Here is a 1153433-nt window from a genome sequence, read left to right as displayed (position 1 = left end):
CAGAAGCACTGAATTTGATCTATACACTTTCAGGGCATTTTCTTTTAATGTAGCTTCTAAAACCTCGACGATTCATTGAATTGTTTAGAATTGCAAATCTTATGGTGTTCAGCAACTCCAGATCTCAGTTGCTGCTATTTTATTTCTAGGAGCTGGAGAGTACAGTGAGACTGACAATCTGCCCTATAGGAAAGAGATTCAGGACTGATGTTGGCCCCCTTAGTAATTATTGCACTGTGACCGTTTGCTGTAACTTAAACAAGAGAAGCAGCGTGGCCTAGTGGAGAGAGCATGGGCCTGGAAGTCAGAAAAATCTGGATTCTAATCCCAGCCCTGCCACTTGCCTCCTGGGTTACCTTAGGCAACACTTAACTTCTCTGTTCCTCAGTTACCTCATCTGTAAAATGAAGATCAAGATTGTTTGGGACAGGGACTGTGACCAAACAGATTGGCTTATACCTACTCCAGAGCAAGTACAGTGCCTGGCACATGGTCAGCACTTAAATACCACAAAAAGTGCTTATTTTGCACAGTACAATTGTTTGATTGCTTGCCCAGAAGACAGAAACATTTGGACTTTCTTCCCAACACTGCTTCTGGCCTCCTCGCATAACTTGGCAGCTCGAAGTTGTTTGATGACATTGTGATTACGGACAGAATCACCTGACTCTCCTGGAATCTACCCCAGGAGATGAGCTACAGAGACTGAGGTGGTAGTAGATGCAACTTTCATTCATTCAATCATATTTTTTGAGTGCTTACTGTGTGCAGAGCACTGTACTAAGCGCTTGGAAAGTAGGCTACAGCAATAAAGACAATCCTTGCCTAGGCTTATAGTCTAGAGGAGGGGAGACAGACATCAAAACAAGTAAACAGGATCAAGAAAAATGGAATGATAGATAGATAGATAGATGATAGATAGATAGATGATAGATAGATAGATAGATAGTATACATTAGTGCTGTTGGACAGGGAGAGGGTGGGAAGAGCAAAGGGAACTAGTTGAAGTGACGTGGAAGGGAGGGGGAGCTGAAAAAAAGGGGACAGTCTGGGAAGGCTTCTTGGAGGAGTGCCTTCAGTAGGGCTTTGCTAACTATGCAACTTCTAGATGAAAAGCTCTCTCCTAAGGAGAAAGAGAAAATGAACAAGTGGGAAACCATCCTGGTCTTCAGCCCCCAAGGCAATCAACACACTAAAAATAATGGGGAGATTGTGATGCAGGAGAAAAGATGAAAGAATCAACCCAGGAAAGTAGTATAAAAGGAAAGGATGATAAATACACTAAAAAACAAGACTGCACTCTGGCTGGAAGAGCAGAGTTTCAGACTAGTAGATGAGTGCACGGCCACCAAATTTCTCAGATAAACTTGAAGCTATTGGTATGGCAAGCATATTTCTCATTTTATAATGGCCAGTCAGGTTTTCAGCTGGTCTGTCCCCTATCTGCTATGGATAGAACACTGGACACCTCTATATCTGGTATTTTCCTTTAAGTCCCTATCCTCCCTCTACCTCAGCTCATGACTCCCAGTTCCATGACTCAGAAGCGGCACCCACATTTTTAGGGACCTGATAGGAGAACACAACGGGCCTGGAGCAAATTGAGGAACTCAGGGGTCACTTTTTCTGAAATTATTTGCTGCCTGTGGCAGGCAAGGGGTTCATTATGACATTAAAGTCAGTGTTTTAGGTATTCAGCCTCTAATATTTGGGTGGGAATTTCACTGACTCGTATGTGGGGAAACAGAAGAGCTGAAATAATGTGGAGAAGACAATTTGATCATTTGTGGCAGGATCTCTTGGGAGTCTTCAAGAAAGCAAACCAGGTCTCCAAGGAAGATTGAACAGAGAGAAAGAGAGAGAGAGAGAGAGAGAGAGGGGTTTTTTTTGGAAGATTAAGGGGAAAATGGAATTATTTAATGTTTGAGGTAATGCAACCAGGATTTCATCCAAAGGCATTCTCTCTTTCTGCTCTCTCCATTCTAATTGTGTCATATGATAGTTACATAGAAAAGCAAATTTATTTTTATAATTGTCAGATGAAACCGCAAAAATTGGCCTTCAAGAAAACTGATCCTTAAGTTGTGAAAACCTCATTTAGTAACAATATTAGTGGAAGACAAGCATTTTAGAATGGTTTCATATGCTTTTAGACTGTGAGCCCGTTGTTGGTCAGGGATTGTCTCTATCTGTTGCTGACTTCTACATTCCAAGCGGTTAGTACAGTGCTCTGCACACAGTAAGTGCTCAATAAATATGATTGCATATGCCTGAAAACTGATTCAATTACAGAGTCACTTCTCCTTTTCCCTACTCTTTATAAATTAGTCCCGAGAGTTTGGCTCCTCTCGCTGTATTGTAAGCTTCTTGAAGGCAGGGATGACTCTCCTAATTCTACTGTATTCTCCTAAGTGCTCAGGCCAGGTGCTCAAAGAATATGATTGTTGATTTATTGATGGGTTCTATCCTTCCTGCAAAACTGACTGGGATTGAAAATGACTGGATTTTCATACTAAAGATGAGATCCAATTGTCGTGTGGAACCCAGATGATGACATGTGATCTGGATGCTGCCTATGGGTAAGTGTGCTAAAACAGATCCTTAATTGTCATGTCAAGTCTCTTCAGAGCTTAATCAGTCGGTCACGTGTATTTGAGGGCTTACTTTATGCAGAGCACTGTACTAAGCACTCGGGAAAGTCCCATATAACAAACAACAGAACCTGGGGAATTGGTGATTCTTAGCTCTGGCACCACCAGATAGAAGACATTGCTGCTGCAGGATCCTCAAGCAGAGATGCTCTCTACCACCTGGGCATTCACTCCTTCATTAAGCCCCGGCTAAAACCTTCACGATTTATTGGGGTTTACACTTTTAATATTCATTTTACAATGATTCCATGGCAACTCCAGGTCGCATGAAATGGATGCTGATTTGAAATTTAATTATGATACTTTGCTCAGCAAACTGCCTTGAGAAGGTCAAAAGCTAATTATGATTGCTCGAAATTAAACGAGAGTGCATCGAAAAGGATTCATGCTTGCTCAACTTTTTTAGGCACTGGAGAGAAATTACTGCCCAAAAGCTGGATTCTTCTTAAATCTCTTAAACAATTAAGCTGTGGTTTTGTGATTCATTTTTTAAAAAGCACGTTTTAAAATGTCCATTAAAATTTCATTAAATTTGAAGTGCAATGGAATGGTTACAACTACATATTTATATAACTGACTTCGGTTGTGAAGATGGTGCTGTGATTGGATTTAACAAGTCCAAAACAGAATCCCTTCTCTTGCCACTCAAACCCTCTCTTCCCCATCATTTTGGAGACCACCATCCCCTTCCCTGTCTCACAAGCTCATAACTTTGGTTCTTTTCTCTGATTCGACCTATGGGTCCAACTGCTACTTAATCCTGTCATTTCTACCTTCGTGACATCATTTAAAACCTCCCTATTGACTCCATCCAAACTGCTAATGGTTTAATCGAGGCACTTATATCATACCCTGACTACTTCATTAGCCTCCTTGTTGATCTCCCAGCCTTCTGTCTCTCCCCACTACAAGCCTTACTTAACTCTGCTGTCCAGATTATTTTTCTTCAAAATGTTCAGCTCGGGTCTACCCACTCCTCAAAAACCGTCACTGGTTGCCCATTCACCTCCACATCATACAGAAATTTCTTACCGGCTTTCAAACACAATCAGCTCTCCCCCTCCTACATCACCTTGCTGCTTTCCTACAATAAACCTAGCCCACACACCTTTCTCCTTTAATGTTAACCTACTCACTGTACCTTGATCATGTCTTTCTCATGACCAACGTCTCACCCACATTTTCCCTTTGACCTGGAAGTCCCTCCCCCTTTCTATAAAATAGTCCACTATTTTTCCCATTTTCAAAAACCTACTGAAATCACATCTCCTCCAAAAGGCCTGCTTTGACTAGGTCCTCATTTCTTCTACCCTCTCTCCTGTGTCATCTATGTACTTTGCTGTGAATTTGTTGAGCACTTTGATTCGCCTGCCCTACAGCACTTAAATGCATGTCCCTTTATTCTAGTATTTTCTTTATAGGTAATTTATTTTTATAATGTCTTAATAAATGGTATTCACTGAGTTACTATGTTCAGAGCACTGAACTAGGTGCTTGTCTCCCCATTTAGATTGTGAGCTCCTTGTGGGTAGAGATTGTGTTTACCAACTCTATTATATTATACTTACCCAGTTGCTATGCACATTGTAAGCTCTCAATAAATATAATTGATGATGAGTATGGAGAGTTTGCATTTTATGGCCATTTTACAATTGAAGGAATTGAGACAGAGGGCTTAAGTGACTTGGCCATGATCAATCAGGACCCACTGTCAGAGGTATGACTAGAATCCTCGTCTCCTAGATCTTCTGGATTCCAGACTCAGGCTCTTTCTACTAAATCACACTCTCTCTCAAAACTATTATATATGAGTCTTCAAACAGCATTTCCTTAGTGTCTCTACCTTTTAACATCTATAAAAGACTAAAAAAAAACCAAAATAACACCTTCATGACCATTTTAGCACTTGCTCTTCTTTGTCACGAGAGGTAGCCTTTTTTTCATAGTAAATCTGTAGTTGCTCCATCATCCACTTGCCACTAATTAGCCAAAAACCTTTTGGCCTCACTAAATATCTCAATTTTGGCCTCACTCAATTTCTCACTCAGTTTTATTTACTGAGTACTTACTGTGGGTACAGGACTGTAGTAAGCACTTGGGAGAGTACAATATAACAATATGACATTAACGTCCATGAAGGGAGACAGATAATATAAATAAATTATGGGTATATACATGAGTAGTAATGGGCTGGGAGAGGAGAGGAGGGGGGTGTAAATAAAGGGAGGAAATTGGGGTGAAACAGAAGGGAGTGGGAGAAAAGGAAATTCAAACTTAGGCAAGGCCTCTTGGAGAAGATGTGCCTTCAATAAGGCTTTGGGATGGGGAGGCTAATTGTCCATTGGGTATGGAAAGGAAGGGCATTCCAGGCCAGAGGCAGGATGTGGGTGAGAGGTCAGTAGCGAGACAGACAAGACTGACATCCAGTGAGTAGATTGGTATTAGAGGAGCTAAGTGTGTGGGCTGGGTTGCAGTAGGAGAACCGTGAGGTAAGATGGAGCAGCTTGATAAAGAGTTTTAAAGCCAATGGTAAGGAGCTTCTGTTTGATGCAGAGATTGATGGGCAACCACTGGAGGTTCTTGAGGAGTGGGGAAACATGGACTGAACTCACATATTTCATTGGAAAGGAGAAGGTTTTTGATCTAATCCTAACCTTTCAATTTTTAAATAAGGATTGTCTTCCCTCAGTCCATATAAACATTTTTTGTGCTCTTCTTCCTGCTCCATTTACGCATTGTCAACAGGATCTTCTTCCTGTTCAATTATCCTTCTTTTATTCTTTGTGTGAACACAGGAGGAACAGTGTGCAAATACATCCTACACCTATCTTTCATTCTAATTCCACTTAGATCATATTTCCAGAATGAAAATGAAGTGACAGGTGGAAGGGATTATTGGGTAATGCCATGTGACGATTTCTTTTTAGGAAGACTTTGAAAGTGAGAAAGGAACTGGTTAGGTGGTTTTGAAGCTGGAGGGAGTCTTACATAGATCAGTCCTGGGAGAATCATAATTCTAGGGACAATCAAAATGTCAGCTTGGAGTTATCAAATAGTGTGAACTGATGACAACTGACAGGTAGAGAGTCACCACATGTATTGTGGCTGATGAGCACGAAATACAACAATTAATAATAATGAGATTTGTTAAGCATATACTCTATACCAAGCACTGTATGACAGCTGGTATAGACACAAAACAAACCGGTCAGGCACAGTCCCTGTCCCATTCGGGGCTCATAGTGTAAGTAGGAGGGAGAATAGTTAGTGAATGCCCATTTTACAGAGGCGGACATCGAGGTCTAGAGAAGTTAGGTCCAAGGTTCAAGGTCATGCAACTGCTAAAGCACATAGCAAGTCCCTAATACAAAAGACTGGCAGAGTCAGAATTAAAACCCAGGACCTATGACTCTCAGAGCTGTGGTCTTTCCACTAAGCCACACTGCTTCTCAATTCTAGAGCTTTGGCTTATACAGCAAGAAATGGGTCACCAGCAGGGATTTGAGAAGAGTAGAGTGGGTCCGTCTCCCCCCCAGCCCATCTTTAAAATTAAAAACTGGGAAGGAACCTCAACTGAATTTCCAAACATTTCTGGTTCTTAGTGAATTACGAGACCTGCACAAATAATCGCGCTGATATTGATTCACAGTCCTAACTTATTTCATCTTTGTTTTTTCTCATGTACATAGTTTGTAAATATTTTTCATTGGGCTGTTCCCCCCACAAAATTATTTGCTCAGCAAAGACAAGGAACCTTGTGATTTGCTTCTGTTGAATGTTCCCAAGTGTTCAGTACAGTGCTCGTCACTCAGCAGGTTTTCAATAAGTACCACTGATTGAGTGATTCAGCAGGGTCCTGTGATGCAAGATGCGGCAGGCTTCCCTGACAGAATGGCCTCAGATAAACTCCAGCCCCTATCTCACTCAAGGCAGTGCGCGACAGGGGAACTGACCTCCCGAAGAACAAATGACATGCTGGGCTAATTGACTGACACCCGATGGATATAGCCTTTCATTAATGAGGAGATCATGACGGCAAGTTGAAATGAATTGATGCAAGTGTGTTGTGTGTACACACGGCCTATATAATTGTGTACATATATACTTTATATTGAATGTATTATATATAAAGTATACACAGCACATAGAACAAAATACAGAGTGTATATACTATCATATATAAAACAACACAAAAAGCAGTTGATGTAATAAGTGTGTGCACCAACTGCTCACTTGATACTATATGCTGAAAAAGGACAAAATCAATGGGATTTAAGAACTGGTCGCAGACATTAATGTAAATTGTGGATATCTACATAAGTGTTTGGGGCTGAGGGTGGGGTCAAAATTAAGTGCTTAAAGGGTAAGATCAAGTGCTTTCAAAACAGGGAAGCAGCATGTTCCTTGACCATGGAAAGCTTATGCTCTAATGGGGATGGTAGAAATAAAAAGAAGTTTCAGCCAGAAGAGTCAAAATAAGTAACCTGGCATACAAATGGATAACATGCACAGAGAAAATCTTAGAGGATGGGTATAATAAATATGTGCTGAAGATGACTGTTAGTTTGTAGGGCTTGGATGGTGGGGAAGAGTATACGTAAAATTCTCCCATACATTTGCACCAAAGTTACAAGTTTTCTATAAAAAAAATTGCTCTTGCTCTTATTATATTCATCCAACTTGAAAATGCTTGTATTGAAACAAAACACAAACCTCTTTGAAAACAAAGTGAAATATTTATGTGTTTAAACCAGGATTCATTTGGTTGAATGTCAGATAGATTTATGACAGTCAGTGCGAATACACGTTCTGAATAAAGCAGAATTATTACATTATTTACCATAAAGGGTTTTTTTTAATATATAACGTAGTTCACAAATACTTATATATTTCAGATGTAGTTATATAATATCGATAGACTATATGTATTTTCCCATTGCCTAGTTTCTCAAAACAACCTATGGTTTACAGGATAGTTTTGGGTTGACCAATAATCATTACCTTTTCATTATGAATATAACCTGTAGTTTCATTAGAAGCAGACTTTCTCATCTTCCAGGATGTTGCTCTGCCTTTCGAGCTGTCAGTGTTTAAAATATTTCTCTATTTCTATGGCAAAATATTGTGACATGAAAAATGTAGGCTATTGTGTGGTCACAAATTGACTGTTTCTAAGTGAATGTCAGAAATTTTATCTATCCGAATACTAGTTCAGTGCTTGATAAGAACTTAGATTTCCACAATTTATTTTGAAGTAATTTGTTTCAAGTTTGTGTCCCCTCTAGATTGCAAAATTCTTGTGGGCAGGGATCCTGTCTACCCATCCTATTGTATTGCCCCTTCCAAGCACTCATTACAGTGTTCTGCACATAGTACATTATAATTTCCTGAAAATTAAGTATTTCAAGAATACATCTGCAGAATCAGATTATAATTTGAAGACTTAAACTCCTCAAGGGCAGACACAGTGCATTTTACTTTTACTGTATTACCCCTACCTCTTACTACATTGTTTTGTACACAGTAAATACATCAGAGGAAAGAAAGGTTGCAGTGATTATACAATGGGTAAGTAAGATACGGGTATATAACCACACAAATCATAGATCAATCATCCATAAATAATCAAATCCTTATTTTGACCACTGTCTTTAAGCACTGCTCTAAAGTTCTTGGAAGAGTACAACAGAGTTGATAAACACAGACCTTCTTCACAATGCGCTTACTGTTTAAAGAGAGGCCCAGACATTAAAATATCTTATGGCTTTGTCCATAAGTGTTGTGGGACTGAGGGTGGAGTGAAAAAGCAAGTGATTAAAGGGTATAGATCCTGCAGAAGCTAGAGGGAACAGGGAATATGAGACCTTAGTTGGGGAAGACCTCTTGGAGATGTGATTTTAATAATGTTTGGAAGATGGATAGAGCGGTGGTCTGTCATATACGGATGAGGTGTGCGTTCTAGGTGGGAAGAAGAATGTGAGCAAAGCAATGGAGAAGAGAGGGATGAGACTGAGGTTCAGTGAGTAGGTTGGCATTAGATGACCAGAGTGTGTGGACTGGGTGGGAGTTGAAGTCAGAAAGAAGAAAAGGGAGAAGGTAAGTTGAGTGCTTTAAATCAGATGTTAAATTTTTATTTAATGCAATGGTGGATAGACAACCACCTAAAGTTCTTGAGTACCTCCTAATATGGAGTAAATGGAATGCATCAAAATTAAGTCTAGAATAAATCTAAATTTTGTTACATTTTAGCAACGACAGTGGAACGATGACAAATGACCATAATAACTGTGATCGTAGTGGATCACTTAAATTGGGTTATAATTTTATTCATTGCTCTCCGATGTGTCGAAAACAAAACATTTAGGATTCATTAATGGTTTAAAATTTCAAAAAAGAGTATGGGGAAGGATGTGTAACCTTTATATCTCTACTAAGTGGAATTTTATAAAACCCCAAACTCCAGCTTAAAGCCCTTCATGAATTTAAATCTCATCTGAATAATCCTTTGAAGATCTTACACACAGAATCACATGCATGCATTCTAAATGGGATGGAATGGTATTATGGGGGCACATTCCATCACATAGTTAGTATACCCTGTTCTAACAGTTTGATATTACTAAGAACAGATATTTATCAAGGGCTGATTATGTGCCAAGCTTTGAACTAAGGACTAGAGTAGATAGAAAATAATCACATCAGATCCACCATTTGGCTCATCAAGCTATTTTAACAGGAGATTAGGGTTTCATCACATGACAGTTAGTCTCTTGGTGATATATGCTCTTCAGATAGAGATGAGACATTTACTTGACCTAAAAGGTGAGGCAAAGGCTAGGGATTGCTTTTCAAAGTGATAGCATTAAATCCAGGACTCAAACTTGACTGCTGTGTTTTGATTTTATAATATTAAGTGATCAATACAGATAAAATCGGAGTGTAGGCTGTATGTTGATGTAATAGAGGCATTTATCCTCTGACCACTTCTGGAAAGATTTACAGTATTTTACAACCTATTTGCTCCTCTCCACCTCCCTGCCACATGCATACTAATGATCGACTCTGAAGAGTTTTATATTTTGCCAATTATTTCAGATAGCACAGAAAATTGGACCATCAGGCCTTCTTTTCCAAACATACCCATCTCAGTTTACCGTGGGTCTTTCACGTTAGACCCACACAATCCTAACAAGAAACTACTGCTGATTCAGATTTAATTCAAACTACATCCATCCCACCTACCAGCCATCTGGTATACGTGCCAGTGGGCACAGGAGAACCGGGAGAGAGAGCTCAAACCATCATCGCTATCACAAAAACAACTACAACACATGTCCTCCTGGAATGGAATATGCTTTTTTTCCCGCTTCACTGCTGGTGTCTGAAAAATACTCCTCCACATGGCCAGGAGCAGGAGAAAGGGTATGACTACTTTTACAAACAGCGAGCTTTTGGGTAAAAGCTACTCCGTGAAACCCTCCTATCTGGGGTTCCAATCTCACCACTAGAATGACCTCCTTGAACCAAAGAATAATTCTACGTATGTTCACTTTTCGACCCGATGCTGCTTTCATGTAATTGTTCTGGCACTGTGTTCAAAATCTGATTTCCTCATTTTATTACCTTTTCATATTCTGCTACCTATATTTCAGTAATTTCATCTTCTCACAAGGAAGGTCTGCTCCAAGTAGTGAGATATCATGATATGAAGTTTTAGTGAATTAACTAGGCATCCAGGAGATTGCCAAGGAGGGGAGACATTGTTTTTGATTTTTTTTGTTTTAGCATGGCATTGTGCATGTTGAGTTACAAAGAACTGGCAGTTATTAAATATTGATCATAATTTTATTGCTACACGTTTACATGGGTATTTGTTTTGTATTTTCATGTATACTAGCTGTTCCTAAAATCTTTTTTTTTTTTTTTTTTTTTTAACAGATAACCTGTTGTGTCATAAGCTCCTCCGAGGCAAGGACCATCTATGTCTATCTGTACTGTACATTCCCAAGCACTTAGTACAACATGAAGGCACTAGGTGTTGTCTACTGGAAATAGCACAGGTCTGAGGGACGGGGGACCTGGATTCTAATCCTGACCACCACTGGCCGGCTCTTTGTGTTTGCACAAGTCACTCTGCCTCGATTTTCTCGCCGGCAAAATGGGGATCCCATAACTGTTCTCCCTCTTATTAGATATTGTGATCCCCACATGGTATAAAGGCCATGTACAAATTGAGTAGTGTGTATCTACCCCAGCACTTATCACAGCACTTATTACTTGCACAAAGTAAGAACTTAAATATCGTTATTAGTATTGTTACTAATAACATATCATATTTTTATAATACATGACTGATTGATTATTGTAGTTACATCATCTCTTTGGCTGCCAGTTTCTGAACCCGTAATACTGTGATTACTCAGAGAAACAGATTTAAACAATTTTTCGGTCCTCTCTCCAGAAATCTTTATAGCTAAACAGTTAGTGTTTCAGCATACGCTAAAGTACAGGGACCAGGTTCACCACTTATTTCAGCTTCATAATACTTTGGATTCAAGTTTATGACACTAGACTCCTTTACAGAAGTAGGTGATTTTATTTCCTCCACTTCACTGGAGGTAAGGCAGTCCTGTCCACTCTGCCTAATCACTGCTCTGGGTTCCCAGAAAATCCCTGATTGCCTTATCCCCTAGCCTCTCTTTAAAGTCTCCCCATAAATCATCTCCGTATTTCTTCACGGCTCAAATATCATGAAATTTGATCCAATAGAGAACATAACCATGTTGATCCAACAGAAATGCAGTAACGTAGCCATGCCACTCAGTTCTAATTGATCCAGGTTGCAATTATGGGCAATTAACCTATATGGGGTGTGGATTTTGTCCAATCTTCCATCCTGACCTGAACCAGTGCTTAGCACAGTGCTTATGCCATAGTAAAGTTTAGTATCGTCATCCTCATCATTACTCATTAAAGAACCCACGCTCCATTTGTAACATTGTTCTTATGTAAAAATGGGTTTCAGTGTATTTTCAGATTGAGACCATTTTCAGAAACCGAGTCACAAGTCCAAAGATTGACAGCTCAAGGCCCGAGATGAGTAAACTAGGATTTTCAAAAAAATGCTTAGATTCCTCTTGACCAGAACCCAGAGACCCATTTAATTAGCAGTTTCCCAATTAAATATCCTGAGGTATTTGTGCCAATTCATATCCCTCATCACGAGATAGCCCATTTCTCATCTTAGCCACCGGCCTCAAGGTGAATCCATCTTCTCCGGTCTAACCTATAGACAAGACCTTCCTTTACATTAATTTACAACAGAAATTATTCTAGGCTCTAATCACGGAGGGGGATCCTATTCATTTGAGAAAGCAACACAGAGCTCTGTGAATAAAGGAACACAATACATGGTGCAGAGCACAGAACAAAGAAATGTAAATCTAAAAGAATTTGTTCTTCAGTTCCTAGTTTTTCATACAAGTAAAACTGAGCTCAAGAGAGAGGGATCTTCTAGGCTATGAATAAAGGGGAAGGATTCCAGCTTCAGGAACCAACTCTTTCATTTTAGTGGAATCCACATGGTTTGGTTTTGAAACAGAATGCATTAAAAATGGGCCAGATTGACAACTCTGAACTCAGTCTTGTTTTTCCCCTGGAAAAGATGAAAATCATTAACACCAGCGAAAATTTCGCACAGCCAGCCTCCAAATCTAGTCAGTGTTTGGCCTACAAGTTTATTCTGCCAGAACATTGTCAGAATTGCTCAGTGACAATGAATTGTGGCATTTTCTTGGACTCTGATGGATGTGGTTTGTATTGAAAAATATAAAGAGGGCTGCAGTTGAATGAGAATTCTCCTATGGGGTGCGGTATTAACAAGGCATGCAGAGAACTCTGTCTAGTGCAACCAAACCCTATCATAAATCTAAAAAAAACTTCAGTACTCAAGAGACCCTGGTTAGCTTTATATCCTGATTCTTTAGCTATTTCTCCTACCTCCCTGCTGCTCAAGTGTTATGTGTGGAGTTTCATTGTTTCTTTACCTCAGATCCAACCAGAATATGTCTCTGTTTGAACCTGATGCCTTTAGAGCCAAGAGATGGGGAAGAATGACTCAGATTCTCCTAGAGAGAAGGGTTCGAGACATAGCGAACAACCATGGGACGACTTTAGGCCCACTGCATTCCTGGCAAACCTCAAGTGGAGTCACATTTGCCTGGTTGTCGGGAATTGGCAAATGACTTTCCCTACCTCGGGGTGGAGAGATAAGTCTAGCTGGGCTCAGTAAAAACCATGAAAGATGCCCTTGACCCAACAGAGCCAGATCCATTTGAACTAGTATTGCATTCACTAGAAAACTCATCTCATCTCCAGTCCCATCACTGTTATTAGTTTTATCATGAAATCAGTATGGGACAGAGTTGACATAGGCAATCATAAACTAAATTAAGGAAGACGAAAGTGATTAAATCAAATCCTTGCAGCTCCAAGCCTGCATCTTGAAAACCAGCAGGGAACTTGCCAAAATATTTTTCTTCGTTGACAAATAAATTCTGTTCTCACCTATATTTGTTAGAAGAGTGATATAATTTTCTTCTGTTGGAAAACAGAATATTTACATTTTCCTCAAATTGCATTTACCAGCCTGTTATCTTCTGATAACACAATTTAAACCCACAATGTGCTGTTGCACACAAAAGGAAATATAAATTCAGTGAAACTTAGAGAATATAAAAAACAACAAAAAAAATCTTCCCAAATGGGGGACTATTCACTCAAGCACACGATGTTATTTCACCATTTCAAGCATAGGGAACAATAGGGCTTGCAACTTCAGATCACATAGCAAGGAAGCTAAGGCAGCTACCTTATAATCAAATAAAATTGCCCACTGGCTGTTTAACCAGTTATCAAAACAGTTCCCCCCTAAAAGAATGTTTTCTACAAACAGTGTAAGTAGGGAACGATGGCGATGAAAAGAACTTGCATCAGTGAGCTAACTTTACTCCACAATCACTAATATTAAGTGTAGTATTTGTTTAGTGCTGCCTATTTGTTAAGGACTGTGGTAGATTATCATGTTGGACTCAGTCCCTGCCTGCATAAACGCAAAATCTGAGTGAAAGAGAGAATAGGTATTGGATTCCCATTTTGTAGATGAGGAAAATGAAGCACAGAAATTAAGTAACCTACCCAAGATCACACAACAGCCAAGTGGAGGAGCCAGAAGTAGAATTGAGGTCCTCTGATTCACAGGCCCAAGCTCTTTCCACCTATATTCATTCATTCAAAATCACATTTATTGAGCACTTACCGTGTGCAGAACATTGTCCTAAGGACTTGGAAAGTACAATATAGCAAGAGAAACAATTCCAGCCCACAGTAGACTCAGAGTCTAGAGCAGGGGAGACAGATATCAGTACAAGGAACAGGCAACAATATAAATAGAATTGGAGATATAGAAATTATAGATAATTATAAATAGAATTCTATTTATTAGAATATATATACATAAGTGCTGTGAGGTGTGTGTAGGGTGGGGAAGAGCAAAGGGAGCGAGTTGTGGTGACGCAGGAGGGAGGGGGGAGCTGAGGAAAAGTAGGGTTTAGGCTGGGAAAGCATCTTGGATCCTGTGGTGAAGAGGCCCCAAATTCTCCTTTTTCCCCATCAGAAAGGAAGGATCTTATCCAGGGCCAGTCACAGCACTGATCGGTGGTGAGCCCGAGATGCCGCTTTGGTCAAATACTCATTTTCTACTTTCTGGAGTTGGTTATTGCCTGAATATCCTGAGACTACTGAGGAGAGCCATCCAATTTATGCTAATTGCAACATAAAACATACAGGATTCACACTTCTAAATATTCCAGAGACACAACTTGGGGTGGTGACATAAGGGAAATAAAAAAGGTGAAAATGCCATCATGCAGCACATACTGCCTGAGCTGTAGAAAAAAATAATGATAAAGAATTTGATTGAACGAATGTCTTTCCTGGACTGAAAACTTGTGTTGGGAATGTAATCATTCTGAGAGAGCACCTATCACTGAAGATGATAAATAATAATAATAGTATTTATTAAGAGCTTACTACATGCCAAGCACTGTTCTAAACACTGGATGAGATAGAAGACTAATCGGGTTGGGCACAGTCTCACAGTCTTAGGGCTTACAGTCTTAATTCCCCTTTTCCAGATGAGGAAACAGAGCCAGAGAAGTGAAATGACTTGCCCAAGGTCACACCCCAGACAAGTGGCAGAGCAGGACCCAGGCCCATGGTCTATCCTCTAGGTCATGCTGCTTTGATCATTTTTTAGAAAAATATTTGGCATTTTCTTTAGGCATTTAAGGATCATATATTTATGCACATTTGTGAAATTTTTTGCTTGGGTGTATGTGTGTGTGAATATATATATATATATATATATATATATATAGAAGCACAATGGCATAGTTGATAGATAATGGACTGGGAGTTAGAAGGTGTCATGGGCTCTAATTCTGACACTTTTCTGCTGAGTGGCCTTGGGCAAGTCACTTAACTTCTCTGTGCCTCAATTACTTCATCTGTAAAATGGCAATTAAGGCTGAGAGCCCCATATGGGACAGGGACTGTGTCCAACCCCATTTTCTTGTATCCACTCCAGCACTTAGTACAGTGTCTGATGCGTAGTAAGTGCTTAACAAATACCATTATATTATATATCTAGTCATAGTTGTATTGTACTCTTCCAAGTGCTTAGTTCAGTGCTCTGCACACAGTAAGTCATACCATTTATTTATTTTTCCAAACGAATATGATTCATCCTCCATGATTACCTAGTGCCTAGAATATTCAAATACCAATGATTTAATTTTTTTCTTCCTGATATGTTTGTACCATTTCCTGCTACCGTGTTCCCCCGCCCACCACCCCTACAACTATTATGGAAAATACCTTTGTTTTGTCTTTTTCCCCCCAATTTGACTGTGAACTCCTTGAAGGGAAAGACGATGTGTTTTTGCTAATGGTCTACTCTCCAAGTGCTCAGACACTGCTTAACCCTCTATAGTCACTCAAGAAATGCCACTGATTGATTGAATCGTGATGTGGTCATTCTGATTTCTCATTAATATCCCTTGGGAGCCCTATTCCAAAACATAGTTTTTAGAAATAATAGTGTATTTCTCATGGTCATTCTATTGCAAATAAGGGCCTTCAGGCAATATTACCAAAACCCAAAGACACTGACTAATTAACTTCCTATTTCGTTTCTAGAACAAAGGCTATGTGTGGATGTGGATACACACACCTTCACACTATTCGCTCCAGTTCGTCAGATCTAAGGCCCATTGATCTAAGTAAATAATTCACTCTAGCACAACTTAAGAATTCAAAATAAGCTCCAGGTTTCCGGGGCCAAGCTTTTTAACAGAAAATTTCAGAACTTGATCTATCCCTGATTGAGTTCAACTTCTTTTCATCCTTATTATGCCTAGACTATTTTCTACAGAAAATTACCATAAAAATTGTTTTCTGATGTGTTCTGGGAACTTCTCTTGTTATGGGAAGCAGCGTGGCTCAGTGGAAAGAGCCCGGGCTTGGGAGTCAGAGGTCATGGGTTCGAATTCTGTCAGCTGTGTGACTGTGGGCAAGTCACTTCACTTCTCTTTGCCTCAGTTACCTCATCTGAAAAATGGGGATTAAGACTGTGAGCCTCACATGGGACAACCTGATTACAATGTCTACCCCAGCGCTTAGAGTGTTCTGCACATAGTAGCGCTTAACAAATACCAACTTTTTTTTTCCCTCTTTCGCCCAAGTTCTTACCTTGCTACTTGGACATATAAAACATATAGGCTTTTCATTCATGTGCTAAACTGGTAAAAATGTTACAGGAGACCAAAACTGGGGAGAATACTTAAATGCCAATTTTTAGACAGGGTCAAACAATAGAAAAAAGATATTTCATCACGCTGAATCATGTTCATAGTAAACAAATTAGAATCTCTCCTTCTCAAGACGAGGTGCAGCGGGTCTAATGGACAAAGCGTGGGTCTGGGCATCAGAAGGACCTGTCTTCTAATCTTGGCTCCACGTCTTGTCTGCTGGGTGATCTTGGGAAAGCCACTTAAATTCTCTGTACCTCAGTTACCTCTTCTGTAAAATGGGATTAAGACCATGAGCCCCATGGATCCACCGGCTTAGTACAGTGACTGGCACATAGTATGTGCTTAGCAAATACTATTAAAAAAAAAAAAGATTGCATTGAGCTTTAGGCAATTCCAAATACTCATTTGACCATGTGAGACCATCCAACCATTTGGCTTGTCTATTGATTCACGACATTCAAACCCTGTTCCTTGCATTTTCCTTAGGGAATCCACAAGCCGCACCCAACCTCCTTAAAATAACAATGGACAAAAAATGACACCCTTCTTCTGAGCCAGGCACTGTACTAAGTACTGGAGTTGATCAAGATAAACCAATCAGAAAAAATACCCATCTGAGGGCACACAATCTAAGATGAAGGAAGGACAGGTATTTTAGTCCCATTTTCCAAATGAGGAAATTGAGATGCAGAACATCAAGTGACTAGCCCAAGACCATTCAGCTCCCCTTTCTTCACTCTGCTCATGTCCTACTGCAATTTAGCCCACACACTTCGCTCCTCTCACACCAACCTATTCACTGTCCCTTGATGTAGCAAACGCTGAATAATACTTTCGACTGAAGTGGTGGAGCTGGGCTTAAAATTCTTGCCTCCTCACACTCATGCTCTATCCACTAGACCCCTCTGCCTCGCAGCACAATGATTCCAAGATCCTAAAGATATTGTCCATCCTTAGTACTCTCTTAGGTGGTTGTCCGTGGCACATTCAGATTGTTTTTCTTGTGAGGGAGGATCAGTCTTTTTCCCAAGCTCTTCCTGAAAATTAGCTAACAATGGAAGCAGTTATAAATATCTGCTCCTACTCTGTGGACGTCCATTCAACGCTACTGAAGGACTCAAGACTGTGTGGGATCTATGCCGTGTGGGTTTACAGGTTTTCTGTAGCATGTCCAAAAAACCTACCCAGATTCATAGGAGGGAGAAGGATTAGGGACTCAGAATCAAATGTTTCGCTCTGACTTTCAAAATAACATCAACCCAAAATGAACAAATATTCAAACGACAAGAGTATGAGGATGGGCTACCTCACCCCAACTGGAGCATCCATCTCGATCCCAAATTTACACAATACACATAGAGGCTGGAAATTTCAAAGAGGAGTTGCAGAGGACTGTGAAGAGAACCACACAGAAAAGGAAAGAGGGTGATCACGAGAAGCAGCGTGGCCTCGTGGAGAGAGTACAGGCCTGGGAGCCCTCGGACCTGGGTTTTAAGCCCCCATCTGCCGAGGTGTTTGCTGATTGACCTTGGACAATAACTGTGCCTCAGTTACCTCATCTGTAAAATTGGGATTAAGACTATGAACCTCTCATGGGACAACCTGGTAACCTTGTATCTATACCAGCACTTAGAACAGTGCTTGGCATGAAGTAAGCACCTAAATAGCATCATTATCATTATAATTAAGTCCATATTTTATATATTTTATTTCTTCCTGGTCATTTATTTAAAATGTCTTTCTCCCCTCTCCAGATCCTAAGCTCCCTGAAAGGTCCGGTTCATGTATAGAGAAGCAGCGTGGCTCAGTGGAAAGAGCCCGGGCTTTGGAGTCAGAGGTCATGAGTTCAAATCCCGGCTCTGCCACTTGCCAGCTGTGTGACTGTGGGCAAGTCGCTTCACTTCTCTGTGCCTCAGTTACCTCATCTGTAAAATGGGGATGAAGTCTGTGAGCCCCACGTGGGACAACCTCATTCCCCTGTGTCTACCCCAGCGCTTAGAACAGTGCTCTGCACATAGTAAGCGCTTAACAACTACCATCATCGTATACTCATCTCCCTCGTACTCTCCCAAGTGTTTAGTACACTTTAGTACACTCTACACCAGGACACACAGTCAATACCAGTGATTGACTGATTATACCAAACTTCAACTGCAACAGGGAAGCGAGTGAGGCTCCAGTTCCTGTCATGACATATAAACCCATTCTTTTCTCCTCCATTAATGTCCTTCACCACCTGCCACCATAAAGTTGATTTCCTGTTGGGCTAATTACTTCCCCAAGGCACCAAATCCATGCTTCACCATGGCCACAGCAGTTGCAAGGACATTTCACTGCCTGATTAAATAAATGTACCCAATGAGTTTGCCAGGAATGCAGTTCTTGGCTCAGAAGACCCGTGAATGTCCCTCTACGGACCGCTGCCATCAAGCCAAAGCCATATGGCTGCCATTACCCTTTTGGTTCACCTCCAGAATGGCACCGTATTTAGTGTTCTCAACCCCAGGGGCAAATTATGTGCCCTTAAGCAATGGGGTAGGAGGCAAACTCAACAAAACCTATTCCAGAGTAATAAGTCACCTAAAAATCAGGCCTTGGGAAGACGTCTGATATTATACATGGGGAAAAACATGGGCTTCCGAGCAGGTCTCATCTGTCGGACCCATGTTCATAAATTCGAATGCTGGTTATATGACGCTCTTGGTCAGCGCACACCTAGATATTTAGCTAGATGTCCCAGAAGGCTAAGGGATAGGGATGGGACAATCAGAGAAAATGGAAGATAGGTATGGCTTTAGGAAGAAGGCGGTTATGGGAAGGAATTTGGAGTGAGAGAGAAGGCATTGTTTGGTGACGGGGAAGCGGTTTGGTGATATCTGGTGGAGGGAGGAGGCCACCTGGGCCACTGAAGCCATTCTCTGGTGTACAGGGGCCCGGGGACTCTGTGCCTGAGGAATAAATCACTGTCATCTGGCATTTAAGCATATACTATTTGCCTAGGCCAGTACTAAGCTCTGGGAGTAAGTCAGAGACAGACTTTTTCCCACAAAGGACTCACAGTCTAAAGGGCAAGAACAACAAATGAATGTCATTTTACTGAAGTAGTGAGAAATTATGTGACTAGCCCAAGGCCACACAGCAGGCAAGTAGCAGAGATGGGAGTAGGACCCAGGTCTCCTGACCCCAAAGTCTTTTTTTTTTTTTATGGCATTTGCCAAGCACTTACTATATGCCAGGCACTGTACTAAGGACTGGGTTGGATACAAGTTAAACAGGTTGGACACGGTCGCTGTGTCACTTGGGGCTCCAGTCTCAATCCCCACTTTACAGTTGAGGTAACTGAGGCTCAGAGAAGGGAAATGACTTGCCCAAGGTCATAGAGCAGACAAACTGTAGAGCTGGAATTAGAACACAGGTCATGGACCTGAGTCCCAGGTCCATGCTCTGACCATAGTGCCACACTGCTTCTCAAAAGGAAAAAGATTTTGAAGTGGGAAAGGGATGAATTATGTCAAAACTATCACTTCTTGAAATATATATATATATATATATATATATATATATATATATATATATATATTGGGGGGGCATTTAATAAGTGCTTACTCTTCTGTTTAACACTAGGGTAGAAACAAATAAATCAGATTCAACAGAATCTGTGTCCCAGACAGGTCTAACAGTCTAAAGTGTAGGGCAAGGCTTCATCTCTTCCCCATTATATGGATGAGCAAACTGAGGCCTTCAGAGGTTGATGACTTGACCAAGGTCACAGAGCAGCCCAGTGGCAGAACTAGGATTAGAATCTAGGTCTCCTGACTCCCAATCCAGAGCTCTCTCCCCTAGGACATGCTGCCTCCTAAAGACAATCTTTTAGCAAGGGTAACTAATTTAGAATTTCCATCTGTAAGATTGGATTTAACATTTTAATGTATAGCTTCCTTGCCTTGGTTCTGGTGCAGATTTCCTTCTTGTTTTGAAAATGATTGGGGTTGAACCGGAAGAGTTTCAGACATTTGTTGAATTTTCTAGACATGAAAATTTAAAAGTGACACAAAATATGGATTATCATCACTACCCGCAATCCCGCTCTGTCCACCACAGATCTGGCTGGAGTTAATTCCTGGAGTCTGGGGATTTGAAAACAGAAGTGTCTATAATCACAGGATTAAAAAGTAAGTTTCGCATGCCACGATATCATCCTTGTCTATCTACTGCTCATCCCAAACACATTCCTACAGCTAAAAAATTAAAACTGATGGATGAGGTGTCAGACTTTTTATTTGCCATTACATCTCTTCACTTAGAACTTCTGGGGTTTTATTATTAAACGTAATCACTGTCCTGCTCAAATTGCACGGTAAATTGGCATCCGATAAATAAAGGGCAGAATCTAAACCAAAATACACGCTACATTCAATTGAACATTACTTTTAATTTTATAAAGGGAGATTGATTTTGCCATTGAAATAAGATTATGTCTATTACAAAATGTCACACTCTGCAGATAGTATATCAATGTGTCTCATTTAAATGCTGAAATACTAAATAATTATACCCTGGCTCTTCACCAAGAACAGCTAGAGAAGCAATTGATAGGGCTACATTACCATTTCAAAACGACAGCAAAGTGGCTAGAAATGAACTTGGAATTAAATACCCACTCTCCTCTCATGAGCAAGGCACTTTGGAAACTCTCAGACATCTGGAAGCAAACGGATATCTCTTTCACAAAGAATCTAATGGCTTCGGCTAATCAACGTTTCTTGTGATACCACACGATTCCCTCGGGTGTCTTTGGGAAGATCCACTTTATATTGGGGAGTACAACATCACACGTGCCATCTGTCACAAATAAGAAACAGTGGTCATGTCATGCCTTCATGGTAAATCCATTAATGGTATTTATTGAGGGTACAATAAAACAGAATTAGATGACATGGTCCATGCTCATGTTGGGCTTAGAGTCTAGAGGGGGGAAACAGGTATTAATACAAATAAGTAGTTTATAATATTTAAAGATATGTACATAACTGCCTTGGGGTTGGGGCAAATACTCCCCCACTCTAGAATGCAAGCTCACTGTGGACAGAGAATGTGTCTGCTCATTGTTATGTATTTTCCCAACTGCTCAGTACAGTGCTCCATAAATACTACCCAAGGAATGAATGAAATGTCCAAAGGTCACAGATCCAAGTGCAGCGATGACACAAAAGGGAGAGTCGAGGTAAAGAGAAGGCATTTTGGAGGACCAAGTGATTCAGAATAGCATGGTGCACTGGAAAGAGTCTGGATCTGGGAGTCAGAAGACCTCAGTTCTAATCCCAGCTCCAAGACTTGTCTGTTGTGGTGACGTCAGGCAAGTCATTAATCTCTCTATGCTTCAATCCTTCCATCAGCAAAATAGGGATTTGGTAGCTGTTCTCCCTCCTACTTAGACTGTGGGCCCCATGTGGGACCTGATATAAATAATAATTATAACATTTGTTAAGTGCTAAACTATGTGCCAGGCACTCTTACTAGGCACTGGGGTGGATACAAACAGATCGGGTTGGACACAGTCCCTGACCCATGTGGGGCTCAGTCTCAATCCCCATTTTACAGATGAGGTAACTGAGGTCCAGAGAAGTGAAGTGACTTGCCCAAAGTCTCACAGCTGACAAGTGGCAGAACTGGAATTAGAACCCATGACCTATGACTCCCAAGCCCGGGCTCCTTCCACTGAGCCACGCTGCTTGATTCTACACCAACATTTAGTACACTGTTGGACACATAGTAGGGGCTTAAATTTGTCTATCATTACTACTGAGGCATTTATACTTTTTGATACATTGAACTTCTCTAATGCATCCAGCTGTGAATGGCCCAGCAATAAAGAATTCTTGAAAAATTATATCTAAAAAGCTTCATGGGTAGTGATGCCAGGGCCCTATTGCTAAAAGTATTTTTCCCCATAACTACACGAGCTATTCAATTATCAACACTAGCAAATTGCTTTTTTCCAGAGTAAATAATGTCTTGAGTGAAAAGTTTCTAGAAGTAAAATTTCATTCTTGATCATACTATTACTTGAAAATTGATGAGCAACTTTACCGTATAAAATTATTCATACTATTATGCCAGTTGTCCATGGTCTTCATTAGACTTTTGAAAAGGATTCCGGCAGAATGTTCCCAATGAGGGAGAGTAGTGGCATGTTCTGTGGACTCCACTATGCAAACTCTCCCTCTTCTTCTATAGCAATATAGCAATCTATACTCTCTCTTTAGTGCTCCATATATTTTGGAAGAATCTTTTCAGGCCTCTGGGAATTGTATCCTCCTTGTTTCGGCATTTCAGTGGGAATGCTGTGTGGTTAGAGAAGCAGTGTGGCTCAGTGGAAAGAGCATGGGCTTGGGAGTCAGAGGTCATGGGTTCAAATCCAGTCTCTGCCCCTTGTCAGCTGTGTGACTGTGGGCAAGTCACTTCACTTCTCCGTGCCCAGTTCCCTCATCTGTAAAATGGCAATGAAGATTGTGAGCCTCACATGGGACAACCTGATTACCCTGTATCTACCCCAGCACTTAGAACAGTACTCTGCACATAGTAAGCGCTTAAATACCAACATTATTAATCATCAGATCAAAGCTGACCAGGTACCATTTTCTTGTGAAGTTATATAAACTGCAAGACCTGAGTCAATAAGGAATGCTTTGTACTGTTTGATCTGTAGACCTTTCAAATTCCTGTCACACCACTAGCCTGTCTCACAAGCCTGCAACATTGGCAATATCCTTGACTCATCTCTTCCCTTCATCCCACGTCCTTCAATCATATTTCAATTCCTTCAGTCATATTTATTGAGTGTTTTCTGTTGCAGAACATGGTATAAACCCTTGAGAGAGTACAATATTCATTCATTCAATTATATTTATTGAGCGCTTACTGGATGCAAAGCAATATACCTAACACTTGGGAGACTAAAAGCGACAGTGTCTGTCTCCCGCTGTAGATCAGTAAGCTCCTTGGGGGCAGAGAGCATGTCAAACAATTCTGGAGTATTCTACTCTTCCACTTAGTAGAGCGGTTGGCACAAGGCAAGGAGAATGGCCTAGTGGAAAGAACATGGGGCTGGGAATCAGAGGTCCTGGGTTCTAATCCCAGCTCTGCCACTTGTTAACTGTGTGATCTTGGGAAAAAAAAAATCAACTTTCTGTGCCTTGGTTCCCTCATCTGCAAAATGGGGATTCAGTACCCATTCTCCCTCTCTGTTAGACTGCGAGTCCCACGTGAGACCTGATTATCCTGAATCTATCCCAGTGCTGGCACATAGTAAGTCCTTGATACCTGAATTATTGAGGCAAATGCTTAACAAATATTGTTATTAAATCACTCTAGTCACCCTACATGTTAACTTCTATTCTATCCCAAGCAACACCCTACAGTTGGCTCCGAATAGGCAAGTAAACAGGCAGTTTACTTCATCCAAGCTTCACACTAATGGCTTATGGGCTTTTACCAGGTCAACCGAGGTGGCTAAAACATCCAATATGAGACCAGTGATTCTCTCCTCATCTTGCACACATGAAAGCTTCCCTTTCTTGAACAATCCCTTTTTTATATGATAATAATAATAATGGACTTAAGCACTTACTGTGTGCCAAGCACCATCCTAAGGACTGCAGTCTTGCCTTATACTGTCGAGTCACCTCTGACCCATAACGACATCAGGGACATCTCTCTTCCAGAACACCCACCTCCATCTGCATTTGTTCTGGTAGTGTATCTGTAGAATTTTCTTGGTAAAAACCCAAAAGTGGTTTACCACTGCCTCCTTCTGCACAGTAAACTTGAGTGTCCACCCTCGATTCTCTCCCATGCTGCTGCTGCCCAGCACAGGGGAGTTTTGACTTGTAGCAGATTGCCTTGCACTAGCTAGCCACTGGCCAAGCTAGGAGTGGAATGGGTAGGCCTCTGCTTGACTCTCTTTCCTATAGTTGAGACTGGTAGAGGCCTGGAAACTCTTCAAGTGTGACGTTGAGAGGGGAGGACTGGGAAAGATACAAGATAATCAGGTCGCACACAGTCCCTGACCTACATGAGGCTCACAGTATAAATAGAAGGGCGTAAGATTCAATCTCCATTTTACCGTGGAGCAAACTGAGACACGAAGGAGTTAAGTGATTTGCCTAAGGTCACCCAGGGTACATACAACAGAGCTGGGATTAGGACCCTCTTTCTAATAGGCCATGCTGCCCCTCTACGGACGTCTCAATGTAACATTTGCTGCTGTTTTACTATTTTCCTTCTAATATGCCAATTTTCCTAAGCCTCTGTGCTAAGTCGGTATTTTGCCACGCTCTTGGGTAAAATAAAACCCACTGACCTCTAAGCAAAAGAGAGGCACGCACTTTCACTATGGAAATTTAAGTAGCATATATCAAATCAGTATACTCTAGAGATCATCCAGAAAATCCCTACATCACAAAGGATCAATAAGGCACACTGTTTGCAGCTAACTCAAGTGAAAGGAATTCCAAGAAACCACATGTTCAAGGAATTGAAAATATATTTTTTATTGCTAGTGAGTCTCTTTGTGGGAATGAATTTGAGCCACTGGAAAAGCTGGTTCAGTAATTCATCCGCATTAAGAAAAAAAATGAAAAATTATATGACTGGATGGAGAACACACTCCCTACTCCACTTCCCCTTTTGCCCTAAAATATAAGGACCGATAGGTTGCCATTTCAGGAATCACACCAGATTGTGTCACATTTCCTAAAAATAAAATGTGTGAGAGTATAGCATGCTTGTTATTCAATCAGTAGTATAATTACAGAGAAAAATAATTTCATGGATGCTTGTATAACAATCTTGGGAGACAATAATCGCTAAAGGTGGCCAATGACTCAATACTAAAAGGCACATGATAATCAGTGGTGTATATGATGCTTACTACAGGGCCTGGCACATAGTAAGTGCTTAACAAATACCATTATTATTATTATTATTAAGTGCTCACTCTATGGAGAGCAATGTATTTACTAAGCTTTTTACCAATGGAAGAGTGCATTACAATAGAGTAGCTGGACATGATTCTTGCCCCCACAGTGATTACAGTCTATGAGGGAGACATTAAAATAGATTAGGGATACAGGAGTCATAGAACGTAGGGACAAATAGGTACAAAGTCCTGTGGGGCTGGGAGCGAGGTGAATATCAGGGGCTTCAGGGGTAAGGAAACAAGTGTTAGGTGATGCAAGAGGGAGTAGGAGAAAGAGGGATTAGTTGGGGAAGGCCTCTTGGAGGAGTTGGGGTTTTAATAGATTTTTGAAGATGGGCAGAATGGTGGCGTGTTGGATATGATGTGGAAGGGAATTCCAGAACAGCGGGAGGATATGGATGGGGAGTCAACAGGGAGATAGATGTGATCTAGGCACAATAAGTAAATTGGTGTTTGATGAGTGAAGTGTGCGGGTTGGGTTGTAGTAGGAGAACAATAAGGTGAGGTAGAAGGAGGAGAGTTGATTGTGTGCCTTAAAGTCAATAGTAAGTAGTTTCAGGTTGATGTAGATTTCTGTTGTACTTTTATAGAGAAGCAGCGTGGCTCAGCGGAAAGATCCCAGGGTTGGGAGTCAGAGGTCATGAGTTCGAATCCAAGCTCTGCCACTTAGCTGTGTGACTGTGGGCAAGTCACTTCACTTCTCTGTGTCTCAGTGACCTCATCTGTAAAATGGGGATGAAGACTGTGAGCCTCATGTGGAACAACCTGATTACCCTGTATCTACCCCAATGCTCAGAACAGTGCTCTGCACATAGTAAGTACTTAGTACAGTGTTCTGCACACAGTAAGTACTCAATAAATACCACTGATTGATTTATGCAGAGTTGGATGGCAACCATTAGTAGTTTGAGGAGTGGGGAGACACAGACTGTATGGTGGTTTGATATTAATTCAACTAAACAGTCAATATTTATTTAGCAGTCACTCTCTGCAGAGCACTGAAAATGAGCTCTTTAGAGAGTATAACGCTGTGAGTAGGTATGAACACTATCTTCAAGGCACTTCCACTCCAGTGTGGGCAGACAGACCCAAAATGAAGAGGAAAAACCAAACAAAACAAAATTCCTCCTTGTATTTCTTCTCATTCTTACAGAAAATTATTTTTCTCATATTGAGCTATTAAAGTTGCTTAGATGCTTTATGGCATTCTGAATTTTGCTTCCAATGTTCATATTTCATTTATAAAAGATCGTTTTAATTTGATTGTCATATACTGTAAAATTCACTTGATTTGGTAATGCACTGAAAATATTCTGAATTACCTCCATGTTAGCACATTTTTCTCTCTGGTTGTTACCCACTGTTTCTTCCATTCTTTTTGTAGATTGAAGCTGGCCTTTGACTTCATATTAACCTAGAGATTTGGATAAACTAAGTTACCCTTAAAGAACTGATCACCTGGAAGAGTCAGGCCATTTATAGCAAATGGTTATTTCTGATCATGCAAAAAGCAAGTCACAGTGACAGGAGAATTTACTATCTATTGTCCACAGTTCCACAGATGAATCTCTTTGTGATCCTCTTGAAATAAAGCACCATTCTGCACTTCAATTATGGTTTCTTTCCCTGTAATTAACGTAGTAAAATTCCTATTGTAGTGGATTTCGATGCATTTAATCCCTTAATGCATTTCCTCTTTGAAGTCCTAAAATGTACATATACAGTCATAGATATACAATATAAAGAAAATCTTTCAAATATCTTTTGTCCCAAATTTGTGGAAGAAAATAAATGGTTTCTACCAATCACTTAACAAAATAAATAGCATCCCATTCAGCGATGTACTGTACGGTTCAAACATTTTCACTTTGGGAGATATTTTTCCAAGAACTTTTATATTTCATTCTTTATATTCCATAAGTTTTTAATACGGACCTATTCCTCAACTTCCAAAACACCTCCTGACTCAAGAGGAGTTTATTTCCATATTCGACACAGAATGAAGGGAATACAGATTAGGTTGTTCCTCATAAAATTAGCCAGGATAACAGAGAAGTCCTCTAAATCTCAAATCAACTGCTGACAGGATATGTAGTCTGGCACATTTCTTTTGTATGTGTTGATGATGATGGTATCTGAGATACTGAAGCAATTCCTCAGTGGTCCATACGTAAAGGAAAATATGGAAGGAGAGCTCAAGTACTGTGATCCTTTCACTTTGTTTTGAAGACAAATCACCATTCTCAGCTTTGATCCAAAATTATCAGTTATTGATCCTTTTATTCCTTCTCCCCCCACTTTTAATTGGAGCCAACTAACCTTCTCATCAAAAATCATTTAGAATAGTTGTGATGTACAAGAACTAGTCTGGGCATTAAAAGGCCACAAAGAAAGGACTAGCACACAAGAACATATACCATCATTAAATGATGTGCGTGTCCCCAGGCCCTCCATCTGACACTAGTAATAAGGTGCATGGAGGAAGTGCTATTCATCATTAGCGATTTAGGATTAAAAGTCCTGAATTTCCCCTCTCAGTAATAGCTTACAGCCTCACAAAGATCTCCCCTTCTCAATAATACATCTGACATTAAACAAACTTGCATGACTTTCCTGGGACAGTAGGTATCAAGGGATACAGCTCTACCGTTTTTTTTCCCCAAGAGTATTTGTTAAGCACTATGTGCCAAACACTGTTCTAGGCGTTGGGGTACAAAGTAATAACGACAATGATATTTTTAACAATGGTATTTTGTTAAGCACTTACTATCTGCCAAGTTCTGTTCTAAGCACTGGGGTAGATACAGAATAATGAGGTTGTCCCACGTGGGGTTCACAGTCTTAATTCCCATTTGACAGATGAGGGAACTGAGGCACAGAGAAGTGAAGTGACTTGCCCAAAGTCACACAGCTGACAAGTGGCAGAGCCGGGATTAGAACCCATGACCTCTGATTCCCAAGCCCGGGCTCCTTCCACTAAGCCATGCTGCTTCTCAATCTGGGTACTCTGGGTGGACATGGCCCATGGCCCACATGGGGCCCACAGTCTTAATCCCCATTTCACAGGTAAGATACCTGAGGCGCAGAGAAGTCAAGTGACTTGGCCAAGGTAACATGGCAAACAAGGTGTTCTGATTCCCAGGCCTGGGCTCTATTCACTAAGGTCATGCTGTTTCTCTACTGAGCTAAAGCAAGCTTCCTGAATAACTGACTCAAGTCGTTTTAAAAGGATGGGAACAAACGATTATATTCTATACCCCTTGAGGGCAGGTAATACTTGTTTAGCTTCTGTTGTACTTTCCCAAGTATTTAGTACAGTGCATTACACTCAGCCGAGGCTCAAAAATTCCATTACTACTTTACCACTTCTAGATGCTAAATAGCCTGGCGTACAGGAGAGGAGTGAAAACTTTCTCTCAACACAACAGTGGAAAGAGCACAGGCCTGGGAGTCAGAGACTTGAGTTCTAATGCCGGATCCATAACTTGCTTGCTGTGTGACCCTGGGCAGGTCTTAACTTCTCTGTTTCTCATCTAAAAATGGGGATTAAATCCTCCTCGGATTGGGATCTCAATTTAAAACGGGGATTGTGTCCCATCTGAGTGTCTCGCATCTACCCCAGCACTTAGCACAGGGTCTGACACATAGAAAAGTACTTAACGAGCCCCATAAGGAAAAAAAAGAAGTTGGCAATCCTATCCCTACCTGTGAAATGACCAATATCATCCAACTCCTTTTACCTCATACGTGAAGGTAATTACTAATCATGTCAAAGGTCTGAGCCTCATCTCACTGCTGATCATCCCAGATGCTTATTCATGAGTAATAATGTTATAGTTAATAATAATAAAGCTAATGAAATAATTGTTATATTCATTAAGCACTTACTCTGTGCTAAGTGCTGCACTAAACATGGAATAGATACAAGATAATCAGGTCCCACATGAGGCTCACCATCTAAGTAGGAGGGAGAACAGGTATTGAATCCCCATTTTGCAGGTGAGGAGACCGAGGTCCAGAGAGGTTAAGTGATTTGCTCTAGGTCACACAGTAAATAGGTGGCTGAGCTGGGATTAGAACACAGGTCCTCTGCCTTCCAGCCCCCTTGCTCTTTCCACTGGGCTTCACTGCCTCATCCCCAAGTTGAGGTCCTCATCCTTTGTGGAGTTCCTCTGAACACCAGAGAAGTGACCGTACGGACATCGATGGCAGGCGGTGAATATATCAGGAAAACTGTTGTCTCTAATTCTCTATTCCCTCCTCCTGGGAGCCAGATGAGCCCCAGCCCCAAGGAAGCTAAACACATTTTCCAGCTTTCGTTTCTTTAACCGATCGTGGTCACCGGGGGTTAAGGAGATTGTGTTACATTACATCTAAGTGCTAACATTACAGTAGATCCATTACCACAAGCAATTATTAAACCCACCAAGGAAGAAACTATTAAATTAACCAGCAGCCCACAACTTTCCATTCACACTTGATCAGTTGCGGCTAAAGTAACACCGAATTAGCCAGCGTGCATTTTAATTGGCTTTTCAGTCCATGCTATCTATGAGGCATTGTAAAGGGGATGTGGCACTCGGTTACCATTTTCTTGTCCCCCTCGTTAGCACTCAAGCATCGATCCCCAAGACAACATGGAGCCGCTTATGTAGATAACTCTAGCCATGACGGCATTTTTCCGTTTTGAAATAGTTACGGGTGCTATCGGAATTTTAATAAAACGAATGTGGGATTGAGCCATGTTTTCATGAACTAGTCAGCATGAGGGGATTTCTGGATTCAGTCCCCTGACCGAAAAATAAAAATGAAAATAAGTGTTGCAAAGGGACAACAAATAAATAAATGGAAACCACAAACCACCGTGGCAATCTAAGTTTATTGTCTGGAAGGTAGAAATAGAACTTAGGTAGTAAAATCGAAAGAACATTTTTCTTAAATAAATATTTAAATTAATATGGAAAATCTGGTGGATCCATCTTGCCTCTGACTTTCTGTGCACCTTAGAGAGAAGAGAACACATTTTGAAGTGCCATGTTCTGGCACCAAAATTAAAGGGATTTACCTTTGTTACTGTACATTACTAAAAGAAAAGGCTCTCTCTCAGGATCAGGTAATTTGAAAATGTTATTATGCATCACTCTCAACTCCCTGAGATATAAGTCAAGAATAAAAGGCCCAATTCAAGGCAATAAAAAAAAGTCAGAGAAAGCTAAAATAGGGACTCGGCCACCAAGTGAACATTTCACTGACATTAGGTGAGAATAGAAAGAAAAATCCCTGCAATTTTCAAATCTATCATTATTTCCTATTTCTCCAAACCATCTTCTGAATGGGAAGTTACACCAGGAGTGGCCCAGAAGTAAAAACAGAATTTAATACAGCAAAGGCCCCATTAGAGAATACTGCCTTCTATTTACATAGGCCGGTTCCAGAGGGAGGCGATTTAAATCAGTCGCTCACCCTTTCGGGACAATACTGTGAAAGCAAGGTAGCCTAGTAGTTACGGAATGGGAAACTGAAGGGAAAGTCACACAAGCCAGGAGAGCAGACTGGCTGATTTGAAGACACCGTGAAGCACAGTCTCAAAAAAATGACACAAGGCAGAAGGGAGCGGAAAGATCCCTGCAATGAAGGACTAACCAGGCTCTGCTTGAGAAGCAGCGTGGCGCAGTGGAAAGAGCACGGGCTTTGGAGTCAGGGCTCATGAGTTCGAATCCCAGCTCTGCCACCTGTCAGCTGTGTGACTGTGGGCAAGTCACTTAACTTCTCTGTGCCTCAGTTCCCTCATCTGTAAAATGGGGACTAAGACTGTGAGCCCCACGTGGGACAACCTGCTTCCCCTGTGTCTACCCCAGCGCTTAGAACAGTGCTCGGCACATAGTAAGCGCTTAACAAATACCAACATTATCCCCTTTGCTACCATTTTTTACATCTGTCTCCTCTGCTAGAGTGTCTGGTCCCTGCAGTTAGGACACTTGACCCAACTTACTGCTATATTTTCCAAGTAGCATCCACTCATAATCCAAGGGTCTAATATACCACCTCTCGTGTGTTCATTCCCAATGCCGAGTACTATGCTCTGCACAAAGTAGGTGCTTAATATATACTACTAAACCACTTCCTTGTAGTAAGTTAGACCCTCTTAAGAATAGTGAACTAGAAGGTCATTTAAGGACAATGCTTCTTAGAGGGTGAGAATATATAATGCCCCAGTGGGAATATGACTGAAAGGAAACAGAGTCAATGAGTGGAGTGGTGCAAGTCACCAGAGAACAGTGCTTGGTGCATAGTTAAGTGCTGAACAAGTACCATCGATTGTCAATCAATATCTGAGCACTTCCTGAGGGCAGAGTGCTGAATTAGACACTTGGGAAAGTGTAGTATAAATTAATGCAATTGCCTCACATAAGTTTCCACGCTGAAGTCTTTGCAGCTAACATGAAGTTTGTCCATTAGTTCTCATCAATAGACTCCATTGTCCTCCATCTTGCATTGAGCATTCATCACTCCACTTAAAGGCCTAAGGAAATGAGCATTCTTATCCAAGCTGCCAAACCTACCTCCAGAGAGGAAAGTTGGGCAACACGAGATTGGATGCATTAGGAAGATGCAATCATTGGTTTTAAAAGCACTGTTTGTTTCCATGGACTGACCTGAGGAATCCTTCTCCTAGGATGAATTTTGTTTTGGTTATCCATAGTTTTTCCTGTGCCAAGGGTAGATGAACTGGCCTGGGATGACAATTTGTTAAATTCACTGAAATGATAGAAGGGGGATATTTTTAAAGCAAATGTTCTTGGGAAATGAAAAATGAATGGATGAAAACACAAGGATCTAAGTCCTCTCAGAGAGGTTTGAACTGGGCATTGGTCAGTGAAAGGGCAAGATTGGTCCTGGTATTAAAGCACAAAGGAAATAATCGAGTGCAGAGCCTTCTCCACCTCATTTAAGGAAGCTATCAATTCACATCTTCACTTTGGAATGTTCTGTTTAATGTATTAGTAATAATAATGATCTATGTACCAAGCACTGTATTAAGTACTGTGATAGATTTAAGATAATCAGGTTGGACATAGACTCTGCCTTTCAATTTGAGTTGATTGTCAGTATTTCATCATCACCATTCAAATTTGTTCAGTGCTAACTAAGGCCAGAAGACTGCACTAGGCTTAAGGAATGCAGTAGGGGAAATGAAATCAAAAGAGCAGGAAAAACTCTCCCATAGACTTGGTGCTGACCCTAGGCAAGTTATATTATATCCTTATCTCTTTTCCTGCCTACAGATCATTCTACCTACCAAAATTTGCACACTGGTCAAATGTTGTGGTGCCTTTATGTGAAATCAATACAGTACTAAATGACTAAATGGATCAATTAACAGCCATCCACAATCCACAGCCAAGATCATATAAATTTTGGTTATGGACTTTTTAAAAAAAATTTATGAAATGTATCCACCTACCCAAGAGGTCTCTCTTCAAATCCACCAGACCCCATTTTCCAAGTCCTTTTGTGAAATCCCACCGCCTCCAGGAGACCTCCCCTGATTAAGCTCCACAAGCCCAGATCATCAGTGTGGCTCAGTGGAAAGAGCCCGGGTTTGTGAGTCAGAGGCCATGGGTTGGAATCCCAGCTCCACCACTTGGCAGCCATGTGACTGTGGGCAAGTCACTTTACTTCTCTGTGCCTCAGTTACCTCATCTGTAAAATGGGGGTCAACTGTGAGCCTCACGTGGGACAACCTGAGCACCCTGTATCTACCCCAACGCTTAGAACAGTGCTCTGTACATAGCAAGCGCTTAAATACCAACATTATTATCTTCGGCCAAGACCGTTCCTTGACATAAACGCATATTCTTCACTTTGACACTTAAATAGCTCTATCAAGAGACATATTGTTTGTGATGGGCTAGTGACTATCAGTCCCTTATTAGACAGCAAGCATCTTGAAGGCAGGATCCATGTCTCCCACATCGCCATATCCATCCGAAAACAGAACTCTATATGCACTAGGTTCTCAAAAAAATACTGCTGATTCAGGGGCGATCCACTGTCTATTCAGGCACGCTCTACAGACATAGACCAACTGATCCACATTCATCACAGTAAGAGGAAATATTGGACACCCACTGTTCAGAAACTTGACTTTTTTACCAATGACTAAAGGAATCAAGTTGGTGGACAATGAGTTTACAGTATTGACTGCTTCAGTTGCTAAAATATCTCTAACATTACAATGTAGCAACCAATTTCTTTTGTGCCTGTTCAGGGGTTTCTATTTCTCTTTTTCTTAGGTGTTTAACCTGTGAAAGAAATATGGGTAACCAATGAAAACTCTGCTAACTTTAGTGCACAGGATTCTTTATAAACCGTTCGGTTTGCTGTACATTCTTGGTCCACACAAGTCCTTTGAGGCAACCCAGAAGTCTCTAGGCTTGAAAGAATGTAATTTTTTTTTTCTGTGTTTGAAATCACCAGGTCAGGTGTCATTTCTGACCAGTTTCAGGAAATTTCCTTTCCAAAAACTAGGAAGAAAAGATTTTAGTTATTTTATGACAGATGTAAAATATTTGAAATATAAATCAAGTAATGAAAGCAACTGTCTACAATACAGGATGCAGCAATCTACCTTTTATTTGCATAGAAGGGACCAGGTTTTATCCACATTTCCACACAGCAAGGTCTCAGCTCACAGTAGCATTTTCCAAAAATATTAAACCCCTGGCAGTTACTGTTAATGAGCAAAATCACTCTATACTAAACTCTAGTCTACTTTGTTTAGTTACCCAAAAAACTAACTCAAAATAGACTGAATGGTCCTTAGTTTACTAAGGGCAAAAAAAGATAAAATTCCACCGAGTATCCATCTTCTTTTCTGAAGTGTGTTTTTTTTTTCCTTCAAGGGACGTTTGAACATAGAATCAATCATTTTTGAAAGGGCTGATCCTTGCTGCACAGCAGAAATCATTCATTCATTTACTCTTGGAGAATTATAAGTTGGTTCTTTCTTGAACTCAATAAATGATGACATTGATTTTGAGGACATGAATGGAAATATTAGTTTGTAGCAGCAACATTTTCCCATCCACTGGCCAAACCACACATAGTAACCACTCAATAAATACTATTGAATGAATGAATCAGGGGTGGAGAGAGAGCCAGCCTTATAGACCAGGAGGGATCTCAAAGCCAAGCCACCACTTCCACTGGCAAAAATATTATGATTTCATATTTTTTCTTTACAAAGTGAAAAAGACTCCCCTGACTCTTACTAGTATTTTTTATTGAGTACTTATTGTGGGCCAAGTACTGTATTAGGCTTTTGGGAGAGAGCAATACATCAGAGCTGATTGACACGTTTCCGGCTCAAAAGGAGTTAACTGTCTAGTGGGAAAACAGACATTAAAAATAAATTACTGATAAGGGAATGGGAGGTTATAAGGATGAATAATAATAATGATGATTTTGGTATTTAAGAGCTTTCTATGTGCCAATCACTGTTCTAAGTGCTGGTATAGATACAATTCAAATCAAGTTGGACCCAATCCCTCTCCCAGAGGGGGTCACACTCTTAATTCCCATTTCACAGATAAGGTAACTGAAGCCCAGAGAAGTGAAGTGACTTACCCAAAGTCACACAGCAGAGTAGCGGAGTCAGGATTAGAACTCAGGTCCTTTTAACTCCCAAGCCTGTGCTCTGTCCACTAGAAAATCCTGTGAGGCTGAGGGGGTGGGGTGAATATTAAGTGCTAAAGGGGTATAGACCTATGTTCAGAGGCAGTGCAGAAAGGAGGGCGAATAGGAGAAAATGAAGTCTTAGGAAAGGCCTCTTGGAGCTGTGATTTTAGGAGGGGTCTGAAGGTGATGAGAGGTGGTGTGCCATATATGAAATGGGAGGGAGTTCCGGGCCAGAGGGAGAACATGGGCAAGGGGTTGGCAGTGAGCAGACAAGCTGGAGGTTCAGTGAGTATGTTGATAATAGAGCAAAGAGTGTGGGGGATGGGTTTTAGTAAAAAAAATAAAAATCAATGAGGTAAGGTCAGAAGCAGGAGCTAGGTGAGTGCCTTAAAGCCAATAATAAGGAAATTCTGTTCAATACATAGTTGGCTGGGCAGTCTGAGGAGTCGGGAGAAGCAGATTAAGCATTTTTTTTTTAGAAAAACGACATGGGCAGTAACAATAACCATAATCCCGGCTCGGCCACTTGTCTGCTGTGTGACTTTGGGCAAGTCACTTAACTTCTCTGTGCCTCAGTTCCCTCATCTGTAAAATGGGGATTAAGACTGTGAGCCCCACGTGGGACGACCTGATTCCCCTGTGTCTACCCCAGCGCTTAGAACAGTGCTCGGCACCTAGTAAGCGCTTAACAAATACCAACATTATTATTATTATTATTATAATTGTGGCACCTGTTAAGTGCTTATCGTGAGCTAGGCACTGTTTTAAGCTTTGGGATGAATATAAGTAAATCAGGTTGGACACAGTCCATGTCCCACTTGGGACTCAAAATCTTAATCTCCATTTTACAGCTGAAGTAAATGAGACACAGAGAAGCTAAGTGACTTGCCCAAGGCCACACAGCAGACAAGTGGGTCGAGTCAGAAATAGAACCCAGTTCTTTCTGACTCCCAGGCCCATGCTCTATCCACTGGGCCATGCTGCCTCTTAGTAGCCAGGGTGCTCAATAAATAGCATTGATTGAGTTTTGGGAACCTCTTCCCTTGAAGGGTATTTTCCACATTTTGAGGAAGCATAGTCCAGTGTTTCTGCAACTGTTTACTTAGAAACTTAAGGGAGAACCTGCTTGGGGTGGGTGAAAACCTCACCTCTGCCAAACTCTCTTCCCCTCTTCGAAGCCCTACTGAGAGCTCACCTCCTCCAAGAGGCCTTCCCAGACTGAGCTTCCCCTTTTCCCTCTGCTGCCTTTGACCCCCATTCACCTCCCCTCAGCTAAGCCCCTTTTCCCCCCCTTTCTCTGCTCCTCCCCCTCCCCTCAGCACTGTGCTCGTCTGCTCATTTGTATTTTCATTACCTTATTTGTTAATGAGATGTACAGCCCATTGATTCTATTTATTGCTATTATTTTAATGCGATGTACATCCCCTTGATTCTATTTATTGCTATTGTTTTTGCCCGTCTGTCCCCCCCAATTAGACCATAAGCCCATCAATGGGCAGGGATTGTCTGTTGCCAAATTGTACATTCCAAGCGCTTAGTACAGTGCTCTGCACACAGTAAGCACTCAAATACGAATGAATGAATGAAAAGTGTGAGATGATTCATCGATATTTTCAACTTAGTATTTATTAAGCATATACTGCATACAGAACACTGTACTAAGCACTTGGGAGAGAACAACAACAGAGTCGCTGGACACGTTCCCTGTTTACAACTTACAGTCTAGAGGAGCTGAGTCTAGAAGATAAGCAGTATAGAAGAAGTAAGGAAAACAAGGGTGCAAAACAACACATGCAAGAGGGAATAAAGCCAAAAAGCAATCAAACATAATGCACTGTATTTCACTGGCCTTTGCAAGAATCAACTGAGATTATTTGAGGCCCAAATATATTGTCCATTTACTCATAGCCTTGAATTCCCTCTTAAAAGTATTCTTTTTGACCTTGTAAGTAGCAGCATGGCCCAGTGGAAAGAGGATGGGCCTGGGAGCCAAAGAATCTGGGTTCTAACCCCAGATCTGCCACTCGTCTGCTTTGTGACCTTGGACAAGTCACTTTCTCAGTGTCTCAGGCCCCTCATCTGCAGAATGGGGATTCAATCCCTCTTCTCCCTCCTACTTAAACTGTGAGTCCCATGGGGGCTCAGATTATCTTCCATCTACCCGGGCACTCAATACAGTACTTGACACAAAGTGCTTAAAAAATACCAGAATTCTAATTATTCAGCCATTCCCAAAGAAAAAACCTTCAAACATCTCATTTTCTCCTTTCAGTAAAGATTGATAGACATTGATTGAATTTGGTTTTCAAGGAAAAGCTTTTGTACAAAATCCCTGGTCAAAAGTCTAATTGTTTTTAAAGAGATGTGGTCAAATAATCATATAAGCAGGGGTCCAATTGGAAATTTGATTTCTCTTCAAAGTGAAAGAACTCTTATTTTTTTTGTAATATGGAAAGATGGATTATAATACCTTAAAGCACTCACCTGTCCATAACATTCTGCTGGTCATTTACATTGATTAAAAGGAAACAGTGTGACCTAGTGGAAAAGGAGTAGGGGCCTAGGAATCGGAGGATCTGAATTCTAATGTCTGCTCCACCGTTTACTTGTTGTGTGATCCTAGGCAGGTCACTTAACTTGCCTTCGCTCACTTAACTTGCCTTCGCCTCAATTCCCACGTCTGCAAAATGGGATCAGAATACGAGCCCCATGTGGATCCTGATTATGCTTTTAATCTCATCACTGTATTAGGCCATTAAAATAGACATCAGTACGATCCCTATAAATCCAGAAAGTTTTATGTAGGAAGTAGTTGCAGGATTTGGGAAGACACTGAATGATAGAATTGAAAGGCAGCAAGGAGATTAGGTTAACACCAAGGTGTCAGGGTTCTGGGACAAGGAGGAGGGCAGTGATATTGACAGGGATGTTAAAGAGGAAGATTGCATTTAGTGGGGAGAAGATGCGTACTTCTGTTTCAGACCTGCGGAGTTCAAGTTAATAATGTGATTCATTTCTCAATGATACTATCCCCATTTGACAAGACAACCATTTGCTTAATTTACGAAAGAAGTGTTAAATATTTTTTCTTAACTCTTTAGCAGAAAGGAGAGCAATGATAGCACACTGAAGTTGGAGTGATCGTATCTAATAAAACTATCCAACTGAGCTAAAGAGGAAGGTCTCAGCCGAACTCAGTTGAAATTTAGACTCAGAGTTTTCTTTGTGCAAAGTACGTTTCCTCCCTGTCGACTTGCATGGTGACAGTCTCTGAGAGTACTCTCGGAATTCAGAATTAATAGAAGCAGTGAGACGATTCCGGGAGGATTTGTGCCAGGCCCATTGCGGGCAAGTCCTGTATTCAGAGAAGGCATTGACTAGTTGTTCAAAGTCAATTTTGCACGCATATTAAAAATCTAAGTGATTAATAGGAAGTCAAGAAAGCCATCTGGGAACCAATAATATTAAGATAAGTCTTACTGAGGATTCAGTTGAAATCTCTCTCTCGAAGCAGTGAAAACTTCTAAATCTTTAATGCATGCCTCTGAAAATTGGACCACAAAAAACTCTTGGCCTCCTCAAGCTCCTGGTAATCCCTTCAAATTAATTGCAAGGAATTTTGTATTTCTATCTATAGTCTAAGCTTACCACAATTAAACCAGATTCAGCGGCAGAGCCATGTGACCCAGAAGAGTTATGTTTAGGGGGAAGGTGCTAAATTTCCTATGTCTGCCTCCATCCCCCGTTGAGATTTAAGAAGTTAATCAATACGCATTTATTGATCTCCCTTGAAGTTCAGAGTATTGCATTTTAGTGTTTCATAGAGGAATACTAGTCCCAACCAAGGTATCTAAATTGTATTATAGGGTGACCCTTATATCTTTCTGTGCATGTTCAGTGTGTTTTTTCACTGCTTAAAATGGCATGCACAGGCATGTTGGCATGTAAGAAAATTTTATACACTTATTTAGACATAAGGCTCTGCACATTCCCCCACCTCTTCATATTTTATTGTAATAAATCATATTTTACTGAGCGCAAAGCACTGCATCAAAACCATGCAAGAAGAACACGGACCATGAACTGCAAATTACGATAACAAATTGAGGATCACGGACTAAGTTGGCAGCTTTGAAGGAGGGCCAGAGCCAGGGACAGAAAGCTATGTGGAGAAAGTGGCTTCTTAGCAAATGAGAGCAAAGTGGTTGTGTCATGTTTTAAGGGTGCAATTTGGCCAGTGGGAGAAAGAACCAAGATTTGGTGGCTTTCAGATGGTCCCTTCACTGGAACAAAGGGTGTGGGCTAGAGAATAAGGGGCAGCTTGAGAAAGAAAATACACTTTGGTCAGTCCATGGAAAGCTTGGATGACAAGAACTCACAAGCTTTAAATCAATGCAAAAGTTATCTTATTCTTCCAATCTTATTTATTGAGTGCTTACTGTGTGCAGACCACTGTACCAAACAGTTGGGAGAGTTCAATACAGCAACAAACACTTTCCTTGCCCTTGAAGTTTAGCTTTCTTATCACCAATTAGAAGCTCTCTCTCTGCCTGTTCCACAGACCTACAAACACAGCGTAGCCAGTCGTTTACTGTGAGAGCAAAAGAGACGCGAGGGGAAGAATTTTAGTGTCAGGAGTGGAAGGAAGTCTGAAGAGCCGTGAGGAGGGTTTGCCAATTATGTGAAAAAACGAGTGTCATGCATACAGTCGATGTAAACATAACCAGTTGGGGCAGATTTTATCTTGTTTAGCCAGGAAGAACATATGGGAGTCATTAGCCAATAACACCATTACCAGAAAGTGTGAAAAAGCCTGATTACACAAACTCAGAAAGACCGTCGGTGTCTCAACAAAGTTGTGTCTTGTCTGAAATTACTCCTGGCTACATATCACACAGAAAAGTGAAAACGCATTTAACATTTTTCCCTGTCAAAGATTGAGAAAAAAGGTCTAGCTACTCTGTGTGTGTGTGTGTGCGCGCGCACATTGGCATGCACCCATGTATAAGCAGAAGTTTTTATTAGTTCCAGTCTTTATAGAATTTAAAGCATTCACCAAGCATTTTTCACATTCAACCATTGCATTCTTGCATTAAGTTTGCTAAGGTTCATGCAGATGATGTATAATCATCTCTCATAATAAGACTGGAGACAGTGGTATCTGCCACATACTTGCTAGGTGTCAAGCAACAAGGTAATGAAAATGATAACAATGCTGGCATTTAAGCACTTACTATGTGCCAAGCACTGTTCTAAGCCTTGGGGTAGATACAAGGTAATTAGGTTGTCCCACATGAGGCTCACATTCTTAATCCCCATTTGACAGATGAGGTAACGGAGGCCCAGAGAAGTTAAGCGACTTGCCCAAAGTCACACAGCTGACAAGTGGCGGAGACGGGATTTGAAACCACGACCCTTGACTCCCAAGCACGGGCTCTTTCCGCTAAGCCACACTGCTCATAAGTATATAGGTATGTTCATCAGAAGATGACAAATAGAGGTTAATGACCTACTAACGAAAAACAAATCTTAAATGAAAGCAACAATTGGCATGTCTTTTTAGAGGAGGTGACCACCTCTAAACTAAGCTCTCTGTGGGCAAAGAATGTGTCTGTTGTATTGTACTCTCCCAAGCGTTTAGTACGGTGCTCTGTACCCAGTAAGCTCTCAAATATGATTGACTGACCTAGATCCAAAGGCATCTCAGTACACCCAGGAGAGAAAGCCATTTTCTTTATTCCTCTCCTGAGCTGGGCATCATCAGATTATCCATCAGCTATATCAATTTATCAAATGACTATCAAACACTAGGTACTAATCTCTTGAGGGGCTACAGAAGTAGCAAGTAGCAGTAGTGAAGATGGAATTTAATGAGCATCCGCCGGGCACAACTGTTAAGTGTTTGGAAAGTGAAGAAGAAACACTTCCCTCAGGAAGTTGACAACCCAAAAGTGGGAATCGGACAAAAAATTTATAGACAGCGAGAGCCAGAGAAACAAGGAGAATGAAGCAGGAACCTGCCCGAAAACATCAGGAAGAAACGAAGAACGAATGCACCGATAAATATATGTGAGAAGTAAGCAAGCATACACAAAGATAATGCTGAGGGGCAGAAACAGGCTTTTTACTCCCTGGCTGAATCTAATGGTTAATCAGATTCTGTTTCTACAGAAGATTCACAAGCCTTTCTTCTCCTATTGTGACCTTAACTGTACAGTGTTCAAAAGAAGTGCAGAATCCTACCCAAGGAAAACTCTTCTTTTCTCCCCCTCCCCCCTCTTTACGTGGTATTTTTTAGGCTTTTACTATGTGACAGGGCTGGGGTACATACAAGCTAATCAAAGGGCTCGCAGTTTTAGTCTCCACTTTGCAGATGAGATAACCGATACACAGAGATGTTAAGTCACTTGCCCAAGGCCACACTGCAGACAACTGGCAGAGCTGGGCTTAGAATCCAGGTCCTTCTGACTCCCAGGCCTGTGTTTTGTCCACTCGCCCATGCTGCTTCTCAGGTTCTCATGCCTACAACTACCATCTTTGCGGATGATATCCAAATATACAACTCCCGCCCTAATTTCTCTCCCGCTCTCCAGTCTTGCATCTCCTCTTGCCTTCAAGACGTTTCTACTTGGATGCCCTCCTGTCAGTCAACTCAGACTTATCTCCAAAAGTGAACTCATCTTCCCTCCCAAACCCTGTCCTTCTCATCACTGTAGACAGCACCACCCTCCTTCGTCTCTCACAAGCCCATAACTTTGGCATTTCCCTTGACTCTTCTCTCTCATTCAACCCACATGTTCAATCCATCATTAAATCCTGTCAGTCCCACCTACACAACAGGACTACAACCTGCTCTTTCCTCTCCATCCAAACTATCATATTGATACACTCACCCTATCCCACATGGATTACTATATCGGCCTCCCTTCTGACCTCCCAGCCTCCTGTCTCACCCAGCTCTAGTTCATACTTCACTCTGTTGCCCTGATCTTTTTTCGACAAAAATATTCAGGACATGTCACCCTGCTCCTCACAAAACCCAGCCATTGCCCATCCACCTCCCCAAACAAAAGTTCCTCACCATTGGCTTTAAAGCACTCCAACACCCTGCCCCCTCTTACTTCACCTTGCTCCTCTCCTTGTACACCCCAACCCTCACACTTGGCTCCTTTAGTGCTCACCTTCCCACTGTGCCTCAGGCTCACCTGCCCATGTCCTGCCTCTGGCCTGGAATGCCCTCCCTCCTCAAATCTGACAGACAATGACACTCCCCACTCTTCGAAGCCTTATTGAAGGGACATCTCCCCCAAGAGGTCTTCCTAGACTAGGCTCCCATTTTCCCCTTCTCCCACTCCCTTGTGTCACCCTGATTTGCTCCCTTTGTCCCTCTCCCACCCCAGCCTGTGTACATATCTGTAATTTATATGTTTTGATGTCTGTCTCCCCCCTCCAGACTGTATGCTCATTGTGGGCAGGGAAGGTGTCTGCTTATTGTCATACTGTACTTTCCCGATCGCTTAGTACAGCGTTCAGCACACAGTAAGCGCTGAATATGATTTGAATAATCTCTGTAGAACATTGTGAATTACATTTCCTAGTTCACATTCCTCTGTAATCACTAAAGAAGGCCAGATTTTCCAGTCATTTAATTGGAAATCTAGTAATGAAAATAGCAATAATAATAATGACCCCATTATATGCCACGTACCACACTAAGCTCTGGGATAGATTCAAGGTATTGAGGTTGGACCCAGGCCTGAGTACGAGGAAGAACAGGTATTGAATCACCATTTTATAGATGAGAAAACTGAGACACAGAGAAGTTTAGTGACTTGTCAGGATCACAAAGAAGGCAAGTGCCAAATCCAGGCTTAGAATCCATATACTCTGACATTCATTCATTCAATTCATTCAATCATATCTATTGAGCACTTACTGTGTGTAGAGCACTGTACTAAGCACTTGGAATATACAATTCAGCAACAGATAAAGACAATCCTTGCCCAACAATGGGCTCACAGTCTAAACGGGGGAGACAGCAAAACAAAACAAGTAGGCATCAATACCATCAAAATAGATAGAATCATAGGTATATGCTCATCATTTATAGAGTAATAAATGATATATACAAATATACACAAGTGCTGTGGGGAGGAGGGGCAGAGAGAAAGGGAGGGCTCAGTCTGGGATGGCCTCCTGGAGGAGGTGAGCTCTCAGTAGGGCTTCGAAGAGGAGAAGAGAGTAAGTTTGGCAGAGGTGAGGAGGGAGGGCATTCCAGGCCCGAGGGCAGGACGTGGGCCAGGGGTCGACGGCGGGACAGGCAGGAATGAGGGATCGTGAGGAGGTGAGCGGCAGAGGAGCGGAGTGTACGGGCTGGGCTGGAGAAGGAGAGAAGGGAAGTGAGGAAGGAGCGGGCAAGGGGATGGACAGCTCTGAAGCCGAACTTCAAACTTCCGACACCCAGATCTGTTCTCCTCCTACAAGTTACAGTGACATTCTAGTTGAGACATTTTTATGTTAGGTCCTTAAGTTAGTAATTAAGCTTATTAGAAACCCAGAGCCTAATGATTCTAAAGAATAGAATCATCATCCCAATGAGGTTGATTATAATTTCAGAAGGTACTTTCTTAGACATCAATATGGAATGCTTATTACAAAGCACATAATAATAATAATAATGTTGGCATTTGTTAAGCACTTACTATGTGCAGAGCACTGTTCTAAGCACTGGGGTAGGTACAGGGTAATCAGGTTGTACCACGTGAGGCTCCCAGGTAATCCCCATTTTACAGATGAGGTAACTGAGGCACAGAGAAGTGAAGTGACTTGTCCAAGGTTCCATGGAAAGCAAGTGGCAGAGTCACGATTCGAACCCATGACCTCTGACTCCCAGACTGTGCTCTTTCTACTGAACCACGCTGCTTCTCTACATAGGAAGAACAACCTAAGGCGTGCCATTGCCTGCCGTCATTCAACTTGTACTCTAACCGAGACAGATAGAAAGGTATTTAGAGGAGCAGAATGGCCTAGCGGAAAAAGCACAGCCTGGGAGTCAGAGGACCTGGGTTCTAATCCTGCCTCTGACGCTTGCTTTCCATGGGACCTTGGACAAATCACTTCACTTCTGTGCCTCAGCTTTCTCATCTGTAAAATGGGGATTCTAACCCTGCTTCCCTCCTACTTAGACTGTGAGCCCCTGTGGGCAGGGGCTATGTCCTACTTGATTACCTTGTAATAATAATAAATAATAATAATGATTGTATTTTATTAGGTGCTTACTATTTGCCAGACACTGTTCCAAGATAATTGGGTTAGACAGTCCCTGTCCCACACAGGGCTCACAGTCTTAATCCTCATTTACAGATGAGGGAACTGAGGCACAGTGAAGTGACTTGCCCAAGGTCACACAGCAGACAAGTGGCAGATACGGGGATTAGAATCCATGTTCTGCTGGGTCCCAGATCCGTGCCCTATCCACTAGGCCATGTACATACCTCAGGGCTTAGAACAGTATTTGGCCCATAGTAAGCACTTAGCAGGGACAAGGAGAAATTATTCAGTTTGGATTCCTCCGTTTGTAATAATGATAAATGTGATATTTGCTGAGTCTTCCCCATTCCTCTTATTTCTCTCAGTGCTTGAGCCTACCAAAAATTCTACTTCTGTCCTATTAAATATGCTGATTTTTCATCAGAAGCTCAAGAATATTTTGGAAAACTGTTGGGTTCTTAAACTGGACGATATTTTTTTTTCTGTCCCCCCGACCCGACTGTCACACCTGATGTTGAACTTTAGAATGTGCCCTGACTTCATGAAGGGTTTTTACACACCTGAGAAATTATTTTCTCTACAGAAGTTTTGCACAAGCTATTGCTTTTAGATGTGGGTCTTTAAGAAGGTGCTTTCTCCTATATTTGCAGGAATTGATTTAAAACTTATGAATATTCTGTTCTCAAAAATGACAGATGTTGGGAGATCCTTCTGTTCACTAGTAACTGGATCTTCCAGTAAAAAGGAACAGATGTTGGGTAAGGGTTGTAACCTATGTATAAAGAGTGAGATGCAATAAAAAAATAATTGATTTTCAAAAGCAAAATCTAGACACTCAAAGTTTAGTTGCAATTAATTACGTGTTGAGGGAAATAGAATGAAGTGGATTTTTCAGTGTACTTTACAAAATTTGAAGTACCATCTACCTACCAAAACACTGTCATATCTAGATATTAATCCCTGAATATCTATGATTACATATTTCTCTTCTCACATACACACAAGTGCTTTTCTCTGGAACTACAAGTCTTGAAATAATCCACAATGGCAATACTTCAAGAAGTTACCAAACATGAAACTGCATAGGTCCCATGAGAAAGTTATGCATTTTATCTCTGTATTTAGAGTTTTAAGTCACATTTCAGGCCAGTCAAATGAAGGAATCTGGGTGTCTCTACACGCATTCACATCTTTGAAACCCCGCTGGCTAAATAACATTTCACTAAACATTTTAGCAACAATATATTGAAGTATGTCAAAAACCAAGTTCAAGAAATGTAAATCTAAGGCTAAAAATATGGCAGACTGTGCCTAGAAATAGGAAAATATGTATGTCACGAGGTTGCAATGTTTGCGGCATGAATGAATGAACCAGGGAATGAACTCCATGCTGGACTGAAATGGCTTCCAATGAAGGAACTTGGGTGAGTTTTCTAACACCAAGCTAGTTGGGCACAATATGAAATTCAAACACTCCAACCATATTGGAATATTTGGTAGTCAATATAACAAACAAGATAAAGTATCCAGAAATAATGTAGAAGGCAGTAACATCAACATAGCCAGGACTGGCTCGACCATGTAATAGTAATGTTAATAATAAAAATAATTATTGAGCACTGTCCCCATTTCACAGGGGGCCCCCAGTCGATTTTATCTCCATTCTGCCACTGAGAAAACTGAAGCTTAGAAAGTAGGCCAATGTTGGACCTGGGACTTCTGGCTCCCACTAGAACACCCCTCAAGCCCCACCATAAATCAATCGGTGGTATTTAAAAAAAAAAACCATAAAAAAGTTCCTCCAGATGAGAGTTCTCTTACCTTTGAGAGTGTACAAGATCCAGGGCAAACTCTTTGTGGGGTTCTGCTGAGAATCTCCACTAATTTCCTCAGGAAACGTTGAAGTTCCCCTGAATGTCTTTACTGTTCTAAATCCATCTGAGTTCGGAAGATTTAGGGCCCAGATGAGCACAACTACTTCACTTCCTCCTGACTCTGGTCTTGAGTCGCAATGCCCCTCCGTCTTCCATTTTACAACCAGAGGTTCAGCTGAGTGGCTCAACCAGCCAATTCAGATTTAAAGTGAGCGTGCTACCACACTCAACCCCAGCGACGTTTTACTCAGATCAGCTGGAGAGGTCCTGGTGGATCCCTAAGTTCACAAGTGAATTCACCCGGGTGATTTTGTTACAGTACATTCATCTCTATAGCAGAATCCCATTTTTGCTGCTTCATCGCTTCCTGGAAAATGAGTGCAGCGGGTTGAGGGAATCTTTGGAAAGATGACTTTCTTTGGACAGCATAAGTCTTTAAGATTAATGCATAGTACCTCAAAATGCAGCGTAACCATTAACTTGCTGGGCCTCGGTTCAAAAATCGGAGTAATCTTCACATTTAGAGAAGCCCGGAAATAGCCCGGGCTTGGGAGTCAGAGGTCATGGATTCTAATCCCCGCTCTGCCGCTTGTCAGCTGTGTGACTTTGGGCAAGTCACTTCACTTCTCTGGGCCTCAGTTGCCTCATCTGTAAAATGGGAATTTACACTGTGAGCCCCATGTGGGACAACCTGGTTACCTTGTATGTACCCCAGTGCTTAGAACAGTGTTTTGCACATAGTAAGCGCTTAACCAATACCATTATTTATGAGGACGATCAAGCGCCTATCTATATCTTCAATGGAACAAAGTTCCATTGTATTGCACTGTATCAGAAGAGTCAGCAGCTAATTTCGTAAATGACTCTAATTTACTTTTAAAAAGCAGGTGATATATGAGGGGACCATTTGGTTTAAAGTCTAAACAGAACCCAGGAAGACACCGAGAAAGCATAAACAACAAGTAGAATGGGTGGTGTTCTTTCTCAATAGCTGATTTTCTGGTCGTGTGGCTAAACTTCCGTCGGGGTATTCTGCATACAACCGCTGCTCAAAAAAATACTATCCACTTGATGATTGAAATCAAAGTTTTTGTGGACCTTATTCTACTAATGGGATATAAAGAGGACTAACTGCTGCTAGAAATTTTCAGAAATTCATATAGATGGAGATCTATTGATATGAAGTTTACAAGATAGCTAAGTTAGCTGCTAAATTAATACATCAGGCTAAGCTTGAACAATATCCACTTTCCATAACGGAGATTTGCTGACAATCATTATTTCTCCTGCTCCCATTTACAAAGAGATCTGTGACGCTTCAAGGCTAGAGAATTCATCTTCCCCATACAAAAGGAAGAGATGAATTATTTGTCCTTGAAACATCTTTTTTTGTCTTTCTTCCTTTCATTTTTGAGTTGCACTCTGTGAAAGCAAATCCTCTAATATTTAAGTAATTAGAAGGCAATGCCCTTCATGAATTCATGGAGGAATTTACAATAAATCTATGTCATCTATAGGTATATGAATATGATTATATAAACAAGCTGTATTGAGAGCATAAATTGATATAATTTCATCTAATTTTGAATTAGGAGGAAAAAGCATCTTAATGTTACAATATTATGGTGACACAAAGAGATTTATCTTACTTTAGCGTGAGCAACAGAGGAAAATTAACTTTCAACTATATGCCCAGAAGTGCGCTATGAATCCAGGACACATATTACTATTTTTTTTTCCTAGTTTCCCATATAGCTTTCTAATTTCTGCTCAAAGACTTGGGATCAAAAGCACTACCTACCTCTGATTAAATGATAATGTTTTCAGGAAATACAGGATTTATCTATATGATCCCTCTGAGCCCTTTACCAAAAGAGTATGCCTCACTTTGTGAATTCTATGAAAATTACAATTCGGGAGTAGGAAACTATGACATACGCAATTTTTCCCCTCTACCTATACCCTCTCCAAAGCTGAAGAAGATCACTTCTCCAAATTTTCAAGGTTATCCTCGGAGAACTATATGCTCTCTTTTACTCTCTAGAGACCCAGTTATTTCATGACTACATGCAGCCCCCCACCCTAAAACACTACTGTTTGAGCACACTTTCTCACTAGTGCTAATATCAATGCTAATATTTCTTTCAAAACTTTGTCATTTTGAGATAGCTCTCTGACCTCTATCCTCCAAAATGGGGGATATAGGTCTTGGGTTCTAATCCCCACTCCGCCACCTGTCTGCAGTGTGACCTTGGGTAAGTCGTTTAACTTCTCTGTGCCTCAGTTACCTCATCTGCAGGAGAATCATATTCTCTCCTGCATCATTAAGTGTAAAAATAACTGTCCCCTTTTCATTGTCTCTTAGGTAGGCCGAAGCAAGGTCAATTTATAAACATTCCCCAAATGCAGATGGTGACTTCCCCATCAGGGTTGGTTACAATAAATATGAAAGCTATGGCACAAAACTTTCTTCTTCTTCAGCACCCAGAGTACTGTTTTTCACATGTTCTGGTGGGGGGGGGGGGGTGTTTAACTGTTCTATGTTAAGAAAATGGATTAATTGAACCCGACTCTTGGAATTGCTTGGCTCAAAACCAGTCAAATCAAAACATCTGCCTCAAATCTTTCCCATACGTTAATGAACACGGTTTGCACATATTAGTTTCCTTGAATCGCAGGAGTTTTTATAGGTCTGCATTTGAAAGGTCAACCTCTCAGGGTCATACCTGGAGAGCTTCCAGTCCAGTCTCAACTATGGGAAGGAGAGTCAAGCAGAGGAATATCCATTCCATGCCTAGCTTGGGCAGTGGCTAGCGAGTGGCAGGAAATCTGCTACAAGCCAAAACTTCCCTGGGCTGAGCAGCAGCGGCACAGGAGAGAGTCGAGGGCGAAGACTCAGGTATACTGCGCGGAAGGAGGCCGTAGTAAACCTCTTCCATATTTTTACCAAGAAAATTCTCTGGATCCACTATCAGAATGATTGCAGATGGAAGTGGGGCATTGTAGGAGAGAGGTGTCCATGGCATTGCTATGGGTGGGACACGACTAGACAGCATAAGACAACAACAACAATTTGAAAGGGCATCAGATTTAGTTTGGCTTCAATTGCCCTTAATTCCGAAGTCTGATCAAATGGGAACATACACTTTGTAAATGAATGAGCTGCAGTTGCACCCAGCTCTGCTCTAATATATTTTTTCATCGCCTGATTCAGAAATAACGCAGTGGAAGAATTAGGGAGTGTTCTTCCCCATAGCATCAGCCTCTTCCCGTTGAATCTGCTCCATAAATTGGCATAAGTAGATTCAGTCCAGGAAGAAACAGTCGTGAGTGTTTCCGTGACGTTGGTCGCGACTGATGGTGCTACATTTACCAGACTCTGTCTCAGCCCGATGGCCCCGTGCCTAAAAGGACCTTGCTTTCATTTGTGTTTCTGCAATTCTGTTAGGGTAAAATAACAATGAGTGGCCAGGGTGGAAAGCCTTCTGGTAGTTATGGACGTCACGATAATCTGGGAGTTAGTATTGAAAAGTGTCAGTCACAGTGACATCCCAAATCATCAATCCCTCACCCAACCAAATCCCACTGAGTCAACGGATACTGTAATGCGGTTCTCCCGAAACACAGATTTTTCAAGAAGGCAACCAAGAGTATTTATTGAGCACTTACTGTCTGCAGAGCACTGTACTGAGTGTTTAGGAGAGTACAGTGTAAAAGAGTTTGTAGACATGCTACCTGCCTGTAACCCAACCCCAGCATTGTAAAAGAACTCCCTGTTCCATGCTTTGGCCTCGGAGAGTTTACCACAATCCCATGCAGGTCTGATCTAGAGACTGACGAGTAGTGGCTGACAGAAATCTCCAAAAATGCATCGTCTCTCATTTCATTATGAAGAACCGGTAATCCCTTCATAAAGGCTTCCCAAGTTCCCGGGAGAAAATGCAGATCCACAGGTCCTAGGAGGTATTCATCATTTTCTTTAACATTTCTTCCTCATCCTATTTGCCCCCTCTCAGAGGTGAGAAACTAACCAAGCCTTATATTCTATTCCTGTTAGAAGATATTTGATGACTCAATTTCAATAAACCAGAGATGAAAGAACTAAATTGAACACAGGTTTTTTGTAGTGCAATAATGTTCTTGGGTGGGCGAATCAGAAAAGAAATTATCCTATCCCAACTGCTATAAACTCTGCTGGGTTGATTTAGTTTCCCACAGATTTATCTGTTAGCTAGGCAGTGTGCGGTGTACATGTGACTGGGTTTTCATATTTATTAATAACGTCGGGCTCCAGGGTGAAAAGTGTCTAAGGCTTAGAATGCTTTATTCTTGTCCTCGCTGGCCTTGTTTCTTTCCCCCCAAAATAGAAATGGAGGACTTTAGCTTAAGGATAAGAATTTTGAAGATAGATGGTAATATCTTAAATATTTCCAAGATATTTGTAATTTTTTTTAAGTAACAACTAGTTAGTCCACTAGATTGAAAGTTCATTGAAGGCAGGGAATCACATCTACTAATTTCAACACACTCTCCCGAAAACCTAGTATAATATCCGGCATAAGGCTTAGAGTGGGAGCCCCCTGTGGGAAAGGTACTGTCTCCAACCTGCTTTGTATCTACCCCAGTGCTTTATGCAATGCTTGGCTCATAGTAAGTAAGAAAATCAGGATGGACACAGTCCATGTCCCACATGGCTCACAGCGTTTAACCCCATTTTACAGATGAAATAACTGAGGCATAAAGAAGTGACGTGACTTGCTCAAGGTCACACAGCAGACAAGGGGCGGAGCTGGGATTAGAATCCAGGTCCTTCTGACTCCTGGGCCCGTTCCCTTTCCACTAGGCCATGCTGCTTCTCCTGATAATTATCACAGTGAGCAGGGAAGCCGAGTGGAAAGAGCACCGTACTGGGAGCCAGATCCTAGCCCAGTTCAGCCCCTGATCTGCTGTGTAGAGCCTGGGCGAGTCCCTTTACTTCTCTCATCTATAATTTGAAGATACAAGAAATCAGTCAGTGGTATTTATTGAGCACTTATTGTGTGCAGAGCACTGAAGTAGTTCTTCCCCTTTTCTCTTAGCCTGTGAGTCCTGTGTGGGTCTGAGATTGTATCTGATACGATTACCACATATTTCCCTCTGCACTTAGCCCAGGTGCTCGATACACAGTAAGCATATTGTAACAATCATTATCATTAGCCTAATCACTACCTATTTATGTTCAAGAATCTATTTATTGATATCGATGCTATTGATAGCTCTCTACCTGTTTTGTTTTGTCTCCCTCCTTCTCGACCGTGAGCCCGTTGTTGGGTAGGGATTGTCTGTATTTGTTGCCAAATTGTACTTTCCAAGCTCTTAATACAGTGCTCTGCACACAGTCAGCGCTCAGTAAATACGACTGAGTGAATGAATGAATCCCCTCATCACCTGCAATCCGACCCGTAGGTCACCAGACCAATAATTGCTTCCGGTGACTACAGTCGTTTCAACCGTTTGAAGTCTTTCTGAACAGACAAAACTATTCTTAAGTGACAGGCATTCCTTCAGGTTTCCACATTGCATTTCGCCATGCAAAGGGATTAAGAATCCTTCCTTCGAACGATGCTCCTGAATGTGCTGGTGGATGCATGAATTCTGCTCACCAAACAGTAATTGTCTTCCGGCTCTATCTCTGCTGAGTCATGTGTGAAAAATGATGTATGGAACTGCTAATGCAACCCAGCGACGCTGTCTTTCCCACCACCCCCCCTCCATCCGGCCCTGAAGGCGATATGTAACTCAGCATGAAGGACAAAATCAATGTGTCAAACACAATGTGATAGCCCAGAAAATAAGAAGAAGTACAGTTTTCTGTGCAGTGTATTTAGAAAAGTGATTAATGTCCAAGCGCTGTACATTCTTCCAACGTTTTGAAGAGTTTAATTCGAATGCATGAACAGTCAGGATTTTCTTCCTTCGGGGAGTGGCTTTCATTGTTCTCTGGCAGAATCTGGGCATGAGAGGAGGGCAAAGAGCTTCAAATCGGAACAGCTGGGTTCCAGGGCTAGTCCTGGAGCTGGTCTGCTGCTCGGTCTTGTACTTCTGTTACCTTGGGCAAGTCACTTAACCTCTCTGGGCTGCCTGATTGGGGACGAGATGCCTGCTCTCCCATCGATAAGACTGCAGGCCCGGTGTCCCTTCTGATGATTTTCTATCGCTCCTCATGCTGAACGTAATACTTGGCACATAGTGAATATTCAACGAATTCCAGAATTGATTCACCGATTAGGTTGTTTGGGTTGGAGACTCTTGGCTTTATCAAACAAGCACCTCATTTTTATTTTATTCATAGCTTTATCCGGGGGAAAAGTGGACCCCCCTCATCTAACTATCAAAAGTATTTAATGAAAGCCAAGTGGGTGCAGAACACTGGGATAAATGCTTGGGAGAGTACTCTCAGATTGGCAGAGACAACCCTTGTCCTCTTAGCAGCTGGGGCAGAAGCTAAAATTAATTACAGATAGAATGAAGCAATAGAATATCAAGATATATACATAAGCGCTATCCAGTTGATCTAACCAGGGCAATAAAAAATTCTGGAAGGGATTACTTGGTAATTTCCCAGGAGATGACGATTTGCGGGGAGAATGGACACTGCAGTTTTTATGAAAATGTTTGGGGTTTTAGTATTTCTGGATTTTGAAAACGCTTTTTACCCCCCATGATGAATAAGTTCATTTGGTGAGTTAATAATAGTGATAAACATGTTATGAGTTAAGTGTTTATATGTCTGTTTTATTATTGTGTTGTACTCTTCCAAGCACTCAGAACGGTGCTGTGCACACAGTATATGCTCAATAAATATGATGGATTTATTGGCTGATTGAAGCACTGTACTGAATGCTGGGGCAATACAAGATAATCAGATCTCACATGGGGCTTACGGTCTAGATAGGAAGAAGAGCAGATAATGAATCCCCATTTTGTAGATGAGGTAACTGGGGCACAGAGAAGTGACATGAGTGGCCCAAGATCGCACAGCAAATAGTGGTGGAGCTGGAATTCAAACCCAGGGCCACTGACTCCCGGGCTTGTGCTTTATCCATTAGGCTACGCTGATTCCTGAACATAAAGTTGTGTATGTAAAGTAATAATAATTGTGGTATTTGTTAAGCACTTACTATGTGCTAGGCACTGTACTAAGCACTGGGGTGGATACAAGCAAATCAGATTGGACACAGTCACTGTCCCACGTGGGGCTCACAGTCTCATCCCCATTTTACAGATGAGGGAAGTGAAGCACAGAGAAGTGAAGTGACTAAGTCACACATACGACAAGTGGCAGAGCTGGGATTAGAACCCAGGATCTTCTGACTCCCAGGCCCGAGCTCTATCCACTATTCAATCAATAGTATTTTTTGAGCGTTTACTATGTGCAGAGCACTGTACTAAGCACTTGGAATGTACAATTCGGCAACAGATAAGAGAGAATCCCTGCCCAGTGATGAGTTTACAGTCTAATCATGCCATGCTGCTTCTCAGCAATGAGGGGTTAGCTGGGGAAGGCCTCTTGGAGGAAGTGTGATTCACAGTAGAATTCGTCAACATCATCGTGGTCCTCTAGAAGTTTAAAATCTAGCAGAAGGGACAGATGCCCAAACAAATTACAGAAGGGAGCAGGAAATGGTGTATAAATAATAATAATAACGTTGGTATTTGTTAAGCGCTTACTATGTGCAGAGCACTGTTCTAAGCACTGGGGTAGCTACAGGGTCATCAGGTTGTCCCACGTCAGGCTCGCAGTCTTAATCCCCATTTTGCGGATGAGGTAACTGAGGCACAGAGAAGTTAAGTGACTTATCCACAGCCACACAGCTGACAAGTGGCCGAGCGAGGATTCGAACCCATCACCTCTGACTCCCAAGCCCGGGCTCTTTCCACTGAGCCACGCTGCTTCTCAAGATAAGATAAAGATAAGGATACAAATAGTAGATGGAGGGCAAAATTTCAGGAGGGCTGAAGGGACCTGATACTCTTCTTGCCCCACAGGAGTTTTCAATCTTCTCCAACATAGTGCTCTACCTCATATTTCAAGGTGATGTCAGGGAAAATGAAGTTTATCTCTGAATGGGCATGGGGCCAAAAAAACTATAGGGGACTGATATCGCAACCATACAAAATGATGTGCTTTTCTGCAAACGCGATGGCTATTTGTAGTGCCTATTGCTAGTCACAAGTTCTCTGTGCCTCAGTTCCCTCATCTGTAAAATGGGGATCGAGACTCTGAGCCCCACGAGGAACAGGGACGGTGTCCAACCTGAATAGCTTGTATCCACCCCAGCGTGTAGGACAGTACATATCTGGCACATAGTAAGCGCTTGACAAATATTTGTTACCATTTTTGTCTCTTGGCCTTCCCCCTGTAGGGTTACAAAGAAAAAGCCTAAATGAAACAACCCCTTTATTTTCCATATTAGCATGTTTTGGGAAAATGTGATCCTCCCTTTATATTTGACAACGGAAATTAAAATCAGGATACATGTCACGGTACGGAGAATGTGTATTTTCCATTCTCGCATCGGATATCTGACAGATGTGGTCATTTATAAAATTTACAGATTGAATCCAAGTGTGTTTTCATGGGAATTTTCACAAGATGATTTTTCTGACTCCTTCCCAGCTCCCTTTAACCTTCGGGATCCTTCCAAGTGCAATCCGCGTTGGCAAATGTTAAGAGTGTGGATCTCGAAGGTTTCCTACAGCTTCAAGCTACGGTAAGTGTTTTTGTTAATGTTCCGGTGAATTATGAGATATTTATTTTCTTCAATTTGCTGAGTTGCAATATCATAGGGGGTGGGGGCGGGGGAGAGATTGGTTGGAGGTCGGGATGATGGAATCAATTTCAGAGTATTCTAATGCATCATTGTAAGAGTTCTAATGACACCAATAACATGTGCATAATATTAATAGTGTGGCTTCTTCTAATCCATATCTGAAATTTGTCAATTGTCAGATATGTCAGTTGGCTAGAAACGGAAGAGAAAAAAGCTGGGGATAAAGTTTTGGCCAAGGGAGACTTTCTGGATGTGTCTGTTTATTGCTCTATTGTACTCTCCCGAGTGCTTAGTTCAGTGCTCTGCACACAGCAAACAATAAATATGATTGACTGGATCCTACTTTTAAAACAAGAAGCCCTATTGCCATTATTCATTCAATAGTATTTATTGAGCGCTTACTATGTGCAGAGCACTGTACTAAGCACATGGAATGGACAATTAGGCAACAGATAGAGACAATCCCTGACCATTGACAGGCTTACAGTCTAATCGGGGGAGACAGACAGGCAAAAACAATAGCAATAAATAGAATCAAGGGCACGTACATCTCATTAACAAAATAAAAAGGGTAATAAAAATATATACCGATGAGGAGACGAGCACAGTGCTGAGGGGAGGAGAAGGGATAGGGGAGAAGAGAGGAAGGTGGGGAAAGGGGTAAAGCGCTTACTATGTGCAGAGCACTGTTCTAAGCACTGGGGTAGTTACAGGATAATCAGCTTGTCCTACGTGAGGCTCACGGTCTTAATCCCCATTTTACAGATGAGAGAACTGAGGCACAGAGAAGTGAAGTGACTTGCTCACAGTCACACAGCTGACAAGTGTCAGGGGCTGTATTCGAACCCATGACCTCTGACGCCAAAGCCCGGGCTCTTTCCACTGAGCCATCGCTGGGTGCAAAGCACTGAACTAAGCACTCAGGAGAGTACACTAGACCAATAAACAAACACATCCAGAAAGTCTCCCTTGGCCAAAACTTTATCCCCAGCTTTTTTCTCTTCCGATTCTATTCAACTGACATACCTGACAACTGGCAGATATGAGCACTGTACTAAGTGTGGGGGAGATGGTAGACACATTTTCTGTCCACAAGGAGATTGCAATCTAGAGTCTAAATGCCACGATAGATTGACTAATTGAACATAAGTGCAGTGGGGAAAGAGCCACTCCTCCTTTCTGCCTGAGGACATGACTGGCAGATTCAACCATGTTATCAAATTATAGACTAGTAAACAAATCCCTCTGCAATCTAGACGACCCATTTAAACAGATCGTGGTTGTGTTTTCCTCCGAAGGATAACAAAACCGATTGAAACGAGCAAGTTTTACTTTTCAAGACTTCTTTTTACTTGTCTTGATCCCCTTTCTTTACCCCTTTTCCACATCCCCCTCTGTCTCCTCTCCTGTAATGCCAGCGCAGCCCGATCATTCTCTCCCAAATCACAGCAGTCATTTATGCTCTGGGAGCAGCATCCCATTATCACCTCCCCCTTTTTTTCTCTCTCACCCTCTGCTTGCAATTAGCAACCCTGTTATTCCTGAAATTGACATTTTAATCTCTGAGCACCTAAGAGGTTCTTTTTACCTTCTGCCGGCTCTGTAGGGTCTAAGTAGTGCCTCTCTTTCATTTTCTTCCTCAAATTCCACATTTTTCAGATTCCGATTTTTTTTCACTTAAGCTCTTGTCCTCATGTTCTGATCTCCGTGTTCCTCAGCTGAAAAAGCGGGCCTTCAGTTAAAACAAAACATTCAATACTGTTGTTGATTTCTATAGTAGCCTTCATAAATATGTCCAATTGTTTGCAAATCAAAAACAATACCTCGCCCACCCACCTTCAGTCAACTTATGGATTTGATCTTCCCTGAAGCTCTCACGGTTCTTCACGGGCTGCTTACACAACTGTTAACAAAACGAAACAAAGCCCAAAAGTCAAAGCTGCTAAGGAAAAATGCTGTAAATAGTACAGTATCTTCAAGCAACATGATTATCTCGTATCTAACCCAGTACTTAGCAAAATTCTCTAATTCATAGAGGAGACAAGTGGCAGGGATTAGAAACCTTTGACTCTCGGGCCTGTGCTCTAGCATTCATTCATTCAATAGTATTTATTGAGAGCTTACTAAGTGCAGAGCACTGTACGAAGCGCTTGGAATATGCAATTCGGCACTATCCACTAGGCCTATCCACTATCCACTCCTTGTCTTCTATTCTTTTTTCTCAAGTTCTTGAAACCGCCGACCCTTCTCTGAAAAGAGGTAATGAATCATCTCCTGTTTCTTTTTTCCTTTTTAACTTCTGTTTTCAGACTATCTAAATGGCACTGGATCATATAATCCCCGAAGAAGGGCGGTGGCCGAGCGGAAGGAGCTCAGACCAGGAGTCAGGAGATGTGGGTTCTAATCCTGGCTCTGCCACTTGCCCGCTCTGGAACCTGGTGACCTAATGCTGATGCCGGGTAGAAATGAGTGCGGAGGAGCAGAGGGCTGAGCTCAGCGGCGACGGTGTAGCTGTCGTTACTCAAGACTCAAGATTGCATTCGAAGCAAGAGTGCAGAGCCTAGGGAGAGAAGCGGGGCTTCCCAGTTACTCCGTATAGCTCTCCAGGTTTAAGGTAAAAAGAAGAAAACGAGAAGATCGTAAATGACGACGCTCCGTATTCGACGTCTCGCAGGACTGTATTTATGTATCTGTGTTATGGTTGCTTAAAGGGAATGAGAGCATGGATTTACAGTCAATCCCTCGGAAAATTATATTTCATCTTGCTTGTCAGCAATCTTGTTCCCGCTATCGGAATTTAATGATACACAAATGTCTATTTGGCATGCAGAATCTCTTTGAAAATTATATAGGACAATAAGCAGTAAAGTAAAATTCATGAATGAAATATGGGTTTCTGTTTAATTTAAGAATGTTGTCGTTTCCCTTTCTAAAGTTCTGTTAGGGGATAATTAAAGTCACCCAATTCCTTGAAGCTGGGAATAGGACAGCATTAATTAAGCAAATTTTATCTGGAAATGGAAAGGTATACATCTGGGTTTACTTTTACTGTTTTCCATTAAATCCTTTGATTGATGGCAGACGATCAGTCTCTAATGTCCTGAAACTTATTGGAGCATTCCACGGTTTGCTGTTAGGATGGGGCTAGTTGACCTGTGATCCAGCCTCAGAGAGGCTCATGCAGCGTGGCCCAGTGGATAGAGCCTGGGAGTCAGAAGGTCCTGGGTTCTAATTACGGCTCCACCACACATCCGTTGTGTGACCTTGGGCAAGTCGATTAACTTCTCCGGGCCTCAGTTACCTCACCTGTAAAATGGGGATTAAGAATGTGAGACCCACGGGGACAGGGACTGTGTCCAACCTGATTACTTGGTATCTACGCCAGAGCTTAGAATAGTGTTTGGCACATAGTAAGCGCTTAACAAGTACCATAATCACCTTGGTCCCAGTGGTAATAATAATAATAACGATAATAGTAACAACAGTATTTGTTCAGTGCTAATTAGCTTAGATGCTTAATGTATATATAAGTGAATTACACAAATTCACAATCTAAGACTATAACAGGCGAAAGGATACTGGTGACAAGCAATCAAAAATGAATTTATCGAACACTTTCTCTGTGCAGAACACTCTATTAAGCCCCTGAGAGAGTACGATACAGTGCATAGATGCAACCCTGCCCTCAAGGAGTTTACAGACACACGAGGAAAGATGAAACAATAAAAACTCTGAAACAAAATGAAAGACATGGACAAATCCACAGCGGGGAATCAACCTCAGAGCACAGAATCGATCGGTCACCCCTGCAGCCCCACTGACTTTCTCCGCTACAGCAGCCACGACGGTTTGGCCGGCATTCCACGTTGGGTGGAAGTAGCTGGCTGCCTCAGTTTCCCTCCTTCCCTCCTGGTGAGGCAAGGTAGGTTGGGAGCAAAGACCCTGGGATGGGCTAGAGGGGCTTGGGGCGAGTTACTGGAGAGACATCACGATAACTTGCCCAGCTGGAAGCACTGGAGAAAAGGAAAGGGTCCGTTTCAAGGGAATTCCCTTCAAGTTTAAGGGAAGCAGCGTGGCTCAGTGGAAAGAGCACGGGTTTGGGAGTCAGAGGTCATGGGTTCTAATCCCAACTCTGCCACTTGTCAGCTGTGTGGCTTTGGGCAACTCATTTACTTCTCTGTGCCTCACTTACCTCATCTGTAAAATGGGGATTAAGACTGTAAGCCCCACGTGGGACAACCTGATTTCTTAGAATCCACCCCAGTGCGTAGAACAGTGCCTGGCACATAATAAGAATAATAAGGGCTTAGAACTGTGCTTGGCACATAGTAAGTGCTTAACAAATACCATCATTATTATTATTATTTCACGAAACTAGACTTTGACCTCTTCCTAGCCACCAGTCACGGGCTCCCAACTCCTACTATATCTGGTAAGGTGGAGCAGACGTGCTTGTTTTAATAATGGAAATTATCCACACGGGATTGCATCCTATGAACAGAAGAGGAATCGAACGAATCAGATCCCATCTACAGGAACCACTCAGACTACCCAGCTCGTTCATAAATCAATCCCTTCGACTAGGTGCAGAAGCAACGGCTTAGTGGAAAGAGCCCGGGCTCGGGAGTCAGAGGACATGGGTTCTAATACCAACTCCGCCACTTGTCTGCTGTGTGACCTTGAGCAAGCCATTTCACTTCTCTGTGCCTCAGTTACCTCATTTGTAAAATGGAGATTAAGACTGTGAGCCCCATGTGGGACAACCTGATTACCTTATTATAGTAATGTTAATGATAATAATGATGGTATTTGTTAAGTGCCTACTATGTGCCAAGCACTATTCTAAGCACTGGGGTAGATACAAGGGAGTCAGGTTGTCTCACGTGCACCTCACAGTCGGAATCCCCATTTTACAGACGAGGTAACTGAGGCACCGAGAAGTTAAGTGAATTGCCCAACATCACACGGCTGATAAGTGGCGATTCAGGGATTAGAACCCACAGTCTCTGACTCCCAAACCTGGGCTCTTTCCCGCTAAGCCACGTTCTGCTCTACCCCAGTGCTTAGAACAGCGCTTGGCATATAGTAAACGCTTAATAAATACCATCATTATTATTATTGTCAGGTGGAGCAAGATCAGATAGGGGTGTTCAGGCCCACCTATAATCCAGTCAGAAGTTCCTTAGGCAAGCAGAGAAGCAGGTTGCAGAGGGAGTGAATCTTTCAACCTCTCTGGGTCTCAGTGTTCTCACCTGCAAAATGGAAATAGGATTCCAACTCCCCTGGCTGTTATGATGGTGAGCCTTGGGTGGGACCGGAGCTGTGTAAATTTTGATTATCTTCTTTCCAGCTCTGTGTTTAACACGTGGCTTCGACACCTAATATATGCATCATCTACACCATTTTCCCAATGGATAGCCAACTACGAACCAGCTCCCCTTATCGGTTTTGAAACACATTTCTGACAAAATATTCCTGGAGTGGATTTGGTTCCCATTTTAAGCTAATAATACTCACATAATAATAATGTTGGTATTTGTTAAGCGCTTATTATGTGCCGGGCACTGTTCTAAGAGCTGGGGTAGGTACAGGGTAATCAGGTTGTCCCATGTGAGGCTCACAGTTAATCCCCATTTTACAGATGAGGTAACTGAGGCACCGAGAAGTTCAGTGACTTGCCCACAGTCACACAGCTGACCAGTGGCAGATCCGGGATTCGAACTCGACCTCTGACTCCCAAGCCCGTGCTCTTTCCACTGAGCCACGCTGCATCCGAATGTGCTAGTTAGTTCCTTCCTTAAAAGCATTTTTTTTTTTTGTATCAGGTAGTTGCTGCCTGTATGACTGAGTAATCTCAACCATCTGACTGCTCTAAAGGTGCTAAAGAAATCAAGTTACTAAACTTTAGCACCTTTATAAAGATGGCTTAATTAATATGCATTCCTTTTCCTGTGGGAGCAAGAACTGATTTTCCTTTCTCGGCTTATTTGAAACCAATTTGTTTTCTCTGCTGATGGATTTGTTTTGTTAGATGAAAAATCGTCTTATGATTTGGAGGAAAAAGTACTTTTAAAGAATTATGATGCCTGGGGAAGCAAATAGCTCCAAATGTTAATCTATACTATGGGGAAAGCTGAAATAGTGGATTTTCTTTTTTAAAAGCCCTTCTCAGACCTAGTAATAGTCACTGTAATTATTAGGAACTTACTGGAAGCCAAATACTCTACTAAGCACTGGGATAGATCATCAGATCATTCAGGTCTATGTCCCACATTGGGCTCAGAGGTTAAGAAGGTGGGAGAGCAGGTATTTTATCCCCATTTTACAGATGAGGAAACTGAGGCTGAGAGAAGATAAGAAACTGGCCGTAAACCTCCCAGCAGAGGGGCTGAATTGGAATGAGGACTCAGATTCTCTGGGCCTCAGTCTCCTGATGTTTCCACTAGCCCAGGCTACCCCATTTTCCCTCCAAACAAGAAGGGGGATAATGAAGAGCAATCTAGACCGTAAGATCCTTGTGGGCAGGGAAAATATCTACTAACTCTGTTGCATTATACTCTCCCAAACACTTAAATACAGTGCTTGGCACACAGTAAGTACTTAAGAAATACCACTGATGGATCAGCTGGGTCACTTGCTCTTAATTATTATTGTTCTGCATTAAATTCTGTGAAGTGGCAAAGAAACACAGAGATACCACATTCCTATATGCCACGATCCAGCAAATCAGCATCTGACGAGTAGCCGGAATAGTCGTTGACCATTTCCGCCTGCGTCACATCCCTCTAGACTGTGAGCTCATTGTGGGAAGGGATTGTCACTTTATTTTCTCAAGCGCTGAGTACAGTCCTCTGTACACAGTAAGCGCTTAATAGATACAACGGAATGAATGATGAAATGCCCTCAATCCCGGCTCCAATGCTGGTCTGCTTATGTGAGCTTGGGCAAGTCACTTCACTTCTCTGGGCCTCAGTTCCCTCATCTGCACAATGGGGATTGAAACAGTGAGGCATTCATTTATCCATTCTTTCAGTTGTACTGATTGAGCGCTTACTGTGTGTAGAGCACTGTACTAAGCTCTTGGAAAGTACAATTCAGCAGCAAAGAGAGACAATCCCTGCCCACAATGGGTTCACAGGCTAGAAGCGGGGGAGACAGGCATCAAAACGGGGAGGCTACCGTGGCTCAGTGGAAAGAGCACGGGCTTTGGAGTCAGGGCTCATGAGTTCGAATCCCAGCTCTGCCACTTGTCGGCTGTGTGACTGTGGGCAAGTCACAACTTCTCTGTGCCTCAGTTCCCTCATCTGTAAAATGGGGATGAAGACTGTGAGCCCCACGTGGGACAACCTGATTCCCCTATGTCTACCCCAGCGTTTAGAACAGTGCTCGGCACATAGTAAGCGCTTAACAAATACCAACATTAAAACAAGTAAACAGGCATCAGTAGCATCAATATAAACAGAATTATCGATATATATATATATATATATATATACTCATCAAAATAAGTAAGCAGGCATTAATATAAACAGAATTATAGATATGTACATATTTATTCAAGTGCTGTGGGGCGGGGAGGGGGGATAAAGCAAAGGGAGCAAGTCGGGGTGATGGGGAGGGGAGGGCAAACTGAGGACAAGGAGGGGCTTAGTCTGGGACTCACATGGAACATGAGTCCAACCGATTTGTTTGTATCCACCCCAGCGCTTAGTACAGTGTCTGGCACATAGTGAGTACTTAGCAAACACCACATTGCTATTATTATTATTCCCATAGAAGTGCTCACTCCACTGAACCACAAGTAAGGATTAGAGCCACGAATTAAGGGATTATGGAACAGACAAAAGAAATATAAGGCACGACCTCTGTCACCCACGATCTCGGGTTAATGAGGAGGAAAAACACAATAGTTAAAAGAACAACCTGTTGTGGGCAAGGAATGTGTCTATTAACTCTGTTGTATTGTACTCTCCCAAGCATTTAGTGCAATGCTTTGTAGGCAGTAAGAGCTCGATAAATGCTCCTGATGATGATGATCCTGGCATAAGAATAAATAAAAAATACAAGCAAAGGTGGATGAACAAAAAAAATACATAAACCAATCCACAGGTGCTGAGGTCGCTGAAGGGATGGCATAACCAGGAATACCTCCTGGCAATGGATCAATAATATCTATACTGCCCACTTGCTGTGTGCAGAGCAATGGATCAATCAATGATATTTATTGAGTGCTTACTATTTGCAGAGCACTGAGGAGAGTACAACACAATTAGCGGATGTGTTCCCCGCCCATAATGAGCTTACAATCAAGGGGATTTTAGGTGATTGAAAACGAGAGTTCCATCCCATTGGCATTTACTCACAGGCTTCCTTTGACTGGGATTGCTGTCCTTCTCCCGGATCTGAGGGCCAGAACTATCTCTTTGCACCATGATGACTCCTGCCAGATTTAGAATAATGCTTTCCACGTCACAGGCCTGCTGAGGCGTCTTCAGGGCCTAGAAGAGTGGCAGAATGGAGTAATAAAGGCAGTAAAGCGATAGAAGTGGATTTGTTAAAAAGGATATGAAGTCAAACTTTGAAAAAAAATTGATGGGAAGAGATTTGAATGTGGGGAGAGAGGTGGGTATTTGGGAGAGTACAACACAACAATATAGCAAACACGTTCTCTGCCCACAGTGAGTTTACAGTCAGGAAGGGGAGACAGACATTAACAGTAGAAGGAGGAGGGAGAATAGGATTTTCACTCCCACTTGACAGATGAGAAAACTGAGTCAAAGAGACATTCAGTGACTTGCCCAAGACCCCGCAGAGTGAAAGGGGCGAAGCTGTGATTAGAAGCAGCGTGGCTCAGTGGAAAGAGCCTGGGCTTGGGAGAATGAGGTCATGGGTTCGAATTCCGGATCCGCCACTTGGCAGCTGTGTGACTCTGGGCAAGTCATTTCACTTCTCTGTGCCTCAGTTCCCTCATCTGTAAAATGGGGATTAACTGTGAGCCTCACTTGGGACAACCTGATTACCCTGTATCTACCCCAGCACTTAAAACAGTGCTCTGCACATAGTAAGCGCTTAACAAATACCAACGTTATTATTATTATTATTATTAAGCCAGGCCCTCTGACTCCTAAACCTGGGCTCTTTCCACCAGGCCACACTGCTGCAGCTTTTCAAGTTAAGAAAACCATCACTGGTGTTGGCCTAGAAATCGTCAACGTGTAAACTTTTCCCCGTAGCTACGAGAAAATGAGGCCTCTGGCAAACCCCTTTCAGATTCCCTTTGCCCAAGAAGAGCTGCTGGCATCGAAAGCACAGATTGAAACCATAGTGCTTGACAGTTTCATCATCCCAGCCTGTCGTTTTATGATGCGCCCATATTTAATAACAGTTCTTCTGAGGCTCGTAACCCTTTTAGTGATTTACTGCGGTTATCCCTCACACCACCTGTGCGTGGTATTAATTAAGAGCTGGAGAGGCAGGGCTGCAGAGGAGAATAATTCCCTTTGCCGGGCAAAAAGAAATAAATAAATAAGCATTGATAAATTTTCTTTGTTCCCCTAAAAGGCCGATGAGACTCCTAGCCCGAGTCTCCAGGGGAGCACCTTCTAGCTCTACGGCTTGAAGGAACAAAGCCGCTGAAAGATAAAGCTCAGATTCAGTGTCCTGCTTGGATGGTCAACCTGGCATTTTCCTTCACTGCAACTAAATGAGCTTCGCGGGCCAAGTTGGGTTTCTGCATCCTTTCTTGGCCAGGATGGAAATAAACAGTGTTTTTCGTCATGGAGCGCGGTACTGCTAATCCACTGCGGCACCCATTAATATCTATGACTTTGGATTAGTTGCAAGTTTTAATGTTCATTGCAGATTTAAGCATTTCAACTAAATAATGGATTAAATCTCTCTTATTTATCTAATTCCCAGAAAGCATCCATCTGGAAAACTTTATATCCTGGAAGTCTCTCCATTTTAAGTCCCCACAGAGATGGTCTTTACCAATACCCACGTGGTTGCCATCCCAATCTGATTTTAAACATTCTGAATTTCTCTAGACTTTCTCTAGAATTGTGGGCAGGGATCACAAATACCAACTCCACTGTACTGTACTCTCCAGAGCAACTAATGCAGTGTTTTGCACACAGTAAGCACTCACTAAGTACCACTAACTGATTGACTTTCTTCTGCTTGGAGATCCAAGAGGCCAGGCTTGGGAGTTAGAGGAATGTGGTTTCCAATCCTGGCTCTGCCATTTGTCTGCTGTGTGACCTTGGGCAAGCCACTTCACTTCTCTGTACCTCGGTTACTCCATCTGTAAAATGGGGTTTAAGACTGTGCGTCCCACTTGGGCCAACCTGATTACCCTGTATTTATCTAGAACTATCTATCCCAGTGCCTAGAACAGTGCTTGGCACAAAATACGTGCCTAACAAATACCATGATTATTATTATTATTATTAAACCCCTCAAATTTGCAAAGGTAATAATCGGTAGTTTTCCTTCCCTGTTGATTATTATTAAATCCCTCAAACTTGCAATGGGAATAATCGGTAGAGTTTTCCTTCCCTGCTGATGGGGATATTTAAATGCTAAAGTCCAGGACATCACGTAGTCACACTGGCCTGTCATTCATCTTTCTCTCTTCTTTGCTCCTGGATTCCTGTGAGTTCTTTATTCAGCTGATTCAATTAGGCGATTGCATTTCTCATCATGAATCTCTCTGCTGTCGATCTCTCCATCAGGCAAATGAGACCTTGCTGGTCAGTGATTTGGTTAGCTAGAAGCTGGAACGGGACTTCAGGTGAAACAGGGTTTTATGAGATCACATACCCTCATCTGTAAACTCCTTGAGGGCAGGAATTCCACCCGTCCCCACCAAATACCACCCCAGAACTCCGCACCAATTACGCTTAAGTATTCGCCAACCCCCGTAACCTTCTCTACGTAACTCGTTACATAAGCAGTCACCTAAATATTAAATTTTTTATCTGCCAACTCGTTTACTGTCTGTTTTGCTACATTTTCAGCTCCTTGGGACCAGGAATCATGCCTGCTATGTCTCTTTAACTTTGTGTGCTCGGCACATAATAGGTCCTCAGTGAAATCTGATATTGATTAATGGATTGACCATTGTTTTGTTCTTGCCACAGACATCTGTGTCTTTCTTCTGGTGTCTTCAGGGCACCGTAATGATCAGTCAATTTTTCTCATCAGAGATAAAGCACACAAGGATAAACTTGAAGGGGACAAAATCGGTCTGAGACCTAGATTTCCTCCAGGAGCGCTTTGCAGCTCGTGCACAAGAGCGGAGGAGACGGACTGTGGAGGTGATCCTGGGCTAGGGGTTAGAGGTACAAGATCGACAAAGGGATGGGGAGCGACTGAGCTGAGATCATTAAAGAAGTCAGTGTGGCGGGCATATGTTTGGTTGTCAAGGGAAGGTAGTTTATATATGGAGACTAAGTGGAGACTATGGAGACTAAATTAGTTAAGATGTGCAGCAGCGTGGCTTAGTGAAAAGAGCACGGGCTTGGGAGTCAGAGAACATGGGTTCTAAGCCTGGCTCTGTCACTTTTCAGTTGCGCGTGACCCTGTGCAATTCACTTCACTTCTCTGGGCCTCAGTTACCTCACCTGTAAAATGGGAATTAAGACTGTGATCCCCACGTGGGACAACCTGATTACGTTGTATCTACCCCAGAGCTTCGAACAGTGCTCGGCACATAGTAAGTGCTTAAAAAATACCATCATCATTATTATTAATAACAAATACCATTAAAAATAAAAAGAATGATAAAAAAGAATTTCCTTAGTAGAACTCTCAAAGGAGTGGATGACACAAACCTTAATCTCCTCTTTTGGGCCCAGGATTAGCTCCTGGATTCCCCACTTTTCCCAGAGGCTGGCCTTCCCTCTCATTACATAAGAGCCACACGGGCACACTCACAAAATCAATCAATCAATTAATAAATGCCTACTGTGTGCAGAGTTCTGAATGCAGCACTTGGGCGAGAGCAATAGAATTAGTAGACATAATCCCTGCCCTCAAGGAGGGGAAATGTAAAGGGGAAGGCAGATGCTCAAATCAATTACAACTGGAGGAAGACATAGAGTATAAAGATAAAACACACACACAGCCATAAGGCTGCGGCTTTCTGTGGTGTTACTGTCTGGATGAGACAAACATATGGGATGAAGCTAGCAAGCTCTTCCCTGGAGCTTAGAACAGTCCTTTCCTCCCTTTTATTCCCAACATCCTGAGTGGAAGAAGGCGTTGCTTGCTCATCAATGAAATTGACTTTTTCTTAGAAGACGAATAGCTCTTCTCTCCCACCTGGCTACAGGAGTTGAGGGCAGAAATATCTTCAGAGTAGACTGGTGAAGCTCTAAGCCCTCCAGCAGTGTCTATCTAGACTTCGTGTGTCCTCCGTTTCATATCCGTGGGGTTATTGCTTTATTCACTTGGGCCTCTGGAATCATTGGAAATGAGGTTAGGTATTATAAGTTGGAGGATGTTTGGAGTGGTTGCTGAGCTGCTTATCATAAATCATCCTCATCTCCCCGAGGCATTGCTTGCAATTTCCCATTGTTTGCACAATCTAGTCAAGCTGCTATGTAAACCTGTAAATGCTGCATTATCATTACAACTTGAAACACAAATAAAGGAAACTCGATTTCCACTTCGCCCTATGAAACCAGCAGTCAGAAGACATGAAAGCAGGCAAATGTTTTCTGCAGAAATTCCAAAGGCCAAGCACAGGGTTCTTCGCTATGCTCTCCTAGATTTCCATCCATCGGTCGATCAACAGTATTCAGTAAGCACCTACTAAAAACAGAGCCCAGTCCTAAGCATATGGAAGAGTGTAGGATCTCTGCCCTCAAGGAGGTTTCGATATATATCACGGTTTCTTTTCTAGATCTTCCTTTTTGTTTTTGTGGCGTTTTTTAATGGTATTGCTTCATCACTTACTATGCACCTGTACTAAGCACCGGGGCAGGTAGAAGCTGATCAGATTGGACACAGGTTCATGTTCCATGTGGGACTCACAGCCTTAATCCCTATTTTACAGAAGAGGTAACTGAGGCCCAGAGAAATTAAGTGATTTGCCCAAGGTTACACAGCAGACAAGCGGCAGAGCCAGAATTAAAACCCATGTCCTCCGCCTCTCAGGCTTCTGTTCTTTCTACTAGGTCATGCTGCTTCTCTAGTTATTCAAATTCCCCCATACAAGAACCTTTTCACAACAAAGGCCACTGTCCACCTACATGCTTGATAAACTCTTGGCTCAATCTGCTTTTTTGCTATTGCTTTATTATAGCTTGCCCTATCCCTTCTCGCTCACAAATGCCATCTTAGTATCTAGCAATTTCAAATCGCTGCCCCCTTTTTTTAAGATTAGTCTCCATTCAGGATAGCTCATCCATCTGCTAGCTTTTTATTTCTTTCTATTACTCCATTTGTTTCCTCGCGAGGCCATTAAAAATGGGTTAGTTACCGTATTTAGTACCGAGTGGATTGTTATCAATATAAAACCGAGAGGCATGGAGCTTCAGAAAAATTGCCGAAGAGAAAGCATCTTTTTTCCAGGAGAGATGTGTGGCAACAGAAAAAGAAGACACGCCATTAATTGGCCAGAGGAGGAAACGTGAAAATAAATCTCACACATGGGGCAATTGACCACTGGTGTGAATGTGTCAAAAAACCTGCAGGTTGGGGGAATATTTTTTGCACAGCTTTTTGGGACTCTGCTTCCTCAAAAGACAGATGATAAATCCTGACCAGGAAGGAGAGAGAGAGAGAGAGAGAGAGAGAGAGATGGGAAAATGTCATGCATCTTTGGGGTCAAGGAAGAGAGAGCTTCTTCATCAAGCTACTGACCCAGCAAACAACTCCAGAAGGAGCAGTGCAGTGTGGCTACCATTGGGCTTGGACTATCAATCTGCCACTGGCAGATGATGGATCAATCAACCGATGATATTTATTGAAAGGTTACTATGTGCAGAGCACTGTACTAAATAATTGAAAGAGGACAATAGGAAAGAGTTGGTAGACTTGTTCAATAACAGTAAGTGTAATAATGTTGGTATTTGTTAAACGCTTACTATGTGCAGAGCACTGTTCTAAGCGCTGGGGTACTTACAGGGTAATCAGGTTGTCCCACGTGAGGCTCACAGTTAATCCCCATTTTACAGGTGAGGTAACTGAGGCACAGAGAAGTGAAGTGACTTGCCCACAGTCACACAGCTGCCAAGTGGCAGAGCCGGGAGTCAAACCCATGACCTCTGACTCCCAAGCCCGGGCTCTTTCCAGTGAGCCACGCTGGTAATAATAATAATAAACAGTGGAATTTGTTAAGGGCTTACTATGTGCCAAACACTGTACTAAGTTCTGAGGAAGATACTAGATAATCAGGACCTAGATGGGGTCCATAGTCCAAGTAGGAGAGAGCAAAATATTGAATCCCCATTTTGCAGTTGAGGGAATCGAGGCACAGAGAAGTGAATTGACTTGCCCCAAGTCACCCAGCAGGTACGTGGTGGAGCTGGAATTAGAACCCAGGTTCTCTGACTTCCAGACCCTCTCCACTAGGCCACACTGCTTCTCTTCCTGCCCACAAGGAGCTGACCTATCACTCCGACACAGCCATCATATGACTTGGCACGCCAGCCGCCATATTTTAGTGGAAATTCAGGGTCGAAAATCTTAAAGTCTAACATTCGCTTGATACTAACTTAGGGGTTCATTCTCCACAATCTAGTTGTCTCTCACGCAGCACCTAAAAGGTAGATGCATCATCCTACCGTTCAAAAGCTCATATGAATGATCGCTGAAGCTTCCTGTGGGCAGGCATTGTATCAATTTACTGTTCTATTATAGTTTCCCAAGCACTTAGTACAGTGTTCTGCACACAGTAAGCGCACAATAAATACAATCGACTGACTTGACCTAGCAGTTGACACAAATGATTGTCCAGTATTCAAGACTCACTCAAAATATCCAAGCATTATTGGACTTCTTCAATGTCCCTACAGTCAGTAAATCTAGATTCTTATGGACCAGTGCAGACCACTCTACTAATCACTTGGCAAAATTCAGTAGAATTAGTAATAAGAAAATAATAATGATGTTGGTATTTAAGCACTTACTATGTGCAGAGCACTGTTCTAAGCACTGGGGTAGATACAGGGTAATCGGGTTGTCCCACGTGAGGCTCACAGTCTTAATCTCCATTTTTCAGATGAGGTCACTGAGGCACAGAGGAGTGAAGTGACTCGCCCACAGTCACACAGCTGACAAGTGGCAGAGTCGGGATTCGAACCCATGACCTCTGACGGCCAACCTCGGGCTCTTCCCACTGAGCCATGCTGCTTCTCTTAATAGACATGATTGCTTTGCTCAAGGAGTTTAGAACATACAAGGACTTTAATCATGGCTCTGCCACTTGCCTGCTGCATGACCCTGGTCAAATCATTTCATTTTTCGGTGCCTTAGTTTCCTCCTCTTCAAAATGGGGTTAAATACCTGTTCTCACTCTCCCTTAGACGAGCCCTGAATGGGACAGGGACTGTGTTCAATCTGATTATCCAATATCTACCCTAGCATTTAGTCTAGTGCTTGGCATACTGTAAGAGTTGAACAAATTTCACAATGATTTTATTATTACTATTATTACTATTATTGCAATAATAATAATAGAAGAGGTAGACACTAAAATAAATTACACCTCTGAGGAAACAATAGAATTTAAAGATCTGGACATAAATACATAGCCATACCTGAAAAGCAGGTTGATAAGTCAGAAGAGCCTCAGAAGGCTAACTACTTCCTACTAGCAATGGTAAGTAATAATAGTAAGTAGTAGTAATATTAGTGATAATAATAAAAATAATAATATTTATGGGTACAGTGGGCCATATTCAGTGATTGAGAAGAACAAAGCAGAAAAGCAACACATTCTCTACCCACTAGGAGATAGAAGCAGCGTGGCTTAGTGGAAAGAGCCCGGGCTTGGGAGTCAGAGGTCATGGGTTCTAATCCCGCCTTCGCCACTTGTCTGCTGTGTGACCTTGGGCAAGTCACTTAACTTCTCTGGGCCTCAGTTACCTCATCTGTAAAAATGGGGATAAAAAATGTGAGCCCCACGTGGGACAAGCTGACTACCCTGTATCTACCCCAGCGCTTAGAACAGTGCTCTGCACATTGTAAGCGCTTGACAAATACCATACTTATCATTATTATTATTATTATTATACCCTAATGTGGGAGACAGACATTCAAGTGTTTCACAAGTAGAGTAATAAGAGAAAGTAACCAAATGTACAACAGAATGATGTGGTATCCTGCATCTCTGAAATTAAATCCAAAATTTGAGGGGTGGAAAGGGCATGATTTTATTGACTATTCCCAGAGAAAACACCACCATTAGCGGGGGTGACCTCTCGGATGACCCAGCTCTATTGTTAGAAACTAAAACGATAATGTGAGTGGTGAGGGGTTTTCTCCACACCGCAGTGGACATGCCCAAGCAGTGTGGTCCAGTGGTTAGAACGTGGATCTGGAAGTCAGAAGGCCTTGAATTCTAATCCCAGCTCTGCCACTTGTCAGCTGTGTGACTGTGGGCAAGTCACTTAACTTCTCTGTGCCTCAGTTCCCTCATCTGTAAAATGGGGATTAAGACTGTGAGCCCCACGTGGGACAACCTGATTCCCCTGTGTCTACCCCAGTGCTTAGAACAGTGCTCTGCACATAGTAAGCGCTTAACAAATACCAACATTATTATTATTATTATTAATCCCGGCTTTGCAACTTGGCTGCTGTGTGAACTTGGGTGAGTCTCCCCACTTCCTTGGGCCTCAGTTCCCTCATCCGTAAAATGGGGATGAAGACTGTGAGCCCTCTGTGGGACAGGGACTGTGTCCAATCTGATGAGCTTGTATCCACCCCAGCATTTATACAGTGCCTGGCACATAGTAACTGCTTAACAAATACCACAATTATTCTTACCGCTGTTATTATTACTAAGCAAACACAAAGAAAATAAAAGAGTCTTAACGCAACCTACTCGCTCCTCTAATGCCAACCTGCTCACTGTACCTCGATCTCGTCTATCTCGCCACCTCAAACCTACGTCCTGCCTCTGACCTGGAATTCTCTCCCTCTTGATATCTGACAATGAGTAACCCCACTTTCAAAACTTTTTTGAAGCCACCTCTCCTCCAAAAGGCCTTCTCTACCTAAGCCCTCATTTCCTCCTTTTCCACTTTCTTCTGTGTCACCCTGACTGGCTCTCCTCATTCGCCACCACCCCGGCCCAGCCCCACGGCACTTATGTATTGGAAAGAGCACAGGCTTTGGAGTCAGGGCTCATGAGTTCGAATCCCAGCTCTGCCACTTGTCAGCTGTGTGACTGTGGGCAAGTCACTTAACCTCTCTGGGCCTCAGTTCCCTCATCTGTAAAATGGGGATTAAGACTGTGAGCCCCACGTGGGGCAACCTGATTCCCCTGTGTCTACCCCAGCGCTTAGAACAGTGCTCTGCACATAGTAAGCGCTTAACAAATACCAACATTATTATGTATATATCCGCAATTTATGTATTTATATCCGTGTCTGTCTTCCCATCTAGATTGTAGGTTCATGTGGGCAGGGGGTGTTTCTGTTATATTGTCTGGTAATACTCTCTCAAGTGTTTAGTCCGTTGCCCTGCACAAAGTACGCGCTCAATAAAAACGATAGATTGACAATGGTTAGCCTGATCCCAAATTGGAAGAAGCTATGGACGAAACCGAATAAGAGATTCAGAGACTCTGCTAAGGCCTGATGTGTATATGGACTCACACTCCCTGTTATGCAGTTCTGATCACTCGCTTTTGAAAACTTCGGCTCGGGCATTTCTCAGCTATGTAAGAGAGCAGCTTGATTATAATTACAGAGCTCTGGATGGGAGAATTCGGTCTGAGCAAATCAAATTGATAATCGAAAGATGATTGGGTCTGACATCCTATTGAACTCGGTATGGATTTTACCATTAAAATGCTCCGTTAAAACTATTAGCCCCATGCATTTTCAGGACCTAATTTTCAGGCTTGAATATCCTGAGAACCTCTTTTCTTGCCATTTCAATGAGATGCACTTATTTTGTTTAAAATTAGGAAAGGAAGATTGGCACTACATTTCATCAAATTGAAAATTGCAAGGAACAATGATCATAACTAAGCTGGGGACAACTGTAATAGTAGCTGGGAGAAATAATTGTCTATTGTCTGGGTGCTAATGGGTGTGTTCAGTGTGGTGCCTACTTAAAAGGAACAGAAATGCTTATGAAAAATGAAATAGAAAATAACTCGACTTCCTGACCTATTTTGAAAATGAAATTAATGTGCCTCTCTTAATATGCCATTTTTCTTTTCTTTTCAATCTAGCTGGAATAGGTCTCTAAGCAGCACCTACCTCTAAACTGACTAAACTCTTGGACAAGTAGAACATTTAACCCTAAACAGAAGAAGGTTAAAGGATTCCGACCTCAGGATTTTGACCTCATATTCTCCATGAAAGCAGAAAGTTGAGACGTTTCCTTGAAATAGGAGTTCCTTTTTTGATTCATGTATTGAGCACTCAGGTGGGTGAAAGACAGTCACGTTGGACACAGCCCTGTTCCACATGGGCTCACAGTCTAAGAGGGAGGATTTAATCCCCATTTTATAGATAGGCACAGAGAAGTGAAGTGACTTGCCCAAGGTCCCACAGCAGACAAGTGGCGGAGCTGGGATTAGAACCCAGGTCCTCCGCCTCCCAGGCCTGTGCTCTCTCCACTAGGTCATGGTGATTCTCTACGTATCACTAGGCTACATTTTTTTTGTTTTGCCAAATCCCAGGGCTTTAAAATTTCCAGTTTGGTCTGGACAATGGGCTACGGGGGGGGCACAGCGTGGCTCAGTGGAAAAGATACTGGGCTTCGGAGTCAGAGCTCATGAGTTCGACTCCCGGCTCTGCCACTTGTCAGCTGTGTGACTGTGGGCGAGTCACTTCACTTCTCCGGGCCTCAGTTCCCTCATCTGTAAAATGGGGATTAACTGTGAGCCTCACGTGGGACAACCTGATTACCCTGTATCTCCCCCAGTGCTTAGAACAGTGCTCGGCACATAGTAAGCGCTTAACAAATACCATCATTATTATTATCTTGAGTGGATTTGAATTCCTCTTTCATATCTCATATTTTCCTAAGTAAGAATTTACCAATCATATTTATTGAGCCCTTACTATGTGCACATCACCGTACTAAGCCCCTGGAAGAACACAGCAGAGTCAGAAGACATGATTCCTGGCCTTAAGGAACTTACAATCTTGTAGGGAAGGCAATTGCTAAAATACAGAGAGGCATTCCATTTTCCTTCTCTCTTTCCTTTTTGACTTTTTTTTGCCTCTTTATCTTCTTCCTCCTTCTATCTCTTGCTCTTCCTCTTCACCACCCTCTCTTTAATCCTCATGCCTCCTCTTCTCTTGGACTCTGCCCACTTTGGACTTCCAGGCCTTCCCCACTCCAAATTGCACCTAAAATGACCACGTACTTGTTCCGATCAGTCAAGCTGTAATTCTGTGTAGAAATGGTTATTCAAGTGGTGCTTGCATTTCCACAGAGAAGCAGCGAGGCTTACCGGAAAGAGGCCGGACTCGGGAGTCAAAGGACGAAGGTTCGAATCCCAGCTCCACCACTTGTCAGCTGTGTGACTTTGGGCAAGTCACTTAGTGTCTCTGTGCTTCAGTCACCACATCTGGAAAATGGAGATTAAGATGGTAAGCCCCACCTGGGACAACCTGATAACCTTGTATCTCCCCCAGGGCTTAGAACAGTCCTTGGCACCTAGTAAGTGCTTAATAAATATCATTATTATTATAACCCAGAAAAGCAAATCAAGCCAGATCACCATTTTCCAAACAAACAACATCCGATGTGGTAGAGTGAAAAGCAGAAACCTCATATTCTAGATCCTCTAGATCGAAGGTCACTGGGACGTAGCAAGTCTGCTCCTTCTCCCTTCACTCCCAAACTCTCTGAGAAGTATCTAGTGGCAAATTATTCTAATGGACAGAATAAAATCTCAGCATTTTGCCTCATCATGCAAGAGGATCCTCAAGAGCACCAAAATTTAAGCATCTGATTCCTTGCATTTTAAACTGTGAGCTCCTTGTTTTCAGGGAACGTCCTCCCGCGGTCCTGGAACGGCCTCCCTCCTCACCTCCGCCAAACTGATTCTCTTCCCCTCTTCAAAACCCTACTTAAAACTCACCTCCTCCAAGAGGCCTTCCCAGACTGAGCTCCTCTTCTCCCTCTACTCCCTCTGCCACCCCCCCTTTTACCTCTCCACAACTAAACCCCCTTTTTCCCCTTTTCCCTCTGCTCCTCCACCTCTCCCTTCCCATCCCCACAGCACTGTACTCGTCCGCTCAACTGTATATATTTTCATTACCCTATTTATTTTGTTAATGAATTGTACACCGCCTTGATTCTATTTAGTTGCCATTGTTTTTACGAGATGTTCTTCCCCTTGATGCTGTTTAGTGCCATTGTTCTTGTCTGTCCGTCTCCCCCGATTAGACTGTAAGCCCGTCAAACGGCAGGGACTGTCTCTATCTATTGCCGACTTGTTCATCCCAAGCGCTTAGTACAGTGCTCTGCACATAGTAAGCGCTCAATAAATACTATTGAATGAATGAAAGGGAACGGGAATATCAACTCTGCTATATTTTAAACTTTTAGAACGGTGCTCTGCACACAGTAAGTGCTCAATGAATACCACTGACTGGTTGACTGCTTGGGACTTTAAACTATTTGCCATGACTTTCACTTTCCAAATTCCCAGGTTTTTGAAAAAAAAATCCTTGGAAATCTTCTATAGGTAAATGTGTCAACATTAAGGCCCTAGCCCTTCGCTGCTCTAAGTGGGTTGGTTTAAATAAAAGATAGCAGCGATTTTGTCATTTCTAGCTACCACTGTGCTCTTGTTCTCATCAGCTGTGCTAATGCATGCAACTGCAGTTTCTTGTAGAGGTCAAGCATGAGATACAAAGGATCAAAGCCAAACTGTGTTCATTGAGAGCTGAAACCCTCTCCTTTGTGATCTACCCACTTAATCTGGCACAGTAAAATGAAACTGGATAAAGAATTTACTGGAGTCAGCTATAATCTACAATTTACACTTCACCCATTTAGTACAAACAGATGTTAAGGCATGAAGTTGGGAAGTGAAGGAGCCAGAGGAAAGGCTATATAATTAGAGCTTAGATTTTACCGTAAATTCCATCTTTCTACCCTGATCAAGAATTTCTCTACGCGAACGCAAGCAAGTGGAAATCATGTTTCTCCACCCTCTTGCCTTTCTCTCCTTATGTTCCTCGTAAGGTGCACTGAGGAGAGCGCAGTATAACAGAGTTAATTGGCACATTTCCTGTCCATAACAAGCATACGGTCTAGAGGGCCAGTGCTCTATATTGCTGATCATAAAGGAAGAACCTGAAGTAAACCCCTATTCAGATAAAAATAATGCAATTCTGGACAATTTTAACAAGACAACCTTTTTTTAAATTCATAATGTAACTATATAGGGAAGATGTGATGATTTCTACCTTGTAAATCATGTATCAACATAACAAGCAGAACCCATATAGAAAGCTATTCAGAATCCCAATTCTCTCAGAAAATGGTAAATTCTCATTTGACATGTAGTGTACTAAGTGCTTTTCCAAACAGTGGCTGGATATATAATCAGCAGTATTCATTGAGTCCCAGTTATGTGCAGAGCACTGTAGTAAGCACTTGGGTGAGTAAAAATAGCAGTAGAAGCCATTCTCTTTTCCCTCAAGGAAATTCAATCTTATGATCCTTTGAAAATCAACTATTCCACATTTTGGCATTCAGGAGCCCATTTTAACTAATCCAGCCGGATGAAAAATTCCAACTGATAACCCAAAACCCTCTCAGATAGACCCGTTCTCGGGTCTAAAAACCACATGATGAGGAAATTCTTCGTTTAGCGTCCTACATCTTTCCTGATGCTTCATCAGCAGCAGAAAATAGAAAAACAGTTATCATTCCCCGATGGATAAACCTTCAATTTTTTTGAAGAATGTTACTTCTATCCTTCGGGCTCTTCTTCAGGTGAAATTACCTGGTGCATATTTATTTTTCAATCCATTTTTAATAATAATGTTGGTATTTGTTAAGCGCTACCTATGTGCAGGGATGTGCACTATGTCTCCGATGGGCAGGGATTGTCTCCATCTGTTGCTGAATTGTACATTCCAAGCATTTAGTACAGAGCTCTGCACATAGTAAGTGCTCAATAAATGCTATTGAATGAATGAATGAATTAATGAATGTGCAGAGCACTTTTCTAAGCACTGGGGTAGATACAAGGTAATGAGGCTATCCCACGGGAGGCTCACAGTCTTGGTCATGGGTTCGACTCCGGCTCTGCCACTTGTCAGCTGTGTGACTGTGGGCAAGTCACTTCACTTCTCCGTGCCTCAGTGACCTCATCTGTAAAATGGGGATTAACTGTGAGCCTCACGTGGGACAACCTGATTACCATGTATCTACCCCAGCGCTTAGAACAGTGCTCTGCACATAGTAAGCGCTTAACAAATACCAACATCATTATTATTATTATTACTATTAATCCCCATTTAATAGATGAGGTAACTGAGGCACAGAGAAGTAACTTGCCCACAGTCACTTCTCCAAGTTTCCCCCTCCTGTGTTGAAAAACCACCAACACTTTAGACATTAATGCGGCAGGATTGGAGAGATTATCTCCAAATTCTTACATGACATTTCTGAGAAGAACAAATGGAGATGCATTCTTCATTAGTAAGAACAATCACTAGTATATATCTGTTTGGGTAGGTGGGGAAAAGAAGGTGCTTTAAGTCTGTAACCTCGGGTGAGGTCATAGATTCTCAAGAAGTGTGGACTTTCTGTTTTGTTGACCCTTTAAAACATCGATGAAGGTTTTCCACGAAAACAATTAAGACTGGAGTCCACAGGGGACTGCGGAAATATCCCCAGCTTTCTGACAAAAATTGAACCCATCTGGAAGAAAGTTCATTCTGGCTTTAGACTGCAAGGACCACAATTTTCTGTCTCCTAAACCGATAGAAAATCTGGTTTGTACAAACAGAAGCAAGGTAATAGACTTCAGTTTGATCTTATCCTCGCATAAAGTAAGACTTCAGAAACATAGAGTTCAGTGAACTAAAGCACAAAGAAACCGGTTGACAACTTCCAGCAAATTGAGTTTTGCTAGAATTCCAAGTATAGAAAATCTGGTCATTCACTTTCTTGCTTCACATCACTCACGTCTATCGGTGACAAATCTTGGGTAATTCTGACTCTGTTGAAAGTCTAAATTCACTGCATTCATTTAGCTATTTGCTTTACGTAAATTAAAACGTGTTTTTTTTCCATGGGGCTTCTGTTGTTCAGTCAGTCATCCGGTGGTATTTATTGAGCACTTCTCTGAGTAGAACAAAGGATGAAATGCTTTGGGATAGTACAGTGGAGTTGGTAGACATGATCCCACTCCTTCAGGACCTAATATTTTTTAGACTTCCATTTCTTTCTTTCTTTTTTAATGGTATTTGTTAAGCCCTGACTATATGCCTGTACTGAGCTCTGGAAAAGATGCAACTAATCAAATTGGACACAGTCAAGTCCCACCTGGGGCTCACAGTCTAAATTCCCATTTTACAGATGTGGTAACTGAGGCACAGAGAAGTTAAGTGACTTGCCCAAGGTGACACAGCAGCCAATGGAGGAGCTGGGTTTAAAACCCAGAACCTTCTGACTCCCAGGCCCTCGCTCTATTCATTAGGCAACGCTGCTGCCATCAAGAATAAGGTTGTTAGGTGATATTAACGTATCACCTGTACCACTTTGGTCTGGTAAGTGAGTCCATTCCCTGGTTACCGTCCCAGAAGCGATCCGCCAATGGTGATTTCCGCAGCTCTAAAGGCTTCTCGCGACATCTGCAATAGTCATACCTGTTGCCTGGGATCCTCAGGGAAAGCTCCTCTGAGGGCTGGGGAGAGAATAAAAGTGGGAAGAAGAAAGGAAAGAAGGGAGAGAGAATATCAGAGAAGCAGTATGGTCCAATGGAAAGAACATGGGCCTCGGGGTCAGGGGACCTGGGTTCTAAATCCAGCTCTGCCGCTTGTCTGCTCTGTGGTCTTGGACAAGTCGCTTAACTTCCCCATGCCTCCGTTCCCGCATCTGCAAAATGGGAATTCAAAACTGGTTCTCCCCTCTACTTAGACTGTGAATTCCAGGTGGGACATGCTATCTCGTAGCATGGCATGGCCCACCCCAATCAGCTGAACAAAAGCCACTGCCCCTCAGGTGGCAGAGACAGAGGATGGTGGCCCTGGGCATGGGTGACACCCAGCTGCCTTGATGGCTCTGGTGGTCTGACATGTGTGTCTCAGCCTCATTACCCCCCAACATGTCCCCAGGCAGGGGAACATGGATGAAACAGCTTCTGTTTTTCATTCCAAAGGAAGGGTTGTTTTCTGATTTCCATTTTGTTTTCTGGTTTCCATTCTGTTTTCTCCCCATTCTTTCTGCCAATCAAGCCTTGCATTACCCAGAATGGAACACGGTTCATGACTCAGTCAGATGACAAAAATGATAATCGTTTTTTCCTCACATAGTCTGACTAACGTGGTGGTTAATGATAAAACGTGGCCCTTGCTCTTGCAGCTTATCTTCTTCTGCCAAACTGAAGGAAATAATCCATATTAGAACTGAATACTGAAACCGTCTATGATAATGCTGCTCCTTCACTGGCCTTGGGAAAGTCTTAATAATGCTCTCCCTGGCAGAGTTATTTTTTAAATGTATAAATGTTATTCACATTATGAGTTAAAGTGTCAATTACAGTCAGGTGAAATAAGTAACGGTGTATCGGGCAGTATGAAGTAATATGTCATCAAATCCTAAAGGTAGGATAAGATTAGAAAATGCTAAACTCCTATAAGACATAAATAACTCCTCGACTAAGCAAAAAATTAAAAGCAGGAAGGTTAGAAAGAATCTACAACTTTATTTTTGTGTTAGGTTTGACTTTGGTGAGTTTGAGAATTTATAGATTATGAAAAACTGATTGCCCCAAATAATAATGGGGGATAAAAACCAATGTGCTTTCAAGAAATACATAACCCCGAAGTATCAATTTTGTAAATTGTTTAAGAATCCCCTCCCACTAAAATGTATCCAGAGGTACTATGAAGTAATGGCATTAACAGATTTGATTCTAATCTCCTCTCTTCTTCTTCATATCCCCAAGCCAAAATGCTCATAGTAAAAATTGTCGTATATGCTAAATGCCTACTTAACTGTTCCGAGCACTATACTGAGCACTGAAGGTGGATACGATAATCAAGTCCCACGTAGAGTTCAGAATCTAAACAGGAGGAAGAACAGGCTTTGAATCCCCATTCTGCAATTGACAGAGGTGCCGATAAGTGATTTGCCCAAGGTCACACAGCAGATAAGTGGAGAAGTCCGAACTGGAACCCAGGTTCTCTGACTCCCAGGTCAGTGCTCTTTCCATGAGGCCAAGCTGCTGGTGAGTAATAAAATTTCCATGGGTCCTGGATAGTCCATACGTTGGATCAACCATCTTAGAATAATTGAACGTGTTGATTATTTTCAGGTCTCTCCTCCACTTTTTAATTACACTGTTGGTCTCGGTTCTCATCTTGGGATGCGAAAAAGGACTAAACACCTCAATCTCCCTGGTCCTCCCCTCTCTCCTTGCCCTTTGTCTGGCCTTGTACCAGGAGAAAGTTCCCAAACAGTGCCCTGGAATACACCGTAGAAGACTGGAATCATGCTGTGTTCTTCCTCTAACCAGTGCTAAGTACTTATCACACAGTATTTTGGACAAAGTAAGTGCTCATTTAATACCGCTGATTGATTCCTGAGCATGCTGGGAGAGCTCCATCAATTCGAAATAACAACAGGGTATCATTTCAGTGTGCGGGAAGACACTTGGTTGGGTGGCTCTTGTCTAGCCTCGAGACTCAAGCCACTGGACGTCCCGCATTCTTCGTCTCTTTAGAATTTTCTCCTGCTGACTTTCCTGGATTTTGGTCTCAGTGTCTTGAAAATAACAAACAAAACACAAACCATATGTTTTTCTTGAATGTGGAGCATGATGGCAGTCGCAGCAATTTCACAGAAACAAAATATCTATGCTTACAGGTCTGGGTTGAGTATCCCTTGAGGATATTGAATTGCAGTGTTTTCCACACAGGGAACATATCCAGTAATTCTATTACAATGTACTCTCCCAACAACTTAGTACACTGCTCTGCATAGAGCAAGCGCTCAATAAATACGATTGATTGATGGATCGATTGTATCTTCCCACAGGTTATGACACTACATTTCTCCCATCTTCCAACTCTTGAAAGACACCCAGATGTTCTCAAAGAGGATTGTTTTCTTTGCAAACAACTACTGCCCACTGAATCTATCAATTATGTTTACTGAGAGATTATTCTGTGCAGAGCACTGTACTAAGCCCTTGGAAGAGTACAATACCCACTTTACCCACAAGGAGATGACAGATGACAAATCATTCAATTGTGAAAACAGGATGCAAGTATAAAACAGTTTAACGCCAGAGTTTAATACCAAATGGTAATGGTTTGTTGCTTTCAGGATTTCCTCTAAACTATAAGCTTATTGTGGGCAGGGAACTCATTTACCAAATCTGTTGCACTGTATAAGAATGATAATGATGACATTTGTTAAGCACTTATTTTGTGCAAGAAGCAGTGTGGCTTAGTGGAAAGAGCCCGGTCTTGGGAGTCAGAGGTCGTGGATTCTAATCTCGCCTCTGCCCCTTGTCTGCTGTGTGACCTTGAGCAAGTCACTTAACTTCTCTGGGCCACAGTTGCCCCATCTGTAAAATGGGGATTAAAAAATGTGAGCCCCATGTGGGACAATCTGATTACCCTGTATCTCCCCCAGCACTTAGAACAGTGCTCTGCACATAGTAAGTGCTTAACAAATACCATTATTATTATTATTATTATGTGCAAAGCCCTGTTCTAAGCACTGGGGGGATACAAGAATACAAGGTGATCAAGTTATCCCACATGGGGCTCACAGTCTTAATCCTCATTTTACAGATGAGGCAACTGAGGCGCAGAGAAGTTAAGTGACTTGCCCAAAGTCACACAGCTGAGAGGTGGCGGATCTGGGATTAGAACCCATGACCTCTGACTCTCCCAAGCACAAAGTACAGCGCTCAATAAATACCTTTGATAGATCGACTGCTTCAGGTTGTATCTGAAGCCCACGGTTAGAAGTAGTGGGGCCCAGTAAATTTTCTGTGCCTCAATTTCCTCATCTGTAAAATGGGGTCTGGTACCTGTTCTCCCTGCTATTTAGACTGTGATCCCCCTGTGGCAGAGGGATCGGGTCCAACCTCTTAACTTGCAACAATCGCAGTGCTTAATACAGTGCCTGGCGCACGAAAAGTGCTTAACAAATACAGTTGTTATTGGATATCAGGAGCAATATAAAAGCCCGTTTTATGAACGATAGTTAACTCCAATGCTTCATGCTGCTTTCTGTGGGCCCCCGAGCAGCACATTATTAAAGTCTGAGTGGGAAAGAGACATTGATTTATATTTATTCCCTGGAAGCGAGCCAGGCACTTGGACCCTTCTCAGACACACAGGCCTGAAGTCCCCCATGATTCCTGTTTAAGAATAAAGAACACGGAGGAAAGAGATTCAAAACTAAAAGCTATTTTCTCCCTCTGTGCAGGTACCCAGCGTCCAATCCCTGAAGTAAAGGAGAGTTTGGGTAAAATACCTGTAAACACTACGCTTGTTGGCTTGGTGATAGAATCAATGAAATTCCCTTAAAGATGGCCCCCTCGTGGCTGATAAAATGGCCCCAGCCGATTAGATCCGGCTACATTTTCTTTTTGTCAGAGGCGAGCCCCTGAACTAGTATTTTCTCAGGTTCTCAACCTTTTCCCTTTTCATTTCTGCCCCCATGAGAAGCAGGTGGTCCGTCTCTGAACCGAACCCCACGGGTTAGGAAGCATCTTTAAATAGAAAATGGAAAACCCCAACGTCAGTCTCGTTTTCATCTGCTGGAGAGACGATGGAGAATCCCAGGTTATCATCCCAGGCCCTCTAAAAGCTCCAATTTATTTGATATATATTTCCCTCATTGCATCTAGAACACTAAAATGGGCTTGTTGGTTTTTTCGTGAAGTAGGACATCAATCCTAGGCACCAACTTGCATTATTGTTTTCTGGTCTCTCTCCATAATTCACCGTCCCTGCAACACTCGGGCCCTGTTACTTCAGATGTTTTTCTTTGGCCTAGTCAATAAAGCACGGACCTGGGAGTCAGAGGAACTGGGTTCTAAATACCTGTCTGTTCTGTGACGTTAGGCAAGTCATTTAACTTCTCTTTACCTCAGTTTCCTCATCTGTAAAACTGGAATTCAATATCTGTTGTCCCTCCTACTGAGATGGCGAGCACCATGTGGTACAGGGACTATGTCCAACCTATCATGTATGTACCCCAGAGCTTAGTACATTTCTGAGTCTGTATCTATAATTCTATTTCTTTATACTGATGCTATTGATGTCTGTCTACTTGTTTTGTTTTGTTGTGTGTCTCCCCGCTTCTAGACTGTGAGCCGTTGTTGGGTAGGGATCGTCTCTGTTGTCGAATTGTACTTTCCAAGCGCTTAGTAAAGTGTTCTGCTCACAGTAAGTGTTCAATAAATACGACTGAATGAATTTCTTGGTTCATAGTAAGAAATTATAATTATAATTACAGCTTTAAGACTGCAATCGTCTACCTTACTCTCCTAAGTTCTTAGTAGAGTATTCCACACCCAGTGCAATTAATACTAATGATCCACCGATTCATTTGCTTTCTTTTGACAATCCACAGTAAAACGTGAAACCACATTAGCAGAAAAGGTGAACCAGTAATTGGCAGGAAAAGTCAAACGGATTCCGAGGCCTCTGTTAAAATGTGTTTCAATTTGAAGTCAAGCACATTTTCCCTACTTTCTAACCTAATCTCCCTCCACTTTAATAATAATAATAATGTTGGTATTTGTTAAGCACTTACTATGTGCAGAGCACTGTTCTAAGCGCTGCGGTAGATACAGGGTCATCAGGTTGTCCCACGTGAGGCTCAAGGTCTTAATCCCCATTTTACAGAGGAGGGAAGTGAGGCCCAGAGAAGTAAAGTGACTTGCCCACAGTCACCCGGCTGACAAGTGGCAGAGCCGGGATTTGAACCCATGACATCTGACTCCCAAGCCCGGGCTCTTTCCACTAAGCCAAGCTGCTTTAGACTGTGAGCCCCTTGTGGGACAGGAATTGTGTCTGATCTGATTATCTTGTTCTACCCTGCATTTAGACAGTGCTTGGCATACAGCCAGTGATTTACAAGTACCACATTATTATTACTTTTATGAGCCATATACATTCACCCCACAGACCCTCTACTCTGCCACCTCCATGCAATGGAGAACATGGGGTGAAGTCAGGTATGACGATTAGGAAGAGAGTTTAAGCTGTTCACTTTTTTTTTTTGCTTGAGAAAATTACGTGATCTTGGTGGGATATTTTAAAGCACAATTAAAGTCTGTTTATCTGTTTTTAAAGAAATTCTAAACACTGAAATTGATTGGAATATTTATTTTTACTGTTTCTATATACTATTTAAAACTTTTTGTGGCTTTCGCTTTGAATTTTCAGTAAAGTTGGCTGAAAATATAAGAAAAAAAATAAGAAAATGAAAAGGAACTGGAGAGCTATCCTTGACAGAGGACCCCAGAATGTGACTCGTAAATGGAATGGTTTTATGTGCCTACACTCAGTCCTCCTAAATAATGCAGGAGCTCTATTGCAGAAAAATCCCTTGCTAAGGAGAATTCAGATCACAATACAGATGTCACGACCAGTACCACGAACGTGCAGACAACCGTTTCCTCTGACGTGGCATCAATCCGTCGGTGGTATTTATTGAGTGCTTACTGTGGGCACCGTGCATTACTAAGTACTTGAGAGACTATAATAATGTAACTAGACACGAGATTTCTATCCAGAAAAATGTATGCTTTGGAATGAACATTCCCTCGTTTTCCAACCCCCTTTCATCCAAAATTCCTAGTCAAAAACAGACCAGATGGAAGAACTGGCTGTGGATTCTTTGGGTTACAAGGGTGAGATTTTTGTTTTTGATAAGATTGACCTCCATGGACTATGTTGAATAAGAATGGACCTTTTGCCCATCCAACTTTGCTGGGCTGGTGATGTGTTTAGTTCAGATGTGAATGTCACGGGGTGAAGGACTCATGCTCAGAATTCAGTGAACGCTGCTTTTGTGTGGCTGCCGCTTATATTTCTAAAGGAGAGTGTTTGATATCTGGGGATTCTGAACAAGGCTTGCAACAGAATATGAGGGAGTGAGGGGAGAGACTTCAGTGACTTGCCCAAGATCTCTCTCTTCTGAGAGAGAAACAGACGACAGGTGAGGATCAAGCATTAATGCATCTGCAAATCTATAATGATGGAATTTGGAAGGAAACAAAACGTTTCCCATATAAAGACTGTTTGCTTTCAGGAATACAAAAAGCGTAAATCAATGAATCTGCTCCTTTGAATTCCTCATGATAATTCTGCTACCAAATTTTCAGAGCCTTCCATTCACTGTTGCTATGAATGACTCTGAATAGGCACTACATGTGATGTGTCCAGTATACTGATGGAATACCTACTTCCTCTGATGCCGCGTTTGAACTGTGTGAAAAAAGAAGGTGGGATAGCTTATGTGAAATAAGGAAGTGGAATCATGAATCAGCAAGTTAATATTTGAAAGGTAACAGTAAAATTCCAGGCACCTCTGAACGAATCATAATACTTGCAAGTTACGATTTGCCAAGAACTGAGGTAAGCTCTGGAATAAATGCACAATAATTGTATCAGACACAGTCATTATCTCACCCTTAGCATACAACTAGGTCCCTCACTTAGAGATGAGTAAACTGAGGCCCAGAGAGATTAAGTGACTTGTCCAGGGTCACACGGCAAAGAAGTAGCAGAGTCAGAACTACAAGTTCAGACTCCTGACTCCTACTCCTGGAATTCCCAGCTTTAAATCTCATACTTTTTCCAATCAATCGGTAAATGGTATTTATTGAACACTTACCGTGTGCAGAGCACTATACTTAAAGCACTTAAAAGACTGCAATATAAGAGTTTCAGTAGGCACATTAAGTGCTTAGTACAATGCTTGGCACACAGTAAGAGCTCAATAAGTACAATTGAATGCAAAGGAGTTTATGGTTCAGACATGACGCTGCCTACCCAGTGAACAGTCTGCTGTTGATATTGAACTCAAATTCCTTGTAATTTCTGATTTCCAGTGAGATCCAGGTCCATCAAGCCAGCATGGCCTAGTGGGAAAAGCATACAAAAGGGGGTCGGGAGATGGGGGTTCTAGTCCCTGCTATGCTGTGTGAACTTGGGAAGGTCGCTTAACTTCTCTGGGCCTCTGTTTCCTCATCTACAAAATGGAGATAAAATATCCATTCTTCCTCTCAGATCTGTGAGCCCTTTGTGGGACGGCGATATTGTCTGATCTGATTATCTCATATCTGCCTCAGTGCCTAGCCGGTGCTTGGCTTGGAGTAAATGCTTAATAAATATCATCATTATTGTTACCATTACCATTCTATTGAAAAGAGGCCTGTTGAAAAGAGGAATGTTACTTTAATTCCGTTACTTCCTCTGGATTTTTCTTCCCTGTGGAAAGGAAGTTTCTCAACCATTTTCTCCAACCCTTCCTTGAATGCCATTATCTCCTCATTAGCAACTTTTTATCCACTTCGTCTCACCTTTTGCCCTTGCCATTTTTCTGCAGTTTAACCTGAGCAGAATCCTGAGCAAGGCTTCTCAGGCTGCAGAGAAAGAAGTTGCCGTCATCTGAAAGGCAGTGTTTATACCCTCTGCGTTTTTCACAAAAATTAAGAGCTGTGGCCTGTTCTGGCGCTTGTACAAGCAACCCGTGTCAGCCTGGATCCCATTCCACCAAGTGCCACAGGTTTCACATCAGTTACAAATAAATATGTCATGACATTCATTAGAAACAGTGTAAACTGATAACAAAGTCAAGTTATAAATCCCATGTCAGAAACTGCAAGGCTGTGAGGTGACATGCAAATAGCTGGGCTCATTATAGGTGAGAAAGTTAAGTAGTTCGTTTCTCTTCCCCAAATTGCATTTGAAATAACTTGATCAGACTTGCAGACAGGCTCAGCATTTTTCACCTTTTGCCATCTATAAGTTTGCCTGCCTCCCCCGACTTGATCCGGAAACTGGAGGAACAGGCAAGTCCATGGTCAGACCCTGTTTGGGAACAAATCAATCAGTGGTATTTATTGGGTGCATACTGTGTGCAGAGCACTGTACTGAGCATTTGGGAGTTACAACAGAGCTAGTAGGCATGTTCCCTTCCCAAAGTATGGAGGGGTACAATAGCGACAGTCTTCAGTTCTAACCGAGGTTGGAGCTAGAACCCAGCCATCAATCAATCAATCAATCAATTATATTTCTTGAGTGCTTAGTGTCTGTAGATAATTGTACAAAGTGCCAGTTACCTCATCTGTAACATGGGGATGATTTATCCACCCCAGCACTTAGTACAATGTCTTCGGAAGCACTTAACAAATGCCATAATTATTATTATTATTAGAGTACAACAGGTCCGGTAGACACATTTCCTTCCTGCAGTGAGCTTACACTCTAGAGGCAGAGACAGACATTACTATAAATAAATTACAGATATGTACAGGTAACTCCTGAAACTCCAGTATTGGGTCAAACCGGAGATGACTCCATAATTATCTATAATTATGAGGATGGCATTTGTTGAGTGGTTACTACATGCTAAATACCCTCCTGGAAGGTACAATAGATTAAATAGATATGTTTCATAGCCCGTGGTAGGGTAGAAGGAGAGGGATGGCAGTAGAAGAGTGACCGGAAGCTGCTGTGGGAGAGATTAAATGCCAAAGAAAGAGAAAGAAAATAAGGGAAGAGGAGAGGGGGAAGACTAAGAGAATGAAGAGAAACTAAGGGGTGCGGAGAGAAGACAGCTCATCCTCTAGGCTTTAAGCTCGTGGAGAGCAGAGAATTGTGTCTACCAACTCGGTTATATGGTTATATTGTACTCTCCTAAGCAATTCGTACAGTGCTCTGCACACAGTAAGTGCTCTATAAAAACGATTGATCGAGCGACAGCCTATGACAGAGGAATAAAGGGAGAAGGAAACCAAATACCAAGACACACAGAAAGAAGGGGAAAATAAACAGGGATCAAGGACAAGGAAAGCATCATCTATAATCCAGTCAAAGAGCAGAAGAACAGGTCATTTATCTAGGGTTTCATCATAGCAATTGCTATGATTAATTCTCCTCTCATAACACTCCACCTATGCCCTCGTGCTGCTCTGCTTAGCTTTACCTACCAGACTGAAAATTAATGTTACTCAAGGTTAAGATGTTTCAAACCATTGTCAGGTTATTCTTTTTTTTTTCCTTTAATGTGAACCATAACATTCTAGACTGTATGTTCACTGTGAGCAGGAAATATGTTTACCATCTCTGTTGTATTCTCCCAAGTGCTTAGTACGGTTCTTTGAATATAATAAGCGTTCAATAAATGCCATTTACTGTTTGATTGATGCACTGTGCTTTATATTTAAGGAAATTCAAGGCCGACAGTTAATTTCCAGCATTTTTTTAATACTTAGGACTGTTAGCCCTATGTGGGACAGGGACTGTGTCCCAGCTGATAAACTTGTATCTACCCCAGGGCTTAGAACAGTGCTCGACATACAATAAGTTCTTCACAAATACTATATAACAAAACAAAGGAATGATAAGTCGTTGAAGATTCCCTAAGACGACTCTTAAGACAACATGAGAAATGGCAATTTTTTTTCATTCAAACAATGGTATTTATTGATCACTGACTGTGTGCAATAGACTTTAAGCTCATTACGTGCAGGGAATGTGTCTGTTACTACATTATAATGTACTCTCCCAAGCCCTTAGTATAGAGGGCTTAATATAGCAAGTGCTGACAACCCGATTGCCCTGTGTCTACCCCAGCGCTTAGAACAGTGCTCTGCACATAGTAGGCGATTAACAAATACCAACATTATTACAATTTATCCCAGCTCTGCCACTTGTCAGCTGGGTGACTGTGGCCAAGTCACTTCACTTCTCTGTGCCTCAGTGACCTCATCTGTAAAATGGGGATGAAGACTGCGAGCCCCACGTGGGACAACCTGATTCCCCTGTATCTACCCCAGCGCTTAGAACAGTGCTCTGCACATAGTATGCGCTTAATAAATACCACCATTATTATTATTATTATTACAACTTGGGAGGCTATCACTGTCACTGCCAATAATAATAATAATAGCAATAAAATTGTGGTTTTTTGTTAAATGCTTACTATGCAACAAGCATTTTACTGAGTGCTGGGGGAGGACTCATAGTCTAGGATGGAGGGAGAACAGATATTTAATCCCCGTTTCAGAGTTGACACACGGAGAGTTAAGTGACATGGCCAGGGCTACACGTCAGGGAAATGGCAGAGTCAGGATTGAAGTCCAGGTCCTCTGACTCCCAGGACATGCTCTTTCCACTCGGCCACACTGCTTCCCCGGGTTCCTTGGGTTTCTGACCCCTGTCTAGACTGTGAGCTTGTTGTGAGCAGGGAATGTGTCTGTTTATTATTATATTATTTCCTCCCAAGGGCTTAATACAGTACTTTGCGCACAATAAGTGTTCAGTAAATACAGTTGAATGAGAGAATGAACACCATACTTCCACTGATGAAAAGAATTCATCACACTATAAAAAATAGACCATTGGGTTATTAGATTTAAGAAATATCAACCTTGTTATTTGATCAAGGAGGATATGCAAATTGACATCATTGCTGCTGCTTTGTGGAGCATTAGCTCTGAGAAAGCAACTCCCTTTTAATTTTCATAGTCTCTCGATTTAATTGAAACCCCAAAGTTTGCCTCAGTCGGAACAATTAGAACACCATTCCTTTTCAGGGTCTAAAAATAAAGGAGAAAAGAAAATGGAATTCTATGGTAGATGTAAAAGTTTTCATAATGGCAAAGCAGCTTGTGTGAAACAATAAAAGGATATTCATATTAAAGGGAAATGAATAGAAGCATCTTTCTTTCAAAAATTCCACAGATCTTCCATCTAAGAATCACTTCACAGCAATAGATAAATATCTCAATCATTCATTCAATCATACTTACTGAGAACTTACTGTGTGGGAAGAACTGTACTAAGCACTTGGGAGAATACGACTTAACCACAAACTGACACATTCCCTGCCCACCGTGAGCTCACAGTCTAGAGAGGGAGAAAGACATTGATATACATCAGTAAATTCATTCATTCATTCATTCAATAGTATTTATTGAGCGCTTACTATGTGCAGAGCACTGTACTAAGCACTTGGAATGTACAAATCGGTAACAGATAGAGTCCCTGCCCTTTGACGGGCTTACAGTCTAATCGGGGGAGACGGACAGACAAGAACAATAGCAATAAATAGAATCAAGGGGATGAACATCTCATGAATGAATAAATGAATGAATAAATGCATATTATTTATATAAATGTAATATATAAATATGATATAATATATATCATATAATATATATGAATATAAATGAAATAAATGAATAAGTGAATGAATAAATCCCAGATACAGAGAGATATATACATATGTGCCGCAGGGATGGGAGGGAGGAATAAAGGGAGCAAGTCAGGGCGACGCAGAAGGTAGTGGGAGAAGAGAAGAGGAGGGTTTAGTCAGAGAAGGCATCTTGGAGGAGATGGGCCTTCAATAAGGCTTTAAAGTCGGAGTTTGCAGTTACCTGCCTGACAATATCTATGGTTCACGGGTAGACTGTAAGCTCATGCTGGGCAGGGAACATATCTGCCAACTCTGTTGTAGTCTCCCAACCTCTTAGCACGGTGCTCTGCACAGAGTAAGTGCTCAGAAATTACTATTGATGATGATGGTGATTGCAGTTGAACATTATCCTGTAATACTTTGGAACAAAACGTTGGGGGTCCTGCACGTAATTCATTCATTCAGTTGTATTCACTGAACGCTTAAAGTATTAAGAGCACTGTACTATGCTGTTGGAAAGTACAATTGGTCAACAGAGACAATCCCTACCCACCCAACAACGGGCTCACTGTCTAGAAGGGGGGAGACAGACAACAAAACAAGTAGACAGGCATCAATGAGATCAATATAAATAAATAGAATGATATATAGACATCATTAATAAAGTAGAATAATAAATATGTACATATATACAAAATTGCTGTGGGGCGGGGAGGCGGGAAGAGCAGAGGGAGGGAGTCAGGGCGATGGGGAGGGGAGGAGGAGCAGAGGAAAAGGAGAGCTCAGTCTGGGAAGGCCTTTCGGAGGAGGTGAGCTTTCAATTGGGCTTTGAAGGGCTGAAGTGTGCTAGTTTAGCAGATGTGAGGAGGGAAGGCGTTCCAGGCCAGACATAGGACGTGAGCCAGGCGGCGACGGGACAGTTGAGAACGAGGCCCAGTGAGGAGGTGAGCGGCGGCAGAGGATCGGAGTGCGCGGGCTGGGCCGGAGAAGGAGAGAAGGGAGGTGAGGTAGGAGGGGGCAAGGGGATGGACGGCTCTGCAGCCAACAGAGAGGAGTTTTTGGTTGAAAATTGATCCTTCCATAGACACGTCGCTAGGCTCCAGATCCTTTATGCTTATTGGGCAGTGTAAAATAGGGTTGACTTATTTGTTCTTTTAAGAAGAGAGTGATAGCACTCTTAGTCTCCTGACACTGAAGTGGTGGGCAACACTCCAATATTATTGCAATATATCCACCATCACAATTAGTTTCTGTGGGACCTGTTGAATCAGAAACCCCTAGTACAGTCAAGTGCTTAGTACAGTGCTTAATTGCTTAGTACATGGTGTAGTGGCTTGAGCAAGGACCTGGGGGTCAGAAGATCATGGGTTCTAATCCTGTCTCCACCACTAGTTTGCTGGGTGACCTTGGGCCAGTCACTTCACTTCTCTGTGCCTCAGTGACCTCATCTGTAAAATGAGGATTGAGACTGTGAGCCCCACGTGGGACAATCTGTTTGCCCTCGCTTAGAACAGTGCTCGGCACATAGGAAGCACTTAATAATAATAATAATAATGTTGGTATTTGTTAAGCGCTTCCTATGTGCCGAGCACTGTTCTAAGCGCTGGGGTAGACACAGGGGAATCAGGATGTCCCACGTGGGGCTCACACTCTTAATCCCCATTTTACAGATGAGGTAACTGAGGCACAGAGAAGTTAAGTGACTTGCTCACAGTCACACAGCTGACAAGTGGCAGAGCTGGGATTCGAACTCATGACCTCTGACTCCAAAGCCTGGGCTCTTTCCACTGAGCCACGCTGCTCCTCTGCTTTATCAACTTAACAAATACCATCATCATCAGTCAGTCTCTGTTCCACAGAGGGCTCACAACCGAATAGTAAGGAGAGAGGTTTGTGATGAGGAGCAGATTTAATGATTCCCTTCTTCCTTATCCTTTGTCTCTGTTGTATCTCTGAGAAATTATTGTTTTGATTTTGTGCCACTCATATGCACCGAGCTGAGAGAGAAGGTGCAGTGCAGGGATAGAACTTCTCCAAGAAAGAAGGAAATCAGTGACTGAATCAGCGGTATTCATTCAGTGCTATGTACTAAGCACTTGGAAAAGATGGATGATGGCAGAAATATGGGGATTTTGGCAAAAGGAACCCTTAGAGGACTTTCTTGAATTTTCTTCTTGTATCACCCTCTAAATCTAGACTGTATAGAGTTGACCTCTCATTGAAAGACACACACAGCTCCCAGGAGAATGAAGCCAAGGGATTGAGTGTCAATGAAATATAGCGAGTTGGTAAATGACGTGCCTTCTACTGACAGGAAAAAAAAACCCATCTCACTTATATGTGTAACCTCTGACCGCCGATATTACTTTAAACTATTCCATTCTATGTCATCATCGACTAAATCTATCATTGCAAAAAAGCACGGATATTTCATATCATCCCATACTGGTCTCCATTCCGTATTACACCCTCTTTCATGCTGGGGGAGAAAGAAAAAAAGCTGAAACTCTCCCAAGCTCACTTCATTCTTTCGGTTGCTAGTTGGGAATCTCCTTTTCCCCACCACATCTTAAAACCTCAGGAAAATCTGATTTCAGCCTGCAGACGTCTCAGGAAATGCATTTGTATATATTCTAGACAAGAGACAATGATTCTTTTTCCCATTCAATCTAGGCCCTGGGGAGCTCAATAGTCCATTACTAGTTTGACGGGAGACCACCAAGTATGGGTTTTGGGCTTTTCAAAATGCCAAAAAATGAAAGCATCTAATGATAGTGAAGGGAAATTAGATTTGGACCAGTGTTCTGATTGATATGGCCAAAGGTGAACCAATTTCTTTTTTGACAAGGCCCAGGTGAAATAGAGTTTGTGATTTCATATGGGATATGTTCCAGTGGTTCCCTACTATTATTGCAAGCCTATTTGGATATTCCTACAACCTTCGTAGCAGTATGTGTATTTGGAATGGATTGCATGGGAGATTTTAAAATATGCAGTGTTCCGACTTTCCTCTCTGAATTTATTTCTTTTTATGTCAACTCATTGATCAGCATCAGAGACCGTTTCTGATCGCCATCTTCAAAGCCATTCTAAAATTCCACCTCCTCCAAGAAACTTCCCCCATTGAATTAATTTTTTTTCTTCCCAGTTCATATCCTGCCAATCCCGGGATGTTTGCCCCACTTCCTCACTAAAAGACACAAGCATCCTTAATAATAATAATAATGATAATAATGTTGGTATTTGTTAGGCGCTTACTATGTGCAGAGCACTGTTCTAAGCACTGCAGTAGACACAAGGGAATCAAGTTGTCCCACGTGGGGCTCACAGTCTTAATATCCATTTTACAGATGAGGTAACTGAGGAACAGAGAAGTTAAGTGACTTGCTCACAGTCACACAGGTGACAAGTGGCAGAGCCGGAATTCGAACCCATGACCTCTGACTCCAAAGCCCGGACACTTTCCACTGAGCCACGCTGCTTCTGGACACCTTAACCTGCGTACTTCTACTACTTAAGCACTTACTCATTAATCAATCGATTAATTAGTCACTAGTCTTTACTGCGAAGCAGCAGTCACTAGCAGAGAAGCAGCGTGGCTCAGTGGAAAGAGCCTGGGCTTGTGTTTGAATCTCGACTCTGCCACTCGTCAGCTGTGTGACCGTGGACAAGTCACTTTACTTCTCTGTGCCTCAGTGACCTCATCTATAAAATGGGGATTAACTGTGAGCCTCACCTGGGACAATCTGATGACTCTGTATCTCCCCCAGCGCTTAGAACAGTGCTATGCACATAGTAAGCGCTTAGCAAATACCGACATTATTATTATTATTATTATTATTATTACTGAATGCTTCCTGCATGCAGAACAGTGCCCTGAGTGTTTGGGAAAGTCCAAGAGAATGGAGTAAATAAATATGGCCCCTCCCCTGCCTATAGTTTACAGAGTCGAAATATCCTTCTTTTCATTTCTTTTTCCTCCATGTCATTTATTTTGTGTCTCCCTCCCCTCCTTGTGAGCTTCTTAAGAAAAGAGAAAAAAGCAAAGAGAGAAGAAAAACGTCTTCTAACTCTACTGTAATTTACCAAAGCAGCGTGGCTCAGTGGAAAGAGCCCGGGCTTGGGAGTCAGAGGTCATGAGTTCTAATCCCAGCTCCGCCGTTTGTCAGCTATGTGACCTTGGCCAAGTCACTTAACTTCTCTGGGCCTCAATTGCCTCATCTGTAAAATGGGGATGAAGACTGTGAGCCCTAAGTGGGATAACCTGATTACCATGTATATACCCCAGTGCTTAGAACAGTTCTTGGCACAAAGTAAGTGCTTAACAAATATTAACATTATTATTATTATTATTATTACTAGTAATGCTGGTATTTATTGAATACTTCCTAGGGTCAACACATCTGGTAGATAGAATCCCTAACTCAGGGAGTTTACAGTTTTCCATTCTTCTCCTTTGGAATATCCCTCCTACCTAGTCTCCCACTCCCTTCCTCCTCTCTTGTATCCTATGTGTTCCTCTCATCATTCATTCATTCATTAGTATTTATTGAGCGCTTACTATGTGCAGAGCACTGTACTAAGCCCTTGGAATATACAAATCGGCAACAGATGGAGACAGTCCCTGCCCACTGACGGGCTTACAGTCTAATCGGGGGAGACAGACAAAAACAATAGCAATAAATAGAATCAATCAATTGTATATATTGAGCACTTTCCCTGTGCAAAGCACTGTACTAAGCACTACACTATCCTAGAGTCTGTAACCTTTCTGTGAGCAGAGATCATGTCCACCAACGCTAACGTACTCTGCTCTCCCAGACGCTTAGCTTCGAGCTCCGGAAGCCGTAAGCTCACAATAAATACCGTCGACTTAGTGATTACTTTCTAAGCACTTAGTATCTTTGTCTCTCCATCTCCCAATCCTATATTTTCTTTGCATCTTTCCTTCCTTCTCTTCCTTGTTCCTTCCTTTCTGCTACCTTCAGTACCTTAAAAAAGTTTCACGCTTAAAAAGAAATGGTTGTGTGAAACGAGACATATAATTATGGTTTTAGCTATGATTTCTGACACCACACCAGTATAAATTCAGCCTCTCTATTGGAAGGCGGAATACTAAACAAATTCAAAAAGCCTGTTCTGAAATAAATACTTTTTTGCTTTATCCTCTTTATCCAAATGACTAGCCTCTTTTGGTGCTTGCATTAAAATAACCTTTAAGCGTAATAGCACTATCACCCCCAGATTTAACAAGAACTTTACAAATGGAATTAAGCCTCTGGAGAATCGGTTATGGAATGAAACCGTTCTTTTAGAGGAATTTAAGAAGTTCAATAAATTAGAAAGAGAAGACATGTACTGTCTCAGCCTACGCACCCTGAAATTACTTTTGGCAATTCCCCTTCTTTGATTAAGCTGTTCTTGATACTTTCTGGAATAGTTTGAAGAATGATGTTTCAATTTATTGAAATTTTTCTTCAAGGAGCTTATAGGACGTTTTTCCCCGCCGCAGGGAGATATAAAGTTGGCAACGAAAGTTGCTGGCAAATTCAAACATCATCCTTGGCTTAAAGATTTACTCTTTCTCTGCAGTTTTATCATTTTCTTGCGTTCCCGCAGCTCCGTTCCATTCCATTCCATCTTCCTGCAGCTTTAAAAGGAAATAGCCGATGATCCTGGGCATTGTTTTGAAAACTTATGTCAAGCATATTGTAAAATATACACCCCAGGAAACTTCGTTTTTTGGTTTATTCAAAAATTAATTCTTTCGAATAGAAACACTAGGTGACTGGGCTTCAAAGCAGGCAACCTAGACCATTTTCCAGTAAATAAATAAAGGCCGGGGCCTGCCTAAATGAAAGCCAAGCTGAGGTGTGTCAAGTTCTACGCTAGCCCTCACCTCACTGTGAGTCTGCTCAGACTCGAGAGACTGAATCTTGCCCTAGAGGTGTCGGAGAAGGAGCATGGCTTTGGGGAGAAAGCAGAGACCTGGGAGCCAGAGGCCCTGGGTTCTAATCCCGGCTCTGTCCTTGGTCTGCTGTGCAACCTCGGGCAAGCCACTTAACTGCTCTTTGCCTCAGTTTCCTCATCTGTAAAATGGGGATTCAATACCTGTTCCCCTCTCCCTTACGCTGTGAGCCCAATGGGGAACAGAGACTGTTTGGTCCGCATACAGCGAATCCATCCCCTGTGCTTGGCGTGTAGTAAGGGCTTAGTGAAACCACATCTATTATTTTGAATAATCACGGAAGGGGTAGGATATGGGCCTGAAATGCAATTCCTGCCCCTCCCCGCCCTGCCCCAACCCAACTCACTCCCACCACTGCTATGAATACCCTTATCTGTACAAACCCAAAAAATCTGGTTCGAGAATCATCTTGATGCTATTCTGCATTATTCCACACCCAGTGCACAAGTCTCATTTTCTCCAAAAGAGTGAAGATGTTTCTGAAGCCTTGTTTACATAAATGTCATTCCTCCCCAGTGCCGAGTGTTCGTTATATCCAGGAGCTCTGAAAATAAAATATACATGTGTATAATCCCTGTAATCATTCTGCTTTTTTGACTCTGCGCATTAGGGCATGATGGAAAAACTTTTGGATATGACTATCTATTTTAATTCATTCATGCCCGTAATGCATAATCATTTCAGAACTATGTTTCCAAGGAGATTGTTTCTTATTTCCACATGAAACAGAAGGACGAGAAGGAGGTAAAAGTTAACAGGAAAGAAAAGGTGACCCGATGTTTTAAAATTCAAACGATTTCATACGCATCGGTATGAAAATTGCATCTTTCTGCTTCTCGGGGAGAAAAACAAACACCCAAACCCATCTTGCCCGTGTCCTTCTGCTAGGTTCTGAGCTGTCGCCAAGCCAGATTTGGAAAGAGAGACACTGTTTATTCTTACCTGTGGTGCTGACATCACTGTCTCGGTGAGCGATGCCAGGAGAGCAGCCTACAACGAGTGTGTATCACTGTGGGAAATAAAGCCAAAGAGTCCAAAGGGGGTCAGAAAGAGGAGAGGATCAAACAGTCACACAAGCGGATGAAGTGACAAAGAACGTTACTGACACAAGAACATTTTTCCCCAAGGGTGGCTAAGTCTCACTCTCCCGAAACAGAATGTCTGATACGTGGCACATGGTAGGAAAAATGCAACACAAAGGTTTCTCTGCCTCTGTGCTGATTATAGATTTCACCACCCCCCTGGAGTTGGCTGTCCATAGATATGATTCGTGTCAGAGAAAGGAAAAAAAATTGGATGCGGGGATTGTGTGTGTGACCATTTTTTGTACGCTGCTTATTATAGGGAGGCAAAAATACACATAAAGTGCTCAATTGTGAATAATGGAGGAAAAGAGAAATGAGAGGGGCCCAAACTGACTCATGTTCCACCAAAAATAATCTGTGATAGTCCAATCCAGCACTTAGGTTGACGGACTCACCTGTGGAACCCTTCCAACAATCTCAGGAGGCAGGCAGAAATACCCAACTCCAAGATTCTTCGCTAGGAATTCATTACACACAAATTTCGTTGAGGTGTGTGGGCTTTTGGTCAGGGCACTGGCAGTTTTCTTTTACTCTGTCCCAAATTTCACAGGTTTGCTGAAAAGGGACTTCACTGAGTATTGCGACTATGAAAGGTAAAATGGCCAAATAAAACCATGGGAGATAGAAAGTGGTTTTAATAATACAAAATGTTGCAGTACATCAGAAAGACTCTCAGATCAGAGATTCTTAGATCGCTCTGAGGAGGAATGTTCTCCGTTTGCGCGCATGTGTGTGTGTTTGTGACTCTGTGTGTGAGCGTCCATGCGTGTCTGTGCATCGGTGTCTGGGGAGGGGAGGAGAGAAGGGAAAGAAAACTCAATGAAAACAGCAAATACACAGTTCTATTTGAAAAAATGCAATATGTCAACTAACCCTCGTTACTCAAGTAAAAATTGGGGCTCATATTTATTTCTTAAATTCTACATATGAATACCAGATTAATAATTGCTACATTTTTCCCTCCTCCCGTGATGCTGTGTGTGAGGAACGCCAGCTTGTCGTAACTGAAGACATGCTGTTTAAATGCTCCCGGGAATCACAGTTTATGCTCTGGGTATTGATCAAAAATGTTCTCCAGCTTTGATTCCTTTGTCGTGCGAGTTAAATAAATGTCGAGACTTTTTATGAGGATCCCAGGGAGAGTTTGGGCCCTTCAATGGCAATTTCATGCACCTCTTTTGATATGACTTTGTTTCTCCTTCATTCCTGCTCTCCTGGGCATATTGGTCTTGGAAAAAGCAAAACGATTCTTAAACAGTCCCACAAGTTACAGGATTCTAATAGCGAGGCTGGATCTAAAAGAGACACAAAGGAGATTTGGATCTCATTTTTAGATCTCCTTTTTGTTTTGGGTTGGTGTTTTTTTTTCTTAGTGAGTGCTAGTGATACAGCACAGGTTCCTGGACTTCAGTTTTCCCTTTGGTGAAACGGCAACATCTTGTTCATCTTGAGTATTCATCAACTCCTAAATGGGGGGTAGACCAAGGGGTAGGCACTAAGCTGAAGTCAGAGTGTCATATGATTGACAGGCGTCAATCACAGGGGAGACGGAGCCATGCCGGGTCGTAGTTCAACCCCTTCTACCAAGGATTGGAGGATTTGATAAGAAACCGAGACGCAGCCGAAATTCAGTCAAATGCCTCTTATGTAAATCCCACCCCTATCGCCGAGCCCCCGACACACTTCCCAATCAGTCCTCACGGGCACCGTTTACCATAACCGGCAGTGACTTCGCAAATGCTGTGACACTTTACTTCTTCTTTCAACACTTTCATTCTTCTTCGTCCCTAAAGGAAGAGTGGCAATTTAGCTCTCTTTTGGAGACTGAAAGGCATTTGCAGTACAAGACGCCAGTTGACCGAAACTATATTCCCAAAATCATAAGATCAAAAGAGAATACAGATTTTGTAAGGGTATAGGATATTTAGAACTGGGATTAACTATCTAGTAAGAAAGAGTCAACAGAAATTATGTACTCAATATAGTACATAATTAGTACAAAATTATTTTAGCATTTTTCCTGAAAATCAGGACAGAGGGGAGTTCGCTGGGATGAGACTTGACTGTAGCAGCTGCTGGGGACTCCACACTATCAAGCTGGATGGAAAAGGACCTGAAGCTCAGTGGTGTGCGGCATAACAGAGGATAGCAATCCTAAAAACATCCCCTATGGGGCCTCTCTACGTTCCCAAACTTAAGAAAATGGCCACCTGAAGAAGGTGGAATTTGCTTGAGGGCAACGATCATGTCTGCTAACAACTCTACTGACTCCTTTAACTCTCTTGCCCTTCCCCAAACACTCAGTACAGTGCTCTGCAAACAGGAAATGCTCAGTGAGTATTGTCAACGGATGGACTAATGCTGCGAATCACACACAAGATGCCCAAAACCCTGACCTGGAGTAAGATTTTCCTAGAGTGGGCATTTTCCCTGGAGATGAGATTAGTCAATGTCTGCCCCTCTTTCCAACCCACACCTCAGGGTAGTACAGTGGGGAAAGAGCCATTAAGGCATCCTTTATCGTTTTAACATTTCATGCAAAAATAAAATGATGCCTATTGCTGATGGGATGAGAGGAAGGAGGAGGTTTACACTGTGGCTTTGGAGGCTTTAGGCAAAGGAGTAGTTTGGGTTGATAGAAAAATTGGGGGAGGCCACAGCTGGGATTTGTGCCGCCTCCAACTTCAGAGGGCCAGGGATGGAGGTGGTGAGTTTGGGTCCATGCGTGAGATGGCCTTCAGAAGAAATGCACTTGCAGAAGCCCCAAAGTTTTCGACCAAATTTCCGCAAAGAGCTCCCAACACTGGTGAACTCTAGGCCGTAAGCCCATTATGGACAGGGATCGAGAAGCAGCGTGGCTTATTGGAAAGAGCTCGGGCTTGGGAACCCGAGGATGTGGGTTCTAATCCTGGCTCCGCCACTTGTCTGCAGTGTGACTTGGGGTGAGTCACTTAACTTCTCTGTGCCTCAGTTACCACATCTGTCAAATGGGGATTAAGATCGTGAGCCCCACGTGGGATGACCTGATTACCTGGTATCTACCCCAGCGCTTAGCACATAGTAAGAGTTTAACAAATACCATAATTAATATTATTATTTTACTCTCTCTACTGTTTTGCATTGTATTGTACTCTCACCCAAGAGCTTAGTTCAGTTCTCTGAATAGGGTAAGAATTCAGTAAGTGCCACTGAAGGATTGAATGAACATCTGGAGACGTAACAATCCACCGAATGGCTCGAAGCCCACTTATTCTACAGGGAAATACACGAGATGAAGCGTAAGAATCGTTCAGTGCAAAATGAACCCTGTGCCCTGCATACAGTAAGGGTTCAATAAATATGACCGACTGACTGATTGGTTGATATTGATAGAGAAGAAGCAGGAGAGGTGGTCATACTATCAGCGTAGTAATAACAGAGAAATAACACTTTTATAGATAAAAAGATAATCAGCTGCGCTAAGACTTCCTTGCTCTGTGGGTCAGTAAATACAACTCTAAACTTAATAATATTATTTGCAAAGCGCTTATTATGTGTCAAGCACTCATACTAATGTTCATATTTGTTAAGTGCTTACTATGTGCCAAGCACTGTTCTAAGCGCTGGGGTAGATACAAGGTAATCAGGTTGTCCCGTGTAGGGCTCACAGTCTTCATCCCCATTTTACAGATGAGGGAACTGAGGCACAGAGAAGAGAAGTGACTCATCTAAGTGTCAGGGTAGATAGAAGGTAATCGGTTTGGATACAGTCCCTGACTCGCCTGACCCTCAAAGTCTAATTGAGAGGGAGAGGAATTTAATCCCCATTTTACAGATAATAATTTCGGCATTTGTTAAGCGCTTACTATGTGCAAAGCACTGTTCTAAGCGCTGGAGAGGATAGAAGGCGATCAGGGTGCAAAGCACTGTTCTAAGCACTGGAGATAATACAAGGCAATCAGGTTGTACCACGTGGGGTTCACAGTTTTCATCCCCATTTTACAGATGAGGGAACTGAGGCCCAGAGAAGTGAAGTGACTTGCCCAAAGTCACACAGCTGACAAGCGTCTGAGCTGGAATTTGAATCCATGACCTCTGACTCCCAAGCTCGGGCTCTTCCCATTGAGCCACGGGGAGTCGAGTGACTTGTCCGAGGTCACACGACAAGCAAGTGGCAGAACAGGGTGTAGAGCCCAGGTTCGTTGACGCCCGCCCCCAGCCACTAGACCATGTTGCTTCCAAAGGGAATATCAAAAGCTATATCAAAAGCAGCGTGGCTCAGTGGAAAGAGCCTGGGCCTCGGCGTCAGAGGTCATGGGTTCGAATCCCGGCTCCACTACTTGTCAGCTCTGTGACTGTGGGCAAGTCACTTCACTTCTCTGGGCCTCAGTTCCCTCATCTGGAAAATGGGGATGAAGACTGTGAGCCTCATATGGGACAACCTGATGACCCTGTATCTACCCTAGCACTTAGAACAGTGCTCTGCACACAGTAAGTGCTTAACAAATACCAACATTATTATATCTCGGCGTAGAAGCCACTTCAATAAATAGGTTTTATTTTGCATTCTGTGTTTTATCTTATCTTCAAAGTATTTGTGTGGTATCTTCTAAAGAAATCATCCTAGATGAAATATGCTCTCTATTATGCATTTGCAACTCACATGAAAATGATTTACTCATTTTGCCCGAAAGAAAACCAAAGCAAAATTTAGGGGAATAAATTCACATTTAAATGATTTACTACCGTCATCCTTCATCGGAGGAGAGGAAAAAGCTGATCGAATTATCAATAGATGCTCAGGTAGCTAAAGATGTGGTGGATGTGTGAGCCGTTAATAGAGTAGGGAGATTCCTTGGGCGAGCTTGTTGCTATAACAGTTTCTCAGTGTCCTTGAGGGGAAAAAAAAGAAAGTAATTATTCTAAAACCCAAAATGATAATTAGAGCATGGTATTTTTATTCTGCAAGAAATACATAACCCTGAGGATATTGCTTTAACAAAAGGTTTGAATTATTAATATAGTGCGAATGCTCCCGAAATTCCACAAATTAAATTGAAATGAAATTTGGTTTTAAATAACACCTTTCTAAGCTCTTTACAATAAGCCAATAACATTCATGTTAAACAAGCAGAAGTATAATGTGTCAGGAGTGAAGAACAATGAGGACACTTGAGCTTTGGCAGATTGAAGGAGTAAAACAGGAAGGAACCAAAAGAAGCAGAGAACATGGATTTCCAGGTGGACAGTCCTCCATTTGAGACAGTCACTGGGCAAGGACCTCTGAACTTTCTGAAGCAGCGTGGCCTAGGGCAAAGAGAACTATACCGTCAGTCAGGGGAACTGGGTTCTAATCTCGGCACCATCACTTTCCTGCTGAGCGATGTTCGACAGATCACTTAATTTCTCTCTGCCTCAGTTTTCTTACCCAAAAAATGGGAATAGAATACCTACGTTCCCTCTCCCTTAGACCGGGAGTCCCCTGGGGGACTGTGACTGACCCATGGGGGACTGTGACTGATCTGTTCATCTTGTGTCATTCATTCATTCAATAGTATTTACTGAGTGCTTACTATGCAGAGCACTGTACTAAGCAGTTGGAATGCACAAATCGGTAACAGATAGAGACAGTCCCTGCCCTTTAACGGGCTTACAGTCTAATCGGGGGAGACGGACAGACAAGAACAAGAGCAATAAATTGTGTCGTGGTATGGTGCTTGAGGTAAAGCAAAAGCTTAGCAAATACCACAGTCATTATGAAAGACTAATCAAGATTGTGTCATTTTCCTGGGAATCGATTGGTGAATAATGGGAAGGGGATGACCATCACTTATGATCTCCGTACCACTTCAACTAAAGCAGACCATGGTCTGTCCCATCTTCGGGGCTCTTTTAAAAATTCCATCTCCTCCAAGAAGCCTTCCTTGATTAACCTCTCAGCTCATTCATTCATTCAATCGTATTTATTGAGCACTTACTGTGTGCTCAATAAGCGCTTACCCCACCCTACTTTCCCTCCAGCTGTCCCTTCAACACTTCTGTGCCACCAAAGTATTTGAGCGTTCATCTCACCTACCACTTTTATCCATATATTTAGCCACCTCTGTCTTACTTCCCAAACTCTTAGGACAAAGCACTCAATAAATCCCAATATTAATACTGCTGTAACTTAAACATAAATTACAGTAACTTCTTGGGGAGGGCCCTGGAGTGGCAGATCCTTGGAAAAAAATCTTCAAGAAGCAAATGTACAGAAAGCCAGAGGGAAAACCAGACTCATTTCCTGCTCTCTCTACCGCTGTCAACTCCTACCTCCCAATGTCACTTCTGTCCATGATTGATAGACCTTTAAACGTGGAGTCAGACAGTCTAGGTTCTAGTCCCAGGGAGTCAGATGACGTGGGTTCTAATCCCAGCTCCGCCCCTGGTTTCTGTGATGCCTTGGTCAAGTCACTTCATTTCCCTGTGCCTCAGTCCCCTCACCTGTAAAATGGGGATTAAGACTGTGAGCCCCATATAGGACATGGACTGTAACCACCCTGATTAGCTTGGATCTACCCCAGTGCTTAGAACAGTGCCTGGAACATAGTAAGTGCTTAACAAATACTATTAAAAAAAGATTAAGATTAGACTAACAGCTCCCTCCTGGCCTTCCTGCCTCTGGTCTTTCTCACCTCCAGCCTATAGGGAACTCCACTTTCCTCATCATCTTTCTAAAGTAAGATTCAACACACGGTCATTCTTCAAATACCTCCAAAGTCACCCCGAGAATAGGCCATTTATCCCTCGATTTCTCCCACTAGATTGCAAATTCCTAGAGAACAAGGATCTCGTCTATTGACTATTGAGTTTTACTCTCCTAAATGAACTGTATAGTGTTCTGCACACAATAAATGCTCAATAAATTTCATTGTTTTAATGGATTAAGCAGAAAGTCCTGATGATTAACTTTTAATGTATTCTCTAAGCCCTCTTCTTAGTTCCCTTAAATCAGCAGTTCCATCAATCAGTGTTTTCACTGAAGACCTACTGAGTGCTAGGCATTGTACTCAGCACCTGGGAGAGTCACCTTCTCTCTCTTTCTTTCTCATTTCCCTCCTCTCTTTTAGCTTTATTCTTTTTTTATGGTATCTGTTCAACACTTACTACGTGTCCATCACTATTTTAAGTGGTGGGGTAGATCCGAGTTTTATCAGGTTAGACACAGTCCCTGTCCCACCTGCGGCTCACGGTAGGAGGGAGTGGAATTGAATCCCCATTTTACTCTTGAGGGAATTGAGGCATAGAGAAATTAAGTGACTTGCCCAAGGTCCCACAGAAAGCGAGTGGCAGAGGCAGGATTAAAACTCAGGCCGCCTGAGTCCATTAGGCCAGGCTGTGGCATCTTTTCTTCCCTTAACCCTTCCCCCAACTCCTTATTTTTCTGTTTTTCTTTTTCCTGTATCTCCCTACCCTCCATACTTGTCTGTCCTCTCCTCCCTCTGACTCTCCATCTTGGTTCCCCTCTCCTTTCTGCCTCAAGTAGGGTGGCTTGGGCCATCTTACCCCAAGAACGTCTGAATGGCCTAGAGGTAGCTATGAAAGGGAAGCAGAAGGATAGACCGTTTTTTCTTTTGTTTTTAAATGGTATTTGTTAAGTGTTTACTATGTTCAAGGCAGTGTACTAAACACTGGGGCGGATACAAGCAAGTCGGGTTGGACACAGTCCCTGTCCCGCGAGGAGCTCACGGCCTCAATCCCCATTTTACAGATGAGGTAACTGAGGCACAGAAAAGAGAAGTGATTTGCCCAAGGTCACACAGCAGACAAGTGGAGGAGCCGACATTAGAACTCATGACCTTCGGACCCCCAGACCCGGGCTCTATCCACTATGCCTTGCTACTTCGAAAAGACCAAAAGACGACATTGGTCTGAGAAAGCGACTTTCTATAAGAAAACTCTGAGAGCGGAAGTTGATGTACACACGGAGCACTGAAGAAAATAAGAGAAAAGTGGAAGGTGAAGAAATCCAAGGTGGTTGTCAAATTGTAAAATGAGATTACCCTTGCAGATTCCTTGAGGCCAGTGACTGTTAATTTCACAATTCCAGGACAGAATTTCCTGATGGTCTGTATTAAAAGGTGGTGACAGTCTTGGCGTTAGATGGAGTTTGGCAACTATGAGACCCCGGAGCTGTCTTAAGCTGCATTCTTTCTGGTTAGTCATCAACAAGAACCACAGCAGATTCAGGAAATTATCTCTCAGTGTCACTGGAGGCCAAAAGGAATATAATTATGATGATTAGGATAATTTTTAAACACTTTGTTTGTGCTAAATCCTGGAATGGGAACAAGGTTCTCAGATTGGGCATAGTCTTTATGCCCCAAGGGGCTCACAGTCTATATGATCCCTATTTTATAGCTGAGGAAACTGAGGCGGAGAGATGTTCAGGGATCTGTCCACAGTTACAGCTGAGTCTCTGGATTTCCATCCTTTTATTATTTTCATCAAGATTGTTTTTCATCTTCTTCTTATTATTTGTTAAGCTCTTGCTAAATATATTAAGCCCCGGGGTAGACAAGGAATGATCACGTCTGACAAGGTCCCACATGGGGTTCACAGTCTAAAAAAAAAGGTATGTTGTATCTACCCCATTGCTTAGTAAAGTTCCTGGCACATAGCCAGCCAGAGCTTAATGAATACCATTACAAAAAAATAGGTATTGAATCCCCATTTTACAGATAAGGAAACTGAGGCACAGAGAGGTGACGTGACTGGTCCAAGGTCATCCAGCAAACAGGGGACAGAGCAGGGATTAGATCCTTTGCCACCCAGGCCCATGCTCTTTCCAATAGGCCACCCTGTAACCCAGCAGCTGATTCCCAGCAAAAATCTCTTTTGATATGAGGAAACAACGGGCTAATTAGGACTCCAGGAAATTCCCTGGTAAGGCAAAGGCCATGTAACCACTGAGAGGGGGTAGAACTGGAATGAGCGAAGTATATAACTTGTCAGCCAGTAAAGATGAAGCAAAGAGAAAAGAGAAAAATGGGAAACCGTAATGGGTTAGTATCTGGAGTAAAGCTTAAATATTTTCAAACTGAAGTTTTAGATACTTCCATAACATCCGTTCCAAGATTTAAGCCGAGACCTTAAAGGCCATCTGTTGGCAAATTTAAACATCAAATCTCTCTCTAAATGCCAGCATCTCACAAAATATCTCAATCCAAATCCCAGACTAGTTCCTAATGAATGAAGTGTGCATTTGTTTCAAGAAAACAAAGAACAAATACTCTTCTTGAGCCAATTCATTTATTCTTTCCTGGTGCCCAAATCCGTATGATGACATCAGACAGATGGGCAAGGGAGCCATATAGTTCATTGGGAAGTCACTTTTTAAGTATAGGACAAAGTTAATGTCCATCAGTGAAGCACTGAATGAAGTTAGCATTAATGTTAAGAAAGTATTATACTGCCAGTTCTCTAGAAAAGTGACCCAAAGACTCTTTCTTACACCGTGTTTCAAATCAGAGCTTCAATTCTTGGGCGATTCACCAAATTCAAACGTAATAAGCATATAAAATATCGAATAGATTTTTGCCCTTGAAAGGAACTCTTCTGGATTCAGTTTTACTACACGTGTTAAATTCTGCTGGCTATAAAATGCATCTTGAGAAAGTGAAAAGTTAGAGATGTCAGGGCGTAATCTTGCCTGTTTCTAAGTACAGGGAAAGGTTTGACTGATTTAGCTCTCAAGGGTCACAAGTTCAGCCTATGCAAAAAAAAAAAAAAAAAAATAGTGATTAGCCACATTTGTATACCAGTATAAAGGAAAATGGACAGTCGAGCGATGCCTAAAGAGCTGATATGTCATCGATGAGGTGAAACTGGGAAATGGAAAGCAAGGTTACGGTAACCTTAGAAAACCACACCTTCTACCTGAAACCTGGCAATTAGCTGCCAAAGATAGACCAGCCTGGCAAGCTGCTATCAAGAAAAGAATAGGGCTTTTTAATAATAATAATCATCATCATTATTATTATGGTATTTGTTAAGCGCTTACTATGTGCCAAGCACTGTTCTAAGGGCTGGGGTAGAAGAAGCTTTGTGGCCTAGTGGAAAGAGCACAGGCCTGACAGTCAGAGGACCCGGGTTCTAATCCCAGCCCTGCCACCTACTTGCTCTGTGACCTGGGGCAAGTCATTTCACTTCTCTGCACCTCAGTTCCCTCATTGCAAAGTGGGGATTCAATACCTATGCTGCCTCCTACTTAGAATGTGAGCTCTGTGTGGGACCCTGTTTACTGCATATCTACCCCAGTGCTTAGTACAGTATTTGGTTCATAGTAAGTGCTTAACAAATTCCACAATTATTCTTATTATTGTTATCATTAATAGAATTCCCAATTAAACTCTCTTTTCCCCAGCTCCCACTCCCCTCTGCGTCATCTTTGCACTTGGATCTGGGATCTTTGGGCATCTGATATTTGGTCAACCCTCAGCCCCACATCACTTATTTACACACCTTGAAATTATATATTATGAATTAGTCATTTATAGTAATATAATAATAATAATGTTGGTATTTGTTAAGCGCTTACTACGTGCAGTGCAATATTCTAAGTGCTGGGCTAGATACAAAGTCATCAGGTTGTCCCACGTGAGACTCACAGTCTTTATCCAGATGAGGTCACTGAGGCCCCAAGAAGTGAAGTGACTTAATAATGTTGGTATTTGTTAAGCACTTACTATGTGTCAAGCACTGTTTTAAGCCCTGGGGGTGGTGATACAAGGTAATCAGGTTGCCCCACATGGGGCTCACAGTCTTAATTCCCAATTACAGATGAGGTAACTGAGGCACAGAGAAGTGAAGCGACTTGTCCACAGTCACACAGCTGACAAATGGCAGAGCTGGGATTCGAACCCATGACCTCTGACTCCCAAGCCCGGGTTCTTTCCACTGAGCCACACTGTCTTCTCCTTCAGATGGAAAGCTTGTTGTGGGCAGGAAACATGTCTGCTAACTCTGGTGTATTATACTCTCCCAAGTGCTTAGTTCAGTGCTCTCTGAATACCACTGACTGATTGAGGACATATTCATTCACTTCATCATATTTATTGGGCATTTCCTCAGCACTGTACTGAGCCAGGCACCGGCACATCCCCTGTCTACGGCGAGCTTACAGTTCAGAGGAGATACGAGCGGCAGCGTGGCCTAGTGAAATGAGCACAGGATTTGGAGTCAAAAGACCTGGTTTCAAGTCTCACTTCTGTCACTGTCTCTCTTCCTGTGCAATAATGAGTCACTTAGCTTCCCTGAGCCTCAACTTCCTCATCTGTAAAATGGGGATAAGATAAATTATGCAACCTGAAAAGGTCCTTCAGCCCCATAGCACTTCTGTCTATATCTTTAATTTATTGATTTATATTACTCTGTCTCCCCACTCTAGACTATAAGTTCCTAAAGGGCAGGGAATGTGTCTGGGAAGCAGCATGACCTAGTGGTTAGAGACAGGTCTGGGAGTCAGAAGGACCTGGGTTCTAATCCCAGCTCTGCTACTTGTCTGCTGTGTGACCTTGGGCAAGTCGCTTCATTTTTCTGGGCCTGTTACATCAACTGCTAATGGGGATGAAGACTGTGAGCCCCATGTGGGACAGGGACTCTGTCCAACCTAATTACCTTGTATCTACCCAGGGCTTAGAACAGTGCTTGGCTTATTATTCTTATTGTTTTATTATATTCTCCCAAACCCTTAGTACACAATCCTGCAAACAGTAAGTGCTCAATAAACACGATCGATTGGCAGGGACTGGGTGAGATCTCAGACCTATCTACTCCAACATATAGCATGCAGTAAGTTCTTAATGTTGATCATCATTATTAGTATTTTTTCTATACATACAGTCACAAACCACCCAGAGTAATTCAGAGGAAGAGGATTTTAGAGCCTGTAGTAATTCATCCCTGAAAAGGGGAATAAAGGAGAACATATGGCACTTAATACTCACAAAAACGAAGGGACCGAGACAACCTCGTTGGCATAGGTAGAAGACCTGTGAGAAGCAGCGTGGCTCAGTGGAAAGAGCATGGGTTTAGGAGTCAGGGGTCACGGGTTCTAATCCCGGCTCCGCCACCATCTGTCAGCCGGGTGACTTTTGGGCAGGTCACTTTAACTACTCGGTGCCTCAGTCACCTCATCTGTAAAATGGGGATTAAGACTGTGAGCCTCACGTGGGACAACCTGATTGCCCTGTATCTACCAGCACTTAGAACAGTGTTCTGCACATAGTAAGCACTTAACAAATGCCAATATTATTATTAATACTATTAAGACAACCCGTGAAATGAGCCCAGAAAGGACAATGATCTGCATGTGATGAACAGAATTCAACGAAAAGAAAAACATCAGTGGACCTACAAGCAAACCAGCGGAAAGATCCCACACCCGATGAATTTAGTATGACAAACTCAAAAAGCATGCGCTAGAATCATTTCTACCATCTCAGAGCACCCGATGATGAACTGAAACCCTCCAAACCTGAAAAATTGGGTTAAAACTGCTCAGAAGTCAATGTGACAGAGTCCACTTAACAAAGAAGTGCATGGAGAGGAATATATTACAGGATCTCGAATGTGGCTCTTCCAGGTGAACTAAGTGCTGGCAATGTACACTCACACAGAAATACTCACCAGCAAATAAAGCAAAAGCAGAAAGACAGAATGAAGTGTCAAGGCAGAGAGGCTGAAAATGAAAGCAAGAAGCATCCAAATGAAAGCTAAGGGAAAAGGTGTTCATAAATTCAGGAAGATTTGCAAAGATATTTAGGAAAACCATTTTAAAACTGATTCTAAAGAATTGAGAAACCAGAAGTTGAGGGCAGCAGCAGAAATGAAGGGGAGCTTAAAGAGGGTTGAAAACAATATAAAGCTGAAACAGAATGTCCTGGTTGCATTCGTTCATTCATTCAGTTGTATCTATTGAGCACTCACTGTGTGTGGAGCACTGTACTAAGCTCTTGGAAAGTACAAAAGAGCAACAAAGAGAGACAATCCTGCCCACATTGCACTCACATTATAGAAGGACACCCTTAAATCACCAGTTCTATTCCTCCCCTATGTGTCCAGCTAGGCCTCCAGACCTGTTAGGAGTTCATGAATCAGCCCTGCTACTTATATTACTTCACCTGGAGACAACCCACAATCTCTAGAAACTCAGGGATTTCAAAAGTCCCACTTAAATTCAGCACAACTCAGGTCAGGTTCCTTGCAGATGTCGGCAGTAACTCAGAAAAAGGTGGTGACCCTTCAAGAAATGCCTCGAGAGAAGAAGTTTACATGGCAAATACATTAGCCCAAATGCCGTCTCATCAGACTCTTCCATAATTAATAATTAGCATTCGTCTTTCAAGATACCTGTAATACCGACTTGGACATCGATCTAAAGGGAAACCGATGCATTTAAACTGATGGGGAAAAAGCTGCCATTTTCATTTCCATTACTGAGCATGTCAATGCAGCAGAAACACTGAAAGACAATAAGGGAGAGGGGAACAAACTGGCTCAGGATGGACAAAATCCAGTCAAAATCAACTCAGATCGCAAAGGTTAGGTACGAATGAATCCAGAATGAGTCCAGAAGTAATTTCGGCACAAGTGAAACCTGCGTTTCACAATGTGAAATCCAGAAGTTGCCCACGCCAGAGTAATACATAATACCAACAACCATGACAATTAAAATCACCATCACAAAATTATAATAATGATGGCATTTCTTAAAGCCTTACTAAGTGCCAGAACACTTTGGTAATACAAGATATAAAAATATTGGATGTGCAATCCTTGTTCGACACAAGGCTTGCAATCTAAAAAAGAGGGTGAGCGGGGGATCAGAACCTCATTTTACAGATAAGGAAACAGGGACACAGAGAGGTTAAGCGACTTGTCTGAGGTCACACAGCAGGGCCAGTGGCCGATCGGGGACTACAGCAAGGCGTCACGTGTTCCGATAGGTCACACCGCCTCCCTTTGCTAGAGGTGGAACAAGATGGACAAAGTAGCTCAGTCGCAAGCCCGAGCTGACTGCTTGGAAAAGACCAAAGACAAGGCTACTGATGAAGAAAGACCGGTAGAACTCTGCATAAAGTCTTCCCCAGCTGCACAGTAAACGACCCTGAAGGGGCTTCGTGTCAGAGTCCGCTCAGCACACTCCGCAGTCGAGCCCATCCACTCCCTCTGCCTGCTCTCAGAAAAATGCTAAGGACCCCAAATCCCAGTTCACTTCAGTTTGGGGGAGTTTTTTGATTACAAGAAAGTGTGGCTTACTAGAACTTGATACTGTTTTCAGTGCATTCAATGAAAGCGGAATCTATGTCACGCGATTAAGCCTTCTGGAGGAGGTGAACTGCAATTGCAAAACAGAAATCGCGCAGGTGGCCGGGGCCTGCTGAGCAAACCCAAGCAGCAGAGTCAAACGGGGCGACACAATCTGGCAACAGTTGTTTGCCACAGACTTATATGGGGAGAAGAAATTGGTATTGGCGGTGAACACTAATGCAGCTCCTCTTCTTTGATGAAGCTGTTATATTCACTAATCATGTAGCAGAATTCAGTCAGTTGATTGTATTTTTCAAGCTCTTATTGCATGTATAGCTTAGTACTCAGTACTGGAGAGGGTGAAATAAAAACAAGACACAGGTTCCAACCCCTGGAGGAACTTAACTATCTAATAGGGAGACAGACATAAGAAAATTATGAAAAATAGCATAAAAATTTAAGGAAAACAAGAAAATCAAAATCAAAATACACAAATACTAAAATATCTACATGCAAATTAAGAAAAGCAAAACATGGAAAGGAGTGGAACCTAGTTGAAAGAGTAAGGGCCTGGGAATCAGAAGACCTGGATTCCAATCCTGCCTCTGTCAAGATATGGGTTTGTGAGACAAAGCAATAAAGAAGTGTCCAGGTGATTAAATACCTGTTGTCCCTCTCCTGTAGACTGTGAGCCCATGTGAAACCAGAACTGTGTCTGATCTGACTGTACTGTACCTGCCTCAGAACTTGGCACGTAGTAAGTGCTTAACAGATACTAAGGTTATTATAATTGCTGTTTTGTGGGCTTGCATTCACATAGGAAGAATGAGAAGAGAAAATAGAATAATAAAAAATGGGACAGTTATCTTTGCATTCTACTGGGATCACATTCTACCGACATTATTTTTTTATCTTCGAACTCCTTATGAAAACTGATAACTCATTCTATGTGACTCAGATAAAATAAATGGAATTGGGGGATTTACCCTTTCCAGATCTCCTCTGTAGGTTTCATTCCTGCTCCAGGCGTGGCTGTCTTCTTTTAAGCACAGTTTTCTCTTACTATCTGCATTCCTAGCGTGGTGTCACTTTGAAGCACATGTTTTCTTTCCTTCCAAGATTCTGTGGCTTCTATTTCTGCCTGTTTGCAGAATCAAAGTTGCCTCCTTTTTTATCATTCAAGACTCAATCCCAATCCTCTTGCTCTGGCTCTGATTCTACTAACCTGCTTCTGATTTTCAGTTTTCAAGATTTTCCCACTCCCTTCAACTGCTCAGAATGTACATTCCTCTTGATCTCCTATCCCCCAGACCTACAAAACTGAGTTGTTTTCTTGGCTGCCTCTTCACTTTGCAAGAAGTGGGGAAGTCTGGGGAAAGAATTGCAAAATCCTGAAATGGACCTTAAAGGTCAAGGAAGAGAGAAAATCCAGGTCCAATCCATTCCTGTGATTATTCTTCTGTGAAATTCTTCCTCTTCCCATTTTCTCCGGCTCCAATTTGGAACACAAATATATCCCATGGACCTGGGTGTCAGAGGACGTGGGTTTTAATTTCAGCTCTATCACCTGTATGCTACGTGATGTCGGACAAGTCATTTAACTTGTTGTCTCAGTTACCTCATCAGTAAAACGGGGATTAAGACTGTGAGTCCCATGGGGGACAGGAATTGCGTCCAACCCGATTTGCTCGTATCCACCCCAGTGCTTAGTACAGTGCCTGACACATAGTAAGCACTTAACAAATACCAATAAAAAAGGGGGACTTGAGTGGAGGAAGCCGTCAGTGGAATCAAGAGAGGACTACTGGAGTTCAAATGTTTTGACATGCAATTTTGATAGAGCTAAGGATGGGAAAGTTCTCCTCAATGGCATTTCCAATGTTAAAATATTTTTTTTTTTTTTAGGATGGGGAATAGTTTATGTAAAACATAGCAGGAATTTAGATCCTTAAATTATCAACACATGAATGTCAACTCACAAACAGCCCTGGGAAACTCTGACCCGAGACTCTCATTTCTGAGGTAAAAGATTTAGATTTATCTGTAACAGGGAAAAAATGCAAAAGCTAAGCCGATAATTACCCCCAGGTTTAGATAGCTCTTGTATCCATGGCTAGGTTGACATCTCTCAGCCTCTTGTACAGATTGAAGTGTGAGCCTATTGTGCCATTCAAGTCTCCAGGAACACAACTGGAATCTCGATGAAATATTAGTTGTCTTAAAAGGAAGAGAAATATAAATCTGTGATAAATCATTGATAAACCTGACAGCCAAAACTCAAAATTGGAAACAGTGACTACAGTTTGCCAAGTTTACTGCCAAGAGCTTGTAAATGGAAAAGTACTATGGTGGTACTAAGGGAATGATGTAACAGTAGGGAGCATGATTATTACTATTAGTAATTATTATTATTGTTACTATTACTATTATTAAGTGCCGCGGAGTCGTTTCCAATTCATAGCGACTCCATGGCTATACTTTCTCTAGAACGTCCCGTCCTCTGCCAGAATCCGCAACTTTTCTAATGGTTCTTCCGTTATCGTTGTTATGGTCTCTATCCATGTAGCAGCTGGGCTGCCTCGTCCGCGTTTTCCCTGAACTTTTCCTAACATTAGAATCTTCTCCAGAGAATTAGTCCTCCTGATTTTGTGTCCAACTAATAGTAATAATAATATTCATATTTGTTAAATATTATCTGCCAAGCGGTATGCTAAACACTGGGGTAGAAGTAATTATCAGATCGTATAGTCTTTGACCGACCTGAGGCTCACAGTCCAACGGGAGAGAGAACAGATATTTAATCCCCGTTTTAGAGATGAGGAAACTAAGACACAGAGAAGTTAGGTGACTTGCCCAGTGTCACACAGCAGAGAAGAGGCGGAGCCAGAATTAGAGACCCGGTCTTCTGACTCTCAATCTGCTACCCTTTTCACTAGGAGGATGCTGTGTGCATGTGGAAAGAATGCCAATTACCGACTTCAAATTTTAGATCCAGTTTGAATTTGTACTGTGGCAATTCGGATGCCCAGTCGGCCACAATAATAATAATGTTAATAATAATGTTGGTATTTGTTAAGGGCTTACTATGTGCAGAGCACTGTTCTAAGCGCTGGGGTAGATACAGGGTCATCAGGTTGTCCCACGCGAGGCTCACAGTTAATCCCCATTTTACAGATGAGGTAACTGAGGCACAGAGAAGTGAAGTGACTTGCCCACAGTCACACAGCTGACAAGTGGCAGAGCCGGGAGTCGAACTCATGACCTCTGACTCCGAAGCCCAGGCTCTTTCCACTGAGCCATGCTGCTTTCCAGTGTTTGCCACACTGGAAACACCACATTATGTTTTTAGCCGGTTTCTGTGGTCCTTTTTGAGCTCCTGCATCAGAATCATTTTAGGGAAAGGAAGTCAGAAAGTGAAGAAGTTCTAGGCAAACTGTACCAGGTCTTCAGTACAAAGACAACAGCATCATCTTGAGCATTTTGAGACCCTTCTTTCAGTTAGCAGAAGCAGCAGATGAAATATGCAGTGATTAGTCTCCAGGATGTTTCCGTCTCTGGCTAAAGAGCCGTTATTAAATAAAATTAGTGTGGTGATTATTGCCAATGGAATAACATATAAAATTTCAGTGATTCAAATTGGATAAATGTCCCAAAGCTCAAAGATATTTACATTGATATAGAAGAACCGATACCCAGATTTCCCCAAAGAGAGAATTTCTATTTTTATTTGAAATGTAGGGAAAAATAGAGTCAAATTAATATCTGTGTTTAACTTCAGTGGCCTCTGTAGTTTCAGGATTGCGAACAAAAAGTCCAGGGTAACCCATTCCCAAGTTTTGGACCAAATACTCTGAGGGTGGTTATTTTAAAATCAATCAATTTTGAAGTGAAGCAATGTGGTCTGGTGGAGTGACCGAGCGCCTGGGAATCAGAGGACCTGGGTTCTAATCCTAGCTCCACTCTTTGTCTGCTGTGTGACTTTGGGCAAGTCATTTAACATTTCTGGGCCTCAGTTTCCTTAACTGTAAAATGGAGATTCTTTAGCTGTAAAATGCTTAGACCATGAGCTCATGTGGAAGAGGGGCTGTGTTTGACCAAATTAACTTTTATCTACCCCAGCTCTTAAAACAGTGCTTGACACATAGTCAGTCGTATTCATTAAATGCTTACCGTGTCAATAATGTTTACTGAGAGTTTAGGAGACTACAATATAGAGAAGCAGCATGGCTTAGTGGAGAGAGCACAGGCCTGGGAGTCAGAAGGTCATGGGTTCTAATCCCGGCTCTGCCACATGTCTGCTGTGTGACCTTGGGCAAGTCACGTCACTTCTCTGGGCCTTAGTTGCTTCATCTGTAAAATGAGAATTAAGAGTGTGAGCCCGATGTGGGACAGAGACTGTGTCTAACCTGACTAACTCGTATCTACCCAGTGCTTAGAACAGAGCTTGATACATAGTAAGCGCTTAACAAGTACCATCATTATAATTACTATTATTATTATCATAACAGCATAGAACATTCCAAAAATTGATTGACGGTAATTATTGAGCACATGCTGTGTGCTGAGCTCTGTATCTGGCCCATGGGAGAGTATACCAGAAGCAGAATATACATACCCTAACTTCAAGGAGCTTGAAATCGATTCCTGAGGATGTTAATGCCCCAGAAATTGTCCAGTGAAACCATTAAAGGTAGCTTGACTGATTACACCATATCTTACAAATGAAGAATGGTAAAGTCATTGCTGTGGGTGAGTGAGAGAGAAAGTTCCCTTCTCAGTGTGGGGTATTTCTGTGGTGAGTAAGTTGGGGCCTGGGAGAGGGAACACAAACAACTCACCCAAGGTGCACCTATGCCCATTTTCCCACCACTTTAGTTGGTGTTGTCCAAGATCCAATTGGTAGGCTCGTTTGGTGGTGAATGTGCGTTTCTCTAGAAAGTTGCGTGAGCCTGGAGCTGGTGGGTATGAGTGGGGCATTAGGAGTACATATTAATAAGATTGATAATAATAATGACTGTGGTATTTGTTAAGCACTTACTGTGTGCCAGGCACCATATTAAGCCCTGGGGCGGATACAGGAAACCTGCTCCTTCCCCCAACTAAGCTCCGGTGGAAAGATGGAGCTGGTGCTGAAGAGAGAGGGGACATGCACAAATCATAGCCTGTGCATCACGTCCCGGTCATCCTGGTTGTAGACGAAGGTCAAGGAAAGGGTTCCTCAGAGGTGAATTGTACTTTTGACTTAACACACAGTGAGTGTTTAATAAATACGATTGAATGAATGAACAAAAGCAGTAACGCTGACATGAAAATTCACAGAGAGTCACTTTGTGCAGCCTTCTAGTACTCGTACTCTGTGCCCTGGTCAGGTTGTGCCTGATCTGACTGTATTTCATTTACTGCAGTGCTTAATACGGGCTTGCTACGTAGTGATGATGATTATGATGCTTAACTAGAGAGGAAGAGTCACCTAGAGAAAAGAGTTCAGAATTTAAAGTGAGGAGATTCAGGTTCTAGTTTAGGCTCCATATATTGCCTATGTGTGATCTGGGACAAGTCACTTAAATTATCTGAGGCTCACTTTTCTCTCATCTTTAAAATGGGGATAAGAATCCTGTCAGGCATTCAATGTCAGTCATTTTTATAATAATGTTGGTATTTGTTAAGTGTTTACTATGTGCAGAGCACTGTTCTAAGCGCTGGGGTAGATACAAGGTGATCAGGTTGTCCCACATGAGGCTCACAGTTAATCCCCATTTCACAGATGAGGTAACTGAGGCACCAAGAAGTTAAGTGACTTGCCCACAGTCACACAGCTGACAAGTGGCAGAGCCGAGATTCGAACCCATGACCTCTGCCTCCCAAGCCCAGGCTCTTTCCACTAAGCCACGCTGCTTCTCTATTCATATTTGTAGAGCACTTACTGTGTGCAGAGCGCTGTACTAAACTCTTGGGAGAATATAACAGAATCAGTAGACATGTTCCCTGTCCACAAGGAGGTTAAACCAGCTGTGAACTCCTGTATTTCATACTAAGATCTTAATTCATATCAAATATATTCATCAGAAACATCAGAAACAGTCCTGGAATGGAGATTTATTTACTGTTTCTGATGGGAAACTCCATTACCATCATGAGTCGGGCGGGATGATACGCTACACACAGAAGGCACTCAGTGAATACTACCGGTTACTTTCACTGAATCTCAGGGAATCCTTCATTTGGGCTTGTAACTGGAAAATGTGAAATACCAAAATTGCCCCAGGTTAGTTTCATCAAACGTTCTCTCAAAGAGGAGTATATAGTTGTGGTATTGCCAAGACAATTGGATCATGGCAGCTTGGACAGGATGAAGAGGCTCATACAGCTATTCCAAGTTGGCAATTTAAAAACTTATTCAGTGGGAGATTCAATTTCCCTGGATTCAATCCTCAATATTCTTGAAGGGACATGGGTTCTGACCATTTAGGGTCCTTTTCACATCTGTAGAATCCTTAGGTGCACTGAATAATAGGGGGAGATGAAGTAAATTGACCATTGATATTCCACAGTTAATGCTAGAACAATAAAAATTTCTTGTGGTTTTTAATCATTTCCATTGCAAATCCCATGGCAAATAATTTTCAGACAGACACTTTAGTCTGAAGCGTGTGTGTGTGCGTGTGTGTGTGTGTGTGTGTGTGTGTATTGGTCTTAAATTGACCTCGAACTAGGGTAGTAGAGGATGTCTAAATCTTGATAACCTCATTCTAAATTGAATCTTCTGAGTTTTAACATTATGTATGTCAATGCATATTAAATCTGGTTTGGGTCACTTATGAAAAACGACTGTGATCTCATCAGTCATGGGATTCATCTATCTTCTTTAACAAATCTCATTAGAGAATTCTAATTTTACAGGTTATTCCTGACTAGAATTGGTTTCCTGGAGTGGTGAGTTTCAGTGTTCTTCCAAAAAGGAAAAAAAAAAAATCCCTCCTGACATTTTGGCCCGAATGGAATATATTCATTTATAAATCCCCAAGATGAATTCAGCATAACAACGTGTATTTTAAAGCTGTCACCCAACGGTAAGAGCAGTGGTGCGGAGAGCTGGAAGATCCCTGGTTGCCACGACAACGGCACCCCCTACTTTAAGAGTAAATATTTTAGGTATGTCAAACGCTGAGTCTTTGTGGACACCTACTACTTAGTTGGTTCACTCAAAATTATACACGTTCGATGATCATACAGTGCCTGTAATTGTTAATCTAGCAGACAAAAGGGCAACAGAAACATACTGTCAAGGCTGACATTCATTTCAATAAAAATCCAGTAAGCACCGCCATTGAATGGAAAATGCAGATACTGCTATTGTGACGAGCTCTATAACCACTAACTATTGATGGGGAAATTATGGTTTTGTGATTAATGCAGAAGTGCAGCAGAAAACAGGGATTCAGAACTAACACTAATTCACACTGTGGTCTTTCTCGAATCACTCAATGGCAGTCATTTTGGCCTAGCTGATAGAGCACGGGCCTGGGAGTCGGAAGGCTGTGGGTGCTAATCCCGGCTCTGCCACTTGTCTGCTGTGTGACCTTGGCCAAGTCACTTATCTGTGCCTCAGTTCCCTCAAAATGGGGATTAAGACGGTGAGCCCCATGTGGGATAGGATTGGGTCCAACTTGATTACCCCAGCGCTTAGTATAGTGCCTGGAACATAATAAGCACTTAAATACTACAATTGTTATTATTATTAACAGGCTTGCTAATGAATTTGCCAATGGCTCGTGTTGAATCAAGGGAATGTTTGCTAGTCGGAAACAAGGCCAAAATGCCACAGTATTCTCCGGAGGCCAGAAATCTGCATTTTTGACAAACTATGTCAATATGGATGGTACATAAAGTGTGGAAATATCTTTTGAATTTCCTAGTAACTCTGTAGACTGCAAATCCTACAAAATGGATACCGTAAACAGGGTAACTGCTACTATGGGAAATTTCCTCCAACTGGTAGAAATGAAGACAGTAAAACTATATTCGGACAAATGAAATGATTTGAGTGAGAAGTTGGCTTCCATTATAGTTGGAAACATGCTACCTCTGGCAAATCTGCCTATCCCAAAGGATCCTCAGTCTTCCAATTCCTTTTCTCTTTGGACTCTGGAATTGCAGAAATACAAATAAGATAAAACCTAGAAAAATATCAACTCAATGTATTTGATATTCAAAGTTGTTGAATTCGGGTTGTGTTTCAGGAACAGATTATAACCAGAGCACCATTTTTTTGTTTTTTCACTGTTTTGCTGTTTATAGTATTTAAGTGCAAGACTCTGTAATAAGCACATTCAAAGGATAAATCTGAAATGCAATACCTAAATTGAAAATATATGTTTACACATTTAGGATAGAATGAAGACCTATTAATTATATAAAATCTTATATCACTGAACATTTCCATTACCCATGAGGAGAGCAAAAAAAAAAGTTACCCAATAAAAAACTCTTTATGATTGCTATTTATAAATGTAAAACCAAAGTTTTGGAGGGTGGGGAGAGAGATTTAAGTACACTATTGAATCATTTAGGACAGGCTAAGCCTCATTTCTTGTGCGCAGGAGTCATTATAATGCTCATATTCACTTAAAAATTTTCTGCTTTGAATGCAAAATAGGACTAGAGCAAAGGTCCCACACAAGTCTTGAGCAAAATCATTCCTGAAGGCTTCCAAGATCCAAACCTGCACTAAACACTGCCTCATTTTAGTAGCCCTTCTGGGCATCTCCACCTTGTTGACCTTTAAGGGGAGTCACAGGTCTGAGAATTGAATATAAAATCTCTAAACAGTAATGAGAGAATTTGGTTTGTGTTAACCCATTACGAGATCTAAGGGCTAGTGGGCCGGGGCTTTGGGGAGGGAACAGATTAAGACATTTCTTCATCGGGCTTAATTCAAATTCCTCCTCAGGAATTTTTTCCAATCTGAAACTCAGATTTGCCATCAGATGGAAAGACTGGTCCAGTGAAACTTCAAAGAGAGTCACATGCCCATATTCATGCTAGAATATTGACTGTGGAAGAGATCCGAAATAAAGTGCGTTTAAATCTTCTGAAATGCTTTTAAACTCCAAAGAAGCTGGAAGAAATTAGTTCAGAAATTATTTTCCATGCATAATTCATCTGTAGGATTGTAAGCGAGAGTATGCTACCACAAAAAAGAGTGCAAGGCCCTTATGGGTAGGGTATATATATATATTTTTCCTTAGTGCTTAACACCGAGTGAGTGTTCAACAAATGCCTTCACTACTTACTCTTCTATGATTTTAACTTTATCAAAATTATAGAAAAAACAGCATGGTCTAGTGGATAGAGCCCAGGTCTGGGAGTCGGAAGGACCTGGCTTCTAATTCCAGTTCTGCCGCTGTCCAACCTGATTATCTTGTATCTACCTCAGTACTTAGTAATAATAATAATGTTGGTATTTGTTAAGCGCTTACTATGTGCCGAGCACTGTTCTAAGCGCTGGGGTAGACATAGGGGAATCAGGTTGTCCCACATGGGGCTCACAGTCTTCATCCCCATTTTACAGATGAGGGAACTGAGGCACAGAGAAGGTAAGTGACTTGCCCACAGTCACACAGCCGACAAGTGGCAGAGCTGGGATTCGAACTCATGAGCCGTGACTCCAAAGCCCGTGCTCTTTCCACTGAGCCACGCTGCTTCTCCCAAGCAATAAAGAGAGAAAATCCCTGCCCACACCAGGCTGTCCTACATAAGGCTCACAGTCTTAGGGAGAGTGAATAAGATGGGGAAAGGGAAGATAGGGAAGTATCTATACACTTAGTATAGTGTCTAGCACCTAGGAAGCGCGTAACAATCACCTCTAAAAACTCTACTTGCATGACAAAACACTGACCATTATTTGGTAAAGAGTCTGGAATATACTGGAAGTAAATTTGAAAATAGGCCAACAGTATATAACAAGAACCGCCCTTCCTGAAATATGTAGCGAATAATTCAAAATGTATGACTTGGAGAATGAGCATTCTTTATGAAAAACTCCTTATTTCCCTTCCTTTCCTAAGGCCGTCGTTCCAACCGCAAGCGATTTGGGTTCTGGAATTTCCTATTGGAGTTGTGTTGTTGCATTTTGAAGCCATTATTTGTGAACATTTGTCCCCTTGCATGCTATTTCCCACATTCTTCCATGAATGTTATCCACGGGAGACTGGCCCAGACACTCGCTTGTCTTTCTTTTATGCAAAAATTAAAATCCTCACTGTTGTCTAGGATTCCTTCTCTTGAAAGAGCCGGAAAAGGCCCTGAGGAGGGTTTGGGTCATTCGAGGAATCACGGAGACCCGGCAAAGAATAGACACCCGAGATGGAAACGGACTGCAGATATTTTCTAGCTTTGCGTGGGTCTAATTGAATTGCCATTTAATCAAATTGGTCTGGGCTGCTGGGGGCATCGTGAATGGTTCTGATTTTCTATACCAAGAATGGAGGACATTCCATAGCCCATAATGCTCTCCTGAACGGGGCTTTAATCCCAGATGGGCTACTCCCTTCCTTTCTGACTTTTGTTGCCTTCGTCGACTGTACTTCTGGGTTTGCTCTACCTTGAGTTAGCCAATAATATTTAGGAAGCCAATTCAGAAATCCTGAAATCACATTTCATAGAAATATTTCCCAAATGGTCCATTTTTGTCTCCATCTCAAAATTAAGTCCCAAACGATGCTTAAGGGAATCATTTTTCTTAGGGATATCTGAACCACTCCAGTTGTTTCTCTAGCTTTGTTTGGTGCAAACTTTTCTCAGTTTTCCTAAGTAATATTCCTATGTTAGCTAACTTGACAATATACTCTAGACATTATGCTTATTGGGGCAGGGACTGTGTCTACCATTCATTCAATCGTATTTATTAAGCGTTTACTGTGTGCAGAGCACTGCACTAAGCGCTTGGGAAGTACAATTCAGCAACAATTAGAGAGAACCTTGTCCACAATGGGCTCACGGTGTATATTGTATTCTCTCAAACAGTTAGTACAGTCCTCAGTTCGCAATAAGCTTTCCAAAAATTGCCTGATTATAGTCAAATTATAGGGATAACTGATCTATTTAGTAAATATACTTATTGGGCAGGAAATGTGTCTGTGATATTGTTATATTGTACTCTTCCAAGTGTTTACTACAAGGCTCTGCATATGGTAAGCACTCAATAAATGCAACTGACTTCCTCACTGAGTGCTGGAGTAGATATAGGATCGTCAGATCTCAACACAGTCCCTGCCCCAGTTGGATTTTGTAATCCAAGAGATAGGAAGAGTAGGGATGGAATCCCCATTTTACAGATGAGGGAACGGAGTCCCAGAGAGGTTCTGACAAGCCTATAGCCACAAATCAAGCCAGTGACAAAGCTAGGACTAGAGCCCAGGTCTTCTATTTCCCATCTCCAGACTATTTAATTATGATTGTGATTATTATTGTGATTATTATATTATGATTCCACACGTTAAGCACTCACTATGTGCCAGGCATTGTCCTGAAAACTGGGATGGATACAAGATTATTGAGATACAAGATTACTGAGTTGGACACAATCCCTGTCCCATGCGGAGCTGACACTCTGAGGGCAAGGGAGAACAGGTATTTAATGTCCATTTTAAGGTCCCTGTGGGCAGGGAGTGTGTCTGCCCACACTGTTAGTACAGTGCTCTACGCATAGGATGGGTTCGATAAATACAAGTCATAATACCATTGATTGATTTATAGATAAGGAAAATGAAGAACAGAGAAGTTGAGTGGCTTACCCAAGGTCACACAGCTGGCAAGTGTTGGAGCTGGCATCAGAACTCGGGTTCTCTGACCTCCATGCCGACCTTCGAAGCCCTACTAATGTCCTGTCCTCTCTAAGTAAACTTCCCTATCTTCCCTTTCCCCATCTTATTCACTCTCCCTAAGACTGTGAACCTTATGTAGGACAGCCTGGTGTGGGCAGGGATTTTCTCTCTTTATTGCTGAACTGTACTTTCCAAGCACTTTGTGCAGTGCTCTGCACACAGTAAGCACTCAATAAATACGATTGAATGAATGAATGAATGAATGACAGGGATTGTGACTGAGCAGATTACCTTTTATCTATTCCAAGGCCGAGAGCAGTGCTTGGCATATAGTAAACTCTTAACAAACACCACAATTAAATAAAAATAAAATAAATTTTGGTATGTGTTAAGCACTTGCTATGTGCGATGCACTGTACTAAGCGCTGGGGGGATACAAGGTGATGTGGTTGTCCCATGAGGGGCTCACAGTCTTCATCCCCATTTTACAGATGAGGTAACTGAGGCTCAGAGAAGTTGAGTGACTTGCCTAAAGTCACACAGCTGACAAATAGTGGAGCCAACATTAGAACCCATTACCTCTGAGTCCCAAGCCCGGGCTCATTCCACTGAGTCACGCTGCTTCTCTAAAATTATTATGGTGATCGTTATTACTTGGTATTGCCTATGCACTTTACCTTCTTCTACATTCTCCCCACCCCTAGTCCTCCAGACTTACTAGGACGTGGCCTTATATTCTCCTATTTCCCCTATATGCAATTTATTTTAACGTCTCTCTATCCCTCTAGGTTGTAAGGTCCTTGTGGGCAGGGAATACACCAATTCAAACTCTTAGTACAGTGCTCTGCACACAGTAAGGGCTCAATAAATATTATCAACTGACCGATTGATTGATCACCCTCTAAGCTTTCCTGCCTGTGGCTTGAGGGGAACGAGGGCAGTGAGGCTTCCAGCAGTCAGAGAAGTGATGGCTCCTGATGTGGAAGGGGGAAAAAATTCACAGTGGAGAAAACCAAGATCCACCAGGGCATTGGGAAGGCTGCAACGGGGATCTCAGTGGTGGAGCTGGTGCCCGGTGCTCTGCAGCGTGGCTCAGTGGAAAGAGCACGGGCTTGGGAGTCAGAGGTCATGGGTTCGAATCCCCACTCTGCCACTTGGAAGCTGGGTGACTGTGGGCAAGTCACTTCACTTCTCTGGGCCTCAGTGACCTCATCTGTAAAATGGGGATTAAGACTGTGAGCCTCACGTGGGACAACCTGATGACCCTATATCTCCCGCAGTGCTTAGAACAGTGCTCCGCACACAGTAAGCGCTTAACAAATACCAATGTTATTATTAAGCCCTCAATAAATACCAGTGACTGATTTATTCATTGGAATGGATTTCAAGATATCACAACAGATGATTCCAAGCAGCAGAAGTCAGTCCTCTGATGGAGGCTGTTGGAAGCTCCACCCCTGAACCCAGGAATGGGATAGACGAGGAGGTAATCCTGTTTCTAATTCCAAAAAATCCGACCCCTTCGCGTAACTGGTGCTGAGGTCATTCCCCCTGGTTATGCAGCATTGGCCACGCCAGCTGGCACAAAAGGCTTGTTTTGCCCTGTGCCAGGCCAGGTCAAAAATGGAGATTTCCAGTGAAAAATCCTCCCCCAAGTGTCTTTTGCTCTATACGGGCCTGGCCACTCGTTCTCTTGTTTCTTTGCCAAATCAATCCTTTGTCTGCGTTATCTGTGAAGACTGTGACATCTGCGACGTTGGTATACGTTCCAAAGTTTTTCAGCGTAAACAATTCTCCAAATTCAAAGCGTTTTCAAACATCGAATGCTTCTGCTCTGCACCGATTCATCATTTCTCAGCACTCTTCCTCTTCCAACGGCTTATACGGTCCGTGGCTTTGGAGCTTGGAAAGCTTCCTGAAATTTTGTAAGAGTGAACACTGCCATCATTTCAAGGATGCTTCGCATAGACACTTTCAACAGTGGGGATGTGGGCCGTCCTCAATTTCAAGGTACCCGAACAACAGTTCCCCTCTCAGGATGGCACCTGGAGAGTTCCCAGTCCTCTACAGTCTCGACTAATAATAATAATAATGTTGGTATTTGTTAAGCGCTTACTATGTGCAGAGCACTGTTCTAAGCGCTGGGGTAAACACAGGGGAATCAGGTTGTCCCACGTGAGGCTCACAGTCTTAATCCCCATTTTACAGATGAGGAAACTGAGGCACAGAGAAGTGAAGTGACTTGCCCACAGTCACACAGCCGACAAGTGGCAGAGCTGGGATTCGAACTCATGAGCCCTGACTCCAAAGCCCGTGCTCTTTCCACTGCGCCACGCTGCTTCTCTAAGGGAGGGACTATGGGAGGGAGAGTCAAGCAGAGGCCTACCCGTTCCATTCCTAGCTTGTTCAATGGCTAGGGAGTGGAAGACAGTCTGCTACAAACCCAAACTCACCTGTGCTGGGCAGCAGCAGCATGGGAGAGAGTCGAGGGTGGAGACTCAGGTTCACTGTGCAGAAGTTGGCGATGGCAAACCACTTCTAGATTTTTATCAAGAAAACCTTACGGATCCACTAGCAGAACGATTACAGATGGAGGCGAAGCTCTCTGGGAGAGATGTGTCTGTGGTGTCGCTGTGGCTCGGAGACGACTCGACGGCACAAGACAAGAACAGCACTTACCGTGTTTCTAAATCTACACCCTGTCGCAGCTTTACAATACATCTTTGACAACCGGGGAATCGGGGAAGCAGCGTGGCTCAGTGGAAAGAGCCTGGGCTTCGGAGTCAGAGGTCATGGGTTCGACTCCCGGCTCTGCCATTTGTCAGCTGTGTGACTGTGGGCGAGTCACTTCACTTCTCTGTGCCTCAGTTACCTCATCTGTAAAATGGCGATTAACTGTGAGCCTCATGTGGGACAACCTGATTACCCTGTATCTACCCCAGCGCTTAGAACAGTGCTCTGCACATAGTAAGCACTTAAATGCCAACAACCTCACTGCTCTAGCTTTCTATGAGTCAGTCAACCAACTGTATTGATTGAACACTGACTGTACTAGGGGCTTGGGAGAGCACAATAGAACAATGAAAAGACACATTCCCTGCTCGCAGTGAACTTCCATTTTAGCCCTAACTAATAATTGTTTCATTTCTTATGCAGTTAATATGTCAGACACTAAGCGCTGGGGTGGATACAAGCTCCGGAGACAGCCTCCTTGTGAACCCATGGGAACCAGTGGGAAGTGAAGAAACATTTTTAAAAGTCACAAGGTGTCCACCCAACTCGTCATCATGATCGATGTTATTTATTAAATGTTTACTGAGTGCAGAGCACTGTGCTAAGCACGTGGGGACTACAACATAGTTGACAGACATGTTCCCGTTCCACATCGAGCTTATGGTCTAGAGGGGGAGACAGACATTAATACAAACAAACAATTTCTAATATATAATAATAATGTTGGTATTTGTTAAATGCTTACTATGTGCAGAGCACTGTTCTAAGCGCCGGGGTAGATACAGGGTAATCAGGTTGCCCCACGTGAGACTCACGGTCTTAATCCCCATTTTACAGATGAGGTAACTGAGGCACAGAGAAGCGAAGTGACTTGCCCACAGTCACACAGCTTGCAAGTGGCAGAACGGGGATTCGAACCCATGACCTCTGACTCCCAAACCCGTGCTCTTTCCACTGACCCACGCTGCTGCTCTGTATATATATAATATATAACTTACAGACTTGTAAATAAGTGCTGTGGGGTTGAAGGAGGGGAGAATATCAACTACTCAGAGATCACAGAATCAAGTGCGGAGCCGAAGCTGTTTCCCATTTTCCATTTTTCTTCTTGGAGTATAACGTGCAGCAGATTCTGCGGCCAAGAAAAGCATCAGCTCTGGAGCTAGGGAGACGGAGTCCAAGAGGAAAAAAAAAAAAAGAGAGAGTCTTAAACCAAGATTTAGTAGCCATGGGGTTATCTGCTTGGGGTTGCCAAAAATCTATCAAAAATCAGGTGGGAGTCAGAATGATCAGCGATGCTATGGATGTAATTATTCCAATTCACAATGGATGCTTACTGAGCTTCCTCCTAATTTGCATGAAACTCCTGTTTTTACGGCAAGACAGCTGAGTAAGTGTCTTCAGGAGCTCCACTAAGACAAACTCAATTACACTTACAAAGGTTTCTTTGGAAACCCCCAAACGCTCTAGCACGGAGAAGGGTCCACAGTGCACAATACAGCTTCTTTATGCAAAGCAGAGGAGAGCCACATTCTTCATATTTACAATATTAATTACACCGTGTGTCCAAAGGTTATCCTAAAGTGCAAAACAGCCTCATTTGCACATTATAACTGGTTCTCATAAATATAAAAGGACTGTTTGAAAGCTATTTTATTTGATTATTCCTTAGCTATTAGATGATTATTTCAACACATTTACCACGTTGGGTGCCGGAGAATACTCTATTAATGCTGCTTTTGATCATTCTACCCGCTTTGAAACTCAAACAGCCATATCACCTGCAAACGCAATTAAAATAAATTATCCCCCTATGACTTAAAGTGCTACCGGAGACCACTCTTGAGGATCTAACCTCCAGATTTTGGTCACTGAATTGATAGCCTCTAAATTCTGCTTCGCGTTCTGCTGAATTCCAGGTTTTCCTCAATACCGACTGCTTACCCCTCCTGAATGGTGTCCGTTTAACCCGGGAACACTTCTCTTTCACAGCCCTTCGGCTGAACGGCCCTCTTCCAGACCACTGAGGGAAAAACATTAATTCAGGAACTTTCGAGAATTCTTACGAACGGGATCGAAAGCCTCCCACTTTGGTCTCGAAGCTCACTTAACAGACGGAAGACAAGAAGCACCCGAAAAAATCAACGACCAACCATGAAAAGGCAGAGAAGGAATTGGGTTGGCAGAATAATGGTGGCTACCGAATCCTGAAATCTTTATAGCTTCAAAAATACCGTGCGGGAATCACCGAACAGAGTCGGCCAGGGTGGAGGTTGGCAATCAGCTAGTAGGGAATATCTGCAGTAGAAGCGATGGTATTTATTGAGCACCCCTGAGTGCAGTGCTCTGTAATGAGTGCTTGGGAAGGTACAACAGAGTTCTTTCTCTAGGCTAGACGGGTCTCGGGAAAACTTTTGAACATATTTTTTGTATCACATCATTAGTGGACGCGACATTTTTTCATGGTGATGGTCAAGCGCTTAGTAAGAGTCGAACACAGTTCTAAGCACTGCGGTAGAGACGGGTTAACCAGGCCAGACAACGGTCCCTGTCCCGCATGGGGATCGCAGTCTAAGAAGGAGGGAGAACATGCAGGAAATCCCCAATATGTAGTTGAGGAAACTGAGGCACAGAGAAGTTGAGTGACTTGTCTATGGTCACACAGTAAGCAAGTGGTGGAGCAGGGATTAGAACCTAGATCCTTGGATGCCCAGGCCCTTGACAAATGATAATCACCATGAAAAAGGAGGAGGATGAGGAGGAGAATTGAACAGCTTTTTTGTTTTTGTGGGGGGAGTTTGCTTTGCTTTGTTGTTGGTTTTTTTTTTGGTGGGGGTTGTTGTTTTTTATGAACACTGCCCATCCTTAGACAAAGTTACTGATAGATCATTATTCTCTGTGATTGGCACTGCTGCGAAGGCTACACTTTATTCTTTATCTGATCTTACTTTTGATCTGCTAATGGGCTAACTTGCTAATCCTTTTTACCTCCCTTGATTTGCTGTTTCTTACCCATTGATTCATTCTTACAACCCTGGTTAGTTTTCTCTGTGGGAAGCAGTTTTCGTTTTCTGCGAGGGGATAATTTCTCATCCTGTGGCGGCTGTCATTCAGTTTCCTCCCGCTCAGTCAACAGGAAGCAGTAGAAAAATTTCCAGATCATCAAAAGCAGCTCTTCCTGTAATTCTGCCTTTTTTAGTACGTTCAGCTTCTGGGTCCCTTTCTTTCTCAGCGTTCTCCAGGGTACTGATTGGATGAAAGCGCCCGGCCGGGGATGGGTTGGGAATCCTGATGGATAAATCTGGGGCTCCCAATATTCCCGGGAACAATCCCGAAGCGGGAATACCACGATGAGACAGAAAACCCCATCCAGAGGGAATGAAACCGTGACGCCGGTTCGTGGCAGCTGATTCAAAACAGAGATGTCCACTGGAAAAACCCACTTGAAAAAAAGCTTATCCTGAGACATCTCGGGAAAGATTAGATGGTCCAAGGCAAATATTAATTTATTTTGGGTGGCGATCACCGGGTAGGGGGGTGCTTTCCGGGGAGAGGTTGTCGTATGTGAATGGTGGAGTAAGATGCGAAGGTCGACTGGAAGGGCTCTCCCAGGTCAAAGGAAAAATAAAAAACCAATCCTTAAAACAGTTTGTGGTGTTTACCGAGTGTTTACCATGTGCAGAGCACTGTGTTGAGCACTTGGTAGAGCTGGTAGACACATTCCCCTTCAGAGCTATCAATACCTTTCTACAAGCTCTCCCGCTGTAATATCCAGCCTCTTTGGCACCAGTTCCGAAATGAGAAAATAGTCATGTTCTCATCTCCCTTTCCCTGACAGCTGTGGGAGCTGTCCCTCTGTGCATCTGGCTTAGTTTACCTCTACTTTAATGAAAGTTGGGTTGCCTGATTTCTTGCAAGAGAAACGATTGTGTTCGTAACCCCGAAGCAAAATGGAACGGCCCAATATGTCGTCCAACGGGATGAGGTAAAGGGAAAATATTTTCCCGGCAGTTCATACTGAAGACAGAAGATGTTTATTAGCGCTCCAGGAAAGAACGTTTTTGCACAGCCAAATGTCAAGCTCAGCTCTCTACAAACTCCTAGAAGAGAAGAAAAATACGCCATAGCCTCACATCTCCGGTGTTTCAAATGAAGAGGGTCAGTGAGATTGCAGACCGCTCAGTCTTAAATCAGAGAACGGTGAGACAATCTCTAGCACCCCTTGGGATTGAGATTATCCAGGGCTACAAGAAATGATAATAGTAAATATAATAATCATAGTGGCAATTGTTAAATGCTTACCATGTGTCAATCACTGAACTGAACACAGGGTTAAATATAAGAAAATCAGATCCTACAAGAAGACGCAGTCTAAATAGGAGGGAAGAGCAGGTATTGAATCCCCATTTTGCAGATGAGGGAACTGAAGCACAGAGAAGCCAAGTGACTTGGACAAGGTCACGCAGCAGATACATATAGTCACCAAACTTCTCAAGGATGAAGAAAAATACCTTATAATCACATGTGGAGCTGAAAACTCCAAAGATGTCTGGTCATTGAACAATACACACTCTTCAGTGTGGCATATTAAGAAACTCGGTACTGGAGTCTCAAGTTCTACAGTTCTATCTACAAGTTCCACAGGGACCAGAACCCAATCTTCTAATAGTGAAAATGGTGGTCTGTTTGAGACCTGATGACCTTACGCAGCATGGCTGAGTGGAAAGAGTAAGGGCTTGGGAGTCAGAGGTCATGGGTTCGAATCCTGGCTCCACCACTTGTCAGCTGTGTGACTTTGGGTGAGTCACTTCACTTCTTTGGATCTCAGTGACCTTATCTGTAAAATGGGAATGAAGACGGTGAGGCCCACAGGGGACAACCTGATTACCCTGTATCTATCCCAGCACTTAGAACAGTGCTCGGCACATAGCAAACGCTTCATAAATACCATTTTCATTATTATTATTATTACCCTCTGTCTAGCCCAGCTCTTAGTAAAGAGCTTGACACATAGCAAGTGATTAACAAATCCCACGATTATTATTCCTCTAGACTAAGCTCAGTGTAGGCAGGGAAATTGTCTATCAACTCTGTTATAGAGAAGCAGCGTGGCTCAGTGGAAAGAACCCGGGCTTGGGAGTCAGAGGTCATGGGTTCGAATCCCTGCTCTGCCATTTGTGAGCTGTGACTGTGGGCAAGTCCCTTAACTTCTTTGTGCCTCAGTTACCTCATCTGTAAAATGGGGATTAAGACTGTGAGCCTCTTGTGGGACAACCTGATTATCCTGTACCTACCCCAGCGCTTAGAACAGTGCTCTGCACTTAGTAAGCACTTAACAAATACCAACATTATTATTTTACCGTACTCTCCCAAATGCTTAGTACAGTGCTCGGCACACAGTGAGCGCTCAAGAAATATGACTGATTGATTAAGCACTTACTATTACTCAACAGTGTACTAAGTATCAGGGTAGATACAAGATAATGGGGTTGATTCTCAGAACGTGGTCTTCCCATTGAACCCACGGCTAGAAAAATGGGTCTGTGTAGTGTTAACCTCAGATACATTTCTCACACTAAATGAGTTCAGTCCCACTGTATCTGTACACAGGGGAATATGGGGTTGAATCCCATTCTTTGCAGCCAGGACAAAAGTTGAGATTTATCTACTATTGGCAAAGCATCGTGTTTATTTATCTCTGTGCTCTCTCTCCCTTTAGTTGCTTATGCAAACATAAATGTTAATTCCTTGCAGAAATACCTATAAACCATACTGGACCTGCTGGGTCATATTAACAAATGAAAGACAAATTTCAGATTCAGGAAGCTCCATCAAACTGTCCTGGAAAAAAGAGTGCTTCTGTCGAACACCTCTCAAATAAATCTGTTTAGGATGAACTCAATTTATACCATCCAAACACTTTTTCAGCAGCCTGAGATGCACATAGTGACCGGACAGCAATCAGACTTTTCATCTACGATGGATGAAAAGAAAATGGGGCCCAGAGGCCAGTTTTAGACATGACGGTCGATGTCTGATAGAACGATGTGCTATTACATACTACTGAACGCTGACCTTTGGTCAAAAAGCACCTACAGTGAACTATATTAGCGCCTCCACCCAGACGGTGATGTGATCTGCTCAAAAGAACCCGAGCCAGTTAGCAACTGGGGATAGAATCCATGGCATCCAAGGGCTCGGTCTAGTTCTATGTCTTTATCAAAAATTTCCCCCACTCCCGTCCTCCTGCTCCCTCATCAACTCTCCCATCTTTCCCAATGGGAGATCTCCTGCCTCCTCCCAAATTCTATCCCCTCCACCTCTTCCTTCAACCCCATCCTTCAACGCCTTAGCAAAATACTTGTTCCCTCACCTTCTTCCCTCCCTGACCACCATCTTCAGTGGTTCAATTTCCAGTGATTCCTTCCCCACTGATTTCAAACATGCTCATGTATCCCCTAACTTAAAAAAAAAATTCCCTTTTCCCCACGCCTCCCTCCAGTTACGGCCCCGTCTCGCTCCTACCATTCCTCTCCAAACTTCTTGAGTAAGTTGTCCACACCTACTGCCTCCACTTCCTCTCCTCCAATTCTCTCCCCGGCCCCCTTCAATCTGGTTCCTGCCCTCTTCACGCCATGGAAACTGCCCTCCCCAAGGTTCCCAGTTATTTCCTTGCCAAATCCAACTGATTCCACACCATCCTAATCCTCCTTGACCTCTCAACTCTCTTCAGCATCGTTGAGCATGGCCTTCTCCTGTTAACATCGTTCACCGTTGGCTTCACTGACGCTATCCTCTCCTGGTCCTCCTCCAGTCTCTCTGGCTGTTCCTTCCCAGTTTCTTTCACAGATTCCTCCTCCACTTCCACCCTCCTAACTGAGGAAGTCCCTCAAGGTTCAGTTCTGGGTCCCCTTCTATTCTTCATCGATACCCACTCCCTCAGAGCACTCGGGTCTACCAACTCTGTTATATGGTACTCTCCCAAGCACTTATTACAGTGTTCTGCACACAGTAAGCACTCAATAAATACGACTGATTTATACATAGTGGAAGAAAAGTTCTGTGCTAATTAGCAGGCACCGATCATTTATATTATTGGAACATCCAATTAAATAAACTTCCAACTTTATATTCAAGAGACCTACTTCTAACCTTGGGAAATACAATAATATATTTCTCAAACCATCCCTCCATGAACATTCTCCCCCTTACATTTCTTAAAATAATCTTGTTCCAATTAAGTTGGGGAACTTATAATGTTGTATGAATTTGCTTTAAGTGACCACACATGTCAGGGTTATGATAACATAATGTCAGAAAACACAAATTCAGCAATGTATAGATTAGGGGTATTTAGCTCAAACATATTGTTTTAGTTTGGTGTAAATATTTTTTCTATTACCATCTTACATTCTATTTTGATTGAAACTCTTTTTTAAGCTGCCAAGATACCTCAGCAGTTTATAAGTTTATAAGTTCACAATTTGAGATCCACAGCATTGTTGGAAACATGATTCCCTGGCAAAAATTGTTCAATTTGGAGATGAACTGGCACTCTAAGGAAAAGCTAATACAGATAGGTAGATGGATGATAGCTAGATATGCAATATACATCTATATCTGCTTCTCTGATGGATGATAGATGGCTAGATATGCAATATATATCTGCTTCTCTCTCTCTATACACCCATTTCTGTTAAAGATCTTAATCACCTATTGCTTCACTGACCAGGTGTTACAATGGTCTGACTTGGTGGGTGAACAACCAGGCAGGTCTTATTCATTCAATCGTATTTTTTGAGTACTTACTGATTGCAGTGCACTGTACTAAGCACTTGGTGGTAAATCAATCAGTTCATCAATCAATCAAGGGTATTTATTGAGAGCATACTGTGTGCAGAAAGGCTCATGAAGAAAGGATAGATGATAAAGCAAGGGAATAAGGTGATAATGATAGCAGTGAAGGACTTGGTTGTCCCTAGCCTAATGATTTATAAGCATTTATTTAATAATCGCCCTGACCTCAAGCCTAGGGAAAGGAAGGGGTGAGAAGATTTAATTTAAAATAAAATGTTAACACCACTCAGCACCATCTTGGGAATTTAGAACCTCAGTCTAGCCTCCCTGAAACCTCTGTGGAGACCCCCAATTTGAAAAACGCTGCCTGAGAATGATGCAAGATCCAGAAAGATAAAGTGACAGAAGTGACAGAAAAGGAAAGAATGATTTAAATGATAATAATAATTATAATAGTAATGTTGCTATTTGTTAAGTGTTTATGATGTGCAGAGCATCGTTCTAAGTGCTGGGGTCGATACAGGGTAATCAGATTGTCCCACGTAAGGCTCACAGTCTTAATCCCCATTTTACAGATGAGGTAACTGAGGCACAGAGAAGTTTAGTGACTTGCCCACAGTCGACACAGCTGACAAGTGGCAGAGCCGGGAGTCAAACCCATGACCTCTATCTCCCAAGCCCGGGCTCTTTCGGGCCACTCTCTGTATTAAGCACCGGGGTGGATATAAGCAAATCGGGTTGGATACAGTCCCTGACCCACGTGGGACTCCCAGTCTCAATCTCCATTTGACAGATGAGGGAACTGAGGCACAGAGAAGTGAAGTGACTTGCCCCAGGTCACATAGCAGGCAAGGGGCGGAGCCAGAATTAGAACCCATGACCTTCTGACTCCCAGGCCTGGGTTTTATCCACTACATCACATGACTTATTCACCTCTCCCTCAACCCCACAGCACTTATATTCATATCTATAATTCTTTTTATTTATATGAATGCCTGTCTCCCCCTCTAGATGGTAAACTCGTTGTGGGCAAGGAACGGCTCTAGCAACTTGGTTTTACCATACTCTCCCAAGTGCTCAGTATAGTGCTCTGCACATAGTAAGCACTCAGTAAGTAGAATTTCTTAATCGATTGATGAATAAACACATTTTGGGCTGAAAGTTCCTTCAGGGTAGGAAGCCCATCTACCAAATCGATGGTACTGTACCCTCCCAAGAACTTAGTGCTCAGAGCTTTCTCCACAGTAGGAGCTCAATAAATACCACTGCTTGATTGACTGATTCAACCTGGGCTTTGAGGTGCTAACCTAGACTTTAAGGTTTGTACGTGAATCAACTCATTAAATTGATGGGAGGACTCAGCGCTTCGTGTCTCAAGGAAAAAAGTAACGTGGCTAATGTAAGAAAATCCTTGAAAAAAGGATGTGGAATTTCCTTGAGAAGAACTACAACAAAACAAATAAAGCACCCACAGTGACAGAACGCCCCCGTAACTGTACACCATTAAAGAGAAGCAGCTCAGCCTAGTGGATAGACCGCAAGCCAAGGAGTCAGAAGGACCTGGGTTCTAATCCCGGCTCCACCACCTGCCTGCCGTATGACCTCGGGCAAGTCCCTTCACTTCTCTGAACCTCAGTTACCTCATCTGTAAAATGGAGATGAAGACAGTGAGCCTGATGTGGGACGGGGACTGGGGACTGTGTCCAAGCTGAGGCTTGCATCTACCCGAGCGCTTAGTACAGTGTCTATCAAATAGTAAGAGCTTAAGAAATATCATGAAAAGATTGGAAAGAAAAATTTAAAAAACATCCTGCGTGCAAAACGGGGGATTGCTGGTAGGGAAGTTGGCAGGAGGCAAACCAGTCGAACCGTGGTATTTACTGAGTGTTTACTGTGTGAAGAGCCCTGTATCGAGCACCTGGGAGAGCATAATACAATTATTAGACACAATCACGGTCCCCGCGGAACTTACAGTCTAGTGTGAGAAGAATGAAATTTCAGCAGATTAACTTTTCAAATCACCTTCTGGCGAAAGAAGAGAGTTCACTGTTGATTTATTTTTATTAGCAAAGCAAACGTAGCCCACATTTTGAGGTTTAGGTAGTTGATGTAAACCTTGGTAAATTATGAAATGCGAGTAAGAGGTGGCAGGTGGTGATGACTCAAAGCTTAAGATGCTGGCTATAAAACTGGAACCCTAATTTTTTTCCATCCAAAGTAAACGCTTTCACTCATAACTTAGAACAGTTAATCATTCCAAGAACAAGTTGTACCTCTGCTGCACTCTTTCAGACGACATTTCTCAGGTCGCATTAGAATCTCCAAGCAACACTGGCAGAGCGTGTAGAATCCTTCTTTTTCGTTAAACCAAAGGCCGAAGGTGAAATAGGAACAGTTTCCCATAATTGGCAAGGCATATTCAAGGCACCGAAACCTGCTCTTCGGACAAAAACATCCATCAACGTCCAAACAAACCACCACCTCTGTCTCCCCTCCCTCCAAGGTAAAAAATATTCAACTCTCAAAATCCCTCACCAAGACTCAGTTCAGAAGGCTTAGAGAAGGCTTAGGGATTGAGGTACTCCTTTATTCTTCTTCTGCATTATTCTCAAAGTGGCTTTCAAGATAGACATCGTGCCGTCTAACGTTGGGGTCAAAATGTCTTCAATTAGACCATAGACTGAAAGCTCACCGTGGGCGGGGAATGTGTCGGTTATATTGTTGTGTTGTACTCTCCCAAGTGCTTAATACAGTCCCCTGCACACAGTAAATTCTCACTAAATACAACTGATTGTTTGGATTAAGAAGGGTGGCTCTTCCTCATAGAAGGCTGGGGAATATGGCTCCCTCTGTGCATGCAAATTCTACACCGTAAGTTCCCCCTCTAGACTGGAAGCTCCTCTTCTAGACTGTAAATTCCTCCTTTAGACTATAGCCTAGCTCCTTGTGGGTAAAAGTTGCAACTTTGCATTTCTTCAGTCCTTCATTCAATCAGATTTACTGAGTGCTTACTGTATGCAGAGCACTGGACTAAGCACTCGAAAAGTACAATTCAGCAATAAAGCTAGATAATCCCTGCCCACAGCAGGCTTACAGTCTAGAAGTGGGAAGAGAGGCATCAAAACAAGTAAACAGGTATCAGCATAAATAGAACTATAGATATGTATATATCACTTGATTATCTTGTATCTCCCCCTTTTACCTCCACTCAGCTAAACCCCCTTTCCCCCCTTTCTCTCTGCTCCTCCCCCTCTCCCTTCCCCTCCCCTCAGCACTGTGCTGGTTTGGATAGATTTTTATTACCCTATTTTTTTCGGTTAGTGAGGTGTACATCCCCTTCATTCTATTTATCGTGATCATGTTGTCTTGTGTTTTGTCCGTCTCCCCCGATTAGACTGTGAGCCCATCACTGGGCAGGGATGGTCTCTATCTGTTGCCAATTTGTTCATTCCAGTGCTTACTACAGTGCTCTGCACATAGTAAGCACTCAATAAATACTACTGAATGAATGAATTGTATTTACCCCAGTGCTTAGCAACGTGCCTGGTACATAGTAAGTGCTTAACAAATACCCTTAAAATCAATGTCTATCCACTCTGTTACATTGTACTCTCCCAAGCACGGGGTAGAGTGCTCTGCACATAATAAGCACGCAATAAATACAACTGATTGAGCGACTGATTGACTCTTCCATGTTTGAGCCACAAGCAGCATCGAACTGGGAATCTGGAGACTCGGGTTTAAATCCAACTTCTAAATCTGACTTGCTGTGTGACCTTGGCAGGTCTTTTAATTCCTCGATGCTTCCAGATACCAGCCATTCAGGAAGATATTCCACGCTAGACTGCAAATCTGTGAATAAAGGCCCCAACCCAGATTTTCACTGAGTTGGGAAACCATTTTCAAGTGACATTTTTGCTACACTCAAGTGTGACTACCCAAGGGAGTTCTTGTCTTTCCTTAGGTCCGTTCATTTGGTGAGAGGGAGCCCCAGTAAGCTATTGCCCTTGAAACCAGTCTTCTGAGAGTGAGGAGAGCATTAAGAAGGAGAACTCCAGCTGGAAATTTGTTCCCTTTCCAGAAATAGCAGTAGCAGAAGGAGAAATTGCACTACTGATATTTACCGAGCACTGAGCACTGTAATAAGTGCTTGGGAAAGCACAATAGAACCACCTTAAACTACCCCACCTCCCTAAAACTGTTGCTTACACCTATTACATTCCCATCCTCATTTCCAACGCCCTCCTTGACCCTCTACAATTCAGCTTAGACCCAATCAACCATCATCAGTGGTATTTACTGAGTGCTTACTGTGTTCGGAACGCTGTACTAAGTGCTTGGGAGAGTACAACAGAATTGGTAGACATGTTTCTTGTTCATGAAAAAATGACTCCCGAGGTGACATTCTACAAGGTCACTAATGATCTTCTTTATGATAATGACGACTGTTGTGTTTAACACCAACCTACTCACTGTATTTTGATCTTGTCTACCTCTCCAGGGATTCCTTGCATTAAGAGTGTGAACCAAGAACCATATTAATTCTCTTATGTAGTTTTTTTCTTCCCCCAGGACTTAGTCCAGTAGTTTTCACACAGTAAATATTCAGCACATACCCCAAGTAATCATGTAGCGTGGCTCAGTGGAAAGAGTACGGGCTTTGGAGTCAGAGGGCATGGGTTCGAAGCCTGGCTCGGCCACTTGTCAGCTGTGTGACTTTGGGCAAGTCACTTAACTTCTCGGTGCCTCAGTTACCTCATCTGTAAAATGGGGATTAAGACTGGGAGCCCCACGTGGGACAACCTGATTCCCCTGTGTCTACCCCAGCGCTTAGAACAGTGCTCGGCACATAGTAAGCGCTTAACAAATACCAACATCATTATCATTATATAGTAGATATAATAGGTAGGAGCCCCAGACTGAGCTCCCCTTTTCCCGGACTGAGCTCCCCTTTTCTCTCTGCTCCCTCTACCCCTCACCTTCACCTCTCCGCAGCTAAACCCTCTTCTCCCCCCTTTCCCTCTGCTCCTCCCCCTGTCCCGTCCCATCCCCTCAGCACTGTACTCGCCCGCTCAACTGTATATATCTTCATTACCCTATTTATTTTGTTAATGAGATGTACATTACCTTGATTCTATTTATTTGCTATTGTTTAAATATGTTCTTTCCCTTGATTCTATTTATTGCCATTCTTCTTGTCTGTCTGTCTCCCCCTATTAGACTGTATGCCCGTCAAAGGGCAGGGACTGTCTCTGTTACCGATTTGTACATTCCAAGCGCTTAGTACAGTGCTCTGCATATAGTACTATTCATTCAATAGTAGATCTCTTTGAAAATTTTGATTTTTTATTGTTTTCTCTGCATGAAATATTCTTACAGTTGATGTTGCAGAGTGCTAATTGAATCAGAAGTTCTCTTTCCTTCAAAAAGAGGTATGAGGGTTTGTTTTTACACTCGGCTGTTTACTTTAGGATGCATTTAAATAGAAAAATATATGTCCGGCTAAAAAGAGAAGTAGAAAAGATAATTCTATTATATGTGGCTTAGATTACAAGCAGTTTTAAATGGATAGATACAAAGAAATATCTTCATATGTCATCCGAATGAATTCTGGGGAAAATAATTCTCCCAAGGGGAAAAAAAAATTAAGTTATTTGTGCTTAAATGGTACAGTATCTCAACATACCTTTCTTTTTGGCTTCCTTTGCTTTCTTTAGAGACCTAAAAGTGCTTCATTTCTGATGCCTTTCTTGGGGAAGAGGGGAGTTGAAATAGTGTTGGGTGTATTTTCTTTTGAAATCCTCCAGGACTGTTTTTATGGCCATTTTGAGACACTCCTCCCAAGCACACCTTACCCACAAGGGTCACTGCTGCCTACTGACCCGGTAGACAGATTAGCCTAGACACAGCCACAGACATCAAACCCTGGGCTTCCGGAAACTACAATTCTTTGGAAATCCCTGCCCAGATTGGATCTCAGCCTTGTTGATTTTGCTAGCTGACAGGATTCTATGTCCTGGATGGAAGAAAGCAACTTACAGCAAGTTTTATCGTGAACATTTTAGAAAGTCTTCTGGGCCTCCTTTATGATTGGAATATAAGACATTTTTCGATCTAAAATCCACACCGATAATTCAGTAGCTTGCTTGCCGTGAAATCTATCCAGGGTCAGTTCACAGAATCTGCACAAAATGGCTATGGGAAGTGTTTCTCGTTGATTGATTTAAGCTTCTGTACAATTTGGATGTAATGCAAATCAAAATATTAATTCTTGCCACTATTAAAATTTTCATCTGCACATCTTCAAAAATATTCAATTTTAATGAGCCTGATTTATCCCAGGTAAAGCTACCCCTGCAAACAGTAGCGGAAAGGTCACAGGCCTGGGAGTCAAGAGACCTGTATTCTAACCCTGGCTCTATCGCTGGCCTGTTTGGTGACCTTGGGCAGGTCATTTGACTTCTCTGTGCCTCAGTCACCTCATCAATAAAATAGGGATTAAGACTCCAAGCCCCATATGGAACAGGGACTGTGTCCAACCTGATTATCTTGTATCTACCCTAGTGCTTGATATATAATGAGCACTTAGCAAACACTTAGCAAATAATTATTGTTATTGCCACCTTGGACAGGTCACAGGTTCTCTGAGCCTCATCTCCTCATCAGGAAAATGAGGATTAAATTCTTGTTCTCCCTCCCCTTTGGACTGTGACCCCGAGGGATGGTGATTGTATCCATCTTGATTATATTGTAGCTACCCCAGCACATATTAGCATTTAGCAAGTTCCACAGTTACTAACAGTAGGAAGAGGAGGAGGAGCAAGAAGAGGCAGAGCAGGATTTCCTGCATATCTTGTTTCTCTGGAAGCTGAGTTGCAAGTGAGGGAGGTAGTGTGCAGTGCAACCCAGTGGAAGGAGCGGAGCTCTTGAAATTACAAGACCTGGGTTCCAGTTCCAGCTCAGCCACTGACCTGCTTCGTGACTGCGCCTCGTCTGGAAAAAGGGAATAAAAATACCTGCTCACTCACCTTAGACTGTGAGTCCCAGAGCACCAAGGACCAAGTAAGTGCTCAGTAATAATAATAATAATGAGGGTATTTGTTAAGTGCTTACTATGTGTCAAGCATTGTTCTAAGCACTGGCAAATATACAAGATAATCAAGTTGTCCCACGTGGGGCTTACATTCTTCATTCCCATTTTACAGATGAGGGAACTGAGGCACAGAGAATAATAATAATGATGGTATTTGTTAAGCACTTACTATGTGCCAAGCACTGCTCTAAGCGCTGGGGTGGATACAGGGTAATCAGGTTGCCCCACATGGGCATTTTACAGTTGAGGGAACTGAGGTACAGAGAACTGCAGTGACTTGCCTAAGGTCACGCAGCAGACAAGTGGCGGAGCCGGGATTAGAGCCCACGACCTCTGACTCCCAAGCCTGGGCTCTTTCCACTAAGCCATGCTGCTTCATAAAGATCATATTTCCCGTTAGTGTCCCTGAGGAAATAGTGTCATTGAATCGTGGTTTGCAAAGAAATCTTTATGATATGAATGAATGTTGGGAGGGAATCATAGGAATAAAAAGCCACAGTGCTTCATGCCAGTTACCATGCAAGTAAAGGGGATGTTTTTTTTCCTGAAAAGTGAACACTTCAACCCACGTTGGGTTCACCTCACTTGTCAGAGGCATGTCGGCAGCTGTTAGCACCTCCAAGGGAAGCTTGGTGGATTCCAAATGATGAAGGGGATGTGTGACAGATTGTAATTGGCAGGAGATTCCAAACCCGGGTGCTGAGGGAACTTCAAAAGAAAACACAGACAGGAAGCTGAGGCCAACAAGCAAGTGGGAAAGAAAGATGAGATGGGAATGTGTGGAGGAGAGAGAAAGATGTAGGGGAGATACGATCTGAAAAACAAGCCAGAGCAGAGAGGTAAACTGGTAGTGAAGAATTCGATCAATACAAACACGTTGGTGCTGTGTATCTGTGTAGTTTTGAATGTGCCTAACTTTGCAGCAAGGTCAGAAATCATGCTCCTAGAGGTGAGATTTTATCGATAAATCAGTGCCGATAGGCATGCCTGTTAAAACCAAAGCCTGGCTGACATAGTCCTTTTCCTGTTATGTGGATTTAAAGTCCCCTTCCCCCCTCCCAATCCAATAATTTCACTGTTGAATTTGTTACAAGCTTTATCCGGCACAATTTTGTACTTCACCGAATGTTGAGTACAATGCCCTACACCCTTTTTGTGCTCAGTAACCACTACTGATGGATTAATTGATTATGAATAGCTTGCCAAATATGATCTCCTTCAGACCGATCGATTAATCAGTGGTGTTCATAGAGCACTTATCATCTGCAGAACACCGAATTGAGCACCTGGGAAAATACAATAGAATACAATACTGCTGTTACTTCTCTTCTCTGTGCCTCAGTTTCTTCATCTCTAAAATAAAGATTAAAAACCTCCTCCCCCCAACTTAGACTGTGAGCCCCATATGGGTCAGGGACTGAACCTAACCTGATTATCTTGAATCTACCCTAACACTTCATATAGGGCCTGGCACCTAATAAGCATTTAACAAGTACCAGGAAAAATAGTAGACAATTCCTCTCTTCTCAGGGTCACACCTGGAGAGTTTCCAGTACTCTACCGGTCTCGACTATGGGAGAGACAGTCAAGTAGAGGCATATCCACTCCATGCCTAGCTGGGGCAGTGGCTAGCGGGTGGAAGGCCATCTGCTATAAGTCAAAACTCATCTGTGGTGGGCAGCAGTGGCATGGGAGAGAGTCGAGGGTGGAGACTCAAGTTTACTGTGTGGAAGGAAGCAATGGTAAACCACTTTCATATTTTTTTTAACCAAGAACACTCTTTGGATAAACTACCAGACAATTGCAGATGGAGGTGGGCATTCTGAGAGAGACTTGCCCATGGCATCACTATGGGTGACTTGACAAGATAAGACAAGACAAGACAATCCCTGCTTATAAGGAGTTTATAATCTAAAGGAGAAGACATTGAAATAGGGGAAATACAGATAGGGGAAATGGTAGGGTATAAAGATATGCAAATAACTGCTCTGGGGTTAATATCAAGTGTTAGATGTGGAAAGAGAAAAGCACAAATGTAATGCAGAAGGGAGAGGGAGTAGGGGAAATGAGGGCACTGTCAGGGAAGGATTCTTGAAGGAGATGGAGTTTAGGAAGGCTTCGAAGGTGGCTAGAGAGTGGTTGTCGGACATGAAGGGAAAGGGATTTCAAGGCCAGAGGGAGGAAGTGGTCAAGGGGTCTGTGACAAGATGAGATCAAAGTCCAGAGAGTAGGTTGGCATTTGAGGATTGAAGTGGGTGGCCTGTGTTAAAGGACATCAGCAAGGTAAGGTAGAAAGGGGAGAATTGACTGAGTGCCTTAAAGGCAATGGAATGGAGTTTCTGTTTGAGTTGAATGGGCAGTCACTGATGGTTTCTGAAGAGTGAGGCGAGGTGGACTCAGTTGTTTTAAAAACAAACGATCGGGGGCAGCAGAGTGGGGTCTGGATGGAGTAGAATGGGGAGAGACAGGAGGCAGGGCGATGGGCGAGGATGCTGATGCAGTAGTCAAGACGGGATATGACGATGAGTGTTTGGGTCGGCACGGCAGCAGTTGATGCTTTCAGGCGTCAACTACCATCCCTAGCTAGATGATTCCCGTATCTTCCTCTCCAGGCCTGACCTTTCTACTTCTCTGCAGTTTAGTATTTCCTCTTGCCTCCAGGAGTCATGCTGATATCTCAAACTTAACCTCTCCCAAAACAGACTTCATCTTCCTACCCCAACCCTGTCCTTCCTGTGATTTTCCTAACTTTGTAGAAAGAACCACCCTCCTCCCTGTCTCCTGACCTTGGCATTATCCTCGACTCATCTCTCTCATTCAATCTGTCATGAAAACCTGTCAATTCTACCTTCACGGCATCTCCAGAATCCAGCCTTTCCCCTCCATTCAAATGGCTACCATGCTAGTCCAAACACCCACAGTTCCCACTTTGACTACACCATTAACCTCCTCGCTGACCTCCCCGCATCTTCTCTCTCTCCGTTCCAGGCCCCGCTTCACTCTGCTGCATGGATCGTTTTTTTGAAAAACCATTCAGTCCATACCTCCCCACTCAAAATTCCCCACTCCCCACTTAAAAGTCAAATGGCCGTTCATCCACCTCTGCCTCAAACAGAAACTCAGCTTTCTCCCTCGTACCTAACTCACTGATTTCCTACCGTCAGTCAATCCGCAGACTCCACTCCTCTAACACCACACGGTAAGCGCTTATTAAATCCAACTGGCTGGCTTGCAGAATCCCAACTGGTAAAACCCAGATCAGGGAGCTTGGTCATTCTTCGTGGCTCTGACAGCTGGAGACAACTTTATTAAATATTGGTGCACACTCGACCCCTGAGACTTGGTATTTCTAGATCCTGCACCTCAAGATAGCCCAAGGCACACACCCCCTCTGAAGTATATACATCATAATACCGAATAGGATATATTAGCACCTTATGTTATAATAACATATTATATAAATAGCATGGCCTAGCGTACGGAACATAGGCCTGGTAGTCAGAAGGACTTGGGTTCTAGTCCTGGCTCCACCACTCATCTGCTCTGTGATCTTGGGCAAGTCATTTCACTTCTATGGGCCTCAGTTGTCTCATCTGTAAAATGAGGATTGAGACTATGAGCCTATGTGGGAAAACAGACTGTGCCTGATATGATTACCTTGTAATTACCCCAACATTTAGAACATGCCTGGCACATGGTAAATATTTAACAAACACCATAAAAAAACGCAACAACTATGCATAGATGTACACATAAACGTAAGTTTAATTTGTAATATATTTACGCTCACTAGAGCGCTCAAGTGCTGAGTACAGTGCCGACTCAATAAACACCACTGATTGACTGATACGATCTGCCAAACCTTAGTTCTTGCTCCTTCTCCCAGGATTTGTAAATAATTGAAGATGGTTTCCCTCCTCCCTCAGTCGAACAGAAGCCCCTAGAGGACAGGGACCAAAACTTTTGCTTCCTGCATGCACAACCAAGTCCTTCATAAAGTGTTCTGCCCACAGTAGGGGCTCAAAAGATAAAATACTATACAATCTGACTTGTGTTTTGCCTGCTCTAGTTTTACTCATGTTGACCTCTGAGAGTTAAATATTTCACACAGGCAGCAGGCTACCAGATAGTGGTAGTGAACCCCTAAAGGAGGCTGAATAATAAATAAAAGCAATTTTTCCTTTGCTCGCTTCATAATTCCCTGCTCACTGAATCTCACGCTAGGCAAGAGACTATGTGTTTGTGTGAAAGGAACTAGATCCTGCAGAGGTAGCTTCACTAAAGCTTCAGAGGTGCCCCTGCTGGGATGTCCAGAGGATTTAATCCCGTAGTCCTTCTGTGGGTTACCTGGATGACAAAAGTGTTCAGGAAATGGAACCAGATTTATCCTTTTTCCCTGTTGTCAGTCATGACCACTTCAAGTCAGATTTTAAATGACATCCATTTTCGATGAGTGGGTTTTGTCTTGTGTGCAGTGTGATAAGAAACGCCAATCTTCCTTTTCATATTTTATGGATCTGCTGAGACCTTCTGTGAGGAGAAATTGAGCAGCCATATTAGAATATTGGAAACTAAATGGCAAAGCAATTTAAATCAGTCGAGTAAATGCAGAGAAATTCTATATTATTATCCAGTACATATTATTAAATTGCTACAGTGGTGATATTCGGGAACCAAGACTAAAGACGCTCAATCATCTCTCCCCCTCTTACCACCCCTCATTACTCTCCTACAACTCAGCCTGCACGCTTCACTCCTCTACTGCCAACCTACTCGCCCTACAACAGTCTCGTCTAGCTCGCTGCTGACCGTTTGTCCGTATCCTGCCTCTGGTCTGGAACGCCCTCCCTCTTCTTAATCGACAGACAATTACCCTCCCCACCTTCAAAGTCTTACTGAAGGCCCATCTCCTCCAAGAGGCCTTCCCTGACTATGCCCTCATTTCCTTTTCTCCCATTCCCTTCTGCGTCACCCTGATTTGCTCCCTTTCACTCTGCCCTCGGGTCCACAGTGCTGATGTTCGAATCCACAGTTTATTCATTTATATTAATGTCTGGCTCCCCCTTTAGACTGTAAACTCACTGTGGGAAGGGAATGTGTCGGCTATATTGTTATACGGTGCTCTCCCAAGTGCTTAGTATAGTGATGTGCACACAGTGAGACCTCAATAAAAACAATTGATCGACTGATGGACTCAGAGCAACCCCATGTTAATGTTTCAGTCGAACTCCATGACAGTGGATTCCAAGAAAAGTGGACCATGTCAGCTCTAGGGCAAGGGGTCTAGAGGCTTGCTCTGGATCCTAACTTCCAGAATATTTATTTGCTTTCATTTGGACAATGTCAAAGGGATCTACTCAAGAAAGTCTTCCTGGTAACGTAGGGGGAGCCCCATTCCCCTAGGGCATTTAAAAGTCAAACTCCAAACCATTCCAACATTCATTCTGAGGAAAGAAAAGTCCTTCTGGGAAAGGGAGAGAGAGAGTCCATTTTAGTCATTATGATTGCCGATATAAATTCTAGATGACCAAGATTGGTCTTACTCAGACTAAGAGGAAAAGAGCATGTGTGGGTAATTTGGGTTGATCCTTTTCTGGACAGGAAATAAATCAAGAAGAGGCATCTTCTTATCTGTGATTTCTCGGATACCTCCTGCCAGTGAATATTTATCTGTCGGCTTCATACTGCTTAATGCTGAGATAATTCCACTCAAACAGTAGCAAATTATTATGGCACTAAAGAAAGACAGACAACCCCCAGCTTTCGCTGGCGTATTTTCAATGTTGCTTATCGGTTAATCCTGAAAAATAGCTGTCTCTGAGGAAATGCAGAAGACATAAAGCGGTCCTAAATCGGTAGTGACACTTAGAACGATCTACTTGGAATTTCCTAAAGCACACTGCAATATTCAGTGAATGAGGAGACCCAAAATTGTTTCTCTGGATTTTCTTCCAAGGAACGACACATCACCCAAAGAGCAATAGAAATGGCCACCTCCATAGACTGCTGTTTTGTTGGGTGCTTTCAATAGTATTAGGCCCTCCGTTATAAGAGTGCATACCGATGCCCCAAACTGTATGCTATCCATAATTTGTTCTGAGTAGCCTTAAATGACCATTCAAAGACTTCAAGCAATATCCCTCTGCCTTGACGTCGTAGCCAACTGGCATTGTCATCAACTGAGAATTCCGTAACACTGGGTGGTGCTATAGACCAGTGGAAAAAATATTTATATCGCCTATACGTTGGGCTTTAATTCTTAGCGCTTGTGGTCTGTGGTCTGGATATCAAGGTCACACGGCACCTGCCTCAACCACTTCTCCAAGAGACACTCACACATCACACCTGTCCCAGGAGGCTATGCCAAACAGAAACCTTCAGCCACTGTCCTCAGCCCACATCACATAACGTGCCCAAAGGTTTAAACTACAAACTGGACTCCAATGTATTGGAGAATGGGGTACCCTTGACCTTCCTTCAGAAAACGTATTAATGACCCTTACAAGTTATAAGCTTTAAGCAGAAATGTGCAAATGAACTTTGTTTGCTTTAATGCTGGAGTAATAACAATGTTTATGTAACTGTACTTGAATGGGATTTTGAAAAAAAAAAAAGGATGCCATCATTCAATAAGAACAATTAATTAATGGCATTTATTGAGTCCCTAGTGTGTGCAGAGCACTGTACTTACAGCCTACGAGAGTACAGTTCAACAGTGTTGGTGGACACATTTCCTGTCTACAAGGAGCTCTCCGTCTAGGGGACTACTGAATACAGCCAAGAACAATGTTGAAAAATCGATCATTTTTTAAGCGGTGTTTATTAAGCACTACGTGCCAGGCACAGTAAACTCATTTTGGGCAGGGACTGTATCTGCCTACTGTCATATTGTACTCTCCCAAGTGCTTAGTACAGTGCTCTGCACACAATAAACCTTCAATAAATAAGATTGAATGAAGTGTTGGGGTACACACAGGCAATCACATTGGACGCAGTCCATGTCCCACATGAGGCTCAAAGTCTTAGTCCCCATTTTACAGATGAGGTTACTAAGGCACAGGGAAGTCGAGTGACTTGCCCAAGGTCACAGAGCAGACAAGTGGCAGGCTGGAATAGAACCCAGGTCTTTTGACTCCCAGGGTCGTATTCTTTCTATAAGCTTATGCTGCTCCTTTTTGCATTAAAAGATTCTCCATCTTCTCTTCTATTTGTACAGATGGTACAGAACCCCATTTAAGACATATTTAAGATGAGAATTTCCCATTCTGAATGAAGTTTTCACCATTTTATGTAAAAACTGTTATATGTGGGCTACAGGGCTTTATGGATCTTTAAAAAGAGAACACTATATACATAAATGGAAAATATTATAACAAAGGTTTCACTGTGTCATAATAAAACAATGCAATAAACTTTGTGATTAATGTATTGATTAAACAATGAAATTCTTCCAGACACTGTTTCAGTATTAATCAACTGCAAACTTATTCATAAACAGAACTCACTGTGATGCTGTCAAAGGACCTCTAATACTTCTTCATAATTCAAATGTTCTTTCAGCTCTGTTCTGTTTAAAATCAAAACCACAGCACTCTCTCTTTTTCCATCATAAAGATGGCAACTGGTGTGTCCGACTGAATCGTAAAGCATCGATTCCAAATGATTAATCAAGTTATTGAATGTCAAGGTTTGGACTATTTAAATCGTCTTCCTTGGCAGCATTCCTTGTGGTCCATTGGAATTGTTTGCTCTGTTTTATAAGCGTGCTCCATGTTTATTTAGTCCACAGTTGCCTACTTCTATTAGGTATGCTGCACCCACGAGACTCAAGCTATGCCATAGGTTTAGTAAGAGGAAATGGAGTGAAATCACTGGCATTTGTTGAGTACTTACTGAGCGCCGGGTCCTATACTAAGCACTTGGGCAAGTAGGATATATCAGAGACGGGAGACGTGATCCCTGCCCACACTTAGTACAGTAGAGAAGCAGCGTGGCTCAGTGGAAAGACCCCGGGCTTGGGAGTCAGAGGATATGAGTTCAAATCCCAGCTCCACCACTTGTCAGCTGTGTGACTATGGGCGAGTCACTTCACTTCTCTGGGCTTCAGTTACCCCAACTGTAAAAGGGGGATTAAGACGGGGAGCCCCACGTGGGACAACCTGATCACCTTGTATCCTCCCCAACATTTAGAACAGTGCTTTGCACACATTAAGCGCTCAATAAATATGACTGAATGAAAAGGAGCTGGAATTGAAATAGCCAGGATGGTTCCTATTGAGCATTGGATGGTTTGGATTAAGTGCTTGGGAAATTACCTTAGGAGCATAGGATACGGAGTTTTCACTTCAATATGGGGATCTTGTCCTCCACTCCAAGATGAATGTGCCCTTGAGTGTGAAGCCCTTAAGCCTTTTATTACTCTAGGCCAGCTCCACATCACTTTTTTTTTGTTTTTGGCATTTATAAAGTGCTTCCTATGTGCCATGCACTTTACTAAGTCCTGGGGTAGATGGAAGCTAATTCATTCGTTCAATCGTATTTACTGAGCGCTTACTATGTGCAGAGCACTGTACTAAGCACTTGGAATGTACAATTCGGCAACAGATAGAGACAATCCCTGCCCAACGACGGGCTCACAGTCTAAAAATCAGGTGGGGCAGAGTCTGTGTCGCACATGGGGCTCACAGCCGTAATCCCGGTTTCACAGATGAGGGAACTGAGCCCCAGAGAAGTTCAGTGACTTGCCCAGGGTCACAAAGCAGACACTTGGCAGAGCCAGGATTAGAAGCCAGGTCCTTCTGACTCCCTGACCCACGCTGTATCCACTAGGCCATGCTGCTTCTTCCTTATGTAAATACCAGTCAATCAATCAAGCATATTTACTGAGCGCTTATGGTGTGTCATCCTTGGGAAAGCTATTTAACTTCGCTGGGCCTCAGTTTCCTTATCTGTAAAACTGGGGTAAAATGCATTGTGACCTCGTGGGGGACAGAATCCGTGCCCAGTCTTATAACCTTGTATCTAACACAGGACTTGGCTCACAGTAAAAGCTTAATAAATGTCACTGTTGTTTTTTATTATGATCATGATACCCCCACACTGCTGAATGTTGAATGTCAAAGCTGCTTGTTGGACATTTCCGGAGCCTGAAATCCCTTCATTTCTGAGGAAACTTATTAGCGCTCAAGCCTAACTCTTCCCCCGTACAACTCCTTTTGGAGGGGAGGATAAAGACAAGGTTAGAAGAAGGGAAAGGACTTTCATTTTCTCCCAAGGGTTCTTTCCAAGGGCCTTTGTGGATACAAAGAGGATCAACCTGTCAACAATATTTATTAAGCACCTAGTGTATACAGAGCACTGGGCTAAGCATATGGGAGAATACAATTAAGTGGGGAAGCATGAACCCTGCCTTCAAGAAGTTTACATCTAGTGGATAAAATCACTCTGAAAGTGTAGACCTGTTGATGACTAAGTGAACAACAAGTTGTTGATGTTCTAAGTGAACAAGTCAGAAATTGAGGTACATACTTCAAAACTGTTAGCTTTTTACCCTCGCAACAGCCTTCATTAAGTACTTATTGTGGAAAATGAAATGAATCTTTTTTGAGTCATCATTTGCATTCTTCTTACACTTCTGACTCAGCTTGAAAATCTGAGTCGCGCACTAGCCGGAACTCCTAATTTCTTAAAATACCAGGAATTCCAATGTGAGTCATAAAAACAGAAATATGTGAATTGAAAAATACTTGATCAGTTGGAAGAGAAGCCTTTGAACGTGACTATTTTTAAATGGCATTTGTATGCTCTCCCTATGTGCCAGGCACTGTACTAAGAGCTGGGGGTGGCTAAGCTCACTGTGGGCAGTGAATGTCACTATTTTGGTATTGTACTTTTCCAAGCGCTTAGTACAGTGCTCTGCACACAGTAAATGCTTAATAAGTACAACTGAATGAATGAATGAAATTAGGCTGGACACATTCCCTTGTCCCACATGGGGCTCATAGTCTCAATCCCCATTTTACAGATGAAGTAACTGAGCCACAGAGAAGTCAGGTGATTTGCCCCAGGTCACACAGCAGACATGTGGAGGAGCAGGATTAGAACCCAGGTCCTCTGACTCCCGGGTCCGTGCTCTTATCACTAGGCCAGGAAGCTTCTCTAGTATAATTTTTAAATAGGCTAGAATAAATGGCTTTTAAAGGTTCATATGTTTCAAAATCTGCAAAAATCGGTTAAAATACAGTGAAAGAAAATTTTAAAAAATAGTTTCTATGAGCACATTTCAAAGTCGTTTTCTGCGTTAATTGAAAAGTGGTCTTTGGTTTGCAGGAGTAGAAGTGCTGTGCTTTTGGGTTTTCCATAATAAGTATTCTCATCTCCTAGAATAAAACATGACTAGATTTTTCTTAGTGCTAAATTGTAATTTATAAAGGAGATAAGAAATCTATATTTAGATGAAAATTTAGGGAATTCTTTATTAGAAAGCAAAGAGAAACGGACAGAAGTTAAAGGTGCCAAATTATAGAAATAAAAACATAAATAAAGGTTGTTATTCAGCTGATTTCATGTGAATTTCTGAGCAGGCGATCTCATTTTCCTGGTATCGTAAGAACGCCTTCCCAGGCCTTAAGACCAAAAAATCAGAAGCGTTTCTCACACTGAAACCCATCTCCACTAGATTTTCACTTTCCCTATATAAAATTTTAAAAAAACTAATTGGAGTTTCCGTTGAGTCTGAGGTTTCCAACAATTTTCCAGCTTCTTTATCTTCTAGTCCCTAAACAGTGAATCCAGTGTAAGTTATTTTCCAAAATACTCAAATCGGTTCTCTTATAAATCATAGCGATCCAGGGCCAAGGTGCCATATTTTGTCATTATAAGTTCTCGCAAACAAGACACGGCATAGGTTGTTGCCAAAACTGCAAGGGATCGAATCTCTGGACGGCATGTCCTTCATCAGCTGAATTCTCCCCAGGGCTATTAAGAATATCAATAAAAATATTCATTAAATATTTATTAGGTTTCATCGCTGTGCGAAGCGCGGTAAAGTGCTCAAGCGCTCGGTACAGTGCTCGGCACACAGTAAGCGCTCAATAAATGATTGAACGGTAAATGTAACTCCTCTCCTCCAGTTGTTACCCATCCACCTTTGCATCCAACAGAAACTCCTCACCTTAGATTTTAAAGCACTCCTTTGCCTTACCTCCTCCTACCTTACCTCGGAAGCAGCGTGGGTCAGTGGAATGAGCCCGGGCTTGGGAGTCAGAGGTCGTGGGTTCTAATCCCGACTCTGCCACTTGTCTGCTGTGTGATCTTGGGCAAGTTGCTTAACTTCTCTGGGCCTCAGTTCTCTCACTTGTAAAAATGGCGATTAAAAAACCTGAGCCCCACGTGGGGCAATCTGATTACCCTGTGTCTACCCCAGCGCTTAGAACAGTTGCTCTGCACATAGTAAGCGCTTAACGAATACCGTAATTATTATTATTACGTCCGTGATTTCCTACTTCAGGCTGGTGCTCAGACTTTGCTTCTTTAATGCCAACCTACTCACCGTACCTTGATCTCGTCAATCTCATCATCAGCTCCTTGCTCATGTCCTGCCTCTGGCCTGGAATGCCTTCCCTCTCTAAATCCACCAGATAATCTCTCTCGCTACATTCAAAACCTTATTAAAAGCCCATCGCTCCAAGAGGCCTTCCCTCATTAAGTCCTCATTTCCTCTTCACTCCCTTGCTTCCTTTACTCACCCCTTCCTCAGCCCCACAGCACTTATGTTCATAGCCAGTATTTATTTATATTAATGTCTCCCTTCCGTTCTGGACCACAGGCTCATGGTGGGAACACAATACTCTGTTGTACTGTGCTTTTTCAAACATTCATTGCAAGCTCTGCATACAGTATGCGCTCACTACATAGGATTGATCGATTGAGAAGTACAACAGATACATCAGATGCATTTGCTACCCATCTCTGTGCCTCAATTACCTCAGCTGTAAAATGGGGATTAAGACCGTGAGCCTCACGTGGGACAACCTGATGACCCTGTAATTCCCCCAGCGCTTAGAACAGTGCTCTGCACATAGTAAGCGCTTAACAAATACCAACATTATTACTATATTTGAAAGTAGGAGACAGAGATGGAAACGGGAGAAGCAGTGAGTCTTAGTGGAAAGAGCAGGATCCTGAGTCAGAAGACTTGGGTTCAAATCCTAGCTCTACCACTCGACTGCTCTGTGACCTTGGGCTAGTCAGTTCCCATAACTGTAAAATTGAGATTTTTTTAAAAAAACTCTTCTCCCTACTCCCTTTGATTGCGGGCCCTATACATTCATTCAATAGTATTTATTGAGCACTTACTATGTGCAGAGCACTGTACTAAGCGTTTGGAATGTACAAATCAGCAACAGATAGAGACAGTCCCTGCCCACTGACGGGTTTACAGTCCTATGCCGCACAGCTTCTGTGTAAAGTCCAATAATTTTGTATCTACCCCAGTGCTTAGTTCAGTGCTTGACACATAGTAAGCACTTACAAAAAACTACAAATGTTATAGCTGTGTGACTTTGGGCAAGTCACTTACCTCCTCTGGGCCTCAGTTACCTCATCTGTCAAATGGGGATGAAAACTGTGAGCCCCACGTGGGACAACCTGATCACCTTGTATCCCCCAGAGCTTAGAACAGTGCTTTGCACTTAGTAAGCACTTTACAAATACCACCATTTATTATATTTGAAATGGAGGAAAGGGACCCAATTAACAGGACCGCTTCACATCAGTGGATTGACCAGATAATAATAATAATGCTAATGATATCTGTTAGGTGCTTATTAAATACTAAGCACTGCATTAAGCACTCTGGTAAATACAGGATAATCAGATTGGACATAGTCCCTGTCCCACATGAGGCCCATAGTCTAAAAAAGAGGGAGAACAGATATTGAATCTGATCTGATCATCTTGTATCTATCGCAGATCTTGATGCACAGTAAGTGCTAGACAAATGCCACTGTGGTTTTTCTTATTATTATTATTACCGTACTATATAATAATGTAGGCATTTGTTAAGAGCTTACTATGTGCAGAGCACTGTTCTAAGCACTGGGGTAGATACAGGGTAATCAGGTTGTCCCACGTGAGGCTCACAGTTAATCCCCATTTTACAGATGAGGGAACTGAGGCACAGAGAAGTTAAGTGACTTACCCACAGTCACACCAGAAGGGATCTGATACCATCAGCTACCCCAAATAAATACACTCAATAAATCGGTAGCCACGGAAATTCTGCAGTGAGTGTGACTCTTAATGTACTACTCACCAGAGAGCAGTGCGAATGCACACGAGAAGAAAGGAAGTTTGTATTGCACTATGAACACCCCATTAAACAGTTTTAAACATTTTAAATTATTAGTTTCATTTTTACAGGAAAATATTGAATTTAGACTAAACTCTAAGTATCAAGCACTAGATTTAATGAACAAATGTTTTCAGCAATGTCATCTTGTTTTAGTTTGATCGTGCAGCGAACCCCATTAAATTCCATTTAGTAGAGCACAAAGCTATTCTGCCTTCCAAACGGAAAATAAATGCCACTATTTACCCATAAATATATATTTTTCTTGGAGTTTCACTGGATTTGGTTGTTAAAATAATGAATCTAAATAGTCATTCAGAAACAAATGAATAAAACAAAACTGAATACAATGCACATTCATAATCCCAAGCAGATAAGAGTTCACCGAGAACGACAGATGTAACTTTACTCGTGAGCCCATTTTGATGTTTAATAAGCCTCAGTGACGGACGGTTGAGCCTCCACTGAAATCTGAACTTATCTATTGATTCCTTCATTCGTTCATCCTTCCATTTTCCAGGGTAATCGCTCAAGCTTCTTGTGGGCAGAGAACACGTCTACAAACTCGTTCCTAGTATATTCTCCCAAGCACTTAGTACAGTGTTCAGCACACAGTAAGTGCTCAATAAATACCTTTGATCGATCAATCGATAGTCGGGGAAGGCCTCTTCAAAGAGATGTGATTTTAGTAAGGCTTTGAAGGTGAAGAGAGTGGTGACCTGTCCAACGTAAATAATAACAATTACGGTATTTGTTAAACGCTTACTATGTACCAAGCACTCTACGTGAAAGGGGAGGGAATTCCAGGACAGAGGATGGATAAGGACAAAGGGGTGAAAAGGATGGCAAGAGAGGAGCGAAGCATGTGGCCTAGTTTGTTAAAGGAAATCCTCTAGGTGAGGTGGGAGAGGAAGAGCTGACGGAGAGCTTGATATCTGATGATAAAGAGTTTTTGTTTGAAGTGGAAGTGGATGTGCACCCACCAATTTCTATGCGATGTGGAGGTGGAGATGTAATACTGTAGGTTCTTGAGGAGGTTCTTGGGGATCCATGGACTCAACTATTTTTAGAAAAAATGATCTGGGCTGTAGAGTGAAGTAGGAGTGGAGTGGAAAGAGGCAGGATTAGAAAGCGCAGTGTTTCAAAATGAACCAGGGGCTGTCTCCTAGAAGAAATGTGGTTTCAGAAGGGTTCCGAGTCGGGAAAATAGTAATAACGATTATGGTGCTTATTGAGCACTTACTATGGGCCAAGCACTGTTCTAAGCACTGGGGTAGATACAAGGTAATGAGTTTGGACACAGCCCCTGTCCCACACATGGGCTCACTCTCTTATCTCCATTTTACAGATGAGGTAACTGAGGCCCAGAGGAGTTAAGTGACTGGTCAAAGGTCATACAGCAGACATGCGGCAGAGCCGCGATTAGGACCCAGGTCCTTCTGACACCCAGGCCAGTGCTCTATCCACCGAGCCACGCTGCTTCTCTGGGGAGAGCTGTTTAATGTGTAATGTAATTAGAGAAGCAGCGTGGCTCAGTGGAAAGAGCCCAGGCTTGGGAGTCAGAGGTCATGGGCTCGAATCCCCGCTCTGCCACTTGTCAGCTGTGTGACTGTGGGTAAGTCACTTCACTTCTCTGTGCCTCAGTTCCCTCATCTGGAAAATGGGGATGAAGCCTGTGAGCCTCACGTGGGACAACCTGTTGACCCTGTATCTACCCCAGTGCTTAGAACAGTGCTCCGCACATAGTAAGCGCTTAACAAATACCAACATTATTATTATTAATGCCAAATTTCAAGGGCAGGGAGTCCCAGATAGGGGAAGACTTGGGGGGAAGGTGAGAGCAAGAGGTCAGTTGAGGGAAAGATGGATACGAGTTACAGCGAGTGCCTTGGCTTGAGAGGAAGGAAGGGTTGTGAGCTGGAGTTTAGTGGAAATGGTGGAAAAGTTGGAGGCAAACGATTACACGCTTCAAAGCCAGTCGTACAGCGATCAGAACAATCCCCCACCCTATTCCTTGCTTCTCTGCACTGGTATTTATCGTCAGGAGCAACGGAGGCTCCAGAGTTCGTATAACCTGGCTGTGAGAGGCCGGTAAGACTAGCTGGTTTTTTCACTGAAACCGGGGACCAAGCGCATGGGATTGAGAAGGCTGGTGAGGAAGTTCTTTAGCTTCCATGATGAACCAAAGGGAGGGGCCGGGAGGGAGGGGAATCCACGCTGTAGCCGGGATCCAGTCCCGGATCTGGAAGGAGGATGGACATCCTCTGCAGTATCGAATGACTTTGCACGGTGAGGGCTCCCGGATGCACGGCTTGATCCGTGAGATCTGGGGGGGGATTGTCCAATTGCCCCCAGACTGCGGCCAAAGGGACTGTGAGGAACTGAACGTTTTCTGGACAAGTTCAGGCTGGCTAGGTTTTTCACATGGCACATTAGAGGAAATGTGAAACACCAGTGATGAAGAGTAAAGGATGGTGCTCTGCACACAGTAAGTGCTCAGTAAATGCGATCGAATGAATGAATCTGCACCATTTTGTGGAAATGGGCCTCAGGTGACACGAACTTTAGTGTCTTGCCGGCAGAGTAGAGAGCAGCAGGAGAAGCAGTATGACCTAGTAAAAAGAGCAGGGACCTTAGTTCTAATCCTGCCTCTGCCATGTGTCTGCTGCGACCTGGGATGTCAACTTCTCTGTGTCTCAGTTTCCTAACTGTAAAATGAGGATTCAATGACTGTTCTCCCTCTTACATGGACTGTAAGCCCTGTGTGAGCTAGGGACTGGCTCAATTCTGATTAACTTTCATCTTTCCCAGCACCTAGGACAGTGCTTGACACATAGCAATCACTTAACAGATACGATAAAGATAATAATAAGAATGATAATAATAAAGATTCCCGACCAGACACTTGCTTGAAAGGCTTTGCATTCCCCTCTAGATCCCCTCTGATTGGATTCCACTTCCAAGCCGTGAGACTCAGCAACAAGAGAAGAAATGAAGGGAGTCTGGCTCTGACAGTATTACTGCTGCATTATATGTGAGTATTAAATACAATATAATAAGGAGAGTGGAATTTGCTAAGTGCTTGCTATGTGCTAAGCACCCTGCTGAGGCCTGGGGTGTATAAATGATGGTAATAGTAATTATTATGGCATTTGCTAAGCGCTTACTATGTGCTAAGCACTGTTCTAAGCGCTGGGGTAAATACAAGATAATCAGGTTGTCCCACATGGGGTTCACAGTCTCAATCCCCATTTTACAGAGGCGGTAACTGAGGCACAGAGAAGTTTAGTGACTTTCCCAAGGTCACACAGCAGACAGGAGTTGGACAGGGATTAGAACCCATGACCTCTGACTCCCAAGCCTGTGCTCTTGCCACTAGGCCAGGCTGCTTCTCTATATAATGCAATCAAATCGACTTTGATTGTACAATGCAATCAAATCAGATAGCATCCCTATCCCAGACAGGGATCGCACTCTTCGGGGGAGGAAGAACCTATATTTAACTGCCATTTTACAGATGAGCAAGCAGAGGCACAGAATAACAATAATAATAATAATAATAATGTTGGTACTTGTTAAGCGTTTACTATGTGCAGAGCACTGTTCTAAGCGCTGGGATAGATACAGGGTCATGAGGTTGTCCCATGTGAGGCTCACAGTCTTCATCCCCATTTTCCAGATGAGGGAACTGAGGCCCAGAGAAGTGAAGTGACTTGCCCACGGTCACACAGTTGACAAGTGGCAGAGCTGGAATTCAAACCCATGACCTCTGACTCCCAAGCCCGGCTTCTTTCCCCTGAGCCACGGTGCTTCAGGGGCTTGCCCAGGTCACGCAACAGGTAAATGGCGGCTCAGTGAGTAGCCAGAATTCCTGCCTCGTGGGCCTGTGCTCTTTCCACTAGGCTGCTCCGCTGGAAACAGAGGCATCGAGTGCTGAACTGGGGTGGATCAGCTGAAAACCGGACTGCCTGCTCTGAAAGTAAATCCCAAATACTTAGGGATCCCACTTAACCTTCAACTTCCTATCGCTTCGCAGGCTTCACTAAGAGATCAAAAGGATCCCACAAGATTCACATCACTGGTATTTTTACTACCATTATCACTATCCCCTTTCTTAAGTGCTCACTCTGGGTCAGGAACTGTTTTAAGTGCTGGAGTAGAAAGAGTTTAATCAGAAAGGACACTGTGCCTGTCCCGTACGCCGCTCACAGTCTAAGTAGGAGGGAGGAGGATTTAATCCTCATTTTACGGTTGAGGAAAGTGGGCACGGAAGAGTTAGGTGACTCGTCCAAGGTCACGTAGTAAGCAGTTAGCAGGGGCAGGATTAGGGCACCTCTCCTCCAAGAGGCCTTCCCACTTTTCCTCATTTCCCACTCCCTTCTGCGTCACCCTGACTTGCTCCCTTTGCTCTTCCCCTCTCCCAGCCCCACTGCACTTAGGCGTATGTCATTTTATTTATTTATATTGACACCTGCCTCGCCCCCTCTAAACTGTGTACTCGCTGTGGGCAGGGATTGCCACTCTTCACTGCTGTATCGCACTTTCCCAAGCGCTCAATAAATATGATTGAATGAATGAACTCAGGTTCCCTGATTCCCCAGGCCCATGTTCTTTCCACTAGGCCACACCCACCGCTTCTCCACGGGAAAGATGTCAACAGACAAAAGTAGTCTTGTCCTTCAGTTTGAAGGTTGACACAGTTAGATGATAAACTCTTTGAGGGATGGAAATATGACTTCAAGCTTGAGTGTACTCTCCTAAGGGCTTAACACAGTGCTCTGCACACAATAGGAGCTTGATAAATGTTGATAATTCTTTAGGATCAGCAATAGGTTCGACATAGCGCTGTCTACTGGATCGGCACCAATAAATGCTAATTTTTTTAAATAAGCGGTTTTTCTTGGCCTTTTTTCTCACGGGATTTATATCTTGGAAATCTGCAAACCAATGTCCATTCAAATCTTCCCGTTTCTCTAGTTATACAAAAGGTAGAAATAAATCATAAGGAGAGGTGAAACAACGCCTTGATGCTTTCACTTACCGCTCTCCCTAAATTCACACCTTGATGAATTGCATGTCTTTTCCCTGACAAATATTTACAAATGGAATAACAAAAGAAATAGTGGAATGTTCAGTCGAATAAACATACACACGTAAATGCGGAGGACAGCTGTGGTAATAATAATAATCATGGTGGTATTTGTCAAACGCTTACTATGTGCAGAGCACTGTTCTAAGCGCTGGGGTAGATACAGGGTCATCAGGTTGTCCCACGTGAAGCTCACAGTTAATCCCCATTTTACAGATGAGGGAAGTGAGGCACAGAGAAGTGAAGTGACTTGCCCACAGTCACACAGCTGACAAGTGGCAGAGACGGGATTCGAACCCATGACCTCTGCCTCCCAAGCCCGAGCCACACTGCACAAGTAATAAGGATGGCTGATGGTTTATCCAGTTTTGAGTACTGGCCTTTAAATGGGGGCAGTCTGCTATTTTGAGGGATTTTCAAACAGCTAATGATGAAAAGAAACCTGCTGGCTTTCTTCCCATCCAGGATGGTGTTTGGCATTGTTTGCTAATTTTGTCTCTACTTCCAGTCCAATACATCTGGGTTAATTAGAAGAGATAAGAGGCTAGATTGAATATGTTCCTTAGTTATTCTTAGTCATTGCAACCCGGGTTATAACAGGGACGGGTAATCACTCTTAGCACCGTCGCTGGTGACACTCAAACCAAATTACCACCATTACAGCCTGGGGTTCATTAGCATCCTTGACTGTAATTTTTCTGGTTCCGATTGTGGTTGTTTTTCAGTGAAATATTGTGAATTTGCTTAACCACCTTAATCCATTCTTATGATTATTAAAAGCTCAGTACCTAATCAGTAGAATAAGCTCATTACTGGGTAAATGGGTAAATACTTCATCGTTCTTACACGTTCTCCTCTAATTACCCTGATTCTGATTAAACCTGATGAAACATCGTTTTGCACATATCTACCCGTGCTTATCTGTGTCAGCGTGGCTCAGTGGAAAGAGCCCGGGCTTGGGAGTCAGAGGTCGTGGGTTCAAATCCTGGCTCGGCCACTTAGCTGTGTGACTTTGGGCGACTCACTTCTCTGGGCCTCAGTTACCCCATCTGTGAAATGGGGATTAAGACCGTGAGCCCCACTTGGGACAACCTGATCACCTTGGATCCTCCCCAGCGCTTAGAACAGTGCTTTGCACATAGTAAGCGCTTAACAAATGCCATCATTATTGTTATTATTACTATTAAATAGCAACTCTTGACCATCATCCTTAAGGCACCAAAATGGCTATCTTACCTCTATCTGTGCTCACTCCTCTCCCAGTACAATCCAGTTTATTCCCTTCCCTTCCCTCTAAAGCTAACCTAGCCTCTGTGCCATGGTCTCACCTCTCTTGCCATAAATCCTTTACTCACGCCCTCTCTCCTGCTTGAAAACCATTCTCTTTTCACACCACTCCCCACCCTTGAAATCCTGGTAAAAACACACCTCATCCACCATCATCGTCATCGTCTTCACTCAACAAGGGAAGCCGTGGCCTAGTGGAAAAAGCACAGGACTAGGAGTCAGAGGAGCTGGATCTTCATCCTGGCTCTGCTCTGTGACTTTGGGCAAATCACTTAACTTCTCCATTCCTCATTTGCCTCAACTCTAAAATGGAAATTCAAAACCAGTTCCCTTTCCTACTTTGACCGTAAGCCCCATGCGGGAGAGACACTGGATCCACACAATCAACTTGAATCTACCCCAGCACTTGGAAAGGTATTTAGCACTCAACGAATACCATCAATGAGATTAATAATTCATGATATTTACTGAACACTCTGTGTGTGCAAAGTACTGCACACACAGTGGAGTTGGTAGACACGTTCCCTGCCCACATCAAGCCTACAGTCTAGAGGGGAAGACAGGCATTAATATAAATAATTTAGCATATGTAATTTATAGCTTTGTACATAAATGCTGTGGGGCTGAGTGGTGGAGGTGGGTGGGGAAGGAGGGGTGACTATCAAAAGCCCAGGAAGCCTTCTCTGATTATTTCCCACCCTCCAATCCCGACTCTCACTTCAGCATTTTCACACCAACTCGGCATCAGGGAACTCGTCCACTAGGCATTTTGGAAAGTGCTCACCTGCATCGCGGGTTCTGAAACTGCCATCTTGGGCGAAGGACCCAGGAGATAGAGCACAGGCCTGGGAGTCAGAAGGACCTGGATTCTAATCCAGACTCTGCCGTGTGACCTTGAGCAAGTCACTTCACTTCTCTGAGCCTTTAAATAAAAACAGGGACAAGGGTCTGCAGTAAGGTCCAGGCAACAAACCCAACGCGGTTCCCAGCGCACGTTTCTTGCAGACATTTAACCAGGGGAGGATTTGTTAGGCAGGTGAACTAAGAATCTGACCTGCTTCCCACTTGATCAGAAACATGGAGCTTTTTGCTGACAGGTAAGTGGGGAAAGGGTTGTTGGGGATTCTGGCTTAAACTTTGGTGTTTTCAATTTTTCCTCTTCCTTTTGTGTCTGTCATCAACTCCCTCCCAGCCACCCTGATTCTTTGGTTATAAGCCCCTTGGTGGTCGTTGACTATATCATTTTTTTTAATGATACTCGTTAAGGGCTTACTCTGGGCCAAGCACTGTACTAAGTGCTGGAGTAATTGAAAAATAATCAGGTGGAACACAGCCCCTGTCCCACGTAGACTCATAGTCAAAGTAGGAGGGAGTAGGGTTTTATCGCCAGTTTACAGATGAGGTAATGGAGACCAGAGAAATTAAGTGATTTGCTCAAGGACACACGACAGACAAGTGGAGTAACCAGAATTAGGACCCAGGTCCCCTGATTTCCAGGACCGTGCTCTAAATCTTTGTAATTTTTTTTTTTCCCTCATGCTCAGTGTGCTTGATTGGAACCACGGTCATTTTTGCTATCTGGTAACTGGGGGAAGGTTGGCTGGACATTCCAGCTAGCACTTTTTTGTTTTCATGGTTTCCTCTTCCCTCTGTGTCTGTCATCCACTCTCTACCAGTCACGAAAAGGTGCTTAACAATGGGGCAAGAAGAGCTGCCTAGTGGAAAGAATCAAGGCCTGGGAGTCAGAAGGACCCGGGTTCTAATTCTGGCTCTACCACTTGTCTGCTGTTTGACCTCGGGCACGTCACTTCACTTTTCTGGACCTCAGTTACCCCATCTGTAAAATGGGGATTAAGACTGTGAGCCTCATGTGGTACATGTGTCCAACCCGATTAGCTTCTATATATTCCAGTGCTTAGTACAGTGCCTGGCACATAGTAAACATTTAACAAATACCATAGAAAAAAATATCATTACTTCTACTACATGTTCAACTGCCTTTAGCCATACTAAAGTTTCCATCTACTCAGTTGTCATTTTTAAAGTGGGAGAAATGGTATTTAATGGAAAGGGATTTGATGAGTAGTGATGCACTCTGTCTGGAATCACTAGACTGCCTATTGGATGTGGGAATTAATCACTCGGTGGTATTTACGGAGCGCTTACTATAGCAGAGCACTGTACTAAGTACTCGGGAGAGTACAATACTACGGAATTAGCAGACAAGTTCCCTGCCCATAACGATTTTACAATCTAAAGGAATGAAGAGGAATTGACACTGACCCAGAGGAATCCTTCGGATTGAAGCGGGGTGAATGAACAAGAAGGTGGTCTCAAAGGTGGCGTTCTAAAGGTAGAGAAGGAGGGAAGGTCTTTCCACAGGGAAAGACCAGATGGGGGAAGATTGTCTGGTAGGTGGATGGCCAGAATCAGAAATCGTAGGAAAAATACCGTGGTCTTTTTGTTAAATGGCTGCTCTCGCTCACTACCTCTTGTTTACCGCAGCTTCAGCGCATGTACAGAGGGTGCTCAATATAATAGAAGAGATACATTTTTGTGTCCGATGGCACGGTCACTTTCTCAACAGAAGCAGCTCATCATCCTTTCCAAGGGATTCTGCAAAGTCATTTGGAGTCAACAACATGCATTTCTCATTTAAAGCACGCACCAATTGTCTTCCAAACCTGATTACGGCAGATAGAAAGCACCTCTTAAATTGGTTTATAATTTAGCTGTAATTTTAACTAAAAATAAACTTAATGACTGTGTATAATGCACAGAGCCCATAAAATAAAGTTCCCAGTATAATCTACTTGGTGAGCACAAGGCAGTAGAAAAAGTAGAGACGGATACACAGACGGGCGGACAGGCTGCTGGCATTAGCTGGTAACTAACTCAGACCCACGCCGATTTCAATCTTTTAAAGGGTTGTTCAGTATGCAGTTTCCCCGGAGCCAAATAGCTGAACTATGTAATGATTATCACAGTTGTCAAACTAGTGGTTTCTGCTAATGGGAGGTCAGGCAGGTAAGAAACTAGAGTTCGTTAGTTCGGGGACGTGGAGCATGGAGCCATTTGCTATTTTATCTACCCTTCTTAAAACAGTCTGGAACTCGGGGCTTTGGAGAGAGGAGTTAACAAACCATGGACATTCCATTTTACAATTCAGGACTCATTCAAGGACTGTGAATAAGACTCCAATGTGAATATGCTCTCTTCGGGTATGCCTCATTACAGGAGATGGGGATCGTGAGCGAGCCCGAAACCCATCTGGAGAAATAGCAGTCGTCGTGAAACGCCTCAGCGGGGCCCGTCGAGGGGCCGAGAGCCCACCGGGTTTATGAATAATTAGGGTCGGACAGCCACCTCTCCTGGCCAGGTGATACGAGTGGAGAGAAAGGAGAAAAGAAACAGATGCAGAAGCAAGAGAGACGGCCTGGCCTGACGGATAGAGCACGGACCTGGGAGTCAGAAGGACCAGATTCCTTAACTTGTAGGCTGCGTGACCGTGGGCGAGTCACTTCCCTTCCTCGGTGCCACAGTTACTTCATCTATAAAATGAGGATTGAGATGGTGAGCCCACCGCGGGGCGTGGGCTGTGACCAACCTGATTAGTTTCTATCCTCCCCAGTGCATAGTTCAGTGCCAGGCCCAGAGGAAATGCTTAACGAATGCCACTAAAAAAAAAAAAGGCAGGTTTCATCCCTCAGGCCAACCTGGTCCTGGACCTTATCTGGGGAGTGGGAGGAATGGGCATGAATCTCAGACCCTTGTCTCCAGAAAACTCTGCCTGTCCACCCTCTGCTGCAGAGATGTGGCTATCGCAGTTCCCGTTATTCCCGAGGCCAGGTTGGGATATATATTTCTCCTTCTCCCAAAATTCCACTTGAGTCCTGATTCACCGCCTGAGGTCAGGCCTACTGAAATCTCATCTCCTCATCCAAGCTTTCCCCGACTAAGCAGCCGTGGTCCCCTCCACCATGCCCTTAGCCCTACCCACTAATCACATAGGTACTCCGCAGATCCCCACCCCCATAACCGTCTTTTTACAAACCCTTAGGAAGGCCTGCTCCCTTATCTGTAATTTCTGTTAATCTCTGTCCACCTTCCCCTCATCGGACTGTAAGTGCCAGGCCCCGGTCCGGCAAGACAAAAGGACCCAGAGGCCATCGGGGTGCATCGTGAAGGTGGGTTCACAGTTTATTACAGTTCACAGTTCATGACTTATTGGGAAGCAGCATGGCCTAGTGGGTAGAGCACGGGCCTGGGAGTCAGAAGGTCATGGGTTCTAATCCCTGTTCCAATGCTTGTCTGCTGTGTGGGCAAATCACTTCACTTCTCTGGACCTCAATTTCCTCATCTGTAAAATGGGGATTAAGTCTGTGAGCCCGATGTGGGACAGGAAGTGTGTGGTTGAATCTGCTTGTATCTATCCCGGTGCTTAATACATTTCCTGGCACATAGTAAGCACTCAACAAATACCATTATTATTATTATTATTATTATTATTAACACTACCTCAGGACTCTAAGGTTCCTCAACTCCAGTGTACAGGGTTACAGTTCTATTGAACCGTACAATTCCCTGCCGGGGGTCTCCTGCGAGCTACCGGTCACTGCCGGCCCCGGTCCTCAGCAGGGGAAAGGGAAGAGACCCCCAACTCGGACTCCACGGGCCACGAGAGCACCGTGTTCCTGAGCCCCCTCCGCTCCGTCTGGAGGACTCGGCCCACAGGTCTGTCATTTAATCTCTCTGAGCCTCAGTTTCTTCATCTGTAAAACGGAGATTAAGACGGTGAGTTCCATGCGGGGCATGGGCTGTATCCCATCTGATCCCTTTGTCTCTACCCCAGCATTTAGTACAGTCCCTGGCACATAGTAAGCGCTTAACAAATACTACAGTGAATTAATTAATGTGGCACAAAGCTCAATTTTTTTCACAAGTTGTCCTCCCCGCATCCAAGGATGGTGGTCACCATGCTTCCGCCCAGGACACTGGAAGTATGAAAGGACAGGAACTGTGTTTTTGCCTTCTATATGCTACTAATCATGATTGTGGTATCTGTTAAGCGCTTATGTACCAAGTGCCAGAGTACGTTGGACACAGTCTCTGTCTCGAATGGGGTTCATTCATTCAATAGTATTTATTGAGAGTTTACTATGTGCAGAGCTCTGTACTAAGCGCTTGGAATGTACAATTTGGCAACAGATAGAAACAATCCCTGCCCATTGACGGGCTTACAGTCTAATCTATTTCTTTTCCCAACCGCTCAATACAGTGCCGGACACCAGTGTTCAGCAAGTATTTTTGACTGCCTTGTACTCTCCCAAATGTTTAGTTCAGTGCTCTGCACATAGTAAGTGTTCAATTAATAGAACTGATTGATTGATGGAGGAAATGCTGGCCTAATAAGAATAATAATGATTTGCATTTATTAAGTACTCACTGTGGGTCAAGCATTGTGCTAATTACAGGGGTAACGGTGGAATATTCTCATCCAACGGTGTGCACGGCCCACACGGGGAGGGGTCACTGGGGCTGGATCCAAAACTAGGATGCAGCCAGAGAAAGAGGATGGGCAGGGACTGTACCCACCAAATCTATTGCATTGTAAGTTCTCGAGTGCTTCGTACAGCCCTCTGCCCAAAGTAAGCACTCAGTACATACCCCTCGCTGACCGATTAAGGGATTTCCCTTAGACCAAATCTCACGAAATTGAAAGTCGGATGGTGAGAAGCATAATCGCCAGAAGAACGAAACTTTTCCACAAGTTTGCATCGTTTCCTCTTGAATTGGGTAAGGGTCCTCTTTCCATTGTTTCTCGAGGTCAGGACTTAGAGAGCACGTCAGATACGAACAGAGAGTGGGAAGATTTGATAAAAATGCACACGCTCTGGTTTGAAATGTTCTCTGTGTCCTCAAGTGAAGGGAGAAAAGATAGCATCATCCAATCACAGAAAGAGGCAAGTGCGGTTCAAGGAGAGGAATTTTTTTCTTTGTGGATTTCCAGTGGGAATTAACCAATTTTCTGTTTTATGATAGAATCAGCATATTGTAGATTGAATCTGTAGATAATGTCAAAGGAGAAGAGGCGCTTTCAGCTCCGTGTGCCTGTTGAATCCTAACGATAAAAACCGTAGCCCTGCTGTTGGCTTTGTGGTCTCCAGTCACCTCCCACAGTCTGGAACTAGGGACTTTACTCGCAACTGGCTTGCATGAATAAGCCACAGACAGTTTGGGTGGTTGTGGCTTCCCCTTGTGTGGATTTCAGAGCCAAAAAAAATATAGCACTTCCCTTTAACTTACTGATTATTCGTTCCTAATGGGGAACCCGACTGAGCAGATAAAGTATTGAAAATGAAATCATAGCCACATCCTCTAACAATGCATGTACTATCGATTTGTGGAGAGAATGGAAATGCCATAATAATTACCCAGCAAAGGCACTGATGTTTAAAAAACGAATACTTTTTAAACCCATTTTTAAATCTTTATTCTTTTTCGACTGTAGCCAACTCTATTGATATTCCTGGATGGCAGAGCGGCTGTGAATTATGAGCAGGAAGAGAATGGATCGTGTAAGAATTACCTTCCACGTGCAAAACAGCGAGAAGCCACACAGAATTTCAGGCACCCCAAGGAGAGATGTAGCTAGAGAGAAGGAAAGAAGGAAGGAGGGAAAGCAAAGTAATGCTTGGTATGTTTTAATGCTTGTCTTGTCCACTAGACTGCAATCTCCTCGACGTCAGGGATCGTGTACGCTTGCGCTATCGTTCTCCCCCGGCTGCTGTTTACGGTGATTCAGACACTAGAAGCGCTCAATAAATACCACTGATTCGCACGGCAGACAAGTGGCCGGGCAGGGATTAGAACTCACGTCCTCTGATTCCCAAACCCGTGCTCTTTCCATTTGGCCACGCTGCTTCTTTGTTTAAAATGAAGAAAATATGAGTGAGCACCCACAGAGGGCAAATCTTAAATTATCTTAAAGATCCTTTACTGAAATTATTCTAAATAGGATTAAAACAATCCTTATTTCTGATCTATGAGCACTTTTTCTGGTTGTTCATTTTCAATTTTAAGTATTACAGAAAGCACGTAACCTATAATTATACTCCGCATAATTTCATATGCACCTGCGCTGCAGCCGAGGTTTTCCTGTTCCAGAAGCCGAGTTCTCCGTGAACATTTGAAATCCCTGGTAGACGAACTAAAGACTAAAAGGTTGGTATTTTTCAGTGAAAAAGAGAAGCAGTGTGGACTAGCAGAGAGAACATGAGCCCTTTCCCACATGGGCTCACGCTCTTAATCTCCATTTTACAGATGAAGGGACTGAGGCCCAGAGGAATTAAGTGACTTAATAATGTTGGTATTTGTTAAGCGCTTACTATGTGCCGAGCACTGTTCTAAGCACTGGGGTAGACATAGGGGAATCAGGTTGTCCCACGTGGGGCTCACAGTCTTAATCCCCATTTTACAGATGAGGGAACTGAGGCACAGAGAAGTTAAGTGACTTGCCCACAGTCACACAGCTGACAAGTGGCAGAGCTGGGATTCGAACTCATGAGCCCTGACTCCAAAGTCCGTGCTCTTTCCACTGAGCCACGGACTTGCCGAAGGTCACGCAGCAGACACGTGGCGGGGCCAGGATGAGAACCCCAGTCCTTCTGAATCCCAGGCCCGGGCTCTAGTCACCAGGCCATGCTGCTTCTCTCCATGCCCAGTGACACCCAAACTCAGTGCCTCAGCCTGGGAACCTGGGACGGTTGACGGGATTCAGGCCTTGCCGCTTTACTGGCCCAGGAGAAATGGGAGACTTAGAAAGCCGCTCAGGGAGGGCCCTCCTCTTTCCTCTCCCAGGAGCCCCTTCACTCACTCTCCTGCTTCCCTCGGACGGATGTGACTCCTGGTCCCGAAGGCACTGAAGTGGAAGGGAATTAGCTCACCCAGCTCCCAAGGCAGGCCAGGTACTTTTTTCCGTGGAAAGGGAGGAAGAGGCAAGAGAATAGGTACCATCAAGCGATGGTGGTAAAGGATGCCCTGGTCTCCAGAGTTCTGAAACCAGTGAAGTCTACTGAACAAGCTACCAGCCTGGAAATTGGGACACCCTAGTCTCGTCCTAGCTCAGGCACTGGTTCAGTGTGTTGGGCATTTCACTTCTCTGGATCTCAGTTTCCCTCATCCATGAAAGGAGGTTAAGATTCCCTGCTCTCCCTCCCCCTTACGTTGTAAGTGCTGTGGTGTGGGATCGGAACTATGAGCAATGTGATTATCTTCTATCTCCTCCAGCTTCCAGCAAAGAGTAACACACTTTGTAAATATGACAAGTATTTGCTCTGTTACGCTTGGATGGTTTTTTCAGCCCCACGTCACAAATGTACGCGTTTGTAATTTTTTTTTTATTTACATGTCGGTCTCCCTCTTTAGACTGTAAGCTTGTTGTGGATAGGGGATGTGACTAACAGCTCTGCTATAATGACTGATTACATTGTACTCTCTCAAACGTTTAGTTTAGTGCTCCGCACACAATAAATACAATCGATCTATTCTACCCAGTGGCAAGAAGAACCAGCATAGACTAAGTCTTTGGCACGTTGGTGAATTACTTCATATATTAAAATAACGGAGAATAAGAGATGACAACAGTAAGGATACGTAGACTTAATCTATACATTCAAACATGAATAGGTGCCTGGAAAGTTAGTATTTTCAACTGTTCTATCAAATCAAACTCTGGCATTGTACTTCAGAAGAGCTCAAGGTACGAGAGGCGTTCAATCGGGAGATGAGTCAGATGGAATTGTCAGAGGGAACACAATGAACAACAAAGAGAGGTGAGTGGGAGAAGAGAAGAGGGTGGAAGAAATAGAGGTTATACTTGAGAGGCAATGAGAAGAGGGAGGTGGTAGAGAAAAGAGTAAATGGTGAATCACGCAGAAACACAGAATTGTGAGTCTTGTTTCTGGCTGCATTGTTTCAAGAGAGGAGTTGTTCTCTTTTGAACAGAAACTGTGAGAACACCTGGAACCAAGAGGCAAATTCAAATATCACAACAGGGGCTGAAAATGGCAAATTTAGAGGCTTGATAAAGGACTGAACCATTGGGAAAAGATAGGCAAAGATTAAATCAAAGCAGAAATAACAGAAGTCACAGGCCATGCCTCTTTTCTTATCGATCAATCAGTTAGTGGTATTTACTGGGCATTTAATGTGTACTTAGCACTGTTAGAAGTGTAGACATAATCGCTGCCCACAAGGAGCCCACAATTCCTAGTCATATCATTGCTACAGTTTGGCCATGTGGCTTCACCATCCCAAACTTCTCTAGGAGGGTAGGCCCTTTTAATGATCGGCAGCTTCTTAAGGGTAGGGAATATGCACCTTTTTTGCACTGTATTCCCCCAGGTGCTTAGTACAGAGCTTTGCATTCAATAGGCCCTCAATAACATACATGACATGATGAGGGCTTACGTCCTGGGAAAACAAATCCATATGAAACTCTAGGTCAACTTGTAACGTTGGGATTAATATTGTAGAAAAGGAGGTAGGGAGGCCCTAAGATATCTATTCTTCCCAACTCATTCTCTTATTCATTTATTCATTCATTCATTCAATGGTATTGATTGAGTGCTTACTATGTGCAGAGCACTATACTAAGCGCTTGGAATGTACAAATCGGTAACAGATAGAAACAGTCCCTGTCCTTTGACGGGCTTACAGACTAATCGGGAGAAGTAGACAGAAACAATAGCAATAAATAGAATCAAATTCCTTCCCACTACTTTATTTTAACTGTACCTCTCCATGGCCTTGAGAAGCAGTGTGTCCCAAGGGATAGGGCATGGGCCTGGGAGTCAGAATGACCTGGGTTCTAATTCTGTCTCTGCCACTTATCTGCTGTGCGACCTAGGGAAAGTCTCTTATTTTCTCTCTGCCTCAGTTACCTCATCTGTAAAATGGGAATTAAGATGGTGACCCCAAGTGGGACATGGACTATGCCTAACCTTATTAGCTTGTATCTACCCCAGAACTTAGTTCAGTGCCTGGCACATAGTAAGTGCTTAACAAATACCATAAAAAAAGCCTCCAAAAAGCAAGAACAAAACTGTAACTGCCCTGGACTCCCCTGCCACCAACGCCTTCACATGCTCCTCCATCTCTAAATACTAAAGATCCCCCATTGCTTGCCCCATAATCCCAGCCCTCCTGAAATCCCACTGGCTCCAAAAGCCTTCCCCAGTGAATTTCTAGCATCCTACTCTAAATAAACCCATCAGCCATCTCTAAGCCGTCTGGTTGAATGGTTCAAAATACTTAGAACGGTCATTCAGTCGCATTCACTGAGCGCTTATTGTGTTCAGAGCACTCTACTAAGCACCTGGAAGAGTACATTATAACAATAAGCAGACACAATCCCTGACATCATCATGATGAAGATAACACGGGATGGACCAAGGATCAAAAAATCTAGAAAGGCATGAGTGATCTGGAGAGCCAGACCTTCTCCTCCCTAATGATCGGTTAGAATATAAACTCTTTTGGGTGAGGAAATGTGTCACTTCTTTGTTTTGTACTTCCTAAGCATTAGTAATTGCAGCCAGTGGGCCCAGTGCCTAGTTCAATACATACCACTATGTCTCCCGGCAAATAAGCCAAGGCTGTAGCAGAAGGAAGCCAAAGATTAATAAGGAATAAATAATGTAATAAAAAGAATAATAGTGATATTTGTTAAGCACTTATTATGTGTCCAGAACTGCACTAAGAAATGAGGGTAGATATGTTGCTATCAGACCAAATGGAGTCTCTCTCCTCCATGGGGGTCACAGACTGAGGAGGAGGGAGACCAGCAGTTTAATCCCCATTTTACAGATGAGGAAACTGAGGCAGAGCAAAGTTAAGTGATTTTCCCAAAGTCACACATCAGGCAAGTGGCGGAGCCAGAATTAGAACCCTGATCTTCTGATTCCCGGGCCTGTGCTCTTTCCATTAAGCCACAGTGCACCTTAGTTAACAGTTAATTGTGAATGTGAGCCCGTTGTCGGGTAGGAATTGTCTCTCCTGCCGAAATGTACTTTCCAAGCGCTTAGCACAGTGCTCTGCACACAGTACCTGCTCAATAAATACGATTGAATGAAATATAAATTCAAGGCATAATGGGAAATGATTAGGAACTAATAGGTGACACCTTCAGAGATATGTCAAAAATGTAATAGGACATCCAAGAAGTAATAATCCAAAATCTAAGAATGAACAATCACTGATGCATGAAAGAACATCTTTTAAGTGACTTTTGCCCCATGAAATGGTAGTAGTAGTAAATTATTCTTTTATATTCATGCCTCCTTCCTGATCTAGACTATAAATTTGTTCTGAGTAGGGAATGTATCTACCAACTCTGTTGGTATTCTCCCAAGCACTTATAGTGCTCTGCACACAGTAGGAGCAGAATAAATACGATTGATGATTATTTTAATTATGATAGCATTTATTAAGCACTTACTATGCCCAAAGTCCAGAACTAAGTGCTGGGAGATGATAAACAGGTAGGAATTAGACACTGTCCCCGTCTCTCAGCGGGCTCACAATCTAAGAGTTATTAAGTGGGGGAATGAAACATATTGGGGGAAAAAAAGTCAAACAATGAAAACATACTGGATCTGATTTAGAGATACTAATAAAATGTGCCTAATGATTAAAATTGGGTAAGATTGTACCATCATGTTAGGGAAAATTAAATATCCTCTAGACTGTGAGCTCATTGTGGGCAGGAGTCAGAAATGAACTTGAAAAGCAGACAGTGGTTTAACACCCCGTACACTTTCCACACCTATAGAATGAAACGTTTTGGGTTGTTTTTTTTTTCCTATTCAAGTTGAATAGATTCCTTCTAGTTTTGTTAGGATTTCTTTTTTTTTTCTAGCAGTTTGACAGGTGAATCCTCTTGGTAACTGAGCTTGATTATCCTTCATCAGTTACGCTTATTTCGTGTAGATGTTCTTTGAGTTTAATGAAACAAACTGACCTACTGTTATGGGTTTATCAGCCATAACCATCTCTCTGTGTCCCCTTCCCTCCTGCCTCTGAAACGCAAGCCTCAGCGGAGCGGCCAATGGGGACGGGAAACCGGCGATTATAATGCTAACCCTGTATTCGCAATCATGACACACAGTAGAGGTTGGGTGGGGAAGTTGGCAAAGGGCGAGAGTTTGACAGGGTTTGGTCTGTCTTGGCCATTCTGCCTAAGGGCGTGCAGATGGCAACTTGAGAATGGATACAGTGTTCGGGCTTGAGGTCGGTGAATGCTATAGACTTAAGGGAAGTATAAAGGAAGGCATCAATGAGCATGTTAATGACAGGAAATAGTACACGCAGGAGCCAAAGCAAAACTGGTGCAAACACAATGGAACGCTATGAGAAAAATTGAAAATGTCATTATTCTTGAGCATCTGTGACTTAACTGAAAGAAGCGCAGGTTATCCAGGGCTGAAGTGAGGCAGATATGACTTGATTACAGAGCAGTCGGGTGGTGTGCAAGAATGATCAGGAAATACGCACACGTTCAGCTAAGAGTTGGGCCGTGGGGATCAGCAGAGGACAGCTATTTACTAGGTTTTGGAAAGTGGGCTCAGTTGGAGATCTCTGATGTCCCTTTCGAGGAAAACGCCAAGGGTCAGCATTATTCTAAATGCAGCAAACTCTGTAGATGCTCATAAGGACCATTACAACCACCGTTAAGGACTCTCCCCTACCCCCAAACTTACTCTCCCTTCCGCCTATACGCTTGGATCTGTAATAATAATGTTAATAATGTTAGTATTTGTTAAGCGCTAACTGTGTGCAGGGCACTGTTCTAAGCGCTGGGGTAAATACAGAGTAATCAGGTTGTCCCACGTGAGGCTCACAGTCTTAATCCTCATTTTACAGATGAAGGAACCAAGGCACAGAGAGGTTAAGTGACTTGCCCACAGTCACACAGCTGACAAGTGGCAGAGCAGGGACCGTTCAAGTACTTAACAGTCACCCCACCCTCAGTCCCAGAGCACTTACGTCCATATCTGAAACATATTTATTTATATTAATGTCTGTCTCCCCTTCCAGGCTATAAATTCATGTGGGCAGAGAATATGTCAGCCAACTCTGTGGTATTGTGCTCTCCTCAGCACCTAGTATAGTGGTCTACCCAGGATAAGAGCTCAATAAATACCATTGATTGACTGCTGCAATTCTAAGAACAGGTTGATCTCAGCTCTAGTACTGTTTGGGCTACCCCGAAACACAGACTTTAAATTCTCAAAGAGAAATTCCAAATTATATTTAATGTTCTTTCATGTGGACCCAAAAGGGCTATGTTATAATAGATTGGAATTTAATCTCCTAGATACTACCAGTTTCTCTGCACTGGCACAGAAATGGGGAATTTTTTTACGCTAGCGTAGTCATTAAAAATTGTTTTCCTTAGTGAATCAGAGTGATTCTGAATTCTCACCCTCATATTCGGATGACTAATGAATACGAGAGAACATATGGTACCTTACATTTTCATTTCCTAAAATGTTAATGTACATTAAATTATACACAGCCTCTCAAATACGTCTCCTCCGTAAACAGGTATCGTTCTCAATGGAAATTCTCCGTAGAGACTCATTCTCTCATTCAACCCACTTATTCAGGCAATCGCCAAATCCTGTCGGTTGTCCCTTAGCCAGAGGTCTAGAATCCGACCCTTGCCTTTTCATCCACACCACTACCATGATGGTATAGACACTTCAAACGAGCAATCGATGATTTTTAGTGAGAGTTTAATGTAGGCAGAGCAGCAGTTTACTGAGCACCTGGGCGAGGATCACACAGTAGAGTTGGAAGACACTGGAGGGCAGGTGCTTACAGTCTAGTATACTGTGCTTCAGTTATAATAATAATAATGTTGGTATTTAAGCACTTACTATGTGCAGAGCACCGTTCTAAGCACTGGGGTAGATACAGGGTCATTAGCTTGTCCCACGTGAGGCTCACAGTCTTCATCCCCATTTTAAAGATGAGGTCACTGAGGCACAGAGAAGTGAAGTGACTTGCCCAAAGTCACACAGCTGACAGGTGGCGGAGCCGGGATTCGAACCCATGTCCTCCAACTCCCAAACCCATGCTCTTTCCACTGAGCCATGCATCAGTCTCCTCATTTGACCCCCTTGCCTCCAGCCCTTCTCCACTCCGGTCCATACGCCTCTCTGCCGCCCAAATTATTTTTCTAAACATGCACTCTGTGCACCTCTCACCACATCTCAAATACTTCTAATGGTTACCCATCCATCTCCACATCAAAGAGAAGCTCCTCACCACCATTTTTAAGGCACGCAGTCAGCCCTCCTCTCCTATCTAAATTTGCCCCGCTCCCACTAAAACCCAGGTCGCTCACTCAGCTCCTTTAAGACCGTCCCGCTTTCAGTGGCTCCATCTCTTTTCTGTTGACATCAACCCCTTGCTCATGTCTTCTGTTCTGGTGAAACTCTCTCTCCCTCCATACCCTACAGGTCCCCCACTCTGTTCATTTTCAAAGCCTTAGTGAAATCATATCTCCTCCAGGAAATCCTCCATAACTAACATCTCACTTCCCACCCTATTCTCCCTCTCCTCTGCATTGACTAGGTACTCAGATCTGTACCTCTTAAGCACTCAGGAATTCCCGCCACCCCCATGGCCCTCTACTCTGCTTCTTCCCTTATTTGGAATGAAATTTCATGTTTGTCTCCCTTTAAGCTCCTTGAAGACAAGGATCCTATCTACCACCTTACTGTACTCTCCCAAGTGTTACATATAGTGTTCTCCACCCAGGAGGTGCTCAATAAATACCACTGATTGGCTTATCACAGTGCCACGAACCGGCAGACACTGGTCCACGTTAACCAGCTATTTTTCAGGATTCCTGCTGGGTCTGTCCACCTCGTGGAACATCTTCAGCAGTACCACTAATAAGATTAATAATGGTACTGGTTAAGAGGTTACTATGCGCCAAGCACTGTTCTAACCACTGGGGTAGATACAAGGTAATCAGGTTGGACACAGTCCCAGCTCCACATGGGGATCACAGTCTTTATCCACATTTTACAAATGAGGGAACTGAGGTACAGAGAAGTGAAATGACTTGCCTAAGCTCATGCAGCAGACACGTGGCAGAGTCAGCATTAGAACCCATGACCTTTTCACGCCCAGGCCCGTGCTCTATCCATCAGCCCACTCTGCTTCTCGCGCTTCAGACTCCCAGCTCTCCAGATTTCCACTCTACTGACAGCTGGATTGAGTGATTCTCCAAAACAGAAGTGATACACAAGGATTGAATTGGCAATGGTAATAATAATAACAATAATATTGGTATTTGTTAAGTGCTTACTATGTGCAGAGCACTGTTCTAGCACTGGGGTAGATACAGGGTAATCAGATTGTCCCAGGGGAGGCTCACAGTCTTCATCCCCCTTTTACAGATGAGGTAGCTGAGGCACAGAGAACTTAAGTGACTTGCCTAAGGTCACACAGCTGCCAAGTGGCAGAGCTGGTACTCAAGAAGAGGACACCGGTAACCCTTTGCTTCCCCAGAGGTTGATGTGACAGTCAGAAGGACTTATGGGCCACTGGGAGGTGATTGACAACTGCATTAGAAGAGGATGCGGTTTATACCCAAATCACTTTTTTCCGTTCGATTTAGTAGCAGAAAGGATTTTGGTAGTGCCCTTGACAAGCAACGGACTTTGCACGGGAGAGGGGAAAAACAATTCTCTGGAAAATAAAAAAGGATTAAACAACTCTTTTCTTGGAACAGGCAAGATCGGAGACGATTTCTGCCATTTTTATAAATGCCAAGTGAAGATGGGGAATGAAAATGTAACTTCACAATTTGTTCCAACCAGAATTATCAGACTCTGTCACATTTCAATTACTTATGTAATCAAATCAAAATGAAAATTACAGGGTATTCAAAATATCCCCAACATTTCCAGTCAAAACATATTTTTGTGTAAACAGAGACAACTCACATCACCATAATACCTAGATTAATTACCACTAACTGCAGCTGTATAATTTGATATAACTAATGCAATTTAAGAGAAAAAAGTCATTATTTGAAATCAAATACCATAATACAACGATGTTCCAGACAGTTGCCAAATGGAAAAAGTACTAACTCCCAAACTTTGGGGAATAGAACGTCATTACCTTAGTCTCTAGGCAAAGCCTACCCGACCTCAAGAGGACCAAAGTTTTAATCGACAGGCAAGGTATCTGCGTCCAGCTTTGTTTCTGGGAGAATCACTCCATCTTTAAGGCTGTTCATTCCACCTTCCTTTGGGGAAACAGATCTTCTCTCGGCATCGATGAACCTAGGACCCCTGTCTAGGATTTCATTTGATTTGGAGTCTTCACAACCTGTTTGCAGGTTATCAGAGAAATGTCATCCATGAAATTGTATTAGGGAAAACTCTCCAGATCTCAAACGCTCTGTGTGTAGAAAGAGAGAGAAGCTGAGACGGAGAGAGACAAAGACAGGGAAAGACACACACACACGCTTTTTCATTCCATTCCCCAAGTAATTCTCCCATACCAATGTTGTTACTTATTGACAACCTACCAAAAGCAATGAACTGTATTGTTTGAGACACAAAAGAAAAGCTCATTCAGGTCTCCTGATCACATGGACCTAATAATTAAATGTGCTATTTGTTAAGCCCTTATTTTAGGCCATGCATTGTTGCAAGTTTTAGGATAGATATAATGCCATCAACCAGTCATTCAACTGGATAAGAAGCAGTCATTGTTCCACATGAGAACCATAATCTAAGGGGAAAGGAGAACCGTTTATCAATCCCCATTTAACAGTTGAGGAAACTGAGGCAAAAAAGAGTTCCCAAGGTCACACAGCAGACGAGTGACAGAGCTGGGATTATAACTCGACCTGTTTCCGAATAGTCCCCCCTCCTCCTCCTCCTCCTTGCCACCACTGAAATCTGGCTCTCCCCAGATGACACTGTCTCCTCTGCTCTCTCTCTCCTGAGGGGTCCTCTTCTCCCACTCTCCACAACTAATTGTGCCGTGGGAGAGGAGTTGTGTTCCTACTTGCCCCCCAATGCCACTTTAGCTCTATCCTGTCCCCTCAACCTTCCCCTTTCCCTTTCTTCGAAGCCCAGATTTTCCATGTCTTCCGCCCACTCCTATTACACGTCACCCCCGGCCCCACCTCCGACTTTCTGCACCAGTTTGCTCCCTTTTTCTCATTCTTTTTATCTTTCTCCAGCGCTAGAGTAATCCTCAGGGGCTTAAATTTCCTCCTGGATGTTACCACTGACCTGAACTCTACCCACCTCCTCCTCGACTCCACTGACCTCACTCTCCACCCCAACTCACACACTCACCAACTTGGTCAACTGCTCCATCTCCCAAGTGCTTAGTACCAAGCTTTGCACTTATTTACTTAATCATATTCATTCATTCATACATTCAATTGTATTTACTCAGTGCTTACTGTGTGTAGAGCACTGTACTAAGCGCTTGAAAAGTACAATTCAGCAACAAATACAGACAATCCCTGCCCACAAAAGGCTCACAGTTTAGAAGAGTCCATATTGAGTGCTTACTGTGTGCAAAGCACTGTATTAAGCCACTGGGACAGTACAATAGAACAACAGACACATTTCTGCCAACAACAAGCTCACAGTCTAGAGACTTAGTAAGCGCACAAAAAATATGATTGAGTGAATTAATGAATGCCATCATCTTTAGTCCCTGTGCAATCTCAAACCTCACCAAGTCTGAAATTTCACTCTGACCACAACTTCGTCACCGGTCTTCCTTTCCTCTCACACAGCCCCGCTTTGCAAAATAGATCCTCTAGCTCATAGGGAACTCCAATTTCTTGAATTCCTTCAAATTTCTAAAGTCACCATGCCCTACTTGGTCTCTATGAACGGCCTACATTCCTTGGACACACAAATCCACACCCTCAACTATTCCCTCTCTATTGAACTCAACTCTTTCATTCTCCTGTCCCTCTAACAATCTTGGTCCACCAAACAATTGTTCTGGATCACCACCACAACACATTTCCTCCATACCTGTGCTCGAGCCACAAAGTGCTGCCAGTGGAAATCCAGATCAGATGTATCACATCTACCTCAACTTTTTTTATGGTATTTGTTAAATTTTTATGGTGTTCCAGGCACTGTTCTAAGGGCTGGGGTAGATAGAAGGTAAGCAAGTTGGACACAGTCCCTGACCCACGTGGGACTCATAGTCGTAATCCCCATTTTACAGATGAGGTAACTGAAGGCCAGAGAAGTGAAGTGACTTGCCCAAGGTCACACAGAAAACAACTGGTGGAGCTGGGATTAGAACCCATGACCTTCTGACTTTCAGGCCCTGCTCTATCCCCGATGCCAAGGTGACTTGCCTAGAGTCATATAGCAGACAAATGGTGAATCTGGGATTAACATCCAAGTCCTTCTGACTCCCAGGCCTGTGCTTTATTCACTAGGCCGCATCACTTCTCTCTCTCACCTGCCCAGAAATGACATGGCTCCATCCTGAGTTGGGCTTCCATTATCAATGCCCAATCATGAGTTTAAGACTCTCAACTCCCTTCTGAAATCCCCTGTCCCCTCTCACCTCCCTTTTCTCTAGCCCTTAATGAACCTGTCACCTATTTCATGGGATAAATTGCAACCATCGGGCATGATATCTCTAAAATCCGCACCTCTCCAACCCCACCTTCCTCCGACCCTCTCTTCGACTTAACCATCCTTCCCAGAAATATGTCGAGAGGAGATCTCCCACTTCCTCCCGTGGGAAATCCACCCCATCCACCTACGTCTCTGACCCTTGAGAAGCAGCGTGGCTCACTGGAAAGAGCACGGGCTTTGGAGTCAGAGGTCATGGGTTCGAACCCCAGCGCTTAGAACAGTGCTCGGCACATAGTAAGCGCTTAACAAATACCAACATTATTATTATTATTATTACCCTTTCTCTTCACACCTTATTAAAAGCACTTGTCCCCTATCTACTTCCCTCCCTGGCCTCCATCTTCAATCATTTACTCTCCAATGAAGTGAGGCCTTCCCCACAGCTATCAAACGTGCCCTTGTATCCCTTATCCTGAAAGATCCCTCCTTCGATCTCACATTTCCCTCCCATTATCACCCCATCCTTCTCCTGCCATTCCTTTCTAAACTCCTTGAGTGAGTTGTCGACAGGTGCCGCCTCCAGTCTCTCCCCCAGTTATCTCCTTGACCCCCTTCCATCTGGCTTTCAACACGTCCACTCCACAGAGTGTGCCCTCTCAAAGGTCACCAGTGATCTCCTTCTTACCAAATCCAATGTCCTCTACTCCATCCTAATCCTCCTCAACCACTCAGTTGCCTTTGACACTGTGGACCATCCCCTTATCCTGGAAACCTTATCTAACCATGGCTTCACCGGCACTGTCTTCTGCTGGTTCTCCTCCTATCTCTATTAGAGAAGCAGCGTGGCTCAGTGGAAAGAGCCTGGGCTTTGGAGTCAGAGCTCATGAGTTCGAATCCCAGCTCTGCCACCTGTCAGCTGTGTGACTGTGGGCAAGTCACTTAACTTCTCTGTGCCTCAGTGACCTCATCTGTAAAATGGGGATGAAGACTGTGAGCCCCACGTGGGACAACCTGATTCCCCTGTGTCTACCCCAGCGCTTAGAACAGTGCTCTGCACATAGTAAGCGCTTAACAAATACCAACATTATTATTATTACTAAAATCACATCTCCTCCAAGGGGCCTTCAGGGACTAAGCTCTCATTTCCCTCACTTGCTCTCCTTTCTGTGTCACCTGTGTATTTGTGTCTGTATCCCCTAAGAACTTTGATTTTTTCACCCCACCATCACAGGACTTTGCTCGGGAGTCAGAAGGTAATGGGTTCTAATTCCAGTTCCACCACTTGTCTGCTGTGTGGCCTTGGGCTAGTGACTTAACTTCTCTATGCCTCAGCTACCTCATCTGTAAAATGTGGATTAAGACTGTGAGCCCCATGTGGGACAGGAACTGTGTCCAACTCGCTTTGCTGATATCCACCCCAGTGCTTAGTACAGTGCCTGGTACATAGTAAGCATGTAACAAATACCATTATTATTAGTATTATTATATCTGCATTTATTTTATTATCTGTCTCCCTCTCTGATCTATAAGATCCTTGTAAGCAGGGATCAGATCTATCTACTCTGTTGTGTTGTACTCTCCCAAGTGTTTAATACAGAGCTCTGCATACAACAAGTGCTTGATAAATGCCACTGATTGATTAATAATTCAGGCCTCCTAACTCACAGTACTGAGCTCCTCCCACTATACCACACTGCTTCTCTCTCTGTCTCTACCACTCTCTCTATATGTTTTACTCTGCCGTCTCTCCCCCGATTAGATTATACGCCCCTCATTGGGCAGGGATTGTCTCTATCTGTTGCCGAATTGCACCTTCCAAACGCTTAGTACAGTGCTCTGCACATAGTAAGCGCTCAATAAATACTATTGAATGAATGAATCTACAGTCATCCTTCATACTCCCAGAAAATTTCACTTCCTGGAAAATTCATCTCTATGTATTTGTGATGGAACGGGCTGAATTATTCACACAAAATGCTTATCCCTTGTGTTGCCATGCTGAATGTTTGCAGCGTCTGGAACTGTTTTCTCTTTTACCTACTTGTCTCTCGATATGAAACTTGTCTGTCCTACCACCACAGGATAGTGAGATAAGCACTTAGTACAGTTCTCTCCATACAGGAAATGCTCCAATATACCACTGATGGATTAAATACTACTCAGACTTCAACTATCCTGGTATTTAGAGCATATCAAATGTAAAAATCTCTAATCATCAACCAATCAATGGTATTTATGGAGTGTTTCCTGTATTCAGAGCACTGTACTGAGCTCTCTGGAGAATACAGTAAAATATAGTAGACATAATCCCTGCCCACAAGGAGCCTACAGTCTAGTGGGGAAGGTTTACAAGCTTAGTACAGTGGTCAAGTGCTTAGTACCGTGCTCTGCACATAGTTGAGTGCTTAATAAATGCCATCGATGCTGATTGATGTTTTAAAATATATGATCATTAATGTACATCCAAAGACCTGCAAATTGTACTTTAAGTTGTAGCTCATTCTAACAGGGCTCATTTAGTACTTAAATGGTCTTTTAGGTAAACTATTTTATTTATCATGCTGCAAGAGGAACAAATGCATAGCAATTCAGTACATAGTGATCAGTTTCCATAATTATCACATTACTCCAAAACCTTGGAATCCTACTCGAGGAAGGTATAAAAACTTGGCGATTTGTCCAGAAGCAGTCTCTTGCACTCCAGCAATTTATCTGGATCTCTACCTACTCATTCAGGGTAACGGTATCAATTGAAAGAAACAGGTGATTTGAAAAATTCCAGTGATTTTCCTCAGGTTCACCTGAAAAGTATTTGTTTTCCATCAGATTCCCTCACATTAAGAGACACACACTTTGCAATTTGTGACTGGTAAAGCCTGCTGCCATTTCTTCCTGACATCCTCAGTCATTTTCCCAGAATGATATCGGTTGGGGAGACCTAAAAGCTAACACCATTACTTGGCCACACCGTTGGCCCATTCCGCACAGCGCTTCCAATTTGCTATTGTTTTAATGAGATGTTCATCCCCTTGATTCTATTACTATTGTTTTTGTCTGTCTCCCCCGATTAGAATGTAAGCTCGTCAAAGGGCAGGGACTGTCTCCATCTGTTGCCGATTTGTATATTCCAAGTGCTTAGTACAGTGCTCTGCACATAGTAAGCGCTCAATAAATACTATTGAATGAATGAATGAACCGGATGCTTGCAAAAATCATGAGATGATTGTCCTTCCTGAAATCCACCTAACATTCCCAACTCGTACCTAAACTCATTATTCATTCATTGAATAGTATTTATTGAGCGCTTACTATGTGCAGAGCACTGTACTAAGTGCTTGGAATGTACAAATCGGCAACATTATCATTAATGACCATTCAACTATGAATTCATCCAAATTCTCTTGAATCTGCCGGTATGCCTGCCTGGACAACTTCAGAGAAACATATATATACACATACACACACACACACACACACACACACACACACACACATATCACTCATTTTGAAAAGTGTTTCCCTTTAATTTGAACATACTACCTTCATATTTCAAGCTTCAGTGAATCCCTCCTCGCCCTATTGTCATGGGATTTATCCAACAACAATTCTCCGTTCACCATGTCCACCCACTTCGTAATTTTTTAATTTCCATCACATCTCTTTTCACTAGGCCAACACTTACAGGTTATATTTTCTTTACAACATTTAACCAGCACCTCCAACTTCAAAACCCTTCTGGAATCAACTCTGTCCCAGAGGCCCTACTGCTATTAATTTTTTTCATCTCCTCAGGGCACATATCTCAATTCGTATGTGAGCCTTTCTGTGCCATCTAAATATTCCTATACTCACAAGCACCTGAAGCGTTCTGTGAGTCATGGTTAACATATACTATCTTAAGAGCACTCATCCATCTACATAGCCACTTTGTCCTCTTCCTCCTCCTTGTAAATTACTTTAGTCTTTTCCTCCCCACTGGAACGCAAGTTCCTTGAGTCGATCAGCCAATCGTATTAAGCGCTTACCCTGCACAGAGCACTGTACTGAGTGATTGAGAGAGTATATATAACAATATAACAGACACATTCCCTGCCCACAACAAACTTCCAGTCTAGAGGGGAAGGCAAATATAAATAAATAAAATTACAGATATGTACATAAGTGCTGTGGGGCTGGGGCAGGGTGGAAGGGGTGATGAATAAAGGAAATTAGGGTGATGCAGAAGGGACTGGAAGAAAAGGAAAAAAGGGTTTAATCAGTGAAGATCTCATGAGGAGATGTGCCTTCAGTAAGGCTTTGAAGGGAATGGGGAGAGGAATTATCTGTCTACTAGCCCTCGTGTATTCTTGCTCACACTTTGCACGGGGCTCCAAACATGGTAGGTCCTCATTAAGTGCGATCAATTCTTTAAATTCCATCAGTTAATTCTATTTTTTTGAGCACTTATTATGTGCAGAGCACTGTACTACTACTAATAATAATGTTGGTATTTGTTAAGCGCTTACTATGTGCAGAGCACAGTTCTGAGTCCTGGTGGAGACACAAGGTAATCAGGTTGTCCCACGTGAGGCTCACAGTAAATCCCCATTTTACAGATGAGGTAACTGAGGCCCAGAGAAGTGAAGTGACTTGCCCACAGTCACACAGCTGACAAGTGACAGAGCTGGAATTCGAACCCATGACCTCTGACTCCCAAGTCCTGGCTCTTTCCACAGAGCCATGCTGCTTCTGTACTAAGTGCTTGAGAGTACAATGTAAGAGAGTCAGTAGATGCATTTCCTGTACACAAAGAGGAGGAGACAGACATTAAAGTAAATTATAGACAGGTGAAGAAGTACTGGGGGACTGAGGGTGGGAAGAATATCAAGGGTTTCAAGAGAACAGATCCAAGCACATAGGCGACCAGAAAGGAAAGGGAGTAGGCGGAATCAGGGATCGGTCGGAGAAGGCCTTTTGGAGAAGATGAGATGTTGGTAGATGCCAACTCTGCTTTATGGTGCTCTCCCAAGCTCTGCACACAGTTAAATGCTCAGTAAATTCCATTATTGATTGAATTGGGAGAATCAGGACAGGAGTCTCTTTTCCAATATCATTCATTCAATAGTATTTATTTATTGAGCGCTTACTATGTGCAGAGCACTGTACTAAGCGCTTGGGATGAACAAGTCGGCAACAGATAGAGACAGTCCCTGCCGTTTGACGGGCTTACAGTCTAATACCAGGGAGAGGGAAGGAGGCAGAAAGAATAGCTAAGTGTCTGCAGACACAAAGTTTTCTGAATGAAAAAGAAAGTCCAACTTACAACATCCCTCAAATTACTCTGAAGGGCTCATTAATTTTCCTGGGCCTGCACTCTACTTGCAAACCACTTATGGTTCGTTACTTTTTCCCCCGGTCTTGCAGGGTACAGAGTTTTTACACTACTAATTCTTTTTTGGGGGGCAAGGCAATTTGTCTTCATTATAGACTATCTACTTGACATTCTTCCTTTTAAAAGGCAAAATCATTTTCCATTGATCTGGGACAAAGGATAGTGTCAGGAGAAACATCTTTATTTGTTAGTCACATAATTTGAAAACTGCAGAAACGAGAATGATTCCGCAGTTTACTTACTCTATCCTCTCCATTTCAGTCCTCCCTGGGAACTCTTCTAAATGGTTGAAAACTGAGGTATTGAACTAAAACTACCTCTGCCTTTCACGATCTTCTATTTGGACCTCAAAAGGCTTCACCCAAGTGGCAGAACTGATGAGAAATGATCCCCAAATGTCGCTGAGCGGCCAGAAATAGGGAGGGAGAGCGGGACACAGGATTGGGTGATGGATACTAGAAAGTCTCATGATTGGGGCCCTTCTCAAAGCAACGACCCCATCCCAGCTATCGGCATTTCCGTCTTCGATCAGAAATGGGGCTTCACTGAACTCAGAAGTCCAGGGACTCGTTAAAGAAAATAAATCTCCCAAACTTTTCATTCTTTAGACTGTAAACCCCTTATGGACCGGGAACTTGTCTACTGACTCTGTTGCACTGTACTCTCCTAAGTGCTTAGTATGGTGCTCTGTACGCAGTACGTGCTCATTAAATATGATTGATTTATTGATTACTGAACAGTTCAAATTAGTGCAAAACACGTGTTCTAAGCTATTCAAAGTCAATTCCTGGTAGATGACTGACAGGACTTGGACATTAAAAAAAAGTCCTATTTTGGCAGTAAGTGCTGAACGTGACAAACAAGGAAAATTAAAGGTTTTTTTACTTGCAAAACTGATGATCTACTGAACAGGGCTAGTTCACTCTTTAATATGTGAACATTTTAACTGCAAAGTACGCTCTTTTTTCTCTCTCTCCCTCACTCCCAATTTCACTGACTACTGTATCTCCTGAGAAGCAGTGTGCCTAATGCATAGAGTATGGGCCTGGAAGTCAGAAGGACCTGGGCTCTAGTCCCAGCTCCACCACTTGTCTGCCATGTGTCCTTGGGCAAGTCATTTAACTTCTCTATGCCTCTGTTAACTCATCTGTAAGATGGGAATTAAGACAGTGAGCCTCATGTGGGACATGGACTATGTCCAACTCGATTATCTTGTATCTACCCCAATGCTTAGTACAGTGCATGGCACACAGTAAGTGCTCAATGAATACTATTTAAAATAAGACTGATTCCGAACACACAGCATGTTTGATTATTTATCCCTGTCAATCCTAAGTCTAAAATCAATCAATCATATTTATTAAGTGCTTTTGTGTGCAAAGCACTGCTCTAAACACTTGGGAGAGTATAGTATAACAGAATAAGTAGACATGACATTTCCTGCCCACAGGGAACTCTGAACCATCTGCCTTTCCAGGGTCTTGGGACAGTGACCATTGTTCTCTATTTTTTTAATGGTATTTGTTAAGTACTTACTATGTGCCAGGCACTGTTCTAAGTGCTGGGGTAGATACCAGATAATCAGTTAATCATGGACACAATCCTTGTCCCTCATGGGGCTCACAGTCTTAATCCCCAATTTACAGATGTGGTAATTGAGGCACAGAGAAGTTAAAGTGACTTGCCCAAGTTCACACAGCAGAAAAGTGGCAGAGCTGGGATTAGAACCCAGGTCCTTCTGACTCCCAGGCCCAGACTCTATCTACTAGGCCATGCTGCTTCTTAAGTCACCATAACCTGTTTCTAGTTTGGGACTATTGGTTGGGTAATGTGTCAAGGACTGTACTAAGCTCCAGGGTAGATATGATGAAATCAGAGCACGCTCAGTCCCAGTGTTTTGCAGAGAATGGAGTTATTACACTATTTCTTTTTTTTTCTAGACGTGGTAATTTGTCTTCATTTAGACTACTTGAGAGTCCCCCTTTAAAAGAGAAAATGATTTTTCTCTGATCTCATTCTATCTCACACCGTGCTCACAGTCAAAGGGGGAGGGAGAGTAGGTATGTAATCCCCATTTTACAGATGAACAAACTGAAGACCATCATTCAGTGACTTTCCCAAGGTCACACACCAGGCAGGTGATGGAGTTAGAATTAGAACCCAAGTCCTCTGACTCTCTGGCCAGGAGAAGGGACCCAGAATATTCCATGTACACCCACACCCTTGGAGAACACAGAGGGTCTATTTAGGGAGACTAGCGATAAAACCAGATTGTTTAAATGAATTATTTAAGAAATAAATTCCCTCTTCCTTCAAGAGGGCCTGAATCCAACCCAAACAAAAAGATGATGGAGACTAAGCACAACACTCTGGTTATAATGGTTTGGGATTCTTAACATCGCAAATGCAAGGTTCAGGTTGGATGCTTTTAGCATTTGCAGTGGTGATATTTGCCTTCTCTGTGAACAAATTAACCCTGACCTAGGTATAGGTCAGTTACAAAGGACGAAGACCATTATTTGGGAGGGTCTGAAAAGAAACAGATGCAGATGTACAGAAATTAGAGTTACAGCGCTATAGGTCCCATGATGCTCCTTAACAGGCGGTCTTACATTTCACTGGATGGTCCACCGATTCACTAATGTCCACATTCATAAAATCTGTAGGGTAACCCGTGTGAATTCTAGTCACGTGAGCCGACTTGTCTATTACCTCTCTGCCTCTGGCTTTCCTGGAGGTACAGGTCAGTCTTGTTTGCCCTCATTTTGTCTTTATTTGATTTTGCTTCATTTTTTTTTTTTCCTGAGGTCTCATTTCAAGCCGTCAAAGCCACTATGTAATAACTTTAAAACTCGATTGCCAAAATACTGAAACAATTTCCTCGTGTTTATCCCCCTGCTCGCTTTCCTGAATGTTTCCAATAAAAACTCTTTCCCAGTGTTTGCATCCAAGAGGTAGCGCTATCAGCCAGAGACTAGGAGTGAAGTTCCAGTGACACGAGCCTGTGAACACAAAGAAACACATAGCTTCCTGCAGTGGTCTTTTTACTCTAATTCAGGAGCAGCCATTTCTCCCCGAACCAATTCATTACAAGAGCACCGGAAATTGATTCCGCTTTTCGTGATAGATTTTGTGCTCGTGCAAAATGACGGCTAATATCGGCCGTTTAGGCTCTAAGATGCCGGTCTGCTTCAAAAACTGCACTTATTCCTCATTTACCAGTTGGGTTTATAAGCTGCACAGCGGAGACACGTGTTAAGCGGAGACTCCCACGTTTCGATAGTACACGTTGCCGTGAGCTACTGCTTTTGATGCAATTGCGGGAGGCTTTTAATGTGGTCTTCTCGCCGAGAGCCTTCAAGCCTAGCAAGTTCAGCTACAAGAATCTCTTGCCACGTAATGTTAACTGGTAAAATCGTGTGTGTTCCACAGTTGAGCAGTGGTGCCTAATTGTAACAGTATTACCGAGAGATCATATACCAGTCCTCTTCAGAGAAATCCGACACTGTGGGAAGCAGATATTATGGCTGAAAAAACACACACAAAGTGTCCTGCAGGAATGTTTCCTACGGCTCCGATGAAATCACTAAGTCCTCCATTATGCCTTGTCTTTTGTCCGGTTGTATCGTCCTCTCTCGAGTGCTTAGTACAGCGTCCCCCGTGCAGGAGGCACTCAATAAATACCACCGGTTGATTGCTAAAATCTTCCTTTCGGTTCGTTCGTCTGTGGCTACTCCTATATCTGAAGAGTGCAAGAAAAAGAACTTCACATTGGTTGAGGGCTTCATCTGAAAGTCATCCCACAGACTCGAATGGCTATGTATTCACGCACTGGTCGATGCAGAGACAGTTGTCTTTACTGCGATTATGCATTGAGTATCGTTTTCCAAAATAACCATACTGATGGTAAGAGACAACTCATGTGTCTAGGTAGTGGAAAATGCTGACAAAGAGCCAACCTTCCTGAGCAAGGAGATGACATCGTGACTGGGGTACTGTAAATGACTCAGATTAAAAAATGACCTACAGCATTAAGTTTGACATTTAATAAGATCTAGCAGATGCACCAGAGAATATAGATGGGACCAGCTTCATCAAAGACCAAGAGGGATGCTTACCCGGGAGGAGAAAATTCTTCAGTGAATGTCTATTAACTCTACTGTACTCTCCCAAGGGCTCAGTACAGTGCTCGGTACAGAGGAAGCACTCAACGTGGCCTAGTGGAAAAAAAAATACAGGCCCGGGAATCAGAGGACCTGGATTCTAATCCTGGCTCTGCCGCTTTCCTGCTGTTTGTCCTTGGGTAAATCACTTAACTTCTCTGAGCCTCCCTTTATTCGATTGTAAAATGAGAATATAATACATGCTCGCTATCCCACTCAAACTATAATCCCCACGGGGGGTGGTGTCTGACCTGATAGATTTCCACCCCAGCGTTTAGAACAATGTTTGACACATAGTGAGCATTTAACAAATACCTGTATAAACAGAAATACTATTGATCAAATCTGAGCTTGGCTTCTTCCACCGAAGAGGCTGGTATTCAAAAGTACCGAATGTAAGAGCATGATTAAATGCAAAGGCGAAAGATGGGAACATGATCCCGCTGCAGATTTGTGAGGGGCAGTAGAAAGAGCAGAGCTATTTTCAGGTTCATAGATGATATTAATGATGAAATTGTAACCATGTGTGAGAGTCTTCAAGAGAGAATTTCCTATAGAAATAATTTGTGGCAGAGAGTGATAAAAACAGGGAGAGAGAAAAAGAAATAGGGAGGGAGGAGAGAGAGAAAGATTGGGAAAGAGATGTAAAAGGCAATTCCCCAACTTCCCTTTCCCTATTTCTAGAGTGAATTTCATCATCACCAATATCTAATTTCCAACAAGCCGAACTATTTTCCACTTCATTTAGATGGTAAACAGTGGACCCCGAAGGAAAAAGAAATGATAACCCAGCAGTTCATGTGAGATTAACAGATTCCTCATGCACGGGTCAGTTCAGAAACACTTTAGTCTTAAGAATTTCCCAGTGGAGGACATTGTTAATGAAACAGCGACGTTATTGCAAGAATATGTTGGTTTCTGACCCAGCAAAAGCCAGATGCACTGAAAAATATCTGTAGGTATAGCCCTCCATCCACTATTACATCACTGCTTATATTCACAAACCCAAGGATGAATTATCCATATGAAAATGTAGCAAATAAGTAAACTGAGTCAATCCTAACTCTATCCTTGCATAGTTATAGAAAACACAAAAAAGCAGAAATGGACTGTATTTAATAAATAAATACATCTTGACCTTTCGAGAGTTACTACGACCTTTGGCAATCCTCTTTTGATACTTTGGACGGATTAGAACAAGTAGTGAATTTGGTTTCATTCCAGGAAAGATAGCTAATAGATCAAGCGATACGTTACCAAGAAGCATTCTGAGCAGTGATGCTGTACTCATTTTCCAGATGAGGGAAAAATTTCTTATTGATTAATATTCCCTGCACCAAGTAGATGTTAGGAAGAAAGGATGGACTTGATGTTAGAGTTTCTGATTACCGATGAAATAATCGATCGATAGTTTTTATTGAATGTTAGTCTGTGCAGGGCAGGATTTTAAGTCCTGGGAAGAACACCAAAAATGTCTATAGGCATGATCTCTTCCTTCACAAGGAGTTTGAGGTTTACTATTGGAAGCTTTTATAAGTACAACTTTTGTCTGTATTCTACAGAGCACATTATGCATTTTACAAATCAAAACACTGAACGTCGGAGACATTAAGGCCTCAGAAGTGAATTCCAGGTTATCCCACCCAAGTGATATATTCTATACTAGCCTATTCGAGATCCTCATTCAACATATTCTACCCAGGCTGTCTTTTGATTTGCAAAAAATATTTGTGTGAATCCTTGAACTTCTTTCCTGTGAAGATCAAGCCTATAAATCATCATTTACCTCAAGAATCCAAATCATGGGTTTGATTCATTTATGTATCATTTTTAATTCATTTACGTATCATTCCGAAGCGGCTCTCAAATATGTTAAGCAAATAGAACGTGGCATAGATCAGAATGACTAACTGTATCCTGGGATAAACCAATTATGGACTCGGAACCATCGTCATATGCCAACTCAGCATGTTCTCTTTCCTTAGTAGATTAATGCGATACAGGAATACGAGACCGATCTGTGATTGGCTCGCAAACTATTATGCTCTACTTAATCAACTGTAACTTCCGTCCTACCACCTAAGCATTTAAATTTCCACGATCCCCTCAGCATCCATGCACCTATCTTACGTACATTATTATTTCCCCAACTGGACCTCATTTAGACGTCCATCTCCCCCATTAGACTGGAAGGTTCTTAAGGGAAGGGATCTTGTCTTCTAACATTTCAGTACCAGCTCAAGCTCTTAGCTCACTGCTCTGTACACACGAGGTGCTCAATAAGTGCTATTCATTGACTGAATGATTCCATAAAATGGATATGAGAAAGAGCCTATTCTGGTAGCTTCCCACCCCCTGCCTGTGGGAGGCCCTCAAGGATCAGTTCTGGGTCCCCTTCTATTTATTCTCCAACTACACTCACCACCAAGCATTTGCCCGCATTCATTCATTCAATCATTCAATAGTATTTATTGAGCACTTACTATGTGCAGAGCACTGTACTAAGCGCTTGGTCACATCTCGCTTCAGGCCTAGAGCGCCCTTCCTCCTCATATCCAACAGACAATCACTCTCCCCACCTTTAAGGCTTTCCTGAAGACCCATCTCTTCCACGAGGCCTTCCCCAACTCACCCTCATTTCCTCTTCGCCCACTCCCTTCTGCGTCACCCTTTCACATGGTTGCTTGGTTTCTACAAGTTTCTTTGTCAAATGGCTGACCACCAGGCATTGTCCATATTAATAATAAAAACAATTAATAATAGTTATCACTGTTATTATTAGTTATTAGTGTCTCGGAATGAGTTGGGCAGGGGCAGGGTCCCATTCAGGATCGGTCATTTGGGCTAGTGTTCAGATCTCACTGAATTCCTTCGGGCTACCCACCTTCTTCAAAGGAATATCATTTGCTTGGCACATAGTAAGCGCTTAACAAAATACCAACATTATTATTTGGAAATCTGGAAACATTTCCTCAGTATGCCATAGCTTGAAGAAATTCTTCTACGTCTGCCTCAAGGGTCTCTCCCTGCTCAAACATTTGTGCCCGTCTACTCTAGGTCCAGGGGCCTTTCCATTTTTTTTTAATGGAATTTGCTTAGTGCTTTCTATGTGCCAGACAATGTACTAAGCACTGGACTGATACAAGCTCAAGTGACTTGCCCGAGGTCACACAGCAGACAAATGGCAGAGCTGGGATTAGAATCCAGGTCCTGCACCTCCCATGCCCATTCTTTATCCACGAGGCCACGCGGCTTCTCAATTTCTCTCCGTTCCTCATAATTTTACTACGGTACTGATTAGCTTAAGAGCTGGAAAGAAGTCCCAGCTATTAAATCTTGGCAAATTCTCCAGGTTTCTCAGAGCCTCATTTGCAGTGCTTAAAGGTGAATTAAACAGATCCCTCGCATCTCTGCCAGCTCTGGGAGAATCATTTCTTATCTGTTTTAAGAGTGAATTCATCTTCAGTGCTTTTGCTGGGATGTATCGGTGGACATCCCTCACAGGGTCACACCTGGAGAGTTTCCAGGTCTCTACCAGTCTCGACTATGGGATGGAGAGGCAAGCAGAGGCCATTCCATTCCTAACTTGGGCAGTGGCTAGCGAGTGAAAGGCAATCAGCTACAAGTCAAAACTCACCCGTGTTGGGCAGCAGAGGCACGGGAGAGAGTCGAGGGTGGAGACTAAAGTTGACTGTGCGGAAGGAGGCAGTGGTAAACCGCTTCCGGATTTATATCAAGAAAACTCTCTGGATCCACTACCGGAAGGATTGCAGATGGAAGTGGGGCGTTCTGGGACAGCTGTGTCTGTGGCGTCGCTATGGGTCAGAGATGACTCGAGAGCATTAGGACAACTGGCCAACAGGCATCTCTCCCAGTTTTTCAGTTCTCTTTGGAAGTCTCGATAGGCTTGAGTTGGTTTCGCTTTTTCGTCTTTTGGCATGTCGCTGAGCTTTATCTCCTGGTCAACCTGTGGGCTACTACAGGGACACAGTTCATTCTCATTTCAGGTGTTAATAGAGCATTATTATTATTATTACTAATAATTATGACAATAAAGTTATGGTATTTGTTAAGGACTCACTGTGTGCCGAGCACTGTTCTAAAACACTGGCGTAGATACAAGGTAATCAGTTTGGATACAATCTTAGTCCTAAATGGGGCTTGCCATCTTAATCCAGCATAGCTCAGTGGAAAGAGCACGGGCTTGGGAGTCAGACGTCATGGGTTCGAATCCCCGCTCTGCCGCTTGTCAGCTGTGTGACTGTGGGCAAGCCACTTCGCTTCTGTGTGCCTCAGTTACCTCATCTGTAAAATGGGGATGAAGACTGGGCACCTCACGTGGGTCAACCTGATTACCCTGTATCTCCCCCAGCGCTTAGAACAATGCTCTGCACATAGTAAGCGCTTAACAAATACCAACATTATTATTATTATTATTATTAATCTCCATTTTACAGATGAGGTAACTGAGACACAGAGAAGTAAAGTGACTTGCCCAAGGTCACCCAGCAGACAAATGGTGGTGGAGCCGGGATTAGAACCCATATCCTTTGATTCCCAAGCCGGTGCTCTTGCCCCCTCCCCTAAGACTAACCCACACCTTACAAGGGTGAGGGGATTAAAAAAGCAGACAGAGGGGTCTCCCTGCTGGAGCAATACATCCATCAAGTGATGAAAGTTTCTGGCCCTAGAACCACATAGGACACCTCACAAGACAGAAACTGTAAGCTCCTTGTGGCTGGGATCGTGTCTCTTGTCCTGTCTTATGCCGTCGAGTCATCTCCGACCCATAGCGACACCATGGACAACATCTCTAGCAGGAGGCCCCTCCACCTGCAACTGTTCTGGTAGTATATCCACAGAGTTTTCTTGGTAAAAATATGGAAGTGGTTTTCCATCGCCTTGTTCCGTGTGGTAAATAGGAGTCTCCACCCCCGACTCTGCCGCTGCTGCTCAGCACGGGTGAGTTTTGACTTGTAGCAGATGGCCTTCCACTCGCTAGCCACTGCCAGAGCTAGGGATGGGTAGGCCTCTGCTCGACTCTCCCTCCCATAGTCAAGACTGGTAGAGGACTGACTGGAAACTGTCCAGGCCTCACCCTGAGAGGGAAGGATCATCATCTACCAATGCTACCAGGGTAGTTCCAAAAATTACGTTAATCAGAAACACCGTTATAGTAACATGCTCACCGAGTCATTAGGCAGTAAGATTAGATTACACCATAGAACCTCACCTCTGTTGGAAAGGAGAGTAGGGATCGATGAAAAGGTCATCTATTACTTGGACATCATGGGAACGACTGCTTTAGAACACGAGGATGACTCCTTCTTCTGACCCAATAAGTATCTCTTGAATCCAACAGTATCTCTCTGCTCTTCTAACGCTATCTAGCATGAAGCGGTTAGTGCAATTAGAATTAGGGTCAAATGACTTGAGATTTGCTATTCAGACATACTTAAGAGCTCCCCTAAGCATTTCTAAAGACCAAGAAAACATCTGCATGGTTACAAAGACACAGGTTTAAACCCTTGGGCGCCCTTCCCATTACTAAGAAAAGCGTCTCCGACAATCCGAAGAGGGAACCTAGGCATACGAATAGGTGAAATCGTAATTACAAGGAGCACGATGACGGTTTAGTATGCAAAGTAGGATCAGTCCCTCACCTGGGCATATCTAATAACCCTGAATGTTTTCTTTAATGAATAGCACCTCTCACTGTGCAGGTTTTCTAAGCATACTCTCAACTCAGGCTGCTCGAACATTAAATACTTTCTCCATGCCGTAACCTGATTTTATACTGAATTCACCAGAACGTAATTCATTTGGCTCTTCAGCCCAAATCTTGTTTTCCAAATGCCTTTCCTTGTTGAACCTGACATGCTTGGAACCTCCCTCGGGGTAATTTGTAAAGCAGTCAACTTCCACGATCAAAGATGCCGCTTCCGTCGATTCCTTTGACGTTTTCATCGTTTGGAAAGGATTTCTGCATTTTCACGATGCCATGTTTCAGGAGCTTCTGACCAGCCCAGAAGCTCCTCTATGTGGCTGGGTGGATGTCGAGATTATTTAAATCAATCAATCAATCAAATTTATTGAGCACTTACTGTGTGCACAGCCCTGTATTAAGCACTTTGGAGGAATCACAGGATTTCAGCGTCTGTCTTTCCACCCTACTAGACTGCAAACTCACTGAAGACGGGGTTCAGATCTGACTCTACTGTATGCGTGTTCTTAAGCACGTATGACAGTGCTCCGCACACAGTGGTCCTCGGTAAATACTACCGATTCATTCATTCAATGTTTCCAAAATATTCCATTACATAATAATAATAATAATAATTACGGTATTTGTTAAGCCTTTATATGTGCCAGGCACTGTACTGAGGTCTGGGGTGGCTACCAGCAAATCAGATTGAACACAGTCCATGTTCCACGTGGGGCTCACAGTCTTAATCTGCAATTTACAGATGAGGTAACTGAGGCACAGAGAAGTGAAGTGACTTGGCCAAGGTCACACAGCAGGCAAGTGGCAGAGCTGGGATTCGAACCCATGACCTCTGACTCCCAAGCCCAGGCTCTTTCCACTAAGCCACACTGCTTCTGAGCCCTAGGTGAGACAGAGACTGTATCCAACCTGATTAGCTTGTCTCCACCTCATCACTCAGTTCAGTGACTGGTACATCATGAGTGCAAAACAAATGCCAATAAAAGAAAGAAAAGGAAAAATAAAAAACTGGGTGCTGCCATTTGCCTATGTGAAATTAACCTTCTTTATTCCTTAGTGTATCCATTGATTCACCTGTAAAATGGGGATAAAATACCTATTCTCTTCCTGCTTAAACTCTGTGCCCCAACGAGGGATAGAAACAGTGTCCAAGCTGTTTATACTGTACCTATCCAGAAATCAGGACAGTCCACGGCACAGAATAAGTGCTTAACACCACAATTGTGATCTTCTAGTCTTTGTTTAGGATCCTGAAAGACAGCCAGGAAAATGTACAAGCACTAAGATGTCCTATCAAAATACAATGGGAGAAATATGAAGTACACAGTTGGATTCTAAAGAGGGAAATAGAGCTATTTATCAGGTCTCATGCTTCAACAAAAGCAGATCGTGTTTTTGTTAAATGCATTTAATCACATATTATATTCTCCTCTTTCCTGTCCCCAGTGCAATAAACTTCTCTCGCTGGATGCCATTTGGTGAATTGCTCCATACTGTAACATTCTTGGAAACAATTATTCCTGGAAAAAACTAGTGACATTTTGCCAAGGTTAGGGAAAGAACTGTATAATCGATGCCTTCCCTATTCCAGAGATTTCTGCTAAGAATACTTTATTAATGGACAAGCTGAAGGATCGATTTCTCGTTGGACACCTCTCCCCCCGCCCCTTTCTGGGTTTTAGTATGTTCTAAGGGGTCGATTTGGTGGCTGCCGCGGCAGGGGTAAACTCCCTTCCGAGAGGAACAGCCCATGGATACAAGAAGGAGCGAGACCTAATGGATAGAGCAGGGACCTGGGAGTCAGAAGGATCTAGGTTCTAATCCCGGCTCTGCCACTCATCTACTGTGTGACCTAGGGCAAGTCACTTATCTTCTCTGTGCCTCAGTCACCTCATCTGTAAAATGGGGATTGAGACTTACATAGTGGTGCATCTTTGTTCAACTTGATGACTTTGTATCTACTCTAGAGCTTAGAACAGTGCCTGACACATAGTAAGTGCTTAACGCATACCATTAAAAAAACCCCAACTACAATACCAAATGAGCATTTAGAGCATATAGATGATTGTTTTAAGTGCTTGAGAGAGCACAATAGAGTTAGTGGATGTGATACCTGCCCTTAAGGAGCATACAATCAAACTGGGAAGACAAATTCTAAGATAATTTAGAGACATGGTGTCTAAATAACATTAAATATGCATGTAAAAAAGAAAGCAGTGCCTTGGGTCCTTTGAAGGTGGTCATAAATCAACCGAGTTCCAGAGAGAACTTTCCCTTTCCCTTGAGATAGGAAGAATCTCACACCAACCGTTTCTTTGGTTTCAGTCGATTCTCTGGGCAGATGTTTGAAAGATAAAGAGAGATTTTAAGATCTGAAAGCTTTTTCATAACAGGGCAATGTTGAAAAGCTAGAAAATTCCCCAGGAGCCACGGTACGAAAGTATAATTATCATCACTACACGTCTAACGCAAGATCTATTTAGGCATTACCACTGGATAATGAGGTCATAATGGCTAATAATAATAGTAATTATGGTTAATGTACAATTCCAAGACAGAGCCATGCCTCAGTCCACCTAGTGCAAAGGTTTCGTGTGCATTCTGATTAAAAAGGAAGTCCCAGATTATTTAGAAATTAAAATAGTTTCTTTATTAGTGTAAGGTGCATGCTCATTGCCCATGGAGAATGTAGGTAAGATTTTTCCATCATTTTAATTATAATAAGAGGTAGCATTCTTTTCTGCCTAATGATAAAAATGTGGTTTAGACTCCACAGTTAGTAACCTTTAGCTCTTATTAAGCAAGTGTGGAATTCTAGCATCCCATAGATGGAAATGAATGTCAGCCCCTAATCCGTTCCACTGTAAAAGGAGCATGACTCGGTGGGTCGAGTCCCGGCCTGGCAGTCGGAAGACATGGGTTCCAACCCGACCTCTGCCGCTTGCCTGATGGGAACCTTGGCCGGGCCACTTAACTCCTCGGTGCCTCAGTTTCTTCACCTTTAAAAATGGGGATTTCAGTTCCTGTTCTTCCTCCCTCTTAGACTGTGAACCTCAGCCCTTAATAGGGTGTATGGTATATAATAATAATAATGAAATAATAATACCCCAATTATTTCCACTGTAATTGGAGAGATGGCATGTAGTTGTTCCTTCTGGATCATTTCCATGGAGGCCCACAGGAAACAAGGCTATATGGATTCCACCTTCACTGGGGGGACTTGAAAGGAACAGGGGCAAAGCAGGATCCCAGAACAACTGCTTTGCATGAACACAACAGCCACTTGTGGTGTCTTCATATGTCACTCCTGCCATCGGCACTTGTGTACACAAGAATACTAATACAACCAAGTATTCAATTCAGCAATTCCATCCTTTAGTATAGGAGAGGCATTTAGTAAGCACTTACTGGGTGCAGAGCACTGTACTAAATGCTGGGAAAGAGTACACAAGTGGGAATTAGAGGTGTTTGATGAGCTCAAGATCCATGAACCTCTTTAAATGTGGGGTGTCCTGTTGTCAATATTAAGTATTGTTGGATCACATACACCTATTAAAATCTCTTTTGGTTGTGAAGGGGTGGGGAATGCTTGACCGAATTCAGGCAGGGAGCTACGCAGAGTAACGATTGCGATGTTCTCTGCAGAAATTGCTCTAACCATTAGACCCATTTGGGGCTAAGAGATACTGAATGTTGTCTTTAGGCATCTGATTGAAAGAACCCTGCATTTTTACTAATTACATCCAAGTGGTTACCTTTATGAAGGTGACAATATTAACAATACCTTAATCTTCAATTTATAATAATGTTGGTATTTGTTAAGCGCTTACTATGTGCAGAGCACTATTCTAAGCACTGGAACAGACACAGGGTAATCAGGATGTCTCACGTGAGGCTCACAGTCTTAATCCCCATTTTACAGATGAGGGAACTGAGGCACAGAGAAGTTTAGTGACTTGCCCACAGTCTAACAGCTGACAAGTGGCAGATCCAGTATTCGAATCCATGACCTCTGACTCCCAAGATCGTCAATGTGAGCTGCTCGACGAGAAACACTTCGGCGTGCACAGAGGGTTCCTTTGACACCACTGGCTATCAAATTATTTGTCGGTTCAGTATTAGATATAGTAGGCTTGGGCATTCGTCTCAACTGACAGCAACATGAAATTATACCACGAGGGAGGGAAGAAACCCAAATTGTTTATCATGTGTTTTAATTCCAAAGCTGTATTTGCTATAATATGTTGATTTAAGGCTGTAATTAGGAAGAACTGTAAACATCACCAAAAAATAAGACTTACTGTGATAAATATTTACACCCTGAAACACAAAGCACAGATATCTCTAGCATGTCAGACGCATCAAAAACAATGAGGACATTTCTCTTACTTCATTTTACCATTTCTCATTCACACATATCAATTTGAACTTTCGCAGAATGTGCTTTATTGTTGGGATTTCTCAAGCGCTTGTAATTTGCATTTCCATATCCAACGATAATGTCAATCGTCTAAATAAAAATATTAGATGTTCATGTTTTACATAGATGAGGCAGCCCTACAGCAATTGTGTGCATTAATTTCAAGATGTAATGGCCAGAAAACAATCTAAAATGAAGAATTTATATTGAATCCCCATTTTACAGTTGAGGAAACTGAGGTGCAGAGAGGTTAAATGACTTTTTCGAGGTCATAGAGCAGACAGGTTGCGGAGCCGGGATTAGAACCCAGGTCCTCTGACTCCTGGGCCTGGGGTCTCCATTAGGTTATGCTGCTTCCTTTGTTTTTCGGGGGCAGATTCTCTGTGGGGAGACATTAGGGTGGCAGAAGAGGAGAAAGGGAGAAAGATGCGAGAGGAAGAATAAAGGGAAAGGATGCCGTGAAGGAATTATAATAATATTGGTATTTGTTAAGCGCTTACTATGTGCAGAGACTGTTCTAAGTGCTGGGGTAGATACAGGGTCATCAGGTTGTCCCACATGGGGCTCACAGTCCTAATCCCCATTTGACAGATGAGGGAACTGAGGCACAGAGAAGTGAAGGGACTTGCCCACAGTCACACGGCTGATAAGTGGCAGATCTGGGATATGAACCCATGACCTCTGACTCCCAAGCCTGGACTCTTTCCACTGAGCCACGCTGCTTCTCTAATTATCTCACCAAGTTATCTCCAAAACCTCATAGAGATTCCTAGATTCAAAAATACCCTGTAAGTGACGATCTTCAAGTAGTAATAATAAGAATGATGATGACAAGGATAATGATAACAAGGACAAAAATCAACGTTTGTTACCTGCTTACTATGTGCCAAGCCCTCTAACTAAATGCAGGTTTAGATCTAAGATCATCAGGCCAGATCCAATCTCTGTCCCACACCGCAAGAATCTAGGGAGGATGGAAAACAGGTGCTCACTCCCCATTTTGCAAACAAGACAACTGAGTCTCAGAGAAGTTAAGTGATTTGCCTGAATCACACAGCACAGAAGTGGCAGAGCCGGGCTTAGCAGGTCCTCTGACTTCCAGGCTTGTGCAGTAATCTAGAAATAAGCACACCGCACAAAGTAAACTTTCAATAAATATCACTGATGAATGTATTCGCTTATCCTCAGATTTGTGTATATATATTTATACATAAATATATATGTCTATTTATATACATATATATATATGCATGTGTGTGTGTGTTTGTATATGTAACTATACATTCCAGACCTTCCTTCTGTATCCAGGTCCAATAATGGCTGCTCCGTGGAATGAATATTCTTATCTCCTTCACTCCTCTAGAGCAAGCTTGCTCACTGTGGCTGATCTTGTCTACGTATTAATAATAATCATCCTGATAATATCTGCGGTATTTGATAAGTGCTTCCTGTACGTCTGGCACTTTACTAAGCGCTGGGGTGGATTCAAGCAAATCGGTTGGGCACAGTCCTTGTCCCACAGGGGCTCGCAGTCTTAATAGCCATTTTCCAGAGGAGGTAACTGAGTCCCAGAGAAGTGAACTGACTTGCCCACGGTCACACAGCGGACCAGTGGTGGAGCCGGGATTAGAACCCAGGTCCTTCGGACTCCCAGGGCCACTGACCCCTTTGCCATGACCTCCCTCTGGCCTGGAAGTTGTCTCCCACTCCGCATACACCAGACTATGCACTCGGAAAGTGACGCTTTCAGGCTCTGCTGTTCAATAAGGCATCACATCCCCAATTCCAAAGCAGACTGTCAGCATCGCAGAATGATTAGGGTTGAGAGTTTTAGCCTGGGTTTGCAAATTAATGTGTGTTCTATGAGCCAGAAGCAATGTGCAGAACATTTTTTCCTGAAAGGTAGAAGGTGAGAATCCATTAAAATGAATAAGGAAATCGGTGTAAAAATCCTAGAGAAGAAATAAATGGTAAAAAGGCCAGGAGAACAGTTTAGAAAGGGGAAAAAAAGCCCCACGAAACCCATGCATGGTCAGTGATTAAAATGTAAAATATCAGGGGTTTATAGGTTAAGTTCTCAATTTCCGGGTTACAGATAGGAATGAAAAGTCAGGCTATTACCATTACCAACAGATACGAATGAAACACTTAGAGGGCCCAAGGCTTTGTACTAAATACTCCACAGAATTAGATTAAAAAGAAACGATCCCTGCCAGCTTGGAGTTTACAATCTAATTAACTTAGGTATTTGTTAAACGCTTACTTGCTTGTCAAGCATTGTTCTAGCACTCGGGCACATAGAAGTTAATCAGGTTGGACACATTTTACTGATGAAATGAATGTGGGAGAAAATACATCAACTGCCCAAACTAATACCCTTGGAAAAATTCACATTTTGCTGTTAGGAAGGGATTTTCTTTGGGGTTTCATATCAGACGAATGGCATTTTTGCAGAAAGGGGATGCGACGTAACCTAGTGGAAAGAGGAAGGGTCTGGGAGTCAGACCATCTGGGTTTTTTCTAATCCCAGTTTCACAACTTGGATGTTACATGACTTTGGGAAAGTCACTTCAATTCTCTGCGCCTCAGTTCCCTCAACTATAAAATGGAGATTAAATGCCTGTTCTCCCTCCCGACTGTAAGCTTCTTTATAGGCAAGGAATGTGTCTGCTAATTGTACCGTACTCACCCAAACGCTTAGTACGGTGCTCTGAACATAGTAAGCGTTCAATAAATACGACTGATTGACCGATTCTTAGATGGGAGCCGCATGTGGGACAGGGATTGTGTCCAACCTTTTAGAATGTGAGCCCGTCGTTGGGCAGGGATTGTCTCTATCTGTTGCCGAATTGTACATTCCAAGCGCTTAGTACAGTGTTCTGCTCAATAAATACAATTAAATGAATGAATTGTGAATCCACTCCAGCATTTAGTAGAGTGCTTGGCATATAGCAAATACTTAACAAATACCACAGTCATTATCATTATTCTCTCTATGCTTCCCAGTACATATTGTTCAGATAAATGCATCCTTCTCCTGGGCGATGATCCCACTTGAGGATTTCCTCTCCCCTGAGACCCAGGTTTTCTCCTCCACATTTTGCAGTAAGACTTGAGGAGTTTAATGTATTTTTCATCTGGAGAGCCGTGGGTAGACTTTGAGAGAAAAAAAAACCTTAACGTTACAGCAAAAGGAGCTTGGAAGTTCTCTCTTCTTCAGATCTTTAGGTGTGTGATGACAGCGTTTGGTGAAGCACAGTGTGAACCACCCATCATCTTCTGGAGAAGAGGGTTGAGAGCTTACAGAATAAAACCCAGAGTGTCATATGGGTGCTGGAGAAAGGATGAGGAACAGAACTCAGTAGACGCCTTTTCCTGGGGAAACTCTAATACTCTGCCTTTTAAATCCTTGTGGGGATTTTCATCTGGGAAAATAATTTGAATGGCAACAGACCCAAGAGAGGTCGTTCACTTTTCTTCCACTCAGACACCTTAGAAGCAGAAATTCCCAGCAATAAAAAAGGGGAAATAAATTCAGTGTGACAGCCAACCCGAAAGAGACACTGAGGATACTAGCAAAAATCAGCATACCACAGCAAACTTCAGTGGACACGGTAAGTTCCTTGAGGGCAGGGGTTGTGCCTGTGACCTTTATGATACTCTCCCAAGAGATCAGCAGTGTTCTAAATACACAATTAATGCTACTATTGACAGATCGATTGAAATTCCTGAAGCCTTCCGTTCAGAACCCAAGTCTTCTGACTCCTCATTCTAGGTTCTTCCCACCAGGCTATGCCGCTTCCCATTCCAACATATTCCATGCTTGTCTACTGGAAATTCAGCTACGCAAGAAAAATGAGGTGATCCCATGTCCATAATTTTTTTTATAACTGCATAGGGTGAAGAGCCCCTTTACCCGTTCTCATCACATCATTACCAAATCTGGCCAAGATTTTGAAAAGGATAATGTAGCCCAGTAAATTGGAATTTCCTTTCTACGTGAAGGGCCTACACCTTTTCAAGATGAGGTGAGGTATGAGCCAGTATCAAGAAAATATTTTAGCCGGGAAATCATTCCTCAAACAGGTTAATTTATTTTGGCAAATAAAAAGGTTTCTCAACATCAGCTGCTTGGAGACAAATCCTTGTATCATCTTCTATTTCTACTTCTTCTACTATTACACTCATAATAATAATGGCATTTGTTTAGCACTTACTGTGTTATCATCATCATCAGTAGTGTTCATTTAGCAGAGCTCTGCACTAAGCTTTGGCCAGAATATAAGAATTATTTTCAATCTGAAGACATTCCTAAACAAGCTGTGTGACTGTGGGCAAGTCACTTTACTTCTCTTTGCCTCAGTTCCCTCATCTGTAAAATGGGGATGAAGACTGTGAGCCTCAAGTGGGACAACCTCATTCGCCTGTATCTACCCCAGCACTTAGAACAGTGCTCGGCACGTAGTAAGTACTTAACAAATACCAACATTATTATTATTATTATCATAGAAGGTTTCCATCCAAACAGAGATGTTTTCTTTCTGAGAGGATGGTTGGGTATCTAAATAATCTGTGCCTTCTGAAGAGGACCCTGAGGAGAAGACGCAGCGAACCTGGGTTTTTTTCCCAAAGGAGGGGTGAAACAGAAGGACGGCTCAAAGATCGGAATGCCCCCCAGCACGGCTGCAGAGAGACTATCACCCCATCCAGTGACCCCAGAATCTGCTCCAAATTTAAAAGTGGCTCCCAGGTCGGAAAAAAAGCTCCACCCCTACTCCCCACCAATTCTCAGAGCCTCTTGTGGTAGAATCTTCCTCTCTGGTATCTCTAGTTCTATGTATCAAGCTCCGTCAAAGTACACCACAATGCTGTCGGAGAAGCATTTGTGTTTTAAACGGAGATTCTCAGAGAGACCGTAATCAAGCTGTATATAGCTTGTTGTTCTTTTAAAGTTCACAGCAGTACAGTGAACATCCTTTGCTCCCATTAAAACACAAGAGGAGCGATGCTTGCTGGTCTCACATTAATAATAAAGTGAAACAGATATTTTCAAATCTTTGCAGAACAACATATGGTCCGCATTTTCAGGCACACTCAAACTGGGGATTTTTAGGAGTAAAAATTAGTTTACAATCCAGCAGGCAAATGAGGGCCTGAATCCCCAGTACACCATAAAATAGTGAAACCATCTGCATTATGTGATGACCTTGGATTAATTCTTCTGACATTATTTTTCAGTTAATTGGGGAAGAAGTGTTATTTAAGAGCTGCCATTCAATGTATAAAATGTCACACATATACACGTATCCTTGTATTAAAGTTGACTGATAACCATTAGACTATATATTTTTTTTCCTAGAAAACACACTGTTTGGATTTTGGGCATTCTTCAAAAAGTATTGGTTATAAAACTATTTGAAGGTAAAATTATTTGAATGCAACTCACTTTCAATGAAATTCAAATTGAGTTTCTCTGTCCTGATAAATCAGTGATAATGGAAGGTTTTATTTCCAGGAATCTCATAAATTTTGCAAGGTAATCTTACATTATGCTAAGCACTGAGGTAAATACAGAGTAACCAAGTCAGATACAGGACCTGACCCACACAGGGCTCACTTTATAAGCAGGAGGGAAAGCAGGAATCTAATCCCCATTTAACAAATGAGGATGCCGGGACTCTGGGTGGTTAATGACTTGGCCAAGTTCATACAGCAGGCAAACTGGAGCCCCCTGATTCCAATCAATCATTCGAGCACATTTATTGAGCACTGTACTGAGCACTTGGGAGACTACAATGTAACAGCTAATAGACACGATCTCTGCCCACAAGGAGCTTACCATCTAGAGCAGGGGACAGACATTAATATAAATAAATTATGGAGATGTACCCAAGTGCTGTGGGGCTGAGCGTGAGGTGAATAAAGAGAACAAGGCCAAGTGCTGAGGAGATGCAGCAGGGAGAAGGAGTAGAAGGAATGAGGTCTTAATTGGAGAAAGCTTTTTGGAGGAGATGGGATTTGAATAGGGCTTTGAAGGTAAGGAGACTGATGGTCTGTCAGATACGAAGAGGGAGGGAGTTCCAGGCCAGAGGCAGGATGTGGGCGAGGGGTTGTTGATGACATAGACGAGACTGAAGACCAGAGAGTAAGGCGGCATTAGAGGAGTAAAGGGAGTTTGCTGGATTGTAGGAGGAAATTATCAAAGCTAGATAAATTGGGGAAAGGTGATTGGGTGCTTTAAGGCCGATGGTAAGGAATCCTCTTACACCCAGTCCTGGGCTGTTTCACGGCTAGGCCGTGCTGTTTCCCCCAAAGTCTGAATGTTTAATATCTGGGTGGCACTGACCGGGCTGTTCTTCCAAAGACCCTGTTATCGTTATCACAAATGAGATTCGGTGACATGGACCACCGGTTGGGTAAGTGATGGCCTTAACTCTTCATATCCATTCAAATGATCCATATATTAAATTATGAACTGATATTGCTATAAGGTCATCTATTAAGTATTTCCTATATGCCAAAGCACAAGGTTAAGCTTTAGGCTAGATAAAGGTAATGAGATTGGACACAGTCTCTGTCCCACATTTAAGCTCACCATTCAAGTGGAGGGGAGAGCAGATATTTTATCAGCACTGTACGGCGTTTAGAATCAGTCGCTCGACAACGACTGTTGAGCATTTTCTGTGTTCAGAACACAGTTCTATTGCATTCCGCAAGGACTACTAAAGAGACAGGGCATAGCAACCAGGAGAGCGATAATCGTGTTTTGTTTTTTTCTCTTCATAAAGAGCCACCCTATTTCTGACTTTGGCATAGATGGTTTCCTATCTGTTTCTCTTGGTTTCACAGCAGTCCATAGCAACGTGACATTCCGCTGTGCTTTCAGCACGTCTTTCAGGCATCTGGGAACCCTGCAATTTTGCAGACGGATTCAGGTGGAATTACAATGGGGCTCATCCAGGCCCGAGACTCCAATTTTATCTGTTCAAGGTTAGAACAGTAACGTTTTGTGCGGACAGACGGGGAACGGGAATTACAGGGGATTTGAGGTAGATACTGAGAGAGTCTTCAGGAGTTGTACTGGGTGTGGGGAGGAGGTCAAGGCAACAGATCTTTATTCAGCGGCGCTGTTTGTGTGGTGACAGGTAACATCTTGACCGAGGGAGGTTTACATCTCGTCTCAAGAGCTTATTGTTTTTCCTTCCTTCTGTACATTAACTCATGTGCCTCAGCTTCAAGCAAAACTCCTCACAGTTGGCTCCAAGGCTGGTAATCTACCTTCTCTGGGAAGCCCCGTGGCTCAGTGGAAAAGAGCCTGGGCTTCGGAGTCAGAGGTCATGAGTTCGACTCCCGGCTCTGCCGCTTGTCAGCTGTGTGACTGTGGGCGAGTCACTTCACTTCTCTGTGCCTCAGTTACCTCATCTGTAAAATGGGGATTAACTGTGAGCCTCACGTGGGACAACCTGATTGCCCTGTATCTACCCCAGCGCTTAGAACAGCGCTCTGCACATAGTAAGTGCTTAACAAATACCAACGTTATTATTATTTTCTGTACTTCCCCTGTCACTGTATTTCCTTGTCTGTCTCCTGAACTAGACTATACGCTCCCTGTTGGTAGGGATCAGGTCACTGACTGCATTGTGCTGTTCTCTCCCGAAGTAGTTAGTACACTGTAAGCACTCGATGTTGGAGGGGTTTAGAGGGATGGGAACTAAGGGACTAGGATGAGATTCCTTCCCACTGACCACCTTGGCCTTTGACTCTCTCTCTCTCTCTCCCACCCCTCAAACTCTAGTCCTAAATCCCCCTTTTAAGCCTGCTCTTGTGTCAGCATGTTGGGGTTCCTGAGGTGGTGTTTTTTTTTATGGTATTTGTTAAGCCCTTACTATGTGCCAGGAATTGCACTAAGCACCAGGGTCGATAACAAGCTAATCAGGTTGGACACAATCCATTTCCCACATGGGGCTCACAGTCTTAATCCCCATTTTACAGATGGGGTAAGAGGCACGGAGAAGTTAAGTGACTTGTCCAAAGTCACACAGCAGACAAGTGGTGGAGCCAGAATTAGAAACCAGGTCCTTCTGACTCCCTGGACACTGCTCTAGCTATTAGGACACATTGCTTCGCTTTGAGGAAGAAGGAGAAGGGATATAGGGACCTTGGCAGGACTGGGGTGTGTGCCAGGAAAGCCTGAAAGCAGAATCAGGTCGAGATTTACCTTTGGCAATATTTAAAGTCAGAACAAAGACTAGAACCCAGATTTCCCCTGCTGTCAGCCTGTCGCCAGCACAATTGCAAAACTATTTGCAGCTCTTCCTATACAGAAAGAACCAAATCAACCCGTCACATACAACCAGAAATATTCCTGTCCCTTTGATCGTTGTCCCCTCCTCTCCACTCTTGGTTCTTTTTGCCTTTCACTAATCTTTAGCACAATCCCTAGTTCCCATCCCATTCTACAAGGAAGTCGAAATAATAACGATGTATTTATCACTAGACAGAGATCAGGGTCTCGATAGGCTATCATTTCCAATCAGTGGTATTCACTAAGTACTTACTGTGTGCGGAACGCTGTACTAAAAAAGCATTAGGGAGAGTACAAGAGAGGATTGAGAAGCAGCAGGGCTTAGAATATGGGCCTGGAAGTCAGAAGGACCTGGATTCTAATTCTGCTTCCACCACTTGTCTTCTGTGAGATCTTGGGCAAGTCACTTCACTATGCGTCAGTTACCTCATCTGTAAAATGAGGATTAAGACTATGATCCCCATGTGGGATATGGACCGTGTCTGAAATGATTAGCTTATATCTACTGCAGCACTTAGAACAGTACCTGACACATAGTAAGCATTTAATAAATTCCATTAAAAAATAGAGTTGGTAGACAATCCCTGCCCAAAGGAAGCTACTGTCTAGAAGGGGGTACGGATATTAAAATAAATTATGGATATGTAATAATAATAATAATGTTGGCATTTGTTAAGTACTTACTATGTGCACAGCACTGTTCTAAGCGCTGGGATAGATACCGGGTTATCAGGTTGTCCCATGTGAGGCTCACAGTTAATCCCCATTTTACAGATGAGGTAACTGAGGCACAAATAAGTGAAGTGACTTGTCCACAGTCACCCAACTGACAAGTGGCAGAGATGGGATTTGAACCCATGACCTCTAACTCCCAAGCCCGGGCTCTTTCCACTGAGCCACGCTGCTTCATAAGTGCTGTGGGGCTGAGGGTGGAGTGACTATCAAGTGCTTAAAGGGTTGACATCCAAGTGTGAAGGTGATGAAGAAGGGAGAGGGCGGAAGGGAAATGAGGGTTTAGTCTCCCCTCGGAGAAGATGTGATTTTAATAAGGCTTTGAAGGTGGGGAAGAGTAGTGGTCTGTCGTATATAAAAGGCGAGGGGGCTCCAGGCCAGAGGGAAAACATGGGTCAGGGGACGTTGGCAACTTTAATATATGACATTCGTAAGAAAGCTTCAACGTTGCTTAAATTTAAAATTGTTTTTGAACTTGGCGCCAGTCTTCCGTTCCACAGGAAAGACGAGGAATCCTTCGTCGCACAAGTCTGAGAATTTCCTTCCCCCCAGCTTGATCTCAGAAAATAGGTTGCAGCGCAACAGTGACTACTGTCTTCTTGCCTCTCATCCCCTCAGCCCATCTCATTCATTTCCTTCCTGCAGTTTACCTGGATGCGTTCACCCTGCAGGCCCGAGAATCACTGGAGAAATTGCTAAATCTCCACAGTGTTTCCTGACGAGGCTGAAACGCTCCTCCACTGTCACAACAGCTGACGCGGGAAACCGTACCGCGTGCGGTTCAGGGTTTCGCTGCCAAATATGATGTTTTAATGTTATTTCTGCTTGGCAGGCTGCTCGGGAGTTCTAGCGTCACAAAGCAACCTCTTTCCCTGCCAACCTCGGTGACGGGCTGAAGAACAATTTAAAGTACAGGCCTTGATCCAGACTGTGTTGGGATGAAGTGACCCAGGAAGATTCTTCTTTGAGCTTAATTAAATAGTAATAGTAATAGCATTTATTAACCACCAGCTGAAGAAACGGCGTGACCAAAGGATAAAGAGGTCGGGTCAGTGAGTCACAGGACCTGGGTTCTAATTCCGACTCCATCAGACCCAAGCGGACTCCTACGGTTTGAGTGGTGCTGAACGTAGGGTTCTTGAAGTACAAGACCCTCGGGTTTGGAGAGAAATGGGCGCATCAGAGCACAGGCCTGGAAACCGGAGGAATGTGTTTTAATCCCAGCTCTGCCGGTTGCTTGCTGAGTAAGCTTGGGAAGGTCGCTTACCTTCTCCGTGCCTCGGTTTCCTCATCTGTAAAATGGTGATTTAGTTCTTAATCTCCCCACCTACTTAGTCTCTGTCCCACACGGAGCTCACCATCTATGTCAGACCTCATTGACTTGTATCAACTCCAGTGCTTAGAATGGCGCTTGACCCATCATAAACGTTAACAAATACCATTAAAAGAACCCAAAAAACAACTGTCATAGGGTAATCCACCCAGACCCCCCAAATCGATCAATGCTATTTACTGAGTGCTAATTTGGTATAAAACATTGAACTAAGTACTTGGAAGAGTGCAGTTTAACACAGTTGGTAGGGAAGCAGTGTGGCTCAGTGGAAAGAGCCCAGGCTTGGGAGTCAGAGGTCATGGGTTCAAATCCCATCTCTGCCACTTGTCAGCTGGGTGACTGTGGGCAAGTCACTTCACTTCTCTGTGCCTCAGTTACCTCATCCGTAAAATGGGGATTAACTGTGAGTCTCACATGGGACAACCTACTGACCCTATATCTACCCCAACGCTTAGAACAGTGCTCCGCACATCATAAGCACTTATCAAATACCAACATTAGTATTCTTATTATTAGGTTCCCTGCCTCCTAGGAACTTAGAGTCCAGTCGGGAGATAGACAATAATGTCAGTCGCAGAGAGGGGAAGTAGCAGAGTATAAGGATGTGTACATATGGGCTCCTAAGGGTTGATACCTTCCTTAATAATAATAATAACAGTAATAATGATGATTATGGTATTTGTTAAGTGCTTACTATGGGGAATCAGAACCGAGTGGATAGGTGACACAGAAGGGAAGATGAATAGGGGAAAATGAGAGTTTAGTCAAGGGAGGCCTCTTGGAGGAGATAGGTTTTCAATTCAGCTTTGAGGGAGGAGGGAATGGTGGTCTGTCAGATATGAAGGGGGAGGTTGTTCCAGGACAGAGGGAGGATATGGGCAAAGGGTCATCAGCAAGACAGATGACCTAGAGGTACCCAATCTAGAGTTTGTCTCCCCGGTGACCTTAGTTATATATGTCGGTGTTTGTTAAGAACTTACTATGTGCAGAGCACTATTCTAAGCGCTGGGGTAGTTACAGGGTAATCAGGTTGTCCCACGTGAGGCTCACGGTCTTCATCCACATTTTACAGATGAGGGAACTGAGGCACAGAGAAATGAGGTGACTTGCCCACGGTCACACAGCTGGCAAGTGGCAGAGCCGGGATTCAAACCCATGACCTCTGGTTCCCAAGCCCGGGTTCTTTCCACTGAGCCACGCTGCTTCTTCAAGGACGGGGCGGAGTTCCCTCGCCTCCCGGTCCCAGGACCTGACTGCTGCAGAGCTCGGAGACTTGCATAGTGTTTTGTACACAGGAGGAGCTTAATAAATGCTATTCATTCATAGACTGAGACTTCAGGCTTATAGTATCAAAATCCCGGGACATAAACAGGGATAAACAGGGATGGATTTACCAACCTTTCCACTGGCAGTCGTTGAAATGTTCTTTTCTCTGTCCCTGCCTCGGCTTACGACTCTCTGCCGGTCTTATTCCTCTGTGGTCCCTGTCCCCTGAAGTGAGTAAAAGAGGAAGAACTCTCCTCTCGGTTGATTGAAGAGAAATCCCATTTGTATTCCACAGCTTATTTTCCTTTCCGGGGGTGGTTAGGAAATGACTAAGGTTAGAGGCGAGGACTGAAAAAAAAAATCAGATCTGTGTTCCTTGACTGGAATAAAGAATTAACCACTCGTGGTAAGGCCAGGAAAGAAAAGAATTGTCTTTCACTTCCTTTCCGATTCTAATTCCCACTCCTGCAAAGGGAGCATTTCATTTTCATAAATGTGTTTTAGGTATTGTGATATCCTCTAGAAAGAGAAAGTTGATGCAAATGTTCACATCAAACCGCGGGTAAGGTCATTTCCTCCAAAGGTGAAAAAGGAAAGATCCAAGAGAAAATGAAGCTTTGTGCCTTTATCAGATCCAGTGTGGCCGTTCCGGAAGATAAGTAATAGCCAGGTACAACGGCTAGACAAAGCTTATCGCTTAACGTAACGAACAAGAAAGAATTTGTTTGGGGTTTGAAATGAGTTTAAAGATGGCTATCTAAAAATATCTGAGAAATCATTTCTGCCGGGACAGTGAATACGACGACTTTTTAGCACGATTAGTATCGTCAGACACCTTGACATATCACTATAATGGAACACAACGGAGCCTCTGAACAAAACAACACTCCATCAAGGAGTCAGAGATGAAAAGAAAGCTCAGTGATCTACTCTCTAAATGGATTATGGTGAGATCTATGATTAGACAACTTGTGATGTTTAATCTAGCCCAAATGGAACCAATATGTCTGATGTGATTAACTTCATGATTCATTCTCTTTCCCACACACACACTCTCTCAGTGCTCAGAATCATGTACTTTTCAACGTTTTCCTTGAAAAGTTTTGGGTGCGAGAGACTGTTGAAGAGAGCCTACCTATGAGAGTTGCTTGAAAAATCCTCTGGGTTGAGTTGATTCTTAAAAGTTTTCATACTAAATAAAAACTTGTAAGCCTTCTGTTGAGTGTTAGTGCTTTGTGATTGAATAGAAATGGTATTTCTGAAGTGCTTACTAGGTGTCGGACACTGTTCTAAGTGCTGGGCACCATTCTATGGACAATGTGTCACTTGCTTATTCTGTACTTTCTGAGTTGCTCAGCACAGTATACTGCACCCCGTAAACGCTCAATAAACGCTACTGAGAAGCAGCGTGGCTCAGTGGAAAGAGCACGGGCTTGGGAGTCAGAGGTCATGAGTTCGAATTCCGGCTCTGCCACTTTTCAGCTGTGTGACTGTGGGCGAGTCCCTTAACTTCTCTGTGCCTCAGTTACCTCATCTGTAAAATGGGGATTAACTGTGAAGCCTCACGTGGGACAACCTGACTCCCCTGTATCTACCCCAGCACTTAGAACAGTGCTCTGCACATAGTAAGCACTTAACAAATACCAACACTATCATTACTCTTCCCGATCGCTAGATCAAAACATCGATGGCAACCAAGAGGACGTAGACCTTCTGGGGATCCCTCCAGTGTGGCCTAGTGATTACAGCACGGGTGTGGGAGTCCGAAAGACCTGAGTTCTAATCCCACCTCTGCCCTGTGTCTGCTGTGTGACCTTGGGCAAATCACACTGTATTTCCGTATATATCCATAATTTCTTAATTTAAATTAAATGCCTGTCTTCCCCTCTAGTCTGTGAGCAGGGAACGTGTCTACCAACTCTGTTATATTTTACTCTCCCAAATTCTTAGTGGAGTGCTCTGCACACAGTAGAGAAGCAGCGTGGCACAGTGATAAGAGCACGGGCTTGGGTTCGAATCCCGGCTCTACCACGTCAGCTGTGTGACCCAGAGCAAGTCACTTAACTTCTCTGTGCATCAGTTACCTCATCTATAAAATGGGGATTAAGACTGAGAGCCTCACGTGGGACAACCTCATTACCCTGTATCTACCCCAGCACTTAGAACAGTGCTCTGCACATAGTAAAACGCTTAACAAATACCAACATTATTATTATTAAGCGATCAATATATATGACTGATTGATTGATTCCACAGGCCTCAGTTGCTTCATCTGAGAAGCAGCGTGGCTCACTGGAAAGAGCACGGGCTTTGGAGTCAGAGGTCATGGGTTCGAACCCCGGCTCTGCCACTTGCCAGCTGTGTGACTTTGGGCAAGTCACTTAACTTCTCGGTGCCTCAGTTCCCTCATCTGTAAAATGGGGATTAAGACTGTGAGCCCCACGTGGGACAACCTGATTCCCCTGTGTCTACCCCAGCGCTTAGAACAGTGCTAGGCACATAGTAAGCGCTTAACAAATACCAACATTATTATTATTATTATTATTCATCTGTAATACGGGAATGAAGACTGGGGGCTCCACGTGGGACTTGATGGGCTTCTGTCTATCCCAGTGATGAGAACAGTGCCTGGCAAATAATAAGGGCTAAATAGCATGAGAAAAAAGTTAATCACATTAAAATGTCTCTGTCCTTTATAAACTCACAGTAGCTCATTCCACCTGTTTTGTGTCATAAGAACCATGGACCTATAATGGATTTGCTCTGGGCCATCTGCAAAATACCTGTCTCAGATTTTGTTCTGTATCTCTTCACAAAGCTTAATTAGCCAATAATTAGCTGCTCCGTTGTCCCCCTCCTCACTTGTCAAACGTTTCCCCCCCTCCCCCGAGTGTCTAGTCTAATGTTAACAAAATCTCAAGAGATTTTTTTCATATAATTTCATGCATGAATAATGTTGCATTGGAAATCAGCAGGCTTAAAAACCACACCAAGGTATCTATGTGCCTGGAATCAAGAGATCTTGACTTTTGGCAAAATTGCCTATTCACTCATATAATTGGCCCGTTTTATTATCACACCACAGTGGAAGCTCCCTCCCTCTCTCCCACCAGAGAACTTCCGCTTGTGTCCCTGCTCGATGAATCCAGCAGGGTCCGGTGGATAGAACCCAGGCCTGGGAGTCAGAGGAGCTGGATTCTAATCCTGACTCCGCCAAATGTCTGCTGTGTGACCTTCGGCAAGTCACCTATCTGCGCCTCAGTTCCCTTACCTGTAAAATGGGGACCTGTAAAATGTAAGACGGTGAGCCCCATGTAGGACAGGGGCTGTGTCCAACCTGACTGCCTTTATCTAGCCCAGCGACTAGTACGGTGCCTGGCACATAGTAAGTGCTTAACAAATACCATAAAAAAATGGAGGTGTGACTGAGAAAAGCAGCCAGATTCAATCATTGGGAACTAGATGATCTACTTGTTGTAGCTCAAAGTGTTTTGCTTTTAAGTAATGATCAAACTTCAACTGAACCCACAGGAGGAATGCGGGCTTGCTTTGGACTGCTTCATTATTTATTTAATTGCATTTACTGAGCACTTACTGTCTTCAGACCATTATACCAAAACACTTGAGAGTAAAAATGAAGTAGAGTAATAGTAACGATAATAAAATAATGAGAAAACAATAGGTGTGTTTGTTAAGCACTTATTATATACCAAGAACTGTAATGATAATAATTATCGGATTTAAGCGCTTCCCATGTGCCAAGCATTGTTTTAAGCACTGGTGGAATACAAGATAATCAGATGGGAGCCAGATATTGTCCCACATGGGGCTCACAGTCTTAAGCCCCGCTTTATGGACGAGGTAACAGGCAAAGAGAAGTGAAGTTATTTGCCCAAAGTCACACAGCCGGCAGGTGGTAGATCTGGGATTAGAACCCAGGTCCTTCTGACTTCCAGGTGTGTATTCTATCCACTGAGTGTTTGTGTAAAAGCCATGTAGGATAGGGACTGTGTCTGATCTGATTATCTTGGATTTATTCCATCTCTTCGTTCAGTAGTTAAAGCACTTAAATACCACCATAATTAAATCCTCAATTGTATCTCCAGCCACGGAAAGCACACTGCCACGTTCAGATTGTTCAGTCAACCCAGAACAAGGAGTGTTATTGATTTCCCCTCATTAAGACCACAAATAAACCTACATAGAGTGCTCCAGGAGCACTCTCTGGGTTGAGCAGTCTAAGGATTATTAAGTAGGATTAGAGTAGGGATGGTCAATGGGTCATGCATGAAATCATTTTATGTCAACACGGGAGAGGTCTCAGGATGAGTTTCTCACCTACCAGCTGTTTCTGGGGGATGGGCTCTCCTCAACAGGATCCTTCTGGGTGACAATGTAGAATCAGGATAACATCAGGACCTCGAGTTAACGGAGAATTAAAACCTCATCTTTGCTTCGATGCCTAGCCCTGCGGTGGTAACGTGGATACACATCTCCCGCAGGTGCCCAGTGAGGATAAGGGTGAATGGCCTAGGGGCTGGTGAGGCCTAGTGGAAAAAGCATGGGATTGAAAGTGGGGAGACTCAGTTTCTAGTCTCAGCTCTGCTGTGTCAAATTTGGGGCAGGTTGCGGAACAGGGAGCATATCTGCTCCGATTATTTTTTATTGGCATTAGTTAAATGCTTACTATGTGCCAGGCACAGTACTAAGCATTGGGCTAGAAACAAACAAGCTAATCATGCTGGATACAGTCCATGTCCCTTTTGGCTCTGCACATAGTAAGCGCTTAACAAATACCAACATTATTATTATTATTTTGGGGCTCACAGTCTTAATCCCCATTAAGAGGTTGAAACCTAGGCAGAAAGGAATCTTTCCCATTCAATCAAATTTCACTGAGTGCTTACTCTGTAAAAAGGACCATACTAAGCCCTTGGGAGCATGCAGTACAATGATAAATGGATATATTCCCTTCCCACAAAGAGCTCACAGTCTAGAGGGGGAGTCAGACATTAAGGTACAGAAATAAATGAATGAATAAATAAATACATTAAATGTATAAACGTAAGAGCTGTGAGGCTAGGAGGGGGATGAATGAAGGAAGCAAGTCAGGGTGATGCAGAAGGGAGTGAGAGAAGAGCAGAGGAGGGTTTAGTCAGGGAAGGCTTCTTGGAGGAGATGGGCCTCCTAGCTCACCTCAGCCACTTTCCTTGAGGGGGCACAAAAGCATAATCCATTTTTCAGGCAATTTATTCTGATTTAATGGAAACGGTTTTATACCAGGCTTTTCCGTTCCTTGGGGGCAAGGAACACGAGTCTAATGCACCTGTTCTACCTGTATTAGTGCTTAGTGTTTGAGAAGCAGCGTGGCCCAGTGGAAAGAGCCCGGGCTTGGGAGTCAGAGCTCATGGGTTCTAATCCCGACTCCACCGCTTGTCAGCTGTGTGACCTTGAGCAAGTCTCTTAACTTCTCTGTGCCTGTTACCTCCTCTGTAAAATGGGGATGAAGACTGTGAGCCCTACGTGGGACAACCTGATTACCTTGTATCTACCCCAGCACTTAGATCAGTGCTTGGGACATAGTAAGCGCTTAACAAATACCAACATTATTATCATTATTATTAGCAGTGTACTGTGTTGGTTGAAGTGTATGTTCAATAAATAGGGCCACTGGTATTATACCCTCATCCCATTAAAACAACATTCCTAAGCGATTTAAAAACATTTCCTAAAAATACTGAACAGTTGATTCAATATCAACAAAATAGCATCAAGAGGGACATCTACACTCAAGATAAGCAATTGTTAAAGCTTATTTCTGCATATACAAATTCAGTGAAATCCAAAAACTTTAGTTACACAAAATAATAATAATAATGATAATAATGATAGTGGTATTTGTTATGCACTTATTGTGTCAAGCACTGTGCTAAGCACAGGGAGAGATACAAGATAATTAGGTCTCAGATGGGACTCACAGTCTAAGGAGGAAGGAGAACAGGTATGGAATCCCCATTTTGTAGCTGAGGGAAATGAGGCACAGAGAAGTTAAGTGATTTGCCCAAGGTCACACAGCAGGGAAGCGGCAGAAATAGGATTAGCAACCGGGTCCTCTGACTCCCAGGCCCAGACTCTTTCCACTAGGCCACACTACTTCTCAAGTATAATATATATTTATTGTGCCTCAAGTAACATTTTACTCTCGACCCCCTTGCCCAAAGTCCCTTACTAAACAACAGGGATTTCCTAACGTGTCATAAAAAACAGAAAATGATAACTCGCTATCATTATTCTTAGTTCACTGAACGCAGCTCCAGGAGAAAAGCGACCTTATTGCAAAATCACTTAACTGAAATCATTAAATCTGATAAGTCGAATAATGTATTGGATTCCCAGAAAACCCAAAAGTAATTTTAAATCATGAAAAACTGACTATCTTTAGAGGAGGTTCATGACAAATTATAAAGATCATCTGAAAATAATTTTACAATAAAAAGATAATTATCCAATCCTTCAGCTGCCTTACTTATATCAAAACAAAGCATTTGAATGTGACTGGTAAGCTCTACTTGATACCATGAAGAGCAAATTCTATGTGGAATGATGCAGAAAAGTTTAGAATAATCATGTGGGGGGGGGGGGAAGAAGCAGTTTGCAGGAGCCTGGACAAAAATGCAGCCAGAATAAAATATGTAATTTTACTTGGATTGCTCTATCTTTAGTTGAATAAGTGTTCAAAATATCAGTTATTAGGTTTCTTATTTTCTTTCTCTTTTGTGTCGCCCAATCTGCACACTTTATTCATCCCAGGTAGCGAAAAAGTGACAATCCCAAACTCCAATTAGTGTCAGTTCTTTTTCCGGCCACACGACAGGTATGAAAAGACTAAGAAGGATCCTTAGAGTCAATGGATTTCTCAAAACACTGGCACATTATGGGATCTGAAGTCTGTCAGCAGAGTTGACCTTGAGCATGTCATTTAGCATCTCTCCTCTTCAGTTTATTCATCCAATAGGGATACCAATTGCTACCATTAAATGCTGCATGTGAGAGGAATGATAAAAATCTCTAAAGCGCATTGCTAAAATAAACATGGTAAGATCAAGGACAAGACCCCTCTAATGTCTAGTTTCATGAATTCTCTACCCAGAGACTCAGCGAACCGATCGAATTAATCCATCATGTTTACTGAGAGCTTACTGGGTGCAAGGGACTGTACTAAACGCTTGGGAGATGACAGTACAACCAAGAACCAGCACAAAACAAATAAGAAGATAATAATGTTGGTATTTGTTAAGCGCTTACTATATGCAGAGCAGGTGGAATCAGTCGATGAATGGTCAAGAAAGGAGGAGGTTGCTTAGACCCTGAACCAAGCAGAACATGCGTATCATTCGATTGCATTTATTGAGCGCTTACTGTGTGCAGAGCACTGCACTAAACACTTGGGAAAGTACAATACAAACAGTAAAAAGTGACATTTCCTGCCCCCAACAAGCTCACGGTTTAGAGTGGGGGAGATGGACATCAATACAAATGAACCTTTCCCACTAAACGCTTAGGTAGTCAATCATTGCCCTTGAATCTCCAACATACTTGGTTGCTTCAATCAATCAATGGGTATTGGGCGCTTAGTCTGTGCAGAGCAGTGTATTAAGGTACCTGCAATTTATTATCTCTCTCCCCCATTAGACCGTAAGCTCCTTAAGAGCAGAGATCATGTCTAAGTATCACACTCTCCCAAGTGCTTAGAGTAGTGCTCTGCACAGAGCAAACATGCAATAAATTCTATTGATCTACTATGGGAGTAGCTCTGTGGTCTACTGGAGAGGAAATGCCTAGAAATCACAGGTCCTGGATTCTAATGGCGCTCCGGCACCTGTCCGCTGTGTGATCTTGGGTAAGTCACCTCATTCTCTTCCTGTTTAGACTGGGAGCTCCATGTGGGACAGAGACTGCATCTCACCTGATAATCTTATTACCACTCCAGGGCTTAGAATAGTGTTTGACTCATACTAAGCGCTTAACAAATACTGCACGTATTATTATTAAGAGCTTAGGAGAGTACAATACGATCCCGGCCCAGAACGTTAGTAAACGGCTAATCTGCTTTTACTCTAAACGGTAGGGAAGGTGGAGAGTTCTTGTGAATCTCCCTCTGTGAAATCCATTATTCCTCCCGACTCTGAGACCTTAAGAAAAATGTCTCGATATATCAAATTGCATTTGGGAATTTTCCATTTGTAAGTTATTGATCAGTTTGAAGGCTGCTTAAGGCATCTATTTTCAAGATGGGATTTAGGAAGCAGCCCAGGTAAACTGCTGTAATCTTTCAAAGGCTGCGCACCGTTGCTGGACTTTTTTATTAAGATATTTAATGTGGTATACAACGGTGTCCATAATACTTGGTGCCGCTGTGACAGTTTTACGATTTAGTTGACTAAGAGAAGCAGGGCTTATCTACCCGTTCAAATCGCTGTCATCTTTACCCAAGCCGAAGCCTTTTGCTGGATCCGAGCCGATATTTTAGGTAATTAGCAATTTTAGGTGACAATCCCTCTCCTAGACTATGTTTGCCTGAAATATACAGAGACGTTCAAATTACAGTTAGAGGTGGTTATATTTCCTCGGGCATTCTGATTAGAGACTGTTAATCGCTGCATCCATTTTATGAAACGCTAGCTGAATTTCCCCTAAAATCAAAGGAAAAGGCAGTGAGAACTGAGACAGATGAAGCTTTCATACATTATGGGTGTCTTTTCCCAACTGGTCATTACGGATGGAATCTAATAAAAGAAAAATGCGTTCTCATTGATTTCTGCATAGAACCGAATTACCAATTATTGGCTCCATCTGTATGGGCGGGGGGGGGGGGAGGGCGGGGGGAATCAAAACTTGTTTTAAAAAATGAAGAACAAATCATCCAAAATATTTCTCTGCAGCAAAAATTCAAGTCATCTAATTTTCAAACCAAAGAGGTGTTTGCAACCAGTTCTTTTTAGGGTGATTTATGTGTATCAACTGAACGCTGATTGTTGGAGATCATAAAAAATTAGATTGCTTTTTTCCCTGTGAGACTGTCCTTGGGCAGAGTTGGTTTTGGCTCAGAGATCTCCCTAGAGGATTCGGCTTCCTCACAGTCCTGATTTGCTGATATTTCTGCTCTGCCTCTGGGCTGAGAACTAAACACTCCCTTTCTGGCCTCAGAAACCTATTCTTTCAGCACACGTTCAGATTAAACACAAGGTTTTCCAATTTGATGAAAAGCTGTGTTACTTGTTCCATTCTACCCCACAGTCTGACTCACACCTCCCTTTGGGAGGGGGGCGTAATGGTTGTTAGTGATAGTTTACAGTGTGAATAAACCAGTCACGGTGTGCAGAACACCATACTCCACAAATTACGATTAAACATGATCTTCTCGTCAATAGAGCTCAATCCTACAACATTTTGTAGTATTCAATCAATATTAATGTTGAAGATTGTCAAATGAGACTTGGAGTCTTACATGGCTTCACGAATCCAACGGTAGTGACCGAATTCCCTTCACATCACTTGGCCCAAGTTCTGGCCAATATCAATATTAATATTGAATATTGTCAAATGAGACTTGGAGTCTCCCCAGAACATGGGCCAAGTGATCTGAAGGGAATCCGGTCACTCCTGTTGGATTGGTGAAGCCATGTAACTGTAGTTTAGTTTCCTCATTTAAAAACAGGGATAATCTCCTCTTGGCCTATGATCTCCTACTTGCCAAAGCCAGTGGCTTCTAATAATAATAACTTTGGTATTTGTCACTATGTGCCGAGCACTGTTCTAAGCTCTGGGGTGGATACAGGGTAATCAGGTTGTCCCACGTGAGGCTCACAGTCTTAATCCTCATTTTACAGATGAGATATCTGAGGCACCGAGAAGTTAAGTGACGAGCCCAAAGTCACACAGCTGACAGGTGGCGGAGCCGGGAGTAGAACCCATGACTGCTGACTCCTAAATCTGGGCTTTGTCCACTGAGCCACGCTGCTTCTCTGTAAATGTATATAACATTCATTCATACAGGTATAGATTCAGTGTATTTATTCTGATGATCCTAATTGTAGATATCTTCATGTCTGCCTTCCCTGTAAGATTCTCGAGGCCGGGGACACGTCCCATACATCTTTCCACTGAGCCACGCTTCTTCCCCATCCTAATCCTCCTCGACCCCTCAGCTGCCTTTGACACCGTCAACCAACATCGGTTCTCTGAACCGGCCTGTTCACTCTTTGAAACCCTCAATCAATTTGCTCCCTCCTTCTTTACTTAGGCCCTCTCGGAATCACACCTGGAGAGCGAATGATAACAATAACAATAATAATAATAATAATGCTCTCGGGAATCACACCTGGAGAGTGTCCAGTAATAATAATAATAATAATAATAATGCTGGTATTTATTAAGCGCTTACTGTATGCAGAGCACTGTTTTAAGCGCTGGGGTAGACACAGGGTAATCAGATTGTCCCACGTGGGGCTCACATTTTTTAATCCCCATTTTTCAGATGAGGTAACTGACGCACAGAGAAGTTAAGTGACTTGCCCAGGGTCACACAGCAGACAAGTGGCGGAGCCGGGATCAGAACCCACGACCTCTGACTCCCAAGCCTGGGCTCTTTCCACTAAGCCACGCTGCTGTCTGTACTCCACCAGTCTCGGCTATAAGAGGGAGAGTCAAGCAGAGGCCTACCCGTTCCATCTCTAGCTTGGTCAGTGGCTAGCGAGTAGAAGGCCGTCTGCTACAGATCAAATCTGACAATTACTCTCCCCCCTTCAAAGCCATATGGAATATACATCTTCTCCAAAAGACCTTCTCAGACTAAGCCCCTCCTTTCCTCTTCTCCTACTCCCTTCGGTGTCACCCAGACTTGCTCCCTTTGTTCTTCTCCCCTCCCAGCCCCACACCACTTAGGTACATACCTGTAATTTATTTATTTGTATTGATGTCCGTCTCCCCACCTCTAGACTGTGAGCTCCTTGGGGGCAGGGAATGTGTGTGTTTATTGCTGTATTGTACTCTCCCAAACGCTTAATAGAGTGTTCTGCACACAGTAAGCACTCAGTAAATATGATTGAATGAATAAAGATAGGAATTGAAAAATAATTTTAACCAGATTATTGTGGTTTCTTTTGAAGTTGTAGAGTGATTGCATATCCTTTTCAGACATATAGCCATTCCTATGGACTCAAAATTGAATTGTTACATAAGCAAACGCAGGAGTGAAAAAGAAGGCAGAGGGTTAGGTACTAAAAACATTAAACATGACATCACAGCAAGAGACAGCCATTTTGAGCTCATAATTTCACAAGGACTGGAGGGCCTAGTTTGGTCTATGAAGTCACCAATTCACTAAGAATCAGGGGCTCTTCTCTGAAGAATAAGGACAACTATAAATGTATTAAAATATATACATTATATATATATATATGCACATCCAACTATAAGCTTGAGAGATAAAAAAAAATAACCTTTGTCTTTGCCTGTGTTCTCAACAGAGTAAAAATATTATCTGATAGTCCTTACTGAAATCAAGCCCAGAGTGTTTGCGACCTCATGGAATGAATTTATTTCTATGAAAACACTTAATGGTCAATAAAAGTGAACAGATAAACCCCAGTTACTAACTCAAAGAAGGTAAGAATTATGTTGAAGTTGGAGCAGACTGGTTATAATTTGCTAAAGCATGCAGGACATAGCTGGAAAACAAAGCATGAAGAGAATCCTACCAGAAAGATTCTGAGAACGCAACACATTGCAAGTAAAATCTTCCTACGTCTATTATGATTCCACTACAGTTGTCTTCTTATTCCCAATTGTTGCTATAAAAATAAAATCCTCCTTACATAAAAAGCCAAGGAATACAAAGAAAATGTCCAGGGACACAAACAATGTGTGTCTTAACAAGGCTGCAGTTTGTATTTTGCTGTAATTTACTGGCAACATTTAGCCAGATGGAAAATGAGAGGAGATAAGATCTCCCTTCAGAAGTAGCGGTCAGGGGAAAAAAGGACACTTGCAGCCTCAGACTCACGATTAAATTGGAAATTCGGAAAGATATAACACTGGCAGGTTTTAGCAAGAGGAGATACTATTTTGCCAGGTATTGGACCTGGAATCAAAAAAGGAGCCACAGACTTTCTTGTTTGTGTATGTCAGAGGAGTTAAAGCAGAATGGCCAAGGTTTATACATCTAATCCACAGCCAGACGTACAGGAGGCGGGGCCTGCTTCATCATCGGTGAAGGGTCGAACCCGAGAACCGTCTATGAAGATCTGATACATGGACAGGAGCGGAGAGGCTCAGTTCGCGGTGATGGTTACCATGGCAGCCATAGGCTGGTTCTCGTGCTGCATCCCTGCCCACCTACTCATCTGCTATACTCCAGGCCCCAGAGCGAACGCGACTGGCTGGGTGCCACCGGCCATGGTATTTGGGTGCTTACCGTGTGCGGAGCACTGTATTGAGTGCTTGGGAACATACACTATGAATTGGTAGACAATCCTTGCTTTCTAGGAGCTCACAGTCGAATGGGAAAGACGGGCAATGAAATAAATTGTAGGTAGGGGAAATGGCGGAATATAGGGATACGGACATAAGTGTTGTTGGGTGACTATCGAAGTGCTTAACGGGTCCGGACTCGAGTGCGTATATGGCACGGAGGGGAGGGTGATTGAGGTCACGTTTAGTTCTGTCGGGGGCTGAGTTCCTCTTCCTTAGGCTTTATCGATTTCACTGTGGAACCCCCTTTCGGCGTGCTGACCGACATGATGGAAAATATCATCACTCCACTCACTGATGAGCCCCCCTAGAAGGGGGCCACCGGGTACCGGTGTTCCAGGTGAGAGGAGCAGGGGATGCTAGGAAGTGACGAGCGGGGCCTGCTGGGAAGCGAGGGTCACAACAAGGTCATCGCAAAAGGGTTTCTCGATCGCTCTCCGATGGCCCCCCGGGATCCCACTTGATGCTGGGCCTGGGAATCAGAAGGTCATGGGTTCTAATCCCAGCTCTGCCACTTGTCTGCTGTGTGACCTTGGGCAAGTCACTTCTTACTTCTCTGTGCCTCAGTTCCCTCAGCTATAAAATGGGGATTAAGACTGTCAGCCCCATGTGGGACATGGTCTGTGCCCACCCTGATTAACTGGTATTTAACCCAGTGCTTAATAATGATGATGATGATGGCATTTGCTAAGCGCATACTATGTGCCAAGCACAGTTCTAAGTGTTGGGGTAGATACAAGGTAATCAGGCTGTCCCACGTGGGGCTCGCAGACTTAATCCCCATTTTACAGATGGGGTAACAGGCATAGAGAAGTTAAGTGTCTTGCCCAAGGTCACACGGCTGATTAGTGGCAGAGCCGGAATTAGAACCCACGACCTCTGACTCCCAAGCCCCGCCTCTTTCCACTCAGCCCGGCTGCTTACAGTGGTTGGCATGTAGTAAGCACTTAAATACCATTAAAAAAACAAAAGAGGAAGTCTTTTAAGGACATGATGAGACAAAGCCTCAGACAGCTCTACCTCCAAGTTGAAAACCAGGAGGCCCCTACTGAGGAGAGCCTCGCAAAGTGTACGGCTGTCAATAAAGGAGGGCTCTCTAAGCAACAGCTTCATAAAAAGTTAAAGGCAAAGAGAAAGAAGACAAAACAATGTCTGGTGCAGAAAATAGGCAACACAACAAAGGATATTCTTTGGGGATATATACACTAGGGACCTTCACACTAGTGGTGTCTAACACAAAGTATAAATATATGTAATATCCTAACAGTGATTTAATACAACACCTTACTTCCTCAGAAGAAAGTCTTTCACTTTGGGAAAGGGGACTAAACGGGGAAAAAGAGCCAGTATTCCCGATGGCCTCACAACACAATGCCTACACTCAGGGCACCACACACACACAAACCAAAACACTCCCTCCCCCCCACAACCTGCCAACTTCGAAAGCCTCTAGCATATTAGTCTTCTCTCCGCGGGGGGAACTAAATTAGCAAGGGGACGAAGGATCTTTATGGTGTTTCACCCGTTATACTTTCATTAGTTTTTATTTAATTTTAAATCACTTTTGAAGTGCTGCTGCTTTTAGGACTCTGAAGAGAACAGCACAACTGGGAGTTTTTAATATCTGAGAGTTCATCTCATTCCTTCTTTTTATTGCCGGCCCCTCCGGAGCTGTGAGGGACTCAGGAGGAAGGGGAGTTTGTTGTTGTTGTTGATGGTTTTTAACGCCGGAATTTTTTTTTTTTAATTTGCAAACCCTAAACTGTATTATCTGCACCGAGTCCAGTTTTAGGAGTTGGCGTTTTGGAAGCATCCAGATTGAAAACCGTCTCCAGTTTCCATTCGGAGCCCTTCTCGTTTTCCCTTCCTCTTGGGTGGATGCGCTTCGGGGTCCTGCTGAATCTCTGAAATCTGTTCCCTTGCACTGATCCAGCCCCCCAAAACGTGTTCCCTTATTCTCAAAATGAAAAGTTGGCAGAGGTAGTGAAGATGCGTTTGTGTGTGTGTGTGTATATATCTCATATATATCATATGTCAATATATACCTATCAATATTCTAGTCATGGCCTTCACCTTCAAACCTTTGCCCTAATGATAACTTTTTAGAAAGTAAGTCATATATTTGGTGCTTAAAAAAAGACTTTTTTTATTGGTAAGGAGAGAGGATTTTTTTTTATTTCAATTTATTATTTATCCTCTCCTTGATGGTTACATGGTTTCATCTTCCTTATCTTTTCTGTTTCGTGTTGCAGGAAATTGAATGTGTGATATGAAATGGAAAATGTCATGAATTTTTTTTCCTATATTTTAATCAACAACAGAATATAGGGCAACATAAGTATGAATTCATAAAAAATAACAAAAACATTTATTACTAAAAGTATTAGTAGCATGAAATTTGCAAGATTATACACCCTGGTTAGTCACTGCCATATACTAGAGTAACAGTAATTCTCGCTCGACATGCTGCTTTTAATTAAACATTTCTTAGGATGTCTTATTTTTAAGCTACCCTTAAATCCTTAGCTCTTTGTGGACAGGAAATGTGCCTTATGTGTCTGTTGTATTTTCCCTAAGTGCTTAGTACAGGGCATTGCACTCATTCATTCAATTGTATTTATTGAGCGCTTACTATGTGCAGAGCACTGTACTAAGCGCTTGGAATGTACAAGTCGGCAACACTCAATAAGTGCTCAACAAATAAAATCTAGAGGAAAGAGTAGGGGCCTGGAGGGAAAAGGATCTGGGTTCTAATTCTACATCCACCACTTGCCTGCTATATGACTTTGGGAAATTCACTTAACTTCTCAATGCCTCAGTCTCCTCATCTGCAAAATGGGGATCCAATACCTGTTCTCCTTCCTACCTAGAGGGAAATTAGACTGTAAGCTCTTTGAAGGCAGGCAACATGTCTACAAACACTCTTATACCGTACTCTCCCAAGTACTTAGCACAGTGCTCTGCACACAGTAGGAATTCAATAAATACCATTGATTGCCTAAGCTGTGAGCTCCAAGTTAGGTTGGGACTGTGTCCAACCTGCTCATCTGCTACCTGTCCCCAGCACTTAGCACAGTGCTTGTCACAGAGGAAACGCTTCACAAATCCCAGAGGTATTATTATTATTACTATATATTGGCCCAATATGGATAATAATCCCAAACTGCAAGTGTCCCAACAAGCAAAAATGAGACCCCCTTATCCAACAAAGCAGGTGAAGAGATGTAGCGTTAGGAATTTGGATCTTGATGTGGAAGGTAAAACCCACATAGGCTGATTTTTGAGTGGCTGACTGCATGAATCTCCTGAACGAAACACTGAGGCAGCTCGGTGGATAGCAGGAATAGTAGTCATTTATTAAATGCTTGCTGTGTGCAAAGTAAGGAGCTCGAGGGGCTCACAATCGAACACCAGCCAGTGTCTAGGAATGGCCAGTGTCTAGGAATGGTCAGGCTCCTTACTGGCCCTCTTTTCAGATCGTAAGTACCAAACAGCAGATACTGGGTCTAATCCCCACCTATGCTTTCTTTCCCACCGGTCAGTGCCCTGCACACGATAAGCGCTTAATAATTACCAGTACTCACCCTGCTGCTGGCAGACAATAGGTATCATCATGAGGTTCCTTAGGACAATTCCAAGATTAGGATTCAGCGCAGGGACCTGGAGACCCCAAAATGTTGTAAGTGAATCAGAGGACAGGCTAACCTCAAGGCTCCCGGAAGGAGGCCTGCAAACATACTAAGTGATGTGTGGTTTGATAAATAATACCACCGCAGGCATTATGTTCCTTGTACATCCCTGAGAGAAATGGAAGTTTCCAAAAGAATAATCCTACCTGAGGACTAAGCCTACAGGTTGGCAAAGAGGATCCATCTGGTGATAAGACTGGGGTTAGGACACCAAGAGGGGGGAATGGGTAAAATTTTGGCAGTGCCTCAGCAGGACGGAACTAATGACGTCTTCACTGGTGGTCGGAGGGAGGCCAAGGCTGCCATGGGAGAGGAAAAGAGTGAAGTTTCTCAGGTCCTGTTCCGTTCTGCCCCTCCACCCAATTCCAATAATGTCTTCTTCCTCATTCGAAACCAGAGACTTTCACTAAGTAGTGGGAAATGTAGTGATTTTGCCAAAGACCGGTCTTTGCAGCTCCCTTCTTGGGGAATCTAGTATACGTAAGAAAATTAATTCTTACTGCAAATGATAATTCTTGTGATCTGTTCCCAGTTTTTTTTTCCTGTCAATCAATTGTATTAATTGAAAGCTTCCTGTGTGCAGAACACTGTACTAAGCACTTGGGAAAGTACAGTATAACGATGTAACACACACATTCCCCACTGATAACGAGCTTGCAATAAGCTCAGCCCTTATAGTATTCCTCCCCTCAGAACTCTGAAATATTTTCTCTTCTGTGATGCCCAGATGATGCAACAGTCAAAAATTGATCCATTGTCATGGCAACCATGACACACCATTTCAGTACTCGAGAAGCCTTAGGAAAGCCTCACATTCCTGCTGGGAGACTGAAGAGAGGAGGACCTTAAACACTTCTTCTGTTAAAGGTCAGGTCAACAGTGATAGATAAGGAATGGGGTAAATAAAAAGATAACAATGGTAAATACAATATAAGGAGAACTTCTCAACTTGCTCACAGAAAAGAGTGTTTCAGAGTCTTTGCCAGACAGCCCACTTATATGAATCACACGCACAAAAAAATCATTTAGAATCATACATCTCCAAGGACTTCTAAGTAGTCTGGTTAAGGCTACTGTAAAGAATTATGTAATAACGATCATTTAGCTTTTACAAGTTCCTTTCTGGGACAAAGTATTACAAAAAATAATCACTCATTAGCATTCTAACTACTCTAGGCGTCAGCCTGAATGAAAATAGTAACTAGGGACAGTGTACACCTATTTGGGGTTCAAACTAGAGTTCTAAATGTTTGTACTTCATTTATGGCTTAGAGACAACAGGGAGAAAGAAATAGAAGTCCTTGGGGATAAGGAAAGCACTTAGGACAGTGCTCAGGAAGTGCTCAATAAGTGTTCAGTAAATATCACTGAAGGGAAGATAGGGGAAGACTGGGCAACATAGAATGAGAGACGATAGGAAAATGGAGAAGAAACATAATAGATTTATACTTTCCAATCAAAGGTCTTTAGGCTGCTTGGGGATCAGTGGTTACTTATGATCTACTACTCCAGATTAGTAGTAGTAACGGTAGGTCAAAAGGTATTTATGAAGCACATTTTGTGTGCAGAGCACTGTGTTAAGCACTGGGAAAGAATGGGGACCAATTGGACAAAATTAAATTGTGATCCACAAGATTAAGAAGCTATCCTCTGTGCTTTCCACAGAAACAGAGGGGCAAGGTGAAAAGTGGCTGGGGTCCAGGGACACAGGAATGTGAGAAACAGCATGTCCAAGACAGAGCAGAGGCCTGGTAGTCAGAAGGACCTGGGTTCTAATCTCGGCTCTACAACCTATGTGACCTAGGGCGAGTCATTCAACTTCTCTGTGCCTCAGTTATCTCATCTGTAAAACGGGGAATAAGACTGCGAGTCCCATGTGGGACATGGATTGTATCCAACCTAATTACCTTCTATCTACCCCAGAGTTTAGTACAGTGCCTGGAACAGAGTAAGCACTTAACAAGTATCATAAAAAAAATACAAGAATGCCATAAGAGAATTTCTACTAAGAATATGTACCCCAAGTGGGACAAGGATGGTGTCCAACCTATTTATCTTCTATCTACCCCTTCTATGTAACCCTGTGCTTAAAACAGTGCTTGACACAAAGTATGTGTTTAACAAATACAAGAGGAGGCAGAATAAGTAATTTTTATATTGTTCTTTCTTTCTAAAGAAAACAGTGAGAAAGAGAAGAAATATCAAGCCATATTGTACCGTAGGACTCTGCCAGGTCTACAGTACAGAAACCATGCCACTTCCAGTGATGACAACCAGAGAGAGAGGACTTCCTCTGAGAATCCCTTTGATTTACAGGAACCTATCCATCAGTCTTTCGATGTTCAGGATCATTATTCAAGTAGCTATTCCAAATTTTGCTGGATACGTCAGAACTCCTCCTGCATCCTAGGTAATACTTATCCAATGATCTTTGAATTCCTTTGACGTATGCTATTTTACACTTATGTACTCCTCCACATCTCAAAACATAGAGTAGGTAACTCTTTCGCTGGCTTTAACTTGGCCTATCAACTCCCACACTATGGGGTCCCTCAAGACTCTAATATGGGTCCTTTATATTCTCAGTTTATACCCATTCCCTTGGAGAAGAGCTCTCACTGCTTCAAAGATTTTTTCCACACGGATGACTCCCAGGTTTAGCTCCATAGCCCTAACCTCTCCATCTCTGCAATCCCATCATCTCCTTCTGTCTCTGGGAAATCTTTACACCAGTGTCCCGCTGGCACCACAGGGTCAACAAGTCCAAACCTGAACTTCTTAGCTTACCTCCCAAAGCTTCTCCTCTCCACATCACCACATTTTCCCCAATCTCTATGCCCACAACCTTGACATTATCCTTGACTATTCTTTCAACCCATATACTAGTCAAACACCAAATCCTGTCCATTTTTTCTTCACAACACTTGCGGAATCTGTTTTCTCCTCTCCAGCCAAATGGCCATCACAGTGGAATAGGCGCTCATCACATTCCACCTCCACTATTGTAACGGCCACCTTGCAAGACCTTTCTCCAGTCTCTCCTCTCTCCAGGTTATACACCATTCTGCTGCCCAGATCACTTTTCTAAAATTTAATTATGCTCACATCTCCCCCAAACTTCCAATTTCTGTCTATTCTTCTCCACATCAAGCACAACATTCTCATTAATGGCTTTAAGCCCTTAATCAGCTCTCCCCCATTTTATCCTCACTCTTCCACTACAACCCAGCCCTCACAATTCTTTCAAATCAATTTATTCACTGTGCCTCCTTCTCCTGTGTCTTACCATCAACCTCTTGCTTATACCCTTCCTCTTGGCCAGAATCCCTTTCCAGCCTGCCAGCAGACCAATGTTCTCTACTACTCCAAAACCCTTCTGGATAAAAAGAAAAATCACAGCTCCTCCAGGAGGCCTTCCCTGCTTAGTCTCATCTCTCAACACTGTTTCTCCCACATCTGTCACTCTAGTACTTTCCTATCCCCTAAACACTTGGGTATGACTCCCAGCCTACTTACTACAGAGAGTGTTTGGTATCAGAGTTCAGGAAAACCTTAACTGAATTTTGTTGATAATGTAGAGGTTAAAGTTAATGACTAATTGAAATTCGGAAAATATGATCCATATTTTCCCATCACGAAAGAGAATGGAGAAGTTACTGTATTGAATGCAGATGAACCTCTGCAGACTGTGGATACATGTTATCTAAAAAAAGAGAGGTTATTGAAACGCAGACCGAACCCATTCATTAATGAATACCAACGACCTAAATGCACATAAACTTCATTTAGAGGCAGACGTGGTGGATGGTGTGGCCTAAAGTGTTAAATTATCAAGATTAAAAAAAGCTACAATGAATAAAGATAAACCGTGTGTTTAACTCTAAGACAACAAGCAGCTTGGAAGACATTAAATATAATTTTCAGCACTTTATGTTTGCATGCGCTCATGTCTCACTTAAGGAAATTAGGAGTCGGACTGAGTTATGAGTTTCTGCTTCTCTAGCACTAGAGATGCAATTCCATTTGGATCTTTAATTGTGGAGAATATTTAATTTTTTAAAAAAGTTGTTTGTTTTCTTTTTAATACCCAGAAATCATAGCTCCTAGGATAGATTTAGCAATTCTCCCTTTTTAGTAAGGGGAAAAAAATTCCAACTTTAGGTTCAAATCGATGACAATCAATTTGATAAAAAACAGTGCCAAAGGCAAAATAAAAGCAAGTAGAGAATAAATAACAGAAAGAGATAGATACCCAAGTTTAAAGGATAAGTGTAAAAACCTACCTTTTTAAATGTTTGAAAGGAGGGGAAGGTGATTTGGTAGAGGAAATAGGAGAGAGAATATGGGCAGAAGCCAGTGTGGGTGATGGCATTGGAGGCAAGTGAAGGAAACACGGTGAAATGTTTCTCTTGGATGGAGCAGAAAGTGCAAACTGGGAAAGCGAAGAGAAGAAATGAGATGTGATGGGATCAGATGGTGAGCAGCCATCTTGTAGAAAGACCACAGGTTTGGGAGTCAGAAGACCTGGGATCTAACTCTGGCTCTGCCACTTGCCTACTATGGGACCTGGGGCAAATCAGTGTCTTCAGGAGTCATTAATGAATGGGTTTGATCTACGTTTCAATTTCCTCATCTGTAAAATGGAAATTAAATACCTGATCTCTTTCCCCCTTAGACTGTGAGTCCCATGTGTTACGGGGACTGTGTTGGACCAAATTATCTTGAAGCCACAAGCTTATTTATTATTAGTAATAATAATAATAGTCATTAAGGGCTTATTATGTGTCTGGCATTTTCTAAGTGCTGGGGTAGATATAAGTTAATCAGGCAGGATGAAGTTCCTGTCTCACATGGGGCTTACAGTCAAAGTAGGAGGGACAATGGATATTTCATCCCCCTTTACAGAAGAGGGAACTGAGGCAAAGAGAAGTGAAGTGACCTGTACAAGACCCACAGCAGGCAGGTAGTGTAGTTGGAATCAGAACCCAGGTCCTCCGACTCCCAGGCCCGGCCTCTTTCCTAGGTCATCTTTATTTAGAAACAGATAGTGACGGCATTTCCGTTTTGAGGGAAACAGAAATGTGATCAGATCAACTTGAAAGGTCTAACTGTTGATTACCCCTAAAGGGGCGGACTAGAGGGGAGAGACTCTTGGGATCCAGGACAACTGGACTCAGTTTGTGCCACAAATTGTTGGAGCTAAGCCCTAAGTTACTTTTGGAGTCCCAGAACTTCGGGAAAAGGACACAGCCCCTTCTAGAATGAATGAATCCTTAATACAATGTTCTGCACACAGTAAGCGTTCAGAGGCAGCATGGCCTAGTGGAAAGAGCACAAACCTGAGAGACAGAGGACATGGGCTTTAACCCTGACTCTGTCATTTGCGACTGTGTGACCTTGGGCAAGTCATTTAAATTATTTGCCAATCAGTTTCCTCAACTGTAAATTGGAGATTGAATCCTACTCCCTCTCATTTAGACTGTGAGCCCCCATGGGACAGGGACTGTATCCACCCTGATAAACTTGTATTCACCGTAGTGTTCAGAACAGTGCTTGACACACAGTGTACTTGCTTAACAAATACCATTAAAAAAAATAAATACCACTGATTGATCACAGTGGGTGGGCAAGGGAAACGCTATGACTGCAGGATTGGAAATGAAGCCTCAGCAGGTGGAATTAGCCAGAAGACCTCCTCCCAATTTACTCTAAAACTCCCAAGTTGAGTAAGGAAATTTCAGTCACCATGAAAGAGAATGCCTGCATTCCTCAACATCTCTCCCAAGAAACACAAACGGCTATCTAATCTTCCCACTGCATTATTACTTTCATTTTTATATTTGTTGAGCATTTAGTATGTATCAAGCACCATACTAAGTGCTCAGGTAGATACAAATGAATCAGGTTGGACACGGTCCTTGTCCCACTAAGTCTCACAGTCTTAGGAGGGAGAACAGGGATTGAATCACACCATTTTATAGATGAGGAAACTGAAGCCCAGAGAAGTCACTTGTTCAAGGTAACACAGCAGTCAATTGGCAGAGTCCCAGGCCTGTGGTCTTTCCACTAGGCCATGCTGCTTCTCCACATGTCCTCATATTATTCTATTTGTGGTTGGTGGCAACAGAGGAAGGAAAAGGGGACAAGGAATACTTTGGCTTGAGCAGAACGAACCATGCTAGCTGAGGTGTAGCGAGAGAGTTTGAGGATATGTAGTGGGGAGAGACCCGATTGGCTGAAGAGCCTTGTTCTCACCACGCTAACCACCATTTGCTTTTATCCGTCACTCTCGTCCCGGAAACAGTGAAGCAGTGCTCTCCCCATCTCCAAAGCCCTTCTGAAATCACATCTCCTCTAGGAGGCCTTCCCTGCTCTCTCTCATCTCCCACACCCTTTACCTACCCGACTCATTCACCCACCTACCCTTGAGTCACTTCAGTGCTTCTGCCATCCCCCAAGCACTTGGGTGGCTCACATTCCCTGTTGCATATTATCCTCTATTTCTTTCTCCTTCCCACGATTTTACTGTCGCTCTCTCTCGCCCGTTAGACTGTAGACTCTCCCAAGCCCTCAAGTATGACATTCTGCCTGCAGTAGATGCTCAGTCGATGCTATTGATCATTTAAAAGTTTATAAGACCAAATAAAAAGGGCTTCCCAAGGTATCAGAGAAGATACTTTTGTTGCAAGGGCGTGAGCAGAATTGCCATGAGTAGAGGCAACTCCAATCCCTTTAAAAAGGGAATGATAAATGAAATTCTTGAAAATAAGGATGATGAATGTTTCGCGGTGAAAAGTCGTGGAATGGAGTTAAAGACTGTAGTGATTTGAAATCCCCAACCAAAGTATTCATAATGGTAATGACAATGTGGCTATTTCCTCTTTCGTTTCATCCTAATCCCTACCAAAAGCTATAGTTTTATATGATCACTTTCTCTTGCTATCTATTCCTCTTTCTCCAAGCTTTCTATACAATGGCTAAACACTCTCGACTTAGGGTTTGGAGAGCTCCAATTAGTTCATTACTTTCCTAAATGGGAAGCGGCATATCATCTTCAAATGCATTTTAAAACTTCAAAATACAAACCTTTCTCTTAAGGAAAGAACTACAACCTATCCTGTCTGGTCTAGTGGGAAGGCAGGAGATGAAAGGCAGGTTTTCAAGAAGTCAGGAGGCCAAAAGAGTCAGGGACACATTTGAAGCATTTAATAAAATACAGGAGTTGCCATGGTTTCTGGGACAGTTGGAAAGGAGCACCAGCAAAATCTCATGCCAGCTAGTAAATCTATGCAAGGCATCATTAATTTTCCTCTAGGAAATGCACCCCACAGTACGATTAACTCTCTAAGGCATTTCTGCCTGTGTTTTTGCCCACACGACCCAGTTTATAAATGGATGCGTGTATGATTTTTAAACGCATGTCTTTAAAATGTTGTAATTATCTATCGTGTTTTCCTTAACAGGTGAACAGTGGGACTTCTTCCTATTTACAAAAATGAAAAAATGAGTGATTATTATTATGACAACATGAAAAGTACATTGTTACTATGACAATAAAATGGAGAGCAAATGTCGAGATTCACATTCATAGTGCTTTCCCTTGTCTTCATTTGAAGAGACTCATTAGAAGATTCTATCTGTTATATCGAAAACGTACGCTTCACGAGAAATCATGGGGAATAAAATCAATCATATTTATTGTGCACGTACTGTGTACAGAGCACTGTGGGAACGATATCACTATAAAATGCAGTGAGCAAAAGGGAAGCCAAGGCAGCCCTAAACCTTTGAACATCAGGCTCAAAGTTGCATATGAATTCCTGATCTATTTTCCAATATAAAGTATGTGAATGCTCTGACTGGGAGCATTTCTAAAGTGACCACAGGCTGGGAAGGGTTTGGACCCAGGTCCTAAGCCTGAAGGATGATGAACTGTATCTATACCCAGACAGACTTCAGAATTCCAACGGCACTTAAAATGTTTTGAACTTTTCAACCCATCGGTTGGGACTCCACGACACCAGTCTTTTTTTATGGCTCTGGTTCATGAGGGTGTGGTCGGAAGGGGAAGCATGGGAAATGCGGAAAGCGATGAAGTCTGCGATGGTGCGGCATGCCGAACCTTCCTTCCGGAACCGATCCCCAAATTGCCACTCTGAGGGAAGCCGTGTGGCCTAGTGGATATAGCCCGGGCTTTGGGAGATAAAGGACCCAAGTTCTAATCCCAGATCTTCTAGTTGGAAGACTTCGGACAAGTCACTTAACTTCTCTGTGCCTGTTTCCTTATCTGCTTATCTCAATACCTATTCTCCCCCACCCTTCGATCGTGAGCCCCACGTGGGACAGGAAATACATCCAACCTGATCATCTTGTATCTATCCCAGAGTGCAGAATTTGACGCATAGTAAGTGCTTAACAAATGCCTCTATTATTATCATTATCATTATGATTCTGACATCTTTCAACCTAAGACACAGTGGTGACGTATGACTGAGGACAGACTCAAACAGTGGGGTTGATGAGTGCTTAATGTTTGCAGAGCACTGTACAGAGTGTTTGGGAGCGTGTCATACAATGGATCCCTGCCCTGAAGAAGCTTACAGTCGAGCATGAGAGCCAGATACTAAAATGAGTTACAGAGAGGCGAAATGGTAGAGTATAAGGATATGTATACAATTTCTCTGGGTCTGGGGGCGGCGGGGGGAATATTAAGTGTTTAAGATCCGATGCCTAGATGATGTTTAAGAGAGGTCAAATAGGGAAAATGAAGGGTTTGTCTCAGGGAGGAGAGGTGATTTTATTAGGACTTCAAAGGAGATGGGCGGTCTGTCCGATATGAATGGGGAAGGACTTCCAGGTCAGAGAGAGGACGTGGGCGAGGCATTGGCAGGGAGATAGATAAGATCAAGGGAGAGAGAGTAGGATGACATTAGAGGAGTGAAATTTGCGGTTGAGTCGTACTGAAGATAAGTGAGGGGAGGTAGGAAGAGCAGAGATGAGCCTCGATGACTTCAGGCTCTTAATGCTCAGGAGCGACGCAGCAGATGCCGGCAGCTTCACTGAGTCACTGATAAGTGACTAAAATTTTAGAGCCCCGAATGTTCTTTGGAGTTTTTTAATGGTATCTGCTAAGTGCCGACTACGTGTCATCCACCGTTCTAAGCATCTGGCTAGATCCAAGTTAATCAGGCGGGACACAATCCCCGCCCCACCCGGAGCTCACGATTTAAGTAGACGGGAGAACACATCGTAAATCCCCATTTTGCACTTAAGGAAACTAAGGCCCAGAGAAGTTAAGTGACTCGCCAAAGGTCCCACAGGAGGTCAGTGGCAGCAAGCCGAGACTAGAACCTGAACCTCCTGACATTCAAACCTATGTTTTTTCCACTAAGCCATACTATCGTATAAGCAGCCTGGATACCCAGTTCTGGAGATAGTCCAGCCAAAGGGCAGATGACTTCTAGCAATCACCAAGACTCTGACCCTTGGAAAGCTAGGGGTCAGTCAATGGCCGCTATGTTCAAGATTGGCCCGCCAGGGAATCTCCATCAGGGAATCCGGGAATCTCGACTCACTCCGATCCAAGCCACTCCTAGCTGGCACTGGGAGAAGTAGAGGGCTCGAAGCTGCAAGGCCCGCCTTTCCTTCCAGTCATTCATTCATTCAATAGTATTTATTGAGCGCTTACTATGTGCAGAGCACTGTACTAAGCGCTTGGGATGAACAAGTCGGCAACAGATAGAGACAGTCCCTGCCGTTTGACGGGCTTACAGTCTAATCGGGGGAGACGGACAGACAAGAACAATGGCACTAAACAGCGTCAAGGGGAAGAACATCTCATAAAAACAATGGCAACTAAATAGAATCAAGGCGATGTACAATTCATTAACAAAATAAATAGGGTAATGAAGATATATACAGTTGAGTGGACGGGTACAGTGCTGTGGGGATGGGAAGGGAGAGGTGGAGGAGCAGAGGGAAAAGGGGAAAATGAGGCTTTAGCTGCGGAGAGGTAAAGGGGGGATGGCAGAGGGAGTAGAGGGGGAAGAGGAGCTCAGTCTGGGAAGGCCTCTTGGAGGAGGTGATTTTTAAGTAAGGTTTTGAAGAGGGAAAGAGAATCAGTTTGGCGGAGGTGAGGAGGGAGGGCGTTCCAGGACCACGGGAGGACGTGACCCAGGGGTCGACGGCGGGATAGGCGAGACCGAGGGACGGCGAGGAGGTGGGCGGCAGAGGAGCGGAGCGTGCGGGGTGGGCGGTAGAAAGAGAGAAGGGAGGAGAGGTAGGAAGGGGCAAGGTGATGGAGAGCCTTGAAGCCTAGAGTGAGGAGTTTTTGTTTGGAGCGGAGGTCAGAGGACCTGGGTCCCAGTTCCGGCTCTACCACTTACCTCCCCTGGGGCCTTGGGCAACTCAATAATAATAAGAAGAATGTACAGATATTACCACAGGATAATTGCTAAGCATTTACTATGTGCTAGGCACCGTACTAAGCAATGGGGTGGATACCAGAGAAGCAGCATGGCTTAGTAGCAAGGGCCCGGGCTTGGGAGTCAGAGGATATGGGTTCTAATTCTAGCTCTGCCACTTAGCTGTGTGACTGTGGGCAAGTCACTTCACTTCTCTGGGCCTGAGTTCCCTCATCTGTAAAATGGGGATTAAGACTGTGAGCCTCACGTGGGGCAACCTGATGACCCTGTATCTCCCCCAGCGCTAGAACAGTGCTCTGCACATAGTAAGCGCTTAACAAATACCAACATTATATATTCTTATCAGGGAAAGCTGGTTGGCGCTGATGGAGGGAGAGCTATGCTCTGTCAGATTTAGAGAAGGACAGAGGGAAAAAGCAGTTTCTAGGCTGGAGTACAGTGAGACGTCTATTGAAGGAGTATCAATCCAAGGCAGCCATTAATCAATCGGTAATATTTATTGAGCGCTTACTGTGTTCAGAGCACTGTACTAAGTGCTTGGGAGAGTACAAGACAATTGAGTTGGTAGACAAATTCCCTGCCCACAACAAGCTTACGTTCTAGAGCCGTGGCCTTGGGGTTATAATTAGAGAGAGAAAGCAACTCCCTCTCTTAGCTGTCACTAAATATATCCCACACGATTCTTCTATCCCTAAGCACAATCTGGACTGCTGTCTTGAATCATAATTGACCTCAACCGCCAGAAATATCCTCTACGCTTTGTCAAACACGCCAAAAAATTAAGCACACCCCAAACTGAACAAACCTTCCCTCTCCGCCTTCTGAGAAAGAGAAATCGATTGCTCAATAAATACATGTTAATAAAATGCACGGTTAAATGTTGCAAATCTAATCTCCGCAGAATAAAACACATGAAGAGGCAATCCAATTATCAAATCAAAACTATAATAGGAGCTTTAAATGTCAAGGTAGAATTCTTAATCTACTGGAGAGTCTATTGCTGACTCCTATTCAGATGACCAAGAAAAGGTGCTATTTTACGTCAACTTGACGTGCGTGTTAGAGTAGCCCGTAGCCAGAAACAGGACGTTTATTTTGTTAAATGAACAGTAAGGTCACAATTCAGCCTGGAAGGAACAACTACAGAGATTAGACGCTCCATTTGACAGCTCTCTGCTAGAGAAAGGAATGTATTTCAGCAACGACCCTACGGTGATCAAAGGAACTTTTGGAAATCCAATTTACCCGAGACGTTCCCTCTGGGCAGGTTTGACCAAGGAAGGGGTGGCACCCGGGTATTTCATTTCAATGTGGATTGTTGGCGGTCCATGAACTCGCTGGCAAGAAAGCAATTAGACGTAATAGTTTTGGCTGCCAAGGTCCCAGAGCTGCGACACTTTTTGTCATCTGACAAATCCAAATCCTATTTCTGTTTCTTTATTTCTACATTTCCTCATCCCTTGGCTAGTACTGTCATAGTTTCTTGACCTTCTCATCCTCTTCGAGACCAGTAATTTCTTGCTCTTCCCAACCAAAGGTCAACACCACAAGCCCATTACTTAATAGCCTCCAGCTTCGCCCAGGCGCTTAGTACAATGTTCTGCAGGCTGTATGCTTTCAGTAAATACTATCGACTGATTCAGACCCCAGGGATAGACTTGGGAGTTAAACTAAACTCTAGGGACACCAAAGCTCTAGGTAGAATGTATTGTACCCCCTGGTCTTTCAAAAAATCACTAGAACAGCAGACACTTGCTTAACTAATCAATGTTTTCCTTCAATAAGTGCATTTTTTAAAAAAATGGAATTTGTTATGCACTCATGTGAATGTGGGCAAGTCACTTCACTTCTCTGTGCCTCAGTTACCTCATCTGTAAAATGGGGATTAACTATGAGCCTCATGTGGGACAACCTGATGACCCTGCATCTACCCCAGCGCTTGGAACAGTGCTCTGCACATAGTAAGCGCTTAACAAATACCAACATTATTATTATGTGCCAGGCACTGTACTGAGCTGGAGTAGATACAAGCTAATCAGGTTGGACACAGTCCACGTCCCACATGGGGCTCACAGTCTTCATCCCCATTTGACAGATGAGGTAAATGAGGCACAATTCAGTGACTTGCACAAGGTCACACAGCAGACAAGTTCTGAAGCCAGAATTAGAACCCAGGTCCTTTTGACTCTCAAGCCCGTGCTCTATCCGTTAGGCCATGCTCCTTCTCACTTCTGATGTTTATGCCACTGTGGCAAGAGGAGGTAGCTGATATGAGGGGTGAAATTCTAGAGACAGTTTGAATTGGAAGGATCCAAAAATATTGTAGGAAGGGAAATAGAACAAGATAATGTCACTGGATAGTAATAATGAAGGAACAAAGAAGTGCTATTGTAAACAGTAACAGTCAACAGCCCCTCTAGACTGTAAGCTCGTAATGGGCTGGAAATGTGCCTGTATTAATAATGTTGGTATTTGTTAAGCGCTTACTATGTGCCGAGCACTGTTCTAAGCGCTGGGGTAAACACAGGGGAATCAGGTTGTCCCACGTGGGGCTCACAGTCTTCATCCCCATTTTACAGATGAGGGAACTGAGGCACAGAGAAGTTAAGTGACTTGCCCACAGTCACACAGCTGACAAGTGGCAGAGCTGGGATTCGAACTCATGAGCCCTGACTCCAAAGCCCGTGCTCTTTCCACTGCGCCACGCTGTATTGTTATACTGTACTCTCCCAAGCACTTAGTAAAGTGTCCTGCACACGTTAAACACTCAAAAAATACATGTTTGACCGAGTAAAAGAGGAACTGGTCCAAGAAACGGTTGGGAACCAGCTACAGCAAAAGAGAAGGATGCTTTGCATGACCACTCAAGAACAAGCCAATGTTTTATTGTGAATGGGGCGAATGCTGGAAATCCAAATTCACCGTGGATGCAAGAAGATGAGGAGATGATTCAGAATTTATAACAAAAGCAGAGACAAGACCTGAATCACATTCAGCGACACCGTAAGCAGATGTGAAATGTGGGAAATGTAAAAAGCAAGTGTTTGATTATTCAAGCTCTGAAAGGTTGACTGTGCTAATAGCAAAATAGACATCATGTAACAAAAGAAAATTCTAGGGTTAGATCATAAATTGCAAATAAAAGCATTTCTTGCCTTGATCTGACAACCTCCCGCTGTCCAAGGTTGACTATTGTCTCTATCCATTGAGAATTCAAAAGCTAAACAGATATAGTTTTTAATTGTTCAATTTGGAACTTACTTTGACCCAACTGACAAGGAGTTTAATGGTCTTTGCCCGGTCAAAGTGCAGAAAGTAAAGCAGTCAAGTATCATTTTGATTCTTTTGGCTAGGAAAGGAGGGGAGAGAGGAGGATGCCCTAGTGAAAGAAGCCTGGGAGTCCTTCGAGCTAATCCCAGATTCTAATCCTGGCTCTGACACTTGTCTGCTGGGGTGACCTTGGACAAGTCACTTAGCCTCTCTGTGCCTCAGTTTCCTCATATGTAAAATGGGAATTCAGTACCTGTTCTCTCCCCTCTTTAGGAGCGAGAAGCACCGTGGCTCAGCGGAAAGAGCGCGGGCTTGGGAGTCAGAGATCACGGGTTCTAATCCCAGCTCCGCCACTCGCCAGCTGTGTGACTTTGGGCAAATCACTTAATTTCTCTGTGCCTCAGTTACCTCATCTGTAAAATGGGGATTAAAACTGTGAGGCCCCACGTGGGACAACCTGATCACCTTGTATTGTCCCGGTGCTTAGAAGAGTGCTTTGCACATAGTAAGCGCTTAACAAATACCCAATTTTTTTTAGACTGTGATCCAGATGTGGGACAAGGACTGGGTCTGACCTGATTATCTTGCATCTATGCCAGTACTTAGTACCGCTTGGTCACATAGAAAGCACTTGAACAACTCACAGCGGTCCTCTGTACCTGTCTTGTAAACTCACTGAGGGCTGGACAGGGTTAGGATAAGGGTGAAAATCCCAGGGTTGGTGGGTCACTATTCCAAAGCAGCATCTGGGTATCGGGGCAGGGCAGGGCACATGGCCAGAACCCAGGAAACACGTGACTGTTTCTTCAAAACTAGAGATTAACAGAGAACCTGTGCCAATTATTCACATATTGTAGCAACAGAAGCATATTTTCCATCTTGGGGAATAACTAAATGAGAAGGAAGATGGCTTTTTGGGAAATCACAAAATCACATCACCTTCAGTTGGTAGAAAATGCAGAGCGGGGAATGCAGTCTGGCTTCTTGGTCAGTCCCAGCCTTATTGTGGGCTTGACATGTAATTCCAGGTAATAATAATAATTATGTTGGTATTTGTTAAGCGCTTACTATGTGCAGAGCACTGTTCTAAGCGCTGGGGGAGATGCAGAGTAATCAGGTTGTCCCACGTGGGGCTCACAGTTGTAATCCCCACTTTACAGATGAGGTAACCGAGGCACAGACAAGTTAAGTGGCTTGCCCGAGGTCACACAGCAGATAAATGGCAGAGCCGGAATTAGAACGCAGGTCCTCTGACTCCCAAGCCCGGCCTCTTTCCATTAAGCCACGCTGCTTCTCTTGAATCTCCTTAATTGCCTGATTGTGATGACAAGAGAATTGAAATTACTGGTCCATGAGAGTGAAATGCCAAATCATTTTCTCTCTGGCTTCTTGAAGAATCTACAACAGATCGATCCTTTAACCCACCAATTCCCCTTGCATTGTAAGTGATTTCTTCCCAACACTAGGTTCTTCCGGGATATAGCCCCCATATATACATACATATATATATACCTTTAAACCAAGGGTATTTATTGAGCACTTACTGTGTGCCACGTACTCAACTAAATGCTTGGGCGAGTACAATATGAAAAACAGGAAAATTTCCTGCACCACAGCTCCGCTTGACTGGGTCCCTACTTCTGCCAGAATCCCAGCTGATTTCAAATTCCTTAACTACCGTTTAGTAAAATACCACACCGAATTATCAGGAAATCAAAATTTTAAGACAGGGCCCTTATCTCAGAATGGCACCTCAGCTCAACTTCTTAATCCAATCCTCTATATCACCTATAGATAGAAATATAAATAGGAACCGAGGGCCTGACAGCCATTCCTACCTTACATTCAGCCTAGATCAATCGCCTCCTTGAAAGGAGTTAACACAAAAACAATTTTCTCATTTTCTGCCCCCGTGGACTACTGAAAATACCCTACTGCTTGGGGAAGCTCTGCTTTGGAGATCCCACACTGCGGACATGTGAATAAGGGAGCATCAATAGTTTTACAGAATGTCACAGCTGGAGAGAGCTACGGCGGTTGAATAGAACATTCATCACGGCCCCTTTACTGACTTCAGCAAAGTCCTCGCTAAAGAAAAAGCGCCGAACCCATTGAATCTTCGGGACGCAATAGAATCGGAGAAAGAACTGAGCCGATCTGAAGGGGAATACACTATCCACCAACGGTTCTACCTGAAAAACCTCTGAAACGAAGTGTAAACAAAGCCAGAGAGACGGGGATCAATATCTAATACATGTCAGGCCTGTCTGCATTTCACCCAGCTCCAATCCAGTAGCTGGCTCTTAAGCCTTAAAGGGTTCCATTAGGCTAAGTTGAAAAAAAAAAAAAAGGAAAATTAGAAGCAGTGATTCATTCAATCGTATTTTTCAATCGTATTTATTGAGCGCTTACTGTGTGCAGAGCAGTGATTGCGGTTAGGAGACGAGGCACCAACTATTCCTTTGGAGAAATAATAATGATTTCTTTTGCCCTTTTCCTCTGCTCCTCCTCCCCTCCCCATCGCCCTGACTCCCACTCTCTGCCCTACCGTCCTCCCCGCCCCACAACACCTGTGTATATATGTACACAGTTATTATTCTATTCATTTTATTAATGTGTATAGATCTATAATTCAATTTTTTATATTGATGCTACTTACGCCCGTTTAGTTGTACTCGTTCTGCTGTCTCCCCCTTCTAGATTGTGAGCCCGCTGTTGGGTAGGGATTGTCTCTATTTCTTGCTGAATTACACTTTCCAAGCATTTAGTATAGTAGCACACAGTAAGTGCTCAATAAATATGATTGAATGAATATCTGTTAGGCCCTTATTTTGTGCTGGGCACTGTGCTAAACTCTGGGGTGGATACAATCAAATTAGGTTGGACAGAGTCCCTGTCCCCCATGGGGCTCACAGTCTTAATCCCCATTTTACAGATGATGTAACTGAGGCTCAGAGGCGTTAAGTGGCTTACCCAAGGCCACACAGCCGACTAGTGAGTGAACCGGGATTAGAATTCATGAACTTCTGATTCCAGCACCTAACACAAACCATTATTATTATTATCAACATTACTTTTTGCCCACCTCACAGATCAATTAGTGGTACGGAGAAGCAGCGGGGCTCAGTGGAAAGAGCCCGGGCTTGGGAGTCAGAGGTCAAGGGTTCGAATCCCAGCTCTGCCACTTGGCAGCTGTGTGACTGTGGGCAAGTAACTTCACTTCTCTGGGGCTCAGTGACCTCATCTGTAAAATGGGGATGAAGACTGTGAGCCTCACGTGGGACAACCTGATGACGTTGTATCTCCCCCAGCGCTTAGAACAGTGCTCTGCACATAGTAAGTGCTTAACAAATACCAACATTATTTTTATTTATTGAATACTTATTGTATGTAGAACATACAACAGCAATTTCAACTGGCCCCCAGCAATGGGAGTAACTGTTGGATTGTACTCTCCCAAGTGCTTAGCACTATGTTCTGTATATAGTCAATAATCAATAAAGCCACTGAATTAATGGTAGACTCTTCCAGCTCACTTTCTTCACAACATTTCACGGGAAGACTCTAGGCTGTTATCATGTTATGGACAGGGAATGTGCCTGCAGCTTCCGCTGTCTTGTATTCTCCCCAGAGCTTAGTTCAGTGCTTAGCACGCAATTAGTGGTCAGTAAGTACCACTGACTGAAAGAGGTGGTGACGTGTGTGTGTTTGTGCGGGGGAACCTGTATTTAACCTCTATCCCTGAGTGCGATCAGCACACCTATAACCTATGACTGCTGCAGACAAAAATATCTTGGTGTCAGGCTTTTCAGATTACAGGTGCAATTAACCATTATATGAATTCAAATGTAACTTAATGAAAATGGAGTTCATGCTGTTAGCATTCAGAGTGTTTTCCAAATATTACTATTCTATGAAACCCAAAATAATATGGATTATTTGAACAAAAGTGACAAAAAAAAGAGAGACATTGCAGATAGAGACTCAGAAAGTGAGGCTTTCAAAGGATTTCTAGCGTTCACTAGGGCTAGTCTGATAAAAGTCTTGTCAGATGAAGGGAGAAGGGAGTTGCGGGGAAGAGGAATGAAGAAAGACGGAGAGAGCGTGCAGAAGCCAGGCTGGAGAGCTGGTGAGAGGCTTATACACCATTGATTGATTGATTGAACAAACCACTGGCAGCTTGCTTTGTTGGCTCTTTCCCTGCTGCCCATGACTGAATCTCTCCGCTTCTATATCTCTGGCAATACTTCATCAGGATCCCGTTAAAACATATACGCCGTTACAACTATCTATAGCCGATCGATAGACATTTATTCGATCGATGGCATTTACTGAGGGCTTACTGTGTGCCGAGCACTGTACTAAGCACTTGGGAGAGTACACTATAACAGAGGTGGTAGACACATTCTCGGCTCACAAGAAACTTACAGTCTGGAGGGACTTTAAATATGGAAATTGTACTTTATTGTCTATAATTTTCTCCATGTTAAGAACTGGTATAAAAACAAAGATGGTATTTGTTATGCACTTACCATGTGCCAAGCACTGTTCTAAATGCTGGAGAAGATACAAGGTAATCAGGTATCTATCCCATCTGGGGCTCATAGTCTTAATCACCACTTTACAGATGAGGTAACTGAAGCACAGAGAAGTTAAATGACTGGCCCAAGGTCACACAGCTGACAAGTGGCGGAGCCGGGATTAGAACCCCCAACCTCTGACTCCCAAGCCCCTGCTTTCCCCACTGAGATTTACAACACGGGATTTGAAAGTTTGCAGTCAATCTGTGGTATTAATTAAGGACTTACTGTGTGCAGACTACTGTACTAAGCACTTGGGACAGAACAATATAATAATAATGATAATGTTGGTATTTGTTAAGCGCTTATTATGTGCCAAGCACAGTTCTAAGCGCTGGGGGAGATACAAGGTAATCAGGGTGTCCCACGGAGGGCTCACAGTCTGCATCCCCATTTTACAGATGTGCTAACTGAAGCACAGAGAAGTTAATTTTTGAGGTGCCCGAGGTCACACGGCTGACAAGCGGCAAAGCTGGGATTAGAACCCATGACCTCTGACTCCCAAGCCCGGGCTCTTTCCACTTAGCCACGCTGCTTCGCTATAGTATAGAAAATATAGAATACAGTATAGTAAAGGAGGTACACGTGATCTCTCCCTTCCAGGAATTTCCAGTCTACAAACTACAAACTAGAAGCAGTGTGGCTCAGTGGAAAGACCCCGCACTTGGGAGTCAGAGGTCATGGGTTCCAATCCCGGCTTCGCCACTTGTCAGCTGTGTGACTTTGGGCAAGTCACTTAACTTCTCTGGGCCTCAGTGACCTAATCTGTAAAATGGGGATTGAGATTGTGAGCCCCACGTGGGACAGGGACTGTGTCCAACCCGATCTGCTTGTATCCACCCCATCGCTTAGTACAGTTTCTGGCACATAGTTGAGCGCTTAACAAATACCATAATTTATTTAGTTTACCAGGGTTGAGAGAAATTGAGGGTTACAAGAATTCTGTCAACAGTGGAGTTGACTCGCACAGAGGAGCTTAGTTCAGAGGAGGATAGAAATGAACAAAAACAAAGGTCAACTAAGATCCACCAAGTCTAGCAGCTTGCCTAAGCTTCCCCTACCTGGAGTGTATAAATGGAATCCACTGGTGACTTGGGTTACGCACGTTGGCAGAGAGACCTATTTCCAGAGACCGAAGCCTCAGGCCCACAGCAGACACGTAAGCAGCAGGTATGGATGAGCACAGACGAGTTCTCCTTGGTTGAACCGACCTGCTTTTAAAGATCCCTCTCCCAGGTGACCTTGTTAAAGAAAGAAATGCCTCCTGGGAAGCACCGTACTGTATGAAGGAGCCTATTTCATTTCTTTTTGGAAACAGGGAATCTCCTTTCCCATCTAGGAAATGTCTCCAAAGGAGGGTTACCTCCTCAAGCTTTCTCTGTTTTTCAGTTCTGCCTCCAAAATAGGTTTGAGGGCTTGTTTTCCAAGACAGCACACGTGAACGCTATCACTACTGCAGAGCGACGCTGCGATGAAGCAAGAATCCCACCTATTAACTCTATTATTCCAAGCACCTTGAGAAGCATTAGAGAAGCACCGTGGTCTAATAGATAGATCACGGGCCTGGGAGTCAGAGGGACCTCGATCCTCATCTCAGCTCTGCCATGTCTCTGCTGGGTGACCTGTGGCAAGTCACCTCACTTGTCATGCCTCAGTTACCTCATCTGTAAAATGGGGAGTAAGACCGTGAGCCCTGTGTGGGGCAGAGACCGTGCCCAGTCCGATCAATCGGACACACAGGGAGCTCTTTACAAATACCATTAAAAAAAAGTAAGCGTTCAATGAATACTGTCGATCGAATGCCGATCCCAGGATGACATTGTCAGGGAAACATAATTTCAGGCCCAAATCTACTGACTCCCATTTCACTTGAATAAAATGTCTCACTTCATGTTTTCCTTCTGCTTCTGAAATAAGAGTTTCAGCCTTGCAATCTCGAGATGTGCGATTATTAAATGACCGTGGCACGAGAACTAGATTTTTGGGCATCTTTACCCTCCTCCTTACAACAAAGGATACAGTCCCAGAGGCCTTAATAAAGATCATTTTAGAGAGATCCCGTAAGCAGTGAATCTGATATAATACTCTTCGTAACATAAATGCAGTTTCGTGGATTCTGTCATTTTTATGACATCATATGGACCTGAGCCGTAAACTGTGCTAGGCTCAAAATTTTGCATTTATCGTCGGCCACGGCAAACAAGATTTCAGGTCCGCCCGGCGATCGGCAGAAATTTACAGTGGGCAAAAGCTCAACAAAACCCTGTAAAAGAGGCACCTGTGGTTTTTAAATTAAGCCCATTTGGTGTAATTAGCCAGCTTTATTTTTCATAATTTCACTGTTTCATTGTTCCTTACCCAACCCTGTGTTGCCCATAAACATCATACGGCTTTAATGGGCAAAGATTTGGCTCTTAAAACCCCGGTGAACGAGAAGTGTGAACTCTCGGGTCACTATTGAAGGGAAAGAGAAATTGGGCGTTTGGGTTAACTGAGATCTAGTTGCAGGCAATGAAGTGCTAATAAAATTGCCTGGCAAAAATTCAGTTCCTTCTGCCAGGGTCTCAGTGGAATTGTCCTTTCCGTAGAGATCGATCCCCGTGGTGTCCAGGGGACTTTTCATTTTAACCCTTCCTATTTCATTAGGAGGCAGTGTACGCTGGTGGAAAGAGCATGGAGCCGCCAGTCGAGGACACCTAGGTTCTCAGCTCGGCCTCTGGTCTGCTGTGCGGCTTTGGACAAGTCATTCAATCTCTCTGGGCCTCAGTTCCATCATCCACAGAATGGGGATAATATGCCTCTCTTGCCCTTCTTCGCAGGGCTATTATGCGGAAAAGATGAGAGTACTGTCGTCAAAACTCTTTGGAAAATAAAAATGCGCTAAAAATATCATTATCATCGACCTACCGGAGGATGGATGCATTTTAAATTGATGCCTCCCAATCTGGAGAAAGCCATCTGAGGGTAAATAACTATGCATATAGATGGTGTGTTCTTTATGAAAATGAAAACATTCATCTGAAATCAATATAATGTAATTATAAATTTTATGGTTGGTCAAAGGCCTTTTTCTCTTTTACTTTCAGTAGAATTCTTTTTGCTTCCTTTCCTCTCACCGGTGCCTTAAGATTAGATTGGCAGGCTGAAGATGTAGCCCAGCGGCTAGGTTTCTGAAGAGGCTCATCAACTTCCACTTTTGTCACCTCTCTCCTCCGTGGGAGTGGACACATTATCGAACGTTGAGGAATCTCGATTTCTTAGCACTCAGAGTCAGGTACTTTTACATTTCAACACACTCCTTGTTCTCAAATCTTGAAAACATTGCCACTCCCTGCCCTCAAATCTAGAAAACATTGTCGTTATTCCGTGCTTCTCTCCAAAATCACTTACTCTTCATAAGATACAGCAGCCCCACAATTCCTAGGATAATGCTATTTCAGCCTCTCCTAATCGCAGCCCTCTGGAGGAAATCTCTTCCCCTACTAGGGTACAATGTGATTCTGCTCCTCAAATGAACTAATAGATGGCTTATTTAGGCAGACCCATGAACAGGTGGGAGTTGTGGGTCTATCGCTGTTATTTTTCTTTTAAAATCCTGAAAGCAGCATGGCTCAGTGGAAAGAGCACGGGCTTGGGAGTCAGAGGTCATGAGTTCGAATCCCTGCTCTGCCACTTGTCAGCTGTGTGACTGTGGGCAAGTCACTTCACTTCTCTGTGCCTCAGTTCCCTCATCTGTAAAATGGGGATTAACTGTGAGCCTCACGTGGGACAACCTGATTACCCTGTATCTACCCCAGTGCTTAGAACAGTGCTCGGCACATAGTAAGCGCTTAACAGATACCAACATTATTATTATTATTATTATTATGAAAACTCACTACACATAAAGTCACGATTGCATTCTGGCTTTTTGATGCTACGATCCACGAAGACAAAAGCTCTTAAAAGCTAAAGTCTTCTCCCTTTCTGGGACTCTTTGGCCAGCTTGGAACTCCATCCTCCCCAAATCCAACAACAATATTTAACAAAAATAATGATTATAATTGTGGTATTTTTGAAGCGCTTACTATGTGCCGAGCCCTGTTCTAAACAATGGCCTAAATACAAGATTACCAGGTTGAACATAGTCCCCATCCGTCAAGGGGCTCACATCTAGATAGGAGGAAGTAGGATTTAAATCCCATTGTACAGGTGAGGGAACCGAGGCACAGAGAAGGGAATGCCCAATATCACACAAGGAACACACGTCAGACCCGGGATTAGAACCCAGGTCTCCAACTCTCAGGCTCGTGCACTTTCCACTAACCCACACTCATTATCTCCCCATATTCAAAACCCTCCTCACTTCTTAGGACCTCCAATGAGCCTTCCCCATTAATTTCCAGCATCCCAAGTCATAGTAAGCCATCCGCCATATTTAGCACTCTTTTATTTATTCATACCCGTTCTTAGTTTATACGTGCATATGCTTATTCCATATTATATTCAATTACTCGGACTACTTGTAACTAATTTTATGTCTGTCTTCTCCGTTAAAGTGTGAATTCCTGGTGGCCAGGGAACATCTCACTACTTTTCATTGTTATTTGCATTTTGCATTCCACCGTTTAGCAAAGGGCACTTGATAAAATATTTCTACAACCTATATGAATGTGGTACACAACATCACGGTGGGAATTCCTGAGAAGCAGTGTGGTCTGGTGGAAAGAGCACGGGCCTGGGAGCCCGAGGATCTGGATTCTCATCCCGGCTCCGCCACGTGTCTGCTGTGTGACCTTGGGTAAGTCACTTAATTACTCAGAGACTCAGTTATCTCATCTGTAAAATGGGGATAAAGACTGTAAACCCCAAGTGGGATACGATCTGTGTTCAACCTGAGTAGCTTGTAATAATCCCAATGTTTAGTATAGTGCTTAGCAGATAGTAAGTGCTCAACAAATACCATGTTTTAAAAAGAAGTTCTAAGGAAGAGATAAGGTGACCCAAGCTTGAGGGAAAGATAATTCAGTCTTGACATAGGATGTGTGGAGTCTGGACTTCTTCATAAGCCTGGTTGTCACTCAGCACCTCAATTTATTCTGAACGTTTGCCCAGCCTGACATCATGGGGGATGGAACAAAACGGGCTTCTTTATTAATCCTTGGGCAGAATTTTGCCTGGACGTCTTACATACGTGTGAGTTTTTATAAAGCATCTCACCTACTTCGAGAAAACCGATGAAATGAGGGTGACGGAGCCTGCCACCGTTAGCAATGAATGAGGCTTAGCAATCAATCAATGGCATTTATTTAGCGCTATGTGGAAAACACTGTACTAAGTGCTCGGGCGAGGACAATACACTAGAGTTAGTAGTCACATTCCCAACCCACAGGGAGCTTACAGTCTAGAGGGGGACTTGAAGCCTGAGACCACTGGTGCTTGTGATTCTTTAAGTACCACTCATCTTCTCGACCTTGTGTCCTCTGGAGCCGTGAATGCAATACATGGAGGAATTAGGCGGGGCTGTAGCACATTGTAAAGTGTGAGAGAGACACAGACACAGAGAGCAGAGAGAAAAACAGAGAGAGAGAAGGAGAAGCCACTGAGCAAATAAACTTTTATCACCCCCAGTGCTTACAAAGGTGCTTGACACATAGTAAGTGCTTAACAAATACAATAATAATAATAAAAATAATGATAATAATACTCCTGATATAGTAGGTTGGCAAAGTTATTTACCAGCATTTCTGATAAATAATACCATAAGGGATATTATGAGAAGCAGCGCGGTTCGGTGGAAAGAGGCCGGGCTTAGGAGTCAGAGGTTATGCGTTCTAATTCCGGCTCCGCCATCTGTCTGCTGTGTGACCCTGGGCGAATCACTTCACTTCTCTTGCCTCAGCTCCCTCATCTGGAAAATGGGGATTTTCCAGAGCCCCATGTGGAACAACCTCATTACCCTGCATCTACCCCAGCGCTTAGAACAGTGGTTGGCACATTTTATCCATTTTACCCCACTTCTATCGGGTACCTTTCAAAAAAAATCACCAGTATTAGCATTCAGAGAAAAGGTGATAAATGAATTATGAATTTTAGGATCTTTTTTTCGAGCGAAATGCTTTCATCATCACTATATGACTCCACATGAGGGCAGTAGACAACGATTAGAACCAAAGGGGAATAGGTGGAGTGCAAAGCAGGTGCAACTATGCATTGCCAGAGGGTTCATTCTCGAGTTCCTCCCCTTGCTGTAGGGTGTGAGCCTCATCCTTTAGATAGCTACCACAACATCATTTTCTTCCAGGAGTTCTCTCGAATGGCTAATGAATGAATGACCACCACTGCAATGTGTTTTCTTTTAACTATATTCAGCTCTATAAACATGGGAAACCTGATTGGTGGGTTTTTTTTTTTCACTTCTGCCTTCCTCTTGTGAAGAATATAGGACCTAAAGTCAGTGAATTCTCAGAACAACGGATGAAAAATGGCTCCAATTCCCCCCTGTAAAATCTGGCTAAGAGAAGAGCAACAAACAAACAAAAAAACCCCAAACAGATATTAAACCTCAGTTGAAAAGAGGCTCTGAGGAAAAGAGTGGACGACAGAGATGTCAAAATTGTATATCTCTGGGCTTTATGCTGTGAACAGCAGATGGGGTGGATGTGTGGGGGGGGGGGGGGGATGGCAGAGAATGTCTCTCCCCTTTTTTTCTCTCCATAATCTCGAATCACTGCCCACAAATAAGCTTGCACTAGATGAGGAGGGAGTTGGGAATTTGCAGCTGTTTTTATGAAAGGCCCATTCTGAATGTAGGACCACAGAAATAGCCCATCCAAGGAAAGGAGTTGTCTCTGCATGGTGTTGAGTTACTTGAACAGCTCCCAGAGGTTGGGAGCTGGACTGTTGGATCAAATTAGAAAACATCCAGTAGCTAATAGAGAATAGCTTTGCAATGGAATAAGTTATTTTGGATGCTCGATTTCCCCACTGGGTACCTTAATAATGCCTACTTGGGCTGTTTATTATGGCTTGACTTTTGGTTTCTAAATATCCAAAGGAAAACAAAGTCCAAATATTTAAACATTTGGAAGGCTTCTGTTTCATCGGTTTTAGCGGAGAACAAAAATTCCAAAATGCCCAACATTTAGGCACTGATGCCTGTCTTGGATTTCTCCAATGCATTAGTTCAGCACTAACAGGGTTAAATTATCATTTGTAGAAGAGAGAGAACAAAGAGAAAAAATCCTCGGCACAGTCAATTTCCAATCTCGGCTCAGGACTTGGCTGGCAGTCCACTGCCTCAATGCCAGAATGATATTAATTTTGCTCTTTTTATTTACCACCTTCCCCTCATCCCCCTTGCTCCCCACTGCACTGCACTCAGAGTCTTAACCCTCTTTTTTACAGATAAGGTAATTTAGGCACAGAGAAGTTTAGTGACTTGTCCAAAGTCACCCAGCAGATGAGTGACAGAGTCAGGATTAGAGCCCCGGTCCTTCTGACTCCCAGATCCACACTCTATACACTAGGCCTTGCTGCGTCCTCTTGGAAATCCCTCCCTCCCCACATCAGGAAGGTCCAAGCTTTTCTCCCATTCTATCCACTCCTGGAATCCCACACATCCTCCAACAAGCTTTCCTCAAGGAATTTTCCAGCATCCTGGATAAAAATCATCTCTTTGGCCAAGTCTACGATTTAGAAAGTTCTTTACACCCCTCCCGACGCCCCTGTTTATATGTCTGTTCGGTGAATTTATTCAGACCACTCTCATTGCAAATATTTTACATTTGTCTCTCCTGTTGGATTGTAAACTCTTAGTGGAAAGGTTGCATGTCTTCTTTTCACGATTCTGTATTTCCCAAGAGCCTAATATAGTACACCGTATCAAGTGGGTGCTCAATAAATACTACTGCTGTCTACTATTACTGGACACATACACACGGAGGGCATTTTAAATGCACGTAACCTCTGCAACGCTGTTTGATGCTAATAACTCCCTGTTCTCTCGGTGAGACTGTACCAGGATTATTAATGATTACAAATGCCCAGAAAGTGTCTAATAAAGCCAAGGTGTCTTTCAATCAATGAAAAAATTAATTGAATTTAATACAGTGGGATTGAGAAAGTCACTGTAACTAATTGCCCATACAGGTTATGCATGCTGTGAAGTGTGATATATAGTTCCGTGTGCTAGTTTTTAGTTAAGGATCTTATTATCAAATTACCTTGAAACATCAATGTTGGAGGTTATAGTTTCTTCACTATTTATCTGTGTATTATAAAGGAAGGTCACCTTCCCACCATCCATTCCTTGCATTTTGTAGGCGTCTACAGCGAACAACACAAACCTGAAAATCATGCAGAAAAGGGTCTAATGAAACCAGAGTAATCAATCTACGCAAATATCTGGAGAAATTAAAAATAAACTACAGAATATGATTGATGGCCTCGATTTCAAATTATCACCCAGTAGATGGTAAGCCTAATTTAACTACATGATGAGAACCACCTATCAACTCCTTTCTCACTGAGAATTGCAAAGCCTCCGAAGACACACGCTCATTTGTATCTGAAATTTAACTGACACATCCACTAACGCTCACAGTGGAAGGAACAAAAATCCATCTATCTTCCCAAAGCAGTCACTTGCATCGAGGAGCCCCTTGGCTCCGGATTACTTCTTGGTCTGGGGGGAATGTGGGCTGTAGTTCATTCATCCAGTCATTCAGTTGTATTTATTGAGTGTTGACTGTGTGCAAAGCACTGTCCTAAGCGCTTAGAGGAATACAGTATAACAGCAGACATCTTCCTACCCACAACGAGCTTACAGTCTAGATGGGGAGACAGACATTAATCCAAATAGATAAATAAATAGATAAATAAATTACAGACACACACATAAGTGCTGTGGGGCTGGAAGGAGGGATGAATAAAGGGGGCAAGTCAGGACAACACATAAGGAAGTGGGAGAAGAGGAAAGGAGGGCTTAGTCAGGGAAGACATCATGGAGGAGGCCTATACCGCCCCCTCCCTCTACCTCCTCTCCTCTCTTAACCTCCCCTAGCTTCTCTCCCAGCCCTCACTCACCTAATCAATCAATAAATCATATGTATCGAGTGCTTACTCTGTGAGGAACACTGTACTAAATGCTGGGAGAGTACAATATAATAAAATTGGTAGACATGTTCCCTGCCCAGAAGGAGCTGACAGTCTAGAGGGGCGGCAGACATTAATATAAATCAATCAATTACAGATATGGACATAGATAGGAAGGAGTCAGTAAATGGGGAGCCTTCATGGCAACAGTTAGATAGTTCTTGTCTGAGAAGAAATGTTTAGCCAATGGATATTTCTGGTAATAATAACAATAATAATTATGGTGTTTGTTAAGCAATTACTATGTGTTGAACACTGTTTTAAGCCCTGGGGGAGACACAAGGCGATCGGGTTGTCCCACGTGGGGCTCACAGCCTTAATCTCCATTTTAGAGATGAGGTAACTGAGGCACAGAGAAGTTAAGTGGGGTGCCCAACGTCACACAGCAGATGAGTGGCGGAGGTGGGATTAGAACCCACATCCTCTGACTCCCAAGCCCGGGCTCTTGGCACTAAGCCACACTTCTACAGCCTGGCATGTTCTGAAAAGCTAAAAAGACAACATTTTGCAGTGATTTTTTCTATTCCTTCGAAATTTAGTTAGTTAAGGAAAAGAGAGCGTGGCTCAGTGGAAAGTGCACGGGCTTTGGAGTCAGGACTCATGAGTTCGAATCCCAGCTCTGCGACTTGTCAGCTGTGTGACTGTGGGCAGGTCACTTAACTTCTCTGTGCCTCAGTTCCCTCATCTGTAATTTGGGGATTAAGACTGTGAGCCCCACGTGGGACAACCTGATTCCCCTGTGTCTACCCCAGCGCTTAGAACAGTGCTCGGCACATAGTAAGCGCTTAACAAATACCAATATTATTACTTCTTTCTTAGAGGGAGTCAAATGGAAATTTTTTCTATACACTTGCAGTCCCTGTTCAATTTACTACATTGTTAAATGTGGGCAGACCAATAGGAAACCAGAGTCTTGATGATTTTGAAAGCTATTTACAAAGCTAGACAAAATGAGATATATTTTGTTCCATGGTAATGGATGATCAAGGGTTTACTGTAATACGCCAAGTAGGTAGCTATGGTATTGGTATTTATTAAGTATCCATCTGCTGCAAAACAGCATACTAAATGGTTGGGAGGGTACAATGGAAGCATGAGGCGTGTTCCCTGACCATGAAAAACTTCAACTCTATTGTGGAGATAGACATAAGAATATTTAACAGTATATAAATGGGATACTCAGAATAAATAAATTGCAAACCAAGAATTCCAGGACCTTTTGTTTTCCTCTCTGGAGATGAGAGGCTCCAAGCAGATGTTCCCGAGATCATACGTGTTAAATGCTCACTCCGTGCCAAGCACTGTACTAAACAGTGGGGCAGATCCAAGATAACTGGGTCAGACACTGCCCCTGCCCCCATCTGCATGAAACAAAATAAGAATAGCAGCCACTGCAAATCCATCAGGACAAGGGATAGGCAAGTGTGCCCATGATGCGGTCATAGCTGTTTATCCCCCATCGGCCTCTTCGGCCCACGCTCCTAACTGTTGATCAGCCTTTCACTTTGAGAGATGTCATCTTGAGCAATTAAAAAAAGGATAGTAACTGTGACATTCGTTAAGCATTTATCACATGCCAAACACATCTAATACAATCAGACCAGACACTATTCCTGTCCCGCATGAGACTAGCAGTCTAAGGCCGAGGGAGTACAGGTATTTAATCCCCATTTGGGGATGAGGAAACTGAGGCACAGTGACATTGAGTAACCTGCCCCAAGCAGAGCCAGGATTACACCACGGATCCTTGGACTACACACCCCACACTCTTTCAAGATAAGAAGGTGAGACAAAGCAAAGCGATCTCTCAACAGCTTCCTAGCTTTCTATGATCCACATTCCCCACCCAAATAAAACCAACCTCTGGAAAGTATAAACAACCAAGAACGCTGCTAGGATAATCTGTATTTCCAGCAAATTCTCTTCACTTCCATCGTCTTATTATTCACCGGAAGAACCAGGAGAAATCCTATCACATTCTTTCTTGCCTTCGAATGTACAATCAAAATCCATTTGATGTTCTCACACATTAAAAAACTCTACCTCAAAATAATTAATGTCTGCTCGTTCATGCCTAAATCTAAAGAAATAGCAAGAGTTCCTGGACTCACCACAGTGAGAAGCGAATGGTGTATGAAATGAAAAAGCCATGCCCGGTGCCCAGAGAATAGGAAGCTCAGGGTCTTTGGTTAATGGCATTACTATGCAGAAATGTGTGTATTGTCAGCTGCAAAAAGGGCATTCGAAATAGCAAATAAACATGACCCCCCCTCAAAAAATGGCCCAAAATCAAAGCCTGTTCTTTCTTTTCAGATCTTATGGCCAGTTTCTTCTTCCTCATTCCCTAACACTGAAACAGATCTGATCAAGACTTCTCCCTTTCAGAATATTTATTTCTATTAATGTCTGTCTCCCTCTCTAGACTGTTAGCCCATTGTGGGCAGGGAACATACCTGTCAACTCTGTCACACTGCAACTCTGCCAAGAGCTTAGTAGAGTGTCCCACACACAGTAAGAATTCAATAAATACGATCGATGGATCGATTGAATGAACGAAGGATGAGCCTGCCCTGAGTTCCCCGGGACCAAGAAGAATCGATTGCAGCATTAGGGGTTTCTACAGTTCCGCTCTCACTCTCTTGCTCCTTCCTGTCAGAGTCCCTCTGGGGCACACACAGAGTGAAACGTGAGGAGGTTGACAGGTGACTGCATACTGCTTTCTCCGAATTAGCTCCAGGCAGAACAAGAACTAGAACTCGGAACTTTTCTTTCCTTCGGACCAATTTCAGGCCCCACTAAAGCAAGGCTGATGGCCAAGTGGCATATATGTTTGAGATGGTGAGAACAACATAAGCCAAACTCCATTCCCTAAAAGAATGTTGCGTTTAGGCTGCTGGGTAACAATAGTAATTAATAATGATAATTATGTCACTTGCTGAGTGATTACTATGTAACAGGCACTGGTGCAAGTTAATCAGTTTGGACAGTAATGATTATAATAATAACAATAATAATTGTGGTCACTGTTGAGCACTTACTATGTTCCAAGCCCTGTACTAAGTGCTGGGGTGGATACAAACAAATCGGGCTGGACACAGTCCCTGTCCCAAGTAGGACTCACAGTCTCAATCCCCATTTTACAGACCAGATAAATGAGTCACAGAGAGGTGAAGTGAGTTGTCCAAAATCACACAGCAGATACGTGGCAGAGCCAGGAGTAGAACCTAGTTGCTCTGACTCCCAGGCCTATGCTTTTTCTAGTATCTCACACTGCCTCTCAAAATCAGGTGCCTGGGGAAAACCATCTTTAGGAGAAAGTAAGAATAAAAAAAGGAGAAATGAATCAGCAGTCACGGAAACACAGTCTCTGTTTAAGACGCACGTCCAATAAAGCAGCGTGGACTAGCGGACAGAGCACGGGCCTGGGAGTCAGAATCCTGTCTCTGCACTTGCCTATGTGACCTTGGGCAAGTCACTTAACTTCTCTGTGCTTCAATTACCTCACCTGAAAAATGGGGATTAATACTGTGGGCTCCATGTGAGACATGGTCTGTGTCCAACCTGATTAGCTGTATCTACCGCAGTGTTCAGTTCAGTGCCAGGGACATAGTAAGCACTTAACAATGCCATCAAAAAAAGAAAATGGGTAAAATGCTGCAAATGGAATCAATGTTCTGACAACTACAAAATGAAGAAAGACAGCAATGTCATTTCCCACAGATGCTCAGTCCAGTGATTGAAGCAACACAAACAAAAAGAGCTACAGGACATGAATTAGCCATTGGCAAGAAACATTCTTTAGCCCAGGGGTGAGAAAATGGCAAACGCCTGTCTGAAGCTGCCAGTTCCATAGTCTGAGCTTTTCACACTTCAGCCTCACCTGATGACATCAGCCTGATCCATTATCATCGTTGGGCAGGTCATCATTTCAAGATACTTGGGCGGAGTCCTGGTGGTGGCTTGATTTGTGCTTCAAGGATGAAATCCATTCATTATAAGCTTGGTGCTCTGATGTTGTTCTATTGTGAAAGACTTGTTAAGTATCGTTGAATTGATTTTTTTAATTCCCTCTCCTCTTGCAGGACAATAATTTGTGTCACCTGCAAGATTTTATCAATATGGAAATGATGCAATTACATCTAGTTCGATTTAGTAGGATGACGGTAATTTAAAGGATGGGAAGACTTTGGGTGGGATAGATTCATTAGATGGGCCAAGATAGTGCTGTGCCAAGATGGACACCATATTTTGGTTTACGGTTCCTGTAAAACATATTACTTAGCTTGGCTTGAGTTTCATGGTACTAATTGCTTCTTCAATCTCTTTGAAAAGGATCTTTTAAATCCAGGTCAGTTGACGGTTGAGTGTCCACAGACTCCTCTACCCTGGATTGAACTCAACGGGGTAGGAACACAGACTATAAAAGTTTCTACTCTCAAGGAATTTATCATTCAGGCAGAAAAATGAAAATATGAAAAGCCCTTTTTGGAACATAGGTCATGAAGGTGATAGGTACAGCAGGAGTTCTTTGAGATGGAACTCAACATTTAACTCACTGTCCAATCAAGAGAGGTTCCGTGGAGGAAGTGGGTTGTTCTTTGAAGAAGAGCATTAGCCTAGTATTCAGAGAGAGGACAATTCCACATCATTCCTCAGGAAGATTCTGGAAGGTCATTTTGCTGTTTTGGTGAACTGGATCAGGGAACTCTAACTTGGCTCTCCCTTCTCATTTGCAAAATTCTTTCTTCTCAGTTAATACGGATAAGACTTTCTAAGCTATTAGGATAGTTAATGGACCTCATTAGCTTAACACATGTACAGATTTGCCCAGGAGAAGTTGACACGATATTTTCCCTTCTGGATATTTTCTTCTTTCTGATCCAAATTCTCAAAGTCCAGATTAGGAGTTAAGTCGTGTTGGTTCAGTCTCATGGTCCAAGGCAACTATGAACAACAAAGATGGCCAACCCTATAAGTGTGGTCCAGATTCGCCCTTTGCCTTTTTCTCTGGAGAAATCCAAATTCTTTTGTCAGCCTGCTCCTTGGTGAGCTGATAGAGTGCTTAGGTAATACATTTGAATGTTAAATCACTTTTTGTTTTGTCAGTGCTCTCCCTTGAAAAAAAGTGTTTCTAAATTTTTAAGTCCTTTTTTTTTTCCCCACTCAGGGCGTTTTGATCCGATGTACCATCCTCTCCTCCATTCCAACGATGTAACAATGAGATGAGCACGCTGATGTGAACAATATTCTCAGTCTCTCTTGCAGCAAGATGGGAATGTCGTATATGGTTCTATTAGCATTAATAGGCAACTGATAGACGAGTTATTATCTTTCCAAGCCCTGGACATCTCATTCCAAACACTTATTTTTATCCAACTGCTTATGCCCAGATCCTCCTCTATCGGTTTCTCCCACAGAGGGTGATTCATTCGATACTACAATTTCAAACACAATTTCTTCCTAAATTATCCTATCCACTCCATTTTCTCCTTCCTATGAGCCAGAAACTCCACAGAATTGAATGAGAACACGCCAAAACTTAAGAAACAGAGACAGAAACACTTGGAGCCAACCCAACTGTCTGGCTGTCTTGCTGATGGATCCTGACTTGGGCAGGACTGAGGCAAAGAGCTGAGGCTAGCATCAGCTTTTGGAACGTCGGACATGTTCAGACGTTGAGGATGACGATGGAGTTTTCTAGCCTTCATAACCTCAAGGCTATCTCAACTTGTAAAGGTCTTCCCCTACTTACTCCAATATAGGATGACTTGGAGTAAAGGGTCAAAAATACTAACCATATCTAATGATGAAGAAAGCCTAATAGCAAAGGTCCTTCTCCCTTCTTAAGAATCACACAGACCACTTGGAAAGTAGTAGAAATTTAAATTTCTGGTTCCAGTTACTTAGACCTAAAACCGTGCTTTCTAGGTATTTGATTGAGTATTTCCATTAGGAAAATCTCACAGTGAGTGTTTGCCTGCTTGTATCACTCCACATACACTACATTAAGAGCATTTTTGCTACATTTGTTTTGCCTCTGAACATTAATTTCAGATCAGGTTTGGCTTTTTTTGTGTGTTGTTATTCCTAAAACCCAGCAATTTATCAGCGTTACCTTCTGTTCACAGTAGAATTTCTTGCAGCTCATTGAAAAAAGACCATCCATTTTGTATGCAAACTACACCATTAATTGACAGACTGCCATTTGGGACTGGTATATAATGGGGGTAAAATGTATCGCTTTCTCACCTCTGGGACCCTAATTTGAATCCAATACTGCCCAGAGACCAAATACCACACTGTCTTAAAACTAGTAGTCAAAAAGGAAACATTTTTTGGCTGTCAGATTTCATACCTAGTGGCTTATGGTCTACAGCCAACATCACATTGCTAGTCCATTAAATCAGATGTTTTGGCTCCAAATAAATAAAGAGCAAATGAGTTTGGAAGCTGACAAATAAATCATTTCTAGTTTCCCCTAGATCACACACTTTGGCCATAGAAAAATTCTTAGTTTAGTAGAATTCTCCCTCTGCAGGAGTGCCTCCAGTAAGATTGAGATTATTGGTCCCATTTCCTCACTTGTTTACCATTCATCTTTCCAAGCAACTTCTTCAGGGGTAAGATATGATTTTCAATGAGGTATCTTCCTGGCTTCATAGCTGAGTCAAATGGGTGCTAGTAGAAACGACTCACCTGGTTTCATGGAAAGGAAGGTCAGAACGTGTTAGGATCCACCACACTCTGCTCGCTCAACCCTGGCGGAAGGAAGGTTAGGCCAAAAAATTAACTTCAGCGTGGATCCTGACCAGTCTGAGAGCTGTTTGGGAGGGGGCTTCATTGAGCCAAGGGGCATGTGGAACAGGGACTGTGTTTCATCTGATTATCTTGTATCTACCCCAGCTCTTTATTCAGGGCTTGGCAGATAATCTTTTACAAATGCCGCAGATATTATCATTATGTATTATTACTGCCAACATCATCATCATCGCTATTAAATAGCTAAACCCAGCTCGATTGTAGAGGTATTTGGGATCCTTCCAAATGTAAGCTCCTTTTAGACTGGGAATATATCTTGTGTTTCTGACGTACTTTCCAGATGCTCAGTACAGTCCGTTGTACTCAGTAGCTGCTCAGAGAGTAGCTTTACTACTAGTAATGAAGGCTCAGATGAAGTCAGGCCTGAAACAGAGTCCAGCCTGGATATGTGTTAGCTAGGTTTGTGTGAACATGTTTACCGGCCTCTCAATTTACAAGTTCTAGAACTTCTCTGTGTCCGGATGTCTCAGCACCATGAAATTCCTTGTTCCCCCTCCATTTCTGCTCCTCATGGTGCAGCCAGTGTATTCTCCAAATAGGAAATCAGTTCCAGGACTTATTAGATCTCCAGGACACTTTAGAATCAGAAAAGAGCCTTCCCAGGTCACCAGCAGTGGGGTCCACATTATTATTATTATTGTTTTATAGCATTTGTTAAGCTCTGTTCTAAGTAATTATAATAATTTTGGCATTTGTTAAGCGCTTACTATGTGCAGAGCACTGTTCTAAGCGCTGGGGGAGATACAGGGTAATCAGGTTGTCCCACATGAGGCTCACAATCTTAATCCCCTTTTTTACAGATAAGGGAACTGAGGCACAGAGATGTGACTTGTCCAAGACAAGTCAAGTGACTTGCCCACCATCACATAGCTGACAAGTGGCGGAGCCGGGCTTTGAACCCATGACCTCAGACTCCCAAGCCCAGGCTCTTTCCACTAAGCCACGCTGCTTCTAAGTACTGGGATAGATACAAGCTCATCAGGTTAGGCACAGTCCCCGTCCCACATGGCGCTCACAGGCTTAATGCCCATTTTACAGATGAAACGACTGAGGCACAGAGATGTGAAGTGACTTGTCCAAGGTCACAAAGCAGACAAGTGGCAGTACCGGGATTAGAACCCAGGTCCTTCTGACTCCCAGGCCCATGGTCTACTAGGCCATGCTGATTGGAGGCCTGAACATCTAAAGCCCTCGGAAAATTCTACCTCCTCTAACAAGCTTTTAGTCAATCAATCGTATTTATTGAGAGCTGTCTGGGTGTAGAGCACCGTATTAAATACTACAGAGCTGGAAGACGCATTCCCCACCACGATCAGTTTACAGTCTGGATTGTTTCCCAACATCCTAAATTGCACAAACCCATCCACCAATCGATCAATCAGTTGTATTTATCGAGTACTTACTGTGTGCAGAGCACTGTACTAAGTGCTTGCGAGACTGCAAGTAACATATTGATAGACTGTAAGCTCATTGTGGGCAGGTTTATTGCTATAGTGTACTCTCCCACTGTGTACTTAATGTAAATACTGAGTACTGACTTGCACACATTAAGTGCTCAATAATTAAAATTGAATGAATCTGTTGAATTGAATTATCTGTTCTCCAGTTACCTCCTCTGTAAAATGGGGACGGGTAGACACGGTCCCTGCCCATAAGAAGCTTACAGTCTAGTCGCCCCTAGCACGTGTGAACCCATCCTCATCACTTCAAACAGCGTGGCTCAGTGGAAAGAGCCTGGGCTTGGGAGTCATAGGTCATGGGTTCGACTCCCGGCTCTGCCACTTGTCAGCTGTGTGATTATGGGCAAGTCACTTAACTTCTCTGTGCCTCAGTTACCCCATCTGTAAAATGGGGATTAACTGTGAGCCTCACGTGGGACAACCTGATTACCCTGTGTCTACCCCAGCGCTTAGAACAGTGCTCTGCAAATAGTAAGCGCTTAACAAATACCAACATCATTATTATTATTATTATTCTGTATGTATTTCGATTTCAATTGTACAGGAGCCGCTCTGAGGAGGAGCAGGGGGGGTGGAGTGCTCTCAAGCTTTCAAACAAGCCTACCCCATGGTCCCCACCCTGTCTGACTACGCATACCGAGGCGACTGCTTCACTCGCTTAACGTCTCAAGCCGGTCTCCGGGGTATATCAATGTTTGGTTTATTTTGGAAAAGTTGCTGCTGGATTCTCTCTCTTGCTGTATTCATAAATTTTCTCTTTGACTTTCTCAGTTTTGCTAGGTGTTAGTTTGTAGAATACCCAGGTGCTTCTATTCTGTATCTTTTACTTCTTCCAGTTCTGGAAATGGGGCACTTTATTTGCTTTCGTTATGCTGATTTATATTTTGTTGGGCAATGAGCCATTCTCACATTGATGTAAAATTTGTTTTTATTCAGCGATTTTTCTTGTCACGCATATATTAAAAATAACATGATTTCCGCCCCCCTACCTCCCATTCGAAGTTTTATTCCTTCCCAGTTTTTGCAGTGTTGCAGATTCCAGGTTTACTTTATGACCTGCAGCTAAGGCTTGGAACTAGCTGGGCCTGGTTTCTTAACAAAATAAAACTTTTCCAGAATTTCAGCGAGGTGGTCAGATATTCAAATGAGAAATAGCTCCTTCGCCTAGTGAAAAGAAAGCTATCAAAATCCTACAAGTCCCATTATGTGGCAAACCGATTTGGAGACTTTATTCCTGCCCCTCTTCTCCACGTCTAGAGTTGTCCAACAGTCCATGTGGATGAGGAGATTTCAAGAGTGGAAGATATTTGGAACCACAACGAAGGAGCTCCTCTTTCCAAAATTAACTCAAAGTAGCTTCATATTCATACTACTATTTGAAGGATTTTGCAATTAATAATAATGTCTGCCTTCCCCATTAGATTACAAACTCCTTAAAGCAGAAAGAGGAGAGTAATCGATCTATCAATCAATTAACTGCCTACTGAGGCACTGTACTGAATGTCTGGGGGAGCACAGCAGAGTAAAACTTCACGGAATTTAAGTCTGGAGGAGAAGACGGTGATTAGGGAGGGAAGAACAGGAATTCTCCATGGGGGTGATGCTGTCTTTAAATTAAGTCCCAGACAATTACAGGGCAACAGTCACTTCGGAAGGAGACTTAAGATCACTCTCTCTTGCCTGAGGTCAAGATTCATTCATTCATTCAATAGTATTTATTGAGCGCTTACTATATGCAGAGCATTGTACCGAGAGCTTGGAACGTACAATTCGGCAACAGAGACAATATGATTTTAGACTCAAAAATCTCCCTAAATTGATATTGTTTAATTCAAAGAAGGGTCTAATTAGAAGTCTGAACTAGCTTTTTACTTAGCTTGCTATACTGGGTCTTCCTACATCATCTGCCAAAGGAATAGCAAATATGAAATTCATTGTGAAAATGGGATGTCCTCAGTACCACAGTATGGTGTCTTCAGGAACTGGTTGATTAATTCCAGTGACCCTCCTTAGTTGTCAATATAAAGAGAAGTGGAGGGTGACACTGAAAACAAATTAACCTTTTCACACTTGTCCCTCTTGCTTCCTCCTGCTATTGACAAGCAATCAGGACCATTCATAAAGCTCTTGCCCGAAGAAGCTGGCTGGTTTAGTGATCGGCTCTCCTGCAGTTAAAATGAGATTCAGCCCAGTCTTGTTTATTCATGGTCTAATTATCCCTGCTTCTTCCTCTTCCCTCCGCTGTTCTCCTTTTGGCCCTCCACCAGGTTCGCAGGGCCAGAGACAGATGAAACACAAGCAAGTCAACTCTGTTAATTGTTCATCATTCTTGAGGACGGTAGGAGAGGAGAATCAGAGCTCGGGGAAAATGAAGTTCTAATAATGGTATTTAGTAGGGGCTTATAGTGTGCCAAGCACCGAACTAAGCATGAGTCCTTGGAAGTGTACTGGATGCCTGGGGAAATCAGGCTGGACAGTTCCTCCCCCCCTTTGGGACTCACACCCTAAGGGGAAGGGAGAATTATTCAACAGTATTTATTATTCAATAGTATTTATTGAGCGCTTACTATGTGCAGAGCTAAGTGCTTGGAATGAACAAGTCGGCAACAGATAGAGACAGTCCCTGCCGTTTGACGGGCTTACGGTCTAATCGGGGGAGACGGACAGACGAGAACAATGGCAATAAATAGAGTCAAGGGGAAGAACATCTCGTAAAAACAATGGCAACTAAATAGAATCAAGGCGATGTACATTTCATTAACAAGATAAAACAGAGAACAGGTACTGACTTTTCATTTTACTTAGGGCAGGGACGAAGAGAGTAGGGAACAATTTGAAGCAAGCATAAACTCCATCGCGTATTCAATTTCACTTCATATTGCATTAACTAACATCCAACTGTGCAGGTACACAACCAATATTTCATCTGAAAATTGCCAACAGATGTCTCTATTTGCTTGTGAGAAGCAGTATGGCCTAGCGGAAAAAGCACGGGCCTGGGACCCAGAGGATCTGGGTTCTGTTTCCGGCTCTGCCAGTTTTCTGCTGTGTGATCTTGGGTCAGTCACTTACCTTCTCTGTGCCTCAGTTTCCTCATCTGTAAAATGGAGAGGGGCGGCATCTGAACTGATTCGCTTGTCTCTATCCCAGTGCTTAGAACAGTGCTTGATGCAGAGTACATGATTAACAAATATCAGGATTATTATTCCTTCCTATTCCTTACCTGAAAAACTGTCTGAAACTGAAGTGCGTGACACAAATTTATATTACTCTTGGGAAGCATCTTGGGCTGATGCGAAGCTCAAGAGACCTGGGTTCTCATCACAGTTCTGCTGCTAGCCTGATTCTATCTCCGTTGCTGAATTATACTTTCCAAACACTCAGTACAGTGTTCTGCACACAGTAAGCTCTCAGTAAATACGACTGAACGAATGAACGAACGAATGAATGGAGGGATATATATTTAGCTCTCCTAAACTGCCTCACCCACTCCTTCAGAATTCACCTCCCTACCCTCAACTTCAGTCAGGTGAGGCTACCCGGGTTTGTGCAGCTCTTCATTCTTATGCCATAGTTATTCTGAGGAGTTGGAAACATAATAGTCATTTATCTGTTCTTGTTCTCAGTTTCTTCTTTTGTAAAATCGGGATAAGATGTTTAGGCTCCATCCCTCTTAGACTGTGAGCCCCCTGTGGGACACGGACTGCGGTCTGACCTATCTTCTCTCTAGACTGTAAGCTCATTGTGGGCAGGGAAAATGTCTACCAACTGTTATATTGTACTCTCCCAAGCACTTAGTACAGTTCTCTGCACATAGTAAGCACTCAATAAACATGAGTGATTGAGTGTTTGACACATACATAGTAAGGGCTTAATAAATATCATTATTATGTGTAGATGTGGGTATGTAGAGTAGCTGCATGGTTTAGGGGAAAGAGCACGGGCTTGGGGGTCAGAGGATATGGGTTCTAATCCTGCCTCCGCCATTTGTCTGCTGCTGTGTGACCTTGGCAAGACACTTCACTTCTCTGTCCCTTAAATGGGAATGAAGACTGTGAGTCCCATGTGGGACAACCTGATTACCTTGTATTTGTTAAGCGCTTACTATGTGCCAAGCACTGTTCTAAACTCCGGGGTAGATACAAGGTAATGAGGTTGTCCCACAGTGCTTGGCACATAGTAAGCGCTTAACAAATACCATCATGATTATTATTATTCACTAGTCATAATGAAATTTTTTTAGCAATGCAAGCATTATCACTTGTCAATCATTAATTGATTGGGGTTCCTTTTGAAACTTATTGTAAAATATGAATTTAGTACTCATTGAATCATCTAAAAATATTAGTAGGAAAACATGAATAGGCACCAAACCTCGTTACAACAACCAAACTACAAAACTATCTCATTTCAAACCTGGAATTCAGGGTTCCCCATTAGGATAACCTGCAAATAGGCAGGGTATTTTTGTTGCTTCTTAGTAGCTTCCCAAACTCTTAGAATAGCACACTGCACCCAGAAAGCGCCCATACAAAACCATTACCACTTAAGACAAGGCCTCTAAAATTCCTCTTCTGGGGTAAAGGTACCTTATATTTTATAATTCCATGGGCACATTTTAAAATTGAATCTGCTACCCTTCGTCATTTACCCTATTTCAATATGAAGAATCCATTTAAAAATACAAAAAAAAAATTTTTTTAATCACTAGGGTTTTTTTTTATCATACCAAGAAATTAACCAACACGAGCTAGATTTGGGGGGCATTTTATTCTCATATGAATTTAAACTGCTGGTTAGAGAGTTAAAGCTATTTGGGAAAGTCAGAGTAAATTGGAATGAAAGTAGATAAAATCTTCCCATCGTTCAGTGTAAAAGAAAATATCATCCGGAATCTGTCTGTTTCCTCTTTGGCTGCATTACAGTGAAAGACATGTACAATCTTTAAAATCACTCATTTTTAGAGAGAGGCTTATCAACTCCTCCCTCTTGTAGGTTTTCCTCAAAGTTTCTTATTTGCTACCGTGGAGATTTTTGAGAAAGCTTTCTTTTTTTTCCAATCCACACGGGACATCTGGTCTAATGTAGAGGGGAGGACCCGTATTTATTTCTTCCTCATTCTACGGATGAAGAAGTGTGAGGAGGTACCCTGATGTGGTTCCAAGTAAGAGTCCTTCAGCCTTCACTCTCTGGTTCCAGCCTGATTCTATGGTCAGTATCTTGTTTGCGAACCTCAGTCTTAGAGAACTCAGATCCTGACCAGAAATTAATGAGATACATTCTGCTTTAAAGGTCAGAGTTGAGTGATCCTCGAGGTCATTCGGATATTTCACCTATCAATTAGAAATGCTGTGACTCCTAGCCCAGAGACTTTGAGAAGCTCTGAACTAACCGGGAGATTGGAAAAGGCGATGGCAATTTGGATAGCAATCGAGGGAGAAGAGGTTGTGACAATCATTATGGGCCTGCAACGGGGCATTATCGATCAAGCGCTGGTTTTATTTTATCAGCTCCACCTCCACACACTGGCAGATATCTCACCACTAATGGTGAGAAGTAGCGTAGCCTAGTGGAAAAAGCACAGGTCTGGGAGTCAGCAGACCTAGACTCTAATCCCAGCTCCCCCATTTGTCTGCTGCGTGCTCTTGGGCAAGTCACTTAATTTCTCTGTGCCTCAGTTTCTGCATCTGGGAATCGGGATTCCATATTTGTTCTCCCTCCTACTTAGACCATGAGCCCCATGTGAGACAGGAACTGTGGCCAGCCTGACCATCTTGTGTCTACTCCGAAGCTTAATATAGCATTTGGAACATAGCAGCAGAAGCAGTGTGGTTTCGTGGATAGAACACAGGCCTGGAAGTCAGAAGGATTGGGGTTCTAATCCCAACTCTGCCACAAGTCTGCTGTGTGACCTTGGACACGTCATTTAACTTCTCTGGGCCTCAGTTACCTCATCTGTAAAGTGGAGATTTAGAGTGTGAGCCCCACAAGGGACAGGGCCTGTGTAGGTAGGGTCTGGGGTAGATAGAAGCAATTCAGGTTGGACACACTTCATATCCCAAGTGGGGCTCAAAGTCATAATTCCCAATTTACAGAGATGAGGTAACTGAGGCACAGAGAAGTTGACTGTCTTGCCCAAGGTCACACAGCAGACAGGTGGTGGAATCAGGATTAGACCCAGAATCCAGGACCTCCTACTCCCAGGGCAGCCAGGCTTTTTCCACTAGGCCTCACTGCTTCCCAATCTGTTAATCTCTCAATTTGTCTTTCTATCTGTTAATTAAGCTGTTTCTGTTCTCTCCTTTCAGATCATAAGGGATCAACTCTTCGAACCCTAGTGGAGTCAACTCAGCGATCGGTGCCGTGCTCTGCAGATGTTAAGTGCCTGATGAATGATGGATCGACCGTCTCTCTCTTAGCCACAGACTGATATATTGGGGCTGACTCTTTTTCAACTTTAGGTCCGGAGGCCTGGGCTCAATTCTTACACTTCAAGAACTTGACAGATATGGATCACAAGGGACAAAATGTTGTGAAACAGATTCGAAGAGCAATGCCTATTTTTTAAGTCATCTTTCCTTCTGACACTTTTTCACTGACTTTAGTGATGAATGCGTTTCCTCATTCGTACTCACAAGTGATTGAGCTTTATAGCTTCCCCGGGCCCAAGGATTATCTTTATGTAACATTATAGACTGACATTTTAAAACTTCAACTCTAGTACGTAATAATTAATCTCACACTTTATCATCTCAAATATACCCATATAAATGTATTTTTATAGGACCCCTACCATAGCATCTCGATTTTTGAGAAGTGTTTTCAATAATATAGAGCTAGAAAATAAAAGTTAAATATAAAGATGAAAACCTCAGCCCCTGGAAGCCCCTGTACTTCAATCTAGACTGGAGAGGTTTTTCCAGAAATTTAAAATACAGACATTTTCAGAACTCCAGGGCAAGGAGGTTCAATCCAGAGAGAAACATGCTGAAGATGGTACTCCTTTCAAAATTTAAAAGTATCATTAACAATTACCATCATAATGATTACTTTTTTGTATAACATAGAACGCATCCTGTGTGTTTAGGATTATTTGAAATAGTAATAATAATTATGTCATATACATTAAGTACTAATGCGGCAAGCACTGGACTAAACACTGGAGATGCTGTAAAGTAATAGGTTAAACATGGGACCGATCAGCTACGAGTGCCTGCAGAATGGAATATACGAATGGGAAACGAATCTTCATCACTGTGGTACGCTAAAAACTTTCAGCCCTGGCCTCGGTCCCTAGTGAAAATGAACCCCCTGACAAGACCATCTTAACAGCATGATTAGAGAGAAATATTCTCTCCTTCCTTGACTCAAACACTTATGAAATTATGTTGATGCTGAAACAAATTATTTCTACTCTGTCTTAATCATTTTTGCTAGACTTAACACAGCCTGGAAGTGAACTATCGCATGATTCTCTACCAGCTTGATATATTTCAATTTAAATGTAACCTAATAACTGCTGTATGAATTAGTTAAAATATAAGGAGGAAAAAAAAACATTGGACTGAAGTATCTTAATTTAAATGTAATCCATTAACTAAAAACTGCTATTCTAATTAGTGATAATGTAGCATAATTAAGAAATAAAATTTGATTGGTACATTGGAATTTAAACTTAATTAGTAACTACTATTCTAATTAGCAAATGCAGTACACTTAGAGAAGAGTTTTATCTGGGAGGAAGTGAATCTACAGTAGTGGCAAAGCAAGGAAAGAAATGGAGAGAGCTTTGGTTCTGCCTCCTCGTCCTGGCTATTATGAGATTCCCAAGTCTCCGGCAGAAACTCCCTTAATAATGATAATAATAACGTTGGTATTTGTTAAGCGCTTACTATGTGCAGAGCACTGTTCTAAGTGCTGGGGTAGATACAGGGTAATCAGGTTGTCCCACGTGAGGCTCACAGTTAATCCCCATTTTACAGATGAGGTAACTGGGGCACAGAGAAGTGAAGTGACTTGCCCACAGTCACCCAGCTGACAAGTGGGAGAGCGGGATTCGAACCCATGACCTCTAGCTCCCAAGCCCGGGTTCTTTCCACTGAGCCACGCTGCTTCTCTAATGCAGAGAAGCCTTAATAGTAACAGGATTCATAGAATTCCCACTGCTCCTATGCCCAGTACTAAGTACCTGGGAAAGTACCAGATCCAAGAGATAAGAGTTGAGGAGCAGCATGGTGGAGCGGAGAGACCCCCGGCCTGGGAGGCAGGAGGTCACGGGTTCTAATCCCTGCTCTGCCCCCTCTCTGCTGGGTGACCTTGGGCAAGTCACGTAACTTCTCTGGGCCTCAGTTACCTCATCTTTACAATGGGGATGAAGACTGTGAGCCCCACTTGGAACAACCTGATCACCTCGTATCTACCCCAGTGCTTAGAACAGTGCTTGGCACAGAGTAAGCGCTTAACAAGTACCATTATTATTATTATAAACATCTTGATCACAAGGAGCTTATAGTAATTATAATGATAATAATAATAGCGGTAGCTGGGATAGGTACAAATTACTCAGATCCCACTTGTGGCTCACAGTATGAGTAGGAGGGGGGACAGGTCTTGAATCCCTATTTGTCAGACGAAGGAACTGTGGCACAAAAAAGTGAAGTGACTCGCTCAAGCTCACACACACAGCAGACAAGTGGCAGAGCCGGGATTAAAATCCAGGTCCTCTGACTCCCAGGCCCGGGCTCTGTCCACTATGCGACTCTGCTTCTACCAGAGGACACAGGCAATAAAAGCCTTTACAATTCAAGTAATCAGAATGAATAATCGAGTGTACAAGTAGACACAAGTGCTGGTAATTCTCATCATTTTTTGAGGGCTTACTTTGCGCAAGATCTATACTACATGCTTTAGAGAATGTGCTACACGGGTAGGTAAAGACGATCCTTGTCCTCAAGGAGTTTCCTGAAGACTCTTGAAGGGTTTTTTCAGTATACACACTCAAATGTGTGGACGTTTGCATATTCATTCTACACTACTTATTTCCACCAGTGGATCTTCTTATATCCAGACAGAAAAATGTTGTGAAAGACCATTCCCTGGTGGTTCAATAGCATACTGTCCAAAATGCATAATGGAAATCAGTGTTACGTGAAAAACGACTGTATTTCCGGCCATAACAGGGGCCTGAATATTTTTAAAAGCCGGCTCTGTCGACAGAGAGATCAAATTTGATTTGTCATCTTCTCATCTGAACTGGGCCATTTTTGATCTTTTAAGCATTCTATTTTTTCACCATCAAATCAGCTCTTGAAGCATTAATAAAGGTAAAGTTCTCCGAGTTCTTCCTACGCAAGTAGCTACCTTCTACAAAGCTGTTATTATCGACTCTTACCCTAATGTTTTGAATTCATAACAAGGATTCTCCAATACATTTCAACACTAAACCTTTAACACGAACATTCGAAGTATTGTCAGGAAATCTCAAGTAATGAAGTGGACTCATTTTCGCTCAAGTTCAGAAGCAAATGTTACCACGGCCAGAAACCCGTAGCTCTTGAGAAATCAGTATTTATTTTTGGTCTATTTTTCTCCCGGTTGCCTCTCTAAGGCACAGGGTTCCATCTCTCTCTCCTCTCTCTAAACTCTGTGTCTCTCATGCCCAGTTGCATCTTCAGATCACTACCCTAGTACCTCCTCCTTTGACTTTCGTAAACAAATTAAGAAAAAAAAGAGAAGAATAGGGATTTGGGTATTAATCATCATCATCATAATAATGATGGCATTTGTTAAGCGCTTGCTATGTGCAAAGCACTATTCTAAGCGCTGGGGGGATGCAAGGTGATCAGGTGGTTCCACATGGGGCTCACAGTCTTCATCCCCATTTTCCAGATGAGGGAACTGAGGCACAGAGAAGTTATGCGACTTGCCCCAAGTCACACGGCTGACAAACGGCGGAGCTGGGATTAGAACCCATGACCTCGGACCCCCAAGTCCGGGCTCTTTCCACTGAGCCATGCTGCTTCCCCAGCATTCTATTAGTTGAACAGACAAGAGGAAAAGGCAATGCAACCACCAGGGTCATTTTCAGAGATAGGAGGCAGGAGGCAAACATAGAGGTGAACATTGAGATAAATGGTTTTCTCACTTTAAGGAATCACGTTTTAGAGGGGTAGTCTTCTCAGACTTGAGGCACTATGCTATTTTCAACCTTAAAATGATAAAATCCTTCATGCGGGAAACTTTTTTAAAATTCTAATTAGCTTCCTCCAACTAAAAATCACCAGTTTATTAAGAGCCAAAGGAGGAAACTAATGGAAAGATCTTGGGATTTAGAGTCAGAAAATCTGGATTTTATTCCAGGCTCCATCACTTGCCTGCTGCGTGACTTGGGGCAAGTCGCTCATCATCACATCATGACTAGCATTTATTGAGCACTTACTATGAACACTCTTCTAAGTACTTGGGAGATTACAATTCAACAGAGTTGGAAGACACATTCCCTGAGCACAATGATGTAAATAATTGATTATATATAATTTAAAGATATGTACATAAATGCTCTGGGGGTGGGGCGGCGGGGGGGGGGGGAGAATATGAAAGTTCATGGCTCCAAGAGCACAGATGGAATAGAAGAAATAGAGAAAGCAGGGGAAGAGAATTGGGAAAGACTTCCCGGAGAAGATGTGACCTTAAAATTGGAATAAAATACTTTTTCTTCCTCCCTCTTAAATTGGAAATCCCAGCAATTCGCACAGCGTGTGACATGCAGTAAGCACTTAATACCATTATTATCATAAGCAGTATTATCGTAGCTGACACAATGGCCAGTTTATCAGTAATACAATACCCAAACTGAGTCAGATCACCAAAGATGGTGAAGTGCAAGGATTACAGAGAAAATTTCTGAAGAAAGAAAAGCACTGTAGGCCACTTGGGCTCAGTGACTGTCCCCGACAAACTAGAATTTAGATTAGATCTAAGTCAGTCATTCCCCTGAAACCTACCCCTGACTTCGGTTTTGCAAACTCCGTAAAGGAGCCCAGAGAGATCGGCAGCAGATTGCCCTCAGCTGCAGTTCTAAAAAGTAATTATTTAGCTTTAGATGTTACGGATATGTTGGCATTAAACAAGACGAGGTGCCAGAGAGCTATATTAGTTTTCTTGTTGGCAGCTTAGGCAGTCGCATCTGACGTTTTTCACGCTGGACTTCATCCAGAAGGAAAAAAAAAGACTTTTTCACTTTGAGTTCTTGAGACACTACTACAGAAAGGGCTTTCCCCAATCATTGATCTCAATTAAAACACAGATACCGAGCCAAGTGACGGAATTCCGTTTTCCTGGATGTTGGAGATGCATGTGACATCACACGGATCTCGCTGAGATCACAGTGGATTGTGATGATGACCTGTTTCAGTGACAATGCCATTCTCTCCCAATCCTCCTCCTTGTTTTTGTCTGCCTGTCTCCATCTGATTAGACTATGAGTCCGTCACTGGGCGGGGATTGTCTCTATCTATTGCCGAATTGTACATTCCGAGTGCTTAGTACAGTGCTCTGCACGTAGTAAGCGCTCAATAAATACTACTGAATGAATGACTCAGCAGCAAAAAGACATGGAGGCGGAACACTGAAAATGAAAACCCAGGAACTGGAAACTGCTGGGGCTAGCCCACCCAAAACCCAGATGGATGCGGCCTCTAATTTAATAATAAAACAACTGTGGAATTTGCTAAGTGCTTACTACGTGTCAGGCACTGTGTTAAGCACTGGGGGGTTACAAGCAAACTGGGTTGGATACAGTTCCTGGCTCACATCAGGCTCCCAGTCTTACTCCCCATTTTCAGGTGAAGTAATTGAACCACGGAGACGTGAAACGACTCTCACCAGATCACACAGCGGACGATGGGCAGAGACCAGATTAGAACCTCTGTCCTAACTCCTGGGCCTGTGCTCTCTCCACTAGGCCATGCTGATTCTCCACGACTACGGACCAGTAAATGGAGAGGGCTATCCGAGACAAGAGTTCCCTGTTTCAGGTTAAAAGGTTTCCACTCCTGACCTCGGAAATTTCTGATCTTTGAAAGCGAGCGGCTGGGAGATAAACTGGCGTTTATAAGCACGAGAACCAGAGAGACCAGAAGACAAATTTGCCGACTGACAAATGCCAGCACACTGGCTCGCGGTCACATTCTGTACTTCCTTTAGCACTGTTTACTTGGTTTGTTTGATTTCTTTGTTATGTTTTCCCTTTGTGCATCTGTTCATTTGTTTATTAAATTATCTATTTTCGCTTGTTTCCTCTAGTTATAATGTAGCAGCCGTTTACCATATTTTAAAAATTTAATTCAATGTACGATAAACTGTAATCACACACTTAGCTTTAAAGGAAGAAGTCATTCCTCCACCTTAATAGGTCAATCATATTTCTTGAGTGTTTACTGTACGCAGGCCATTGGACGAAGCGCTTGGCAGAGTACAGCTTAACAAATAGCATCATTACTATTATTATTATTACTATTCCCTGCGCGTAATGAGTTTCAAATCTAGGGGGCTTACACCCTAACTAAAGCATTCAATCCCTGTTATCTGGGAGATGGCTTCTCCGAAATTTCTCTCTGCGTCAGGTCTCAACATTTGGATTGACTCCAAATTATAAGAAGCAACAAGCCTAGTGGTAAACCGGGAGGAAGGGCGAGGATCTGTATTCTAATCCTGGCTCTGCCACTTGCCCGGGGTGTGACCCTGGGCAAGTCATTTAATTTAACTATGCCTCATCTATGAAATGGGGATTCAATACCTGTTCTCCCTCCCAGTTAGACTGCGAGACTCATTTGCCCACTGTGATTATTTCGTATCTACCAGTACTTGGCACATAATGAATGCTTAACACTTCCTAATATTATCATTATCAATCGATGAATCTAAATATTAATCAATCTCTCAGTGGTATTTATTCAACACTTATGTGCAGAGCACTGTTCTAAGCACTTGGGAGAATACAAATAGAACAGAATTCATAGACACGTTCCCTGTCTAGCAGGGGTTTACAGCCTAGAGAAGCTGTGGCTCAGTGAAAAGAGCCCGGGCTTGGGAGTCAGAGGTCATGGGTTGGAATTCTGGCTCTGCCACTTGTCAGCTCTGTGACTGTGGGCAAGTCACTGAACTTCTCTGTGCCTCAGTGACCTCATCTGTAAAATGGGGATTAAGACTGTGAGCCTCATGTGGGACAACCTCATCACCCTGTATCTACCCCAGCGCTTAGAACAGTGCTCTGCACATAGTAAGCACTTAAATACCAACATTATTATTATTAGAGGGAGAGACAGAATTTAATATAAATAAATGATTTATAATTTCAAGATATGTACAAAAGTGCTGGGGGGTTGGGTTTGAGAGTGGAGGGAATAACAAGAGACATTTGAGTGCTTGTTTAAGGCTAAGTATTGTAGTAAATGCCTTGGGGAAAACTATAGAGGAAAATGACACATGTCCCCTGACCTCCAGGAGCTTAAAGCCTAATGGGGAGATAGATGGGCAAAAGTGATTTACAAATAGTGGAAGTCAGAGGAAGAAGTAGGATCTAATAGGAAAGAATACAATTCTATCAGGATGAATCGCTGAGTAAATAATTGAAAAGACTAACGATATCTAAGTGAAAAATACCTAATGGATTGAGTGACTATTTTGTAGCCAGGACCTCTGTAAAATGTGCAGGCACTATCACTCTCATTTCAGTAGTCTCCCAACAACTTTATTTTCTTTTTTATGATCTTCGTTAAGTGCTTACTACATGCCAGGCACTGTGCTGAGTGCTGAGATTGATAGAAGCTAATCAGGTTGCACTCGGTCCCTGTCTCTCAAGGGGGTTACAATCTTAACCCCCATTTTACGGATGAGGGAACTGAGGTCCAGAGAAGTGAGATGACCTGCCCAAGGTCACACAGCAGACAAAGTGGCAGCTTGCATATTCAGGCCCTCGTCTACAACTGTGCCCCCACGTCCAGGCCCCAGGCCAGGAGACCCCCTACAGACCCTCCTTCTCCATCCCGTAAGCCCGCTGTGGGCAGGGATTGTCTCTTTATTGCTGAATTATACTTTCCAAGCACTTAATGCAGTGCTCTGCACGCATTAGGGGCTCAGTAAATACTACTGAATGAATAAATGCCTGCTCCCTCTCACACTGGGCCTGAGGAAATTCAACCCAGTCAATCAATTAATCATCAAAGGGAATAACTGAGCGTTTACTCTGTGCAGGGCAGTACACTAAGCACTTGGGCAAGTACAATGCAACAGAATTGGTTGACAGGCTTCCTGCTCTTAATTGTCCCAGGCTATGCAGTGACACCTAGACCTTCTCTTCAACTCCCACAGTTTGGGTTGCTATTAGGGGAGAAGAGCAGCTACCTTTCAATCGAATTACTGTCCAGGAACTGGAAAGCTGGGGTGCTTCCGAACAGCCGGGTGCCATTTCCCAAAAGCATCCTGGCCTTGTCAAAAGTACACGGACCGGAATCAGAATTTTGGGTTCGAGTCTGGCTTCTGCCACCTGCCTGCTGTGTTACCTTAGGCAAGTCACTAAACTTCTCTGTGCATCAGTTTCCTTGTCTATAAAACAGGGATAAGATACCTATTCTCCACCTCCTCCCAACCATGGGGATACAAAGGACGACGTCTGATCTGATTATCTTGAAACTACCCCTGTGTTTAGTACAGTGCTTGGTACACAGTAACTGCTCAACAGATACAATATTTTTTTTTTTATTACCTAAACCCTAGTGCTTAGCAAGAGGATGACTATTCATAAATAGTAATGATAACAAATAGTATTGGTCACTGAAGGAGTCCTCCCACTGGGGTTCCAAAGTGCCTTTTGCCCTGCTCTATAAATTGGAGACGCATATATTTACCCAATCTTCCATAATGAAATTGGGTCTATAGAGTACCCCTCATCTGCATAATCTCATCAACCATCAGATCATCAATTAGATTCATACAGAGTACAGAAATAAGTCCTTGGGAGAGTACGATAGAGTTAATTAGCAGATATTATCCCTGCTTTCAAGAAGTTTACAATCTAGTTGCTAGAGCGGGGGGTTGCGGGGGTAGGGCAGGGGGAACCGATACTCAAATTACTGGTAGGAAAAGAAAAAAATGGGGATTTATTAAAACAAGTGGCTAAGCACTAGTGTAGGGAAGATTTGTCCATTAATTTCTGCCCTAAAGGATCTTACAATCCAGCAAGGGAGATAGACACTCAAATAGATTACCCGTAGGAGGAAGAAAAGAAAGAAGAAAACAGTAAGCGTTTAAGGGATAGCATAGTCAAGATATGTCCATAAGGGCTCTGGGAGATTGTAAGTGCTTAGTCCAGGACCCTGAACACAGTAAGCAATCGATAAATACCACTAGTGATGATTTGAGTCCACAATTGGTCAGGGGAAAAGTGCTAAAATCACAGTTAGGAGGAGATTATCTGGGGCTAAGGAACGGGATGTGTCACCGGTTCTTTTGTTATCATGAGTTTCATGAAGCAAGCATTCACACGCAGTGCAAAGTTTTCATATTTCCACTCTATCCCCAGTCTGCCGACTCAAGATCTACAAAAGGGATCTTCCAGATCTGACAAAGAAAAGGCCCTTTCACGTCTGTTTAATTTCAGAAGAGGTAAATGGCATCTTATTTGCTAATTATTTCCTAAAGGAATCCTTGAAGTGGGCCAACCCAGATGGCTTCAATTTTTCATCCTTTGGTGTCATTTTTCATATCTACGCTTTATTCAGCCAATCCTTAAAGGGGAATAAAAATAGAAAAAATAGAATCATTTACCGGTTAAACCTGTTCTTCGTGAATAAAAATCTCATTTGAGCATCTGTACTTATTCTCAACTGTTTATTCAGGCATTTCTGTCCCCATCAGGCTGCCATCTTCTCCATCCAATGAACAAAATAGGAATTACGTTCTACAACATTAAATTATGCCAACTACATAAAAGTGCTTTTCTCTAACTAGTTGAAATATTCAAAACAATGAATGGGAAGAGCTCTCCTATTCTATTGGAATGATACGATATCATTTGGAACATCACTTAATTAAATACTAGAAATGACTTCTTGAAATGAGAAGTCTTTCAAAATGAATTATTTTTTTTTTTACTTATACAAATCTCTTCCATGTTCAAATATTGGCCAGAGAAATTTAGCCTTGACACAAGGATCTGTAATTTAATTGGCTTTTTCATTCAAATCACCACAAAGCATCAACTTACAAGAAGATAGAAACTGAATGATTACTGTCCAACATAGGCAACTTGAAGCAATTCTTTGTTACCGGGAAAAAAAGGACTCAGCTCATCAGAGAGTTTTCAAGCTTCATTTCCAATTTCTGGTCTTTTCTAAAGAGCATCATCTGGTTTCGCAGTGGAAACACACCATTTAAGGTGACATAGTTTGATATTGATAAGAGTCAGCTTTGGATTGGATAAGAGTTTGGTTAGCTTTCACAATATTCCAGCGGGCATTAGGAAGCAAAATAATCTATTTTATTCTGACTTTTCGATTTGGTAAAACCAGTGGGTCTATTAAATGCGTCTTTTACTTATTTAACCCAACATGAAGCTGGGTTGAAATTGGTAGGTGACTCATTATGACCTAGATAGCAGTTCTCTCTTGCCTACGTTGGAAGGTTTAATGCTTCATTTGCTGCGGCTGATGTTTATCGTCCTCTGAGTTCCACTTTTCTTATTACAATCTTAACAGTTTTGAAAATCAATTTCCTGTCAAAATGATGTTACAGGATACTTATCCTGATCCTAGGTGACATCAATTATCAAAATGAGAATGAGTGATGTGAAAATGAATGCGGAAAATCAAAATGCTATCAGATTTCTGTGACGATCACGATGTTGGTATTGGTGACAGTGAATAGACTGTCATAATTTGGAATCCTGTTATTGCCTTAAGTGAAGGAGAATTAAGAAGATAATTTTAAGATAGTGTGTCCAGGAAGCAACTATTCTAAGACTTTTAATCATTGGAGGCATTAGATTACAGATTGTTATGGTTCATATAATAATAATTATTATTATGGTATTTAAGCACTTACTATGTGTCAAGCACTGTTTTAAGTGCTGGGGTAGATACAAGGTAATCAGGTTGTCCCACATGGGGCTCACAGTCTTCATCCCCATTTTACAGATGAGGTAACTGAGGCATAGAGGATTTACCCAAGGTCGCACAGCAGACAGGTGGCGTAGGCGGGATTAGAACCCACGTCCTCTGACTCCCAAGCCCGGGGCTCTTTCCTCTAAGCCAAGCTGCTTCTCTGTTTAATATGCAAATTAAACAGGACCACTGACTTAGGCATAGTGCAAGTCCAACAAACCTAAAAGGCCATAAGGCTCACTCCAAGTCATCTTCGATTTCAGCCCCGATCATGGACCGTGGAAATGCAGTCCGGGCTCCAATAGTAAATGCCCCGGAGTAGTGCTCTCTGCCAGTTCAAAGAAAACAATGGCACCGCATCTCTGAGTGTGATTGTCTTGTGTGCTTTTATAATAATAATGTTGGTATTTGTTAAGCATTAACTCTGTGCAGAGCACTGTTCTAAGCACTGGGGTAGATACAGGGTAATCAGGTTGACCCACGTGAGGCTCAAAGTCTTCATCCCCATTTTTCAGATGAGGTAACTGAGGCACAGAGGAGTGAAGTGACTTGCCCACAGTCACACAGGTGACAAGTGGCCGAGACGGGATTCGAACCCATGACTTCCGACTCCCAAGCCCGGGCTCTTTCCACTGAGCCACGCTGCTTCTCTCAGAGTCGTCTGGGGAAAAGAGAGAAGGAAGAAAGGCCTGAGATGCATCGGTTTTGTCTGGATTTGGACATTGCTCTTCAGAGTGCACTCAGGAGCTCTTTCACTCATTCAGTCGTATTTATTGAGTGCTTACTATGTGTAGAGCACTGTATTGAGCGCTTGGAATGTACACTTCGGCAAAGGATAGAGAACATCCCTGCCCAGTGACGGGCTCCCAGTTTAAACGGGAGAGACAGACAACAAAAGAAAAAAAGTAGTCTGTCATCGATATAATCAAGATAAATAGAAACCTAGATATATACACATCATTAAACTAATCTTAGTGGAAAGAAACCAGGCTTGGGAGTCAGAGGTCATGGGTTCTAATCCCGGCTCCATCACTTGTCAGCTGTGTGACCTTGGGCAAGTCACTTAACTTCTCTGGGCCTCGGTTATCTCATCTGTAAAATGGGGGTGAAGACTGTGAGCGCCATGCGGGACAACCTAATTCCCTTGTATCTACCCCAGTGCTTAGAACAGTGCTTGGAACATAGTAAGCGCTTAACAAATACCAACATTATTGTTATTGTCATTATTAATTTATACAAATATGCACAAGTGCTGTGGGGAGGGGAAGGGGAAAGAGCAGAGGGAGGGAATGGGGGAATGGGGAAGGGAGGAGGGGCAGAGGGAAAGGGAGGGCTCAGTCTCAGAAGGCCTCTTGGAGGAGGCGAGCTCTCAGTATGCCTTTCATATTGGATGTTTTCCAAGTTTCAACTACTGAAAAATCAGATTTGGTTTGCAGAAATGAACAGTCCACTGCCTACCATCTTTTTATCCAAGGACAACTATAGCACAGCTATTTATCCGTCACCTGAGTTCATATCAGGTAGGATTTGAAACTGGGTTTTTAGCACAATGACAAATTTTGAACACCAAGATGAATGGCAAGGTAGAGCCCTGGCTCTCACTGATTCTGGGAAATAAATAGAAAAAGAATTTAAAATGACTGTAAGCTCCTTGAGAACTGGGGTCACGTCTACTAATTCTGTGGTACTCTTCTAAGCACTTAGTACAGTCCTCTGAATTCAAGAGGTGTTAAACAAATACCTTGGATTGATTATTGGTTCCTTTTCTGGAAAGTCACCTCGAGCTGAAGTCTTCAGAATGACTGTGATGGTTAATATTTTCTACCCCTCATAAAGAACTTTGAATTCCGTCAGAATGCCAAACTTCATACTATCTTTTGGACTAAGTGCAGCCTTTCAATGCTAAAAAAGTCTTCTTTTTCCAATTATCCTCCTTGGAATTTTACTCAATAAGTCTTGTGGATTTTCCAAAAGGAGATCCTTCCTTAGAATTGGCCCAAGGATAATTTTCTACACTCCTAAGGAGATGCCTGCCAAAATAGCTCTTTACAAGGAGAACGGGGATTAGAACCCAAGTCTCCCGATTGCCAGAGCCGGACAGCATCTCTTGGATAACAGTAGATCTTAATATCGAACGCTGGTTTAGAAACATTTACCTTTCCAGAAAACAGCACTGCTAATTTCATGATCACGTAGCTGGGGTGGGGTTGTATTGCGTATTTGTTTTTAATTGGAAGAGCTTTATCAAAGGGTAATTTCTCAGAAACACCTGATGGGTAAGACTACTCCCGCTAACAGCGTGATTTCTTTGAGGTTCTTTTTTGACTAACACGAAAGCAAGATAGCAGATTACTGATGACATAGAAATCGCCGCACACCAGAAAATAAGAAAATGCAGAAATGGCATATAGAGAATAAACAAGTTGTGGTGACCTTCTCAGTCCTTATAAAATATTCATGGATTGTAGACTAGTGGGGAGAGAGAACCAATAATAATGAACCGGCAGACATATCAGCATCGATGGAATTCCAAAAAACTACATTTCATTTGACTTGATCTTCTGCTCCCTAAAATGCCTCAGAATCCAACCAGACCGGGGTAGAGTATAACAAACAGGGCAGATGGCTTGCTTCCTGAAGTCTTTTATTTCCGATCAACTAAAAGAGACAGAAGAAGGTTTCAATTATTTGATGGGATTTAACTGCCTCTCTGCATTGCTATTGGAGAAAATGCTGATACAGATTTCTTCAATTAACAACTCTGTGAAACAGGGACATTCGGCCTTTCATAGCACAGAGACATACTCTGTCATCGAACAGAGCCTTGGGGAATTGAAAATGAGCCCATGTGAGATGCAAAAAGTTCACCCTAAGGTAATATTCCCCATATTGGCTAAAAGAATTGGCTAGACGGGGTTTGGGAGATTTGTCACTGTTCAGGATTCTGGGTTTTTTTTTTTATTTTCCATCAATCAAGGGTATTTACTGTGCACTTGCTGAATGCCAAGTAGTCTGACAATAATAATAATAATTATTATGGGCTTTCTTAAGCACTTACTATATGCTAAACACTGTTCTAAGTGCTGGGGTAGATACAACTTAATTGGGTTGGACACAGTCCCTGTCCCACATGGGGCTCCCAATCTTAGCCCCCATTTTACAGATGAGGTAACCAAAGCCCAGAGAAGTTAAGTGACTTGCTCAAGATCACACAGCAGACATAGAGCAGAGCCGGGATTAGTACTCAGGTCCTTCCAACTCCCAGGCCCGTGCTCTATCCACTGAGCCACGCAGCTACTCCGTACTAGACACTTGGGAGAAAACACTACAGTAGAGTAGATAGATGCATTCCCCACCCACAGGAACTCACGGTCTATTTCTGTAACACGGTCATTCTCACACGCTGACGATGATGGTATTGGTTAAGCTCTTACTTTGTGCCAAGCACTGTTCTAAGCGCTGGGGTGAGGGAATACAAGGTAATCACGTTGCCCCACGTGGGGCTCCCAATCTCAATCCCCAGTTTACAGATGAGGGAACTGAGGCACAGAGAAGTGAAGTGACTTGCCCAAAGTCACACAGCTGACAAGTGACAGAGTCGGAATTAGAACCCATGACCTCTTTCCCCTGAGCCATGCTGCTTCTCATGTAGCATGCAGAATGCAGTAACATGGAGTATGTCTGTTGCTGCTTTAGGTGGCAAGTCTTCTGGTTAAAGTTTGCTGTTCCTGGTCCTATTGATAACGGAGTTTGAAAATCCATCTGGGCATAAATCTTCTTGAGAGTAATTGACTTCCGTCAAATAGTCAAGAAGCAGCGTGGCTCAGTGGAAAGAGTGGGAGTCAGTGGCTTGGGAGTCAGAGGTCATGGATTCAAATCCTGGCTCTGCCAGTTGTCTTCTATGTGACTGTGGGCAAGTCACTTCACTTCTCTGCAACTCAGTTCCCTCATCCGTAAAATGGGGATGAAGACTGTGAGCCTCACGTGGGACAACCTGATTACCCCATATCTACCCCAGCGCTTAGAACAGTGCTCTGCACATAGTAAGCGCCTAACAAATACCAACATTGAGAAGCAGCGTGGCTCAGTGGAAAGAGCCCGGGCTTGGGAATCAGAGGTCACGGGTTCGAATCCCCGCTCTGCCACTTGCCAGCTGTATGACTTTGGGCAAATCACTTCACTTCTCTGTGTCTCAGTTCCCTCATCTGTAAAATGGGGATTAAAAGTGTGAGCCCCACATGGGACAACCTTATCACCTTGTATCCCGCCGGTGCTTAGAACAGTGCTTTGCACATACTAATCGCTCAACAAATACCACTATTATAGTTACCACTGGACAGGTGCTACCGACATCAAATTAGGGCCACTGAATGATGAAATCTGGATTTTAGGCAGGTATTGTGGAGCAGGAGGTGAGATTACAGGAGTGTAAAATAGATAAGATTGAAGCAATTTCCATTCAAAAAAGGAATCAAATTAACAAGTTGTAATGTCAATAGACTCATACCATCTATAAGTTCCCGACCTCTGCAGCTTCATCAAAAGTATATTCATCTGTCTCTCCTTGGGCCTGACTAATGGACTGTCACTCCTCTTTTCAGACACGGTAGAGAGCATCCAACATTCCGAATTCCTTTCATTATTGTCCTAATTTCTTTAATCTTCAAAACAAAACTATTGTTCCAGATAACACTCACCAATAATCAAACAAGTATTCTCACTGTGTTGGTAATGGGATTTCAAGTACTTAGAATTTAGGCATCTTTTAAATCATCCCGATTGGCTTCAACCACTTTACTTGAGAGACCGATCCATACAATAGGGTTGAAAGAGAGCAGTGTGGAGAGTAGATTATTCAGTTGAATAATTCCCTTCTAAAGGACTTTTCTCCCCCCTGTCCTGAAGCCTAGAATTCTCTTTTCTTCAGTTCATGGCACTGATTTTAATGATCCCCAATAATTTATCTTCAAACATGTGTTAGTTTCCTTTCTTAGCCAAGCAATAAACAATTAGCTCCTTCAATCTTTCTTTGTAAATAAACCGTTTCACTTCCTTAACCAATGATTTAAATGCATCTCTGGATTTCAGTTTGGTTCATGCGTGCTTTCATTCTTTCAAGCTTCTTTTCGACCTCCCTGATTTTTCTAATAGGTATTTTCAGTTCCTCCGGATAAGAAGCAAAGTCCAAAATCCTGAATAGTGACACGGTGTGATTACTCCCTAGGCGTGGTTGTATTGACCTGCTATTCCAATTAAATGGAATTTCTTCTCCCCTTACCATACCACAAGGATCCTGTGTTTCATTCTTCTCTTGAGGGTCTGTGTCACACACCGTTAAACAGTCGTACTCTTTCACCACCAAAGCAAGTTTGGCGAGGCAAAATGGCTACAATATGCAGTACGCGTTCTTGAGCGACTTCACAGTGTAATAGTCACGTTTGTTAAGCACACAGCAATCCATTTGGATGAAAGGTGTTATACAATGTACAATCATCATTTACATAAATGGATTACAGCTGAGATTGGTTGGCAAAGGTTTCTTAGGAGATTTCCGCCTCTTAATTATTTTCTCTGTCCCGCCTCTCAGCAATAACCATTCATTATTGACAACACTGTAATGCAATTCTTTTTTGAATTAAAGAGTTTTATTGATTTTACTGGCAAAACACAGTAATTCAGAGACCTATAGAGGAACCTCCATAGTGGCAAAAGAAGAGAAAGCTCAAAGAGGGGAATAAAGCTTAAAAAGAAGAAAAGTTTCCAAGGTAACCGAGTAAAACCTAGATGTAAAAGGGGACGAGTTCAACAATGCAAATGGAGCGTTGATCAAACCCTCTCTAGGCCCTTGATCTTCATAGTCCATAAGCTTCCACAGAAGAAACCAGACATTTTCTATCTTCTATTTTGTATGGCGAATTTCTAACGAGAAAGGCGGAGAAATGTCATGTTCCTTCCCCGGGGAATATCTGCTAGGCTGCACAAGCACTGTCCTCCCCTCTAAACTGTAAACTCCTTGTGGGCGGGGGTTGAGTTTATCAACTCTGTGGAATTGAAACTTTCCCAAGTGCTCAGTTCAGTGCTCAGTTAAGCGTTCAACAAATATCACTGACGGATCTGCTTTAGTCTTGCTTCCCTCAGACTACATGGGTAGCACTGATTACCTTCCTCTTAAGATAAGCTATTCACCATGCCTCCTTCTCATCTCTCCCACTACCTGCCTCCCCCCGACTACATCTGGCAGACCACTGCTCACCCCGTCTTCAAAGCCCTACTGAAATCACAACCCCTCCAGGAAGTTGTCCTTGATTAGTCTCGCATCCAGCCCACCTTTAAACCCCCAAAGCTTTCACTTCTGCACTTTGGCATCACCTGAGTCCTTGGATATTCATTCTTACATTCCCCCATCCTCCTGCCTCACCGCTTAGAATATATGTACGTATCTTACCTATTCCATTACTTTCTAATAATAATAATGCTGGTATTTGTTAAGCGCTTACTTTGTGCAGAGCACTGTTCTAAGCGCTGAGGTAGATACAGGGTAATCAAGTTGTCCCATGTGAGGCTCACAGATAATCCCCATTTTACAGATGAGGGAATTTAGGCCCGTAGAAGTTAAGTGACTTGCCCACAGTCACACGGCTGACAAGTGGCGGAGCTGGGATTAGAACCCATGACCTCTGACTCCCAAGCTCGGGCTCCTTCCACTGAGCCACGCTGCTTCTACTATCTGTAATTTCATTTTAGCGTATGTCTCCCCTGCTATATTGCAAGCTCTTTGAGGCAAAGTTCACGTCTTCGTCACATTTTACCAAGGGCTTCGTAAAGCGCTCTGCACCCAGGAGGGCTCAATCAATACTATTGGTTCACTGATTATTAGTAAGTAATTCTAACTTCAACACTTACTGAGTGCTTACTGAGCTTTGGAATCAGGAATCTTGGGTTGTAGTCCTCATTTTACATATATTTTACTATTTGGTTATGTACCAGTCACTTTACTTTGCCTTGATTTGCTCATCTGTGCAAAGAGGATAAAATGCCTGTTCTCCTCCTCTTGAAGATTGTAAGCCCTGTGCGGAACAGGGATTTCATCTAATTTCCCTATCCTGTAAACAACCCCAGTGCTTAGCACAGTGCTTGGTACTTGCATACTGTAACTATCATTTCTGCTATATAAGATTGAAATTTGCATCACAAGACTATATCACATCTTTATGAGGATAACTGTAATTCACAGTAAAAAAAAATTAATGGTCTCTACTTATTTTACCATCTTCAACAAAATATGCATTATATGGCTTAAGGGAAATATGCTCCAAGATACGAAAATAGAGAAAATTTCAAATGATAAAATTTTAAGTCAGATTATTTCAGCTCCAGTTTGTCAATCAATATTCTATCATTTCTTAGCACTGTGATTGGGAGGTCTACCTCTCTAACGGTCAATCTCAACAGATCCAGAAGATTGTAGTATACAATTTCCTTCATAATTGGTGGAAGCCATATTCATCCCCCTCAGATGAGATATTCCGTGCTAGAATTCAAAGCTTTCTCATTAAGTTTCACAGATATGCCTCTCAATGAAAGAATGACCTATCAGGTTTTATTGATCTTGCAGTGTGTAAACAGATTTGGAGGTAGAGAGCCAATGTCAAATATCCCATAATGGTTAAGGAGCACAAATGAAGATCATGATGAGAATACATTTGTAAGATGGGTGAATTTCCCTTTGACTTCCAATGAGTTTGAATTAAAAGGAAGATTCCCCTGGTTCTTAGGGGAATGGAGGAATTATTTCTTTTTTCTTTTTTAATACCATTATGAGTGAACAGGTTCACAGAAACGAGATGCACTTTGACTTCTAAGTTTTTCTGGGTGTTTTATTCAACCATGAAGAATGGAAGCAAAGGAGACTGGGTTCAACTGGGAGATGTTGGAAGAGAGGAAGAGGAATAGAACAAAACTCTGCAAAAAACCACATTATCATCTATAATGTTGAAGTGGTGGTAACCAATCAATCAAGACCATCGCGAGAACTGAGAAAAGATGCACCGCAAAGGCCGACGTAAAATGGTTTTTTTCCTCTCATCAAAATTAGAAAGATCTTGGTTATGTTTAACCCTTATCATTAATCACTCAGAACGTTAAATCACCTAAACCCACGGCCGATACCTTTACTCACAAGATTACCTCGGCCAACTCTATCGCACGCCTTCCATTTCTGACATTTGATGATTTTTTGTATGGATCGTTTTGTGCCTCTAGTTGATATATGTATTACGATATATCTGGTATATTTTATGGCCTGCATCAAATATTTTAGACAGCTGTACCTGGCAAAGCTCCGTTAGCTTTTCGATAAAGAAAAAGACTGCAGCTGCAAATGTGTTCCCACTGAAGCTGGTACCAGCATTATCAGGCTTTAAAACACATCTGATCTCTTATATTAATAATCCTTGTCAGTAGAAAGGGAAGCAAAACTTTGATTGATCAATGTCGTTTGCTACATTAGGTCGACTGTCCTCGGATAGAGAATCCTGTCACAATATGATTACGTGATGCCTGCCTCCTTTCCTTTTTTCTAAAAATAAGATGGATTTCTCAAGAGACTCTTGAGAGCACAAAACTTTTTCAAGGAAGAAAATAAATAAAATTTATGTCAGAAGTGTGCAGCAATTCAAAGGGTCTTTCCAGTCTATTCCAACCAGTGGAAGAACCCTCTCACGGACTGAATTTAGTAAGGGTCTGGGAATAAGTAATTTGAGGACTAAATTGAAAGATATCGTTTGGATGGAAGGGAAACAACACCTCTGGCAAGTAGAATCTTAGGATGGAAACTCCTTTGGTCAGGAAATGCATCTCGTAATTCTGAGACTTCTCCGGTCAACCTACAAAAGTGTTTTGCATTTAACACATGCTCAACAAATCACATTATTACTTCTTTTCCTGTGGTGAAAATAGGATATCTGGAACTGGGCTATGTCCTAGAAACTTTAGCCACTTCATTAGGAATTGGAGGATCTGCATAGCTTAAGTGCTTAAATATCAGTGATTTATTAAAGAAATTGTATGTGCTCCATTCAATTATGGAAATATGTTAGACTTCAGTTTTATTCCACTCAACCTAATTTGGATTTCTTTCCCAACATTACTATAAGGACTGGTTAATGGCCTATTCTGTTTTTATTTTTAATTTCCCTCAAGATTCTTCTAGCCTCTCGCTACTGAAATATAACATCCCGGTTGTAATTAACTGATGATAGGTTATGTGAAATCTGAACCTATCGTGAAAATTGTTGGGCCTTCGGTCTAGGTTAGAGAATGGAATTATACCGAGAAAATGTATCAATACTCAGAAGGTTGACTTGACTGATTTTCAGTGAGTCACTCAGTGGAGAGCTTATTATGCAAATAGATCCCTTTCCGTGGAAGGAAAGAAATGTGCTCTTGGACTCGTGTGGTTCTGATCAAAGGAAAGCCAACCCTGATGTATTTGCAGAATCAGAAGTCCTATAAACCTACTAGCCATCTCTATACCAATCCATAGCACTTTTGTCCCATCATCTATTCAACTGACATTCCATTATTAATCCTGTTTACTCTATTTGTAAATAATTTAAGGTCTGTGTATTGCCTTAGAGAGTACGTCTCGTGCTTAGAAGATATCACTTTGTTGTTTGGCATTTCCCCTGACCTTAGTGTCAATCAATCAGGGGTATTTTTTGAGTTCTGACTGTATGCAGAGAGCACCAAACTAAGCCCTTGGGAGACTACATTACAACAAAGTTGGAAGACATCTTCTCTTCACACAATGAGCCTAATGTCTAGAAATAGTGTCTTGGACACAATGGGTGCTCAATGAATACTAATATTAATCTTAGAGAAGAAGATTAACAGGTTAAAAACAATAATAATGGAACTTACTGAGCATCGCTATGTACAATGTACTGTTCTAACTACTGAAGAAAATGTAACAGAAGCCAGACACATCCCTTTTGGAGCCTTACACTTAAAACCTGGTACCTATTCAACTTTACACCGTGAACTTGTCTATTTCTGAACCATAATTCAGTCAATCAGTGGTATTTACTGAGGGCTTATGATGTGCAGAGGTCTGTGCTAAATTACTCCAGAGAGTACAACCAATATTACTGCCTTGTGGGAGAAATGTAACTAAGAAGGAAAAAAAGAAAAAGGAGGTGAGAGGAAGATGTAAGAATATCAGTGAATTAGGATGCACTCCAGAAATAGAACTTATCCACTTTTTTAAAAAAATGGTATTCGTTCAGCACTTACTATATGCCAGACATAGTACTAGCAGCGTGGCTCAGTGGAAAGATCCACTTTCCCTGGGATTGGGAGTCAGAGGTCATGGGTTCTAATCCCACCTCTGCCACTTGTCAGCTCTATGACTTTGGGCAAGTCACTTAACTTTTCTGTGCCTCAGTTCCCTCATCTGTAAAATGAGGAATAAGGCCATGAGCCCCACATGGGACAACCTGTTCACCTTGTATCCCCCCAGCGCATAGAGCAGTGCTTTGCACATAGTAAGCGCTCAACAAATGCCATCGTCATTATTATTATTACTAAACACTAGAATAGGTACAAGCTAATCAGATTGAACACAGTCCAAGTCCCACTTGGGGTTTACTGTCTTAATCCCTATTTCACAGTTGAGGTAACTGAGGTACAGAGAAGCAAAATGGCTCAAGCTAGGTCACACAGCAGATAAAAGGTGGAGCCTGCATTAGAATCCAGCTTCCCCTGACACCCGGGCCCAAACTCTAGCCATTGAGCAGCTGCTTCTTGACTTTTCCACTACCTCATCCTTTGTTCGACGATGGGTTTGCATCGTGGGGCAGAGGGTAAGCCTGGTATTCTGAATTGTCATCAGTAGCCACCATAGATGTTTATCTGTAGTTAGGACTCAAGTGAAAACAGAAACAAGAAAAACCACCCTGACTTTAAATTCAAACTGTAAAAAGGAAGAGGGGATGAGGCACCGTAAACAGCAAGAAAACCTCTCCCAGGAACATCCTATAGATCCTCAAAGACTAATAAACAGACAAAGTGGTCAAATGGAGGAAATAGTAAGGCTTAATATTCCACAGTCGATAATAACAAGATTAATTTAAGTTCAATGAAACCTTTAGAGTGAACCATATAACGGATTGCCTTATACTTCTTCCTGTTTCTCTTAAATAGTGTTGGCCACTCATGTTATTACTTCTTTGGATTATTGTTGTCTACACAAAGAAATCATTTTTATTGTTCATTACAAAAGCCTTCTCCTAATTCTATCCTAGTGTTACAGGGAAAGGGGTCTCCTCACCGACCTCCCTGCCTCCTCTTTCTCCCCACTCCAGTCTATACTTCACTCTGCTGTCACGATCATTTTTTTTTAAAGTTTAATATATGTTTTCCCATTCCTCAACAACCTCTAATGGTTGCCCATCCACCTCTGCATCAAACAGAAACTCCTCACCTTTGGCTTTAAAGCACTCAATCAGATCAACCCCTCCTATCTCACCTCGTTGATTTTCTACTATAACCCATTTTGCTCCTCTAATATCAACCTACTCATTGTACCTCAGTCTTGTCTCTCTCGTTCCCGACTTTCTGGACTGGAACTCCTTCTCCTTTCATGTTTGAAAGATCACCCCTCTCCCCACTTTCAAAGCCCTATTAAAATTACATCTCCTCCAAGAGACCTCATTTGCTCCAATCACCCTATCTGTTCTGCATTTCCCTAGCACTTGGATTTGTATGCTTTGAGAATTTGAGAATCACCCAGTCCTCATCCCCACCACACTTAGGAAACTGTCCATAATTTCTTTTAATGTCTGTCTTCCCCTCTACGCAATAAGCCCCTTGTGTGCAGGGAACGTGACTATCAAATCTGTTATATTATGCCCTCCCAAGCACTTAGTAGTGTTCTGCACGGTGCTCAATAAATACCATTCATCGATTAATTGAGCTGACCCTCGCTAAGATCCTAGAGTAGCCATTCCTATGTGGAGAGATCAAGACATCAAGAAAAGCACCGAAATTCTAGTTCAACATAATGGCTTTTTTGTCTAAGGATATAAACATTTGTCCACGGATAACAAAGATTTTATTGCGGTGGAAATAAAATGTATTCACAATTCACCCTTTCAGAATAAAACAGGATCTTGTGAACTGTAGAAATCACTTCAGTGGCATAAAAGCAATAAAGGGTTTTAAACTGAAAAACACTGGGATAAATATGAGCCACAGTACCTGTAAGGACATAAAAATAGAGGTTGATCTACTTTGCTCTTTCCTAGAGACGTAAGAAAAGCGACCCTGAATCGTTCTACCAGAGCACTCGATACACGATTTGAAAAACCCTTTTATAGCTCCTATTGGCCAGGACTACGCTATAGCCCCGCTAACGGCCAGGGCTCATTATCAGAAACAGTGTCGGAGGTGTTTTAAACCACAGTGATGAAAATCACACTGAAAAATAATCATATTGCATTCATTTGACTTCAAAGGCTTTCAAACCATCTCCACATACTTGGGTTCAAAAATGTTACTTTGCATTCCACTATCAATAGCTGTTATCAGTCAATCAATCCATTTAATGAGCACTTACTAAGAGCAGAGTTTGGAAATGGGGAAAGGAGCAAATGGGGAGATCCGATTCTGAAGCGGCCAGCCCTAACATCCAAGAGTAGTCTTAGGATCCTGCTAAACTTCATCAAGAGGCCAACTGCTTTGTAAAGTTTGCAGACACAATGTGGAGAGCCAGATACCGCACTCGTCACTTGAGCCTACAGCCTTTCTTAAAGGAGGTCTTAGAACAGACACTTTAGAATGAGAGTGACAACAAAACTGTGAAAATTAAATGACACCAAACACAGGGGGTAACAGAAGCAAAAGCGAGGCAAAGGACTAAGATTCATACATACTGCTTTTTCATGATGAGGAAGAATTGTTGGGAACACAATGGCTAAATATCTCACCGTCAGAAATGCCACCTTCAAACCTTCAGGGCATATAATAATAATAATGTTGGTATTTGTTAAGCGCTTACTTTTTGCAGAGCACTGTTCTAAGCGCTGGATAGATACAGGGTAATCAGGTTGTACGACATGGGGCTCCCAGTCTTCATCCCCATTTTATAGATGAGGGAACTGAGGTACAGAGAAGTGAAGTGACTTGCCCACAGTCACACAGCTGACAAGCAGCGGAGCCGGGATTCGAACGCTTGCGCTATGACTCCCAAGCCCAGGCTCCTTCCACTGAGCACGCTGCTACCTGACATACAATCGGTTAGGCCAAAAAGTGATTTGTAATTTTTTAAGATGTGTTTTGGACACAATACAATGGCAGAATTAGGAAATGTTCTTCTCGTAACAGATTTCGTGGGATATAGCATGATGTGGTATTGGAAGAAATGGTTATGCGTGCGCATCTGGAATTGGACACGGATTGAGTACAAAAATCTTAGTTTTCCCTAGCAGGGGGTTCAAGAAGATAACTCTGGTGTGCTCAGAGAACAGGGTGTAGACCGTATATAAAATCCTGTCCTGCATTTAATGTTGAGTTTGACTGGTGGGAGGAATGGTGAAATTGCCTTGGCTAGAAAATTCAGGTCTCTGAATCCAAGGGAAGTGGAATTTTATTTTGGTTTGAAGCAAAATAACCTCGTTACTACACTCTATTCATTTTCCAAAAGTCACACTGTCATTCTTGGTACTATTTTTTACGGTATTTGTTCAGTGATTACTTTAAACATGCTAAGCACTTGGGGAAATGCAAGATTATCAGACTGGACACAGCCTGTCCAAAACGAGATTCACTAGGTGCCTAGTAGAAAGAGAACAGGACTGGGATTCAGTGAGTTCTAATCTCAGCTCTGCCACTGGTCTGCTGGGTGACCTTGGGCAAATCCTTTAACTACTCTGGGACTCAGTTTCCTCATCTGTAAAATGGGAATGAGATATCTGTTCTCCCTCCCCTTTATACTGCGAGCCTTGGGTGGGACTGGGATTGTGTCAGATCTGCTTATCTTGTATCTACCTTAGCATTTACTCATAATAATAATGACTGTGGTATTTGCTAAGCACGTACTATGTGCCAGGCACTGCACTAAGCAGTGGGGTGAATACAAGCAAATTGGGTGAGACACAGTCCCTGTCTCACGTGGGGCTCACAGTCTTAATCCCCATTTTACAGATGACGCAACTGAGGCTCAGAGAAGTAAAGCAACTGGCCCAAGGCCACACAGCAGACAAGCAGCAGAGCCGGGATCAGAATGCATGACCATTTGACTCCAGTATAATTATTATTAGCATTATTACCAATATTATCATTACTTTTTCCCATTCTACTGATCAATCTGGTATTTACTGCATGCTTACTGTATGCGGAACTATGTACTAAGCTTACAGATGAGGAAACCGAGACCCAGGGTGGTTAAATGACTTGCGAAAGGTCACAGAGTCTGTCAGGGACAAAATTGAGACTCTATTTGTGGAACTCCTGACTGTTAGCTTCACACTCTTTCCACTCAACCATCTGCAGTTTTCTACCTTGCCGTGTGCTGTTGGAGAGTTTCCTGCTGAGGCAGCAAACTCAAGCTCTGAGCGGCCGCAGAAACCCTTTCGGTGAGTTTCAATCGATCGGTGGTATTTATTGGGCACTTCCTGTGTGCAGAGCACTGTACTAAGCACTCGAGAGAGTACAACACAGCGATATAGCGGACACATTCCCTGCCCCCAACGAGCTTACGGCACAGCGTTTGCTCAGTCATCCCCTTTTTTTCCCTAGATCTTTAGCATAGACTGTGAAATGGTTCTTAAACATCGGGCATTTCTCTGTGAGTTGTTTGTGGCTCAGAGGGGAGGAGCCCTCAATGGGGAAGGTCAACCAGTTCCTCTGGAATTAGTCTCTTTTCTCAAATAGGTGAATAGCAAACTTGCCGGGAGGATTTTTTGTTTGATGGCACAGAGAGCTACATATCGATTTATATGTATGTCTTGTGCAAAATAATAGCACTGGGCAAATACAGGAAGGTCAAACAGGGGAGTGAAAGCCATAAACTCTGATACAAATAGGGAAATTTAAAAAGTGAAAAAGAATACCAAGAGTATGGAATAAAGAAGGCATTTTATGTGCTGCAGAAAATTATATAGGGCATGATAATAATACTCTGAAAAAGAGCCTTCCAAAAGAAATAGTGGGAAACTCATGGTATATATTTATGACCAAGAATGACCAAGTCTAAAAGTACAGAATCATAAAGGAAGGCTGGCAAGACTCACTGGAGACTATTTTTATTTTCTAAATTGTTCTACGTAGAACACTAGCCAGAGACAAGAATAGACACAATTCAATAGCCATCGCGGACAATTTAAAAACAAAATTAACTCAGAAAAATAAACGCGCCATAATCGACTGCTTCGGTAAGCGTAAACGTTTTCGGTGGAGACGGAACATGCCCAACATCTGGATTCTCACTACTGAATGTGGGTACCACTTTGTCTAAAATGTAAGAGCAAAATCCATGCAAATGTGGAAAATAGACTACTAAACCTAAAATGCAATAATGAGAGATGCCAGAAAATAACTCATGCAACAAGGGGCAAAAATGGGTCAGAAAGAAGCAGGCAGAGACGAGGCATAATCTAAATTTGCAACTATCACTAATGACACATTTAGACAGTCTTTAAAAATGTCTCTGTGTAAGCCTACTGATTCACCCTATCATGGTCTTTTGTTAACTTCCAAAATGAATTATTTTCAAATCACCATACCAGTTTAAATATAAATTTATAGACCTACTTCTACTTCCTTATTTTTCCTCCAGCTCCCAGACTGAGCCCTCCCTTTCCCTCTGCCCCTCCTCACCTCCCCATCACCCCGACTCCCTCCCTCCGCTCTACCCCCTTCCCCTCCCCACACCACTTGCATATATTTGTACATATTCATTCCTCTATGTATTTTAATAACGATGTGCATTTATCTCTGTTTCTATTTATCTATTAATGATAAATTTTTTGATGGCATCGATGTCTGTCTACTTGTTTTGTTCCATTGTCCGTCTCCCCCATCTAGACTGTGAGCCCATTATTGGGTAGGGATTGTCTCTATCTGTTGCCAAATTGTACTTTCCAAGGGCTTAGTACAGTGCTCTGCACACAGTAAGTGCTCAATAAACACAACTGAATGAATAAATGATTTGTAAATGATTTTGTCAGACTGCCTGGTCTATTAGAGAAGCAGCGTGGCTTAGTGGAAAGAGCCTGGGCTTGGGAGTCAGAGGTCATGAGTTCGAATCCCAGCTCTGCCACTTGTCAGCTGTGTGACTGTGGGCAAGTCACTTAACTTCTCTGTGACTGAGTTACCTCATCTGTAAAATGGGGATTAACTGTGAGTCTCACGTGGGACAACCCGATGACCCTGTATCTCCCCCAGTGCTTAGAACAGTGTTCTGCACATAGTAAGCGCTTAACAAATACCAACATTATTATTATTAGATTGGAAGCTCGATGAGGGCGGAAAACACGTGTCTTCCTATGGTTTTACTCACCCAAGGTCTTTCCGCTAGATAGGTGCTCAATGAATACCACCGACTGGCTAATTTATGAATTCCTATTGTATCGCATCGTACTCTCCCAAGTGTTTGTTCAGCACTCTGCTCACAGTAAGCGCTCAATAAATACCATTTATTGACTTTTATTATGGTATTTGTTCAGAGCCTACTATGTGCCAGACACTAAACTAAGCGTTGAGGCAGATACTAACTATTTAGGTTTGAACACCATCCATGTCTCACATGGGACTCACAGTATTAATCCCCCTTTTACGGATCAGGTAACCGAGGCATAGAGAATTGAAGTGACTCGCCCAAGGTCACTCAGCAGACAAGTGGCGGAGTCAACATTAGAATTCAAGTCCTTCTGACCCGTGCTCTATCCACTAGGTCACACTACCCCTTCTCTAGTTGTGTGTACAGACTCATTCTACCAGCCCTACAATTTTTTTTAGCAATGACACAAAGTTGATAGAGACACACTCAGTGTCACCCATAACTAATTCAGAGCATGATTTTGATTTCTGCCAGACAATCCTAATGGTAATTTTTGCTTCTGAAGGCTGGGAACAGGCTATGTTATATACAAATTAAGTGTAGAAATTTGCCAGTTTACATAATATTTTACCAAGCTACTTTCCCCCTCAAAGTAAACAGATAGAAAAATCAAATAAATCAGTATACCTTTCTGCTCCCAGTGAATACATTTCTTTCGGTACGGAGAAATCCATGTTTTTTGTGTGTGTGTTTTGTTTCTATCGTTGCAATGGATAACGCTGTAAAATGAATGCACAAAATCTAAATCGAAAATACTTTCTCAGGTTAGCGTGTGATTGTGAGGCCAATGCAGAGAGGAACTTTCTTTTGTTTTTTAGATTGTCTTTTATGGTATCTGTCATGCACTTGCTATGTGTCGGTTACTGCAATAAGCCTGGGATAGACACAAGATAATCTGGTTGGGCACAGCCCAGCGTGACCTAAGAAAGAAGTATGGCATAGTGGACAAAGCAGAGGGTTAAGAGTTTGAAGGTCATGAGTTCTAATCTTGACTCAGCCACTTGTTGAGGCTTTAGGTCAGTCATTCAGTCGATCGCATTTATTGAGCACTTACTGTGTGCAGAACGCTGTACTAAGTACTTGGGAGAGTGCAACACAATAGTATAAGGTGGTATAACAATATTTAGGTGATAGTTCTAGCCCTGTAGCACAGACTGTGTAAGGCAGCAAACAGCGGAGGTCTCCTTGTCAGCAACCAATTCAACACTGTCCGGTAATCAAGTCCACGGCAAAGCTGTTTGTGAGAGCGTGTGAATAACCATCCATTTTCTACGCATTTCCCATTTGCCAAGCATCTTTTATCTCCGTCTCCATCGGTCAATTATTCTTTTAAAACCGCCTTTTCCAAATGGACGATTTCCTCTTTCAACATTGTGTGTCCCTGAAGGTCGCCTGGCCCCGTTACAGTGAAAATAAAGGAAAAGGAAAAGAAAACGTGTCCAGAAAACGAAAGCCATATCAGCCGAAAGAGCAAAGCAGGCTGGGCCACGTTTAGCCACAACTAAGCTTTCCGTCCTTTAGCTGCTTCGCTTCCACTAAGTAACCACCTCAGGCCTCGCCGTGATTGGCAGTGTTTTTATCAGATGGTGCTCACGATGGACTGAGAACAGAAGTATGAAAGAGAAGCTGGTGGGCAGCAACGCAAGAGCATCGGCCCCCAGGCAAAGGGAGAAGATTTATGCCAGCTCAGTAAACAATTCCTTCAGAATTTCTGAGATTTCCCTAAAGGAAATCCAGGCGAGTGTAACGAAGCCCAACTATGAAGGCCACTTCCCCACTAAGCCTATTATTCCTTGGAGGGAGCGCTCGCTCTTTCTCCTTCTCTCTCTCTCTTCCTCTCCCCACTACCCCCCGCAATGCTCTACCACCAGGCTGCCTGTCCCCAATGTGGGAGATGAGCTTTCCTACCCCGAGACTCCTAACAGCCCCTGCTCCAGGCCAGGAAGGACTCGACCAGAGACATCATGAGGCCTTCTCAAATTTTAAAATGTTACTAAGGTCACCACTATGGCTGCATTTGAGACTTTTTGTGACAGTTGGTCTACGGCATGCAGAACCTGAATTCCTGTTGCTCCTTTTGTGAGAATTGCCGTCCTTATCTTTTCTTTCCCTCTCCTTATTCGTCCACCACCTGCTTATTCGTAGCTTGTGAACCTCTTGCTGGCAGGGACCGGGTCTATAGCTCATTTTTGTACTTCTTTCTCAGCACTTAGGGCAGCGCTTTGCACATAATAAGAGATTCATAAACACCCCTGAGACCCCTATTAGTGCTCATCTGTTTTGAGAAGGAAAGCCTCTTCCCTCTTTTTTTAATTAATTGGTATTTGTTAAGAACTTAATTTTTGCCAGGCACTCTTTCTAGCACTCAACTAGGAGGATGTGTCTGCTGGTTTGCAGACCATCATCTAGTCCTAGAACTCCTTGGCGCTTCCAAGAGGCTTCCCTCTCAGTAACAGTAGTGATAGTCTTGGGATTTATTGAGCACCACTTGGTGTGGTGTGTTGTACTAAGTGGTTGCAATGTACAGCATTACCAAAGGGACTCCTTCTCTGCCCAGCAGGAGTTGAAGTTCTCCCAGTGTTTTCTCCTGGAGTGTGGCTATCCCATTGGTTGATCAGGTGATTATTTATTAAGTCCATTACACTCTTAATCATCTCATAGAGACTTGAGCATCTTAGTGGTAATGGAACTGGGGAAATGAGGTGTCAGGAAGAGTAGCTCCTGCTATAAAATCGCTGGTTTTTCTGATTGATGAGGATAACTTCCATGCCTGCAAAGTCGTTTCAGCAAATAGTTTAAATACACATTTTAATATTTATGCAGGAAAGGGAGGTGAAAGATTTATAGCACAATAAAATATCAATTTAAAACATACTGGGTTAGTCATAATTATTATTAAGTACTACTTAACTTGGGATTTCACATTTCAAATCTCCCTTAGCCCTTTCCCGTTCCCAGCTCTCTTCTCCTCTCGCAACCTCCCCAAGGTTAGAACTCTGCAGGTAAAGGCTATTACTTTCATTTTATCTCCTGGTACTAAAGAAACCATTTATAATTTAGGATGATTAAGAATTATTAAAAGTTTGTTAGGGGAACAGAAGAGAACATGAAAATTCACATTAATATTCATACAAAGGCTTTTGCCAAAAGCAAACCCGTACGTCTCCTGAGATTCTTCCTCCCTCTTCCTACTGCTCCTCACAGGCCATTTGGTTTCTTTTGGAGGAGATACATTACAAATCGGGTTAGCCCATGTTACGATTTTACGTCTTCACTTAGGTAAAATTCGTTCAATAGTATTTATTGAGCGCTTACTATGTGCAGAGCACTGTACTAAGCACTTGGAATGTACAATTCGGGAATAGGTAGGGACAATCCCTGCCCAATGACTGGCTTACAGTAAAATCTACCATGTAGGTAGGAATTCATTCAGGAATGTAATAATAATAATGTTGGTATTTGTTAAGCGCTTACTATGTACCAAGCACTGTTCTAAGCACTGGGGTAGATACAGGGTAATCAGGTTGTAATGGTAATCCCCATTTTACAGATGAGGTAACTGAGGCACAGAGAAGTGAAATGACTTGCCCACAGTCACACAGCTGACAAGTGGCAGAGCAGGGATTCGAACTCATGTCCCCGACTCCCAAGCCCGTGCTCTTTCCACTGAGCCACGCTGCTAGTAAGTGCTTACTACATGCTAAGCACTGGCATAGTTCCAACAGTCTTTCCCACACACGGTCAACGACCTATCTTATCCCTATTTTGCAGATCAAGAAACTGAGGCCCTTAAAGGTCAAGTGCCTTTTCCAAGGATGCGCATCAGGCCAGCGGCAGCCTGGGAGTAGAACCCAGGCTTTCTGGCTTCAAGTCCCGTGTTCATTCTGGTAGGCTAAACTGCAGTGAATGGAGCAAATTATCCAGAGAAACGGCAAGGCCTAGTGGATAGAGCATGGGCTTAGGAGCCAGAATTAACTCCGCCACTTGTCTGCTGCGTGACCTTCGGCAAATCACTTCACTTCTCTGTGCCTCGGTTACCCCATCTGTAAAATGGGGGTTAAGACTATGTCCAACCTGATGACTTCTGTATCGACCCCAGCACTTAGAACAGTGCCTGACACATAGTAAGCACTTAAATGCCATGAAAAAAGGATAATCCAGTCTCCATAACTATATTTCAGTTTAAAATATCTAACCATTGCAGGCAGGTGAGTTTTTTTGTTACTGTTGGGTGGTTTTTTTTAATGGACCTGAACTAATTTCATTACTCGGGTCGGACTGTACTTTCAGATCATATCTGTGCAGATAATATCTCCCGTGCTAATTTAGATTGGGAGTCCCATATAGGTGAGGGTAGGTAGCCACCTATTTGACTATCTTGATCTATCCCAGTGTTTAGCAGTGCTTGGCCACATAGTAAGCATCTAATAAATACCATAACTAATTAATACTTCAGAACTGAGAAGACACTGTATTTGTCCCAGAAGCCTGCCATCTTGGAAGCTTAAATTTACACGTTAAAAAAAAAAAGTCAAAACCACAATTAGAAAATCAACAGCGGTGGAAAAAAATCAGTACTTCCACAGAAAGAATCATATTTTGCTCCTGAAATGGAGGGTCCTTAAGCTACTGTAAAGATTTCCTTTTCATATTAAATGATCAGACTATTTCACCGCCTATTTAAATTCCCATTACGGGTTTCGGAAAGTCAAAGGGTGCAGTTACTTAAGCATACAGTAAAACCCAGCCTGAGCCGATACTCATCCAACCCCTCCGAAAGCTGAAAGTCAATTGTCCTGGACCCAGCTCGCTGCAAACATCAAAAGAGAGGTTCTTCTTGAGCAAAAACTCCATAAATGATGAGAGACAAGAAAGTGGAAGAGAAAACAAACATCGACCTTTTTGTGAGGGCCTCACGGCCAGGACTGTGGGTCCTGATTTGGCCTTTTCATACATACATATTCACCTGTGTTCATATCCACATAAACACTTCAGCTGAATTTCATCACCAGTGGCGGGCTTTTGAATACAAAGGTTAACTGTGTGTGTGTGTGTGTGTGTTGTACTGTAAACGTATTATTGATTTTGTACTGTCCATGATGTCTGCCCAGTAGCAGTGATGAACTTGGCTATGAGAATAATCTGTTGCCACCTATAAAATGTAAATTCATCACCGAATGCCCAAAGAGTTTCCCTCTGCTCTCAGCCCTGGGTCTGCTCTTTTCACTTTCCAAGCTTCAGGGATCAATTCGGCATCTGCTTTAAGACAAAGGTAGGGAGATAATAGAGGCCGCGAGGGTTAATCGTCAGCCTCGCTTAACTGCCACCTTCTGGATAATTTTAGCCACTCCGATCAGCAGGATGGTGGAACAGAACTGCCCCTCCCGATACTGAAATTAGTCCTTCAGGGCAGCTTCCTAAGATACCAACCTTAAAACTAGGTCTGTGACTCACTCCTAACTAGCATCAATTCCTACCCCTCAAGGTGACTGTCTGGATAGGCAGAAAACAGACGAAAAGCCACATGAAATGTTTGACCTCTCCAGTAAGCTAATGCTTCCTCTTGCTCACGCTTTTCACTCTGTTGGAATGGAAGTGGGTACCTCTCATACAATACGCTATTGACACCCTTTCATCTTTCAATCCCAAAGAGTCTGCATCTTTTGTAATACTCCATCCAGGTATACCCGGATTGCATTCAATCACCTTGCCCCCTCTTATCTCACCTCACTACTCTCCTACTACAACCCAGCCCACACACATCACTCCTCTAATTCCAGCTTACTCTCTGTACTCCTGTCTCGTCTATCTCGACGCCGACCTCTCGCCCACATCCTGCCTCTGGCCTGGAACGCCCTCCCTCCTCATACCTGACGTCCAATTACTCTCCCCACCTTCAAAGCCTTATTGAAGGCCCATCTCCTCCAAGAGGCTTTCCATGATGACTAAGCCCTCCTTTCCTCTTCTCTCACTCCTTTCTGCGTCACCTTGACGTGCTCCCTTTATTCATCCCCCGCCCCCAAGCCCCTCAGCACTTATGTACGTGCCCATAATTCATTTATATGAATGTCCTCCTCTCCCTCTAGACTGAAAGGTCATTGTAGGAGGGAACGTAGCTATCGTGTTGTACTCTTTCAAGCACACAGCAAGTGCTCGATAAATACGATTGACTGGTTGTTCTTTAAACAGCATGAGATTCATAAATATAATTGGTGAAATGATTGATTAGAAACTCTGTTCTTGTCAGAGAGCTGGAAGGAGCCAAACTGGGAATCCATTTCCAAGCTACTGTTCCCTGGCCTGAGTCAAGCAATATGGGATAGCCTGAGAAGAGAACCGAAGGCCTAAGGCGGAAGGCAAAAGAGTGGCTGCCACATAGACTGACTGAGGAAAATTTCTTTGGTTCCACCATGTGGAAACCTGTATTCCTGAGGCTAGAAGGCAAAATAGTGGCTGCCAGATATATCTCTTAGGGGAAGTTTTCTGGTTCCACCAGTAAATGTTACAAAGAGGTAATAATAATAATAATAATAATAATGGTATTTGTTAAGGGCTTACTAAGTGCCAAGCACTAAATGCTGGGATAGATACAAGTTAATCAGGTTGTCCTACGTGGGGCTCACAGTCCTTTATCCCCATTGTACAGATGAGGAAACTGAGGCCCAGAGAAGTGAAGTGATTTGCCCAAGGTCACACAAGCAGACAAGTGGCAGAGCTGGGATTAGAACCCCATGACCTACTGACTCCCAGGCCAGGGCTCTATCCACTAGACTATGCTGCTTCTCTAGGTAGAGTTCTCATCCCAGACACACATACCCATGACCACAAATTATTCCCTTCAGAACTCTTAATACACTCTATAGTATTGTCTATGGTACTAATAGTAGAGGTAAACATATTTATTGAGCCCCACTCGATTCAAGGCCACTGAACTGAACTCTTGGGAAAATGCAACAGAGGCAATCAATTGTTCCTGCCCCCAAGAAGCATCTTTTTTTTTTTTCCTCCTAAACGTTTTTGTTAAGCACTTACTATTTGCAAAGCCCTGTTCTTAGCTCTGGGGTAGATACAAGTTAATCAGGTCAGACAGAGTCCCTGTCCCATCTAGGAGTCACAGTCTAAATAGGAGGGAAAAAGGGTATTTCATCCTCATTTTACAGTTGAAGAAACTTAGGCACAGAGAAGTTGAGTGACTTGCCCGAGGTCACTCAGCATGCAAGTGGCTGAGCTGGTATTAGAAGACATGTCCTCTGACTCCCGAGCCCACGGTCTTTCCACTGGGCAACGCTGCTTTCACCCTTCACGCTAAAGCCTCATCGTCGGATTTGAATCAATGACTCGATCGATGTTATTACACTGAACGCTCACTGTGTGCACAACATGAATGCATGCCAGCTCCTCTTTTAGCCTGAAATACATCTCCCTAAAAAATAGACAATGAAATAATTCAATCCATTCTTATGAGAAGTCCGTGTAATGGCTTAATGTGGCAATAAAATCTAGCCAACAGTTTCGAGAACCTAGCACCATCAAAAATTACACTAAATCTCCGGCACAGTTCTTTGATTTTTATTTAAATATATCTAGCATCAAATGCAGCTTCTCTGTACCTGAAAACAATTGGAATCTTTAAGAGGAAAGGTACCTAGGGACTGCTAAGATTATATTGTTCTATTTATAAAATGTCTGTTAACCAGCAGGGAACAGCATAATTCAACGTTTGCTATAGTGTACTATATGGATTGCTAGCTGAGCAGGGGAAAAGTTGGGCAAAATGCAAATAGAAAAACTCCAGTTTGTATCCATGGATTAATAAAGTTCAAGGAATTCTCCTAATTGCTGCCTTAGAAACTTACAGTGAAACCTATTTCTACATAAACTTCTTTAGCATCAGCATCTTATCTCTCTGGCCTTATTTTACTTAAAATGATCCAACTGCCCCTAGGCAGATTCACTAAATAAAGTTCAGCATTTTAAAAGACAGAGCTCAGCAAAAGTCACATCGAAAGATGAGGGCAGATCTTCAGTACTTCAATCAGTCAATCCATAGTATCGATTGAGCGTCTACTGTCTATGAGCTGTGTCCTCTGTTCTCGGGAGAACACACTACTGGTTGAAAATACCCCCCTGGCCTTCAAGGAGCTTCCAATCTAATGGAGGCTCAGCAAAGAATCGTGGCTGTAACTGAGCTAAACTGGATGGAAGAGAAGCAACTTTAGTAATAGCTTAGTATCTTTAAGCCCTTACTTTGTGTCAAGTATTGTGCTAAACTCCGGGGTAGAGATACAATATAATCCTAGTAGTTACCGACCCTGTCTCTCGCTGGGCTCACAGTCTAATGGGAAGGGAGGACAGATATTTAATCTTCATTTTACAGATGAGGAAACTGAGGACCAGAGAAGTCAAGTTACTTGCCTCACACCGCAGGCAAATAGTAGAGCCTAGATTGGAACCTGGGCCTACTGGAGTGTGATTTCCTCGAGGGCAGGGATTGCATCTCCCAATGGCTAAGGCCAGTGGTCTGCCCACGGTAGATCTTCAATAAACACCACTGATAGACTGATGGGTTGACCCTCTGTTATTACCAGCAGGTGACTGCTTCTCGACCTGGATCTTTCTTAGGTAGAACAGAGACCAGACGAACTTTTAGGGGAAGCTGGGAAATGGCTGTCAATAATAGCACCAGGTGGGGACCTCAGTTGTGGATTGAACAAATACATTCAGAGCAAGACATTTAATGGGGTGACCCTGTTTTGTTTTTCCTTGTATAGGTCAGTTTTATTCTTTTTCAACTAGAACGCAGGGTGAATTTTTCAAAGTTCAACTTGAATACTGACTTTTCTAATGCATGAATTTTCCTGGCTCCGATAAGGCCCCTTAGCAAAGTTACAAAAGAGGCTCACACTTCAAGTAGTTCCTCTGACATTTCATTAAGTATAAATGCCTTTTTACAAATCGACTGCAGAGTCATAAATGTTCCCACAGATGTATTCCTGGCCTAGAAACTCACCTTCGCACTTCATTCTCCACCAACACCTATCTTGACGTCTAGATTTCCTTTCGCTGGGTGCTATTTCCTCCTTCAGAGAAGGTTCTTATTCTCGAGCCTTGAACTTTCACTTGTGAAAGAAATCTGACAGAAATCTGGCATCTGATTGGAGAAGCTGCATGGCCTGGTCGATACAGCACGGGCATGGGAGTCAGAAGGACCTGGGTCTTAACCCCAGCTCTGCCACATCAGCCGTAAGACCCTGGGCATGTCACTTTATTACCTCATCGGCCAAATGGGGATTAAGACTGTAAGCACAACATCTTATACTGAGAGTCCCAAGACTCACTATCTGACTACCTTGTAGGAAGGACTTGAAAAAAAAATCATCATTATTAAATCTGGTATGAGAAAGGCATAGAATGAGCTTTAAAGGAATAGGCTTTACCTCTAAACTTGTGAGCAGGAAACGCCTTCCAACTCTTGTATTGTACTCTTCTAAGCTCTTAGTACAGTGCTTTGTACAAAGGTGGAGTTCAATAAATACCACTGATTGATTGATTGAAAACTGCTCCTCAAAGAACAAAGAGGGGGGGTCTGAAAGCAGGCAGGAAGAGCTCTGCTCCTCATCGCACTGAGGGGAGGAAAAGCAGCAGTTATCATGGATGCTTTTCTACCCTGGACCAGTGGCTACTCAGCTGAGGTAACCCATGTGTCCAGGAAATTGGGCGTTTTGCTGATCTGGATGAGCGGGCAAGAAAGGAGCCTATCTCTTTCATTCCTTTCTCTTCTGCCCCCACCAATCCTGCCATTCTTCCCTCAGGGCAGCGGACCAGGCTTAGGGTGAGGCCGGAGGCATTGAAAAGAGGAGGGAGAGATGGAAAAAAAAGGTGAGGTGGGAAAAGGAAGGGAAGGAGGGAGGGAGGATCGGAGGATAGACTCAGGATGGGCAGAGTGCAATCCCAGCCGGGATCTATTCATTCATTCAACATGGCCAACCTCACCAGCACCCAAACAAACCCAACTCTAAATACTCATCCCACAATCCCACCTAAAACTTTGCTCCATCATGAATAATGGTTTTGATTGAGTGCTTACTGTGTGCAGAGCACTGTACTAAGTGCTTAGGAGAGTACAATAAAGACGGGGATGCCACATTCCCTGGCCACGACTTGCTTTCATTCTATCGGACTGACCCTTCTCCTACCAAACTCCAGATGGCTCCGGGCCATCCAATCAAATCACATTGCTTTGGGGGTTTCTGAAACGATATGGTGGAATGTCACCCAAAGGGAGAATCCAGCTCAATATATGGGAAAATAAGATACTTGAAATACATTAAACTGTACCGTGAAGAGGAATCTGTAATTTGGGGCAACTATTAACCTCCTTCTAATCCTACTCCCCACCTCCATTTCCTCCTCCTCTACACTGCCCAAAATGTTTTTAAAATAATATATATTTTAGCTGCTTAAGAGACAAAACAACTGAGTTATTCTTATTAGCACCTGCCATTTTACCTAACTTCAAGACCTCTATTCCTTTTCCACATTATGGAATGGATTCATTTCAAAGATCTATTCCTTGAATAGGAATTCACCTTGGGGGGCACCATTGAAATGGGTCTTCTATTAGCAGGGTCATTCTTGGTATGGAGTAATGACCTAAGTGGATGAAAAGGAAAGTCGGTTCATAATGAACACTCTCGATGAACCTCTAATGTGGGGAAAGCCATTTTAAAATGTCATAATTCAGTCTACAGTAGAAAACTCAATCGGTTTACCCGTTATGAGGCTGCACGAAGGTAAGAGGTAAACAAGTGTTAGATTTCTAAGACCAGCAAAAGTTTGGGAGTGAAGCAGGGAGGACAAAGAATTCTTAGGCCTAAGGATTTGGCTAAACACTTTGTAAAACTGAACTCCACTGCCAAAAGCAAATTGACTGCTGACAGGAACCATCAGTCCGTCAATAGCATTTATTGAACAGTTATGGTGTTCAAAGTACTGTACTAAGAGCTTGGTAAAGTATGAGATAAATTAGTACACATGATCCCTACCCTCAAGGACTTGACATTTTAGCAGGGAAGACAGGGCTCTTAGCTAAATTTCAGACTGTACCTCTTCCGGGCCTAACTTAGGTGACTGTTGAGAGAGTCCGAGATATCTAAAAACAGAGTGACGGTGAGCAGCATAACCGCTGCCCTGATGGTCCAGAATGACTTTGGCTTCCCCAGCTCCATTTAATCAGGGAAGGCCTCTTGCAGGAAATGTGTGCTTCCAGCCATGGAATTGATGGAGTACAGATAGGGGGTAGTAAAGGGAAGAGCAGACTTCCCTTCTCTGGGCTCAGTTACCTCATCTGTAAAATGGGGACTAAGAGTGTGAGCCCTATGTGGGATCAACCTGGGTCCAATCTAACCTGAATCTACCCCAGCACTTGGAATAGTGCTTGGCACAAACTGAGTACTTAACCAGTACCATAATTATTAATGCTATAATTATTGATGATAAGGGTCAGCCATAGTGAGCTCCCCAAAGGAGGAAGAAGGTCCAATATTGCTATTAGACAACCGTGATAGAGCCAGGAGGTTCATCATCGGACTGGAGAATCATACTGAACGGAGCAGAGAGGGCTATCACTGAATTAGACAGCTAGGGTGGTCTAGGAAGGCCAACCTTAGGGTCAGACAGTCACGGTGGGCCAGGGCGGTCTATCAATCAGTGATATTTATTGAGCACTTACTAGGTAGAGAGCACTGTGCTTGGGAGACTATAATACCACAGAATCGGGGATGCATTTCCTGTCCACAAGAGTCTAGAGGTTGTCTATCAATAGGTCAGACAGCCATGGTGGGCTGGGGAAACACGCCATTAAATCAGGCGGCTATGGTAGATTGGGAAGGCGCGTATTTGGGTTAGAAAGCCCTGATGGACCAGGGAGGGCCACCACTGTGATTAGAAAGACACAGAGGATCAGGGAGAGCTATCATTGGAGTAACATGTCCAACCCAATTACCTTGTCTCTATCCCAATGCTTAGTACAGTGCCTGACACATAGTACGTGCTTAACAAATCCCACAACTAGCCGGTGGACTGGGTAAGTCCACCAGTGCCATTCGACAGCCTGTCAATAGAATCCCCTGGCGGATACATTTCGGTCCTTGAGGGCAGTGGGTCCTTGAGCAAAAGTCCAGCGGACCAGCGGTTAACGTGGCCCCGCCTAAAACTATTACTTTCACCGTCACGCCGTAGAACCTCCCGACAGGGGAACGATCGGGTGTCTCTGCACCCCTTTTAACCGATCGACTGAGAAAGGGATTCCTCCAGCACCAGGCGCATATACCAGAAGCTGCCTGGGATCCCACTTTCTTCACCGGATGTTTATTAAGAAGGTTGGCGAGGCTGTTAAATCACTGTGCAGTTCTGGCAGGCTTAATATACCAGCCCTGCCTCCATCTCCGCAGGAAACCTAGTCACTCGCCCATGCTGAATTAAAGAGCCATTCCATCTTGGTCTTTAACATTTACCTACATTTCAACCAGAGCTGGTCCATAGTCTATAACGCCTTAAATTATACCTTATAGGCACACTACTGAAGTGGGTCTCCATATAATGTGTTCCTCCACTGTGCATCAATCTTTATCAATCCATTTTAGTTTATACTGGAGGGAGAATAAAGAATTCATCGCTACATGCAATTCATGGCAATGGCATCCATATGAATAAAAATAATAACGATAATAATAAAAATAACTCAAGACGTATTCGGTTCCAGGCACTGTACTTACTACTGGGGCAGATTCAAGATAATTAGGTCAGAAGCAGTCTCCGTCCCACATGCGGTTCACTCTCTCAAGGGGAGAGAGCACAGGAATTCAATGCCCATTTTACAGTTAAGGAAACAGACCCAGAAAAGTTAAGTGACTTGTTCGAGGTCACACAACAAGCAAGTTGTTGCTATTGGCCTCATTGGAGCTGGAGAAAGAACGGGTATGCCTCCGTTCAAAACATCCCTATACAACGTGTGAGCGGCTGACAGAGATGCAGTGGGTTGTCACTAAACGGAAGATCTACAAGACCTCAACATCGTTATACCGTTGACCCTGATACTCAAGTTTGCCTGTTAGAGTTTGGAAGGGTGGTCTTATTACTACTCCTGATCCACTGGTACTGACCCATTTTCGGTTAACGCTTTACAGCTGTGGGAAGTGCTGACGCTCTTCCCAAAGTAACATTCCTCAAATTAGGGTCAGATTTTCCCGAGACGTGGCCTTGCGCGTGAGGTAGGTCTTATTATTAATAACAATGATGGTATCTGTTAAGCGCTTACTATGTGCCAAGCACTGTTGAAAGCGCTGGGAGGGACACAAGGTCATCCATGTGGCGCTCACAGTCTTAATCCCCAGTTTACAGATGCGGTAACTGAGGCACAGAGAAGCAAAGTGACTTGCCCAAAGTCACGTGGCTGACAAGTGGTGGGGTCGGGATTAGAACCCACCTCCTCTGACTCTCAATCCCGGGCTCTTTCCACTGAACCACACTGCTTCTTAATATTAATAATTACAATGATAATAACAATGTTATTTATTAATCACTTCTATGTGCTATGGTCTGAGGTAGATCCAGGGTAATCAGATCTGTCACGGTCCCCAGGGACCGTGAAGCCTAAGGAGGAAGGAGAGTGGGTATTTTACCATTTTACAGATGAGGAAACTGAGGCCCACAGAAGTTAAGTGGTCTGCCCCAGGTCACACAGCAGACAAATGGCAGAACCAAGACAAAAAGCCAGGGAACCTGACTCTCAGATCCATGCTCTTTCCAGGCCATGCTGCCTAGTGGTTAGAAACAAAATGGCTTTTAATATTACTGTATTAAATAGTACATAGCTACCCCTTCTTAGCTAACTAACCAGGTGACAAGGGAAAGATTTACACTTAATATAGCAACCGCAGTGGCCTTCATCACCCTCAAAATGTAGAAAGCGATATATCGGCATTCTTGTGGGAGTTTGCCTGGACCTCCTTTATATGAACTTTTTTATTAACAACAAAATCTGGAAAATTTAAGGCTATATATCCGGAGGCAAAATATTTTGGGATTTTTTTTGAGTGAAAACTGAATTTCAGTGGTTTCCAACATTTAATCAAATTTTCTCATAAATTCCCAGATCAGATTTGCAACTTCCATTCAATACTTGAAAAAAACTTCAACCTAGATTTACCCACTCCACATTTAACACAGTGCGATTCGCCACTGCCGTCTTCTTTCTCTGATACTGGAGGCTTAATGCTGATTTTTTATAATTAGATTTCATTACTAAATAGGTAGGCCTGGTGGTTGCTATAGGATTTGATACAGGCTCCAGAGGACACTGTCTCTCATCTACTGTGATGAAATTCAGTCTGCAGGATGGGCAGAGCAGGGGAACAGATTCAACCATTCACTACAAAAAGCAGATTATTCTGGAGGAAAGAGCACGAGCTGGGGAGTCAGAGGTCTTGGGTTCTAATCCCAGCTCTGTCACTTGTCTGCTGTGTGACCTTGGGCAAGTCACTTCACTTCTCTAGTTCTCAGTTACCTCATCTGGAAAATGGGGAATAAGACTGTGAGCCCCACCTGGGGCGTCGTGATCGCCTTGTATCTACCCCAGCGCTTAGAATAGTGTTTGGCACACAGTAAGCGCTCAACAAATACCATCATTATTATTATTATTATTATTATTGTAATTTATATTCCTTCTGCTAGTGCTAGAGCTTCAGACATACCGGAGCCCGGGGAAAAGAGAATCTGAACATGTAAGAACTGTCCTGTGATTTCTTCTGAGTCATTTTCTAGTCTCGTATCTACCCCTGCATCCCTTGAGGATGGATGGATGTCTTGCTACTGTGGCTAATTGTTCCTCCGGTTTGAAGAAGGCATCGCCGCCCGAAACCTGGGGTGAAGGTGCAAGGTAATCCGGTCAGAGACAGGCCCTGTCCCATGTGGTGCTCTCAGTCAGTGTAAGACGGGGAACAGGTATCGAGTCCCTATTTTAAAGTTGAGGAAACAACCACCGAGAAGCTAAATGATTCACCCAAGGCCACACTTCAGGCAATCTGCAGAACTGGGATTAGGACCAGAATAGCTGAGTGGTATTTGAAGCAGGTGGGGCCTAGTGGAAAGAGCAGGGGCCTGTGAGTCAGAGGTTCTGGATTGTGATCCCTGCCCTGCACTTGCCCGTCGTGTGACTTTGGCACGCTCCCAAGCCGGGCTAATCGCATGTGCCGTAACACAGGAAAACCGACAACGTGATTTAAGCAGTATATCAAGTACCTACAGGGGGACAGTGGTGAGCTTCGACTCTCCACCCACGGGTCCCTTTTTTGCTACCCAAGGTCAATGGAAATGGATCACCTTTGTCGGGACAATTCATTGTTTAGGATTCGAGGATTAATTTATCTCAGGAAGAGGGTGGTCGCTTCACACCTAACTCAATGACTCTCTCTGCTGCCACCTCGTGATGAGACTAAGGAAACGTCAATAGGTTTGGGTTTACATTATTCATAATATTAATAATAAGTATTATATTTGTTAAGTGCTTACTATGTGTCAAGAACTGTTCTAAGGTCCGGGGTAGATACAAGGTAATCAGGTTGTCCCACATGGGGAATCACATTTTTTAATCCCCATTTTTTACAGATGAGGTAACTTGTCCCAAGTCACACAGCTGAATAGTGGCGGAGCCAGGATTAAAACCCACGATCTCGGACTCCCAAGCCCGGGCTCTTTCCACTAAGCCACGCTGCTTCATGACCTTGGTAGGTTACTCTTCAAGAGAGGGTAATCGTTAAGAACACTGAAAGGTTTATCCAAAGACATTATCACCTGGGCCCTCCAAGTCTCCTATTGCCATGGTTAAAAGCTCGTCCTGTAGACTGTAATCTCGTTGTGGTCAGGGGATGTGACCACAGCACACAGCAAGCGCTCAGCAAATACAACTGAATGAACAAAAGTGCCCCTGTTCACAGGGACTGAGGAACACAACGTCTTCGGAGCAAACATAACTTAGACTAACCTAATTAAATAAACGTAACCAAGTCAGAAGACTTGGGCTCCTCCGCTTGTCTGCTGTGTTACATTTTTCTCAGGTGCCAAATGAGAATCATATACCTCTTCTCCCTGCCTCTTAGACTGTGTAGGATGGGGCAAGGTCTTATCTCATTATATCCCGTGTAGCCCAGCACTTAACACAGGGCCTGGGGATGTAAAAACGTTCTTTAAAAAAATACTACTTTTATTTTGAATGTGTCATTAGGTAATGCTGCATTCTGGGAGTTAACGCTTATCGCATCTGCCACGTGTGGGTCCGTCAGTGAGTCCAGGTATCCGTGCAGGTCATCAGTCGCTCCACTCGTGCTGAGCAATAGCAGAGGCATCAGGAGGGAACCTGTCTGGCAGTGGCAAAAATGCCAAGGTGAATGCCAGGGCTGTAATGCAGGACAGGCTAATCCCCCCCTCAGCCATGAACTGTGGCTTTGGGGTTCAATATTCACACGCCTCGCTTAGTGCCCTGCTCCGCATGCGGGATGCATTTGATAAATAATTCTGACTGACTGACTGACAGTTCCAAGACAGGTGTTCCCTGGCCTCAGGAGCATACAATTAAGAGGGGAATCAGACAAAAGTTATTTAGAGAGAGAAAGATTTGTCTGCTGAGGGGTCCCTGTTTGAACCAATGGCCCAGATTTCCAGAGTGCTCTATCCACTTATACTGCCTTAGGCAAGTCACTTATTAACTTCTTGGGGTCTTACTTTCATCCACTGTAAAATGGGAATTAAATAGCTCTGCTTTAGATTCTAAGCCCCATGAAGGGCAGGGATTTTGTCCAACCTGATTATCTTGTGTTTGCCCCAGCATTTAGAACAGGGCTTGGTATATTGCTATTACTATGGTTATCATTATTAATGCTAACAATATAAATAATGAGTGTCCCTGAAGCAGTAAATCTGACCATTTCCATCGGCTGCTTCAGTTGCTCAATCCTGTCATGAGGCAGACATCACAGGCTGAATTTTTGTTCATATGGTTGAGGTTAAGCATTCTTCCTCGGTACAGTCTTAGTTTGGAATCCTAAAACAGAGATTCTGTGTTGCCTAAATAGCCCTGCGGATCATAATTAATCATTCTCCTCAGCCTCGAATTAAATCTCTCTGCCAGCTGACATGTAGAACGAGACCCAACCAAACAAAAGCCCTCCAGATGTCATTAAGTTGGCTAAAAGAAAGAGATGACAGAGCAAGAGGGGATAGCACCTTGCGACCTCTTTTTCATCCTTCCTTGAAAATAGAGACGTCCTCATAGTTTTGGTGGTTCTCGGGCTAATGATTCGCCTCGAGATGCATTGCTTTTCAAATAGGTTTCATATAGAATAAAATACCATAACGTGTACTGTAGTGTGTAGCTCATGAGAAGAAATCATTTCTTAAAACTTAAAAGGATAGGAAGGTGTGGGATCTTAGGAACTAAAGATTATGAAGAAAACACTGTACAAAAGGACTTTAATTGAATACAAAAGGGGGAAAAAAAGAAATCAAAGTGTGAAGAACCAAAGTTCCATAACAGCATAATGACATAGCTATTCACTTAACTTCTCTGTGCCTCAGTTCCCTCATCTGTAAAATGGGGATTAAGACTGTGAGCCCCACGTGGGACAACCTGATTCCCCTGTGTTTACCCCAGCGCTTAGAACAGTGCTCTGCACATAGTAAGCGCTTAACAAATACCAACATTATTATTATTATTATTGTCTTGACAGTACACATCAATAAAATCCACAAATCTACTTTTCCACTTTCAAATGTAAAAATTCCTCAAAATAGAGGGGGGGGGGGGTGGTCTGCATTCCAAAAAGGCACCATGCTCAGTCAAAAGAAAAGAACCTGACCAAAAAAAAAAAAAAACAAACCTAAGGCATTATCACTTTGGAAAACACAGGAAGCAAAGAGAACCTGTCTTCAAAAGCGATACAAAAGTTCACCAAGGTCAATATGAGTCAGTATAAGGTTCAGAATAAAACATGAACAAGTTTGCAAATAAAAACTGCTGCATTATTGCAAGAGCAACATGACCCTGAAATTGAGGTGGCTTCCCTAAAATTGAATGCTCCTGAACAGATATTTAATTCATCTCTCAATTCACCTTTCCCCTGTGACTGCCGCAATCCCCGTCTCACTAAGTCACCCCATTAAAGTTGTCACCCTCTTTATTCCCTTCCTCCAGACTTTTTAAACAGGCATTCTGTTGATTGACTGTTTCTATATATCTCCTTTTTTTCTACTCTGCAGCAGTGGCATAAAGAAGCTGTCAGAGCCAGGCAAGACACAGAGAGAAGCAGAGACACCCAAAAGCAGCCACAGAGAGAGAGGGGCATTCAGTCATTTTCATCGAAGGCCTACTGAGATTTTGGATGAATTCAGCAGTAGCCAGATAGATTTTTCCTGCCCTTAAGGAGTTTGCGATCTAATGGGAGAGTGAGGCAGAGTGAAAGGATTTATGAACGGTGGAAGGCAGACACACAACTGGTGTAAAACAGAAACCTGGGCACAAAGCAGCGAAAATAAATAATTTAACGTAAAGCTAACTACATAAATAAAAACTATAAATAAATTAGAGAGAACTGGAGACCCAGAGAGTCATACCAAATAGCTTGAGGAGAACAGAAAGAAGCATGAGGAGAAAGTGGATGCAAGAAGAGGGAGGAGAAGAGAGACGATAGGAAAGAATGTTGGGAAAGAGGAGGAAGAGAGTTAGATAGGAGGTTGATGGATCGATCGATTCACGGTTGATGAAGATGCTGAACAGGATACCCCTCCTATCGCAAAGATCTGCCGAGAGGAACGCTGATTGGAAGAGCAAGGCAGAAGATTTGGGACAGGGATTGGGTCCGACCGGATTAACCTGAATCTGCCTTAGTGCTTAGCAAATAGCAAACACTTAAATACCACTATCATTAATATTGGTATTATTAATATTGACTTCAAGACCTTCTCAGTCAGTCAGGCCACTCTATCTTCCCCCCAAAACCTCCTAATCTTGTCTCTAGTCAATGGAGGTAGATCATCCCAATAGAAGCGTCTCCTGGGTATTATCGCTCAGCGAAGGAAAGCCACAGCCTCAGACGGATAATTTACTCTCTGTGTGTCTCATCAGTTGGCCAGATGAAAAATGAAGGGGATGATGATAACGCTGGCTACTAAACAATATTGCCAGAGCCTTCTCAGACCTATGGGTTAAAAGTGAACTAGAGGTACAGCAGTATATTTTTTCAGGACTTTGAAGAGAAAACTCAAGTTTTTAAATCAAATGGCAGGGACTCTACTTTAAGGGCAACATATCAATGTAATATACCATGATTGAACAGCTCCCAAAGACTGTTGCACCCGTTAAATGGCATAAAATATTTATTGAATAATTGCCATCTAATTGTATTTCAAAGTTCCAAATGTATTTATATGTTCATCATGATTTATTCAACCACATAACTGCAAGATAAGGCTACTGATCAATAGTTATAATTGCTCTTTGAGATTTAAGCATATGGAAGACAAATTTAATTTCATATTAACAAGTGTAAAATTATCACTCAGCTACTGTTTGAATCCTTTCACTTATCTTATCCCTTGCTTTTGCTCAAATTTAGATTGATGGGGATCTTTGCAAATTGTAGCTGGAGGCAAAGAAAGAGGACACGTATGAGTATAAGATTGAATGGGCATATAGAGAGCAAATTTCAATCAATGACATTTATTGAGTGCTCACTGTGTGCAGAACACTGTACTAAGTGCTTAGGCAAGTCCAATAAAACCAGAGTTGATAGAGACTTTCCCTGCCCACAAAGAGCTTAGAGTTTTAATGAAAAACAAATGTATTTATTATAGATGAACTATCTTCTAACAATGTCATCTACAGCCTGGTAAAGGAAATATTGCATTTTTGAGCCTGAAGCCAATAAAATTAGCCTATCCAGGTGGAGTGAAAGTGTTTGAAATATTGTTGGACAAGTCTAGTTGAATTTTAATGTCTTGCTGAAAGTATAGGCGTTCAACTCATAGGTTGGATTATGCTTGCATTTTTTTTAAGTGAAAGACTCAAATGCATTTGTACTATATTTACATCTATTATTTGTACTTGATCTAGCCTCCCAGCTCATTATGAGCAGGGAAGGTGCCTGCTAATTCTGTTATATTGTACTTTTCTAAGAGCTAAGTACAGTGCTCAATAAATAACTTTGATTGATCGATAATTTGTGACATAGACAATGGTGGGAACTTATTTCTTATGGAAAAATAAATGCATTCTGGAGACTGTTTTACATCATAATATGATTTTATGATTGAATTAAGTGTGCACTTTAATATTTCATAGTTAGGAGGGTGAGGTGAATATCCCATACTAAAAGATATCCAAGTGCATAGGTGATGTAGAAAGGAGAGGGAGTAGGGAAAAAGCTGTCGAGCGGTGGAGGCTTCCTGGAGGAGATATAATTTTAGGAGGTTTTTGAAGGTGGAGAAAGTGGTAGTCTGTGGTATATGACGAGGGAAAGCATTTCAGGCCTGAAGTAGGATATGGACAAGTGGTCAGCGGTGAGAAAGATGAGATAGAGAACTCCATAAATCACCCGATGGAACGGAATCGAAGAGGGGAAATGGAAGATCCCAAGGGAAGTCACTTTTGTCATTCGCTGTTTCCAAGAACATCATTTAATCCTCCAAGACAGTTAGTGGTCCCTCTCTTTCTCCCCAAAATCCTGTGAAGATATCAGGGAACCCTGAGATCACCATGTGGTTGAGGAAAAAGGAAAAATTTCCCAACTCCGCCTTCAAAGAGAATCAGTTGTGCCCTTAATGGCTAAATTAAGACAACCTAGATGCATCGTCTTCATTTCACTGGTCCATGCCTTCGGTTTTGAATACGTTCCACATTTCTGTTTCATATTCAAATCAATTATTTACCAATCCACAGCTGGCAAACTGTACTCATATCCAAAGAGCCCCATCAACAACCAAGGATGTAAACTCTGATAGACTATAAAATAATTTGGGATAGGGATCATGTGTATTAACTGGACTGAACCTTTCCTAATCTCTTGGTACAGTGCTCTGAGCAAGGTAAGCACTCAGTGCATCCTCTTGCTTAACTAATTGATTTTAGCCTAATGGGCAGGATTTAAAGTCCCCATCTGTGAAATGGGAATGATCCCTGCTTCCATTTTAATCTCTCCCCTCCTCTCCCTTGTCACACCTCTCCCTCTCTGGTTCACAGTAAAATTTAATGGTGTAATTAGAAGAATGCATCAATTCCATAAAATTCTATTCTTAACTAAATTTCCTGGAGAACCATAAGGGAATTTATTCATTGGGTTTCATAGAATGCGAAACCCTAGCCCTTCTCTCTTAGGCTTTGCTTTCCAATAAAGTGAAATTAATTTGAATATTAACTAATGTGACACTATAGACCCATCCTTATGACTCATTTATGACTCATTTCATGCGTCAGTCATATTTGCTAATTTTACATTTTGATATCAGGAAAAGTAAGAAATCAAAGAAAGTAGCCTGCTAAATCTGGATCATTATACAATAAAAAATATGATCTTATTCTAATTATTGAAATAGATTATAGCTACTTCACAGATGTTAAAAATAAAAATTGCAGATGACTTAATAATACTACAGTTATTCCACTGTGCCTAGCATCTGATAATGTGGCAGATTTACAACTGCTATGAATTAATAGAGCACAGTTCTCTTCATAGCACTGTGAATTTTATCCTCACTAAATTACTACTCAAGGTCTAATGTAACTTATCTTAAACAGTTCTGAAGCAAATCTGGAAGTTTTAAAAAGATGTTAAACTTGAAGGTAAACTTTAACTTGCATTTTGATCAATCATCCTTAACTCAAAAATAACATTTCAATACTTTTTAAGCTTTTATATAATTGAATATGTTTGGAACGGGAAGGGAAAATTTGGTCTAGAGACGGATGAGTACTGAATGGATTCAACTCCAAAAAACAATACTAAATAACTTGACAATCTTGAAAGGCGGCAAAAGAACGGAGACTCTAGTTTCTGCTGCAGGCCCAAAATGTGTTCTTTGTAATTATTGAGCACTCACTGTGTTCAGAGCACTGTCCTATAAGCACTTGGGAGAGTACCATAGCGTTGGAAGGCTAGTGGAAAGGGGATGGGACTTGGATTCCTGAGATCTCTGCTCTAATCTCAGCCCTGCCACTGACCCGCTAAGTTACCTCGGGCAAGTCCGTTAGCTTCTCTGTGCTTCAGAGTCCTCATCTGTAGAATGGGATCAAAGCATCTACTCTCCCTCCCTCTTAAAACTATCCCAGTTTGGGATAGAGTCTGTCTGATCTGATTATTTGGCATCATCCCCAGTACATATTCAATAAATTACGTTATTATCTGATTCCAAATATCTTTATATTAGAATTATTTGGACATTACTTGATGATTTTGGAAAAATCTTGGACTCAATGTATGATTTAACATATATATCTATATATTCATATCAATCAATGCTCTTTGAGTGCATACTACACTAATAATGATAATGGCATTTGTTACGTTCCTTCCATGTGCCAAGCATTGTTCTAAACCCTGGGGTATATACAAGGTTATCAGGTTGTCCCACGTGGGGCTCACAGTATTCATCAAGTGCTTAGTACAGTGCTCTGCACACGGTAAGCACTCAATAAATACTACTGAGTGAATGAATGAGTCCCCATCTTACAGATGAGCTAACTGAGGCACAGAGAAGTCATGTGACTTGCCTAAAGTCACACAGCTGATAAGTGGCAGAGCCAGGATTAGAACCCACAGCCTCTGATTCCCAAGCCTGGGCTCTTTCCACTAAGCCATGCTGCTTCTAAACACTAAACACCACAGTCAGTGCTTACAAGTCACATATATCAGCTTATGAATGGTGTTCTGGCTATCCGATCTGAGAGAGAAAAACATTATTATATCCAGTTCCCTTCGCTTATCCAAAGTTCTTATAATACGCGATTTCGCGATTCACACACTTGACAACTGTATTGTTGTCAATGATAAGAGAAGAGCTCGCATAAAACAAATGTCCTCTGCCGTCACAGACAAGGATATCATGCATCATAAATGCCATCACTAGCCGCAAATCGCTTGCATTGGTTTCAAAGAGGGATTTCAGGAAGGTAAAGGAAAAGCCTCTTGATAAACCACATTCTTTGAAAATAGTTCAAAGGCAAAAAAAACCCTGAGATTCAATGTAAATTATTTCACTAGACAGCAGTGATCTCAATTATCCTCCTTGCAAAAAAGTCCTTCGACGGTAAGCCAAGAGACCATTCTCAGAAACTTAATGACTTTCAGTCACTTCGTCGCTTCACTAGCACATGAGTTACATTTCACCTAGTACATTGTAAACAAGTTTCAAATCTTCGTATCCCACAGGATTCCAAAATAATTTGTAGGTCTTGGTGAACCCCTGTCCTACGAATGGACTCATTAACAGTGGATTAGAGGAATGTGGATTTTTAAAAATGCATCTCTACTCAGAAATAAATATCTAAGTATTATATAGCTGTCTTACAAGTTTCTTTGCAAGAGTGGAAGCATCAGATATTCTCATCATAATGGGGACAATTTTAAAGCTGTGGTCGGTAGGGATGCCCACAGATTGGGGCAAGTAATTGGTCTGTACGTGGTGGGCAAACTTCATGGCCGTGGTCTAATTTGGTCAAGCAAATGGGCTGACAGATGTACACACGTAAGCCCCTCCCTCCCTTCTCTCTCAATCATTTAATCATTTTATTCCTATAAACCAGGCCCTTTGTTCCTACTTTTACCCCAGTTTAGCTCGTTGTGGGCATGGAATGGGTCTGTTTATTGTTACAGTGTACTCTCACAAGTGCTCAGTATAGTGTTTTGCATACAGTAAGCACTCAATAAATACGACTTAATGACTCTCTGAACCTTATGCATTTCCATGCTTACCACCTCCAACAGAAAGAGGTGAGAGAACAAGGCAAATAAATCAATTTTGTTACTTCTGGGCAGCATTCAAAAAACACTCCATGGTGGAATGGGCTAAACTCATATTTCTGAAATATATGAAAATGTAATTTTTCATGCAAAAATCAAACCTGAACCAATCGTGAATATAAAATTCCATAACGTTTAGAAACTAAAGCCACGTGAAGGTAATGAAGTTCTTCTTCTTTTCAAGGGTTTTATTATAAAAGGTTTAAACTTGTAATGATGAAGCTGAATAATAATCACAGAAATAATCATAGCGATATTTGTTAAGTGCTTATTCTGTACCAAACACTCTTCTAAGCACCGGGGTAGATACAAGACAATCGGGTTGGACAGAGTCAGGGTCCCACATAGGGGGAAGCAGTCTAAATAAGCAGGAGAACGTGTATTCAATCCCCATTTTATAGATAAGGAAACTGAAACTTGCCCAAAGTCACTCAGCAGGCAAGTAAGAGAACCAGGTTCAGAAATGGGGTCCTCTGTCTCCCAGGCTTAGGCTCTTTCCATTAGGCCAAGAAATAGTAACCATTTTTAAGTACTTACCATGGGCAAAAGCACGGTATGAGGCGTGGGACAGAAATACACAGATTAATCAATCAATGGTATTTGAGTGCGTACTATCTGCAGAGCACTGTAATAATAATAATGTTGGTATTTGTTAAGGGCTTACTATGTGCAGAGCACTGTTCTAAGGGCTGGGGTAGATACAGGGTCATCAGGTTGTCCCACGTGAGGCTCACAGTTAATCCCCATTTTACAGATGAGGTCACTGAGGCACAGAGAAGTTAAGCGACTTGCCCACAGTCACACAGCTGACAAGTGGCAGAGGCAGGATTTGAACTCATGACCTCTGTCTCCCAAGCCCGGGCTCTTTCCACTGAGCCACGCTGCTTCCCTGTACTAAGTACTTGGGAGAGTACACTAGAACAGAGTTAGTTGACGTGATCCCCTCCTACCAGGCACTTAAATAAGGGCACGGTGCCCATCTTCCCGGGGTACCCAAAAAGTGGGGGAGGGGGCTAGCCAATTTAGGTGGTAGTTACTGGAACAGAAGAAAGAATAGCCAGGAGGCTGGGAACTCGATGCATCTAGATTTCATGAACTTTATGGTGGGCACAGTACATGCCATCCCACTAGCATGGCAACTATGGTGAGAATTGCATGTTGCGCAGGAGAGGAGGGGTCACAGACGCAAGTGTATATACGACACAGAAAAGAGAGTGATCGGGGGAAAAGAGAGTTTCGTCGGGGAAGGCCGCTTTGTGGAGACATGACCTTAAATAAGGCTTTGAAGGTGGAGACAGTGATGGCCTGGCATATACGGAGGGACAGGGAGTTCCAGGGAAGAGGGGAGGGCATGGGAAAGGGGTCAGCAGTTAGAGAGATGAAATTGGGGTACGGCGAGTAAGCTGGCTCTAGAGGGAAGTGTGCAGGTGGGCTGTAGTAGGAGAACAGTGAGGTGACGTAGGAATGGTGAGCCGTTAAAGTGCTTCAATGCTGATGGTAAGGAGTTTCTGCTTGACGTGGAGGTGGATGGGCAGTGATGGGAGGTTCTTGAGGAGTGGCAGAGATGCAGAGTGAACGTTTGTTCAGAAAAATGATCCGGGCATCAGAGTGAAGTATGAACTGGAGAGGTGATGTATTTAGAGGAAAAATAATGAAATTGTAATTACACGATATTAGGCTCTGATCTGTGTTTCACTTCAGGAACGAGATCGCGGCCTTATTGATTGTTGATTTAAATCACCGACGGAATACGTGCAGATGAGCCAAACTATCTTACAACTACTGGGCATCCGAGGGAAGGGATGAGGGAAGATGAAATAAAAGGCAGAATTCTGCCACTCCAATATATTTAAAGCTGCGCTTTGCCTACATCTGGATTAATGCTTGTAGTTTTGGTGACATCCGAGCCGCTTTCATTCTATAGGTTATACTTGTGTTCATTTTAGTGGCAAGCCCGTTACGTTAAAGAGCCACAAAATGTTCAAGTAGAAAATCCCTGTGTCATCAGCTATCGATCGAAGCAGATTTCCTTGGAGTCTTTAAAAAAAAAATCCGGATTTTGCACATTTCTGTGGTCAGCCCACAGCAAGCCGCCTTATTAGTGACTGTTGGTGAGCCCGTGAATGAGAAAGAGACTGGTGAAGGCACAGATGGGCTCTACCTGGGACAGGTGATTGTGGGCCTGTGGGGGCAGAGCATGGAGGGAGGTGTGGCTTTGTCTCCCTGTTCTACCCGTTAATGGGCCTGGATCAATGACTGCCACGTAGTGCCGTGGCTGCGACACCTAAGACAGATGAAAGGCGCTCGTTTTAATCGCGAGGAGGCAAGCAGAAAGCACACACAGATGGCACGAGACAGCACCGAGGGCACAGGCGCAGAACAGCGGGAGAGCAGCACTGGAAAGCAGCAGAAGGTAGCGGCACTTGGAAGCAGAAAGAAACAACATCGGCAGAATGGGCTTCCTTGACCAGCAGACTGGAACGGAACCCTTGGCGGAGTGAGTTGTGTGTGTCACTCCCTTGCACGACGGTAAAGCTAGGTTAAAAAAAACAAAACCTTTCCATAGTAACCTTGGTGATCAGAGGTGTGGTTTGACTTTACTATGTGTGGCCGAGGCTTCCCGGGTGCAGGAAGGTCCCGGTTGGTACAAGCCCTGGGGGGATCGTGACAATTTCAAAATACCTGACATTAGGTTGGTCCATTTAAGACTTGCCAGTCAGTACTCAGTGAAGCCATTTTGGTGATGACCTTCTGGTAATATTAGGATCCAAGTGAAAATTACAAAGCATATAACAGAAACTACTAAAATAGCATTCTTCAAAGTCTTACTAGACTTTCCCAGCCAGATAGAGGTAAATTACTGATAATAAATAGTAAAATACCAAAAGAATGAAACTCTCAAAAAGTAACTTCGGTTCTGGGAATGTTGGGTGCAAAGAGGTTAAAAGCAACCTAGTGAAGAAGATTTTACTTTCTTTTCATCATTCAGAGATGAGAATTGATTTTGTTCTTTCGAGGAGAAAAGGACTAGTAGATGGAAAACTAATATCTTAATGGCAGTTTTCTGAAACCACAATCCAGGTTGACTTAATTTAGCCTAAAAGATTATCTGTTTTGATGAAGCTCTCTGGTAGGAACCAAAGAGCTGTATAGCTCATTGTGGGCAGGTCTCATGTCTATCAACTCTGTTATACTATATTCTCCCAAGCGTTTAGTATAGTGCTCTGCATACAGCAAGTGCTCAATAAATATGACTGATAAATATTCTTCATTCTTATGTTTTATATTCCTGATCCATCCAAGGGCCATACTGGATATCTTTCTTTCTTTTATTTTTTCAAGAGCAGAACTCACCTGCTGACTCATATTCAGCATCTGCACAACTACGGTACGATTTGACACGCCGGTTTAGCCAAGAAAATCACGAGTTCTGTAGACAGTTTTGGGTGGTTATAGAAAAATACCAAATTGTCCCACTATCGGGACCCCGACTAAAGAGGGCAGCCTGCCTTAATAATAATTATGGCATTTGTTAAGTGCTTACTATGTGCCAGGAACTGAACTAAGTGCTGGAGTGGATACAAACCTTGCACAAATTCCATCTGCTCTTGCTCACATTAGAGATACATGCATTTCCAGAGCTGGCCTGGAACGAGGACAGTTCACGCTCAGTTTACGTACCTGATGGAAGAGCACTGGATTGAGAGTCAGAGGGGAATGAGGTTGTTTTGTTCTGTTTTGCTTTGCTGTCGGTCTCCCCCATTTAGACTGTGAGCCCGTCATTAGGCAGGGATCGTCTCCGTTGCCCAACTGTACATTCCAAGTGCTCAGTACAGTACTCTGCACATAGTAAGTGCTCAATAAATACTACTGAATGAATGAATGAGAGTCCATGGACCTGAGTTCTAATCTTGACCATGTGATCTGGGCCTTAACTCTCATCTATAAAACGCAGATAAAATATCACTTCTCCCTTCCTCTTTGCCTCTCTTCTTTGTGGAGAAGAGACTGTGCCTGATGTGACTACACTATATCCACCCAATGCTTAGCAGAGTGCTTGGCATCTAGTAAGTGCTTAATAAATACTATCATCATCATCATTTAGTTCCCATAGAATTTGATTACTAAGAGTTTTTGTTTCTCCAAATCCTCTCCATTCTGCTTTCACATACCAAGAAGATGGTGGAAGATGCACAATTGTGGAATACTATACCGAGTTCATTAGTCAAGATGCCAGCTCATGTCAGTGGACCTTAAGATAGGAAGATATTATTTGGAAGGAAAAGATCACCTGGCAGTGGAGAACAGGAAAATGGAGGAGGAGGAGAAAAGAATAGGGAGTTGGGAAAATTAGGTGGCCAAAGAGGGATTGATCCTGCAGTTTGGAAGGAAAAGAAAGGTTTGTGTTGAAAGTGGAGATGAGATGGAATGAGTCCTTGGCAGAAAATTAATGGAGACCATTTACTAAACCTCAGGTTATCTAAGGGGCAAAATTGTGGCCATCAATCCCTTCTTCCCTCTACACAGCAGTAGGATAGAAGAAATAAACAGATTGCAGTAGATTCAGCTAACACTCATCCAGATTCAGCAAAGGAAATATTTGTTTCTTTCCTGCACAGTCCCAGTGAGTTCTAAATGATGGCAACTTTCAAACAAACTCAAAAGTTCATCTCAGGCAAGAAGGAGTGTTGAAGTTGGATTTCAACACATTTTCACTATTTCAACAGCTTGATAACTGTGGGAAACGTATGCCCGCCCTTGAGGTACTGGCCAACTCCCCAGAACGGTGATGACCGTGATGGTGGCCGGCATGTGAGTTAATCAGTCAATCAAGGGTATCTACCGAGTGCTTACTATATGCAGAGCACTGTACTAAGTGCTTGGGAGAGGACACTATAAAGGTCCAGGTACCCAATGAGCTTACAGTCCAGGGTTTTGTATAGAGGTATCTTAATTCAGGAAGAGATGATGTGGAACAAGGCAGTGTCGTCCAATGAATAGAGCTGACAAATAGAAATCAGAAGACAAGGATCCCAAGAATCCTGTTGTGCCACTTTCCTGGAGTTGATCATCTACCTTCACACCAGAAGACCAATCCTAATTGTCTGCTGTGTGATCTTGGGCAAATCAATTTACTTCTCTCTGCCTCAGTTACCCAGTCTGTAAAATGAGGATTGAGACTGAGAGTCCTATCTGGGGCAGGGATTGTGTCCAACCTGATTTGCTTGTATCTACCCCGGTGCCTAGGACAGTGCCTAGCACATAATAAGTGCTTAACAAATATCATTTTTATTACAACATAGTTCTCTCCATTCCTTACAGAAGAATGCCTCTTCAAACCCTTTAAACCCTCAACCCCTTACTGAAAGGTAAAGGAAGCTTTTCGATTTGTTTCTTGCATTCCTTTTTATAGAGGAACAGAGGCAAAACAGAAAAAAGCAGAGTATAGAATGTGTTTCAGAGTCAGTCGTTATTTATTGAGTGCTTACCTTGTGCACAACACTGCACTTGAGAAGCAGTGTGGCCTAGCGGAAAGAGAAAATGATGAAAATCAGAGGCCCTGGGTTCTCTTCCACGTGTCTGTGTGACCTGGGGCAAGTCCTTCGCTCCTACCTAAACCAGGAGACCGATGTGGGACGGAGAGTATGTACAACCTATCTTGTATATACCCGAGAGCTTGACACATAGTAAAGGCTTAATAAGTACACAATCGTTATCAATTATTAAATTATGTATATTAATATGATATTAAATGGATGCCAATGGATTTCTATTCACAAAATTGTTTCCAAGGCATGGCTAGCCCACTTGACTCTACCTTTCCCTGTAACACACTTACTTCCTTTCCCACTGGATTACTTCAAACCACGGTACTTCCATCGATCATTCTTCCTGGGGTCTGGGCTCGCGTGTATTTGGATCGGAGAGGCTATAGATAATGGGCCATTAAGACCCGAGCTTTCCAAGCCCCAAGAATCATGAAGCTGACTGGCAATGAATGAGCTTTTAGAGGAGAAAGGAAATCTTAAGAAAGTCGATTAAGTTCTAATGGGTTTGGACATCTGCCCTTTCTTTCTTGTTTCAAACTAAGGCAGGAGAGGGAGACGTAAAGCCGGGGGTGATCCACCAGCTGGCCACAGTCAGGTTGCAAATAAACATTGTTAAGAACGATTTGGCCATGTTAGGGTGCACTGCCAAGAGCTGCAATTAAGAGCAGGGCTCTGATTCCCAAGACAATCTACCTAACTAATGCCCTCATACATACTGGTAGAGAGAGTCTGTGCTTCTGTTTGAACTTGCAAGCTCTCAGTTGGTGCTAGATACACAACTTACTATTAGGGAGGGAATTGTGGTGATGGTCAATCAATCAGTGGTATTTATTAAGTGCTTAATATATGCAGAGTACCATACTAAGCACTTGGGGAAGTATAATATAATAATATTGGTATTTATTAAGTGCTTATTATGTGCAGAGCACTGTTCTAAGTGCTGGGGTAGATACAGCAATCTTAATCCCCATTTTACAGATGAGGTAACTGAGACACAGAGAAGTGAAGTGACCTGCCCACAGTCACACAGCTGACAAGTGGCAGAGCTGGGATTTGAAGCCATGACCTCTGACTCCTAAGCCCGGGCTCTTTCCACTGAGCCACGCTGCTTCTCTTACTGAGCCAAGCTGCAGGTGCTTACAGTCTAGAGGGGGAGTAAGGTATTAAAATAAATTCTGGATCTATATATAAGTGCTGTGGGGCTGAGGGTGGGTAAATATCAAGCGCTTAATAAAGGGTACAGACGCTCTCTCGGGATCGCACCTGGAGAGTTTCCAGCACCCTATAAATCTCGGCTATGGGAGGGAGAGTCAAGTAGAGGCATATCTATTCTTTTCCTAGCTTGTGCAATGGCGAGACAGTGGAAGGCCACGTGCTACAAGTCAAAATTCCCCCGTGCTGGGCAGCAGTGGCCCGGGAGAGAGTCGAGGGTGGAGACTCAATCTTACTGTGTGGAAGAAGGCAATGGTAAACCACTTCCATAGTTTTACCAAGAAAACTCTACGGATACACTACCAGAACGACTGCAGATGGAGGTGTTCCGGGGGAGTTACGTCCGTGGAGTCGTTATGGGTCAGAGACGACTGTACAGCATAAAAAAAAGACAAGAAAAAGGGTATAGATCTAAATCCACAGGTGACACAGAAGGGAGAGGGAGTAGGAGAAATGAGAGGTTGGTCAGGGAAGGAGATGCAATTTTAATAAGGCTTTGAAAGTGGGGAAAGTGATTGTCAGATAAGAAGGGGGAGTTCCAGACCAGAAGCGGGACATGGGTGATGAGGGGTCAGGGATGAGATAGATGGGATTAAGATACAGTGAGGGGGTTGGCGTTAGAGGAGTGAAGTGAGCGTGCTGGGTTCTAGTAGGAAAGCAGCAAGGTAAGATAGCATGGGGTAAGGTGACCTCATGTTTTAAAGTCAATGGTAAGGAGTTTCTGCTTGATGCCCAGGTGGATGGGCAACCACTGGAGGTTCTGGATGATGGTATCCCCTCCAGCTTCCCTTGAAAAGGCGAGGACATAAGTACCTTAGCATCCCTCCAGTGAATAGTGTAGAACGTGACCCTGAAGAAAACTGAACAAATCTCCAAGTTGCCCCACTCCTCAAGCAGCCTCCAGCGGTTGCCCATCCGCCTCTGCATCAGTCAGAAACTCCTTCACCTAACCTTTAAATCACTCAATCCCCTAGCCCTCTCTTACTTTACTTCCTTGGTTTCCTACTACAACTCAGTTTCCACACTTCCCTCCTCTAATATGAATCTATTCACTCATCCATCTCCCCACTGCCCTCTTGCCCAGATCCTGCCTCTGGCCTGGAACTCTGGCCTCCCTCTTGACACGCGACAGATGACACTCTCCCCATCTTCAAAACCTTATTAAAAGCATCTCTCTTCCAAGAGGCCTTCCCCAACTAAGCCCTCATTTCCTCTTCTCCCATTCCCTTCTGTGTCACCTTTGCTCTTGTATTTACCCACTTTATTCCTTCCTCCCTCAGCCCCACAGTACTTACGTACTTACCCATAATTTATTCATTTGAATTAATGTCTGTCTCCCCCTCTAGACGGTAAGCTCGTTGTGGGCAGGAAAAGTGTCTACCAATTCTGTTATATTGTTCTCTCCCAAGTGCTTAAACTCCCATTAAATAGCACTGACTGATTGAAGAGAGAGACTGGCTCTGTGAGCTGCAGGAGAGAGAGCCAGGAATGGATCTCGAATCTGATTGAACCTTCCTTTTTCTGAACATGCTAATGACTTCCTCTAGCTCAGAGTGTGAAACAAAAATGCCACCCTGTTTGGGTTTGCCCTAAGGTGGCAATTCCTGAGTGAGACACAGTTCCACTGACATTTAAAAATCTGTTTGAAAATCTGTTTCCGCTTCCAGCTGGATAAGAGATATTTGAAGAAAATGGAATTTGAACACTTATTTTCTGGACTCTTCCAGACATGAAGATTCAGAGACTCATTGGACTGGATCTATAATTCTGTTTCATTTAAATCATAATATTCCAGGGACACCTAGGTAACTTTCAAGGATAGATGCAGAATTTCTGAGGTTAATTTTCATTGGCATTACCTGGCTAAATGAGGTTGCCTTTCATATCCTAAACGGCACATTGGTCAGAGATGCTATGATAGACAAGAAACAGAAAATCAAATCAAGAAGTCCAGTGTGATGTCAGCATATTATCTGTCAAGACAAAACTGAAGAATCTCAGTGCTGTCCACCTTCTCTCTGGTTATGGCATTGATGTCACATGGGGAAGCAGCACAGCATAGTGGATAGGGCACAGACATGAACATCAGATCAGGGGTTCTAACCCCAGCTCTGCCACTTGCCTGCTGTGTGACCCTGGGCAAGTCACTCCATTTCTCTGGGCCTCAGTTCCCTCATCATCTGTAAAATGGTGACTGAGTGTGAGTCCCGTGTGGGACAAGGGACTGTGTCCAACTCGATTTGCTTGCATCCACCCCAGTGCTTAGTACAGTGATTGGCACATAGTAAGTGCTTAACAAATACCATCATTATTATGATTATTTGATTTCCCGAGCAACACTGTCCGTGTCCCTTTGCGCTCGTAACTAAGATCAAATTGCAAAAGAAAAGCTGAAAACACAGGGTCCTGGAACGATATCCATCTCATAGCACCAAAGCTATCCTTGCCTCAACATCATTTCAGTAGATGGGGAATGAGAAAATGAAATGCCACTAGGTACTCCAACCGTGGCTGTATGATAAGCAGAAATTGAGACACCCCCGCTCAAAACAAAAGAATGGAAGAGACATTTTCAGGATCAAGTTAAGCCTTAATCAGCCTTCCGAGAATCCCAAGAAAAGGTTTCAGAAAATTGATTAAAAGAAAGAAGGGGACCAAATCAAAAACAGATCCAGACATTGCAAACCACAAACACTAAAGCAGGACAAAATAAAGTCTGCATGTGTGTCTGATACAGTCATGACTCTGAGATCCTTTTTGGTCTTCAAAGTTCCTCCCACACCCCTAGGTGAACTTCACCATCTGTGATTTCTTTAAATGAAAAAGACTGTGCATGCATGTGCATGCATGTGCATTCTCATCCACGCATGGGTGCATGTAGCAATTGTGCAGAGCAGGTATGGAATTTCTGAAGGAAATTGTTTCTGAAGAGTTGACTTCCAAGACCTCATCAGTCGGGGAATGGGGAGTTATAGAATGAAAACTTTTGAGAATCACTAATCTACACCAGACAGCCTCAGTGGGAGTGATGGAAAGAAGATTAATTTTGGAGAGAAAAACAGAAGAGGAAATCAAGAGCAGAACTGCAAGGACACGGGGTAACAGCGAACAAGCCGACAGGAGAAAAAGAGTGTCTGGAGGCCACCCACTATCCTTAGAAGATATTTTGAGCAAAATGTATTATTCCTCCTACATCTCCAGCTGCAACTTCTTTTCTATCGATCCTTTCTGTTGCATAAAGGTTCTACTGCATTTACTTCCCATTCAATGTGTGCTTCTCCCCCTTTGTTGCACTCTGATATTTTCAATAGGTCTACCTAGCAAAATTCAACCTGGAGATTCGATGAGTAGCCAGTTAATTTGGTTCAGTCAGTCTTCAGATTGAATTGTTCTGTTATGTGCCATCAATCCTCAATTGAAGAATAGGGTGATTTTTTTTCCCCCCAGACCAGATATCCCAGAGGAAATACATACAGTATGATGTCAGGTTTTCAAAGTAGATTTGCATGCTTACTTTCCTCCATTCCTGGTTTTCCACTGTTCCAAAGTATAAACCCGGGTCAGGTCAACCAGGCCTAATCCATTAGAAGGGTTACTTTCCTGCAAAAGCATGCATTAAAGAAAATGTGTGCCATAGTGCTCACCATACGTGATACTTTGAACACATATGCACGTGTGACCTTCCATTCGATTTCAGGCATGTCAAGTCCAGGTAGGCTAGAGCTGGCCGGGGAACTTCTCCTAATTCCCTAATCATTCATTCATTCATACGCATTTATTGACTGCTTACTGTGTGCAGAGCACTGTACTAAGCGCTTGGGAAGTACAAATCAGCAACAAAAAGAGACAATCCCTTCCCACAACGGGCTCATGGTCTAGAAGGGGGGAGGAAGAGAGTAAATAAGTAAAGAGGCATCAATAGCACCATTATAAATAAAAAGAATAATAGATATATACACATCAATAATAGAAATGAACAGAATTATAAATATGTACATACATACACGAGTGCTGTGGGGAGGGGAGGGGTAGAGCAAAGGGAGAGAGTCAGGATGGGGGGAGGGGAAGGGGAGCAGAGGAAAAGGGGGGCTTAGTTTGGGAAGGCCTCCTAATCTAGCTAGAGTGCATGGCAAAAATCCAGAGTGCATTCAAATATACACCAAAAGAAGACAGGGTGGAAATAGAAGACTTCTGGACTATGTCAGGATTTCTTTTGTGATCCTTGGTCCTTTGATAATAAAAACTCAGGTATCTCTCTGCTTGCTTAGGGAAAACTCAAAAACGTTGTCAAATTAGCTTTCAATCATTAGTCCATTAACGAACGGCGTTACTGAGTACTTTCTGTGTGCAGAGTATTAATACTTACCCACAAGGAGTTTACGCTTGACAGGTAGAGGCAGACGTGAAAATGAATTAAAGATAGAGGAAATAGTAGGCTGGGGTAAGTATCAAGGGGTACACAGCCATGTACGTAGTTCATGCAGAGGGGAGGACTGGCAGAGGAAATGAGGACCTAATAATAATAATCATGCTATTTGCTAGCATTTACTATGTGCCGAGCACTGTTCTAAGCACTGGGGTAGATACAGGGTAATCAGGTTGTCCCACGTGAGGCTCACAGTCTTAATCCCCATTTTACAGATGAGGGAACTGAGGCACCGAGAAGTTAAGTGACTTGCCCAGAGTCACACAGCTGACAGATGGCGGAGCGGGGATTAGAACTCATGACCTCTGATTCCTAAGCCGGGGCTCTTTCCACTGAGCCACGCTGCTTCTCCCGACTCGGTCAGGGAAGGCCTCTAAGAGGAGATGTGATTTTAGGAGAGTTTTGAAATGGAAAGAGCACTGACCTGAGAGTCAGAAGACCTGATTTCTAAGTGTGGCTCTGCCACTTTCCTGCTGTGTGACTGTGGGCAAGTCACAGGGCCTTAGTTTTCTCATCTGTAAAATGAGGACAATATAACTGCTCTCTCTCTCTCGCTCGCTGTGAGTGCCGTGTGGGACAGGGATGGGACCCTAACTGACAGCCATTTCGACTCCATCCCAGTACTTTAAGCACAATTTGTAAATATAGTTCAGAATAATGATCCATCCTGGCCATTTGCCCTTTCCGATAATTTCATAAAAGTAGATTTGGCCAGAGTCACTTTAACAATGGCATGAAGGGCTAATGTCCTTAAGGGTCTTACCTTCAGGAAGACCCTGGGACCTTTGGTCAGACCCACCATTACCCCTCCCAATAGCAGCCTCTGACCTACACCACTTATCTGGGCTCAAAGTAGTCAGTCCCAGCACTAGACACCACCCAAGTTCTGCAATCCTTGTAACCAACCCTTCACATTTATATATTGTATTCCTAGCCACTCAAGTGCTTCCTATAGTCCTCTAAACAGGTGCTCAATTTATAACATATATGGATCATCTTCTGTTCTCAGAAATTATGTACTTAGAAATATTTTGTATTTTTCTATTTTCAATTATTTACTGTCTATTTCATCTCTGATCTATTTGTCTCACAAACTATTACATCCTGGTTCTTTCTCCTGTTGTCACTATTTGCAAATAATTTCTGTCTGCTGGTTTCCCCCATTAGATGGCAAATCCCTGAAGGTAGGGAACTTGTATTTTCCTTAAGTTATTTCCTCCCCACATACTTAGTACAGTACTTAGCTCTCAGTAGGTGTTAAATTCCCTGGATATACTGACTGATTGATTGGATCCACTCACCCAGACAACCCGAGTTCAAATTTGACCTTCCCAGACTTTCAAAAGAATAAAAGATTTTCATTAAAGGACAGATCAGCAATTCTTTGAAAAAGAGAGATACCATAAAAAAAAGCTAATCTAATTGACGTAATAAAACTATTCAACATCAGCAGCAGCAGTATTTGCTGATGGTTTATTGGGTGTAGAGCACTATACGTGGCATTTAGGAGCATAAAATAGGAATAGAAGACCTTGCCCCTGAACTGGAGAGTTTACAACTGAATAGTGCACTCTGCACTGTATTCCAGTGGTGAACTAAGAGCAAACACATGGCATCAAGTTGTGTATTCTAATTAGAAAAATTAGGTAGCAGAAATGAGGATTGGGGAGAGTAAGAGTGATAGGACAGATGCTGAGGACCTTAAGATGTTTGTAGAACAAATGACTGAGTGAACTGTGCCAAACTAAAATCCCAGATGGTGTTCTTAATACCATTCTAGTAGGTAAGTGTAATGACCAGCAGGATATCCGTCCTGACATTGAGCTAGGAGGATGCGAAAGGAATCAGCTGTTGCATTTTTATTTTTTTTTGCAACTGGGTAAGGCTGAATTTGTAAGACCGGTTAATGTAAATGCTAACTTGAAACGCGAGTGAAAAAGAAGATACTTTAAAATGAACAAAAAATAAAGAGAAAGTTTAACTGAATTTTGACTGGACACTTTGCCAGAACAAACATTAGTCTAGTTAGTGAAGATTTTTTATGGCGTTTGTTAAGTATTTACTACATGTCAGACACTCTACTAAGCACTGGATTTTTTAAAAAACAAACTTTGGAAGGGTAGTGGGTGAAGCAGCGTGGCTCAGTGGAAAGAGCACGGGCTTCGCAGTCAGAGGTCATGGGTTCGAATCCCTGCTCTGCCACTTGTCAGCTGTGTGACTGTGGGCAAGTCACTTCACTCCTCTGCGCCTCAGTTCCCTCATCTGTAAAATGGGGATTAAGACTGTGAGCCCCACGTGGGACAAACTGATTCCCCTGTGTCTACCCCAGCACTTGGAACAGTGCTCTGCACATAGTAAGCGCTTAACAAATACCAACATTATTAGCACGGTCAAAGGAAAGAGCACAGGATCAGAAGTCCTGGATTCGAGTCCTAGTCTTATCACAGGACTTCATTCATTCAATAGTATTTATTGAGCGCTTACTATGTGCAGAGCACTATACTAAGCGCTTGGAATGTACAATTTGGCAACAAATAGAAAAAATCCCTTCCCAGTGACAGGCTCACAGCTTGGAACGTGTGCAGAGGAAAACAGAATAAAACAAAAACAAGACATCATCAAGATAAATAGAATCAAGGGGATGTACACCTCTTTAATAAATAGGGTAATAATAAATACAACTAAGCGCAGTGCTGAGGGGAGACGAATGGGGAAGGGGGAGGAGCAGAGGGCGGGGGGGGAGGGGAGGGAGGGCAGAGGGAAAGGGAGGGCTCAGTCTGGGAAGGCCTCTTGAAGGAGGTGAGCTCTCAGTAGGGCTTCACAAGAATGCAGTGAAGATAAAGGAGATAAATGGAAAAATAAAAATACTTTACTAATTTGAGATATCAGTGTTAGGCCAATGAGAAACTTAGACATTACTGGTTTTTTCCCTTCTCAATTTAGGGAACTGAAGACTCCAGGAAATGAAGAACTGGAAATGGTTATAAGAGAGCATTTCTTCCATCCCTATGTTTCTAGACAGAACAGGTCCTAACCCTGATAATAATAACCATAACAATGTGGAAGTTGTTAGGCACTTAGTACATGCCAAGCACTGTACTACACTCTGAGATAGATTTGTGATAATCAGGTCTGACTCGGTCCTCGTCCTAAATGGGGCTCAGAAGCTTACACAAAAGCACTTATCAGTCCTGCAGACGGTCAAATGGGCCCAGAGCAGGAAGAGATGTTTATCAATTGATAAACATTGGAGGCCCAGCTGCACACGTATGCCGGACAGTCAAAGGGTACATAAAACCGTGGGAAGATCTTGGAAATTTCGCCTCTGCCTTGGGTCCAGAGATACTGCAGCTGACGGCAGGCAACCCGGAAGGGAGAGCCAAAGGTCCATTTGAGAACCCGGGGCCTCCTCAAGCCAGAAGGACGCTGCTATGGTATTATTCCTCTTTTATATCTAGTGCTTAGTGACCAATTCTCCTATGTGTATCCGGTTTGACCGGAATTATCCTAACGAATCCCTCTTGCACCCTGGAAGCAGTATATTATAAAGTCAAATGCTTTTTTTAACCGTACCGGGTGCTTTATGATCTCTGTGTCTCCATCTCACACGTACAATATTTCAGATTACAGTACTACATTCCCTGCCTACGATGTGCAAATATCAAAATTAGTAGTATTAGGAAGCTCGAGTATTACCTCTTTCTTCCCAAAGCGGTAACAGCACAGGACTGGGCAAGGGGCACCCCATTCCAGATCTTCAAGATATGGCAATGTCATCACTTGATATTTTGGTGACAATGTGCATGATATTTTGAATTTTCCATTCATCTTCGAATATGGGTTTGCACGCTCATAGACACCAACACTAAGGAACACCTGAGTTGGAGTGTCAGCCAGTCAATCGTATTTACTGAGCACTTACTGTGTGCAGAGCACTATGCTAAGCACTTGGGGCAGTACCATACAACACTATAACAGACACATTCCCTGCCCATAATGAGTTTAAAGTCTAGAGGGGGAAAAAGACATCAATACAAATAACATATAATAATGTTGGTATTCGTTAAGCGCTTACTATGTGCAGAGCACTGTTCTAAGCGCTGGGGGAGGTAAAGGGTAATCAGGCCATCCCACGTGAGGCTCACAGTCTTCATCCCCAAACATTTGTACATAAGTATCGTGGGGCTGGGATAGGGGATGAAGAAAAGGAGCAAGTCAGGGTGATGCAGAAGGGTGTTGAAGAAAAGGAAAAGAGGGTGTAGTCAGAGAAGACCCCTTGGAGGAGATGTGCCTTCGATAAGGCTTTGAAGCGGGGGAGAGTAATTGTCTGTCAGCTTATGAGGAGACAGGGCGTTCCGGGCCAGAGGCAGGACGTGGGCGAGAAGTTGGCAGCGAGATAGATGAGATCGAGGAGTGCTCACCCATGTCCAATTCCAAGCTCCTGTGCATAAATGTCTCGCACCACGATGCCGCAGTACATCCACACAAACCCATGAGATGGGAAGGATGTGCCCTAAAGCTGCTAACGCATCCATTCCAAACCACGCAGTGACTCCATTCCATGTTCATTCCAGATACGCGCTCTGGCAGTCCCTAAACACTTTCTAAACCTGGTACTTCCATTTGTGGACAAAAGGACTGAGGTGGAAACGGGACTTGAAGCCAATAGCAGGCTGACGCCAGCCTAAAAAGAAAGATGAAATAACCTTCTACCAAACTGTGGGTTTCACTTTCTTTACAAGAGCCTTTCGTCCTGTGAAAGGTGAACGTCAAAGGTTCAAAAGTTCATTTCAGCTAAGCACAAAAACCCTCCGCTGTTGATCCAAATGTTATTTGAACCCCCTGAGCACATATAATTGGACTGGAAATCTTATTAAAACAGTCTCACTGTCTGGTAACATTTCCAGTATTTTCTGCTTCCAGCTGCACCCCTAACAAAGAAGCCCAGAGCCACATGTAAAAATAATTCACAAAAATTACGCACTTTCTTTTCAAGAGCTGAAAAGGCCAGAGTTGGATCATATCTGCGATTAAATCAACAAAGTATCTTTCATCCACATCAGTGAACCCATCCCAAATCCTACAATACAACTGCACGAAAATAACCATGCAAATGAATAAAAATGGATTCCACGTTGAGGGACTATGTAGTTCTTGAGGGATTCATATACGAATATAGGTATCGGTTTGGAGGGATTCGAATCTAAAATTAAATGCCTGTCTCCGTTGCTGATTGTAAACCCACTGAAGGCAGGGATCGTGCCTATTAATTCTATTATACTCTCTCAAGCGCTTAGCATAAAGTATTCTCCATTCAACAGGCATTCAATAAGTACTGTTGATTGATTTAAAGATAGTCCTATTGTCAGTGAGGTTTTATCAATGAGTGTTTATGTGTGTTTGTATGTGTGCCCACAAATCATGCCCACATTCATTCATTCAATAGTATTTATTGAGCGTTTCCTGTGTGCAGAGCACAGTACTAAGCGTTTGGAAAGTACAGTTCAGCAATAGAGACAATCATTTGCACATAAAGAGAACTTAGTACAGTAAGCTCTCAAGGAAACAGCAGCAGCAAGAGGTTTTCTAAACCTCTAAAACTTTGAGAAGCCAATGGTAGTAGTAATAATAATAATAATAATAATAATGGTATTTAAGTGCTATGTGCCAAGCAATATTCTAAGCACTGGGGTAGATTCAGGGTAATCAGTTGTCCCGCATGGGCCTCACACTTTTAATCCCCATTTTACTGCTGAGGTAACTGAAGCTCAGAGAAGTTAAGTGGCTTGCCCAGTGTCACACAGCAGACAAGTGGAGGACCAGGGATTAGAACCCACGTCCTCTGATCCCAAGCTCGGGCTCTTTCTACTAAACCATGCTGCTTCTCAATTAGTATAACTGTTGGACTCTGAGCTTTGAAGAGCCTAAATCTCTACTCTAGCCATGGTACCCTCTTGTTCTGATATTTCATCTTTGTCTTGATCTTGTATGTTATTTTTTGTTATTGTTTCCTCTTTGCCTATCTGTTGCCAATTCTCTCTCCAACGTTTATTTCTAGACTGTAAACCTCTTGTGAGCTACTTTTCACCTATGCAACTTTCCTCTTTATTTAGTACGGGGTTTTGCATAGAGTAGGACGAATGCTATTCCTCCTAGATATTGCTATTTTGCTAAAGTCACAGGACTAATTATAAGCCTAGATGAAACAAAGTCCTAGTATTTTGGTGTTTAAATCCTGCTGTAATCCAGAGACCACCCACCTTCTGTTTGCAGTATATTATGCTTACTGACCACAAGTACGTTTCAAATTTGTATTTGCCCCAAATTATGTGTGTAATACAAATTCCTCTCCATTTGTTAATCCCTCAGTGTTATTCAAGTTGCCAAATATAAACTATATTGTGCATTTAATATGGATATATTTAAATATACGGCAAGTATCTGGATTCCTCTGTTGGCTTGGTCCACCAAGCCATCACCATCCAGATGGGGACCCCGCTGTGGGCCGGGATTGTCTCTATTTGTTGCTGAATTGTACTTCCCAAGCGCTTAGTATAGTGCTCTGCACACATTAAGCATTCCATAAATATGACAGTGAATAACCTTCTCCTTTGTCAGCCTTTCAAGTCAAAGCTGGGCAGCAGTGTGGCCTAGTGGAAACGGCCTGGGAGTCAGGGGACCTGGGTTCTATTCCCAGCTCTGCCACTTCATTCATTCAATCGTATTTATTGAGCACTTACTGTGCACTGGGGAGTAGAGAGACAATGAGCTGGCCTAGAAGAACTCAACCCCGAACTTGGTGCTTGCAAAAGCCCGAGTCTGTCTCTTGCCTGTTGCTTCGTTTCTACTTGTATCAATGCCATGTGTGAAATAGCACTACTCAGGATTAAGTGCCATCTTGATTTCCCACTGAGTCTATTAATTTTTTTTTTATCTCTAAAGGAAGCATTAAATACCATTTTAAAGAATCTGTTCCTCACAGACTCTGTATTTCAGTTAAAGATCATTCCAAGTTCAATTGTTAAAACCATGAGCTCTTTGCTGAAAAAGAAATCAATTACTTTAACCACAGTTTCTAAAAGAAATCTGAAAAATAAAATAGCTTTAAAAAGAGGAATGTTTTAGGATCTGTCTATACCTTTCCCTTCTCCCCCCACCAAAATACACACCCTTTTCTTCATGGTGCAGCCAATTGTTTAAAATAAAGAATATTTTGGGGGAGGAGGAAATAAAGTTTTGTTTTGCCTATTCTGATCAGCTTAAACTGCTACAGTTTCTAGAAAAATCAGTGGTATTTATTGAATGCCTATTATATGTAGAGCACTGTACTAAACGCTTAATAGAAATCCCAATGAATCCCAGCTGTTAGACATCTGTTAGAGACTCCTCAGCAGATTACCTCAGAATATCTCTGTTGTTGAAATTTGCCAGCAGGCCAGCATTTCCACAGGAAAGAGCCCCTGAACACCATATCAACTCTTCTTTCCCTGAAATGCAAGATAAATTTGCCTCCACATCATCAGGAAGGCAATATTCACAACAGCTGCTCACATGTCTCTTTCCAAAACCATTTCTTTGTGTAATAAACAGAAGTAAATAGTGACCATAACGGATCCTAAACAACTGGGTTGGGCCCCGTAATCAAAACCAAGCCCATAAAATGTTACTCTCAATGCCAATTAACAGGAAAAAAAAATAGAGCGAGAGAACATCTGGAGAAATTCCAAATAGAAATATTCAGAGAGACCAAATTAACTTATTTTCTTAAACGACATAGACTGATCATTTTTCAATTATTTTTCTCTTTCCACAAGGAAGCTAAAGTTGAGAAATGTTTTCATTCAACAAAACACTGATGCACTTTTAAATAATTTAAATGGAAAAGAAAAGGCATTCTTGTTCAAAAGCCAAATCTTTGCCTTTCAAGCCAAACGGCTTTATTTTGGGCACAACCTCGTCAATTCAAGTACTGGAAGGGACCTGCAGGGTACATTCATGGCCTGGCAGAAGCCACTAGAGAGAATTGAAAATAATTTTCCCAACACCTGTGGATGCAACAGTAAGTTGAAGGAAAGAACCCTCCCAACCTGCTTAGAGAAGTAGAAAAAATGGTAGAAATGTCTGCAAAAGAAAACAAATCCTAAACTGAGATAATTCACAGTTCTAGTCACCTGATTCTGTAAACCCCATTACCTTTTACAATTTAATCAATTGTTGGCTCTCAAATATGGGATCTAATTTATGGATGCCCTTGTGTTATTCTGAGAATATCTGACCTAATGGTCAGAGTGTGATGCCTTAGAAAAAGCTCATGTAAACAACTGCAAAATGAATTTTGGAATAGATAAGCAACTATGTTGCCAGTTTTTCCGGATTGGAAAATGGAGGTTGGACTCTTAATAGAAACTGATACACAGAGAGAGGTTATCTGTTCACTGAGAAAAGTACAGTGAATAATAGGCTCAACCAGAAGACCTGGGCTTTTAGGATAAACAATAGGAGAGAAATTATGAAATTGTAACAGTAAAAAATACCAAAGACCATTTACCTTGAGAAGTCTTGGAATGTTCTGCCTTGGAAGTTTGTAACAGCAGGAGAGTCACCCGCAGGGACTGGATTGCTTCCAATCAGTTCCTTGCCATGACTTAGAAGTCACATGGCCTGAGAGTCAGAGGACCTGGGTTCTAATCCCAGCTCTGCCACTTGTCTGCCGTATGGCCTTGGGTAACTCGCTCTCTGTGCCTCAATTCCCTCATTGCCAAAATAGGGAAGCTTTAAATCTCAAAGCTTTTTCTCTCCTTCACTTAAACTGTGAGCTCCAAATGGGATCTGATTATCTTGTATTTACCCAAGTGCTGGTATAGTGCTTAACACATAGTAAGCACTTAAATATCAAAATTGTTATTGTTATTCCACAACATTATGCCAGGAAGCGGCCTTGGGACCTCTCTCTTGCTATGATAGATTCAAAATGAATTGCGCCCTACTTATGTCCTATAGCTGGAAATGCTAATTAATTTTCCTTTCAACAAGTCTGAGGTAGAGTTGCTCATTGTAGTGCACCCTGGAGATTCCTCGAAAGGCAGCCCCATCTACCTTTATGCAACACCTAGAAAATTAATCCGGAAATTCGTTCAATAGTATCTAGTATTTATTGAGCATTTATGGAAATGAAAAGACTACCCTAACAGTATAGCACATCAAATCAGATCAGTGGTCTGATTCATTCAGTCATATTTGAGCTCTTACTGCATGCCAAACACTATACTAAATACTTATTAAATTATCTGAGGGGAAGCACTGTGTTTCATTAGAGTTTAAGTTCCTTGTAGGCAAGGAATGAGTCAATTGCCTGCTTTGAATTTTCCAGACCCTAAGTAATAATAATAATAATGTTGGTATTTGTTAAGCGCTTACTATGTGCCGAGCACTGTTCTAAGCGCTGGGGTAGACATAGGGGAATCAGGTTGTCCCACGTGGGGCTCACAGTCTTCATCCCCATTTTACAGATGAGGGAACTGAGGCACAGAGAAGTTAAGTGACTTGCCCACAGTCACACAGCCGACAGGTGGCAGAGCTGGGATTCGAACTCATGAGCCCTGACTCCAAAGCCCGTACTCTTTCCACTGAGCCACGCTGCTTCTTTAAATAGAGCAGACACTCATTCAATACCCCTCCTCCTCCTCCCAAGCACTTGGAAGACCTCACTAATCAGTAAATTGACATTTTATATGATCCAACTTGCTCCAGATTGTAGACTGTGAGCCCAGTTTGGGACAGGGATTATGCCTAATAAGAATGTGTGTTTATGACAGAACCAAATATAAACATTTTTTATTATTATCATTGTCCATGATAAGCTAAAACCTGTATTCAATAATATTTCTTAAGCACTTAGTAATATTTAGTGCTTACTGTGTGCATAGCATTGCACTAAACACTGGGAAAAAAGACACAGGTGAGTTAGACAACCAGCACTGAGCTAAACACAGGGGTGGGTACAGTACAATCAGATCAGACACAGTCTCTGTCTCAAACAAGACTCACAAACTAAGGGAGAGGAAGAAAAGGTATTTCGTCCCAGTTTTCCATATCATCCCTCAAAATAAAGATAGTTCATTTTTACTTACTGAGTTTGATTTACCCTATTTCTATAAAACTGCATTTTTAGAAAAGAGGTACCCAGAAGTTTCCACAAAATGGATCTGCTTGAAATTGCATGCTTGTAGCGAAAAGGAAAACATCCTTGAAGAGTCTCTCTCAGCCAACAGAACCCATATTTCAGGCAGTAGCCAACTGCTATTATTCAATTCATCTCAGAAATAACTCTTTTCTCCATGTGCATTTTAGCAATTGGATCAACAGAACAGTAGGTACAGTGTTAAGACCCATGTAAAGCTCACTGAATTGTTTTGAAAAATAAATGAGATCACAAAAAGCTCTGCAAAGCTATAAAACACTGAATAATGCTGGTCATATTAATATTCTGAAGCAAAAAATAAAAGTTTGGACAAATGTCCAATAAAAGGTAGAAATAGAGAGAGGCCCATCGCTGAGGCCATTATAAGTTTATAGTATTTGTGAGGAATTTGTGATTGAATGTGTAGGATCTGGAACAGTTACAGACACTAAAGCAAACACAGGGGCTGTTATGTACCACCTGACTAAAAAGAACTGGACTGTAAAGGGATTGAACGAAATATACAAGTAAATATGGAAATGGGCCAGTGTGCTTGTAAAAAGAAGACTGTAATGAAGCAGGTGGGGATGGATTATGGGGAATGGGGAGAAGGGAATTAGACTGCTACTGTGTTTTGGGGTAGAATTTCTTTTTAGTTCACAATAGACAACAGGCTACTAAGACAAATACAATTACAATTTTTTCATTTGAATCATAAGATCTGATTGAGGACAAGCAGATTCAAAATAAAAGGGAAATATTCCTTACTATCATATTGTTTTTAAAACTGAAAAGGCCATCAATTGAAAGAAACAGTTGTTCAAATGTAATGCAAAAGACAAGTTGCATGTTTCTTCAAAATTTAAACCGAATAGAAGCTAAAGACTCCCCCTATTCTCCCTCCATCTTAGACTTTAGTTTATGGGAATATGTCTGATTCAGTTATCATATATCCTAGCACAGAGTAAGTACTTCATAATGCTATTTTTTAAATTAGTATTATTACTCTTTTTGCTTAAGTATTAAAGGGCAATGGACCAAAGTGACATTTCCAGGAAACCAGTTATTTCTGAACAGGAGGTAACTGAGTTTATAATATCATATTATCATAAAAAAAGAGCAAATGGCTTGAAACCAATGTAATCATACCTGGATGGCACAATAGTGAAATCTGTCAAATTCTCAGAGTTCATTGCTTGCAGAAGTGGGTCTCTTGGTATCTACACATATATAAGCCTTCAGATTGCTATACAAGAATGTTGGATTTGCCTTTAGAGCCAAGATGGAAGTTTGAAAATCCATTTCCCTTTGCCTGCTGTGGCAAAGAGAACTGATTTTCAAACCTCCATCTTTGGCTTCTAAACAAGGCAAATCCAGCTTTTCCTGAATAAGTCTGAATCCAGCTGATGGTATTCGCAAGGTGATTAGCAGTTAGAGGAAAACCTCCACAGGTGATCAGATAACCTCCACAGGTGATCAGATTTCTCAAATGAGATTGGCTCTAAACCCATTCAGGTGTGAAAGCTGTCCAGTTGGTGGAAGAAGCCGTTCATAGAAGGCTTTTGGTAAATGTAAAGTTTTGCCTTTCCCTTTCCACACTTACTTGGCCTACAAAATTTGGATCATCCAGAAGATTCTCAAGAGTGATTATCAGCACTGAGACCTTGTACATCTGAAGGAAGAAAATTTACTGACTTCTCAAAGAAGCAAAAAAACCCCTCTTACAGTAAGACACTTATGACTTACTAATCTATCGTGTATACAGTCTTCAGTGCAAGGTAGTCATCTGTGAGTCTTTGGGCAACAAGAAATGATACTTTTCTATTTCACCTTTTATAGCTATCTTTTTATGTCTTGTGGATCAATCAGCTGGTGTTTGTGCTTCTGATTAATGTGTGTGTGTTTTTCCTCAGTTACTTGAGGAACTCGGTTTTAATTTAAACAGAAGACTGTAATTTAGCCAGGATTGAACCACCTTGACTTCAAAGAAATTGCATTCTCTTGTGTTGCCAATACACAGAATTGATCTCATTTCCACCTAATAATAATAATTATAATGTTGGTATTTGTTAAGCGCTTACTATGTGCAGAACACTGTTCTAAGCACTGGGGTAGATACAGGGTAATCAGGTTGTCTCACGTGAGGCTCACCGTTAATCCCCATTTACAGATGAGGTAACTGAGGCACAGAGAAATGAAGTGACTTGCCCACAGTCACACAGCTGACAAGTGGCAGAGCTGGGAGTGGAACCCATGACCTCTGACTCCGAAGCCCAGAACTGTGCTATGCTGCAACTTGCCTACTCTTGGCTCAGCCTTAACCTTCTAAAAATAATACATAAATTATATGAATAAGCCTTAATTTATTATTAATCACCCTTTAACAGATGAGGAAACAGACATAGGAAAATTGACACAATTGTCAGTGGTGGTCAGGATTAAAACCCAGGACTCTTGGTTTCTAGCCCTGTGCTCTTTTCACCACACTCCTTCTTTCTTGTTTCTTCTTTCCTCATTGCCTTTGACTTCCCCTGATGGAAGCTTAGCAACCTCTCTGTTGAAGAGACCAATTTCCTTAGATCCCTGAAGCGGTGAGAGTGCATGGATTGCCTTTGAGCTAATATGGGAAACAGTTTCTCCTCCATTTTCTCCCTGTTTCCCTAGGTATTAGAATGCTGCAGCCAAATTTGCTGAGAATCCCAGAATGGGCATTTAAAATGATTAGCAGGTTGGAGAAAGGTACTATTTCCCTATTTCAAATTAAATAAAAAATCTGTATATTATCTCAAATTGGTGCTCTGCACACAGTAAGCACTCGATAAATATGATTGAATTAATTTAATGAATGATAGTTAAGCAGCATGCTTTTAATCCATGATCTGGTAGAAAGGCTGAAACTTACTCGAAATCCTCTGTGACCCTGCTCTTTCCCTGATAAGGTCGGGCTCCTGAATAACAAGGGAAAATGTCTCCTTCAAGTCTGTTGACAAATCAGTAATGTTGGTTGTGTTAATCATGAACAACTCAGAGACCCAAAGCCTAATCAGCTTTCCTAACAGTGGAGGCCCTCCTTGGGCCGGATTTCATTTCTGGAGGTGTTGGACCATTGGGCTTTAGGTTCTGGACAACTTATTTCTAAGCAGCACCTGAATTCATTCTTTCAATAGTATTTGAGTGCTTACTCTGTGCAGAGATCTGAATTTAATTTCCTTTTATTTGTCGGATGAGCGATGATAAAAAAAAAAATGAGTTTCTTGATTCAAGTTTGGCTGGAGAGTCCTTGAAAGGAGAGGGGTTCTGATTAATTAGATAATACTCATAAAGGGCTTTGAAGATAGAGTGCTCATTAAGTGCTTAGTATTATTACTTTTGAATTTTACTGTTTCCTTTGTCAGAAAACTAGGGATGGAAAGGAAAAGAATACATACAAGCTTTGCTGCTTGGAGCTCTGATCACATCACGCAGGAGCTTGATATGTATATATGTCAAAAGCATCCACACTTATGACAAAGGATCAGGTTAATTCATCACTAGGTGTAATGGGATTCATATGTGCCATGTAAATCATTCTTAAAGAGTTGCCATTGCGCAGGCAGGCCAAACCTAGGAGGCTATTAGTAAAAATGAGTATTTCTAAGTAATTCCAGAGAGACACTGTGCCCTAGTGAAAATGACCTGTGGTTCTGGGGCGCAGAAGAACTGAGCCCTAGGACTATCTATACCAATGCTCCGCTATGTGATCTTGTGATCTAATCACCTCTGTGCCTCATCTGTAAAAATGGGATTAACCCACCTGCTCTATGTGCATTTTAGGAGGTGAGCCCCTGGGGAGACAGGGACTGTGTCTGGTCTGATTACCCCAGGCTTGGCATCTTATAAATCCTTAATAAATGCCATTTAAAAGGCAGGGAATGAGGGTCTGATGAATTACATACCTGGGCCCTCCACCAATCTGAGACAACTTTTCTGTGATCAGACATTCATAGAAAGAAATACAAACCCAAGTTTTTCCAAAAGCAGATAGGAAGAGAAAACTGATGGCCTACTTAACAAAATCCTCATTTTACAAGGAATCACCTTTTTCACACCATAAAGATGTTTTGTTTCAATCTTTTGGGATTGTTATTTTGGGTTGATTTTTGTGCCTGGAAACTTCTTTTGAAAGTATTTCACATTAACACCATTTTAAACCTCAAACGTTGATGTCTTGTTGCCTCAGCAAGTATAGTGAGATCATACTGGGCTAGGATGTACTTTCACAAACTCAAGACCCTATGTGCCATATCCATTATTTTATTGGAAGACCTGCATTCTATCCTCAGCTGTGTCACCCAGCTGCTGTGTGTCCTTGGGCAAGTCAAGTCACTTAACCTCTCTGGGCCTCACTTTTTTCAGCTGTAAAATGGAGATGAGATAGATCATGAGCCCTGTGTGGGACAGGGACTGTGTCTGATTTCATAGGTGTGTCCTCCTAAAATAATAATAATGGTATTTGTTAAGTGCTTACTATGTGCAGAGCACTGTTCTAAGTGCTGGGGTAGATACAGGGTAATCAGGTGGTCCCACGTGAGGCTCACAGTCTTCATCCCCATTTTACAGATGAGGGAACTGAGGCCCAGAGAAGTGAAGTGACTTGCCCACAGTCACACAGCTGCCAAGTGGCAGAGCCAGAATTCGAACCCATGACCTCTGACTTCCAAGCCCGGACTCTTTGCACTGAGCCACGCTGCACAGGTCAAAACTCCCCTGTGCTGGGCAGCAGCGGCATGGGAGAGGGGAGGAGACTCAAGTTTACCGCGTGGTAGGAGGCGATGGTAAACCACTTCTGGATTTATACCAAGAAAACTGTTTGGAGAAGCTTCCAGAACAATTACAGATGTAGGTGGGACATTCTGGGAGAGTTGCATCCATGGAGTCTCTATGGGTCACAAATGACTCGAAAGCATAAGACAACACAAGATCTGTTGATGTCTGATTATTGCTGGACTCTCAGGGAGGATTCTTGTTTCTAGGTTTGTCTCTTGTTTTGTCCAGTCTCAGGAAAAATGCATTAGTTCTCTATTCATCCAGAATGTTCAGTGACCTCCTCGGATCCGCTCCCATTTGCGTGAGTTTAGGGCCGGGGCTGTGTTTCCCAGGCCTGACCGGCTTGTCTGAGGCACTTCTGGCTCATCCCAGAGGTTGGTTCTTCCGGCCTGGCTCAGGCCCCTCTTCCTTGTTTGTGAGGAAATGAGATGCCACAGTGTCGACTCTTCAGGCTATTTCAAGGTTAAATATTACGCATAAGGCATGCTTGGTTTATCTTCCCTTCCTGTCCCAAAATGGTGAAAAAGAAAGAAGTGGTAGGTTTATATTCATGAGAGGATGTCAAATAGGCCCTAGAACTGGGGCTGTTTATTGCTTCTCTGATACTAAATGATGGCTTTGCAAATGGCCAAATATCAGAGCGCTTTGTTAGGGAGAAAGTAATGTGATTGTTCGAAGAGAAAATTTTTCCATTTAGGTGTTGCCCTTCTCTTCAGCCTCCTTGGCTGTATTTCCTGAGAGTGTCTGATTCAATCGCAGTCGCACATGGCGATAGCTACTTTTTCTCATTCTGGACTTTTTGTTTTTTTCTGACCCATGGTGTGTTTCTGTTTTGTTTAATTCACACATTCCAGGAGTGTTGAATAATAAAAGTAGGATCATAGATAAAACTGTTTATCCATAGCTGCTACTTCTCTCACTTGCCCTGCAAGTAAGATTAATTCTTCCGTATGGTGCTGTGTTGGGAGCCTCAGGTCCCACGGCAAGCACCTCACCGAAAATGGGGGCCAGGATCCTTCCGGTTGCAGTATGTCTCCGCCGTGCTTGAACTGGATGCTCCTGAAGGGGACTGGTTTCTCCCACCAATTCTTGCTTGGCAACTTGGTGAAGCACCACGAAGAGGAGCAGCGTGGCTTAGTGGAAAGAGCACAGGTGTGGCAGTCAGAGGACCTGGGTTCTAACTCCAGCTCTGCCGCCTGTCTGCTGTGTGACCTGGGGCAAGTCACTTAACATCTCTGTGCTTCAGTTACCTCAACTGGAAAATGGGGATTAAGACTGTGAGCCCCTCTGTGGGTCGGGGACTGTGTCCAACCTGATTAACTTGTGTCTACACCTGAGTTTATACGGTGCCTGGTACCAGAGTAAGTGCTTAACACCAAAAAAAGAAAGGAGAGAACTCCTCCTCCATCGACTTATTTGTATATTTATAATGGGAGGGAAAACCCAAGAGTATGTGGAGCTGTTATTATTAATAATTGCAGTATTTAGAAGCAGATACAAGGTAACAGGTCAGACACAGACCCTGTTCTACTTAGGGCTCACAGCCTAAGTAGGAGGGAGAACAGGTATCATATCCCCATTTTAAACAGAGGAAGCTGAAGCCCAGAGAAGTTAAGTAACTTGGTCCAGGTCACACAGCCGGTAAGTAGCAGAGCTGGCATTGGAACCCAGGTCCTCTTACTCCCGAGGCCCGAGCTTTTTCCACTAGTCCAAACTGCTTCTCAGATGTCAACCCAGTCAGTGATCAACTCCAGAGATGTCTTAGAATGATAATTGTGGTTTTTAAGTGCTACTATGTGTTAAGCACTGGGTGGGTACAATACAGATTGGATACAGTCCCTCTCCCACATAGAGCTCACAGCCTAAGGGTGGAGGGAGAGTAGAAACTGAACCCCCATTTTAGAGATGAGAAGACTGACGTCACACAACAGGCAAGTGACATTTCTGGGATTAGAACCCAGGTCCTCTGACTTACAGGCCTGTGCTTTGCCACTGGGCCATCCTGAAAACCGCACAACGGTAATAACTATGGTGGGCAAAGCTTACAATTAAAATTACATAAAAAAATACAAACAAAATCACCATCACCCATGTTGTCTTAAAGGCATTAAGGGTCTTACCTTTACTTTTCATTGATTTTTGAAGTATAATTTGCAATTAGCATTGATTGTAACATTTGCATAACTGGCTATGTGAAGCCATGTAGACAGAACATTTCTGGCTAGGACTTCATCAACCTTTCTGTCTCCTTACTGGTCTGCAAATGCATACCACCGATCGACTGATAAAAGACCAGAGCTTCTACCTTATTTCACCACCCTTCCTGGGGTGTAGGAAGCTTGGAAAACCCAGAATTCTATCTAGCAGTTGGGTGATTTTGAAAAGGCTCCGAGATGGGATGAACGGCTCAAGGAAGCATCACGACCTAGTGGAAAGAACACAGGCCTGGGACTAATCCCGGTCCTGCCATTCTACTGTGCTGTAATATTGAGCAGGACACTTCACTTCTCTGTGCCTCAGCTTCCTCATCTGTAAAATGGGGATTTGATGCCTGTTTTCCCCATCCCCTTTAATCTGTGAGCCCCATGTGGGACAGGGATTGTGCTCACCCAATTACCTTACTTCTTGTACACACTCCAGCAGTCAATACATTGCCTGGCACATTGTAACCTCTTAACAAATACCACAGTTATTCTCATTGTTATTATTAACCCAGTGTTTAGTACAGTGCTTGGCACATAGTAAGCAACTGAAAATACCACAATTAGTCGTAGTATCAGATTTACATTATAAATTAAATAATAAATATAAATTATTTCTATTAATGTCTGCCTCCCCCTCTAGACTGCAAGCTTGTTGTGGGCAGGGAATGTGTCTTTCTATTGTTATACTGTACTTTCCCACGTACTTATAACAGGCCCTGCACACAGCAAGCTCTCAATACATATAATTGAACAAATATCATTGAATGACTAAATTAGTACCTGTTTCAGAACTTGCAGAAAAGTATTTGAAGCTGCCTTTATGTGCTCCGTACTGGCTTTAGCTATTCAATTTTTACTGAACTGAAAGCATAACGTCACATTAAGAAAGTGAAGAGTTGCAATATACAGCAGGCTGCAGAAGTAGACTCTCGTTCTGCTGACTGTCGTTGTCTTTAGATTTTGTTTTTTTGCAACTTTAGAGAAGAATTCCTTCAACTTAGATTAAATAGCAGTCTTCCTTCTTGCAGACGCGATGCGAGACTTCTGAATCTCAAGATTTGAGATGGTGGTGGTGAACTCCCCCTGCATCTGTTTTGACATCTTGGCTTAGTGGAAAGAGCCCGGGCTTGGGAGTCAGAGGTCGTGGGTTCTAATCCCGGCTCCACCACTTGTCTGCTGTGTGACCTTGGGCAAGTCACTTAACTTCTCTGTCTCAGTTACCTCATCTGAAATAATGGGAATTAAAAAATGTGAGCCCCACATGGGACAATCTGATTACCCTGTATCTACCCCAGCACTTAGAACAGTGCTCTGCACATAGTAGGCACTTTACAAATACCATAATTATTATTATGATTATTATTATTATCTTACAATTGTATTTTGCATCGTTCAAGTTCCATGAGGTCATCGTCAGGCAAAATCTCTGAATGGCGTGAGTTTAACTCCATATCGTCCTTTTCTAAGAGAGGTTGCCATCTACGCTTCAACAATTTCTTTGGTGTCATCTGCTCAAGTGTCTCTCGAAAATCCAATGCCAACTGTGAACAAGTGCTCTTCAAGAGCGCTCACTTCCGACAGCTTAATCTGAGCCCGGGTAGGAAGGGGGCTCTATGGATAAGTCATCAAAAAAATATAGACTTCCCCCCCGGGGTGGTTGCAACCTGTGATATTCCCGTCCAGAGCTTTGGAGATAACTTGGTGAGGTAGTGACGATAACTTTCATGATTGAGGCAAGCAGTACTGGCTTCACCTCGCTCTACGGAATAAGGAACGTTTTCCAATTCATTTCTCGTCTGTTTTAAAGTCCCCTATTAAATTAGACCTGGGCTATTCTAAAGTGTGTTGCAGACCACTTAACTAAATACCTCAAGCGTGGAGTATAAGCAAAAGTCCCATTCAATTTTAAACGTACTGCTTCGAATTTAGTGAGGCAAAATGTGTAGCAGATTGGCTTTTCATGCACACTAATGTCTGTAATGACCATATTTCCACAGATCGATCAGTTCCTAAGGGGAGGTAGTTCTTAATTTCCACCCATTTGGAGGAATGGAGAATTTGCATACCCTGAGTATGGGCTCTGACAGAATCGGTCTTTTGAGATGCGTCCCCTTAAAGGTTCTCTAGCATTTATGCTTGGGAGTCGGGAATACTTTATCACAGGATTATTGTTATGCCTATTGTGGTATTTGTTAAGCGTTTATTATATGTCAAGCATTGTTCTAAGCCCCGAGGCACATACGAGTTAATTAGGTCAGGCATATTCCATCTCCCACGTGGGGATCGCAATCTGAGCAGGAGGGAGGACAGCCACTTGCTCCCCCCTTTAAGATGGGGTAACTGAGGCACAGAAAAGATAAGGGATTTGCCCAAGGTCACCCAGCAGGAGGAGGTCTTAGGAGACTACAATATAACAGGCACGTTCCCTGCCCACAACAAGCCTTCAGTCTAGGGGGGAAGACGGACATTAACATCAATAAATTCCTGATATGTACTTAAATGCTGTGGGTCTTGTGTGCGGGGATGAATAAAGGGAGCAAGTAAGGGGTCTGCAGAAGAAAGTGGGAGAAAACACAGGTGGAGCAGAGCCACAAGGAAAGGAGAGAACTCCACTGCTGCCTACCCAATTTCACTTAAGTCCCTGCTTCCCAAGCGGTTATTTTGTGACCCTCCCAGGTGATGGTGATTACTGCTTCTGCTCCAGTTCCACTTCTTGTCAGACTCCATGAGGTTCTGAGCTGATTGTGGGCAGGGATTGTGTCTGTTTACTGCTGTACTCTCCCAAGAGCTTAATATAGTGCTCTGAACACAGGAAGTACTCAATAAATCCGACTGAATGAACGAATCAAGAAGCCGAGCAAGAAGCAGTTGGACGGGGACCAGAGTTTTGCTACCACCATCATCACTCTTTTGGCCAGATTAGACTAGATGAGGCCTGCTCTGACATCACGGTGCCTGCAGAAGCAGTGTGGCCTAGCGGGAAAAGGATGGACCCGGGAGTCGTCGGACCCCGCTGCCGTTACATGCCTGCTGTGTGACTCTGGACAAGAGACTTAATATCTCATTGCTCCAGTTTCCTCATCTGGAAAGTGGGGATTCAATATCTACACTCCCTGCTATGCAGACGGATGGTCATTTGGACCGGGGTCTGTGTCCAATCCAATGATCTTGTATCTGCTCCAGCACTGGGTGCGGTGTTTGGCAAATGGTGAGCACTTAATACATGTCATTGGTGATTCAGCGGAAGCTGCTGCAGTTGCCATGACTTTGATGAACACAACTGATTTAAGACTTTGAAACCTCCTTAGTGATTCTCGAACTCCTGGTTGCAAAGCCCTTTGTTACCGGGACCCTCGATCTATCGAGAGCATTTTCCGACCACCTACTTTCCTCCCCGTCCAAACTGCTACCAATCTGATGGAAGGACGTATTCTACCCGACCTTGATAATGCAGTAGCCTCCTGATTGACCTTCCCGCCTTGTGTCTCTCCCCTCTCCAGTCTGTACTTCTTTCTGTTGCCCGGATCATTTTTTCTAAAAAAAGTTCAGTTCAGTTCTCCTTACTTGAGTTTAAAGCATTCAATCATCTCTCCCCGCCCTACCTTACTTTGCTGATTTCCTACTGCAACCCAGCTCTTACATTCTGTTCCTCTAATGCCAATCTACTCACAGTTCTCACTCTTGTCTTTCTTGCTCTAGTCTCCTTTCCCATATCCTCCCTCTGGCCCTGAACTCCCTTCCCCTTCATATATGACAGACCACCACTCTCCCCACCTTCCAAACCTAACAAAAAGTACATCTCCTCCAAGAGGCCTTTCCCAACTAAGTCCTCATTTTCCCCTACTCTCCTCTCTTCTGCATCACACACTTGGATTTGAACTCTTTAAAGCATTTGATATTTGTCCAGCAGCTCTTCAATAAATGTCTCCCCCTCCAGGCTGTAAGCTCACTGTGGGCTGGGAAAGTATCTACCAAATCTGTTATACTGTACTTTCCCAAGCACTTAGTACCATATTCTGCACAAAGTAAGCACTCAGTAAGTACCACTGTTAATAAACCAAAACATACACTTTACAATTGAGGCTCAGTCTCAAGGGGACTATACAAACTGACATCTCTCATTTGTCTTTAATTTTAAAAATGCTATTAACAATTTCTGTAGTTCCTGTGTTTATCTCCATGAGACAAATAAACACATTTTAAAGTAAAGAACCTTATTAAATTCAGAGAGCTTGTGTCTATTCTAAATCTCATTTGGAAACAAAAGCAAACTTATTCTAAACTCCTACTAGCCGAGTCCATCACAGTTACTAGTCAATCTTCTTTCACGTACACCAGTCCTCCCCTGACTGCCCTGTAATTTCAAAGCGGTGACTGAACTTCACTAAATACCCTTTAGTTTGTTCAAGGAGGATAAAATAAAATGAGTTTTGGAAGAATGCTCGGGGATTCTTTGTTTAAATTCAATCTCTCTTCCTGCAAGATCTCTCAGACCCAAAGTAAACAGATTCTGTGTGAGTGTGCTCTATGTTTCCCAATATTCTATTTCCTCAACTGTTAGGGCAGTAGGGTTCCAAAGTGAAAATGAAGAAATCATAATTGCTTTCTGGGAAATTCCAGCCTTGATGGGTGAGCATTCTGTCCTGGGAATGTTGTCTCTAAGCCCATGAACGTTAGTGGCTCATTTGTTTGGAGAAGCAGTGTGGCTTAGGGACTAGAACACGGGCCTGGTAGCGAGAAGAAATTCCCAGGTTTACCATTTGTCATGGGTGTGACTTTGGACAAGTCACTTAACTTTTCTGTGCCTCAGTTACCTCAACCGTAAAATGGAGATGAAGACTGTGAGCCCCATGTGGGAGAGGGACTGTGTCCAACCTGATTAATTTATATCTACCCCTGTGCTTAGAACAGTGCTTGGCACAAAGTAAGCACTTAACAAGTACATAATGGTTATTATTTTCCACTGGCACATCAACAAAGCAGCCTGTCAATCAACCAAATGGACTAAGCTTGCAAACTCCTGTTGATCCCGCTTCTACAGAGATATTCCAATCTCTTTAGAATATGTCTGTGTCCTGTTGTTACCAAATTTGCCCAAAGCAGCAACAAAAATATTGGTAGTGATAACTGGCATCCAGTCTGGAAAGTTTAACATTTAATATCAAAATTTAGCGCTGAAAGAAGGTCAGCTACCTAGACAATTTACATCCCATTACCAAAAAGGTATGTCCAGTGTAAGTTCCTTGAGGGGAACCATCGGGGTTGAGCTTTCCCATGGATTTAATAGAACTGTATTTCGTGCATTGAGCCAACTGGGGCATGGGCATGGGCCTGGGAATCAGATGACCTGGGTTCTAATCCCGGCTCTGCCTCTTGTCTGCTGTGTGACCTTGGGCAAATCACTAAACTTCTCTATGCCTCAGCTACCTTATCTGTAAAATGGGAATTAAAACTACAAGCCTTATGTGGGACAGGAACTAAGTTCAAGATGATTATCTTGTGTCTGTCCCAGTGCTTGATGCAATGTCTGGCACACAGTAAGAGTTTAACAGATACTGTTAAAAACAATGTCTACCGTGTCTGACCTATCTTGTCTTTATCCCAATACTCAGCATAGTGCTTCCCACATACACAGGGCCTGGTAAATGCGATTATTATTATGAAACCTAACATACTTTCGGACGTGGTTCTGTGAAAAAAGAATGTCTTACTGTGCAAACTGGCGGCACCAAATTCATACCGCACAGCTGTATTCCCACACTTGTGCTAAATGCTAACTTGGGAAATTATCAGAACTAAATTGTCCTAAGCTGGCACCTTACTCCTCTTGCTTAAGATCATTTATGGAAATCTTTTGATGGTTCAATAAAGAGATTACTGACACTTTACTTATAGCAAGTGACTGTCTGTTCAAAATGACATTTTTAGTAGCTGGGAAGGCTTGCTTTCTCTTTCGATCCCATTTCCTACGATTGCACTTGGTTTGGGCATGTCAAAAAATGAAATTTGCCCAAAGCAGCAAAAGAATATTGGTAGTGACAGGCATTCTATAAGTGTCATCCAGTCTGGAAAGTTTAACATATAATATCAAAATTTAGCACTCAAAGAATGTCAGCTACCTAGACAATTTACATCACATTACCAACAAAGCCCAGAATTTAAGTCTTTTGAAATGTCAAGACCGATCGACCGGTAGTATTTATTGAGGGTCCAAGGTTTGGGTGACACACAAATGCTGAAGAGGCAATAGAAGGAGAAATGCAGTAGGGAGATGAGATTAATAAGGGAGGGTTCCTGGAGACCGGATTCCGTCTATAAGGTATCTCTAGACTGTAAGCTCCTTGTGGGCAAGGAACATGTCTACCAACTCTGGCATAATGTACTCTCCCAAGTGCTTAGTACAGTGCTCTGTACACAGTAAATGCTCAATGAAGACCAGTAATTGACTGATTGCTTGGAAGAGGTGTGATTTCAGAATGCAAGCATTAAGAGGGGGCCATGTAGTGATCTCTCACTAAACTGGGTTGGAAAGTGACTTTCTCCCCCTTGTTTGTAAATAAATAAAAAAAAAAGAATGTGAAACGGAGGTAATTCTGTGACACCATAAGGAATTGCATTTCAGTGTGAAAGTCGGTCTCTGCAGGGCCATCAGACGGCTTCCTGGAGTGGAATAATTAAGTTTGAGATTGCTGGAGGAGACGGCAATGGTATTTTAGTTTATAGCCACAAAGCCGGGGGGACCCATTCAAATGAAATAAGCAAGATCGGGTCGGCTCCGTGTAGGCCAAGTACCTGAATGATGTCACCGTCATCGAGGTAACTTGTTTAATGGATGCTTAGCCGCAGTCAACAGCAAAAGAATCTCTCACTGACTTTCTGACCCTGGAGGGTTCAGCGGCGCTCCACGGAAAGGAATTGAACCCCAAGTCATCTAAGGAAGAAAGAAAAAAAAGAGAATTTGTCACTTAGGGTTGATAAACCGGCAACAGGCAGTCGCTAAAAACCGATATTCAACTTGATTTGGCTGGTGAAAGCGAATTGAAATTTCAGACTGCTACCTCCAGACGGTCTACCTGGAAGAGTCAGTTTCCCCTCTCATCAATGGGAGATGTGGGAAAATCTATGCCTGTGGAGTGGTGACTATTGACCCTTTAAAGGTGCAAACTTTCAGAAATGAGAGAGGCACCCGGACTCAGCTGGGACGTGTTCGATCTCTAAGCGAACTATATCATAACTCGTAACGTTACAGCGCATCTGAGAAATCTAATGTCTGATTTAATCTTTTTTATTGGTACGAATGATGAAGGTTAAAATTGCATCGCTTGAGAGATGTCACATTCGATCCCGCTCTGGCAATTTAAAAGTTTTACCTGGCATAAAACAGGAGGCAATGACCTGAATGACTGCTAATTGGGCAAGCGCTTCATGTTGGTTGGGGGAAAGGAAGGGATGAGAGGAGCCATCAGCAACCAGTCGATCCACAGTATTTATTGAGCACTTACTGTGTGCGGAGAGTCATACTAAGCGCTTGAGAGAGTTAAATATAATAGTAAACAGACACATTCCATGCCCACAACGAGCTTACAGTCTAGCAGGAGAGACAGACATTAATATTAATAAATGAATTGCAGATATGTACTTAAGTGCTGTGGGGCTGGGAGGGGTGGATGAATAAAGGGAGCAAGTCAGAGTGACCCAGAAGGGAGTGGGAAAAGAGGAAAGGAGGGCCTAGTCAGGGAAGGCCTCTTGGAGGAGGTGTGCCTTCAATAAGGCTTTAAAGAGGGAGAGAGTAATTGTCAAATATGAGGAGAGAGAGCATTCCAGGCCAGAGGCAGGACGCGGAGATGAGGTTGGTGGCTGGATAGATGAAACTGAGGTACAGGGAGAAAGTTAGCATTAGAGGAGCAAAGTGTGAAGACTGGGTTGGAGTAGGAGAGTAGCAAGGTGAGGTAGGAGGGGGCAAGGTGATTTATCTCGTTAAAGCCAATGTGAGGAGTTTCTATTTAATGCAGATGTGGATGGACAACCACTGGAGTTTCTTGAGGAGTGGGGAAACATGGACTGAATGTTTTTGTAGAAAAATGATCCAGGCAGCAGAGTGAAGTACGGACTGGAGTCGGGGAGACAGAAGGCTGGGAGGTCAGCAAGGAGGCTGAGGCAGTAATCAAGGTGGGATAGGGTAAGAGATTGGATTAAAGCGATAGCAGTTTGGATGGAGAGGAAGGGGTGGGTTTTAGCAATGATGTGAAGGTCGAACCTACAGGATTTAGTGATGGATTGAATGTGTGGGTTGAATGAGAGAGAGGAGTCCAGACTAAGCCCCTCTTTTCCTCAGCTCTCACTGCCTTCTGTGTCACCCTCATTCTCTCCCTTTGCTCTTTCTCCCTCTCCTCGCCCCATAGCCCTTACATATATATGTATATATCTATGATTCTATTTATTTCATTCATCCAATCGTATTTATTGAGCGCTTACTGTGTGCAGAGCACTGTACTAAGCGCTTGGAAAGTACAATTCAGCAACAAATGGAGACAATCCCTACCCAACAATGGGCTCACAGTCTAAAGTTGCCTGTTTACTTGTATTAATGTCCGTTTCCACCCCTCCTTTAAACTGTGAGCCCACTGTGGGCAGGGATCATCTCTCTTTATTGCTGTATCGTACTTTCCAAATGCTTAGTACAGTGCTCTGCACTCAATAAGTGCCCAATAAATCAGATTGAATGAATGAATGAATGATTCTTTACCTCTGTGGGGTCACCCTATGCCTGCTCGTTCTCATGGCTTCTGCCCAATCCCGGAAATGATGCCGGCAACTAGCTCTCTCCTAGCTCCAGTGGCCTCTTCTGTAACTTGTCAACTAATTGCGCCTAGAAGGCCCATTACCATCACGTGCCAAGAAGACCAAAAAGACAATTATAATTTTTATTTAAAAAAGGCACCAGATGTTTACAGCCTTTCGTCCAAGTGTTTTTCTTTTATCCTAGTTTTTTTTCAATTGAACACGTCTCACCCTACCACAGTAGCATCTGATATTTCCATGAAGGGGGACATTTAGTTGATTGTTCAGTAGACTTTCTCCCCCTTCATCAAATAAAGAATAGGTTAGTTGAATCTTCCCAGAGCACTGACTAGCTTTATATTTAGTCTCAGTTAATTTTAAGAAAATTGAGCCACAAATAAATGGAGAAACTGAGGCTATTAATGGACTCCAATGCCCAAACCCAAAGGCTTTTATTCCATTCTAATTCTCCTTTACCTCTCAGCTGAATTTGATACTGTGGACCATCCTCTTCACCTGGAAACATTATCCAACCTTGGCTTCACTAACTCTGTCCTCACCTGTTTCTCCTCCTATCTCTCTGGCTGCTCCCTCTTCATGTCTTTCACTGGATCTTCTTCCCATCCTCTAACTGTTGGTGTCCCCCAACGTTCTAGATAGAGCATGTTCCTGGGAGTCAGAAGATCACAGATTCTAATCTCGCCTCCTCCATTTGTCTGTGTGTGACCTTGAGCAAGTCATTTCTTTTCTCTCTGCCTCAGTTACATCATCTATAAAATGGGGACTGAGACTGTGAACCTCACATGTGGCAGGGACTGTGTCTAACTCAATTTGCTTGTATCCTCCCCAGTGCTTAGTACAGTACCTGGCACATAGTAAGCACTTAACAAATACCATCATCATCGTCATTACAGAAACAACTTCTTAGTTCCTACTTATCCCAAAAGTAAGATTCATCTCTAGAACAACTAGTCCAATAAATCAACACAATCTCACCATCCATCCAGATTGAGAAGGAAAACTTACCTACGTTCCCAGCAATCCTATCACATGATTTCCCTCTTCTTCCACGTGGAGTTTGAGTCCTCCATCTTTAAATTCCAGCCCAGAATTAATCCTGACGTTTATACTGAGGGAATCACTAAACCACCGCATCACTCCAGACTGATGCACTGTCCAAGTGGTGGAGTGGGGTGAAATTTCCCTCTGAATACAGTTAAAATTCAGTCTCGTGATCCAGACAAACTGTGACATTGCTCAAAGCCCCATTTCAACTGCAAATAATGGCCTGACCCAGTGCTGCAGTTGGTTCACTCCATTGGTGGAGGTATTGTCAAGGAATATAATGTGCCAGTTTAAGTTCCAGTCCTTTTCCTTGGCTTCAAAATAAGGGGCAGAAACCCCTTTACATGCAAATTTAAGTAAATAAACTGACTCTCCCAGTGAAGACATTTTAACTGGGTTTGACAGCTGCTCATGGCAACCATGTAGCTTCTTTACATAGCTTCGATTTAAATGACTACGAATCACATTTTTACTGAACCGCTAAGTCATATGTTGAGTGCTTGAAGGATTCTATCACTTTTATCCCACTCTCCTCTTGCCCTCCACCTTGAACATCTCTGGAATAGATTTATCAAGTAATTTCACTGAAATTGGGACTTTGAGTCCCCTCTGGCAGATCAATAAATCAAATGCTTTAATGGCACCTTCCATTTTCTGAGCCACCATTATATTTTCTGCTAGGTTTGATCATTTTTTGTTGTTGTTGGAGTACTTTTTCTTTCCCACTCTTCTTTGGCCTGCAATATTTTCAAACATATAAGCATTTTTTCTATATCAGCTCATTTGGCTCATTTACTTTTTAATGGTATTTATAAATCACTTATTCTATAGGGTTAGGATAGATTCATGGTTGAGATTGGACATAGGCGCTATCCTCTACGGGGCCCTAAATTTCTCTTATTCCCATTTTACGGATGTAAAAACTGAGTCCCAGAAAGGTAAAATGACTTTCCCATGTCACCCAGAAGGTCAGTGACAGAGCTGGGACTGGAATCCTGGTTTCCTGTCTTCCAGGTTGACTCTCTTCCGATATATCCAAGCTGCGACCCTACTCGTGTTGAAATAATATGTTCAAATTTGTAAAACCTATTTGTTTTCTGAGTCTGGTCTGGCTATTGCTCATCTTCCAGGCTTCACCATTCTGGTTCCCCCTGTGGATCCACAGGGCAGCTTATCCTAAAATATTTTCTCCATCCCTACTGGCCAACAAAAGAAATATTTTGAGGAATTAAAATGGTGTGGAAATATTAAGGGCTTTGGAGAAATTTCCAAAGCAGAAAGAAAGAGGCTTTTTGGAGCAGATTTTTAAAAGGTGAGAAAGTAAATCCAGCTAATCCTTAGTGAACTAAGCATTTGGAGCCAAAGCAAGAGGCCCGTTGGAGGCAGAAGCACAGGCCAAGGAGACAGGAGACTTGGGTTCTACTCCCAGCTCTGCCAACAGTCTCTTGTGGGATGATGGGCATGTCACAACTTCTCTGGGACTTGGTTTCCTCATCTGTAAAATGGGAATTACACCTGCTCTCCCTCCCTCTTTGATTGGGAGCCCAGTTTAGGAGAGAGACTATGTCTGATCTAATTATCTAGTATCTATCCCTGTGCTTAGCACAGTGCTCTGGTTCAGTGTAAGTGTGAGCTGAAATTCACAGGGTATTAGAATAGTGATTTTTTTATTTATGGCATTGGTTAAGGATTCACTATGTGTCACACACTATTCTAAGCTCTGGGGTAGATACAAGTTAATCAGGCGGGACACAGTCGCCATCCCACATGGGGCTAACAATCTAAGTAGGAGGGAGATCAAATAATTGACCTCCATTGTACAGTTGAGGAAACTGAGGCACAGAGCGGTGTTCCAAGGTCACACAGCAAACAATTGGCAAAGCTGGGATTAGAAACCTGGGCTTCTGACTCCCAGGTCCATGTTTTTTCTATTAGGCCATGCTGCTTCTCATGATTTCTGTATTTGTTAAGCGCTTACTATAGGCTAGGCACTGAACTAAACACTGAGGTAAATACGAGAAGAGAGGGCCAGACAGTCACTGTCCCACATCCAGTGACCTCCTCAGGAAACCTCAGAAGCTTAACACCAATTGGTGTCCCATTCTTTGTACACCGGTGCATCACTGGAAAATATGTGGCCTTCTCAGTACGGGTTGAAACAATGTTTGGTTCTGTTTCCATTGAAAATCTCTGGTTTGGTATAGGAATTCCTCAGCGCAGCATGGCATCCAAGCTCAGTTTTTTTTAGGTTTACTGTCAGTATTTTGACCATGAAGTGTGTCAAAATCTCTGTGCAATATATCTCTCTATGGTCCTTACAGGCACAGTCACCAGCATATGGGAGTTCCCAGCTGACTTCAGGCAATAATGCTTGAAGCACTTCCCTCATCTCTTGCCCAAACATGCGATGTAGAATGAATTGAACAAGACTGATAGATGTTTCATGCATGACTTATTTATATTTTCTTTGCAGGTGAAACTGCTTTACTCCCTCTGAGGTCCCTCATCCACAAGGGCAGTTATCAAAAGGTTTCATTTTGATAGCTTCCTAACAAACACATCTATAGGCAGGCCCACATGCCTTGAACAGTGGAGTCACTTTCCTGCCGCTAATAAAAATGTCCCATCAAAAGACTCATACATAGCATTGTTTTAAAAAGTGTCCCTTTCCCGTTCAGATTCCCACAGCGATCGATGCCTGGGGAATGGACTCTTCCTGTGACACTCTATGTTCCTATTTCAGTCTTAGCCACAGAAACACAAACCTTTTTCATCCCGGAGTCCCTCCGTGATAGACAGCACCATTCTACACAAAAATGACCTTGGCCACGTCCTCTGGTTTGAGTAGCAGCACCGTCCTCTTCTCCTCCTGCGGAGTCCGGCCACCCTGTGACGCAGAAGTAGAAAGGGCCGGCCAATCTGAATTTGGAGTATTCGAGTGGTTAAAGTGTTACAACAGACCACTTCTGGCATTTAATGTGAACATTAAAATTCTAATGCCTTGTTCCCATGTCACAGAAGAGGAAAGGAATAGAAAGAGACATAACATGGGTCCGCTCTTCTGAAACTAATTATAACAGGAATTGGAGACGGTAAAAACTTAATCCAGTCATGTAAATCAGTATTTCCTAAAGCCTAGTCCGGGATTCCTCAGGGACACAGCCCGGTTCGTATTGCCTGGGGGAGGAATTGTGGAGGCTGTTAGAAATGGAACCAGATTTTGAAAGGAACGCAACGTGGGATGATGGTTCTAGATGGACAAATCCATAAACCAGTGGTATTTATTGAGTACCTAGTGTGTGCAGACCACTGTAAGAAGCACTTGGGGGAGAACAGTGGAGGTGAGGGAGAGAATAGGTGCAGCTCTGGATATTCTGGGAGGATAATTCCTAGTTGATTTGATCCTGGTGCAGGACAAGATCCCAAAGCCATAGGTTCTGTAAAAGCAGGAACTTTTCCAGCCTTGTTTTCAGTGCAATGGAAAGGGGATTTTCCAGGGCCGGTTTTTCCATGGTTTACACGGATCAGCTGTATTCCATTTGCTCAAGGCCCTGAAAGTCAGCTTGACTTCCCCACCTCCCTGGAGACTGGACCCTAAGGCAAAGCTTCTAATTGGCTCTGGAGTGTGTCTGATTGACACGGACTTCTTCCTTGTCCGCCTTCCAGTGGAGCCTCTGAGGGGCTAATTCTTCTTATCTGCTCTGTCATATCCGCTACCAGGGTGGCCCCAGTCCAAGCTGTTGTCTAGGGATGATTTATCTCCCCCACGGTCTGGTCGTTTCATTGAGCTTGCTGGTCAACGTATGCCGAAAAAACTCTTCGAGATAATATGCTCCTCTAGAGTCTTAATTGGGTCCATGAAAACAGAGTGTTGAGCGAATGAGCACTAAACAGAATCCAGTTTCCCAGGGGAAATAACGTAAAGTGCACTGATGCATTCTCAACGTGCGAAAAATTTACCAGACCGATATATGTGAGCTTACAAAAGTGTTAAAGACACACTAATAATAATAATAATACAGTCTGAGTAGGAAAGAGACCGGTACCGAATCTTCATTTAGCAGAGGTGGTGACTGAGGCACAGAAAGGTTAAATGACTTGCCCAAGGTCACAGAGAAGGCAAGCAACAGAGCTGGTATTAGAGGTCTTTCTGCTAGGCTATGCTGCTTCCCAACTGCCTGTGTTATGTGAGCAAATGGCAATGTAAATATATACCAGTGATAAAATATTTTGAATCAAGTGTTGTTTTCTACATACGTATTTAAGTATTTGATTTTCAGTGTTCTTCTTTAACACATCTCTTCAGTCAAAAGGCAACTTATAGTTAGCAGATTAGAGAGCTGTCATTATCTATGCTAAACACACCTGCCCACATGCTACGTTAGATTGGGTTTTAATCACTCTGTACAGGTCAGTCGAGGTCATCCACGGTTGATGGGGAAGGGGAAGTCAAAGGAAACTATGCAGGGCAATCTTGACAGGAGAGAGCACTGTAAGAAATATCGGCATTGAAAGGCAGCAGTGCTCTGGTGAAAGAATGCTATGAGAGGAGCTTTATAATGGGGAATCCTTGTAACAGAACTCTCCCTAGAGATCTGCCTTTTACCCATATTAAGCTACCCTACTTAATGAGGTTTCATTTTTCTCAGGGCTTCCCGCGATGGAAGTAGTGTAAGAAGGTGATGGGAAGGTCAACTAAGCATCTGTCTGAGTGGCTTAGTAAGTCTGGATGACTCATGGCAGGGACCTGGACCAAATGACCTCTTGGAGGTTCCTTTCCACAGGAAAGGAGATGGCCCAACTTTCTTTAGTTTCCCTCTTTTTAGGCAATCTTTTATGGTATTTGTTAAGCTCTTAGGATGCGCCAGGCACTGTTCTAATTGCCGGGATAGGTACGAAGTAATCAGGTTGGACCCAGTCCATGTCCCACATGAGGCTCACCGTCTTAATCCTCATTTTGCAGATGAGGGAACTCAGGCCCAGAGAAGTTAAGTGACTTGGCCAAGGTCACACAGTAGACACGTGGAGGAATCGGGATTAGAACCCAGGTCCTGCTGACTCCCAGGCCCATGCTCTATCCTCTAGTCCGTGCTGCTTTCATCTAATATATGAATAACAGCTCTCTCTTGTGAAGCAAACAGATGACCACCACCTTCTGAACAGCGCTGAATATGTCAAAAAACAATTCAACTGTGCGTCTGTATTTTTCCAGACAAAATAACCCCACCACCTATAGCCTTCTCTTTTTTATCATCAATGATATTTGAAAACTTACTCTGTGCAGAACACTGTACTATGTTCTCAAGAGAGTACGAGGAGTTGGTAGACACATTCCCGGCCCACGGATCTTACAGTCTAGAGGGGGAGAAGTCATTAACATAAGTAAATGATTTAGAATATATTCTTTAAAGATATTTTAGGAACTGTTTTCTAATATCATGCTCGTTTTCTTCAGGCTTTTTTTTATGGCATTTGTTAAACATTTACCATGTGCTAGGCACTCTAATAAGCTCTGGGGTAGATACAAGCTTATCAGGTTGGATAAGGTCAAAGGGCAGGGACTGTCTCTATCTGTTACCGATTTGTACATTCCAAGCGCTTAGTACAGTGCTCTGCACATAGTAAGCGCTCAATAAATACTATTGAATGAATGAATGAATATCCCATGTCCCACTTGAGGCTCACAAGTCTTAATCCCCATTTTTCAGATGAGGGAAGTGAGGCAAAGAAAAGTTAATTGACTTGCCCCGAGGTCACACAGAAAAGTGGCAGAGTCTGGATTAGAACCCAGGTTCTTCTGACTCCCACATCTGTGTTCTATCCATTAGGCAGTGCTGCTTCTCTATCTTCTCTTATTTAGGTTCCTAAATATAGCAGAATAGTTATAATAAACTCATTCTAGAGAACCAGTAAAAAATGTTGGGGGGTGGGGGGGAAGCTATGACTAAAACGTTATATGGTTCTGCACATTGGCTCAGAACTCATCCCCACGCCTGTATAAATTGAAACTGCATACACATATGTAAGCCGACACCTCTTTTGGAGACTTAAAGCATTTTAGGCCAAAGTGTTAGGAGCCCCTGAAGCTCCTTCCTCAAGAGATTGAAGCGGAGGCTGATTAACTCTGAAATAATCCCAAACCAGGACCGATGTAGGCCATGAAAGGCAGATGGAGGGTGGAAACTTTCCCACTGGATGCAGCTGAGAGCCACATCACACCTAAAAATCCCCTCAAAATATCGACCTTTCCTTTGCTCCTCTCTCAGGAGAGTCTGGCTCCCTTAGGGGTGGAACCTTTCCATTGTTGGCAGAAGAGGTGGAATATTCCAAACAATATTCCAATAATCTGGAGGCTGCCAGGCTATTCCAAATCATTTTAAAGGAGGAACGTGTCCTTCTGCCAGGCCTGCGACTTTACTTACTGCCTAATATAGAGACTTCTATTAACATTGTATTGGAAAAGTAATGCTGTAAATCCCGAGGCACACAGTAAGTGCTCAATACATACGAATGATTGGCTGATTGACTAGCCAAGCCACCGGGGCCTTGAGATCAGCTAGCTGTGGGTACATACAGGTCAGTTTGATATTATTCACCGACATAAAACCACTCCTAGAAAGTGACAGAAACAGTCTAGCAATCTAGAGAATCTGAGATCTAGAGAAGCAGCACGGTCTAGTGGAAAGGACATGGTCCTGGGAGTCAAGGCCCAGGGTTCTAATCCTGGCACTGATACTTGTCTGCTGTGTGACCTTGAGCAAGTCACTTTACTTCTCTGTGCCTCAGTTTCCTCACCTGTAAAATGGGGATTAAGACTGTGAGCCCCATGTGGGACAGGGACTGTGTCCAGCCCAATTAACTTGTGTCTACCCCAGAGCTTAGTACAGTACCTGGCACATAGTAAGTACTTAAAAAATACTATGATTTTCATTATTATTATTGAATTAAGATCACCCCGTAACTCATCACGATTGATGCTATTCTTCTGAATTTGCCTTCCTTTGTTTTACTCATATCAGAATCTCCCTTAGAACGTTCCTGGGTCCCTCTGCCTCTCTCAGAATGTGAGATCCTTAAGGAGAAGGACTATATTTCATTGTGGTAAATGTTGAAGTCATTTAATTCATGTGAAATACCAAGAATGTAGTGTGTAAACATATTTACATTTATGTAAATTCATTTGAGCTACTAATAGAAAAAGGCCAGTCAGAATTAATGCAATGTGAACTCAAAAAGAAAGCTTTTCAGAAATTTTGCTTGGAACCAATTCGGCTATTTGTAAACCTAGATTTTCAAGTGTTTCCTTCTAGAGGAAAACAGTTAATCTTATTAATATGATACATTTCTTGCAAGAATTGATGAGAATCTTATGAATTCATTAGAGGTCGTAATTGTATTAACGTAATACAGCATGAGGTTGTAATTCCGGCACGTGCGATTAGTCTAAAAATGGCTATGAATATTCCTAGGCAGTGTTTGAATATCATGAAATATATGATATTCTTTGATTCCTCTGAGTCTGCAACTGAACTACATCTCTGAATAAGAAAAGTAAGGTAAAAATATTTGAGGTTGAACAATGTGAATTCAAGGTTAGAAGTTGATAAGCAGCATTCAATTCTATGGGTAAAGTACACAGAAGGACCTTGGTTTTTCACCGTGTTTAGTGGCTCTTACAACAAGACCTCCCATCTGGGCCTCTGCTTAAGTAAAATAGCTCTACTAATTAGTGGTTGATTTAGCCTCTTTGGCTCTGAGTCCTAGAGCAATACAATCCAGCCCTCACACTGTGCTTCACTAATATTAACCTTCTCACTGTACCTCGATCTCGTCTATCTCGCCACTGACCTCTTGCCCACGTCCTATCTCTGGCCTGAAATGCCCTCACTCCTCGATTCCGACAGACGATTACTCTCCTCCCCTTCAGAGCCTTACTGAAGGCACATCCTCTCCGTGAGGCCTTCCCCGACTAAGCCCTCTTTTCCTTTTCTTCAAGTCCTTTCTGTGTCTCCCTGACTTGCTCTCTTTATTCATTCTCTCCTTCCAGCCCCACAGCACTTATGTACATATCTGTAATTTATATATTTATATTAATATCTGTCTCCCCCTCTAAACTGTAAGCTCTCTGCAGGCTGGGAATGTGTCTGATCATTGTTCTAGTGTACTTTCCCCAGGGTTTGGAACAGTGCTCTGCACACAGTAAGCACTCAACAAATATGACTGACTCCTTAGCCGAGGTACCCTAACCTCCAATAACACCGATAGTGAAAATAGTAATAATAATGATAATAAAAGCACTCACTATGTATCGAACACAGGACTAAAAGCTGGGGTAATTACAAGAAAATCAGTTTAGACACAGGCCCCGTCAAACATGGGATTGACTCTAAGTGCCTCATCTGTATAATGGGGATTAAGACTGAGCCCCATGGTGGGATAAGGACTGTGTCCAAACTGATCACTGGGCCTTAGCACAGTGCCTGGCACATAGTAAGCGTCTTGTTTTTGTCCGTCTGTCTCCCCCAGTTAGACTGTAAGCCCATCATTGGGCAGGGATTGTCTCTATCTGTTGCTGAATTGTACATTCCAAGCACTTAGTACAGTGCTCTGCACATATTAAGCGCTCAATGAATACTATTGAATGAATGACTTAACAAATACCATTAAAAAACATAAACAGCTCTATCAGGAATGATGACTCAATAAAGCACAATACGAATTCATCAGATGAAAACAAAATCACCCTCTGTATCTCACCCACTCCCTCTGATTCCACCTGCTTCTCTCATTGGAGCAGCTGAGCAAGCCGAAAGCAGGAGCCAAGAAGAAACCTTCAAGAAAACCTGCCTCTGCTTTCCCCACTAAAATCCCCTTGGGGCTGTGCACACTGAGGGCTTTGTAGACACTGAACAAAGCTATTTGCTAAATGTTTGCTATGTGCCAGGCACTGTTCAAAGCACTAAGGTAGATACAAGGGAATCCGGTTGGCCACGGTCTCTGTCCCACATGGGACTCACAGTCTTCATCCCCATTTTATGAATGAGGGAACTGCGGCCTAGAGAATTTAAGTGACAAGCCCCGAGGTCACACAGCCGACGAGTGGCAGAGCTGGAATTAGAACCCAGATCCTTCTGACTCCCAACCCACGCTCTATCCACTAGGCCACACTGCTTCCTTTCTGGGTCCCAGTGCTAATCGGCTCCCTCAAAATGAAGGAAGGAGAATTACTCTCCCCTCCTCCAGGTAAATGTCTTCAGCCTTCTCTTCCCACTCATCCCCTACCTCACCCCCTCCGCTAAGTTATAGTGTAAGCTCTAAACATTTGAAGAATTATGCAGTTGTCATCTTCTATCATACTCCCCAAAGTGTTTAATACAGTGCTCTGCACACAGTTGATTCTCAGTCTATACTATTGACTTATGCGCTCTTCTTATTGTCCTGGTGCCTGAAGGAAGATGGTCACATAAAATCTCCCAGTGTTGAGCATTTGGGAAACGGATAGGTTTTCCAGATCTGTAGGATGCAGTTTGAAGACTTGGAGTAGGATTTTGGTTAATAAAACACAAAATGGCCTCCCTCCTGGCTTCTAGAGAGCGATGTATGCAACGGGTGAACTGGCCTCCAAGAAGGGAGACATCTGTTTCTAATAACATCCTTGTGAGTGGGCAGCAAAACCAAGGCCGCTCTGTGTTTTCCATTTTGATGCAGAACTCTGACATCATTCTTTAGACGTCTCTCTTGGTAAACCAGATGGTCAAAAGTGTATTTTGTATGCATGCAGTTAAGCTGTCCAGAGAGGATAGTTTAATCATGTTTAAGAATGTCCCTAATATTCTACACATGTATTGAAAACGAGTGCTCCTACATTACTGCAAGGGCTGATAGGTAAAATTCCAATCTCTCCTCAAGACAGGCTTCGTTGAAAACATACTGAGGACAACTGTAACTTTTTTTTAAATCCTGTGCCTTGCAGAACACACCTAACTTACAAGATTGCTGGTATATCAGGTTATGGTTTCATTATGCTTTATTTAAAAGCTAGAGCCTTAAAAGAGTAAAAGTATTAAAGTTTTATTTTGCTACATATCCCAAAGCTCTAGATGCTTTGACCTGAGCAAGGGAAGGTAGCCAGTGTGTATCCATTCTGGATTTAGGGCTTTCTTAAAGAAGTTTTCCCGTCTCTCCCCTCAGTTTGCATGGAGCTGGAATGGGATAGGAATGGGAGTAGGGAGATGTGGAAGCTAGAGAACTTATGTGAAACTGAACTTTTGACCCCTGATTCTTGACCCTTCTATTCTGACCTTGATCCAACAGCCTCTACTCCATCCTAACCCTCCTTGACTTAATAATAATAATAATAATAGGATTTGTTAGGCACTTACTATGTTCCAGGCACTGTATTAAACACTGGGGTGGATACAAGCAAAATGAGTTGAACACAGTCCCAGTCCCACGTGGGGCTTACAGTCTCAATCCTCATTTTACAGATGAGGTAACTGAGGCCCAGAGAAGTAAAGTGACTTGCCCAAGACCACACAGCAGACAATAATAATAATAATAATGACAATGCTGGTATTTGTTAAGCACTTACTATGTGCAGACCACTGTTCTAAGCGCTGGGGTAGATACAGGGTAATCAGGTTGTCCCACGTGAGGCTCCCAGTCTTCATCCCCCTTTTACAGATGAGGGAACTGAAGCACAGAGAGGATAAGTGACTTGCCCACAGTCACACAGACGACAAGTGGCAGAGCCGGAATTTGAACCCATGACCTCTGACTCCCAAGCCCGGGCTCTTTCCACTGTGCCACGCTGTACTCTCCTAAGTAGTACAAGTGGTGGAGCCAGGATTAGTACCCATGACCTTCTAATTCCCAGGTCCATATTCCATCCTCTACACAATGCAGTCCACCCCTTCCTCCTGGGAACATTATCTAAGATTGGCTTCACTGATCCTGTCCTCTCCTAGTCCTCCTCCTCCTTCTTCGACTGCTCCTTCTTAGTCTCTTTCATGGGACCCTCATCTGTCTCCTACCCCCTAACTGTGGGAGTACCTCAAGGGTCACTTCTGGGTCGACTTTTACCCCGCATCGATACCCACTCCCTTTTAGAGCTCATTCACTCTCATGGCTTCAACAACCATCCCTACGCAGACGATTACCAGATCTACGTCTCCAGCACCGACCCCTCTCCCTCTATGCAGTCTCACATCTCTTCCTGACTTGGAACATCTGTATTTGGATGTCCCACCAATACCTCCACTCAAAACGTCTAAAGATGAACTCACTTCCTCTTCCTAACTTTTCCGGCTTCCTGTCTCTTCCATGGCTGGAGACCACGCCACTCTCCTCCTTGTCTCACAAGCCTGTAACTCTGGCATTTCCTTTAGCTCACCTCTCTCATTCAACCCATATTCGGTCTGCCTTCACAACCTGGCTTGGTCAAACCTGCCCCTTTCTCTCCATCCAAACTGTGACTACGCTGATCCTCTCCTGTCTTCATTACTGCATCAGCCTCCTTGCAGACAACCCTGCCTCTCCCCACTCAAGTCCTTACTTCAATCTGCTGCCCAGATATTGTTTCTAAAGAAATGTGCAGTCCACGTCTCCCCACTCCTCAAGAACCACCAGTGACCGCCCCCGTACCTCGCGTCACAAGCAGAATCTCCTTACCGTCGACTTTAAAACACTCCATCGGCTCTCTCCCTCTTATCTTACCTCACCGATTCCTACGACAACTCAACCCACACACTTCACTCCTCTAACGCCATCTTACTCACTCTACCTTGATCTTGTTTATATTTAGACTGTAAGGTTGCTGTGGACAGGAAATGTGTCTGCTACAGTGTTACGTTTTACTCTCCCAAGTGCTCAGTACAGTGCCCAGCACACAGTAAGCACTCTTTAGTTATGATTAACTGATCGATCTTCACTGACCCCTTGCCCACATCCTCTCTCTGACATACAACTCCCTTCCCCATCATACAGGACAGATCACCACCACTATCCTCACCTTCCAAACCTAATTAAAATCACCACTCCTCCAAGAGGTCTTCGTCAATTAAGCCATCTTTTCCCCTACTCCCTCTCCCTTCTGCGTCACCTATGCATTTAGACCTGTACCCTCTGAGCGCTTGATATACACACCACCCTCAGCTCCACGGCACTTAGGTACATATCTATAATTCAGTCTTTATTTGAATGTCTGTCTCTCCCACTAGACTGGGAGATCCTTAGGAGCGGGGAATGATTTTTAGTGCACTCACCCAGGCTCTTAGCACCGTGCTCTTTAAAGAGTAACGGGTCAATAAATTTCGTTGATTGATTGGTTGATTGAAACTTAACCCAGCCAGTGGGGTGTTAAAAACAATTTCTACTATTCCTAATTTGTTTTCATGCATTTACTTATTTGGCAACTTATTTCAGTGGTTACCTTCCCCGTTAGATGGTAGTTCCTTAAGAGAAGGGGGAACTGTCCATCACTATAATTGATATTGTACTCCCAAGTGCTTAGTAGGGTGAATGAATTTCTCATTACATAGAATTAAAATGCCATATAATACAAACCTGAAGGTACTTTTGGAGGAAAACCCCATGTCTACTTTAATGAGCTACTTGAAAATTAGGCAAAACACTTTTTTCATAACTTACCGTTATCATCAGGATCATCATCATCGACAGTGTTAAATTCATACCTAATGTTAAGTACTAAGCAGTTAATAGTAGTAATGAGTTTTGCTTTGGAGTTGGCAGTACTTACCAAGCAATGTGTTATGAGCTGGGGTAGATTCAATATAATCAGATCAGATGGTGCCCCCGTATCACATGGGACTCACTATCTGAAAGGAAAACGGATGTAGATTTAATCCTCATTTTATAAATGACGAAATTGAGGCATTGAGACGTTTTGTCTTGCCCAAGGTCTCATTTGGGAGAGTACAATCTCTGAATCTCACAATCTAAAAATAGGGGAGTGAGTAGGCAGGAGAAAGCCACAGTAAGAAAGATGAAACAATATGAACGCAAAGCCAAAGAGAACATAACATAAATGGTATCCAGTGGTAAATGGAACGTGAAGGGACCTTCTTAATTTTGCTCTGCTTAATTTGCCGCTGCTGCTTAATCCCCCGTGGTCCGGGGTGCATAGGCCTCGTTGGGGGTGGTGACTCAGGGTGTCGTGATGGGAAGGCGGCAGGGGTTTCGGGTGGATTCTGTCAGCACTACGGTGGAGAGGGAAGAATATTCTCTCTTATGGAATAGCTGAAGATTGAATATAGAATAAAAAGCAAATTAAAATATGCGGGAATGAAACGTGAGTGCTAAAGTGGTGGCGTTGGGTTTATGTGACTGAGGTCTAAGTGAATCAGGGAAGGCTTTCTGGAGGAGATTTCATTTCAGAGGGCTATGAAGATGGATGGTGAATTTGTGGGGAGGAGCAGGTTTCAGTCTGGCAGGACAGGGTGAGCAAGGGGTGGACGGTAGAAGAGTTTCCTGGGGGAAATGAGCCTCAATTCAGTCATGAAGACTTTGCTGGGTCATAGTACCATAGATCGGGTAGCCAGGGTAGTCACCTCAGGAATAATAATAATTATGATATTGGTTAAGTGCTTACTGTGTGTCAAGCACTGTTCTAAATGCTGGGGTAGATACAAGGTAATCCGGTCGGAGACAGTCCCTGTAACCTCACAGAGCTCAGAGTTTCAATCCCTGTTTTACAGATGAGGTAACTGAGATACAGAGAAGTGAAGTGACTTGTCCAAGGTCACACAGCAGATAAGTGGCAGAGCCGGGATTAGAACCCACGACATCTGACTCCCAAGCCTGTGCTCTTGTCACTAGGCCATGCTGCAGTAGCCACTGCTGTCTTTGCCGTCTGTGTTGGCCAGCTATTTTCAGGATTCCCGCTAGGCGGGCCTGGGAAGCAACATGGCCTAGTGGCTAGAGCACGGGCCTGGGAGTCAGAGGACACTGTCGGAAGATATTGCTCCTTTCCTTTAGGCTTTTTTCCTTTGAGGAACTCAGTGACTAACTGCAATAATCAAATTTCTTTCATTGAAAAAAAAAACCCATCCAGGTGCGCCGTACACCTTAGATCTTCCTTTAGATAAAGGCATTTAATAGAAACCCAAAACATGCATTTCTCTGCTCGGCTGGCAAGTTCTTGAGAAAGAATTCCCCCTCAAAAAGTTTAGAGTTTAAGTAAACATTTATCCATAAATAAAAACGTCAAGAGATCTGCAGTTCTTGGGCTATTGCCAATTCTGTTTCTTGTAAATATTCAAGTGATGAATTCTATCCTTACAAAGCCAGATAAACCCACCTCACCTTAAGTCTTAGGCAAATGAATCCATACAGATGGAAGCAATCAGTTTGGCTTAGTCATACTGGTATTATATAAATGCCGCAGGAATCAATGCCTGCAAGAAATAACACACTTATAATTCTTCATACACTGGGCTAAGTGTGATTCAGGCTCAAAGTACATTACTTCATCCAAGATAGAGCCAGTCCCATTGTTTGAATAAGTCACCTTAATTCCAACATCAAGGACATATTCGTAATGTTCAAGAGTTTGCCATAAATTTAGAACCGTTCCACGTTATTCGGTTCACACAATACAAAGGGTAGATAGAGATATAATTGCATTTGTCAAGCACTTTCTCTGTGCCGAGCACTGTCCTTAGCACTGGAGTAGATACGAGATAATCTGCAAAATGAGACACAGCCCTGCTTGGGACTCACAGTCGGAGTAGGAGGGAGGACAGATATTTAGCCCCTATTTCACAGATGAGGAAACTGAGACCCTGAAGCACAGAGACGTCGTGATCTCCCCGAGGATGTGCGTATCGTTGATTTTCTACATTACCGAGGTAACTCTCGTAGACGATGTTGTGTGGACTGTCGGCTCACTGAACTCAACGGCCCAGTCGTAATACCCGAAAGGGTCCACTCGTGGAGGAGCCAGAGATACTACCCTCCGCAGATACCCATCTGCCCAAGAAATCACCCACAATACTTACTCATCACCCCCAGGCTGCACCACTCAAAGGGGGCAAAGGCAGATATAATCCTCTGCTCAAAGAGCCGTGTGGACTAGTGGAAAGAGCACAGAACTACGAGTCTGGACACCGGGGTTCGAATTGCGTCTCCGCCACCTGTCTGCTGTAGGTCCATAGACAGTCACCTAACTTTTCTTAAAACTTAAAACTTAAAACTTCCATCTTCATCAGAAGCAATCCACGAATGATGGAGAAATAGCGTCGCCTATTGGAAATAGTATGAAATTGGAAGTCAAGAGATCTGGGTTCAAGTCTCAACTCTGCCACTAGTCTGCTGTTTGAAGTTGGGCACGTCCCTACAGTTTTCTGGGCCTCCGTTTCCTCCGCTCTTGCCGTGGCCTAGTTGTTAAATGCTATGTGGGGAGGCACTGGATCCAATCCCAAGCACTCAGTACAGTAATCTGTGCAGCATAGACGCTCAATAAATACTATTGATTGCCTGTTCTGGTGATCTTCTGTCTATCCCAGCTGTCAGGAAAATACCTGCTACCAATTAAGCAGTTTATAAATTCCACTATTGTTCATCTAATTAGATGGAATTACCAGATTGTGACACACTGGCATATTATTGATGTATCTGGCACACTGTGTCATCATTAAGGCCAAGTAACATTTACTAAACCCCATATTCTGGTTCTTTTTTCACTATACCTTTAGTAGGAATCAGTTATTGTTGACCTATAGCGGAGTTATTGAACGAGGCTTTATTTTGGCAGTTTCTCTGAATCGAGGGAGCATTGCTGATGGATAATTGCTGGTAGCAAGTATTGGTTGGTGAGTACTCCCTCCCCTCTTTCTGTGTATTTTTCAACCATTTCTGCAATAATTGCAGCTCTGTACAGAAGCCCTTTTGAGAGCAGCGGCACAGAAGAGGGAATCATATGCCGTTCACATGCTAAATGCTAAATGATATCTGGGATTTTGTTTTTCCCAAGGAACAAAATGTACTGATGGAGCTTGTGATGGGTGAAGTAGTTCAAATGAAATAATAATATTATACAATAATAAAAAACCTGACACAGCATACCTGTATTTATCTGTTGCAGGATGAGAAAGGTGGATCTTTTCTGTGTTTTCCTTTTGTAGAAAATGAACCAAAGAAAGCAGCAGTTATCCCATTCCCTTTGATTCCAAACATTTATCTTTCAAAAAATGTTACCACTAAAAACTATGTTCTAGTGGTGTAGCCTAACGCAGCTAGGCCTTGAGCGGCAGAGGCCAAGGAGTTCTTGGAACTAGAAATTCTGGAGCCAGATGGGCTACCACATCATAGTAGTAAGAATCAATCATTATTTTGTATCGAGCACTCTTCTAGGTGCTTGGGAGAGTACAAAATGATTTTGGGGGGTTGTTTTGTATTTTTTTTTAATGGTATTTGTTAAGGGCTTATTATGTGCACTGTAAAATCGCTAATCAGATTGAATATATTGCTAATCAGATTGAATACAGTCAGTATCCCAGGTGGGTCTCAAGGGCTTAATCCCCACTGTACAATTTACAATTTACATTTTACAATTTACATTTTACTGTTACACAATACAGTACCACAGAGCTAATGCAATGTCCTCAAGGAGCTTACAGTCTAGTAGGGGGAGAAAGTAGTGCATAAATTGCCCTGTCGTGGGGAAGCAACAGAGTTTAAAGGTGGACACATAAGTGTAAATGAAGTGAGTGAAGTGAGAAGCCAAGGGCTTAAGATGGAATGAGATGGAGATGAGTAATCCATCAGGGAAGGCCTGAAAGCATTGAAGATATGAAGAGCAATGACTTGCCAAATTGTAATAATAATGATAATAATAATGATAGTACTTACGAAGAGCTTATTACGTGGCAAGCACCATTCTAAGCGCTGGGGCAGATACAAGTTAATCAGGTTGGACACAGTCCATGTCCCACATGGGGCTCACACTCTTTTCTCCATTTTACAGATGAGAAAACTGAGGCCCAGAGAAGTTAAGTGACCTGCCGCAGGTCACCTAGCAGACACGTGATGGAGCTGGGATTAAAACTCAGGCCCTCCAGATTGTAGAAGGTCAGGAAGGCAATCAGAGGAGAGGAAGCGAAAGAGTTTATGAAGCGGGGGAAAGTGTGAGGATTAGACATAGCCTCTGGCCCCCAGTCGTAGAAGGAAGTTGGCTGAGAAGGTGGATAACTGACAGATAGAGAAAGACGAAACAGTAAAGACACAAAGCTCGAGCCAAGGCCAATGAGAAATGCAATAAGTGTAGTAAGGCCCTAAGGTTAGAACTCGATGGAAGACCCTTCAGTTTCATCATCACATATTTTCAGGTGACAAAACAGATTCAGGGAAGGTGGATGGAGTTGCCAAAAACCACAGAGAGAGTGAAAATCTATTGTGGTTTTCCTCTCCTGCTGTTCTTGGCCTTCTTCCCTTTGTCCCCTCTTTAATATATTGTGTTTGATGTTGCCTGGGAGGGGCACCCTTTGATGGATGTAGCTAATAATAGCAAATGTAATAACATTTTCTGCATACTTACCATCCAGGGATGCTGTCAGGGTGAATGACTGTAATAAATCAAGACAGATCGGGCTTGCTGACTCGGTTCTGGGGAGGGGAATCTCGCTAGAGGGAGGGTGAAGAAGCAGCCATATCATAAAGCCTTATCAAGTTTCTGAACCTCTTTCCTGGGATTGTAGCTGTCGCTGTAACTGTCGACTCTGAACCAGGAGGAGCCTGAAATTGAGCTCCTCTAAACCCCGGCATCCAATCCCTCTTGGATTTATGGTTGACATTGTCTTTTACATCAATTTTGGTGTTCACCTTTCCTGTTGTCTGTTGCCTCCCACCTCTCCCCTCCTTAATCTTAGATTTTGCAGCCCTCCGGGGGACCAGAAACTCATTTTCCTCCACGTATTACTTCCCAGAGTTCACTTCAGGTTCTTTAACAAATATTATTACTACTGCCATTCCAGCATAAACAACTTGGACCGCTTCTGAAACCTCATGTACTCTTCTGGGGTGGAAATTGCATTTTCATGGTCGGCTTTAAAAGAACTTTGTCTGTATTATAAAATCCTGTTGAACTCTCGGGCCAGGAGAGCAGCATAATTCGGCTAGAGGTAGAGTGAAAATTCAGTAGGGTCAGCACGTGGCAAAAACCTCTTTCTGACCCACAGATCTATGTCGTCTTAGATATCCATCGCAAAGGGGATAGAGCCATTATCCACAGTGAGATTCTTCTGGTCCTTTCAGCCTAACTGTTCGCCAAAGGAACCGTTTTGCCTCGCCAACTCAGTGCTTACATAGAGGAGGATTAGGGAGTAATTGTCACCTTCACCGAGGTTGAAAGAGACAGAAGACAGAAGGCTAGCCAGAGAGGGACAGAGGAAGTAAGAGTCGCAAAAACCAAGAAGAAGAGACAAATAGAAGGTAAACAGGTGGTAAAACAGAAGAAAGGGGAGGGCCAAGGAAGCGCAAGAAGTCAGAGTTGATACAGGCCTAAATGTTGTGCTTACTCCCGTTTACGAAGGGGAAACACCATCCGACAGACAATTAATCGCCCCACCTTAAAAGCCTTATTGAAGGCACAACTCCTCCAAGAGGTCTTCCCAGACTAAGCCCCTCACCTCCCACTCCTTTCTATGTCACTTCCTTTGCTCTTCCCCTCCACCTTCCAGCCACACAGCTCTTATGTAAAGATCTGTAATTTTATTTATTTGTACTGAAGTCTGTCTCCCCGCCTCTAGACTTTGAGCTCATTGCGGTGAGAGAATGTCACTGTTTATTGTTAGATTGTAGTTTCCCAAGCACGTAGTACAGTGCTCAGCACACAGTAAGCACTTAATAAATAGGATTGGATGAATGAATGCGTGAAAGAACAATCACTGCTTCCCAGTAGGTGACAGTGAGTTTTTTGCAAGATTCTTAATAAGGTCTGACTTCCAGCTTCTTGTGCCCACATCCAAATGTTCAGCCTTTCACCCAGTGTTTTCTCATACAAACTGATTCAAGCCTTCTAGCTTAGGATCTCCAGTGGTGCAATGGGAGCATTTCAAAAGCTGCCTATGACATTGAAATGGTAATTCTCATTCAAAAACTCCTTCAAAACTCAAAATCTCATTAAAAAAAAATAGCAAAAACTCCACCTTTGGCTTCAGAGCGCTCCATCCCCTGACCCCTCCTACCTCACCTCCCTTCTCTCCTTCTACAGCCCACCCCGTAACACTCGACTCCTCTGCCGCTAACCTCTGCACGGTGCCTAGTTCTTCCGTCCCGCCGTCGACCCCTGGCCCACATCCTACCACTGACCTGGGAGTCACCTCCTCCAGGAGGCCTTCCCAGACTGAGCCCTCCCTTTCCATGTGCCCCTCCTCCCCTCCCCATTCCTGCTACTCTCTCCCTCTGCTCTTCCCCCTTCCCCTCCCCACAGCACTTGTGCATATTTGTATCTATTATTTATTACTCTATTTTATTAATGATGTGTATATATCTATGATTCTATTTATCTTGATGGTATTGATGCCTGACTACTTGTTTGGTTTTGTTGTCTGTCTCCCCCGTTTAGATTGTGAGCCCATTGTTGGGCAGGGATTGTCTCTATTTGTTGCCATATTGTACATTCCAAGCGCTTAGTACAGTGCTCTGCACATAGTAAGCGCTCAATAAATACGATCGGATGAATGACTGAATGAATAATTCCAGGAGTGGCCTCCAGAGATGAAAGGACAGTCATAGGTTGGTGCCCTGGCAACTAACAATAGTGTTTCAGATAAAATATGATTCTTAAAGAAACAGCCTGGGTTAAGGTACTTTAACTGATTTGTGGGTGGCACCCATGGACCGTTAGAGACAACAGTACTTTAGTGAGTGCCTAAAGGAAATCTTTGAGATGATGCAGGCAACCGTTGATTGACTCAAGCCACCAATACTATTTATTGAGTGCTTGCTCTGCAGAGCTCTGTTCCTTAGGATTTGGGAGAGTGTGTCAGGGTTGGCAGAGACATAGATGAGAGAAGAGAGGGCACGAGAAAAGCCAGCCAGGAAACTGAGGGGAAGATTTGGGGGAATTCACGTCTGACAGTTTGAAATGGTCAGTGGAGCAGTCAGCAAAGTCGTGGTGTGAAGATGGAGGAGGTGGGGGCAGCGGGAGTTGGAGCAGTGAGTTAAAGATCTGTAATGAGTGGTTTTCGAGTCTTTCTAGTATAAGCAACCAGTCGGGGATTCCTTCTGAGGATCCTCAAATACGTGGGGGGCTGGAGAAAAAAAGGAAAAAAAAATAATGCTTGGTCTTATTTAAAGGAGTGGTGAAAATTATTTTAAGATTCACTTGAGAAACCTTGGACTCGCAAGAGAAGTCAGTTAATATTCCTAAGGGAATTAATCTGCAATGAGCTACTGTGGTACTCTCCCAGGCAAATAGTTCCTTAGTTCCGAGCACTTGACAGGTGCTCATTGATCACCATGGATTGGGTGGGCAAACAAAGTAAGCACCAGATCTCCGCCTCAGGCCTGTCTTATCTCCACCCTATTGAAGAAGAATGTGAAAAGACAACCGGGAATTACCCACTTGTCCTGAATGCCTTAGACATATAATTAAGCTAAATGCACTGAGGATTAACCAGATGTGTAGTCTTTGTATGTTCACAGGAAGCAAATGCTGAATTTAACACAACAACGCTATCAGAGGACAAACTTTTTCTACTTGCAATTTAGGTGGTTAAAACCAGCTTTAGCAGATGATCTCCTTTTCTTTTTCCTTTCCTTCCCTTCTTCTTTTTTTTTTTTCCCCTGGAGGGGAATCTATGATACCGGACAAAATCCTGCTAATCAGATGAGTCTGTTTTAAAAGTACTTTACTGTCTTTCATCTGCCACTTTGGGAAAATATTTTTGTCTTTGAGGAAAATGAAGAGCCACACTCACCAAAATGAAGCAGACCTTTATTGCGATAGGAGCAAAAGGGCTTCAGAGCAAGGCACTGTCCTTAGCATTCTGAAAGACATTCAGATTTTCTACCACAGGGATTAAATCCTAGACCAGATGCCTCAGAGGTAAGTAGGAAAAGACAGGTTGAAAATAGTTTTATTACATTCATAATTTATCCAAGGACTATCCCGCTGCTGGTTATAACCTTTTAGAGATGTAACGAAACACACAATCGATTACTAGTGGCATTTTTTAGATGGTGGGTCATCTGTAAATGGAAAGTTCAAAATAATGTTACTTTTGGCGTGTCCTTTATCATTTCAAATGACCCTCAAAATGGCCTGTGCGTTTCTTCTCTGGATTCGGATTCGAGCAAACGTAATGCCGACAGCTTTTAGAGCTGCAAATCTTCATAAAACCAAGATCTGGACAAAATGCCCACTGGCTATATCTGTTTATATTCCCCTAAAAGAGATCTAGGAAGGCAAGTGGCTGATTCATGTTTTATTTTTGGTGTGGAAATAACACCTCATTTAGAATAATGATAATAATATTTGCAGAATTTGTTATATTCTTACTATAATAATGATGATGATGGTATTTGTTAAGCGCTTACCATGTGACAGGCACAGTGCTAAGCAATGGGTTGGATACAAGCAAATCGAGTCGGACACAATCCCTGTCTTGTGTGGGGCTCACGGTATCATTCTCCATTTTACAGATGAGGTAACTAAGACACAGAGAAGTGAAGTGACTTACCCAAGGTCACACGGCAGACGAGCGGCAGAGCCGGGCTGTGCTAGGTCCTGGATTAGATAAAACACAATTGAATCAGATACAGTTCCCATCCCACATGGGACTCACAGTTTAAGGCAGAGGGAGAACAGGTATTTATCCCCCATTTTAAGGATGGGGAAAACCGAGACACAGGAAAGTGAAGTGACTTGCCCGAGGCCACACAGCAGAGGCAGAATAGAGGCGGGATTAAGACCCAAAAACTCTGACTCTCAGGCCCAAGCTCTTTCCACTAAACCATGCTGCTTCTCCAACTCTTCTTAAGCAGATTTTCCCAGTGATCTTTTGCCCGAAATGTAATTCACTATATACAGTGACTCCTAAATTCCAGGAGTGCTTTGAGTTTCTTACCTATTTAAAATGCTAGCGATATCCAAAGACTTAGTTCCTTCAAATAACAGCAGTTTTACATCACTACTCCTATGATGATATTTTTATTGAGGTTTTAGCTCACATTTTTACACCTGATTGTTCAGAACAGTTAAGGGACAACAGCTCTCAAAATAATAACAATAATAACTGTGGTATTTGTTAAGTACTTACTATGTGCCAGGCACTGTACTAAGCATTGGGAAGTAGACAAGCAAATGGGGTTGGACACAGTCCCAGTCCCATGTGGAGCTCACAGTCTCAACCCCCATTTTACAGATGAGGTAAGTGAGGCATAGAGAAGTGAAGTGACCTGCCCAAGTTCACACAGCAGATAGAGAAGCAGCATGGCTCAGTGGAAAGAGCCCACGCTTGGGAGTCAGAGGTCATGGGTTCTAATCCCGGCTCCGCCGCTTGCCAGCTGTGTGACTTTGAGCAAGTCACTTCACTTCTCTGGGCCTCACTTCCCTCATCTGTCCAAAGGGGATTAAAACTGTGAGCCCCACGTGGGACAACCTGATGATCTTGTATCCCCCCCCAGTGCTTAGAACAGTGCTTCACACATAGTAAGCGCCTAACAAATACCACCATTATTATTATTATAAGTAGCAGAACTAGGATTAGAACCCATGACCTTCTGACTCCCTGGCCCGTGCTCTAGGCACTATATTATGCTGCTTCCCTAATGTACAAGGAGAAAAATGTACTGACAGCTTTTAATTTACAAACCATCCCACATATATGGAACTAGTTAAGGGCCGTGACAGATGAATATTGTAAAAGCACATGTCTGAAAACACCGGGACTATGTAACAGCCATTCACGGATGGTAAAGTAATATTTCCAATGGAGGCAGGGGCTTTTGGTTAGCTGATATCTTCTTATTTCAAAGTAAAGTGATAAAATAGATCATACTCATTGCCATGTTCTGCTTCTCCTTAGTCTCCTTCAAGTGTTCAGCAGATGAGTATCAACATGTCTTTCCAAATGGCCACTTTATTTCCTAGGAAAGGAAACCAACCAGTCCTCATCGGTGATTCATTCTCTTCGCAGATTTCATTGTTTGCAAATACTGAAATCTTTGCCTTGGCCTATTGCACTGTGTGTGCCCAAGAATTCACCCTGATCGTTAAAGGCAGTTGACACTCTAGGCAACTCTTAAACAATCGCGTGTCGCACACAGATCTGTGTTTTCTGGATGGAGCAAAGGAAAATAATTGCTTTCCCCTACACATTACACATTTCTGAAGGTAATGTTACAGTCTAGGATGGTGGCATTCAGAAATGAATATAACTGAAAACATTTTAGGCATCTCGAAGAAAAACATTTAAACTGCATATTACAATGGACACGCGATCTTCTGGCAGAGGTTAGTGCTGCTTCTCAACCAACTCCGACTCCTTGGAACTCTGTGAATGCTTTAAAAAAATCCTGTGGCTCTTGCATTTTGTCCAGAGAGGTAAATTAAATTTAAGAGTAGGCTTCACAATGTTAATATATATTCCCCCATGAAGGTGGCAAAACACTGTTGATTCCATAGGCAAGAAAGATGTGCATTGACTTGGGTCTGGGAAGAGCACCTCAAGTTTTTGAAGCTTGAATCGAACACATTATTCTCACTCTAATTTCTTCTCCACGTGTTATCATCTTCAAAATATCTCACAGCAAATCTCTGCCTGACCCTATTCCACCACCCAAAGCTTGGCGTCTTCCCAGGAGTCAGGGTGTCGCAGCTTTCTTTCAGTTACCATCGTGAATGTCCGATGTGATGACAGATGCTTTAGATGGTGCATCTCTGGGTAGAAGAGTGGATGCCAAGGAGGACAGGAGGCCCTCGTCTCTTTCTGAGACAAAATCTGAGCTCAGCGTGGGCCATCGATCTGATCCGGTAGCAGCTTTGCTCGTGCAGGTGTTAAAAATGGTAATCGATGTTTGTGTCCTCCTTGACCTCTCGGCAACCTTTGACACCGTTGTCCACCTCCTCCTGGAAACAGTATCAGACCTTGGATTCTTGGACGTTTCTGGCCGATTCTTTAAATTGCATTCTCTGACTCCTTCCTTGTCTCCCATCCTCTATTCGTGGGGGTGCTTCAAGGTACTGTTCTAGGTCTCCTTCTCTTCTCCGTCTACACCCACTGCCTTGGAGAACTCATTCACTCCCGTGGCTTCAACTGCTATCTGAATAGATAACTTCCAAATCTACCTTTGCAGCTCTGGCTACTCACCTTCTTTGCAATCTTGCATCCGCTTCCTTCAGGACACCTTCAGGACACCTCTACTTGGATGTCCCACTGTACACCGCCAACTCACCATGTCTAAAACGGAACTATCTGTTGCCAAATTGTACCTTCCAAGCGCTTAGTACAGTGCTCTGCACATAGTAAGCACTCAATAAATACTAATGAATGAATGAATGAACTACTCATCTTCCCTCCCAAATTCTCTTTCCCTTTACTTTCCAATCATTGTCGACAACATCTTTCTCCCTGTCTGCTAAGTCCACCACCTTGGAATTATCCTTTATTCATTTCTCTCCTTCAACCTAGGTATTCAGTTTCCAAATCCGCTCTTCACAACGTCTCTAGAACATGTTCTTTCCGTCCAGACCACCACTATGTTGGTCTCAGCATTATATCGTCTTGCCTCGACCACTACATCGGAGGCTAGTGCCTCTCCCCCTTCTAGTCCACTCATCACTCTGCTGCCCAGATCACTTTTCTAAAGGATGGCTTTGTACATGCCTGCCCACTCCTCTCACGTGACCTCTCACCATTGGCATTGACGATCAGCCTTCACTCTTATACCTAACTTTACTGCATTCCCTTTTCAACCCAGCCTGTTTGCTTTCTTATTCTAATTCCAGCCCTCTCACTGTGTCTTGAACTTGTCTCTCTCGCCATCCACCCCTTGCACATGTCCTTCCTCCTGCCTGGAACTCCTTCTCCCTTCATAGCTGAGAGACCACTATTTTTCCCTTCTTCAAAGTCCTATTAAAATTACATCTCCACCAGGAAGCCTTCTCTCCATCCTATTTTCCCCTACCTACCCCACTGCACTAACTCATGGACATATCTTTCTAAGCATTTACTTTCCCTACCTGTAAAACATTTTAATCTGTCTCCTCTGCTAGGCTGGAAGTTCCTCGAAGGCAGGGATTGCACCTGCTTTATTCTCCCAAATGCACAGTACTCTAAACCCAGTAAGCACTCAATCAATACCATTTATAGATTGACTCTACAACACAAAGTGAAGGGACCTGTAAACTGTCAAGTTTATTTGGTCCATTTTGATCGGCAATGGAGAATTCCTGAAGTGGGTGGTTGGCTCGAAAAACTGAATCGGCCAAAAAACCACCACCACCACCAAAACAGGATAATGAATTAATTCACCTCTTTAACTTGTGCTGATTTGCTATATGCCTATATCTTTGTAACAAGACTCCATATGAAAACCGAAAAGTTCCTTGAGCTCAGAATTGGTGCATTGGATAATGTTAATCATGTCTCTCACCATGGTGATTTCAATTAAATATAGTAAATGAAAGAAAAGTAATACTCAATAGCACTGCTAGTCTCTGGATCATTTGATTAAGTCCAATGTAGACATATCTGCCTCAGGAACTCAGATTTAAATACTATGTCATTCTTTTCCATTAGAACTCTCCAGATATACATTTCTTGGCGCACTGATTGTCGAAATTTATTACATAATTCATTTATCATGTCAGGGTAATTCTGAAAGTATTTAGATGAGGGGGAATAAGGAACCTCCAAACGAATCAACCCCCTGCTGCTGCTCAGCTTCTGCGAGTTAAGTCCAAAAGCTGCCCAATGTTTGGACTATGAAATAAACTAAAGGAAGGAGTATAGCCTCGCCTCTGGAGCATGGAGGCAGAAACCAGGGGTCTAATCCCTTCTCTGCGACTGATCTGCTGTGTGACCTTGGGCAAGTCACTCTGCGTCTCTGAGCCTCACTTTCCTCATCAATAAAATGGGGATAAAATCGATTGAAAACACGATGTTGGATGAAGACTGCGTATTTCTGCATTTACCCCGGTGCTTAGCACAGACTAAATGCTTAAAAATGTCATTATTATCATTAATAAAGAATAGATGTGATTCATTATAAAAGCAGTGGGGTATCACTTCTTGCAAAAAAAAAAAAGAAGAGGGAAAATGACTTATGTTTAGGATTCTGCACAGTAACCTTTTAAATTCATAAGCTTTATTTTGAGGCTACTACCTCTTTAGAAATCAAAATATGAAGGATGAACAGCACATTTTCCTGGGTGATTCTTTATTTTTTTTGACTGTCAAACCAAATTCTAGTTTGGAGGCAATGTCATCTTTTCTAAGAGGCACTGGGAGAAAATTAACCCAGCATTCATTAGCAAAAAGCCACATGGAAATAAATGGTTTTCAGTGGTACCAGTATTCTTACATTTCCAAGTTCCTTTTCAGTGTTCCCTATAATGGAATGATCACACTACAACACAATGTAGGGTTAGAAATAATGAGGTCTTGGAGTTCCAGGCACTGTGTGTAATTCTAACCCAGGCAGTTTTCCTCTTCACTTACTACAGAGCTTCACATCCACGTACCATTACCACCAATAAATTCTAACGATCTCTAGCTTCCCCACTGATCTACTGTTCCAGAACTAGGATTCTCAAAGATTCTAGTAGATTAAGCTAGTGTAGTCGAAAAGAGAAGCAGCGTGGCCTAGTAGAAAGAGCACGGGCATGGGAGCCCGAGGTTGCCAGCTCCTGCCACTTGCCTCTTATGTGACCTTGAGCAAAGCACTTAACTTCTCTGGGCCTCAGTTTCCTCTTCTGTAAAATGGGGGTAAATACCGGTTTCCCCATGCTACTTAAGACTACGAAGCAGTGTGGCTCAGGGGAAAGAGCACAGGCTTGGGAGTCAGAGGTCAGAGGTCATGTAAAATGGGGATGAAGACTGTGAGCCTCACGTGGGACAACCTGATTACCCTGTATCTCCCCCAGCGCTTAGAACAGTGCTCTGCACAGAGTAAGCGCTTAACGAATACCAACATTATTATTATCATAGTAAGCACTTAAAAAAATACCACGATATTGTAAAGAGATGTGACTCTTCAGATTGAACCTGGGGGAAGGAAGTATAAGACTGGATCATTCTCAGGTCCCCTCTAGTTAATGGTTAAAACTTTCTAGAGTTGAAGAGGGCTTGTGCTAGTATTTTGGGAAACACTGTTTTTCTTTAAAATGACTAAACGTGATTGGGTTCCGGCAGCTGCAGGCAACTGACAGGGAAGCAGTGTGGCCTAATGGTTAGAGCACAGGCCTGGGAGTCCAAAGGACCTGGGTTCTAATCCCTGCTCTGCCACTTGTTTGTTGTGTGACCTTGGGCAAACCACATGAATCTACCCCAGCACAAAGTACAGTCCCTGCCACATAGTAAGAACTTAACAAGTACCATAAAAAAAACACCCCAAAACCAACAGCATTTTTTTTCTCCCAAACCAAAGCATCGTGTGCATTTCATTAGGCCGATGAGGGCATCAACTTTTCTCTGCCATTTAGAAGAGGTGGATGTTCCTGCTAGCACTCTGGTTGACTTGACACGCCATAATTTCCCAACATGGAGACTGCCATCGCTTTAAGCCAACTTTCCTTCTTTTCCCCCTCTTTATACACTCATCCACACCCTGTTCTGGTCCTCACTCTCGCACCACTTTCCTTTAAATACATTTTCAATCAAACTGGTATTTACTGAGCAGCATTCTAAGAGCTTGGGGGAGTCCAATTGTAAATAGTCGTGATCTCTTGCCTCAGGGAGTTTACCCATCGCTCTTGTTGTATATCCCTTGCCCCTTTCGGGTCCCTGAAATCCTCACCGAGGCTGCCCAAGCTTTTGAACCCCCCAAACACTGCATCTGCTGTAGGAGTCTGCAGCACCTGGAGACTTGGATGGCACGAACACGGATGGGAAAGACAGAGCAAGCTTTTTAAAAATGGCACCTGAGGTGGCAGTGGGCAGAGCAGCGTATCTGGAGGAGGGAGACAGACTTGGGGTTTTGAGGTACTGGTGTGAGATCGAGGGGATGGCTATTGTAGCCATGGAGACACTTCACTTCAGCAAGGGCCATCTTCATCAAGAGAACAGCAGCTTTACCTGGTTTGTGTCCTTCCCGGCAGAGACGCGGTTTCCTCGGGGCTTCGGCATCGAATCTCCGCCGATTGGATTAGCCAACCTGGGAATAACTCGTCTGCTCAGAGGAGGAGCAAACAGACCTCTCTAGTTTGGGAGGTTACCCCCTAACCGGATCAGCAAACAGCATCAGCGTTCATGGTGCTCTCCACTCTTTGGCAGACCTTCTCCAGTCCTCCAAGAGACTTTACTTAAAGCCTGCTGGGAGAGTATGTAATATCCAAGGAACAGGCCTGATTCTTAGATAATTGCATTTCTCATTTCCCGAGTTTGCCAGATAACAAACAAAGCTCTTAACTGAACTGCCCAGGGATGTATTATCCTGTAGGGAAATCTAAGCTGCTGATGCTCTGCCTCCACTTTCCAATCAATCGATCCGTGACCTGTATTGATTGGCCTCCCGAGTGTGTCGGCTCTCGGCCCCCAAGGACCTCACAATCTCAAAGAGAAGATGGACGGAGCAATGCGAAGGTTTTTTCCTCAAAACCTGCAGTGGTTGTCCACCCACCTCCACATCAAGCAAAACTCACCTTTGGCTTTAAAGCACTTAACCACCTTGCCTCATCCTACCTCACAATGCAGTCCACACACTTCATTCTCCCGATGCTTACTTTCTCGCTGCACCTCAATCTCGTCTATCTCGCCGCTGACAGCCTGGAATGCCCTCCCTCCTCCTATCGGACAGATAAACGCTCTTCCCCACTTCAAGGCCTTATTGAGGGCACATCTCCTCCAGGAAGCCTTCCCTGACTGAGCCCTCCTCTCTTCTCCCACTCCCTTCTTTGCCGCTCATACTTACACCGCCATTCATCCTCCCTCCATTCGCCACAGCACATATAAATATGTCCTTAATTTAGTTATCTATTTATATTAATATATGTCTCCCCCATAGACTGTGAACTCATTGTGGGCAGAAAATATGTCTGATGTTATATTGTACTCCCCCGCAGTGCTTAGTACAGTGCTTTGCATACGGTAAGCGCTCAATAAGTAGGATTATTAATAATAATCATTACCGTAATACTATGGTGTCTTTGGAGTCAGAGGTCATGAGTTCGAATCCCAGCTCTGCCACTTGTCAGCTGTGTGACTGTGGGCAAGTCACTTAACTTCTCTGGGCCTCAGTTACCTCATCTGTAAAATGGGGATTAAGATTGTGAGCCCCATGTGGGACAACCTGATACCCCCATGTCTCCCCCAGCGCTTAGAACAGTGCTCTGCACATAGTAAGCGCTTAACAAATACCAACATTATTATTAGGAGGGTAGAACAAGAAGAGGATCTGGATGTTGTCCACTGAATTAATAATAATAATACTAACATTGGTATTTGTTAAGCGCTTACTATGTGCAGACCACTGTTGTAAGCACTGGGGTAGATACAGGGTCATCAGGTTGTCCCACGTGTCACAGTTAATCCCCATTTGACAGATGAGGTAACTGAGGCAGAGAGAAGTGACTTGCCCACAGTCATACAATTGACAATTGGCAGAGCCAGGATTCGAATCCACGACCTCTGACTCCCAAGCCCGGGGTCTTTCCACTGAGCCACGCTGCTTCTCTACACAACTCTTGCTTTTTAAAAACAGTTAATATATAGAGCAAAATGAGGTTTTGGGTGGAGTCATGTGGAGGTAGGAAGTAATCGATAATACTATAGAAGGTTTATATGAATGGTTGCCTTTTGGGAATTTTAAAACTCCAAAAGCTGATGTTGGACTTCTATCAATTTTATGTTACCCCTTTAACCAACATTCTAAATCATTTAAGAAAATATGTAGGTGCATATTTATAAATTAGTCGCACTGCATTAGCAAGCCAGTTTTTAGTTGCGATTTTTAAACTTCCAGAAGATTTTTCATGTAAAGTAAGATCGTTTCAATCTGTACTTTATATTTATATATATATTTTAAATCACTGCAATTCAGAACTGCATTTTCTGTGGATTTACTTCAAAGATGTGAGCTCCCCTGAACTTTCGGAATTTCCCACATCACATCGCATCAGGGCTCTAGACACAAGCAACTTGATAATACCATTTAGTACTTCCTGAAGAACTTACATTACTGATTGCTGTGATCTGGGGTGTCACAGTGGATGATGGCCTTTTCTGTAAAATTTCTCCAATCTAATTTTTTTTTGTGTGTCAAGATCCCGGTCAGATATGTTATGTGATATTCCTAAAATGAGGGGGAAAATACTCAAAGTGCAAAAGGTCATTCTATTAAGGATTAAAGCTATAGCATAATCATTCAACCCTACTGTCAAGATGTCTACATTTTGGTTGTCAAATAACGTGTATCTACCATAGCTTTATCTGGGTTGGATGTCAATTTGATTCTCAGTTGAAAATCACTGGAAAAAAAAGTTAAAATGGATGAGCTGTTTGGTCCTGGACCTTCTAAAGAAGGTGTATGGATAAAGATCTGAATGGTAAGTGACTGAGAAATCAAAATGCAAATCAAATGTACAAATTTCTTTAAAAAATGCAAACCATGGTATCATCAACAGTGGAAGAAAAATAAGCTTTTTCTCCAAGACTCGAAGCAGGTTTCCGTTCAATGGCAGGCATACGTAACTCCTTTATCAATCACTGATTTTATTATAATCACATAAAATATGTGGAACAATTTCTTTCTGACAGTGTCTTTGGGATCTTGCTATGGTCTCTGCAAGCACAACCCAAAAGAGATTTATAGGAGTTCAAAAATCTTGCCCTTTAGATCCTCGCACAAGAGTTTTGTCACAACCGCTCTGTCCGACGATCTCGTGCACCAGGTTTTCTACCGGTAGAGCATTTAAAATGATCTTTCTTCATCTCGATCTGTCCGTGTGGAGCTGGAACAGGTGACCTGCTTCAAATTACAATGACAACGGAATCCCAACCAGTGAAAGTGGAGACGGCACCTGGAGGAAAACAGGATCAGCAGGCTGAGTTGAGGTAATTCTCCCAGTCCCCTGTGAAACCAGCGTGGGCTTTGGCTGGCGGCTTTTTTTTTGCTGACGAATCGGGCACAGGGCTAAATCCCCCACCTGGGATTTCTGAAAGGGGATCGTTTCCCAGCAGATGTCCATTCTACATACCCTTCATCGGGCTAAACGCCGCTTCCGTGCTGATGTTGCCAGAGTGAAGTCTGGGAGAACTCAGTCACTCCCTACGATTCTGTACGCTCTCCTCCAACTGTGAGAAATTGTGAAGTTGTAAAGCTAGACCTGATCCAGAGGTCTAAAAGACAACGAAGGTATAAAATATTTTCTAGCTGATGACGGTGTCATTTCACATCCTAGCCCCCACCTCTCTTTCCCATTGACTTTTTTGAAGTGTGGACTATTTCACGAGGAATACGCTAACCCCTCTATCACCCCTCTTATAAAATTTGCTTCTAGGTAGCTGGGATTTAAACGGAAGAAAAAAATCCCTCTAGTTTATCTACATGAAATATACTAATAATGCCGAGAGCATTAGACTGGAGAATGCCAAAGAATCTTTTCGTGGGGGAGCAAGGGAGAAGAGCGTAATGCTTGCTCGTTAAGCTCTGATGAAGATTAAGGCGTGGATGGAGAGGTGGACAGCATATCTGAACTTATTTCCCATTAACCCAGAGTTTTGCAGGAACATAACTACACCCTGGGTCTCGGGAGAGCTTGTGGAGACCTTGTTGAAATCCCGACAGCCCCAGACGAGTAGATGAATTGAAGGCTCCAACAGCAAAATGGACATTACAAAAGGAGAAATAATGTACCGTAGAAAATATCATTTTTAAATGATCCAAACGAAGCAGGTTTATAAAATCGGCACATAACTTAGCGATAGATCAGCCGGCTAGAAAGGGATTTATCCACTTCATCTCTGCCTGCACGCTGACGCCCAGTCCATCTCGGCATCGGCCATAGCCGTAAAGCTACGTGTTTCGATCATTCAGTTAGGGCTTCCTAACTTTGCCTGGCTCAATTGTGCCTTAGAGGATTGGCAAATTTTATGTGCTGAAAACTGGTGGGAGAAATAGGCGAAAACATAAAAGGAGAACGGCTAATCATTTGGTACATACATACATTCAGGGTCTTCTAAATCTTAATCAGTTGTTTATTGGTTGGCAAACAAGTTTCACTTTTACAACAAATATTAGTAATGAGGTCATTCAACTTTGAGACCATACAAAATGGATCATAAATTAAAAAAATGATAATCTGTGCTGCTAATTTACCTCCTGAAAGCCTACATTCTTTAAAACCCTGTCAAATAAATACATTTTCCCATCAGGAAAACGGAGAGGATTTTTTTTTATCAAATTTGAATCGCTTCAAAATATTGGGTTGCAAATTCTTGCTCTGCATTGTTTTCATTTTTCCTTTCTTCTCCCAGTGTTCCACCACGCTTCTTGGGGGGGGGGGGGAGTTCCCGGCATCTAAAGGGGGGGGCCTCTTGGCTTCTAGAACCATAACCTACCAACCCAGTGAGGCGGCGTCATCCCAAAATGCTTTGCTGTCTATCAGCTATACCCTGCACTAGTTTGCAAACATCCTGTCTGAAACAGAACTGACGGAATACACTTAGTAGGGCCGGGCGGGAGTAAGGGGGGATAATGAAACCCAGTTGAAAAAAAAAAATGGTTTGGCATTACTATAAAATGGTCTTTATAAAGTGATAGTTTTTATTTAATTTTTTTGCCCAGTGACATTTCAAGGAAAAAAAGGCCAAAAAGAACTCATGAAAACCTTGCTCCTACTGGTAGACAAACTTGCAAGACCAGCACAACAGAAAAAGTTCTTTTTTTTTTTCCACTACATTAACAGGGACGCAAGTTCTGGAGGAACAGAAAGCAGACTATATGTGCAATGCTAGTATCTGTACATTACATAGAAATTGTTCAATTTTTTTTCTGCCATTAGTTTTTATCATCAGTTAATACAGCAAAACATAAAATATGCACTTAGCATAGAATTCTAGAATTCCCTTCCATTTCATGAGAATTTTGTTTTCTTTTGTTTTACCCCCACAGCCCATCCCGCTGGGGTGAAATCAAGTTGTGAGTGACCAAAAATCATTATGTGAATTCAGATTCATTATAAACAGTTTTGCTTTGTTTTTCTGTTTGTTTGTTAGTTTGTGCAGCACTCCAATGTAGATGCGTCATTGTTACTAATTCCAAATGCACGTTTTGGCCTTTCTAAAACCAGGTCCTTGTAATTTGAGTAACAGAGCATCGAGGATGTTTAAACAAACACAGCTTAATTCAAGAAGGCCACGTAGAGTGCCATTTTCATTCACCGTATCCCATTCATTAACATAATGAAGTCTTTGTCTGAGAGGGAAAGGAGAGGAAGGGGAAGGAGTGAGAGGGGAATTTCACCAGTTATCTTTCTCCCCCAGGCTGGCCTAAAAATTCCAGTAAAAAAAAAAAAGTCTGACAGTTTTGCTTTTTTTCTGTTTGTTTTTCTTTCTTTTTCTCTCTTCTTCTCTTCAGAACAGCATGAAGGTTTAAGGAGACACACAATCACCACCGCTCGTATCAACGCAGAACAGTAAAGCGTGTGTTAGGGAGCTCTCGGTCGCTTTCCGCTTCCGCTTCATCTTCTATAGACTAGTGACCAAGTGTGCAGGTCCTTTAGAGGCCCCCTCGGGGGAGGCGCCATCTTTGTCTGGAGGGACTATGAACCCGTCGCTACTGCCTCGACCGAGCTGGTAGTAGGTGTGCAGTCGGTGGACATGGTTTCTGGAGCCTAGATTTGGCATGGTTTTGTAGGACACGTCGTCGGCGTCCCCGCCTCTGGCCGGCGGGGGGTCGGTCTGGGTGCTGGTGGTGACGCTCTCTGGGCCGGGCAGAGCAGCCAGCGTGGGCATACTGGTATAGAGAGAATCCCTGTTGGGGGACTGGAGGTCTTCTGTGTGCTCGTTGGTCAGCAGAGGGAAAAAGCTCTCGCCGTTGTCTTGAGGGATCCGCCTCCTGGCGTAGTGATGGAGCTGGTGGTTCTCGGCGGGGTAAGCCCTCGGCGGCAGCAGGGGAGCGTCCGACTCCTCGTGGATGAGTTCGAGACCCAGGCTCTCGTCGTGGTTGAAGGAGGTGGCGTCGTCGAGGACGATGGCGTCGTCCTCGCTGCCCAGGTTGTTGACCAGTTTGTTCATGAGGTTCCTATTCTGTTCGTTGGAGCGCTCGTGGTTGCTCAGGTAGGAAGGGAGATAGTTGGAGGTGAGTTCCTTCAGGATCTTTTTCTCTAGGGCGGTCTCGTTGTGGTTGTAGCCCCGGTCGATGATTTGCACACAGTTGCTCAGGTACTCGCCGCCCGCCAGGCTGTAGCTGTTGCCGTGGTTACCATTCAGTGGTAGAGTATCCATGACACTTGTATCCCTGGCATTGTTCAGGAGCCCCTCTGAAAAACAGCACGCAAGAGAACGTCAAGGTCTTGCCTCTCCTCCGCCGCCCGCCCGTGTGGGCGTCAACAGCGTCACGCTGATCTAAAAACTGTTCGAGGTGTGATGGGCTGCCTGTTCGGGAAGGGCTAACGTGTACGGAGAGAGACCTCAGAGGCCGACTGGCGTGGAGGTAGGCGCTGTTTGGGGGCGGGGGGGCGTTTGTCTTTCGTATCAGAAGACGACACCGCTGACGGTGAAGTTCTTCCGTGAGAGCGTGTCTGGAGACGAGGCCAGTGCGGGACCCCGAGTTCCGGCCTTGTCTCTCCTTCCATACAAAGCGTGTGTGTTTATATGTCAGATATGTGAAAATGTGGATGTGGATGCATAACTGATCACCGAACTAGTGAGCCCTTTAAACTAGCGCACCTTTAAATGGTCACAAGAACTCCAGCTAGAATGTTCAAAGTGGCCGTCAGTAATGCTTCTTCACTCGGGTACGAGTAAGGTGAAAAATCGTACAACCCTGCTTCCCCCCCACCCCCCAAAACAGGTGCCACCAGTGCCTATTCTTTGACTTAGCGGTGCCTCAACTTACATTTTCATTTTTGCCTCGATCTTAAAATGATCCTGTCAGATGCGGAGGCAGAGAAAGGATTCAAGTCGTTTTCTGTAGTGAAGTCCTTTGGCGAGTTTATGTTTTAGTGCCAAAAATATGTTTTTTCTGACACGGCATTTGCATAACGAACCCATGCCCAGTAAGGGAGGGCTACTTGTATACGTGTCTTTTCTGCTTAATTACCAAGTGCATAGGTTCCAAACATTTTGGGGCCATAAGAATCTTTTGGAATAGTTCATCAGCTGTCAAATATGTGTGGGAATCATTATCGAAGGGCAGTGTTTCAAAAGCATTGGTATGCGACCCCATTCTAGCTCTGGGAATGTTAAACTTCCAGCTAGAGAGAGGGAGGAGTGGGAATTGCGTCTGGGGGAATGAAGGGCTACACTGAAATATCAGCTGAACATTTGCTAAGTTTGACCACGTGTTTCTTTATGCACATTATCCCTAGAATCAACACAAATTACTCGGTTAAAGAGAATTCCAGCAGGTACTCAAAAATCACCAACAGTACTGTCATGGATTAGAAAGTATATTTCTTATCAGGCAAAAATTTCTGATTGCTCTGAAAACCCTACGAAAATGCCTATATTGTTACCGTGAGAAAATATAGCATTCATTCTATAGCTGTGATGCAATTCTTACGTTTACGAAGATTGAGAGTGTACGAATCATCCCATCTTGGAATGGAAACTTGGTCTCGGGATGTAATGTTTATAAAATGAGTAGCCATCACAGACATAGAGTGAAGCCATTTATTTTCATGTTAGGAGGTATCTTTTAGACAATCCACAATGCTAAAGAAAAAAAATGAAAGCAGGGATTTGGAAAAACTGTGCATGAAAGGCGGATGGTGTTGCAGATTGCTTCAGTATATGTGATGGTCATGGGTGGGTGATGAGCATCAAGAGATGCTCTTTATATCTGTTCTCAATGCATGGAGAACTGCAGGCTGGAAAATCAAGGAGATGTTTGGCATTTCAAATCATATAACTGAGATGGGGTGGGCCATTTCGGGATGATCAAAGTCATGACTTAGTTTGCCAAAATAAATGCTAAATTTAAAAACAATTTAACTCACACAAACAGTCATATGAGACTCACAAACTATGTGGGTTATGGGACACAAATAAAGGAATCAGACAGTAAAAGCGTCTAATTTGCGTTAACACATATTCGGATATTTTTATGCGTTCGTTGGGTTTCGTAACTGTGAGATGAACTGTTTTTAATAACTACATCATCTATAGGTGATGCAAGAAAAGGGAACTGAAAAAAATTACATTTGATATGCAATGTTTAGCTTTACTCCCATACTTGTCTCTCTGTAGGGCTCTAAACGACAGCATGAAGAAAAGGAAAGAAAAAACAACAAGTAAGCATACAGCGACAGTAGAAGAAACATGAGTAAAAAGCAAATTGATGATATGCAGGAAAAGTCAACGGAAATAATTTCCACTGCCCCAAATACATGAATCACGTGATATAATTTTATATATATATATATACACACACCCATATATATTAGCACTTTAGTAAAAATATTGAAATGTTAATCAGAAAATAAGACTTGCTCATTGAATGCTGCTTAACCCCTGCTTTCCAAATGTTGTAAATTCCAAAAGGGAAAAAACACACATTTTTAAACTATAAAGTTATTGCACAAACCAACGATAAAAGGCAGATGCTCAAAATAAAGTCACACCCTTATGCTCGGCACTTTTAGGTCAAACACAGTGAAGGTGGCTTCTAGGTTCACTTCTGGTCTAACTTGGAACATTTGTATCGTCATGAAAAGTTTTCCAAGAACACTAATTTCCCAATGGAACCTCTGGTAAGTTGCAACTTAAATGAATCCTATTTCTTTCATGATTTTCCTGTTAGACACTCCAAAGCTTTATTTTTTCTTTGTTGCTAATCCAGTGGTCTCTCATCACTAACCATTTTTAAAAATACCAATAACTCATGGGTAACATATCAGCCTCCATTAAAATTGTGCACTGTCACATACATTGCAGATAAAGAAAGATAACACTTATATCCACCTGCTATTTTCATGGCGTTGAAGACGGGAAAACGCACACAGCAATGAGGTGTTCGTGTCGAACTTCCAATCTCCTATTGGGTGATAGCTCTTTCCTCATGAGAACACAGATTTTTATATTTTATTTGCCCTTTTTTGTCATCTCACGCTTTACCAGGCTTCATGGGTCATAGGTATGATCTATCTCATAAATCCAACACTACCATTTTGGAAACTGGTGGAACTCTAAATGCGTGTGGAAACTGGGGAATCAGTCTGGAATACTGAGTCACCAGTGTGGTTGTCTGGTATGTGGGAAAGGAATGCCTGGAGACATAGGATCCAAGTCCAACTATGCTACGGAAGGCAGCCAAAAAAAAAAAAAAAATGCCCCAAGGCACGTCCCATAGGGCTTTGCAAATCATGTTAGAGCTGGAATTTGCATATTTATCCATGTCGTCACTCAAGAGATCAAAACGGATTCTTTGATCTGGCAAGAACTACAGGTGTATGACGGTATTTAAAGACACGGGGTTAATGTTAATCGTTGTAAAAGCCTGGCTAAAAACCACAGCTGGCAAAGGAGTATTGATCTTCGTGTTTTTCCTAAATTTCAAGCTGATGTATGCTACCCTGGAAAAATGAAAAATATATGGAATTGATAGTAAAATAACAATTCTTACACTGGTCTTGAGTTAGTTTTTTTTTTCCCCCAGATTTCTCATCCATATCTACTTTGTAATAAGACAACATAGACTGTAAACCCGTCAATTAGACTGTGAGCCCGTCAGTGGGCAGGGATCGTCTCTGTTGCCGAACTGTACATTCCAAGCACTTAGTACAGTGCTTTGCACATAGTAAGCGCTCAATAAATACTATTGAATGAATACATTTTATTGTGAAGTCATTCTTTAATTTCTTTCAAAATACCAAACTTTCGAAAAGAGAAATAAACCACAGTTTTGTGTTTTCAACTGTGGCATTACTTAAACTAGCTACCGATGGCGTGTTCTTCACCGAAGCCCTTGTATTCTGTCCAAATTGGCAAAATTGAAATAGTCCATGAAATCTAGGTGAGTTAGTGCATTGATTTTAAAATTCCAAAAGTAGCAATCTGGCTGAAAGTCACTCAGCCAGGTAATGCTAATCTAGTGATTAATTTAAATATTTGAATACTTTAATGGTAAAACACACAGCTCTTTAAAATGAACACTCCTCCTTCATAGGAGAACCATTAAAAGTCTCCCACATCAACTTCCAAGGCCCAACAGCGAGATTTACTGAATTGGTAGGAATAAAAAAAAAATACTGAGTACCCTAACTTCCATATATTTGTTGGTTGCTTTTAAGTCAAACCTAAAGGATACATTCAGCTTAAATTTCTACCACATACAAAACACTTTTATACATCTGAATGTATATTTAACATTTTTGGCGTAGATGTAGGATTCGGAGTCTCTTTGCCAGAATGGTCCTCTTTCAAAATCTGATATTTTCAGTGTGAAGTTCCGTTACGTGAAATCAGTCAGGTGAAACCGAGCAAGTAGGTAGATGAAACATCAAAACACCTGAAAGTCATACACTGAGCTACGGCATATACTGTAAATACTCGTATACCTACACATTTTCTAAAAGCAGTTTTTTGAAACCCATAGAGCGAGTCTGAGTATTATATCTTTTCCCATTTGCTAGATTTGATATCATTACCAAATATCATTGCTACTACCATTATAAATACCACATAGACTATTAAGTAGTTCTCCTCGTTTAGCAAAACCAGCACGGTGGGTGCAAAATGTTTTCTTACCTCACTTACCTTGACCAAATACTCCTGCATTGCAAGACGGTTATTTTACAATCAAGAAAAGTGCCAACAATGAGAAGATCGATGAAATAACGGGGAAATTACACTGACATTTAAAAAAAACTACAAAGGCAAACAGATATCTTGATGAAGCAGAGGATCATTTATCAACAAGGAATCCACTAGTGAGAAAATCCTACGGAAAACGGAAGAATGTATCAAGATGAGTTGAGTGGGGCAAGTAGTCTTTGTACCTGCTTCCAAAAATAAAGAAAGAGTGGGGTGGGGGGAGGAGGGGGGAAGAAAGAAAGAAGGAAAAAAAAAAGCACGTGCCCATAAAAGCCACATAAAATGAGACCCTGACTGGAAACAGGAAGATAAACTCCAGCACACCTGGTGTGTTGTACATGCTGACAGAAGGGTTGTTACAGACGGCCGACTCCCCAAGCAATGTATTATAAGGGTTGTTAGTGCCATGAGGACGAAGCAGAGCATTGGTTATAAGATGGTTAGCCGTGGCTCCTAGAGCAGCCCCATAGAAAGACAGGAAAAAAAAAAGGTCAATCAGGCAAATGTAAAACGAAAAGAAACATTCAAACTGCCAACAGTTGAAATAATCCTGATTACAAGCAGCCAGCTTATTAGACCTGAAACTTTATGCCACTGCAGCACAGACATTTCCAAACAGGCACAGACCCAAGTCACAGCAAAAGAAAGAAAATGATTTGGAATGCGAAGAAAGCCATGTTGATGATGAGCTCATTCCTGAGGGGTAAGCAAAAATACACTTCCATGCTCTTTTAAAATAAAAAGAAAACAAAGAATGCACGACAGACGTGGAAAAATGAATTCTCTTCCTTTTTTTTTTCTTTAAGTGAAAATAAAAAAAGAACAGAAAGGAAAATTGAGATTTAATACACTGAGTGTACTTCCAATCTGAGAGTAGGTAGGTACTGATCGAAGGGCAGGGATCATGTCTACAAATTCTATTATAGTCTCCCAAGAGCTCCATACAGTGCTCTGCACACAGTAAGTGCTCAATAAATACCCCTGATTGATTGAAAGGAGAATATTTCTGGCTAGTCTTTCATGTTTGATTGAAATTGGTGTCTCTGCAGGTGATTTATTAACTAAATGACAGATGATAAACATCTCCTCCCACGGAAGAGTCTAGTTTTATTGAGAGCTAAAGTGTTCCGGATTTATTTATTCTTTATCAGACAGTGGTTAAATCCATTTTTTCCCCAGTGAAAATACAGGTGTAGCCGATACAACAAATTTCTAAGCTAAAATCTGCTTTTTTAAAATCTGTAGATAATCCCATGACTGGGTACTACAAAGATGTCTCCGTTTTCTCATTAACGAGGTGTCACAGGAAGAGCCACATAGAATATTTCCTGGCTCGAGAAAATACTCTGCATCAGTATTTGGGAAACAACCAAGGTTAGTAGTAATCAAACAGCAGTACAAAACACGCAAGAGCAGCAACTGAAGGACTTCATCTTCATAGGAATAAAATAAACGCCTCACTCACACATTTACTAATGAAGATTCCCTGCTTTTGTAATGGAAGAAAGCAAAATTACAACACAACACTTCTGATTACAAAATACAAAAAGTCGAAAGAAGGTAGCAGCCAAGTTACTCAGCTAGAAGTTTGAATGTTCAGAACAGTGTAGGTATTTGCATTGAAAACTCTCTTCCAGCAGGCCTTCCCCCAAAGTATGTATAGTTGTCCTCTCTAGTTGAAGACCACACTGCTGACCTTTATGATTCTTTAAAATAAATCACTGTGTGCACATTTTCCCCCATGGCAAAAACCTCCAGCAGTTAACCATCCATCTATGCAGCAACCAGAAACTCCTCAACATCGGCTTTAAGGCGCTCCATAAGATCTGTCCTTCCTATCGATCCTAACTCCTCTCCCACCGCAGCCCAATCCACAAACATCCTTCCTCAAACACCAAAAACCGTGGCTTGATCTCATCTCTCTCATCATCGAGTTTGGTAAGACCCTCTCTCCCAACTGGAACTCCCTCCCGCATCGCATTCAACAGGCCACCACTTGCCCCATCTTCAAAGCCCTGCAAAAACGATATCTCCTCCAGAAAACCTCCTCTGACTAACCTCTCATTTCCCCACCCAATCTCCCTCCCTTCTGCGTCACCCACGCGCTCGGGTCTGTACCTCTTAGGTATTTTGATGCCCTCCGGCCACCCTCACAACATTTATGTACACTGAAATAAGTTACGGTCCGAGGAAATTGTCGTGTAAAAGGATAGGTACATAAGTGCTACGGGCGTGAGGGTGGGTTGAAAGTCAAGTGCTTAAGGGGTACACAATCAAATGCACAAGTGACAGCCTCAGAACCTGATTGCCACAGAGCATATTATCGGCCACAAGATCCTGGGGTGAAATAAGCAGAGTGGTGTAGTTTTGAGTGCTACACATGCCCATCAGAATGTGCTGCGGGGTTTTATATGATGGTGAGAACCAAAAGAAAGCTATTCTGCCTAACGATAAAGAGAGCTTTTGCCAACACTACCACAAAATTGTAGAATCTGGTCTTAAATGGGGGAAGTAAATATTGGAGGGGGTGTAAAGTACCCACGGCGTTTATAACGAAAACATACAACTCTTCAAACCATATTGTTGAACCTGTCATTCCCAACACTTTATGTTCTGGGATGAGGTTCTTTTTTTTGGAAGAATTAGGCCTCGAACTGAGAGTGCCCACCACTTGCTGTGTGACCTTGGGCCAACCACTTGTCTGTGCCCTGGGTTCCTCATCTGTAAAATGGGGATTCAATAGCTATTCTCCCACCCCCTCCGACTCTGTGGGACAGGGACTGGGACTAACTTGATTAACTCTTATCTACACCCAGTGCTTAGTACAGTGCCTGGTGCAAAACATAAACTTTATGAATGCGAAAATTAGTATTTATTACTATTATTATAATTAGTTCACTCAATTCCAGCTGTATTCATAATCTCTACCCTTCATTCTTCAGGCTCTGCTTTGGAACATCACATCCTTTGCCATTTCAATCAAAGATGGTGATAAAAACTGAGAATTATGGCTTCAGGAGAGGACTGAGCAGCAGACAGAGATGAAGAACGTTCCCCTCGTGCCCCTACCATGATGATTTAGGAATCCCTAAAACTTGTGGTTTCACAGAAGAGTTCCTTCTGAAGACTCTACTCATTAGATTTTTCAGTACTCTGCAGGAAGAAGAAAGAAATCTCCACCCCACCCTCTGCCAAGAAATTTTGGCCAAGTGTGATTTTGGGAAGTATTGAGGCCAACCTAGTACTAGTGTAGAATGAGAATGGAATCAGGGAAACTGAACAGGACATTCAGAGACTGAATGTTTGGATAGTAAAATACCAAGCTCAGATACAGTGTCTGTGAAATAGAGTGTTGGAGAATAATAACGATAATAATAATAATAATAATAATAGTACTTGTTAAGTGCTTACTCTGTGCTAGGAGTAGATATAAGTAAAACAGGTTGGTCACAGTCCCTGTCCCACAAGGCGCTCACAGTCTAAAGACCCATTTTACAGATGAGGTAACTGAGGCACAGAGTTCAGTGACTTGCCCAAGGTCACACAGCAGACAAGTGGCAGAGCCAGGTCCTTCAGACTCCCAGGTCTGTATCCACCAGGCAATGACTTATGTTCAACCTTAGGGCTGGAGAAATCAATTTGTCTAATGAAGTATCTAATGATTGTCTTGCCTAACCTTTAATTTAGATCTTTGTATACTAAATTTTAAAACACTTCCCAAAAGGGATCTCATAACATCCGTAGGTGACCTGTGTAATGTTTATAGAAACTCTGTCACCAAATTCCTCCTTATCTAAACTTCCTTTTCTTCCAGATTGGAATCCCCAGTGCTTAGTGTATACACGTTCTCTCTCGTTCTGTCACAGCTGAAGAAGAGGACAGTTGGTTTCCTCTTCTGGGTAAAAGCCCTTCTTGTACTTGAAGATCACCGTAAACGCAGCCCTCAGCCCTCTCCAGGGTGAATAAAAATCCCCATTCCTCAGCCTTTCCTTGTTGATCGCATTTTCCTAACCCTTTATTTGTTTTTGTGGTTCACTCCGGGGCTCTCCCTGAATCCTGGATGGTCATGTGTCAGGGGACAGATGAGTCAGGAGCTGAGTCCGGGTTTAACAAAAGGATCGCCTCAGAGTTGCTACACAACTGTGTACTGCATCGCTGATCTAATTTTCTGAAAAATTAGGCCTCGATTTGAGAGTGCCCACCACTTGCTGTGTGACCTTGGGCCAGCCACTTAAACTGTCTGTGCTCTTGGTTCCTCATCTGTAAAATGGGGATTCAATAGCTGTTTTCCCTTCCCCTCAGACTCTGTGGGACCGGGACTGGGATTAACTTGATTAACTCGTATCTACTCCAGTGTTTAGTACAGTGCCTGGTGCAAAACATGACCCTTGGTGCTGTAATGCTGACTCGCTCTTTCCTCACTATTAAAAAAACAAAACATAAAACAACAAAACAAAGATCCTTTTCCACCTTCTATGACCCTGATGTGCTCCATGACAACCGCCAAATAGCGTGATTTTAGGGGTGCACAAGTCTCAAAACCTTTTCCTGATATCCTCCCCTGTTATATATGTTCTGCTGTTATTTGTGCATTTCATTCGTAGCGGAATTTTGGGTTCCTTCCAAGAAGAGCCAATTAATCAGAAATTTCAACCTATGACTTATTTGACTGAAACTAAAATTATAGCCGACAGACCTTCCCTCTGATAACACTCTGAGGTGTCTTTATTCACTAAGGCAAACCAAACCATTTGATGAAAAACTACCCTTCTGAGCTATCGGGCCTGGGTTTGATTCTTTTGAATTTTCCCAAAGGTTTTCAGTTGCGCAGCATAAATAAATGATGGGAAAAATTGGGGAAATATGAAGTTCTCAAATTGATTGCTCATTATTAACACCACCCTGAACCTTCACAAGAGTCAGCAACACCAAGACCTAACCAGCTGGGATAAGAAAATTGGTTGTGTAAAAATTCTGCTCCTCTTTGATCATCCTATCTTTTTTAATGGTATTTATTAAATGCTTACTATGAGCCAAACGCTGTACTAAACACTGGGATAGATAACAAGACAATCAGGTTGGCCCCAGGCTCTGCCCCACAAGCGGCTCAGTCTTAATCTCCATTTTACAGATGAGGTAACTGAGATACAGAGAAATTAAGTTACTATCCCTTCTCCATGTCTCCTCAAGTCAGACCTGCTTATCTTGTTCACAGAAACAAGGGTTTACCTTGGCAATAAAGCTGAGGAAGTGTTCCACACGAACACCCACATCATCCACATCATCGTCCAAACCCCAGACTGAGTTGGAGAAGTTGGAAGAGAGAAAGGAAGACTCCTGACCCAACAATGGAGAAAAGTGGATTTGGGGGTAATCACAACAATAATAATGATAATATATTGAGCACTGCTCTCTGCTAAGAACAGGGCTAAAATGCAAGATAATCAGATCAGACACAGTCCTGGTCCCACAAAGGGCTCACAGTCAAAGAGGGAAGGAGAGCAGATTCATTCATTCATTCATTCAATCGTATTTACTGAGCGCTTAGCGTGTGCAGAGCACTGTACTAGGTGCTTGGAAAGTACAGTTAGACAACAGATAGAGACAATCCCTGCCCAACAATGGGCTCACAGTTTAGAAGGGGGGAGAAAATGATGGTATTTGTTTAGTGCTTATTATGTGCTAAGCACTGTTCTAAGCACTGGGGTAAATGCAAGGTTGTCAGGCTGTCCCACGTGGGGCTCACATTCTTAATCCCCACTTTGCAGATGCGGTAACTGAGGCACAGAGAAGTGAAGTGACTTGCCCAAGGTCAAACAGCAGACAAGTGGCGGAGCCGGGATTAGAGCCCATGACCTCTGATTTCCAAGCCCATGCTCTTTCCACTAGGCCACGCTGCTTCTCCAAGACATAGCAGATATAGCGACCCATTTTACAGATGAGGAAATCGAGGCACAGAGAAGTCAAGTGACTTACCCAAGGCTGAAACAGCAGTGGTGGAGCTGGGAGTAAAACCTGGATCTTCTACCTCTCAGTCCCGGGTTGTTTCCAGTAAGCCAAGTCTCCCACTGAAGTCAGTGGAATGGAAAGAAAACGGAACCCCACGATGTCATATTCAGTGACATTTATTTTCTGACTCATCACAGACACAGGTTTTGGACTGTTAAATTTATCTCCTGGGCATCCAAAGAAAATTGAGAGCACAAGTCTGGAAGTGTGGAGACCCAAGCTCTAGTTTCTGCTTTACTCTATGACCTTGGGAGGTCACTTAACCTTTCTGTTCCTAAATTTCCTCATCTGCAAAATGGGCATAAAAGACCTGCTTTCCCTCCCTCTTTCCCTGGGAGCCCCAGTATAGGCCCTGGACTGTGTCTGATCTATTTGTATTTGTATGGCCCCAGTGCTTAGCACATAAGAAAAACTTAAGGGTTCAAATTCGTTAAAGGCCGTAACAGAAACGGACACGCATTATCATTTCTCCCTTTAGCAAATACAAACTGTTGGGCGCCGGTCTGGAACGAAGACATTCTTGGGACACAGTTCGGAACGATCCAGTTGATGAGGGACTGCATTTCCGAAGAGAACGCGGACTTTTTTGCAACTTCCAAGGAAGGCAAAGTGAAAGATAACATGACAGCGGGAAGTGACTAGGAGCTAGACAGGTATCATTCAACAACACAATTCAAATAACACTTCTTGCTGGCAGCCAGCAAAGCCCAGCACCGAAGGCCTTTAAAGGAACACGGATCACCTGCCCGATCTAGCCCGCGGTCATCATAAGGGAAATGTATTCATCTGCTTGTTCATATCTGGTGGGGAAACAAAAAATCCATTCATAGAAACGATGACAACCACCACCACCAAAAAAATACCGTGAGAGAAAAATGCTCTTTCAAAAGGAACATACTTGCAGACCTCAATTCTCAATGCCCTTAGCGTTCTAGGTGGCTAAGGTGGCCATTTATTTCACCGCAAAACTAGTTACATTTGTCCTTTTTTCCTCCTCTGACCTTTCTCTCCACAACAGCACTGCCCTTCCTATCACAGGCGTCTAGGCTGTAAGCTCTTTGTGGGCAGGGAATGTGTCTGTTTATTGTTATATTGTACTCCCCCAAGCGCTTAGTACAGTGCTCGGGACACAGTAAGTGCTCAATAAATACGATTGATCGAATGAATGAATATCCGTTGCCGTACGTTAAAGGTGGGAGAGCCCACGTTCCCTTTGTACCGCACCAGAACATTCTTCAACAGCATTTCATTCTGGCTGGGGACCGAGGCTGGATAATGTATTTCTACACAAGAATGCCCACTGACGGCAGCTCAAAGACACTCTAAAATCACATCTACTTCAGGAGGCCAAACCTGACCCGAGCCCTCATTTCCCCCGTTGGCTTTGCCTTCTGTGTTGCTTAAGCACTTGGATCTGTATATCTGTAACCTTTAAGCACTTGATATTCGCTCCAACCTCAGTCCCGGAGCAGTTCTGAGGGACAAGGACCGTCCCCAACTTGATTTGCTCATATCTAACCCAGCACTTAATACAGTGCCTGACACATACTAAGCACTTAACAAATAACCACAATTAGTATCATTATTACTATTATTGTTATTATCATCCAGAGCATGCTCAGTAAATGGTATTATAACCACTACTGTGTCCTACCTCTGTAGGATGTGAGATTATATTTTATAATTTTACCTACGAGGCCCATCTCTTACAGTCATTCCTATCTAGGCTAAATTGGAATTACTACAGCTGTTCTTTCTTGACGATCTTCACCATATTTGTATGCACAGATAAACCCTGCCCGACATGTCTGACAAACTGGTGTTTGTAGCTTTCATTATATGTATAATCTCCCTTTAGTGGTGACACTTATCAGAGGCCCCCAAAATCCATTACAGAAGTGATCTCATGCTATATATCTGACATGATGGCTGGCTTGCTTAATTATTACCAGGAGGAACATTTTCCTCAATTTGAATTCTTAATACAGATGCCCATAGCCTGTCAGATCCTCCTATAGACTCAAAGCGGTAAAGGAATATGTGTAATTAATGACGGTATTTGTTAAGAGCTCATTATGTGCCAAGCACTGTTCTACATACTGGGGTAGATAAAAGGTTATCAGGTTGTCCCCCTTGGGGCTCACGGTCTTAATCCCCATTTTACAGATGAGATAACTGAGGCACAGAGAAGTTAATGACTTGCCCAAAGTCACAGAGCTGACAGGTGGCAGAGCCGGGATTAGAACTCACAACGTCTGACTCCCAAGCCCATGCTCTTTCCAGTAAGCCACTGTTATACTGTACTCTCCCAAGCCACTTAGTATGGTGCTCGGCACACAGTTAAGAGCTCAAAAAAATACCATTGATTGATAGACGCTTCCAACATAAATACTTCTGTAAGGTCACTGTGAGCAGGGATCTCATCTACCAACTCGATCCATTCATTCAATCATATTTATTGAGCGCTTCCTGTGTGCAGAGCACTGTACTAAGTGCTTGGGAAAATACAACACAATAAACAATGACACGTACTTCCCCAAATGCTTAGTATAATGCTTTCTGCATACATTAAGCGCTCAATAAATACCACTGATTGATGGATTGTGATGGATGTCTGTAAATCAATAAATCCGTGGTAGTTTCTGAGCACTTTCTATGTGCAGAGCACCGTTTTTAGTGCTTGGGAAAGTACAATACAAGGGAAATGAGTGGACAGTTAGTTTTCCTGCCCATGATGAGCTTGCCATCTAGAGGGGGAGACAGACATTATTATGAATGAACTAACTAATTTATAATAATTTGAAGATCTATACGTAAGTGTTGTGGGGTGGGGTGGAACGAATCTCAAACAAATATCAAATATCGAAGGTCACAGATCCAAGCGCGTTAGACGACACAGAGTGTGAACCGGGGGAAACAGCACTTAATCGGGGAAGGCCTCAAGAAGAAGATGTGACCCTGACACTTCGCAAATAAGTGACCGCAGTACTGTGATTTCCATCATAAGGAAGACTAAATGGTAGCTTAGGGTTCAGAGGTGCGTTAAGGCTTCCAGCCTCTAGACCGGTATATTGGCCATCTCATCCCTCTGGATCTAACTGGGAGCTACAGCAGTTTCACCAAAAGGCAGTAGGTTCTCCTTCCTCATCAACAGGATCGAATGATTCATACATCAAAAACCTTCTGAAGCCAACGTATTAGACCTTCTAAAAATATCCGTTAAAACGTGCGGAACAAAGCTCATTAAAATCCACAGAAAGTAGCCATCTAAATGAGGAACAATTTGAGAATTCATTCCAGTTGCCTCTGTCCTTTCTTTTCCATACGGACAGAAAGACATTAAAACAAATCTCACCCCATAATTAATGAAAAGCTACCAACATTTTCACTGTATTTACTCCAACAATGGACATCACTATAAAACGTCAAAACCGCGACTATAGGGAAGGCCTACACATATTTAGCATTCTGTTCTCAGAGACACAACTGACATCTTGAGTTATCCGACTGTGACTTCTAATAGCCAACAAGATTCAGTTATTAAGCTCCAATAAATCTGCCTATTCAATTTCTCTCAAATAGGGTGGTTGCCCCTTCAGCATCTAATTCATTCATTGAGAATCTATTAATACAAACTGAAATGAAATAGGCTCTGCCAGAAAGGAGTTGGAAGCCGCAGCCTTTAAAAACACAACATAGCACATACTTCTTAAGGTCAAGGTGTCTGCTCCTCGCAATTTATTTAGAGAGCAGGCAAAAATATACAAGAGGAAGATAGAGTTATGGAAACCGATGTTAAGAAAATCAGGAACGTCCACCAAGATATCCCTCCCTCCTCAATTCCGACAGACAATTACTCTCCCTTCCTTTAAAGTCTTACTGAAGGCCCATCTCTTCCAAGACGCCTTCCCTAAGCCCCCCATTTCCTCTTCTCCCACTCCCGTCTGTGTTGTCCTGACTTGCTTTCTTTTTTCATCCCCCCCTCCTCCCAGCCCCACAGAACTCATGTACATATCTGTAACTTATTTATATTATCTCTGTCTCTCAACTAGACGGTAGGCTTGTTGCGTGCAGGGAATGTGTCTGTTTATTGTTCTACTGTATTCTCCAAAGCGCTTAGTGAGTGTTCTACACACGGTAAGAGCTGAATAAATACAAGTGAATGAAAGAATGAAAGCTTTACCTTTTTTTCAATTAGCCCGGGCAGTGACAAATCTAAATCATTCCCTAGCAGTAGCGCTGACTTGTGATTTATGAAATCTCTCATCTATATGGGAGAAGTCTATATTTGTTCTGCTTTGAATATTATTTATTGAATTGAGGTCACTGATGAAATGCAAGCTATTTATATTGCATGTATCAAAGTCGACCACTGGCACACTTGCAAAAGTCATTCATAAAAAAAAAAATGGAGATCAAATTTATGGTTCAACTAAGAGCCAGAATTAGCACCGGGAATGACCTGGAGGCTGGAAAGATACTTCATAGACTTAAGCATTTCAGAAGGGCTCCTAAAGATACTTTCTATCTGTGATGAAAAGCTGCAGTTCTGAGTGTCTCAGTTCAACTGTCACTCACTTGTCTCAATCAAATCTGTACCGTTTCCTTTGTGCAGAACATTCTACTAAGCACTTGGGAGTGTGCAAGGGAGTTAGAAGACATGCATTGAGTCCTCGGTGACTTTACAACCTAGTTGGGGAGACAGACCCTGAAATATATTACCTCGACGTGAAAGGAACGGAGTATACAGATACCTACTTTAGGGCATCAGGGTGAGGGGGTGGGAAGAGAGTGGTGTGTGAGGACCTAAGTGTTCAGGTGATGGGGAGGTGCTGAAGTAGCAGCTGGGGATAGTGAGAAGAAATTATTAACCAAGGAAAGCCCCCAAGAGGACACGTTCCTTCGGAAGGGTCCTGAGTGAAGAGGGTGAGAGAGGTGGTCTGCTGGATGTGAAGGGGGGGAGGAGTTCCATAGGGTGAGGAGAAAGTGATCAAGAGGTCAGCGGTAAGACGGATGAGAATGCAGGGTGGCGAGCAGGGCACCTCCTCTCGTGGTGGCCATGGAAATGAGACGTAGCAAGGGAAGGGAGAGACTGGGCTGGCAGTGCCTTCCGCAGGTGGAGATGGAGTTTGTGAAATAAGGAAGCCAACCTCGGATAAAGCCACCGACCTAATCTGTGCTTGGTGTCATTTTTCATGTATGCTCGTGCCGGTTAGCACGTTCCTTTCTTCATCTCCATCCCCGCCTTGGTTGGCTCGCCTCTTGCAAATCCTTTCATGGGCCGTGATGGTCCCAAGGGGCTTCCAACCCACTCTAGAAACTCATTTCAAAGGTACCTGTACCATTCTCCCTGCTGGGCCTTCTTGGCCCCCAGTTGAAGTCCTGTGCCAAATAAAAATCCAGCTCCAGGGATGAAAAAAGAGTTGAATTTAGGTAGGTGCCCATAAATGTGGGGTTCAATCAGTCATTCAGTGGAATTTACTGAGGGCTTACTCTGTGCAAACCTCTGGTTCTGCCACTTGTCTGCTGTGTGACCCTGGGCAAATCACTTCACTTCTCTGTTCCTCATCACGTCATCTGTAAAATGGGGATTAAGATTGTGAGCCCCAAATGGGACAAGGACTGTGTCCAACCTGATTGCCTTGTGTCTATCCCAGCGCTTAGAACAGTGCCTGGCACATAGTAAGTGCTTAACCCACACCAGAAAACAAAAGAAAAAGGATGAAGAAAGAAAACCTGGGGAGTTTCCAAAATTGCCATGAAGGAGACCACACTCCATTCAGCTGTGAAACAATTTAATAATGTTGTCTCTGAAAGAAGCGAAGTTGATTTAGTGAAGTTATCATCCTCTCTTCAGCTCTTGGGTAGAGTCATAATTTATTTGCACATTCAGTTGTTTTGTACTAACACATCTGTGCTACTTCCTTTATCTTCACCTGCCCCCTCTATGGGTAAATAATGTCTCTCTGACCCACCCTCCCACCCTTAGACTGAAAGCTCCTCGTAGCAGGGAAAGCAACTGATATAATAATAACGATGGTACTTGTTAAGCACTTATTATGTGCCAAGCACTGTTCTAAGCCCTAGGGTAGATACAAGTTAATCAGGTTGGACACAGTCCCTGTTCCACATGGGGATCGCAGTCTTAATCCCCATTTTACAGGTGAGGTAACTGAGGCCCAGAGAAGTGATTAATAATAACAATAACAATGATGGTATTTGTTAAGCCCTTACTAGGTGCTGAGCACTGTTCTAAGCGCTGGAGTAGATACAGGATAATCAGGTTGTCCCACATGAGGCTCACAGTCTTAATCCCCATTTTACAGGAGAGGTAACTGAGGCACCGAGAAGTTAAGTGATCTGCCCAAAGTCACACAGCAGACATGTGGCAGAGTCAGAATTAGAACCCAGGGCCTTCTCTCAGACCCGGGCTCTAGCCACTAAGCTCCTCCTCAAAAGCTTAGTACGGTATGCTGTACTCAGGACGAACTCTCTAAAGAGCAGTGACACGTTGGCTGTGGGAGGGGCAGCTGAAAACCATTTCCAAAATCGTGCATTCTCCGTCCTGTTGACTCAGCAGGCCGCCGGTGCTCATGGCCTGGAAATCAGAGCCTAATTGAATTTTCTGGAATGTGACAGCAATTTCATTCTGAGGAGGGTCAGGTCTCATTTGGGTTGGGAAGCAGGATATTAAAGTTACTCATTCTAATTTTTCTGTCTGCCTCAGACGCTCCCCGCTTAAATCTGAGCTTAATTCGTTCAGGTCATTACGGTGGAATCTTCATGACATTAAACTGATTATCTCTAAAAACAGCAGTAATGATTTTCCCTTTTGGGTGGTGTACAGTTACGATTATGTCTTTGGGGCTGACACCAAAAAGGAAAACCGGAATGATGGAGCACGAGGAAAATATTTATTTTGGTATGCTGGAGGTTTTTCTTAAAGGTTGGGAGCTGTTGCTACATTTATATATCAGTGAGGGGAAAAAAAGGGCAAAACAAGCATTAATCCCAAAGATGAAACCTAACGATAAGGAGTCCGGAGGACCCTTTGCTCTGGCCTATGACTGACATGAGTCGTGCGGTTTGCTGCGCACCGGGCACAGACTCACGGGGATAGCGTTTGGCAGGAACTTCATATGCAGATACCAAAGTAATGATAATAATGATAATTATGGTGTTTGTTAACTGCCTACTATGTGCCGGGCACTAGACTAAATCCTGGGATAGATACAAGATATAAGATTGGACACAGTCCCCGTCCCACAGGGAGCTCACGATCTTAATCCCCATTTTACAGATGAGGTAAGTGAGACACAGAGAAGTTAAGTGACTCGCTCAAGCTCACACAGCAGATGAGTGGCGGAGGCAGGATCTGAACGCTGACGCCCAGGCCCATCCTCTAGGCTACGCTGCTTATTAGACTACTGTAACTACTAACCGATGAATTAAATAACGACAACCGCTAGACCCTAAGTGCCTTAAGAGCATTATTCATCCATGCTTACTAACTTGTACTCTCCCAGTTCAGTCTTCCATTCACAGTAGGTGTTCAATCAATGCAATGGATGAATTTGTAATCCTTAAAATGACAAGGCAATATGGAATATTTTGTACGTGTAACCAAACTCACTTTGTGGACTAAGGGAATACGATGCATGACTGTTTCTCTTTGTAACATTATACCTTGATTTGTGTAAAACCTAGTTAGCAATCTGTCATGATTCACATGTTTTCATTTCTCTTTGTCTCCGGAGACGTAAAAATAACAGCATGGCGATCTACCTGCATGTTAATAAGGGAGGAGGTAATATGATGTGAACTGTTCCTACAGCAGAAATCTGGCATCTTAAAAGGACAACGCAGACTTTACTCTGACGTGAACAAAAACGGGTGGTCTGTTCACAACGGATTATTAAACTAGTGGACGGAGCCCAAGTTCTCAAGGACACAGGTAGTACTGGACAGAAAGTGCTTTCTTTGGTCATCATCCAGAGGCTGAGGATGAAGTAATGACTTTTCCATTCTTTGATACTGTAAACAAATTTTGAGGCGAAAAATTGAAGCAAGGGGATGGGGGGTGGAGCAAGCAAATAGTCCAATTTTATATTAGGTTCTATTTCATCCAAAGAGACAAATCTTTTGGGTCATTCTATTTTTCTTTTTTCAGCAAAAAGGGTATCGTTCTCCTAGATTATAACCAGATTATAACTAGATTATAACCAGAAGCAGCGTGGCTCAGTGGAAAGAGCCCGGGCTTGGGAGTCACACGTCATGGGTTTGAATCCCGGCTCTGCCAACTTGTCAGCTGTGTTACTGTGGGCAAGTCACTTCACTTCTCTGGGCCTCAGTTACCTCATCTGTCAAATGGGGATGAAGACTGTGAGCCTCACGTGGGACAACCTGATTACCCTGTATCTACCCCAGCGCTTAGAACAGTGCTCTGCACATAGTAAGCGCTTAACAAATACCAACATTATTATTATTATAACCATCAGGATTTCCTCACAATCTGTCCCTTGGGCAATCCCTCTCGCTGAGCCCACTTTTCCCCAAGGGGACACCGAGTGAGGATGGATGCCGCATCTGGAAGGGAAGAACATCCCTCCAACGAAATGACTTTCTCCCTCTTCTCCTTGTTGGGATTCGATCATTCGCTCACTCGAAAAGCAACTGGGACTTTGAGAGGAACGAGGCATCTCTTAATCATGACAGCCTTTCTTTGACACCGCAATTTAATAACCACTTCTGACAATAAAGGTGGATGAAAAGCAAAGACCTCAAATAGACATCTGACTTTCTTTTCGAGAACAATCGGAAATTTTCTACCAGGAGACAGAATAGCTATTGAGTGCTTCTAAGTCCAATTACGTATTTTACCCAGCAGATGGCCAGAGAGGAGAGCCCTTCATCTCTCTTCTCCTCCACATCTGACATTACTCAGCTGTCAGGAAACAATCACCCCCTGAATTTTACCCCAATGTTTCTTCCCACTCTTGAAGTGATTCCTACGACTAATCCTTTGCAAAGGAAGCTGTGTCTAACTGAAACTAGGGAAAAGGGTGAAATGGGAAAGAGATTAGCAATTAATTCATGAAAATTTAGAGGGGAACGTGTAACAATCACATGAAATGACTGATATCTCGTTATGGAAGGGCAGGATGGCCTACAGTAGGCAGGGAATGTGTCTATCTATCTTTGTATTAAACTCTCTCAAGCGCTTAGTTCTGTTTTGCATACAATAAGTGCTTAATAAATGCAACTGAATGATTGAATGAATGAACGTAGTTGGAGTCGGAAGATCTGAGCGCTAATCCCAGCACTGCCACTGACTGGTTCTGTGACCTCGGGCAAGCCATTTAACACCCCCTGAACCTCAGTTTCCTCATCTCCTGCTCATCGTTATCGGTAGTATTTACTGAGTGTTTACTGTGTGCATAGCACTGAACTACGTGTTTGGGAGAGTACAACACAACAGAGTTGGGAGACACCATCCTTGCGCACATTGAGCTTCAAGTCTAGAGGGGGAAACAGAGATTACTATAAATAACTTAGAATATGTAATTAATGGATATGTACCAAAGTCCTCCGGGGTTCAGAGTAGGGTGGATATCAAATGCCCACAGATCACAGATCCAAGTGCATAGATGACGCAGAAGGGAGAGGGAGCCGGGGAAAAGATGGCTTAATCGGGAAAGGCCTCCAGAAGGAGATGTGACCTTCATAAGGCTTTGAAGTTGGGGAGAACGATAGTCTGGCATAAATGGAGGGAGAGGGAGTGCCAAGCTACAGGGAGGACATGGGAAATGGGTGGAGGTGAGACAGACAAGATCAGGGCACAGTGAGTAAGCTGGCACTAGAAGAGGAAAGTGGGAGAGGAGGGAAGTGTGAGTGCCAGACTGGTTAAGTGAGCGGGACTAATCTGCAGAACTGGGATAAAGTCCCTGGTTCCCCTGTGGGATGGGCTGTTTTGAATTGGATTCTCTTGTATCTAACTCAGTAGTCAGAACAGTGCTTATGCACATAATCCTAAGTGCTAAATCGTACCAAAATTGTTCATTTTCCATGTTCGATTTTATTTTCAACCATATGTGGGAAATTAAAAATGTTTTAAAATAAAAGGATACCTACTCCTATAACATTCCTTCTCATCCACTGCCTGCCCTTCCTCTTTACTAATTCTCTTCTCAAGACCTGTGGTCTGGATCTCACCCTCTTTACCCAACCTCCTTCAGGCTAATGAGCCTTAACCTCCATCTTAACCTTATCAATCCACTTGCTTTAAGAAAGCACCTCCACGACCCACTGGCACTTTAAACTCAACATATCCCAAATTGAACAGCTCGCTTTCCTTCATCTCATTCACTTTCCCAGCATGATCATCACCCCCACCACCATCCTTGTTCCAGAAGAGCACAATATCCCTGTATGCTAGGGAGAGAAAGTATTTACCGCCATTTTACTACTGAGGAAATTGGGGCCCGGGGGGGGGGGGGGGGGGGGTCAAGTGACTTGTCCAAGGTCTCACAGCTGGCTCCGGCAGTCTCTCTTTTCTGGACATCGTTAAGCACTTAGTATGTGCCAGACACTGTAATAAGAGCTGAGGTAGATACCAGACCTCCTGTCCCACATGGGGCTACCAGCTGGAGATGAGTTTGAGCCACCAGACCCTCTCCAGTCCCGAAGAGCAGGCTGGGGACCCCCAAAGTGGACACCTCTGGTGGAACTTCCACATGAACGGGTCAAAAGGAGCCCAGAATATTATACTCAGAGGGGAAGAATTTAAAAATGAAGCACTGACAAAAATGTTTTGGCTAGGATATAGAGATATTAAGAGTTCCATAAGAAGAATTAAATTGCACTGTGCCCAGGCATCATAGCATTTAAGAGCATATAAAAGAGTTATGAGGGGGTTGAAAGTTCTAATCGTCATAAATCCTCATACCGATTTTATATGATGGAAATCACAGTTGTAAAAAAAGACTCTCCTGTGTGTTGTGGAGGAGGCAGATCAAAAACAAGGAGAATTGTACGGATTGGTGAAAGGGAAATATTAATGAGTAGTTCTACCCTCGGGGAAAGAGATTTACACTTAATGGATTAAAGAGACAGGAAGAATGTGTTTCTGCTTCCAAGGATAAATGAAAAGTCAAAGCAAATTTTGGATTAACAGTTTTGGGAGAGTTGGGCCTTGACACGGACCGTATGAAAAAATTACAGGAATCAAGATCTAGACAGAATTGAGATTTGTTGCAGAAAAGAGGTGGTGATTTTCTGGTGCCAACGATCTCTCCAAGGCAAGGCTAAGAATATTTATAAATCAGACAGATATAGGAGATCAAATGGAACCTGGATTGTTTTTAAATAGGTCACCAGAAATAAGCAATATGAAGTAGGATCAAAAAGGACTCTAAGATTCGAATGAAGGAGGAATCGAACATTTCAAGTTTTGGTGTTACCCTGCCGGACCTTAACGGTTAGTTGGGGACATGTGCTTCAGCACACATTGAGGTGAATAACGTTGTGAAAGGCTGCAGCGGTCCTGGGAATCACCAGGCTTGGAGACACAGGCAGCGTCCCATGACACAGAGCCATTGTGTCTGGGGAGGCCAGACCCTAGAGAGTTTGTCTGCCAGGATAGGAATAATAATAATAATTGTGGTATTTGTAAAGCTCTCACTATGTGCCAGGAACTGTACTCAACACTGGGGTAGATACAAGCAAATTGGGTTGAACACAATCCCTGTCCTATGTGGGGCTCATTTTCTCAATCTCCACTTTACAAATAAGGTAACTGAGGGACAGAGAAGTGACTTGTCCAAGGTCAAACAGCAGATGAGTGGCAGAGCCAGGATCAGAACCCAGGATTTTCCAACGCCCAGGTCTGTGCTTCATCTACTAACTCATGCTGCTCCGTGACCGTGATCCCTCCAAACAGTTCCAGGGAGACTGCCTTCCCTTCCCATGTCTGGATGAACCCGGATGCTTAAAATAAAAAATACCAGAGATGCCCTATCTGAACCTCATTTGGGGACTTCCCGGTTGGAAACTGGACAACAGCTCATCCTGGGCTGCAGCAATGCAGGGTGAATGGAGGACATGATACTGAACATCGAATGACAAACCGTCTGACCCCCAAGTTGTGGCATTCCATTTGCGAACATATCAAGTATAGATTTCATCTACTCAAAGGCACTATGCCTGCCCAGAATCGGGAAAGACAAAACAAAGAAATGTATCAAGGATGAGGTTTCATAGAGAAGTTGGATCTTAGTTCATCAGTTCATCATCATAACGAGACAGCACTACTGAACATCACAAAAATCTGTCTTGGGTTGGGCATTACTATCGGGAAATCATGGATTTGCCGTGACTCTTGGCCGTGTCAAAGTCAAGAAACGAAGCAGAAAGTAGCGGAAGGAAACCATCGTTGATGTCACCAGAAGGATAGCTATGGTTCTGCAGAAAGAACTGTTAGAGTGGAAATCACTGAATTTGGAATTCAGGAGACTTTTCTGACAAGAGATCACTAGGTAAGCAGAAAGGAATTTAACGTATTCCCCCTCCCCCCCCCAAAAAAAAGATCATTTAAAAAGAACTAGAGAAAAGCATGCCTCTGGCTTTAGGGGTTCTCTTTTCAAATCCAAGGGCTTCTTTGGAAAATGGATATGCCCAGCCAAAATGTTTGCCTCAGTTGAAAAAGATGAAGATAACACCTTAGCACCCCCAACCCCTCCTACCCAGAATTTTCATATTGTATCTCTTACAGATTTACAGACACTTACTAGCACTAAAAAGCCAGTGCTAAAAACATACCCGCATAAACTCAAAGCCTTGTATAAGCGACACCATTGCTCTTTTCTAGATGAAGATGATCAAAACAAATAAACAAAAGACAAGTCTATCCATTACATCCATTCTCCTACTAAACAGGCACAAACACCTTCAAGAAGGCCCACAAGGGCCTCTTTACTCGCTTGCCATGAAATAAAAAAAGGATTTATATTTCTACTTTGTATCTGGTAAAGCAGCATGGCCTAGAGAAAAAAGTACAGGCCTGGGAGTCAGAGGACTTGGGTCCTCATCCCAGCTTTGCCACCTGTCTGCTGTGTGAATTTGGGCAGGTCACTTCACTTCTCTGTGGCTCAGTTGCCTCATCTGGAAAATGGGGATTCAATTCCCGTTCTGTCTCCTCCTTAGAGTGTGAACTCCATGTGGGACCTGATAATTTTGTATCAATCAATCAATCGTATTTATTAAGCACTCACTGTGTGCAAAAGCACTGTAGTAAGTGCTTTGGACAGTACAATATAACCGCTTCGTACAGTTCTTGACACACAGTAAACGCTTAACAAAAATTATCATCACTAGTAATATTACCACGTGCGTTAAAAACAAAATCACCAATTCAGTGTTAAGGGAGGAGCATTCTATTAAAGAAACACTATCCATTATCAATTGACAGCTATCCTAAATAAGAAACAATATTCCAACCTAGCCGTCGTCCTAGATAGTTCATATGCAGGCCAGGTGTTACTTGAGCCTAAATGCTGACTCGATCGGCTGTTTTCGAGTTACTTTGACAGTGATGGACCTCAGGCACATTATGAAACAGTCAAAATTTCAAACTGACTAAACAGTAAGCGCAACCTCATTCATTCTTTCATCCAACTGTATTTACTGAGTGCTTACTGTGCACCGAGCACTCTACTGAGCACTTGGGAGAGTACAAAATAACAATAAACAGATCCATTCCCTGCTCACTATGAGCCTGTTTGTTCAAGGTAAGTTAAGCTGAGAAGGTAGTGACAGAGTCATTCAAAACCAGACTGAATGCCTAACGAGTAAATGATGTGACATTTATATACCAAGTGTTCAAAAGGGATTTAGGAAGCAAAACCACAGTTATGATTACAATCAGTTCTGCCACGTGATTTTTTTTATTCTGTGATCTGGCTATGTTTGAAGAATTAGGGATCCTAATTCCATTCTACGCACAGACATCTGTTCTGACGAAGCACGTTCCGGAAGTCGATCGAGTTAGATTCAATGCAGGAAGAAACAACTGGATGCGTGGCATTTGTCCCGGCTGATGCTCCGCCGTGCAGGCTCTATTTCGACACGACTGCACTGTGCCTTACAGGGCTGTGGGTTTTGCAAAGCTTTACTTTTTCCACCCGGCCAGGGTGTGGAGCATCCCGGTAGAAGCGGACACGGTGCTAATATAGAAATCTCTATGGAAGAACACTGGTCACGGAGTTCATCTTTGAACCGACTACTCATAGCCCAGTGATTTCCACCGATCAGTGGTTCCTGTGAGTCAGGTTTCCCCTAACAAGAGGGACTTCCAGACACAGCTAGCCAAAACAACTGTAGCATTCTTGTGTATCCATGAAGGGGCACTATGAATCCCTGGGTTCAAGGACTCCAAAGACGGAGTCAGGTCCCAAGACAATTTCTTCTCACTCCACGCTGAGATCATCCTGTTCTGCCCTGAGAGGAAAATCCACTTGCAGGTCAATTTCCTGACACAAAAGACCAAAGCCTAAAAGAGGCCTGAGATTATTCTGTGGTCTTAATGGGGCAAATGCCCATTCTAAGCCATAATGAATTCTTAAGAAAGTGCGGTTTGGATTTCTCACATTAGTCCAAACAATCCCTCTTCCCGCTGATAATCAGTTAGATTCAGTGATTCATGCCTCTCACCACATTCACTGCTTCCAGCTGGGGTTGTTACCCAGACCAAACAAATATGACCACAAAAAATAACAAATCCCAGGAGGACGCTGAGATCTTTTGAGAAACCAGCCCACTATTAATCAAGGGCCATTTTCCTTATGCACACTAAAAACAAAACAAAACAATGTAAAAGGTCAATATATATCAACAGATTTTGCACTCCCCGAATGTCAAATATCCCATCAGGTGGACACGCAATCGCGACGTTAAGCTTGGATTTCATTTTTTTCTTTGGGTACACAGTTTGCCTTAAGTATGTGCTATGCAGTATATTTTTACTTCCACAAAAGCTATGAAATTGCTTTATTCCTGGGACAATGTGGAGCTCTATGAAGCTTGGCAGACGGTATAGGCCATGATAGCCTGGTTTCATTGTTCGCAATGAGGCCTGACAGCTCACCAGTTTATGAAGGTGACAGCTGACTATTGAGAGCTTTTTTTTATTATTATTATTTCTTCACTTCTTCCAGAAAGGATATTCTTGAAACTGCATGTTTAAAAATTCCCAGTTTATGAATAATGGAACACGTTGCACTCGACCGTGTTCTACTCTCCGTGGTAACAGTCGTATCGTAGGGAATTAAAGGTCCAGCAGAAGTTGAAAATTAAGCAATCAATTTAAGATTTCTTAATCACAAAAGTCATAAATATGAAAAACAGTCTATAATTACCTCTGTTGAGTGATGCTGAACTGTTTATATCTCCAGTAATAAAGGAAGATTCAGACTGTTTTCTAACTGTGTCATTCCACATCCTGCGAATCCGGCTCTGGAGAAGGGAGAGGGAGGAGAAAGAGTCAACCACGAACCGAATCTTCGGTGTGAGGCAGCTGAGGAATGCAGTTTTCCGTATATATTACGTAAAAAAGTTTTGCCTACATCGTTGCAACTATTTTAGCTAGTGGACCCCAAAACTGGTTATCGGCGGCGTACGTACGTCTCAAAAGAAGTAAGTTCCAGGCTATCTGCCTGCCCCATTACTAAATCTTAAAGAAAACGACAACATGGGCCTCGGCACTTCCTGCCAAAGATGTGTGGAGAGTCCACCCTGGAAATGTATGGCTTCAAAATGGCATCCTTAAGCTTAGCCTAAATGAATGAAATGAAAAATTATCACTATTATAACATCGACTTTTGTTTCATGGTTTCATTTTGGAGCGGTGTTAAACCGTCCCAGTTTTCTGGATAAGAAATATTTAGTTTGTTTATTGAGAACCTTTGCACTGCCAAGATTTTGTGCAAATTTGATCCCTAAGTTGGAAAAATCCACACAGATAAGTGTGTTGATGACCCAGGGAAATTGTGTTTCCATTCCATTTCAACATGCCGCATGTGGAGAAGAATGCAACACGGAGGATTATCAAGTCATCTCTGATTCATATAAATATCAAAAGGACTGAAAAGCAGTCCCTTAGCCAAATTCCTTTATTGTTCCTCACACTGCACCACGGGAAATCCTATGGCTGACTGGAATACACTCTGCTTCAGGAGGAAAACCTTCCACCGCATTCTGAATGTGAAAGGAATCGCCAGATACAGTGCTGACTGGCCACTGGCTGAAATTAGGCACACCCACGGTACACATCCAATTCATAACCCAAAAGACTTCAGAGTTCCTCAAGACAACTGTCCTCTAAGACGTCGTAGTTTTCATCATTTGAGTCGTTACCATTTCTAAAACGTTAGGGCACCGTGGCGTTCCTGTGTAATTCTCAGTCCTATCATTTCCCCTACCTTGTCTCTCCTCCACCCAACTGCTGAATTTTGCCAAGATATTAATAAAAGAGGTAATGGTTGTCAATTAGCAGAACAAGCGGTAAGTTGTGAAGATTCATCATCAAGCACTTAGCACAGTGCTCTGCACACGGAAAGTGCTCAATAAATACGACTGAATGAATCATTTGACAATGAATTATACTCTCCCAATGCACACGCCATGTCATTTGGAAAGTTGTATTAACTCTCTCAGATTCATATAGCATCTTTTAATGACCCGAATTAGTTGTTACAAATGGACCTGCAAGGGTTTTTATATTGCCACCTATATCTGCCGTGGATCACCTTTTTGACCTTTCTTTCACCAACTCATTTGCCCACTTCCCTTTTGGTAACAGATCAGGGGTCAATACACCTCACTGGGGGTCCAAACCAGGTGAGCTCCAACCAGAGAAGGTTGGCTTCTTAAAAAGCGGGACCACGAAGAAATTGTAATGGGAAGAAACATACGTCAGCCACGCAAATTGATTTATGTGGGTTTTTTTAAGGTATTCGTGAAGTGCTCACTATGTGTCAAGCACCGTTCTAAGCTTTGGAATAGAGAAAAATCACTCAGGTCAGACACGGTCTCTGTCCCCCATGGGGCTCGCAGGCTAAGTTGGAGGGAGGACAGGTATTGAACGCCCATTTCACAGTTGAAGAAATTAAGGCCCGGAGAAGATAAGTGACTTGCTCAAGCTCATACAGCTGGTGAGTGGCGGAGCTGGGATTAGAACCCGGGCCCTCCGACTCCCGGGCCTGTGCTCTTTCCACTAGATCATGCTGCTTTCCACACTAAAAGGGATCCCTTTCCAGGAATATTTTTCTCATCTGTAAATGGGAAGTCTATTCTTGTTCTCCCTCCTACTTAGACCATCAGCCCTATGTGGGACAGGGTCTTTGTTCGACCTGACTCTCTTAAACCTATTCCCGTGCTTAACATAGCGCTTAAGCATTCAAACACCACAGTTATCATTATTATCATTAGACAACGTTTTGTCCTGCTCCACCACGTGCCTGCTGTGTGACCTTGGACAAGTCACTTTACTTCTCCATGCTTCAGTTACCTCATTGTAAAATGGGACTGAGACTAAGAGCCCCACGTGGGACAGGGACTTTGTCCAACCCGATTTGATTGTCCCTACCCCAGCTCTTAGTACAGTGCCTGGCATATAGTAAGCACTTCACAAATAGATAATTATTACTGTTAAAGGTAGGCCTCACAAGAGCGCAGATCATCCAGTGAGCATCCTCCTCTTTGGAGAGAAACACCCAAAGGAACATCCCTCTAGACTATAAGCTCAATGTGGGCAAGGAACTTGTCTACCAACTCTGTTATACGGCACTCAAATGCATCAGTACAGTGCTGTGCACACAGCAAGTGCTCAAAGAATATGATCGATCGATAGGTCATGGGTTCAAATCCCGACTCAGCCACTTGTCAGCTGTCGTGACTTTGGGCAAGTCACAACTTCTCTATGCCTCTATGCCCCATCTGTAGAATGGATATTAAGACTGTGAGCCCCATGCGGGACAACCTGATCACCTTGTATCCTCCCCAGCACTTAGAACAGTGCTCTGCACGTAGTAAGCGCTTAACAAATACCAAAATTATTATTATAGTAAGCGTTTAAAAAATGCCGTCATCATTATTATGATTATTCTTGATTAAGGAGCTGGGCATTGGAAAAGCAATCGCCTCGATTAAAGGAAGGACACGAGGGACATCTTGTCGACAGACGCCCCATAGGAGGCCCAGCCACTCCTTACCTGGGAGCCGGTGGAGTAGCGTCCGGGAGTTCGGGAAGCAGATGTTTTCCCTGAGCCGATGGAGCTCTCCGTACTTTTGCCACTGCAGCAGTGCGTGCGCAGGCATTTCCCATACTCTTTTCGCACCTGGCCAACAAAACGTTCACTTCAGTTAGCAAGGAACCCCTGTCTCCAGCAAGGCACTACAACTCTGACTGGAGCAAAAGGTTAACTTGGAGACCATCGTTATTCATTTTTTAATGGAATCTGTTAAGCGCTTACTACGTGCCGGGCACTGTTCTAAGCGCTGGGGTAGATTCAGGGTAATCAGGTGGGAGTCATTATAGTATCCACTTCCACAGGTTTAGCAACGTTTCCCTGCGATTAATATATGACTCTACAAATAACTGTTTTGACGACATACGATTCTCATGTCGCAAGAGTTATTGTTAATTTTTTTTTTTAAAGTTCTCTGACCTTATTAGAATTCCATTACCACAGAGGAACTTCAAAGAATGAAAGAAACCTGGAACACTCATTTCATGACTTACTTTTAATATCCTCATAAATTTAAGCTGGCATATAGGTTCACTGGGGTAACAGAAGTTACTGTTTCTGCAAGGCGGCCAGGGAGGAAATTGGTGAAAAAATAAAAAAATAAAAAAATTCAAGACAGGAGCAGGCGGCAGACTGTGCTGAGCTTTTTTTTTCTAAATCTGTTTTTCTTTCCCCAGCAGTTCAGTGCTCAGGAGACTTTCCAGAGCCATTATTCTGAAGTTCTGGAGACTATAATACAAACGCAGATTTTTTTCCCCCCACCAATCACGCTCCGTGCCGTTAAGAAGTCCGCTTCCATGTGGTGCTCAGAACACCGCCAAAGTATAGAATGGCTTCCTTTGGGGCAGACTTGCCTCTCCACTCTTGTTTCCATGACAGAATCTGAGAGGTGGAAGAGGCCTCCATAATGTTTCTGGACCACGGCAGAAAGGAAGTTAACTAGTATCCTCTGGGAAAGGCTTCGGTGGGGCTCACAACCTTTAAGATCTGGAATTTTCTGCAGTTAAAAAGTTGTTGTCCTTTGAGGGGCAAAGCGAAAGGTCATTTTCTAAGATGACTCTAACACTTGGGCATCTTTCACTCCATCGGTGTTTGTGTCAGCTCCAGCGAGCTAGAGAGCCGTCCGCTAAGACTCGATTCCACCGGGCCCAAACTCTTGCAGTTTTAAAGACGAGAAGGTCTCGAACCAGTACATATTGAGGGAGAACGACAATGAACCAATAAGAAGACCGACCTTAGGCAACCCCAGGGAAAACGGGACCATCTCCAGAAACATCTGTGATGTCCAAATTTGAGATTCATCTCTCAAGAAAATTATGACAAATCTTCATCAGGATTTATGAAGTGCCTGCTGTATACTAAGCATTGGCCAAGGAACTCTGGGGCAGAAAGTATCAGACCACAGCTCCTCCCCATCAGATCATTTATAATCTATTGGATGCGGACACAGATAGCCTTGCACAAAGCGGGAAACGGAAACAAAAGTAAGCAAAAAATGAATAAGTGGAATAAACTGATAGATGTGGAAATATAAGGGTGGCTGATAGGATACTCCGATCAGGGGCTTGGGGACTTAACCAGGGAATGCTTCCTGGAGGAGGTGGCTTTCTTTTCTTGTATTTTGTGGGGGGGAAGGCGGGTGGGAGGGGGCGTGATTAGAAGGTGGAGTGTGATTATTCCGTTGGATGTGAAGGGGACGGGGTTGCACAATGGATTGGAGCCTTGTTTCCCCACTAAGAAGACTGTAAGCCCCTTACAGAACTGTGGCGTGATTATCTTGTATCTACCCCAGTGTTTAGCATAGTGCTCGGCACATAGTAAGTGCTTAACAAATACCACAATTATGAGCGGGATTTAAGGAAGATGACCCGGCAGCAGAGTGAAGCCTAGACTGAAGAGGGGAGAAGGTATATCTGTCAGGGTCTGAGATTCTCTGTCAGGAAGTACATTACTCTCTGGAAGTAAGAAGACATTTGGGAGAAAGACTTTAACTACGGTTCCAGGAGATAGCCGTCTCTTTAAGGGATACAAGGGTGGTGGTGCTAGTGATGATGATAATGATGAACTTATCACTGATTATTTCATTGTAAAAGGAGGAGGATTGGACTTAATGCCATAGATTCTATGTTCTTCCCCCAATAAAGTTAGCAAGGAAATAGTCGGATAACTACGGTAGTGATATTTTGGAGAGGAATGAGCACATATGGAGGTGCCTTTTAATGTTACCTTGAAAGAGTACTTTAAAAATTGTGCATTTCTTTAGGATATTTATAAATCAGAAGGAATAATGAATACATTTTCAAGGATACCCAAGTGTTTTCAAAATAGAAGCTTATGATATTAAAACAACAACATCCTAGGTGTTATTTTAAGATCACAAATGAACTTTTGATTCTCATATTGTTTTATCTACTAGTTCAGATGAACTAGCTTTAGCGTAAGTTGAATAAATAAACATTCTGTCAAGAATGTGTCTCTCTCAAGCTTCCTCCCGAAAGCAAAGATAGCCAGTGGAAAAAGGAACATCTCCGAGTAAACTGCCTGGTATCTAAATATTAATTCCTCCATTGTGTTCTTGCCTAAACCTAAAGTCAATCTACCAAAAGCAAGGAAGTCCTCTTGCTCAAGCTGTCTGCAACATGCAAACTTGCAACTTCTACGTTTTAAGCAGGCCAACCGTCCTAATGGGGTAGGTGGGGTTCCTTGTGGATATCTAAAGTACGGCAATCTGCAATCATCAACAAAACATCAAAACAATCGTGTGGTGAAGTCGTTATGCAGGAAGCAGCAGTTCAGACTCCTCGGCTTACCTTCTTCTGAAGAACACAATGGAAAATGAATATAAACATTCCCTGCAGAGAATTGAAAATGGTGAAGAGATACGCCATGATGACTGTGCTTTCATTTATATACATGAGTCCAAACGCCCAGGTCAGTCCTAATAGGCAGAGAAGAGCTATTGCACCTATAACCCATGACCTGCAGAGGAAAAAGAAACAAACACAAGGAAAGGAATCACCTTGAAAATATTCAGAAACCACACGTCAATAATCCGTCTACACTGGAAATGATTTTCTGTTAGACTCTCAGCTACGAAACGTGAGATAAGCAAGAAACAATATTGCAAACCACAGTACTCGAGGATTTTAATACAGTTTACAAGCCTTTAAGCTGGTGGAAAAATGTTGTGAGCACGGAAATCCACCTTAAGCGGAAGCCAGTCTGAACCAGAATCGTCGGCCGTGAAATGAAGATGACTTTGGACAAATGGAAAGGAAAAACAGACAATCCACAAAGATGGATCTAGCATCTCCCACCTTCCCTCGTCCCGTAGCTGCAGTTCTACGGAAAGCTGGGGGGTGGAAAGCCACGTTCCACCCTCTTCCTCCTGGCTGTCTTTCAGAACGGTTGCTGGGGCTCTCCTCTCTGTGTTTATTTCCAAATCCACAGATCGTAAGCTATTTTGCTCTAAATTCTGGGAAACAACCCACTGGTCCGTTAGCCATTCCATTCAGGAAAATGGGATCATGTTAAAGCATTGTTTCTGAAAATGGGACCTCACCATTGCAGATTTCAAAAGCTCACTGGACCCCCTGAACAGTTTGGAGGTGACAGCAGCAAACACCAGGTCATAATAGTTATATTCCTTCTGGCTTTCCCCATCCCCTTATTTTCTCCTAGCTAAGAGGAAGACAAATTATGGGCTCCTCTTTTTTTTTCCTAAATTGCTGGGGCAGGGCACTGGGGAAGTGAGTGATATCAGATGAACCGTGGATAGCTTTCCTGGCTGAAAACTTTGGTTCTTGAACTACAGGAGGTTTCACTGGAAGGGACTCTTTCTGGGCAAACTCAGCTTTCAGCCAGCAAGACTGCCCTGGCTGGGGTGGACCAATAGGTCTGTTTGGACAAGTAATTCTGGTTTTAAAACATGCCGATGAGTTGCCCACCTCACGTTAAGTCAAATAGCAAAACGTTTTCGACACGCACTGGAAGTTCCCAGTGTCCGTCTCCTTCATTAGCCTGTCAGCTCCGACAAATCAGGGGACGTCAATTCCTCATTCTGTACTTTCCAAGCACCCGGTACAATATGCAACACCAAGGGGGTGCTCAAAAAGTACTACTATCCCTACACTGGCTTCACGTCAGGCTGAAGCTTGGTGCCAGCCCAGTTTTCAATCAGTTTCCTGGCTAACGAAAGACCATGCCAGAGAGGGGTTTTTTTTTTATTTTTCCAATAAAAAACCTGAAGATCCAATTCCACCCAAAGAATCCTTCGGCTCAGGTTTTTGAGAACCGTGAAGCATCCAAAGCTATAACTTCTTGTTGGGAACAGAGATTTGTTGTTCTAAGATCTGTACTAAAACTACGCTCCAGAATAAAGGATTTCACAGACGTACTATTATCTCCTAACCCAGAAAAAATGGAGGAAGTTTATGTCCTACCAGTCTCAAAGGGACAACACACCAAAACCATAATTATGCGTCGCATAGACGAAACCACGCCTTTCCAATATTTTCACTGAATCATGTAACTCTATATTTAGCGATATGTAAAATGAGATGAATAGCAAAAAAAAAAGAAAAACAACTGGCCCAAAGTTAGCCATTTCTATCCAGCTTATGTCGTGCTTTCTCCGCTACTTAATACGGTTCTCTACATCATCAGTGATTAGGGTGCTAATTGCTGGCTAGGTTTAATGCGTTTAATTAGGAAGAGCTACGTCACTGTAGGGAGTTCAAAAATGAGGTTTCCTGTGATTTAGTCTAGCTTTTTGGGGATCTTCATAGCTCAGAAATGTCACAAATGGCAGCAATCTGCTCTGCTGCAAATTCCAAGCAAGTATGACCTTTTAGGTTACAGCCATGAGCCTCCGTCTGCACGGGTTTTGCATGGGAAGAAATGGGGGAGACAGCGAATGAAGACGGATCAAACATTTCTCTTCTGTCGTAAAAGACCCAATGCAAGTGAGACAAATGAATGGACTGGAGGGAAGAACTATCATAATGCAACGTACCGCTCCTTTTACTAGGAACACTAGCATGAGAGGAAGGTGAAATGGCATCGGAGAAAATGGACACAAGGACTCTTCACCAGAAGAACAAACTGAAAGTCTACTGTAAGTTGTACAAGCTTACATTAGCCCTCTGATTTTGGTGTTGCAGGACAAGAAATTTGGGTTTTTTTTTTATACGTAGAATAATCGTCACCCACTCAGAGGGTTGAATTTCCACTTTAAGGGTACAGACTTGCCATTTTGGCTATAAAAACTGCAGTTTGGGGTTCAACGATAAGTCACATCACATGCATGTCCTTCAAGCAGTTAGAAAAGTGCCCAGCGCTCAGAACAGTGGTTTGCACATAGTAAGCGTTTATCAGATATCATCATCATTATTATTACAGTGCTCTGCACAGACTAAACACTCAATAAATACCATCGATTGTCGGTCTGAGAGGGCAAACAGTGCAAACACGGGGATCTGATTCCGAAGGAATAAGTTCAAAGGATTGAACAGAAATTTAATAGCGAGGATCCCACTGATTTCTACTGAAATTGGACTGAAACGTCACCATTTGTCATTTTGGAAAATAGATCTACCACATGGACAATTTGAAATCCCCCCAAGTCAAGCAAGAGAACACCCCCCTGCAGCTCTGAAGAATGCATCCCAGCAGCAGAGAAAGCTGTTCCAGTATAAGGTAAACAAGTCTGTACCACAAGAAATTTCCGCCACAAGTTTCTCTCAATTCAAGCAGTGTCCAATTCCAATAAATGAAGCAGAATCGTTCAACACTACGCCTGCAGCGTATTAACGCCGCATATGAGCTGTAGGCCTGATTTCTCCTGCACAGTTTGCTCTTCTGCCTCAATGTGAATGACAGAAGCTTTAATGACTTTTCACTACTGATCTGAAAGCGGGTTCACGGGACCACACTGATAAATGGACTTTATCAGCCGTTCAGGTCATTCTTACTTGATGAAGGGTCTGTTATCCTCATAGCTAAAGAATGCATAGACATAAAGACAAGAACACCAACATTAGCATAAAACGGCATCATCAACCTGGGAGAAATACCCAGCAGGCACTGGGCCACGAGACAAATCTGTTCCAAATCCCGATAAAAGGGGCCACCACCATCCCAGAAACCAGAGACCCTTCGAACGGCCGTGATCGGTTACTTTCCCAGGAATGAAAATAACAAAAATAGAGGAAGATATCCCAGGTGGAAATCTCAACTCCACTTGGCCACCAGCTAATAGACCTTTACTGGATGTAGATGTTCATTTTTTAACCCTCATTTAAATCCTTTGCAAATAAGAAATCTAATGTAGTACTGAAAATCCCTAGGGCACCGATGAGACACCAGATTCCATGTCTCCAAAGACACCCCCTCCCCTCCAGGAGATATCAGGATGCTCTCTAACCTTCCTTCCTTCCTTTTATTACACTGGGATGTAAAATTACATCCAAAATGTTCTGCCTAGGAGTCAAACGTCAACGTTATTCTCTATGGAAGATAATGACTTAGATTCTTTTAAAACCCTTTCATTTCTGGCGACTGGGTGGGGGGGGGGGCGGGGAGAATCAGGTATGACCTACTTCTTTTCATTATGCCAAGTAAAACTTGGTTCCTGGGCAGAGTAAAATGGTTATATCAACATTCTAGATCATATTTTGCTCATAGAAAGGAGGATCGGCGACTCCAGATCATATTCACAGAAAGGCAGGGTAGGAGCAGGGGAAGGGAGGAAAAGTGGGATGGGAAAGGGTAGGGAAGGGGAAAGGCTTTACAGCACCAGTCATGATTATGGTGTGGATTAGGGACACTGTTGAAGACCTGTCAATTACCCAGACCGATAATTGGTGAAATTTAAAATGTAACAAAAACAAAAGACCTTTCTACTAATTCAATTTAAATTATGGAAGATGTGAGCAGAGAAAAGATCTGTGAAAACAGTGATGCACCAGAGTACTGAAACTTTGTAGGAGATAAATCTATTTGAACATATTGCATTATCTTCTCACAGAGGCATCCAAGAATCTTTATAAAGTAACACGAGACCCGTGTTTCTTTCTTTATGGTCAACAACTCTGAAAGGAACAGATGTTTCAAACCTGAAAACAAGCAGCAGCGTGGCTTAATCGATAGAGCCCGGGCCTGGGAGCCAGAAGGACCTGGGTTCTAATCCCAGCTCCTCCACATGTCTGCTATGTGACCTCGGGCAAATCACTTCACTTCTCTGGGTCTCAATTACCTCATCTGTAAAATGGGGATTAAGACTGTGAGGCCCATGTGGGACCGGGACTGTCTCCAACCTGATTGATGCCCGTCTACTTGTTTTGTCTCCCCGATTCTAGACTGTGAGCTCACTGTTGGGTGGGGATTGCCTCTATTTGTTGCCAAACTGTATTTTCCAAGGGCTTAGTACAGTGCTCTGCACACAGTAAGTGCTCAATAAATGTTTGAATGAATGAACAGTGCCATAATTATTATTAAATAGCCAATGGGAGCACTTTTGTGGTCACATTTTCTTTCAGACATTTGCTATCTCAAAATCAACTAACAGAAGTACTCATGCTTCAGGTGGCTTAAAGAGATGCTATATTTTGGTTTCTCCAGCCTCCTTTATCACCCCTGTGTGTCTCTCCCTAGTGTACTCTTTTCCTCTCCTTATCTCTTCTTCTGCCTGTAATGATGACGGCATTTCTTACAGGCTTACTATGTACCCAACACAGGGGCTGATGCAATACAATCAGATGAGACAAAGTCCCTTTCTAAGATGGAGCTCACAGTCTGAGAGAACATATACCGTGATCTCCAATGTACAGGTGAGAAAACTGAGGTCCAGAGAGGTTAAGAGTCTTCCCTAGGGTCACTCAGGAGGCCCGGGGCCAGACCTAGGCTAGACTATGGGTCTTCTGGCTATCCCTGCTTTCCTCCTTGGGCGATGTAGCTTCTCTCCTTCTGGGGCATTTTATCTGACTGCGATTTAACAATTTTATTCTTTCACTTGTCATTGTTTAAAACAGGACACTAAATCTTTAGGGTTGTATTTCTTTCCCCAATCACCTCCCTCTGCTGTTATCTTTTACTGACAATCCGAATCACTTTATTTTAATCCATTTTTGGTCCCTATGCAGCCGGTTATTCAGTTCTTGCCATATCTCAGAGAATTTTCCATCTTTTTCTGTTGACAGGATGCTAAAATACGCATGCTTTTGAGTTTACATGGTTTTCTCATTCCCGGTGGGACGCTGACAGAGGTGAGATTGGTGAATACTTCATCTCCTTTCTTTTCACCTGGAATGCCTACTACTGCTTCTGCTGGACTTAGAAGAGAAAGACCAACCCCACCCCCAATTCCCCAAAACTGTGGCTGTCGGGTTGGGGAGAGAAGTCAGATGAGGGCAAAGCACTTCTGCCCTCCATTTATTTTCTCCAACTCTGACTCGTGGACTTCCTTGCTCAAAAGAGAAGCAGTGTGGCGCAGTGGAAAGAGCACGGGCTTTGGAGTCAGGGCTCATGAGTTCGAATCCCAGCTCTGCCACTTGTCAGCGTGTGACTGTGGGCGAGTCACTTCACTTCTCTGTGCCTCAGTTACCTCATCTGTCAAATGGGGATTAAGACTGCGAGCCTTATGTGGGACAACCTGATTCCCCTGTGTCTCCCCCAGCGCTTAGAACAGTGCTCTGCACATAGTAAGCGCTTAACAAATACCAACATTATTATTATTATTATTATTACCTCTGTTGAGAATGGCCAAGTAGGAAGAGTACAGGAAGTAGAAGAGGAGAAAACCACCTGAGGAGTGAGGTTTTGGGGAGGCAAGGTACGGAACACAAAGCATGGACTCACCCAGGTGAGCTTTCTAACCTTTCACTTTTTCCCTCTTCCCTTTGCTTTGCTCCACTTCCTGGGTTTCCATTGCACTCTTGCTTCATATTTTACCTCTCTGTGGTCCCTTTCCCCTGATTTCAGTTGCTTCCATGTCTTTGATTTTCCTTTTTCTGTTCAGGTCACTTAATTCTCTCTTTCTTCTCCTTTTCTCTTTCCCTGTCCTGACATCCTCCTCTTCCTCCTCAGCTCCCTCCCCCTTAGCCCCTTCACCTCCCCTCAGCTAAGCCTCCTTTCCCTCTGCCCCTCCCCCCTCCCTCCTCCTCCCCTCAGCACTGTGCTCATTTGTATAGATTTTTATTAACCTATTTATTTTGTCAGTGAGGTGTACATCCCCTTGATTTTATTTATCATGATTATGTTGTCTGGTTTTTGTCCATCTGTCTCCCCAGATTAGACTGTAATCCTGTCATTGGGCAGGGATTGTCTCTGTTACCGAATTGTATATTCCAAGTGCTTAGTACAGTGCTCTGCACATAGTAAGCGCTCAATAAATACTACTGAGTGAATGAATGAGCTCCCTGGCTTCCTTTTCTCTCACTTTTTATTTTCTGTCAACTTTCATACTTTGCTGGGTCAACTAGCCACCCTGTTCCTCCTCCAATTCTCCGCGCTCTCCTTTGTCTTTCACTTTTTTCTTCTCTTTTCCTTCACTATCAATCCTTCTTTGAAGGTTTCCTTTCCAGAAATGTGCAAAGGAAGTTGGGAGCCAGGAAGGACCAAACAGGGAGTCAGCCTTAGTTCACTGGCTAGCTTCACGCAAACTGCTCCCATCACTCAGTATATCTCTCCACTGTTCCAAAACTTCCACTGGTTACCCATTTCCCTCGGTAGCCAAAAAACTCAGAAGGAGCAGCATGGCCTATTGGGCAGAGAGCGTGGGCCTGGGAGTTGGAAGGTCATGGGTTCTAATCCCGGCTCTACCACTTGTCTGCTGTGAGTCCTTAGGCAAGTCACCTCACTTCTCTGTGCCGCTGTCAGCTCATCCGTAAAATGGGGTTTGAGGCTGTGAGCCCCACATGGTACAGGGACTGTGTCCAACCCAATTAGACTGTATCGACTCCAATGGCACATAGTAGGCACTGAACAAATTCCATTTAAAAACAAACAAAAAACTTCTTGTCATTTCCGTTGGCTCTTTGCCACTGAGAACCAGTACGGTCTAGTGGAAAGTATGCACGCCTGGGAGAGAACCTGGGTTTTAATCCGCCTCTGCCATGCACCTGCTATGTGACCTTTGACAAGTCATTTCATTTCTCTGTGTCACAGTTCCCTCATCTGAAAAATGGGGATTCAACTGCTCCCCCTCCTACGTAGACTGTGAGTCCCATGTAGAACTTAATTATCTGGTATCAACCCCCAAGCTTAGTACAGTGCTTGGCACATAGTAAGCACTCAACAAATACCACAATGATTATCATTATCATTTGAGGCTCACCATCATCTTTCCCCAACTTACCTACTGGCCTTCTTTCTCTGCTATTAAGCAGCTCACAATTTTCCCTCTTCCTAGCTCACCTTTAATTGTACCTCACACTCGGTGCTCTGCCCTTCTCCCCTTCACTGGCTCATACTCTGCACCCTCTTTGGAACTGCCCATACGTTTCAGATCCTCTAGGCAGCTTCTAAGCCCTCCTAACATCCTCTCTCCTCCAAGAAGCCTTCCCCAACTGGCTTCCAATATCCCGACAGCAACAACCCAACAGTCACTTTTGTCACTTAGGTGTATTTACACTCAACTACAGCACTTAACGTATATACGTAGAGTCAAGTGTTCATCGAAGGACGTGACCAAGTAGTTGAATGACATATTCATTATTACCTGCTCTTACCTCTTCCTCCTGCTCTCACTATTTTCAAAGAATATACTTGTGTCTGACTCAATCTCCCTAAGAACAGGACCCTGTCTTTTGTTTCTGGTATTTTTGGCCAAATTCTCAGTAAGGTCCTTCTATAGATACCAATGATTGACCCAGTCAACGATCCAGAAAGAATACAGATGAGAACCCTCGCTAGAACTCAGGATTCGGGGAGGGAAGGTGCAAGGCCTGACTCTACTTGAATGAACTGTAGCAATTCCCGGAGGCTGAGTTCTAAAGCAAACCCAATTTGAAATGGTAGATGCTACGACGGCAGATATTGGATTAATCCAAACATCACATCTAATTACAAAGAATTCACGGAGAAGGTGTGGCCATGTGGAAAAGATTAGAAAATTTTCAAGTGTGAAATGACCAGCTCAAGCTTTATGACACCAGGTTGAGATTTCTGCGTATTTTCATTAGGCATGCAATAGTTTCATTTAAGGGCACATATACCTTAAAACAACCTCAACATCCAAAATGTTCTATACTGACTTTTCAAGGGAGGCCAAAGAGAGGATTTTCACTGTAGAAAATAAAATGCCCAGAGAAGACACATCTGTGAATGTTTTGGGAATAATAAAACCTAAATTCAAAGTGGGGGACCATGACCAAAAACATTGCTGTCATTTTGATTTAAGATCTTCATTTAATTTTAGATTTTTTCCTTACATTTATTTACCAAAATAAACCACCATTGAAATGCACAGTATTGAACCCAAAAACTGGATTCAAATGATCTCCTAGTGAGATGTTCCTTTTCATTTAATTCTTGGGAGAGCTCGCTGTTGAGACTTCAAGACATCCTGTTTAAAATCTATATTTATTATTAATTATTCTAGGGCTTTTGGTTTCAATCTGAAGAAACAATAGCAGGCAACAACCTCGACTACTCAGAGGATGGGTATGCACATTTCCTGACAAATTTTTCAATTTAAAGAGCATTGAGATAAACTTCCTACTCTAATTTCTTTTAAACATGACCACAATAGCATAACATCTGGATGTTCATGTAACAACTCACACAGTTTCCTTTCCCATCTAGTCTATGAGAGAATGGATCATTTTCCTAGGCTTATTTTCTTCCTTCAGGATTTTCGGTTCTCCATTTTGAGGGCTACAGCAACCCCAGATTGAAAGAAAAGAATCTTACTTTGAGTGCAGCCTTGGGAAATATGAATGACATGAATCTGCTGATATACAATTAGGTACACGCTGTCACCCCACCTTTAATTAAGTATAAACAATGACCATAAAATATGGAAAAAAAACCATATTGGAGTTGGCATGCAATACTTGTTAAGTCTCTTGCATTATACTTTCCTATTCACTTAGTACGTGTTCTACACACTTTAAGTACTCAATAAATACCATTACTCAATTTCTATTTATGGGATTCAGATGGAGAAAACCTCATTTCCACGACTGGGGAAGCATTTTTAAAGATAATCCAATCAAGTACATCTAATGTTGGCAACCCATTCCTCCAACGGCATCGCTTGATCACATTTGAAATCTAGTGCAGTTTTATCTCGACACTGGTTTTGAAATTTCATATAAGGTCACGTTTCCAAGAGGAAGTTGACGGTGTTGAGTTAATTCACATTTTCTACCCCAGGATCAACAAACTAATAAATTGCCATTCAATTATTTTATCAATTATTTCTTAGGCAGAAATTAGGTGCTGCCCAAACAGGTTCTCCAGGAGAAGTGATAGTAAACTATTAAAAAAAAAAAACTTCCACATTTAGGGAAAATATAATTAGAATTCCTTTGTCAAAATATTTTTTCAACCTGGCCCTGCAGAGCATCAGTTCAGTGTAAAGCACTCGACCGGAAGGAATGGAATGTTTTCAGACTTTGGGAAGGTTTACTTTGTCTTTGTTACGTCAGCTCTTACATCAGCACTCCATAAAGCAATCCTACAAAGGGCGTATACCAATCAATCAACAGCATTGGCTGAGTTCCCACTGCCCAACAGCACTGATGTTCATATCTGTAATTTATTTATTTATATCAATGTCTTTCTCCCCCTTTAGACTGCAAGCTCACTGTGGGCAGGGAATGTCTCTGTTATATTGTACTCTCCCACAGTGCTCTGCACCCAGTAAGTGCTCAATAAATATAATCAATTGATTGATTACTGTGCATAAAGCCCTGAAATAAGCACTTGGGGGAAAGTGCAATAGAATTAGAAGACAATTCCCCCGTGAAAGAGTTTACATTCCAAGATTTCACTCCATAATGGCCACTGTGCCGATTATTGCACATATTTAAAACCACCGAAAATCACTGCTCACATGTTTTCATCGATATGATTTCCAATCCATCTTTAGGATGGAAATTTTACCGTTGATACAATGTAAAACATTTCTGGCAGAAAAGTTAATTGCCTCTCTTTGGAATTCTTCTGTAAGGTTCATATTACTTCACATTATTGCCTGCTGGGATAAAGTAGGTTTAGGGGTTAGATTAGTGATAAGCATTTAACTAAAGGTTTTGCAATCCAAGAGCTTGAGAAACATACTGAAAACATAAACTCGTCCTTTCAAACAAAGAACTAAAACTTCAGAAATAAGATACCTTTAAAAAGACAGCAGTGGAAAAAATTCTAAGTTACTCCTCTTTTCTCCCTCAAGTCTGTTAAAAAGCAGCCAGTACGATAAATATGAGTAAGATCCACTGCCAAATGGAACTTAACAAATTAAGGTGAACAGTCGCAAGAAACATCTTTCAATTTTCAGTACAACTGTATTCCATTTTCAGCATCTGAATGCACAGTGCAGTTTCGAATTGTGAGGATGTCTACGAACTAATCTGAGCTTGCTATAATTTTACTGTGGGCAGCTATCCATTCCCTAAAAACTGGTTCTCTTTAGGCTCTCGTTGCTAATGTTTATGATGCCTTGTAAGATGAGGCTCTCGGTAAGTAGAGTATCCATTTGCCAACAGGTAGCAGAAGACTTTCGCATTGGTAAATGCCAATTTCTGAGAGCTAAATAGGCATCTATACAAGAGTGAGCAAGCATTGTGTGGCTAAACAATTGGGAAGCGCTGGGTACTTTGTCAGATTAATTCCTATTACATACTAATCAGCTTGGTCTATTGTTTTCAAAAAGGGGATATGTGGGGGTTTGGGGGTGTTTCTTTGTTAATGGAGCCTGTTTTCCAAGATTTTAAACTTTGTTTCTAATTATTGTAATTGGGAACCGCAATTCCGCCAAGCTTTATCTAATTATCTGCTGGTAATTAATTGCCCTCAAAACTGGATAATGTATTTATTTCTTCCCTTTAAATGCATAAAGTCATTCACTATAATTATTCAAAGTGGAACAATTTAACTCATCTTCTGAGTGCTCACTGCATAATATAAATTCAATGAAGTCCTCGGTCATTTGCACTTCATAAATGCATGGGCTGTTTCAGAATAAAATACAAATATTTGACCCGATAAGACAATAATCATGATGGATGTTCTCAGCACAAGGCCTTCAGTGTTTAATATCTTTCATGATCAATAATTATTGACTGAATTTCTTAAAAGGAAGACACCTTTCAGGAGAAAGATTATCAGTTTCTATCACACTTAAAGCACTCCGAATTTTTATAAAATGACGAACCAGAAAAGCAAATAAAAGCAGTATGCGATTCTGTGAAAGAAGAAAATGGTGGGAAAAGAAAGAAAAATACAGTGCTATACTTTTTTACAATTCTGACCCAGTAAATAAATAGTGATCGACCCTATCTAAACATCTTGAAAACTACAATTACGTCTCATTAACAAAAATATAGCACTTAAAAAAACCCCATTACTTTGTAAAATGAGCTTCAGCTTCCTTCTGCACCTCAATATTTTTATATACTTTAAACAGAAGCAGCTTTTCATAATTATCTGTTTGGTTTTAGTTGTGATATGACACCCATATTTTGCAAGCGAGCCATGAACTTGGATGCTATTGGAAAACAGGTATCCTGGATGTTGATGATGGTATTTGGTTCTACGCTACACGCTAATTAGGCTGGACACAGTCCTCGTCCCACATGGGGCTCACAGTCTTAATCCCCATTTTACAGAGGAGAGAACTGAGGCACAGAGAAGTGAAGTGACTTGTCCAAGGTCACACAGCAGACAAGACGCAGAGCTGGGATTAGAACCCAGGTCCTTAGGACTCCCAGACCCACGCTCTATCCACTAGGCAATACTGTCAATATGGGAATGGGTCAAACACCCCCATTCAGCTGCAGGCACCTGTTTCTAGCTCGGTCACTTCTTTAAAAGAAATTGCCAATTCTAAGGACTTCCGCCATGATTCTGCCAAATGGATGGCCATCAATTAATCAGTGGTATTTACTGAGTGCTTACTACGTGCACAACACTGTACTAGGCACTTGGAAGAGTAAAACAGAGCTGGCACTTCTTACTCCTCGATTCGAATCAACAGAATTCTCTCAAAATTCTCACTGCGAACCACCTTGAACTTGTCTATTTTATGGCAAAGGGCAAATCAGAAAGCAGGAGGTAGCCTGATGAATAAACTTATGTGTGTGGACAGGAGCGGGTAAGCAAAACAACTCTTTTCCAGTCATTCTCTGAAGACTTGAAACTTGCCTCTAATCACCTGTGGGACCACAATTCACTGGTACACGGTTCAGCAAATGAAAAAAGCACAACCATCGCGGAGTCAGGAGAAGCGGGTTCCAATCCCACCTCTGCCACTGATCTTTCGGGTGACTTTGGGCAAGTCACTCAGTCTGAGTCTGTTTCTTCATCTGTTCCATGGGGACAAGGTACTGCCTCCCCCCACCTCTTAGACCATGAGCTCGGTGAGAACGGGCACTGTTGTCAGTCTGCCCATCGTATTTATTGAGCCTTTACTGTGTGCAGAGCACTGCACTGAGCATTTTGGAGAGGACAATGCAATAAACAGACACATTCCCTGCCCACAAAGTGCTTACAGTCTAATAATAATAATGTTGGTATTTGTTAAGCGCTTACTATGTGCAGAGCACTGTTCTAACCGCTGGGGGAGATACAGGATAATGAGGTTGTCCCATGTGAGGCTCACAGTCTTCATCCCCATTTTACAGATGAGGTACCTGAGGCACAGATGAGTTAAGTGACTTTCCCAGGGTCACACAGCTGACAAGTGGCAGATCCGGGATTCGAACCCAAGACCTCTGACTCCCAAGACCGGGCTCTTTCCACTGAGCTACGCTGCATCTCTGGAGGGGACTGTCCGATCTGATGATTCTGTATCAAAGCCCGCTGCTGAGTATCACCTTTGGGCACATAGGAAGATCTTAACAAATGCCACTATCATTTTAAACCCTAAATAACCACCATAGTAAAAGCAAATTTTTGAGAATGCTACATAAAGTCTTTTTTTTTTAATATCCCCAATACTTTTATCTTTCCACATTCATTACTATGTTATCATTTCCCCCTCCAGTGATGCTTGTCTAATTTTCAGCCTACCACTTCCTCTTTATCAATACAAACCCAATTGAGGCTGGGAGGAGGAAAATGATATCTTTGCTTCATTTGAAGCGGCATCAGGCTCTCGCCTCTCTGGAATCAAGTACATCACCAAAACAATGTGCCTGGATCACCCAACATATTCACATTTTTTTAAAAACCAGGTCTCGTTTTCCAATGTATATAACGGTTAAGTACCATAGCAGTGAAAACACTGACTCCTTGGGAAAAAAAAAGAAGAAAGGAAACTGAAAGCAGTCAAATGACACGGCATAAATAAAAAAGAAGGGGCCAATAAACCCAGAAGCCAGAGTCAGAAGTAACAATTATTAATAAAGCAAGGAACATATGCACACAACACTAGTGCTTGGGGAGTCATGGCCTTTAAGAATCAGCAATTGAAACTTCCAATTTATAACCAGGTTTTTAGAAAAATGTGATAGAGAGGTTGATCTGCTTGTGACTGCTATTTGGGGGCTCACGGTTTTAGAGATTAGGCGCTTCTAAATGTGCCTGCCTATCAAGAGAATTCCTCTTCGTCCAGTTGTATTTGAATTCATACTTCCCTAAGGGCAGGATGCAAGGAAAGAGTGGGGACAGAGAATGGAGAGAGACCTAGGAAGGAAGGAACAGGTGGAAAAATATGGCATGAAATAAATAAATTGGGCCTGGAGGAGTAGCAAACAGAGTTCTCACTGGGACTGAATTGCTCCCAATTCAGAGGAAGTTTCACTCTTTTGGAGACCCAGCATCATTTGCTCGATTGGATCATATAAATCAAGTGAGTTCTTACCGCTCTGTAAGAGTGAAAGTTCTTAAGAGGTGAGCAGTTCATTCCAGGGACGTAAACCAGGCTTTTCAAAGGAAAAAAGAATTTCTTAGATTATAATCTGCAAATTTTTGTATACCCTATTTTAATTCTGTGACTTTGCCAGAGAAAATCAGAGTGGTTTCACATCTAGGTAAAACTACTTGCAAGTTGAGCAGGGCGTCGGTAAACTATGATTTGAAGAAAAATAGTCAACATTTACTAATTTTTTTGTAAAAAAAAAAATTAAAATCCAAGGTTAAGTATTGGTCTCAAGTCCTAAATTGAAACTTTCCCCACAGTGTTATTTTCTGAGGATCACATTTGAATTTCATGGACATTCCCATTAAACACAATTCAAATTATTCTCAGAATGACAATAAGGTGACATAAAAATAACAATAATGGTATTTGTTAAGGGCTTACTATGTTCCAAGCACTGTTCTAAGCACTGGGGTAGATGCAAGGCAATCATGTTGTCCCAAATGGGGCTCACAGTTTTAATCCCTATTTTACAGATGAGGCAACTGAGGCCCAGAGAAGTTAAATGGCTTGCCCATGGTCGCACAGAAAACAGGTGTCAGAAACGAGATTAGAACTCACGTCCTCTGACTCCCAAACCTGTGCTCTTTCCACTAAGCCATGCTGCTTCTAGCAACCAGTTTTCTTAGACTGGGTAACCAAACAGGCTGTGTCACAGAGAAATAATAATAATAATAATAATGTTGGTATTCGTTAAGCGCTATGTGCAGAGCACTGTTCTAAGCGCTGGGGGAGATACAGGGTCATCAGGTTGTCCCACGTGAGGCTCACAGTCTTCATCCCCATTTTACAGAGGAGGTAACTGAGGCACCGAACAGTGAAGTGACTTGCTGAAGTGACTTGCCCGCAGTCACACAGCTGACAAGTGGCAGAGCTGGGATTCGAACCCATGACCTCTGACTCCCAAACCCGGGCTCTTTCCACTGAGTTACGCTGCTTCCCTCAAAGAGAGGGGCCCCGCCCTATTCAATCTATAATGCCATAAATAAATAATCGCTACTAATACTAAGCCCTTGCCCTTATATGTTTTCGAAGTGTTTTTCTGCCTCCAAAGCATGAAGAGACATGTTCTGCAAAATTGCTAATTCAACCAAATTTAACATTAAGAAGTGACAATGGAAATCCTCAAATTCTACTGTGCTTAGTTTCACAATACTATTGTAAAATTAGTAAGTCACAGGTATCGATCCATCTCCACCCTCTCATGAAACCGTAACTCACTTCTAGTAGGTAACTCACTTGACTCATCTAAGGAAAACGCTGACAGAATTAACCTCCATCACACACACACACACACACACCAAAAAAACCCATAACACAATCTTCAGAGTAATCTACTCTAAGAAAAAAATGAATTAAAATGGACTTTATTATTGTTTCTTCAATCAGTCAATGAATGCTATTCAGTGAGTGCTTACTGTGTGCAGAGCACGGTACCTAGCACTTGGCAAAGTACAATACCATACAGTCCATACTTCACTCAGCTTCCTGGATCATTTTTCGACAAAAACGTTCAGGATATGTCACCCCGTGCCTCAGAATAATAATGTTGGTATTTGTTAAGCGCTTACTATCCCAGGGACTGCCCATCCACCTCCGCATCAAACAAAAGCTCCTCACCATAGGTTTTAAAGCAGTCCACCACCTTGCCCCGCTCCTACCTCACCTCCCTACTCTCCTTCTACAACCCAGCCCGCACGTTTCGCTCCTCTGATGTTAATCTGCTCACTGCGCCTCAATCTTGCCTATCTCGCCACTAACCCCTATCCACGTTCTGCCTCTGGTCTGGAACGCCCTCCCTCCTCAAAGCGGACAATGATTCTCCCTCTCTATAAAAGTCTCGTGGAAGAGATATCTCCTCCAAGAAGCCTTCCCAGACTAAGCCCCCCTTCCTCTTCTCCCATTCCCTTCTGTATCTCCTGACTTGCTCCCTTAGCTCTTCCCTCTTCCCAGCCCCATAGCACTTACATATCTGCAATGTATTTATGGGTATTGATGTCTATCTCCCAGCCTCTAAGAGTGTAAGCTCGCTGTGGGCAGAGAATGTATCTGTTTATTGTTGTACTGTACTCTTCCAAGCGCTGAGTACAGTGCTCTTTACAAAGTATGCACTCAATAATACAACCGAACGAATGAAGACCATACGACAGAGTTGATACACACATTCCCCTATCCACGACGACCTTACAGACTAGACAGATGATAATCCAACCTACTGGGATTCCGGTATAACTCTAGGTACGAGGTTCGCTTCCTTCTTTTGTCCACCCTCCCACCATAATCAGTGGCATTTATTGAGCACTTACCGGGCGTAAAGCACAGCACTAAGTGCTTCGGAGGGCGCGGTAAAATTAGTAGACACATTCCTGCACTCAAGGAGCTTACAAGTGACAACCCAACTTGCCACCATTAATCATCCCACTCCTGGATCCAAGTCTTTCATCATATATTTTGTAATAGTGACTGTAAGGAGTCCAGAATTCTGTCGTATAGAATTCTTGAGAACGTCTCACTGTGAAGGTAACGATTCATAAGGCAGGGGATCTGAAGGTCATATAACTATTCCAGGTTTTCTGGCATGGTGGCTTCACTTAATATAGGACCAAGGGAGAGAGAACCATTACCAAAGAGGGTGTACATATATATATATACATATATATATATATATATATACATATATATATATATATATATATATATATATATGTACAAGGTGGAGGAGAATTTCACACAGTCCCCCTCAGCTAAACGTAAACACTCTTCAGCGTTCACACACTCAGGTACTGTAGCATTTTGCCTACATCGATTTACATTCTGTACTATTTAAGCACTCGCTTTCTTTCATACACTTCCTTGGAGACCTTTCATCTGAAACTGACCCCAGCCCCACCATACTTATGTAAATATTCTTATATTACATTTCGCCTATCACTGATCTACTTCAATGTCTGTCTCCCCCCTTAGATTCGTAAGCTTCTTCAAGGCAGGGAGCATGTCTACTTATTGTATTTACTGAATGTACACTGAGCGTGAAGCATGGTAGTAAGTTCTTAGGAGACTACTGGGTAGACATGTTCCTTGCCCACAAGCAGCTTGCAGTCTAGAGGGGGAGATATTTATATATAAATATGCATATATGTATATACATATTTAAAATCAATTATAGATGCTCATATAAGTGTTGTGGGGATGAATGAAGGGTACAAATCCAAGTGCGACAGTGACACTGAAAGGCGAGGGAATCGTTGCTCAGTAAGTATCGCTGAGTGAACGACCTTCAACAAAGGGGAGATTCAAATTTTTAAACATTTTTATTTTTGCCCTGTATAAGCATCACTTGGTATTATTTCCCATAACTAATCAGATGACGACGATGATCAAGTATGTAGCAGTTTTTTATTATTATTACTATTATTACGTTTCAGGATCTCTTGGCAGTGGGTGTGAAGCATAATACCACAGCTGGCATATCAAATAGCTAAGCTTCTGGTCATCAAGGCTGTCTTTGCAGAAGTGGGAGGAGAAAAGAGTATTGTGTGACACACTCTGTGAACTCTAAAAATAAATTCCCAATGCTATTTTTAATAGCTGGAGACCACGTCATCTAAGGAATTATCGGAGAACATGAAAGCCTCAAAGTAATGGGGCAAGGACAGGTTACTCTGAATTTACTGTTATCAATTAGATTCCCGGTAGAATATGGGTAACTTTGGTTGACCTTCCTCCCTCCTTTGCACCCTAAATCCTACTTTTGTTTCCTGTTCCTTTACCTCCTCTTTTTAATGAGATTTGTTAAGCACTTACTATGTGTCAGAGATATAAGTACTGAGGTAGATACAAGATAATCAGGTTGGGTACAGTCCGTGTCCCACTTGGGGCTCGCAGTCTTGATCCCCATTTTACGGATGAGGTAAATGGGGCACAGAAAAGTTAAGTAACTTGCCCAAGGTCACACAGCTGATTTGTGGCAGACCTGGGATTGGAACTCAGGTCCATTGACTCCCAAGCCACACGCTGCTTCTCTTGCTCTTCCATGTCCTTTGGATTTTTCAAGGAATTTTATGCCCTCCAAGGATTTCGGTTCAGCGCCTTGACTCCTACGGAGCACAGGGGTATGTTTAATTTGGCCATTAGCTGACCCTCTTTCACTGTATCACACTTCCCAGCCTTCCTTCCAAAAAATGCTGGGCTACCTTCTTAAATCATCAAAAACGATCATATATTAGGTGTTGGCTGGTGGCACGATAGTCTACTGGATGTTTTCCCCATCACTTCTTCCCAGCTTAAAGCTTTCCTTTTTCATTGAATTTCATTGTTTCTCCATTTGAGTGGTTAAATTCTGCTTCCTGCAGAGCAGTGATTGATGGCAAATGGAAAGCTGACACACGTGAAGGGAGCAGCCCGCTTTTAAGATGGGTTGATGTTGGCTTTGTTTATTCTCCAGTCTTTCAAACGGCTCCCTGTTGGCATTATCTTTGCTTTTCGATCGAGTCTCAGCCCTTTCTTTGTTACTGTCACAATTAAGAAATTGTCTGGGAAGGGGACGTGGTGGTAATTTAAAGGTGTCTTGGCCTGAGTCTCATTCAGTAATTAAGGACGTCCCAAAGATAACTGATTTCCTGTGCAGCACACACAGCAGAATTGTTTTCTCTTTCCATATCCTAGCAACTGTGGCATTTGTGAAGCATCTACTATGGGCCAAGCCCTGAGCCATGCAACCAGTGGGGTGGCTACCAAACAATCAGATCGGACACAGGCCCTGTCCCACACAGGACCCACAGTCTAAGGCGAAGGGAAAACACCTACTTAATCCCCCTTTCACCCATGAGGAATCTGAGGCACAGAGACAAGTGATCTGCCCAAGAGAGCTCAGAGGGAAGCAGCATAAGTGGGATTAGAACCCACGTCTCCTGATTATCCCACTTGTTTCTAGCGATGGTTGAATCAGTCATCTTTCTTTCACAGCAGCTGGTATTTCCTAGGCCAGACTGCATTTTCTGTTCCTCACGCGACATTTTTAACACCTACCACTCTAAAGCGAATTGCGATTTTTGGTGCACGTTGGAGAGGAATAAGAGTTCCACCAAAAGGGTTGATGATCTAATCTCACTCAAGAAATGCACCTGGAAATGGGTATGGAAATCAACCATTTGTGATTCATTTATCAGGAAAGTTGTGTCCCGGACCTCACGTTCAGACTTCTCTTTGTTCTGACTGTTCTTTGAGAAAATCAAATCTGAAATAAAAACATTAATTCAATCTTCCAACTCACTGCCAGCCCCGAGAATGAGGAGAGATGTAGAAGATGCTTTGAAATGCATTGTTTTTCCTTGAGTTTTCAAGGCATGATAATTGAGTCTAATCACTGCAACGACTAGGCATTAAGAATCCTGTTTCTGGGAGAATATAAAGTACTTTACAATGATGTAGTAATTGAAATAACCTACTGAACAAGGGCTCACATCTTTCAACAAAAGTAGTTGAGACTAGCACAAAGGAAAGTTACTCATAGTAGATAATTACTGGGTTTGCCCAATTATCATCCATTAAAAATTCCCCCGTTCTCCTCTTCCTTTCAAGTGGGCTGGCGATCGCTAAAATAAGATATAGCCTATTGAGGTTAGGACCCTGTCATGGCGAAAGACACAAATTCTCCCCGTGATTTGAATGTGAATTAAAAACTGGAGACAACTACTACATCGTGTACATTATTTCCACAAAATTAGAGGTTGAAAGTTTCATTGTTGAAATCATTTTCTCCTAAATCTCCAGCCAACCAAGGTGCGTTCACGCATCGTACTTTTTCTCCCCTGATATATTTTGTCGCCATAAAGTCTCTAGTAGAGAAGAGGATGTGGTTAACTACTTGAAAGCTTTTCCTCTTAGAATATTTTAAAGATAGCTAAAGAAAAATCAGTGTTGATTTTCCGAGTGCCAATCTCCTCAGAGGAGAAGCCTGTGCTCATGCTTAGACCTAAACTGCAATTTTCTTCTAATAGGAAAGTACACATTTTCAATCAAGTTAAACCCAGTGCCATTTTGTGATTGGCCACAATTCACCACTCTACAGCATGTTACCATAGAGCATTGCAATTCTGAAATGGCCCCTCAGAAAATCAGTAGCGACAGAGGCTATGACAGGACATGATTTTTTTTCATCTTAAAATACCCAACCGCATACCTAGCAAAAGAAAAATGCTTCAGGTTTAGACTGGTGTTAATCTTTACTGAAGTGACCCAATTAGTCCCGACACTCACAAGGCACTGATTATGCCCAAAACATAGGAGACGGTGAACGGCGATGAGCTTTCATCTTGATTTTGGATGTGTACTTTTTCCCTTTTATATCATCTATACGACCGCTCGCAATTTCTTTTAAATTCTTAATCCTGTTGCAACTGTATGTTGGTACAGATAAACATGTATGCGAAATCCTACGTGTTCTGAAATTAGATTTACTTAGGATTGATTATCATCGGTCTGTGGAAAGAGTACAGGAACTGATTAAATATTTACAAATCAATCACTCTCGACCATATGAGTGGCAAGGGAAGAGTGGGGGCTTTCTGTGGGGGACATGCAATCAAAAGGTAAAATCCCCCAGAGAAAAAGAGTATTATTTCGCAAACAGTCAGCGGCACCCTGCAATAAAGTAGGGAAGCAGCATGGCTCAGAGGAAAGAGCCTGGGCTTCGGAGTCAGAGGTCATGAGTTCGACTCCCGGCTCTGCCGCTTGTCAGCTGTGTGACTGTGGGCAAGTCACTTAACTTCTCTGTGCCTCAGTTACCTCATCTGTAAAATGGGGATTAACTGTGAGCCTCACGTGGGACAACCTGATTACCCTGTATCTACCCCAGCGCTTAGAACAGTGCTCTGCACATAGTAAGCGCTTAACAAATACCAACATTATTATTAAAGTATGGGTCTGTTCACTGTTGGAGAAGCAGCGTGGCTCAGTGGAAAGAGCATGGGCTTTGGAGTCAGGGCTCATGAGTTCGAATCCCAGCTCTGCCACTTGTCGGCTGTGTGACTGTGGGCAAGTCACTTAACTTCTCTGTGCCTCAGTTCCCTCATCTGTAAAATGGGGATTAAGACTGTGAGCCCCACGTGGGACAACCTGATTCCCCTTTGTCTACCCCAGCGCTTAGAACAGTGCTCGGCACATAGTAAGCGCTTAACAAATACCAACATTATTATTATTATTATTCCCATTTTAGTATCTATCTCTTCCGAAATATTGTAAAATCCTGGAGGGTCATCTAATTCTACTGTTCTCTCCCAAGAGCTGAGTACAATGCTCTGCACACGGGAGGCTCTTTGTTAAGTACTATCGATTGTGATTTTAGCTTCTGTGCCTGCTGCAGGCTTTTCCCTGAATGCTATCCCTCCTCTGTTTTTGGTGTGTTCACTGGCTGTGTGACTCTGGGCAAGTCCCCTAACTTCTCGGTGCCTCAGTTACCTCATCTGTAAAATGGGGATTAAGACCGTGAGCCTCACGTGGGACAACCTGATTACCCTGTATCTACCCCAGCGCTCAGAACGGTGCTCTGCACATAGTAAGCGATTAACAAATACCAACATTATCATTATTATTATTATTATACTTTAGATGAGGGTGATGTCTGTGAGAGAGGGTGGAGATTTCTGGTAACTGCATTACTCATTTGGGTTGGATTTTTCTTGCACAAACCCCAAACCGGGCAACCTTCTGGAGACGTGACGGAACTCTCGACTCACTATCAGCCTCAGAGCTTCACACCAACACGGATGTTCCAAACCTGGTCGGTTGGAAACAACCCGACTCCATTTCCATTCATCCAGGCCCCGAGATCTTGTGACACGGTAGCGTGTGTGCTGCTTCTGACCCATGGGCAGCCCAAAGCGGGGTGGGGGGAGCGAGGGGAGGGATGGGAGAGTCACTTACTTGATATTATCGAGGCAGCCCGATTCCGGTTTCAGAATGGCAGTATGATGAAACATTTTATATAGAGCAATCCCCAGGAAGATCACATTAAGCTGGAATATAAAAGGTAGGGTTATATAGCAGAACTAGAGTGGAATAAAAGTAAGTCTAGCCTTCTTGACAGATGAGAGGCTCTGGGAAATTAGCTCTCACTACAGTTTTAGAGAGATTGAATCACAGATGATTGCCGAGTATTTTGGGGTAAGGCAAGAAATCAGTTGGGAGAGGAGGGGAATCGGGAGAGCACTGAGTTATCTAGCACTGCAGGGCCAAATACATATAAATACAGGACAGGTACTGGGATCGGCATTGGGGGTGGAAATTTCATTGTGCGAAATTTAAAACATTTGCTAGAAAAGCTCTTCTGTCTCTTTGCAGCAGGGACCTTAAAAGGGAAAAAAAGAATACAGGTTTCTCGTTCACTCTGTAGCTTGAAAACGGCTGGTAAGTCATTGATATGCAGCAGTGCTCTGGGGATGGTTTAACTGAAATCATGAAGACCTACTCTACCACAGTTCTAAAAGATTCGTTGGCTAGTGGTGTTGGATTGTGACCACAGATATTATAATGATAATAATAACAGCTGCGGTATTTGTTAAATGCTTACTATGTGCCAGGCACTGTATGATGCACTGAGGTGGATACAAGCGAATCACTTTGGACACAGTCCCTGACCCGCATGGGTCTCGCAGTCTTAATCCCATTTTGCAGATGAGGGAACTGAGGGCCGGAGAAGTGAAGTGACTTGCCCAAGGCCACACAGCAGACAAGTGGCATGGCTTAGAACCCATGACCTTCTGACTTCCAGGCCTATGCTCTACCCACTAGGTCATGCTGCTTCCCCTAGGCTGTGGGCATGAGAGGTCCCCGGGCACGGATATTTTGACCTCTCCCGGGTCCCAAGGAAAGGGGGAAAGGCCAAGAAACCCTACATGGACTTCTCTTCCTTGGAGCCAAGATAAATGGGACCTGGGCAGCCTCCCATCGTGACATTTCTTTGGCCTCCCTGACTTTTTAGTTCACTCTGGCTCCTTATTTCAGCTCTGGTGCGTAAACAATGGAGGGCTCTATCCAGAAGGTAGCTGTTGAGATGACATTAAAATGAAAGGATCGAAGACGTTTGTAAGGTTCATATCTACAATCTGGTCCAGGCACTCAGGACAGAGCCCTGGACAGAGTAAGTGCTCAGTCAACATGACTGATTATTAGGGAAGTAGCCTGGCCTAGTGAAAAGAACGTGTTCTCGGGAGAAAAAACAACTTAGGGTTCGAAGCCCCGCTCTGCCACTTGCCGTGTGACCTTGGGCCAGTCACATAACTTCTCTGGGCCTCAGTTTCCTCGCCCGTAAAATGGGGATTAAATCCTACTCCCTTCTACTAAGACTGTGAACCCCATGTGGGATAGGGACTGGGTCTAACCTGATTGAGCTTAGTGTGTACTTAGTATTAATTGTACTTAGTGTATAAGCACTTAAGTAGTATAATAAGAATAATAATTACAGCCAATCCTCACCAATTTGGACATAATACGGGTGGAGAGAGAAGGGTTCTTCCCTTCCACACCCCAACCTCTGCAGATTCTCCTGCCTACTGGCTAACAAGGGTCTTGTAGATCAAAGTGGGCCCGGGCCGGGGGGGGGGGGGGGTGGATGGGGAGAAGCAGCACAGAGCAGTGGATAGAGCGTGGGCCTGGGAGGCAGAAGGTCATGGGTTCTAATCCCAACTCTGCCACTTGTCTGCTGGGTGGCCTTGGGCAAGTCATTTCACTTCTCTCTGGCCCAGCTCCCTCACTGTAAAATGGGGATTGAGACGCCGGGCCCCATGTGGGACAGGGCCCGTGTCCAACCCGATTTGCTCGTATTCACCCCAGCGCTTAGCAGAGTGCCTGGCACATAGTAAGTGCTTAACCAATACCACCGATATCATTATTCTCAAAGACGCTCCAATTTATAACTCCGGTCTTTCTACGGAGACGGTCGAGGGAGGAATCAGAAGGAAAGCCAGTTACCTAACCAGATTTAACTGTCCACTATTCTGCATTAATGGGGGGAAAGTCGGTACGGTCCAACTGTATAGGCAGTGAGACAAATTCATTAGGCTCGGCAATGGAGCAGAAAGGTTTCTTCTTTGGAAAATATGAAAGGACCTGAAAAGTCGTGTCATTTGCCATATGATGTGAGGAGAATGTTGGTTTGTACTTTATTCTCGGGTACCTACTGCCACTGACAAATATTATTCAACGTGAACTCGCATTTCCCCTTAACAACTTAAAAACCCCCACTTGACCAACGTTTCTCTTCCACTAACAGCTCCATTCCCAGTTCAGACAGTCCTTAATAAAAGTGGCAATAATAATAATATCTGTAGTATCCGTTAAGTGCTTACTATGTGCCAGGCACTGCAGTAAGCGGTGGGGTAGATACCAGATAATCCGACTGGACACAGTCCCTGTCCCACATAGGGCTCACCGTCTTCATCCCCATCTTACAGATGAGGGAACTGAAGCAGAGCGAAGTGAAATCCCTTGCCGAAGGTCACCCAGCAGACGAGTGGAAGAGCTGGGGGTAGATCCCAGGTCCTCCTGACCCCCGGGCCCGTCCTCTAGCCACTAAGCCAAGCCGCTTCTCGTAACGCTTCGGGGATCGAATAATGTTAATGTTGGTATTTGTTAAGCGCTTACTATGTGCCGAGCACTGTTCTAAGCGCTGTGGTAGACACAGGGGAATCAGGTTGTCCCACGTGGGGCTCACAATCTTAATCCCCATTTTACAGATGAGGTAACTGAGGCACCGAGAAGTTAAGTGACTTGCCCGAAGTCACACAGCTGACAAGTGGCGAAGCGACCAAGATGGGAGTTAAACTTGAGGCTGGCTATTGGCCGGACTTCTTTGAACAGCCTGGTTTTCTGGCTCAGTATTCGCCGGATGGGTCGACTCACGCAACCGCATGCTTTCTTTCCCCCTATCTTAAGATGCGGCTTGTACTCGGTAATGAATGTCTAATTGCCTGTGTCTGCTGGGGTCACACGAGTGCATGTCTTTCCCAAATTCATCTAGATAAATGAAACGATATTCAGTAAAGGGGCAGCGCAAGCTGATTCCTTGACCTGGGAGACCGAGTAGTTAATTAGGAGTTCTTACCATAATGATCAAGGTCGCTGGTCCTATAAAGCTCCAAATGAAGTAAGTGTCGAGCCGCAGCCAGCATCTGTAACGAAATGCAGGGGACAGAAGGCATTCAAGGACTGAGTACGGGACATAGATCACGAGGGAGTGAATGACAGAGAAGAATGGGAGCTGAAGAGCCTTCCACTGGGAGACAGGAAATATTACATTGCTTGTTCATTTAAATGCTGAATTATGTGCCCGATTTCTGACAGCACCATCGATGGAGTAAGATAATTACCTCGGGAGGAAGCGGGAAAAAAATGGCAGCGGGCCCTAGTCAATGAGCCCTTTTGCGCCTGTCAGAGAAACCTTAAGCAAAAGCCCAACCTGCAGCCATTAAATCTTGTAGCTTAAAGCTATCCTTTTCTCTCCAATTACGGTGCTCCAGAATCTGCCCGTCAAGTGTCAGGAACGCTGACATTTTTCTGTCAGAAAGACCTGAGCCAATTCATAACCAAAGGAAATAAATTTGGAGTCGGCCAGTTGAAGTTTAATTAGGTTAGACAGCCTCACCTTTGAGGATTTCTTTAGACCTAAAGAGTGCAGTGTTTCCCCTAATGTTTCTAAGGGCTGCAAATGATCTTCAATATCACACAGAGTTGATTCACGACCCAAAACTGAATTATTAATCGCTTAATTTCGACTCCATTTAATACTCCCCCAATTTTTAAGGCCCCTGGGAAATTACGGTCTATTCCTCTGAATGACAGGAAGATAAAACGGAAGTGAGTGGTTACGAAAAAGATGAATGCAAATTCGGGGGAAATTGTATTTGATGTTTAAATACATCTTGTTTGACCTGTAATTCTGCCCTGCTAAAAGTTATTAGAAGGAAAAAGCTGTTAAGATGTAACCATTAGCTTTTTCAATCAATTGATCTTACCATCAATCAATAATGCATCGAGTGATATACTAACCACTGGCTTATTTACTTGATTTGAAAAGTTCCCGAGGAGGAAAAGCTCTGTCACTGCTAAGATATGCTTTGATTATTACAGAATGAAAATTTGTTTTCCTTAAACTGAAAGCGAAATGTAGCAGATGGATTTTTATAAAATCATGTTACCAGACAAACATAATTATTAAGTTTAAGATTAAAATCCAGTATTTGGTGGTTAGGCAATTCCAAATATTTATTCCCCGGGGGGTTAAAAACTGTGAGATTGTTCAATCTTCCCCTCTTGGGATTTTAGGAGCTGACTGCCTTAAATAGGCACAGAACACAACCCGAAATCCACGCATGACCTCACACACAATTATGTCCACTGCAAACATAATATAACAATAAGTGATAGGAAAACAGACACAATCACAACTAAGAAAATCATTTGTTCAAGACAATGACTAAAGTGTATTTATTGAATGACTGGATTTTTTAGAAGAAACCTACATTTTTTTTAAAAAAAAAATCTAGGCACTCTATCCTCGAAGTGGCATTAGAACAACTGTCTGGGAATCTGAAGGGCCGGTACAATGCACCAGACTCAATTTCTCTAGATATCAGTTTCTTCATCTGTAAAGTGGGTCTAATAATACACATCCCTCCACCCTCTGTCTCCCTCACACACGGGGATGTTGTGAGGGCAAATGAGATCACTGACGGCCTGAAATTATTTATTTATAGCAATGTCTTTCTTCCCCTCTAAACCGTAAGCCCACTGTGGGGAGGGAACATACCTACCAGCTGTGCTGAATTATATACTTTCCCAAGCGCTTAGTACTTTCCCAAGCACAGAGTAAGTGCTTGGTAAACACCACCGATTGATTGATGAAAGCTCTTAGGTATTATTCCCTCAAAACATCACCAAATGAGTCAGTTTGCATTCTTCCTCCCCATTTCAGGTGTCACATGGTGAGTTTCAATTACTTTTGTAGATTATTTACACGTGGCACTGGTCCTCTTTATTCATCTGGAGTTTAAACGCAACACATTAAAATTTTACTTCATTTTAAGCCTTTTTTTGGTATTTGTAAAGCACTTACTATGTGACAAGCACTGTACTAAACACTGGGGTAGATATAAACTAGTCACGTTGGAAACAGTCCATGTCTCACACAGGACTCAAAAGTCTTAATCCCCACTTTACAGATGAAGTAATTGAGGCACAGATAAGCAAAGTGGCTTGCCTAAAGTCACACAACAGACAAGTGGCGGAGCCAGGATTAGAACCCAGGTCCTTCTGACTCTCAGGCCCATGCTCTATCTACTGGACCACACAGTTTTCTCAGATCTCTCTGGCTACTTGGCAAAAAAGAACAAAGAAGTGCTTGGATTCCAGCTTAACTCAATTCTCTGGGAAAAATATTGCCAGGCTCATCTTACATTTTATTTCGAATCGATCGTCTCAATTCACTTTGGCACTGTGATCTTGGCCAAACGTGGAATCCGAACTTTCGCTTAAGAACATAATTTTCATTTTTCTGAAGATTCTCTGGAAATCTCACTTAGTTCAGTGACTTTAAAATGGCACTGGGAGTTTAAATAGCATAAACATCTGGCAAGTGTGTAGAAAGACTGATTTGAGCAGAGAAAGAGACAACATACTATACAGAAAATGCACCGAGTAAATTGCTCCTCTCTGAATTATCTGCCCGATCTTTACTATCTCCTGGAAGGCAGGGTGGCAAAGTTCCCTTTTTCAGTTTGATTGCCATATGGCTTCCCCTGCTGTTGTTTTTGGCCACACGCTGGCTCCCTCACAGCCTCCTGCCTTTCTTCTCTGTCCTGGTAACTGTCTCTAAGATTTTCTGGGATTCCTGGCCTAGATCACTGTGCTTGTGAATTTAGTCAATCTTGGATGATTTTCAAGAAACAAAGGTCATGGATGTTAATATTTGCAAGTGTTTGGGTACGTATAGGAAAACACCTCCCCCCAACATACACACACACACAGAGACATATTCCTCTTTCATTCAACCATTGGGCGCTGTTCTAGAAGACCAGGCGATTCGAAACCTTTTGCCATCTGTAAAATGCTCAGCACTCGGACTTTGAAATCCAGCCAAGAGAATGTCGGCTCCAGGTCCACCTTGACACGGCCAACACAATAAGTCTCCAGGCTGCAAGGAGTGTGAGATTTGAGAGCTGCCGAGGCCGCCATCGAACAATCAAACCGGAATGCAGTCTGATCATCAAGCAATAAGAATTGGATCGAAATTGAATGTCCTCTGAGAAGCAGTGTGCCTTAGTGGATATAGCACGAGCTGGGAGTCAGAAGAACCTGGATTCTAACGCCAGGTCCACCACGTGCCTGCTGTGTGACCTCGGGCATGTCGCTTCACTTCTCTGGGCCTTAGTTACGTCATGTGGAAGATGGGGATTAAGACTGTGAGCCCCGTGTGGGATGGGACTTTTCCCGGTGGGACTAGCTTCTGTCTACCCCAGCGCTTAGTACAGTGCCTGGAACACAGTAAGCGCTTTACAGATATCTCAAACAATCACCTGGATTTATGAAAATGGCATTATCGGCAAGCCACACTCATTCGTTTTGAACAATGCGGGAAAAGGAAGAATGTAAGGCTACAACTTCTGGAAAGAACGGTACCAGTGGGTCTTTAGCAAAGGAAATGTGGAAAGCGTAAAAACCAAAAACCACACTGCTCATGTCAGAGTAATATAGCGCTTAAAAAACAAAAGAGCAATTGAATTCTGATCTTATCAGATATTTAACTGAGAAGACAAATTTTCTGGAAAATCCAGCTCTTCCGCTTAATACATGACCACCCACAGCACATTGTATTTATTTATCCCAGTTATTTGTCCATATTATTATGTCATCTCACGTGTTACTTTTTTTCGGTACTATACAAGAGCTTGTTATTTCACCCAGACCATGTTCAATAAATATCATTACTACTACATACCGACAAATTACTTAGGAATGAGGGTTTAGTTTAACGTGCAAGAGCTCTGTCACCACAGAGTTTGCGTTCCAATCTTTTTGATGACCTAAGAGAAATTCTCCTCAATAAAAATTCAGAAATGAGGTTCTAATATGAATAATCGAAATTTGGCCAATTGGAAAGTGTCACATTGATTTTTTTTAAAAAAATACACAAAACAGAAGAGGAAAGTAAAACCATGAACTGAATAAACAAGCTCTTTCAAACAAGAACGCAATCATGTGCCTTCGCTCTTCAATTTTGGAATCTTAGGCCGCCAAGTTACTTTTGACCCTGGTGCACAGCTGTGACAGAAAAAAAACCAAAACTGACTTATTTTGTTAGCTGAATATTTCATCAACCATTTAAAATGGAAATGATTCGGTGTTTAGCACAGTTATCTAAGATATTCTTGATATTTCACAAAGCATTCTATATTTACAATCTACAGCGACTCTAACAGTGTCGCTCAAAACTTTTACTTTGCATTCATACTGCAAGCTTGCAGAATGGAAGATTATGAAGGCATTGTAGGGGGTGACTTTTTTCTTGTCCTTTTAATTTTTCCTTCCACCCCCAGGAATAAATGGCAACATTCAGTTCAGCTTTTGAAGCAATACAACCAAATATAAATGGAATACGTTCTATTTTTTATACGATGGGAAATGAAATCCTAAATCACTCTGAGTATTAAATAAGCAATAAACAATCATTAGCTATTGCCAGAACGTATCATTTACAGAAAAACAATTTATCACCCTCGTCGTGATAGACAGTACGCTTGCTACAGGTAGCCGAAAGGTTTCGAGCCCACGGGGGCAGAGGAAAAATTTACCTAATCTTTAACAGCCTATTTACTCGATGGGGATCCGAGAGAAAGTCGGGCTGTGAAAGGATTGAGAGTGGAAAGAGACTCTAAACACGTCTCCGTCCCTTTGCATCTTTGCTCATGCAAGGAGGAATTCAAAAGAGTAAAAATCTGTAAAACTAAAATTAAAGCAGAAGCCCATTGCTAATCTTGAAAGTTGAGGTCTTTAGCAACTCAATAACTCCTATCAGGGACTGGAATTTTGATCTAGAAAAAAAGGAAATACTGTCTCGATCCTAGATATGTCAATACATTCAGACCGTATCAGTAGAACACCTAGATATTTAAACTCTCTGTGCCTCCATTTTCTCTTACAATAATAATAATAATAATATTTGTGGTATTTGTTAAGCACTCAATATGTGCCAGGCAATGTACTAAGCACTAGGGTAGATACAAGCTAATTGGGTTCGACAGAGTCCCTGTCCCACAGAGGGGTCACAGTCTTCATCCCCATTTTAGACGAGGTAACTGAAGCGCAGAGAAGGTAAGTGACGTGCCCACGGTCATAAAGCAGACAGGTGATAGAACCAGGATTAGAACCCAGGTCCACTGACTCCCAGGCCCGTGCTCTCCCCAATAGGAAACACTGCTTCCCCATGTGAAATGGAGATGAGATAGCTACCTTTCTTTCCTCTTAGAGTGTCAGCTCCTCATGGGACAGAAACTGTTAGATCGGACAATCTGGTATCTGTCTGTCCCCGCGCTTGGCCCACAGTTAGCACGGAATAAATACCACAGCCAAATCAGCTTGCTATTGGATGGCTTTGAAATGGCTAATTTTCAGCCCATGTCAAGTATTATCCGGTGAAATAGTTGCTGGCGGGTTAAGGGGGATAGTCAACATTTCGGTATTTAGAAAGAATTACATCCCTCATCCCTCCCCCCCCCCCAAAAAAAACTCAACATGCTGAAGGATCACTTAAAACATGTTTGCTAAGCTAGAATAAATAACAGCACCATCTTCCAGGCAATTTCTAAATATTTACTGATGGTGATGGAATGTAAGCCCAACTAGGTCATACACGCCCGCTTAAGGTCAATGACATAAGCTACCAAAGCTAGCTTAAAGCCGCTAAACGGCTTGTGGAAAGGGATCACGTTTCTTAATTCCACTGCACTTCACAAGTGCTTTGTTCCATGCTCTGCGCACATCAGGCACTAAATCAATTCTCCTGACTGATCCTGCCCAGGTTCTCCACCTCTTTCGCCCCTCCTGACCACCTTTATTGTTATGAGGAAGGGGGGCTAGGAATTTCAGATGTGATGGTGGGATGGAAGTTTGTGAATGAGGGTTTCCTAAAAAATCAATTATTGAGGGATTAACACCCATCCCAAAAATTCAGCTGACAGGATAATAAGGAGGAGGAGGAGGAGGAAAAAAGAAGAAGGAAGAAGAATATTCTGTGACGTTAAGGCAGAGAAGCAGCGTGGCGCGGTGGAAAGAGCGCGGGCTTTGGAGTCAGGGCTCATGAGTTCGAATCCCAGCTCTGCCACTTGTCAGCTGTGTGACTGTGGGCGAGTCACTTAACTTCTCTGTGCCTCAGTTCCCTCATCTGTAAAATGGGGATTAAGACTGTGAGCCCCACGTGGGACAACCTGATTCCCCTGTGTCTCCCCCAGCGCTTAGAACAGTGCTCTGCACATAGTAAGCGCTTAACAAATACCAACATTATTATTATTATTAAGGGCTGAGGTAGATACAAGATGATTGGGTCCCACGTGGTGTTTCCAGTGTAAGTAGGAGGGAAGGCAGGTACTGAATCCTCACTTTGCAGCGGAGGGAACTGAAGCCCAGAGAAGTTAAATGACTTGCCCAAGATCACACCGCGGTAAATGGTGGAGCTGGGATTAGAATTAGAAAAGGTGTTCCCTGCCCACTGCGAGCTTCCAGTTTAGAGGCTGAGTCAATTACAGACGAGGAGACCGAGGCCCAGAAAAGTTAAGGATTTGCCCTAGGCCACGCAGCTAGCCAGCCAATTCCCAGTCCCTTCATATAAGAATCAATTCTAAGGAATTCTCAAAAATACACAGGCAACTTGAGTGAAAATTTCTAAATAAAATTTGGGAGGCACAGAGGGAAATTACTCAAGTAGGAAATCTGGGTCCAAACAGATTTCATGAGAACTATAACGAATGTTGTCTTTTTTCTTATTATAATTCAAAATAGACTTTGACAAAATTTTCCTCACGAAGCATTTACACATAACAACAGATCGATCTGCCTTAAAAAAAATAAAGCTCTCTTGCTAAAAGACATAGGCTTACCTTAGCCTCGTACAATTTTATTTTGCAACTGGACCAGAGAGCTAAAACCAAATTTAAGACCCAGTTGGTGATTTATTGCTGCCATTATATCATAAAGTTGGCTTTCAATTATTTTTAAGAGCTTGAATTTTCTCCCATTGCCAAAAGAAGGTCCAAAGTGCTGTAAATGTTCACGACCTAACATATATCCATCTCTCTGGAGCTATTATCAACTTTTCCGGGACGACTTCTGAATCCCCCAGGCTACACCGCCACGGAGAAGGTGCCTTCCCATTCGGGATCTTGTCTAGTTCTAGATCACAAAATGAATAAAACTGACAGAGGATGCTCAATTCCCTAACAGTTTGAATTAGTGGTAAAAATCACTGGAAATCATCGTTGAAAATAAGGTTACGACAGCAACACTTTAAGATGGCTACCCAAGTATGACCATATGAATTTCAGGGCAAGAGAAATTTTGGGATGCCACAGAAACTCATGAAAAGGACAATGGTCATTTTAAAACTTTATTGGGGGGGAGGGGGGGCGAGGGGCATAGGATCTGTAATTTACCAGAGAAAACAGTAACACACTTCTAAATTAATCTTTTAGGAAGTGTGGTTAAGAGACCAAGTATTATTCTGAGATCAATGATATGAAATGATAACACTAATAAACCATATTTAAAGATACTTTTAAAATAGGTTGAACGCACACATTCTGCAGTGGGCATTTCAAAATAATGGCAAAGCGTGCAAATCTCGGAGACAAATTTTGCACGATGTGTTCTATTCTTCATGCATATTAATCCGTTCAAACATTTTAATCACATTACTACATTATCCTACTATCTTGCAGAAGCAGCACGGCCTAGTGGGCCTGGAAGTCAGAAGGACCCTGGTTCTAATCCCGGGTACGCCAGGTGTCAGCTGTGTGACCTTGGGCAGGTCACTTCTCTGTGCCTCAGTTACCTCATGTGTAAAAATTGGGATTAAGGCTGGGACCCCCACGTTAGGATAAGGGACTGTGTTCTACGTGATTGGCTTGTATCTATCCCAGCCCTTAGAAGAGTGCTTGGCACATAGTAAGTGGTTAAGAAATACTATACAGTAAAATAGACTCGATGCCTGACCTCAAGGAGCTCACAATTACACCTCAGGGAAATGGCAGAGCATAAAGATACGTACATAGGTTTTAAGGGACTGAGGGCGGGATATCAAAGGGCTTAAGGGTTCAGACCCAAGTGCATAGGCGATACAGAAGGGAGAGTGGGTAGCCCTACTAAAATCACATCTCCACGAAGTCTTCCCTGATTAACCTCTCATTTCCCCATTGTTATTATTATTATGGTATTTATTAAGCACTTACTCCACGTCAGGCATTGTACTAAGCACCAGGGTGGATAGAGGTTAATCAGATTGGATGAAATCCCTGTCCCATTTGGGGCTCACGGTCTCAATCCTCATTTTACAGGTGAAGAAACTGAGGCCCAGAGAAGTGAAGTGACTTGCACAAGGTCTCACAGTAGACAAGTGCAGGAGCCGGGAGTAGAACCCATGATCTCATCTTATTCACAGTCCCCTCTGCCTCACCTGCGCGCCTGGGTCTGAACCCTTTAAGGCCTTTGATATCCAGCTTATCTTCAGTCCCTCTAAACTCACGTACAGATCCTTATACTCTGCCATTTCGCCGAGATGTAACCGTGAGCTCTCCTTGAGATCAGGGCTCAGGTCTATTTTACTATAGAGTATTTGTTAGGCACTTACTTTGTGCCAGGAACTGTTCTAAGCACTAGGGTACAGTGCTCAAGCGCTTAGTACAGTGCTCTGCACATAGTAAGCGCTCAATAAATACTATTGAATGAACAAGGTAATCTCTCCCAAGCCCTAGGACCGGTCTTAAAACACTGTAAGCGCCCAATAAACACCACTGACTGAAAACAAGAGATGTTCCATTTTTGCAAGTTCATTCTAACAGGGTTTAGATAAAAGTCCTCAGTATCTAGCTTTAAATTGTCGATCCTGACTGCAATGTGGATAGGTGAGCCGAGGAAATCTGACAAAAGACGTTAGATGCCGTAGAGCTGACGGTGTTTGGTGAAATGGGCTTACATATTTTATTTGCATTTTTATTCAAATGAAGTGAATCTATGTGCACAACTTTATTGCTTTCTCCCACCTGTAATTTATTTTATTCTCTTTTCCCCCATTAGATTTACCAATAAATCATACAATCCAGGAGGGCAGGAATTGAGCTTACGACCTCTAGTGCACTGCCACGTTCGTTCAGTCGTATTTATTGAGAGCTTACTGTGTGCAAAGCGCTGTACTAAGCGCTCGTACTGAATTGGGTGCTCTGCACCAAACAGGTGCCCAATAAATGCCATTGATTGATTTCTGTGAACCGGCAGAACAATTACTGACCCGAAAATGGAAATGATGCTAGAGTTTGGCGAAAGTAACACATACTGAATATAGAAAGCTAACAATCGGATGGATTTCTTTTCTATTGTTCCGTGGGTTTTGGAGACCTTTCCACACGCACAAAAAGAGTGTCCTATTTGTTGAAAAACGTGGGCGGTAGTTCATGAATGAGAAACAGCAGTTAGGATTCCTTATCAAATTTAGCATTATCTAAACTAGGTTCAGTCCGAATTTAAATTTAATATATCTACATTCATACTGCCACTCAATCTCCTTCTGCCTCTCTAATTCTTTCTTCTTTCCCCTCGATAATTATGGTTCACCCTTTAGGGGCAGGGGGAGAAGTGCTAATGGCAAACAAGTCGTTATGAAATTTTGATTTCTACCTTGTGCCCAAGAAGTGAACTCACTCCCATTCCAAGATGGGGCAGCTTCTAGCTGAGGGGATGGGAAATTAAGGCACCGATACCCAAGGCTTATCGTGACACGGGTCTAGACGAAGGAGATTCCGAGAATGTCTAGCTTCATAAAATGTACACGGCCTCGGTTGAGAAGTCTACTCGAATTCTTTGAAAAGAATCTAAAATTTGGGAAAGTGAGCAGAGGCGGCAGTTTACGGGAGGAGGATCTGGAAAGGGCTTCTGTTTCAAACTTACATGTTGTCAGAAACATGGAATGCCTTACCGATCAACAGTACTTGCTGAGCGCTTACTGCGTACGGACCCCTTATCTGTGTGTGCAAAAGAATCCGTAGGCATGTTCCCTGCCCACAAGGAGCTAATTGTTACCATGTATAGAACGCTATATTCAGCACTTGGGTTAGGACAAGAGAATACTCTCTATTGTGAAGAGGGATGGCATAATGGAAAGAGCACAGGCTTGGGAGTCCGCGGACCTGGGTTCTAATCCCGAATCAGCTGCTTATCTGCTGTGTGACCAAGGGCAAGTTCACTTCTCTGGGCCTCGGTTACTTCATCGGTAAAATGGGGATTAAGACCGTGAGCCCCGTGAGGGAGATGGATTGTGTCCAACCTGATTAATATTAATAATAATAATGTTGGTATTGGTTAAGCGCTTACTGTGTGCAGAGCACTGTTCTAAGCGCTGGGGGAGAGACAGGGTCATCAGGTTGTCCCACGTAAGGCTCGCAGTCTTAATCCCCATTTGACAGATGAGGTAACTGAGGCACAGAGAAGTGAAGTGACTTGCCCACGGTCACCCAGCTGACAAGTGGTAGAGCCGGGATTCGAATCCATGACCTGCGACTCCCAAGACCGGGCTCTTTCCACTGAGCCACGCTGCTTCCCAAGTGCCAGGCACGTAGTAAACGCTTACCCAGTACCGTTTAAAATAACAAAACCCCCAAAAAATGAGTGGGCAGAAATGATTCCCACCCTCAAGGAGTTTTCAGAGAAATACTGGACATTAAAAATCACCCCCAATCACTTTTACATCCAAAGGTGAACATTTCATCCATAGGCGCTGGACTGTACCAACCCTGCTCCGTTCATTCCTTCGATCGTACTTACTGAGCGCTTACTCCAAATACCACCAGCACTGCCTTATAGCCACTGCTTCCTTTCCAGATAGTCCCTGTGACCTTGGAGAACGTGCAGCCTAGGGAAACTCCCTTTTCCCTGGCCGTGTGGTCTCTAGATCTGGGTCCGGGGAATGCAGAGGAGTTTAGGAGTCTCTAAGGAAGTGGGTGTGAAAGAACAAAGAGGCTTTGAGCAGGGACTTACGCCAGAGAGGAAGTCACTGAAGGATCTGGGGTGAAAGCGCCATCCGCTAGACTGTGAACTCCTTGTGGGCAAGGATCGTGTCCAACTCTGGGTTGTTTTCACGGTACCTGTCGAGGGCTGCCCTTGTGCCAAGCCCGGCTCTAAATATTGGGGTAACTACAAATTAATTAGGTCACATGGGGCTCACAGTCTAAGTAGGAAGGATAAGAGATATTGGATTCCCATTTTACAGGTGATGAAACTGAGGCACAGAGAAATTAAGTGATTTAAACAAGGTCACAAAGCAGGCAAGGGGCAGAGCTGAGATTAAAACTCAGATCTTTGCGTTCCCAGGCCTGCGCTCTTTCCAGAAGACCATGCTGCTTCCCTATTGTACTGTACTCTCCCAAGTGCTCAGTACAGTGCTCAGCAAGCATCGAGTGCCCGGTAAATACCACTGATTGATCAGTCTCAGGAGGCAGGATATCAGCACTAGCTACGGGAGCACTCCAGTAAGCAGTACGGCCTAGGGGACAGAGCGCGGGCCTGGGAGTCAGCAGGACCTGGGTTCTGATCCTGGCTCTGCCAATTGTCTGCTTGGGAAATCGCTTGGCTTCTCTGGAACTCAGTTACCTTATCTGTAAAGTGGGGATTAAGACTGTGAGCCCCGGGTGGGACAGGGAACGTGTCCAACCTGATTAGCTGGTGTCGAGCACTATTCTAAAACACACAGGAAGTGCTTTACGAATACCGTCATTATTATTACTGATCGCACACGGTGACCAGAATAGTTTAGAAAGGGTGAGTTAGGACGAGGGTTTTCTTGTAGTTGCCTCGGCACTTAGCACTGGGCTTGGCATCTGCTCAGTACTAAGTGAGCACCATAATTATTAATAAATACCACTTGTATTATTACAATGAAGCAAATTGCACTTTCATTAGATCCAAGTGATGACGATCCAACCTCGAAAAGAATATGGGTACACTCGGAAAAGATTCAGAACACGGCAGTGGAAATCGACAGGGAGATGGAGCAGCTCTGCTACGAGCTCAGACGGAAGAGATGGCGACTTTTCAGGCTGGAAAAACGAAGGCAAAGAGAGGACAGGATGAAAGTCTACAAAAGCAGGAAGGACGTGCACGAAGTGAGTATTGTCATTACAGTTACGAATACCCGAACTGGGGGCATCCACTGAAACGTTAATGAAAAGTGTCATAGACCACATCTACTCAGGTAAGGGTCCCACTTCGGGGTTGAATTTTTGTCATCCTAAAACCGGAGAGAGGTTTTTATGGGGATAATGAAGTCTTGCCAAAAGGGGAGCAGGGGAAGTAAAACCGGAAGAAAAAATGGCGGGTGAGAAGGGAAGGGGGACTCAGTGAGTTACCCAAGGTTAAGAGCCGTTAAGCGGTGGAGCCGGAATTAGAACCCGGGTCTCCTGACTCCCATTCCCACGGTTTTTCCGCTGGCCCACGCCGTTTCTCACTGCCAAACCAAATGGGCCCCGAGCTGTCGTTCAATTTCCGCCTCATCAACAGAGGTAGCGTCGCTGACTGGTTCTTGTCACTACTGTGGCGGCCTTCCTTTCCGACGTGTGGTGAAGTACGGGAAGAGACCGAGTCGTCGGGAATCCCCGAGTGAGTGACGATAACAATAACGATGCCATTTGTTAAGCGTTTACTATGCGCCAAGCACCGTGATAGATACAAGGTAATAAGGTTGTCCCACGTGGGGCTCACAGTCTTCAGCCCCATTTTACAGATGAGGTAACTGAGGCACAGAGAAGTGAAGCGACTGGCCCAAAGTCACACAGCTGACAGGTGGCAGAGCCGGGATCAGAAGCCATGACCTCTGACTTCCAAGCCCGGGCTCTTTCCCCTACGCCACTCTGCTTTCAAGTGACTGAAAGACCAATGGACGGGAAACCTCGGCTTTCATTCAATTTTGTCACGACACTGGAGTAGTACTGATGATCCGCAGAGTTGTTTAACATCAGCTTCTTATGCACTGACAGCTTACTTAACAGCAGGTCCTCATGGGGTAGTTCTTTTGTTACGCTTATTGTTTTTAAAGCAGGGAGTAATGTTGCTTAATTGTGAAGGCAGCAGATAGGGACTTCTCCTGAGGTCCACCTGACTCAGTGGAAAGAGCCCGGGCTTGGGAGTCAGAGGTCATGGGTTCGAATCCCGGCTCTGCCACTTGTCAGCTGTGTGACCGTGGGCAAGTCACTTCACTTCTCTGGGCCTCAGCGAGCTCATCTGTAAAATGGGGATTAACTGTGAGCCCCACGTGGGACAACCGGATGACCCTGTATCTATCCCAGCGCTCAGAACACTGCTCTGCACATAGTAAGCGCTTAACAAATACCGACATTATTATTTTGGTAGAAGAAGAGGAGAGCCAGGAACCTTGCAGTGCAATTGCTGAGCCTTATTTCTGTACGTGAAAAAGAACGATTACCGTTATGTTTCAGATTAAGCATTTCCGTGTGCTAAGGCAACGTGTTGGGGACTGTGGCGGGTACAGATAAGTCAAACAGAGTCCCTGCCCCATAGCAGGCTCACCATTGCAGATTATTCTCATTTTTATAGCTGACGGAACAGAGTACCAGAGAAGTTTAGCGATTTTTCCGAGGTCACACAGCAGTGGCTGAGAATTTCAGTGTCTTGATTCTCAAATCCTGTGCCCTTTTACTAGGCCTCATACACGGGAGGCCTCTGAAACAGCACCTGTCGGCACCCTTGAAGGGGTCGGGGGGGGGAACCTCGTAACCCAAGTCTGCACGACCTGCTCTGAGGCGTCCGCAACGTAACAACCAATGGTCTAATAAGTGGAGGTGATCGACTGCATTATATTCATCTGGTAAGTGTTCAAGCTAAATTTACAGAAAATCTTTCTAGACCTCAGTTTCCTCAGTTTCCCTGGGGCATCAGCGCTATTACGGAAAAAAGAACCTGTAAAGCTCGGAGTTCGTGAGAGAAGGAGATATTAACTATAAGGTATTTTTAGCTGAAATAGTTATAAGAAGTCATATAAGGTCTGTCGAGGTTTCGCTGAAAAATGATGTACTTAAACCAGTCCCGTGTCGCATGCGATGAAAATGTTTTCCATTAAAATATAGCTACTTTTACCGATACGGGTAGGGGAAAAGAAGTGATGGAAGTGGCTCTTACACTAGATAATTCTGTTTGGTGCGGGGGAAGAGTGGAGTTGGCATGGACTGGGGAGATCCAGAGAAAGAGGCAATCTGACCTTTATGGCTTTTACGGCCAGCTCTCGCGTCACATTTGCAAGCAGCATGGCCTAGTGGATAGAGCCCGGTTCTGGGAGTCAGAATGACCCGGTTTCTAATCCCCTTTCTGCCACTTGTCTGCTTTGTGACCTTGGGCAAGTCACTTCATTTCCCTGTGCCTCGGTCACCTCATCTGTCGAGTGGGGATTAAGACGATGAGCGCCATGCGGGATAGGGGCTACGTCCAACCTGATTAACTTGTATCTACCCCAGTGATTAGAACGGTACTTGGCACGTAGCACTTGACAACTATCAAAAATTATGATTATTACCACTATCATTATTATTATTATTATTAGGTGGCCTCTTTCTTAAGCGGAAGGACAAAAGCAAGACACTGTCTGGCCAAGGGCAGCTAAGGAAAAATCACTACTGCCATTTTAAGGAAGCCAAGAAAGAAACGAACAGTTAATTACGAAGACGAGGATAATAGACTAAGACGTGTATGGTATTTGAGCTCGCAGTTTCGACAAGCATGCTTCAAGAAATCATATCTGTACATCCAAAGGGATCCCATCTCCCACCTCTGCTGAACTCTCCCAAGCACTTATACATTAAGCGTTGCCTAAATGCCAATGATTGACGGATCGACCCGGATCTTGGCGACAGCTCTCGAGGCCGGACTGTGGCCACAAGATCGTAGCCTAGGCCCAGATGACATCCTATCCATCGAGCTGCAGTGAGAAGTGTCGGTGCTCGCCCCGTGTTAGGGCTTACTTTGGCGAATGGGGAGAAAGAAGCAGGTGGTACTCACACTTTATCCGTCCCGTAACTCCTGTAGTCGACGGCTGCAGACACGGCGACGACCAGCGCGGGCATCCCGTAACCGACCAGGTAGAAGTACTTTCGGCGGGAATGTTCGCTCTCGAACACCTCCACCAGCATGATGTAGAGCTGCACCCCCTCCAGAAACATCCAGGTGAAGGCAGCCAAGAAGAAGAAATGCAAGAGGGCCGCAAACACCGCACAGGCAATCTAGGGAATCAAATCGAATGAATGATTTAGTTGGAAGCCGAATAACTCCCCTCCTCGGTTAATCTAATGAAACCAAGATGGGTCTTAAGGGCAGGGCCTGGGCGTCTGCGAAGCTCAGTCTGAACTCCTAGCAAACTGGTTGAGAAATGGAGGGCTTAACAATTCAAATGAAAGTAAAACACCCTTGCTCAATAAATCGACCTTGCTTGTCGCCTGTTGGTGTTCAAATGAAGGCATCGCATGATAGCGTAGCACCTTAACGAGAGGAAACGGCAACTTTCGTTTTAGGCCAGTTTCACCGAGGCAACAAACCAGGAGAAGGGGTCTGAGGGCCAGAGGAACACGGCCTAAGCCGAGAGGAGAGAGAGAGGGCTTTGAAGGGCGGAGGCGTTCTTGACTCTGGAATGCTGATGATTCACTAGATTTTCATTCATTCAATCAGTAGTATTTATCGAGCACTTACTACGTGCAGAGCACTGAATTAAATGCTTGGGAGAACACAATATAACAATAAACAGACACACTGCCTGCCCACATCAAGCTTCCGGTCTAGAGGGGGAGACAGACATAAATACAAATAAATTATCAACATGGACAAAAGTGCTGTGGGGTTGGGAAAGGCAAATAAATAAATTATCGACATGGACATAAGTGCTGTGGGGTTTGAATAAAGGGAGCAAATCAGGCCACAGGCCTATGCCCGGGGTTTCTTTCCAGGGCAGAGAAAGTGTCTACCAACTGTGTTACCCTGTACTCTCCTAAGCGATCAGTACGGTGCTCTGCGCATAGTAAACACTTAATAGATATCATTGACGGCTTGGGTGTTTGCAGCGGATTCTTGTGTTCAGTCGCGTTAGAAAAGGAACTCAGAGAAGACAGATTTGAAAATAAGTCCACAAGAGACCAGATTCCACACAGGCTCAACCCAGAAGTTAACGACATACAGAAATGAGGTAAGGAAAGTTGGCAGAAAGTCAGGGAATTTACTGGAAGACGAGACAGAAGGTTCCTAATTCTGATCCTCGGGTTAGTGTCACAGTCCCAGCATCAATCAACACCGGCCTAGTCCACAATGCAAATGGACCGCAAAGACCATCCTCAGTATCAACCCATCGGAATACACAATGGACTCCTCCAAAGGGACAGGAAGCATTAGCAATCGTAGAGAGAGTGAGAACAGAAAGGGGAGAGATCTGCTTTCTGACATAAGAATTTGTGGAGCTGAAAGAAAATAAACTGAATACAAAGAAAGGCTCTCAGAAATTGGACATCAGAGCCTTAGGTTCAAAGGCATTTTATGAAAAGAGAAACCCCACTTCAGAACATGTTGGAAATTCAAGCTTTCATAAAAGCGAATAGGTGATGTTCCATTGTTTTCATAATACATGTTTTCAAAACCGAATGGGGAACTGAATCGCTTGGGGAAAAAAAATTCCAATTGTCTTTTCACAATAAAAATTTTGATTATTAATTTCTACACAGAAGGATGATTTGGCTTTCAGAACTATTTAAAAGTAGGGTAAAACTTTCTTTGAAAACACTGAAAACTCAGTATTTTTTACAGCCTTCGGGCTTATTTGTTCATTCAATTATATTTATTGAGCGCTTACTGTGTGTAGGGCACTGTACTAAGCACTTGGGAGAGCCCGATATAACAATAAACAGACACATTCCCCGCCCACGGCGAGCTTAAGAAGACTGCCAACTGAAAGTGCCTTCACTTCCTTCTAGACTGAAAACTCATTGTGGACAGGGAGTTTTGTCTACCAACTCTGTGTTACTGTACCCTTCCAAGTACTTGGCACACGGTTAGGGCTGAACAGATACCACCGACTGACTGAATGCTTGTTAGTCATGAATGTGAAATTACCAAAAGCACAAATCCATTTTTTTCAAAATGTTCTAGGCATATACTGTATATATAATGCAGAAAATTGGGGTGGGAGTGAGGGTGTGGGTGTCTGTGTGGAGGGTGTGTGTGTGTTTAAAGATAACAGCGAGCTTAAATATTTTATGGGATGACCATAAATCTGAGAATTCATATTAGTACTATCATTTCTCAGGAGTAGGGAGAAGAGTGAGAGTGTTTTCCTGGACATTCTTCTACTCAGATGGGTCAAACGAAGAAAATGTCAAATGACTGTCCAACCTAAATCCATTAACTTAAAAAGAAAAGAAATAAAAATCAACTTAGCAACAACAAAAGATCCCCAAACCTTTCCTTGTAAAATCCCTTTTCAACTCCTCTTTACAATATCTGCTTCATACTCAGACACACACACACACACACACACACATACACACTCTTTCTTTTTAAATGGTAGTCGTTAAGCACTTACTATGTGCTGGGCACCGTTCTAAGACCTGGGGTGGATACAAGCTAACCAGGTTGGACACAGTCCCTGGCCCCTGTGGGGCTCACAGCCTTAATCTCCATTTTACAGATGAAATAACTGAAGCAAAGAGAAGGTAAGAGATTTGCCCAGGGTCGTGTCGAAGACAAGTGGCCGATCTGGGATTAGAGCCCAGGTCTTCGGACTTCCAGGCCCGTGCTCTTTCCACTAGGCCATTCCGTGCACGTGCTCTCCCTTCATCCCTCCCTCTCTCAACAATGCCGCATCTTTGAGGCTAATAATTCACCACTACGGTGAATCTATTATTTTAACCGAAAGGACTGATTCTTTCACAGAGCTGTGACTGCGTAGGAAGGGTTTCTACTGCAAGGACTCAAATCAAAACCACGGACTTGCTCTCATGATGCCACAGTGCACCGTACGTGGGAATTCCCGGGTCCTTTGCAATCCGGGAAGAATTCTGAGAAACCCCGGAGACGGGACTCTACCTTCCCACCGAGCTCTGAGACTTCCCGATCCGGAAGATTCCGCTATTAAATTCCCAAACATCTTACTGGCTGGTCAGTTCGGTTGATCCCGATCAGGAAGAGCAGCTCGGCCACAAAGAGGCTGATGCAGAGGTTCTTGTGGATGGTATTCCGATCACTCTGGAGCCCACGGAAAAAGCAGAACGTGAAGATGCAGATCAGGAGGCAGACGAGCGACAGGAGGATCCCAACCCAAGTGATCACGTCCAGGAGGAGGTCGTGGACGGCGTCACTGTGCTGCAAACGGAACCAAAAAACAAAATAATAATAATTGCTCATTAATTTAATTCCACGGAATACCACGTCCCAGAATGATGCCAGTTCCCATGGCCACCTCTATCAGTGACGATAGTTTGACGATGATAAAAATAATAACTATGATAATGATATAATTTAATAATAAGGAACATTGGTATCACGGTATTTGTTAAGTGCTTTCTACGTCCTAAGTACTATATTATGCACTGAGGTAGACACAGAGACACACGATAATCAGCTCGGACACATTCTCCGTACCACACAGGACTCACAGTCTAAGAAAAAAGGGAGAGGGAGGACCGTTTTTGAATCCCCATTTTACAGATGAGGCAACTAATGCACGGAGAAGTTAAGTGAATTGCCTAAGGCTACATAGCTGGCAAGTGGAAGCAGCGTGGCTCAGTGGAAAGAGCCCAGGCTTGGGAGTCAGAGGTCATGGGTTCGAATCCCAGCTCTGCCACTTGTCAGCTGTGTGGCTGTGGGCAAGTCACTTCACTTCTCTGTGCTTCAGTTACCTCATCTGAAAAATGGGGATTAAGACTGTGAGCCTCACGTGGGACAACCTGATCCCCCTGTGTCTACCCCAGCGCTTAGAACAGTGCTGTGCACATAGTAAGCGCTTAACAAATACCGACATTATTATTAAGTGGCAAGGTTGGTATTAAAAGCCAGGTGCTCTGACCTCTAGTCCATTCTGTTTCTCAGCTTCTCTATTTTTTCTGTTTTCTTTAGCAGAAATATATTCCTTTGTTTTGACTGGTAACACAGTAAAACAACAGCCATGAGGGGAGTTATGAAGAAAAATATTGCACTGTACTAACTCAAATACCTGGTCAATGTGCCAAATCACTGAAATCTAAGGAGAAAGAGCAGGGATCTTTACTCCGTTTAATAGAAAAGGAAATCGATGCCCAAGCACCCTTAAATCAGACTCTGAATTGGTAAAGCAAACACCGCGGCGGCGGCACTGTTTTGCAAAATAGATCTTGGTTGTATTCAACAGGAGTAAACACTCCCGAGGAATAACTGTGACTCTGAGGAAATGGCCTTCTCTAGAAGGCGCCTAATGTCAGGTAGCAGTCAGCTACTCCACTTAAACTGTCCTAAGGAAAATGGAGATTCAAACATTAAAACGTTAAAACCAAGCCATCTTCCATAATGGGGAAATGCCAGCAGAGTGCTTAGATTATTCAGTTCTAGAAATAATCCAGTTTCCTCGTCTGGACAGCGGCTTGTTGATAGTTATTTACTTCACTGGGTGCCTGCATGTCCGTTTTCATGAAACATCGTGTGGAGGTGTAAATATGAAAATGTCGTGATACAAACACACGCATATGCACATACACACACGCGTCCTTATTTATCATTGGACAGTGTGGTTTTCAAGTCAGTACAATTCACAGAGAGTCTTCATCTTTGTGTCACCGACGGAGGTCTTGATCTTCTTCAGATCAACTGTCAAACGCTTAATACAGTGCTCTGCACACAGTAAGCGTTCGATAAATTCCACCGATCGATTTGAGTAAGCGCTCAATAAATACTATTGAATGAATGAATGAATTTGAACGTGAGCCATCAGCATTTAGGAGCTCCGGCTGGAAGTGATTCAGGGACTTGGACCGTATTCCCAGATCGTTGCACTGAAACTGTTTTAAAGAATCAGTATAGAGTATAGGCCTGCGAGTCGGCAGGTCCTGAGTTCTAATTCCGGTTACGTCACTTGCCTGCTGTGTGTCCTTTGGCAAATCATCGTATCTGAAATACAGCGAAGGCTCTATCGACTCTGCCCTGCTGTGGTCTGTGGCTGCAGCGTGGTTTGGGGAGCACAGGGTCGATGACAGTCTTCGGAAAGACTCACGCAAGGATCCTGTTAGCAATCGACAGCTCTGAGATCCCAGGACAGTGTTCACTGGCCTGTTTTCTCCCCTTTCGCCTTGAAGGTGCCGACAATCAAGAACGACTCAGTCTCTTTCCACACATCGGAGGGAAAGGAGCGAAATCCATCAAGCCACTGATGGAAGCCACCGGAAAGATTCGAGGACGACCCAAGATTTTCCCTCAGAAGCAGCGTGGCTCAGTGGAGAGAGCCCAGGCTTAGGAGTCAGAGGTCACGGGTTCTCATCCCGGCTCCGCCACTCGTCAGCTGTGTCATTTGGGGCAAGTTACTTCCCTGTGCCTCAGTTCCCTCATCTGTAAAATGGGGATTAAGACGGTGAGCCCCACGTGGGACAACCTGAGAACCCTGTATCTCCCCCGGTGCTTAGAACGGTGCTTGGCACACAGTAAGCGCTTAACAAATACCATCGTGGTTATTATTATCATTTGAAGATGACTTTCCTTTGGGTTTCGTCAGTTGTTAGCTTAAGAGAGATACAGGAAGATGATATTCACAAACTTAACTCAGTGCGAAACAAACTCTGAAAGGGCAGAAAAGTACTTCTCTTAGACTTGTGTTCTGCATTTCGTTTGCTTTGTTTTAAAGATGCTATCTGTTAGTAATACATTATTTTGCTGCTATACGAAAGGCTGGGAACACCAAAAACGCCAGAACCCATTGCTCGAAGAATCACAGCATTTCAGGGAGAGGTTTGAGCCACGCAAAACGGTGGGGCAATAATCAGAATCAAACATAAACAAATTAAATTTTCAAAATTCGAACATCGTTTTAAATGTGTTGCAAGTAAACTGATCCTTGAGAAAGGAATAAAATACTTCTGTGCCCTTCTGATGTTGTCCTGATTTGGAAATGCTGAAAAGTGCTAAGGTTTCAGATGCGACTTGAAAATTCTCCCTGGAATATTCATGAACTGCTCAGGCAGTAATTAGTGAGAATCTATTTCGGTTTTCTTGCAATAATGCATTATTTAATATGTTCGGCCTGATTTATTAAAGCACAATAATGAATACGATTTTTAAATTGCTACTTAAACTTCCCCCGACGAAGAACGTGTCGGTTATGACCGATATGAGTTTCCACTCTAACAACTGGACGACTAGGCCGGATTGCTGTTCAGTGATGTGTTGTGAGTGCCTGGTTAAGACCCACCCTACTGAGGAATATTGTATTATTATTGTCGTCGCTGTTATTTTTCTCATCATTATTATCATCATCATCGTTATAACTACCTCTTCCCCATGTCACCAGTCAACAGAAACCTCCACTAGCTCAGCTGGCTGCTGGGTGGCTTCAGGGGAATTGGACGGTGGCATTATTCTAGAATTCCGCACGCCGATAATCACATCGGTCTTGCAGGAAAAGACAGAGCCCCTTTAATCCTCCATCCAGTGGAATCGTGCAGAACGGCATCTGAGGTCACGGAAGACAGGTCAGAGACCTTGGAATTCTGCGTTCTGAAAGGGTCAGGGAATCTAAGGCGGTGGATTTTCCTGAAGGAACCGTTAGCCTGTGACAGTTTACCTTCTCCCTTGTAATGCTATCTATTGAACGTACCTTCCCAAGTGCTTGGAAGACTACAACAGAAGCAAGAGAAACAGTCCCCGCTCATAAGGAACCCTCCTAACCCTCCAACCCATACAAAGCTTCCCCTTTTCTCTCTGCTCCATCCTCTGCTCCACCCCTTCCCCTCCCATCAGCACTGCGCTCATTTGTACATATTTTTACTATCCTATTTATTTTGTTAATAAGGTGTCCATCCCCTCGATCCTATTTATCGCGATTATGTCGTCTTGTTTTTGTCCGTCTCCCCCGATCAGACTGTGAGCCCGTCATTGGGCAGGGATTGTCTCTATCTGTTGCCGAACTGTATACTCCAAGCGCCTAGTACAGTGCTCTGCACATAGTAAGCGCTCAATAAATACTACTGAATGAACGAATGAATCTTTGGAAGCCTTGGTCCCCGGCTGACTTCCGGCAGAGTACCCACGAAGAGAAAGCACATCTACACGCACGTGACTACGGGAGAAGACAATTTGAAAGGTTTGGACAGTGACAAGGAAAAGGACAGAGACCAGAAGCACAGACTGGGTTTCAGTGAATTTATCTTCATTTGAGTAGGTGAACTGAAAAACCACCCCACAGAGGTTTAAAACCAATCGCACGATCATCCGGAATCAATACTCCTCGGAGTAAATCTGTCTTAGGTTGAGAAAAGGGAGTGCAGTGTTAAGTCGCTGGGATTTCTTGGCTTTGTAAAAAAGATGACTGAAAATCCTGGGGGCTTGGAAACTCAAAGAGAGTATCGGTTTTAATAATCAATCCAAGGTATCGATTGAGAGCCCAAGTGCAAAGCCGTGTATAAAGTACTTGGGAGAGAACAAAGAAACCGAACGCACGGATGTCTGCTCACGAGGAGTTTAAAGTCGAATGGGGGAAGACGTTAAAAAAAGTATCTGAGTGTCAAATCGGTACTAGAGTGACTATGGCAGGATGAAATATTCAAACAATTCAGAATATATGATTTACAATTTAATTTGAATATCTACATATCTAGTATAGAATATCCTCTAGACCGTTAGCTCACTGTGGGCGCGGAGCGTATCTATCAACTCTGTTCTACTGTACTCTCCCAAGCACTTAGAACAGTGTTCTGCACACAGTAAGGGCTCAGTAAATACCACTGATGATAATGATGACTCTGACCTACCTAAATATTTAGGATGGCTAAACATACATACATACTCAAGGCACCCTCCGGATGACTGCACCTTGGGGTGATAAGAATAGTACGTGATAAATGCGGAGGAATTAGAAGGTATCTCGGACCGGAACACGTCTTTACCCTGCGGTGAAGATTATTAGTTGAAGGTGACTATTTCATCTGGGTTTTGTTCGTTGTTATCTTACCCTGTGGTGTCTTTAGCCTGTGGTGGGTTTCCCTTCTTCTAGATTGGAAGCCCTTTGTGGGCCAGAATGTATCCACCAACTCTGCTAAACTGTACTCTCCCAAGTGCTTAGTACAGCACTCTGCACACAGAAGGCAATCAATAAATACCACTGATTGACCGATCCATTACCCCGATTCTTTCTCACTAAGTGAAAGAATAATAATAACGTTGGTATTTGTTAAGCGCTTACTATGGGCCGAGCACCGTTCTAAGCGCCGGGGTAGATATAGGGTCATCAGGTTGTCCCACGTGAGGCTCACAGTCTTCATCCCCGTTTTACAGATGAGGTCACTGAGGCACAGAGAAGTGAAGTGACTTGCCCACAGTCACACAGCTGACAAGTGGCAGAGCCGGGGTTCGAACCCATGACCTCTGACTCCCAAGCCCGGGCTCTTTCCACGGAGCCACGCTGCTCGGGTGATGGCCACCAACTCATCTTTTAATCCCTGACACCGGAGCTCTCCGCTTCCACCCTCTGCCTCCTCCAATCCCCCCGAAAAGAGGTATGCAAATGTTTATAGCCTTTTTGCACTTTTCTCCCCCGGCTGAGTTGAGCAGAGTCTCTCAAAAGATTTTTATACAATTTGGAGATAAAAGAGCAGAGAGTTCAAACATATTTAGTTCCAAGCTGTTTCTTTTTGTAGTGCAAATTCTGAATTAACAAGGTTTAACTAACTCTGTCTCTTTCCTGACATTTTTTAACATGATATTAGACGTATAAAATGCTCGACATTGCGATACTTCAGTACTGGAATTTCTACAGAATCTTCAAGCTTCTAAAATGACCACTTTAGAAGTTAGATTGCTTTTCTAATTGCTTAAAACACCCTTGCGAGGTAGAAAGCGATTTTATTATCCCCATTTTACAGACGGGAAAACTGAGAAACAGAGCCGCAAGTAATGTGCTTGATCACAGGGCAGGCAAATAATAATGATAATAATAATGTTGGTATTTGTTAAGCGCTTACTATGTGCAGAGCACTGTTCTGAGCTCTGGGGTAGACACAGGGGAATCAGGTTGCCCCACGTGGGGCTCACAGTCTTAATCCCCATTTTACAGATGAGGTAACTGAGGCACAGAGAAGTGAAGTGACTTGCCCACAGTCACACAGCTGACAAGCGGCAGAGCCGGAATTCGAACCCTGGACCTCTGACTCCAAAGCCCGTGCTCTTTCTACTGAGCCACGCTGCTTCTCCAGAACTCAAATCCATTCTCTAGCCAATGTGGCCTAGTGAGAAGAGCCAAGAGACTCGGATTCTAATCCCGACTCCCTCACTCGCCTGCTGTGTGACCTTGGGCAAGTCACTTAACTTCTCTGGGCCTCAGTATCCTCACCTGTAAAATGGGGATTAAATTCCCGCTCTTCCTCCCATTTGGACTGTGAACCCCACTTGGAGCAGAGGCTGGGTCTGTTCTGACCATCTTGCATCTACCCCAACGTTCGACACAGTGCTTGGCAAATAGAAGGCACTTAAATGCTACAACTATTATTTCCTCCTTTGTGGCTGCACAACCAAGTACAGAACAGAGTACAGAAAGTGAGAAGCAGCGTGGCTCCGCGGAAAGAGCGCAGGCTTGGGAGTCAGAGGTCGTGGGTTCTACTCTCGGCTCCGCCGCTTGCCAGCTGAGCGACTCCGGGCAAGTCACTTCACTTCTCTGGGCCTCAGTTCCCTCATCTGTAAAATGGGGATTAAAACTGTGAGCCCCACGTGGGACAACCCGATCACCTTGCATTCCCCCCCAGCGCTTAGAACAGTGCTTTGCACGTAGTAAGCGCTTAACAAATACCACCATCATTATTATTATTAGAACAACTTGGAGGAGAGAGAAGTATCCGTGCAGGTGAAGTGAGAGGATGTCTCTGGAATGAAGCGTGATCAGGAATAAGGCACAGAAGATAAGGAAAGAACAAAGAAGGGGAAGGGAAAGTAGGACTGAATGGAGTGAGTTGACAAGTCCTGGAAAACGGAGGGGTGGTTAAGATTAGTTGCTTGATTTGTGGAACCCTTGACACTGACAGAGAGGAGAGTTTGGTAGGGAGACAGGACATTTTTGCAGAAGATGATGATGTGATCCAAGCAGCAAGAAAGATTTTTGTTGAGCATTTTGGATCTATCGGTTGGGTGGGGGAGTGGAGGCAGAGCTGAGAGAGATGAAGGGATTCTCATTCCCCTGCATAGTGGGTCTTACACCCTTATGTGGCGTATGCCCTATCCACTTGCTGAATAATAAAAGAAAAGCCAAAACGCAACAGAACATTAAAGCGAACCCAGAATGTAGAGCAGCAGAAAAAGCCCTGTGAGTTTTCAGACGTGCTTCTTGTCACGTCTGCCCGAAGGTTGAGGGGTTACAACACTGAAGCCGGGAAACCTCGAGGCCTGCAGCTAAGAATAGGGAACGGCGAGGGAGCGGGATTTACTCTGCTTTCTTAAGTAAGAGGCCTCTCTGGAATTCTGGAGCCTGGGGGAGTGGTTTCCTCCCAGAGCCTTGCAGAATTCATCCTCTGACTGCAACTGGTAAACCATCCCCCCTTTTGATATACCGGTAGTTGGATGGGAATCGAGGAACTTCACCAGTGTTTAAACTACACGGAAAATGTCTAAAGGAGAGCCGACGAAGGTTCATCTTGGGAGAGGAGGGGTTTGTCTGACTTCTTGCACGGACTGTCAAAACATGAGAAAAGCCCACGGCGTCTAAATGGGGTGACGAGATGGCTTATCGATCTACACGACACCCTGCCCAACTAGTGAAACCACTGTCTCTAGCATTTTGTACCAACCTGACATTTATGGGTTCTCGATCACCTGAAACACGTTGATACAAACCCTAATAGTTGAGCACTCACCCATCTGAATATCAACTTTCTTTCTACATTTCTGTCATCTTTTCTCAGGGTCTATATCCCCCTGCTGGACCTGGAAGTTGCTCAAGGACAAGGGTCATGTCTGCTGACTCTAATAGAGTCTGTCAAGTGCTTCGAACGGTGTTCTGCACCCTTTAGATGCTCAATAAATACTCCCGATTGATTGAACCTATAACTGCTACAAGCACCACAGTCTTGGCTACCGGAAAGAGCGGATCTCAAGTTTAACACACGGAGCTGAGGATCATTTGGCCTGTCTCTCTAAGAGACGTTCCAGCTAAACGTACCTGGTGAATGTTACTCCTGGATATAGAAGAGGTCCAGGGTATAATCGGGGGAGAAAAAATGGAATGAGGGGGGGAATAATGAGGAAACGAGAGTCGGGGGTCCCGGACCGAACCTAGGGTTGCATTTGGAAAACTGGGAGAGGGGTAGGTATCTAAGTACAAGCCACTCTCTTTCCATATCAGTAAATCAGCCAATCAACGATATTTACTGAGCACTTACTGTATGCAAAGCACTCTACTAAGCACTTTGGAGCTGGCAGATACCTCCCCTGCCCACAACAAGTCTATCTGTAAGACTTATATTGCTATACCATGTTGAAAAGCAATGCCCCGCTGTGCGACCTTGGACAAGTCACTTCGCCTCTCTGTGCCTCAGTTCCCTCATCTATAATATGGGGATCGAGACTGCGAGCCCCACGTGAGACAGGGACTCTGTCCAAACTTAGTACAAATCAATTTGTACTAGCGATCAGTACAAATGCCCGGCACAGAGAGCGCTTAACAAATACCGTAATTATTATTTATTGACGGACTGGATCGTCCATGTAGCTCTAAACTACTTTACCCAGTTTCTCCCTCCTCTCTTTCACATTCTTTCCGGTTCTGAGACAGAAGACGCTCTGAAGAAATAGAAAGAGAAAAAGTGTACCTCATAATAATCATAATAGTCTTTCCAAGGTTAGCGTGAACCTAATGGAAGGCAAAACCACAGCAAACATTCAGAGGAGGATTCTACAATAATCCCAATTTAAAGGATGCTGGAGTGTGTGGTCTAAACCATCACTGCAAAGTGGCTTCCCAACTTTTGTCCTCTTAGATATTTGATATTATTTTTCTTTTAAGTTCTAAGGAAACTATTTTTCAAGTAATCAATTCTCTTTTTCTTTTAGGAGAAGCACTTAAGAATGGTCTGAAATGGGTGATTGTGTAGAATATATTCCTTCTATTAAGTGATATTGGCCTTGACCTCTGTCACGTACCTTTACAAATCAAGTTGGATTGCACATATATTGTGAAGCCCGCGGAACACGTTGTGGAAGCAGGAGACAAACAAATCAATTCTATTTCACTTTTCTTTCTAATTCCACGAAAAATTGCTAAAGTCAAGAGTAAGATGGAGCGATGGCTGAAATTAGAGTGCGTGGTGACCCTTACTTTGGTTCTGAAGTTGAATTGTAAATTTAAACCAACTCAATACAGAATATACTAAAACACCTGTGAGAGTAGACCCGACAGGATTTGGTGACAATATAATGAAATACAATGACGAACACTACCCTGAGCAAAACTGGTGTTAGCCCATAAGGGGATCTTTAAAATACTCGTTCAATGGGACTATGAAATATTTTAATTTAATGGTGGCTTAGTGGGAAAGAAGATGGATCTGGGAGTCGGAGGACCTGGACTCTAATCCTTGTTCTGCCACTTGCCTGTTGTGGGACCTTGGGCATGTCACTCAACTTCTCTGTGCCTCAGTTTTCTCATCTGCAAAATGGAGATTCAATAATACCCATCTTCCCTTTGAGCCCCATACGGGGCGGGGACTATGTCCGACCCGATTGTCTTCTATTTACCCCGACGCTTGGTACAGTGCTTGGCACAGAGCAAGTGCTTAACAAGGATGAAAATTATCATGATGATCACTATTACTTAATCCTTTCGATAGACATTAATATAGATGAATGACAGATATATTGATCGATCAACTGATTGATTGGAAATCCACTTCCAGACTAGCAATAACGCATTCGTGCTTGCCCAAGACGTGGGACGGTCCTGACTAGAAGGCCACTCTGAAAATGGCATAAAAGGGCATCGTTTCCCGTGTCCAAAACTTGCTTATTGAAAGTCTACGTAACTGAGGCACAGGAAGCGGTTGCTAAACTGCTAAACTTAGAGAATAATAATGATAATGTCGGTATTTGTTAAGCGCTTACTATGGGCCGAGCCCTGTTCTAAGCGCTGGGGTGGACAGAGGGGAATCGGTTGTCCCACGTGGGGCTCACAGTCTTAATCCCCGTTTTACAGATGAGGTCACTGAGGCACCGAGAGGTTAAGTGACTTGCCCACAGTCACACAGCTGACAAGTGGCCGAGCCGGAATTCGAACCCATGAAGCAGCATGGCTCAGTGGAAAGAGCACGGGCTTTGGAGTCAGAGGTCATGGGTTCGAATCCCTGCTCTACCACTTGTCAGCTGTGTGACTTTGGGCAAGTCATTTGACTCCTCTGGGCCTCAGTTCCCTCATCTGTAAAATGGGGATGAAGACGGTGAGCCTCACGTGGGACAACCTAATTACCCTGTATCTCCCCCAGCGCTCAGAACAGTGCTTGGCACACGGTAAGCGCTTAACAAATACCAACATCATCATTATTATTATTATTATTATTATTATTAAACTCGCCTCTGAAATGTTCAAGTGCAGAATTGGCCACTCTCTAGATCGGAGTCTTTTCAGGATCTGATGCTACTGTACCCTTCCAAGCGCTTAGCTTAGGTCGGTGCCCAGTAAATACTTTTGATGGATTAAAGGGAGAGTGTCTGAGTGGTTTGGGAAGTGGGATAACTGGTGAAGAGAAAGGTCGAATTCCCGGAAAATCGGCAAGAGACATTTTGGGCTTCTCAGGTACATGAAAGCTAAGACACCTTCGGTAAGATCTATCTTTCGGAGTACTCAAAAGAAGGAAGGGAATAGTGTGGGCTAATTCTCCTCTACCCAGGGTTCTTCAAACAAATCTTTCTTCTCAAATGAACAGGGCCTTGTTCAACTAAGAATTGATCCCAACAACTCCCTGTCCAAAGGCTCAGATAAATTACGCCTCGTCTGGTCAGCAATTGGTATTCTTTTCCTGAAGAGAAAAATATATAGCTATTACTGATTAGAAAGCCAGATGGCTATCAATCACAGACGGAATGAACCGTAGCTTTTTCTCACTAAGCTAATAATTAAAACACAACCCATAACTCATGAAACTTCCACAGAAGACATTTTCTAAAGCAGTCGGCAGCCGTGTTCTCTAGGAAAAAAAAGAAAACAAGTAGAATTTGTGCCCAGAGAGAGAAAGGTTATAATTAAAGGGCATCATTATTTGGACATTTGTACAGGGTTCAAATGTTCAGCCAAATTCCTCTGCTTTGATGTAATCCCATTCAAGTGTACTGTGCGACATTTTACTCTTCAGTTCCGAGGAACATCACCTCCAACCTCTAGCGGGAACACCGGTGAGTAATAAACCGGTTGTTGACTCCAGGGCTGAGGAATTCTCTTGCAGCTAGGAATTTCTGAAGAAGCACAGGTGGAGCTCTCAAGCAATCAATCGAGCACTTACTGGGCACGGAACCCTGTACTAAGCACTCGGGAGACTACAATATTACAATGTCGGTAGACGCATTCCTGAGCTTCCAGACGTCCAAGGCCTATTATTTATCATCATACTGTATTGTTTTCTATCCCCCCAATCCAAGTTTCCCAGTCCAAAATTTAACCTATCATTATGCTACCGATAGTTCCCGGTGGACACAAACGTCCAGGTTCTCACCTAAAAATGTCCGGAAATCTCACCTAAAAATACGGCTGCGACGTGGGATATATTTTCCCACATATTTACACGCAGTTAGATTGGTTCTGCTCTAGAACTAGTTCCGGCGTAACACTTGAGTCCCACAGGTAAGTTTATACCTGCATGTGGAGAAGCGGCGTGACGCAGGCGACAGATCATAGGCCTGGGAATCAGAAGGACCCAGGTTCTAATCCCGGCTCTGCGATTTATCTGCTACGTAACCTTAGGCAAGTGGCTTTACTTCTCTGTGCCTCAGTTCCCTCATCTGTAAAATGCGGATTAAGACTGCGAACCCCATGTGGGACGGGGACTGTGTCCAACGTGTTCAGCTCGTGCCGACCTCAGTGCTTAGAAGAGTTCCTGGCACATGGTAAGTGCTTAATAAATATCATTTTTAAAAAAAAGTATACGTTCTGCTGGAAATCACTCCTTACCACCCGTCCATGATTCTTAGGGAGCCGCCTCATCCTGACCAGGCCGTGTCCGCTGTGGATCCGCTCCGACCTTCCATTTCCCAGCAATCTCCCCGCCTCTAACCCTCTGGCCGCTGCTCTCCTGGGGCCAGTTCAGTATGCTGTGTCTGTTTCCAGAGCTCGGGACCCCAGAAGCATGGCTTAGCGGACAAGGCCCAGGCCCGGGAATCGGAAGAAGGATCTGGGTTCTAATCCCAGGCTCTACCACTGTGTGATGTGTGACCTTGGACAAGTCGCTTAACTTTTCGGTGCCCCAGTTACCTCATCTGTAAAATGGGGATTGAGACTGAGCGCCCCGTGTGGGACAGGGACTGTGTCCAACCCAACTGGCTTGTATCCACCCCAGTGCTTAGTACAGTGCCTGACACATAGTAAGTCCTTAACAAATAGCACAATTATTATTAATGTGATTATTAATCCAGGCCCATTTCACTCCGGTGACATCCCCCCCTCTGGCTGCCGTGCTTTCCTCGTCGGGATCGCTCATGGGCTCAGGTCTTTCTTATGGCCTGAACCTAGAGGTACCTCCCTCCTGTAGTGAGGGCGACCACCCCGTCGCCACGGGGACCAGGATGGTCTTCCTATCTCCCACAGCTGTAGTTGTGCAGGTGGGGGGAAGGGATGTGAGAAAACTTACACCAAGCTGGAGTTCGTGAGGGATGTGGGATTTGGATGCAGCCACGGCATTCCGGGGAGTGACCGCTGAGAGGTTGGAGCTGGAATTTTTTATTTTTAATATGCTATCTGTTAAGCGCTTACTATGCGGCAGGCACCGTACTAAGCGCCGGGGAAAATACGGGAGCATCACACGGGACTCGCGGCCTTAATCTCCCATTTACAGAACAGGTAGCTGAGGCTCAGAGAAGGGAAATGACTTGCCCAAGATCACACAGCAGACGAGCGGAGGAGTCAGGATTAGAAGCCAGGTCCTTCTGACTTCCAGGTCCAAGCTCTATCCATTAGGCCATGCTGCTTGTGGAAACCGGGGTGCATTTTCTGGATTTTGATTGCTAGGACTGGGGCTACATCTGTATTTTTAAGTAAGCTCAGATCGAGGGTCAACTGAAATGCAACATATAGTCCTCTAACGGCTACCCATCCCTCTCGATCGCCAAGGTGGTGGAAGAGCAGCGTATTCTGTCATTCGGAACTTCTCTGAAGTGGACTTTAGTGCTTCCCATCAAATGAAATTCAGGAAAACCTCATTAACGTGGTATTGGTTAATTCAATTACCGCCTAATTTGAAACAAGTGCTATCGCTCAGTTGAGTAGATAGATTTTTCCCCCTGTAAATTGTAAGGTTAATCCAAAGTAACACTATTATGCAATTTGAAGTGGAAACTTATACCCCAGGGAAGTAAATTAATTGGTTAATTCCAAATAAGAGATACAAATCAGTCACAAATCAAATGGAGATGGGTACAATGAAACTATCTGTGAAAGGCCTTGATTACTTGTCAATTGGAGGAAAGGGTGAGAGAATAAACAGAGCCACTCCTTCTTGGTAACTTAAAGAGAAATACATGAAGACTCTCGGAAGATACTCGCAGATAACTGGAGTATTTTGTTCCATCATCATCAGTGGTATTGACTGAGCGCTTAGCGTGGCTCTGGGGAGAGAGCCCGGGCTTGGGAGTCAGAGGTCATGGGTTCGAATTCCACCTCTGCCACTCGTCAGCTGTGTGACTGTGGGCAAGTCACTTCACTTCTCTGGGCCTCAGTTCCCTCATCCGTAAAATGGGGATGAAGACTGTGAGCCTCACGTGGGACAACCTGATGACCCTGGATCTCCCCCAGCGCTTAGAACAGAGCTCTGCACACAGTAAGCGCTTAACAAATACCAACATCATTACTATTATTACTAAGCGCTTAGGAGAGTGCAATACAAAAGAGTGGGGAGACACTTTCCCCATCCACAACGAGGTGACATTCTGCCTACATAAAGTAAGGCATCAGTGAACAACCCCTTTTCAAGGTTATAAGTTCTGGGTCTTTCCGCTAGACCACACTGTTCCTAACCATAATAAGAGAGGCATTTATTACGCGCTTCCTATGCGTAGCGCATTGTACTAAGCACTGGAAAATAATACACAGATGGGCATCAGACGTGATCCCTGGCCCGCAGAGAGATCACCATAAATTAAAATTTTAATTGTTGCTTAGCTTGGGAAAAATGGCTTTAGGCGAGTCACTTAACTTCTCTGTGCCTCAGTTACCTCATCTGAAAAATGGGGATTAAAACTGTGAGCCCCACACGGGACAACCTCCTCATTACCTTGTGTCTTCCCCAGTGCTTAGCACAGTGCGTGGCACATAGTAAGCACTTAACAAATACCATTATTATTATTATTGTTGTTATTATAATTAACAGTCAGACCTCTGTCTAGATGTGGATGTTTATGGTATTTGTCTATCGCCTTAGTCGCTTAGACATAAAAATAATAATAGTAACTGTGGTTCCCGTTAAGCACTTACTATGTGCCAAGCACTGTACTAAGCTCTGGGGCAGATACTAGATAATTCCCCAAAGGTCACCTTGTTCGAGGTTTGGATTTCAAGTAGCACTGTTAGGAATGGTATTCACTGAGCATTCAGTGGGGGCAAAGGACTGTACTAAGCGTTTGGGAAACTACAACACAGTAAAGCAAAGTGCTCCCTGGCAACTCTGGGGGAGACATAAATAGGAAAAAATATGTACAGTTCAAATTTCCATTCTAATTCATCTTCAAACGACAGCAAAGCCACATCTAAAGATGTGAAGCAGCAAGAAGCAGCGTGGCTTAGTGGAAAGAGCCCGGGCTTGGGAGTCAGAGGTCGTGAGTTCTAATCCCGACTCCGCCACCTGTCTGCTGTGTGACCTTGGGCAAGTCACTTAACTTCTCTGGGCCTCAGTTACCTCATCTGTAAGAATGGGGATTAAAAAATGTGAGCCCCACTTGGGACAATCTGATTACCCTCTATCTACCCTAGCGCTTTAAAACAGTGCTCTGCACATAGTAAGCGCTTAACAAATACCATCATCATTAGCTAAGATACCCAAAAAGCATCAGATGCACTGCATACCTCGGGTTCCCACACCACGGCAGCTCGCCATCACTTTGTTACTTACGGTCTATAGATCCACTCAATCCAACTTCTGCAAAGGCCCGAGAGTACTCAATCTGGCCTTAAAAGACTCGACCTGATGACTTTCTAGTCATTTAGCATCCGACACCTGTCCCTTCCCTGTCCCCGTTTCCCCTCTTTAAAATCCCTGCCCCCTTTTCACAACAAACACAGCTGTATTTTTTTTTTTTTTTTTTTGCATCTGTAGTTGATTTTCACTTCCTTTACGCTTTTTCCCAGGTTTTCGCAATAAAGTGGAAAAGGCTTCCCTAATTCTGAGATCACAGTCAGTGACGAGGTACCAAACGGGCACGAGCACGGTGGTGTCTGTGGTGGTTGAGATTTACAGGCCCTCTGTTCTGTGACCAGAGGCTGCACAGGTTCTCTCTACCTGCAGGCTCACGATGCGTCCTCCTGGGAGAGAGAGCGCGGATGGCTCGGCGCAAACCGTCACCACGACTGCAGAAACAACTCAAGCTCGTGCCCCGGTAACAGTCAGACCGACCTTCACCCTCTTAAATTGGGAGTCTGAGCAATTCTCCGTAGAATGGCCACGGGCTATGAAGGGAGGCCCGACTGTACTTCCCTGGAATCCAAGAGGTTTCTAGTGTGACATTCGCACGACCGGACGCGGTCTCGTCGTCAGCAGTATCTCGTCGAACATTAGGCAGTCATACAAATTAAGGACCTCTTCCCCGACAGGAGCCGCGAAAAATCAGCTGCCTAAACCGACGCTCTACGTGCGGCCCGCAGACCGACAGGGAATCGGACTACTCCAACGACCGACGGTCTTTTGCTCAAAACGTTTTCTTACCTTCACCTCCACGTGAGCCATCAAGACGGCGAAGTTGGTCAGGTGGTTACAGGAACAGGTGGTGTGCGTCTTGTTGGCTGTCAGGAGTCGGCAGCCTTGGGTTGACCAATAGCCTGTCATTGTGCGTTTGGAATAGCTCCAGAATGAACAGTTAGGGTTGAAATACTCCTCTGACTGCTGCAGAAAAGAAATCAATAAAGCAAATAACCATCTGAAGACCTTATCGCCCGAGAGGGCTCTCTCTCTCTCCAAACCTGTGGCTTGACAAACATTTTTGGTGTCACTGGCATTGTTTTACACTAATGTAAGCCCGGTGTGGGCAGGGATTGTCTCTCTTTATTGCTGAATTGTACTTTCCAAGCGCTTAGTACGGTGCTCTGCACACAGCAAGCGCTCAATAAATGCGACTGAATGAATGAATTGCAAATGAAGAGAAACTTTCCAAAATCACACGAGTGATGGTATTTATTAAGCACTTACTATGTGTGGGGCGCGGGGATAGGTATCAAAAAATCGGATCAATTTAAAGTTTCAACTACCAAGCTCTCCACATGCGATCGCTGTGTCAACTCTACTTGGCTAACTTGCCTCCTTTCCTAAAACACTCATAAGAATAACATGCTTTCTCTCCACGACTCAAAGAACATTCTGGATCCTTTTTAACGTATTGTTAATTTCAAGTTACGCGGTGACTGGGTTCCTCTACAAGCAGGTCTCGCTCTTTAATTAAAAAATATAACTAACCCATCACTCGGTCAAAATAAGCTCACGAATCGGTAAACAGAAAACACAAGCGCGGTGGTTTAATTGGCCACGGAGTAGCTGGCGGTGTAAAACTGAAATGAAATGTTTTCATTCAGGAAGGAAATTGGAAAATGGGGATTAAGAGATTGATAAGGACGCCACGCGGAGGATTCTCTTGACATCCAGCAATTATTACCTTGATATGCTTCACCGTAAACACCACTGGGTCGGCCAGATAGACCTTATTGCTGAATTCTTTGTTTATTGCAGCTGTGATGACAGGGGAGTTTACGATGATGGAGTGATTGGTGGACATGGCCTCGGTCCCCAATTTCATAGTGGCATTCTCCGTGGATAGATAAGGCCCCAAGTTATTATACAGGACAAAAGCCACTCTGATTTCTCCTAAAAAAAGAACGCAGATATGAATTAAAGATAAGATTCAACAGCGATTACAGTTGATCAGTTTGACGGATACAATTAGGCTGCCATTTTATCTGGAATTTAACAATACTTCATTGATTTAATTCCACCATCTAAAATCCTAACTTATTTAAATTACATTTCTGGTGCTGTTTCAAAATCAATTCCAGTAAGTCAGATCTTTTCGAAAACTTCAACTGTGTCACCTCTGAAGTGAAACTAATAAAAAAAAAAAATCAATCAATCGGTGCCATTTAAGTGCCTTCTGAGTGCATATCCCTAATTTGAGCGAGAAGCCAAACATTCATTACCTGCCCACAAGGAGCGGAGTCTGCTTATCTTATCATTCTTTAACTTGTTTGCAGGCTTCTTTGGTCTCATTTACAGATAGGGCATCACAACCCATATTGCAAATAAGTGTCATCTAATATCAACAGTGGCACTTGCTATCTTCACTGGAGAGCGCGGCTCCCGTCCATTTCCCTAAAATGTAACTACGGGACACCAGCAATGACGATGCAAGGACGGAAAGAGAATTGTTCTCTGGGCACCTAGATAATGCTAGAATTACGTGTTTTCACCGCCAGAATCTGACCACGGTCTTTGATGGTAGCTTAAACTTTACGATTCCTCTCTCGCGACTTAGACCGCACACAAAATGGAGAGAAATTCACCCAGGCACAGTCACATACTTTCTTGAATAGGATGGGCACTGAGAGCTAAAATTTATCCAATATACGTCGGCGGAAGCAGCGAGACCCAACGGATAGAGCACAGGCCTGGGAGGTCAGAAGGACCTACGTTCTAATCCCGGCTCTGCCACCTGCCTGATGTAGGACCCTGGTTAAGTCACTTTACTTCTTTGTGCCTCAGTTACAGTATCTGTAAAATGGGGATTAAGACCATGAGATCCATGTGGGACATGGACTCTGTCCAACATGATTAACTTTTATCTACCCCAGCACTCAGTACGGTGCCTGACACATAGTAAACACTTAAATTGCATTAAAAAAAAAAATCCCAGTTGTCAACAGGCCTAATGATATCTAATAATTGGGCCTATTTCCTAGTTTCAAGCCACCTTAGCACCTTTTTGGTGATCTTACTCTATATTTTAGTTTATTTTTTTTTCTCTCAAAGCTAACGTTGAAAGGCCACCTGTACAGACCATTCAGTCATTACAGAACAGTAAAATAAATGAGTAGAGCATTTATTTTAATGGGACTCATAAATAGACATTTGTCAGGCCCCATTAGGGCAAAGAGATTGACATTTCACAGTCTGGTTTTCAGTGAACCCAGACAGGTGACTCAACAAACGCTTCTTCTCTAGCGATACCTGGAAATCTTTCTCAGCTCAGCTTTCTGATGACTCTCAATCATTAGAGAACAGACTTTTAACCGCCCAGTTCAACCAGCACTTGTCACTTCACTGGGTATTTTCATTTTCAACCACTTTGCCCCCTCCTTCCTCACCTCGCTGCTCTCTCTCGACAACCCATATCGCACACGTCACTCCTCTGAGGCCAGCTTTTTCCCTCTATCTGGTCACCGACCTCTCGCCCACAACCCCGCCTCTGACCTGGAACACCTCCCCTCTTCACGTCCGACAGAAAATCACTCTCCCCCACTTCAGGGGCTTATTGAGGCCCATCTCCTCGAAGACGTCTTCCCTGACTAAGCCCTCCTTTCCCCTTCTATCACTCCCTTCTGCGCCGCCTTGACTTGTTCCTTTTATTCACCCCCCTCTCCAAGCAGCTACTGCACTTACGTATATGTCTGTGATTTTCTTCATTCACATCAGTGTCTGTCTCCCCCTCTAGACGGTAAGCTCATTGTGGGCAGGGAATGCGTCTGTTACGTCATGCTCTCCCGAACGCTTAGTACAGTGCTCCACACACAGAAAGCACTCAATAAATACGACTGACTGATATACCACTGTATTTTTTGTTGTTGTTTTTAAGGTTTTTCATGCTCCTTAGGAGAACTCGGGTTAAGACAGGCGATTTGAGGCAGGGTGCCTTAGCTGTTACTATTCTGCTCTACATAAACATAATAATAATAATAATGTTGGTATCTGTTAAGCGCTTACTCTGTGCAGAGAACTGTTCTAAGCGCTGGGGTAGACACAGGGGAATCGGGTTGTCCCACACGAGGCTCACAATCTTAATCCCCATTTTACAGATGAGGTCACTGAGGCACAGAGAAGTGAAGTGACTTGCCCAGAGTCACACAGCTGACCGGTGGCAGAGCCGGGGTTCGAACCCATGACCTCTGACTCCCAAGCCCGGGCTCTTTCCACTGAAACACGCTGCTTCTCTGAACATGGCAACATGGCACGAGTCAAAAGAATCACACATCATCTGCAGATCCTCTGACATTTTTACGGTTAAACTCATAATGCTTCCTGAGATAAGTGATTCATTTGACATACTTCCTCACTTCTAAAATACTTCTGAGCTCCGAAAGACTCAACTGACCAATACAAGATGGATTCTAAATCAGAGTGGAGTTGATCAGATTATGCACTGAAGTGCGAAGAAACGGAGCAGGCAAATTTTAACCAAGGTAATGACTGCTCTGACAGTTTTTTTAAATGTTTTCTTTCCAAAATCATAAAGTCTCCACATATTTTATTCACCCTAAAATTTCCACTGGCACCATCCATATCTGCCAGTGGCACTTTCCTCTTCCCAAATCCCCCTATTTCTTCTTCCTGCCGTCTACATCACCAAGCTTAAAGAAAGAAAGCACACTTTTCCAGGGATATACTCGGGGTTTCTTCCCAAACGTAGATTTGCATACAAAAAAGCTATTCAAAGATGGAAATGAGAAACGGTACACGTTCACATTGAGGCCTCCTGCCCAACTCTTCTTACGTTCAGCCTGATTTCTTTAAAACCTACATCATTCAGCCTCCAGACTACCTTAATGAGGACTGAAGATCTAACTACATAAGGCTCTATAACACCTCTTATGCTCCTATTACTTTGGGAAACAAATTGGAAACCCACGGAAGCTTCCCCGATAAGCTCAAGAAGATTTTGTTATGGTAATTATGCAGGGGGAGAACAAAGGCAGGAATAAAATACGGATTAAATCCTACTATGGCTTACTTAGACTTTGGACCCCATGGGAGACAGAGACTGCATCTGACCCGGTTATTCTGTACCCACCCCAGTGCTTACTACAGCGTTTGGCACACTGTAAGCGCTTAACAAACACCACAGTCGTTATATTACTCATGGGCCATAACTAAGTGGAGCAGTTGGACTCTTCACATCATATGGAAATATTTGGATTGAGGAACTGGGTAACGTCCGTTTTGTTTCTATCCCGCACACACAATGACATTCCTGAGGCTATTAGAAACCTGGTAAAATTATGTACCACTGAGTCAGACAACATTATCATTTAATGACGACCGTAGTATTTTAAATGCTTACTAAGCTAAGCACTGTGGTAGAAACCATACGGTCAGATGGCTACCTCTCTCTGGGTTTTAGAAGGCTTTCGGGCAAGTTGTCCACCATGTTATACCGAGTCTTGCCCAGCCTACAGTCACTCTGACAGTGACACGACGACTCAGATAGAAACCGGGAAAACTCACGTGAAGGCAGCAGTACATCCCCGGCCCAGAGTGATGCATCCTTCCCCATCCCCCGGATGGAGAAGAGTAATTTGAGTCAAACAGAAAGCCCAGTTCTAAAGAGTGCTTGGTACAGTGCTCTGCGCATAGTAAGCGCTCAAGAAATACGGTTGATGGATTGACTGATAAAGAACCTTCGAAATGTACCGAGCCTACCATTCCGGCCATTTTGTTTCAGGGTATTTGCAGAGAGCTGAATGGTGCTTCCGTGAACCATGTTTTTTGGAAATCTCAGGTCTTCTAAGGTCCCTTCCGTGCTCAGCCTTGCAACTTCCAATTCTGTGAATGAAAGACAAGTAAAATAATGATAACGTGATATCCGTTAAGCGCTTATTATGTGTCAGGCACTATATTGAGAGCTGGGGTGGATACGGGCAATTCATTCAGTAGTATTTATTGAGCGCTCACTATGTGCAGAGCACTGTACTATGCGCTTGGAATGTGCAATTCGGCAACAGATAGAGACCATCCCTGCCCACTGACGGGCTCACAGTCTAATCGGGGGAGACAGACAGACAAATCAGATTGGACACGGTGTCTGCCCCACGTGAGGCTCACAGTCTCAATCCTCATTTTAAAGAGGGGGCAACTGAGGTCCAGAGAAGTAATCCTCTTGCCCGAGGTCACACAGCAGACAAATGGTGGAGCTGAGGTTAGAACCCGGGACCTTCCGATTCCCAGGCTCGTGCTCTGTCCGCTACACCGAAGTGACAGATGAAAGTGAAAAACGTGAGCGCTCCGAAAGAATACCTGAAACCTGGCAATAGTATTTACGGAGCATCGGTTGAGTGCAAAGTCCACAGGGCTTGGGAGGGCACAACACAGGGAAAAGACAATTCCCGCTCTCAAAGAATTTATAATAAAATTACAAAATTCATTCCAAATGGGTTAGACTCAGAACCGTACTGCGCTTTCCTTATTTGCATTGGGTTTCCCCAAATTAATCTAAAACCTAATTAAAAATCAGCAAAAACCCTACTCTGTGAGGCAAAAATATCCTGTGGACAAGAATGTCAGCACATGGCAAATAAAACTCGAAATGAAAAATAGCAAGTAGAAACATCGTGCCACTGGATGCCATTATATTCTGCAGAACTATAAATAGAACAAATCAAAAGAGCTTGCACCATTTGCATAGTTTGAAGGCATCATTCTGTGTCAGTCTGCTTTAGTTTCCAACCGGAGGCAGAGATCAGCTAGAGGAGAAGCTAATGTTGTTTTACACAGACCTGACAGCCATCTCTTTCTGTACAATTTAAACTGACCTCTAAGCTTTCAGTTCATAACATCTGCAGAAGTTTAGCACGGGCTTTTTCCCCATCCTCATTTACAATGCTAATCGCAGATTATGGCACTACTTATCAGACACATTTCTTTTCCTTGCTGCGTCATCTTCCATATATAGGCCAGTCCATCGACATGACCCAGGAGACCCTTGATTCGGTAAAAGAAAAAAAAAGCACATCTAATAATGGTCCTCTGTTCTTTAAGCTCGTTATGGGCAGAGGATGTGTCTACCAATTCCGTGATATTGTACTCTCCCAAGCGCTTAGTACAGTGCTCTGCATAAAGTGAGTGGCTCGATAAATACGACTGATTGGTCTCGATCTGTCTGGATAAGACACGACCGACTGCTTGACTTCGGAGCTGGCGTCAAATCACTCACTGCCGGTGGGCCTTGGTGAATTTGGTTTCATTCCAAACACGGAAACACATTCACCAACAGAGGCAATTATCTTCAGCCACAGTAAACTGAAGTCATCCCAATAAAATACACGCCACTTCTCTCCCTCTCTATTTTTCCTGTTTTCTATCTCTCTGCCCCATCTTCCTTTGTCTTCCTCCCTCACTCTAACCAATCGATCGTATTTATGGAGTACTTACCGTGTGCAGGGCACTGTACTAAGAACTTGGGAGAGTATAACACACAATATAACACATTCCCTGAACATAGCGAATGTACAGTCGAGAGGGGGAGACAGACAGATATTAATCTAAATAAATGATCTTTCTATCTCTCCCTCTCATGAGCTCTCACATACATATGCCCGCTCCCTCTCTCTGTTTCTTTCGGCCCCTCTATCTCTCTTTCTCGTTCTCTGTCTCTTGCCCATTAGTTCTCTGACTCTGCCTCCCTCCCTGCCTCTCTGCCTCTTCCCCTCTCTATTCCCGTCTCTCCCTTTCCATCTCTCTTTCATCCCCACATTCTGGCAGAGAGAGAGGAGCCCTTTCTACGAAGCGGGATCACTTACGGATGTTCTCCGTGTTCTCTCTGACGACGTCCGTCTTCAGGAGGTTGTCGGCCAGCACGAAAGCGCTTTCCTCGACCGTGTCTAGTAACATGGTGGCTGCCCGCAACTGCTCGCTCGCACTCAGGTCCCTCCACGCGCTCATCGCCTGCGGCTGGAGAAGGTTATTCACCGTCTCGACCATCGCCTACGGAGAGGAGAAGCAGAATGACAGAAGTCTCCAGTGAGCCGGCAGATGTCTCCGAACTCGTGTTCCCCGGCTAAGGGGCACGGCAGTCTCCAAAGGTACGACAGTGTCCTACCCGTCGCCGAGACACCCGACAGGAGAAGGCCTCGTTATTTTCCTCCTGTGCCCCCCTTCTGAGATTTGCGCCCCGCAGCGGAAAACCTGCTTTGACGGGGCAAAAAGAACCGAGTTTCATCTCTACAGCCGACAGCTCTGGAAGCGGAATGGCCGCGCTCCCCTGGCCGAGAAGTGCGTCCCAGAGAAGGGTCCTCGATACAAATGCCCTGGCTGCACCCGGCTTCGCCCCCAAACATCCCTGTGGGGTGGGGGGCTGCCAAACGCTGAGCTGATTTTAGAGCCAGGATTTGGGTCCGAGTGCCAGGGGACTCCATTTTTGAAAGGATGAGGATCGGCTGGGCGCTCCAGATTTCTCCACAATTGGCTAAAACGGCAAAATGGGGAAAGGGACAAAGATGTATCCATCACAGAGATCCACCCGGGTTAACCCCCGTTCCCCCGGTTCCTGCCAGAACGGGACGGCACGCCTGGTGCTCCTTCTCCAAAAGGATCGGCAAACGCTCCCTTGAACCACATTTCACATCGTTTGCTCCGAAGTACGGTAACGACTTCTGCATTTCCTCCGGTTCATTCTGTACCCTGGCTTCCAAAACCGTAGAAACAGCTCTGCCGACGAGCCCATCCCAAGGAGGAATCCGACCACGGTCTAAGTTGCTAATCGGCTCTCCTTCGCCCGACTCCCCACACGTAAGAAAAGACGGCAAGACGTGGGATTTGAACATTATCATTTCTCTCCAGATTTGACAGCCTCCATCCGCTTCAGAAACAAGGCCAAGTCTGGACTGACATCTGCACAATTCCTAGGTGGCAGGTGTGTTTTTAAGTAGGGTATCACTGCACAAAAGAAAAACTATTTCTGGGGGAAGGGGAGAAAACAGGACACCCATCACGCTGCAGATTTCTTCTAGTTGGTATTTTCATAGTAACCAACCAAAGATTGTTAAAAAAAATCCAGCTTTATAATGAAACACCTAGCCTGCCAATTAACACCAGCTTTAAAAACTAATTTGCCTTTCGATCAAAGTTGTCTGTCTCGGGCTTTCTCCAGGTATCGAAAGTTCTGGCTGCCAACCCACCACGAGGGTTTTCCGTACGACTTTGATACGGTGCAGCTTTTAAAAGCAACAGAACCATCCTTGGATGGATTCGATGGCCGCAGACTTTCATGTAGCATGCCTGAGCTTTCACATGTTTTTCACTTTTCACAGCCTGATTTATTAGCCAGTCCAAAGTGTCTCTGGACCCCAGCTAAATGATCTGCTTCCCTCGTCGCTACCTCCTGGGACAAAGTTAACAGGAACTCAACAGGAAGTTTCAAGGAAGGAGACGGCACAGGGCATAGTTTTGCTTCTACTCCAAAGCCATTCAGAGACCTCACAGAATTCTTGCCAATTGGGGGGCGGGGGGCAAAGGAGGGTGGTGGGAGAGGGTTAAAGAAAAAAAAAAATCTTCCTGGGGACCTCCTTCAAAGTTAGTGGACCTATGTTGTTCATCAGAATGAAAAAAAAAAAAATCTGAACGCCCTAGAAAAACCTATTTTTGCTTTCACAGAACAGTTGTGCTAGCCAGAAATTAACTTCCGTACACAGACCTGCTTTCATCACCACCTGGATGGACAGCCTCCTCTGAGCAAGAAGTAGATTGGCTTCCAGGCATTTTGCTTGCTCTTTCCTGAGACCAGAGGTGAAAAATCCTAATGCCAGTGGAAGGGATGGGATTAAAGGGCTGGGACATGTTCCCACTGGGATGCAGGCCGAAACCGCCGACCGATATAAAGCAGGCCCCCCTCAGATGCCCAAATCACTCTTTCCCGATGGCTCTGACACACCTCCATTTTACATGCTGATGGAGGATGAGGATGGATTTTAAAGCCCTCCCCGACACCTAGCACTGAAATGCCTAGTGTCAAAATGCTTTCCTGTGGTTCACATTTATAAAACACGTCCATCGCTAAGACCGTCAAACCAGGGACAAAACCACGAGGAGGAATTTCCGGCCAATCCAAGCAGCCTCCAAAGTCTTGCAGATGGGCAGTCACTCCGTCGCCTTGTCCCTCCCTGCCTTACCTCGCTACCCTCCTCCTACAACCCAGCCCTCACACTTCGCTCCTCTAATGCTCCCCTTCTCACCAGGCCTCCATTTAATCCATCTCACCACCGACCTCTCGCTCACATGCTGCTTCCGGCCTGGAATGCCCTCCCTCCTCATATATGAAAGACAGTCATTCTCCCATCCTTCCAAGCACATCTCCTCCGGGAGGCCTTCCCTGACTAAACTGTTCTTTCATCTTCTCCCACACCCTTCTGTGTCATCCTGACTTGCTCCCTCTATTCATCCTCCATCCCAGGCCCATGCACTTATGTACATAGATGTAATTTATTTATATTTAATGTCTGCCTCCCCCTCTAGACTGTAAGCTCACTGTGGGTAGGGAATGTCTGTTTACTGTTATACTGTACTCTTCCAAGAACTTAGTATAGTGTTCTGCACACGGTAAATGCTCAATAATAATAATGATAACGATGGCATTTGTTAAGCGCTTACTATGTGCCGAGCACTGTTCTAAGCTCTGGGATAGATACAGGGTTATCAGATTGTCCCATGTGGGGCTCACAGTCTTAATCTCCATTTTACAGATGAGGTAACTGAGGCACAGAGAGGCTGAGTGATCTGCCCAAAGTCACACTGCTGACAAGTGACGGAACCGGGATTAAAACACACGACCTCTGACTCCCAAGCCCGTGCTCTTCACACTAAGTCATGCTGCTTCTCACTAATGATATGACTGATATTTGTTAAACGCCTCCTTTGTGCCGAGCACTGCTCTAAGCGCTGGGGTAGATACAAGGCGATCAGGTTGTCCCACGAGGGGCTCACAGCGCTAATCCCCATTTTACACACGAGGTCACTGAGGCGCAGAGTAGAGAAGTGACTCGACCGAAGCCACACAGCCGACGAGTGGCGGGGTTGGAATTCGAACCTACGACCCCCGACCCCCAAGCCCGTACTCTCGTCACTAAGCCACGCTGTTTTTCTTCTTAAATATGATCGAATGAATGAACAAATGAACTCCCGAGCAATCGGGATCGGTTGGACTGGGAAGGAATCCTCAAGATCCAAACCATCTTCAAAAGAGGCCCCGATTCAAGCATGCGGAAGCAAGAGAGCTCTTCAACACCAGAGCAGGGCTTGCCAAAAGAGAAATACTCGACAATTCCAGCGATCAAATCTGGAACGTCATAATGAGCATTATAAACCGGGCTCTGGAGCCACAGTAAGCCCTGCGTTACCCTCAAAATATGGATAAGCTTTCGGCAACTCTTTATTTCAAGCGTGGATATGAATTTGGTTTGCGGTGGTGGGGCTTACGGTCGGGTGCGGGGAGGGTACCCCAGTTTGTGGTTTTTAATAGCATACTTTTGAAGAGCTGCATTATATGTTCCACTTCCCCTGTTTCAACAAGGAGATAGAGAAAATGGGGGTGGGGGGTGGAGAGAGAAAGAAAGAGAAGGGGACAAAGTTCAGGAAGAGAAGAGTGTCCTCACCCCAGGCTCCTGCACTGACTCGGTTATCTTCCGCCACTGCAGGGCCAGCAGCCCTGGGCCAACTCCGATCGGGCTAGCGGAACGGGGCGGATACCGTTTGGACGGTGGCAGAGGGAGGTCGGCAGTCCCAGATCCCGGAGGGGGCGGTCTGCCCACCGGCCCACGGACGCTGCCGAGCCGCCCCAGTAGCCCTGGAGGCCTGGAACCTTGATTTTCCCCGGAGCCCCTCCACCGAGCTGGTCAGGACAGAAGTCCGGCAAGACCACCGTCCACGCCACTGGACCCCAGGGCCAGGCGGGGGCAAGAGAAACCTCCGGTCCGGGCCCTAGCCTAGCAGCGGCCAGAGGAAGCCCCTGGGGCTCGGGGGCCAGAAGGAGGAGTCACGGCCTGCCCGTGACAGTCGGGAAATGGAGCCGGCACCTTGGCTCCACTTCCAGCTCGAAGAGGTGGGGCCTATTAGCCACAGATGCCTGCCTTGCCCACAGAGCTGAGAAAGCAAAGCTCCAGGAATCCATCTCATTGGAACGAGGGAGGTCCCCGTGCCCGTCTCCAGGGTTAATCCGGGGGAGGGAAAGGGACCTTTCCCTACAGTCATTCATTCCATCATATTTATCGAGCGCTTACTACGTGCAGAGCGCGGGACTAAGCACTTGGGAAAGTACAATGCAACAATAAACGGTGACATTCCTTGCCCGCAACGAGCTTACAGTCGAGAGGGGGAGACAGACATCGATGTAAATACATTACAGATACACACCTAAGTGTTGCGGGGCTGGGAGCGGGGGAAGAGCGAAGGGAGCGAGTCAGGGCGACGCAGAAGGGAGTGGGAGATGACGGAAACGTGGGGCTTAGACTGGGAAGGCCTCTTGGAGGAGATGGGCCTTCAGTAAGGTTTTAAAGAGTGGGGGAGAGTAACTGTCTCTTGACTGTCTCTCAGTCCCCTCAACGGACAGACTACATATGATCCGGCACCAACTCTGCAATCCCCAGACCGTACTTGGGGCTCACAGACATGGAAAGGCTCTGAAAGCCGATAAGACTTGAAAAGAGGAGGAGGAGGAGAGCTATGAAGAGAAGACCTCCCTTTCCCAGACACTTTGCTAACTGGCTCGGAGGAGTAAGGCGTCCCGCAGAATCTGTCAACGCAAGTAGTGGGGTTGGATATAAAGGAGGGGATCTCTGCAGGCCATTCAGGGTCAGACCCAGCCTATACCGGCCCCAGGGGACTGGCACTTTCCTGGTACCCCACTGGGTCAGTCTTCTCTGGTGGCTTGTTGGGGTGCAGGATCAGAAGAGGTTCACGCTTCTTGTGCCGTGTTAAACTTATTCAAGTGCTTAGAACGGTGTGTTGTGTTCAACGGAGAGCCAAAACTAGGGCTGAGGTTCCGACAGCTGCAAAAGCTACCGGTGTCCGGGGATGTTTTGGAAGTTGGTGGGAGGGTGCTATTTTTCCTCGGCGTTCTGGCTGAAGCACCACTCTCACCTCATCCTTCGATCTCGACAAGAGACCCCATCCGTCCTGACAAGTGGGGCCAAGCAAAACTCCAGAAAGAAAAAGGACCCTCACTGAAATCCACTCCTTCTCACCAATCCTGCTTCGTCAGGTAGATCCTGAGCTCTACCTCTCTCGGTGTCGGCCTGCCTGGAGCTTCTGGGGGATCTCGAATGGGACCTCAATGAAGCTAGAAGAGAAGCAAGAGAAAGGGTCTACCTGCCATTTAACTCACAACTGAAACCCAGGTGTAGATTAGCCCCCTCACTGTGGAATGGCGTAGAGAATTCAAGCCCAATCACTTACGGAAGATTTAACTGATAAAATGAATGAGCATAATGACTGCAATATTTGTTATGCGCTTACTAGGTGCCAGGGACTGTACTAAGCGCTGGGGTAGATACAAGTATAATCAGATCCCACATGGAGCTCACTGCCTAAGTAGGAGAGATAGCAGGAATTGAATCCCCATTTGTAGTTGAGGAAACTCAGGCACAGAAAAGTTGTGACTTGCCCCAGTTGGACAGAACTCAGACAGGTGTTTGTCGTCGGAAGAAAGTTCCATTCTTCCACCATCGCGGTCTAACCTCAACGTGCAGCAGAGACACATGCTATGGGAAAACCGAATGGATTGGGATATAAACGTCTTGTTCTTAAGCGGCCAAGGTTCTGTTGAAAAACGCCGGTGGATTTAGGGTGATAAAAAATAGAACTATAATTGGCTTTCATACTGACAATGATGCCACCAAGTTGAAGTTTGTGTGTGTGTGTGTGTGTGTGTGAGAGAGAGGGAGAGAGCGAGAGAGAGCACAAGTGTGTGCATATTGGGACCGAGGAGACACAGGAATAAACTCACAATGCTCTGGGTCGCTTTTGGGGGCTGCTTTATAACAGATTCCCTGGTGTAATGAAGGAATGGTCGTTACTTCGTTGTGAAGTTAAATCTTTGCCAAATTTGTTGGCCAGGTGCATGATTTTGGTATTTGAAACATGTTTGCTTTCCTTAACAGCAGCATGCCAAAAACAGCATTTCCATTGTTGCCGTAAATTCTCTGCTAAAGCAATATAAAGTGATTTTCCTTGCATTTATGTGGAACAAGCACTGAGCTAATCTTGACCCAACTTGAACAGGTCTGCTCTCCTCAACCGAAGCCTACAACAGCCACTGGAACATTCCACACTAAACAGCAACAGTTCCCACCAGCTCCCCGGATCTAATTGCTGACAAACGCCTACTGTGTGGCCAAGGATAAGCCACTTAACCTCTCTGGGTCTCAGTTCTCTTGTTTGTAAAATGGGGATGAGATACCAACCCCCTCCCATCCCCTCAGGTCTTGTATCTACCACAGCATTTAGCACATAGCAGACGATCAATAAATGGCGCGATTTTAGTTTGTCCAAAACCACCGTCTCTTCTGAATATCAACCGCCATCCTTCACACGGGATGCTAATCCTCTAACGAAGGACACCTCAGATAGTCTGGTGGCTTGGAGAAGCACAGAAGCAACTGCAAAAGTAAAAGAAGCAAACATTTCAACGGTGATAAAGTAGATCTGAGCCTACATCCAGACAACACCACCTAGTACATTAACTCAGTTCACCGCTCCGTCTCCTTGGCGGTGGAGCTTCAAGTGATACACTTTATCGCCTTTGATGAAAGGCAAGGTGGCTCGATGAACTAAGAAATGGCCCGGAAGCAAAGGGAATGACAATTTTTATTCCAGTGCGGCTGCCAGCCCGGAGACATCGTTTCTCTTCTCTCTGCCCTCTGTTCCAGACCCCAGAAGGGAACAACAGGGACTTAGCTTACCGGACTGCTATGAAGAAAAATGTGTTAGCATCATAGAACACTTGACCCAACATAAAACTCAGTGCCATAAAAACACTTAGCAAGTACGATTCGGTTATAATTGCAAGAGAAAACTACTGACGGAACTGAGGATTCGATCGATGAAATGCCTGTGCGGAAAGTATGGGCTGAAATGGTAAATGGGCAGGCACCAAGCTGCATGGAAGCCGAGGGTCAGAAAAAACTCACAGCCACTTCTTATCCTAAGAGAGATTATAATACTTAGTGGGATGCTATGGAGACACTTTGAAAAGCTTTAATCTCCTTTTGCTTCTCCTCCTATTTTTCTTCTCCTCTTCTTCTTCCTCCTCTTCTTCCTCCTCCTCCAGGCTATGATGATGGCGGAGTCACCCAGTTCTGACTCCTCAAGTGAGAAAGTAAGGTTGATCTCATAGTGCACATTGCCCAGTCTCCTTGCCAGCGGAACAAGATGACTTAAGCCTTCTCGGCCCACAGTGATTAGGGAAGGAAATGCCCCGAATTACTTATTCTTCTCAGTACAGTCATCCAATGTTATATCATTCTGAGCACGCTGCCGCAATGTCACTATCAAATCACAGTATTGTAACTGTACTTAATAAATACCATAATGACTAATGATGATCATAAGCATAATGATGAGGATTATGATAATAATAATGACATTCGTTAAGCACTTACAGTCTAAGTGGGAGGGAAAACAAGCATTGAATGCAGAAACTGAAGCTCAGCAAAGTTAAATGATTTGCTCAATGTCACACGGCAGACCTGTGATCAGAACCCAGGTCCTCCGACTCCCAGCTCGTGGCCTTTAATAATAATAATAATGAGGTTGGTATCTGTTAAGCGCTTACTATGCGCAGAGCACTGTTCTAAGCGCTGGGGGAGATACAGGGTAATCAGGGTGTCCCACGTGAGGCTCACAGTTAATCCCCATTTTACAGACGAGGTAACTGAGGCACAGAGAAGTTAAGTGACTTGCCCACAGTCACACAGCTGACAAGTGGCAGAGCCGGGAATCGAACCCATGACCTCTGACTCCGAAGCCCAGGCTCTTTCCACTGAGCCACGCTGCTTTAGGCCAGGCTGCTTTTCGCACAATACTCTCTCACTTTAAGGTAACGCTACCAATTTACCTTTGCTTAAACACTGCCCTTCCTCCCTTCCTTGACTAACTCACGTATTTCTGAATGGCTTGAATGGAGGGAATAAAGGTCACGTCAATTTAACATTGGATAATCGCAGACCTACTTAACAAGAAAAAAATACATCTACAACATGCCAGCAGAAGGTGCCTTCCAGCTCAACAGGATGTGAAAAGTTAATATTTTGACAGTTAGTTGAAAGAGCCTGGGACTCAGAAGACCTGGATTCTAATCCCTGCTCTGCCACTTGCCTGCCGTGTGATGCTTGGCCAACTCACTGAACATCTCTGTGCTTCAGTTTCCTCATCTGTAAAATGGGGATTGAATACCTGGGCTCCCTCCTGCTTAGATTATGAACTCCACGTGGGCCAGGGACTGTGCTTGAAATGGCTAGTTTTTACGGGTACGTGATAAAGTCGCGCGTTGACCAAGGCGTACTCGATTGGATTACGGTCATTCCCGGGCACCTGTATCTGACACTATCACCTCTCAGATGGATGGGTTGATTTACAACACACTCCAGAATCGCATCCTCTGACTGGTTCCCGCAGACAGGATCCGACTCATCGGAAGATCTGTCATTCTTACGTCACAGTGAAGTCGGAGTGGGACTCAGAGACCGAGAGAGAGACGGAGAGAACATTTCTGAAAAATCAAGAGCAGTATTCTTCACCTTGAGCTTCACCAAGCTCATCCTGGCTTCTTGGAGGGGTTGTGTAATAATAATAATAATAATAATAATTACGGTATTTGTTAAGCGCTTACTATGTGCTGAGCACTGGTGTAAGCGCTGGGGTAGACACAGGGGAATCAGATTGTCCCACGTGGGGCTCACATTTTTTTAAACCCCATTTTTACAGATGAGGGAACTGAGGCACAGAGAAGTTAAGTGACTTGGCCACAGTCACATAGCTGACAAGTAGCAGAGCAGGCATTCGAACCCCTGACCTCTGACTCCCAAGCCGGGGCTAGTTCCACTAAAGCCACGCTGCTTCTCTGGTATAGCACCATTAGCCTATAAACAGCTGTGACATTCACCCATTTCATATTCCCCCTAGCTGTTGCACATTCAGGGTCAAAGACCCTTCTTTAAACAGACCATTGTTTGTTAATTGCTTGGTGTCCCTTTCATCATCCCAGATACTTTTCCACCATTTCAGAAAGGCCCTTTTGTAACTCAGCAGAGGTATCATTCTGAAACATACAGTTCCAGAAATACATGGAAGTAAAGGGAAGACAAGTAAAGTGATTATATTATGTCGGTTTGGTAAGTAAAAAAAAAAACCGTCATAAAAAAACTACCCAATGTTGGTATTTATTAAGTGCTTACTATGTGCAGAGCACTGTTCTAAGCGCTGGGGTATACAGGGTAATTAGGTTGTCCCACATGAGGCTCACAGTCTTCATCCCCATTTTACAGATGAGGGAACTGAGGCAGAGAGAAGTTCCCAACTGCAACTTAATACTTATCGGAGTTGTAAAAGGCCCCTAGTATAAGCTCTCTTTGATGGGCACCCTACGAAGAAACACTGGTTAAAACGAAGCTAATCTTGAGAAAGCTCTTTGCCAAACAACACTGTAAGGAGGCACCCAAAAGTAAACGCCTCCCCCTAAACAGAGTCAAGTATTGTTTTTTCTTTCTTCTGAGGTTAAGATCGAGAAAGTTATTTTTATAAATAGGAAAATCAGGGTCAGTTGCCAACAGAGTAGTTAGACAAGTATTAAATACATTATTTTCCTTAACTCTTTGGTTGCTTTTCCACAGTTCTACGGAAACGTGAATTTTGCGGGTGTTTTACTTTTCTTCCCACTTCACTGGAAATGGCATCAGCTTCTCCCATCAATCAGTGGAATTCATTGAGCACTTATTTTGGGCAGAGCACTCAACTAAGTGCTTGCGAGAGTACAGTACCGCAGAATTAGCAGACAAGTTGGCCACCATACTCTCTGTACCTCAATCTCGTCGCCTATCTCGCCGACCCCTCACTCACATCCTGACTTTGGCCTGAATCTACCTTTCCCTTTATATCCGATAGGCGTTCACTCTCCTCACCTTCAAAGCCTTATTAAAGGCAAATCTACGCCCAATAGGCCTCAGCCCACTAAACTCTCATTTCCTCTTCTCCCACTCCCTCCTCTGTCACCCTTGTACTTAGATTTGCACCCCTTATTCACCCCACTCTCAGCCACACAGCACTTAGGTACATGTCCATAATTTATTTATATTAAGGGCTGTCTCCCTCTCTAGGGATCGTGTCTACACACTCTGTTTTATTGTTATTTTCCCAAGCGCTTCGCCCAACGTTCTGCCCCCTGGAAGTGCTCGATGAATATAACCGATCGACTGATCAGCGGACCGGTCATTCCTTTAGGAAGGTGATATGTTCCTGCCATCGTCCTCCTTTCCCTACCACGCCTAAGAATACAGGGTTCAGAATGGACTTCAACACTGAATCTCAAGAACTATACTCTTAAATAGCTCCCCATCGTTCTTGGGGTACCTTAGAGAGAAATGACTGCTGCATTCAACATCTCCTCTGTGACTTCTTTCAATACAGGAAGACGAAACAGTAAAATATTTAAAGGACACTCTCGATTCCCAGCTTAGACCTGGGAAAAATGATCAAGGACACTTTCCAAGTCATTATATTCATTTTCTTTTCCCTCTTGTCGGAGAGATGGCTTGTTGAGAATAAACCAGAAATGAAAATAAAATGAAAGTGTGAAAACTACCTTGGGATGGCAGTCGTAATTTTCTTTTCCGTTTTACGGCATTGATTCCAACCAGCATCCTGAAGCTTGAATTCCTCAACATTGCTTGCAAATGGCAAATATTATGTGTAAAGAAAAATTCCCTGTATTTACACATTTTATGAATAAACATGCAGCTTTTTCTCTAACCTAGCTTGTTAAGAATCATCAAAAATACAAGTTTGGTTATTGACAAGTTTCTTCGACTACTCCACAGAGATCCACTCTTTATATGGATTGGCCATCTCTCCCATTATAGTGTAAGCTCCTTTTGGGAAAGAATTGTCTCTTGGGGTTCTGTTGTACTTTCCCAAGTGCTTAGTCCAGTGCCCTGCAATCAAGAGGCGCTCAATAAATAGCATTACTACTCCCAAGCTAAACATAAATTCTGACTTTTGAATTTCCCTCTATAGTGAAGGACAGTGCTAGCATTTCCTGGTCCTACTTGAGTTTGGATGGCAAAGCCCATCTGACCTTAAATCAGTAAAAAACACATTCAAAGTAGAAAAAACAAGGTGGGATTGTGATTCTACAGGGACCAAATGATTCTGAGCAAGCTCCCCTAAATTAGAACAGACCCCTGCTATTTCAACTGCGGGCTGCTTTTTTTTTTTTTTTTTTTTTAACTTCTTGGGTTTCAATATCAATTTCCATCGAGGCTTATTGATAAGGCCTGGATAATTCTGTCTTCCTGGAGCCCTCTAAAAATCCCCAGGAGAAAACAAAATCGAGCTCTGGACCAAGCAAGTCCCTGAGAAAAGAGAAGGGTGAAGTAGTGACAGCACCAGGTTTTGCCTTGATCCAGCAGATCTCTGACATTCTAGAAACAGTGTACGTTTAAGAATCCCCAACACCATTTTTAACCGGGGAAATGAGTACGGGATGAGGACTTATATGTCCAAGTCTAGGCTGATGTAGACGATGAAAACAACTGTGGTATTCAAGGGCTTACTACGTGCCAAGCACTGTACTACGTGCTGGGGTAGATGCAAGATAATCAGGTCAGACACAACCCCTGACCCACATGGGGCTAACAGTCTACGGGAAAGGGAAGAAAGTACTTCATCCCCATTTTACAAACTATTAAACTGAGGCAGAGAAGCTAAGCGACGAGCTCAAGGTCGCAGAGCAGGCAAATGGTGGGATCGGAACCAAGTTTCCCTGATCCTGAGGCCCACGCTCTTCCCGCCAGAACACACTGGAAAACCGATACATGAACTTCGGCCCTGTTCCAGCTCCTCGAGTCTCCCTTCGGCAAAGCCGATCCCATCTGCTCTTTCGACCCAATCTGCCATTCATCTTCGATTTCGAACTGGGTGCTCAGTTGAGCCAGAGGGCCCCACTGAACGGTATACTAGATTGACTCACCACGAGCCAATGTAACACTACAGACATAAAATTTACCAAGACTGAAGAGCTCTTTGGGGCGCCTCCAACAAATACGGGCTTCCCAAAGTGGGACTGTATAGACAACGGCCCATAATTGACTAGCAGGTGCCTGTTTGTGGCAATGTAATTTGAGGTTCGGGGGGCTGGAGAGAGAATCCGTCAGATCCTATTTTGTTGGCCTAGAGATTGAAATCGCTTTATCTGTGAACACCTTACACGCAAACTACAATGTTTTGTTTCGAGTGCCTGCCCCCCAAATTCAGATTCTTCTGGGGCGATAACACCGACAGCAGTGTCGCGACAACAAAGAATAAGCAGAAAACAGCAGCTTTATTTTGCTACTGCTCGCTTAAGACTGCGGTGACACCACAACGGATGATTCTCTCTGTTAAACCGTGCCCTATGGCAGGCTAAAGAAATATGGATGACGGCAAATAATTAGACTAGGACTTGGTTCAATTTGAGCCGATGTTAAGAGTTTCTTTTTTCTACTTGATCCCCTTGGGCTCGGGCTGCCTGGAACATATGCGAGACTCCGGGTAGACTTTTAAATCCAAGTGAATCTACCACCCAAAAGCGCACTGTTTTCTTCAGTCGTACACACGGAACAATCTGTGGCAGAAAGAGAGGGGACTTGGGGAAAGAGCACGAGACAGGTATTTAGTACTTCCAGAGCTCTGGCACTGGCCAGCTTGGCGACTTTGGGGAAGTCACCGCACCTCTCCGGACCTCAGTTTTCTCATCTGTAAAATGGGGAGGAAAAGACTTGGTCCCCCCTCCCTTTCAGAATGTGAAATCCCCTTGGGAAATGCATTCAATCTGAACTGATCACCTTGAATCTGCACCAGCGCTTAGGTACACAGAGTCCTCGGTAAACACTTACCATCATGAATTATTCGAACATGCCCATCTATTTCTAGAAAGAACTGCTGGTAATGAAATTTCAGAATTTTGGATAGGACCACGGTGGAGTTTGCAACTCTCTGGAGAGTTTCATGTTGCCTCGGCACTAGGCTGAAGCCATGAGCTCTTTTCAGGAAGGCTCTGCCGGCATGAGCTGCAGACAACCTGTGGTCTGGAGCAAACTTGCCCTGGAAATTAAGTGAAAGTCTGATAAAAATGTTCATCTTCCAACCCAGCTCCTTCTCCTGCCCCTAAAGAGAGTTATACAGTGAAGCTCCAGGGTCAAAAGGGCACACATCTGCAGACTGAGCAACCGTTCTCTATAACTGGCTCTTGGCAGATGCCGGGATCTGAAGGCAGGAGGAGAGGTGCAGTAAGTGGCCTGCAACTGCCCATCTTTGCGACTAACCGGTCCCTTTAGAGAGACCAATGAGTCAAGGACAGCCGCCTCGATTTAAGGCGCCAAAGTCCAGTTGGAATTACCATCAGCTTAGCCCAGGTGGCCAGATGAGAATATCACTTTCCGAGTTATCTTTATAAAAGAAAAATGTAGTTTAAGTTTCCGAGGTGATCATCCTTAAAAGCGCCGGTAGTCACCACCAAAATCCACCTGATTCGGTGTCCCCGGGATGATTTCTGACCTTCAAATTAATGTTTCAAAGTCTGAATCCTAGGCAAAACAGACTTAGTACACCTAGGGCAGGTTTCTGAAGCGGTATCTTCTAGTGTTCGATGCTGCAAAAATGATTTCTCCCCCTGTGGACAGTAAAGTCATCCCAACACAGTTGAAAGGATCGGCACTCAAATTTGACCTATGCTGCCTCTAAAATTCACATGAAACACCCCATAAAGACAACAAATTGCCCCCACTGTTTCTTATTCTAGGCGTTCAAAAACAAGCTGAGTGATAAAGGGTACACAAGGAGAAGCAAAGCACTGGAACTGATTTCATATCTGTCGATGAGACGCCTCAGAGTGCGAACCTCGATCCTCAAAGTGCATTGAAAAAACGAGGGGAAAAATACCATCGTTAGGAAACAAAAGACATTTCTCGTTGGTTTTGAGACAAACTATGATTACATCTTCCTAAAGCGAAGTGAAGAGGAGAAAACGAGCAACTGGCTTTCACCCTGTTCAGCATGCAATAATCTACGTTCAGTGGTCACCGGCCAGCTGTGTATTGAAAGGGGAAAAAAAACAGTTAATGAAAAAATCCCAGAGAAGAATAGATGAACTACGTCAGCCACTGAGGACCTCTCTTTGGAAGAGCTTCACAGATAACCTAAACTCGTTCCCTTACCCTCTGAAACTTTGCTATCTCCAAACACAGACCAGAAGGATTGCTTTCTTAGGGATTACGGAGCGATATTAAGAAAAAACAATAGCCGTACACGGTTACTGTTCGGCCTGTACTGCCGTATATGTGAAAGAAATTCTCGGGGAAGTCAGAAGCAGGATGTCTTCCACAGCAGCCGCCATCATCCATATAGGTGCCTTTAGAACCCTCAGATTCACGGACTGATTCATACAAACCCCGAAGAGTGACGGAGTGCGTGTATGTGTGTAGGCAGAAATGCCCCATTTGCATTATACGCGGTGCGGCTGGCTTTTCGTTCCACTCCGCTTTTGAAATGCATTCAACGACTATGAAATAGGCAAGGAACACTTGTTTGCATTCATCACAGACAAAGCTTCTCTCGATGAGAAATTGAAGTGGTTTTCTTTGATTCCTCTGCCTTTTAACTATAGGATCGGGGCAGCAGAAACATGCCAGGCGCTCGCGGATTTAGATTTTCTCTCTTAACGGACACAAATCAAGTGCAGGTTTATCAAGCTGTGAAATATATTAAGTTCACGGAGTTTTAACAAAGGGTTACCAAACCCAAAAATCCCAAAGCCTGCTGTGAATCCAACTACTTTCACATGTCCTTTTAATTATGGAAAATGAAAGTTTGGGCCCCCTTTGATGCTTATGGGCAAACATCTAAATCTCTTGAAAGAACTGCTAAAAACACTCCCCGTTGCTATAGTTAATACACTACATTGTATGCGCGCTGCTCTCCAATTTATTCCAGCCACTTTAACAAGGATATCCAGCCTGACAGGCCACACAGGACAGCCTCGGGAGTGAAGCAAAGCATGGATCATTAGAGGACTCCAAAGTTGTTTGACACACACTGCAGAGTTCTCTGTCATACAGCCAATTAAGTGACCAAACAAGGAACTTGAGAATCCTCGTTAATTTGTTCCTCGTGATATAAATGGAGGTTAGACTCTTCCTTGTCAAGCACGCCACAAGCACACGAGTAAAACTGGCATAATTTAATTTGCATTCTACCGTGTTGGTGCAAAGGACCTCTCCGGTTTGTCCGCCAGCAGCCGTTAGCATCGCCTAAGAGGAAAGGAATACGGAGGACTCTTTTTCTTTCTTTAAATGGCATTTGGCATGTGCCAGGCCCTACACTAAATGCTGGGTAAGACGCAAGATAATCCGGTTGGACAGAGTCCATGTCCCACTCGGGGCTCACAGTCTTAATCCCCGTTTTACAGATGAGGTAACTGAGGCACAGAGGAGTGGAGGAGCTGGGATTAGAACCCGGGACCTCTGGCTCTTTCCACTAGGCTACGCCGCTTCGAAACGCTTACAAGTTTACAATGTCCTAGTGATTCCCGTTTTCTGACGGGCGTTAGAGTTTTCTTATCGGAGCAGACTTCACTCTCAATCCGCCACGCTTGGGCTTAATGCCATAGGACAAATTCTATTCTTCTGACAGCGCGGGGCAACGTAGTTTCACATACTCTCACAATAGATGGGCAGAGTCATAAAGCTAGGACAGAGAGCCGATTAAATTAGCCCCTAGTACGTAATAGATAACATCGTTATTACTAGTATTAACACCTCAATGCAGGTGGGAAGGAGCTGGGGTCTACAGTCATCTCCCATAGCCATCGATGTGGAAGGATGAGATGACTGGTTCGTGTCCATATCTGCACTTTTCCAATCCTCTTGCTTTTCTCGTTAGGCAACACCCTCCCAAAGAAATATAAACAACAGCCAAGCTCAGCAGGGTCACAGTGAAGTGCTTCACAAAAACCCCCAACGGTCCATTCTTGTTCCAATCACGATGGTCCCTCATCCAGTTCAATACTGGGAAGCATGACGTCCGGTCGATCTGATCCCTATCCGGAACGGACACGGACCTGATCCCTCTGTGTCCGGTGTTCTGATTTCCCATTCCAGAGTCCATCCGCTCCAGATCCTGCCTCTTAATCCCGCTGCTCGGAAGCGGTGCCTGTGATCGCGGGGACCCAGTGGTGAACGCAGCAGCTCTGGAAAGAGTACGAGGGTCAGGGGTCCCCACCGGAGAAACGCTGGAGATTCCGGCAAAATCTATAGACGGTGTGTAGGATATCATTCTGTTTTTCTGAATGCGCGGCGTAGCACCTGTCTCATCCAGGGTCTCCTTGCCTGGAGTCCGCATTATTCTTGCAGAGAAGCACAAACGAGCTTCCAGTAGTTCCTTCACCCACGTGGCCACACCAGAGAGCCAATGGAGGAAACCAAACCAACCCCAGGGTTGGCTGAGATGACATCGGCCCGCTGGCTGCACTGTCTCGGTTCCATCCCCAGAAGCAAGGTACAAAACCTGGATTCTTCAGGCTCGCTGAACCTTGTTTTCCTCAATAAAGGGGAAAGTATGCTGATAGGCTGAAATCACTAAAAGTGACAACTGTCTAGCAGAGGTTTATATTTGAATGACCAGGTATTTTAAAAGCGTTTCACACAAAACTGCTAATAAGGCCAAGGGGCCCAGGTAATCTGATGCAGCTGTCAGCATGCCGGCACATCATCCAAACTCTCAAGGAATATTTCTGCTTTCTTTTGGGAGGCACGTATTAGAAAATACAACTTTTAAAATCACTCTGGAAAGGGATCAGTTTTCGCACCTTCTGCTCCCAAGAGAGCTCATCTAGAGTTTCTTGGGGTGATCAGATTCATAGAGGAAACCATCCACTGACCTTCGCGTTTCTTAACAAAGAACCAATTACTGGAAAATAGAGCCTTGCCCCACCAAATCTTGTCGAATACGACGAGGGTACTGGATGAGTATTTCACACATGCTTCACGTTTGGAGGTGATTCATCATTCATTTGGCATGTGCAAAATGAGAAGGTAGAATTTTTTTTCACCTTTAAGGTAGAGGGAAACAAGTCAAATATGCATTTAGACAGTTGGGAGCGTAAGCAATACTGAATCCAGGACAACGGCGACTTCACTCCCGACTCCCTAATGCTACGTGTCAGGTTGGTCATTTTGTTTGCGAAAGTCAAGAGAAAAGGAGTTTCCATATGCGATGAGGAAGAAGATTGGGAAATGAGGGACAGTCTACTGATTTCCATGTGAAAAATCCAGTTACAAGAGGACAGAATTTATTAAAAATATAAACTTTGCATTATCCCTTGGACAGGACACACGATGTCTGACATTATCTAAGTGTACATCTGCAAAATCAACAGGGTATTGGGAAGGAAGCCATCTGGATATGTAACGGCATACAACGGATGCTGTATCGAACTGGCGGGATACAGTGTTAAAAAAAAATAACAGACACAGTCCTGCCTAGGTGAGCTGTTTCGTCCTGCCAGAACTTGAACGGTGGAAAGGAAGCCCCCTCCCATAGCTGTGCGTGAGCAAGGGGTCAACCAGAGCTGTCCTGCTACCGTGTCCCAGCCCGGCCCTTGGGGTTGGAAGCGGAGTCTCGCTAGGGGCAGGAGGCAGCCACGGGCCATTCCTAGAGCTCTTGGGTTCCCCTCCCCACCCCCTGTTCCCCAGATCTTTGGGGGAGGGGAAGGGGGCATTGTGAGCCTTTCTACTCCACGAGACCCTAGTGCCCACAACAGACTCTGGACCAGGACCTCTCCTGGCGGAGGTTCATTCTTATCAAGCCAGCATCCAGGGGTCAGGGGAGCGGGGTGGGGAGGGGAGGGGGCCCCTAGATGCCCCATTCACTCCCAGGAAGCGTCGAGGTCCCGATGGAGGATGTGGAAGAAGTGCTGTGGTCCTGGGATCGACTGGGATCATCCCGGCCGCCCCAGCGCTTTCAGTGCCTCCACCGTCGGTCAGGGAAGGGGCCTCAGCCTCCCTCCCAGCCACGTCCTCTCGAACCTTCCCCAGCCTGGAGCCCTGCCCCAAGCTTGCCAACCCCATTTACTCCTCAAAACCGCTGCCCTCTATCGATACGTGCCAAAAAAAAAAAAAATTTCATCTCATGATGTATTATTATATAGATATATACACACACAAGACAGGTTTACGAGACCACATTTGGAAAAACTGAACATGTATGAAAGGATGAGCACTAAAAGTGGAAGGAAGGATGGGTGGAGGCGGCGTAAGGTGGAAGAGAAACACCGCAATGGAATAAGCCGCTAGCTCTGAGTCAGCTCCTCCTCGCAGTCTACGAGACACGCTCCGGGATGGAATAGGTCCCAGAGACACTCTCACTCCCCCTTTGGAAGATCAGAGTCCGGGGTCAGAGTGCGCCCAGATGCTGAGAACGAAAGTGAGAGAGGGGCAAACACGTGCGAATGCCGACACCTCCCTGACCCCATCTACCCCTCCTTGCGTCTGATTTGTAGCCTGAAGTTCACCGTTTTCAACGAGGACGGAAGTCCGCTCAAAACCACCACCCAAAACGGGCAGTCCTGCGAAGAGGTCTGGTCTCTTCCTCCACCTTCAGTGGCAGCGAGGAAACTGCCCCTGGCTTCCTCACGAAGGCTGGCGCTCACAAGCGGGAGCCGATGCTCGCTGACAGACCGGGATGGTCCGTCGTCGAGAGCCCCAACCCGAACTCGGTGCGGGGCCGAGGGGCTCCCGGAATCCTCTGGGACTTGGCCTGTCCTTTCCGCGGCCTCACCTCCAGCTCCCTCAGAGGACAAGGTCTGCAGAGGGCATCCCAGCTGACCTCTGAACGGTTCCACCTCAGGTATTTCCAAATCCTCTTCTACTTCCTCTGGCTCTTCCTCACTAGGATTAACCCGCCCCACGTTATCACCTGCCACTCTCCCCTCTCATATATTCACCTGCCTACCCCGTCTCTCCTCCTGAACCTCCGCTGAACTTCCGTTATGCCTTTGTCGATTTTAGAATTACTGTAAAATTATATAGTTGCTAACAGATTCACATATACAATACCACCCCCATATACAGTTTATAAAAACGCTGAAAGTACCTGGACATAGGCTCTGCAAGAGCGCTCTCTTTTCTGAAGCTGAATCCATAAAGACAGCAGATTAAACACAGAATAGAAAAAACAAGTTAGTGACAGAAGAAAACAAGGAAAAAACTGAAAAAAAAAACCACATCTACACAAAACACCTTCTTTAACTTTAGACTAGTTTCTAGGAAAGTGTTAAAGCTAAGCAGCAGCGAAATGTTAGCAATGAATTTGAAAATGGTGGCCAGGTCTCATTCACAATGACCTAAGCCAGAAACTAGATGATACATAGCTGTTAAAGGATGGAAAGAGATGTTGGAATAAATTCAATACGATTTAGTACGGTCAATTCGCTTCGTTAATTTGAAATTGCACATTCGATATGGTGTTAGCCAGAAGTTATTCAGACATAAATGCAGATATGAGTAGTAAAATAACTTGTGTCAAATAGTCTGCTCCCATTTTTCAAAACTAGCTATCGGTGGTGGGATCACAGAAGATGAACTAATGCTTGATGGGCATTCCAAACAGGTACTCTTACACACAGTTCTGCAAGAGATTTCCATATTTCGAGAATGTATCCAACAGGCAACCTCACACACACCCACGTACACACACGGGATTCAAAAATGTCCACTCAGTTATTTCTCACGTGATTCTAGGACACAGAAAGAGTTGAGACATTTCAATCTGGTAGAAGAGCCCTGCATTTATCTCCATTACAAAGTGAGTTGAGATTGTGGTTAAATAGACGAATATAGACATACACCATGCACACATCATGAAACTGTTTCAGGTTGAAAAACTTCAAGGTTGACGTTAAGGTGGGGCTTTCCAGAAAGATAAAACTGCACCACTTTGGTATTCCAAATATTTCTCCGGTGACTTAAGAAATATTTTGTGAGCTGTGTTTATGTTCTCTGACTAACCCTCATGCCGGAATTCCTTACCAATGAGGTGGTGGCAATTCCCATTTCATTTGCCCCGTGAACCTAACTGGTGAAGGGGAAAATTAGCCTGCTAAGAAGCAGTTCCTCCTCCATCCTTGGTGTCCCCCTGGATGACTTCTACCTGCAACTTTTGCATTCTTGAGTAAGCTGAGAGCTGTCGCTCTTGTGAATCATTAAGTGCTAAACACGAATAAGTAAAGGACTGGCCTTATCACGCTGACCACTGACTCGCATGGGGTCCACACGCTTCAGGGTTGGAATGTAGAAACCGACTGATGGAACCCGAATTGTCTGGGAAAACCGACTAAACTACCCTGCTCGAGGGACCGGTGGAGGCCATGGGGTCGGTGGGGACAAAGGGGCCGATGAAACCAAGGGGGATCACGGGGTCAACGGGATCAATGCAAACCAATGGGAACGACATGACCCAGGGGGAACCACGGGAACGAGTGAGTGTTCGAAGAATCCCCTGCCATCCCTTTGCCCCGTCTTGCTTTCTAATTGGGGTCGACCCGTTTCAGTTTGAAAACTATGAAGAGTGCCAAAAGAAAAGCAACGAGAGTATAAGAGGGTTTGTAAATGAAAAATAATATTACTTGTTATCGAGTTATTTGATATTCAGAACAAACAAGCCGATTAGAGCCATGTAGCCAGTTAGGATGTGAGACTGCCAGACGTGGGCTATGATAGTCCGACAACGTCACTCTTAGATAGATAGATGAAGCATGATTTAATAAATCATGTTATAGATTTGCAGTATCAATGGGGATTGGTCTCTCAGCACATTATTAGAACAGTAACTGGTGGCAAGATTGGTTAAGAGTATCAAGTCAGTGCAGGCAATAACACATCATGTTCACAGTTCGAATAGGTTTCCTACGTTTCAGCAGTCTGTGTCCTGGAGAATTATCTCCAGAATTATCCCTGAATAACTGGAATAATGATTTCTGCCTAACAGATGACAAAAGTATTTATTTTCCAAGAAGGATTCGCAATGCAAACCACATTTCCCAGATAATTGTCGGGCTTATTCACAGTGAACAATTAATCTTTTTTTATTTCCTCTCATCTTGAGGAAACCTTTTCTTTCAGAGAACACTGTGGAAGTACTCTGGGTAAGCTAGTCTTCAGCCTCGTCTCTGAGAATTTGACATTCCTCCGTGGCAGCTAAGACCCACCGCTGCCAACATCATGACTGTTAAGCACGAAGACTTGTGTTATCTTCTGGTAAATACGCACATTATAAGTTGATCCCTCTATCACAACATGTACACTCTTTAGTGAGCACATGGCATCAGAAGGGAACACCCCAGGGACACTTTGCTTGCAACATGAGGGAAACATATATTTTATGCTATATATCGTATTTTCTTTTGTTTCAAAAAATGCTGAGCACTTTTCCCTCTCTCTCCTTACAAACATAACACCTTTCTCTTCACTTTTCTTCCTGCAAATGTACTGTTTCCTGGAAAACGCTCTCCAGACAATTCTTTTTTTTTATGGTATTCGTTAAGCTCTATGTGCCAGGCACTGCACTAAGCACTGGGGTAGATACAAGCTAACCAAGTTGGACACAGTCCATGTCCCAGATGGGCTCACAGTCTTAATCCCCATTTTACAGATGAGGTAACTGAGGCACAAAAATTAAGTGACTTGCCTAAGGTCACACTGCAGACGAGCGGTAGAGCTGGGATGAGAACCTAGGTCCTTCTTACTCCCAGGCCCGTGCTCTATCCACTGGGCCACGCTGATCTTGTTGGATAGCATTTGGGCTTTTTAATATTGCCCACACTCACTGCTTTGCTACTCGTGTGCCTTACAAATCCATAAAAGGAGGTAAGACACTAGAAATGAAAAGTACATCTCTTTGGAAAAAAAAATTAAAAAAAAAACAACAGAATTCCATTGGACTAGGTAGAATTCATGAACTCATTCGCACATGCCTTCAGTCACAGCCAATTCCCTCAGTTAGTCAGGGTGGCCGCTTATCTATCTTGTGGATTATCCATTCTCTCAGTATCTCCTCGCCTCTCGCTGCCGTGCCTTAGAATAGCTCAACAGTCATTACAGCTTTGGAGCAGCTCTACTAGTAGCATTGGTGGAAGAGGAAAATAAGTTCATCAGTTCAAATGATCAGTTTTAATTATCCATGGATTTCGGGCACCACCCGCTCCCACATATATTTCACAGCTGACTGGGCCGCAGTCAGATCAAAGCCAAACTTTGAGTTCAAATCTCTATGTATTTATATAGTAAACAAATAGGCGTCCATTTAACTGTATCTTTTAAACGACTCCCTACGTCCTTAGGCTAAATGACGACGAATGCTGCCATCGCAAACCAATCCATCAAGAAAACAGGGTAGAAGGGGGTCTCCCACGGGGACCCCGGCGGGCGAGGCGATCAAAGGGCCCAGAGGGGGGTGACCCCTCGTCACGAAGGTCTCTCTCCAGTCACCGTTTGGTCTCTTACCTTGTTCAAACTACGGGCAGCGCTGTCTTTCCCACCTGGTGTCAGATTTCGAAGCTGCACATCCAGCAAGCCCACCAGCTGGTCCATGGCACGCACCGAATAGGTGATGTCCCCGGCGTTCAAATGGCTCTTGGTCTGCTCCGCCAGTTCCCTGGCAATATTGGCAGCTGTCTCTCCGGATCTCAGCTGCGGCAGGAAGAGAAGAGGACGCGAGGTTTAGCCTTCTGAATGGCTGCCCTGCATTTGGAAAGAATCAGCCTCTTGGACGCTTTTTAGCATTTGAGGGCAGAGATCGTGTCTTTGACCGCCACAGTGCCCTCCTAAGCTCTTAACAGAGCGCTCTGAATACAGCAGGGGCTCAATAAATACTATGGGTAGATTGTATCCGTGCTTCTGAGAGATGTACGACTGGGTGTGGGTTGCATCGAACGAGGTGTTAACGCAAGTTCCTGATAAAACCAGTGTCTGTCACAGCAGGGTTTTTTTATTCCAATGAGAGGCGACACAAAGACCCCAAAAGGCCCCACTGTAAAGACTACAACACACTTCATCCAAGACAACGCATTTGGATGGTTGTCATTCTCTAGTCACGGTCTCCGCTCAGCTGGAATCGGGTTGAATTAATTTCCTAAATCGAGAATCCGGGGCTTGCTTATCTCTTTCTCTTAGACGGGGACACATGCTAACTTCACATGGCTGATGCAATAAGTCACACCACTAAATAGACGACATTATCAGTATTTAGGAAATGGTTTCCATCATTTTCTCCTACAACAGCATAGAGGGCAAGAAGCATTCTTTTTCTCCTAGTATTTTGGAACAAAAGCTCCAAAGCAAATGGCTTCTGCATCATACTCTTTGTTTTCCTCATAGAACCACTGACCCACTAGAAATACATTCTCACACAGAGAAGACGCTAATGTCTTTAAATACCATTCTTCACTAGTCACAGTCTTCCAGTTAAGAACCCACAGTCTGAAAAGATTCAATGGCAAACTGTGACACTAAGGAGAAGCTACTTGCACTGCGGAAACTTGAAAGGCTGCATTTTTTAAAAATTCAAACCGGGAGTTGTTTTTCTTTGGTCAATACACAACTCTCCTAAGTATTCATGCAAGGGCCGGACTTCATCATGTGCTACCCAGAGAAAGCTGCAAGAAGTAAAGTGATTTGCCAAACAAAGGAGCGAAGAGAAGAGAAGAATGCCACTGCGAAAGGTTGTAGTTTCAATTCCTTCTTTTATGCTGCTGAAGTTAGAGCACCAGCATTTCTCTGTTCTGTGAACAGCCGGCAAATACCGTAGCCTAAATAAAGATATGGAGATCGAATGGGCAGTATTACATTATCACATTTTAGGTAGACAAAAATCATTCTTGATATGAGTATATTCACTCTACCATGGGAAATTTGAAAATATGAGTATGTTACTGTCAAAATATTAAGTGATCCCAAATATCCTAGGTAACAGTAGAAAACACTGATGTTTCCAAATCAGGTACTATAGTTGGGGTTAAGCGATGGACCGGGAATTTTGAGTCTGCTTGAGTCGCTGGCTCCCGAGTACCATCTATCCTCCTCTACTTATCTCGTGACTCAGTGGAAAGAGCGTGGGCTGAGGACTCAGGGGTCATGGGTTCTAATTCCGGATCCACCACCTGTCAGCTGTGTGACTTTGGACAAGTCACTTCACTTCTCGGTGCCTCTGTTACCTCATCTGCAAAATGGGGATTAAGACTGAGAGCCCCACGCGGGACAACGCGATAACCTTGTCTCTACCCCAGTGCTTAGAACAGTGGTTGGCACATAGCACTTAACCAATGCCATCATCATTATTATTATTATTATTATCTGTCGTTCTCCCACTGACTCCTCTGATTACATAGCCACCTCCCCGCTCTCCATTACTAGCGAGGTCTTGACCAGAGTTTCTATAGATCAGTCGCTTATTGACAGAGCCCTCTGGGGAGGCTCAGAATCACAATGGGGTTCAATGAAAATGATCTTCTGTAGCAAAGGGAGATCGAGGAGAAGTCAGTAACAACGTTTATACTAGATCCATCAACCTCGAGCATTTCATTTTGTCGGGCTTTGGCAGCCTCCGATCCAGATGTGGCTATCCAGACAAGTTCATGGGGATACCGAGGCTACTCCACGATGGTGAAGGATTAATGGCCCCTGGCAGGATCCATTCCTCAACAGCGAAAGGTTCACATAAACCACTTGAGGCTGGTTTAGTCCAGGGTGCAATACGCTAGCGTTAGGTGTTGTCTTCTCTCCAGGAAACTCTGATCCAACTGGCTGTGGCCATTATCTGAAGTATGAGAGATGATCATTCCAGAGGAGAGCCCGCAAACTCACAGGAAGACAAAGAGATAGCCCGCGCCATCCTGCACATTCGGCACAGTGAGACGGGTTTATAATAATTCTGAGGAGGATTAAAGTCTTGAATCAACCCCAATTCTACCTACGAATCCCACGCGACCCTTCGGCAATAAAGAATCGAAAGCCATCTCTCACGATTTTACCTCCCACTCAGCACTACTTTCCAGTCATGCACGAGAGATAAAGACTAGTGAGAAGAGCATTTGTCCGGGATTCAGGAGATGGAGGTTCTAATTCCAACCCTGCCGCTAGTCTGCTGTGTAATCTTGAGCAACAAAGCCTAGCCTCTCAGTGCATCGGTTCTCTCGCCTGTAAAATGGGAATAACATACCCATTTTTCCCAGCTTTCCGGTTCAGAGCCCTGTGTGTGGCAGAGATAAGAGTCTAATCTGATTTTCTAGTCTCTACCATTTCTTAGCACAATAAACACTTAATAAATGCCACAGCTAATGAAGAAGTAGAAAATCAAATTAAGATGGACAAGATAGCACCGATCTCCATATCAAACTAAAAAAATTAAAATCTGAAAAGCTAAGGTGTCTGGCCATCTTTGCGGTGGTGACACTTTTATCTCCTGAGTTCCTGGGGACTTGGGGAGCATTAACTGGAAAGACAAAACAGCAATAAAGATCCCTAGAATGTCTCCAATCCTCTAGGACAACACCACAGTCCAGGTGGGTAGGCTCTGTGCGAAATACAAGAGATCAGGATCCCCAGTCAGCTCTTGCATGACTCTCGGAAACGGAGAACGCCCACGGAAGCTCAGTGACAAGAAATTACAGGAAAGCATTGAATTCTGGCAAACTGCAAAAGCAGACAGGCATCCTGAGGCAGAATGTCTTGAATGAACCCCGCATCACCCAGGCAGGTACAGAGATGCAAACTACTCAACTAGTACTGCATGCTCCAGGTCTATTTTGGGGTCTACACAGTAAGGAACAGATCGATGGGTTATACACTGGCCTCCCCAGCCAGGAAACTGTATTACATCTGAATGTGAAACACATGTGCATTTTTACAGACATAAATGTTTCAGCCCAAACCCGAGAGCGGTCACTACTGAGACTAGCCAGCCATCAAGAATAGGGAACAACATATGGAGCCGAGCCCCAGAGCGTATATTCTAAACAAACTCTCTGTGAGTCTGTGCCTGGTAGGAGAGTTCCTCAATCGATAACGGCTGTTGAGTGCAGGGATTGCCGTTTCGGATTTTTACACCCAGGATTTCTTTCCGTGAGAACACGTGGAAACCGCGTCCGTGGAAAAGGTGATGAATGCGTATTAGGTGACAATAGATGTCAGTGACAGGAGCGAACATGCCCACTCTAATAAGATCAGATATGAGAAAAGGAGAGATTTATTTGGTTTTTCCATCAGAGCCTCATTACGTCCAAACCCACAGACAAACTACCCCTTGGAGGGCCTCAGTGGATAATGCTATTTAATGATCTCTCATCCTTCCTTAGGAATCAATGGTCTCAAATCCAGGTTCAGACTGGGAAGTAAGAAAAAAAGGATCCTACAGTGGGAGTAGTGTGGCAGTGTGGAGAAGCAGCATGGTGTAGTGGATACAGCCCGGGCCTGGGAGTCAAAAGGTCATGGGTTCTAATCCTGGCTTCACCACTTGGGCAAGTCACTTAATTTCTTTGGGCCTCAGTTCCCTCATCTGTAAAATGGGGATTGAGACTGTGAGCCCCACGCGCGACGGGAACTATGTCCAACCCGATTTACTTGTATCTAACCCAGCACTTAGTAGTGAATGGGACATAGTAAGCGCTTAACAAATGCCATGATTTTATTTTTTATTTTTACTGGAAGAAGCATAAGGCGAGTCAGAGGACCTGGGTTCAAATGCTGACTGTGCCAGCTGCCCGCTGTGCAATCTTGGGCAAGTCATCTAACTTCTCTGTGTCTCGTTTTCTCATCTGTAAAATGGAGATTCAATGCTTGTTTTCCCTTCTACTTAGACTGTGAGGCCCATGTGGGACAGGGAGGGTTGCTGACCTGATTATCTTGTATCTCACCCTCGTGTTTAGAACAGTGCTTGGCACACAGTAAGCACTTAACAAATACCACTGTGATAAAAAAAAGTACACACGTAGCTGTCTTGACACGTCGCTACATCATGTATTGTGCTTAACATCCAGAAGTCGGCCGATGAAATCTGGACAATGATTTAAAAAAAAAAATCCCCATAAGTCTACAAAGTTCCTAAATCTTGTATTCACTGTGCAAACCTACACAGTTGTGTTTGTCATATACCTATATGTACTTGCATGATACCTGTTTACCTGTATAATATGTGCACATACATACATATATGTACATACTATAAGTACTATAAGCTCCAACAGGGCAGGAATTGTGACTGCATTTCCACTGTCTTAACCCAAGTGGAGATAATTAATACCACTAATCAATTTAGGTCATTAAAATATACATCAAATCATTTTCACCAAAAAGTAGATTTCCTATCCTACTTCGCTCATAACGTTTAGAAGGTGTCCTCTTGCCTACTAAAAATATTTCCCTAAATACAACATGCTGGCTTTCGGATGGATTAGCACATCATTGGTTTGATGTAAATTACGGTGGCATACTTAAGGCATGAATATACAATCCTTTCAAAACTTCTGTAGTTTTAAAGAGACTATTTTAGATTCCAATTATGCCATAGATGGATATTATTTACACACTTACTATGCACGGGGACAAATTCGGGGTGATTGGTCCCAATTCGCTTCCTGCCATCTATTTACTCCTCATTATTCAGATGAGAAAACGAAGGCACTAGAGAGGTCATCTGACTTGCCCAAGGTCACACATCCAGTCAGCAGCAGCACAGAGCCTAGAACCCAGGACTCCTGACTGCCACACCCGTAGTCTTTACACCAGACCTTGCTCTCTCCCTTAGTTTTGTTTACTTGACTCTGAAATATTTCATCATTCCTTCTTTCACGAGAATCAAAAGAGAGGCCACAAAACAACCAGAGTCATTTCGGGTTTCACTCAGTCGATCACTCTGTGGGCAGATCACTCCACTAAATGCTGGGAGAACACCCAGATATTTTTGCATGGAGGTTTTGAATTAAATATGAATCATTCATCCATTCAATCGTATTTACTGAGTGCTTACTGTGTGCAGAGTACTGTACTAAGCGCTTGGAAAGTAAAATTCAGCAACAGAGATGAATCCAAAGCATGAAGGGAAATTGGAGGGACAGAGGTATTTTCTTTTCTCTTATTTTTTTTCCCTTTCTAATGGCCTGACCATTTTCTCAGAGCAGCAGGAGAGAGGCCCCAACATTTTAGGTGAATTATGACTCAAATAACATTAAACCTTGGGCTAAGAATGTGATAATGTGGTGGTCGGGGGGAAGGAAAAGGTGTAAAACCGTTAATGGCGGCAGGTACAAGACTGATCTATTCATCTGGTCACATTTTGCAAGAGTTAGTTCCTCTCAAGCGTTAGCTACTCCTTAATGGAGCCAAAAGCTATATTCTTGATGGCGGGAGCTCTGTGGAACTGTAAAATTACCGGACAAGAATGAAACCCAGGATCTGAGTTCCTAGTATGCCGTGGATACGGCAATACAACAAAGTATGTAAAATTATCCTACGAACGTCAATTCCATCGCTTGGCCGGGAGTTGGGATGTCAGGAGGGAGCAAGCTCGTTTAGAAAAGTAAATATATTGATCGTTGTTCCGTAAACTATTGAGCTTAAAGGCAGTTAACATGAGAAGGAAGCACGTGAGAGAGAACTGCTTTTAGAGTTGCAGCGTGTCAGTCATGCCCCCCTCAGAGAGTTTCTTCAGAAGATCCAGGCTTGGGCTACTCTGCAAGAGATGAACGCTTTAGGAGTGAATGCAACATACTCAATGCTAGAACAATGATTTGTCTACACAGTCCCTTGGGTCCGAAGGCAGAAACACCTCACCGTTGGCTTTAAAACACTGAATCCCCTTGCTCCCTCCTATCTCACCTCGCTACTCTATTACAACCCAGTCTGCACACACTGCTCCTCTAATGCCAACCTTCTCACTGTACCTCAGTCTCGTCTATCTTGCCGCCCACCTCTCGCCCCCATCCTGCCTCTGGCCTGAAACACTGTCCCTCCCCATATCTGAAAGACAATTATTCTCCCCCCTTCAGACCTCCTCCAACAGGCCTTCCCTAAGCCCTCCTTTATTCTCCCATCACCTTCTATGTCACCCTGACCTGTTCCTTTATTCTTCCCCCCTCCCAGCCCCTAGGTACATGTCTGTGATTTATGTGTTTATATTACCGTCCGTCTCCCCCTCTGCTGTAAGCTAATTGTGGGCAGGGAATGTGCCTGTTTATTGTTATACTGTACTCTCCCAAATGCTTAGTACAGTGCTCTGCACACAAGTGCTCAATAAATGATCGACTGACGTGCTCAGTTCTAACATAAATTAGTTTAATGTCCGTTTCCAGAGGCACGCTGTAAGTTCCTTGATGGCAGGGATCGTGTCCCTTTACTCCACTGTACCCTCCCAAGAGCTCGGTAGGGTGCTCTACATACTACGTGCTCAAAAAATTGATGGGCTACTAACATTCTGAACCCCGTAACCCACATAAGCCCCACTAACTCCATATCTCTAAGATTTTATTATCACACACGAATGCCTTTTCTGAACCAGCGAATGACGAAGAGCTACAGAATCGTTGCCGAGCTACTGGGTTGACAGAGTGGGGTTTCTGTGCTTGTGCAACGGAGATATATCTTGCCAAGGACACGAGGTTCGGGACGCCCTTGGAGTCTGCGGTCAACGATTTCCAAACGCGTGGGAAATTTAGTTAAAAAAACAAAACAAAAAAAACAAAGCCGAAAAGAGGGACACGAAACAGGCCACGCTGGACACATTTCACTGAAGTGTACGGCCCGGTGATTTACAGGCAGTTTTCAGTGGATCACCAGTTCCTTCAGTTTGGAGTGACGCGAGTGAACTGTCACCTCACAAAAGAGATCTCTTCCCCTTAAAAGCACGAGGACTTTTACTAGCACTTGCCAGCTATTAAGCAACCTTCTGGAAATAGGAAAAGAAAGCATCGGGAAACATAGGCTCTTTACCTTCTGCGTCATGTGATTGACCCAAGGTGAGGAGCAGTTACTGAGATCCGGGCCTTGGGGATCCCAAATCCCATCAGGGGTGAGGCAAAGGTACGTCGACACGCCTGGAAACCGAAACAGAAACAGGGTATTGAAAAGAAGACAAGGTGCCGGGTGCAAACCCAACGCCCCGGGGGGGCTCTTCACCAATCCCTGCTCCATCTTTGAGCATCTGCATATTACGCCAAGTTCTTCTGCTGCAAGGGCAACTTGCAATGAAGCATCATCCGTGGCAACTCCCCCTCATCCCCTCCCCACCATACACAGACACACACACACAAATGTTTTCTTCGTCGCCGCGGGACGCTCGGCTAAGTCTCGCTTGCGCAGTCGAAGAACTCTTTTCCTAACCCCTTAATCATGTTCTACCTAATTATCGAACACACAAGTCCTAGACAGACTAGGAGGATTTCAAAGTCAAGCAGTAATGAAGAAAACAGTTCACGAGTATGTTTCTCGGAGAGCAAACTGGCCTGGGCGACTCTAGGTAGGGGGTACCGGACACACAGTCCTTCGTTCGGGATCGTCCGACCACGTGTCACTCTGGAAATCTGTGGTGACTATCGACTTCTAAATAATATGACGGTGTGGGCGATTCAAAGCTGCGTATTTGTATTATCTTTGCATCCAAACCTTGGCATGAACACACCATCATAAAACGGCCTCGGTTTCACTTGCATCTGCCCCAGCATCACGATCTCTCCCCAAATGGAAACTCCCAAGGAATCACCCTTCTGGGGGCCTTAAGAGTAACGGATGATCTCTCCGAAAGAGACCATTCGATAACGCGATGAATGAGCGATTAAAAGGCTACCCGTTCCTGACGATAAAAGGGCTGGGTCGCCATTAACGGCGATCGCTTCCGGGTGCTTACCGACTGTCCCGAAGGGGCACGGCTGCTTCGCCACCTGCCCTTGGCGGGTCTTAAACCACATGATCTCGCGGGATTCGACCGCCTCGCAGCTCTCTGCCCCAACGGCGGGCAGCTGGGAGGAAGCCGGCGGGAGGCGGGTGGTGATTTCCACGGGCGCGGCCGCCGCCGGCGAAGGGGCGCTGGTGCTCCGGTTTCTCCGGCCCGGCACCGACGTGGTCGTGCCCCTTCCTGCGCTACTCGTGGTGAATCGGAGTGTCGTGCTGGTGGTACTGCCCATTCCCAATGGTCCCGCGGTAGAGAGTTCTACAACACAGGGTCAAACAGAAAACAAATCAACACGTCATTATCATCACCATCATCTTCGTAATGGTATATTCAGCCAGTCAGTTGCATTTATGGAGCGCTTACTATGTACGGAACACCGTACTAAGTGTTCGGGAGAGTTCAATAAACAGATACGTAATAATAATGATGTTGGTATCTGTTAAGTGCTTACTATGTACCGAGCACTGTTCTAAGCACTGGGGGAGACACAGGGGAATCAGGTTGTCCCACGTGGGGCTCACGGTCTTAATCCCCATTTTACAGATGAGGTAACTGAGGCACCGAGAAGTGAAGTGACTCGCCCAAAGTCACACAGCTGACAAGTGGCCGAGCTGGGATTTGAACCCATGACCTCTGACCCCAAAGCCCGTGCTCTTTCCACCGAGCCACGCTGCCCTGCAGACGACAAGTTGACAGTCTAGAAGGGGAATATCTTAAGTGCTCACTATGTGCCAAGCACAATAATAAGCGATGACACAGATACAACATAATCAGGTCAGACACAATCCCACTTGGGGAGCAGCAGAGCCGAGAGAAAAGAGCCCGGGCCTGGGAGTCAGAGGACCTGGGTTCTAATCCCGGCCCTGCCGCTTGTCTGCGGTGTGACCTTGGACGAGTCACTTCACTTCTCTGTCCCTCAGTTTCCTCATCTGTAAAATGGAGATAGGGGCTGTGTCAAACCCGACAAACTTGTATCTACCCCTGTGCTTAGTACAGTGCTTCGCACAGAGTACGCGCTTAACAAATATTAATGTTGGTATTTGTTAAGCGCTTACTATGTGCCGAGCACTGTTCTAAGCGCTGGGGTAGACATAGGGGAATCAGGCTGTCCCACGTGGGGCTCACAGTCTTCATCCCCATTTTACAGATGAGGGAACTGAGGCACAGAGAAGTTAAGTGACTTGCCCACAGTCACACAGGGGACTGTGTCCAACCTGATTATCTTGTATCCATCCCAGAACGTAGTACAGTTCCTGGCACAGAGGAAGTGCTTAACAAATACCAAGATTATGATTATTATTATTAGGACTCAGTGTGAGTCCGAGGGCCAACAGGTACTTAGTCCCATTTTACAGATGATGAAACTGAGGCAGCTAGAGGTGATATGACTTGTTCGAGGTCAACCAAAAGGGAAGTGGCAGAGTTGGGACAGAACCCAGGTCCTTTAACGCCCAGGCGGGGCTCTTTCAACTAGGCCACGTTTGCTTCCATGACCCTCCAAGGTCGTCCCAACCCAAATGAAGCTATACGCACTTCACAGTCCCATTAGCTCTGTGCAAACTGAAAGACCGGCAAAGTATCTTTTGAACATGGAGACAGACTAGCAGCGTGCCCAAGCCGGCCCTCCCGAGTTAACATCTAAGCGTAACAAATCGGCCCTCACAGGATGTTCTCTTCTTAGAACGAAACAGGGCTTCCGTATGCTTTCCCTGCTCCGGCTTTAGAGTAGTGAGAAGATCAGACTTCAATTCCTTGGGGTAGGCCTGAATTTTAGTCCCTTAAGAGTGAGAAATTAAATCTCTGGGACAAATTTCCAGTTCTGTAGTTACAGACATCCCCGCCTGTGGCACTTGAAAGGAGAGAGACAAATTGAGAGAAGCAAAATGTCTGGGAATCAATCGGATGCATTTATCGAGCCCTTGCTGTGTGCAGAACACTGGACTAAGCCACGCGGTAGAGTGCAGAACAACAGAGTCGGTAGGCAAGTTCCCCGTCCACAGTTCCATTAGAGAAGAAACATCAGGCTCCTTTGCTGGCTTCTCAGCCAGGTTAAAGCATCCCAATTCTGAGTCACTTGCTCTTACTATGTGACAAGTACTCGTTCAGCTACAAGACACAGTCCTGTCCCACATTGGGCTCACAGCCTAAAGCAGAGTGAGGACAGATGGTACATCTCCATTTTACACCGGAGAAAACAAAGGCCCAGAGAAGTTAAATGGCTTGTCCAGGGTCACACAGCAGTCAAGTGGCAGAGCCCGGATTAGAACCCTGGTCTTTCTGACTCCCAGGCCTGTGCTCTTTCGACTAGGCCTCTCTGTTTTGCGCCTAAATTTGGATGAAGCAGGATTTACCCAACACAAGCGTTCTGGGATTCTGACGACTCGATACCCCGATCTTTCCGAGTGTTTCGCGGCGAATCGCAGAAACACCCGGTATCCACTCTCATCGTCCCAAGTCTTACATCTCATCCCCCCGTACCGGCAACATAAATAGCTGAAATTCCCGACATCATCCTGCCTCGTGGCTGAAAAATCCACTTTTTAAGAGGCTTCAGTTGCCTCCTTCAGAAGAGGGATGTGAGGAATGCCCAACACGAAAAACAAACAGGTATATTATTTTACATAAGATGAGAGATAGCCTTTTATTAAAGCTAGAGGTAGGCTGGCCCGCCGGGTAAAATCACCAGAGGTAGTTGCCACTGCACAAGTTGACAACAGATAAGAGTACAGCGTCTCTTCTAAGTCCAAAGAAAATCCAGTAACAGAAGACAAATCTTTTCACATTTCTAGTTTCGGGTGCAGCAGTGGTTACGCAGCCTGCCTGGGTCGAGCTTAGGGCCTTTCGTTCCTTCATTTCTTTCCTCCAAAATGTTTCCTTCAGCTCCCGACTTTCTTGTCGCACTTCACACTGTGCTGCAAAAAAGGCCCAAACGTCCTGCCTCCCTGCTCCCGTCCCCGATTCCCTACAGTCCCAGGCTTTTGAGAAGCAGCGTGGAATAGTAGAAAGAGCACAGGCCGGGGACTCGGAGCCTCGGGGTCCTAATCTCGGCCTTCTGATCACGGCCCTGTCCGTACTTGCCTGGGTGACCTTGAGCAAGTCATTCAACTTTTCTGTATCAACCTCACCGTGGGCAGGGAATGTGCCTGCTCTACTGTTGTGCTGAACTCTCCCAAGCGCTTAGTAGGGCTAAGGGTTTTAGGGGACATCGTACGCCGCGGCCTGTCCTGCAAGTCAACGGCCTCCTCCGGCCCCCTCCCACCCCCGACCCGTCACAGAGGTGGGCTGACACCTAACCTAGAGAATGGGGGATTTTAAAAAAATCCCCCGAAACAGTTATGAGATCAGAGAGGGGAGCGTACGCAGGGCCCATTCAAACACTCGCCCTTCCTCTAAAACAATAACGTTTAATCAATCGGAGATATTTATTGAGCACTTACTATGTGCACAGCACTGCATGGGAGAGTACAAGAGAGTTGGCAGACACGTTCCCTGCCCTCAACAAGCTTACGGTCTAGAAGGGGGATCAGACATTAATATACACAAGTGAGTGCTAATACACAATTTAAAGATATGCACGTCAGTGCTGTGGGCTTGAGGGTGGGTTGAATAGCAAATGCCCAAAGGTCCCCAGATCTACAGAGAAGCAGCGTGGCTCAGGGGAAAGAGCCCGGGCTTGGGAGTCAGAGGTCGTGGGTTCGAATCCCAGCTCTGCCACTTGTCAGCTGTGTGACTGTGGGCAAGTCACTTCGCCTCTCTGTGCCTCAGTCACCTGATCTGTAAAAGGAGGATTAAGACTGTGAGCTTCACGTAGGACAACCTGATGACCCTGTATCTACCCCAGCGCTTAGAACAGTGCTCTGCACAGAGTAAGCGCTTAACAAATACCAACATTATTATTATATGACCCAGAAAGGAGAATGCAACTGAATGTATTCTTACTAAGCAAGAACCCTAGCCGATATAATGAATAACTAAAACAAGTTACTTCTCTTTGTTATATAGCACAGTGTGATATATAACACTGTGAATGACGCTAAAAGAACTGGATTGGACATTAATCTCACGACATTGTGGCGAGAGAAAGAAATGTCTACAAGCCGGATCCAGTCACCCCACAGGCTGAATTAACCGACTTGTGTTCATCCATTCGATCCTATTTATTGAGCACTTACCGTGTGCAAGCGCTGTATTAAGCGCTTGGAAAAGTACAATACAGCAATAAGTCTAGTTCACGGTCTAGAGGGGGAGACCTCAGACTTGTAGACTGTGAACTCTTTTTAAAACAGGGATCATATCTCCCGACCCTGTTATACTGTGCAGCGTGGCTCAGTGGAAAGAGCCCGGGCTTGGGAGTCAGAGGTCATGGGTTCGAATACCGGCTCCGCCGCTTGTCAGCTGTGTGACTTTGGGCAAGTCACTTAACTTCCCTGTGCCTCAGTTACCTCATTTGTAAAAGGGGGATTAAAAAACTGTGAGCCCCACGCGGGACAACCTGATCACCTTGTATCCCCCAGCGCTTAGAACAGTGCTTTGCACATAGTAAGAACTTAACAAATACCACCATCATTATTAGTCTTCCCAAGCACTTAACGCAGTGCTCAGCACATGATAAGCGCTCAGTAAACAGCCTCGATACCTTCGTTGCCACCCCATATGGAGACCGTACATGCATAGAGAAGATAATCACTTTCTAAAACGCTTTCCATCAGTGATATTTACTGTGAGCTTACGGTGTGCAGGGCCTTGTACTAACCGGTTGGAAGAATGAAATACAATAGAGTTGGTGGGCACGATTCCTGCCGCAAGCTTAGAGTCTAGTGAGGAGGGAGACGGACATTAAAATAAAGGCTATGTCACTCGTTCTTTCCATCGAACACTCTAATCGGTCAATCGATGGTATTTGCTGAGTGCTTATTGTGTGCTGTACTAAGAGCGCGGACTTGGGAGTCAGAGGTCGAGGGTTCTAATCCCGGCTCCGCCACCCGTCTGCTGTGTGACCTTGGGCAAGTTACTTAACTTCTCTGTGCCTCAGTTACCTCGTCTGTAAAAATGGGGATTAAAAGAAAAATGTGAGCCCAGCGTGGGACAATCTGATTACCCGGTATCTACCCCAGCGCATAGAACAGCGCTCTGCACATAGTAAGTGCCTAACAAATACCATAATTATAATTAATCAATTTCATTACTAACCAGTGGGAGAATATCAAAGAGAACAATCCCTTGCGAAGAGGAGCTTGCGATCTAGTGGAAGAGGTGACAACCTAGGTTGGTGGGGGAAGCTTAACTCTAGTGGAAAATTTATTATGTTATTTAATTCCTTATAACATTCCTATGATGTTAGGACAGGCGAGTATTTTTACCCACATTTAATAGATGAAGTAACCAAGGCCCAGAGAGTACATATAGCTAGGCCTGCGTTGGGATTGGAACTCGGTTCTTCCAAATTCTAGCCACGCACTCTTTCCACTAGTCAACGGAGACCTCAAAACACCCTTCCTCCTACCCCCTTCCCCCCCCCCAACACTTTTCAATTGACCAAAAAATGATTTTTGAGAGCATTACTCGGAATATTATTTGTCCTCTTTACTTCCTTTAGGCTATTCCACTCGTTAGCGTATCCAACTGAGGCGAAGCAGTGAACAGTTAACTGGGACAAAACTCAAAAGCAATTTCTGCTAATCATTAGCTGGTGTGAAAGGAGGCAAGATGAGGGAAAATACTTCAGGTGCTGGCTAGAATGAGGATTAGAGCACAACCTGTAGAGGCATTCTGGATTTCCGTTACCCATGCTTTCCCTTTACCCTCATTACAAATAACTGGATGTTGCCTTCCTGTCTGAATTCTCAAGCGATTCTCTATGCTGATTGAGCACCTTGAACTCTCCCACTGTGAATGTATAATTGATTGGACCTACTTCTTCATTCTTTTGGAAATAATTTGATGTCTGCTTCCCTCATTAGCGGGTAAACTCCTAGGGTGCACTGAACATGTCTCATACTTCTTTTTAATTTCCCAAGTGCTTAATACAGTGCCTTGCAACCCAAAGGGTGCTCAATAAAATACTATCACCCCCACCTGCCTCAGGTGTCCCTCCAAAAAAAAAAACCAAAACAGAAACCAATAACAATTGAAAGCCACACACGATAGGGGAAGAGAAAGAGAAAATGAAACAAAAGTAAAAACCCACAGAAGCAATAGGCTGTGACAGAAAATATCCTTGCTACTCTCTGGCTAATACAGTTACTAATATATGAGCTTTTTAAGTTCAGGACATTAGGTTGCTTCACTCAGAATCAGCAATTTGGGAGTTTCTCCATTTACCGTTTATGTGAATTTACTTGATGAGATAGGCATGCTGATATATCTTAGAATCTTTTAAACATATAATAACTGAAACATGAAATGGCTGGGTGGTTGCTTTTCAATTTGTAAAATGGCTCAAAGGCTGTAAATAAAAGGAAATTGGATGGCATTTAGATTACGTTTTCCAATTCTCAGTGATTCGGTGCTTCCGAGATACTCTTCGGCAAATCTCATATTAATATTTAAATGGATTGGATTTTGCTGTCATATTAGAGGAAAGGAGGATGCGCACAAAGAAATAAACAGGAAGCATAGTTTACATAGCACTGACCTCAACGGACAAATACGGTCAGGGAAGAAGGAAAAAGGGACAGAGGTGTACTTAGAAAAAAAAAACTGCTGAAGTTTCCTTGTGTTTTCTGATTTTAAACAGTAAAGAATTAGGAAACTTTTTGAATTCAATCGATCAATCAATAGTCTTCACTGAGGATCTGCTGTGTTTAGATAGCTGCATTAACTACTCGGGGAAGTGCAGTAAAAGAAAAAAACAACCACAACCCTTGGATTGGAGGGATTCACATGATTTCCAGTATCTACATGGACAACTCCCTCATCAACCTCCTTAGCCCTGACCTCCCACTTAGCCAACGATCCCGTGTCTTATTTTGCGCTCAACACATCTCCGCTTATCTGTCCCACCAGCACCACATAGAAGCCCCCAGGTTCCAGGTTTTTTTTCATTTTTTGTTTTTGTTTTTTCTTTTCCAGAGCAGGAATCCACACTCTCTACTTCACTTAAGCTGCAATCTGGGATCACAAATCACAATCAAAGACTCTAATACAGCCCCTCCATCTGTCCGGCTAGGGAGGCCCATGCAAAATCATTAACGACTTCAAAAGCAACAGTGTCTTAAAACCCAACCGAACACCTCTCGGCGGAGAAGTGCCCATCTTTTTTCCTTCCTCCTATTAGACTACCATCATGGCCTTCGCTTCATTAACATGCAAATCAGACTACACTCCCAGTGCATTTTAAACAAAGAACTGTTTACATGCTCCTCGCTACAAGGACACTGTTCTGTCGCTATTCTCGAACGGATTTACCTCAATAATTTCTAGCCTAAATGATAACCTTACAAGTAAAAGATTGCTCAGTGCTCTTCAATACACCCGTGAGCTAACTTCTTTTCTGTGCCAGAGACTCTGCTGTTTTCCTTTTTTTGTTTTTTTTAATGTTACCTGCTAGGCGCTTACTACGTGCCGGGCACTGTTCTAAGCGGTGGGGTAGATACAAGCCAAGCGAGTGCGACACAGTCCGTGTCCCACATGGGGCTCACAGTTCTTAATCTCCATTTTACTGATGAGGTAACTAGGGCACTGAGAAGTTAAGCAACTCGCTCAAGGTCATACGGGAGACAAAGAGGGAAGTAGGGGTGAGAATCCAGGTCCTTCTGACTCCCAGGCCCGTCCTCTAACCACTAGGACACGCTGCTGTGTCCATAAATGTCTGGTTGGTCAAGTAAACCTGAACCTGGCTGAACTCTTCATCCTGGAAGGCCCTGACCTCCTCCTGATCTCTGCCTAAACCACAGAATACCTTCTTTGAACAGCCTCCTCTGACTTCAGGAGTCACGTGGAGATTCAAGTACAAGCTAAATCCCCACAGCTCTGACTTGAACCTAGGGAATTAAAGCCTGAGAAAATGACAGAAAATTGACCTTTCACACCCAGTCTTTGGGGAAGGTTAGGCCTTGCCTCTCGGTGGCAACCCGAGCATCCTGATTCGCATCACGGGAGAGTTAACTGTTGATAAAACAAACCCTAGGACCAGATTTGGGGACGTCTAATCCATTTCTCAAAATGATTTCAACCGTATCAAGTGGAATCAGTCAAAAGGATAGAAGGGAGGAGCGAGAGAGGAGGGCTAGGAAGGGAAAGTGAGGAGAAGGGGGTGCATTCCAATCTTCGGAGAAAGGAATATATTGGCACTTAGAGCGTCAAAACACCCAGACTGACTTGGCGGGCATTCTGGGTAAAAGTATTCATTTAAACGATCGATTCAATTTAACGATATGGGCATTCAGTTCCAAAATGTGGTTGTTAGCATTTAAAGGAGCTTTTAAAATTTGAGAAAAACTCAAATGCAGGGGGGGCAAACAGTTTTCAAGACAAATGATTTCATTTGCTTCGCTCACTTGTTTGCAAAATAATACCTATTGGGAAATCCTATATGGTTTTAAACACATTTCGAAATCTCATTTCCATTTTGATTCTTGTGGATGCCTAAAATTAAATAGTTATGCCAAGTTTTCTTTGCAATGGTTGGAGTTTAACCAGGTACAAAGTTTCAAGAGCAAAGCTTTCTACATTACAATATATTAACCTTTACAAGGGGAGAGGTGATCGGTAATGTAAGGGACTAAAATTGTCATGGTTTCTTATTAGCCTAAAAATTCAGAACACTTCCCAGAACATCACCGTATTGATATGGCAGTTAGAGAGACCCTGCTCTCTTATTCACAATTCTCTACAAAATGCTGAGAAATCAAAGCTCTAGAGGCATTAATGAAAAAAAAAAAAGCAAAGAAAACAAAATCAACCTGAAAAGCACAGAGCAAACTGTGTGTGTGTGTGTGTGTGTGTGTGCACGTGACCGAATAATATGTTTTTTTTTTGAGGCTACCATCTGCCCACCAATTTAATCCATTTTATTTGCATCTTCTGCAAATAAATTCAATGAAAATCGGTAGTACACGTGTTTATAATGCACAAAACATTGAGCTAAATGCTGGATGGAAAGATGGCACATTGATTCGGACACGGTCCTTGGCTTTGCAAAATGTTCCAAATCTAACAAGTGGGTTGGACAGGCAGGGAAAAAGAGAGCCGACGTGAAATTAAACAAAATCAGAAACAGCCCCAATTAATGGTAACCCACCTTTCCGTCTCAATCTGTTTCAAATGAGAAACAAGTCAGGCCGATTGATGCATGAAGGCTGATTTAAAAAAGGTACCGGGTCCCGCCAGAAATGTATGTAACGTGAAATTAAACAGAAATAAAGTGAGAACACTTGAGCTGAGAAAGTAATTTTAGAAGGTTAATGAGTTCTTTTACAGCCCCCTTTAAAAAAAAAAACCTGTTCCATTTTCTTCTTTGAAAACTGCAGGTTTTCAGAAGAATAAATCACTGTCATCCAAAAGGCACAAAGGAAACTGTTTGATCAAAGATGACATCGCTCATAAATAGGCGAAGGTAGGAGTTAATGTCCTCATGAAAACTAAAACCCACTCCCTGGATAAGCCAGTCAGCATTTAAATGTGTTTCATGACAACTGCACAAAAAGAGAAGCAAAAAGAAAGCCAGAAAAAAAAAAAATTCTCTCAAAACAAGCAATCTGGTTTGGCTTGGAATAGCCGTCAGCTCTTTGTTCAGATCTGAGTATAAGTGGAGGATCTATCTGCCAGTTCAATATGACGCCGAAAGACTTCTGTATACTTTAATGCATGAATCAAGTTCCTCCACTCTGAAAAGTGGTCCGAATTTATTTTCCATCCTCTCTGCTTAATGGCAAACATAGTAGTAATAGGTACAGTAGAAGTAAGGAGTTGCAGCAGCCGTAATACAGTTAAGAATGGTATTTACTGAGCACCCACTGGTACCCTGCACCCTACTAAACCCTTTGGGGAAGAAGAGCAGAAGGATGAGAAAAATTCCCTGTCCACCAGGAGCTTAGCGCTTAATACAGTGCCCTGCACACAGTAATTGCTCGATAAATACGATTCATCGATAACGACTTCTGGAATTCATCCATTTAGCAGACATTTGCACGAGAAACCTCCGTCTGCTCAGACCTGAGATGATATCAGCTTTCTGTCGTTTCCAAGTTTCATGAGTAGGACGACGACTTTGGTCAACTGAGGTAATCAGTGCTTTGTGGCTTGTCTGATGTTTCTGGCTACTCTGTAAGGCTCACAGGATTAAAAAAAAAACAACAACGAAACATGGCATTTTCCAACTCCTTTGGGTTTTAATGCCTTTACCTCTAAGAATCTTTGAAACCATGCATCTTTGAACTTTTCAGCCTCTGCTAATTCTCCCAACTGCTTAGCTGAATATCGCTCATATACACTGGTGTAAATATTTTGATTCAACCGCACATTCGACTAATCGGACTGCTCTATCATAAATATTTTTACGTATCTCTCCCTTATTAGAGTGTGAGTACCTTCTGGGCAGAGGATGTGTCATTCTGTGTTGAACTTTTCCAAGTACTTAGTACAACGCGTTGGACCATGGGCATTCAATAAATACCCTTCCTCCTGCCACTTCTCTCGCATGTAGCTATGCCAAGCCGAGCCAAATGGAGTGATTAGAATAGATTTCACTTTATGTCCTTTCCGAGGTCAGGATCGAGCAAGTCCACTGAAACCCTGCCCGGTGGAGGGTGAGCTGAGCCAGGGAGGGTTTTTCCAGGTTTTTTTGGCTTTTGTTTGTGGTAATTATTAAGTACTTACTATAGGCCAAGAACTGTACTAAGTGCTGGGGTAGATACAAGGTAATCAGGGTGGACACAGTCCCCGTCTCACATGGGGCACAGAGAAATGAAGTGACTTCCCCAAAGTCACACAGCAGAAAAGTGGCAGAGCCAGAACTAGAACTCAGGTTCTTCTGACTCCCAGGTTGGTGTTCCATCCACTAGGCCACGCTCCCTCTCTTCTGTACTAAGGCCTCGTCAGAGCCCAAGTCTCAAGTTTAGTTGTCCCTCTGCTGCCATCTTCGCTCCCAACAGAAGCCCAGATGGAACTGCGGATTCACAGAGGTGGCCAATGGACCCCGAAGGGTCGCATAATCAGTGAGAGAAGGGCCCACAGAAAATCGCCTGACAGGTTTTATTTCCTCCTGCTGCAACCGGCGTTCTGCAGACTGGTTATGGCTCTCTTTCTCACCTTTCTCTCCACTCTGCACAGCAGTGATCTCCCTGTTCTCTCTTCATCATGCAAATTCAACTGCAAAGTGGGATTATTATCGTTATTATTATTGTGGTGCATGTTAAGCGCTTACTAGGTGCCAAGCACCGTTCTAAGTACTGGGGTAGATACAAGGTCATCCGGTTGTCCCACATGGAACTCACAGTCTTTATCCTCATTTTACAGATGAGATAACTGAGGCACAGAGTAGTAAAGTGGCTTACCCAAGGTCACAGAGCAGACAAGAGGCACAGTCGGAATTAGAACCCACATCCTCTGACTCCCAAGCCCGCGCTCTTGCCACTGAGCCATGTTGCTTCTCAGTGTGTGATGGTACAACCTTCCTGGTCAAAGAGTCAACAAGTGATTCATGTGCAGTCTGTTGTCCTTCCAGATTTCCCGGCAGCTGCAAACGGGGGTCTGAAAGGTGAGAGGGAGGGCACCCCCAGAGCCCGGGAAGAAGCCCCTTTGACAGCGGGATGCTGGGGCATCTCAAAGAGTGACACACACCAACAGGAGCTTGGAGAGATAAAATGATCACTGAGTTCTAATCCCAGCTCTGCCCCTCGTCTGCTGCATGACCTCGGGCAAGTCACTTCACTGCTCTGGGCCTCAGTTACCTCGTCTGTAACTCGGGAATTGAGACCGTGAGCCCCACGTGGGACGGAGGCTGTGTCCAACCCGATTAACTTGTATCTATCCCAGCATTTAGAACAGTGCTCGACATGGAGTAAGCAATTAATAAATACCATTAAAAAACAAAACGAAAAAGAGTGAAGAATTAAAAGCCCAGCGCAGATTAATTTCCTCCAATCACATGCTGAATAAACACCGTTCCAGGAATTTTGACAATCTGCTTGTCATCGGAAACACAGGCGGGACCGATGCCAGAGCAACAAAACCCCGTGTGTCCAGTTTGCAAAGCAGAGGCAGCGGTCTAAGGCATTTCCCCTCCTTAATAACTTCGTGAGGAAAACCGGGATGGGTGAACATGAAGAGGTGTTGAAGGACACGTGGCAACACTTCAGTAGGCCCAAGTAGAGATAAGAGGATGCAGAGCCGGTAAACTAGGAACAGGAAAACTGGTGTTGACAACCCTTCCGACGTCGCCTTCTCCCGAGGCCTTGACAATTCTTTATTCCTCAGGGATTTCAGTGAGGCTCACGACCGGTCTTGAAATAGCACATCCATCATGGGGAAACAATCTGACCCCGTTCAACTTCAAAAAGAAAAATCACTTCCCAAATTTGGATTGGTTGCCATTAGTAGTCGAGGGACTTGTAGACGGTCACTTTTTGAGGCCCGGCCCTCCTTAGCTGGGGCTTGGCTCTGGTCAGGAATTTTTCCAGCGGGGGCGTGCACCATCCCAGGGGCGACAAAACCACGGGCACAAGAAGATCACATCGATAATGTCACCGCACATCCTGTGCAGTGTGCGGGGCCTGAGTCGCCATATCCCAGCGGGAATATGGCCGGCAGGGACAACCACTGCTCTCACCGCCATCAAGGCTCTGCTAAAATCACAGCTCCTACAAGAGGCCTCGCCTGACTAAGCCCTCATTTCCCCAGCCTCCTCTCCCGGCTCTCTTCTCGAGGCGCTCATCCGCTCACCTGGCTTCGGCTTCGTTTTTTTAACGGCACTAGTTAAGTGCCCACTACGTGCCAAGCACTGGACTACGCACACCATTCTCCTGCTTGAAATCCATCAGACCGAAACCCACTCACATTTTAGGCTTCCTGAATATTCCTCCAGGATATCTTTCATGATTGCTATTTAATATTCCAAATCAGATTAACCCATCGGTGATAGCTAAGACTGATATACTCATCCTCACTCCAAACAAATGCCCTTATATTTGGCCAATTTAGATAGCTGATATGAAACAATTCACCAAACAGTTCATTTTCTTGTACTATTTAAAAGAGATGCTAGCTAGCAACTTTCATTTTTAACATGATCCACGGCAAGCAAAAGGTGTTCATAAAGAAGACTATTGGAATTTCCACACTGAATATTTCATGCTTCCTCACTAGATCTAATTTTTTAAAACAAAATCTAAAAACTTAGCCTGAAAGGCCTCAGTTGATTCTGCCATGCTGTCCTATAAAGAGATGATCTTCCAGGAAATGGGAAAAGACCGTTCATTTAGAAATTATAATAGTATTTTCCAGGTCGTTGGGGTTTTTATTTCTTCTCTCTCCAACAGGTACTCTAACTGTAATCTGCAAAAGGTAGTTTTTAGTAGGTAGTCTACGGAGAGCTAATGTGTATATCTATATATACACATGTACATATATATATATATACTCAGACATACACATTCTCCAGGGGAAATCATAATGAGATCCAAATAGGAAGAAAGAAATTCCCAAACAAATAATTTTGAACTACAAATGTGGGGAAAAAACAATAGCTAATGACGGTGGGTACAAATGAGATTAGGATGGCTGCAAACCAAGGCAACACATTAGAATTGTGTATTCAATCACTGATATTTATTTAGCACTGACTGTATACAATACTGTACTAAATGCCTGAAAGAGTACACTTCAAGAGAGTAGGCAGACATGATCCCTGCCCTCAAGGGGCTTACTGAATAAAGGGAAATACCTGTGTGGAAACCAAATGTTTTTCTGAGTTTCTCTGAATAATCAAATTTAAAAGAAAACAACGGGATCTTCTGTGTTCATTCTTGAAGAACTGAGCCTGGTTTGGTCTATCATGATAATAACCATGATTTTTATTAAGTAATAATAATAATAATTATGGTATTTGTCCTTGCTACGTGCCCAACAGTGTGCTAAGCACTGGACATGTACAAGATTGTCAGATCAGATACAGTCGCTGTCCTTTTCACAATCTAAAAGGAAGGGAAAGCAGGTCATTCTATCCCCGATTTCTAAAGGAGAGCACTGAGGCGCAGAAATTAAGTGACTTGCCTACAGCCACGGAGAAGGCGGAGTCAGGACCAGAACCTAGGTATCTTGATTCCCAAACCTGGGCTCTTTCCACTAGGTCAGTCTGCCTCTCAGGCTGGGCTCTAAGAGATGAAAAGCAGAAATCACAAGTCCAGCGAAGTTTCTACTCAAACCTCCCCCTCATTTCCACTGTCCAGTTCTTTCAGACTTGTCCCGAGAGACTGCCGCAGCCAACATCCTCCTTATAGTGAGTTATAAGCCTCAGATACCGGTCGCGCTTCTTATCTCTGACTGTTCAAAGTCCCTCCCAAATTTCCATGAAACTCATAAAAAATTGATAAGACTCCACTTAACTTCCTTGAGTTAGCAATCCTCAATTAAAATCATTGAGGGGAGTGTAGAGAGCATATCTGGAAGTCTGAGGAGCAGGGATCGAGTATCTGCTATGTGGGACAGTCATGATGTCACTTCTGGGCCTCTCTTTCTTCATATGTAAAGTGGGGATACTAATAATTGCCTCTTCTTACCTCACGGGGAGGTTGTGAAGACAAAAAAGAGGAAGGTCACATGGAATAGACTTTTCGGTCATTTATTTTAATACCTATCTCATATTCTAGATTGTAAGCTCTTTTTGGGCAAGGATCACGTATACCAACTCTACAGCATTTCACTCTTCCAAGCACTTAGTACAGTATACTGCACACCGGAAGCGCTCAATAAATACCACTTAACTGAAAGCACTAAAAGGAAGCCAAACTAAAAGCACTATGCAAATTCAAGGGATTATTACATTATCAAAAAGATAACAGTTGTCTCTCCAGCATTATCTTATTATTTATTCTGCTGTATAAGCAAGGATAAGGAAAAAAAAGACCTTCATGCCCATCCCAGTTTGCCGAAAAGTAAGCAAACACACTGTTGGTTAGCCAGAAGTCAACAGCAGAACCAGGAATTGGCTGGAAACCTTTCCCTTGGCTCCCTTTTCAACCACATTCTTGAACTTTGGCAAAATGGCTTGGCTTGTGAAATGATTTATTGCCCTCTTCTTTCTTTAAAAGGATGACACTTTGGAAGCTGCTTCAAGGGTTCCCTGCCTATCTTCCACCATTCTGCCCATGTGGGCTTGAAGCTATAAATCTACACTGATGGACCACAACATCTATGCATATGTTATGGCCTAGGTTTTGTCATGGGTGTCTGCGAGGGTGCGTGATTTCACACAGGTTTCAACAATGATTCAAACAGGCAGGAAGCTTCATATTTTGGGGAGTCTGGTGCTCTTCTTGTAGTGTGTCAAAACTTCTATCCTGGAGCCATCCACATTCAGCCTACACTGAAAATAAACCGGGATTAGAACTCAGATCCTTCTGACTCCCGGGCTCGTGCTCTACCCACCAGGTCGTCGTGATGCTGCTCACCGCCAACCGGAGTAGGGCAGCGGACACATCCTGCACTCTTTTATTTACCAACAAAGTCTGATGGCGAAGTTAAAGGTTAAGAAGCTTCTAACCAACAGAGTCCAACTCTTATGTTTACTTTCTTCCCCACTTCCTCTCCCTTAACCTCCCTCATAAACACAGCAACAACTCCGGAGCCCCAGCTGGACCTGAAGTGCTTCATGTGTCCTTGGGACATTGAATATTCTCCATTTTAAACTGGATTTCATGTTTCTGCTCTGAAGTCTCATTATTGAATTACACTTCTAAGGCGGAAAACATACGTCACCAGGGAGATCTAAACGCTAATCTGCTTTTATCTATAATATTTATTCTAGAAATACATATTCATTACCAGGAAAGGAAATGGAACGCTCCCCCCACCCCCCACCGCTGACAAAATTCCCCTTCTAGGACTGTGGGCAAAATGGTTTTCCCTATCTTGTAAACCCATGCAGCCTCTTTGGTTTCCAACACGTAGACCGTTGACTTACGCCTTTTCAACATCAGACTACTTCACACTGATTTTCCAGGTTTCCCTTTTATGGAGAAAAGCGGCCATCACCCAAAACATCACTGAAATTCAAAAATATTAAAAATCATACGAAGGCCCAGATTTTAGTATGAGAGGCAGCACTCAAAACACGGGTATTATAACGATGTTTTGCGCGTAACGTCACAAGCCTGAATTCTTCAAGACCGGACCAGGGTTTGTCCGCCAGTTCCCAAGGCAGACAGATGCTGTCATCATCAAGGTTTTTGTTTCTGTCTGTCTCCCCCGATTAGACTGTAAGCCCATCAATGGGCAGGGACTGTATCTGTTGCCGATTTGTACATTCCAAGCGCTTAGTACAGTGCTCTGCACCTAGTAAGCACTCAATAAACACTACTGAATGAATGAATGGTGGCAGGGCAAGACTAATTCAGGAGGTAAAAGACCACAGTGAATCCTGTTTTCCATATTATTACTAAGATAATATCACTAAGATCCTATAACTAATATCCCTAACGGGACATCTCCTCCAAGAGGCCTTCCTCGAGTAATTCCAACTCCCTCTCCCTTCTGCATCTTCAATACGCCTGGATCTGAACCCTTTGGGCTCGTTGTGGACAAGGAATGTGTGTTTATTGTTATATTATTCTCTCCCACACCCTCTCAGGATCGCACCTGGAGAGGGTCCAGTCCTCTCCCAGTCTCGACCGTGGGAGGGAGAGACAAGAAGAGGCCTACCCGGTCCATCTCCAGCTTGGCCAGTGGCTAGCGAGTGGAAGGCCATCTGCTACAAGTCAAGACTCCCTTGTGTTGGGCAGCAGGAGCACGGGAGAGAGTCGAGGGCAGAGACTCGGGTTTACTGCATGGAAGGAGGCAATGGAAAGCCACTTCCATATTTTTACCAAGAAAACACTGTGGATATACTACCAGAACAATTGCAGGTGGAGGTGGGGGTGTTCGGGAAGAGATGTGTCCATGGTGTCGCTATGGGTCCGAGAAGCCTCGACAGCATAAGACATGACAAAATACAGTCGTACAGTGCTCTGCACAAAGTAAGTGCTCAATTGATATGACTGAGTGAATGAATCTGATATTCACCTCACTTTCAGGACTTAAGCAGAGCAGAGCACTTCTGAACATATCTATAAATTATTTATATTAATGTCTGTCTTCCCCTCTAGACCGTAAGCTCATTTTAGGCAGGGAACAAGTCTACGAACTGTTATATTGTACTCTCCCAAGCAATTACAGTACTCTGCACCTAACTAAGCACTTGATAAATACCAGACTGATTGATTGATAAACTGCTTTGGGAGGGCCATTCTGCCAGCCAAACAGCTTGACCTCACTTTCATCTGGAGTTGGTCAATGATATACTTTTTTGGTTGTTTTTTTTTTTTTTTTACCTTTTATTGCTTAAACTTTCTGCCTTGTATTTAGCCACAGCCAAATTCAGATCGTTCAATTACGTATATGCCCATCCAAATGTAATTATAACCAGGGTGGTTTTTTTTAAGTCGGCAATACTTGGAACCCCTAAAACACGGGTTCAAGATGCAACCGTTCTCGATATATCACTCAAACCTTTCAGCGCACGGAAAATAGTGGCATTGCTACTAAGAATGGGAGAGGTTATTTGTACATGAAGATGAATATGGGTTTAAGCAGCCTCAGCCCAATTTATTTCTCTGAGGCTAGTAAATGGGATACTGAAAAGGGACTTCTAATCAATCAATGCTATTTACTGAGACCTGACTGTGTGCAGAGAGCGTTTGAGAGAATCAAATGTTTGAGAGAATACGATGTAAGGGAATTGGTAGAAATATTCCCTACTGACAAGAAGCTTCCAGTCTAGATGGGGAGCTGAGGTTCTAAGATGACGGACCCACAACACATCACCCAACTTTGGCTCATCTGTCTTTAACTGAGGATCCATAATGCCTCAACAAAATTTAGACTGTAGGCTCGTCGGGTGAAGGGAACTTGTCTGTTTATTGTTATATTATACTCTCCAAAGATCTCTTCACAGCGGGATTGCTTAATAATAATAATAATAATGTTGGTATTTGTTAAGCGCATACTATGTGCAGAGCACTGTTCTAAGCGCTGGGGTAGATACAGGGTCATCAGGTTGTCCCACGTGAGGCTCGAAGTCTTAATCCCCATTTTACAGATGAGGTAACAGGCACAGAGAAGTGAAGCGACTTGCCTACAGTCACACAGCTGCCAAGTGGCAGATCTGGGATTCGAACTCATCACCTCTGACTCCCAAGCCCGGGGTCTTTCCAGTGACCCACGCTGCTTCTCTTAACAGTGTCTGTCAACAAATACGAATGACAAAAAAGCAATCCGATCATTATTTTGGTGCTGTTCAAGCGCACCTTCATAGGAGAAATGTCTTTCTGAATCCAAGATGGTGCTGTTGACCGTGAGACCTTATTCGTATACGTGGCTGTTTTCAAAAAGGCCTACACCCAGACAACAATGCATTCCTCACTGTGCCCTTTCCTTTCTTTCTTTTCTTTATTTTTGTTCCTTTGTCACTCTGTAATACTTATCCCTGTTTTCAAGGCTCGTCGTATTCTTCAAAATGCTCATTACCAGGAACACACACTACATCCAAAAACTAAAGGGAAAAGGACAGATTAACAGGAGAAGCTCTTCCAGTCTTGTTTCCTTTACACGCCCTTCCCTTTGTGGACAATCCATCCTTCCTCTAATGGGATGAGTAACTCCTGCTGTATTAGTCAATAGACTGAAATGTCTTTAATAACAAAAGTCTTCTCCCGAGAAGTGATTGCCTCTGGTAATAGTTTTCATTTTAGTAATGTCTAACTGCAAAGACATTACTCCTTGAGGGAGGAATTGTGTCTATGAACTATAACAGTCTCCCAGTGTAGTGCTTTGCCCAAAGTTAATGCTCGACAAATACCACTGATTGACTGAGTGAATGAATTTGATGGTGACTTGGCTTCTTCTTCTTATACGGACGGTGTAGTTTTGTGAAATAGTTACATCGTACTTTCCCAATTATTGATAGATTTCTGTCAAGAACAATGGGCCGGGGATTTCAACACTAAAGGAGTTGGCGTTATCCTTAACTTATCCCTTCACAACATGGCTAAAATCCACCCTATTTTACTTTATGTTAACGTTTGTCAGCTCCTCTAGACTTTAAGCGCCTGGTGGGCGGAGACCGTGCCTACCGACCGTGTTGTATCATACTCTCCCGAGTGCCTAGTGCGGTGTTTTGAACACAGGCAGCGCTGAATAAATATCAGTGATTGATTGAGTTCATTCCGGTATCAGTGCCTTGCACAGAACCTCACTTGTTCTCTCGTTCTTGCCAGCCGCTTGTTCCTGCTTTGGCCCCGAGTGCAGTGAATCAACCGATAGGCAAAGGTGCAGCATGAAAGGATGCATGAGGCTCACGGGCTTAAACCCCATTTTACAGATGTAGTCACAGGCATGGAGAAGTGAAGCGACTTGCCCGAGGTCACACAGCAGACAATCGGCGGAACCGGGATTAGAACCCAGGTCCTTCTGACTCCCAGGCCCATGCTCTATTCACTACACCAACCTGCTTCTCTACTAACTCACTACTTACAACAGATATTCAACTGATGTAATAAATGTGAGGTTTAAGGGTGAGCAACTCTACTATTTCTTCTAACTGTAATTTATTTTAATGTCTGTCTCCACCCGTAGAAGGCAAGCTCCTTCTAGGTGCAGGGATCGTATCTACCAACTCTGTTACGGTGTATTTTCCCAACCGCTTAGTACAGTGCTCTGCACAGACTAAGTGCTCAATGGATTCAACTGGGGATACCATTAAAAACAAAAGGAAAATAAATGCCATCCCCTAAATGACAGAAATAAGTGAACAGATGGCCACTGGCTTTGGGAATGTACATCGTCACCATGAAGAGAGGGTGAAAAAAGAAAAAAAAAATTGTCAGGAGACTTGATTGCATAAATATGGTGTCTTCATAGGAGACTTCACTGATTCCGCTCTGAATGAAGCTGGATATTCTGCTCCATTTATAATAAATAGCTGTATACAGAATGGAACCCGGGAAGCCTCCTAAAAGAAGCCATATTTGTTTTTTAAATCAAAAAAGAGGCATAAATAGCTGACACTAATGGAGTACTCACGTATGCATATTCCATGAGAATTTGCTTAAGGTGTAATTCACTTTGGGGCAAAAATCACATATCTCTGCACTCCTGAAAGTCTGCACCAATCAGGAATTCGCTTGCTCCTTATCTTCCAGGGTTGTAAAGTAAGCTAAGCCTGCTTCAGGGCAAAACAAATTAAGATCTTTTCTTTTACCTTTGTTGACTCACACCATCTTTCTGTGACATTTGACTAATTGGTTCCCTTCTTCCATTTGGGTGGGATTTATCACTATTTTTTTTCACCCCCCAAAATATTCGTGCTTTTGCTTCCGACCCGAGTACTGTTGCACGACAAAAATGACTCAGCTACCAGAAGGAGAGCTGTGTCACTCTTACAGACATGCCACTGGGATTCCATTTTTCCCTTCCAATTCAATTCCATGATCTGACTATACATAGCCTCCATTCCTTGGATCCAGTCAGTCATCCTCCCCTAAAAAAATCACCATTCAAGCTACACCTCCCTTCCTTGTGAGCAACTCTCACTGGAATTTAGGGTGCAGCTACTATGTGCGATTAGGTCACTGAACTATGTGGTTAGGATAGATAGAGGATACGATCCCTCTCGCATGGAGTCTCCAGTCTAGTGGGGAAAACGGGGGCACCGTCATTTCCGGATAGAAGTGGAGAACGGAAGGATGACTACAAGCAGTCCTCTAAACTTTAAGTTCATTACGGACAGGGAATGTATCTGCTAATGCCGCTGCATTGTATTCTCCCAAGCGCTTAGTACAGTGCTCAATGAATACCGTTGATTGACCAATATGTGGGTGAGGAGGCGCTTATACAGGACGCTATATCAATGTGTGAGGAAGTACAAAGTTGTCACAGGAAGCCTAAGGCTAAGACAATAGCAATTTTTCTGCACTTCTATAGCCACTTCTCCGTGCCTCAGTTTCTTCATCCGTAAATTGTGGATTCACTATCCGTTTTCCCTGCTCAGACTGTGAGCCCTTATGAGGGACAATACAGCGCTTTGTTCAATACTTAGCACACAGTAAGCATTTAAGGGATACCACGATTATTATGATTATTGGGAGGTTATGATCTGGGAAGAAAACAAAAAATCATTACAACTCTCTCAGTTCCCCAGCCACAACTCGAGGTCTCACGTAACCCTTCTCGTTCTTCTGTCACGTCCACAACACCAACTCTGGCTAACGCGCTCCTTTCCCAAATCCGTTCCTGAATCCAGGCCGCCATCTGTAGTCCCTCATCAAAGGTCAGGGGTAGGCACACTCCTTCGTTGATCGACCAACAAGACACCCCAAAAGGTGAAGGAAAACACGTAGCGAGATGGGCAAGATCTCCCGACCACCCCTTGCCCATGTCCTCCCTCTGGTCTGGGATTTTCTCCCCATCCAGGATTCAAGGAGCTAATGAGATCTTGAATTTAGGGACCACTTCAGTACCTGAGGACTAAATGGCCCATCTGGGCTTATTTTACCAAAACAAAAGCACCTGAGAAAGAACCTTCCCTGGACAGATGCTCCTCTCCCCCAGGGAGAATGATTCATAGCCCACAGCTGTCTGCAAGCACAGGCGGCCAAGTGGAGATGCAATTTGAGGTCACTGCTCTCTTCATTAGCTGCCACCTGAGTCTGAGTCTTAGCTCTCCAAATTCCACAACAGAATCGCCAAGAGCCTCCTGGCCCAGCCACACCCTCTGGTTCCTCCAAAGGCAATTAAATAGCGTGTAGATTAAAGTACTCATTAGCATCTGAACAGGCTGAAAGCTAGATTAAGAACCTTCTTGGGATGAAAGACCCACCAAAAACAAAACAAAACAAAACAAAGAACCCCACCGGTCTGCAGCCACCTGCAAAAATGTATCTCTGTTTTCTGCCTTGAAGTTCTCTCGGTTTCTCCCTCCAAGAGCATTTTGAACTTATTTGTTTGCATTTTCTCTGTGAAGTTAGAGCTCTGGGCATTATCAATTAAAGGGGCTTCTTCTACTGCTTGGATTTTTATTCACTTGTGCCTTTTTAAGCTCTGCATTATGAAATTCTGTCATACAAAAGAAAACAGATTTAAATTAGACTTTGGGAGTTTGCCATTTCATAAACTTCTCCCTTAGGAGTTGCAGCTAATTAAACAAATGATGGCAAAATACCCAGAGTGTCGGCCTGCCGGCGGGGACTCGGGGAATCTAATACCAAATTCCAGCTATCTGATCCCAAAATAGGAGGAATGGCAGGGTCTCCCAAAGATAAGGAGGAAAATCGCCTAGGTGAAAACAGCCAGGTTTTAAAACGATATCCTAGCCGGGAAATTCATCCCAACCACCAGAGATGGCAAATGATGTCTGTTCTGCTTCACCATCTTACCTCACCCATGTCCCAATTCTTCCATCTTTTATCATCTTGCTCCTTTTCAATTCTGGGATTCTTTCCACTGCCAATTCTACAACTCTTCAAATGTTAGGGCAACTCTGAGGCTCACCCCAGGGGCTAAATGGCTAACGAAGAATTCCTGACAAAAGGTCACTATTTTCCCCAGCCCACCTCCCCACCTTTCTTTCAGAGAAACTATAGAGGGGATCTAAGGCCCTGCAAAACCCTAGCTGGTTTAGAGTCCGGGTTTGCATGCATTTGAATACCCCTTTCTCTTGGGGGTGGAGAAGAAGCTCTTTACTACACAGTGAAGAATTGGAGGAGTGAGTCCAGACTGGCTGCCGCACTCACTGCTTGGCAATGGCAGTGACAAGTTGTTTTCCCTGGGCAAGTCCCTCGGCCATCCAGGCTCGAGTAAGCACCAGTGTGCGAGCTGATGGATAAACACTAAGCATCTATGGCCCGGATGCTCTCTCCCTCCCTCTTCTTATTGCTACCTCTCTCTCAGCCATCCATTCTCTCTCCCTCCCTCTCTCAGCCAGGCATTCTCCCTCCTTCTCTGTCTGTCAACTAGCCATTCCCCCTCCTGCTCTCTCTCGGCCAGCCATTCTCCCTCACCTTGCCATTTTCCTTCTCTCTCCCTCTGCCAGTCTCCCTTTCTCTGCCATTTTCTCTCTCTCTTCCATTCTCTATATTGTAAGCTCACGGTGGGCAGAGAACCAGTCTGTCGACTCTTATTATACAGTACCTTCTTAAGTGCTCAGTACACAGTAAGCACTCAAAAAATCTCCCTATCTTCTCTCTTCCTCTGCCATATTCTCTGTTTATTTCTGCCATTCTCCCTTTCTCTCTGACTTGATCTTTTTTCTCTCACACACAATTTCTCGCTCCCCCTTCTCTGGCTTTCTCTCTCCAGATGGGATTCCCAATGGGTGGGAAATTTCACCAGATAAACCCAGAGGCAGGTGCTGTTTTTAATGAAGAACGCCATCTTCCCGGAGCAAGAAAGAACAGGAAAAAAAAAAAAAAAGATCTTCCACTATGACACAGCTCAGGATACTTCCAAAGGGAAACATCAAAACAATGATCCATCCCAGTGATTGAATTACTTGGCCTCTGTTTTTGAAAGATTGCATTTGGAGATAAGGTGTGAGGTTTAGCAATCAACCTGTCAATAGTACTCAGTGAACACCAAATGTATGCAGAGAACTGTATCAAGCATTTAGGAAAATTAAATAGAAGCTGAGATAGACAAAATCCCTGTCCTCGGCTTATTTACGTTTGAACTGGATGATGGATGCTTATTTTTTATCACTTGAATACCTGAATGAACATCCCCTCTTTTCCTTGAAAAGATATAAAGTTCATTAAAAGGAAAGCATTTATTAAAACATCTGTCTCAGAGCTTCGGCTTAATGCAACGTAGCTATGCATCTTGCCCTTCACTCCATGCCAAAGGAGTGAAATTATCATACATATCAGATATTTTAGAAACCAAAATAAGTTCAAGTCACCTAAATGATGAATATTGATCATCCTCATAATAGCAAGCCAACACCTAGCAACAAAACTAATAAAACCATATGATTTTGTAGTCCATTTGTGTTACTGTCACCTTGTGTCATTGGGCAATAAATTCCGGTCAATCTGTTCGAGGCACTTTGGAATGTGACCTGATCCAGGTTTCAGGAAAAAGGTTATGTGACCTGAAATCATTCATCCAGTATTACACACAGTGCAAATGTGTAACCAAACTAGAGTCCGGGAATCCTTGGGATACTGATCGATATTAATGACTTTCCTCCAAAGAGCAAAACTAAGCTCTATTCTTAGTCTACCTGACAAGTCTTACTCTTAGCCTCTTCATTTTGATAACCACTTTTATTGTCTGAGACCAGAAGGTTGATCTGGTTCTCTCCTGGAAGATGTCCAGTATCCATCTCTAGTTATCATAATGCATTACTGGATCAGCCCTTTTATAGGCTGCACAGATTCTCCTGGTGCTTTGCTTGACCACCACCCAACCAACCACCCGAGTAATTAAAAGACAGCAGAACTGGAGAGGACAGTGTAGTGTTCTTGAGACTCACGCTTTCTGGACCGTAAACTCATTTGGGACAGGGAATGTGCCTATCAACTTTGTTGTGCTGAATTCTCCCAAGAGCTTAGAATAATGCTCCTCACCTTATAATTGACGCCTGTCTACTTGTGTTTTGTTGTCTGTCTCCCCCTTCTAAAATGCGAACCCGTTGTTGGGTAGGGACTGTCTCTGTTGCCGAATTGTACTTTCCATGTGCTTAGTACAGAACTCCGCACACAGTAAGCGCTCAATAAATACGACAATGAATGAACAATGAAAGTGCTCCATATACACCACTGACGATGAGGATCGAATCTTAAATGAGATCCAAATGCTGGACTTCCAAGGGGCTCTGCAAGAGCTTCATTGGTATATCTGATTTGCCATTTCTGTTTCCTTTCTATGGAGCCAGTCTCCGATTCCTCCCATAAGGTCATTTCCAAACCTCTGTACGTACATCCTTAAAATAGCCCTGCCTTCCTCCCTGCATGTTTGCATGACCTCTCGAGTTTAAACATGCTCTTTCGGCTTAGCCTAGAATTTGCAGTGTCCAAAGACTCAGATTAGAATGGGTCATTAACTTATCTCCCTCCTGCCCACTTAAATTGGTCCTGTATGAGAGAATCCAGCAACCGGAGTTACTACGACAAAATATTAACATAATGCACAATTTTCCTTCCAACAACTCTGAGGCCTGGAAAGCGTGACCTACAGTGAAAGCTTGGACTGGGGGCATGAGAAAATATAAAAATGCTTCTCCACTTCAGTGAGAGGATATAAAGCAATGCTACCGAATAGCCTAAACTTTGGAGTCAAACAGTCATCAAATCTCAGGAATATAAGATGCCTTTTTGACCTTCAAACGAAAATACGGTCATTCCACCTACCAGGGTTCATTCTCCTTCTCTGCCTCTGATGCTATCTCAGCCACCTAATCAATTCCAGAGGGTCCCTGACTTTTTTTTTTAAACACAGCCCTGGCTTTGGCATATATATGTATATTTCGATGGAGGAATATAGTTGCTTTCCCAAAGCTCCTCCAGTGTATTCAAACTGGTAGAACAGCTAGCAATCCTGGTTAGTTGGAAAGTGTTAATGTGACAAAGTCGCACTAAATAAAACATTCTCAGAAGGTCTGATTTCCAAAAGAAACGACCAAATGTAGCAGATGCAGTGACAGCTACATACTTCTTTCGGTTGACTTTGTAAAATACAAAGCTTATAGGGTAAGCTAGCTTCTAATTAAATTTATCATTTAGAAACATGGAAAGAGAGAAAACTAAAACCACCTAGGAAGAAGTCATTTTACTTCAGGAGAAAGAAAGGAAAAACAAAACAAAACAAAAACAAACAAACCGCAAGTGAAGTTTGTGATGACAGCATGAGGAAGCAATTTGGGCCACACACATCATTTAGTTTGGGCTCATGTGAACTCCAGCTACATATCCTTTAAAGGATTCGATCGCATTCTAGATAACGTGCCATCTGAATTGGACTGATAAGCTCCAATGAGAGAATATGGAGTCTCCCCATCGATAACAAAACCATTCCTCTTCTGCAGCAGATAAAGAGAACAGCTGAATTTGATAAGGAGTTGCCATGGACTCAAATTACTTCCATTTGGGTTTTTGGAACCTTCCAGATATGACTGCTCGAGTTAAGCTCCCCAAACCACCAAGGTATCGATGCTCAGCCACATAAACGGTGCTGAATCAGCAACAGTGAGCCTTAAGTCACTATCTGGGGAATCAGAAAATCCCGGTAGATTTTGGAACTAGGACCTAATTATTACATCCTTATAATATGAAATATTATATGATATGAAATTAAGCAGAATATTTCTATGTGGTGTAAATGATGTTGGTGTTTCTCCTCAAAGGAGATCTCCTTACAAGTCTCAGTATGTCATAATAACTATGGCATTTGTTAAATACTTTCTACGCGCTAAATGCTGGGGTAGATGTAGGGATTCAGATCAGGAATGGTACTGGGACTCTCGGTCTCGGATGGAGGGAGACTAGGTAAATGAGGAAACTGAGGCACGGAGGTCGCACAGCAGGCCGACGGCAGAACTGGGACAAAGCCCTCAGTCGCCTGATTACCAGACCTATGAGCCTTCGGCTAGATCACAGGATCCTTCTATTAGACCCACTGCCTCATCTTGGAGAACGGGTTTTTTGGAGAAACAAAAAAAAATCTCAAGTGACGTGTTTACTTAGGATTTGAAAAGGACTACCAAAATAACTGGAACGACAATTCTGGCCAAGTTTCAAGAGAGAACCACGCAAACAAATATGATAAACAAGCGGTCAAACATATTTTTGGATAACAATAAAATAAGGAACTAAAGTTCTCTATAACCAAAGAGGACAGTTAATTTGGGGACCTTTAACACATGCTTCAAAATGGATGAGAGCCCAATTGGGTTGTTCCAAAGAATAATACGAGTGGAGACGGGAAGCTAAAATCATACTTTAATTGGCTTCAGTAACAAAGACAGTCCAAAGTTAAATATCTCTATGTTGAAAACACCGTTTTGAATTATATGACGAGAAAATTCAAGAAGCCACACAGCCTGGTGGGAAGGGAAGAGAACGGGTCTGGCAGTCAAAGGATTCTAATTCTAGCTCTGCCACTTGTCTGTGTGTGATGATGGGCAACTTCTCTGACCCTCAGCTTCCTCATCAGTAAACATCTGTAAAATGATGATTAAATCCTACCTGCTCCTAGTTAGACAGTGAACAACTCCAAGTGGGAAAGGAACCTTTTCTTCCAATCTGATTATCTTGTATCTGTCTTATCCCTTAGTAGAGTGCTGCTTAACATTTACAATTAAAAAACAAACACTTTTTAGTGATGCAAAAGACATGAAAGAAATGCTCTTTATGATCTGCAATTTCTTGTCTGTAATATATTTTGGTGTCTTTCTTCCCTGTACTACTATAAGTTTCTGGAGGGCAGGGTTCACGCCACGTCTGATTCCACTGAATTCTCTCCAGTGTTTAGTTTAGTACAGTGCTCGGCACACGGCAGGGGCTCGATACAATCGCCTGAATGCCTTCAAGTAAAATGATTGAAAGCTTACACATTCTCCTTAAGAAATGGATGCCTCCGAAGGACTGGAGATCTGCGATCATGCGTGATTCATAAATTATCTCCTAAATCACACAAATGTGAAGACAAAGGCCCAATGCTTCGAAACGATAGCGAATCGATACCAGATGCCCAAAGAGAGCAGGTACCGGGACTAGAGAAAAAGATGGCTATTACTGTTTTTTTCCCCATTAATGGACCATCCATTTGCATCTCCACTATTCTACAGGGTAAGTAGACCTAAATTATGTATTTGACATCTAGTAATAGATGATTCTATTTGACATAATGAAGTTATAATGGAAGGAGTTGCACACTGTTTGGTTAGTAAGTGTCCATTTATTGTCCCCGCACCAGGTGTGTTGGTGATAGGCCATACAAATCATCCAGAAGAAATGCCAAAATGGGATCCGGCGCTGATAAAATACCATGCATGTTTATTAATTTAGCAGCTTGTTTTAGGCCTCCCCATCTGCTCAGTTAAAACAGTTATTCTTCCCCGAGCTATTTCCAAAGATAAAAGGGTAATTTAAAAAAAATATGGAGGGGAGGAAAAAAGAGTTTTCAGATGGTCCAGACAAAATGGAGGCTCTTCCTCAGTGGGCTGGTTGAAAGGCGTACAAACACTTGGGATTGGTGCTGCTTGAAAGGTCGTCAGCAACCAACGATCACTAGCATTTACCGAGTGCTCACTACTGTGCGCAGGGCACTGTACTAACTGCTCCGGACAGTACAATATGATTGAGTTGGTAGACGTGTTCTCTGCCTATCAACGACTCCGGGGTGGGGAAGAATGGTAATTCCACCAATATCATCCCAGGACTCTGTTCAACAAAATGAAAACTGAAGCTCTGAATTAAGAAAATCTCCAGGGAAAATGTTCACATCCCTTTTATGATCTTCACATAATATTTTTACGCGGCGAGACTGATAAACACATTACCAATCAATTTTACTCACTGAGAGCTTACTGTGTGCGAGCACTGTACTAAATGCTCGGGAAAATACAATATGACACAATTGGTAGATACGATGCCTGCCTATAGGAGCGTACAGTCTAGAGGAGTAATTTATATTTAAATAGATTAGGGATAGGGGAAATAGTAGGGTAATCAATCTGTGCCTTTCTACACCTGATATCTGCCCCACCCCAAACCCCCAGCACCTTTGTACATATCTTTAAATTAGGAATTATAAATCACTTATTTTTTCAGATTAATATCCATCTCCCCTTTTAGACTGTAAACTGGTTATGGGCAGGAAGCAGGTCGGCTAATTCTGTCGTGTTGTACTCTCCCAAGCACCGAGTACAGTGGTCTGCACATGGTAAGAGCTCAATAAATACGACGGATTGATTTACATAAACACTGTGGGACTGGGGCGAGTAGCAAAACCTAGTCATCACAGGGGGGAGGGCGGATGGGGAAATAAAGGGATTAGTCTTGGCGAGCCTCTTGGAGGAGGTGTGTCTTCAGGAGGGTTTTGAAGGTAGGGAGAATGGTGGACTGTCACGCATGAAGGGGGAGGGAATTTCACGGAAAGGATAGTTGGTGGGATAGTGAGATCGAGGTACAGAAAACAGGTCGGTGTTAGAGAAGCAGAGGGGGCAGATTGAGTTTTAGTAAAGAGATGAGTGAGGTTAAGTAGGAAGGAGAGAACTCACTGAATGCCTTAAAGCTGAGGGTAAAGAGTTTCCATCTGATGGAGAGGTGGATGGGTAAGAACTGGAGGATTTTTAGGAATGGGGAAGATACGGACTGAATGGTTTTTCAATAAAAATGACTGGAGAGCAGAGTGAAGAATTGACAGGATGCAGAGGGAGACTGATGCAGTTAAGGTGGGAAATGAGTGCTCGGATCAGGACTAGGATGAGGCTGAAGACTGGAATTAGGATTTTGCGGAGGCCATTGAATTCGGCAAGAAAGAGGTCATTCGGTGACCTTAGAGAGGGCCGTTTTTGTGGAGTGGAGAGGGCAGAAACCGGATTGCAGGGGACGGAGGAGAGAGTTGAAAAAGAAATGGAGACGGTGAGTTTGGAGAGGAATGGTAGGAGCGAAATGAGGCGATAACTGGAAGATGTCATGGGGTCAAGGGAGGGGTTTTTTAGTAATAGAGTCGGAAGCAGTAATATCATTAACTATTATTATGGTGTTAATCAAGCACCACTTGAGTGCAGTGCACTACCCTAAGACATCAGTCAGTGAATCGTATTTATTGAGTGATTACTGTGTGCAGAGCACTCTACTAAGCGCTTGGGAGAGTACAATATAAAAATAAAAAGACGCATTCCCCGCCCATAACAGGCTTACAGTCGAGAGGGAAGAAATACAGCCGAGGAAGGTTGAAATCCTTCGACCTCTGGGTTATGGGCCCGGAGGCCCAAGAAGAAACACAAGGCACATTTCCTGCCTATAAGGAGCTGGCAGTCTAATGGAGGAGATGTTCAAAGACTGTCTCACAGAGCAGATTTCTAAGAAGTAATCTTCAGAAGAACATGTCGGTCACCAAATTGGTTTTGGTGTTCCTCTGAAATCCCAATGTCCCAGCCTGTGGCCTTTTTTTTTTTTTTTCCATCTCGACTCAAGTTCTCACACGCAGTGAGCACACCTGTTGGTCCTCTGTTCTGGGTTATCCATCAAACAGCGAATGACCAAGGAGCTTCTCACGAATGAAACCGCACATATGAAATGAATAGATGTAAAACTGAAACGTGTAACGAACGGTCCAAGTAGAAAGCGACAAAAAGAAAGTCTCACAGTGAGCATTTTTTTGGCCCGAGAGCTTGCAGGCTGCAGATGGACGTCATTCATTAAAACCCAAATTCAGGATGGCAGGCAACTGCACAATTTCCAAGAGACTTCTTTGTGTAAAACTTTGCATCACACAATTTCACTTCCTTCCCTTTTCTAAATAAAGTCTCTCTTGGCATAACTAATTATTCAGCGACCAAGGGGCCGCTTCAAACACACGAAAAAGGCAAAGAGGTTCTGCAACATTCCCAGATTAATTTCTCACATCTTGTGCAGACGGGAAGAGACAGAGAGCGCACATCCAAATTCAACAGTAAATACCCCTATGAAAATGATGCCGGGCAATAAGTGTTTTGAATATCAAATGGGATTGATAACTAACAAGGCGAGAATGGAGCACTCCATTCCTGTTTGGGTGAGTTAGATCTGCACGTCCGCTCTATTTTAGGCCGAGAGCTTGAAGCCTGGGCAAATCCGAGCAGGGCTCCCTGACTCGGCTCCCATCCCCTACTCTGCTCCTTGTCAGCTGGGTGACTGTGGGCCAGTCACTTCACTTCTCTGTGCCTCAGTGACCTCATCTGTAAAATGGGGATGAAGACTGTGAGCCCCACATGGGACAACCTGATCACCTTGGATCCTCTCCAGCGCTTAGAACAGTGCGTTGCACATAGTAAGCGCTTAACAAATGCCATCCAAAAAAAAAAAGACAATTAGATTAACTGCTACTAAGCACTTGGGAGTTGATAGAAACATTCCCTGCCCACAACGAGTTTACAGTCTAGAGGGGAGCTTACAGTGGGGTAAGGTCCTTGAGGGCAGGGATCACGTCTACCAACTCTGCTGTATTGGTCCAGTGCTGTGCATAAAGTGCTCAATCAATAAAATTGATTGATTGATAATAATAATAATAATGCTGGTATTTGTTAAGCGCTTATTATGTGCAGAGCACTGTTCTAAGCGCTGGGGTAGATACAGGGTAATCAGGTGGTCCCACGTGAGGCTCACAGTCTTCATCCCCATTTTACAGATGAGGTAACTGAGGCACAGAAAGTGAAGTGACTTGCCCACAGTCACACAGCTGACAAGTAAGTGGCAGAGCCGGGATTCGAACACACGACCTCTGACTCCCAAGCCCGGGCTCTCTCCACTGAGCCACGCTGCTCCCAATAAATACGATTGAATGAATACCACTGATCCATTCTGGTTGGAGTAAAGAATGAGGAAGAGAAGCTAGCAGATAGATCTGCCTCATTCATTCAGTCGTATTTACGGAGCGCTTTCTGTGTGCTGAGCACTGTACTAAGCGCTTCTTTACAAGCCTTCCGCAGAATGAGAGACAGAATGCCTAGCTGGGTAAGAGTGTCAACTTTCAAGACCGAAATGTAGAGAAAACTGCCGCAGAAGTCCTTGGACTTCACCTACGTCTGAAAATGAACCTATTACACCTGGTTGAAAATATTAACACGACTGTGCTACTAATAATCCATTTTAAAATAATAATGCCTTAAAGATGATATATTTATATATTTTAAAAGTATACCTTGAAGAGTGAGAATTGCAGAGAGGAAAAATTACCCTAATGGGGAATGCTGATACATGGTAGATTTTTATTAAGTGGTTTATGGTGAGGGTTGTGACTATTTTTCTATTTACAGAGGCAGCCCTAGTTAATTACAATGTAATGTATTTTGACATTAAAGTGCTAGTTAAAGTCTGGAATTTACACCCTTATTCAGTAATAAAATCAGCAGTTTGAAGGCCATGCACAAAAACATCACAAACATAATTGATATAGCTGCAGATCGTAGATGATTTAAATACTGCAGATTTGAAGAACAGATTCTCCCAAATTGACTTCCCCAGTGGTTTTACTTGTCCATTCCATTTTGTTACAAGAGATACGCTGTAACTCTATCTGAGGTAGCATATTTTGTAGCGGGGACACTTTATCATTTACCATGACATCATCATTATTAAATCTAAATATAACTTAAAGCTCCAAAACAGAGACCATAAATACACAAAGAAGTAGCATAACAAGCAACACATTTTAGGGTTTTGAGGTCGTAGATTGCTTCTAATACAGAATCATTCAGCAAATGCCTCCCTCCCTCTTACTCCCTAACTCCTCCTTCCTCAGCCCCAAATAAAACGGAGCATGATTAGGGAGAAAAATTGACGAGCAGGTCAAGATACACCGTAGTATAGGAAAAAAAAGTGCCATCCATATGGTGTGCCACTTCCTTATTCTTCAGACTTGATATGGGCTTTATGAAAAGCAGCGTGACGGCCTAGCGGAAAAAGCCTGGGGACCTGAGGATCTGAGTTCTAATCCCAGTTCTGCCACTTCTGCTGTGTGACCTTGGGCAAGTCACTTGACTTCTCTGTGCCTCAATTACCTACATCATCTATAAAATGGGGGGGGGGGGGGGGAATCCTCCTTCTTCTGACAAACTGAGAGCCCAGTGTGGAAAGAGACGATGTCCGACCTGATTATCTTGTATCTACCCCAGTGCTTCGTACGGGGTCTGGCACATAGCAAGTGCCGAACGAGTACCATTATAAAAAAAAAACAGATTCACTTTCCGCAGAGTATACTTTCTACCATGTACATTCTGCATCTACAATATGTGGTAACTAAAGCAAAACTATGAATAGGTGGAAGAACCACATGCCCCCCCGATACAATCTCAGTGCCAATAGCCGCCTTTTCAAACCAGGAATGGTAACTATACAGGTATTCTGTTTACCTGTGTGAACAATTTTTACAGTTGTCTCAATTGATACGGCTGGGAAATCTAGCATGCAAATATCAATTTTCACGGCTTCCGATGGGTACAATACACAAGATGAAAACTAGAAAAAAAATAAGCATTTGCTTCCATTTGAAAACAGATATGTGTTTATCCAGACCGGTTGATATGCGAGAGTAGTCACCCTGGTTCACTACAGATTCCTTTCTGAAACAGAATTTGCGGTGAAAAGGGAAAAGGCCAAAGTGGAAGCCCCATCAACCAATCGATATATCGTATTCACTGAGCTCTTACTCTATGCAGACCACTCTACCGAGCGCATGAAAGAGTGCAACGGAGCAGACATTTCACAACCTGCAAGGAGCTCACAGTCTTGAGGAAAGGCTCGTCTACTGGCCCGATAGCTCCTGCAGTCAGTCAGTCAATGGTATTTCCTGAGCACTTACTGTTTGCAGAGCACATTACTAAGAGTTTAGAAGAGCACAACAATAACATTTAGTATTATTGTAATTAACACACACATTCCCTGCCCACAGTGAGCTTACGGTCTATAGGTCAGGGATGGTGCCTAGGGTTACTTTCCAGAGAGCTATCTACAGTGCTCTGCACCCAAGAAAGGCTCCCTCAATAAAACACGGTGGGTCGGTTGACTGATTCAGAAAAGCCGACCGACGGACAAATGCTACGGATTGATCGGGGGCCCTTGCGTTGTGCCGATGCGAAGAGTTAATGGTGACAGACACACGGCATCTCCTGGCACTTATAGCTGGACATCGGGGTGTCAGCACGTGTTTGCAGCCCGCTTCCCAACACGTGTCTACGGCAGACTCGATTTGGGGGGTGGGGGTCAAGTCCACTGTTACGGCCACGCCCTGGCCACCAATTTTCCTCTTAGGCGCCTTCCCTGGCCACAGCCCTCTTCCCGTTGCCGTGCCAAGGCATGACACACTACGCAGGTGTCTCAGTAGCCTATGGCCCTCAGTCTCTGCTAGTGGCGGGACTGGAAAAATGCCGGCTAGCCTCCGGAATCCTAGCTCTCTTCAATGCAATCGTATTTATTGAGCGCTACTGTGTGCACGGCACTGTCCCGAACGCTTGGGAGAGGACAGTACAACAACCAACGGATCCATTCCCCACCCGCGATGAGCTCCTGTCTTGTACTGTGAGCCCGTTATTGGGCAGGGATTGTCTCTGTTGCCGAACTGTCCATTCCAAGCACTTAGTCCAGTGCTCTGCACATAGTAAGCGCTCAATAAATACTATTGAATGAATATTCCACCGCTGGCCTCTTCCCCACTTCTCACGAGACACGACAAAGGAATCAGCAGCCGAGTTGTTTTGGGTTTGACGAGGACAGTGCGAGACTTCACCTGTGAGCACGCGTCCTGCTGAGAGCTAAATTCTTGCACCCTTCCTTCCGTGCCCATGAAAATACAGTTTGGGTCCCTTTCCATTCGGGGGATGCATTGCTCAGATATCAAAGATTAAGAGAGGAAAGGAGCGTCCTACAGCCAGCAGGAGATGGGCTGGAGTTGTTTTAGTTGTTTTTGCAGTAGTGGTGACGATTTGCACCGAGCCATCCGCACTCTCTGGCCCAGTCTCCGGTGCCCATCGATACACACCCTTGGTAGGGATAAGGAATACATGGCTCCGTGCTCACGGAACTAAGTATCTCTGAGACGTCAACATTAATAGACATCACCGTGCCCTCATCCACCTGGAATGTTATTCTTGAGGAGGATATTTAGAGTGTTATCTAATAAAGGATGAAATAAAGATGCTGTCTGTGGTCCTTTTATGTTTCGTTCACTAGATCGAGCGACGGTCTACAGGGCAGGCCCTGCCCTGATTCCTACTGACTGAAATACAAAGGAGAAATCGACCCAAAAAATCCAACCTCAGGGTCTGCAATAAAATAAAAATCTGCTAAAAAGTCATTTTACTAGGTCTGCAAATATTTCCACCAAAGTTGGAAAGTGGGCTTTTGCTGCCTGAAAGACAATGACTCATGAAGCGCAGCATTTTCATTTTATCTGACGAGTTTTCTCACAGAGAACGTCTTCCAGGGGTTCAGCATGATTAGTGTGATAAAATGCTTCACGTTATATATATTTAGTCATTTAGTTTTGAAAATATCAATTGGAGGCACTCTTTTAAAAAAGTTCTGTGCTTACTTAGGAAAAATTGGTATTCAATCTAGAAATAATAAAATGGGCAGGATGCGCAATAATATTAAACAAGAATCCAGGCTGTGTTCAGTTTGTGTGTCTAGCGATGCAGACAGTCAATCCATGCTATTTATTGAGCGCTTACTATGGGCAGAGCAATGCCACCCAATGCCAAAGGTGGAGCCCAAAGTTAGTCTGAGAGTCTTCTGCCTGAACCGGGACTAATCCTATGTCGATGGCATTTCGATGCTCACAACCATTTTAAAACACCGACCGGGACGGGCTCTTGCAAACATCACGACATCAGCCTTTTAAAGAAATATCGGGCCGTTATTTTACCATAAATGTCCACCTAACACTGAAGTCGAACCAGTAATTATTCTCAACCGATACTGAAATCTGGCATTCCAATTCTGCTCTCCAGAGATGCTTGCTGGCTCGCAGTTTTCTGAACTAAAAGAAGAAGAAACAATGAACGTGCGCCCTCGAGTGAGAAAGACAACCTGGAAAGTTCCCGATACGTAATACCCCATGAATTCCCACGAAGAAAACCTAAGGGTGAATTGCACCGACCACTCACATCCAATGAGGTAAAGCTACATGGGCGGTTTTCCAGGAAACTATGCCGGAATTATCTTCGGGAGGCCTTTAAGGAAGAAAGAGAATTATCGTCGGCTAGGAAGAAAACGCACATGCTCTGAACTCACCTTTCGAAGGAGGCCTATCTGGATCGGAGTCGAGGCGAATCGGGGGAGCAATGTAGGACACCTGCCCATGCTGTGCCTGTCCTGTGGACCAAAGGAGGGATAAATAAATAAACTTCCTCCCGGGGCTCCAGAAGTACGGGGATATAGGCTCTCTGTCTTTCTTCCATCTTGAGCTCTCCCCCTACTCCATATCGAAGGAAACGGTATTTTGCAGAATATTACGCAGTCGTCACTGACGGTGGCTCTATTCCGCTAGTGGATATTTCAATGTCTATCTCCATCGTTGAGATCAATCTATCAAACGGCGGTATCAAACTGATTTTTATGAAGGGTACTGAAATAAGCATTTGGGGGGGGGGTGTAAAATAGAGTCAGTAGATACAATTCCTGTGTTCTAAGAGCTCACAGTCCTTGTAGGCAGGGAGCGTATGTTTATAATGTACTTTCCAAGTGCTCTGTACTCTTTGGACACTCCATAAGCACACTGCTATAACTATGCTTAAAAAAAAAAAAAGGCCAGGGACCAAATTCAATCTCTTTGTCACAATCCTGTCTGCTGATCAGATATCCTCTGAGTAATGCTGATAATGATAATAAATGATTGCAATTTTTAAGTGCTACCTAGCTGTTAAGTTCAGCCCTCTGGTAGATACTAGATAAGTAGAACAGACACAGTCCCTGTCCCACAAGGGGCTCACAACCTTAAGAGGAGGTAAAACAGGTATCGAATCCCTGTTTTACAGATGAGGTAACCGAGACAGAGGGAAACGAAGTGACTTGTCCAAGGTTACACAGCAGGCAAGTGGCAGAGCTGGAATCACAACCTAGGTCCTCTGACTCCAAGACCCATACTCTTTCCGTTAGGCCATGTTTCTTCAGAAAATATTCCATGTCACTGAGCTATTGAAATGCTATTTTTACTTTCATTTTTTCCTGGGATAATCACCTCCATTAATTTAGGAGGGAAACAGCGCCAAAAAAAAAAATCACGGATTGGCATTAGAAATTATTTTAAAAAGCCGAGTCTCCATTTTCCCAGGCCAAGACAGATGAAGGGTGGGGGAGAGGAGGGGAAGGGGAACCGGGGGAGAGGAGGAGAAGGGGAACCTGAGGAGAGAAGAAATGACATCAGCTGAAGCAAGCGAAGCGCAAGACCAAGTTGCCATGTGGGAGTCGGGGGATGGGGGTTGGTGGGGAGGATAGCCAGGGACCGATCCTGCCATGGGAAACTGGGAAGAGCCAAGAAGAAACCTGAGAATAGGAAGGATAATAATAATGCTAATAATGTTGGTATTTGTTAAGCGCTTACTATGTGCAGAGCACTGTTCTGAGCGCTGGGATAGATACAGGGTAATCAGGGTGTCCCACGTGAGGCTCACAGTTAATCCCCATTTTACAGATGAGGTAACTGAGGCCCAGAGAAGTGAAGTGACTTGCCCACAGTCACACAGCTGCCAAGTGGCAGAGCCGGAATTCAAACCCATGACCTCTGACTTCCAAGCCCGGGCACTTTCCACTGAGCCATGCTGCTTCTCACTAGGCCATTTTCTTCAGAAAATATTACATGTCACTAAGTTATTGAAATGCTATTTTTACTTTCATTTTTTCCTGGGATAATCACCTCCATTAATTTAGGAGGGAAAAAGCACCCTCCCCCCAAAAAATCAAGGATTGGCATTAGAAATTATTTTAAAAAGTCCACTCTCCATTTTCCCAGGCCCCAAGGAGACAAGAAATGACATCAGCTGAAGCAAGCGAAGCACAAGACCGAGTTGCCATTGGGTAGGATGTGGGTCCTAATCCTGGCTCTGCCACCTTTGGGATGTGTGTCTTTGGGTAAGTCACTTTACTTTTCTGTTCCTCAGTCACTTCATTATTTGTAAAATGGGGATTAAGATGATAAACCCCATGTGGGACACAGACTTTGTCCATCCCGTAGCTTCTATCCGCAGAGCACTTAGTACAGTGTCTGGCATATAGTAAGCGCTTAACAAATACCATAAAAAAAAAAAAAGGCCCTTCAGCTCTCCCATGTTGTTTCCCCAAAGCTCCTCCTGGCTTCCTGGCCGTCTCTTTCCTCGCCTTCCAATAAGGACATCATTTAGTGAGAAATAAATGTAGCTGTCTCTGCCGACCAACTAGCACCTGGCTGGATTACCGTAGTGGATTGTTTTTTGAAACTTTCAGATGGGTTCACAAGTACAACTAAAGTACGCTTCCCCGACAGTACCCCGGGGTCCATTCTTTATCTCGTGTAGAAGGGTGATGGAAATTCTCTAAGCTTGAGTCTCCAAAGTAACAGACATTTCACGGCCACTGATTCCAGTGCTGCGTATGGGTCAGGAGCAAACCAGACGTGGTTGCTAAAACGTACAGCTATGATCAGCGATAACAGTAGAAGAGGTGAGCATCCACCATGTGCAAAACACTGCAAACAACTGAAAGGGTTATCATTTTGTCTATAATTCAGCCCATCTGTTTACTTATCCATAATTTATTTACCTTAATGTGCGTCTCCCCTCTAGACTGTTAGCTCACTGTGGGTAGGGAACGTGTCTACCGACTCTGTTCTATTGTACTTGTCTAATGTGCTCTCCCATGTGCTTAGTACAGTGCTCTGCACAGAGTAGGCACTCAATAAATATGATCGATTATCTGTAGGACTGCCCTTCGACACCTTAAATTTCTGCCCAGGAACCTTCATCAACAGGCTCAGCGTGAGTTAATTCGATTTCTAAGGACTCCGGCCCTCTTGGAATGTGTCAGAATTCAACTTTTTTCTCCTCAAGAAAAACATCAAATGATAATTCATGCATTCACAGTATCAATTTACGGGGCTGTTGATCTCTTCTTTCTAAACAAGGAAAGTTAATGATACATAGATTACGATAACAGCCAGAATAACCTTCCCGTTTCAAGTAATATTCACATTGTAATAAACTCCACTGATGCCTCTTATGAGATGCATTACAAATAATGAATAGGGCTCCCCGTCGACGCGTGCTCTGGACGCTCCTCTAGCTCGCCATCCTGACGGCGGGCCCGGGCCCACGGCACTATCCCTCAGGATGGCATCTGAGATGATTGCATCCACACCCGGCTGACTCAGATAATACACACGGGCCACACAGTAGGTAGGGTGAAACGCTCGGCACCGGGACCCCATCACAACGTGACGCGGAGAAGGTTTTCGCACTAAACGACGTGAGATAATCTACATTCGTATTTCTAGGCACGGTAATACCTGTATGCTATTTAATCCGGTGTGGCCTAGCGGAAAGAGCACAGGCCTGGGAGTCAGAGGACTTGGATTCCAATCCCTGCTCTGCCGCTTGTCAGCTGTGTGACTGTGGGCAAGTCACTTAACTTCTCTGTGCCTCAGTTACCTCATCTGTAAAATGGGGATTAAGACTGTGAGCTTCAAGTGGAACGACTTGATTACCCTGTATCTACCCCAGCGCTTAGAACAGTGCTCTGCACATAGTAAGCGCTTAACAAATACCAACTTTATTATTATTATTATTTCGCTTCTCTGTACCTCACTTTACTCGTCTGTAAAATGGGGATTAAAATTGGGAGCCCTACGTGGGACAGGGACTGTGTCCTTCTCAAATATCCTCTAACTACCCCAGTTCTTAGAACAGTGTCTGGCACATAGTTAGCACTTAACAAATACCACAGTTATTAAATCCATAAATTCTAAGATGTATGTTTTTAAAGAACTGCCTTATGTGGGGTGTGTGTGGGGAGGGGATGTATAAGGGTGTGCCTAATGATAATAATAATAATAATGGTATGTTAATCTCTTACTATGTGCCAAGCACTGTACTAAGTGGTGGGGTAGAAAGAAGATAATCAAGCTTCACAAGCAGCTCACAGTGGATAGAGTGGCATGGTCAAAGCCCCCAGACAATAATAATGAAATGTTTCTGTTCCTGTGACGGATGGCACCCCAATCTTTAGCATGAATTGACAGATGAAACACAGTCTGGAATGATCCTCTCTGTCTCCTCTTCCAATTCTCTCTGAATATCTCCAGATGAGAACCAGTATTTCTGGAGAAGACCAGTGGCATGCCTAACAAGTCAGGGCCCTGTTCCACCCGATAATTTTATATCTATCCCAGACCTTTACAGAGTACTTGGCATCTTGTCAGGTTTTTTTGGTGGTTTGTTGTTTCGATGGTATTGGTTAAGCGCTTACTATGTTCCAGGCACTGGACTGACTGCTGGGGTAGATACAAGACAATCAGGTTGGACACACTCCATGTCCCACACTCCGTGCCCTTCACAATGCTCATCTATAAAGATGAGGAAAATGAGGCCCAGGGAAGTTGAGTGACTTGCTGAAGGTCATTCGGCAGACAAGTGGCAGAGCCAGGGTTAGAACCACTAGGCAGTGCTGCTTTGCTGTACTTGATAAATGCCATTAGTTTTATCATCCATCGCCAGCTTCCCCAAAACAGCCTACGGAAACCAGACTAGAAGATCAGCATTATTTGAGAAGAACTGGGAACCACGATGATCAGATTTGGAGGAAAAGGAAGAGGATTTCATGGCTCCCCATCGTGAAATGCTTCACTAAGTTCAAACCAATAATTTTAACAATAATAATGATGTAAAATGAGGGTTCAATACCTGTTCTCCCTCCTACTTGAGAATGTGGACTCCTGTGGTACAGGGACTGTGTTCTACCTGATTATCTTGCATCTAACCCAGCATCTGTACAGTGCGTTGCACATTATTATTATTATTATTATTATTATTGGGAGGATACTATCTTTGGACATCTGATTAAATGAGAAGTAAGGACAAATTTCGGGTGCTAGCTTAATTCCGGGACTTTCTTCCAAATTCCTATTTTAGTAGAAATTTCTAAGCGTGTACAAACTGGCATCTCTGTGCAGCGACACTAAAGGGAGATGAATAAACTCTGGAGATAAGTAAGGATGGAAAAAGGTGAAGGCAGTTGCTTCTTTGGGTGAGAAGCATTTTTAGAACAATACAGCCAGCCCCTCCTGGTTTGTCAGCTTCACCACCTTTCAGCACAATTTTTCCTCATTTTCCTTTGAGTGCTGTAAACAAGAGGAGAAGAAGCAGAAAGCTTTTTATGGCTTTCTTTTTTTTTTCTTTTCCCCATGATGTGGTTTTCTTGCTTTACATTTGTCAGCTGCTGATTTTGATTATTTTTGTTTCTCATGAGTGATGGCATTTCTTCCTCTAAAACAATAAAGAAATGCTGTCATTTTTTGGCTTCTGAGGCCTTCGATAACGTTTCCATTTGTTACGGCAACCCTGAGGGATCTCAGACTGCCTATCTTTCTGAGTCGCTGCTGCAGCGATCCCAAGTAGGGTTGGAAATGGACTCAGACTCGACCACACTCAGGGTCGGCTCATTCGGCTCGTCCAGAGCCTTTAAAAAATTCCCCCACATAGCTGAGCCTCAAAAACAAAGCCGTTCAATTCTCGTAGAAAAGTAACGCTCCTCTACCGATAAAATACCAGAGGTCAAGACGTCTCTGTTGCCGATGAAAAACCGGGCACGCCTATAGCATTCTAACAGCCTGCTTTTCCATCTTCAAATCCCACTCCGACTGTAACCATCTGCTGCCTCTGAAGCCTGCTTTCAGGTAAAAATGTAAACACCAATCAAAAGCAATCATCAAAGTAACGAGTTATAAAGTTGCCAATTTGGTCTCTAATCTCCTCATTCTGGCTTATTTCTTCCCTCTCATCTCATTAGTCAGAATTTTTTTTTTCCCCCTAGCCAAGTTTGTCAAGTGTGAGGTAACGTCAGAATGACTGCATGCTTCACTTCTTTGGGAAATGAAGTCAGTGATGAAGGATCAAAGGTCAGCGATGGGCTTCTCCCCAGTGAGTGGTTATCGGCGGAGAGTAAAAAACCGAAAAGAGGAAGGGAAAAAAAAAATAACTTTTAGAGTTTTGTTTTTGCTTCTAACTAAACAAAGGAGCACAGAAATGTCTTTCAGTGTGGAAACACCAGGACCAGTTGGCGTTTACCCTCTAGACTGTAAACTTGTTCTGGGCAGGGACTGTATCTTCTAACTCTGTTGTAATGAATCAGTCAGTGGTATTTATTGAGCGCTTACCATGCACAGAGCATCGGTCTAAGCACTTATTGAGCGCTTACCATGCACAGAACATCGTTCTAAGCACTTGGGAGAGCACGATAAAACAGAATTAGCAGACAAATTCCCTGCCCAAAACAGAGGCTGACATTCAAACGAGTAAATAATTCATAATATATAACCTAAACATATGTACTCTCCCAGGTGCTTAGTAGAGTCCTCCATGCATGAATGATCAATAAGTACAACTGGTTGATTGACTGATTGATATTTTTCACTCTCACCGCACCTAGATTTCTGAGAAGTTTCAAAATGGGAAAATGTTTCTGGAAAGCAGCAGTGAAAAAAAAAAAAATCATTGTATTTGTTAAGCACTTACTATGGTGCCAAGCACTATTCTAGGCACTGGAGTTGACAGAGTCCCAGTCCCATGTGGGACTCAAAGTCTTAATCCCCATTTTACAAATGAGGTAACTGAGGCACAGAGAAGGGAAGTGACTTGTCCAAGGTCACACAGCAGACAAGTGGCAGAGCCGGGTTTAGAACCCTCGTAGTAGTAGGAGAAGCTGCATTTATTGACCGTACACTTGAAGCAGTGGAGTGGAGTGAACACTTGAGAAGTACAGAAAACCAAAGTGACACGGCGCCCGCCCACAAGGAGCTTACACCTTAACATCAGCAGAAGTGCCAGCATCCGAAAAGACACACCGTTTCCTTTCGGTCAGGATACGCGAAGAATACACTGGGCAATGGGAAAGTGAACAGTTGGGTCGCGGACACGCTGCCGTGAAAATGAATCCAAGTGGCCAAAGGCCCCAAATCAGCCATGGATCCAATACAAGATGTGGCTGAAAGCGTGGCCCTCTGACCTCCAGATCTGTTTTAAATATAACTCTCTGGCCGTTCTCCCCAAGGTTTAGGTATAAATGATCTATACATCTAGAGAACAACCAACTTGTCACCTTCGGGAATTCTATTTGGAGAGGGTAAATATTTTCGTTGGTATCATTATCCTCACCATCGTCACAGCAGTGCCATAAATTTGAGTCAACCCTAGAACTCTCCCATTTATTCTACCTCCCCACCTTAAATTTGTTTTCAATATTTAAAAACAGTAATGATAATAAAAATGATACCTGTGGTATTATTAAGCACTTACCATCTGTCAAGCACTGTTCTAGGCTCTGGGAAAGATACGGGATAATCGGGTTGGACACAGTCCCTGTCACCCCACCAGGGCCCACAATCTCAGTAGAGAGGAGGACAGGTAGTGAATTCTCATTTTAGAGATGAGGGAACTGAGGCACAGAGAAGTGAAGTGACTTGCCAAAGGTCACACAGCTGACAGGTGGCAGAGCCGGGATGAGAACCCACGTCCTATAACTCTCAGCCCTGTGCTCTTTCCACTAGGCCACACTGCTCGCTGTTCCGTCTTGAAAAGCACAACGCAAACCGATCAGGCTTTGAAAGTCAAATTTCCTGCTGCATAATTCGGATCCATTACCGGGAGCCCGAACGGCATTTTAGGAGAGAAAATGCGATCCAGACTCTCCCACCAAATCTGTATCGCAAATGGCTGAGGCATCTCGGGGCCCAGTTCGGACTGGAGCTGTACAAGAGCCTCGTTGAAGGCCGAGACCCAAGAATAACAATGAGGCTACTGCGTACTTAATTTTATGATAAGGAATGAATCCACGAGAACATTAGATGATCCTGGCAGGGACTGAACAGTAACTTAACCCTCCATCTTTCCGACTCAGCAGTGCCACGATAGAGAGAGAAGGATTAGAGAGGGTGCGTGTTTAGCAAGGGTAGGATGCCGAAAGAATACAAGAAAAAGACAAACACACATCCAAACAAAGGCAACAGCTACCAAGGGGGAAGAAGAGGGAGGGATCGTGTTCCTTTTCTGTGCAATTGACAGTAGCGAGGAGAGAGAGAAAAGGCTAGTTTAGGCCACCCTGGCAGGAAGAGATCTCAAAAAACAACAACAGGAATGCCACCGAGGGCTCGGACCAACGGTCGATCCAATGGAGGATGCGTATGGGAACATCCCGGCATCTGCCCTACTTGACGTCTATCCAGTTCTTCTCATTTTTTTTTTTAATGGTACGTGTTAAACGCTTACTGTGCGTCAGGCCTTTTACTGAGTGCTGGGGTAGATATGAGATAATCAGTTGGGATACAGTCCCTCCCCCACATAGGATTCACAGTCTGAAATCGGAGAGAGGAGGATTCAACCTCCCTTTTCCAGATGAGCTATCAGAGGCACAGAAACGTTAAGTAATCGGCCCAGGGTCACAGAGCCGGCAAGTAGCGAAGCCGGGATTAGATTCCAGATCCTCTGCCCCCCAGGCCCGTGCTCTTTCCACCGGGCCACGGTCCTTCCCCCGTTGCTGCGCAGACTGTCAAATTCTCCGACCTTTCTCTCTAGATCCCTGACTCTCCCTTCAGCAGCCCATTAAGGATCTTCGCATCATGAATTTACCGAATCCTGCTGAGGTTTCCGGTCCGCAAACCTGCCGTGCTTAACAAAGTCGGTCCGTCTGTCGCCGGCCGTGCGGAGGGTGAAGGGTAAATAGAGGGACAAGAGCGCTACAGACCCAGTCCTTCAACCCTGGCAGGCTGGGGAGTAGGGGTTTCAGAGGCCGGACTGAGGAGCAGACAGACTTGAAGGCAAGGTGACCCCTAAGTCCCTGCCTTGCTGAAAGGCCGGGCCCAGATCCTTCCAGGCAGAAAAATGTGTCTACCAACTCTGTTTATTCATTCAGTAGTATTTATTGAGTGCTTACTCTGTGCAGGGCACTGTACTAAGCGCTTGGAACGGACAATTCGGCAACAGAGACCATCCCTGCCCAATGACGGGTTCACAGTCTAATCGAGGGAGACGGACGGACAAAAACGAGACCACATAATCACGATAAATAGAATCGAGGGGATGGACACCTCAACGACAAAATAAATAGGGTCATAAAAATCTATCCAAATGAGCACAGTGCTGAGCGGAGGGGAAGGGACGGAGGGAGGAGCAAAGGGAAAGGGGGGGAAAAGGGGGTTTAGCTGAGGGGAGGTGAAGTGGGGAACAGAGAGGGAGCAGAGGGCGCATACGAAAAGGGGAAGCTCAGTCTTGGAAGGCCTCTTGGAGGAGGTGAGCTCTCAGCAGGGCTTAGTACAGTGCTCTGTAGCCAGTAAGTGCTCAATAAATGCACTGACGAACTGAAACACAACAACGGCTGACGATCTAGCAGGCGATTCAGGAAAGAGCAAGGCAGGCTATGTCTCAACTCATCTGAGGCGAAGACCAGATACGTTCTCCTAGCCTTCTAAACAGAGTACAGCATAATCATCCAGGTTGCTGAGAGGTGGCAGAAATAAGCGTCGAGTGGCTTCTTTCCAATTTTCTCTCGTTAACCGGCATCCGTTACACCAAAGGGCGAATACCGTGATTTTCTTTTTCGTTCCGCTAGTTAAAATTCAAGCCACATCGTTCGGAACGAGGACGCACAAACCACTTAACCTCTTTAAACATGCGGTCGAAATCTTAAAGACTAAAACCAATACGCTTCTTACACATTCATTACTTCTCTGTGGCCATTCAAACGTTGTATTAAAATGAAGTTTTGAAATCTGGGTTTCACAGAGGATGCACTTATCCTAAAACAGAAATTTACTGGAAATGCCAAGGCTGAGCTTCCCCAGAGGATCAGATTTAGTTGAATCTGCAACTTGCCTTTATAGCCGGAGCAGGCGAAGGGGAAACGTTTCATAACCGCAATTATTCAACTGAACCAAATTCAAATCCGGGATTTCACCTTAAGTTATGACAGTGGCTTTCATTAAAACAAACAGACCTTCAAAAAAGAGTAGGGTTTCAATGATACTTGAAATACAATGAAATGAAATGAACCCTTCGCCCCAGGCCTGCACGATTAAGCAGCGGTAAGCCGGTCCGCGTTCGGGTTACTATATCACGGTGGGTCTCTAAGACCGTAAGCTCTCTGTAGGCAGGGAACTTTTCCACCAACTCCGTTGCATCGTACTCTCCCAAATGCTCAATAGGTACCACCGACTGACTGGCGTTGAGGGTACTATCGTTTTTTCAGAAACGCAACCCAGTGGTGGCCTGGACGACCAAAGGAGATGTCCTAAACGCATCAATGTCCTAAACGCAGCTCTCCCCACTCCGTTTGGCCAGCGCACCATGGAACTGGGAGGGACTATTCTTCCGGCCCCGTCTAATTTGGCGAGAAATGGTTGATACGGTCAGGCGCTCATGCACAACACCGGTCGCATTCTGAGTATCAAACCCGCGATTTCCCGTACCCCACCTTCAAGAACGCAATCCATGCATCCTAGGAGATTGACTCTACTCTCTTCCCCTCCTGAAGTTGATGAACTTTCACATTCATGATCGCTCGTGCTCTCTGTCCACCTTTCTTTTAAAAAAGACAGTATTTTATCCTTAATTCAGTAATTTCTCTTGCCCTTTCATACACCGATTCTATTTTGCCTTGCAGGATCTTGGGGATTCCACTATCCAATGTTCATATATTTAAGGTATGGATTTTGGGAGATTGATCGGTAAACCAAATTTTGTAGATTGGATGTTTGTTTTTAAATTCCAACTAAGCCTGTGCTTAGAAATAAAAAAAAGTACTGTATTTTCACAAAGGACGTACGTAGCCTAAGTCACAAATTGACTGGAAATGCCGATCCATATTTGGGAAAACAAAATGCATCCTCACCTCAGCCCCTTAGTCCAGGATCCAGGGACTTCCTGCAATGGATAGGGGGAATAGGGGCCGAGGAGAGGATCCGATTGACTCAGGCTCGGGGGTGGAGGTGGGGGCAAAAGAAGAGAAGGGCGAAGTAAAAGGAGGGACACCAGAAAGGAGAGAAAAGTGGGGAGTAAGGAGCGGCGAGTAGCAACAGAGTTACAGGGAGCTCTAAGAGCTCATATATTTAATCTAGTCTATTGGAAACGGTTATGAAACGTTTCCCCAAAAGACTGGATTAACCTGAATCCGTAAAGACCGATTTGAAGGCTAATAACCAGGATCCAGGTCTTACCTATCTGATAATAGACAAGCAGCGTGGCTTAGTGGAAAGAGCCAGGCTTGGGCGTCAGAGGTCGTGGCTCTGCCACTTAGCAGTTGTGTGACTTTGGGCAAGTCACTTAACATCTTTGGGACTCAGTTCCCTCATCTGTAAAATAGGGATTGGGACTGTGAGCCCCAAGTGGGACAACCGAATTAAGTTGTATCTCCCTCAGTGCTTAGAACAGTGCTTGGCACGTAGTAAGCACTTAAATACCATCATTATTATTTTATTATTATAATACACCTAGATGGGGGGGCTGCTGAGATGAGACTTTCTAGCACACATGAGCAAATCCACTTCCTGGCTTCTACTTACCCATTTTCCTAACTTTTTCCACCCAAGTCCGCCTACTACCTTTCGCTACTGTCTAATGACAGTAGACAGTGTCTAGTGACTTCAGGTTTTCTGGAAAGGCCTCAAACTTTTCTTCGCACAGTACCGCTAGCAACTTCTAAAAACCCTTTATCTCCCCCTCATTAGAGCGTAACCTCCTCGGGAATGGGGATCGTGATGCTTAATAAATGATCAATCAGTCAATTATTTTTATTGAGGGCTTAATGGGTGCGGGGCACTGTATTAAACACTTAGGAGAGTACGACAGAGTTAGGAAATGTCCTTCACCCTAGGAGAAGGGAAGTTTGAGGGTTAGGTGTTCTCCCCATCTTGCTAGCTCTCCTAAGTGCTCAGTACAGTGCTCTGAACACAGAAGGTGCTCAACCGATAGTACTAGATTCTGTACATCATTTATTTATATTAATATCTATCACCGCCTCCAGCCAGTAAGCTCACTGAGGGCAGGGAATGTGTCTACCCACTCTATTCTGCTCTTTCAAACACTTTTTTATGGTATCTGTTAAGCGTTCATTACGTGTCAAACACTCTTCTAACTGCCGGGGTAGAGGCAAGTTAATTAGGTTGGATATAGTCCCTCTCTAGCATGGGGCTCGAAGCCTAAGTAAGAAGGAGAACAGGAGAACTACGGCACAGAGAGGTTAAGCGACCTGATCAAAGTCACCCGGCAAGGAACTGGCGGAGTGGGATTAGAACCCAGATCCTCTGAGTCTTAGACCCGCGCTCTTTCCACTAGACCGCGCTGCTTCTCAGAACGTAAGCGTTCAATAAATAACATTGAGGAGGACGACGAGGGGTTTGAGAGCAAGGGTCACGCCTACTAATCCTATTACTTTTCAAAGAGTAATTCTGGCAGCACACAGGTGTTCAATAAGGATTACTGATGGATTGATCTTACTCCACTTGAAGAGGGGAGGGGAGAGAAGGGAGTATATGTGTGTGTGCTTGTGTGTGTGGGGGGGGGTTTGTTTGGGCACATGATTTTCATTCATTTCATTCATTCACGTGTATTTGTTGAGTGCTTACTGTGTGCAGAGCTCTGTACTAAGCCCTTGGAAAGACAATACAACACTAAACAGTGACACTCCCCGCCCACTTGATTCTCCTCCCCCGAAACAGACTCTCGAACGATGCAATCCAACGGACCGAGGGACGGAGAGGAAGCGAGATGACTTTTCAAATCTGGGTATTCCTAGGCACGGGTCCCATGAGAATTAGGTATGAGGAGACGTGCATTACTGCCTCTAATTAGGCCAGCCCACCTCATTTCCTTTAGAGATTACAGAAGCCGCTTGACCTCTCTGGGTTTCAATTTCCTCATCTGTAAATTAGGGATAACGCCACCTTAAAGGGTGATATGATTTGGTACTTGTTAAGTAATAACAATGTCGGTATTTGTTAAGCGCTTACTATGTGCCAAGCACTGTTCTAAGCACTGGGGTAGATACAAGACAATCAGGTTGTCCCACATAGGGCTCACAGACTTCATCCCCAGTTTACAGATGAGGGAACTGAGGCACAGAGAAGTTAAGTGTCTTGCCCAAGGTCACAACACAGCTGACAAATGGTGGAGCCGGGATTAGAACCCGTGACCTCTGACTCCCAGGCCCGTGCTCTTTCCACTGAGCCACGTTGCTTCTCTAAGTACTTATTATGTGCCAAGCACTGTTCTAACTAATAATAATAATAATAATAACGTTGGTATTTGTTAAGCGCTTACTATGTGCAGAGCACTGTTCTAAGCGCTGTGGTAGTTACAGGGTCATCAGGCCGTCCCACGTGAGGCTCACAGTTAATCCCCATTTTACAGATGAGGTCACTGAGGCACAGAGAAGTGAAGTGACTCGCCCACGGTCACACAGCCGACAAGTGGCAGAGCCGGGAGTCGAACCCATGACCTCTGACTCCGAAGCCCGGGCTCTTTCCACTGAGCCACCCTGCTTCCCATACTGAAATACCGGAGTAGACACGAGGAAATCGGGTTGGACGCAGTCCCTGCCCCACACGAGGCTCACAGCCCAAGAAGAAAGGAGTACCGCTTCATCCGTACCCAAGAGAATTCAATGGTCTCCAGCAATCTGTGGCTCCCTGCTATCCCTAAGCGCTTAGAACAGTGCTCTGCACAGGATAAGTGCTCAATAAATGCGACTGAACGAATCCCTCTCTGCAAAAGCAATGAGACGTCACCATCGCCCGCCAGGGCCGTGTCCCCGGTTTGGGTTCTTAGCAACGTCGGGAACCGTTTTAACTCGTACCCTGATTTTTGATTGCGGCCAGCGTTTGGAAATGTGACCCGAGGACGTGTTTTTGTTCATTTTGCTAATAGGCATTAACCCCCAAGGGAGTTTAATTCCTCATTGTAAATGTTTCCTTTTAAGATAAAATTCATGAGTTTCCTCCTCTCCCAAGCCCTTCCACTGGGTCATTCACCTCTTGATAATGCAGGAAATTTTCCATTCAATGTTCCATCGGGAGCACGTGTGCAGCTTACCCATTGACTAGGCCCATTTACATTTCGAGAAAACCGCTTCAGTCCTGACATTGTTTCGGAGGACCGCAAGCATATATTTTACTCATTTTAAGAGGAATTATTGACCGATTTGCTCTATTTTTCAGGGGATACTAAATTCGGGAGTCAATTTAAAGAAACTGGAGCTTTAAAGCAATTTCCACGAATTCACGGGGATTAATTTGTTCAGCAGGAAGTTGAAATGCCACGCCTTACCGGGGGAACACACAGAAAAATGCTACTTTGGATATTTACTATTTAATGCATCTTTGCATATAGACCTAAACAGGGTAACGATTTTAAAGGATTAGTGCACGTTTACGTGAAGGAAAAAAAAAAGTCAGTTTGCAGACTCCACTCTCACTGACTTTCTTCTGGCTTCAAAATTCAAAACAAAATGTGTGTACATTAGAGTCTTCTGACGTCCTGAGATGAAACTTTTAAAGGCTCCGTCTACATGACGGCCACCCACACTTAAGCTTCCCTGCGAGCTCGTCCCCCTGGAGTGTAAACTCATTACGGGCAGGGAACGTTTCTGCTAATTCTGTTGTATTCTCTCAAATGCTCAGAACAGTGATCTGTACACAGTAAGCGCTCAAAAAATACCACTGAATAATTGATTGCTACAACCCCCAAATTCAACGCCATGGCACTCATTCTTATCCACAAGTTCCCCACGTTGGGCTTAGGTACTCTGTCCTACCTGCTCTCTCCTTCCTCTCTTTCACTCTCTTTCTGCCCCTTTGTTCATTCAATAGTATTTCATTCAATAGCATTTATTGAGCGCTTACTATGTGCAGAGCACTGTTCTAAGCGCTGGGGTAGATACAGGGTCATCAGGTCGTCCCACGCGAGGCTCACAGTTAATCCCCATTTTACAGATGAGGTCACTGAGGCCCAGAGAAGTGAAGTGACTCACCCACAGTCACACAGCCGACAAGTGGCAGAGCCGGGAGTCGAACCCATGACCTCTGACTCCGAAGCCCGGGCTCTTTCCACTGAGCCACGCTGCTTCCCCTCTCTCCTGCACTCTCTATCCCTTCCCTGACATTTTTCTCCGCCTCTTCCCCCCATTAGGCTTCTCAGAAGTGCTGTCCCTTCCCACTTCACAGGAGAGGGAATGGAGGCAAAAGTTAAGTGACTTGTCCAAGGTCACACAGCAGGCAAATGGCAGGGCTGGGATTAGGATCCAGGTCCTCTGACTCCCAGTAGTCCTGCGCTCTTTCCACGAGGCCACGGGGCTTCTCGGTTCCGGGGGCAATTTCTCTTTTCCACTTCTGACGACCTTTCCCTTCCCACCCACTCCATTTCCCACAGGCCAACCTCCCTTGCCCGAGCCCCATCGCGGCGCGCCTTCCGACGGTCCCGACCCCTCCGGCAGCCAAGCTCCCACGGCCCGAGAAGAGAGCTTTCTGAGGAAACGTGTCCGTGTCAGGATTCCGGGCTCTTCTCTGCTGTGCTTCCCGCAGGGTCGGCTCCAGATGTTAAACAACTGCAGCGCAGGCTATTTGTAAAAATGAAAAGCCACTTGACATTGCCAAATTATTTAACAATTGCAAGGTTTCACAGATAAATATAAACAAAGCGGAACAATCAATAAGGTCTAAGGAGCAAAATCCACCACCCGTGGGGAAAACGATTTTCAAAAGACCCGGGGGATGATTCTCCGCATGACTGTCACCTCTAGCAACAGGGGCAGGCAGGCGTCTATCTCCCAGGGCCAAGCAAGAGTGACAGAACTACACCCCTTAAGGAGAGACATAATAGACAAACCCTGTTTTCCCCAAGGTCTGTCCCTGATTACAGCCCGCTTCCCCAGATGAGCGGTGCTTCACACAAAGAAAAATGCTGAATTTGTTGCAGGTTCGGGCTGAGTACATTTTAATTTGCTTTTAGATCTGCTTTTTTCCCAAGATTCAAGAAAATGAATACGGGAAGCAGTGCTTATAACTAAGAGTATTAAACACTCTGGGTTAGCCACAGATCTATATGGTTATCGCCAAAGGTTTCAAGTTACTGAATAATCATAATAAGGATGATGTTGGTATCTGTTAAGCGCTTACTACGTGCACAGCACTGTTCTAAGCACTGGGGTAGGTACAGGGTAATCAGGCTGTCCCACGTGAGGCTCACAGTCTTCATCCCCATTTTCCAGATGAGGTAACTGAGGCACGGAGAAGTGAAATGACTTGCCCACAGTCACACAGCTGACAAGTGGCAGAGCCGGGATTCGAACTCATGACCTCTGACTCCCAAGCCCGGGCTCTTTCCACTGAACCGCGTTGCTTCTCTATAGGCAATATATATACAGGCAAGGAATAGACAATCGGTCCAGACACCATTTCTACCCACACACCTTCAGTCAGGAGCAAATTACTGCCCGTTGGTCGCGTCGACAGTTATTCGTTGGCTAAAGGGCGTTCCCCTCAGAGAGGAGAAGAGATGGATTGTAACAATTGTAAATGTGCAAAATCGTTGTGTGTGGATTAATCGGGTGGGGCTGATTTTTAAAAATCCCTCGGGCCAGCAGTGGTTTTGAACACTGATCAGACTGTAAGCCCGTCGGTGGGCAGGGGTCGTCTCTATCTCTTGCCGAACTGTACATTCCAAGCGCTTAATACAGTGCTCTGCACATAGTAAGCGCTCAATAAATACTATCGAATGAACGAACATTCACCTCGGCTTCTTCCTTCCCCGTTCAGTGGTGTCCTGGGGTCAGAAAGGGGCCCAGGTGAACGGTCACCCTAGGAGCATGAATCCAAAAGATCATCTTTCCTCTCTCCGATCGCCTTGCCTCTAGCCTTCCGGGAACGGGAGGAGAAGTAGCGTTCTATTTCCCCTGTAGACTCTAAGCTCCTAATGGGGAGGGATCGCGTCTACCATCTCTCTTGTATTATGCTTTCCCAAGTGCTTAGTACCGTGTGCTGCCATAGTAAGCGCTCGATTGATAAGTACCATGGATTGACTGATGCCCACAAATGGGAGCTAAATGGGGGTACAGAGTAAAATACTGACAACTGGAGTGGCCAAAGTAAATGACTGAACATACTGAACGTGTGTGCCCTCATCTTGTCCAGCGCTCGGTACGGTGCCCGGCACATAGTAAGCACTTAAATACCGTAATTGTCTATTGTGCTCCAATCGCCAATTTCCCACGTCTCCCGCTAGCCTGGAACTCCCTCCCGCTCCATATACATGCCAGGCCATCACTCTCTCCGCTTCAAAGCGTTACTAAGGTCATGTTATTAAGGTCACGTTCGGCCTGCCCCAGCTCATTCTCCCTTCCGCGTCCTCTCGGATCGGTGACCCTTGGACATTCGCTATTTACCCCGCCACAACCCCATACCATTTCTGGACCTATCTTTAAAGTGCATAATAGAAATGAGTTATTTATTCACATTAATGGCCGTCACCCCCTCAGACTGTAATCTCCTTGAGGGCAGGAAACGGGCGTCTGCTAATTCTGTAGTACTGCTCTGTCCCAAGTGCTTAGTACAGTAGCCCGCTCACAGTGAGCACTCGGATACCGTCCTCCGTTAGTTGACCCGTAGAAACAGTTGAATGCTGAGGGTGGGAATGATTGTCTGAGAGAACAAAAGAGGGATTGTCCCCTCCTCTGTTTTTTAACTTCAAAGAAAGGAGCCATCAAAACTCCTAGCTTGGCCCCATAAAAAGGGTGCTATGAATAGCACTGAAATTCTTCTCAGAGGCCGGCTTTCAAATTATTCATGTGAGAATGCCTTTACTGTGTAGGAATTTCTTGAGCTGCTTAGGCGTGAAAAGAGGTAAGAGATAAGAAGTTATTCATGGGGAAGCAATTGTGGATGCACTGGCAATATATGACATTCTTTAGAATAATCTGCCGTTAGGAACTAGGGAGACTAGACCCTGCTCAGAATTGCCATTAATTCCGGAGCACAGACGCCAGGGGACGGAAAGAATGGAGTCCAAAGGTTTACCTCATTTATTCTCTATCACTTGAAATGTCACAGAGTGCTTCTCCTGGCATCTTTCAGCATTCTTCCCTATGCTCCGGGCCATTCGCTCACTTTCAAGAGTAGTAACGGTATTTATTAAGCACCCGCTGGGAGCGATGCACTGTCCTAAACACTTGGGAAACAAAACACAACAAGGGACATGTTCCCTGCCCACAAGGAGCTTCCTTAATCAAAAACAGCACCACGGCTAAGTGCATCGGGACTGCTCTCTTGCTCTTTCCGATGGGGCATGTCTCGTTTTTCTGTCAATTACAAGACAAAGCTATAAATTGAACGGCATGGAGGAGAGGGCTGCGGGCATGGAACTGGGGGGAGCTGTCGCACCTGTGAGTCTTGTCACCTGGTCTAATTCTCAGTCCTCACTGGAGGAGAGCAGAACAGCTCCGTATAAATCGTTGTCGCTAAACCCAACACAGTCATTTCCTCACAGGCCTGGGGGAACGAAGAAGCAGCTCCCACTTCAGTATTTCAATCCTGGGGCAAAAGGGCAATCACTTAACCTTTCTGCACCACAGTTTCCTCACCTGCAAATTGATGACAGGATGGATTTTGAACCCCCGGTGGTGGGACAGGGAAGGGTGTCCAATCAGATAATCCATTATTTATCTATCTCGGCACTTAGCATATAATAAGTTCCAAATTACACCTTGAGGGCCATCAGTGGCCACCCTGCTTTCTCCATATCAATGATAAAGCACTTTTAAATTCAGTTACTCCTCGAGTAAAAGTCACTAACAGCCCATCTCCACTTAACACACAGTAATATCACACACAGCCAAGCAGCTGTGGCCTAATGGAAAGTGCAAAGACCTGGATGTCGGAGAAGCTGGGTTCTAAGCCCCGCTCCTCCACTTGACTGTTGTGTGACCTGGGGCCTCAGCTCCTTCATCTGTAAAATGGGGATTGAACCTATGAACCCCATGTGGGACCGGGACAAGCCTGTACCTACCCCAGCACTTGGTACACATAGTATCCGTCTGATCGTAAGCACTTAAACACCATTAAAAAGAAAAAGAAAAAAAAAAAAAAGAGAGAGATCCTCATTCATCCCGGTCATTCAGCTTCCAGTTTACAGAGGATGGGAAAAGGGGGCCATTTAGTTTCCTACATGGGAGTCAGTCAACCATGTAAGTAAGCGCTTTCTGTGTGCAGAGCACCATACTAAGTACATGGGAGAGTACCGTGGCATAGTGGATAGAGCACAGGCCTGGGACTGTAAGCCCATCAATGGGCAGGGATCGTCTCCATCTGCCGCCGAACTGTCCATTCCAAGCACTCAGTACAGTGCTCTGCACATAGAACGCGCTCAGTAAATACTACTGAATGAATGAGTCAGGTCATGGGCTCTAATTCTGGCCCCGCCACTTGTCCGCTGTGTGACTTTGGGCAAGTCACTTCACTTCTCCGTGCCTCAGTTCCTTCATCTGTAAGACAGGGATCGAGACTGTGAGCCCCACATGGGGCAGGGTCTGTGTCCACCATGACTATCTTGCTTCCACCCCAGTGCTTAGTACACATTAAGCACTTAAGCAATACTAGAATTATTATTATTACAATACAACGGAGTTGGTAGACACCATCCCTACCCACAAGGATCTTACGGTTTAGAACGGGGAGACGATTGCAGAGAGGGGGTACTTGGCCTTCAGCTCCACTTTAAATCGGTTGACCTGGTTTCACTGCAGGAGACGAGGGGAGATGTGAAATCGGGATTTGGAAAAGTGGCACAGGCGATCGGTCAGTCAGCTGTACACTTGGGAGAGGAGGACGTTACAACTCGGTGGGTAGAGGATTCCCCCGCCCCGCAGCGAGTTTACGGCTTTCATGAGCAGTACTCCTCTTTCTGCATAGCAGTGGCATTTATTAAAGTGCCAAGCACCGTACTAAACACTGGCTGAGATACAAGTGTCAGGACAGACACCAGGTAACGAATCCCCATTTTACAGATGAGGCTATGGTTCATTAATTAATTAATTCATTCATTCATTCAATTCATTGAATCATATTTATTAAGCACTAACTGTGTGCAGTGCACTGTAATAATAATAATGATGGCATTTTGTTAAGCACTATGTGCCAAGCACTGAGGGGGATACAAGGTAATCAGGTTGTCCCACTTGGGGGCTCACAGTCTTAATCCCCATTTGACAGATGAGGTAACTGAGGCACAGAGAAGTGACTTGCCCAAAGTCACACAGCTGACAAGTGGCGGAGCCGGGATTCGAACCCATGACTTCTGACTTCCATGCAAGGGCTCTTTCCACTGAGCCACACGGTACTAAGTGCTTGGGGTTGTACGATATAACAAACCGACACATGCTCCGCCCAAGACGAGCTTACGGTCTATAGAGGGAGAGACAGGCGTTAATACAAGTACATAAAAGATTTCAAATTCTGATTCAAATATGAACAGGGGAAGGGAAAGCCTCAATATATCAGTCGAGCAATCCATCGTGCTTATTGAATGCTTACTATGCGCTGAGCACTGTACTAAGCACTTGGGAGAGTACAGTATGACAGAATTAGCAGATATGTTCCCTGCCCAGAACAAGCTTACAGTCTTGAGGGGGAACTAGACGTTAGTGTGAATATATAATATATAATTTAAAGATATGGACATAAGTGCCGTGGAATTGGAGGCGGGGCAAATAGTCACGGTACAGTGATCATTCTGAATATGCTAAATTGGGAGCGAGCGTGGTTAAGTATACAAGCGTTTCTATTTTTACTTGGGAGTTGACACCTGGTTTTTCTAATTTTATTTCTCCCTTCCAAGTCTTATTTAGAGCAGCGAGAGTCAGAGTTAAATAATTTAGGTTCCGGTGTTGGAACGTATTTGGACGAAAGGGAAAATAATTAAAAATTAATTACAGTTTTCTGATAATGAAGAACTGTTGTCATCCTTCGAGAATACTTCGGAAAGGGAAATCCGTCATTTCATAATTAAAATACCCAATTAAATATCCAGAGTCCAAGTCGCCAATTAAAATAGGGTCTTGTAGCCTGTGTTCTTAGAAAAAGGCTCTAGAACGTATTTGGAAATTTCAAGGAAAAGGTACGGCGTCAGTTCCGTTCTGAAGAGGGTAAGGGAATACTTTTAATAATGATATTAATAACAATAGGTATGATAACATTTATTAATAATAATAATAATGTGGGCATTTGTTGAGCGCTTACTATGTGGAGAGCACTGTTCTAAGCGCTGGGGGAGATACAGGATACAATGAGGTTGTCTTACGTGAGGCTCACAGTCTTCATTCTACAGATGCGGTCACTGAGGCACAGAGACGTGAAGTGACTTGCCCACAGTCACCCAGCTGCCAAGTGGCGGAGTCAGGATTCGAACCCATGACCTCTGACTCCCAAGCCCGGGCTCCTTCCACTGAGCCACGCTGCTTCTCCTAGACTAAGCTACTGAGCATTGACCGTGTGCTAAGTGCAGGGCAGATACAAGATACACGGATTGAGCTCGGTCCCCGTCTCACACAGGGCTCATATCCGGAGAGGAAGAGGTGGGAGCGGGTATTTTATTCCCATTCTACTGATGAAGAATCGAGGCCCAGAGAGTTTAAGTGCCCTGTTCCAGGTCACACAGCAGGTTAGGGGCGGGACTGGAACCTGGATCCCTTAACTCCCAGACCAGCCTCTTTCCACTAGGTCAGTCATTTTTATTGAGCGTTTACTACGCGCAGAGCACTGTGCTACTTAGCACTTGAGAGAGTGCAGAAATATAACAGATTCTGTAGACACGTCGCCTACCCAAAAGGTACTTCTACTCTGCAGAGGGTGTTTTGCTAACGTATTATTTACAAAGCGCTCCTGGAGGCTCTGCGCTTCTGTCGAGTCACAAAGAAGTGAGTGTCCACGAAACATCTGGTGACGAGTTGGGGTGAGAGTCCCCGTGGAACTTGATTTTTTTGTTGTCACGGTGTCTGTTAAGCACTTACCGTGTGCCGGTCACTGGAAAAGACCGGGAGCCCGTCGTCGGGTAGGGATCGTCTCTATCCGTTGCCGAACTGTACTTTCCAGGCGCTCAGTACGGTGCTCTGCACACAGTAAGCGCTCACTAGATACGACTGAATCGAATACGACTGAGCTAATCAAAGTGGACCCGATCCACGTTCCACCAAGGACCGACATTCTTAATCCCCATTATACAGATGAGGTAACCGAGGCCCAGAGGAGTGAAGTGACTCGCCCAAGGTCACAGCGCAGACAAGGGGCAGAGCTGGGATTACCACCCGGGTCCTTCTGACTCCTAGGTCTGTGCTCTTTCCACTAGAGCACCCTGCTTTTCTTTCGTTACGGTGGCTGATTCTCCTGCAACTAAAGCCCGCTGGGAATGACGATGGTCCGTCCGTTCGTTTGACAGAATTTATGGAGCGCTTACTCTGCGCAGGGCACTGTACTAAGCGCTTGGAATGTACAATTCGGCAACAGATAGAGACCACCCCTGCCCATCGACGGGCTCGGAGTCTAATCGGGGAATGGTTGAGCGACTGCGCTTTCTGGGGGCCCTATCTGCCCTAGCCAAAACAAGACTATGAGTTAATTCTTCGATCCTGTTGTCCAGGGTCAACCCTCCTTTCTTCTAGCATTAAGATACGATTCAAATATGATGAAAGCGCTCAAAACCATCATCTGGAAAGCCCGTCCCGCTGCTCCCATTCGACATCACACCTGGGTTTCACTTACTGCGATATGACCTCGGGCGTGTCATTTGCCTTCCCTGTGTCCCGGTTCCCTCACCGGCCGACTGGGGATTCGATAACTACCTTCCCTCCCAATGATAATAATGATAATGTTGGTATTTGTTAAGCGCTTACTACGTGCAGAGCGCTGTTCTAAGCGCTGGGGGAGATGCAGGGGAATCAGGTTGTCCCGCGTGAGGCTCACAGTTAATCCCCAGTTTACAGATGAGGTAACCGAGGCCCAGAGAAGCCAAGTGACCGGCACGCAGTCACACAGCTGACAAGTGGCAGAACCGGGAGTCGAACCCACGACCTCTGACTCCGAAGCCCGGGCTCTTTCCACTGAGCCACGCTGCTTCCCACTCCTACTTAGACCGTGAGCCCCACGTGGGACTTGGGTATCTTGTGTCTACCCCAGCATTTAGTACAGCGCTTGGTAGAAGCAGCGTGGCTCAGTGGAAAGAGCCCGGGCTTGGGAGTCAGAGGTCGTGGGTTCTAATCCCGGCTCCGCCACTCGTCTCCTGTGTGACCCTGGGCAAGTCACTTAACTTCTCTGGGCCTCAGTTACCTCATCTGTAAAAAGGGGGATTAAAAAATGTGAGCCCCATGTGGGACAATCTGATGACCCTGTATCTACCCCCAGCGCTTAGAACACCGCTCTGCATGTAGTAAGCGCTTAACAAAACAAAAACACCATGATTAATTACTATAAAAAGCTCTTAAAAAGCACTACAATTATCATCCCCAGCATCATCCATTAAACGCACTAAAACTGAGCGATTACAACCAGAGTGGGGAAGAGGTGGATGGATGTTGAAGGAAGAGAAGCAGCGTGGCTCAGTGGAAAGAGCCTGGGCTTGGGAGTCAGATGTCATGGGTTCGAATCCCGCTTCCGCCACCTGTCAGCTGTGTGACTTAACCTCTCTGTGCCCCAGTTACCTCATCTGTAAAATGGGGATTAAGACTGTGAGCCACACGTGGGACGACCCGATAACCCTGTATCTCCCCCAGCGCTTAGAACAGTGCTCTGCACATAGTAAGCGCTTAACAAATACCAGCATTATCATTATTATTATTATTCATAAAGAAGGGAAAATAGCATGTTCTCTGACCAAGTTGTAACCTGTCTCCCGCACCCTGTGCTGCTTAGTACAGCGCGGTCCCCTTGACTCCTGGAAGAATTGATTAGGGGGGGGGAGGGAAAAAAAACCTACCACTTTTTTTCAACCTGAGATCGTATTCCAAGAGGGTAATCTTAGATATTTCCACATTATAGCATTCAGTGTTTGAAGTACAAATCTCTCCAGCCTATGGGGGCAAAATCCTGATAAAGCTGGATCTAGCCAATTAACCCCGGGGACACCACGTTTCCTCATTAAAATTCCAGCGTCTCTAAGTGGGCTTATAAAACAACAAAGTTACTCATAATTAGAGGAAAATATTACCATTTAAGAATGGGACTATTTCCATTTCTGCATTCTCCACCGTGGCTCACGGATCTGCTTTATTTAAAAGCCAAACACATCTTTCCCCCTCACTTTATCTGTCAGTATTTAGGGCCCTGTAGAGAACCGTGCCATCCGAGGCGGCAAGGTTCAGTCGAAAACGCTCCCGACGGGGCGTCGGGAGACCTGGGTTGCAGGCCTGAATCTGCCACTTGCCTGCTGCGTGACCTTGGGCAAGTCACTAAACCTCTCTGTACCTCAGTCTCCTCATCTGTCAAATGGGAGAATAACATATCGTGGCTCAGCGGAAAGAGCGCAGGCTTGGGAGCCAGAGGTCCCGGGTTCTAATCCCGGCTCTGCCGCTAGTCAGCTATGTGACCTTGGGCAACTCACTTAACTTCTCTGGGCCTCAGTTACCTCATCTGTCAAATGGGGATTAAAACTGCGAGACCCACGTGGAACAACCTTATCACCTTGTATCCCCCAGCGCTTAGAACAGTGCTTTGCACATAGTAAGCGCTTAACGAATACCACAGCTTCTTTGAGAAGCAGCATGGTTCAGTGGAAAGAGCCCAGGCTTGGGAGTCAGAGGTCATAGGTTCGAATCCCGCTCTGCCACTTGGCAGCTGTGTGACTGTGGGCGAGTCACTTAACTTCTCTGTGCCTCAGTCCCCTCATCTGTAAAATGGGGATTAAGACTGTGAGCCCCACGTGGGACAACCTGATTCCCTTGTGTCTACCCCAGCGCTTAGAACAGTGCTCTGCACATAGTAAGCGTTTGACAAATACCGACGGTATATCTGCTCTCTCTTCCTTTTCGACTGGGAGCCCCCCGTGAGAAAGGGACTGATCATATTGTCTTGTTTCTACCCCGCCGCTCGACACAGAGTAAGGACTTATTTAAGACTACTAGTATCATTCTTATCGTCATTATTCTCAACTCCTTCAGATTAGATGATCCCGATAAACTCCTGGAAACTCCACTGTCTGAGGTGCAATTTCTGCAATCCGAACTAGTTTTAAACAATAAAATGTACCGCTTCTCACGGTTACAGTGGCAATACAATCTCATCTTCTATATTCCTGCGATCACTTAAAGGGGGAAGTAAAGAAACGAACACCTTTCATCCAGAAGCAGTCAGGCCTTCTGGGTTAGTGAGCTTTTTCCAGACAAACTAAACTTCTCCTACCCTGGAAAGGAGAGTGCAGGGGAGGAGGAGGAGGAGGAGGAGGAGGAAGGTGTTCTGGAAAACCAAGAGTCTTCCTGTCCTACGTGAGTCTCTTTGTCCAACCCGGCAGAGATCAGGTCAGCGCCAATCAATTAATCACCAATCAATCGATCGTATGCGTTGAGCTCCGGGGAGGATGGCAACGGCAAAACTCCCGGAGGCAGATTTTTAGCGAAAGGCGATTTCCCCGAGAAAACGCTCTAGAAAAAATGGAATTTGACTGCAGGCCGCCTGAGGCTGTCCTGTGCAAGTATTCCTCCTGCCTCCCGTCACACCGGAAAGGCTAAGAGGCCGTTGCGGAGCTCTGATCATTCTTCCCATTTCCTTGACGTCGACCGTACTTGTTCCGGAGATCGGTACTGCGGGATTTTGGGCACTACTTACTAAAACACGTTGCTCGTTGCGTCGTTCAATATGGTTAATTGACAACTTCGAAAGCAGTTAGATCTAGCGGACAGAGCCCGAGCCAGAGAGTCAGAAGGACCTGGGTTCTAATCCCAGCTCTGCCACTTGTCCCCTGTGTCATCTTGGGCAAGTCATTTAATTTTTCTGTGCCTCAGTTTAGCTCAACTGTAAAACGGGGATTTAGACTGTGCGCCCCACGGGAGCAGAGACCATGTCCAACAACAATGGTCTGTATCCAACCCAGGGCATAGTACAGGGCCTGACACATAATAAGTGCTTAGCAAATACCATAGTTATGATTATTATTATTAACAAATACCATTAAAACAAGAAACGTAGAAGGCAAAAACAAGCAAGGCCAACTCCAGTTCGTGCACATCGCTGGGAGAGATGCAAGCTAAACATGGATCGTTTTTCAATCTGATTACCTGGCATCATCTACTCCTGTATTAGTTATGCAGGAGATGTTAGTTAATGGTTAACTAATTAGTTATTAGTTACTAGGTGTCAAGCGCCGTTCTAGGTGCTGGAGTAGATGCAAGGAGTTACTGTCATGATTATTAATATTGGTTGAGATCCCTGGGCATCAATCCCCCATCAAATGTCACGAGAGCCACGGACAGCAGCGTCTGTACTATAGCAAATGATCTGGAGGGGAACGACGTGGTATGGGTTTAAATCAGCAACAAATATCCATCTGCAAATATAACTTCTCTTTGAGCAGTTCAATCCAGCCTCGGAGGTGAGCCTTAAATTAAACTTCAGAGACGGTCTCAACTCCCCGGAATCCCAACGCTTTAGAAATCCATATCCGGTATAAAAGTGTAATTTGGGATTCCGCCACTCCCTGGGTCTATTTCCTCGCGAGGATGCACAATATCCAACTGACCGGTGCAGGGAGCCGGTTCGGCTACCTCACGCATTAGCACGCGGCAGTCTGCAAAGCCCAGGATTCTCTGTCCAGCACTCGCATTATTCAGCTGTCAAAGAAAAGGGCTCAGATTTATGATGTGAAAATTACATTTTAACGAGGTGTCATGTGTGTTTAAAGTTCTTATTCATCACTACATTGCCACATCTCTGACTTGAGGCACAAACGCACTTAATTAGCATATTATAAGGACATAAGGTTCACCTTATCTGCATGGTTAAACTGTTTTTTATCATAAAGAAAAAAAATCCCCTTAGGAGCGGGGCTACAGTCAACACCTTAGGATGGGAAAGTTCCGGAAAATATGCATAAGTCAAACTGCGGAAGCACTAGCACACCGAGGGCCGGATCTCTTCTCCTTTGGGAGCCGTGGGTGGCTCAGTTTGTTCCCTAAAACAAATCGCTAAAGCATTTTTCTGGAAGGTGGAGGGGAACGAAGGAGGAAAAGGCCACCCGACGGCTAACACCACCATCACCGCCCCCCATCGTCATCAACGTCACTGTAATTCACCTCATTGATCATCATCAGTCATTAACTGCATCAGTTATTAATCACCTTCCATCAATCACCAGCAATCGACACCATTATCAGTCATCGCCATCCTCAGTCTTATTCATTCGATTGAATTTACTGAGCATTGACTCTTTGCAGAGCACTGTTCTCAGCACTTGGGAGAGTACAAAATAACAACAGACAGACACATTCCCTGCCCACAGTGAGCTTTCGGTCTAAAGAGGGGGAGAGAAACAACAATACAGATAAACTACTCATCACCATCAGTCTTATCCATCATCATTAATCATCGAGAGCCGTAAGCATCGATCATTAGTCGCCATCCTAATAATGATAATGATGGCATTTATTACATTATCAAGTACAGTGCTTTGCACACAGTAAGCACTCAATAAATACGATTAACGATAGCATTCATCATTGGTCATCACCATCGATACTACGATTACTAATAATAAAACCGTTCCTCTAAACTCTGCGCTTGTTGTGGGCAGGGTTTGTGACTACCAACTCTCTATTATATTCTCCCAAGTACTTAGTATAGTAGTCTGCACATAATAATAATAAGAATAACAATAACGACGATGGCATTTGTTAAGCACTTACTATGTGCCAAACTCTGTTCTAAGCGCTGGGGTAGACACGAGGATTATCTGGCTGTCCCAAGAGGCGCTCACAGTCTTCATCCCCATTTTACAGATGAGTTAACTGAGGCCCAGAGAAGTGAAGTGACGTGCCCGAAGTTACACGGCTGACAAGTGGCATCGCCGGAATTAGAACCACAACCTCTGCCTCCCAGGTCCATGCTCTTTCCACTAAGCCATGCTGCTTCTAAGTGCTTAATAAATATCACTGATTGCTTGATTAATAATAAGCATGGTGTTTGTTAATTGCTTATTACATGCCAGTCACTGGGGTGGATAGAAGATAATTAGTTCAGGCACAGTCCCTATATCAAATGAGGCTCAACCATCAATCGTCAGTCTCAGTCGTCATCAACAGTTGTGAGATGCTCACTGTACTAGACTCCTGGGAAAGCATGGCTCTTCTAAGACCTCTCAATCTAATAATGAGGAAGACAGGCTGGTACACATTCTAGAATTCTAGATAAAGGAACGAGAGCTAGAGCCCAGGTAAGATGGATAAAAACAATATTACGCCCCAAAATACATGAATGTATAAAGACCTAGGGTGAACAGACATAAATGTGTAAGCTAAGGACGGTTGATAGGATGAAATTATATGCCCGGGAACTAGGGATAGGTTAGGAAATGTTGCCGGAGGAAGTGAATTTTTAGGAGGACTATGACTCAATGCATTTCAGAGCGAGTGAGTTCCACGTCGGAGAACGGATGAGCCCAGTGAATCGACGACAGGGCAACTGGGAATGAGATGTAAGGGAGGAGATAGGTTGGGAGGAGTGAAAACTGGAGCTCTAGACTGTTAGTTCATTGTGGGCAGGGAATGTGTCTACCAACTCTGTTACATTCTTTTCTCTAAATCACTTAATACAGTGCCCTGCACACAGTAGGCGCTCAATAAATACTATTCACTGATGAACACAAGTTGGGGCGTAGCAGGAAGAATGAGGAGAGGTGGAAGGAGACACGACGAAGTGCTTCTGTTGGATGAGGAAATAGATCTCCTTGGAGGCTAAAGAGGGGAGTGATCAGCTCTTAGAACAGGGCTTGGCACACAGTAAATGCTTAACAAATACCGCCATTATTATTATCATTCAGCAATTAGCAAGGAGACCCGGGAAGCTAAACGTTGCGGGCAAAGGCTGGAAACTAGCCAAGAAAGGGACGTAGAAAAAAAATATTTTTTAATGATTTTGGGTTTGTTTTTTAATGGTATTTAAGCACTTACTACGTTCCAGGCACTGTACTAAGCACTGGGGTGGATACAAACCAAGCAGGTTAGACACAGGCCCTGTCCCATATTAGGCTCACAGACGAAATCCCCATCTTACGTATGAAATAGCTAAAGTACTTCTCCCCCGCTCCATTTTCCTATCCTCTGTCCTCAATTTCCGAGTTAAGAGTTTGGATTTATCTGGGTGGCAATCTTCCCCGCCCGCCCCCGACCCCCAGCTAAAGAGTCGGTATTTGACGTTCACGCTCAGACTGTCCACTTGCCACACGCGATTCCACGAGCACACAGAGAATCGGAAGGCAAAAGGTTCGGGCCTAGTCAACACCGTGGAAAATGAGTGTCAGCGAACATCCGTTAGATTCCGAAGCTGGGTTGACCAAGAGCGGTATAATGAAAAGTATCTGATACGATTTTATGACCACAGTGTGAATAGAGCACGATATGAATATAGCACCTTTCATCTTAGAGTACATTGCAATTGACTATTCCATTCCTCATATAAACCACCCTCTCTACCGCCTAGGTAGGAATGTATAAAAATGCTCAGTCCTCATGTAGGACACACTTTTAAGACAGTAGTAAATTGGAGTTAAGGCTTAGATGTAAATGGTCCCCAAAGCACTTATTGGTCTTTTCTGCCACATCTATAGATCTGGATTTAATTGTATCAGCAGTAGAACAGGACGACACCTCCAAAGGAAGTCTGCTGTTCAGTAATACTAAAGGTGTCCACGGAAATCTGGACAGAATGTCAACCCAAGGAGCTCAGTGACAGAGAGCAAGTGCACGGACACGCACACACACGCATTTCCCCTCCCCGCCCCCATCCAAGGAATTGAAGGCAGAACACAGAAAAGCACAAATATCTGGATCTGATCTGAGAGTGGGAGGGGGAAGGAAGAGAAGACAGAGAAGGAGTGAATGGGAATGAGGAGCAAGAAAGTCAGGGAAAGAGGGAGAGAGGGAGAAAGGGAGCGGGAAAGAATGGGGAGGAAGAAAGGGGGATGAGGAGAAGACAAAGGGAGGGGGCAAGAGGGGGAGAGGGAAACGGGGGGAAAGAAGGGGGATAGAGAAGCAGGAAAGAGAGGGAGGGGGGAGAAAGGGGAAGAGGAAGAGATGGGAAAGGAGAGAAAAGCATCTTAGCAGAAATCAAAGGCAAGAGTCCGTCTGCAGGGTATGGGACAGGAGAGGAAGATGGAAATGGGGTCTGGATTCCCCACAGAAGAAAATTTCAGAAATGGAGGTGGGAGGGAGGTTCTAATGTCCTGACTGTCATATACTCTCTTTCTGCTCATCCTGATCTGACTTCAACTATCTTTCTGAGAAGGTGAAGGCTCTGTCCTTCCAATGTCATCATAGAGTAGCTGGATCCTATATGAAATCATCATCAAGAAGCAGCGTGGCTCATTGGAAAGAGCCAGGGCTTGGGAGTCGGAGGTTATGGGTTCGAATCCCGGCTCCGCCACTTGTCAGGTGTGGGACTGTGGGCAAGTCACTTCACTTCTCTGCGCCTCAGTTACCTCATCTGTAAAATGAGAATTAACTGTGAGTCTCACATGGGACAGCCTGATGACCCTGTCTCTCCCCCAGCGCTTAGCACAGTGCTCTGCACATAGTAAGCGCTTAACAAATACCAACATTATTATTATAGAGTAGCTGGATCCTACACGAAATCATCACCAGTGGTATTTATTGAGCACTTACTTTGTGCAATGGACTCTACTAAGCACATGGGGAAGTTTGATATGAGAGAGTTGGCAGGCACATTCCCTGCCCACAGTGAGTTTACAGTCTAGAGGGGGAGACGGGCGTGAACATAAATACATTTGTAATATATAATATAAAAGGCTTGCAATACCTGCAAAGCTGATGAGACAAGCAGCCATTCCAAAAATACGCACCGGAAAACATAAATTTTCAATTAAAGTGACGTGCAGGCTAACGGGAAAAATCTCCCTCATTTTATTTAAGTTTTCAGAACCCTCGAAAATCGTTTTCGGCAGCCACTTGATTTTAGTGGCACTAAGAGTCCACTCCTTTTCAGCTGGCAGAGGATCGGATGAAGCCTTCTACCTTATTGGGGTTGAAAATGTACATTCAAGCAAACGTGATAATCACTTTATTTTATTTCCATTTAATAAAACCTTTCAGACGGAAAAAAATTCAATACATTGGGCATAATGTCATTTCTGCAATGAGAAACTGAGTACTTTAGCATAAGCCTAGTCAACAAATCCCCTTTTTCATCATTCAGAAGCTCTTATGGTAAACTCTATATAATATTTCTTCTAAGATGCATCGTAGGCATTCCCTAACGCAACAGTGGCAACTTCCCTACGGTATTTACTAGCGGCGTATATTAAAAAAGTTTCTTTTTCTTCTTTGACTTGTAATGGAAGTAAAAGAATCCCAGACCTCCTTTTCAAAACAAAAATGGCATTTGTTAAGTGCTTACTCTGCACTAGGTACTCTTCTAAGCGCTGGGGTAGATTCCAGATAATCAGGTTGAACAGAGACCCTGTTCCCCAGGGGAGCTCACAGTCTTAACCCCCATTTTACAAATGAGAGAAACTGAGTCACAGAGAAGTTATGTACGCTCAGAGTCACAACGCAGACAAGTGCCCTGGCTGGTCACGCTGCATCCTCTAGATTTAAAGCTAGTAAACCACGTGGCTTAGTGGAAAGAGCCCGAGGTCGTGGGTTCCAATCCCGGCGCTGCCCACTTGTCAACAGGTGTTTGGTCGACATCCCGATGCACTGACCGGAAGTTGGGTTTGCAAAGGCACCTGCCTTTCTTTAAAGGCCCTTTAACGGAGATAGGGCTAAGGTAAAAACTAAAGAAAACTAAAGAAAAAACCCCCTATCTTATATACGATGTTGACCATCATCAGCCACGAGACCAGAAATGTGGGAAACGGACAGAATTCACCTTCAACTAGGCGGGTTTCTCTACGGCCTCCGCAATGACTGGAATGAATTACCCCCTTGAGAGGGTGTCTTCACGTGGCCGGGTGCACCCCCAAAAACCGGGCCTATGAACACCCACGTGGCAAGCTTCACCACTGCGGCTGGTGGGAGCATCACTGAGGCCTTTGGCTACTGGAGAAGCAGTGCTGCCTAGTGGATAGAGCACGGGCCTGGGAGTCAGAAGGACCTGGGTTCTAATCCCGTTTTCACCACTGGTCTGCTGTGTGACCTTGGGCACGTAACTTTACTTCTCTGGGCCTCAGTTCCCTCATCGGTAAAACCGTGAGCCCCACGTGGGACAGGGACTGCGTCCAACCCAATTAGCTTGGAGCCAACCCAGGGCTTAGAACGGTGTCCGGCACACGGTGAGCGCCTAATAAGTATCGCTATCGTCATTATTATTCTGATTTGATCGGAAGCTTCGGCAGAGTGACTGGCGGCCGTTTGGCGTCGGAGCAGTTTAGCGCGCGGTATACGCGGTGCTGTAAAAGGTGGATTTAAGAGGCTTTCGCTACTGGCAAAATCCGTGCTTAAGCTTCACCAGAGCGGTGCAGAATGGATCGAGTCGACTCGTTTCTGTCAGTTTCTTATTATAACGCCCACGCTACGCTCGTGTCTAGTATTTCATCGTGGCAAAACACTTGCGCAGTACCGATATCTGTGCCTCCTTTAATAGGTCGAAATGTGGCTGCATTAGCAAATTCAAAAGGTTGGGTAGAAATTCACAAATATAAAACACCACAGAAGTGCTAAGTAGTAATAATGATATTTGTGCCGATTCGTGGTATTCTGAAAAATCTATAAAGAAGCAACCTATTTGCATTTAAAATAACGCAGGCTAATACTGGCATTCGACGCTCGCTGAAAGGATGCTTTATGAGGGCCATTAAGTTGGAAAGATATTTTCTGAAGAAAAAATGGAAAATAAAAATCCATTATACCTTTTCTGCTCTCATGCAGAAAAAAAGGTAAACTCAAAAGGGAGAAATTTCAGGGATATTACTCCCTGTGGTTTTGCAATGGATAAGAGAATTGTAAGAGATGAGACCTTTTCCTCTCTCAAATCAACCCCTCAGAAATAGCATTAATAATCGGAGTCAAACACCATTTTGCTACTGAAGAGGAATTTAAAAGAACCGAATCCAACCCAGCAAAGATAAGAAGTTACCGGTTAGACTTTCATCCTCTTGCCATATTACGGTGAGACTATCGGTCTGCATCACTCCCTCCAGCCGCTCCCCACTTCGGGCATATCCATCGGGGGTGCTCACTACCATCAACTGATTGGTTAGAGCATTAATAATCTGAGTGAAACACCATTTTGCTACTGAAGAGGAATTTAAAAGAACCGAATCCAACCCAGCAAAGATAAGAAGAAGTTACCGGTTAGACTTTCATCCTCTTGCCATATTACGGTGAGACTATCGGTCTGCATCCCTAATAATAATAATGTTGGTATTTGTTAAGCGCTTACTATGTGCCGAGCACTGTTCTAAGCGCTGGGTAGACAGAGGGGAAGCAGGTTGTCCCACGTGGGGCTCACAGTCTTAATCCCCATTTTACAGATGAGGGAACTGAGGCCCAGAGAAGTTAAGTGACTTGCCCACAGTCACACAGCCGACAAGTGGCAGAGCTGGGATTCGAACTCATGAGTCCTGATCCCTCCCTCCAGCCTCTCCCCACTTCGGGCATATCCATCGGGGGTGCTCACTATCTACCATCGATTGGTTAGAAAAATTACTTAGCGGGGAAGGGGGCAAGGGAGGAGAGCAAATGTTTTTTTTTCCTCTACGGGTGACAGAACTTCATCCACCAATGGGATTTATTGAATGTTTACCAAGTGCGGGGCTCCGTATTAAGCGCTTGGGTGAGTTCAGAACAGCAGAGTGGGTAGACAGGATCCCTGCCCTCAGAGAGCTTATAAACGGTGGTATTTGTTAAGCGCTTACTATGTGCAAAGCACCGTTCTAAGCGCCGGGGGGTACAAGGTGATCAGGTTGTCCCACGTGGGGCTCACAGTTTTAATCCCCATTGTACAGATGAGGTCACTGAGGCCCAGAGAAGTGAAGTGACCGGCCCAAAGTCACACAGCTGGCAAGCAGCCGAGCCGGGATTAGAACCCACGACCTGTGACTCCCAAGCCCGGGATCTTTCCACTGAGCCACACTGCCTATAGGCCTGCTTACGTCAGCTCCCTACTGAGCACTGTCCTATCTCTGACCACTCAACGCTGTCTCATTCATTCATTCAATCGTATTTATTAGGGGTTTACTGGGTGCAGAGCACTGTACTAAGCATCCCCCCTCAACGCTCAAGCCAAGCCGGCCCCTACCCAACCTTCGCATTTGTGTACTTCATTCCAGTTCTCGCCACTCTTATACCCGTGTTTGTTTTTATTGTTTAATTACATATTTATGTACTCAGTTATTTTTTTCTGCTGTTTCATCCCAGTAGGTTTGTACCCACCTCCTGCTTTAGCCTTCTTCTTCCTCTGACTTTACTATCCGTCAATCATTCATTCAATCAGGAGCCCCGAACATTCCAGAGGCATTCAATCATATTTAATAATAATATTAATAATAATAATGATAATGTTGGTATCTGTTAAGCGCCTACTATGTGCAGAGCACTGTTCTAAGTGCTGGTGTAGATACAGGGTCATCAGATGGTCCCACGTGAGGCTCACAGTCTTCATCCTCATTTTACAGATGAGGTCACTGAGGCCCAGAGAGGTTAAGTGACTTGCCCACAGTCACCCAGCTGACAAGTGGCAGAGCCGGAATTTGAACCCACGACCTCTGACTCCCAAGCCCAGGCTCTCTCCACTGGCCCATGCTGCTTCTGCTCTCTTTACTGAGACGTTACTGTGTTCAGAGCTAAATCATTTTTTGTCTGTCTCCCCCATTAAAGTGCAAACTCCTTGAGGGCAGCAACAACAGGTCTGGCTACTTTGGAACTCTCCAGTAGACTGCCTAGCACTCAGTAAGTAGCCGCTCACTATCTACCATGGATTGGTTGGAAAACGTAATTAGCAGGTGTTTAACGGTAAAGATTACGTTAAGTATGGTATCCGTTAAGCACTTACTATGTGCCAGGCACCGTAGTAAGCGCTGGCGTGGAGACAAGCGAATGGGTTTGGACGCAGCCCCTGTCCCATGTGCGGCTCACGGTCTCAATCCCGTTTTCCAGATGAGGTAAATGAGGCACAGAGAAGAAAAGTGACTTGCCCAAGGTCCCACGGCAGGCAGACGGCAGAGCCGGAATTCAAACCCATGACCTTCTGACGCCCAGGCCCGGGCTCTAGCCACTGCGCCGTGCTCCTTCTCATGCTGCTTTTCAGAGGGAAGGGGAACGGAAGGGGGCAAGGGAGGCGATCGATTGGTTCTTTCGGTATAGGTGACAAACCTTCATCAACTAACGGCATTTACCGAGCGCTTACCGTGTGCAGAGGACCGTACTAAACACTTGGGAGAGTACAATGCAGCAGAGTTGGTTGACATGTTCCCCCTGCCCACGAGGAACTATATCCACAAGGACCGGGTTGCCTTTACTTTGCGGCAGAGCTAAGGTTCCACACCCCTCCACCCCAATCACCACCCTGAGTATTTCCGAGTCCGATCTGAAACTCCTACAGTTGGCAACTGGCACTTGAAAGAAGTAAAGGCCCATTATTTCAGTAATAGGCTGTAAAAAATAATTTTTAGAGTTCAATTCTTCTGATAATTTCCTGGTAGAACGGATCTCGAGTGAACCTATAAAAGGGACATTTAAAGAAGCACTCATCAATTATCTTTCCACAAGACACAGATCAACTATGAAAGACAAAATGCTTCTCAAAGAGGTGAAAAAATGCCCCAAAGGAAACGGCAAGGGTCACTGCAGGATTCTCTTCTGCGAGCGGATCATTAACTTTCTAGATTGTGTTTGACGCATATTTCCTTACTGTGTGGGCTTTTCAAAAAAAACCCAACAACAACAACAACGAAAATCCTCTCCTTCATTGTAATCTCACATTTCAAATGTATACGACCACCCCTCTTCGGTCAGGATAAAATGCAGCTCTGACCAACGCCGTACGGAAAGTTGTTACCTGAGGCGGAAGTACGAAAACACCCATTCTGAAGATAATCCCACCGATATTATCCTCAAAGATACTATGTCCATAATGGATCGATTCAGGCAGAACGCATGAAGCCCAGGACTTTCTCCTCCATTCATTAAACTAAAAGATGAAAGTTGCTTCAGGTGAATGGATGGCACAACTGGGTTATTTCTTAAGTTCTTGCCTTGTTATTAAATATGAAATGATCTGTTAGAGTTTTAGGGAGTTTGGGTGTAAACTACTTGAGGGCATGCCTTTTTCCAGTCAACTGTACTTGTTGAGTGCCTACTCTGCGCAAAGCAATAATAAAATCGTTGGCATCTGTCTAGCGCTTACTATGTGCCAAGCACTGTTCTAAGCGCTGGGGTAGATGCCAGGTAATCAGGTTGTCCCACGTGAGGCTCACAGTAGTAATCCCCCTTTTACAGATGAGGTAACTGAGGCCCAGAGAAGTTAAGTGACTTGCCCAAAGTCACGCAGCTGACAAGTGGAGGACTCGGGATTAGAACCCATGACCTCTGACTCCCAAGCCCGGGCTCTTTCCACTGAGCCACGCTGCTTCTCGTCATATCAAGTACTTGAGCGAGTACAATATAAGAGAGTTAGTTGACATGTCCCTTGCCCTCATTGAGTTAATTTTACTTCTATTGAACTTTCCCAAGTTCTGACACACTGCACCCATAGCGATAAATAACAGCGATGGTAAAGAAATGCTCAATAAATGTTACTACTACTAATTATAATCATTATGGCGCTTGTTAAGCCTTACTGTACGCCAAGCAGCGTCTGGGACAGATACAAGATAATCAGGTCGGACGCAGTCCCTGTCCCACATGAGGCTCACAGTCTAAGTAGGTGGGAAAAAAGGTATTTAAAATCTCATTTTACAGATGAGGAAACTGAGGCATGGAGAAGTTAAGCGGTTTTCCCAAGGCCCCACAACAGGTAAGGATGAACATCACTATTACTCCTACTACTGCTATCGTGACCTTTCACTCATTCACTCATCTTTGATGAACAACTTTTAAAGGAAAACTATTCTTTGTTTCTCATCTTTCCACCACCCAGAGTTCCGTTCAAAGAGGCGCAGGAAGAGCGAATGAGTTCATGCTTCCAATGTAGACATGTGGGTAAGTGGCAATCCCAGCTCAATAAACGCATTTCTCTTCAAAATGTTTATTCATTTTACCAGGGTAGAGTTTGGAGGAATTAAGTTGAATACTTATTTATGCTAAGTGAACTTCTCATATCCCATATACCCGGCAGAAAATTTACTCTTAAACAGATTCTTTCCACCTCTAACTTACAAAAGAGCTGGGCCAAACTATTGGTTTTTTAATCAGAGCATCAGGGCATGGAAATGGATGTTTCTGCCAGCATCTGCAAATTTAATCCAGGTGAAATCTCATCCTTTGCAAAATGGGCACAGAAACCGACGTAGTTACTCAAGTGAGCACCGAACTCCTACTTCTGCTTTCGCTTCCGAATCGTGAATTTGTTGCGGATAAACAAGTTCATCATTTTCTAGATGCTCGCCATTACGCAAGCCACATTTCATAGAAACCGGCCGCTCAAATTAGCTATCCATGCTCCTCATTTGATGTCCAGTTCACCGTACTAAGCTCTTGGGAGAGTCCAATTTAACAGAGTCGGTAGACACATTCCCTCCCACAACGGGCTACGGGCTCCATCCGGAGTGTGAGTTTTTTTCTGGGCAGGGAACGTGTCCATCGGCTTTATTGCATTTGTCCTCTCCAGAGCACCTAGTACAGGGCGGGGCACACAGTAAGCGCTCAATAAATGCCCAGTGATTGACTGACCTCCCTGGGCAAGTAGAACTGGGGAAGTGAGTCAAAACACAACCACAGGTCGTATTCCGTACGCGTCTCACGACCCTTCTCAGGTGTTCCATCGAACACCAGGGCAAAGTGATGGGCGACTAGAAAACAACTCAGCACATAAGACCACAGTGGCGTTGGGTACGTTCGAGACGTGTTCTGGGGAAAGGCTTGGACAATTCACGAAGCAAAGAAACGACTGAGAAGAGGGACGATGCCTTACAGGATGGCAGCTGCAGACCTAATCCAGGGTCCTCAAGTCGAAAGAACTTCAGGTCAGATACTAGTCTTTGCTGGGGCAATTCCAAACAAATATATAAAACAACGGCATTGTCTTGGAATCCAATAACACAGTACACTACGGTAGCAGAACAGCAGGTTCTCCAGAGGGAGACCAACAATAGTAATCATAACAATACCGATATGGAACACACTACCTTTAGAGCTCCTCCTCGCTGCAAAAGCTGTCTGGAGAGACAAGGTCATTTCGAAAGATGAGCCTACCTGATCTGCTGTCCAGAGCTCCAAAATCCAAAGAATACTTCACGACATGGTAGTTGTTCCATACGTACAGCAAGTTGTCCCGGGGGTTGTAATCCACGGCTGCTATATACTGGTAAGAGTTTGGAAAGGACACGTCCACCAAACTATCCTTGCTTTGGTCCGTGTTGTAAATGTAGTCGATTTTATTCCCCGTAGCCTCGTTGTCGTCGTCTTCGTACACGGATCTGACCACGTACAAAATCCCACAGATCATGAACGCGTTGGAGGCGGACCTCTTATCGTAGGCGGTATCCCACGTCCCCTCGATCCTCAGGGTGTAGGGGTTCAACTGGCTGATGACGATTTTGCCGTTGTTCTGTTCGGTTGCATAGATTACCCAGAGCCCGTTCTCGTCCACGGCCAGATCTATGTCCGACTTGCCTCCCCATCTGTAAGGGGAGGTGTCGTGGTAATTGGCGTTGGCGATGATGGCTTCCCCGCTCTTGATCCTCGTCCGCAGGTCGAACTTGACTATGTTCCTGGTGCGCTCCTTGTTGAAGAACAGAGCCCCGTCGTACACCACGAAGCCCGTGCCGTCGACCCGATGGGGGAGCTTGTACGTCGTCGTCGGCCTTCCGGCGATAAAGTCGTCTTTGGAAGAGTACTCAGTCAGGGTGTCGGTCCGGTACGGTGTCCAGGGCATGTAATAAATCTTGTCGGAGGCCTGCAGGGGGTCCTTGCACCAGGCCCCGGACTGGTGGTCCGACTCAAACAAATGTTCGCTCTGGTAGACTCCTTTTAGTAGCCCCGGGCACAGAAAAACTGTGGGAAGGGAAAGAGGTAAAAACAGAAATGAAAACCGGCGATCTTCCTCGGGTGACCCCGGCGCTCCCGGGCTCGGAGCGTTCCAGGGAGGTGGGGTTCAGACGTCCCCGCCGACCCCACCCGCGCACCTTACCCATCTCTCGGCCTTCCTCCCGAACGGGAGCGTCTTCCCACATTGCTTTGGCTTCTCTGTGCAAGCTCGCTTTCTGTCTCATTGGATTCTACGCTACGCTCTGCACACGGCATGCGCTCAGTCGATACGACCGATCGATCGATCGATGTTCAAGGGAATTGCCTTACTCGGATCGCCTTCCTAAACTCCGTGGTAGACATGAATTTCTCTGGGTCTGAACTCTGGATCCTCACATATTTATAGCTCTGTACTCTTATCTGGACATTAAAGGTACACACACTTTTTCAACGCACATTCTCCAGCGATTCTATAGCACCTAGGAAAAGGGATACATTCCTGGAAATAGCTCATTACCACTGTTTATTTTTAATATAATCCACCAAAAAATTTCCTGCAAATGGAAAGAGACATCCATCCTTTAACTAGGGTGACACTGACCACGACAAGGCCTGAGGATAATCCATCCGTAACCGAAAAGGGGGACCTAAAGAAGAAGGAATGCCCGAAACAGAGGGCCACAGACCCGCGAGCGCAAAGACTCCGAGAGGCCCGGTGGCCCACAAAAGCCCCGCGGCCCACACGAGGACGAGTGATGGAGGGGTTCTGAACGTGGAAAGAGAAAGCAGGGAAGAAAAACGGCAAGGGAGGTGAGGGATGAGGAAAGATGAGTGGGGGAAGTTCAGTGAAGGTCTGGGTTTTAATCAGTTAAAAATGTCCTGTTAAATCAGTAGTACTGAACTTAAACTCGTGGGGTTGCCATGTGTTACATGAGAGGAGCACAGAGGGACGGGATCACTGGCTGTAGCGCTTTGCTGCTCAGACTTCAGAATGGAAACGGACAGGAGTCCGCTGACTCACGAGGCCTTCGCAACGACGCGGTTGCGCGGGGGGCGCGAAGGGCAGGGTCCGTCGGGTCCATCTGCCCACTGCGAGGTCACGGCAGCCCCGGCGGACGCGGCCAGAGAGCCCAGCTGGAGAACTGCGCCGGCACCATCCTTTAAAGGCCAAGACGCCGCCGACCCATCTCTCCGCCCACCGGCCGCTGCACCTCTCCATCCGCTCACGTCATTCCTCCCGTCTCTCCCGCAAACCCACGGCGAGGCTCGTGGGGAGGGTACGCTCACTGAAGGGAGAGACGGTGACGACGGCGGTCGTTCGGCGGGAATCCCCGTGGGTGAAGTCGAACTCCCTCTAGACTGTGAGCTCGTTGCGGGCAGGGAATGTATCCGTTCGTTGTTGTATTGCACTCTCCCCGGCGCTCAATACGGCGCTCTGCACAGCGTAAGCGCTCAGTAAATGGGACCGACTGAAGGCTTGAGCAATCGTCCAGTTGACTTTGAACTTGCCCAAGCGATTATGAAAGTGCACTGCACACGTCAGGTGCTCAAAAAATACCATCGCCAGTACTACTCCTCAACGTGCGCCACAGGAACAGCCCAGCGAAATCATTCAGGACCTCCTCCGAAATCCACGCGAGGGTCCGGATGATCTGTCTGGGCTGCCTCCGCGGACGGAGTCAACCAGATAATCACTCAATCCTCCCCTATACCCGCAGCTCTGAAAGCGCACCTGCCAAGCAGGGCTTTGTCGCTGGGACCTGAGCCTGGCCATCGGGATCGCTGGACGGGTGGCACCACCCCTGGTAAGGGGCACGCGCAGGCTGATCCAAAACGGTGGCATATCCGGGGGCCTAGGGAGCGCAGCAGGGTGTGCCAGGGGACCAGGGCTGGGAAACACTACACTGTGGGACATCATCTAACCTGGACGCCGGCCTCGGCGATTCGGTCGCTATTAGAAATCACAATTAAACATCCACTTGGCATGTTGGAACGAATGTGGGAGGTGGTGCGAAGCTTTAAAATACGGAAAGAACACAAACGGTGGACGGAAAACAGAACAGTTTCACACGTTTAGAATTTACTAGGATATCGGTCACTCAGCTATCCTGATGAAGGGGGCACCCAAGGCCATATTTTTCTCCACGGTCTCCTAAGACTGTTGGCATGACTGGTCTAATAGAGAGGTCGAATAACCCATTATTGGCAGGGTCATGTGACTTCTCGGTCACCCACAGATATAAGAACTTCATTCCGGGGTGCTTAGGGATGGGTTCACCTCAATTTATTTCTCATCTCTGCCCCGAATCCTCCATTGCCTCCTCAAAGGGATTCGGGAGAGTAAGGGGGGGGGATGGAGGGGGGGTGGGGGAGGCTGGAATTTCACCCAACCAAAGCCTTTAAACATGATTTAGCATATCCCACAGCCCCAAATGATCAACTCTTACCACTCCTAGAAGATTATTTGGGTTTGAAAATCAAGGGAGGGACAGAAACCCAACAATACTACAAAAAACAAAAAAACAACAAACAGATAAACCACCCCCCCCCCACAAAAAAAGCACCAAAAAACTTTTTAGGAATGAGTTTCAAGCTGACGCTGGTCTAAAATATCGGATGAAGTTGAGCAGCAGAGGAACTAAGTAAGCTTTCACAAAATAGGTGAGAATTAATGACAAAATGTATTTCAAGTAAATGTTAAAACTGTTAAATAACTTAGCCTAGAAATAATATAGAATTTAGAAAGGTATTTCATTACCTTTTTGTTCCACTTCTATTGGAGAGAGAGAAGTAAAGAGAGAAAGGAGAAAAGAGAATAGATTAATGCTATGACATTGGCCAGGCACTTGTATTTTTACCTCTTTCAAACGGAAAGGAAATATTAATTTACTTCATTAGTCTGTGTTCACTGAACACAGTATACCTTAAAAAATGAAAAGGCTATTCCTTTAATGCAACCTGGGTAAAAGCACAAGCACAAATCCACTTCCGCACAATCTTCATAAAAATACTTGGGGAAAAGAAAAGACGAAAGACAATCAAATTAAGAGACAATGAGCACAATTCCTCAGTATTCTCTAAGTAGGGGAAATACAATATTCATAATAGGGCCATCGATACTTCCATTTGCAAAGCGGCCAAGTTGCTGTAAACACAAGACTTTCAAATAGTTTGGGCCTGGATCGTATATCGAGGGCTGTTCCGGTGTCAGTTAAGTCACACTGCTGTTGAAAAAAATCACCTTGTGTTAATGCCAGCTCTGGAAAACCTCTAGTCGGCCCACGTTTGATCTGTGGACACTTCCCACATTGGTAAGCAGGTTTCCTTAACCTGATAATCTGGGAGAAAAATCACCCCACACACCTGTCACTCTCTTTTTCCCCTTAGGCCAGGCATGCTTGAACCCAAAGGGGCCTCACTGGAACTCCATATCTTAGTCTCTGAGGGCTGGGCTCAAATCTCAAGCTTGGTCGCAAAGACTGACGCGGCGTCGGAAGGCCGAAATGGTCGACGCTTCCATCACCCTGGTCCTCGCTCAGGGTTTAAGCCCAGAGAGCCCTCTCAACACTCAGAGGCCGAAGCATTTTGGACAGAGGCAGATTCTGCCCTTCTCTAGACTCATACATTATCCTTATATTCTGAGTGATTTTTCTGCACCGAGGAGCAGCGGGGCCTAGCATAGGCCTGGCAGTCAGAAGGACCTGGGTTCTAGTCCCGACTACACCACCTGTCCCGTTCTGTGACCTTGGGCAAGTCTCTTAACTCCTCTGTGCCTCAGTCACCTCATCTGTAAAATGGGGATTACAACTGTGAGCCCCATATGGGACAGGGACTGTGTGCAACTGATTACGTTGCATCTACTCCAGCACTTAGAACAGTACTTGGCACGCAGTAAGCGCTTAACAAATACCATTAAAAAACCCAACTTATTTGGTGCCCGGGAACAGATCGGGGTGGGTCACGAAGAGAGCGGGTGCAGACTCTGGGCGGGGACTAGCTTTCTCTGAGTGGTCAGCTCTTTCTTTCTAGGAAAGGAAATGTTCAAGCAAAACACTGACCATCTGTTTCAAAGGTACATCGACTTGTCCAAGAAACTGAGGCCAGTGAGAAAAAGGGAAAACTCTCTCTGTCTGTCTCTGTCTCTCTTCTCCCCACCCCCTAGCCCCAACCAAGCAAGTTCTCCAAATCAAGCCATCAGATGAACTCCAATATGGTCCCTGCAGGCAGGAATCATGTCTACTAAAATCTTTCGTGTCTCAATCTGTTGATCAGACTGGGACTGAGGATAAGCAATAAGCGCTCACTAAATAAGATCGACCGATCAAAGGACACGAGCAGGAAAGCTTTATTTACGGCCTTCCTATATTGTCAATGGCCTGGCAACTTAAATTGGAATAAGCTCTATGCCACACAGACTAGAATTGATACATTCTACCTAAGCTTTCCGTTCTGAAATGTCCCTGATTTTTTCCCTCCTCGTACTGAAGGGTAGAAGGAACCAAAAAAAAAAAAAGGCAGATCGATTTTTTTTCTAATTCTTAAATCTTCATAAAAATGGACATCACTATTGAGTCGGTGCTATCGTTTATATAGATGTGATTAGCTTTAGCCAAGTCCCCACCACATGCATTACTTTGGAATTGCATTCCTTAATTATAAAATGTACGGTTCAGAGAACACACTCATGTATTGCCAAGGATTCGAAAATTGCACTGCAAATTACGGAGACACAAAATTGTGGAGTGCAAAAAGGGACATTTTTCTCCTAGATGAAACCTAGGAGGAAGACTGGAGTGATGCCTCCCAAATCTACCTCTCCAGTTCGGACGCTTCCGTCTCTTGGCAATCTGCCTACTTGAGTGTCCCGTCGACACCCGGCACTTAACACATCAAAAACAGAGCTCCTTCTCTGCACCCAAACCCTTTCACCACTGACTTTCCCACCACTATAAACCCACCTCCAATCTCCCTGTCTCACCAACCCACTACATTGACGCTATTGAGGGCAGGGAACGTGACTACCAACTCTATTGTGCCCTCCCAGGTGCCCTACTCCTCCAAGAAGCCCTCCCTGCCTAATCTCCACCTATCTGTCCTTCTTGCTGCGATACTCGGACACTTGGATCTATACCCCTTAAGCACTTTAATTTGTATTTGTTAAGCGCTTACTATGTGCAGAGCACTGTTCTAAGCGCTGGGGGTGATACAGGGTCATCGGGCTGTCCCACGTGGGGCTCACAGTTAATCCCCATTTTACTGATGAGGTAAGTGAAGCACAGAGAAGTGAAGCGACTTGCCCACAGTCACACAGCTGCCAAGTGGCAGAGCCGGGAGTCGAACCCATGACCTCTGACTCCGAAGCCCGGGCTCTTTCCACTGAGCCAGGCTGCTTCCCCAATACTCAGCCCACCCTGAGTATTTATGTACATATCCTTATGCTGTCTCCTTTCCTCTCCCTCTAATTCACTTTAATGCCTACCTCCTCCCATTAGACTGTAAACTGGAAGCAGCGTGGCGCAGTGGAAAGAGCACGGGCTTTGGAGTCAGGGCTCATGAGTTCGAATCCCAGCTCTGCCACTTGTCGGCTGTGTGACTGTGGGCGAGTCACTTAACTTCTCTGTGCCTCAGTTCCCTCATCTGTAAAATGGGGATGAAGACTGTGAGCCCCACGTGGGACAACCTGATTCCCCCTGTGTCTACCCCAGCGCTTAGAACAGTGCTCTGCACATAGTAAGCGCTTAACAAATACCAACATTATTATTAACTCCTTGAGGACAGGGATCATGTCTACCAATTTTATCATACCTTACTCTCCCCAACACTTAGTAGAGTGCTCTGAGCACAGGAAGAGCTCAATAAACATTCACTGATTTTGAAAAAGTGTTGTTGCTTTTCAAAGATGTTTGTTAAGCACGTACTATGCGTGAAGCACCGTTCTAAGTACTGGGGTAAATAGAGTTAATCAGATTGGACACAGTCACACTCTTAATCCCCATTTTACAGATGAGGTAACTGAGGAACAGAAAAGTTAAGTGACTTGCCCAAAGTCACACAGGAGACAAGTGGCAGAACTGGGCTTAGACGCCAGGTCTTCCGACTTCTAGGCCTGGGCTCTTTCCTCTCTCTAGACCCCACTGCTTGTCGACAGAGGGATAGATACATCTCAAATCTGGCAAACCTCGCCTGCGAAAGCTTCGTAAAAAGCCACTCCGATAGTTTCCCAAAGGAATCCTCCCCTCAGTGATCATGCCATCCTTAGTGAATACGTAGGGCTTTTTCAAAGGGTTTTGCAGGTGAGGCTGGACTGATCTGATGTGGGGAGGCAGCTTCAAGCTGCAGGAGGGCACACGCAACGTGTCAGATGGGAGAGTTCAGAGTGAGAGCCCCAGTCCGCTTCACTCTCCCCTCCCCATCCCTTTCTTCCCCATCTCACTCGGCACTGTCTCGTGGGTCTGGTCTTTAATATGCAGCCAAACCAGGACCAACTTCAAGAGGCCAATATTTTCTTCCAGGAAACGATAAAATAAGTGGTTAGAAAAACAAACATCTGTCTTCCACTTTTCCCTCTACCGTACAAAGGAAGGTTCCACATTTAATAACAGTAATTTGAGAGATTGCTGGTTCAAGCTGAGGCTTGCTGCAGGCCCCTTCAAGAAGAGTTAAAGCACCATTAAATTCTAATCCGCTGTTTAGACAAAAGCAAGGCCCCGGCTTCACTTGACAAAAGCCAGGGCTTGAAAAGTTAAAAGACCTTCCTCATCTCAAGTCATCTCGTTATGGAAAAAAGGAATAGAATTATCCTGGGAAATAATTAATTGGGAAATATTTAATTTACTTTATTTAGAAGATGTAATCTAAAAGAAGTTTGAATGAATATACCTCCTATGTGTCTATTTTTAAATACGGGGATTTTGAAGGTCGGAGCCACTCATTCCATTAGACGTATTTTAGACGTTCATCATTTGGAAAAAGATGGCATAAGTTTGACACGTTGAAGGTATTTTCTCTAGCAGGCAAGAGCCACCGAGAAAGGCAAATTACTTAGGGGGACCATCACTTAAATGCTTTGAGATAACTCACTCCATGGGAAATTTCATTCCACTGCATCAACTGGTTGAAAGCCTGGAAAAAGCTCAACATTTCCAGGCCTCATTCAGTACTGAGACAGAGTTTTCTCCTTAGAGACAATTCCAAAATTGGCCACCCAGAGAGGAACCAGATTGCCTTTATCTTGCCACCGTAGGTCCTCACACGCAAGGGTCCTGACAGATTTCTGAGCTGTATTACAAGCTTTTTTTTTTTTTTTTAAATCCCAAACCTTGTAAGACGAGAGCTTATCCAGCAGGGTTGAAAAGACCCAAAGATACTTTATCAAAGAGTGCACTTCCTTCCCTCTCCACCTAAAAATATCTGCTCTCTTTATGCCACAGTGCTCAGAGTGAAACATTAGCACCTCCAGTTACTTTTTAGATGCTATTTGTGAAGCGCTTACTACGTGCCGGGCAATATAACGAACACTTGGTTAGACATAAATAGGAAGGACAACACTGCCTGTTCCACATAGGACTCATATTCTTAATTCCGATTTTACCGGTGAGTTAACGGAGGCACAGAATAGTTACGTGACTTGCCCAAGATCACCCGGTGGAGCCGGGATTAGAACCCATGACTTTGTGACTCCCAGGCCCTTCCTCTATCCACTAAACCGTGCTGCTTCTCTGCTTTACAGTTCTACCAAAAGGGATTCAGAGATTGGAGGCAAGAAAGCACAGCTGCCTTAGAAGAGAAGAGATATATTAATTTCCTTATGTTTACTATGCACAGTTGCCTGAGGACTTCATTACTTGCCAATGATACGGAAACGCACACTAGGTGGGTCAGTGATTCCACAAGGGTCACAAGAAGTCGAGCGAATCACTAGGAAAGACCATGTGATTCCCCAGGGACGCAAATCAGATGTTCTTCCTTGATACCTACAGGGTGATAGGTTGTGCCAATAAATGACCTTGTCACTGCATCTGAGGGAAAAAGTGAAATTAATCCAGCAACAGAGGGGGGAGAGTCGCATTCACAGCTCTGTCAACGGGCTGATGTGTGACCTTGGACCAGACCCTTAATCTCTCTGAGCCCCAGCCTCCCCGTCTGAAGAACGGTGATAAGATTCCTACTCTCCCTCCCTCTTGGAGTGGGAGCCCCTGTCACTCTAATCATTTTATATCTAACCCAGTGCTTAGCACAGGACTTTGGCATATTTTAAGAACCTTTATTAGGTTTTTGATTAGGTATTTATTATACCATCCACACAGTGATCCTCATCAGAAGAGGAAGTAAATGAATTTTTTCCAAGGTAGCTTCCTGAGCTGTGCTTTTGTTGGGTGGGGGGCGGGGGTGGGGGCGGCCCACAGAGGGGGGTATAGGATAGAGTCTGGGGGGGTCTTTGCAGGAAAGTTTAGGGTGAATCCCGCAATATAAATGGTAGCATGTATACACAGCTGCTCTTGCAAAGGACTCCAGCATTGACCAATCCATGTTAGTCTTCGATTGGATAGGAAATACATCTGTCAGAGGCAGGGGGATTCACAACAACAACAAAAAAAACCCACTCCAAAAAACTTTACTTACAGGAAAAACCTCACAGAACTTCAACAAACAAGGACACCTATGACCGGAGAAAAATGATTACACCAAATTAACACACCTTTCCACCAAAATTCCCCAGGCTTTACTATTTGCTTTCAAAAAGCACACAAAATTTTGCCTCCTCAAATTCCATTTCAACACAGAAATGCTGAAGATAGAAAACAATAACCATGATATGATGTTCAATCTAATCTTGGTAGGGTGCACAGGAAAAAAGCTGACAGACATCTGTCTCTTTCAGGTAATGAAGTGCTAATCCTTTATTTAATAAGAGACCGGAGTAATCTCTGCGGCTCAGTTTTCAAATTATGGTTTTCAAATACTACCCATGCATCAGTGACTGAGAGTGCTACTCAAGCATCATGCACTACAATGCCTTCATAAAATGTGTTTCCAAAATTATCACCTCTTAATGAATTTCATACTCGAGTGTGTAGATTGAAAATGTCAATAATTCATAGTTGCTTTCACTGGCTCATTCTCATTTAAACACTTAAAAGCAATATCTATAGATGTCGTTGAAAGCAAGGTGGCCTTCCTCTAAGTCTTTTATATTTGTTGATGGATCTGTGGAACCTTCTAAACTGTTAGTTTAGGAAAAGAGGGCTCTTTGCGGGTCTTTAGGGAATCTATATTTAATAGCTGCGGGTGAAAACAATAATTTTTCTCAAGTTTTTCTGGGCAAACCTTGAAGTCAATATTCCGTTTAGTTTATCGAGGATAATCCATCGTTCTAAAGACGCGTTGCTGGTGCACAACAGGCATAGAGACTTGGAACTGTCACAACCACCTGCAGCACTTTTCTATCAACTCCGCTTCATTCTACTCTCTCAAGTGCTTAGTTCATTGCTCCGCACACAGTAAGCGTTCAATTAATACGACTGATTGAATGCATCTACCGGCATTACTTAAGGGCCCACTCGACTGCATGCCCACTTTTCCTTCAAACCAATCAATCAGTGGTATTTCTCAAGTGCTAACTGGGAGCAGAGCAGTCTACTAAGCTTTTGGGAGAGTACAGTATACTCCAGTTGGTAGACATGTATTATCAGTATTCTCCTTTCTGCAAATTATTTTAGAGTCTGTCTCTAATATACCGTAATTTCCTTCAGGGCAGGAATCATCTGCATTGATTTTATTTCACTCTCCCAAGGTCTTATTATAGTGCTCTGTGCCCAGTAGGTGCTTGATCAATAGTTTTGATTGACGAGTGACTTGAATCCATTTTTAAAAATTCACCAGTGGAGATCTAAGTTTTGGGGTTGTTTCTGGGGCTTTATAAGTGAGCACGGAGGGAAAGTGAGGCTGGGCTGAGAAAGGCTGAAAACAAAGAACTAGGAACACATACCAATCAATCTATCAGTGATATTTATTGAGTGCTTTCTGGGTGTGGAGAACTGTAATAATAATGTTAGTATTTGTTAAGCCCTTACTATGTGCAGAGCACTGTTCTAAGCGCTGGGATAGATACAGGGTGATCAGGTTATCCCATGTGAGGCTCACAGTTAATCCCCATTTTACAGATGAGGTAACTGAGGCACAGAGAAGTTAAGTGACTTGCCCACAGTCACACAGCTAACTAGTGGCAGAGCAGGGATTCGAACCCATGCCCTCTGGCTCCCAAGCCCGGGCTCTTTCCACTGAGCCACGCTGCTTCCACCGAGAGTACAATACAACACCATGGTCTACATTATCCTTGTGGTGTGTGCATGAACATCTCCGTCTAGATGGCAAGACAACTGGAAGCTGGACCTAGAACATGGCTACGAAAACACTATCGTCACAGAGCAAGAATCTGCTTCAAAAAGTGTAACCGATCAGTGGTATTTATTGGGAGTTTACTGTGTGCAGAGCACTGCACTAAGCGCTTGGGAGATACACTACAATAGAGTCAGCAGAGCCAATCTCTGCTTCACATCACCAATGGGATATTTATTCCAAGGTGTGATTCAGGGTTTATTTTCCGCCATGCTTCACTGAGATACCTCAGTGTAATTCTAGGCAATCTCATTCAAAGATTTTCCAGTCGATTTCCCACTTCCTGAGGTTCTGACAAGTGCTAGACTGTAAACTCCTTGAGGACTGGGATTGGATATACTATGTCTATTATATTCCCCTGAGCACTCAGGATAGTGCTCTGCACTGAGTTCTCCCCCGATTAGACTGTAAGCCCGGCAAAGGGCATGGACTGTCTCTATCTGTTACCGATTTGTACATTCCAAGCATAGTACCCAGTGCTCTGCACATGGTAAGCACTCAATAAATACTACTGAATGAATGAATGGGTGAGCACTGACTAAATACCACCGGTAGACCGACTGCGCTATCCCATCGCAATATCTCCAAAGCCTCAAGTGACAGGCTCATCTCCTTGGTGCCGTTTGGGAGCCTCATCCCCGACTTCGCCGTGATTGGTTGACTGATCTCCAGGCCACCGAATATCGGTCCCCAGTACTACAGTCTCTTTCACTTTGAACGATCTAGCGGAGAGATACAGTCAAGAACGTCTTCTTCACTGCCAGCGACCGCGGTCACTATTAAGAGATTAAGGCCGAGGGTGGGCCCCAAGGTTCAGGGTACGATCCCAGAGTTGTGAGCAGTGGAATGGTCATCACATCTTCAGCACCCCCAAATTCACACACTGTCACGTACTCAGGAAGCAATTTCCAAAGAGAGGATCCAACAGACCTTCGACGTCCACGGAAAACGTCGTACTATCCATCGTTGGTGTTGAGCACCGAGTGTGTGCAGAACCCTTTACTAAGTGCTTGGGAGAGTACGATTCAGTACGCAGACACGAGCCCTGACTTCAAAGAGCTTACAGTTTATCGGTATCTCGTTGAGAAGAAACCAGTGTAGGATTATACAGTAGAGCCCCGTATGGGATATGGACTCCGTCCAACCTGATTACTTTGTATCTACCCTAGCAATCAGAAGAGTCCCTGGCACATCGTAAGCGCTTAACCATTACCAACAAAAAAAAGGAAAAGAGAAAAGGAAGAGCCAGGATTAGAACCCAGGTTCTATGACTTGGGCCTGTGGTCTCTCCACCAGGCCGTGTTGCTTCTCAGGCCTTGTAGGATCCAATATTTAAGACACCTACTCTTGTTTTCCCTGTGAAATAATGTATCTTCCAAAGTCTTTTGATCTAAAGGATTTTCCCTTAAAACATTCTTCTGAATTCACAATGCCCATAGATGAAAAGTGATTTCTAGGTAGAATGTCCTGAAAGAAACCGAATTCTCTGATGCGGTAATGAAAGAAGTCATTTAGTAAATGCTCCTGAAGCTCCTAATTAATTTAATCAAAAGCTAAAAATTTCCAGGCGGCAATATCCCCTCCTCATTAAAATATAAAATAAAATTAGGGCAAATCCTAAAAATAGTAAGGTGAAATGAGGGGTGGGAGAGGATGTTTTAGCTATATTATTAAATATTGAGGAAAAGAATGGTTTAGAGAATGCCACTACTGACCACAGCCCTGTTTATTCTATAGGGCCATAGGGTATACATTTTATAGTCTGTTTAATCAACTAGTACCTACATTTTACTCAAAGCCATCTGGGGAAGACCATAAACAGGACTGCTGGGGGTAGTTTTCCCAACAATGCTAGGTGTAACTTTCTAACTTTTTAATTGGATAGAATAAACTTTCCATAGAATCTGGGAGCAACATGCAGAGAAAGGTCACTCAACAATGCTACCCGTTGGCTAAGAATACACAGGAAACATCCGCTCGGTGCCTTGGCCCGTCCGGCGTAAGCTGCCTCGAGAAAAGGCTTTGCAAAGATCGGGAGGGATGTCGAGAGGCATGCTCGGAGAAACGGAACATGACCTTGGGCGGGATGAACCCGATAATTCAGCAAGGATTTGGACAAAATGGCAAGCACTGCACCAGGATTAATAGATCAGGTATTGCCACACTGTACAGCTAGGAAGGGTCTTAACATCAAGAGTCCCACCAGGCCTCCTGCTGTCTCCCTCCCTCCCATTTTCTTTCATAGATATCATATATAATATGGATTGTCACACTTTATTGCTGTATTGTACTTTCCCAAACTCTTAGTAGAGTGCGCTGCGCACAGTAAGCTCTCGATAAATACGATTTTATATATAATATATATATATCGCTCTCTCCCTAATATAGTCACTTGGGCATTACAAATACAAACACATAGGTAAAAGTAGAGTACAAATATGACCACATTTAGCTACTGCAGTCCCAGGGTTCATAGAACTGAACCACACAAATGGATTCTTCTCTGGGGATAAGGGTTTTTTTCCTTAGCCCCTACTCAGAAATGGTCCTAGCTACCACCAACTAGGTCTCCACTTGAGAAATCTGGTCTACGGCTTCCCAGACATTTTTGGGTTAATAATAATAATGATAATTATGGTATTTGTTAAGCCCTTACCATGTGCCAGGCACCACCCTAACTGCTCGGGTAGATACAAGCAAATCAAGTGCTCTGCACATAGTAAGCGCTCAATAAATACTATTGAATGAAAAGTTGGACCCAATCTCTGTCCCATGTGGGGCTCACAGTCTCAATCCCCATTTTACAGATGAGATAACTGAGGCTCAGAGAAGTAAAGTGATTTGCTCAAGGTCACACAGCAGACACGTAGCGGAGTGGTAATAGAACCCATGACCATCTGATTCCCAGGCCCATGCTCTATCCACTAGGCCATGCTGCTTCTCCGGCACGGAGTTACTCCCTCGTCTTTACAGGCCAAGAAACCACGGCAATACTGAACGTAGGGCCGGGGCTACTGCAAATTAAGGCAGATTGCCCGGCCCTCTAAACACTAGCTTCTCGCAAGCTCACCTCTTTACATCTCGCTCAATCAATCAGTAGTATTTATTGAGGGCTTATTATATGCAGAGCACTGTATTAAGCATACGGGAGAGTACCGTACAACAGAGTTGATAGGCAAGTCCGTTGCCTACAAGGTGAAGACAACAGATACTCTCTGACTCTGCCTTCAATGTACCCCCTTACTCACGTTGCTCCTCCTACCTGAAAAATCCACCATCTACAGAGTCCTCCTAAAATCCCGCTTCTTCCAAGAAGCCTTCCCCAGAGAATTCACATTGGTCTATCACATCAACAACCACTCTTAGCAGTTACGTATCGGAACCTATTGTCGGCACTCCTGCATACATGCAAAGTCCATAGTAAATTGATTTTTTATTCGACAACTTTATCGCGACATATCGATGTCGTAATTAATATCAATGCTATTACTATTATTGGTTTTCTTTTCATTTGGCAAGCACTTATTCTGCATCCAGCACTGTTTTAAGCACTGGGATAAATGCAAGTTAATCAGATTAGATTCCCATCCCCGTCCCACATGGGGCTCGCAGTCAAAGTACGAGGAGAAGACATCTTGAATCCCCATTTTACAGGTGAGGAAACTGAAGCACACAGAACGGACTTATCCAACAACACACAGCCTGCAAATGGCAGAACCAAGATTAGAACACAGGTCCCCTGACTATCAGAGGTGTGTTCTTTCCATTAGGTCACAGCTGCTCCTCCTCCTAACTGCTATATCCTTGTTCTTTCTTCTACTTCTTATCTGCAAGTAATTCGTATCTACTTCATTTCCCCCTAAGAGACTGTTGAGCTCTCTGAGGTCAGGGACCGTGTTTTATGTTACTGGTGTACTCACCCTAGAACTCAGTAGAATTCTCTGCACACATCAGGTACTCAGAATATACCGCTGATTGGTTTATCGACTGAACTAAATCCACATTTTTCCCCAGTATGAGTCACCATGCTATGGATAATACAACACACTAGGTACTGGGTTTATACCCTGCTTGATTAGTTGATTTATTTGAATCCACACTTTCCCACAACATGTCTTCTCCCCCTCTAGACTGCAAGCTCATTGTGGGCAGGGAATTTGTCTATTTATTGTTACATTCTGCTCTCTCAAGAGCTTAGACCAGGGCCCTGCACACAGTAAGTGCTCAATAAATATGACTGATTGACTCTTTTGGGGGAACGTACGAATCAAGGGCTCAACATTACCTAAAAGTGAGATTCTAAACTCTTCTAGGTACCTATTTTGAGGACAAAGGAAGTAGAATGGCCTAGAAGAATCATGTATTCCTAGCTAAGAAGGTCACCGTGTAAAATGCCATTTGAAGAACATGGTTAACCAAGGGATCCTCTCCCCTCCTTCCTCAGACCACAAGAGCCTAGTTATTGTAAAACTGCTGTCTTGATACTGAGTCTAAGTGGACTTTATCCATTGAAAGGCATTACCAATCTTACTGCAGCCCTTCCTTTTAGCTCAGTGGGCGAGACATCATCTCTCTCAAGTCCGGGCCATTAAACCCTTGCAGATTATTTACTGCCCTCTACATATTATTGGTCCAGTCAGAGAGCGGTACCCTCTTTGTTTTTTTTTTATAGCTAATGGAGCATTTCTCTTGGACATCAAGTGATTAAAACATTACATCCTAAAAAAAAAAAAGAATGTGAAAATGGAAGACTCATTGGGCTATGAGGTAACTCAATAAATCTGTCCCATTGTGTCATGTTCTTTTATTTAAAGTTCACTTATTTAAAAGGAGTACACATTTAGCTTGCTAACTTCAAGAAGGCAGAGGCCATCAACCCTCTCCCCCGCCCCCTCCCGCTTTCTACCACGTGCAACCCTTAATATGGAGGACTGGAGAAGTGCTCTGTATACAGTGCTCTGCACCTAGAAAACTCTCAATAAATACCAATGCCTCGGTTTGAACCCCTTAAGCATTTGATATTCACCTCTCCCCCAGCCCCACAGCACTTGTACATATCCTTATACTCTGCACGTTCCCTATGTAACTGATTTCAATGTCTGTCTTTCCCAGTAAGATCCTTGTGGGAAAGGATTGGGTTCACCAGATCTACTGAATTTGAATTTGCACACTGCAAACTCTCAATAAATAGCATTGGCTGGTTGAGTGTTTGAAGTATAGCTGTGTACATTTTATACTTGAAGTTGGGAATGCTCCATTTGGGGTGAAGCAGAGTGGTTTCAGGACTAAAATATCCTGACCCTTCGGTAACCCCAAATCCTCAAGCTTGGTCCTCGGGAATTACAGACCGCCCATTCTTTGGCCTACCGTCTGTGTTTTCTAGAACACACACACACACAAAAAGTCGCGTATTGTTCCACAAAACAATTGGATTTAGGACAACCGCCCTAAAATCTGATTTGTCAGAATGGAATAGTACTAACCAAAAGAAAAAAGGAATGCAATCACTGTCTTGGATAATTGTAGAAAATGAGGCCCTTCCTAAATCATCTCCGATTCGATCATTTTGCCTTTCTGCGGCCCAGCACGCTGAGAAGCCCGGCCCAGCTCCCTGCCCCTTCCTCAGAGCGGGAGGCATTAGTGGGGGCAACGGGGGTGTGGTCCTCTAGTTGGAACTGCCATCTGGGGAGAGGGCAGGAAAATGTGACCGTCAGTTTGGGGTGGAGAACCAAGGGAAAGGCATGCACAGCTCTCCCTGACCACATATCGAGCTGGCCAGCCCCTACCTGTCCCAAACACACACCTACAATCAATCACTCTCGCTCCCTCACTCTCTTTTCCCCTCTCTCTCTCTCTTTCTAAGCAATGGGCCTGGGAGCCAGACGACTTGGGTTCTATTCCTGACTCTGCCATTTGCCTGCCATGGAACCTCTGACAAGTCACAGCTTCTCCACGCCTCAGTTTCCTCAACTGTAAAACGGGGATTCAATGTTTATTCTCTCTTCTACTTACAATGGTGGTCCCATGTGTCTAACCTGATTACCTCGTATTCACTCATTCAGTCGTATTTATCGAGCGCTTACTGTGTGCAGAGTAATGTACTAAGCGCTTGGAATGTCTCCCTCAGCGCTTACAACAGGGTTTGGCACAGAGTAAACACTTAACAAGCACCATTGAACAAAACCAACCACCAGAAAGCACACACTGACCCCACTGTCTGGAACCTCTCCTTGTTCCAGAATCATCAGGAAATCCCCGGTGCAGGCCCTGGGGAGACCGCTGAGGCTGGAGCTCTTGGCCAAGCAGGGGTAGAGATTTCCAAGGACCGTCTCTGCTCAGGAGAGACATTTCCAAGGCTGGGAAGGGCAGCTGAAGCCAGGAGGGGGGCAATTTGATCATCAATCTGTCATTTTTATTGGGTGATTCCCGTGTGTAGAGCACTGCCATGTCTTATGCTGTCGAGTCATCTCACTCCCATAGCGACGCCACGAACACATCTCTCCTAGAACGCCCCACCTCCATGTGCAATCATTCCGGTAGGGTAACCATAAAATCTCCTTGGGAAAAATCCACAGGTGATTTACCATTACTTCCTTGCGTGCAGTAAAGCTGAGTCCCTGCCCTCGACTCTCTCCCGTGCCACTGCTGCCCAGCACAGGAGAGTTTTGACTTGTAGATTACCTCTCACTCGCCAGCCACTGCCCAAGCTAGAAATGGAATGGGTATGACTCTACTTGTAGAGCACTGTACTAAGTATTTAAGAGAGTTCCCTGAGGAGAGGACTTGCCCCATAGCTTAGTTTCTTGGAGCCTGGCTTAGATTTGGAACTCTGGGTGGCACAAGGACTATGCTCAATCTCATAAACTTCTATGTAACCCAGCACTTAGTACATAGCAAATGTTGATACGTGCCATAATTATTACTGAATACATATCATACGCCTCACTGTAGTGGCCATCGGAAAATACTCGGACGAATTGTCCCCTTGCCCCGTAACGCTACAATGAAGGTGGAGTGAACATTGTATTTTTCAAGAACAAACCACCAACTAGTAGAATTTTAACATATTTACACTTTCCCTGGTTTCATTTCTTTTCTGCCTGCAGACTTGATGTTTTTAAATCAAAGGCTAACATTTCAATGTACTTTTTGTTTCAGCCCATAACACACATACACACACGTCTTCTAGAATACCATTTCTTAATCACGCTATGACTAATATTAAATCAGAACACCCCAGATTTTGGCTTCGGTCCTTCATGCAGAGTAACCCCCCGTGTAAGTAAAGAAAGGCATACCACAATACGAGATTCATCATTTTGATAAAGCTGCTTTCCTCAAATGAGACGTTTGCTAATGGCCACTGAACTCAGAAATCTCTGAATGACATGGCTGGTGTAGTGCCAACTTCTCAGGAGTCTCAGGGACAGTCCACAGGGAGACTTTTCACAAATAAATGTGAAAATGTCAGCAAGGATGAATCAAAGAGAGGGGATGAGAAGAAAGTTTTGGGATTCAGCCAAGGGCTTTGTGTCCCAAGTCCAAATAAAACAGAATCGCAGGAATATTAATAACTAGGGGCAAGTGAATGAAAAGGAAAACAAAAGCGATAAAGCATCCTGACAGAGAAGCGATACTCACCCCACCCTCAGCCCTACGGCACTTTTGTACTTTTCCACAGTTTATTTTAATGTCTGCCTTCCCCTCTAGACCGTAAATTCCTTGCGGGCGGGGAATGTGGCTCCCGAGTCTCTTGTACCGTACTCGCCTAAGAACTTAGTACAGCGCTCTACACCCAGTAAGCGCTCAGTGGATATCATTGATGGACTGAACGGGAAGTGAAATTAAAAGGAGAGCAAGAGAAAAAAATAATGGTGACAGAAATGAATACACAAAGAAAGTGTTTCCTTATTTTAGCAGTCCTGCTAAATCATATCTGCTTTAGGAAACCTTCCTCGGCAAATCTCTCATCTCCCTCAACTCCTCTCCCTCCCCTCTGTGTCGCCTACGCACTGGAGCCCGTACCCTGCTAAACACTTTGATCCTCACCCCCTCTTAGGTACGTGGCTCAGTGGAAAGAGCCCGGGCTTGGGAGTCAGAGGTCATGGGTTCGAATCCCGGCTCTGCCACTTGGCAGCTGGGTGACTGTGGGCAAGTCACTTCACTTCTCTGGGCTTCAGTTCCCTCATCTGTAAAATGGGGATTAACTGTGAGCCTCACATGGGACAACCTGATTACCCTGTATCTACCCCAGCGCTTAGAACACTGCTCTGCACTTAGTAAGCGCTTAACAAATACCAACATTAATTACTTTCCTTATACTCAGTTGCTTCTCCTATCCATAAATCATTGTAGTGTTTGCCTTCATTTCTAACTTCTAAGCTTCTTGAGGGCGGGCACCATTTCTACTAACTCTGTGGTTCTCTCCCAAGAGCTTCGTTCAGTCTTTTTCACAACTTTGGCCCCAATAAATACCAGTGATTGGCTGGCAGCGAGGCGCCTGTACGTAGGGAACTGGATCCCTCCATTCTGTATGACCCAAGCGCTTGTACTGCCTCTTCTATTTATGATGGCATTTGCTAGGCGCTTTACTATGTGCCAAGCACTGTTCTAAGCACTATCACAAGCAGGGGGTATAAGAGTTAAACTCTCTATAACGACTATGACTGAGTCCTGTTATATCTTCAGAGGGTGTTCAAACACATACAGCTTTCCAAGGGTGTGTCTGTCCCAAAGAACGAAAAGACCACACTTGCCACGCAGAGCATGCTGGGATTCAACGGAACAGACCTCAGACCATAAAGCCCGAGAAACTTTAACTCAAAGAACATTCTTCGCTCTTGTCTTCATGTTAATGGAAACAAGTATATTTTGTTAGCAAATCTGCACATCTTTAATTTCATCTCATGTCAATGCTCTCTATTCTTCTCTCTCCCTCTCTCTCTCACACACATAAGCAATTAGTCACAAACTGAAGTAAAAAGCCTCTACTTTTTATCACTCACTATATCCTTCCTTTGCTTCTCCCACTAAAACACTTTAAGTCATCATTTTCAATCAAGACCCCCCTCTTGACTTTAAATTATCCACCGTGCCATTTTAAGTTATGCAACTATAGCATTAAAGTAGGATCCCAAATGGAAATATCTGCTAATAGAATAGGTACAGCGATGACACTTCTATCTGTCGACCTTGATTTGGTCTGGTGATGTCAAGGACTACAGCACCTACAAATTAAGACCCAAAGAGACTACAGGCTTAGCATTCCCACTAAACGTTTCCAGTCATTTTGTCCAACGCAGAAGAGTTCCCAATTCAGTTTTTGACACAATCTCATATCAAATCCTCTACAGAATATGACTCGCACAACTTACAATGGCTGAACTGGTGGTTTCATATAATGACAGAGCAGTCAGTCTCCACTTCTTAAACTCCGATTCCACCATTACCGTCCACTGAGCATAAACAATTATTTTGGTTCATATAAGGATATTTACTTGGGCATAAATTTCATTTCATTTATATTAGTATAGGGCTCTGCACACAGTATATAATAAAGACTACTGATTGCTAGGTTGATACTCTATCCAATGGATTGTAATATTTGAGAGATAGGCTCAGAGAGAGGGACATTGAGCTCAATATGAGCAGGAAACATGTCTGCTAATACTCCTGTACTCTCCTGATCGCTTAAAATAGTGCTCTGCACATAGTAAGTGCTCCATAAATATCACTGATTGGCTTGGCTGATGCAGGAGAGCTTATGCGGATCTTTTGATGACTGCCTCAAATTCAGGGTTTTGAAGAAACCTAAGCCATTATACCTATTGGTTCTTGCAGCTGAGGTTCCATCAGTCAATCAACTAATGGCATTTATTGAGTATTTTACTGTGTGCTGAGCATTATATTAAGCACTTGGGAGACTACAATGTAAATAAGTTGGAAAACGTGATGCCTGGCCACAAGGAGCTCATAGTCTATAACAAGAAAATATCAATGTGCCACTTTGGTGCACAACTCTCTGGTGTTAGATATTGGATTGGGAAAACAAAAGGTGGTGTGTGTGTTTCAGTCTAGTGGAAAATACTCATAACTGAAACGATGGCATTTGTTAAGCACTTGCTACGTGCCAAGCACTGTACTTAGCACTGGAGTAGCTAACAGATAAAAAGATCACAGGCCCCTTTATAATTCCAATACAAGCCAGGGGAGTTTGATTTTATCCAAGAATGACCACTTGCGAGCTTGGAAAATGATTCAGAGAGAATCACCGACGCCAAACACCCATAGCATCATCAACAGATCTGAAACTAAATAAGCACCAGGAGGTCCACCCACTTTGGAGTCACTTGATTGTTTAAATTTATTGTGTGTCTATGTGTGTGTGTGCATGGGGAGGATTGTGTTTCTGTGAAGATTGCTCTGTGAGGGAGAGAGGAGGCACAGAGAAGAAATCCCAAGCAAGAACTGTGTTATGCTTCCACTCCCCTCGCTGTCCTAATGTGGATGGAGAATGGATGCGCCCTCTAACAGCCACGTGCTACCTCCAAATCTGTTTTCCCACCTCCACAGCAGGTGCATATTCATCACCGGAAGCGTCGGGAATACGCCTCGGTCTCTACAGGTCTGCTTATAATGATCAGATCAAAACAAGAGTCTCTCCACCTTATGTGCTTCTCTCTGTAATGCTGCTCAGTGACCAATTCCGCGTTTCTGCGTAAGCAATATGTATTAAGAGGCTGGTTAATGTCTTCAAGGTTATACTTTTACAGGAAGACATATACTAGCACCCAATCGATGTTTTCCCTTCGATTTCGTCGAACGGTTTAACGGAAAGGGCAAACATTGCATCGAGGTGCTTGGTATGAGTTCCAGCTGGTTCCTTACGTGGCACTCCGTCAGTAAGGGCTGTCAAGGAAGGGTGAGATCAAAATTTCATGAATTGCCGGGGGATTTCAAAATTCTCAGGCAAAACCTAGTTTCCTAGAAACCGCTTTTGGTTTTTATTGGTATTCTTGTGAAGAGGCAATTGTCCACAGTGGTCATTTTCCAGCGAGGCGACAGCTAGCGGAAAAAGAACATTTTCCCGTAGGGAAGATGCCTAGGCCAAACCGCATTTAGCGTAAAAACCAGCAAGCACTGAACATTAATCACCACTAGCAGGAAAGAGGTGAACAATCTTGAAAAGCATCTACCTTGCCCGTGGCCTACTTAAGGATGAATTCAATTATTCTGTCAATCTCCGGGAGTTATTAAAATTAGACGCACAAAGTCAAAATTACTTTCAAGGGACTGTCACCACCTAAAATAGCAGGAGTAGCACTAACCAAGTCCCTCCTGGGTGCAAAGCACTGAATTAAGCACTGGGGATAAATACCTGGATGAAAGAGCGTGGGCCCCGGGGTCGGGGGATTTGGGTTCTAATCCTGGGTCTTTTATTTGCCCGCTAAATTTGAACTCTAGATTGTGTGGGTAGACTGGGAACCTCCTGAGGGTAAGGCCTGAGGCTAATTTCCACCTGCATATCTTTCTCAGTACTCAGTAGAGCGCTCTGCACGGTGCAATCATTTAATAAACCGTATTACTCCTACTATCTAGGGTAAGTCACTGAACATCTCTGTGTTTCCTCTTCGTCTGTTAAACGGGGGTTGAATATCTCTTCTTCCTCCCCTTTAATAATAATAATGTTGGTATTTAATAATAATAATAATAATGTTGGTATTTGTTAAGCGCTTACTATGTGCAGAGCACTGTTCTAAGCGCTGGGGTAGACACAGGGGAATCAGGTTGCCCCACGTGAGGCTCACAATCTTCATCCCCATTTTACAGAGGAGGTTACTGAGGCACAGAGAAGTGAAGTGACTTGCCCACAGCCACACAGCTGACAAGTAGCAGAGCTGGGATTCGACCCCATGACCTCTGGCTCCCAAGCCCATGCTCTTTCCACTGAGCCACGCTTCTTCTTCTTCTTTAGACTGGGAGCCCCGTTTGGGGTAAGGATTTTGTCCAAACTGATTATCTCGTACCTACCCCAATATTTAGTACAGTGTTTGGCACTTGCTTAACAAATACCACTAATTTTGTGTCATTAATTTTGACACAACACAGTTCCTCAAACTGGGAAATAGCCAACTTACTGATAAAGGCTCAGGTCCACCTGTTTCAAACACGCTCGGTTTTCCCATAATCCAGAGGTAATGGCCTGGGTGAACCACGGATTACGGAAGGTTCACGTCACAGCAGGCGGTCTTCGACCGACGACTCGCGCAGGCCTTACGACAAGGCAGAGCGTGTCGCTCTGTCGGACGACACCTCCCCCAGTTACCCAGCGGCACTTCAGGCAAAACGCAGAGTGGAGATATACATCGTGGAGGAATGGAGTGCAGAGAGTCTATCTCCGTAAATTGAGGGAAGATATATTCCATCAGACTTTTGTTCTTGTAGAAATTCCACTTCAGGGCGCTTTGTCAGAGGTGTCGCTGGTGAAACACAGTGGAGGGCACTTCACAGAATCCTTGAAAATGGGAGATGAAAGAGATCTCGGAGCCTATAGCTGTACACCTCTCCTTCTCCCCCAGCCGCTGGAAAGCGATTCCTTTCACCGCGCCTTCTGATGTCTTTGCGGGTCGGGTTGAAAATGTTCCAAACGAGGTGTCTATCATTCTTTTGGGGAGACTTATTTCTACTATAACCGCGTACTCAAACTTCACTCCTCTAATGTCAACCTTCACCGTATCTCGCGCTCGCCCATCTCACCACCGACCCCATCATACCCAACGGATCATCTCTCTCCCCACCTTCAAAGCTTTATTAAAATCACATCTCCTCCAAGAGCCATTCCCCAACTCAGCCCTCACTTCCCCAACTCACTCTCTCCTACCCTCCGAGCGCCCTTGCATTTTCTCCTACTCTAAGCAGTCCGCACACCTCACTCCTCTAACGCTAACCTTCTCGCTGAACCTCCATCTCGTCCATTTCCCACCTCTCGCCCACGTCTCTGGCCTGGCATGCCATCCTCCTGACAATCAGTCTCCCCATCTCCCAAGCCTTATGGAAGACTCATCTCTTCCAAAAGGCCTACCCTAAGCCCTCCCGACTCCCTTCTGCGTCACCCTGACTTGCTCCTCTAACTCATCCCCCCTCCCAGCCCGACAGCATTTATGTACATATCTGTAATTGTATTTACTCATATTAATGTCTTCCTTCTCCTCTAGACCGTAAGCTTGTTTTGAGCAGGGACTGTATCTTGTATGTTGTATACTTCCCCATATACGGTAAGTTCCTTGTTTTTTACTGTTTTTGTTCATCTCGTTTGTTAAGCCCTTACTACGCATCAGGCAACGTGCTAAGGGCCGGGGTAGATGCAAGCTAATCAGGTGGGACGCAGTCCGTGTTCCACAGAGGGCTCACAGTCGATCCCCATTTCACAGATGAGGTAACTGAGGTACAGAAACAGCGTGGCCTAGTGGCAAGAACACGGGCTTGGGAGTCAGAGGATGTGGGTTCTATCCCGGATCCACCACTTGTCTGCTGTGTGAAGTAGTAGAGAAGTAGTAGAAGAGCAGTAGAGAAGCAGCATGGCTCAGTGGAAAGAGCCTGGGCTTTGGAGTCAGAGGTCATGAGTTCGAATCCCAGCTCTGCCACTTGTCAGCTGTGTGACTGTGGGCAAGTCACTTCACTTCTCGGTGCCTCAGTTCCCTCATCTGTAAAATGGGGATGAAAACTGTGAGCCCCACTTGGGACAACCTGATTCCCCTGCGTCTACCCCAGCGCTTAGAACAGTGCTCTGCACATAGTAAGCGCTTAACAAATACCGACATTTATTTATTTATTTATTTGTGTGTCCTCGGGCAAGTCACTTAACTTCTCTGTGCCTCAGGTACTCCATCTGTAAAATGGGGATTATGACTGTGAGCCCCACGTGGGACAAGCCGATTACCTTGTATCTACCCCAGGGCTTAGAACAGTGCTCGGCACATAGTAAGTGCTTAACAAATACCATAATTATTATCATTATTACTACTTCAGAGAGGTTGAGTGACTAACCCAGGGTCACACAGAGCAGAAAAACGGCAGGGCCAGGATTAGAACCCATAGGCCCATAGAACCATCAGAACATTACATCAGAACATTAGCCTCCTCTCTTTCCTCTAGGCCAAGCTGCTTCTCCTTCTGGGCAGGGAACGTATAATAATAATAATGTTGGTATTTGTTAAGCGCTTACTATGTGCCGAGCACTGTTCTAAGCGCTGGGGTAGACACAGGGGAATCAGGTTGTCCCACGTGGGGTTCACAGTGTTCATCCCCATTTTACAGATGAGGGAACTGAGGCACAGAGAAGTTAAGTGACTTGCCCACAGTCACACAGCCGACAAGTGGCAGAGCTGGGATTCGAACTCATGAGCCCTGACTCCAAAGCCCGTGCTCTTTCCACTGAGCCACGCTGCTTCTCCGTATCTTCCACCTCTGTTATATTGCATTCTCCCAAGCATTTAGTACTGTGCTCTGCACACTCTTAAGTACTCAATGAATACGATAGATTGACTGGAACAACAGAGCTTTGCTCCTCCAATGCCAACCTGCTCACTGCACCTCGGTGGCATCTATCTAGCCACCCACCTCTCGCCCACATTCTGCCTCTGGCCTGCAATGCCCTCCCTCCTCATATCCGACGGACAAATACTCTCTCCCCATACAAAGTCTTATTGAAAGCACATCTCCTCCAAGAGGCCCTCCCTGACTGAGCCCTTCTTTCCTCTTCTCCCACTTCCTTCTGCATCAACCTAATTTGCTCCCTTTATTCATCGCCCCCCTTCCAGACCCAGAGCACTTATCTACTTATATGTAATTTATTTCTTTACATTAATGTCCGTCTCCCCTCTAGACTGTGAGCTCATTGAGGGCGGGGAACGTGCCTGTTCTACTCTTGCGTTGCGCTCTCCAAACGCTCAGTACAGTCTTCTGCACACAGTAAGCGCTCAATAAATATGAATGACTTACTAAAATAATGTTGGTATTTGTTAAGCGCTTACTATGTGCAGAGCACTGTTCTAAGCGCTGGAATAGATACAGGGTAATCGGGTCGTTTCACTTGAGGCTCACAGTCTTCATCCCCATTTTACAGACGAGGTAACTGAGCCACAGAGAAGTTAAGTGACTCGCCCACAGTCACACAGCTGCCAAGTGGCAGAGCCGGGAGTCGAACCCATGACCTCTGACTCCGGAGCCCAGGCTCTTTCCACTGAGCCACGCTGCTTCCCCAATACAACCTATCATCGGAATGGGTTTCCTAATGCACTACGGTTTGCTATAACTCATATTGAGGGCTCAAAAAAGCAATAATGATGATGATAATTCTAATAATAATGATGATGGTGATGATTATGATATATGCTATTGATGACGATGACAATAATGGAGTGCACCTGGCATTAAACCTTACAGGGAATGTGCCTCTTTCCCACAAAGGGGAAAATCAGTACACGCTAAAATAAGGGAAATAGCAATATCCCCATTACAGGAAGGCACCAAGTGACCCATTCACTCATTCATTCAGTGAATCGTATTTATTGAGCGTTTACTGTACTAAGCGCTGGGGAGAGTACAATATAACAACGGACCCATTCCTGCCCACAGCGAGCTCACAGTCCAGATGGGGAGACAGATATTAATATAAATAAATAGATTCCAGATGATGAATACATATGTGCTGTGGGGACGGGAGAGAGGATGAATGAAGGAGCAGGTAAGAGCGGCGCAGAAGCGAGTGGGAGAAAAGGAGAGGAGGGCTTAGGGAAGGCTTCTTGGAGGAGATGTGCCTTCGAGAATGTCCATCTGGAGACCTGACACTCGCAGTTCATTCCAATTCATTATTGGGAAACGAAATCGACTACAATAGGCTACAGGCAGACACAGATGTAAGCTAAATCAACTTGACCCTTTTCAGCCTACTGACTGACCGTGGGGAAACAAAATATCAACAACTCTTGTACTGTGAGGACTTCCTCTGAGTGAACTTTGTATCGGCTCGACAGCGTAACTGCCGATGAAGGTGACAGAGGTCCACACACAAAGATACGGACTTCACCAATTTTCATTTCAGGTTGACTCCTATCTCCAGTGCAGCACGATGGAATGGATGGATCCTTGGTGCTCAAGTGCTTGCCACTTGGGAGAGTAAAATGAAAAACAGTATGTATCAGCCTTATTTTTTTATGGCACTTGTTGAGCACTTACCAGGTATTAAACACTGTTCTAAACGCTGGGGTAGATATAAGGCAATTGGGTTGGATACAGTCCCTGTCCCGCAAAGGGGTTCATTCAGTAGTATTTATTGAGCGCTTACTATGTGCAGAGCACTGTACTAAGCGCTTGGAATGTACAGATCGGTAACCTTCTAAGTATTCTAAGCACTTACTATGTGCCAGCCAATATGGTAATATTTGAAGAACATTCTAAGGGTTCACAATCTAGGTAGGAGGGAGAACAGGAGAACTGAGACACAGAGAAGTTAAGTGATTCATCCAAGGTCACACAGCAAGCAATTGGCAGAACCAGGATTAAAACCCAGGTCCCCGACTCCCAGGCTTGTGCCCTTTCGGTTAGACCACGCTGCTTCTCGAGCAGCTAACAATAGTGCCCTGTTGGTGTTTTATCTCATTTGGCTGTGCCTGAATAATAATGTTTAATAAGCTCTTACTATGTCCCAGGTACTATGGTAAGATCTGGAATACAGACAATAGTCGGATCAGACCATGCCCCTGTCCCAAATGGAGCTCGCAGTTCTAGAGGGAGGGTGATCAGGTCTCCTATCCCCATTTCACTGATGAAGAAATTGAGGAGTGAAGTGATTTGCCCAAGTTGACAAAGCAGGTAAGAAAGAGAGCATGGGGTAACAGCAGCTCCTTTAAGCGGGGAGCCCTACTCGTACAGGTTATAATTAGTTGCCACTATAGGGGCCTAGCGGCAAGATCACGGGCTTGGGAGTCAACGGACCTAGGTTCGAATTCTGGCTCCGCCACTTGCCTGCTGTGTGACCTTAAGCACGTCATTTAAATTCTCTCTACTTCTGTCTCCTCGTCTATAAAATGGAGATTCGATACCTGATCTCCCTCCTACTTAGACTGCGAGCCCGACGGAGGACAGGGACTGTATCCGAGCTGATTAACCTCTATCAACCCCAGCCCCTAGAACAGTGTTTGGCACACGGTATGTCCTTAGCAAAAACCATAATTATTATCACTAATTACTGTGGCTCAGAGTTGAAACACGCAGCAGTTGGAAAATCAGGAAACAAAAGGAAAAATTATACTTCCTGTCTTCCGTTTAATTTCCTTTTCCATACGAGGGCTGGTTAAGCTTCAAAAAAGCTTGAAAATTTATTTAAAGATAAACTTTTCCTAAGTCCCTTTTTTCACGGGCTTTTGGCACTTTTCTGGGTCTCATATTTGTCTGTCCAGTGAGGCAGAACGGAATGAGATAACGGCGGCCTATTAGGGTGACGCGGGAGTGTTCGGAAGCGAAGGAGCTGGAGCAGAATTTCTTTTCAAAGAGAACGGCTAATATCATCATCAGAGTATTAAATTCAGCGGGGGAGATAAATCATAAAATCGAGGGGGCTGTTGTTAATGAAAATGTCCCGCCACGAGGGTATCAGGCACTGGGAGAAAATGGAAACAGGCATTTTGGGGATTAGATCTGCTGCAGAGAAAAATCCCGTAATGCAAAGGGCTACCCCAGCTCTGTGTCTGCGTTTTCTAGAAGGTCAGTCAGCTACTTAACCTTGCGAGTCGGGGAATGGCAGAGAACACAGAGCTGGAAGTTGAGAGGTCACTTTTTGGAGGGTGGGAAAAAAATCGTGGCAGGGATATAAAGGTCATGGAGAACAGGAAAGGGATTACCTTCAAAATGGTATTGGATCGGAAAGAGCCCCAAACTCTCGGGTTTGTCAGAGCGCTGGGCTGAGCGGCAAAAGGAGCCCACCTTAAACAGCAGTGAGGGCCAGTGTTCCCAGGCCGTGGCCAACTGTCGCCACGGACACACACCTCCATCCTCCACCTGGAGAAGCAGTGTGGCCTAGCGGAGACAGCGCAGTCCTGGGAGTCCAAATGGTCCTAAGGGGTCCTAGGTACTAATCCCGGCTCTGTCACTTTGCTCTGTGACTTAGGCAAGTCACTTAATCCTTATTTTACATATGCTGTAACTGAGGCACGGAACAGTTAAGAGTGGGAATCCCACACGGGACATGGAATGGGTCCAACCTAATTAGCTCGTATCTACTCCAGGGCTTAGTAGAGTGTCTGGCACATAGTAAGTGCTTAGCAAACCCCCCCCCAAAAAAAAAAAATTAAAAAAAAAAAAACTCTTGTAGAGAATCACACTGGTTGACAGTGTGCTTAACACCATCCCACGAAGTCTGCCAGAGTTACCCCAGTCAAAATATTGGAATTATCATCATCATTAGTAGTAGTAGTAGTAGTAGTATTAATAAGCATATTTTAAGAGCTTCCTACCTGCCAACCACTGAACTAAGCACTATAGTAGATAAAAGGAAATCAAGTTGAACACAGTTCCTGTCCCCAGATGGGGAACAGGTTTTTTATTCCCATTTATTGGATCAAGAAACTGAGACACAGGGAAGCTAAAACAACTTACCCAAGGTCACAGAGCAGACAAGCGGAAGAGCCAGGATTAGAATCCAGTCCTCTGCCTCCCAGGCCCGTGCTGTTTCCACTAGATAATGCTGCTTCTCTACTAATACAAATACTACTGCTAATTTAATAATGAAGACATCTACTACGCAGGCATTATGACCTAAGTGCTGGGGAAAACAAGGTTATGCAAATGGACTCAACGCCTCTTCCACAAAGGTGGTTCACATCTTACCTTATCCCCATTTTACAAAAGAGGAAACTGAGGTGCGGAGAGGCTAATTTACTCGGCCTTGGACATAATCAGCTAGTCTACTGGGCCTCCTGACTCCCCTTGGGATGCTCTTTCCATCGACGTGATGCAATCCTCTTATTTCTTTTTCAAATTCCCCCAACATCTGAATGCATGAGAAGACTCCCGAAGGGGAATGAGGCCAACTGCCAGGAGCAGGGAGAAAGAAGCTAATAGCTTCTTAACCCTTTAAATCACAAGTGGTCTCTAGGTGTCGTCGGCTGCACGGCCAAAGGATCCTTCATAGAACAATTTCCATCGGATTACAACTATGAGATAGCTTATCTGCCTGAACCCAGAATCCTGGACCAAGCAGAGCCATTCCTTGACCCGAGTGGCCATTATGCTCACTCCTTTGAACTCACTGTACCTCGATCTCGTCTATCTCGCCGTTGACCTCTTGCCCACATCCCGCCCCTGGCCTGGAATGCCTTCCTTCCTCATATCTGACAGTGACTCTCCTCCACTTGAAAGTCTGTGTGGCCCTGATTGGTCTTGGGGTGCCATCAATCAGGGCAGAAAGAGATGCTCAGGAAGAAATCCCGTAGACACGGATCTGCCCCATTGGCACCTTCGACTCTTGAACGTCTAGTTACTTCCCGAGTGCTTAGTACTGTCAATTTCATCCAGTGGATACTCAAATTCTACCACCGCTACCTACTAGTCCCACTTCTTTGAAGACCAAAAATGCCTTGACCTCAAGACTGGCTTGTAACGTGTACTTTACTGTATAAACTATTACTTTACAAATCGAAACCAAACCAAACAAAAACATTTCCAATTCTAGCCACGCAACAGTATGGCAACTCCCTTGCTCAATCAAAGGCTTCAGCAAAACTTAAATTTACTCATATTTGATCTTGCCTTTTTGAATTCCAATATTACAAATTACTTTGATTTTTCTATAATACACCTCCTCTTTACATTTTAATGATCACCTTTGACTTGATTAGGGGCAAGAAATCATTTTTCTCACAACCAGGTGAACGCCCAGTGAAAGAAAACACTGTTTGGAAAAAGAAAAATAGGTAGTGGGGATTATTTTATCTTCTGCCAGGCTGCATTTTTACCAACAGTATTTATTTTAGCCAAAGTTTTTTTTTTTCTTTCAAAATAAAATCGTAGAAGATTAAATATCCACAGGGCTATTCCAGGAATTTTGTTATCCGAACCAATATTCATTATCAAAGGGAAACCGAATATCCTCTAGCCAGTCGGCAATGCTAATGCATGGCAGGAGTGTAAATGCTCCAATAAATTATGAATTCTTGACAAGATAACAAAAACGTTCCTGAAAAATGTAAAAGTATTTTCACCTCCATTTCTGATATCATTAACTATTGGTTTCAGGGGTAAAAAAAAATAAAATAAAATTATTTTTAAAAAATACCAGTGGGGGAAAAATGCTATTCTAAACTACGATAGCTAGAGTTCTCTAATTGTATAAGTACTGATTGATAACATGAGCATGGAGTCTCCAACTGGGATCGACAAATGAGCCTCTGTGCTGAGACTCGTTTGAGGAGGAGTTGATTCTAGTGCTAGTGGCTTGTTCAGGGGCACTCACACTCACCTTCCCCCGCTCTGTCCACGTCAGCCAGCTACAGACGGGTCTGGGACTAAAATTCGGGCCAACGCTCACAGCAACAACCAACACTGAACATAAATGTGTTTTTTCCTACCCAATCACATTACTCTTGGAACCAACCTGTCTCAGCCCTTTGGCAGAGTGGGGGGGTCAACTACATCCACTAAATATTAACACAAAAATACCTAGAAATGTGTGCTCTGGAATAGCAGGAATTGTTTCCTTTCTACATAAAAAAGTCACAAAAGAAATACAAAGAAAAATGATGACGTGGAAGAATGGTGATGATCAATCCAAAGAGCACAGGCCGGAGAGTCAGAGGACCTGGGTTCTAATCCCGGCTCTGCCAGTCTCTTGTTTTGTGACCTAAGGCAAGCTAGTTCATTTTTCGGTGCCAGTTTCTTCATCTGCAAAATGGGGATTCAATACCTGTTCACCCTCCTAATTAGATTCGGGGCTCCAGAAAGGACAGGAACTACGTCTGACCCGATTAATCCCTCTCAACTGTAAAGTCCACATAGGCGGGGAACACGTCTACCAACTCTGTTGCATTGTTCTCTTCCAAGTGCTCAGTACGGTGCTCTGCACACAGTAAGTGCTCAATGAATGGCACTGATTGATCGATGAGGCTATGGCAGGGAACATGGAAATCAGCTAATATTGCTGGGCCCCTCCTAGCCCCAGTCTGGAACCTGATTCCAGCTGGCACTGCTAATTCAACATTAACACTTAAGTACATATGTTTAAATGGTATATTATAAATTGCTTATTTATTTATATTACTGTCTATCTCCCCGTCTAGATTGTAAGCTCATTATGGGCAGGGGACCCGACTGCTAATTCTGTTACATTGTACTCTATCTAGTGCTTAGAAGAGTGCTCTGCACACAGTAAGCACTCAATAAATACCACTGATTGATTGATGGCCTGGGGATTCAAGCACAGTCACCCATTTCCAAACACCGCTGCAGAGAAAACTACCTCACAGCCAAAATCTTCGGAGAAAGCAGTTAACAGTGTGGCCTGAAAGTCAGAGAGGGACAAAACCTCTCAGATACTTTCAATGAGGCCTTGGGAATTCAAACATTCATCATCAGATGACCTATATTTAACCACAACAAACTTTTTGTTTTCCAAATTCTGCTAAGAGTTTAGGCAAAGTGTATTTTCTAGGTTTCTAGTACAAACCAGACTTAATATACCCTAGGTGTTTTCTCTCAATGGGTATTTTTAATGCAGTGAATATACGTTTTCTATAAGGTTTCTTTTTTTAGACTTTCATTTCTTTCTCCTTTCCTTTCCAAGAAAAACATTCAGTGAAAAAAGAAACATAGCAAAGTAATGAATATTTTGATTTCCACATGTCAGGAACAAAGATCTGAAAAAGCAAGCTGGATTTTGACTCAAAATAAGCCTCTTTTGGCTGAAATATGAATGTAACTTCATCTCATGGAATAAAGACAATCTGTCAGCATGACACAAAATGGAAATTCTTTTCTCAGAAATTATCTTAATAAATAGTTTGGGGTTTCTTTTGTTTCAACTCCCTCTCTCCATCCTTCCCTCTTCCTTTCTCTCTTTTCCACCTTCCTCCTCTTCCTTTTCATATCTTCCCCACAATTTTTATCCAGGGTTAGGTAAGAAGGATAAAAAGATGAGTGGGGGAAGGAGAGAGGAAAAGAAAGGGGCATTTCCCAACAGCGATGTTCAATGTTGGGAGCCGACACACATGTCAGAACTGGGGAAGAACCGTCCACTTATGCAGTGACCAAAAAGATGAGGCATTTTTCTTTTAAATTGCATTTAAACACTTACTAAGTGTCTAACAATGTTTCAAGTTCTGGGGTAGATGGAAGCTGTGGTATTTAAGTGGTTACTACGTGACAGGCACTATTCTAAGCGCTGGGATCGATATAATTATAAGCGTGTTAAGCACTTACTATGTGTCAAACACTGTACTGAGCATGGGTATAAATACAACCTAATAAAAATTGGGATATCTGTTAAGCATTTATTATGTGCCAAGCACCGCACCAGGTAGACACAAGATAATGAGTCTCACTTGGGGTTCACAGTCTAAGTAAGAGGGAGAACGGGCATTGAAACCCCATTTTCCAGATGAAGGAACTGAGCTGCATAAAAGTTACGTGATTTGCCAAGGTCACTCAGCATATGAGACACAGTCAGACTGGAGGCTCACAATCTTAAACCCCATTTGAAAAGATAAGGCAACTGAGGCACAGAGAAGTCAAACAACTTGCCCAAGGTCACAAAACAGACAAGTGGCAGAGCCAGGATTGAAACTCTGGCTCCCATGCCTGTGTTTTACCCACTAGACCATGCTGCTTCCACTCAGAAGAAATTCAGAGACAGGAAGTCGGCCTGGAGAGGAAGAGTAGCTGGGACAGACCAGAGAATTGATTTTCTGACTTGCAATAGGGCCAACGGCACTCAGCAACTAAGGATATTCTCAGAACCTGAGGAATGAATCCAGCATGCAAAAAGGTTCATTTAAAATGCAAACTATTAAAAAAAAAGGCACCCAAAAATAATTAAAATCAGTACTCTTGGGAAACACAGCCTGATTGAATTGTTTACAGATTGCAGTTTTACTCCATTTCCATCTCCTATCAGCAATCCTTAAGCAATGAAGGCATCATATTCTGCTTCGTAGTTCTTGGATTCCTTTAAAACTGTCATTATTCAATTAGGTGTCTATTTCACTGGCCCTAAGGTCCGGTGCAACAGATATTGGAAGCTTTCATTTAATGTTTTTAACACACTTCTGTCACTTGAGATACTATAAAACTTTATTGAATTTTGTTCCCACATCTTACTTAACACCCTTCACATTTATTGATATGTAAGCCAATCTAGTCTTCTGCTACCAATAAATTTGTACTTTTTCTTGGAAAAAAATGAGCCTTTCATCAATACTGTAGTAAAAAAACCCAACTCAACATGTACATTTTCAGAAAATATGAGCAAATGCATTTTCCAATTTTACAGGATTAAGAAACAAAAAAATCCATGAAAACCAGAATGACGCTTGGCAAAATTTACAGGAAAATATCGACAAAGGAAAACAACCAGCCTGACATTGAGTAACAGTACATCGGAAGTAATTATTTTACTCGTTTAATCCGATTCTAAGTTAAGGATTCATATTTCTCAATGGAAAATGGAGACAATTCTATCCGGACCTCACAGGAAGTGTTCCATATTTTAACTGTACTTTTCAAAGTTTTAAACTGGAAACTCAGGGGAACTCTCACAAAGGTAATCAATCCATTAAGCTTTCGATCATTTTAACAACCCAAAGTCCCCGGGACAGGCTCAGACTCTCCATTATTGGAGGAGAGAACCAAATCTTGTGATGGTCCATTTGTCGTTGCTGTTACTGGACGGCTGCTCTAAAGAAAAACAATGACTGCAATCACCAGACACGGGCCTCAGGTTAAAAGAAAAAAAAAAGAAAAAACTGGCACGAAGTATGCCCGTTGACTACATCGGGCCACTCAGACACCCTGCAGTCATTAAATTGCCCTTCCAGGGCACTAAATGTGGAGCCAATCAATCAGTGGTATTTAATCGCACAATTCTATTTTGCAGAACACTGTACTAAGCAGAGAGCAGGTAATAAGTAATACAATTATATACACAAAAATGCTATAGAGAATGAAGAGAAGTTGAGTTCCCAAGTGCTTAGGTGGCAGAGAAGTGCTGAAGTGGCTGGGGGTGGTTATAAGGTGGAGAGATTAGAGAAGAATCAGGGAAGAACCTGCTCAGGAGATGGGATTTTCGAAGGGTTTAGAAGATGGGGAGACCGGTGGTCTAGAGGATTTGAAGGGGGAACCAGATGATTATAATGATAATGACAATAACAACAGTTGTATTTCTGAAGTGGTTACTATGTGCCAAGCATTGTAATAATAATAATGTTGGTATTTGTTAAGCGCTTACTATGTGCCGAGCACTGTTCTAAGCGCTGGGGTAGACATAGGGGAATCAGGTTGTCCCACGTGGGGCTCACAGTCTTAATCCCCATTTTACAGATGAGGGAATTGAGGCACAGAGAAGTTAAGTGACTTGCCCACAGTCACACAGCCGACAAGTGGCAGAGCTGGGATTCGAACTCATGAGCCCTGACTCCAAAGCCCATGCTCTTTCCACTGAGCCACGCTGCTGCTTGTACTAAGCACAGGAGTAGAGACATGATAATCAGATCAGAGTTATTTAGCAAGGGAGCAGGTATGAACAAGAAACCAGCAGCAGGAGAGATGAAAATGAGGTCTAGTGAGTAGGTGGATCCTTTATGGCAATGCAATGCTCCATACTTGAAAATTGCAATGTCCAAACTGTGAGATGTGGGTAAATTGAACCGACACAAATATTTTAGGGAGCTCTCAATATTTTCTTTTGCCTTCCACTCCTCCTTTTATCTCTGTCCTACCCGGTGTAGTAAGGTGGCCAGGTGAATTATACCAGCTGAGTGTCAAAGGGAGAAACTGAGATTTGCCAATAATAATTATTACTGTGGCCCTCTTTAGGAGCTTATTATGTGACAAGCATGGGGCTGGGTATAAGATAATCAGGTCTGACACAGTCCTCGTCCCACATAACGCTCAGAGTCTAAGTAGGAGGAAGTCCGAAATAAGAACAAAATAACTTCACAGATAAAGGATGAAAAAGAGAGATGTGCATGGCCATCTTCATGATTTCATGCCCTTCGTGGTTGTCCAAGGGAGAATTTTACTGTAGAATCCTGCTTTGGAAAACCTAGTCTAGCCTGACCCAACAGAGCAAAAATCTGCTTTGGTGCCATGTTCCATACTTTCCTTCCTACAATCAAATTATCTTTAAAGTGGCCAGGAGTACTATTACCAATAATCTCTACTAGAACCAGACAAGAAAATATTTGAGTACCACCACAAGATGAGCCACGTATCTTAATGTTCTTCAGTAGGCCCAGCCAGCTTTAGGCTTCCTTCTGATGTTTACATTTCTTCCCCAGACTCGATATCCTGACAGATTTCTTCAAACCCACGGGTGTTCCCCTCTCGGCAGTCATAATGCACTTAAGGGGAAACTTAAATCGCTGTTTTGATTGGAGCTTTGGATCTAGGCGGTGGGTCGCCGTGTTCAAGCACTGACTAGTTTGTGGTCAGCTTCAGAGAAATGCCGGGGAGAAGGTGAAAATGTTTGGGTGTCTTGAAAAATGAACCCAAGGTGCTAAATCCTAAGAAGCCAAAGGTCTAAACAAAAGCAGGATATTGGTGGTAGTGAAGCATCTCTAATAACCAGCATTTAAAATAACCATGGAAAGTTTGGGTAGAAAGCCAAAAAAATGCACCCAGAGAACAGCAAGAAGTCTAAATGGAAAAAACAGTGAAGTGAAAAGCCTCACACATCTATTTTTTGAGTGTTTTAGAGCAAGCAGAGTGTGTTTTCTTTCTTCCCCACCATGAAGTGCTGCCAGGAGCTGTTATCTCCAAAGACCACGCTTGACTTTCTGTTAGGCAGGAGAGGATTTTGCAGGGCTCTTGTTGGAAATAAGAACGGGAACCTTTGGCTACCTGTGGGGCAAACTGGCTCCTTTATAAAAATCCCCTCCCTCCACTTCTTCCCAATCCGACACATCTCCCTCTGCTTCCGTCCTTTCATTTCCAACTTCGTAATGAGTGCTCGCAGCGAACAAGACTCATTTACAGAAAAACCGGGAGAGCGCCCTGCTAGCAAATGTGAGAGTCGCACGACGATCTCCTTTCATGTGAATTAGCTCATCGTGACAAAATGCCAAGGCACCTTTGGAAGTCCTTGCGATTTTGCGTCCATTTTCAGTTGGGGCAAATGATCAGATTGAACGCAACCCCCTTACGACCATCTGAAGTGAAATATCCATTTGAAACCTTGGCTGGACCTAGCCATCTGAGCTTCTTTTGTGAGCTGCACGGGGAACAGGGGCCATGTCTAATTCACACCTGCGTGCATACTCTTTCCCAGGGTACAGTGTTCCGCACACAATAAACACTTAATTGATACTCTCAGTTCTACTACTCAGGAATAATCAAATGAATCCTTTCTTACACTGGGGACACCCTTCTCCAGGGATAGCCATGGGGAGAGAAAAATTGAGGAATCTGCACCAGCTGTGTGATCAACAGTGGTATTAATTACTTAGCACCATGCACAGCATCCAATCAATCGATGGTTTATTTCCTGGGTGCTTGCGGTGTGCTTGGGAGAGAATACTACAGTGGTTGGGAAACATGTTCTCTGCCCATCAGGAGCTTACAGTCAAGGATGAACGTGTCTATTACATTGTTATAGCGTGCTCTCCCAAGTGCTTAGTACAGTGCTCTGCACACGGAAAGTACTCAATAAAAACAACTGACTAGAGTGGAGGACAGATGTTAGTATAAATAAATTGGGGCGGGTCTTCCCTGGCTCAGACCTCGCACACAGAACAAATACATATACGTATACTCACGCACACACATATATAAGTGCATATATATGTATATATACATATACGTATATATGTATATATACATATATATGCAGAGAAGCAGCATGGCTGCTGGAAAGAGCCTGGGCTTCGGAGTCAGAGGTCATGAGTTCGACTCCCGGCTCTGCCGCTTGTCAGCTGTGTGACTGTGGGCAAGTCACTTAACTTCTCTGTGCCTCAGTTACCTCATCTGTAAAATGGGGATTAAAACTGTGAGCCTCACATGGGACAACCTGATTACCCCAGCGCTTAGAACAGTGCTCTGCACATAGTAAGCGCTTAACAAATACCAACATTACTATTATTATTATTATTATTATATATCCATACCTCTCACCTAATGGGTGCTCATTAGATACATTTATGATGTTCGTTCAGTTTTATTTATTAAGCACTTGCTGTGTGCAGAGGACTGTACTAAGTGCTTGGGAGAGTACAATACAACAATAAACAGCCACGCTCCTTGCCCACAGCGATCTCCCAGTCTAGAGACGAGCTTAGACCTAGGGGATATCCAGGGTCTACCTCTGAAAATTTGCAATAGCCAAGGCAAATCTGTGGTAAACCCTAATCTCCTTAGAGAGAGGAATGTCCGGGAGGAAGACAGCTTTATTACGCAGAATTGAACATGGAAGCCCTTACTCATATTAAAGCGATTTAAGGAGTTCCTAGTTCAGAAGGAGCTTAGGCAGAGCCCTTCAGAGGGAGCTGGAACAACAAACGAAGCAGAGGAATTTCTGTAAAACCCGAGACAACTCTGAAGTCCTCTAGTGTTTTTGAAAGAGTGAGGGAGAAAAAAGTTGCCCTTCTGACATTCACATGTGAATGTTAACTACTTTTCACAATTTCAGTTGTATTATCTGATCCTGCCAACTGTGCAGCAGATTAGTGCCAAGAGACACTAATCCCAGCTCTGCCACTAGCCTGCTGGGTTGACCTTGGGCAAGTCACTTAGCCTCTCGATTTCCTATTTCTGATAGGAGTAAAACACCTGCTCTCCCTACCTCTGAGATGGAGTCCCATAAGCCACAGGGATTGTATCTGATCTGATTATTTTTTATCCAGTTCAGCACCTAGTACAGTGTTTGGCACCCACAAAATGATTAAAATAATAATGACAGATCATTAATTATTAAATTAATAATAAAATCATATCATTAAACGGCAGCGTTTGTTAATCTCTTACTATGTGCCAAACACTGTACTGAGCACTGAGGTAGATAAAGGTAGTCAAGTTGGACACGGTCCCTATCCCACACAGTGCTCACAGTCTAAGGGGACGGAAAATGGGTATTTAATCCCCACTTTACAGATGAGAAAACCGAAGCACAGAGAAATCAAGTGACTTGTCCGAGGTCACGCAGCAGGAAAGTGGCACAGGCGTGATTAGGTCGAATTTCTTTCCCCGTGTTATTATACACATCTTAAACACACACAACCACACACACACAGACCCCAACCCCCACCCACAACACATGAACACAATTTCTCCAGAGGTAATGTCCGTTCCAGAAAAATGGCCTCAAACGACTTCTCTAAAACTATTAGTATTAAGACCCACAAACCCACGCATCCCTTCAAAAATCTTCCTCTGGGTGTCCCCTCCTCTCTGTCAGAGCTGACACCAGAAGAACTAATAGACTTTTAATGAGGATTCGTGCCTTTGGTTGTGGTCTCTCCCGCTGCTCGGCTTCCCACTTTCTCTTGAAATCCAGTTCCCCTGACCACAGCAGCTGATTCCAAAATAAACCCCAGCTCCTCGGCACCATTAATTATTATTATTATCGTTATGGCATTTGTTAAGAGCTTACCATGTGTCAAGCATTGTTCTAAGCACTGGGATAGATACAGGGCAAATCAGGTTGTCCCACCTAGGGCTCACAGTTTTAATTCCCATTTTATAGATGAGGTAACTGAGGCACAGAGAAGTTAAGTGGCTTGCCCAAGGTCACGCAGTTGACAAGCTGGCGGAGCCGGGATTAGAACCTACGTCCTCCGACTCCCAAGCCAGTGCTCTTTCCACTAAGCCACGCCCCTGCCCTGACAGGACCCTGAGCACGGCAGTGCACACACTTCTTCCTCTTGGGAAACCGATCCCGGACACTGTCTGCTAGCCGGAAAGCTCCTGCAGGGCAAGAATTCGAGTTAGCAACTTTATTGGAGTCTCTCAAGCACTCAGTACAGTGCACTGCACTGTACGTGGGCGGTGCTCCGTATATACTATTGACAAATTCCACGACATTTATTTTTCTGGGGTTTAAGAAATGCAGACCTCTATAGCCTTTAAGATTGTAAACTCCTTATAGGCAGGGATCATGCCTGTAAAACCCTCTTACATTGTACTTTTCAACGCAGTTAGTACAGTGCTCCGCAGAAAGTCAGCATTCCATAAATACTATCGACTGATCTGCTATCTACCTCCGGGGTGGACTGTGTGTTCTACAATGGATATAGACCACCACAGCTCATTCTGTTAACCACACTGGCCTCTTTCAAACTCTGCATTTCGTAATGGAGGCGCTCAACCAATCAATCCATAAATCGGTGGCACTGTTTGAGCACCTACTCTGTGCAGAGCACTATTCTATTACTCTCCACCCCTTCAAAGCCTTACTGAAGGCACGACTCCTCCACGATGGCTTCCCTGGCTAAGCCTTCTTTTCCTTTTCTTCAACTCCCTTCTGCGTCACCCTGACACAGCTCTAATTCATTTCTTTATATTCATGTCCGCAGCCCCCTCTAGACTGTAATTTCAATGTGGGCAGGCAATGTGTCTGCTAGACTGTTACACTGTACTCTTCCAAATGCTTAGTACTCAATAAATATGACTGATCGACCGTACAAGCGCTCGGGAGAGTACAGTAAAATGGAGTGGGTAAACAATCTCTGCACTCACGGATTTTATAACGTAGTTGGAGGGGGTGAGAGATGATAATGGGTTGGTCAGATTAAGAACATCGTTATTTGAAAACCTGGATCTTTTTTTTTAGTTAGAGAGGCCAGAAAACATTTTAGTTCATATGGTGTGATTCCCCATTCTTCTCAAGGCAAAAAAGAATACAGGATTTGTACCAAACTGGACAGAGGGCAACTATTAACTCCAGCTGCTGAGAAAGGTGAGTTCGGATCATTGCTTTGCATGGCGTAACCTTTGCGTTTCTTCTTGCAATATATTCTCTCTTCTGACGAATATAGTCATATTCCTCCACAACCACAACAGCTTCGGAGACTTACGTGGAATTACTTTTCCCATCGTGTAAATCTCCCATTGGAGGAACTCTGACACCATTCAATATCCAAATAATATTACTCTTGGACAACGTGGTGCTTATTTGAAGGGGAAACAGACCGTCAAACTCTCCTGGCCAATAAACATACACCCAGCATTTCTCCAATCATTCAAATCGTCAGAAAACTGACTAAATAATTTAGACAGTACGTATTTCAAACGACCTCGTTTTGATGTCCCAACTCTCTCAAGACTCCTGAACATCTGACTAAATTCTCTCCCAGGACTATGCACACATGACACAGTGGTTTCCATCGAGCATTAGTGATGGCGCCATGGAGACGGAATTTGGAAAAGGTTGGTTCCCAGGCCTTGATCTCATCCTGCTTCGTGTCCTCTTCCCGTTTTCCTCCTCAGTGTTAGAAGGGCCCTACACCCCCCCAGGAGGAAAACCTGGAGAAAACCTGGACAGGCACTGCAAGATTAAGATTAGAAAAAAAAAAGAAAAGCGAATATACGTACTGTAGGGGACACATTCATACTGCACTTCAAGGTATTTATAGGTTCCGGGACACGGGTCTGGGAAGACATCAGGACCAGCTACCACCGCACACTGTGTTCGGTTATTGCATCTGAAATAGAGACAAGGAGAGAAACACTCAGGATGTACCACGTTTTCACCACTGTGATGTTGTTCTGCCCACGGAGAAGACTCAGCGGATATAGCTTTGATTTTCTGACTCAGAATAGATGGAGGATTTTGCATTTATTAACAATACAATCAATGCTCAGGATAAAAATGGCAATTGATTAACATCAACGTCAATAAATATCATAGAGGTCTACACATGATGTGCTTTGGACAAAAATAAGCAAATGCTAATTTGTTCAGAGCATCATCACAGCAAAGTATGTTCCGCAGTTTCAGAGACATTTCAAATAACACCATCTTAACGTACAATTACGCAACTTGGGGGAAAAAAATCCTTGCAAGTCACTAATCCCATTTTGAAGGATGGGTTAATCAAGATGATCTTGGAAACCTCAAATTGAGGGAATACATATTTTGTACAAGTTTCATAAAATCAAATACATCACTTTTTACCAAACCCGGCCTAATGGAATTTCAAGCTTATATTAATGCCCACAGGGAAAATCATTTTGAGGAGTTTGATTGTTATGTCACCAGAGTTCAACTGAGTAATGATGTTCCACTCGGATATTATTGATCAAGATCGCAAATAAGATTAAAAAGAAACGGGAAAGTCACAGAAGGGAGCTTGCATTTTGCACCAAATGGGTGCAACCCATTTGCACCATTGTCCAGAGAGACACTCTCAGTTTAAGAGGCAGAGCCATGATACAAAATGAACTCTTTCACAACGGATGTGAATACCAAATTATACACACACACACACGTACACATCACGTGTCCCCAAGAGCTATTTATTATCTTATTTTCACCAAGGCACGAATGTTATATAGCTACAGTTAGTGTTAATGGGAGCTTCCACATACACATTAAGGTCAACAATCACGTCCCTCCTCGGACATATTTGTGGCGCCTATTTTCTCCCGAACGAGAGTTCATCTCGGAAACAGCGGCAGTCAAAAGCGATGTCCCCGGTATCTGTTTATGGAAACTGACACCGTAGCTAGCTCTCGGTATTGTCCTGCAACTCCTTAGGGAGAAACTGTGCAGCTCCTTTCTCTAAGACGCTGCTTTCTCCGAGGTGACACGGGACCTCTGACCCTTTGCTCTTCCACTGGCAGAACGAGAAACATCTAGAGCAGAATTCATTAGCCTTGGAGTGAAAAATCCTGTGTGTTTACCTGAGGCTAAGGTTTGTCAGCACTAATGAGGATTTTATTTCACCCTATAAATTAAAAGTGATTCATTAGCGTGCCTTAAGCCGGACGCTTTTCTATATTTTCCCTGAAAGATTAATAAGAGCCGGTAGCCTACACTTATCAGCCAATTTAGTAGAAAAACAGTTCACCCAGAAGCCTGAAAGCTCTAAAGTTCTCCTGTTGAGATTCATACGGGCTAGCAACCGTCACTGCTCGGGTCAAGTTTCCTCTGCTGTGTGATCTTGGGCAGGTTACTTGACTTTTCTGGGACTAAATTACCTCATCTGTAACATGGGGATTGAGACTGTGAGCCCCACATGAGACAGGGACTGGATCCACCTGCCTATCAAACAAAAACTCCTTACCATTGGCTTTAAAGCAATCCATCACCTTGCCCCTACCCACCTCATCTCCCTACTCTCCTTCTCCAACCCAGCCTGTTCACTTCACTCCACTGATACTAACCTTCTCTCCGTGCCTCATTGTCACCCGGCTCGCCGCCGGCTCCCGGCCCAGGTCCTGCCTCTGACCTGGAACGCCCTTCCTCCTCAAATCCACCAGACAATTACTCTCTCCCACTTCAAAGTCTTATTGAAGGCCCATCTCCTCCAAGAGGCTTTCCCAGACTAAGCCCCCCTTTTCCTCATCTCCCACTTCCTGCTGCATCACCCTGACTTGCTCCCTTTGATTTTCCCCCCTCTCCCAGCCCCACAGCACTTAAAATAATAATAATGTTGGTATTTGTTAAGTGCTTACTATGTGCTGAGCACTGTTTTAAGCACTGGGGGAGATACAGGGTAATCAGGTTGTTCCACGTGAGGCTCACAGTCTTCATCCCCATTTTACAGATGACATAACTTATGCATGTATCTGTAATTTTCTTTATTCGTATTGCTGTCTGTCTCCCCCCGTTAGATTGTGAGCTGGTTGTGGGCAGGGACAGTCACTCTTGAAGCAGCATGGATTGGTGGAAAGAGCCCGGGCTTGGGGGTCAGAGGCCGTGGGTTCTAATCCCAACTCCGCCACCTGTCTGCCGTGTGACGTTGAGCAAGCCACTTCACTTCTCTGGGCCTCGATTACCTCATCCGTAAAATGGGGATTAAGCCTCTGAGCCCCACGTGGGACAACCTGATTCGTCAGCTGTGTGGCTGTGGGCAAGTCACTTAACTTCTCTGTGCCTCAGTCACCTCATCTGTAAAATGGGCATTAAGACTGTGAGCCCCACGTGGGACAACCTGATCACCTTGAATCCTCCCCAGCACTTAGAACAGTACTTTGCACATAGTAAGTGCTTAACAAATGTCATTATTATTATTATTGTTATTAGTAGTACTAGCCATAAGAGAAGCAGCATTTATCAAGCCTCTATTTGGTGTGGCACACTCTACTAGGTGACTGGGAGATACAGAATAACCAAGTGATATATTTCCTACCATCAAAGACCTTACACCGAGCACACTGTGCAGAGCACTGTACTAAGAGGTTGGGAGCATACAATTCAGTCAGAAGTCAAGATCCCTGCCCTCAAGGAACTTTCAGGCTAGCGGGGGAGGCATTCTTTTAAATGATTTACAGATCGAAGGAAGGTGGATATTTAGGAGGGCTTTTAGATAACGGGGAATGGAAAAATTGCCAGCACTCTATCCGGTGGAGCATAGGCCTGGGAGTCAGAAGGACCTAGCCCCTGCCACTTGTCTGCTGTGGCACCTGGGGTAGGTCACTTCACTACTCTGTGCCTCAGTTACCTCATCTGGAAGATGGGGATTAAGACTTTGAGCCCCTCGTGAGACTCTGTCCAATCTGATAAGCCCGTACCTACCCCGGTGCTGCGTACAGTGTCTGGCACATAGTAAGCACTTAACAAATGCCACTAAAAAAAACAACAACACAGACAGCAATGCCATCCTCAACGGCCAGAGACTGTCTTCAAAGTCACAGTAACTCGATCCGACCTGGGCAAGAGGACTTTCCCGATCCTCTCTGTGCGTACCTCACAGGAATTGCCTTCTCAACCAAAATGTGACGATCTGCTTTTTGAACGTAATAGGAAACTCGGCTTGAAAAGCCTTCCCATATCGAGTCCCAGATCAGAATCTCAAAGTCTTGGGATTCAGGCCATTACATTTTTCACCTTGGTCAACCCCCATCACAGGTACGATCTGCCTCGTATTTTTATCTACTTCTGAAAGCGCTTTAGCACGGAAAAAAATCTCCGCCTCAGAATAAATAAGAGGGTGAGTCGGCATTCATTCCCAGAAAGCACAGGCTTCAGGCGCTGTGCATTTCTTCCGATATGACTGCGAAGGATTGCATCCGTATCTTTCATGGGAGACAGGACAACGTCCACATCACTGAAATTCGGTTAGGGCATCGATATCCTGATTCATTTTCCACAACCCATTATATCGTGCTAATGGTTTTCAAGCAAGAAGCAGACTTCATTCGTTATCCTTCATGAAAAAGATGCAAAGCTTCCTTTCTTCTCGCTCCTGCAAATAACTCCTATCTGCATGACTGCTTTAAAAAAAGGGCTGTCATCTTGAATCTTCATCAATGCATCAATATTCTCGATCTACATCTTTTTAAGGGAAGCTGGAAGAAAACAATAAACACCCTGGAGAAAGGAAACTGCAAAGAGAAGGGAATGCCACTTATTATAGGAAACTAGACTCATTTAACGTGATGGTGCACCGAAGGAGAAAATGCAAGGCATGAATAGAGTCTCTGGCTTCACCACATTTGTTTTTCATAACGTATTAAACAAAAGCAAATGGGTGAGTGTGTGTTTATATGTGTTCAGCCTTCAGACACAAAGACTACCCAGGCAGAAATGTGGAATAAAGGGAAATTGAGTTTGGTTCCCTGATTCTTTCCTCGTTATAGACAGTTTTCATTTAAAGATCTTTTTGGAGAACGGGGCGACTGGTCTCATTATTTAATGAAGAAGCGATTGCCTAGGTGGTGTTCAGTTAGCAGAGAAACACTGCCCTTGGGCGAGGGTTGTAAAAGGGCGAGTGGTGGGTACTGACCGTGAGGACGGTGGGAGGAGCAAAGCGGGGGGAGATACGGGGAGGTAAGGGGTGTGGGGAAAATCCCTGTGTGGCCTCAACAGAGAATGGTAGAAGTGGGGTGGGGGGGTGGGGATTCAGTCTTGAAGGGGGATGGTTGAGAGGAGGGAGGGATTGGGGAACAATGTGGGGACGCACAGGCCTTGAATGCGCATCTGGGGAAGAAATTCAAAAGAAATTCAGAAAACAGCAAGCCCAGTTTGGGGGAAGTGATCACAAGGCACCGCACTTATCTACATCCTCCGAGAACATCCTCTTAATGATTACATCATGTGGGCTTTTCTCTCGCCTAACTGGTTTTTCCAGTTCAAAGAAGCTGCCATTGATTTCTTAATAACATTAGGAAACGGCAAAAGAGAGTAAATCAATCAAGTAAAACAGAAGGTGACTTTGCTTCCAAAATACAGTAAAAGTAAATATAAGGAATTAATTTCCCCTAACCGCCACAATGATGATTGAATCCATCCCGCAATAATGGGAGGTGATCACGCTGCATACACACGCCTTCAGATTGCTCTAAAATCTAATGAGAAATGAAATGCTCATTCATATGTCATTCTAATTCCACACTAATTCTTTATATAGATTTCCACTGGGGAGCCATCCCCCCACCCCCACGCACCATAACACTCTCTTAATAGCACTCTCTCGTTACCGTGCGCCTGAATTTTCAACACTGACGTTTCTTACAACGCTCTCTCACTTCGCACCGAGGCTGCGAAGTTTACTTCGACTTGATATTTGCTGGCCCCTCCTTCTCAACATACTACGTATTTTGTCCGACCTTAATAGAGGGACTCAAGTCCATTTTGATTCTGGTGAACTCTCCCGAGTGCTCTGCAGTAGAAGCTCAAACAACACAATCCGTTGATGGCGCATTCATCCGCCCTAAGTCCAAGAAACACGGTACACCTAACGACGGTCCTTCTGGTACTTTGGTGGTAAGTTCTTTGAATATAAATGACAAGCATCTAGAGCATCTCCCAGTAGAATGTGGCTCAAGAGGACTTGAACAACACTTCAATATGAGACAGTTTTCTTAGCCAAGTTATAGAGCCAGAAGAGGCGAGTTTGTAAGGTTTCAATATTTTTAACTTTCAAACAGCTCACCCTTTAGACAAGTAGAATCAGGGATCGACATCAGCTCTACATGGTTTTGGAACGCTTTAATAAACTCTTATAAAACCTAATTCCCAATTTTCCTTCTCCCGGAACACCTTCGGGAATCAAAGCACGTACAAAACCATTAGTGCCTCTGCCTCAATCTGGACAGTTAATAATATAAAGTGACAATAGATTCTGGGAAATCCAGAGTTCTCTTAGCAGGTTAAGCCATCTTTCCCCTTGAAGACGTACAGTTCCGTGAATCCTACGGAAAACATGGCACCAATTCCCTATCAGTCAAGAGCAAGATAATAAACACTGTGAAAGCATTTTGGTCAAGTCAGCATTTGAGACACCCTCTATCAAAGTTCTGTGATCAGAAACGAGCCCACATCTTCGCAGTCATTGAAAAAAAAAACTATTATTCTCTTTAAAAGGTTCCAAGTTAAACAATGATTGTACAGTCAGTCTGAAGTCCAGTCTCCCTGTTGATTAGCTTCAAAAGGGCCAATGATAACTTTTGAGAGTAAGCCCAAATAGCTCTAGAATCTTCCATTTTCATTTAACACAGATTATCATCTGAACAACCGATAATGCTATGAAACTACTAGTGGAGTGGCCGTATTTCACTGAATCACTTGATGACATTCATAAAGAGTTTAATTGAGCCTTCGCTATTTAACGAGAGTAAATGAAAGGAAAAGCTCTGGCTTACACTGGAGGATTCTTCTCTTCCAAAACCATCTTCAAGGCTTTTAACGAGATACTCCACCCCTAGACATAAACAATGCCACGGTCCACTTTGCCCTTGTGTCTATGTTGTCGTTGGAGCTGGCTTTTTTATTAAGGCTAAAACACAATCCACTCTGAGAGACTGTAAGCTAATAATAATAATAATAATGTTGGTATTTGTTAAGCGCTTACTATGTGCCGAGCACTGTTCTAAGCGCTGGGGTAGACACAGGGGAATCAGGTTGTCCCACGTGGGGCTCACAGTCTTAATCCCCATTTTACAGATGAGGTAACTGAGGCACCGAGATGTTAAGTGACTTGCCCAAAGTCACACAGCTGACAGGTGGTAGAGCCGGGGTTCGAACCCATGACCTCTGACTCCAAAGCCCGTGCTCTTTCCAGTGAGCCACGCTGCTTCTCGTAAGCTCATTGTGGGCAGGCAATGTGTATACCAACTCTGTTACATTGAACTCTCCCAAGCCCTTATTTAGTACAGTGATCTGCACATAAGTGCTCGATAACTACAAATAATAATAATAATAATCATGGTATTTGTTAAGCGCTTACTATGTGCAGAGCGCTGTTCTAAGCGCTGGGGTAGATACAGGATAATCAGATTGTCCCACGAAGGGGTTAACATTTATTTTTTTTTTAATCCCCATTTTTACAGATGAGGTAACTGAGGCACAGGGAAGTTAAGTGACTTGCCCAAGGTCACACAGCAGACAAGTGGTGGAGCCGGAATTAGAACCCACGATCTGACTCCCACGCCCGTGCTCTTTCCGTTGAGCCACGCTGCTTCTCGTGACTGAGTAAGTGAGGTGCAAGGGTCATGACTCCTTGAGAGCTCAGAGTGGAGTTTGGAGGTTGCCTCGGAGAACGGATCCAGGAATTTTGAGAAACAGAATTGTATGGTAAGGATGGGCTGGCTGCCTCACTTCACTCTGGTCCCTCGCTTTGTACTCCCCTGATTCCATCTGCTAAAATTCACTAGAATACCAAATAGGGCCATCATTGTTATTGCCAAATGTCAGGCATCGTGGTCAGTGTCAGGCCACACATTTAAAGCCCTCTCTCAACCCAAGAAACACAAAGCTACAGTTGTCGCGTTATCGCACACCATCTTTCTCCATATTGCCGGCATTGCTCCACATAGGTTTTATTTTACGAGTTAAAGCCTGATGAGAGATAACCGAGTCTGATTCCTAGGCACCGCTCAATATTATTCACTGGGGGAACCTTGGATGGATAGTCCATAGTTAAGAATCTGGACCACTCAGACTGTTCTACATCAAGAACTGTCTTCCTCAGAGGGTGAGAAAGGCGAGAGAAGAAACCAAAGTATCCACTTCCTCTTGGAACGGCAGCCTCGTTCGGTTTCCAGAATCAGTACGAGTTTAGATAGCTAGACGAACTTTTTGGGAAAAATGGCCATGGCCATATATATGCAATGCTAATTGAAGAATCTGGAAACTCCAAAGAGCATCTGGCTGAGGCCAAATTTAGCCAAAGAAATCAACTGTAGGCAAACCTTAAAAGCATCTACACAGATAGCAACTCCAATTTGGCTTGGGCCAATCCCTTATAAATTGGGAAATCCGATAGCATCGTTCCTCTCCAAGAGGTATCAGGAATCAAGTCCCTGGAGATCACTAATTAGCAACCGTGTTAACAGACATATACACCAGGAATTCAATCGGCCTTGGGCTGACTTGGTGTTTAGATCCCATTCAATCGTAAGCATATGCATAGTTCCGTGCATACAGTTTTAAATTCTACTCATGGAGGTTAATGACTGAACGTGCCACAGCGGTGACAGAGAGCCTTCTTCCCCACTTTACCGTTACAGATGGCATTTGTCTCAGACGGTGGATCTTCTGCCTTGTCGGCCGGGGCGAAAGCTACAGGAAATTAGTGAGAAGGAATGGAGAGATCTTAGGAACAAGGAACAGAAACCAAATCCGGGAACCAAAAGAATGTGTTTCAGGGGATCTTAACCCAGTGATTTCTTTGTAAACAAAGGTCACCAATAGCAGAAGAGAGCCCTTGCAGACTGAATTTCTACTGTGAAAGGATATTTACAATACAATAATGTCTTAAGACCCAGAGAGTATAAGAAGTTTAAACGGGTTGATCTGGTAACTGAATAGAAATCACACATTCTATGAAGTTGTTAACATCAGCCAAAGGAGGTAACTGTCCATCCTTAATGTGAGTGTCATCATAATTTAGCCACATCTGTTCTTGCTACTAAAAACTTTCAAATCTTGTTCCTTGAAGTATTATCCTTTTGGACAATTTAGAGCAAGCACGCGCCCCTTTTCTCCCTTAGACATCAAAGACCAAAAAATGATAGCCGGCCGTTTTGTATCTCCAGACATCAAGGGACGATACCATTTTGATCATTTCACAACGGGTTTTCAATTCTTTGAAATAAAGGTAGATAAGACTGTGATCCTTACCCAAGAACACAAATCTGATGATACCTAGTGTGTGTGTGAACCTGACTTCGCATACTTCAACACTGACAAATACATGCACATATAGTTTTCTTTTGTATTCAAAGATGACACCACTCACCCTGAAGTTCACCCGGGAGTGTACTCATTCCGGTGCTTTGCACATAGTAAGCGCGCAATGAATACCACTGATCGATTGTGTGTGTGCCTGAAATGGCCAACGTAGGATCTGCGTTGGGCATATAGAATTATCGTTTTTATTTTTATGGTGTTTGTTAAACACTTACCGTGTGCCAGACACTGTACTAAGCACTAGGGTAGAGCCAAGGTAACAAGGCTTGGTCACACGCTCTGTCCGACCTAGAGCTCACAATCTTAATCCCTCTTTTACAGATGAGGTAACTGACGCTCTGTGAACCTGAGTGGCTCGCCCAAGGTGACACAGAAGCCCAGTGGTGAAGCCGGGATTAGACACCAGGTTCTCCGACTCCCAAACCCATGCTCATTCCACTAGGCTATATTAAGGATGTGTCTCAGAATTGCAATCTTTTCTCTAAACACGCTACCACAGGCTCAAGGTCAGTAGTGAAGCTTTAGTCATCTCTAATAAGCTGCTCCTATTAGATGACATTTCCAGTTTGAGATATATATTGATATTTACAGCTCATGCCATGTAATTACAAATGTATCTACTGACCACTTCTAAAGGACCTTCCCACTGCTCAGACTTGACTTCTACTCAGTGAGACACTAACTTTGAGCTCATCATAGTCCAGTCATCATGGTATGTATTGAGTCCTTTCTGTGTGCAGAGCACAGTACTGAGCACTTGGGAGACTACAATACACCTGCGTTGGTAGACATGTTCCCTGCCCACGGCAAGCTTACGGTCTAGAGAGAGGAAGACCAATCCAGGGTGCAGCACCTTCCACTGCCTACTTGCTCACTGCACTCCTGGCCCTAGTGGGGGCAAAACTGGTGGAGTCAAAGGAGTAACCGGTAGCATTTCACCAGCAACTCTGCTCGAGAATCAAATCTTCTGCACGGGTTTTTTGGCCCAAAGTTTCCCCATGCCCACCCGTCATTCCTGATAGGAGACTGCACCGTTGAAAGTTGGTGAAATCACCGTTGTCCTCCTAGCTGCTCTTGACTTCATTTTCTACGGTGCATACCTTACTCTCCCTTACCTGAACCAAGAACACGCACAAAATCAAACCCATGTTTTCCAGAGCCTTCACTGCGTATTTATATTTATTGGTCAAAATAAGTTGGAAGAAATTATTCTAGTTTCGTGTATATCCCATTCATTCATCTAAGTTTTCTTTTTTCTTTTTTTTCTTTTTAGTGGGGATGAAGCATATTGTTGGAGGCTTTATGGTAATATACATCATCATTTTGTCATTTAGGAAGTGCAGCCGACCTTTTAAAACTACTAGGAACCTTTACTTTTCCCTCTCATTCCATTATGCCTGTGAAATTTATTATGCAAGAAGTATCAGTAAAAACACTTTAGTTCACTCCTCAATCACCTTAATTTTTTCAGTTTTTCTCTATCCGATCTAAAGTTACATAGGAGATAAAAATCAAGAAGCAAAAGAGAACCTGAATTCGTTACAGAAAAATGAAGAAAATTCTTTGACGAGAAAAACACTCAAGGAGTAGAAAATGGAATGAAAAGAGAGGCATTAAAGTCTCTTGATTAAATATGCCTTAATGTGGCTTTTCTTTCCCCACTGAACACAAGAGGAAAAGATGGTCGCCTCTGTTGATTAGAGTGGTCCCGTCAGTTCAACTTTCACAACATCACTAAAATCCATCTCCCCTTCTCCATCCAAACTGCTACAATGTTAATCCAAGCACCTATCCTATCCTGTCTTGATTACTGCATCAGTCGTCTTGCTGACCTCCCCGTCTCCCGTCTCGCCCCGCTCCAGTCCACAGTTCACTCCACTGGCCGGATCGTTTTTCTACAAAAACGTTCGGCCTACTTTTCCCCACTCCTCAAGAACCTCCAGTGGTTGTCCATCCACTTCCAAATCAACAGAAACTTCTTACCTTTGGCTTTAAAGAACTCAATCACCTTGCCCTCTTCTTCTTCGCCTCGACGCTCTCCCGACTCCAACCAAGCCAGCACACTTCGCTCCTCTAATGCCAACCTGACCATTCTACCTTCATCTCATCCATCTTAATAATGTTGGTATTTGTTAAGCGCTTACTATGTGCCGAGCACTGTTCTAAGCGCTGGGGTAGACAGAGGCGGGATCAGGTTGTCCCACGTGGGGCTCACAGTCTTCATCCCCATTTTACAGATGAGGGAACTGAGGCACAGAGAAGTTAAGTGACTCGCCCACAGTCACACAGCCGACAAGTGGCAGAGCTGGGATTCGAACTCATGAGCCCTGACTCCAAAGCCCGTGCTCTTTCCACTGAGCCACGCTGCTTCTTCGGTTCTTGCCACCGAACCCTCACCCACATCATGCCTCTGGCCTGTAACACCCTCCCACTTCATCTTTGACCGAGGATGACCCTTCCCACCTTTAAAGTCTTATTAGAAGCACAGCTCCTCCAAGAGACCAGCCCTCACTAAACCTTCATTCCCTCTTCTCTTATTCCCTTCTGCATCACCATTATACTTGAATTTGTCTCCTTCATTCACCCCCCCCCCACAGCCCCACAGCACTTTTCTACATATCCACAACTTATATTAATATCTCTCCACCCCTCTAGACTGTAAGGTCATCGTGAGCAGTGAACCTGTCTACCAACTGCCATATTGTACTCTCCCTAGTGATCAGTGCAGTGTTCTGCACACAGGAAGGACTCAATAAATAAGAATGATTGATAGCAGTAGCAGAAACATCCATTATTAAGTAACCACAAAACACACTGCACTGCCCCACGCATTTGGGTAAGTACAACGTAAGAATGAAATACCTTCTCTACATCAAGGAGTTACTCTCTAGGCGATGGGAAAAAAGAGGAAAAAACCACAGTAGGTTCAAACATCATAGCTATGTAGTAAACGTCTCCCATAGATGGAGGCAGGAGTTGTTTCTGCTGTTAAATAGCCCTCCCGTACTGAGAGCTTTGCAACAATCTAAACCGATATCTTCCAAACTGAACGCTGCCAGTTGCAAGATGCAACTTCCTGATTTAGAATTTTAAGAAATGCCGCAGAGTAGTTTTTGATGTTTTGGAAAAAAAAAAAGCCAATGAAATAATGTTCAGTCTCACGCTATACTTAGAATGGTTTAATTCCAAATAACTTTTCTCAGACGGAATAAACCAAGCTTTTTTTAAAAAAATACATTTTTTATTATTTTATTTTAAGGACATAATGTCTAGTATTTTGAGGAATGTTTTCAAAGTGAATTCTATCAATCAATAGTATTTATTGAGTCCTTACTATGTGCCCAATGGCCACTGAAGATGTCTGAGGAGTGGAGAGATGTGGACAGAATGTCTTTTTGAGAAAAAATGATCCAGGCAACAGAGTGAAATATGGACTGGAAAGAGGAGAAATAGGAATCAAAGAGGTCAGTGAAGGGGCTGATGCAATAGTCAAAGGAGGATATTACAATCGATCAATCAATCAATGGCATTTCGGAGGTGCTTACTGTGGTCAGAACACTGCAATAAGCACTTAGGAAAGTGTGCTACGACAGAGTTGTGCGTTACGTTCCCTGCAAGAGTCAAAAGTATGTGTGTGCGTGTGGGTTTACGAACACATACAAACCAAACAGGGCCATGTAAGGATGCCCAAACCGAACAGAGCCCAGGACCGACAGAGCACAGCCAAAACCCAAACGGCTATACCAGGGGAATGAAATACGGGCTCAGCGTGTATTGGAGCATAATGCTGGCGTAATGTAATTTCAAAAAGATGACTGCAAACAAATATTCCCAATTAAGAATGAATAAAGGTGAATTTATCTTAGTTAATACCATTTACTATAGAGCAAAATATTTCAAAATCATGTTGAAGCATTTTTATGTGACCATTACCCCCTCAGTTTATTGCCACTGCAGTTAAAGTTTCAGTAGGGTATTATAAATGATTTTATTAATTGAGCTAAATAAAATTCCTCCTTGAATCAGGCTTATGCTGAATGATAAAGGTATCTACAGATGGATGTTTATCTTTGGTCAATCCTGTACCACAACTCCCAAAACACTCGATTGTAAATTCTCCCTGGCAGGTAGATTCAGCCTTGAGGATTCAGCTCCATTTAAAGTGCAGGTCTCTAACAGAACTATTGAATTTCATTGTATCTTGTCTTCTGAGAAAAAAGGCGCTATTTCACTTTTTCAAAAGAAAACTCTCCTTCCCTGCAATCTCACATTTCCTCCCCCTGACACCTTTAAACCTAACTATACAAAACAGCCCCTCGTCTTCCCACTCAAACCCTTTTCTCCCCGTGACTTTCCATCACCGTAGACAACAAAATCGAGCTCCTTGTGCTCACAAGCCCACGATATCCTCGACTCCTCCCTCGCTTCAATTCTCATACTCAGTCCGTCACCAAATCCTGAAGGTTCTACTTCCACAGCATCTTCACACCAGGCTGATCTAAGCACGTGTTCTGTTCGGCCTCGACTACTGCATCAGCCTCCTCGCTGACTCCCTTTGCCTCCTGTCCCCAAACTGGTCCATACCCCTCTGATGGTTTTTCTAAAACATTCTTCTGCTTAACGTCTCCCATTCCTCAAAACTTCCAACGGTTGCCTATCCATCGCCACATGAAGCATAAACTCCTCATTGTCGGCTTTAAGGCATACAATCAGCTTTCCCTCCCTCACCTACCCTTGCGTCTCTCCCATTACCACCCAGCCAGCACATTTCATTCTTCTAACATTAACCTAATCACTGCTCATGCCACTACATAACTACAGGAGAAGGTTTGGGGGTCTTTCTGCACCTTCAGTCGCCTACAAGAAACACCACAAATAATCCCCACTCATGTCTGACTTCCACAGTTTCCCTCCTCTTCCCTTCTTGTCACTTTTTGTCAACGGGTAAACTACTCATCAATCCTTTTCCAGTAACGCATCTTAAATATTAAAGGGTTCAGCTTTAGACAGCTGCAGACTCTTTTTAGGCACGATGACAAATAAACCATCTAAATATTGAACAATCACGTCCTGCAAAACTTCGCCGGGATTTCAAAGATTGCACTTTTCATTTCTGTTTGATTTTCTTCATTTCTTGTACTGTCACAGCTCTACTTGAGCTGATGAGCGGATTTGTCAGTCCATATCAACTCCTCAGTCATTTGAGGAACGTGAAAACAAAAGTTCTGTCCATCAATGGATAGTCTAGCACCACAATGGAACCTGGAATCGTGGGAACTCCAAAAGCCATCCTGACCATATGCAGGGTCTGCTTGTAATCCAACAGGCAGCTGGTGGACACAGACGACATTAAAGTTTCTCTCAGGATGACCCCACCAGATTTTCTGGCAACTTGCCCTGACCACTAGGAACAGGAGGAATATGGGATGTAGAATCAAAGTAAACGGGTCATCTGAGGACTTTCTGTTTTGGTCTCTTCTGTCTTCCCCCTTTCTCTCCTCTTCCTGCCTTTCAGGCTTAATTGGGATGGCACAATTTGAAGTTTGATGTTTGCCATCTATTTTTACCTAGTGGGCTACGAAGATGGCGGGGGTGGGTGGGAGGTGGCGGGGGTGGGGTGATATAAACCCTCCAAACTACCTAAAACAGATCATTATTTCATCTATGGGGTCTAGTGGATAATGCACGGGCCTGGGAGTCAGAAGGATCTGGGTTCTGATCCCGGCTCCATCACTTGTCTGCTGCGTGACCTCGATCGAGTCACTTAACTACTCTGCGCCTCAGTTACCTCATCTGTAAAATGGGGGCTGAGAATGTGAACCCCCATATGGGACGTGGATTGGGCCCAGCCTGATTACTTTGCATCTACTGCACCACTTAAGGACAGTGCCTGGCACACAGTAAGTGCTTAAAAAATACCATTAAAAAATACCCTCTCGCTAGGAGATTTGCTTTAGGAACCTCTATTTGGATTTTTCCTCCCCCAACTCTATAAATGAAGAAACACCAAGATAATAATGCATCCCCCTTCCTGTGGCCAACCCACACACCCCAGGCCTGAGGCACGACAAGTTCCACGCCACGATCTATTCCCCTTGGAATGCTACAATCTCCTCAAGCCACCGGGAAATATTTTAGCAACTGTAAACTTGTTGTGGGCACGGAATGCGTCTGTCATACTACTGTGTTGTGCTCCCCTAGGTTTAGTACAGTGCTCTGCACACCGAAGGTGCTCAATAAAGATGATTGATTGATCAAACCGACAGGCTAGTGATCCTAAAGAATCAAGGCGAGTTCCTTTAGAATTCAGGCTTAATTGTTCCCAGAAAAACAAGCAGTTAGGGGGTAGGAGAGAGAGATTGGGAGAGAAGAGGCGGGAGAGAGAAGGAAGAGTGGGAGGACTCTGAAAGGTCATTGTTCAAATCCCCGTGTGGTTCCGTCGGCGTGATAGATTTCTCTGTGGCTGCTTTATCCTTAGGTTCTGTAGACTTATTAATAATGCAATTAAAGTCAGAGGAAGCAAGCGGAGTGCATTATCCTTAGCCAGATGAATAAAACAAACAGCGTGGCTGAAAAATGCATTCGGGGTCCTGAAGATCTGGAAGGGGAAGCCGTTAATTAAGCCTTTTGTGCGCAGTGGCCAGAACCGACGTTCAGATGGAGCCATCTGACCGAGGTCCCGAAGGGACGGAATCGACCTGTACATCAAAAGCCCGAACACACTGACCGCCTTAGCTACTGGCCGGGGAAAGAGAAATGCAGGTGGAAAGAGCAACACAGAGGACAGTGTCCCTCATTGATTTTTAAACAATATATTCTTTGATGGAGACCATTGCTTCCTTTCATTAACTTAAAAGGACAAACTGCTGTTCACAGAGATTTAAAGGCTTAATAAGAAATTCTCATGTCGAATGTGACTGTCCACGATATTTATAGCTGGTAAAAAAAAAAAAAGGCTCGTGGTATTTCTTTAAAAGTTTGGGAAATAAGCATTAATACTTAGGAGGCACATATTCCACTTCCAGGGTCTGATGTCTGGAAGCATTTTCAAGCTAAGGTTGGAAGCAGTGAAGAGGCAAGCTCATCGGCTGATTTCTAGGATGAGTTCTTTTCAGAAATGAAGGGAAGTCGCTATTAGTATCAGTTTCCATAATTTGAGTAGACATTCATAGAGAAGCAGCGTGGCTCAGTGGAAAGAGCACGGGCTTTGGAGTCAGAGGTCATGGGTTCGAAACCCGGCTCAGTCACTTGTCAGCTGTGTGACTTCGGGCAAGTCACTTAACTTCTCGGTGCCTCAGTTCCCTCATCTGTAAAATGGGGATTAAGACTGCGAGCCCCACGTGGGACAACTTGATTCCCCTGTGTCTACCCCAGCGCTTAGAACAGTGCTCGGCACATAGTAAGCGCTTAACAAATACTATTATTATTATTATTATTATTATTACATTCCCTCTTTTCAGCTAAAACTAAACCAAGGAACAATGTTAAGAAGATTTCACTTAAGAAACCAACTGCAAAAATTTTATGGATTCTAATATTCCTTTTGTCCCTTCCATTTCCCACTTCTCTCTACTCCTCTTGGTCTCCTCCTAGATGGATTGTAAGCTCTAGACGGAAGTTTCTTGAGGACAGGGACTGCATCTGCCATTTCTACTGTGTTGTACTCTCCCAGGTGGTTAGTACGTAAAGTGTGCGCTCTGCGCACAGTAAGCCCTCGGTGAATCCCGTTGACTGAGGGGTTCACTGGTAGGTAGGAAGTTCCTCCTTAGACTTTAATGAGCATCAGATGCTATCCAAACGTGCAAAGGAGGTTAGAGGGATATCGGTCCTGTGGGCAAATGCTCTTTGCATCATCAGCATGTGCTCCCTGATGGGCTGTGTGCCCATCTGCCAACTGAGAGAATTAAGGCAAGTTACTTAACTCCTATTAATAATAATAATGTTGGTATTTGTTAAGCGCTTACTATGTGCACAGCACCGTTCTAAGCGCTGGGGGAGATACAGGGTCATCAGGTTGTCCCACGTGAGGCTCACGGTCTTCATCCCCATTTTGCAGATGAGGTAACTGGGGCACAGAGAAGTTAACTGACTTGCCCACAATCACACAGCTGACAAGTGGCAGAGCTGGGATATGAACCCATGACCTCTGATTCCCAAGCCAGGGCTCTTTCCACTGAGCCACGCTGCTTCTCTACACTCAGACAGTATAGGAGAGGGTGGAAGGAAGAAAAGAAGGGGAAAACAGAGGAAAGGGAAAAGACAGACTCTCCCATAGGCAGAATAAGGTGTGGGTCTCATTCATAATTCTCCCACTTTTCTTCCCCAAAGGTAGATGGCCTTTAGATACTGATGGTTTGAATTTCATCAAACGTGATGGTGAATTCAGACCTCGCCAAGTTATAAAATAGAAAAGTCTTCTATGCCTCAGCAATGTTCATAAGAAATGCCACTGAGGTCATCTTTTTCTTGTTCATTCATTTCAATAGTATTTTTGAGAACTTACTATGTGCAGAGCACTGTACTTGCTTGTTCCTTTTGACTCCCCAAGAGGAAGAGGAAGCTTCCCTATGCCAATCGACCTCGAGTCCTACCTAACAAGTAGAGTCAAAAATAAAGCAACAGCCCTCTTTTTTGAGTAAGGAAAGCAAAATTAGAGCTAAATAATGCTCAAACCTCTGCTATTCTTATAAATTCTATGCTTTGCTGCCTTGAGCTAGAACGAGAATGAAAAAAAAATTCAATAAACTAATGTTGAAGATGAGGAATTTGTTCAGAGTGACTGGGTTCGAGTCGAGTGAGAGCACTGGGATTCTCAAATGGATAAATTAGTTTAATGAATATCACTATATTGTTTCTGGAGAACCCAAAGGGAATAATTAACCAATGTAAATTATTAATGGTTCTTCGCCTCTCTGTAGATTTTAAATATTTTTTTTTAAATGAAGCCTCATAAATTTCTGGGTGCAAGTGTACTTCTGAAAAGTCAAATTTGTTAAAGAAATGCAAAAAATTATGGAAGTCATAGGTACTCATTTTATCTACATTTTGCACGCGTGCATATGCTTCATGACTAAAAAAAGCCCTTGAAAGGGTGGAAAACTATTAATTAGAGAGAGCTGGAAGTATTGTTATAATGGCTTTCGTGCTAAAATGTCACTTTATTACAGTGGCTTTGTTGCAGCGTAAAATAAATGCCATTCTTAATTATGCCCCCATCGCCCCGCTACACACACACACCCCAGAAATAGAAAGTGCTTAGCATCACTGACATTTTTTTTTATTAAAGTTTAGCAAACCACTCAACGGGAGCAAGAACTTAAATTTCCTGTACTCTTTATCCTACTAGATTTTTCCCACAGAAACCGACCTAGATGGCACGATAATCTTGACATTTGATGACAATTTCTGGTTTTTGTCCTAAGAATTGAAATCTCATATTTTTCCAGGCAATAAACTATCCAACAGCCAAAAGGAGCTAAAGGAAGATGCATTTGTTGGAATTTCTCTAAATACTAATAATAATAATGGTATTTGTTAAGTGCTTCCTATGTGCCAAGCACTGTTCTAAGCGCTGGGGTAGATACAAGGTAATCAAGTTGCCTCACCTGGGGCTCACGTCTTAAACCCCATTTTACAGATGAGGTAACTGAGGCACATAGAAGTTAAATGACTTCCCCCACGTCACCCAGCTCAGAAGTGGTGGAGCCGGGATAAGAACCCACGACCTCTGACTCCCAGGCCTGTGCTCCTTCCACTAAGCCACGAGATCGCCTAAACATTTGATAGTTTGGAGGAAAAAGTGGAAATTGGACAGGGATGTGCACATCGAAGAAGCCTCACTATTGCCACATATATACTGCTACATCTGGCCCTTATATCTTCTTTAAATTGCAGCAAGACATGATCCAAAGAGCTGAATGTGAATAACCCAATCAAATTTCATCAAAGCGTGAAAGCGAAGAAGCCTTTAAAAGGAGCCAGGCTGCACATTACATATGCAGTTTTTAAAACCTGTGTGGACATTTCAGTATGCAACATTCTCCTTAGTGACAAAAATCCTAAGGAGTAAAAATAAAATAAAATAGGAACTCTAACCTCAGAACCATGTAAATGACCCAAGAAAATCTTGCAGCCAATGATGCGATGTCCCAAAGTCTGTGCTCTAAAGTTCACAAGACTGCAGTTATTCCATTCCTTACCATTTTATTAAGCCTTATCTGCTTTGATTTTTTTCCCCCTCTGTGATATGAATTAGCAACCAGGCCCGCACTTTCTAAAACAAATCTTTATTTTTTTGCCTCGTAAAAATTAACTACCCATAAATATTTTTTTATACAAAAAGCTATAAACATTTGTCTTAAGATGAACGGTGCTCTGTTTTCTAAAATGAAGCACCGTTTCATCCCTATAGCGCATCGGTTTCAACTCTCCAACACTAGCCTCCTTTATTCCATTAGTGCCGGAGCACAGGAAGTTGAGGGCTAAGGATCCTTGAGATGGTGAAACAATTTTAAAAGCTGTGATGGGGGAAGTGGTGGGTAGAGAAGGAAAGTTTAGAAAGAATGGAGGAACATAAGAGGCCAGGGATCACCACTGCACAGGTAGAGTCCACAATTTTACTTCCGACGATACCCAAAGAAGCTAGCACATTCAATCATTCATTCAATTGTACTTACTCAGCCCTTACTGTGTGCAGAACACTGTACTAACTGCTTGGAAAGTACAATTCAGCAATAAAGAGAGACAATCCCTTCTCACACCGGGCTTACAACCTCGAAGGGGGAGACGATCATATTTATTGAGAACTTAGTCTTATCAGAGCACTGTACTAAGCACTTGGGAAAGTAATAATAATAGTGAATAATCATGGTGGTTACTTGTTAAGCGCTTACAACATACCAGGTACTGTCCAAAACACTGAGGTTGATACAAGGAAATCGGGTTGGGCACAGTCCGTGTCCCACATGGGGTTCATAATCTGTATCCCCATTTTACAGATGCGGAAACTGAGGCACAGAGAAGCTATGTGACCTGCCCAAGGTCACACAGCAGACAAGTGGCAGAGCTGGGATTAGAAACCAGGTCCGTCTGACTCCCAGGCCAAGACTCTATCTACTAGGCAAGGGTGCTCCCTATATTTTGTCAAATCAGTTATCGACCCATTCAAATGACAACAAACTACTAAATCCAATACATTTTGATGTGCTTTTTTCCTTGAAAAATGAGAGGACTTATTTTAAAAGGGAAAATAAATGCTATCCATTTGGGGACCTTACATTTTGTTTAGAAAGGCAAGACGTTTTCCACCTTCTTGCAAACGCATTAGTCGGATATCAGTTTATACTCTAATATCAACTATCATTTTTCTCGATAGTTTGGGATATCAAAAAAAAGTATTGATTTTATGGCAGGCCTTGTTTTTTCACCAACTGATCAGCTATTAACTGGAAAGCATCTGATCCTTTGAGTAGAATCATTTGCATGGCATAATTTGGGAAACACTGATGAAAGAAGTAAAATAAGGTCCCCCTTCAAACGTTTTTTGACCGTGTATGTAGCCCCAAATGAAACACAACAGTCTCCCCTATAGTATTACCTGGATGCTTATTAAATCAAGATGACTGCCATGAGATTTATCTATCCCCAGTAACTCCTGGCTGACTTTAACCTGTTCATCCCCAAGGAAACCAACTAGAGATCCACGAGAAAATGAAGAGAATCGGCTCAGCTGGAAAAGAACAGGCCAATCTCACCTCCCTTCCCTTTTCAGCAAAACTTAATCCTGCTTTGGCACCGAGCAAAAGAAACTCAAAATCTTCTCTTCTGGCCCGATGCCTGAAACTACAGATCGTAAACTTTCAAAAATGACAAACCAAATTGGTGTAGGGATAGAAATCCTGAATATCCAAGCCACCGCCTCCTTCTGAGTGAACACTGTGTTGAGTGCTACACACAAACACAAACACGCACAAGCAGTGTATCCACTCTTCAACTCACGGCCTCTCTCCATATTTAAGTAAAATAGGTGTGCGTCAAAGGAATTGAGTTTACTGTGCTGAATGCTAGGAAGAACTTTCTCGTTTTGACGTTAAACAATTTTTACTTCATGCCGGAGGAAGGAAAGGAAAAATCAAGCTGCGGTCGAAGTGATTTTTTTATAGTATTTGTTAAGCACTTACTGTGTGCCAAACACTGTATTATGCACTGGGATAGAGTTGGACACGGTCGATGTCCCACATGTGGCTCACAGCTTAAACCCCATTTTACAGATGAGGTAACCGAGGCAGAGAGAAGTGAGGTAACTCGCCCAAGGTCACACCACAGACACCTGGCAGATCCGGGATCAGAACCCAGGTCCTCTGACTCCCAGACTGTGCTCTTTCCAGGAGGCTAGGCTGCTTCTCTTCTAAATTCCGATACCTTGCAGAGTACAAGATAAAAATGAGCTAAGTGGAGAGACAAGGGGAAACTGAGCCCCGGTAAAGTTGCATTCTCATCCCAGCTGAGTCTGCTGGGGCCAGGCCATCGCTGATGAAGGTTTTTGACTAAAGGAACACCTAGGGAATTACACAGGTGAACAAGCTCAGCAAGAACCCCGAAGAACAGTTGGCTACCGTGAGCCGCGAAGGCCTTAGCAATTCCCGAGGCAAAACCCTGCCGAATCACGGTGCTACGGCACAGCGACCTCGCTGGGTTACAGTTGGCTGTAAATGGCACCTTGCCACGTGCCGCTCCCTTCCCTGTCTCCTCTCTCGTTGCACCGCGAGCCCCAGCGGAAACATGGCTATCAGGGAAAATGGAGGGTGACCGGCCGTGCACAGACCCTAGCAATATAATCACGTTTCTTCACGTTAATTATCAGGGCCGAAAGTCTCGAGACAAAGGCTCGAACATTGTTCCTGACGGGAGACTTCCCTCATTACCGGGAATGCCGTGTGCAAAGATGACAAATTGGAGAGACCAAGGAGAAGCAGCGTGCCTCAGTGGAAAGAACCGGGCTTGGGAGTCAGAGGTCATGGGTTCAAATCCCGGCTCGGCCACTTAGCTGGGTGACTGTGAGCAAGTCACTTAACTTCTCTGTGCCTCAGTTACCTCGTCTGTAAAATGGGGATTAAGACTGTGAGCCTCACGTGGAACAACCTGATTACCTTGTATCTACCCCAGCCCTTAGAACAGTGCTCTGCACATAGTAAGCACTTTAAAAATAGCAACATTATTATTATTAACCCTAGGAAAGAAAACACAATCTGATGAGCAGAGGACTGAAAGGAAAGGGATGAATATTACTTCAACATAACCCAGATGGCCTCTTCTTCTCCAATTACATGAATTGACCGTGAGTGTATTTATGAGAGTGGAAACTATGACATGACACTTCTGTTTAACCTAATGCATGTTACAGTCAATGAAATGCCATTTGAAAAAAGTAACCTTGATACTCGCCCAACTTTAAATTCTTATTTTTTACTGATTTTGGTTTTTTTGGAGGGAGGAGGTACACAAGGCAATGTTCAAGGCCCCTACAGTCTCCTGTAGAATGCAAGATAATAAAATCCTATCCACGTTTCATGTCATTAACTGGGTGGCCACGGATGGCACGTGGAAATGACGCAAGTGATGTTGGACATATTATGCCATCATAACGTGATAAGTGCTTAGGACACTGCTCTGCACACAGGATGTGCTCAATTAGAGAAGCAGCGTGGCTCAGTGGAAAGATCCCGGGCTTGGGAGTCAGAGGTCGCGGGTTCTAATCCCGGCTCCTCCGTTTGTCAGCTGTGTGACTTTGGGCAAGTCACTTCCTTTCTCTGGGCCTCAGTTACCTCAGCTGTAAAACGGGGAGGAAGACTGTGAGCCCCACGTGGGACAACCTGATCACCTTGTATCCCCCAGTGTTTAGAACAGTGCTTTGCACATAGCAAGTGCTTAACAAATACCATCATTAGACATTAGACAATAAATATGAAAGTACAATGTCATGTGTACCACCTGGGGGAAATGGACCAAACTAGCCCATAAAAGCATCAGATCTTAAGGCAGCCAGGACTATGTCCATGCTATAGATTGGCCGATATGTGGATTCTGTCACCAAGGTTCAAGACCAAACGGGACAACTGACATTCAATCCACTCAAGCTACTACACAGACCCGTGTAGTGGAGAGTGAAAGGATAAGGGAAAGGCGGGGAGGAGAGGGGAAATGAAGTAAAGCGAATGAGGTAAAGGTAAAGCAAGACGTGGATACCCGAAGAAATGCAAATCCTGTTAATAGGGAATAAGAAAGTAATATAATAGGAGAAAATCCTTAAAAAAACCACCCTCCAATAAAACAGGAAGGCTTTTTTTTATGCACAAGTGAATTCTCAAGTCACAAAACTCTTCCAAAAGAACTGTGTGAAGTCACTTTGACAAAACACTTTCCTGCCATGAAAAATTCTACACAGAATTCGCATTTCCTTAGAGAAATGCCCGGTCCTCATAGCAAATACTCCCAGAGTAGAATTTAAACTCTAAGCTAGGAGGAGAACACGACTCAGAGGAAACGAGTACAACAACTTGACTGAATTCACATCCCTCGGCAAGAATGGAGGAGGGAGCAACGTCAGTTGGATTCAGGCTGTGATATGTGAAAGGAGGAAAGAAATACGAGCAAAAATATGTCCTTGATTTCTGGGTGTTGTCCAGAGAATACGCAGGCTATTATGTTCATGAGCTCCTGGGCTGGGTTGCGGCTCCTAGACGGAGCCTGAACTGCCCCGTTCTCTGATGGATCACCGTTATACTGGTGGTGTGGGAAGGCGCACTAAAACATTTGGTGGTTTAATAATGTCGGTGTCTATTCGCAGTGCTTGTTCAGTCCACGGTCGTATAATAGCTGTGGCATCCAATAAGAAGAGGTACCTGTCACAGAGCGAAATCGCTCCAAAAACATGGGCTGAAGACATTTCCATCTGCTATCTCATTATACTTCCATAATGAAAGTTGTATGTCAGATCTGATATCAATACGAAACGTCCCCGGCTAGAACTGCACATCCCCCACCACGGACTCCGGTGAAGAAAAGGAAAATGGATTATTGTACTCTCCCAAAGCACTCAGCCCAAGTCTCTGCATACAGCAGGCATTCCATAAAGGACATTGGTTATTTATTTATTACGATTGATCGATTATTGTTCTATTATTATTTATGATCGACTGGTTGATTAGTGACTGCATTCGCAGAAACGAGACTATGCCTCCCCTTCAGCCGCTGGCCCAATTATGACCTGAAAATCACTCAACTCTGAAACCAAAACGACAATTAAATATTAAGCTACCGGGATTAAATAAAATGATCTATCTTCCGATTTTATTCTGTTCGTTAAAACTCCCTTTTTAAATTTTCTTTTGTATGGGTGCCTTAACGTTATTATATAATTTTAAAGACCGTTTCCTCAGAAGGGGTCCTAAATGAAGACGTGAGATGTTTCCTTCTGACTTTCAATTCGATTTGGATTCTTCGATTTTCTTGAGCTGTAATTGAAGTAATGAGGCTCCAAGGATTCCAGCGTTCGTCCTACAGTCTGACGGTTCCAAGTCACGTAAGTATGTCTTTCAGCAAGAACATAATACTTAGTGCATATCAAAATGTCTACGTCACGTGAACACACACACACACACACACAAAACCCTAAAAATGCCTCATAAAAACAACTTCAATAATGTCAATTGTTTCAGATCGTGTAACGAGCTGATGCTTGTAGTAAGTATCCTTAATTTAACTACCCTTCTTCCTAGGAGATTCATTCGCCATTTCAGTATAGATATGGCCTTAAAAAACTCCCTGTGTCACCAATACATTTCTTCAGAAATGAAAAGCTGGAGAGCAGTTGTTTGGGGAGCTTTAGTGTTTGAAGTTTCTTTTCATCTTTTTATCCTGCTATGGATTTCTTCCTTTCACTCTAATAATAATTCATGATTATGTCATCTGTTAAATGCGTACTACGTGCCAAGCACTGTACTGAGAACTGAGATAGATACAAGTTATTCAGACCGGACACAGCCCGTGTCTCTCGTGGACCTCACAGTTACAGAAGAGAGAGGAGAATTTCATCCCCATTTTTTTGGATGAAATCCCTGAGGCACAGAAAAGTTAAGGCATTTACCCAAGGTCACAGAGCAGGCCAGTGGCAGAGCCGGAATTAGAACCCAGGTCCTCTGACTCCCAGACCTGTGCTCTTTCCACGTGTAAGGTAAGAGCACATTACATTCCCTAGAAATGAAATACATCTTCACCCCAATGCTCCCTCCTTCCACATCAGTGAAAAGTGTTTCATTTGAGTTACTTGAGCATTGCCTTCCTTAATTACAAAATACTTCTAGGCACCGAATCAGCCGATTCTCAGGCTAGTAGAGCCTTTCCAGGAATAAGGAGTAAAGCTCCACAGTTTTTAGGGAGGGCTCTTTACAACGGGACATGGCTACCTTCTTCCAGAATAATAACTATGGTACTTTTTCCGTGGTTACTCTGCGCCAAGCACTGATCCAAGCGCTGGGGTAGATACACATTAATCACGGTGGACACAGTCTCTGTCCCACATGGGCTCCCATTCTTGAGAAGCAGCGTGGCTCAGTGGAAAGAGCACGGGCTTTGGAGTCAGAGGTCATGAGTTCGAATCTCGGCTCTGCCACTTGTCAGTTGTGTGACTGTGGGCAAGTCACTTCACTTCTCTGGGCCTCAGTTCCCTCATCTGGAAAATGGGGATTAACTGTGAGCCCCACGTGGGACAACCTGATTCCCCTGTGTCTACCCCAGCGCTTAGAACAGTGCTCTGCACATAGCAAGCGCTTAACAAATACCAACGTTATCATTATTATTATTATCCCCATTTTTACAGATGAAGTAACTGAGGCACAAAGAAGTTAAGTGACTTGCCCAAGGTCACACAGCAGACACGGGGCAGAGCCGGATTAGAACCCGGGGCCTTCCGACTCCCTGGACCGTGCTTTAGTCATAAGCATTCCAACACACTTTCCAACGTCAGACTGGGAGAACATTATCAGAGCAGTTTTGCCAGGCTGGTTCTTCTTTGTCTTCTTCAACTTACGCTATCTCTGGGTTTGGGTGGCCAGAAACGGTTGTAGATGATTCATTTTCTGGTGAGGACCTTGAGTAACTTGCTTTGGTTCTTCCCGCAGGCCCTGTGTGGCCGTAGGAACTACACAGGCACCAGGCAGAACCACTGGGACCCAAACAAAAATGGAGATAGGCCAAAAAAAAAAAAAAAAAAAGATGGCATTTGTGAAGCGCTTACAATGTGCCGTGCACTGTACTACGAAATGGGGTGGATACAGGCGAATCGGGTTGGACGCGGTCCCTTGTCCCACTTCAGGTTCACAGTCTCAACCCCCATTTTACAGATGAGGTAACTGAGGCCCAGAGAAGTGAACCGACTTGCCGTAAGTCACAGAGCAGACAAGTGGAAGAGCTGGGATTGGAACCCAGGACCTTCTCACTCTCAGGCCTGTGCCCTATCCACTGCACCATGCTGTTTCTCTCAAAAATGACGCACAGTATTAAACCTGGAGAGGTTCACAGGACAAGCACAAAGCATTGGTCAAAGTGACTCAGAGGATCAGCAATACCCTGGCCAGTCAAATATCATTCCTGAAATCTTTTCTGTAACATGCTTATTTCAATTGGGAAGATGGTAAGCCATACTACTACTAATAATAAAAGAACTGCTAATTGTGATATTGGCTAAGTATTCTTTATATGGTGTTAAGTGACTGCGGTGTGACAGGCACCATGCTAAGAGCAGGAAAAAATGCAACAAAATCTGATCAGAGACAGTTTCTGTGTAACACAAGGCTCACGGTCAAATGAAGGGGGAGAACTTGAATTTCATCCCCATTTTACAGGTGAGGAAACCTAGGCACAAAGAAGTTCAATGACTTGCCCATGTCACACCGCAAACAAGCGGTGGATCTGGGATTAGAATCCAAGTCCTCTGATTCCCAAACCTAGGCTTTTACCACTCGGCTCCTAAGCACCTTAGCTTTACTGCTTCCATTCGGAAACTTTCTATGGACTTTTTCACTTTTAGCATGATTAGCACTCTAATCAGAAGCCAGAGGGTCCCCGTTCTATATGTGTGTTATCAATATGCTACACATTTTTAAATTTCCTAGGGTAAACCCAAAGGAAAGATGAATTAAGACATATCCTCAGGCCAAACTGGGTTGCATAATCAGAATTCCCTATACATATAGAGAGGAAATGAAATTCAGAGAAGAAAATTTAAATGTTCAAATGCAAAGAGACTCTGAAGGAATTAGCATGATTAACAACATGAATTAATGCCTTTATGCATATGAGCCCCAAACATTTTTGGCAGGAAATTTTTTTCCATAAACTATGCTATTTGCTCATTCAATTGCAATAACAATGTTCCCTTTTTTCACTAATTTTGGGAAATTCCACTGCGCACTCACGACAGCCAATATATTTAAAAAAAAATAAATAAAAGAGAGAATTGCAAGGGAGGGGTTGGGTGTTGAGCGACGATTTTTTAAATTATGTTTCTGCCCAAGTCCTCATGTTTGGACGTTATGATCTGGCTTTGTTCTGTGGAGTTGTTTTTTTTTAATCATCTGAGTGTTGGTATTCTCTGGGAATACTGATTAGTTGCGTTAAATTAATCACAACATTGAACAACCCGGAACTCCTGCTTCTTTCTGCTTTTGTGCTAAAATGCCACAAAAAACAACTGGCACTGTCTCTCCTACTTCATTCCTGCAGTCACTGTCTCTCTGCAGGTAATAAGGCTTATCTACATAAACACTAACAAATAGGCATTATCTTTCCTTCTACAAAGAATTCTAAACCGTAACAGAAACCAATTCAAATAGGAAGGAAACTGTAGGGTTCTTGATTTTGATTTAGGGCCAGCTGTTGCAAATTGGTGTGCCGATCTTCGGAAAGGTAATTTGCAGGTATAGAAAATAGTCTCAATTTTGTACACTGACATCCCATTGATCTCAAAGGTTTGCCAGGAACCAGACCTGAAATTAAATCTTGAGCCTCAAACCCAAACGGTTTGTGAGGAGGCCAGGAACAGGTTCACGTTTGATTATTCGTGCAAATGGAAAGCTGAGTGGACATATTTGATTACTAGGATTAAAGCGAAATTCCAAATAAGCAACAAGCCATGGGAATTGGGGGAAATCTGCCTCTCAAGCCCAGGTTTTTACATTTGGCCTTAATTAGCGATGGGCAAGTAAGGAGGAAGGCTAAATAGTACCACCACTTTTACAGACAGTTTTATCAGTCAATAATTGTATTGATCGTGTGTCTTGTGGTCAGAGAAATCAGTACTTTATGACTTATTGAGAATACACAGTACCGTACTGTTGGGATGCTTGTACAGGACGACAGAGTTGGTAGACATGATTCCTGCCTACCGGGAGCTTACAGTCTACAGGGGAGAGAGATGTTACTTAAGCACTTGGGAGAATTCAACGCATCTAGTCAGGGAGACCGACATTAAAGTAAATTACAGGCAGGAGAGAACGATAGTGAGTAAAGATACTTACATAAACGTTACAGTGGGGATGGGGGTGAATTACCCCAGTAAGTGAGGAAGAATTGGAATTGCTGAAAGAGCAGCTGGGGGATATACTCTGGGAAAGTTAGAGATTAGCCAGAGAAAACCACTAGATCGTAAACTCCATGTGGGCAGGGAACCTCACTACCAACTTTGTTGTATTGTACTCTCCCAAACATTTAGCACAGCGCTCTGCACACGGTAAGTGCTTAATAAATACCAGGGATTGACTGATTGATTGTTCGGAAGGCCCCCCGGAGGAGATGTGAATTCAAAAGAGCCTGGAAGATGAGAAGAGGAAGGACATTCCAGGTGGAAGGCAGACCATGATGAAAAACCAACACCAAATAAAACAATGTTGCGGAAACCAACGTTAAAATAATTGAGAAAGTAGACACGCAGTAATAGACGCCTAAGTAATAGAATATGGAAGTCACTACATTCAGAAGTGCTAGAGGAGATAATTGGAAGAGCACAAATGCATAGTGGCCTGAAACCAATACACTCAATCAACTTGCCCCCTCCTAACTCACCTCGCTGTTCTACCGCAACCCAGCCCGCCAACCTACTCAGTGTACCTTGATCTCATAGAGAAGCAGCGTGGCTCAGTGGAAAGAGCCCGGACTTGGGAGTCAGAGGTCATGGGTTCTAATCCCGCCCCCCGCCGCCTGTCAGCTGTGTGACCCTGGGCAAGTCACTTCACTTCACTGGGCCTCTGTTTCCTGGTCTGGAAAATGGGGATTAAGACTGAGCCCCATGTGGGACAACCTGTTCACCTTGCATCCTCTCCAGCCTTAGAACAGTGCTTTGCACATAATAAGTGCTTAACAAATGCCATCGTTATTATCTACATCGCCTCTGACCTCTTGCCCAAGACTTGCCTCTGGCCTGGAACATCCTCCCTCTTCACAACTGGCAGACAATGACTTCCCCCCACCCCCTTCAAAGCCTTACTGAAGGCACATCTCCTCCAAGAGATCATCCCTAAACCCTCATCTTCCCTTTTCCCACTCCTTTCTGCCTCACGCTTATTTGCTCAATTCATTCACCCCCCTCTCAGTCCCACAGCACTTATGGAGCTGAGTACCTTCCTCTGTCGATCTGGGTGGAAATCTTCGCCACCATTTAGCTCTTGAAAATAAATATGCCTTATAAACTCAGGCCCCTTTGGAAGAGGGCTCAACACGAAATATGCACTGGAAAAACCTTGGCATTCTTCCTGCTGGTGTTGAATCACTGGAATTTTACCTTAGTACGAGAGTCAAAAATTCAAAGTTTGGAGGCCATCTGAAGCTCCAGGCATTAACTAGTCCAATTAGTCCGACCATCCTGCTTCTGAGCAAGTAAGCTCCTTGTAGGCAGGGAGAATGTCTACCTACGCTGTCGTCTTGTCCTCACCTTAGCACTTAATACGATGCTTGATCACTTCTGAGGCAGCAGCACAATTCGGCTGTCCAAGTAGAATACCCACTTCTGTGTGTGTTCTTTGCTAGAACCGCTTCATTATATCAACAGGCCCGGTCTGTTATATCTACATTCACAAGACAATTCCCCGCTGAAGACAACCAAGTCAAGGGTGCGATGTGATTCATTACTGAAGAAAACACATTGGAAAGATTTCAACAGCCATCCACCATTCCCAAACTATTCTCATTTTACTGGGAGTAAAAACAGAAGAGAAAATAAAGATACTGCAACTTCACAGAAACCTTTAAAATAGCTTCTCTTCAAAGCATATTCGGCAAACAAGTGTTAAAGAAAACTTCTGCATTAAAAGAAACTCCAAAACATAGGCATTTTGGCAGCAGGTTGGAAAGATAAATTTCTTCATTCAAAAGAAACTCTCTCATTTCTCATAAAGTTTATCAATTGGTGGTAGAGCACAGGCCTGGGAGTCAGAAGGACATGGGTTCTAATCCTGGCCCCGCCACTTCTCTGCTGTGTGACCTTGGAGAAGTCACTTGACTTTTCTGTACTTCAGTACAGAAGCAGCGTGGCTCAGTGGAAAGAGCACGGGCTTTGGAGTCAGGGCTCATGAGTTCGAATCCCAGCTCTGCCACTTGTCGGCTGTGTGACTGTGGGTGAGTCACTTAACTTCTCTGTGCCTCAGTTCCTTCATCTGTAAAATGGGGATTAAGACTGTGAGCCCCCCGTGGGACAACCTGATTCCCCTATGTCTACCCCAGCGCTTAGAACAGTGCTCAGCACATAGTAAGCGCTTAACAAATACCAACATTATTATTATTATTATTATTATTATTATTCAGTTAGCTTCTCTGTGAAATGGGGATAAGACAGTGAGCCCCAAGTGGGACAGGGACTGTGCCCAACTTGATTATCTTGTATAATAATAATGTTGGTATTTGTAAAGCGCTTACTATGTGCAGAGCACCGTTCTAAGCACTGGGGTAGATCCAGGGTAATCAGGATGTCCCACGTGAGGCTTACAGTTAATCCCCATTTTACAGATGAGGGAACTGAGGCACCGAGAAGTTAAGTGACTTGCCCACAGTCACACAGCTGACAAGTGGCAGAGCCAGGATTCGAACCCATGACCCCTGACTCCAAAGCCCGGGCTCTTTCCACTAAGCCAACGGCTGCTTCTCTGTATCTATATCTTGTATCTCTGTATCTTGTATCTTCCCCAGCACTTAAAAGAGTGTTTCACACAATAAATGCTTAACAGATACCATCATTATCGCCATTACCGAGCACTTACTGTGTGCAGAGTTCTTAGGAGAGGGTGAGAGCTAGTCAGCCAAACATATTTATTGAGCATTTACTAGGTGCAGAGCACTTCACTGAGCACTTGGGAGAGTACAAAATAACAATATACCAGACATTCCCTGGCCACAGTGATCTTATAGTCTAGAGTTAGCCTACAGTGAGGTACTTAAACTACGTTACTTCACATTAACTTCTAAAAGGTGGAAGGGTAGTGTTTTTGAGTTTTTCAAGAAAAAAAAAGAAAATAGTAACTTAGAATCTTTTCTGACTCTAGAAAGTCTGAATGAAGAATGTTATTAATTTCGTTTGGAGATGGAGAACCGAGGGGATTGTTATGACACCTCAATAGGTAATAGGCCTCTACACTGAGACTCCACAGTATTTCTGATAAGTAGCTGGCAATGCCCCTTAAGCCTGTCAGACTGCAAGGAAAAATCTGCACCATCATTAATCACGCCCCAACCTCATACGACCACTCTGACATTTAACCGCATCTAATTACAGGCTGGGATCGGATGGATTTATGCACAGTTCAGGATGTACGTTCTCTGACAGTGGAGAGTGAACGACGCAAATAACTGATAAAACATTTTGCTAAAGGATGCCCTGGTCTTGTGTTTATGTTTCAACTAGGTGGATAGCACGTCAGTGGATGAGGAAAGAATATATAGTATTCGTTAAGCGATCATTATGCGCCAGGCACTGTTGTAAGTGCTGGGGTATGCTCCTCCTAGTAATAGCAGTAGACGATCGAGTACTTTTGGTTGAGATCAGTTAATAATAATGATGATAATGTTGATATCTGTTAAGCGCTTACTATGTGCGGAGCACCGTTCTAAGCACTGGGGTAGATACAGGGTAATCAGGTTGTCTCACGTGAGGCTCACGGTCTTAATCCCCATTTGAAGGATGAGGTGACAGAGGCCCAGAGAAGTCAAGTGACTTGCCCAAAGTCACACAGCTGACAAGTGGCAGAGCCAGGATTTGAACCCATGACCTCTGACTCCCAAGCCCGTGCTCTTCCCACTGAGCCACGCTGCTTCTGTTCCTCTCCAACTGTACCTCAGCTCGCACTCTTCGCTCCTCGAGAGCCAACCCTGTCCTAGTGGATGGAGTCTGGGCCCGGGAGTCGGAAGGACCTGGCTTCTAATGTCAGCTCTACCACTTGTCTGCTGTGTGACCTTGGGGAAATCACTTAACTTCTCCGTGCCTCGGTTACTTTTTAATTTAATCCTAAAGGGATTAAGACTGTGAGCCCCATGTGGGTCATGAACTGCGTCCAATCTAAATCCCGTGTATCTACCCCAGCGCAGAGCGTAGTGTCTGGCACATAGTAAGCCCTTAAATACCATTAAAAAAAATACTGTGACCTCTCTCAGTCCTCCCCGGCACACAGTAATCGCTTTAATACCATCAAAAAAAAATACTGTGACCTCTCTCAGTCCTCCCTTCTTCCTGGAACTTCCACAAGTGGCAAAACCCTACTCATCCCAACTTCAAATTCCTTCTCAAGTTGCATCCCCTCCAAGAGACCTTCTCTAACTCTTTCCTCACCCGCTCCTGCCATTTCCCTCACGTGCTAAGAAGTTACCCCACTAAACTGTAAATACCTAGCTTTTAGTTCTGTTGTTTCTCTCTACTTGGAATGATATTGAGTGTCCATCTTTTCAACTAGGTTATAAATTCAAGGGCAGCTCTTTTATGGATTCCGTCCGACCTAACGTGTATCTACACTTAATAGAGTGCTGGCAGATTAGCCCTGGTGCGCAAACAGCACGGCCTAGTGGCAAGAGCAACGGCTCTGGAGTCAGAGGTCGTGGGTCCTAATCCCGATCCTCTACTTGTCTGCTGTGTGACCTTGGCCAAGTCACTTTGCTTCTCTGGGCCTCAGTTTCCTCACCTGTAAAATAGGGATGGAGACTATGAGCCCCATGCGGGCCAGGGACTGTGTCCAACTTGTCTACCTCGTATCTATCCCAGCGCTTACAACAGTGCTTGACACACAGAAAGCGCTTAACAAATACCCTAATTATTATTATTAGTGTTTAAACAAATACCCCAACTCCCGAGCACTTGTTACGGAGTTCGGCACAGAATACGCCCTCGATAAATACTTCTGAGGGAACGATCGGCCCTTCCACCTTGGACTCGGTTGAACTCAGCTCTGCTGGCACTGTATCAGGGCTAACTGGTCCACCATTCAGGCGCTACACTTTGAGGGACACCTCTCCCTCCATACGTTTTGGTAGAGCAGATCCACCTGGGAAAACCTAGCCAATGAGGGTGGAAACAGCTCAAACCCCAACTCCTCTGGTTCATGGTTCAGGCCAGGCTGGGAAGGGAGGTATCTGCTAAGCACTTACTAAGTTCCGACTGTTGTATTAAGCACCGGGATACAAAGAAGCTCATCAGGGCAGAAGGAATCCCTAGCGCACAAGGGGCTCCCTGTCTACAGGTATTTAATCCCCAATTTACAGGTGAAGGAACTGAGGCACAGAGAAGTTAACTGACTTGTCTGTGCCTCACGGAGGACGGAAAAGTGTTAGGGAATGATGTACAGCACCGAGAAATAGCTCGTTCCCTCCACCTTCCCAACCGTCAAGCCAGCTTCGCAGCAGTTTTTCCCCCAGCCTCCATGCTACTCCAGGGCTAGCCCCGATTTCTATCACGTTTAATTCATATCTTTGAATGATCACTACTTATAATGGCTAAAGGTTCATTCTGTTTGTGAATCTTAAACGTCCGAGAAAAGGCTATTGGATTTCTTTAGATATTTTCACTTGTAATCATCACCCGCCACAATAATAATGTAGAACAACAATACTCATTGCCAGTCAACTTAGAGAACGCCTTATCGTACACTGCATTGCAGAGGAGGAGGCTGGAAAACAAGCCCTTGGAATCAAACGATACTAGTAGTGCCACAGGCGCCTGGGAGCATCCACTGAGTGAATACGCATGTTCCCTACCTGCAAGGAGCTTCCGGCCTACGAGGAAAACAGGCACAAATGAATAACATATAGGAGGAGGTAATCGAGTTTAAACAGTGGCCAGAGTTATCCGAGGAAGAAGGAAAAGCCAATGTGAGTGTGAGCTTGTGTTTCGATAGAATGCGTTGTTCTATATCAGACGTAATACCATTTCCTGTAATAAATACAGCACCGCAAGACGTCAAGGATATGACAGAGAGATTTTCCCCAGCCCGTGAGATTGTGCCTGATAAACCCAAGCGGGACTGATAATCCCCTTTCCGCTGTGTGTGCTCTGTTAAAATTGCTTTTCATTTAGGGAACAATTTTGTTTTGTTTTTTAGGTATTTGTTACGCACTTACTATGTGCCGGGCAGTTTACTAAGCACTAGGTATTTCCAGGCTAATTAGGGTGGACACAGTCCTTGTCCCCAATGGGACTCACAGTCTTAATTCCCATTTCACAGATGAGGTACATGAGGCACAGAAAAGTTAAGTGACTTACTCGAGGTTTGTCTTGCTATGTTTTTCCCCGAGGGTCTACTCAGTCCCCACTACGCCTGAGAGCTTCTCATCGTCTGAAGCACGTGCCTGAATCGATGTCCAGGTTTTCTTCCCAACTCTGTCCAATGTTCTGCATATTGTAACCTAGCTAATTGAAAAGTATTCATTAATGGATGGGACGGAAAGGCGGGGGAAAGGAAGCCTATCCTTAGAAAGTGAAACGGCTAACGAAACAGCAATTTAAACCCATGTGATTTCCATTCCTAGTGTTGGGGGGAAGTGGATTGAAAAAAAACAGCATTCAAATTGTATGTACAATTAAATATATGTTCTGTTTTATACTCTTTAGTGGTTCAGGAGCCAATTTAATTCAAAGTAACTGAGAAAGGAAACTGTATAAACCCCAAATAAAATTCAAAGATTACCCACCTCCTTTATGAAAAGATGGCCCCGGAGAGGTTGTTCCAATATATCGGTTGTGATGAGCTACAATTAAGACACGGATGCCTGTACTACAACCCAAAGGGGCCCTTACTTTCTCTGTCAAAGAGCACGCTGACTGGAAGAAGAACGCGCAAAATCGGGTCCCAAATGATTTGTGTGTTCTAACACAGTACACACTCAAAAAACACCACTGATTAATTATTAAGCACTTAACATGGGCTAGGTACTGTACTAAGGGCCGGGAAAAATACGCGGGTGGGAATTAGACATTGTCCCTGTCTCGGAGGCTCACAATCTAAAGATAAAATGGGGTGGGGACTGGTGACAGGATGCCTCAGGGAGATGAGACAAAACATCAGGACAAGACATAGCACTTTCCTTCTACCCCTGCAGGCCAGATAGGTGGCTCAAGCAGGCGAGAAGCCTAACATTGGGAATCTCAAAGATCCAGGGCCAGAAAAGTGCTCTAATGACTTTTCTTGTGTAGAAAACAGCCCAAATCCAGGACCGCTGGCAAGAACACTAACCCTAAAGCCCCCATTCTCCTGCACTGCAGTAGATAGGTGCTGACAACCACACCAAGCATAAGGGAGAAAAGCAGCCCTAACACTGTTTTGGGAGGGAATGAAAGAGGAGAGCAGGCAGGAAGTGGATAAAGAACAATGACCCAATTTATTTATTCTGCTTCCAGCTCTCCCCACTGTGCATTTTACCAGGACTGAAATTGCTATTTTAATAGGAAGGGATCGTGAGGTAAGTCATAATGCCGTGACAGATCATCCAATTAAAGAAGCAAATTGAAATTCTGTGAATTTTATTGGGGGGAGTGAGGGAGAGAGGCACTACGGAGAAAGAACATTTCCCATACCAACACGGACTATTCCATTTTAGTTTTTTGTGTCTTTTTTGGTAAAAGTTTTCTGGCAAGGAAACAGCTTCAGTCAATTCCCGATTATTATTCAAATTAGGCCTGATTCCTCTTTTCCTCCATTTCCCAAGGGCTCCTGGTCAAACAGAGAGCTTCCTGACATCAAAGAGAATACAGCAGCAGAAAAGGTCCACAAGCCTCTGAAGCAGAAGGGGCTTTTGGCTATACAGAAACGAAGAGGAAACTAAACTGGCCTTTGCCTTGCAGATCTATGAGAAAAGGGATCCAAAACATCTTCTAAGGAGTTAATGTTTTGCTTGGCCTGGGGGCTAGAAGCTTAGGACCCTCAGCACTTTTCTCTCTAAGTTACTTCCAGGTTTTGATGAAGACTCTCCGTGACTCTCCGTGATTCTATTTATTGCTATTGTTCTTGTCTGTCCTTCTCCCCCCATGAGACTGTAAGCCCGTCAGAGGGCAGGGACTGTCTCTATCTGGTACCGATTTGTACATTCCAAGCGCTTAGTACAGTGTTCTGCACATAGTAAGTAAGTATTAATAAATACTATTGAATGAATGAAATGAATGAATGACTCAGGTTCTCCAGGACATTTAGCGGGTCAGAATGACCTAAAATGATTAGTCCTCTGGGTAGCAATTCAAGTGGGAGGGAGGAACTGAGGGAGCATCCCAACAGCTCCTATCCAAAGGGCCCTCAACCCAACTGCTTCCAGAGAAAACAGGGTCACATACCCTCAACTGTAGACATGGAACATAGAATAAATTCCTACACCCTTTCTTTTCATTAGTTGGCCTTTCCATCTTGGAGAACGGGCACCAGAGTTAGGTTTTAGCCTTTTTGTTTACAAACAAAATACAACCACTACTTTGGGAACTGCACAATGCCTCTAAGATCTTGGCTCCTGCAACTCTTAATTAAAATTTGCCACCTAGACAGAGCTGATTTTATATTTACTGCATATTGTTTCAACTACTTCATCCTCACGTATCTGTACTATTACCAGATAAAGTCTTCCTACCGTTGTCCATTTTTCCTGCTCCACTACTTTGTAAATACTTCGGCTCCATCACAGTCTCTCCTTTTAGATATAAATTATTTGAGGACAGAAAAGAGTAAAGAAGAGTCAGAGGAGTCTGGGACTTAAGTTGGGAAGGAGACCCAATTTTTTTTCTTTGGTTTTTTTAGTATTTATTAAGGGCTTACTCTGTGTCAGTCACTGTTCTAAGAGCTGGGGTAGATACAAGGTCATTAATCAGGTCGGATACAATCCATGTCCCGCATGGGGCTCTCAGTCTTAATCCCATGAGGTAACTCAGACACAGAGAAGTGTCTGTGTCTTGCCCAAGGTCACAGAGCAGACAAGTGGCAGAGCCGGGATTAGAACTCAGATCCTTCTGACTCCCTGGCCCTTGCTCTACCTACTAGGCCATGCTGCTTCTCTTACGTAGATTCAAGTCCTATCTCTGACAATAGCTTGCTCTGTAGCGATGGGCAAGGGGTCATAGGGAAGCAGCGTGGCCTAGGGGAAAGAACATCGGCCCGGAGTCAGAGGAACCGGGTTCTAACATGGCGATGAGATATCCTCTCTCTCTACCCCTTAGATTCTGAGCCCGTGATGGATGGGTAGGGACAGGGTCTGCTCTGATTGACTTGAGTAACTACCCTAACGCTGAGCAAAGATCTTGGCATCATGCAGCACTTAAGTAGCATTTACAAAAAGGGAAATTGAGAGGATAGGAGCCCAAGATCTAAAAATGGATGAAAATCCCTATCCCTGCTTCTCGCCAATAAAAGTCAACTACGCCACTGAGTCAAAACCAATATTTTCACCTCTCTCCCTGTGACACACGAAGTCACCCACAGCAACTCAGCGAAAAGGAACTGGGGATCAGCGATCAATCAATATTTGCCGAACACCCTCCTCGTGCCCGGCAGGGCCCTCGGAGCTATAATCCGGGGTGCTTATCTCGGAGGGAAATGTTCCAGGAGGATCCACTCTGGCGGAGACTATAGACAAATACCCTCTCAATGTACTCCCCTAAGTCTTCCTGCTAGTAACCCTTCTACCTCATAAACTGGGAGTTGTTGAAATATAAATGTGGCTCTTGAGTTAGCTGATGAAGGCACAGTGGGGCCTCAGTTACATAACTGCTCTTCCCATACGCCCGTGTTGAGGAGCTACATACGCTCGTTATACCGTTACAGGTGCCGATCTGTCGATCTCACACGTGATCAGCAGAGATTGTCGGAAGTGCCGAGGGGTAATGGATCCAAAGATGCGATCCTGCCTATTAGACTTCAGCTGGGATGCGAATTGAGCTTTACGACTCTGCATAAATCGTGGCTATTGTTTTACGTTGATGAATAGTTGCATGTAATGAAAACTGTCTGAAATACTTTATTTTCATTAAATTCACTGTATAAATCGACATATTTTGTGCCATTTTTCTTCATTTAGAAAATACATTTTGAATGTGTTTTCACTGGCCCTCTCTTGGGAGACTCCTAATCGTTGACCGGGAGAGGAGATGAAAGATGGGTAAGAGAAATTTTTAAGACTGGCGTGGCACCTGGGAGAAGAAAATCTGGAAGGAAAGTGGCAGATACCTCATGCCAGCCAGAGAAACCTAACAAAACCTCTCCACTAGACTGCAAGCTCCTTAAAGGGAGGAATCGTGTCTTCTAACTCTTTGGTTCTCTTCGAAGAGCTTAGTACAGTGTCTGCACATGGTGGAGGGGCAACATGAGGAATTAAAAAGCCCTTATTACTGAATCGTTGATTGAAACTTACCACCAACCAGCACATATGGACTAGTTTCAAGAGTTGAGTTAAAAGAAAGATCATTCTACATGAAGATACTTGGAAGATCTAGAGGGGTTTTTACACCACTTCCAAAGCATCTGAGTGAATTAGATGAATAGGAATGGTATCATCACATTACTATAGTCATGAATACTATATGAATACTATATGAATACTATAGTCATGAATGAGATATGTATCTCCCCTGTAAGTCCTTGTGGGCAGGAAAACACAAGATTTATCAGCGGTGTACTGTCCCAAAAGCGGAATAATAATAATGATTATGGTATTTGTTCAGCGCTTACTATGTGCCGAGCACTGTTCTAAGCGCTGGGGTAGACAGAAGGTAATCAGGTTGTACCATGTGAGGCTCACAGTTTAATCCCCATTTTAGAGATAACAGGCCCAGAGAAGTTAAGTGACTTGCCCAAGGTCAGACAGCAGACAAGTGGTGGAGCCGGGATTAGAACCCACGACCTCTGATTCCCAAGCTCGAGCTCTTTCCGCTGAGCCACGCCGCTTCTCGTTCTCTGAATGCCGTTATCAAATCAATCGATCAAAGGTATTTACTGAGTGCTTACCGTGAGCAGAGCACTGTACTGAGCGTTTGAGAAAGAACAATATAACACAGTTGGTAGACGGGATCACTGCCCACCAGAGGCACTCCATCAATACTGTCCTATGACTACTTCAACCTCAAAACCTCCTCCTTTCCACTCAGTCTCCCAGGCTGCTTCAGGGACTATGTGGTGCAGGTGATTAGGCCATGTGAGAGTTTACCCCACCCCCAAATACATCGCGACTTGAGCCGTTGTCCCGGCGGCCGAAAACCTGGGAACGGGGGTCACAGCCGCCGATTCCCCAGCTGCTATGCGACGTTTCTTCATTCATTCGATTCATTCAAGGGTATTTATTCTGCGCTTACTGGGTGCAGCAGGCCGTGCTTAGCGCTTGAGAGAGTACAATATAACTCACGTATACCCTACTCCCAGCGAGCTTACAGTCTAGTGGAGGAGAAAGACATTCATATAAACTTTGCGAGTGAAGCTCCTAATGATCAGGGATTGTGTCGAACAACATCGATTTATTGTACTTCTCCAAGTGTTTAGTACAGCACTCAGTAAGCACTCAGTCTAGTAATATGCACATAGTAAGCACTCAATAAATACTACTGATGCGTGCTCAGATCCCAGCAGTGGAGCTCCAGGGCTCCAACTCAAATCTCCTCTGTGTTAGAGCCAGGAATGACTCTGAAACCCCGGAGTTGGCTCCCAGCAATTATTTCCCATGGATTTTTTTAAAAAGTATTTTAACTACCGCGATGGACTGCCGGTGCGTGTAGCCCACCTGCTCCGCAGCTCCAGAGGGTCCATTAGATTTTATTTTACTTTCACAACAGGCACCAGATTAAGGGCTTACGTTTGGAGCCATTAATGATCTCAACAGGAGAATGATAACAATTCCACTGGAAATCGTAGGGAGACCAGGAAATCTGGCAGTTGTGGAGCTGCCGTCCATGTTACAGAAACATATGACCAGAGGGTCCGTTCTGGCGGCATGCGTCGGCCGTGCTGGATTGTTGAACCTCAACGAGAGAGAATTAGCAATGGGAAAATCACCTCTCGCACTGCACGAGATCTGGGTCACTGAGATATCAAGGTGTGATGGACAGATTGTGATCATTTTAGGGGTACGGACTATGAGTCCCATGAGAGACAGGGATTGAGCCCAATACATTTCACTTCTACCTACCCTAGCACTTAGTAGAATGGTGGCAATGTGGCCTGACCTAGTAGATAAAGCACAGGCTTGGGAGTCAGAGGACCTGGGTTCCGATCCTGGCTCCACCACGCACCTGATGTCTGATTTTGGGCAAGTCACAACTTCTCTGTCCCTCAGTTGCCTCATTTGTAAAATTGGGATTCAATAGCTGTTTTCCCTCCTAGTTAGACTCTCCCCCGTCTACATAATCCCAAGCACTTAGTACAGTGCTTTGCACATAGTAAGCATTCAATAAATAATATTAATAAAAATAATGGTGCTTGGAACCTAAATACCAGAGAAATGTCTAAACACCACCATTTTCATTCCTATTATCATTAATGAGATACGCAAGCAATAACATACATGCTCTCATTAAATTATTGGGGAGTGAGGGGTGGTGAGCCTAACCCTGACACAACACAATCTATATTGCTTGGAAAATCTTGGTAGAAAATAAAACATTTCACTCACTAACATCTGCCTCTTCAAGAGAACAGATCAATCCCACTGTTTCACATTTGTTAAATTTCTCAATAGGACAGTGCTGTTAGCAGGCATGCCAAGAATATTTTTTTTCTCAATCCCCCATGCCTTTAATCAATAAACGTCATGTTCTTGTGTTACCATCTTTCTATTAGCAATGTTAATTTGAACACCTACTAAACCCCCATGCTATTACTCATCATTTTCTATGTACTTTGGCCATTTCACAAGGACAAAGTCGCTGGGGGACCACAAAATTATTGGCACAAGACAACCAGTGAAGCAGGAATAGTTGTATGGAAATAATGAAGACTATGCTTTTTTTTTGCGGTGTTTACCGAATCACAAAGAAGCACTCCTTTTTGCAATGCCACCAGTATTTAACTGAATATGAAAAGGAGTTTGTGAATAAAGCTGCTTTTAATAGATAACGGCGAGGTGGACGGTGTTTTGACTCAATTATTTCCCTGGGTAATCAGCTGCCTAATGGTCAATCATTCCAAATGTACTCTCTGCATTTAAGACAAGGTTCCTTTGGACGGGAAAGCTCTGAAGACAAACATTTGCAAGGTTACCTCGATCCTTGAATCCTGGACAAGAGTGGCAGGTTTGGATCTGAACCTCAATCAACCTAAGTTAGTCAGTCAGTCAATTGTATTTATTGTGTGCTCACTGTGTTCAGAGCACTGAACTAGGAGCACGAGAGACTATATTATAATAACGTAACACACACAGTCAGTCCCTGCCCACAGCAAGCCTACAGTCCAGAGGACAAGCTGACAGTCTAGAGGTGAAAACCAATGGATCCTAGCGAGAAACTACAAGGGATTAATTACAAGATTTCTTTTAACCCAAAAGAGACACTTTAATCAATTGTATTCATTGGCCTTATCTCAAACAAATCTTTATGAGAGAGAACCTTTTTGTGACTTAAGGCACGTAACTGTATAGTTCCCTAAAACCTGTTTGAGTGCTTTGCCCTGATAAGGATATGGGTCATTTTAAATCGGTCCTGCTGCTTCAGACTCTTCTTTGAGCTGGCAAATAATACGGAATGGAGATGGCATTTAGATTCCCATTTCTGAGTGTTAGGGAACAGAGTGAGCTTCCTTGGGCTACATCAGAAGGAGAGGGGAGAGAAAAGAGATCACAACTAGGAGGTAAAAGAAGCCTTGGCACTTAAGGAGGCAGCCTACTCCGTGGGAAGGCTAGAAGGGAGAAGCAGAAATAACAAAAACAACAATTCCACTAACAACAGTAAGCTGAGGATCTGGAGGGGGAAGGGATACCTAGGTGCAATCTAACACGGACGAACTTTGTAACTCCAAATACTAGCATGTGGAGAGGCAGGAATAAATATATCACATGATGACAGTGGTACTATTTGCTAAGTGCCATGATGGTACTTGTTAAGCGTTTACTATTTGCCAGGCACTGTTCTAAGCCCTGGGGTAGATACAAGTCAATCAGGTTGGACACAGTCCCTGTCCCACGTGGGGCTCACACTCTTAATCCCCATTTTACAGATGAGGTAACTGAGGCCCAGAGATATCAAGTGATTTGCCCAGGGTCCCAGAGCAGACGTGTGGCAGGGGTCAGGATTAGAACCCAGGTCTTTCTGACTCCCAGCCCGTGCTCTATCCTCTCAGCCAAGTATGTGCCAAGCACTGCATGTACACTCACTCATTAGATCGCAAACTCCTCGTAGTCAGGGAACACGCCACTTTTCTGTCTGTACTTCCAAGGGCTCAGTACGGTGCACTAGGAAGGAGCGTGGCCTAGTGGAAAGAACACGGGCTTGGGAGTCAGAACACCCGGTTGTCCAACTTTTCTGCTTCGTGGCTTTGAACGAGTCACTTAACTTCTGTGGGTCTCGGTTTCCTTGTTTGGAAAAGGAGTCGTCGATAACTATTCCCCTTTTAACTCAGAACAAGAGACCATATGGGACAGGGACTGTGTCCAATCGGATTAACTTGTATCTATCCTAGCACTTAATAAATAGTAAGTGCTTAACAAACACGGCAATTATCGCCACTATTATTGTACCGTGTGGACAATCCATAAATAGTATTACTGCTACTTCTGCTGCTCATTATTTATTTAACTTCTGTCTCCACCTCCAGCTCGCGGTGGACGGGGAGCTTGCCGGCCGATTAGCGTACTGTACGCTCTCAAGCACTTAGTACATAATAAGGACTTAGTGAGCGCTCACTGAATGAATGCGAGTCTCTACAAATGACTAGGTACTCAGTCCTACCTGAACGTACGTTTTGATGTCATGACTTGGATGTAACAAGACAGCAGAATAAAGAAACCACAACAGGTATCTGTCCTTGTGGAACACGATCCCCATATTGGCACAGGTGTATTTGGAGTAGGAAGAAATGGACATGAGTGTGCTCGGGGGGTCGGTCACAACGGGCACGCGTGGGCTTGTGGTGTTGGTCACAACCGGTGGTGCTGCTGTTGCATTTTCCAGCCTCTTCCACAGTCCGATGAAACTAAATGCTTCTGGACTTTGCGGGTGTTTTTGCATTATTTTTTAATTTTTGCAACTCCGCAGCATCTAACACAGTAAAATCATGACGAAGGGCCAAGGAGTCAAGCACTCTCCTATTGGCTGGTTAATCATAAAGGACTTGGGATTGAAAAAGTTAGTCACGGTAGTAGCTTCAAACTACCCACCCCGAATCTGAAGAATTTCCTCCGAATCGGTGATTAAGCTAACGCAATCCGCCCAGAACACAAGGTGTTTCGAGTCCCGAACTCCCCGCGACTGAAACAACTCGTTTTCGATCGATGTAATCCAAGTAACGTGCTTCCACGCACACGGGACAGCTTTAATCTGGAGAAGAGAAAGTTAAGCACCGTACCTCTGAGACATGATCTTATAGGCATCAGGCAGATAACAGCGGATATTCTCCATCTGAGCGGGGTCGGAATCGCAGATTTTGTCATCTGTCCTCCCGTAGTTGGCACTTTCAATCATGATGACGTCGGTTCCCGGACAGCGAAGCTCTATGGGGTAGCTCTCGCAAGACAGTTCCCTGCGGACCACAGCCATGGGAATGGGGGCACGGCTGAAAGCTGGGGACGAGAGAAGGAATGGTGAGTCGAGATGAGCGGCCACCCGGGGGAAATGGTGGAGTCCACCTGAAAAGCCCCTCGCTGGACGAGACTCTCGGTGGTTCGCCGAACTGGGGACCCATGGAAGGTTCTACCTTGCTGTACGTTTTCCAAGGGTTTCTCTTCCCTCCCAGGACAGTTTTTATCTTATCTTAGCTTGCAGAAGAAGTGAGGAGAAGTACTTCAAAAAGAATCACAGGATTGGATACTTTATTAAGATGGCTTTTTCTCCTAAGAAAAGGATAATGGTTTTGGTTTTTAAAAATGGCTTTTTAGGGTTGTGGGGATTTTTTGTCTTTCAGCAGCTGGGAAGGAAATTGCGGGGCTTGAGACGTGGCAAATGGATTATGATCTAAACATTTCTAGCTTCATTATTCACTCTGCTCCCCTTCAAAGCCTTATTGAGGATACATCCTCTCCAAGAGGCCTTCCCTTACTAAGCCCCCCTCCCTTCTTCTCCAACTCAATAATAATAATGTATTTGTTAAGTGCTTACTACGTGCACAGCACTGTTCTAAGTGCTGGGGTAGATACAGGGTCATCAGGTTGTCCCAAGTGAGGCTCACAGTCTTCATCCCCATTTTACCGATAAGGTAACCTAGCCACCGAGAAGTCAGGTGACTTGCCCAAAGTCACACAGCTGACAGGTGGGGGAGCCGGGATTAGAACCCATGACCTCTGACTCCTAAGCCCGGGTTCTTACACTGCTTCTGTGTCTTCCTGACTTGTTCCCTTTGCTCATCCTCCCTCCCAGCTCCACAGCACTTTTGTACATGTCTGTCATTTATTTCTAGTAATGTCTATCTTCATCTATAGACTGTAAGCTCGTCATGGGCAGGGAATGTGTTTCTTCATGGTTGTATTGTACTCTCCTAAGTGCTTAGTGCAGTGCTCTGCACACAGTTCAATGAATAGAACTGAATGATGAATGAACGAAGTCAATCATGTACGAGTATCTGTTGGATTCTTACACCATGAAGTAGGCTTCCTTCTCCAGTGCTTACTGGAGAGGCAGTGCGGGCTAGTGGATAGAGCATGGGCTCGGGAGTCAGAAGGACCTGGTTCTAATCCCAGTTCCACCACTTCTTTGTGGTGTGACCTTGGACAAGTCACTTCACTTCTCTGGGCCTCAGTTCCATCCTCTGTAAAGCGGGAATTAAGTCTGTGAGCCACATGTGGGACAGGAACTGTGTCCAACCGGATTAGCTCGAGTCTACCCCAGTGCTTAGTACAGTGCCTGGCACATAGCACTTAAATACCACAATTGTCATTATTATTATCATTAAACCTCTGATCGCAAAGTGCTTTAATGGTTCAATTAAGAATAAATTGGACATGGATCCTATCCTTCAATAGTATCTACTGAGCATTTACTGTGTGCAGAGCACTGTAATAATAATAACGATGGCATTTCTTAAGCGTTTACTATGTGCCAAGCACTGTTCTAAGCGCTGGGGAGGATACAAGGGGAGTGGGGCTCACAGTCTTAATCCCCATTTTACAGATGAGGGAACTGAGGTCCAGAGAAGTCAAGTGACTTGCCCAAAGTCACGCCGCTGAGAAGCGGCGGAGCCGGGATTTGAACCCACGATCTCTGACTCCCCAGCCCGTGCTCTTTCCACTGAGCCGCGCTGCTTCTCTACTAAGCTAAGTGCTTCTGTACTAAGCACTTGGGAGAGTCCAGTGCAACAATAAACAGGTACATTCTCTGCCCACAATTAGCTTACTGCCTAGAGGCTCCTCAAGAAGCTCCCAATCCAAAAGTAGGGGCAGGGAGGGCGAACGCCACTTGGGGCAAGATGGAAACGCTAAAGCTGCCTCGTGGATGTTAAATAGTGGGAGAGGACACTGACGTGCAAACTCGCAAAATCACACACACAAAAAAATCTTACATTTCTGCTCCGCAAACTCTACCATCTGCCCGCTCACTACTGGGAACGATTCAAGATGGGACCGGCCCTCTCTTCTAGAGATACCACAGAATCAATCATACTTAGGATCATTTGGTCACACACTCTGCTCATTTTAAACAGTGAACCTGACACTATTGTTTGAAATTCTGCCATCGCCAGGGGAATATAGGTCAAGAGATTCCTGAACTCTGAGTAAAGAGCCCTTGACTGAAAACAAAGTTGCAGTTCATCCATCCTTCCGGTTTCCGCCTAGTTCCGCATCGGGGGAAGGTCACCGGCTTACCAGACTAAAATGTAAGGCAGTGATGGAAAATCAGAGAGAGAAAGCTGTGCATAAGGAATTCTGCTCGAATCATTCTAGATTTTCTGGCATAGGTACCCGGTGATAATTGCATTCCGGGCCACACAGGGACGGTTGCGTTTTCAGAAACGCAAGGGGAAAAGCTATCCGTGTCATAATGAAGATGAAAAAGCCCTAAGGTGTCGATTTATGCTCTCACGAGTAGACGAGGCAGAAACGGCCCCGGTGGGCCATAGGCAAAGTGTCAAGAATGAAAAATGGAGGGGAAAGAAAAGGCACCCGTTGCCAGAACCCAATTCCAAAAATCTCCCAATTTCCAAAAGGAAAGCTGGGATCGTTCCCCAGACATAGGATTTTCCAGGTCACTCGATGAGCCTTCCCTTTCTTTCTCTTCGAGGTGACAGGAGTCCTTCTCATTCTCAACAGAGGTAATGAGATGATGAGTATTCGCTAAATCAAAACCATTGTGAGGATGTGTTTTCTGGTCATGGTAAAGCTACACTAAGTCAAAGGTATCATCTGCCACAGAAATATCCTTCACTCAGACAACAAAATAGGAAATCTGCAACCTTACCCAAGAACACGTAGCTCTGAGACAGATTATGAGGTCTTTACCAAGATGCGCTGTTTTATGTCAGTTTCCCCCCTTTATTCATTCATTCAATAGTATTTATTGAGCGCTTACTATGTGCAGAGCACTGTACTAAGCGCTTGGGATGAACAAGTCGGCAACAGATAGAGACAGTCCCTGCCGTTTGACGGGCTTACGGTCTAATCGGGCAAGGGCAAGCTCCTTATAGGCAGACAATTTGTGACTCACCTGTTCCCTACTGCCCAAGTGCATTACGCCAATAGGCCCTTAATAAATATTACTACTAAAATTATTCCTTCTATTACAACTATTACAGCACAGTGTAGATTACTGTGAAGAGCCCAGAAAGGCAGTAGAGAAGCCTGAGTTCTAATTTTAGCTTTCCCACTTACCTGCTATACGACCTAGGATAAGTCATATAACAATAATAACAACAATAACAACAATAATAATTATTGTGGTATTTCTAAAGCGCTTTCTACGTGTCAGACACTGGACTAAGGGCTGGAACAACAATAATAATTATTGCGGTATTTCTTAAGCGCTTTCTGTGTGTCAGACACTGGACTAAGCGCTGGAGTGGACACAAGATAATTGGGTCGGACTAGAGCCCCTGTCCCACAGAGGGCTCACAATCTGAACCCGCATTTTACAATTTAGAAAACTGAGGCACAGAGAAGGTAAGTGACTTGCCCAAGGTCACACAGGCAGGTGGTGGAAGCGGGATTAGAACCCAGGTGCTCTGACTCCCAGGCCCGAGCTTTTTCCACTAGGCCAGGCTGCTCCTTTTAACCTCTCGGTGCCTCAGTTTCCTCACAGGTAAAATGGAGATAAAATGCACGACCTCCCTCTTAAACTGTAGGCTTCATGTGGGACAGGGACTATGTGATGTGACTCTATCGCATCCACCTCAGTGCTAAGCACAGCGATTGGCACAGAACCATATCGTTCATGAGTGCCTTTCGGGAAGCAGCGCAGACTACAGGATAGAGCACGGGCCTGGGAGTCAGAAGGTCCTGGGTTCTAATCCCGACTCAGCTACTCGTCTGCTGTATGACCTTAGGCAAGTCACTCACTTCTCTGTGCTTCAGTTACCTCATCTGTAAAATGAGGATGAAAACTCGGAGCACAGTGTGGGACAGGGACTGTGTCTAACTCAATTACCTTGTTTCTACTCCAGCGTTTAGTACAGTACCCGGGACACACTGTGCACTTAAATACTATTATTATTATTATATTGGACACCCAGTTATCAACAAATGTTGCTATTGCTACATAATTTTGCATTTATCTTCCTTTTACAAATAGGAACTGTAACTCCAAAGTTATTAAGACTATGGATTGCAGCCCAGATGCTTGGCTTCGAAGGGGTCAAGGGCTGAAGGTCTCCATCCCACCCGAAACCGTGAGAGAGTGACAAACTGCACTCGGTAGGTGACGGATATCAGTTTTTCAAATGGGCTTTACAAGAAGGCGGTGTAGGACATCAGTTCATTACACATTTAAAATTAGTTTTAACTAAACTGCAACCGAATTTCAGCTGGCCAAATGTTCGCCTCCAAAGAGCCAAAGTCCCCTTGGCCACTAACAAAGTAATAAATCGGGAGAATTTGATCAGCGGGGCAGGGCAGATCCGTGGGAATGATGATTAATGGCTTTACTTCTGTTGGGAACCATTTAGATGTTCGTAGGTGAGCAATGCCTCTCAAGCCTACACATCTGTAATGTATTTATATTAATGTCTGTCTTCCCTTCTAGACTGCAAGCCTGTTGTGGGCAGGGAATGTGTCCGTTTATTGTGCCTCTCAAGCCTACATATCTGTAATATATTTATATTAATGTCTGTCTCCCCTTCTAGACCATCAGCCTGTTGTGGGCAGGGAATGTGTCCGTTTCTTGTTACACCGTTCTCTCCCAAGTGTACGAAGTAGGTGCTCAGTAAATTCGACTGACTGAATCAATAAAGCCTCTATTTTACCACCCCAAGTGGTTGGCCCCGTACCTGGCACTGAAAAGGCGCTCAATAAATCCCCCCACCCAACTCCCACGACTCATTCTCATGCACGGCCCCTTTCTACAGGCCTCTGCTTCCTTACGGCTACCTTGGGACGGGGACACACACACATATCTGTAACTGTATATATCCGTAATTTATCTATTTATTCATTTATATTAACGTCTGTCTCCCCCTCTAGAGTGTGAGCTCATTGAGGGCAGGAATGTGCCTGTTTGCTGTTTTAGTGCACTCTCCCAAGCGCTCAGTACAGTGCTTTGCACACTGTAAGTGGTCAATAAATGTGACTGAACGAATGAATGACATGCAGCCCAAAGTGCTATCCTAGAAGATCCCACTGGATCCATTTTCAGGGGTGGGGATGCTTTAAGCATAGAGAAGCAGCGTAGCTCAGTGGAAAGAGCCCGAGCTTGGGAGTCAGAGGTCAAGGGTTCGAATCCCAGCTCGGCCACTTGTCAGCTGTGCGACTGTGGGCAAGTCACTTCACTACTCTGGGCCTCAGTTCCCTCGTCTGTAAAATGGGGATTAAGACTGTGAGCCTCACGTGGGACAACCTGATGACCCTGTATCTACCCCAGCGCTTCGAACGGTGCTCGGCACATAGTAAGCGCTTAACAAATACCGACATCATTATCATTATTATTTAAGCATAACATCTAGTCGCATTATTGAGGATGATCACGGGGGTCTTGGTATTTCCCAAGAAAATCCCTTTCCTCCCAAACAATGACCTTGCTGGCTCACACACTTGTCATTTCCTGACTACTGCGACAGCCTCCTCGCCGACCTCCCTGCCTCCAGTCTCCTCCCCCTTCTCCAATCCATCCTTCACTTGGCTGCTCGGTCATTTAAAGTGTTGTTCTGCTCTAGTTCCCCCACGTCTTTTTTTATTTTTAAATCTGTCAAGCGCTTACTGTGTGCCAAGCATTCTACTCAGTGCTGGGGGAGATCAACGATAATCAGGTCGGATACACTCCCTGTCCCGTGTGGGGATCACTGTCTGAGAGGGAGAATTCCCATTTTACATAGGAGGAAACTGAGGCACAGAGCAGTTGGCCTTTCTAGACATCAATCTCGTCTGTGCAGTTCACTCCATGACCTCCGATATCCATCCAACCCCACCACACTTATGTATATAAATCTTTAAATTATATATTGCTGTAAGCCCGTCGAAGGGCAGGGACTCTATCTGTTACCGATTTGTACATGCCAAGCGCTTAGTACAGTGCTCTGCACATAGTAAGCGCTCAACAAATACTATTGAATGAATGAATATTGTTAATTGCCCATTTATTCATATTAATGTCTGTCTCCCCCTCTAGACCGTAAGCTCATTACGGGCAAGGAATGGGTCTGCCAACTATGTCGTATCGGACTCTCCCAAGCGACTAGCACAGTGCTCTGCGTACAGTAAGCGCTCAACAAATAAAATCGATGGATTGACTGAATTGGCCGGGTCCCAGAGCAGGCAGGTGGCCCAGCTGGGATTAAAACCCAGGTCCTCTCATTTCCAGACCCAAGATCTTTCCACTAGGCCACGCCGCTTCTCGCCTGGTTGCCTATTTCTCAGCCTGGTCAGTTTGGCAGTCAATTGAATTTACCGAGCGCTTACTGGGTACAGAGCACTGTACTAAGCGTTTGAAAGAGTCCAACAACCAACACATTACCTGCCCACAGTGAACTTACAGTCTAGAGAAGAAACACTCCAGTGTCAAAGGAATCGAGAAGCAGCCTGGTTCAGTGGCAAGAGTCTGGGCTTGGGAGTCACAGGTCATGGGTTCGAATCCCTGCTCCGCCACTTGTCAGCTGTGTCACTTTATTTCTCTGTGCCTCAGTTACCTCATCTGTAAAATGGGCATGAAGGCCGTGAGCCCCACGGGGACAATCTGATCACTTTGTATCCCCCCAGCGCTTAGAACAGTATTTTGCACACCGTAAGTGCTTAACAAATACTGTTATTATTATTAAAGGGATTTCCATAAAGTGTTTCTTACGATGTCACTCCACTCCCCGCCTGTTCTACGTCTGGACCCGGAGTGGCCACCACCAGCCCGTGACTAGCCACCCTAACCACCGCCAGTCCGTGAATGGCCACCCTACCGACCACTCGAAAACCCTGCGTATCCTCAACTCGATCAGCACTTCGGGAAGAGGGAATTTCTTCTCGGTGGTGGCGGCGGGAGCTCTGCTTATACTTCAGTCAATGTTTCTATACTTGCCTAAGCCCCGTTCACACGCCGACACTGCCGACCGAAGCTTTTCGAAAACGAGCTCGGAAAGCCTGCTCCAAAATATCCGGCGGAGAAAACTGCGTTGCAAACTTCATTAGGAGCGTCAACCCCTCCTCTCTGTCTTTAAAATACATCTGCCGCTCGTCGGTTCCTGACGATGATGCACCTCGACCCGGTTCCATCCGTAAAGAATACACATTACGTGCAGGATATTTTAGCAGTGGATTAAGTAGAGCAGGAAAAAAACCAAAAGATAAAAGTACAAACCGCCACGCTCCCAGGCAGGATAAGTGGTGTCTATGTTTTCTTCCGAAGGGGGAAAAAAAATCTGCTTTGGATGACTTCATTCATTAAAAATAAATGAATGAAATAAGGAAGAGAAACACATTATCAAATGATGCCATGCATTCTTCAGTTACCTATGAATAGCTCATCATCAGCCAACTCTTCGCTCTGTGCCATTTCGGAATGAATTCTTTCATCACGCCTTTTTGCAGACGCATTTACCAAACCACAGTTTTCAAGCAAAAATGTCTTCTCGTGAAATGAGGTTCAGCAGAACGTGAAGCAGCGACCGCCTTAATCAATGGATTCAATAGCCCTGCTCTGTTTCACCGTCTCCGGGGTCATTCTTGCGATACCGGGCTCTGACTCCCTTGGTCTGCAGTCTCTGTCACTCAAACCAACTCGGTTGCTCTGAAAATGTTTCCCAGTACTGGAAACTTCAAAGCGAACGGTCAGCTCTTATGTACATATCAAGGAATTTGAGTGCTTCCAGGGTGCAGAGCAGCAGCGTGGCTTAGTGGAAAGTCAGAGGTCGTGGGTTCTAATCCCGGCTCGGCCACTGATCGGCTGTGTGACTCTGGGCAAGTCGCTTGACTTCTCTGTGCCTCAGTTACCTCATCTGGAAAATGGGGATTGAGATTGTGAGCCTCACGTGGGACACGCTGATTACCTTGTATCTCCCCCAGCGTTTAGAACAGTGCTCGGCACATAGTAAGCGCTAAACAAATGCCATCATTATAATACAACCGTGTAACAGAGTTGGTAGGCATGATACCTGCCCATGAGGAAAGTATATAAGAATAATAATAATAATAGTATTTCTATATGCCAAACACTGTCCCAAGTGCTGGGGTAGATACAAGATCATCAGGTCCCAAATGGGGCTCACATTGTAAGTAGAAGGGAGAACGGGTATTAATAATAATAATAATAATAATGTTGGTATTTGTTAAGCACTTACTATGTGCAGAGCACTGTTCTAAGCACTGGGGGAGATACAAGGTAATCAGGTTGTCCCACATGAGGCTCACGGTTAATCCCCATTTTACAGATGAGGTGACTGAGGCACAGAGAAGTGAAGTGACTTGCCCCAGTCACACAGCTGACAAGTGGCAGAGTTTTGAATCCCCATTTTACAGATGAGGGAACTGAGGCACAGAGAAAGTAAGTGATTTACCCGAGGTCACATGGCGAGGAAGGGACAAAGGTGGGATTAGAATAAATACAACTGAATGAATTAGAACCCAAGTTCTCTGGCTCCCTGGTCTGTGCTCTTTCCACTAAGTCATGCTGCTTCCTAAGGGGGACACGTTCAAGAGGGGGAAAAAGACAGGAAAATCGATTACAGAAACATACGTAATAATAATAATAATAATGTTGGTATTTCTTAAGCACTTACTATGTACAGAGCACTGTTCTAAGCGCTGGGGTAGACACAGGGGAATCAGGTTGTCCCACGTGGGACTCAGAGTCTTAATCCTCATTTTACAGATGAAGGAACTGAGGCACAGAGAAGTGAAGTGACTTGCCCACAGTCACACAGCTGACAAGTGGCAGAGCCGGGATTTGAACCCATGACCTCTGACTCCAAAGCCCGTGCTCCTTCCACTGAGCCACGCTGCTTCACTTCACCATAAGTGCTCTGGTGTTGAGAGTAGGGTGAATACCAAGTTCTCGTCGTCGTGTACACGTCCGGTCTATATTTTTGTATTTGGTTGTTTCCCTTACCTGCAATTTATTTTAATGTCCATCTCACCTACTAGACTATGTCTACTCAACCTAGTCTCTTCTCTCAAGTATTTAATTCAGTGTTCGGCACACAATAAGCAGTCAAAAACGCCCACTTATTTATTGATTCAATAACCGTCCCGTGTCCCCTCCCACAAGTACCTACTCTAACTCCGCCACGCCCGTTTGTCATTTCTGAAGCGGCAGAGACTCGCCTAATAAAGAGTCGATAGGGTGACCTTAATCAAGAAAGGAGCCTTTTGAGCAAAAGCTTCATAAGGTTCAAGAAACAAGAGTCGAAAGGGAAAATATGCCACACGAAAATTCACTGAAATTACCTCCTGCTACTGCAAATGAATTAAGCGAGTGTGCACATGATAAGAGAACATAAGACGATACCGTACAGCTGACAATAAGATCATGGGTTCTAATCCCAGCTCTGCCACTTGTCTGCTGTGTGACCTTGGGCAAGTCACTTAACTTCTCTTGACCCTGTATGTACCCCAGCGCTTAGAACAGTGCTCTGCACATAGTAAGGGCTTAACAAATACCAACATTATTATTCTCTGTGCCTCAGTTACCTCATCTGTAAAAATGGGGATTAAAAAATGTGAGCCCCACGTGGGACAACCTGATTACCCTGTATCTAGACCGGCGCTTAGAACAGTGCTCTGCACATAGTGAGCGCTTAACAAATACCATAATTATTATTATTATTATTATTATATGATAGTACGTAACAGTGTACAGGATAAATATGAAATATCAATATAATACCATATATAAAGTGGCCTAGTGGAAAGAACAGGGGCCTGAGAGTCAGAGGATCTGGGTTCTAATCCCACCTCTGTCACTCGCCATGTTGTAGGACCTTGGACAAGTCACTTAATGTCGCTTGTCTCAGTTTCCTCATCTGTAAAATGGGGATTCAATGCCTGTTCTCCTTTCTAGACAGTGAAGCCCATGAGGGGCAGGGACAGTGTCCAACCTGATGAATTTCCCTGACCGAGCTTTATTTTCCTTACGCCATCTTCCTTCTGCGTCACCCCCGCACTTGGATTAGACTGTAAACCCGTCAAACGGCAGGGACCGTCTCTATCTGTTGCCGACTTGTTCATTCCAAGCGCTTAGTACAGTGCTCTGCACATAGTAAGCGCTCAATAAATACTATTGAATGAATGGATTAGTTCCCTAAGCCCTACTACAAACAAGTACATACCTGTACCCCCTCTGGACTGCAAGCTCCTTGTGGGTAGGGAACAAATCTACCTACTGTTACGCCACAATCTCCTAAGAGCTTAGTACAGTGCTCTGCACATAGTAAATGCTCAATAAATATGACCGATGGATTGTTTCTACCCCAGCACTCTTAATAGCCCTTGACATATAGTAAGAAGCAGACAGTGTTCCAGAGAGACAAGTGGGTCTTAGTGGAAGAAGCCCAGGCCAGGGAGTCGGAGGACCTGGGTTCTAATCCCGGTTCCACCTTGTGACCTGGGGCAAGTCACTTCACTTCTCCGTGCCTCATTACCTCATCTGCAAAATGGGGATTAAAGCCGTGAGCCCCACGCAAGACACGGACAGTGTCCAACCTGATTATCCTCTACCTATCCAAGTGTTTAGTACAGTGCCTGGCACACGGTCAGTGCTTAACAGATACCATAAAAAAAAAAATTAAGCACTTAAATAGAGTAACAAACACCGTAGTAAGAACAGGGCGTTTTTTGCTCTCTAACAGTTTACAATTCCGGCATGCTCCAAGCGAGCAAAGCCGAACTTCTGTTACGTTTTGTTTTTTTCCTATAAGGCAACAGAATAAATCCTCTACCAAACAGACTCTCATATTAATGCCTTGTACATTCAAAAGCATATCTACCCGGGCTTGTAAAGCTAGGGGATAAAGGATTTAGAATCACATTAACCCGGAATCAAATCCCTCCACAGCAGTAGCCAATACAGAACTGCTCTTGTCCACAGAGCGAACCTGAAATTGGGACAATACGTTCAACCTTCAAACTCTAGAGCGAAGCCGGATTCTCTCGGCAGTGCGGTTCCTTTTGCAGATGAACTTCGATTCGAGTCGGAGTCGATCTTGTGGGATAAGAAAACCTGACCCCTTGGGTCAGCAATCTGCAAACTGGTATGCATGATTTCTTTCCACTCTCCACTCTACTCAAACGATCGATCGATCAATCGTATTTACTGAGAGCTTACCGCGTGCAAAGCACCGCATTAAGCAGTTTGGGAGAGGAGCCCGGCTTAGTGGATAGAGCACGGGCTTGGGAGTCAGAAGGTCATGGCTTCTAATCCCGGCTCCACCACTTGTCTGCTGTGTGACCTTGGGCAAGTCACTTTACTTCTCTGAGCCTCAATAGCCTCATCTATAAAAGACTGTGAGTCCCACCTGGGACAGGGACTGTGTCAGGCCCAATTGGCTTGTATCTACCCCAACGTTTAGTACAGTGCCCATCACATAGTAAGCGCTTAACAAATGCCATAATTATTATCATTATTACAACGATATAAAAGATGCATTGCCTGCCCACCAGCGCCTCTTCCTCCTACTCGTAAATTACTTTACATCTACCTAAAGTTTCTCGAAGGCAGGGATCATGTCTTCTAAGTCTGATTGCATTTTCCAAACCATGGGGCCCCACACTCAGTAGTAGATGCTCAATAAACGCAATTACTTGATTAAGTCTACATTTATTCCACAGCAGTGGCGGCTTTGAAACAAAGTTCCTTCCTCTAAAAGCCAAATGCCTATCTTGGCCAATGTGCGTTTTCGTTCTCTCTAAAGTGAGAGAGATACGTGGGATGGCTACCCAGATCGAATCCTCAACCTGCAAAAGCCCAGATCAGGGCCAAATCCCCGAAATGTGGGACAAGAACAATAGCCAAAAATGAGGCCTGAAACGACAAGGGACCAGTTTGTTTTCATAAAACACAGATGGCAACTGTCTGCCCTAAGAGAAAAATCAGCATCTAAATAAGCCGTCCAAAAACGGGACTTTTAATGCCTGGCCAAAAAACAGCAGACGCTGGTTGATTCTGGCATCAAATGAGAATACTCCCAGCAAAACCACACTCTGCTTGGCTACTACCAGAGTGAACCCTCACCTCTCCCTCGTTCTGTGACAGAGCCACCAGAAAAAATATCTAGATAGATGAAAGTCATTCCTCTCGCTAACGGAAGTAACCCCTGAAAGAGTTACCTGGAAGGCGTGGAAAGAGATCAAATGGCAGTCTTCCAAAATCTTATTACGTGACTTTGAAAGTACCTAAACTCACGGGGAGCCTAGGGGTACGGCCACAGGTGGAAAAGTTGTCATGAAATGCCACTTAGCGCTGGCCTAACACTTAATAATCATCATTTCGCCTAACCACAACATATACCTGTGAGATTACTGAAGTATATACTTCCAAATGAGAAAAATTAAAAAACAAGGCCAGGAAATGACCCAAGACCACACAGCAAATTGCAAAAGTATGTCAATTTGCCACCCGTAAGTCAAGCTTGTATCCAGTAAAAAACAAAGATCTCTGCAGCTTGTTGAGTGAGGACGGGAGATTAAAAGAAAATTATCTATTTACAAAATCATCCTCAGGACTTGAGCGGGGGCTGCCGTACGTGGAAACTACGGTGGCCATTTTGGCGATGGCCGAGGGCGAAGGGAGAGAAGACAAAACGGCAGTCACCGCAGCCCATCGATGATCTATCTTCCTTTGGGGCACCCATTTCCCTCCTTCAGGAGCTACTGCAGAATCCCGAGGAAGGAGGAAAACACCTATTCACTAGCCCACATTTTGAACCTACCTCTGGTTAAAAGAAATGCTATTTGGCAATGACATTTCCATTTTTACAAATGATGGTGTTCATTAAACCCTCATTCAATACCAAGCCCTCTGTTAAAGTGAATATAAGATAATCATATGGGACCGCTTCCCGGTCCCACATGGGGCTCGAAAGCCAGGTGGTAGGGAGAGTCGGGATCCTACTTCCATTTTACAGATGGAGAAAGTGAGGCCCAATCGATCAGTCGATCAACGGTACTTACTGAGCACTTACTTATGTATGTGCAGAGCATGTAAGACTTTGGGCAAGTCACGTAACTTCCCTGTGCCTCAGTTTCCTCAACCATAAAATGGGGATTAAGCACCTGTTCTTCTCCCTTTAGGTCTTTATATGACCACCACGTTGAGCAGAGATTGTGTCTGATCTATCTTGTATCTGTGACGGCAAGTAGCACAGTGCATGTCACATAGGAAGCGATTAACAAATACCATCATCATTATTATTGTTATTACTGTTATTATTATTAAGTGCGCAGTAAGTACCATCATCATTTGTTTCATTATTGAAGCAGCAAGGCCTGGTGGATAGAGCACGGGCCTGGGAGTCAGAAGGACCTGAGTTCTTATCCTGGCTCTGCCGCTTGTCTGTGTGACCTTGGGCAAGTCACTTTGCTTCTGTGTGCCTCAGTATCCTCATCTATAAAATGGGGATTAAGACTTTGATACCCAAGTGGGACAAGGACCGTATCCAACCCGATTTGCTTGTATCTACCCCGTTCTTACAACAGTGCCTGGCACACAGTAAGTGCTTAACAAATACCAAAATTATTATTATTATTATTATGGTGATGTCAGCATAATCTGTCTCCCTCAGGCAGGGAACATGCCTATCGGTTCTACTGTATTCTACTCTACCAAGCACTCAGAACAGTGCTCTGCACATAGTGATGACGACTGATGATGACAGTATCCATTAAATAATTATTCCAGCGCTCGCTCTAATGCTTGGCACCCAGTAATTCTTTAAGCATCGTCACCATCGATCATTAAAATCTTCATTTTTATTACTGCTATGGTCATTGCTAAGTACTGGCCTTTAGCAACCAGCAAACCAGAGCCCAATTTCAGCCTAATCATTTGGGTTTTAAATGTGTGTGGCTTTAAGGAGACATGATTGATGCTTAAAAATGAAAGTGTAGAGCTGTGTACATACCTTCAGTGAGCTATTTCTACTCTGTGGGTATTGCTAACTTTTTTTTTATATGCCTCCCCGATTGAAACAGTGGGTCCTCCAGAAAGCATATCTGCTTCCTAAGTTTACCGAGGTTGAAACTGGAGCTTGGATCAAGAAAGATGAAATGATAAACGCTATCACGTGACTGCTTATAGTACAGAAGCGTACAAAGAAAACTGCCCTGAACCAAACATAACACACCTTTCATCCAAAGAAATGCAAAAACCCAATATTTCCGAAAGTTCCGGCTGCAACTCCCGCCCCCCCCGCCACATCTGGCATTCCACCTCTCCCCCCGCATCTTCAAGGCCTTCCGAAATCAGATCTCATCCTGAATTAATCGCTCGTGTCGCACTAAGCACTTAGATATTGACACATTGCCCACTCCTGTCCGAGGTCGGCAGCAAGTATGTACACGTTTTAAAATTCCGTTTCTTCATCCTACCTGGAACTTACTTTCATAGCTGTCTCCCCGGCTAGATTTTAAGCCCCTAAAGGGAAGGGATTATTGTCTAACAACCGCTGAGTACAGCGAGCACTCCATAAATCCTACTGATTCACTGAATACCAACTCATCTAGGTCAAAGGTTTAGGGTCTTTTGTTCACCACATACATTTGTACTTTCAGAGGTGACCCATTCTATCATATTTCTTGAGCGCTTACTGTGTACAGAGCACTGTACTAAGAACTTTGGGAGTGTGCCTCTTATACTTCTATATTGTAATAGTTATGGTATTTTTTAAGCGTTTGTTATGTGCCAGGCACTGTACTAAGCGCTGGGGTGAATACAATCAAATCGGTTTGGACCCAGTCCCTCTCCCACGTGGGGCTCACAATCTCGATCCCCATTTGACAGATGAGGGAACCGAAGCACAGAGAAGTGAGGTGACTTGCTCAAGGTCACACAGCAGACAGGTGGAGCGGGATCAGAGCCCGTGACCTTCTGACTCCCAGGCCCATGCCCTATCCACTGAGTCACGTTACTTCCCAAGAGCTCAGTACAGTGCTCTGCACACGGTGAGCGTTCGATAAATGCAATCGAGCGACTGACTACGATCTAACAGAGTTGGGAGACACATCCCCTGCCCAGAATGACCTTACAGTCTAGAGGGGGAGACAGACATTAATATTAAGTAAATAAATTGTGGATATGACCCTAAGCGCTGTTGGGCTGAGGGAGGGGTGAATTAACGGTGAAAATCCAAGCGCAAGCGGGGAGCAGAAAGGAGTGGGAGAAGTGGAAACGAGGGCTTAAGTTGTGGAAGACCTCTGCGAGGAGATTGCCTTCAATAAGGCTTTGAAGGTGGGGAGTTTAATCGTCCGTCGGTTACGAAGAAGGAGGGCGTTCCGGGCCACGGGCAGGATGTGGGAGAGAGGACATTAAGGGGAAGATACGCAGTAGATTCACGACTGTAAATTTTATCCAGCTCCAGTATCACTGAGTACTTCCCACAACTCTCCCAAGCATTACCACCTTTCTAGACTGAAATATCGCCAGCAGCAGCCGTGTCTCTCTCGGCATCCTGACACCCCTTTGGGCTTCCAGATTTGGGGAGGAACTGTGAAGAAACTGAACAACAGAAGTTAGTAATGAAGTGGTGGAAAGGATAAAGGAGTTGGAACTATTGGTCCTGGACAACAGATGTTGGTGGCAAATGTAACCCAATTTGCCAAGATGCATTACTGAAGCTAAGATCCAGCTTCACTAAAGAGTAGATGTGAGAAAACACATTCATGGGTCAGTCAATCCAGGCTAGGAAAGTCATAAAACTGCTCTCTGCCTCAGTTTCCTCATACCTCTAAACCTCCTCGCCCTATAGTGTTAGTAGAGTGCTGACATACCTTTTTTAAAAACAAAACCCAGAGTTTGTGAAGTTTTTCTTCCACCCAGGGACTGTGTCTAGTCGGATTCTCGTCTATCTTCCCCAGCACTTAACACTGTGCTTGGCGGAGAGTAAACCCTTAATAAATACCATCATTATTAGAAAACTTTTCTTTTGAGCAGATGGCATCTCTGGATCTGCTCGACATAAACACCGCTGGAATTAGAGAACTAAATGTCCCAATGAAAGCAAAGCAGCATAAGAATTATTTTAAGAAAAGTATTTTATGGCTTTCATTAATAGATCTTATTAGAATTCATACTGGTTCATAAATTGCCCCATTATAGAGATTAATTTTGTTTTCTCATCCTTTCTAATGCGATGCAACATCTGGGTATAATGAAACAGTTTTAACTCTCCACCTAGAAAATTTCCAAAGCAAATGAAGCACCGGGCTGTGAACTAGGATCATGAAGGTATTCAGAAGACAGAAAAATGGGTGAACAGTGGTTTTCGGTGAAGGAAAGAAGAGACCATAATATCACAAATGGGAAGATGCTGAGCCTCTGTAGGGAAGCACTAAATCCATCATAGAGATAATAATAATAACCGCGGTATTTTTTAAGCGCTTAGTATGTGCCAGGCACTGGACTAAGCACTGGTGTTCCCAAATTAATGGTGAAATCCAGGTAAGAATGTTTTGGACTCCTTTATTATAGCCTTATTTCTGCTGATGCACTTGCCATTCAAGAAATCAAATCAGCAGGCAATTTGCAGAATTAGCTAGGATCACGAGAACTTCCCTAATAAATATGAACAATTTTGTAAATACCCTGGCAATTAATTCCACAGAAAATGGCTTTCCTCATGTTAATTTACTTCCGATCAAATTAATATTATATAGGTCAACTAAACAAGAATCAAGTAGATCGGAGGGAGATTTTAAATTAACATCTCAAGACATCGCTGCAGGAGTTATAGCAATAGTAACAGTAACCAAATCATCGGCTTGGCACCCGGCCAAGCAGCCATTGGTGGTAAAAGAAATGTTTTCTTTCTTTAGGGAGTTCTCTGGGTAAAACTCTGAATTTATGATTCCAGACGAACTATGAGAAGATTGAAAATGCATCCATCCATGCCTCTATTTATAACTTGAGTGGAGGTGGAGAGTCAAAAAGAACATGGTATATTATTTTTAATTGAACTAAGGAGAAATTCGCTTAGAGATTCACACTTTGCCAGAAAAAGGCCCTTCTGACCTAATAATGAGAGCTGTCACTGAATGCTTACTACGTATGTGCCAAGCACTGGGATAGCTAGAAGGAAATCAAATTGGACCCAGTCCCTATTCCGCATGAGGCTCCCAGTCTAAGAGGGAAGGGAAAAAGGTATCCCTCTGAACACATCTCCTCACTCTTCAAACACCTCCAGGGGCTGCCCCGGAGCCCTTATTAAATCCCTTAATATTGTCTTTGAGGCGCTCAATGAGGCTTCTCCCTGCTACCTCACCTCTCGACTCCCACTACAACCCATCGTTCACACTGAAAATAGTCAAGAATGCATTCCTCGACCTACTTTACCTCGCTGATCTCCTACTATAACCCGGTCTGCACACACAGCTCCTCTATCGCCAACCTCCTCGCTGTAATCAATCATATTTATTGGATGCTTACTGTTTTTAGAGCACTGTACTGAGCACTGGAGAGAATAAATTACAACAGAGTAAGCGGACATGTTCCCTGCCTACGGTGAATTTGCAGTCTAGAGGGGAAAACAGATGTTAATATAAATGAATAAATTACACATATGTACAGGATTGCTGTGGGGCTGAGAGAAGGGTGAAGAAATGGTGCAAATGAAAGTGCCAGGGTGATACAGAAGGGAGTGGGAGAAGAGGAATGAGGGCTTAGTCGGGGAAGGGGTCCTGGAGGAGATTTGCCTCCAGTGAGGCTCTGAAGGTGGGGAGAGTGATGGCCTATCAAGTATAAAGAGGGAGGGGGCTGCAGGCCAGAGGCAGGATGTGGGTGAGAAGTTGGCGGCAAATATATACCTCGATCTCGCCTGTCTAACCATTGACCCTTTACGCTTGTCCTCCCTCTCCCTCCTGAGGGGCAGGAATGGTGTCTGCCACATCCACTATATGGTACTCTCCCAAGTGCCGGAAAAACAGTCAAAACAGGGTAGATACAAGATAATAATAACGATGATGATATCTGTTAAGTGTTTACTATGTGCCAAGCACTGTTCTAAACACTGGTGTAGATGCAAGTTTATCAGGTTGTCCCACGTGGGGCTCAAAGTCTTAACCCCCATTTGACAGATGAGGTGACAGTCACAGAGAAGTGAAGCGGCTTGCCCCCAGTCACAAAGCCAACAAGTGGTTGAGCTGGGATTAGAACCGACGACCTCTGACTCCCAAGCCCGGGCTCAGTCCACTTCCCACAGAGGGCTCATGATCTTAATCCCTATTTAAAAAGATGAGGTAACTGAGGCACTGGAAAGTTCAGTGATTTTCCCAGGGTCCCACAGCAGACAAGTGGTAGATCCAGGATTAGAACCCAGATCCTCTGGTTCCCCAGGCCACGCTCTTTCCACTAGGTCACGCTACTTCTCTGGACTCTTCCTTCAGTGTCCTTACAATCCTATCAAATCCTCCCATCTCCCGTCTGTTGGGAATTATCACATCATAAACCTTACTTAGAACTATCTCCCTGACCGGCAAACTGAAAACACGAGCCTGTACAAAACAAACACTATGCAGCAGGAAAAGCTGGGAAGAAAATGTTTGTTTCAGAAAGCGGAGGAAGAATATTAAGTAAGCTCAAATGTCCAAAGTAGAAAACTATCTTAAATAAGTGTTCTAAGTCAAATGGGTCATTGGACTAACAGGATCATAATTCCACACCACTTCAAAATAAAATTTAAGTGACTTAAAATAGGTAACGTGAGGTTGAAACTCAATGGATTCATGCTTGCTCTAAAAACTTGAATATGAATCTCAAAGTTTCTGAAATGCAATTAAGCAGCCAATGGAGACACAATGGGACTAAACACTATTCTAATATAGACAATGATACGTTATTAATGCAACTAGGTCCAACTAAAATAGCAAAACTATATTCTCAGACCTATCTTGAATTCATTTAATGATTTGTTCCAAGAGCTTTCTAAAATGTCTTGATGGAAAGAGCGTAGGACTGGGAATCGGAAGGCTCCGGTTCTAATCATTCATTCAATAGTATTTATTGAGCGCTTACTATGTGCAGAGCACTGTACTAAGCGCTTGGAATGTACAAATCGGCAACAGATAGAGACAGTCCCTGCCCACTGATGGGCTTACAGTCTAATCCTTCTATCACCAACTGCCTGCCGCGTGACCTTGGGCAAGTCACTTAACTTCTGTGGGCCTTAAAATGGAGAATAAAGTTCTTCCTCCTATTTAGAAAGTGATCTCCCTATTAGACAGGCACTATGGCAACCTCATTATCTTGTACTTACCGCAATGCTTAGGCCACAGTAAATGCTTAATCAAGACCATCATCCTCATTATTCAGTCATTCAATCAAATTTATTGAGTGCTTACTCTGAAAAAAACACTGTATTAAACGCCTGGGAGAGTGCAATATGACAACAAAGAGACACAGTCCCTGCCAACCTGGAGCTCACAGTCTACAGTAGCTCCCTTGGGTTGAAAAAGAGCCAGATATCAGTATTAGTACCTGGCCTGGACGTCCCTCCCCCTTTATATGACAGATGACCAGTCTCCCCACTTTCAAGCCCATGTGAAATCACTTCTCCTCAAAAAGGCCTTCCGTGACTGAGCCCCATTTCCCCTATTTGCCTTCTCTTCTGTGTTTTTTTACATGTATTCGCTAATTGCTTATTACGTGGCTAAGCGCTGGGGTCTTGCCCCATGCTGTCGAGTCGTCTCCGACCCATAGCGACGCCATGGACACGTCGCTCCCAGGACACCCCGCCTCCATCCGCAATCGTTCCGGCAGTGGATCGAGAGATTTCTTGGTAAAAATCCGCAAGTGGTTTACCACTGCCTCCTTCTGCACGGTAAACTTGAGTCTCCGCCCTCAACTCTCTCCCGGGACCCTGCTGCCCAGCAAAGATGAGCTTTGACTTGTAACAGATTACCTTCCACTCGCTAGCCAAGCTAGGAACAGAATGGTTAGGCCTCTGCTTGACCCTTCCTCCCGAAGTCAAGACTGGTAGAGGACTGGAAACTCTCCAGGTGCGACTCTGAGAGGGGAAGCACCGGGGTAACTACGAGATAATCAAAGAGACACGGTCCCTGTCCCGCCTAGGGCTCACAGTCTTAATCCCCATTTTACAGATGAGGTAACTGAAGCACAGAGAGGTTAAGTGACTTGCCCAAGGTCACACGGCAGACAGGCGGAGGAGCCGGGATGAGAACGCAGGTCCTCTGACCCCCGGGCTCCTGCTCTTTCCCCTAGGTCACGCTCCATCTAGCTCCAACTCTTTTCAGGGGAAACCTAAGATACGGTTTCCTTCTGAGGTATTTCAATAAGCCATCACCTTACATGCGGCCTAAATGCACATATTTATCTGCTCCTAGGCTGCCTGACCTTTTCAATAGCAGGAACGTTAACGCACAGGCTACAGTCGACAACAAATGTCCATTAGGAATCCTTACTGGATGCACAGTTCAGTCATTTTTATTACTAATTTGCTATTGATTCACTGCCCTCAGGCCCCAGTTTGGTCGAGACCTCAGATTCACTACGTGGTTTCGGGCAAAAATGCGGTAAAAGTCGATAACCCATTTACTACCAACGTGCACCCTTTGGACAAGTATTTACTGAGGACCCACTGGGAGGAAGGCACTATACTAAGCACCTGGGGAGTAGAAAACAAAGAAAAAAAAGCAGTGTTGCCTAGGGGATAGAGCACGGGCCTGGGAGCCAGAAGGACCTGGGTTCGAATTCCAGCTCCACCACTTCTGTGCTGCGTGACCTCGGGGATTAAGACTGTGAATTCAATGTGGGACACGGACTGAGTCCAACCCGATTACTTTGTATCTTAGTGCCTAGCACATAGTAGGTGCTTAATAGATACCACTGAAAAAGGGACACGTTCCCTAGGCAGCTTTCACTCTAATAAATTAAGGATGTTTGCTGCTCTATAATTCTATTTATCTATTTTGATGCTATCGATGCCTCTCTACTTGTTTCGTTCTGTTGTCTGTCTGCTCCTTCTAGACTGGGAGCCCGTTGTTGGGTAGGGATTGTCGAATTGTACTCTCCAAGAGCTTAGTACAGTGTTCTGCACCCAGTAAGCGCTCAATAAATACTGAATAAATGAATAAATGTTCAGGGAGCGATAGCCTCCTTTACTGAGGCATGCGTGAGTCATCCGTAACGTAAAATTATCCTCCAGTTCTGACTACCTCACCTTTCCTCACACTTAATGCTGAAGTGCCTAGGTCCCAAGAGTCATAATTAACAAGATCACTTAGGCTGACCTTTCTAATCGCTCACAGGGTGTGGTTTCTATGAAATCCAAAGTACATACTGGGCTCTCTTCCCGGGAATGGATGAACAGGGTCTCGGGGTGTTTGCACCTGGGCACGTAGGGGAGATGGAGTGAGGAGACAGAGAGCAGAAGAGACGGCTTTGCCATCAGTAAGGATAATGCTCCCGAGAGAAGGCTCGGGAGCCGACTGATTCCAGATGGGATGATCCTAAAGAGAGAGCAGAAAGGAATCTAAAGGCTCCGTCAATATGCCTTGCACGACGGTACTTTCAATCATATTTCATTCAATCATATGTATTGATCACTTAAAGTGTGCAGATCACCGTACTAAGTGCTTGGAAAGTACAATACAGCAATAAAGAGAGACAACCCCTGCCCAAAATGGGCTCAGTCGGTCGTATTTATTAAACGCTTATTGTGTGCAGAGCCCTTTAATAATAATAATAATAATTATGGCTTTTGTTAAGAATTTACTATGTGCTAGGCGTTGTTCTAAGAGCTGGGAGTGGATACAAGCAAATCAAGTTGCAAACAGTCCCTGTCTCACATGGGGCTCACAGTCTCAATCCCCATTTGACAGATGAGGGAACTGAGGAACAGAGAAGTGAAGTTACGTGGCCAATGTCACACAGTAGGCAAGTGGTGGAGCTGGGATTAGAAACCATGACCCTCTGACTCCCAGGCCCATGCTCTATCCACCATGCCACGCTTGTTAGGTGTTTCTTAAGGACCAAGGACTGTATAAAGCGCTGGGGAAAATGGAAGTTAATCAGGTTGGCCACAATCCCTATTCACACGGGGCTCACAATCTAAGCGAGAGGGAGTACAAGTATTGAATCCCCATTTTACGGATGAGGAGAATGAGGCACAGAGAAGTGACTTCCCCTAAGCTCATTGTGGGTAGGGAATGTGTCCGTTATAGTGTACTCTCCCAAGAACTTAGTACAGTGCTTCGGACACAGTAAGTGCTCAATAAATCGTGGCTCAGTGGAAAGAGCACGGGCTTGGGAGTCAGAGGTCATGGGTTCGAATCCCGGCTCTGCCACTTGGCAGCTGTGTGACCGTGGGCAAGTCACTTAACTTCTCTGGCCTCAGTTCCCTCATCTGTAAAATGGGGATTAAGACTGTGAGTCTCACGTGGGACAACCTGATTCCCCTGTATCTACCCTAGTGCTTAGAACAGCGCTCTGGACATAGCGCTTAACAAATACCAACATTATTATTATTATTAAATACGACTGGTTGACTGACTGACTAATGGCAGAGCTGGGATTAGAATCCAGGTCTTTCAACATCCAGTCCTGAGCTCTTAGATTGTGAGCCCCACGAAGGACAGGCACTGTGTCTAATTCCCACCTGTGCATTCTCTCCCAGCGTTTAGTACGGGCCTCTGCACACACTTAGGGCTTAATGAATATTACTACTTTCCACTAGGCACCACCACTTCCGTAGTACGGCCTATGGTCTGGTTAGGGGAAAAACAGCATGCTTCGGTGGGGCTCCCGGCTGACCCCAGGCACGGAGATGGCAGATTTTAGTCTCCGTACCAAATGCCTCCCATCTGGTGTCGGGCAAGCACGTCATTCAGCCAGTCCCCGGCTCGTCCGTGCCCGGTCGGTTACGAACAGGGCACCGGACGCCTTCGTGCCCCGTGTTCTTATTTCCAGCGCCAGTCTCCCTCTGCCGCAGCTCCCTTCTCCCTCTGCCGCAGCTCCCTCTGACAAATCCCACGGGGCTGGAAAAGGGAATCCAGTGATCCTGGACCAAGCCGGGGAGGAGGAAGGGAGGGGATGAGGGTCTCCGCCGGAGGAAACGTACGTTTGGACAAACATCCCATCTCGCTGCAACTCGGCCTCTCCACGGCCATTCTCCTTGGGTATCATCAGGGATCATCCTACCTGAGGTGCCGCTCTCTGCCCTTCTGTCCACCCTAAGTCCCAGGGTCGGCGGGGAGGGAGATCATGAGCCACGAGCCCCGCCCAGGATAGGAAGCACATTCCGCTTGTGCATTCTGGCCAGTGCCGCAGCAGGAGGGGCCGAGGAGAAGCCTCCCGTGTGACCTTGAGCGAGTCACTTGACTTCTGCTCTGTGATCTTGGGGAAGTCACTTTACTACTCTGTGCCAGTTCCTTCGTCCGTGAAATGGGGTTCAAGACAGGGAGCCCCATGTGGGACATGGATGCCGTCCAACCTGATTAGCTTGTATCTATTCCAGGGCTCGATTCATTGCCTGCCACGTAATAAGTGCTTAACGATACCCTTTAAAAACTAAAAAAATCAAATCAAATAAGATCTGGAGGCCGGAGGGACCTCTGAACCTTGATCATTTGGACCCATACCACCACCGACCCCGCTCCATTAAACCATAAGCTTCTTACGGACGGGGACCTGTGCCCTTTTCTATGTTCAGTGAAATATTAGACTGGTTTAGAAAGTATCATCGCTCATTACAGTGTAAGTATCTAGAGAACAATCTCTCTATGTGCAGGGAATCTGTTTCTGCTCCTTTGCCTGGTATTTGTTAAGCTCTCACAGTGTGCCAGGCACTGTTCGAAACACTGGGGTAGATAGAAGGAAATCCGGGTGGACACGGTCCCTGATCCATAAGGGCCTCACAACCTTCATCAGTTTAGCACAGTGCACTGCACCCGGTGAGTGCTTAATGAATGCCATTCCAACTGCCCCTCGCTCAAACCCGATTCCCCGGCGTCCCCTCAGGATCTGGGCTTCATAGGTGGTACGCGGGGTTTTCTTCACCTTGCGCGATTGGCTTGTAAATAGATTTTGAAGGCATACGGAACGCCTCTGACGAGAAAGGGGAGTGGATTAGTCTGGAAAGCCCAGTCAATAGGATGTAATCATTTTAGTTCGGGGCACCTTCCAACCGCTCGGGGGCCGCACACAACACCGAACGGTGTTAACTTCTCCGGCCGGCGGATCTCCTGCCTTAGCAAATGCGGGTCTGATTCGGGGCCAGGAGACAAGCTTACAAGCTTAGGACAGCGGGGCCACTTCTGCGCTAACAAAATTCACAATCGGCTCTCAGGACAGAGGCCAAACCGAAAAGGGCGATGAGTTCAAAGGTTGGGCCATCTCTTCCCCATCTCAACTCCACTCAAAATTAAGCAAGAAGAACCTTCAATTCGTCTTACATTTGTGCGTAGTGAAGAGTGGAGTCAGGCCGGGGGAATCTGCGTTCTAATCCTGACTCTGATGCCACCGGCTTGCTCGTAGGACTTTGTACAAGTCATCTAATCCCTCCCTGGGTTCTTCATTTGTCAAATGGACATAACAAATTGTTCTTTGCTTTGTTCTTTTTTTTTTTTTAGTTTTTTTAAGGTACTCGTTAAGTGCCTACTGTGTGCCAGGCACTGTTCTAAGGGCTGGGGTAAATACAAGGTAATAATAATAATAATGGTGGCATTTGTTAAGCGCTTACTATGTGCAAAGCACTGTTCTAAGTGCTGGGGGGATACAAGGTGATCAGGTTGTCCCACATGGGGCTCACAGTTTTAATCCCCATTTTACAGATGAGATAACTGAGGCACAGAGATGTTAAGTGACTGGCCCAAAGTCACACAACTGGCAAGCGGTAGAGCTGGGATTCGAACCCATGACCTCTGACTCCCAAGCCCGGGCTCTTTTACACCGAGCCACGCTGCTAAGCAGGTTGGATAGTCCCCGTCCCTTATGGGGCTCACAGTCTTAGTCCCCATTTTACAGATGAGGTAACTGTGGCACAGAGAAGTTACGTGACCTGCCCGAGGTCACACAGCAGACAAGTGGCAGAGCCAGGACTAGACCCCAGTTCCTTCCGTTTCCCAGGCCAGTGCTCAATCCACCAGGCCATGACTGTGAACTCTGCATAACAGAGGGCCTTTGTCTGATCTGATTATCCTGTATCTACCCCAGATGTTTGTAAAGCACTTAGAAAATACCGTTAGAAAAAAATATATACAGCAATGACTTTTGTCACCTCCTTTTTTATGCTATGTGCTAGGAGTTGAAGCATTCATTATTCAAATAATGCATACAGTGCCCAGTCTTCCCTGAGAATAATCCATAAGGTACAGTTCGTCAACTTCCTACAATTCACCTTTAAACTTTTAAGCCGTCGAGGCCACCACAATCAAGGCCTTTTACGGTAGAGCAAAGGAGAGAGAGACGGCTGAAATGGCTAACGTACTCACTAATACATGTCAAGGGTAAAATGGGTTGTGTTTCAAACACTACATTTTAGGGGACCCTCAATGGAAAGGCAATCTCAGGGATACAGCGGCATTAATTATTTGTCAATAATAAAAAATAATAACAATAATTTTGATGGCACTTGTTAAAACGCTTACTATGTGCCAAGCACCGTCTTCAGTGCACGGTGGATACAAGCATCCCTGTCTTTCATTCATTCATTCACTTGTATTTACCGAGCGCTTACCGTGCGCAGAGCACCGCGTTAAGCACTTAGGAGAGTGTGATACAACAATGAACAGACACATTCCCCGCCCACAACGAGCTTACAGTCTTAGAGGGGGGAGGCAGATATTAATATGAATGAATGATATGCACATAAGTGCTGTGGGGCTGGGGGGCGGGGGAGAGAACAGAGGGAGCAAGACAGGGCCACGCAGAAGGGAGTGGGAGAAGAGGAATACGGGGGCTTGGTCAGGGAAGGCCTCTTGGAGGAGATGGGTCTTCGATAAGGCTTTCAAGAGAGTCACTGTCTGTCGGATTTGAGGCGGGAGGGGGCTCCAAGCCAGAGAAGGGACGTGGGCCAGGAGTCGGGGGCGAGAGAGATGAGATCAAGGCACGGTGAGAAGGTGAGCATTAGAGAAGTGAAGTGTGCAGGCTGGGTTGTAGTAGGAGAAAAGTGAGGTGAGGTCGGAAGGTGGAGGGGGGAGCAGGGTGATTAAGTGCTTTTAAGCCAATCTTGGGGAATGTGAGGAATGCTCACATTCAGGTAAATGGGAAGTTAAGTGACTTGCCCCAGGTCACAGAGCAAACAGGTGGTGGAGTCAGAATTAGAACCCAGGTCCTTCTGACTCCCAGGCCCGTGCTCCACACACTAGGCCATGCCGCTTCTCTCAATAGGATCGACTGAATGTCCATCGGGTGCAGAGCACTGTACTAAGCGCTTGGGAGACTATAATAGAGGGAGAAGGCAACCACCAGATATTTCATCCATTCAGTCGCATTTATCGAGTGCTTACTGTGTGCAGAGGACTGTACTAAGCACTTGGGAGAGTACAATATAACAATTAACACATTCTCTGAGCACAGCGACCTGCCTTCAAAAGGTTCATGACCTCATGGGAGAGATACATTTCAGTAATTTACAGATAGGAGGAACAAGAGATGGATATGCGAACGTGTGAGGGATTAAATGAAGAGTATCTAAAGTCTGGGCACAGAATTGCTATGAACAGTCGGAATTACACAAGGGCACAGTTAGCTCAAAAGTGCTGAAGTGGTAGATTCGGGGAGATGTGATCGGGGCTGGGGAAAAAGAAATTAACTGGGGAACACTTGTTCATCTGCTTCTACCGTATTAACCCCACAGCTGAGAACAGTGCTGGGCTCACAGTAAGCATTTAACCAATACTCCTATTATCATCATTAGGCCAGGAGAAGATTGATTTATCGGAACTGCACAAACCAAAATCACTGTCCACTCCACGAGTCAGAGAGGTATGTCTCCCTTCCTGGTTTTATCTTCCTCCACGCATCCCGCCCTCGCGGCCGTAATTATTATTTTGAAAGATGCAAGGGATTGAACCGGAAGAAATCCCAACCCACAGAAAATGGAGTGCCCTATTCTCTCTCTCCAAGGCAACGAATGATGCTGCGATGACCTTTCATAAATATGGGGCAAACTGACATTTCTGCAGTCAGACTAATTTCAAGCCTTCGTTTTATCTTTGCCACTTTAAATCTCCATAAAAGAGAGGAAGCACTTCTGGAAGAGGCTAAGACTCTTTCCGGTGATCTCCAGGGCGGCTTCTATTAATCCACCCCACTTGGCTCTCACTGCTCTCCCAGCAAGGTTGGTGTGGGCATTCTCCGATACCTCAGGTGTGCGCATGTGTGCGCGTGTTGGAATTGGATCCGTAAATTGAACAGAACGCACACTATGTAATCCACAGACACCTCGCTGCCACGCAGTGAGCTGCTCTGGGCTTTCGGCTGCAGCACGCGTAATCGCACACAACATTTTTTCAACGGCCCTAGTCCCCCGAATGCATTTTCAGGCCGTGCAAACATCGTCAGGGCTGACTTAGACAGGCGTCCCGGTGGTTATCGGTGATCTCCATCCATCATCCGGAACCCGGAGGAATCGGGAGGAAGGAGCTCCTCGATTCAGGGCCCCGAGACCTATTGACTTGACTGGAACTGTCAGGAGGAAGGGAGAACTAGAAAAACAAAATCCCTTCGGAAAATGTTTTCTTCAGCCTCGGTAACGGCTTTTCAACAGCAAAAATTCACCTCTAACTAAAATGCCAAAGGATTAATCATAACTCGTCCTTCGGCCGAGTTGGCTTTTTTTTTTTAACCAAATTCATAACCGGCGGTGTAATTACACAGAAACTGTTAAGCGTCTCCCATTACTTCCTAAGCAGGTCCCTAAATAATTAAGTTTTAGGAGTCTGCGGGATATATGGCGTAATTACAAGTAGTGAAACCCGCCCTGGGGCGAGTGGTCGAAAGCTCCCCAAATCATATTCTTCCAAGAGACTTCTGCAAGGGACTCGCGGAATTCTGTCGGCTCACCTAATTTATACAGCCGATTAACCATCCGTTTGACGCGGGAAACCGCCACGTGGTTACAATGTGGCAAAATCTGCGCCGTGGCGTTTTACGAACCGTTTGACCGTAGAAAGCGCTGACGGTCGGAGATGGAAATTTCCCCTCCTCCGTGGATTCCGGCTGCAAGAGTGACTAGCTCCTACGTGGGCACCGCGGCGATTCATAAAGCCGGTATTTAGCAGAGGGTCACCGCTCAGACCGTCATTAGCGGAGACAGGGATTCACGTACAGATGAATCGGGGCTTAACAAATCCCGCGGAATCAGCTAGCTTCTCGGGCCGGTGGTTCGGCCTTCCGATCTGGACCCTCCTAGGCCTCACACCACCCGTCCTTGTACAGACATGGTCAGTTCCTTCAGCAGCCCACCCCCCCGCCCCCCGATTCACTTGAATGTATCCTATCAGCCATTAAAAGGAAATAAAGGAAAACCGGCAAGATAAACGAGAAATCAAAGACTACGGTCCTGCTGAGCACTGGCCCAAGATGTCTTTCGCTCGGCCGCTCCTGAATCCCTGCAGATATCGGACCTGGACCTCGCTGAGGAAGTAGTGAAAATCTCGCAAACTCAAACATCTTTCCCCTTCCCCGCCACCACCCTCACGACAAATTTTCCTTGTCTGGCTGAGGATTTGAATTGTTTCTCTTTGCCACGTCGAGCACGGTATCGGTGACGGCGCGGAGCGAGTGAGCAGGGAATCAATTCACTGGGGCAGAAAGTTGGCACTTTATTCAGGACAAAGAAGCCATTGTACAACACTGGGTTCTCTCAAGACACAGCATGAACGAGAACGAGAAAAATTAGGACAAGGTTAGTCTTTCATTTACACTAGCGAGCACTCAGTACGGTCTGCCCTCCCTGTTCTGCTCCTTCTCTTCCTGGTTATATCTGAATATTACAATGGAGATATTTTTGCCCACAAGGAATAGAGGGCAAAGACATGTGAAGTGCGGTGGTGACTGCTTTGGGGAGGAGATTTTTAGGAGGATTTTGACTCCAAGGCGGGGAAATTAAACTGTGTAAGGCAGTGCGGGAAACGAACGCAAGAGTACATCTAGGGAAAATCTTTACATGAACACAAGGTGGAAAGGACTGCAAATCAAACGCTGCTCTCATCTGTTGCAATTGTACAGATTAGAAAAACAAACCCCATCATCAGGAATTTAATCTTCTCCTCCAAAGGACGGCTGCACATCTATAGATGTCGCTATATAAATTACAACCATAATTGTATACATGTTTATATACATTCATTGTGGCATCTGACTTCATGCAACACATTATACCAAGAATTGGATTTAAACGTTTTCCTACTCAACCCAGCAGGTACACTCTGCTCCTCTATCGCCAGCTTGCTCACCTATCTCACCACCGGCAACTCTCCCACGTGCTTCCTCTGGCCTAGAACTCCCTCTCCCTCCACATAAGCAAGGCCGACCGCCACTCTCTCCATTTTGAAAGCATTATTGAGGCCACATTTCCTCCAAGAAGCCTTTCCCATTAAGCCCTCTTTTCCCCAGCTCGCTCTTCCTTCTGTGTCATCAATGCACCTCAAGTGACCTTTGGGTCCTTGATATTCTCCCCACCCCGAACCCACAGCGCTTATGTGCAGGTCTTTAAATTATATAAACTTATTTTTTAACGTGCATGCTTTTCTCCCCCTCCAGACCATAAGCTTGTCACAGACAGGGAACATCTCTAGGCTGTGAGCTTGTTATGGGTAAGGGTTGTCTCTCTTTATTGTTGCATTGTACTTTCCCACGCAGATAGTACAGTGCTCTGTACACAGCGTTCAATGAGTACGACTGAATGACTGAATGGAAGAAGCGACTTGCCCAAGGTCACACAGCAGACAAGTGGCGGAGCCAGGATTAGAACCCATGACCTTATGACTCCCAGAACCGTGCTCTATCGACTACACCATGCTGCTTAGGAAAGGGCCCACCTCCTAAATGCTGACACGGTTTCCTCCATCTCGTGTTTTTGGCTTGGGGTGTGCAATGGAGCTTGTTAAAAAAAAAAAAACAACAATAACAACTCCAACCATCCATTGAAAGCTCACAGTACACAACTATGCTTAATAAGCACGTGTGAAGGGATTTCCCCCACACCCCAAGAAAAAAAATCAACAATGCACTGAAATTATGCAGAGTTTGTACATTTTTGAAGCCTACTAAATCTTCAACGAGTCCCAGGAGCGTCCCTCCGGCCAGCAGGCATTACGGTAATTGGGCCCCGACCATCCACCTAGATTTACAACGGCTACATTAAGAATTCGCCGCCGATTTAATACAACGAAATGGCAGCCGGCAGAAGCGAGGCGCACAAATGAGCGCTTGAAGACTCATTTCTCAGCGTGACCCCTTGGGTCAGTGATGTCAGAGGACCTACGTCTAAAAAGAGCGATGAAGTGGGAGGGAACCACCGGGCTCAACCCTAATGAGCAGCTCTTGAAGGTCACAGCTGTTCGGCAGCTAATTGTAACTTGAAAACCGGAGTCTCGAGTTATTAATGATCTGGTGATAAACATTTTGCCCCCATCCCGGCATCCCAGCTCTGGCTCTGCTTTTCCGGAGAAACGGGAGCGGCTCCTGCCGTACAGTGTTTTCCCGTGTGGGCGCACTGAGGCATGCCTTGTCTCCTCGGGATTCCGTCTAGATCTGGGCCACTCTTGACCAGCGGAGATTTTAGACTGGGAAAAATGTCTTCCGAGTTGGGTAGTAAAGTCGGGTTGGGTACTCTCGGGGAAGCAGCGTGGCCTAGTGGATAGCGTGCGGGCCCGGGAGTCAGAAGGATGGTGGGTTCTAATTCCAATTCAGCCACTTGTCTGCTGTGTGATCTTGGATAAGTCACTTCGTTTCTCTGTGTCTAGTTACCTGGTCTGTAAACTGGGGATTAAGACTGTGAGGCTTCAGTGGGACGGGAACTGTGTCCAACCCAGTTAGCTGTATCTGTCCGAGCACTCAGAATAGTGCTTAGCACCGAGTAAGCACTTAAATACCACTTCTATTGTTATTATGATTATTACGTGACTGGCCACTGGAGGACTTAAGCCCGTCAAACGGCAGGGACCGTCTCTATCTGTTGCCGACTTGTTCATTCCAAGCGCTTAGTACAGTGCTCTGCACATAGTAAGCGCTCAATAATTACTATTGAATGAATGACTAAAACCAAAGGAACCACTTTGAGGTGGTGTGGCCGAAAGGAAACTGCCCAGGGATGGAGGTCAGAAGACTCGGTTTCTGTGGGACCTGGGGCAAGTCCCATCTCTGTGCCTCTGTTTCCTCATCTGCAAAACGGGGAAAAAACATCCCTTTTCCCTTCCCCTTAGGCTTACTGCTGAGAACGTGCCTAATTTGTCCATCTTGTTCCTTCCCCGGGATTTAGCACAATGCTTGGCAGAGAGCAAGCGTTTAATAATAATTATAATCGTTATCGTTTTTAGAGAAACTAATGGCTCGAGCCCTTTAATTGCCCATGGCCTGGCTCTTTCATTTCGTTATCCTGTTTACTCTTACTTTAACTAGGATGGGTTAGAGTTCTGATGTAGCGAGTGGTTTCTTCACAAATCATCGAATTAGGCTGGGGAAAAGTTACTTGGCCCGGATGCATGTTGAGTAGAAAAGGACCCCATCGGTTGTACTCCACACATCGATTCCAGGTACGTTGCAGGCCTGACTAAAAGGTTTAAGGAGCACGCAGTGCGAGACGGCAAACTCCTTTATGGTAAGGATTATGCCTAACTCTACTGTACACCTCCCAGCAGTTAGCATTCATTCAATCGTATTTACTGAGCACTTACTGTGTGCAGAGCACTGTACTAAGCAGAACACTGTACAACGCTCTGCACAAAGCAGGCACTCAAAGACTATTTCTTTTTTTCATTTTATGGATAGCGGTTGGGACATGAGTCTCACCTACTATTCCCACTAAAACACCGGGCCTCCCCACGACCTTTCAGATCTCCTTGGTCCCTCCGTTCTCCTTCACATCCCCTGCTACCTTGCCCCCCCAACATGGAGAAAGACACCTGCACCTCTCCTTAGCGACTCCACACCCAGAGACTAGTAGCCCCCGTGCTCCCTCCGAAACGGCTTCTGCTGTTCCTAAGTGAGCCCGCGGGGCCGTGAGGGAATGACGTAAAGTGGTCCCCTCCCCTCCGCCCCAGGTGGCTCGGCGCGCTGACTCCGTAACACACAGAGCCCGTCTAAACCACGAGCAAAACAACTTCCCTCAGCCCGGCTGCTCGGTCGTCTCTAGCAACATCAGTGAGGATGCTGGGACACCCAGACACCCAACCGCCTAATTCCTTACAAGTCAACCCCTTGGGGCTGCGCCCTGACTCACTATCGCAGCCTGCTGAATGGCTGACTTCTCTATTTTCACCTACCCCGATTCAGAGCGAGCACTGGAAAGACAGATGTAGAGAATTTGCTCACGCCTTCGGAGGGATGAGGCCTCCACCAACCAGCCCTGAGCCCTCTCTTTCACAGGACTGGCCCTGAATAAATAAGACTAATAATAATAATAATAGTATTTGTTAAGCACTTACTATGTCCCAGACACTGTACTAAGCACTGGGGGGGAATACAAGCAAATCGGGTTGGACACAGTCCCTGTCCCATGTGGGGCTCACGGTCTCAATCCCCATTTTATAGATGAGGTAACTAAGGCCCAGAGAAGTGAAGTGACTTGTCCGAGGTCACACAGCAGACACGTGGCAGAGCCGGGATTAGAACCCATGACCTTCTGACTTCCAGGCCCGTGCTCTATCCACTACACCGTGCTGCTTCTCCATTCCCAATAACAATTGCCCATGATTTTCTCTCTCAGCCCCACTCCCTGATCCCCACCAGTGAAAAAGCGGCCCAAACCCTGACTCAGTTAATGTAGCAGCCATTTATCCTGATGTTTCGGACGTCACGGCAGGCTGCTAATCCTTTGCTTTGAGTATTATCAGATGGCATGAAGCAGCAATGCAGGTAGATGTGACATACGAGTGATTCGCTTGCACACCTCCCTCCCTGCTGGAGCTGGAGTAGAAGGGCAAAGTAGAAGAGAGAGAAACTTGCCGTGGCTTGTCTTACTGGACTGTGAAGCTGGAGATGTCTAAAAGATGACTTCAATGGTGTGACAGACCAGACAATACAGGATAGAAAAAAAGACTCTAAAGGCACTCAAGCCATGAATGGCTTTGCTGTTTGTTCTGCAAGCAGAGATTTAATACAACTTAATAACGTTGGTATTTGTTAAGCGCTTACTATGTGCAGAGCACCGTTCTAAGCGCTGGGGTAAACACAGGGGAATCAGGTTGTCCCACGTGGGGCTCACAGTCTTAATCCCCATTTTACAGATGAGGGAACTGAGGCACGGAGAGGTTAAGTGACTTGCCCACAGTCACACAGCTGACAAGTGGCAGAGTCGGGATTCGAACCCATGACCTCTGGCTCCAAAGCCCGTGCTCTTTTCACTGAGCCACGCTGCTTCTCCAACTTGAATTCAGCGGTGTCAAATAAAGGAAGGAAAGCAGCGTGGCCTAGTGGAAAGATCACGGGCCTTAGGAGTCAGGGCCTGGATCCTAATCCCAGCTCCGCCATTTGCCTGATGTGTGACCTTGAGCACTTGACTGCTTGACTTAACCTTGAGCACCTTGGGCTTTTAACTGCTATGAGTTTCTGTTTCCTCATTTGTTTAAAAAAAAAAAAATCAATGGTATTTATTGAGTACTTATGTGCTGAGCAGTGCACTTCACATTTGGGAGAGTACAACATAATAGTTAACAAGACACATTCCCAGCCCACAACGAGTTTACAGTCTAAAGGGTGTCTTTAACTCTCTTGGGCTTGCAAGGAGTTCTGTGCCCCTTCGAGTTGTTTATGGGGGCCACTTGGCCAGATTTTCTACCAGTGGGGAAAACTGACCAAAGTCAGAGTTATCCACCTTCCCGAATGAGAGTGAATTGCCATACTTACATATTGGACAGATTTTTGCATAACTTCTGCAATTTCGACATGGGAATTTGCCGGGGGCTGGGCATTACGTGGGCAATTAAGTCTGCTAATAAGGGGAATGGGAGTAAAAAAGACGAGGAAAAAAGGAGGAGGAAAGGGCAGGATTAGGAAGAGAAAGAAAGGAAGGTGCTACACACGACAGGAAGCCAATGAATTATGATAACCCTCTCAGTTCGCTTCCCCTTTTCCTAGCCGGGCACACACCCGTTTGAGAACCGAAACCTTCTCGGCACGAGCCATATCTGAGCATTGTGACTTTCTTCCTCTTCTCTGCCCCAGGGTGATGCTCTCGCTGCTTGCTAAAATCATCTTTCATTTACTTTTCCATTATCAGAGGATGGATCATGAGGTGTCAGCAAGTAGGTGAGTAAATACGGTAGCTAATTCCCCTCTTCTAACATGATACTATTGAATGAATGATACCTTAAACGGTATCCTTCCCCAAGGCCAGAATGTGAGAATTTTGCTGGGAACGCCACGTTCGACACAATTTGCCCTACCACTAGACAGAGTCACAAGGGTGACGGTGAACCGAAAGGTCGGCTTCGGTGGGGGGAAGAGTCATTATTCTCCCCAGAGAACGGCCACATGGTAACAGAGTTAGGTGGAATGTTTGGTAGGTAGCTGTGTAACTTAGGGTTGCATCTTTAAATGTTCACTGAAATCTCAACAGATTTGCAGTATCACAAAGTACAAAACGGGGGTGAGGCTTGTGAGTTTGTTTAGTTTCAAGGAAATGAGGACTCTTATCTTAAAATCAATCAGTGGTATTTCTCGAGCACCTACTATACGCAGAGCATCGTACTGAGCACCCAGGAAAGTACAACAGTGGATAGGTTCCCTGCCCATAAAGAGCTTACAGTCTAGAGAGGAGCTTACAGTCACTTCAATGCCTTCATTTGCATTTCATGTTAGTAACGGTTAGCATCCATTTCCACACGCTGCCTTTTTAAAAAAACAAAACTTCAGGATTATTTACTAAAAAAAGGGGCCATTAACAAGCCTGACATCGGACGATTTATTTCTAATGAAAGCAAAACTTGAAGCAGAGAGTGAAAATTGCCAGCCGTCTATGACTTCATTAAAAAATAAATATTAAAATTCCTTCTTGGGTAATTATAATAGAGATATTTTTCATTAACTTCATGAAACTCATTTCACATTTCATTTGTTATATGAATGGGATGCTAAAAGAGCTTACTTCTCCTTCAGAGAAGGATTTTGCCAAATAGCAGAAGGAACTACTCCCATTCACTTTAAAGCATCCAAAGTTGCTCTCTAACCACCCCAAACCCACATTTCAGAAATCAAGTATGAAGAAACTGCCTCTCTCAGTATGGGCAAAAGCTCTGTGCCCTTGATTAAAAAGTAACTTCTACAAATTAAAAAAAAAAATACATCTTCATTAGGACCCCTGCACAAGAGGAATAACTTTTCTCTTACCCAGTAGAGAAGCGATCAGTTCAAAAGTTAGTTTGTACAACCCTTGAGGACACAGTGCTGTGCTAGCCACTTAAGCTAAAGAATGGTTATGGCCCCTGCCCTCAAGGCGCTTTAAATCAAATAGGGATTAATGGTCCTAGACGAGAGATACAAATTTAAAACTCTGGGTCCAATAAGGTGCTTTTCCAAAGTGAATCTGAATCTTCTCAAAGCAATCAGCTTCAAGTGAAGATGGCACGAGCATAGGCTTTTCTGGGAAACCACACTGCAAAATTGGCTAGGAGACACCAACTTGAGCAGAGATATTGAGCAGAGTCCCCTAGGGTTATGCCCTAGGGGCTGCCATTAATCTTCTTTTTGGTAAATTGCTTAAAAAGTGTGTTTATAAGGTTAATGGATGGCACTAAACTTACAGAGAAAGCCAGTGCTTGGGATAATTCAACATTTTGGACTAGCCACCAGCTCTTTCAGTTGACCACACATAAAACTGACCGTTCTGTCGGTCTCAAAAATCACTTTTTCTTACGTTCCCACCAGTGTCCACTACCACCATCCTATATGATCCACAGACCTGGAATCGTGGGGCCAACGATCATTTCTCATTTGCCCCCAGATTCAAACTGTCCCTCGGGTCTGACAGGTTTCCTTGTTTGACATTTTCTGGATCCGATCCTCCATCTCCAACCTTATATCCTCCCTTCCGATCACCTTTAATGACCTCCTGGATGGATTTAAGAATAACACAACTGCGCAGACACACCTGACCCTTGGTTTCCAGAATGCACATCAACTGCTTCCCGCTTCTCGGCAGCCCATCTTTTCCCACTCCGTCCCAAACAAATTCCTTACTTCCCTCCCCCACAACAAACCTTCACTCCCAAGCCTCTAAGTTCAGTTTATTAAACCACTTCCCTTTTCCTCTTTCCAAACCTCCTCAAAACTTAGCTGGAAGCCCTCAATCTCCTCCCCGTGACACCGACACAGACATTAAAATGAATTACAGATAAGGGAAATAGTGGAGAATAAGGAAATGCACTGCGGATCTGAGGTGGAGTATCGAAGTGCTTAAGGGGAGGGCCCACATATGAATTCTCGTCACACGTTTGAAGCGCTAAGAGCCCATCGCTGCGCCTCACGCATCTGTATTTAGCATGTGGATGTAGGAATTTATACTAATGTCCGTCTCCTCTAGACGTAAGCTCATGGTGGACAGGAAACGTGTCCCCCAACTCTTAGTACTTAGAGCACTGTACTATCCAAACAATTACTTGTATTTATTGAACACTTACTTTGTGCTAAAGACTGTAGTAATTAGTTGTGGAGTCTTCTAGAACAACAGAGTTGTTAGACACGTTCCTAGCCCACAATAAGTTTATAGTCTAGATGGGGAGGGAGACAAGTAGTACTGCAGACAAGTATTACCGCACGTCCTGTACTTACTGCATATAGTAAGCACTCAATCAACACCATTGATGGTGTTGTGTACCGACAGCTTTCCTCCACCTCAACAAATAAGCAGCTTCTTTAACAACACAGCCCCACTTGTGGGAAAAAACTCCCTAATTCTTCATTCATTCATTCCAATCTTATCTGAGTACTTACTATGTGCAGAGCACTGTACTAAGTGCTTGGAAAGTACATTTCAGCAACAAATATAGAGACAATCCCTGCCCATTAAGGGCTCACAGTCTAAAAGGGGGTTCTGACAACCATATTCCAGCAAAACTGTATTTTGAAAACACAAGTTACTGCAGATCTGGGTGTGCATGAATTTGAGGTAACAGGTATTGGTCAGGAGCCCTGAGCTCTAATCCCTGATCATCCACTTGCCTGCTGTGTGATCTTGGGCAAGTCACTTCACTTCTCTAAGTCTCTGTTTCCTCATCAGCAAGAGGGGGAATAAATACCTGCTTTCCCTCCTACTTAGATTGTATGCCCCATTTGGGGCAGGGAGCTGGATCTGTCCTATCTTGAATATTCCCTGGTGCTTAGTACAGTGCTTGGCACAGAACGCTTAACAAAAACTGCAATCATTATTACTACCATTATCATAATAATAATAATGATGATGATGGTATTTGATAAGCATTTGCTAACCTCAGGAGCTTCCTTCTAGAGTACGCAAAGCACTGGGTAATAATCACTTTAATCTGTATACCCTTTGGGCACCTGTAAACAACCCCACCCTCATGTAGCTATCTAAAGATTTATAAAGTATTTATATTAATATCCATCTCCCCCACTGCAATGTAAACTCATTATGGACCGGGAATGTGTCTAACAACTCTTGTATTCTTCCAGGTGATTAGTACAGTGCTCTGCACACAGTAAATGCTCAGAATATATCATGGACTGATAAGCACTTGCAGGTGGGGGGCGGAATAATACAGTTAGTGGACCTATTTCCTAACCTTAAGGAGCACAGAGTCTACGCATAGCACTGTGTACCCAGCACTTGGGAGAATACGACAGGATTTGTGGACATAATTCCTACCTTCAAGGAGCTTCCAGTCTACTGTGTGAAAAGTGCTGTTCTGAATACCCGGGAGGGTACAGTAGTCGCTAGACACGATCTCTGCCCCTGAGGAGGATACCTCTGTCCTTATCTGAAGCTCCATCTGAGTCTAGGCAAGGAACAGGTGTTCTGATATTTTTTTACTCCCTTCAGTGCTTAGACAGATATATGCCACTGATTAAGACTTTTGCTCAGAGGAGCAGCCATAATGGAACTGAGGGTGACTGACTGAATACGCTTTCTCCAAAATGTCCGTGGAACTTTAAAATAGGGAGGGGGAATGATATTTAGATTAGGAAATGAGGTGAATTTTGTCACAATGCAGTGTAACAAAGTAAACCCCAAGATGAATTTCTAAGTGCTTATCTAACACCTCAAAACAGAAGTCTTGTGGTTCCTTTCATTCCTGGGATCATAGACTCTTGAAATATGAAGTGAAAAAACCTTCCTTTGGGTCAAACAAAAACAAAAACAACAAGAACAAAAAATATCCCTTGCAGGGTTTGGCAAAAAGAGGAGGACTATCAAGTATGCAATCTGCAGATGAAAATAACTGAGACGTCTCACACTGAAACAATATTTTGATTTAGGCCCCGTATAATGCAGGCCTATTAAAGCTTCTACTCAAAGGGTAATTTAAGTGCCATTCTAATACTCCGTGTATACAAAAAGGTCTCAAATTAAGGAAACTGATGTCAAGCCCAGTCAAATCATCTCTGCACTGCCCCTGTAGAATTTCATTTCAGGGACACGTCTTCAGACACACTATTGGAAACAATACACTCACCTACCCACTCTGCAGAAAGGCGTTGTAGCCCATCTTTAAACACTCCCATGGCAAGGGTGATGCACACCAGGCCTCCTAGCCTAAAATGACCTCTGGGAAAGTCGTAATAATCAACCAGTCAAAGAATACGTTATTTTAAGACCTGGTCCCTGACCAAAGCAGGTAATACACAAAAGAATAACTGTGGCTTAGTGGCCCAAGCACAGAAATGGGGATTAGTGCCCGCTACACCGTCGGACTGCTGCATGAACCGTGGCAAGTCACTTCACTTCCGTGTGCCGCAGTTTACTCAACTGTAAAATGGGGATTAATCACCTTTTCTCGCTCCTCAGCAAGTCCCAGACGGGGCCTGTGTCCAATCTGAATACCTTGTATCGATCCCAGCACCTAGTACGATGGTCACCTAGTAGATTGGTGATACTTAATAAATGACATTATTATTACGACTAATCACAATCGAGTCAACTCGAGTAACAATCTCCATCGGCCAATTGTTGCCACAGGTAACCATGCAATGTCGACTAAAACGATGAACCAGTCTATGTCACACCACCACTTCCTACAGAACCAAGAGAATGGAAACGTTAAAGGGACATTTCATTTTTGGGGAAAAAATAGTCCTTTTCAGACTACTTTTAGTCCACTCACAACGTCAGCATCCGTACCCCCTGAGCCATCTTCCGCAGCCAAGGCGGGCAGGCCGGCAACGAGAACTGAATGTTGTCCTTGTCTAAAATTGCATTGTACAAGGCCCATGTCCTTCTGATGGTAAGGTTTTTGTCTCTAAGGTGTCAGCTGGTGATATGAATTCATTATAAATTTGGCTTCAGACCAAAAGGCCAATTTATTTTTTCAAATTGAGTAAAACCACAGTGCATTATTAGATTTCTTCGTCACCAGCATTCCTCAGCATATCCAATCGTGAGGTTTTTAATTAAACACGGCTGTTAGATTACAAGCCAAAATGACGGGGCAGATCTCAATTCACGCCAACCGAAAGGATACCCCAAATTCAGGCCAGTATCCTCTTTTGCCATCCCCAGTGCCTTAAAATGTACTCTCTTTCATCGTGCTGGAAAATGACTGAACTGGGAACGAATCGCCCCTGTTTCTGGGAACTGGTTGGGAATCTTTTTACTTCGGCTAAAAATGTTTGGTTTCAGAGTTTAGTTAAGTGAAAGGAGTGGCCCTCCTTAGCACACACAGCCAATTACGAATGCCACATGGACAAATTAGCTGAGGAGAAGCCACTGACACGCAAATGTACTTTGAGAGTTCAGTGAGTTCCACGCCTGCTGTGTTCAGGGCCATCACCCAGGGAAACGCGTGGATTTCTCTTCAACGTGATGTTTCATCAGAATCGATGTCTGGGTGCATGTTCCCAGCAGAGATGCAGACTTGCTAGCTGGCCCAAGGATGATCAATTCTGTGATGTTTCTGTTGTACCTACAGACGTAGCGTGCGATTGCTATTGGCGACCTACCTATCAGTTCAATAGAGTGTTTGTCTCCCTCCGCGGGGGCACCACGACCGAGTCAGGCCTCTTAGCAGCCTCTGCCTCATTTAGAAAGCAACGGCGGTCACGACAGCCTTCCTGAGGCAAGGCTGGCAGAGCTAAAGGTCCCGTATAAAGCAATACGGGGTCTTCCCCAGGGAGACAGCGGCACGTGTGATCACCGTGGGGGTCTCACGACCGGTCTTCGTTATTAAATCATGAGAGCTTGAGGGTCTCATGGCTTCCCCGATTCGGGATGATCCAAAAGATGAGTGTTGAACCAATAGCCCATTGTGGATCTGTAACTGGAGCTGCTTTGATGAAGAGTCCTGCTCTAATTCAAGCCGTGCCTATGATTACAATTTCAGAAGTGGCTCGAACAGCTTGGAGATGAGCAGTAATGTGGGAAGCGGACTACTTTTTCTTTTTATAAATACATTCCCCTCCCCCCCACCCTCCCATCACCTACATAAGCTAATCATGTCTGGGTTTTCTTTTTTTTTTTGGCATTATATCATCAGCTGTGCTCTAAAGCAGCCAGGAAATCAATCTGCTTTGCGCTTATCGGAGTAGAAAGAAGTAAGACAACACCATAAAATGTTATTTCGTATTTGCATTGAACTATAAACACGGTGCTTGTTTGCCGTGTGACCTTGGGCAGATCACTTAACTTCTCCGTGCCTCAGTTACCTCATCTGTAAAACAGGAATTAAGAATGGGAGCCCCGTATGGGACAGCGCCCGTGTCCAATCTGATTACCTTGTATCTACCACACCCCTTGGAACAACGCTTAGCACATAGTAAGCACTTAACAAATAACATTATTATTAGTTCTGACATGCTTGACACAGTTTATTACTTCACTTGAATTAAGTAGCAACAACTAACCAGTCAACCTGAGTAACTTCTGACATCCCCCTTTTTCTCTCTGGATGCCTGTGTAGGTTTTATCTTGTACCAACCCCAGCACTCAGCACAGTGCCTGACACATAGTAAGCACTTAATAAATACTTAGCATTTATATAGCCTTCCACCACCACGTTAGAGAGATAGGTGAAGTTGGTAGTTAATAAAGACTAATGCAGTGGTGATATGCATACCATGTACTGATGGCATTTATTTAGCACACAATGGGTGCAATGCACTAAAAATAAGCATGTGAAAAGTATAACAGAAGCACAAGGAAGCATGGGGTAGTCAGAGCATGGGCCTCGAAGTCAGAATCCCCGTTCCACCACTTGTCTGCTGTGAGACCTTGGGTGAGTCACTTAACTTCTCTGTGCCTCAGTTACCTCATCTGTAAAATGGGGATTAAGACTGTGAGCCCCATGCGGGACAGGGGCCATGTCCAACCCGATTTGCTTGTATCCACCCCAATTCTTAGTAGAGTATCTGGCACAAAATAAGTGCTTAACAAATACCATCATTATTATTACGTTCACTGTCCACAAGGAGGTAGTTCAGAAATCAACCTGCTATCAGTCAAGAGATTGGAAGGTTGGGAGTGGAGAACATATTAGGAACAGCTCCCCATGCAACTATGTAATTTCTAGTTTTATTTCTTAATCTAAAAAAATCCACAACTTTGTTATCCTCTCAATGTTCATAGCCAATTAAATGATTATTAAGCATTCTTGGCTTTAGGCCATAAGACAAACACTGTGCTTTTTACCATTACATGATCAATTGGGAAAAATTTAACAAATTAATAAGGCATCAATTTGTGTATAGCCTCAAATCCTAGAAGAAAGTGGGCTGGGTCCAGTATAAAATTATTCCATTACTAAATTAACTTTTCAACCACTCTCCTAGTCAGTGACCTAATCTGCAGATCTTCACCCATTCTTGCCATGAAATCTACTGCCTTGAAAGATTCTCTCAATAATTTGTCTTTTTTATGTCATTGCTCCTTTCCAAGGAAGCTATTTAAGCTGAAACTTGAGTTGCCTTTGGAGAAGATGAGCCCATTTCTAGCTTCATGATACAGCCAAAATTGGAGAGATTAAGCAAGGCCCAAAGTGGTTTGGTGTCAGAGGTATCAACTGGTCAATCAATCAATGGTATTTATTGAACATTTATCATATGCGGAGCAGTATAAGTACTTCAAGAGGACAATAGAGTCAACAGACCCAACGCTGGCCTCAAGGAGCATATCTTCTAACAGAGATAATGGGCTGACGCTACACTCTGCAGACCCCTATAGATATTTCCATTTATTTGCAAGGCTAAAGAAATATATCCTGACATTTTAAAGTGAGTGAATGTCATGCAGCATGCCAAGAAGGTAAGGAGAGGTCCAACCTGACAGGACTCCAACATTTTACTGTGTCTATTGCAGAGCGCCAGTCCTCTTTTGTTTTCAAAATTCTGAAGGAAAAGACCAGCTACTGGGGTCAGGCATGCATAAACCAACCTGCTGAGCTACCTAAAAACCTCTCTCCATAAAACAAAATCAAAATGCTTGGTAGAACCCAGTCAAGCAACATTTAATCCCTTACATCCGCTCTCATCTCTTGTCATGCCCATTTTCAAGAGGTAAAGCAATTTGGCCACAGTCATCCCGAGGATCCCGCAACTGTTTATTCCTGATGCCAGTTCATTCACTCAGTAGTATTTACTGAGCACTTACTGTGTGCAGAGCACTGAACTAAGTGCTGAGCTCACAGTGGGCAGGGAATATTCCAAAAGAAGAGTCCGGGACACAGGGATTCTGTCACTGATTTCCTCTCAAATCCTTTCTATTCTTTTGGGGCTATTCTACTGTAGGCATCATTAAGCCAGATTGTCAGTTTCTCTCATTTTCCATCCCTCCCATCCCTGTGATTCTCCCTCTGCAATTCCACAACAGCTTGTCGTTCTTATCCCCCTTTAAAGACAACTAGGATTTATGCTTAAGCGATGTCCAAGCCCTGGACACGAGGCTAATGAACAAGTATAGTGTACCTAGTGCAATATAGCTAAAGAAAAGGTATATTGTAAAAAATGTAAATTAAACTTTAAAGGTGAATTGCCATGTAAAAGTTATGGGCAATGATCAATTGACTGATTGAACACAAGCTAGTGTATCATTATTGATAACCTTCACATGGCAATTCACTTTTAGAAAGTTTAGTTTACATTTCCTATAGTATCTCTATTCTTAGATATCTATTGAGTGCTTACTATATAGAGAGCACTGTATTAAGCAATTGGGAGAGTGCAACACAATGAGTCAAAAACTTTCCCTGACCACAAGAAGCTTATAATCTAAAGGGAATTGTGTTGAATTGAAAAAAGTCTACCTGGCTTTCATCCTCAGGCCCGTTTAGTTGGATATGGCAACTTGGATGTCCATAAGGTTCCCCAATTTTAAACACTTTGACTGCTTAATTGCAAACTGGAAATCATAACTCCCAAAGCCTTTATCCCTGAGCACGTAAAAAAACTAATTTTTTTTTTTTGGACTCCTCCTCCTACCACAACAAGGAAATGAAGCGCTTCTGTTTTAAAAAGAGTATCCAGCGGTGATGACGACTCTAGGTTTGCAGTCGGAACAGACGGGGCTGAATCCCGGCGGGGAAATACAAACAATCCTTGTAGTAGTACTCTTCTATCCTAAACACCACCCCGCCCAACCCTTGAAGCATTATTTTAGCCATATGGGCTGCCTTACACAACATTCTTCCTCCCCGAAGAAGGATTACAGAAAACAAAGTTGTGTAACTGTTCAGGGCTCATTTCAGCATTAAACTCTGAAATTGTCAAGTGCTTAAAAGAGCCGAGAGAAATCATCTGATGCTTCTCTCTGTTCGTGGCTAGCTTTGACTTCTCAAAACTGGATCGAAGAAATAAGGCCAGCTCTATCTCCGGTCAAGCTTTTCACAGTCAAAGAGAAACCTCATGAACGGCACAACATCTGTATGCAGTAGATAAGTAACATGGCCACACTTTAGAGGCAGAGGTGTCAGGGGTTAAACAGCGAACCACCAAACCACCAGGAGTCAGAGGAGGGAAATTGGAGCCCTGCACTGGACTTGGAAGACAAATACATATATAGCTAGTATTCTTATTTTGTAGCTATAAGCGACACAACTCTTCTCCTTAGATAGTGTACCGTTGGAGTGCCAGAAGTCCTAATTCTCACCCATGTCTTCTTTCCCAATGCTCAGTACAGTGCTTTAATTCATTCAAACATGTTTACTGAGCACTTACTGTGTGCAAAGCACTGTACAGGGTGCTTGGGAGAGTACAACCTAACAGTAAACAGGCACATTCCCTGCCTACAGTGAGCTCTGCACCATAGTAAGCGATTAATTAATACTATCGCTACTAATACTTTCCATTTTCAATCCATACCTCGGAGAAAGTATTTGAAACAATTCCTTTGCGTGTATTCTCCCAAGTACTTAGAACGGCGATCTGCACACAGCAAGTGCTCAATAAATGACTGCTTGATTAATAATAAAAATATATTCATGAATGCCTTCCTAGATTCCTAAGCACTGTGCTACCACTCTAGGGTTGAGGCAGATAATCAGTTCAGATATAGGCTCTGTCCCATTGGGGCTTATAATCTGAGAGGGAGGGAGAGCATTTTATCACACCCCATTTTAAATCTGCGGATATAAAGGCACTGAGGGGGCTTATGACTGGCTCAAGGTCACAGAGTAAATCAGCAGCAGAGCTAAGATTCGAACCTGGGTCTTATGAATCCCAGAGAAGCAGCAACATGAGGTAGTGGAGAGAGTACGAGCCTGGCAGTCAGAAGATCCTGAGTTCTAATTCAGGCTCTGCCACCTGTCTGCTGTATGACCTTGGGCAAGTCACTTCACTCTGTGCCTCAGTGATGTCATCTGTAAAATGGGGATTGAGATCATGAGCCCCACGTGGGACGGGGCCTTTGTCCAAGCTGATCTGCTTGTATCCACTCTGGTGCTCAGAACAGTGCCTGGCACATAGTAAGGGCTTAACAAATACCTTAATTATTACTACTATTATTATTAATAAATACCATTGATTAATTGATCAGCTAATGGGAAGGCTGCAGGGTAAGCCATCTCTAACCTTGGTTGTCACTACTGGGAAAGAGTGCTCGCCTCATAATATCTTCACTATAAAAACCAGCAATACTGCTGCAGGTAAAACAAATTGCCTAGCCTAGCAAACATTATAAATATTTCAAGGATGATTAATCTCTTGAAAAAGAGAAGTTAGGCAGAAGCCTAGAAGTCATCTTGCCTATTTCACAACTAATAAAACCTGTCTCGTGTATTTCATTTTGACTCCACAGAAAGTTATGTAGTAAGAGGGGGGCAAGCGCACCATTCTATAGCCAACCCAGCCCTGTGACAGATATCAAAAAACAGCACTGATATTAAAAGCTGGCACTCTTACTAAATTAAAAGAAGCAAAAGGCAAATGCCTTGTTTGCCTTAAGCAGTACTCCAACACTTCACACAACTTGTAAGTGTGACTGTGGGCAAGTCACTTAACTTCTCTGTGCCTCAGTTACCTCATCTGTAAAATGGGGATTAACTGTGAGTCTCACGTGGGACAATCTGATTACCCTATATCTACCCCAGCGCTTAGAACAGTGCTCTGCACATAGTAAGCGCTTAACAAATACCAACATTATTATTATTATTATTGTAATGCAACGCTCCATATGAATTTGTTATACACCCCAGTTTTCAATGAACCCATAACAAGCAAAACATGCACATAAAAACACCCACCCACCAAACAAAATTATGCTCTTATTTATAGCTATTTTCTATACTTTTGCTGAGATGTCCATTCATTCATTCAATAGTATTTACTGAGTGCTTACTATGTGCAGAGCACTGTACTAAGCGCTTGGAATGTACCATTCGGCAACAGAGACAATGCCTGCCCAATAACAGGCTCACAGTATTCAATTTGCCGATTCAATTTTCTATTTTGATTACTCTATTGGTAAATATTTTTTATGTTGGTTTTCACTGTTAGAGAGTGATTTCCTTTCGGTCAAGGTTTTCTCACTTCTTTGCTTTGTACATCCCAAATACTTTATATTGTGACACTGTATCCAATGCAAAACCGGTAATACACACACTCATTCACTCTCTCTCCCCCTGCCTCAATGAGCACTTACTGTGTGCGGAGCACTGTACTAAGAAGTTGGGGTAGTACAATCTAACAGAGTGGGAGACACATTTCCTGACCATAATGTCTGTGTGAGAGCTCCCTCTCCCTCTACTGTTGACTTTACCAGCACCATTAGCAGCAGGTAACTCTGGGCTTTACAATCAATCATATTTATTTAGAGCTTTCTCTGTGCAGAATACTGTACTAAGTGCTTGGGAGAGTACAAAATAAAAGAACTGACAGACATGTTCCCTACCCACAACAAAGAAATACTTCTCAAGTTCTTTCCCAAGACCACCATAAGAATCAAGACTAACAGTCATTTCCATTTTCATTCATTCATTCATTCAATAGTATTTATTGAGCACTTACTATGTGCAGAGCACTGTACTAAGCGCTTGGGATGAACAAGTCGGCAACAGATAAGAGACAGTCCCTGCCGTTTGACGGGCTTACAGTCTAATCGGGGGAGATGGACAGACGAGAACAATGGCAATAAACAGAGTCAAGGGGAAGAACATCTCGTAAAAACAATGGCAACTAAATAGAATCAAGTCGATGTACAATTCATTAACAAAATAAATAGGGCAATGGAAATATATACAGTTGAGCGGACGAGTACAGTGCTGTGGGGAAGGGAAGGGAGAGGTGGAGGAGCAGAGGGAAAAGGGGAAAAAGAGGGTTTAGCTGCGGAGAGGTAAAGCGGGGGTGGCAGAGGGAGTAGAGGGAGAAGAGGAGATCAGTCTGGGAAGGCTTCTTGGAGGAAGTGAGTTTTAAGTAGGGTTTCGAAGAGGGAAGAGAATCAGTTTGGCGGAGGTGAGGAGGGAGGGCGTTCCGGGACCGCGGGAGGACGTGGCCCGGGGGTCGACGGCGGGACGGGCGAGACCGAGGGACGGCGAGGAGGTGGGCGGCGGAGGAGCGGAGCATGCGGGGTGGGTGGTAGAAACAGAGAAGGGAGGAGAGGTATGAAGGGGCAAGGTGATGGAGAGCCTCGAAGCCTAGAGTGAGGAGTTTTTGTCTGGAGCGGAGGTCGATAGGCAACCACTGGAGTTGTTTAAGAAGGGGAGTGACATGCCCAGATCGTTTCTGCGGGAAGATGAGCCGGGCAGCGGAGTGAAGAATAGACTGGAGCGGGGCGAGAGAGGAGGAAGGGAGGTCAGAGAGAAGGCTGACACGGTAGTCTAGCCGGGATATAACGAGAGCCCGTAGCAGTAAGGTAGCCGTTTGGGTGGAGAGGAAAGGGCGGATCTTGGCGATATTGTAGAGGTGAAACCGGCAGGTCTCGGTAACGGATAGGATGTGTGGGGTGAACGAGAGAGACGAGTCAAGGATGACACCGAGATCGCAGGCCTGAGAGACGGGAAGGACGGTCGTGCCATCGACGGTGATAGAGAAGTCTGGGAGAGGACCGGGTTTGGGAGGGAAGATGAGGAGCTCAGGTCATGTGCTCATGTGACACTTCGACATATGTTTCAAGCTAAGGGACTACAAATGGGATATGATATTTGATAATATCTGTCATTGAGCAAAAATGAAAAGGAAGAACTTGAAAAGTATCTCTCCATTGTCAGCAGGGAACATTTCCAACCAACTCATTTTGTACTCTCCCAAGCGCTTAGTACAATGCTCTGCACATATTAAGCAATAAATGATTAATTGTAAACCACTATCTTCAGGAAATGGAGAGCGGGCTGGCCTGTCCCATCAAGGCTCACCACACAGTGTAAGCTTAGGGTCATAATGAAAGAGCTCAGTTGGAGGCTTGCATGATATAGAACTAAAGGAAGTAAAGATCCCCTCAACCAAAAACTTAAAACGTGCATTAATGCATTCCCAACATCCCAAACTTGGGTGAAAAAAAGTGATAAAAACTCAAGAGGTACTTGATCAACTAGCAGTGTAAAAATGCAGTCAAACAGAAGTTCTTGAATTGGATTTTTTTTTGTGTATACACATGTAAATACAGTACTTAATTTTCCAAGTGTTCTCTTTTATATTGTATTCAACAAAGAGACAAAGAGGTGCTCTATACCAACAAAATAGAGAAGTCATTAGCATTAGATAATGACATCCATTTTGCATAGGTACACTGAAAGGAGATCTAATTACTTATAGTTCTTCAGAACGAGAGGCCTGAAGTACTTAACCCAAGGTACACTTTGCAGAGTCTGGTGGTCTGACGTGTTCATGAGTCATAAACACTTTCAGAAAAACCTGTTCTTTAAAATTCTCTGTTGTGATCGGGTACTGATCCATTTCTGGTACTAACGAATGCCGATTCTGATCTTGCCTAGTTTGGGATACTGGTTCCCTCATGGATATTTCAGAATTTACAGCTCTGGGTCCTTGTGGAAGTCCTTAATCCCATAGCTGCCTTGGGGATATGTCAAATCTAATCAATCCATCGATTGTACTGATTGCGTGCTTAATACTGGCTCTGCTACTTGTCTGCTGTCTGACCTTGGACAAGTCATTTCACTGGGCCTGTTACCTCATCTGTAAATCGGGGACTGACACCGTGAGCCCTGAGACTGCCCAACTTAATAATAATAATAACGTTGGTATTTGTTAAGCGTTTACTATGTGCCGAGCACTGTTCTAAGCGCTGGGGTAGACACAGGGGAATCAGGTTGTCCCACGTGGGGCTCACAGTCTTCACCCCCATTTTACAGATGAGGGAACCGAGGCACCGAGAAGTTAAGTGACTTGCCCAAAGTCATACAGCTGACAAGTGGCCGAGCCGGGATTCCAACTTGATTTGCTTGTATCCACCTCTGCATTTAGTTCAGTGACTCAGTTTCCTTATCTAGAAAATGGGAATACCTGTCCTCCCTCATACTTAGATTTGAGCCTCGATGTGAGGCAGGGACTGTGTCCGGCCTGACTGTTGTTTATTTCAGTGCTTAGGACAGCGTTTGGCATATAGGAAGTACTTAATAAATACCATTATTATAATAATTATTACTGGTAGCTTTATAGCACACAATCCAGAAAGCCTCATCTTTGATGCCCGGACTGTATCTCTCCAACTACCACATCAGCACTACTGCTCCAACACCAGACAAGTGCACTTGACCATAGGGAGGATTTCTGCACATACATATATGCTGATCAGACTCTACTGCGTCTATCACGAGTGCTTAGCCTGTAATAAATGCTTAACAGGTACCATTATTAATCATTATACTCTTCCTCTTATCTGCAATGATTTTGGTGCTGCCTCCCCTACTGAGACAAATTTGGATTTTCTACAAACTTATCAAAATGAGTCATCATGCAAAATAAAATGTCCCTTTTTCAAGAGTGTTTTAGTCATTCTCACTGTTTCCTAAAATGGGGGTAAAAGCACATTTGCTAATGAACAGAGGAGAAAAAAGGATTTGGGGCATTTTTCATTATGGGATTATGGAACCCAGAGGAACCCAGAGGAGGTATATTTGATAGTAACCTTTCAATCTTTAAAAGTCCATTATCGTTTTAGAAGTCCCAAAGCCATAAGGTATACTGAGAGCATTGTTTTACCTAATACTTCTGACACCAGGAGTTGCAAACATTTGACGTCTCTAAACCTCTACTCCCAATCCTAACCAAATCATTTCCATTCAGATACAAATGTCAAGCATCTGAACCAAACAGCAATATTTTTAAAGCGTTTAAAATGAATACATTATATTATGTACATATTGAATCCATATTTCTTGTTTTTTGTTTAATATGTGATATATAAATAAAATCTGCCCCATGGGATTGAAAGTCTTATAGGAGACGATATTTTTATTGGCAAATGTAGGTGAGGCTGATATGATTAAACATTGGCAAAAGGCTTTCAAGAGATGATGGGTCTCAAAAAGTATTTGGAATAATGCTTAAAAGAGGGCAGCACTTGCCAGATTTAATCACCTTGATGAATGGCAATTTCAGATTTTCGGTTGGCTTTGTTTCACGCATTTATCAGATGCTAATGTTACTGGCCTTTCTACCCTGCAGTGGAACACAGATTGCACTTATCTAGAAGAATTACAGAACTGGCATGGCTTATTGGACAGAGCATGGGCCTGGGAGTCAGAAAGACCTGGGTTCTAATCCTGGCTCCGCCATTTATTTGCTGCGGGAACTCAGGCAATTGACTTCACTACGCCACAGTTACTGTCAAATGGGGATTAAGACTGTGAGCTCATTAGGGAACATGGACTTATAGCTACCTCAGCACTTAGTACAGTGCCTGGCATATAGTAAGTGCTTAAATACTACCCAAAAATTAAAAAAAAAAAAAAGATACAGGCCTTAACTCAAGGAATTAACTTTAGAGCTAGAGAGAAGATATTTTACCCCCATGCTACAAATGAGGGTAATCTAAATGACTGATACGATATCACACAGGCAAACCGGGCACTAAAACTCAGGTAATTGATAGTGCAACCTAGTGGAAAGAGCACAGAACCGCCACTCAATAACTAAGTCGCTGGTGCAAAGTGGCCTAATAATAATAACAACAACATTTGTTAAGCATTTACTATGTTTCAAACACTGTTCTAATTGCTGGAGTAGACACAAATGAATCAGGTTGAACAGAGTCCCTGTCCCACATGGGACTCACAGTCTAAGTAGAAGGGGGAACAGATATTGAATCCCCATTTTACAGATGAGAAAATTGAGGCCAAGAGAAATTGAGTGACTTGCCCAAAATCACACAGCAGTCAAGTGGTACTTCTGGGATTAGAACCCAGGTCCTATGGCTCCCGGGTCAGTGCTTTTTCCAGTAGGCCACACAGTTTCTTTAAATATTCAAAATTCTTATGAAGGGGCGGGGCCATATCATAGCTGCTGAAAAGCAATGCTCAGTCCATTAAGAATGCAGCTTTGTCCCCATTTTTCCGAAACTGAAACTTCTTCCAAGCCTTCAAAATTCATGGATGGTAAGAATTCAACCTCTGAGTCCTCATTCTGAATTTCAAACAGGACATCTTACAACACCTGATTATAAACGGGAAGAACACCCCCTGCCCAAATCCCTATCATTTTCTTACCATGAATTACTGGTGCTAAGAGCATCATGAAGAATAGCAGCTGTGATGACCGCATGGCTGTGGACGATATCACTGGAAGGTTTCTCGGCAATGAGTGTCTTTCAATAGTGAAATGAAACAAGTGTCCGTCTGTTCCCACTTCTGCACTTCGCCAGGTAGATGACTACTTAAGAAAAAAAAACTCCCTTAAAAAAAAAAAAAGGATACAATCCCACGAAAATACGAATATCCAGAATCCGAGACCTACAAATAGAAAAAAAAAAGCTTGATCAGTAACAAGACAGCAATATATCACTCCAAGAAAAATGACACGATTGATAAAGGCTATTTAAGTCTACTTTTCCCCGGTTCAAACATCTGGAAATCTAGTTCTTATTTAATTGACTATATTGTAGCACAGTCAAGGCTACTGAGCTATAGACCGTGAAGCTGACTTGAACTTGGCACACATTACTACATTAACTGTGGTACTGCAAGGGGTAAAAAGGGACATCTTTAGTTTCCTGATCTATTCTCGGGACACTTTATTTCAGCAGTAGAATGGCTACCTTTAATTCTTTTAGTCCATCGATAGTATCTGCAGAGTACCTACAGGAGTACAGACTTCTATACTAACTGCCTGGGTGAGTACAATAGTTAGTAGTTAGGACCTCTGGCCTCCAGGTGCTTACATTCTAGCAGGGATATCCTAAGCCCCACTGAGGGTTCTGTTGATTTGAAAAGCCTGCAGTGCTGCACACCACTCATATTTTCCAAGATAAAATGGTAACCATTTCAGGCCGCTATCACAACCTAAGATAAATCCGACCAAGACACCACTTGCCTCATGAGTCATTCGGTATGTGACATTTTTTTTTTTTTTTAGATAAAGCAAAACTTATAGCCCGGAGATCTACCTTGCCTTACCAAGACACATTCTGACATGTGAATAAGCACACTTTCCCCAAATTCCCTTCAAATGCAGCCTATTTCTTTTTTCTTTTTGACTATCTCAGTTCAGGCAGCTGAAAAGTCAAGTGGTTTACTACTTTATTCACTATTTTTCTGTCTTGCCTACAATAATGATTACAGGAGAGGAATACACTATATCAGAAGAACACATATGTGACTAGAGGGAATGAAAGTAGCCCTGCATTTAATTTGCAGAAATTTCTCTCGTAAGCGTAATGTTTAAAGGAGAGGAATGAAGAACGGCAATTTATGTACGGAGGAGATGAGTTTTCCGGATTCACTTAAAGAGCTCCCTCAGATATTTTAAGGTCTCATATTAAGTCTTTTGAAAACCAAATTATTGAGTGCTTTGAACCTAAAAGTCTCTCTGGATTCCCCATTACCCATTTAATGGGCAACTCACAGGACTGGGACCCATGAATCCTTTCAGTATGGGACAGGCTGCCACATAATATGAACAAATTAAAAAAGGGTCTCCTGTGACTATCCACAAGATATTCTCTTATTAATCTCAGCAAGGAAGAGTGCTTTCTGAATCATTACGGCAATCTTAACACTCAAAATTCCTCATTCCACATAAATAGCTGAATTGCCCCTGTTGTTTCTCTTTGCCCAAAGTGTTGTATGATTTTATCATCAGCTCTCTTTTGCACTACTAATCAATTTCCTCAGATTGTGTTCTCTTGAAGCTTAGGGTGTCTGCCTACCTTTTTTTTTGACTCAATGCTTGAGTAGTTCTGTACAGCCAAGAACTCAGGTATTCACCCATCCCACCCAAACCTTCAGCACTTAGGTACATATCTTTAAACGCTGTTGTTTCTTACTATTTGTAATTTATTTTAATGCCCATATACACCACTAGATTATAAACTTTTTGACGACAGGATTTGCATCTTCTAACTCTACTGTATTAGTACAGATGCACTCGATAAATCTTACTCATTGCAAGTAAAGAACACGACAGAGGTTTGGGCTCCATCCATCAACCAATAGCATGTGTTGAGCAACTACTGAGTGCAGAACACTATATTAAGCACTTTGGAATGCACAATGGAAATTAGTGAATATGGTCCCTGCCATATGGAGTTTAAGATGTAGGGAAGACAGAAAGGAGGAAGCAATGAAGCATATAAGCTCATAAGTGCAATGGGGGTTTGTAAATTCTCAAGAGGTGCAAAAGTGCTGAAGGGGCAGATGGAAGAATATAAAGTGAGGAGGAAGGAAATTGATTTGGGGAAGGCTTCCTGGAGGAGATGGGATTTCAGAAGGGCTCTGTAGATGGGGAGAACTGAGCTGTTTTGAAGGGGAAGGGTTTTCCAGGCCCGGGAAGGGATGTGAGCAAGTGGTTGACAGTGGGAAAGACAAGATGGAAGCCTAATGAAGAGGGTACTTTGGGAGGAAGGAAGAGTACTAGCTGGAGTCTTCCAGATAATGGGCATTTGTCCCTACCAGAGCCAACAATAGGGGAGCCACAGGGTTCCAAACCACTGGAATAAGAGGAAGAGTACAGAGGATGGAAATTAGCTCAAGAGGGGAGAGATTTTCTAGAGACATATCCAATTTCAGCTCCTGTCCAGTCTCACCCTCATCAAGATAAGGATTTAGTCTTTCAATTGAACTGGGAAATGGGATGTGGATTTTTTTTTTTTATCACTGCATCACGGCTGAAAAGATTTTAATCAAAAATGAATGATATTTCATATAAACTTTACTTTTATTCCTGGTATTATGCAATTACTATGTGCCAAACACTGGGGTTAAAAAAAAAAGTTCAGACACAACCCCCTGTCCTACATGGGTCTCAAGATCTATGCAGGAGAGAGAGGAAGCTTTGAATCCACTTTTTACAATTAAGGAAACTGAGGCCCAGAGAATCTGTGACTTGCCCAAGGTCACAGAGCAGGTAAGTGAATGCATTGACATTAAAACCCATGTTCTCTGACTCTCAGAACCGGGCTCTTTTCCACTAGCCCAAGTTGCTTTTCAGTGGTCACTATGTGCTAAGCATCAGGGTAGATCAAAGTTAATCAGATAAGACCCAAGCCCACAGTTTAAGAGGCATGGCCATTTGTTCAGACACACTGTACATGAAGGATCACCGCAGTGCAGAACAGCTAAATCTTTCCAGATCACTTGATTTCAGAACCGCATTACCCAGCTCAGGCCCCATAATCTCATCTTATCCACATCTTTGCTGCTCCCCTGGTTGTGAAGAGACTGGGCTGAACTCCACAAAGAGAAAGATGCCATAAAATGGAATAAAGGGGGTTCCAGATTTAATAATGCAACCAGTCTTCCAATTCTCTTACATCATACTCTCCCAAATGCTTACTTCAGTGCTCTGCACACAGTAGGTGCTCAATAAATACTACTGATTGTGTGTCTGTTGTATTGTTATACTGTAGTCTCCCAAGTGCTTAATACAGCGCTCTGCACATAGTAAACTCTCAAATACGATTGACTGACCATTGATTGAGTGGCTGACGATGGAAAATGTGAGATCTGAAAAAGAATAAAAAGCATCCCTGGCAGAAGAGATGGCATGAGATGGTTGGGAGGAGTGTACGAAGGGGTTGAAGATAGTGGGTGGAGAGAGAGATAAGTAATGGAGAAAAATCTGGAGGACAGCTCTGAAGACAACAGCTGGGTTTACTGCCTAGATGGGAGGGAGATGTCAGTTAATAAGAACTTTTCCTTTTACAAGTAGTATGAAATGCAAGAGATGGAAAAAGGGAACCAGGTGAAAGATTCCTGTAAATTTTGTCAAGAATGACCATCGATCCCCACTGTGACTTCCACCATCATCTTTGTCTATCACATGCTCAACTGCCTGAGTGGTAATAGAGGACACTGGGCAGTACATAGCTCCGCCCAAATGTCTAGCACTTTAACAGCTAACCAGACAGGCAACAATGACGATATTCGCCCAGAAAATCAGAGAGGCAAATATAATAAATCTGATGGCAGCCCAAGAGCCAGATCCATTCATACAAAAATTTAACAATATATATCCTGACTAATAAATGTCTACTGTTTCTCTAGCGGAGGGAATGTAAACGAGAAATTGGTTGTTCGGGGAAGATAAACTAATTTCAGAAAAGAACTGAAGTTTAAGGGGGTTTTCAAGAAAAATTGGACATCAGCAAACAAACAAAACATTCATTTCTCAATCACCAGCAGCCTGGGCCATTTCTCTTCTAGATAATGAGTTTTTCAATGTGGTGTGTTCACAAGGGCTGGTGTCATTGAACTGAAAAGTGGAAATATTTCTCCCAGTTCTGAGCATATGATAGATCCCGTTGTTTATTTCATGGCACCTAGCACAGATTTATGTGACATGAGTGACATTGCTAACTGGATCTGGAGTGGAAGATTGGGCCGAGATCAGCAGAGGCTCAGCCAAAAGGTGCATTTGTTGCAGAAGAGGCTAGAATTCACTCATTAGGAACCAAGAAGAAATCACTTGCAAGAAGGCTTATTTCCCAATCGTCTTTCCAGTTGTGATCCTGAGTCTCCTACCATGCTCCACCCCCACCAGCCATCCTGCATTAAAGCTGAAGCCATTTATACCCGAGTCACTTGCAAAACCCACCAGGTACCCAGACTGATGAGAAAATCAGAAAACTAATAACAGGTTATTAGTTGTGACCCAAATAAGTTGTGATCTTGGAGTAGGATACTAGGAAATGTATCCTTGGATAAAGAGAAGCAGCATGGCTCAGTGGAAAGAGCCCGGACTTGGGAGTCAGAGGTCATGGGTTTGAATCCCGGCTCTGCCACTTGTCAGCTGTGTGACTATAGGCAAGTCACTTCAGTTCTCTGTGCCTAAGTTACATCATCCATAAAATGGGGATTAAGACTGTGAGCCTCACGTGGGACAACCTGATTACCCTGTATCTACCCCAGTGCTTAGAACAGTGCTCTGCACATAGTAAGCGCTTAAATACCAATATTACTATTATTATCCTTGGAAAATGCCCATATGAACTGATACCCAACTCATGTCTAGCAAGTCCTCCCCAAAAATGTAAGGCCCGAACGCAATCAAAAGTAAATCTTCCACCAATTCTTTTCTACTGAAGTCTGCCAAGCATTTTTTAAAGTGCTACACACACATTAAGTACTCAGTAAGTACAACTGATTGATTTGTTATAAAAAAATCTCAAAACTAACCGATATTTATTCAAAGCCCAAACAAGTCACCATGAAGGAATTATGGTGTTCGTCATGAGAAATCTTAGATATGTTTTACTGGACAAAGATAAAAGGATCGTGCAGTCCTATCGCTGGACAGAAGTCCATTCTCAGCATGCAAAATTAACAGAAGGCAAAAGGAATGAAAAATACACCCCGTAGTTCCTAATTCAGCTTTTCAAGTTTTTCCAAGCTGCATAAGTACAAGTGTTTTGATGGCATTAAAAGAAAATCACTTTGTCTTGCAGAGACCTTTGTAAGGGAAAATACAGGGTTCCTTTTTCTGATAAATCAGTCAATCAATGGTATTGAGTTTGAGTGCTTACTGTGTATAAAGCACTATACTAAGCACTTTGGACTGTGCGACTGAGTTGGTAGGCACGTTCCCCGCCCACAAAGAGCTTACAGTCTAGAGTGGATGATGGACATTAATATAAATTAATAATTTACAGATATGTAAATAAGTGCTATGGGACTAAGGATGGGGTGAATGGATGGGGTGAATTCCAAGTGTCCAAGAGATACAGATACAAGTGCATAAACATAGAAGGAAGAGGGAGTAGGAGAAAAGAGGGCATAAATGTGGAAGGTCTCTGGGAGGTATGACCCTAATAAGACTTTGACAGCACAGAGGGTGGTGGTCTGGCACATATGGAGGGGGAGGAGGAAGTACCAGGCCAGAGGGAAGATGTGAGTAAGGGGCTGGCGATGAGATAGATGCCATAAATGCTTATCTCGGAGGAGATACAGCGATATCGTGTTCCTCTCCTATAACTAGTGCTTTGTGTATTCCTCCATATTTCACTAAGACCTCCACCCCCACATTCCTTCAAATTTATGCACTGTCAAACACCGCGAACTGCATTACGTACTGCTCTTCCAATGGCCCAAAACCTGTGTGGGCAAGTGAGCCAACTATATGAAGAGAGCAGACCATCCAGAAGAGATACCCGATGGAGAACGCCCCAGTACTGAGTATTTTTGCCTCGCCTTCCCAATTCATACTGAAAGAAAAATAGGCAGCCTAATTTTCGCTATCATCGACCAATGCTATTTTATGACTGGTTCACATTCCTCCACGATTAGATGTCGAAACGACCCGATAGTACTTTCATTAACCAGCCAAACACTAACCCGCAAGCCACCTAGGTCAATTACAATTTTAATGATAGAATCCCTTTGATAATTGACTCACAGCAAAATAGTATACATTTTCACAAATACTAACCTATTTTAATTTAAAACAGCTTCCCTTTTCGGATAACCACCGCAAATATTTGTATCCCATCTGGGCATAGAGCTCCGTGTACGAACCAGACCAATCAATAGAAACCAAAGACAGATAGTCCTGTTAATTTTGAAACGTTTTAAATGAATGAGGCTGGAGCCTATATTTCAGCTACAAAATGAAATTATGACTATACCTTTTATATGAAGACTCTAACCATTCATCACTCATAAGCAAGCTTTGCAATCATTCCCTGATTTACTGAACAGTGTCCCAAACCACTACAGCCACAATAATTGGGACTTAAAGAAAGTTTTCTCTGAGGGGCTCTTTCCAGAATCTTGACATGTTCTGCCCCGATTCATTTTTACAGGGAAGGGGAAAAGACGGATGACAGATGAGGTCAGAGGATCTCAGAGCTTCCCTCACTGTACTTCCAAATAGCAATCCACAGCCGGTATCTTGGGAGCCACTTGAAGCCTGATTCTTAAGGTTTCAAAAAAGAGGGAGGGATAAATACCGCTTTAAAACTGTGAACTTTACTATGGGGAGAAAAAGGCTTATTTCCACACCTGAAATAGCCATTAATGAATACAAAAAAAATCCACTATTATAACCCTTGAATATAAATACCCGGAGGTTGATGTGACTAAATATAAATGCAATCACATAACTTCCGAGCATGTAGTACAGGACTCTGCTCAGAGCTAGAGCTCAGTGACACTGATTGATCAACAGAAATAATTCAATATGCTATAACTGTATTCCTACACACATAATCGATGTTCTTTTAACACCTACAAGTACTTAGTAGAGTGCTCGGCTTAAAGCAAGGGCTCAATGCCACTCATTGATCAATGGATATAATTTACTGTTATAACTGTATTTATACACACATAATCAATCACTCAATGTTATTTTAAGACCTACTATGTGCCAAGCCCTGTACTAAGCACTTGAGAGAGTAAAACATGATGGAGTTGGTAAACATGTCCTCTGCCTTCAAGGAACTTACAAATTCTTCATATGTGGAGAAGATACTGGGGATGGGGCAATTACCACCTGGAGATATATATTAATATAGATAGATAGATAGATAGACAGATAGATAGATAGATAGATAGATAGGATAGATGTGTGTGTGTGCCTGAAAAAGCCAATGTGAAACTCACTGTCCTAGTGGCAGGCACCTGAAAAGACTGTCCCTTGTTGAATTAACATATTTGGTATTTGCCTTACCTGATGCTCCGGGAATACTATTAATTTATATACATATGGGTAATCTATTTATTTCTTCATACTAATTCTGTCTTCCTCTTTAGACTGTGAACTCACAGGTAATACGTCTACAAACTTTATTGTATTGAACTCTCCCAGCTGCTTAGTAGAGTAGTCTGAACACAGTAAGTGATCAATAAATGTGACTGATTGACTGATGGGTATATTACTACTTGAACGTGTCAAATGAAACACTGGAAATTTTCTATCGTGCTCCTCTTCTCCTTTAACGATAGTTGAAGGTGTTCCCTGATTTTATGAACTTATTTTATTTTACATGAAATATATTTATCAAAACTGAAAATGTGAATATAAAACTCATTCAAAAGCACTTTTCTGCATTCCCCAAAAATCTTACATGTGAAACCATGAGAACTGTGTATCAATATTACAACAAAAAAGTATACTTTTGAAATATTCATCTCTAAGGGAATCAAGATAAACATGTGCACTGATTACAGCCCATTTTGAAACTTGATGATTAGAGAGCTGATTCCAACTTTCTCCGCTTGTAAGCTGCACCATCCAGGAGACAGGGGAGAGAGGCGGGGTCAGGAAGAGAAGGAAGTTACACTGCCCCATTTCTTTCTTTTTTCTTTTTTTTTTTCCTTAAGACCAGCAATATACCAGATTGGTTAAGAAGGATCCAGAACAGATTGGTACCCACAGACTAATAAAATGTGTGGTCAAAAAGGGGAAAAAGAAATCTTACAGTGGTAATTCAATCACATTTATTGAGTTGTGACTTTAGCCTCCCGAAGCTTGCAAAGGGCTGGGGGCAGGAGGAGTAAATGAGTCAAGGCAAAGAAAGGGAGTCCGAGTGAAGAAGGAAAGGACAGAAGGGCAGTGAAACTTCACTGGGAAAACTTCACTCACTCAAACCCACGAACACATCGAGAATTTCCCATCTGTAAGCAGTGTCCCAACAACTACTGGCTGGTTGAAATATTCTGCTCTCATCCAGTTGGGAGAAAGAGTAAAGCCAATTGCTCAGATTAGGCTTGGGGATTATTTGTGGACTTAATTTGCCCATGCTTCCCTTGCTCACAATTAACATTACTATAAAAGAACTTCTCATGCAGAGTCATTTGCAGCTACTCTACTTCTCCAGCTCTACAACTGAATTAAAGCGGCATGAAAAATTCCACTTTTTGGGCTAGGTGAAAATGGGACTGCTAACAGTTTTTTTTTTAATTTCAATATGACCAATGGTATAGAGTCTTTGAGCTATTAGTTTGAAGATTCTTACACACACACACACACCTCTCTCTCTCTCTCTCTCTCTCTCTCTCTCTCTCCAAAGCATTATCATCTGATGAACCTCTTTTTTTTTTTGCTGGAAAATGAAATAGCAAATAGTCTAGGCACCTAATACTTTAATGAGAAAACCCTTTAGTAGAAAAATGGGTTAATTTTAATTGTCTTTCAGATATGTTATAAGCTAATAAATGTCTATTAATATTTAGTAGCAAATTGGGTTTTAATGATCACTGCTATTTTTGGCTGGGGGATGACATGTAGTTTAAGCATAAACTAGATTTATGTTCTACACCAAAGTGATTTTCCTACAAACTCTCCTTGAGTTAACCTCTTCAGACCACACAAAATTGTTTATATGATTTTATTTCTAGTAGACAATTAAGGCATTAAACTGCAATACTAAAATGTATGGTACCCAGTGACTACTCAAAAAAAGACACTTCAATACGAAATAGTCCGTAGTAAAAGTTACAAAACCGTTACCCACAACTAGGATCTCCATAACCAAACCCATCGAGTGGAAGGTTCCCGCTATTCCTCTTCAAGAAACATTAAAGTATTTAATCAAACAATGGTACTTACTGAATGCCCACTGTGTGAAGAGCACTACAATGAGCTCTTGGGAGAATCCAGGACAATAGATTTGATAGACATGATCCCTGCCTTCAATGAGCTTACATTCTAGTGGTGGAGACACACATTAAGCCTGTCAATGGGCAGGGACTGTCTCTATCTGTTGCCCATTTGTACATTCCAAGCGCTTAGTATAGTGCTCTGCACATAGTAAGCACTCAATAAATACCATTGAATGAATGAAAAGATAAATTGTAAATGAGAAAAACAGCAGAGTATAAGGATAATGATAATAACAGCAGTATTTCTTACATGCTTACTATTGTGCCAGGTACTGTACTAAGCACTGGCGTACATTCAAGATAGTCAGATTGGACACAGTCTTCGTCGCACATGGGGCTCACAGTCTTAATCCACATTTTACACACGAGGTAACTGAAGCACAGAGAAGTAAAGTGACTGTCACACAGAAGACAGGTGGCAGAGAGGGATTAGAACCTAGACCCTTCTGACTCTCAGGCCCGTGTTCTATCCGCTAGGTCACACTGGTTCTCCACATAAGTGCCACAGCAAATTAACATTTTCAAATGAACCTAAAGCAATACTAAGGGCAGATCCAGTCCTAATTTAGGATGCCGTTAGGCTAGTATAATGAGGTTAAAACCAGTGCTTTAACTAAAAAATCGTTATTGGTTTACTGCCTGAGAGGGGGGTCGACCCTCACTGATTGCTCATCTTTAAAATGTGAATTAGCACTTCAAGGAGTTTGATTTTCACATAAAAGCTCCTTTTTAAATATCATTTTCTAAAAGGGGGAATTACCATCGTTGGTAGCTGAGCTTCTCTTTTAAAAGCTGCCATAAAGTATCCAAATAATAAAATTTTCGGTAGGCCGAAATGCTAAGATGTTTTCAGGTCTTCCTTGTGTTTCCTTGTGGAAGTGAACTACGAGGGCAACTGAGTCCAATTAATTTGGGAAATCAAGAGTGCTGTCTTGGAGGTGGGCGTTAGAATTGTGATATACATGGCTACAGGACCCGTGAATGCGTGTTCTTACCAGGACCAACCACCAGAATGCCCTGCTTTTTTAATTTGTTCTATCTTCCACACTGCAGAGCAAAGCCAGAAAATTAGCAGCAACAGGGCCCTGTCGAAAAAGCCCATGTTTTGAAATTAGTCCAACTCAGCAGGGGCCTCCTGGATGGAGCTCGAATTAAACATGGTCCTTAATGGCCCATTATGGTGCATCAGACACTAAAATACCCAAAGGGAGCTGGAGGCTGTTCCTACCAAGGGAGAGTTTCTCGGCCTAGGTGCATGATGCAACGTTTCTGCGGAAACTTTTTCCGCAAATGCTGGCCCGCCTGTTCTATTGACAGTCTCTTCCTACTGAGAATACACAGCCGGGGTAAAAATTGAGGATGAATCCATGCCACAGTCCTCCTTCATTTTACTTCTGTAGACGTGAGCCAACAGAAAGGATCTCATCATTTAGACATTTGTTGTTTTCAAATATCACTGACATTATGGCTTTACATTCTCTACTCCTCAGAAACCTCTGGTGGTTCCACATTCATCTTTGTGTCCAACAGAAATCTCTGGTCATTTTTCTTCTCCCCATGTCATGTTCCCGACTATCATCTCAGCACTGATACTCCTCCTCAGCAGTTCTGCTCTCACTACTTTCTGTTTCACCATCAATAGGAAATTTGTAATAACAACTGTGGTATTCATTTGGTGCATACTACGTGCCCAACATTGTAGCAAGCCCTGGGGTAGTTAGAAGATAATTAGGCGGACACAATCTCTGTTCCACCTGGGACTCTCAGTTTACCAAAGAGGATGGACAGGAAATAATTACAATTATGGTACTTGTTAAGCACTTACTATGTGCGCATCAGTGTTCTAAGCACTGGGGTAGATACGTGATAATAGGGTTAGATACAGTCCCTGACTCACATAGGGCTCATAGTCTTAATCCTCATTTTATAGATGAGGCAACTGAGGCCCAGGGAAGGGAAGTGACTTGCCCAAGGTCACACAGCAGACAAGTGGTCGAGCTGAGATTAGAACCCATGACCTTCTGATTCCCAGGCCCGCGCTCTATCCACTAGGCCACGCTGCTTCTCCACATAAATGTCGAAACAAATTAACATTTTCAACTGAACCTAAGCGAATGTTAAGGAAAGATCCTGTCCTAATTTGAGCTTCATTTTCTAGATGAGGAAAATGAGGAGCAAAAAAGTTAAGTGTCGTGCGCACAGTCACACAGCAAAGTGACGGAGTCAGGATTAGAACCCAAGTCTTCTGACTCCGGGCCGAATGCTTTCCCTTATATAAGCTTCAATACAGAACTAGAATATCCCCTCTGAAACGGAACCGATAGAGTGCTCTATTCCCTGCCCGGTCAAGTGGGTAGAGCACGGATTTGGGAGTCAGAAGGACCTGGGTTCTAATATCGGCTCCGCGACTAGTCTGCAATGTGACCTTGGGCAAATAACTTCACTTCTCTGTGACTCAGTCACCTCTTCTGTAAAATAGGGATAAAGACTGTGAGCCCTATGCAGGGACTGTGTCCAACCTAATTAGCTTGTGTCTACCCCAGGGTTTAGAACAGTGCTCATCACATAGTAAGCGCTTTACAGATATCATTATCATAACTATTACTACTCTCTCAAGACCTTGGTATGGTGCTCTGCACATTGTAAGCATTTGTTAATTGATTTATTGATTAGATGTTTTTCTAGTTGATGTCTGCGATAGCTACCAGCCCTGTTCTCCCTCCTACTCCTTTGGCCAGGCCCGACCAAAATCTGAGCTGCTCAGGACGACCGAGGGAGTGGAGGAATCGGAAATCATTTCCTGAATGGATTTAGAGGGGATTCAGGTTTACTGAGTCTTCCCAGCACCAACACAGGGCAGAAACAGGACCTTGTTCTAAAAAGTTCAGTCAGGAAACGTAATGGGTTCTTCCCGTCCGCCCAACATCCGAGATGATTTCACTACAAGCCGGTTTCCTTCCCAAGTGTAATCTATTGAGGTACTGCTGTTTTGAGAAGTATTTCCCAGATGAACAAATGTTGTCCTGAAACGGGACAAAATGTACAAAATGGGGAGATGGAGCAAAACAAGGAGAGGTTATTAACACCAGAAACTTCACATTTCAGATCAGTGAAACACGTCGCACAAAATATAATCCACTCTCAGGATCGAGGCTAGCGAATATCGACCCGCGTGAAAAAATTATTTCCCAGTAATTACACTGGTTACTGAGAAGTGTGGATTGAAATGACAGGACTACCCTTTAAACTCGTTTGTAACTCACTTCTCTTGCCTGCGATTCTTTAAACATCCTCGATCTGCCAAGATTATACTGCTCCCCCTGTCTTGGTCCATTCTCTAATTGCCATGGTAATTCACCTGGACGACCCAGTAAGATCAATGTTCCAAAGTAACCAAAACTGGCAAATCGCGCAGTAAGATATAGAGTGTCATTGTTCAGCACTTAGTGCCAGCCCGAAACAGACCTAAGGGACAAAGATGAACTGTGATGGGAAATCCATCTGATGGAATCCTGGTGCCAGATTACTGGGCATTTGACATTTTCACCCCAGAATAATTTCATCCTTTATTTTGATAAGGCAGATGAAAGTAGTTGAAGGAAAAATAAGCCAAATGGATTCAATCAGTTGTATTCATTCATTCATTCAATCGTATTCATTGAGCGCTTACTGTGTGCAGAGGATTATACTAAGTGCTTGGGAGACTGCTGACCTCCTTGCCTCCTTTCTTTCCCCACTCCAGTCCATACTTCACTCTCCTGCCAGGATCATTTTTCTACGAACACGTTCACAGTCCATGTTTCCCCACTCCTCAAGAAGCTCCAGTGGTGACCTATCTCTGCATCTAACTCCTTTATGTAGGTTTCAAAGAATTCAATCACCTTGCCCCTTCCTACCTATAACCTCCCTGATTTCCTACCACCCAGCCCACACACATTGGTTCTCTAATGCCAACCTACTCAATGTACCTCAATCTCTTCTATCTTGACACTGACCTCTCGCCCACACCCTGCCTCCGGCCTGGAACACCCTCCCTCTTCATATCCGACAGGCGATCACTCTCTGCATCTACGAAGCCTTATTGAAAGCACATCTCCTCTAAGAGCCCTTCGCTTACTAAGCCCTCTTTTCTCTTCTCCCACTCCATTCTGTATTACCCTTGAACTTGGATTTGCACCTTTATTCACCCCTCTCTTAGCCCCACAGTACTTGGGTACATATCTGTAATTTATTTATACTAATGTCTGTTTCACCTTCTAGACAGTAAGAACACTGTGGACAGGGAACCTATCAACTCTGTTTTACTGTACTCTTCCATGTGCTTAGTAGTGTTCTGCACACAATACACACGCAAATATGAATGATTGATACACTCTAACAGAAGTGGTAGACATGTTCTCTGCCTATAAGCCACAGTCTAGATGGGGAGACAGACATTAATATAAATACATTATGTATACGTACATGAATGCTGTGGAGCCTAGGGAGGGGAGAATGAAGGGTGCAAATCCAAGTGCAAGGACCATACAGAAGAAAGAGAGAGAAGAGGAAATGAGGGCTGAGGAAACAGTTGTATTTTATTACCCCCAAATCAACTTCCTAAATTTTGATACTTCTACATTAGACAATTCCCAAAAAATAAGGTGGCTCCCTCTACCAGATAGACAGCCAAGCTGCTATTAAATCTTTTTAAAGATGGTGACACAGACATCCATGATTTTGGAATTGGACCTTCCTAAAGCACAGCACACAGTATACCATCCCAAGCCCTTGGGATTCCATTGATTAAGCATCCATTAGATGGAATGAGTCAGTGGTACTGATTGTCATCAATCAATATAGTAACAAGAGTTATAGAATTTAAGTGCTTATTCTGTGCAGAGCACTGTAGTAAGCACTGAGCCCTGAACTAACTCAATCAGCTCCATGTGGTTTGGAAACATGCCTAAGACCTCTTCTGTACTTCCCTGATGCTTAGTACAGTGTACACATACCCAGTGCTTACTCAGGCATTCCTAAATGAGGAAAATTTCAATTGCTCTAGCTCCTAGCTAGAAATCATACTGGATCAATAACACATGAAAAGCCTCATTTTACATTTATTTTCTCAGCCCCAGATATTTATGGAGAAAGAAAGCAGGAAAAAACAAAAAAGAGCTGCTTTGACGTCATCAATGGGCTAGTACTAGACATCATAAGTTGTAATCAGGTCTGTTTCCGCCTGCCAGTGAACACCAACCAGTGTACAACCGGAGGGATGGGAGGCAAGGATGAGTTCTCGGAAGGTGATAGTAAAATTTACGGACGATAGAAAGTACCATACTGGATGTTGGATTCCCCATCTCTTTGGAGACTCAAGTGGTTACATAGAGCCAGCAGCATGGTCTAGAGGATAAAGCACAGGCATGGGAGTCAGAAGGATCTGGGTACTAATCCCACCTATGTCGTCTGTCTGCTGTGTGACCTTGGGTAAATCACTTAACTTCCCTGTGCCTCGGTTACCTTATTCATTCATTCAATAGTATTTATTGAGCCCTTACTATGTGCAGAGCACTGTACTAAGCACTTGGAATGTACAAATCGGTAATAGAGACAGTCCCTGCCCTTTGATGGGCTATATCATGGGAAATAAGACATTGAGCCCCAGGTGGGACGTGGACCTTGTCCAACCCGATCAAATTGTATCTACCCCAGCACTTAGTACAGTACCTGGTATTTAGTAAGAGCTTGACCAATACTAATAAAAAAACAAAAAAGCAGCTCAATTGGGCAGTCTGGAAAACGTCAGTTTCTATTGATTCAAACAGTTGCCCTAATGGAAAAGTCGCTCTGAATTCTAAACAACATAAAAAAAAGACACTTGAGACATCATTAAACCAAAAGCATCCATTAGCTATTCTCAGACATGACCTTATTTTTTGTTTGTTTTCAGGCGTTTCTCCCCCTCCCTTCCCACCAAACTTTACTGCAGTTCGGGGCCCAAGCCAAGAAATCAGAGGATCTCTCCGACTATTCCGGGAACCATCTTGAGGTCCTTGGAGCGACTCTTACACAAACAAGTCCATTTCTGATTGACCCTTATAAAGACATGATAAGAATCACCAGAAAGGAACGTAAAATTGATGGGGAAATAAGGATAAATTTGTAAATTCATTTCAACATGCCTTGAAAATTTCCCTTTTAAGTATATTCTTTTTCGATGGGGTATTGGCTGCAAGATGTGTTACTCAGTAAGATTCTCAGCTTGTAGAACCTTGGAAGGACTTAATCACTCAATGGTATTTAATGAGCACTTACTGAGTGCAGAGCACTAAATACATGGGGGAGTACACCACAATAGAGTTGGTAGACATTTCCTGCCCACAACAAGCTTACAGTCTTGAGAGGGAGACATTCATTTCAATAATTTACATACAACATATGATTTAAAGATAGTGGCCTTCTGCCACTTTCTGCATATTTACCTACACAATCATTTAGGGTACAGGAAAAAAAAATGAACAAAGGTGGTGTCTTTTAAATGCCATATTTGAAATAGCCTGTTTTGACTTCTATGTGAAATGAATCATTTTGATCAATGTTAAATATATTCCTCATTACTTTGGAGGCAGCGGGTCTGCTGTCGTGAGCCCCATGTGGGGAAAAAACAGGGGCGGTGTCCAACCTGATTACATTATATCAACCCCAGAACTTAATTCGGTGCGTGGCAAATAGTAAGTTCTTAACAAATACGATCCATCGATGGTATTTACTGAGCGCTCACTATGTGCAGAACACTGTACCAGATGCTTGGGAGAGCATAACGGAATTGGTAGACAAGTTCCCTGCCCACGGGGAGCTTCCAGTCTAGAAGACTATCAAAATCAACAAAACGAAATGTGGAAATAATAATAATAGTAGTAGTAAAAGCAACAGTAGCAACAACTGGGTTTAGGATGCACAGTAGTCACTTTAAGATACAGAACCAAGTTTAATTTACCAAACAGACTTGAGCAAGAAGCTGACCTGTTGAAACCTATTGCAGTTTTCATTATTTAATATCCAGTATTAGAGGTACTACATTTACTTGGCAATACCTAAAATAATTCCTAGGCCTTTAACTCGCTAAAGTTCTCTATTACATTGGAAATTTGGGGCTTCATTCCCCCAATTTAGAATCCTAGAGTTGTTTTGGAGTTGAAGGTATCCTTAATAAGAATGTCATCACAATGGGGAGTATCAGATGTGGACGTTTTCACCACATTGAAAAAAAGGTTTTTGTTTTGTTTTTTGCCCCCCAGTGAATATTAATTATGCTCTGGACGTTGCAGGCTTCATTCATCATTGCTTCAAGATCACGGCGAAGACGGCCTGCTGACATTTTCCTAAATTCAACTTTGAAATGTTTTCTCTCTGGGAAGTGTCTGGCCATTAGTAATGACCATTTCTTCTGTGCATGGAGAAAGACGTAATGCCACGGTAACTCAATGGGCTTTACAGAAAAGAGGCTATATATCTCCGTCCGTCTTTCAGTAAAGAACACCTAATGCAACTAGGTTCAAGTACTTTCTTCTCTGCTATGGTGATAAATACAGCCCTTCTGGGATAAATTTCCAACATTTTTGTTACTGGCTCCTCTGATTCATTTTCTCCCCTCATTCCACTTATGAGTTGCTCTGAAAAATCCCACAATTTGAATATATTTTTCCATGAACAGCACTGAGCAATCTTTCGCCGTGCGACTCACAATAGGAGCACCCCAGACCCTCTCAATTGCCAAACAAAAAGAGCCTGTGTGAAGACATTTATTTTCCCACTTTTTTCCTCATCTTCTAAAATACCACAATCTGGTTTTCATGAGGTGCCCATTCTCCTTTCTGCAAACTGTAAAAGGAGATGTGTCACTTGGAAGGTAGCATATAATTTTGTGTGATTGGCTGGTTGTCATTTATGAGAGTTTAGGCAGTCATTTATATTAATTTAACTAGTAACTTCATAATCAGGTGGTACAAAGCAATGCAATATCTTCAAGAGAAGGTCCAGGAGGCTGATGTAAATAGACAATAGATATGGGAGTCCAGATGAGAGATATTTCTCTCAGAAGCACTAGAAAATCGGCAATTTTTCACTGTTAAAGCTCTGAATTATGCTTAAAAGCCAAGTCCAACACCCCTGCAGGTATGAACACAATATATCCCCACCCACAGGATAAAAACTGCCTTAAACTGAAAAACCATGAAAAATGAAGACATAATAAAAATTCCCAACATTTTTGTTACTGGCTCCTCCGATTCATTTTCTCCCCTCACTCCATTCATTCATTCAATAGTATTTATTGAGTGCTTACTATGTGCAGAGCACTGTACTAAGCGCTTGGAATGGACAAATTGGTAACAGATAGAGACGGTCCCTGCCCTTTGATGGGCTTACAGTCTAATCGGGGGAGACGGACAGACAAGAACAAGGCATGAGATGAGGCAAGGATCACACCAAGATTATGTGCCCACCTGCTAACCCTTAGAACAAATTATAGGCAGAGGGCATCAATAGCATATACAGGGTGGGTGCATAAATGCAGTGACATTGAGGGTAGAAGGGAAGAGATGTAGGAAGGAGGGAGAGACACACGTGCTTAGGTGAGGCTTAGGTGTTGAGAATGGGATGGTGGTGGTGTATTTTAGAGTCTAGATCGATCACGTTAGAAGACAACTTTGAAAAATGGGGGGGGGGGGCGTCTGGCCCACAACCAGATTGAATCCGAATGCCCTTCTGTATTCCCAGTCTCCTCTCTGCCTGGTTCAGCCATCTTGTCAGCTAAGCCTCTGAACACCTGACCATAAATTTGACAAGGCTGGTTGACTCCCTCCCAATTCCATCCCCACTTAGAAATATGGAGTCATAACTCTACTAATGAGTTGCTCTGAAAATCCCACTATTCGAATATATTTTTCCATGAACAGCATTGAGCAATCTTTCCCTATGCGACTCCCAATAGGAACACCCCAGGCCCGCTCAATTGCTAAACAAAAAGAGCCTGTGTGAAGACATTTATTTTTCCACTTTTTTCCTCATCTTCTAAAATACTGCAATCTGGTTTTCATGAGATGCACATTGTCATGAATGCAAGAAACCTCTCTATACATTGACAGCACAAATAATATAGAATCACTTTCTTCTTTCCCTACAAATGGGGCAGGTGTTGAATGCCCACACATTTCCTCCATCAAAACTCCTCTAGGAAGAACCTGGCATCTAAGTTAATGATAAAGCCCTCATTCATGTTAGAAGAAAGGGCTGGCCTGTTACTAGGAGAGACATTGATAGATTACAAGGCTAACCAGACCACAAAGTATTAATATTGTGAGGTTTTCTTATGGTATTTATTACCTACTATGTGCCAAGCACTGGTCTAAGCACTGGAGTAGTGGCAAGTTAATAAGGTTGGACACATTCCCTGCCCCACATGAGACTCACAGTTTAAATAGGAGAAAGTAGGATTTAATCCCCATTTTGCAGTTGAGGAAACTGAGGCACTGAGAAGTTAAGTGACTTGCCCAAGGTCATACAGCAAGCAATCGGAGAAGCCAGGCTTAGAATCTGGGTCCTCGAAAATCCAGGCCCATGCTCTTTCCGCTAGGCCACGATGCTTTTACGTCCAAGTAGGAGGAAGAACAGATAATTATGATGGCCACTGGAGGATTTTCCATCACAGGTTTATTTAATGAACCTGAGCTTACATAATAATAATAATAATAATAATGATAATTGTGGTACTTGTTATGCACTTACTGTGTGTCAGGCACTGTACTAACCGCTGGAGTGGACACAAGCAAATCGTGTAGGACAGAGTCTCTGTCCCAATTGGGGCTCACAGCCTCAATCCCCATTTTACAGATGAGGAAACTGAGGCCCAAAGAAGAGGGGTGGTTTACCCAAAATCACACAAGCAGTCATGTGGCGGAGCCGGGATTAGAACCCAAGACCACCTGACTCCCAGGCCCGGGCTCCATCCACTAAGCCATGCTGCTCCTCCTTGCTTTTTTCCCCTCAGCTGATGAAATAGTGTGTTAGAGAAGATGATGAAGCTGGGTCCACAAATTCTAAATTCAGTTTAAAAAGTGACAGGCTATTCTGCCATCATGAAGTAATACTCTGATTAATGCAGGGCATGTCATTTAATAGACTGGCTGAAAGAGTGGGATTTTCGTTACGTGGGCACAAGCAGGAAGATTTAAAAAGATCATGGCCTGAATTTAATTTCTCTGTGACTCAGTTACCTCATCTGTAAAATGGGGATTAAGACTGTGAGCCCCATGTGGGACATCGATTGTGTCCTGCCTGATTCACTTGTATCTACCCTATTGCATAGTACAGTGCGGCACATAGTAAGCACTTAAATACCATATTAAAAAACAACAACACACTCTTCCACTGTTTAATGCCCTGGTCAAATAGGGAACTAGTGACAGTTTTCTGGCCAGCCACTGTGGCCCTTCAAACTGTTCCTGCTTAGCCTCTGAAGGGTGGCTTAGTTAACACAAGCTATTTTGGCCATTTGTTTTTGGCATTCATTTGCTCCTGGTATGAATACAATTTGGATTAGTGCATTAGGATCAATCTGACAGGTGAAAAATGAATAGTGAATTTTTTGTTGTTTCGTTTTACCCATTGTCATTCTTTAAATGGAGTTTACATTACCCCCCTTCAAAAGTCATTTATGTTTCCTCCCCATTGCAGAGTAAAAGTTCTGAACTACATAAATTACACTAACGTTTCAGCATAAACTGGTCCTGTGAGGAGTTAAAAGGGAAATGGGGTTGACTTCTGCCCTTGATTCTTCAAGACACACAAGTTTAAAACAATTAGCACCGAAACACAAATGACAGAAATAAAGGAGATTTTAGAAGTCAAATGCAGGGTGGATTTGAATGGATTCATTTCTCATCACTCTGGAAGACAACACTATAATGACAAGAAAGTTGTCTGGAAAGCCAGTGTGATCTTAACAGCATCTAATGTTCATTTAATATGTAATTCAGATAATCAAGAGGAGAGGAAACTCCATCCTGGAAAATGCAGTGGACTAAAGACCTTATTCATCCATCTTCTCCTCTCTTCCCTCACATCTTCCATGTCCTTTAGGACTGATAACTAGCTTGCATGCTCTCTCTCTCTCTCACATACACATGGACACAGTTATTTCATCAGTACTCTGTGCAACCATGCACTTTTTTATATCAATGGTATATACTGAGCTCCTTCTATGTGTAGAGCACTGTACTAAGTGCTTGGAAGAGCAAAATACAACAGAGTTAGCAGACACGTTCCTTGCTCATAATGAGCTTACAGTGTAGAGGGGGAGACAGACATCAAGGTTAATTTATAACATATAATTTTAAGATATGTATATATGTGCTGCGGGGTTGCAGGTGAGGCAAACATGAAATGTCCAAAGATCACAGATTCAAGTGCATACCTTATTACAAAAATCACTCACCTAAATATCCACTTTTCTACTTGTATCTAAATTATTTTAATGACTGTCTCCCCACCTCAATGTAAGATCATGCCTTACAGTGACTCTATTCTGATACTATTTTGCACACAAACACAATGATTAAGTGATCAATTCCCAAGGTTTTGGTTTGTGTGTTTTCCATTCCACACAAAGTATGCAGGTTCTAGACTAAGACAAATGCATTTTTAAAACAGTTACTTCCATGAAGCCATGAAGTTTACAGCAAAACAGCAAGTTGGTAATTAACTACTTTTAAAGGGCTTTAATTCCCCCAAGAATAATGTGTTAGTTTAATCTTCTCTGCAAACATATAATGATGCAACTCACCCCTTGGGTGGACTGGGCACAAGTAAACAATACAATTCTGTCCCAGGATGGTTTATTCTATTCAAACAAAATGGCAAATGTTGTTGTAAGATTAAGGGGAAAACAATATAAAAACTAGCAGAGGCAGAATGGGCATGAGAGCAGGGGGAAAAAAATGAATGAGAATGTGAATTTGTTTTCTTAAGCATCTGTGTACACAACTGGCTGAAAAACAGGAAAGCATTGCCACCAGGCTTTGTAGCCAGAAACAGCAAGGTAAAGGCACGCAGATAACAACGCTGGAAAGAGCCAAGTGGATGGATGAAATCTTTAAGGTAGCCATTCTGAAAAGGAGAAATGATACCCCAAAAGTATCCACCTGGAAAAGAGCCCACACACCATTCTCTAGGTTAAACACAGTACTACAGATAGTATTTATTAAGCACCTGTGTGCAAAATTAATCAGTCGATGGCATTTATCTGCTATGCACCGAGCACTGTTCTAACAACTTGGGAGAGTGCAATACAAGAGGATTAAGAGACACGATCCCTGCATAATGAGCACTAGAAAAGAAGTCCACCAAGAAAATACAGACTGATTTCCTGGCCCCTAAGCGGCTTCACAGTCTAAGAACAAGATCTGAGGGTTGTGGGAGGTTACTGGCGATGGGCACGCAGGGAAAGGTGAACAAGCAAGAATATGAGACAAAGAAAATGATAAAATGCAATGAGAGCAGAGGCAGAGGAGACTCACGGCTCATCCAAAAGTCGCAAAAATCAGCCCGCCATTTAGCACCAGCGTATTGCACATCTTTAGCACAATAATAGTAATAATGATATTTGTCAAGTGCTTAATATGTGCCAAGCACTGTTCTCAGCGCTAGGGTAGATCCAAGATAATCAGTTTGTCCCACGTGGGGCTCACAGTCTTAATCCCCATTTTACGAATGAGGTAACTGAGGTCCAGAGAAGTTGTTGCCCAAAGTCACACAGCTGAAAAGTGGCAGAGCTGGGATTAGAACCCTCTGATTCCCAAGCCCGGGATCTTTCCACTAAACCAAGCCTCTTTCTTTAAAATAAATACATGATTATTGCATTTGCCTTTGAAGTGGCATTTTCAACTTTCCTTCTCAGTTGCACATTTGTCCCCACACGTGGATCAAAAATAGACAGATAATTTACTATGGTTCTGCTCCAGGCTGTACAGGCCTAGGAGAAAGAGGACCTGCGTTCTCATCCCACTTCTGTCAGTTACCTGCTACCTTGGGCAAGTCACTTCTCTGTGCTTCAGTTTCCTCAGCTGTAAAATGAGGAGTAAATTAGTCTGTTCTCCCTCCATTTTGGACCGTGAGCTCTATGTGGGCCAGAGACCATATACAATCGGATTAACTTGCATCCACCGCAGCCCTTGGAACACAGCTTGACACATAGTAAGCACTTAAATATAATGATAATAATACCAATAATGCTACTAATCATAACAATAATACCCTCTCTCCCTCCCTTCCGGACTCGATCATTCTTCTCTTTCTTACTTGACAAGTGATGAATGAAAAAACAGGGTAGCCAAGCAGGCTGTGTCCCTATCAAGTAACGTCCACTAAGCAACCAGCAGCGGGAGGCAGAAAGGTACCGAGAGGAGACATCACAGGAGCAAAAACGGTAAAGGCAGAGAGGGAACTCTGAGCCGATCAGAGGGGAACTGGTGAAGCATACGGTTTGACGGACAATCTCCGTCGTCACTGCTTTGGCTCTGACAGTGGAGCAGTCCTCCCGGTTGAAAGATGACAAACCATTGATGGGATGTTTGCCCACGAGCCTGTACGGGGGTCTATCCTCTCTACAAAAAGACGGAGCTTTTGCATTCGCTCCTTAAAGTGGTCTGGCGCCGTCTGTTGGCTTTCCAATTTCCCAAGCTCCTTGGGGATAGGAGCTGTGTCTTCTACCTCCCACGCACTCTCCTAAAGCACACAGGAAGGACTCAGCAAATACCAATTATATGTATAAAGGTGTTCAATCTGAAGACCGCCAAAAGTAGAAATACTATTGGCTGTTAGTTGTAGCCCCATTTCTGATTGGCATCCGCCTAGCTTACTAAATTCCAAAAAACTCAAATTGCTGCAGTAGTGTCAGTCAGCCAGTCATATTTAGTGAGTGTTTACTGTGTGCAGATCACTGTACTAAGTACTTGGGAGAGTATCCAAAAAAAAACATAAAATAGACACATGCCCTGCCCTCAACAAGCTTACAGGCAGGTAGCAATAAGTGCCTGGAGCACACTGTGTCCTCTGCTAAGGAAGCAACATGGCCTACTGGGTAGAGTATGGGACTGGGAGTCAGAAGGACCTGGGTTCTAATCCCAGCTCTGCCACTGGTCTGCTGTGTGACCTTGGGGAAGTCACTTCTCTTCTCTGGGCCTCAGTTACCTCTTTTGTAAAATGGGGATTAAGACCGTGATTCTCTTGTGGGACTAAGACGGCTTAACTTTTATCTACTTCAGTGCTTAGGACATTGTTTGACAAATAGTAAGAACTTAACAAATACCATCGTTATTATTACTAAGCACTTGGGAAGTACATTAGAAACACAAGGAGCTCACACCTCATGGCCATCGTGTACGTCTCACACAAGTTTCACATGACCCTTGTCTATAGTCCATTTTCCTCCTTCCTCCTCTCTGTAATGTATTTCAGGGCCTCTCCTGTACTAAACTGACAGTTCCTTGGAGGTGGGAATCATACTCACTACTTCTACTCTTCCCTTCCAGTGTTTTTAGGATCGTGCTCTGCATCCCATAAGTGAATAACAACAACTATTTTATTAAGTGGCAAGCACTGTACCAAATGCTGGACAGATATATGATAATCAGGTCAGACACAGTCACTGTTCCACATAGGGCTCGGGGTCTGAAGGAGGAAGATGGGGCATTTCCTCCCCACTGTACAGATTAGAGAACTGAGGCCCAGAGAAGTGACTTGCCCTAGGTCACACAGCAGGCAAGGGGCAGAGCTGGCATCAGGACCTAAGTCCTCAGTGCTCCATTCCCATGCTCTGTCCACTACGCCATGCTGCTTATCTAGTATCATTATCTCTGTCTGTCAGTCCTACAAATCGGGTTCCTCATTCCCCCGCAGTAGGGGAAGATTTACCCTTTGGGGTCTATTAGCCCCGAGTTCAGAAGCAAAGTCCGGTCAGCAGCCCAACACTGGTGCCTGGTCTTGAAGGTCAAACAAAGGAACCCTTCACTGCGACTGAGAAGGCTTTTAAATAGAACCCTGTGGTAAATGTCATGTTTTATATTGGTATCTTACAACTCGCTCGGAAGAATGACGGTTTTGTCACTACTGTTTGTTTTTCATGCTATTATAAGATCCGCTTGCTACTGAAGAGATTGTCCTCTTCACAAGAGATACATTTGTTGGGAATAAAGAACTTCCTTTTTCAAAGAGGAGGGGCAGCTTTCTGTTTTTGCTTCACGCTTCATTGGTCGTGTTGTTTCCATGTGTTTCCTTCTCTCCCTCCCTCATATCTCCAGCTCTTCTAGATGAGGAACCGCCTGCAAGCCAGTCTCAATTAATAATAATAATAATGTTGGTATTTGTTAAGCGCTTACTATGTGCCGAGCACTATTCTAAGTGCTGGGGTAGACATAAGGGAATCAGGTTGTCCCACGTGGGGCTCACAGTCTTAATCCCCATTTTTTACAGATGAGGGAACTGAAGCACAGAGAAGTTAAGTGACTTGCCCACAGTCACACAGCCGACAAGTGGCAGAGCTGGGATTCGAACTCATGAGCTCTGACTCCAAAGCCCGTGCTCTTTCCACTGAGCCACGCTGCTTCTCTGCTTCAATTACACCTGCTCCCGTCCCCCAGGGCTAGACTGTAAGCTCCTTAAGGGCAGAGATAATGTCTACCAGCTCTACTCTTCCAAATTCCTAGTACGGAGCTCATCCTGTGGTAAATATTCGATAAATATTATTGATTGCTTGTTTTAAATGTTCAAACAAAAGCAAGTAACTGAAAGAATGAAAGTAGCAACTAATCAAAGAAAAGACACAGCTCCCTGCTGCCTTTTTTTATTTGGACCCTCAGCTCTGAGAAGCACCTTGATTCTCATAGCTGGGACAGACCACGGGCCTGAGAGTCAAAAGGATCTGGGTTTTAATCCCTGCTCTGCCACATGTCTGCTGGGTGACCTCGGGCAAGTCACTTAACTTCTCTGGGACTCAGTCAGCTCATCTTTAAAATGGGATTAAGAGTTGTGAGCCCCACATGAGACAAGGACTGTGTCCAACCTGATTAACTTTTATCTACTCCAGTGATGAGAAGAGTGCTTGGCACATAGTAAGTGCTTAATGAGTACCATAATTATTATTATTATACTTAATGGCGAAATAGGGGGTAGTGGGTGAGGGAGTTATGTCATGGGAGTGTATTGTATTCTCCAAAGAACTTAGTACAGTTCTCTGCACACAGAGCTCAATAAATATGATCGATTGGTAGCAGACAAAACGTCATGAGATCCTTCCCTGGGAGTCTCTGTCTGAAATTGCACATTTCCCAGCTCTCCCACCGTTATGACACTCAACATTCCTTTAACACCATAGGTCACCTACACTCCCTGATACAGTAAAATGGCCAGTCACTTTACTGAGCCCTGGGTCGGAATAAACAGGTCAGACATAGACCCTTTCCCACATGGGGAGCACAGAGTAAAAGAGAGAACAGGTACTGATTTCCCACATAGGGATGAGGAAACCGAGGCACTAAGTTAAGTGACTTGCCCAAGGTTCCAAAGTAGGCAATCTGCGGAGCTGGGTTTAGAACCCAGGTCCTTTAGGATGTTCTGACCGAAAACAATGAGCTAAGGACCATTATTAATTCATCAAATAAAGAGTACAGATATTTAATCCAAGAACAGATGCTAGCCTGATCAATCAATACACTTGTCTAAGTGCATAGAAATGAACATGATGTTCCCTTCGCCTTTTCTTGTCAATCAAACCTGACCACCTCTTTTATCAAACCTTTTAAATCATCGGTCTTCTCATTATCCTTTCCCTGGCCTATAGTATCCAGGGGCATGGCCTAGAGGAAAGAATATGTGCCTGGGAATCAGAAAAACTGAGTTCTAATCCCACTCCGCCACTTGTCTGGTGTGTGATCTTGATCAGATTGCTTAACGTCTCTGTCCCTCAGTCCGATTAAACCTGCGAGCCTTATGTGGGGTAGGGAATGGGTCCAACCCGACTGTCTTGTATCTATCTCAATGCTTAGTACAGTTCCCGGAACATAGTAAATAATAAATACCATTAAAAAAAAAGAAAACCCCTACCTGTATCCTGAATTAACTGCTAGCCTTGCACATCCCTTTCTTAAAGTAGCAGCAGCGAGGGGTGTAGGAATGGAATGGGAAAAGAAGATAGAGTGGGAGTGAGAGATGACAAAGAAAAAGAGAGAACCATAGTTCTTTGACTTTTATGAGTGTACGTCATTTAACAGGAACATAACCACCATGCCACTAAAAGTAATTTTCACTGCTCTACTGCTTCAATGCTCTGCACATAGTAAGCGCTTAACAAATACCAACTTTATTATTACTGTAAACCCGTCAAAGGGCAGGGACTGTATCTGTTACCGATTTGTCCATTCCAAGCGCTTAGTACAGTGCTCTGCATATAGTAAGCGCTTAACAAATACCAACATTATTATTACTGTAAACCCGTCAAAGGGCAGGGACTGTCTCTATCTGTTTGGCCACTTGGGGAGGACATATAACTGCCCCTCACACCCCATTTCCCCCCAAATCAACAAAAAAACCCCAACCTCCTCATCCAGCCTGTCCCATCTGCAGTCTAACCACTGAGAATTGGTTTCCTCTGATTTAAGCAAATGACTGAAACTCGTTGTGGGCAGAGAACGTGTCTACCGGCTCAGTTGTATTGTACTCTCCCAAGTGCTTTGTGCAGTGTTCGACACACAGTAAGCACTCAATAAATGCGACTGATTCATTCATTCATTTCCCGTATTCAACTCATGAAGTGAAACGGGGAGTACTGAATTGACAGGAAAGGGAGGCTCACTGTCCATGGGAAAAGACCTTAAATTGGGTGATATAAACATGCATGGCTTCTCACAGGTGATAGATTCATTTCACTCCTAAAGAATTAAGCCAAAATGTCAAACCCTCCATCTGGATTTCTTTGGAGGCCTTATTTTTCCTAAGCAATAGGGGAATCAAAGCTCACATATCAAAAAGCATCAGATGAGTAGAAGGAGGCATTTTTCATTTCTCTCCGCAGCTAAGAATGGAAACAAATGGCAATTTGATCTGTGGGTGAAATGGAATATTGTTTGCACCAGTTGAGCCATGGGGCCCTTTACGGATATTTGGTTGAGTTTCTGTGCTTCATTCTTTCCCATTTTGGCCAATTACATAGTCACCTACTTATTCTGATTGGAAAACATCCCTACGTCTTCCTCCTGCATTAGATGTTAAGCTCCTTGTGGGCAGCGATATTTACTGAGCACTTACTCTGTGCAGGGCATTGCGCTAAGCTCTCGGAAGATTAGAACAGAATCAGCTGATACGTTCCCTGACTGTAACAAGTTTGCATTATAGACCTTACAGTGACTTCCTTGTCTTGTAGTTACAAGGGCTCTGTCCAGCACAGTGAGTGCTCAATAATTGTCAGTTCAACTGCAACTAGCCAATGTGTGAATACATGAATGGAGAAGAAGGGGGTAAAAAGCCATTTCAGAATAGCGGTAACTGAGCAAGTCTTTATATTCTATTCTGTGACTTGGACAACTAACATGACTAACCCAGAGGTGTCAAAAAAGATTTCACATGGGAGTAGGCGGTTTGGGTTCTGACAGTACGACTCCACCATGGGAAACACTAAACCCTAGTTGAGAGAATCTGACAGACTTGAATATATATGAATGTGCAGTCACTCTAAAAAGTGTACAGTCAGCTCCCAGGTTGGATGCCCCACTGCTTTGGAATCACTTAATGAATCCACTTTCATGAAATAAGGAAAACAAAAGGACACAAGCCCAAATCTTCTTGCATGAACAATGTGGTCAAATTAGAGAGAGTTGAAAGAATAAACGCCTTCGATTATGAGCCACTTGAAGGTAGGGACTGTGTCTTCTGCGGCTGGTTGTACTTTTCCAGCGGGAACTCAAGAAATTCCACTACAAACCAATCCTCAGTTTCCATACTCTGTGCAATTAGAGTAATCAACTGTATTTTTTGAGCACTCATCCTGTGCAGAGCACTGCACCGAGGTCTTGAGAGAGTGCGGTAGATCAACCAATCGGTGGCAATTACTGAGTGCTTATTTCTGTGCAGAGCACTGTACTGAGAGCACTTGGGAGTACAATACAACAAAGTGGGTAGATACATTCCCTTCCCACAAGAAGCTTATGGTTTCACGGGGAAGGGGAGAGCAGATATTAAAATAGATAATGGATAGGGGAAATAGAATGAGTAATAAGGACAATAACAATAATAGTACTTGTGAAGCACTTACTATGCATCAGGAACTTTTCTAAGTGCTGGGGAAGATACAAACTAATCAGGTTAGACACAGTCCTTGACTCACATGGGGCTCACAGTCTTAATCCTTATTTTACAGATGAGGTATCTGAGACACAGTGAAGTTAAATAACAATGTTGGCATTTGTTAAGCGCTTACTGTGTGTCAAGCACTGGGATGACTTGCCCAAGATCACACAACAGACGAGTGGTGGAGGCAGGATAAGAACCCAGGTACTTCTGAATCCCAGACCTATACTCTTATCCACTAAGCCAGGCTGCTTCTCAATCCCTGCCCTCATGAAGCTTACAAACTAGCAGGGAGGCACTCATGAAAAATAATTACAGGAAAGAAGCTTTAGGGTTTGACATATAATAGCACGAATGTTCCTTTTTTCTCTTACCCCCATTAAATCAAAGATAACATTTCCTAAAAAGAGAACCAAGTCATGCAAAGAGGAGTTTATCCAGATTTTAAGGTAACTCTCCTACACACTAGCAAGATGAAATCTGAAAGGAAAGCAGAGTGACAGGTCCAGTCTAGGTCAATGTTCTCTCTACTATCCTTACTAAAATTTCAGGTCTCATTAAAAATAAAAAAAATAAAAAAGCCCCCAAATGTAAGGACCCTAAAGTTGCTTTTGAGGTGTTTTCAATTAAATGATTTCAGCAGTTGCTTTTGAGGTGTTTTCAATTAAATGATTTCGGCATGTACCAGACATATGCATTTTTTTTTTACCTGGAGCAGGGGGAGAAACTTTTCCCAGGCTACGGTATATCAATTTGCGGTATATAGGTTCTAAGCCCGTTCTATATTATCCATCAAATGAGTGAGTGCAACCATTGAGCATTCCATCAGCTCTAAATTTTATTTTATTATTTCTGCCATGATGTCTTGTTCCTGCTAGCCAAAGGCCTTTACAACCGGGACTTGAATATGTATCATTTTTTGCATTATTATTAGTAGCATTACTACTAGCCATCTTGTAATGTTTGCCACTGGGGAAGGGGAACAGTGTCGACAAGTGAAATAGTTCAGAACAAACCATCACCACTCTTGCAAAAACAGATAAAGTGTGTGTTCTGCTGGGGGTAGGACAAGTCTTTCCTTTCTCAATTACTCATGTCTAAGCGATGCTCAGCCCAAATGCCAAAGGACCAGAAATGCAACCCGCGATATTTTCATGTGTATGGTGAGTGAGGAATTTTCTCTGACACACGTGCAGTATCATCTCTGAACCTGGGGAAAAAAAAAAACTTACCTAAGAATGGGTTACTCCCTGATTTCGTGCTTCCCAGGCGCTTGATACAGCACGTTGCACCCACTGGCCCCTCACCAAATGTCATTATGATTACTACAGTCACCCCAAAAGCACAGACCTATACTCAAATATTTGAGGTGGACTGGTTTGGGAGAGGAAAGAGTGGGGTTGTGGGAAGTGAGGATGAAAGCAAAAAGGGGATCCTAAAACAAGCAAAAAAAATAGGCAGGCACCCAACAAGCAACTAGAATTTGGAAGTTTTGAAGTATTTTTTTGACAATAAAACTGCCAAGTCCTTGAGCTTAGTAGGAGGAATAGGTGTAGGCCTTGGCAGGGCCACTTTTTATCTCACTCTCTAAGACTCAAAAAAGCCATTTGTATCGCTTTCTGAAACTTCATATCTGAAGACATTTTACTTCTACCCATGTTGAATTAAAATGCATTCTAAAAGAATGTGAAATAATAAGACAGTAAAAAGTTGAAATTTCTCCTGGGATGGCTCAGCTATCAACCCCGTGATCAGATTCTGGAGTGAAAGTCTGCTTTAGATGCTTCAGAGTTGCCAATGTAAAGCCCAATTATGCCATCCTTACAAAAGCCAGACACATTCAGGAATAAGGGATGCCTGTTCAAGTTCCAGTGACAAAGATAAAACTGGGCATAGCACAGACTCTGCCAACTGGTAAGGAGAACCCTGAATGGAATATTCTACCTGCAATCTACAGTAAATGAAATAAAGTTGAACAAAAGTAGAACAGAATAGACGAGACATCAGAAATCTTCTAACAGGACTTAGAATGAAAAAAAAATTACTGCATGGCAGCTTTGTCAGATAAATAAGCCAACTAAACCATCTGAACTGGGAAGCACTTTTGCTCAGTGGAAAGAGCAGGGGCTTGGGAGTCAGAGGAATGCCACTGGTTTGTGTGTCACCTTGGACAAGTCATTTAAGTGGTCTGTGTCTCAGTTTCCTCATCCGCAAAATGGGGATTCAAACCTACTCCCTCCTACTCTTGTAAGACTTGGGTGGGACAGGAATTGTGTCAATCTGATTATCTTGTACTAATAATAATAATAATTATGTTGGTATTTGTTAAGCGCTTACTATGTGCAGAGCACTGCTCTAAGCACTGGGGTAGATACAGGGTCATCAGGTTGTCCCACGTGAGGCTCACAGTTAATCCCCATTTTACAGATGAGGTAACTGAGGCACAGACAAGTTAAGTGACTTGCCCACAGTCACACCGCTGACAAGTGGCAGAGCCGGGTGTCGAACTCATGACCTCTGACTCCAAAGCCCAGGCTCTTTCCACTGAGCCACGCTGCTTCCCCAGGTATCTACCTCAGGGCTCAGTACAGTGTTTGGTACATAATAAGCACTCTGTAAGTACCATTTAAAAAATAAAACAAAAAACTGCTCTTCCCTGCTACCACGGAAAAAGCAGCCTGGCCTAATGGAAAGAATGCAGTTATGGGGGAGTCAAGAGAAAGGTTTGTAATCCTGGCTCCATCAGTTGCCTGTTGTGTGGGCAAGTTGCTTAATTGCTCTGTGCTTTAGTTTCCTCTCTGTAAAAGGGGGATTAAATACCTGTTCTTCCTCCTGTCCTTTGGTCCCAATGTGGGAAAAGATTATTCTGATCTTATTCTACTGTATCTACCCCAGTGCCTAGCAGAGTCCTTGGAACAAAGTAAACACTTCAGTCAGTCATATTTATTGTGTTTACTGTGCGCACAGCTGTCTTAAGCACTTGGGAGAGTACAATGGAGTTGGTAGACACATTCACCGCCTACAATGAACTTACAGTGTAGGGTAGGAGCAAGATATTACTATAGGTAAATAAATTATATATGTGTATATAAGTGTTATGGAGCTGAGGGAGGGTGTAAATCCAATTTCAAGGGCACCGCAGAAGTGAGTGGAAGAAGAGGAAATGAGGGTTTAGCTCCTCCAAGAGATCTTCTCCAACTGTGCCTTCAATAGTGCTTCGAAGCGGGGTGGGGGGGGATGGTGATCACCTGTTGGATATGAAGGAAGGAGTTTCAGGCCAGAGGCAGGACGTGGGCAAGAGACAGTTGGCGGGATAGATGAGATTGAGGTATGGTGAGAAATTTGGCCATAGAAAAGCAAACTGTGCGGGCTTAGTTGCATTAAGAAATCGGTGAGGTGAAGTAGGAGGGGGCAAGCAATTAAGGAGTTTATGTTTCTACAGTACCTCTAGTCTACAAGGTCACTGTAGGCACGGAACATGTCCGACTCTGCTACATTGTACCCACCCAAGTGCTTAGTACAGTACTCTGCACACAGTAAGCACTCAACAGATATGATCGATTCTGTTTGGTGCGGAGGTGGGTGGGCATGCATTGAAGGTTTTTGAGGAGTGAGGAAAAATGGATGAATGTGTTTGTAGAAAAATGACCTGGACAGCAGACTGAAGTATGGACTGGAGTGGGGAGAGGCAGGAGGCTGGGAGGTCAACAAGGAGACTGATGCAGTAAACACTCCGGGATAGGATAATTGCTTGAATTACATGGTAGCCGTCTGGGTGGAGAGAAAAGTATGGATTTTAGTGATCTTGTGAAGGTGTAACCGACAGGATTTGGTGACAGATTGAATATGTGGGTTGAGTGAGAGAGATGAGTCAGGGATGATGCCAAGGTTACGGGCTTGTGAGACAGGGAGGATGGTGGTACTGCCTACAGTGACAGGAAAGTCATAGGGAGGACTGGGTTTGGGTGGAAAAATAAGGACTTCTATTTTAGACATGTTAAGTTTGAGGTGATGCGAGACTGTGCCGAGGGAGAGAAATCAGGGCTGGAGAGGTACATTTGGATATCATCTGCATAGAGGTAGGTGTTGAAGCCATTTGAATGAGTTCTCCCAAGGGAGTGGGTGTAGATGGAGAATAGAAGGGAACCCATAACTGAACCTTGAGGAACCCCCACAGTAAGACGGTCGGAGGCACTGGATCAACCCCCAAAAGGGACTAAGAATAAGCGGCCAGAGAGATAGGAGGAGAACCAGGAGAGGACGGTGTCGGTGAAGCCAAGGTTGGATACCGTTTCCAAGAGGTAGCTGAGAGGTCGATGTTAGAATAGAAGCCCTTGGATTTGGCAGAGAGGAGATATTTGGTGGCCTCTGAGAGGGCGGTTTCTGTGCATTGAAGGGGGCAGAAGCCAGAATGGAGGGGTGTCAAGGAGAGAATTGGAAGAGAGGAACCGGAGGAGGCAGGTGTATAAAGCTCACTCAAGCAGTTTGGAGAGAAATGATAGGAAGGAGATGGGGCGGTAACTGGAGAGAGCCGTGGGATCAAGGGGGGAGGGAGGTGTTTAAGGATAGGAGTGTCATGAGCAGGTCTTGACTATCACCACTATTATAACTAAGGTGGAGTAAGAACCCTTAAAGAAGTTCCTGAATGGCAGAAAACAGTTTTCTGAATGATAATGCATCTTATCCTCACTCCAGACTTGACTATTTCAGCCTTGGTGTTGCTTTTAGAAACAGACAATGCAAAGTCAAACCCAAAGGTGAGTGTGAGATCACTCCACTACCTGGCACTGAATTATTTAAAATTTTACTGACAGGTTTTTGTTTTTTTTAATTTCCTTGTTGAAAAATCTCAAGCTTGTTCATGTGAACTGCGATTGATCCAAAATGAATATGCGGCCCAAAATCTTTGTTTTCTAGTTAAATTTAGAATAACAAACTTTCCCAGTTAATCTCTGAAAGGGTGTTAGATGATGTGGTAACATTTGGTAAATAAATGCCAACATGAAATATGATGAAGACTCCCAAAATGTGGGGGTTATGTTCTTGAAGAACCTTCTATTCTGGGAAAAGTGTGTTACAATGTAAGAATTGATTCAATGGGAATTAATGGGTGGGTGGATAGATCGAAGAGACCACTCTGACCAACATTTTTCGATATAAATTTCTGTACTTTTGTTGTGTTCATCACAGAATGCTTTATGCCTTTGCCACTTGTTGCTATTTTACTGTTATAGATACCGCAAAGCTGCAAAAACACAAAAAGCCACAAAACCCTGTACACTGGACTGAGAAACATATTAGCATCAAAACTTGACCAATGCAATGGCTTCTTCCTCCACACAATCTCGTTGCATCAACTTTGTGGACTGTGTCCCACCAGAGCAGACTCACATTGTGGGAAGAACATTTTGTAACTCCCTTACCTCAATGTTTTCCTACTACAACCCAGCCTGCACACTTTGTTCCCCTAATGCCAACCTACTCAGTGAACCTTGATTCCATCTATCTGACTTTCAACCCCCAGCCCACGTCCTCTCTCTGAATTGGAGCTCCCTCCCCAATCATATCTGACAGACCACAACTCTTCACACCTTCAAAGCCTCACTAAAATCACATCACCTTCAAGAGGACTTCTCCGACTATGCCCTCATTTTCCCTCTTCCCTCTCCTTTCTGTGTCACTATGCCCTTAGATCTCTACCCTTTAAGTGCTCGCTATTCATCCAACTTTATCCCCACGACATGTATGTACAGAGTCAGAATTTTAGTCCCTAAATCCTTTCTAGATTGTAAAATCCTCATGGGCATGATCCACGTCTACCAACCTGGTTGTATTCTACTCTCCCAAGCACTTAGTGCAGTGCTCTGCACACAGTAATCTCTCAATAAATACCATCAACTCATATCTAATTTGAGTAATAGCAACATGTGTTAAAGCAAATCAATGGGCTCAATGACTATTCTGTATTAAATTGTGTTAAATAATCTATATCTCATTAACTCCCCTTTGGACAGTTTGAGAGATTTGGTTTGGTTTTAAACCAAATGACTGGGGACAATCTAAAAGGCTCAGCGGTTTAAAAGCAACACCCTTTTTGCTTCCACATTGATAGACAGTGGGCAAAAAAAGAGTTTTGCAGTATTGCTTTGGCCAAATTATTCAACAACCAATAAAACCATGCACAGCCCAAATTCCAATCTCATTGTTTTATTTTTATGTAGATTCTACTCCGGGGTTTAGCACAGTCCTCGGCATATTCTAAGTGTTTAAATACCACAGTTATGTATCGAGTGCTTTTTCAGTCAATTTGTTTTTAATCACTGCTACCTTTCACCCCAAGTCAAGTTTTTACAACACAATGACACTGCAGGTGTGCCTGCTTGGGACCCTTAGTTTATATCTGTTTTAGAGCCATCTCAATCACTGACTGAAGAAAAGTAGCTGGAATAATATGTGAGCATGTGTAATCTTAAAATCATGCAAATCCGTTACCTCCACTAATTGTCAACGATACGGTGTGGAGAGGGAAGGGAGGACTTGCTTGCAATCAATCAAGCAATGGTGTATACTGACCACTTATTGCATGCAGAGTACTGGACTAAACACTAGGTTGAGTATATTACAACAGAGTTTGAAGACATATTGCCTGCCCACAATGAGCTTTCGGTGTAGAGGAGGGGCAGAGAAGCATAAAGGGACATAGAAACTTCTCATTTAGCTTGCTCTTCCAACCCAACTGGGCAGGATGAAAACTCTCTTTTGCCTTATTGTATCTCCTAACGAGCACAGTAATTCTCACTAATCGAGACCATGATACGATACGGGCGCTGTCAAGTCACCAAACACTCACACTGAGCTGAGACACTTTCCGGATGGTCAAACTCCAGACTCAAAACGCACCGCCACCAAAGGCAACCCTTCTCTACCCAAGTGGAAATCTAAATCGGACAACTCAGAAGACTCATGCAGGTTTGCCAAGGAGCTGCTTGAAAACAGACTCCTCTCAAAGTAACTCTACCCTCCCAAACCGCAACCCCGGTTAGACTGTTTTGATTGTGTGCAGTCACAGAATATTACCAAACTTAATAATCAATTATTTTGATCATTTAAACATGTAATCACAGTGGTTTTTTGTGCCCCGGATTTTTTTTAATAGGTCGGAGGTGGGCAGGAGTTGATGTTAGGAGGAGAGAATTATTCCAGCGGGAAGGAGGTGAGGAGAACTGGAGGATGACTTGGAGAAGCAGCATGACCTCGTGGATAGAGCCCAGATCTGGGAGTCAGAAGGACCTGGGTTCCAATCCCAGTTCTGCCACTTGTCTGTTGTGTGACCTTGGGAAAGTCACTTCATTTCTCAGTACCTCAGTTACTTCATCTGTAAAATGGAGATTAAGGCTTTGTATCCTATGTGGGACAATGGCTATGTCCAGTTAACCGACCTAGTCCAGCACTTAGTACAGTCCCAGGCACACAGTAAGCATTTAATACCACAATTATTTTTATTACTATGCCAAATGAAATGGTTTTTGTTTTTTGATAAAGAGGGAGGTGGGGTGGCCAATGAAGCACACTCATTGAGGTGTCTCAGGCTTGTGGAAGATCCTAGGCAGTTTTTAGGTCAGAAACCTGCACCACGGTGGAACGACCCCAGCAGTCATTCACTCCCTCATTACATACTAGATTTCCAAAGCCTAGTATCTACTGAGCTTCGTTTGAAACTGGCCATCTATACCTCTACAGACGACAGGAGCCGAGCCACAGGTGAGAGACTGCATTCACTGCTAAGAGACAAGTTGGCCCCAGGATAAATGGTCCAAGGGAGGAGATTTTGTCTTTTTCAAAGCTCCCCAGAGCCTCATATTCTTTTTTTTCCTTTTTTATTGCGATATTTGTTAAAGCTTTTACTATGTTCCCGACACTTTCTATAGCCAGGGTACATATAAGCTAATTGGGTTGGACACAGTCCATATCCCACATGGGGCTCACAGTCAATCCCCATTTTACAGATGAAGTAACTGAGGCCCAGAGAAGTGAAGTGACTTGCCTGAAATCACAGAGCAGACAAGTGGTGGAGCCAGGATTAGAACCCAGGTCCTTCTGACTACCAAGGCCTGTGCACTATCCAGTAGGCCATGTTGCTTCTCTTCAAAAGGGCATGTAACACTGTGGTGCCTCAGTTTCCCTTAGGCTGTGTGTGTGTGTATATGTGCATATATATATATATATATATATATATATATATATATATATATATATATATATATATGCAACTGTTCATTCATACTGAAAATGCATCCGGATTGAGTGGGATCCTACAGCAGGCTGATTAACTCCTTTTACCTCTCCCCCTCATTTAATCTACATAGGCCTATCGCTCAATTACAGCAGCGTCTGGTTGGGTTAGAACAAAGAGGAGCTCTGACCTATTTGAGGCATAATGAGTGCTTCAGTATCAATAAGAGAAGCAAAAGATGCAAATGGGCAGAAAGGAATACTGTAACTAATTGTTGACTGTTTTAGTTAGCCGTTCTCCCCGCGAGAATTAATAGCTTAAGGACAGAGGCCATCTAAAGCTCAATTCTAACCAAACCAGCAAAGAAGCTTTTCATTGCGTGTCTCTTTCCTCTAGGCTGCCTGTCACTCCTGGAAAGCTACTGAAAACACAAGAGGGATTTCCTATTAAAGCTATTTTACTATTCAGTCTGGCTTCCACCAACCCTTCATTTTAATCTGCATTAATAACTTAAAATGGAAGTTTCTAATGGCAAACATGCACAATATCCCCTTAGGTTAATCCTACCTTTTGTAAACACATATTAGGAGGATTTTAAAGGAGAAATCTTTAGTCTTTTCTTAACATTTTAGGCACAAAAATCAAAGGACATGAGAGGCGAAAAAAACCAGCTACACCAAGTACAATACATACCGAACCATAAAAGAGTGTAATACCCCTCAGTATTTAGGGCGGGTTATAAATTTGAAAATTAACTCCTAGGCGTGAGATTTTCAGGGTGAGCGCAGGTTTGTAAGATAATGCTGCTTAGCGACTGACAATCTTTTCTCCATGATGTGAAGGAGAAGAAGTGTGGCTTAGTGGAAAGAGAAAGGGCCTGGGAGGCAAAGAACCTGAGTTCTAATCCCTCTCTGCCACTTGTCTGCTGTGCGACCTTGATCAAGTCATTTAACTTAAGAATGCATCTTAAGAGAAGCAGCATGGCTCAGTGGAAAGAGCCCGGGCTTGGGAGTCAGAGGTCATGAGTTCAAATGCCGGCTCTGCCACTTGTCAACTGTGGGCAAGTCATTTAACTACTCTGTGCCTCAGTTACCTCATCTGTAAAATGGAGATGAAGACTGTGAGCCTCACGTGGGACAACCTGATTACCCTGTATCTACCCCAGCGCTTAGAACAGTGCTCTGCATATAGTAAACGCTTAACAAATACCAACATTATTATTATTAACTTCTTTGGGTTTCCGTTTCTTCCCTCGTAAAATGAGTATTCATTACCTGTTCTCCCTCCTCAGACTGTGAACCCCATGTGAGAGAAGGACCGTCTGACCGTCTGACCTAATACCATCTACTGGAGGAGCTTATAATCGAATACTGTCAGCGGCTTGTGTGGTGCCACCTGCACGTTCTCAACCGATGGGATCTACTGAGCATTACTTGTGTGCAGAGCACTCTCCGAAACGCTGGAATCACCCTCTTATCTCCAAGTACGTTCCTCCTTGGTTCAGAGGACTGGAGTGAGCAGGCAGCGGGGGTCGTTGCATATTGTGGAGTGGGTACAAACGTCAGTGCTTACGAGACGGGCCATAACCAGCAGCTTAAAGGGAGTCTGGAGCAACTCCACTACAGCCCTCCATTCCACAAGCCGAGCTGCGGAAGGATCAATTAAGACGACGAAGGGCGGGGGCCGGTGGGTAGGCACATTCCCCCATGGGTGTGTTCTCATCATTTTCTTTCCCTCTCCTTCCCCCTCCTCTCTCCACCTCCCCCAGAGGATGGAAAGGACTACTTTTGCCAAAACTCTTCTCCTCTTATGTAGCTTCATTATCTCCAGCCAAATGGGTACTTGTATGCTCAGGCAAAACACAGGCTAGCTATTAAAGCTGCTCGAGATATAACTCACTGGGAGAAAGAGTAATTACTGTCATAAAAAAACACCACAAAATGAAAGCTGGATAATGGAAAAAAGAACCCAAGAAAAATGAGCCATCTACCGACTCTCAATAGAAATCCAAAGGATTTTTTTTAAAAAATGGAATTGCTACCTTCCCCTCACTCTTATTGTAACCTTTCATTTGTGAGCACTACATATTTTCCCCGTTACTACCACCTTGTCATCACAGAGCACTTTTCTCCAAGGAAATCAAATTGTTTTCCTAAGATCTAAAGGTGAAAATCAGAGCAGGTCACTAAGGAGAGCCCCGAGTCCTGTGAATGTGTAGCAGGGAATAAAAGTTCTAAGGTGGACGATGCAGATGCAGGAAAACCTTCTTCAGTTATGGAAGGGAAAACAGAGGAAGGGAGAGGACTATCGTTTAATCAAGCGATCGTATTCACTGAGTGTTTGCTGTGTGCAAAGCACTCTACGGAGCACTTGGCAGAGTTCAACATAACAGTAAACAGAGACATTCCCTGCTCACAACCAGTTTAAAGGAAAGCTAAGCAAAGATGACAGGAAAATGCAGAGATCTTCAGTAGAAAAAGTAATCATTTTTTTATGGTATTTCTTGCACATTGGCACAGTGGCAGACTCCTATTAGGCAATAGGGTAGATACAAGATAATCAGGTTAGCCGCAGTCCGTGTCCCACATAGGGCTCACAGTATCAATCCAAACTTCACAGATGAGGTAACAGGCACAGAGAAGCTAAGTAACTTGCCCAAGGTCACACAGTAAACAAGTGGTAGAACTGCGATTAGAACTCAGAGGCTTTTTCTCCCAGGCCCATGCTCTGTATGCTCGGTATACAATACAATGCTTTGTATTATAATAATGATGGTATTTGTCAAGCACATACTATGTGCCAAATGCTGTTATAAGCACTGAAAACAATAATGATAGTATTTGTTAAGTGCTTATTATGTGCCAAGCACTGTTCTAAGCACTGGGTAGTTACGAGGTCATCAGATTGTCCCAGATGGGGCTCACAGTCTTAATCCCTATTTTACAGTTGAGGTAACAAGCACAGGGAAGTTAAGTGATTTGCCCAAAGTCACACGGCAGACAAGTGGCGGAGTCGACATTAGAACCCATGTCCTCTGACTCCCAAGCCCGTGCTCTTTCCAGTAAGCCATTGATCTGCACTCAGTAGGCATTCAATAAATACAACTGACTGATTCTATCCTGTAGGCCACGCTTTTTCTTACAGCCTAGGGGTTAGATATGTGTTAAGTGCTGACTACAAGCAGATGACCATACAAAGGTGTGGGAAAAATCATATCAAATCAAAGGAATCTTACCTACAGACATAATCTTGAAGACATCTCTACTAAGTTTCCATTGTTCTGTTCTGTTTTGCTCTGCTGTCTCCCCCGATTAGGCGGTGCGCCCGTCAGTGGGCAGGGATTTTCTCTATCTGTTGCCGATTTGTATATTCCAAGCACTTAGTCCAGTGCTCTGCACATTGTAAGAACTCAATAAATACTACTGAATGAATGAATTCTATTTATTGAGCGCTTACTGTGCACAAAGCATTGTACTAAGTGCGTAGCAAACAGGAGCAGAGTCCCTAACCTCTCAAACCCTTTTCCGTCCAAAAATGTTTTAACGTAAACACAACGGAATCCCTTGGGACAAGTTTGATTTCCCAGGTATTTTCCAATAACCATAAAAGGTCAATTATGATACTAAGAACCTAGAGAAGCAGCATAGCTCAGTGGAAAGAGAACAGGATTGGGAGTCAGAGGTCATGGGTTCTAATTCCAGCTCCGCCTCTGATCAGCTGTGTGACTTTGGGCAAGACACTTCATGTGTCTGTGACTAAATTACCTTATCTGTAAAATGGGGATTAAGACTGTGAGCCCCACATATATTACCTTATATCTACCCCAGTGCTTAGAACAGTGCTCGGCACATAGTATGCGCTTAACAAATGATAAAGTTGGTATTTGTTAAGCGCTTACTATGTGCAGAGCACTGCTCTAAGTGCTGGGGGAGATACAGGGTCATCAAGTTGTCCCACGTGAGGCTCACAGTTAATCCCCATTTTACAGATGAGGGAACTGAGGCACAGAGAAGTGAAGTGACTTGCCCACAGTCACACAGCTGAGAAATGGCAGAGCCGGAATTCGAACCCATGACCTCTGGCTCCCAAGCCCGGGCTCTTTCCACTGAGCCACGCTGCTTCTGCCATCATTACTATTTTTACTATTATTACTAAACGTTAAGCATGGTGCTAAGCACTTGCGTTGATGAAAGACAAGCCCTGTTTCACTGAGATCGTAAAACCTGAGCAGTAGAACTATACCTTATCCACTGATTCCTCAACACTTGGGGGCATCAAGACTACAGCTTTGAGAAGACAGAACAGGTTTGTTAACGGGGAATGTTTCTACCATCTTGGTTATATTGTACTCTCCCAAAGTACTTAGTACAATGTTCGGCCCACGGTAAGCGCTCAAAAAATACCACTGATTAATTAGACAAATGATTCACTCATGGATCCTTGATGTGTGACTATTCACCACAAAGTATGTGTATTTTCTTCCCCAGAGAGGGCATGAAGACCTCTTAATTCTTGAATCAACCTAGACAGCCTCCCTGCATAGAGGTTCAGACCTCAATTTATGTTGTCTTCTGATGGCTTTCTACTCAGTGAACTTCTGGGTATCTCTGGTGAGCTTTTAGGATCCCTTATTGATGAATTGACAATTCCCACGTAGAAGCTGCAATCCGGGGACAATGAAACAGTCGTCACACTGAAACCAGCATGCAAGGATAACCATTTTCTTGTCTAAGGATTAAACCCGGCAGGAATAAAGTGTTTTCGTATGCCATAACCTTGTTTTGCTAAGAAGGTGTTTTCATCTGTTGTGTTTTATAAAGATGATCACACTGAAATTATGGTGTTATAGCTTTTGTCATTAGTGTGCTCGGTCTCCTTACAAACCTTCAGAGTCCAAATGAAAGATCGGTGCCTGAAAAATCCAAAAAAAAAAACCAAAACCCACTTCCCACTGGGCTTGATATCTTACCCCATGCTCCCCAGAACTTCATTCCATATTCTGCTATACTCAACCCATGCCCAACAGTCTATTTTATTTCTAATAACAGATGAAAGCTAATGAGATGTCACTGAACAACCTCTGCCAGCCGCTAACTTTAGGGGCCGAGTTGTCCTACTCTTTCGTTGGAAAACGTCATAGAAAGGTTCAGGTCATCTGCCCCGTTACAATAATTACAAGCTCCACTGTATAACCTCAGTGCACATGCATTTGGGATTGAGCACTTAATTCTATTATCTAATTCTCAACGTGAGCTCGACAGCAGATGAGAATCAGATCCAGATGTTAGATGGGAGGCATAAATACGAACGGCGATGGAGTCACGTTTGAGTTGGCCTATGCTCTCTTGATCTTCCTAAAGGAGAAGCAAATGTGGACCCGAGAGGAATCGAGAATTGAGAGGCAGCGGCATTCATTCCCCTGGCTTCTATTCAAGCCTGCTTTCCTACCATTGCATCCAATCTTGCACGGATCATTTTAAATCAAATTTCCTCAATAATCAAATGCACCCTTCCCCAACCAAATTTAAAAGAGTCAAGTTGCAGAGAGCTGGTGTGATAACCTTTTCTGAAATGTGTCTTTTGCATGCACGGGAGTTGCTTGAGTGCATTAGTTAGATCCCCATCCCCACTGGATAGTCTGAAGGTATTAAACAACCGCTTCTCTGAATGGCTACTAAGACCAAAATTTCAGCCTCGCTTCAAATAATACGACCAAGAAAGCCCCTTCATTCTACGTGGACGCTTTCCCCTACCGAGACAGTGCCAATCTTTGGCGATGCTATAATGAAACGAGCCTATTCCAAGCAGCAGAGTTCTAGAGAACTACCACGACCAAGTGACCTCAGCATTATCAGGTGGCTGGCTCAAGACACTGGAGAGATTTTGGGGTCTTTCTCCTGTGATGAAACAGCATCTCCTCCAGTGTCCAACTGAATTAGAGGCCCAGAAGAAAATGGTAGTGACTAGGATTCATTCATTCGATCGTATTTATTGAGCTCTTACTATGTGCAGACCACTGTACTAAGCGCTTCGAATGTACAATTCGGCAGGTGGGGGCATCTGCAGTGGTAACTGTAAGGGCAGTGAATGTAGCAGCAGCGGTTATAATAGCCAGAGGGATAACAGGAGCAGTGATGGGATTAGCCGAGTCCAACACATTAAACCAAACCTGTGGGAAAAAGTACACTCCCTGCTTATCAGGAGTTTACCATCTTAAAGGAAAGACTGACAAAATATTTCCAAAGAGTGGAAGCAGTAGAAAGAATAAGCATCAGATGAAAGATTTAACAGACGATGTCCCTCAAGGCTCAGTTCTGGGTCCCCTTCTATTCTCCAACTACACTCACTCCCCTGGAGGATTCATTCGCTACCATGACTTCAACTACCATCTCTATGCAGATGGTTCCCGAATCTACATCTCCAGCCCTGATCCCTCATTTTCTCTGCAATCTTGAAGTCCCTCCTGCCCTGAGGACATCTCTACTTGCTCATTTGTATATATCACACTCATTTGTATATATTATGCTCATTTGTATATATTTTTATTACCCTATTTATTTTGTTAATGAGGTGTACATCCCCTTGATTCTATTTAGCGTGATTATGCTGTCTTGTTTTTGTCCGTCTGTCCCCCCAATTACACTGTAAGCTCGACATTGGGCAGATATTGTCTCTATCTGTTGCCGAACTGTACATTCCAAGCACTAATACAGTGCTCTGCACATAGTAAGCGCTCAATAAATACTACTGAATGAATGAATGAATACTTGCATGTTCTGCTGACACCTCAGACTTAATGTGTCCAAAACAGAACTCCTCATTTTCCCATCAAAACCCTGTCCTCCCCATGAATTTTCCATCACTGTAGATAGCACCACCATCCTTCCTGTCTTACAAGCCCTTAACCTCGGCCGTATCCTCGATTCATCTCTTTCATTTAACCCACATATTCAATGTTACCAAATTCCGTTGGCCCAATCTTCACGGCATCATTACAATCCACTCTTTCCACTCCATCCAAACTACTGCCATGCTGATCCAAGAACTTTCCCTATCCCTCCTGATTACTACATCAGTCTCCATGCTGACCTCCCTGCCTCCTCTCTCTACCCATTTCAGTCCCTACTTCACTCTGTTGCCCGGATTGTTTTTCTAAGAAAATATTCAGTCTATGTTTCCTCACTCCTCAATTACCTTCAGCGGTTGCCCGACCACCTCCGCTTCAAACGAAAAGTCCATACCATCAGCTTTAAAGCACTCAATCACTTTGCCCCTCTTACCATCTCTCCCTGATTTTCTACTGCAACCCAACCCACACCCTTCACTCCTCTACTGTCAACCTACTCACTGTACCTAGATCCCCTCTATCACACCATTGACCTCTCACCCACATCCCGCCTCTGGCTGGGAATGCCCTCCCTCTTCATACCAACAGATGATCACTCTCCCCAACCTTCCAAGCATAATTAGACTGTAGACTTGTTGTGGGCAAGGAACACGTCTACCAACTCTGTTGTACTGTACTCTCCCAAGTATTTAGTACAGTGCCCTGCACCCAGGAAGCACTTAAATATGACTGAGGGACTACGCATTAATGCATAAGTGCATTTCTCCATTTACTCTCAACACCCTGAGGCATAACTGCTCAACAGTTGACCTTGGACTTAGGTACTTATTGGAGGAGGTGGGATTTTAAGAGGGCTTTGAAGATGAAGAATCCGGTCTGGAGGATCATAGAGGTAGGAAGGAGCAGCTGAATCAAGCTACAAGAAGAGATTAGAAAGAGGATTTAAATGACATTTAGGAATGGAGTAGAAAAAGGTGCTCTGTTCTTGAAGTTCAAATTTTTTATGGTATTTGTTAAACACTTAGTACATGCCAAGCATTCTACTAAGTGCTGGGGCAGATAGAACCAAATCAGGATGGACACAGTCCATGTCCCATGTGGGGCTCTCACTCCTAATCCTGCTTTTACAGATGAGGTAACAGGCATAGAGAATTTAAATGACTTGCCCAAGGTTACATAGCAGACAAGTGGCAGAGCAGGGGTTAGAACACGGGTCCTTCTGACTCCCAGGCCTATGCTCTTTTCTCCTAGGCCACGCTGCTTCTCCAGGACTCTGCAACACTATCCTCTTCCAAAAGAAAGGTTTTTCCAGAGTCTGCTTCATGGATCTCAGATCTCAGAACCCCTTCCGGAACGGAATGGCCTGCCTAGTGTAACCCAAAGCTTTCCACTGCCTTTCAACATGGAAACCCCAGTTTTTAGTCTACACCCCGTCGAAAAATGAACACCTTTAATCCCTCAGCAACACACCTTATGTTTATATTTTACAAAGTCTTCACAGCTATCAATAGCACTACTTAACTTGCCCTTAAACTTGCTACCAGAGCCCAGTTTGTCAGCATGTGATATTTAGGGAAGAAATTTTACAATCAAACTGAGGAAAAGTGAGAAAAAAATATATGTGACAGCATCCCAGTATTAGCTTCTCAACTGTGAAATCCAGGACCTGCACACACCCAGACTGTGTGCAATTTTTATTCACAAAGTAACCCTACATTACAACTTCTATTCCTAAATGGAAGGGCAGCTGGGATTAATACAAATTGGCTTCATTTGGGTACGATGTTCACCAACAAAAGGGCTTTTAATCAAGGGTGGCCGGCTAGAATTTATGTTCCTGGTGCTGTGTTGTTTCAAATGAAATAAAAATGAAGCCCATTTCATTGTTTTCGGTAGGATGGCGCACACTGATTCGGAATCTAAAATCAAATCTATTTGGACTGTGTTTAAAATGACACCCTTTACAAATGAAACCATCCTAATCCAGTGTTAACGAATTAATGAGCTTCTCATGTAAATCACGCATAATTTACAGTGGAATTTGTCCTTGTGCCAACGGGCGCCCGTGCTGCATAATAACGAAGGGATGGGATTTCCAAAGGGGAATCTGGCTGCCGTCTCCATCCGTCTTGCCTCTGCTCCTCCCCTAGAAACTAAGCCACCATTTCAGAGACCGACGGATGGGGCCTGTACAGAATTTGCTCCCACTGCGCTTCCAGAGTTCCTCCCAGAAAATATCCACGATCCAATCCAATCCACAACCCCCACCCCGTCCCAGAGTCGGAAGCAACACATTTAGTTCCTTCGGCAGACGTGGAAATCCCATGAGGTAAGGGCTCCCCAGTGCTGAGCTTCCCAGAGACTTCTCATTTTTGCTTAATGATGAGGAAAAATGATTCAGGTATTGATCTGCATAAGGATGCTATCGTCTCAGGGTGAAAGAATAAAAATGGTGGCTGTCTTGGATTATGAAGGGGGGAGGGAAGTGGTGTATGTGTATGTGTATACACACTGTGGGAACCACACAACCTATTTTAGAACCCCACACATCAATAGCATTATTGAAAACATTGGTGTGCAAGGAAAGCTTGTCGGGATCAATGAAACTCCTTTGGGGCTACGCATTCTTAAAATTAGGCTGGTAACGACCACTGGTTTAAGTTGATGAGAACTGGAGAAATACATGTTAAATACTTGAAAAATAATTTAACTGATAAGACTATTTTTATTTTTTTTTAATTATTAGTGGGTGGAAGCCAAATGATTGTGCAGTAAAGCCTTAGGGGCCAATGATGTAGAAGCCAGAGGCTGAACATCTCTAGCCCAGCCCCAAAGTACTTTCTACATTTTCCCACACCTTGCTGCTTCCACCATCAGCATCTAGTCAGTTGTCTGACTCTCCAGTTGGTTTGTACGCTTACTGGCAGGGACTGGGTTTCTAAATGGTAAGCTCATTATGGGCAGGGGACATGTCTGCTGGCCTGCAATGCCCTCCCTCCTCACATCCAACAGACAATGACTCTCCCCTACTTCAAAGCCTTATTGAAGGCACATCTGGTCCAAGAAGCCTTTCCCATCTAGTCCCTCTTTTTCTTTTCTCCCACTCTCTCTGCATGGCCTGACTTGCTGCCTCTTATGCACACGGCTGCAATTTATTTATATTAATGTCTGTCTCCCCTTCTAGACTGCAAGCTCACTGTGGGCAGAGAATGTGTCTCTTATATTGTTGAATTATACTCTCCCAAACACTTAGTATGTTGCTCTGCACACCGTAACTGCTCAATAAACACGACTGACTGATTTTGTTGTATTGAACTCTCCCAGGTGCTTAGTACAGTGTTCTGCAGAGAGTAAGCACTCAATCACTGATCGACGCCAACTCTTCCTAGTGTGTAGTGCAGTGCTCTGCACAGTAAGTGTTCAATAAATACCACTGATAATGCTCTGCACACAGTAACTACTCAATAAATACGACTGATTTACGATGGGTTTGCATCTATCCCACTGGGCCTTGCTTTCCTCAAGTGTAAGACGGGGACAGGATGATTGATACTAATTGTGGTATTTCTTAAGCACTTACTATGTGGCAAGCACTGTACCTACCACTGAGGTATATTCCAGATAATCAGGTCAGACACTGTCTGTGTCCCACAGGGGGATCACAGTCTAAGAAGGAGGGAGTATCAGACAATGGTAAGACTAAACCCCCAAATAAAGAAACTGAAGCACAGAGAAGCTAAGCGACTTGCCAAGGGTCACACAGCAGATAAGTGACGATACATAATTTGAACCCAGATCCTCTGAGTACCGGACCTGTGCTTTTTCCACTAGGCTGTGCTGCTTTCTCCCTCTCAGACTGTGAGACCCTTATGGAAGAGAAACTACGTTCGATATGACTATTCTTTATCTACCCTAGCATTTAGCACCATTCATTCATTCATTCAATAGTATTTATTGAGCGCTTACTATGTGCAGAGCACTGTACTAAGCACTTGGAATGAACAAGTCGGCAACAGATAGAGACAGTCCCTGCCGTTTGACGGGCTTACAGTCTAATCGGGGGAGACGGACAAGAACAAGAACAATACTTCACCGACAATAAGTGCTTGATGAATGCCGTAACCGATGACACCTACAGGGGAATGAAATCGCCGTCGGCTAACTGGTAAATCGAGTCTCTGTCCAGAAAATAAGGCATGCGGGCACTTAGTGGATTCGCACACATATGGCTTTGGGGCTATAAATCCACACTGAAGAGGTCGGAAAGGTGCAGGAGACCTAGAACAAAAACTACTTTGTAACAGGATCTTTGTAACTATTGTTCGACACGGTGCACTGGGTCTCGATGTCTTTGTGCTGTCACATTTCCTCGCCTCAGCACTCAACGTCAGTGGCGGCATACAGAAAAAGCCTAACGGTCTCAGGGCATTTGGGAATGCATTCAAGAATCTTCTGAGAGCTCCCATGCTTCTCTCTCCCTCCCTCCCCACAAAAATCAGGGAAAAATCATCAAAAGGAGGTTTTCTTCCCAGTGCACACCCACTAAAACTCCCTCGGGTCGGAAAGTTCGTGAGCGCTTCTAGCGACAGGGTCCGTGTTTAATTCAGTCAATGACCTTTATCGAGCACTTACTATGTGCAGAGCACTGTACTGAGCGCTTGAGAGAGTACGATGCAGCCAGAATTGGCAGACATGTTAATTGCCCATAATTCTCACCTGTATACTTGTGCCTCGGGTTTAGTACAGGGCTCTGGACATAGTAAATACTTACTAAACACTACCATATTGTGACGACATCCCACACACGCTGGATTTTCTAGAATGAAGCAGTGAGTTGAATCATCAGTCGGGCGGTGACTGAAGGCTAATCCCTAAGAACAGCAGATGAATTTTAGGGGGGACTTTAGCCATGAGCTAAAGGCGATTGTTACAGCCTGTGTTGATGAAGGTGAGAGCGATTGGGAGTGGGGAGGAGAGGGTGGGGAGCATTGTGAAGGGGGTGTTGGGACATATATAGCCCATGCCCAGAGTGGGCTTTTTTTTTTTTTATTTTTAAGAGGCTATAAGGTCTGGAGCACTCTAACATAAGCATTAGGACACTAATGGGTGGCCCTCTCTATCCTAGGTCACTTACATACACATCCATAATTTATTTTAATGTCTGTCTCCGCCGCTAGAATGTGAGCAGGACACTTGCCTACCAACTCCACTATATTCCAGTCTCCCAAATGTTTTACCCACAGTAAGCACTCAATAAAAAGAATTGATGGATTCCTTTTCCAAGCACTTAATTCAGAGTGTTACACCCAGTGGGCGTTCAATAAATATCATTATTACTATCGATAAATAGCATCATTACTATCACTATTCTCCTGACCTTCCTTTAAGAAGCCCAGAGAGGTTCAGCAAACTGCCATATAGTTAAGATGACATTTTGTTTACCGGATAATATTCATCACTCAGCCCAGAGTTTCAGCAGTCTTCTACTTTGCCATGGGGCTACGGGAGGGTGAATTACAAGTGCCGTGATTTTTCCGTTCAGCTTCCTTAGTAACTCACCCCACGCCTACTCCCTGCTTCTATTCCTAGGCTGCGTCAGCCTTCTCCTCTCCGAAGAAAAGCCGCCTCTGTGATGTCCAAATAGCCCCCTTGAGTCCTCAGATCCCACTTCAAAATTGGGCTCACTGAATCACCTACAGATCAAGTGTAGTCATGCAAGGCTTGGGCTGCCCGGTTTTCCATTTTTAATGAATGTTTAGTCATACCTATGTGCTGTAAACTAAAACTATTTCAGCTGTAAGAAGTGCGAACTGTATTTTAATAGACCTTTTACAGAAATATCACTAAGTTGCAAGTACCAGAGCTTTTGGGGGGATGAGGGGAGGGGTAAGAGCTGCATATGTTGGTGAGACTAAGTTTCTGGAACCCTTTTCAGAAGATAAAAAAAAGAATAGATTTTAAAGAATCATTTGGAGAGGAGCCGTTGCTTTCCCCTCTTCTTTAGAAATAAAGGGTCAGTTCCCTTCACAGTCTTCAGCAGGTCTTACTTTTCTTGTGTCTGTCTCCCTTGGTAGACTGTCACCTCCTTGAGGGCAGAAATTGTCCCCTCTGCCTCTACCGTACTCAAAAAACTACCATGAAGTCCCACACTGAGTTTTCTGAGGAAACATCTGTACTGTACCCGAATCTGTACTGGCATCGTCATCTTCCCATAGCCCCTTCTTCAACCGAGCAGTGCCTGGCACTGGGCTGCCTTACCATCAGCTTTCAAGCAGTCCGTCGGCTCTCCTCCTCTTACCTGTCCTCGCCGCTCTCCTACTACAATCGGCTCGCACACTTCACTCTTCTATTTCCACCCTATTCAATATATAGCAATCTCATCTATCGCTCCACCAACCTCTCGCCCACATCCTGCCTCTGGCCCGGAACGTTCTCCCTCTTCATATCCGATAGACAATGACTCTCCCCACCTTCAAAACCTTATTGCAGGCACACCTCCTCCAAGAGGGCTTCCCTAAACCCTCGTTTTCTCTTTTCCCACTCCCTTCTGGATCCCCCGACTTGCTTCCTTTATTCATCCCTCCCTCAGCCCCATAGTACTTATGGACATCTCTGTAATTTATTTAACGTCCGTCTCCCTCTTTAGACTGTGAGTTCACTGGGGGTAGTGAATGTCTCTACCAACTCTGTTGCATTGTACTTTCCCAAGCACTTAGTACAGAGCTCTGCACCCAGTAAGTGCTCGATAAATATGATTGATTCACTGACAGGAAATGAGGCAATTGGTCTCTCTCTGACCTCACTGCCTCCAATAGGACTGACCTAGGCTTCTGCCCATCTCCCCAGCTTTCAACCTGGTGAGGGAGGTAGGGAACAGCTGGGGAGAGGGGCAGGCACCCCAGAGTAATCACACCCCCTACTTATGTTTCCAACATCCCTCCACTCATGCTCACAACCACCTCTCAGTGTCAGGCCTCCTTGATCAATATTAAGTGCTCGATAAATACCTTTTTTTTTGAGTGGTATTTGTTAAAAGCTTATTATGTGCCAGACACTGTACTAAGCACTGAGGTAGATACAAGATTGGACTTAGTCCATGTCCCACATGAGATTCAGTCTTAATTCCCAGTTTATAGATGAGGTAACTGAGGCACAGAGAAGTTAAGTAACTTCCATAAGGTCACAAGGGCATACAAGTGGAAGAGCTGGATTAGACCACAGGTCCTTCTAATGCCCAGGCCCACGCTCTATCCACTAGGCCACGCTGCTCCTCGGTTGTTCGACTGATTGATCAGTGATGGGGAGCAGCGTGACCTATTGGAAAGAGAAAGGGCCTTGGAGTTAGAGGACCTGGGTTCTAATCTTACCTCTGCTAACTGCTTGTTGCATGACCTTGGTTAAGTCACTTAACTTCTCTATGTCTCAGTTCTCCTGTTCTCCCTCCAGTATTTGGCACCATAGTAAGTGCTTAAACAAACGTCATTAAAGAAAAAAGTGTAGACTAGACAGGTGTCAAACACAGCATTGGGCCATGGAGAGAGAGAGACAGCCAAGTGATCTTGGAGAAGGTCACTGCAATTTCTCCTGGGGCCTGATCTACCAGGAGCATCGAAAGCATGGAAACTCCCACTTAGCACATCCGTGCCACCTAAACACTCATCTAATAATACCAACAATTATGGTATTTGTTAAGCACTTACTAAGTGCGAGGCCCTGTACTAAGCACTGGGGAGGATACTAATTGGATTGGACATGGACCCTATCCCACATGGGGCTCAATTTCAATCCCCATTTTACAGACTACGTAATTGAGGCACAGAGAAGTGAAGCTACTTGCCCAAGGTCACACAGCAGGTAAGTGGCGGAGCCAGGATTAGAACCCATGACGTCCTGATTCCCAGGCCCGTGCTAGATCCACTAAGCCATGGTGCTTCTCATGTAGTCACAACCCCTTGTACCACTTAGGTCCGGACCTTATACAGTCCATTATTTCCTCATCTCTATCTCATTTTAGTGTCTGTAATAAGTGATTTAGCTTTCTCTAGTTAATACGCTCATTGCGGGCAGGGAATATGCCTACCATCTCTATTACACTGAAGCGCTCTCCCAAGCACTTAGTAGAGGATTCTGTGCACAGTAAGTGCTTCATAAATACAACTGATGGAGGAAAGGGATCAGGGATGCTAATTCTATTGTACTCTCACAAATGCCTGGCACACAGTAGGTGCTGGATAAATACCACCGATCTATTTACATAACATATAGTGAATCAATTTGGAAGATTCTCAAAGCACACCACAACTGCCAACATTTACACACTAATTTTAATCTATAAAAATCAATAAGAATTCTTAAAATGCCTCTGATAAACAAAGTCCTAATATGCATCTCCTATTTTATATCTGGAACTGGATTTTCCAAATTTACTTTCTTTGAACATTTATGCCTTCCACAAATGCCTTTTTACTGCATTACTGTAGGCATGCTGCACCTAGGGAAAATATATTAATATTTATTGTTAAGGAAAAGAGAGAATAAAGTGCACAAAAATGCAAAAGAGGACCAGAAGAGGAGAAAAGATTCAACTATAGAATATCAAGCTCGCAACCTTGGCAAAGAGCGAACACCACGGCTTGGAATCTTGTCTCTTTAAAAGTAACTGCTCGCTAATTAAAACAAAATGGAAGCAGAATTCATCGCAGAACCTTGTTTGTGCAGGTGCAGTAACGGGTATTTCATTCATACATCTCTGTCACATAATTCATCACCAGAACTCAACAATGAGCATTTCAGAACATTCCTAGCTAATCCTGGAGACAATAACCATTAGAACGGGGTTCAGCAGTTTGGTCAAAGCCACACCTCCACTCCCATCCCCCTAACACAGGCCCACATCACACACACCCATACCCCCCCCCACCACACTCACCCCAACCCTTCCCAAGCATCCTCTAAAAGGAAGAGAATTCATTTTCCATCTGGTAAGATGGGTGGCCACTTCCTCCTCCATTTTAGATGCTAAAATGTTTGCATTTTTCCCAAATGATGATGCAAATATGAAGCTTGCAAAAAAAAAAAAAAACCCACACACACAAAAAACAAACAGACTCTTCTTCCCATGTCTCCCTAGGCTGAAATCTCTCCCACAGACAATAGGCAATCATTGAAATCTTGAGTAACCTGCTGCCTACTACCTTTTACAACTGCTTTATGAACCGTTTTTGGAAGCAGTGAATTTCTTTGGAAAGCCCATCAGTCCAAGCAAACAGAGAGGGAGAAAAAACACGCCATGTGCACATAGTAAACCCTTGAGGTTTTAAAAAGTCTTTGGGCATATATCTATTTTGGACACAGACAGAAGAGCAGGCGGACAAGCAGCCAAGCCCTCAGAGGCTGGAATGCAGGTAAGAGAGTTCGCTGAGTCCCGCTCCTACCAAGGACTCAGCCCAAGGCCAGAATGGCCTCATAGCTATTTTCCAAATTTTTTGTTTTGATAACTGGAATTTGGGATAATTTCCATTTAGCTACACGTATCTTCATTCAGACAGACGCAGACCCAGCCCTAGGCCTGCGTGGTCCCTGAAAATCCTCACAGATGCAGGACAAGGAGACTCAAGTGCTGTCACATGCATGATGTCAGACACACAGCATCCCGCGATGACATCACGGCCACTATTATGGGCAAGTCCAGCCGAGTCTGGCCGAACCTACACCTTTTCTCCCCGCCCCGCCACCCCCGCAACCATTCTTCCTACCCCACTTGATGATGATGGTATTTTTTAAGCATTTACTACGTGTCAAGCTCTGTTCTAAGCTCTGGGATAAATACCATCAGATTGGACACAGTCCCCGTCCCACATGGAGTTATCAGTCTTAGTCTCCATTTTACAGACGAGGTAACTGAAGCACAGAGAAGTGAAGTGACTTGCCCGAAGGTCACACAGCGGATTTCTCTCCAGAACTGGTGTTTTCCTCTTCTTGGTCTCTGTGAAAACAGTTGTCGCCATGGTGAAGGCAGGCTGGGGACTGAGTCATGAAAATATTGCACCCAGAGGTGTCTGTTGCCATGTCTGAACCACCTAAGGGACAAACCAACCCCACACTGAACTGTCACCACGGGATAAAACCATATGACCGACCGTCCTATCTAGCTCCAAGGCTCCCAAACTGGTTCCAAAAATGCACTTAGACACAAGTAGAAGAACTGCTTTTATAATAAATAACTGCCCCGTGACCTTTACCTGCACTTGGACTCAGAGCCTCCAATTTTAGGATCTTTGCCAAAGAGGAAAACGACACTATTAAAAATCTTGGGGGAGATGGTCCTCGGGGACAAACATTCTATATTTACAGACGGGGCCAGAATTTGCTCTCCACAACTAATCCCACTGGTAACAGGAGCTCCTCAACGGGAACGTTTGGAAAAACTGACCATAAAACAGCATTATTGCAATAACCCATCCAGTCAGTTTGAAGTAGTCAGCCCCAAACAAACATCTTAACCTGAAATTCAAAGCACCTGGGTTCTGTCTTATTAAAGTTGCAAGCTTCCAGGCCTCACCACAATAATTACTAAGCAAATAAGCAACACTTGGCAACTCACTTTCAAAGCTAATTCTATTCATTTTGGGCTGGTCAAGGTCATGTCCTTTTTGGACCATGTTAAAAGATGAGATGCCCTGAATAGCGGCTCACCAGAAGGGAAAAGGGCTGAGATTGGGAACGAGATTGGGGGGTGGAGGAACAGAGAGGCTGGGCCCCCCAGGGAGGCCCTAGAAATCAGATCCAGGACACGATCTCTAAGTGGGCTTACGTAAATAATCGGAGACCCTTGACGGCCTCCTCTCGTCCCACCAGTCTGCCATGGGAAACCACCTCATACTCCTAGCACCTTCCCATCACAACCCATAGGATCCTGGTTCCAGACATGTCCTGTGCATGCTGGGCTGCAGGGAATGTAAGGTGCAGCAGCATGCAAACTCTATAAATTTTTAAACTTCGACTGTCATCGATCTCTCAATGACCTGAGAAACGGCCCCCTGAGGCCCCGACAGCTTCTCTTTCCCACCAGCCCTGAAATGGGATGTTATTTTTATATTTATATTATTTCATCGTCTTATTTCTATCAATCGACAGCATTTATTGTTTAATGTGTGCAGAGCACTGTATTGAGCACTTGGGAAAGTACCACAGAGCAGAGATAGTAGGCACCTTCCCTCCTCACAATGAGCTGTCTGGAGAAACTCTTCCCCACATTATTAGATTTTGAGTCCTTGGAGAGCCGGGGGTGTGGCCAATCCTCGCCTGTGTATCCTTTCCCTGAGATTATACTTTTAAAGGTAATGAGATTCCGAGACACAGAGTCCAACCAACTTCCTGTGGAGTGGGAGATCACGTTCTCAGACCTGGAAAATGTGATAGGGAGAGGGTACAGTTGCATTCTCACATCATTAGAATTCTACTAATGATTAATAATTATCACTTGGAAACCAGTGTCCAGTTGATGCTTGACGATAATAATAATAATGTTGATATTTAAGCGCTTACCATGTGCAGAGCACTGTTCTAAGAGCTGGAGTAGATATAAGGTAATCAGGTTGACCCAGCTGGGGCTCACAGTCTTAATCCCCATTTTACAGATGAGGTAACTGAGGCACAGAGAAGTTAGTGATTTGCCCCAAGTCACACAGCTGACAAGTGGAGGATCCTGGATTAGAACTCACAGCCTCTGACTCCCAAGCCCATGCTCTTTCCACTAAACATAGCTGGCCTAGCAGGGACAGAGAAGATCACAGCAGTTACCAAAGCAGCAACTCTGGCAACCTCCTGCTGGTTTATGATGCTACCGTGGGCAGTGACACTTTGGCCTTCAGCGGGCTGCTAGTGTAAAGTTCCCGCATTCTCTTCACGGCAAGCCACGCCGCACCCCTACCTCCCTACTCACTCAAGCACTCCGTGTCCCGGCAGGTGCTGCCCAAACCACTCGAATCAATTCCTTCTGGACAGAATCATGGTCCCACAGTCTTCGTGACTAGCCCAAGGCTCAGCAAGTGACTAAATGAAAGAGCAAGCACTTGGGGAGTGCTCCAAAGATACCACTGATTGAAGAGGGCTGCCTAGCACAAACTTTCCACAGGGGTTTAGTGGGTTCATAAAAAACGGGAAGACTACAGATCTAAAAAAAAACAAACTGTTGTATATCTGATTTTTTACATAGACTGGAACCTGAACATTTCCTTTACATTTCAAACGTACACAAAGAAAAAAGGTTAAGGGAAAACTAACACAATCCCACTATCGCAATCTATATTATGGGTGTCTATCCAGAGGTAAAATGCAGTACAAATTGCCAGGGTTGCAATTCTCTTTTCACCTATAATTATTTCACGGCCAGTATATACATCTAAAAATGGAAATTACTTATTTCAATTCTGATGAAAATGATTTAAAAATACTGGGTCACTCAAAATTGAAGGAGGATATTTCAATGAAACTGCTGTCCTTCTCTCCCTTTCCTCTGCTTCCCTAAACCTCCCCTCAAAAATCACTTACTGGGTGATTCACATTTGCCGGTTCCCCCCATTAAATACTAAGCTCCTTTGAGGGCAGTGAACATGTGATCTGTCACTACTATATTCTCTCAAGCCCTTAGTATAATGCTTAGTACTCCGTGGAGGCACTCAATAAATGCCATTGATTGATTAAATGATTGATGGGGAGAAGTCAAATTTCGTTCTCTCTCAAGAGCTCAGTAAAATGCTTAGCACTCAGAGGTACTCAATAAATACCACTGACTGACTGAGTGGTACCGGGTAGAGGGAGAATTTAAGATACAGCCATTTGGATTTGATTTGTGAAGTGATCAGGAGCCTCGGTGATGTTTTAAGCCAATGAAAATGTGGTCGCAATACAAAGCTAACTTCTGGGGTCAGAGATGGGTCTCCATTTTCCACGACCCTGGAGCAAATGCACACAGTCACATTTTATTTCCTACCATGCGTAGAAAGTATGCATTCAACTTTCCTTTCACAAAATCCCATTTCAGTCGAAATCTAGAATCCTCTCATGCAACACAGAATGAACAATTAATCCACATCATCAGTGATTAATGATTAATCGGCAGTAGAAAAACTGAAAAATAATTCTCACTACACGCAGAAGATATCAAAAAAAAATAGCGCCGTCACTTAATCAGATCTACTAGTTGTCACGGTACGTTTTACAAGGTCTAAATACACTATTTCATTGACTTCTACGTCGGTTGGACATTCTTTCATTTTAATTCGAGTTAGCCAAAGGGTAAAGTATCTGCCTCCGGCTTCATTTTTTCCCCGTAAGTATTCCAAGGCACCTTCACTTTTACACCAATGTCATCCAAAAGAAATGTCAGGGCGGATGTTGAGAGGTGGATGCCATGTGCATGGCAATTGAATGTTTGAATAACACTCCTGACAAAACTTGAGACTCTCCATTGAGATTTCTCAGCGGACCATACAGCCCGGCACATTGATTTTGTTTTATGAATGCAAATGTAAACGGCATTTGCGAAGCCAATTTTGTTTAAAAGAAAAATCAGCAATGTTATGTAAATCATCAGCTTCACTAATCTACATTTCTCCATACTGAGTTACAACAATACAAAGTGAGTTGATTATTTTTTATTTGGGGGCTTTTTTTGTTTTGTTGTACTTAATTTATTTCGGGAACAAATGCAGAAGGCTGGGTCGACTGAAACATTTGGTTAATTTTCAAAAATCACTCCATGAGCAATGAATCAAGGGGCCCCTGAAATTTATTTTCTGTTGCCAAGGCTCTGCTTGAAAAAAAGGTATTCCTGCTCGTGTCTGAGCACAGTTTCACAAAAGCTGGCGAGATTCAGGGCAATAACAAAATTCACAGTGATGACAGCCACAGAGACCAGTCTTGATTACAGGAACAAAAGCCACCTACTGGAGAGAGGGCCCTTAGGGTTCCTCGTGAAACTCATGGGAGTCACAATAACAGCGAAATAATCCATTCCCTTCTGAGTCGCACTTAGATTTTCACCTTTATTCACTCCTCCCTCAGTCCCGTACCCCTCGTGTACATATCCCTCATATAGTTATTTATACTCATGTGTTTCGTCCTCTAGACTGTAAGCTCACTGTGGGCTGGGAACATGTCTACCAACTCTGTTATGCTCTTCTCTTCTAAGTGCTTAGTCCAGGGCCCCGCAAAGAGGAGATGTTCAATAAATCCAATCGATTAGGTGATAGAGTGGAATTTTGAAAAATGACAAGCTGTCCCTTTTCCACAAAACACTTGTAGATGGGATGTGTTTGCCACCTGCAATGTTGAAATGACCTAGGCTTGAAATCCATTTAAGTGCAGTGACTCTGTTCTGGAAAAAGTGCGGTTGAAGAAGCTTAAAATTATAACAGCACCACCACCTGCCTACCATATGACCTCAAGAAAGTCACTTAACTTCTCTGTTCTAAGTCTCCTCAGCCTTAAAATGGGGATTCGATACCTGTTTTCCCTCTGTCAAACTGTGAGCCCCATGTGGGATGGGGAACTCTGTCCATCCTGATTATCTTGTGATTAACCCAGAGTTAAAACAGTCCTTGGAACAGACTAAGCATTCAACAAATATGATCATTACTATTTTATAGGGCCGGTCTCTGATCTGATGATGTTGCAACTATTCCCACGCTTAATACCACGTTTGGTCCAGGATAGGCACTTAATAAAAATCATCACAAGACCATTTGTCAGCCCTCTCTATTAGCCCCTGTTAGGGATGGGACTACTAATAATTATAGTATTTGTTAAGAACTAACTTCTTGCCAAACACTGTACTAAATGCTGTGGTAGATTCAATCAATCAATCGTATTTATTGAGCACTTACTGTGTGCACAGCATTGTACTGAGTGCTTGGGAAGCAGCATGGCCTACTGGATAAAGCATGGGCCTGTAGGTCAGGAGGACTTTGGTTCTAATTCTGGCTCCGCCACGTCTGCTCCGTGACCTCGGGCAGACCACTTCACTTCTCTGGGCCTCAGTTACTTCATCTACAAAATGGGGATTAAGAATATGAGCCCCATGTGGGACAGGGATGGTGTCCAACCTGATTAACGTCCCTAACTCCAGCACTTAGAACAGTGCTCAGATCATAGTAAGCACTTACTAAGTACCATAATTATTATTATTATTTCGACTGATGGGGGAAAAAAAGCCGGAGGCAAATACACTTTACCTTTTGACTAACTTGAATTACAATGAAATAACGTCCAACCGACGTAGAAGCCAATGAAATAGTGTATTTAGACTGCGTAAAATGGACCGTGACAGCTAGTAGGTCTGAATAAGTGACGGCGCCATCTTTTTTGATATCTTCTGCATGTGGTGAGAATATTTTTTTCCAGTCTTTCTACTGCCAATTAATCATTAATCACTGATGAGGTGGACTAGTTATTCATTCTTTGTTGCATGAGAAGACTCTCGATTTTGACCGGGACAGGATTTTGTTCGAGGAAAGTTTTATGCATCTTCGTCCTTAACCCTTTGCACAATACACTGCTGCTACCGTCACCATCTCCATCTGCGTCAAGAGGTCCCCTCCAATTCCCAACTGCAGCTGGAAACTGTGACAGGCCTTACCCAACTCAGGTGAACCCCAAAATGCCTCGCAGTCTGGTCTGAAATGGGACTTCTGATCACTAGAGTCCAAACCGGAATCTCTCCCTCCCTTTCTACGCTTATCTGGTTCAGATTTTGAGAATTCATTTATTTAATCGTATTCATTAAGCGTTTATCATGTGCAGAGTACTAAGAGCTTGGGAAAGTACGATACAACAATAAGCAGACACATTCCCTGCCCACAACAAACTCACAGTTTAGAGGGGGGCGGCATCAATACAAATAAACTTAAAGTTATATACATAAGTGCTGTGGGGCTGGGAGGGGAGGGAAGAGTAAAGGGAGCAAGTCGGAGATGCAGAAGGGAGTGGGAGATGAGGAAAAGTGAGGCTTAGGGTGGGAAGGCCTGTTGGAGGAGATGGGCCTTCAATAAGGCTTTGAAATGTGGGGGAGAGTGATTGTCGGATATGAGAAGAGAGGGTGTTCCGGGCCAGAGGCAGGATGTGAGCCAGGGGTCTGCAGCGAGACAGGCGAGATGGAGGTACAGTGAGATTACCGATAGGGGACTGAAGTATGCAGGCTGAGAATCCCCCCCCCCCCCCATGCTCCATTCAATTCTGTGTCAAGACGTAATTAATTGAAACACTACCTATATCTCACAGAAGCAGATCATACTCCTATTCTCTTGAGAAATCAAACTAATAAATAAAAAGAAATCTTTACTCAAGAGCCCCCAGCTATGCCCGCAGTATAACTCAAAAAACACGCTTCTGACATTCAGATACATAAAAACTGCAATGTTTTAATTACCTCTCGGGATAAGTAATTCTGCTTGAAATGAATGGGTTTAATGTTATGTGCTCATGGCAAAGACACTGATAGACAGCTGCTGCGGATGAATTTTTGTTGTTGTTGATGATGATGATGATAATAATTACCAGCAGCAGCAAAATGAACAGGGACCAACTAAGAATCCGAGAGTCCAGAATACTGCAATCCCAGTGGGCATTCCAGGCCAAAACTCCTCTCGTTCAAGGGTATTTACTGAGCACTTACTGCATGCCCAGAAGTGTACTAAGTGCTTGAGAGAGTACAACGAAACATGTGGTAGACATTTGCCCTGCCCACAAAGACCTTATATTATAGAGGGGGAGAGAGTCATTAAAATAAATTATGAGTCTGTGCCTAAGTATTGTAGGGAAGAGGGTGGGGAGAGATAAAGGCTGAAAACCCAAGTGCAAGAAGGGGAACATGGATCAACGTGGTAGTGGTTTGGGTGGAGAGGAAAGGGCACGTTTTAACCATGTTGTGAAGGTTGAACTGACAGAATGTGATGAAAGATTGACTCTATAGGATGAATGTGAGATTCATTCATTCATTCAATAGTATTTATTGAGTGCTTACTATGTGCAGAGCACTGTACTAAGCACCTGGAATGGACAAATCGGTAACAGATAGAGACGGTCCCTGCCCTTTGACGGGCTTACGGTCTAATCGGGGGAGACGGACAGACAAGAACAAGGCATGAGATGAGGCAAGGATCACACCAAGATTATGTGCCCACCTGCTAACCCTTAGAACAAATTATAGGCAGAGGGCATCAATAGCATATACAGGGTGGGTGCATAAATGCAGTGACATTGAGGGTAGAAGGGAAGAGATGTAGGAAGGAGGGAGAGACACACGTGCTTAGGTGAGGCTTAGGTGTTGAGAATGGGATGGTGGTGGTGTATTTTAGAGTCTAGATCGATCACGTTAGAAGACAACTTTGAAAAATGGGGGGGGGGGGAGCCCCACGACAACCAGATTGAATCCGAATGCCCTTCTGTATTCCCAGTCTCCTCTCTGCCTGGTTCAGCCATCTTGTCAGCTAAGCCTCTGAACGCCTGACCATAAATTTGACAAGGCTGGTTGACTCCCTCCCAATTCCATCCCCACTTAGAAATATGGAGTCATATAACCTGTTTTTCTTATTAATTTATAAAGTACTTTGGTGGCATGAAAGGCAAAAATTACCTTTCGGCTTCCACCGCCCACACTGGCTCAGTCGTTGTTAATCTCCGCGCCCCACTGTCCCAGAGGTAGCGGACAGATCGCGGGATTGGATCCGCTTCTGAGGACGAAGCTATCGGCTGAACCGCTCTCGGTGCTGTCAAAAGGATCATCTTTCATCGGTCCTACCACGACCGATATATGGATCAAATGATTCATCACTCTGAGTCTCGGGGCCATTATTTCTAATTAAAAACTAACCCATAAATACTTATTTTATTGCTGGGTCTGTGTGTGGTAAATAAATTCTGGTGGTCAGTAAAACACTCACAAAGGAAATTACCTTAAAAAATGACTTCATTTTCAAGAGTATCTTCCTAATTAAAAAGGCCGTTTCCCATACATATCCCCGAAGTCCTATTAGGAATCATTTAGGAGCCGCTGGGAAGGGCTGAATCAAGAGGAGCCACACTGACCCCTTATCCAGAGGGGACAAACTATTGCTTCCTTTGCCTCATCATCACTACTTGATAGAGATCGATAAATCAATTAATGGTATTTCTTGTGCACAGAACTGCACTAGGCGCTTGGGAAGTTGACAGAAATGACCAAAATGCGCTTTTTTTTTTTAGACTCGCAGCTGGAAGTGGCCCTGTGTCCAGTGAATAGAGCTGTGCACTGTGAATAAGAAACAGCCCTTGCTCTTCTCAAAACCCTCCAAGGACTCCCTGATCTCTTCGCATTAAACAGAATCTCCTCACGATCGGCTCCAAGACTTTCCATCACCTGGCCGTGCCTTACTCTCCATCTGCTATCCTCCCTATCTCACTCTCTCGCTTCCTCTCAAGCCCATCTTCTAAATGTACCTCGGGCTCAACTCTCCCAAATAGTCCATCGATCAGAAGTATTTAGAGAGGTCTTATTCTGAGGAAAGCACTGCATTAGGTACTTGGGAGAATGCAACAGAGTAGGCAGACATGGTCGCCCTTGCCCGAAAGCTACTCACAATCTAACAGAGGACACAGACATTAAGACAGATGATAAGTAGGGAAAAGTAACAGTTTAAAGTTATGTACACAAGTACTGCCTGGCTGGGGAAGGAGAGAAGGGAATGAGTTACTGAAGGGATACACGGCAGGGGTGCATTATAGAGGCATTCGATTTTTACATTTGTCTCCCTGCTTGAATGATGACACCTGTGCGTGTGTTTGTGTGTGAGGGGTGGCGGGGCGGAGGGGGGAAAGACAGGGCAGGGAATTGTCACTTTGTTACTCTGACTTCCCAAATGTCTAGCTCGATGCTCAGTAAATACTGTGACTATCTCTACGACTACAACTTAACCCATCAAATTAGTAAAAATTCCATCACATACTTTAAAATAACCCACTTCACATGGCTCAATCCCCTCTCTCAAAGACATTATTAAAAATAAAGGCCTCCACCAAAATTTCAGACCCATCATAAATGTTCAGAAAGATACGAACCATTTCACCTCCCGATGTAGGGGACTGAACAACCTCTGTGCAATCTATTATTCCTGATAGGTGATATAATGCATTACCACAGTCGGGTTCACTGACCAGGCTATGAATAAAACTAGGCTGACCCCCTAAATACATTCAGAAAAGCCTGAAGTCAGAACTGTGGGGTACAGTCCAGTACGGACACACAGGCAGAACGATCTGGGCAATGAAAACATTTCATCTGCTCAAGAGACATTCAGGTTTTCAAAGACTTTAGATTGCTCTCTCTAACCAGTTCTCCTTAGGGTGCCCCAAGCCAGCGTGAGGCGATCGAAACTCACCATCTCATTCGGGATAATCAGGCTGGGAGGTGGAGTCGCCTCCATGACCCAGAATGCTGGCAAACAATAGGAGCGAGGATCCAGTTAGCCATGATTCCAGCCGCCTTGCTTCCCACACTCCAGGTGAGGCCAAACTCTTTGATGTGCTCTTGTTAAAAGAAGGTCTGTTCCCTTGAAAGCATGTGTTTCCTCTGTTTAATTGTGAACTGCTAAGCACAATTTGGCAGGTTTTGTGTGAATGAAACAGCCTCCCCAGCACTGTTGGTTTTCGTTTCGCAGAACCCTAAAAGTCAGCTTCGAACATTGATTCCTCTATTCAAGTGCATTCTGAGATCTATGAGCAACCTAGAATGGACTTTTTATGTTATTCTTTAAGTTCTTACTATGTACCAGGCACTGTACTAAGTACTGAGGTAGAGAGAAGCTAATCGGGTTGGTCACAAGTCCATGTCCCAAGTGGGGCGCACAGTCTTGATCCCCATTTTAAAGACTAGGTAACCGAAGCACAGAGATATTAAGTGACTTGCACAGGGTCACAGAGCAGACAAGCAGCGGAGCCAGGATTCGAAGCCAGGCCCGTACCCTAACCGCTAGACCGTGGTGCTCCAATTTTTGGCAGCCCAGACTCAGTAGGTGTGAAATGAAAGGAAGTGTACTCAACAGTCAGAAAAATCCCAGTAGTTCATAACTATACTACTCAGTGGCATTCATTGAGCCCAAGGTGATACTGCAAAAAAGCGGCAGAGCTGGGATTAGAACCCAGGTCCTGTGCCTCCCGGGTCCATGCTCTTTCTCCTAGACCATGCTGCTTCTTTATTTCACTCAATTTCACCTCTGTTTCTTTCTCTGGGCCACCAAATGCCATTCATCCCTGAGTAGCATCACACTACTGAACTCTTCTCCAAACTCATGACTCTCCCACATTTAAGTCTCTCCCACATTTAAGTCTTGAGGGAAGGGTCGGGCCCTGGGGAGATCATTTTCAAATGTTGCCATTACCACTGCTTGAATATTTAGATTGCACAACTGGTGAAGGCGGCCTTTACCTCCAAGTTCCACGGTACAATATTGAGAAGTCCACCTCATATTTAGGCTGGCTCTAATACATAACCTATCGTTTCTGGCCAATGTATCATTACTTTGTTATATCTTTTAAGCAATTACTATGTGTCAAGCACTGGCCTAAGCACTGGGGTAGATACAAGTTAATGAGGTCAGACATAGCCCCTGACCCCCCTAGGGCTCGCAGTCTAAGAAAGAGGGAGAACAGGCAGTGAACCCTCATTTTACGGATGAGGTAGCTGAGGCACCGAGAAGTTAAGTGACTTACCCAAGGTCACACGGCAACAATGAACTGGGATTAGAACCCAGATCCTCTGACTTCCAGGCTCATGCCCTTTCACTAGGATACTCTTGTTTCTCAAACATCCCTCGAAACTTCCCCGGGAACAACGAAGTCATTTTGGCACAGAGCAATACCAGTCAATGGACACTTCTTCAATTTATTAATAATAACAATGTTGGCATTTATTAAGCGCTTACTATGTGCAAAGCACTGTTCTAAGTGCTGGGGGGATATAAGGTGATCAGGTCGTCCCACATGGGGCTTACAATCTTAATCCCCATTTTTGCAGATGAGGCAACTGAGGCACAGAGAAGTTAAGTGACTTGCCCAAAGTCACACAGCTGACAAGCAGCGGAACCAGGATTTGAACCCATGATCTCTGACTCCCCAGCCCGTGTTCTTTCCACTGAGCCACGCCAATTCTGACTACCTAAAGAAGACGATTAAAAGTTATTCTCTGCTCTTTCTTGTAATGGAGCTATCATCGGTAAATGGCAGCATATGAACACAACATAATGGACATCATGTAAGAGGAAGTGGAGATAATAGAGATACAACTGTGTTTTCCTATTTCTCTTAATGCACCACGATGACCAACCAGTTGGGAAGGTTATGAAAGCAATCTGTAACCCCGTGCATCCGATGGGATTTGTACTGGGGAGAACTGGCAATCAACATAAAACAATGAGTATTTTTTTTTAAAAACTGTATCACAAATTATATTCAGCAGGGATTGAATGATACAGAGATCTGCCCTTAAGTAGAGGTGAGGATATGAATCTTTTAAACACAGACTGGCTATACCAGCCCATTCAAAAATCAAGTAAACAATCCTAGTCTGATCTGTATAAAGTCACAAACAAAAATTGGAATTTCACAGACGGGAAGGGGGTGATTTATCATGCACCCAAATCCCCAGTACCGTTAGAAAACCTTAAGAAAGAAGTGGCAGGGCAGAATAATAAATGGTCAACTTCAATCCCTGCTCTTTACCTCAGTAAATGGAATGTGGTAAATTCACACACCATTGCGTTAACTGGCTCCATTTCCTGTTCTGTCAATCAATGGCATTTACTGAGCGCTTATTCTGTGCAGAGCACTGTACTGAGCGCTTGGGAGAGAAAAATACAAGAGAGTTGATAGATGTGTTCTACTCTCAGAATGAGCTAGGTCATATTACCATACAGAAAATCCACCTGAGCCCCTTTTTTGCACAGTGCACATTAGAATTAATAAGAACCATTGAACACTTGCTCCCATTAGGCACAAAAGCTTTGCGAAGCCACCATTATCATTTTCTACCACCCTTTCAGCCAGGAAATGAGGTAGGAATAACATAAAAACACAGTCTTACAGAGGAACCTCAAAATGTTATTTGTTTTATTTCAATAGACTGTTTCTCTGAGGTACCCACTGCTCTGTAATAGTTTATTAAAATATGAGGTTTCTTTGGGAGACCTTAAAAAAAGCCTAAAAAACAATTGACTTCTCAGGGATGTCAGAGCACACACTAAGCAGGTAAATATTCAAAATTACAAGGTTGGACTAAGACGGGGGAGAGGGAGAAAGAAGTTACAGAAAGAGAAGCAAAGCAGAGGGAAGGGATAGAAAGTGTAAGAGGAAGGGCAAGAGAGAGCAAGTGAGGCCTAACGAAAATTTTCTCCCACCACCATCCTGGAGACAAAAGGCAACTCATGTCCCAGTTCCCTACAATCCTTCCTCCAGTGTTGGAAACGTGAACTATGCTCCACAGTCTCTGGAGTCTGTGTCTGTTTCTAATCAATGTGGAGAGAAAGGTTTCCAGGTTTTATCCAAACACCTTTGCCCCGAAGGTCTCGGGGGGAGCTTGAGGGGCTGTGACAGCATTTTCCAAAGGACGACGGGCAAGCAGTAACGAACTGCCTGGCAGATTAAGCACGGCACTGCTAAACGACAGAGAGTGTTGATGAAGTTATGTTCCGGCTCACATCTGGAAATCCCTAAGCACCGCTGGAGGTGTTTAGATGACGCCAGAGTATTCAATACGAGCACCGGGTGAGACTAGAAATGGTAGAGAATCATCTGGATGGAGGCCAGAACACATGCCAGCTTCTCAAACACTCCTTTGGCATCACCCAGGGCCAGGTTCCACACCAAACCAAGCTCCCCTCTTTTGACAGACAATTGTCAGACAATTACTCTTCCTTTCTTCAAAGCCTTAATTGAAGGCACAATTCCTCCAAGAAGCCTTCCCTGACGATGCAGAGAAGGAATGGGAGAAGAGGAAATGAGCGCTTAGCCAGGGAAGGCCTCTTGGAGGAGATGTGCCTTAAGTAAGCTTTGAAGGTGAGGAGAGATATCATCTGTGAACATTTCTAAGTTATTTTAGTGTTCTGCTTCTCCGCACTGGACTGTAAAGGCCTCAAAGGCTGGTATTGTGACTATCAACTCTATTGTGTCCTCCCAAGAACTTAGTACAGTGATCTGCACACCACAGGTGTTCCAAAAAATATTACTAATTGAGAAGATCTTGTTCCCTTGTTACTAACGAGTACCCCAGCTACCTAATGTGACTCTATCCGTCTCAAAGTGCCCCTCACCAATGAATAATTGGCTTAACCAGCAGCACCTGGTTCAAATGAAGAACCTGTTTGGTCATGCTTTTTCTATAGTATTTCTTGGAAATGTAGGAATAACCTATTTAAATGCTGTAAGGATGGGCCTTCCTCTACACACACCTAAAGAAACAAAAGTGAAATTTACTTACTTCATCTTGAATTCCAAATTTAAACAAATGTACTGAGAGCTAAGCTTTGCCTGGACAAACAACACTAAACAAATCTAGACACCTGACCAAATCGATGAGAAAGATACATGAGCTCTGACTTTCCAGGATTTGATCTAGTTCCGGCTCTGCCACTTGTCTGCTGTGTGACCTTGGGGAACAAAGTCACTTAATAATAATAATGGCATTTGTTAAGCACTTACTATGTGCAGAGCACTCTTCTAAGTGCTGGGGGGATACAAGGTAATCAGCTTGTTCCACGTGGGGCTCACAGTCTTCATCCCCATTTTACAGATGGGGTAATTGAGGCCCAGAGAAGTGAAGTGACTTGGCCAAAGTCACACAGCTAACAAGTGGCTGAGACGGGATGTGAACCCATGACCTCTGACTCCTAAGCCTCCTAAGGGAGGACAGGTATTTAATCCCTGTTTTACCATTGAGGAAACTGAGGCACGGAGATGTTAAGAGAAGCGGCGTGGCTCCTCTTAACATCTCCGTGCCTCAGTTTCCTCAATGGTAAAACAGGGATTAAATACCTGTCCTCCTTCTCCCCATGTGGGGAAGGCCAGTGTTTATCACACTGCTTATAAAGTTTTTAAATACCTCAGTTATTACTATCATTATTCCCCCTGAAAATCTGCAGATCGAGTGGCAGATGAACATCAAAACAGTTATGATTTCCATTTTAGGGTAGAAAGTCAGCAAGCTCTTGAAATAACAGTTAAATGACAGACAGAAATGACTCCCCTAAGGCATGATAAACCACGACTGATGTCCATTAAAGAGGAAACAGTGAAAGGAAGAGAACCCGAAAGATGATCTTGGGTTCCAATTGATGAAGGAAAGAATCCATTCCAGAATATTTCCTCCCTGTCTGCAAGAGGTAGGAATGACTATTTCACCCTTGAGGACCAGAACCTAAGAAAAGATCAGAATCCTATATTACCCAGCATTTGAAAACTGTCTTTTGGATCATTTTACCTCCAGGCAGACATAATTTCTCTCCCATTAGAGTAGAGATGTGTCCTTGGAACAAGCGAGTAAATAAATTACCAGAATGGCAGCACTGCAGTTAAAATAATTAACAAACTTGTATGGGAAAATATATTCTCTGGGGTTCGGGCCCAAATCACCCACAATAATAGGGTCTGATATTTATGGAAGCACTGATTTCCAATGAGCTCACAGTTCTTCACAGACTTTGCCCAATTAATCCTCACCACCTCCCTGAGGTAAGAAGCCAGTTATTATTCCCATTTTACAGGTGTCTCCAGCCTCCTGCTTCCCGGTTAATTTACATCCTTAGTGGGATGCAACCTTCATTTAGCCTTGCAAACACACCATCCGGGACAGGTCGGGACAAATCAATCCCATCCGCCTCCCAACACCTCCGAGAGAGCTCTATGTCACCTATCTTGCAGGTAGAAGGAAAAAAAATGGCTGTCCTTCCTTTTGACTGGGGTGCTGCTTTCTATGGTATTTCTCAAGCGCTTACTACATGCCAGGCACTATACTATGCACTGGAGTAGATGCTAAATCAGGTTAGCAGGGGTAGATGCTAAGTTAAATCAGGTTGGACATAGTCCATGGCCCATACGGGGCTCACAGATTTGATCCCCATTTTACAGAGTAGGTCACTGAGGCACAAAGAAATTAAGTTTACTTGCCCAAGGTTACAAAGCTGATTAATGGCAAAACCAGGTTCAGAACCCTTCTAACTCCCAGGATCATCTCTGTCCATTAGATCACGTTACTTCTCCATAAACCCCCATGCCGGAAATCGGAAAGACTACAAGCTTGTTATGGGCAGAGCGGATGTTAAATATATAAGAAGCAGTGTGGCTCAGTGGAAAGAGCATGGGCTTGGGAGTCAGAGGTCATGAGTTCGAATCCAGGCTCTGCCACTTGTCAGCTGTGTGACTGTGGGCAAGTCACTTCACTTCTCTGTGCCTCAGTTACCTCATCTGTAAAATGGGGATTAACTGTGAGCCTCACGTGGGACAACCTGATTACCGGGTATCTACCCCAGCGCTTAGAACAGTGCTCTGCACATAGTAGGCGCTTAACAAATACCAACATTATTATTATATTGTGATACTGTCCTCTCCCAAACTCTCAGCATAAAGCTCTGCACACAGTAAGTGCTCAGAAAGTACAACTGCTTGACTGTTGGGAGTCGGGGTGGCAGAGAAAAGGGGGAAATTGATCTTTTGGGTCACCACTGGGTCTTGTCATCATCCTGTGATGGGACTCAATTACGGACCAGTTATAAATTTGCAGTGGCTACTCTCAGCCACTTATTTCCAACGAACAAAACGGAATCCTGCCCCTTCTGCGTTCGTCGTCCTATCCCTCGGCCAACGTGAATAAGAAGAAGAACAGTGGTATTTGTTAAGCACTTTCAACGGGTCAAGCACAGTTTGAAGGGCTGACTGGGGTAGATACAAGGTAATCAGGTTGGACACAGTCCCTGTCCCATATGGATCCCCAAAACAGGGTCGTGATGGGAGTGATTCAGATCATTTCCCCTTTTCTTCAGTTCCCTGTAGAGGGGATCCAGCATGGATGATCCTGGATGTCAGTTAGTGTTATACACTCTAGCCCAAGCTGCAGGGCAGGGAGTGAGATGGGAACTGGGGCCTTTCGTGATATTGAATGTGAACACTACCAAATACAGAAAAGCAATACCCAACTGCCACGTGGAAAGGAGAGGGCATGATTGACAAAAGCAAGACTGTAATAAAATGTTCTCACACTGGTGGACCCTCAGAAAGTGCGAGGCACTATGGCAGCCTCACCTGGTCATTCCAAAAGGTCAAAGCCGTAGTGAAAACAAATACATTTTAAAGCATCAGCTACTGACTTTTGGGCTACCAATTTCAACTGGGATTATGTGAATGGAAGGGAAAAGGAAGGAAGGGGAGAAGGGAAGATGGGGAAAAAGGGAAGAATTCAGGTTTATGTTTTCCCCAGTGGGACACCTAATGGGTTGTCTTTGCTTCCACTCCACCATACCTGGCTTTTTATTTTTAACTGCTAAAGCTCCTATTATGGTAAGATTTAAGAAAAAGCAAAACTCTGGAGGATAAGATAAAGTTCTTTAAAAAAACTCAATCAAAAATAAAAGCTATCAAATATGAATATTTCAAGCAAGATAGCATTTCCACAGTGTTATTTTGCAGTTAAATAAAAATAATCTCATTTATTTTAAAACCAATGAGGATTTATATGCTGTCAAAAGTAAGGTTAGCTTTACAAAATATTCTCACTAAAATTAAAATAAATTAATGAAAAGGATATACAATGTTTTAATTGTGTTTTTTTAATGCAATATTACTTTTTTCTACTAGGGTCTTAAGGATGCTGTTCAAACAGAAATTCATTCATTCAGTTGTATCTATTTATCACTTATTGTGTGTGCAGAGCCCTGTACTAAGCACCTGAAAAATACAAATCAACAATAGAGACAATTCCTGTCCACTCCAGGCTTAGAGGAAATCAGTGAGGTAGGTGGGAGGAGCAGAGTTGATTGAGAAGTGGGGAGATGATGATGATGGTATTTGTTAAGCACTTACTAGGTGCCAAGCACTGTTCTAAGTGCTGGGGTAGATACAAGGTAATCAGGTTGTCCCACATGGGGTCCACCGTCTTAACCCCCATTTTACAGATGTGGACTGAACATTTTTTTAGCTAAGTGATCAGGGCACAGAGTGTAGTATGGACTGGAAGCCGGGGTGAGGAGGGAGAGACAAGAGGCAGGGAGGTCAGCAAGGAAGTTGATGCAGTAATCCCAGTGGAAAATGATGAGTGCTTGGATTAACACAGAAGTAGTTTGGATGGGTAGGAAAAGGCGGATTTTTGTGAAGGTTGAACCAACAGGATTTGGGGGCAGACTGAACATGTGGGTCAAATGAGAGAGTCAAAGAATGGCCAGGTTCTGGGTGCAGTCATTCTATTCATTCAATTGTTTTTACTGAGCATTTACTATGTGCAAAGCACAGTACTTAAGCACTTGGGAGAGTACAATATAACAACAGACACATTCCCTGCCCACAGTGAGTTTACAGATATAAATATATCTGCATAAATAAATTTCAGAATCTGGATTAACTAGTGGTGCTGTTTACAATGATGGGAAAGACATGGGGAGGAAGAATGGGAGGTGAGTTCCATTTTGGAAATGTTTAGTCTGCATCAAAATCAGGTGCAATCTGCTACTCCTCCTCCCCCAACAGCAACCTAGGTAGGTGGAAGAAACTGGGAGGAGAATGGGGAGGAGGGAAGAAACAAAGTGGAAACCACGGGACCTAGTACAGACTACAGGCTACACCTTCACCTGTTTGTAGGTCATGGCATTTACTAAGCAATGTGTTCCAAGCACTCCGCTAAGAGCGGGAGTAATCACATGTCAATCAAATTGGATACAATATCACCCCCACACCCCTATTTGGGGATCACAGTCTAGGAAGTAGTGAGCACTGGTATCTTCTCCCCAGCTTAGAGTAATGAAGACTGAGACCCAGAGAGGTTAAACAACCAAAATCATAGAGCAGGGCAGGGACAGAGCCGGGATAAAGAACAAGGTTCTACCGACTCAGGTTCCTTAGTCGTTCCTCTCGGCTACACTGTCGGTATCTCAAGCTGTGCTCCCCTCTAACTCCTGGCTCGATGACGTTGGCTTCCGCCTTACAAAGTCTGTTCCATAACTTTACTTTATAATCACCTAGCTCAAGTCACCACAGGCCCATCAAAGCTTCCCTATCAATGTCTATCAAATGTGCTTTGTTTTTCTTCAAAACTCTCATGTTTATGAGTCATGTCAACTGGATAATTGGTGTTCAAGAATTGATTCTATTTCCTTTGTATTATAGACATTGACCAGAGACTGTCAAAGTTAAGAAAAAGAGCCTCATGATGAATGTCTATTTGCAGTATATTTTTCCAGCACCAGACAGGTCAATGTGGATCAGGGAAAGAAACTTTGCAGAGGGAAGTCCGTTCGTGTCAAGGATGAGTTGTGCCATATTCTCAATAAATGCTATTTATTAAGCACTTACTTCACACAGGGAACTATGCTAAATGCTTGGGAGAGTACAATACACAGAGTTGGTAGTCACATTCCCTGCCTCCAGTGACCCGACGGCCACAAGGTAGTTGCTGTCAGCAAATGTGTAAGTTAAATGTTTAATAGTTTTTTAGTTTGGTTTGTTTCCTTGTTTCTTTTTCCATGGCATTTGTTAAACACTTACTCTGTGTCAGGCACTGTACTAAGCGCTGGGGTAGATATAAACCTATCAGATCAGACACATTCCATGTCCCACATGGGGCTCACAGTCTTAATTCCCATTTTACAAATGAAGAACTGAGGCACAGAAAGGTTGACTTGTCCAAGGTCACACAGCAGACAAGTGGCAGAACCAGCATTGGAAAGCAGGTTCCTGTTCCATCCATTAGGCCACAATATTATTCAAATTTCTCAAGTTAGAAATATAAAGGGAAAAAAGTCACTCCAGTTGGCAATTATTCACCATCAATATATAGCACACTTTTAAAGGACTCACAGTGACTGCATATTTTCCTTATCTGCCAGCTCCCCAATTTAATCCATATTTTACAACTATACATGTGTCTCATTTCTTTCTCGGCACGTTTCCAAAATGCCTTTCCTGCCACACAAGGTCTTGACTATCTCTACCCTGAGAGGAAGTATGAGAAGCCACCCCAATCCAACCTCTCCAAAGGTGTTCTCCGTGGGTCCCGTCAACAACAGGGTCGGTACAGGTCGAGCACGGACCCGCCCCGATATGCAATGCTATCATCACTTAAAACCAACTGTTCCTTTAGAAGGGATAAAGGCAAATCCACTTCAAAAGCGAGAAGATCTCAGTCCCTCTAAGATTAATCGACCAGATTAATCCCTAACCAGATGTTGATGCTTTCAGATGGCTCTATAATCTAATCACCTCTACAGAGGGCTATCGAGTAAGCATTCACGAGACCCAGTGCAGTGATTCCAAAACTCCAGACCACAACCTGTCACCTGGACAAATCCCAAATCAGTCCAAGAGATCTTCAATTCAAAGTTTATTTTTCATTGTTTCACCAAGGTAGGGACTCCTTCCTTTTATGTTGAGAAGCGGCGTGGCTCAGTGGAAAGAGCTCGGGCTTGGGAGTCAGAGGTCGTGGGCTCTAATCCCAGCTCCGCCACTTGTCAACTGTGTGACTTTGGGCGAGTCACAACTTCTCTGGGCCTCAGTGACCTCACCTGTAAAATGGGGATTAACACTGTGAGCCCCACGGGGGACAACCTGATAATCTTGTATCTATCCCAGCGCTTAGAACAGTGCTTGGCACACAGTAAGCGCTTAACAAATACTGTTATTGGTATTATTATTCTCTTTGGGTGGGTTTGCATGTTTACCAATCACAGCAGCTGCTGAAATGATCATTCGAGGCTCAAGAGATGTAGAAACAGTGTGGCTTAATGGAAAAAACATGGGTCTGGTGGTCAGAGGCCCTAGGTTCTAATCCTGACTCCATGACTTGTCTGCTGAGTGACCTTGAGATAGCTGTTTAACTTCTCTGTGCCCCAGTTACATCACCTGTAGACTGGGGATTAAGACTATGAATTCCAAGTGGTACATGGACTGTATTCAATCTGCTTAGCTTTTATCCACTCCAGCACTTAATAAATACAGTGCCCAGCACATAGTAAGCATTTAGGAAATACCCAAAATGATTAAATAAATAACACTTTGTGGGAGGTTAGAGGTCTCCTCAGGATCCGTGTCACCTTGTGGGTGCTCTAGATCATGCTTATAAAAAGCCCAAATTTTAAAATCAAACAGTTTTAACAAGTCTCTATATGCTGTAGCATGGAATAAGTACAACTGAAACTAGGGAAGCAGCATGGCTCAGTGGAAAGAGCACGGGCTTTGGAGTCAGAGGTCATGGGTTCGAATCCCGGCTCGGCCACTTGTCAGCTGTGTGACTTTGGGCAAGTCACTTCACTTCTCGGTGCCTCAGTGACCTCATCTGTAAAATGGGGATGAAGACTGTGAGCCCCACGTGGGACAACCTGATGACCCTGTGTCTACCCCAGCGCTTAGAACAGTGCTCGGCACAAAGTAAGCGCTTAACAAATACCAACATTATTATTATTAATTATTAATTAATTTATCATTAATATTATTATTAATAATATTAATAGTAATAATAATAATGTTAATATTTAGTAAACTATATCACTTTAGTTTATTATTAAACTAAAGTAGAGATCTGAAAGAAGGAGACAGAAGCAGGCCAGGAGGCGGCAGAATTTTCCTCACCGGATATTATACTGGTTTCTAAAAGAAAGAGATCTGACTTACATTTCTCTTATTAAAAGACACACTACAGAGACCCAGCGCTAGTAGGATACAACTGTCACACTTTACGGAACAAGCCCTAGTTCTATATGTCATGAGAGATTTTAGAGGAGAGGACTTAACAAAAGGAATTTTCATAGGTAGGGTTCACTATGATTCCTTCTTGCTGACTTGGAAAAGCAATTCGTCACCATGCTCAAAAACAATCCCATCTGCATCTCTGATGGTCTCTTGCTACGCCACCCACACGTACGTACATACGTACACACACACACACACGCTTCCTTTCCTTAAAGTAGTCCAAATTCTCATTAGCAATAAAAAGATCACAGCAGGTAACACTTTTCCCCACGATTAATAGGTTTACAATTTTCTAAAAAGGTCTGTTCACAGCTCTGGAGAAATTGGGAATGGTGGTTACTCCTTTGACAATGACAATCACAAGGGGACCCCCACCCCCAGTATAAATGAAATTCCCTATCAAGTCCCTGAGACTTTTCTCACCACTCATTTCCACCTAACAGCCTGAGTACACGTCTCTCCATCGACTTTCTGGGCCCTACAGGAAGATCCATGTAACCCCAGCTAACGAGAACGGGACAAGCCTCCCTTCGAAGCCCCTCGAAGGCTTAGAGGGATCCACTGTTGCTTGGCGCAGAATAGCCTTCAAAACGCTCATGCTTCCCTCTGAGAAAAATCAAAGAGAGGCCACCACACAGTCTCCAAAGCACACCCTCAGCACTTGGGGCCGAGAGGGAGAGGAAAAATTCAAATCAATTTCCGCCGTACAAGGGTGGGTCATTGTGCAGTGATATCTCAGAGGAACCTTAAGTAATTTGCATATTAATGAATAGGGGCTCAGCCTAGTAAGCACAGGTAAGCATGTTTTTCAAACTCCATGTACTTTTTTTAAGTCAGTCATATGACACTGGAATGTGGAATAAAACTTCATTTTTTTTGTGATGAAAAAGGATAAGCTATTGTGTCCTCAAAAGCGTTGGAGAAACACTGAAAAGAAATCAATTGATCGATGCTATCGAGCGTTGCGGGCAGGGCACTGTACTAAGCGCTTGGGAGAGGAAATAGGATTCCTCCCTACCCTCATTGGATTGGGGAAGGAGAGAAGGAAAGAAGGAGAGAAAGAAAATGGAGCTAAATGAAGGGCATCATCTGCAGGCAGTAGGAGTTTTTCTTGAGGTTTTGGGTTGAGGGAGGAGAGGGAAAATACCTAAGACACTGTCAACCTCCTATTGTCTTCCAAATATGTGAGGCTGGAAAGGAGCGGAAGCATTTTGGGATGCCAGAGAGAGTTTACTTGTAAACTACTCTCTCGCGCCAACACAGAGTGGCAGGCTGCCTGATTTTATTCAGCAAAGAAAATCAAGTCTTAACCAGTCCAGTGGCTGGGAAATCTGGATTACAATGCATCCTTTAGACGGGAGCGGGGTGAACCGTTTAAAATAGCTGCCTTCCTGCCAGGTCCATCAAAGATGCTAGGTGCTCCTGTCATCCAACTCCAAGGAAACACCAGAATTGTGACCCCCCTCAAATGTGCAGTTTCAGGAGGGGAAATGTATTCAACCTTCCATTCACCTCTCATCACGCTTCAGCGTGTCTGTCAAGGGGGTCCCGTCTGTCCACGTCACCCAATTTGGTCACCGCAACCTTCCTCCTTTTTACTCAGATTGACATCCTACATCACCCCCTTTTATTCCTCTCTGAATTGTTGGCAGGCAACAGAGAAGGAGGTTGCTGAATTCAGCCTCCAGAGATACCACGGGGGCGTCAGACATCCGGCAAGCAGAGAGCCGAGGCAGGGAGAGGGACAGAGACACAGAGACAAACACCCAAAGACAACAGGAGTCTGAGTCAGTGGACGGGGTCTCTAGCCCAGGTTTCTAGGAGAATATGGCTAAGCCACAGGTCCCGACCGGGTTGGAAGACAAGCTTTGTAAATTATTTAAATTCAAAACAAAACCAAGTTTTTAGTTTTTGACTGATGCGGCCATCAAATTGTGTTCAGAGATACAAGGAGAGGAGATAGGGGAGAAAGATAACATGCTAGAGAACAGGACACGATCGGGTTGCTCTAGCTGCACCCTTGGTTGCTAGTAAGGTGAAGCATGGGTATGCTATTTCTAGCTTTGACTTCTAAAACATCCTTGCACGTTGCTTAAAATCTTTAAAATGAAGTCAGTTTTCTCCAAGATCTCTAGTTGGAAAACTTCACAGCTTTTCCTGTCTCTCATCAAATTCCTAATCTATCACCAGCCCTAGAAGGGACATAAGGTACAAACTAACAATCAATCACATTTATCGAGCACTTTGTGTGTGTGGACCACTGTTGTAAATGCTTGAAAGAATATAACAGATTTGGTAGATGTGCTCCCTGCCCACAGGAAGCTTGCACGATGCTTACGGCAATATTCCAACGCTGGTTCTAGGTTAGACCCCTGAATTTCTCATTCCTACTCTGGGGGTGAAGGGGACAAGTGAGACTGTAAATGATGACGATATTTATTAAGCGCTTACTATGTGCCAAACATTGTTCTAAGCGCTAGGGTAGATACAAGGTAATCAGGTTGTCCCACGTGGGACTCACAGTCTTAACCCCCATTTTATAGATGAGGGAACTGAGGCACAGAGAAGTGAAATGACTTGCCCGAAGTCACACAGCTGACAAGCGGCAGAGCCGGGATTAGAACCTATGACCTCTGACTCCCAAGCCCGTGCCCTTTCCACTGAGCTACGCTGCTTCTCCAGCACTGTACTAAATATTTGGAGAAGTACAATATAATAATAAGCAAACACATTCCCTGCCCGGCCTATAAGACCTAATTCTTCAAGCATTTTCAATAAAGATGCTGACTTTCAGACTTCTTTTAGAATTTCAAATTGAATTTATTCTTAGAGAAGCAGCGTGGCTCAGTGGAAAGAGCACGGGCTTTGGAGTCAGAGGTCATGGGTTCAAATCCCAGCTCGGCCACTTGTCAGCTGTGTGACTTTGGGCAGTCACTTCACTTCTCGGTGCCTCAGTTCCCTCATCTGTAAAATGGGGATTAAGACTGTGAGCCCCACGTGGGACAACCTGATTCCCCTGTGTCTACCCCAGCGCTTAGAACAGTGCTCGGCACATAGTAAGCGCTTAATAAATACCAACATAGTAACTGTGTGGGTCCACTGATACAGTGAATATATAAAGCCGTGAAATACTGAGCATCCACTGCATCAACTTTAAGCATTAAAAATAATTTTGATCATAAATTATGTCTTTAAAACTAAATGCAAAAATCACATTTAAACTACCATTAACAACAGTGAATGGTCCTGACTCTTAGGTTCCCGAGTGACTCAACCTAATAGTCACTTTCTACAAAAGTGATTTTTCATTTAAGGTTCAGGTTTGTTGTTTTCAATCTTAAATGTAATGTAAAACCTTACTTTATAATTTTATGACAGCTGATTCTAGGGAATGATTTGTGGCATTTACCCTGTTGTTATTATTAAGGTAAGGAAATACCGATGACATCATTTAGCCATTATAAGAGATAAGCTCACCTATTAAAAGAACAATACTTGCAGTGTTTTGCCCCTTTTTTTTTTACACACACATACACACACACACACACACACGTGTACACGCCCAATTCCAGTTATACATTGAGTTAATAATAAAAAGACCTTACAATTTCCAAACCGGATTGTAAAAGTAGTTTAAAAAAAGCATTTCATGAAAAGGACCTTTCCAGATTAGAAAGCATATTTTGTTTTTGCCTTTTAGAGAGGGAGAAGAAAATAAAAAAACTCACGTTTTTAATATCACAATTACGTGTGTATCGTATGTAGTATGGCTCCCCTTACAGAGAACAAAATATTACAAAACACTTACATCATCATCAACTCATCCTCCCACCTTTAAAAACGATCAGCAGCAAAGGGAACCCTTTAAACTACAGCATTGGCCGAAAAATGTTCCATGCTATTTCCTTCACAATTCACAAAAGCAGCAGGAGGACGTCATGAACATTAGAAGAATTAAGTTGCCTGATCTAGCTGGGACTTGCATTACTTGTGGGTTATTTTGGGTAAATGATGATACTCCAATCAAAAGCAACATGAGCAAATTACCCCAGCGATGAACATAATGTGCAAATTATTTGGGGTGTGTTTATTTCTAGCTCAGCTTTTGTCTCCATTCCTAGTTCATTTGTCTGAGCTGAAAAGTATATAACATAAACCATAAGCCACATCTGGAAAAAGTATTCCTGCCAGGCTTAACACTGTACTGACAACCATATGTTGCATTAGATAGATCAAAACACATTTCTTTTGCTTGTGGCTGACCACTAACTGAATAACGTTCATTATTTTGAAAGCTTAGCATTTGGCAATGCGATAAACATGGTTTGCGTTGACTGAAATGAATAATACCCTAAAATAAAAATCGTGGCACATGAAGGGTCAAGCTCAGTATATCCCATCGCACAAATGTACCAATTTCAAGGTATGTAACACTTTTTATGCTATTTATTAAGTGTTTTCTATATAATAATAATGTTGGTATTTGTTAAGCGCTTACTATGTGCCGAGCACTGTTCTAAGCGCTGGGGTAGACATAGGGGAATCAGGTTGTCCCACGTGGGGCTCACAGTCTTAATCCCCATTTTACAGATGAGGGAACTGAGGCGCAGAGAAGTGAAGTGACTTGCCCACAGTCACACAGCCGACAAGTGGCAGAGCTGGGATTCGAACTCATGAGCCCTGACTCCAAAGCCCGTGCTCTCTCCACTGAGCCACGCTGCTTCTCCGCGCTCTTTCTATATGCTAAACACCGAACTAAGTGCTGGGGTAGATGCAAGTTAATCAGGTTGGACACAGTCTCTGTACCACATGGGGCTCACAGTTGAAGGGGGAAGGAGAATAGGTGTTGAACCCCTATTGCACAGATGAATAACCTGAGGCTCAGAAAAGTTAGCTGACTTGGCCGAGCTTGACGAGGAAAGTAGTAAAGATGGGTTTAGAGCCCTGGTTCTCCGACTCCCAGGCCCGAGCTCTTTCCACGTAGGCCATGCTGCTTCTCTGTCCATCGCATGCACATAAAAATCTATTCTTGAACATTTATTTTTGTAGCCGAAATTCATCACTGACGTTGAGTGTCCTGTGATTTTCATCTAAACATTAATAAGCTTGGTTTTGCACTGGAGAATGCAAATCAAGTCAGAATGAAAGAATCCAGCTTCGTTACATTGTTGCTTTATCCCTGAGGCAATCAACATATTGGAAATCATCTGGACTTTTTTTTTTAATATGCTTCAATAAAGTGAACTCCATTGTGAGGTAGCTAAGGCTCTAATTTATGAAATTGCTCTGGGCACAGACAGTAACACTAAATACATATACGCACAGTGATACTAATTACAAATATGAATTGAGCTCTTGACACCCAAGAAGCAAATGGAATAAAAGGGAAGATCTCTCTACTTGGCTAAGTGATTTTCTCCTAATGTCACTTACAGACTGGAAAATATGGACATGCTGGCAAAGAATGATAAAACAGCCACAATACGTCACACATCACTATAGGGTTTGGGTCCTTCTAAATGGATTGGCAACAGTTCAATCCTATAGCTGTAGTCCTCCTTCTTTTCCCCTAAGAAACTTCGCCCAACACCAACCCCATCTAACCTTCCAATGCTAAAGAGGGTTTTTTGTCCATCTGTTTGAATGATACTTATTAATTGCTTATTCCGCACCAGGCACCGTACTAAGCACTGGGGTAGATACAAGATAATCAGGTCACGGTCTTAATCCTCATTTTACAGATGAAGTAACAGACATGGAGAAGTTAAGTGGCTTTTTCCCAAGGTCACACGGAACCTATGACTTTGGACTCCCAGGCCCACGTTCTTTCCACTAAGCCACGCTGCTTCTCCAGTTACGATGTGGAGAGGGCATGCTATCCATCAGTAGATTTGATTGACCACCTTCTGTGTGCAGAGCACTGGGAGAGTACAATAGTTTGAAGACATGATACCTCATCTGTAAAATGGAGATTCAGATTGTGAGCCTCCTGTAGGACATGGACCGTGTCCAACCTGATTAACCCCAGCGCCCAGTACAGTCCTTGGCAATACTAAGGCACATTTAAATAAAGGAGTTTGTAATCTATCTGTTAAGTCTGTGTCACGGGATGGATATATTGTTGGATTCCCAAGGGCAGAAAATCTACACCAAAGGAACTCTTATGGCAAAGAGCAGAAAACAACTCAGAGAATAAGAGAGTTCCTCCCCACCTCCAGCTCCTTGTGGGCAGAGAATTTGTCTATTAAATCGTTTTCTCCCAAGGGCTTAATACAGTGCTTTGCACACAGTAAGCGCTCAATAAATGTGATTGAATGAGTGAATCTCCACCTAAGGAGCCCTGACTCAATTTTAAAGGGGCCATTAAAATTAGGGCCAACTACTGGTTTTATTCATTTTCCCCGCTGGAGTCTTGCCCCCGTCTATGTCATTTTCATCTAGACACTAACCGCCTATTTGTTTAAGCCCCGGCATACCTCGCTAATTGCGTGTTTTTTCATAACTTTCATAGATTACATCACTTGAAGCATTTAAAAGTCAGGCTGTCCTTTCATGTCATTTTACCACTCTTTTAAACATCCGGATTGTATGGTTCTGAAAATACAAATCAGGTTTGCTTCAACCATATAACTTTTCCTGGCAGCGGTGGTGAATCCTGGATTTTGATTTATGCCATCTATGTTTATAAGAATCTATTTCTGGTTCTGGGAGAAAATTTTGGCAATCTATAGAGTCTAGCTAGAAGACCCATTTCAGCCCCTTGAACTCAAGTGTTACACAGACATGCCCATAATTACCAATTGTTAAGTGCTGAGTTTTGTTCCATGCCTTGTGCTAAGTTGTGGGAGATGTAGCCAGATCAGCCCCAGTTCTTACCCCATGTCTCCAAACCTAAGAGGGAGCAACGGCAGGCGTTTTAAGAAGGAAATTCCCTTCCCTTTCCTACCTGACAGTCCACCACTCTCCTCTCCTCAAACCTTCCTAAAAATCACATCTCCTCTAAGAGGCCTTCCATGACTAAGCCCCGATTCCCCTATCTGCCCTCACCTCGCCTTCGACCGTGCCCTTGGCTTAGAGCCCCTTAAGACCTTTGACACTAACCACAGTCCTATGGTATTTGTGTAATAATAATAATAATAATGTTGGTATTTGTTAAGCGCTTACTATGTGCAGAGCACTGTTCTAAGCGCTGGGGTAGATACAGGGTAATCAGGTTGTCCCACGTGAGGCTCACAGTTAATCCCCATTTTACGGATGAGGGAACTGAGGCACAGAGAAGTGAAGTGACTTGCCCACAGTCACACAGCTGCCAAGTGGCAGAGCCGGGAAACTCATAAATACTCATATTCTACTATTTCCCCCAGCTGCAACTTAATGTCTGTCTCCCCCTGCAGACTGTATGCTCCCTGTGGACAGGAATCACATCTACCAACTCTGCTGTACAGCAAGAGCTTAAGTACAGCGCTCTGCACATAATAAGCATTCATTAAACATCACTGATTGACTGATTAATCTTATCTGCATTTCTGGATAAAGAAACTGAGGCCCAGAAAGGTTAAGCCACGGTCACACGGCCGGCCGGTGGCACCACTGGGATGAAAACCCAGGTCTCCTGGCTCCCAGGCCCAAACACTGCTCCCTAGACCACACTACCTCCCTTCACCCTCCTGTTTAGAACACCATTCAGGGTTGAAATTGAACTACCATCTGTTTCAGACATTGGGACACACCATATAAAGTCCTCCAGATTGTAAGCCTGTTGTGGGGAGGGAATATGACTGTTGTTGTAATGTACTCTCCCAAGCGTTTAGTTCAGTGCTCTGTACTCCGTAAGAGCTCAACATGATTAAATGAATGTACTTTAGCACTCCTATTTACAGAGCATCATTTTTCAAAGGCCAGAGTAGAATTTGCATATATGGCCCATTTCACTGTCAAATCAATCCATCTGCAAAGTACACACCAAAAATAAGTTCTCCCCGATTTGCATAGCCAGCAGAGGGAATATGAAGTTCCAGATGGTAAACGTGACAATGCAGTGGTTACAGAGTGGTGTGAATTCCTCATATTATCCTAGTCGAAGAGGCGGATATTACAGACAGATACACAGACAGTTTCTCTATTTGTAGCCGATACAGCCTGACCACATTCTGTTGAAAGATAAATGAGCCAAAAACAACGGGCAAAAAACAATCCAACTCTCTCTCTGTACCTTAATCTTATCAGTCGACTATTTGCCAAAATCTTCCCTCTGGCCTAGAACTCTCTTCCAACATAACTGACAGACCAACTCTCTCCCCGCCTACAGACTCTCATTAAAATCACACCTTCTCCATGAGGCCTCCTCTGACTAAGCTCAACTTTCTTCTATTCAACCTCCCTTCCAACTTGCCAACTCCTATCTGTAATTCATTTAAATATCCATCCTCTCCTCTAGACTGAAAGTTCCTTGTTGGCAAGGAACATATCTACCGATTCTATTGCGTTGGTCTCTACTGAGTGCCCACCTCAGTGCTTCACACACAATAAGTGCTCAATAAACACCATTGTTTTGATATAACATAAAATGAGTGGACTTGTTCGCCTATAAAGGCCACATTCTTAGAAAAAAATGGGATTTTCCTTAAACAGCTTCATTTTGGAAAGTGGATTTGACATTTATAAGAGGCTAGGCTATCGTAATTGGACACAGTGTACAAGAGAGTATTTTAAGCCTGGGCAAAGAGTTTACCAAGTAGAGAAGGCATTCAATGGGCCGAACCACTGAACAATCCACTAGGCTACGTGGGAGGCAGTGTGGTACAGTGGACAGAACACAAGCCTGGGAGTCAGAGGACCTGGGTTCTAATACTGGCTCTGGCAGTTACCTGCTAGCAGGGGGGGGCCTTAGTCACTTATACTCTGTGTCTCCATGACTCTAGTCACTTAACCTCTCTGCGTCTCCATTTCCTCAACTCTAAAATGGGGAATTCAATACCCGTTCTCCCTCCTATTTAAACCGCGAGGCTGATGTGGGATGGCGACTGCATTTGACCTGATTATCCTGCATCTATCCTAGTGTGTGCTGACCAAATACCACAATTATTATTTATAAAAAAGGCAAAAATCACGTCAAGTGGGCCACAAACTAGCAGAGCTACTATTCTCCAGACTTCATATTTGAGACACCTACTCCTGAATTAATCAAATCAATAGTACTTAATGAGCACATGCTGAGAGGTCACTGTACTCGACAGAGTCCATTTCAGTTAGTAGACCCGACTCAGGAAGCTTATAGTTTAGCAGGAGAAGCAGTGGTACAATGCAGAGTCTGGAGCTAGGAGTCACAGGGCCTAGGTTCTGATTCCAGCTCTGCCGCATGTCTGTGTGACCCTGGGCAAACCACTTAACTTTGTTGTGCCTCAGTTACCCCATCTGTAATATGAGGATAAGGCCCTACTCTCTCCTACTTAAATTGTGGGCACCATGTGGGACCAGGACTGTGCCCAACCTGATTAACTTGTTTCTACCCCAGTGATTCCAACCATGCTTGGCACATAGTAAGTGCTTAACAAGTACCCAAATAATAATAATTATAATTAGTATTATATCTGCACAGTTTCTCCAGTGGGGTCACGACTGATTGACTGGTTTGCTGCGATCTGAAGCTCACCAAGAGCTTTTTGCCTTTGTCCTCAATAATCCAGACATAACTGCCCTAGCGGAAAACCCCAGCCCGAGAATACTAAGTAGGAGCAGAGAGAGGGCTAACCTGCCTTCTTTCCTGAGTTGCAGGAAAAACAGAGGGGAACACAGACCATTCTCATTAATCCTCTTGTCTCTTCCCCAAGCCTGAAATACCCTTGAAAGTTTAAACAAATGCATGGAAGGAGTGGGTTGGAGGGTCTCAATGTATGCAAAACTATGCAAAAAGTGTTAAAAATGGTAACTCTGAATCTTCTCACAATTAAACCGGATATTGGCGAGAGCACTACAATAGGCCTTTCAGGAACATTACTGAACCGTGTGGCTTATCATCAGATACAAGGGCCTTGGATTTCTTCTGGAACTCTCGCTGCACATATGGGGCATATTTCGACGCAATCCCGTTTGGCGTTCGGGTAATCAAAGACCCCACTGTAAGCCGTCACACAGGGTCCAGTGTTGTGGTTGCTATAGAAACCATAATTCTCAATGTCCTAAATTGTGTGATTAAAATTTCACACAAAGTAACACTGATAGGTTGCTAGCTTCCCCCTGCCCCCCTCCCAACCCTTACACGATCCTAATTAGCAGCTCGGTAATGGGTTTGATGTGAATAACGAGATTTGCCTACTACTCAGGCTCTTTTGATGCAGAAATAGTGTTTATATGTAGCTTCTCAGAACACTCCTGCTTCTCTACATTAGAACATCAACTGTTTATATTAAATGGGAAGATTCATTCTTGCCAGAGATGTGTTTCCTTTTGCTACAGTACATGGAAAAAAAAAAAAATCAACTGTACTGTTTCGTTTCCGTAAGTGATTCAAATGGATACAAGCCAACCCTAAATTTGTAATTGCTCCACGTGCTTGACTGACATCAATGGTGAAGCATCACCTTAAGCCTAAAAGAGTATCAAACTGTTAAATTCCTCAGCGCCTCATGGGATAGTTATATTCCAGGCTAATGAATCCTCTCAGTATAAGAGGATTTCTTATGGATATTCTAGAGTGAGGAAATATATTTAAAATGGTAAAATCTATCGAAATGTGGGGGAAGAGGGATGATGCCATCCCTCATTCTGTGTGATTGAGGTTCAGATCTCTGCATTCTAGGGGCAGACTTGAGCATTCTATTGCCTGCGTGCTGTCACTTGTAGACTCCTCCGATTCACAGCAAACAGCCCTGCTGCAGAAGAACATCTCACCAAACTCTTCTCCCTCTACGTTTCTCCCAGGGAACAATTCCAGGCATGTCTCGTGAGTTCAAATGCACTGGTTCCGACCGCCGAACTTTCAATCTATCAGTGGTTACTTCCTGAGCATTCACTTTGTGCGGACCACTGTACTAATTCGCTTAGGAGAATTCGATATAGTTAGTAGATATGATGGAGGATGGGCTGGTTATTTGGAGAGTTTCCTAGCTCACTTTCCCTTTCCCCCTTCCCCCCAAATAGGATGCAGGGAGGTGGACGGGAGGAACCCAGGATTGTGCCTGGAATGACAAAGAACTAGGACATTCCCTCCAAGGATGATTTATCTTCACATCTAACCCCTTTTTGTCCATCCTTGACTTTTTAAATGCTCCCATTGTCTGCAAATTCTCCCTTAGAGGGGGAGAGACATGAATATAAATTACAAATATGTACCTAAGTGCTATGGGGTTTTTGTGGGGGGATGAATAACCGGAGTAAGTGAGAGCAACAGAGTGCTCTGCACATAGTAAATGCTCAGTAAATACCCTCACCCTTCTTAGACTGTAGTAACCCTTCACTGTCTGGATCAGTGAAGCAAAACAAAGCTCTGGATCTGCCACTCTGATCCAACTACGTTCTCTCCTTCAGGCAGAAGCCCCACTGCTATCGAGAAAGCCACGCCAAGCCATGAATGAGTTCGTGAAAGACCCAGCCACGCATTGCCTCAAATCCCAATGAATGAAAGTTTACAGCACATCAGAGACAGAACATCTCTTTAGCTACTATCAATATGCTTACAAAAGCCTGGCTTTCTCATCCAACTGAGCTACCGCGATGAACCCATTCAAGTTACTTTCGGTTGGGAATCTTAAAAAAAGAAATCACAAAAATGAAATCTGAAAGGTGCATTTTACTCCAAATCCATTTCCAACATTGGCATCGCTATAGAGTGGGTCTTGCATCCCCCCCCACTTAGTCGTTTCTTTTCATTCTGGAGAAGCATCAGGTTCTCCTCTAGGCAAAAAAGACCCAGGGCCCTTTACATAGGAACTGCAGTTAGAATGCTCAGTACTTCATGTCCATTTTTCTCCTGAGTGGATGCTATTTTTCCCCTTGATATCATGATAAAACACATCAAAAGGTTAATTTCCCTGTTGCCTCACTGTTCAGCTCCTGAAGTACACCGCCATCACAGGCACTGATTTCCCCAACATCATCATCAGCAATGATTCTCCCAGCTTTAACTCACAGCCCACCTGCCTGGGCCATTCACTCGCCTGTTCCAAATGCTTAGCACAGGACTCTACACATAGGAAGTCCTCAATAAATACGACTGTCCGAGTGATTGTGCCAAACAAAGCAGGGGTAACAGCTGAGTGTAATAGCCCTTATTTCCCTTGGCCAATCTCTCTCTCCACCCACTCAGAATTTGGGGTAAGGTAAATATAAATCCCTGTTCAATGTGTTTCGGTCTTTCTGAAACGGTTCATTTTAAAAGTGTGAGGCAAAAAGCACACATCACTCAGGCGACAGGAGAGGAAAAAAAACTTGGTTATTTGAATTTTTTTTTTTTTTAAGTTTTAGATATTTGTTCTGGAACAGGCTCGTGGCACAGCCAGGAGAACATGCTGAATTGTGTTTCCAACAGGGAACACTGACAGTGTCTTTTGCACTGAACTCTGCTCCTTGCCATCCTACTTAAATCCTTCGCCATTTAAAATATTTTACACATCTCAGTATTTGCCATATCATCTTTACATAATAGAATTCAGCGAGATATTTTGGTAATGACAAGTTTAGTTTCAATGCTTTGTCCTGCAAACCTGATATCTCTTCACAGACTCGTTTATTTATTATATTTATTGGATGTGCTCATCACATATTAGTCCGTGGGTATGTTTCTAATGCAGCTAGAAATTATGACAGTGGAGCAGGCAGAGCATCTAGAATAATATAGCGATGTGTCATTTACTAAAAGCTAATGCATTAGTCCTCAGTTCAGGGACCACCATTTTGAAGAAAAAAAAAGAGACATGAGTTTATCACATTTGTCCCACTGTTTCCCTTCTATTGGCAATTCCTTCAGAGATAGATTAATCGAATGATCACACTCAACTATTTACTAAGTCAATGAGGAGAATTTACTTTTGGAAGACTCATTCATAATGACAGCAAATACGGATTTCCTTTGGAAACTAATGATCCTCCCACTAAGAAATGTCAAACGATCTCTTCCCACTACGTGGAAGTAGAAGATAAAAACTGTATGTCCTGAATAGCGATTCGAATGACTTTAGTCAACCGAAACAAAGTAAAAAAAAAAGTCTTCTTTAGACTTGTAATGATGCATCATCTCTCAGGACTTCTTAATTTACTGCTGAGAACACGGAAATAGGATTTATCTGAAAATGTTTGTCTACAGAATTTCGTTTCCTCTTTCAGATTTTCAATAGAGTATTTACATGATTATACATGCATCGCCATCAAGTTTTCTAAAAATCTGTCCATTCACAATTCTTGGCAACAAAGCCAGCAAACAAACTACTTGCTTCCATTACACTTGTAAGAGGCAATTTGAGAAGCTACTCCCCAGGAATTAAATTTTGTGGATAAACATTTTAGCTAATTGCATTATTGTTCTCAGAACACTGAAGGCCATACTTAGCAAACCATCCTTTTAAGGAATCTAGCTTCATTTCTTTAATGAACATTTATTCTCGCCTCAACCGAGGTGAGTTTAGGGATCAAGATATAAAAATAAAAATTATGGATTCAACACCTTCCTTCAGGAATTTTATTTATTAACAAATAAAGGAATAATTCAGTTTAGGCAGCTCTGATACTTTGGGACAGTAAATATAGGAGCATGTCTTCAACTAATGTATTCCCCCAAGAACTTGGCAAGTGCTCTGCACAGAAGTAAGCATTCAATATACTATTGATTGGCTGATTGATTGATATGGGAGAAGGGGTTCTCAAATGGACCAGGGAATCTAGCTTTCAAACAGGTTGTTTGGAGCTGAGTGGCTTGATCTTTAAATGACCACTAAACTGCAATATCTATAAGAGTTGGGATCATATCTATTAATTCTGCTAGTACAGTTTGCTGTATAACACTAGCTCCTATAAAAATGTTATTGGTCACCTAGGGACTGTAAGCTTGCCTCTAGAATGTAAGCTCATTATGGATGGGGAACATCTCCGCTAATTCAGTTGTATTCTTCTCTCCCAAGCTTTTAATACAGTACTCTGCACATAGTAAGCACTCAGTAAACACCACCGATTATGTACCATTAATTACTGCACATGGTCAAGTCCACCATCTCTACAAGTGCACAATGAGCTCCTGTGTGATTCTAACTGAAGAGCCCCAGCCAAAACTTTAAAAACAAATATAAAAATTCCCAGTTTCATTCTCAGATAATAATAATAATAATGTTGGTATTTGTTAAGCGCTTACTATGTGCAGAGCACTGTTCTAAGCGCCAGGGTAGATACAGGGTGATCAGGTTGTTCCACGTGGGGCTCACAGTTTTAATCCCCATTTTACAGATAAGGGAACTGAGGTTCAGAGAAATGAAGTGACTTGCCCAAAGTCACACAGCTGGCAAGCGGCAGAGCTGGGATTCGAACCCATGTTCCAAGCCCGGGCTCTTTCCACTGAGCCACGCTGCTTCTCAGCAGATACTCCTTACAGTTGACAATCCTGTTCCTAAATTAATGGATCCTTGAAACCATCCTGTTGCCGAGTAGAATGAAGCTTGGAAGAGTTCCTTTTAAAGGGGAGAGTCAAAACTCTATTGAGCTGTGACTTCATGACTAGGAACAGGTCGTTCTGAAATCCTTAATCTTGGCCTAGATAAAGGAACCACCTCTTTAGTCAATAGTTCTTCTATTCTTCTTCAATAGGTGTAGGTTCTCCTCCTAATAATGATGTTGATGATGATAACAGTAATTTAAAAATTAGTAATTAAAAGGTAATTAAATAAAAAAAATTAAAATTAATAACAGTAATAAAAAATAAAATTACTACTTTAGATCGTAAGCTCACTGTGGGCAGGGAATGTGTCTGCTATATTGCATTGTACTCTCCCAGGCATTTTCTACAGTGCCTTCACACAGTAAGGGCTCATAAATACGACTGACTGATGCTAAGTGCATATTATGTGCCAGGCACTGTACTGGGCTGGGGGAAATACAAAATAATCAGGTCAGCCAGTCCCCTCCCACATGGGGTCTTGCAGTCTAAGTGAATGGGAGAACTGGAATTGATCCCCAATTTACAGATGAGCCAACTGAGACCCAGATTTTAAGTGACTTGCCCGAAGTCACACAATCAGCCAATGGAGGAACCTAGTTAACGCATCAATTTTTCAGAGGTTCTAGCAATTTCAGATCACCTAAGGAGCCAGTTCATATAGTTAATAATCAGTTCACACCAGCTGATAATCAAAAGGATTGCAACAAATTTGTTACTTTTTAAAATGCACTGATATTATTTTCATTCTAACCTTTCGTTATAAAACAAAATCATTCAAGGAAGAGCTATTTCCCTCAAGAATGGCTTCTGATGTACTCCAACACTGGTGGTCACTCCTTCCACCTCAAATAATCTTGTGTCACCCAGGGGGAGAGAAAAAGCTGGCACTGTGCTCAACTCAGGGACAGCTAGCAGTCCGAATGCCAGCTTAACTTTCTGAAGCTTTGCAAAGGCCAATGTTTATGCATGTAAATTCTGAAGGGCATTAGCAGTAGGGCTGACACTTTCTGACAGAGAAAGCATCTCCCCCAAATGGAATAAGCAGGATGCCTGCCTGAATAATTGATGGGTTGTCCCACTACGACCCAGTTATTACATTGCTCGCTTCAACTACCAGTGGTTTCTAAATTTATTAGAATTTTAATATCATGGCAAAATATACATATATGTGTGTGTGCGGGTGTATATACAAACACACACTTAAAAGAACAATTTAGAACGCTTGCTAAAAAGAAAAACACAAAAGAGATCACATTTATTCAGCTTGGGACTTGGATATTGGCTCCGTCATCGAAAGACTAAAAGCAAAACCCAGATCCAAAGAATTGGTTCTGGTAATAACTGCTACTCCTCAGCTAAGTGAACTGGACCATCTTCAGAACTCAATAAGCAAATGGATTTGGGAGGAGTGAGTCAGACAGAACACTAAGCATCATACTGCAAATACAGCAGATCCAGGCCCAGGGGAGTAAAGGCCAAACCACATCTTTCTTGCTTTGCATAAGTTGACTGACAGCAAGAGGGGAATAGGGATGTTAGGTACGGCAATGAAGGAAAAACGAAAAGATACTAAAATATGGTTTCATTTGGGGAAGCACGGCCTAGTGGAAAGAGAACTGGCTCGGGAGTCAAAAGATCTGAGTTATAATCCTGGTTCCGTCACTTTTCCGCTGGGGGACCTTGGATAAGTCACTTCACTTCTCTGTGCCTCAGCTACCTCATCTGTAAAATGGGGATTAACAATGTGAGAGCCGTGTGGGACAGGGATTACATCCAATCTAATTAGCTTGTATCTACACTAAAGCTCAGTCGAGTGCCTGCATACAGTAAGCACTTGAATACCATAAAAAAAGAGATAAAATGTAGTTTTGGGAAAGAAGAGATTGGAGTTTTACCCCTATCTTTACAAAGCTTGAATGTCTGGAAATGTTGTATTATACTAAAAAAAAAATTACCCGGGGCTCCCAACAATGTCAAATTTCAAGGTGATGACAGAGTAAGGGAAACATTCTGGGCAGTTCAATTTTAAATTTGGGACTGTGCCACTAGAATGATCAGAGAACGGGAGGACCCTTTTAGGAGACTCTGCCCTTTCAAGGGCTGGCCTTTCTCTCCTTACGGTGATCACAAGCTGAATGCCGACGATGGCAGACATCGACTGGAGCCAGGTAGGGAGTCTACTGCAGTTGTCCTCTGGCTCACCGAGACGGTAAACAATGGGCAACTTGAGGAAGCCAGGATTACACAGAGAGATTGCGGCGTGAAGTCAAAGAAACAACATGGAAAAGAATGTGCTATCTGCAGAATATCTTTGCACACACACACCATGCACACTCACCTGCTTCCTTAACTCCTACTTTCAGGGCTTTCTAAAGCTTTACCACTACAGAATCAATGATTTGCCCTATTAATGCTAAAGGAACTAATACTACCTTAATGGTTTCGAAGATCTCCCCCAGTTCTCTCCATCTTACGAATTTACTATACTTCAGGTCAAAACTTCACTTTTCCCAAGCTCATCTTATCTTACCCTCTACTCTTCCACCTCCTATGCTTCCCCCACATGGCCTTCCCAGTCTGAGTGTAGATACAAAGTCTCTCAGGAGGATTTAGATGATAAAATGTCACCTCATCCAGGAATCCTTTCACAATTAACTCACACCTCAGTCACAGCCAGAGGCATTTTATTCCTCCCCTTAGTTCTGTCTCTCTCCCCCACTGAATTATAAGCTCCTTGAGGGCAGGGGATGTCCATCTTGGATTTGCCGTGTTCTTCCAAGAGCTCAATGCAGTGTCTAACCATCCGGAGACACTCAAACAACACTGATTAAAACATTTGAAACATTAGGGCCAAGCATTTGAATTACAGTGGCTTGCTCCTAGGGCAAACGAAACATTTACATGGCACATGCATAACCAGAGTGAAGTACTTAAAAGTCTACATTACTGCTTGAAAACTTTTCATATTGTAACAACATGCTTCAGGAAAAATAGGAGTTCCTACTTCTAGAATCTAAAAATACAGCCACTCTCTTCCCCATAGGTTTTAATCCAGCATCCATTTAGTATTCATTCTTTCAAATTGAGAAAAAATAATTCCATAAGGCTACTATTGGAAGTCATAAAGACAGGGTTCCATGTTTTTGAACCTAGAAAACAAAGTGCTTGTGTATCTTTTCCATTACTTGGCGATTACAAGCACTTAGTACTATAATTTCTAATATACCATAATAGGATCAATAATACCTTTATTAGATGGCCATTTAATCATTCATTCAATCATATTTGAGCGCTTAGTGTGTGCAGAGCACTGTACTAAGCGCTTGGAAAGTACAATTCGGCAACAGATAGAGAAAATTCCTACCCAACAACAGGCTAACAGTCTAGAAGCGGGGAGACAGACAACAAAACAAAACAATCAAGGTCTGATGAATAAACCAGGCAGAGACTTTCAGAAAAGCTGGGGAAAGAGGAAAAGGGACGATAGAATTATGCTTCTGATTTCAGCTTTAACGTTTCTTGCGCCGAAAATATGACCCCTGGGAAACCGAAAGGAAATTTGAGTGAAGAAAATGCAGATTTAGGATTTCAAACTGGTAGTCCAACTGGCTACCAATGATTGAATTTTTTTCTGCAACTCAACATTTGATCCTTGATTCTTCTCCTGGGTGCTTTCTTAATAATATTCCTGGAATCAAGGATCAATCAACAGTATTTATTCAACACCACCGTGTGCAAAGCACCATATTAAGTACTTGGCTGGGTAGATTTAGTAGCCATGACCCCTACCCTTTAAGGAATTCACAATCTAGCGGGGAGGAAACAGACATCAGAATAAATTATAATAGGTGGAAGGAGGAAAGGAGAGATGTATGCATGTTTACATAATAGGTAACCTAAAATGGATACACACCAGTGTGATGTGAAGCCAAGAGTTCACACTGATGTTAACTGCTTCATTAAGCTGGTTGAAAAGTTTCCAGGAATAGTTCCTTAATGACGCTCATTTTGGTTGAAACTCCATAAATTAGAAATTCAAATAAATGAATAATAATAATTGTTACATTAAGTGCTTATTATGTGCCAAGCACTGTTCTAATTCTGTGGCTAGATAATCAGGTCAGACAGACGCTGTCCCACACGGGACTCACAGTGTAAATAGGTGGGACGCATTTACTGAATCCCCATTTTACAGATGAATAAGCCATGACACAGGCAAGTTAAATGACTTGCCTAAGGTCACACTGCAGGTAACGGAGCAGGGATTAGAAGCCAGGTCCTCTGACTTCCCGACCCGTGCTCTTTCCACTAGGCTCTGCTGCTTCCCTGAATCCAATCTACCAGAGAAAGGGGAAATGGGGGAGCAGCAGCCCTTCCTAGAATTCCACTGGCTATAATAATAATAATAATGATGGCATTTATTAAGTGTTTACTATGTGCAAAGCACAGTTCTACGCACTGGGGGATATACAAGATGATCAGGTTGTCCCATGTGGCACTCACAGTCTTAATCCCCATTTTACAGATGAGGCAACTGAGGCACAGAGAAGTTAAGTGACCTGCCCAAAGTCACACAGCTGACAAGCGGCAGAGCCGGGATTAGAACCCAAGACCTCTGACTCCCAAGCCTGGGTTCTTTCCACTGAGCCACATTGCTTCCCATTCCCAGGCTATCAGACATGAGGTCTGATTTATTTACTGGGTTTGTCCCCTTCGGGTGGTGATAATCCTTAATGTACATTAGAGGTCATAGGTCGGAAAACAAACTAATGAAAGCCCAGCAGTTGAGCAACTACAACGCTGGCATTTCTACATTAGCTACTCAAATCACAGCCATCATCTTGCATATCTGATAAAATATGTTTTTCTCTCTTTAGAAGTGTAGAAATCCAAGGAATAACTCTTTGGAATAATGAAAATGCTAAAGCAACCAATAGATTATCCAAGTATGCTTTTCAATATATTTCATATACTAGTATGCTTCTTATACTTACAATTCATAGTATACTTCTTAAACTTCATAGAAATTTAGGTACGATTTATATACAATTTATAGTATACTTCTTATACTCTGTACAATTTAAAAGTCCTCCTCTTGGAATTTTCCCACATACTGAAAACACCGTGGCCTAGAGGAAAGAGCACAGGCCTCCAAGACAGGTCATGGGTTCTAATCCCACCTCCGTCACATGTCTGCTGTGTGACCTTGGGCAATTCACTTTACTTCTCTGTGCCTCAGTTACCTCAAGTGTAAAAAATGGGGATTAAGACAGAGCTTGATGTGAGGTATGGACTGTGTCCAACTTGACGAGTTTGTACCTACCCCACTTAGTGCTTGGAACATAGTAAGCACTTAAATCCCACTGAAAAAATTATACAAGCTTTTCAAAATACTGAAATTTCAAAAGTCATCTAGTTAAGTTTAGAACATATTTTCCCTGTTTATAGTGTTAAATCATAAAGCATGGTCCACTAGGCCACGGTCCTTCCAGTATGTGGGAAAATTCTAAGAGTGGGACTTGTAAATTATACAAAGTATAAGAAGAAATATACTATAAATTGTACATAAATTGCACCTAAATCTAAAATTGATAGATATTCAAATCTTAAAATCACATTTAAAAACCAGTAATGTACAAGATTGGAATATTAGATTTTATTAGTTACCTGGTCTTGTTCTTCTGTGGCTAAATATCCATATGCTTTTTTCTAAAGATTACTGAATCCAACATTTCTGAAAAACAAACACGGAAGAGCATGAATGCCTTTTAAAACAGCATATAATAGCCCCATTATACCACTATGAAAATTCTCATTCACACCAATTTTGCAAGAAAGCAGAAAAAAATCTCCAACTCCAACTAAAATCTATACCTAATGCCAATCTTAGAGAATGCACAATGTTTTACCTCGAAACTCAGCTGGATAGCTTGGACTCTTCTGAAAAGCACGGCGTTATAATTCCGTTTCATCCCACCCCAAATTAATTAAAGGTCAATCAACGGCATTTATTGAATGCTTGCTTTAGGCAGAGCACCATACTAAGCACTTGGGAGAGTACGACAGAGTTGGTAGACATAGAGACATCACGAGGCATGGCAATGCCAGAAGATATCAAATCAAGGTTCAAAGTCAATACAATGAGCATGAAGGCAAAAGAAATGGCAGTATACAAGGTGTGCAAATTTTAATACTGTATTAATCACTTCTATAATTAAGTACCAAATACAAGTTGCTCCACAACATCGCTAAAATCCAGTCCCTTATCCTATCCTGCAGTATCAGCTATCTTGCTGACCTCCCTGTTCCCGTCTCTCCCCAGTCCAGTCCACACTTCCCTCTGCTGCCTGGATCATTTTTCTACCGACACATTCAGGCCCTACTTCTCCACTCTTCAAGAACTTCAGGTGGTTGTCCATCAAACCGAAACTCCTTACCATCACCGTAAAGGAGCACTCATCTTGCCCCCTCCTATCTCACCTTTCTACTCTCCTACTGCAACCCAGCCTGCACATTTTGCCCCTCTAATGCCAAACTGCTCACTGTACCTCCATCTCATTTCTCTCTCCTCCCTCCTCTCACCCAAGTCCTGCCTCTGGCTTAGAAGTCCTTCCTTTTCATACCCCACAGACCATTACTATTCTCACCTTCAAAAGTTTTATTAAAGGCACATCTCCAAGAGGCCTTCCTTGACTAAGCCCTCTTTTCCCCTTTTCCCACTCCTGCATCACCCTGACTTGCTCCCTTTATGCAACACCCACCCCAGCTACACAGAGCACTGACGCACGTATCCATAATTTATTAACATTGACATCTGCCTCCCCCATCCAGACTGTAAGTTCACGGTGGGCAGGGATCGTGTCTGTTATATGGATGTGTTGTACTCTCCTAAGACAGTAGTGCAGTGACCAGCTCACAGTAAGTGCTCAATAAATAAGATGGACTGATTGCTAAAAGTTTAGACTGGAAAAGTACCGCAGTCAAAAAAGAATGAGAATTTGACATGGGACTCACAGGTTTGGGTCTGATTCAAGTAACAAAAGGAGCCAGTTGGAAACGGACACCTAGCTGTCTGAGCATATTCAGGAGGGAAGGTCAAATAGCATTAAATAACCAGTGGTGATAAACTGACAGCATAATTTCAAAAACAACAGCACAGCACACTGTCAGGAAGGAACTTGGATTTCCCAATAATACTGGAGACTAGGACAAAGCTTCAGGCCAAACATCATATCACAAAAATCAATATATAGGATACCAAAAATGCGCACGATTACTCAAACATGCTCTGTCTTCATATTGTCTACAAATGACTGATATTAGTGATTGCTGGGGGGAAAAAAATCAATTTCAACATAACCGCAAAACAAAGGATGTTGGAAAGGAAGCTAAGATCATAAGAAATAATGGACTGATTTTCAGTGTGAGGCTGCAAGCAGCAGCACCGTATCTGTTACCCAAAATGATTTGGGGAAAAAAAGCATCTGATTGGGTCTGATGTTCTTAGATAATCCACGTTTACAAGCCCCTCAAAAGATCAACTTTTCTATAGGTAGCATTTATTTTCCAAAAGATATATAAGCCATGAGCTCCTCAAACATGACTAATTGAGAGAGAGGATAAATCTTGACATGGGAACAAGGTAACCTAGTGAGAGCAGCATGGCCTAGTGGAAAGAGCAGAGACCTGGGACTCGGTGGACCTGGGTTCTAACCCTAGCTCTACCTCTTTCTTACTCTGAGATCTTGGTCAAATAACTTACCTTCTTTCTGCCTCAGTTTCCTCATCTGTAAATTTGGGATTCAATACTTATATTCCCTTCCCTTCAGACTGTGAATCCCATATGGGACAGGGACTGGGTCCAACCCGATGATCCCGTATCTACCCCTCAGTACAGTGCTTGGTACATAGTAAGCTCTTAAATACCACAACCAAGATGATGCCGATAGGCATATGGCTCAGAGTCGATTAGTGTTGCTTATTGAGCACTCACTCTGTGAAGAGCATTACCCTAAGCACTTGAGAGAGCATAAAACAGTGAAGATACCTGATCTCTGCTCTGAAGGAGTTTACCGCCTCACGGGGGGACAGATTTAAAATAAATTACAGGTCACAGAACCAAGCAAATAAAGAGTGAGTAACTAAGGGCTTAGTGGGTGGGACTAAATGCACAGGCAGCAGGAAGGGAAAACAGGTTGGGGGGATGGGACAGTCATAATAATAATGACAATAATAATTATGGTATTTGTTAAGCGCTTGATAGAGCTTAGAACAGTACTTAGCATATGAGGTAGATACAAGATGATCAGGTGTGTGGGATCTGTGTGGGAGGGAGAACAGATATCGAATCCCCATTTGGGGGCCGAGGGAACCGAGGCACAGAGAAGTTAAGCGATTGCCCAAGATCGGTCAGCAGGCAAGTGGCAGAGCTGGGATTAGAACCCAGGTCCCCTTACTCCCAGGCTCTTTCCACTAGGCCATGCTGGAGATATGATTTTAGTAGGGCTATGAAGATGGGGATAGTGGTGGTCTATCAGATATGAAAGGGAAGAAAGTTCCAGGAAGGAAAGCGTGTGCGTTCAAGGGGTTGACAGCCGGTAAGACAAGAGAGAGCTTAGAAGAGTACTGGGCATATAGTAAACACTTAACAAATAATAATAATAATAATGTTGGTATTTGTTAAGCGCTTACTATGTGCTGAGCACTGTTCTAAGCGCTGGGGTAGATACAGGGTAATCAGGTTGTCCCACGTGAGGCTCACAGTTAATCCCCATTTTACAGATGACGTAACTGAGGCACAGAGAAGTTAAGTGACTTGCCCACAGTCACACAGCTGACAAGTGACAGAGCCGGGATTTGAATAACTTGATTACTAATGATAATTGTGTAACAAAAGCATATACTACTGCAAAACTCCATTTTCCTAGGCCACAGAGGTTGTACTCTTGAAGAACACTTCAAGAAAACTAAAAGAAAACTTGCAATGTATTACCATGTGTCTAATACCGTGCACACCTACATTTTACACGTCATGCTGAATCCAGAAAGACACATACTATCGGAACAATATTACCTTATCCCATTGATGTGTTCTACCCTAAATGCATAGTTTACCAAGAGTACTTATCGAACACCTCAACACTGTGCACAAAGCACGGGATCAAGCAGGGGAAAGAGTACTGATTACTTCTGAACAGGCGCAACCTTCCCATGTCCAAATAGTGGGAAGGAATATAAGCATTAAGCTTAATGCTTATGGGGATCGTATTTGGTGGAATTAAACTACACCTCTTTGACTTGCTATTTTTCAAATGGGAAAGTGTTATGAGATAAATATTTCCCCTCCAATCTTCAACTCTTTTGTATTTACATTATCCCAGAAAGTGATTTCCTGGAGCAGATGATTTTCCAAGTCCCTTTCCTGCTGTATCAGATGATAAGGATGCGTTACCAAACTGCATCTTCATGATTTACCAGAATTTCTACAGTTAAAAAACAATACGAAATATTTGGGTCTATCTAAAATTTGGCAAATTCCTTGAACAAAAGAAGTTGAAAACCTTATTCCACTGGAATGTGACATCACTGACAATGACATTTTCTCTTCAACTCCTTACTGAATGAAGGTCTGTATGATCGATAGTCACTTTTTGTGTTTACAACTTTATTCAACAGTAAAATGATGAATGAGATTACTTCGATCCATTCGGCAATCAATTAAATGCTCTTGAATTTTTAGAGATTATCTAATGTACACCATGTAGAAACTCTTCAATCAATAATATACATTTATGGTCTAGTGGGTGCTTTAAAAAGTACAACAGAATCATTAGGTGCCATCCCTGCCTTCGAGAAGCTTAAAATCTACTGGGGGAGAAAGACACTTGACCGCTGTGGGAAGGCAAGTAACTTCATTTCTCCATGCATTATTTTCCCTATCTGTAAATGGGGATTAAAACTGTGAGCCCCATGTGGGACATAGGCCATGTGCAAAGAGATTCTCTTGGATCTACCCTAGCACTCAGTACAGTGTCTGGGACATTGTAAGTTTTTAATAAATAAGTTAAAAAAAAATCAAGTGCTTATTATGTGGCCAGGGGCATGCCTAGTGGAAAGAACACAGGCCTGGAATCAGAGGAGGTGGGTTCTAATTCTGCCTCCATCACTGATCTGCTGGGTGATCTTGGACAAATCACTTAACCTCTCTGTGTCTCAGTTTCTTCATCTGTAAAATGAGAATTAAACACTGGCTTCACCCTCCCCACCAGACCAAGCACCTCATGTGGGACAGAGACCGTGTCGAGCCTGATTACCCTGTATCTACCCCAGCGCTTAGTAGAATGCTTGAATTAGAGTAAGTTCTTAACACATACCACAAGAATGATTATTAAGCAGCAATCAACACAAAATAATCAATTAATGGTATTTACTGAGTATTTACTATGTGCAGAGTCCTGTACTAAGCACTTGGGAAAGTACAAACTAATAGAGATGGCAGATGTGATCTTTTTTTTAAATGCCATTTGTTAATCATATGATCAATTGTGTTTCTTAAGTTCTTACTATGTGCAAGACACTATACTAAGTGTTGGGGTAGACACAAGCTAATCAGATTGGACACAGTCCATGTGACAAATAGGGCTCACGCTCTTGTTCCCCATTTTACAGATGAGGTAACTGAGGCACAGAGAGGTTAGGTGACTTGCCTGAGTGGTTAGGGCAAATGAAGGCTTCGTCACGAGAGGCCTCTTGGAGGAGATGTAACTTTAGGATGGCTCTGAAAGTGGGAGAGCGGTGGTCTGTCTGAAATAGCACGTCCTAATGGAGAGAGCACAGGCCTGGGAGTCAGAGGACCTGAGTTCTAATTCTGGCTCCCCCACCGTCTGCTCTGTGACCTCAGGCAAGTCACAGCTTCTCTGTGCCTCAATCACCTCATCTGTAAAAGGGGGATTAAGACGGTGAGCTCGATGTGGGAAAGGGTCTGTATCCAACCTGGTTTGTTTGCATCTACCCCAGTGCTTAGTGCAGTGCCTAACACAGAGTAAGCTTTCAACAAATACCATCAAAACACTCCAAAAAACCCTATAGAGAGCAAAACAAAAAGAATCAACAACACTAAAAAAAAGATAACTAGGCTGAAGTTCGGATCCAAGGGAGGATGTGGGCGAATAATGAGATCAAACACAGTCCCCTTCCCACATGGATCTCAGACAGTAGGCTACCACATCACTTCCCAGGTCACAGCAACCACATCGGGCTGACCACAGTTACTGTTCTGAAGCCTCGTCCACATAAGTCACAGCCAGGGGGGCCCTTCAGGCTCCCCAAGGAACGGGGCATGATCAGAAGGACCCATAAAGACCCTCCTCTAAACCCAAGAGAGAAAGTGGGCTCAGCAGAAGCTACAATCTTCTCCGTCCCATCACGACAGGCAATGCTGCATTAAGGCGGAGGAGCCATGTGCTGTGGCCACAAAAATTAAAAGCTACCAAGGCAAGGTTAAGAGAGAGAAGAAAAATTAAAAAGAAATAGCTGGCAATTTTTTCCTATACAGTGCCAGGAGAGAGGCCTGGGAAAGGATTCAGTCTAGTAATCCAGATTCTGTACAGACTTGACAGATTAATGATTTGGGAGGAGAAGGGTTCCCTGCCCTCGTTTTAACACTCTGGCGTTATAAGTACTCAGCAAACCATTTCCCTAACCCCAGGAAGATTTGGGAGGCGTCCAGTAAGATTTCCCTTCGGCAGTGTTTGCTTTCTGTCTCGTGCCTCTTTTTGAAAAATAGCTTCCAACCGAGCTATGGGAGTTCAGAGGGAACTAGCAGTTTGTGTAAGAGCTTCCTCCCCAAAGAAGCAGGGTTCTTGCTAAAGTTAAGATGGAAACAGTCAGAACACATCTAGATGCAGATCAAAAGTATGTCCATAATGGCACGCTGTAGATTGGGTACATGGGACAGTTCCTTACCGTCCATCACCACCAGCACCCAAGCCCTCTGAATGGGAATCAATGGTATTTATTAAAAACAATAATAATGATGGTATTTGTTAAGTGTTTACTCTGTGTCGAGCACTATTCTAAGCGCTGGGGGAGACACAAGGTTATCAAGTTGTCCCAGGTGGGGCTCACGGTCTTCATCTCCATTTTACAGATGAGGTAACTGAGGCACAAAGAAGTTAAGCGGCTTGCCCAAAGTCACACAGCTGACAAGTGGCAGAGCTGAAATTTGAACTCACAACCTCTGACTCCCAAGCCCGTCCTCTTTCCACTAAGCCACACTACTTTAATAAGTGGTTGCACTATTGCGAGAGGTTAAATGGAACAGCCTAAAATGCTCGGTTCCAAAAGCAGGCAGGAGCACAGCCTCTTGTCAATCTTTTATTGTGAGCCCAAGGGCGGAAAGAAACAGATTTTAGGAGGGGAGAGGATGTTGTACTGTCCCCAGTGCTTAGTACAGTGCTCAGTACAGTGCTCTATTTCCAAGGCACCATGAGAAACTTCCTCATGGTTCCATATGAAGCTTCCCTGAGAAGTTTCCCAAACATTTTACTTTTTATTTCTTGCTTTAAACGTGAAAGGCAAAGAAGGATTGAGAGGTAAAGAGATGACAGGTATGTTGGCCTCCCGCCCAGGGAATTCTAAAGTTTTCTATAAACTCTGCCATTAACTTCAGAGCACTGCTGTAGGTAAGGGGTGAGACCTGGATCCATTCTACTTTGTGGCTTTTTTCATCCGGTCCAGGTGTCCAATTGTCCTTGGCCACACCTCCCCTCCACAAGGGGCCAAAGTGGAGTTGGATGGAAAATATAGGGACCCACCCCTCCCCTTCTCTAAGACCTTGCTTAGATCAGAAGCAAATTTTCCCTGAACAAAGCAGTCTACCTCCACAAGGTCACAATGTAAAAACAGTAAATTGAAATGATATGTTAATAGCACTCCAGACTGAAAATGTAGGAGCTAAATTTCCCATATACTACACTGGGTACCATTTAAAAAGCAATTATCAAATGTTTCTCACGAAATGTACTTTCAACTCTCTTGCAAAACTCAGATACTAGAAATCTGTGGTTCAAACTTTCACACAGAAAGGAACACTCCTCCCCTTTCCCTGAGACAAAATATGAGGCCCAAATCTGTGCAACCTACAGCGAGTTTTCTAGAAGGCTGTGACAGTTTTTTACGACAAAGTTACTTAACGTCCCTATGCCTCAGTTGCCTTAACTGCATAATGGGTTCCTCCCTCCCATTTAGACTGTGAGCCCTGGGTGGGACAGGGACTGTGTTCAACCTGATTATCTCAAATCCACCCCAGCACACAGAACGGCGCTTGACACATAGTGTTTATTACCATAAAACAAAACAAAACCAAGGTATGGTTGGAGATGTGTGTGTGTGTTTGGCTGCAGATTTTGTGACTGTAATGGCTAACCATAAGTTGCCTTTCTCTCGGGGCTGTGGGCTAGAGTCTCACCATGAAACCCAGAAGAAATCTCCTAGGCCACAGCCCAACTTAAACCTTACTGAAGAAGTCCAACTTGATCCACAAGAAGTATTAATAATAATAATGGTATTTAAGTACTCATTATGTGCCAGGCACTGTACTAAGGGCTGCGGTAAATACAAGATAATCAGGTTGAACACAGTCCCTTTCCCATGTGGGACTCACAGTCTTAATCCCCATTTTACAGATGAGAAGACTGAAGAAGCAAAGAGAAGTGAAGTGACTTGCCCAATATTACATAGACAAAGAGTAGAACTGAGGTTACAACCCAAGTCATCTGTTTCCCAAACCTGTACTATTTCTACTAGGTCACACTGGTTCCACTAGGAATTTCTTGAAATTCTCTGACAGTTTTAAGATACAAGGCTAGCCCCGCACGTGGACTCTACCAGAGGAGCTTAAAAAACCACAGACAAACAGAAACCTTCACCTTAGTGATTACTGGATCTGCCCGAGTTTAAAAGCCCCTCTGAGGAGTTCTGCTTCCCAAACCGACAACCACAAAAACTCAAAAGAGGACTAAATAAGCAAATAAAATGCTGGCCAATCGGGGAGTTGACCACCCCTAAAAATAGCATCCATTTGCTTCCAACTTGCCTGGAAAAACAGAGAATTCCTCTCTCCACGTCCGTGCTCTCCTCTTTCAGGTTCTTGCCTAAATTAGCCAATTGCCACCAGCTGTGCCATCACCTGGTGCAGCCTCTCAGAGGACTCCAGGGCTGGGATCCCAGGGAAAGCACTTTGCATTAACGCGGCTGCTAACAATACTTGAGATCTGCTCTCTCTTACAACTCAAAGGCCTTTCCACCCTATTAGTGGCAGTACAGGGTGATGGTGGGGAAAAGTATCCCCTTTTTCAGGTCATCATTTTCTTTACAAATTGTTTTTCAATGATTTTCCACCAGAAGAATTTATCTATCCCACCTCTGCCACCCATCAGCTGTATGCTCTGGGCAAGTCACTTGATTTCTCTGTGCCTCATTTATCTCATCTGTAAAATGGGGATTAAGACTGTGAGCCTCACAAGAAACCAGCCGATTGCCCTGTATCTACTCCAGCGCTTAGAAAAGTGCTTGGCACCTAGTAAATGCTTCACAAATTCCATTATCCTGTTGCTTAGAACAGTTTTTGGCACATAGTAAGTGCTTAACAAATACCATCATTAATTAATTCAACTATGGAGGGGGAGTATTTTTTTTCCACTTCACCAGGAGAGGGAAAATGGTCATTTTTCAACTTCTGAAAAGGAAAGTGTAATTCAAACTCGGAGTGCAGAAATGAAGCAGAATTATTTAGTTCAAATGATGCAAAAGGTCAAATTTAGTAAGAAAACAATCCCAACAGTCCTTTTTTTACAGTATTTGCTAAACTCACTATGTGCCAGGCTCCTTACCAAGTACTAGGGTAGATCCAAGCTAATCCAGGTGGACACAGTCCATGTTCTGGGTGGGACTCCCAGTTTTACAGACGAGGTAACTGAGGTACAGAGAAGTTTAGTGATTTGCCCAAGGTTACAGCAGATAAGTGGCGGAGCTCATATAAGAACCCAGGTCCTTCTGTCTCCAGGCCTGGACTCTATCCACTAGCCCAGGCTGCTTCTCATTCTTCTCTCTCTCCCTTTCCCATTTTTCCCTTTTCCTCTCCCCTCTTTTCCTTCTCCTCTCTCTCTCCCTTCCCTTCCTCCTGTGACTCTTCCCTAAGCCTTCTGGGCTTGGATCACACTCCATCCCTGAGCGTCATGTGGATTGGTTAGAGTTTGAGATATCCAACAAAGAACCATACAGATACTTGTACTTAAGATGGTGTTCTCTAGGAGAAATTCCTATTTTTTAAAGTGTAGACCAAGTTCCAAGAGTTGAAATTTTACAAGCAATTACCACGGATGCTATTACAAAACCTTTTTAGTTTTTCAGGTCCGTGGTGCTCATATTCTTCTATCAAAACATTTTAAAAATGAACTAAGATTTTAACTTCTGATTTTAGCGTAGATTTTTAAAACCAGTGCAGAGCAAAATGCAAACGATCCTTAATTCTTCTAATTTATCAATGGTATTTATTGAGCTCTTACTGTATGCAGAGACTGTACTAATTTTATGGTACTTTCTCACGTGCGTACACAGTGTTCTTCATGCAGAAGGTGCTCAGTGTATACTATCGATGGATAGAACGATGGATAACGAACTGAATTGGTCAGGTGAAACTGCTTTCCTGTCCTCAACAGAGAATTGATTTTAACCACTCTGTTGTGCAAGGCATTAGTTCTGCTGAGCCGAACACTGCTGGCATTAGTCATGTGCTACATAAAAGGGATTAAATTAACATCATCATCAAAGTAACCCATAGACTGATTTCTAGAAATGAACTCTTAGGTCACAATTGAGACAATTGAAAATGGAAATGTAATTTCATTACTGCATGTTTAATTGCAGACTAGATGGTAAATAAACCCAACTCTTCTGCATTTCGACACACTAACAAGGTCCAACACCACCGGACGTCGAATGCATCAATACAGAAGATTTCAGTTTCTTAAAACCTGGGGTAAGTGGCAAAGCAAAATGGATGTGATCCAAATTGGCGGTTCTATTTGCTTAGATACTATATCACGGTTATATTTTATTATGCAGTAGTAAAAAATTACAAGGCAACATCCAGGGTTATTTCCCCCTGGGATAAATGATACACATGTACTATTAAATCTCCTCACCGGTACGAACATTCCATTTGTGCCTTTATAATGTGTCAGCAGACTGACATTTATGCCCACTGCTGGTACTGCTAGTCGAATTATAGTCACTTAAATGTTCCATAAAATATGGAATTTTATCAAAGTCTAGAACCCTTACTGTCATCTCTGCAGAACATGTGCATATCAGAAACATACAGGCCCTCAGAAATGTATTAGCTAGACACCTATATCTCACACGTGTACATTGATCAAACCAGGGCTACTTTTTTTACACAAAACCCTTCCTAGAGAAAGGCACATGAATAAATCAAACTCTTATTCATCAGGGATATAATGCACTACTCGCATATGTTCCATCTGGAAGAATGATTTCAGAAAAGACTTTACACCTGTAGAGGGAATGAATGGGGGAAGGAGGAGGCAGGGAAGGGAAAAAGAGAGAGGGAGAAATGCGGAGATGAAGACAACTAGAGGGGGAAAGAGACAGAGGAGAGAGGAGGGGAAAGGAAAGGGGAGAGAGAGCACGTTCACAGTCATTCACTTCTGAGGAATAAAAATACCAATGGGAAGAGTCTATCCACGTGCGTGAATGTGGCCGAAAAGATGAAAGCCAAACGAGCCTACATACCCTCTGCCTGCCCACCTTGTCTGCAACTAAGGATATAATGTTGGTATTTGTTTAAGCGCTTACTATGTGCAGAGCACCGTTCTAAGCGCTGGGGTAGATACAGGGTAATCTGGTTGTCTCACATGAGGCTCACAGTCTTCATTCCCATTTACAGATGAGGAACTGAGGCCCAGAGAAGTGAAGTGACTTGCCCACAGTCACCCAGCTGACAAATGGCTGATCCGGAAATCGAACCCACGACCTCTGGACTCCAAGCCCAGGCTCTTTTCACTGAGCACGAAGGATGCAACTTTGCTGAGCTACCACCCAGAGGCTAGTCTCTGTTTCTGCTTCTGCTTGCCTGGTATCAGACTTCATGAAAACCTGAGACTGTGGAGATCAAACCTCTTCGGATTGCCTGAAATCCAAATAGGTCTGTCTACTGCAGTTGGCTCCCTAACAACCGGCAGCCATTTCTCCTCGTTGGGACTGAAATTCACTCTGTCTCTCGGTGATCTACTCTGCACTTCTGGCTTGCAAGGGACCCTCGCATTCCGCCACTCGACAACTGCTCGGCGATCCTGCTGCCTTCTTGCCCGGAGGAGCTGGGTTGCTACGAACATTAAGCGACTGCCATAAGAAATGATCCCGTGGTTTACGCATATTGAGAAAACAGTTAATTAGCCACTTTAACAATGATTGGAGCCTTTTGTGGAGTAGAACGTATTCAAGGATATTATGCATGGAATCACCTTGATCCTGGATGCAATGGAGCAAGAAGAGTTCTTAGAAGAGTTGTTATCCTTTCTAGTGTCCAGTGAAAAGTAAAACAGAAGGAAAAGAGGAGGTGCAATTAAAGGTAACCTACATGGACACAACTAGGTCACATTCCTGTGAACATCAGGAAACCACTAAACCGAAGCCGTTTCAATAGTCAGTTTCACCCGTGGGTTTATTAAACTACAAAGGCTGTCAATCCAGATGCATGGGCTACTCAACAGAGAGAACTCTGGAAACGAAATATTGTTCAACATCTCACACCCTTAACCATTTATTTCAATTCTGGAGAAGCCTAAACTAGAGACAGAAGCAGTTAAGAACTACCGTGGGATATAATATATGTATATATATATACATATACACGCCACATGTTACATCCTTAGCCGAACAGAGAGAGACTTGGGGGGTCCCTGCTGGGAAACAACTACCCTTAACACTTGAAAACATAAATTAAACAATAGTATATATTGTTATGCCTGAAGGACAGAAGCGATAATTTTCCTTGTAAAAATAAATACATCCAAATTACCCATGGTATTATGAAAATCGGAGCTCCCTGGGTTTTTTTTTTTATATCCTGCTTTAGAGAAGGTTTCTCTACCATAGCTCAAACTGTTATGTAATCCAGAGGTAAATCCACTGCTCCATTTAATTGAAGGCAGCAGCCTTCCTGAATTACAGACATTTTTCTTCCATTTTTATCGTTACTACCTTCCCATCTGTTTTCTTAATTTTATGTTTGCTTCCCATATAGTAGACTTCACCGTGTCCTAAGGAGTCTTTTTATAGTCCCGAGAATAAATTAACTTGCAGTTTTTGCAATTTGAGTAGTTCAGGAGGAAAATATAGTGGGATGAGCACTGAGAGCAGAAAAACGAAAAACTGTACTCCATCAGTCAATCCATCAGTGGCATTTTGGGGTGCTATCATGGTCAGAGCAATGACGTAAACAGTTGGAAAGTCTAACTTACGACATCTAATGCGAACAAACCTGTGTATGAAACTCAGACACGTGGCCATATTACCTCCAATAATGTGTATTGGCAAAATGGTGACAGTTAAGGAGACTGAGAAGCAGGATGGTTATGGGCCTTGGGCGGCTCTGAGGTGAAGAGACTTTGCCACCCCTCCTTTTTCTGTTGGATGTCACTATATTCTGCTGCCGTGCTCACAGTGGAGCATGAAGATACCCATGTAGGAGCCTCTTCAAACTCCTGACCAGTGGGTACCCAACAACCCCTTGCTCCAGAGCCAATGTGTTCCCCTCCATTCCCCATTTCCCCATCCCCTTCTACCCACCACTGCAGCAGGATAGGATCTTTGTCCGATCTTGTACCTACTCAAGCACTTCTCCAAGCGCTGGCACATTTAAGTGCTTAAGAAATACCTCACAGACCTCCTCTTTTCAATTCCCACCCCTACTCTCCAGTCGTCATCCCCCACCCCCTGACCGTGCACCTTAAGTGCAGCTGGCTGACTTGCTTTTGGTCTGAAGTCAGTTCTAGAACCAAGGTTTGGTCTGAAGTTCAGCTCTAGAACCAAGGGGAAGACCCACCCTTCTAAACATCTGGTAACCATGTTCCCAACAACACCTTCATCATCATCTTCCCTCCAGGCCACCTCCCTCTTCTCCACCCTGCCACACCAAAATGGTTCCTGCCATTTGGACGAATGTGTTTAAACGATTATTGACATCTTCTCCCAGGCAAATTCTGCAGTTCATGCTTATTTAAGCAAGCTACGTTAGCACTTATTTTCAGCCTTCCTATGAAAAATGATGGAGTGCATTTGCAAGATATTTTGCTTTACTGATGCACTGCAAAAATAAGGGCAAAACTCAGTTTTATTCTGAAATATACAAAGCAAGAAGGAAAGAGTTTTTTTAAAAAAGAGGTGACCCGGTCAGACTCAGCGAGAATGTCTAAGTTGGAGGGAAACGGCCTTTCCCTCGTGATCTGAAAGGAGTGTACACAATGAATTTTCTTTTACTGTAATTTGAAACGACTTGGAGACACTTATTTTTAACTCCAAAATCTCACCTCATTTTACATGACTGCTCAAACTCATATTGGAAGCATCTTTGAAAATTGGGAAAATTTTGGCTTTATATTGAGTGCATCAGTTGAAAATCTTTCCATTTCATTAATGATGCACTAGTACTTAGTGCTTTTCATGTAGCTCTAAGTGCAGTTGAGAAGGAAGAAAAATGCCATTATAATTTATTTATTTACATTGAAATGTCCTCTTTTAACACACACTCCTTTCTGGAATATAAAACACTGCCATGATGACACCGTATGCAAGTGGGGGATATCAGAAGCAGACAGACCAGGTGGCATGATCCTGGTTGGGGAAGACCATTTTAAATAACCTTAAAATGTGCTGGTTAGAAAAGAAGGGAAAAGGCTTGGGGTAAAATAAATCCCTCCAAAAAGAGGTTTTCATCATTAAGTGATTAAAAAAAAAAAGAGCACACTGTCAATCAATGATGGTGACGTCATGATGTGAAGTGATGCCGATAAAGAAAGAGCCCGGGCTTGGGAGTCAGAGGTCATGGGTTCGAAGCCCGGCTCCGCCAATTGTTCAGCCTGTGTTGACTGTGGGCAAGTTCACTTAACTTCTCCGTGCCCTCAGTTACCTCATCTGTTAAGAATGGGGATTAACTGTGAGCCTCATGTGGGACAACCTGATTATCCTGTAACTTCCCCAGCGCTTAGAACAGTTGCTCTGCACATAGTAAGCGCTTAACAAATACCATATTATTATAAAGCGAACTCATTAATTCCGTGACTTGTTTCTTGAGCACCAATTTTCTTGAAAAGCACTGTGGCCTAGTAGAAAGAGCATGGCCTGGGAGTCAGAAGACCTGGGTTCTAATCCCAGATCTCCCACTTGTTCTGCTGGGTGGCCTTGGGCAAGACACTTAACTTCTCTGTGACTCAGTTACCTCATCTGTAAAAAGGAGATTAAGACTGGAAGCCCTATGTGGGATAAGCACTGTGTGCAACCCTATGCTTTGCATGTACCCCAGTGCTAAATACAGTGACTGACCCATATTAAGTGCTTAACCAATACTATTAAAAGAAAAAAACACTATATGCAGAGCGCTTTACTAATGTTTGGGAGAGTACATGCTCCCTACCCTCAAGGACAAACAATCTCATGGGAAAGGACAATGTTTAGCATGTAGTACAGTTCTCCGCATGCAGCAAGGCGCTCAATAAGTACCATGGATTGAAAGACAGACACTGTAGCAAATGACAGATCAATTATGAGTATGTGCCTAGGAAAAACAAAGTGCTCGTGTGGGAGTCAGAAAAGATAAGGAACCAAGGGAATTTCAAGCAACACTCCTCCTGAGCTCTCGCCTTATTCAAGCAGCAAGATTAAATGCCTTGAGATTGAATCCCTCCCCCAATCCAACTTTTGACAAGCTTTGTAATAGACCACTTTACGAAAGATCGTTTACTTTCAAGAAAAGTAAGTGGAGTCTACGTATTATAACAATTTTAAGACATCGATCAATTTACTGAGCGCTCACTGGTGCAGAGCACTGTACTAAGTGCTTGGAAGGTACACAATGGCCTGTTCTTCTTTCTCCTCTACCACGGTAACATATAATGCAGCCACCGGGGAAGGAAGAGTAAAAACTCTGTGAAGATTACCAAGGCCAAGAGGCAGGCTCGTAAGCAGAGGCAGAGGTCCTCCGTACGGGGCGGGACAGGCAGTACCAGTAACGACTATCTTCAAGTGTAAGAGATGTGACGATCTTCGTCACAGTCACATCCCTCTTTACATCCACATTTGCAAACCCCCAAAAGGACCTGCCTCACCTTCAGTTGTGTATCTTTGAAAACAAAGGAGTAACAATATGGCCTGGTGGATAGAGCTTGGGCCTGGGAGTCGGAAGGGCCAGGGTTCACATCACAGCTCTGCCACTTTTGTTTTTTAATGGCATTTGTTAAGTGCTTTGCTATGTGCAAGACACTTTCCCAAAATGCTGGGGTGGATACATACTCATCAGGTTGGATACAATCCACTTCTCTATGCCTCCATTATCTCATCTATAAAATGGGGACTAAGACTATGATCCCTATGTGGGACAGAGACTATGTCCCACCTGATTAGCTTGTATCTACCCCAGCGCTTAGTACAGTCCCTGGCACATAATAAGCGCTTAACACCTATGATATGGGAACATGTCTACCAACTCTGATATAATGTAATACGTTTTCTGCACCCAGTAATTGCTCAATGAATACGATTAAAAAATACACACTACATATATACTATACTTTACTGAATGTATGTATGTAAGACACATAAATATTTATGCTATGCATGCATTCAGTGACAAGGAACTCCTGTTTCCTGACCTGTTTCCTGTTTTCTATGACCTGAAACATAGGAGATCAAATACTTTGCAAAATGCAGGGGGAGATTACAAGATAATTAGACTAAATTGATCCTTCTCCCCAACACTGGGGCTCACAGGGAGGGAGATAAGGGGTCTTTATTCCATTTTCAAGATGAGGCTCAGTCATTTGCCCAAGTTGACAGGGCAGACCAGAGCCAGGATCAGAACTCAGGTCTCCTGAATCCCAGCCCCATTATCCTTCCACTTAGGTGACCTCAGGTTGTGCAGCCTGATATGAGACCTTAGACAAGTCACTTCACTTCCCTGGGTCTCAGTTATCTCAATCTATGAAATAGGGATAGACTGTGAGGCCCCCCATGGACGTTGGCCCAACCTGATCAGCTTCTATCTACCCCAGTACTTAGTCCAGTGCCTGGCTCAAAGTAAGCACTTAAACTACCATTAAAAAAAAAAATTGACTGGGGATTTCAAAGTCAGTATTGAGGAGTTTCTGCTGGGTCAATCAATGGTAATTTATTGGAGCACTCACTCTGTGGCAGAACTAAGGCCTCGGGGGAGAGTACAACAGAGTTGGTAGGCACAATCCCTGCCCTCAATGAGTTTACAGTCTCGATGCAAAGACGGCAACCGGGGGGCCTCACGTGGTCAAGATGGTGAGAAAAGTGAGCAAGATGGTGAGACAGAATTTCAGCTCCCTCTGAAATTCTCTACCATGGTCAGCACCTCCCATCTGCTCCGTGGACGATGCGCCCACCCCCAGACCTGGATTTGGCCGGCTGGATGGTCTGGATGGTCCGGGCTTCTCCAGCCTAAGTCACCACCAGTGGACCTCCCGAAATTGGGTCGGAGGCTCAAGAGGCCCGGTCGCATCCCGGGAGCACAACTGTCCGCAGCTTTGCTGTAAAATCTCACTGGTCCCTCGTCGGCCCAATTCACTCCCCAAGGACAACTGCGCCTTCCCTCGGAACATGGCCGCTGCCCACCTCAAGTCAGACATCCGTTTTCGCAATAGAAAGACTTCAAATTTTAGATTTCCATTTCGAGTTCACCTCAGGGAGCAGTGATCGCCCGCACCGGGCAGAACAAATGAAGGCAACGAACAAACAACAACAAAAAAGTATAGGCTTCCCTGAGTTTGCGACTAACTGGGATAGCCCGATTACTGTTTCCAAAACACTCAGTTATCTCTGAGTCACGATTCAGAATCCAAGTTCCAATCGGATCACTATAACGCAGGCCTCAAACATGAGAGGGAAAGTAGAAAACTACCATAAATATCAAAAGTGTACTTATTATCGCATGAATCGTTTTGTACCCTGTTGTCCTTCTTTCCTTTCAAACTAAACAAATTCTGCCCATTTAAGTCTCTCTCCCAAAATCTAAACCTTTCCTCCGCTGCCCTCACCATAACCTTTTCTATATCAACTACTTTCGTTGAGACGACGACAACTGGAATGCTGTATTGGAGGGCGGAGGCAGATCGGAAAACCATACTGGCCACCTTTATAAATCAATGTGTGTTTTCTCCCCATGCATTACTGTCTCTCACCTTATTAATATATCATAACATCCCGTTAGCTTTTTGACCCATGCCAGCGATTTGAGCAGACTTCTTCATTGAATCCAGCCACAAATACTGCCAGATCTTTTCTCAAGAGATTTAGATGATGCCAACTTGACATGGACTACTGACTACCCAGCATGCAGGCTACTAAACACAGTTTCAGATTTCATGAAGGGTCTGGGCAAAGTGAATCTCTACCTACTATAAACCAAATTCCACGTGCAAACAAGCTCATGCCTCCCCATCCTAAAAAATCCCTCTGCCTGACCCTACCTGCTCCTCCAGTTATCATCCCATCTCCCTGCTACCGTTCTTCTTCAAACTTCTTGAGCGAGTTATCTATACCAGATGTCTCCATTTCCTCTCCTCCAAATTCTCCCCTTGACCCCTCCAACCTCGGCTTCCGCCCCCCTTCACGCCACAGAACCTTGCTCTCTCAAAGGTCACAAATGATCTCTTCGTGCAAATCCTCTGGCCTCTACTCCAAACTGATCCCCTCCCAATCTCTCAGCTGCCTTCAACCCCATCAACCAACCATTTTATTATAGCTCCACCACCCTCTTCTCCACTCCCTTCTGTGTCACCCTTGCTTTGGGATCGCCCTTTAATTCACCCCTCCCTCAGCCCCATAGCACTGTAAGTACATAATTTGTAATTTATTTGTTTATATTGATGTCTGTCTCCCCCTCTAGACTGTATGTTGTTGCAGGCAGGGAACGTGTCTACCAGCCATTACACTGTCCTCTCCCAAGCATTTCACACAGTGCTCCATACCCAGAAAGCGCTCAATAAACGTGATTGATTGATCTGAGCCTACATGAAACTGTTTAACTACTCACAGATTCTGTCGTTAGAAATAAACCTGGTGTCAACAAGATGCAATGTAGTGCTTCTTTATTCCTAAGGTAACCTAATTTTTTTCAATAGGAATCCTTCACCAAAGGATCCCCAGAAGCACTTCTGGCTCCAAATGTTAATGTTCTTAAGGACACCTCACCTGTCTGCTTACACTCTGAAGGAAGGTGAGAAATCTCATTCTGGGGTTACTGAACGTGCAACATGGGGTGAGGGGAAATGATTCTAAGAGAACTTTACCTCTCCTCACCTCGTGCACGGTGCGTGCCTGACAGCCTCTCATTCCTTAGCCACGGCTTGAGGGCGCTGTCACTTCGGAAGTCAGATAGTGCTGAGTACTGCACCTTAATCACCAGGAAATAAACTATCCAAAATTTAACCACTCCTCAGTAGAAACCAGATTTATCATATCGCTATCACCTTCAGCATTTTGGAAACAATTTCTAAACGAACTGGCAAGCAGAACCTACTACGGTATTTATATTATCTGCTCCACATACAGCATTTCCGATCTGAGGATGGTATTTTTGCTCACGGTGAAAAGGCTTTCCTGGGGATAACATTTAGTTTTCATCCATACCGTCAACTTAATAAAGTCTTCTAAAATGTCTAGAGGTTTCATCTCTCCAAGTCAATGCTATGACAATCTAGAGATCCAAGTTCTCTTTCTATGCTGAGGAATGCACATACACGGTCCTGGGAGTCCGAAGGACCTGGGTTCTAATCCTGGATCCGTCACTTGTCTGCTGTGTGACCCTGGGGAAGTCACTTCACTTCTTTGTCTCTCAGTTACCTCACCTGTAAAAAGGGGATTAAGACTGTGAGCCCCAGGTGGGAAAGGGATTGAACTGGACGTGGATTGTGTCCAACTCATTAGCTTGTATGTACCCCAGCACTTAGTACAGTGACCGACACATAGTCAGCGCTTAACAAATACCAATTTAAAAAAAGGCACTTAAGCAACTTGCTTACTTGGGTGAGCCAAAGTCAGAGACAAAATGTGTCCAGAGAAAGAACCATTATTGCCTTCTCTGTTCCCAGCTTGTCTCAGATTTTCTTAGACTGACTGCAGACATTAGGATATGCTGGGATTACATCTGAAAAGCACTTAATACACTGCTTTGTCGACAGGGAATGTGTCCGTTATACTGTTTTCTCCTAAGTGCTTCCTACGGTGTTCTGTACACAGTAAGCTCTCGACAAATATGATTGATTGACTGACACAGTAAGCACTCAATAAATACCACTAATTGATTGATCTGACTTCTGCCATCCACCATTTAAAAGAAAAAGGACAGAAACCACAGGCAGACAAAAAACCATATAATATCAGTGAACTCTCACCCCAATTTTTCTTAACCCCAAGTTTTTTCTAAGAGTTTAAATATCTCAAAGTAAACAGTGTTTTTAATTTAGTATAGCATATTCATTCAACGGGGTAATTCTTTTCCGTGAAATAAAAGCACAGGCATTCTGACTCAAGGAAATAACATGTCATTCCTTATAATAATTCATGTAGAAGAATGAACTGTAACAATCAATAAATCACCAGTTATGAAAAATATAACTGGAATGAATATATTTGGCCTCTAATTACATAGGGAAAAATTTCATTATTTGATAGCACCACTTCATCATTACACCTCCAACGGTATATTAAATACTAGTCAATCTTATATTTCTCTTAAATTATTCGGCATAAATTATTGATATATGTGTTAGTGAGCACGTTGCATGCATGTGTCCATTTGTTGTGTATGTGTGCACATAAGCGCTTAGTACAGTGCTTTGCCCAAGTAAGCACTCAATAAACACGACTGACTGATGAGTACTACGTGCCCTTCATTCTAATAGGCAACGGTACAAAATGTCAGTAAGACTTTAGCCATGAGAGTAGATGAGGCTCAACATTCATTCATTCAATCGTATTTAGTGAGCACTTACTGTGTGCAGATCATGTACTAAGCGCTTGGAAAGTACAATTCAGCAAATAGAGACAGTCCCTGCCCACAACAGATTCACAGTCTAGACAGGGAAAACAGGCATCAAAACAAGTGAACAGGCATCAGTAGCATCAACATAAATATACAGAATTATAGATATATACACATCATTGATATAAAGAGAATTATAAATATGTACATATATACACGTGCTGTTGGGGGGGTAGAGCAAAGGTGAGCGAGTCGGGGCGATGGGAGAGATGAGGGAGCAGAGTTAAAAGGAAGCAGCCAAGCAGCGTGGCTCAGTGGAAAGAGCATGGGCTTGGGAGTCAGAGGTCATGGTTCGAATCCCGGCTCTGCCACTTGGCAGCAGTGACTGTGGGCGAGTCCACTTCAACTTCCTCTGTGCCTCAGTTACCTCACCTGTAAAATGATGATTAAGATTGTTGAGCCTCACGTGGGACAACCTGATTACCCTGTATCTACCCAAGGGCTAGAACAGTGCTCTGCACATCATAAGCGCTTAACAAATACACATTATTAGTATTATTATTAAAAGGGGGGGTTAGTCTGGGACAGACAGATAGATACCTAAACACTATTGAAGTTGGCTGCGTGAAACCCTGAAGAATTTCTCCAGCAGAAACGATTTACTTGCCTATTGAGGAGCAGTGTGGTTGTTAGTGGAAACCACCATCAATGTTATTTATTGCGTGGGTGACAGTGTGCACAGAACTATAATGTATGCACTTGGGGAGAATACATTTCCACAAAGTGAGCAGACAGGTTACTGCTCACAGTGAGTTTTCAGTTGAAGGGGAACCCAGACGTTACTACAAATAACTTAGATATAACGTATAGCTAGGTGCAGTCTAGAAGGTAAAAGCACGGGCCTTGGGAGTCAGAAGGACTTGTGGGTTCTCATCCCAGTTCCGCCACCTAACTGCTTTGCGACCACGGGCAAGTCACTTTAACTGCTCTGTGACTGACTCAGTCCGTCAGCCAGTCGGATTTATTGAGCGCTTACTGTATTCAAGGCATGTATTAAGCACATGAGAAAGTACAACATAACAATAAACAGACACATTCTCTACCCGCAACGGGCTTTCTCATCTGTAAAATGGGAATTCAATACCTGTTCTCCTACTTAGACGGTGAGTCCCATGGGGGACCGGGACTGTTTCTATCCCGGCAGTTATCGTGTATCTATCCCGGCAGTTAGAACGGTCCTAACACAAAGTATTTGCTTACAAATACCACAGTTATAGTAGTGGTTTTTTTAAAATTATGATTATCATCAGTAAGATGGAGGTAGGGAGAAGAAGGTAGAGAGAAAGAAGATGAAAATGAAAGGAAGGTAAGAAAGAGAACTGAAAATACTTGCTCTGCATAGAGTAGGTGCTCAATAAATACAAATGATTAGGGGTGGTGAATAACTCAGTCTCTCCCCTTCACCTGAATTTCCTATTCCTGTGCAATCTCCAACCCGCTCATAGCACACCCACTGCCAGCCAACTAGAAACAGGAAGCATGAATAGTAGTACACTGTAGACTCCAGACTATAGGCTCGTGGAGGGCAGGAAACGTGTCTATCCACCCTGTTCTGTTTTCCTCTCCCAAGCACGTAGTACAGTGCTCTGCACGCAGGAAGTGCTCAATAAATATGATTGATTGATAGAAGTTTCTGATCACCAACACCCCTGCTGCATCAACAGAGTATATACAGCTATGAATATGTACCACTTCTCCTGGAAAATAAAGACCCTGCAGAGAGCCATGGTCGATTCAGTGAGATCGGATATGCTGGGAAGATAGAGAGTTTAGTCCCTACCGTAGACCACACTGGAGTAACTTAGGAATCCCTTGCGTGCTTCGCCAGAGTTCAGGAACTTCAGGTTCCAGCTAACACAAATGTGCAGCCAGAGGGCAGTTTAGGGGTAGCTAAATCTCAAACCATCCTGCGGGCTCCATTCCTGTGCTCGATCCAGTTGCGGAGAGAGGAGACAATAATTATGTACTTGGTTAGCGCTTACTGTGTGCCAGGCACTGTTCTAAGAGATGAGGAAGATACAACTTGATCGGGCTGCACACAGTCTCTGTCCTACATGGGGCTCACAGTCCTACCCCCCATTTTACAGATGAGGTAACTGAGGTTCAGAGAAGTGACTTGTCCAAGGTCACGCAGCAGACATGTGGTGGAACTGGGATTAGAACCCAGGTCCTTCTATCTCCCAGGTTTGTGCTCTATCCACTCTCTCTTCCACAGCACCCCAGCAACAATGCTCCTGATATGACCGGCACATGGTAAGTGCTTGGCAAATATCTTAATGATGATGATGGTTATTATGAGAGAACGGATCCTCATGTTCTCAATCCACACCCCTGAGATAGTAGGCCTCAGTGGTCTCATTGTCAAAGGTTTAGAAGTAGTTCATTACATGGGAATCGATGAGATGGAGACACAGATAAAAATGTACAACTACAGGGAATAAACCCCAAAATGCCACCCGGGCATCACATCTATGAGTTTAGAGGGTTCCTTAAGACCTCAGGATTCAGGGTAGACACTTAACAGTAGCTAACGGAAAAGCCCCAGAGTCTCATTCGCTATGACAAGTTTATAACAGAAAATTCAGGTGACCAGCACTTTTACATTAGTCTGCAGATAGCAGACTGGAAAAATATGCTTCTTTCCTGCATTTTCCCAGAAAGTCCAACAAACTGCAAACTACCGTCAGGTTCATATGGCAAAATTCAGGAGAATGGAACTTGATTAAATACAGGGCTTAATGAGAGCTGATGGGTCTCAAAAAAAACTGGGCTCCCTTCAGCTGATCACGCTAATCAATTTCCCATCACTCAGCCATATTGATGACCATTAACCAGAAGTGTGTTAGAGTAGCTACTAGTGCTTTGGGAGAGCATCTTACTCTCAAGGAGCAAAAAGACAGGCATTAAAGTGAATTAAAGGGAGGAGGAAGTAATAGACTGATCTAGTGGAAATAATAATAATGTTGGTATTTGTTAAGCGCTTACTATGTGCAGAACATGGTTCTAAGTGCTGGGGTAGATACAGGGTAATAAGGTTGTCCCACGTAGGGCTCACAGTCTTCATCTCCATTTTACAGATGAGGTAAAGGTAACTGAGGCCCAGCGAAGTGAAATGACTTGCCCAAAGTCACACAGCTGACAAGGGGCAGATCAGGGATTCGAACCCATGACCTCTGACTCCCAAGCCCAGGCTCTTTACACTGAGCCATGCTGCTCACCCAAAGAGGAAAGAGCACGGGCCTGGGTTCTAGGCTTGGCTCTGCTATTTGCATGCAGTGTGACCTTGGGCAGGTCACTTCACATCTCTGTTCTTCAGTTTCCTCATCAGTATAAATGGGGATTAAACACCTGTTCTCCCTCCCCAACAGACTGTGAGCCCCATGGGGACAATGTCTGACCGGATTATTTTGTATCTACCCCAGCCCTCAGTACAATGCTTGGTCCATAATGTTTAACAAATACCACATCATCACTATTATATTAGTGCTATGAGGGTGGGAGGGGAGGGAGGGGTGTCTGAACACATAAATGCTTAGGTGATGAGAAAGTGCAAAATTGTGAGTTAGGAGATCATGAGGTGGGCAGAGAAGTAGTGCAGCCCAGTGGAAAGAGCATGGGCCTGGGAGGCAGGAAACTTGGATTCTAATCCCAGCTCTGCCCGTCCCGCCCTCGACCCCTTGCCCACGTCCTACCACTGACCTGGAATGCCCTCCCTCCTCACATCTGCCAAACTAATTCTCTTCCCCTCTTCCAAGCCCTACGTCCTCCAGGAGGACTTCCCAGACTGAGCTCTCCCTTTCCCTCTGCCCCTCCTCCTACTCCCTCCCTCTGCTCTACTCCTTTCCCCTCCTCACAGCACTTGTGTATATTTGTATATATTATTTATTACTCTCTTTTACTAATAATGTGTATATATCTATGATTCTATTTGTTTTGATGGTATCGATGCCTGTCTACTTGTTTTGTTCTGCTGTCTCCCGCTTTTGGACAGCGAGCCCAGTGTTAGGCAGGGATTGTCTTATCTGTTGCCGAATTATACACTCCAAGCGCCTAGTACAGTGCTCTGCACACAGTAAGCGCTCAATAAATACGATTGAATGAATGAATGGATTTAACTTCTGGGTTTCCTCATCTGTAAAAATCAATCAGTGGTATTTATTGAGAGCTTACTGTATGCACAACACCGTAGAGAAAGACCTGTTATCCCCCCTCCTCATCCTACCTTGTGAAATAGGTGCTGTCTGACTGATTATCTTGTATCAACCCCAACAGTGTTCAATGTTTGGCATATAATAAGCACTTAGCAAATACCATGCAAAAAGGATGAAAGATTTATTTTGAGAAGGTCTTCTCAAGGAGATGGGATATGTAGACGAGGAAAACGGGTAAACTATCGAATGGAAAGTGGGACAGAATTCTAGAATGGGAGGAAGAAACCATCTATCACCCAAATTCATGCACAAAAGAAAAGATGGCGAAATGGAGAGAAAAACAGCATTTACCTTTACTGATCCTTCTCAAAGCCTTCATAGCCCCACTGTGGAAAGGAACAGGACATGACCTCAAAGCTGCTGGAAGCCACAGAATTTCTCTTAGAGTCGCCGTGACATCACAGTCAAGCTTTCGGCTTTCCTTCATAACTCTAAAATGGATTTCTGGGTTCTAAAATATTCAGAAAAGAAAAAGAAAGAAAAAAAGCTTTCACTCTTTAATTTGTTCTTTTCAGTTTTGGTTCAGCTCTTTGAGGGCAGGGATCATGTCTAGCAACTTTATTATATTAGACTTTCCCAAGCACTTAGTACAGAGCCCTGAACATAGTAAGTTCTCAATAAATACCACTGATTGATCAGTCTTACTTTAAATCCCATCAAACAAACAAACCCTCCCACAATCCAGACAACACACAATGTGAACTAGTGCAAAGAACCCAAGACGAGGAGTCGAGAGATCTGGGTTCTAATTTCAGGTCTGCCAACTGGGTGACCTTGGTTAAGTCATTTATATTATCCGGGTCCTGGTTTCCTCATCTATCTGAAGGGAAAGAGATGGACTATGATCTTCATGTGGGTGTTAGACTGTGTCCACTCTGAAACCCTTATGTAGCCCAGCTCTTAGCGTGCATTAACCACTTAATAAATGCCAAAATCATTGAATAATCATATTTAATTTATTATTTATATGTAGTAATTATTTTTATCTCATCCTGAATTATTAAATAACAACCCCAGCTTATACTCAGAAGAGGAAAGCATAAATGAGTTAGATAATTATCTTCCTTAGAGATGAGGGAGCGTGAGGGGGTTGGTATTGATCCGATTGACTCATTTGGTTTCTGCTTTGGACAGGGAGGGCTTTTTGCAGGGTCTTGGAAATATATACAGTCTTGGACCAGAGTAGGATGTCACTGTCTCCCGCACAAGAGAACAAGATATCCTCATCCCACTCAAAATCGGTCCCCTTCTCCTTCTAATGCACAAAGCGGGAATCAGAATCAGAGATCTATTCCCCTTAAAGCAACAATCTACCAAAGTCAAAAGGCAGAGAAAAGAGAGTTAGACATTCAAACTGTAAAAAATCCCCTTTCACCACTGATAAAAAAAGAGAAAAGAAGAATAAATCCCCCTTCGGGGTGCCGAAGATCCTGGGCACACAGGAGGAAAGTACTGAGACTCTCTTGGTTTGAACCTATTTTCGACGCATCCTCCGGTGTTCAGAAAGCACGATGCTTTTTCTTCACTACTCAAGGGGTAGACTGGCAGAGTGGGTCCACTGAATGTAGCCATCGTGACACATTAGCAGATCTCTGTCCAAAGTCTCACTACCCTCACAGAGAAGGCTGGCAGGCTGACAGGACTGCCCCCAATTAACCAAGAGAGGGCTCTCTGAAAGACATAACTACTTTCAGAGTTGGATGGTAACATAAGGTACTGAAAAGGAAAGGGGAAGCAGCATGCATGACCTAGAGGAAAGATCACGGGCTTAGGAAGCAGAGGAATCGCGGCTCCTCCGCTGAACTGGTCGACCTTGGGCAAGTCACTTCGCTTCTCTGTGCCTCAGCTCCCTCACCTGCAAAATGGGGACTCAATACCTGTTCTCCCTCCCACTTCCACCGTGAACCTCTTGTGGGACCTGATTATCTTCTATCTGCCCCGCGTTCAGTACAGTGCTTGGCATAAAGTAAGCGCTTAACAAACGCCACAATTATTATTAAGTACTATTAATATCATTATTATGAATGCTAAGAAAGCGCTGACATGAAAGTTTTCCTTAAAGCAGGGTTCGACAAGGGGCAGCCCTCCCCCTACTGAAAAAACAGGATATATTTTAATAGTGGTATTTTGCTCTAAAATCTAATAGAGTACCCAAATATTAATATTCACCTTGGAAAAAAGCAAGTGACCAACAGAAAAATAATCATTCTCTCCCCAAACCCCATTACATACTTGAGAAGGAGTTGAGCAGCAATTTTCCAGTTCCCAGCAATGCTACCTGGCTATTTGGAGCAAACGGCAAATGAATAACTCTTATCTGAATGACAGAAATATGGGACTCTCTTATTTCTATTGCTTGCAGACCTTTCTGAACCTTTTCCCTTCAAGTGTATAATTTCTGCTCCTCTTTCCTTCTTTCTGCTATCCTTCTACTCACCTAAGTTTCATCCAAGACTCAATGCCAGTCTTCTAGATTTTAATTTTAAGAAAAAGCTATTTTCTGATGCTCAGGCTATTAGCCAATTTGGGCTCTGTCATTACTATTGCTTTGGTTCTTGCCTTTGACTCTGGCAATAACTGATCCTCTGTGTTGCAAAGGTAATTGAACAAACAACAACAAAAAAATGTAAGAATGAAGCCTGAGAGATCACTTGACCCAAATAGCCATAGGTTGGTGACATCAATCATTCAGTCAATGGTATTTATTAAGTACTTACTGTGCGCAAAGCACTGGACTTAGCACTTGCGAGAGTACAAGCTAACAGAAACATCCCCAACCACAACAAGCTCATACATTTGTAATCTCACCAGGTAAAAATCAAAAAATGACTAAGTGTCACCATTTAAAAAAATGCATGTTGTGATTTTCCTTGATGTAATAATTCTAACTAATAATGACAAAGATCTGGGTAAAGAAGGCTGGAAATGGAGCTTCTTGGAAAATTGAAAAGGTGGTCACTTTGCTGATGTATTTACTGAGTAATAATGTTGGTATTTGTTAAGCGCTTACTATGTGCCAAGCACTGTTCTAAGCGCGGGGGTAGACATAGGGGAATCAGGTTGTCCCACGTGGGGCTCACAGTCTTAATCCCCATTTTACAGACGAGGGAACTGAGGCACCGAGAAGTTAAGTGACTCGCCCACAGTCACACAGCCGACAAGTGGCAGAGCTGGGATTCGAACTCATGAGCCCTGACTCCAAACCCCATGCTCTTTCAACTGAGCCACGCTGCTTCTCTACTGAGTGTCTGCTGTGTGTAGACCACTGTACTAAGTGTTTGGCAGAGTACAATAGAATTAGTCAGTGCCATCCAGGTCTTCAAGGAGTTTGCATTCCAGTCGTAAAGAAACAGTCACAAAAGCATCTTATGGATACAATTAACACTTAAGTCACAAAATAATACAGAGTTGTGACTTACGGGCTGAGCCCAAATGTGCTTAAGTAACTTCAGAGTCTCTCCACTTCATTCCTCTTCTAAAGGATATAGGGAAAAGAGGGGGAGTAGGAAGTCTACTATAAAGCAGATTTTTTGTGAAACCAAACACAGCATGACTTTTAAGTTAAACTAAATCAGTTTGATTTAGAGAAATGAAGATATTGTTGATGATTTTGCAGCAATCGATCAATCGGCTAATAATAATAATAATGTTGGTATTTGTTAAGCGCTTACTATGTGCCGAGCACTGTTCTAGGCACTGGGGTAGACATAGGGGAATCAGGTTGTCCCACGTGGGGCTCACAGTCTTAATCCCCATTTTACAGATGAGGGAACTGAGGCACAGAGAAGTTAAGTGACTTGCCCACAGTCACACAGCCGACAAGTGGCAGAGCTGGGATTCGAACTCATGAGCCCTGACTCCAAAGTCCATGCTCTTTCCACTGAGCCACGCTGCTTCTCTATACTGTCAGGCTATACTGAATGCTTACTGCATACTAAACCCTGAGCTGAGTGCCTGGGAGAGTACAATATAGCATAATTGGTAGACCCATTCCCTGACCACACAGAGCTTCCAGACTAGGGGGGATAGCCTGGGGCCAAAGGGAACAAACAATCAGACGGTTGCCAATAATTTCTGGAGATTATTTGGGTCGGGGAAGGGTGTGAATGAAAGTCAAAGATAGCTATAAGGAAGCCACCATTTTTGGTTTGATAAAGGCTGAAGCAGGATATTTACAGCAGGAAATTAGGAGTGGATTAGTTTAATCAGGAGACAGTAAACCCGACTTCCAAGAGACTCTTCCCAATTCACCCTAAAGTAGTATTTGTGGAAGTAGAAATAATTATTATTAAGGGCCTACTGTGCGCAGGGCACTGTACTAAAAGTTTTGGAAAAAATCCAGAGGTCAGAATTAGACAGGGGCCCTGATCCTCCAGCAGTTCATATTTACGAGTAATAAAGGGAAGGATTTGGTGAGGGGCACAAGAGGAAAGGCAAGGTAACACAAACACAAAAACAACATGGAAAGATAGATTCTCACAAATCTAGTGGTAAAGAAAATGGGCATCTTGTATCGACCCAGTGCTTTGTAGAGTGCGTGGCACACAGTAGTGATCACTCAGTACAGTGTCTGCAAACAGTAAGGGCTCAATAAGTACCACTGACTAACATATACCACAATTAGGTAGAGGGTGCAGGGTGAAGCCTCCAAGCTCATCAAGACTTTAGTCACCTCAGAAGCAGGGTGACCTAGTAGAAAGATCCCAGGCCTGGGAGACTGAGGACCTAGGTTCTATTCCCAGCTCCACCACTTGCCTGCCGTTTGACCCCGGGCAAATCACTTAACTTCTCTGTGCCTCAATTCCTTCATCTGTAAAATGAGGATTAAGACTGTGAGCCCCATGTGGGACAGGGACTGTGTCCAACATTATTATCTTGCATCTACCCCAACACGTAGTACAGTGCTTTACGTTAGTAAGCGCTTAAATATAATAATGATAATTATAGCAGTAATAATACCATTTTAAAAAACAAAGCTTTTCAATAGTCTAGAATTGTAGAGTCTGAGGGCAGATGCAGCTTAAATCACCTCATTAACATATTAGCAATCCTATAGTAATCAGTTGACTATCCAGGGTTTTGACATTGCAAGTTCCAGTTGTTCTTTCTTCAGATCATGTTTCTCCCTTGATTGAACTGGGAAGTGCCCCACCATATCATCCAAACAATTAGCTACCCAATTAACTAACAATTAACTATTAAGCTTGTTCACACCTTACCTTATCTTGAACTCTCTGGTGTCAGGCAATCAATCAATCAAATAGGCCTAAACAATAAAGACTAATTTGGGAAGAAACAATTTCCTTGCCAATTTTTTTTTCCCCAATCACAAATTTTGAATTTTGAATATTTTGAATAGAGAAGCAGTGTAGCTAGAGAAGCAGTATAGCTCAGTGGAAAGAGCACGGGCTTGGGAGTCAGAGGTCATGGGTTCTAATCCCTACTCCGCCACCTGTCCGCTATGTGACTTTGGGCAAGTCATTTCACTTCTCTGTGCCTCAGTTCCCTCCTCTGTATAATGGGGATTAAGACTGTGAGCTCCACGTGGGACAACCTGATTACCTAGTACCAACTCCAGCACTTAAAACAGTGCTTGGCACATAGTAAGCGCTTAACAAATAGCAGCATTATTACATGTTCCGTTCTCACAAGGAGCTTACAATTCTAGTCCATTTGCGTTTAGGGATTTTTATTTGTGGTTTGGAAGAGCCCGTGCTCTTTCCACTGAGCCATGCTGCTTGTCTACTGTCTACTAACATGTCTACTGTTGTATTACACTCTCCCCAATGCTTAGTACAGTGTTCTGCACATAGTAAGCCTTCAATAAATGCCAATGATTGACTGACTACTATAGTTAAGAACTACTAGGATATTCCTGGCCGTCGAGAACACTCCCTTTCATCTCCAACCTACTGTGTCGGGGATGCCATAATGTGAGGCAGTGTGGTCTAGCGAAAAGAGCACAGGCCTGGGTTCTAATCTCTGCTCCACCACTCCTCTGCTGTGTGATCTCAGGCAAATCACTTCACTTCTCTCTGACTCAGTTACCTCATCTGTAAAACACGGATTAAGACCGTGAGCCCAATGTGGGACATTGGCTGTGTCTAACCTGATTAGCTTGTTTCAACGCGGGCACTTAGTACAGTGGCTGGGACATAGTTAAGTGCTTAACATATAGCACTGAAAAAAGGCTTCTTTATCTCTGTATCACTGGTGAGTTAGCATTACACAAGGCAATCACTGCCGCTGTTTAAATTTCACTGCTGCCAGTAAAGGTAGAACAACTGTGAACTTTGGCAATTACAAATTAGTTATTTATAGTAACTTCTGACTCCCCTCTAGAGTGAGGTTATTCATTCATTCATTCATTCAATAGCATTTATTGAGCACTTACTATGTGCAGAGCACTGTACTAAGCGCTTGGAATGTACAATTTGGTAACAGATAGAGACAATCCCTGCCCATTGACGGTCATCTTGGGTAGGGAACATGTCCTTAATTCTGTAGTCCTGTACTTTCCCAAGCACTCAGAACACTGTTAACACAATAAATACCACTGATTGACTGATTACAATTGCTTTCTGATGCAATGCTAATGAGCATCTGCTACAGTTTCAGAGAAGATCCTGCTTAGAATTATTTTCTTCGGCTACATTTTCCACAGATCTTTTTGAATTGTGCCAGATGTGATTGACTTGCCTTTATTTCATAATCAATTGGCTGTACTGAGCATCTATTATGTGCAGTGCACTATATTAAGCTCCTGGGAGTGTATAAAAGAGTTAGAAGACCTGATCCGGATCCTCCAGGACCTTGGTTTGACAAATTGTAGTTTTGCCAGCCGTGTTTACTTTGCCAAATGGCAGGGGAAATCTGTTCTTGTTTGGATACACCTGACTGAAGGGTGAGAGCCCTCTAGAAAGTGGAGGTTCAACCTTTACCTGTGGGATAAAGCTTGCTATATAGTTCTATATAGTTCTATAGTTCTCCATTAGGTAGCAATGTGGAGTGGACAAATCAAGAAACCGCAGTTGTTGGCTATATCATGTGCATTATTCATTATTGCCAAACTGCCTCTTAAAGATGACTCTTTTCACTATCCTTGAGAAATTTATTCGTTTCCTTCTTGTCTTTGTTTCCCCTCTGGTATATAGTACCATAAACTGCCTGCTGCTCACTCATTGTGCACTCTGTTAGTTTAGTTTGCACCCTCTAGACTGTAAGCTCCTATGGGCATATTCATTCAGTTGTATTTATTGAGCGCTTACTGTGTGGCAGAGCACTGTACTAAGCATTTAGCACTGTATTAAGCGAATGTGTCTACTGACTCTGTTAAACTGTACACTCCCAAGAGTTTTAGTACAGTGCTCTGCACGTAGGAAGCACTCAATAAAAACCACGGATGGATTTAATCAGAAAACAGGTACATAAAGGGTCACTCTAAGACTTGTTCAGGGCTTCTCGTTCGGGGCTTCTTTAGTGCCATTGTTCTTGTCTGTCCGTCTCCCCCCATTAGACTGTAAGCCCGTCAAACGGCAGGGACCGTCTCTATCTGTTGCCGACTTGTTCATCCCAAGCGCTTAGTACAGTGCTCTGCACATAGTAAGCGCTCAATAAATACTATAAATACTATTTGGATCACTTGTCATGGTTTCGGCTAGTTTCAGATATTTTAAATTTGTTGCTCTGTTAAGGGTTACTTGGACAGTTTCTTTTGTGCATTCTATCAATTAATTATTCATCATTCAGCAATGTTAATTTTCCAGTCAGGTAAAACAGACTGTGGTAAAAATGGTTCGTAACTTATTTGTAGATGGGTGGGATCAACCTCAAATAGATGTCTGTAAGATCTCCCTCCTTAGTGGGCATGCAATGAGTGCTTCTGCGGCACTTTCCCTAGTGTTTAGTACAGTGTCATTTACCCAGTACTCGATAAATACCATTACTTCCAATCTGTCTACAAGACCAAAAGTCTCAAGAACTCCTGCCTAAATTGACCTACTTCTACACAAGATGCTGCATCTCCACCAGCATACCTACTGAAAAGCAGTGTGGCTTAGTGGATAGATACTGGCCTGGGGTCAGAAGGACCTGGCTCCTAATCCCAGCTCCGCAATCTGTTTGCCGTGCAACCTTGGCCAAGTCACTTGACTTCTCTGTGCCTCAGTTACCGCATCTATAAAATGGGGAATAAAACCGTGAGCCCCATGAGGGACAGGGAATGTTTCCAACCTGATGATCTTGCATCTATCCTGGCTCTTAGTACAGTGCCTGGTGCAAAGTAAGCACTTAACAAATGCCATAAAAGAAGAGAAAGGGGGAAAAAAAGGAAACCGGCCCAGAGTCACTGGCGATAAGAGATGGGAACGAGAAAAGGTTGCTGTCTGAGACCAAGCTTGCCCATTTAAAAATTCTACAAATTTGGTAGCAATTTCTTCTTCTGTAAACTGGGATTAAATGCCTCTTCTCCCACCCCCTTTGATAGTGAGCCCCATGTAGGACAGAGACCTTGTCCAATCTGATTGCACAGTAGCTACCCTAAAGCATAGCAAGTGCTGGATATATAGCAAGCACTTAAGAAAATTTTATTATTACTATTATCATTATTATTATTATTACTTAAACTAATCCATTTGGGGCAGAGGACCAATAGATTGTAAGGGTAAGAATATAGTGTCCCTACCAACTCCATTGCATTATAGTCTCCCCAGTGCTTAGTACAGTGCTCTGTACTGTAAGTACTCAGTTATTACCACTGATGGATTGATTGGACTCAAAGCTCCCAAGGGTCTCATTGACCTAGTAGACTGAGGGATCACGTTTCCATCTGGGAGTGTTTCATCTAGCTTTCAATGGGGAAGGAGGCTGAAAAGCAAAGAAACTGAAATAGTAACCCACTGTTCCCAATCAGTCAATTCACTGAGCTCTTACTGTGTGCAGAGCACAGTCCTGAGCATTTGTGAGAGTACAAGAGAGGTGGTAGATGTGACACAGTGGACACCCAATACATTCTAATGTTTCTAGGTAGCTTTGCCTAGGGGAAAGGATCTGGGACTGAGAGCCAGGAGGACCAGACTTTAGCCCCAGCCCTGTTTCTGACCTGCCAAGTGACCTTGGGAGAGCTACTGAAAACTACAGCACTCAGTTTCCCCACTTGCAATACAGGGAAAATTGTGTGCCCTGAATGGGAAGGGGACCATGATTTATGCTAGTGCTCAGTGCAGTGTCTGGCACACAAGCACTTAATCAATACCCTCATATTACTACCAAAGATTAGTGGGGAAGGGGAAGTAGGGGCTAGACACTATTTGGGAAATGAAATTTTTTATTCCAATTACCGTCCTGCCGCAGAACAAATTAACGGGGCCCGCAGCCGTGATCACCGATGCCAATTCTATCGGATCTTTCCTCGCCCTTCAGCAGCACAGTGAATACAGCACACAGTAGGTGTTCAATAAATACTGTTGATTGTGGTGGGGTGGGCAGGCACAGCTGGCCTTGGTTGGGAACCTAGGCATTTAGGGGTAACAGCAGGGCCAGGGTGAATAAATTCACAGCAAAAGCAGTTTGGAGGACAATTCAGAGGGGACCCATATCAAAGGGAGGGGCGTTATTAACATCTTAGAGAAAAATATTTCAGCGAGCACTCTGGGAGGTATGCACTGCTGGACAGAGGAGGGAAACATCAAATCATCAGCTTAAGAGCTAAAAAAACCCTTTAGAGCAACACACACAAATACCCAAACACACACACACACCCCAAGGAGAAAGTAAATACCACTAAACCATCAACCACGCTAGCAGGCAGTTGTAGATGAGGAAGGAAAAAGAAGCACAGAAGGAGACTGAGGAGAGATAAGGAAGCCAAACAGGCTGCAGTCTGTCAACTAATATTCATAACTATAACTGCCAATATTTTCCTAACCTCCAGATGCCAGAATGAAAGAAAAACCGGGAAAAATAAGGGCGACTTAAGAAGTCGGCTGGTGCAGCAGATCAACTCTTTAAAAGATGGATATTCATGGTGTCTCGTAGTGATATAGACTGCCCTTCATCCACATGATGCTTTCAGGCTATCGGCAGTTTTGATCTACATTCTAATTAATATTGCATCCACATCCAGCCCACATCAAACGGCTTGCTATCACTATCTGGGATCCGCAGGGATCAAGGTAAATGAGAGAGGAGTAATTGAAGATAATCTTAGAAGATTGAATGCTAAGCCCTCTACTTGCCGATGTAAGCAAGGATGTACTTTTGCTGAGGGGGTGGATGAGGTGGGGGGAGGGGTGGAAGGAAGAGAGGGTTAGGAGAGAGGAGAAAACTTTAAAGAAAATTCACATTACACATCCATCACATTAACGAACGAATTTCAAAGCCATCCACTCCCATCTCTGGGATGTAAATACCAAATTTTGGAAAAGTAAACCACTAAAATTCTATTTAGACTTTGAGCCCCATGTGGGATAGGGACTGCGACCAATCCGATTATCTTGTATTTACTACAATGTTTGGCACATGACAAGCACTTAACACCATTATAATTATTATTAATTATTATTAAAAATAAAGGACTACAAGACAGCTCTATAAAATTCAATACCCAACCTCTGCTTATAGCTTCTTTGTGGCTTTCATCTCTTAATGATAATGGTATTTGTTAAGTGCTTACTCACGAGCCAAGCACTGTTCTAAGCACCGGGGTAGACAGATTAATCAAAGGCCAGTTCCCATCCCACATGGGGCTCTCATTCTATTGAGGAAGAATTGTACAGATGAGGAAACTGAGGCACAGAGAAATCAAGTGACTTGCCCAAGGTCCCACAGCAGGGAAGTGGCAGATTGGGATTAGAACCCAGGTCTTTTGACTCCCAGGCCCTTGTTTCCATGAGGCCATTCTGCTTGTCTGAGCAATCTGCTGTCACTGCTCTAGACACCCTATCATTCATTCAATCATATTTACTGAGCGCTTTACCGTGTGCAGCACACTGGACTAAATGCTTGGGAGAGTACACTATAATAAGATAACAGGCACATTCTCTACCCATAACAATGAGCTGTTTCAGGTACCAAGATGATGCTAACAGCTCCCTGAAACTGAAAACCATTTCTGATGCATACAGGACAGCCTAAATGTTTCACTAACAATGAAACTACAATAAAGTTGTTTCCTTTGTCTCACCATGAAACACTTTATTTTGAATGCTTGGTTCTCTCCAGGGTTACAGAGGAACTCAGTATACTAAATGATAGTTCTTGGCCCTTCAGGAAGACAGCTTTATTGTTTATTGGTTTTTAAATTCTTAAAAACAAATCAAATGTGCTCAAAAGAATGCAGATCATTTTGAATATACTTAAATACTTGGAATCAGAAATTAAATTTTTATAAACTGAATTTCCCCTACAGTATTGCGCTAAGCCGAAGTGATTTTTAAATCAACAGGAATCATACACCTTGACTCGTAGTCATAACTGAGGAAATAAATCCTGTCATTTTGCTTCGTGGTAAAGCACGTTATTTATCACCTGGGTGAGGAGTTCACCCATTAATGGAATTCAGATTCTTCAACTATGGAGTATATGCCAGCCACCTAATCGTTACCCCTCTGAGACAATAAATATTTTAAACTTGAGCTAAGAGATAATAAGGCTGCTTCTCAAGACGTTCATCACAACTTCCGAAGATGGTCTGGAGGTTTGTATGCAAGGAGTTCTCATAATATTCTCGGGGCTGGGTTCCCGAACAGCGTGTCATGTGACAATTGTGTTACAGTAATCACGGACTCCATGTGACTGGCTGGGTAAGGAAGGGCTGAGAGATCTTTAGAAGACACCACTATGATTGAGGCTTTTTAACGCAAATTCCTGTATTATTATGCTTCAAAATTTACCAGCTCCGCAAAAGAATGCTTAGTACCCTTGCTACTCAAGGCAATTTTACCAACTAAAATGATGGAACGTTGAACAAAGTCCTGGAGAGTACAATGCAGTCAACAAAGCAAACAAAGAGGCTATAGCAACATCCGAACCTCTAACGATATCGCACGCTTGTTCTACACATAGTATTTTCCCTGTGTGTTTTGTCCAAATGCACTGGACAATTTCAGTGGGGCCACACTTGTTTAAATTTGTTTAAGGTTAGGTCACTCTGAGGGGACTTTCACTGATGTGCATAAATTGTACTTATCAACATTTACATTCTCACTAAAACGATAACCCTGAATGACAATGAGAAGACAGGGCAAGAGCAGATCTTGGGCCTGGTTCTGCACCTCTGGTAGTGACATTCAGGAATATATATAGCGGTATTTCTGTTTCTTCCCCAGATTAGGATAAGGACGCTAGGATAAGTGGGGCAAATATGAGAGAGTCAGATTAGACACAGTCCTTGTCCTACGTGACCTCGAGGTCTGAGAAGCAGGGAGAACAGGTAATTTATCTCCATTTTATAGATAAGAAAACTGAGGCTCAGAGAGATTAAGTGACTTAACCAAATGCACACAGCAGGCATGAGGCAAAACTGGAACTCCTGAGTGTCCTGACTCCCAATCCCATCATCTTTCCCATTAATCATGCTGCCTTTCTGGAATGAAAATGGCAGACGACAGTGATATCTCAAGCAACAGGGTAAAGAATGTTACTTCTCTACGTTATGAAATTTCCTCATAGTTTCAAAGAAATCAACTTGAATTAGTAGAATGAGTAGAATTTGGTGTTTACTTTAAAAAGTCTCTAGTACTTTGAGATTAGTATAATTCGTCCTCCAGGGTTCCTTTACACAGTTTCCTCCTGAAAATGACTAGCCCAGAAATCAACAGAAGTGTGAATGGTGGGCAAAATGGCAGCAAATTATCTACTTCCCTTTCCTACCCAGAGAAAAACTGCTCTGGTACAAAACTCTAGAGGCTTGTTAGGTGAGATGCTGTGACATGGGAGTTTTTTACAATGCAGAGTGATTTTCCCTAGGGGTTGTCAGGACCAGAGGGGAACTTCATTTTACTATAAAGGAGTTAATTATACAGAAAATGTATTTTAAAAACTCATTTCTAAACCTTTACTTCTCAGTGGCTGCCACATCCATGTCTGACATCAAATAAATCTACTGAATTTGATTCCCCAAAGACACTTGTAAAGTAATACAATTTTCTACTAAAATTAAGTTGTCCATGGTATGGATTGTTCTTCACAGATTCCCATTTAAAGGTCAAAGAAATCTTGATGAGCGTGTGTAATGATACCGATATTCTTCTCTCAATACCTTTTATTTCAGAGCCGCTCTTCTGTGGAAAGAATTTTCCCCATACACAAATATAGAGAAATTGTTGGACAAAGACATGATCGGAACCTTTAGATAGTCTAAAATTATTTTTAAAAAATCTCTCTCCAGTGGATAGAGCCAGGGAATATTTAAATGAAGAAATAACCCTCTCTACATGTAGCACTAGGCGACTGTGTTTAGCAATACCGTTTTCATATAATATTACTCATGGAAGAAGGAGTGGCCCCTTTCACTTTGAACAAACATGCTTTAATCAATAGCAATTACCTTGTGGGTAAGAGAATTCCTTTGGGATTTAATAAAGATATAAATACTCTGTTTAATGGCCTTTTGTCATTCATAATGGTCTTTATCAAATTAGAAATACTGTACGTAATGAAGTTTTCTGAACCCGGGTCAGGAAGAATGGCAAGAGTGTGAAAGGACATTTACTTAAGTGTACAATATCTCAAGTTGCCTCATCTTCAGCACTACCAAGTCGGGACACCCGGGGGGAAGGTGGGTTGGGAGATGATAGGAAGGGGGAGAGAAGGAGGGAGAAAATAGATAAACACCAGGGCTTCAACTTTGTTAAATTTAGCTCTTTCTGGGAGGACACAATTCTTGATCACAAATGTCCAAAGCAGCCAAATTTCAGGTAGCCTACAGCCCTCTCAACCAAGTCAGTTTTCACAAAGACAGTAATCAAGTCTCCCTTGATGCAATTCACTCCCAGAGAGGGGCCGATTATGAAGCGAGTTGAATCACTGCACGGTATTGATTGAAGATCGATGTTCAGCTTGAAATGATGTGGAGAACTGTACACAACAAGGTGGGGGGGAAGGAGGGGCAGGGGAGGGAATTCAATAGCCTGATCACCCAGACCAAATACCCAGCATCCAAACCAAGCTTCAGAAATCTCTCATTTAATGACACTTTGGTTTCAAATTTAATCTATTTATCCACACCCCAAAGGAAATTACACTTACATACTTAATAACCCTAAGACTAGCTTATATATCTCAACTGTATCTTAGGGGAAGGGAGGGGGAGAAAACAGGAGGGCACTTCAGGATTACCCGTTGCAGCAGTCAATGCAAAAACGTGTGTCTATTGCGCTTTATGGCTCCCGTGTGCAGCAACAAAAACTTTTTTCTATCTACCTTCAATAGCATTCCTGTTCCAGGGATCGATATCCTGGTAATGTTTTGAATTCCCAGGAATCCTGCCACATGAGAGAAAAAGCCTACGGTGAACAAAATGAGGATCGTGCAGTAGCACAGTATCGGCTAAGTGAAATTTACAAGTCAGTCCCTTGCTGGAGACTGGTGTCAGCAATAGCTTCCCCCTGGAGCCCCCTTCCCACCAAACAGGCAGACTATGGTTTTCCTGCCTATGGTTAATGTATGTATTGAACACTTACTGATATCACGCACTGTGCTAAACAGTAGATACAAGAAAAATAGATTGGACAAAATTTCTTACATGGGCCTCACAGTCTAAGGAAGGAGAACAGGCATTTTATTCCCCCTTTTCCAGATGAGGAAACTAAGGCAGAGAAAGCTTAACCAAGATCAGAGAGCAGACCAGTAGCACTAGAACTAGAACTGAGAAAAACTGACTTTCAGTCCCGTGGACTAACCACTAGACAACTCAGCTCAATATGAGAAGGAAAAAGAGAAGAAGGGGTAGTAGGAGAAATAGTGGGCAGCAGTGTTGCCTAGTGGAAAGTGCACAGGATTAAAATATAGTTCTTGGTACATAGTAAGCGCTTAACAGACATATCCCTCTTAGATGGTGACACTGGGGCTACGTTTTCATGCTTTGTTTTGGGTGGTTTTTTTTAGTATTATTCTTTAAACGCTTACTAGGCGTCTCTGTAAAACATCTTTTGGCACGTCACCTTGGCAACAATCGTGCCACTGTAGAGCCGCCATTACTCCAAGTCATGTTGCCATCCAGTGGAGATGGCTCCTTGCATCTGATTAACTGACGATCCTTTTGCACACTGAAATACAAATCCCAGTAAATGACAAGCGGAACAGAAAATAGCTAACATTTCCATTCAGCACCAATGGAGAAACGGAACAGAATTGAGAATAACACGAAATGGGACTCGAACCAGAAACTCTAGCGACAGAAGCCCAGGAGTCTGGAACAAAACAGATCGACAGGATGAGGAGAATAGCATCGAGGACACGTGTAGAGCTGCCTGAATAATAACTGTGGTATTCATTAAGCGCTTACTCCACCCCGGCCCCCTCATCAACTATTATAATAATAATAATAATGTTGGTATTTGTTAAGCGCTTACTATGTGCCGAGCACTGTTCTAAGCGCTGGGGTAAACACAGGGGAATCAGGTTGTCCCACATGGGGCTCACAGTCTTAATCCCCATTTTACAGATGAGGGAACTGAGGCCCAGAGAAGTGAAGTGACTTGCCCACAGTCACACAGCTGACAAGTGGCAGAGCTGGGATTCGAACTCATGAGCCCTGACTCCAAAGCCCGTGCTCTTTCCACTGCGCCACGCTGCTTCTCGTGCTTCTATTACATGTACCTGCTCTTCGGCCATCTCCTAATCTTCAAAATGGATCACAAAGTGGAGATAAACCTTGCTACCGCCTCTGTTTTAGAGCTCCGAAACCATATTATACTTTGTAAAGTATTAATGCACAGCTCTGTGTAACTGATTCTGCTGCCTCCTTCCAAGTAAATGTTTTAAAAACACTCTAAATTTGTGCTTCTGCCCCAAACCCTAATAGCTCTGGTTTAGCACCTCCGTTAGCTGAGAAATGACTCAAACATTAGGGGGGAATATTTCCAGCACAGCAGGGCTGGATTCAGGTGAGAGATTTCCATTATTGTCAATGAGAGCTGCACAGCTCTATCTCAACACATGTCGGGCGAAAAATTTACCCCTCACCATCCGAGTGAAAACCCCAGAGAGAATGAAAAGGTAAATGGTAAGGCTAAGCAGATCCCCGATCTAAACCCACTCCAAGGAAATACGGACAACGTATCCTGTGGTTATTTATGAGCTAGATATTCAAAGCTATGTTCACCTCGGGATAGGTATGCTGGATGGCATGTGTGAGGAGAATGAGTGACAACGGGAGAGCCAAAGAGCGTAGAATAGTGCTTAGAAGAGTGTCTGGCACATAGTAAACCCTCAAAATTGCTATTAAAAAAAAAAGACAGCTGCTGTGTGGGGAGCTGAACTTGGTAAACCAAAAGGAAGGAGGACAAGAGGAATGGTTTCTAGGCCATGATAAAACAGAGACTCAGACGGTGCTGTTTCCCAGCTGAAAACCGTGAATTGACTGCTGAGAATACACAGGACATGGCCCACTGATATCAAGAAGGGAGTGGCTCTTTAAGAGCAAAAGCTTCATTAGGGAAAGAGAGATGGGAGTTAAGAGAGAAAAGACCACCAGGTGTTACAAATATTAAGTACAACAGCTCAACATGGGACCACCTTTTTGTGGTAGTCTGTAGACTGTGAGTCCTGCATTACCTCAATCACACACACACACACACACGCACTTAGGTGAACTTTACCGTGGTGATGTGGTGGTGTCTTCTTTGAATACAAAGGACAACAACCATATAATTTACAAGGACTTAATAAATAAGGGTGTGCAGATGTGCGTATATATATGCATATAGTCATTCATTCATTCAATCATATTTACTGAGAGCTTACTGTGTGCAAAGCACTGTACTAAGCGCTTGGTAAGTACAATTCAGCAACAGCTAGAGACAATCCCTACCCAACCACAGGCTCATAGTCTAGAAGGGGGAGACAGACAAGAAAACAAGTAGACCGGCATCACTACCATCAAGATAGATAAATAGAACCATAAATAAATGCACATTGTTAATACAATAGAGCAATAAATATGTACAAATATACGCAAGTGCTGTGGGGAGGAGGAGGGGATAGAGCAGAGGAGGGAGTAGGGGCAATGGGAAGGGGAGGAGGAGCAGAGGGAAAGGGGAGCTCAGTCTGGGAAGGCCTCCTGGAGGAGGTGAGCTCTCAGTTGGGCTTTGAGGCGGGGAAGAGAGTTAGTTTGGCGGATGGGAGGAGTGAGGGCATTCCAGGTCAGAGGTAGGACGTGGGCCAGGGGTCGAAGGCGGGACAGGCGGGAACGAGGGACCGTGAGGAGGTGAGCGGCAGAGGAGCGGAGTGTGCGGGCTGGGCTGTAGGAGGAGAGAAGGGAGATGAGGTAGGAGGCGGCAAGGTGATGGAGAGCTTTGAAACCAAGTCAATTTCTAAGCTGACATCTGAAATGAAAAACAATAATATTGGCTACCAAAGGTACTGCTGAACATGCCTGATTCAAAGCAGATTCCTAAATGCTCACTATTAATCATTGATTAATCATAAGTAATATTACGTAGTGCAAAATATTGCAAGCTTCATTCCGATTTATTGGGCTGGACTGCGGTCTCTTGAAAATTGATGGTCATTGCAATTCTTATGTTTAGTTTTCAATGTAAAGATTTTGGAGAAAAAGGGGTTAGACGGATGAATGACAGAGGAGAATTTTCTTTATATAAGAGTGCTTGAAGCAAGCTTGCTTAATTTGAAGGCTACTGGTACAATAATAATAATGATGATGATGGCATTTGTTAAGCGCTATGTGCAAAGCACTGTTCTAAGCGCTGGAGAGGATACAAGATGATCAGGTTGTCCCACGTGGGGCTGACAGTATTCATCCCCATTTTACAGATGAGGTAACTGAGGCACAGCAAAGTGAAGTAACTTGCCCAAAGTCACACAGTTGACAAGCGGCTGAGCGGGGATTTGAACCCATGACCTCTGACTCCCAAGTCCCTGCTCTTTCCACTGAACCACGCTGCTTCTCTAATCTGCTCCATCCCAATGTCCATCTCAATTACTTGAGTTACTACTCTGCCCACAGGGAGATTTAGAAAGCAAAGTACTTTATCTCTCTCACATTTGCTTTCACTCCAATATAAGGAGATGTACATGAATTAGGTGACAATCAGCACATACCTGATATGAATTTTAAAAATGATTTTGACCAAAAGATTTAGTCTTTACAAATGAATTACTGCAGCCAACTATAGATGGGAAAATATGCAAAATAACTGTATTCATTGTGGCCAGGGAACATATCTCATATCTACCAACTCTGCTGTATTATACTCTCCCAGGTGTTTAGTACAGCGCTCTGCACATGGTAAGTACTCAATACAGTTGACTGATTGATTAATAAATGCATATAATAATAATAATGTTGGTATTTGTTAAGCACTTACTATGTGCAGAGCACTGTTCTAAGCACTGGGGTAGACACAGGGGAATCAGGTTGTCCCACGGGGGGCTCACAGTCTTAATCCCTTTTTACAGATGAGGGAACCAAGGCACAGAGAAGTTAAGTGACTTGCCCACAGTCACACAGCTGACAAGTGGCAGAGCTGACAAGTGGATATAAATTTGCATCTACAGATTTTAATCCACCAATCCACCAATGGTATTTAGTTACATTCACTGTGTGCAGAGCAATGTACCATGCTTGGGAGAGTTCGATACAATAGAGTTGTTATACATGTTCCCTGCCCACAAGGAGCTTTATATGGCTACTAGCATTGATTTTTTTCTTTTCAAAATCACCTGATTTAGACAAAGGAAAGTTCAAGATGATTTGATTTGCATTTAAACCCATTCCAAAAAAAAACCCACGGATATCTTATAATTTGATTTACTTGGAAACACTGCATTTAATATAAAAGCTAAAAATTACCCTAGTAAATTGAACTACATATTTTTTTAAAGCCGATCACTTTACAACTATTTGTGTTAAGGATGGTGATCATGATTTTTGTGATATTTGATGTTTGAAGTTTGGAAAGGAATTTGAAAGTTAGACTGGTTTAAGTAATTAGGGTTAATTTTGCCTTCTTAGCCCCTAGAGAGGCGATTTTTGGTTAAAATTCTATATCCACCTACACTTTCATCTCTTGATCAGAGAGCTTGTTTTTCTCATTGAATGAGATAGAGAAGGATTATTTAATCCCCACAAGGTGATAGTCTGTGAATAAAACAGACAAACGTCTTTACTCTCCAGGAGTTCGCAGAAATTAAAAAGCAAATTTGAAATATCAAAGAGATGAAAAGAATAGGCATTGATAGTGTATTTTAACTGACAGGGTTTGAAATATGTCCTCATGAAGAGAAATCAAAATTAAAATCAAGACTCTCTAAACCGAATATTTAATAAAATGCAGGGTATTTTCCAAAGTAATTACATTTAATCAATGACTGGAGTGCCTGTTTGATCTAGAGCTGTATGTTAGTGGTGATTTTGCTAACTTGGACTCCACAAAAATCTATTATCATAAAACTTTAAAATTCTGCTAGGAACCAGAGAGGCAATCTGTACTCTCTTTGAAATGGTGAACGCTCCAGGGATATAGGATATGCATTTTTAAATCAATTTTTGCTCGAAAAGAATTCCCTAAAATTCATAAACGTGGGAGAGAAGGCGGAGAAGTCATCGCCCAAAAGGACTGGGGTCTAAAGGATGGAATACAATTTGATGTCAACCTAAATTAACTCCAAAATGTAATGTGACTCACCGTTCATGTGACTGCTGCATTCTTCACAAAGAAGTTAACTCGGCCCCTGAAAGGCTCTAACGCTGGTAGAATTACCACTTGGACTGCCTCCAGGAGATGGTGAGGCCCCTCTGCTCAAGTCGCCCCCCTCACCACAAGACCCCCCCCATTCTCCAAGAGGGAGTGTCAGGACTGCTGTGACTAACCATTCCTCCAGATCCTACAAGAATCAGATTTGCCACACAGCTCAATCAATCAATGGTATTTATTGAGTGCTCGCTGCCTGCAGAGTACTGAGCCCTTGGGAGAGTACAACAGAGTATATATGGATATATATGGATATAAGTATATACATAAGAAGATATATAAGAATATCCATATATAAGAAGATCCATATAAGTATATATGGATATTCAGCCTCCAGGCACAGTTTCGGTATAACCAATCCCTGCTTCCTCTCTCCCCCTCAGAGAAAAGAATTTAATACCCTCTCCATTCTCTCTATGGCCCCTCGCTGGTACTGGGTTTGCAGATTCGAGAAGGTTCACTTACCCCAATTTTCCTTTTCTATATGGGGGGCCCTTGACTACAGAACCCCCTCCTCCAACCCCTCATCAAGAGTGAAGAAGTCACACTAAGCCATTCATTGATCCTGCTCTGCTTGCCCTGAAGCGGTCAATAGTGATGGAAGCGGGACCAGTTTCACAGAAGGGAACAGAAGCCACGAGGTCACATCATCAATCAATCAATCGTATTTATTGAGCACTGACGGTGTGCAGAACACTGTACTAAGGGTTTGGGAGAGAACACTATAACAGACACATTCCCTACCCATAACGAGCTTACAGTCTATATAGAGAGACAGTCATCAATATAAACAAATAAATTACGGACCCGTACGTAAGTACTGTGGGACTGAGAGGGGCAGTACCTAAAAGGGAGCAAAACAGGGAGAAGCAGAAGGGAGTGGAATTAAAGGAAAGGAGGGCTTGGAAAGGGAAGCCTCTTGGAGGAGATGTGCCTTCTGTAAGGCTTTGAAGGTGGAGAGAATAATTATCTGTTGGACATGAAAAGGGAGGGCATTCCAGGCCAGAGGCAGGGAGTGGGTGAACGGTTGGCAGCGAGCCAGACGAGACTGAGGTACGGCGAGTAGTTTGGCATTAGAGGAGCTAAGTGGAGGGGCTGGGTTGTGGTAGGAGAGCAGCCAAGTAAGATAAGGGAGGCAGGCGATTGAGTGTTTTAAAGATGATGGTAATGAGTATCTGTTTCATGTGGATGTGGATGGACAGCCACTGGAGGTTCTTGAGGAATAGGGAAACATGGAGTGAAGCTTTTGTAGAGAAATAATCCTCACATTAGTGAGGAGAACAAACAACCTCCACTTCCTAGTTCTCCAACAATCCTCAGACCACGGGAGGAAAAAAAAAGGAGAATATTTAGATGAATGGTACTCATCAGGGAATGGAAATCCATAATCAATTGGTGCCCAGGACAAGTGTTTGCAATGGGTCGTTATAAAGAGTGGTTCCAAAAATATCCCATGTATTAATAACAATAATAATAATAATAACTGTAGTATATGTTAAGCGCTTACTATGTTGTAAGCACTGGGCTTAGCAATGGAGTAGATACAAGGTAATCAGATAGGACACAGTCCAGAAATGTGTCTACCAAATTTGTTATATTACAGTCTCCCAAATAAGCGCTCAATAAATATGACTGGGATTCTCAACCTAAGGGGGGGGGAAGAGGTATCTCGCCCGTTTTATAGATGAGAAAACAGAGGCCCAGAGAAGTCACTTACCCAAGTCTACCCACCAGGCAAGAGGCAAAGCAGGGATTAGAACCTATGTCTCCTAATTCCTATGTCCACTAAGACATGCAGCTTTCAAAATGATATAAAGTATTAATGGGTTGTCATAGTCTTGTGCATTCATGCATGTCTTCAAATACCTACTGTGTGCTAGCCTCTGCCCTGAGCACTTGGGAGAGTAGAATAGTACCAACTCACACATTCTGTATCCTCAAGGAGCTCCCCATTTAATGGAAAGGGCAGACAAACCAATTTAGAGAGAGTGATTGCATCAGAATAAACAATTAATGGTATTTAACTTAGCATTTACAATGTTTAGACCACTGTACTAAGCACTTGGGAAAGCACAACAGAATAAGTAGACGATGGAATTCCTGCCCTCAAGGAATTTACAATTTAGTGGGGAAGACAGACACTGTCATCAATTATAAGTAGAGGGATAAAAGGGTAAAACATGAAGCTATAAAAACACAGGAGGACAGAACCACTTGAATGAGTAACTGAATAAACAGATAAATGCATAAATAAAATATATAAATAAATAATAGTATGCACATTTACATGAGGACTGAGGATAGAAATAAAAAACATGCAAGTGCTCAGGGTGGGAGATGGGTTGAAGCAACTGAGGTGTTGGGAATAAATCCGAGTTTTCCAGGAAAAGCTAAATGGTACAGAGAACTCAAATGCTCACTTTGTCAAATGTGATTTCCCAGAAGACTGTGTAAAATATGAGTCTCAGGAACCTTCACTCCTTAAACGTCTCCTTACAAACAACTGTTTTTTACAGTGTTTTTGATTCTCTAAAGGGAGAAGTCTTTACTCAACTTCATTTCCAGTAAATAGCAGTGAGTGGAAGAAGCAGAGGAAAAATATATCAGGAAAGCAGGTTCAAGTGGTCTCTTCAACAGCCATTAACCAACTTTAGGAGGAGTCCATATGGGAAGACACAGTGAAACACTCTTTCCGGGTCCTTCCCGACCTGCCCATCAAGATAAGTGGATCCATGGATCAATCATATTTATTGAGTGCATACCGTGGGCAGGGCACTGTACTGAGCGCTTGGAGAGTACATCATAGCAGAGTTGGTAGACAAAGGCCCCAGGATACTGGGGACACATGGGAGATACCATCTGCCCTGGCCGTGACTCCCCTCGCAAAGCACTTCTAGCTTAGCCTAAGAAGCCATTTCTCAAGCTGAATAAGTGTGATTGCTAGACAAGTCAACCTTTTGCCCAAATAAACCTCTTTAATACACTCATTAATCCTTCCAGGGATGGCAGCTTTATAAGCTTGCCTCCTTTTCTGATTCCATTCCCAGATGAAATCTTCCTGAGATCCTCAACCTCTTTATACTAAGTAGTTACCTACCTATAAACATCTAGAACATGGCACATACTCCATTTTCTCCATTTTAGCCTCTAACTTACAAATGGGGGGAAAAAATCAGCAACAATAATATTTTAATCATTTTAGTGCTAAACACTTACTGTTTGCTAAGCCCTGTCTTATGACCTATGACAGACACACTCTAATCAGAGTAGATACAGTCTCTGTTCCACAAGGGGCTCATAATCTAAGAGGGAGGGAGAGCAGGTATTGTATTCCCATTGCACAGTTCAGAAAACTGAGGCCCGGAGAAGTTAAGTGACTTGCCTGAGGTCACACAGCAAGTCAGTGGTAGAGCTGGGATCATAACCCAGGTTTCCTGACTCCCTGTCACATGCTTTTTCACTGAGCCACACTGTCTTGCATGCTAACTAGACTTACATTTAATTTCAGCTCCATTGGAAACACAAGCCAAGATGCATTTTCAATCACAAGCCACCACTTCTTCTTCCTCAATAAAATTTTAGGGGTAGAATCTGTAGGAAAGAATTCCTAATTGATGCACTTTTCTATTTTCATTTTCTATGTGGCCTAGCAAAAAGGGGAAGTGTGTCCGAGTCAGGAGATCTGGGTTCAGTTTTGACACTGGCCTGCTGTGTGACCTTGGACACGTCATGTAACCTCTGATCGGCTTTGTTATATGCTTACTACGTGCCAAACGCTGTACTAAGCTCTGTGGTTGATCCAAGATAATCAGGTCAGACACAGTCTCTATCCCACATGGGCCTCACTATCTAAGCAGGAGGGAGACCAGGTATTTAAAACAGGTATTTAATCCCCATTTTACAGGTGAGGACACCGAGGCATAGGGAAGTTAAGAGACTTGCCCAAGGTCTCACAGCTGGTTAGAGGGAGAACTGGAATTAGAACCCAGGTCCTCTGATGCCCAAGCATTTGGTCTTTCCACTGTCAACCTCACTGCTTTTAAGGTAGTGCATAAAGAAATTAATTAGCAAACACCGCAATTAGTAGTGTTGGGGGTAGCAGACTTGAACAAAAATCAATCAATCAATCAATCAATCGTACTTATTGAGTTTGTCTTCAAGGATCTTACAGTCTAGTGGGGAGACCAACCCTCGATTCAAGCCTCGGTGACACTCAGAGGTCTGGTCCTCTGAGCCAATGGCTAAGCCAATGGCTGACCAACTGCACAGAGCAAGGAGCTTCCAGATAATAACAAGTGGTCAGAACGGGTCAGAAGGGACTCCTGCCTGCTGGAGGTCTTTGTCATTCAATGAGAATGTGAATTCCTGGACAAATTCCTTACTGATGGGAAGGCTGTCTAGTCATCAATCAATGGCATTTATTGAGCACTTACTGCCTGCAGAGCACTAGACTAAGTGCTTGGAAGAGTACAGCATAAAAGAGTTGATAGATAAGATTCCTGGCCCCAGGGAGCTAAAGTCCAGTGGGGGACTGCCTATAGCAAGCCTTCCCATTCTTTATTTTAATGGTATTTGTTAAGTGCTTCTTAGTGTCAAATATTGTGTTATACACAGGGGTAAATACACTTTCATCAGGTTGGAAAGTCCTGTCCTATATGGGGCTCACAGTCTAAATTGAGGGAGGAGGAATTAATCCTCATTTTTCAGATGTGGTAACTGAGGTGCAGAAAAATAAAGTGACTTGCTCAATGTCACACAGCAAGCATTTGGCAGAAATGGGCTGGAAGCTAGGTCTCCTGACTCCCAGGCCCCTGCTCTTTCCACTAGGCCACACTGTTTTCCGGTGTATTGGCTTAGCCTTCCGGTTTTGCTCTCTGGCCTGACAGTGGCAGAAAACCAAAGTAAGATTTTGCTTTTAAGAGCTCGAGTTGCACTACTCCAAACCCTCCCCCCACACCCCTTGAGTTACCTTAGCTGATTTGCAAGGTGAGGGCTTTATGTCTGTGTGGAAGTTTGTTTTTGTTTTTTTTTTTTATTGCCAGAATCCCTTCCTTCCTTCCAAACATTTCACAGCCTTCTCTTCCTGTGCCTCCAAAGACAATAGGTGCTGACTTGGAGATTCTCTGAAATCCCTTGTCATTCAGTGCTGTAAAGCCAGCTTAAAGCTTTTGATATGGGGGGATCCAGTTACAACTTTCCTATCTGCCCCATTAGACTGCTGGCATTGCCTAGAGAATGCCTCGAGTGCTAGACTGTTGAAAATCCTCCCTAAATCATAGAGCCTCCTATCTTCCACACTATCTTCCAGAAATGGCACACAAGCACTAGAAGAACGAAGAACCAGGATCAGCCAAATTCAATCAGTGGTATTTATTAAGCGCTTATTATATACAGAGCACTGACCTAAGAGCTGTTCGATACAGCAGAAACAGCAGACGTTCCCAGCCCATAACGAGCTTGCAGTCTAGAGGGATTCACTGCACACTGGGCTGGGTCTTGCAGTTCTAGTTCTCCTATAACTCAGAGAAGGTGCATTCATAATAATAACAAAAGTCCTGGCATTTTTCAAGCGTTATTATCAATTAATCAATGGTATTTCTTGGGTGCTTACTGTGCAGAGAGCGCTGTGTGGATGAATTAGGAAAGAGGAATTAGTGGAGAAATACCCTTCCCTTAAAGACAGGGCCAAAAGCAGCAGCTGAAAGAAATGAAACATATGATTGTGATTGTTTTTCATCTTAAAGAGTTCAGAGGGTTTTGGATTAAGTCCCAGAAATCATGAAGCACTAGTACATGGAGAACACAACTGTACCGTACTGTCCCAAATACTTAGTATGGTGCTCTCCACATAGTAAGCGCTCAGTAAGTAGCACTGATCGATTGAATGGGGCAAAACATTATGTTCCAAGAAAAAACAGCTGGATTGATTTATGTCATCCATTAAATCCATGTCTTCCATGCATCCTGGACTTCCTCACCCTCCTTCTCCTCTCTCTTGTTGATGCCCTGCCTTCTTTGAAATTGCTCCTCTCCCCATCTTCAAATCCTTTCTGAAATCACATCTCCTCCAGGGCGCTTTTCTGGTCAACACACACCTCCTCCCAGCACTGTTCTAAGCGCTGGGATAGATACAAGGTAATCAGGTCGCCCCACATGGGGTTCACAGTCTTCATCCCCATTTTACAGATGAGGTAACTGAGGCACAGAGAAGTTAAGTGACTTGCCCAAAGTCACACAGCTGACAAGTGGCGGAGCCAGGATTAGAATCCATGACCTCTGACTCCCAAGCCCGTGCTCTTAGCGGCGGTGGTGCTCTCCCAAGTGCTCAGTACAGTCCTCGGCACTCAAAAAATACCAGCAGTTGATTTAAATAAAGGTAGCTAAACAATTGGCCCAACTCTAAATTCTCTGTAGGAGAAGAAGAGATAGGGACAGAAGTCCCCACCAACAGTCAGTTACTCTTCCTTCCTACCCTTTTCTCCAGGAGATAGAAGGTTCTGACCAACCTGAAGAGGCAGAAGGTAAACCAAAGAAAGGTTGCCCTTCTGAGAAGGCCCCGAGACTCTAAGCCATAAAGCCGAAGAATCAATATTGTACTTTGGCCAAAGACTCAGATCAGACCTATTCTGTTTACAAACAAGAAACTCCTACTCAAATCTGACACAAGTAAACTAAACTGTACTCTTCCAAGGTCTGCACATAGTAAGCGCTCAATAAATGCCACTGATGGATTAATTGATTGAAAAGTTGTGGACATCTGGAAAACAGGGTATTAAAGCAATCAATCTTGACATTTACTGAGCACTTATTGTGCCCAGAGCACTGTTACTGAGTTCCTGGGAGAATACAGTGGAGTAATCAGACATGATCCCTGCCCTCAAGGAGCTGCAATCTAGCAAGTATGCTACCTACCCTTTCTCTCCCTTGCTCATTATTTTTTCACACATACCCATCACATTTTCATTCCCGCATTCTACCTCTGAAGGAGACACTGGCTTTCAATTCCCCTTTGGCAGATCCTTTCCACTTGGGAAGACCTTTGAAAGTTCACTGGAGCATGATAGAAAAACATATAATTTAGCTGAGAGGATTCATGCTTTTCCCCATGCCTCGGTCACAAAGGGAAGATTAGAACTCAGAGCCTTTTCATGGGTTCTCTTCAGTGGGCTAGTCTCCTTCTCTCAATAATGGTCTGGAATGAACACTTTCAAGGACAAAATTGAAATTCTCATGTCTTCTAAATAGCTACTGGCAGATAATAAACAGTAGGTTCTAAGGTTTTCCTTTGGCTAAAATAAACCTTGATTTGGAATCATAGCCTCTAAAAGAGGTTTGAATTTGTTCCCTTGTGCAATGTGAAAAAGCAACAAAATATGTGAAAAGGGGCATATTTTTAACAGTTGTCTGTAAGAAGCTGCAACCTGGAAAAGAAAATTAAAATAAAATTCAGTTCTGGGTTTTATGAGAGAAAAAAAAGAAAAGTAGTAGAAACTGATGTAGTCATGGTAGTAACAGTATTTACTGAGCACCCACTAAATTCAACACACTGTACAAAGCACAAGATAGAGAACAAAGAACAGAAGAACAAACCTGTATGCTGCCCACAAGGAAGGAAAACAGACTATGTAATATTAATAACTGTGCTGTTGCTAAAGTGTTTACTATATACCAACCTCTGTTCTAAGTGCTAGAGTAGGTACAAGATGAACAGGTCAGACACGGCCTCTGTCCCTCATGGGGCTCACAGTCTAAGTAGGAGGGAGAACAGATATTGAATCACTGTTTTACAAACGAGGAAAGAGAAACACAGAGAGGTCAAGTGACTTGCTCAAGATGAACTTTCTCATGACCAAAGAGCAGGCAAATGGCAGAACCAGATTAAAACTCAGGTCTTCTGACACCCAGCCCTATGCTCTTTACACTACACTACACTGCTTCCGGACAATGTCACCCACTATCACAGGCCTCTAAGTTGCAAGAAAGAAAGCCAACTGTTGAGCGGGTTAACTTCTAACTGGAAACTGACAAGTGGGGGAGCTAGGTGGGTTTAATACCAAGCAGCATGGAAACAGTGTGGCTTAATGGACGGAGCATGGGCCTGGGAGTCAGAGGAGCTGGGTTCTAGTCCTGGCTCTGCCACTTGTCTGCTGTGTGACCTTGGGCAAGTCATTTAACTTCTCTGGACCTCATTCACCTCATCCATAAAATGGGGATTAATACTGTAAGCCCCAAGTGGGATGGGGACTGTGTCCAACTTGATAGGCTGTAGAAACCCCAGTGCCCTGGCACATTGTAAGTGCTTAACAAATACTTAAAAAAATAATACAGCAGTAAGGGTGTTTATGTGGCAGCTTGACGATGACAGGCTTTACTACAGCCTAGAACTTCACCAGGACATGTTTTCATTTCATTTCACTCAATCGTCCGCTATCTGTAATTTATTCTAATGACTGTCTCACCCATCAGACTGTGAGCTCCTTCAGGGCATGGATCGAGTCTACCAATTCTATGTACTGTACTCTCCCAAGTGTTTAGAAGAGTGCTCTGCACACAGTAAGCACTCTATAAGTACCACTGATTGAACGGTTTCATGATCCTAATCGGTACACATTAAATACCGCTTTTGTACGGCTTCTCCTTTGAAAAACACAAGGGCTCCATTCATGGAATTTGTTTTTTATTAGTAGCATGTGCCTTCACTTATGGTCCTTTATGTTTTAGTGAAATTCAGATGTGGCTATGGTTTCAAGTTTAAAAACACCAACAGTGGATTCAAGTGGATAAATAGACTGAGTAAAGCTGAGAGTCCCGCAGGGAAGTCTTATAAAGACGAAGTTATGAATATGCAAATACGTCGATGTCATTCACTCTGAAATGCTCCATCTGTATTGAAACTGTAGACAAACAACCACATATTGGAAAAATTAAAAATTGCTTGGGAGATTTTTGCTAGTTATATTTTGAACAGCTGAAATTCGCCACAGAAAACATAAAAGACCTCTTAATTACGCTTCGATGTGGCTTCTAATTATTTTCTCAAATAAAAACGCAAGCTGAGAAAGATTAGTTTAATCGTATTGATTGAGCATCTACTGTGCTTGCCTCCATAAACCATAAGGGGCACTGGGCCGGTACCAAAAGAGTAAAGGTACAACAAAGGATTTACAAGAATCTTCCTTGATTGATCTTCATTTTTCTTGACTTTTGTGAATGAAAGCTGATTTTCCCACAAGGAAAATCCCACAAGGATTCTCTACTGTTGATACTGGTGGTTCACAATAATAAAAAGTAGAAATGACTATAGGGTGAATTTTAGCCCGATTCAAAAAAACAAAAAGCACTACAATGAATTACTAGGGATAACTATGAAATAATATATGTATTTTGTCATAACGAAAGAACGACAGCCAAAAAAATTGAGGTCACTTTACAGTTTTGCCTCTGATGATTGGCGGATGCTGAAACCAAAGATCTTCTCATCATTATCACAGATATGTGTTGAGGGCTTACTGTGTACAGAGAACTGTACTAAGTGCTTGGGAGAGTACAATTATAACAGAGATGGTGGACACGTTCCCTGCCCTTAAGGGGTTTACAGTCTGGGGGGAGGGATAGACAATAATATAAATAATTTCCAGTAGATCATTTATTTTGCTCACATTGCGCTTTCTAAGACTTGATGGTAAGAATGTGTATCTGTCAAGCATACATAGTAACTGCTGCAATACTGGATTATGTCTTTTATTTCTAATTTTCTTCTGAAAGTGGTTTGTAGAAAGCAGGGCTCAAAGTAGGAGAAAGGATATTCCCTGAACACCTGAGACACTAAGCACTTGGGAAATTCAACAAAAACACTTTCAACACGTGCGTGATAGGGATGTAAAGAATGAGTACCTAGAAGCAGCATGGGTAGGTAGAAGGATTATGGGCTTGGGAGTCCCAGGACCTGAGTTTTAATCCCAGTTCTGACCCTTGCCTGCTCTGTAACCTTGTGCAAGGCATTTCACTTGCCAGATTTCTGATTTACAGATTCCTCATCTGTAAAAGAGGAAGGCATCAATCAATCAATCCATTTATTTAACACTTACTGTATCAGAGCACTATACTAAGAACCTGGAAAATTACAGTAGAACAGAATTGATAGACACATTCCCTGCCTACAAGGAACTTACAGCCTAGAGAGGAAGAAAGACATTAATATAAATACATAAATTACAGATCTGCACAAAAGTGTTTTGGCCTAAAAGTGGGGTGGATAGCAAGTGCTGGAAAGATAAAGAAAATTACATACATAGGTTCCTTCTCCCTTAGAACACCATGTGGGACCAGGACTCCATCCAGTCTCTTTGTATTAGACAGACCCCAGTGCTTACTGCAGTGTTGGGCACACAGAAAGCACTTAAATATTATTATTAGTAGTAGTAGTGATGGCTAAGGCCTCGGGCCCTGATTTGACCAAGTATACAGACTAGTGCATGGCAAAAATAGCCCATGCTCCTGTTTCCTTCCTACTTGACTCAGGTATGGAGTTACCGTGGCGCTGGGATTGATCCTTAGTTGATATCCCTCTTCTTTGAGGTCCATGATATTCCCCACTAGACTGTACATTCTTTAAGCCCCGAGATCATGTCTCCTTCTTCTAAAGCCCTCCCCCATGCTCTCAGTCTGTACTCCGCTAAAAGTAGGGGTTTAATCCATCAATCAATCATATGTATTGAGCGCTTATGGTGTAGAGAGCACTGTACTAAGCGGGGGAAAATACAGTATACCAGAGTTGGCAGACACGTTCCCTGCCAACAAGAAGTTGACTATCTAGAAAGGAGCTTACAGTCTAATTAATAAGTTAGACTGCTCATTAAGCATTTAATAAACATTGATTCCTATTTTCTTTAAATATTTATTTCATTAATGTCAGAGCTTCCTCATGCCACCGGATACTGCAGGTTATTACAGAAAAGATTCTATAAATCATTTCAAAACTTCCTCTCTTGCCGGCTACCCAGCAGGATAGTGTTTTATTTATAAGAGGTAAGTGAAATACTTTATTGAGTGCTTATCACAGAGTGGTAAAGTGTACTAAGCACTTGGGAGAGTTGAACACAATGAGGTTGGGAGACATGTTTCCTGCCCACAAGGAGCTTAAAGCCGAGAGCGGGGAGATAGACATTAATAAATAAATACATAAATTGTGGATACATCCGTAAGTGCTGTGGGGCTGAAGGAGAGGGTGAATGGAGGCAAATCCAAGCGCAAGGGTGAGGCAGAAGGGAGTGGGAGAAGAGGAAATGAAGGTTTATTTAGGGAAAGCCTCTTGGAGACGTGTTTTTAATATGGTTAATACTTGCTTACGGATACCTGCTTACAAACTAAGGGAAACAATAACAGGGAAATACTCCCACTCCATTTGACTCTTCTCCTCAGACAATTGATTCTCAGATAGAAAACTGCAAAATAGCCTTGCCTGCCAGGTGCCACCGTGAGCTGGTCTGACAGAAGCCAGGCCATGGGTGGGTGTAGCGCTCAGCACCGAGTCTGGCAATACAAACAAACAAGCACAGATGAGCTCCCTCATCTCCTGGTCTGTGGGGGTCATTTTTCTCACACTGTAGTATTGTGGACGGTTGGTCCGCTATTGGACTAAAATCAAACCTATTCACTACGAAGTGAGAAACGAGACCCGAATCGGGTTCCTGATGGAAAAACCAATTGGCGCCACGAAGGCTTTTATCAACGGGATGGCCGCGAAGCGGTGTAGGAGGGCTCCTGAACAAATACACTACAATGATCAGCAGCTGGTACACAGACAACATTGGATCTCTCATTTACCCGGAGTGTCTTGCACATCTGTGCACAGTGATCGCAGCTGCTACCCTGGTCAGGGAAGGAAGCTGCTCTTGTCTTCAAGAATCGGGGCCTCTCTTATGAGATGCAGGAAAGGAAAATGATGCCTTACTTCACCAGTGCTGGATTTTGAGTGATTTCCGAGACTCCTCATTGACTGCTGCTCATTTCAATTTTTAAAATACGCACACCCTACTCCGTACATGGTCCTCTCTGCACAGCATGACCTGAAGGCAAGATCACAGGGCTGGAATTCCGGAGGCCCACATTCTAGCCTTGGTTCTGTCACTCACCTGCAATGTGACTCTGGACAGGTCATTTAACCTCTCTGGGCCTTGGTTTTCTCATCTGTATAATGGGGATAAGATATCTGTTCTCTCTGCCTTAGACTGTGAGTTCTGTGTGGGATGGGACAATGTCCGATGTGATCATCCTGGATCAACTCCAGCAGAGAGCTTGGCACACAGTAAGGTCTACATAAAACCAATCATTATGATGGTAATTCACACCAAGGACCAGTGTAAGAGTTAGGTAAAGCAGGGAGGGTTTAGGACTGATGGTTAAGCTGATTTTGGACCTTATCCTTCTAGGGGAGTGGGAATTGACCACTGTAGGAGCTTTCTTGACTCTCTGATTGCTTCTCTCTCCCATCCTGATGGTGATAATGTCACTCGGACCCGAAGGAGAAAATAATAATGATTGTGGTATTTGTTAAGCGCTATATTCCAAGGATGAACCGATCATATATATTGAGTGCTTACTGTGTACAGAGCACTGTATTAAGGGCTTGGAAAGTACAATTCAACAGCAAATAGAGACAATCCCTACCCAACAACGAGCTCACAGTCTAGAAGACTGAGCACCATGCTACGTGCTGGGATAGATATAATACAATTAGATAAGATAATGTTCCGGTCCCACACAAGGCTCACAGCCTAAGGGACAGGAAAAACTAGCATTTTATCCCCATTTTACACAGGAAAAGACTGAGACACAAGGAAGGTGATGTGTCCCTATCACACAGCAGGGCAAGGGCTATACCCAGGTGTCAAGCCTAGGTCTCCTCACGCCCAGCCCTATGCTTTTTCCACTAAGCCACGCTACTTTCCTGGTACTCATTAAATGCTACTGATTATCCCTAATTCAGTGGGTGAAGCCCCCATCCTACCCTTGCAGGCTTTGCTGCTTAGGTAGAAAGCAGTGAAGAGGCTGGTTTCATGTTTTTGCTTATTGGTGTTTTTTTTAAAGGCTGTCCAAATAAAAGGACCGAATTTGGCTGCACACATATTTTAATGAGAAAAATCAGGTCCAAGGGACAGAAATGAGCTATTCATTTTAATGTGTCAAAAGAGAAAAAGACTGGCAGTCTCTGAGCTCAGTTCAACATCAAATAGGCACCAGAAGCAATTGAAACCAGCAACAAACACCTATTCTTTGGCCAAAAGAATTGTACCAGAGGAAGGGACGGCTTTTGGGGGGTTGGAAGAGGATGGGAAAAGGGGGTATAGCATGTTTAATCCTTCTATTCATTCTGAATAATTTACAGCCTCTGAACACTCCAAGGGACTCTACTGTGGGACATTCAATCACCAGCTTGCATTCAGATCCAATTTTCCACGTTAAAGGGGCTGACCTGGGAGAGGCCTTTCCTAGGGGTGGATGTGTTTGCTGCCGTTGTGGGTCATTACTCCATTGCACCAGCAATGGGATTGGGCAATGTCTCCTGCCAGCAGCTGCAGGAAAACCTGGCCAAAGTTAACACACACATGTCTGCGCGCGCACACACACACACACACACACAAACAGATGGAAAGTTGAACAGTACAGGTGTTTCTCCCCAACAGCTACAAAATGTCTCCAGCGCTACCTCCACTAGCAGGTATGGTCCAAATAAAGCACGTTTCAACAAATGAGTGGCGCTATCCCAAACCCAAGACTTGTTTGGTTGGCAAAACATTTCAAAAGGAGTCATTTGTTTTAATTGCTGTGGCAAAAGGAGTGGTTTTATGGGCTGTGAAGATGGTGCAAGCCTGCCTGGAACATTTCCACAGGCTGCCTGGCTCTCTCCCCGGCTCACTGCAACATTTGCTCTCGGTAGGAGCGCTCTTGGGACTTCACCGGTGTCTGGCTGAAAACATTTGAGGTACCCCAAATGCTTTTGGAAAACACGGTCTTGGCCGGGCATCCTGACAGTTTAGAATTGCCAGAGAAAATGCTTCAGAAAATGCTTTTTGTTCCCTCTGCCACACCCACCAAAACATTTCAATTGCCAGTGTAGACGCAGCCTAAGGAAGCTATTTCCTTTTTTTAAATGAAGCACAGTTTGTAGGCAAAATGGTGTTCCTCACTCACTCATGGCAGGTTTAACACTAGCAAAAAGTTCTGGGGGGTTCTGAGTGAGAACGGACAGAAACAGTGCAAAATGCAATGGAGACCGAGTACAACGTGGCTCAGTGGAAAGAGCACGGGCTTTGGAGTCAGGGCTCATGAGTTCGAATCCCAGCTCTGCCACTTGTCGGCTGTGTGACTGTGGGCAAGTCACTTAACTTCTCCGTGCCTCAGTTCCCTCATCTGTAAAATGGGGATTAAGACTGTGAGCCCCACGTGGGACAACCTGATTCCCCTATGTCTACCCCAGCGCTTAGAACAGTGCTCAGCACATAGTAAGCGCTTAGCAAATACCAACAAGTGCTATAGAGTAGAGTACAAGGGCTGGGGTTCTAACTCAGGCTCTACCACATGTCTGCTGTGTGACCTTGGGTGAATCACTTAACTTCTCTGGGCCTCCGTTACCTCATCTGTAAAATGGGGATTAAGAATGTGAGCCCCATGTGGGACAGGGTCCATGTCCAACCTGATTAACTTATTTCTACCCCAGTGCTTAGAGCAGTGTGGCACATAGGAAGTGCTTAAGAAGTATTCTTAACAATCAGGGAAAGTAGAAAAACGGCTGGATCAATAAATGATTAAATCAAATCACTTCCTCTATATACATATCTTCTTTTTCTTCCTGCTCCTACCTGTAGTTTATTCTGGCATCCAACTCCTGTACTACTTTGAGTGCCTAGATCATGTCTCCCAATTCTACTATATTCTCCCAGGCATTTAGTAATTATAATAACTGTGGTATTTGTTAAGTGCTTACTGTGTGACAGGCACTGTACTAAGCGCTGGGGAGGAAACAAGCAAATCAGGTTGGACACAGTCCCTGTCCCACATGGGGGTCTCAGCCTCAATCCCCATTTTACAGATGAGGTGACTAAGGCACAGAGAAGTGTCATGCCCAAGGTCAAAGGGCAGACCTTGTGACTCCCAGGCCCGTGCTCTAACCACTTCACCACGCTGCTTCTCTAATACAGTCTCTGCACACAGAAGGTGCTCACTAAATACCACTGGCTGATCAAAGTGGACCATGGCCTCTGCCCCTAAGTACAGGAGATGGCAGGGAGAAGAACAGAGACCCAATCTGTCTGATAGGTAAGCGCCACCAAAGCTTAATTAAATCGGAACATTTACAATCCCAAGATTTTCACCTGATTCCACATGCTGGGTTTTGAAAAAAGCCAATCATATGCAACAGAGCCATTTTACATGAGCCACTCATCTCTCAAAATTATTCCCCCAAGTAGCCAACTGGACAGCATCTGTATAAGCTCTCCACAACAACCATATCATCTGCATAAAGTAAAGCTGTTCAGGGATAATAATTTCTATATTCAACTTTTGAAATCATTTGCTAAGCTTTTCCTTCCCCTAAATGGTGTTCCTCACTCAGGCTGTTTTTTCCGCTTCTTCGCTCTCAAACACGCTGTGGCCCCTGTTCCTCTTTCTCATTCGCCAAAGCCAAAACAAAATCAAACCTATTGATTTATGACACAGTTCCATAATTTGCACATGCTGCAATTTTTTCTACAAGATTTATTCAAAAATAGATTTGTACACTGAGTGTGGCATTCATTAGTTTGGTCCATTCCAGGTACATTTTAATCCTACACTGAACACTGAATTCCCTTCAGAAGATTCATGGACTTATAGGATACAGAAAGGGGAATATACATGTTTAAATACTTCTGAAACAGTGAAAAGCATTTCAGAAATATAGACAAAACTGATTAAGTTAAAAAAAAACGGGAAGAATTTTTGCATTTCCTCTTCTGTTTCCTCCTGGGTTTCATGAACTTTATTCCTTTGGTATTATTGGGTCTTTTGCAGTCTCATTTTTTTCTTCTGATTCTTCTCTGATAATAACTGTGGCACTTATGAAGCACTGACTATGTGCCAAGCACTTTCCTCAATGCTGGGGAAGATACATGATCCTGGAGCCACCTCAGAGACGAGCCAAGTGCTTATCATTGGTAGCGGCATCGAAATATCACAATAATGATTATTATTTGACAAGTACTTGCTTTATGTCAGTGGAAAGAAAATGACTCTGGGAATGAGGAGACCTGGGTTCTAGTCCCGCATCTGCCTGAAACTGGCTAATGTAGCATTGTGTTTCACCCACTCCACATCTAACCCAGAATACAAGGGTTTGAGAGGCACGGTGAGAATCACTAGCAACTGAATTAATTACTCCATGCAAATTCTCCGCTTCAGGACTGAGGGTCATTTGATATTCCTGATGAGGGAATCCAACATCTTCTGATAAATTCCAAGACAGTGTGAAACCATTAATTTAGCAATTAGAGGACAATCTTTGCCTTAGATAAGATATACACGACATCTCAAAGTGATTCAATAATTTGGCAAAATGCATTTTATGTTGCTAATGCATTATAGGTCACTTGCTATTTGAACTCTTCCACTAGAAAAAGGACCAAAGAAATTGCTCAGTAGGAAATATTCACCCTACATGGTAAGTAAAGTGGGAAAGCCATTTTATACTATGCATGTTTGTTAAATAATCCTAAAATTGATAGATTTAACACAAATAATCACAACCCCTCAAAATGATTCTGCTTGTGCCAACACAGAAAATTAGAACAATTTGTGATAAAATCAAATTATTTAAGACTGTCAAAAAATGAAAATACCAAAGAAAATAGATAACTTGGAATAGAGTTAACATATACTACAGCTTTGCTTGAAATCCTTGCAGATCTCATTTCCTTCAATATGTCACTAATTCCTCTGCCTTCTGCATCCATCGCTCTTGCACTTAGATTTGCACCCTCCGCTCACCCCATCCTCAACCCAATAGCACTCAGGTACATAACCACAATTTATTTGTTTATTTAAAATAATGTCTATCTCCCCCACTAGACTATCAGCTCTCTGTGGCTAGGGAGCGTGACTAGCAACTGTTATGTTGAGCTCTTTCAAGTGCTTAGCACCTAGCACTCAGCACACAGTAAGCGCTCAATAAATATCACTGATTGATTCTGAGTCAATTCAACACTTTGACAAATTCTGAACAACCTAGGCTAATCATTCCGTATCTACACAGAGGAAGGACTTAACAAATACCATAATTACTACATTTGGGCAGGGACTGTCTCTATCTGTTGCCGAATTGTACATTCCAAGGGCTTAGTACAGTGCTCTGCACACAGTAAGTGCTCAATAAATATGATCGAATGAATGAATGAATGAACCTAAACCTTTGGAGGGCAAAAGAAATCTAGCCACCTCTTCATACACTGTCACCACTTAAAGCAAAATTTTACTTTGGTCCATTGTCATAAACATCTTCATCATGAAAACACCCTTCTCCTTTAATGAAAACAGAATATCAGTTCTCATAAAGCCTCTCTTCCTATCTCACTTGCTGCAGTTATCCCAACACTATTCACATAAATTTCTTTCCAAAATGTAAAGTGCTTGGCAGAAGTTGGAGACACTGGACTTAGATTGAAGCATTTAATGCCATACTATGACCGAAAAGTTGCTGTGTTCATCTGAATTGGCACTTATAATATCTCCCTCTTTGATTTTCCAATCAATCTTTTTTTTTTGTGTTTATGACCTAATAACACTTTCAATGGCTTCCAGTTTAGGCTTTAAGGGAGGTAAGACACCCAGGACACATCCAAGTTGCGTTGAATCAGTGGATTTACTAAAACAACGAAATTCTAACCCCTTTAACTTTTTTCTTTGCTATGTGCTTAGTACAGTGCCCTGCACACAGTAAATGTTCAATAAATTCCATTGATTAATTGTACAATACCAAACACTAAGAATACTGCTGTTTACAAGAGGAGGTGAAGATGTAGAATGTGTAAATATCTTTCCTCAGAAGACTAATTTACTTATAAAGACTGGACAAGAAAGTAATGTTGAGTTACTTTAGTGAACGTGAAATAAAACTGTGGGTCTTAGTTCACCAAGAGAGATTTTCTAGGAATTTAGAAAGGGCAATTGCCCATCACTTCCCAATGAAAAGCAGTGAATTAACACTGTACTCAATTCTCCCCCAATTACAACCCCTAACATACCACGAAGTAGCATCACAATATTTCTAATTACACAATAGACAACATGTCTCAAAATGGTGTTAAGAATTGAACGAACGGTACACTGTGATTGTTCAATGAATCATCGAATTTAACACAAAACAGAATCTAATTAAAGGATGTTCTTCTGATCTTTATGCTTATCAAAACATAAGTCAATCCGATGAGATCAATCACTCCTCCGTGCAGTCTACTCTTGCCTGTCTACGAAAAGCATGTGTGGGAGTTCAAACGGCAGTGTAATTACCTTTTGGCTTAAATATGAAGAACTACCCCCTAAAAACCACCTTGTTCTGCTCTTGAATGATTTTTTTTATCATTTTTTTTTCAATGTGCAAACAGTTGCCCTGATGGTTATTAGTTGGATGAATGAATTGAAGTGAGGGTCCCTGTGCAGCTGCTGACATAATGAATGATTGTGTAGTGAAGCTGAGAATGTGAATGGTGATGAATTTGGAAAGGCTCTGGAATTTGTGAATAACAAAAGTAGCTACAGTTCCGAAAATCTCATCATTTGTTCTCAACAACAAAGACAGGCTCTCAAAGGCCATTGTTTATTGAAATGATTCAAAAACAGGATAGGAAAGGAATTAAGGGTTATCTCTACCAGCATAATGCAGCAAGCAGATCACGTTCTCTAGTAGAAAAGATTACGACTGTTTTCTGGTTAACGCTGTCTAAATGGAATTGCTCTGATTCTGTTTTTCCCCAAGATTATTGTATTTTTCTAATGCAGTTGTTCCAAAAGCTTCCCAATTTCCCCATGTAAAAGACCTAACGCTCAGGCCTGGAAAGTTCTAATCTTCTTCTGATGATACTCCATAACTAATATAGGAAAATCAAAAAACGTAAAATACACAATTCTTCCCTCAGCACCTTCTTTCACTAAGAAGGGTAGGTTTTGTATAACCCAATGTGCAAAATGAGGATTACAGGTTCATGTGATATGGGGAGTGTATTCAATATCATAACTCTGTTATCACCCCATGCTAAGCACACAGAAAACGTTTAACAAATGCCTTAGTTTTTGTTATTTTTATACGCACTTTTTTTCTGAAATAAAAGATTTCTATTTCAGAAGTCTGATAAGTATAGGGACCAGTGAGGGAAGAACCACAATGTTGAAAATGAAGAGATGGCGACTAGGTTAATTCCACTTCTAACTATGGGACCTTGATACCTCGAAACCTGCGGGGGAGGAGGAAAGAGGGGAGTTGGCAGGACCTCTGTTCAGACCTGGCGTTTAGGTGGGAAACATTACAAATATGGTTAAAAACATAATCACCATGATAATTGAAATCACCTTTTACTGGGATGCAAGCCCATAACTGTTGCAAACATTTAACAGATGAAGGAATTAAGGCTTGAAGAGTTTCAGGAAATCATCGGCCTGGATCAAAGAAGTAATTCAAACCTGCTTGGTCTAATTATGAACTCTCATTCCATCCAGGATAAATGGTTTTCCAAGGACCAGTTCGAAATGGAATTTACTGTTCGTTGGTTGTTGGGAATCCGGCTAAAACTTCTAGAAAGAACATAAAAGAGATTGAAGGACTGATGAGAAGCAGCATGGCCAAGTGGATAGAGCACAGGCCTGGGAATCAGAAGGCCCTGGGATCTAATCCCCACTCTGCCACTTGTCTGCTGCGTGACCTTGGGCAAGTCAGTCAACATCTCTGTGCATCAGACACCCCATCTGTAAAATGGGAATAGAGACTGTGTCTGACCCAATCTGACTGTGTCCACCCCAGAGCGTAATATAGTGTCCCACACAGAGTAAGTGCTTAACAATTACCATTATCATTATTATGTGTTTTCTAGTACAATGGCTTCTGATGCCTCTAAGCACAACACACACGATATATCAAGCGTCCCAAATTGTTTCAAGCCTTGAATATTTTAAACAAATCAGGTTTAACAGAGAATCAAGGTAATTTTATCAGCACAGAGAGTGACGTGACAATTCCAAGCACCAATACATTTAATTGAGAAAAAAGAACTGCTCATTTACCAAAGTTGAACAACTTAAGTAATTGAAAATAAACTGTGCCTTGGGACATTGGAGTAGTAATGTTGATTGCTGACAGGCAAAAACATGTTATGACCCTGATTAAAACCTGAAGGCACCTAAGGATGTTTAGCTGTTTTTCTTTGTCGTTGTTGTCCTCTAATCTATAAGAATAAATTTCTTTTCCCTCATGCGATGCAATCCTACTTTTGAAAACCACTCTGCCACTGGGACACATGTTTTCATTACCCAGTGTGAATGCGACATAATAGAAGAGCATGTTCTGATATAACCCAACAGTAAGCAAGCCACACACATGCCCACAGCGTGACTTAGTGGAAAGAGCCCGGGCTGAGGAGTTGGAGGGCGTGGATTCTATTTCCGACTCCTCCACTTGTCTGCTGTGTGATGTTGGGCAAGTCACTTGACTTATCTGTGCCTCAGTTGCCTCATCTGAAAATGGGGATTAAGACTGTGAGCCCCATGTGAGACAACCAGTCTACCTTGTAACTACCACAGTGCTTAGAAGAGTGCTTGGCACATAGTAAACACTTATCAATTATTATTATTATTATTATTATAGGATGAAGGTGTGATGCTGCTCCAATTCCCAGACATACAAGACTGAGCATTTATTTGCATCTTACAATGTTTAACCCATAAAGTAGGGGAATCTGTATTTCAAAATGTCAGTGATGGGGCTAACTTCAAACATACTGCTCCCCAACTCATTCATTCCTATGAAACCAATGGTTACCGTGATAATAATAAAGCAATAATAAGATCAAGATAATAGTATCTGTTGAGCACTTACTGTTGAGCACTGCTCTAAGCACTGGGGTACAGAGAAGTTAATCAGGTTGGATACGGTCCCTTTCTCACAGGAGTCTTACAGTCTAAAATAAATAAATAAATGGTGGTATTTGTTAAGCGCTTACTATGTGCAAAGCACTGTTCTAAGCGCTGGGGGATACAAGGTAATCAGGTTGTCCCACATGGGGCTCACAGTTTTAATCCCCATTTTACAGATGAGGTAACTGAGGCACAGAGAAGTTAAGTGACTTGCCCAAAGTCACACAGCTAAGTGTGACTTCTAAGTGTGACCTCTAAGTAGGAGGGAGAAAAGGTATTGGAGCCCCATTTTACAGATGAGGAAACTGAGGCACTAGGAAGTTAAGTGAGTTGCCCAAGGTCACAGATCAGGCAAGAATAAGACTCAGGATTATAATCCAGATCCCGAAAGGCCCAGGCCTTCTCCTCCAGGCCATGAGATGCTTTTCAATTTCCACTATTAGAGTTTCAAACAGAAACTCCTTCCCATCAGCTTTAAAGCACTCAACCACCTGGCCACCTCCTACCTTACCTCACTGCTTTCCTACTGTAATCCAGCCCACACACTTCGCTCCTCTAATGCCAACCTAGTTACTGTACCTCAGTCTCATCTCTCTGGCTTTCTACCTCTCGCCCACATTCTGCTGTTGGCCTAGAATGCCCTCCGCCTTTATTTATGACAGACAATTATTCTCCCCACTTTCAGAGCCTGACTGAAAGTACATCTCTTCCAAGAGGCTTTCCCTGACTCAGTCCTCATTTCCTCTTCTCCTGCTTCTTTCTACATTGCCCTTGTGTTATAATAATAATAATGGTGGTATTTGTTAAGCGCTTACTATGTGAAAAGCACTGTTCTAAGCGCTGGGGGGATACCAGGTGATCAGGTTGTCCCACATGGGGCTCACAGTTTTAATCCCCTTTTTACAGATGAGGTAACTGAGGCACAGAGAAGTGAAGTGACTTGCCCACAGTCACACAGCTGACTAGCGGCGGAGCCGGGATTCAAACCCATGACCTCCGACTCCCAAGCCCAGGCTCTTACCACTGAGCCACGCTGCTTCTATGTTGTTATGTGTTATGAGACTCTCATGTGTTATATGTCATGTGTTACGTGTTATAACACTCTCTCTCTCTGTTATGAGAAGCAGCGTGGATTAGTGGAAAGAGCATGGGTTTGGGAGTCAGAGGTCGTGGGTTCTAATCCCGGCTCCACCACTTATCCGCTGTGTGACTTTGGGCAAGTTACTTAACTTCTCTGTGCCTCAGTTACCTCATCTGTAAAATGGGGATTGAGACTGTGAGCCCCACCGGGAACAACCTGATTACCTTGTATCTACCGCGGTGCTTACAACAGTGCTTGGTACTTAGTAAGCGTTTAACAAATACCACCATCATCATCATCATCATCAATATATTTGTTCCCTATCTTCAACCATCCCTCAGCCCCACAGTACATAACATACATACCCATAAGCAGCGTGGCTCAGTGGAAAGAGCATGGGCATGGGCATGGGCTTTGGAGTCAGGGCTCATGAGTTCGAATCCCAGCTCTGCCACTTGTCGGCTATGTGACTGTGGGCAAGTCACTTAACTTCTCCGTGCCTCAGTTCCCTCATCTGTAAAATGGGGATTAAGACTGTGAGCCCCACGTGGGACAACCTGATTCCCCTATGTCTACCCCAGCGCTTAGAACAGTGCTCGGCACATAGTAAGCGCTTAACAAATACCAACATTATTATAACTTTCTTATTTATATTTATGTCTGTCTCCTCCTCTAGACCGTATGCTCACTGTGGACAGGAAATGTGTCTACCACCTCTGTTACATTATATGCTCCCTAGCACTTGTGCTCAATAAATACAATTGATTGATTGACTGAACATAATTTTTGCCAACACAGGTTCTTCACGAACTCAACTTACATGCTATATAGAAGGAATGACAACATCTGATTCTAATGACCAGACAGGGAACCATTCCAGCATCTGATTCTAATGACCAGACAGGGAACCATTCAATGTTGCCTTCTATCTTAGCTAGTGATGGATTTCCTAACACCTCTAAGGACTTCCTCTGTTAATCCTTCATGGATTTATTGCCCACTGATCAAAGCCCTTGTTGAGGTTTCGAGCAATCCTAACCTTTTCTTCTTTTGTGTGCAGGATATGGCCAGGGCTGTGGACGCATCAGTGGCCTTTTCAACCACACATATGAAGTCCTCCTTGCTACTCATGCCTTCTTCAATATGAATCAATCAATCATATCTATTGATTGCTTATAGGGTACAGAGCACTGTACTAAGCACTAGGGACAGTAAAATATAATGATATGATAGAAGTGTTAGACACGTTCCCTGCCCACAGAGAGATTTCAGTCTAGAGAGAGAAAGACAAATACATTCATTCATTCTTTCAATCACATTTATTGAGTGCTTCCTATGTGCGGAGCACTGTACTAAGCTGTTGAGAGAGTACAATACAATAATAATCAGACACATTCCCTGCCCACAGTGAGCCTATATTCTAGAGGGGGAGGCGGGCATTAATATAAAAAAAATTACAGATATATATATGTAAGTACTGTGGGGCTGGAGGGGGGTCAGTGTATAAATGAACTTTTCTTCTGAAATCAACCTATTCTCAGGTGACAAAAAATATGAAAAGGAAAATGTATATTTGCACATCTGCTTTTCTTCCAGAAAATAACAGTCCTGGAAACTCCAAGTAACACCTGTTTCTCCAAACCTATGGACCTATTCCAAAGCTTTCTTTTCCAGGCATAACTAGAGCCACACAATATTATGCCTGACCTTGGAATTCGACAGTAGAAAGGTGACCGGTACAGTTTCAGCAGCCTTAAGGTTGCACAGAAAAACCTTTCATTCTTTGCATTCTCAGGCCTCTGTGTTTTGACATGTAATAATCTTAGTTTACCAGGGGGCTGAGGGGAGGGAAAATCCAACAAAGCCCTTAATTCCTGGCCACGATCTATTATCCTTACTGTCAACTTCATTTTATCCTTTTTCACAATTTATAGATCAAAATATGTAGCATGGCAAGGACTCTAAACTGCTGGATTATTTTTTTTTTCTGCTATGCTCTAAATTTACAAATCTGGCAGGCTCAAAGGGGCCTCAGTGGCTCTATATGCTACATTTGCAAGACATTCACTGGGCTCAAGCAAAGAATTTGCCTTTGTTCCTCTGGGCTGACTGGGCTGCTAACTGGAGAAACCTGTTCTGAGCTGTGGGGCCCTGGACCTTGTATTTTATTTCCTGTGCCTCTCAACTCCTAATGATCCAGACCTGACAGTTTCATCACCACTCGCAGACAGAAGGGCCAGGCCTTCTGAGAACTAGGGAACCTCACAGGAATTAAACAAAACTTTCTTTGATTCCCATCCCAAACGAGAGACATCTGCAGCAGGATGTTATAGCCGTAGGCTTGGCTGCCTGGGGATAGCGCTGAACGCTGGATCCAAATCCCAAATAATCTTAAGTGAAAGAAGAAAATATCGACACCTGGGCACCTCACTGGAGGACTGATCTGGCTTCTTTGAGCTTGCTATATTCTCCGTTTCCTAGTGCAAACTTTGACGCTCAACAATTATCGAAAATCTGGCATCGTCATACAAATCGAGTTGATGCTCTCCCGTAATGTCACTTGCTACATCCCTTTGAAGGAAGACGGATAATTCGCAAATGAATGATGCGGCCAGAGTCGGGGCGCCTTAACAATAACAGTACTTATTGTGCTCCTACTGAGGGCAGGACACTGTTCTTAAGTGCTTGCTTCATTACCCAGCACCACACAAACACAGGACAACATGTGTATCTCACTGCCGACTTCTCCGCCCACGTTCTGCCTCTGGCCTGGAACATCCACCCCCTTCATATCCGACAGACAATTACTCTCCCCACCTTCAAAGTCTTATTGAAAGCCTATCACCTTCAAGAGGCCTTCCTTGACTAAGCCCTCTTTTCCTTTTCTCCCACTCCTTCCTGCGTCACCCTGACTTGCTCCATTTATTCACTCTGACTTGCTCTATTTATTCACTCCCACCCTCCGAGCTCCACAGCACTTACGTACATATCCATAATTCATTTATTTCTATTAATGTCTGTCTTCCCCTCTAGACTGTAAGCTTCTTGTAGTCAGGGAATGTGTCTCGTTGTTGTGTTGTACTCTCCCAAAAACTTAGTACAGTGCTCGGTACAAAGCAAGCACTTAATAAATACTATTGATTGAACAACGAGTGGGGGTAATCGTGGTATTTAGTATGTATTTTCTGTGTACAAAGTGCCATTCTAAGGACTGAGGTAAATACAAAGTCAATAGATTGAACAGGTGAAAACCTTCACCATAAATATTCCAGCTTTAAACATAAATCCTTTTAAAGGGAAAAAAAACCCCTCTGTGTTTAATATCTTTCAGAGAAAGAAAATCAATCTATTTCAGAAATGATGAATAAGCAACGCCTTTAAGCCATTACAGTTTGTATCTGATGTCTAGGGCGGCTCCACTATCAATGATAGTTAATCGGCAAACCAGGAGAAGGCAAATGTTGTGATGCATCAAGTGTTAGGGTGATTTTGAGTCATGTTTCACAGTTTACTACTGCCTTACTCCATTAGATTATAAACTCCCTGAGGGCAGGGATCTTGTCTACCAATTCTATTGCACTGCATTGTTCCCAACTCGGCACTCAATAAACTGTCAATAAATATTAATGATTGACTGATTGATTGGTTATTGTAAACTCCTTGGGGGCAGGGATCATGTCTCACAACTCTACTGTACTCCAACTCTACTGTACTCTCCCAAACACTTAATGCATTCCTCTGCATTGATCAATTCCAACTGATTGATTGATTATGGTATTCACCCATCCCATAGTCTGTGTCGAACATGGCTAAGTGCTGGGGTAGGTAAGGTTAATGAGATTGGGCCCAGTCCCTGTGTTACACAAGACTCACAATCCGAGAGGGAGGGAGAGCAGAGATCTTATCCCCACTTTACAGAGGATGAAACTGAGGCCCAAAGGCTTATTTTGTGGCCTGCATTCAGCACGGCTTCTGAGATTTCCTTATCTTCCTTTCTCCTGCTACGATCCACCTCAGGCCCTTCCTCCAGCTCCCCTTGGAAATCCATCAATCAGTGGTATTGAGCACTTGCAGAACACTGGACTAGGTGCTTGGGAGAGTACAACACCACAGAGTTGGTAGGCACTTTCTCTGCTTAAAAAGAGCTTCCAATCCAAAGGAGCAGCCTACATCTGGAGGCTTCTCGTGGGCAGGGAATGTGTCGATCAACTCTGCCATGCTGTAATCTCCTAAGCACTGAGCACGGTGCTCTGCTCACAGTAAGCACTCAACAAATAAGGCAAAATATATACTTAGTGTGACTTAATCACTTCATAATTCAACATAATGCTTAATCTCCCACATTTTCTGAACACTGGAAGTCATATTCTATTTTTAAATGCCCATAGATGGTACTCCACATACAACACCAGAATGTATTGTTTTGAATTTCCAGACACCTGAGCAGAATTACAAAACCACAAAATTCACGTGGATATTTTGCAGGTCAATGAGAACAGCAAAGAGGATTGTACCGTAAGGCCTGATGCAGGTTTAACCACGGAGGCTGATTTGGGCCCAAAACGATATTCCAAAGTTCTAATCCCAGCTCTGGTCTTTTTCTCTTCTTCTTTTTTTGCCTGCTTTGTGACTTTAGGCAGTTCAATTAATTGCTCGGTGCCTCAGTTATCTCATCTGTTCACTGGGGAATAAATTCCTGCTCTCCCTCTACTTGGCATATGAATCCCATAAAGGGCAGGAACCATATCTGACCTGATTATCTTGTATCAACCACAGCGCTTAATACAGTGTCTGAAGACATATTAGTAAGCACTTCAATACCATTATCATCATTCTGAATGGTCTGAATTTTTTTTCCATTCAGACTAACCCCTATATAATGATAGATTTTGGGTCTGGGGATTTTTTTTCAAATATATCAAGCGTCAAGATTACATACACATGAGTTCCCAGGCTCTCGGATAAGAGAGCTTGGGAAGGCACTGGTTGTCTTTAGTAGAGGGGTAGTAGATTTTCTTCCTTTCTAATTAGCTCCACGGTCAGACAGTTGCAAAAGAAACCATCTGCAGGCAAGGTAGGAAATCAAGGGTAAACAGCCAAAGAAAAAACTCAATCAACTGTATTTATAGAGCACGTACTGTATGCAGACCACTTCACTAAGCGCTTAGGAGAGCACAATACAAGAGAGTTGCCAGGCACCTTCCCAGTTCACCAGGAGCTTACTCTTTAGAGGGGGAGATAGACATTAACACAAATACATTATGGATATGCATGAAAGTGCTGAGGGTGGGGTGAATAAACGGTGCCACTTTAAGTGCCAGGGTGATGCAGAAGGGAGTGGGGGAGGAGGAAATGAGGGATTCTATAAAGTACCCTTTCAACCGAGAGGTGGTAGGTTTCTCCAGCTGATAAATATAATCAGCCCAAAAAGTAGGTGCCTATAACGAGTCAAAGGACACTAAAGTGGATTCAGTGTCTCTCTCTTTCTGCAGCCATATTCATATGCCATTCAACTGGCCACTGCTTTTGACTATGACATGCGGCTGGCTGCTTTCGAGCGTTGCTTCTCGGGGTTTATCATCCCCAATCTCTAGTCCGCTCGGCTCAACTGCCCACGGCAGAACTATTCCGGGAATACCGTTGATGCCCTTTAGAGTTTTAAAACAGTGTAGCTGAAAAGTTGACCTTGATGCAATGATTAAACTCAAAGCACTAACTGAGGTTTAGCAAAATACTCCATTAATCGGCTTCTGCTACGAACAAAGTAAGGAGAACAAGATAAATCTCACACGGCCAGCAAATGCTCGTCTAATCACATTAATGGATCATATGACAATGATTTAATTATTTAAATATTACAAGTCCTACACAGCCTGGATTTAGTATTTCCTCATTCGATTCTGAGATCTCAAAATTAGAAAAAACTTACTTCCACCATTCAAACTCATAAATGCACACAAACTGTAAAAATCATTTATTACAGTGACTGAGAAATACGAGGTAGATAATGTGATTACAAAACAGTCTTCTACTCATGGGTCTGTAATCCAGCTATGGGATTACCATCAAAACATCTGTCCATGGTGTAAAAAAAAAACCAAACTAAACCAAAACTAAAGGAGTCCAGACAGTGATTCTAAAATAGATGCACTTTCCTCTCCTTTCTTCTCTGTCTTTCACTAGGATCATGCAGTGGTGTAACTCGATATTTTTGATCCCAAATTAAATTTACCAAAATGGGTACCCTCCTCAATCAATCATATTTACTGAACACCTACTATATTGTGCTCCTTTTTTATTAATATTAAGATATTTGTTAAGCGCTTACTATGTGCTAGGCACTGTACGAACCACAAGGGTAGATACAAGCTAATCAGGTTGGACGTAGTCCAGGTCCCACATAGGGGTCACAGCCTTAATCCCTATTTTACAGATGAGTTAACTGAGGCACAAGGAAGTGAAGTGACTTTCCCACAGTCACATGGAAGAGGCTGATCCAGGATTAGAACTCGGGTTCTCTGACTCCCAGGCCCTTGGAATTGTGTCTCCTAACTCTACTGCACTGTACTCTCCTAAGTGTGTCATTTGGTGCTCTGCACACAATAAACTCTCAATAAATATCACTCATTATTGGGAGGCCACTAAGGAGAATATGATAGAGCTAGTGGGCACATCTTTCCCTCCCCTTGAGTAGCTGATAATCTACTCTAGGCCTCACTCTAGGCTTCAAGGCTCTCCATCACCTTGTCCCTTCCTACCTCTCCTCCCTTCTCTCTTTCTACTGCCCACCTCCTCACCGTCCCTCGGTCTCGCCTATCCCGCCGTCGACCCCTGGGCCACGTCCTCCCGCGGTCCTGGAATGCCCTCCCTCCTCACCTCCGTCAATCTAATTCTCTTCCTCTCTTCAAATCCCTACTTAAAGCTCACCTCCTCCAAGAGGCCTTCCCAGACTGAGCTCCCCGTTTTTTTCCCTCTGCTCCCTCTACCCTTCCCCTTCACCTCTCCGCAGCTAAACCCTCTTCTCCCCCCTTTCCCTCTCCTCCTCCCCCTCTCCCGTCCCACCCCCTCAGCACTGTACTTGTCCTCTCAACTGTATATATCTTCATCACCCTATTTATTTTATTTTGTTTAATGAGATGTACATCACCCTGATTCTATTTATTTGCCATTGTTTTTATGAGATGTTCTTCCCCTTGACTCTATTTATTGCCATTGTTCTTGTCTGCCTCTCTCCCCGATTAGACTGTAAGCCCGTCAAAGGGCAGGGACTGTCTCTATCTGTTGCCGATTTGTACATTCCAAGTGCTTAGTACAGAGCTCTGCACATAGTAAGCGCTCAATAAATACTATTGAATGAATGAATAAGAGGGGAGAACCAAAGGAAAACAATTTGGTACCTGTAGTCTAAACCTCTCTGTCCTCATAATTTCATTTTCCTCCCAGTTAAATCACTGGGGCTTTTGGGGTTCTGGGAGGGAGAGGGCATCCAGATTGCAACTACCGCCCTGAAACTCTTCAGCCACACATAGCCTTAGTCACCTTGAACGTCAATTCTCTGGCCCACGCTACAGAGTCTTCTCGTCGGCCCCCGAAATTTTGCTCACGTTTAGAACAGCCAATCTCAAGCTTTGAGATCATCACATCCTTCCTTTCCTCAAAAGCCTACCGAGGCTTCCCCAAGTACTGACATCAAGCAATCGATCATATTTATTGAGCACTTACTAGGTGCGGAGCACTGTACTAAGTGCTTGGGAGAAAACAGCCCAACAGAATTAGCAGACACATCCCCTGCCCATAACAAGCTTGCGGGCTAGTGGGGAGAAAGACATTAATATGAGCAAAAAAGTAGTTAATGTACAATTCAAAGATATGTATATAAGTGCTGTGGGGTTGAGGTGGGGATATCAAATTATCCATAGTCTTCTGTGGGTAAAAGCCAAACCAGCATTAAGGATAACTGTGAAAACGGTGGCACCATGAGAAGTCCCCCTCTAGGCTGTAAGCTCTTTGTGGGCCAGGATCGTGACTATCAATTCTGTTTTGCTGTACTCCCCCAAGCACTAGGTACAGCCCTCTGCACACAGAAAGCGCTCACTACATACTGAATGATTGATACTTCTCTCTTGGCTAATAAATGGAAGCAATAAGATACAGTATGGGTGTCTGAGTTCAATTGTGGCAGGAAGCACAGTCACTGAAAATGATGTTAATCAATCAATACCATTTATTGACTGCCTAAGGGGTGCAGAACACAGTGCTAGGCATTTGAGAGGGTACAGCTGAGACAGTAGACATGATCTGTGTCCTCAAGGATCTTACCGTTGGCAGGAGAAGCAGTCACTAAATTAAATTGCACTGTTGTTTTGTCATGCACTGCGATACTTTCAACTCTGCCTTTTGGCATTATATTGATGGTATTTATTGAGCACTTAATTTGTGCAGAACATAATACAGAGTTGGTAGACAGGTTTCCATCCGACATCGAGCTCCCAGTGCAGAACACATCCTCGAACGACATCCTTGAAAACTCGGCTGTAAGAGAATCGACCCATTCCGATACCCACGAGACAGGCAGGACTTGATTGCAGCTGAGACCTTCAAGATGTCCCCTCCTAGACTCCTCTAACCCAGACTTTGTTTTAACAAATTTCTTCCATCAATCAATCAACCATATTTCTTGATTGCTTACTATGTACAGAGCACTGTACTAAGCGCTTGGGAGAGTACAATACAACAGAGTTGGTAGACATGTTCCCTGCCCACAGTGAGTTTACAATATGGGGGCGGTGGCGGGGGGAAATGACAGACGTTAACACAAATAAATGAATTACAGGTATGTACATATGTGGTGTGGGGCTAAGGGAGGGCGTGAATAAAAGGAGCAAATCTAAGTGCAAGTGACACAGAAGGGAGTGGGAGAAAAAATGAGGGCCTAGTCAGTGAAGGCCTCCTCTTGGAGGAGAAGGCCTCTTGGAGATGTGCTTTCAATAGGGCTTTGAAGGTGGGGAGAGTGATTCTCTGTCAGATAAGAGGGAGGGCGTTCCAGGCCAGACGCGGGATGTGGGCGAGAGGTTGGCGGCGAGATAGACGAGATCGAGGTACGATGAATAGGTTGGCATTAGAAGAGCCAAGTGTGAGGGCTGGGTTGTAGTGGGAGAGCAGTGAGGTAAGGTAGGAGGGGGCTAGGTGATTGAGTGCTTTAAAGCTGATGGAAAGGAGTTTCTGTCTGATGCAGAGCTGTCTTCCTGTTGACACTTGCCCCTCAGCTGCTTGCCATAAAGCAGACCCTGGGGTATTTTCTATCTTGTCTATTTTCCTCCCATGTGGAAAAGGTGTTTCAGTGGTGCATGATCTTGAATCAGCGTAGTCTACTGGAAAGAGCATTGGCCTGGGAATCCAGACGCCTAAGTCCCATTTCCGCCTCCTCCATCTGCCTCTGTTCCACCTTGGGCAAATAACTTTCCTACTCCTCAGTTTCTTCATCTACAGAATGGGGCTACAGTACCTGTTTCCCCTCACCTTTAGACGATGAGTCCTGTGAGGGACTGGTACAGTGTCTGCTCTGGTTAAATTTACCCTAGTTCTTGGCTTCAATCAATCCATCAAGCAATCCTATTTATTGAGCACTTACTGTGTGCAGAGCACTGTTCTTAGCACTTGAAGTGCTTAACAAATATCACTATTATTAGTCTTATTACTATTTTTATTATTGATCCTAATGGACTGACTTCATTCCAAAGGTTCACTGGGATTCCACATTGTCATCTGCTATTAATTACAGTAGGCCAGACCAGCCAAAGGAATATAGCGGGGTGTTTTCTAGCACCTGTAGGAAGTTCCAATCTGACAGCCACTGAGAGGACTGCACCCTAGGATTCTTCTATAGGCTTCAGGTTTGATCTACAGTTGGATGCCAAATTGACCCTCACTTGGTCCGTCAGTGCTCTCAGAAACACCCTAGTGCCCCCGATTTGGTTTTCTGATCCCCTTCACTACCCTTTCTGCCATTTTGTCAATCCTCAGATTATTGGAAAGATTGCCTCCTAGATAGCAGAATCCCGTGACAGAAGCCAAATGAATTTTCCATCCATGGGGATTTGCTGATTCTGAAAAGTCATTTATAATAAGCTCCACATGAGCCTGGCGTATGCACATAAAGCACGTTCATGGGTACATAACATCTTCCGAATGACTCATTCAAGGACTTTGGATGATTCCTTTCATCGTCGGAGATGAAAAGGATTCCCAGAAAATTAGAATTCTATTATGAGAGTAGCCCCCAACCTCCTCCTGGGACAAACTCTAGTAAGTCTGTTTACAATAGGTTGAGGAAAACTGGATCTAAGACACAATCCTCGCTTATTCCACCGGAGAACGGGAAAAGACAGAGTGGGCCTTTTGGACTCGGACAAAGCCCACCATGTTATCTTGAGAAACACAGAGCAGGCAAGTGAATTCGGTAGGCAACAGATGCTATTCCTGCTGACATTGTAAAGCACTTTTATAAGGTCTGTGAGCTTTTCAAAGAGATGTGGATTTTCTTACCTGTCCTAAACTTCTTCCACAGCTGATGGGAAACAAAAGGCATATCTACTCTACAGCCAAATTCTGAATGACCGTTCATTACAAGGAATAACCCGAGTGAAATGTGTTCATCTCAATGGATTTTTTAAAAAATCCTGAAATGTGGCTCCTACAATATCTCCCCAACATAAATCATCTGGGACACAAATTTTCTTTTTGAATGTGGTAACCTAAATCAAGGGCTTTTTGAGTTTTTACCAGCATCTTGGACATAGACCTTTATCCACCCTGGCTGTCGAGTTGCCAGATTTTGCATCACAAATGGTGGATGAACCTAAATGGAGGAATTGATTCTTCTTAATTACTTAACTAATTAATGATGGCATCTGTTAAGCGCTTACTATGTGCCAAGCACTGTTCTAAGCGCTGGGATAGATACAAGCAGCGTGGCTCAGTGGAAAGAGCATGGGCTTTGGAGTCAGGGCTCATGAGTTCGAATCCCAGCTCTGCCACTTGTCGGCTGTGTGACTGTGGGCAAGTCACTTAACTTCTCTGTGCCTCAGTTCCCTCATCTGTAAAATGGGGATTAAGACTGTGAGCCCCACGTGGGACAACCTGATTCCCCTTTGTCTACCCCAGCGCTTAGAACAGTGCTCGGCACATAGTAAGCGCTTAACAAATACCAACATTATTATTATTATTATACAAGGTAATCAGATTGTCCCACATGGGGCTCCCAGTCTTAATTCCCATTTTACAGATTAGGTAGCTGAGGCACGGAGAAGTCAAGTGACTTGCCCAAAGTCACACAGCTGATCAGTGGAAGATCCGGGATTAGAACCCACGACCTCTGACTCCCAAGCCCAGGTTCTTTCCACTAAGCCATGCTGTTTCTCGCCCCACTCTTCTGCGTCGCCCTGACTTGTCCTCTTTATTCAACCCCCATCCCAGTCCCACAGCACTTGTGGCTTGCCCAAGGTCACACAGTAGGCAAGTGGAGGAGTCAGGATCCGAACCCAGGTCCTTCTGTCTCCCAGGCCCATGCTCTATCCATTAGGCCATGCTGCTTCTGTCACTACATCCAGGTTCTAATCCCAGCTCTTCCAGTTGCCTACTGTACGACCTCAGGCAAGTCATTTAATTTCTCTGTGCCTCTGTTTCCTTTTCTGTAAAACGGCTATTCAAATCTTGTTCTCTCTCCCTGTTAGACTGTTAGACCCATGTGAGCCAATGACTGTGTCAGATCTACATATTATACTACCCTGGGACTAGAACCAAGGTCTCCTGATTCCCAAGGCCAGGCTCTTATCTCCTGGACACACAGCAGGGTGATTGCCTACTTAGAAAGCCTCTCTCAGGATGCATTTGTAGGCGAGAAAAGGCCTTGAAAAACGGGAACATTCCGTTCAAGCATAATTGTTTCCCACAAGAAATAGTAGATGTAATTATCGTTCATTTCTTAGAGTGGATAATTTTTCTCTTCTGGTGATGATTTTTATGTTTCAGGTGCACGCTGCAGAAAGCCTCACCAGGCACGTATAGTGCATTAAAATGGAAATGTCAATAAGTTGAAGAGGGATGTGTCACGACGAACAACACTGTTAAGCATATTTATACTCTGGGAGGCAAAGACCACATGATGAGAGTTGACAAGCTGGACTTCATTAAAAATGTCCACCTTTGCCAGGTAGAATGGCCCTGTGTATAGCTGTGTATATTGCATATATCCTCTCTGTATTAATCAAACAGCGGTATTTATTGAACACTTACCGTCTGCAGAGCACTGCACTAACTGTTTGGGAAAGTACAATACAACAGAGTAGGCAGATGCATTCATACGTGCACGTGTATACATATAATCTGCTAAATAAATACATAATTTGAAATATATTATTACATGTATAGTATTATAGAATATACTCAGTATTTGTACGCATGTGTAAATGAAAACTACTTTCACAGCCGAGTTGTCTAGTGGATAGAGCACGGGCCCGGGAGTCGGAAGGACCTGGGTTCTAATCCCCACTCTGCCACTTGTCTGCTGTGAGACCTTGGGCAAATCACTTAACTACTCTGAGCCTCAGCTACTTCAGATGTGAAATGGGATGAAGACTGTAAGCCCCATGTGGGACAGGGACCGTGTCCAACCTGATTTGCTTGTATCCACCCCAGTGCTTAATTCAGAGCCTGGCATATAGTTAGCACTTAACAGAAGCCACAATTATTAGTATCTCTTCCACAACAAGGTGATTTGGGAACAGTCGCTCTAAAATGGAAACTGTTTTATATTGGAACTCTTCTACTATACTTGAACAAAAAAAAATATGTGAGTAGGTCCCACGGCAGTTATTACAAGATAATCATATCGCACACAGTCCTTGTCCCACATAGATTTCAAAATCTAAACTGAAGTCAAAGAACCCTCGGACCACTGTAGAGAACACAATGCATTCTACGGTACTCTGAAAAAGACAGGGAAGTCAGAATCGCTTTGGGGAGGCTGTCAGACCAAACCGAAGGCCTACAAGTCTTCTTATTCTATGGTAATCTCCCAAGTGCTTTGAACAGTGCTCTGCACACAGTAGAGTTGATTGAGTGCCTTTGTGTACAGAGCACTGTCCTAAGTGCAGGGGAAAGTGGCACTCTGGGGAATAAAAGAGAGGAAGATTAGAGATTACTCCAAAAAGGTTTCCTGGAGGAGATGTGATTTCAGAAGGACTTTGAAAATGAGGAAAGCTGTGGTCTGTCAGAGATGATGGGGGAAGGAGTTTCAGGTAGAAGGAGAGAAAAAGCAAGAAGCGGGAGACGGCAGACGCGAAGACGGGGCACCAAAGTAGGTTCGCTTGAAAGGCGCAGAGAGAGCCAGCTGAAGTGTAGTCAAAAGGGAAGTAGAGATGTAAACAGGAAAAAGCTGACGGAGTGTTTAAAGGCAAGGGGCAGGAGATCCTGCTTGAGACACAGAGCAAGAGGCAACCATTGTGAGAAGCTGCATGACACAGAGGAAAAGCGTCTGCAAGTCAGAGGACCTGGGTTCTAATCCCGGCTCTACCGCTTACCTGCCGTGTGACCTCGGATAAGTGGTTTAACTTCTCTGGGCCTCAGTTCCCTCATCTGCAAAATGGAGATTCATTATCTGTTCTCCCTCCTGCTTGGACGGTGAGTCTCACATGGGACCTGGTAATCCTGTATCTATCCCAGTGCTTAGTACAGTAATAATAATGTTGGTATTTGTTAAGCACTTACTATGTGCAGAGCACTGTTCTAAGCACTGGGGTAGATACAGGGTAATCGGGTTGTCCCACGTGAGGTTCACAGTTAATCCCCATTTTACAGATGAGGTAACTGAAGCACAAAGAAGTTAAGTGGCTTGCCCACAGTCATACAGCTAAGTGGCAGAGTCAGGATTTGAACCCATGACCTCACAGTACACACAATAAGAGCTTAACAAATACCACCATTATCATCATTATTAGTGTAACTTTATGAAAAGTGAATGACAAGTGCAGAAAGATGTTTCAGAAAAAAACATCTAAGCAGCAGAATGAAGAATGGACTGTGCAGAGGAGAGAGACTGGAATATGAAGATCAGTGAGAAAGTTAATACGTACAATTACTGATCGTTTAATGAAATATCTGGAGGAGAGCTCCAGCTAAAAGTCCATGAATCCATCCAACGATGCCCTGACTGTGTGCAGAGGCTAGAAAAGCCACTCAGTTTCCTCATCTGCAAAATGGGGCTTAAGACTGTGAGTCCCATGGGGCACATGGATTGTCTTCATACTGATTACTTTGCATCTGCCCTAGTGCTTAGAACAGTGACTGGCACAAAGTAAGCACTTAACAAATACCATTAAAAATCTACTTTTTAAAAAATTTCTATCAATGTCTGTCTCCCCCTTTAGTCTAAACTCATGTGCGGGGGACATTTTCTACCAACTCTGTTAAACTGTACTCTCCCAAATGCTTAGTACAGTGCTCTGCACACAGTAAACGTTCAATAAATCCAACTGATTGATTGACTATAAGCTCCTTGTGAGCAGGGATCAAGTCAACCACTTTATTATACTGTACTCTCCCGAGTGCTTGATAAATACTATTGGTGGTCAAACCTAATCATCTTGTATCTACCCCATCACTTAGTCCAGTACTGGGCACAGAGTAAGCGCTTGAATACTCTTAACAAAAATAGGCTAGGGAGGTGGAAGGTAAATGGGTCGAAGATGAAACAAAGGTAGGCGAATGGGTGGTGGGAGTCCCGAGCACCGAAGATGCTCAGCAGAGGCCAAATTTTAGGCTCGGGGGCGCTGATCCTGTGGGGCAGAGCAATGTATTGTCTCAGCAGTGGGTGTGAGAAATAACTTTCCACCGTAGCAAGAAAAGCTTGTGCAAGGCCGCTCTCCTCAAGCCAACACCGCCAATAAAAGATTTCTAAATCATTGTCATAATCCTGCCAATTAGCAGAGATGGGATCTTTTATCTGGCAACTTGAATATCCTCAAATCTCAGATGAGGTTGGCCAATATTCTTGGATCTGAAAATGTAACTGTACAGACTCCTCAATCCTGTTCTCTCTTGCCTTCCCTGTCTGGCATTCGGGCATTGGAAAGGAAATCAAAGGGAAGGGGGGTGTCAGCCTGAAAGAATAGACAGAAACTGTGCCCTTCTCTTCCACACACCTGTTAATACCTTTCCACCTTTTCCGGGGTGCAACTTAACACCTAAGTAACTATTGATAATTTGCATTCCGGGAATCTGGACAGAGACACCTAACAGGTAACTGGGCCTCCTTAGAAGTCTTACTTCCTCACTGAGTGAAGTGATTCAGGTAGGAAAGACTTCATTCTTCTTGAGTTCTAAAGTCAAGTTTGGGGGCTGCTGAAAGTACTACAGAAATTAAGAGAAGAGGACACCTCTGAGAGCTCAGGAAACTGAACAATAGCAGTCGGCATAACATGCCACCGGCCCTGAGGCCCCGGTGTGTGTTTTTTAGGCAAGGGCACGCCTCTGGGATAAGGTAACTAAACTCAATTCCCTCATCTGTAAAATGGGGATTGAGGTTTTGAGTCCCACAGGCACTGTGTCCAACTTGATTTGTTTATATCCACCCAAGCACTTATTAAAGTCCCTGACACATAGTAAGTGCTTAACAAATACCATAATTATTATTTTTATTATTATTTTCTGGATCTTTTGGGAAGGCAGCAGGGAGCAGTACAGCCTAATGGAAAGTATACAGGACATGAGTCGGGTGTTGAAGTCCCAGCTCTGTCGTTGGCCTGTGTGACCTTGGGCCAGTCATTTGTCCTCTCTGTATTCTGAACTGACTATAATAATGACGGTATTTGTTAAGCGCTTAACTATGTGCCAGGCACTGTACTAAGCGCCGGGGACCGTACGAAGCGCTGATTATCTTCCATCAACCCAAGTGCTTATGCATATAGAAAGCAGATAGGTGCCAGAGCAATTATTCCATGATTAAAAAGATAAGAGAGAGAAAAGATAGCACAAACATGACAGAGTAACAATAATCAGTCAGTGATTTCCCAACAAATGCAGGACATGCACTTATGTATATATCTGTAATTTATTTATTCGTATTCATTCATTCAACCGTATTTACTGAGCGCTTAATGTGTGTAGAGCATAGTACTAAGCACTTGAATGTCTGAATGAATGAATGTCTGTCTCCCCCTCTAGAGAGTAAGCTCAATGAGGCAGGTAGTGCATCTGCTATACTGTTAAATTGTACTCTCCCTAGAGCTTAGTACAGTGCTCTGCACACAGTAAGTACTCACTAAATGATTGACTGGCTGACTTTAAAAAGAGGGCACATTCTAGTATGCAAACCATATTGTCTAATGTGCCATCTGCTGAAGTAGTTTGGGCTAATTGCTACATATAGTGACATTACATTTTGTTGAAATAATTCCTCAAATGTTCACAGTGATTTTGTTTTCCGAAGTGCTTTTTCATAACCTCAAATATACCTCCAATGTATCCTAAGCCTCTCAGCAATTAGATGGAGAAAAACCAAGGTAAAACAGCTTCCTTATTATTAGAATCAAAGTCTAAAACATGATTCATTTGACATCAGGACAGGTCAGAGTAGTGCTTCAGGTAGACCATACCTTTCCCCTACTCGAGCACCTCTCCTCTATCATTAATTTCAATTAACTTATCAAGAGTATTTGAGCTCTACTGTGAATCTAGCATCATCATCATTAATGGTATTTATTGAGCACTTACCAGGTACAGAGCACTCTACAAAGATTTCGGGAGCAAACAACAGAGTTGGGAGACACGTTCCGTGGCAGATAATCATGCGATATTTACCAGGAGCTTAATGTGTGCAGATGTTGACAGAGTTAGAAGACACTAAATTCCCCATTCTCGAGGAGCTTAGAGTCTAGTGGGGGAGACAGACTCAAAACGATATAAAGAAAAATTTCTTCAATATAAAGAAAAAGGTTGTACAGAAAAATGGGATCTCGAGTTAAGTGTTTAAATAGGAGGGTAAGACCATATGTCCTGAAAAGCTATGGGAGGGTGTGAGTAGAATATGTTCATGGCTGGTTCGGAAGAGCTGAAGTGGTAGTTGGGAGATATTGCTTAAGGAGCAGGAAAATTAATTGGGGAAAGGCTTCAAAAGTAGCTCTGAAGGTGGAGAGAGCTAGGGGTTCTAGGCAAGACAAAGTACATGAGGAAGAGACACTGTATTCTAGTGGAAAGAGCACAGGCCTGGGAGTCAGAGAACCTGGGTTCTAATCTCAGCTTTGCCACTTGTTTGCTGTGTGACTTTGGACAAGTCACTTCACTTCTCTATGTCTCAATTCCCCCAGTTGTAAAATGGGGATTAAATACCTGTTATCCGTCCTACTTAGACTGCGATCCCCATGGAAGACGGGGAAGGTGTCCTACCTAATTCATTTGTACTTACCCCAGATTTGACACCCAGTAAGCCTTTAACAAATACATTTTTTAAAAAAGTCAAAGGCAGAAGAGATGAGAACAAAGCCCAGTTAGTGCAAGCTGGGGTACAGTGGGAGCAGAGGGCGGATAAGTAAAAAACAGTACACAGAAGGAGTGGCTTGAAGCCAAAAGCCAGGACTTTCTTTTTTTTTTTTTAAAGAGGACAAGCTGCCTCCTAGATAGCCACAGACAAGCAGGGCCATTCCCCAAGTCACTAAAATGACCTGTATTTCTTTGTCTAATCTGCAGGATTCAGGCTAGAGAGAAAATTTAAAATGTCATTCCCCTCAGCCAAGAGCCTGGCAGGGACAACAGGAAGAAGATTGGAGTCCACAGCGGCAAACAGAGGAAACTCACTTCACAAATGCTAATTGCTCTGAATGTTGTCGAAAATTTTAAACACTTAAGTCCTCAGTTTTTTCTGTAATCATGAATATTATCAGAAGAGAAGCAATTTGGCCTAGTGGAAAGAGCACAGGTCTGGGAGTCACAGGGCCTGGGTTCTAATTCCTGCTCAGCCACTAGTCTGCTGTGTGTGACCTTGGGCAAACTACTTCTCTGTGCCTCAGTTTCTCATCTATAGAATGGAGATTAAACTTCTGTTCTCCCTCCAATTTAGACTGGGAGCCCCGTGTGCCACAGGGGCTGTGTCCAACCTGATTGTCTCGTATCTTATCCAGTGTTTAACACAGTGCTTGGCATAGACCAAGCATTTCACAGAACCCCAAATTACTATTATTCAGGGGGAAAGCAATATCTGTTCTCCCACCTCCTCAAACTGCCACTAGCAATAATATTACTATGAGAGATTTGGAATTTTTCTAAGCACTGTTTTTGCCCTACTTAGAGTGCTGCCCTCTCAATGGCAGGGACAAGATCTGCTCATTTTATTATTTTACTCCCCTTCCCCCACTTCTAGGACAAGGTTTGGCCTGTCAAGGGCTCTTATATAAATAATTAAGAAGAGTGCATGAATGGGATAGCACAACTCATCAGGGATTTGCAAAATCTTCTGCTGCTACAACACTTTATTCGGCAGTTTGTGCCAATTTTCCACTTCACTATATGTGTAGAAAAGGAGCCAAAATTATGAGAGAATTCCCTTTGCTCAAGGTCCTTGTGTGCAGGTATCATATCTACCAGCTCTATTCTACTGTAGTCACCCAAGCACTCAGGAAGTGCCGCTCACAGTAAGTGCTCAATAAATGCCCATGGATGGATTGATGAATTGATTACACTCCAGTCTCTTGCTGCCACTGGAGTTAGCCTTTCAATAGTCAGATACTTTTTAACTAATCCTCCCATAACCCAGGATACAAAATATGTTCTAAGAGAAAAAAGACCTGCTAATTATTTTTTAACTCTTTCATCTGCTGCCCATCTGTGTATATCTGTGTATATATATGTGTATATACTGTGTATATACCCAGTGCTTAATATAGTGCTTTGCACATAAAAAGTGCTTATTAAACACTATAACTAGAGAAGCAGTTTGGCTCAGTGGAAAGAGCCCGGGCTTGGGAGTCAGAGGTCATGGGTTCGAATACCGCCTCCGCCACTTGTCAGCTGTATGACAGTGGGCAAGTCACTTAATTCCTCTGTGCCTCAGTTACCTCATCTGTAAAATGGGGATTAACTGTGAGCCTCACGTGGGACAACCTTATTACCCTGTATCTACCCCAGTACTTAGATAATGCTCTGCACATAGTAAGAGTTTTACAAATACCAACATCATTATTATTATTATTATTATTACTATTGAGAATGGACCCTAGCTATACTCCTTTTAATGGAGGAGTGGGGGCTTAATAGAAAAATATGAGCCTATTAATAATTTATAGAATTCTGATAACTCTTTCCTAAAGAATTTTTTTTAATTACATTTCACCTTCAAAACATTTCTAATAGTTGCACATCACAAAGAGCCAGTAGGATCCTGTGTGCAGTGAACGTTCTACCAACTCGGTTATACTGTCCTCTTCTGAGTGCTTAAAATGCAGCCCTGCACACAGTAAGTGCTCAATAAATACAGTTATTGATTAATCTCACTATTATCGGGGTGGCTGGTCCAACCCACATAAATTACTCATTCACAGCTATAAAAATATCTGCAATCACATCATTTCATGTTATTTGATACCACAGTCAAATGATCTAGCTTGAGCATGAATGCAATTCCTTACTATTAAATAAGGGAATTTTGGTTATTCAGAAATATGCCGGTTAAGGAAGCTGCAATTTTAAATGTTCATATTGGGTTCAGTTTCAAAGACGTACCTTGTATATTCTTCATTTCATTACTCTGTCTGAAAAATAAACCTCCTTGCTTTTTCCACCGTGGCATATCCTGAGGGATATTTAGATAAGCAAAGGCATCATTTAATCTCCTATTACCTGATGGTAAATAGCTGCTACAATACTTGAAAATCCGGATGGTAGAGAAGGAACTGAAGCAATAGGTCACACGCCATGAGCAACCTAAAGACCAGGAAGAGGTTGTGCTCTCCCAAGCATTTAGTCCAGTGCTCTACATTCAAAAGGTGCTCAGTGAATGAATCGATGGCATTTACTTAGCACCAATCGGGAGCAGAAGCCGGTATTAATCAATATGACCCCTGTTCTCAAGGAGCTTACAATCTGCTGGGGGAGAGAGCTACTCCAATCAGCATAATAGTAGAAATGGTACTTACTGAGCACCAACTGGGAGCAAGCACTGTACTAAGCATGTGGGACGACACAACAGAAGTATGACACATTCCCTGCCCACAAGGAGTTTACACGCCAATGGAAGAGACAAGGGTATTTCTTGAGCAGAGTGCTGGACGCTGTACTAAGCGCCTGAAAGAGTACAATAATAGGAAGGCACACATCTGTTTACTCAAGGGACTTACAACTTAAAGGGAAAGATAGGGTGTTTTTTTTCCACATAGTGAAAGCCAAAGGAAGAACCAGGATACAACAAGAAGCACTTAAAACATATGAAACTGAGGCAGCTGATGAGAAATTAGATCCACGAGAACGGAGTCACTCTATCATTTTCATGCATCGCCTGCTCAGACTCGTGGAACCTAAAAGTCCGGCATTTCATTAGCCAAAAAGTCCTCTTCCAGGGATGTGCTATTTTCTTCTCGAACTTCAGTTCTGAGAAAAATCAGTGACGCAGTAAATCCGGGCTAGCCATGAATGCGGTATCTGAATAATCTACCGCACAAAGCATTGAGTGATCTGTCAGAAATTTAAAAGCCCTGGGAAGCAGCTGCCTTTCAGCAGAGAGAGTCCAGAAAAGGAATACCAGTTCTGTGTTCCTTCCTGCCTTGCATCTTGAGCAATTAACAGTCATTTTGGGGAGGGGGGGGGGAAGGGAGGAAGGGGGTGGTGTGAAACCCCACACAGTTATCAAACTCTGAACTGCTTCTTTTCCACAGAGCTCTTGCATATGTCATCAAGCAAGCATCAGAGAGATTTCTTTCAGAGCTCTCTAGCATCTTTTGCCATTCATTTTAACCTTCAGCATGAAAAAAGAAACCTAAATTTGCGGCTGTCTTCTGAGTAGTCTTACAATGGCCTTCAAAAGTCACAGAGCAAATATGTGGAGGACTATAACAATAACAATCATTATTATCACAGTATTGTTTAAGTGCTTATTACTCTATGCTTAGGGCTGGAGTAGTTACAGGATGAATGGATCGGGACTTTCAGCCTGAAGCGGCGGCTACCTGGCTTAAAGAACCAAGGTTTGAAAGAGCTAGGGGAGTGCTGTAATGGAGAGATGAGGAACGGCGGGGGAAAACTAGTGAAATGCCCAGGAGAGACAGAGAAACAGGGGGAGAAACAAGCAAAACATGCATGATGATAGGTGCTAAGTTTTCATTTCAAATGGGGGCAGAGGGCTCAAGGAAGGGGCAGGGGACTCGAGGGGCAGAGGGCGGGCAGTTCCGAAAGAGACCAGATTTCAAACAATCAACAAGCTAGAAGGACACCATTTTGGATCAGTGCTATAGCTCCTAATTCCAAAATCAGCACTTACACTCCACCTACTCGCCTAAGTATATTAATGTCTCCCTCCTCCTCTAGACTGTAAGCTTGTTGAGGGCAGGGAATGTGTCTGCTTATTGTGGTACTGTAATAATCGCAATAATAATTATGGTACTTGCTGAACGCTTACTATGTGCCAAGCACTGTTCCAAGCACTGGGGCAGACACTAGTTAAGTTGGACACAACCCAAATTGGGCTCACATTCTTAATTCCCATCTTTTACAGACGAGGCAACTGAGGCACAGAAAAGTTAAGTGACTTGCCCAAGGTCACACAGTGGTGGCGCTGGGACATGACCTTCTGATATTTAGGTCTGTGTTCCATCCACTATGCCAAGCTGTACTCTCCCAAGCACTTAGTACAGTGCCCTGCACACAGTAAGTACTGAATAAATATGATTGGCAAAGTACTTTCAATGGCTCCTAGTATGTATGTCCACATCCTATATATACTATTAGTTCCTCTTATCTGTAATAAACCTTGATGTCTGCCAGTGCTTAGTGCAGTGTTCTACACAGAGTTAGGGCTCAAAGCAGCATGGCCTAGTGGATAGAGAGCAGGACCGAGAGTAGGAAGGACCTGGATTCTATTCCCGAGTCTGCCACTTGTCTGCTGTGTGACCTTGGGCAAGTCAACTTCTCTATGCCCCAGTTTCCTTTCTATAAAATGGGGATTAGACTGTCTACATCAGGGACTTATCTATAGTTAGGGACTATTAGACTGTATCTACCCCAGAACTTAGTACAGTCCCTGGCATATAGTAAGCACCATAAATTAAAAAAATAATCATTGATTGATTTGAGGGAAAGGATCATGTCTACTGACTTTACTCTCCTTTCCCGAGGGCTGCAGGATGGCTTAATGGAATGAGCACGGGCTTGGGAGTCAGAATATGTGGGTTTTAATCTGGGCTTTGCCACGTATCTGCTGTGTGATCTTGGGCAAGCCACTGCACTTCTCTGTGGCTCAGTGACCTCATCTGTAAAATGGAGATTAAAACTTTGAGCCCCATATGGGGCAACCTGATTCCCTATATCTACCCCAACACTTAGAACAGTGCCTGGCACATAGTAAGCGCTGAACAAATACCATAATTGTTATTAACATTATTATCATTAAGTTCTGCATGAAGTAGGAGTTAATCAATACAATTGACTGATTGGTGGACTGTGTGTTACGCTTGAAGGGTTACTGACTCTAGAAACATCCCCTCCTGGTGTGGCCTGATGCAACTCTAGTTTACCACACTCCAGTCTTGTCGATAACATTTTTCAAGTGCTCACTGTATGCCAAGGATTTACAGGATTGACTAAAACAGGCAGTACAACTGCACACCTTCTACCAGTTTAGCAACACAAAATTGACCTATTTGCTCTTCACGTAATTAAAAAAAAAACCCAGAGAGCCCATGTTTTCTCATGAGAAATGAATTTGCACACATTCCTAGAGGTCTCCTATAATATTTCTCTCCATTGTCTAAGAACAATTGTGCTTAAAAGTCCTTGAAAGGAATTTTAAGCCATTATTGATTCTCCTATTCCTACACACACTGACGCGCTACTTACATTCCGTTCAGAATAATTAAACAGCAGGTATATCTACAATTAGACTGAATGTGAAGTTAGCCTAAATTAGGTCTGAAAGAGTCGCATTTTGGTTTAATTGCATGCTTCTTGTTCGCTAAGGGATCTAGCCCAATTTACAGACCACTGGGTTGATAGCCTACTCTGAAAATGTGATTATCACATTTCAAAAGCACAAATCGTTATACCCTTCCTCAGCACTTATATATGTATATAAAGATGCATTTTATAATATATGTATACATATTATATATGTATACATATTATATATGTATAATACCTCTATATGTATAATACATATATATGTACATTCAATTATTTATTCAGCTAATTCATCCTAACATATTTGTGCTTTATTTTCTGCTTTTTCTTATTCTTCTTTTTATTCCCACTGTTCATAGAGAATTGAACTCTGCTCATCTTCCCCATCAGAAGGGCAGGAACCGTGTCTTTTGCCTTACTCTCCCAAGCAGTTACTACAGTGCTCTGCACGCAGTAGACACTCAGTAAACGCCACTGACTGATAAAGGGGAAAAAAAGGCATATTTCATTTAGTATCATGTTTAAGAAAAATAATAGAAGAGATTGTATTAAATATATTCTATTCCTTAACACAAAATTTTTTTAAAGGCAACACACTATGTGGAAAGATTTTTATCACTTATCTGTCTGCCCTTTGAGACTCTAAAACTGTAAGCTCACTGCGGACAGGGAACTCATCTACCGATTGTGTGATACTGTTCCTTCCCAAGCGTTGTGTTGAGTACCCATATTACAAAGCTGCTACAAAGTCCGTGCAAACTGCACTTGATATGCACCCTATCCTCAGCCCCACAGCACTTACGCGAATATCCGTAATTTAATTGGATGGCTGTCTCCCTTTCTATTCTGTAAGATCCTTTTGGGCAGGCAACGTGTCTCTGGGTCAAAGTGTCAGTTGGATTGTTCTCTCCCAAGCGCTGAGTACAGAGCTCTGCACACAGTAAGTGCTCAATCAATATCACTGATTGATTACCAACTCTACTGTTTGCGTTCTCCCAAGTGCATAGGGCAGTGGTCTACACACATTAAGTGCTCGATAAATACAACTGATTGACTGAGAAGGTTATTGTTCTCGGTTTCCTTCTTGAGATAAAAAGCTCACAGAAGAAAGGAGAAAAAGGAGAATGGATGCTCATATCACACCTGGGGAGAGTCGAACACAGTTCAGTCCTAGAAGACAGAGTTCCTATTAGTAGTGAAGTGTACCGAGAGGAGAGGGAAGTTGTACCAGTGTCTGTCATCAGATGTTCTCCCCTAGGGGGTCAAACTATCGATTCATTTCATTGACTGAATACTAAGGTAACAACAAGAATCCATTCGGTCCTACTTAACAGGAATTTTTAATTAAACATGTCACTTCCTGAATACTTAAGGAACTGCAAATGAACTATCACTAACTCTGCAGTTCATAAAAACCTTACTACCCAGGATAAGTCGAGAGTTGATCAAAATTTATGGCTTTCCGCCCAACAGCATGCTTCAAAGAAATGTCCTGTTGGGGAATTAGAATGGATAGTACAACACCCAATTTTAATTCATCATGTTCTTGATTCCATAGTTGGCAAAATCAGGAATTAGGAACAGGGAAAGATCTAGAGGTATATGACATCAGTATAGTTATAGTGCTAGTAATTCCACAGCACCCCTCACACTGTCTTAATAAATACCACTGATTGATTGGATAAGAAAGTGCAATGCTGAGGCAGGCAGGAATGCAGTCCTTTGCACAGCACGTTTATTATTGTACTTTACTTTCCCAAGTGCTTAGTACATTGCTCTGCACAAACTAAGCGCCCAATAAATACAACTGAATTAACGAATGGTCTCCACATGTTACCCAGCTGCAGACAAAACCTAACTAGAATGCAGGACAGAATCCCACCAGACCAATGGAAGGGCTCACCCATATCTTGAGTGATTCATTCAATAATTTATTGGCTATCTGTCTTTTGAAAATGCAATTAGGGAAATCTTGCCAATAAAAAATGAAAGGGAGATGTTTCCTTTGTGTTCATTTTGTTGTGATTAGACAAGTACACTACCTCTACTATAATGGTATTTATGATAGCACTTGCTGAGCGCTTATTACATGCCAAAAATCGTACTAAGCATTGGGGTACATATAAGATATTCGGGTTGGACATATCTCCTGTCCCTAGATGAACATTCAAGATGTTTATCATCCAGAAAAAGGAAGGGTAAATACCATTTACCTAAAACAAATCCAAACCAAATAGGAATTTTCGTAAGAATGGTGAATGCTGAATGAGTTGATCAACACAGAGAAGGGAAATGGGGTTAAACCTGGGGTGAAGAGTTGAAACGCAGTGTGAGCAAAGGAAAATTGTTACTCACATGAGGTCAGGATCACCTCCTAATGGAGCAGTGGCAATGCTAGTTCATGGAGAGAAAATTATATTCTTTTAAATCTTTTATTTGATTGAAGCTTTTTCTTTAGTCACTCACTCACACTGCTGTGTATAGAAAAGACAAAAGAACCTATAGGGCAGATAGATTTAGGAGTACAATATCTACCACAGGTCTTTTAGAGCTAAAGCCTTATCAATTACTTTGATCATTAATTAGTTTGATATTCTACTCACATTATATTTTCCATATATATTATAAATATATATGTATACACACGTGTGTGTGTGTATGTATATCCTAATAGACAACAACTCCACAGCTATAACAATAAGTATTAGTAAATGAATTTATTGAAAGCTCACAGATGCAATTCAATGAATTACTACCATCAATCAACTTAGTGACTAATGTATACAGAGCACTTAGCTAATCACCTGGAAAAGTGCAACAGAATTAGAAGGCATGATCCCGTCCTCCAGGAGCTTATATTCAAGGATGGAGGGAGAAGATAGAGAAATAAAAATACTTTCAGCTAGAGATATTTTACAGAGAGAACTAAAGGGTGTAATCCGACACCCACTTTATGGAGGGTTTTTGGGGTTTTTTTGAAAACCGACATCATACCAGAACAGGCAGTCTGCTCCTATTGAGTTCTCCTCAGGTGCCCAGCAAGCATCTCAAATCAGAGCAGGACTAGTGCAGTGTGTCAAATCAAATCCATCAGTGGAATTTACTGAGTGCTTACTAGGTACAGAGCACTGTACTTAGCACTTGGGAGAGACTAATGGACGATTGGATTAGGTAGAAATGATCCCTACCCTCAAGGGAGTGACTGCTCGTAACGGAACTAATATTTTTGAACAATGTTAGAAGAAATGAATGAAGATAAATCACTAATATCAACTGAGTGCCTACTTTATGCAGACCACTGTACTTACTGCCCAGGAGAGTTCAAAAGACTTAGCAGACATAGTCTCTGCCTTCAGGGATCTTACAATCTAGCAGGGAAGAGGAATAGGAAAATATATTATAGATAGGAGAAGGCAGTAGAATATAAAGTTATGTACATATATGCCCTGGGGGTGGGGACCAAAGTTAAGGGAGATTTAAAGAGCATTTTCTTGTAAACCTTGAATTTCTGGTTTACCAAATTATACCTGCAAAGGCTCTATGTAAAGGAAAAAACCTTTTTTAAAAGAAAGATAGTAGTCTACATGACCAGTTGAATAGTACCTGGGTCATCAAGACCACTACTGGATTTCAACAAGGTATATTTTAGTGGTTTTCAAAAATCACCAAAAGTACATTAGCATTTTGTCATGATGGCAAAGATGGGGAGTAAATATAGGCCAAGGAAGTCCAGAATTTTGAAATATGACCATAAGTCTCAGATAAAAAAGGTTTTATTCGATCGATCTATCAATGGTATTTACTGAATGTTTACTGTGTGCAAAGCCCTGTAATAAGAGCTCGATGGAGTACAATATAATAAAGTACATGATCCAAATAATATCCTGAAGCAGGGACAATTAACATTTCATTGATGCTTTGTTCAGAGATTGTATTATTAAAGAGCAATGATAAGTCCCTAATTATTTCATAATTCATTTTGTTATTAGCAACAGGAATTGTGTTTTCATAATAATAATAGTAGTAACAGTATTTGCTAAGCGCTATGTACCAAGCACTGTTTTAAGTGCTGGGGTAGTCACAAGGTAATCATGTTGTCCCACATGGGACTCACAGTCTTAATCCCCATTTTACAAGATGATGTAACTGAGGCAAAGAGAAGTTAAATGACTTGCCCAAGGTCACACAGCAGACAAGTGGCAGAGCCAGGATTAGAACCCACGTCCTCTGGTTCCCAAGCCCATGCCAATTCCACTAAGCCACGTTGCTTCTCTAGCATAAAAAAACCAAGGCAGAATCAAATTCCAAGTTTTCAGACAAAAATGCCTTGAATACTCTTTCCTCAAGAGTGCGAAATTCTGATTTCTAGATCAAAAACAATTCTCAAGTGGAAAATATTATTGCAGTTCCATGATGGAATAATGCACACTTCTCATCTTGTTATGAGATACAGTAAGGTTTGCTCATCAGTACAGTGCTCTGCACACAGTAAGTGCCCAATAAATACGACTGAAAAAATGAATCTGTGTTCAAATTCTAGGAAAATACAATAAAAATAAAATACCAACAACCATTCCAAACTTCATCCTAAATAAAAGGATATGTTTCTTTAAATAAAAGTGAACCAACGCTTGTGTTTGCTGCAAAGGCTACCGAAGAGATTAACTCAGAAACCCAAACACTGCACAAAAGCCATCTTCAAAAAAATTAATCTCATTTAAGTTGAGAGGAAATCACATTGAAGGTCAAAACTCTTGGACTGAATCTAACTTTTCCTAATATTTTACTATGCATCAGAATCTCCCACTTACTGGAAACAGACTGGTCTTCACAGCACATTTTACTGCCTTTCTCCCAAAGTCTGTGAGATCCAGCCCTTTCGGCTATCCATCACTGTTCAAGGAAAGCACAGTTTTAAAGCTCTAATTTATATCCCATTTTTGGCCAAAAAACCCAATACCTCCACTCCCCCCATACCCTCATCAAAATCTCGACAGCAGAAAGGGGAAAATGGTGACTTAAGTAGCTATTATTCTTTTGCCTTCCTTTTAACTTAGAAAGTAAAGTGCCCTGTGGCAGAGAAGTGACTGACCCTGCTGACTATAAAAGTTTTAGCCTGAAGGCTAGCCCTTTTCTTCTGGAGCTCTCACCTCCTGGACCTTCTGGGCGGTCTCTCGGTCAGAAGCTTTGGCCACATGTACAACTGTCCCAGAAAAGGACAAAATGCTCTAAATCCTTGCCACACTGACTTTTGCCAATGACCGCTGGACTGAAGTGCTTAGTAAAAGTAATGATAATATGAGCAAGAGAGTAACGGTATCTTTATCTGTACTCCGTCTTACTTACACTGACCTGAATTTCCTAAATATTTCAGGCATGATTCTGACTCTTAAAACCAATGAAGTTCCAGTGCACCTAAATGCACTGATGTTCTTCTCCTATTAAAACAAATGGTCAAGCTTCGGACCTGAAACTTAGTGGCCTCATAAATTCACACTTATTCGAAGAAAAAATCACCAGTTAATTTTAATCTCCCTCCTTATATTTCACCCAGATACCTCTTAAGCACTTCTGTGCCATCTAAACTTTTTTTTTGGTCTGGTATTTGCTATGTGCCCATTATGTACGAGGCACTGTACTAAGCACTGGGATAGATGCAAACTAATTGGGTTGGACACAGTCCCCTTCTTAGTCCCCATTTTATGGATGAGGTAACTGAGGCCCAGAGAAGTGAAGTGACTTGCCCAAGATCACACAGCAGACAAGTGTCTGCAGATAAGTCAGCAGATAAGTCAGCAGATAAGTTGAAGCAGCGTGGCTCAGTGGAAAGAGCATGGGCTTTGGAGTCAGAGTTCATGGGTTCGAATCCCGGCTCGGCCACTTGTCAGCTGTGTGACTTTGGGCAAGTTACTTAACTTCTCTGTGCCTCAGTTACCTCATCTGTAAAATGGGGATTAAGACTGTGAGCCCCATGTGGGACAACCTGATTCCCCTGCGTCTACCCCAGCGCTTAGAACAGTGCTCGGCACATAGTAAGCGCTTAACAAATACCAACATTATTATTTATTAAGTGGAGGAGAATGGATTAGAACCCAGGTCCTTCTGACTCCAGTGCTCCATCCACTAGGCCTTGCTGCTTCTCACTGTGAGCAGGGAACATGTCTACCAACTCTTTACGTTTTACTCTCCCAACTGCTTAGTACAGTGTTCTGCACACAGTAAGCACTCAGTAAAATACAATTAATTACAAACCCTTGTAGCATATATGTACATATTTTTATAAACCTATCACTTAATCCTATCTACAATGTACTCTAATATCTGCCTCTCCCTCTGGATTTTGAGGCCAAGGATCATCCGTATTCTCCCAAGAGTTTAGGTTCCGGGGGGGTTGTCATTCATTCATTCAATCGTATTTACTGAGCACTTACTGTGTGCAAAGCATCGTACTAAGTGGTTGGGACAGTACAATACAAAAACAAACTGACACATTCCCTGCCCACAGTGAGCTTACAGTCTAGAGTATTAGAGGTACGGACAAATAAAGGTGGAATTTGTAAACTGTGCAAAAAGGGGGAAGGAGAGAAACAACAACAGCACTAAAATGTGAGAGAACGTTGGAGTCCGCACTTCCAAAGCTTGCAATTATATGCTTTGGAATGCTGGGGGGTTCGCAACCGACTCTAAGCTCCCTCTAAACTGTAAGCTCATTGAGGGCAGGGAATGTGCCAGTTATACTGCTATATTAATAAGGTTGGTATTTGGTAAGTGCTTACTATGTGCAGAGCACTGTTTTAAGCGCTGGGGTAGATACAGGGTAATCAGGTTGTCCCACGTGAGGCTCACAGTTAATCCCCAGTTTAGAGATGAGGGAACTGAGGCACAGAGAAGTTAAGTGACTTGCCCAGAGTCACACAGCTGAGAAGTGGCAGAGCCGGGAGTCGAACCCATGACCTCTGACTCCGAAGCCCAGGCTCTTTCCACTGAGCCATACTCTCCCAAACTCTTAACACAGTGCTCTACGAACAGTGAGTGCTCAGTAAATATAACTGGCTGATTGACTACGCAGTGGCTCAGGGGAGTTAATAATTATGGTATTTGTTAAGCACTTACTACGTGCAGAGCACTGTTCTAGGCGCTGGGGTAGACTCAGGATAAGCAGATTGTCTCACCTGGGGCTCACATTTTTTAATCCCCATTTTTGCAGTTGAGGCAACTGAGGCACCGAGAAGTTAAGTGACTTGCCCAAGGTCACATAGGAGACAAGTGGCAGAGCTGGGATTAGAACTCACGACCTCTGACTCCCAAGCCCGGGCTCTTTCCCTGCTAGAATCCCTCAAGATTCTAGATGAGGGTGGCGGATTTGTAGCATAAGGGAGGGGAGTGGTAGCAGAGACAGTTTTGCTTGAAACTTAAGGCAGCAAAAACGAAATGCCGGTATCGAGGGGCAGAGGCCAGCACACGAAGAAGCATCATCGCCTACGGATCGGAGGAGAGGAGCAGGAGCCAGAAGAGCCTGACCCGCCCACCCAACCACAGAAGGACACGCAGGGGACCGAGGATCAATGGACACCCAGTGGAAATGCTGGCAACCAATGGACCAGAGGGGGTGTTAACGCAGGTGGGAGGGCGGTGCCAATCGGTGTGCATTCCCCACGACGGTACAGAGGGTGTATCCACCGGGGAGCCCTTCTTGACGTGCGACAATAACGAGGTTGCTTTTTGCTCTTCTGAATGCCTCCTCGTTGTGGCTTTTTGGCAGCGACCTACTGGGGCTAGTCGGTCAGTCAAATCCTATTTACTGAACACCTCCTGTATGCTGAGCACTATACTAAGTACTCGGGAGAGTATGATACCACAACAAACGGACACATTCCTTGCCCAGGAGCTTACAGCAGTAGCGTTCCCTGACTAAGCCCTCCTTTCCCCTTTTCCCACTCCCTTCCGCCCCGACTTGCTCCCTTTATTCATCCCCCCTCCCAGCCCCACACCACTCATGTACCTAGCTGAGTTTATTTACTCATATACATTTCTATCTCCCCCTCTAGACCATAAGCTCGTTGTGGGCTGGGAATACGTCTGCTTTCTGGGGTATCGTATTCTCCCAAGCGCTTAGTACAGTGTTCTGCACACAGTAAGCACTCAATAAATATGACTGACTCTGGTGCTCTGCACCCTAAAGGCACTCAATAAATACAATCTATCAATGGTCCCCAGATTAAAAGCGCCCCGTGGGCACGGAACATGTCTAGTCCTTCTGCCTCCCCGTCTAGACTCTACCCTCCCTTTTTCTACATGGAATTTTTAAGTACTTACTATGTGTCAAACATTGTTCTAAGTTCTGGGGTAGATACAGGTTTATCAGCTTGGACATAGGCCCTGACCTATACGGGGCTCACGGTATGAATTGGAGAGAGGAGGGGGTAATCCTCGCTTTAAGATGACATAACTGAGGCACAGAAAAGTTGACTGACTCGACCAAGGTCGCACAGCAAGCAACTGGCAGAGCCGGGATTTAGAACCCAGGTCCTCTGACTTCCAGGCCTGTGCTCTTTCCACTAGGCCACACTGCTTCCCTGCTCCTTGCAGGAAGGGAACATACCTACCAACACTGCTAGCAATGTACTCGTTCCTTCTTCAATTGTATTTAATGAGCGCTTACTGTGTGCAGAGCACTGTACTAAGCACTTGGAATGTACAATTCAGCAACCGATAGAGACAATCCCTGCCCAACAACGGGCTCACAGTCTAAAAGGGAGAGACGGACAGCAAAACAAAACAAAGATTGTCCCAAATAGTATAGTGCTCCTCACACAGTAAGTGCTCAATAGCTCTCATTCATTGATCGATGGATTCCACTTTCCCAAGCACCAGGTGCTAGCCACTGTGACCAGTGAGCACTCAATAAATACCATTCTTCCTATTACTACTCGTGGTCCTCAGTGCCTCTGCCTCCAGAAGGATGTAATTTACTTTCCAGGAGTTAATCAACACTGGGAAAAAATAAAGCCCATTTTGGTTCTAAGAATAACATTTAGAATGGTGGGCTATAACCTTATATTGGAATTCCACTGAGTAGAGAGACCCTCTACCTTCATAAAAAAACATTCCCTAGCTGTAAAAAAAGGAAAGCATTTGCAGGATACCCTGAATTTCACCAATGTGGTACAAAAATATGTTACAATGGTTTTAATTTCACGTGAACACTGTAAATGCTGCCAGAGTTATTTGAAAAAAGGACGATTAAATTACATGTTCATTTAAAAAATTCTGGAGATCGTTTGCTCTATTTCATCCTGGATTTTCATTCAATCATATTCATTGAGCACTTACTGTGTGCAGAGCACTGTACTAAGCACTTGGAATGAACAATCCTGGGTATACTATACACACAAATCCCACAGTTTAAAAATCAGTGGTATTTATTGTGCAGAGTTACAGTGTGCAGGGTTCTGTACCAAGCACTTGAAAAAGCTCTTAAAATGCAGGAAAAACACCTCTAGGTCTATTGACTATCAAAAACTGAGAATCCCCTATTTTTTACTGAACCAGTTTCAAATTACCCTGGGTTCTAAATTTTAGATTTCTTTTGAGACGTATATCTGAATTGGTTAATGATATCAATGGATCTTCACTACTTCCACTAATTACTCCATTAATAGTATGTATGGGATAATTACTGCTTGCGGAGCACTGTCCTAAGCACTTGGGAGAGTTAGTAAACACAATCCCTGCCCTCAAGAACCTTACAATCTAGTATGGGAGACGGTTTCTTAAGAAATTTCACCTACATTTAGCAGGAACTCAGGGATCGTTAACATTTGGGAACACACAAGCTAAAGGAATTTCATTTCTGAAACACCCATGACAATTGGTTGGTTAAATATGTACCACATCAAAAAGATGTGGGGACTATAACGGCAGCGGGTATCAGCTGTCCCTTGAATTTGCATTCCGACTCAATTGTACCGATCGACTGATTACTACTTACCTTCAGCTGTACTTCATCTGAAAGCCAGATTGCCAGTCCTCCTGGTTTAGATCGAACCGAAAGTCCACCGAGATAATTTAGCTGTTTAACTACCGCTGCCCTGTTAGATATGTATATCAAATGTGGACTTGAATGGGGAAAAGGCTCTGAACACAAATGCACTGAAGGTTCTCTGATCCGGCAAAATTTCAGTTTACTTCCTCTAAAACTCAGTAGACTCTAATACTTGGCATTCTCCCAAGCTGTTCCTTAAAAAGGTTACCCACTTAATTGAATGAAATCAGCGTCTGCAACCCTCCACAATTATGCTTGGAGCAATGCTTGTTATTAGACTGAATAAAACCCAAGTTAGCAGCCAGCCACAATTATTTATGGAGCAGCAACTTTCAACACTGGCCATCTTTTGTTTATGCTTGGGCTATTATGAACACTTCCCAATAATCTTCTACTTCCTTCCTCCCTGCTGCCCTCTCTTCCCTTTTCTTCCCCTCAATCCCACCAGCCCCCACCGCTCCCAACCCTGAAATACTGCAGCGCCTCTCTCCCACCTTTAGAGATGCAGGGAAAATGGGACTGTTGTGTTTTAGTCAAAGACAACCACGAATTAACCTACAGCAACAACAGAGCAAATCCAGTTTGCAGTCCACTTCTTTTTTTATACTTTCCCAAGCTTTTATTTGCTTTGAAGCACTGCACCCAGTGGAGAGTCAATAAATAAACGGTATTCACCCCAACCTCAGACCTACAGCACTATGTACATATCGGAAAATTATTTATTTATATGTGTCTGTCCCCGCTTAGACTGTAAGCTCACTGTGGGCAGGGAATGTTTTTACCAACTCCGCTGCCGTGAACTCTCCCAAGACCTTACTACAGGGCTCCACACCCAGAAAGCACTCAATAAATATCAACAATGGATTGAAATACAATCGCTACTATGAAGCATTTTATTTGCAACATTTATAAATACCTTGCAATATTGTGAATATGTCTGTGCCTCTCTCTCCTGTCAAAATGTAAATTCCTTGTGGGCTAGGAACGTACCATAACCTTCTGCTGTATTTTCCCGGAGGGAAGGAGAACAACTATCACTGGAAAAGCTTCATTACCAATTTACATCTTCGATCTTCTGCAACTCTAGAAATATCCTGGACTTTTATTACATCACTTATCCCTCTCTAATACCCGGCTAGAGGATTTTTTTCCCCTATAAGAAACAGGCTGATCCTGGATATGATGGATAGGGTTTGAAACGCCACAGTTACAGGTTATTAAGCTTATCACACTGAACATCTCATTAGATGACTAGTGGCCCATCCTTTGCACCATTTAAGCCTTTCTCTGGCATCACACCAGTGAAATGCACTTCCTCTCTCTCAATTCCAAAACCAGTACTAGTACTGGCATTTATCGAGCCCCAACTGGGCCCAGTGTTTTGTATTAGGCGCTTGGGAAAGCAGAACAGAAACAAAAACGCAGACTCCATTCCTTCAAGGAGCTCATCTCAAATGGGGGAGACGGTCATAAAAATATTTACAGCCACGAGAATCAGAGTAAATATCAGAATCAACATACAGACAAGTGCAGAGGATCGATGGAAATACATTAGAACCTCCAAGGGTTTTATTCTTCCTTCAAAAACACAAGTTTAAATTCTAAAGAAAGGACTACCCGTTTATCTATAGTTCCTCTGCAACAGATCTGAAGCCAAGTAAAACTGAATTCTCCCCACTGGCGTACAGATATATAGCTAGCGGTTCAAGTGTTTAAACACCAGTCACCATCAGTTGTGTCTTCGGAGAATGTTACGTGCTGATATAGCATTCAAAAGGAAGGATACTACATTCATCTATTTTCCAGCTTGGAGGAAGATTTATTCCAAGACACCACTCGTGATGAATAATCCGTTCGATCTCCTGAAATCTATTTCAATTATTTCCATTTTAAGTTGTGTCACTTTATAAACAGTTCTTCTCTGTTATATCTAATCGGTCTCACTGCAGAAACTGCATTGCACATAAGGGCTTTTGCATCCTAATTCGACATTTATAGAATATTTTATATTTGAATGCTTCCGTGAACACTACATAGTATTGGGGAAGAGGCTGGATTGAGGAAATTAAATTGGAGTGACAGGGAGATTCTTAAACTCTTCTGTGTCTAGGTTTACAAACCTTCAGATACAACCACCATATTATTTCATGTGACTTTTTCTATGCAAAGAGTTAAAAACCAAGGAGTTCCTGGAACAGAAAACGGCCTTCAATGCCAAGTTGCCATGTCATCATCACTCTTAGAGGCCAACTTTAAGTCATCCTATTTTTTCTAACACTTAAAAGTTACATGAGAAAATATTTAGACAAAAAAAGCAAACAACTTTCCTCTTCAAAGAGCATGGTAATGATAATGGCATTCAGTTAATTAGAGCTAGTTGTGCCCTAGGCACTGGGGCAGATATGATGTGTCCAGAATGGACACAATCACAGTCACACACCAGGCTCACAATGCAGTTTATCCCCATTCTACAGATGAGGAAACTGAGGCCTAGAGAGGTTAAGTGACTTGCCCAAAGTGATAAACTAGGCCAGTGGCAGAACTGAGATTAAACCCGGGACTCCTAAACCCAAGGCCCATGGCTCCTTCCATCAGACTAACCTGCCTCCCAGGATAAAAAGACAAGTAGAAAGCCATTAACAATAACAGCACCGACAAAAAATAAAAATTCCAAGGTAGGTGTGATATTTTTTAACTAAAATGGCCAAAGACAAGTAATAAAACAGCCCAGTATATTTACCTCCATCAATTACATAAAGAAGAAAACTATCCCTAATGAAATGTTTCACATATATATACACATATATAGATATATATAAATATATATATTATAGGGTTGTATATATTTATATATATAGGTTAGGGTTATATATATTTATATGTATAAATATATATAAAATAAAACACTTTCTACACCCCAGCTTGGGTTGAAGAAAAAAGTCTTACTAAATGAAACAGAAAAGTTGCACAAGTGATTATGACTGGAAATAAGGCTTGATTTAAAAAATTTCAGGGCAGATATCTAGCCCAACTCAGGAATCGGTCCAGTGGAAAGATGGTGGCTCCGAAAATTAGGGGACCTAAATTGTAGTCCTGGTTCTGCCCTGGCTGCAGTGAACAGACACTACTACCAGATAATATAATGCCCTCCTGCCTGACTCTTGGTTCGCTGAACACCGAGCCTCACGACGGAAACATGTCAGAGGTGATTGATAAATCACAAGCATTAACTTTGGTTCCTCCACCCAGGTTCACAGACCTGGAAAATCACTATCTTTTCTTTTTATGGTATTTGTTCAATGTTTACTATTGTTATTATTTTTCTTGTTATTCTATTTGTTAAGCGCTTACTATGTGTCAAGCACTGTTCCACACGATGGGATAGATACAATAATCAGGTCAAACACAGTCCCTGTCCCAAATGGGGCTCATAGTCTAAACTAAAGGGAGAACTGGTCTTGAATCCTTATTTTGCAGTTGAGAAAACTGAGGCACAGACAAGTTAAGCGACTTACCCAAGGTCACACAGCAAGTAAGTGGTAGAGCTGGAATTTGAACCCAGGCCCTCTGGCTCCCAGGCCTGCGTTTTATCCACTACAACAAGGTCTTCGTCTCTCAAACAATAACATTTATTAAGCACTTACTCTGGGCAAAGTACTGAACTAAGCGCTTAGGAGAGTACAATAGTATTAGAAGACAAGATTCCTGCCTTCTGTGAGTTTACAAAATAGAAAAGGAAACAGACTCTAATTTTCAATCTGGGAGGTTTAAATACTTTGTGGAAAAAGTAGATAATGACCTGTCATTACCTAAATAATGAGCTGGGCAATCTCAGAAAAAGAAGAATTTGTACATTTGACTGGGATTTGGGATAACGGAAAGAACACAGACACACAGGTCAGAGGATCTGGGTTCAAATCTCACCTCTATCACTTTCTTGCCATGATACCTTGGGCAAATCTGTGAACTTCTCAGTGCCTTGGATTCCTCATCTGTAAAATAGAGATGAAATTCCTATTCTCCCTCCAACTTAGACTATGAGCCCCATGTGGGACAGGGACCCTGTCTAAACTATCTTATATCTACCCTAGTGCTCAGTACAGTGCTTGGCACACAATAAGCATTTAACAGTACCATAGTTTTTTATATTACCATTTATTATATGAGCAGGGGACCAACTCTGTTATACTGTACTCTCCCAAGTGCTCAGTACAGCGTCCTGCACACAGTAAGCACTCAATAAATGATTGATGGATTGATGTGCATCAACCCATATAAATAGCCACTTCCTCCTCCTCCTAACTCTAAATTAGTTTAGTATCTGTCTCCCACTTTAGACTGTCAGCTCTTAGAGGGCAAGGATCATGCCGACTAACTTGACTGTATTCTACCACATGCTCAGTAGAGTGCTCTACACATAAAAGATTATAAACTCCGACAGGCATGGATCATACCTATTTGCCTCAATTGTTCTCTCCCGCAGACTTAGTTCAGTGCTCCGTAGACAGTGGACTGTAAGGGCGGGGATTGTGCGTACCAAGTCGACTGCACTCTCCCTCACATGGACTCCAGTGCTCTGTTACCCCTCAAGCCCCACCAAATGGCCCAGTTGGGGGCCTAGGTCGGGACAGACCCACCAGACAGGGCTGGGATCTTGAACCACATCACTTCAGTTTCTTTCACGCCTTTAATTAATCAATAGTCCTTAATGAGCATTTACTGAGTGCAGAGCACTGTACCAAGCATTTGGGAAGAATAAGCTAGAGTTGGTAGACCTGTTTCCTTCCCTAAAGGAACTTATTACTACAACTACTACTAACAATAATAACAATAACAAAAATAATACTGTGTCAAGCACTATTCTAAGCACTGAGGTAGACACAGGATTATCAGGTTGGGCACAGTCCCTATCCCACCTGGACTCACAGTCTAAATCAGAGGGAGAGGGATTTATTTAATCCCCATTATAAAGATGAGGTTCTTGAGACACAGAAGAGTTAAGTGACCCGCCCAAGGTCACACAGCAGACACATGGTTGAGTTCCCCTGACTCCCAAGTCCATGGTCTTTCCCCTAGACCAGACTGCTTCTACTCACAAAATTTCAACCAAAGGGTGAACAGTGTCAACAGCGGTGACTCAATAGACTTATTTTCCTTTAAATGATCAAAATCAAATAAAAGCAAGAAGTGCTTCTATTGGTAATTTAATGTGAAAGCTGGGTTCCCAGGAACAGGGACAGGTACAAGGTCAGACTCTGATCCAGGAGGGATCTCAAAGATTTTGGTTCCGAGAAAGGCACAGCTATCAGAAATGGACTTGCGGAGAGGAAGTTGACAGAAAGATTCATTCCAATTCCTTCGAAGCTAGGGTATTTAGACCAACTTATCTTGAATTTTATGATGGCAGAAGAATCCACCTCCGGGGATTGTCTTTGGAAACTTGTCAGAGTTTCAAATGGAAAGTTTCATCATCTTTCTTGTGGGATCTCTTTAAGATCCCCGCAGCCACTTTAATTCCTGGAGATTTTATTGTGCTTTGATTTCTATATGCTAATGGGTCATCTTCAGGCAGATCGCACTTTTGAAAAATTCAAATACAATTGTCCAAGGAGCTAAGGAAGTAGATGAAAGAGTGGAAACATTTTCTTTCATTACAGTGACATGGGATTTTTTTTTTTAAGAAGAAAATCAGTATCAAGCTGATGTAATATCCAAGGTGTGAGAATGAATGCAAACACATTGAACATAACTCCAACTGTGATAGCTTTGCCACAACGGAAACAGGCTTGGAGAGCCTGCATCTTTTTTGAAGAAGTGGCAAGTCCCAGGTCAAGTCAGGCGACCCAGAAGGGAACCATGTGAAGGACACTACAGTGGACAGGCCAGCCTGGCGGGGAGAACCTGGGACTGTGTAGCAGGGTGGTCAGGGAAGTCAACTTCTCTGGGTCTCAGCTTCCACATCTCTAAAATGGAGATATATCTTAACTGCTCACTCTAGATTGTAAGCTCGCTGTGGGCAGGGAATGTGCTTACTGTTATGTTGTACTCTCCCAAGCGCTTAGTTACAGTGCTCTGCACATAGAAAGCTCTCAATAAATATGACTGAATGAATGAACCTGGGTTCTAACCCCAGCCCTGCCACTTGCCTACTATGTGACCCTGGTCAATTCACTTACCTTCTCTGGGCTTCAGTTTTGCCATCTATAAAATGGGGATTCAAAACCTATTTTCCCTCCCAATTAGTCTGGAGCCCTGGGGCACACGGTCCTACTTGATTATCCTGTACTTACCCCTGTACTTAGCATAGTTTGGGGCACATACTAATCAATCAATGGTATTTAGCAATTACTGTGTACAGAGCACTGGAACTAAGACTTGGAGCAGTACAACTGAATGGGTAGACACATTACCTGCCCACAAAGAGATTACAGTCTAGAGTGAGCAGGTAACAAATATCCCCATTTTATAGATGTGGAAGCTGAGACCCAGAGAATTGACTTGCCCAAAATCACATAGCAGGCCTGTGGGGATTAGATCCCAAATCTCGAGTCTCAGGCCCCTGCTCTTTCCGCTGGACCATGTTACTTCATATATATATATATATATATATATATATATATATATATATATATGCATATATATATATATATATATATGCATTCAATTTAACACTCAAGTTCATTCAATCAGATTTCCCTGCTTGTGAATTTCTGTTCGTTAGACTGTTAGCTCCTTGAGGGCAGGAAACTTAATAATGATAATAACAATAATGATAGCAATAATAATAATTGTGGTATTTGTTAACCACTTACTATGTGCCAGGCACTGTACTAAGTACTGGGGTAGATACAAGGTAATTGGGCTGGACACAATTCCTGTCCCACCTTCGGCTCATAGTCTTAATACTTTTTTTACAGATGAGGTAGCTGAGGCACAGAGAAGTGAAGTGACTTACCCAAGATCACACTGCAGGCAAGGGGCAGAGATGGGATTAGAAGGCAGGTCCTTCTGACTTCCAGGCCCGTGCTCTATCCGCTTGACCATGCGGCTTCCCACCTGGCACTGAGCTTCTGTTGTGCAGTTGACTGCACGCGTTAAGCAATCAATAAACACCCCACCTATTGCTACTATTTCATCTTCAGTGCTAGGCCACTTTCCATATGTTCATGAGGGCAAAGGGAATTCCACCACTCTCTCTTCATTCCCCCTACATGTCTCCAGGATATACTGGAATCGACTTATTAGAACCAAATCTTTTCTTTGCTCGTCCCACCCACCCCAAAGACGGATTCAAGTCTACCTTGAGTGAGGAAGTGTAGAATAAGCAAATTAAACAGATTATTCCAAATTTAAACACCGCTACTCTCCCAGAGTAGCAAAATCAATGGCATTCATTGAGCGCTTTCTGGGGGCAGAGCACTGTACTAAGTGCTCGGGAGAGTACATCACAGTTGGAGCTCATAAACTGGCTTGGGGTGGTCAATTGGACCTCAGGGTGAGAACCGTGCCTTTCAGTTTAATTACATTATGTCTAGTCTAGCACTGGGCTGACCAGATAAGCCATTAATAAATAATGACTACAAACACAGTTGAGGTTAATAAATAATAAGTACAAACACTACACTGCGCTGAGTTCTCAATTTTCAGGTTACAACTGCATCTCTGCTGCCTTAAAGGATGCCACTCTTTACTTTTTCTGCCTTCTGACCTAGGAACACTTGATGCTCCAGAGGCTGTAGCACAGGAGAGGACCACAGAATGTCAGTCAATAGTATTTACTGAGCGCTTAGGGTGTGTAGAGCATTGTACTAATAACTGAGGTGGTAGACAGGCTTCCTGCCCACAACGAGCTTACAGTCTAGAGGGGGATCAAGTCTAATGAAAATAATAATAATAATAATGGTCTCCATTTTATAGATGAGGTAACAGAGGCACAAAGCTAAGTGACTTCCCAAAGTCACAGAATGGGGCTCATGTCTAAGTAGGAGGGAGAATTATAGGCATTGAATTCCCATTTGGAGATGAGGGAACTGAGGCATAAAGAAGTTAAGTGGCTTTGAGCGAAGCCACACAAAAGGCCGGGGGCAGAGGCGGCATTAGAACCCAAGACTTGATGGGGAGAAAGACATTAATATAAATAATTTACAGATATGCATGAACATAAGTGCTGTGGGGCTGAGGGAGAGGTGAATAAAGTATTCGAATCCAACTGCAAGGGTGATGCAGAAGGGAGTGGGAGAAGGGGAAATGAGGGCTTGGTCTGGGAAGACCTCATGGACGAGATGTGCTTTTAAATAAGGTTTTGAAGGTGGGGAGAACAGTAGTTTGTTGGATATGAAAAGGGAGGACATTCCAGGCCAGAGGCAGGATGTGGGTCAAGAGCCAGACAGATGAGACTGAGGTAGAGTGAGTAGGTTGGGCCCCGAAGGGAAGGAGCCCTACCTGGACAGGAGAGCAGGTCAGCACGAGGGGCAGTCAGATTGCACTCCCCAGCCAGCAGGTTCTTCCTGCTCCTCTCCTCTTCCGGGTCCCGGTCCTGAAATCGGGCGCAGCCTAAATTCCTCCCTCTCTCCCTGTGTGCGTGGCCCTCCGCAGCGGTGACTGGGGAGCAGTGACCATAGCAGCGGAACTTAGTGGAAAGAGCCCGGGGTTGGAGATCAGATGATGTGGGCTCTAAATCCGGCTCAACCACTGGTCTGCTCTCTGACCTTAGGCAAGCCACTTAACTTCTCTGTGCCGCAGTTACCTTGTCTGTAAAATGGGGATTAAGACTGTGAGCCCCATGTGGGACAACCTGATTAGCTTGTCTCTACTCCTGTACTTAGAACAGTGCTTGGCACATGGTAAGTGCTTAATAAATACCATAATTACTATATTATAACTGTATTATTATTATTATCATGGTGTCCTTTGAGAGGGTATGGCTTTGTGGTCCATAGAATGCATCTAAAAGAGCACCTGCCAAGCTCCCGAGGGGGTGGTGGGGTGACCCACACTGATTTTGGGGAACTGCTCCTGGCCAGGCCCCTTTTCCTCCCCTCCACCCCACTTCTCCCTCCCCCAAGCCACCGATTGCCCAGGAAGGAGGAGCTCCCTGCCTGAATGGGCCCTAAGGCCAGAATGCCTCCCTAATCTGTCTCCAGAGAAAACAAGCATTAGCCCCAATTTGGGAGGGAAAAGAGAAAAACTTCCTAGTGGAAAGAACATGATCTGATTAGGAAGCAGCATGGCCTAGTGGATAGAGCACAAACCAGAGAGTCAGAAGGACCTAGGTTCTCATCCCAACTTCACCACTTTTCTGCGGAGTGACCTTGGGCAAGTCACTTAACTCTCTTGTACCTCTCTTATGTAAAATAGGGATGGAAACTGTAAGCCCCACATAGGATAAAGGACTGCATCCTACCCAATTTGCTTTTCTCCACCCAGCGTTTAGTACGGTGACTAGCACATAGTAAGTGCTTAACAAATACTATCATTATTATTAGTATGCTATTTGTTAAGGCATTTATTTTTTGTCACACACTGTTCTAAGTACTTGGGTTGATACAAGTTAATTAGGTCAGACGCAGTCCCTGTCCCACATGGGGCTCACAGTCTAAGTAGGAGGGAGAACAGGTACTTAATCCCATTTTACAGTTGAGGAACCGGAGAAACAGAAATGTTAAATGACTGACCCAAGGTCGCACAGCCAGGAATCGGCAGTCAGGATCAGAACTGAGGTCCTCTGACTCCCAGGCCACACCCTTTCTACTAGGCCACCCTGCTTCATCGTGCATTACAATGCAATGTATTAAGCACCTGGGAAAGTAACACAGAAGCATGAGAAGTAATAATAATAATAATGATGATGATGGCATTTGTTAAGTGCTTACTATGTGCAAAGCACTGTTCTAAGCACTGGGGAGGATACACGGTGATCAGGTTGTCCCACATGGGGCTCACAGTCTTCATCCCATTTTACCAATAAATTCACTGAGGCTCAGAGAAGTGAAGTGACTTGCCCAAAGTCACACAGCTGACAAGCGGCTGAGCCAGGATTTGAACCCATCACCTCTGACTCCCAAGCCTGGGCTCTTTCCACTGAGCCACACTGTTTCTCTGCTTGTGCAGAGAAATGTTGCCTGTGCATAAGGTCCCAGTTACCAAGAAATTGTAGTTGATCAACCACTATCCCAGAGGACTAGAGAGATAATAATTGCCCAAAATCCATTACTTATTCACCAGAAGCAGCTCAGGGACTAGAGTCAGAGTCTTCATTTCCTAGAGAAAAAAACCTATTTTGCCCAACTGAGCATGTTTTTTAGGGATTTTAAAAGGAAGAGAGGGATACTAAGTGTTAGTGGAGGATGGAGGCTGATGGAGAAGGCCAGTAAGTATTATTTCTAGTTCTGATACCGTCTTACTAGTAGGTGGTAATAAAACAATCAGTAGAGCTCATCTATGCCTCATCTATGTATTTCTTTCTCATTGCTTACTTCAGAGCTTTGTACATAGTTAAGCGCTTAATTCATACTATTACTACTTGATACGGTGCATCTCCGTTCCTTCATCTGAATGTTGAGAGAATTCTGCTTGTCTCTTTCGGCAGGGCCTTTATTTTCCTGGTTTATTTATTAAGGACAAGCGAAGCACAGGGCTACAGACATGACGATCAGGCTGGACTCAGGCACCGTCTCCCAGTCTAAGAAAGGAAGGAAGAGTGGGAATCATCCCCATTTTACAGATGCAGAAATTGAGGTCTAGAGAGGTTAAATGACTTGCCCTAGGTCACATGGCAAGTGGCAGAGCTGGTGGAATTACAACTCTAGTCGCCCTACTCCCAAATTCAAGTTCTTTCCCCTAGGCTCCGCTGTCTCCAAGACGTTTGGAATTGAAACATAGCTGGACTTACCCACATGAGGTTTCATTTCCTTAGTGAATCTGATGGGCTGGTATTTCTGGAGTTTAAATAGTTGGAATGTCAAAAGCACATGCATTTAATTTTAATTATTTCATGTGGAAAATCTTATAAATAAGCTAACTGATCAGAAAGGAAAATAAAACTGCTGCTAGAAGGGGCTTATGAATATACATATGACCATACATCTATTTAAGCGTGAACTTGAAAACACACATAGAGTTACAGATGCCATCCCCTGTGTCTCTCAGCTCTCAGCCCCTGGGCCCCGCCCGGGACCTTTAACAAATCCCCGCAGTGATCTTTTAGGGCAATTTTCTCTTCGGCTTCTTAGGGAATCAGGCGAAACTCCTCCTTGGAGCCCGAGCTTTGTGGTTCGAACACCTTCCTCTGTTTTTCCCGGCTAATGAGGACCTAATCCAACTAGCTCCTGGAGACAGTGAATCCGGGCTACGGGCCTCCCGGCAGAATCCCAGTGGAATCCCCAGTGGAAAGCTTCGGAGATCTGGTATCGCCAAAGAGGATTACAACAGAATCACTATTCATAGCATAAATCCAGGAGCAAGTGACATCAGCCACCGAACACACGGAAAACAGAACGATCACACCAACAAAAAAGGCCAACTGAGTTGGGCTGTGTCCGTCAGACCCGCTTAGCTAGTGAGCCGGCTGACGTGATCCGTCACAATTTTCCTTGCCTTTCTCCAAACATCGAGAGACAATCACCGGTGTCGCCGGCTGACCGACACTTCCCTAAAGGAAAAGGTGCAATCCAGGACAGTGGTTCTGTGGAATTATAGGCCAACTAAACCCCAGAAGCTTCTCATAACCCAACCACATCGCATCACTCTCCACTTCATCGAGGGAGAGGTCACGAACAGGCACCTTCTTTATGCTTGGGCCAAATGTATTCAAAACATACCTCTACTTCCTAGAAGAGCCAAAGAAGATGATGTCAGGTGCCCTTGACTGAACCCCTGTTGCTGTTGCTTGTTTTTTTCTATGGGATGATTATCCTGAGTAAGGGTAAAGGAATGGCTTTTAAAACTTGGAGGGGGAAGGGACTTTGAGCCATTGAAATTTAAATGAATTTCCTTCCTGGCAAACAATCAGCTGAGCTTTGGGTCATTACTCCACTGCGGTCCATAAACTCATATTTCCAAACTAGGATCCTTGACTTGGGATTGATTGAACTGTGCACAATAAAAGAAAAATTAGAATTTACTGAGGAACCCTCAAGTTTGTTCTGGTCGGATATTAACTGACCAGTAGAACCAGTGAATAAGATCCTTAAATCAGATAGCTAACTATAGCTCCTTCCACAGAAACAATTTATAATTACTCACATAATATCATCCCTATCTGGGGATTTAAAACAATGACTTATTTGTTAAAATCTTATTTTAACCTTGGGCAATGTAATTAAATGAAATCCAACTCTTTTAAATCTTTTGGAATCGGAGTTAAGTATCAGTGATAGGAAAGGAAGGATTTTATTAACCTTTGATGAATACAGGCAGAGGAGTTAGTTTGCATAAAAGGAATGAAGTTACCTTTTCAAGCCATTTAAGGAAGTGTTTTTTACCTAAGGATTTCAGACTGCAGACCATAAGCTCCTTGTGGGCAGGAATCGAGTCTACCAACTCTATTGTATTTGACTTTCCCAAGCTCTGCTGAAGGTAAATAATAAATATCTCTTGATTGATTCATTCTTTCATTCACTCGGCCTAAATCACAGTCAACAAGGAAATAGATTTGTTTTGGTCCAATCTGAGAAAGGGGTTCTAGTCTCCCATCGGAAATGATGGCTGAGCCTTGGTCCCGTCAAGACTGAGAACCTGAGCAAAGGAGATGATGCCAGTGTCCGAGGATTGCTCGAGGCCACTCACTAACTCTGGTCTCTACTTTGTTGATAAGTGTATTTGTTTATGGTTATATTGTACTCTTCCAAGAACTCTGTACAGTGCTCTGCACATAGTAATCGCTCAATAAGCAGTGTGGCTCAGTGGAAAGAACCCAGGCTTGGGAGTCAGAGGTCTTAGGTTCTAATCCCGGCTCCGCCACTTGTCAGCTGTGTGACTTTGGGCAAGTTACTTCACTTCTCTGTGCCTCAGTTACCTCATCTGGAAAATGGAGATTAAGACTGTGAGCTCCACGTAGGACAACCTGATTACCTTGTATCTCCTCCAGTACTTGGAACATAGTAAGTGCTTAATGAACACCAACATTATGATCATCATCAATAAATACACTGACTGACTGAATGACTGCCTGCCGTGTTCCCCCTTGAACAGAGGGCAAGCAGCAAGGACTAAGTGGACAAGGGATGCCAGTGAAGGCTGAAGCGCTGCTCATTTATTTAATTAATGATGTGTATATACCTATAATTCTATTTTTTCATATTGACACTACTGATGCCTACTTGTTTTGTTTGGTTTTGTTGTCTCTCTCCCCCTTCTAGACTGTGAACCCGCTGTAGGGTAGGGATTGTCACTATTTGTTGCTAAATTGTACTTTCCAAGCACATAGTACAGTGCTCTGCACACAGTAAGCGCTCAGTAAACACAATTGAACGAATGAATGAATCTAGTCACAATGATCTATTGCCTTTCTGCATTTATCACTGGCCTGGTCTCCTGTGAGGCTTGGATTTTTATCCTTTCATCTCTCCTTAGGTGTCTCCCACCTCCCTACCTTATTCTTTGACTTTGAACCCTTGGGAACCATAAAACGGATGTAATTCTCATCAGTGATTTTTTTGTTTCCCCAGCACTGAGTATAGTGCTTTGCACACAGTAGGCACTAATACTTAATGAATGAAAGTGCACACGAGAATTCTACTTAAAATAACTCCATAAAACTGAGTCCTTCCAGACTATGATGATTTAACCAAATCCAAGCAGCAATCAAACTGTAGTACCGGACAAATAAATCCACCTCCGATCATAAGTCTTGCACTCGGGATACCAGACAGAACTTCCGTCAGAGGGATTTAAAAGGAAAAGAAAAAAAGAAAGAAAAAAACAACTACAGATGTGTCTGAGAACCGCATATTCCTTAAACAAAATTACAGGTTTGGTAATTATAAGGTGGTGGTTTACCCACTGGACCACTGAATAGGATACATTTTTCTCAAACTATAGTTTAAGTGTGTGAAAATGCAGGTATAACAAGATTAACGGCTGGAACTGTGACTTACAATTATGCTCATACTTTGGGGAAAACATTTAATTGAGGGCTGGTTTCCTGCTGGAACAGTCTTGGAAAGAGTTGACTCGGAGACTCTTTTCAATTGGATCGTGTTTCTCTTCTCCCCTTCGCCTTTCATTCAGCTTCAATGAGAGTCGGGATTCTGAAATGGAGTTAACGGAATACTGACGCTATCTCCTGAAATTAAAAGCTGAGGACTTTTGTCTATCTCAGTAGCCTAAGCGACACTGAATTATTGATAGGTATTAAATCAAATAGGAATTTAATGCTTGCTCAACATTACCTTAAAAAAAATGACAAGGTTCTATGAACTCTTAGATGATTACAGAGTCAACCAAAACCACCTATGGTGCTATCAAAAGCACTCTTCTATTATTTTTCCCAACAAAATGCCCAACAGCCCAATTTCAGATTCCCTAGAATCCAATACTTATCCAAAACTATCCTTATTAATAATTGCCCTTCCTCTCCCTTGAACTGTTTATTTGTATTTATCTCAGCGCTTATCACAGTGCTTCGGAAGAATAATGTGCTTACAAATGCCATCATCCACTAACCACTCACCACGCTTTCCAGAAGTTAGAAAAAAAATATTAAACTATGTCCTTTCAGATGTCGAAAGAAGTGCAGATTGTATGAAATTCAAAAACTGCATCCTTTCTACAGATGTGCTCCCTTCAAGGTTCTCCACACATCAATAAATAAATAAATCAATATATGGAGAAGCAGCGTGGCTCAGTGGAAAGAGCAGGGGCTTGGGAGTCAGAGGTCATGGGTTCGAATCCTGGCTCTGCCACTTGTCAGCTGTGTGACTGTGGGCAAGTCACTTAACTTCTCTGTGCCTCAGGTCCCTTATCTGTAAAATGGGGATTAAAACTGTGAGCCCCACGTGGGACAACCTGATCACCCTGATCTACCCCAGTGCTTAGAACAGTGCTCTGCACATAGTAAGCGCTTAACAAATACCAACATTATTTATTATTATATAAAGAAAAAAATGGAATTCTGGGGGGAGGAAGAACTCCATCTGCACCATTCCTCAACCTCATCTTCTACCCTCCAACCAGGACTCCACTTGTGCTTTGAAAGACCAAACTCTTGAAGTGAGTGACTGAAGCCCTACTAAACGCACATTTCCTCCTGTAAGCTCATTGTGGGCAGGGAATGTCACTGTTTACTGTTTATTGCACTTTCCCAAGCACTTATTACAGTGCTTTGCATTGAGTAAGTGTTCAATAAAGAGCACAGAATGAATTTCCTACAGGAAGCCTTCCCCGACTAATCTTGCCCTTCTCCACTCTATTTCCCTCCCAGTTGCATCTTAAGGACCTAGGTACTCACCCAACTCCTTCTCCAATAGTTATTTAATACATATCTTTATACTCAGCTGCTTTTCCTTCCCTGTACTTTTTTTAAATGTCTGTCTTCCCTGCTAAATTGTAAGTTTCATGAAGATAAGGATCATTTCTTCTAAGTCTACTGTATACTCTCAGGAACTGAGTACACCGATCTTGTATATAAATGTGACTGAGAACGACCTAAGAGAATTGGTCCCCACTGGAACAGTCCTCTCAGCTTCACCAGAGGTGTTGCAACATTAGTCCTCATATACATCATGTGGCAAGGCCCCCATTTCTAGCTGCACTGTGCATCTGGGGAAGCTTTGAGTGAAGGACTATGCAATCCATCACTCACTGAACAGCGGTACTTATTGAGCGCTTACTGTGGGCAGAACAATGTAATAGGCACTTGGAAAGTACAATGTAAGAGACTTGTATGATATGATCCCTGCGCACAAGTCGCTGGCATTCTGTCTGGGGGTTAGGGCACACAAGAAAACTCAGCATTCCATGCAAAAATCGATTCTTTCAGGTACCGAGGGCTACCCATCACCCATCAAAGTATAAACTACAATACATTCAGGATTCCCTTAATATTCATTCCCAGGCTGAAACTCTACTGAAGCTACATGGGTTGCCCAGTCCTCTCCGAGTCAAGCAGCAACTTCTGCCCACCGTGGTTTTAAGGCCTTCCATCATCTGTTTCCCGTCACTTACCCACTCTAGCATCCATTTCCTCAACTATGAGAAGCAGCATGGCCTAGTGGAAAGAGCACAGGCCTGGGAGTCACGGTTCATGGATTCTAATCCCAGCTCTGTGACACATCCGTCTGACCTTGGGCAGGTCACTAAACTTCTCCAGACCTCAGTTAACCCCCCTGTAATGGGGATTATGACTCTGAGCACCATGTGGGACAGGGACTATGTCCAACCTGATTACCTTCTATCTATCCCAGTGCCTAGAGCAGTGTTTGACACACAGTAAGTGCTTACCAAATACCAGAATAATACTAATAATCTGTAAAATGGGGATAAAACGCATGTTCTCCCTTATCCTTAGACTGGAATCCTCATGGGGGACAAGGGTCAAGCCTGATGTGATTATCCTATATCGTTCCCAGTGCCTGTGCGTACAGTATATTTAAGTCCAGCTCACCTGCCTCATTCTTCCCCTGCTGATCTCCTCAATGAATTGTTCAAATTTGCCACCTCCAATCCCTTAACTGCATCCTTCTTTCTGCCTGAAACTTCCTCTCCCTCAGGATCCTCCAGAATACAACTCTTCCCCTCTTCAAAAACCTTCTGAAATCCCACCTTCTGTAGGAGACGACTTCTGTTGAGTTTTTCCACTCCCTTAGATATTATTTCAACCACTGCCACCAACAGCAGTTTTGTGTATATTAATTTCCACATTCTATTTAAGAAATCAGTCCCCTCCCCCATCTTTCCATTCTCTTTCTCCTCCTATTTGTAAATGATTTTGTGTTTGCTTCCCTTATTCGCTTGTAAGCTCCTTGAGGGTAGGAATTTTGTCTTTGACCTCTATTGCACTCTGCCCATGTTTAGTACAGTACTCAGCTCTCAGAAGATGCTCAAAAAATACTATTTTTTGACTGAATACTACTACTAATAATAATCGTGGTATTTGTTAAGTGCTTGGGATTTACCAAGCAGTGCACTAAACACTGGAGAAGATGCAAGATAATCAGGTCCCGCATGAGGCTTACAGCCAAGTAGGAGAAGGACCAGATATTGAATCCCCATTTTATAGCTGAGAAAACTAAAGCACAGAGAATCAATCAGTCAGATTTATTGAGCACTTCGTGTGTGCAGAGCATTGTACTAAGTGCTTGGGAGACTACACTATGTAGAGTTGGTAGACACGTTCCCTACATACTACAAGCTTACAGTCTGGAGGGGGAGACAAGTTAAGAGAAGTTAAATGAGTTGCCCACAGTCACATAGCAGGCAAATGGTGGAGCTGGGATTAGAAGCCAGGTCCTCTGACTCTCAGGCTCATGCTTTTTCCACTAGGACATGCTGCTTCTCACGAAGCACACAATTTAGAAAAAGTCATGCCAAAAGAAAATAAAAATAAGAAAACCAAAGTCCCAGGACACTACAATTGCCCCACCTGCTCAATTCTTCCCTGTTCTTGGAAGGAAAAAATAGCTTCCCGTGAAAAAGACACCTTAGTATGGAATCCACACGGCCCCAGCTGGTTGAATCTAAGCTCAAATGCCAAGCACTTACAGTGAAACCACCCAAGAAACACTACCTATTATTTATGCAGTGACAGATAAAGGAAAATGAGGTGTAGCTCGATAAACAAGCTCTCTCCTAAAGCAGATTTAGACACTATTCATTCCCTGCTCTTCAGTCCAGAAACCTGCTTAGCTGGAACAGTAAAATAAATTCCAGCACTCAGAACATTTCAAGGAGGAATAATTTTCCAAACTAGCTCAGGCTTTATTTGTCCTCGCTTTGAAATTGATTAGATGTGCTGCCAAAAGAAAAATTGGTTTGGGCCTCAAAGAATAAAAAGCATTTTAGACAAATGTAAGATAGCTAATTTTAAATCCATTAAAGATTTTGCCAAGATGCATTCACTTTTAACTACTTCCTCTCTGATCTCTGCCCTCTGCAGACTGAACCTAAAACAAATCTTACCACTCTCCAGGGAGAGGGAGGTGTAGGAGTGTAAACATGTGCGAGACAGAGACAGAGAGGGATCGAATCGGAAAGGGACAGAGTCAGAGAGGGACAGACAGAGAGAGAGAGAGAAAGGGTGTGGGGGTATTTAACACAGATCTACCTCAACCTTGAAAAAGCAAAATTTTTAAAAAGTGTCATCAATAATCCAGTGACTGCTGTTCTCCCACAAACGTTTAGCAACGGTCAGAGGATGGATAAAAGTGGGAATCTGAAACATCAACAATTCACAGGCAGAACAGGAGAAAGGAAAATATTGATGAGTTGCTGGGTAAATGTAATGGAAATAAAACTCACTACTTCTAAAGAAATGCTACATGCCAATGTGATTTAACTTCCCGATACAGAGCACACCTCATTATATGTAACTTACTGAAATGAGGCATTTCAACAAATCACCATTAATCTGCTTTGGAAGATAATCTGAAAATCTATAAGAACTCTGAAAAAAAATTACTCCAGAGCAGCACTTGATCTAACTACTAAAGAAGCAGGGAAGAGTAAATGAGAATTTAGATTTTAGTTCAATGAGTCAAGACAGCTTTTTCAAATCAGTAGCATTCCTCCTGCTTATAACTCATGTGGGGAGAATGCAACAACTATTGTCACTTCAAGCCATCGATTGGATTGTTCAGATTCATTATTGTTTTCACATTTGCAAAAAAATACTGCAATAGTGAACAGACTGTCTCTATCTGTTGCCGACTTGTTCATCCCAAGCGCTTAGTACAGTGCTCTGCACATAGTAAGAGCTCAATAAATACTATTGAATGAATGAATGAATGACTGAGGAGAATCAATCTGTTGCATTTGTTGGATGCATATCATGTGCAGAACACTTTCCTAAGTGGTGGGAAAAGAACAAAAGAGTTATGAGACAGGATCCCCGGCCTCAGGAATGTATAATCTACTGAACCATGCTGTTTGCAGTAAGCCATACAACCTCCCTTTTTTTCCGTATTAAATGTAATAATGTTACAAATACACAGAGAAACACAAGGTATATGCATAATACAACTATTTAGCTGAGCCAAAGGCTGGGAGGCAAAGAAGTCTATACTGCTAGTCAGCCAGTGAGTCAATCATACTTACTGAATGCTTACTGTGTGCGGGGCACTGTACTAAGTGCTTGGGAGAGAACAATATAACAATAAACAGACACATTCCCTGCCCAAAATGAGCTTACAGGCTGGAGGGGGAGACAGACATTAATATAAATAAATTACTAACACGCACACAAACATTCCTTCCTACATCAAACTAACTTGTACCAATTTGTGCACTGTGCTGTATAAGAACATTCCCGATTCTTTCTCCATGTTATATCCAAAATGAATAATATAAACATATGTTATAGCAGAGGTGTACTCTACTTTCATAATTACATATTTAAATGACTTACATTAATGTCTGTCTCTCCCTCTAGAAGGTAAGCTCATTGTGGGCAGGGCACATAACTGCTAACTCTATTGTATTATACTCATTCATTCATATATTCAATTGTATTTATTGAGTGCTTACTGTGTGCAGAGCGCTTGGAAAGTAAAATTCTGCAACAAATAGAGACAATTTCTACCCAAAAATGGGTTCACAGTCTAGAAGGAGGGATACTGTACTCTCCCTATCACTTACTACAGTGCCCTGCCCACAATAAGTACTTAATAAATATCACTGTTTGATGGATTTATTGAATTAAGGGAGATGGCTCTTTCTGAAATGAATAGGGCTCCTTCCCTCATTTCTGAGATGGAATCTTCAAAAGCAAATTATCCAAAAAAACTGTAAAAAAAAAAAATCCAACACCTCAGCCACGATGTGAAATATCTCAGATCCAAAGGAAAAGTTCAAAGGACAAATCTGACCTGCAGACTATTCAAGACACACTGAAATAATCTTTAAGCAAAGAGATGGGGAAGCAGTGTGGCCTAAGAGAAAATGAATGGGTCTAGAAGACACAGGACCTTGGCTCTAATCCTGGCTCCGCAACTTGCCTACTGTGTGACCCTGGGCAAGTCACTTAACTTTTCTGTGTTTCGGTTTCCTCAACGGTAAAATCAAGAGACTGTGAGCTCTGTGAGTGACTGGGACTGTGTCCAACCTGATTAATGGGCATCCATTCATTCATTCACTCAATCATATTTATTGAGCACTTAGTGTGTGCACAGCACTGTAACATGCACTTGGGAGCGTACAAAACCATAATAAACAGGCACATTCCATGCCCACAACCGGCTTACAGTCTAGAGCGGGGGAGACAGACATCAATACAAATAAATAAGTTCAGATATGTACATAAGAGGAGCTGGAATCAGGGAACAGCAAAGGGAGCAGGTCAGGGTGACAAAGAAGGGAGTGGGAATTGAGGAAAGGTAGGGCTTATTCAGGGAGGGCCTCATGGAGGAGATGTACCTTCAATAAGCCTTTGAAGGTGGGGAGAGTAACTGTCTATGGGATTTGAGGAGGGAGGGCGTTCCAGGCCAGAGGCAGGATTTGGGCGAGGGGTCGGTAGTGAGATAGGTGAGATAGGTGAGACACAGTGAGAAGATTAGCACCAGAGGAGTGAAGTTTGCAGGCAGGGGTTGTAGAAGGAGAGAAGTGAGGTGAGATAGGAGGGGGCAAGGTGCTGGAATGCTTTAAAGCCAATGGAGAGGGGTTTCTGTTTGATGCAGAAGTGGACGGCAATCACTGGAGTTTTTTTACGAGTTGGGGTCAGGGCTTAGAACAGTGCTTGACCCATAGGAAGCACTTAAATTTCACTTTAAAAAAATAACATTAAGCATATCCTGAACTTTTTTTAGGAAAAGGGTAAACTTGGGTCCTGAAATTAGCAGAATAGTTTCCTGAAAATAAATATTTTGATTGTCTGTATGTCTTTTGGAAATCTTGTTAAAGCACATGACTAAACTAGATTAAGAGGAGTCACTTACAGAGATGTACAAAGTGCCGCATAAACCTTAAATTTGTGGAGCTGGGCTGCTTTGGAAATTACCTCACAACTGGGTTTATTACAGACCAAGTTAATGCTCTTCCAACGTATTCTGAAAGCAAATGTTCTAACTGGCACATAACAGGCAAAGATAGTGGATGCAATCTGTAGTCCTCAAACAGAATATCTCAGAGCAGTTACCAGCAGGACTCACCACAGGGTCCTCACTGGGTGTCTGCCCATGCAATTGACGTTAATCTTGGTACTCATTAAGCACTTACTATGTGCCAAACCCCGTACTAAGTGATAAATTGGACACAGATCGGACACGGTCCCAAACCTGTCACACAATCATGGTGAGACTGATTAAACACAAGAGTAATAACAGAGTCAGGGAACCAACACAACAATGACAAGGTAAGTAAATAAGCAGTTCTTGCAGGGGGCAATTCTCAGACTCGTCACTGCACACAGCCCTTAGCGACAAACAATCCCAGTCTTCCCCAAATTCTACTAGTCTGTAAACTCCTTGATGGAAGGGAGACTGTATTCCAAATCTACTGCAATGTGCTCTTCCAAGCGCTTAGGACCCAGTAAGCACTCGATAAGAAACTGGGGGAGCCTGGTCTGGACCCAGGGCAGCCATAGCTGAGGACCCCACGGCGACAACTCGGAGCCTTGTGCTTCGGTCCCTGACTACCCCTTGCCGGAGCACTGCAAAGAGAAGCGCTCCCGTCAAATAATAATAACAATAATGATAAAAACAGTAGTTGCTAAGGACTTCCTTGGTGCTGAGCACTGTAATGAGCACTGGAATAGATACAATGAAATTAGAACAGACACAGTCCTTGCCCAACATGGGGCTCACGGTCTAAGAAGGAAGAAGAATAGCTTTTTGATCCCCCATTCTATATAAGAAGAAAGTGGATGACAGAAAAGTTAAGCGACCTACCCAAGGTCATGCTACTGGACAGGTGAGGTGTCTGGGATTAGAGGGTAGTACTCTGGAAGCTATCTGCACTTAGAACAGTTCACCTGAGAAGCATCCAGGCCTAGTGAATAGACCATGGGTCTGCGAGTCAGAAAGATCTGGGGTTTAATCCAAGATCTGCCACTTGTCTGATTTGTGACTCTGGGCAAGTCACTTAACTTCTCTGTGCCTCAGTTCCCTCATCTGTAAAATGGGGATGAAAACCATTCATTCATTCAATCGTATTTGATTGAGTGCTTACTGTATGCGGAGTACTGTACTCAGCGCTTGGGAGAGGGCAAAATAACAATAAACAGACACATTCTGTAAGCCCCATGTGGGACATGGACAATGTCCAACCTGATTAGCTTGTATCTACACCTGCACTTAGTACAGTGCCTGCCATATAGTAAGCGCTTAACAAATACCATTAAAAAAAGGAGTGCGGACATGGCATGTGTCTATGTCTACATCTTTAGCTGTGGGAGCAGATGCTCCGAAGCCCCACCCATTCCTCAAAGTCTCCCAATTTGGGCCAGGCCCAAAGAAAACCAAGTCTTCCCTGGGTGTGGGTGTGGGTCTACTGTGGACTGAGCCCTAGAATCCTTTCTAAACCAGTCCACACAACCATCCAATCCTGCTCCAGTTCGGAACGGGACCGGAAGTGCACAGGGGGAGCGTCAACCGACTCTGTTACATCGTATTCTCCCAGGTGTTTAATACAGTGCTCTGAAAGCAGTAAGCGCTCAGTAATGCCACCAACTGACATGACACTGGAGACATTCAGCTCATGCAATAAAAATGTTTTTTCAGTTCCAGACTAGTCCTCATTGGAGGCGTTAATCCCAGGCACTTCTGCATTTCTGAGCATATGTCCTTCTTTCAATTCCACCACAATTTCTATTAATAGTATTTTTCATGAAGGAAATAGATTCCTGGGAGTTGAGTATCTTTTTGAATGGATGGCCAGAAACACACCACCAATTTCTTGACCTCTAAAATGCAAGCTCTTCTCTTTAATCGCATTTACTACTATTGCATAAATCAGAAAGAAAAGGAGTCAGTTAATATACTGACCCGCACAACACTACTTCCACTTGGCCAAAGGTCTAATATTGAAATCCATATGCTACAAATACTTGCATACCAAGGAGAAGGTATACCAGAATGGGACCTCTTCCTTTCCTTCCACATGAATCTCTCAGATATAAAAAGGTCTAATAGTAGTAATAATGGTATTTATTTAGTCATAGTATTTATTAAGCACTTACTGTGTGCAGAACACTGTACTAAGTGCCGAGAGACCACACAGGAATAAGACAGGGCCCCTGTCCCTCGGGGCAAAGGGCGGGAGAGGGTAGAGTAGCTCACAATCTAAGAAAAAAATGATAGGAAGAGTGACATTAACTGGAATAGAAGTAATAATAGTATTTATTATGTGCTTCCTGGGTGCAGAACACTGTATCAAATGCTGGCAAAGAATACACAGCTGAAACTTCTATGTCTCAATATAGTCTTTCTTGAGAATCTTTTGCAATATTAGCATTACTTTAATGGACTTAAATCTTTACATTTCACAAGCGTGGTTACTTCTAAGGACTTGCATGGTGAAATAATGGCATTGCAATGATCTTATGATTGCAGTATTAACCCTAACCATGAGTGTCATTTGTTCTGTATGGAGACAAGGTTTAATACCTAGCATACTTAATATTACATTTCAGATAGGATCTTCGTATTTACTAAATGATCTCTCGAAGGGTTTTTTTTTTATTAATTCCATCATGACTTTCCTTGAAAGGTCATTATCTTTGAATAGAAAGGTTCTGGGATATTAGATCATTTTTCTTGCAAAAATAGGTCAGGTAGTTACAGAAATTCTAAGACTTGTGTTGGCAAGATGTGTTTCTGAATTGTAAAAGCAGGTCTGATTCAAAAGCAAGGAACAGTCTTTCCGACTCTATTTTAAACACCTCTCAGTAGATTGTAAATTTCTTGAAGGCAGGGAGGGCACCTACCAACTCTGTTGGATTCTTCCAAGCACTCAGTCCAGTGCTATGCATACAGTATAAGTGCTCAATAAGCATCCTTGATTTATTGTTTATAGTCTCCTAAAATTCATCTATTTCCTGATTACATTTGAGAAAAGAATGTCAGTCTGCAAAAATGAGTTCGTCACACATAGTCCTTAGAACTTACAGATCAAATCTTCTCAGACAACCTGGAAAAAACGGTACGCTAAGGCAGCCCCCCGGCAAATGGTAACTTGTGCAGTGGGGAATGTCTGTGTACTTCGTCCATTCCTGGCTCCATTCTTCATAAAAAATTTACAGACCTGACTCGACAGAGAACTTGCTGCTAATCTAAAGAGAGCTCACGTCTTCTCTTTTCAAATGGTATTTGGAAGCTAGTTTTACTTCCAATTTCCTTTTTAGATGTTTAATTTATTTTCACATTATTTGATTCCATAATAGATTTCAGTCATTTTATAAGGCTGGGGAAAATGAGAAGGAAAAGATGAAGAAGGCTTCAGTTCACTCTCTTCTGTCTATCCCAGCACTTAGCATGGAGCTTGGCACATAAAAAGTGCTAATAAATACCATTATTATTTGTGGTGGCTTTCATCAAAGGTATACTAAGATACACCCCATCTAAAAAATACAAAGAAACCCCTAAAAGAATTAACTCTACGACAAGTGAAGAGAAATTTGAGTTTGCAGCATGCCGAAATGCAGATCAGTAAAAAGGGTTTTCCAAGTACCATACATGTTGTTTATTTCCTTTTTCTTCCATACCAAACATCTAACTTACATGCAAATAAGCCACAGCATCAAAATAAATCAAGCGTGGAAAAGATTTACATATTAGACTCTAAATGTTTCTCCTCCAAATGCTAGTATTGACATCTCAGGGAAAAATTACCATCTCAAAAGCTTTAGTTTGGCATTATGTGCCACAGTGCGCTATTCAAGGAAAAGGGAAGGGAAGAATTAAAAAAAAAACCACCAAGTATATAAAGCTAATGATTTGAAATTTAAACGTTAAATATATTTTGAATTATGCAAAAAAATAAGGTCCCAATAGAAATGCAAGAGGTTAAGTGAATTTTAAATATAGCCTCTCTGCTGCTTTTGCAAGAATGCAAATGGGAGAAAAGAATGATGCTACTGATTAAGAAGACCTCCACTGATCTCTCATAAAACAATGTCTACTTAATTCAAGTGATGAAAGCATTATTCATTCAATCGCATTTATTGAGCGCTTACTGTGTGCAGAACACTGTACTAAGCGCTTGGCTAATTCATATACATATCCACTTCTCCTTCAACGTCCAATTTGTAAATTGGATCCAATTTGTAGAAGCAGCATGGCTCAGTGGAAAGAGCCCCGGCTTGGGAGTCAGCAGTCATGGGTTCGAATCCCCACTCTGCCACTTGCCAGCTGTGTGACTGTGGGCAAGTCACTTAACTCCTCTGTGCCTCAGGTACCTCATCTGTAAAATGGGGATTAAGACTGTGAGCCTCACGTGGGACAACCTGATTACCCTGTATCTACCCCAGCGCTTAGAACAGCGCTCTGCACATAGTAAGCGCTTAACAAATACCAACATTATTATTATTATTATTAAATTATTTCGGTGCTTGTCTTCCCCTACTAGACTGTTCGGCATTTGAGGGCAAGGATCAAGTTGATTAATTCTATTGTACTCACCTGAGGTCTTGGAACAGTGCTCTGTACGCAGTAGGCATGATTAGGAGTGCGTGTTGCATTCTCTTAAAATTGTGAAGCAGGGAGCGCATTAGTCAACAAAACATTGTTGGAAGATTTTTGTAAAAATGATGAAGGGTAAAGCTTCACATTCCGGTAAAGCTACTTTGCTGCTGAATGATCCTGACCCCAAGCCCCACCCAACCCCGGCACTATGTCCTCATGGGAAGACACTTGCACCAGTGGTATGGGAAAGACAGAAATAACCACAGTTGCCACAAAATGTTGAAGTTGGAAGGTCAGAGCCACGGTCACTGTGGCTGCCGCTTGACTGCTGAGCTCTGAGTCACAAGGAATCTGAAACTTTGCCCTGCTAGCTATAGTGTCCAGTGCTCTTTTTTCATTTTGTATATTCATTTTTACCCTCGATTTCTATCATCTTTCTGTGAGTTATGTCCGTCATCAGTCCCCGCTTCCCCTTCATTCATTCTTAATTCTCACCCATCTATTCTTTCCCAATGCTCAGTACTGTGTGTTCTCACGGTAGGTGCTTAATAAGCACTATTACTCCTGCTCCAGTAAAAAAGAAAAACCTGAAAATTAAGTGGCGGAATCGGTTCAAAACAGGTCACTGGAACACGTTGGGCAAAAGCCGACCGCTGAAATGAAACTCGGTGTTTCCAAATAACTGTGGCACAACTTCGCTCGATCCCTTAACTTTCAACATTTCACGAAGCCTATCCATCTTGCTGCTGGGCTAGTCCAACATTTTTTTTTCCACCTTATACAGAAACTCTTTCAGAAGCATGTCTCTTCACCTAATTTGAATAAAAGTAATTTATTACATCTATTGAAAGAAAATCCCACTTTCTGTTCATTTAAAAATTTCATTACACTCAAGCATCTCTTAAACCCTCTCGGGGAAGTAAGTACTGGATTTCCTTCCCTCTTTTTTTAAAAATTTACTTGATTTTCATTTCTATTTCTACGTTGAGTAACCGTTAGGATGGCCACTGACTACACTAAGGAAGAGCGGACAGACCCGTTCCTGACCCTATCACTAAGCGTGAGGATGTCATAAGGAGTCCGTGTACAAATTCCTAGTGAAAGTTGAAATGCCCTTTCACTTTCTGGGAATGTTGGCCAGTGGACTTCTAACCTCTGCGCTGGGCTTACTAAAAGCACATCTCCTCTAAGAGACCTTCCCGACTAAGCCCTCATTTCCTCTTCTCCCATTCCCTTCTGTGTCACCCTTGCACTTTCATCTGCATTCTTTATTCACCCCTACCTCCGCCCCATGGCACTTATGTACATATTGATAGTTTATGTATTCATACTAATGTCTGTACCCCCCTCTAGGCCATAAGCTCATTGGGGATAGGGAATCTGTCTAACAACTCTATTATAGTGTACTCTCCCAAGTGCTTAGCACAGCAGTCTGCACACAAAAAACATTCAGTATGATTGATCGGCCCTCGGCCCACCCACCAATACACCCTTTGCTCCAGAGCAACTTTATTCCCCTTTTAGTTCTGTATGTACACGGGTATCACCTCCATCACAAAAAGGTGCTCGTTATCATATCAGGAGAGGACAGACAGCTGAAAACTGGACTGACTGTTCTGAAACCAAACCAAGGACCACACTCCTTAAGGGGCCTGGTGGTATAGCTTATGGAGGATGTTCCCATCTTGCCAAGTGAGATCCGCAAGGCCACGTTATCGTGTCAGTACACGATGGGAAGGCGCTTGTGGACACCCGCCTGATACTAAGCAAAATGAAACAGAAAGACAGCTTCAGTGAAGGGCAGCCCCCCACCTCCTGAGTTCTATAGGTTAAAAAGTGCTTCTTTAACCCATCACTGATCATAAAATAGATTTTGCTAATAATAACAAAGATGATAGTATTTTTTAAGCACTATGTGCCAGGCACTGTACCAAGCATCAGGGTGGACACAGGCCCCGAGTCGGACACAGTCGCTCTCCCATGTGGGGCTCACAGTCTCAATCCCCATTTTACAGATGAGGTAGGTAACTGAGGCACAGAGAACTGAAGTGATCCAAGGTCACCCGGAAGACAAGTGGTGGAGCTGGAATTAGAAACCATGACCTTCTGACTCCCAGGCCTGTGCTCTACCCAATACGCCTCGCTGCGTACAGCGATGGAATAACCAGATGAGAACCTATGTGCTACGTGCTGGGAAGGTGCCCACCTCCACAAAATCATGCCTAAGATGTCATCACAAGACCCTGCCTGCTTGCCTCAATGTGTGTGATGAGAAGCAGCGTGAATCAGTGGAAAGAGCTCGGGCTTGGGAGTCAGGGGTCATGGGTTCTAATCCCGGCTCCACCACTTGTCAGCTGTGTGACTTTGGGCAAGTCACTTAACTTCTCTGGGCCTCAGTTACCTCATCTGGAAAATGGGGATGAAGATGAGGGACAACCTGATCACCCTGTATCCCCCCAGCGCTTAGAACAGTGTTTTGCACATAGTAAGCACTTAACAAATACCAACATTATTACTATTATTATTATTATATGTGTCTGCTCAATGGGTTTTCAATCTGTCTCTCCCTGCCCCTCCTTATGGGCAGGGAACAAGTCTACCAAATGCCCCCACTTTCCTCTTCTTCCACCCTTCTGCTTCACCCTGACTTGCTTTCTTTGTTCTCCCACCATCCCAGCCCCACAGCACTTATGTACTGTACTTTCCCAAGCACTCTGCACAAAGTAAGTGCTCAATAAACATGACTGAATAAATGAACCCTGTCATATTGTACTCTTCCCAGTGCTTAGTACAGTGCTCTGCAGACAGTAGGCAATCAAGCACTTACCAATAATAATAATAATGTTGGTATTTGTTAAGCGCTTACAATGTGCACAGCACTGTTCTAAGCACTTGGGGAGATACAGGGTCATCGGGTTGTCCCACATGAGGCTCACAGTCTTAATCCCCTTTTACAGATGAGGGTACTGAGGCACAGAGAAGTTAAGAGACTTGCCCAGTCACACAGCTTACAAGTGGCAGAGTCTGGATTCAACCCCATGACCTCTGATTCCCAAGCCCGGGCTCTTTCCACTGAGCCATGCTGCTTCTCTAGTACTCAGTACAGTGCTCTGCATACAGTAAGTCCTCAAACACGATTGACTGGGTCCCCCAACTCATAGATGAGGGCACTCCCTGCTTAGGGTGATGCCTGCCTGGGACAGTCAGTAACTCCAAAACATAAATGTAATCAAGATTCACTATAAACAATTCTTCCAACGATACTGGAAATTGGAATAGGTGAAATGGAAGAGTCAGAGAAAAAGGCTTTCAATCAATATATCGATCAGTAGTACTGATTGTGCACATTCTGTGTAGACCAGTGTATCACCACAGGAAAGAAAGCAGCGCAGGTCAATAACTCAGTAGTTTCTCCCCAACAAAACAATTTCACTAGTTGAAATTTAGCAACTTGATTTAGCATTAATTGGTGATAAACACAGGCCAACACTGAAAATTACCGACCAATTCCTTGAAAAGGAGAACTCATTTCAGTAGACAGACAGTCTTTAATCTTCCATGAATCTCCCATCTGATTGTCACAGCATCTTGTGCACCATGATGAAGAAATACTTTTATAATTTCCTCTGACCAAGATCACAAAAGCGATTGAAAGGGGCTGGAAAGACAGGAATCTCTACCACACTCAGCTAGGGTTTCTGTAATACAAATACTAATTACAATGCAACACTAATGCTATCCCGACTTCTGCTAATTAAAAGATCACATCTTCTCTCGAGTCAGCATTACCAGTCAAATGAAAACATTCATCAGTTTGAAAAATTCAAAATCAATCGGCTGAAAGTAGAAAATTTTAGCCCTCGATTCGATTAATATCAAAGAGCAAAATTAGGAGTGCATAAGGGCAGGGGTCAAATTTTACGTTTTATCAACACAGATTCACGGTAGGGAAACAGGCAATTACTTGTTAGGTATTTTACTAGTCCTTAACGTCTTCCCCCTCAAGTCTCTACACTTCACACCGCCCACATCAATTAATGGTATTTATTGAATGCTTAATGTTCGCAGAGCACTGTGCAAAGGTGCTTGGGAGAGTTAAATATAACCGAGTTGGTAGCCAAACATTTGAATAAATTTACAGATAGGTACCTTAGTGCTGTGGGGTTGAGGGTGGGGTGAATAGCAAGTGCTTCACTTTGTCCTTCCCTACTTTGAAAATCCCAAAAAATCTGATACTGAAAGTCTTTCCTACCTCCCCCCAAAAAGTCATTTATATTTCAATCTCTTGGTAAGATTACTAATTAGTTAAAATAATTGGTCTGTAGATAGGGACAGAGAGCTCTTTTTAAATAACTATTTCATTAGTGGGCTTTTTAGTGGTTCTCTGATAAATGAAATTAGCTGTAAAAAATACCCCAGCATGCTTCAGGAATCTAGTGACTAGCAAGCGGCAATGATGAATGGAATCTGCCGCTGAAGACAGACAAGGTTTATTCCTAATATTAATGTTTTGTTTTAATTTTTTTTAAATGGTATGTTAAGTGCTTACTATGTGCCAGGCACTGAAGCAAGCACTAGGGTGGATACATGCAAATTGGGTTGGACACAGTCCCCGTCCCACATGGGGCTCACAATTCCCATTTTCAGATGAAGGAACTGAGGCACAAAGAAGTGAAGAGCCTTCACTTCATGCAAGGTCACACAGCAGACAAGTGGTGGAGCTGGGATTAGAACTCATGACCTTCTGACTCCCGGGCCCGGGCTCTATCCACTATGCCATACTGCCATCTGCTAAACCCCTGCTGCCCTCCCTGACTCATTTATCATTCTGTCTCCCCCGCTGAGTCTTTGTCTTAGTTATGCCTAATGCAAGAGCCACCTGGGGACAGCTGACGGGTCTAAAAAGACTAGATAAACATACCCTTCTCACTGACCAACCCCGCAGCCCAAAAACAACCCTCACCAATGGCTTTCCTGTCCTGGGTCAGATCCAAAATGGTGGACGGGACGGTTAGCGCTAACCACCCCAGGAGTGTTCCTGAGCTCTTACTTTGAATGCAATGTGGGCCAGTAATGTGATTGCTCTCCAGATTTTGAAAATAGTTGCTGTGCCAATCTGAAAAAGCTAATGTAACTTAATGGGATATTTCCAAGATATTAATAACTGCAGACAGCCCAGCTGCACTAATTACTCCACAGCTGTTTTTGAAGAACAAATTGAAAGGTCTGAGCTGGATTTTTTTTTTAAATGTACTGAAACTCCGAACTGTTACTGGCCCTCAAATGCTATGCTATATATACACGGTATGAAGGTCCAGAGTCACCGAATGAATCAAGAGTCCCAGGACAGTAGACGATGCTAATGGAAGAGGCTACTGTGACCTCCGACCCCAGTGTCAAATTTCCTTCCCTCGGTGGCTGGAGTCTAGACAATCACCCATTTCTCATGGAGACAAATTTTACCTATTCCATATTAATAACCATTATCGGTCTCAAGGACAACAGAACTCCACGATAGAGACATAAAAGCCGGAACAAGTGTAAATAGATTTGAGCCATAAATAACCACCACAGGAATGGAAAGAAACAAGAGGATTTTTTTTGTTTTAATCTTCTTTATTTAAGAACCAATAGTTCGGGTCATTTTCTCTGATGAAGTGTGCAATGTTTTGTGTAAGTTGAAAATTCAGAAGGCATTTAAAGTTCTAGGGCTACCATTTACTCACTAGCCACAAGGAAACACTGAAATAAAATCGGCTTGCATGAAATTTGCTGAATTTTGTATGGCCTGGTGGAAAGAGCATGGACCTGGGAGTCAGAGGCCCTGGGTTCTGGTGACCCTGGGCAAGTTACTTCTCTCTGGACCTCATCAATAAAATAGGGAGTCAATATCTGTTCTCCCTCCTGTTTAGACTGAGCAGGACAGGGACTGTGTCCAACCTCACTGACTTGCAAAAAATTAGAAATGAACAAAATACAGCAGCAACCAGAATCCAGGTGATGGGGAATGGAAAGCCTGAGTAAATAGCAAATTCTCAGGTAGAGTGAAAGATAAAACACTAAGAAAATGAGCTGGTGGTAGGCAGACTGTTCAAATAATAACGACAGTAACAACAGTAACACAAGTGTTTACTATGTGCTAAGCACTGTACTAAAACCCTGGGGTAGATACAAGACAGTCAGATCAGACACAGTCCCTGTCTCACATGGGACTAAGTTTAAATGGGAGGGAGAAGAGGTACTGAGTTAACAGGTGAGGAAACTCAGGTACAGGGAAGTTAAAAGACTTGCCCAAAGTCATACAGCAGACAAATGGCAGAGCCAGGATGAAACCCCAGGTCCTCTGACCGCCCTCCGCATCAGGCCTGTGCTCTTCCCATTTGGCCATGCTGCTTCTGTTGTGCACACAACTGAGGGGACTAGTGGAAAGAGCACAGGCCTGGGAGTCGGAGGACCCGGGTTCTAATCCCAGCTCTGCCACTTGCCTGCCGTGTGTCTTTGGCCAAGTCGCTTCACTTCCCTTTACCTCATCTGTAAAATGGGGATTAAGACTGTGGAACCCCATGTGGGACATGGATTGGGTACCATGGATTGTGTACAACTTGCATCTACCCTGGTGCTTGCTACAGTGCCTGGCACATAGTAAGCACTTAACAAATACCATTAAAAAACTTTTTTAAAAAAAAGGTTTATGACCTAGTAGTAGTGATGGCATTTACCGAGGGCCTCCTGGGTCCTATGTATTCATTCATTCATGCATTCATTCATTCAATCACATTTATTGAGTGCTTACTGTATGCAAAGCACTGTACTAAGCACTTGGGAGAGTACAATATAACAATAAAAGACACATTTCCTGTCCACAATGAGCTTACAGTCTAGAGGGGGAGATAGATATTAAAATACATAAATAAATAAATTACAGACACAGTGTACTAAGCATTTGAGAAATTAAAAGGAAACAAAGAATATGTTCCTTGTCCACAAGAAGCTTATACTCTAATGGGGGAAACAGAACTAGAAATATTCAGAAGCAGTGAAATCAGAATAAATCAAATTAAATGGTCAATACATACACAAGTCTTGAAGCTGGTCATACTCAAACACGTTAAGAGAATGAAGTGGCTGAAGCGTTGACAAGATTCTGAAATCATATTTTTCCATCCCTGCTTTTAGTGTCATCACTATTTTACAAAGAAAATGTGACTGATACATATTGTAAATTTTATCAATAATATTCAAGACAACTTAGCACCCATACATCAAATTCAGCTATGCTTTTATATCTCTGGACATTCAAGCTTTGTCATCATGATTCGCAGAGATTCTTCAGCATGAAAATATCTTGTGCATAATGCATGAGGTAGTAACAGCATTTACCCAGCGCCGAGTGGGTGTAATACGGTGAACTAGGCATATGAGAAGGTCAGAACAAGCAAGTGACATCTTCCCTACCCACAGTAAAACACTGGCGGTCATTAGAAATTACTAATTTGAAAACTGAGATGGCCCGTATTGCTTTGTGACAGAAAGCACAAGCCAATCAAGATAGTGGAAACCCTTACAAGATGGTAGACCCTTCAGTGAAATCAATTCATGTGAGCTGAGTTTATTTGTCTCACTTATCTCATTGATACTGAGGTGGATAAAACTGAAACTGACACTCCTTACTATTGGCTTTAAAAGCACTCGATCATTGTGGAAACAGCGTGGCTCAGTGGAAGGAGCATGGGCTTGGGAGTTGGAGGTCATGGGTTCGAATTCCGGCTCTGCCACTTTTCAGCTGTGTGACTGTGGGCAAGTCACTTCACTTCTCTGTGCCTCAGTTACCTCATTTGTAAAATGGGGATGAAGACTGTAACCCCATGTGGGACAACATGCATCTACCCCAGAGCTTAGAACAGTGCTCTGCACATAGTAAGTGCTTAACAAATACCAATAGTATTATTATTATTGTGCCGTCATATCACACTTGGCTGATTTCCTACAACCTTGCACACTGACTTTGTTCCTCTAATGCCAACCTACTCACTGTAAGCTCCTTCTCGCCTATCTCGCCGCCAACGCCTCGCCCACGTCCTGCCCCTGGCCTGGATCTCTCGCCCCCTTCGTATATGACAGATGATCACTCTCCCCACCTTCAAAGCCTGATTCAAAATGCATCTTCTCCAAGAGGCCTTCCTGAACTAAGCCTTCATTTAGCCTAGTCTCTCTCTCCCTTCTATGCCAGCCCGCATTTGGATTTTTACCCATTATTCACCCCACCTTCAGCCCCAAAGCACTTACGTACATCTACGTAACTTATTTTAATGTCCGTTTCTCCCTCCAGACTCTTAGTTCCTTGTGGGCACTGAATATGTCTACCAACTCTGTTATAGTGTACTCTCCCAAGTGCTTAGTGCAGTGTTCTGCACACACTGAGTGTTCCATAAATAATATTATGTTTATCAAGCAGAAATTCCCGATCATTAGCTTTCAAGCCCTCAATTGACTCTCTCCCTCTTTTCCTACTATCCTCACCCTCGCTGTTACACTCAAACTAACCGATTCATTGGGCCAAGTTCTTGCCTCTCCTAATTGTCTGCTTGATAGGTGTGTGTGTGTGTGTGTGTGTGTGTGTGTGTGTGTGTATGTGTATGTCAGTGAGAAAGAGCGTTCCAAGACAGTAAGAAAATGTTAAGTGAGATTAAATTGTTTATTTGTACCTAGCCCACACTTAGTACATAATTTTCATTCATTCATTCAATCGCATTTATTAAGCGCTTACTGTGTGCCAAGCACTGTACTAAGCGCTTGAGAATACATAATCAACACTTATTGAACACCATAACCACCAAGTAAATCAACAGTTCCTGGAGAACGGATTCTCAGAAGCCTGAGGGCTCCGGGCAAAGAGTCCTTAGCTAATAACCACTGCAGCTCCACCCTAAGTTCCGAGGGCTGTAAAGACGGACGAGACTGGGGGAGGAGATGGGGCACGTGCTTCCTGGTGTCCTGCGGAACTGGAGGAAGCTGGACAGGGCACAGGGGAGTGGAGGAAAACCTTGAGCTCTTAGCCTTGAGAGAAGAAAGATGTGCTTGTAGCAAAATGTAGCACTTCTAAAATTCCCCTAATTCCTACAAGAAATGGTCATTTTGGAACTGTCCTGCTCTATTTTGAGAACAACCAAACATGAAGTGCCCAGGAAATCAAATATTCTGAAACGATGCCTGGAATTGTTCCTCCCACACTGGGCACTCAATAAATGTTGGCTTCTGACTGGATTTTTCACAGATGGCTAGCCAACATTAGATAAGTAATCTCTCAGAATACGTGGGAAAATATTTATGTCATATTCCTTGGGTTCATGAAATATCTTTAGGTCACCTTGAGACAGCTGCAAGGAAAGGGACAGAAACACATGTATTTAAGGATTTGAAGGGGAAAAATAAAAAGCAGTCAATAGTATTTACAGAGCTTCTACTGCGGTCGAAGCACCATACTAAATGGTTAGGAGAGCACGTCAGACTTAGTACACACGAAATCTGCCCTAAATTAGCTTATAGTCACGAGCCCACTGCTACCCAGTTATCCAAGAAATACCACATCCATAAATGTAGAAATGCTGAAGCAGTACATGCAATATGGATTTCCCTCTTTCATTTCAGTTGCAGTATAATTCCCCAGAGATAAGCAGGAAACATTTTATAGGGAAGTGTCCCTGCTGTAGTAAAAAAATCTACAAAATGTTACTTTCTGAAACACTGCTTGTAAAAAAATGAAAGCATTGTGTTCTTTAAAATATTAGCTCCCGAAAAACCCTGATCTGAATTCTTTTCACGGCATTTGTTAAGCAGTTACTATGTGCCGCGCACCGTTCTGAGGGCTAGGGTAGATACCAGGTGATCAGGTTTGACAAAGTTTCTGTCCCACAGAGGGCTCACAGTCTTCATTCCCATTTTGCAGATGAGGGAACTGAGGCACAGAGAAGTGAAGTAGCGTGGCGCAGTGGAAAGAGCACGGGCTTTGGAGTCAGGGCTCATGAGTTCGAATCCCAGCTCTGCCACTTGTCAGCTGTGTGACTGTGGGCAAGTCGCTTCACTTCTCTGGGCCTCAGTTCCCTCATCTGTAAAATGGGGATTAAGACTGTGAGCCCCACGTGGGACAACCTGATTCCCCTGTGTTTACCCCAGCGCTTAGAACAGTGCTCTGCACATAGTAAGCGCTTAACAAATACCAACATTATTACTTGTCCAAGATCACACAGCAGACAAGTGGTCGAGCCAGAACTAGGCCATGCTTTAACCACTAGGCTCCACTGCTTCTCCATAAAATGATTTTGCCATTAAATGTGTTCCATAAACACAAATGAGTCTGGGGGTGGGCGCGCATGCACACACAAACACACACAAACACATACACGCTCTCTTAAAAAACAGCATTGCCAAATCCTTACTGCACAGCTGGTGGCTTTTTTCAGTTCATTCTTCCAAGCTTAAAATCTCTCCACTCAAGAAGAGAAGGAGGCTTCACTTTTGCACATTCCCTCTGGAAATCTCAATGAAGTTGACTTTTGTCCTGTGTGGATGTCAGTCTTTCTGTCAATTTGCCGAGCACAGCTGCGTCCAATTCCCCCCACTCCAGGTCCCCTGAGCAGGGAAAAACTCCAATCCAAGGCCAACACCCCACCTGAGACTGACATCTCGAGTCGGTTGCTAGGCATTCCAAGCCCAAACCCGAAGCCTCTGGGGGCTTCTGTCTCACAAGAGAGCTGAAAAAACAAAGGTCACATCCCATCCCATCCTATTTTACACCAGAGAGATTCACCCTACTGATGGCAGAATGAGAATTTTCCTATGGGGTCAAAACCTCAGAGGAAATTCATAAAGCAGAGATTTTGGTATCCCAACGAGCTTCTCAATTGGAGTGAAAACTCACCCTTCGAAAGACCACACCACCCACTAAAAAAATGGCCCAACAATTTACGGGAAGAAGTTTCCTTCCCCTTTCACCAGGGCTCTCTGTTTCGGATATCATCTTTTTTGCTCCATTCGCAAACACTAAAGATGCTAATATGCAAACACCCCAAATAAAACTTGAAATAAAAAAGGGACGGCCCTGACAAGAGCAGGAAAGGTGTCTGCCAAAAAAGAGTGTTCTTAAATAGATGCTGTGAAAGGGATAGAGTCAAACCTACATTTCAGGCACATACACATGCACCTTGTAATAATAACAATAATGGAGGCATTTAAGTGCTTACTCTCTGCCAAGCAATATGTTCTACACTGGGGTAGATACAGCACAATCAGACTGGACCCAATCCCTGTCCCACATGGGGCTCCAAGTATAAGGAGGAGGTGCTAAACCACATTTACAGGTTAGGAAACAGGCACAGAGAGGTTAAACACTGTGGCTTAGTGGACAAAACACAGGCTCAGGAGTCAGAAGGGCCTGGGTTCTAATCTCAGCTCTGCCATTTGTCTGCTTTGTGGCCTTGGGTAAGTCACTTAAATTCTCGGTGCCTCAGTTACCTCATCTGTAAAATGAGGATTAAGACTGTGCTCCATAAGGGACATGGACTGTGTCCAACCTGATTAAGCTGTATGTACTCCAGCGCTTAGTACAGTACCTGGCACATAGTGAGCACTTAACAAACACCACTGAAAAAAGCAGTGATCCCTGCCCACAAGGAGCTTACAGTCTACAGGGGTGCGCGGACAGAAGGATACGGGACACGTTCATTAAAATAGATTACAGAGAGGAGAAACAGTAGAGTGTAAGAACATTTACCTAAGTACTGTGGGGCTGAGGTGAGTACCTGTGAAATGGGTATACAGACAAGTGTATATGATATCTATAGTAGATACATATCATACATGTGTATGATATGTTGGCTTAGAGGTCGACCTCCCCTGGGGTGGTCTGGGCCTCCCCCTCTAGATCAGAAGCTTGCTATTCATTCATTTATTCATTCGTATTTATTAAGCGCTTACTCTGTGCAGAGCATTGTACTAAGCGCTTGGGTGGGTACACTACGATAAGCAGTGGCATTCCCAGTCCAGGAGGAGCTCACAGTCTAGAAGGGGGAGATACACATCAACACAAATAAATAAAATCACAGACATATACACAAGTGCTGTGGGGCTGGGAGCGGGGGGAGAAGAGCAAAGGGAGCAAGCCAGGGTGACGCAGAAGGGAGTGGGAGATGAGGAAAAGTGGGGCTAAGTCTGGGAAGGCCTTTTGGAGGAGATGGGCCTTCAATAAGACTTTTAAGGGGGGAAGAAATGGACAGAAATCCTTCTGTCAGATTTGAGGAGAGAGGGCATTCCAGGCCAGAGGCAGGACATGGGCCAGGGGTCGGTGTTGAGACAGGTGAGATCGAGCAGGGAACGTGTCTGCCAACTCTGTTGCATTGTGCTCTCCCAAGCACTTAGTACAGTGCTCTGTACATACCAAGCGCTCAATAATACCATTGATTGATTGATCGATATGTATACGCCCACAGAGCACAATAATACTTCTCACAACTTTCTGATGTATTTCTCAAGGGAGGAGAAATAGATTTCCTTTGTCTACCTAGGAGTCAACTGAAACAGAGGGAGAAGCCTACTGTTTTCTCCACTCCTCAAAAAGGACATGTAGACCATTTGCATCAAGAAAATTCCAGGGAAATCCAGGAGGTAGGGGTCACCTATCGTCCAAGAGACCAAAAATCTTTCCGATCAGATTGACTGTAGAGGGTGCCGTACTCCCTCACCCAATCTAGTTTGGTAAAGGGCAATGGAGATGAAATGGGCGATTAGTGGATACTCCACCTCCAGGCCCTTGGCACACACTGTTGCCATGGCTTACAACTCCACTTTCCCCCAAATCCAACAGATCACGGCCCTCCCTGCATTTGAAGCCCCCTGAGAAAGTCTGCCTATCAACCTCCTCCAAGAAGCCTTCCCTAATCACTTCCCAACACCCCAAGTCATATAAACCCTTCAGTCATACATCTCTAGCTCTTCATTCAATTTGTTCAATCATATTTATTGAGCGCTGTAGTAAGCACTTGGAAAAGTACAATATTCACTTATACTCATCCTGAGCACTTACCTATACAGGCTTCTTCAATTATTTTGTTTATTCTGTTCGCAAATAGGCATACCTCCCTTATTAGAATGCAAGGTCCCTTTGGGCTGGGAACATAGCACTTCTTTCTTTTGCACTTCCTGAGGGGCTTAGTAGAGTGGACTGTGTACACCATGAGCACTCAAGAAAGCTACAGCTACTATTACATTCTCCTTTTCCCTAAAAAGAGAATGTTAATGCTCCTTCATCCGACAGGAGGATGGTCACTAACAGCCCACAACTCCACCATTCCCTACTGACCGCCCAGTACCAGAGTAGCGGCATGATCTAGTGAAAAGAGCATGGCTTGGAAGTCAGAGGACTTGGGTTCTAATCCTGGCTCCATCACTTGTCTACTGTGACTCTGTGACTTTGGGCAAGTCACTTCACTTCTCTGTGCCTTAGTTTCCTCATTTGTAACATGGGGACTAAGTCCTACCCCCACACATAAACCTAGATTGTAAGTCCCACGTGAGAGAAAAGGACTATTTCACACCTGACAACCTTGTATCTACCCCAGTACTTAAAACAGTGCTTGGTACATAGTAAGTGCTTAAATACCATTTTTTAAAAAAGGCACAGACCTCCTGAAATCTGGGCAAATGGCTGCCTATTGGACAGGTACATAGGTTCTGACATCTGAACAACTTTATAGGAACGGTCTCTGTGATCCAAATAGAACCCACCTGGCCTGCCTCATAGTACCGGGAAGACAATCCCACCACTTCTGAAAAACCTAAGTTGCTTTATGTGGCTGTCACAGAGGAAAACACTTAGTAGAGGCATAGAGAAATGGAGTAAAAAGTTAAAGATGAATAATCAAACATTCAATAGTACTTGAACACCTACTCTGTGCAGAGCACTGTCCTAAGAACTTGGGAGGGTAGGACAGGGTTTGGAGATGGGATCCCAACCTTCGAGGAGCTTCTAACTGAATCCAGATTGAAAGAAGTATGACATCATTAGGGCAATTGTAAGACAGAATCATGATTACTGTCAAGTTCTTAGTACAGTGCTCTGCATATAGTAAGCACTCAAATACCTTTTTTATGATATGTGTTGATTGAGTACACAGGGGCACAGGATAGATGTCATCCTGACTCTCTCAGAAGTGAGCTTTAAAACACGTAACATTCATGTGATCAACTGGAACAATCCTCTTAAGGTCCATTTTCAACATGGTTATATAAATTCAACTTGAGCATCATGATATCATTTTGAAATCCACCCCCCTATTTCTTATTATTATTCTTCAAACAGATCGGAAACACATTTGCTGTGCTTGAATTCCTTTTGTTAGAAAAGTTCAAACTATAAATGAAAGGAGGAACCCTTATCTGGGAAGAAGTTTTAGAAAACGAAGTCCAAGAAAGAAAACCTAAAAAGCAGAGATTTAAACCCCGGAAGATTAGAAGGATCGTGACTGAAAACGTTGGCACATCTAGAGACTCACGAACTGCTGACTCTCTTGGGGGAAACACATGTGAGGGAAATTTGGGAAAGCTCTAGGAATGCCTTTATTCAGTTACACATTGGGACCGGTTGTCCTTTTGTCCTTCAAGGCGGGTTTCTCACGTTGCCTGGTTTTCACAGGCCGTAGTAGGCCGAGACCTTTTAATATCACACTGACTGGGGGGGAATTATACTGAACTCCCTCATTACCATGTACATACACATACAGACGCACGCACAAACTCTCTCCCTTCCTTTTCTCTCACCTCCTCTCATCTTTTTTTTAAAAAAAATACTCTCAGCGGTCAAACACGCACAATGCCCATATCCAAGCCTACAAAAGGACTCCAGGGAGGTGGGGCTAGTGATGGGCATCAACATTCACCAATCCGGTTCCATGCCAGGAGAAGCTTGGGTTAGCCAAAAACCTATTAAAGAGAGAAATTCAACTTTCCGTGGCCTGTACTGCAGAAAACAGGGGAAGAAGGGGCAGCCTCACAAGTCCCCTGAATTCTTGAAGGCACTGCCCCTTGACGTGCCATGAATCAAGCAAGATGTTCCTTAAAATTCCATCCAGAATTTCCCATTTTTTAATGGTATTTGTTAAGCACTGACTATGTGTCAAACACTGTTTGAAACTCTGGGGTACGCACAAGTTAATTAGGTCAGGCAGAGTTCTTGTCCCACCTGGGGCTTTCCTCTAAGTAAGATGGAGAATAGATAACCCCATTTGAGGTGAGGAAACTGAGGCACAGAGAAGTTAAGTGACGTGTCCAAGGTCACATTAATAGCAGCTGGCGGAGCCAGTATTAGAACCCGTGTCCTTCTGACTCCCAGGCCCGTGCTCTCTCCACTAGGCCACACTGCTTCTGTTGCATTGTTTATTCAATGATGTTGTTTACTGTGTGCAGAGCACTGTAGTAAGTGCTTGGGAAAGTACAATGCAACAATAAAGAATGACAATCCTGCCCCACAATGCTTTCAACTAATTAACAATAATAATAACAATGATTGCCAGGCACTGTTCTAAGGACTGGGATAGATACAAGTTAATCAGGTTGGACACAGTCCCTGTTTCACATGAGGCTCACATTCTTAATCCCCATTTTACAGATGAGGTAACTGAGGCCCAGAGAAGTGAAGTGACTTGCCCAAGGCCACAGAGCAGACGTACGGCAGAGCGGAAATTGGAACCCGGGTCCTTCTGACTCCCGGGTCCATGGTCTATCCACTACGCCATGCTGCTTTCAATTCTTTAACCCAGTGCTGGAACAAAACTGGAAATAGAGTTTGCTCAGCAACTTTCTGGTAGAGGTTGGAAGCGCTTGGTAGAGTGCTCTGCACACAGTAAGTGCTCATTAATATGACTGAATTGAATGAATGGAAAAAATGAAAATAATTTACATCGAAGAAATGAGTCTGCTTTAAATGGCAAATTCCACTCTCACCAGGTAAGAAATTTCCTGGATGAGGAGGCAGGAGAAATACATCCCTGTTTACTCTATAATTTTCTTAATAAATGACAGATAAATACCCACACAAACCAGAACAACCAGTTTGGTCTACTAATTATCACAGCTCCGGGGAGATGATAACTTTTGCAATGTTCACAACTTTCCAAGTACAATTGACAAAAGTTCAACACCCACAGCGGAGAGCTACTGTGGCTTAGCTTGCTCCACAATTACCCATAATACTCATCTGCCAGGCCACATGAGGGATGGTTAAGCAATTAAAAATAAATGTTGATCTACAATGGGAAACAAGGTTACAGATTTCATCTTGAGGAAGTGTTTTCTTTTCCACTTTTTCTGCGCCGTAATTAGTAGGCTGGAAAAGAAGGGGGAAAAAAAGCCCTCCTACCCAATTCTATCCCTTTACCTAGGAGAACTCTCTGTCATTCCTCTCCCAGGCATTTCTAATGGACCTTGAAATTAACAGGCTTTTTTTAAAAAAAAATTTTTTATTTGGGTTTTGATTTTGCAAAGCACACTAGCATGCGCTAGCATTGGAAAGTCGGCAGAACTCCGCGAGGGACAGTGTGTCTTGATGATCGTTGGGAGTCTGGTGGGAGCAAAGAGCATATAAAACATTAATCCTCGAGTGTCTTCCAAAGAAAACAACAGATTTGGAAAGGGTGTGGGGTAGATGGGAAGGCAGAGGATAGACCAGAATGAGGTTTAGGCTCTGAAAAAACAATTCTTGACCAGATCAACGTTTTAATATGGTTAGATATTTCACTACTTAAAGAGGTCTTTAACACGCAAAAGCAAGCTGCATATACGTTTCAAGAACAGCAGTGGAGTCTATGTGAATATCGGCTTAAATGTAAAACTGAAACCAAGCAACGCACAATTGATGGAATGTTGTTTTCCTGGAGGGATGAAAAATAAAATCCATGCCCTGCTAGAGATTGCTCTGCAGGTGTTGGTAATAATGAAATCAGCTCGGCATTCTTTTAAATCCTCTTTATTATGCTTGTTTTCAACAAACACAGCTAGAAAAATTATTATTTGCCCTTTTTCTTAGGAAGATGCTGACTGAACCGGACTCATTCATCCAAGTTGACAGTTATGACCATATAAAAGCTGAATTGCGAATATTTATTCTTCAATTAAATAAACTCAATGACATCTGCTTTGCTGTAATGTTCACCTAAAATTATACTGAATAATGGGCTTGAAATATACCTAACTATACATCATACCAAATTTAAACAATTCTTAGTATTTAGTCTTTCCAAAGCAATATATATCCTCTTTTCCTTTTGGAAGAAACTGGTCTGTTTGTAAGTCTTTTTAGACAAGAGAACCAAACAGTCCAAGACAGGACATTAATTCATTTTTATAACATTGAATACTGTTCATAAAATTAGATCGTCAGTTTACATAGAATAGGATTGTGAAGTGACTCCCCCCCTCCCCAAAACACCGAGCCGAAAATGAGTATTTTCAGTTGCCAAGGAGGATTTAAAAGTTTATGTGTGTTGCATACTCTAAGGTAAAGTTACAGAAACTTGTAGAGACATTGGCCATACACTAAGTTCATTACACACCACTTTGAAAGTGCAAGAACCAACACACCAAGAATGAGGAGGGATTCATAAGAATCCATTTACTCACATTTGCTGTTGTTGGAACCGGTAACTGCATTCTGGCACCCAATTCAATACATTTTTATTAGCTATTCTTCAAAATATCCTAAGATATTTAGGTATATCCTTAGGTATCCTAAAATATCCTAAGAGAGAAGCAGCGTGGCTCAGTGGAAAGAGCCCGGGCTTGGGAGTCAGAGGTCATGGGTTTGAATCCCGGCTCTGCCACTTGTCAGCTGTGTGACTGGGGGCAAGTCACTTAACTTCTCTGTGCCTCAGTTCCCTCATCTGTAAAATGGGGATTAAGACTGTGAGCCTCACGTGGGACAACCCGATTACGCTGTATCTACCCCAGTGCTTAGAACAGTGCTCTGCACATAGTAAGTGCTTAAATACCAACATTATATATAGATATCTAGCTCTCGGCCGGGAGCTCCTCCTCTAGACTGTGAGCTCGCTGTGGGCAGGAATGTGACTGCTTGTTCATTCAATCGTATTTATGGAGCACTTACTGTGTGAGGAACGCTGTACAAAGCACTTGGAAAGTACAATAGAGCAATAGAGAGGGAGAATCCCCACCCACAACAGTGTTGTTATACTTTACTCTCCCAAATGCTTAGTTCATTGTTTTGCACACACTAAGCACTCACCAAATACGACTGACTGAATGAACGAATGAGTCCGAAGATTTGGGCTGTTTTTTGGTTGGTTGTTTCTGGAGCCTTTGTTGAAACTGAAGCAGAAAGGTATGAATGCATGTCACAAAATCAAACCTAGCAACAGTATGTACTAGGCAAATGCTGTGTGCAGAGCACAGTACTGAGCACTTGGGAGAGTCTAATAAAATTAGAGCTGAAAGGGCCAGTGGGAGAGGCTTTAACCTGGAAAGAACCTAAATTAATTGAGGAAGAATTCCTGGAGGAGACTGTGTTGAATGGTACTCTCCCAAGCGCTTAATATAGTGTTCTGCACATAATAAGTGCTCAATAAAAGCCATGGACTGATGGGATTTCAGATGGGTTTGAACAAGGAAAAACCTATAGTCTTTCAGATACGAATTGGGAGGGAAATCCAGACAGAGATGGATGGCGCGTGCAAAAATTGGATGATGGGAGAAATAAGAATGAGACAGAGGAGGTTAGTTGTAGAAGAACTGAAGAGGGCGAGCTGGGATGTAATGAGATGACAGAGTGAAAACCTAGGAGGAAGCAAGCTGCGTACCTTAAAGTCAACGATCAGGAGTTTCTGTTTGATGCAAAGAGGATTGGGCAATGACTGGAGGACTAGGGAGAAATTACATAGCATGCCTAGGCCCGTCAGGACTAGACTGCACTTTTCTTGGGCGAACCATTTCCCTCTGGCCTTCTGTTAAATGTGTGCCTTTCTTTCTATATTTTCTACAAAAAAACCCAAAAAACTCTTTCTTCAAACACTGAAAGGGGTTGAGATACAGGTTAGAAAACATTGAGTATTCTTGGTAATGACAGGAAAGGAAGAGAAAACTCGGAAAAGTGTGATGAACATATTTTGGGAAACACAACTGCTACACGTATCTGCATAGCTGTCTTCAGTTTTTGAGATGACACTGCAGATGGAAATCAATCAACGGTATTCCAAATGTTTAATGTATGCAGAGCAGTGGATTAAGTGCTAGACAGAGCACAACACAATTCATTCATTAAATCGTATTTATTGAGCACTTACTGTGTGCAAAGCACAGTTCTAAGCACTTGGGAGATATGCTCCCTGCCCACAACAATAATAAAAATTATGGTATTTGTTAAGCACTTACCACGTGCCAGGAACTGTACTTAGCGCTGGGGTGGATACAGGAAAATCGCGTTGGACACAGTCCCTGCCCCACGTGGGGCTCACACTCTCAATCCCCATTTCACAGATGAGGTAACTGAGGCCCAGAGAAGTGAAGTGACTTGCCCAAGGTCACACGGCAGACAAGTGGCAGAGCCGGGATTAGAACCCATGACCATCTGACTCCAAGGCCCGTGCTCTATCCACAATGCCATGCTGCTTCTCAAGGACAGTACAGTCTAGAGGGGGAGCCAGACAATATGATAAATTACGGATCTATACGTAAATGGTACAGGGCTGAGGGTGGGGTGAATATCGTATACTTAAAGGGTACAAATCCAACTATCTGGGTGACACAGTGGGGGAGTAAGTCTTAGTAGTGAAAGTGAGTCTGGTTGCAAAAGCCGATGCAGAGCCACACAACCTGTCCTGTCTTTTGCACTTGCGACTGGATCTCAATCAATCAAGTTTCCTGAGCACTTACCGTATGCAGAGCACTTTATTAAGCGCTTGGGAGAGCACGGTACAACACAGTTGGTAGACACGTTCCCAGACCACAACAAGCTTACAGTCTTGAGGGGAAGGCAAACATTAATTCAAATAACCTGTCCTACATATGCTCATTCGGCTTTCTTTCCTGCCTCCACGTAGCGATCAGTGGTAGTGATGGCGCAGGTGGCCAAAGCACTTGGAAGATTACCCTAAAAGCAAGACACAGTCCCCTGCCTCAGGGAGCTTAGAATCTAAAGTCGAAAGCCCAATTATTTACCATCCAGGAAGTAGGCGGGCTGGATTGTCTTCTAAAATGGACCCCCTATGATGACGCTACAAATCAGAGTATCTGTTTCCATCACTGAGTTGCCCGTGGTTCTTCTTGACTATTCTGGATTTGAAGCTCACTAGCAGTGCTTGGAAATAATACACTCTGCCGAACGGTGAAACGTCTTCGAGGTTCAAGAGCCACTTTAACATTTTTTAAATACATTTTCAATAGCTGTCTGTCTGGATTTTTACAGCACACCGAGGTAAACGTTGCGAGCCAATTAAATCCCATATTTGAAGTACTGGTCCCTAGAAAGTAGTCTGATGATACCTTTCTTGAAACGGCAACTCCAATTCCTTCCACAGCACCCAGAGTAATATAACAGAAAGAGCTTAAGGGACTCTCTAATGTGAAAAGAGAAGAGTCAAAATGCATAAACAGCGCTTTATATTTTGGCAATTTCAAGTCATAATTAGCAGCCACTTGCGTCGTCCATGGTTTTCCAATGCAGATTCAACGGAGATGATTTTCCCGGAGACCCGCTAATGTACAATTGACCATCATTTTGCTTATTTCAGATAATTTGCTCCACACCACAGTAAAATTTGGCTTATTATAGCATCTCTTATAAGCTGGGAAGCACGAGGCAATTTAAGCAACGAGTATGATGCGAGCAGTACCGGGATGAACGAGAAACAGGGCGGCCATTCTGAGCGGGCGGCTCGACGACTGAACCTCGAGCATCTGGACGGATTTCTGGAGGAGGGGAACGTTATCGCGAAACCACCTTACCTCCCCCTTCTAGGATGAGGGTTACACTGGGCGTGAAATGGACAAAAATTAAATAGAAGATTTTTACGGCTGCACGGGAATAGGGCAGAGTTCAGGCTTTGGGGGTGGCAGGGATATGGCCTGGCTATTCTCCAGTTCCAGACTAGATGGTCCGGTTTCCGACCGGTCTGCCATAGTCGACGTGTGTGGCATTTTCGGCACCCTAGGCTCCCTCCACCTCGGGACCCGTTGCCAAGGCCCATGGCTCAGAAGTGGCCCCTGCCCTCGAAGGGACTGGGTAGGGTCCTGTCTCCCAAGTCCTCCTCCCCCCAGCCTGGAACTGCCTCCCGCTCCACATATACCAAAACACCCCCCTCTCCACCTTCTTTCTCACATCCTCCTCTTAGCCAGGAACTACCTCCTCCTCCATATACACCATACCACCAATCTCTCCTCCTTCTTTTCCATGTACTTCCCTAACCTGGAACTCTCTCCCTTTCTAGATGTTCCAGAACACCATTCTCTCCACCTTCAAAACATTATTAAGGTCCTATCTCTCGAGACTACAAGCTCGCTGTGGGCAGGGATTGTGTCTGTTATATTGTCGGGTCGTACTCTCCCAAGTGGCAAATATAGCACCCTGCACAAAGTAAATACTCAATAAATACGACTGATCTCCTCCAAGAGGCATTCCCCAATGAAGCCCCTTTTTCCCTGGTGCACTTTCCCTTCTGCATCATCTCTGCACTTGGATCTGTGACCTCTGGACATTCGATATTCATCCCACGACATTTGACACTCATCCCAACCCCATAGCACTTATGTGGATATCTTTAAATCAAATATTATAAATTATTAATCATACTCATGTCTGTCTCCCCCTCTAGACTACAAGCTCACTATGGGCACGGAAAGCGTCCTCTAATACCGTTCTACTGTACTCTCCCAAATCCTTAGTACAGTGCTCTGCACATAGTAAGTGCTCAATAAATATCACTGACGGATTGATTGATTGGGGACCTCAAGGGCTCTGGAGAGGGTCACGGAAGCCGAATATCTGCTCACAGAAACCCCGGCACCAGTATTAAGAGCCGCCTGGCTGCGTCCCCTTCACACCTGACAGACACCACTCTCCCCATCTTCAAACCCCAACTAAAATTGTGTCTTCCCCAGGAAACCTTCCCTGACTAATCTCTCATCTCCTGAAGCTTCTTCCCTCCATACTGCTTCACCCGCGCACTTATTCCCCACTCCCTATTTCCCATCAAACACTTTGGTGCTCGTTCCACCCCTCCCAAATAGCACTTAGGTACAAAGCTTTACATTCAGTTGCTTCCCCTCACTGTAATTTATTTTAGCGACTGCCTCACCAGCTAGACTATAAACCTCTTCCGGACAAGAACCGGGTCCACCAACTCTATTGTACTCTCCCAGTCACTTTAGTGCAGTGTTCCACATGGAATAAGCACTCATTAGAGAGGCAGCATGGCCAAGAGGACAGTGCTTGGGCCTGGAAGTCAAAAGGACTTGGGTTCTAATTCCGGCTCTGGCACTTGTCCGCTGGGTGATCTTGGGCAAGTCACTTAACTTCTCTGTGCCTCAGTTATATCTATCAAATGGGGATAAAGACTGTGAGGCCCATGTGGGACAGGGACGCCATCTAACCTGACTAGATTCTATTTCTATCTACCGCAGCGCTTAGTAGTTCAATGTCTGAAACGTATTAAGCGCTTAACAAATAAAAAATAAATATTATCAATTAACTGCACACAGTAAGCACTCAGTAAATGATTGCTTGACTGAATGAATGATTGATTCCCTCTCCACCAATCTGTGGCTCCTCCAATGACTGGCCTCTCTAGTCCCAGGGAAACCTAGCTCTCTTTCAGCCATCCAAGCCCAGACCAGATTTACGTAATACAAGTCAAGCGCTGCCCAATCCTACTATCTTGTACTCTCCCAAATTCTTAGCAGAGAAAGCACTGATTGACCGGGAAGCTGATAGCTAATTGATATATTTCATGGCAAAAGGTCTCCCGCAGGCTCTCAAAGTTCTTAGTAAATCAATCAGTGGCATTTTTTGAGAGTTTGCTGTGGGCAGAGCACTGGTTTAAACATTTGGGAGAAGACAACAGAGAAAATAGACATAATTCCTGTTCTCAAGAAGCACAATGCTGTCTATTCAGATGTACGTTCTAGATCCTAAATTCATCATCGAGAGTATAAGCACCTACTCTGAAGAACACTGAACTAAGAACTTGGAAGAGTACAACAGTAAAACACCTCGCTGCTATCTTACTACAACTCAGCTCGCACACCTCGCTCCTCTAATACCAACCAACTCACTGTACTTTTATTTCATCTTTCGCACTTCTGCCCTTTCGCCCACAACCCGCCTCTGACCCGACCCGCCCTCCCTCTTCATATTGGACAGACGCTCTCCCCATCCTCAAAACCTTATTAAAAGCACAGCTCCTCCAGGAGACCTTCCCCAACTAAGCCCTCATTTCTTCTTCTCCCCCTACCTCTGCGTCACACTTGCATGTGGACTGCACCCTTTGTTCACTCTCCCTCTGCCCCATAACTGTGTGGTTCAGTGGAAAGAGCCCGGGCTTGGGAGTCAGAGTTCATGGGTTCGAATCCCAGCTCTGCCACTTGTCAGCTGTGTGACCGTGGGCAAGTCACTTAACTTCTCTGTGCTTCAGTTACCTCATCTGTAAAATGGGGATGAAGACTGTGAGCCTCATGTGGGACAACTTGATTACCCTGTATCTGCCCCAGTGCTTAGAACAGTGCTCTGCACATAGTAAGTGCTTAACAAATACCAACTTTATTATAACACTTATGAGCATATGCATAATTCGTTTATATGAGTTTCTGTCTCCCCCTCTAGACCGTAAGTTCACCATGGGCAAGTAACAGGTCTACCAACTCCGTACTCTCCCAAGTGTTTACTACAGTGCCCTGCACACAGTAAGCACTCAGTAAATGCAAGTAAAAGATCGACTGATATGACAGATTTAGGAAGTGTGATTCTGACCTCACGGATCTTAGGACCTCGTGGGGCAGACGGACACTTAAATCGACTACCAATAAGAGGAACCAATTGCTCGGTTCTTCATTTCATCCTAACCTCCCAGATTCACATCCCGTATGTGGAACCTTGGCTTTTTGATGAAACAAGACCAGGGTATTAAACTTTGCAGTCCTTATAGATCTAACTGCATCACCAGTAGAAAACAGTAGAGCAGAATGCGCAGACACAGGAGAGAGTAAAAAGCTCAGAGACTGAAACCGCCTGAGTTTATGCGAGATGAGACATGCTCCCTCTGCAATGCTGAACAAAATCAAAGCGAGTGTGCAAGCAGATCTGCCTTTCTGTCAAATGAGCTGGAAATGAAGCCTGAGATAATTTCTCCTAGGCACAGAAAGATATTTCTAAACTTGAGGTTATCACCTCCAGGGTGGAGAAAGATGGGGTATCTACAAACTCTGTAAATTAATAGCTTATTTTTTCTCCCACAGATATTCTTCAAAACGCCCATTTTAATTGGACTTCAAAAAACCCCCAACATCATTATTTCAGGGTCAGGCCACTGAGATTCTTCCTAAAAGCTAAGATCTAAAAGGTTCCAATATAGTCATTTCCATGAACCTAACAGTCCAATGGGCTGAAAGATTAAATGCCAAATCATCTGCTTTAATCTGTGAATCGATCACTCGATCATATTTATTGAGCATTTACTATGTACAGAGCATTGTACTAAGCGCTTGGGAGAATAAAACAGAATTAGCAGACGTGATCCGCGCCCATAACAACATGTTCTCAATTCTATTTCACTGGCCAACAACAAGGTTGAGCAGTCATCAGGTTCAACTACATTCTACTTCAGTGAGATGCGGGAGTTGGCCGGAGAAAACCACATTAGCTAGACTCAAAAACTGGCTCACCTCCCCTGACTAAGTATCTACCAGAGGATTGCTACCAACTGGATGTGTGGTGAAATCACAGCAGTGAGAATCCTCAGCGATGCAAGAGAGAAGAAGAGACCATTCCTTCTTCCCGTTAAGAGTCATGCTCCCAAGTGCCGGACACTGCTCTGTGTACAGTAGGGGCTCAACAAATACCACTGCTTTAAGATGCAAAAACTGAGGAGAGTGCTCTTCAAACTGGATTCCAGCACACATCGCGCAACAAAACCCTCCATCAAACTACAATGTCAGCGGATATCCCAGTTTAATTTGAATAAAATGGCACTATACAACTGTGATGTTGTTCTTATCTGCATTCAAAGCAAGAACCAACACAGTACACCAAAATACAGACGAGCTCTTGTATTCTGCTTAAAATGTGGGAGGTGCAGAGGGAGAGCCCGACCAACATCATTTGGTATGCACAAAGGCAAAACAATGTTCTAAGTGTCATAGGAAAGAGAGCCATGAAGATTTGAGCCAGAAGACGGAAGTTGACCTCAAAGCACCAAACAGGAACACCTGTAATCCACTGTTGGAACTTAACATACAACTTTATTTAACACAGAGAAGTAAAAATCCTTTTTTTTCTTCATAAAGTGGCTTTTTCTCCTTCCTCTACCTCACTGTTGGTTCAGTAAGCTCGTTATGGGCGGGGAACATGTTTGCTAATTCTGTTGTATCGTTCTCTCCCAAGCGCTTAGTACAGTGCTCTGCACATAGTAGTGCTCAATAACTATGACTGACTGACTGATTGATCGGAAAGGGCAGGGCTGTGGGAACCGAGAGACCCAGGCTCTAGGCCTGGCCCGGCCACTAAGGGAACTTTCATTCATTCAATCGAATGCATTGAGTCCTTACTGTGTGCAGAGCACTGTACTAAGTACTTGGTAAAATACAATATAACAATATAACAGACACATTCCCTGTCCACAACCATCTTGCAGCCTAGTTGGGAAGACAGACATTAATATAGCTGGATCTCTGCCGACGGTGAGGAGGGTCTCTCCCAGAAGAACCCCTCCTGGCGTTCCACGGGCGGACAGGACGGGAAGGAATCCCGAGAAGTCACCGGCCGAGGTGGGCGGTGATGACTAATAAGTTCCACCACCTTCCGGTCTATCAATCAATCATTTGTATTTATTGAATGCTTACTGTGTGCACAGCACTGTACTAAGCTAGGATGAGTACAATGTAACAAGAGACACATTCCTTGCCCTTGACCAGCTTACAGACTGGAGGGGCAGACAGACATTAACAGGAACAAATAAATTGTGGCTATGTATGTAAGTGCTGTGGAGCTGGCAGGAGGATGAATACAAGGAGGAAGCCAGGGTGACACAGAAGGGAGTGGAAGAAGAGGAAAGGAGGGCTTAGTCAGGGAAGGCCTCTTGGAGGAGATGTGCCTTCAATAAGGTTTGAAGAGGACGACAGTGATGGTCTGTCGGATACGAGGAGGGAGGACATTCCAGGCCACAGACAGGCCGTAGGCAAGAGGTCTGCAGAGAGACAGATGAGCTAGAGATACAGTGAGTAGGCTGACATTAGAGGACATTCATTGATTCATTCACTCATTCCATAGTATTTATTGAGCACTTACTGTATGCAGAGCACCGTACTAAGCACTTGGGAGAGTACACTGTAACAAGAAGCAGACGCATTCCCTGCCCAGGACGAGCTGACAGTCTGGAGGAGCAAAGTGTGTGGGCTGAGCTGAAGGAGGAGAGTAGCGAGGTGAAGTAGAAGGGGGCAAAGTGATTGAGTGCTTTAATGGTAAGGAGTTTCTATTTGATGCCGAGGTGGATGGACAACCACGGGAGGGTCCTGAGGAGTGAGGAAACAGGGGCTATGGCTAATGGCTCTAGGCCCCAGCACTGCCACTATGCTGCGGTCACTTTGACCAACAGGGGATTTTAAAAAATTAATCCCATTGTACATTAAAAAAAAAAAACTCTATTTGCACTTTGCATTTGTTGCACCCCCTGCCGCAGCAGGAACATGGAGAGGAGGGGCCGGGGGGGGGGGGGGGGGAGAGAGAGAGAGAGAGAGCGCACAAATGGCACTGCCCAAACAACTTGAATCAATTCCTCACCTGAGTTCTCTAAAGGAGACTCCATCATCATCAAATTATCATCATCAAATCATCAAATTAGAAGCAGCGTGGCTCAGTGGAAAGAGCATGGGCTTTGGAGTCAGAGGTCATGAGTTTGAATCCCAGCTCTGCCACTTGTCAGCTGTGTGACTGTGGGCAAGTCACTTAACTTCTCTGTGCCTCAGTGACCTCATCTGTAAAATGGGGATTAAGACTGAGCCCCAGGTGGGACAACCTGATTCCCCTGTCTACCCCAGCGCTTAGAAGAGTGCTCTGCACATAGTAAGCGCTTAACAAATACCAACATTATTATTATTATCAAATATTTAAGAAAATTAATATCATGGCATTTTTTTCGGCACTTAGCCTGATACAAGAGGATCAGCACCAACGCAGCCTTAGCCCCACACAGGGCTCACCATCTCCGAGACAGAAGAAGGAACTAACTTATTCCCATTTTAAAGATGAGGAAATGGACAAACGGCAGGCCGCCGCAACGCTGGCACCATTCATTCATTCAACCATATTTATTGAGTGCTTATTTTGTGCAAAGCACTGTACCAAACACTTGAACCAGGGTCTCCCGTCTCCCAACTCCATGTTCTTTCCACCAGGGCATCAATCGCGTTGCAAATAGCACTTGTGGCCAGCAAGACTTTATTCAGTTTCCATCGCTGCTCAACTTTAGCCGGAGCACACAGCAAGTCACGTGTAGCAGTACCACAAAAATAACGAATGGGAAGCCATGTGGCCTCATGGAAAGTACAGAGGCCTGCGAGTCAGAAAAACTGGGTTCTAAACTCGGCTCCATCACTCGCCTGCTGAGCGATCTTGGGCAAGTCACTTAATTTCACTGTGCCTCAGTTCCCACATATGCAAAACGGATAGTCCATATCTCTTCTCCCTTCTACCTAAACTATGAGCCCCCTGTGGAACCTGATAATCTGGTATCTACCCCAGCACTGAGTACAGTGCTTGGCACATAGTAAGCGCTTAACAAATGAGATATACATCCCCTTGATTCTATTTATTGCTATTGTTTTTGTCTGTCTCCCCCTATTAGACTGTGAGCCCGTCAATGGGCAGCGACTGTCTCTATCTGTTGCCGATTTGTACATTCCAAGCGCTTAGTACAGTGCTCTGCACATAGTCAGCCCTCAATAAATACTACTGAATGAATGAATTATTAACCATTATTATTAATAGTGCCATGATTATTATTATCATCGCACTTAGCTTCCACCAAGTGATGGGCAAGATACTTCCTAAAATTGTACTAAGTTTCAGATGACTACTGTGCTTAATAAGGACACTGAATCACTACCTTATTGATTGCTAGGTTAATGACCTGTGTCTATCAAGTTTCTAGTGACACCCAATTTACCACAAAAGGCTCTAAAAGAAGGTGGCCCAGGAAGGTCATTTACTAAGTGCCAGGCACTGTTCTAAGCATTGAGGTAAATACAAAGTAATCGGGCTGGACACGGTTCATGTCCCACATGGAGCTCAGAGTCTTAATCCCCATTTTAATAATGGTGGTATTTGTTAAGCGCTTACTATGTGCAGAGCACTGTTCTAAGCGCTGGGGTAAACACAGGGGAATCAGGTTGTCCCACGTGGGGCTCACAGTTTTAATCCCCATTTTACAGATGAGGGAACTGAGGCACAGAGAAGTTAAGTGATTCTCATTTTACAGATGAGGTATCTGAAAATAATAATAATGACAGTAAATGTTAAGTGCTTACTCTGTGCCAGGCACTGTACCAAGCGCTGAAGTGGATATAAGCAAATCGAGTTGGACACAGTCCCTGTCCCTGGCGGGGCTCACAACCGAGTCACAGAGAAGTTAAGTGGCTTGCCCAAGGTCAGGCAGCAGATAAAGGGTGCAGGCAGAACTAGAACCCAGATCCTTCTGACTCTCTAGCCACTAGGACACGCCGCTTCTTCCGGTGGGCAGGGAACAGGTCTACCAACTCTGCAATACTGCACTCTCCCAAGCGCTTAAGGACAGTGCTGTGCACACAGTAAGCGCTCAATAAAAACGATTGTTTGGCTGATTCTTTGTAAAAGCAGGACCTATGTCCCCACCAACGCGTTCCCGCCCAACATATGTGTGTCACAAAATGGGCTAATTTTCCTAAATGAAAATACCTTCCTCTGGTGAGCTGTACTGTTCCTTCCTCTATCAGATTTCAAAACCTACAGAGATACAAGCGTACACATAGGCACACATTCTACACTGCTATCTCACTGTCATCTATTATTCGACAAAGGTCTCCTTGAATACATGTCTTTTCTTAGGCGCCAAACAAATTTCATCTCTGAACACCACTCTCTGTGCCTCAGCAGGCTACACTACCACGATTAGATCACGCATCTAATCAAATGTTCCAAAAAAGAAACATACACCAAGTTTGCTGAAAAATGTCGAGTAAAAATGCAGTGCTGACAGCATAATTTTTAGTGCACTCTCTTCTTCAAAGGTTTGAATCTGTAGGCAAAGTCAACCGAATGGAGAATTCCTGCTAATTGGGATTTCTGCTAACCACTAGCTACTTCCCATGGCTGTTTTTACATAAAAGGTACATGGCGATGGTACCTAAAACTGACATCATCGCTTTTCTTGTCAAATGGAGGAGGGAAAAAAAATAAATCTACTCCACTCTAATTAATGGAGGGCCTCATTTTTTTTTTAAAATGATGAATTACAAATAGATTATTGCAGTTCACTGTGTCCATCCTTTATGTTCAAGACTCAGAAGTCACACTGAAGTATCTGTAGATAATATGCGTGGAATGTCCTGTTTATTACATGAAGACACACTTTCACATAATTGTGTCGAATTGTGCATTTTCTTTCCAGCGCCAAGACATCAGGAAGCTTCACAGTGTTTTTTTTTTAATTTCCAGAGCCTCAACTGTATGTCTTCCGAAAGCTATTTTCAACCCAGTCATGTCGAGTTACTTCGATATGCATGATATTTTCTGGTTTATTGACTCCTTAGATGCATTAGGACTGGAGAAACTGGAATGATCTTGTTAGGTTAAACCTCCAAAATGGGCTTGAAAAGAACCTCAGTGAACATAGAGCTGATGTGACAAAACGGATTCGCTCGGCTGAACTCTCCTTTTCTAACCATTTACCAACTCTCACCAACTTAACTACGGCTTACTTTATGAAGACTCAATGTATCGCTTCCAACACAAGTGACGTATAGTTGAATAACTGCAGGTACCTCTGAATTTCTCAGCACCTCATCATTTTTGAGCGAAAGCTTAAAAATTGTCAACCCAATTTTCTGAGTGGTTGGTTGGTTATTTATGGTATTTAATAGGCGCTCACTCTGTGCCGTGTGGACTTAAAGGTTGTAGTCATCTCGCTAGGCACTTTGTGAGAAACTCAAAGAATGTCAGGAGTTTTTCGGGCTCAACGTGCAGGAAGACAGGGAGGCACTGAAACCTGCCCCTCCTTCTCTAAAAGCATCAGAGCTCTTCCCCAAGTGGGAAGCGATGCAGGCTAGTGGCTAGAGCAGGAGCTTGGACCCAGGAAATACAGAACCTAATGCTGGCCCTTCCAAGCTCGCTGGGTGACCTGGGGCAAGTCATTTAACTTCTCTGAGCCTGCTTCCTCATCCGTTAAATAAAGACATAATACCCGCTGCTCTCCCTCCCTCTTAAGTTCCGAGCCTTGGGCGGGAGACACACTGTGTCTGCTCTGACCATCCCTCAGCAAACCCTGAAGGTAGGAAGAGAAGGGGGGGTGGGGGGGGGAAGATGTACATACTTTTCTTTTCTGCACGGCGGACCATTACTCTCTCTAATCTTTGGGATCCTGTTAAAATTCCATCTCCTCCAAGAAGACTTGTCGGACTAATATTTCATCTCATCCTATTTTCCTTCCTTACCGCTTGTGTCAACCATGCACTAGAATCTGTACTGGGGTACTCCTCCAATCGCCCACCCCGACAACACCTACGGACGTAACTTCATACTTGGTGGATCCTCCTATCTATAATTCATTTCAATGTCCGTCTCCCCCGTTGGACTGTAAACTCCTTGAGGGGAGGGATCACGTCTACTTACTCTACTGCACTTTCCCAAGAACTCACTACAGCGCTTAGCCGAGTAAGCACCCAACAAGAGAGGGTGATGGATTCCTTCAGAAGACCCTAATGATAATCGAAGGCTTTTACCATTTAAAATGGGAAAGAAATGCCCAGATTAAAGCCAATGGAAATTAGCTCGGCACTCGAATGCCGACAGTAATAATGACGGGATCGATTGAGGACTTCAACGCCAAGACCTGGGCTAAGCATCAGCAGTGTTGTCCGGTGGAAAGAGCTCAAGCCTGGGAGGCCGAGAACCTGAGTTTTAACCCCAGCTCTGCCACTTGTCTGCTGTGTAGCCTTGGGTCAGTCACGTCACCTCTCTGGGCCTCAGTTTCCTCACGTGTAAAATGGGGGTTAAATCCCACTCCCTCCTATTACGATTGCAAGCGAGGCGTGAGACAGGGATTGAATCCAAGCTATCTTGCACCTACTCCACCGTTTAGTACAGTGCCTGGCACATAGTAAACACCTGACAAATGCCATAATTATTCCGCCTCGTTGCTTCTCTTTGAAAGGAAATCAATCAACCGATGGCATTCGTTGAGCATTTATGTATGCAGAGCACTGTACTAAGCGCTTGGGAGTGTACGCTGCAACAGAGGTGACGACCCCGTCCCCCACTCCCAAGCTTATAGGCTAATGGGGGAAACAGGCCTATTTATACATAGATAAATTATGGATTTGTACAGAAATGCTGCAGGGAAGTGAGGTTGGCCCTGTGTTCTTCCTCGCAAAGAGCAGAGCAGGCACGAAACCCAACCTGGTCGCCTAATAAAATGGAGATATTCAGTCCCCAACCCGAGGCAGGGTGCCCCAGTATAGGCCTGCCTGCCTCATCTTAGATACGAGACACTGTGGGAGAGAGTCTTCCGTTCAACCCTTCTGGAGGAAAACAAGAGGAATCTTCCATCGGCTCTGATTGAAGTGTCAGTCACTGGACCGATCATTACCACCAAAACCTTCATGAAGAAAACAAATTGAAATACCCTTCAATTCTGGCCAGATGGGAATTCTACTCAAAACGTTGACCACAAATAAGGGTGGGATTTTTTTTTTTTCCTTTCCAAGCAGCCTTTGGGAAAGTGAGAGAAAAAGCAGGGGGCCGTTTAAACCTCTTACAGGGTCAGCTGTCAATGGAATGCATTCTAGTATTCAAGTTACCCATCCATGCAGAACATCAAAAACTGGCCCTGCCCCCTCCCCCGTTCTCGGAGGGTTAGGTTCACGCTAAGCTCCTGGAGCTGGACTTAATAGTCCCACACTCGGCCTCTGCTCCATTTGGCAACACCGACACAAGCTGATCAAACAGGGTAGGGTGGAATTCTACTCGACTCATCCCTCTGCTCGACGCACACTCGAACACATTAAAGTCTCGTCTGTTTTTAAAAGGCAGCTGTTCCACAGTTCAGTATGGGAGTGAGAAGACGGTGGTTCTGCATCTGATCCGCTCCGCCGTACGTCCGATTTACTCCTTCGAATGAGGCAGAGGCACAACCTCGAGTCGAGCGCAGAAGTATCATCACACAGCTCGTCATTTTTCTTCAACTTGGGGGGCATATCAACGGACATTCTCTTCTATTTCTGCTCCCTGCAATATCGCTGACCTTTAAAACATCCTCGGAATCTGGAATTCGAGGGAGGAGGTCATGGGTTCTAATCCCGGATCCGCAGTTTGTCTGCTGGGTGACCTTGGGCAAGTCATTTCCCTTCCTCGGGGTCTCAGTTACCACTATCCGTTAAATGGGGATTGAGACCGTGAGCCCCATGTGGGACGGTGACTGCGTCCAACCCAAGCGGCTTGTATCCACCTCAGTGCTCAACAGAGTGCCTGGCACATAGAAAGCGCTTAACAAATACCAAAATTATTATGCATCTTCTCTTACAAAAGTCTTGCAAGCAAAGACTTGAACTCTTGGCTGATGAGTCTTCCAAAATATGTGAACCCCTGAGACCACGGGTGGATCATGACGGGTTCACCTATATTTTTAGCCACTTTAGGAAATGAAAAAAGAGCTAATACTCACAAGGTTGCTGGCGCCACGTGCGAAAAACGATCAGGGGGTTAATTAAAATATTTCCCGGTGAAATTGCACCTTGCGCTTTATATGTCAGTTAAAGTTAATCTTTGCACACTGCAATTTGGTACCAGCGAAAATATCAGTGTGTCGGGATTGGGCTTTAAGTGCAGAATTAGTAGGAGGTGAATATGTATTGAAAGAGTGCTTAGCGCAGAAAAGGGGTCTTCAGCAAATAAAAAGAAATCAACAAGAAAAATCCTAGCAGAAGTAATAGTATTTATTACTGAGCGTCATGCACGGTACTGAACACTCGGGAGTATCACCCCAGACGCACAAGACATAATCCTGATCCCCAGGCAACTTAGACACTATAAAAAGTCCATCATTTTCAAGAAATTATTCATCATTTCCTTGGAAAATCAAGAGCTTTTCAGGGAAAAGAATACCAGAATTCAACACTATTACCAAAAGAGATTTTCTGACATTCTTCATAAGCTAAATGAGAAATAATGCCAAGTCTAATATTTGAGAAATATCTTATGATTTAGAATGCGAACGCCGGAGCAACAAAAAATCCTAAAACGTAATGCTGTTGGAGCAGATACCTACTCCAATTCCATCAATACGAACAGAAGATTCCCGTGATCAAGTCTGACGTGGTCTACATTTTAAAAGCTTTGGGTGAGAAGAGGTAACTGGAAAAAAGTATTAAAAAAAAAATGAAAGCGCCTATGTTGACAGATACCGTCTTACTCTAGGCTCATGATCCTCAAACAGGAGTTCTGCGGGTTTTAGTGAGATGTTTGTTAGCTTATCAAACGTGGCTATAATGCCACTTGGCATAATAGCCACATCTGATAAGAAATCCCTCAGCCTGGCAGGAGAAATGGTTCAGTAAACGTTGACATTTGAGTGGCTCAGGCCCCCTTCATTTTCATCCCCCATGACTGCGGATACGTTTTCAATTATTTGAAATCTAGGTTTAGCGAAGCATTCATTCGTTATTAAAGTGGGCGGGGAATACGCCTACCAACTCTGTTGCATTCTCCCAAGCTCTCAGTACAGTGCTACGCGCGCAGCAAACGCTCAGTAACTACCACCGATGATGTTCAATTTACATTCTTTGCTATGCCCAGGGTGTGAAGTTTCTAAGTTCTTTATGAATTTTCAAAGTTCTTTATTTTCCCATGAGGAATGTAGAAGATGGTTGAATTTATAGGGTTAACAACACAGTCGCTCATTCCACTGAGAGCACCAAGGATGTGTGTGTGTTTTATTTTTATTTTGGGGGGGGGGGGGGCGGTACTGAGGGTGACGGCACTCAAGTGGAGCTCCAAAACCAATATCCAACGTTGGCCCCCAGTGGGATGGGGAGGGAAGACGGAGCGGGGCCGGTTGGAGAGGAGACAAAGTCCGTATCGCCAGCAGGAGGAGCGGCAGCTAACAGCTTCCCCTCTCTCCATTTACTGCCCAACTGATGGAAAACCCTATGACACGGCCCAGGAAATGCGCCATGAACACAAGGCGCCCTTTTTAACCGTTATCATTTTACGGCACTTAGTGACGAGCACTGTTCTAAATCCCGGGGGTAGAGACACGTTAATCAGATGGGTCGCAGCCCCCCGTCCCACGTGGGGCTCACTGTCTTAATCCCCATTTTCCAGATGAGATGACTGAGGCCCAAGGAAGTCAAGTGACTTGTCCAAGGTCACACAGCAGACACACGGCGGAGCCGGGCTCAGGACCCAGGTCCGGCCTTACTCTAGCACCGCCCCCAGGGAGAGCGCCAACGTCCGCCGCTTCTCCATCGTTCTCTCGTCAGCCACTGGAGACTGTGTGAGAAAGATTCTCTTGGAAGGTACCAGCCTCACCGCGGCAGAGACCGCTGGGCTGAAAGCCACACAAGGTACTTTAGAAGAAAGTTTCTCTCCCTACCATTTCCTCGTTTTCACTCCGAAACACGGTACGAGAAACCAAGTCCATCCTTTGGGCCAACACGCTAAACTACCAGTAGCGGAACGCTACAGAAATACCGTATTAATCGTCCCGCTTTTTTTTTTTTTGGCAACGGGGGAGGTGCTATTACAAAGGACATTAAGTCTATCAACAATCAATGAATCAAGGGCATTTATTGAGCGCTTACTGTGTGCAGAGCACTGTACTAAGCGCTTGGAAGAGTAAACGACAACAGAGTGGGGAGACGCATTCCCTGACCACCAGGAGCTTACGGTCTACAAGGGAAGACAGACACTAAAACAAACTACAGAGAGGTACGTAAGTGCCGTGGGGCTGAGGATGGGGTGAATATCAAGTGCTGGAGGAAAAAAGGCAAGAAAAGGAAAAAAAAAAGGAGGGACGATAACTGAAGAAGGCACTTGAGACCGCTTCCCTTGCTTCTCTCCCCCTCTCCCAAGTGCTTCCCACAATAGTCACTCAATGAATCGACGACCTCCCCTTCTCCGTCCCGGGATACTCATGTCAGGGAATAAACTCCCTGGGGCAGGCCCGTAAACACCGCTTCGGTTCCTTCTGAATCCACTCCTCTCCCTTCCGCAGCGTGTGCCGAAATCACCGCTTACAAAAATCATCTTTCATTTCATCACCAAAACACCAGAGATGGCAGGGAGCGAATTATGAGGTGGAGACAATTATGCTAGTAAATACGCTGTGTTCGATCCAGCTGAGACAATGAAAGCAAAAGGCACCGGCTCTCACTCGCTCGGTAGGGCAGCCCGACGTTATCTTTATCAACATTTTGCGTTACTAGGTACAGAGCCCCGTCTGTACCGAGAGCTGGAGGAATGCGTGGTTGGACTTGAGCTACGCAGCCTTAGCTGGCGGAGAGCTTCTGCTCTAATGCGGAGGATAGAGTATAAAATGGAGGGGCCGATAGTCGGAGGGTGGTGAGAAGAGATTTTCAAACCATCAAGTAGGGACACAGAAACCACAGCCCTCCTACGCGAGCTGAAACGGCCGATGGGAGAGCAGGAGGGAGGAAGTAGAGATTAACGGGGAAAGCTACTTGGAGGAGGCGGCTTGGTCCAACAAGTCTGAAGCAGAGAAGGGATGTGGTTCGGCGTAATGGAGTTGGGGATGTTGGAGATGTTGAGTTGGCGACGTTCTACACGAGAGGAAAGGCCTGAGCGATGACTCAGAGGTCGGAGAGTCAAGAAGGAGAAACGGTGAGAAGGGGCGAGAGATCGGGTAAGAAAAGACGGTGCCAGCTGACGGAGAACCTTCCAGACGAGGATTAGGAGTTTGGGGTTTAAGCAAGGAGCAACAGGGAGCCGGTGGAGATGTTTCTTCAAGAAAGATGCTACTACCAGTAATAACTGGAGCATTGTTTAAGCCCTAATAGGTGCTCAGCACTTTACCGGATAGATTCAACCTAATCAGGTTGGATACAGGCCCCGTCCCACACGGGACTCACAATCTAAATAGAAGGGATGAAGCGGTGAGCGCTTGGAGAGCGAGGGGCCACGTCCGACTCTCACCCTCTGCATTCTTTCCCATCGCTTAGTACAGCGTTCTATACTAAGGGAGAACGGGTATTTAACCCTCCATTTTATAAATGAGGAAACTGAGACACAGATCATTTTTCACGGTAATCGTTAAGCGCTTACTGTGGGTAAAGGACTGTGCCGAGCGCTCCCTAGAGACAAGTTTATCAGGTCGGACACCCTCGCTGTGCCACATGGGCTCACGGTCTTCGTAGCAGGGAGGTCAGTTACGGGATCCCCATCTTGCGGCGGAGGGAACCGAGGCAGAGAGAAGGCAGGTGACTCGCCCAAGGTCACACAACAGGTCAGCGGTGGAGGCAGGGATTAGAAGCCAGGTCCTCCGGCTCCCAGGTCGACGCTCTATCCACCAGGCCACGCTGCTGCTCGACTAAACGCAGCTTTGTAAGTGAAAGAAGAACGGGAGAGGCCGGAAGCAGTGAGGGCTGAAAGGAGGCTCCAAGTTCTACTAGAGACCTACGGAGCCGATCTTTTACCGACAAACGGCTCGGTTCGAACCATTTCCCTGTGTCGTAGGAGGAGGGCCCGGCTGCGCAAGTGTTGAGCTCCCAAGGCCCAGGTAGATCTGTTCGATATTCCAACATCTCGAAACTTCAATGAACATCTGCCCCGGACTGAACCTGAGACCGCACTGTCCGACGGATCATTTTATTTTCCTCCTCCAGCTGAGCAAACGAAGCCTTAAAATCAAAGGGTTACTCTAAACGGCATTCCAACGAAGGCTGGCTAGCGAGAGCGGACATCCGTCGATCAAATTGACGACGTAAACCGCCGGTAACTGAAACTTCAGTCCGGCTTCAGGGGCCGCAAACAGGTCGTGGAATCCGTGCTAAATAGCGGAAGAATGGGTTCAGAGACGTAAGCGTCGTTTTTTGGTCTGTTTTTTTTTTTTTTTTAAATCTCTTAACTGTAATCAAGAGAGCCGACAAGAGTCTGGAATCACCAGAAAGAGACACTGTAGGTTTTCCCCCTCCAGGAATTCCAAAGGTAACGCAGATCCAGATGAACAAGCCAAAAGAACGTAGAAAGAAAAAGATGAAAGAAGTGCTGGTGTTTCTTTCTGGGGAGGCCAGTAGATGACCTACAAGCCAAATTTCCAACCGCACGAGCAGCCAATACGTCCTCCAGGGTAGAGAATAACCAACCTCAGTAGGTACTCAAGCCCCCTTCTCCTTTCTGTCTCGGCGAATTACTATCAAAGTAACCGGTAACCAGTTCATTCAATATCATCCACGCCCTTGGATTATACAGGCGATTTCGAGCCTGCTTAGGGCAATACCAAGTCTGTGGGAGTCCACGATAATCACCCTCCACCAGAGACAGACCCAACATCTTCAGGAATCTAAAATCCCCCAAGTTTTGCTCTATCAAACTCTGATGTTCTAGGGAAAGTAATTTCGCTCTTTACCTGCTATTCTCCCGATTTTCTAGGGTAGTTGCCATATCCACTGAGTATGTTTGTGAGCACACCCTGATCTAGTCTGTTTAAATGAAACGAGAGAGAGAGAGGGAGAGAGAGAGGGAGAAGACGGGGGTGGGGGGAGAGAGAGGGAGAGCGAGAGAGAGAGAGAGACGGGGGGGGGGGGGGGAGAGCGAGCGAACGAGCGAGCGAGAGAGAGAGAGAGAGAGAGAGAGAGAGAGAGAGAGAAGAAAATCTGCCAAGCTCCTCAAAAACGACCTCCTGCCTGCTCAACCTCACTCCAGTTCTGAGCTTAATGCTCAGACTGCTCTGTGAACCGGCAGATATCAACATATTATCTACATGAAAGAAAACACTAGACCGCTATTGTTCGACAACTCCCTTAACAAAACAAGAAAACAACAAAAAGAAAACAAACCACAGGACACTCAATCCCATTTGCATATTTTATTATTTGACCTTAAACCGCGGGAGTACAAATAAAAAACAAAGAAACATGCTTCGTGAAAACAGGGAGGGAAACCGGCACAAAAACAATAGCAACCCAAACGGAAACATGGCCCCGAAATACTTTAAAGGCTCAATGACAAATCAATCTCACGATCGGCTCAACCCTGACCACGGACACCAACGTAAATAGATTTATTTAACGAGACGCGAATCGGAAAAGTGAGAGGAAAAAAATCCAGCTGACAATCTTAACCAAGACTAGGATCCCCTCCGTCTCAAATCCAACGGACCACACTGTCTTCCCCTCCCCAGCCACGCTGGGGAAAGCCCGACTGCCCCGGACCGGACCAGGATGTCTCCCGCATCGCAGTTTAACTGAAATCACACTCGGTTTCCCTCGCTGGACGCAAGTCTCCGTCCCTCCTCTAAGGACCCCGTTCCATCCTCGACTCACCACTTCAGCGGTGGCCAGACCCCGATCCCGAGGCTCTCCCCGTTCCCTCCGAGGTGGCCGGGACCATCGTCCGCAAAGGAACGAGCGGGGGGGGGGGGGGGGGGGGGACAGAGCCCAGAGCCACGCTTTTGCCGCCCTCAAACAGCAGCACTAGGTTAAGAGCAAGGTCCGCGTCAGGGCTTCTAGAGAAGGGGAGAGGGGCCCGTCGGGTCACCGGGTCGGGTCACCCCCTCCGACCCCCTCCACCCCCCAAGAGAACCGAAGCTACCGAAGGTCAACGGGCGATCTCCGACTCCCGTCTTCTAGGAGAGCGCGCCTCGGGAGGCTCACCTCCGGAGCCCCGCACGAGGCGGCTAACGGAGGAAATCCCAAGAATCCCCCAACCGCCGACGGCCCCTCGGCCGGCAGGGGTCACGCCCCGCCGCGGCGATCCGCCGGTCTCTCTTTCACGTCCCCATCTGAGATCCGTCCAGCGTCGCCCCGGGGCGAACGCTCCTCCCGGCCGCGTACCAAGTTCGGTCGGCCCTCTCGTGAAGAAGGGCGGGCGGCGCGTCACCCGACGACGGAGGGCTGTCCGGAAGGCGATCTAACTCCTCCCGACATCCGCCTTCGGCCAGAGGCCACACAGGGCAGCAGGACGCATCTCCGACGACACCCGAAGCCGCGGAACGACCGGCTCTCCCTCCGCCAGCACGCTCCGCAACAAAAGAAGGGACCTCGGGGAATCTTCCCTCTGGGCGCGGCGCCCGGGAACCAAGGGAGGTCGGGCGTGTCGGCCTCCCGTCGTCCGAATCCGACGGGCCCCAGGGGCCCGTCGTCCGCCGAGACGCCCTCCACTCGGCCGAGACTCCCGGCCCGCGACCTCTCCCCTCCGCCATCTCCCACCGGGACGGGGTCTCCGCACCTCCCTCTCGACGTCCACTCCTCCCGCCGTCGGGTCGACGGCGCAGAGGGGGGCGCCGGGCCGTCGCCCTCCGAGAGCCGAGGCCCGACGCGCCGTCCGGTCCCACGTGGGCCTGCGCCGGCCGGCCGGGGATCGTCTCTCTCCCCCCGCCCCGGGCCTCCTCGGTGGGCCTCTTCGGGCGGGCCGGTCCTCTCCCGTCTCTCCTCTCCCCGGAGGGACGAGGCCGGGGCCGCCGGGCCCCGCCGTCGGCTCCCGAGATCCGGGGCCCATCCTTCAACGGGGTGTCGCCGTCGCCTCGGCGGGCGGCCACCGATGGCCGGACAGAGTTTCCCCCCACCCCTCGGTTACCGCAAAATTACACAAAGGGGCTTTTTATGCAACTGGGGGTGGGGAGGGGGGAGCGTGGCGCCCAGGGCGAGGGCCTCTGTTGGCCTTTCCCGGAGACGGCGGGCGAGCTCCTGGGGGTCAAGGGTTCAGGGAGGGGAAGGGCGGGCCGGTCCTAAGGGCCTGGCCGGTCCCCGAGGCCCGCTCGGGCGGGGGGCGATCCGGGGGTCCCGGGGGGCGGGGGGGAGGGGGGGGCCGGCTCGGCCCAGACCCACGCAGACACTCAAACCCTCCCGGCGGGCGGAGGGTTTGGAGCAGCGGGGCGGACACCGAGCGGAGCGCGGCCGTTGTGCGGCGCCGCCGGGTTCCCCCCCCAGGACCGGCTCCCTCTCCGCTGCCCCCCCCAGGACCGGCGCCCTCTCCGGCGCCCCCTGCCGGCAGGGCCGAGCGCAGGCCCGGGCACAGCGGGGGGCACAGCGGGGGGCACAGCCGGGGGGCACAGCCGTGGGGGGGGCGGCCCGGCCGGACAAGCGGCGGTCGGGGCAGCCGGGGACCCCCGATATCCCCACGCCTCCCCCGCCCGGGGCCAACCACAACCTGCTCCCAACGGCCGCGCCGACACCGACCACCCCCCCACGGACCCGCGGGGGGGGGATACAGTGAGTGTGTGCGCGCACACACGGTGTGCGGGCTGTATGCACCGGGGGGGGTGTGTGTGCACGGTGTGCAGGCACCGGGGGGGTGCGCGCACACACGGTGTGCGGGCTGAATGCACCGGGAGTGCGTGTGTGCACGGTGTGCAGGCACCGGGGGGGGGGGGTGTGCACGGTGTGTAGGCACCGGGTGTGTGTGTGCACGGTATGTGCACGGTGTGTAGGCACGGGGTGTGTGTGTGTGCACGGTGTGTAGGCACGGAGGTGTGTGTGTGTCCGCACACGCGTGCCCCCGGCCCCGGGCGTCTCCCCCGAGCCCGCCGCCGACCCCCGGGCCCGCGGTCTGGAAGGAAGATGGGGGGGGGAGACTGGAAACCATGGATCTTTACCTTGTGCCACGAGCGGTTCCCTTGAGAGTCCGTCCCGTCAGCGTCTCAGCAGCTCGCGGCCGCAGCCCGCAGCCCGCAGCCCGCAGCCGCCGCCGCCGCCGCCGCTCCCGCTCCCCACATCCAGACATCCAGCCCCGGGAAGCCCAGACCCGGGGGGTCGCTCCCCCGGACCCTCCGGGGTGGGGGGGGGGGGGGGGAGGGTCGGAGAAAAAAAAAAAAAATCCCGGGTCCGCACGCACCGCCAAGGGGACGGGGGAGGGACAAGAAGGACCGGAGCTCCGGGATCCAGAGATGGGGGGAGAGAAAGAAAAAAAAAGTCTCCCTTCTCCCCCGGGCTCCTACAGAGCCATCTCCACGGAGGAAAAAGAGGCCCCCCGAAAAGAGGAAAGCGTCGCTCCTCTCCCCGTCGGGCTCCTCGCTCCACCAGCGTCGGGGAGGGGGGCGGGCGAAGAAAGGGGGGAGGCGGGGAGAGGAGGAGGAGGAGGAGGAAGAGGAGGAGGAGGAGGAGGAGGAGGAGAAAGATGCGTCTCCCGCTCAGTCGCGCAACTTCAGGGCCAGCTCAGGTCCCCGGCACCGACGGTGGGGCGGCGATGAATATGCGGCACCGTCTGCACGAGCCGCCGCCGCCGCCGCCGCCGCTCCCGCTCCTCCTCCTGCCGTGGCTGCCGGAGGAGGGGAGACGGTGCGATGGAGAGAGCGGAGCAGAGGAGAGAGGACCAGGAGACGGAGCAGTGGAGAGAGGAGCAGGAGACGAGACGGAGCAGAAGACGGAGCGGAGCGGAGCGGAGCAAAGCGCGCCCACCTCCCTTCCCCGCCCCGCCCGCTCGCTCGCTCGCCGCATCCGCCGGGTCCCCGGGCGTCCGGCTCCGCCGAGGCCCGAAGAGGCCGGCGGAGGGGGTCGGGGCGGGGGGCGGGGGACGGGGGGACGGGGGGGGGGCGGCGCCTCCTTCCCGCCCTTCTTCGCCGCGCTCCGAGCCCCGGGGGTCCCCGCCGGGGGCCACCTGCGGGAAGGAGGGAGGGAGGGCGGGGCGGCGGGCAGGTGCTCTGGCCTCCCGGCTCCTCCTGCTGCCGCTGCTGCCGCCGCCGCGGCGGGGGGTGGGGGGGGAGGGGGGGCGCACACACCGCCCGGCCCCCACCCTGCCCCGCTGCTCGCCCTCGGAGCCGACGCTCGGCTCGGCTCGGCTCGGCTCGGCTCGGCCCGGCTCGCTCGCGCGCGCGCGCGTGCACGCCCACCCCCGCGGGCGCGCGCACCCACACACACGCGCGCAGAGAGACCGGCCCGGAGGGAGGGAGGGAGGGAGGGAGGGAGGGAGGGAGGTCCGGACACAACGACCCCCGCCCGCTCAGGCGCGCCGCCCGCGCGCACACACACACACACACACACACACACACACACGGCGGGGGCCGGCTGGCCGGGGCGCGGGAGGGCGCGGGCGCCCCCTAGCCGCTCGGAAACCCCTCGCACGAAGCTCCGGACGGACCCCGCCCCAACGGCAGCCGACCGGACCGGACCGGACCGGACGGGCTGGGGACCGGCCGCCGGCCGCCACCGGGAACAGCCGCCCTAAGCCTTCCGCCGACTCCAAGAAGAAGGGGAAGGGAAATCCTGACAAAGCACACATCCGTCCTGCCATCCTTCCATCTAGCCTTCCATCCGTCGTCCCATCCAACCTTCCATCCATCCATCCATCCATCCATCCATCCATCCATCCTTCCATCCTTCCATCCATCCTTCCATCCATCCTTGCTTCCATCCATCCTTCCATCCTTCCATCCATCCTTCCATCCATCCATCCATCCTTCCATCCATCCATCCATCCATCCATCCATCCATCCATCCATCCTTCCATCCTTCCATCCATCCTTCCATCCATCCTTGCTTCCATCCATCCTTCCATCCTTCCATCCATCCTTCCATCCATCCATCCATCCTTCCATCCATCCATCCATCCATCCATCCATCGGCATTCCTTGAGTCCTCGTAACAGGGAAGCCCATTGCAGGCAGGGATTGGCTCTCTCCGTTGCCTCGTTGTACTTTCCAGGCACTCGGTCCGGTGCTCTGCACGCAGTGAGAGCTCAGTAGATGGGGCTGAACGAACGAGCGCCGCGCCGAGCGCTTGGGAGAGCGGGCTACGGGTGTCGAGGGCGACCTCCCCCCCCCGGTCCTCGAGGACGTGGGCGCTGACCGCCCGGTTTATGGCTTCCCCTCCTACTCGGTTTGATGATATCATTACGACGATGACGACGACGGTGCCGTTTCCTATGGGCCTGCTAGGTGCCCGGCACCGATCCGAGCGCTGGGGTAGAAGCGCTGGGGTAGACGCGAGGTCGTCCCGCGTGGGGCTCACCGTCTTCGTCCCCGTTTTTTGCAGGTGAGGTCGCTGAGGCCCGGAGGGGTCGAGCCGCTTGCCCGAAGTCAAGATTAGAACCCGTGACCTCTGACTCCCCAACCCGCGCTCTTTCCGCTATGCCACGCTGCTTCCGACGCGCGCCGTGTGCTTAGTTCGGCGCGGCGGCGCTCGAGAAATGCCGTCGCTGCGGCGCCTGCTGGAATCTCTAGCCGACTGTAGGCGAAGAGCGGGGAGACAGCTCCATCTCCGATTGCCGACTGCCACACAGTCGCTAGAAACTTCTATCCGCTTCTCAGTAGCGGTCGTGCTATTTACTGAGCACGGCGTGCGATACGCTGTGCTGAAGCGCCTGGAAAGGCGCGACAGAAGCGCGGGACCGGGAGACGTGATCCCTGCCCGCCAGAAGCTTACATTTGGATAAGGGAAAAACACAAAATGACTCCTCAGAAAAATGAGGTGGTCGTCCGATTTCTTTATTTTGTTTTTTAATGGCGTTCGTTAGGCCCTTACTGGGTGGTAGACACCGCGTTAAGCGCTAGGGAAGAGACGAGTCAATCGGGAGGGGGGGAGGCCCCCTCTCCAAGGAAATGGGAGGACAGGGAGTCGATCCCCATTCGGTAGGCGAGGCGGACTGAGGCACCGAGAAGTGACGCGCCTTGACCGAGGGCACCCGGCGGGTGATCGGCGGAGCCGGAATTGGAACTCGGGCCCTCTGGCTCCCGGCCCCGGCTCTTTCCGCCGGGCCGCACCGGTTCCGGGCGCATCTCTAGTATTGTCTCTGTTGCGCATCCCGCCCCTGTCCCTCCTTATTGAGATGTCTTAAGCGTTGGCCGTGAGATGTTTCGGTTTTCGGAAGCAAAACGGAGACAAAGCCAAGCCCTTCTCGGGGACACCTCCCGTTGTTGTTCGGAGGTTGTCTTTTCCTTATCAGAAAGTAGCCGGCTCGAGGGGGTAGTAGGGCAAAAGGGGTGTTAGAGATCGTCGTGTCCGTTACATCTAGATATACGTCAGTATTTGTTAAGCGCTCGCTATGCGCCCGGCACTGCTCTGAGCGCGGGGGTAGATACGAGGAGATCAGGTTGTCCCACGTGCGGCTCACAGTCTTCATCCCCATCTTACAGATGAGGGACCCGAGGCGCCGAGAAGTGAAGAGACTGACTTGCCCAAGGTCACACGGCCGACAAGTGGCAGAGCCGGGATTGGAACCCACGACCTCTGAGTCCCGAGCCCGGGCTCTTTCCGCTAAGCCACGCTGCTTCTCGGTGGATATGACGTCCGTAGGCTTTGATAGCGACCCACCCCCCCGCACCCCAATTGCCCAACATAATCGACCCCCCCCCAAGATGTACACAGTGCCCGGCACATAGTAAGCGCCTAACGAATGCCATTATTATCGTTATTGTTATTATTATTATTATTATTATTATGCCCTAATGGTCAGAGTCGGTGACTTATGGGTACCGGGCGCTTGGGAGGGTCGAGAGCCCGAGAAGCGGCGATCCCGGCCCTCGTGCCCTTCCGGGCCTCCTCGACACTGGTGTGGCAAAGTGGCAGAGCCGGCGCCGGTCAGAGAGTCCGAGGACCCGGGTTCGGCTGTGCCGCTGACCTCCCGTGTGACCCTGGCCGGGTCGAAGGAAACCGCTGTAAAAAGGGGCTGATGATACCCGCCTGCCTTCTCTCCCTACCTCGCAGGGTCGTGGTGAGGGCTGAAACGGGCTGATGGGGATCAAGAATTCCCGCCTCCTCTACTTAGCTCACGGGGCGAGTTGTAGGGTCGAAATGAACCGAGGGGGGTAAGGATACCTAACTTCTCTCCCCGCCTCTCAGGGTTTGTCGCGAGGGCTGAAACTAATCGACATGAGAGCGCTTTGGGAATAAGAGCGCTACGGAAAACCGAGGTACTCGGCCCCCCCCTCTAGACCGTGAGCTCGTCGAGGGCAGGGAAGGTGTCTGACGTTATCGCGTAGTCTCCCGAGCACTCGGGACGGTGCTCTGCATACAGTGAGCGCTCGATAAATACGGTTATTATTAATAATAATCTTTGGCGAAGGGAAATCTAAGATCACGGATTCCCTCACACCAAACGCTTGGGAACAGAGTCAGGTCCCGATCACCTCCGGTGACATCTTTGACCGCATAGTGCCGACCAGATTCTCTGTGAGATGGGGGGAATCTTCTTTACAGCGTTTCAAAGGGGATGTGAGGCTTAATCGTAATTACACTTCATTCTTTGGCAAAGCTGTCTCCTCTTGAGAGAGCACTGACACCTGGCCGGTGAGTCGAGGTTTGACGACACCTGTCTTGTTATCGATCGGTGGTATGTTTTGAGCGCTGTTACTGTATGCAAAACACTGGACTGAGCACTTGGGCGAGTACGGTACGATGTACTATGATCCCTGCCCTCGAGGAACCTTTAGTGTAATGGGGACATTAAAAAAAAATAATTGCAGATGATATTAATAGTAGTAGTAGCAGTAGTAATGGTATTTATTGAGTGCTTACGAGGTGCACATCTCTGTACTAAGCACTTGGGAGAGTAAACTATAACATCAGACACATTCCCTGTCCACAGCGAGGTCACAATCTAAAGGGGGAAACAGACAAATAAACAAACAAACGAATGAATAAATAAATAAATACATACATACATACATACATACATACATACAGATGTATGCATACGTCCTGTGGGGAAGGGAGGAGCAATAATAAATGAATGAGAAATGAATAAATAAATGAATAAATAAATGAAGGAGCAAGGATGAGTGGCGCTGAAGGGGGTGAAAGAGGAGGAGAGGAGGGCTCAGTCAGGGAAGACTTCCTGGAGGAGATGTGCCTTCGATAAGGCTCTGAAGCCGGGGAGAGCAATTATCGGCCTGATATTCGGAGGGAGGGCACTCCAGGCCGGATATGATGGGGGAGACGGCAGAGTATGAGGATAGATCTATACGTACCGTTTGACTGGGGTTGGGGGGTATCAAAGTGCTCGAGGGGTACAGACCCAACCGCACAGGCGACACCCAGGGAGGGCGAATAGGGTGGAGGGAAAAGAGAGGTTAATTTGGGAAAACCTCTTGGCGACTGTGAGTTCCGCTTACCTCAGTTGTCCACCCAGGGATAGTGGACGAATGGACTCAGAATCGTAGCCTGATGGGTCTGTATTTTGAAGAGCATGCCGACTCAGTTGGGCAGGACTTCGTGGTGGTGTAAAATTACACAGATGGCCACTGGGTTCTAGTCAGAGACGCCTCTGCTCTGCTCAACATCTTTGTAATCAAATTTACAAATGCGTCCGAGGCAAGCTGAAGTTTCTGGAACGCTTGACTCCAAAGTGCTCCATAGACAGCAGATGTTATCGGTAGCAGAAATACAAATAAGCCGGGCAAGAGTCCGGTGGCCAGCCCCAACCCAATCACAACAGAACAGAGCATAAAGACACGGGCGGAGGGGAAACATTCCAAATTAAAGTTTGTACGAGTCAGTCTTTGTGCTTCGACAGTGGAAGCCGAAAAATCACTAAAAAGCCTGAGCCCCCGTCCGCTACGTTGCACCGGACGGCAAACTCTTTGAGGGCGGGGATCCTATCTATTGTATCGTGCTCTCCCCGGCGTTTAGCACGACGCTCTGCACGGAGTAGGAGCTCGATAGATATGGACTAGTTGATTGATACTCCGTGCCTCGGCAGAAACTCGACCGGCTGGGATGAGGGAGTCCAAGGGCGAGCCACCAGCACCGTGATGAAGATGACGTATCGACTGTCTTTGGGGCATAGAACAGAGTACTAAAGACTAAATGCAGGTTCCTTGTGGGCAAGGGCCGCGACTCTTTTTTCCCGTGGTGACTTCCAGGTGCTTGGTACAGGACATGAAGCCCATCGGGCACCCAGAATAATTCCATGGCCACCACTGAGAGTAGCCTAAGAGTTAGCAGCGTGGCTCGGTGGAAAGAGCCCGGGCTTGGGAGTCAGAGGTCATGGCTTCGAATCCCGACTCGGCCACTTGTCAGCTGTGTGACTGTGGGCGAGTCACTTCACTTCTCTGTGCCTCAGTTACCTCATCTGGAAAATGGGGATGAAGATTGTGAGCCTCCCGTGGGACAACCTGATTACCCTGTATCTCCCCCAGCGCTTAGAACAGTGCTCTGCACCTAGTAAGCGCTTAACAGATACCAACATTATTAGTACATCATTATCCCGGCCCTCAAGGAACTTGACCATCTAGCAGAGTCGGCCGGCGTTTCCTTTGCGTGGGAGTTGAGCCTCGTGGTCTCGGAACGAGACTCGCTGGTCAAATTGGTTAGGGGACTCCGTCGAGGAGGAGGCTGACTAGAGAACAGTCAATCACAAGGTAGCAAAAATCTACAAAGGATATCGGGGAAGAGGAAAGAGGTCAGAAAACGGGGAAGAGAGGGGAAGAGCCAAAGGAAAGAAGGAGTAAATCAAAGGGAAAAGGAAAGAGAATCTATCGATTAGCAGTATTTATTGAGGGCCTCGGGGGTACGGAGCACTATTCTAAGCTCTTGGAAGAGCGCACCAGTTAAGAGGTGCAATTCCTAACCCTCACGGAGCTTACAATCCACTGTTTTAGGCTCTGCACCAAGGTATTTGGCCATCCCTCTAGACTGTGAGCTCGTAGTGGGCAGGGAAGGTGTCCGATGTTATAGCGTAGTCTCCCGAGCACTTAGTACAGTGCTTTGCATATAGTAAGCACTCAATAAATACAGTCAGTATTATTATTAATAATAATAATCTTTGGTGAAGGGAAATCTAAGATCATGCCTGGGATGCCCGGGAGAATACTACAGAGCTGACAGGTTCCTTGAGCTCAAGGCCTAGCCACTCTAGCAAGACAGGGAAGGTGTCAGATGTTATAGCGTACTCTCCCGAGCACTTAGTACAGTGCTTTGCATACAGTAAGCACTCAATAAATGTGGTGGTTATTAATAATAATGATCATCTTTGGTGAAGGGAAATCTAAGATCACGCCTGGGATGCCTGGGAGAATACTACAGAGCTGACGGGTTCCTTGACCTCAAGGCCTATCCACTCTAGCAAGAAAGTCAGACCCTCAAGTCTCGTCTTATGCCGTCGAGTCGTCTCCGACCCATAGCGACACACTGTGGACACGTCTCTCCCCAAACGCCCCACCTCCATCGCTAATAGTCTACCGGAATAACACCACCTTGATTCTTACAGCGTTTCCATTTTTTCTCCCCGACATCGTCACGCGAATGATCTCATCCTACCCTCGCATCATTCAGACGATGACGGGGCGAGCCTACATCCTACGAGCTCCGTTTTACAGATGAGGAAACTGAGACCCAGAGAGGTTAAGTGCCTTGCCCAAGGTCCCGCAGCAGAACCGGGGACAGAGCCTGGTCAGAGTTCTGGCCCCCTGCTCTTTCCACTTGCCACCGTGCCGCCCGTGAAGTAACATCCAATGGTGTGGGAAGCCACGTAAAATTAGCTACCATGTGTTTCAGACTCCAGTTTCGCACTTTCAAAATAGTTCTCCTCTGATAGAAAGCTTGGCTCTTCTTTGAGTGCTGCCAATACTTGTCTGAGGTGAAAACCTTCCACAAAAATAAAATAGGGTAAGTTCCACGCCCTCTGTGCGACGGCTATATTTAACTCATTCTTCTCAGAGACGAGATTACATCACTGATGATGTCTGAACACAGATCAAATATACGAGAGAGCTCTGCGCAAGCTGAAGTGGTTTTAGAAAAAGATGGCCTCGTTAGCTCCGGCTCCATTAAGATGAAGAGAGAAATCAATAGTAACCAGATGAAAATGGGCAAAACAGAAATGGAAAAAAGTTGATTTTCAAGCAGACGCAACAGACACGAGGATGAGATAGTAAATGAGGAACAGACTACAAATATTAACCTTGCTTACTCTATGTATAATGCTTCTGTGTGAGCCCCCAGACGCTGTCCTCTCCTCTAGTCCATTTTTTAAAATGGTGCTAGGATGGAATTTGTCATTTGAAGAATGAGCCTGGGCTTTCAAAAATGAATATTTCTGTTTAAAAACAAGTCGTCATTAAAATAAAATGAAAAACGAATCCTTGCAGGCCATTATTTCAGCAGAGTCTCCAAAGATTTCTCGCCTGGCAAAGTAAAAGGAAAAACCTGCAGAAACCACAGAGACTATAGATAGTGTGCATTCATTTGGATTATTTGCAAAAACATTACGAGGTTTTCTGAAATGGGGGGGGGGGCGGGAATAATCCGCGGCCTGCTTGGAGAGCATCGTACACTCCGCACTTCCCTTAGGGAAGTGCTTGAGAAGCAGCGTGCTTGAGAAGCAGCGTGGCGCAGTGGAAAGAGCATGGGCTTTGGCGTCAGGGCTCATGAGTTCGAATCCCAGCTCTGCCACTTGTCAGCTGTGTGACTGTGGGCAAGTCACCTAACTTCTCTGTGCCTCAGTTCCCTCAGCTGTAAAATGGGGATTAAGACTGTGAGCCCCACGTGGGACAACCTGATTCCCCTGTGTTTACCCCAGCGCTTAGAACAGTGCTCTGCACATAGTAAGCGCTTAACAAATACCAACATTTTTATTATTATTATTAGGGACAGATGTTTTTCTTTCTGTCTCCCGCATTAAAGGGCAGATTCCTTGTGGGCCAGGGACGTGACTCTTTCTTCTGTTTTACTTCCAAGTGTTCGGTACAGTACATTAAGTGCACTGGGCTCTCAAATAAATTCTATCGCTACCGCTAATGGCAGGTTAAATGCCAACTCGACAAGAAGCGGCTTGGTCGCGTGAATAGAGCACGGGCCCGGGAGTCCAAAGGACCTGGCCCTGCCACTTGTGTGCCGTGCGATCTTGGGCACTTCACTTCTCTGTGCCTCCTCTGGAAAATGGGGATTAGGACTGTGAGGCCCGTATGGGACATGGACTGTGTCCAACGTGATTAGCTTGTATCTGCCCCACCACTTAGTACAGTGCCTGGCATGAAGTAAGCACTTAACAAATATCATTTTTTAAAAAAGAACAAGACTAAAACAGTGCAAACGTATCAGGCCGAAACAGCTGAACCAATACTTGAATGTTCAGATAGGTCAATAAAACATATGCGTTGACGTAAATAAGCGTATGTACGCCCTTGCTGAGTGGAGGAATAAGGAATAAAGATGATATTGGCTGGCTATTTGGAGGCGTGGGAAGTGACCGGATAGTTCTTTAGTAGTTCTTAACTGCCACTATCCTCCTCCCACTTTGCTCTGTCAAGAAGTTGGCATCCAATTACAACTTCAGCAACTCCCCTTGGAGATATAACGAGGGGCAGGATTCCCCTTTCTGGACTTCTTATGGAAAGAAAATTCTGTTGGAATTTTCCCCATGCAATGCCCCACAAAAATGTCGTTTGTTTTCGTAGCGGTGAAAGATAGCCTTTCCTCCTCCCTTCTGACCCCGGGGAGGTTTTGTTTCTCCAGACTTTGGGAGAAAGGAATGGACCGGTTCACCAGGACAGGTGGGTAGAGCGGGCGGGAAAATCTGATTTGTATCACCTCTCCCCGCACACACACACACTTTGATCCTGGAACTCCCTCCTCCTTTCTCCACTCCGATTTCCATTTTCCACAATCTTGTGGGCCCCCCAAAAGGATCATGGCTTAGTGGATAGAGTGGGGGCCTGGGAGTCAGAAAGACCTGGATTCTAATCCTGACTCTGCCACCTGTCTGCCGTGTGATCTCGGGCAAGTCACAACTTCTCTGGGCCTCATTTACCTCATCGATAAAAGGAGGATGGAGAGTGTGAGCCCCATGTGGGACGGAGACTGCGTCCAACCTGCTTAACTTGTATCTACCCCAGCACTTAGAACAGTGCTTGCCACGTAGTCAGCGCTCAGCAAGTACTATTATTCTTTCCTCTCGCATGCCTTCCCTCCATGGAATCATTTGTCTGGGTCACCCGAATCAGCCTCGGATAAAGACACAGAAGCAGCAAAGTTTCACATTCTGATGCTTTAAGTTTTCCAAGACAAATACCTCTGCCCTTGTGAAATATTGCTTCAACTTGGGTTGGTGTAACGCCTGATTATGGACGCTCAATACGTAATTATTGATGAGGTCAGAAGAGCTCCCAGCCTGCAGGGGGCCGCTCTGTAGCATCTACGAGTGGGTGTTCGCTGAATTTTCCCACTGCTAGACGTCAGTATGCTTTGCCTACAAAACGCCAGATGTATGAAAATACGGGATTGATCGATTGATGTCAGCTCCACCACACCGATCAACCCGTGGGACTCCCGATTCTGCCTTTAAATGCCATTGCGGTAAACTCGCCCAAGAAGACCACCCGCCTCTTTCGGGTGATGAGGTGTGAAAGGATGCAGGTGGTTGGGTGTTAGGATCAACTCCCCATTCCCCACTTCTCGGGAGCAGATGAACCCGGGAAAAAGATCCACACAGGCCTGGTTTTCCACTGTTAACGTGCAGGTTGTGTTGTGTCGACATCTGGGGGGGAATTAGGTTCCCAATCTGTTGGCATGCCAGGCTGCAGTGAAATCTGAGTCTCCCGTACAAGTACTGCGTTTCTCTCTCGGGAATTTAGGACACATTGCTTTCACAGACACTTCAGCTAAGCCGGTTCGGAGTTTTCTGGCATCGAAGCGTGCACTTTACCTGCCTCCTTGCAGAGGCAGCGAGGTGAGCAGAAAGAACAAAACGGGAAAAAATGATAGCGTTGCCTCAGCCAGCCGGGAATTTAAAACCGACCGTTGCATAAATTAGTAGAGTACAATCCCCTTTCCAAGGGTTTGACCCTCACTGACCCGAGGTTAGGCTCGTGGATGCTGAATGGCAGAAGGCTCTGAGTGACAAAGTGATCGGAGAAATTAACAAGGTAGAGATGGATTAGCATTAAGAACTTCGCCTGGGCTTTGCACGCTTTGGGGCGTTTGGAGGAAATAAGGCAAAGAGGATGCAACGTTTCATAGCTGAGCCCATCGTGAGAGCCAACTGGGTAACCGTGTACGTTAGGTGATCCATCCGGCGGGACGCAGAAAAAAAAAGGAAAGTCTGTTAAAGAGCAGTTTTTGCAGCAGTGTGAAAATGCAAATTGAGCGAGATAGGATCAACACATGACAGGAGTGATTGAGCTGTAAATCAGGGATTTGTCAAAAGACTATAGCGACATACTACTATATATCTTTTGAAAGTCACCGGGGAGTTCGCAAACCTTGTCTTAGGTACAACCACGTGAGAGAATAAGTGCATTCATCTCTGACACTTAAAACGGGAGATAGGGCACCTGTAGGAGAAGAGGGCAAGTGGAAAATAGAGAACGCTGTATCAGACACACATATACTAGTTTACCTCAGCATACGTGGAGCTCTATGTCAAGACCTCTCTGAGCTTACACCTCCTGTTGACCCACAGAGACCTGACTCTCTGCTCGAAAATGGTCATCCAAGTCCCTCATCAAACAATCGGCCAATTATCATGATGGTATTTATTAAGAGCATCAGGCCAGCCACCGTGCTAAGCGCTGGGGTAGGTACAAGGTAATCAGGGTAAGACTGTGGGGCTCACAGTCTTAATCCCCATTTTGCAGATGAGGGAACTGACGCCCAGAGAAGGTAAGCGGCTTGCCCAAGGTCGCACGGCAGACAAGTGGCGGAGGCGGGATTAGAGCCTCCGTCCTCCGACTCCCAAGCCCGCGCCCTTTCCGTTAAGCCACGCTGCTTCCGTACCAATACTCTCTGGTATCTATTGAGTGCCTACTGGGTGCAGAGCACTGTACTAAGCATTTGGGGGAGAACAGTCCATGGAGTTAGTAAACTCCATCTCTGCCTTCAAGAAGCTCGGGGCCTTGTAGGAGAGAGACGCAGCCATAGTTTACAGAGCGGCGGGAGAAGGATGAGTGACTATGCAGAAGGGTGACGGCTTAAATCTCGGCAGACAGATCAGTCGGGAGGGAAGTGTTAGGTGCGGATGTGATGTCACAAGAACGTGGTTGTCACGGACTGGCCGAGGTGGAATTTGGGGACACTATGAAGTGGGGAGAATCGATCAGGCAGACATATCCATTGAGTTGAGTGCTCACTGAGTGCCGAGCCCAGTGCTAAACGCATGGGAGAGTGCGACCCGGTAGAGTCGGTAGACCCGCTAATCCCTGTCCTCGAGGATTTTACAGCGAGGCTCAGCGAAGCGGAGTGGCTTAGTGGAAAGAGCAAGGGTTTGAGAGGCGGAGGAGGTGGGTTCTAATCCCGCCTCCGTCACTTGTCAGCTGCATGACCTTGGGCAAGTCACTTAACTTCTCTGTGCCTCGGTTACCTCATCTATAAAATGGGGATTCAAAGTGCGAGCCCCACGTGGGACAATCCGATTACCCTCTAATAATAATAATAATGATAATGTTGGTGTTGGTTGGAAGCGCTTACTACGTGCCGAGCACCGTTCTAAGCGCTGGGGTAGACACAGGGGAATCAGGATGTCCCACGTGGGGCTCACAGGCTTAATCCCCATTTTACAGATGAGGGAACTGAGGCACAGAGAAGTGAAGTGACTTGCCCACAGTCACACAGCTGACGAGTGGCAGAGCTGGGATTCGAACTCGTGACCTCGGACTCCAAAGCTCGTGCTCTTTCCACTGAGCCACGCTGCTTCTCTATGTACCCCAGCGCTTAGAACAGTGTTTGGCACATAGTAAGTGCTTAACAACTACCATTATTATCATTATTAGGAGGAGACCTCATATTCCACCTAAACTAGTCACCCTCAAGACCTCATATTCCACCTAAATTAGCCACCCTCCACCCTCCTCTGCCCTTTTCCCAAATAACCAGTAGCACCTAAATGATGAGCAGATTTGTTTTTTTAATCCTTTTCTTGAGAGTTTGGAGGGAAACTGGTTAGTAGACCTTATAGGTAGAGAAGCAGCGTGGCTCAGTGCAAAGAGCCCGGGCTTGGGAGTCAGAGGTCATGGGTTCGAATCCCGGCTCCTCCACTTGTAAGCTGTGTGACTGTGCGCAAGTCACTTCACTTCTCTGTGCCTCAGTTACTTCATCTGGAAAATGGGGATGAAGACTGTGAGCCTCACGTGGGACAACCTGATTACCCTGTACCTACCCCCAGCGCTTAGAACGGTGCTCCGCACATAGTAAGTGCTTCACAAATACCAACGTTATTATCAGCGTCCGCATCCTTGGCTGCCTGACCGTTCCCACCCCTTCCCCATCGCCCCCCTCGCAAATCCACTAGACCTCGGCCCTCCCCACCGGCCAAGCCTCCCGCCGACTAATCCTCAACCCCACCCCCTTCTCTGGCTAGTAGCAGCACCCTGCTCCTGGACCGGTGGAAGCCGGGCTTTGACCTCAGGAGCGTGGGGGAATGGGGAGGCGCCGCTTCAAGCCCGAAAAAGGTAGTTGGTGGGGTCACTGCAGTGGGAATAACGGAGATTACACGAAAGATGGATTAGTCAATCAGTCAGTCGTATACATCGAGACCTTACCGTGTGCAGAGCGCTGTACTAAACTCTTGGGAGGGTAGAGTAGAACATCTTGTCTTCCACGCCCTTCTGCGTCACCCTGACTTGTTCCCTTTGCCACCTCTCACCCTGTCCCCGGCCCCACGGCACTTACACGTATATATGTATACGTCTCTGATCGTATCTATATCTGCGTCGGTGTCCGTCTCCCCTCCTCTCAACTGTGAACTCATCGTGGGCAGGGAATGTCACTGTTTATTGTTGTGCTGTACTTTCCCACGTGTTCAGTACAGTGATCTGCCCATAATCCGCACTTAATAAATTATTATTATTGTTGTTGTCAAGTGCTGTCGAGCCACTTCCGATTCATAGCGACTCCATGGATATACTTTCTCCAGAACGTCCTGTCCTCTGCCATAATCCGCGACCTTAAATACGATTGAATGAATGAATGAAGAGACACATACGCTGCCCACGACGAGCTTACGGCCTGGAAGGGGAGAGAGGATTAGAGGGGCGGGCTGGCTCGGAGGAGGAGAGAAGCCCGGGCAGAGTGCACAGGAGGTAGAGAGTTTGTGGGGCAAGACGGCTGTGATGGAAGAGCGGGGCAGGAGGGTGAGCGGATCCCGGGAGGGCGGGTGCCAGGGAGGGGAAGGACTGTCCCCTGCCTCTGCGGGAACTGTTCGGGGACAGCTTGTGCCACTCAGCCACACGGCAAACGGGCATCTCTGGATTTTACGGTCGGCCCATTTCTCTCAAACGTCTCGTGAAGTGACCGACGATGCTGAGGTTTTTCGGTTCGTTAGGTCATCGGGTGCAGACGTTGTTACGGCAAATGTCTTCATGGCATCTAATAATAATAATAGCAGTGGTACCTGTTAAGTGCTTACCGTGTGCCAAGCGCTGTTCTAAGCACTGGGGTAATTACAAGATACATAGGTTGGACGCTGTCCCTTGTCCCACATGGGGCTCACGCTCTAAATCCCCATTTTACAGATGAGGGAACTGAGGCCCAGAGAAGTGAAGTGACTGGCCCAAGGTCACACGGCAGACATGTGACAGAGCCGGGATTGGACTCCAGGTCCCTCTGACTCCCAAGCCCGTGCTCTTTCCCTCCAGACCACCGACTTTTTGACTTGTACCGGTGTCACGACTACTGAACGGATGAATGAGGACCGATGTGGCCGAAAGGAGAGACACGCCTCCAGAGGAAAGGCCTGACATTAGACGTTATCAGTGCATAGGGCTCATTAAAGGACAGTTCTACTTTATTCCTATTTTTACATGTGTGGACACACACACACACACACACAAAACTGTGCCTCGCTGTATAATTAGTTGTCCTTTGTATTCTGGCAATGAAATTCACCTCTGAGTGTGTGACTGAAAATACCAATGAGTAACACATAGTTCCAGCTACATTGTGCGCTTGCGCGTCCAAAACACACACACACACACACCCTCTAGATCATACGCTCATTGTGGGCAGGAAATGTGTCCGTTTGTCATTATACTCTCCCAAGTGCTTAATACGGTGCTCGGCGCATAGTAAGCACTCAATGAGTATAATTGACTGACTGACTCTCAAACACACACACACACACACACACACACACACACAGTCCCTTGTTTGTTGTCACATTTAATGTTTGCCACACCTGAAGTGTGCTATTCCCTCCCTGTCTCTCCTTCTTCTTGAAATCTGATGAAAAAGAGTCACTCCTTCCTTGATTACAGCATGCCACGCTGGTCCTCCCTTGGCAATTGATTCCTGTTTTCGGCTTTGTTTTACTATGTTATTAAAATGATTTCTACTGCCCTCTTTACTTCCAGTCTCCCAATTTCGGTTCTCCATAGAGCCGTTAGCCGGGTCTCCAGCTGTCACTCATTCTCCTCACGGGTCCCCTGAAGTGAAGCTACGGTAGAGTTCAGTGCTACGATTCTGACTCACGCGTAGCCGGGCTACTCTTTAATTTGTAAGCAAAGAATACGTTTTCTAGAACCGAACAGAAAATGATTATCGATAGACGTGTTGCAAAACCCAGCTCTTTCAGTGCTGCAAATTGAACCTTGCTCTGGCCAGATGCCAGTAAAAGAAATCAGGCAGAGCGTGAAAAGAGAGCACCGTACTAACACTTGGGAGAGTTCTCCAGTGGAATTAGTAGACCCGTTTCCTGCCCGCGACGCGCTCACAGTCTGATCCGATTGTATTTTATCTATCTCAGCACTTAGCACAGAGCTTGAGAAACGCTTAGTACGGTGTTCTGCACACAGTAAGTGCTCAATAAATATGATTGATTGATGATTGATTGCCCTCCCACCCAATCAGAAAGGAGATGATTCCCAGGTATTTCTGGCCTGGCAGAGCCAACTGGTTTTAGCCCGATCCTGACCTGTATCCAAATGACCCAACAAAACCTATCATTTCACAATGCCTTTCTTGTGGGCAGGGCTCTTGTCTACCGACTCTATTGAATTGTACTCTCTCAAATGCTCTGTACAGTGTTCTGCACACAATAAGAACCTAATAAATACAGTGGATCGATTAATGAGAAGACAGAAAAGGTCACTTGATTGCCATTAGGAAACATAGTTCAGGATTTTTTTTCTTTTAAAAGGAACATGGATTTGCTCCATTCATATACAGGTAATGCTGATTTAGCTTGTTCATTCTAGACACTATGACCTCCCTCTTCTCTTCACTTCCTGCTTTTTTGCTAAGATTCACACATTCTAACATTCCCAATCTCCCCTTCCACTTAATTCTCTTTTGATACAATAGACACTTCAGGCTGATCTTCCTTTGTCAGCGTGTCCTAGTGGATGGAGCAAGGGCCTGGGAGTCAGAAGGTCCTGGGTTCTAGTCCCAGCTCCGCCACTCATCCGCTGTGTGACCTTAGGTGAGTATTTAACTTCTCTGTCCCTCAATTCCTTCATCTGTATAATGGGGATTAAAACTGTGAGTCCCATGGGGGACATGAGCTATGTCCAAACTGATTAGCTTGTATCTACCCCAGCGCTTAGAACAGTGCCCGGCACGTAGTCAGCGCTTAACAAATACCACAGTTATTATTATTATTGATTTATAACTTCTTTCACTCAGGTTTTGACCATGGGTCCCTTTATTTAAACAAAACAAAGGGTATCGTCAATCAGTAGTATTTATTGAGGGCCCTCAGTGTACAGACCTCCAGGTTAAGCGTATGAGATAATCTTAGTAGATATGATTTCTGTCCTCAGGGAGCTTACAATGTAGCTGGGGAGACAGACTCTAAAATAATTTACAGTCAGGAGGAAGAAGAAAAAGGAATTATGCCTAAAGCCACTGATGCCCTTCCGCCTGTATTTCATCCTCTTCATTTAATATTTTTTCCCTTTTTAAAATTTCCATTACCACCACCGTAATCACGGGGAAGAAATTGTTATTAAATATTTGGTCTGCACCTCACACTAGATACTAAAATGTCCTTTCCTAGCCAGGCAAGACTTTACTTTCCTTGACCATTTTTCATCGCTCCTGCTAATCTGTGAATTCAAAACTCCTTGCTCACATCTTCGGGACTCTTTTTTTCCCCTCCTCATCTCTTTTCTCATTTTCTTTTGCTGAATGTTGCTCCTTTCGGGGTTTTCCCGGCGTTCTTCTCTTTTCTCTTTCGGTTTCTGCCACTGGACACTCCCTTTCTCAATCTACCTGGTGTGTTCGACCACTTTAATAATCTCGCCTCTTTCTGGTCCTTGCCCCGAATTCATTTTTTTCCATTAAGGTTTTCAATAAAACTAATCCATTCCTGATTAGACTCCTGGAGAAGGAAGAGACTAGGGAAAATGGTCTTCAAAAGAAGATGAAGTGAGGAAATGAAAAGCCAATAACTTCTCATCACCAGTGAGAAGCCTATACCTTTTCACCTGCAGCAGTTAAGTTGTTATTGCTTTGTCTATCTCACTGAGATCAGAATAAGTCTAGACCGGGACTGTGAGTTGTGGAGTCTTGAAAAGCACTGGGGCTACTGTCAATACTCCAGACTATGAAATCAATAAAGAATATTAAAGCATTGATTATTAATCATATATAAGGCAATACCAATATTCTAACGGCACACTGACATTATAACAAACACCCCATTATTTCCTTTAATCACGTTCTCTAACTCTTCACTAAATGACATGATTCTCACAGTTTGGATCACAACGGCATGTCACCAAATTTCACCAATTTTCCCGTTTATTCCAAACAAACCATGCATGGCTCTTCTAGGACCTTAGATATTCTTAGAGAACAGGCTCTCTTTTATTTCCTGTCTGTAAATTATTTTGATTCTGTCGCACTTGGGGGATTATATCTTTCCATACTTCTAGACTGTGAGCCCACTCTGGGCAGGGATTGTCTCTGTTGCTGAACTGTACTTCCCAAGCGCTTAATACATATAGTAAGTGCTCAACACATATGACTGAATGAATGAATCATTTTGGCTCTGGGTTTCTCTCCCCAGTGCTTAGCTTGGTAGATACTAAATTATCTTCTCAAATCCTGTCCTCTCCCTGTCTTCCCCGTCACTGTAGACACCACCACCATCCTCCTATCCCACATGCCCATAACCTTAGCGTTATCCTCAATTCATCACTCTCATTCGACCCACATATTCGATCTTTCACCAAGTCCCGTCAGTTCTACCTTGACGACATCGCTAAAATCCAACCTCTCCTCTCCTTCCAGACTGCTAACATGCCGATCCAAGCACTTACCCTATCCCACCTCTACTACTGCGTCGGCCTGCTCGTTGACCTCCCTGCCTCTTGTCTCTCCCTATAGCAGTTCATTCTTCACTCTGCTGCCCGGATCAATTTTCTAAAAAAACCTTTCGGGCCTTGTCTCCCCCCTCCTCAAGTACCTCCAGAGTTGCCCATCCACCACCGCCATCAAACAGAAATGCCTTAGCATCGGCTTTAAAGCCCTCAGTCAGCTCTCACCCTCCTTCCTATCACAACCCAGTCTGTACATTTCACTCCTCTAACACCAACCTACTCGCGATACCTTGAGCTCGTCTATCTGGCCCCCGACTAATTAACCACATCTTCCCTCTGACCTGGAACTCCCTCTCCCTCCCTATATGCCAAACCTCTTCCACTCCCCACCTTCAAAGCCTTAAAATTCACATCTCCTCCAGGAGGCCTTCCCCGCTTTAAGGCCTCTTTTCCCTCGCTCCCTTTCCTCTCTGCGTGGCCTCTGCACTTGGATCTGTACCCTTTTAGCATTTGATATTCACCCTATGCTCAGCCCCAATACTCTTGTGATTTCTTCATTCATTTGAATGTCTGTCTTCTCCTCCAGACTCTAAGCTCCTTGTGGACGGGGGAACGTGTCGATTAGACTGTGAGCCCGTCATTGGGCAGGGATTGTCTCTCTCTGTTGTCGAACTGTATATTCCAAGCGCTTAGTTCAGTGCTCTGCACATAGTAAGCGCTCAGTAAATACTATTGAATGAACGTGTCTACCAACTCTATTGTACTGTACCCCCCCGAGGGCTTAGAACAGTGCTCTGCATACAAGTGCTCAATAAATACCACCGAAGGATTGATTACTGAGTGCGAAGCACTGGGAAAGAATACACTTTAATTTGCAGAATCCGGACTGATCCACCGAAAATGTTCCCAGCATTAGCCGCTCCGACTCCTTAAAGCTCAACTTCAAAATGAAACCTTTTGTTCCATTTTCCCCCACTGCTTCCAGTTGCAAAATGACATTTTGCCAAGCGCTAGGTCAGAGATGGTCAGAGCTGACCGTGTTAGCGGGTGCCACCTGAAGCCTAAGGATGAGGCTTTCATGCTGTAGGAGACCTGGCGACTTTGCTGCTAGTGCTTGAGAAAGCATCCATTAGAATCATGCTACAATTTGAATGAAAGAAGAAAAATACATTTATATTCAGGTTGAGGTCACGTTAAGATGCAGTAAGCTGCAGGGCTGGAGGAAATGGTTTTAAAATCCCAGGTTTCTGAGAAGAGAGACTATTTTTGAGACTGTTGGTGATTTTGGAAGGAGTAGACTAAAATTTGTCATTGGTCACTTCAGCAATAGTTTCTCTTACTCTAGATTCAGGTCGACTGGTTCAAGTTCTCAAACCTTGGACCAATTTCACTTTGGATTCTCGGGTCCTGCCACGGGAGAATATTTGGTAGAGAAAATGGAAAATTAGTATTTCTGTGTAGCTGTTTATACTGTATCCTGTTGTGCCGTACTCTCCCAAACACTTACTACAGTGCCTTGCACACAGCAAGTGTTCATTAAACATGATTCACTGATCTTTGGCACGCACTCACGGGATCCGTCAGTGATATCTACTGAGTGATTACTGTGTGCTGAGCACTCTCCCAAGCGCTTGGGAAACTAAACACTTGGGAAGCAGCGTGGCCTAGTGGAGAAAACACAAGCCTGGGAGTCAAAGGACCTGGGACCTCCTCCACATACCTGCTGTATGACCTTGGACAAGTCACTTAACTTCTCTGGGCCTCAGTTGCCTCGTCTGCAAAACGGGGATTCGATACCTGTTCTCCCTCCTTCTTAGAAGGTGTGCCCTTTGCGGGACCTGATTATCTTGTATCTACCCTAGCGTTTAGTACAGCGCTTGGCTCAGAGTAAGCATCTTCACAACTGCTATTATTATTATTACATTAGGGAGAGTCTCTGGCTTCAGTGATCTTATAATGTACAGAGGGAAACAGACATTAAAATGAATTAGGCACATACACACACACACACACACACACACAACATATATACACCCCCTTAGTTTTTCAGGGGTTATTAGATTCAGCAACACCAATGATTTTGTCACTCCCCAGACTTAATCGCCGACTTCAGCCGAATGGATCAGGCTTCTTAAGTCTTTCGAACGGAGTTTTTTTTCAATTTGAAAAGACTGTTTCCAATCTCTGAGCGTAATGAATTGTAGTGCTAATGTTACACTTTGTGGGAGGGATAATTGGAGGCAGTTATAACTTGGTCGACCCACCGAGGCATTGAAATGCCACCGAAAATCTGCTAGCCACTTGCACCGTGGAGCTTTTCCGTTAGTCTAAATTAGGAAACTCAAGAGCTATGTCTGCAGGGGGCAAGTGGAAAGATTTCACAGAATCCATCTGCGATTTAGCAGTGATGATGACGACACGTGACTTGGAACTCGCTAACATTAGGGGAATCTTAACAAAATTCAGCTAGGATGAGCCGGAAAGAGCATTAGGCCAAAGTCACGCACTCAGAGTACTTTTACAGAGATTGTGTCTTCAAACAATCATATTTATTGAATGCTTACTCTGTGCAAAGCACTTAGAGTAATGATAGCGATGATGGTATTTGTTACGTGCTTACTACGGGCCAGGCACTGTACTAAGCTCTGTGGAGGAGACAAGCAAATCGAGCTGGACGCAGTCCCTGTCCCACGCGGGGCTCCCGGTCCCGATCCCCATTTTACCGATGAGGTAACCGAGGCACAGACGCGGAAGTGACTTGCCCAAATTCACACAGCTTACAAGTGCTGGAGCCGGGATTAGAACCCGTGACCCACTGATTCCTAGGCCCGTGCTCTATCCACTACATCATGCTGCTTCTCATATTCTAAGCGCTTAGTACACTCTCACAGAGTTGGTAGATGCCTTCCCTGCCCACAGTGAATTTGCAGTCTTAGAGGGGTCTGTCTTTTTGTATATCCCTAGACCCTAAACTGTTTGAGGCAGCGAATATGCCTACCAATTCCGTTTTACTGTACTCTCTGAAGGGCTTAATACAGTGCTCTGCACACAGTGAGCACTCAATAAATACCATTGATTGATGACTCTTAATCAACCCGCTTAGACAGGGTGGTCTTGTGGAAAGACCACGGGACCGGGAGTGAGGAGACTTTGGATTCAAGTCCTGGCTCTGCCTCTGGTCTGCTATGTGATCTTGGGCAAGTCACTTAACTTTATCAATCAATCACTCAATCGACTCATCAGTGCTTTTTCATTGGCCACTTACTGTGTGCAGAGTACTGTATTAAGGACTTGGGAGAGGACAATAGAGTAACTAGACAAGATCCCCGTTCTCCAGGAGCTTACAGCATACAGCTCTAGACTATAAGCTCCTTGTGGGCAGGGAGTGGATCTACCAACTCCATTGTATTGTACTCTCCCAAGTGCTTAGTACAGTGCCCTGAACACAATATGCTCTCAGTAACAATGGTGGTATTTGTTAAGCGCTTGCTATGTGCAGAGCACTGTTCTATGCGCTGGGGTAAATACAGTGTAATCAGGCTGTCCCACGTGAGGCACACAGTCTTCATCCCCATTTTCCAGATGAGGGAACTGAGGCACAGAGAAGTGAAGTGACTTGCCCACAGTCACACAGCTGACAAGTGGCAGAGCAGGAATTCGAACCTATGACCTCTGACTCCCAAGCCCGGGCTCTTTCCACTGAGCCACGCTGCTTCTCTGAGCCACGCTGCTTCTCTAAATAATAAATTAATTGACTGATTGATTGATCACAGTCCAGCGGGGAAACAGACATGAAAATACAATTACAAGGAAGGGGAGTATCCAAGAATGAGGCTCTGCAGTTGTGGGGTTAGGGTTGGAGTGATTTCTGTGTCATGCTTTCATTCAATAGTATTTATTGAGCACTCACTATGTGCAGAGCACTGTACTGAGCGCTTGGGATGTACAAATCGGCAACAGATAGAGACAGTCCCTGCCCTTTGACGGGCTTACAGGCTTTGGGGCTGGGGCTGTCAGGGGAGGCAATAAGGAGGGAAAACCAGGAGCGGGGTGACGAGAGTTTATCAGGGAAGTCTATCTGGAGGAGATATGACATCAGTAGGTCTTTGGAGATGGGCAGAGGCCCGGTCCTTCGCATGTGTAGGAGAAAAAAGGAAAGGGGGCATCGGCAAGGAGTCCACAGCGGATGAGTCGAGAGCGAGGAACGGCGAGTGGGTTGGCGTTAGAGAAGCAGAGTGTGGAGGCTGGGTTGAAGTGGGAGAGGAGTGAGAATGAGTTGGAGGGAGAGAGATTATAGAATGCCTTGAATCTGATGGTAAGGAGTTTTTGCTTGATAGGGTGATCATTCGATCCATCAGTGGTTTTTAATGAGCACTTACTGTGTGTGCAGAACGTTGCATTAAGCACTCGGGAGAGTACGCTACAGTAGAGTTGGTAGACACGATCTCTTACCATAAGGAGCTTACAGTTTCGAGGTATAGACAGGCGTTAAAATACATTATGAGTACGTGCAGAACTGCTATAACGATGATAATGTTGGTATTTGTTAAGCGCTTACTAGGTGCAGAGCACTGTTCTAAGCCCTGGGGTAGATACAGGGTAAGCAGCTTGTCCCACGTGAGGCTCACAGTCTTCATCCCCATTTTCCAGATGAGGTAACTGAGGCCCAGAGAAGTTAAGTGACTTGCCCACAGTCACACAGCTGCCAAGTGGCAGAGTAGGGATTCGAACCCATGACCTCTGACTCCTAAGCCCGGGTTCTTTCCACCGAGTCACAAATGAATCAAGTGCTTAGAACAGTGCTTGGCACACAGTAAGCGCTTAACCAATACCTTTATTATTATGAATGAATTATCATTATGATATTATTATTATGGTCTGGTCTGTGAACTTCACCGCAAGCCGAATGACCGCAAAGAAGCAGAGCGAGTCGTTGGAAGAGGGGCAGAGTTTAGGGAGGAAGAAGCAAGGGAGGTTTACCTGTGAAAAGCAGCGTGGCTCAGTGGAAAGAGCCCGGGCTTGGGAGTCAGAGATCATGGGTTCGAATCCCGACTCTGCCACTTGGCAGCTGTGTGACTGTGAGCAAGTCACTTCACCTTTCTGTGCCTCAGTTCCCTCATCTGTAAAATGGGGATTAACTGTGAGCCTCACGTGGGACAACCTGCTTACCCTGTATCTACCCCAGTGCTTAGAACAGTGCTCCGCACATAGTAAGCGCTCAACAAATACCGACATTATTATTTATTAAAATCACTTTGTAATCCCTTGGAAAATGGCTTTTTATCATGATTATTACAATATAACAGAGTCAGTAGACGTGTTTGTTCCCTGCCCACAGTGATCGGTAACATCTTGAGGGGATTTATGTGTCAAGGGCAACTATAATTACTGCCTGTCAAGCACCACACTAAGCACTGGGGTAGATACAAGATAATCAGATCAAAAAAAAATTTAAATGTCCCACCTGAACTCACAGTCTTGTGATAACATACTAGGGATTTGCTGTTGTGTATCTATCAGTTGTGGTAATGGTCTGATTAAGCTCTTACTATGGGTGGAGCACGGGGCTAAGGGTTGGGGTAATTACAAGGTAAACAGATGAGACAAACATAATCTAAGTGGAAGTAAACAGAGGCAGTCGAAAACAAAATAGTAATGAATTAAGGAAGCAACAATTCAAGATAACTTTGTTAAAGAAAGTAGACACAGATTTGGAGGGAGGAGTCTTCAAACACTTCAAGTCTGCAGGCAGCGGCCTAGGCTAAACAGATCTGCCATTCTAAATTGAAATAGGCGCTAATGACTCCGAGTCAGTCAGTGCTTCAGAAGTCGAGGAGTGTTTCAAAGGGAAGTGTTTCAGCCACAGTAACACTGCAGCTTCCACGAGAGACCTCCTTCGATAAGAACGGCATTAAAATTAGATAACTTTATCACAAAAGAAGTGTTACCTCAAAAGATTGCTAAAATGGGGGTGGCTCTATCAGTCAGTTAATAGTATTTAGTGAGCATCTACTTTGTGCAATTCATTGAATTAAGCATTTGGGAGAATCCAATAAATTAATAATAGTTAATAATAGTTGGTATTTGTTAAGCGCTTACTATGTGCCGAGCACTGTTCTAAGCGCTGGGGTAGATACAGGGTCATCAGGTTGTCCCACGTGAGGCTCACAGTTAATCCCCATTTCACAGATGAGGGAACTGAGGCACAGAGAAGTGAAGTGACTTGCCCACAGTCACACAGCTGACAAGTGGCAGAGCCGGGAGTCGAACTCATGACCTCTGACTCCGAAGCCCAGGCTCTTTTCCACTGAGCCATGCTGCTTCCCCATTCAGTAGCATTAGTAATAATAATAATGTTGGTATTTGTTAAGAGCTTACTATGTGTGGAGCACTGTTCTAAGCGCTGGGGGAGATACGGGGTAATCAGGTTGTCCCACGTGAGGCTCACAGTTAATCCCCATTTTACAGATGAGGGAACTGAGGTGCAGAGAAGTGAAGTGACTTGCCCACGGTCACACAGCTGCCAAGCGGCAGAGTCGGGATTCGAACCCGTGACCTCTGCCTCCCAAACCTGGGCTCTTTCCACTGAGCCACGCTGCTTCTCTAGCAGATTAGTAGACACAGACCCTCAAGGAATTTGCCATCTACCTAGAAAGACAGGCATTAAACTGATTTACATGGAGGAGTTAGGAAAAGCGTTCATAGAAATAAGGAAGTTCTTTCAGAACTAGGGTATAATAATAATAATCATAATCATGGTACTTGTTAAACACTTACCATGTGCTGGGCACTGGAGTAGAAACAAGACAATCAGGTTGGACACAGTCCATGCCCCATACGGGGTTCTCAGTCTAAGGAAGAGGGAGAGGGATTTAATCCCCATTTTACAGAGGTGGAAATGGAGGTACCGGGAAGTGAAAAGACTCTCTCAGGGTCACACAGTAGACAAGTGGCGGAGGTGGGATTAGAACCCGAGTCCTTCTGACTCCCAGGCCTGGGTTCTATCCACTAGGTCATGCTGCTTCAGGTGGTTATGGGAGCCTAAGTGTTAGTGTAGTAAGCGCTTAGTACAGTGCTCAGCACACAGTAAGCACTCAATATTGAATGAATGAATGTAGGTTGCTGAAATGGTTCTTGGCCAGGATATAACCCTAAGATCGTCGTGGGCAGGGAATGTGTCTATGTGTTCTACTGGACTCTCCCAAATGCTTAGTACAGTGCTCTGTATACGGTAAGCGCTCAAGAAATACGATCGACTGACTCAAAGGATGGATGAAGGGGGCTTTTGTAGAAAACGATAGTCCTCAAAGTGGATAGGCGCAAACAACAGGCATCTCTGAGATCTGGGGAGGAGCCGATCATTTTGACCCATCAGTACGGTGAGATCATCAAGATCCAAGGGTTACTGACGGCACGCTTTAGGAAAGAAGATAAAAATGACCTAGAAAAAAATCAGAGACGGCTTACACTACTGAATATGGATTGTATTATATTAATAGAGGTATTTCTATGGAAGTCAGCAGTATTTGCAGAGAGAATGGCCCATTAAGTTCAGACCTAATCACTGGGTGCCTGGATGATGGAAGATCTTTGGTGAGACTGAAAAAAGGGTGGAATTTGCAATGTGATGGTCTGGAGGGATTCTTTACCTTGATGATGAAAAAGCTGTTGCTAGTTTCGAAGATAGCTTTTCTGTCTTTGGGTTTGGAAGCACACGGTGTGCTACTGAAATCTGTTGAATGTACGATCATCTATCGTCAGCATTTGTTTCCCAGTGGGAAATATTTGGGTAATGTCAGTGGCATTTGTAGTAAGCACTTACAGTGTATGAAACTCTGAAGTAGGCATAAGATAATTGACCAGAAACAGCCTCTGTCGCATATGGGGTTCAAATTATTAGAGAGAGGGAGAGTATCTTATCCCCATTTTACAGAGGAGGATGTTGAGGCCTGGAGAGATTTAGTGACTTACCTCAGGTCCCAGGCAGGTTGTAGAGCTAGGATTAGAACCCAGATCCTCTGGCTCCCACGGCTGTGCTCTGCCAGGCAGGCTACTTATGAGAAAAAAAAAGTGGCCTAGTGGCTAGAGCATGCACCCGGGAATAGGGAGGACCTGGGATCTAATCGTCTCCACCACTTGTCTGCTGTGTGACCGTGGGCAAGTCATTTCACTTCTCTGGGCCTCAGTTACCTCATCTGTAAAATACGGATAAAGACTGTGAGTCCCATGTGGAACATGGACTGTGTCCAACCCTATTAGTTTGTACCTACACCAGTGCTTACTACAGTGCCTAGCACAGAGTAAGCGCTTAACATATGTCATAAAAAGGACAGAAAGAACCGACCATTTTCAAGGGAAGAGGATTAACCAGAGTAGTAAGACAGTGATAGTAAAGGTATTTACTGAGCATCTACTATGTGCGGAGCACTGTACTAAGCCCTTGGGAGAGTATGGTACAACAGAGTTGGCAGACACGTTTCCCCCCCCGCAACAAGCTTACGGTCTAGAGGGATTCAGACATTGATCTAAATAAATACTTTATGATATGTAATTTAAAGATATGTCCATAAGTGCTATGGAGTCGAGGGTGGGGCAAATATCAAATGTCCAAAGGTCACAGATCCAAGTGCATAGACAACACAGAAAGGGGCCTCAGCTTTTGGCTCCTCTATCTCACCGCCGACCTCTCGCCTACGTCCCGCTTCTGGCCTGGAAATGCCTCCCTCCTTATTTCCGACGGACAATGACTCTCCCCTGCTTCAAAGCCGTATCGAAGGCCCATCTCCTCCAAGAGACCTCCTTTCCTCTTCTCCCTCTCCCTTCTGCGTCGCCCTGACTTGCTCCCTCTATTCATCCCCCCTTCCAGTCCCACAGCAATTACCTACAGACCTGTAATTTATTTGTTTCTATTCATGTAATAATAATAATAATGTTGGTATTTGTTAAGCGCTTACTATGTGCCAAGCACTGTTCTAAGCGCTGGGGTAGACACCAGGGAATCAGGTTGTCCCACGTGGGGCTCACAGTCTTAATCCCCATTTTACAGATGAGATAACTGAGGCATCGAGAAGTTAAGTGACTTGCCCAAAGTCACACAGCTGACAAGTGGTCGAGCCGGAATTCGAACCCATGACCTCTGACTCCAAAGCCCGTGCTCTTTCCACTGAGCCACGCTGTCTGTCTCCCCCTCTAGACTGTAAGCTCATCGAGGGCTGTTCATTGTTATATCGTACTCTCCCAAGTGCTTAGTTCATTGCTCTGCACCCAGTTAGTTTTCAGGAAATATGATTGACTGACAGACTAATTGAATGATTGAAAAGAGGGCTTAATTGGGGAAGGTCTCTTGGAGGATGTGACGTTAAGAAGGTTTTGAAGGTGGGGAGAGTGGTGGTCTGGTGTATGTGGAGGGGGAGGGAGTTTAGGTTAGGGGAAACCTCTGGTTTCCACAAGGGGCCTGGCTGGGGAGTCGGGGAAAATGACCAGGGCTGGGGTCACTCTCTCTGGTAAGCACCTCCAGGGGTTACTAAGTGCTTTTTCATCTGGGTCCACCTTTCCTATCTGCTTTCTTCACCCGCTATTCCCCAACCCCCTCATTTTATTTCATTCAGTTCATCTCTGTTCATTGGGTAGTTGGTGCCTGAGGCTATTTTAGAGTGGGGGATATAACTTCAAAATGAATTTGTCGGGTTAAAAATGGTATGAAAACAGGGCTGCTCCAGACAATTGGGCCCCTAATTTAATTAGAATTTTCCCATGTTCCTAGTTTTATTAAGTTTTAATCAGAGACCGTGATTAACCCAGACTAGTACTTAACATACAAAACATCCTAGTGAGAAAAAGTGCAACTGACCCACAAAACCCAATAAAGAACGAATAAAATAAGGTTCAGGAAAAGGAGTTTAATCAGAGGATCTCGATCTGAATTAAAAGGCTTTTAAAAGCGCATCTCCTCCAAGAAGCCTTCCCCAGACTAAGTCCTCAATTCCTCTTCCCCTATTCCCTTCTGGGTCGTTTTTGCACTTCAACTTGCCCCATTTATTCACCCCTCCCTCAGCCCATAGCACTTAGGTAGCTATCCATAATTTAATTAATTATTTTACAGCAATGCCTGTCTCCCTCTCTAGATTGTGAACTCACTGTGGACAGGGAATGTGTCTACCAACTCTGACATATTGTATCCCTTAGCATTTAGTACAGTGATGTGCAACAATAAGCACTCAACTAATGTGACTGACTGATTATTTGGGTCAGAGGTGGGCAAGGGGAAAGCAGGGTCCAGCTAGGAAGTGGTCTTACCATTAACACACCAATCAAACAATAAACATGAAGAAATTTCATTTCTTTGTGTGTGTATGTGTGTGTGTGAGAGAGAAAGAAAGAGAGAAACCCAACAAATTTTCTGAGACCGTGTCTTACCAGAGAGGTGTATCCCATAAGGACAAGGAAGCAGTGCTTTATGCGGAAATCGAGATAGATACGGGAGAGCTTAAATTACTGTCAACCATCCAGCACTCCTGAGCTTCCCACTCAGCCTCCAAACACATCTCTTAACACCCGTAAAGTGATGGCATCACGGCTCATCTGCCAGAAGACTTTTGTCACCACCGTCAATGGAGCAGTGTTATTTGTTGAGTACTTTATTTACGCAGGACACTGGATTAAGCACTTTGTAGAGTACAGGGCAACATAGTTGATAGACATGATCCTTTCTCTCAAACAGCTTGCGATCTCTGGTCAATTCTATGCAAAATCCGCTGAGTATAACTGCCTAGGTCCTAGATATTACTACCTCTAGCCAGACTAGCTTGCCAAGACAATACTCACCACTCAGAATTCAGAAGAAAACAAGGAATGGACTCACTGAGAGCAGGACTGTGATCAAAAGGAAGGATCCAAATGCAATCAGGTGGAGTTGGGCCACAAGGCAGGATGGTCTTCTGGAGAGAGCCCAAAGCTCAGAGTTAAGGAGACCTGGATCTTAATCCCACCTCTCCACTAGTTTCTTTGAACTTGATCAAATCACTTCACCTGTTCCTCGGTTTTCTCCTCTGTAAAATTGGGTCAAAGATCCCTGCTCCATCTCACTTTTAGATCGTGAGCCCTGGGTGGGTGAGGGGCTGAGTCCGATCTGATTATCTATGAGAGAAGCAGCGTGGCTCAGTGGAAAGAACCCGGGCTTGGGAGTCAGAGGTCATGGGTTCTCATCCCGGCTCCGGCGCTTGTCAGCTGTGTGACTCTGGGCAAGTCACTTCACTTCTCTGTGCTTCAGTTACCTCATCTGTAATATGGGGATGAAGACTGTAAGCCTCACGTGGGACAACCTGATTACCCTGTATCTACCCGTGCTCTGCGCATAGTAAACGCTTAACAAATACCAACATTATATCTACCCCAGTGCCTAGCATGGGGCTAAGCCTGAGAAAACACCATCTTTATCATTTTTTCTGTCTGGATGACATCAGAGCTGGGTCTCCTCAGAGGAATCTCTATATCGTATTTCACTTGGCAAAAGCAGAAAGGGAAAGTATGCTTGGTGCTAAGTAGGATTAGAAACGAAACCCAATCAAAGATGTCTTCTCCCATTTCGCCTTTAAATGAGAACTACTGAGGTCTTTGCTCTTAGAATAAATAGTCTGTTTGCTTAAATACATAGACAAGCGGCAAGGTTTCAATTCAGTGTGTGCACAGTGTCAGCAGCATTAAGGCACGGCAAGGTGAGGGGCACTGCAGTCGCTCTGAGCTCTCCCTCACATTAATCACTTTTACATTTTGCCACCAGTAACGGTGACACGGCATCGCCCGTGGTCTTATAGGCCAGCAAGCTCTTCCGGGGCAAGAATCAGGTCTTGAGTTGCCTTTGCAACTTCTTGCCTGGGATGCTAGCACACGGTGAGTCTGCAGTAAATGGTATCATTTGGGGTGGGGAGAGGCGGGGAAGAAGAAGGGTTCTTCCTATCTGTCATTTATTTTAGGTTCTGCCTCCTCTGCTGGATTGAAAGTTCCTTAAGGGCAAGGGATCCTTTCTACCAACTCTGGGCTCTAATCCCCACTCCGTCACTTGCCTACTGAGTGACGTTGGGAAAGTCACTTAACTTTTTGTGCCTCAGTTTCCTCATCTATAAATTACTCCTACTTAGACTTTGAGCCCCTATGGGACACGGACTGTTCCCGACCTGAATATCTAGTTTCTACCCCACATTCAGTACAGTGCTTGGTAAACAGTAAGGGCTTAACATATATCACAAGTATTTTCACGCATTCTGCCAAGCACAGACTAAGGTGATGTATGCAAGCTAAGGGCATGTCTGCAAACTAAGGTCACGTGTGTGAGTAATGGTAGATGTGGAGCTAAGGACCCTCGTGCAAGTCAAGGACCCATATGAACTCTGTGGTGTAGGAAAGCTTTGGCCTAAAGAGTCCCTGCCTTGCCCTGCCCATTAACCAACTGAAATTTATAGCAAAAGGATTGTTAACTGCTTGAGAGCAGAAAATATTCCATTGTACTCTTTCAAAAGCTCAGAGCAGCATCTAGCACTCAGCATCTAGTATTCAACAAATACTATGATTTGATCCACAGATTGGAAAGATTATTCTTATTGTAATGGTATTTGTCAAGCACTTACTATATTCCAGGCACTGTACTAAGCACTGGGATAGTGACAAGATAATTGAATTGGACACAGTGCCTCTCCCCCATAGGGCTCACGGTCTTAATCTCCCCATTTTACAGGCGAGGTAGCTGAGGCCCAGAGAAGATCAGTGACTTGCCCAAGGTCACGCAGCGGACAAGTGGCCGAGCTGCAATTAGAACCTGGGTCCTTCTGCCTCCCAGACCCATCCACGATCTGTTAGATTAACACTGCTTCAATATTAGAAGCTGAAATCGATATAGTGTTGGTTTTGGGGGGAGGTTGGCGGGGGGGTGGGGGGGAGGGGGTTTCAGTCGTGCAATCTCCGTTTACCAGGCCATTGAGTTGTATTGTTAGAGATACACAGAGTGGAAACTCTATGATATGTGAGACCCTCTTTCCTTTAATGAAAGGGATGAGTTTAGTAGCCATCCAAGGTGCTGTACTAAAAGCTTGGAAAATCTTCTTCCCGATGAAACCACCGATTCACCGATCCCCCAGTCAGTCATTCAGGCTCCATTTTGGAGCAACACTCTGGAGTCGTAAGGATGGCTCACGTTTGATGTGCCATTTATCCTTGACCTCAGCAGCTACCAAAAGCAGAGCTAATTGTGGTGCTGTTTTTGTGATTTAGACACTTGTCCACTAGCAATTGGACTGAGACCAATTCATTTTGCTCTGGCTCCCAAACAGCCATAAAGCAATAATGACTTCTGGTCACCGTTCAAGAGTTTACATTAATATAAAGGGCACGCAGGCTAAAAATCACTCATAAACAGTGCCCTATGCATTTAGGTGGACTTTTATATACTAAACTGTGCAAAATATTAGCACAGCTTTAAAAATTTTACATCTGAATTTGAAGTACCTTTTGGATTCCTTGTTGCCTTGATTTCATCAGTTCCTATCTATTCAAAATTAAGCCCTAGCATTTGTAAAATGGAAATTTAAATGAAGGAATTTTGATGGGTGTCTTGCTTTTCTTAAAAGGAAATGGAGACAATTTGGGGGTACTTATATATATGTAAATTATTCAATTAAAAATTACCTATTAGTCTCTGGTTTCATTTACCTACAGTGAGATATTTAAAAAGGCTCACTGCAAGTTTACTATTACCATAACTTATCTATAAGCATAAAAACAAATTACAATTCCCAAGTAGCATCTTCACTGGGAAATATTGTGTTCCCTCTTTTATTGGATTTTTTTTCAGTTTTTGAAAGAGAAATATTAAGGCTGAGGAGAAAAGAGGCAATTTATATCATTCAATTCTAAATCCTGATCTGAAATAGTGTTTTGGTCTTAAACAGAATATTTATATCATGTGAGCTGGTAAATTTAAAAAATATAGACCCATCTCAGGCAGATTACTTTAGACAGCTAAATGCATTATCAGTTTGTTGGCAGAAAAAATGATTTTTGCAACACTGCCAACCTCCTTCTGCTGTGTCTACAGGCTAGAAAGTGACTTTGAAAAGTATGACACACGGTTCCATATTTACCCTTAACAAATTCTAGAAGAAATGCACTCCTATTATACGTAAAGGACAATCATCTCACTGCCAGCACTATTAGGAGTAGAAAACAAGACCCTGCCTTTTCTCCTCCCTTATAGTTATGAGAAATAAAAATTCTCCAGCAGGGACTAAACACAATTCGATTGTGAAATGACACCCAGAATATATTCCTAACAACCCCTTCTGCCCAGTGATGCACCCGTTGTGTTCTCTCAACCTCCTATAGCACTTCTGAACACAGATTTACATATCCTACCATTCAAGGACTAACTCATAAGCAGATCCAGTTCTCTTACCTCTTGTCTGTGAATTATTTCATTGTCTCCCCAGCTACATGATTAGCTCCTTGAGAGCAGGAATTCTGTCTACTAACTCTACAGTACTCTCCCAGGGTTGTGCACAATGCTCTGCAGGTGGTAGAGTCTCAAGAATCCATCATCGGCACGGAGCGCTTACTGTGGGCAGAGCGCCATACTAAGTGTTTGGGAGAACAGAGTCAGGTAAGCACGATCCCTATCCTCAAGAAGCTAACCCTGTAACAGAGGAGACAGAAATTAAAAAAAAAATACAGGTAGGGCTTCTCTGTGCCTCAGTTATCTCATCTGTAAAATGGGGGTTAAGATTGTGAGTCCCATGTGGGACAACCTGATTAGCTTGTATCTACTCCAGCACTTAGAACAGTGCTTGGCACATAGTGAGCACTTAACAAATACCATCATTATTATATATCATATAGGGTTAAGTATAGCATGGGGTGAGTATCAAAGTGAAGAGCGGGTATGGGACTCAAGTGCATAGCTGACGTGGAAAGGAGAGAAAATAAAGTGAGAAATCAGAGAGTTAACAGGAAAGGCTCTCTGGAAGAGATACGATTTTAGGAGGGCTTTGAGGATGAGAAGAGTGACGGTCTGTCAGATATGAAAGGGGAGAGAGTTCCAGTCAGGAGGAAGTGTGGGCCATGGTCTCAGAAGAAGTTATCAAGGTTCTTTCAAACTACTGTCCATCTGACTTGCCGCCTACTGATTCATTAACAACAGTTTATTCTTCACACAGGTGATTATGTGCATTTTGGGGGTCTGAATTCAATTTCCTCATGTGCGTCCTCTCATAATTTAGCCACTAGTTTCTACATCTGAACTATTTTTCTTATTTTTCATCATTGTTATGGAGTGATATTTGGGTGGCATCCACATGGCTTCTCTCACCCTCTCTTGGCAGCAATAAACCCAGAGGTTTCCTGGAGCTGGTGCTTTCCAAGGTTGGCCAACCGTGGCACTCGGCGATCCAGGTGATGTCATATGGGAGGCATCGTAATTCAGTGTAATGTGATGGTATTTTTTTATGGTATTTGTTAAGCTACAACGTGCCAGGCTCCGAACTAAGTACAGGGGTAGGTGCGAGCTCGTCAGGTTGGACAAAGTCCCTGTCCCACTTAGGGCTCACAATCTTAATCCCCATTTTATAGATGTGGTAACTGAGGCAACGGAGAAGTGAAGCGGCTTGCCCAAGGTCGTCCAGCAGACAAGTGGCAGAGCAGGGATTAGAACCCATGTCCTTCTGACTTCCAGGCCCACGGTCTATCCACTGAGCCACGCTGCTTCTCTAATGATGTCACCTGGACGCCATTCTGCAGAAGCCCCTCAAATTCTACCCCAATCCACCAGAATCTAGAGCAATTCTCCAGGGTGTCCCCTGCTTCCCCTGCTACCCCTCCCCATAATCGCTCCTGAGTCTGCATTCCCTGCTCCGGTGCCTCTGCGTACAGTCGCCGCTGCAGGGCCAGGGACCTCAGCAGAGATTTTTGCACAGTGTGAGCGGGAACCGGTTGCACCTCCCTGAGATGAAGAAGCTTGCTAGGAGTGAAGTTAACGGCAGGACTGACCGTGGCACTAAGAATCATCACTTGCCTGTCAGCCTCCTCCTCAGCCCTCCAGACAGCAGTCACCAGCTCACTTACAGGCAAAAGCTGAGATTGATGAGTTTCAGGAGCTTTCTTAGAGTGGTTTGAGGAAAATCACGCTTTTCCCCCGAGGCCTTGGAAGAAATGCATAAGCAAGCGAAGAACGTGCAAATCTCACATATATGTAGGTACCTACAGAGCATCTGACCAATTTTTTCCTTCCTAAAAAGCCTTCACATCACTTAGAAACTCTAGACTGTAAGCACTTTGTGGGCAGGAATTGTCTCTCTTTATTGCTGAATTGTACTTTCCAAGCGCCTAGTAGAGTGCTCTGCACACGGTAAGCGCTCAATAAATACCAATGAATGAATGAATGAATGAAAGAATGAACCCATGACCTCCTGACTCCCAGGCCCGTGCCCTATCCTCTAGGCCATGCTGCTTCCTACTTGGCCATGTTGCTTCCTAGGTGAGTATGCATCACTCGGTGACAGATTAGGAGTTTATTTTTGAGATTCAAGGAGTCCAGAATGCTTTAAGAACAAGGAGATGAGATCATGTGCCCATTTCGTGTATTGTGGGTGACGGACTCACACACAGCCTCATCGCTTGAAAACATATGAAATGTCATCTCAGAACTTTTCACTGCTTACTGAAAAAAACAAACAAAACTTTCAAGCCAATACTTAGACCTTAGGCAAGTCATATAACTTCTCTTTGACTCAGTTTTTTTATTGTAAAATGAGTATCAAATACCCATTTTCCCCCCCCCCACACACCCCCAGGAATAATATCCTGGATATAATAATATCTTTTCTGATTTTATTGCAGCCCAGTGTTTAGCACAGTGCTTGGGATATAGTAAGCACTTAACGAGGAAGATGATGATGATGATGATTTCTACCAGGCTAGTGGGGCTTATTTAAGTTGGAATAGGTGTATTTTCGAGTTACAAATTCTGAGCACAGGGAACTGATGAATTTTGATGGATCTGTTTTCAGAAACATCAGGATGAACGAACCGACTCATCATAGAAGCTCCACTGTAAATGAAGATTCAGGGATTTTCTCACACTCCCAAGCTTTTCTTTGCACATCCATTAGGACAAGGGTCACCTGCTTGACCAGACACAAAGATGGATTTTTCCTCAATCCTTTATGGCAGGTGATGAGTTTCAAAAGGACTGTTCTTCAGAAGAAAACAGAGGAAAAGACCAACATTTATCACTTTATACGTGACAGTCAGCCAACCAGGTATAATTTTATTGTACAGTGTCCTAGCCTCGAAATAAAGATCGACACTTGGAAGGAAATTCTAGCCAAACCTATTCTCTGGGGAAGTTGAAGGGGATTTTTTCCTACCAAAAAACAAATTAAACTTGAGGCTGTTCTCTCTTATTCCTGTCTAATCAAGTTTGGCCTAATGGAAAATAAACGGGGCTGGAATCAAGCAGCCAATCAATCAATAGTATTTATGGAGCACTGGCTGCATGCAGAGCACTGCACTAACCCCGTGGGAGCATAAAAGAGAGTGTGGGTGTGGAGGATTAATTGGGTAGGTTTTTCCCTGAGGAGATGGGATTTTAGGAGAGCTTTGAGGCTGGGGAGGGCTGAAGTGCCATGAGTTTGAGGGTTGGGGAAGGAGAGGAGTTCCAGGTGGGTAGGACATCTTGAGCGAGGGTTGGGAGGCAAGACATTGAAAGAGTTGTGGAGACCATCCAGTGCCTCCTTTCCCAGAGCTATAGAACAAATCACCCCAAAATCTTTCTACAGAATCCTAAAAAGTGTACTCAGGGCTATTTAAGGGTGCCTGATGCAAAGATGAACACTGATTTTAATATTTCTGACCCCGAATTTTATCTTTAAATTTGAACAATTTCCTTGTGCCACCAAGAGATATTTCATTCTGTTTCATATTTTCATTAAGGAACCTGTATCTGTGACTGGCCTTCTTGGAGATGCTCTTCATAATCTTACTCATCGGATTGAAAGAGAACTTTATTTATCATCCCTATATATCTCTACCTGTCTCCAACAGGGGTCTGCTCACCTATGCGCTCGGGGACTCACCTCCACTGCCTTTATGGCATTTATGGCACTCATGACATTTATGTATATATCCTAATGCTCCACTACTTGGAATTTGAGTGTCTGTCTTGGCTAGATTTAAGCTTCTTGAGGGCGGGGATCATGTTTACTATCTCTGTTTTTACTATTCCAAGCACTTAGTATAGTGTTTTGCACAGAATAAGCACAGAGTAAGCACGAGAAGGAGCGTGGCTCAGTGGAAAGAGCACGGGCTTTGGAGTCAGAGGTCATGGGTTCGAATCCTGGCTCAGCCACTTGTCAGCTGTGTGACTTTGGGCAAGTCACTTCACTTCTCAGTGCCTCAGTTACCTCTTCTGTAAAATGGGGATTAAGACTGTGAGCTCCACGTGGGACAACCTGATTCCCCTGTGTCTACCCCAGTGCTTAGAACAGTGCTCGGCACATAGTAAGCACTTAACAAATGCCAACGTTATTATTATTATTGTTAAATATGATTCAATGAATTATCTATCATACATCTATCTATCGCTAGCTAGCTAACCATCCATTTCTCTATCTACCTGTTTTCTTTTCCCTTTGCCTTTAATCTTAAATTTCCTGACCATGAAAGAGGGGATAATAATGAAGGCAGCTGACAAGGCTTTGGACTGAATTCAGGATAATAAGGCAGATAGAGGAGCACATAAGATGACCATTCATCACCAAGTGCTTCTACTTTCTGGCTCTAATTGAATTGGGTCATTTAACACTTCTAACTCCTACCTACTGCGTTTATTTCCATAAGATCCCATTTCTCCCTTGAATATTTCTGATAAATAATTAAGTGTTTATCATGATTTTTATAACCTTGCTAGAGTGAAGACGCTTGTAGCAATAAATGGAAACGCTAAATATTCAAAGGTTCCTAGTCCCTTTTTGGCTTTCAACGATTTCTACTTAAATGAAAAGGTAATCATTTATTGCGCGTTAAATACCACCACTTACCATTTATTCCTTTTCATTCTTAGACATTCTGAAACATGTTGTAAAACCTTCATAGAGGAATAATTTCAATCGGTAGTTATGGTCACCTTTTGGGTGAGCTGAAGTACCTATCTGAGTGCCCGTCAAAGCTATTCAACTGAGTCAAAGAGGAAAAGAGAGGTCACCTGTGTGATATTTGAATATTTGCCCCACCCTCAACGCCATGGCTTAGGTAATATCTTTACATTATATATATATATATATATGTATACATATGATAAATTATTTATTTCTATTAATGTTTATCTCCTCTTCTATTATTATTATTGTGGTATTTGTTAAGCAAACTATGCTCCAGGCATTGTACTACGCGCTGGGGTGGGTACAAGCAAATAGGGTTGGATACAGTCCCCGTCCCACCTCGGGCTCACAGTCTCAATCCCCATTTTCCAGATGAGGTAACTGAGGCACGGACAAGTGAGGTGACTTGCCCGAGGTCACATAGCAGACAAGTGGTGGAGCCGAGATTAGGACCCACGCCCTCTGACTCCCAAGCCCGGCCTCCTTCCGCTAAGCCACGCTTCTAGACCGTAAGCTTCTTATGGGCAGAGAACGTGTCGGCCAATTCTGTTATATTGTACTCTCCCAACTGCTTAGTACAATGCCTTGCACATATCAAACACTCATTAAATACCACTGATTGATTGATTGAATGATCCCCACCCATACCCTGTCCTTCCTTTGACTTTCCTATCATGGTGGACAGCACCACCATCCTCCCTGGCTCACAATCCCATAAACCTTGGCGTTATCCTTGCCTCCTCTCTCTCATTCAACCCACACGTTCAACCTGTCACCAAATCCCATCAGCTCCATCTTCACAACATCACTAGAGACCGCAATGTTACCACCTTAATCCAAACACTTATCCTGTCCCTCCTCCATTACTCCATCAGACTCCTTGCTGACCTCCCTGCCTCCTCTCTCCCCAGCTTCAGTCTATAGTTCACTCTGTTGTCCGGATCACTTTTCTACAAAAACGTTCAGTCCGTGTTTCCCGCTCCTCAAGGATTTTCAGTAGTTTCCCAGCTACCTCTGCATCGAAGAGAATCTTTTCCCCATTGGCTTTAAAGCTCTTAATCACCTCGCCCCCTTTTACCTTACCTCACTGATTTCCTCCTGCGCTTTGCTCCTCTAATGCCAACCTACTCACTACACCTCCATCTCACGTATCTTGCCTCCCACCTCTTGCCTCTGACCCGGAACGCCCTCCCTATTCATATCCGACAACTAATCTGCCCATCTTCCAAGCCTTAATGAGGACCCATCTCCTCCAAGAGGCTTTCCCGGACCAGACCCTCATTTCCTCTTCGCCCACTGCCCTCTGCATCACCCTTGCACTTGGAGCGTGGCTTAGTGGGAAGAGCAGGGGTTTGGGAATCAGAGGTCATGGGTTCTAATCCCGACTCCGCCATTGTCTGCTGTGTGACCTTGGGCAAGTCACTTAATAATAATAATAACGTTAGCATTTGTTAAGCTCTTACTATGTGCCAAGCACTGTTCTAAGCGCTGGGATGGATACAAGGTAATCAGGTTGTCCCACGTAGGGCTCACAGTCTTCATCTCCATTTTACAGATGAGGTAACTGAGGCACAGAGAAGTTGAGTGACTTGCCCAAGGTCACACAGCTGAGAAACGGCAGAGCCGGGATTAGAACCCATGACCTCTGACTCCCAAGCCTGGGCTCTTTCCACTAGGCCACATTTAACTTCTCTGGGACTCAGTCCCCTCATCTGTAAAATGGGAATTAAGACTGTGAGCCCACAGGGGACAACCTGATTACCTTGTATCTACCCCCGCACTTTGAACAGTGCTTGTCACATAATAAGCACTTATTGGAGAAGCAGCGTGGCTCAGTGGAAAGAGCACGGGCTTTGGAGTCAGGGCTCATGAGTTCGAATCCCAGCTCTGCCACTTGTCGGCTGTGTGACTGTGGGCAAGTCACTTAACTTCTCTGTGCCTCAGTTCCCTCATCTGTAAAATGGGCATTAAGACTGTGAGCCCCACGTGGGACAACCTGATTCTCCTATGTCTACCCCAGCGCTTAGAACAGTGCTCGGCACATAGTAAGCGCTTAACAAATACCAACATTATTATTAAGCACTTGGGAAACACCATCCTTAAGGTTTTTTAATAAGTGCTTAGTACAGTGCTCTGCACACAGTAAGCGCTCCATAAATACGATTGAATGAATGAATCCGCACCCTTTTTTCACCCCTCCCTAAGCCCCACAGTATTTATATACGTATCCTTAATTTATTTATTTACATTAATATTTGTCTCCCCCTCTAGACTGTAAGCTCATTGTGGACAGGGAACATATCTATCAACTCCTTTATATCGTACTCTCCCATGTGCTTAGTATGGTGTTCTGCACATAGTAAGTGCTCAATAAATATGATTGACTGATTGATAGATAAGAGCCCCATTTCTGGGGCCAGGTAACCGGAGGAGTGCAGAACAAAAAGACTGGGCTAGTCAGTATTTATGTGTCTCAGCAGACCTCGTTCTCCTACAGCATGAGGTCTGTTTTCTCGCAAACCCTGGCATTAACACTGAGAAGCAGTGTGGTAAATGGTAAGAGCACAGGTCTGGAATTCAGAAGGATCTCGGTTCCAATCCCAGCTCTGCCACTTGTCTCCTGTGTGACCTTGTGCAAGTCACTTAACTTCTCTGTGTCTCAGTTACCTCATCTGTAAAATGGGGATTAAGACTGTGAGCCCCGGGTGGGACATGGACTGCCTCCAATCTGACTACCTTGTATCTACCCCAGCTCTTAGTACAGTGCCCGGCACCGAGTCAGCGCTTAATAAATAACATAAAAAATAAGGAAAATAGAGGCCATGGCACTCACAGAACCTGCACGCAAGAATTATGTTCAATAGTAGGACTGCCAACCCCAAACAGATTTGTGTTATCTTGGGAGAAATTGACTGTCTTTCAGTCCTTAATAGCTTTCTTGCCACAACATGTGTTGAAAACAGGTGCTATGGCAGAAGTGAATGGAGATGATAAAGTTCTTAGGATCATTTGGCAGAAATTCCAGGAAAAGTATTACACTGAGTGATTGGAAGAGAACAATGGATCAGAGTTGGTAGACGGGTCACCTGCCTACAGGAGGTCACCATCTAGAGGGAGACATAAAGCAGGACGGTCTAGTGGAAAGAGCATGGGCCTGGGAGTCAGAGCACCTGGATTCTAATCCTGGCCCTGCCAAGTGTCTGCTGTGTTACCTTGGACAAGTCATTTAACTTCTCTGTGCCTCATTGGTCTCATCTATAAAACGGGGATAAGCGTTTGGTACAGTGCAGTGCACACCATAAGTGCTCTATAAATACAATTTAATGAATGAATGAATGATTAGTCCTACTCCCGCCTACTTAAACTGTGCCCCGCATATGGGATAGGGACTGTATCTAACCTGATTAACTTGTACGCAGTTAATCCCAGTGCATATAACAGTGCTTGGCACAGTAAGTGCTTAAACAGTACCGTAATTATAATAATATGATAATAATAGTAACAGTGGGAGTGGTAATTTGCATTTCATAGCATTTGCCTTTTCAAACTTTAGATTGTAAGCTCTGTTGTGGGACACGGACTGTAAACGACCTGATTTCCTTGTCTTTACCCCAGAGCTAAACACAGTACTTTGGTCCATACTAAGCAACTCATAAATACCATAATAATAAACATTATAAACAATCAGTCAAGCAGTCTACTGGACAGATGAGAAGACTGAGAGAAAGGCAATCCCCCAGCCAATACACCCCACAGTCCGGCTGGGTAAACTGAGGGTTTCAGCCCAATTCCAAAATCATCGGACCAAACCGTTTGCCAATCCATTTTTGATCTGGGGGCAACTGCTGAACAGTAATGCCCCGGTTCAGGTTTCTGTTCGACCCCATTCCATTATTTCAATCAGTCGAAACAATCAATAGTGTTTATTGAGTGCTTACCTTGTGCAGAACACTATATTAAGCTCCTGACTCTCAGACCCATGCTCTATCCACTAGGCCATGCTGTAAGATGTAATACTAACAGCTTGAATTTATAATTCACTTTGAACTTCCCAAATATTTTTTCACATTACTTATCACATTTGGTCCTCAACACATCCCACAGGCAATTATAACTGCCAATTATAGATGAGGAAACTGAAGGACAGGGAGGGAAGTGTCTTGCCATAGCAGTGGGGTTGGGATTAAACCCAGGTGCCCTGACTCCCAGATCTCTGACTCACTAGCTCTCCTCTTCTGGCACACTCTCTTTTCCCTCTCTTTTCTCAAAAAACTTTCTCCATCCTGTAAAAGGGACATTGCTCAGAGAGTTATTTCCTCATAAATTTTTTTTTCCCCATGGTCAATCGTAAAGGCTTTTTTATATAGAGAGATGATTAGCTTTGAACTACCCACTACTTTATTTGCGGACCTCCGGCTTAGGGGCATTGCACTGTCAGTTGGTAGGTGAGAGTTAATTATCCATACTTCCTTTTACCACTCAGAACTCTCGACAGATATTTAATGCACATGTATGTAAACATATAAACATGGACAGAGAATAATCTCTTCTGGTCACAAGCTCTTTAATTAAAAAGCTAGACGATATTAACCGGCGCAATTGATAAACACACGAGGATCACAGATTCGGGCTTTGAAGTCTAATGATTAAGAGGATTTTCAATCTTTGCTTTCTTTTTTCATCATCATTTAAATTTTTTATGAAGTCATTACCCTTCTACGAGTTATTGCTTGCTGTAGTGTTCTGGTGAGAGTCCCCAGATACCTCTTCGCAGTTTAAATCCACCACCTAGCTGAAAACGTTTCTCAAACCCTAAATTAAATAATCTATTGTAATTAATTTGATGAGTAATGTGGTCTTCTAATGGCACGTAGGCATTAAAAGGCTGTTGGGTTTCCCTCTGTTTAGCGTAAATAAATGACTGAAGTTGCCAGCGAAGCAGGGAATTTGAGTGATTTGCACCTGAAATATCAAGGTGCCCCCCAAATCAAACCAGCGTGGTCTGGAAAGAGCACGTGCCTGGGAGTCAGATGACCTGGGTTCTAATCCTGTCTCCCCAACTTGACTGCTATGTGATCTTGGGCAAGTCACTTCATTTCTCTGTGCCTCAGAACCTCATCTGTCAAATGGGAATTAAATCCTACTCTCTCACCTTAAACTGTGAGTCCCATGTGCTACAGGGACTGTGTCCAACCTGATCATCTTGTATCGACCACAAAACCTAGTACAGCTCTTGGAACACTGAAAGCACATAACCATTATGATAATAATAATAATAATTGTAATTCATACACCTGCAAGAGTTAATAGCGATAGGGGGATTTATAGAGTGCCCACTAAAAATGAAGTACTTTACAAAGAGCTTGGACTTTAAGCTCGTCCTCTAGACTGTAAGTTCGTTGTGGGCAGGGAATGCATCTGTTTATTGTTATATTGTACTCGCTCAAGCATTTAGTAGAATGCTCTGCACATAGTAAGCACTCAAAAAGTACGACTGAATGAATAAAAGAGCAACAGAAGGGTGAGATACATTCCCTCCCCACATGGAGCTTCCACTCCATGTATACATCATGGAATATACACTAGCAGCAGAAACAGAGTAAAGACAATTGAATCCACAGTCGGGAATACACACGTACACAAAGGCTGGAGTGCTGAACTGGTTGTGTGTCTAAGTTGTATTTTCTCAGGATTCCTGTGAGATGGTGTCGGCAGCTTTGTGAATAACAAAGCCAAAAGACATGAATTTTAAGTGTTGTGAGATTATGTATTATACCAGAAGGATAACTAACTTGTTGCAAGGATAAATGCACTTTCTTCATTTATATTCTTTCCCATGGAGCTACAAGTCAATTCTGTTTCTCCCAGAGTCTAGAACTATATGAACTGTTTAATGTTGCCATAGGAACAATATTTAGTTTTAACTCTGTTTTTCTTGATATTTTAAACATCATATTATTTCATTAAAGGAGCTAGATAATATTTGGGTGAATAAAAATCCTCTTTCTGATGGCTGGAATGCCTCAAATTTTAAGCTTTTTGCTTTAGCATTATTTCAATTTGATTGCTAAATTATATGCATTTGAGAGTCGCTTCTTTGTTTTCTCCTTATGACACTAATTTGAAATCTGGTTTTTCCAAGACCTGTTTTTTTTAATGAATGGTGTCTAACAAAGAAGCTTTAACAACAGAAACAAATGAGCTCCCTTTTTCCTAATTTTAAGAAGGTGGTAAACTGTTTCTAGGCTACAGACATTAACTATAGGTAGAGAATGTGTCTGTTTAGTGTTCTACTGTATTCTCCAAGCGCTTAGTACAGTGCTCTGCACACAGTAAGCACTCAATAAATATGACAATGAACGAGACCTCCATTTAGCACTGAATGAGGGACCCTTAACTCACTCCCCAACAGAGTTCGAAGCATCCCTCCATCATGGTGGGCTATGATGGAACAGCTAGAATCCATCAGTCAATCAATCAATAGTATTGATGAGGTGGAGGAGAGGGAGGAGGAGGAGAGGAAGGAGGTGGAGAAAGAGGGAGGAGGAGGAGCAGAAAGAAGAGGAAGAGGAAGTTGAGGAATGCAAGGGGGAGGAAGAAGACGAGGAGAAGCAGAAGGAAGAAGAGGGGCAGGTAGATGCTTGGGGCAAGTATCAGGAATTCCACTTTGGGCTGAGCTGCACTGCACTGAACCACACTGCGCTGCACTGGCTGCAAAATGGGCCTCAGTGGCAGGGGCCTGACACTCTAGCTCCTTATCAGGATGGAGAGAATTGCTGTGGTCAGGAATGGTGGTGGAGAGCTTAGAACAGGGCTTGGAACAGGTGGAACTTAATAAATATGACAGATGGAGTGACTGAAGAAGAGAACAATCAAGCAGTTACCCACTCTCTTTGGGTCTGTGGCTGCCGTGGTTCCCTCACTGTTTCCATCTGGGAGAAGAGTCCACCTCTCTCTAGTTACACCTGGGGCCTGGAAAGGGTAGGGTCCTTCCGCAAATACACACTCAACCTTCTTTTGGAAGCAGAGCTAAGGGACTAAGTTAAGGAGCTGTCCCAGTGCTACCGTGAGAAATCCATCAAGATCTCTAGGTTTCTCCACGGTGAAAGGGTCGGTAATGTCAGAAGCAACATTTTCCAACCTTTCCCCCCCACCCCCAAGACTGCTGCTGGTACCCATTCCCTCACTGCACTTGTTCTAAGTCCCATCCCACGATAGATTTGCCTCTGGTTAGCAAATAAAAATAGTTTTTCACCTCAGTGCAGGTCAGTGAGGCTAGACTGTAAGCTCATTTGGAGCAGGGAAGGTGTCCATTTATTGTTGTATTGTCATCCCCCAAGCTCTTAGTACAGTGCTCCGCACACGGTAAGCGCTCAGTAAATACGACTGAATGAATGAATGAAAGTTGCCGTGCTTAGCTTGAGGATCCAAGGCCTAGTTTAAATGCAGAAGGAGCCTTGTGTCTGGAGAAAGCCAGAAGTAGTTACACATCTTTCATTCTTAAGCTACTTATCTCCACTCCAGATCTTCCCAACGACTTTTGCCTGGCCGTAGAAAACCACAGCCCTCCTAGAAAAGGAAGAGATTAGCTGCCATTATCCATTTTGGAAATCCATTTACCGGGCGTACTGTCTTGGTGTTCATGCATAACTTCCATTAGCATTAATGAGAATGGCAATGAAGCATGGAGAAGAGCATGGATCCATCGCCAATAAAAGGCAGTTTCCTTTTTAATACATTGTTTATGTCTCAGTCCGTGTTTCTCTTTTCACAAACTGCACAGAATTTACCTCACCCATTTCAATCCAGGTGCATAGTCATCTGAATGACTAAACAGGTTCTTGGAAAGTTCTAGTAGGACGTGTTTTCTTAGAAGTAGGAGGAGGAGGAGAGGAGGAGGAGAAAGAAGAAGAGGAGGAGAAAAGGATGAAGATGAGAAGGACAAGGAGGAAAAAGAGGAAGAAAAAGAGGGGGAGGAGGATAGTATTTACTGAGCTCCCACTGGTTACCATGCTCGGAACTAAGAAACACTGGGAAGTTGCCTGTGTCCACCCACAAAGAGATTAAACTTGTAGAAGACAAAAATATCTCAGATTAATGCAAGTAATAATTGGGTTACTTTGCAGCCAGGTGATTTCTTTTGGTGTAGTCCAGATAAGATTGGCAGCGGTATATTTAGTGCTTCGCATCAGTTGCTCGACAAGGAGAATTCTCCAACTCTGTTGGATTTTGAAGTTAAACTCCGTGGTTCTTGTTGTCTGCTGCCCCTGATTCCCACAGGCAGAGAGCGAAAGCACATAATTGCAATCAGTATTCCGCCGGCAGTGCTTACCATCAGTCAGGCAGCGGAGTGCCAATCAGGGCATTTTAGTTCCGTTCTACAACGGGAACTTGAGCATCCTCCCCGCGAGGCAGATTATTTGCGGGAAACAAACCGGCACTTGTGTGCGGCCCCTCCCCGCGGCAGCCCACTCGAACCCCAAATTACGGAACGCGGAAGTGGCTGGCAGTCGTTCTGAGCGTGTGGGGTGTCCTCGAGGTGCTGACGGGTCTTTGGTCTCCTTTGTGATAGATCTCGAAACAGCTAATTCGGTAGAGGAGTCCTTAGCCATTCTGAATTCATGGTCCAGTTACATTAAAGGTCCTAACCAAGAGGAACCCTACGTATCAGTAGAAACCCACAGTAGTCGTAGATGCGGTATTTATTCAGTTTCTGTTGGGTGACACCTTCGGTGTCCCCCTCTAAATTGTGAGCAGGTAACGTGTCTACCAATTCTGTTACACGGCACTCTCCCAAAAGCTTAGTAAAGTCCTCTGCACACAGTAAGCACTCAATAAATACCACTGATTGATTGATTTTCTTCATACAGGTTCTCAGCTCAGAAGTTCTCATGACAGGACCAAGGCTAATCCATTGTTTTGATACTAGACTGTAAACTCGTTATGGGCAGGGGACATGTCCACTAATTCTCTTGTATTGTACTCCCCCAAGTGCTTAGAACAGTGCTCTGCAGATAGTAAGCGCTCAATAAATACCACTGATTGAATGATAGGAGACTCCATAATCGTCATCGTCTTCATCAACATCATCATCATACTCATCAATTCTGTCATCATCATCATCTCCACTGTCATTCCCATCAATTTTGTGGGGATTGATTAAATGATTCACACTGTTTCTTTTCAATTGCCAGGTCCCATAGAAATGAACGGTTGAAATATACCTTTCAGTGTACCTGATACATTGGTATCTAGGTACATTAGGTACGCAATTTATATAAAAAACTTTCAGTGTATCTCAGAATTTTAGTGACAGCTTTGGTACAATTTATCAAGAGGAAACCGTGGAAAGAAGAAATCAACAGAAAAAAGGGCCAAGATCAGGGGTGATTTGGAGTAGAGCACTGATGAGGAAGAGGTGAATAGCTTTTTAGCTACATGAGGAGAAAGGTGGAGCTGGTGTTTCTTTGCTTCTTGAGGGCTGGAACAGTATTTGGCTTCTGTGAACTGTGGCTTCCCATGGGCTTACTCAGTAGCAGCATCATAAATACCACTGTTGGATTGATTACAAGACTAATGCTAATTTTAAACTATGATAATGTCATCATATTTGCTAAGCGTTTACTATATGCAAGCAATGATTTGACCACTGGGGTAGATCCAACTTGTTCAGATTGGACACAGTCCCCATCCCACATGGCACTCAGAATCTAAGTAGGAGGGAGAGAACAGGTATTTAATCCTCATTTTACCGATGAGGAAACGGAGGCCCGGAGAAGTTAAGTGACTTACCCGAGGTCACATGGCAGGCAGTTGGTGGAGCTGGGATTAGAACCCAGATCCTCTGACTTCCAGGCTCATGCTCTTCAATCCCTGTAGACTGTGAGCTCATTGTGTGCTGCAAATTTTTCTGTTATTCTGTTCTCCCCCAAGCTCTTAGTACAGTGCTCTGCACACAGTAAGCGCTCGATAAATATGATTGATTGATAATTGTCCAGAAGGCTTGAAAGAAGTGCAGTGTCTGAAAAGGATGAGATATGTACGCTTTCATAAAACCCTTCCATCTGCATGGAGGGGATTGTGGATAGCTACCCCCGAAGAACAAGAAGGTGGAGGTGTTGCAGGAAATCATAGCAGTGAGATGAAGGAAAGAGAGAAGCTTTACCTCACGCTAGTCTGCTCATAGTCATGGGATGTGCCTCTGCCACAGGTCATTTGGACTGGTGATCTATGGTCTGTTGCTCTGTAATCGTACAAATATTCCCTTCTTCACTCATGTAATAAAACCTCAACTCTTTTCTCAGGTTGGACATCTGGAATTTTATTACTAGTGGCATGGAAATTTCTGTGCAAAGCTCAGATATCAAATCCCTTTCTCTGGAAATATGGTAGAAGTTGATGTGGGTCCATTAGGGGTTGAAGGGTACGTAGCTGTGTGGGGAGTGGAAGCTGAACTCCTAGGAAAGCAGGATTAAAGGGAGGGCAGGAGGAAGTGGGGTCTCATAACTGCACGCTTGCACTGTGCAGAAGCTTGGCTGTTTCACCGAACAATGAAAACGGCTAGGAAATACACATGCCAAGGATTAGCCGGTCACAGTGAAAACAAGGGGAAGTAACAGAAACGGGCGAGAAGTTGGGGGAAGAGAGTCAGAGAGGAGATTGCTTCAGACTAAGGGTTTAGTACATAAAATTGAGAGGATTCTTGAGCATGGGGGCCTCCAACCTATCGGGGCAGAGAGGGGAATTTGATCCTCTTCTGAACAGAGGAGCATCATGGCCTAATGGATAGAGCATGGACCGGGGAGTCAGAAAGACCTGGGTTCAAATGATGACGCCGCCCCTTGTCTAGCGTGTGACCTTGGGCAAGTCACCTGCTTTCTCTGGGCCTCGGTTCCCTCATATGTAAAATGGGGATTAAGACTGTGAGCCCCAAGCGGGACATGGACAGGGTCCAGCCTGATTATTCCGTATCTACCCCTGAGCTTAGAACATAGTAAGCGCTTAAAAATACCATAAAAATACAACAAGGTTGTTACATATTGCCCTGCCCAAAAAGATCTTGCAGCCTAGAAGGGGAGACAGACATTAAAATAAATTACAGATGTGGACATAAGTTCTGTGGGGTTCAATATCAAGTTCATGAATATCAAGTGCCTAGGCGGCTTAGGTTCAGAGATAACATATTAGCAGAGGAGACAAATGTAGTAATATTTACCACTAGATATAATAATAAAAAGACACTGTCCTTGCCCTCCAGAAGTTTGCCCTTCAGTGAGGGAGACAAGCAGACATGAAGTTCAATCATACAGTATAAAAATAAATATAAGTCCAGGGGGGAAAAAGACAAATAGATTTTACATTTTTTTCCTTATGTTCTTTTTGTGGTGGGAATATACTTTTACAGTGCCACTCTGATTTCATTTTTACAGAAAAGCCTCCTCCCCGCCCCACTGAATCCTACTGCTGAGAAGGTGAGAGGGAGCCCATCCATGTTCAATGGTTTGTTTTTGGGGAAATTGCTGGGCACACAATCTTTCTATCCTCCTCCTCTTGTACCTATTCTAGCAAGAAAATTGGGAATAAAGGACCTGTAGTTCTTCAGCTAAGAAGAACTACAATATAACAACTCTTGAGAAAGATACAAAAATGGCCTAACCACCTTGAGAGTATTCTTTCAAAGACTTTCGCAGACTGGTGCATTATCTTTAAGGTGAACCCTCTTTTCTCTCCCGATAGCTCTGATTTTCCAATCTTGTAGATGACCGCCAAGCTCAAAGAGTAAATTCAAAAGACATTTCTTCCCCGTCAAGAGCATTAGGGCTTCCAGGGTAGGGGATGAGTTTACCTGGGCCTGTACTTGGGTATGGGAAATCCTTTTTTGCCCTCTACACTGTGCTGTCCCACTGCCTACCAGCTTGTTCGATTTTGGAAAAATGACGGGCAGGGACTAATGAAGGGGAGAGCGCTGTCTAAGAAGCTGGTGCTATAATTGTGATACCTCCGGGAAGGCTCTCATTTATGGCAGAAGACTCCATTCATTTGATTCATTCATTCAATAGTATTTCTTGAGCGCTTACTATGTGCAGAGCACTGTACTAAGCGCTTGGAATGAACAAGTCGGCAACAGATAGAGACAGTCCCTGCCGTTTGACGGGCTTACAGTCTAATTGGGGGAGACGGACAGACGAGAACAATGGCAATAAACAGAGTCAAGGGGAAGAACATCTCGTAAAAACAATGGCAACTAAATAGAATCGAGGCGATGTACATTTCATTAACAAAATAAATAGGGTAATGAAAATATATACAGTCGAGCGGACGAGTGCAGTGCTGAGGGAATGGGAAGGGAGAGGAGGAGGAGCAGAGGGAAATGGGGAGAAAAGAGGGTTAAGCTGCGGAGAGGTGAAGGGGGGGTGGTAGAGGGAGTAGAGGGAGAAGGGGAGCTCAGTCTGGGAAGGCCTCTTGGAGGAGGTGAGTTTTAAGTAGGGTTTTGAAGAGGGGAAGAGAATCAGTTTGGCGGAGGTGAGGAGGGAGGGCGTTCCGGGACCGTGGGAGGACATGGCCCAGGGGTCGACGGCGGGATAGGCGAGACCGAGGGACGGTGAGGAGGTGGGCGGTGGAGGAGCGGAGCGTGCGGGGTGGGCGGTAGAGAGAGAGAAGGGAGGAGAGGTAGGACGGGGCGAGGTGATGTAGAGCCTCGAAGCCTAGAGTGAGGAGTTTTTGTTTGGAGCGGAGGTTGATAGGCAACCACTGGAGGTGTTTAAGAAGGGGAGTGACACGCCCAGATGGTTTCTGCGGGAAGATGAGCCGGGCAGCGGAGTGAAGAATAGACCGGAGCGGGGCGAGAGAGGAGGAAGGGAGGTCAGAGAGAAGGCCGACACGGTAGTCTAGCCGGGATATAACGAGAGCCCGTAACAGTAAGGTAGCCATTTGGGTGGAGAGGAAAGGGCGGATATTGGCGATATTGTAAAGGTGAAACCTACTCCGACCTGATCTGTTCAGAGCTGGTGAGACATAGCGGATAGATCACAGATCTGGGAATCAGAAGGACCTGGGTTCCAATCCCAACCCCACCACTTGTCTGCTGTCTGACCTTAGGCAAATCACTTCATTTCTCTGTGCCTCAGTTACCTCATCGTAAAATGGGGATTAAGACTGTGGAACAGGGCCTGTGCCCAATCCAGTTAACTTGAATCTATCCCAGTGCTTAATACAGTGTCTGGCACATAGTAAGCGCCAAACAAATACCATTAAAAAAAAGATGATTAGATTTTGAGGGCCCACTGGTTAAAATACCTATTTTCTGTATTGGGATGCTGGTTGGGAATAAAAAAGAGCAGTGAAACCACCGGATTTATGTTGGACAAAGACCACTGGGCCAAATGACAGCCATGGTTCTCTGTTCTTCTCGAATATAACAATTCACAGAGGCACTAACCTGCGATATTGGAAAAAGTAGGGTCTTGGGACTGATGTCAATTCTTTCAGATGTTCAGTCTCTTAAATTCCATTGACTGGCTGTACTTATATACTCACCCCAAATAGAAAGGTGCACAGGTCCTTGACCTCTAATGAACTCTCCCCAGTGCTTAGCCCGGTGCTTTGCACACAGAAGACTATTAGAACTTTGAAGGCAGGGTCCATATCTACTCGCTCTATTGTACTCCTCCAGGCGCTTAGTATGATGCTCTGCAAAGAAGCAGGCACTCAGAGAATACTACTGATTGATTTCAGGAACGTAGGTTGCAACTGAGAAGCAGCATAGCTTAGTGGCTAGAGCACGGGCCTGGGAGGCAGAAGAGCTAATCCCGGCGCTTCCACATTCATTCATTCAATCGTATTTATTGAGCGCTTATTGGGTGCAGAGCACTGTACTAAGCACTCAGAAAGTACAATTCGGCAACAAATAGAGGCAATCCCTACCCAACAATGGGCTTCCAGTCTAGAAGGGACTAGATGTCTCCTGTCTGCTTCACTTCTCTGTGCCTCAGTTACCTCATCTGTAAAATGGGGATTAAGACTGTGAGCCCCATGTGGGACAGGGACTGTGTCTGACGGGACTGTCTTGTAACTACCTCAGCGCTTAGAGCAGTGTTTGTCCGTTTACTTGCTTTGTTGCTTTTTTGTTGTTCGTCTTCCCCCTTCTAGACTGTGAGCCCGTTGTCGGGTAGGGATTGTCTCTATTTGTTGCTGAATTGCACTTTCCAAGCGCTTAGTACAGTGTTCCACACACAGTAAGCGCTCAATAAATACGATTGACTGGATGAATGCATGAATGGCTCAGACTAAGTGCTTAACAATACCATAATTATTAATTATTATTAACAGGGCAAAAGATTATCCGGGACTGGCAAGGCTACAGGTGCATTCTCTCTCTCACCATCATCTCCTTCGGACAGCAGGACAACTTGACTCTACTACTACCGGACACTCTCTTCTTACCCCCAAGTAGCCTACAAACAGGGGGGATTCTCCCGCATAAATAAGACCCCCCAGGGACAAATAACTGAACATGGGGAAACTCTGAACAGAAAAAAAAAGATTTGAAAAATTATTCTGAAATGGAGACCTAGGGTTAAAAACGGATCTGGAATCCTCTTAGGACCAGCAGTTTTAGAAAAGGCCACGTGACGTCTGGTGTGAGTGGTATAGAGAATAATTGGAATGATTTTTTTTAAAAAAAAACATTGACCGTGTTGTTCATGGCCATTTCGGGCGACTTTAAAAATAAAAACAATCCTGCAAACAAGATGACATTTGAGTTTCTTGTAAATGCAGTATATGAATCTGCCAGGGAGCTAATGAAATGCAAGTAAAAATCTCCAAGCGAGGGAGAAAGGATGCTGGGGCTCTCACAGGTTTCCTTGGGGAGGTAGCCCAGGTAGGTAATTGAATGCAAATCCATCTGGGTCAGCTCTAACTACGACAAGCATTCAACTCGGGATACAAATTACCTGTTGTCTTTGACTGGGTTTTAATTGCTCTAAAAACACTCCTGGTGGAAGCCCAAGAAGTGGAATTTATATTATTTGTCTATTCTTCAGCCAGGCAGGGAGCTGCTAGTCTCTTTCAAATAGTATTTTACAATTAGTTTCAATAGCTCTAGTTTGTACCAGCAGAGGAGGAGAAAGCGTTCCATTTGCTTTTCTTCTGTTTTACGTAATCTCTGCATCTTTATGAATGCCCAGAGATTATGGGAGCAAATTAGTTTCACCATAAAATGCAGGGGAAAATGGGGAATTAGTGACTGTGAGCTAGTAAAAGGAAAATAAAACAGAGAACACCTTTTCCTAAGGGATTTTGCAGGCCTGGATCCAACTTAACAAAACAATTAAAATGTGATTTTCTGTTTTTCTGAAGGGAGATATAAATGTAAAGGGGCGGCTACAAAAATAACATAATGTGCAAAGTTCATGAAAGGCAGAGATGTTGGTGAAGTAGCAAGATGATAAAGTGAGTTGACGATTAATCATATTCATGAAAGGATTTATGAAAGTTAAGCAACCTGACAACTATATCTCTTCTAAATTAAATGCAGTAAGGTTATGGGGCTGAAAATACAATAACCACTTTTTTAAAGTCTTAAAGTAGTAGTTACCTGGACTTTGAAGGTAGCGCTCAGCTTTCATTCTGTTCTATGCTCTGAGATTTTCTTTAGGCAATGCAGCTTTTCTTAATTTGCTCAACTAACCTGTAGCTCAAAATTTACCATCTCTACGATGACAATAACAACATTTACTTTCATTTTCTGGGTCATAGAGAGAGGGTTTTTGCTTTTATTTTTATTCCCATAGGGCTTTGATATTACTTGCCTCATCAGGTGGCAGAGGTGGAATTATAATTAATCAGCCAATGGTACTAATTGAGCACTTACTGTCCACAGAGCTCTGTACAAAATGCGTGGGAGAGTACAATATAACAGTTAATAGACACGTTTCCTGCCCACAGTGAGCTTACAGTTTTGAGGGAGAGACATAAAAAGAACTAATTTATGGATATGTTTATAAGTGCTATGGGGCTGAAGGTGGGGTGAATACCAAGTTATTCATTCATTCAGTCATATTGATTGAGTGCCTACTGTGTGCAGAACACTGTACTAAGCGTTTAGACTACAATGCAACAATAAACAGACAAATTCCCTGCCCAGAGTGAGCTTACAGTCTTGAGGGGGGCGGGGATATAGAGTGTTCAAAGGGTACAGATCTTATTGAATAGACAAACACCGAACCCAGGTCTCATGACTCCCAGGCCTATAACCTTTTCACTAAACCACGCTGCTTCTCCAGTCTTTTCAGTATCTCCCAAAGTATCTCTTACAAGAAAAACAAATCCGGAGAAAAAAATGGGTGTCACCGAGAGAAACTAAATTGGCTGGGATCCTGTTATCTGTGGGGAAATGAAAAATGTCATTATCAGGCAGAGTCCGCAGCTCCTAAAGTTGTCACTCACTACTAGTAAGGCTTGAAGAGGGGAGAAAGGCAAAATTCCATTTTTCTCTTCCCAAACTGTTTTGGACTCCAGCACTCTCCTTTTCGCTGAAGTCCTCATCCAATTAAACTGTCATCACCCCCGTTAAGGATACGGTTAGAGGGTATTTTAGGGTTTTAGTTTAAAGGGGAGGAGGAAAATGACAAATGAATTATGTTTGACAAGTACATTACAGATTTTCATGTTGATACCAAATTTTAAAGTTAAACCATTTGTTCTAGTCACGACCAAGAGAAAACATTTTTAATAGTCTATGAAAGGTGTCAGCCAAACAGTCCTGTTTGAGGCTCCTCCAGGAACAGAAGCACCTCCTCAAGAGCCTCAGAGAAGTAATAATAACAATAATAATAATAATAATTGTGTTTAGTGCTTAACATAAGTAGTTCAAGCACTGTGGTAAATACAAGATAATCAGGTTCCAAAAGGGGTTCACAGTTTAAGTAGGAGGGAGAACAGGTGATGAATCCCCATTTTGCAGATAAGAGAACTGAAGAAGAGATACATAAAGTGACTTGTCCCAGGTCACATAATAGGTACATCATAAAACTGGCAATAGAATCTAGGTTCTCTGACTCCCAGACCCACACACTTTCCACTAGCCCACATTGCTTCCCAAGTAATTTCTTCACCACCCTGTTTTCCTCTTTTCATTGAGGAGAGAATCACTGGTGACCTAGAGGAGAGAGCACTGTCCAAAGGGCCATGAGTTATGGAATCTAATCCAACTCTTTCATTTTGCCATTGAGTGACCTAGGGCAAGTCCCTTAACTTCTTTGGGCCTCAGTTTCCTCATCTGTGACTTGGGGAAAATAGTACCTGCTTCTCCCTCCCTCCCTCCCTCACAGGAGTGTTGTCAGGATAAGGTGAGCTAATGCTAAACAAATACAACTTTGATTTATCAGCAGGACAAAGTGGCAAACTGTCTCTGAGGAAGGCCCTCAAACTGCTAGGCGCAGGAAATCTCCCAATGGCCTTTTCCTGTTCTTTTCTCACCCAATCTCCTATTGCTCCCCAGGTTTCAACTTACCCTATTCTCTTTTAAACTTTTGTCCCTGTGACGTCTGGCCCAGGTGGTCCCCACACTTAAGGAGAAGGAGGAGGCCTTGAAAGTCACTCTACGGTGCTCCTTCCTAAGGAAGTGTAAATACTCAGCTGAACCAATCGGAGAAGGATTAAGGAAGAAGTAAGGGCCCAAGTAGGTGGATAAGAAGGCCCCTGGACATCTTGAGGTGAGAGGAGGTGAGTGACATGACTGGGAGAGAGAGAGAGAGTTGTGCTGTGAATCCTAGAGGGGCACAGTGTAGAGGAAAGGATCAGAGAGGATCCAGAATTAGGATCCTTGGAGGCTGAGAGTCCAGCAGCTAGGATTCCAGAGAAGCAAGGTTCCCGGGCCTGAGGGAGAGAAGGGGTACCCATGGCAGAATAACTTCCAGAGGATGAGACTGAAGACTGGAACCCCAGCAGAGAAGAAGAGAAAGACTGAAAGAATGTGAGTCATAGGATGTCTATAGGAAAGTACAGAGGGTAAGGGAAGGAGAAGTCACAGATTGAAGGAAAGGTGGCTTGAACTGGATTTGTTTTCACTGTTATTGAATTAAGAAGCCAGTAAGCATCTCTGACATCTCAGATCTGTGGTGGGGCTGGGCGAGAAACTGCGGGATCTGGGGAGACACGGAATCGGGATGGGACACGTCCGCCAAAGTTTCCTGGGAAGGGCCTGCTAGGCTGATCCTGGTGACCTTCAAGGAGTGGCCAGGGTTTCAATCGGCAGCAATGGAGTGTAGGGACTTGGGGAACACTGATCAGGCCCCCAGATCTGTGTTAGAAGACCCTCAGCCACCTTCAGGTGAGAGGAGACTCCATGGACTCTTTTGGCTGAAATTCAGGGCTGAGAACCACCCCCCCAAATTATGGGATAACTCCTCTCACCCCCCCAGAGTCCCTCCCCCACCTCCCTCCGTGACAATTTCCTGCACATCTTACATCTACAGGCTTGATGTTGGACCATAAATAAGTCATTCAAAACCTCCATGCTTTAATTGATCTCCTCTAGTGTAAATACTTGTCAGTAAGTCAGTCAGCCAATTAAACTTATTGAGCACTTACTGTGTGCAGAGCACTGTACTAAGTGCTTGAGACTGTACAATATAACAATAAACAGACCATTCCCTGCCCACAACTAGCTTACAGTCAAGAAGGGGAGATAGACATTAATATAAGTAAATTACAGCTAGGTACATAAGCGACTACTACTATTAGTAATGATAATATTCATGGTCTGTGTTAAACATGTTCTATGTCCCAAACACTGAAATAACTGCTGGAGTAGATTCATTCATTCATTCATTCATTCATTCATCCAATCGTATTTATTGAGCACTTACTATATGCAGAGCACTGTACTAAGCACTTGGAATGTACAATTTGGCAACAGATAGACAATCCCTGCCCAACAAGAGGCTCACAGTCTAAACGGGATTGATACAAGGATAAGTCGATTTGATATTCAGTCATTGGTTTAATCATATTTATTGATTGCTTACTGTGTGCAGAACCCTGTCCTAAGCGCTTGGGAGAGTACATCATAACAATAAAGAGACACATTCCCTGCCAACAACGAACTTACAGTCTAGAAGGGGAGACAGACATTACTGTACAAAATAAGTTACAGATCTGTATATAAGTGTTGTAGGGCTGGGAGGGGGAATGAATAAAGGGAGCAAATCATGGCGAAGCAGAAGGGAGTGTGAGATGAGGAAAGGAGGGCTTAGTCAGGGAAGACTTCTTTGAGGAAATGTGCCATTCATAAGGTTTTGAAAGTGTGGGAGGGTAAACATCTGTCAGATTGGAGGAGGGAGGGCATTGCTGGCCAGAGGTTGGACGTGGGCGAAGGGTGGGCGGAGAGATAAGTGAGATGGAGGCACAGTGAAAAGTTTGGCATTAGAGGATCCAAGTGTCAGGGCTGGGTTGTAGTAGGAGAGTAGCGAGGTGAGGTAGGAGGGGGCAAGGTGATCGAGTGCTTTGAAGCCAGTGGTGAGGAGCTTTTGTTTGAGGCCGAGGTGGATGGGCAACCACTGGCGTTTCTTGAGGAATGGGTATATAGTCCCTGTTCACAGTCTAAGGGGGAAAACAGGACTTGAATCCCCACATTACAGATGAGGAACTTGAAACACAAGGAAGTCAAGCAACTTGCCCAAGTTACACTGCAATCAAGTGGTGGAGACCCAGATCTCCTGACTCCCATTCCTGAGGTCTGTCCACCAGGCCGTGCGGCTTCTTGACTGGGAAGGGGGCTTGCCCAACAAAAATGTATCGAGCGGGGCACAGAGGTCTGTAGTTAACACTTTGAAGGAGGCTAAGTCAGTAAAGCTTTTCCTTGTGGGCAAACTCCTTGGCTTGAAGTCACCGCCTTGTTTGTCATTTTGACAGGAAACTCCATTATCGAAGTATATCAGACTAAGGTATATGACGCTCACTAAATGTTTAATGTAATAGACGATGAATGGTTAGATGATGCTTAAGAAGCAAGTGGGGATTTATTTCTTAACCAGCCCCTTAAAAGTAACTGCCTTCCTAAAGGTTAAATGCTACTTGATTACTTTTGGCTATGTCATCATTAATATGGTATACTATGAATAATATGAATTTTAATAAAGAAATTATTAGATGCACTCATCTTCAGTGTGCTTCACTATGACTTTTTCCACACATTTTTTTTTTTGCTCCCATTTAACCTAAAAGTCATCTTGGAATAGGCTTTTTAAGAGTTCAAAAATCTTGGATTTTTTCCCTTTTCTAAATATAGAATTCTATCTTTCACCTGTTCTCAATTCTCAGTGTTTTTTGCTCCTTTAAGAATGTTTTTGACTTGGACATATACCAAAAAACACAAAGATGGAGGGAGAATGGTCAGCCTGAGGCTTGAGATAATAATGGGCCATGAAAAGGAGCCAGGTTTTCCTGTTTCTCCTCTCCAACCCCTCGAACCTCCTGCAGAGCCACTGTGTCCCTCAGCTACACCTTATTCTGCTAGATCGCGGGTTTTCATTATACAATTTGGGGGAACCCAATGGAAGAGTTGGGGAATGTTCTCCCCACAACAAGCATCTGTTTTGGTATAAAGTGATACACGAAGCTGCATAAATAGAAGCAGCGTGGCCTAGTGAAAAGAGCGCGAGGCTAGGAGTCAGAAGACCTGGGATCTAATCCCAACTCTGCCACTTATCTGCTGTGTGACCTTGGGAAAGTCACTTAACTTCTCTATGCCTCAGTTACCTCATTTGTAAAATGGGGATTAAGACTGTGAGCTCCATGTTGGTTCCGGGCTGTGTCCGATCTAATAAACTCGTATCTACCATAGCATTCAGTACAGTGCCTGGCACATAGTAAACACTTAAATGCCATAAAAAATTATCCAAAAAAATTGGATTTGGTAAAGGAAGAAGTGGCTGTGTGTGTACATGTGGAATTAGTCAAGGTGTGATGTTGCTTCATTTCCCAGCCTCAGCCTAATCCTGCTGTACTGCTCAGGCCTCTGTGGCCCAGTGGAATGATCACTGGACAGGAATTCAGCGGATCTGGGTTCAAATCCCAGCTCCATCATCTGTCTGCTGAGTGACTTAACTCAAGTCTCAACCTCTCTGGGCCTCAGTTTCAGGAATCCAGGAAAAAAGCATTTTCTCGAATCATATGATGGAGTAAAGAGGTCAACAGCAGTCTTAAAAAACTGTTCACAACAAACATTTATAAAGCTCTCCAGTCAGGGATGATAGATGAGAAGTTTCATTTCCTGTTTATGAATGAATTGAAACTTTCCATACATATAAATGATTCTGGAGCATTTGCTAGAAACTTCATCACCCTAACTTTGAGTGTCTACGGTGTGAGCATAACAAATCTTTCTGTATTCTGCATACCAAACTTTGAGAAAAACCTCGGCGAAAAAGGAATGGAGCAACGAATCCACCGAAGTCAGTGGAAATGGCAAATGACAAACCCACATTGGGAAAGAGGGGAAAGATAAATGTTTATGTTTTTTACCAAGCTGGAAAACAGACATTCACTTGAGGTTTAGAAAATAACAGGAAAATAAAACATTTTATTCTTCCCTTACTGTAATTTTATATATTTTTTTCTCTCTACCGGGATAACTTCATAACTCAAAGAACAACAGAGTAAGATCAGTATTCTTTTTAGCCACCTTTATTAAGCAGAAAACACCCTCTATCCCTCTGGCAGCTCCCCAACGTGCGATAGCCCACCGATTCAGATGCTATAGAGGTGAATTGCCCCTCGCCACCTCTTCTGTCCACCTGAAGCAGAGGACTGTGAATCAGCTAGCAGCAGCAGAAGGGAACATAACTGTTAACTCTCATATTTTTTTTCATGGTATTTTTTAAGTGTCAGGCACTCTTTTAAGCCCTGGGGTAGATACAAGGTAATCTAGGGCCTAGGTGCCCTTCATCCTCCAAGAAGACTTCCTCTCCTCTCCTCTTGTCCCTTCTGCACTGCTCTTACTTGCTCCTGCATTCATCCTCCCTCCCATCTCCACAGAACATATGCATATATCTGTATATAATTGTAATTTATCTAATTTATTTACTAATATTAACATCTGTCTCCCCCTCTAGGCTGTGAGCTCATTGGCAGGAATGTGTCTGTTCGTTGTTATACTGTAATCTCTCAAGTGCTTAGTCCAGTGCTTTGAACACAGTAAATGCTCAATAAATATGACTGAATGAATGTGCCAGTTCTAAGCACTGGGGCAGATACAAGGTAATCTGGTTGGAGACAGTCTCTGTCCCTCATTGGATTTACAGTCTTAATCCCCATTTTATAGATGAGGTAAGCGATAATGAGCTGGTAATGAGGTCACAGTCTAGAGGGGGAGTCAGACAGTAATATAAATAAATAAATTGCAGATATGTACATAAGTACTGAGGGGTTGAGGGAGGAGTGAATAAGGGGAGCAAATCAGGGCATTGAGGAAAGGAAGAAATTAGGGCTTAGTCAGGTAAGACCTGGTGGAGGAGATGTGCCTTCAATAAGGCTTTGAATGGCGGGGAGAGTAAATTGCCCATCAGATATGAAGAGGGAGGATGTTCCATGGAAGAGGCAGGACGGGGCGAGATGTTGGTGGAGAGATAGACGAGATCAAGATACAGTGAGTAGGTTTGGCATTAGAGGAGCGAAGTGTGTGGTTGGGTTGTAGTAGGAGAAGAGCAAAGTAGGGAAGGAGGGGACAAGGTGATTAAGTGCTTTAAAGAGGATGGTAAGGAGTTTCCGTCTGACGCAGAGGTAGATGGACAACTACCGGAGGTTCTCGAGGAGTGGGGAAACATGGACTGAATGCTTTTGTAGAACAGTGATCTGTGCAGCAGAGTGAAGTATGGACTCGAGTAGGCCGACCTTAAGAGACCTTATTCACTTAAGGCGGGGAAAAAGACACCAAGTATTCCAAGTAGAAATGTCTTGAAGACAGGAGGAAATAGGAAACTGCAGAAAGGGAGAGAGATAGGGGATGGAGATGGAGACTTGGGCACAGAGGTGGTAGTTGAATCCATAAAAGGGAATGAGTTCTCCAAGGGAGGGGGTATAGATGGAGAATACAAGCCATTGCCATAGAGCAATCAATCAATGGTATTTATTTTACACTTACCCCGTGCAGACTCTGTATTAAGTGCTTGAAAGAGTTCAGTACAACAGGGCTGGTAGACGCGGTCCTTTCCCATAAGGAGCTTGCAGTCTACGGGGGGTGGCAGGCATTAAAATAAATGACAGGTAGGGGAAATAGTAAGGGTAGAAAGTTAGGGACATAAGTGCTTTGGGGCTGGGGTGAGTATCAGAGCGCTTAAGGGGTGCATGGCCAAATGCATAGTCAACATGGAGTTGGAGGCAGGAAGGGGAAATGAGGGTTTAGTCAGGGAAGGCAAAGGGGTTCTATCCTTCCCCATGTCCCCCATTCTTTGCTGATAGGAAGTGGTGGGCTGTGGGAGAAACAATAAAAGACAGTGTGCAGTCTATTGTCTTCCTGTAACTGGCAGGAAGTCATGGGCTTCTCTCAATACCTTATTTCTGAGGGAGTTAGATTTCGAGGGGATCTGACTAATTGCATATAAAATGCAGAGATAGGTGTGTGGGGGGGGGGGGGGGTGGGTGTGAGGTGAGTAGGGGATTAAAGGCAAGTGAGAGAGTCAAGCAGCCTACTAATTCCTAGGAATTCTATTCATTCGTCCCAGAGTTCTCCTTCCACCCAGGCTCATTGTATGAAATCCTTTTCCCGAAACATCGCTAGTGCTTTCTAAGAATTCTATAGAATGACCAAAGGAAGCCATAGGGTAGAGTGGGTGGACTAGGGGGCGGAAATAATGTATGTTACTTTGTATCTGAGGGAATGAGGAGGAAGAACTACTAGTGAATAAGGCAATTGTATAGATTGTTCATGTTAATTATTGTTCCACATACTGCCAGTTTCACACGGTGCCAATTCTTTGCCAAGTGGTTTAAAGAATGCCAAGACAATGTACGGAACAATAAAGAGTGAAGTCTGTGGCACTATATGCTAGTCCTAAGAATACTATTTTTTTTGTTTTAAAACTTTGCCTGTAACATATTCACAAATGAGCAATTGATATCTGTGTAGATACCTGTAACGCATTATTCTGAATTTTTTGGACCAACTTGGTAGAACAATAGTTTATGTAATTATTACTCATCAAGTGGTTCAACTTGAGCAAATCCTAGCTACATCCCATCAGCTCAGAAGACGGTCTTTTTCCCATATACAATGAGGGCCCCCTTCAGTGTTTATGTCTATATGCATGCATATATAATCAATCACACATTAAATGATTTATTATATCTATCTGTGAATCATTCTGTATGCCCGTGTCCCTTTTAGAATCCAACACCTTCCGCCTCCCAGGCCGTGCTCTGACCACTATGCCATGCTGCTTCCTTGTCTGCTCTGTGACCTTGGGCAAGTCACTTCACTTTTCTGGGTCTCAATTACCTCATGTGTGAAATGGGGATTGAGACTGTGAGCCCCACATGGGGCAGGGACTGTGTCCAACTCGATTCGCTTGTATCTACCTCAACACTTAGTACAGTGCCTGGCACAGAGTAAGCACTTATCAAATACCATTATTATTATTACTGTTTCTTATTGTCACCCATTCCATTTTATTTCCAGTATTGAATGAACCAGTTTCCCAGGATGAAAAAAAATCTCCGAGGAATGTTATTTCCACTGCATTCATCCCCTTGCGCCTCTGCTCTGCCTCAGTTCATGCTGTTAGGAAGACACTGGGAATTTTGGAGTGGGGAACCTCAGTTTCTCCGGGTACATTGCTGAAAGAGGAATGTTCAGATCGGATAAGGAAACTGCCGCATGCCTGAACCCCCACTATGGCTTGGCAACAAACTTCAGCTCAATCAGAAAGGTCATTTGTGGTTCCCAAGTTGTTAGCACTGTGACTGATTAGTCTTTCTCTGTTCTTTTCTTGAGTTGCGGTTCTCCCCCTCCTAGCTCGGAAGCTCCTTGGGGGAGGAACTGTGCCTACTGGGGCTTTTAAAGCATTTGTTTTAGGGGCTAGAGCAAGGCGTACCATAGTACATTAAATAAGGGATTGGTGATGATCGTAATTTTGTAGTCTTGCCTCCTGAACAGCGCTAATACAACACTGTTTGAAGATTTTCTAACTCCCACCCTCTGCCACTCCAAACTCCGTTCGCAGCGAGCCCAATCAAATTCCACCCGGTGCTGATTTTACATTCCTTTAGATAGCTAACTTCACTCCTTTCTATTGGCATCTATTATGCATGTTCTCTATTCTCGATAATATTTTTTCTACACAGCAGACTGGTGGGAATAAAACAATCAGCATATTGTGTAGCTCTCAGAGAAATACTTTACTTGGCTCCCGCTGTTTTGGGACGAGTAGCTGTACTGCTAAATTAAAAGGCTATACACGCTCAGCGTGAGGGTGCCGATGACCTATACGTGATTGGAACTTGAGGGATTTGCACTGCCAACCAGGGGAATGTACTTGCAAATCTGTGGGGGACATTGTCAGTGGGAATGGATGATGTATGATTCTGGGGTGATTTCCTAGAATGGTCTATTCTAGAGCATAGGGTATATACCATAGAGTGGGTCACTTGTTAATAAACTCAGTGCTAGAAAAAAAAAAAGCTTCCCACCTTCATTTTAGTAGCAATATCAGAATTACTAGCACTCACTGGATGCACTGTACTGTACTGAGTGCTTGGGAGGGATAACGTGATGGCGTGTCATACTTCCTAGGCATGGTGAACTCTCCTGCCATCTTTAGAGGGTTTCTGAAGTTCTTGGAAAATCACCGCAAGCCAGAGTAGAAGTGTTGAATGATGGGAGCTAACATCAGCAGTGCTCAGTCAATTCATGAATCTTACTTATTGAGCACCTCCTGTTCGCAGTGCATGGCATTAATTGCTTGGTAGATGCAACAGAAGAATAGCTGACATGAGCTTGCTACAATCAAACAGAGAGAAGTGTTGCCTAGTGGATAGAGCACAGGCCTGGGAGTCAGAAGGTCATAAGTTCTAATCCTGGCTCCGCCTCTGGTCTGCCGTATGATCTTGGGCAAGTCAATTTACTTCTCTATGCCCCAGTTACTTCATCCTTAAAATGGGGATTTAGACAAAATAATCAGGTCAGACAGAGTCCCTGCCCTACATGGGACTCAGAGTGTAGGCAAAAGGGAGAATAAGCATTTAATCCCTGTTTACGTGGCTCATTGGAAAGAGCCTGGGTTTGGGAGTCAGTGGTCATGGGTTCGAATCCTGCTCTGTCACTTGTCAGCTGTGTGACTGTGGGCAAGTCACTTAACTTCTCTGTTTCTCAGTTCCCTCATCTGTAAAATAGGTATTAAGACTGTGAGCCTCACGTGAAACAACCTGATTACCCTGTATCTCCCCCAGCACTTAGAACAGTGCTCTGCACATAGTAAGTGCTTAACAAATAGCAACTTTTTTTATTATTATTATTTACAGAAAAGGAAACTTAGGAATAATAATAATAACTGTGGTATTTTTTAAGCACTTACTCTGTCCCAGGCACTGTTCTAAGTACTGGGGTAGATACAGAGTAATCCGGTTGGACATAGCCCCTAATGCACACTAGGCTCACAGTCTTAATCCCCATTTTACAGATGAGTTAACTGAGGCCCAAAGAAGTGAAGTCACTTGCCCAAGGTCACACAGCAGACAAGTGGCGGAGCTGGGATTAGAACCCCATGTCCTCTGACTCTCATCCCCGTGCTCTATCCACTGAACCACACTGCTTAAAGTTCAGTGATTTGCCCAAGGTCATACAACAGACAAATGGTGGAGCCCAGATTAGAACCCTGGGCCTCTGAGTCCCAGCCCCGCGCTCTTTCTGCTAGGCCACATTACTTCACACCAACCCCCAGTCCATGGTCACGGATCCACTGCCTTGCCAAAAGGCATTAAGATCCCAGAAAGATTAAGGTGCATTGTGAAGGGAAAACCACAGCGTTAATTAAAAACCAAATAAAACAAACAACAGCAACAAAACTATTGATGTCATGGCTTAACTTTCTGCCTCTAAAAGAGGAATTTGTTTAGGTGCAATGAGTTTCAGAGAATCTAACTATCAGTACTGAAGAGCTAATACTAAATGCAAACTATCATGGGATTTGAGGTCACTGTGATGTTTACCAGAATAGGAAACCTGCAATGATTCATTCATCACTATGTAGCCTCATCTAGATAATGCCATTACATTCACTGTTTTTCAAATTAAAGTGAAAAATGTTGAAGCTATCCTTCATAGCTCCAGCACTGAAAAACCAGAATAATGCACTGGCCGCAGGCCAAGAGACAAAACCTGTATTTACTTCATCCTACTTTAGGAAGCGATTGTAATAGCATGCGCTACATATGCGATTCGACTGGCTTTTATCTATTCTATGTAGCACAGTTACTAATTTAGACAAATTTGCATTATGAGGTCCTTCTACTATCAAGCAAATGTATTCATTGAGCATTTACTATGTGCAGAGCACTGTACTAAGCACTTGGGAGAGTACAAGATAGCCATACAATAAGTACATTCCTTGTCCACCATGACTGTAAACTCCTTGGGGGCAGGGGTCATGTGTAAGAACTCTATTGTCCTCTCCCAAGGGCCTTGTAAAGTGCCCTGCACAGAAAATTATCAATAAATATCACTGATTGATACGGATATCGATAAGCAAAGTGGCCCGGTGGAAGGAGCATGGATCTGGGAGTCGGAAGACCTGGTTCTAATCCAGCCTCTGCCACTTGCCTTCTGTGTGACTTCAGGCAAGTCACTTTACTTTTCTGTGCTTTGATTTCCTCATCTGTGAAGTAAGGAATGAAATCCTACTCCTATCTACTTAGACTGTGAGCCCCATATGGGACAAGGTCTGCATCCAACCTGATTATTTGCATCTCCCCAGTGTTTAATACAGTGCTTGGCACCTAGTAAGTGCTTAGTAAGTACTATTACTATTTTTATTATTAAAAATAATAATATCACAGAAGCCTAGACTAGTACTATACTAATACCCAGTAAGCTACTCTGAAACCTCACAAACCATGAAGTCTGGGAACAAAGTGAGTCTCCTAGCGTTGGTGGCAAACTAACTTTTTTTTTGTAATATTTGTTAAGCTCTAACTATGTGCTGGGCATTCAATCAGCTCTCCTCCTCCTATCTTATTTCGCCGATTCTCTAATAGGACCCAGCATGGTCATTTTGCTTCTCTTACACCACCTCACTCACTGCACCTCGTCTGCCTCTCCTCCCAACCTTCTCACAAGCCCCTTACTATTCACCCCACCTTCAGCCCTTCGGCACTCACTATACATATCTGTGATTTATTTTAATGTCTGTCTCCCCCTCCTGACCTTTGTGGTCAGGAAACACGTCTACCAATTCTCTTTAACTGAACACTCCCAAGTGTTTGGTACAATGCTGTGAACACAGTGAGCACTTAATAAGTTAATTGACTAATTGATTGGCACAGAGTAAACCTTTATCAAATGCCACTGTGAATTTAGTATCCAGCTCTTGTTCTTCCAAAATGCAAAAGGGACTCAGGTTATAGCAGTGATGACATGCATCTATTATGAAACATTTCAGCAAAAACTCTGGATTGTCTTGGAACACCAAATCAATTAAGGACAGAGTAGCAGCTTTGGTATTCTTATTAGTTCAGTTGATGCTTTCAATTCTTTCAATGTGTCACATTGTTAATGACTAAACAGATTTTATAATGGCAAAGTTGTTCTTTCCAGGATGTGAGGAGAACATTATTAATCCTGTTTTCAAGACTAAGGTGTCTTAAAGAAGCAGAAGTTTGTAGTGGATAGAGAATAGGCCTGGGAGTCAGAAGGTCATGGGTTCTAATCCGGACTCTGCCACGTATCAGTTGGGTGACCTTGGGTAAGTCACTTCACTTCTCTGGGCCTCAGTTACCTCATCTGTAAAATAGAGATTGAGATTGTGGGACATGGGTCAGGGACTGTGTCCAACCCGATTGGCTCGTATCAACCCCGGTGCTCAGCACAGCACCTGGTGCATAGTATGCATTTAACACATTTCATCATCATCATGATTATTATTACTATGTTAAAACATAAATAAATTAAAATGCCTCGCTCACATGTGTCCAGTGGACCCAGGCTTAGAGCTCATGATCCCACATTTCACTCGATCGGTTTCAAGTTCTGGTGGGTGGATCGCTAGGGATACGTAGCTTGGAAATTCTCTTCTTGTCTTCTACGATATCATCTGCACTCCATACTTCAATTTGTAGTCTGCAGTCTACCCCCATAGTCTATATTGTATTGCATCAACCAATGAATGGTATTTACTAAGTTCTCACTATGTGCAGAGCCCGTTGTTGGGTAGGGACTGTATCTGTTGTCGAATTGTACTTTCCAAGCATTTGGTACAGTGCTCTGCACACAGAAAGCGCTCAATAAATATGATTGAGTGAATGAATAATAAGTGCTTTGGAGAGTAAAACACAAGAAGCCTTTAGTCAGTCAATTAGATTTATTGAGAGCTTACTGTGTGCAGAGCACTGTACTAAGCTCTTCGGAAAGTACAACATTACAAAAAACAGACACATTCCTTGCCCACAACGAGCTTAACAGCCTAAGGGGTGAGACAGATGTTAATATATATAAATAAAATACAGATATATACATAAGTGCCGAGGGGCTGGGAGGGGGGAATGAATAAAGGAAGCAAGTCAGGACGACGCAGAAGAGAGTGGGAGAAGAGGAAAGGAGGGATTAGTCAGGGAATCTTGGAGGAGATGGGCCTGCAATAAGACTTTGAAGGTGGGCAGGGTAATTGTCTGTCAGATATGAGGAAGCAGAGTGTTTCAGGCCAGAGGCAGGATGTGGGTGAGAGGTGGGTGGTAAAAGGTCGGTGGTGAGATAGACAAGATAGATGTGTAGTGAGAAAGTTAACATTAGAGGACTGAAGTTTGTGGCTGAATTGTAGTAGGAGAGTAGCGAGGTGAGGTAGAGGGACAAGGTGACTGAGTTGGTAATCACATTTCCTGCCCACAGAGAGTTTAAAGTCTAGAGGAACACTTTCCCAAGTGCTTAGGACAGCGCTCTCCAATAAATCAGTCAGTGGTATTTATTGAGGTCTTGATAAAGGTTCAGTAAATAGCACTGATTGATTATTGGGGGCAGCATGGCCTAGTAGAAATCACATAAGACTGGGAGTCGGGAGTCCTAAATTCTGCTTTGCTACTTGCAAGCTGCGTAACCTTGAAAAAGTTACCTAACCTCTCTGTGCCTCAGTTTCCTACTCTGTAATGTGGAGATGAGATATATGTTCTCCCTCCCACTTAGACTGTGAGTCCCGGCTGTGGCAGGAATTTTACTGAAACAACAGAATTAGGTTGCTTTGGGATAGCATGGAGAAATTTGACAGAGAGAATGGAGCTCTCAGCACCAATGTTCAAGGAAGCCCAAGTTAAGTGCAGTTTCACTATCAGAACGACACCACAGAAATGCCACTTGAAATTGCAGGAAGGATTAAAGGAATGGACAACACCTGGAAATTACAGAGGACAAATTTGTCCGAAATAGAAGCTCTTATGATATTGTTGCCAGTATTTCTGTTTCCGTATCTTCTAAAAAGTCACCCCTGGATCAATCTGATGGTTGTGAATTTTGACCACCACTCTCCCAGCTTTCAAAGTCTTATTAAGGTCACAGCCTCCCCAGGAGGCCTTCCCTGATTAATCCCTCTTTTCCCCGACTCCCTCTCCCTTCTGCACCATCTATGCACTTGGACCTGTATTCTTTGGGCATTTGGTATTCACCCAAACCCCAGCCCCACAGCACTTATGTACATAGCTATACATTGCTTATTTATATTCCTGTCTGTCTCTCCTTCTAGACTGTAAGGTCACTCCGGGGAGGGAACATATCTACCATGTCTGTTGTACTCTCCCAAGCGCTTAATATAGCACTCTGCACACAGTAAGTGTTCAATAAATACCCTTGATTGATCGATTGTTATGCCTTAGACTAAAGTCACCTTCTGGAAATTTTCTAATCAGATGTAGTTAGGGTTCACTTTTGAAAACAGTTATTCTCCACCCAAGGTTATGAGTAGTGGTAATAATGGCCACCTTGTGTAACACGCACTAGGCCGAGCTCAGCTGAAGCCATGGGACATAGTGCCTGCCCACCAAGAATTTACATTCTAAGGGAGAGACAGACATTTACAAGAGCAGTAAAGTACAAATTTATAATTTACAATCAGATTACATAACTGAATGAAGAAAATGAATAGACATGAATGCCCAAGTGTGGAGGACGGGTATAAATGTGGACTGAAAAAGCCCCACTTTTCATCATCTCCCACTGCTTTCTACATCACCCTGACTTGCTCCCTCTGTTCTTCCCCCCCTTCCAGCCCCACAGCACTTATGTACATAGATGTCATTTTATATATTGGTATCGATGTCTATCTCCCCACCTCTAGACTGTAAGCCCGTTACGGGCTGGGAATGTCACTGTTCACTGTTGTATTGTACTTTACAAAGTGCTTAGTAGAGTGTTCTGCACACAGTAAGTGTTCAATAAATACTACCGAGTGAATGGAAATAAATGATAATGCTTTGCACACAGTAAGTGCTCAGTAAATACAAATGAATGAATGAATGTATGAATATGTACCATGAAGGCATGTGAGTATCATAATGGGGCTGCTTAGGTTTTGATTTCAGGGAAAATGAAAACTGTTCACAAACCCCCCACTTCCCTGAATCCTCCTGAAAGGTCTCTACCCACATTACTGTAGCCTGCTTCCCATCTGGACACTTCCAGAGTGGCGTTGGAATATCCATCAATCAGTCAATCAATCAGTGGCATTTATGGGGGCTAATGTGTATAGAGCGCTATAATGAGTGCTTGGGAAAGTACAATACAATTGGTTGAATCAATCCCCGGCCACAGAGAGTTTACAGTCTAGAGAGGGTGACAAACAATAACGGATTATGGAGAAGAGAAATAGTGGAGTACTGTACTATTGATTGATTGGGATTTATTGAGTGCTCACTGTACACAGAGCACTGTAATAAACAGTTGGGGAAATGCAATTGGAAGACTCGATTCCTGGACACAAAGAGTTTACAGTCTACAGAGGGCGACAGACGTTAACAGATTATGGAGAGGGGAACTAGTCAAGTACTAATCTTCACCTCACCCCCACCATCACAAATTCTTGGATCAGCAAATGGAGAACAGACAGGACACTCTGGCTATGTCCACATGTCCACGGTATCCTTGCTGTGCTGCATTTTGTGATCTTGGCTGCTGGGGACAAGGAGTGCTAGAGTTGCGGAAGCGGTGGGAGGGTTGAACTTTAGCAATAGACATCCATTACTCACTTGCGAACCCTCTCAGTGGGCTTTGAAAGCCCATCTCTTCCCGGAGGCCCTCTCTCAAGCATCTCTCATCTCACTTCCAAAATTGACACTCCAAACTTCGGCGTCACTTAAGCTCTCCTCCAAGAGGCCTTCCCAGACTGAGCTCCCCTTCTCCCTCTACTCCCTCTACCGCCCCCCCCTTCACCTCTCCGCAGCTTAACCCTCTTTTCCCCCCATTTCCCTCTGCTCCTCCCCCTCTCCCTTCCCATCCCCTCAGCATTGTACTCGTCTGCTTGACTGTATATATCTTCATTACCCTATTTATTTTGTTAATGAAATGTACATCGCCTTCGATTCTATTTAGTTGCCATTGTTTTTACGAGATGTTCTTCCCCTTGACTCTATTCATTGCCATTGTTCTTGTCTGTCCGTCTCCCCCGATTAGACTGTAAGCCCGTCAAACGGCAGGGACTGTCTCTATCTGTTGCTGACTTGTTCATTCCAAGCGCTTAGTACAGTGCTCTGCACATAGTAAGCACTCAATAAATACTATTGAATGAATGAATGAATAAAGCTCACGGATAATTTTTTTATGGTATTTGTCAAGTGCTTACTTATGTGCCAGGCACTCTACTAAGCAGTGGATAGATATGAGGTAATTAGGTTGGACACAGTCCCTATCCCACATGGGGTTCACAGTCTTAATCCCCATTTTTCAGATGGGATAACTGAGGCACAGAGAAGGAAACTGACTTGCCTGTGGCCACACAGCAGACAAGTGGCAGAGCTGGGATTAGAACCCGGGTCCTTCTGACTCTCAAGGCCCATGCTCTAACTATTAGGACATACGGCTCACCTCACTGTAGCACTTCTGTATAGAATTGCTACACTTTTTTGGATCCTTCTAACTTTAATTTATTTCATTGTCTGCCATTAAGCTCAGCGAACGTAAGAATCATGCCTACTAACTCGATTGCACTCTCCAAAGAGCTTCTTACAGTGCTCTGCGTGGTAGGTGCTAATTCAATGCTACTATTGATTGATTAATAGAGATTGGCCCTGAACATGGAATTACTATTTTTATTAATGGAGTTAATGATAGAATAACCAACATGAAGATTGACTTTGTAAATGAAATCAAGCTGGGTTCCATGGCCAACAACTAGGAAACAAATATTGAATTTCTTTGGGAAAATTAAAGAAATTATCTATCAAAAACAGGTCAAATAAGCAAATTCAAATGCATTCTTTTAGGACCAAAAAAACTAATTATACAGCAGAAGTTTAAATATGAATTTTCTACTGTGTTGTGTTATTAAGAAGCGAACACCATTTTGGACACTCTACCAAAAACCTGACCTGAAACAACCAAATAGAAATGTTTTCCCTTTTGGGTTAATATAATTGTTGCTCTTTAGTGTTATTTATTTAGGCCATTCTATAGACTAAATGTTGGGGTAGATACAGGAGAACCAAGATCAGATACAGTCTCTGTCCCTCATGAGGCTCACGATCTAGGGGGTTGGGAGAGCAGGGATCTTATTCCCTATTTTGCTGATGAGGAAACGGACTTAGAAAGGTTAAGTGATTTACCCAAGGTCATACAGCTGGTCAGTAGCAGGACTGGGACTAGAAGCTGGGTCTTCTGACTTGCAGTCAGTGGAACTGATTCTGACATTGGTGGATGTGAATTTTATAAGAAGCCCTTACGTAATACAAAGTCTTCTTATAAAACCTGAATTCATCTCACATGAGAGAGCAGCATGGGCTAATGGAAAGAGGATGGGCCAAGGAGTAAAGAGGACCTGCATTTTAATTCTATTTGTGCCACCATCCACTGTGTAAGACCAATCACTTACCTTCTCTGTGCCTCAGTTTCCTCATCTGTAAAATGGGGATTGAGCATCCGTTCTCCCTCACTTTAGGGTGTAAGTCATATATGGGACAGTGAGCATGTACATCCTGATTTTCTTGACTGTACTCCAGGGTTTAGTAGAGTGCTTGGCGTATAGTAAGCACTTGGCAAGTATGGCAATTAACAAGAACTACAATTATTATTTACCCTTTCAGGGTCACACCTGGGGAGTTTCCAGTACTCTTCCAGTCTCGACTACAGAAGGGAGAGTCGAGCAGAGGCCTATCCATTCCGTTCCTAGCTTGGGCAATGGCTAGTGAGTGGAAGGCAATCTGCTACAAGTCAAGACTCCCCAGTGCTGGGCAGCAGCGGCACGGGAGATAGTCGAGGGTGGAGACTCAGGTTTAATGTGCGGAACGAGGCAGTGGTCAACCACTTCTGGATTTTTACCAAGAAAACTCTCCTGATTCAGTACCAGAATGATTGCAGATGGAGGTGGGGCCTCCTGGGAGAGATGCATTCATGGTGTTGCTATAGGTCGGAGACGACTCGACAGATTGACGAGACAATTACTATTATTTTTAAGGTTTGGTTTGACCCATGATTATATAATATTCCATCTCTTTCTATGTTTTTATTTTCTTAATTACAACTTGGAAATATTAAGACACGATGCTCAAACTATAAAGCATTTGATGTTTCCCCTGGACTGCAAGTTCCTTGTGTGCAGGGAGCTAGTCTACCAACTCATATCGTACTCTCCCTACTGCTCAGTACAGGGTTCTATACACAGTTAGCAGTCAATAAATACAGATAATTGATTTTCTTTCTCTCTATAAGAATAGGACCATTTGGTCAGGTAAAATTATGGAACGAATAATCAACCAAGAGCCATGAAGCTCCTTTTCAGAGAGTATTAGTGTCTATATTGGGCCAAATGTGATCTCTATGAAGCAGCAAGAAAACCAGATTTCAATCTCCCGAATACTGTCAAACCAAAATGTGACTCAAACATCTCAGTCCTTTATGGGGACAATTATAAAATGAAAATGTTTACGCAGCACATGCAGTGTGTGTTTTACAACCTTGGAAGGCTGTTTTCAGGATCTTCTGAATCACGGCTGCTGTTTGTAATCTGCATCTGCTGTAAAAATCAAATCAAAAGTGATGAAGTGAATTAAAAGGGAAGACTGAAAGTAAAACTAGGAAAAAGAAAAGAGCCTCGGCAAGAAGCCCAGCGTGAATTCTTTAGATGGGGAAGGTCAATACACGTCACCCAGTTGGAGGTTTACAGTCTCTAGACTGGAAACTCCTTGAGGACAGGGAACATGTCTATCCACTCTGTTATACTGTACTCTACCAAGCCCTTGGTATGGTGTTCTGCACACAGCAAGCACTCAATAGCCTTAGTGTATAAAATAATAATAATAATAATAATGATAATGTTGGTATTTGTTAAGTGCTTACTATGTGCCAAGCACTGTTCTAAGCACTGGGTAGATACAAGGTAATCAGGTTGTCCCACGTAGGGCTCATCATCCCCATTTTACAGATGGGGTACCTGAGGCACAGAGAAGTTAAGTGATATGCCCAAGGTCACACAGCCGACAAGCGGCGGAGCCAAAATTAGAACCCATGGCCTCTAATTCCCAAACCCGGGCTCTTTCCACTGAGCCAAGTTGCTCCTACAGCCTTTATCTGCTTCTTGTACCATCGCTGGCATGGGTGTATCCTGCCAGGGGAAGTGATGATCAATAAATGATTGTCTCTGTTGCCGAATTGCACATTCCAAGTGCTTAGTACAGTGCTCTGCAAATAGTAAGCGCTCAATAAATACTATTGAATGAATGAATAAATACTATTGCATAAATAGAATCAAACCACCAACAGTATTTATTAAGCTCCTAGTAGATGTGGGGCACTCACTGTACTAAGCTCTTGGGAGAGTACAGTAGTGGTAGAAAGGCACAGTCCTTGCTCTCAAGGAATTTCCAATCTGTCAGGGTCACGCAAGACTGTATCAGTGAATGATAGTGTGACAAAGACAGAAAGAGATGGAAAGTGACTCGAGAGATTGGCTAACAATTCCCTGCTTTCAGACAGGTCTTCATACGCAGGCTCTGAGTTCCATGTGGAACAGAGACTCTGTCTAAGCCTTTTATTCTCTATCACCCCATTGCTTAGCCTGGTCCTTGAGCTCAGAGTAAGACTTAACAAATACCAGTCTTGGTATTATTATGGTTATTTTGATCAATATTATCATTATTCCATCTAAATTCCATTTTATAAGCCCATCTTGCATTTGAGATAGAAATGCAGTTAAAACAGTTAAAATACCAGACATCCTTGAATAGGCACTTAGTACAGAGCACTGCAAACACAGTAAGTGCTCAGTAAGTACCACTGATTGATGGATAAGCTGCAATTGGCAGCCTGGAATTTAGAGGAAACAGAGGAAGCATGTTCACAATCTACTAATGAGGGTGGAAAGTCACACGTGCAGCCCAGGGTACCAGATTCGAATTGCATTCGTGGACTAAATTGTATCAGATTTAGGTTAGACTCAAGGAAATAACTTTCATATAGTACATTTAGTAATGCAAGCATCTTCCTCAGGACAAATCTCCTTCAACAGAAATCTTGAACAATAGGAAAAATAATGGAGGCTTCATGGTATTTTTAGAAGGCAGAGAGATGGACTAGATTGCTCAAGGCCTGATGCTGTCATATTACTCAAACACCAATCACTTGGATCCAGATTTCTCCGTGACCCATGGCTGTGATGGAAGCTGCAAGGATGCCGACTCAAGGAATAATGGAGGCTTCTCAAAGACCCTATAATTTCCAACAATTTTATCAAATTTGTTCAAACTATCTCCCGATTCACTCTTTTCCCTTCAAAGTGCAGCACTAAGAGCTAGATATGGGATTAGCTAACCTCTAAGAGCTAGATATGGGATTAGCTAACCTATCAGTAGTATTCACTGGGCACCTACTGTGTGCAGAACACGGAATTAAAAATACTTGGAAAGAGGGTTTTTTAAAAATGGTACTAAGCGTTTACTACACTCTAGGCACAGTACAAAGCGACGGCATAGATACAAGGTACTCAGGTGGGACCTAGTCCATGTCCTGCATGGGGCTTCTAGTCTTAATCCACATTTTACAGATGAGGTAACTGAGGCACGGAGAAGTTAAGTGACTTGTCTGAGGTCACATCCCACCCCCCCTTTACCTCTCTGCAGCTAAACCCTCTTTTTCCCCTTTTCCCTCTGCTCCTCCACCTCTCCCTTCCCATCCCCACAGCACTGTACTCGTCCGCTCAACTGTATATATTTCCATTACCCTATTTATTTTGTTAATGAATTGTACATCGCCTCGATTCTATTTAGTTGCCATTGTTTTTACGAGATGTTCTTCCCCTTGACTCTATTTATTGCCATTGTTCTCGTCTGTCCATCTCCCCCGATTAGACCATAAGCCCGTCAAACGGCAGGGACTGTCTCTATCTGTTGCCGACTTGTTCATTCCAAGCGCTTAGTACAGTGCTCTGTACATAGTAAGCGCTCAATAAATACTATTGAATGAATGAATGAACATAGCAGGCAAGTAGCAAAGCTAGGATTAGAAGTCAGGTCCTCTGACTCCCAGGTCTGTGCTCTGTCCAATAGGCCATGCTGCTCGTGAGGAGTTGACACTTTTAGTGGATTAAAAATTTTAAATCAATTCTCTAGATGGGTACTGCTTCACGGGGAAAGGGTAAGAGCCATAAATACCATCCGAGGTTCGTGAGAAGTTCTTGCATCTGAAGGTGAGCTACTTCTGAAGTGAAGATTGTTCAGTTTTGCCTCTGTTACTCAAATTTAATTTCAGAAATCATTTGTTCAACCAACATCAAATGCAAAAATAGCAGACCCTCTTATTTAAGGATTATTAGAGGAATCACATTTTTGTATGACTTCAAAATACATGAATATTTTGCTGTTTGATTTGAAATGATTTTTCCTCCCTAGCGAGAAGATGGACAGCTAAGATTAAGCCACAGCCAACATATCACAGGCTTGCTCATAAAAAACCCAATCATATCAGAATTTACCTGTTAAAGTTAATGGACTACTTAATCATTTCTCTAGATGATTTTGGAAACACTCTAAGAAACAATGAATTCTAAATGATGACTTGTAAGCTCCAAATTTGCAATGAAAAAACATCTTTTGATCGTTGTCAATTCTCTGTGGATTCTAGACTTTTTATGCAGTATAGTTGAAAACAGTTAGATCCAGAAAAAGAAATAATAAAAATCATTAGACTTGTATTGTGGTGTGAAATGCTAAATCACACTCTGGCTACAGATTATCTCCTTTCCAATCAATCAGTCAATCAGTGATGTTTACTGATGTTTTTACTGAGGGCTGGGGAAAGTACAACAGAAAAAGACTCATGATGTAAATTCACTGAGGGCAGAGAATGTGGGTCTTGCTTCTTCTGTAATAATAATAATGATTGGGAAGCAGCGTGGCTCAGTGGAAAGAGCCCGAGCTTGGGAGTCAGAGGTCATGGGTTCGTATCCCAGCTCCACCACTTGTCAGCTGTGTGACTGTGGGCAAGTCACTTAACTTCTCTGGGCCCAAGTTCCCTCATCTGTAAAATGGGGATTAACTGTGAGCCTCACGTGGGGCAACTTGATTACCCTGTATCTACCTCAGCGCTTAGAACAGTGCTCGGCACATAGTAAGCGTTTAACAGATACCAGCACTATTATAACAACGATGATACTACTGTTACGTATTGAGTGTTTACTATAAACCAACTATTGTACTGAACACTGGGAAAGATACAAGATAATTGGGTTGGGCAAAGTCCCTGTCCTACGTGAGGCTTCCAGTCTAAGTAGGAGACAGAACAGGTATTGAATCTCTCATTTTACAGATGAGGAAACTAAGGCAAAGAGAAGTTACAACATCACTCAGCAAGCAAACAGCAGAGCTGGGATTAGAACCCAGATCCTCTGACTTCCAGACCCATGCTGTTTCCATTAGGCCACATTGTCCTTTCTTAACTGCTCACCTGTAATCTCCTTCAGAGCAGGGAATGTGCCTGCCAACTCCATTGTATCGTACTCTCCCAAGTGCTTAGAAAGGTGCTCTACACACTGTGCGATCTTTATCAATGGTATTGATTAATAGTTCAATCTTGGCTATGCTACTGGTTTACTAAGTGAACTTCAACGAGTCTCTTTATTATGCACGGGCGGGGATATGGTCTTCTAATAGCTTAATACAGCACACTGCCTACAATAAATGCTCAATAATTACCACTGATCGGCTGATTGAATGATTTAGCTATACTTAAGATTGCCCACGGTATAACAGACCCTGTCCATCACATTCAGTATTAGACTGTGAGCCCGTCATTAGGCAGGGATTGTCTCTATCTGTTGCTGAATTGTACATTCCAAGCGCTTAGTACAGTGCTCTGCACATAATAAGTGCTCAATAAATACGATTGAATAAATTCAGGTAGAGACTTTCCTGTGTCAAAAAGTTCACAATCCACATACAAATGGAAGGCTAATCAATTAATTATTCAGGGATATTTATTGAATGCTTAATATGTATAGGACACTACACTAAAGCTGCATTTGATGATGGTTTGTATGGACATCTGGCTCTGGGCTATCAATCAATCAATGGTATTTATCAAGCACTTGCCATAGAGAAGCAGCGTGGTTTAGTGGAAAGAGCACGGGCTTGGGAGTCAGGAGTTGTGGGTTCAAATGCCGGCTCTGCCATTTGTCAGCTGTGTGACCTTGGGCAAACCGCTTCACTTCTCTGTGCCTCAGTTCCCTCATCTGTAAAATGGGGATGAAGACTGTGAGCCCCAGGTGAGACAACCTGATTAACTTGTATCTACCCCAGCGCTTAGAACAGTGCTTGGAACTAGTAAGCACTTAACAAATACCAACATTATTATTATTATTACTGAAGACTTGGGAGAGTAAAGGAGAATTTGAAGACATGATCCCTCCCTAAAGGGAGCTTACAATCTAGATGCTAAAATAAATTACAGATAGGGGAAGCAACAGAGATTCAAGATATGAACATAACTTCTTTCATGGGGAAGGGGTGGGGTGAATATTGAAAAGCTTAGGGCACGAAGACTCAAGGTCTTGGGTGAAGCGGTAGTAAGTAGAAAGAGGGAGGGTGGGATGAGAAGCAGCGTGGCTCAGTGAAAAGAGCCCGGGCTTTGGAGTCAGAGGTCGTGGGTTTGAATCCCGGCTCTGCCACTTGTCAGCTGTGTGACTGTGGGCAAGTCACTTAACTTCTCTGTACCTCAGTTACCTCATCTGTAAAATGGGGATTAAGACTGTGAGCCCCACGTGGGACAACCTGATTCCCCTGTGTCTACCCCAGCGCTTAGAACGGTGCTCTGCACATAGTAAGCGCTTAACAAATACCAACATTATTATTATTATGAGAGATTAGTCCGGGAAGCTTCCTGGAGTAAATCGATCAATGGTATTTAATGAGGACTTACTGTGTGCAGAGCACTGGACTCGGCACTTGGGAAAGTACTGTACAATAGAATTAACAGACCCGTTCCCTGCCTATAACGAGTTTACATGTGAATTTAATAGGGCTTTGAAGATGCTGAGGTTCTTAGCAGCTGAACAGTGCAGTGGACTGAACAGGTGGCGGTGTACGTCTGATCGACATGCGAATGGATTCTTACTCAGAAACTCTCGGTCTTTTGTTACATCACACATTTTCCTTTTCTCATTGTCAAGGATGAAGATGGTATTTTTAAACTCACTTTGAATAAACTCCTTCTTGCACCAACTGTCAGAAGCCCTCAAGCCCAAAGGAAATTTTGTAGCTCGGAGGCGTAGATAGCTATTTTAAAATTCAGAGCTCTCACTGAAGCAGGGGAGAAAGTAAACACATTGCTATCTGCAGGTGTTCTTTGTAACAGTTGTTAGCCAACTCATCTCTTTTGAATCACTTCTCTAGTGGGTGGGTGGGGGGGTTTCCAAATCAGTCCTCAAACAGTGAGGCAGACGATCCCTCCCATTGGATAGGCAGCGCTCGATTTGTGGCCATAGGCAGGTTGTAAGCGTTTCTGCTGCAGGCCCAGCTGCTGCAATCCCAGTGGAAACGGAAAGAGGAGCAGTGTGGCCTAGTGGATAGAGCACGTATCTGGGAGTCAGAAGGACCTGGGTTCTAAATCCACCTCCACCATCATGGGAGTCCGAAGGTCATGGGTTCCAAATCTGACTCCACCACTAGTTTGCTGGGCGATGTCGAGCTAGTCACTTCACTTCTCTGGGCCTCGGTTACCTTATCTGCATAATGGGGATTGAGACTGTGAGCCCCACCTGGGATGGGGACTGTGTCCAACCTGATTTGCTTGTATCCAACCCAACCCTTAGAACAGCGCATAGCTCATAGTAAGCATTTAACAAATATCTTAATTATTATTATTCTTTGCCCCTCAGTTATCTCCTCTGTAAAATGAGGATTAAGACTGTGTGTCCCACATGGGACATGGATTGGGTCCAACCTGATTAGATTTTATATACCCCAGCCCTTGTTACAGTGCCTGACACATAGTAAGCACTCCATAAATACCATTAAAAATAAATAATAAAAAAAAAGGAAAAAGGTCACGGGCCTGGGAGCAGGGAAACTCAAACTCTAATCCCAGCTCTGCTGCATGAGACCCCTGACAAGTCACTTAAACTCTCAAGGATTCTCTTTCATCACCTAAATAATGGGCAGAAGATACACCTTTGTTAGACTGCAGCTCTCTCCCCTGCTATATGGTAAACTCCTCGAGGGCAGGAAACATGCTCACTAATCCTACTACACCCTCTCAATTGCTTAGTGTTGTGCACATGAGGGGGGCTCAACAAATTCTATCTATCAAATATGTCTGAAGCATTTAGCCCCCAATCAATGGTATTTATTGTGTGGTTACCGGGTGCAGAGCAGCTTACTAAGTGCATGGATTTTCTCTGCCCCATGTTAGCCTTCATATTTAGCCCAAGTTTAGTTCAGTCCTTTTCTCTGGACTTCTCCATAACCTCCAGTGGCTGCCCATCCACCTCAGCATCCAACAGAAACTCCTTACCATTGATTTTAAAGCACTGAATCAGATCACCCCATCCTATCTCATCTCACTGATCTCCTCCTACTACAGTCCAGCCCGCACACTTTGCTCCTCTACCACCAACTTACTCACTGTGCCCCGATCTCATCTATCTCACCACCGACTCCTTTCCCACCTCTTCCGGCTAGCCTGAACTCCCTTCCCCTCCACATACGCCAAACTACCACTCTCTCCACCTTTGAAGTAAAAGGTCACACTTCTTCCAAGAGGCCTTCTTCGATTAAGCCCTCTTTTCCCCAGCTTACCCTCCCTTCCATATCATCTGTGAATTTGGATCTGTGACCTTTGGGCATCTGATGTTCGCCTCATTTCCAACCCCACAGCATTTATGTATTTATCATTAATTTGTAAATTATGAAACATTCATATTAATGTCCAACTCCACCTGTAGATTGTAAGGTCATTAGGGGCAGGACATATGTCTCCTAATTTTGTTGTATTGTACTCTCCCAAGCACTTAGTACGGTGCTCTGCAGATAATAATAATTATGGCATTTGTTAAGCACTTACTATGGCCAAGTAGTATTCTAAGCTCTGGGGTAGAAAACAGTGCTTCGCACATTGTAAGCGCTTAACAAATACCATCATTATTATTATTATTATACAAGGTGATCAGATTGTCCCATGTGGGGCTCACAGTCTTAATCCCCATTTTACAGATGAGGTAACTGAGGCACAGAGAAGTTAAGTGGCTTGCCCAAGGTCGCACAGCGACAAGTGGCGGAGCGGAATTAGAATCCCCATCCTCTGACTCCCAAGTCTGTACTCTTTCCACTAATCCATGCTGCTTCTCTATGGCAAGTGCTCGATAAATACCGTTGATTGATTGATAGCCCAGAGCCAGATGTCCATGCAAACCATCATCAAATGATCACTAGAAAAGATGACAAAGCAAGTCTTTCATTTTCTACTGAAGTTTCCAACCCAGAGGAGCAGTGGTTGTGACTGGAAATTCCATCAGAAAAGATGAATAGGCCTGAAATTTGGGGAGCACTCCCCAGGTGATCCAGTAAAAGTATCAAACAATCATGCCCTCCCTCCTCACATCTGCCAAACTAGCTCACTTCTCCCCCCTTCTCAGACTGTGAGTCCTTTGCCACCTTTGAGCCAGGATTAGAACCCACAACCTCTGACTCCCAAACCCATGCTCTTACCACTAAGCCACACTGCTTATCTGCTTCTCTGATGTAGAATATTAAGGAGAATTTGAAGTGGCGAAAGCTGGGCTGGATTCTGAATTTGTGCCAGCCACGTTCAGCTGCATGTATATGGGAGTGGGGGTGAGCTACAACTGGGGTGTTTTTGGTAACAAGGGCCTAGTTGAGGATATGGAAAATTTCTTGGAAAAATACACCAAGTTTCATGCAGACAGACAGTACTTCAAGTTATAACAGTGAAAAATGGAAACTAACACAATGGAATAAAGAAAATTACGAACCGTTAGGGGAAAAGGGGAAGAGAAAACGGTATATGAGGAAAGGCAAAAGGCATTAAAGAAGTAGGTTCAGAAATGGCATTACCCGGGGGAAAAATCCATATGTGGGGGGAAAAAGGCTTGATATTTATCATGTTGGGCAGTTGTCCATAACGCCCTTTATAACCTCAATTTTTCAGTACAAATTCACTCACTTTAAATTTGATTAAAAAATGAAATATAGTAAGGTGTGTCTCAAAGTTCAGTATTAAACCTATGATAATCCAGTCAGGTTAATGAAAATGCTGAGGAGCTTAAATACAGTTCTTGATATTTATTATTGTCTTATGAATTTTCACAAATGCCTCATTGTAGGGGATTAGAGACAATTATTTTAGACGGGGTGGGGGTGGACTCCTGTAGGGATTTTTTTTTAAATTTTTCTCCAAATGGAAACTTGGCGTCTTCCCTGCAGCTCTACAGGGTGGGGCTTAATGAAAAATGAATTAACACCAGAAGAGAAGAGAACGTGAGGATTTCTTGTGACTTCTTGGACGAGGTTAAGGTTGGTCTACATTAGCAGATACTCTTTGTGAATACAGTGTTTTCTGCACTACTTTTTCAAATCATAATTAGAATAGGCAGGAGATCATCTTTATATTGCAGAGAAACTACAATGGCTATGCTAAAAATTATATATCAGGGACATAGATATTGCATTTCTCTTTGCCTAGCCCAAGGCAATGTCTTAGGCGGAAGCCAACATCACAAAACAGGGATTTGTTTTTTTTCTTTTTAAATGATATATAAGTGCATAATTTTTATTATTTTTATTAAGTGTGAATATTTATTATTAGATTGTTATATTGATTATATATTAAAATTATCAACACATTGATATTAATAAAAATAAAAAATAATAATAGTAATAATTTTGGTATTTGTTAAACACAAGTTATGTGCCAGGAACTGAACTAAGCATTGGGGTGGTTACAAGCAGATCAGGTTGGACACAGTCCCTGTCCCTTGTGGGGCTCACAGTCTCAATCCCCATTTTACCAATGTGGTAACTGAGGCACAAGGAAGTGAAGTGACTTGCCCAAGGACATAGAGCTGGATGTGATGGAGCTGGAATTAGAACTCAGGTCCTCTGGTTCCCGGGGCCATGCCTTATCCTAAATTCCAAAATTTGTCATTTGAATCAATCTGGTCTTTTTAAATTATTTCACTTAGTGCCTTTCATCTTAGCAGACAAGTCCATCTCAAAAACTCAAGGGTTTTCATTTTCAGGTCTCAGTTGATGGAGAAGATGCGTTAGAGGTGTGCTTGCTTGGCTCTGCTTCTGAGTTGCAGTGTAGCTATCAACTAATCGCTAGTAGTGGTTGTGATGTTGTTCACTGAGAGTCCATCGGGTGCAATGAAAATAACAACAGAGGCAAAGGGCCTCACAGTCTAAAGCCCCGTTTCTACTACTCTATTTTCGCCTCTCAGTTTCTTCATCTGTAAGGTAAGAAAAATCGTGGCTCAGTGGAAAAGAGCCTGGACTTTGGAGTCAGAGGTCGTGAGTTCGACTCCCGGCTCTGCCACTTGTCAGCTGTGTGACTTCGGGCAAGTCACAACTTCTCTGTGCCTCAGTTCCCTCATCTGTAAAATGGGGATTAACTGTGAGCCTCACATTGGACAACCTGATTACCCTGTATCTACCCCAGCGCTTAGAACAGTGCTCGGCACATAGTAAGCGCTTAACAAATACCAACATTATTATTATTATTATTAAAAATGTCTACACTCACCGGGTGGGATAAGGGACTGTCTTATCTGAATTCTTACATCTAAACCAGCACTTTGCACTTGCTATGGTACATACTAAGCACTAAATCACATTACTATTTTTCTTACAGAGATGGCATGAAGATTCAGTGCATATGTTTCTAAATAATACTCCCAGAGAGCTGTTCCACACTATAAATTTGAGGTATTAGGATCACCTTCAATCAGTCAATCATCATGTTCCTTCCTCTCTAGACAAGCTTATTTCTTCCTTGCTCATTAACTAACCCTCAAGGTCATGGCCCCCCAACCCTATTATCCTGTCTTTCCTTTTTCAGTGTTGACTTTAACCCCACTCACATCTTCCTCTCTAAAAGTCCTGCATCATCGTTCCAAGCGAGGTTCATTTGCTTTCCTGCCCAGCGGAACCTTCTCTCCAGATTGCTGAGGGTGAATATTTTTTACCTGGTGGCATCAGGGGATGTTTGCAGAGACCAATATTGTTGGACCACTTATCTTTTTTCAGAGGTATTGCCCTGAAAAATTCTTGATTTTGTGTCAGCTCTGATTAAGGAAGGCTTGTCTGTTTTTATTCAGCGTTTGTGGCAGCTGGATCTCAAAGGAGATTTTTCTGAAAAATGGGTAGGACAGCCAGACTGTCTCTCTATCCAGTCATCGTTTCTCTCCCTTGTCTTTTTTTTTTTTTTTAGCACTGGAGTTAAGGAAACATAGGCATTGATCTTAAGGCAGTAGGAAGAGGTATATTTTTAAAAAAATATGTATTAAATATACATTGATGGAAAACTTTGGGGCTTATTGACTGGGAACAAATTTCCATTTGAATGGAAACTCCCTTTGATGCTTTGATACTTAAGTTCCTTAAGGGCAGGGATTGTGTCTTTCACCTTCATTCCTTCCGTGGCATTCATGGAGAGCCTATCTTGTGTCAAATGCTGTACAAAGCATTGGGAAAACATAACATAAAGGAAGAAAAAGACTTCTAAAAGAGGAGCTGTTAAATTGGAGTATTCCCTAAACACATATATTTTATATTCATCTTTTGAACTCAAAGAAGGTACTACTGTGAAATACCCCCCACTGTTATATGTGTAACTGTCTGCTCTGCGCACAAAGGCAATCCCTCCTTGAGCTGAAGTGTTTGTTTTTAGATAAAATTGGCGCTATTTTACTTTTTCCTCCTCACTTTTTTTTTTTTTTTACCAAAACCTCTGCTCCAACCAAGCCTCTCCTCCTTTTGTGATTGAAAGCGTGCTAGACTGGTCCATGTTTGGTCATGGACTTCCAACTTTCAGCTGTGATACACTGCAACAAGGCCTCAGATCATCTTAGATGATTTCTCTCAATAATACACCCTCAGTAAATACTGCTATTACTCAACTGCAAAAATGCTTCATCTGAGACCCCAGAAGTTTTTTTTTAATGATGGCAGAAAGTGATTTTTCCGGGATAACTTTTATAGGATCTGTAATGAATCAACAATTTGAGACACTCAACGTTTCAGGGCCCTTGCTTGGGAGTGATATCACACAATTTATTTTGTTTCTCCTAAGTACATTATGATGTATATCTTCAAGGAAAACATCTCAGCTAGCCCTAAGTGTACACTATTGAGTGGAATATGGGGTGGCAGCAGTTGGAAAGATAACATTCAATACGCAGGATAAACAAGGTCCCAAAATGGCAAAGACATATGGAGCTCGAAGCAATCTCGAAGCGATGAGTGAATCATATGAATGTTGAGAATTTTAATCATTTTTCAAGTAAATTAATTCAAGGAATAACAGGAAGATCCCTGATTTGTGTGGGTGTGAAAGATGTAAAGACTCCATTAGAGGGAGAGATGGAGCTATGAAGGAAAACCCCTGGGAGCCATAGGACGAGCTAAGCACTCATTCATTCATACATCCTTGGCTGCCCATTTTTGAAGATGATGTTTCTAGCTGTGCATTTAGGTATGGCTGACAAGACTGATGCTGCATAAATCCCTTAGCTTCACCCTTCTTCCTATAATAACACAGCTGTGGAAATTAAGTATTTTTATGTGCTAAGCACTGGGGTAGATACGAGGTTATGAGACTGGAGATAGACCTGTCCCATCCAGGGCTCACGACCTATCCTATCTCCATTCTGCAGATGAGAAAAGTGAGACCTAGAGAGAAATAAGCAAATTGCCCAAGGTCACGTGGTAGGCCGGGGTAGAGAGAGGTACTTGAACTCGGGTCTCGTGACTCCCAGATCCATCCCCTTTCTCCTAGGACATGCTGAACTGTTACCCTTGCCTTCCGCCACCCCCGGCCCCAACAGGGCCCACCCCCACGTGCCAGGACTACCTTTTGGTAGCCCAACTTTGGTGAAATTACTACTCTACTTCTGTCCGTGGTTTGCAGGAGGATGCACCATGCTTCTGAGCAAATTCAATGATAGGACAAATTTCTGAGTGGTCGAGAAAAGTCTTTGGTCCCGTGTAGGGCTTCCCGGGCCTGGCCTAGTCCATGACCTACGTTTCACAGCTGATTATCAGACCACAGTACGATGTTCACCTTGCCAAGTGACTCACAATCACTGCAGGCCAATTTTTTTTTTAATGGTATTTGTTAAGCACTTACCATTTCACAGGCACTGTTTTAAGGGCTGGGGGAGATGTAAGATAATCGGGTTGGATACAGTCTTGGTCCCACGTAAGGCTCACAGTCTTAATTCCCATTTTACAGATGAGGGAACTGAGGCACAGAGAAGTGAAGTGACTTGTCCAAGGTGACACAGCAGACAAATGGTGGGGTCAGAATTAGAACCCACATCCTTCTGACTCCTAGGCCCATGCTCTTTCCACTAGACCACACTGCTTCTCGCGTCCCTTCTCCCCACAACACAGTCAGGGATCAGAGAAGAGAGCTAATCAGGCAGAATCTTCTTGCTACCCTTCTCCACCAATTTACCTGCTCTTTTTAAAGTAGTAATAGAAAAAATGGTAATAAGTGCTCACTATATTCAGAGCACTGTACTAAACACTGGGAAAGAAGAAACAGGCGGGAATTAGATGCGAACCTTGTCCCTCAGGGGGCTACAATCTAAAAGTAAAAAGCAGGGAGAGGGGACTGGAGACAGATACATAAGGAGGGATGCAATAAAAAAACCAAGACAACATGAAGAAAACAAGTGACTTCGGCTTGAATTTTATTTCCACACCTGGTGTCTAAGCCTCCTGGGACCTGGAAAATGCTTTCTGTGGGGAAGTTTTTTTTCTTTACTCTAAAATTTCAAGTGAGTCACAAAACAAGAGAAAAAGATAACGTCTCTAAGTAACAAAAATACTCTTATAACTGCAACCCACATAGTGGATTGAACAGACAGGATGAACAGGCTCCCCACAGCTTCGGACCCAAGAGTAGGGTGGAAATCAAAGTGAAGAAGAATGTCATTTTCTGACGCTTCCTTTCCTCAGCCCTGTTTTCAGGGGTTATGCATCAGGGAGACTGCTTCTAGTGACAGAAAATACTGAGAAGTCTAACAAAAAACTCAGTGAAAATCGACAGGCCTTCCTCAAACAGTGGCTCCCAAACATTGGGTGGATCCCTTGCCTCGTGGCAAGAGCATAGTATAGTGCCTGGCACTCTGTAAGAGCTTAACAAATATCACTGAGGGGGAAGACAAGAGAGCACGAGCCAAGGAGTTAAGGGACAGGAGTTCTAATCTCGGAGTACCAATATGAGAATAGTGGCATATAGTAAGAACAGGTACTATTATTATTTATTATTATTATTCTCTTTCTGATACATTCTGTTTGTCATCACTCTGATATTAGGAAGTTCTCCATTAATAAATGGGATGGGTTTTGGCTATAGCAGTTAAACAGGATGGAGGAAACATGACCCATGATTAGGAAGGAAAATTTAGTCAGAATCTAGATGTTACATTGACCAGGCTTATGTTAAATCCCAGGGCTTCTAAATGATTTAGGGCATCTGGTTACTTTATTGATCATCCCACGTAAGACAATCAAACAAATCACATTTATGAAATGCTCACTGGGAAGGTACAATAGAGTTATGCCTCCAGGAAACTTGCAATCTAATGGGAAGGTTTAAAATTGAACACATAATAATTGACTGATATTAGGAAGAAGTGCTTAGAGACCTAAGGGTGGGAGAAAAAGTTACAGGGCTTAAAATCAGCTGGAAAGATCTGGACAGTGAAACACATTGTTCAGTTGCTTTGGACTCCCTTGTTCCTGTCAGTGTAAAAAATATTTCAGATGTGATTTGCTTCAGCTCATCTGTTATAAAACAGCCTCATATTCTGTTATTTGAATAAATGGTAAAATGGACTTTTTCTCAGAAGATTTTTTGCAATCATCTAGAATTGATATAGTTTGGCCTTTTAATTCACAACCTTGTTAAATATATATCAAGTAGCTACGGTAGCTATTTAGACAAATTATTCAGTACTTTGCTTCTACTTCCCACTGGTCTTGTAAACTTCTAAGGATCTGATCAAGACAAAGAACTATAATGATGATATTACTACTACTAATGATTATATTTGTTAAGCACCTACTATATTCCAAGGAATGGGCTCTAAGCTCTGGGGTAGATACAAGATTAGCGGGTTGGAAACAGTCCCTGTCCCATACGGGGCTCACAGGCCATATCTAAGTAGGGAGGAGAATAGATATTTTTGAATCTTAATTTTACAGATGAGGTAACTGAGGCACAGAGAAGTGATGTGACTTGACCAAAGTCACGCCGCAGGCCAGTGGCAGAACCAGGATTCAAATTCAAATCTTCTGACTCCCAGGCTTATGCTCTTGTCACTAAATCATGCTGCTTCACATCATGAGGAGCATAATGATGACCCTTGTATCACATCTCTCTCTTCCTGTAAATTCCATTCAGGAACCTGAAGGGATAATCTACATGTATCTCTCCTCTACTGTCAAAGGGAAGGAACTGAATCCATTCACAGATACAAACTGCCACAGGTGGGTCAGGATCCCCTTTCCACAACATGACTAATGAACACATTTTTTAAGGCAAAATTATAATGTTGATGAAAAATACAATTTTTTTTAGCCTGATCTTTATGAACATTTACATAAATCATCGTGCCTATCTGCAGGAGAGATTTTCAGTATCCACAGGCTGCCAAAAGCAGTTAGCTGTTGCCTTGGCAATTGAACGGAATTCCGTTGCTGCTTTGTTGACACCTGCATTCAGTAGTGACAGTCCTGGAGTAGATGTGGCTTAGTGGAGCCAGAGGTCATGGATTCTAATCCCAGCTCTGCCGCTTAGCGGCTGCGTGACCTTGAGCAAGTCACTTAACTTCTCTGGGCCTCAATTACCTCATCTGTAAAATGGGAATTAAGACTGTGAGCCCCACGTGGGATAACGTGACTACCTTGTATCTACCCCAGCGCTTAGAACAGTGTTTGGCACACAATAAGTGCTTAATACCATAATTATTACCATTGTTATTATCCTCTTCCTTTCCCATTTTCACTGACCTATAATTTATTTCCTTTTGTCTAGATTGAAAGCTCCTTGAAGGCCATGATCATGTCTACTTCACCAAACTTCCTCTCCTGAAAGTTTAATAAATGCTCTGTACATAGTAAGCACTTAATAAATACCACAATTTATTGATCTATTAGACTGGAAACCTTTATTCATTATGGGAAGATAATGGAAGCCAGTTGACTCATTTGTGAAATATGCACAGTTCTTGGGCATGTTGAAGTCATTTCTATAATTTCTAAACCATGAGGGTATTTAATACTTTCTGTACATTAATGATGATTTTGCATTTTCAGCTTGGAGTGGCTTGAAATCATCAATAGCAGAAACTAAAATGCTGTTAAATGCATATATTTTATCACTTCTGTTACTGAGGCACAGGTTTGAATACTTCATCAGTGAGGAAACGTTAGCAGCAAGTATAGCTATCACCCCCAAAAAGTCTTGATCTCTTGCGTGGTCTCCACTGTAACTGATCTACAAGCATCTGTGCCTGTGCTAATCAGCTGCATCTGTCATTTATCTTAATGTCTGTCTCCCCTTTTAGTTTGGGGCCGGGATTTTGTCTACCAGTTCTAACAAACTGCACTCACCCAAGAGCTTGGTACAGTGCTCGGCACAAAGAAGCACTCAGTAAATATCATCGGTTCTTTGGGAATATCCATCTTTATGCCCACTGTCCTGTCAGTGCTGCGGGGGGACTCTTGGCCTTGGCGGTATTTCCTCAATTCCTAATTTTACTGTGAAATACAGTATTTATTTCATCGAATTCCTTCAAAGTCATACTTCCCTTCTACCAAACTTAATGGCCAGATATACCATAAATGCCAGTGTTTTCATTAAACACAATTAATTTGAAGGCAAGGAAAAATAATTAGTTCTGCTGTGTAGAGAGACCCATTGCTCTAAAAATTGAATTTAAGAAATTGAAAATGGACTAGACATAAGAATAATGAATGACAATAGCTACTCAAGTTTTCTTGGGCCAAGAAGAAGCAAATGTCTTCTGTGTGACCTGAGCAAAAGTCATATAACTTCCTTATGCTTCAGCTTCCTCATCTGTAAAATGGGGAGGAATTCTTGTTATCCCACTCAGACTAACACCACCTGGGACAGGACTGTATTTGACCTGATTATTTTGTATTGACCTTGTTTTTCTATATAGTATTTTCAAGCACTTTACTACGTGCTAAATACTTTATTAAACTCTTGGATAAAGACAAAATAGATCAGACCATCACAAAGGCATACATTACTACTTTTAACCTATTATTTATGCACTTAGTCACTGATATAATCACTTTCTTTTTCTTGTTCTCTTTATGTTCTTTTGTGTTGGTAAATGCCTCGAGGGAAGGAACTAAGTCTTCCAACTTCACTGCACTCTCCCAAGAACTTAGTAAAACACTCTGCACCCAACAGGTGTTCAAAAAATATGATCGATTAGGAGGCAGAAATAGAAGACAGTTTAGTGTAAATAAAGCATCTATCATATCTTCTTGTTTTCCACAGATATTCTCTGACAAGGTTTGTTTTCCTTTTATTAAAACGCAACTAATAACAAAAGCAAAGAATATTATTTAATGTGATCTCTATTTCAACAACATTCCTTTAAACACTCCTTTATGTGCTTCATAAATGTCATCTCTACAGGAGAAATCACTTCATTTGGAACTGCAAAGGAGGTTTTGCGATGGAAAAATCTCACCATTAAATACTTTTCAGTGGCTGCCCTGAATCCTCTATTACTTGAGGGCTTTGGGAATTTCTGGGTCTTCAAACGTATGAAGAAGATTTCTGTATATTTTGTAACAATGCTTTGAAGAAGGTAACCTGTTTAATAGTAAAATTGCTGAAGCACAAATACTTATCACCGAACCAATAAGATTTTATGTGCCTTGTAGCTGCAATTGTATATGCTTTATATTCCTTTGGTCTGTGGTGTAATACACATTTAGGCTTTTCAGTGGAGATAATTTCATAATCAGGAGCGCTCTCCAAGCGGTATTTTGTTACAACTTCCTAGGTACTGGATGCTTACAGAGAGCAGTTATTTTTCCCCAAGGAATAAATAAAAAACCATTCCAACCTATGCCTTCATCATTCATGTTCCAAAGTAGTTTGCACCACAGAGAAAATTAGTGGTATTAGATGTATTTATTGAGCACCCACTGGGTACAGTACATGGCACTAAACACTTGGGAAAGTATCCAGAAATAGGAGACGTTTCCTGCTCACAAGGAAATTACCTTTGCTTTGCTGGATTAGCCAAGTTTACAAAACTTTTTTGTCCATTAAAGCTTGGCCTCCAACGACGCAATCATGAATAAGTTTCTTGGAGGGGCTCGTGATGGGTGTGATTTTTCCAAGAGGAATTTGGTTGGATTATGACAGTATCTGGGCAACCTATTAATTCTATCTATTCCTGGTCGAAAGAGTTGTATTACGAGCCAACATGGTATGGGCTCCCTCAGCCCATCGTATGACCCAATCTTAGGCCAGCCTAGCACCCATCCTGTATCAGCACTGTATCAAGCACTCGTGAGGGTACAATATAACAATAAATAGACACATTCCCTGGTCATACCTTTAGCACACAGTTAGTGTTGAATAAATACCTCAGTAGGAACTCCAACTGGTTTAAGGAGAGCTGTCTGTAAATCACATAATTAAGCTTTGTTCTCCCCACCAAAACATCTGGAAATTTCTGGGAACAGTTCTATTTGCTTTTCAGGATAGTTTCAGCCTCAACCTCCCGTGGAATATTGAACTGGCCAGTTTTTTCATCTGCTTTCAAAGCATACGAGATCACCCATTGAATTTCGAACTAGAATATGCACATGCAGTGTTATAGACAGTGTAATTCTAGAAATATTTCAGAAGTGTCAATGGCTTAAACAACAACAAAAACGACCCACAACCACCCAACGAGCAGTCAAAATATCTGCTATTGTGAGGTTAATGTCCTAAAGCATTGAAACAGGCAGTTGGTTGGCACCACAAATTCAACCCTTCAGGAAAGTTATGTCTAGGAAATGCATTAGAGAGCAAATTATTATACACTTTGCACAAAGGGAAATTGCATATCTACAGTACACAGCCCTCAATTCATACGTACATGGATAGTACTGAAAAACAGACTTTTTCAATTTCACCTGTACATTAGTAGCCAGTCTGTCTAGGCATTCCCCCCGCCCCTCCCCCCCGCCCCCATTCCCTCAAGTTACCTGGGAAATCTTATTTGATTTTAAGGAAGTTATTTAATCTCAAAACTCATTTTCCACATCTATAATATTTTATGATACCACCTGCCCTATCTCACAGAGGTGGTGATCAAATGTTACAGTGATTAAATAAGGTCTATAAAGTTATTCAAGCTTCCTGGGAGAAACATCCTATAGCTTGATCCTCTCTTACCTGATGGGGAACCTGAGGTTAACACCACACAACTGCAATGGGCAAAGAAATTGGAAAATTGCAAAAGGCCACTGAGTTCTAATTGGGGAACACGAGCCAGGAGGGTGACATCATTGAAATAGATTTGTTTCAAACTGGTCTTTGCATGGTTCTGCTGATGGGCTACACTGGACATACGGGTTGGGAGCCTAAGAATCTTGGCTGTCATCCATGCAATAATGCTGGACCTTCCTCTGGAAGAGTAGAATTCCCTAAGAAGAGAATTACCCTGGCCAGCTCTCTTCATTCATTTCTGTGGTTTGGGGTCAAGTGTCAATACTGTTATCAAAGGGAATGTCCCTGTAATGCTCCAAGACAAAAAAGTCAGTAAAAATGAATGAAGATTTTTCTTTCCAAAAAGACAGATAGTTTTTAAGGTGTTCTGACTTTGAAATTTTAAGTTCCTGGTAGGCAGGGTATATGTCTAACAATCCTGTTGTATTTTCCTCTCCCAAGCACAAGGTGCTCTGCACACAGTAAGGCACGATAACTACCATTGGCTGATTCAAAACGTGATATATGAAATTTAAGCTCCGGACACATTAATAGTTACATTTTCTAGTAGTAAACACTAAGTGGCTACTTAATGGGTGGATTGGGGGAGACAGCTAATTTGCAATTCCACTACAGATTCACTTTATAAGTAAAATGAACCAAAACATCATCTGAATCTGATGAATAAAATATTATCTTAAAGTTCCTTGAAGGCTGGATCATGTCTCCTAATTCTATTGTACTCTACCAAGCACTTAGTACAGCGCTCTGCACACAGTAGGTGCTCAGTAAGTATCACTGATGGATTGATTTTGGAAACCACCAATTCTCTCTCTCCCTGATGTGGCTTTTAAACCAACAGAATCCCGGTGGACTCAAAGGGGCAAAGTAATTTCCAGAAGTGGCCCCAGACTGTAAACTCCTTGAAGGCAGAGATCTTGTCTTTTTACTCTGCACAAGAGTAAGCGCTCAATGACTGATTTTGAGAGAGTAGCAAACACCCCAGCAGAACCTCTGTGCCTCCAAAGAGAATAGAAGCATTTTCATTCGAAAAGTATGAAGAAACTGATGAGGAGAGATTGGATTTAAACATTCCCAGGCAGTGCTCAGAACCGACGCCTTGGGTAATTGGGAAATTGTTTCAGCTGGACACACTGTCGAAACTCAGGAAAGGGGAGAGAGAGTAAGTACAGAAGATCAATAGAAAAAAATAAATACACTCTGCTGGGCTTAGCTCGAATTCCAGCTCTTCCACTGCTCTGCTCGGTGGCCTTACCTTAACCTTCCTGGGCCTTATTTTCACCATCTGTTCATGGTTATCGTGACAGTTAATAAATATTTCACAACGTTTCGTTAACATTCACCGCTCGTGTACTTCCTGACACTACTGTGGAGGTTGGGATGACTGTCGTTAAAATTATCAAGATGTTATAAACCATTAGAGAATGTCACAGGGAGCTGCAGAATCAGGCCGAGGCTTAGAGAACTCACAGAAATAGCCATGAAGGGAAACGAAACAGATTAGCCAAGGAAAAGGAATAAATGCTGGGGAACGCTCAAGATCCAAGAGGAACAGTCAGTACTATGTGAGGTTGCTTTGAAAGATGGCTGGAGCCCCATGGGAATGGAGTAATATCGATTGAAGTGGTGGGATTTAGTGGATAGAATATGGGCTTGGGAGTCAGACGGACCTGGGTTCTAACCCCAGCTCTGCCATGTGTCTGCTCTGTGACCTTGGGCAAGTCACTTCACTGGGCCTCAGTTACCTCATCTGCAAAATGGGGAGTGTGAGCCTCATGCAGACCGTGTGCTATGTTCTACCTGATTAACCCGGAGCTTAGAACAGTGCTTGGCACACAGTAAGCGTTTAACAAGTACCATAATTATTATTACCCACGCAGTTACACTTGAAATAGGTCAGGTGGCTGAACAACTCCTCTCACACCACAACCCAGCCCGCAATTTCGCTCTTTCACCTGCTTACTCACTGACCCTTCGTTCCAGTAACACTCACCTACTCATATCTCTCTCATTTCACTTGCTGTCTACTGCTTGCTCACTCCATCCCTCCTGCCTGGAATTCGCTCCTGCTATATATCCCACAAACCAACACTGTTCCCATCTTCAGAACCTTACTGAAATCTTGTCACCCTCCAGAAAGTCTTATTATTATCTATTATGCTAATTTATTTCTGCTAATGCCCGTCTCCCCTCCTAAATTGTAAACTCACTGTGGATAGGGAACATGTCAACAAACTCGGTAGTATTGTACTGTCCCAAGCGCTTGATACAGTGCTCTGCACACAGTAAGTACTCAGTAAATACAACTAATTGATCGATCTCCACCCTGCCAGCATTTATGTATATCGCCTTATACTCTGTTGCTTCCCTGGACTGTAATTTGTTTTAATGACTACCTCCCTACTTAGACTGTAAGGGCCTTGAGGGCAGACATCATATCTACCAACTGCTCTGAACTTTCCCAAGTGTTTAGTCCAATGGTCTGCATAAAGTAAGTGCTCACTGAATATCATTGACTGGTCCTATCTCATAATTAAAGCCTTCCTGAAATCCCATGTCTCCAAGAAGACTTCCCCGTTTAATCTCCAACACCCCAAGCACTACAAATCCTACTGTCATAACTAGGACGTAAGCATTTATTCATACCCATCCTCACCCTGCGTATGTCGAATTATTCACTTGTATTATTATTTCTTTTGCCTAATCTAGCTCTAAATATTTTTAAGTCTGTATCTGCAGTTAGCCAGTAAGTTGTTTGTGGCAGGCAATGTTTCACTGGAGAAGCAGTATGGTGTAGTGGATAGAACCTGGGTCTGGGAGTCAGAAGATCATGGGCTCTAATCCCGACTCCACCACTTGTCTGCTGTGTGACCCTGGGCAAGTCACTTCACTGGACTTCAGTTATGTCATCTGTAAAATGAGGATTGAGACTGTGAGACTGGTGAGGGACAGGGAATATGTCCAACCCGATTTGCTAGTATGCACCCCAGTGCTTAGTACAATGTCTGACACATAGTAAACACTTAAATACCAAAATTATCATTATTCTTCTCTTGTGTTGTACTTTCCCACGTGTTTAGTAAAGTGCATCATGCCTAGTGGATGCTCAATACTCTTCTTTCTACTGCTACCAGAAAGGCTTAGGGAAGCATTGTTAAAATCTCACAGTCGAAGAGAGAAGGAGAGCTGGCACCATCTCCATTATTCAGACAAAGAAATTAAGGCCCAGAGAAGTTAGGTGACTTTCCGCAGTAGGTAAATGGCAGAACTGAGACTAGAATCTGGTTCTCCTAACTCCAGTACCATTTTCTTTCTCTTATGTCACCTTTCTTGGGGGCAGGATTGTGCTTTCAAGTCTACTGTTTTCTTCCAAGTGCTTGACACAGTGCTCTGCACCCAGTATAAGTACTATTAATAGGGTGTAGAGTGTTGTTTGTGTGGTTTTTTCCCCCTTTGTCTTCTATTGCCAATTACTGTTCAGTTTTTTTGTAAAGCAGATGCTTGGTTGCTGGGTAACCAACAGTATGTGTTGACCACACCTAGCCATAATCACACTTAACAAGTTTCCAATTGTACATTTAAAATTATTTTTTCCTGCCATCCCCAAATCTTCTCTGTTTGAATTATTTTGTTGTTGTTATTGGTAGTGGTGGTGTTAGGAGAAGCAGTGGTTGTTTACAGTTTAAAATGGCTACCGGGATTCTGATGATTTTTGGGCAGCAGGCAGAGGGAGGGTTCAGTAGCTAAGTAGGAAGTATGAGGACTTTCAATATATGATTATTATAATGATTTTCTTTAAATTAAAAATTAAAAGCAACCCCAAAATACATGGAACTCAAGTCCTAGAACTCTCAAAGGAACAGTGTTTGGGTTGAGAGGGTCCAAGCGTTTCAATATGTCTGATGTATAATAAGAATAATGATGGCATTTAAGCACTTACTATGTACCAAGCACTGTTCTAAGTTTTTTTTTTAATTCCTAGATCAATAAAGGCCAATCAAATCAATTGTATTTATTGAGTGTTTACTGTGTGCCGGGCATGGTACTAAGCTCTTGGGAGAATACAACACAACATTAGAATAGGCACATTCCCTGCCCAGTAGAAGCTTACAGTCTTGAGGGGCAGACCTATTAATACAAATAAATTATGGATACAAAAGTGCTGTGAGTGGATGACACAGAAGCGGGGTGGGGAGAAGAGGAAAGGAGGGCTTTGTTAGGAAAGGTCTCTTGGAGGACTGGGCTTTGATGATGGGCTTTGAAGGTGGTGAGAGTAATCCTCCATCATCTAATGAAATCTGACAGTGACATAAGAAACATAATTCTGTTTGCTAGTGTTCATTGAAATAGAAATTCAAGAAGAGGCCTTCCCAAACACCATTTCAGTTGCCTGTTCTCCAAGTAACCTAAAACATTTTTTTTTAACTTCAGTTCTACTAATGCTTTGAGTGGGCAGCAGGAGGTATTGAATATCACCTTCATCAGATGAAAAAAAAAAGTAGGTCCAGGGAGGGTTATCAGCATTCCTACAGTTACACAGTCCAGTCATGTTCCACAATGCTGAAAACTTAAGAGAACTGAAGCGCTTGTCTAGATAATCTATGTATATTTGGGGGCAAATTTTCTTTGGGAAAACAGCTAGGTAATGATAGCAATAGTATTAATTGAGACCCCACTGAGTACAATCCTCTGTCCTACGTGTTTAGGAAAGTCCTTCAGAAGCAAGGGACCCGTTTCCCACCCCGAAGCCCAGCTAGATCAATCAATGGTATTTACTGAGTGCATACTGTGTGCAGAGCACTGTACTAAGCACTTCTTGGAGAGTACAATATTGGTAGGCACAGTAGAGTCTAAAGTCTAGTCCAAATGTCAGAGATGGGGGCCCATTCATCCTCAATTAGAACAGAAACCTGACTCTTTCCCCACAGAATGATACTGAAATGAGCTGAGTTTCTCAATGGTCCTCATAAACGCAGTTTTAACCTCATTTATCAAGTTACCCCACCCACTTGAAGATAGTGTCCCTGCTTGTGAGATCCTATTCTTTCAATATTATTGTGTCTTAAAGAATTTATACTTCACCAAAACTTATCAGATGGTTTATACCTCATTATGCTTTGCTACTTTACTGTGTTTTCCATTTAGTAGTAATAATGGTATTTTCTCCGCCTCCTAGCACCAGTTCTTAAAGCCCTTGGAGTAATAGGTTCACTACCCATAAGGAACATGCACTCTAACAGGGGGAAGATTTCACTTTTCTACTGATCTGAGTTCCCCAATCACCTCTTTAAGAAGCAGCTTTTCTAGTACAGTGCTCTGCACATAGTCAGCGCCCAATAAATATAATTGAATGAATGGTGTTAGTAATGCTAAGAATGATGGTGATGATAATGGTATTTGTTAAGGTCTTAATATTTTGTTTTGTTCTGTTTCGTTTCGTTGTCTGTCTCCCCCATTTAGACTGTGAGCCCATTGTTGGGCAGGGATTGTCTCTGTTGCCGAACTTAGCATTTCAAGCGCTTAATAGAGTGCTCTGCCCATAGTAAGCACTCAATAAATACGATTGAATGAATGAATGCACCAAAAACTACCCTACCTTTACAACCTCTCTAGAATCGGCCCTCCCTCTCCATCCAAACTGCTATGATGCCAACCCAACTACATATATCCCCCCTTGACTACTGCATCAGAATCCTCATCGACCTTCCTACCTTCTGTCTCTCCCTCCAACAGTCCTTGCTTCAATCTGTTGTCTGGATAATTTCTTTAAAAAAATGAATTCGCTCCATATCTACCAATTCCTTAAAAACCTCCGGTTGTTACCCAGCCACTTCTGCATCAGGGAAGCTCTTTACCATCGGCTATAATAATATTAACAATAATGGCATTTGTTAAGCGCTTACTATGAGCAAAACACTGTTCTAAGTGCTGGGGTAGATAAAAGATGATCAGTTTGTCCCACATGGGGCTCATAGTCTTGATCCCCATTTTATACATGAGGTACCTGGGGCACGGAGAAGTGACTTGCCCAAAGTCACACAGCTGACAAGCGGCTGAGCCAAGATTTGAACCCACAACCTGACTCCCAAGCCCAGGCTCTTTCCACTGAGCAGCGTTACTCCATCAGCTCTCCCCATTCTACCACACCTTGTCAATATCTTACGACAACCCAGCCGTCATACTTCATTCCTTTAACACCAACCTACTCATTGTACCACAACCAGTCACTGCCATTAATTAATCACCATTTAATTTTGGGGACTAACAACATAGGCAAGCCTGATATGAGTAAATAAATAAATTAAAAGAGAAGAATCCATTTAATAGAGTCAGAATTCAGGTTTTATGTTTTGCAGGATGTTGGATATCCCCACTGCTGAGGAAGCATTCATTGTTCGAAGTCTAATATTCTACCTGAAATTGGACAAACCTTTCACTTATCCTCACCTTTACCCGTAGGACCTCAAAAATTCACTCTAGGATTTTTAATTAGAATTCTGGGTGGGTGGACAGATTAAAATGAGATTCCCTCATTATGCTAAGAAGTCTAAAAATCTAATCAAATCCTTTAGCTGCAAAATAGAGTATGAACGAAAAGGAAAATGTCACCTTGCTTGGTAAAACAAAACTATTTTGAAATAAATACTGTAGAGATCTGAGGACTATGTTGCATTCTCCAAAAAGCCTGACTTCTGGAGAACACAGGCATGTTTGGGCTTCCATCCTCGATGGGCCAGAGCTAAATGAGAATAATAAAGCATAACAATACTACTACTGAAAATAATTGTGGAATTTGTCAGGCACTTCACAAGGTGGTGGAGGTAGGTACAAGATAATCAGGTCAGACCCAAGCCCTGTACCACATTGGGCTTAATATCTGTAGAACAGTTATTCAATCCCCCATTTCACAGATAAGGAAGCTGAGGCCTAAATAAATGAAGTGATTTGGCTAAGCTCGTACAGCCGGTAGAGCCCAGATTCGAATCCAAGCTCTCTGACTCCAAGGCCTGCACTCGTTCCACAAGGCAACACTGCTTCGCTGCCCTTGAATGGGCCAGGACCACCTGGATCACTTCAGAGGGGCCACCATTATCAGAGATTCCTCCAGGAACAGGTGTCCTGGGTAGGTACCCCAGAACCCACCCCCGCCACTTACCTGGGACATAATTCCTCACTCTTGTGGTTGGACTGGAACCAAACCACTGAGTGGCGGAAAATTTCCTCTGTGAATCCAGAAGGGAAGTCTGCCGATTTCTTGAGTGGAGAGAACTCTAATGCCATCTAGCAAAAGGGCCATTGCCGATAACCATGAATGAACTAACTACCAGCAGCTCCAGATACATTTCTAGGGCATTCACAGCCATTTGCTTTTTGAGTCTACATTATGCTGACATTTGACTCACCTCACGGAAAAGGTTCCCGTCACATTCAAGGTGGATTATGGACCACTTGAACTCATTTGGAATATTTCTTTGCTTTTGTCAGTGCTCTAGAAGGCTCCCCGGAAATCAATCTCCCCCTGGATGTTTTTCTATTTTTTCTCTCTCCCTTCTTTTAGTAGGAATGGGCCGGAAAGACAGTAAGACTAGATTGTAAGCACCTGGTGGGTAGGAAATTTGTTGAATTGTACTTTCCCAAGTGTTTACTACAGTGCTCTGCACACAGTAAGCAATAAAGCACCATTGATTGATGAAAAGTTATCCAGATTGAACCCCGAGAGAATGTAGAAGACAAGTGGTAAACTCAGAACAGAATTGGGTTTCCTAAAGCTCATGAGCAGAAAAAACAGTTTGCTGTAGCTTTAATAAACGAGGATAATAGACATGGCATCAGAACTAATAATCTGCACATTTTTCATTTTCATACTCAGCCGGTAGTTTCATTGAGCTCTTTTTAGCCCACATTTATTTCTTTTTCAAATATCCTTTCACTCTTCCCATCACTTAACTCCTCCTCATCCTCTCTGTCCCCATAACCAAAGGCAGCATTCAAAGGGAAGGCTGTGATTACTGTGAACACTTTGTTGACAAAAAATGCTCACCAAACAGAAGGAAATTAAGTTGTTACTGACATTTCTCCATGGAAAGCAGAATTTTCTACAGCTCAAAGACCACCCAGCGGAATTTCCATTTAGCAAACTCCCCAAGACTGTGAGAACCTTACTGTAATATCAGATAGTGCAAGTTCCCAAGCTGCAGGCTTAAATGAATAAATGGCAGTGTTGAATACACTGCAGCCCAGAAGACCAGCTCTCTGGGTACTGTCCAGTGTCCTCTATAATAAATCACAGGAAAGAATTAAAAATAAATAAAGACAAAGCTGTGCTTTTATTTCATTTTTTTTCCCTCTGAGTCTGAGAAATGCGGAGTAGTGGGCAGAAGTCTTTCTTACCTTTCATTCTATATTTCAGAAATCTGCTACAAGAATGGACACATTTCTAGACGGCCAAGGTCTTCAAGACCCATATGTTTTAATTTATAGGCACCGAGCTAAGAGAGGCAGGAAAAATTCAAATTCCATCCAAGGACAGGATAGAGTTACAATCCAAGATTATATCAGCAGGGAGGTGCCCTGCTATTCGGTATCTGTTTCCCTCCACAATGGTGATCTTAGATTCTGTGGTGACTGCAAATTAAGTGGAAACAGAATCTGTACCTAAAATGAAGGCGAGGGAGCTGCGTTCTAGAGTACTATGCATACCTGGTGGTGAAGGAAACTGATCTGATGATAAGATCTCCCACCCTGAGAGCTTTGGAAAGTGTTTTTTACCATCTCAAGGACCTGAACTCTAAATGAATGGTAGCTGAATCTCAAGCTCATATATTAAACTGTGTTGACAAAGACTCCCCTGTTTCCTCTTATCACATGGCAAGGTTTATAGCAATCCATCCCCTCTCCCTCTCTCTAATAGAAGATATAGGAGCAAAAATCCACTTTCTACCTGAAATTATTAAAGTTAAGGTTGGTAATAATAAAACTTCTGCTCTTTAAGCGCTTACTATGCAACAAACATTTTACTAAACACTGGGAAAGGTATGATATAATCAGTTTAGACCCATTTTCTGTCCCACATACTCATAGTCAAAGTGAGAACAGGTAATCACCATTTTACATATTGGGAAACAGGCACAGAGAAGCTAAGCAATTTGTCAAAGGTCACACAGCAGGCTAGTCGGTAGAGTTGGGATTAGAACTCAGGTCCTCTGACTCTCAAGCCTGAGCTCTTGCCACTAGGCCATGCTGCTTCTCTAACAGCTTATTAAATTTTTAAGTTCTGGGTGGTGAACTAGTAGGTGATGACTAAAAAAAGATGGGTCAGGAGGTAGGGGCTACTGCTTTAAGTAACTTTTTACTTAACATTTTACTTAACATTTTACTTAACACATGAATGTTTTGGGGCTGAATAATAGGTGTCAACTCCATGGAGGTGATGAGAGTCATTGCTTTTGGAGCTGGACTCTCTGGCTTGCAAAGTCCAGGTTTGAGAATTTCTAGTCAGGGCTGAAAAGACCCCACATGGTGATTTTCTGCGCTTGAGCTCCTAAAGGTCTGTCAATTCCCACTCTTTTCCACTATCCCAAGGGCTCTATCTCCTTTTCAACGTACCCATTCCTGGCTCTAATCAATCAATGGTATTTATTTACTGAGTGCTTATCACTGTGTAAAGATCAATGTTATTATAATTAAGTGCCACTGAGTCATTTTCATTTCCAATTCAAAGCAACTCCATGGGTATACTTTCTTCAGAATGTCCTGTCTTCTGCCATAATCCACAATCTTTCTAATGGTTCTTCCATTATCATTGTTATGGTCTCTATCCCTCTAGCTGCCGGTCTGCCTCTTCCACATTTTCCCTGGACTTTTCCTAGCATTACTGTCATTTCCAGAGAATTAGTCCTCCTGATTATGTGCCCAAAATATGCTCATCTAAGTCGAGTCATTTGGCCTTCCAAAGACCACTTTGGTTTAATTTGCTCTAAAATCCATTTGTTTGTTTTTGGGGCAGTCCATGGTGTTCTCAAAAGCCTTCTCCAACACTACATTTCAAAAGAATCTATACTGTTTTTTCACTGCCTGGCTTTCGGATCCATCTAGTACTAATAGTGTTTATGGTGTTTGTTAAAGCCTTACTATGTGTCATCCACTGTTATAAGCACTAACGTAGAGAAGCAGCATGGCCTAGTGGATAGTACAACGGCCTGGGAATCAGAAGGACCTGGGTTCTCCTTTCAGCTGTACCACTCGTCTGCTGTATGAGCTAGGGTAATCACTTCACTTCTCTGTGCCCCAGTGACCTCATCTGTAAAATGAAAATTAAGACTGAGAGCCCCATGTGGGACAGGGACTGCCTCCAACCCAGCAAACTTATATTTACCCCAGCACTTAAATACCACAGTTATCCCTTCAATATCGTAAAAACCCCCACCTTTATCAGGTTGGAGACAATCCGTTCCCCAGGGAGCCCACAGTCAAAGCAGGAGAACAGGTATTTAATGCCCATTTTTTAAGGATGAGGAAACAGACACTGAGAATTGAAGTGATTTGCCCAAGGTCCCAGGCAAGCGCTTGGTGAAACCTTTAGCAGTTGTCCTCCATTCCTAGGCATTTTTCGTCAACTTTAAAGTATGATTATGACTTTACCACAGAGGAATATCATTAAAATTAATACAATATTGTAAGAAAACATGTTGAGCTCCTTGGAGAAAAACCTGTGTGCAATTTTAGAAGTTAATAAGGTTTTATTGTATTCATGCTAGGGAAGCTATTTCTCTTTTTGATGGTAAGCACAATACAGATGGCAGGTAAAGATCCTTCAGGATCATTTTCTTGATGTTAGTCGGGGCAAAATCATCCAGATGGAATGCACCACTTCATTTACCACTCAGGAAAAAAAACAGCAGCTCCATGGGAATTACAAGTGGGAGTTAAGATTTGATTGCTATCTTCAAATTTAAATAATTTTTTTATTAAGCACCCACTTTGGGCAAAGAACTGTATCATGGGTGTGAAAACAATGGCACAGATGAATAATAATATTGGTGGTATTTGTTAAGCGCTGACTGTGTGCCAAGCACTGTTCTAAGCACCAAGGGTAGATAAAAGATAATCGGGTTGTCCCACATGAGGCTCACAGTCTTGGTCCCCATTTTACAGATGAGGTAGCTGAGGCACAGAGAAGTTAAGTGACTTGACCAAAGTCACACAGTTGACAAGTGACAGAGCTGGGATTAGAACCCATGACTTCTGACTCCCAAGCCCGGGGTCTTTCCACTAAACCAAGCTGCTTCTCAGACACAGCCCCTGACCTCCATGGGGCTTTATACAGTAAGAACTAGCTCATGTGAAAAGAAGTGGACACTTGTAAAGAGGATGAAGAATACTTAGATCCATTGATTGTGTGAAACACTGTTCTAAGTTCTGGAGTAGATAGAAGGTAATCAGGTTATCCCATGTGGGGTTCACAGTCTTCACCCCCATTTTACAGATGAGGAAACTGAGGCGCAGAGAAGATAAGTGGCTTGCCCAAGGTCACACAGAAGACAAGTGGCAGAGCAGGGATTAGAACTCATGTCCTCTGATTCCCGAGCTCATGCTCTTTCCACTAAGCCACAGTGTTATCTTCATGTAGTTTCATTTTTGTTACTCAAAGTCACAGACATAAGGTGATCTGTGAACCTGATGATTTAGATTTTCATTTGGATGGCCAGGACAGGGAATCAAAAAATAATAAAACTAGCCCACAGAGACTGTCTTGCCCAACCCAGGAGAATGCACTGACGGGAAGCAGAGAATTCTATTAAATTCTACATGAGAAGCAGCGTGGCGCAGTGGAAAGATCCCGGGCTTGGGAGTCAGAAATCATGGGTTCTAATCCCTGCTCTGCCACTTATCAGCTGTGTGACTTTAAGCAAGTCACAACTTCTCTGTGCCTCAGTTACCTCATCTGGAAAATGAGGATGATGACTGTGAGCCCCATGTGGGACATATTGATTACCTTGTACCTTCCCAGAGCTTAGAACAGTGCTTGGAACATAGTAAGCACTTAATAAATGCCATCATCATTATTATTATTAAATATTTGGGAAAATCCAAGACAATTAGTAGACATTATCTGAGCCCTCATAGAGCTTGCACCTTAACAGAGACAGAGGTAAGCTCCTCTTCTAGACTTTACACTCTGTAAGGGAAATGGTCAGGCCTACCAACTCCATTGCATTCCCCGAGAACTATCAATACTATTGATTGATAATTTACAGAGAGGACGGAGAAAGAAAAGTGGATATGTGGATGAGTGAATGCTTAATAGGTTACAAATGTCAACATATACTAATGTGTTACAGGTGGTTGTGAGTTCACAATTGTGTAGCTGGTGCAATAGAATTAAGGAGCTAATTGGGGGCATAGGAAGCTGAGTAAGTCCACGTGCAATGGCTTGGTCCAAGAGTTTTTGTCAGTATCGACAAAGTCCACGTACATATGTTATTGGTGTCAAGGTGATAAATGTCAATCTATGGTGAAACTCATAGGTTTTATATCACTACAGATTCAGCCTAAATGCCTACGAGAGAGCCAGGCTTGCAGCAAAATATATACAGAGAAATCTCTGATTAGATGAAAATAAAGCGTACCTATATGCTCAGCTTCTAGCATTGCAAGATCTGCATGGAAGGAAAATTGAATTTGGGCCTATCAGGGTGGCAGTGGAGATCATTTGGTAATTAAATGTAATTAGCAGTAGCCTGAACTTCCTGCATCTCACATAAATGACAGACTCTGGTACCCATGAAGGATGAGGAACTGACATTCCCGCACTCCCAAGTCCAGTATCTGCTGACTAGGGAAGCATCAGTCATGGGATCGTTGGCTCCTGACTCCTGACCCACCAATGATCTTCAGCCTTCCTGGAGTCACTGGGTAATCCACAAGTTCAGGGACCCAATCAAAAGCAGCTTCCTAATGATTTGTGCTCTCAGTGCAAATTGACTCGACCAAGCTAGCTGCCCATTTGAAATCCAACTGAAGTTGTGTTTAAGAATCAATCCAAGGATGATAACCTATGATCGCCTTCAATTAATTCCACACTAGGACTACCCTTCGGTTTTGAGGAGAGATTTTGAAGATGATGAATTACCTCCCCGAGCCACATCATATGTAGCGTCTTAAAGGATATTATTGTTCTGAATTGCTTGGCTGTGCACTGAAATTCAACATTTATCCCCGGTTCCTCAAACCAAGGAGAAGCCGTGCATTTCTACTTTGCCTTTTCAACATTAAAATGTTTTGCTGACATTTAAATACTAATGAAGGTGGAGAAAATGAGCATAAAATATTTGTCTTAATTGTTTTGTGTTGCATTCCTTCATTATGAAACTTCTCTTAGGGGCTTAATTATTCCCAGAGAAACGATAGGAAAAAAAAGAACCGAGTGGCTCCCTGAAGGGGCCTCACTGATTTAGATCCTATTTTCTGCAATCAAAAGAGGTTCGCACACTCTGCCACTTATTAATTCAGATAATTTTACTTCATTGCTCACAAGTCAATGGAGAGATTGTTCCCTGACTGACATCTCAAATGGGGAACTGTTTTCATATCTTTCTTATAATGGATAAGAGCCTTTAGCAGTGGAGTCAGAAGAGTCCTCCCGGGTCTCTATGATTTTGCCAGAATAGATTACACTTTTCTGAGACTATTGCACAGTAGATGATTAACGTGATGCACTACAAAACCCTCCCTAAGAACCTCGGACGACTCGTTTTCCTCTTCTCACAGAGTGTTAAAGTTACCTCATTGCAACTAAAATCTTCTAACTCACCCAAATACACTGAAGGCAGAGTTTTAAATGGACCTGGCAAAATTCATATGGTTTGGTAGAGTCCCAGTGCTAAGAAAAAGCAGGCCTTTAAATGGATTGACTGCGTGTTTTATAAGCGAAGGGCAGATATCAGTGTATTTGAGGAGATGCTGGTGGTGACATGTATTTGAGGAACCTTGAAACAGCATGAAAATGACACCCACAAATGCACTGTCATCTTTTCCAAGCTGGGCTAGGTGATGCCCGGAAGACTCCATGTAAAGCGAACTACTCTTTAAAGCATTAGCATTTCATTTGTAACATGTTCATATTCCCTCGTTCGGGGGCTTTGGGTTCTAACTAAGGACTTGTGGGGTTCAACTGGTTGCTGATGGGACCCAAATCTGGGGAGTTCTGACGATCCACCCCGAGTATGCATTGCAGAGTCCCCAAATGGTTTTCAATAAATGCTTACCACTAATAATGCAGCTTTTGCCTTAAAACCAAACAAAAGACTCCACTGGGCGAAGAAGAAGGGGGTTTATGTGGGAGCTCTGTTTGGCTTCTTGGAAATTGTACAGAATTACACAGTCGGCTGTTTGGATGAACAAAAATCACTTTACAAAGGATTCTGAGAATGATGATCATTGTTTACCTGAAAAGATCTGCTTTTCCACTTACTTGTTGGCAAATATGCAGCTAAATTCTCCCCTTGGGCCCACTATGGGAAGAGGGCTTTGCCAGAAGTCTCAGAGGTAGTGAGAAGACCTACTTGTCAACTGGTCATTCTGTTCCTTGACCGCTCCTCATCTCACCTGAAGACTAAGCTCCTATGATTTAGCACCCAGAGAAGCAGCATGGCCTAGTAGAAAGGGCACAGGACCTGGGCTCTAATCCCAGCTCCACCACCACTCCATCACTTAACTTCTCTGTGCCTCAGTTCCCGCATCTGTAAAATGGGGATTAAGACTGTGAGCCCCACGTGGGCCACAGACTGCATCCAACCCGATTAGCGTGGTACATAGTATGCGCTTAACAAATATCATTAAAAGAAAAAGTCACAACTATCCTGGACCCCAATTACCTCTTCTGGTAAATAGGGATTCATTATAGTTTCTGTGGCCCCCTTTGTGGATCAAGACCAGCATCTGATCTGATTGACTTGGATCTACTCCTGAACTTAGTACAGTTTTTTTGACACATGGTAGGTGCTTAAAAATGTAACAGTTATGATCAGTAGTAGCTTCTGGTCCCAACAGTACAACAGAAAACTTTATCTTTGGGTCCTGAATGAAACCCTAGTGTGGCTTTACCCACTCATCCTTCCCTCCCTTCACCAAGCCTGGAATCACAGAAGGCTGGCATTCCTCAGGCACACATAGAGGATGGGAAGAGACAGAAGAGCCCTCAGAGGGTCTGACCCTGGAAAAAGTGGCCCTCCTCAATTAGCACCTCCAAAAGCACCCACTCCATGATCCTTAAACCTATTCTGGACATCTGGGCCTTCAAGTCAAGGGTGGTACTTCACATGGAACTGGCAGTTCCTCCCTCCATTCTCCATGATGATATGATAATAGTAATAGTGATAATAATTACTGTAATCATGATAGTTGTTAAGTGCTTACTCTATGCCAAGCACTGAATTAAGCACTGGGGTAGATACAAGATAATTAGGTAGCTACAGGGTAGATTCAAGATGATTTGGTCCCACATGGGATTTACCAGCTAAGTAGGAGGGAGAACAGGTGCTGAATTCCCATTTTGTAGATGAGGGAATTAAGGCCCAGAGAAGTGAAGTCACTTGCCCAAAGTCCCCCAGCAGACATATGGTAGATTCAGATTTGGGCCTCTCCCTCCCAGGTTCATGCCCTTTCCACTAGACTTTGCTACTCCCCTGACTCTCGTGTAGGAGAAAACCTGAGGTAGATTGTGATCCATGGGTGGGAGAGAAGCAGCGTAGCTCAGTGGAAAGAGTACGGGGCTTGGGAGTCAGATGTCATGGGTTCGAATCCCGGCTCTGCCATTTGTCAGCTGTGTGACTGTGGGCAAGTCACTTAACTTCTCTGTGCCTCAGTTACCTCATCTGTTAAACGGGGATTAAGACTGTGAGCCTCACGAGGGACAACCTGATTACCCTGTATCTCCCTCAGCACTTAGAACAGTGCTCTGCACATAGTTAGCACTTAACAAATACCAACATTATTATCATTAGATTCTTGAGAAGGCTAAATATATGCTCTTCTTAAGTAGCCTATCCAAGAAAAGTGCTTTTAAAATATGGTACCTGCAAAATTAAAATAACGGCAGTATTTATTAAACACTATGTGCCAAACAATATACTAAGTGCTGGAGTAGTTACAAGATAATGAGGTCAGACAGTGCCTGGCCCACAGGGGATCATTCTCTAAGAGGTAGGGAGAATGGGTACTTAATTCCCATTTTACAGACCATTTTACAGATGAAGAAACTGAGCCACAGAGAAGTTAGGTGTTCTTGCTCAAAATCAAACATCAGTCAACTGGTAGAGCCAAGATTATATATATTATAGAGCCAGTCATATAGGGCTAGTGGAAAGAGCACGGGCCTGGGAGCCAGAGCACCTAGGATTTATTCCCAGCTCTGCCATGTGACTTGGGGAAGTCATTTAGTTTCTCTATGCCTCTGTTTTCTCATCTCTAAAATGGGGATTAATGTTTTTCCTCCCTGTCAGATAGTGAGCCCCTGTGGAACAGGAGCTGTGTCTCATCTGTCTATTCCGCATCTACTCCAGCATTCAGTACAGTGCTTAGTACATAGTATGTGCTTAACAAGTACAATTATTATCATAAAAAAGCAGTCGGGCTTAAAAAGGGTGCTTTTCATCTATATTGTAATTTAAAAAGCCTCATGTAACAAAGTGGCAGAAAACTATATACAGATATAGATTTTGGCAGAGTGTTCGATCTCGGCTTCTTTAAAATCTCATGCATCATAGTTCCGCACCACAGGCTCATAGTTATAATCTAGAGTGTGTTAGAAAATGCAAGTCAATTTTGGGAAATGGTAGGGGAGCCTCGGAAAAATTCACAGTTTATTCTAAGCCTTCCGACCCACAAAACATTCAACTAAGGGATTTAGACTTGGAGAGAAAGAGCAAAAGAAGAGATATACGCTAGATGACCACAGTGGTTATTAATATTAAAAAAAAGCAATAAGTGAATAATGTTTCTTGCACCTGAGGATAATTGCCACGGTCCGAGTACTTACAATTCAGCCAAGGAAAAGGCACAGAGCTATACATTGGGATGAGGTGGGGAGAGAAACTGAGCTCTTTGGGATTTAAAAGCTCTGTGAAACTTGCTGATTAGCTGAGCTCCACCGAGGGTCCTATTAACTACCCTCACTTCTACCCTGAAGGGGGCAGTTTTCCAAAGCATTCTGGGAATTTAGTTCTTCTGGATCCTGGCCTAGGCCTAGGTAGTCCCTGGAAGGAAAGGATTACAAGAATAAGCTTCCCACTCTGCCCTCAGTTCCCAATCAATCAATCGATGGTATTTATTGGGTGATTACTGAGCATCCGACATTGTCCGAAGCTTCTGGGAGAGTACGATACAACAGAGTCGGTAGACAGGATCTCTTACCGTGGCAAACTTCTGCTTCCACCATGGGCCTGATTACCCAAGCAGAGAGGGAAGAAGGAGCCGGAGTCAAAGCTGTAGAGCTGCTGACTTCTGACATTTCCCATTTCCCATTGCCCCTCCCATCTGTTTGCAGCAATTGACTCCCAGTTTCAGCTGGGATGCAGTGTGTTAGCCCCAGCAACCAGATAAGGAAAGGGGTTTATTTCATTTCCTCTGAGGGGTGAACTTAATTAGGCTTAAATTACAGCAAGAGGGAAAACTTGAGGAAGGGTGTCCTCACTGTAAGGGAATGGGAGACTCTGGAATGATTTCCAAACTAGACTGAATTCCTCACGTCCTTGTCTCCCAATCCCTGTTGCGTCGACCTAGCATTTGGATTTGCACTTTTTATGTACCGCGCCCTCAGCCTCACAACACTTACATATATATAACTTATTTGTTTATATTAATATCTGTTTCCCCCCTGTACTCTTAGATTTCTGTGGGCAGGGAATATGTCAACCAACTCTGTAATGGTGTTCCCTCCCAAACGCTCAGTACGGTGTTCTGCACGCTGTAAGTACTCAATAAATATGAACGATGGATTGATTGACAGTGCAGTCTTACCTGCAGTGATCTATCCCGCCCAGGTCTGATAGCTTTAGTCTCATTAGACCCAATAAGAGTACCGATCTCTACCACAAAGTACACCTCTAGTCAACCTACTTCCTCCTTCCTGCATTTATGCTTGTATTTTACCTCAGTATCAGCGCACATACACAGCTTCTCCTCTTAAGAATCGATAGGCCCATATAGGGATGCAGTGAAATTTGAAACGGCAATTGCATTGCAGTCAATCAAAAGTCTTGAGCCTCTGAAATAGAAACTGCACTATTAAAAGCTTTCATAGTTAGAGACAGATTTAAAGTTGAGCATCTTGCAGTACCAACAATGTGAACCTATGTGCAGAATGTGTATAAAAGTATCGCCCATCCACATTATCAAAGTGAGAGGGAGCTGAGTATCTGCCATACTGTTGTCTGACAACTTCCAAAAAAAGGGCTGAGCTCTCCAATAGCTACAGGGCCAGGAAAATTCAAGCTGTGAAATGTCTCCTCATTATAGTATGAGACAAGAAGCAGCACGGAGCAAGGTTAGAGCTTAGGTCCGGTAGTAGAGACACCTGGGTTCTAATCCCAACTCAACCACTTTCTGCTTCGTGACTTTGGGCAAGTCACTTCTTCTCTGGGCCTCAGTTACCTTATCTTAAAATGGGGATTAAGAGTGGGAGCCTGATGTGGGACAGGGACTGTGTCTAACCTGATTAACTCTTATCTACCCCAGTGCTTCGAAGGGTGCTTGGCACATAGAGCTTAACAAGTGTCATCATTATTTTAATTCTTATTATCATTATTGTATTTAGTAGTAGTGGAATTTCCTGAGCACCTATTGGGTGCAATTTACTGTTCTAAGCACTCAGAAGAATATAAGAGAAGCGAGAGAGGTGTTTCCAGCCCTCAAGGAGCTTACACTCCTATTAGAGAAGCAGTGTGGCTCAGAGGAAAGAGCCTGGGCTTGGGAGTCGGAGGTCATGGGTTCAAATCCCCGCTTTGCCGCTTGCCAGCTGTGTGACTCTAGGCAAGTCACTTAACTTCTCTGTGCCTCAGTTGCCTCATCTGGAAAATGGGGATTAAGACTGTGAGCCCCATGTGGGACAACCTTTCATTCATTCATTCAATCAATAGGACTTTATTGAGCGCTCACTATGTGCAGAGCACTGTACTAAGCACTCGGAATATACAATTTGGCAACGGATAGAGACAATCCCTGCCCAATGACAGGTTTACAGTTTAATCCGGGGAGGCAGACAGACAAAAACAAGACAACGTAATCACGATAAACCTGATCACCTTGTATCCCCCCAGCGCTTAGAACAGTGCTTTGCACATAGTAAGCGCTTAACAACCACCATTATTATTATTATTATTATTATTGTTAATGTCACAGACTCCGAGAAAGCTGAAAATGGCAAATCTCCATAATAGGACATTGGCCCTTAGTAGTTCACTAAATCATTGCAGGGCAGGCGTTTCTCCCTCCTGACTCATTTTTCTTCGATTTCAGAGCACTCCGAGGAGAGTTCACGCTCTGACCCCGTTTCGCACACCAAAGCCCCAGTCACCATGGATCCCTCATTGGCAAATCAATAGAAAAACCCCGTTGATGCCAGAGCCCTGTTCGCATAAGTACGGGGACCAAAATGGAGCAGGGTGTCCTCTTCTGGTTGACATTAGCAAACTGTTTATGCACAGTACACATTCCTTTTTTTCTCTATTTACATAGCTTAATGGGGTTTTGAAAGGTCAGAAAAAGAGCTATACACATTTTGCAACTGTGATCCGGTGGCATAAGTTGAATTCTTAATTATATGATTAAAGAGTTTATACAAGGTCAGCTTCTCAAAGCTTTTCAAACTTTTGTATATCTGTTATCTTTCTAGCCAGTTCAAACTCTGTAGGGACTTTAGAGGTGCCAAACCCACAAATGACTAGAGTCCAGTTCTCTCACACATCTTGGTGCAATAGCCACCTGCTTTTTTATGGTATTTGCTAAGCACTTATAATAATAATAATATTGGTATTTGTTAAGTGCTTACTATGTGCAGAGCACTGTTCTAAGCGCTAGGGGAGATACAAGGTCATTCGGGTTGTCCCACGTGAGGCTTACAGTCTTCAACCCCCATTTTGCAGAAGAGGTAACTGAGGCACAGAAAAGTTCAGTGACTTGCCCACAGTCACACAGCTGACAAGTGGCAGAGCCCATGAACCCATGACCTCCGACTCTCAAGCCCGGGCTCTTCTCTAGCTCTTACTATGTGCCAGGCACTGTACTAAACACCGGGGTAGATACAGGATAGTCAGGTTGGACACAGTCCTTATCCCATACGGAGCTCAATTTCTTAATTCCCATTTTACAGGTGAGCTAACTGAGGCACAGAGAATCTAAGTGACTTGTCTAAGGTCACATAGCAGACCAGCATCAAAGCTGTAATTAGAACCCAGGGCCTCTAACTCCCGGGCCTGTACACTTTCCCCTAGGCTACACTGCTTCAGATTTCCACAGTTGTGTTTATCAGGGGGAGGAATGCACCATCAAGATTTCTCTAATGGAATTATAAAACTGATAAATCACCCCAGAATGAAGGTGTACAAATGACTACAAAATCTAAAGACAGAGGGCCATGCCATCATGACATTTGTTAATCTCTTACTGTGTGTCAAACATTTGGCTAAGTGCTGGGCACTCTGTGTGGGGGGAACATGCCTTCCAATTCTATTATATAGTACTCTCCCAGGTGTTTAGTATAGAGCTCTGCACACAGTAAGCACTTAATAAAAATGATTGATTGTGCGACTGATGGGAGAGATACACTACATACATTTCAGATGCAGTCCTTGTCCCACAGTGGGACTCACAGTTGAAATAGAGGGGAGAACAGGTATTGGATTCTTATTGTACAGATGAGGAAACTGAGGCACAGAGAAGTGGAGTGATTTATACAAGGTCATAGAGCAGGCAAATGATGGAGTTAGGATTAGAACCCAAGTCCTGTGACTCCCAGGCTCTATCCACTAGGCCACGCTGCTTCTCCGTGATGGTTCTCGTGAGAATCCAGGTTTTTGCAGCTGCAGAGGGTGGAGAGTAACCATCTTGGCAGTTCCCAGGCAGTAATTTGGAGCCTAGCCCAGTTCTCCTAAACCCTTATAGAGAACCAGTCTACTCTTTATGCGTACTGATTGAGCACCTGCTGTGTGCGGAGCACAGTACTAGATGCTTGGGAGAGAACAGTAGTACTAAAATGGAATTAGTAGACATAATCCCCGTTCTCGAGAATCTTACAATTGAACGAAGAGACAAGCCCTGAAATCACTAGTGATTTCCCCCAGGAGTAGCAAAGTACCAGGAGCCTCTCCTTCCGTCAGTACACCCAGGCATGGAGACTCTGGAAAACCCAAGATGTTTTATTTGTCTCCCTACTTTGTAGCCCTCTTCTCTTAGCCTTGGGTGGTCAGGGGCACCGTCTTCTGTCCCTGACACTTCCACAGATAGGTTAGTCCTGGCGGTAGTGACACAAATTCATCAGTAGTATTTCCTGAGCACTGTGCAGAGTACTCTATTAAGTGTTTATATTGGGCTATAAAGACAGCCCCAATTCCAGAATCTCAAAGACCAAATTATTTTTGCAAGCACTCTACGAGTCTGCATTCGAGTACTTACATGAGTAAAAAATAATGTGATTAGAGGATCGCAGGCCTGGGCCGAGGAAGAAAAGGCAGAGGGCCTGAGATTCAATTTTAATTATGGAATTAAACATCCATGCAGCTCTCTGGCCCAGTCGGAGTCCTCTGGATAAGACATTATTTCTCTTTGAGGATAAAATGTTATTGACAAATGAATAGTATCTGATAGTGGAGATGATATTTTCCACTTTAATCTCTCTGGAGGGGAAAAAGTATTTCAGGCTTTTAAATCACGATAAACGCGGAAAGAATTAGGGGCACCGAATGACACATAAATCAAGTCTGATTTCCTTTGAAGTTTTCATTAAAGAGATAAGTTAGCATTTCGCATTATGCAATATTGTAATCAAGGTACACTTATGTTGGATGAAAAGACAAGTTTTCATTCTTTAAAAAAAATTCATTCAGACAATACCCTGGACTGCCAAAGTGTAGAATGAACCTGGAGTTGGGAAAATTTGATTTTCTTAAAAAATTCACATTTCACTACTGGGGCATTCCATTCTTTGAGAAAGTCATGCACTTTAATTATATCTAAAATACTGGCTGCCTTCCCTCTCTCTCATAGGGCTGCGGTGAGGATTAATAAGATGATGTCTGTTAAATGTGTTGAGTTTCTCGGAGGAAAGCTCTAGAACACCAACTTGTATTTTCATTAGCTCAGCTCCTCTCATCAATTCCATTCCAATATTTATTTATATTGAGTTTAGAGCCAGAGGCTGCTGCCTTTTCCCTGGATAGCACTTGCTCCCTGATCAAATTTAAACTTTTGCTCAGGGCTCTCCACTCTAGCCCCTCTGCCTACATATTTCATTCATTTCCCCCTCTGCTTATTAGGCCTGCTTGCTTCAGAAAAATGTGTCTTGTCTCTGCTAGAGTTCTCTGACTTTCTCCCAGCTCCGCATCCCACACACCGGAAGCAATCACTGAGCCGTCTCCCCGAGAAAAACCTCAGAGAAAAAATTTTCCAAGGCCCAAAAGCCAATGGGAATTGGGATATGAGTCCTTTCCATGGAGAGGTAAGTCCAGTCTAGATGCCATTTGGCTAGTACCTCTACTCAGGTCTAACACGAGTGAGCGGCCCACTGATGGGTTAGAGTTCTCAGACCTGGTTGCCTACAGTTGCCATATTTCTTTAATGCTTAAATCTTACGAGGGTGTTCCCATCCCGTTCCATTCTGCTGCTTTAATATTGTGATGAGAAAGCTCTACCGATTAACTTGAATTTACCCTGGTCAATGCATTCTTTTTTCTACAACCTTTCTCTGGTCTCCAAGCTGCATGGTGACTTCAGCAAAGGAAGTATGAAAACTCAACAGTACTGTGACACTTTCTCAACTTTTAGAGCGCTAAGAAAACTGGGGCAGTGTCTGTGGCTGTTGTACTGAGCCACGAGAAAGATGAAAACCTTGTGCTTTGCCAAAATACCCTATTCCTCTTATTCATATGATCATTGTTCTGGTCTTGTATGTGGTTTTTAGATATTTATTGCTTCAGTTTTCCCTTTGTGCCTCACCTACCTCTCCTCACTTTATGCTTAGACTGTGAGTCTCTTGGGGATCAAGGAATGCAAATAATTCTCACCCGTATATTCTTTTCCTAGTGCTTGGTACAACAGTTGATGCTTAACAAATATTATTATTACTAGTTTATGGGGGAAAATTTGATGGAATGATTAACTCATTCATTCGTTCAATTTTATTTTTTGAGCGCTTACTGTGTGAAGAGCATTGTACTAAGCACTTGGAAGAGTACAATATAACAATAAACAGAAACATTCCCTGCCAGTAGTATAACAACAGTGTAGTGGTTTCCTGTATGGCCTTGGCCCTGCCCTAGTCTTCCTCATTCCTCTGTCCCACTGCTCTGAAGATTAATGTTGGTATTTGTTAAGCGCTTACTATGTGCAGAGCACTGTTCTAAGCGCTGGGGTAGATACAGGCTAATCAGGTTGCCCCATGTGAGCTCACAATCTTCATCCCCATTTTACTGATGAGGGAACTGAGGCACAGAGAAGTGAAGTGACTTGCCCACAGTCACACAGCTGACAAGTGGCAGAGCTGGGATTCGAACTCATGACCTCTGACTCCCAAGCCCGGCTCTTTTCCACTGAGCCAGCCTTCCAGTTAGCCCCAAAGTTTGAAAATCTATTCAGACTGGGCCGGTGAAGTTTCCGGGAAGCGGGTAGAGCCGGGGGGCTGTCAGAGTGGTGGCATTGTGGAAGGGGCTTCAGATTTCTAAATTCAAACTAGAAAAAGGAAGACCTAAAAACCAACAAGCCACCCTTCCCCAGTGCCTTCCCTTCCCTTCCCTTCAGTCTACAGGCTATTAGCCAAATCTGACCTTTCCTACATACTGTAGGTGCTCAATAAATACTACTGATGGATTAATTCATTGAAACAGACCAGGGAGTGTAGGAACAGGTGGGAGGAACTGACTGATGAAAATAAATTAAAATGCACCAATCAAATAGTCATTTGTTGTTACATAAAATCTGCTCTGGCTCTTTCAGTGATCTGAGAAATAACAACAGTATTTGATCCTTATGTATATTTCAGTATAGTATTATGTGGGTAAATATATAATTGTCATGGCTTGTGTTGTGGATAATAGGATCCAGGAGACTGAAGAGTATGAATCCTTAATTTTAGGTAGTCATTTCTCAATATATCTATAATTCTATTTATTTATATTGATGCTATTGATGTCTGTTTACTTGTTTTGTTGTCTGTCTCCCCCCGTATAGACTGTGAGCCCGTTGTGGGCAGGGATTGTCTCTATTTGTTGCTGAACCACACTTACCAAGCGCTTACTACAGTGCTCTGCACCCACTAAGTGCTCAATTAATGCGAGTGAATAAATGAATGAACATGCAAAAGCACACATATGTATATGTGTGTTTATGCATATTGAACACTAGTAGAGAAGCAGCTAGGCTCAGTGGAACGAGCACGGGCTTGGGAGTCAGAGGTCATGGGTTTGAATCCCAATCTGCCACCTGTCAGCTGTGTGACTGTGGTCAAGTCACTTAACTTCTCTGAGCTTCAGTTCCCTCATCTGTAAAATGGGGATTAAGACTGTGAGCCTCACGTGGGACAACCTGATTACCCTGTATCTACCTCAACGCTTAGAACAGTGCTCTGCACATAGTAAATACTTAACAAATGCCAACATTATTATTATTAACATCCTCATACATATACCTAGCTGTCCTTCTTATTCGAAGCAGAGACCAGTGCTGATAAAATTTACCCCGAGTGCATGTCCAACTGTGCCTACACAAAAGCCGTTCATCGCTGTGTTGTCATGTTTGATGCTTGTAGCGGTATCTGCTGTTGTTTTCATTCTTTTCTCCTTGACTCTTGTTGCTTATGGAGCTTTTGTTCAAAAAGAGTCAGTCCTTCCTGGAGAGTAGTGCTCCATATTGGCCTCTCCTCCATAATTGATTCCCAGTTCTTGGCTGGAAAACAACACTGTCTGAGTTAATTGTAGTGTTCATTGAATGCTATTGACTGATGGTAGGTTCCAGAATTCCTGCCCCAGAACTTAGCTTGCTATGTTGCATTGAATTTCTAGCATAATATACTTCACAGTGGCATTTCAGATATGCTTCACAATGGCATTTGAGCTTCTACTTACCTTTTTTTTATTCTACAGGCAGATACAATTTTTAATGGTATTTTTTAAGTTCTAACTTTGTGAACACTGTTCTAAGAACGGGGGTAGATATTGTTAAAGAGGTGGGACAGTCCTTATTCCATATAGGCCTCAGCATCAAGTAGGAGGGAGAAGAGGTATCGAATCCCCATTTTACAGTTGAGGAAACTGAGACACGGAAAAGTTAAGTGCCTTGTCCAAGGTCATACAGTAGGCAAGTGGCAAAGTCTACATTAGAACCCAGGTCCTTTGATTCCTAGACCCAGGTTTTATCCATTAGGCCTCCATGCTTTCCTCAACCATCACTACAGGATGATGGTCACATGATTTCACAAGAAAATAATTCTCTCAATCCTGAAAAATCCAGTTGTCTTTGCATTTTCTCTGCCTCTCTGATCTGTGCCCTTTGCTGAGATGTTTTGAATATCGGGCAGATGTGTTATCTGGGAAATTTTCCAGATTCATCTTTTAACAATGGCAGGCTCAGTAAACACTAGGTTCTTTTCTTTTTCCAAATGTTACCAGCAGAACTAAAGATGCACTCTGGGTAAACTCACATTTATTCAAACGATTCATCCTATTTTAAGGGACGAGAAAGAGGATGTGTTGAAATTTCAGTGAAAGCTTATTAAAACCAGTAAGGTCTGCCTTCACACCAGACACTGTAGATCGGCAAAAGGTCTGTCTGGGCCCTAGCCACATTAATATTTTGAATAGCTTTATAAGCTATAGAATCCTTGAGAAGGTTTAGTTGAACAGGATTTTGCTTATATTCTCGAGGCAATTCAAATAGAACGACCAGTGGAATGCAAAATAGGTTTTGGTATTCTTACCCTATTCCACATCGATTCTTTTGAAATGTGGTGTTGGAGAAGGCTTTTGAGAATACCATGGACTGCCCGAAAAACAAATGGATTTTAGAGCAATTTAAACCAAAGTGGTCTTTGGAAGCCCAAATGACTCGACTTAGATTAGCATATTTTGGACATATAATAAAGAGGACTAATTCTCTGGAGAAGAAACTAATGGTAGGAAAAGTCCAGAGAAAACGCGGAAGAAGCAGACCAGCAGCTAGATGGATAGAGATTATAACAATGATAACGGAAGAACCGTTTAAAAGGTTGCGGATTATGGCAGAGGACAGGACGTTCTGAAGAAAGTATATCCATGGAGTCGCTATGAATCAGAAATGACTCGACAGCACTTAATAATAATAATAATAAAAACCCTATGCCACTCTTTTTTGTGGATTGAACAGACTTGAATCAACCTACCAATAAACATAAAACAGAAGCTTGAACTACAGAAAGTAGTTGCTGGAGTCAAAACATTCTAGCCTCAAAAAACAAGCAAGAATCTGGAGCTATTTAATAGCAGTTTCAAGTTAGTAATTAATAATAATAATAATAAAGTTGGTATTTGTTAAGTATTTACTATGTGCAGAGCACTGTTCTAAGCGCTGAGATAGATACGGGGTAATCAGGTTGTCCCACGTGAGTATCACAGTCTTAATCCCCATTTTACAGATGAGGTAACTGAGGCACAGAGAAGCTAAGTGACTTGCCCACAGTCACACAGCTGGCAAGTGGTGGAGCCAGGATTGGAACCCATGACCTCTGACTCCCAAGCCCAGTCTCTTTCCACTGAGCCATGCTGTTTTTCTTGCTAATTCCCCATTCAATAGTATTTATTGAGGGTTTACTATGTGCAGAGCACTGTGCTAAGCACTTAGTTGTGCAGTTAATAGTTAACTTAGTTAATAGTTAAGATAATATATTCCCTTTGTGGAGGCAGAGGTTTTTGGAACCATCAGGCCATTTCACTTCAGCTGAGGTTTTCACTCTCATATTTTCAATCAATCAATCAATCAGTGGTATTTACTGAGCACTTACTGAGTGCAACCACTGTACTAAACACCTGGTAGAGTACAAAACAGTAGAGTTCTTAATAATAGTAATGATAATAATCTTGGCATGTGTTAAGCACTGCCTATGTGCCAGGCACTGTACTGAGCACTGGGACAGATACAAGCACTCGGACAGATACACAGTCCCTAGTTCATCTATGGGGTTCACAGTCTTAATCCCCATTTTACAGATGAGGGAAATGAGGCCCAGAGAAGTGAAGTAACTTGCCAAAGGCCACATAGCAGACAAATGGTGGAGTTGGGATTAGAACTCATGACCTTCTGACTCCCAGGACCGTGCTCTGTCCCCTACACCATTCTGCTGTGTGACTGTGGGCAAGTCACTTAACTTCTCTGTGACTCAGTTCCCTCATCTGTAAAATGGGGATTAAGACTGTGAGTCTCACGTGGGACAACCTGATTACCCTGAATCTACCCCAGTGCTTAGAACAGGGCTCTGCACATAGTAAGCCCTTAACAAATAGCAACATTCTGCTTACCCTTTTATATACGTTCCCTGCCCAGTCCTTAAGGTCATCAGAGATTGTAGCCAGATGCACTTACTGGGGGCAGACTCTAGGCTGAAAAGGCATGTGAAAGTTTATTTCCATATTTGGATTCAATTTGTCACGCTAAAATCCTTGTTTTGCTCTGGGATCTGACATTGTTTTCCTTTCAAGGGCTGAGATTTGCCGAAGAAATACCATAGAGACAGAACAAATACAAAACTCTTGCTGCAAAATCACATTTCTGTCAACAATTGGTGTTACCCCAAAACTCTGGGGTTGAACGGGTCATCTCTCTTCTTTACTCAGATACTGGGTCAAACATGAATTATTTTTAGTTTGAGTGCATGCCCCAGTTAAAATATGCTGACTTTATTCAGTAATTAAAAATAAGAATCACAAATTCCAGTCCAACTGTTCCTTTTTTTAATAACACAAGCATATGTCAAGGCATTACTGTGACTTATTTACTGAATCTGTTTAATGAGTTATTGAAAATGCTTCCTGTAAGCTTCTTCAAAAATAATCTAGTGCTCTTCCCATATACTGGGCCTTGGGAAACACTGCTGAGAAAACAGAATGTATTTAGTAATTCTTCATTCCTATAAGGTGCAGTATAAAATAACTGAATAAATGTAATATATTAATGGAACCATACAACATGTGACGCCCACCCAATCAGCCAGGAATTTTGGTTGGAACCAAACATTTTTCATTTTTGAACATTATTATTAGAACACCATTTCGAGCAACAGATGTAAAATTTGCAAATTGAGAGGAATAAATCTCTTTAAAATTTGAAGAGTTTAGCTGTTAGAATCAATCCAATATGAATATTAAATAGAAGCATTCCTCATTTTGGATGAAGACTATGAAATTGGAAAGGAGGAGCTCACCACCTTCTCCTTCTTTTCTAATTAATGTTCCTCAGATTCCTTTTTTCTCCACACAAGAATCTCAAATTACACTGTGCCTATTTAACCATTAAGCGTGCACGTACCCCAATACACTGGGATGGCACTACAACTCATGATCTGGAATTTTCTTGCTCTAGGCAAGAGAAGTACAATGATTTTGTCATGACAAATTGAATCCAAATATGGAAATAAATTTGTACGTTTCTTTCCAGCCTTGAGTCTGTCCCCAGTAAGTGCCTCAGGCTACAGTGTCTAATGACCTTAAGAAAGTGGGCAGGAAACATATATACAAGGGGAAGCGGCAACATGTAGGGGATAGAGCATGGTCCTAGGAGTCAGACGGTCATGGGTTCTTATCCTGGCTCTGCCACATTTCTGCTGTGTGGCCTTGGGCAAATCACTTCCTCATCCTGAACTGACTTCACAAAATGTAATTGGTTGCAATGCCTCAGGTATTCTATTCTGAATATGCAGAATGTTTGAAACTCAAACTGAAATTATGGTAGGCTAGTGGTTTTGTTTATTTTTTTCCCAAAAAGTCAGGGGAAAAAGCAAAAATAACATTGTTTGAACATTTCATTTCTCTCAAACTCACCTGATCACTGGGCTTTGTTCTCATCTCTCTGGAGGCCAACCTTCTTGCTCAACCCCTCATCCCTACATGGAACACCCACATCCTTCAGCTCTTTCAGATGGAATTCCTCCTAATTAATCAATCAATAATCAGTGGTATTTACTGAGCTTTTAATATGCACAGAAAGCACTGTTAATTGCATGGGGGAGTACAGTACAATAGAGTTGGCAGACAGGTTTCCCACCCACAATGAGTTTACGGTCTAGAGGGGGAGAAAGATATTTAATGAAAAAATAATTTATAATGCATAATTTAAAAATAAAATTTCTTCCCTTTATTCATCCCACCCTCATCCCAAAGAACTTACAAATTTACCTGATTTATTATTTTTTTTATTAATGTCTGCCTCCTCATCTAGACTGTAAATTCCTTGTGGGCAGGGACTATGCCTACCAACTACTTCGTATTGTACTCTCACAAGTGCGTGTATCCACCCCAGTTCTTAGTACAGTACCCGGCACATAGTAAGCACTTAAAAAAATTGTCCTGTCTTATGCCAAGTCATTTTCGACTGATAGCGACACCACAGACACATCTCTCCCAGAACGTCCCGCCCTCCACCTGCAATCGTTCTGGTAGTGGATCCATAGAGTTTTCTTGGTAAAAATACGGAAGTAGTTTACCATTGCCGGCTTCTGTGCAGTAAACTCGAGTCTCCATCCTCTACTCTCTCCCATGCCACTGCTGCCCAGTATGGGTGAGTTTGACTTGTAGCAGATGGCCTTCCACTCACTAGCCACTGCCCAAGCTAGAAATGGAATGGGTAGGCCTCTGCTTGACTCTCCCTCCCATAGCTGAGACTGGTAGAGTACTGGAAACTCTCCAGGTGTGACCCTGAGGGGTGACTTAACAAATAATAATAATAATGTTGGTATTTGTTAAGTGCTTACTATGTGCAAAGCACTGTTCTAAGCGCTGGGGTAGACACAGGGAAATCAGGTTGTCCCACGTGGGGCTCACAGTCTTCATCCCCATTTTACAGATGAGGGAACTGAGGCACAGAGAAGTTAAGTGACTTGCCCACAGTCACACAGCTGACAAGTGGCAGAGTTGGGATTCGAACTCATGACCTCTGACTCCAAAGCCCATGCTCTTTCCACTGAGCCAACAAATGCCATACCAGAATTATTATAATAATTACTACTATTATCATGAAGTGTGGAGCAGGTTGATGCTATTGATGCCTGTCTACTTGTTTTGTTTTTGTTTTGTTTTGTCTTGTCGTCTGTCTCCCCCTTCTATACTGTGAGCCCATTGTTAGACAGGGATTGTCTCTATCTTTTGCCAAATTGTACTTTCCAAGCAGTAAATACAGTGTTCTGCATATAGTAAGTGCTCAATAAATATGATTGAATGAATGAATTAGTACAATGCTCTACCTACAGTAAGTGCTCTATAAATATGATTGATTGATTAGTTGATTGATTACTTCTATAATACTCTCCCAAGTGCTTCACAGAGTGAGCTGCATAACTTAGGCACTTATTTAAGATCAGTGTTTGAATGAAGTGGAGTTCACTATCTATGTTCCTCTGGGTGAACTGTGAGAGTGTTAACTAAAGGAAAGGCAAAATGACAATGTCAGGAAATTTTAGCGCTTTGCTGAACTATGTGAAATAGATTAAACTATTCTGGGATCTCTTCTTTCCAGGACACAAGTTTTTTGCTGGTAGAAGTCAGTGCTTGAGGAGCATACCTCTTTCACAGGCCTCTGTAGAAGAATTTGCTGTCCCACGGAAGGGGGTGATTTAAAATCATTCCTTGTCCATCAGAAAAGAGTGACTTAAAACCATTTCTTGCCCTGCTGAAGAATGATATAAACCCTTAGGTACTTGTTCTCAATGCTGGGATGCTCCTTTGGTGATTTGGTTACCCTACTGACTTTATGTTTCTCCCTAAGGACAAACTTACTACAGTTTCAGAAATCCCTGGGGTGAAAAGCCAAATCCCTGAAATTGTTCCGATTTAGTTGAGTGGTTGCAACTGTGGAAGTAAATGGAAATGTGCTAGCACCGATAAACAGAAGAATAAAAGTGAAGTTAAAAACAAAAATAAGTTACAAATTATCTGTTACAAATTAAATAAACCAGCATTGCAATTGTTACAATCATAATAGTAACAAAACCATAGCAATTGTTACAATAAACAAACCAAGACGACATTTGTTACAATTAGAAAATAAACAGATCCAGAATGCACACTGATCCAGGCAAGAATCCTTGGTTATGAGAGATGAATGAATGAATCAATCAGTCAATCAGTGGCATTCATTGCGCATTGTCTCAGTACAAAGCACTGTGCTATATGTTTGGGAAAGTGTAATACAATAGAGTCAGTAGCACGTTCCCTATCCACAAGGAGCTTACAGGCTAGAGGGGAAGAGAGATATTAATATTAATTAATAATTTATAGATAGGTACATAAGAGTTAGTTACGGGGCTGAGGGTGGAGTGAATTTCAAGTGCTTAAAGGGTACAGAGCCAAATGCACAGGTGACACAGAGGGAGAGGGAGTAGAAGAAAAAAGGAATTAATTGGCAAAGGCCTCTTGCAGGAGGTATCATTTTCATAGGACTTTGGAGATGGGGAGAGTAGCAGACGTTGTTTATGGAGGTGGAGAGACCTCCAGGCCGGAGGGAGGACATGGACAAGGGCTTGGTGGTGAGATAGATGGGATCCAAATATAAAAAGTAGATTGGCTTTTGAGTTAAGTGGGCCGGCAGGGTGAAGTAGGAGATCTATGAGGCAAGGTAGGGAAGAAAGAGCTCATTGAGTGGAAGGAATTTCCATTTGATATGGAGGTGGATAGGCAAATAACTAGAGATTCTTGAGGAGTGGAAGATGTGACTGAATTTATTTTAGAAAAATGATTTGGGCAGGAGAGTGAAGTACAGCCTGGAGAGGGGAGAAACAGAAGGCAGTCAGTCAATTGTATTTATCGATCACTTACTCTATGCAGAGCACTGTATTAGGCGCTTGGAAGAGTACACTATAACAGTATAACAGACACATTCCCTGTCTACAATGAGCTTATAGTCTAGAGGCAGGAAGGTCAGCGAAGAGGGTAATGAAGTTGTCAACCTGGGATAGGATAAGTGCTTGGATCAGTTTGGTAGCAAGTTCAACAATCTAAATTCTATCTGAATATAAAAGCTAATTGAAGAGGGTTCAAGATGATGCATTAGCTGAAAGACCTCTCTGGTGCTTTAATGGTGACTGGAAAAGACATTTGCCTTGTTCCCTGTGTTCTTATGGCTCATCCTGAAGCTGATCTTTCAAGGGCAGGAAAGGACAAGGAAAGGACAAAGAGAAGTAATAGTATTTATTTAACTGTGTAATGTTCCACACTAAGCTTTGGGGAAAGGATAGTGTCAATCCATCAGTGGTATTTATTGAGTGCTGACGATGTGTAGAGCACTGTACTAAATGAAAACATAAAGAAGAAACTAGTCCCCTGCCCACAAGAAGCTTACACACAAACGAGGGTTGTGGTAATGACTTCGGATAAAGAGTTGACACACACATATACAGATAGAGTAACCAGAATAAATAATTGAATAAGGATGATTACCAAAATAGTGTTTGGGAATATGTAAAAACATAAATCGGAGATAGATGGGTTTGTACAACCCATCTCCTCTCTAGGCAATTGGGCACGGACTAAGGGAATCCGATTTTCCTTTCTTAATTTTAAAATTGTGAAATGGAATGTTCTTCCTGCACAGGGTCTAAAATCCATAGAAAAGATACTATAGTATGGAGGTAGTAACGCCGAATAGAAAGCCCGTGGGACTAGGAGTCGAGGTATCTGGGTTCTAATCTCAGATCTGCCACTTGCCTGATGTTTATCCTTGGACAAGTCACTTTACTTCTTCTTGCCTCAGTTTCCATAACTGCAAAATGAGGATTCGATACCCATTCTCCCTCCTACAAAGACTGTGAGCCTAGTGCAGGACAGACAGTATGTCCAATTTGATTGTCTTGTATCCACCACACAAACACATACCATAGGGCTTAGTAAATACAATGATTCCACCAAATCAGGGCATTTTTTAAACCTTTGTGTTTCCAATGTGTTTCTTTTACATTATTTTCTCTCTCAGATGTTTCAAAGTAAATCAAAAAACAAAGCAAAACAAAAAAAAAACCCCAAATTATCGAGGTGACTGAACTGTAGGAAGACAGTTTAGGAGGAAAAGGGTATTTGACCCTGTGGAGGCTGGGAAGAAAGAAAAACAGCAGGGTGATTTTACTTTAAAGTTCCTCAAGAAAATAGTTTTAACATCCCAGTTCCTCCTGCAGCCTAATAAGATGTCAAATAATTACATTTAGCTCTGAAACAGTTTGGGTCAGATGGGTATTTTTGGAGTTCACCAAAGCCAAATTTCAGTTGGGACACATTCTGCTCTGGGGAGGAGTCCTGGAGTTCAGCAGAGAGATATTTTCTTATGTGTCAGGCCAGGAAAACATTGGATGAACCAATGTCTGTTAGACCTATTTTACCTCCTGACAACCATGTAATATGATTCTCAGTTTGAAAATGCCCTCAGCTGTGAGCGATGAGGAGTTCTCAGCTGAGCTAGGTAATAGAAAGTGAAGATGAAGGATTGATGGTAATGGGCCGTGCTGACCGCCTCCAGGCTGCTGGATGGAGGGTGAAAGGGAAGTGGGAGGGAGAGAGAGAAAGAGAAAAAAAGCAAGGGGAATCTATGCAGCCAGAAAAAAAAACAGAATAAATCAATCGTGTTTATGGAGCAATTTTTTGAATTGTATTCATTGAACACATTTATTGATCAATTATTTTATTGAATGCTTATTGAACGTATTTAGTGAACACTTGAACACTTATTGTTCAGTATTTACTGAACAAGTTCCGAGCATTGTATTAAGCTCTTGGAAGAGTACCACACAACACTATAACCGACACATTCCCTGCACACAGTGAGCTTACAGTCTAGAATGGGAGACAGACATTAATATAAATACATAAATTACAGATATGTACATAAATGCCGTGGAGCTTGCGTAGGATGTGGTGTCAATAAGGGGAGCAAGTCAGGGTTAAAAAAAAGTGAGAAAAAGAAATGAGTTCTTAGTGAGGGAAGGCCTCTTGGAGGAGATGTGCTCTGTTGGTCGGATCTGGAGAAGGAGGGCGTTCCAGGACAGGGGCAGGAAGTGGAGAGTCCTTGAGGGAGGGTAATAGAGCAGAGCTGGAAGACACGATCCCTGCCTCCAAGGAGCTCACAGTTTAGAGAGGACTGTCCCGAATAAAACATTTGTAGCACAGGCATATTTCTTTCAAAAGTATAATTAAACATTCCTAGGTTCTATTTTCAGAGAAGCAGCGTGGCTTAGTGGAAAGAGCACGGTAGTGGGTTCTAATCCAGACTCTGCCACTTGTCAGCTGTGTGACTTTGGGCAAGTCATTTAACTTCTCTGGCCCTTAGTTCCGTCATCTGGAAAATGGGGATTTAGACTGTGAGCCCCACGTAGAACAACCTGATAACTTTGTATCTACCCAGGGCTTAGAACTGTGCTTGACACATAGTAAGTGCTTAACAGATACCAACATTATTATTATTATTTTTACTATGTTAGCTCCATGTGGAGGGGAGATCATGCCTATTAACTACTGTACTGAATTCTCTCAAGTACTTTGTACAATACTCTGCACAGATAAATTCCCAACAAATACCATGGACCAATTCCGGGAATCACACCAAGTTTCTTGATATGGTCCATTTAGGAGAATTGTATGAGGATCAATAACCAGTAATATGTCAAAGTTTGTCATTGACCAACATTTGACAATATTCTCAAGAACATGTCGGTCTTGATTTGATTTTCTACTTTATCTTTCCCTGCCTTGTGGATTTGCCTAAATGGTAGACTTCCACATGATTCCCAAACAGCAAATTCAGGACACGATAGAGTCAAGGCAGGAGAAAATATCCATTCTGTACCGCAGATGGGAAATCAAACTAATTTGGTATATTTTGGGGGTTAATGTATATCTAAAGTTCATAGGAGTTTCACCTAATGAGAATTTATTGAATTGAATGAATGCATTTGTCTCTTTCATTCACAAAACTCAGTCCTTGCATCTTGTCAACCTGATTCAGAATAACAAATGAGTCTAGAAACATGCAAACTTCACATTGTTGGCAAGCGATATTTTGACATTTTACCTAATAGGATTTTCCAAGTGAAAATTCAGCAAAGCATTCAAAATGTTAAATAATCATTTGAAGTCATGGCCCAGTAAACTACTGCTATTCATACTGGGAACTTACTGGATATATGGTGTCATGCAACATATGCTTTACTTCATTTGGTACTGAGAGAGGGTTCTGATCATCCAAAATATTGGTTGCCTTTCAGCTTAGAAATTGCCACTATTTGAATGAACCATATGGCTTAATGAAGACTTCTAGGACAAATCTCAAATTGAAAACCACACTGTTCCTGCCAATCCACTAATACTCAGTAAAATATTCAGAGAGAACTTTTTCACTCTATTTTAATTATCCCCAGTGGGCTGTAGAAAGCAACATGGCTACTTCCAGATTAAGCTGACACAGCAGGACCTGTTCACAAGGGCAGAGTTAGAGGACTCCTTGGGTTTCTTCATTTCCTCCAGAGTTTGAATTCCAAAAGATGTTCTTCATTTTTCCATGACTTAAAAATTAAGCAAGTCTTCTTTGAATTGTTTCTGGTAGCAAAGTCACTGGGAACTGATTTTGCTAGGAACTAGATACTGTTGAAAGTCATGATAAATGCAATAGATATCAGGCCATGATGTTCAGGGGCCATAGATAAGTTGTCTGCACAGTTCTGAAGAATATTACCTCTGAAACAGAAAATATAAAGTTGAATCATTAAATGCCAAATTCAGGTTTCCTCATTTGATAATGATGATCACAGGGGAAGAAGCATAGCCTAGTAGAAAAAGCACTGGGCTGGGACCTGGGTTCTAATCCTGATTCACCATTTTACCTATTAGGAGACCTTGGACAGGTCACTTAAACTCTCTGTGCCTCCATTTCCTCATCTGTAAAGTGGGGATTAAATACCTGAACTCCCTCCACCTTAGACTGAGCCCCATATGGGAGAGGGGCCGTGACTGATCTACTTACATTTTATCTACCCAAGTGCTGAGCATAGTGTTTGGTACAAGACAAACACTTAAGAGAAACTATGATGATGACGTTGGTGATGAAGGATGATGATGATGACGATTGAGTTCTCCCATAGGGAGAGAAGGATGAGCCTCTGTCCTGCCACTTTAGGATGATGACACTTGATTATGGTAAAGGTCCATTTACCCTTTTAGACCGTGAGACCATCATTGGGCAGGGATTGTCTCTATCTGTTGCCGAATTGTACATTCCAAGCGCTTAGTACAGTGTCTGCACACAGTAAGCGCTCAATAAATATGATTTAATGAATGAATTTACCCTAGAGTTCCGACTCCCATAAAAATCTCCAGATCTAAATCTGGCAGGAGAATACTGCTGAATTTGGTCCTTTCTGAGCAGTAAGTGAAGAGTGAACGAAATGAAGCTACTTTTTCATCCAAATCTCCCTCTCTCCCAATGTCCATTGTCACGGAGTGTTTATGCCTGTGCTGTTAATCTCCTCTCATGTATGCCCAAGATTCTGCAAATAGTAAGTCTTTTATCTGAGATGGATTTTTAAAAGCTCGTTGATAAAGTTTACAAAACTTCGTTTGTCCAGCTGATCTCAACAAAGATCAAACTTCAACATCACAATTGAATGGCAAACACATTGTTAATGAAATCCATGCCCCAGAGAATGTTCTGGAGATTATTATTATTATTGTTATGTTTGTTAAATCCTTACTATGTGCAGGTGATCTGATTGACCATTACTTGAATTTATTTCAGCATGTTTTATGTGCCGAACAGTGGTGTTAGTAGACTATGAATACAACTCATCTTACTTAAAACAAGGGGGGTACTGCAGGAACTCCAAACAACAAACACACCAGAACAACATAGGACAGTCTTTCTGTGGGCAGAGTGGGTTTGAGACTACTAGATCCTCATTGGTCTTTTCAGCCACACACACAGACCCATGGGTGAATTTCATTCATTCAATCATATTTATTGAGTGCTTACTGAGTGCAGAGCACTGTATTAAGTGCTTGGAAAGTACAATTCAGCAACATTGCCCTGCAATGGCCTCTTGATTGAGTTTGCGGGGCAACCTGTAAATACCTACAATATTCTAAAATTGGAACCAACTGTGGTAATCCAGAATACTGAATTTGATCCATCTCGCTTTAGCTGTAGGATGCACTCTTTCAATTAGCTCTTTTGCGCATGAGCTAAATTGTCCCAGTAGAGGCACAGACTTTCATTCCTGCCACAAAATCTTGGTGCTTTTGTAGTTAATGCAATAATAATAATAATATTTATTAAACTGTACTGTACTTAAATGCTGGAATAGATGCAAAATCCTCAGGTTGGACAAGAGTTCCCATTTTAGAGGAGGGGGAGAACAGAGAAATTAAGTGACTTGCCCAAGGTCACATAGAAGTAATGGAGCGGGGATTAGAATGCAGGTCCTCTGACTCCCCAGTCCGTGCTCTTTCTTCTAAATGATGTTGCTTCTCAGTAGGTGCTCAATAAGTCATATTGATTAATCAAATTCTTCAATCTGTTTTGAGCTTTCGCTTTCTCGTGAACATTCTGTCTTTTGGTAAGAAAGTATTTTCCCACGATCTACAAACTTCTATTTTGACAGATTAAATGAATCTCTTAAAATCCTGCCCATTTTTTTTTACAGCAAAAACTTCAAAACCACAGAAAGTTTTTCCCCCCAGCAAATTCAACAGAGGACCCAAAGTGACCCATTTTACCCTTTAAAAGACATTTTCTATGCAGCTTACAGTAAATGTGAGGTCTTACACCTTGTTCAAAGTCAATCTGAGGAACTTTTCCATCTGCAAACTATGCATCGCTACATTTAAGTATCACAGTGTCACCCCTCCCAGGCACCAGGAGGAGAGAAATAACAATTCATCACAATGGGCGTTTGCCTTCTACAACTTACTCCAGTAGGATTTGAAGAGAAATTTCATGTTTTTTTTTTCCCATCATGAAAGTGCCAAGAGAAATGGGACACGACCACCCTTTGAACATCTGTGGGTCACCTCAGGGCCACTTCTCTGTGCTTTCTTTCCTGAGCAAACCCAAAAAGAATACAGGATGTGAAACAGCCCCCATTGAATCAGTCAATCGTTATTTTGAAGCCTTAAATGCAGCAGCCTCTTAACAGCTCCACCACGGGCTGCCTGGGGCGGGAAGAGAAACATATTAATTGACAGTCTGACACAGAATTTGATACGCAGGTTCATGGTTGGGTTGGACATTTTTTCCTATATTTTCCTGGGATTCTGGCAGATCAGGGAGCTGGAAGCTGGTCCTCATCTGCAGAGGGGAAGATAGTTTGGGAATTTTTTTTTCAGTTTAGTTTCCCAACTGCTTTGTACAGTGCTTCCAATGACTGCTCAATCAGTACTGGCTCCCCTATTTGAATGAAAGTTCTTTGTGGTCAAGGAATGTGTCATTCATTTATTCTCCACTTCCCAAGTGCTACTTCTACTATGGACTATAATTAGAAGTACCACTAATCGATGTATTCATTTATGAATTTAAAAGGCCTGGGGAAAATCTATATTCATTCATTCATTAAATTGTATTTATTGAGCACTTACCATGTGCAGAGCACTGTACTAAGTGCTTGGGAGGGTACAATATAACAAAAACAGACACATTCCCTGTCCATAATGAGCTTACAGTCTAGAGGTGGAGACAGGCATTGATATAAATAAATATATTACAGATATGGACATTGCTGTGGGGCTGGGAGGGGGGATGAATAAAGGGAGCAAGTCAGGGTGATGCAGAGGAGAGTGGGCATAGAGGAAATGCAGGCTTAGGGAAAGCCTCTTGGAGGAGATGTGCCTTCAGTAAAGTTTTGAAGTGTGGGAGGGTAATTGCAGTTGTCATTCAAACCAATGTAGAGGGGTTTACATTTGGAGGACTATTAAATATGTTCAGTAATCAGTGGTATTTAATGATCACTTACTGTATGAAGAGCACTGTGCCAGGTGCTTGAAAGAGTCCAATACAATAGAGTTAGTAGACATGATTCCTGCCCTCCAGGAACTTACAACTGAGATGCCACTGAGTCCGCCTTGGAAGGCACCTAGGTCAAACTAATAATAATGAGAATAATAATGGTGTTTGTAAAGTGCCTAATATGTAACAATTACTGTACTAAGCACTGGGATAGATTCAAGATAATCATATCAGACACTATTTATCTTCCACATGAAACTCAGTTTAAGTAGAAGGGAGAATAGGTATTGAATCTCCATTTTAACAGTTGAGGAGACTAAGGCACAGAGCAGTTAAGGGATTTCCCAAGGTCATATAGCAGGGAAGTGACAGAGCCAGGATTAGAACCCGGATCCTCTGATTCCCAGGCCTGTGCTCTTTCCACTTGGTCACACTGCTTCAAAATGCTGTCTGACTGAGAGACAGCCTTTCTGAACTTTCCCAAACTACGGTGCTGTCCTATGCCACAAGAATCTTCCAGAACCCAGGCAAGTCACAATACGGCAAAAGGATGAGAAACCCAAGTTTCTGTCCACCTGTCCAGCAGCAGCCAATCAGGAGATGGATTTCCACATTCTCACAGCCAAAATTTCATTATCTTCCAGAGATCAACACATGGCCTTCCGTTGAGCCCCGAAGATTACAACCGAAGAACTGATTGTGAATTTCCATTTTGATAAATAGAAACTGAGGTGTTCTGCTGCATTATAGGCTAGTGATCTGCATAGGCTAGGCCTTAGGTATATTGAAAATTTTGAGGGGACATTGCCCCCATGTGCACTGTGGTACAGACTTGGGCATAGTTTAAGAAGAAAGTCCTCTGAAAAAACAAACTCTTCCCACAGAAGAGTCTCCCTCAGATTACCGTGAATAAATACGGAGGCCCATTTGCTGTGGATTTCAGGATTTTTTTTCCCACTGAGCAGGAGTTGTATCCCACGGAGGCTCAGCGACTGACTACCCTGTGTAGGATGGACATTTGTCCTGTTTTATATCAGACAGTCTAATTTTCAGCTGGTCTGTCACCAGTCCATACAGACAAGCCACCAGATGCCTTCGCATCAGGTTTCAAAGCTCAGTTCCCCTATAGACTGTAGGCTCGTTGTGGGCAAGGAATGTGTCTGTTATATTGTCATATCATACTATCCCAAGAGCTTAGTACAGTCCTCTGCACATGGAAAGCACTCAATAAATGTGATTGATTGACTGGAAGTGAACAGAAGGGGTCTGGAATGAGGTTGGGGGGTAGAGGACATTGGGAAGATGGGTCCCCTGTATTCAAAGATCTACAAGGATCCAAGTGGTTTAATTGTTCTGAGTGCTGTTGTGTTTTCCTCAATAGATGGACAAGGGCCACACCACTGCAAGCTAAAGATTTTTCTATGTCTTTGAAGGGCCTCATTGTCAGCAATAGCCAGTGTGTTGCAGGCAATTATTGATTTGATGATCTCTGCAGGCTTTTCTCCTTATCTGAGTTAAAACTGGAGTCATCCTACTGGTCAGAGAATCTGTGATTATTATTATTATTTATTATCACCATTTTGGCATTTGGTAGGCAATTTATGTCAATCACTGCCCTAGATCATGTTTCCTTTGGCACCCACCATCTATCACTCATTCCTCTAGACTTTAAACTCATCAAGGGCAGAGGACGTTTCTGCCAACTCTGCTATACTGTTCTCTTTCCAAGAGTTTAGTTCAGTGCTCGGAACACAGTAACTGCTCACTAAATATCACTGATTGATCGGTCATGTTCTAGACTGTAAGCCCATCAAACGGTAGGGACTGTATCTGTTGCCGACCTGTTCATTCCAAGCGCTTACTACAGTGCTCTGCACATAGTAAGTGCTCAATAAATAAATACTATTGAATGAACTTGATTTTTGCATTCCAAGGAGGTCTCCATAATCCTCATCTTTTTCTGAGTTATTAGGTGTTGCAAGGTTCTGTTGGTCCAGTAATTGGTTTGCACGCAACAAGACTTCTTGTGAGTCATTTGCATAGAACCAATCTTGGTGACTTGATCCGACTGTGCCCAAAAGACAGTTTTGAAATGGTGACTCATTAGTTCAGATGGCAGTTGCTGGAGTTTTCTGTTCCAATGGGCCTTTTGTAATGACACTGCTGATTAGCTCTCCGTGGATGACCTCATTCTCCAAGAGCTCCACTCTTTTTCTGTCATGAAAGTTCGGGGGCAGCTCTTAGTCGCGATGACTGTATTGACAGTGTGAGCCTGGAGTGAATCAGATGGTACTTCATCCAGCACTGCCCCAAGCACGGCTGCTGGGATTGGAGCATCCTTACACTTTAATTATCGTACCAAAAGATCACTGAAGAGAAACCACACTGAAATGGGGTTTGGTGTATCGTGAGGAATAGAGTCCCAAAGACTCAAATATTACATATTAAGATCTGTTCCAGAAGCTCTGCAAAAGTAATATAAAAGTCCCATTCCCCAAAAATGTCCCTAAATGCTTTACTATTTGTTTAACTGATTCAAAGCCCAGCAATGCTACTCAAAGGAGGAATCGTAAAATGATTGAGGCTTCAGAAGTCGAAGCTTGTTCTCTTGACTGTGTTCATGCATTTTCACCTTAGGTGAAGAATTTGTCCAATTTAGGCTGAACCGAAGCCTTCTCTCTCTTAAAGCACCAGGGAGAAGGCAAATTTCTGATTACTTCTTTGTACCGCTCTCCATTTGCGCCCTCATTTGTATTTTATAAACTCATCTTTTTGCTTGGAAATCTGGGCAAGGCATTTTAATCTCCAGATTTTGGCTGGCGGTGGGGCAAGCGTAACTTCTCTGAATGATGCAACTAACTCACCGATATCCGTATCACTGAGTTCTTAATGAAGTTGCCTCTCTAGTTCAAAAACTTCTCTGGTTATATGTCTTGAAATCTGACACAATTCATGGACAGAGCTGCTGACAAGATAGATTTATTGTTCGCTGCTTAATCGACAATGAGAAGTAATGTGACCTAGGACGGATGACCACAGATCTGAAGGTCAGAGAACCTGATCTCTAATCTTGGCCCCGACACTTGCCTGCTGTGTGATTTAGAACAAACCACTTAATTTCTGTATGCCTCAATCTCCCCTTCTGTAAAATGAGGATCGAATACCTGTTCTCTTTTCAATGTGGGAAAGGGACTGTGTCTGACCAGATTATCTCGTATCAGTGTTTTAGACAGTGCCTGGCACACAGTAAGGGTTTAACAAACACTATTATTAGTATTAATATTCCTATTATTTTATTATTAGTAGCAGTACAGCCAGGGGGTAGGGGGAATGAGAAGAAAGATCTTTGTCAAAATTGAAAGTGAAAATGATTACACATCATATAATGAAGAGCATTATATCGGAGCACACTAACAGCATAGGTTTTTTACTTCAATTACATTTGGAAAGAAGATATCAGAGAGGTCAAAGCGAGCTTGCCAGGATGCAAAGAACTGTACCTTTTAGGACTTGTGATATGGGGCCAGATGAGATTTATAAGATGTATATTGCTTTCAGTATTCTGACAATAATTAAAAGTGAAATAAAACTGGAGCGAAAAATATCATCCCTCTAACTTTTTTATAATAGTGGTCAGTCACGCTAAAAAAAGCCTCAAAGTGAAAAATGACAGTTTTGAAGAGCAGAAAAATCTATTTTCATTATTCCTAGGCTACCAGGAGAACATGTTTAAAACAGATCCAGCCTAAGGCTCTGAAATTCATTCAGCTGCAGGATAACCCAGTTGAATACTTTGGAGGAGTTGGCTAGGATAGAAATGGGAACTCTTTTGAAATTTTGTTTCTGAGTAGATATTCACAGCTCTTATGAAAAGATGAATCGAAAGTATAAATCAAACCCTCAGAACACAAATCTTGTCGGTTGCCATGTTAGTAAATCAATTCCCCTAAATAATCTTGAGACTCTGACAAAGATGCAGCCGGGGGAATTGAAAATTCAGCAATTGCCTTCTCAGTGAACTTGATCTTCTGACATTTTAATGGATTGTGATCCTATTTCTGATGGTTCCGTCTATACCGGTGCATAAACTATTTTGAGCAGTTCAGAGCAGAACCCTTAATGCTAATGTTCAGGTTTGGAGTCAAGCTGTCTGTCTCTTTGGTCTCCATAGGGCGGGTTAAAGGTGGGCCAGATAGAAGTTGTCCTGATTAGTGCTTTTGCCTCTTCCAGTGATAGAGCAGGACCAGAAGAAGAAACAATGGAGACCTTGTAAGTAATAACACATTTCTGGGAACCTTCTCTCTTTCCCCGACTTACTTGAACATTTTTCACTTTACAACAAAATGGACATTCCGACTGTGAGACCTAGAGGCCCTTTCCCAGAACAGAGTTTCATGTTCTGAAGCACATTAATTCCACTTTCTGTCGAGTATTGTTTGGCAATAAATTGTATTCTATACAGCTTCAATTACTAGTCCTCTCAGATCTGACAGCACTTAATTACTCAAAACATGATCTGCTAAAAGCTACATCTAGGAACGATGTCACTTTTTTTTTTCTCTTGGCACTCAAAAGTCTAACTTATGCTAATTATGTTCTTTTAACCACAGATCTTTGAAAAAAATTAGCAACCTAAACACATTTTTATAGATTTTAGTCTAAAATAAATTGTGTGTGTCTTTTCTGTAACATTTATTTTCCCCATGTATGTTTATTTCTAATAGAATTATAGGGCTAGCAGGGATCTTGAGGAATCACCTGGCCCGGCTCTCTGCCTCTAGGCGGGCAGGAAGCAGTGTGGTGGAATGGGTGGAGAACAGGCCTGGGAGTCAGAAGGTCATGGGTTCTAATCCTGGCTCTGCCACTTTTCTGTTGTGTGGCCTTAGGCAAGTCACTTCACTTCTCTCTGCCTCAATTTCCTCATCTGTAAAATGGGCATTAAGACTGTGAGCCCCGTGAGGGAAAGGGACTTAATCCAACTCAGTTTGCTTGAATCCTTCCCAGTGCTTAGTTCAGTGCCTCGTACATCGTACCTAACAAATATCATAATTATTATTATTCTTTCTTTCTGTTTTCCTTCGGTATTTTAGACCGGTTTATTTCCTATCTTACTAGCATGTGACCATTTTTCTTATAATAATAGGGGTATTGTTAAGTGTCTACTGAATGCAGCGCACTATGATGATGATGATGATGGTATTTGTTAAGCGCTTAACTATGTGGCAGGTACTGTGCTAAGTGCTGGGCTTGATACAAGCAAATTGGGTTGGACACTGTCCCTGTCCCATGTGGGGCTCACAGTCTCAATCCCCATTTTACAGATGAGGTAATTGAGGCCCAGAGAAGTGAAGTGACTTGTCCAAGGTCACACAGCAGACAAGTGGCCAAGCCGGGATTAGAACCCCTATACTAAACCCATTTGACTGTAAACTCCTTGTGGGCAGGGATTGTGTCTACCAGCTCTAACCTAGTATACTTTCCCAAGTGCTTAGTACAGTGCTTTGCACACAGAAAGTGCTCAAAAGAATACCACTGATTCAGAAAGTACAATAGAACCATGAGACATGTTCCCTGCCTTTAAGTTCTTAAGGGTTCAAGATATTAAGACTTCTTTAAATTCTTAAAGGTTCTCAAATGTGTGATGAGTACCATAATTATTCTGGGTGAATTGTCTGTACTTAATCATCATTGATCTGGAATGAGGCATTATTGGGTTGTTTTGTGGCCATTTCTAATGACTCTGCCAATTTAATAATTGTGGAGTTTAAGCACATTGCTATATGAGAAGCAGGATGGCAAAGTGGAGAGAGCATGGGCCTGGGAGTCAGAAGGTCTTGGTTCTAATCCTAGCTCCACCACTTATCTACTGTGTGACCTTGAGCAAGTCATTTCACTTCTCAGCACCTCAGTTACCTCATCTGTAAAATGGGGATTGAGATTGTGAACCCCAGGTGGGACAGGGGCTCACAATAGGTCCAACCCAATATTCTTGTATCCACCCCAGGGCTTAGTATAAGTGTCTGGCATTTAGTAAACACTTAACAAATACCATAATTATTAATATATGCCAGGCACTGTACTAAGTGTTAGGACGGATGGAAGATAACTGAGTTGGACACAGTCCCTGTCCCACACGGGGCTCACAGTCTCTATCTTCTTTTTACAAATGAGAAAACCGAGGCAAGAGAAGTTAATTTAATCGAACCAAGATCCAGGATTAGAATCCAGGTCCTCTGACTCCCAGGCTTGTGCTCTTTCCACTAGGCCAAGCTGAGTGAATCATTCCCCTAATTTTTTTTAAATCTTTTTTTTAGTTTCACATATGACTACATTCCTACATCCCATTTTACTAAGTCAAATTAGCTAAGAAAAAACTGGGGTAAAAGATCTCAGTGTTGCTCTTTAATGTTGGATTTAGTGAACAGTGTGAAAGGAGGGAAAGGTGGACAGCATCGTTCATTGGATGGGGGAAATGTTTCTACAGCATCGTGTCATTGGTGACTGCATGCTAATCAGCAGTCAGAAATTACTGAATTGTCCCAGTGCAATCCACACCATGTTTAGCAGGATACTTTGACCATGATAAGAACTTATAGTGCAGGTATGTCTTCTTTGTCTTAGTTTCATTCCTAGGCTGGCAAACAAGACAGTCACAAGCTCAATTGCTTGTATCGAGGAGGGAAAGTTTTTGTTCATGACACCAGTTTAATGTTCATGTAGCCATTAAGACATTCATTCTGTGCTATTTTTCATGTAGTAAGGTTCCCAGTCAATATATATGTTAGGCAGTTGAGTTGATTCAAAAACGAACACTGGCCCAGATCTTTAGCACTTAGAGGACTCATGAGAAGGTGGACCATCTGCCACTTTATGAGGCCACCCACTGATGGGAAATGAATTGAGCCCAAATGGCCAACAGCAGCAGCTATTTAAATGTGGCATTTTTAACTAGTGTTGAAATGTGTTATTGGATGGATAAATCCTTTCTTTGCTCTTCTCATATGTTGCTTCCTGTCAGTAGGATGAGATAGGTATCGGTTTCCTTCCCTGAAGATCAGACAGAGGACATTAAAGGGAACAAAATTTCCATATTGTGCTTGTACCTTTTATAGGGACTTGATAGATATATATCCATCAAGATCCTATACATTGCTTCTCTTGCAATTATCCCAATTTTAATGGCTCATAACATTCAAGTCCATTTGATTTTCTCCTAGAAATTTAACCTTGAAGCTCCATCCCAATCTCAGGGAAAGACTGTTTTCTATAATAATCGAGGGAAAACTGCATCCTGGGAAACTGGACTGACCAGCAGGAGTCAAACTGAATGAATCACCCCTTGTGACTGATATTAAGTATTTAACTACGTAATCACATTCTGTCATCTGGGAGTGAAGCCCACTGTCGAAAAAGGAATATGCTTATGTGCAGCCACCCATGCAGTCATGATGCATGTACGTGAACCTTTAGTTCATCTGAAGGAGAGCATTCATCCCAAAGCAAACATTCAGATATCTGGGAGTGTGTTTATGAAAGGATTTTTTATTCTGATGTTTTTCATATCTCAGCAAGTACGACTTGAAGGGATGTCTGGATTGAGAGGAAAGCATGCTTTCTTGAACTACAATGCTTCATTTTGGAATGTGCCTTTAAATCATTTCTGTGGCAACATCATGATGTCACAGAGCCTCAGGATTACACGCTTACTTTGGACTCCTGGAACAGGTAGAGCTGAGGTCTTAAATCTCGAATGTCTTGAAAGGGAGCATAAAATGATGACAACATAGTCAGTGTTGGTTTTGGCATAAACATCCTGCAGCTCCTTCCAACGTCTCCACATTTCAACTAGGTTCTCACTACTGGTTTTTCCATGATCTGGGATGAAAACCAACATTTTTTTCTGATCATATATTTCAGTTTCTGAAGGATTTCAAGTTACTTTACTCGTTCACTCAGAAGTCAGACGTGAAGGTGATGGGCTAATTATTTGATTCTATTAGTTCACGGGCAATACTGGTTCTCCCTTCTCCTAGAGTGTGTGTTCCACGTGGGATAGACACTGTCTGATCTGGTCATCATCTACCTCAGAGTTGAGTACAGTACTCGACAATACTAAGTTTCTGGTTTCTGTCCTACAATCTTTCCTCCTCCCACTGCCAGACCACCAGCAGTTCTCCCCCCTGCTCTCTGTTCAACACTGACTGAGTGGGCAGAGTCCTAGGGTGGAAAGTTCTCTTAATAATGGTGGCATTTGTTAAGTGCTTACTATGTGCCAGACACTGTACTAAACACTAGGGTGGAAACAAGCAAATTGGGTTGGACACAATCCTTGCCCACATGGGGCTCATGGTCTTAATCTCCATTTTACAGATGAAGGAATGAAGCTTAGAGAAGACAAGTCACAGGGCTTTTTTGTTGTTGTTGTTTTTTAGGGGCATTTGGAGAACTGGAAATAGGGAAGCAGGAAGGCCCAGAAATGAGTATGCGAGAATTTGATCCTGTATGAGTGCTGATCCATTTTTGCCTCGGTCTCTCCTCAGCCTTTCCCAAACAACTCGAATAATCCGTTGGTACCCGATGTGTCCAGGCTTGCCCCTCTGTCACCTAGAATTCACTACATCTTTCACTGAGATTTGCATTTCTACTGACAGTCATTTTACACCTGGGGTAGAGTGCTTTCATTATTCGTTTTGCATAAAAGTGTTGCTATTGAATCTAGTGAACCTCGCCATCTCCCTCCCACTGCCCAGGCAAATCCCAAGATGTCATGTGCAAGAAACAACTTTGCCCAAACAGTGGGCTACCACTGGCATTTGCTCTTCGGAAGAGGAAACCACTGGCCAGGGTCGGAGAAGATCAGGCCCTGCCCCACAAAATTGCTGGAGTCCCCAAAGTTGCAATTACTTTCCTGATAAATGTGAGAGTTCTTGGCTCGATCAAATTACTTCACTGATGTGGCAGTAACTTGGTAGCCATATGTTTCAAATTGTAAGATGTCCCGTTAGAGTTATGGATCTAGTTTTGCCGCCAGGGAAATGACAGATGTCTCTCCTTTTGAGACATTAACTTTATTCCACTTTGTTCTAACACGGTATATAGACAATGAGAATGATATAGTAGCTCCCTGATCCTCAGAGAATATAATTCAAGATGAGCCCACTGGCTTTTAAATCCTCGCATGGCTTCTCTCTGACCTTATCAAACCTAGATCTCTTTCTCCCCCTTCTTTGCAGCGGTGCTCTCTCTCAGTTTTTCAAGTTTCCCTATTCGTTCTTGTTGATTGGAAAACTTGAGCTAAATGTACCGCAGTAGAGCCTAGCTAATAGAATCACTAGCCTATCCTAGCTTCCTTCTTTCTCCTGACTCACTCTGGCCCAGAGTGTTTAAGTGAGTTGTCCGAGGTCACACAGGAGGTCAGTCGGTGTCAGAGCTGAGACTAGAAACTGGATATTCTGAATCCTAGTCCCGTGCTCTTCCCTTTGGGCCACATTGCCCCATTTTGACATGTGTCATGTCTAAACTCCTGTATTATATTGAAAGTTTCTTGTAGGCAGGGACCTCTTTTGTATCCTTTCAACTTTCCCAGTGGGTGTCTTCCCACAGCAGGCAGGCAGTACATACTATTGATTGACTCATGAGAGAATAATCAGTCTATCGGTGGTACTTATGAGCACCTTGTGCAGAGCGCTGTACTATACGCTTAGGAAAATACACTATAACAGAGTTAATAGATGTGATCCTTGCCCACAGAGAGCATACAGTCTGCAGGAACACTACTATGAAATCAAATAGCCAGTTAGTGACAACATGCAGTGAAAGCAGTAGCAGAATAAAAACAAAGTCGTAAACTCTGAACCTTTTTGGTTTTTTTTCCTTTCCACTCCAACCAGTTCTTTCTTTCTCAAACCCTGAGCTGCTTCTGGGCACTGACACATCTCATTTCATCTATTCATTACTGAAATGCTCTAGCTCTTTGACTCTATCATTTGGGCTGGCAGCACTCTGACTATCCAGCTGTTGTAGTGCTTAGAAGTGGTCCCTTAAAGATGCATAACCCCGACGGGAGTGGAAGTAGATCTGGAATCAAAGCAGGAATTTTTCATAATTATTTTCCTAGGAAATTTAGTTCAGTACAGACCATTGTTAATGCTGGCTCAACCAGGTCATGTTTTACCGTGCTTCTAAAATGGAACTTCTGGCTTACAAATGAGAGAGCATAATAGTGGTTCACAAAACCTTATTCATTCTTGAAATTTTGTTGTTTCGGTGATCATCTTAAATTTGGCTTCTGTGAAGATAACTTTTGATTTACTCTGAACGCTGACAAACTGATGGGGAACGATTGTTGCCTTTCTGCCAGGATTTATTTTTAGGAATTGTGGACTTCTCATTTCAGTGAGGTGACAGGGAGTTTTTCACACCCCAGACTTCTATAATAAAAATTATGGTATCGTTTGGCACTTACTAGGTGTCTCACACTGTTCTAAACACTGGGGAAGATACAAATTAATCAGAATGGATGTAGTCCCTGTCCCAAATAGGGCCCATAGTCTAAGTATGAGGGAGAACAGCTATTTAACCCCTATTTTACAAATGAAGAAACTGAGGTCCCACAGCGCTTACATATGTATCTTTAAATTATAAATTTAAATAAATTATTTATATTAATGTCATTCTCTCCCTCTAGACTGTAAGATCTTTGAGGGCAGAGAATATGCCTCTCTACTCTGTTCTGTCTTACTCTCTCAAGTGTTTAGTACCGAGATCTGCACATAGTTAGCGCTCTATAAATGTCATTGGTTAAAAAATAAAGGAGCTCTGCTTCAACCCAGATCTCAGATATGTGCTTGTTACCTGACGCCTGCCTCCTGAGAGGAAGGTCAGAGGAAAGCAAGCATTTTTCTCTGAACATATATATATTTGAGTAAAACTACTGGATTTTTCAACACCTTCTTAATTGGACTCCGTGAACCACTAAGCAGCAGATTTTTGAAGCCCAGCTGAAATGGGGAAGTGAGCAATGGGACACGAGGCCAAGGGCTTCTTTTATAACATCTGAGCTTGATTGGGCAGGCTGACTGGTTGGCTCCAAGTCAAGGCCATGGAAGGCTGAATCTGGACCTCCTCCCTGTGGGGATCCTGACTCTCTAGATGAGGTGGGAGAGTAGCTTATACTGTTTCAGACCCACAGGGCTTTTTGGTAGAAACCACTGCACCAGCATCAGCAGCCTCCAACTCACCCTCTATTCATCTCCCAAGCAGCGTTCCATCTGGGGGTTCTCTGGGTCTCTCTGCTGGGCTTATTCCTCAATATGAGCTGATTTCTCCTTGGAGAGGAGGCCAGTGTGGGCACAGATCCCCATCCTGGGAGGAATTCCTCCCTGCGGCTGAGTCTGAGTCACGTGTTTCTCTTTGTTCATCTGTCTCATTTCAGCGAGAAGGGAGAATGCCAGGCAGATGTGTGGGTTCCTCTGGCACACAGTCTGTCCAGCAGCAGGGCCCAGTTAAGGTAGGGACATTAGCAGGTACAGACAATGGGGTTGGGTTTGGGGAGGGGGCATTCTGCAGGAGTTTCATCCCAATGAGGGTCCCACATCAAGGCTGTGGGGTCCCCAGGAGAATTAATCCTGCCCTGACCGCTCGAGGGACTAGTGGAACTGTTTAAGGTAGAAGAGAGAGGAGGGAAGATGGAGAAGGGTACTAAAGGGGCTACCTCCAGAAGTAGGAAAAACTTGGCTACAGGAAAAAAAGAGGAGGCTAGGGTGACCGGAGGGTCTGATTGGATTGAGAAGCAGCATGGCTTAGTGGAGAGTGCACGGGCTTGGGAGTGAGAGGACGTGGGTTCTAATCCCAGCTCTGCCACTTGTCTGCTGTGTGACCTTGGGCAAGCCACTTAACTTCTCTGGGCCTCAGTTCCCTCAACTGTAAAATGGGGATGAAAACTGTGAGCTCCACGTGGGACAACCAGCTCTTAGAACAGAGCTTGGCACAGAGTAAACACTTAACAAGTACCGTCATTATTATGATTATTATTATTGAGGGGCAGATGAGTTTGAAGGCTAGTAACGAGGATGGCATCTCCTGCTGAAATGACAGAATACCCCAGTCTATCACGAAGACTTCGGGACTGAGAGCGTGTATGAAAGAAGTGATTTAATGCTAGTGATTTGGCCAGCACGTTTTGAACTCTCATCTCTGCCTGTCTTGTGCCCTATGGGGCACTGGGTGTGATGAGATGCAGCATGTGACAAAATTTAGTAATAGTTTGCATATAAATTCTGATCTCAAGTTATGATAATTTGGAAAAACCTTGCACTAAACAGCAGCCAAAATCAAAAGTAAACTGGCACTGATTTCCTCTATGGAACTTGAGTATCAAATCTAGAAAATTGATTTCAGTGCTGATCCAGAAGCAAGAAAAAAAAATGTAGATGATGAGAATGGGTTCTAGAATAAGTCTGCTACAGAAAAACTCCCAGATTGGGAGACTTCTACAAACAGATACACACTTTTCGCTCTGGGAAATACAACACTGGAAGAAAATTTCACAGGAAAAAAGTGCCTACTCAAGTAACAAATTCTTCAGTTCTTAGGTCATTTAAATGAAATAGGCTTAGCTTCCAGAGTTCTCAGGTTATTTAAATGAAAGACATGAATGAATTCAATGACATTTAATAATTGAACTTTGAGGTTATCTAATTTAAAATATGAACACTGGTTCATTCCTGTGGTTCCTGAGATATGAATTTTGAATTTAATTTTTTTTATTCTATAGAAAACGAATGTAAATGCTTTATTGATTTAAGGACCATGAGAAACAGTGAGAGGGAGAGAGAGACAGCGAGAGCAAGAAAAATCGAGTAGAAGAGCGCACTGTCCAAAGTTTTCAAAGATGATTCTCCTTCCAATGTACTCTTCACAGAGTCTCTATTTTGGAACAAAATAACCTCTTAATTACTAAATCCCTAGATTGTGACAGTCTCTGCCTAATTCCCACCTATGTATGCTTTCCCAATGCTTAGTACAATGTTCTGCACCCAGTAAGTGCTTAATAACTGCTATTATTACTGCTGGGTCTGCTTTTGCGGTGCTTTGAACACAGTAAATGCTCAAATACCACTGATCGGTTGACTGTAAGTCCTGTGTTCCATCATGTCATTAGAGATTATACTTCTGTCATGTCTTGAAAAGGTCTTACTGCTCTTTCCATCAGTCTATCCATCAGTTGCATTTATTGAGCACTTATTGTGTGCAGAGAACTGTAATAAGCACTTGGGAAAGTTCAGTATAAGAGAGTTGGTAGACCTGTTCTCTGCCCACAGTGAGTTTACACTCTAGAGAACTGTTCATCACAAAAGTGTGGGAAGCATCATGGCCCAGTAGAAAGATTACGGGCTTGGAGTCAGAAGACCTGGGATCTAGTTCCAGCTCCACCACTTGCCTAGTCTGTGACCTTGGGCAAGTCATCTAACTTCTCTGTGCCTCAGTTTCCTTACATTCAATACCTCTTCTCCCTCCTTTTCAAACTGTGAGTTCTCCATGGGACCTAATTAGTTTGAATCTACTTCGAAGCTTAGAACATTGCTTGACACAGAGTAAGTGCTTAACATACATCAACATTATTATCACTGTTTTCTTCAATGTTTTGAAAAAGTGTTCTCCCTGCTTGTGCATGCCCCATTTCAGTTCATCATGAAGATATCTTACTGTCATCCATTCTCCTCACTTATGTCACACAGCAAAGCCTAGCCAAGATGCTGATTCATTCATTCATTCAGATGTATTTATTGAGCGTTTACTGTGTGCAGAGCACTGTACTAAGCACTTGGAAAGTACAATTCAGCAACAAATAGAGACAATCGCTGCCCACATGCAAATACTATTTTAAGGCTTTGCTGAAAGTGTCTCTGCTCCGCTATTTGATGTTGCTTATGGCTCATAGGTGATGTGGCTGGAATTCTTCAAGAGGCTGAGGGCATTCTTTGCAAATTTTCCAATAGTAAATAGGATTTACACTTTTTTATCCTTCCTTTGAGGGTTATCCTTGGAAAAAGAGAAGCAGCATGACCTTGTGGATAGAACACAGGCCTGAGAGTGAGAAGGACCTGGGTTCTAATCCCAGCTCTGCCACTTGTCTGCTGTGTAACCTCAGGCAAGTCACTTAACTTCTCTATACCTCAGTTACCTCTTCTATAAAATGAGGATTAAGACTTTGAGACCCATGTGGAACCTGGCCTGTGCCTACCTATCTACCCCAGTTTTAGTTCGGTGCCAGACACATAATAAGCTCTTAACAAATGCCATAAACTACAACAAAAAAAGACAATTAGCATGGTGGTGAGTATTTTCCTAACCAGATGGAGGAAGAATTTCTCTTAACTTGAGGGAGAAGGGACCCAAAAAGATGGAAGGTCAGTATGGTGACACAAATTTATACCCTCTTTTTTTCTGTGGGTTCCGATGACATTCAGTGAGGGCAACCACTGATGGTGCTCAAGGATTTTAGATGTCCCTCTGTGACTCAGATGCTATAGATATTCATTACGACACATTTGTTATGCCGGTAACATAATGTGACATAGGAGCATCATGAGGACAAAAAGAGAGGCCTCTGTGGAAATCAGAGAGAATCAGAAGTATGACCCTGGGCAGTGGGGAGAACTCTGAACTACTCCCCCACCCTCTTGCTCCAGAGCCGCTTCATTGTTCTCCCTGGACCCTGGGAGCATGGGCACTGATTCTAAGCTATGGAACTTGGCAGCACTAGTCACGGTCAGGGGATGTTGGAACCGGATGTGAAAACAACTGCCTTAAAGACAGTTAGGGTTGTATATTCTGGACAGGGATAGACCGGTTGAAAACCAAACTGTCCAGTGTAAAAATGTGCAAATGGCCACCCTACATCGAAAACATCCTCTCCATCTCTGCTTTGTTGGAGTTCAGTCATCTCTATGACTAGACAGCTGTGAGTATTTATGTCTTTTGTGGTTATGCGCTGTCCTGTGCTGACTATCCATCAAGTCCAGAACAGACTTCCTAGCTATTTTTTATACAAAATGTAGAGTAGAATGATAACTGATTAGCATTACGTGATAAATGGACATTCTTCAGCTGAAACTGTAAGTTCCGAACAGCTGAGACAACATATGAGCAGGAAATACAGAGTTTCTTGCTTCCTCTCTTGTCTTTCAGATTGCCTCAATGAGAAATTAGCTCGGGCCTGCTTCGCAAGGTAGCTGTCGCTATGGCGAATGGCTAGCGATCCTGTCCTGAATTGATTGGGAGGAAAGTACGGTTGAGCATGGCTCCTTAGGTCAATATGTCTACGTCCCATTTCCATTGACGCTAGACATTCAGTTCTACTTATTCTGTTTCCACTGCATGTGAATATTTTTATGTCAGTCTTCCTCAACTAGAGTCTAAACTCCATATGGGAAGAGAATGTGCCGTCTGCTTCTCTTCTTCATACCAAGTGCTTAGCAAAGCTCTTTATGGTGGGTAAATAAATAATAATAATAATAATGTTGGTATTTGTTAAGCGCTTACTATGTGCCGAGCACTGTTCTAAGCGCTGGGGTAGACATAGGGGAATCAAGTTGTCCCACGTGGGGCTCACAGTCTTCATCCCCATTTTACAGATGAGGGAACTGAGGCATAGAGAAGTTAAGTGACTTGCCCACAGTCACACAGCTGACAAGTGGCAGAGCTGGGATTTGAACTCATGAGCCCTGACTCCAAAGCCCATGCTCTTTCCACTGAGCCACGCTGCTTCTAAATAAACACGACATTGAGGTCAATAGATAGCATTAACAGTAGTACTTGATGTGCTGCACTGTATTAAGCCCTTGGAAAAGGCAGAGTAACCAAGTGGCACATTCCCTGACCACAGGAAGCTTACAGTCTAATGGGGGGGGGGCGGGGAGGCATTCATAGATGAATTTAGACAGTAATCAAAGTAATAATAAAAACAGTATTTGTTAAATGCTTTCAGTGTGCCCAGAACTGTACTCACTGGAGCTCACTGTGGGTAGGGAATATATCTGTTTATTGTTGTATTGTACTCTCCCAAGCACTTAGTACAGTGCTCTGCACACAGTAAGTGCTCAATAAATATGATCGAATAAATGAGAGGAGTCAGGTGGGAGGCTGGAATCTGCACTTATTCATTCCACTTGCATTACATGTGGCCAGAATATTAACTGACATTTCTACATTTCACAGAATTAATCCATCAATGGTATTTATTGAGTGTTTGCTGTGTGCAGAGCACTGTATTAAGCCCTTGGGAGAGTACATTACAACACTGTTGGTAATCCCATCCCTTCCCACAGCAAGCTTATATTCTAGAAGGAGAGGCAGATATTATTATGAATAACATATAATTTATAGATATGAACAGAAATGCCATGGGGCTAAGGCACATTGGAGTGACTGAATGATTAAATCATCATCGTAAGGTCTAAATCTTTTATTCTTAATGTATTCTTTCAAGGATCTCTCACAGTTTTCTTCACACAGGAGGTCTCAACTTATATTACTGAATTAAGTTGTGCATATCACAAATGGCAAATCTCTAATGGAAATACCCTGGTCAAGGCACAATTCATTTCTAAATCAACATTAAATTTCTGTTTCAAATTCTCTCAAATTCTGAAAGCCAGGATATTTGTAAAGGCTTTGGATTTTCATATAACCCTTTGGAGTATATTTTTTTTTCCCTCCAGTAAGGAGAAGTATGCAGACTGTATTTTCTCAGATTTCAAGGTCGGCCATGTGGTACTACATAATTTTAGTTCACTATATTTTTGGAATATTCTAGCAAGCTCCTCTGTAGGTTTACACCTGACCTAAGTCTCTTTCTGAAATGAAAAAAAAACCACCCTAAAAAACTTTAAAAGCTTATAAAACTTCTGTTCAATATTCACTTTCCAGCCAATTCCTTATCAGTTTAATATGGGTTTTATAAATTTTCCTTTTCTCTAGGTTGAGTCATGGAGTTACAAACATACATGGGATTTTTCACTAAAATGATTTACAAGTCCAGTAAAAATATCTCATTTCTTTCTTTTTAAGGGGACATTTCTATTTTGGTCTATAATAATCAATCCTTCAGGTTTCAAGATGATGGAGAGACTCTTCGTGCTGAGTGACAAGACCAGTGTGTGACAGGAAATCTCTTCCACATTTTGAGCATGGAAAGACAGTTTCTGCTTGGCTACAGCATGTCTATGGTCCCCGATGCCATTTTTCCCTTCTCTGCCTTTGTTGTGCCTCGGTTCTTGAAAGCTTGGTTATTAATATAGCTAAGCCCTCCTTTCATTCTAGAAATTGGGTGACCTTTTCTATAATAGCTTAAAACCACACCCTAGCCACGTTTTACTCATGATTCTATCTCTTGTTTGCTTTGCAGACAATAAACATAATAAATATGATTGAATTAATTAATATAGATGGCACTAGTTGGGAGGACATTGGACAATTTTCATATACAAAAGGGATGATCCAAAGTGCAGTCTTTCATCAGCTTATAAAAAAATGAAAGATATGCCAACATGGTTGGATTTGAGCCTTCCCATCTTTTTTGCTGATGACACTTTCATACACGGTTTTAGGGCAGAATGAATTACGCTAATGGACTTTTGAACATGGCGCTTGATTTTTGACACTGCATAGGACATTCTGAAGAATCCCAGAGAACTCTGGAAATGATGTAGGATAAAGCAGCTCAAGTCAGGATGGGATGGAAATCCGAAGCCCCTCCATCTGCACGCATGCAAACTGCGATTTTTGGCAACTGGAGGAAAACAAACATGGGTCTCTTCTTTGTGGATTGTGGTTGGTTTGTGCTATTTAGTAAAGAAATCTTCTTCCTTTCCTTCTTATCCCCGATATCCTTCTATCCTTCAGGATATAGCATAAGCAAGTTCTCTGTGGGCAGGGATCTAACAACTTGGAGGTATTTTACTCTACCAAGCATTAATTACAGTGCTCTGTTCACAGTTAGTGCTCAATCGGTACCATTCTTATAATGTACACTGAGCACTTGAAGAGAAGGTTATTGTACCCATACACCTTAGTGTATATAATTTTAATAATAATCATTAATATTTATGTGTTCATTATGTGCCAAGCACTGGAGTAATAATGATGGCATTTGTTAAGAGCTTACTATGTGCAAAGCACTGTTCTAAGCGTTGGGGGAATACATGGCGATCAGGTGGTCCCACGTGGGGCTCACACTCTCAATCTCCATTTTACAGATGAGGTAAGTGAGGCACAGAGAAATGAAATGACTTGCCCAAAGTCACACAGCTGACAGGCGGCGGAGTCGGGAATTAGAACCCATGACCTCGGACTCCCAAGTCCGTGCTCTTTCCACTGAGCCACACTGCTTCTCTAGATATGAGTAGATATAAGACAGTCAGATCGGACACGGTCCCTGCCTGTTCCCCATGGATGCTCCTGGTCTAAATAGGAGAGAGAACTAGTATTCTCCCATTTTACATATGACAATTTTAAACTTGCCCATAAATATATATATACACTTCATTCCTTCATTCAGTTGAATTTATTGAGCACTTACTGTGCGCAGAGCTCTGTACTAAGCGCTTGTAAGTACAATACAAAAATTAAGAGAGACAAACCCTGCCCTCAACGGGCTAGCAGTCTGAGGTCGTGAGGGAGACAAACATCGATGCAAGTAAACAGGAGTCAATGTAAATAAATAGAACTATAGATATATAAAATAATTAGAATAAATAGAATTATAGATGTATACAAATAGGCATCTAAATCTATGGTAAATACAAGATTCTATTGCAGGCATGATTTGAAACTTCTTTATAAAACTGCAGACTATTCACTCCTCACCACTGGCTTCAAATCGCTCAGTCACCTTGCCCCCTCCTATCTTACCTCACTGCTTTCCTACTACTACCTGGCCTGCACATTTCACTACTCTAATTCTAATCTAATCACTTACTGGACCTCGATCTCATCTACCTCGCTGACAACCTCTCTCCCACTCCTGGCCTGGAACACCTTTCTTCTTCATATCCGACAGACAATTACACTCCCCACCCTCAAAGCCTTATTGAAAACCTTCCCTAGGTCCTCATTTTCTCCAGAAGGCCTTCTCTGATTAAGCCCTTATTTTTCCCTCTCCCACTTCCTCCTGCGTCATTCAAACACTGGGATTTGCTCCCTTAACTCAGCCCTCCTTCCACCCCACAGCACCTATAATCATATCTGTAATTTACTTATATTAATGTATAAGTAATTTACCTATATTAACATATGTCTTCCCCTCTAGGCCATAAATTCATTGTAGGCAGGGAACGTGTCTACCAACTCTGCTATATTGTACTCTCCCAAGTGCTTAGTACAATGATCTGCACAGAGTGAGTTTTCAATAAATATGATTGATTGTACATGGATATTTTATTTTTGAGCACACTGTTCTAATTTCACCTCCTTGCTATTTTGTGATACTGTTTACCTTGCATTGATTAGTGGTATTTATTAAATGCTCACTGTGCGCTAAATACTGGAGTAGATGTTGTGATAATCTGATCAGCCACAGTCACTAACCCAAAAGGGGCTCTCAGTCAAAGATGGAGGAAAAGTAGGTGTTCTAAATATTGTAAAGACCCAGGGAAGGGGGTTAGGAAGGCAGAAATATGTGTTCGGAGATTTTCCCATCACCTAAAGCTTTGTCAGTTTTGGGAAATGAATTTCACGTGAACTCCAAAAGCAGCCCAAATGTAAAAGGCTCCAGTGCTTCCATTCCCCTGAATTTCCTGCCGGTGTTCCCTGTCGAGGTACAGCCTGCCAGCAGAAATATTGTAATAGGAAAGTTGTTAAATGAACGATGGCTTGAAGGTAAGAAAGCAGGGGCAGGGAAATGTGTTTGCAGCTTCTGCAGTGTGACACGATGTGAGAAACGCACTTTACAGGTTAAAGCAGGGAATACACAGGTGCTGCTGAAATCCATGTATATTTTTAAATGTGTAGAAGGAAGGCAGAGTACAGTCTTACTGAGAGAGGAAGAACAGGTTAGGTCTTTCAATTTTAAATATGGAAAAATGAGAGGTCAGACTCGACCCCAAAGAAAGTGATGTGATTTCTTCCCCAGGTACTGAACTTGATTTTCTAGGTAATAGAGAGCAAACAACATCAAAATAACAATAACTCAGAGAAAAAAAAATTTGCTTTGATCATCATCTTCCTGTAGAACGGATTCAGAAATCCTTCAATTCCTGAAAGTATTTTAGCACCGTCTTCCTGAAAACACACCTTCAGATCCTGCATCTAATCACTGTTGTCGATGGGGTCCACCCGATAGTGATATTTAGAGGAAATGTGATTGTCACAGAGAAGGAGAGACTCTGAATACCTTTTCCAACTACTCTATTGACACTCTGGTTTCCAGGAACTACTAACTGAGCCCCCAAGGATCCTTTGATTCTCTGTCATCTTTCCACAATTTATCTTCTCAAGGAGTCACCATATCACTGCAGAAATTGGAACCATGTTAAATCCATTCAACTAACTCCAATATTTCTAATGGAGAGATAGGTCAGTAACTTCTGAACTCATGAAAGGTTCAAGGCCAATTGAGACAGCTCTGCTTCAGTACGGTAGATGCTTTCTGGGAGACTGTGATTTCTCCAGGGGTTTGGCCAATGAGTTGCTGGGAGGAATCATAATTTGAGAAGCAGTGTGGCCTAATGGAAAGAGCATGGACCTGGGGTCTAATCCTGGTTCTGCTCTCAGCCTGGTGTGTGACCTTGGGCAAGGCATTTAACTTCTCTGTGCCTCAGTTCCCTCATCCACAAAACGGAGGTCCAATACCTGATCTCCCTCCTACTTAGATTTTGAACCCCTTGTGAGATAGCGCATTTACCTGTCCTTGTTATGTTTTATCTATCCCAGCACTTGATACAGTGCCTGACACATAGTAAGTGCTTAACAAATATTATTGTTACAATCATGATAATAATAATTGTTATAATAATAATAATGATGGTGGTATTTGTTAAGCTCTAACTATGTGCAAAGCGTTGTTCTAAGCAGTGGGGGGATACAAGGTGATCAGGTTGTCCTACGTGGGGCTCACAGTCTTAATCCTCATTTTACAGATGAGGTAACTGAGGCACAGAGAAGTTAAGTGATTTGCCCAAAGTCACATAACTGGCAAGCAACGGAGCCAGGATTCAAACCCATGACCTCTGACTTCCAAGCCCGGGCTCTTTCCACTGAGCCACGCTGCTTCTCAGAGTTGTTATTGGAGTAAAACTGTGATGATACAACTGTAAACTCCTTGTGGGCAAGGAAATGTCTACTACCTCTATCGTGCTGTGCTTTCCCAAGCACTTAGTACAGTGCTCTGAGAGTAGACACTCAAATACTACTGATAGATTGAAAAATGTCAGAACGTAGGCAAAGATGACAGTCAGCAAAATGACAAACACAGCATACTTTACTATAGTCACACTCTCCCTCCACTACTAGAGATGAAGATATACTTGAGGATTGCTCCGTGTGCGTGTGTGTACGTGTATGTGTACATAGATATGTGTGTACTCAAAGACTGACAGGAAGTTTGGATCTGTGATTGAGGCAGCAGAACATTAATCTCCTCTACTCTGAATTTTATGATGTCTAAAAGATGTTTTTTTGTCCCATGCCGAACTGAAGGCAAGCTGTGTGTCCCCAGTTTGGGCTCCTACAGCTGCAGTTATTGGTTATTTCACCTATGCAGCTTTTTGGTATGTCAGGTTGCGGTGTTTGGGAGCCTACTGCAGATCGATGACTGAAGCGATAACTGCCTTATCTCCTGGATATAGAAATCCCTTTTGCCTAGACCACTGCTATTCACCCAGAAGGTGCATAGGCAGGGCAGGCTTGGGGAGGCAGATAAGGATAACAACACAATGCAGTTAGTGGTTTTCTCATTAGAAATCTCATATTACAAGAAAGAAAAAGCTCTCCTCCCATTACATAGGGGACCTAAACAATGCCCTTACGAAAGCATTTGCCTAATATTCCCAGATGCTTTTACAGAAATGTTAAATGAATATTCCCTGAATGGAAACACATCTTTTAGGAATCAACTGACTGAAAGCCACCAAGCCTTTGCAGGAGGTAAAGGGTCTTGACTTCCTTTCCTCTCTGACCAGCCTATCACACCCCTTTCTGTTTTCCATTTCCGCTTAGATTTTTGCTCACTGATTTTGAGTCTCTTTACCTGGCCTCTGGGGGCCCGCTCGCTTGTATTGACCACTCTGTGTCTCCTCTGCTCAGAATTTGGACTTAGGCTACCCAGTCTCATTTACCTTTCTTATAACCCTCCCTTCTTCCCATCCTGCTCATATACTATCATGGTAGATGGGTCAGGTCCTTTTATGTAATAGTGAGAGAGAGAAGTTCCATTATGGGGTATGAGAGGAAGCAACGGAATATTTCCACCTGTGACTCCTACTTCCAGAGGCCTGTGTTCAAAAGTTCAAGTGCTTCCCTAGAACCACATGAGGGTAAAAACTGTCTCATCATATTTAATAATAATTTGGGTAATTTTTAGGCACTTACTATGTGTCAAGCACTGGGGTATTCATTCATTCATTCAATAGTATTTATTGAATGCTTACTACTAATAATAATAATGTTGGTATTTGTTAAGCGCTTACTATGTGCAGAGCACTGTTCTAAGCGCTGAG

The 1153433-nt window shown here is 43.6% G+C and overlaps 2 protein-coding genes, 2 long non-coding RNA genes and 2 other non-coding genes across 22 annotated transcripts; 4 read left to right on the top strand and 2 right to left on the bottom strand.

Annotated features, from left to right (window-relative positions):
* Window positions 1-228367: 228367 nt before the first annotated feature.
* LOC103170113 lies at window positions 228368-235205 on the top strand. The gene is made up of 3 exons (XR_485973.3): window positions 228368-228484; window positions 229794-230027; window positions 235081-235205. It is a non-coding gene; the product is annotated as an uncharacterized LOC103170113 (long non-coding RNA).
* A 155038-nt stretch (window positions 235206-390243) lies between these two features.
* On the bottom strand, window positions 390244-999655 carry ADGRL3 (adhesion G protein-coupled receptor L3). 17 transcript variants are annotated; one of them, XM_029072984.2, is made up of 27 exons: window positions 998998-999451; window positions 856865-857024; window positions 831665-831731; window positions 736385-736627; window positions 684532-684745; window positions 640729-640838; window positions 602300-602314; window positions 598768-599568; window positions 560221-560301; window positions 523994-524296; window positions 523081-523184; window positions 515605-515790; window positions 512198-512236; window positions 492610-492793; window positions 490514-490636; window positions 486483-486691; window positions 485543-485719; window positions 469365-469574; window positions 466236-466456; window positions 451021-451087; window positions 447843-447934; window positions 428809-428835; window positions 425647-425815; window positions 422801-422926; window positions 419948-420044; window positions 395950-395967; window positions 390244-394033 (listed from the first exon to the last, which is right to left on the bottom strand). In XM_029072984.2, exons 4-27 carry the CDS (start codon window positions 736437-736439, stop codon window positions 393240-393242), a joined length of 4422 nt encoding a protein of 1473 aa, XP_028928817.1. In that variant the 5' UTR covers window positions 736440-736627; window positions 831665-831731; window positions 856865-857024; window positions 998998-999451; the 3' UTR covers window positions 390244-393239. The 17 variants fall into 17 exon arrangements, with proteins under 17 accessions (XP_028928817.1, XP_028928821.1, XP_028928820.1 ...); XM_029072997.2 differs by having other exon boundaries at window positions 393828-394033; window positions 395916-395967; window positions 998998-999655; XM_029072988.2 differs by lacking the exon at window positions 602300-602314.
* On the top strand, window positions 394029-396196 carry LOC103170112. Its single transcript, XR_485972.3, has 2 exons — window positions 394029-394206; window positions 395964-396196. It is a non-coding gene; the product is annotated as an uncharacterized LOC103170112 (long non-coding RNA).
* Window positions 996380-1000565, top strand: LOC114814670 (collagen alpha-1(I) chain-like). Its single transcript, XM_029073682.1, has 6 exons — window positions 996380-996455; window positions 996982-997737; window positions 997847-998614; window positions 999024-999176; window positions 999550-999881; window positions 1000467-1000565. Exons 1-6 carry the CDS (start codon window positions 996380-996382, stop codon window positions 1000563-1000565), a joined length of 2184 nt encoding a protein of 727 aa, XP_028929515.1.
* A 70580-nt stretch (window positions 1000566-1071145) lies between these two features.
* LOC114814943 lies at window positions 1071146-1071283 on the top strand. The gene has a single exon (XR_003762738.1). It is a non-coding gene; the product is annotated as a small nucleolar RNA SNORA7 (small nucleolar RNA).
* A 50030-nt stretch (window positions 1071284-1121313) lies between these two features.
* Window positions 1121314-1121451, bottom strand: LOC114814936. The gene has a single exon (XR_003762731.1). It is a non-coding gene; the product is annotated as a small nucleolar RNA SNORA7 (small nucleolar RNA).
* Window positions 1121452-1153433: the final 31982 nt, after the last annotated feature.

This window comes from Ornithorhynchus anatinus, chromosome 10 (assembly GCF_004115215.2).
Source record: "Ornithorhynchus anatinus isolate Pmale09 chromosome 10, mOrnAna1.pri.v4, whole genome shotgun sequence".
NCBI classification, from domain to species: domain Eukaryota; kingdom Metazoa; phylum Chordata; class Mammalia; order Monotremata; family Ornithorhynchidae; genus Ornithorhynchus; species Ornithorhynchus anatinus.
This window is presented reverse-complemented; position numbering and strand designations above follow the sequence as displayed.

What these genes read in the sequence shown, in the direction of transcription:
- ADGRL3 (XM_029072984.2), bottom strand. Translation starts at nt 736,439, where the DNA reads ATGCGGTCATCACAGCTGCTATTCTTCATGATGCTCTTAGCACCAGTA. An exon ending in CTTAGCACCAGTAATTCATG is followed by an intron (nt 684,746 to 736,384) that starts GTAAGAAAATGA and finishes TCTCGTCCCCAG; the next exon opens with CTTTCAGCCGTGCCCCCATT. An exon ending in CTGCCCGTAGTTTGAACAAG is followed by an intron (nt 512,237 to 515,604) that starts GTAAGAGACCAA and finishes TTATGGATTCAG; the next exon opens with CTTCAGAAAAGAGAGCGCTC.
- LOC114814670 (XM_029073682.1), top strand. Translation starts at nt 996,380, where the DNA reads ATGGCCCCGAAATACTTTAAAGGCTCAATGACAAATCAATCTCACGAT. An exon ending in CCCTGACCACGGACACCAAC is followed by an intron (nt 996,456 to 996,981) that starts GTAAATAGATTT and finishes CCACCCCCCAAG; the next exon opens with AGAACCGAAGCTACCGAAGG. An exon ending in CTCCGCCGAGGCCCGAAGAG is followed by an intron (nt 999,882 to 1,000,466) that starts GCCGGCGGAGGG and finishes CCTCGCACGAAG; the next exon opens with CTCCGGACGGACCCCGCCCC.